This window comes from Eschrichtius robustus, chromosome 4, assembly GCF_028021215.1.
Source record: "Eschrichtius robustus isolate mEscRob2 chromosome 4, mEscRob2.pri, whole genome shotgun sequence".
In the NCBI taxonomy this organism is placed as follows: domain Eukaryota; kingdom Metazoa; phylum Chordata; class Mammalia; order Artiodactyla; family Eschrichtiidae; genus Eschrichtius; species Eschrichtius robustus.
Genome location: NC_090827.1, coordinates 84,739,664 through 85,893,096, shown reverse-complemented (window position 1 = coordinate 85,893,096; position 1,153,433 = coordinate 84,739,664). Strand labels below are relative to the sequence as shown.

Here is a 1,153,433-nt window from a genome sequence, read left to right as displayed (position 1 = left end):
GAGAGTTAGGGCCTTGCTCTGGATTAGGCTTTGGCTTAAGGGGATGTTGTGGCTCGTTTGTCTTCTATCCAGACCACTACAACTTTCTCCATATCAGCCATAAGACCGTTTTGCTTTCTTATCATTCATGTTTTCATTGGAGTACCACTTTTAATTTCCTTCAAGAGCTTTTCCTTTGCATCTACAACCTGGCTGTTCGGTGCAAGAGGCCTCGCGTTAGTCCAGTTTTGGCTTTTGAGACACCTTCCTCACTAAGCTTAATCATTTCTAGCTTTTGATCTAAAGTGAGAGATGTGCACCTCTTCCTTTCACTTGAATGCTTGAGGCCATTGTAGGCTTATTCAGTGGCCTAATTTCTATACTGTTGTGTCGGGAGACGGAGGCCTGAGGGGCGCAGATGGGGGAATGGCTGGTTAGAGCAGTCAGAACACACACAACATTGATCCACTGTTTGCCATCTTGCATGGGCACACCGTGCCTCATGCCTCAAAACAGTCAAACCAGTAACCTCAAAGATCACTGATCACAGATCACCGTAACAAATACAATAATAATGAAAAAGTCTGAGATACGCAAGAATTACCAAAATGACACAGAGACACAAAGTGAGTGAATGCTGTTGGAACAATGGTGCTGATAGACTTGCTCGGTGCAGGGTTGCCACAAACCCTCAATCTGTAAGGAACGCAATATCTGTGAAGGCAATAAAGCAAAGCACAATAAAACAAGGTATGCCTGTTCTAACCCATTTAATCCTTACAAAGAGCCAGTGAAGAAGGAATCATTACTCATTTCTTTGCAGATGAGGAAACTGAGATACAGTAGTTACATGTGTCTGAGGAAACTCAGCTGATAAGGGGCAGAGTCAGGATTTGAACTCACATAGTCTGGTTCTCTACAAGTCACTCTGCTAAGCAGAAGAGCCCAAGAAAACTAACACTGTATAGAAAGTGGAGACAAACTTTTCATTTTGGTACAAAATGAGAAAATGAATTAATATTCAGTAGATAGAACAACTAGCTGCATCTAACTTGAACTGCCTGGAACAGGGGAGTTGGTGGGGTCGGGTGAGGGGTGGGACACTGACACTGTGTGGATGCTGAGGAATTGTGTGTCACCTCGAGATCTATTTTCAAGCATTACTTCAAGGCCACCTTAGAGACATATCCAGAAAACGGTATTTAGTTCACTTGTCAGTCATTGATTTGAACCATGCAGGAAAGAAATTTAGGGAAAGTTATAGAAATTAGCATTAACCAAAATTTAAAAAAAATTCTTTTAACATATTTGAATAGACAAAACATATGACCCCAAATTAAGAATGTTCAAACAGATATATAGGGTGGCACAAAAACAGAAACATAGATCAATGGAACAAGATAGAAAGCCCAGAGATAAACCCACGCACCTATGGTCAACTAATCTATGACAAAGGAGGCAAGGATATACAATGGAGAAAAGACAGTCTCTTCAATAAGTGGTGCTGGGAAAACTGGACAGCTACATGTAAAAGAATGAAATTAGAACACTCCCTAACACCATACACAAAAATAAACTAAAAATGGATTAGAGACCTAAACGTAAGACCAGACACTATAAAACTCTTAGAGGACAATATAGGAAGAACACACTTTGACATAAATCACAGCAAGATCTTTTTTGATCCATCTCCTAGAGTAATGGAAATAAAAACAAAAATAAACAAATGGGACCTAATGAAACTTAAAAGCTATTGCACAGCAAAGGAAACCATAAACAAGATGAAAAGACAACCCTCAAAGTGGGAGAAAATATTTGCAAATGAATCAACGGACAAAGGATTAATCTCGAAAATACATAAACAGCTCATGCAGCTCAATATTAAAAAAACAAACAACCCAATCCAAAAATGGGCAGAAGACCTAAATAGACATTTCTCTGAAGAAGACATACAGATGGCCAAGAAGCACATGAAAAGCTGCTCAACATCACTAATTATTAGAGAAATGCAAATCAAAACTACAGTGAGCTATCACCTCACACCAGTTAGAATGGGCATCATCAGAAAATCTACAAGCAACAAATGCTGGAGAGGGTGTGGAGAAAAGGGAACCCTCTTGCACTGTTGGTGGGAATGTAAATTGATACAGCCACTATGGAGAACAGTATGGAGGTTCCTTAAAAAACTAACAATAGAATTACCATATGACCCAGCAATCCCACTACTGGGCATATACCCAGAGAAAACCATAATTCAAAATGACACATGCACCCCAATGTTCATTGCAGCACTATTTACAATAGCCAGGTCATGGAAGCAACCTAAATGCCCATCGACAGATGAATGGATAAAGAAGATGTGGTACATATATACAATGGAATATTACTCAACCATAAAAAGGAACGAAATTGGGTCATTTGTTGAGACATGGATGGATCTAGAGACTGTCATACAGAGTGAAGTAAGTCAGAAAGAGAAAAACAAATATTGTATATTAACGCATATATGTGGAACCTAGAAAAATGGTACAGATGAACCCGGTTTGCAGGACAGAAATTGAGACACAGATGTAGAGAACAAACGTATGGACACCAAAGGGGGAAAGAAGCGGGGTTGGTGGTGGTGTGATGACTTGGGAGATTGGGATTGACATGTATACACTGATGTGTATAAAATGGATGACTAATAAGAACCTGCTGTATAAAAAAATAAAATTAAATTTAAAAAACACAAAAAATACCAGATATATAGGGAATATTCTCTTTCCCAACTCTGACCCCTAGCTACCCATTCTTTTCCCAGAGGCAGCTAATGTTACAGTCTTGTGATGTATCCTTATCGATACTTGATGTATATATGCACACACACACATATATACAAGTTTATAGTATATATTTCCTCTTCTACACAGATGGTAAAATACTTACACGTTAATGAATCTTATAATTTAAAAAGTGTGCAGCCAATGGGACTTCCCTGGTGGTCCAGTGGTTAAGACTCTGCACTCCTAATGCAGGGGGCCTGGGTTCCACCCCTGGTCGGGGAACTAGATCCCGAGTGCCAAAACTAAGAGCCTGCATACGGCAATGAAGATCCCAAGTGCCACAACTAAGACCCAGTGCAGCCAAATAAATAAATAAATAAATATTTTTTAAAAAGTTAAAATCATGTGATAAAAAAAAAGTATGCAGCCAATTTTCAAAGTTTTGTGTTCACTGAAAATTATTGTATCAAGAGGATGTAACACAATATAGTGCTGTGCTTTACCATATGGTGGCCATTTGTGACTCTTTACATTTAAATTAATTAAATAAAATAAAAAATTCAGTTCCCCAGCTGCATTAGCCACATTTTCATGTGTTCAATAGCTACGTGTGGTTAGTGGCTACCATGTTGTACAATGCAGATATAGACCATTTCCATTATCACAGAAGGTTCTTTCAGACAGTACTAAAGATATATAATTAGTTATTGGGCTATAACTTAAGGCTACCAACTAGTTAGCATTGCTTTGAACAAGTAAATTTCTCATCTTCAAAATAGTTTGAACTTATCTCTCATTCAAATGCGCAGTCAACATTCTGAACATTAGGGAAGAAAACCCTAAAAAAGTGTCCCTCACCACCCTTTATAAAATAGCAAACCCTCTCCATTTCTCTCCATTTGCTATACAATGGACATTCAACCCCTTAGCAAGAACTACTGGCTCTGCCTCCAAAATATATTTGGAATCCATTTCTCCTCATTTCAGTTATTATCTTAATGTTAGCCGTCATCATATCGTGCTTGAATTTTCAAAATAGCCTCTTAAGTGATTTCCCCCTAATAGCTCACACATTCTATTTCAACACAGCAGCTTGTGATTTTTTGAAAACATGTCAGATCATGTCCCTTCTCTTCTCAAAGCCCTCCCTATGGTTTCTCATCTCATACAGAATAACATCATCTGTTCTGAGGAAGCTTACAAGTTCTCCATGATGAGTTTCTCCACTATCTCTTGGACCCCATTTTCTACTATTCTCTCCCTCACTGTTCCAGCCAGACTGGCCTCCTTTCTGCTTTTCATACATCCTAAGCATGCTCTCAACCCACAGCCTTTGTACTGTCTGAAATACTCTTCCCGCCACATACCTGCACAGCATGCTGCTTTACTTCTTCAAATATCTGTTTAAATGACACCTTATCAGTGAGCTCTTTCCTCACCACCCTTTATAAAATTGCAAACCCTCTCCATTTCTCTCCTTACCCCTCTAATATTTCATTGCTTTGTTTTTGACTATAGCATTTATTACCTGCATACTATAATTTTATTCTTGTTTACTGTCTATCTCCACTAGAATGTAACATCCATTAGAGCTGGATCTCCAGAAACTAGAATGGCATCTAACACATAGTAGGCATTCAATAAATGTATGTTGATAAGTGAATGTTTATGTATGATGCTGTCTCTAGAAGTATAAAGATAAAAAAGACCTAGACTTGGGATTTCCCTGGCGGTTCAGTGGTGAGGACTCCGTGCTTTCACTGCCAAGGGCGTGGGTTCAGTCCCTGGTTGGGGAACTAAGATCCTGCACACCACACGGCAGGGCCAAAAAAAAAAGACATAGACACTCACAGTCTAGTTAAGAAGAAGCCCATACAAATAATTACAATACAGTGTAATAATGTGCTTATCCAAAAACATTTAAGTGGAGTAATATTAATCTTCATCAAAACTAGGTTTGTGAGATAGGCATGCTGATATGTTGTTCATGGGAGTGTGAAATGGGGCCTCCTCTCTGGAGGGTACTTTTCTAATAGGTATCAAGAGTGGAAAATGTTCATACCTTTTGACCCAGTCATTTCACTTGTAGGAATGCAATCTAAGGAAATGGCATTGCTCTAGTATAAAAAAATTTGAAAAAAAATAGGTAAATGGTTAAACAAAGTATGGCGTATTTGTAAGGTAGACAGACCATAATGCAGTCTTTGGAATCATTTTTGGCAGAATACTTAATAAGATGACAAAATGCTTATGATAGAGGAAAAACCTAAGAATACACACCTATCACTTTAAGTTGCTACTGTTAAAGGTTGGGATTGGGGTGGGAGACGTCCTTTACTTTTCATTATTCATACAAAAATATTTTATGATCAAGAATTAGTTTTGCCAACTTTAGAAATGCTTAAGACTAATTTTTTAGTGGAAAAATAAAAATAGGACCCGAGTATATTAAGAATAATTTCAATTTTATGTACATAGAAAAAGGTCTAAAAGGAAATACACACACTAAATAGTAACAATGCTCATATATGATTTTTTTTTTTTTTGTCATTTAGAGATTTCCTATGATGAACTTGTCTTTTTACATTTTTAAAAAATTTTTGGTTGTGTTGGGTCTTTGTTGCTGCGCGCAGGCTTTCTCTAGTTGCGGCGAGCGGGGGCTACTCTTCGTTGTGGTGCGCGGGCTTCTCACTGCGGTGGCTTCTCTTGTTGCCGAGCACGGGCTCTAGGCACGCAGGCTCAGTAGTTGTGGCTCGTGGGCTCTAGGCGCACAGGCTCAGTAGTTGTGGCGCACGGGCTTCATTACTCAGTGGCATGTGGGATCTTCCCAGACCAGGGTTCGAACCCGTGTCTTCTGCATTGGCAGGCGGATTCTTAACCACTGCGCCACCAGGGAAGCCCTGTAAGTTTGGGTTTTGTTTGTTTTGTTTGTTTTGCTTTTTAGATTCCACATATAAATGATATCATATATCATATTTGCCTTTCTCTGTCTGACTTATTTCACTGTGCATGACATCCTCCAGGTCCATCCATGTTGCTGCAAACGGCAAGATTTCCTTTTTTATGGCAGAATAACATTCCATTGTGTGTGTATATACATACATACATACATATATATATATATATACACATTTTCTTTTTTTTCTTATTGAGGTAACATTTATCATTATGTAAGTTTCATGTGTACATTATATTTCTACAACATGCTCACCACCAAAAATTTATTTTCCATCTGTCACCATACAGTTGATCCCCTTTACCGATTTCACCCTCCACACCCTTCTTCTCTGGTAGCCACTACTCTGTTCTCTGCATCTATGTTTGTTTTTGTTTGGTTTGTATACCACATTTTCTTTATCCATTTATCCACGGATGAATGCTTAGGTTGTTTCCATATCTGGGCTATTGTAAATAATGATGCAATGAGCATCATTAGTGTTTTTGTTTTCTTCAAATAAATACCCAGAAGTGGAATTGCAGGATCATATGATAGGTCTACTTTTAATTTTTGAGGAACTTCCATACTGTTTTCCACAGTGGCTGCACCAATTTACATTCCCACCAGCAGTGCACAAGGGTTCCTTTTTCTCCACATCCTCACCAATGCCTATTATTTCTTACCTTTTTGACAATACCCATTCTAACAGGTGTGAGGTGGCATCTCATGGTTTTGAGTTGCATTTCCCTGATGATTAGTGAAGTTGAGCACTTTTTCATGTTCCCTGTTGACCATTTGTATGTCTTCTTTGGAAAAATGTCTATTTAGATCCTCTGCTCATTTTTTATCAAGATTTTTTTCTTTTGCTATTGAATTGTATGTGTTCTTTATATATATTCTGGATATTAACCCCTTATCAGATACGTGATTTGCAAATATTTCTCCCATTTGGTAGGTTGCCTTTCCATTTTGTTCATGGTTTCCTTTGTTATGCAGAAGGCTTTTAGTTCGATGTAGTCTCACTTGTTTATTTTTGCTTTTGTTGTCTTTGCTTTTGGTGTCAAATCCAAAAAAATCATTGCCAAGACTGAAGTCAAGGAGCTTACTGCCTATGTTTTCTTCTAGGAGTTTTATGGTTTACTTACTTAATTTTTTGAAATTCATCTGTGGTCCACTAAATTCAGCTGAATTCCTCTTGAAGATTTACATTCCTAAAACTTAGCTGCAGAATTAACTTTCTCCTTAATAAAGATAGTCATCACTGACTATTCTATCAGAAAAGAGTTTCCTTATCTTCGTTAGTTATTTTCATTGGCATTGTAAATTTTGTTGTCTCTTCATAGGATCAGCTAGAGCTGTGTTTCTCAAATTTTAACCTGCATACAAATCACCTGGGAATCTTGTTAAAATGCAGATTTTTTGATTCAGTAGGTATCAATTAATTCTAAAGTAATTAATGCTAAAGCTGCTGGCCCATGGACCACACTTTGACTATCAAAGGCTAAGATTATTTTCAGATGTCGTATATTAAGCCTGCTGGCACAGTAATATCTCATCTTTTACAATAAATGTATCTCTAAAGACATTTGATAGTTACTGTGGTTGTAAAATTGAAACACTTTTTAAAGAGAGATCACTATGAATTCTCATAAAGAATGCATTCTTACATAATTAATTATTGGGAGTAAATCCTGAATTGTATCCAAAGTATGATCGTAAAATAATGTCAACAGCATTTTTAATAAACATTAAAGCTCAACTAAGTGTTCCTTTAAAAATAATCCCTTGTGTAAGCTATTGCCTTAGTCTAACAATGCTGCCGTCTTTAGGATATGTTTGGAACACCTGCTTGGGAGTTAACTATAGTATTTGTAACTCATTTGTAAAAATAGGTCTGATGAAGTGATGGATATCTTCATCTTTTGAGGATAAATGGAATTTTTTGGGAAGCAGTCAAAACTAGCTGGATCCAAGACTGATGAATATGGTGGATGGGTATGCCGGTTATTATTATTTTGGGTTAAAAATAAGGAACACTGTAATGAAATCTATTTTGTGTTTGCAGCTTATCATTTCATTCTGTAGGAGGAGCCCTACAAACAACATGAATATTGTTTTAATGAGTTCATGTCCTTTCAAGGCAATTACTAATTTGAAGAATAATACTTACCTGAAGATATAAATTCTGGTTTCTTGGTTAAAGAAATCAGTCTCATTATCAGAGTTTCAAAATACGTGAGGCAAAACTGATAGAACTGAAAGAGAAATAGATAAATCCACACAACGCCTCTCTCACAATAATCAATAAAAGTAGACTGAAAAATCAGTAAGCATACAGAAGATGTGAACGACACTATCAACTAACTTGACCTATTTGATATTTATAGTACATTCCATCCCCAAACAGAAATGAACATTCTTTTGAAGGTCACTTGGAATATTTGCCAATAAAGACCATGTGCTTCGCCATAAAACATGTGTCAATAAAGTTAAAAGGATTTAAATCATACAAAGTATGTTCTTTGACCAAAATGGAATTGAGTTTAAAAACCCATAAAATGTAGAATTAAAATATATGACAGCAATAGCGCAAAGGAAGTGCATTGTTGTAAGATTCTTACACAGTTAATGAAGTGGTATGTCTTTATTTCAAGGCAGACCACGATGTTAAAGATGTATATCGTAAGTCATGGAGCAACTGCTAAAACACGCACACGTGCGCGCACACACACACGCACACACACACACAAAGAGGTATAGCTAATAAGCCAACAGTGGAGATAAAATGGAATCATAATAAATAATAAATCCAAAACAAGTCAATAAACAAGGAACAAAGAAAAGATGAGACAAATAGAAAACAAATAGCAAGATGTTAGCTTCAATTCTTATGTTAACTCAAAGAGGTAGATATTTTACAGATAAGGAAACAGACTTGGAGAGATTTAAGTAATTTGCCTAAGGTGACACAGCCAGTATGTATTGGGGCTGGGATTTCAATTCAGGTCCCCTGTCTTCCAAGGTCTCTGCACTCTATCTAATGCCAAGGTACTGTAGTAGTGTGTGTGTGTATGCATTCTAGCTACCTGTGTGTAGAATAATTTGGAGAACTAAACCCCTATGTCTTCTAAGAGTTGTGAATATGATTGACATTTACATTTCCGCATGCCTGTATAACTAAAATATATTCTTGCTTTTTGAATTACAGTGAAGCTACATTGAATTATTTCTTGAGGGTTTTCCCATTTGTCTTCACTCTCCATCACAGGTCAGGATATGCCTAGATTCCCTGCAATTGAGGGAGTGGGATGAGATGGTGTCAGTGCTGCCACAGTGAGGACAACCTAAGTCATTTCCCACAAACCTCTTCAAATCTTTTAAAAGCTTCTTGCTGTGTTCATTATCTATGTATATACCCATATATGAGCACAATACACTAACATATTAAAATATTTTGACACTCCATACAATATGCCAGGTTCTGTGGTAGGCGAAAGATATAAAAAGGTGAAAGAATTAATTATGTCCCCTGATATCATAGAGTTAAAAGTCTCATGAGGCACACAAACTTTATACAAAGAATCATACAAATATATATAATACTGTCCTAAGTGCTATGAGAGCAGCAGGGTACCATGATAGTTAACAGGATGACCTATTTGCAGGTCCTCAATGGAAATAGTCATTTTCTTTTTTTTTTAACATCTTCATTGGAATATGATTGCTTTACAGTCATTTTCTTCTTATACAAACATATTGAAGACTTTGAGACTATTACAAAGCCACCAAGCTAGAAGTTGACTATAAGTAAGGTAAGTTAGTAATAAAACAATTCTTTCAACGTTAGCATGCTTGGAGCCACGTGATATATTTCTAACAGAGTCTCTTGAGTATGAAGGGCTGTCACCGGCAATTATTTTGAAAGTTATTCATCCTTTTCTTTCCCATTTGCGAAAAGAATGATTTTTTAAAAAATATTATTTATTTATTTGGCTGTGCTGGGTCTTAGTTGCGGCATGCGAACTCTTAGTTGCAGCATGTGGGATCTAATTCCCTGACCAGGGATCGAACCTGGGCCCCCCGTATTGGGAGCATGGAGTCTTAGCCACTGGACCACCAGCAAAGTCCCAGAATGATGGTTTTTTAAGAGTAAAGATTTAACTAGGAATTTTTCATTACAATACAGGCTTTAATCATAGGACTTTAGAAGAAAACTCTTCACTTCCAGCAGTCCATTTTAAAAATGGCTGTGGATGATTTAAAAAGAGCAGTAAAATAAGTTGTAACCAATGTAACCTATAGCGTGTAAGGGGCTCACCCAGATCCTTCTGTGTTCATCCTGAGCTGTGTCCTGGGAGAAGCTGAGCCAGGCATGGTTCTGGGAAGAGCCCGCCTCCCTGTCTCAACAAGCCCAGATCTTGCAGCGGCTATTTCTGATTCTCTCCAGCCAGACCCCCCGGCTGGAGTCCAGTGACCAGCTGCAGCCGGTATGAAAGCTGCCGCCCAGTGTCATTCTGAAAAGACCACAATACTCTCTCCTCTGCATCCCATCTTTTCCTGGTGACAGGGAACCGAAGACCCAAGGGCAGGCCCAGGACCGACCACTTGCATTGTGCCTAGCACACACTAAAGACTCAATAAATGCTTAAAAAAAAAAAAAAAGAAAGAAAGAAGAAGAAATATAAAATAAAATTGGGTGTTTGATTACAGATAGCTCAAAAGGGAGACGGAAATAAAATCAGTTTTTGTTAATTGTTAGATAAGAATCGAGCAGGAAGAGACAAGAAACAATGATTTTAAAGGTACTTTACAAAAACACTGGATCATTATCTGATGACTTGCTTGTAGCAGTTGCTGTATTTTAGGAACAAATTTAAGTGACCGGATTTTAAACATTCTGCAAGTATTTTCCTGGTTAGACACTTAGTACCTAGGCGACAGAAACATCTGCTCGCTGAACAGGTATCACTGCAGAGTAAAGGCACTCAAACAATTGCATTTGCTCTTCTGATTAGAGCGAAGGGGAGGGAGGGGAGGCAGGAACATGAAGGGAGTGATGTGGGCGGCTGCGTCTGCAGTGCGTGCCTGCCTGCGGTATAAACGGGCAGGCTTGTCTGCTCAACAAAATGGGAAGGATTGTTTCTAGCACAGAATAATTGTCCTTAAAAAATGTTTCCTTATAAATATTTTTATTAGTATACCTTAAAGCTTTTAGTATTAAAGAACCCAGCAGATTAAGGCTTGGCATAATTTTGAGAAGGTATATGCATTAGTTTTTAGGGTATTTGGGGGAGAAAAGCTGATTTGTTTCGATAATGATTGTAGCACAGTCCTTTTTGAATAGCGGTATTTCATTTCTGGAACAGGTTCATCCATTTGTCTTTCTGATACCCTCTTTCTAGACTAATAATTTGGGCATTTCATTTTAATATTTTTATTTTTTATTTTTTTTAATTTTTTTTTGTGGACTGGTGAAATCAGATTTAATTTTTAATATTTTAGAGCAACATATTTTACTCCAAAGCCTTTCTATATAGCCAACAAGTACTATAAGAAGAAACAAACAAACAAAAAAAACTGTAAGGTAAGCTTTCAGGGAAAAAGTGATTCTGAGCTGAGAGAAGGTTCTAGATTAGGAGTTCTTAACATGGGACCATGGGTAAAATTCAGGGGATTCAAGAATCCCTTGGAATTTCCTGGAAAATCCTGAGTGTATCTAGGGAGAGAGTCCTGTGTTTTTATAAGATTTTCAGAGTGGTATTGACCCAAAAGAGTTAGAATCTTGTAGTGTGAGCGTCAGTCAAGATAGCCTAAGTTGTGCTGCAGTAACAAAATAACCTTGAGACCTTGGTAGCTTAAAACCACCATGGTTTCTCACTACCTAAAATTACTTCCCCTCCAACTCATGTCAGACAAGAGATATTTGTTCAGAGCTAATTCTGCTCAAAGGCTCCTAACTAGGGCCCCAGAGAGAGAGGGATCAGGTCCCCTGGACATTACATGTCTTTGCCTCTGGACAAGTTCCTCACTTTCCCTTATCCACCAGATGTTTTCTTTATTTAATTTTTTATTGGAGTATAGTTGATTTAAAAAGTTGTGTTAGTTTCTGCTGTACAGCAAAGTGAATCAGTTATATGTATACATAGATCCACTCTTTTTTAGATTCTTTTCCCATATAGGTCATTACAGAGTATTGAGAAGAGTTCCCTGGGCTATACGGTAGGTCCTTATTCGTTATCTATTTTATATATAGTCGTGCGTATACGTCAATCCCAATCTCCCAAGTTATCCCTCTCCCTCCACCTTTCCCCCCCCCCCCCCCCGTAACCATAACTTTGTTTTCTACATCTGTGACTCCATTTCTGTTTTGTAAATAAGTTTATCTGTACCATTTTTTTTTTTAGATTTCACATACAAGCGATATCATATGATATTTGTCTTTTACGGTCATCCGCCAGATTCTTATCCTCATTGCAGACAGAGAGGGGATAGAACCCTGGAAGGGAAGTGACCACAGGTGGAAAAAATAAATTCCAGATAGATAAGTTGGAACAAACAGTCTGAAATGTTTTCGTCAGTGTTGGGGAGGGGTGGGTGGAGTAGGTGGCAGGGAGGTGTGAAGGAGATTTCTTATTTCTGGGCTTAGCGTTTCAACATGACAATTTACGTTCTAGGAAGCACTCTAATATACTTATCATCCATACTTCATCCATTTCCAGGTAAAAATAGCACATCATAATACAGCACTGTTACAGTAAACTTTCAAAGATAAATGCAAAATCAAGAACAGAAAAAGATGGTTGGTGGTGGTAGAGAACAAGCAGACAGAAAAGCTGAGCTAAGGGAAGCTGCAGTTGAGATATAACTTAACATCGGGCTTCCTGGCAGCCAAAGAAAAAAGGGAAACACCAACAAGAAATTTGGACAAGTAGCTGTAAAAATCTTACGGTTCTAGGGGACTGTATTGTTTTGATATTCATTTAGGCACTGCTAGTAAATAGCCGCATGAACTTGAACAAGTTACTAGAGTGTTCTAGGCTTTACTTTCCTATAAGTGACAGTAATTGCCTGCTGAATTAGACAATATCTAAATTTCCTTTTCCCATAACTTCTCAGTTGACACTTCAAAGAAATGTCTTCCTTTATACTTTTCATCAGGATTATACACTTCTTCATTAAACACGTGTTTATAGTTCTCTGTAGATTCATGAAGATTTTCCCCTTTAAGTATCCTTAAAGAGAAACGTGACAGAATTCCCTAATCTTTACTAATTTTAAAGCTAACATATATTTCACATGTCACATGCCTAGTTTTGACTTTGACATTCTTCTGCAGTCACAGAAAAAACAGCATATTCAAAAATACACCAGAAATGAAAGGGTAATTATTTTGTACAGAGTGTTAATAGAAAACACAACACAAGCCACAAACACAATTATTATGTTTTTAAAATTGAATTGAAAATGCTTCTATGTTGCCAGAAAGGAGAAAGAATCATAGTCGTTGGTACCAAAAAAGAGACAGACTAGAAGACATTTCCATACCCCTGTTCCTCACATCTTGACAGGGCCTGAATTTCTTCCTAGAATCTGGCAGAGAGTGAAGAATGTTTTAAATCTCACTTATTGCTGGGAAGTGGACCTTCGCTTTTAAAAACTGTCTATATTTATATGTTTTCTGGTTTCTCTGCTTGTATCCAACCACACAGCTTACTGTTCATTATATTTCATTTTCATTAGTGGTATTCTTAAATATTCTTGTGCCTTGATGAATTTTTATTTTTCAAGAGTAAAGAAGGTAAAAAAAAAAAAAAAATCAGGATTAATCTGGTCCATAACATTTTTTTTTTTTTTCGGCTGTGCTGTGCAACTTGTGGGATCTTAGTTCCCCAACTAGGGATTGAACCCGGGCCCCCGAGAGTGAAAGCCTGGAATTCTAACCACTGTAGTCCATAACATTTTTGTTAGATGAGAATAAAGATAAACATTTTAAAGCTGTATTTCAAAACCATGTTTTAACCTCATTTATTAAAATTTGACAATGCATAAGTACAAGGTCCACAAGATATTCTATTTTGATGTAACTCATCCCACCTTATCTATCTATCTATCATCTATCTATCTCTCCATTCATTCATAGAAGCAAGCATATTTCTTAAACATCAGGATCAATGAATACAGAGGACTACTGACAGAGGCATTGAGACTGTGTCTCTATGGATCTTTAGGACTGAATCAGAATCAAGACTCACCTGGGACCCAGAAACTGCACCAATATTCACCTGGGAATTTTTTCAGGATTTTGAGCAGCAGTCTTCTCAGGCCACATTGAGGAATGAATTATAGTTGAATCAGCCAAAGCTGGGTAGACTTAAGAAGTAGTTACTGTTTCATCAGCCTCATTGTTGCAACTTTTTTCCTCAGCCTTGCAAATCTTCAAACATCAGTTTTATTGGAGTCAGTGAAACACGGGCTTCTCGCCTGGAGCAGGCCGCCTGGATTAGCATCTGGCCTTTAGCGCTTCACCACCACTAGCTCTGTGACCTTGGGCACATGTCTCTAAGCATCAGTTTACTCATCTGTAGAGCGGGGATAATATTAGAGTTTACCTCATAGGCTGTAAGAAGATTCACTGCGATAATGATAGTAAAGCATTCAACTACTGACTTAAGAAATGTTAACTATTCAAATTATTAAAAATTAAAAGGTCATTTATGTAAAGAAGTCGACTCTCAGGATTTCAGTGAAGGGGAACCAAAGAGATCTTTGAACTATCTAACTCATCCCCATGATCAATTGTGATTAACTTCTTCCCTTTACTGTCTCCGCCTTGCTCTACGTCCCAGGGGGCTGACCTGTGTGACATCAAGGTGGTTTCCAGCTGCTCTCAGCTAGAGGGGAGCATCGTAAGGAGACAGAAGTGAGGAGAGAAGTAAGGGTACTGATTCCCCTGGCTCCCTCCCTGCAGGCTCTGCCGACTCTAACCGCGTTTCCTCACATGGAGATCACATTTCCTAGCAGGGAGCCCTCATTCCAGTACACCCACTGGCTCACCTCCCCTCTTCAGGCCGACGACAGTGCCCTGCCAGTGCAAGGTGTGGACACTACACTCCCCATCGTAGTTTCAGGCTACCCTGCTCACACCTTTGGACTAAGTGTTTTTATCCAGCTCTTCTCAAATCAACCGTGCCATCTGTTTCCTGACAGACTGGCTGAAACACCAGGTATGTATCACTAGGATGGTGTCTATGTGAGGCCTGAGCAACAGCTTTAAGGGGAGGGAGGAAAAAGGAAAAGAGAAAAAGAGAATGATTCAACCAGGATTTGGGAGCACACCAAATTATATATGAATAATTCTTTCCCTGAATTGGCATGTACTTTGGCTGATATGGTCAAATTGAACTATTTTGGTATGATAGAGACAGACTCAGTGACCTTTATTTTCTCTCATTCTATGCCTGATTCAGCTTTGTAAATACAGCTTTATGGGGGGAACAAGTTGCTCACTGGAACTTGGGATTTTCTCATAATTCATAATAGGTCTTGGCCATTTTTCTCCAACTAGTTATTCAGCCGCTGGCTGTATTTATTTGGTTCTTGGGACACGGTACCTGATACACGGCCAGGCACGTCAGGCTCTCAGTAAATACATTGCGTGAATGTATAATCAACTTTAAAGGGTTCATCCATGTTGTACTATGTATTAGTATTTCATTCCTTTTTTATGACTGAACAACACTCCATTGTGTGGATATACCACATTTTGTTTGTCCATTCATCAATTAATGGACATTTGGATTGATGCCACTTTTTGGTATCATGGGGCTCCTGTGAACATTTGTGTACAAGTTTTTGTGTAGACACGTTTCCAATTGTCTTGGGTATATACCCATGAGTGGAATTGCTGGGTAAAATGATAACCTATATTTAACTTTTTAAGGAATTGCCAAACTGTTTTTCAAAGTGACTGCACCATTTTACATTCCTACCAGCAATGTATGAAGGTTTCAATCTCTCCATATCCTAGCTAGTATTCATTATTGTGTATCTTTTTCATTGGTATTTCACTGTGGTTTAATTTGCATTTCCCTAATAACTGGTGATGTTGAGCATCTTTTCATGTGCCTATTGGCCATTTGTATCTTCCTTGGAGAATATATATTCAGAACCCTTGCCCACTTTTAATTAGGCTATTTGTGTTTATTGTTGAATTGTAAGAGATCTATATATTCTGGCTACAAGTTTCTTATCAGATATATAATTTGCAAATATTTTCTCCCATTCTGTGGGTTATCTTTTTGTTCTTCATGTTGTTCTTGGAAGCACCAAAGTTTTTCATTTTGAAGTACAATTTATCTTTTCTTTTTTTTTGTCACTTAGGCTTCCCGGTGTCATATTGAAAAAACCACGGCTTAACCCAAGACGATTCACTCCTGTGTCTTCTTCTAAGAAGAAGACTTCTTAGAAGGCTTCTTTTATAATTTTAGCTCTTCCATTTAGGTCTATGACCTATTTTCAATTATTTTTTGCACTTGGTATAAAAGTAGGGGTCCAACTTCATTCTTTTGGATGTGGATATCCTGTTGTCTCAGGATCATTTGTTGAAATGACTATTCTTTCCCCATTGAATTATCTTGGCACCCTTGTTAAAAATCAATTGACCGCAAATGTAAGGATTTTTGTTGGCTATCTGGATTCCTTGCATTTCCATCAGAGCTTTAGGATAAGCTTGTCAATTTCTGTAGAGAAGTCACCTGAGATTTGGATAGAAATTGCAATGGACCAGTAGATCAATTTGGGGAGTATTGCCATCTTAACAATATCGATTCTTCCACTCCATTATCATGGGATATCTTCCTGTTATTTAGATCTTTTAAAATTTCTTCCAATAATGTGTTGTAGTTTGCAGTGTACAAGTCTGGCATTTGTTTTTTAAAATTTATTCCTAAGTATTTTATTCTTTCTGATGTTATTGAAAATAAAATTGTTTTTTTAAATTTCATTTTCAGAGTGTTTATTGCTAGTGTATAGAAATACATTTGATTTTCGTATATCGATCTTGTATCCTGCAACCTTGCTGAATTTGTTCCTAATACTTTTTTGATCTGTAGCTTTTACTCTGTGTGACCTGCTACAAAACATTAAAAAACCGAAGTTACTTAATAATCCTCTTTTAATGCTTTAGAATAATAAAATAATTTAAATTTCATTTTAATTGATATCCCAATTCAAACTCAAATTATTTGGACTAAATTATTATTTTTTCATCCAAAACTACTGTTCAGAACATTGCATCTTGCAGTGCAAAAATAAAACATCTCTTTTCCCTAAAGTGAAAAATGTGTTTTGTCTTAGTTTTTACTGAGTCTAACTTATGAATGACACTTATTCAATTTCGCTGTTCAGTAATGGTTGATACATCAGGTTTATATTTTAAGTAATAACTAAAAGTGGGAAGCCACCAATACGCCACCTTATTTAGCCATAGCTACTTTGCTTTTGTAGTCAGGTCACTGTTCAAAAACCATAAACAAGCAGCGTCTGTTTAAAGGTCAAGAGTAGCAGCTGTAGGGTTCCTCCTCTCCCTGATAGAATGGAACTATAGAAGCATGTATGTTTAAAATGTGAATGTACAAAATACTGTACAGGAATCTTGGATTACACTCCTGGATCATCATTGGTTGTCCCTTTCATTCACTAGATCAAGCGAATTTTTGGATGAGTTCTGGTCAGTTCCCTGACATAACTGTCTTTTCTGTTTAAACAAACAAACAAACCAGAAGATCGTCTTGAATTGGAGAAAGATGCAAAAAGCAAGTTAAAACACTTAACAGAGACTTGACATTTATTGTGCAATTATATCTCCAACAGAACATGTGGCATTCTAGAGGTATATGAGGTAATAAAATCAATACTCCAGTTAGAACACCTGAAATAATTGACTCTAGTAACAAATGTTTCTTATAATTAAAAATATTGAATGTTTAAAAAACTCTTATAACATTTTAAGTTCCTGAAAGAAAAGTGCCTAACACTTAAAAAACAACTTACTCTTCTATATAAATTGTTCACAAAAAATCTTGCTATTCTATATTACACTACGCATTTATAGTTTTATTAACATACCTCTGGTGGGTTTTAACTCTACACAGTACAATCAAATAGAAATTATTCATAGAGAATCAACAAGACTTCAACAATAAAAATATTAGGATCAATGGATTTGTCACAGTTTCTCCACAAGTGTTCATCATAGAAAACAGAGTAAAGGCAAGTTGGCCCCAGTGTTAGGCTGCTACATGAAGTTCCAGAGAGGAGAGACACACAAAGGCAATGCTTAAATGGGGCAGGGTCGGACTAGACCAGTGACCTTGAAGGTTTCAGGACCCCTCTCATGGACTGGCATGCCCTATTCCTTAGAAACAAAGCCAGGCCCTGATGGCCATGGCAAGCTCTTGAACTTAAACACAGCCAGAGATGTTAAAGCCACAACTACAGAAAAGAACAGATTACTGTATTTTCCTACAAAAACTTCACGACAGTTCCCACAGTGTCATCATAGATTGAAACCCTCTCTTCCAAACCAGACTCATCAATTCTAAGGCTATGAATACAACAAATGTGAAAAGTGAATGGACACTGGCTAACTGATGTCCAGTGCCATTTCTACCATCTAGCCGTTTCCAAAGACCATCACTTCACTGAGTTCAAAGTTTTGCTTTTATATCCCTGTGTTTTTGTACTGGGAACCTATAACAGAAATGTGAACAAATTTTAATTTATTCACTACTTCAATTAAACAACAAATCCATTCCAAAGTGTTTAAGGGGTTTGAGAACCTTAACTACTAGGGAAAACTGAACTAGTCATTCTGCTTACTAAACCCAAAGATTTTCTCTTATTAGCTGAGTACCTTGGGCAGTGTCCTTATCAATAAAATGGGGTGGTAACAATAACACCCTAGAGGGTGGTTGTGAGGATTAAAATGAGAGGATGCATTAAAGTGCTTACCAAAGTACCTGGCGCACAAGGGCTCAATGTGTATAAGCTATAGCTATTGTTAGTGGTTTTGAATGGGCCTAAACAGTTTTCCAATGTGCACAAGACCCATCAGGCTACTTGTAGTGGGGCAATTATTCTGAGAATGAACAGGCTTTTGAATAAGTCATCTTACCAGATGAATTTTCACTGTAATTTGGGGAATTGTGATTCAGTGAAAACCTAGCCTGTATATTAGCCAGCTATGGATGGTCACGAGGAAATTTAATCTGGTTACTTTTACCACAAAGATTTGGTAATTTAGTGTTTTCAAGAGCCAAGCTTGCCGAGCTGGTCATTAGATGAGTGAAGTCCAGACCTCTCAATGTTTCTTGCAATTGAATATACTGTGGAGGGTAAAAGTGGTCTCTAACGTGTAAACATATCCGTTATAGTTTTGAATTTTAATTAGGAGGCAAGTATTGGTGAGTTATTATTTTTGCACTCCATGTTGTCTGGTATCAATTCTTCACTCTCCTCTAAATAATAACACAAATAGAAGAACTGATGTCACTGGCTGATAAGGTAAGTAACTGTGGAGGGCCATCAACTGGGTGACATTTTTCTACATTATTCAAGTGAAGTGGTTATTTTTATCCAGTACTTACACGACTGAAAGAAGCCATCACTATGTTTACAAAAATATATCATAATGATACATACTGCTGTTTAGACACATTTACACTAGAGTTCTGACTCAAGCATCCTATTTGACGTGTTTTGCCAAGCAGTTTTGGCAAGTGTCACCACATTAAACACGCACCAGCAAGACTTGCACCATATGTGCAAAATCACTTTCTATTACATTTCTAAAAACTGGTACGTAAGAGCTGTCAAAAATTACAAACATCTGTACTGTGAGATGAGAAAAGTTTAAATCTTTTTTAAAACGAAGTTATCCAAGAATGAGACTTTTTATAATGATAGAAATCTAAGAAAAACTAAGGAGGTAGTCAGTGGGTATTAGGTTTAGGTTCTAGAGTACACGCTGAATGACAAAATTCAAATGAGGGCAACGTACGTTTGCTTTCCTGAAAACAGTGCATGCTTCACCCTACTTGATGCTCCACCCATTTTCTGAGAGCAACAGGAGGTCAAACCATTAAAGGTGGCAGGAAAATGTAGACATCACGAACTTGTAGATTCCCAAGTTTGTATTATTGTCTAGAGTTTTGGAAAACATCTGATATTACAAGAATATACTGGACTTAACCATTCTATCGATATCTGACACACGGAGGAGCTGGATCATATAAGATATTGAGTAATTTATATCGCCTTAAAATCCTGGTGAACAAATCTCTCAGGTCAATGTGTTTATGACTGAGGAAGGGCTAAGAAAGATCCAGAATATAAAATGACCCACTTGCTCTACAGCTATGAAGTAGCCACATGTATAACATATCTCCCAATTCCCCTACCAAAGGAGATGATGACTGTTTCCAGCAAATGCTCTAATACTACCCTCTCCATTCCTAGTGAAGCCTTATGAAACATAAATGGTGACAGTAACCTCAGTGCTGTGGTGGAAATTCTCAGCCAAGAGAGTGGTGCCTGGGTTCAGGGCTGAATATTTTCAATTAACAGTTTTTCTCCAAAGCATTTAATACTGAGGTTAAACCATGAGATCGTGAATGGTGGACCTTCAAAACAGACCGTGAGAAATGGGACCTCAGTAACTGCTCGCAGAATATGACGCATCCCCCCCACCCCATCTCCCGGTTCCTGGCCTACATCCTGCAAACGGATCACTGAAGGGTTATGCTGGGCCAAGCGGAACTGCACTTGGGGTTCCATTCACTGGGAAAGCAGGCATGCTCTTTGTGATGTGATTTTAATTTGGGGAAACTCAGGACGCATCAAGACACTGTCACTGAGAGTAGGTATGGTCCCCTTGATAGATGGGATTAGGAACCATGCCCAGTCACTGACAAAAATACCAAATTTGGTCTGTGGTGTCAGGCCAGACCTATGACCTTTTCTCTCACCAATGTGGTGGAGCACAGCTGCATGCTGAGCTGTTTTAATTCGATCTATGTTATTCCAGTGCTAAAATGACTCAAGGAAGCTGCTACAAGCTGACATGAGTATGAGTGTCTCCTCAAGAGAGCAATTTGTCCAACTGCCAGACAAAGATGTAGAAGATCAAATCAAGAAAATATACGGGTCTCCAGGTCTCCAAAGAGATCAACAGAAAGGCTGACAGAGCAGTGACAGCATCCAATCTTCTCACTGGTGAGCTTTTAACCTTGCTACAGAGGCTGCAATGGCCTTACCAAAAAAATAAGTGAGTGATCCTCGCAAACCCTGATTTGAAAATCAGGTGAGCATGCAGGCAACCACCACGAGCCAGGTGACATACCAGCCTTAAAGGGGAAGTGCAAATAGCAGCGTGTGACATGGACTAAGGACAGGACAGAGCAGAACAGCCAAGCAGGCACTGTGTCACAGTCCAGGGGCCATTAGTGCCCGGGTCAGGCGGTGGGCTCAGCTAAAGGAACACAGCAACTACATCAACGGTGAAGAGTGTAACGGAACGTCTGACTGGGGACAGGGGATCGTAGGTCCTAGACCCAGGAGAGGCGTTAGAACTGACTGTGTGATGCTAAGTCAGTCATCTTTCTGGGCCTTGACTGCTCACGTGCATAAGAGATGGCCAGGGTGCAGCTCTTAACATTTTAGAATTTGTGAAGTATTGGAAAACAGCTGATAGAGAGATAATTCACCTGAAAACAGGGGTGGGAGGAAGAGACCAGGTGTGCCTTCGAGCAAAGGCTGGTGCAACCACGGGCCTTGAGGGGCAGAGCCTCCTGACCCCAGAAGCCTTCTCAGGGGATGATAAGAGGAGTGGAGCAAGCACTTGTCGCAAGCATGCCAACCTGTACGGCTATGGAGAGTGAACGCAGAAATGCTCCATCACCACCTTCAGTGAAGATCAGCACAACACACGGCTCCGTGATGACGCGTAGATGTGAAGATGTGTGGAATTCGCAAGCTTTCAGGGAAACGATAAGAATTGGAAGTTCTTCTGTTTTTTTTTTTTTTTAAGGCAGTGGTCAAATATTGCTGCTATAGAAAAAAAAAAGGACAGTGAACTCAGCAGTAAGGATAACTAAAGTCCAATGCAAAGAAGGAAAAGTAAGATGGAAAGACAGGTGAGCTTATGGTGGTATTTTTCTCCTGGCCAAGATTTCATGTCACCAAAGATTCTTATAAGATATTGACTTCCTAGACCTTGAAAACTCCTCAGGGAGTATCTTTCTTCCTCGGATAGCCAAAGATACTAGTCTCATCGTTCCCAGAAGCACTGCATTTGCCCTTATCTTTTCCTTTACTTGCAAATTTTAGCTAAGTTGCTCCAAAACAGGATTGAAATATTAGTTCTCCCCATACCATTGAACAGATCTGACAAATGACCATCTCTATAAACAAACTTTTCAGTGGGCGAAACTAATAATCATAACAAAAGCTAAAGAAGGACCTATTGCTAGGGTCATGCACAGAGTTGATGCTAATTATAGAAGATAAAGGGTAATTTATTATTTTACTTTGTCAAAAAGTGGCAAAAAACCCTCTTTATGCATGGATGCTCATAAACTTCAAATGAATTTCCAACCCATTTTCAAAACCCTTAGTCATGTTTGTAGATGACATTAGCAGCCTTCACTAACAGCTGTCCATTTAGCCCTCAACTCTACAAAGAATGCAGACATCTGGATTAGGGTGATAAAGGAAGCCTCCCCTCCCACCCAAACCTGAAGCACTCAGAAATAGATTCTAGCATCTCTAGAGCATCTGCTGATAAGAAATGGTTCCAAAGACATTACTACTAACTTCACAGATGAAGCTCAACAAATTAAACCAGGGAAAGTGGGTGGGAGTGGTCACTGCTAACGCAGTCAGAGCCAGTAGTTCACGGGAATACTGGCGGGAAGGAGGCACACAGCAGTTGGGATGAAACATTTCCATCGGTGACAACAAGAAACAAGATTTATGCAAATTCTAAAGATCAACTCAGCACAAAAAGACCCTCAAATTTCTGAGAAATTACAGACAAGCCCATTGCATAGTTGTCAGGATGGCCTTGAAGCTGTGTGTATACAATTCCAGAACATCTGGTCAATTCAGTGAATACCATCAGTCACATCACTTGTTTGGTCCTCAGTGCACCAAACTGACTGAAATTCTCATTGTTCAACCCATCACTTTGGCATTGTGTCAACAAAGCCCGATTTAAGGCTATGGAAACTGCGGATCTGTGAACTTACAAAATCGAGCATTTGAAAATGGTTTTGAATCTTTGGATGTTTCTTGACTGATACAGTGAAAACTATTACTGTTTGTTAACTTCAGAGATCATATAGTGCCTTCCCGATCAACAGAGTAGAAATTTTTTTTTGTGGTAAAAATAACAGCTGACTCCCAATTAATCATTGTCTACAGGTGGCTTCTGATCTCTGGTTTCTTTTTAATAACAGGCTCTGTCAACGTAGAGACAGCATGCAATGTCACCTATCCTATGTCTTTGCTGAGAAGTATAAATTCAAGTCTTTGGAAAACATAAAGACAACTTATTTGAATTAAGTTAAGAGAATGCTTATTCCCTGTCCCTTAAGATAACGTCATGTCTCTACCTTCTCCCATGGGCAGGAACACTAACCCAATCTCTGTGGGGACCAGCTCTGCTCAGGAAACAGCTGACTTGAAGATTTCAGACAGGTGACCAGGAGCTCACCTCTCTTTCCTCACCCTCACCGTCTAACTAGTCATCATTTAAAATCAATTGTCATTTCTTCTTTGTATAATGTAATATTCTGAAAATCTCTGTAGGCTCCATAGACTTCCCAAACAACCCTAAAATGGGTTTGTACTAGGAACTGTGGCAGTTAGGTCAAGAGTTAAGGTTTAGGATGTGTAAACCTTAACTCTGTTAGGATGTGACAGAGTGACATGCTTTGGATTCTAAAGTGATGGTAACAGAACATTCACAACTGGAACTCTTGAGAGGACTGGCTGCTAGTGTGGAAAGATTCTGTCCACTAATCACCAGACCCATCCTGGGAATTTTTACTGAAGACTTCATCCTGGGAAGCCTGGTGATCGATCCCTTCATAAAATGAGCCTCCGTTGTGCAGGAAAGTCCCCACTGCCCGCCCCTGCCGGGCGTGACCCACGGCGTCACTGAACACTTTGTTTATCTGTTCCTCCGAGGGCATCCACCAGTCGGGGTTGGAGGTGCAGTGCATCCTAATGAATTCTGTGGGAATACACACAACAGTAAAAAAAAAAAAAGAGAGAGAAAAACAGCTGGTTTTGGCAGCGAATGATAGGAAGGCTGCTTAAACTTTAACAGAAGCTCTGTAAGAAAAGCTTTATGGGACATCCAATGTAATGCCATGATGATGTCACTTATTAGACCCAACTTACGCCATACACATTCTCTACTCAGGTGCAGAAGTAAAAGTTACATAAGTGAGAGTGACCCCTCTAAGGCACGATTGCTATGAAAGGTAAATTTGATTTGCGAGGCGTGGTATGCACCTTGCTTGGTAAAAAAAAGTTAAGAGTACATTTCAAAACCCTGTTGTTAACATGCTCACATTTTTAGAATGTTAACTATCTCCAGAAGCACAGCAAATATCATCAGATGGTATTCTTTAACCAGCTAATGATTTGTAGATTAAGTGCAAAAAAATAAAATCTCAATGAGTAAGAAATTGCCTAAGTTTTGGTTCAGAAGAGGTTTTCACATTCTTAAAATGTTACTATAGGCTATACTTTATTTCTCTAATTGTGATATCTATAAGTGTACTGACAAATATTTTTTAGATGACTTTTCCTCCAAATATTTAATATCACCAGAAAGCAATTAGCGTGCCTGGAAGAAAGAATATACAAAAAGTAGCTCAGACTCCAGTGAAACAAACTCGGCCTCCCTTGGGTTGAGCTCATATTAACCCTTCCTCTATTTTCTCAGGGAGTCAGGGAACATGTATAGTTCCTACACAGCTATTTTAATATGGACATCTATAAACTGAAATGAGCATTCTGGAAAAAGTTCTAAGTCAAACTGTGTTTTTTTTCACAGCTGACTGAAAGTTCAAGGTGACTGCCATTTATACACCGTTTCTTCGCCAGCACTGCTCCCTCTACAAGACAATGGTTCTGGTTGTAGGACTGGATTTGCCTGAAATTTATTTGTGAAATCCCGACCCTATTTGCCCATGGAAGCTGATGCTTTTAAGTACTTGGACCAGAAAAATCCCATGAAATGAGCTGTGCCCATCTTAGCAGAGACGCAGGGGCAACCCCTTCAATTCCATGCCTGAGGTGAGAGACTCATTCACCTCGCCTAAGTCCCAGCCCTAGTGGCCTTCCTTGGGGAGACAACTGTGTTTATTCAGCTCCTCGTCCTGGAAAACTGTCAGGAACCAGATGGCTTATGCTGGGGTACAGGCCTAGGAAACGCCGAAGGATGCTTTTCAGACCTAGGTCATGGTCATTATAATGCTGAGCAGAGAGAAAGGAGGTATTCCGGGACCACTAGTGCTCAAATATCGAGTCCTCTCCCTATTATTTTCCTTGCATTCGCATCTATTCATTATGTCCGCAGATCATCTCCAGCCAGGCTACCAACTCCAGAATTCAGGCATTCTGTTTTCTATTCCTCTCTGCCTTCCTCAAGCTCCCTACCTCATGTGCTCAGTAAGTATTCAGTAACTGTTTAAGCAGTTTATCTCTATCCAGATTCCCCACTCTCATATGAACACAAAGAACTGAAAGACTCAAAGTATCCACGAGAGGAAATCAAGGCTAATTGCTGAGGATGCTGCAGCCCGGCCACTCTAAGAATGTGCTGCTGTGTGACACCTCCCACCTCCTCCCCCTCCTCAGTGCCCACTGCTGCAACAGGACTTCCCCTAACATTGTGCCCGACTACCACAAGCTAAAAGTAGAGCTCATTCTGTTACACGGGTACGAAGCATCCTCACATCATTGAGCCCCCTTCCTTCCGGGGTCAAACCACCCTGGGGACAGGCCAGCCTAGAATTTGATTTCATTCCCCGAAGCACCCTGCTTTCCATCCCTCAGGTGTCCAACTGTCTGAGGCTTCCTTGGCTATTCTGATCTTGCTGACCACAAGGATGTCCACCCTGGGAGTCAGCGAGCATAAACCTGCAGGAAGGGAATCCCATTTAGGTCACAGGAAGGCCCCAGGATTTCAGCCTTTGGGACAGACATAAATGCTCTAACCAGCTGCCCCTGACACAATTAGCAGTTCTTGCCTATGCATTCTCCACCCATGGGCGGGTGGAAGCCTGTGGGTCCTGCCCAGCTCTCCCTGCTGGAGAGTACACATTCTGGTCAGGCAGCCAGCCTGGGCTGCATCCGTGTCACAGGGGGTCCCGCAGCATTGACACTAGTGCTTTGAGATGTATATTAATCCCTCAGTTTCACTGACTTGCTTGTTAAAATATCAATTGTTTAACAAGGATTTCTGGAAAGGGATACCTTGGTGAGGCCCCTTATCCTGATTCCCTTGTAAGCCTCACGGCAACTTCCAGAGCACTCGCGGAGCGGGCTCTCAGGACAGCCCCCAAGCTCACCACGGCCTCTGCTGCCTCCGTCTGCTCTGATGACGCTGGGGAATAAAGGAAACTGCGCCTAGTTTGCTAAGACAGCCCCTGGAAATTTCCATCGCCCAGTCACTCTGAGTAAGCAGAATTTTCAGACTGGCCAACAGGGGGTGCTCCAGCACACCTGTGCTGAGTTAATACCGGTGTTTTCATTCTAGGTGGTTTTCTCAAGTCTAGGCCAGCAGCATCAATCACCTGGGGTGGTCGTGAGGTGCAGTAATGCGTGCCTCCCCTGTCTTCACCCCAGACCCGCTGAATCAGAAGTTCAGGGTGGGTCTGGGGATCTCTGCTACTAACAAATACTACACAGGCACCTTAGGCACGCTGACGGTCACTGTGGGCATGCCCAGAGGGGTGCAGGAATGAGTGTCCCTTCTGATGACTAAGGCCTTATCAGTGATAAGGTTTTTCACTGTGATTTCTTCACCAGGAAATATTTCGATCCCTGTCCAGAGTAAATCATTATTGTCTTTCCAACCAATAAAATCACTCTTGAACTGTACAGGTTAATATTTGAGCTATTTGATATGGATTTTTCAGGTGTGAATGCGCTTTTGTTGGCACTACAATGTTTCCACTTGTCTGTGTTTATTTATTTGCACCCACTGAATCAACCGTATACACCTCCTTACCCTCTGCCTGGCCTATCCATAGTGTGGATCAGCTACAAAGTAATCAGCTGTTAATGCTGAGGAAGTGGTATTATCTGAGTAGTATTTGTTAATACAGAAACTTTAAAAAAACCAAACAGAATAAAATCTGAGTGGGCGAGAAATACTTTAGGCCTAAGGAAAATTAATTCTAAATACATTTAAGGAGTTGGGGCAAGTATTCTCGAGAAGATAGCTAGATTGGGGGAGGGCGTCATAGGCTGCAAATGAAATTGGGATAATTTTTGAGGTTCCTCGGCTTCTTTTCCTCTGTGCTTTCCCCAGTGCTCCAGTTCTGCTGGAGGTTGCCTTCCCGGGCAGCAAAGAAAATCTGAACTTAAAGCGTGAAACATGAGGTGCTATGCAGTGCTTATGTGCCATTAAGTGCTAAAGCAAACGAAGAATTTTTAAAGAACTTCTTGATACCAAGGAGATGGGCCACATGAAGCCTATAACGTCTCAGCGGAAAAAAACCAAAATACAGTAAAGGCTGGACACTTGCACGGGGCAGCCACAGCCAATGCGGTGAAATGAGATCACAGATGGACACTGAGTGGAAGGATGCAGTACCTCGGAGGCATGTTACTTTAACTGGATCCAGAGGGCGTCTTTCAGGACCTGTCTCTCCTGACTGCACTGACCTTTTCCTTTTCCCAAGGCCGCATGAGTACTTAAGCTCATCGGTCGTGAAAACAAATCTGATGAGGTATCGAAGGAGCCGCCTCCCGTCTTTCTTTGAAGAATTTACAGCCTCGTCCCACTGTTTGCTCGTTATGTAGACAGGATAGTTGTTCAACAGCTGCTTGCTTCCCTGGAAAAGCGAAATATTTTCTCATTACCTACTGAGCCGGCCGACCAGCCAGCAGCCCAGGCGATCTCCATTTCAAAGGCGAACGTGCTTTTTAACCAAGTGGCTATACAGACAATGAACCAGGTACGGAACAGCACAAGTAATTGCTCACACCCAGAACGGGCACTTTTCAAATTACATTTGCATTTTCTATAACAAGAGCCAATGAGGTATAATGAACACCTTTGAAAGAGGAGCTATTTATAACTTGCATTTTAACAGGTAGGTTAAAATGTGTCAAGACCCAATGACAGGGAACACTATTTAAATATAACCTGTAACTTTCCTTTTCAGTCTATTAAAATATGCAAAAATGACTTTGAAGAGTGTGATCAAACAGGTCTCTTCATCCTTTGGTTGGCGGTTAAGTACTTTTAGAAATGATGCTGGTGGGCTACTTCCATAAGGTATTTTTTTGTGTTTCATGCACCTAATATCTGACAGACATTGTATTTCAGTGGAAACAACATTAAAAAGTGAATTTTAAAGAGGGGGAATTGTGGAAACAGAAAAAAATAATCACTAATAATAATGCAAAACAAGTTTCCTCAAATTATAGCTTCTGCAAATGCCACTATGTCAACTCAAAATTTTTCTTACTTTTCACCTTCATAATTTATGTCTGCTATAAAATTCCCAGGCTAAATAGTTGCAGTGGGACTAATTACAGGAATTTCTGTAACATTTGTAAGCCATGTTTAGTCAATTGCACCTACACAACCATTATTTTAGTTCTGGTTGTCCATAAAATTCTACAGTCCAGGACAAATTAATTAACCCGTGATCTCAGTTTTAATGTACTTCTTCCCCAGTAATTAAGGTGTACAAAATAAAGAAGGGAAACTCACTCAGTTTTACAACTCTGCAAACTTACTACAGGTTATAAATTTGGCAGTATTTGGAACTGATAGGTTTTAATTTTAAAAAGTGCTCTGTTCAGTTAAGCTCTGAGAAGGGCAAACGGTATAGGAGCCAACAGGAAAGAAAGAGGCAGCAGGTATGGCTATGAAACTGTGACTGAATTATACCCATGGAAACTCATCACCACAGCATTCATACTCCCTTGAAATAGCAGGAGTGTGACTTTGTGTCCTTTTTAAGGGAAGCAGCTGAGGGAAGTGGTTTGTGGTTTGAATTTACAGTCAGCCTGGGTTTGAACTAAATCTTGGTTCTGGGTTTTATTTGTCGTTTCTTGAGCAAATTACTTTAACTTGTTGGACCAAAGTTTCCCCATCTATAACATGGGAAGAACTAAATTATCATGGGTTTAAAATACGAGTACTCGGGAGCATAAACCAACCCTTGGCTCTGTGTACTATGTATGATCAAAAGATGGGCAGGAGCCCAGAGGTTCCGAAGGGTCCTTCAGCCCAGGCTGCTGTTTCATGGCAGGAGGGGAGAGATGGAGGGATGACTGGAGTGACGGGCAGTGCCGATGGAGAAGTGAGGATGAGAGACGTAAAACCGAGGTGGTCAGGCAACCAATCCACTGAGCCGGGGTATGGGGGACTGAGGAGTGAAGATGATTCCCAGGTGAAACGGGGGTGCCCTCCACAAAGATAAGGAACAGAAGGTTACGGCTGGGGGGAGGAGGAGGCAGATAGCAAGGAAGAACAGTGCCTGACATATACTAGGTGCAATGAACAACCATCGGGTGACTGATGCAGTAAATACTACCGCGGCTGGCACGGAGCAGACACTCAGTGCCGGTGGCTACAATGAAGAGCTCTTACTTTTCTTACTTTTCTTTAAACTTCTGTGGTACTGGGACATTGAAGAGCTTCTACTGTGTATAAATTGGCAAAGTTAAAGAACTTTAAGGAGAGCACCGAAGACAAGAGGCCATTAAAAAGGGCTACTGAGGACAGAGGCCTTCCACCATCCTTAATTTGAAATCAGTCTCTTGGTCATTGTCTCTGTAAGTACGCTTGTCAGCCTTACAAAAGGAGACTGTGCAGCTAGTTTTCAAACCTTTTATTTATCTAACGTTGTATGTTTCAAAAACAGCTTTCCCTCGGGTGTGTGAGCTCATCTGGCAAGCCAGGATGCCCGTGGCTGCTTGGCCAAGAAGGTTAAATCCTCTCCCAAAGTCTCACAAGTCAAAAGGCACAGCTGGGAACCCTGTCCCCAAATTCAGAGCTGCCCCTAAAACAAGAGCTGAGGCTATTTCCAGATGGGAGGTACTTGAGATGAGAGAGCTGGAAATCCAGGGAAGGTGCCCTCTCCAAGCTTGAAAGCATCCACTCCTACAGAAGAGCTCAAAAGCTCTTCCAAAATGTAGAAATACCATTTGGAGGTCATTTTCAAGAAAGAAAGAAAGGGAAGAAGGGAGAGAGGAAGGAAGGAAGGAAGGAAGGAAGGAAGGAAGGAAGGAAGGAAGGAAGGAAGGGAGGGAGGGAGGGAGGGAGGGAGGGAGGGAGGGAGGGAGGGAAGGAAGGAAGGAAGGAAGGAAGGAAGGAAGGAAGGAAGGAAGGAAGGAAGGAAGGGAGTAAGAGAGAAAGTCATTTATAGCCCCAAACAACTCAGACTGCTCTCTGTGTTGTGGATGAGGTTACCTATGCTGTTTCAGCACATCTAATAGAAATCAAATGTGATTGAATAATACGACTGAGAAGATGCTCATTTGCCTGAAATGACAATAAAAATAATATAGTAATAACGATGATGATGGGTAATAAAGGTTTAAATAGTCCTATCTGGAGGAAATGTAGATATTTCCCATATTTTTATATTTTTATAGAATTCTCTTCATATTAGCCACCAAAAGGGTATTGGTGACCTATACCAACTCTGACCTATTGTCAAGTCACTATGAACAAACCAATTTGAACAGCACTTATTTAATGTCTTCATAGAGTCATATCCAGATGGAAGACGGAGGTGTATATTAACTTTTAAGTAAGTTCTGATTTAGTCTCGTGAACAATGTGCTCTGTGAGCACAGAGGGGTGTGGCAATCAGGAAGAGCTTCTGGAAGAAGTGGGCTTTTCAGATGTGCTTTTTGTATAATAGAAATGTCAAGCTAAAATATGTGGACTCGGGACTTCCCTGGTGGCACAGTGGGTAGGACGCCGAGCTCCCAATGCAGGGGGCCTGGGTTCGATCCCTGGTCAGGGAACTAGATCCCACATGCATGGTGCAACTAAGAGTTCCCATGCTGCAACTAAGGAGCCCACGAGCTACAACTAAGGAGCCCGCCTGCCGCAGCTAAGACCCGGCGCGACCAAATAAAATAAATAAATTAAAAAAAAAAAAAAAAAAGAAAAGAAACTGATTGGAAAGACTTTGGGTTTAAAAGAGGGGTCAGTTAAAAAAAATTTTAAAAAATGTGTACCCTATTTTAGGGAGCAAAGGATTTTAAGCATGTGATATTTACTTTGGATCTGTATTTTAGAAAAACAACTTTCCAGTGTGGAGCACGGAGAAGAAAGAATCTACTGCAACAGCCCAGGTGAAATGTGACTGAGAGTGAACTAGAGAGAAGAGACTATTCAACGTGACTGTCAGGAATGAGGAAGAGGAAGAGTCTGTGATGCCTCGAACGTTTCTGCCCAGGGTTGGTGCTGCTTTTATTGAAGAGGAAACAGGAGTGAGGGTGGGTATTCAGAGGAGGCATCGTGAGTTCCACGGGTCAGGCAGTAGGACACAATGGTCTGGAGTCGAGTCCTGGGGACTGGGGTCTAGATCTAGATTTGGGACTCGTTAACCCACACATGGTTGATGTTCAGAGAGAACGTAACTGAGCAGAGGAAGGCAGTGGAGAGATGAAAAATCAAAGCCCAGAGGACAGTGGTTGGAAAACTCCTTAAAGCTTAATAAGAAAGGGACGGGGAACCACAAGGGAGTCCTGACACAAAGGCCCAGAGAAAGGGAGCACCTGGAGGAGGGGTGAGGCCCTGCGGATGACGAGGGCTGGAAAATGGGCCCCTGGACGGGACAACTGGGAGAGTAGCAGGGTGGGGGGCTCTTGCAGACCATTCGCTGAGTAGTGGAGGTAGATCCGGATTACAGAGGCAGGGGAGAGCAAATGAGAACTGAGAGTGGAGCAATGAATATACACCAGTCTTTCAAGTGTTTAATCACGGAGAAGAATGAGGTCCCCATTCAGCAAATGCCTTCGATGATGCGCACTGGGGATGCCAATGGGGACAAGACCTGGGCCCAACCTTCAAGGAGCGGGATGTGTCGTGGTGTAGGATGAAGGTGCCGATAGGATGCTTCGGGTGATGGAAGGGGAAAGAAAAGATAATCATTGAGGGACGGAGGGAGAATCAAAGGAGGGCTGATTTTCAGGGTGGGAAGACTTGGAACAAACACTGGCTCTGCCTGAGGGAACGGCAGGTGGGTTCTCTGTGCCAAAAGAATGGGGGGAGACTTGCCCACAGGATTTAAACTATTTCTTTTTCTCCCCCTCAGAGTACAGAGTTGAATCTTCACGATGCATGATCTTTCTCCGCAGGATGTATACTCACCCATAAACCTCAGAGTCAAACATGTATTTTGCTAGCCAATCTGTTCTGGTGTACATATACATGGGTAAACTACCAAGATGCTTCACCTTAAGGAAATTCCAAATGGAATGAGACCTACCTCGGCCGGCTGGTCGGCTGGCTGTGGGATCATGAGCTGGTTGTGGTGTTGAAGCACCGTCTTCAGGTAGTCTAAAACGGTCTGGCAGGGCACTGGGTAGAAGAAATTGCAACAATTGCAACATTAGCTATCTTGTGCCGGGAAAATAAAAAGCTTTAAGGTTTAAAAAGATTTTTGATGCAAACTTCTAAAAAAAAAAGACTCATTTTCTAAAGGAAATAGAATCTTCTCTCATTTGACATCCGTAGTTATTTCAGTTTGTAAATACAGAACAGATGCTACAGTTTGGGGAGAATTTTTAGGCTCAGCACAGCTCACTGAAAACTTTCAAGTCAAACCTACTCTAAGATGAATTTGGGTTAATAATAATGATACCACACTGAACAACTCACAGAAGAGACATGTCTTCTTTGACTCAAGTTGTAACATTAGCACCCGATGGTACTTTTTAAAATTAAAGTGCTGAAAACTAATGTTTCACTGGTTTTAGATCAATGATATAATGCTCATTTGTAGTGCCATTCATTCCTAGTTCTTCAGTAAAGCAGTAAGCCATGCACTTTAGACCTGCTTCCTGACACAGACACACCTGACCATGTAGTTTTTCCGGTAAGTGTCTCACTTCTCCCCTCTCTAGAAACTCACCTGATCTGGTCCAATTCAGATTCAGTTATTATGTATTTCATTAGCTGTTGCACTATATTTTGTGAGGCACAGTCTTACAGAATCACTGAAAAATCACAATAAAACTGAACAGCTGTTAACCCAACATAGTCTGACATTTTTTTATACCATTGCATAAATAATTCTTATATTTTAAGATTTATATTAGAGCCCTTTCCAGAGTATTAACTAATGGCTTTTAAAGGTCTTGGTAACTTAGTAAATAACCTGATACGAATTATTGCCATTATCTGTCTTGGCTGTGTGTTTTCTTAAGATGTTTTTGTCACATTGAAGAAAATAATAAATATTTAACCTAAACCCTAATTTTAAAGTATCACCATTGAGCTTTCTTCACTTCGTTTTTCTCAGCACTTTTTTTTAAGAGAGCAAACTGAAATTATCTTTATCCCCTGCTAATAGCTCTGGGTTTTTCAGGTGACATCACATTGCAACATAAATCAAAAACTACATAAACATCCTTTTGAAGAATTTGAATGATAAGAAGTAGAAGTAGGTTAGGAAATTTTTCTTCTTGCCAAAAAATATTTTCTTAAATAATATCCTTATAGATTTGCGTCTTACAGACCTGTGTCATAGGTCACTCTTGTATAGTCATTTGAATATATTCTGCAAATTAAAGAAGCATTTTCGGGACAACCACAAGATTGTGCCTTCAACAAAAAGAAGGCACATGCGTTATCAGTTTGAAGTAGGACTTTTATTAAACCAAAGTTTAATAAAACCTGTCAAGTACCTCTAATTTCATCATCCTATTAAAAGACTAACCCACTTTAGAGCCCACCCTGATGTAACTAAATCCTGTGTTTTATTTATAATTCTGCCAGACCTTGCCCAAGTTCCTTTTAAGGGGCGCACTTACTGGCCAACAGTTCTATGTTCCGACAGACACTTTCACCCTGGGTATGGCTGAGTAGAGACTCTGAGTCACTGAGAGCTAGAAAATCCACTTTCTAAACTACGCCATTTCTGCTAGGGTATGCAATGTTCACCAAAAAGTTTGAGCAAGTTAACTGAATGACAAACAATATTTCCCACATTACTAGAGTTCCACAAACAAACAGTCTAACCCACTTTACTGATGCCACAGTGAGTGAGAATGAATCTTCTGGCAATGGACACGGATTACAGGAAAAAAGCAGACGACTTGAGAAGCTAACGGAGACAGGAAACAAGTTTGCTGTTGAGTTCTGGCTTTTCATTACCTGTGTGGCCTTTGGGACTCCATTTAACTTCTGTGTGTGAGTCCCTTCTACACATTGCTGAAAAGAAGGATCTCGGTAGCAGCAATGCAACTGTGTATATGTCACTGCTTTTCCAAGTGACATGTGAGAGGTATTACTCTGAATTTAGTTTGGAAGTTTTAGTAAAATTTGTAAATACTCACTGACTGATTAAGATTTGAATGAAACTCCTTCTGATACTTTATCCATATTTTACGTATGTTTAGGGAAAAAATGTTTAAGTGAAGCACAAAAACGCTTACAAAACTGAATATTCAGTGTGACCTCAACCATGTTAAAAATAATTATGTGCACAGAGAAGAGATTGGAAAGAAATAAACCAAAGTGTTAATAATTAAAAATGATTATATTTTGGTAACAGAATTAGGGCAGTTATTATTACCTTTATCCTTTATCATCCTTGTAAAAACCAGTTTAAAAAAATTTCTACGGCGGGCATGGATTACAACTACTTAAAAGTTGTTTGAAGAATGTCTACATGACTGTTCTCTCCCCTTCCCTTGCTATATATGACCTTCAGTGTTGCCTGTATAGCCCTGGAAGGGCTTGGAGGACAACTCTCCCATCTCTACGCCCCCAGTATTTAGGCGGCAGTGCTAAGCCCTGAGCGAGGCCGGCTGATGCACACGCGCTGGAAGAAAGTGGAATTTCATGTGCCTTTAATGGCTGTAAGGCTCTCCTGAAGGCAAGTGGGTCCTGTGGGTGGTATCTGGACACAAGGCTGAAGGCCAGGAAGACTGAAGACAAGGCCCGCATTTAGCTACTGAATTGACTCTGCACAGCTGGCGGCTGTATTGTCTGAGAGACTCTTAAGTAAGGGCCTTCCAAGGAGAACTGCTCTGATTCTGTTTTTTGCCCATATTAAGGGTGCTTGGGTCTCGAGTACCTAATTTTCCTGGCAGATCATTGCAGTAACATCTTGATCAGTTTCTCTTCTTGTTCCTCAAGCATTATTTAATCTACTTTGCTATATAATTGTTTTTTAAAGACTCAAAACGTTTACCTCAAAGTATACCACATACAATTTTATAGGGAGATTGAAATTATTTACTGTCCTCTGACAACCATGCCATCTGTGTGCTTATATCATCAAGTGTCCTATTCATATCACCTCCGTAAAGTGTAAGTTCCTCAACTGTAAATGTCTAGAAATAAACAATGAGCTTTAAGTGTTACTCAGCCTACAGACGCATGGTAATTCTCTTGATTATCACAATGTCCTGTCTCTGTTTAATTTAATTGACATGCGTAGCTGCTACAACAGAACGTGCCTGACACTGGGCTGGGAATCGGGGTTATGAGGATGACTGTGACTTAGTCTCTGTCCTCAAGGACCTTACACAGCCTGCCTCTCCTCGTATCAAGACCCCAGGAGAGACAGACACACAAGGAGTAAAAACTGGCCCTGATACAGACTTCAATAGAAGCAAGCATGATGTACTACAGCAAGTGGTTAATTCTGCCTGGGAACTGGGGGAGGGGTTTGTTATGGAGGGGTGTCACCTGACCTGGGTACTGATGGATGAGTAGGAGTTTCTCGAGTGGGGAAAAGGAGGGTATGTTGGAAGGACAGCAGGAGTTAAGGGAAGACCAGAAGCAAGTGCACGGCGGCTCAGGAATCACAAATTGTCCAGAGGGGTTGGAACACTCGGTGTATGGTGGGAACTGAGGGGCGAGTCTCCAAAAATGAACAGGAAGACTTGGGCAGTGAAGGATGTCACATGCCACACTGAGGGGGCTGGAATTTACTCCATGGGCCAATAGAGGCTTTTCAGCAGTGGGTGACATGGGTCTTTTCAGTTGGCAGAGCCTGGCGTCTGGGGGAGTTGAATGGCTATTGCAAGAATCCATGTGGTGAGACAGGCCTGGATGAAAGCAGTGGGGAGAGAGAGGAGGACCCCACATCAGCGGGTATATACGAGGTGGAATCCAGAGGAGAGGAGGCTGACCTCAAGGAGGGAGAGAGATGGTTATGGATGGAACTGAGGTTCCCAACCTGGGTAACTAACTGAATGCTGACCTCTTTACAAGGTAAGACCACCGCCAACAATCTGAGAAAACCACTTAAGATTTCTGTACGATCAAGCACAGGACCATGTTCCTCTCTGTTTCTTAAGAGTGCTCTTTGTTGAGTGCTTCCTGGAACACCTAGCAGGCACTCAGTTGCTACTTAACGAACTTAATACTTCCAGCATTCCAGTATTATCAACCTCACCTTACAGAAAGGGGAAACCGAGGCTCAGAATGGTTAAGTAAGTTGCCTAAAACCACAGATAGCAAGCGGCAGGAGCAGAAATCCAAACCCAGGTTTGACTCCAGGGCCATTTTCTTCAGCCCACGCTGTTCTGGGTCCCTCAGCCTCACAGCTACCGCCAACAGTTGTGCTGACTTTTACCAAATTCTCAGTAAAAGAACTCAATCCTTTATTGCTCTCTGTTCCTATCACTTGCTCTGGTTTCTTACTCAGAACGTTCATTCTCCTTAGAACGCGCACATTAAGTATGATCGATATGTTTCTCGGGACCAGAAGTCGACCCGAGCCTTCTCCCAGGGGCACTCCTGGGCACGTGGGCTGGAGGGTGGCACGAGCACGGGACAGCACTAGCACTGCGACACTGCGCTTACTCCAAGGGCTTTTTGTTCTTACAAAACTACTTATCCAAAAACGGACACTGATTTATCTTTTTAAAATCTTCGTACATAGAACATCCTTACTTAGGATCAGCACTTCGTACGTAATCCAAGGTGAATTCTCTAGCTTGTAGCCTCCTGAGTTAGTACAGTTGATCCTCATTATTTGCAGGTTCTGGATCTGCAAACTTGCCTACTCGCTAAAATGTATTTGCAATGGTCAAATCTGTATTTGGGGTGCTCTTGCGGTCACTGCGGACTTTGGCTGATCACTGAGAAATCTGCATTTCTGGAATCACACACTCCGGCTGAGGTTGAACAAGGTAACACCTGGCCTGCTCGTTTCAGCCCTCATACGATAACAAGGGTTCTTTTCATGTTCTGTTTAGTGCGATGGTTTTTGCATTTTTGTGCTTTTTCTGCTTGGTGATTACGCTGTTTAAAAGGAGCCCCAAACGTAGAGTTGAAGTGATGTCTAGTGTTCCTGAGTGCAAGGCTGGGATGTGCTTCAAGGGGAAAATGCGTGTTAGATAAGCTTTGTTCAGGCTTGAGTCACAGCATTGCTGGCTGTGAATTCAATGTTAACCAACTAATACTATATATTAAATAAGGGCTCGTTAAACAAAAACATACTTAAAACAAGGTTTTGTGATTGGCTGATGAAAATGTTGCGACCAGAGGCTCTCGGGAACCGAGGTCTGTATTTCCCCTCAGAGTAATGCTTTGCTGATTCAGTGCTCACAGTGACTTTACGGAATAGAACAACTGTGAATGAGAATCGACTACATTTTGAGGGTGGAAGAGGGTAATAAACTAGCTCTGGAGTCAAGAGGCTTCGATTCTAATCTGAGGTCTACCACAGACTTTACCTGTCCAAGGTTGCAACCTCTTTGTCTGTAAAATGGGAATATTAATTTTTGTTTGGAGTTATGAAGATAAATTGAGATGATCATAAACGTACTTTTTAGAAAGTAGAAAGTTCTTTAATAATATCAACAATAAGTATATCTTCTCTATATTTGGCACTTAGAAAACTTCAAGGTATTTTTAATGTGTCATAATTATTTTACTTTGGAAGTTATTATTTTTTAAATTTTATTGAAGTATAGTTGATTTACAATGTTGTCTTAAGTTTCAGGTGCACAGCACAGTGATTCAGTTTATATATATATATATATAAAAAAATATATATATAATATATATTCTTTTTCAGATTCTTTTCCCTTATAGCTTTTTACAAAATATTGAGTACAGTTCCCTGTGCTATACAGTAGGTCCTCGCTGATTATCTATTTTATATATAGTGTGGAAGTGATTTTTTAATTATCATACAGTATTTTATATTTCTAACACCCACATTTTATCATATTTTTAAATCTCTGAACTTGGTGTTCAAAGATAATTATAGTGTGCAATTACGATTTGCAGTGTTTTTTCTTCTTTCTTAGTGGAACATAAAGTGTTGGTGTGTCTTACATTCAATGGGGGCTTAAATTAGCTGAAATATGGTATTTTATATCCACCCTCCCTTATGAGTTCTCTTCACCCAGTGCTGACTGCAAGCTTTCTAAATAAATGTGACTACTCTAACCTGACGTCTTCTCCATAGAGAAGTTTGCCCATCACCATTCTTCTTTTCATAACCTCTCAGCTCTTTGTATTCCTGATCCAAATGTCTTCCTTTTGTGACTTCTTTTTCTTTTAACCTATTTTCACTTTCTTTTAAAAAATTTAAACTTTTAAACAGACTTTCTATTTTCTAGTATGATAATCTAATGCAAAAGAAAATGTGCTAATGCTATTTCCTGGGATAAAATATTTAATTGCCTATATCTGCAGCTAACTCTGGAAAGTAAGTTAGACAGCACTTTCTAGAAGCCCCTTGTTTGCATGTAGTTGATAATCAATAAGACTTTGTTGAATGTTTCACAAATACTACAATAAACAAAGGTCCTCTCGGGTGGTGCCAGAAAGAATAACCCCCCCCAGTCTCTTTCCTTTCGGTGAGGGCTGTCACCTTCCTTTCCCCCTTTTACAGCTGCCCAAGTGAAAGCATTTTTTCCTGTAGACTAATAGGCTCATTTCTTTTGAACTCTCAGTTCAAGAACTGCTCCCAGGTATAAATGCTTTATTTCAGGGGGGGGAAAAAAAAAGAAAGAAACTGGAATCTCAGAGTTGCTCAACAGCCTGACTCTGGAGAGAGAGGGGAGTGCCTGAGGAACACAGCCCCCGAACTGACCCACTGCAGGTGCCCCCATCATCTTGTTCACCTTATTTCCTCTGCTAACTGCTGCATGCTCCTCTCCCCTTTGTACTCATCCATCCGGCTTGGCTGTAAGAAGAGGGATCTTACAACATACGGGCAGATTCTACAGGAAGAAAGCCCCAGGTCCTTCCATGGAAATGTACGGCCTCTAGGATAACAGAGGCCTACTGGGATCATTGGGAAGCACGGATACTGCTTAGGGAAAATCGATCCCAAATCTCACAGGAATGTTACCGCTTGCAAAATATTCTTGTTATGTGCAAAACCAGAGTATTATTGCTGTACTTTTCTTCATATGGATAAAAGTAACAGATTCCCCCCGGCCCCGCCCACACCAAAGGCATAGCTCGTAGAATGCCAAAGTGGATTCTTGGGTGACCACCCACAGTCTGGTTTGTTGTGTAGCCAAAGATGGAGGTTGGGATGTGAGGAGGGCAAGAGGGCAGTGATGTCTCTCTTTGATTCAAGTCTTTCATCTCGAGGGGCACTTTCAACCTGACGCCCAATACTAAGGTATCCCTAGGTAATGAATCCATGAGTTAAGTAATCACAAATAGCTAATCTTTCCTGCATTTCACACTATTTTTTTTTCTATTCATAATTGACAAACTGATTTTCATCTATAGAGTTGAATTTCAGTATGGATTATTTAAAGCAATCATGGCTCTCCACGGAGAATTGGTTCAAGTTCATGGAAGGGACTCTTTACAGTAACAGTGGTGGAATGTTTACAGTAACAGTGGTGATCATTAGCCTAATTTCAACAACTGTCATTCAATGTCTGACCATCAAGAGGACTCAAGAAATTGCAGCATTTTCGTCTTTCTGGGAAGCAGAGAAGGACAATGATTAGGGCAGGCCAGCAATGAGTTATCCCTGACAGACGTTTCATCTGTAGAGATTCAGGAAACAAGAGGTGGACTGAACCCCAAATTTGCTTGGTAAGTTTACCAAGGACAGACGGCTCACCAAATATTTACGATTAGGAATGAGGCTATAATACTCTGGACATTTGTGTCACCTGTCCTTGCACTCTGAAACTCTTCCCCACAGTTCTGAACGGCTGATGTAAGGATCTGCAGTTGGCTGATCTCCAGGACACTATGTTCTCCCCTAATGAAAGAGGAGGAGTGGGGAGTAAGATGCAACATACCCTTTTGGGGGTAAAACCAATCGTTAACATAATTTATGAAACTGTGAAAGCTGTAAAATCCCAGTGTGTTAGCTGCACCCGTATCTCTTTGACTTGGAGAAACCAGTAGCGCTCTGGTTCCACTGCATTCTTCTGGGTCCTGCCAGTCTCTCTGCTGCAGTCAGATCCTGCCTGGCAGGGAAAACGCCAAGACTCTGCATCTAACCCCAGGGCTCAAATGTAACCACAGAGAATGGATTTACCTCTTGGTAAATGGATTTCACCTCTTGCTTCTCTCCCACAACTGCACTCAATCTAATTCCAAAACATTCTGAGCCAAACCTCAGCTCTATTTGGGCAATTCTCTTAAAATGAAAGGACAGAAGGAAAATAAATTTCTGATTTGGCAATTCTAATAAGCAAATGGGTAACTCTCTTCAACACTTCCTTCTTTTTACATCAGCTGCCAACTTGGGTGGTGCAAAGACATCGAGTTAGGAAAAGAACATAATTTCTATTTCTATTTATGGATCAGCCTTAAAAATTTTAAATATATTATGTATGCTTTATTTTGAACACATTAGTATGCAAGTATATGTATGTAAATAACCAATGAATGTGTACATTGGTAGATACACGCTCAAAAATTTTTATCAATGGGCTGCATGATTAAAAAGGTCTTAATGTCTTTTATAAGCCACAGACATACAGGAATGATCTCAAAGATATAGGCAAAATCAGGAGCATTCCAAATAGGGGAAAAAATGGCTTTGCAACCCAGAGAAGATCTTGCCATAAAGATGACTTTACTACTCTGCAGATCTAGTGTCTCTGCGAGGCGGTAAAACGCCTCATGTTTAGCCAGGAGCACAGCTAGTTTGTGACCAGCCTGATAACTGGTCTGTCTTTGAGCTACTCCTTTTAGTTCACAGTTGCATATTAACTTTAAGGGGGAGTTTGCATGCCAAAAAGAGACCATGCCTGTTGAAACTTAACAAGAAAGGGGAGAAATTAGTGGAAGAGAAGAGACCATTTGTTCTCTGAGCCCTGCCTCTGTAGATATCATTTCATTTAAATTTCTATCATGGACTAATAAAACACATATATCAAAGTCTTTAAAAATACAAAAGCCATTTTGAAGGAACAGGGTCACTTTTTGAAGAAAATTCAAGCTCACAGCACCTGGCCTATTTCAATCTCATTGCACTACATCTAGGAATCACTTTTGTATCAGTGGAGACATCTTTTAATAGGACCGGAGTTTTCAGGCCTACACCCCAGAAGACTGTGGCTTAAACACAGGACAAGGCTAGTGGCTCATCTTGAAATTTCTGTTTGGCACTGGTAGGCTAAAACTGAGCATGCCTGTTTTTCCAACTTTTCTACATCGCCGGCCCAAACAACAACAAAAAGCCACACATACATGCACGCATGCATACATACATGCAGACGGGACACGGGAAAGGAATGAGTTGCAGGTGGCTTGCAAGTAACAGGGCAGGGTACCTGGGATGCTCTCTAACTTTCTTCTGAGCTCTTCATTTTCTTGTTGCAGTGAAATCACCTCCTGCTCCAGCTCTTGGCATCGAGGACAGTAGCCCTCCTCTTCCTCCTCTTCTTCTTCCTCAGGCAGCGTAGAAGAGGATGGGTGACCGTGGGATTCGGATGTCGCTGGGGAGGTCCAGCCACCTAGTGTGTGCACGGGGGATGTTGCTAGAGGATCCACATCCGCCAGGTGGCCATACTCACTGACCGAGGAGGTGTTTGCAGTCGGAAAGCTCCCGGAGAGCAGGTAATTTTGCAGGGAGTCAGTGAAAACCCTCAAGAAGGCAGAAGTCTGTTGTTTCCTTTGCATATATTGCATCTCTGTGTCTACATTGTCTGAGGTCTGACTGTGGACCCCTTTGCCAACAGGGCACTGCTCCTGTCTTTCAGCGTAACTTGAGCCTTCCTGCTTTACGCAAGAAATCATGGATTGAGAATGGCTGGAGTCCAGAAGCTTTCCTCCACAATTCAAGAGGCTAAGGACTCGGCTGCATTGTTGAGCAAAGGCGTCCAAGATCATACGACTCTCTGAAATACAAGAGAAGACACATCAGAGACTGACAGCCAAGACAAGGGACAAGTAAGGTCCTCGATCTAGAGTTTAGCATTAAAAAATGTCAAAAACATGGACTTCTACTCTCTGCTACACACACAGGTGACATGGTGAATCCACTTCTAAGAGGACGCATAGCTTCCTGCTGCTCTGTGGCTGGTGGGGTGCCTGATGAGCTATACCCCTAACTTGACTCTGGGAAATGGCTGGAATGCGAGACTGGGGCACCAGATAGAGACTCCCTCTCCGTGGCATTAACTGGCCTGCACAGGTCTGAACTAATAACACCTTTGGCTTCATTAATATCCTCACTCTAATGAATCGAGCCAGCCCTGCAGACTCAACTCCTCATTGACAGGAGGGCTTACAGCAATCATTACGTCTATTTCTGGAGTGCCCTCATGCCCTTGCTAGTAATCAGCTGATACAATCCCTGCTGAGAGTACGTTGCTCCCAGATGCAAAATGGAGAAGAACGATAAGTCTTTTTGAAGAGCTCACTAAACGTCTAAGGTAAAACAAAGAGTGGGCCTACAAGGCAAACGATGAGGAGCCCCGAAGCAAGACTGTGTCATCCAACATCTGTGTTCACCATTCTTTTACTTTATCTGCTAACATAGATTTCTTGTCAAGGCCAATGTTTAGCTTGATCTATGGCAGCGTCATCTGAAAAACAATAGTGCCTCTTCTCAGGGCTTCTCCCACCAAATCTCTTAAATGGTATGTGCCGGGAGTGCCAGTTAGTTTCCACAGATGTATTCTAAAGCGTATTAACTGTCAATCAGTGGAAAGCAAAAAGCAAAGAGAAAACAATCGGTTCACTTCAAAAAGAAAGAAAGAAAAAACCCAATGTCGTGAAAATGTGATTTAATGTTGTCAGTCTAAGGGGCTTGAAAATTCACCCTAAATGTAAACGTCACAAGAACATTGTCTTCTTTCTGGACCACCACCCAGAACGCGCTATTTATATCAATAACTACCCACAGAGAGAGAGAGAACTTTTTTAGGGCTTATATAGAGCTATCAGGGTACCTCTCATTTCCTCTCCCACCCTACGCGGAATAATGGCAACAAACAAAATATTGTAGATTCTAGATGCCGATATCCGTTGTTTATGATAGAAATGTAACTAGTCACTTGCTGTCTCTGGAAATGTTGACTAGCTGTATTTTTTTCTGAGGGGAAAAAAAAAAAACCTTTAAAAGTGAAAAGTGGTGAGATGCTTGAGGGCTTCTATGGGGACAACAAACTAGAATAGTTGTGATTAAGAAACTGATTTCTCTAGAAAACCCAGGATGATGACCAACGAAACCAACTTTCAGAAACCTCCAGGTGGTACTTCATCCTCTACTTTGTTTTTTCTTACTGTTCTTCCTGAAGTAACTACGATATCAGGAGAAGGGGGTACAAGTCTCCTATTTCACTTATTTAATAAGAATATACATAAAGCCCAGAGCATATAGGAAGCACCTCTCATATCTCCCAGATCTATAAAATGCTCCCATTCCTAAATCTCTCAGGAAAAATGACAAGTCAGAACACAGAGGCCAGTTCTTTACAGTTCAGGAGAGATTTATAGACTGTATATTCCATGAGTGGACTGGGGTTTGAGGGCCAGCACAGAATCTCAAGAAATATTTACTGAATACATGTGGGGACTCTTATAAATAAATAGAGTATCTTAGTTTACAGCATTTGTACCCTTACCCTGAATCCCACAAATATTAAGCACGGGCCTATTTTTTACACGATTATTTTGAGTACTAAAGAAAGAACTAGATGCTAGGTATAGTTTTAGGCTAGAGCTGATTGATTGGCTGGGAACTTGGCTGAAGGAGCAGCCAAGATAAAGTCGGCTTGCTGCCTTGGAGAAAAAGGGATGTGGATATGGGAAGGGTATTTCGCACACCGAACACCGGAAGTGATGATGACTCCGCCCCCAGCCAGGTGGAAAGGAAGAACTGAGCTCATGACTTGAACCAAAACTTAATGGAGAAAGACTTCAAATAGTTGGGTATTATATCTTACAATGACCAAAACCGAATAAACAAGAAAGTAAACAGTTGAACCATACAAGTGGGGAGGTTTAAGATGCTGCATTCTCATTTCTTTACTCCTGGCTTTTTGTCCTTTTATTAGTAAAATCAAAGGATGATATTGATTGGGGATTCTCAGTTCTAGCACACTAGCAGTTTTCATTCATTTAATCCTATAATCCCATTCTAGATCTAAAGTTGTATTTACTGTTTGCATTTTAATCAGAATAGTCCCAATTGATTTACAGCCTTTACACCTATAACATAACCTTGATGAAAGGAACAAAATATGAAAGGAAAGGCTAAAACAGAATTGCCTAGAAAGAACTGCTCGAATGTATTTGTCCAATGTCCTAAGGAGCTCAGTTGTTTTAATCATATTGATAAATCACGTTAGGGTATAGATTTTAAGGGGAAAAAAATCTGACGTAGAGACAAGCATGATTTGTTTTCTTAACTGAAGGATAAACTCGTAATATGCTGAGAAAAAAATCATTATGTAATATACTACATTATGAAGATAATGTATTAAAGTGAATATCAGAGTATCAGATATATATCAGAGAATATCAGAATATCAGAGAATAGTTACAATCATAAAACTGTTCATGCCTGCGGTTTTTTCAAATGCTTCATTCTGAATTTGTTCTCAGAACTGATATATGTAAAAATGCCAACTGTAGCCCTAAAGCTGAATTCTCTTCTTTTCACTACCTTATATTTGAATAGTATTTTATGTCAATACATTGAAGAGTATGATGAAAAATATTACTATTATACTTGGTGGAAAATGGCAAATCTTTACACTTAACACATATTGCAGCCAGCAATGCTTCAGCTTTCCATACAGAATATAATTAGAACACAAGTACTGTGCGATGCGCATTATTGCTAAGAAATGGAGAAAAGTTCTGTTTTCATATGAACACGATTGAATGGCCACTGATCCACGATTCTTAACTGAGCAAAGTGTGAACATGTATTTTGAAATTTTTAAACTCCTTTCCCCCCCAGGCACAGAATGTTCCAGTCAAGTGATGGCAAGGAAGTACAAAGTCAACAGTTTATAGAGAGGCTTTAAAACAAGCTAGTTTATCCCTAACTTCTTTAAAATTAAACACCATAAAATGTCAATAAATCACAATCACAAAGCACCCTAAAATGACCACATCTCTCTAATTTATTTTGCTTCATTGTGCAATCTGTCGGGATCTAATATCATGTTGCAAATTGTGCCCAGTCTGATTCCAGAATCCGAACCCATGTTATTTTTGTAATTAAAAATCCATTTCTAGAAATTCTTCAGAATTTAAGTGGTTTAATCCATCCTAAATCTGATAAGTGAAGAAGAGGGATGGGAACTCAGCAATGAAACACAGGCTCCCTACTTTAACATCCTTCTTTGTAAGTAAAGCCTTGAATGGAATTTGCCCATCACAGCAGATCCCCAAGAGTATTCGGTTTCTATGAAGGAGATCACAGTAGTCAAGATTAGTGGTAATCTTTTGATTTTAGCCCACAAAGGGTGAAATACATTAATATTAAAAATGCAGAAGCAGAAAAAAAAATTTTGTGACCTATACTACCATGTATCCATATATTACATCTATCAAAGGATTTGCAACTAGTTCAAAATAGATAATTTCCTTAAAACATTAATATAACTTCTTTTTATGAGAGGACTTCGTGGCATAGAAAATAGAAGTTAGAAAATGAAAGCATCTTTGGAAGCATCACCCCTGTCTTAAATCAATGAACTACTGTATGTCTTTGAAAAAAATGCCATCCAATTTTTTTTCCTAATGGCAAATATCAACACAGCAAAACAGGATGCAATTTTTCTAAATAAATAAATCAATGATGTGTCAAAAATTAACAGATGAGTTAATATACTTGGTGCTATCAAAACCAGATGGTGCTTCCTAATATTCATCCTGCTCAGTCAATCCCTGAATATTTTCTGGACCATCGGTATATAAAATAGGATGCTGCTATTTGTGATGGCAAACAAAAGCAATCATGCCTGCCAAGCACATACTATAACAGGCAGCATTTCAGCTCTGCTAGACAGAAAGTAATTAGAATGCTTTTAATGTCCAAAAGAATGATGCTGATAGGCTGCCACAGATGTGTAGATTTATGAATATTTATATGGTGGTTTATAGCTGACACTTTTATCAGTTGAAGAAGATAAAATATCTGCCTGACTCAAAAGCTTGACAGTCAGGTTAATAAAATCTCATTAAAGAGAATGACCTATGCAATTATATAGGATTTATTGTAATTCATTTTTGATTGTACTCTGCTTAAAGATGCAATTTCCCATTTCCTGATGCCAAATTTAGGCTGCATATCAAGATCTACGTGGGTTTTAACTCTAAGCCTCCCACAGAGGAAAAATATGCTTTTAGAACCATGGCATATTACCGCTTTTAAGGAAAATTATACTCTTCAGGAGATTTTATAAGAATGTTGAAAAATCTATTTTAATCATGTATTTCTCCTCTCAATGGTTTATGGCCCTTAATGGCAAATAAGGTTCACTTCAACCCTTTCATCTTTTCACTGCTTTTTCTCTGGACACTCAGTTATCTCTCTTCCATCCTTGACTCATTTCATCTCATCGACGTTTTGACTATTTTCAGTTTACGAGGTGGCCTGAGACCCTGCAATACCACTGTTGTGAGGGTGCAACAAGCAAATCACCACCCCTACCCCTACCCCACCCAGTGTGCTAGGATGGCTGTCTGTACACACATGCTTATTGGTTCAAAGTGGAACCACTAGTTCCTCAAAGAGCCAATCAGCTCTTCAGGTGACTGTCCCACTGATGGCCACTCACATCACTGTGCCTGTTAAGAGATGGCTTTGTCCCCCAATGATTAATAGTATGACCACAATTCATGATGTCTAGTACTATGGTCTTTTTTTTTTTTTTTTTTGCCCCTGACCATTTTCCTCACTGCATGGCAGAAACCTACCATTCAATTCCCATCTTTCCAACAAGCACATGGCATCCTGTTCTTGGGGCTATCAAGCCTACCTCTCTATGACCTCTCTTAAAAAAAAAAAAAAAGCAGCAGCAGCACTGAAAATAAAAGGAAATAAGAAATGTAGGGAGTTGGAGGGGCATCAAAAAGCCCCTTTCCACTCCTTTAGATTCAGTGATATGATTCCACCTGGGGATAGAGACAAACTAAACAGGACATTAGAAGAAACACTGAAAGAGGACATTCAGAACAAGGTAAGAAGGAAACAACAACAAAAACTCCTTATGGATAAAAGAGTGGGGAAACGGCCAGAGTAGAAGGGACCATGGAAAGGATAGCAAGTGACTGGTGCAGAAAAAAGAAATACAGGAAAAATAGCAGGGAAAAGCAAGGTTAAAACTATGGATGAAAATGGAAATGAGAGGGGGCAGATTTATACCGTATTAAAAAAAGTAAAAGACAGAAAGAACGACAGTCAGCAAAGACTGAAAGGAGAAAGCAGGATGAGATTAAAGACTGAACTGTGCAGATAAAGAGGGAGAAAACCCCAATGAACATGGTGGCACTGAGGCTGTGCAAAGGAGTAAGCAAAATATAGAATGTGGAAAAAGGACCCAAACTTCTGAACAATGTAAAGATAAAGGAAGATAAAGCAGAGCCGGGAAGTAAAAAGGAGTGAACAAGAAGTAGTATATAAGAAAACCAGACCCCAAGCCCAGAAAGCACACAAACCTCACTAAGAAGGGGGGAAACAGAAGAAAAATGAGGAAAGTGAAAGTAGGCTAGCCTCACAATGAACATAAAAGCACAGTGGAATAAAAATACAGGAAGAAAACCGCACCTCACAAACAATAAGGACATCGACATAAAAACCTCGCCAACATCTCCCAGCCAGTGAGGGATGTGACAGAGCAAGTCTTCACTATAACCTGTAATTAGATTTTCTTTCTCAAAACCAATCCTTCTTGTGTCAAAATATTGACAAACAACAGAACATGAGCTTAGGCATCTATAACGCATTTCAAGACAATGCTCCTGTTTTCATTAGGAAAAAAGGAAGCCGTGGATTCACTGATATGCAGAATTTGGGGGGCTCCAAAGTGCCGTAAAAGGCCTGAGCAGGAACTTTTCGTTCGGAGCGGCGGGATACACGGGGCTGCGCGTCCTCGGGTAGCAGAGAGCACACTCGGGCGCAGGCCCCAGGCTGTGACCTCTCCACCAGCCCGTCTCCCTCCCCGCCGCCGGGCTAGAGAGCCGGCTTTTCTCAGGAGTCGCGTACCCTGGGGTGGGCGCTCCCCGAAAGGCAGTCATTTCTGCGGGGCCCGGGACCCCGCGGTGCAGCAGCGCCCAGCCGGCGGGGCCCAGAGCGCCCGGGGTTCCCGGGGCTGGGGGGAGGGGCGGGAGGTCTCCGTCCCTGAAGTCGCGGCCGCCGGGGCGAGCGCCAGTTCCACCCGCGTGGCTGCTGCAGAAGAGCCCCGCGTCCTACACACACCGGCGGGGACTCTGGGGTGGCCGGGGAAAGGGGGTCAGGGAGAGGCAGAGACAGCGCGCGCTCGGCCGGAAAAAAGCAGGAAAGCAGCCCTAGGGCCAGCCGCGTGACCGCGACAGAGTGAGCGAGAAAAAGAGGACCAGAGGGCAAATGAGAAGGGAAAAAGAGAAGGAAGAACAAACGGAGGAGAGAGGCAGATAAAGGGAAGAAGCAGAAGGAGAAAGTGAAGCAGCGGAGGGGAAAGGGAGGGCGTCCCCGAGAACCGCCAGAGTAGCGCCAGCTTCTCCCCGCGCCGCCGCCGCTGTCACCCCACGGTGTCCCGCCCCCACTCCCCGCCCGCCCCGCAGATCGCCCCTGCCGCGCTCCCCGGGCGCCGAGCGGGACGCGAGCGGCGGAGCCACCTGTTAAGAGGCGCGCACGCCATCGGAAGCCCCGGACGCGGCGGCGGTGAACCTCCAGAAGTTGCTGCCGGCGCGTAGAGGCCTCGGGGGTGCGCTCGGACGCCCCGATGCTCCCTCAGCCGGCTCTGCGCGCCTCCCGCTCTCCCCTCCCACCCCCTGCCCCCCCACGCCGGGCTCGGCGCGCGGGAGGCTGTCCTCGGTCCCCGGTTCCTCCCTCCCGGGTCCCACCCCTCCCCCCGCCCGTGGCGGGACGGAAAGTTGCTCCCGAGAGTTGGTACCTGCGCTGAGCTCCAGGCTGGCGCCGTTGCCGCCCGCGCTGCTGCTGCCCGCGGCGGCTGCCGCCGGGCCCGAGCCGTACCTGACGACGGCGGCGAAAGATGAGGACGACGACGCGGCGGGGGCCGCGGGCGGCGGCGCTGGGATCCTCAGGTGGCCCTGGGACGCAGCGGGCGTGCAGGACGGAGATGACGACGAGGCGGCGGCGGCGGCCCGGCCGGGCCCGGGTGGGTAAGAGCTCTGCGCCTGGAACTGCTGCGGTGGCGGCGGCGGCTCGCTGCTGCTGATGGAGACCGCGGCTTGCGGCGCAAAGGCCGGCGGGGGCGGCCGCACGTGCGGCAGCTCCACCAGGGTGGGTCGCTCGTAGCGCTTGGCCAGCGCCGGTCTCTTGCTGGGGAATGTCTTGAGGACGCTGTAGGGGCCGCGCTGCTTGTAGATTTTGGGGACGCTGGGCCCCTCTTCCGCCGGCTGCATCTCCTCCTCCATTCTGCGCCTCTGGGCAGGTCCCGGGTCGCACGCCCCCTCCGAGCCCGGCGCCGGGCTCCGAGGGTGCCTCTGCCGCCCGCCCGCCGGCTCTGCCCGAGTGCGCGCGTGTGGGAGGGTGGCTGTCTGTGCCGTGGCCGCCGTCGCCGCCGCCACTGCCGCCTGTCGCGAAGGCTGGCATCGCCGAGCCCCTGCGCGGGGGGCTGCCGCCCGAGCGCTGATTGACAGGCTGCCTCACCAATGCCTGGAGGGAGAAAGGAGGTAAAGAGCAAGTGTTTAGGGTTATATCTGCTAATGATAATGGGGGCGGGGGCGGGGCCTGGCGCCGCCGCTGCCGCCCGCGTGGTTGCCCAGCCGGGTGTGCGCCTCCGACGGGGGAAGGGAAGGAATGAGCCGGGACCCGGAGGGCCCCCTGGTAACAGCGCGAGGTTCCTGCCGGGACGAGACTTCGGAGCCCCAGACGTGCACTTGAGGTTCCTGCTGCTGTGGGCGGGGTTCAGTTTTAGGAAAGAGCTCTTGGCGCCGCCTGCTTGACCCCGAACTCTCGGGGTTGACCTGAGGGGCTGGTAGTAGTAGGGGCGGGGCGGTAGCTAGAGTGCGTGTGCGCCTTGGGAAGATATTACAACCCGTTCTTCTGTGGATGGGGAATTGCTCCCCCAACCTTCTGAAAGGAACATCTTCAGAAAGTCTTGACCTAGGTCGCTGCGAGTTGTTTGCGGGCCCGGGGGTTTCTGCCTAGACCCAGCTCCTGGCCTTCGAGCTTATGCTGTTCTCAGAGCACACAAAGCATCGGGCTTTCACGTTATTTCAGTTAGTTCCCTACAGGACCCCTAGAGGGCGTAACAGAACCAGTGTCCCCATTCTACAGATGAGAAAACCGAGGCTCTTGGAGGCAATTACCCAAAGTCAGACACTCAAGAGTGTCTGGCTGAGTTGCACAGATGTACTCAGATATTCAAATTCACACTTCTCGTAGCACGTAGACTCTGTGCAATTGAGGGAAAAAAATATGACCTGATACCTCCTTTTGGGACGGTGATTAGATACTCTCAACAATGTCATTTGGTATATATATATTTGTAAGTGCTTGTAGCACCAAGATGAGCCGAAAGCTCTTCCTCCCTGCGTTGCCCAGGCAGCTCCTCACTGCACCTGGGGTCACACGGCCAGGGTTTCTGGAGGACACACAATTTCAGTAGTTGTTTGAATGAGGGAAGAGCCTCTGTGGTTTGGAGGAGGATCCCATGAGCTAGAGATGTCTTCAGATCTAGAGGACTGTCGTGGCTTCTCCCAGGCATTTTTGGGAGCAAATCACCCCTCCCCTAGGTCAGCTCCAATACCAGCCTACTCCCTTCCCTAGTTTGCTTTCCAGCCTTCAATCTTCACTCTCCAGGTTAGGATTCTGGGTACATCTCCTCCTGGATGTGTGACCGTCATCTCTCCACTCTGAAGTTAGGTTCCTTTTCAGAGCTTTCCTTTTAGACTTGGGAAGGTGACCTATTTTCTTCTGAGGGTTCAGGACCTTGGCCTCTCATTTGCCAGATCTTCCTTCCTTTGGAAGCCTTCTCTCTCTTTGCAGGATCAGCTTCTGTGTTTCTCCACCCTAGATAGTCTCCCTCTCTGCAGCCTCCTCAGATCATGCTGTGGTTTCCCCCCTCCATTTATTAGAGATGAAATAAATAATGCCATAAATAAAAGTATTTGGGAGTCCAGGAACTGTCAGGGCTGATTAGGGCATAGAGGACATTTTCTTTCTCATTATGCAAAAGCATTTCATGGGGAAATAAAAGAGGTTTCATTGTAACTCATGCATGTCATATTTCAAGGAATCCAAGATATTAATCATATTTAACATTATTTGCAACGTTTCTCCCTGGCTTCTGGAAACTGCTAAATGAGGACACGTGGATCGCTAAGAAAAAGGGAGACAAGCATGAGAGGGACAGTTAAGAAATAATGAAATGCTGGTGAGAGACAGGGAGAGAGAATGAGATGCCAGGGAGATGTTTCTTAGGCACATGAGTGAGAAATGGGGAAGCTTCTTCTGAGACGTGAGACAGCTGAAATTGAATGATATACTGGAGGAAATAAATGATAACAAACCTCCCCACACTTTTCTTTCTATAAAGCAGTTCTGAATTTCGCATTGAAATGTTTCCCTCCCACTTTACTCCCAGATAATTTGTCAATAAGTCCTGGCTTTTAAAAAGAAATTGGGTGGTGGCAGTGTGTGAGTGTGTGTGTGTGTGTGTGTGTGTGGTGAGGGGGAAGGGGCTAGAGGGGAGAAATTCTTCAGTCCTTCTACTGAAGAAGTAATTTCCTATACCTGGGAGCTTTCTTTTCTGCTTATGTATTTTTAATTTGTATCATCCTCACCACTTAAGCACCTTAAGAGACTGGGAACATTATTCTGTTGTTATATTTTACCAATGAAAAGGACCTGGCCATCCTGTATGTCAAAAATGGATGTTTCTATAAAACAGAATGGTAAAATTAGTGATTTGGCTAAAAAAATAAAAAGAGGTCCTAGAGGAAAAATATTAGAATTTTAAAAATGACCAGCTTTTAGATCCTCACGCTAGCAGTCACCTATGTCTGGGTCCATAGCAAAATGAAGTGCTTAATATTCACTCTTTAGAAAATAAAATGGACTTTTACTCCAAGTGTGGAATTGAACTCAGTTTTCAAATTGTAACTGACCACTATACCCTGGCTGGGGTTGTACTTAGTTGAGTATTGTATATAAATGTAATGTACTGAAGTGTTTATAAAATCATTGGCAGCACTTTGTAAGCATCTTGCTGTAAATTATACTCCAAGTTATCAGATGATATCTTCTCTTTAGGGTCTCATAGGGGCTGACAGGATCGTAATTACACCCATGCTTTAAATCTTTTTAGGTATTTACTCTTATTTCAAAAAAAAAAAAAAAAAAGATAGTGAACTTTTAAAAGCCAAGTGGCTATTTATGGACAGGGTGATTTTTTGATTGGCAGCATGTCAATTCCTTGAAGCCATCCAGAATATAGCTTTTAAATAATAAGTCAGCCATGTGAAATGCTTTTTATTGCACCAATTTCAATGATATTTAATGAGCTTCTGATTGACTGTTTGATCTCCCAATGTTTTGTGCTACTTTTAATTCATTTCGTATAATAGAAAAAAAAAAGTAATTGGAATAAAATTTTGTGACAAGATAATGACCTTCCACTTTGAAATTAAATGTCTGATTAGCTTCAACATTTTAATGCTGAGATGATATTGCAGCAGGAACAGGGGTGTGCATACTATCATTCGGTGGAAAATGACTGAGGAATACTCCTTTGCTTTTCCCATTTGCATAGCAGAAAGGTCACGGTGGCCACGGAATCATAAGCTCATAGTCCTAGAAAGGACCAAAATGGTCTTTTATTCTTGTGACTGAGCATATGCTTTTGTGCTGACCACGGCTTTTCTATGACCCTGTCAAGTGGTTGTACAAACCACGCTTAAATACCTCCAGTGGTGGGAACTTCACTACTTCTGCAAGCATCATTCACCCAGGGATTTCTTCAACAAATACATATTGAGTGCCTACTATGTTTGCTGGGGACCTTTCTAAGCACTGAGGATATAGCAGAGCCGAATTTCAAGATCCTACTATTATAGAATTGGGGTGGGCAGATAAATAAACTAGTAGCTAACTGAACAGTATTAATATATTTATATAATAAATATATTGGGAGATTGGGATTGACATATACACACTACTATATATAAAATAGGTAACTAATAAGGACCTACTGTATAGTACAGGGAGTTCTACTCAATCCTCTGTAATGGCCTATATGGGGTAAGAATCTAAAAAAAGAGTGGATATATGTATATGTATAACTGATTCACTTTGCTGTACACCTGAAACTAACACAACATTGTAAATGAACTATACTCCCATGAACATTAAAAATAAAAAAAAAATTTATAAAATATATAATAAATATATTATGCTTATGTATATTATAGTATTTAAAATATGTTAAATAATGTATAATACATAATAACACTGTTATTAATATATCAGATAGAAATAATTATGATGAAAAAAATAGGATGGGGATGTTACTTTTGAGAGAGTGCTTGAGAAGATCTCTCCGGGGGTGGAACAGAGCTGACAGTTTACTCTTAAAAAGAGCCGTCCATGAGAAGAGCGGTCCAGGCCGAGGGACAACGGGTGTACGAGCCATAAGGTGGGAACAGACTTGATGTCCTCAGGGAGCTGAAAGAAGGGCCAGTAGTCGGAGTGTCCTGGCAAGGGGCAGAGTGAGGAGATGAGGCCTGAGAGGCAGGCTGGGTCCTGGCTGGGCAGGGCCTTGTCCATCTGGGGAAACGTTCGGGATTCATTCGAAATGCAGTGGGAAGCCAGGAAGCGGTTAAGCTGGGGAGTGACATGACCGGATCTATGTTCTTGAGAGAGAGTTTTCAGAAAAGGTAAAATCACGACTCCCATACATAAAAATGAACAGATGTCAAAGATTTTATTTAACTTGCTCAATGCCCTCAGAGTATTCAAAGGACAATCTGATGTGGAATAAAGGAAGGTTCAATTGAATGTGTAAATGGTTTTTTCGTGTGTAAGCTGGTTTTCCCATGAAGGATGTGGATGAGGACTGCCTCTACCAGGCAGGACGGTTTGTACATCTCTCAGTTATCTAAACATTCGAAGTTGTAAAAATAGTTCAAAGACAATGAAAGAGTAGAATCAGGTAACTGGGGACGGTGTGCTGTATGTAGACAATGCAGTTTTCCGATGAAACACAATTTCTTTACTACAGCGCTTTAAAAAATAAACCCTTTTAATTTTGACATAATTACAGATTCTAAACTTATTATTTTGAAATAATTACAGACTCACAGGAAGTTGCAAAGATAGTGCAGAGAGGTGCCAGGTACCCTTCATCCATTTCCCCCAATGGGTACATTTTATGTACCTTTAGTTATGTAAGTGGAATCATGCAATGCACGATCTTTTGAGAGTTTCCACCTACTTTAGTGCCCTTGAGATCCATCCACGTTGTTGTATCAATAGCTTGATCCTTTTCCATTGCTGAGTGGTATTCTACAGTGGTTATCCCACACTTTGTTCAACCATTCACCTGTTGTAGGATATTTTGGTTGCTTTCAGTTTGGGACTATTGCAAATAAAGCTGCTCTGAATAGTCAGGTACAGGTTTTTGTGTGGATGTAAGTTTTATTTCTCTGGGAGTAAATGTCCAGGAGTGGATTGCTGGTCTTTCTACAATATTTTAAAAGGTTCATTCTGCTTTGTGGACAATGGACTGTAGAGGATCAGACTGGCAGCAGGGTAACTATTTATTTTCTAAACAGTGACTGAGTAAACTTTTCAAAATATAATCATGTTTCTCCACCGCCCTCCACTATCTTCCTCCTCTGTAGAGTAAAATCCAAAGACATGCAGTTGCCTACTTAAGGCCCCTCAGGATCTACAACCATCCCTTGCCTCTCGGGCCCCATTCCTTCGGTCGCCTCCCTCACTCACTCCATTCCCGCCTCGATGGTCTTGAACAGGCTCCAAATGTCCTGTGTCAGGATTCTTACTCTTAATGTTCCTTCTGCTTAAAATGTTCTTTCCCCAGATGTCTGCGTAACTTCCTACCTTATCTCCTTCCCGTCTTTGCTCTAGTGTCTTTCTCAGTGAGCCCTTCACTAATCACCGTATTCACAATTGCAACCCAGCTTCCCTTCCCCCATACTCCCCATCTCCCTATCCAGCACCTATCACCGTCTGTCATGCTATACAGACTACATGCTGTACGGTATCATGTACATTGTACAGTCAGCCCTGCATATCCTTGGGTTGTGCATCTGTGGTTTCAACCAACCATGGATTGAATTCCATAATTCGATCCGCTGATACCTAGGGCTGACTATACCACTGCCATTTTATGTAGGGGACTTGAGCAGCCATTTTATGTGAGGACTTGAGTAGCCATTTTATGTAGGGTCTTAAGCAGCCATTTTGTGTAGGGGACTTGAGCAGCCATTTTACACAGGGTCTTTAGCAGCCATTTTATGTGAGGACTTGAGCAGCCATTTTGTGTAGGGGACTTGAGCAGCCCTTTTGTGTAGGGACTTGAGCAGCCACTTTATATACGGACTTGAGCAGCCATTTTACATAAGGGACTTGAGCATCCGAGGAGCTTGGTCTCTGTAGGGCGTCCTGGAACCAATACTGAGAAATTATTTACTTATTTACTGTTTGCTTCTGGGGAGTAGAATGCAAACTACTTGAGGGCAGGGATTTTTTGGTCTGTTCTGTTCCTTGAGTCTGCAGCTTCTAGAATAGCACCTAGCACAGAGTAGAGGCTCAGGAAACATTTGGTGGATGAATGGGTGACTTTAGGAGGCTCTGGCAGTAGTCCAAATCAGAACTAAGACTGCTTGGACCAGTGCAGTGGTAGTTCCAATGGAAGGAAGTAGATAAATGCAGACTATATTCAAGAGGCAGTCTGCTCCATTTTATACAGCTTTGAACAGCGGGAAGTTTATCCTTACGTCAAGCCCAAATTTGCTTCTTTGCTTCTTCCAACTGTTGGCCCTCGGGGCTATTCAGAAGAAGTTAATCCTCTCCTTAACCTGGCTTTAGAGTGAAATCTACAACATTTTTTCTTTCCTTCCTATGACGGTTTCTAGGACCTTTTTGAAATGGCTCCATCCTTTTAAACAGCAGAATAGGACAGTCATCTTTGCTCTAATTACTGTTTTTCTCACTAATAAGACTCTGTATTCATTAGGACTCTTTCAGTAGAGAGTGACAGAAACCCAGCACAAATGGATTAAGCATAAAGAGCTTATAGCTGACATATCCCTGAAGACTAGAGGTAGGGCTGGTGTAGAGCAGGCATGGACTATTAAGAATCTACCTCCCTCCATTTCTTGCCTGCAGTTTTCCTTCTGTTGATCCATTTTCTGGCAGGTTCTTCCTTTGTGGTGTTCATCTGGCCACCCGCAGTTGTCATTTGTGTGAAAAGAGAGCACCTCTTTCCCATCAGCACCAGGAAAATACCAGAATTAACTATCATTGTCTAATTGTGTCTTGATAATGGATCCGTTTTGTTTGTTTGTTGACCCTTCCAATATTGTGATGTTGAGGCTATTTCTCTTAAGGTGAAGAGAACTGGAGAACAAGGAATTGAAGGAATTTCCCCAAAGTCACAAAGCAAGTCATTGAAGAATTTAACTCAAGTCAAGATTCTTCTGTTTAATCAAAGTAGCACATATAACTTATCAAGCTTAGTAAATTTAATCTTTTATTCTCTATCCCTCACTTCCCTCCAATTTCTGAAAGGACATTCCTCCGAAAGAGCTAAAATCACCCTGGGCAGAAGTATGAGCTTGAGAAATATAGGAGAATCAAGCTGGATAATAAAGGTGGGAGGGAAAAAGGAGGAGCAAGTCATTAAGAGAAAGTTGAGGAGATGCAGTAACAACAAGTTGAACTGTGGGTGACTCAGTTTCTAAAAAGAGTTTGCAGTCTCCACCAGCAACATCAATTTCCTTTCTACCCTCTCTTAATTTCTTTATATGAGTATTGTATTGCAACAGGACACGATCAGTTCCTGATGTTAATTAGTATTTAAGCCAGAATTTTATTCCATAGTACCACAGGAGGACCAACTTCCACGGAGAAGGTTCTGAAATGAGCCAGTGAAATACAATCTTAAGAATTGGAAGTTAAATGTTGAGGTTTTGTAACATCACACATTATACGCTTTATTGGAATTTTTACAAATTGATCCATACCATATGTCCCCAACCAAGAGAGCAACTGGATTTGTCTGTTGTCTTGGTTGCTTGGAGTATTTCATGGTTTGCTAACAGAGCTTCTTTATTTTTAAAATTTTATTGAAGTACAGCTGATTTACAAAGTTGTGTTAGTTTCTGGTGTACAGCAAAGTGATTCAGTTGTACATATATAAGAGTTTGCATTTGCTAATCCCAAACTCCTAATCCATCCCTCCCTCACCCTCCTCTCCCTTGGCAACCACAGGTCTGTTCTCTATGTCTGTGAGTCTGTTTCTGTTCTGTAGATAAGTTCATTTGTGTCATATTTTAGATTCCACACATAAGTGATATCATAGGGTATTTGTCTTTCTCTTTCTGACTCATTTCACTTAATATGATAATCTCTAGGTCCATCCATGTTGCTGCAAGTGGCATTATTTCATTCTTTTTTATGGCTGAGTAGTACTCCATTGTATATATGTACCACATCTTCTTTATCCATTCATGTGTTGATGGACAATTTAGGTTACTTCCATGTCTTGGCTATTGTAAATAGTGCTGCTATGAACATAGGGGTGCATGCATCTTTTTTGAATTAGAGTTTTGTCTGGATATATGCCCAGGAGTGGGACTGCTGGATCATATGGTAATTCTATTTTTAGTTTTTTTGAGGAACCTCCATACTGTTTTTCATAGTGGCTGCACCAATTCACATTCCTACCAACAGTGTAGGAGGGTTCCCTTTTCTCCACACCCTCTCCAGCGTTGGTTGTTTGTAGACTTTTTGATGATGGCCATTCTGACCATTGTGAGGTGATACCTCATTGTAGTTTTGATTTGCATTTCTCTAATAATTAGCAACGTTGAGCATCTTTTCATGTGCCTATTTGTCATCTGTATGTCTTCTTTGGAGAAATGCGTACTTAGGTCTTCTGCCCATTTTTTGATTGAGTTGTTTTTTTCTCTTATTGAGTTGTATGAGCTGTTTGTGTATTTTGGAAATTAAGCCCTTAGCAATGCTTATTTAAGCACTCATTTTTGAAAACCAGTAGAAATATGTTTTTGCTGCAGAAATTGTGATAATTTTCTAGCTGACTTCTGTAATGTGCAGGCACCTGGGCTTTTTGTATCTGTTTTCTAGGCTAGGAAACAGGAAAGTTTTATTTTTCCCCCCCTCTTATTTTGTCTTCAAAAAGCAGCTGGTAATAAACATTATGTGTTGTATGAAGATCAACAATAACCCTTTAACTTATTGTTTTAAGGTTAGTCAGACTTCTAGGTCCCCCCTCTCCCCAACAGCTTCAAAGGTGAATGATTACAGAATCATAGACTTTGCTTTTCTGTAAGGGACTATATTAGTTTCCTAGGGCTGTCGTAACAAAGTAGCACAAATTAAGTGGCTTTAACCACAGAAATTCATTGTCTCACAATTTTGGAGGTTGGAAGTCTGAGATCAAGCCAGATTGGTTTTCTTCTGAGGGCAGTGAGGAAGACTCTGGTCCATACTCTCACCTAACTTCTGGTGGTTGGCTTGCTGGCAATCTCTGGTGTTCCTTGGCTTGTAGAAACATCACCTCCATCTCTGCCTTCATCTTCCCGTGGCATTCTCCCTGTGTGCCTGTCTGTGTGTTCAAATTTCTGTTTGTGGTACTTTCTTACCTCAGCCCTAGCAAACTAATACATTTACCATGTAGGTAGATTATATGATAGTCTCTAGTAACAAAAATGAATTATGGCAGAAAGGTCAAATGTTTGATTTTTTTAAAACAAGTCTACCAGAACTTGTATGATTTAGTATACATTGATAGAAGACTTATTTGCACACAATAGATATGCACACTTGGGCACAAACAGTGGCTTCCCATGAGGTTACAGATCACAGGGCCAATGTGTAAGTGACGTTAAGAGCAGGGACCTTTGATCATTCCTATCATGCTCTTTGAATTTAATGAATTCAAGCACATCCCCGGAAATGCTGAAGGAGAGTTACACAGGGCTAATGCCTCCATGCCTTCTCCAACCCAACCCCCAAAAGCATGGTCAGAAAACAAGTTTAATTAAACATAAAAATTATTAAAAGCATGTATAAATATATTTTTAGTCAGCCAGTCTTAATGTGGGCTGACTTAACTTTGCTGGGAGAATTTTCAGAGATACTGTTGCCCAGATCCTTCCCCAGACCAAATAAAACAGAATCTCTGGTGTGGGACCTTGGCCTTGGTGGTTTAAGAGTCTCTTTGGATGCTTTGAATATACAGCTGTCTTGAGACCCACTGACTGAAGCAATGGCAGTGTCCCTAGAATAAACACATCATGGTATCAAGGTAGCCATGTGGAAGACCAGTATACATTGGGATGCTTGAGCATTTTGCTGTTAATGAGAAAACAGGGTATCTCCCTGTCTCCCCCAGCATAGATAAGTGGCTACAGTTAGAAAGCAATCACATTGGCCTGGAGTTCGGGCTAAGCAGGGATTAAAAAAGGGAAGAGGGGCTTCGCTGGTGGCTCGGTGGTTGGGAGTCCGCCTGCCAGTGCAGGGGACACGGGTTTGAACCCTGGTCCGGGAGGATCCCACGTGCCGCGGAGCGGCTGAGCCCGTGCGCCACAACTACTGAGCCTGCGCTCTAGAGCCCGCGAGCCACAACTGCCGAGCCCATGTGCCACAGCTGCTGGGGACCGCGCGCCTGGAACCCGTGCTCCGCAGCCGGGGAGGCCACAGCTGTGAGAGGCCTGCGCACGGCGGCGAAGGGTGGCCCCGCTCGCTGCAACTGGAGAGGGCCCGCGCAGCGGCGGGGACCCAATGCAGCCAAAAGTAAATAAAATAAATTAAAAAAAAAAAAAAAAAAAGGGAAGAAATGGATTGAATGCAGAAGAGAATTGAGACTAGTAAGACAACAAGTTTATCGGGTATGAAAGAAACTCAGTCCTTTGTAAGAGGGGAAAATACACTCAGCTCAGACAGGCACCTTCTGTGAGAGGTCAAGGCAGCGATTTAAACTTTTAGTCTTTTATATTATGACTCTTTTGGTTGCAAGAGACAGAAATCCAACTCAAACCAGATTAAGCACAAAGGGAAGTTTGCTGGCTCATTCAACTCAGAAGCACGCTAAAATATCTTACAGGAAAGGTGAAAGGACTGCAGGAATTAGAGTCTTTGAGATTAGAAAAAGGGGCTCACTGATTCTCGAATTTTCTCTCCATCTAACTCTTATCTCTCCATGTTGCATGATAGGTGGCCTCCAGCAGACACAAAGTGTCATCTTCTCAGCTTAAAATCCACAACAGAAAGTCAGCTGGCACATGCCATCCTTGGACCAGTCTTCACTGTTTGGGAGAGAGGGTTCCAGTATGGGCTAGGCCTGGGTACTGCACGTGGGGAAGTGGTTCCCTGAGGAAGGGATGCAGGTAGACAAAAGCAACTGCTCTCTACTGCATCTTTGAGAGTGAATTAATAGCTCCTCTTTCAACCTTTCATAAAAGCCATTTCTGTGGGATAAGAATGCTCCCTAAATCAAGGAAAAAGCCTTCTTTGGAAATTCAAGGAAAAAATGAAATGACAAGGGAAGATAATCATGCATGTCAAAAGTGAGAGTCAAATGGTTTTATGCCTAGCTGTCTCTCTTTTCTAGTTAGTGAAATTTAGGAGGATTGATCTGGGCTTGTTTGTTCACGGACAGATACACCTGTGCAAACAATGACTTGACTTGCTGTCGGCACACTCTGCTCTGTAAAGCAGGTAATGCATTTTCTGTAACATGCATGACAACAGCTGTTACTTAGGTTACTTTCTCTTTAAAGAAAGAGCCTAGTGGTTTTGTTTTGCTTTTCTCTCCCAGTGGGACTCCAGGCTTCCGAAGAAAGGTCATCCATGAATTTGGAAGATGAGAAACAGACCCATGGGTGTGACCCCCATCTCCATCTTGAACCTGGGGGGCATGTGTTTTCAGCTTGTTGAAACTATCATAGGTGTTTCAGATTTCCAAGAACACCGATATGGTTTCAAGTATATAGATGTGTTTTTCTATGGAGTAAAATTGAAAGAGATCCTATTTTTTTTCTAGAAACTTGTAAGCTTCTCCATGCCCCAGGTGTCTCATTTTTCTAGTAGAAGGGTAGCATGAGTGTTGTTCTGAGTAAAAGTCTGGGTGGTACAATGCAGAATTTCAAAGTTGTGGGCTGTGCTAACCATCTATTATCTGTGTGTCTGAGAAGTAGAAAGCATAGAATAGAAGGGGTATGATGAGCTCTGGAGCCAGTGCCTTGGGTTTTTTTGTTTTTTGTTTTTTTTATAAATTTATTTATTTATTTTTGGCTGTGTTGGGTCTTCGTTTCCGTGCGAGGGCTTTCTCTAGTTGCGGCGAGCGGGGGCCGCTCTTCATCGCGGTGCGCGGGCCTCTCACTATCGCGGCCTCTCTTATTGGGGAGCACAGGCTCCAGACGCGCAGGCTCAGTAGTTGTGGCTCACGGGCCTAGTTGCTCCGCGGCACGTGGGATCTTCCCAGACCAGGGCTCGAACCCGTGTCCCCTGCATTGGCAGGCGGATTCTCAACCGCTGCACCACCAGGGAAGCCCAGTGCCTTGGGTTTTATGTTGGCTCTTCCACTTACCAGCTGTGAGTTCTTGCACCAGTTACTTAACCCTCAGTGCCTTGGTTTGTCCATCTATAAAATGGGGATAATAATAGTGCCTGCTTGGCAGCATTGTTCTGAGGATGAAAGGAATTAATACGTGGCACATAAACAGAGCCTGGTACACAGAAAACACTCGGTAAAGATTAGCTCTTATCATTGTCTGTATCATCACTGGCTATAGTCAAGTGAAGTCTTTTGGGTGTAGCTTAATCCCAAAGGAACAACTGCCCCGGGGAGGGAGCTGTGAAGCTTACGCTCCTCTGCTGGCCTCTCGCCAAGCCCCGTGAAGAGCACAGACCTTGGAACCAGCAGCCCCGAACCCAAATTTAGGCTCCACCACTTACTGGCTCTGAGACATGGGCAAGTTGTGTGACTGCAGGCAGATTTGGCATGCCTGTGAGTCCCACTGTCCTGGGTGGTGAAACCAGGACGGTCGCACTACACTCACTGCTCTGCTGGGTGGGCAGGTCAGGGAGATGGTGTTTGCCAGCTGCCCCAGGCCTGAGGTCAGCAGTGGTGAGTGGCCAGCGGCTCAGATGCACTCCGTTCTCTCCTCTTCTCCCCACTGGCAATGTTTCAGTAAACGGAAGGCACCTACAATGCACTGTGACTTGTTTTTAACAGTCTCCCGTTTTGTCTCTGTCTTGCTCTCAAGATTCTGCTATTCCGGATTTCAGAAAATAGTTGAGTTGCCAAAATTGGTTGAATGAGCTACTTTGAAAATTAGTCAAGTGATACGAAGTATTGCTTTGCAGAGTGGTTCTAGCAATTTCCCTTCACAGAACCATCCCATAAGAGAGTGTTTTGACAAAAGGGGAGGATTGACAAAATTCACTTTATGAGCACACCTCTTACCATCCACACCCGGGAAACTTCGTGTCGTAGAAATCTCTTCCCTTCCCTAACCAGAGCATCGCGAGAAATCAAGACGTGGATTATCATCAAGTAATCTTAGTGGAGGTATCCAAAGATAGACACTTTAGATTTATTATCATTATTCGCTTCAACGGTGAGGTCCTTCTTGGGCTACTCGTTTGGTCCTATCTGGATGGCCTCAGGTTTTAACCTCAGCTATTTAATTTCAAGTCAGTTCAGTAGCTCATGTTTATGGATAAGTGAGAAAAACAGTAAAGATCAAAAGCAAAAAATAAAATTACTGTGGAATTCAATATTTCAGAAGCCGGAGCCGGGTAAATGTTAGTGAAGTGTGGTGTTCAGAACGAAAGGCCCGCGCTTACGATAATATGCCTAACAAGGAAATGAGATTGACACAGCAATTCTCTGTTTTTGTTGTCCCCTGAGGTTAGAGATTATGCAGTGCATGTTCCTGTTTTTAGCTTCTTTGGTAATTCCTATGGTGAGAGACTACTCTCTGCATATTTGTCAAGGTTGCACTCCTGCAAGGTGATGGGTCTTTGAGGTAGTGCAGGAAACAGTGTTCTTATCTGAGCCTTGAATTCTATCCCTCCCCACCCTGGTTACCCCGTGATCCAGGGCCCCCTTCCCATGGCTGATTTCTTTATTTATGCTCAGTTGCCAGGGAATTCCACAGAGGAAACATAAGTCTATCTTAACCACATTGTTGCTGTGAGAAATGTTGAAATGGGTGTCTGGAAGACAAAATGTTTACGTTCTTTATTTGATATCTCATTGTAATCCTGAGGCCTTTTAATACAAATTGAAGGTAGCCTAAGAACAGGAAACTATGGAACATCAGCATGGATTTGAATGAAAAATAAACTAGTTAGGTTTCTTTCATGACAAAGAAACGTGGGTTTGGATCCAGTGCCTCTTTGATAATAGTTATGGTAGCTGAGTCCTTGGGTTGAAGTGTCATCAATAAATTCAACTCAGGCCAGCTGAAGGAGCGGAGGGCTGTATCAACTGACATAGCTGGTAAGGTTACGGGGGTAACAGATTCAATGCAGCAGTCAAGGCTGTAGTCACTGGCACCAAAGTGTCGGTGCTGGCAGAACTCCTCCCTCCTCATCCCTGCTTGTCTTGGCTTCTTTGTGAGTCGCCCTTACTCTCTCCTGTTGAAGATCTATCCTGTCCACATGTCAGAGCACACAGCCACCCTCAGCCTCAGCTTAGTACCCAGGCAAAGGGAGCTCCTTTCATCCAGTGCTTGTATGTAAATCCCAGGCAAGGAAGCAGATTCCCTCTACTTTGGGACATAGGCCCACCCCTAGACCAGCCAATCTCTGTGGATGGATATTATGATTGGTTGACCTGGGTCTGATGCTTATTACTGTAGCCAGGGCAGAGAGTGAGTTCCCAGGAGAAGAGGGATGCAGAAGTTGTCGTTGGAGTCCAGGACAGTCCATCCCTTGGCTGTCTGACATGCATATCTTACAATCACGAGAATGTATTCATTTATCGTTAACTGTACCCGTGTTCAACCGAAGCACACTCACATACTCTCCTGAGAGAAACAACCTATTGTCACATCCAGTTATTATATCTACCTCCAAGGGTAACATTTCTGGGCAATGCCTCTTCCTCTAGGTCAAGTTCAAGCGTGGCTCTTTATGGTCTGGCAGCCTGTGACTAACTGTCTCCAAATAGCCAGCAGATAACAATGGAGGTAAAGGAAGATAAATGCAGTTAGAACTCCTGGTTAGAAAAAAGGGGGAAATGGAGAGCAAAATGCAGCAATCACTGGTCCTTAGCCTTTTCCATGTCCTGCTAGATTGACAAGGACAGCAAGCAGTCCTTTCCCTAGCCGCAAAGCCTCTCCAAAGATCCAGCCACTTGGATTGAAGTGGTTTTACTGGCAAACTTACAGTAAGACAATAGGATGGGTTTGGTACGTTAGCTTAGGGAGATGCCGAAAACATACTCTGATCCCCAACGTCCATGCCATGCTCAAACCGGTCTGTTTATGGGTTGGGTGATGGGCTGGTCGTATATTCCAAAACCCGAACCGAGCTTCCTGGCCTGTGATTCAGGATTTAGAGGGACACAACATTAGCTTTTCAGGGACTTTCTTTTTCATGTGAGCCATTTGCATTGGAACCTTTCTACAATATAAAACGTACTTCTCTGCCTCTTGAAAAAATACGAGCAATCTGTATTCATTGTGGAAAAGGAAAAAATACAGATGAACAGCAAAAATATCACCTGTAATACCACTATCCAGAGAGCGACTGTAAACACTTGACTTACATTCTTCCGGATGGTCTTTGTTAGTATGTGCTTTGCATTTGTGTGTATGCTTAGCAAAAATGGAATCATGTCAGACAACTTGTCTAAAGCCTGCTTTTCTCCTCCTGCTTTGCTAAAAGGTGATAGGATGACTCAGGAGAGAGGGAAGAGAATTGGTTTTTTTAAGTGCCTGGGTATATGCACATTATCTCATTTAATCAGGACTGTGAACCCAGGAACATAGGAATGGATAGTGGACCCAGCCCAGGACTCAACCACTGTGCCCTGCCTGGACCTCTCTCTGTCCCTTTCCTCATCACTCCTGAGAGTTAGTTCCCCTTGGAAGAATCTCTCTTCCTCCAGCCTTCCCTTCTCTTTCTTCTCTCTGTGACGGAGACCCTTGATGCTTTCTGTTTGCAGCTTTGTGGGAAGCTCTTTAGAAACATTTTAATGATTTATGGAGCCAGTGGGATACAATATGTGGAACCATGACTGTCCTGGAATTTCTAGGACCAAAGGTAATGCTCAAACATCAGAGTAAGTGCTTAGGTCCTGGTAGATAGGGCATACTTCAGTCTGGGGCAGTAATCCCTGGTTCTTTCATCAAGACTGAATTTTAGGATTTGGGTCAGGTACAGTCTTTTTGTTTTTTCCTTTCTTCTCCCCTCAGGTTCCCCTTGGCCACTGTACCCACAAATACTTGCCTGGACCAAAACTGAGTTATGAGTATGGGCCAGAGGCTGTAGACTCGGACACATCTAGAACCTGACTTCCTGTGGAGAGGCAACTCTATACTCCTTCCCGTACTACCCTGTGCTTCTCTGTGGTATGTTTAAAATGACAGAATGGCTGTTTTCTGCATCTTTGCGAAATGACCTCTCAACCCAGTTTCGAACATCTCAGTGGGAATATTGAAGTTGAATTGATGGACAGGTCGGAACTCTGGAAGTTTATCTTCATCTTTTTTGGGAACTTCAGGTCAAATATACCCAGTGCCTGTACTGCTGCCGCCAGAGGGATGTTTTTTAAAGGGAAGTCGGGTCATGTCACCGCTCTGCTCAGATCCAGAGCAGTTACCCCTCTCACTCAGGCCAAAGCCCACACCATGCCTGCCAAGGCCCTTATTATCTACCCCTCTTGTTCCCCCTCTCTGTCCTCACCCTCCTGTGCTCACCCCACTCCATCCACACCCGCCTTGCTGTTTCTGGGGCACTTGAGGAGCTGCCCCAATTCAGCGCTGGCTGTTCCCTCTGCCAGAATTCTCTTCCCCGCACATCCACACGGCTTGCTTCTTCAGCTTTTTAAAGTCTTTGATCAGATTCTCCATGTGAGTAAGCGGGCCCTGAGTGAGAGCAAAACCTCACTTCTCACTGAGACCATCCCCACCCTGCCCGCGCACTCACTGACCTTCTGCCTGCTTCCTCTCCAGACTTTATAACTACTTTTTTCTGCTTGCTACCTTCGTTTGAGGTGTACCTCCCCTCACTAGAAAGGAAACTCTATGGAGACAGAGAGTGTTGTTCATTGCGGTGTCTCCAGCACCTAGAACACTGCCTGGCTCGATAAATACTTGTTTGAATGAATGAATTGAAGGCAGTTTCCTCAGAGGCTAAATGATCATCACCTAGAAACCTTTCCTCCACTTTAAAAAATAAATACAGATGTCCACTCATTAATGGAATAGATAATTTTTTGTAAGTTGGCTATAAAATCAAATCTGTTTGCCTCTTGATTTTCGTTATGAAATTAAAGATGCATTTCTATGAAAAAAAAATCTCCCTGGAGATTAAACAAGGATTAGGAAAGCTTCCAAACCTATGACATTCTGGGCATCATTGTCATGCTGCGTTTACTTGCTGCCTTGGCATTCACCAATCCGTTCCTTCCACTTGCAGCCCATAGTGGCAATTCTAATTAATGCTGCCTCTCTCTCTCCAAGGAGGTTTTTTTTTTTTTTTAAATGCTAGGCTCTCCTCACTCCATGTCATACAATGTTCTGAGCTTTCCTTTCGTTTCCTTCTCCTAAAGCCTAATGTATAACGGTATTGTGCAAGGTTACCAAGCGTACCATCTTACAGTTACAAATGACCAATAGCATCAGTTTGGATTCCCTGTTCTTACCCTCACTTGCACTGCAGAGTCTCTTGCACTGAAACCACCTCACCTAACCGATATTTCTTGGAGTCCTCAAAGGTGAGCCCCACAACTTGAATGTCAGCTATAGACACCACTTGGTGTCCACCATATTCTTTTTCTCTGGCTTTGGCTCTTCTTAGTTGATGTGCAACGCCAAAGACATCCCTCGGAGGACTCTCAGCATTATCGTCAGTGCAGGTGGTGCCCACTGGGGGCTGCTGCCTCCTGATGCTCCCAAGGCTGCCAGCGCTCTAGCGTTCTCACCGCTGAGAAGTGGAGGAACGAGCCGGTGCCAAGGGTATTGCTGCATTTGGTCCTCTGGGCATTGAAAAGCACTGCTTGGGTTTTTCTTTTTGGTTGCTGTTTGTTTATTGTCTGCTTGAAACTTTGGAGTGATGGTTGACTTGACTTCTACCATTCCTACCAATGTTTCAAAAATCTTAAGGTCAACTTTTTTTTAATTTTTATTTTTTTAATTTATTTTTGGCTGTGTTGGGTCTTCGTTTCTGTGCGAGGGCTTTCTCTAGTTGCGGCAAGCGGGGGCCACTCTTCATCGCGGTGCGCGGGCCTCTCACTATCGCGGCCTCTCTTGCTGCGGAGCACAGGCTCCAGATGCGCAGGCTCAGTAGTTGTGGCTCACGGGCCCAGTTGCTCCGCGGCATGTGGGATCTTCCCAGACCAGGGCTCGAACCCGTGTCCCCTACATTGGCAGGCAGATTCTCAACCACTGCGCCACCAGGGAAGCCCCTTAAGGTCAACTTTTAATCAGAACTCAAGCCCAAGATTCCACGAGCTCCTTGATGCCATAGGTGCTTGCAAGGATTTGAATGATCCCATTGAGGAGGTTTTGGGAATGAGAGCCTTGAGAAAATGATGCCCATCTTGCTCTAAGGATTGCTGCTCTTTTCTCGTGTAGGTGAACATGTTACCCCAATGAAGTTGACTGTTGCAAATATCCATGGTAGTGTCAGCACATAGTTCACATTGTGTTCCGTTCATTCCTTTATTCACCAGATCCACTGAGCGCTTACTCCATGCTAGACGTTGGGGAGACAACAGTGAGTGATACAAACATGGCTCCTGCCCACCTGGAGCTCACCTGTGGTCCAGTAAGGGAGGCAGATAGATAGTATACAGGTAAATACACATTGATTACAGATGAGTTAAGACCATTAAAGGAAAAGCCAAGGTTAACTGAGATTGTATGGGGAGGGGTTAGTGGGACAGCCTCCTGGGTTGTGGGAAAGGGGTTCTGGGACATCCCCCCGAGGACTGACAGAGAGGGAATCCGAGACCTGAAACATGGGTCAGAGTTACATAGGAGTAAAGAGGAGAACAATTTTCCAGGCTGAGAAAAAACAAACAAACAAACAAAAAATTTCTTAAGATCAAGTTTTCAGGAATCTATAAAATATGTAAAACATTAAATCATCACTAGCAAAGTGGCTGACTGCAGCATATTAACTTCAGTTTAAACATGGGTTGTAGTAATGTCCAAAATAACCCATCTTATTCCCAGTGACTCGGGACACATTTTCTTTGCACCTGCTTCCTGCTCTGGCAAAACCTGTGTTAAGTAAATATTAATGAGAATTCCAGGACTCTTTGGTTGAGCAATTTTTTGGGTCTAGTTTTGTTTATTTAAATCATTTCCAGGGAATTCCGGGCAGTCCAGTGGTTAGGACTCTCACTGCCGAGGGCCCGACTTCAATCCCTGGTCGGGGAACTAAAATCCCACAGGCTGTGCTGCACGCATTCCCCAACCCCCCAGAGAAAATCATTTCCAGAATCTGGTCCTTTGCTTAAGCCATGGAATTTTGTGGTATGTTTCTTAAAGTGGTCATGAGCTTTGTGCTTTGGTTGGCTGGATCAGCCCATGGAAAGTCCCTAAATGTACATATAAGGGAATCTCTGGATCTGACACACAAATGAAGAAAAAAAGATGTTGCATAAGGAAGGTGCAGCAAGAATTTCAGTATGGAGACCTTGGATATCAGACCGCGGTGATGCGGCTTGATGATAAGCACATTTAATGCTCTGTACACGGGTATAAACTGTTTCTGGGAACTGACATGGCCCTTTTGGAAGAGGGTGAGGTAGAAGCAAGAAGCCAGGGATCCCCCTTTGTGTGGAGCCTTTGGACCTGGTGGGTCTTTCATGAATCATGGACCACAACCTTGGTGGATGCCAGGAAGAAACATTCAGCAGTAGCCTTTGCTTTTTTAAATTTATTTTGCTTTATTTTATTTTATTTTATTTTTGGCTGCATTGGGTCTTCGCTGCTGCGTGCAGCTTTCTCTAGTTGCGGTGAGCGAGGGCTACTCTTCGTTGTGGTGCGTGGGCTTCTCATTGCGGTGGCTTCTCTTGTTGCAGAGCACGGGCTCTAGGTACGTGGGCTTCAGTAGTTGTGGCGCACGGGCTCTAGAGCGCAGGCTCAGTAGTAGTGGTGCACGGGCTTACTTGGTCCGCGGCATGTGGGATCTTCCCAGACCAGGACTCGAACACGTGTCCCCTGCATTGGGAAGTCCCAGCCTTTGCTTTTTGATAGCTCCTGAGGCTTGTGAGTAAAAAAAAATAATCTGCATTCATGAGATTCATTTCCACCATTCACAAACCCATCTCTGTTTCTTCTGAATCTAAGCCTAAGACACAAAATTTGGATGTCCAAGCAACTTGTACTCTTGGGTGTTATGTAAGTGATACCTTCAGTGTCGCTTTTTTATGCCAGTTTTGACAAAGTTCCCATATTTGTCTATAGAATAGTATTGACTTACACATCCCAGTTTAAAACTACCTCATGAACCATGCATAGGTGTCTCGTTCATTCATTTAATCAGCACATGTTTATTGAGCACCTCCTATGTGTCAGGTGCTGTTTTATGAGCTGGTGGTGAACAAAACAAATTTTTTATCCTAATGAGCTCACATTTGATTGAGAGGTGCAGTCATTGAATAAATATACACATAAATAGAGAAATATGCCAATAATATAAGTGCTAAGAAGAAAAAATGATAGGGGATAGAGAGTGACGGGGGCGGAGGTGTACTGCTTGGTACAGGGCAGCCAAGAAGATCTCTCTGAGACGATAACATTTTAGCAGAGGCCTGAAAGAAATAAGGGAAGAAACCACGTGGTTTTGTGGGGGAAGGGCATTTTGCACAGAGGGAACAGCAAATGCAAAGGAGCTGAGGAACGAGTATGTGTCACTTGTTCAAGGAATAGTAAGCACAGTAGTGGGAGTGGAATGGGGCACCAAGGCGGTGGTGGGTGGGAGGGAAGATGTGTTAGGACATAAAAGTCTTCGAGGTAGTCAGAGGCCAGAACAAGTAGAGTGAGGTATGGTTTTCAGGTTTTAACCTCTGTGTGATGGGCAGCCGTTGGAGGGTCTTGAGCAAGGTCTGACATGATCCCACTTAGGTTCTATTCAAGGGATCCTGGGGGTGGCAGAGACTTTTGTTGTCGGGCCGGGAGTGGTTGTTCCTAGAAGGGCTCCAGGTCTCCCACCTCTCTCTAACCAGGGCAACCTCGCTTTGATCTATTTCACATATTTGGCTTCTGGGTAGATTTTTTTTTTTTTTAAAGAAAGGTTCTCATTGTTTCAAAAACTTCCAAAAATTATTGTTTTATATTGCCAGTGATATTTATAAAAATGGGTGGCAAGTGGAAAAATTAAAGTAGTAGGAAATGAGTATCTCATAAATTTTACTCTATTGAGAAGACGAAGATGGAACCTACTATGAACACAGGGCTGGTCAATCTGAACCTCAGCTGGACCATCTACAGTTAAAGCAGTTGAATTGTTCCTTTGTGTTAACTACAAAGGAAAAGAGCAAAATTAAAAGTGAGGATTATATAAGGTATTTATAATACTTTTTAGTAGGGTGGGAATAGAAGTCTGTTCAAAACGAGTGGCTTCTTCACATCCATCTTTAAGAACACACTTGTAGTCAAGACAGGGATTCCCTGTGCAGTGCAAAACTGAGGTTTAAAAACATATGCTGTATATTTACAACATTTTAAATAGAACTTGTCATTTTTGCTTCTCTCCCTTTGTGTTACGCTGATGAATGGAAAAAATCTAATGTTTGAATTTTTAAAAATTGATATTTTAAAACATTTTCATGAATTTTAAAATTCATTATCTCAGAGAGGTGTTATTAAGTTGTTGCCTGACATTTATTGAGTGACAAACAATATGATAGGGTCTGTGTTTTTAATGCGATTGATTTAAAAAGACATAAATGCTTTAAAACTCAAAACCTCAGTAAAAGTAGGTCATTATTTAAAGGAGTCCTGCTCTCTGCTAGCCTCTGTGTTGAACATTTTGCGTGCATTAAATGTTTTAATCCCGATAACCACCCAGAACCGGGCATTATTTTACCCACTCCACAGATAAGGAAACTGAATCGCAGAAAGTAAAGCGATTGACCCCAAGTCATGAAGCAAAGGGGTGGTAGAGCTGAGCTTGGGAGGTGGATCTGTCAGCCCCACGGCAGGGCCCTTCTGCTGCTGCAGGGAACCATTCTCCCGAGAAGGGAAAGGTGGTTTGTCTGGAATACTCTAGATGGGGTCTAGATCTAGGTGGCAGAGAAATTTCACATCCTCCGTGCCTTTGCGAAAACGTATCTTTACTTGAGCCCATTGTCCAGTGACCACATAAATGCTGTTTCTAATGCTCTGGGTTATGGAACCTTAACATATCAGCATTTTGGGGTTCTTTTGGGGATGGAAAATGAAATTTGAAATAGATTTTTTAAAAGTACATAATAAAACCTCAGAACTTTGATATCCATAAAATAATACTAATGGTTCTTGCCAGCAAAGTGTGTCGCTGGATGTGAATCCCTGATATTGAGATGTGTTTGTCAAAATCTTTCTCCTCAAGGGATCAAGACATGTAGGAATATCAGTCCTTAGGATGTTCATTGCTCTAATAAAGTTATTCCATGGTCCTGCAAGCATAAATGCCTAGTCTATAGTCTTTGGATTTTAATGTGTAAGAAAAATGGAAATGGATTAAAAGTTAGATATTAACACTAAAGGGGAAGGAACAGACATATTGTGTGAATGCACTTAGTTCACAATGTGTTCATTAAATGTTGATGGAAGCTGAAGTTCTTCAGATGGAGGAATCAGTCTGAGAAGGGACTAACCTAGCCCCAGGGTCAGCTGTCTTCAGTGTCCTCTCTCTGCCTTCTCTGTCTCTGCTGTCTCTCTGTCTCTGTCTCTTTCTCTCTCTCTCTCTCTGTGGCTTTCCCTTCATCTTAAAGGAAAAAAGTACTAGGGTAACCAAGAAAATTACAAGAAGTAGGATAAAAAGTGGGGACTTAGCCCAGTAATTTGAAAACATATTGTAAGGTTACAAATAATAAAACAGTGCTTGGCCAGGAATTAGGCAGCAGATAACACATCAAACTAGAAGGTCAAGAATCAGATTGACTATGCTTGCTTTAACTTATGGACGATGAACAGAAATTATTTGGAAAGAATGAGTATAACAAGTGAGCATCTATAGAAACAAGACCACTAGCACAGAATATGTAGGCAACTGGACAGAAACCCCTCTTTTCCATTTTATTGATATAAACAGGCCTGTTTTCCAACCACTACATCACATAAACATCAACCCATTTTCACATATCTTCTGAAAGAGAAGACAGAAACAGTAAAACAACAAAGACTTCTGTAAGAATGATTTTGAAACAATGAAATGTGTTTCAATGTCCTTTCCATGTGCCAGCTAATGTAAATGTGTATAAGGAAAATTGTATCATGCGTATGCCTCACTTCTAGTAAGAATATTGGGGCCAAAGCAATTGAATTTCATATCTGTCACATACTAAAACTTATAAGGTGTCAAAAAAAAAAAAGAATCAGATTTACTTCCAGGTGGGTAAAGGAAATCAGAATCAATCAGGAAGTGACTGGATGGATTTTTCAAAAAATAATTTTTTCTATCATTTTCTAATTCCTTAGGAAAGAAAATGACAAAGTATTTTCTCATTGCTTACATCAAAATAAATTCCATTTGGAGGAGATTTTAATGTAAAAACAAAACTCCGTAAAATATTAGAAAGAAAATAAATATCTTAGGATGGTAAAGGGCTTTTAAAGCATAACTCTGAAGTAGAAACAGGAACAGGTTGATCGATTTTATTAAATTTTAATTAAGAACTTGTATATGATTAAAAATATAATACCCAATTGAAAGACAGGTAAACTTGGACCAAAATATGCAATTGTATAAAAGTTAGTACCTTTACTTTATAGGGAGGCCTTATAAGTAGAAAAGATCATTACTCCAATATCATAGTTTAACAGAATGATGAACATAATGAACAGAAATTATGCTGAAAAAAACAACTGTTTAGTAAGTGCTTAAGAAAATACTTTTAATGTCACAAGTAATCAAATAGATGCATGTTGAAATGAAGTTTTTTTTTTTTTTTTTTTTTGCTTATCAGACTCTCAGAGATTACAAAGCATAATATTTAGTCTTTTCTGGGGTATAGGAAAATTGACACCATGGATAAGAGCATTATATAATATTTCTGGTGAAAAATTTGGCAGTGTGCATCAAAAACTTTTAAAATGTTTATAGCTTTCAACCCACTAATTTCACTCAAAGTATTTATCCTAAGGAAATAATTAGAAATGTGGACAAAAATTTGTACAAAATATTTATTATGGCATTAAAGATCATAAATATTGAATACTATAAGAAATTGCTCATGACAAAATTATATGTAAAAAAGATGATCTCAATTTGATTAATTTTCTCCACAGGGATACTGGAAGAAAATATATCAAATTGTTAATAGTGATTATCTCTGGCATTTTAGGTGATTTTTGTTTCTATCTTTAAACTTTTGTGAGTTCTCTGAAATGTCTACAAAACTCATGTATTTTCTCCACACTTAAAGGAGAAAAGATTAAATGCTAAAAAAAAAAAGTTCCTTCTCTTTGGCTTCAGACAGATTTTGAGCAAATCCTCCTTGGATGGCTACCAGTTAAATTATCAATCTTTCGTGTTGCAGTGTGAATTAATTTATGTATCTTTTCCTTTGTAGCTAAGAGAAGGGTCCTTGACAAAGTAGTCTGAGAGGGGAGGCAGACTTAGGCAGGCTGCTTTATCCCCTAAGTGCTTTTGCTTTTATGGACTCCTTCTTCCATAAAAAAAAATCAAAAATTGTATTTTAGAATTGGGTTGATATGTAGAGGAATATAATCGAGGGTAGATTATATTCATTTTTTTCTTCTGATTTTAAAAGAAATTAAAGCAATTTTGTGGGCTCCTGAAAGCATCATGGCCCTAAGTACTGTGCTAGCTGGGCTTTAATAGAGGAGTCGGCCCTGGGCCCCGGTGTGAGGCTCAGGGGTGCAGGAGCCAGGGGTGGGGAGGGGCACACGGAGGATTCTAAAAGGCACATTCTACTCCGCTGAGTGGCCTTGAGCATTTGCAATTTATTTTTTGTCTCTGTGAGAAGAATCCAAATTTCAGGCTCCCAGGGAATGCTTTCTAAGCCCTGTAGTGAATTGTGCATGCCATTTTCAAGGCCTTTAATGGGAAGGCGTGCTAGACTTCTATGTGAATTTCTGACTGGGGGTGAGAGTGGTTCACAAAAGGCAGGGCGACTCCCAGACTTCTGACCAGGACACCTGGCTCCGTGGTGGTGCCACTCTTCAATGTAGAGGTCATGAAGGAGGAAGATTTCTATTTGGATATGTTGAATTTTAGGTGACTTGGGACACAAGAAAGAGGTGGAAAGTAAAGTCGTTGGGATGTCCTAGAACTCAGAGGGGAGAGGTGTGCTAGATTCATGGGCTTGAGACACCAAGGGACAGGGGTTGGATGATGACACGAGCATGGGTGAGTGACTGGGAGGGCAGTGAGAAGAGAGGTGACATAAGAACAGAGTTCCCAGAATGCTTCCAGAGGATTTGGTGGAGGGCACCTGGGGGCAGGAATGAGGAAAAGCTCAGGCTAGTGATGTGGACACTGAGAAAGGATACAGTTCCCAAAGGAGGATGTGATTCACAGGTTTAAAAGCCACAAAGAGGTTTAGCAAGATAAGGATTAAAAAGTTAAGACGTTTAAAGGTTAGGCAGTTGTTGGCGACCTCGCTCAAAATATTTGGTGCCAGGCCAGATTAAAGTGGGCTTAGGAATATATGGGTGGAGAAATAGAAAGATGACTCTTTCGAGAAGCTGGCTGTGAAAGGGAAGAAAGAATTCAGGTCATAGTAGGGTTATTATTATTCTTAAGCTTTATTTATAAGAAAAGAGATAGTAGAGCATGCTTATATACTGAGGGAGTAGGAGAACGTTATGGGTTGAGTTGTTTTGCCTGAAATTCATTATGTTGAAGTCCTAACCTCTAGCACCTTAGAATGTGACTTATTTGGGTATAGGGTCTTTGAAGATGTAATTAGTTCATATGAGGTTATACTGGTGTAGGATGGGCCCCTAATCCAATATGACTGGTGTCCTTATATGAAAGGAAACCTCGGACACAGGTCTGCAAACAGGGAGAACTCCATGTGAACACGAAGGCAGAGATTGGGGTGATGTGTCTACAGGGCTAGGACCACCAGTGATTGTCGGCAGACCACCAGAAGTGAGGGGAGAGGCCTGGAACAGGTCTTTCTCTAGCACTTTCAGTGGGACCATGGCCCTGGCAACAATTTGATTTCCAACTTCTAGCCTCCAAATCTGTGAGACCATACATTTCTGTTGTTTCAACTAATCTGTTCATGGTACTTTGTTTTGGGAGCCCTGGGAAACAGAGAGAGAAAAGAGGAGGAGAGGGGAGGGAGGGGGAGAGGAGACCTAAATAAATCCTAACTCGAATGCTCTGGCTAGGTGCTATTGTCAGAGCAGCATTCTGCTGAGGGACCACCATAGGAAATATGTCAAAGAATACATGGAAATGCCTCCGAACCAACTAAGCGACATGAAGAGGGCTACATCCGGTGTTTTGGTTGTATCTCTTCAGTCAAATGACCTAGAAGTCATTTCTACACACTGCTGGTGGAGACAAAAATCCTTGTGAGTTTTTTTTCTAATTGATCATTTCTCTATTATATAAGTTCAATAAAATCTAACATCCCATAGCATAATTCATAGTGCTCTTAGAGATAATAGTTACAGGAACTTGGGAGTATAAATCTTGGTAGTATTGACAAAAAGTGTTTATGTAGATATTTCCAAATACCTCAACTTGAGCAGAAAAGTGGGAGTGAATAAGTAACAAATTGCACTCAAATTTTAGCAAATTGATTTCCACTAAAATCAAAATGAAAAAAAGATTCATATCTTGGCTGAATATTAATTCTTATGCTCTTTATAGAGGGCCAAATTAATCTTTAGGGTAAAATTCATAATTCAACCAAATAAAAACTACATACATCAAGAAAAAGAGCTAGAAATTTATTCAATGAAATGCAGCTGTTTCTCAACTCTAACTTGATCTTCATTTATTTACTTTTGGGGAACAAATGCATTATCAGACATTTGCTACCTTATTTACTTTGTAAATGACTTTTGATAATGTTGTTTGTGCTAAGAGGATATGAATACTATGTTGAGCAGGAGAAAGGCTGTTTCACGTTTATGGATTGCCTAGGAAAAGCTGCGTCTGAGAAGAGGGCATGTTCCATGCTGGAGTATGAGGTGAAGAGGGGGAGAAAGGAGCAGTAAACAGACAGGGTACAACTTGCTAAGCTTTGTGGGCTTGGGCAAGTCACTTCACTTCTCTGGGCCTCAGTTTCCTTATCTCTAACACAGAGTTAATCAGACCTACTTCACTATTGTATGGGAAACATCTAGAGTGTCTGAGGCAGAATAAAAGTGCAGTTGATGTTAGTAACATCTCTTTTATACCAGGATCTGTAACGGGAGATAGTGTGGTAGAGTGGGAAACAGGTGAGTTTTGGAATAGGCTGGTCTAGATACAAATTTTAGCTCACCTTCTTACTAGTGTGTGGTTGACTGTTATCAAGTTACCGAACTCCTCTGAGTCTCTTTTTCTTCATCTTACCACTCTTATTTTGTAAAGTTGTGTATTGATTAAATGAGACAACATAAAAGAAAGCATGTGGCATAGTGAATCTCAGGGTCACTGCTGGCCTGTATGACATCTTTATGTGAACTGCAAAAATCAACCCCTTCCCCAAGTGACTTGACTTCTGCCTGTTAGAAAGTCTTCCTAATATACTGATAATTAGAACAAAACACTTTATTGCTTACAGTAATTTTCTAGAGCCATAGCAGAATACCACAAGCTGGGTGACTTAAACAACAGAGGTTTATTTCTCACAGTCCTGGAGCCTGGAAGGTCATGAACAAGGTGCCGACAGGGTTGGTTTCTCCTGAGACCTCTCTCCTTGGCTTGCAGACTGCCGCCTTCTCACTCTGTCCTCACGTGGCCTCTCTGTGTGCTCACATCATTGCTGTCTCTTCCTCCTCTTATAAGGACACCGGTCCTATTGGATTAGGGTTCCATCCTTATGACTTTATTTAACTTTAATTACCTTGCTAAAGGCCCTATCTCCAAATACAGTTACATCGGGGGGGGGGGTGGTTAGGTCTTCAATATATGCATTTGCAGGGGACACAGTTCATGCCATAACACTACGGTCTAGCAGAAAATTGTCAGAATAAATACGCAAATCTATGGTATCTACACTTAGAATGTGGTGCCTTTGTGCAGAGTGCAACTTGGGGAGCCTCCCACAAGGCTGGCACATAGGTGCTGATTTAACGCATATTTCCTCTTCTTCCCTCTGTCTCCTGTCTCGGTCTTCCTTTCTTCCTCCCAGGCATCTGCAGATCTTGCAACCTTACCTGAGAAGTCGTCATCCTGAATGGGGTTGCACGACCCCCTAACGAGGAGTCTCCGTTGGGAGCAAATGTCACTTGAGTTTTCCTGCCTCCACACATACCCAGAGTCAGGGTTGATATTTCTACCCTATGTTTCTCTTTATCCCGCTGCCTCCTCATCTCCTCAAGCCAATCTGTGAGCATGAAACTTGAGGAAATCAAAAAGGAGCCCCTTAGCAGGAAAAAGCAGGTGAGCTCTAGGGGGCAGTAGCTAAACAGGAAGCAATTGGTGAAGAGGAACTGATGCTGGACAGGTGCTAAATAGTCTGCCCTTTCAGCTTAGTTCCACCATTCCTACTCACTCCTTGAAGACTTTTGTCCAACGGTCTTTCTAGTCACCCCTATGCTTGTCATCACTGATGACTTCCACTTCTAAGAGTTGATCCATCCAACACCTGAGCCAGCGACTTTCATCTCCATTCCATTGCAGCTACCAGCCCAGAAACCTGGGAGTCATTCTTGATTTTTCTGTCTCCCTTACCTTCCATATCTAATCCATCACTAAGATTTTGGGCTTTATCTCCAAAGTATCTTTCCAGTTAGTCAACATCTCTCCATTTCTACTGCCATCAGCTAAGTGCAGCCACTTAGCTGCACCTGGACCACTGCTCTTAACCTATCTTCCCAATTATATTCTTGCAGCTCTCCAAACCACTTCCCACCCAGCAGCCACGGTGGATGTTATACAATGTGAATTTCATCCTTCCATTTCTCTGATGAAGACTATTGAGAGACTTTCTGTTGCTTTTGGAATAAAAGCTGAATGCCATTCCACGTCCACACAAGCCTGCCCTGCATGGTTTAGCTCCTGCCATATTTATCACCCTCACTTCATGCCCCCTTTCCCCTCACTCACTTACTCACATCCCCTTTCACTTTTCTTCAACATGCGTCCTTTCTTTCTGAACCAGGAAGCAGGCTGTCACCTGCAGACACTGAATTGGCCAGTACCTTGATCTTAGACTCCCCAGCCTCCAGAACTGTGAGAGAGAAATTTCTGTTGTTTATAAACCACTGTGTTTATATGTTTCTGTTGCTTATAAACCATGATGGCATTCTGTAATAGCAACCCAAACAGACTAAGACAGAAATTGGTGCTGAGAGAGAGGTTGCTGTTGTAATAGAGACCTAAAAGTGTGGAAGAAGCTTTGGAAGTGGGTAATGGAAAGAGGCTGGAAGAGTTTGGAGATGCACTCTAGAAATACATCTGATTCTGATGAGGATTCAGAAAGAAAAGAGGAGAGCCGTAGAGAAAGCATCCATCCTCCTAGAGAATACCTAAGTAGTCATGAACGGAATGTTGATAGGAATATGGACAATAAAGGCCTTTTTGATGAGGCCTCAGATGGAAATGAGGAACATGTTATTGGAAACTGGAGGAAAGGCAATCCTTGTTGTAAAGTGGCAAAGAACTTGGCAGAATTGTGTTCCTGTTCTAGTGTTTTGTGGAAGGCTGAACTTGAAAGTGACGAAATTGGATATTTAGCTGAAGCAGTTTCTAAGCAACGTGTTGAAGGTGTGGCTCGACCCCTCCTGACTGCTGATAGTAAATGCCAGAAGAGAGAAATGAGTGGAAGATGGAATTGTTAAGCAAAAATGAACTAGACTTGCAGATTTGGAAAATTCTACATCTCTATCCATATCACAAAAAAGTGAGAAAGCGTGTTCAGGAAAGAACACCGTGTGGCCAAGTGACCACTGGATTAGTAAGTGTTGAACCACAGACCTAATCAGCCTTCTCGTTAGAAGCCAGGTGTTATCCTTCAAGACGAGGGGGAAATGACCCCAAAGGCGACTCAGAGATCATTAGGATTGCTTCCTTGGTTTCAAAAGGGGGAACCATCGCCTTGCTTTCAACAGGCCAGGTGACCTCTTCCCAAAGCTATGGGGGCAGGGCCATCCTGAACCTGGGAGGCCCAACCCCTGCCTGACAAAGTTTCAGGGGCAGGATCACTACTCCAGTGGGTCCAGAAGGTGGGACTCCTGACCCAGTGGGTTTGAAAGGCGGGACTTCTGTGCCAGTGGGCCTGGAGCACAGAGAATTGAGCTAAAGAGGATTATTCTTGAGCTTTAAGATCTCATGGAGTTTGCCTTGTAGATTGGACTTATTTGGGACTCATTCACCCTTTCTTCTTTCCTATTTCACCCTTTTGGAATGAAAATGTTTATCCCATGCCTGTCCCACCATTATATGGTGGAAGCACACAACTTGTTTGGTTTCACAGGTTAGCACATGAAGAGTAATTTGCCTCAGGATGAGTCATACCTCAAATCTCACCCATATCTGACTTAGATGATATTTAGATGAGACTTTGAACTTTAGACTTTAGAGGTGATGCTGGAACGAGTTAAGACTTTTGGGGCTGTTGAGATGTAATGAATGTATTTTCATGTGAGAAGAACCTGAATTTTGGGGGGCCAGAGGTGAACTGCTATAGTCTGAATATTTGTGTCCCTCCAAATTCATATGTTGAAACTCTAACCCCCCACTGTGATGGTGCTAGGAGATGGGGCCTTTGGGAGGTGATTAGGTAATGAGATTAAAACGGACCCTCGAGAGCTCCCTCACCCTTTCTACCATGTGAGGACACAGGGAGAAGACAGTCATCTGTGAGCCAGGAAGCAGGCTCTCACTAGACACCAAATCTGTCAGCACCTTGTTCTTGGACTTCGGCCTCCAGAACTGTGAGAAATAAATTTCTGTTGTTTATAAGCTACCCAGATATGGTATTCTGTTATAACAGGCGGAACGGACTAAGACACCTTCCTTGGGGTTTTGATACATGCTGTTCCTCCATCTGGAATGATCGTCCCTTCAATCTTTGTTAGGCTGATTCCTTCCCAACTTCGAAGTCTCTTTGTAAATGTCCACCTTCTGTTGGACAAGAAGGTCTTGCCCACTCTTTGTCAAGCGTGCCTCCACCTCTCTTACTCTCTCTCACAGCGTGCTGTTCTTTGCCTTCACAGCATTGATCACGATGGTAATTTAATATTTATGTCTTTGTTCTTGTTTATGTCTGGCTCTCCCACTAGACTGTCAGCCCTGTGAAGGCAGGAACCATGTTGGGTCGTCCTCCATAGTGAGCCCAACACTTAGCATAATGCTTAGCACCTAGGAGACACATGTGTTGAATTTTTGAATGAATCAGCTGTTAGATTTTGGTTAAGTCAGTTATCAGTTCTGAACTTAAGCTTCTTCACCTGCATTCCCTAAAGTATCACCCTGAGATTTATAAAATGATTATGAGAAACTTTGAGTCATTATGTTTTTAAAACGACATGTTTCCATTTTAATTAGTACCTATTAATTCCCTGCTAGGAAAGGTGAGGAAATTAGCACTCCCACTTCTTTCCACTTTCCTCACCCACCTCCTGTTTTTGTTAGTTATATTATTTTATTATATATTGGCAAAGTTTGTAACATTTACACCTGCTTTGTATCTCGAATTCCCTCAGTTACTTCATCTTAGCTTTCTATTTAAATGGATTAATTGCTCACCATCTGTATCAATTTACATTTTTGGTTTCAAACAACAAAGACCAACTTTTGTTCATTTAAGCTGAAAAGGAATTGATCAGAAGGATGTTGGGTGACTCACAGGTGGGAAGGCTGGGGAATCCTGCTCAGAGTTGGGCAGGAACTAAGGGAGACGGAGCAATGAGCAAACTCAGCTGAGGTCCTGCCATGTGAGCATCAGGTTAGGATGCACCGCAGAACCCCCTCCGTCACTGGACCATCCCTCCCTTCCTTCTTTCTTCCCTCTTCCTTCCTCCTTTTCTCCCTTCATCCCTCACATTTCTCCCTCCTCCTTTGCTATAGCGTGTGTCGAAGCTTTCTTGTCATCTCTTTTCATTTTACTTATGCTTCCCATTCTGTGTTGTTTGAAGGCTGGGTGTTTTGTTTTCTTTCCACCTTTTTTTTTTTTTTTTAAGCCTTGGGAGTGGACAAAAAAAAAAAGAGTGCAGATGGGGCTGAAGATGTGGGAAATCTCCACCAGAAAACCCATGCTTTGTTTTGTATTCTAATTTTGTCAAGTGTACTTTATGAGAATTCACCCCAGTTAGTTGGGGTAGATCACATTCTCATGTGCTGGGGTCCCTGAGCTCCAGATTATTCCACCCGCACAGGTCCTAGATCCACTGAGTGGTCCTAAAGCCTTCATTTCTGGCAGAGAAAATGGGCCCTGGGTGTCTCTTCCTATTTCATTCATCCATCTATTTTTCTATTCTCTCCCATTTCTATTGGGAGACATTTCTATTCCCTCCCGACAAGAAGAGGGAAAATATGAAGGTGTACCCTCAATTCACTTCTCTCCTGATTGAGAATAAAGGAGCTGCAGTTTACGATTTTTTTGGATTCCCTGTTACTGCATCTGGTGGGCCAGGGGTGGATGATGGTATGGCTGGAGGGGTTGGGAGCCAAAGGTCATATTTGGGAGCTACGGTAGGTCAGAAACTTCTGCTTCATTCATTAGCTGCCCTCCCCTTGTTTGGTTGATATTGGTGAAATTTCTGCTAACTGTTTGCCTTTAAGGATTGAAGGGGGAAAGTCTGTCTATCTTCATTGGTTCCAGCACCCTGATAATATACCCGCTATTTGCTTAATCTGGTTCAAGTTGGATTTCTGTCACTTGTGAGCCAAACTCTACTAACACATGCAGTGCCATAGATGCAGGAGGCAGCCTTCTGGTCAACAATGAGAGACCCAACTTGTATCTTATCAACTCTCTACCCTTCTCTGCTCAGAGGTGGGTCATAGGGAGCCTATGACCAGAAGCATCTCTTTTTCCAGGGGCAACATTGGGTTGTTTGCTTAAATACTCAGTCTGCAATCACATAAAACTATAATGTTAAGCATTAACAGACCCAGTTTAGACTGGATCATTTTAAGAGTAACTTGACTGTTAATTTTATGTGTCAACTTGCTTAGGCCATGATACCCAAATATTTGGTGAAGTATCAGTCTTGATGTCTCTTTGAAGGTATTTTAGAAATGTGATTAACATTTAAATAAGTAGGCTTTGAGTAAAGCAAATCCTCCTCCTTGATGTGGGTGGGCCTTATCTAATCAGCTGAAGGCCTTAAGAGAAAAAAGACTGAGGTTCCATGGGAAAGAGGGAACTCTGCCTCCAGACAGTCTTCAGACTCAAGCTGCAACATCAGCCATCCCCTATGTCTCCAGCCTGCTGTCCTGTCCTACAGATTTCACAATTTTGGGTTTGGCAGTCCCCACAATTGCTTAAGCCAATTTCTTAAAATTCCCCATAAATATGTGCACACACAAACACACACACACACACACACACACCCTAATTCAAGTAGCAATTACTGAGAACACCTCAGTCACCACAGATTTTCAATGTATCTCCTAAGGGGCAACTAATTTTGCCTGTTGCTGACTCCTGTAGGATTTGCCAAGATGAGTTTGCTGCAAAGGGAACAGGCAGGCTCTGGAGTCAGACCGCTTCAGGCAGGTTTCAATCCCCATACCCACCACTTACTTGCTGTGTGACTTGACAGCTCCTTCACTCTCCCTGTGCCTCAATTTTCTCATTTGTAAAATAGGACAGATGTTTGGCTGTACCTTGTAAGGTTCTGTGAGGATTAACTGAGATAATAGATGCAAAGCATTTATAACAGGTTCTGATACGTAGCAACTTCTTAATAAGTTTTGGCAATTATTACAGGTCCACTGTAGTCCCATATCTGAAGCATACAGAATGTATACTGTGTGTTCCACAACACCACCAGCAGGGGCTGGGTGGCCCCTCATAATCAAATACACTCAAATTTCTGCAGTGAAATCCACTAAGAGGAGTAAATAAAGACCACAACCTCCTATTAGTTCAGGTCAGTTTTTGCCACCAAATGAGTTCAGGAAAAACTTGGTTTCCAGAGCTCTTTAGATTTTGGAATTGTGGCTAAGGAATTGCAGACCCACATCATACGATAATGTTTTCAAGATCCCCCAAAACAAGTCGGCTTGCTGGGTGAGCTTGTTTAATATTTTCCACTTGAACACTGGAGCATGTCTATCATAAAAATAATTTTTGTTTAGGCATAATTGGTAAAGAGCTATTTTTTAGGACTCAGCACTGATATGAGTTGCTTCTGGAGACTGCTCCTGGTTTGCCAGATGAAAGCTGTGCCCTCAGGGTAGAGAGGATACTTGTCTCCATGCTGTGCTGTTTGTCACAGGGTGGAGGGTGTCCTTCCACTTCACACCAAGTCCTCCCTGTTCCTTACACAAGCTGCTAGACTGAGAGACCAGACCTGCCATGTGCTGGGAGGAAGCCAGGCTCTTGGTGGGATGTGGGAGAATTAGAATCATACTCCTTTACCCATTCAACATATATATTTTTGAGCACTTGCTCTGTGCCAAATATTAGAAGCTCTGTCTATATAGCATTTTATTATTTATCAAGAGCTTTCACATTCATTGCCTCTTTTAGTAATCTGATAAGGAAGATATAGTCAATGGGGTTATCCTTGTTTTATTGGTGAAGAAGCAGAGTCTTAGAATGTTTGTGTCACTTTAAGGCACAGATGTAGCTGACCTGAGACATAAAACCTGGTTCTTTACTTTCTTCTTGCACTTTGTGAAAATAGGGGTGAATATATATTTTTGAACCCATAAAGAGTAAAATGCTTGGCAGCTGTTGGTGCCCACGGTCAAAATAGGATTTGAAGAGCTTTGGCAAAACGTCTCATGGAACCTGTTTCAGCTTAAGGTGGATAATCAGATATTTCATGTTATATGGGGTTACCTTGTGCTTTGGATGGTGTGCTGCATCACCCAGATCCCCTCTTCAGGACGGAAGGGCTTAGTCCCTTAGCTACTGGGAAGGTTGTTGGCTAGTGTCTCTCTCTGGGAATTGCCATCAGGTGGGGAGAGAGCCCCACTCCCCCTTTGGGGGCAGCCTGCATCCCGTGATGCTGATATAAAAGCCCCGTCCTCTTCCCCTGACTGGGGACAGCTCTGAAGGGCCATTCCTGCTCTAGACTTCCTGTGGGGTTGGCTGAAACCTTGCTGTGAAAGGTCCTTATTGTATGAGAAAATACCCACTTCTGAGATTTCCTGTCTTTGTTCATTAAAAGCGAAAGAAAAAAAAAAAAAAAATGACCCCTCTTGAAAATTACCAGGTCTTTTGGTTGAACTAGGCACTGCCGTTTGTTGTCTCTTTTTATTTATGAACATTCACTCTAGTTTTAGTTTAACTCAAAATACAAATAGCCAAGCCTGCTTGAACCCATTTCACCACTGAAATTTTTGCAGAATGGAGAATTACAAGAGGAACTTAAAGGACAAGGCATTAGTTGGAACAGGAAACACAGAACATAATAGCAGACTGGAGTACTTTTGGTAATGATGCACAGGGTTGAAATGATGTGAAAGGGAAATCATTTAACCATGGAAATTGAACAAAGGAGAATTCCATGATAATGATTCCAGGCCTCAGTTTTCAGGAAAAGAAAATGGTAGGCATCAGAGTAAGGTCACCCTGGCACATGTGGCATTTTGGATCCATTAGTCCATGTGCGTTTGGCAACCTGGTTTATTCTCTGCCAGAGCATGAGTTAGTTTTTTATCTCAACAGTTCCTCTGCTCCTTTGAGGGTAAAACATAGGCCCATTTTATAATATACTGCAAGATACCTCAGGATAAGAGCTATCTTACGGAAAGAGCATTTTCACCAACAAACTGGCGACTCAGTCTGAACTGGAGTTTCCAGGTTAAAACAGTTGCATTTGCTGGAGAAAAGGAAAAGGAGGCAGGGCTGTTCTTGTGATTGTTTTTTCTAATATTTCCTACCAAGCCACTGCTTTGGGATAATAACAAAATGATTTCACTATGGAGAAATGCAGAGAAAAGAAACTGGGGCTGTTTGATTGGCTAATAATGAACATAAAGGACTTCATGCTTGTTGAATGGCAGATTGAAATCCAGTGTGTATTCATGCAGATCTTATGGGGGTGGTATTGGATTGGACCACAAATTAGTGCTGGCATTAATGAGATGAAAGCTATAAAATACCGAGAGTTCCACTAACCATGATCTCTGATAGGGCCCAAGTGAAAGCACCCTGACCTTTCAGACAAGTCTTGTGTGAAAGCAGAGCAATCAACAACAAAGAGACGTTCAAAATGGGGGAAAACTGGGGATTATATAACGGACTGAAGTGGTGTTAGAAATCTTGGTTAAAAGAACAGAGCACAGCTGAATGACAAACATAGCCTTGCCTAGAATAATGATTTTTAGAAACAGACACTGTTTAGATGCTACTCAAATGATCAGGGAGAAAGATTATGCCCCTCCCTCATAGAGACGTTAGTCTAAACAGGAACCTCTCTGTGATAATACCACTATTGCTACTACTACTACCTATACACCTTATATGTGATATGTATTGTGATTTAGTGTTTAGTGCACCCTTGATATTTGTCATCCTGTTTAATCCTCACTATATTTTCACATTGATAGTTGAATCCATGTCTGTGCACCCAGTTAGCGTTTGAATTCCATGACTGCAGGAACTGGGTCTTATTCATTTTATGAAAATCCTCCTCTTTCCGTTTAAATTTTCACGTATAGGTAATTTGTTTCAAAGAACGTTGCCAGGTGGAAAATCTCTCTTTCCCAGAATTTTTGGGATTATCTGGCATATAGAACAAATACTGTTATGACAAAATTATGTCGTATGATTAAATTAAGTTGATAAATGAGCAGAAAATACCATGTCACGTTAACACGGGTGGATTGAATTTGCACACGGAATTCTTGGATGACCTCAGTCTGCAAAACTCATCCACAGCAACTGTCACTGTATTCCCTTTCTCAAGTACGCTAACAAGGTCTTGGTGAACATGTGTGCATCTTTATTCAACCTCCTGGTGTCCTAGAACTCCATCAGTAAGTTTTCAGGAATTCTTCTCAGTTTTGTCTCAGGTGAACCAGATGGGACCTCTCCTGTTGGTGCTACCCGTGCCTATTTGTTGCCCATCATCCAGTGTTTTATATCCTGTCCCTCTAGGGAAGCCCTGGGTCATGAAGTAGCTATTGCCTGTCCAGCATGCTTTTTGTTCGAGGAACACATAGTGGTTGCTGTGTTGCTATGGGAGACAGGATTGGGTGGGAGAATTTATTTCATTTCCCTGATGGTCACCATCTTGGCTGTGTCCTTCCACATCATTTTCCCATATAGCTTGAGAGTTATTTCAGTGCCTGTAAGTCCTTCAAGGGTCTTACACCATCCTTTAACCTGCTTTCTGTAGTCTGTCCTTTCTACTAAAGTTTGATGTATTTGTGCCCAGCACAGGGCCTGACATACAATATATGTTTATTTAGTAAATGTTGACATGAATGGAACTACTACCCTGTGAGAGAGAGGCCCTTCCATATTCATTGTACATATGAGGAACAATTAAACCAAGAGAAGTTATAACAACAATCTTAGATAAAAATTTACAGCTGGGAAAACCCTTAGAAATGAACTAAGCCTCCCAATCTCATCTCCACTCTTTGTGTTGATAAGAAAATTAAATTAAAAGGGAGTTGACTTTCCCAGTATCTAGTAGTTAGGGGGTGGTTTAGTAAAGTCTAGAACCCTGAGCCATGATCAGTGTCTGTCTCCCCACATGTCTTTCTCAAGGGTAAAGACAGTAGACGTAGAGATGCTTCTGTGTGCATCATATCAATCTTATTCCAACATCTTTCTGCCAGGTATGGCATGCCGATGGATTTTTATGTTCCTTGATGACTGCTTGTCTTTCCATACAGAGAACTTAAGAAATGTCAAGGAAGTAGAGGCTGGAATGCTTCCTGAACTGACTGGTACAGAATCATAGAATCTAAAGGTCAGAAGAGGCTTTACATGTTCCTCAGGCCAGTCATGCTATGAAGTTTGAATCTCCATCTACGACTTTCTGCCAACTGGTGAGCTAGATTCTGTTGGAGCATTCATGGCCTCTCTCTTTGGGCACGGCTGACTCTTAAGATCTGACTGAAATTCATCTGCCTGGAGCCTTCACTTGAGGTACAAGTCTACCCCCCTAGGGACACTCAGAACAACTGAATTTTGGTCCCCAGCGCTGCTCTTCTGATCTGGTGTATCCGTGATGTGTCTCCTATATGAGCGACTTTTTTCTACCAATGTTTCCTAGGCTTTTGAATTCCAAGGCAGATGTCGAAAATGATATTTGCATGACACCCTGGGGTGAACCCGAAGCGAATTAGGGATGTCTGTCTGGGGATTAATGAAAAATTCATTACATTTTCTTTATAGCAGTACATAATTATGATAAGAAAATAAAATATAAAATATTAGGGAGGATGTTAAATATTGAATTTGTACCTAGCTTCCAAATAAAATCTTTTTGAAGGGTTGACAGCAAAACTTAGCTTAATTCCATGAATGTAACCTTCAATATCATGTTTTACGTTTGAAATGGCTACATGTAATTCCTGATCAAGACTTGTTAATGACGGTTTCTTCAAATTTTTGGTAGTCGTGATGGCCAAGAAGCTGTGATTTAAAATTTAATACCATTTTTACAACCTTCAAAAATGTGTAATAGTTGAAGTTACAGTTAAAGACTCTCATAGCTTTTCCTTTACTTTCATTGACAAATATAATGTTGAAGTTTCTCATGTTGGTGAGAAAGGACTTCTAATCCAATTGAACTTTTTAAGTATTTCAAAATATGCGGAAGCTCTACTTTGCAGAATGCAGGTGCATTGTTAGAGCGCCCACCCAGTGGTACGGATGTCTCCTGCAGGGGTACTTAAGCTACCCAGGGAGGGAAGAAGTTGTTGTACGTAAAGAAAGGCTCTGAACAGCACCAGAAGCACATCCACAGGGCACCTGCCAGCCTCCCTCCCCCACCTCCAGCTGGCAGCACCTAGGGTCACACACTGTGCTCTTTGGGCATCTGGAATATGAACTACTTCAGCAGGAGGTCCTCGGTCCCTCTTTCAGGATGGACAATAATGTGCTCTGCCTCTGTCTGCCAAGGTAGATGTCTCAGGTCGTAGAGTACCTTCTTGTCTATGCTCAGTATATCCAGGCTGAGAGCCAGTGCCAAGAGTCACTTTTTGTGCTTTCCCCTGGGGGACCGTGAAAGGCATCCTCAGGCCCACTGTGCTTGAACAATGCAGAACTCCTACCAGGGCTGTCTTGGCCACAGCTGGCTGGCATGGGGTTTTTAGCTGTCCCAAGTCCTGCTCAAGGGCTGAGTGATTCATGTCCAGGTACAGCTTTAAATGATTCGGAGCACACTGGGATGCCAAGGCACACGGATTGGGAAGATAGGCTTTCAGCCATTGATTCCATGATGTAGATTCAAGTTCTTTCGTCCTCATGGCCTCTCTCTGATGGTTATGTCAGGCTGATTTCCGTCCTTTTCACAGCATGATGCCCAGACCTGAACTCCAGGTGCAGTCTAATCCACAAAGGAGACCCCAGGGACCTTCACCTCTCTAGACAGAGATACTATTAAGACAACACATCTGGGCTTCCCTGGTGGCGCAGTGGTTGAGAGTCTGCCTGCCAATGCAGGGGACACGGGTTCGAGCCCTGGTCTGGGAAGATCCCACATGCCGCGGAGCAACTGGGCCCATGAGCCACAACTACTGAGCCTGCACATCTGGAGCCTGTGCTCCGCAGCAAGAGAGGCCACGATAGTGAGAGGCCCGCGCACCGCGATGAGGAGTGGCCCCCGCTTGCCGCAACTGGGGAGGGCCCTCGCACAGACACGAAGACCCAACACAGCCATAAATAAAAATAAATAAATAAATTAAATAAACCCAAAGTTAAAAAAAAAAAAAAAAAAGACAACACATCTGGTGTCTTCATCATGCCATTGACTCCTGTGAAGCTTCTTGTAGCCTTTAAATGAAACCTAAGCTTATTTTAACCTTTAAGTGGCTTAACTTGTCTCAAACAAAGCCTGCTCCCCTGGCTACAAACGACGGGGCCAGTGATTATTGTGTGAGTCAAAGGCAGAAACCATGGTTGAATACAGGGAGAGCAGCTGTCTCTGAGGTGACAAAATTCTGCCACATGGATGGTGGCATCTGTCTCCTTACCTTGATAGAAGACAGTGAGTACAAATGCTAGTTAGGTGAAGAGAAGGCATGTTACTCCTTGCGAGCTTAAAGGACCTTCTGATATTCCATGCTAAGGAGCTTAAACTTGATTCTATGGGCAATGGGGACCATTCCAAGTGTTTGAGAAGGCAAGCAACGCAATCCAGTTGTGCACTTTTATTTTGCTTTGGGTTAGGATTCTTTCTTGCAAATTCTCTTCTTTCTCAATGAACCATTTATATCTGAAGTATGTATAAATAAAAGTGCACTGGTAATAAATGTACACCTCAGTGAATTATTACAAAATGAACACACAAGTCAATAAATAGACCATTACCAGGACCCTAGAAGACTTCTTACTTCCCTTTCCCAATCACTTCCTCCTTCTCCCTGTCCAGAGGTAAACCACTCTCCTGACTTCTAACGCATAGATTAGTTTTGCCTCTTCTAGATTTTGTAAATGGAATCATACAATATATGATTGGCCCTGACAATATATTACAACTTTTAGAGCAACTCCAGATATTCCAGATTGGTTGCTCAGTGTTGACGAGCCAGCTGAAGGATAGTATCAGCATCCAGAAGCACAAAATGAGTTAAACTAACAAAAACCACATAGCTAATGCTAATTTAATTTTTCTCTTGGCCAGGCAATTCTATGTGTTTACATTTAGTAATTCATCTCATCCTAATAACAATCTTGTAAGGTGTTATCATTTCCATTTTCAGGTGAGGAAATTAAGTCTCCAGCAGGTTAAGTAACTTACCTAAAGTTAACCAACTAGAAGGGCAAAACCAGGATGGGAACCCAGGCAGCCTGGTTGCAGAGCTTGTATTATAACCATTGCTTTACACTGTTTCTGCTGAGAGATTCATAGGAAAGAAATACCTGTTGGTTATTTTCAGCGGGGATTATTCCCGCCTTGTGTCCTGTTAAGGAAAATTTCCTATGTAAATAGTTCTCTGGGTAAGTCCACACATATTCCTAATGGAAGCCTTGCATAGTAGTTGGGTGCAGAATCCTAACCCACGGTGGAGAGGTTGAGAGCATGGGTTCTGGAGACGGAGGCCATGGATTTGAAGCCTTGATCTGCATCTTATTCCTTGCAACTTTAACAAGTTACATAACATCTCTGAGCCCTGGTTTCCTTATCTGTAAATTAGGGATAGTCATTTTTACTTTTACAACATTTTGAAAGTGAAAAAATGTAGAGCACAGGGAGATCAGCTCGGTGCTCTGTGACCACCTAGAGGGGTGGGATAGGGAGGGTGGGAGGGAGACGCAAGAGGGAGGAGATATGGGGATATACGTATATGTATAGCTGATTCACTTTGTTATAAAGCAGAAACTAACACACCATTGTAAAGCAATTATACTCCAATAAAGATGTTAAAAAACGTATATAAAATACTTAGCGTGGAAAAATAATAAATACTCAATAACTGGTAGTATTAGTACTACTAGTGGTAGTATTAGCTGTGGCACTATGAAGTATCTTCTCTCTTTAGATATATTTCTTTTTTGAAAAACCGTTCATCTCTAGCCCTCTACAATGAGAAACTTTTTCTCTTTTGGGCAGTCTTGAGAGAAAACAGACTCCTTTTTCTCCAATACTTACTTGTTTTTATTACAGCAAAATATACAAAACATAAAATTTACCATTTTAATCATTTTAAAGTCTACAGTTCACTGGCATTATATACATTCACATTGTTATGGAACTATCGCCACCATCCATCTCCAGAACATTTTTCATCTTCCCAAACAGAAGCTCTGTACCTATTAGACAATAACTCCCCAGTCCTCTTTGCTCCTGGTTCCTGGCAACCACCATTTTGCTTTCTGTTGTTATGAATTTGACTACTGTAGGTGTCTTACATAATTGAAATCATACAATATTTGTCCTTTTGTGACTGACTTATTAGCATAATGCTTTCAAAATCTGTTCATGTGGTAGCATGTGTCAGAATTTTCTTCCTTTTTAAGGCTGAATAATATTCCATTGTACATATATACTATGTTGTGTGTACCCATTCATCCATCAATGGGTTGCTCCCACCTTTTAGCTATTGTGAATAATGCTCGCTAAGAACATGAGTGTAAAAATATCTGTTCGAGTCTCTGCTTTCAGTTATTTTGGTATATACCCAGAAGTGGAATTCTTGAATCATATGTAATCCTGCGTTTAATTTTTTTGAGGAACCACATACTGTTTTTCACAGTGGCCACACCCCTTTATATTCCCACCAATAACGCACAAGGATTACCAATTTCTCCACACCGTTGTCAACACTTTTTAGTTTCTGGGTTTTTTTTTTTGTGTTGTTGTTGTTGTTGTTTTTGTGATTGTTTTTAAATAACAGTCATCCTAATGGTTGTGAAGTGGTATCTCACTGTGGTTTTGATTTCAGTTTCCCTAATTGTTGGTGACATTAAGCATCATTTCATATGCTTTTTAGCCATTTGTTCTCCAATACCCATTTTTTATTATTTATGAAAAGCACATGCTCCCACTCAACTCTAACATTTCATAAATTCACACTAGGCAAGTCACAATATAATATACCAGTAATTTCCTTTATATTTTCATGATACGTCCATATCTTCCTAATCAGCACATTTCTGGACTTGTTACCTCTGAGTTACTTGTGATAGATGTCCAATCTCAGATACTAGATGTTGATCTTTTCTACCTTCAGTTTCAGAGGGTGCTTTTTCTTCCATCATGTTGCCATAGTCTGATGAGCAAGAAAGCTTTTGGTAGGGATTACAGTGTGAAAGTAGACCCCACGTGTTGAATGAACTCATGATGCCTTCTCAAAAGAAATTTAATGAGTATACCTCGAGCAGCCCTTGACAATGTTGACCACTTTGTTCTTTTTTTTTTTTTAGTATTTATTTATTTGGCTGCATAGGGTCTCAGTTGCAGCACACAAGATCTTAGTTGCGGCACGTGGGATCTTAGTTGCGGCGCGTGGACTTCTCTCTAGTTGTGGCGTGAGGGCTCTAGAGCGCGCAGGCTTAGTTGCCCCGCGGCACATGGGATCTTAGTTCCCTGACCAGAGATCGAATCCCCTGCGTTGGAAGGTGGATTCTTAACCACTGGACCACCAGGGAAGTCCTGACCACTTTGTTCTTTTTGAACCTTTCTTCTCCTTTGGCTGTCCTAACACCATTCTCCCTGGTTCTCATGCTACCTCTCCAACATTCTTTCTGCGTCTCATTCTTTCCTCATCCTTTGTCCATCCATTACAAATGGTGTTTTCCATTTCTGCTTTGGTGCTCTTTTCATCTGCATCATCTTTCTCCCACACCCACCATTTTAACCTCCATTTATATATGGAGAATTCTCAAACCTGTCTCCTGTCTAAAACTCTGAGCTCCAGGTTCACTTATCCCATTGTCCATTTCTACTTGGAGGTTCCCTAAGCACTTCAAACTCAACATGTCTTAAATTGAACCCATGATATTTCCCCCAATAATATTTCTTCTCAAGTCTTCCCTAAATTGATGAAAGACACTGTCATCTAAAGTCACAAAACAGGGGTATCATCCTGCCTTCTCTCTATCCCTCACCTCCCCACATCTGGTAAGTCACTGTTGATCCTGTCTCCTGTATATCCTTCAGTTCTCCCCTCTGGTCTTGCCCTCTGTCTCTGAATTCAGTAAGATAAGACTTGCAGTGTGTTGGCTCCACTCCTGGAACACTGTAGCATGTCATACACGGTAGCTATTCCTGTTGGTAGGAGTTGCTTCAAACCCTTGTTACCATTTACGTGGATTGTGGCAATCATCTCCTGTTCTCTTGCATCCAGTCTGGTTCCCATCAAATCCATTCCTTAAATACTTTCAATCAGTATGGCTTTTTCTCACAGCACGATCTTATCATCTCACTCCTCTGCCCAAAACACCTTAGTGGCTCCCTATTGCCCACTGATTACGTTTCTAAGCTCAGCACACAAGGTCCTCCAGGATCTGGCTCTTGGCTCAGTTGAATCCATCTCTGACTGCTTCCTCACTGAGCCCCATGTTCCAGAGCAAATGCCTTTGGTCCTCTGAACATACCACCCAGGTGCATGAGTCTGTGGCTTTGCACACACCCCTCCCTATATATAAAATGTGTTCTTACCCCTTGTCCTATGACCACAGTTCATCCTTTGAGACTCACCAGGTGACTTCTACCCATTGCCTTCCCTGACCTCAGGTTTTCCAGAATGGTTGATCATCCCCTCATTTGTGATACTGTAACTTGCACATTATCACAGGCAGTTCAGGGTTCAGGTCTCCAATCAATAAGACAGTAACTGCTGACAGCGTTTTAGATGGACGTTTTTCCAGCATTGAAAATAACATAAAATTGTAAGGTCCAGTCCTTACTGGCAATTCTGTCACAGTACCATTTTTTTTCCAGATTGCTTTATAATTATCTTTTTAAATGTCTGCCTCCTGACTAATGTGAAATATGGGGAAAGGCCTGGGTCAGAGTCTTCTTTGCCTTTGCAGTGCCTGGCATGGCACCTGATAGCAGGTATTTATTGAGCACCATCTGTGTGCCAAGCACTGCTCTAGGGGCTGCGGGAATCATAAGGAACAAAATTCCTGCCCTCCCTGAGGGGAGCCTGCACACTGCCCATCATTTTCCAGTCTCTTTCCTACCCAAAAGGTGATGTTATTCCCTGAGTTTTCTGTGATTAGTAATATAAAGGGGGGAAGAAATCACTCAGAGAGAAAATATGAACTGTCAGATGAGAATGAAATTATAAGTGGTAAGAGGAGAATTGAATTAAGAGCAGTAAACATCATGGATTTATAAAACCAAGTCATGTCAGACAAACTTAATTGCTTTTCCTGATGGAATTGCCAAATTAGGGGATGGCGGTGTACAATATCCTGAGAGCAGTTTCCTTCAACGACCAGGTAATGAATATTATTTTTGAAGTTAGCAGAGCCCTTTGAAATAGTATCTGTTGAAATTATACAAAATGAATTCAAACTGACTTTGATGTGAGTCTGGTTCTCTGACTTGATGGCAGATTAAAGAGGAGAAGAGCTAAGGCAACTACAAGCAATATGGCATTAAGCTTAAAGATATTGTCTAGCAGGAGCTTGGGGGCCTTTATGCAGATGTGTTTATCATGATCATTGTCAGGGTCAAAGTATGATTTTATGGCATTTAAAAGACAACAAGAGAAAATCACAATACTTCGGGGAAATCAATGCGTGAAGCACAGAAATGAGGTGGTTCTATGTCATCATTATAATGGTATGGCCCTTGGAGTGATAATACCCAATATTTTGCGTAGTGCTTCAAAACCTTGCTACTCAAAGTGTGGTGTGCAGACAGCAGGAGCCTGGGGTGCATCTGGGAGCTTGTGAGAAATGTAGAATCTCAGTCTCCACCACAGTGAATCTGAACCTGCATTTTAACAAAATCCCCACGTGATTCGTGTGCACGTTAAGGTTTGAGAAGCACTTCTGGGTTTATTTCATATTATACTACATCTATGACTTGACTTTTAGACCCTTCTCAGAGGTACAAGACATTAGGTTGTCCCCTTAACCAGGATTAAGCCCCAGTCTCAGTAATTCCACTATTTGCCCCTTTTAATTTCCTTAAGATCAAGCATATGAAGCTGACGAAGTTGCACCCTCAGGGAAGCTATTTCAGCTCAGTGGGCCACCCTGTCTTCCTTTGTAAAGAGGGGCTGACAACCGCTCCCTCCTCATATGTGCCACACATGCTCCTCATCTGAGAAATATATTATTATTCCCATTTCATAGATGGGGACATTCATGTTTGGAATGTTAATGTAGTTGGCCTAAGTTCATAGTTTTAGTAAGTGGCAGAGCCGGGATTTAAACCTATGTTCTGTGTGACTCCCGAGCGATTTCATATCTAGATGTGACGAGGGTTCTAATACAATATGTGAAAGGAACTTCAGAAGCTGGGACCAAGAAGGGGACTCAGTTAAGAAATTTTTATTGAGCACCTATGACGTTTTAGGAACTACAGAGACTATTCATTAGGGAATAAAATAGACCTGAGACCTGCCTTTGTGAGGTTTATAGCAGGGATGGGAAAGTCTGTGTGTGTGTGTGTGTGTGTGTGTGTGTGTGTGTGTGTGTTTTGAAGTGGGAAGAGTATGGGGACATTGCTGTGTGTGTGTGTTTGTGTTTTTTGAAGTGGGGAGAGTATGGGGACATTGCTTACAAACTTGTACCTTTTGTTGGGATAATGCAGATATCAAAGATGTTGGAAAATTGCTCTAAATCTAAGGTCAACTGGATAATCGGAAGACATGAGAGTATGGAAACATATATTAAGATATGTAACATACTATTGAGATATTAATGATAAACTTTTAGCCAAACATTTTGCCTTTTTAGAGTTTATTCCAACCTTGTAAAGAACCTTATTGGGCCCTTAGAGAATTCTGTTATTCAGTGTATGTCGATGAGAGCTTTGGAAAGGAAAGGTGAAAGAGGAGATTAAAATGCCATCTCTGTTATCACTGACCTTGGCCTAGTGTCTAGGTCCCACTCTCTTTTGGTATTTGACACTGAACTAAGAGAAAGAGACTTGTTTTCGGTGTGAATCTGGTCTCCAGAAAAATGCTGGGTGACAAGTATTACAGAAATCCAGAGCCCAAGGGTCCTTAGTGGGGAGATGGTACACTGAGAAATGTGGGATAAAGCATCCCTCAGATGTTTTTCTCCTATGAACTCTCCTTCATTCCTCAAGTTTCACTAAACGTCTCTTCCTCAGTCAGGAAAGGCTTTTCTGTTCCTGCAGTCTAGGTCAGGGGGATGGTGTCCGCCAAAAGGTCCTGCACAGCTTTCAGTTTTCCTTCAAAGTCCTCATCAAATTGTAATTTTAAAAAATATTCATCTCTCCCCACTAGCTCTCAGCTCCATGGGCACGGAGCATGTGTCTCTCACAGTAAACACTGTATCCCCAGGGCCTAGCAGAGTACAAGGCATAGAGTAGGTGTTAAATCAATGACTCAATAGTTGTTCTATTAGAATTTGGAAATATGATATTTTTAAAAGTTCTTTTTACTTTAAAAAATGTGGCTCAATAAATATCTTTTATTTTTTTTGTGTGGTAAAATACACATAACATAAAATATACCATCTTAACCATTTTAAGCATACAGATCAGTGGCATTAAGTACATTCACGATCTTGTCCTACCACACAACATCCATCCACAGAACTCCTATCTTGCAAAACTGAATCTCTGTACCTATTAAACAGTAACTCCTCATTTTCTCCTCCTCCCGGCTCCTGGCATCCACCATTGTACTTTTTGCCTCGAGGAATACAAGGTACTCTGGGTACCTCATACAAGTGGACTCTTCCAGTATTTGTCCTTTGAAGACCTTTTTACTTTTATCATCCTGAGTTAGCAAAAGGTACACAAACCACGTGGTCGTGTTTGTGGGAGTGAGTCTTTTTCCATCTAATTTAAAGAGAAATATGCTTATTCTTGGCCTGCTTATATTGCTAGAGTCAGAGAATAATAGAGAGGAAGAGTCTTCTTCAGGCTCCTGGCTTTTAAACCTCAGGCATAAGGTTTGTTGCTGGACTAAAATTCGAGTGGTGCAGGAATAGACCAAGTATTTCCTCCCTGAATGTCAACCTACTGAATGTGAAAATCCAAGGCAGTGTAATTAAAACAGTGTTTCCCCTACACTGCTTATTTTCACATCTTACTCAGACGTCCAGCATAGTATTGGAGGGAGAGCACAGAGTCAGCCTAAGAAACACAAATAAGAAATAAAGACAGAATGAATCTGGCAGAGATCCTTGGGCGGTTGTTTAATACCTGAATCTGGGGGACAATGAAGGTACGGGCTCTAGTCTCTTTGCTCGAACAAGGCCGGGCAAGTTACACGATTCCAGTTTATGCTTTGACTGGAATATACTTACTGAAAAACTCTTGACGGTTTGGAGATGGCAGAAAGGGTTTGCCAAAGGTCAGATCTACACATGCAGCATCCCTTGACAGGACAGTGAATTGAGACCCATGTTTAGGTTAGCTGTCCGTATTACTCAAATTGTCCTTTCTGTGGTACTGGGAGGAGGAGGGGGAGAGGGAGTGGTTGGTGGTCTCAGTGCTCCATGGGCTGGGGCTGGAAACAGGAGTCTCCTCTGCGGCTTTGAACATCATGAGATTCTCGGGGACACATGCAACAAAGAGCTAAATAAGACACCAAAGTCCAGTAAGCCAGTTTAGGAGGTCTGAAGGGTTGCAAAATGCGAAGGGGGTCAGAGATCATTGTCGGAACCAAGAACTTGAAAGGTGAGGGTTTATAAGCAACAGTTAAAGCACAAGTGAGCTGAGGTCTGGGGCAACATCGAGGGTGGGGTGATTCCTGGGACCATGGCCCATGATGAGGGTAATCCAGGCCAGCGTAAAGGGCTAGGAAAAGTACAGGCATATAGTGCCCAAATGGCTAAACAGGTTGCGTTTATTTCACTTGTTATTTATTTTATTATTGTCCAAGGTGTCACGTCACCATGTCCTTTCCCTGAAACCTGCCTCCTCCACATCTGAAACCTTAGCCACAGTCTTGTGGCCAGCCCCACACCCCTGTAATGGATCAACCACCCGGACGCCAAACAGTGTACTAGTTTAATGGGGGAAGGTTGTTCTAGCAAGATAGGTTCTCTACCTGCCACGATTCTGCCTGCAATTATAAATGTGCATCCCACTTTGAGAGCCCTGCAGTTGTCTGAGAAGCTTTGGGTCTTACACAAAACCATCTTCATGTCTTTAACACACACATTTCGCTCTTACTTGTGCAGAAGTGATAATGGGCTTCCATTTATTCTTTCAACTTCCTTTGACTATTGAAAGAAGTAGTTATAGAGTTTGCTGAGAATCTTTGCAGCCCAAGTGCAAGTAAAAATACATATATCATGAATAATATATATATATATATATATATATATATATATATATATATATATATATATATATATATATATATATATATATTGCATTTATGTTATCCATGATAAGATGGCTTCAGAAATCAGCAGACAAATGTATCTTAGCTTTTGCAACCTCAGGTCCTACTGCTGGACCAGGTGATGCTTTTCTTCTTGGGTCATATGATATGTGCTTCAGTCTGAATAACATTAAAAATATTTCTCTTAGCAGGATGTGGTGGGTTGTTTTCTTTTTTAATTTCAAATAACACCACTCCTTGAACTGGGAACAAACAATTCACTTGCAGCTCGGCTCTGCATTTATTTGTAATTTTCACATAAATCAACTTATATGAAAATGTATTCATAATTTGAGCTTTCTCTATAGCGATAAAATGTTTCTGCTTCTGTGGTAGAAAATAGCTTATTATGCAAACAACATTGCCACTCTTACATTATGCATGGGATTTACCTGGAGAACATCACAAAAGCTTCAAAAAAAAAAAAGAAAAGAAAGGCCGGGGGAGGGTGAAGGGTGCTTCATTTACTGCACCATTTACCTATAATATTAGCTACAAATGAGCTAATATCTGTATTTAGCAACTTATTTAATATTGCTTTGGTTAATTCAGTGAGACAATGGAAGGAAAAGAAAAAAATACAAGGGAGGTCTCCTGACAAATGGTGCCTTTCAGGATGTCAGCCCAATGAAAAATGAGATCTGGTGGTCTCAAACTTAGGCCAGTGGTGGAGAGTAATTAATGGCCAACTCATTTGAACCTGGGTGCTTGATCTAATTTGGGATATTGAGAGTTCACACTGATTTGCCTTTAAAAAGACTGTCACTGTCAAATAAGGTGATTGTATAAGATTGATATGGAGAGCTCTGACTTGGATGTATAGCACATTTTATATTTAGAAAGGCAGCAGCAAACAGTATTCTTCCTAACTGTGTGTGCAGTGGGACCACCATTTCTGGAGGGAAAGCTGTTGTCCTTTTTATGTAGGATCCAAGCAGGGATCACTCCAGGTATAAATGATGTATGGAATTTATTTTTTCAGTCACATAACAAACATATTTTGAATGTCTTTTCACTGTGTTCAGGCCTGTGGATAAAGCAATAATACAATATGGCCTCTTCTATTATGTTACCTCCATTGTAACTGGGGAAGGCAGTGGGTAGGGAAAGAACTAGTAGCACAAATAAATAAAATAATTGCAATAAGAGTGATAAATGCTATGAAGGAAACATACAAAGAGCACGATTTAAGGAGTATGGGGTGTTCCATCACCTTTAAGATATAGAGTATAATCTTTGACAAATGATTAACCTCTTTAAACTTACTCTTTGTAAATTATTAAAGAAGATGTGTACATGAATTATCATTACTTTACATAGTTATATACAACCCTACACAGGTACCCCTCATGGATCTGCCATCTCGAATCACTGTTCGTGTGGTCCATTTGCTCCATCTGGATGATCCCATTTCAAAGGACCAAACACCAAGGAGATCATTCTGTGGTTGTGGCTCCCCAGCAATTCATAGCTCTTCTTTGTAAGGCTTGTGACTGTTCCATTGGGTGTTCTCCAAAGGGTGACTTTCTTTTGTTGGTCCTGCTGTAGGATTTCTGCTCTCTTTTGTTTAGGTCAGGATTTCAGGCTCATCCCTCAAGAGATGATGTGGTACATGGTAGACCAAGGTCCAGGCTTGGAATCAGAATACTGGTGTTCCATTCCCAGCTTCGTACCATAATAGTTACTTGACTTTAGTCAACCTGTATACTTTTCTGAACATCTACTCCTTGCCATGTTTAAAAGTTGTATAACAATAATACCCTCCCTCCAAAAAGCAAACAAACAAACAAAAAATACCCTCTATCATAATATCTAACAATACCTTTCTTAGTTTATAAAGTAAAATTAAGAAGTAAAATGAAAATTCCTATGGTATTTAAATAATTTCAGGCCATAGGAAAAAAAATGGGCAGTTCCTGAGTTCATTTTATAAACTAATGTAATCTGATAATTATATATTGATTTCACTTATAAATATGGATGCAAAAAGTCTAACTAAAACATTGGTTTACCAAATCTAGCCCTGTATAAAATGAATAACACACCATGACTAAGTAGGGTTTATTTCTGTAATGTAAAGGTGTTTTAGTATCAGAAAATCTACATGAAAGTTCTTTAAATCAACAAACTAAAAGAGGAAAAAAATCACAGGATTAAATCATTAGATACTATAATATAATTTTATAAAACTAAATAATTATTCTTGACAAAACTATAAGCAAAATAGGAATATAAGGATATTTACTTAAACATGAAAAGACTATCAAATCATTTTAGCAAATATAATAAGCAGTCCAATGTTGCAGTTATTTTGTTTCAAATCAGGAACAAAATAGGGCTCCCCTCTATGAACACAATTATTTACATCGATTTGGAGGTACTAGTTAATGTAATAAAATGAGAAAAGTAAATAATGGATACAAATATTAGGAGAGATAAAATTGTTGTATTTGGGGGTGATATGATTGGTTAACAAACCCAGGAGACTAAAAAAATACTAGATTTGATAAGAGCTTTTGATAAGGTGTTTGGATATTTGATAAATATACAAAATCTGTAATTTTTCTTTTTACTAGTGTCAGTCAGCTAGAAACAGACTTTGAAAAAAATGCCATTTATAAGAGCAACAAAATTTAAAATACATAGGAGTAATTTTATAAGATTTGGACCCCCCCCATTAAAAAAACCTAAAACAACTATTTAAATAAATGGAGAGATGTACAATCATCTATATGGAATACTTAACGCTGTACAATTTTCTGTTCTTTCAAATTCAATAAACACATATTTGCAATTTCATTCAGAACTTTAATGGATTTTTTTGAATAAAATAATTTAACTTCAAATGGAAGAGTAGGTGTCTTAAAGTACAAAATGCAAAAGAATAATAAGACATACTTACCTCACTAGATATTCAAACTAACTTTAGAGCCGTTGTAATCAAAATGGCTTGTTATCGGCATCAAATCAGAGGTATAGAATAGTGAAACAGTAGAAATTCCAGAAAAAGATCCAGGTGTTTATGAGAACTTCCCATATGTCAAAAGTGGCATTGCAACCTATGAAAAGGGTGGTTTATTTAATAAATGATGCTGGCAAAATTGGCTAAACATGTGGCAGAAAGCAGAATTTGTAATCCCTACCTCCTCATACAAAAGGTAAAATCCAGATAGATTAAAGAAAGTAATACGTCAATATCTATTAAAATGAGTAATGTACCTAAGCTCTGACCTTGCAGAGTGAGTGGGATTCTAGCCAATAGAATTAAAGCACCAGTATGTAAGGACATGTGTACTAATATTTATTACAGCAGTGCTTTTATTGGCAAACAAACAAAAAACTGGAAACAACCTCACTTTCCATCAACAGAACTATTGAATAAGAAAATCCATACATTGGATTTTTACGCAGTCATTTAAAAGAATGAGTTCCACTTCTAACTGTTGGCTTGGAGGGATGTCTACAATGTAATTAAAGGAGAAAAGCAAACTGCAAAATCATGTGAAGGATATGAGTCAATTTTTGTATCTATATATACATACAAAAAGGTTTAAAAGTGGAAAGCTGGCTGTTAATATTGGTTTTCTCTAGGAAGAGAGTGAGAATGGAGGAGAATGTAAAGAGAGACGCATAATTTTTTCTTTAAACATTGTTAGGTTGTATCATTTGTTGCAATGAGCACACGTTCATTTCAAAATTTAAAAAAATGATTTAAAGTATTTAAATGACCAAATGAGATAGTGGATGCGAAGTGCCCTGTCTGACTGGCATTATTTCTTGCCTCTGCCTAATTTTTTTCCCCCAAGAATAGAAAATCAACCTATGGAGAATGGGCCAATTCTCCTCTCATTAGGTAATATTTTTCCAAACACACTCTATGAAGTAAGACTTCCCAAAGAGTCCTAAAATCTCAGATCCTCAAATCCCGATTACTTCCCTTCAGACTCAAATTACTAATGTTAAAAAAAAGTACACTGGACAATAAGAACAATTTATAAAAGGTTTAAAAGCCCTTTGGTTGGAAAATGATGCAGGGTCAGTCTCCAAAAGGATGAGTCCTAGGGCTTGCGAAGTTCTGAAGGGACGCTGGTGTCCCAGGCCGTAATGCTGGCCCCCCTCACGCCTGACTTAGAATATGGTGTTCTTTCCACAGCTCCACGCTGCCTCTCAGTCTGCACAAAGGGCACCAAACCCATTCCAAATGGAAATGTTTTTATCTCCCACCAATTTTAGAAGACCTTTGAACCATAAGTATCACACAGCTCTGAGAATGGTCGGCTTTTTTGAACTCTTTGGTTTTTGAGACACTGAGTAAACAGAAATTTTCACAGGCTGGCCCTGACCATTTCCTTCCAGACCTGGCATGACAGCTACAGTCAAATCGATGCCAACTTCTGCCTGTCTTGTTCATTTTACTGCCGACCCAGGGAAAGTTAGAGATGGTTTGCAACCTGCTGAGAACTGGGAGCCTCTTGGTCCAACACCACAATTCCCTAGGTTTCTGACGTGGGCCAAGTTAGCTAGGAGAGGCAAGCTGGTGGAATGGACGAAACACATGCCCGGGAATTAGAGAGCACGGCAGCCCAGGCTTTTGTGTGTGTGTGTGTTTGCAAGGCTTAGAATTGCCTCGATAATGATCACAAGCACTTCCTGATGTTTGCAACCTGTGAACAGATGCCAACAATTGACTGACTGGCTGAGCTGGATGAGTGTCCCAGAGGATGGGCCGCTGGCAGCTGTTCTTGGTGTACCTTCAAGCATAGTTACTTGTGAGAAAAGAAATAAAATTGGATCAAGAGAACAGCTTGGCTTCGTTCCTTTAGTGGTGGGAAAGGGTTGTGACTCAAACTCATCTGCCTGTATCCTGATGTTAAGAGTAGCTCAGATGTAAATTTCAAATTAAATAAGAAAGTCTGAGAGAATGCCTTATGAGCTCAGTGCTCAATGAACAAAATAGAAAAACTCCCTTGGCCAAGGGAGTTAATTTTATTCTGGGGATGAGTTTCTATTTTTCCTCTTTAAGCAGGCTTGGAATTCAGTCCTGAGGGTCAAATATTGGCATTTACAAGATGACTTCTTGTATTATACAGCATTGGGAATGAATAACTCTAAGTACAGTCATCCCTCTGTATCCACGGGGGATTGGTTCCAGGAGCCCCCTGCCCTCGCCCCAGCTACATGCAATATTATGAACAAATCGCACAAACATAATGTCAGCCACGAGAAGCCAGACACAAACGAGTACACTCTATGATTCCATTTAAATAAAATTCAAAAACAGGCAAAACTCATCAGTGGTGTTGGAAGTCAGGAATGTGACTGTCCCTGGGGGCAGGAATGACAGGAAGGGGCGTGAGGGGCGTGCTGGTCCCAGTTTCTCGATATGAGTGTGTTCAGTTTCTGAACATTTCATCGACCTGTATACTTCTGATGAGTATATTTTTCTTATATGTATGTCAATAAAGAGTAAAAAGAAAAATCAATTTCATGTGCCTTTCTTACCTGCCCTTCCTTCAGTTGGCCTACTTAGTGTCCTTGGTAGATGGCAACTGTTCTTCTTTCCCCATGACACTCCCATCCTATGGGTAAATCTTTAATAAGGGCTACGATTGACTAGTATTCCAGTCGGCCCTCTGTATCCTCTGCATCCGAGGAGTCAACCAATGTCGGAGTAAGTACGTTTGGGAAAAAAATTCCAGAAAGTTCCAAAAAGCAAAACTTGAATTTGCCCCACACCAGCAACTATTTACATAGTATTTACATAATCAGCTATTTACATAGCATTTACATTGCATTAGGTATTGTAAGTAATCTAGAGATGATTTAAAGTATTCGGGGTTCGGGGGGGACTTCCCTGGTGGCGCAGTGGTTAAGAATCCACCTGCCAATGCAGGGGACACGGGTTCCATCCCTGGTCCGGAAAGATCCCACATGCCGCGGAGCAGCCAAGCCCGTGCGCCACAACTACTGAAGCCCGCTCACCTAGAGCCTGTGCTCCGCAACAAGAGAAGCCACTTCAATGAGAAGACCGCGCACCGCAAGGAAGAGTAGCCTCTGCTCACCGCAAATAGAGAAAGCCTGCGTGCAACAACGAAGACCCAACGCAGCCAAAAAATAAAATTAATTAATTAATTAATTAAAAAAATAAAGTGTTCGGGATGTGCACAGGTTCTATGCAAATTCTACACCATTTTATGTACTGGGACTTGAGCATCCTTGGCTTTTGGTATCCGTAGGAGTCCTGGAACCAATCCCCTGTGGATACCGAGGGATGACTTATAAACTGTTTTGAGTCGTTGACTACTTAGAATGAGTTCATTTATTACAATCTTTTCCACCTTATATTTTACTGAGGGAGCAGCCTAATAATAGAGAGAACAGGTGCAGACAGCTTGAAATAAATGTTAGGCATGAGGAAAATAAGACCCATTAGCCTCACACAGTGAAGGGTGCTGGAATCGTAGATAGAAAGGCAGCTTTCATCCTGTTCACAAATTTGCCTAGGGCCTGGTCACCTAACGAAGCTCTTAATCTTTGTTCTGGGTAGTTTGTTCATTTATTCTCTGTAGAGGCACGGCATTGACTGGGAACCCTCTGAAGATCTTTTCTGCTTTTTCTTTCAGATAATTAGTCTATCAGGGGCAATAATCATGAATGGTAAAGCTGTAGAATCCTTCAAGCAAGGTTAGGAGATGAGGATAACCCTCTCATAAAAGTAAGACCTCCAGCATCCCCGGGCCGTGAGTGGACCGCTTCTGCTGTGGGTGGTCCCAGGCAGGAATCACATAGGAGTGAATGAAGGCGGTGATGAAATCTGGTTGGCTGCTAGGTAAGGACATCTTGCCTTCAGCTCAGAGCGTCGCTTCAGCGCCTACCCGAGCCCTTTCCTCCTGAGTCCACCCAAGCTGCCATGGCCACACTCACCTTTGGCTTGTTTGCAAATCTTATTTAACCCCTACTTCTGTTGAGATCTCCTGGTACTCACTCTGCACGAATCCATCTCTCACCACTGAATTATGTCCCAGGCATCATTTTGAGCGGCTCCTGTCTGTGAGGGATGGCCATCCACTTAGCGCTTGCCTAACTTTATGCTCACTTCTTTTCTCCAAGAGGACTCCACCCCAGCTTACCTTGGAATGTTTCTTCACCGGGGCTCGTACTGTCCCTTCCTCATCTATCAATGACCCTTAGCTGGCACTAAACAGACAAAAAAGAGAAGGAGGAGGGGGTGAGAAGAAGAAGGAGAAACTGATAAAGGATGCTAGTCTGTCTTGAGGGTGCTTTAGTTCAAATGTTACTTTCTTATTGAAACATTCTCTAACCTCCCTTTCTAAAGTGATTCCATCATTTTCTGTCATATTACTCTCTTTTGTTTTCTTTGTTACTACCGAAATTATCTTGTTCATTTGTTTACTTGTTTGCTGTCTAATTCTCTACTTCCCCATGACTGTGATCTCTGTAAAGAGATACTTACCTTTCTTGTTCACTGTGATATTCTAATGTGAACAGGTAGGACTTAACTAATATTTTTGAATGAATAGATGAATCACTAAAAACAGTCTAAAACATGAAGAAAGTTTGAGTTACTCTCACTCTGAGTATAACATATAAAAATTTAAATAGCCTCGATCAGTGAGATAGTCTTAGTGATTTTGTCTTGCAATATCCAACTGGCCAAAGACTGTAGAACACTCACTTGGGTTAGTTACACTATGATGCTGACGTAGAATTTCTTGGGATAAATTGTAGATTATTGGCCTATGGTGGAGAGGTTGCTTCTGACTTTGGAGAAGAGTATGGCTTTTAGTTACCGAGTTGGGAAGGCATGCAAGGTGAATTCTGAGTTAACTTCAGGATTTGACTCCCTAGGGAGACCTAGAAATGGCTAAGATCTTACATTAATATGTAACCAAAATTTAAACTCATATTTCAGCAAGGAGGAATAGTAAATAATGCATTGCTTCATGAAGATTTGCTTAGTTTATTTACTTACATTATTTATAGGTTATGTTGGGAATAGACTTGGCCTGCTCTGCTTTGTTCACAGTAACATTCCATAAATATGACAGCAAGCAATAAAATAGCATTGATTCAGAAGTGAGCTCATAGCTTCGTATAACATCAAACATAAAAGTTGTGTTAACAATGATAAATACTAAATCTTTAAAATATCTTTAAATTATCATTGGCTTTTTACTGCCATTACTTATGCAGTGTGTATTTCAGATTTTCATATTCAGTATTGTATATGAAATGTACCATACTATGAGTTATATCCTGAGCTTTTGGTGCAACCTGTACAAAATAGGCATTTTGAAGTTGTGGATGGGTGGCAGAAGAACTTGATTCAGGTTCAAAAGACCATCCTAAATTGTCCAGGAAAGTCTCAGGAAGAGAACAAATGGCAATAAAATATATTGGCTTTTTTTTCCCCCTATGAGTGTGAAGTTTAGATTCAGGCAAAAAAAAGCGAGAGTTAATAGAAGTCTTTCATTCTTCCTGTGGTAGGAGATGTCCTTGTTTTCCTATTTGGTGTCTCCTTGAGTTTTCTCAATATTCTGGAGTCTCCGCATGGGCTCATGTCGGTCTGAGGTAAGCCAAGATGGTGCTTTGCAGACCATGGGAGATGGGTTTGTAGTAGTGCTAAGATCTGGACCTTGCAGTCAGGTAGATCTGGTGCTGGCTCTGCTATTAACAAGCTGTGTGTTCTTGGGCAAATGACCATTTGAGCCTCAATTTTCTTGCCTGTGAAATAGAGATGATACCATACTCCTAGTAACGAGATTATCCAATAAGGTAATGTTTGTAGAGCATAGTGCCTGACACATAGTGAGGGTCTGTAAATACTGCACTGCCTTGCAGATGTGCTCATGGAGAGGAGATGAAGGTATTGTGGCTGTGTAACCAAACTAGAACTTGCAAATTATCTGGTATTTATGACAGAAATGAATTATATGAAATGGTCATAATTATACACTGAAACCTCACCTTAACACTGTTTGGCATAAAGCATGTCTGTCTTGGACCCTTTTTAAGGAAATTTTTTAAAACTGGTATAACAAAAAGGCGGCCTGTCATGCAGTGGATTTATGCATGTCTATTTCCGTGGCAAAGGCCTGAGGGCAGTGTGAATATATTTTAAAAACACAATCTGTGATATAGCTGAATCTGAGTGTTGCATAATTTTGTGATTTTTTTTCAAAGCCCTTATGAAGGTGCAGCTGTGTTTTTGATATAGTGAAAGACTGAAATGGGGATGGAAAAGATGGAGTGGAGCAAGCCCAGGGAGGGACGAAAGGTGAGGAGGGCTGACAAATGGCCCCCAAATAGAACCAGTCAGGGCAAGCCTCAATATTTATGGGGCACCCCTTTCTACCCTGCAGTCGGATAGGTCTGTTTTTGACATGCAGATCGGAGAACAGTGGCTCCGGTGGTTAGATCCCATTGTGAGGTGATCTGAATTAGAGCTTCCGTACACCGAGACACGGGGGATTTGTTACAAAATTATCTTCTATCTCTTATGGAATCCTCAAGATTTACTTAATCCCCTCTCAAAGTTTGAAGAATACATAGGAGTTATGATATCTTGTTGGGAATATCTTTGTAAAAAAAAATTTCACCTTTTAATTTGCAAAGTTTCATCTACTGCAAAGTTCAAGAGTGATGCAGTGAACTGCCACATGTCTTCACCTGGGTCAACCTGTTGTTATTATTGCCCCACATTTGCTCTGTCTATGCATATCTATATGATATATGATATGTAATTTATTTTATATATTTGTTTCTTGCTGAACCCTTCGAGAGTAATTTGCAGAGGTCATGATGGTGGCAGCGAGTGTTTCCTAAGAACATTAAGTGCATCAGTATCATGAACCCATCATCTAGGGGATTTCACACTGATCCAAGGCTATTATCTACTACACTGTCCATATTCACATTTTTCTACTTGTCCTGAAAGTGTCCTTTCTAGCAACTGTTTTTCCGCTCCAGGGTCACACATTGCATTTAGGCATCATGTTTTTTTAGCCTCTGTTAATGTGCAACTTTCCTTGGACTTTCTTTTTTATTTCCTGACATGGACATTTTTTGAAGTGTACTGGCTCGTCATTTTGTAAAATGTCCCCCAGTGTGGGTTTGTCTGATTGTTTCTTTTTTATTTATTTATTTATTTTATTTAATTTTATTTTTTTTGTTTCTTTTTTAAAAAAATATTTATTTATTTGGTTGCACCGGGTCTTAGTTGCAGCAGGCGGACTCCTTAGTTGCGGCTCGTGGTCTCCTTCATTGCGGCTCACTGGCTCCTTAGTTGTGGCATGCGAACTCTTAGTTGTGGCATGCATGTGGGATCTAGTTCCCTGACCAGGGATCGAAGCCGGGCCCCCTGCATAGGGAGCACAGAGCCTTAACCACTGGACCACCAGGGAAGTCCCCGTCTGATTGTTTCTGTATGATCTGTTTCATTTTTGTCAGGAATACCCCTGAAGGGAGGCTGTGTCCTTGTCAGTGCCTCATCACAGGGGATATGCAGTGTCAGTTTGAAAATTTTCATTGGCATTAAAAAATATTTTTAATCGTTTTACTTCTTATTCATTCAAATGAAGACTCCGGAGTATTTCTTAGTTGGAAAAATCTTGAAAATTTTAATACATGAAACATTAGAGCCATAAGACTTGCCACCGTTTCTTGGAAAAATGGTTGTAGGTTCATCCTTCTGGTCTTTATCACTAGAAATAATGCTGATGCGTTTGAATGCTTAAATATCTTAGGGACTTCGCCAAGATGCCTTGTTATCAGGAGAATTTCATTGTGTTGGAAGTCTGAGGGTGCTAATTAATCCCCCTCCCCCTCCTACAGGTCCTTAACACAAGGAGTAAAGTGCTGATCAGCTTTTTTACTAGTAAAGCTGGAGGATGTGGCATAGCCTCTATACCTCCCTCTCCAAAGCAGAATCTTTGATACTATCCCAGCCCCGACCTATTCATGCTCAGCTCATATTGGAAAGGTTGAGACCTGGCTAGGCTCAATTTGTCCGCCGACTAGTTGGGAGAGGAAGGAGCTATCCATCTTGCTGAGCACGTGCAGGTCTGAGAGGCCGAGTGCAAGTGAGAAGGGTAGGCCAAAGCTAGCCCCACTCCCGGGAATGGCCCCGGCTCCTGGATAGTGTGGCCCATGAGCGTTCTCAGGAGTCAGTAACAGAGGAGAGAATGATGAGATATGCCTCAGTTCACACTGATGGGGCAGGAGGTCGTGACTGGACTCACTTTGGCAGGTCTGTGCCCTCTGGATGCTGGGCAGCGCTGGGCAACTGGGAGCCTGCCTCTTCCAACCTTCCTGCTGAAGCCCCAGTCAAGGTGCTGCCGTGCACTTACCTCCTCGACTTGGAGAGATACCCCTCGATCGGGTGTGGGAGGGGATTGATTTGGGACTGAGGCCAGTCTCTGAGAGGAGAGGCTCGGGTCTCCAGGAAGATGGGTACTTTAATAGGAATGTGCAAACCTGAGGGTGCGGTTCCCGGGAAGGACTTAACCCGTCATATTATCCTCTGGAGGTGGCACCTGAAACCCCTTAGCTGCCTTTTGTGCAACCCTTCTTGCTTCAAGTCAGAAGAGAGAGTATCAACATTAAAACTCTTTTTCTTAAGAAGAGATGCCAAGGATCACAGCATATACGCTTGTATTAAGGAAGAATAAATGACATAAGTGGATTTGTTATTAGGAATTCTCCTCTCTTGATGCCTCTTAATATCGTTAGTGAGAGACTTATTCCTTTGTTTAAGATCTAATGGGATTTTACCTGGCCAAGCTTTGTCATGGGCTGAAGCCTAATGGGATTAGGCCTTGGGGAAAGAAAGGTTCCCTGTGGGCCTCTCAGTTTTTGTATCAGGAGAGGTTGGGGGGTGGGAGGAAGAGAGAGAGAGACAGAGGGAGAGGGAGAAAGAGAGAGAGAGGGAGAGAGAGAGAGGGATAAAGGGAGAGAGAGAGAGGGAGAGGGAGAAAGAGAGAGAGGGAGAGGGAGAAAGGGAGAGAGGAGGGAGAGGGAGAGAGATAGGGGGAGAGAGAGAGGGAGAGGGAGGGAGAAAGGGAGAGAGGAGAGGGAGAGGGAGAAAGGGAGAGAGGGAGAAGGGGGGGGAGAAAGAGAGGGGGAGAAAGAGAGAGAGAGGGAGAGGGAGAAAGGGAGAGAGAGAGAGGGAGGGAGAGGGAGAGAGATGGGGGAGATGGAGGGAGAAAGGGAGAGAGGAGAGGGAGAGGGGGAGAGAGAGAGGGAGAAAGGGAGAGAGAGGGGGGAGAGAGAGAGAGAGAGGGGGAGATTGGGAAAAGGAGAGTCAGTGGTAGATGTAACAGCCTATTTTTTTATTGGAGTTTAGTTGATGTACAATATTATGTAAGTTACAGGTGTACAATGTAGTGACTCATAATTTTTAAGGGTTAGAGTTGTTATATAATATCGGCTCTATTCCCTCTGTTGTGGAACAGCCTTTTTAAGAAGGGGAGATACATTTTAATGTCTTCTTTGTGACATTTCACATATATGATCTTATTTATTCCTAATGACAATCTTACGATGTCAGCAGTATGATTGCTTCTTTTCTATAGAGAGATAAACAAATTAACCAAGAGAATAAGTAAATCTCCAAAGTCACATAGCTGGGCAGTTGTGGAAACAGTCCCCTGCTTTTAGTCTTGTACCTCCCAAGTCCGTTCTTTCCACCGCTAGAGAGAATTAGAATGGAAGGTTGCTGGGAACTCACTTGTGACATGGAGGAGTTCTCCTTTTCTTCCTATTTGTCTTGGCGTTTCTCTGACACAGTAGACTCTGTTCTGAAGGAGCTACCAGGTGAGAACGAAGGATTGATGGGGCCACTGAGCCCAAAAGGGGTGGGAGGAAAGGAGTTGGTTCATTTGTGTTTCACACTCTAATATGGTGAACACAAGATCTGTTTTGGTTTAAGAAAAAAAATCTTCCTTAGGAAATAAGAGAGAGTGAGTTTGTGTGAAAAATATCTTCCTAACCTAATAATGTCAACAATGATTAGGAAGCAATATGGATAATGCACTGGTGGGTAATCAAGAGTGAATATTGCACAAGTCAGTGTAATGATCATCATTTCTTTTTTTAAAAATAAATTTATTTATTTTTATTTATTTATTTTTGGCTGCATTGGGTCTTCGTTGCTGCACGCAGGCTTTCTCTAGTTGCAGCGAGCGGGGGCTACTCTTTGTTGTGGTGCGCAGGCTTTTCATTGCGGTGGCTCTTGTTGTGGAACATGGGCTCTAGGCTTGCGGGCTTCAGTAGCTGTGGCACGTGGGCTCAGTAGTTGTGGCTTGTGGGCTCTAGAGCGCAGGCTCAGTAGTTGTGGCTCACGGGCTTTGTTGCTCTGTGGCATGTGGGATCTTCCCGGACCAGGGCTCAGACCCGTGTCCCCTGCATTGGCAGGCGGATTCTTAACCGCTGTGCCACAAGGGAAGCCCTGATCATCATTTCTTGAATTTCAAGGAGAGAGTACTTTCTTAGAAAACATGGGAATATTGGCTCAAAGGGTTCTCCCTACTGCATGCTGGTTTTGCAGTCAGAGAATGCCCTCTGTGTAAAGGAAATTTGGGGTTGGGGAAGGAGAGGACTATGCTAACCCAAGATCTTTCTTTATTACTGGGTAAAAATAAGAGAGCATGAGAGGAATAATTGTTGACAGAAAAGTTTGTTCAGGAAGAAACACGAAGCCACCCCTAGCTCTATCTGGACCATATCATGCTTAAGATGTTTAACCTTCAGACTGACAGGACATGGGGCAAGACAAGCTAGCCCGTGTATAATAACACTCTTGTCCCATGCTCAATCACATTTTGAGGTCTTTGAGGTTTAGAGAAGATTCCACCGCCCTGATAACAAACTAAAACAGCACTATACTTACTAGTAGACTTCACTAATGCCTACTGATATTTCCAGTTTCCTCCCCTCCTTGGACATAGGGAAGACTATGTTTTCCTGCCCCTCCATAAGTTGGGTGGAACAGTGTGACTAGTTCTAGCCAATAGGCTAGGAATAAAAATGACGTTTGTCCCTTCTGGGAAAAGCATTAAACCCTGGTGTGTTATTTTCCATCTTCCTTCTCCTAGCATGGTGAACCAGGAAGCATCATGTGGAGATGGAGGTGCCCAAGATTGAAGCCTGAAATGGTGAGCCACTATGTGGAGGACAAATGTGCTGAAGAGACACCTGGGTCTGCAGTGGATTTAGTGTGAACCAAAAGTAAACTTTTGTTGTGTTAATGCCTGGAGATTTGGGGTGATGCTTATTACTACAGCCTAACCTAGCCTATCCTAACTAACATACACACACACAGAAGTCAAGAATAAAATACACCATTGGTTCTGTGTCTAATTATATCTTCTAATTCAGACAAATTGCCCAGATGATGGGGTTTCAGGTGTGAATCCTCTCCTCTGCCTTTTGCCATCCACTACTCAGCTGGGGTACCTGTAACCTCAGCTCTTAGGGCCACCTCCTGTGCTTACTTCTCAGGTTATCATTGCTTGCACCCAAACTCTTTGTTCTAACTCCCCTCACCCAAGGTCTGGCAGCTTCTCCTTCTCGCCTCTGGTGTGCATTTCAGTCATTGCATTTTGTCCTGAGGATAAGACAGAAGGTACTTAGGATTCTCGTGTGAGGATCATCTTTTTTAAAAAAAAATAAATTTATTTATTTATTTATTATTTATTTTTGGCTGCATGGGGTCTTTGTTAGAGAAAGCATGGGCTTTTTCTAGTTGTGGAGAGCGGGGGATACTCTTCATTGTGGTGCATGGGCTTCTCATTGCGGTGGCTTCTCTTGTTGAGGAGCACGGGCTCTAGGTGCACAGGCTTCAGGAGTTGTGGCATGCGGGCTCAGTAGTTGTGGCTCGTGGGCTCAGTAGTTGTGGCTCACGGGTCTAGAGCGCAGGCTCAGTAGTTGTGGTGCAGGGGCTTAGTTGCTCCACGGCATATGGGATCTTCACGGACCAGGGCTCGAACCCGTGTCCCCTGCATTGGCAGGAAGATTCTTAACCACTGCACCACCAGGCAAGCCCAGGATCATCTTTAGGACAGTCAGAATTTTCCCGTCAGGATGTCGCCTCTTAGCAGGGATTCTAAGAGTTCTGAGGCTGAAAGAATCCAGTATCTGGATAGTCTGCACCTTGTCTGTACTGTGTCTCAGGAAGAGGTGTTTGTGAGTGTGAGGAGAGATGGCAAGAGCAGGGAAACAGACCACCTTTCCTGCCACACTGAGAGACAAGGAAATGAGGCTCATCTCTGGTACGATTCTATGGATGCCCAGAAAATGCTGATAATGATGACACCCGGCTTTTCATATATAAATGATTTTCATTCATTTTCTCTTTTTGTTTCTGCTCTAACCTGAATGTGGTGTCAAGGGAACTATTAATGACTGCTCTTCAGGGACATGTGACTTGGTATTTATATATTACCTGCCCACTTTATGAAGTGCTAATGAATGTTTGCAAAGCTCTTTGAAATCCTCTGGTGAAAGGTGCAACGTTAAGTGAAAAATATTATTATTATTATTAGAAGGTAATAGACGGCTTTGAATGATTGGTCATAAGAATAATTGACATAGCATTAGAAGAAGCGCCAGAAATCATCCAGACCGTTTCAGCTCCTCCAGCCCCATCAGCCTCCACATTACATATATTACACTGTTTCCCTGACACCCATCCTAATAACCATATAATTCACACATTAAATCACCACTTCCAGGGAAAGGTTGAGCTCACTCATAGCTCTATTGATAGTGACACTGAGAGGGTATTAAGTGTTGAAAGGTCTAAAATGGAGAAGTGCTTCTTAGATGGAGAGGCCAGATCTAGCCACTGAATGGCTACCACATTTAAGAAGAGATGAGAACGGAATGAGTCAGAAATACCTTGGAAACGGAGAGGAAACTTTAAAATAGGTGGGAGACTGGAAAGCCATGAAAGCAATAAAAATCTAAAGCAAGATTGCCTATTCATAGCAATATTCTTTATTGTATGCCCTCTCTGGTTTGAAAAATAGTGGCAGCACAAACTGATTTTGGTTTCCTAATTTCTTTAACTTGGAGTTATTTAGAATTCCTGTCTTCTGAATAAAATGCGGTCTTGGTCAGAGTTGGCGAGTTGGGTCCAACTTACTTGCTAGCTCTGGTTGGATGGTAGTAGCTGCCTGAAGTACAGTGTTGAGAAGAATGATGGGGGTGCATGGCTGGAAAGCGTGCTATGATCCATTAGCAATGTCTGCCCCTGGAGAGGGAGGAGGAGGGGTGGCACATATGTGGGCCAGGCATGACCAGGTGTGAGGATGGCTAAAAAGGACGGCTTGGATGTAGTTCAAGGTTGCTTTTATTCTGACTTTTAACCAAAGGTGTTAAAAAGCAGTCTAAAGGCTTTACTCTTGGTCAGGGTGTAAGTGGGAGGAAATGGCTTCTCTCTGCCACCCGTGTCTTTCTCATAGAGCACTACTTCAGTTTGGTGGCCTTGGCAGCCATGTGGAGGAAGACAACCCCAGGTCACTCAGAATAACCCGTTGTCTTTTATGCCCAGAAACAGCTTATGCTACCTCCTAAGGCTGTAATTCTGCCAGTCAGCAAGCTCGTCTCCCAGGCCTGGTGTCTGGGTTCTGGGGCCTCGGCTGCAGCGTCTGGGCATTTTCCACTTACGTCCGCTACCTGTGGGGGGCAGGCCTGACTGTGGCCCCCCCCACTGTGCACCACAGAGTGTCTGTGTCACAGAGTGGCTTCCAGAGTAGCCTCCGGGAGATCTGCGAGCCTCCTTTGGATGACAGGCTGCTTCTTGAGGACTTATTATTCATCATGAAGGGGTTTATAGTGCAAACAACTTTGTTTTTAGAAGATTAGAATTCTCTGATTTCCATCTGATTTAGAAAAATGGAGGGCTGCAACAATGTTTCATCAGTAGAGAAAGGAGCAGGGGAGCAGGTGGCCTTTGGGGACCATTTGCTCAATAACCTTTATAATAATAGTAACAGTTAACATTTATTGAGCACCTAACTGTGCATGAAGCATCATTTTTCTAAATATTTGTTTTTATTACCTCACTTAATCCTCTCAACGGCTGGACTGCCCATTTTACAGACAGGAGCACTGAGGCTTGGACTTTCTCAAGCTGCATAAGCAGGGAGTTATGGCTGGTTTTGAACTCAGGTCAAGTGAACTGTCACTCACTGCAGTGCACCCCTCCCGTGTGCTGACCTGAATCCTGTTGCAGCAGATAAGGCTACCTCCTTCGACCCACCACCGGTGGTTATTAAACATTCTCCATAGAGAATTAAAATAAAATGTTTTAGTTGTCTGTTCTCTTCCTTTGAAAACTTCAGTCTTACATGTAACCTTTGGATAATGTGACTACTGAAAATGTCACATTTACAGCTCGTCCCAAAGGGCTTTGGTTTAAAATAGTGGATAACATTTCCCTCTGTTTTCCATTATTTGGTTTAGAAAAAATCATAACAAGACAAAAAAAAATTGGTAACATCTATCATCAATAAACTTTTACTTGATGCCAGGCATCTCTTTTATTTAAGTTAATACATAGAAGCAATATAGATGTTAATTCTCTTCCTTCTTTAGGTGACATATTGCCATTTAAACCAGCATGTAGTTCCATATCCTTTCTTATTAGCATCTTAGATTCTTGTCAACCAACTTTGTTGCTTCAGTGAGCAGACTCTGGGTTTTGGGGTTTTATAGCTAGAAAAAGCACTGAGTCCTTTTATAGTTTTACTATGCATTCTCCTCAAAGCAAAACTGTTATGCGTATACTGACATGCACTGACTATGGGACATATCATTAAAAATCACTAGTCACAGAGGAGCCAAATCTCAGAATAGAGTTGCTAATTTATCCAGATTCTAGTGAGGATCATGGAGTTGCCTTAAGTGATTTCATAGGTAGGTTATGGATGCCTTTTGACTGTGCAAGGTTAAAATGGTTGAAATTTTTTTTCTTTAATTTTATTTATTTTTGGCTGCATTGGGTCTTCGTTGCTGCGCGCAGGCTTTCTCTAGTTGCGGCGAGCAGGGGCTACTCTTCGTTGTGGTGCGCGGGCTTCTCATTGCGGTGGCTTCTCTTGTTGCAGAGCACAGGCTCTAGGCGTGCGGGCTTCAGTAGTTGTGGCACACGGGCTTAGTTGCCCCGCGGCATGTGGGATCTTCCCAGGCCAGGGATCAAACCCGTGTCCCCTGCATTGGCAGGCAGATTCTTAACCACTGTGCCACCAGGGAAGTCCCAAAATGGTTGAAATTTGATAGCATGAAAGGTCATTGGCTTACTGAAAATTGGCCTTTTCTTGGATTCTCTCAGGTTCCCTTGAGCCAATTCCACTAGAAAATCATTAGCATGTTTACATGAATAATTTCAAACCACCAGCAGGTAATGTGGAGATCTCAATCCAGTTTCTTTTTTAAGTGGAACTTAAAATGTATGTCTAGATACATTCTTCTCTTATTTTCTCCCATCCTGATGCCTGCCCTGTTTGTCTCTACCGGACAGATAGCAGGAAGAGAAACAAAGACAGAGGAAAAGAAAGGGAGCCAGTTCGTTCTTAAAAACCTTGCAGGGCTGCAAAGAAGCTGTAACTCACAATGCACAGAATGTAGTTGGAAAGCCTCTTTGACTTAACTCTCGTTACTGAACTCTGTGTGGCATCAAATAATTTAGAGCAGGAAGTGATCTTAGAATTCTAGAAAGATTCAAGTGATTATACAGTTGGAGAGTGAGGGTTCACGCTGGACCATTCATTTCAGGTGAGGTCCGGGGAGTCACTTAAGTCCCTGCCAAGAGCTTTAACAGTCTCGTTTGGGCTCCTTGAAGACAGGAACCAGGTCCTAATCTTTTCTGCATCTACAGCAAATCGAGTACTACAGTAGTAGGTGCTTCATAAATATCTGTTGGATGATTGAACTGTTGGCTCCTAATGTCACCAAAGGATGGGTGTCACTGTTCCCACACAGCTGTGGTGCCCATGGAATCAGTGATAACATGTCACTCTAAACCTGGCTCGTTGGATGCTCTCAACTGTGTATTTGGAACCTCCTTTTCCTGTTCAGTAGTGTCTCCCATAGGACTTCTCGGCCTGATTCCATAACTTATGAGCCACGTTTGGTTACTAGAATAGTTCCTATTGTATTATTCAAGACTCAGGGCTCTTTGTTTAAAAAAGTCAGGCTTGCATGTGATTCAGATCTTATGCCCTCCCCTCTCTCCAGCATAGCCTAGAGCTCTGGCTAGTGACTTGGAGTATAGGTAAGGGTGTACGTGTGCACAACTGTGTAAACTTGTGTAAGTTTGTATGAGTGTGTGAGTGTGTAAAGGTGTGAGTGTGTATGGATGTGATAAGCGTGTTGTGTGTGTGTATTTATGGAGGGGAGTTGGTCTTGCTCTTGGACATCTCTTCATCCAAGAACTCACTTCTCCAAGGTGCTGGGGGCAAGGGAAGGAAAAGGCCAAACACCTTCCTGCCATCCTGGGCAAGTTTCATCCTCTGCTGACCACGGGCTCACTCCCAAGCCGTTCCCTAAGAATTAGCAAATCCTTTCAAGACACAAGTACATCTTGCAGCAGACCCCTGGCTCGTGGCATTCCATTGCATTTCCCTGATGCATGCACCTCATTGTCCTTCATGCCGTGACCGTCCCCAGTCCCTGCTACCAGAGCTAGCTCTTTAGCAGTGCAAGTTCTACCCTCCGTGCCTTCCTCCTCCAGGGTCCCAAGGGGGTGGTCCTGGCTTCCTCTCTCCTGGCAGTCTCATGCCTGCCTCTCCCGCCCTGCCATGTCGCATTTCCATAATTCTCCTTCTCATGGTCACAAGCACTGGGGTCAAATCACAAGTCCCCTAGCTAAGCAGTCATCTAACTTGGAAATGAAAGCTTGGTTTCCGCTTCCTTCAGGAGCCCTTTTCTCGGCCAGTGAGTCTCTTGAGGCCCCTGTTAGGATGAATGGGGGGAACAGTGTCAAATACTTCCCTCTCCCTAATGCCACCTCCTCACTCTTAAAATCTCCCCTTTATATGGACTAGGGTGATGTGAAGGGAGGCAGTCAGGGGTGGAGCCAGTCCAAAGCTACTTCTTGGCGATTCTTGTAAGCCCTGAAGAGAGGAGACCATCCCTAAATAACGGCATATGGACAATGTGGTGTATTGGGCCTTAGCTCCAGTTCTAGGACAGTTAAAAAAAGTTCTAGTGTATTTTTAAAAATTAATTAATTTTTGGCTGCGTTGGGTTTCTGTTGCTACGCGCGGGCTTTTCTCTAGTTGTGGCGAGTGGGGGCTACTCTTCGTTGCAGTGCGCAGACTTCTCATTGCAGTGGCTTCTCTTGTTGTGGAGCATGGGCTCTAGGTGCACGGGCTTCCATAGTTGTGGCACGTAGGCTCAGTAGTTGTGGCTTGCGGGCCCTAGAGCGCAGGCTCAGTAGTTGTGGCGCACGGGCTTAGTTGCTCTGCAGCATGTGGGATCTTCCCGGACCAGGGCTTGAGCCCATGTCCCCTGCATTGGCAGGCAGATCCTTAACCACCAGGAAAGCCCAAGGGAAGCCCAGGGAAAGTTCTAGGGTATTTTTGCATAGACTTCAGATGAGCATTCTAACTCTTTATTTACAGCCAAACTACACTTACCTTTAAACTTAACAAAGAGCACAAGCTAAGAACTAAAATAAGAGGCAAAAGGTAAATAAAGAATAAAATGAAACAAATTCAAAGTATAAAGCAAAATGTTTACTACAAATATAACTTCTTTTAATAATAATAATAATAATAATAATAATAATGGCTTACTATGTGTCAAGCACTGTTCTAAATTGACATTATCATCTCATTTAACCCTTGCAACAATGCTATAAGTTCTTTTATTATTAGCATTTTATAGATAAGAAAATGGAGGCATGGAGAGATGATCTGTACTTGGACACAAGTGAGTGCACCAGCAGCAAGTGTATTAAAAAGATATTGAGCTGGGGACTTCCCTGGTGGTGCAGTGGTTAAGACATCGCACTCCCAATGCAGGGGGCCCAGATTTGATCCCTGGTCACGGAACTAGATCCCACATGCATGCCGCAACTAAGAGTTCGCATGCCACAGCTAAGGAGTTGGCGAGCCACAGCTATCGAGCCCGTGGGCCACAACTAAGACCTGGTGCAACCAAATAAATAAATTAATTAACTTAAAAAAAGATACTGAGCTGATTTTTGTAATTAGCATTCTATGTGTGCCAATTACAAAAACAGTTTTTAGGCCACTGTCGCAAAATCTAGAAATTTAAGGTGTTTAACATCATATCCTCCCAAGAGGCAGCACAAGTGTAGTGGGTAAGCACACAGATTCTAGAACCAGATTATATAAGTTCAAATCTTGGCTGTCCTTTTTACTAGCTGGGTGGCCATTTACAGCTGAGGTCCCTGTGTCTCAGTTTCCAGTAAGTGCTATTTAACCTAAAAGGTTACTGGCAGAGTTAAGAGAGCTGGTATGTCTAGAGCAGCACTGTCAGATAGAATAGCATGTGAACCATCTATTTAATTTTAAATTTTTTAGTAGCCTCATTAAAAAGGGGGGAGAAGGAACAGGTGAAGTTAATTGGAATAATATATTTTACTTAACCCGATATGTCCCAAACGTTATCATTTCAATGTGTAATTAAAATAAAATTATTAATGAGATGTTTTACATTTGTTATTTTTTGTTCAGAGTCTTTGGAATCTGGTGTATATTTTACACCTATAGCACGTTCAGTTTGGACCAGCCTCATTCCACGTGCTTAATGCCCATGTGTGACCAGTGGCTCCCGGAAGGGGCAGTGCAGCTGCAGAGCACTTAGAACAGTGCCAGGCACATAGTAAGTGTTATTCAAAGGTTACTGATTATTTTACCTTCCAAATATTTTTCAAGTCAATCACTTCTCTCCTTCTCCACTGACATGCCTTAGACCAACTTATCATCATCTTTGCCAAAAAAGATGGATTAGCTTCCTAACTTGGCCTCCCCGTATTCACTAGCCACAGCCCTCGGCCGTCTATTCTTCATACTGAAGACCAAGAAATCCTTTCAAAATATGTATCTGATCATTTCCTCGCTCCATGACCCCTGAGCCTTCCCTGTACCATATTCCTGCCTCTCTGTGCTTCAGCCACTAACCTTTGTTCCGTTCCTTGGACCGTCCGGTTACTTGCTGAGCCCTTGGACATGAAGCCCTTCCCTCCGGAACCCCCATTCGTACTTCCTCTGGCATCCCTGTTTGTACTTCCTCCCTCCTTTATATCTTCCTCAGGAAGCCTTTTCTGGTGGCTTCCAGTCTCTGTCAGATGAGTTTGTTAAAATGCTGTCATAGAATCATGTTGTTGTTGTTGTTTTTTCCAAAGCTCTTATCTCTGTAATTTTGCTTTCATAGTGCAATAAATTAATTAACCTGGCTGCTGTCCCAACTAGACTGTAAATTCTTTCAGGGCAGACACTACATTTGTTTTTGTTCACCATTTTGTCCCCTATACCTAGCCCAATGCCTGGCACCTTGCTGACCGTCATGAAATATTTTTTAATAAATTACTGAAGTAAGTAAATATGCAGTTATTGCTCTACGAGACCCTAAAAAATCAGAAGGAAGGGAGTTTAAAACCAGGAAGAAAGTGCCGCAAGGCCAGCTTTTAGTTTAATTTAAATTCTTTTTTTTTAACGTCTTTATTGGAGTATAATTGCTTTACAATGGTGTGTTAGTTTCTGCTGTATAACAAAGTGAATCAGCTATACATATACATATATCCCCATATCTCCTCCCTCTTGCATCTCCCTCCCACCCTCCCTACCCTACCCCTGTAGGTGGTCACAAAGCACTGAGCTGATCTCCCTGTGCTATGCAGCTGCTTCCCACTAGCTATCTATTTTACATGTGGTAGTGTATACATGTCCATGCCACTCTCTCACTTTGTCCCAGCTTACCCTTCCCCCTCCCCATGTCCTCAAGTCCATTCTCTAGTAGGTCTGTGTCTTTATTCTCGTCCTGCCCCTAGGTTCTTCATGACCTTTTTTTTTTCTTAGATTCCATATATATGAGTTAGCATACGGTATTTGTTTTTCTCTTTCTGACTTACTTCACTCTGTAGGACAGTCTCTATGTCCATCCACCTCACTACAAATAACTCAGTTTCCTTTCTTTTTATGGCTGAGTAATATTCCATTGTATATATGTGCCACATCTTCTTTATCCATTCATCTGTCAATGGACACTTAGGTTGCTTCCATGTCCTGGCTATTGTAAATAGTGTTGCAATAAACATTGTGGTACATGAATCTTTTTGAATTATGGTTTTCTCAGGGTATATGCCCAGGAGTGGTACTGCTGGGTCGTATGGTAATTCTATTTTTAGTTTTTTAAGGAACCTCCATACTGTTCTCCATAGTGGCTGTAACAATTTACATTCCCACCAACAGTGCAAGAGGGTTCCCTTTTCTCCACTAAATTCTTAAAGGATAAGAGCAGAGGAATTCTAGACTAGGATAACTCCCCATGTAATAAGATTCAGAAAACTTCACAAATATGGAAATAACGTTTAGACTGACATAAGACAAAGACAAGCATAGATTGTGTCCTTAACCACCCCAAGCATGGAAAACCAGCCTAAAAAAGTGAAAAAAGTAGATGGGGAACAGGAAGGAATATTGTGAGCCACGTTCTACTTCTCACGTGCCAAAAAAATTAAGTATGAGTTGAGCATGGAGAAGCATTGGTCGTAAAGGAGGCCTGGGAGCCAGCTTTTATGTGATGGTCCTGTACTATTTTCTTGCAAATAGTTGAAGTATCATGGAAATTCTACTATCTCAGCAAATAGCAATTAAATGAAGTTGGTCGATGAATCAACAACTATTTGTCTTCCATATTCTATGTGCTGAGAATACAGAGGAAAACAAGGCAGCTGTGGTCTCTGTATTATAGATTTAGGGATGCCATCAGTTCTTTCTTCCTTCCCTCTCAGTCCTATGTCAACTGAGCCCAGATCTGAGAACGAGATTAGGATTAAAGTACAGTGTCAGGACATGTAAAACAAGTGACAGTAATGGTGGTTCAGTGAATCTCACGAATAAGGTAGGTAACTCATTCATCCCACTCACCTTCTAGGAGATGGTGGAGAAACTGAGTCGAAGAGTTCTCCAGCACTGCTCCCTCCTGGAGTGTACAGTGCATGACTCCTCCTCTCTAAGAAAACATGAAAAGTAGATGAGCATATCTACTCATTGCTAACACTGAGTTTCTAGCCTTATCAGTTGAGTGGAGAGAGAACACTAGAAAAAGCAGCAGGTTGGAAACGGGAGGAGGAAGAGAGATCAGATGACTTCCATTCTGGATGAGCTAAGTTATTTTCCGGTAATAAATTAGTCACAAAATTCTCAGCGGCTCACCTCAGCAAAGTTTTAGTTCGTGCTCACACCATGTCTGCTGTGCATTTGGCAGCTTGCTAGAGCAACTCCCCTCCAAGCACTGAAAGAAAGCCGCTCTGTGGTCTCCCCATGACTTCCAGATTTCCAGGTGATTTCTAGATTGCAGTGGAAGAGAGAGCAGGCATTCACTGCCTCAGCCCGGAAGTAACATTCATGTGTGTTCACAGCCCATTGGGCAGAGATAGTCACGTGACTTTCCCTAATTGCAAAGAGGGCTGTAAGGTGCTGTCTTCTATGTGCCCAGGAAGGAGGACAACTGAACGTTCACATACATTAAGAATGTCCATCACACAGTTGATGCATTTAAGGTACCCCTGAAATGTTCAAGTAGAAATATCCTATAGGCAGTTGAATACATGGGTCTGGAACTGCGAGTCTCAGACTTGACTGTGCATAAGGGTCATCTGAAAAAGACTGTCAGAAATTCAGATTCCTGGGTCCTGCTCTCAGAGGTTCTGCTTTGGTCGGTCTGGAGTTAGACTATGGAATATGAACTTTAAAGGCTCTGCAGAGACCATAATTTGATAAACACTAGTCTAGACCTTTAAAAATTCAGCAGCATAGAGATGGTACTAGCTGCCACTCGGGGAGATGAGATCACCTTGAGAAAGAATCTTCAGAAGAAGGTAGGGTGAGAAGAAGAGAAAAAGATCCAGCCTAAAACCCCAGGAAATTCCAAGGGTAGAGACTGTTTTGAGAAAGTGAGGAGCGAGCGGGGCGGGGGGGGGGGGGTGGCATCCGTTTATGGAAAACACTGCTGAGAGCTTGTGAGGGATGCGGACTGAAAAGATTCGTTGCGTTTAGTGACAAGGAGGTGATTGATACTCTTAGCAAGACCTGGAGGCTGACACCAAGTCTGTGTTCACTGAAGAGTCAGTGGCAATAGAGGAACAGTGTGGACCAGTTTTTGAGGAAGTTTGGCTGCAAAGAGGAAGAGAGGTTGGTAGCTGAAGGGGGTGGGAGGGCTCAGGAGAATTAAAAAAGTAAAGGTGGGACTGAACATGATTAAATGCTAAGCTGGAAGGAGCCAATAGTGAGGGTTAAGTTGAATAAAGAAGAGACAAGAGGTCATCAGTAGATTTCCTGAGAAAGTGGGAAGGGATGGAATATTGAAGAACAGTTAGGAAGGCTTTGCTTTCGCTCGGCGGAGGGAATAGTACTTCAGGAAAGATGGGTACAGACTGGTTGTCCACTTTGGGTGTTCACTGGGGTCACCTAAGAAGCTCAAAAATATATACCGTTGCCCTGTCCCAACCCTGAGGTTCTGTTTTAATTGGCCTGCTGTGCAGGCCAGGCATCGGGATTTTAAACACATTCTCCCAGATGATTCTAATGCACGACCAAGGCGGCCGAGGTTGTCACTGGATTCGGAACAGGCTTGCTTATAGTTCTTGTAGATTCTTAGGTCACAGCTTAGACAGCACTTTTTAGAGAAGACTTCCAGGACACCCACTAAGTTAGGATCCTGGATGTATGTTCCTATAGCACTGTACTTATATTCAGGTCTTTCACTTTAAAAAATGTTTTATGGGAATATAGTTGATTTACAACGTTATGTTAGTTTCAGATGTACAGCATAGTGATTCAGTTGTACATATACATATATTCATTCTTTTTCAGATTCTTTTCCCATATAGGTTATTACAGAATACTGAGTAGAGTTCCCTGCGCTATATGTAGGTTCTTGTTGGTTACCTATTTTATATATGGTAGTGTGTGTATGTTAATCCCAAGCAAGACGAATGGAGAAAGAAGATGTGGTACATATATACAATGGAATATTACTCAGCCATAAAAGAGAATGAACTAATGTCATTTGCAGCAACATGGATGGACCTAGAGATTATCATACTAAGTGAAGTAAGTCAGACAGAGAAAGACAAATGTCATATATCACTCATATGTGGAATCTAGTTTTTTTTTGCAGGGTGGTTGGGATGTGTGATGCTGGGTCATAATTATATAACCCAGGGATTTGCAAATTTTATTTATAAATGCTTAATGTTTTGTGGGCTATACAGTCTCTGTTGTAACTACTCAACTCCACTGCTGTAGCCCCAAAGCAACCATGGACAATACTTAAAAAATGAGCATGGCTGGTGTAGTGCTTTTATTGCTGTGTAATAAATTACCACAAACTTAGTGGCTTAAAGCGACAGGCATTTATTATCTTACAGTTTCCATAGGTCAGGATTCAGCTTAGCTGGGTCCTGTGCTCAGGGTCTCACAAGGTTACAGTCAAGGTGTTGGTAAGGACTGCAGTCTCATCTGAGGCTTGGGATCCTCTTCCAAGTTCAAGCGTTTGTTGGCAGAATTCATTTACTTGCAGCTGTCTAATTCATGGCAGCTTACTAATGATAGACAAGCTATCTATCTCATCTAACTCATCTCAGCAGGAGGCTTAGGAAAGGCCTATGCCATCTTTTAAGTGCTCACCTGATTAGGACAGGCCCACCCAGGGTGGTCTTTCCTTGGTTACCTTGAAATCAACTGATTAAAGGCCTCAGTTACATCTGCAAAATCCCTTTATCTTTGCTATCTAAAGTAACATAATCATAGGAATGATACCTCTTCGTATCCACAGGTCCCACCCACAATTGAGGGGAGGAGAGATTTCACAAGGCATGTATATGATAGGGGGTTGGGAATATTGGGGGCCATCCTAGAATTCTGTCTACCACATCTGTGGTCAAATAAAACAGCCAATGGACACTGAAATGTGAATATCAGAAAATAATATTTCTGATATTCCGTCACAAAAATAATATTTTTTGATTATTTTTTTCAACCCTTAAAAACAGTAAAAACCATTTTTGTGGGCTGGAAAAATTAAAAACCAAGAAACAGGCAGCTGGCTGGATTTGGCCTGTGGGCTATAGTTTGCCATCCTCTGATATTAATCCGTAAAATGAAGTAAGATAGCCCTGGTAGCTTGGTTAAGAAATGGTTTCCAGAACCAGTTGCTGGGTCTAGAGGGTATGGCTTTGCAATGTGTGGGAGCAATGCTGGAGTTTAAGGGTGACCTGCTGGGTTATAAAATGCTAGATCCCTTCTCTCAGAGGTTGTTCTTCCTGTGACTTGGAAAGATTTACGCCTGAACAGACCAAAGACCAGAGCCACTGCCCTAAGTGCACATCCCATATGAGGACATGGGGAAACCTGAGAAGCTGGGCTACCAAACACCCCGAAGCCCCATATCTCCCAGTTGCTTTATGAAGGTGTCTCCTTTGTGCTTATCCATGCAAAGTTCTTTGCATTTATCTGTTCAAGTGCCCGATCGAATCCTCTATGGGGCTACTACAGCTTCACACAGTCAATCAAAGAGCAGCATGCTTTTTAGTGTTACTGAAAATGTAATTCTGCTGAAATGGAATTTATGGCATAGGAAACAATCATTTGCTTTTCACATCACAAGGCACAATTATAGTTTCAGATAGTTGGGTTGTACATCTAGGCTAATTTTCATATTGTTCAAATCCAAATTTTCATCTGCACAAACCAAAAGATTAAGGATGTGAGAAACATTCTTGCTGCAGAAGCTCAAGAAAACTATAATAGTACTGTGTGAAACATTACATCCTAGAATCATGATATCCTGGTGTAACCACAAATGTACTTCTCAAATGTTTATATGGTGCTTACTGTGTGCCAGGCACTGTTCTAAGCATGGTACAAATATTACTTTATTTAGCCCTCATACTAACCCTTTGAAGACAGTATTATTATTGTCATTACCCTTGATAAGGAAACAGAGGCACAGAGCACAGTTAAGTAGTAACTTGACCAATATCTCCTGCTTAGTAAGTGGCTGCCCTGGGATTTGAACCCCAGCAATTTCATTCCAGAGTCTGTTCTCTCAACTACTATCCTATGCTACTTCTCCAGCATATAATAATAATTTTAAAATGTTTCTGGAATATGCTGATGTAATTCATGGTGTACAAATAATTAATAAGATATTTTAATGAAAATACTGAAATTAGTGTGAAAGTTCTTGAAGGTGACATCCTGCCAGGTGACTGAAGTGGCCAATTAAATGACCATCTTCCCTCTAGTCTAAGCCTCAGCAGGCTTGTTGATTAGCTTGTCAGCATGTCATCCAATATTTCTAACGCCAGCTTTGAGATTCTTTTCCAATAATGCCAATATCAGAATCTCAGTAAGGATCAGTTGCATGGCACACATTTGCAACAATTGTATTAATAATTCATCAGATTTTTTCAATTGATGTGGAAGTTTTTATTGTAAAATTATTCAAAATTTGCTACATTTCTATAATACGAGTGAAGATACTGAAATAACCATGTGATTTTATCAAAGACAAATTTGGTTCTATTCAAACAAGATTTCTGATAGAGATGCCTGTTCTCAGAAGAATACTAATAATGTTTCAACTATCAGAGGCTTAGTTTTTATCAGTTGAAAGAGTTCCATTGTCAAGACATTTTCCAAAGACCCTAAATCAAAACAATGCCATTGCAATTTTCCGTGACACTTTTTTCAAAATGAAGGCGCAGAATATTTCTCCATGTGAATTTTTGCATTTTAATCAGAACTGAAGAGAAAGATAAAAAGTGAATGGTTTAATTCTAAAAATAAAAGAATTTTATAAGAAAATTACCAGTAATGTTAAATATTCATCGTGATGTGGATTTAGTGAGACTGATAAGGGAATAGGAATTAAATTACCTACCTTTAGAGGAGATATATTGAAAAGCCTTTAACAATTTTGTATTATTTGGAGAAAACAACAAAAACTTGTTAAAAAGAATGATCTGAAGAAAGCATGGAATAGTTTCTAGAATATTTTATTTTCTATTATTATGAAGACTTTTCAAAATGAGATCCTTACCTTAAATTATTGCTTGAATACTTGTTTGCTGAGTAGAAGCAGAAGAAAACAAAATTCCTCAGAAATATTTTCATGGAAAAACATATTAATACTTCAAGATTTCACACTACCTGGTATGACTCCAGTTCATCAGATAATTTTTGCTAACAACTTTTGGGAATTACTAAAGTAATTGATATAAAATCTCTCTTGATAATCCAAGTGAATTACTCAGGCTTTCCAAGAGATGTTTGAAAAGATAAAGAATAAGTTCTAACTTCACAAGTTGAATTCTACAAATGAGCGTAAAAATGGAAAACTCTGTCAATCAGCTTCAACAGGGATGATGAAAATGACAAAAGTTGTATTAACCAAACTATAATTTTTGGCAGAATTTTGTATTCATTCTCATGTACATTTACTCTTGTCAGTAAAAGGGGATAGGTTAAATGTATAACTTACAAAATTTAATTTTTCTAATTTTTGAGACTTTCTAAAAATAAATTCACAAATAAAAAGCATAATTTGTCAGAACATGAATTCAAACTTGGGGCTTGTTGTAAATATGGTCACCATATGAGTGTTCTGGACCAGAAAGAATGAAGCCAAGAAGGAGTCACAGTGAATAGAAATGAAAGAAAAATGAAGTGTGGGTGATTTGAAGATTAATGGGTCCTTTTTTTCTGTCCAGAAGAAAAACATTGCAGACATAAGACGATTCTTGATAAGGTAATAATCACTTACTACAATCAAACTCTAAGTACTTCAGCTAGAAACTACTGAGCACTAGGAAAGAGCTATTAGGCATTGTTAGAGCAATTGATCACTTCCATCATTGTTTGTACGGCTGGAACTTCACAATCAGAACGTATTGTACTGCATTCTGAGGCCTGCTGAAATTCACAAATTCGGAGGGACAAATTGTCTGGATGCTTACAAAACTGTAAGGCTGTCATTTCTGAATTGAATATCGACAGAGAGTAAAAAATCATCATAATGTACATACATTATCTAGGCACCCCGTGTTGGGATAACGCTTATAAATCTGACATTAGGCATGAAGAAAAGAAGCAAATAGTCTAAAAGATCTGGTAGTTAGTGTTTTGGAACAATCAAAGGTTTCTGGCTGGGGCGGTGGAAAACACTCCTATTTCCTGAATAGAAAGTTATGAAATGGTTCATTCATTTGTTCAACAAATATTTATTGAGTGTGCGTATGTGCCAGGCACCATTCCAGGCGTGAGAAATACACTAGTGAAAAAGATGAATCATAGGGCTAAGGGTCCAGCAAAGCCACAGAGAGTGAGATAAAAATATTGTTGTGTGAAAGCTGGATTGACTTTGTAAAAAAGCAACACAGACTTTATTTACCCTATGTATTGCCACTATTAAGTACTACTGGATGTCATGTAAATACAGTCAAACTTCTAATTAAAATTTCTTTTGCATGGAAGTTATATTTGACTAATACAGGTTATGCCACAGAATTGCATGTGCTTCTTTTTAAAAATGTAATATTTAACTATTGCACAATCCCAGAATTCTGTTCATCTAGTTTTCCAAGAGAATTGTAGGCTGTTATACATGATCAACCAACTTAAAACTGATCTGCAAAAAAGCAGATTTAGCATATATGACCTAGGAAAATTCCAACTTTGAAGAAAACACAAACTCCATACAGCTCCACTTTATACTTTCCTATAGTTGAAAGTGTTTCCAAGGAATCCACACATTTGAAAAATATTTCTAATGTACTAAATTTAAGATGTTTGCATTATTTTTCACGTGTACCAGGAAAATATTCTGATAGTTTTCTACAGACTAGTCCTGAAAAGCAAATAAAAATTTCCAAGTATTTCACACAGTGCTTGGCACATAATAAGAACTCGTTTAATACTTATAGACAAGAGCAAGCAAATTGGGTATGACAAGTTAGCATCACAATAATTAAGTAGTAGGGTCAGATCCAGTTTTATGGAATCTGAACCTTATCCAATTAGGGGGTCCCTCTTTAAAAGAAAGAATACAAAATCATACATATAAAATTAGCCATGAGAGTGAATATCTATTTAGAATAAGAAAATAAATTACTACAAATTATAATATTTAAAATGATAGACAATTCCAATGAATTTCTAAAATATGTTTTTGGCTCCCACCAGAATGTTTCATTTCATCACATTTATCAATAATCTACGAAATATAAAAAATGAATCTGAAATGAAGGCACACAAAACCGGAACACAAATGCATTTTTTAGAAGGCTGCTATGTTGTTTTGAGCTACATAATTGTGTAACCAAATTATTCCTATTACATGTAGTAATTTAAGAATTTTGTCACTGGAACACTTGTTCTGCCATTTTGCTGTGCTAGAGGCAGATTTGTGCGCCACTTCATATGGAGCTGCCAGACCTCATGGGGACAAGATGTATCAGATGTGGTAAGGTCTGATCTGGTAGACACTGGGGTACGTACAACATGTGACTTCACGCACAGGTGTACTCACTGCTTATCGTACCACTATAAGCTTGTACCCTACGAACACGGGAATTCTATTAAGTTCTGTTTAATGAGATCCCATCAAAAGGTAGAACTATGTATGTTGTGTTTATAATTGCATATACTGCATTATTGAGCACATGTCTAACAGAATGGAACTCCCATTTTGACTAGGCACTGTTGAGAACTGAATCCTCCGCTTAAATTAGACATGTCTGACAATTAGAAAGCTTTTCCACAGACTAGCTATATTTTAAATCTTGTTTTTCCTGCACTAGCCACAATCTACCAGGTCTGGATGCTCTAGGACAGGTTTCTCTCTCTCGCTCTTTTTTTAATATTTATTTATTTATTTGGCTGTGCTGGATCTTAGTTGCCACAGGCAGGCTCCTCAGTTGTGGCTCACAGGCTCCTTAGCTGTGGCATGCGAACTCTTCATTGCGGCATGCACGTGGGACCTAGTTCCCTGACCAGGGATGAACCTGGGCCCCCTGCACTGGGAGCGCGGAGTCTTAACCACTGCGCCACCAGGGAAGTCCCGGACAGGTTTCTCTTAAAATTCTACCCTTGAACCTGGACTTTGCGTCTGACACTAAGTGAGCCAGCACAGTGCAGGTGGAGTTGGAAAAGGGTCAAGTGGCCTTCTAATTTTAGGTGGACCTGTTTATTCATTTGTTTCCAGACTTGGGGCCAGGTACCAATGTTTGGGTTTCATAGCATTCGGCTGGCTGCTTGTAAATGGTACCAACTGCTGTTAAGACTAGCTCCCTTCCCCAGACCTGCTCACTGGCCAAGAGAACTTTACCAATGGGTTGGCACCTAACGTTGACAACGATTTGCACAATGGTGCAATAAAAGGCATCCTTCAAGTCCTTTTTCTTTGTAGCTTATCAATAAAGGGGAATCAGAGCTGGTGGCAACTTGGAGATGGAGACAGCCTGTCAACAGGGATTGTACCTGGGACCTTGATGCAGACTCATGCAAGAGAGGGAAGCCGTCAGGAGGGCTCTCATGCCGAATCACCTCCCACCCCTGGTACTACTGTTATGCCCTGAACCCTTAGGCCCAGACCTGCCAATTCTCTCCCTGTCAGGGCTGGATCCTACTACACATTTTCCAGTGCCTGACTGGGGCCCTGTTCCATCCTGAATGCACAGCCTGGACTTTAGAAAACGATCACCCTCTTGTGCAGCAACTCTTTTAGCTCGCCCTAACCTCCAGATCCTTCCAGAACGGATGGAGCCCCAGGTCTCTGCACCCTTGGGCACTAAGATCAAGTGGCGCCTTTTGCCTCCCTGTAGAAAGCAGACCTACGACTGAGCTTGCCTCCAAGCTCGGGCACTGCCCTTCTCTTCCTCACCGGGCACTGTTGAGGTTGTGGGATCCCTGGTGTCAAGATTGAGTGGGTTGTCATGGGCTTCCTGGCGGATTCCCTAACTGCTCTCCTCACACACAGCCCGGGGGGCTGCGCACTGAGAAAGATGACACAAGACCCCCCCAGACCCAGGCTTTGCCTTCCTGAGGTCTACGTGGACAGGAACAGGCACGTGCGCGGGCACAGGAGGACCGAGGCTGGGGAGGAGGCACCTGCCCAGGGTGCCGAGGGCTGAGGATGGGCCCAGAGCCATGGGCGATGCCCCCTGGGAGCTGGTGAGCCGTGATGGTGGTGATGGCACTTTCCTGGTCCCCAAGTGGTTCAGGTAGGAGGGACAGGACCAAAAAACTCCGGGGATATCCAGCACTCCTGTTTCCGTGGTTCCTGTGATTACACGTGGTGTGTGCACCTGTCTTATAGTTCAAAACCGGACTTTTTAATATACCTATTATAGTTACACACTGTTTAAAAAAAAGTGCCGAGAAGCAGTGTGATTCTTTCGGATCCTTGCTTCTTCTCCTGACAGTAAGCAACAGGTGCCCCTCACTTGAGACTTTCCCTGTCACTCTGCCTGGATTCCAGGGGGAAAAGCGTGTCCTCATGCTGCATACTAGCTTTCTCTCCTGTGTCTTCCTCCTCTGCCTGGGGTACACTTTGTCCCCTTCTTCATCTAGCTAATTCTTCATCCTTCAAAACACTCCTCATCTATCACCTCTTCAGGAAAGCCTCTTCTGACACCCCTGAAGTCTGGATTTGGTCCCAGCCTGCATGCTCCTGTGACAGCCCTGCCTGCCTCTGCCGTGACACTCAACCCACTGCCTTTCTAGGCTGACTGCCCACCCATCTGAGTTCCCAATAACTATGACATCTTGAAAAGAGGAATTACATCTTTTATCTTTATATTTCGATGCCTAGTGTCCAGTAAATATGCAGTAGGTGTTTGTTGAATGAATGAATGAGATTTATTGACTTTTGGGGGCATCAAACCATTCCAGACCCTAGTGATCTCAAATCCATCATATTCTGCAGAAACTGATTGAATATCGATCCCTTGCCATTGCTTCATATTTTAAGGAAAGGTCTTTTGAAAATATGATATGTAGCTGTAAAACAACAAAACTGATTCTACAAGCCACACATAAATATCAGTCTCATTATTTTATAATCATCCTTTGTAAGTGACTAAGAAAATTTGAAATGATTGAGTTGCACTCAGATTTGAACACATGCTTCAAGAATCATAACTTTGCTTAGTATAAAACTTAATAGTTTCAATTAAAATTGTTGGGAAGAATCAGACTGGCAAAGATTTGCAAATAGGGTTTAATTTGATTTCTATCATAACTTTACCTGGTTTATTCCTATGTCCTAACTTTCAAATTCTCTTTCTCAGTGAAATCTACACCCGTGTCCTTGGAGACTCTTGTCATTGATATAAACCTGCTGCACACAGAAGACTCTATGCAACTTATTCAGTTCCACAAAGTGTATTGAATACTTGCTACTCACACTGTGCCATTACTGAGATAAGGTCACGGAGTCTGCATATTTGTATACAATATTTTTTGGTTTTGAATCCTTCATTTCTTAATTCCACAAACATTGTCACACTTTCACATGAGTTCATCAGGCACTGCTGTAAATGCCATGGTGGTAGGGACAGGGGAGATCAATATGTTCCTGATTTCAGAAAAATTACAGTTTAGCTTGGGAGATAAAATACACAGATGTAACATGTTTAACATCAACACTGAAGTTTAATAGCAACGGGAACTGATAACATAACAAACATCCTACGATTAAGTCCCATCCCTCCTGGCTCTCCCTGGCTTTCGGGGTTCACCCTCACAGCAAGCCAGGCTGTGCTAGAGAGACAGGGGTTTCAGACATAAGCTGGTGTTTGAAAACAGGGGCAAGTTACTGGCTTCAGTTGCTTCACTTGTATCTAGTGTGCATAGAATTATTGGGAAGAGTAAACGTGGAAAAGCAGGTAAAAGTGGTGGTAGAAAACTCTCAATTCCTGTTCTCTTTCTTCTTCTAGTTTCTAGACGAACTAAGTACAGCCTGTGCTAAAGCAAGTTCCCAACAATCCAGGTGCCTGCCACGCCTTCCCCAGGGTTACAGGTGACACCAGCACCAGCCCCGACACAGTCAGCCGAAGACAGCACGGGTTGGGGGTGAGAGAAAGAGTGGCCAGATTCTTCAGTCTATAGAGAGCGGTGTTGGCGACAAGATTTCCTCTCTTCTCTGTGGAAGAAGGAAGGGGGGCCTTCGCCCACCCCTAAGCCTAATTGGAGGGCAGGGGGCTTTGAGAAACTCTTGTTCAGATTGGGGGTGTCTGCACTACAGGAAGGAAGGCATCTCGCTGCCCAGCTGAGCTGTCATTGCTTGCCCTGGAGCTACTACTGGGGCAGGATGGGGTGTTTGAAGGAGTCCTCAGGGGACCCTGAAGGTGAGGGTTGTATTCAAACATGGAAATCAGTGCCACTCTCTTCACGAAGTAGGAAGAGTCGTGAGTAAACCTGGGAGGGAAAGGATGAAGGCAAGCCCACTCGCGTTCCCAGAGGCCTCTAGAGGGTATGGAGGAGATGGAACAGGACCACACTGCTGCCCACGGCCCCCAGGAAGGGGCGGGAAGTAGAGCAGGGGCCCCGGTGCTTCTGGGGCCAGCCAGGCAGTGTCTTTACTCAGAGAACTGGCTGGAGGCGTGGATTCCTGGTTGGGCCAGGTCATGACTGCCTCTTTGAGATAGTCCTGGGGATAGAGGAGCTGGGGCGAAACTGAGCAGCACCCCAAGAAATCTACTTTCGTCGTCTATAAGGAAACTACCATATAAAATCAAACCAACTCAGAATGAGGTCTGAGAGCCACCCTACAATGGTACCACCCTCCCACCAGAGAAGACAGCTTTGATGGGGAGGAGGCTGGAAGTGTCTCAGAATGACACCAGGCCAGCACCCTGATGCTCTCCCCCTGCCAGCGCTGGAAGAAAGGGCAAGAAGTGGGATTTAAAGCACCTTTCAGATAAGCCCGAAACTGAACTGGGCTTTTATAATCAAAAAGGATTGCAAGTTATAAAAATCTGCCCTGGACACCACTGAGGAACAAGGAAGGTGATTTGACATAGCAGAGCTGGAGTAATGATGGGAAGAAATGAAATGGATTCATGTTTATCCCACTACTAAGAGTCCTTAACAAACTCCAGGCCCACGCAGGGACACATGTGAGCAGAGATGCTCGTCCCCAGGGAGTTAGACAGGAAGCTCGTCTTCAGGGACAGTGCTGGTGCCCTCCCTACACTCACCCCCTTCCCACGTCTGCTCAGAATATGACTCCCTACAACTCAAGCAGGAGGAACAGGAACCTCCAGCTTAGGAGGATGAGGGCTTAGATCAAATTAGATTGAGTTGAAAAGGGCTGCCTGCATAGTGTCTGGAGCCAGAATCCTGTGTCCTCTTGGTTAATTTTTTCAACCTCAGCTTCTCCACCTATAAAACAAGGATGAATAAAAAACCTGCCTTTGAAGGTTGTTTGGGGTTCTTTTGAAAAGAAAATGAGTTTATGATTATAAGGCACTTAAAACAGTGTCCTGCATGTAGTAAGCATTAAATATATGGATATATATTTTTGGGATGTTTCTTGACTGTCCAAATTTATGAAGTAAAAATTATGCCTCCAACTTCCAGTTTCCTGTTTGGCATGGAGGAGCTTAGAAGTTACCACTCCATCCTAATAAGTAAAAAACGAAACAAACTGGAAATTAACAACTCTTCTTAGGTCTGTCAGAGAAGTGAGGTCAATGGGCAAGCCACAGTCCCCAAAATTGGAGAGATAGGCAGATGCGGAGAATCACAACTTACCAGAGCAGGAACCCACAAACAGAAACTTCTGCAGGAAATTAAATAACATGAATTTAGTAAGCAGCACAGGTTCATTTTGAACCCAGACTGTCTCTCCGCATAGCATGCTTTTTTTCACGCAATGAACACATATTATGTGCATAAGTGCCAAGCTCTGATACAAAATAGGTTAAGATGGCTATGCTCTTACCTTACCTGTGTGGTTGGTGACCTTGATGTCTATCTGGGGAGATCCTAGAGAGGCTGTGTTTGGGAAGACAAATTCCCTGGAGAAACAAGAAAAGCAAGTGGAGATACTGGCCATGTGCTCCCACTACTCTTACAGGTGAAATCGGCCTGATTCCCAGGGCTGCAAGTACACAAGCTGATGTCCTTGTACGAGAGGCTTCCTCCTTCCACTTGTGTCACCTAACCTAAAAGGCATGGCTATAATGGAGAAAATGAGCATCTGCCCTGAAGGAGCCGAGATAACCTTGAAGAGAATAAATGATCGTGCATATTGATGGACCAATTTGAGTACTTATTGATTCCTGGTAGCTGGTGCCTGGATTCTTAGCTCATATAATAGGTGGGAAGGGTTACTTATAATTAAGGCTACAGAATACTTTTTTCTAAACCCAATAAACCCTTGGGGGATCTTTTTATTTTTGTTTATAAATACTCAATTGATGGAGAATGCAGCGTGGCCTATGACTTTGTGGTTATTGATTTACAGGCCTAATTAACAGAGCCTCAAAACCGATAGGTGGCTACAGAGGCAATCCTGAGCAGAGAGCAAACATGATTCCCTTTTGGGAAATTGATAATGCAAAAAGGAATTCTCCTAATGGGAGTGCCTATTGGAAAGGAACCCTGTTGATTTTTTTCTTCCTGAAGGAGGGGGATTCTTCCTGGAAGAATTTACCTCACTCTAAACTGGATCAAGTGCAAAAACCAGGATCAAGAGTGAATGTGATATGTCTGGGATTCTGCTTCTCTTTCTACTCAATCACACACAATTGTTAAGTCACTTGCATTTATTTAATGTCTGGCACTCTCAAAATAGGCTTCCAAGATCTTCCTTCTTTTTTTCCATCACCATCATGCCATGAGGCAGACAGAAAAATCATATTCTTGGCTATGTAAGAGAGCAGAATGAGGCTGAGAGTCCATCGGTGGATTCCAAGGAAATGGACACTTAGTACTATTGCAGTTGGAACATCCATTTATCTGTCCGTCCATCCATCCATTCATCCATCTATGCATCCATTATACATTTACCAGACATTGTGTTTATATCTGGAGATACATAGATAAACAAAACACAAATCCCTGGCTTGGGAGCTCACACTCTCGTAGGGAAGAAGAGAAGACAACTGTGCAAGCAAATGTAGACATCCTCCTTATCCAAATTTAATTTTTTAAAAAAGTGTTGGATTGCATATTTTCAAATAAGGTATATTTCAATATACTCTATTGTTTTAAATTGGAAAAATGATGTGTCCCCATCCCATTCAAAAACCCCAATTAATTTCACCAAAAATCTCTTAAAACACTTGCAAACACCTATACAACTATCCACTAAAGATTTCTGATTTAATGTAAAACATCTAAACACCAATCATCTAATTTTTTAGTACTTAATGAACCCCTTATGGTTTTGTGTAGTATACAGTGATATGGAAGAGCACTGGATATGAATCATGTTTTACTTCTATTGCTAAGGACAAATCCTCAGTGCATCCCATTCAGATTGTGGCCATCAGTCCATTGTATGTGGTCTTTCTCTAGATTTAAAAGAATCTTGCCATGTCCAGTGAAGCATTCCAGAAACAACAACACTTGCAAAGTTTTTCTGCATTGGTCGGGATTATGATGGTGGAGTAGAAAGATTCTGAGTTCCCTTCTTCCCATGGACACACCAAAACTACAACTACGTATAGAACAACTATCTGTGAGAACAACCTGAAGACTAGCAGAACAGATCTTCTACAACTAAGGATATAAAGAGAAGGCCACACTGAGATGGGTAGGAGGGGCTGAGACTCAGTCTCATCAGAACCCACATTCCTAGTGCAGTGGCCCGTAAGCAGGAGGGATATCACAATCTTGGAGGTGCCCCCTGAGGCGTGAGTTGTCTGAGCCCCACATTGGGGTCCCCATCCTGGGGGACCTGCACGGGGAAGATGAACCCCCATTATGTCTGGCTTTATAAAACCAGTAGGGCTTATATCTGGGAGAGCTGAGGACTGTGGGAAACTGAGATTCTGCTCTTGAAGGACTCATGCACAGACTCACTCACTCCAAGTCCCATCACAGAGGCAGCAGCTTGAAAAGTACCTGGGTCGTACAAAAAGGAAATTCATTGGTTAATTTTAGTGCATGTGCTGGAGGGGCAGGGATCTGGTGGAACTTTCTCCAGGGATAGAAGTGCTGGCAGTCACCATTTTCTTTTTACTCTCCTTCCACCTAGTTGGCCTGGTGCTGGTGAATGCCATTTCTAACACTCTCCATCAACCTAGATAACACTGTGTGCCCCATCCCAGTGTTCCCCTGAGGACTCACCCTGTCCAACCTGCCCACCCTAGCTGGCCCCTACAAACACTCCTGCCCTACTCCACATGGTGGGCTGCCCTGGCTGACAATGGTGCCCCTCCAAAGTGGGCACTCTGGGGGCCTAGCCCCACATATGAGCACACCCACAACAGTTGCAGCTGGGCCTTGTAATTAGTCATGTTGAGGGCCAGTCCTGCACACCCACACACCTGCAGCAATTGCAGCCCAACCACAACAGGACACATAGCCCACACAGAGGATACCCCCAGAGCACCTGGCTCTGGTGACCAGGGGGATTGTACCCTTGAGCCCCACATGATGCCTCTACATAAGACCATTTTTTCAAACCAAAGACATCACTGATATACCTAATACATAGAAACAAACACAGAGAGGCAAAATGAGGAGACAAAGGAATACTTTCCAAACAAAAGAACCATACAAAACCTCAGGAAAAAAACTAAATGAAATAGAGATAAGTAATTTACCAGATAAAGAGTTCAAAGTAATAGTCATAAAGATGCTAACTGAACTTGGGAGAAGAATGGATGAACTCAGTGAGAACTTCAACAAAAAGACAGAAAATATACAAAAGAACCAACCAGAAGTGAAGAAACAATAACTGAAATGAAAAATACACTAGAGGGAATCAACAGCAGATTAGAGGATGCAGAAGAATGGATCAGTGATCTGGAAGTCAGGGTAGTAGAAATCACCTAACTGGAACAGCAAAAAGAAAGAAGAATTTTTTAAAATGAGGATAGTTTAAGGGACCTCTGAGACAAACATCAAGTGCTCTAATATTCATGTTATAGGGGTCCCAGAAGGAGAAGAGAAAGAGAAAGGGACGGAAAACCTATTTAAAGAAATAATGGCTGAAAACTTCCCTAACTTTGACCAAGGAAACAGATATTCAAGTCCAGGAAGCACAGAGAGTCCCAAACAAGATGAGCCCAAAGAGACCCACACCAACACACATTGTAATTAAAGTGTCAAAAGTTAAAGAGAAAACCTTAAAAACAGTAAGAGAAAAACAACTATTTATGACAAGGGAATCCCCATAAGACTATCAGCTGATTTTTCAGCAGAAACTTTACAGACTGGAAGGGACTGGCATGATATATTCAAACTGCTGAAAGAGAAGAACTTACAGCCAAGAATATTCTACCAGGCAAGGTTAACATTCAGAATTGAAGGAGAGAGAAAGAGTTTAATAGATGAGCAAAAGTTAAAGGAGTTCATCATCACTAAACTGGCCTTACAAGAAATGTTAAAGGGACTTCTTTAAATGGAAAAGAAGAAGCCATCACTAGAAACAAGAAAATTATGAAAGAAAACATTCTCACTTTGTAAAGGCAAATACATAGTAAAGGTAGAGGACCAGCTGAGGTCAGGAAAATTCTGGGCTGAAAATGAGGGGACCCCACTTCAAGACCAGTCTGGCTTTGGGACTATAAGGGAATAGAGGCTGTAGGATCATGATACCCCTAAAGACTCCACCAAAAAACTATTAGAACGAATAAATGAATTCAGTAAAGTTACAGGATACAAAATCAATATACAGAAATCTTTGGCATTTCTGTATGCTAATAACAAACTACCAGAAAGAGAAGTTAAGAAAACAATCTCATTTACAGTTGCCTCAACAAGAATAAAATAACTAGGAATAAATTTAACCAAGTAAGTAAAAGACCTCTATAAGATATTGATGAAAGAAATTGAAGACTACACAAATAAATCGAAAGATAGGCTGTGACCATGGATTGGAAGAATTAATGTTGTTTAAAATGTCCATACTACCCAAAGTAATCTACAGATTCAGTGCAATCCTTATCAAAATAACAATGGCACTTTTCACAGAACTGGAACAAATAATCTTAAAATTTGTATGGAACCATAAAAGACCCCATATAGCCAAAGCTTAAGCAAATCTTAAGAAAGAGGAACAAAGCTGGAGGTATCATGTGCACTTATTTTAAATTATACTACAAAGCTATTGTAATCAAAACTGTATGGTGCTGGCACAACTACAGACACATAGATCAGAGGAACAGAATAGAGAGCACAGAAATAAACCCATGCTTATATGGTCAATTAATTTATGACAAAGGAGCCAAAAGTATACAGTGGAAAAAAGACAGTCTCTTCAATAAATTGTGTTGGGAAAACTGGACAACTACATGCAAAAGAATGAAACTGGACCACTTTCTTACACCATATACAAAAAAAAAACTCAAAATAGATTAAAGACTTAAATGTAAGACCTGAAACTATAAAACTTCTAGAAGAAAACATAGGCAGTATGCTCTTTGACCTTGGTCTTAGGAATATTTTGGCAGGATCTGTCTCCTCGGGCCAGGGAAACAAAACCAAAAATAAACAAATGGGACAACATAAAGATAAAAGCTTTGGCACAGTGAAGGAAACCATCAACAAAATGAAAAGGCCACCTACCAAATGGGAGAAGATATTTGCAAATAATATATGCAATAAGGGGTTAATATCCAAAATATATAAAGAACTAACAACAACAACAAAAAAAGAACTCACACAAGTCAATATAAAAAGAATCTGATTAAGAAATGGGCAGAGGACATGAATAGACATTTTTCCAAAGAAGACATACAGATGGCCAACAGACACATGAAAAGATGCTCAACATTACTCATCATCAGGGAAATGCAAATCAAAACCACAATGAGATATCACCTCACACCTGTCCGAATGGTTATTGTCAAAAAGACAACAAATAACAAGTGTTGGTGAAGATGTGGAAAAAAGGGAACACTTGTGCACTGTTGATGAAAATGTAAATTAGTGCAGTTACTATAGAAAATAGTATAGAGGTTCCTAAAAAAAATTAAAAATAGAATTACCATAAGATCCAGCAATTCCACCTCTGGGTATTTGTCTGAAGAAAATGAAAACACTAATTGGAAAAGATATATGCACCGCTATGTTCACCGCAACATTACTTACAATAGCCAACACATGGAAGCAATCTACGTTTTCATCTATAGATAAATGGATAAAGAAGATGTTGTATATGCAGACAATGGAATATTACTCAGCCATAAAAAAATAAATCTTGCCATTTGCAACAATATAGATGGACCAAGAGGGTATTATGCTAAGTGAAATAAGTCAGAGAAAAACACAAATACCATATGGTTTCTGTCATATGTGGAATCTAAAAACAAAAAAAAACCCAAGCAAACAAACAAAAAAACTAAAAACAAACAAACAAAATCCAAGCAAACAAAACAGAAACAGACTCATAAATACATACAAGCAGGTGGTTGCCAGAGGGGAGAAGGGTGGGGGGATTGGATGAAATAGGTGACAGGATGAAGATGTACAAAATTCCAGCTATAGAATAAATAAGTCACCACGGGGTTATAATGTACAGCATAGGGAATATAGTCAGTAATATTGTAATATCTTTGTATGGTATCATTGCATATCAAGTATACTTCAATAAAAAAATAAAAGGGAAAAATTTTTTTCTGTATTTTTCATGCATAGAAAAAATAGTATGCATAGTAGATGGGGATGTATGCACGACCAAACCTGGGTCCTTTGTGTGTTTACCTCTCTCAATGTTCTTTGTCACTTCTAATGTATGGACTTTTCCAGGCATCTTACATTTATCTACTCTCTCTGATGCATCTTTGGTGACATTTTCACTTAAGATTGGGGGATACCTGAGAGCAACAATGCATAGTACAGAACAATGGAAGGTTGAGATAAGGTTGTTTTGGGAGAACAGTTGACATATGACCACAGGGCACTCTGTTCCCTGTTGCCTGCATTTCCATGCAAGCTAAATATGCAGATTTATTGTGATGGGTTTCTGATTTGGATGGAGACCGATGGGTGAACATTTTTGCAAGTCATTACAGTAAACGTTCATATGATGAGTCCTCAGATAACAAGGGATACCTGTAATTTCAAGAGGGGTGAGTATAAGGTAACATGGTCACACAGAGGAGAGTGATGGGCTCTGCCTGGGAGGGTCAAGGAGGGCTGCTCCAAAGGGAAGCAGGGCCAAGGAAGAGCTGCAGGATGGCAGTTCAGCACATAGGCCAGGTGGAGAGGTCCAGTGGAGGGCATTTTAGGCAGAGAGAAAGACATGAACAAAGTCAGAGAGCTTAAAAAAAAAAAAACCAGACCCCAAACCCATCATATTGTGTTCAGGGAACTGAAAATATTTCCATATTGCTGAAGGGTAAGGAAAAAGGAAAATGAGACTGGAAAAAGTGGCATCAATCTGAATGGAAAGGGCTTTGTTTGGACTTTATTCTGGAAGACACGGACCATAACTGAAGGCCTTTAAGCAAGAGAGTGTTGGCATCATTTTTGAAGTTTAGAAAAATACTCTAGAAACAAAACAGAAACAGAATCTGAGGACCGAGACCTGTAGCTAGAGATGACAAGGATCTGAGCAAGGGTCATTGCAGAGACGATGATAAAGAGGATGGGGTGGACCGCTGAGGGGGCCGGAGAGGCGGGGTTGATAGGAATTAGTGATCTCTGTGATGGAGAGGACAGCTCTTTTTATCTCAGTGTCATAGATTAAGAAATTAAGATCAGGGGGCTGTGTCTTTTACATTAACTATCCCAAACCTAACACAGTTCCTGGCAGGTACCCAATACATGGTAAATGGATAAATTCCATTGTTTAACCAACACGTCCTCAGCGAGGTACTGAGAGGATGAGTCAAATAATGAATCAGTGAGTGAGTTAATAAACGAAAGTCTGCTTTCTTGGTAAGGTCTGATGGTCTCCCATAGCATTCTGGCTTCTCTTTTTAATTTCTACCACCATCCCCGTCACATGGGAGGGCAGAAGTCTCAGTGGAATATTGCAACATCCTCCAAATTGAGCCTACAGACTCTATTCCCTTACACTCCCAAAGCCAGACTGGTCTTGAAGTGGGGTCCCCTGATTTTTCAGCCCAGGATTTTCCTGACCTCAGGTAATCCTCCCCCACTCAACTCTTTTCCTCATTTCTCTCTTCCTGATGGAAATAATGATCCTTATTCATCCACCTCAAACAAATGTTGGACAGACTGATTAGTTAATGTGCAGAAATTGCTTTGAGGATGAAAAGTGCTGATTATTATTATTATGTTGTCTAAGAGAAATTCTCTGCCTTTTAAAGGGAGCCGCAGAATGGTCACTGACGTTTCATTTGAATGCTCTGCATCTCACATGTGGAATATTTATTTATCAATAGAGAAAAATATCTCCACCTAGAATAGCTCTCTGAAGCTTGTTCATCTGGTTTTTTTGTTTTTTTTTTTTTGTTCATCTGTTTTTAAAAGACGTGACCAAATTGCCATTGTGGAATGCAATTGGGGCGACTTGGTTAAGATCAGCGTCTAAGCTGTTGTCAGCAAGGGGTTTGCCATCTTATCCAGAGGCACTGATGCTTTGCCTTTTGTCAACTACCTGTCACCTCAAATGCTACTGACATCAACCTAAATCATATACAGGGTCTCAGAGATGTATATATAATTTTTCTCCCTTCCAGAACACTTTGAACTTACAACCTTTCACCTTGGCCAGGAGTGAATAGTGGTTTCTCAGGGACATCTTTTTTCTTTTCTTTTTAAAAATTTTATTACATTTTATTTTTATTTACTTTATGTTTAAGAGCTATCATGTAATAATTTAGTTAGATGTAGAGGTGACTATTTACAAATATTGAGATGATGAAAACAGAAATTGCAAACTTGAGTTTTAAAATTTTTTACCTCTCAAAGATGATAACATTATTTCTATGAACCACTAAATTAATTAGCACTTTAAGGTTATATACTTCTACTATATTTAACTTCTAATGCAGTTCTCATCTTGGTTGCTTCTTCTTTAAATTCTCACCAAACCCACAACCAATTAGATAAGAATCTCTGGGGTGGGACTCAGGCATCAATATTTTTTGAACCTCCCTAGGTTACTACAGTACACTGGTTGAGGACCAGTGTTCTAATTCAGGAGCATCTTTTTTCATTTGTTTCTATTCTGAGGTGATTTTTATACATATACCTCAGAAAGTCCAGTATTGAATAACAGAAAAAAGAACAACAGAACAACAACAAAAAACAAGTGAATATTTTGAGTTTCCTTTTTTTTTTTTTAAAGTTTGGGGCTTGATATAAAGTCAGGGAAAGTTTTAAGAAAACTTTAAATTATATTTAAACAACGGAAAAAAACCTTTAATTTGAGGTGTGTGAATATAGAATTGATAACTGATGCTGGTGGTTTGATATTCTAAGCTTGATTTGCTGCTACTTTTCTTCAGCAACTTGGGCTTTTAGCATGATTTATGCCTAAACTTTAAGAGTAAAATTTATGAACTGCATTAAGTGCTAAGGAAAAAACATAAAAATCAGTAATTTGAGAGTCCGGAGAAGTAGAATACTGTGTACAAATACGCTAAATGGAAATAATAGGCTAATAGAGGCATCAGAGAAAAACAAATGGCTTTCTGACATCAAGGAACCAGAGTTTTGGGAAATTCTTTAATTACCATCTAATTGGCTGGATGAGATAGTGTTGCTAAAGGTACATGAAATCAAAGAGCTCTCATTTAAAACTGAAACAAGCTTGGGTAGGGAAACGGTGAAATGTATGGCAGAGTTTCGTGAAGGTGGTCAATTGGACCAGAGTAGAATATCAGAGAATCCCCATCTTAGGACTTTGCCAGGCAGGTGGCAGAAGTGAGACTTCAGGACCAGGTATGTGTGCTGCTGGGCCAGGATCTGTCTTCTGAACCTTGTCCCTGTGGCTGCAGATGCATTATCCAGACGGTGGGGTCTGGCTGAGCAAGCCTCTGGAGCCATCTTCCTAAGATAATGAATGTCATGTGTCAGGCTGGAACAGCTCTTATTGGGCCTGGTCATCCTGCACCTTTGTTCTTGCCTTTTCCCAAATGTGAGCCACGCTCCTCGTTTTCCCTCTGTTGCGTTTCCCAAGATTCCTCTGCCAGCCATGTGGTCCCCTGGGCATATCTATGCAGTTTCCCTCCAGCCTTTTCTCTTTATTGGAGAGCAGTTGCTCTGGACACTCTCACCTCTATTCTCTTTGCTGTCCAAAAGTGCTAATAGAATGAGCAGAGGATGGGGGAGTTAGTGTGTCTGGTGCTGAGCTAGGAGTTTCATGCCCACCCTTCTCACAACCCTATGTGATAGATCCCACTTTCCCTTTTGACTGATGAAACTGAGGCTCGGAGAGAATAAGGAGCTTGCCTATGGTCCACAGTAAGTTTTGAAGCTGTAACGTGTTTTTTCCTCTCAATGTTTCTTGATCCTTACACCAATTCCTGCGGCACCTAGATTCCCTGGCATCATGAACATTCACGATCTCAGGAAAGGGTTTTACAGGAATCGGACAGGGTCTCAGTGCATAGAAAAACTTGATGACTCAGGGCAAGGTGAAACCCTTGCGCCAGTCCTCTCAGGCTAGGTAGAGATTCTCTGGGTATATTAGTCAAGGTTGTCCAGAGAAACAGGATAGATAGACAGAGGATAGATAGATAGATAGATAGATAGATAGATAGATAGATAGATAGATAGATAGATAGATAGGGATTGGGTGGTGCCCACCCATCCTGGTGAGGCTGATCTTCTTTACTCAGTCTACTGATTCAAATGCTAGTCTCTTTAGGAGACACTCGCAGACAATCCCAGAAATAATGCTTCACTAGCTTTCTGGGCATCCCCTAGCCCAATCAAGTTGACATATAAGATCAACCGTCACAGCTGGGGTGGGGAGAACTGGAGAAGACCGGAAAGTGAGGAGTCGCGGTGGGTGCCTGAGAAAGGAAGGACCTTAAGCCTCATCCTCCAGGTGGGCTGGGGGTGAGGATCAGGGGGAGACAAGAGCCCCTCTAGTTTTGCGGGAGCAAGGTCCAAGTGCAGAGCGATCAGTGATCCTCCTTCCAGATAGGGGTGAGACCCCCCCCCAGGAGCATGGCTGTGGTGTGCCTTGGCATCTGGGCCTGGGGCAGCCTCGCTGGATTCCTCGGCAGCAGAGTGACCTCCCGGGCTCAGGAGAGGCACGGGTCCTGCAGGGGAGGACCGGACCGCAAGGAGTCTCCGAGAACACAGAGGATGTTCAGCAGTGACTGTGTAGTGACGCAACTGAACACCGGACGGGAAGGGGAAGGCTCAGTGGAGGTGCCAGAGGGCAGGTAGCGATCAAGACGAGCCCCCAGCTTGCCGTGCTGTGACACCACACAATCCCCTTTCCGTCCCCATCAGGTGCCAACGTGGAGGAGCTGTAATTTACTCAGATCACGTTTCTGCCCGCTGGTGGAACAGGAGCTCATTACAGAAATTAAGCTAAATTAGAGCAACTAAAAAGTTCGTTTCCTGTTTGTGGTCTGGGATGTGTACCCTCAAGCAGCATCGAACCCAGGGTTTTCTGGCTCCGAGAATGGGTCATTTCAAGCAGGAAGCGGCATTGACAGATCCAGGATTTGACATAATCAGAATCAACTGCTATCTCTGAATTATCTAGATGCCTAATATTATTTTTAAAATATTCCACGGTTCAAACGATGTCAATCCAAGGCTCATTTTCCCCACATCATTTCCATTCAACTTAATTTTTATTTATTTATTTATTAAGTTTTGGCCGCAGCGTGGGGCATGTGGGATTTTATTTCCCTGACCAGGGATTGAACCCACGTGTCTGGCAATGGAAGCTCAGAGTCTTAACCACTGGACCTCCAGGGAAGTCCACATTTCCATTCAACTTAATGAGATTTTACTCAGTATTTTATAGAGGCAAATCACCAGGAATCTCTCTTAAAATAGTTTTGGTGTGTTATACAAAAAGAGGTACTCTCTATGAGTAAAAAATAATTTTTTTTCCCATGAAGACGTGAATAACTTCAAGATAACACATAGTTTCCAATCACACCATACATCAAGCCTTCTCACATAAGAATGATTCATCTATTTGAAGTGAATTTTCACACTTTAGTGTCATTCAATTGTTCTCAAAATTCAGCATAATATTCAAGCACAAGGAAGAGTTCAAAAGGCATTCATAACAGGATTTTATTGGCTTATGCCCCCCTAACCCCCAAGCTGCTGGTGCAACATTTCCAGGATATCCTCAGCCTTCATTTTAAAGTTACCTGACTTGCCCAGGGTCCTGCGGATTGCTGGTGGCATTGATCTTAAATGGCATTGATTGGTCCTCTGCCATGGTTTGTGCAACCTCGGGGTAAGGGGAGTGAGGTGGTCTTGTAGGGGTTACAGAGATTCACCTTTTGGGCAATAATGGTTCTTACCAACACGGAAGTGAGGACCAGCCACACCGTGGGTTTGCAAAGCTTTTTCCTGGTTGAATTCCTCCGCAGGGGCTGAGCTGTCCTCTGCTCTGGGGTCGTCCCAGGAGAGAGAAGCATCTTCACAACGGTTATTAATGCTCATTAAACTGCATACAGCCCAGGTCTTACTATGATCAGCAGTACTGGCTTCAGCTTTGAATTACGAAAAAAAAAGAAGCCGAAAATGGACCTAAACTTTGCACACATATCCTGAGAAATTGATGCTCTCCAGAATTTAGCCCGGACAAGAGCGGCTCTAATGTACCCAATTCTCCTGCGTGTAGCGGCAATGGAGACAAAATTCCTCTAGAGGGCACTCACAGCTTCTCCATGAATCGAGAGCTCTCGAAATCGCAGTTTTACAGAACGGGCACAGACTGCAAAACGAGATTCATATAAACAGATGACTGTGGTTGTGCAGATTTTTTTTTTTTTTTTTGATTAGCAAATAATACCTCTTTGTCTTTTTCAGATCGGCATCAGTGAAAATCATGCACGTGTGGGAATGTAAAATACGGACAATTTCTTTTGGTTTCCTTTGTGAAAGAATACCGAATCCTCACCTCCAAGGGAGTTTGCTGTAGTTCACTGCTGTGTCATATTTATAATTATCAGGAGAGGGAGGGGAATTGAAAGATTCAACTGCTTAACTCTCCAGCAGCTGAGCTGTCAGCCCTGGGGACACGCGGGGAACTTCAAGTTCTGGCGGAGCTCTGTGGAAATCCTCAGGAATGGCCCTTTGACCTCTCACTTGGCCACCTGAGGAAATCAGCTTTGGTTAGATTAGATGGACCGTAATTGGCTTTTGAGTTGTTGAAGCACATTCTGGGTGCGCATTTCTCCGTGTTTTGAAAGGTGTGTGTTTTCCTTGGATCAGATCAGTGTCGAGGGGAGTCAGTCACTGCTTGGGCGGGTGGATGGACAAGAATGTTGTTTCCCGAGACCTGCTCTGCCTCTCAGCTTCCCCAGGGACAGGGTGCCTGCTCAGCCCCTCCATCCCCTCTGCCCCCTGCCCTTCAGGGTCAGGGTGAGGGGTGAGTCACTGTGGGTCTGCAGTATAATTTGCAAGGGAAGTTTTGGTCTGGATGGTTTTTAAGGGTTCTTTTCAACCCTTAAGGTCTATGACTCCATGAATTTGCAGACTCTGAAGTGAACATAAAAATGCGTCAGTGTGACTTCAACATTATAAATGGTATGACTATTTTCCTTGCCTCTAGTCATGCCCCTCCCAAAACCATTCTCCATGTTTTTCATGCTTTAGGTCTCAGCTTGGGTGCTTCTTCCTCTAAGAAGCCTTACTGTTGCAGGAAGGGGGACCCCTTCCAGGGTCCAAGAGTGGGCTCTTATCTAACACTCAGAAACGAATTGTCCAAGGAGACACACGTACTGACAAAGCAAGAGACTTTATTGGGAAGGGGTACCCGGGCAGAGAGCAGTAGGGTAAGGGAACCCAGGAGAACTGCTCTGCCATGAGGCTCGCAGTCTCAGGTTTTATGGTAATGGGGTTAGTTTCCGGATTGTCTCTGGCCAGTCATCTTGCTTGGCCCGTATTTGATCTGACTCAGGGTCCTTCCTGGTGGCACACACATCTCTCAGCCAAGATGGATTCCAGCATGAAGCATTCTGGGAGGTTGGCAGGACATATTATGGGCTGGCATGTCCCTTCTCCTTTTGGACCCTCCCGAATTCTCCCGGTTAGTTTTCAGTAGCAGCACCGTGTTCCTTATCGGGACCTCCTGTCGTGAGACAACTCATGCAAGTGGTTATCATTGTGTCTGGCCAAGGCGGGCAGTTTCGGTCAACGGTTCCCTAACGTTACTGACTCTCAAAGACTGGGTTGGATACCCCTTCCTTTGTTACCTTTGCGTTCTGTTCTATCCTTAACCCCGTGGACATAGGGTTTGCCCTCAGAAGCTGAGGATGCCTCGTAGTGCTCTCTGAATATTCAAACCTATCTAGAGCAAAGTTCAGACAGTCTTCTTAGCTACCTCAGAACCAAAGCTCTCTACCCCTGCACTCAGCCTTGACTCTGAGAACTGGAAGCACTCTTTCCTGTCTCCATGAACATGACTTTGTACTACTCCTCTGCCTTTCTTAGCATGACTTTATTTTTCCAGGAGTCTCCTGTCTGGGCAAATATATTGATTGTTCACCACAGGAACTTCCCCAAAAGGTCTTCCAACTCTTCAGTGGAAAACATCAACACACAGGTAGCGCCCTGAGAGTCTTTGAATCTCTTGCCTCAAAATTCTTGCCTTGCTATTTCCACCAATCCTGGACTGTTGTGTCATGATCCTTACCCAATCCTAACAAGCTCCCTGCTTTGGGAGACCCGCCTCAAAGTTCTAATTCTCAATAAATGATACCATGCCTTCCTCCCTCAGAAATACTGCCAAACGGTTGCAAGATGACATTCTCCCTTCATGTGGAGGTGACAGACTCAGCTTTGTCTTATTGACAGGTTGTGTTAGTAATGTCTGGTGAGCCAGCTTTTGGCAAACCTCTGTAATCGGGAGGGTTGGGCGCTTACCCCTTGAGAAAGGATAACGAGCCCTATTGAGCTTCTGAAAAGCAGTTTGGCTGGATTTGGGTATTTGAGTTCTGAACCTAAAACTCCCAAAGGATGGCTCAGGAAATAATAATCTGGTAAAGCCAAGGGTGCATGGTCTCTGTCACCTTCAGAAGCTTGTTCTCTACTTACTCACTAGCTTACTATACCTGTAATTTTTTAAATGTTCCAGTTAGAGATCTTAGTAAGGGGCAAGAATTCATCCACATAGCTTTATTGAAAGTATGCGGTACGGGAACCTCTTGCAAACCAAGGACAGCCAGCCTTAATGGACCTGGAAACTTACAAAAGAGCCATGCCGGCCATGTGTCACCCACCAGGACCACGTGGTCTTTGGGCTTTGCTTTTCTTGCGGCATGTGTTCCATTCCTTCTCCACTTCCTTGTGGTTCTGAGGCAAGTGCCTGAAGTTGTATCTTGCTAGGATGCTGACATTGGGCCTGACTCTACCTGACGTCTGGGGACCAGTATCTACTGTGGTCTGGCTCTCATCTCCATGTCTTTGGTTCATATTCATGAGAACCTCTGATTAGTCAGTGACCAGCCAGTAGAAGCTGGCTGGAAAGGGATTTGGTCCAATCATATCTTTCAGGGGTTTAGGGTCACCTGACCTTTTACCCTCCCGGCAATGGTTGCAGAAGACAGCAGAGTGTGAAGGTTTTATGACTTGAATAGTCAAATTTGCTGATGTAACAGGGATTCTACTTGTTAGAATATATGAATGTCTTGTTTCCTCTTCACCCCCTTGAACGGGCCTTCCCCGTATTCAGCCAGAAGCACCCTAGCAGGAATCTAAATATAAAGCAGGAATCGGTGTTCAGCTTTGACTTTAAAACAAGGTCTTGAATTCCATAATCAAACAATAGTCTTGAAAGGCAGGCTTTGTTGAGAGAAAAAGGATTTGTCAATTACAAAAGCTCCTTTTACATATCAAGAGTAGAAAAGGGGATGCATTCGAACTGCTGATCTGAACAGAGAGTTTTATTTTAAACCAAAGACGGAGACAACTCAGGATGTGCCATAAGCAAAGTCCTACCAGCCTTGGGGGCCAGAGGGCAAAAGAGGGATATGTGAGAGGGAAAGGGAAAAGCTTGAAATTCCACGTGAGGGTCCTGGCTCCCCTCTGTGGGGGAGGAGCAAGGGGTAATAAAATACAGTCCAGAGAGGAGTGAGCTCCTAGTGTAGCAGCTCTTGTTCCTTGTTTCTCAGGGATAACATGGGAAATTGTCAGCCCCTTAGAGGAGCTCTGTGTTTAGCATGGAACTGGAGCCTCATGGAGCCACTCAGGGTGCAGTTAGAAAATGGTTGAGGGAGGTATCAAGGTGAGAAGCCAGGGAATACGTGCAAGCTGTCTCTAGTCCTGGGATGCTGGGAAAGCGTGATGAAGAAGAAAGAGTCTAGGATCAGAATGGGCCTGCAGCAGTTGGGGTCACACCACGTGATACTCAAGAGAACCAGATGGAACCCGTTGGCCTCAGTGAGGACCCACAAGGTCCGAGTAGACCAGCCGCACCACAGCAGGGGCCAAGAAGGACTGTGGGACCATCATGGGGATATGTGAGCTTCCCCTGGCACTCAGGGTGGACCTTTGGAGAAAGGATATAGCCCTGAGGGAAAATTCAATCTTTGAACCGAGTGAACATTCAGGGGAGGACTGAGTTAGAGGAACAGAGGAGAACGAGTTAGGTTGAGAGGGTCTGTTTTAAATGAGAAGGGATTGAGTTACTTTTAATTTGCAAGTTTCTTTTCTACAATCAATAGGAAAGGGGCTCAAGATCACGATATGAACAGTAAAAGAGACAAAACAGATTATTTCTTTCACTGAGTCATCCTGTAAACTTTGCTTTTATTAGAGTGTTGGGTCTACTAAACCCAAATCCTTCTACCCATCATTATTTAAATATATATAATGGGATAGGCAAGGAGTGTGTACTCTGGCTTATTTTTTCAATCAATCTTTGTTGAACAAGTACCATGTGCTGCCTGTAGGAGCATAGCATGGAATGAGACAGGTGTCAACTGAAAAAAAAAGTACAATGTGAAAGCTGTGAGTTCAGTTTTATTTGGGGCTCACTGACTATAGCCCAGGAGACAGCCTCGCAGATAGCTCTGAGGAATTGCTCCAAAGAGATGGCGGGGCTGGGTGGGTAGGTCAGTATATATGTGATTTTGGTGAAGGGGGTACATGCAACCATCTCAGTCGAAGTGATAGGGACGGAGTAAAGGGACAAAGTAGGTGATTAAATAGTTAACCCCACTAGGGGATTGTAAGTAGAGAAAAAGTATGGGAGACTCCTGTAAATTAATGATTACTCAAGAAAGCAGGCTTGCTTAACAACAAAACCAAGCAACAGAAGCATGAGACATGCCCCCAAAACAATAAAACAATGGTGGAATGAGACCCACATCCTGCCCAGTGAGGTCAGTAAGTTAATAATTCCTAGGACATGCTCTTCTGTGCACGCTAAAAACAAAAACATAGAGAAAAGATGACATTATACTGAAACCTGAGATGATTTACCATATTTTAGTGTATATTACCACCCTTCTGCTGATTTGAATAGCCATGACAGTCCTAGTTTGACCCTATAGGGACAAGAAAACTCCCCTGCCTGACGACGCGGAGGAGGAACTGATAATGGAAGCTTGATGTCTACTCAAGAACAAGGAAGAAGGTGGTCTTCTCTCCCTCCCCACTTTTCCTTTGATTATAAAACTATAGCCCACTAAGTTCTTGGGGTGGCACTCCCTTGCCCACCTGTTTGTATCTCTCGCAAGCATCCTATACTAGTAAACTCTTTCCTTACCTGTCACTCTGCCTCTCTCTGAATTCTTGCTGCACCGAGACAGAAGAACCTATGCTTTACTAAGTCCTGAGACGCGTTCTGCAATTTCAGAAGGCTACTGCTAGTCACAAGGAACAGATGCCTCTGTTAATGATTTTAACGCTTTCTAGGTATGAGAATATGCAAGAATTTGGGCTCATAAAATTTTCTCCTGAAAATATCTAACTATCTGAAGGCCTGTTCTGCCAGTTTTTCCCCAGAGCACAGAGGGCCTCATTCCTGATCTTCCCCTTGAACTCCTTTCAGGGTGCATTTAAGATCGGTGACTGCAGTGGCTAACGACTTCATGCTTGTAGAACCAGATGGAGAGTGACATTCTTTAGTTGGCACAGGGATAGTCCTTTCCCTAAGTAACTGGTTTGGAATAGAGGGCGGGGCAGGTCATTCTTCTATCTGGGTGAAGATTTGTCATTGTTCTTTGCACACTGTGGCCACTTGGAGGTATTTTCTGACCACACTATATTAGAAGGTAGTACAATTTATATATTGGGCAATGTGGGAAGGCAGAGTTAAAACTCCAGTTTAAAATTCATTCCCACACGAATTTGTTGGAATTCATGCTTTCTGAATCATTCCAACATGTATTTGTTGATTGATCATTATTTGCCCAGCAAATATTTGTTCTGCTCCACTTTATAGGTGCTCAGTTGCCAAAGATACAGAGGTAGATGAGGCCCGTTCCACCTTCAGTTTTTGACTATTTGGGGACATGAGTAGATCAATAAACATGGAAATGGGAATGCAGCTACCTCTGCCTGAGTTGTGTGGTGGGGAGAAGGCAGGTCTGCCATTTATGCTGTGCAGGATGTGCACTGCACAAGTGTGCCAAGCCAGGGGGACAGAAATTCAGTCCGAGGACCCTGGTACGGGGCTGCATACACCCAGCTAAAGGTTGTATTTTTATGCAAACAAGGTGCTGTGTACACCCAGAGGAAGTAACTCCTTTCTAATTTGCACAATCATGATTTCCACGCAATTCTGAGAGAAGAAAGGACGTTTGAACTGAGTTTAAAAGATTGAATAGAGTCACAGATGTAGAAAACAAACTTATGGTTACCAAGGGGGAATGGGGGGGAGGGATAAAGTGGGAGGTTGGGATTGACATATACACACTACTATATATAAAATAGATAACTAATAAGGACCTACTGTATAGCACAGGGAGCTCTACTCAATATTCTGTAATGACCTATACGGGAAAAGAATCTGAAAAAGAGTAGATATATGTATAACTGTTTCACTTTGCTGTACACCTGAAACTAACACAACATTGTAAATCTACTATATTCCAATAAAGAAAATTTACCTTGAAAAAGAAAGATTGGCTAGAAATTGGTCAAACGACAGAAGTGCAGGAGACTTTTCCAGGCAGAGGGAGCAGTGAGTGCAGATGTAGGGGGGATGGAGAGAAGACGGTGTATTGGAGGAACAACAAACAGTTGGGAGAATTCTGGGATGCTAGACCACAGGATGGACAGAGGCCGCTCACGAGGGGGTGGGTGTGCTGAGGAGTTTGGCATTTGTCCTGCAGCTTTGGGGGCCTTTGAAGGATTTTAAATATCACCCCCAAATCAATATATTCAGTGTGGCTTAATGCTTCCTCTCCAGGCAGCCCCTCTCTCCCACCGGCTTCTCTGTTTCTCTGACCTCTCTATTTCTTCCCTGCCTTGGCCACATGCTTTGGGATTTAATTACAGTCTGCCTTGTTCACCATCTATCCGCTTCCTGTGAAATCTTCCTCTCCTTTTATCTCTCACCAGATGGAAAGCTTTGTGACTGTGAGGGCTGTGCCCTGTACTCCTAAAGAAACCTCTCTTTTAGCAGCATGTCTCCAAGTACGCTATATGTCCCATCGGTGGTAAGTGCAGCGAGTTTAAGGAGAATGCTAACAAATATTTTTCTTTTAATATATTTATTTTATGGTATAATGTTTTACCAATATTTTTATTTTAATGTCTAATAAGAAAAAAATACCACAGGCACTCCAAATCCGTGATTTCACTGATGTGTCTATTTAGAATGAGGCTGAAACAAAGTTGAAGCTAAAGAATTAGTTGAGGGCTTCCCTGGTGGCGCAGTGGTTGAGAATCTGCCTGCCAATGCAGGGGACACGGGTTCGAGCCCTGGTCTGGGAAGATCCCACATGACGCGGAGCAACTGGGCCCGTGAGCCACAGCTACTGAGCCTGCGCGTCTGGAGCCTGTGCTCCGCAACGGGAGAGGCCGCGATAGTGAAAGGCCCGCGCACCGCGATGAAGAGGGACCCCCGCTTGCCGCAACTAGAGAAAGCCCTCGCACAGAAACGAAGACCCAACACAGCCATAAATAAATAAAGTAGCTATTAAAAAAAAAAAAAGAATTAGTTGATTTAAAGAAAAAAAAAATACTGATGACTCAGACATAGGAAAAATTGTAAAAGTGGTGTGCAAATGACTGATATTTGAGATCCAGCTCAGCGTTGCACCTGCCAAACAGCTGTTGGAAAATTGACGTGATTTTAGTTAGTTTAGTACTGCATATTCCGGATATGTGCGCCTAAAAGGTAACAGTCAGTATAAGAACTTGGAAAGAAGGAAGGAGAGGGGGAAAGAGAGAAGGAGGAACAGGATGGGAGAGAATGAGGGCTAGCGGTGGGCCTCATGGCCTGGAGGAGCTTTGGGTCCCCACTGCTAGGCTCAGCGCTAGTGAGAGGGGCTCAGAGTCCTGGGGGTTCAGGGGGCCCCAGGTGGCCAGGAAGAGGTGGCGTTTCATTCCTCACGGGTGAGAAGTTTACCCAGGGCAGGGGCCAGAACTGTGCTTATCTTCCCCTCGTGCAGCTCTGCTTTGCTGTCTCTTCCACCCTCAGAGGCGATGCTGTTCCCCCTCCTCCCCAAACCGCCCCCCGACACACACCCCCTCCTTCCCAACGTCTCAGGGTGTAAGGGAGCTGACCCTCCGAGTCTGACCCCACCTGAAACCAAATTGTGATCATTTCAACAGGTTTCCTCTATTTTTAAGTTTTTAATGTCTGATCACCTAATCGAACACGGTCTCTTTGGTGAAAGTAACTTCGGGTAATAGCTCAGAGGTGGGAGAGAGTGTGGGTTTCAGGAGCGGGCCTCGCCCTTGGCTTTGAAATGATAGTCCATGTAAGATGACGACGGGGTAAATGCGCTTTGGTAGGTCTAGGATGCCCAGCTACGGTGTCACCCCAGCCCTCTGATCCTCTCCCTTGGTTTCCGTGTCCACAAATGGAGGGGCTCCTAAACCCATTTTCACAAACCTCTTGTATCAGTCAGGATCAACAGGGGACACATGGCACACTCAGAAGGTCTAGTTAAGGAGGGTTTAGTGAAGGGGCTACTTACTGAGGTTCCTTAAGGGAACCCACATGGATGGTGACACTCCCCAGAACTGGCAACGGTGGGACCCATTACCGTCCCCAGGCTTGAAGAAGCTGGGGTGGGATGGTGTTACTGAGCCCATGATACAGGAACTGTGGCCATAATGGAATGCAGCCACTGCCAAAATTCTGGCTGGGCAGGGAGGAAGCAGAGGGCTAGATCATTCTATTGCTTTTTCTTCCCATCCTTTGGGCAAACCCAACCGGAAGCCAGAGACCGGGGAGGCTGGGTGCCACATCCATACAGGTCAACCTCCCGGGGCCCAGAGATGGTGAGGGGAAGAGCTGGGTGGGGAATGGATCTGATGGCAGAGAGAATAGCTGGCATCCCCCTGTCTGACTGGTTCTTAGAAACTCCCAGCCCCACCCACAGCTTGGAAATCATGATGCTCTGCAGAAAGTCAGATTTGCAGGATTGGGGGGGGGAAAAGGAAGAAAGGAAATAGAGGACACCTTTATATTTTCTGCCTTACAGAGCTCAGTGACTTTTTTGCACCTTTTGTTTATCTCACAACAACTTTGTAAAGTACCTATTACAGAAGTTGATAAGTATTTCTTGCTCAAATCTTATGTACTGGAATCAGGCCTTGATTTGACCTTCTGTCTCTAAACTCTTCTCTTTGCTTTGGGCGAGTGTCTTTCAAGCTGTGGGTCTCAAGGCATTGGTGAGCCTTAAACCCATTCAGTGGGTTATGACCAGCACTGGAAAAATAATGAAATAGGATGGAAGAGAATAGATTAGAAGATTTCAGAGTTTATTACCTGCAATAGGGGTAGATATTGTTTCTTGAAACTCATTTCAGCTGTGTACACACACACACACACACACACACACACACACACCCTTATATGCTTATGTGTACTAGCTTGTGATATTACATATGTTTCTTCCTGGGGTGTCTGTTTGAAGAAGTCTGAAAACACTGCACTGGACCATCCTACCACTCTTCCCACACTGTGATAAGTTTGTTTTTTATTTTATTCACTTGTTAATTCATTCCCATTTATTAAACACCTTTTATGTGCCAGATTCTGAACTCACTATCACCCTCAGGTGCTCATCTCTTTCGGTGCAAATTCCGTCTCCATTCTCTCCTTACTCTTCTTTCTTCACTACTTTCACTTCCCTGAACAATCCACAGTCTTTCTTCTTAGGGGTCTTTGCCAAACTTCACTCATCCCTCTCTCCTCTCTCTTTGAGGGAAAGAGTCCTGCCTCTGTCCTCAAAGACGGGCTTTGGTTCTTGAAGCAATTTTAAAAGAAGGCTACAAATTCTTTGATACTTGCTCCATAGAAGGGATGAGACAATGTCACCTCCCCTTGAGTCTGGGTGCGCTGGTGACTGATTCAGCCAATAGAATAGGGTGCAAGTGACTTCTAAAGCTAGGTCATAAAAGGTGATGTAACTTCCACCTTATTTGCTGGAAACACTCACTTTTGGAGCCCTGAGCTGCCATGTGAGAAATCCAAGTATCCAAGGCCACCATGCTGGAGAGGTAACATGTGAGTGCTTCAGTGGACAGTTTCAGCTGGACCCAGCCTTCTGGCCATCTTTGCCAAGGTGCCAGGCATGTGACTGGACTGTCTTGTACCCTCCAGAACAGCCCACCCACCAAATGTATACCAGTGAGTGGCTTCCATTGATGCCATGATTAACAGAATCACGCAACTGAGGGCATTTGTGACCACAAAACCATGAGCTATAATAAAACAGTGGTTGTTTTAATGCAGTATGTTTTGGGGTGGTTTGTTATGTAACAGTAGATAACTGCAACAATTCTCTCTCTCTATGCTTCCACAGCCTTCTATCTTGTCCCCGCTGTAGAGCTTACCGTACTGTAGCTTAATTTCCTAGTAGCTACCTGTCTGTCTTTCCTAGTAGAAAATATGAGGCCAGAAATGTTTTGCTATTATATTTCTTTTTTTTTAAACTATAAATTTTATTTACTTATTTTAACATCTTCATTGGAGTATAATTCCTTTACAATGTGTGTTAGTTTCTGCTTTATAACAAAGTGAATCAGCTGTACATACACATATATCCCCATATGTCCTCCCTCTTGCGTCTCCCTCCCACCCTCCCTATCCCACCCCTCTAGGTGGTCACAAAGCACCAAGCTGATCTCCCTGTGCTATGCGGCTGCTTCCCACTAGCTATCTATTTTACATTTGGTAGTGTATATATGTCCATGCCACTCTGCTATTATATTTCTAATATCTAGCATCATTCTGCAAATAAATGGACTTAATTATTTTTAAAATTTAGGACGAGTTGAATTAAATAGAATGGACCAGTGCTGATTATAGGGAGGGTGTCCATATGTTCATGTTTGCCTGGAACCTATTGATATCTTGTAAATATTAATAAAGTCGTCTTTCACTCTCAAACTTAAAGTACAAATTATAGGGCGCCCTAATTAGAGGGATCTTTATGGGATCAGGGCAGGATCCCAAGCAGTACCCATTGGATTTATTAGAGTTTGGATCTGGCTCTAGTTGGATAAGAATGTTGGATTTTTAGGTGAAAAACTTTGAAGAGTGACTTATTACTCCTGTTGCCATTATATTTTGATGATGTGCTCTATGATTAGATGTTGAAAATACTAATGCATATTAATATGTGATTGATTTGATGACCCACCCTAATTATACTTTGATCATTTTTGATAAATATATTGATTCATATTTTATTTACTTCACAGAATTCTTTGTATAACCATGCTTTGATACTATCTGATTACATCTTAATATTTGATTGCTTTGAGTAGCTCTTGTTTTAACCATTGGGAAGTTGGATCATATTAGCTATGATATATCTGACTAGTGGTTATGAGCATAGATTTTGCAGTAAAACATGCCTGGGTGTGATATTCCCTGCTACTTACCACTGTGTGACATTTGGTAAGTCACTTAACCTCTCTGGCCTCATCTGTGAAGTAGAGATAATAATAAAATTTACTCATAAGTGGATTAAATAAGATAATATATATTAATAGGGTAAACTGGCTGGGCCCTGACGTTCTAGATAATTCCAGTGTGTAAGTGATATTCCCTACTCCCATCCAAGTAACTATTGGCGTGAGCTGATATGCACTGAAGCTTTTGTTGTTCATGTTGCTCAGTGAGGTGGCTCAGAGAGAGAGGAGGGGTAGTTTAGGGTAGGTTGCTGGTGAGGGGAAGAAGGGAGAGGAGAAGAATGAAGAGGTTGGTGGCATGGACAGCATCTTCCCATTCGGGCCACAAGGTACAAGTGTTCTCTGTAAAGCGGGCCTGGCTAAAGGGGCAGGTGGGGTGGAAATCCATGCCCTGACACAGGGCTGTGGCAGTTTTGGGGAGGGGTGTCTTGTCTAATTCACACAGAGGGGCCCTGACAGCTGCTCAGGGGAGCCATATGAGAGAGGGCCTCGTGCCCACCGGCTTGAAATCCAGTAGAAAGGGAAAGCAAATAGCTGAAGGACACGAGTAAGTGAAAGATCGTGCAACTCTAGGCACAAGGGGGGCTGTTTTAAGGCCCCCATCCTACCCCCCTTCCGCTGTGGCATTCTGCCCTGGCTCCCGGGGTCCCTGATGGAAGAGGGCTGTGCCTGGAGATCAGCATTCTCAGGAAGTTCTGAGACCTGGGGGGGGGATGTGTGTTGGGGGCGGGGCATGGAGTGAGTGAGTGTGTGGGGTGGAGGCCGTGCGTTCAGCTACTGTAACAGCTGGACATCACAGGCTCCCTCACTCTGCCAACACTTTACACACATGCTCACGTTTAGTGGTCACAGCAAGCCTGTGACAACAACCACTGGCACTTTTTTTTTTTTTTGAATCTCAAAAACTTTATTTATGTAGAGGGAAAAAAAGCCAAGCACAAAAGCATACATGCTGGAGGATTTCGTTTCTATGAAACTCTTTTAAACTGCAAAACAAAGATATGGTGAAATAAACCAGAATAATGGTTGCCTCTGCAGTGGAAGGAGGATGTTGACTGGACAGGGTCATGACAGAACTTTCTGGAGTGGTGTTAATATTCCGTACCTTAACCTGGTGATGGTTACATGGGTGTACACATTTGTCAGAACTCATCAAGCTATACTGTTAAGATCTGTGTGTTTTACCCTATGGGACCACTGGCACTTTTATCATCCGTGTTTTGCAGGTGGGAAAGAGAGGCAAAGAGGGATGAAACAACTTTCTCCAGTGCCATAGAAAGTAACTGGCAGGGCCAGTACAGAGCTCCCCTGCTTTTTGAAAGTGTGCTTTAAGCCAGGGGTCCCCAAGCCCCAGGCCACAGACCGTTGGTGGGCTGCAGCCTGTTAGGAATGGGGCGGCACAGCAGGAGGCGAGCGATGGGGCGAGTGAGCAAAGGTGCACCTGCCACTCCCCATCGCTCTCCATCCCTCCCCATCGCTCGCATCACCGCCTGTCCCATCCTCCCCGCCCACCACCCCCCTCCCCGGTCTGTGGAAAAATTGTCTTCCACAAAACCGGTCCCTGGTGCCAGACACGTTGGGGACCGCTGCTTTACACCACTTTGCTTTCACCAAAAACCTACATTAGTACATTAGTTAGTTTTCACTAACCGAAAGAAATCTGAAGAGGATTTTCATTTATAAGAAAAAAGGCAAACAGTGAAAATAGCATTCAGCGCTTACTTTGCACTGAGCAGTTACAGAGACAGCATGCACCCCCAGCACCCCCAGCACCGCCAGCCCCCTTCTCCGGGGAACTACGCTCAGCATCTCAGCATCTAACCACCACAGCTTTGGACTGTGTCTGTGAGCATCTGTGCTTCATCTTGATTGATTTTGTGCATCCATTAGCAAGACGTGTCCTAAGGTAATTGCTTCTTCGCTTTACACCACTTCAGCTTAAGAAAGAATTCATAGGAATGCTCTGCTTTCGGAGAGCAGGGGAAACCTGTATCTGAATCCAGGCCATCAGATGCCAGAGCCACTGCTCTTAGCCCTTACCCCAAATTACCTCCTCATCAGGGAAACTGGCCCAGTTCCTGAGCACGGGTGAGGGTCCCACCCCTACCCTTGGGGAGCCCTGGAGTGGGGAGGAGCTAAATTCCTGCATGAGCCGGTGCTCAGGAAAATCGCTGAAATCTGGGCATCTGTGTTAATGTGACCCCATCTCTTCCCTCAGCCTAGGGACCCTCTGTGTGCTGGGATTTACTGTACATTTGCCTGGGACCTGGCGCACACTTACAACTCAGGAGAGGGGTCTCTTTTCAGTGTTATGGATGATTGGTGAGAACATGGAAACCCTCTTAACTAAACCAGTGCCCTCTGTGGCCTCTCATTGAGCCTGTCCTCTCCTGTGACCTGGTTTGAGCTCCACAGGGCACCGGAAGGAGACCAGGGCGTGGGTAATTGTCCCCTGGCATCAGGCCATCAGAGAAGGCTGTTGACTGCCTATCAGCTGGGGTCTCTGGCTGCCTTCCAGAAGATCCCAAGGCCCTGGGAACATGTAAAGCAATGACCAGATACTGCCCATGTGCGTGGAGCCCCAGAACCACCATCCTGAGCCTTAAAGGACAGTTTTACAGAACTCCATATGAATAACCACAAATTAGCAAGTACCTTCTATTCCTTCCTTCACAGAAAGCCATTTAACCCATGTCCCTGACACTGAGATGCTCTCTCTCTTTTCCGTTACTCTATTTTATAACTTTTTGAGTATATACAGTATTATTTTTAATATGTTTGGGATTATCAAAAGTAAAATGACATTTCTCCTTTATATATGATGTTAAAATTTTTTTTTGTCATGCATGGATTAAAAAAAAAACTTGGAGGAAATAATAGTAAAGTGCTAACAAGTCTGTGGGTGATGCGATTATGGGTTATTTTTATTTTCTTTTCTATTCTCAGTAAGCATGTTCTGCTCTTGTAATATGAAAGGAAGAGGAATTGGTTTGTATGTGTGGGTGTTTTTTAAAATTTTTAATTTTAAAATTTTGAGATCAGTTGTCTCCTTCAGTGTGGTACTGACAACTTTTATTTCAAGTAGGTATGATGTTTTTGTTTGTACTTCATTTTACTCCTGGGAGAATTCCTCCATGGCAGATTTGTCCAGCTGGGACGGAGGTAGATTAATGACCAAAAGTACAGACCCAGCCAGCTTCTCATCTGAGAGCTGAATGGAAAGAGCTTTGGACTGGGAATCTCAAGGGTGAGTTCAAGTTCTGATGCCACCAAACATGGAGGGCCTCAGCCTCCTTGTGTACAAGTAGTCTACTACCCCTTCCAGGACTAAGCTTCAGTGAATCTTTAGTGCCTTCTGGGAGTCAGTGGGGAAATAGGGCAACCATTAGCCTACAGCTGACTTTGTTAGATTATAGCGATTTAATTACCTGGGAATTTGGTGGTTCAAATTAAGTATGAGAGTAGCTCTTCTTACTGCTGAGTAAAGGAAGTAAACTCCGGTGGTGGCCCTCTGGCAGGGTTTCCTGGAGTTGGTATTTGAAGTGATATTTTTAAGGTCGTGAGGGACATGGATGGATATGGACGAGGGAGGACAGCCTAGGACTTGTGGGTAAAAGTGTAGCGGTGGCAGCAAGCCCATCACGTGTGGATGATGGATGGGAGACAGAAAGGCAAAACCCCAGGGAGGAAGCCTGAAATGTCCCTGGCTGGAGGGAAGCCCAAGGGCTTGGGGGTCCATCTTCTCATTCATGGTGCCCTGGTAGCCACCCAACGGCAGTCTCCATATATCCTGTGACAGTTACCTAATAAATTCTGTTTTCCTTTAATTTAGCTGTAAGTTTAAAGTAAATATTGATATTTTCTAAGATATAAAACCAGTCACTCATCACAATGCATTTCAACGAAACTAAACAGTTTGGTGCCCTAGACTTACAGAAGTTTCTCTAATTGGATAAAAAAATGAGGTCTGCACTTTTTCATTTGCCTGATTAATTACTGCTCTGAAACCCTTGAAAACAGACATGGTCTGTAAGTGGTATCTGTTATTTAATCGAGGACAGATGTTTTCAGAAACCTTTTAAATAGGCCTGGAGAGTTACCGACTCTTAAGCGAAGTGAATCATTGAACTGTATGTTTTAAGTCTGTAACATGCCAGCAAAAAGCAATTTTTACTAATTGTTCAAGTTATGGTCACTCTGACTGTGGTTTGTACTAAATCCAACAGCATCAAGAAGCAGCGCAAAGATAATGATAGAAAATGGCATCACCATCCACCCAGGGGTCTAGGCTAAAAATCTAGCCGTTGCCCACAACTTTCTCCTACCTGCACTTCCCTCCCTGTCCCTGCTGTGTCCAAGCTCTCTTGTCAAGTTCATCCCCTAAGCATCTCTCCAGGGATTTCCTTTAGTCTATTCCTACTACTACTACTTAAGTTAAGGCAACAGTATCAATGGGGTTTGATAGGAGAATAAGCTCACCTCATATGGTCTGAATAAAGACTTTAATGGGGAGACCATCTCTGGGTGTGTGGTCAGGGCTAAGGACACAAACGAGGGAGAGAGGTACCCAGGGAGCAGGAATGTTGGATGCCATTACCACTCTTAGGCCAAGGGGCCATGGGAGGACACTGTGTCCCCAAAGCCCGGTGAGAGCCCCGAGGGTCGAGGAGTGGGTTAGCTGAGGTGATGCATCACCAGAGCCGGGGAGGCGGTAAGTACTCCCACCCTCTTCTCTTCCTCTTCTCCTGTCTCCTCTTGGCACCTCCTACTGGCCAAACCCAACTGAAACCCTGTGCTGAGGGAGCCCCTGAGATGCAGTTTTCAGGGTCAGCCTCCCTGAGCACAAAGTCAAGGCTAGAAATGCTTTTGCCAGTGATTCTCTCAGAATTTTTTTCTGAGTTTTACAGATAAACACAAACAAGCAGAAAACAAAGAAGTGGCAGGGAAGCACATTTTTGTCATAGAGAGAGGAGATAAAGGAATGAATTTTCTTGATTGACTAAATAAAAGAAGACTGTTGAAGATATGGTCAAGAAGACCAACTAAGATTTTATTCCATACATATTTCCCCATGCATAGTTTTAGGGATTTAAGCAATTCAAGGTTTGGACCAAAATATATATTTAATAGAACAATTTATAGCAAATATCTTGGTGGCAGTGTATTGAAATGGATATGTTAATTTCCCCAAATCTTTCTAAGTATGTCAGATTAAACAAGGTGTCCTTCATTGAAAGCATTTGTATGTTTAGTATAATTTGTATAATTAGTGGTTAACATGCAAGTCCTAAGAAAGTCTTTTTAGAGTATGTCATAACCACTGAGAAAGTGAATGACTAATGTTTGGGTACCATCTTTACGCAAATCTGATGGTTTCTAATTCTTTGCATTTAAGAAAATTATAATAGAGTTTAATTGGGTTTTCAATTGATAGAACTTTTAAATTTAGCTTTGATAATGGCTTACTCTGTGATCTTAGCATTTACTTCAGAAGAAGTTCAAAGAATTGAATGACATGGCTCTAACCAAATTCCTTCCATTCACATTAAGGTACGTTTAAGGGCACCATTTCTCAGCACATATGTCTGTTATAAACAAAGAAGAAATAAAATGAATAAAATTGAGAAAAAACTTTATGAATTTTTTAAAATGTATTTTATTCTAGTCCACCCATGTGTCAAAATTCATTTGGGACATCTTCTCTGTATCTGTCTGTCTGTCTCCATAGTTGCCGTTAATTTGGGCATATCAGGCTGCGTGTGGGACCGTGCCCTTAAGTTTTTTAGGAACCTGATTGTCCAGCCAAAAGGATCTCATCCTAGACCAGGGCTACTCAAAGATGCAACATCAACGTCATCTGGAGCCTGTCCAAAATACAAGTTCTTAAGCTCCTCCCCAGATCTGCTGACTCAGAATCTCCAGGGGTGGTGCCCAGGTGTCCATGTTAACAGGCCTTCTAGGTGACTCTGGAGCATGCTGAAGTTTGTGAGCACTATACCATATAAGGATGCCACCTTCTTTCTTTTAGAGTTTGGTCATTACCCTGAGGACGTGGCTTAACTGGCAGTGCCCAGGATTGGTCTTTGTTTCCAAGATGTATCTTGATGACCATATCCTTTTTATTTTTTTTGAATTTAATTTTATTTATTTTTTTATACAACAGGTTCTTATTAGTCATCCATTTTATACACATCACTGTATACATGTCAATCCCAATCTCCCAATTCATCACACCACCACCACCACCCCCCGCCACTTTCCCCCGTTAGTGTCCATACGTTTGTTCTCTACATCTGTGTTGATGACCATATCCTTGACTTGATCTTTGTTTCCAGGCTGTATGATACTTGAGAATCTTTAACTGGCTGGAAAGTCTGGCAATGAAAAACAGTTTTATTTTCCACCCAGGTAATTCTGAGCTCTCTACAAGCCCTCTAAATTCTGCTTGCAATCTCACCAGTTCTTCTCTGAGCAGTACCGTGTCATATACAGCTGAAAGCAACCAACTACTGGTTGTAATCTTCTGCCTGGCAGTCTCCTTGCCCAAGTCTCAAGTTCATTAGATACATTTTCTAAGTTAACTTAGGTGACAGTTTTACCAGATGTTTTGTCATTGCATAATATAGGTGACACTTTCCTAGCCTTTATAACTGTTTCCTTGCTTTTTTTTTCAGCCTCTATCTGTCTTCTAAGCCCAAAGCTAATACCATGTATTTTAGGATTTTATTGAGGCACCAATGTCTGCAAGGGTTTGATACTACTGCATAACAAACCACTCCAAACTTAGTGCTAAAACAATAATATTTATTATTGCTCACATGTCTGTGGGTTTACTGGGCTTCAGCTGATGGGCTCAGCTCCACGTGTCTCACATCTTCCTTGGACCAGTGAGCCCCTGGTCCCCATTCTTTTCATCAAAATGGTAGATGTGCAAGAAGGCAAGTGGGAATATGTGACACTTCTTAAGTCCTAGGCTCAGAACTAGCACACCATCACTTCTGCCCACCTGCTGCTGACCAAAGCAAGTCACATGGTCAAGCCTGAAGCCAAGGGACACCCATGATGAAACCATGACAACAGTCTGGATACAGGGAGGGGTAAAGAATTAAGGACAATACTTCCATCTGGCATCGCTTCCAGCATAAAAATAGGAATCTCTCCTATGTGCTGGCAAAACTCTTAAAATTTTCCTCCCAGAGCATTTGTCATTGTTTTTTGTTTCTTTCTCTCACCAATTAGACTGAATTTCAGAAGAGCAGGGTCACGTCACCATTGTGCCTCCAGAGCCCAGACAGTGCCGGCACACAGTAGATGCTCAATAAATATTTATGGGCCAAGCAAATGGCTAGATACAGGAATGAGTGCTTTCTTAAAGGGCAGCTTGCCAAGTTAGAGCTATAGAGACTAGGAATTAAGTCCTGATTTGGAACATTGTCTAGACAGTTAATTTGAACCTTAGAGATTTTCATTGGTATGTCTTCTTAGGAAAATAAAAGCTTACCTTTGCATTTGAACTTCATAGGAGCAAAGTGATGCTTAGCATTTGGAAGACACCATAAACTGAAAAAGAGTAATAAAAGAAAAAAAAAATGGACCAAAGAGAAATTGTTGAAAGGGACGAGCTGATGAAATACCTGTGTGGGTTTTCATGCTACTTTCTCCCTTTTTCTCAAACTTTTTCTTTCAAAAAGGATGAGTGAGGGAGCTCTAAGTAGCTGTCCCAGGGGTGCCCAGCCTGTCACTGCCTGTGTTTTGTAATCTGAGCCAAGAATACATCGGGGAGGGGGATGGTGGTGTAGTAAAACCTCCCTGTGAAATCTTGTTGGCAAGCTGTGTAACAGCGTCGGTGGGCCACGTGGGACAGTGTGATGTCTGCCAAACCTGTCCACACCACCCTTCCCTCTGCGCTCACAGCTTGGCTGTCACCGCCAATAACAGCGGCAATATTTCTCCCCTTCGTAACCCGCTCTTGTCTGTTCTGCTCTTTCAGAATTTTATTGTTACAAACATATTGCAGTGCTTGGGGCTGAAAGGAGAGAGAAATATTTAAATTCCACTTGACTCTAAGATCCATGCAAATCAGATGACTCCCTCTAGCTAGACAGTCTAAGCCTTCTCTGCTTTTCAATACAAGCCCTTTCCTTTGGTTAAGTGTCACGATTTTGTTCCTGCTGTGCCTGGCCTTTCCTCCGAGGTTCAACAGAACTCACCCCATCCAGCCTTCACGTGGGGAAACATCATACAGAGCACAGGTGAAGGGATGATCCTGGCATGGATTCAGATGCCAGCTCTGCTGTTTACCAGCTGTGTTACTTGAGGGGAGTTATTTAACCTCTCTGAGCTCCATTTTTTTCAGTTGTGAATGAGAAAAGCAGAGGATTGTTGTGGGCGTTAGATATCGCATAATATTTAGCATAGAACGTTCTCAGTGAGCAACTTTTTAAAAAAGGGACTTGTTCAAGGGTTCTGCCTTCTCCTTCCTCAAACTTCTCAGGCAGAATTTGCCATCTTCGGGGACTTCCCTGGTGGCGCAGTGGTTAAGAATCCACCTGCCAATGCAGGGAACGCGGGTTTGAGCCCTGGTCCGGGAAGATCCCACACGCCGCGGAGCAACTAAGCCCGTGTGCCACAACTACTGAGCCCATGAGCCACAACTACTGAAGCCCACGGGCTGCAACTACTGAAGCCTGAGTGCCTAGAGCCCATGCTCTGCAACAAGAGAAGCCACTGCAATGAGAAGCCTGCGCACTGCAACGAAGAGTAGCCCCTCTCACCACAACTAGAGAAAGCCTGTGCGCAGCAGCGAAGAACCAACGCAGCCAAAAATAAATAAATTAGTAAATTAATAAAAAATAAAAAGAAGACCTTGAGTGTGCTGTCGGTGGGGATGTGAAATTGTGCAAGCACTGTGGAGACCAGTACAGTGGTTCCTCCAAAATTAAACGTAGAATTGCCATATGGGGACTTCCCCGGCGGTCCAGTGGTTAAGACTCCGCGATTCCAACGCAGGGGGCACAGGTTCAATCCCTGTTCTGGGAACTAAGATCCCACATGCCCTGCGGTGTGGCCAAAAAAAATAAGTAAGTAAATAAATAAATAAAAATAGCTGCAATATAAAAATCTACATTAAAAAAAAAAGAATTGCCATATGATCCAGCAATTCCACTTCCGGATATACACCCAAAAGAATGGAAAGCAGGGGCTCTAACAGATATTTGTACACTCATGTTCATAGCAACATTATTCACAACAGCCAAAAGGCGGAAACAACCCACATATCTATCAGCGACTGAGTGGGTAAACATAATATGTTATGTACATACAATGGAATATCATTCAGCCTAAAAAAAAAAAAAGAAATTCTGACACATGCTACAACATGGATGAACCCTGAGGATATTACGCTAAGTGAAATAAGCCAGTGACAAAGAGACAAACATCGTACGATTCCACTTATAGGAGATATTAGAGCAGTCAAACTCGTGGAGACCTAAAGCAGGCTAGAGGTTGCCAGGGGCTGGGAGGAGGGGAAATGGAGGGTTATTATCTAATGCCCAGAATTTCAGCTGCAGAAGATGAAGAGAGTTCTGGAGCTGGGAGTGGTGGCTGTACGACAATGTGAAGGTACTTGATGCCACAGAGCTGTCCGCATAAAAATGGTACAATGCTAAATTATGTGCTGTGTGTATTTTGCCACATTTAACAACAGCCAGAAAGAAAAGGAGAGTGCTGGAAGATGTCCCTTTACACCTAGGGGTTACGGGTTACTCTGCCCTCCTCTTTCCCTGTGCTCAGAGGGCTGCTCAGAGGGCAGGGATGAGCCTGGAGTCACACCTGAGAAGATTCAGTTAGCGCCCTGGTGGTCGGTGGGCTTGGTGTCACACTCGGCCTCAGGGCCTAGGCTCATCCACGAGCAGGAATGGTTCTCTCTTCTGTCCGGATCTCAGTGCACTTGGAACCAGTACAGGACCTGCAGGCGCCAGGTTCCACAGTGGAGTCAAGAGGGCTGGGGTGGGAGGGGGATGAGAAGCTGTTAAGCCAAGGCAGTGACCTTTCCCTGCGCGAGTGTGGAAACGCTCATTTTCCACCCAAACGTGGAAGCAGAGCTCTCCCCCAGGTCGTCAGGACCCTGCCCTGGAGAAGGCCCGTCGGCGAGAAAACAGCAGATGTGCTGAGGAAGGAGGCCAGGCTCCTGGAGAAGGTTGTACCCTCACTCAGCCTTCCTCAGGGCTGCACGCGGGGGCCCAGAACCTACCGCATCTCTCAGGTGGGCCCTGAAACCAGGGCTTCAAAGGCTGCCGGGCTTTGAGTCTCCTCAATTTTTCCTCAAGATAAGATGGGCTTTGTGGGGCTTAGCATGAGCGGGTGCTTGGGGTGAACTGACCCCTTGGAAGAGACCAGCAGGGCTGAGATTTGCATCACCTGCTTGGTCCATGGCGAAGGTGGGCTTCACCTGGGCTGCATTTCAGGAGGCCTGAGAAGGTTGGCCTACAGCCTCTGCTTCTGTGGGTGCCAAGTTCTAGACTTGCCCTTTAGGACTCTCTAGGACCGAAGAGAGTTCTTGACAATAGATTGACAGACTCTGGGAAGAAAAGATACACTGCTGCAGCGGCTTGCCCCGGATTCATGCATATTTTATTTAACCAGCACTTCCCTAGCACTCCCCAAGTGCTTTATGAATGTTAACTTTTATAATCCTCCTATCAACCTTATGAGGGATCTGTCCCATTGTACAGATGAGGAAGCTGAGGCACAGAGAGGTTAAGTAACTTGTTGAAGGTGACCCAGCTTGTAAGAAGTGTTGCCAGGTAAACCTGATGTCAAATTTATTCTCCTAGCCACCATGCTCTACTGCCCTTCCCTTTGGACAACCAGCTATAACACGGGGGAAGGAAGACTTGGAAAGTCCGGCAGAAGTCCTTCTGTGGCTCTGTCTTTAAGAGCTGCAACATTTGGTTCCCTCTGACACGTCCACTGGGCTTTACAAAAGCAGCCACAGCTTCAGCGCTGAAGGCTTACTTTTCTGAGGCTCAACACACTCTAAGTCCTCCTTCTGAGAAAAACGGAGCCAGCACATTCTGCTTTGGTCGGCCTTTGGTGGAGCAAACAGCTCAGCATCTCGGGGCTGGAGGACTGTACTGTGGGGTTGAATGGTGCGGAGGCTAGCACAAGCCTGGCACTCAACCCCCAGGTGGCAAATACCTGATTAATGCTCATTAGAGAGACTGACTGCTAAAGGGAGACCTCAGTTTCTTGCAGGAGCCGAATGATGTGATAAGAAGAACAAAGTTTGGAGATAGAGGCCCAGCTGTGTGACCTTGGGTAAGTCACCCTATCTCGGTAAGCCTAGTTTTCTTGTCACAGAGTGGAGTCAACAGGTGTGTCTGAACAGATTGAACGAGGTAATATATGGCTGATCTGATGGTCCGACAGCCAAATGGGAGAGGTGATGTTCCCAGAGGACGTACCATAAGAAGACTGGGAATCTGGAGGTGCGCTCTGGGACGGGAACATTCCCATAAGAGCAGAAGCTGAGTTCGCTGGCTGGGTGGTGCAGTTGAATGAGAGAGGAGGGACTTGGGAGCCAGCCACTTCTGGGTTCAACTCCTAGCTCTCTGCCAGTTGCTAACTGTGTGACCTTGGAAAAATATCTAAACTTTCTAAATTCAGTTTTCTCACTAATAAAATTGGCATGTTAATACACACCTCTCAGGGCTGTCAATTTTTATGAAATAATGAACGTAGAGGGTGTTGAAAGTGCTAATTTTCTTAGACCCTATAGTCTATAGCTTCATGTAAAATAACAGTAATAATATCATCTCTGAATGTTTAGAGCAGAAAAGCACCTATCGCAGTGTTCATTGTACCTATCGTGGCTATTATTTTTAGCCATAAACCTTGTTGAACCACTTATAATTGCAGAAGGAGGGAGGGGGATCACACGCAATGACTGGATCTCATCAGGGGCCACTCTAGCAACCAAACACTGGGGGAATTTTTCCAGTTTCCCTCTTGTCAAAGTCATTCCTATGTGTTGATGGCATACGCTTAACCTTTGTATAAGGACTTGGAGACCCAGGTTTTGGGGAGGACAGAGCCAAGCATGTCTCTCTTTCCTTCTCTCCTATCTTTTCCTCTATAAAATCACTACTTGACAACATCTTCTAGTTTTGACCCCAAAGTGGGGCACTTCTGTTCCAATAATACAAGAATCTCTAGTGGGTCCATGAATGGGTTTGAAACGAGGTGCATGGACCCCTGAAACTGGTTTACATTTCTCTAGTTAGAGGATCTACAGCGTTCGTGAGGCTCCGTGACACCCCTTCCCTGACAAAGTATAAAAACACTGTTCTGAAGGAAGATGGATGCAGAAATGCTACCCTATTTGGGACCTAAACACAATTTATTTCTGCAAAAGGATGGGAGGCAGATTTCATAGGAACATTTCCCACTCTCTTTAACACAGAAGTTGTAGCAGTAAGAAAGATCAAAATCTTTTGTGCAGTGTCTTTCCCCCCTAGTATTTAGTTTTGCCCTCAGGGGAGGAAGTCCTGTGTCTCTGGCCCAGAGTACCCCCATCTCAGGACCTGCCCACAGGCCAGGTAAACTTGCCTTTTCTAGGAGATCTTTGTCCTTGTAACCCTTAACTCGGTGATGAATGTTGTCATTAAAAGTCCACAGCCGAGCAGAAGCCCTCCTGGTCTCTGAGTTATTGAGTCCTTCTGCCTCTGTGAGACGGTTACTGGTTAGGTGGCTCTGGGTGACCCTGTGAACTTCCCGTACTACCGCAAACAGCCTTGCCCAACACATGTGAGCTCCAGATGCCAGAAATCTAGTTGCGTCATTTAAAGAGATTTCTTCTTATTCAGCTTCCAAAGGGTCCTAATTTGTGGCTTTTTAAAGCAGTTGGGCCCCAAACAAGCACTGCAGACTGATTGGCTCGCTTTGGCATTTGTTTCCCATAAATCCAGCCCAGCTTGAGGTGAACCTCAACTTGGACTGGAAAGAGAAGTTGTTTAGTTATGCTGCGTTGTAGGCACTACATTGGGCCATATTGTCACTTTTCTTTGGTAATGTAAACAAGCCCACAGACTGCTCAGCTTTTGTCAGTGACTGTAATCGGTCAAGTCTGCTTGCTGAGCTATAACTCAGAAGGAAAAAGTCCGATAACTTAGTCGGAGCTTCACCTTTCATGAGCCATCAGTTCATACATCACCCATGACATAAAAAGGGCCTCATTCCCACAGAGTTAGCCCCAGAAGGTTTTTCCTGGTGTTACAGTCTTAAAAATAGCGTCTGTGCTTAGGACATTATTCTCCAAAATTTTACACGAGCGCCAATGACGCTACTAAATCAGCCTTGCAGGATAATTCCTCAGGCCTCCTTCTGTTTATTTAGGCCAGAGGGAATATTCAGGGAAGTAATATTTTGCAGGTCAATGTTTTATTGTTCGAGCCAGCCTACAATATGTACTACACCTTGAACACCAGTCAACAGGGGCTCTGAGGGTATAGGTTTGTCTGCCTGTCTTTTAGAACATTAGTCATTCACCACGTATTTATTGAACATCTACTCTGTGCCAGGCACAGCATCAGGCACTGTGCTAAGGCAGAGACAAGGGTGGGCAGGCTCTTGGGCTTGTATTTGTATGGAGAGGATGGACCAAGTAAACCGAACAATTATGGATAGATAGTAGAACTATGGAGGAACCAACTAGGGTGATGTAATAAGGAATAATGAAGATGGGGAATGTCAAGGAAAGTGTCTCTGTCACAAGACATCTCAGCTGACCCTGAAGGATGAGAAGGGGCCAGTTGAGCCAGAGGGGAGAAGTCAGCCAGCAAGGGACCCTTTATTGGAAACCTGAATTTTTTTTTTTTTAAGATTTATTTATTGATTCATTCATTGATTGATTGCTATGTTAGGTCTTCGTTTCTGTGCGAGGGCTTTCTCTAGTTGCGGCAGGTGGGGGCCACTCTTCATCGCGGTGCGCGGGCCTCTCATTATCGCGGCCTCTCTTGTTGCAGAGCACAGGCTCCAGACGCGCAGGCTCAGCAATTGTGGCTCACGGGCCTAGTTGCTCCGCGGCATGTGGGATCTTCCCAGACCAGGGCTCGAACCCGTGTCCCCCGCATTAGCAGGCAGATTCTCAACCACTGCGCCACCAGGGAAGCCCCGGAAACCTGAATTTTTGTCTCGCTTAAAATATTGCTTGAAACTAGCTAGTTGTGATATTTGGAGATTCAAAGCATTATCCTGAGTAACTGAGCAGTTTTAGAGAAGAATCCCCTTCTGCAGACCCCCTGCTGGAGCCTGGGGGGTGCTTTGCCCGCAGGAAGGGTGCACCTAGGTCACCCCCTGCCTAGTTCACGGCAGCCCAGGGAGAACACCAAGAACGAACTTTGTTGACCCACAGGCTCCCAGTGGAGAGATTACTTCCTGGTTGTAAACTAGTCACCAGGGGGAGTTGGTTTTCCTTCCAGAGGTCAGGCTTGCTGTTTAGTACCGAGATTCCCAATTGCGGAGAACTGGGACGTCCTAATGTCACTTGTTAGAGTTCCTGGTTACCTCATGCTCTGAAAGTGCTGTGAGGCTTGTGCTTGTTTTAAATATTTAACCGGATATAAAATTCACTTCACTTTGAGGATTTTTGAGAAACTGATGAAACCCCAATGGTTGCAAAACCATTTCTAAGAACTGAATAATGCAATGATTCATTTGGGACCTTAACAGCCAGAAAGAATAACTAGTTTCCTAAGATACTTATGTATCTCAGGAAGGGAGGCAATCTAATCATCCGAAATAAGGGAAACTGAAGAAAAAAGAAATCTGAGGCTTACATTTGGATAAACTATTTGGGTAAAACGGTGGGTGATTTGCCTTACCTTTGAGAAGTACAGACAGTTCCTGGGTTTATCAACACTACACGTGGGTAATTCCCAGAGCTGCTTCTCACAGCTGAAGACAGTGGTGACACTGGGGCCCCCATTTCCCCTTCCATGGACCTAGAGATGCGGAGACTTCTTCTCCCACTCCTTCGTGAAGCCAATCACAAGATTTCCTGGGAGAGGCTCAGTGAATTTTTTCACTTACTCACTGTTGTGGGTTGAATTGTGCCCCTTAAAAATGATATTGAATTTCTAAGCCCCATTACCTGTGAACATGACCTTATTTGGAAATTGGATCTTTGCAAATGATCAAGTTAAGATGACGTCATTAGGTTAGGCCCTAATCCAATGTCTTTATAAAAAGGGGAAATTTGGGCAGAGGGACAGCCATGCATAGAGGGACGACAATGTGAAGTTACAGGGAGTCTACAAGCCAAGCCATCTACAAGCCAAGGAACACCTGAGGCTACCAGAAGCTAGGAAAGAGGCATGAAACAGATTCTCCCTCACAACCCTCAGAAGAATCAACCCTGCTGACACCTTAACTTTGGACTTGCAGCCTCCAGAACTCTGAAACAATAAATTGCTGTTGTTTAAGCCACCCAGTACTGTGTTACGGCAGTCCTAGGAAAGTAACACACTTACCAAGCATTTTCTCAATAAATATAATGTAAACACATACTTGGGACAAGAAACTTCTTAGACCTGCCTTTACCTTAGGTTCAGAGGGTCCTAGAACTCAAAAGTCTTCGTCCTCACTGTCACCATAGTCATTATCACTATTTACTCTGTGCCAAGCTCTGTATTGAGTGCTTTACTTCTAGTATTTCATTTATTTCTGAAAAGGTAGATAACAATATATCCATTTTGCAAGATAGTAAACTGAGATCACCCATCTGATTAGTGATGGGACTTGAGTTTTAACTAATATACTAAGGGGGCCAAGACCTTGGCTTCTGGACCTCTGAAGGACTGAGAGCTATTTGTCATATTCCGTATGGTAAAGGAGTCTTAGGGGGTTGGCCCAAGAATCTAACCACCAACAATAAGATCAGATGTTTGGGAAAGTATATTCTGAGTTTCATATAACTAATGAATCTTTAAAACATGTTCATTAGTTCATTGTGGTTTTTTTATAGGTTGCCTGAGTCACTAAGTTGAAATGTTGCATTACCTATAACAATTATTCAGAATTTTGAAAAATATGCAAACGTATGCTCTATTTTTTTGCTAAATAATGGCAAAAGATTTAAAATATATTTTTTCTCCCTACTGGATGAAGCAAAGTGATAATGGGATTATTTGATTACAAATTAGCAGGATGGGAACTAAATTGAAGGGTGCAAGGTTTTAATTCATACAGCACTGACATTTACAAATTAAAAATAGGAGTGGCAAGAGAGACTGTTCCCACGAAATCAAATAACCACACTTTTTGGATTGGTGAAGATGGCCCTCTTCACTCCCTTTTCTCTCCATAAACATTTTATACAGAATAAGGAGTATAATCATCATTAATTAATGTACAGAATAAGTTTTTTCTAAAAACTTAAGAAACCCCATAATTAGAATTACCTAAGAAAAATTTAATCATAAAGTTGGTATATACAATGATTAGTTATAAAAGATACCTGATAGATAGTTAAGAAATGATTTTCTAATTTTCTTGGTCAACACATTTTGGGAGATACTGTATTAATCAGATCTTAATGGTATGCAAGCCTAAGAAGTTTAAGTCAAACTAACTTAAAAAAATGTGCATGGGGAGGAAGGAAGTGGGATTAATCAAGTCACCTAATTGAAAATTCTAGTGTAATCTCTGTTACTTAGTAAAGACAGATGTATGAACCTCCTAAATAACCAGTCTCACCTGCTGCTAATAAAAATGTGGTGTGAATGTAAATCTAAATTTCATAGTTCTCTGTACATTATCTTTGGATTTTAAGAGTTTGAAACCACCCAATGTCAGTGGAAGAATGGCAGCTTAAAGATAGACTGTCAATTTCATGTAATTTTTTTATTACCATAAATATGTTGGTTGCTTTTGAATGCCTAGGGAGGCATTTTTAATTTTGAAAAAATTTAAATTTGATGGTAAGTGTTATTTTATCTTTAAATTTTAGGAAGAATGGAAAATGGGTATCAAGTTAACTGAATAACTCTAGCACTTCCAAATAAAATATCCAGTATATCCCCAGATAGTGCTTGACCTTCATCATGTGCCTGAAAATGGCCAGCTTTTAGGAGAATGCCTCTTCTCTGTCTTACCTTTAATGTCCCATTAATGTGATATGAGTTTTATATGCATGTTCCTACATGCTGGGGCAAGACCTAACTTCCATGCTATAGATTGAAAGATGGGGAGGCATGAGTTAATAGGTAGATCTTGCTGTGTGAGGGGGGAAGAAATGCCTTTCTCACGTAAAGATATTTTCTTTTTTTAGAATCATGGAACTTAAAAAAGCCACATTCTAAAGACTCCATTTTGCAACTATTTTGCTCAGGGTTGATAAAAACTTTACTAGTTAGTGGGACACAGTGGGATGACATGGAAGAAGTGCAGGAATGGGAGCCAGGAAACACAACAGTCTTGGTTCTAATCTCCATTCTTCCATCACCTTGGAGGCTTTTCTAGAAGGGTGGTGATGCCATTCACCAGGGCAGAAAGCACAGGAGGAGGAGCAAGAGGGAATCATGCAATTCCACATCCACAACAGAGCTGCCCAAAGTTCCATCTCATCTCTACTTGTGCTTCCTTGATCATCACAGCACTGAGGTGTTTCAGCAGTCCTGTTAAGAGTAGTAGTAACAAGACTCTCTCACTCCTATATTATGCTCAGCCAATGGGTAACCAGAGGAAAGCTGCCATTGTTGAAAGTCTGACCAGTCCTTCAAAAATTACACACCCACGGATAATCACTCCAGGGCAAATGCCCATGCCTGGGTGGCTGTTGTGGATTTCAGTATAGGCTATTCAGAGGCCTCCACTCACCTAGGCTTTGGTGGGAACTCTGACATTCTGAGTGAGGCTTTCTGAACAGAAACCACATGGTATTTTCCAATAGTCTGGTCTCGGTAGGGCTGAGACCAGTCTATTGCTTTGCATCTTCCTGGTAATGAGGACAGGGATTCAGAGTTAAAATTCCTTTTCTCCAGGAAGTTCAACCATGCTTAGGAGATCTGTGTAGGCACGTACATATACATTAAAAAAGAATGTCACTCATCCTCCTTCACCATCAAGCATCCAAGTTCCCAGCGAAAAGGGTAAAGTTGTGGCCCCACCATTGGGGCCACCATTGGCCTAAAGTCCAGCAAAACTATCCTCTTACATTTGTTTTCTGCCCCAGAAATTCTTCACATTTGGCAAGTGTGACGCTGATGAGGAGGGAAATTAGGCTCTTTCAGGAGAAATGGCACATTTCACTGCAATGTGGTTACTCCAGTTTTCTCATCTAGCTGTGTACCCACATGCTCTGGCCTAAGCAAATCCTACAGCATTTTTTAGAGTTAATAATGACCGTAACATTGTAAAAGCTCAAGCTGGATTGACAGAGCAAAGGAAGAAATGTCAAAGTCTTCAACAGGACACAGGGTAGATGATTACTCTCATGATAATCATGTAACAAGGGGCATATGCAAAGACCAAGAATGTAACTGCTCATTGAAAAAATTACACAACTCTCTTATTTCTTCTCTCCAGACCATTGAATAAGATGGTGACCACAGCTGTATCTCGTGTGTGTGTGGTTTTTTTTTGTTGTTCATTTTCCTTTTCTTGTTCCATGGTCCTGTTCCATTTCTATAGAATTCTCAGGAAACAAAGTAGCAGGAGGAGATTATAGTTGGAATCACGTCCACAGGCAGAAGCTAGGAGTTTGAGCACAGACTACCACTTGTTAGCTGTGTGACTTTGAGCAAGTTATTTATCCCTGCAAAATGAGGATGATGGTATCAAACACCCCATGTGGTGGTTGTGAGTATCAAATGAGATTGTGTATGAGAAAGTGCCGTGTAAAACAGAAAGCAGTGAGCAAATACTACCTGCTACTCCTGGTCAACTTGCAATGGAATATGATTCTATGCACTTAACTCCCACGGGCTTTCTTGGTCCCTCCTTTAGGATCACTATCTTCTAGTAGCCACTGACAGGTGTGCCCAAGCATAGACATAATCTCATCATCACCTACCATAGAAATGGCAGGGAAGCACCCAGGCTCTCAAGAACACATTTGTAGTAACTTTTCTGGGCTTCCTATCAAGGTGAGAACTCACGTCAAAGACCTATGCTTGACAAAATTGTTTTTTCTCACTCTTTTCCAGTACCTAAAAAGGACCGTATAGTCCTAATTAGGCCTAGAGAGGCCCACAAAAGAAACGTGTTTCCAAGAGCTTTGGATTTATGAACTGAAAACTGTAAGCTACTGTGTATTTTAATATATTCAGAGAGACAATTAAGATAACTTTAGTTATGATTTTGGAAAACAGTCCGGGCAGCATTCAATGGAACATACAGCCTTTCTCTGTCAAAAACCAAACTGAAATGACATATCTGGAATCAACTCACTCTGTTAAAAGCAACCAACCGTCTGAAAACACTCAATGAATTGGAATAAAGTTGTACAAAGTTTTGTGATCCTCCAGAGAGGAACAAAAATTTGGAAGTAAGTTTAGCTGCCAAACTTCAGGAACAGACAATTCACAAATAAGGGAGTTAAATGGCCTACGGCGTGTGAAAAAAATGTTCAACCTCACTGAAGAAAGAAATGTCAGTTAAAGCAACAAAAATGCCATTGACAGAGATAAACACAATTTCCAGTACCCAGTGTCAGCCAGGTTCTATAAAAAACGGGCACTCTTGTACCCTATGGTTGGGAATGTAAATTAGTACAATCTCTTTGGATTATAATTTGGCAAGATCTAAAGTGAAACTTTAACTTCACAATTCTGCTTCAAGAATTTTGTTCTAAGGAATTTATCATAGATTTCTTAAAAATTATGAATAAAGGTGTTCACTGCTATCTTATTCATAATGAGGAAAACTGGAAAAACCTGAATGTTCAATAATAGGAGAACAGTAACATATACTGGGGTATAGACATCTGCTATGACGTGCATGTTCGTGTCTCTCCATTCCTGTGTTGAAAACCTAACCCCCAGTAGGATGGTATTGGGAGGTGGGGTCTTTGGGAGGTAATTAGGTCATGAGGGTGGAGCCTCCATGATATTAGTGCCCTTACAAGGAGAGGAAGAGGGTTAGCTCTTGTCTTTCCACCATGTGAGGATACAGGAGAAGACAGCAATCTGTGAACCAGGAAGGACTTCACCAGAACCCAACCATACCGGTATAGGTATCCTCTGCTTTTCAAAAGTTCACTTTACGCCACTTCACTTTTACAAAAGACCTACATTAGTACCTGTTTTTTGCTAACCAAAAGAAATCCTAACAGGCTTTTCACTTTTATGAAAAATATGAAGAAAGGTGATTGCTTCTTCGCTTTACGCCATTTTGGCTTATGAAAAGTTTTCATAGGAATGGTCTACTTTCTGACAGAGGGGGAATCTATATCCTGATCTTGGACTTCCAGCCTCTAGAACTGTGAGAAATAAGTTTGTTGTTTCAGTCATTCAGTCTATGGTATTCTATTATAGCAGCCCAAATGAACTAAAACACCATCCATATATAACGTGTTAGGCAGTCTTTAAATTTTATTATTTTGAAATTTGCTTAATGATGTGGGGAATATTGTTCTATAATGTTAATTATAATAAAGGAGGATGCAAAACTGCACACAGTGTGTAATGCCTATCTGGGAAATCTATGTATAGAAAAAAAGTGAAAGACACTATAAGAAAATTTTAACAATAGTTACCCCTGTTAGGTAAGGATATACAAGGCTTCTATTTTCTTTTAAAAATGTTTTTGTACTTTCCAAAATATAAGTAAGTAATATATATTAATATCTTAGCAATAAATAAAAATGTAGTATTAAAAAGAGTAAATATTTGGCATCCTCTCAAAACTTTCAGCTGAGACAGCTTGAGCGGCCAGTGGAGCCTCCACCTGCCCAGCAAGGAGGGTCAGCCTGACCTCTGCTCTTCCTGAGAAGGATTCCAGGAGCAGGAGATGTGTCATCAAAGGGAACACACAGGTCTTTTAGTTCTGTCAACCATCAAAATCCTACTGAGTAAGTAGACAAGAATTAAAGAGGAAGAGGGTGAAAAAAATCCCCTTGTAATATTTCTGTTATTTTCCAGGTTTTTTCCTTTCCCTTCAGTATAAATTCTGTGAAGTTTTATTGTTACATTCTGCTCAACAGATCATCTGAAAATGGAAATAAAGGAACTGAGACGTTTAGAATTTTCCTGACAAGGTTAATTAAAGTGGCCTGGGAAAGGTATGACTGAGATTTCATTTAGGTTTGAGATGAGGTTGTGTGTTTCTAGGGAATAGTGGCACACTTGTGAGTCTAGTTGTTTCTAGTTTTGTGGATGAAAAAAGAGGCTTTCTCCTTTAGACCAAGAAGAAAATGACTCAAACTTGTTTAGTACCTCTGAAAAATAGGCTCCAAATCACAATGCACAATCAAGAAGAAAAAAGCTAGCTGGCTTCTGTGCTGGATGTTTTCCATTTGTCCCTCCAGAGATTCTTCGCATCTCTCAGCACACTGCCTGTCTGAGAGGACTACCATTAAGGACTGCATCTATGGTCCGCACCCTCTGAATTCCACCTAGGTTTGACCAATGGGAGTCAGAGGCAAGAGAAGGGCAAAGGTCTTAAAGAACTTGCTCCCCTGGGACAGCAGCTGCACTCCCCCCCCCCCACCTTCCCCTTCCCTACCCCTGGGACAGCTTATTCCAACAGCTACAGCTCTCTCTGGGTTCCAGTGGCTGATTCCTTGCTCACTCCTTCAAGAAGTAGGTAGTATCAACTTCCTGCTGGTGCTAGCCCCTGGGTGTGTTACCATCTTTGTTGGTTTCCCTTAAACCTGCCCAAACCTTTTAAACGGTGCCTTCATCAAACTCTTTTAAATCTCCCTTTTTGAATTTGCCATCTCTTTCCTGCCAGGACCCTGAGCTTTAAAGCATCTTAGGGGACAGTGCAACTTCATTCTGTGTCATGACTATACATGAGAATATTCTGATGGCACACTGGACAGAGCCCACTTTTCATAATTACTATGATTTGTGGAAGAGTTTGCAAACATCTCACACTGTGACAGTGGTCAGCCTTAAGCCCTCAGGGCCTATAATAATGGACCTTAGCAACTGGGTTTCACAAAATTCTGGTGTGTCAAAAGAGATGTATCCTGGAGTAACGTGTTAGTAATAATGAATAACTGAGTTCTGTGCATTAAAAATTAATGAGTGGATGCGTTATTTTCATCATTGTGCCATTTTATTCATAGACATTCCAGTATGCTTCTTCAAGGCATAGGGAAAGGAGATAGAGAGTTCCAGCAAATGTATCTGAAATGGCCTGTAATCTGCATGTATCCTTAACTGCATGCCAGTCCATAGGAATGACCCTGGGAATATGTCCCACATGTGATATCACTCAGCTTATGTGTAGTGGTAGAAAAAAAGGGGAGGCAGACTATTCTTGGGTCACACAGCCATTTATTATGGGAATTCCTTTGACTTAGCAACTCTATTCTTTGTCCTCTGATTTTTCTCATCAGTCTGCAGTCTAAAAATTACTAATATTTTAATGAATATTTCACTAATAAGTATCTTAGATCTATTATCTTACCTAATCCTCATAACAATTCACATTTTACCAACTAAAAATTCACCAGTAGGCTGAAAGGGAGCCAGGCTTTGGAGCACATTGCATATATTCATCAAAGAGCTCTCTCCTGGGTCTCATGGTACAAATGAGAGCTGGGTAATACTCATAGCACTGTTTCCTGTTGAGACTGTAACTAATAGATCTCAAACAGTGAACAGAAAAAAATCAGTTAAAATCTCTTCCTCTGGTCGATTTAATTCAATTCAATTGTTAGATCTTGGGGATACTGAGATGAATGAAACACAGTTATGTCCTCCAGGAATCTAAAGCCTAGTTGGTAGACAGAAGTATAAATAAATAATGAAAGAATTGTAGTAAAATATGATTAAAATGATAATAGAAGCATGTTTACAATTTATTGGGGAAACAGATGAGGGAGCAATTACATCTTTGAGAGGTGGAGGGGTGTCATGAAAAATTATGTATCAAACGTGATGGTTAAGCTTGACCTTGAAAGGTGTTTAGGAGTTCAACATTTAAACTGATGGAGAAAGAGGTGTTACAGCAAAGGGCCCAGCAGGGTCTTTCTTCTCATTCCTGCCAAGGCTTAGATTCTCCAGTGGCTTTTTCAACATTGCACTTCCTGTGACCTGTCTAGATTTCTCACTTAGCCCTCTTTGGGTCTAAGGGATTAAAGTACCTTTGGAAGAGAGGCACTGGGAGAGAGGAGAGCTGGCTGGCCAAGAGTAAAATTGTAAAATCCAACCACTGATCTCAGTCTCAGCAGGAGCATGTACCAACTACCTGAGAAAACAGCTAGAGACCCCTGAGTCTGAAATCTGACAAAAACGTCCAGTCTGAGATGCGTACCACGATTCATGGGGCCTGGCTCTGACCTGCTTTTACAGATAGCCTTGGAGACAACGATCTATCAGAGATTCCTCTGGCCACATGGAGTTTGGATTATGAAAGTATTAGGGAAATATTAAGAAAGGAGAATTTATAGTAGGGATTTATCAACTCAATACTATTACTCATAAGTATACTGTATTATATCAGACCAAGAATAGGGAAGAGGATTTAGAAGACTAAGACGTCACAAAGATTGATAGAGTTTACTTGACTGAGTAAAGCAGACCAGTTAAATCCAATTTAAGATTTTTAAATATGTGAGAGTCCTGAAACTTCTTATCTTTGCCCCCAGACAGATGTGAATTCTTTCTTGCTAAGACCTGAAGACCTTATTCACCACTGTCTTATGTCGTCTTGTCTTAAAGCTTAGACCTACTATTGTTTCTTATTCTCCCAACATGGTCGATAGAGAGACCCTCAAGTCATGAGACTAGGGAAAGGGAAAACAAAATGGGGGTGGAAAAGAATATATTATCCTTATTTAGAACCCAAGATCAAGTGACTGGATCAGCTTGGCTTCAAAAAGTAATGGGATGTAGCAACAAAAAAGATACAACACTTTTAGGAATAAACTAAAAATAAATGTGCAGATTTTATATGGAAAAAACCTTTAAAGCACTCTTGAAAGACATAAAAGTAGACTTGGATGAATGGGAAGAAATCCCTGTTCTTGGATAGGATGGTTCAGTATCACAAGTACCACAGAGATATAAGCTCTTCTTAAGTTAATGTGATTCCCAACAAAAATACCAATAAGCTTTTTTTCTGGAACTAGGCAAGTTGATACTAAAGTCCATAAAGAAAAACAAAACAAGATATGCAGGAATAATTGCAAAAAACACTGGGGGGGAAGAGCTATCTACCAGATATAATCATATACTACAAAGCCTCTATGATTAAAACAGTGTGATATTGGCACTTGGATAGACAGTCATACCAATGGAGTAGGATGGAAAGTCAAGAAATAGACCCAAATATATGTGGAAATTTAGTACATTATAAAGATGGTACCTTGAACGTTTTAATAAATGTTGGGAGGGCCACTGGATAGCCATATACAACAATAAACTCCAGATGGATCAAGAATTAATACCACCAGTGTTAGGGGAAAATGTGGGTAACTTTCTCTATAACATAGGTGTGAGGAGATGCTTTGTAAATACAACTCAAAATCCAGATGTAACAACAAAAAAGACTGATAATTTGAACTCCTTAAAAATAAAATATATTTGCATGGGAAATAAAAAAATCATGACAAAGTCCTAAGACAACTGGGAGAAAACATTTGAAACATATATCACAGTGAAGGAGCCAATCCTCCTAATACATAAAAAGTGACTGGATGTGGGAGGTGAGGCTGCTTCTCAGGCTTTTCCCTGGCTTATCCTTCCGTCTTCACCCTGGGTTTTCTACAGAGGCCACAGTGCTTAGCTTGCTACTGGGTTGGTCTGATTTAACATTTCATGTCCACTTTGTTGTTATTTTTTTGCTAACTTGTACTTTCACTCCCTGGGACCTCTTTGATTTATAAGTGTTTTCCCAGATCACATTCTGTGCTGGGCTCTGCACCTGGTGTTTTCCCTGGGCCAGCAGCGATGACTGGTTTGCTGGGCTCTCATTTCGCTGAGGGGTTCCTAGTGAGATCTGCCCCTGTGTGGGTGGGAAGAGGCTCAGGGAAGGGAGTGGATTGAGGGTATTCTTTATCAGAGATGAATACATCCCAAAATACACTTAGTTTACCATCTTGGGGATTTCCAGGTGTTATAGACACAGAGAGTCCTTTATGGTATCCCAACAGGAATGGATTCATTTTCAAAGGAGGAGGGTAAAATAAATAAGTTTTAGGTTATGGATATCTAAACCCGGTCTTCATTTTCATCTTTGTTACTTGAGGAATCATAGTTGAATGCGCACAGACTAACTCTCATTGTCATCTAATACATTGAAGTGTCATGAGTGGACAAGGAAAAGATAATGATGCTTTGGAATGTGAGAATGTTCTGAAAAATTAAAGGAATGATGCCCAAACTGCTCCACCTCCACCCCCTCGTGATACTGGGGAGCAGCCTTAGCCAGAAATTCATGTTCACATCAGGACAGACGAATGCCTTTCCTAGAAGCATATTCTTGGAGATCATGGGTCTGGATTTTGAGCTAGATTGACCCACAATTGACATGCTAATACCACTACAGCAGCACTTTGCTTTCTGCTTTTTGAAAGCATGTATTTCACATCATTGACCTCATTTGCTCTCCACACAGCCCTGCGAAACAGGCAGGGGGCAGATATTACTGTCCTCATCTGCAGGTGAGATAACTGGGGCTGAGGAAAGCTAAGAGATGTGGGGACAGCCAGTGGAGGAGGACTCTGGATAAGGAATTAGAGCACCTGGGATAGATTCCCATCTGGCCATTTACCACATGTGGTGTCTTGAGCAAGTCAGTTATGCAAAGGTCTCTGAGCCTCCACTCCAGCTTCAATTAAGAGAGGTTTGCACAAGATGGTCCTTGAGGGCCCTCCCAGGGTGAATGTTCCAGGATTTTATCACTTGCTGGACTTCACCAGGAATTAGTCAGTGGATGAGAAACAGTATACAAGCCCCCTGAGATGCAAAATTCTCCTTCTTCTACCCCACACAGTGTAGAACCTAGGACTCACTTGGGATGGGGGGAGACGTTTTCCTTCTGCAGACTACAGACGGATTTCCTGCCTAATTACAGGAAGTTTTTAAAGTTTATTTTATTTTCTTGTAATTTTTTCTATTTCTCCTATGTCTTTTTCTGTTAATATTTTCCAGCTTTACTGAAGTTTACTTTGCATACCATAAAATTTACCCATTGCAAGTGTATAATTCATTGCTTTTTAGTAAATTTATAGAGTTCTGCAACCATCACAATCCAGGTTTAGAACTTCTCCTTCACCTTAAAAAATTCCTTTGTGCCCACTTGCTTCAGTCTCCACTCTCCTCTCCAGCCCCAAGCAACCACTTCTTTCTGTCTCTATAAATTTGCTTTTTCTGGACATTTCCTATAAATAGAATCATATAGTATGTAGTATTTTCCATATGGCTTGTTTAACTTATCATAATGTTTTCCAGGTTCATCTACGTTGCATTGTGTATCAGTACTTCATTCCTTTTTATGGCCAAATAATATTCCATTGTATGGGTTTACCACATTTTGTTTATCTGTTCATCTGTTGATGGATATTTGGGTTGTTTCCACATTTTAGCTATTATGAGCAATGTTGCTATGAGCATTCATGTACAAGTCTCTATGTAGACATATATTTTTTATTTCTTTTGGGTAAATTCCTGGGAGTAGAAATGCAGGGTTGTTTTCTTAAGTTTTTATATTTTATATTTGAATCTCTACTTTTAACCTTTATATTTGAATAAAAGATTCATAGAAAATGTGTGGGAGAGTAAATGTGTAACTTGTTTTAATAAGCTTTCTTAATACCTGGTAATTTGTCCTGAAGTAATGTAATTATACAGAATAGTGGTTTTTATGGACTGAATTGTGTCTTCCCAAAATACATGTGTTGAAGTCCTAACCCCCAATACTTCAGAATGTGACTGTATATGGATATAGGGCCTTTAAAGAGGTGATTAATGTTTAATGAGGTCATAAGAGTGTGGCCCTAATCCAATATGATTGACATCCTTATAAGAAGATGAAGAGACACCAGGGGTGCCCGCACACAGAGAAAAGACTTCATGAGGACACAGCAAGAAGGTGGCCATCTGCAAGGCAAAGAGAGAAGCCTCAGGAGAAACCAAATCTGCCCACACCTTGATCTTGGACTTCCAGCCTCCAGAATTGTGAGAAAAGGAATTTCTGTTGTTTAAGCCACCCAGTCTGTAGTATTTTGTTATGGCAGCAACAAATGAATACATGGGTCTATATTTTAAGAAATTTGCTTTTCAATGACACTGGAAGAGTGTTTCTCTCATATTAATTGCCTTCACACATTGTATTCTCTGTTGCCCTTCATGTACCCTGTCACAGCAGGTCTCTCTTCTGTTCCTCCACGTGGTGGGCTCTTCCCTGCATCACTCCAGTTCACGGTCACATCTCCAGTCACTCCCCATGGCAGCCCAAAAGCCACCTCCTCCATGAACACTTCCTCCCACTAGGAAGCAATTCTCTAAATCCCCCATCTATTTCTCTCTGCATCTCCTATGGCACAGGCTCTATCTACACTGTATGCTGGCTAGTGGGTATGTTTTTATCTCTCATGCCAGACTAAGAGCTCCCTGTGGACAGGGAAAGTGGTGTTTGTATTTATTATCCCTCTAACCTAACCTCTGGCTCAATGTCTGACACAAAGTCAGAACTATTTTAATTAATTAAAACTGACAACTCCAGCTACCAAAATATTTATGAAGTTTCAGAACTTTGTGAAGACTCATAAAACACTGGTTAGTGAAGTATGAGTAGAAAAAGGATGGCTACAAATTTGGGAATAGCTAGGTGCATACGTCGGAAAGTCACTGCTGGTGACCTTCAGCCAACTCACTTCCCTGCTTCAAACCTCAGCTTCTTTATCCCCGAAAGTGTTGATCTAGCAAAGGTCTGCTCAGTGGTGAGCATTTTACCTTCCTAAAGCTCTTGGTGAGTTCTGCAGGATTCCTCTTTTTGAAGTGCCTCCTTAGTTATGTGGCTGGCTGAGGAAGTTCAAGGTCTAAATTACACTGCAACTCAATTGAAATGAACTTAACATGAATTTTGAGTTTCTGTTTTCCATGGAGAGCTTTTCCAAATTCGTAGAATTTAGAAGTGCTAGTCATTGCCTTCTGGGGGCCTAAATCCCTAAAAGGAGATGAAGGCATAGGAACCTACATCACCATCCTTTTGACAATGACCAATTTTAAAGAAATGCACACACACACAACCAGCTTGGAACCATAGAGCATCATGTTCAAATCAGACCCCACCAGGAGAATGGTTTGTGTGGGAATTACACCATAAAATAAAGCAAAACACAAAATTCCCCAAATGATAAGAAAAAAGAGGCTGTGTGGTAAACAGCCCCAGAATGGGCTGTTGTACTTCTGTACAAGTGGCCTCTGACTTTCTTGGCCCAACTTTTCACTTCTCCCTTGGGTTTCTTTAACTTTTTCCTCCACTCTTCCTACCAGTCTCCAAGGATTTGTAGATCTTTATTTCTTTCGGCAGAGGCACAGACATAAATTCTTTTATCCTTCCTTCGCTCAGCAAATTATAAAAACAATCAGCTAAGAGAAATCAAGAGAGAGAAGGGAGGGCAGAGGAAGGCAGTACCACTGGGCTGAGGATGCAGTGTATGGGTCTCTGATCCCAGGGGGATTAAATCCCTACCCCAAGCTGGCAGGCACTGTTGGCAAGGCCATAGACCCATGATCCTTTTCTCCCTACTCCCGTCAGCCGCTGTTCTACAATGCCATCTCCCTGCTTAAAATGAATCCACTTAATAAACCTGAACCATCAATGGCGAAGTAAGACCAGTGATATGACCTTTAGGAAGTTCCCTAGGCCTCAGGGACCTCGCACCAAATTGTTTTTTAGCTTCTATTTATAGCTCTTGTTTCATTGGCTGAGCATTCATAATTGATGCCATTAAAATCCCATCCCTTTCAGTTTCTTCTCAGCTCCACACAACAGTTTAGATGTTCTGGTTTGCAAATGGTGGGAAAGAGCAGATTTCCAGCCATGATCCTTATGGCAAGACTTGACTTCCTTTTCCCCTTACCTATCTCTGATGGGGAGGCTCTCTTTGGTAAAGAGTCTGGGACATTGTTAGTAAAATAATGTCTTGAGGTTAAAATAAATAGATGCTCAATATTTGGAGGAAAAAAACGTTTGTCTTGCTTAGAAGAAAATGTTAGTAGTTCTTCAAGTTCTCCAAGTGTGTTCCCCAAACCAGCGGCTTTAGCATCACCTGGGAGCTTGTTAGAAATGCAAATTCTCAGGATCCTCCTCAGGCCTTCTAAATCAGAAACTCCGGGGATACAATGGTCTGTATTTTAATAAGCCATCCAGATGCTTCCGGCACTTGCTCTGAGCCACTGGGTTAGACAATATCCATTCTCTTCTTTTTCCCCCCATAATAATAGAACAATCAGGGCAGCAATGTGTTCAGCTAAAAGGTAACATTCCTTATCATCCTTGCCGATAGGGTCGCACCGTGTAATGTAAGCAAAAGTCCTTAGATGAGGCTTCTTGGAAACCTCATGAAAGGGGGCTGCCTCCATGGGCAGAAATAGCCTTGCTGTTTTTGCTCCCTTCCTTCTACTTTCTGCCCGGAACTAGAAGTCCAGCAGCTGTCTTGGACCATGAGGTGACTTTGAAGATGGAAGTGACAAACTAAGGAAAGTGGAGAAGAGAGATTGAAGGAGCGCTGGCCCCTGATAACGAGATGCTACCATATCAGCCTGAACTGCCTTCCTTCAACTTCTTTAGAAGAGAGAGAGAGAAATCTCTGTCTTGTTTAAGCCATGTGGTTTTCTGCTGTATGCAGTTGAATCCAATCCTGATACATTTTGTATTACAGTTGACCTTTGAACAATGCAGAGGTTTGGGGTACTGACACTCAGTAATAAAAAATCCGCATTTAATTTTACAGTTGGCCCTCCTTCTCTGGGTTCCTCATCCACACATTCAGACAACCTCAGGCCATGTAGTACTGTAATACCTATTTATTGAAAGAAATCCGCATGTAAGCGGACTCATGCAATTCAAACCTGTGTTCAAGGATCAGCTGTATTTTGAATTGCTTTGGTAGTACTACTCTGAAAAATATTAAGAGCTAAAAGCCTTCTCCAACAACACATGGTGAAGATGAGATGTTATTCTCTAGGGTGAGGCATGGACCTGAAGGAAGGGATGAGGAGGAGAAAAGATGGAAAGAACAGTGGGGGAGTAAAGGAAGGTAAGACCAGAGAAACGGTCATTCTCAGATGCCCACCCAACAGGGGCTCTTCATGGACTGGAATTTGACTTCATAAGTAAAAGGATTATTTCTCACCATCCTCTGGACTTTGTATATGTCAGCTGTTGCCTTAAAACAAATAAACTGCCAGAAACTTCTCCAGCAGAGATGGGTTTATTTGGGATAAGAAGAGAAATGCAATTTGGAGTCGTTTAATGATTTTTAATTTAAAAAGAGGAAGATAAAGGATGAACAGAAAATTGGAGATGAGGAGAGAAGGCGGGAAAGAATAGTTGGAAACAGGAATATAGCTTCTTAGAAGAAATCACAAAGCACAGCCCTTTGAAGGAGACTCAAAGTTACAAATCTTTATTTTATTATTTTATTTTCTTAAAGCTAAGAAAATTAAGCAATTAAAATATTCCTATTAAAAATCCAAAGTAAATCACAGTCATGAGCTCTTAATCTATTTTTTTGTTTTGTCTTGTTTTTCCTCCCTCCAAATGTAGAATTACGTTTCATGTCAACTTCCATTGAAATCCCAGCAACAAAACTGTTTTCCATGGAAGGGAGGCTGGGAGGGGGTCTTTTCATATAATGTCCCCTCAGACAGAGTCCTGAGAAGATCATGTATGGGGCAATCCGATTAGTCACATGGGCATAAGGGTAGAGAGGAGTTTTCAAATTAAATACAACAGTAGAAGAAAAGAAAAGCTATCAGGAAAAGGGTATCTCTTTACTCTGACCCGGGCAAGATGTCAATCATGTGGTATGTTGACTCTGTAAACAAACAGGAGGGTCTTCATCGGAGATTGTAATGAGGTAAGCTCAGATTGCCAGAGCAGATGGAAGGCCTGAGCAGGGCAGGGGAGGATTTCACCAATGGTCAGGAGGAAAGGAGAATAGGGCTTTCTTCTCCAGTCTAATCCTCTACCAGCTATTCATCAACCAGATGCATATATAGGAAAGAAATTGCCAGTTGTCCCTTCCCACAATCAGTTTCCACTGTGGTTGCAGACATTAGATGGTGGGGCTCAGGAAGGAGCAGTGCGATCAGGGTGAGAACCAGGGCTTCCCCAAGTCCTGTTTTATGTACCTTTTCCACCAGCAACAAACTGGAGTCTGGCTTGCCATCAGAGTCCAGTCACCCAGTACATTTGAAGACCACCTTGACAATTTCCAAAGGCCCTTGAATCAAGCCAAATTCTCAAGAAGCTGCCAACTTAGACTTTATTGTCCTCCACTGTTTTAATTAAAGTGTTCTAATTAAATTTCTCACCACCTTAGAGCATGTGGTGTGGGAGTCAGATTTAATTTGATTTATTAAAGTAATGTGCTGCTGAGTGAAATTTATTTCTGTCTGTAGATTTGTCTGTAGATGGTTCACTCTGAAGCCTGACCAGGAGAGGGTTTTTCCCTCCAGTATTTCCTCAGGAGCACAGGCTATGTAGCTCCCTGCTCCAGCTCCCTCAGGGAAACCAGAATGGAAGCCAAAGTAAGAACTGAAGCAGCAGCAATAACAGCAAGGCCAGGGACTCAGGAGGAGAGCCAAAAGAACCCAAGGGACTATGGAGAAGGGAGGAGAGAGGGAAACCAGAGAGGAGACACAAGGTTAGACTCAAGGGGAAGAGTTGAGAACTCTTCCACCACCTTCTGGATTTTGTGTTTAGCCTGAGTATCTCCCAGTAAGATTTTCTGTCTGCTAATGGACTAGATCTTCCCAGCCTTACAGCCATTAGCGTGACACCAGGTCACATGCCAACCCCTAGAGCCGGGCGAGTGGTCTATTGTCAGGCCAATTCATCGCTTCCTTCTATGGGTTGGCCTTCTCCTCTCCTCCTTCATTTGGTCCTTTTAGCTCAGCAGCTCCAGTGGGAGGAAACGTTACTCTTTTAATATCCATTTTACAGTCCCAGGAAAGCATTCTGTTTGGCATTCTTTGGGTAATCCAGCAACAATAGCTACCAAAGTTCACTGACCAGTGAGGACAGCAGCATGGTACAGCATGGTAATTATAGTTAACAAGACTGTATTACATACTTCAAAGTTGCTAAGAGAGTAGATCTTAAATGTTCTCACCCCAAAAAAGAAATGGGAATTATGTGAGGGGATGGAGGTGCTAGCTAACACTGTGGTGGTAATCATTTCACAATATATAATTGTACCAAATCAACATGTTGTACACCTAAAACTTACACAGTTTATATGTCAGTTATAGCTCAATATAGGTGGGGGGGAAAGAGGTTTGGCAAGTTTCCACCCACCGTCCTGAAATGTCCATCCCCTGCCACAAGTAGAGCATGCCCCAGGCAGCCGTTACTACTTTAGTCCTGTCAAAGAGTGAAGAGCAGACCTCAACCCAAAGTCCAGCCCACTCCAGCTAAGCCCAGAGGAGATCAGCTGAGCTGCAACTCATTGGCAGACCTCTAATTATGAAATAAATGCTTGTAAGCTGCTGAAATTTGAGGATGTTTCTTACATAGATTATTACAGAAGAGATCTGACTAATGTTCAAAGGGTAGAGCAGAGAATTACAGCTCGAATGACTGGGAGAATGAGGGGCTGATTGTAAATAGAGACTTGCAAAAGAGAAACAGAGCAGATCTGGGTGACAAGAAGAGCAGCATGATTTTTGTTGTGTTTCGTTGTGTTTTGATTTGATTTATAAGTAATTGATAGTGTCCTTACCTGAAGTTCTACTGAACGGTCAGGTCTCGGAGAACAGAAGTGGTATTTTGATCGTCACTGTGCTTCAGGGCCTAGCATCGTACTTGGCACATCACAGACACATGACAAATATTGGTTAAACAGATGAATAAGTGAAAAGTGGGATGATAACAGGATATCCAAGAGGAAATTCTCTAAACAGAAACGTGAATCAGAACTCAGCTGAGAGGACTGAATTTAATATAACGAATCAATTAGTGTAGAGGTGATAATTAAGCTGTAGGAGGCTGTGCAATCCCAAGGAAGAAGTGTAGGGACAGAGAAGCAAACAGATGATGACAGGCTCCTGGGGGTCTAGTATTAGAGGATGGAGGGACTCAGTGGGGGTCTGTGATAAAGACAGAGAAAGAATGATTAAAGAGGGAGGAGGAGGGTGAGGGCCTTGTGGGGTCACTCACACCAAAGGAGGGAAGGGTTTCAAGGGTCAATAATATCAATCCCAAGAGAGAGGTCAAAAAGAATGAGACTGGGGAAGAAACAGAATTTCTCTGACCAATGACTGACCAAGGCCGTCACCTCCCTCAAATACACTGTATTTTTTCTTTTTTCATTCTTTTTCCCTTGGAAACAAAGAAAGCAGCTACAGAGAATTCCTGCAGAGAAAACATATATTTTCATCTAAGCCAAGTATTTGGAAAGCAGAGGACAGCTAGGCTCCGTTAACAATGTATTAATTCACGACAGCAACAGGCTTCATAAATAATAACTGGATGTCAACAGGCCCCTGCCATGAACTAGAGCTGAGATGAAAAGCTGAGAGTGCAGTGTGAAGCTCGTTAGTGAAAGTGGACTTGGGGTTCCACTTTAAATGGGGATTACTTGGTTAAATGTAGTAATTAACCAAAGAGTGATTATGGGGTCTAAGGGATCCGTTTATTGGGTAGAGAGTAAGAAGCCAGTTTCACTGAGCTTTGTGATAGATGCTAAAGAAGCATAAGGATGTCCAGTGCTTGCAGGCAAACTGATACCAAACTTTCTTGTGAGCAGTTAACTTCAGATAGACTGCCAGGAGGCTCTGAAAAAATACTCTGTTGAAACAACAGTAAGAAATTCTACAGCCTAATAAATACCGTAGGGAGAAAGGAGTTAGAAATAATGATAGTTTAAAGATCAATTATAATGAAATTATTAGTAAGTTAATAGTAATAGAGAAGGAAAGAAAACAGTAACTCCTTAAAAAGGATTGACCAAAATATCCCAGAAGAGCAATATAACATGCCCATTTGTTTTTTGGTTTCTTATCGTTATAAATGATGGACTATCTCAGCAACAGCAAACCCATTAATCAAGACTGTAAACAATTAAAATCTCTTTCCAGATCCGGGAAAGCATCAGAATGATCAAGACAGTGCCAAAAAGAGGAACATAAATTTCAGCCAGCTCTTTGGATCTGGGAAGTGTTTAGGCTACCCAGCCAAAAAGTCAGAGAGCAAAAAGTCTAAACTAAGCTGATAACAACTGATCATTAATTAGAACTGAAGCCAACTATCTCAGTCTACAGAAATGTCTTGGCTACTCAGCTAAGAGCCAGAAAGCCAAAGGTCCCACTTGGTTCATGATGATTAATCACAGGCAAATCCACTGTCCAGAAAAGCCCCTATTAATGAAGGGCCGCCTTTGAGAAGAAGCAGCCCCAAGAGAAGCTGGCAGGGACCCCCCCCCCCCAGGGAAAGGGAAGAAAAGATAGGGGATCTCGTCCACTCTGCTTAGGGGCTCAAACTAAGGCTGAAGCCCTGGAATTAATAATCATGTATAACGAATTCCAGCATTAAAAGGCAAACTGAGCATCTGATAACTCATCTTTACTGCAAGGATGTTTTTAAAAAATGAGATTCTGGTCTTTGAATACCATTGAAATAGGAAGAAGGTACAGGTAGGAGAGCAAGGGAGCAATAATGGTTATTTAAATAAAAAGTGTCCAAAAGGAAATTAAACGCTGATGGCACCAAAAGTCAGATACCAAATGGAAATATGTAAAAATGACAGAATGTGACGGTGGGAAGTGACTTTGTAGGGGTAATTTAGAGGGGATTTAAGAATTGGATGTCATTTATAAGCTCATGTATACTGACATTTAAATTCATTTTGGCATCTATAAAAAAGCATTTCTCTATCTAATCAGAGAAGGCACAAGGACCTTCTCATGCACACATCCATTTTCCTTATAATAATTTCGTATTTCATGGATTCTAGGCTGCACATTACTTTTACATTTAATATCTCTGAAGTCAGTGTGTATCTTACAATCATGACATGTCACGATTTAATTGGAGGTGTTTTTACTATCTTATTGGTACCAAAACGGTGGCATTTCTTACAATTGATGCCATTTAGATATGACGTAGTTCAGATGGGTGATGTGGCTACACATACACCATTTGGTGCTGCAAAAGAGAACCCCAACCCTTGTCCTGTGAGGTCTGAAATACAGAAAGCTGCGGGCATATCTGAGGGCCAGGGATGCACGCAGAGCTAAGCAGTCCAGAGAAAAGTTTGCCTGAGTCTAATATAGAGAGAACAGGGGTGCTCCAACTGTGCCCTGAGATCTTTGCAGGCAGTGAGATTTGTGAGCTTGCCAGGTGGTCCTGTACGGAGCACAGGTTCTTCTTGGAAACACGGGGGAGGTGACGGGCTACACTTGGATCCTTCCCTCACACTATGTGCTCAGGGCTCATTCATGCCTCATAACAACGCAGTAAATTTGGCACTAGAGTATCCTCCGCATTTCATAGATGAGGCAACTGAGGCTCAAACACGGTGAATAATCTGCCAAAGCTCACACTGCTAATAAGTGTGGAGGTCAGTAACTAAGCATAGGTCCATGTGACCTCAGAGCCCACGCGCTTAACCATTACATCACCCTGACTCTACCAAGACAGCCTTTGGACCATTCATAGTGTTGGTGATTCACAGGACTCGGTAGGAGAGGAGGAGATGGAAGAGAATGGAGAAAATTAATTTTAGGTAAGAGGAGAAAGTAAAGGTAAGGAAAATACTCACCTTCAAGTGTTGATACCATCTATAACTGAGGGGTTTTATTCCGTGAAGGTGGCTTTGTGAATGGCGGCGCTGCTGACTCAGCACGCTGCTTCCATCTCCTTGTAGAAGGGTCCCAGGAACCCGAATGAGGAAGCTAGTTAGTCCCTGGGATTCAAATGATGTGCCATAAAACCTGTACCGCTTTTCTACCACCGAAAGATGCAAGTTTTATGCTTGGAAAAGTGGATTAAAATCCTCAGTGTCTTAATTATCCAAAGAAGGAACCAGAAAGACATTATATTCAAATCTGAACTCTGACCTGGGTGTGTGTGTGTGTGTGTGTTCGTTCAGAGATATATGCCATTTTAAAAGCTGTAAAACATAATTACTTGGGTAAGCACTGAACATGTGTGATATTTCACAAATATCACTCTGATACATCTAGGTTATGTTTACACATTTTAAGACATATTAGGGTAATTTCCATGGGAAACGTGTATTTTGCCCCAAATTCTATGTAAATGGTCATTTTGAATACATAAGTACATTTTTGGTTAAAGAGAACATCAATGTCACTTAATATATTACTGGAGATATACATAGATGTTTATGTTTGCATTTTATGTAAATTGCCTTTCAGTGGAGAAGAAATGTATACATAAGATTTCAACTTGTTATGTTTTACATATTTAGTGTGTGCAGTCTATGTTTCACAGAAAGCAAATATAAGAAAGCAATAGAAACCAGCATATTGCATCAAGCTTTCTGGTAGTTTTAGTGGCCTGCATTTGTTAACCTTTACAATGCCGAGGAATTATGAGACACTATAGGAAGACTGTGTCTTCACTGTACTCCATGGACAGCAGTTTCAGCTGTTAACTGGTCTTTTCACTGTTCCCTGACAGCAGTCATTCCAACCATTATTTCTTTGCTCATTATATCTCTTCAGATCCTATTTCCATCTCACCATGTGCTTCCTGGGGTCTTGTCAAATCTAACCCATATTAGTGTCCTGAAGCTGCTGTGACAAATTACTACAAACATGGTGGCTCAAAACGACAAAAATTTATTCTCTCCAAGTTCTGGAGGCCAGAAATCTGAAATCAGTTTCTTTAGGCTGAATCAAGATGTCAGCACGCCTATGCTCCCTTGGGAGACTCTAGGGGAGAATTCATTCCTTGCTTTTTCAGCTTCTGGGAGCTGCTGGTCGCTTTTTTAAAAAACCCTTTATTGGAGTATAGTTGATTTACAATGTTGTGTTAATTCCTGCTGTACAGCAAAACGAATCAGTTATACATACACACATAGCCACTCTTTTTTAGATTCTTTTCCCATATAGGTCATTACAGAGTACTGAGAAGAGTTCCCTGTGCTACACAGTAGGTCCTTATTAGTTATCTATATTTGTGTGTATATTTCAATCCCAATCTCCCAATTTATCTCTCCCCTGCTGGTCATTCTCGACTTGTGGCCATGTCAGTCCCATCTCTGCCCCATGGTCATATTGCCTCTCTTCTGTGTGTTTCATCTCCTTCTGCCTCTCTCTTATAAGGACGCTTGTGAATGGATTCGGGCCCAGCCAGATAAAACGGGATAACTTCCCCATGGTAAGATCTGTAATTTAATCACATCTGCAAAGACCCTTTTTCCTCAGGCTGACCTTAAGAATAAAATAGCCAGTTTTATTACCAGCTATTTGACCAGCAAAATGGGTTTATTTGGGACTAGCAGAGAACTGCAGTTCCGGACAAGCACGCTATAGCAAAGACTATAGGCAAGTCTGGAGGAATAAAGGAGAGCAACCATTGGGAGGGGCTGTTATAAACAGAGTCCATTGGAAAAAACTGAGAGTTCAAAGCATAGTGGCTTTCCATTGGCTGAGTTGTGACAGTCTCTCATTGGCTGGGCTGTTGCTGGGTGAGCAAAGCATCTTCCTTCCTCCTGCTCAGGTAGTAAAGTAGGAACCTTCCTGCTGGGAATGACAGGTACCTCTCTTCCTGTTGGGGTCTGTAACTGACATTGAGAGGTAGTCTGTGAGAGCTCCCCCTTCTGGCCTCCCAACTCCATTTTAAATGAGGTTTCCTTTACTCAGTTTCACGCTTATAACGTTTACAGGTTCCAGGGATTAGGACCTGATATCTTTGGGTGGCCATTATCCTGCCTACTGCACTACCCATTCTTCTAAACCATCTCAAATCCCACCTTTTCCATGAAGTAGGAAAGTAGAAAAAGCTCTGAACTGGGAACCAGAAGAGCTAGACTCTAATTTTGACTTAGAACTAACTTGCTGTGTTACCGTGGGCACCTCACTTCTTTGGGCCTCAACATGCTTGATTGTAAAAATAGATGAGTTAGATGCAATTCTGTCAATAGGAATGCCTTTGCATTTTGGGTGGGATAATTCTTTGTTCTGAAGGACTTTAATATCCTGGCCCTAATGCCAACATGGATCCCAGTCAATGTGACAATCCCCACCCACATTTCCCGGAGTCCTAGGGTGGGGCGAGGGAACAATATTGTCCCAGTTGAGACCCATTGTAATAGGATGTCCCTTTTAAAAAGAATAATATATTTATTGATCATATTTCTCCCTGATTTAGAAGTCATGTATGCCATGCCAATTTTTAAAAATACTTAAAAAAGAGTTTAACTATCAACAACAAATAATTGCTATAAGCATTTTGATGTTGTCCATCCAGTCTATTGTGCCCCTCCTCCCCAGGGACTGCCTCTTAGTCCCCCTCACCGAGTTGGTAGCTTCCAGAGTTCTCTGCATAGAGCTGCCAGCAATTCATCAATCGCAGTCCCAGTTTTCCTACCTTGGCCCTGGTTTCCATGGTGGTTTCCACTCCTGACTCTCCGCTCCACTAAGCTGTGACTCCCTGCATTCACCTGTTGGTCTTTCCAGTCTTGGGGACAGTGTTTTACCCTGGGTGCTCCCCTCTCTTATGGGTCCAAGAGGAGTTGTTGATTTTTAGTCTGTTCAGCTTTTTACTTGTTGTTATGACAGAATGGCAACTTCTAAGCTCCTTACATGTGGAACCAGAAATCTCCAGAACAACGAAGGAAACATTTCAGGTTCTGCCCTCAAGGAGCTTGAGGGAAGCCTAGATAAGAAGCCAGATAATAATGAAACCTAGGCTAGGCTCTCAGGTAGTGATGGCTATTGGGAAGAAAAATAAAGTGGCAGGAAGAGGACCAAGTGGGTTGGGGGTGAGGGATGGAGGAGGGTGGCTATTTGGGTAAGATGGCCAGGGGACAGGTGAGCAGAGCCTGGAATGACGGAGTAAGCCACACAAACAGCAGAGGCAGAGCGTTCCAGGCTTTTGGAACCTCATGAGCTTGACGTGATCAAGAAAGCCAGTGGGACTGGAAAGTGATGGGCTAGGGGCAGAGTGGCCAGAGGTGAGATTGGAGAGGGATTCAGGAGCTAGATCACGCAGGACCTGAACATATTGTTAAAAGAGTGACAGGGAGACAGTAATGGATTTTGAATCAGGAAGAGATATGATTTTGTTTTCATTTTATACCTTCATCATAGTGCCACGTGGAGGATGGCTTGTAGGAGGACAAGGGTGGTAGAAGCTGGGAGACATTAGGAACCACTGCACTGGTCTAGGAGAGAGATGACATGGCTTGACTGGGGCCCACTGGAAGGAGTGAAAAATGGTCAGATTCTGAATATAATTTAAAAGTAGAATTGATGAACTGGCTGCGGCTGTGTGAGAGAAAAAGAGAAATTAAAGATTTACCCTGTCAGGGGTAGGTACAAGTGGGGAGGGATGCCAAAACAAAATCAAATATTAAATTTGGTTTGCCTATTAGATATCTAAGTAAAATGTTGAATAAGCATTTGGACCGGGGAGAGTTCCATGCTGGAGATCTAATTTGGGGCACGTAGATGTGATTTAAATCCATAAAACAAGCATCATATCTAGAGCTGCGCTTTCCAATATGCTAGCTACTAGTAGCCCCACGTGGCAATTGAGCACTTAGAATGTAGCTAGGGAACCAAGGAACTGAATTTTATTTAGTATTAATTAATTTAAATTTAAATGTAAAAATAAACACTTGATTCAGTTATTGGAAAACTTTTAAGCATGTTCAGAAAAACTTAGCAATAATTTTTAACTGTAAATTTTATAAAACCGGGCATTTCCTATGAAATGGAGACCAGACATTTTTTATGAAAGTGTAGCATCTGAATTAAGATGTACTATAAATGTAAAATACACACCATATTTCAAAGACTTGGTACAAAAATGTAAAATAACTGAACAGTTGTAATATCGATTACATGCTGAAATGATAATACTTTGATATACTGACATAATAAATGTCATGAAAATTAATTTCACCTGTTTCTTTTTGCTTTTTTAACAATGTGGCTACTAGAAAATTAAAAATTACATATGTACCTTGCATTTGCTTTCTATTGAATAGGAGAGAGTGTAATAAAAAAGAAATGTCTGGGGATTGAACCCTTGGAAATAGTTTATGACTTAGAGGTTTTGGAGAGAGGGATAATCCTTTGAAAAAGCCTCAAAAAGAAGTAGCCTCAAAGGGAGACCAACCAGGAGAGAGAAGTGTTCTAAAAACCAAGTGAAAAAAAATGTGTTAGGAAAGAGAGAGCAAGCGACTGTTTGAGAGGCTGCTGAGTTTGTTAGGTACAATGTAGACTGAGAATTGGCAGTTGGATTTAACAACATGGAGACTGTTAGTGAAATTGATGGTTTCTGTGTGTGTGTTTGTGTGTGTGTGTGTGTGTGTGTGTGTGTGTGTTTGTGTGTGTGTGTAGGGGGCACAAAGGGCTGACTGGAGTAGATTATTAAAAAATCAACTATAGACTACTCCTTCAAGAAATTTTGATTTGCAGAGAAGCAAAATAATTGAGCTGTTGGGGAATGGGGGCTCAAGGAAGGATTTTTTTAATTTAATGGGAAATATATTTTTATAACAGCTACTTGTTTTTAATTGAGCTTTTGACCTAAATAAATCATCTTGTAAATATCTATTAACTAGCAGGATAATTCTAATTTTATTTAATCAGAGTTGAGGAATGCTAAAAATTTTAAATGGGTACCCGTGTTTTGCTCGGCCCACAGAATCATTGTGAACAAAAGGTCTAGGGATTACCAAATCTGTGTTTAGGGTTACTAAAATGACTAACATAATGGACTGTACACAGTTCCCTAAAATATAATACTGTGACATCATCTGTGTTGCAGTAGAAGTGTGTGGAATTCTCTAACTTTGGAATAGAACACAAATGCCGAACTCGTATTAAATTTTGGTCATCATGTCTTATCTTAATTTCCATAGTACTTAGTGTAGGTTCTGGCGCATAGTAAGTGTTAGTATAACTGAATGAATGAGTAAAGATAATCTCAATATCCTGAAATATTAAAGGGACTAGCAATACCCAAGAATTCACCAACAGATGGCACCATGCTGTTTCCTATATGAGTTTATGTAGAGACAGTGTTAATACGACATTCAATTCTTAATTTCAAGTGCTGGTTAAGGGGGGAAAATGAAGTCCCTGGGGAATGTATTTTGCTCTTTCAGATTTTATAATTGAATTATTAAAACATGTTCATATGTATTTATTTATTACAAATGTCTATGTTCCTACTCTAACTTAGACACTTTCCTTAGGTCAGACCTTGAAAGAAAAGGAAATAAGATTGATTTGTAGATAAGAGAAAGAAAATATCCACAGGTTATCACTATTAAAATGTTTGTGAATGCTAAGAAGTCAAGCTGCTAATTTATTCCCCCTCAGAGATGAATATCCTTCAATGGCAGTGAAACCCAGGATGTTTTGTAGACTTTTGGAGCACTGACATGATGCTTTAGAGAGCAGATGTTGCATTTTGCAGTCCCAGGGTGTTCAGACTGAAAGTGACAAGGACTAAACACACAGTGTGCTTTAAAAACAAAACAAAATGAAACAACTCCTAACCCCATACGGTCTGCACATCCAAAGTGTAAAATATTCATTTGAGTGCCATATGTAAACAGCGCTCCCACCATGACCCACAATTATTTTGATTTTCTGTAGAATTGCTTGTAATTTTCATAATTCCCTATGCCTATGACTTCGCCTGCACGTCTGAGAAGTGAATGGATGTGTCCTAAGACAATAGTGTTGTGAAAAGCCAAGCCTGGAAGCTTGGAATCCTGCTCACACACAAGACAGATGGGACAGCAGCACAGCATGGATGATCTCACAGTGTTAAGTCACTCGCCTAAAATTTGAGAAGAGTGACTACTTCCACAATTACTTTCTCGTCAAGAAATCTCTGTCTCAGATGTGGATACATCCTTGCAGATAAATGCAACGGGTCAAAGGTAAGAAAGTGGGTACTTTCAAAGTGACTGGGTTCTGCTGTAAGTGGAGCAGGACAGCAGATGCCCGCAATGCCCAGCACCGCCAGCCCCCTCTCCCCCGGGAGCCTGCTGGCTGAGGTTTCAGGAAGGGCCAAGCAGGGCTAGTCTGGGCCTCCCTGGAAGATCAGTAAGATCCACCCAGGTTCTGGTACGTCTAAATGGCCAATACTTTGCCAGGAGGTTTATCACTGTGTTTCTCGATAATAGCACCACTATGAACTTAAAAATATATGCACATAAATTACTAAATATTTAAATGACACATCAGTTATTCTCCCTGTGTTTTCTTCCATCTGAGCCTGCGCCTCAGTTGCCTTTGTGGGTTTCTTCCGTCCTTAAATGCAGGCTCATCCCAGGGCTTTGTAACTCACTCACTGACTCAATTACCACCCAGAGGATGAGGATTCCAGATCTCTCCCAAGCTCCTGATTCCTCTCTCCACCTGCTGAACCTCTCTTCTTGAACGTCCAATCAGTATCTCAAAGACAACATGTAGGGAAACAAAAATACCTCATTATTCTCTTCCTAAACCTACTGCCCTTCTGCATTCACCTTTGTGTGTGTGTATGTCTCAGTTTTTCAGTATAATACTTGATACTTTAAAAAGGAACATGAGGGCTTCCCTGGTGGCGCAGTGGTTAGGAATCCGCCTGCCAATGCAGGGGACACGGGTTTGAGCCCTGGTCCGGGAAGATCCCACATGCCGCCGAGCGACTAGGCCCGTGCGCCATGGCTGCTGAGCCTGCGCTCTAGAGCCCGCGAGCCACAACTACTGAGCCTGTGTGCCACAGCTACTGAAGCCCGCCTGCCTAGAGCCCGTGCTTCGTAACAAGTGAAGCCACCGCAATGAGAAGCCTGCACACCGCAACGAAGAGTAGCCCCCGCTCGCCACAACTAGAGAAAAGCCCGCGCACAGCAACAAAGACCCAACGCAGCCAAAAATAAATAAATAAATAAAAATGTTTAAAAAAGAACATGAGTTGTGTAAGTTATGAAGCATAATTATAAAATACATATTCATGAAGCTTAACTCAGGAATTAACACATTAACCAATATTGTTGCATCTGTGTAGGACTTCACGGTCCCAACTCCTTGACTCCTTCTTATAGTGTATTCACTTCCTATTGCTGCTGTAACAAATTACCACAAATTTAGTAGCTCAAAACAACTTCAAAAAAAGTCTTGCGGTTGTGAAGATCAGAAGTGTAAAATGGATCAGTAGGGCTGCATTCCTTGCCTTTTCCAGCTTCCAGAGGCTGCCTGCATTCCTCGGCTCAGTGCCCCTTCTTGCATCTTCAAAGCCAGCAGGGTAACATCTTCAAATCTCTCTCTCTCTCTCTCCCTTCTGTATGGTGTCTGAGATAACACAAAGGATCAGACTCTCAAATCAGACTCATATGAATCCGAAATCTCATCCACTGTTAAGCTTTACTGATAATTTAAAAGATACAGGTAAATTTGAAGCATAGGTGAAGCAGCGGGAGGTCTGAGACCATTAATATCGTTCTTCACATCCTTTCTTACCACATTGGATGCACCCTGGGCCCTGATTAATATAAGAAGTCTCTAAGCAGTGTGTGAGATTCACGTCACTTATACAGGAGGAGGTCATTTTGAAAATAAAATGTCTCCATCTATGCCCCACCAATCTGCAGATCTCAAGTTTGTTTACCATGATCAATTCTAGACAACAGATATATCCTGCTAAAAAAGCAGGATAAGGACCTTTCCATTCACAAATTCCATTAACTCATTTGCCAAGGTGTCTGTCATGAGTATGTTTACAAGGAGATTTAGACCCTGTTCTTTTTTTCCTGGAGTCATTTCTCCTCATTCCCCAACTGGAGAGAATGAATTACAGACCTGCTGCATAACCATTTATTTCCTGGTGTCTTTGATTAATACGTATGGTGTGAGGTAAAAAATCCAATGTAATTTTTTTCCTATATGGATAATCAGTTGTCCCAGTAACACTCATTGAATTTCATGAAAACATTTTTATAGACTATAGTCTATATAATATTCAGTCTTTGAAATATGTAATGTTCGGAGATGAGTTTTGAATTAGTATGTCGTCGAGTTTTGAAATATTTTATATGTATTGAGGAAGATGGTGTAATTTTTTTTTAATATTGTGTTTTCTTTAACTGTTAAAGATAGGGTTTTTTTTTTTTAACTGCCTAGTAAATCAAACTGTGTATTTTTCAAGTTTTCACTTTCTAAATTTTCACATAGATTTATTATATTCTTGACTTCTGAATAATTGAGATAGATGTGTTGAAATCTCCCAATATGTTATATGTCAATATTCTTCTGTGGGCCTATTGATTTTTTTCTAGGTACATGAAGGTTTCATTATTGAGTGCATACAAGTTTAGAATTATTCCGTATCCTTGGTGAATTTATCAAAATATAGTGACCATCCCATTCCCTATTAATGCCTGCATCTCTAAGTTTACTTTGTCTGCTATTACTATAACCTTACCAGCTTTATAAAGTTAATATGTGCCTCACCTTTAAAAAAAATCTTTTTACTTTCAACATTTGTAAGTCCTTATGTTTTAAGTGTGTCTCTTGTAAAGAGACTATAATTAGTTGTCTTTTCTTCCAGTCAAAAAAGTCTTCAGTTGTTTTAGTTAATTTACAGTTATTGTGATTACTGACATATATGAACTCGTTTTTATCATTAATTTTTTTCTCCTTTTCTTTTAAAAGTTGATTGTGTTTGTGTTTATCATTGTTTCTTATTTCCTTTCTTCCGCCTACTGGATTGAATGTATGGATGCTATTCCTATTCTTCCATCAGTACATTTGAAACATCATTATTCATATTTTAAAAGTATTAATAAGTAAGTTCATGTCTTGGCCCCGCCTCCTGAACAAAAAAATTACTTTAGAACATTTTAATTTCAGTCACTCAATTTTTCTTTTTCTGGACATGTTTTTTTCCTCAGTTCTTGAAATATAGTTTGTTGGCTATACAACTTTAGACTGATAGTCATTTCTCTCAGTGTCTTTGAGATTTTATTTTACTGTCTTTTGGCTTCCATTATTGCTATGAGATGTTGGCTATAAGTCTAATTGTCATTTCTTTGTAGGTAATTTGTCTTTTTTTACTGCCTGCTTTTAAGCTCTTCTCTTTTTCTTTGGTGTTCTGCAGCACTATTACTATGTGAGTAGGTGTGAATTTCTTTTTATTATTCTGCTTGGTACAGGTTGTGCTTTCCATATATGTGGACTTCTGTCTTTCATCACCTTTCTGGAAAATTCTCAGCCTTTATATCTTTAAATATTGCCTCTCCTTCATTATTTCTAGGTTTGTTTTTTTTTTTTTTTAATTCCAGAACTCAAAATAGGTGCATGTGAGACCTCTTGTTCTATTTTTAATATCTCTTAATCCTTTGTTCATATTGTCATTTCATATCCCTCTTCTGCTGCATTCTGGAAAATGTTTTAAAATATATCTTCCAGTTTACCAGTTCTCTCTCTCTTTACCTGTGTCTAATCTATTGTTCCACCCATCTATTATGTTTTATATTATAATAATTTTTACTTTGAAAAAGTTATATTTGGTTATTTAAGTTTACCTGTTAATTTTAATATGCTTGTCTCTTCTTGACTGCTTATTTTTAATTCCACCTTTCTTTTTTAAAATCCAACATATACATTTAAAAAATATTCTGTATCAGATAATTCCAAGTTCTGAAATATTAGGGGGTCTAAATCTATACTTTGTTGTATCTGCTGACTCTCACTTACGGCATTTTCCCTCCTAAGTGTGTTTGTCTTTATGGTGAGGTCATATTTGCTTGAAGATACTTTTTTTTCTGAGAGGATATTCATTTACCAGGGTATCAAAAATACCTGTGGCAATTTTAGCCTCCTTCTAGTTTTTCCCAACCTAATGTGAGGGCTTGCAGTTCAGCTCTCTATCCTTGCAACTAGTCCAAGGCTTGGACTCACCAAGACAGGACTTGATGGCAAGTTTTGCATTTGTTACTGCTACAGTTTTCTTTCTTTTTTTCTCTCAAAAATTTTCCCTCATCTTGAGATCCCAGTAATGCATTGAAAATTATGTTTTATGTATGATCTTCTTGGTTTATAGTGGAGGACCTGGCAGAGCATCTACACATGGACTTGTATTTGCTTTTTAGTGGAAATGCCACTAAACTAGACTTGGCTGTTACCCTAAATATACTTTCAAACATATCTTCCTCAGTTTTTCCAGGTCTGGCCTGAGTAATTTCTCTTGGATTACTCAGAACCTCCCACCCAGTCTCTGTTTCTCCAACTCCATACCTTCTACTGTATCCCCTACAGAATCACTAGATTTAGTGCCTAGAGTGACCTGTTAAAAATGTGAATCTCATAGACGCCTTTTCCCTGATAAACATCATTTAATGGCTTCCCAGCATGTTCTGAATAAAATGAAAATTCCTTAGCCTTGTACACCTGTCTCCATCTCTCTCTCCAGCTTCTCAGGTGCCCCTTTACCCCTTGCTCCTCCATGACCAAGCTCATGGCCTTTCCACAGAATGTTCTCTGCCCTCTTTCAGGGAAAAATGACCTCTAGCTAGACATAAGCTATCAGATCCTTTTATTTGGAAGTCTATTTCTTCTTCTTCCTACATAACAACTCTCCTCTAGGAGGCCAATCATTTTTCAACCCACAACATTTAGTGAGAGTTGAATATTACACAAGTGTGAATGAAAGAAGAAATCCCCAAAGTCAACTTTAATATACTATATAACCAATCTATTACTGAAAAAAAATTGTTTTTAATTGCAGAAAGAAATATCCAAGGATGAAAACTTAATTCAGTTCTGATCCTTGAAATCTGAGCTTTTTAATTAAAAAATGAAACTATGGAAAGACACCTCCTCCAACACCAATACGTTTCAGACTGTCAGCCAGGCTAAGGTATGCATAATGTTCAGTGTGAAGGGGCTGTTTGACAAGTTTAATTTCTTAGCTTTCTGCAAATTTGCCCTGTGACTTAAGAACTGTGTGGAGGCCTGGGCTCCCCAAGTAGAAGCTAATCAATATATTAACTCTCAAACTATGTTGGGTGAATTGAGTAAAAACAAAAGAGATATTCTATTTATTGGAAGAAAGGAATCAACTTGAATTTTTGCATCCCATAAGTAGAACAGCCAATTGAATAACTAAATTATTCCCTATTCTCATTGTGCAGCAGACTCATAGTGAGTAGACCACCCAGAGGATGAATTTAGACTCTGGAGTAGGTGAGAACATGGCACATTGGGCAACTTACTTAAATTCTGAATCTTCTCATAGGGTTGATGTGACCATTAAACAAGGTAACACATGGCAAACAGGTACCACAGTACCTAATACAAAATAGGAACTTAAGCATTATTCAGAAAGCCCCTCCACACCAAAGAGTGTATTATAAAATTAACTGTCACGTTGTGACCTTTATATTCAAGGGAATTTTTAAAAATCTACAGCAAAAGCTTAATGCAAATAAGTTAATGTTTCATTGACAAAAAGGTGATCACAAAGTTACCTTGAGTGAATCAAAAACCCCAAATTCACTAGTTATCATTAACTTTATATAATATTCTCCTAAACAGAGTGTTTCTTGTGTGAATATTTTTCCTTATTTCTTTTCTTATTCCTTTTCTTATTTTTCCGTCTTATAATGAAGCCTCTGAGGTCTAGCTATGCCATCAAGATGTTAGAATATTTTCATTCAATTAAATTATGTAAGGTGAAAATGAATGATGGTCAGGAGGCTGATGGCCAGTGTAATTCTGGTGAGGAATTATGTTTCACGCATTGGTTTATTTAGTTAGAATTTTCTTTGGGTAATAAAAATAGTGTTATATAAAAATTAGTTGTATCTAACCTCACACACACTGCCATAAATGACTCTGGCAAATCCTACACTCTGAGAGACAGTGACAAGTCTCCCAGAAGGCAATTTTACAGTAAAGTAGGGCTATCCCAGACCTGCTCAGAATGACTTCTTTTGGACAGCTGAATATTCCAGACAGCTGATTTTAAATAACAAAACAGTGAACATTTCAACTATTTGGATGTGAACATTTCAACTATTTGGATTGGAACATTTTCTAATTGTGTCATACACTTATTTTTTTTCTTAAACAGGTTGCATAAGGATTATGGTGCAAACTTTTCTTCATGACACATTGTGACGTGGATGTTAAGGAATCAGATCCAGATCTTGGTATTTGAATGATTCCTTCCATGTTACTCCTGGATTCACTTTTCTTCTTATGAATTGGCCAAAAGCACAAGATATAATAATTCCAGGGACTTCCCTAGTGGCGCAGTGGTTAAGAACTGCCTGCTAAGGCAGGGGACGCGGGTTCAAGCCCGGGTCTGGGAAGATCCCACATGCTGTGGAGCAACTAAGCCCATGCGCCACAACTACTGAGCCTGTGCTCTAGAGCCCGCATGCCACAACTACTGAGCCTGTGTGCCGCAACTACTGAAGCCCGTGTGCCTAGAGCCCGTGCTCCGCAGCAAGAGAAGCCACTGCAATGAGAAGCCTGCACACCGCAACAGAGAGTAGCCCCCGCTCGCCGCAACTAGAGAAAAGCCCATGCAGTAACGAAGACCCAACGCAGCCAAAAATAAATAAATAAATACATAAATAAATAAAAATTCCAATGACCAGCCACAGGACATTGTTTTGGCAGGGATACTCTCCAGATCAGCAAAGACGAAGGTCTCAGCAGACTAATCTTGCACCACCTTTGCCTCTTGCATTTTTGCAGAGTCCTCCGTGATCTGGCCTCTGTCATTCAGTGTGCAACCAGGAAAGGAACTCAGGGGACCGGTGAGGAGGCGTTGAGAACCATGGCCCTTGTCTTTAGCAATTTCTGTGGGTCAGTTGACTGTAGTTTGCAAATCCAGAAGGATGTCCCTCAAAATGTCCCTCAGAATGTCCAGGTCAGAAGGATGTCCCTCAAAATGTCCAGGTCACAAAGTCATTGTTAGTGCAGGTGTGTGACAGCATTTCTCCTCTACATGCCAAAAGGTAAGGAGGGGGTGGTAAAGTTAGTAAAACTGGCCTTGGTTGCTGCCATTGCTGCATTAACTTGCATCCTAAATGGGAGGAGAGAGGAAATGAAAAAAATCTAAATTTAAAAAGGGGATCTAAGGCAGGGGCTGGCAAACTATGGCTTGGAGGCCAAATCCAGCTTGCTACCTGTTGCATATAACCCACAATTAAAGAATGATTTTTATGTTTTTCATGGTTGAAAAAAAATCAAAAGAAGACTATTTTATAACAATTGAAAATTGCATGAAATTCAAATTCCAGTGTCCACAACTAAAGTTTTATTGGAACACAGCCATGTCCACTCATTTATGTTCATCTATGGCTGTTTTTGTGCTACAACATCAGAGTTGAATCATTACGACAGAGACCTTATGGCCCACAAAGCCTAAAATATTTACTATCATGCATTTTTTACAGACAAAGTTTGCTAACCACTGGTCTAGAAGAATAAATTTTCTTTGTCTTCTGCTTAGAAATTTCTTTTATTGGACAGAGAAGTAGGGCTATTTCCATACTCATAAAAGCCCACCCACTCTTATAAATAATGATGAAGAATTATCCCAAAATCTCAGGGTGGAAATACCAAGAATGTATATGTGTGTTTATGTGTACAGAAACTAGGCTCTAGTTGCTCCACAGCATGTGGAGCACTTAAGTATTTAAAATACCTAAGTGTATTTCAAGCTGACCACCACATGTGATGATAATTATGAACATAAATTGTTCTTGTAAAAGGATAATATTTATTAAGTTATGTCAGTAATTTAAACAACATATCTCAATTTTTGTAGCCTTTCCCCTAGCCAGCCAAGGGCATCCATTTTCCTCAGGGTGTTCATAACTTGTTAAAACAGGAAAAAAAGAGAAAGAAAAGGTCAATGTCCTGGTTTAGACTACCAATATGGCATTTTTCTTTTTAAGTCCATAGAGAGACAATGGTCTTGAGAATCCTGAGGATTTTAAAAATTCCTTAAGCTCTCGTTTACTCATTAAGAGCTATGTCTGTGTGACTTCAGGCTTATGGTAAGTCATTGGTAGAAATAACTCAGTAAATCATGTAAGGAAAGACCTTGACCCATGGGAAAAAGGGAAAGCATCCCTCATCGGGCCCCAGTGGAGTATGGGTAACAGCAGGGTACACATTTAAGAAGCAGCTGGTGAGACAGGTGTGTTCTGGTTGCTCCTTTCCAAACCCAAGTCCCAGAGAAAACAGAGAGATGGGAAGGTGTCAGAAAATTCAGAGTAAAGTCAAGAGCAGAGTAGGGTTCGCCTCTTTTTCTATTTGGGACTCTTGGGAGAGACAGCCATGATGTGTGGTCTTGCTCCGATGTGAGGAAGGCAGTTAACATGTCAGTGAGGGTGAACAGGCAAAGAGAGAGATTGAGCTAGCATCCTGGAAACTCTCTTGGGTGCCTGTGTATTGTGGAGGGATCTAAAAGGTCCCTCATACTGAATGGAGAAACATGGAAAACGGCTGATGATGCTGGCTGGCGGGCTTTCCGTGTTGAGGGTGATTTACCCCGTAGCCAAGGGCCAGGGATCCACCACGGCCCAAGACGAGCCAGACCTGAGGCAGGGGGTGGCAGGGGCAGGGGCAGGGTGGGGATATTCATAGCCCCAGTGAGAGCCAAGGCAGGGCCAGGAAAGGGAGAATACCTCATGTGCTTGCCAACTACAGACGTCTTCAGTGGACCAGCGCCCTGGCGAAAGGTAACAGCGAAGATCTGGAGAACTGCATGTGCCTTCCAGACTCTCTCTCCTGCCCTGGAGAGCTGAGGCAAGCTACTTCTCTCCTCCACCCCTTACAGTAAGGGAGAGGACCAGGGGCCAAAACAACCCTGAGAAAGAGATGAACTGCAACTGAATAAATAACTCAGAGGAAGCAGTCTTAAACTAGAAGAGCCTGATACCTTTACTTAACTGCTTTAAGCCCATGCATGACTCCTACCCATCCTCCCCCCGCATGCATACCTAGCAAGGTCAGGACTGAAGGAGCAGTTATGGAAAATGGGCAGCCACCTTTACTTAGAACACAGGAATAGTAATGTGCTAAATATTTTGATTCTTCTGTTTTATTCAGCGTTGTGATGCAGTTTTGTTCTAAGTGGTGACTTTCAAATGTTTTGATCGTACCCCTCAGTAAAAAAAAAATTTATATCCCTGTCTAGAATATATATACTTACACAGATACCTGAAATAAAATGGTGGGAAATCAAACTTACCTTTACTATGGTGACATACTTTCTATTTTGTATTCTATTCTATCTTTTAACAGATGCCATTTATGTCCCTGTAAATTGATTTCATGATCCACCCAACGTTGTGACCGACAGCTTGGAATGTACAGTCCTAAAGGCCTAATGAGGTAAATAAAATATTTGTCCCTTCACGATATAGTCACAGATGCTGTGCTTTCATATCGTTCTATTTTGATAATTTTACTGCCCCCCTAATTGCAGGCAGTAGTCATTTATTAAAGTTGTCCCCATAATATTTATTGTAGTAGTCAAGATGCTTTCAATTATATGTGATCAAAACCCAACCCAAACTGGCTTAAGCCAAAAGTGAATGTATTGTCTCATGTAACAGAGAAGATCAGGATATGGCAAGCTTCAAGCACAGCTGGATCCGGGACTCAAACATTTTAGGTCTCTCCCTTTGATTCTTTTCTTGCCTGTGTGAGTTGGCCTTATTCTCAGTTAGGCCTTCTCTACAAGATAAGGATCATGTCTTCGACTGCCCCAAGCAAACATCTCCACTGTTCACAGTCTACAAAGAAGGGAAGCCTTCTGCAAATCTCATGGAAAGACTCTGATTGGCCATGCTTGAGTCAAGTGCACACCCCTGAACCAATCACAAAGTCCAGGAAGACAGGAATTCTTATTGCTCCACTAAGGTCTCATGCCCAACCCTTGGCCAGGAGTGGAGTGCCATGATTGACAGTTCTTCCAGGCGCACATGGAATGGGGGAAAATGGGGTACGTTATTAGACTAGGGGGAGGAATTCTGCTCAGGAAAATGAAAAATCAAGAGGATAGATAGAGTACATATAGGAAGATAGGCCCTGTGTAAGGGTGTAAGCCACTCTCTTATCAATAAAATAAGCTAAATTTAGTACCAGACTTTGTAAATTTTTATGTCTTCTTAGGAAGACGAGAGTGCTGTGTGACAGGGTGGGGGCAGTGAAGATTATTTCCTGGATTTCCCCTGTCTTCAAGAGGGCTGAGGTTGCCAAATAGCTAAGTTCTAGATGGAAGATGCAAAATGGCACATAAACTAAAGAATTACTGAATCTTAGTTTTTTAAATACTAAACTGGAATAACCATGCAGACTGCTACAAATGTCATCTCTACTTCAAGCCCAGTTCATGTGGAGAAGCCAAAAAAAGATGCCAAGGATGAGTTTTCTTCTTGTCCTTGATTACAAAAAATATGTTAAAGAAATATAAAGTGGAGTGATTGTACAGAATGAATGGTTGCATAAAATCAGATGGTGGAACAGACAAAGCAGAAAGAATTCTGAAGCACAGTTCTGAGGATAAGATGAAGGACACATTACGAAGATGACACTGTTGACCCATTTGCTGTAGGAGTGTGTACCACTGAGTTCATCTTCCATGCTGCATATTGATTGTGTCTGTTACATCCAATTTCTCTGGCTGGTGCCCTCAAACAACTCCCAGCAGGTGTTTGCAAGCCAAGGTCAAGTGTGCATTCTGTATTCCTGAGACAGTGGAAACTTAGTTGACCCACAGGGGTGGAAATTAGGACCTTTGCCTCATTGACCCTTATGTTACCCACAGAGCTAACAAAATACAGGCTATTTAAATAAAGGAGAAAACTTAAAAGATGCCTTTGACAGCCATTGTATAGCAGCTTTCAAAAGAATTCCATATGATTTACAAACTTTAAGGGCGACAAAATTTTTCAAAACATTCTGTGTGGCTGGTAAGGATGAGAAGGGGAGTAAGAAAATAAGACAAGCACTCTCTGTGTTTTCTTTCTCCTCTGTAAATCTTCCCCCCACCAAAAGAACACATGGCCGCCAAGCAGCAACTTAACCATTTTTTTCCAGGATCAGTTCACTTTCCGTGCTGCTCTAAACCCTGCTGAAAGCCAGCTCCTTGGGGAGCCCCAGGAATTGGGGCTAGCCTCTGTTCAGTCTGCAAGCACTCAGAAGGAAATGCCCCTTGCTGAGAAAGGGGTCACGTTGGTGGGGGGAGGAATCCATCTACTGTCAAGGAAGTTTCAATTAAATACGGATGCCAATTAATTTAATTTATATTTCTGCATGAAAAATATCATTCTATTATACATGCACTGAAAGGATGCCAGGAGCCCAGGTTAATAAATTACATCTCTACTGACATAATATGGAATCACAGACTAATGGGAGACTTATTAAATGCCCACCTGGGCTTGGGGCTACACCTTGTAGAAATCCAGCTGCAATAAGGTCTGTCCAGCAGGGCCTGTCCCTACCCTGTGATCATCTGACACTACCCTTATTCCCTCTGCTCCTAGCTTTAGTGCACGTCTCAGGAGAACGACTCCAAAAATGAATGATCAATATTCAATTGCCAGTGGTTATGAATGGGCACATTGAATGAATAAGGGAATGGATGATGGAGAACTGTAAATAACCCACTCAAATTAATCAGGGCATAGGCCTATACTCGTTAGCAGGAAACGTGCCATGATTATTTCACTATAGATTCAAACCAGCTGGTAGTAGGTAATACCTACTGGTTCTGAAGCCCTTACTCTGAGCCAGACTTGCTATGTGTTTTATTTTGAATCCTTACAACAATCCTGCAAGGTAGGGGTTACTCCCTCCCACTCCCCTCATTTTAGAGGCAGGGAAGCTGAGGTTTCAGTAGTGGAAATGACCTTGCTGAAAGTCACGTGATCAGAAAGAGACACACGCAAGCCCAGACTTGTCTGACTCAAAACTGGAATGTTCTTTCTACTGTGCTGGCTGATTTTCTCTACATCACTGTTCTAGTCTCTTGGACAAGAGTCACCACTGTCTCCATGAGGGACTGGCTGTTGACTGCCCTATTCTAGGCAGTGCTGATACTCTGGACCGTTCTTGATGAGCTACTTTTACAGTTAAATCACCAGGAGTTCACTCTACAAATATCCCCTGCCCTGGAAATTCACCCTGATCGCCACTGACCCAGCTCCGAGATATTCAACTTGCTGCAGCTTTATATGGTGGTGAGGCGGGTGTCTCAATTGTCACAAGTCCTCAGCCAGTTGTCTATTGTTTACAGTCAGTTACACTCAACATTTACTGAGCACTCACCATGTACCAGGTGTTCTGCTAGGTCCCAGGATACAATAATGAAAAAGGAGAAGGAGGAACCAATGGAGAAGAAGATAGCTGCCCTATCACAGAATTACCATGAGGTATGGTAAGTGCTTAGAATTATTGAAGGAAATTGTTCATTTCATCATTTATGCAATCATTCACTATTCCCTTTATGACTATTTATCTTCTGAGTCCCTGGAATGTGCCAGGCAACAGGTCCACTCTATCATGGGTGAGCCAGGGCTCCGGTGGAGGCCACCAGCCTGAATCTGCCCACCCCCTCCTTCATCCCATCCCAGACTCCATCTTGCACTGCAGGGGCCTCTCATGTCCATGTTTGGACATCCTAGCCTCCCTTTACAAGTTTTTAACCATCTCCCACTAGACCCACTTATGACCTGGAACAAGCTTTTGTGAACCCTAGAAGCCAGCTTGGGTCTGTTTGGGTAGGGAGTGTTGGGGTCTTAAGGCCCAGAGAGTGGTAAAGAAAGGGAGGAAACGGGCTTTGGGTGGGCCAGTCCCGTTGGCTGTATTCATTCATTCCCCTGTGGGTAAGGGCAAGGGCAGAGAAGGCCCAGAGGGGTACAGAGGATGGGCCTCAGACCAGCAGCCTCTGCATCACCTGGGAACGTGTTGGAAATGCAGAATCTCAGGCCCCTCCCCAGACCCTGGGAATCAAAATCTGCATCTTAACACCCCAGGTGATTCTTGTGCACTTGTGGTTTGAGAAACACTGCTCTAAGGGCCCTATGTCTAATCCCCTCTTCACAAACAGTCTGAGGCTAAGGAACAGGGCAGAGGGAGGGGCACAGCTTGGGGCTGGGCTGCCGAGGTCTGAGAGTACACATCTGGGCACCTTGTATTCTCTAGTGGTGAATAAATGCCAAAGCAAATTTGAGAAAAAATACCTTTTCAGTAACTCCGATTGATGGGTTCCTGGATTAAGAGATTTATAGTGAGTGATCCAAGCAAGAGAATTCCATCAAGTCACAGGTAAAGTAATTAAAGGAAGGTTAGTGATAATACATCACTCCAGGAAGAAACTGGAGGGAGGGCTGAGAAACTTTTTGTTTTCTATTTTATTTCTGGATCCAGTGCACATAAGCTGGAGGGGATTTCCATAGACAAAGTTAACTGTCCTTTTTTACTTATTTTTTCCCTTCTGCATCCCATTGGCCTTTTCTCCCCCTTTCCTTAGGACATTTTAGTTCCCCACCCTTTCTGATGCATCCATTTTGTCCTGTTTTTCTTCACTTCTCTGCATTTGCTTTTCTTAAATCTTTCACTCTGCTCCAAAGAACATAAAACAAAGAGAAGTGAATGGGACAAGGTTGAGAAATATGGTCTGGTGCCAGTTTCATCCTGCTACCCATGCCTATCTACTAAAAACTTTTTTAAAAATGTAATTTTTATTCATGTATAAAAATAGAAAGAATTGCATTTCGATTTTGCCAATACCCTTCACCCAGTTACAATTATCAACATATTGCCAATTGTGCTTCAGCTTCTCTATCCTATCTTCACATCTCCATTTCTCCCCTCCCTTTTATTTCTCCCCTCCTTCCCTCGCTCTTTCTTCCTCCCTCCACTCTCCTTCTCTCTACTCTTTTCTTCTCCATATCCTCCTCCTTCCCCCTCCTTCTTTCTCTCCCCTCTCCCCTCCCCCCACTCTCTCTCTTTTTCTGGTGTTTATTAAAGCAAATCCCAGACATCATATCATTTAACTCATTTCCTATAGCATTTCCCGGAGGCCGGGAGGGCCACAAGAGAATGTAAGCTGAGGAAATGATCTCTTATGATTGCGTTCTTCTCCAAAATATGGAATTTGTGTTACTGAGATAAGGGAAGATATAGAATTTCTTAAAACCTCGACAAAATACCCCAGATGGTGCAGATTTTATTTTCCATCTCCATGTCCTCTCCCTAGAGTCTTTGCGGGGGGTCTATAAGAACTTTTTAATCTTCCTTTACCATGAAAGTAGTAATACAATAACAGCAACCTTGGATGTTTATAAACCTAAAAAGAAGGGTATGTTCTCTTCCTGTTTGCAAACAGCATTCTGAGAGCGTCACTTTTGCAGTATAAATTTGTCAGTGTAGAACTTGAGGAGATCTTCTATGACAAGGAACCAAACACATTCCCCCCCCGCAACCCCGTGCAAGCCCCCAGAGCTGATTGTTGTGATGGTATAAAGTTGCTTCAGATCAGGACCTAGATAAGAAAGCATGGTGTACAGTTGCTTTAATGTTCACACACATCAGATCTAAGGAGTATCAAGTAATTTGGAGGTTTGGTTATTTTCCATTAGTAAATATCCAACTAAATTTGAGTAAAATGTCTTCTAAATAAGTCAGATAGACAGGAGTTTGAATGAGGGAATTAATTATAGCTGGGTCCTAAGGAAAAGAATCCCACTGTGGCATAGAGAATGTAATTAATGGGAGGTAAGTGCCAACAAATCATTCCCTAAAATATTAATGCTATCAAAGAACAGCTGGATAATGAGAGAAACTTGACCCTTGGGGGACTAGCAGAGGTTGCTGTAGAACTTTAGGTAGTTGTGATGTCCTGGAATTCCTCTAAATTTAACAAAAATAATATTAAGAGGTGTGGTTCTGGGAAAGTTATTAGCAGTAAACATGTCTTTGTAGTTTTATCATCTTATTACGATCACTATATCTCACTGTTTCTGTGGTTCTACATGACTTTCCTCCTTAATTGCTCAGGGCTTGTACAATCCAAACAACACTCCTTTAAAAAAAAAAAAAAACACTTAAAAAACCCCCCTTTACGGTGCTTTGTGACCACCTAGAGGGGTGGGATAGGGAGCGTGGGGGGGAGACACAAGAGGGAGGAGATATGGGGATATAGATATATGTATAGCTGATTCACTTTGTTATAAAGCAGAAACTAACACACCATTGTAAAGCAATTATACTCCAATAAAGATGTTAAAAAAAAAACCAACTCTTTAGGGCTGGCAAGGATTTTTTTTTTTTGTACGTAAAAACAGAGTACCTAAGAAATTTCTGCAAAAACAATTTCCCATATGCTTAAGTTCTTTAAGTCAAGAAAAACTGTCTCATTGTCTGTGGATAAAAGTCTGAACTTAATTTGGTTTTACTTAATAACATATTATTGTCCCAAGAAATATCTAAGAAAGCAATAAAATATTTACACAGTCCTATTTAACATCTGAAATGCTGGGCATTATTTTTACATTCTCATAAATAAATGCTAATCCCAATATTTAAAATCAGAAATCAGAAGTGATTATTTACTTGGATTACCTTGAGCATACATTTTAAAACAGAAACTGTTTCATTCAGAGTTAAAAACAAACAAACAAAAAAGCTTCTGTGAACGAACTCGGACCCTCGGGAAGCCGCGGGCTTGGTGAACGCTTTTGACCGCACACTTTTATGGCCGGTGCGCAGCAAACTTCGTCGTGTTTCACTCAACTTGCCAACAGCTAAATCAGTGACACGGGCATTCAGCGTGTTTGACAAATAGGTGGAGATACGCGGGACATATTCACACGTACCAATAAACGATGACAGGAAGTTCAGCATGCCGTAAAAGTAAATTCTTGAGTTGAGCCCAGGTTTCACATAACGCCAGTTTCATAAGGCACTTACGCCGCCAAAGGAGCAGTGCCCCTGAAAATAGCACACGGGGGACACATCATTTAAATAAATGTGTTTCTTTGCCCGAACAGAAGTTCAGATGTGCTCAATTATCATTAATTTTGTTCTTTTATTTCCTTTGCGGGAGCGAATGGAGAAGTCGTGCTCTTTGAGGTTTTGCGAGCTGCCCTCGGCAGGCGGAGGTGACCGGCGATTCTTCGCCCGGTGGCGTTCGGGTTAGGGGGGCGGGGGAGAGTGCGAGTGTGTGTACATTTGTGAAGATGTGCCGTCCCTTCTGGAAAAAGTGGAAACTTAGGTGGAAAACAGCGCAAATGTGGGCGGGCCCTAGAAAGCATGCTATCCGCCCAGAACCCTCAGAACAGGTGTCCCAGGAACGAGGCCAGATCTGTGCAACAGACGACAGAAGATTCTACAAACCCCAGTTACCGAGTTCGTTTTTGATTACATCCCTAAAAAGCAAAGCCCTGGTCTCCACCCGCGCGCTTACGCGCGTGGATAGATGCAGAGACCCGGCGGCCCTGGCCCTCTGCGGAGTTTGCTGGGCTGTGCGAGAGCTGGAAGGTGTGCGTGGAGAGGGCCTGATGCCCCAGGTTTAGTGTAGAGTCCTGGGGGAGCGCGCTGGGCGGGGGTGGCCCGGAAAGGCGGAGAGGGGCGCGCGAACCAGAGGGCGCACAGGACCGGCGGTCGCGCCGCGCCCGCTGTGATTAGCTCCGGCGGCGCGCCCCGGAGGCGGACTCTCTCTTAACCCTCGCTGTCTCCCCCTCCCTCTTCCTTTTTAAAGGACGCCGTGGAGGCAGAGCTGTCAGCAACCGGGAGGCCGTTTGTACTTGGCCGCGGCCAGGCGGACTCCAGCTCCCGTGACAGACAGGGGCGGGGGCAGGGGGGCCGCCTGTCCCGGGGCTCCGCACGAGGGCATCTCCCATTCTCCTGCCTTCGGGCTCCGCTCTGGACCCGGCAGCGGACGCAAGTCGGGGTGCTGCGCGGCCCGGGAGTTGCCAGACCCGGGCGCGATGGCTCCCGTGAGGAGTGGGGCGGGAGGTGGCCGAGGGCTGGGCGCGCCCCTCGCGCCGGGAGCGTTATGAGCCGGGCAAAGGGCCGCTGCAGCAGCTCCAGCCTCAGCCTCGGCCGGCGCCTTCCGCCGGCCCTTGCCCACCCGCCCCCGCGCACCATGCCGACCCCCGGCCTGTGGAGCCCGCCGCGCAGCCCCTTCCTACTCTCTGGCCCCCGCTAACCCTCGCGGGAGTGGTCTTGGCCGCCGGGGCAGCCGCCCAGGCCGCGCCCCGGGGGGAGGCGGAACCGCGGGGCGCCCGGAGTCCCGGCTCAGCCCTTCGCTCTCCAGCCGCGTGCCCCTCCCGGCCGCCCAGCGCGTCCGCGGCGATGGGGGCGCTGCTGGCGCTCTGCCTCCTCTTGGGCTGGCTGCGCGGGGGTCCGGCGGACGCCCAGCAGTCCGGAGAGTACTGCCACGGCTGGGTGGACGTGCAGGGCAACTACCACGAGGGCTTCCAGTGCCCGGAGGACTTCGACACGCTGGACGCCACCATCTGCTGCGGCTCCTGCGCGCTGCGCTATTGCTGCGCCGCGGCCGACGCCAGGCTGGAGCAGGGCGGCTGCACCAATGACCGCGGCGAGCTGGAGCACCCCGGCATCACGGCGCGTGAGTGCGGGCCCACGGGGGGCAGACCCCGCCCGGCCGCCCGGGCTGCCGCGTGTGCCGGCCGGTGTGCGCGCGGACAGGCGCGCCAGACTTTCCCGGGTCTGCGCAAAGGGGAGGCTGGAGGTGGGAGGATCAAGGGAGGAGTGGGTGGTCGCGTTTCAGGTCGGGCCCTCTTCCTTTGCAGTCCCGATTCCCGCCACAAGCGGTTTCCGCGGGTCTACCCAAGAGAAAATTTTCGAGGGACAGTGAGGACCGCGGGGCTTGCATCCGGTGACCCCGGGGAAGAGAGCGGGAGCCTCGGGCGCTCGCGACATTGCAGAGAAGGGCTGTAGGGGCAGCGCAAGGCAGGACTTGGGTTTTAAAGGACGGTGAGGGTGCCCCAGCGCGCGCCTTGGGCGCTCCGGGAGCTTTGAGAAGTGCCCATGGCGCAGGGAACGCAACTCTTGGGGCGCGCTTATCTGTAGCCCCACGGGCGTAAGGAACTTCAGACACCTTTTTTTTTTTTTTTCTGGTGGCCTTTTGGTAGTGTTTCTAAGACGCTGCCCTATTCTCCCGACTTCCTTTCATTTCTCTGCATCGAATTACCCTCTCCGGCCCACCCCCTATTGTCACGCTTTTCAGAAATGCCCAGGTCCTCTAGCTGGAGATTTAGAAACCGGGGTCGCAGGGGCTTCCCCGCCCCCTATTCTCACATCGGAAAACGCGAGTCAAATTTCCACTCACTTCAGAGCGGAATAAATCACGACCCCAGCAGAGAGATTTTACACCTTAAAAAAAAAAAAAGAAAGAGAAAAGCTTTCCACCTGAATCGGAACTTCAGGGCAACCCTTTAGTGCTCCAGGCGATGGTTTTATGGCCGAGAAACCGGAGGAGCGGGCGGAGCTAAGGGCCGCGACACCCCAGAACTCCGGAGCGGAGGTCTGAGGCCGGCAAAAGACGGTCCCCGGGAAAGGCGGGGAGAGGCTGGAGAGATCATTGATGGCGCTGGAGCCCCCGTCCCCCTGAGACTGACAACCCAGAGGAAAGGGGGCCCTGCCCTTCCTTAGAACTCCATTAGACTTCCAAGGAATTTAACTTTGGAGGGCAAAATACCAATCTGCAGGACTGGGGAAGAGGTTTCTGGGGAAAAGATGTTCAGTGGAAAGGAGAGAACTCTAGGCTGGCCTGGCCTGTTAGGAAAATACAAAGTCTTTCCGAGCTCTGCAGCAGATGAGGCAGTCTCCACTCTCACCAAGGCTGGGTGGGATCTGAGGGAGTCTCAGGACCCGTGGCTCTCTCGCTCGCCAGCTTGTATGTAACCTTGGGCAAGTTACTTAACTTCTCTGGGCCTCTTCTCAACTCTACAATGGGCATATGGCTCTCAGAGAAGTTAGGTTGTGAATTAAAGGAGTGTAAGAATGCTTAGCAAGGTGCTGAGTAAGTAGTTCATCACTTAAGACTTGCCTTCCACAAGGCGCTGGTAAATGGGGCAGAATGGGTGAGCTTACACCCAGGAGCCCCACAGATCTTGGGGTGGATGGTTACCTGTCGCTCATGGCCTGGGTGACTTTGGGAAAGTCAACAACTCTCCAATGTGCTTCCACACCTGGAAAATAGAGCGTATCACGCCCACCTCACCGGGTCTCCATGAATCCGACAATAAATACGAAAGAGCCAGGCACACAGTAGGGCCTGTCAATGCAGGCTTGCTTTCATCTACCTCTAAGCCAGGGGTGTGCATCCAAGTGTGGCTCTATCAGGCAGGGGACACACCTGGAGGATTGCCCCGGGGGTGCCTCTGGGGTAGGAAATTTTATGTCTGCCTTGTAGAGAGAGAAGGAAACTGGGGTTAACTCTGAGGGGTGCTCTCCCAGAAAGTCTGGGCCACTAACACCAAGAACTGCATCACGATCTATCTAAGGTTCAGCCTGACCTTCCCAGAATTTGGGTGGGAATCGGGAGGCAGAAACATGGCAGCTGGAGGAGGCATCCCAAATTGTTTCTGGAAAGAAGTATCCAGAGGTGACAATTTGTGATGCAGTAGGAGACACAGTTAATTGGGGCCCACTATGGATTTCTTTATCCTGTTCTTTCTGTAGTCTTGTAAATTCCTGGGGGTTTCATTTAAAAGGCCCGGCTCTCTTTGCTTAGATTGGAGATTCTTGGATAGGAGATGGATTTTCAGCCTTAGAGCCCTTAAGCGCCCCGCCGTGATAAAACTACTAAAACCCAGATTGAAAACCAGTGTTATAGTAACCCCCCAAACTCATCCTTTCCCTCTCTCCAGTGCGTGAACGTGAGGATAGATTCTGTTCCGATTTCCAGATGTGCAGTATGATGGCTAATTGCTAACAGAGTCTACAGTATCAGTTTGCTTCCTCCCTGCTAGGAGCAAGAATATTCCATCATCACAGTTTGCACTTCAGAGGTTACCAGTAACAAGCTCTGAGAAGCTGGGCTGACAAGGGTAGTAATGTGGACCTCCCACCTCCCACCCCTAAGCAGCCCAGAGTTTGGGAGACTCTAGTCCCAGCATCTGTGCCTGTCTGTTTTTGCCTTTTAGAGCCTGTCTACGTTCCCTTCCTGATCGTTGGCTCCATCTTCATTGCCTTCATCATTCTGGGCTCTTTAGTGGCTATTTATTGCTGCACCTGCTTGAGACCCAAGGAGCCCTCGCAGCAGCCAATCCGCTTCTCGCTCCGCAGCTATCAGACGGAGACCCTGCCCATGATCCTGACCTCCACGAACCTCAGGGCACCTTCCAGGCAGTCCAGCACGGCCACCAGCTCCAGCTCCACAGGGGGCTCCATCCGAAGGTTCTCCTTTGCCAGGGCAGAGCCAGGCTGCCTGGTGCCCTCACCACCCCCGCCTTACACCACAGGCCACCCAATCCACCTGACCCAGCCGTCCGGTTTCCTGGTGTCACCCCAGTACTTTGCTTACCCACTCCAGCAGGAGCCACCACTGCCTGGGAAGAGCTGTCCAGACTTCAGTTCCAGTTGACAGGCCATGGCTACATGGCTACAGATCCACCGTGTAGTGCAATGGCAGACCCACGGACGCTGCTGCCACGGCCACCAGGATTTCTGAGGAAATTTCCCTTGAACCCAGCAATGTCATGGAGGAAAGTGCAAGGAAAATACAGCACCTTCTAATCTTGAGGTTCCTGGCTCCAGTCGCAGAACGGCTGTTAGAGAATTGCTTTCTGGCTTTGAAAACATGGTGACTATTACATTTCAATTTATGTTACTTTTATTCAAAATAGGCAGCAGTCCGACTTTAAAGTTACAAATTGGCTGAAGATGTTTTTATTGGACAACTCAGCTATCCTGCTTAGAAAAGGCCTACGTGTTCTTTTTTCATTATAAGTTGTTTAGTGAGTGATAATACAAATATATATATAAATAAACAAAGAAATATACCTGATTGTAATTATTGAAGGTTCACTTAAAAATTAATTGCTAAGTAAACTGAGGGGACAGTGGACAACCTATTTATAATTTGGGGAGCAACTTAACCGTGAATAATATTAGCATCATGAGAACAGTTACTTTTTAAATTAACAGCTAAATTTTGTTTAAAATATAAGAGCGTCTTGAGAATACAAGATTTCAATAACCACATGAGAAGTTTAACATTTTAAATATTTACTTAGATATTCATTGTAACAGAGATCTTATGTAAAAGCATTTCCCCCACCCACCCGAGGGAGTATTTATTGCAGACTTTTTGTTCAGCAACATTTAGTGTTTAAATGAAAGTTGGACAGTTGGTTCTTAAAACATTTATTTGTAAAATGACTTATGTACAAATGTAAAGGTTTGTAATTTAATGTATTTACCACATTGACGGTACTGATTAGTAGTCGCACTGTAATTTTTTATGTTAATAATAAGTGTGGAGTTCAAAGTCCAGCTTTGGCTATAATCATCTAATATTATGTATCTTAAGTGCCACTGAATTCCGTGTCTGATGACTAAATATTTGGGCATATATCCTGCTGGATTAGAATAAATAAAATGCTTTATGTTTTCATGAAATCTCTTTGAAAGATTAGATCCAAGTGCTTCATTTTATCGTCTTAATGATACTCTTTGCTATTCAATAAAAGGAAATGTCTTTGCTTAACACTTCATAAATTGAAATGAAAAAAATCCTACACTGATTCTGAATTACGTTAGAAAGCTATTTTCTGCAGTGGGACTCCTGCAAGCAGCCAAGGAAGTGAGTTTTTATGGAGATATCAGCCTGTGGGCTTCAGCCCTCGGATGTGTTATTTGCATAGATTAAAAAATTGGGACATTTCTCATAAGAATCTGATTTTTGGCTTCTCGTGGAAGGAAAAGGATGTGGCACTGAGGGTCCTGTTGTGCCAGGGGGTCAGGAGGTCCTCTTCAGAGAGGAGAGTTGCCTTTCGCCAGCCTCCTGCCCGGTCTCCCCGACCTGGCTCATCTCCTTCAGTTTTGTTGCCTCCTGTCCCCTACGGATGTCCTTTGAAAACCCAGGTTTATATGAATTCATACTATCATCATATGACATCCTCAACAGCTCTTGTCAAATACAGCTATTTAGAGGTGGAATTCTGACCTAAGGAAGGTCATCTGGCCTTGCCCTTTGCTTTCTAGTTGAGGAAACAAGTTGGAAGATACTGTGCCTTTGCCCACTCTGATGGCAGAGGAGCTCTGACTTCTAGTCTCCTGCTTTCAACTAACAGTGGCCTGACTCCCAGGTATCCCAGGTTAGCCCCAATAATTCAGGAATAAAGGGAAGGCAGGAAGGGAGAGAGGGAAGGAGGGAGGGAGGAAGGAGGGAAGGAGGGAAGGGGAGAGGAAGGGAGAGAGGGAGGGAGGGAAGGAAGGCAGGAAAGGAGGGTGGGAGGGAAGGAGGGAGGGAGGGAGGGAGAAAAGGCTGAATGTAAAAGGATAAACATTTGTGAGAAGTTCTGGAACTCCTATGTTACTAGGCTGGCTTTATTTATGTTTGTTACATTCTGCTCCTTTGATATTTTAAAGTTAATCTTTACTGGGCTTTTATGACCCAAACACTATTCTAAATATTTACATGTACTAACTCATTTTATCTGTAAACAATGCGACAGGGAGGTATTATAATTCCTATTTTATAGATTTGGAAACCGAGGCATGCAGGAGTGTAGTAACTAGCCCAGGGTCCCATAGCTAGTCAGTCCTGGAGCTGTATGCATAACCATATTCAAACAGCAAGGGAACAGGTTTGCTACACTGGCAACTCACACCCCAGAGGCGCCCTGCTGTTAATGTGATGTTTTTTCCAAATGAAGCAAAGTTTGATCTTCTTTTGATTTGCACAGTAGTTTCATATCTGGAAAATTCAGTGTATATTAAGGCAGTGGGGAAAACACTTTTTCAGTACGATGGGATTAGGTTTTTCCACCGAAGGGAATGGAGGGACATTTCAAAGTCATGCCCCTGGACGTCAAGTCTTTGTTGGGTGGACTGTCCCATGCATTGTAGGATCTCTGAAAAACAGAAGTTCCGTATTTTGAAAGGTAGTTATGCAAATAATGGGTAACATTTATTAAGCACCATGTGTGTGCTGTATGACATGTATCACTTAATCTTCACAAACCATAAGTCGGGACTATTATCACACCTGTTTTGCAGCTAAAGAAAGCAAAGCAGAAAGGTTGAACACTGTGCCCAAGGTCAACAATAATAGAGCCAGGATTTGAACCCAGGCAGTCTGCTTTGAAACTCTACATTAGCTTTATGGCATGTACCTAGAAGGCCTAATTTTCTCAGGAAAAAAATATCCAACCTACTTTTCAGAAAATCTATTTGGGGAGGAGTGATGGACTGTAATACTGTACATACCCTGCAGATAGAGGGGTTTGTAACCATCAATAGGATTGGTGCTACATTATGAGAACATAGACTAATACAGAGCACAAGTAGAAACACTAGAGGACAAACATTTCTCCCTTTATACCTGAGACACCTGAGAGAGCAGAGGGTGATTTAGATGGATTTTGGAGTCAGAGTGTCTGGGTTAGTTTCCTGGGTCTGTTACCCATAAGCTGAGTGACTTTGGGCAACTTACTTTACGTCACTGTGTCTCAGTTTTCTCATTTGTAAAAGAAAGATGTTGATGGTACCCTATTGCTGAGGGTTGTCTTGACGCATCAGAAGTCAGAAGCACTCTTAAATCACTTGTATTCTAGAGGGGAGGGAGCTGTGTAGTAAGTCCGCAATACGCAATAGAAAGCAGATGAAATATCCCAGCATATAAATGCAGGACTGAGTTCTGTGGGAGGGCAGATCCAACGCTGATTGGAGTGCAGGGGACAGAGAAAATGGCCCGACGCTTTGATAGAGTTAGTCCCTGGTAATCCACGGCCTCCTTTGATACCTGGCCAACTTCTCCTTATTAACTGCGACAGAACACCCTCCCACCCTGCACTCATGGCCTGTGGATTTATTTTATCATCTGCTTTAGAAAAATGTATTCAATAAATTTGCTTTAAAATGCTTATTCACTCCAAAGCCAACACATTGTATTTTTAATTGTCCAAATGCATAGGTGTTCCCTCTTATTTTCCCACCTGTTTATTTTTCATTGATGTTATTCTTAGCTATTCCTCATGGTGGAGAACTTGCCAGATTGACTTAAATCTGTAGGAAATTTTCTCTCTAAAACCAGATAACCAAAAAGTTTCCTGAAAATATATACAATCACAATTAGGAGTATGATACGTTTCACTGGGTCCAGATCAGTTTACCTGTGCATAACCTAAAAAGCTTATTTAGTATATGTTCAGGAAAAATAAGGATTTACTTACTTAACTAAGGGAACAAACTGTCACATATTTTTATATGTATAACACTTTCAAAATTGCAATTAAACAGTTATTAATGAAATTATTCTGACAGAGAATTTTTTATTTGAATTGCTGGTTATATAGTTTGTACTTGAAATAAAGACTGAATGGTAAAAAATATTTCATTTTCCAACAATTTTTTTAAAAAATTTATTTATTTTATTTATTTATTTTTGGCAGCGTTGGATCTTTGTTGCTGTGCGTGGGCTTCCTCTAGTTGCAGCGAGTGGCGGCTACTCTTCATTGAGGTGCACGGGCTTCTCATTACGGTGGCTTCTCGTTGCGGAGCACAGGCTCTAGGTGCGCGTGCTTCAGTAATTGTGGCACTCAGGCTTCAGTAGTTGTGGCTCGCGGGCTCTAGAGTGCAGGCTCAGTAGTTGTGGTGCATGGGCTTAGTTGCTCTGCAGCATGTGGGATCTTCCCAGACCAGGGCTCGAACCCACGTCCCCTGCATTGGCAGGCGGATTCTTAACCAGTGCGCCACCAGGGAAGCCCTCCAACAATTTTTATTAGCTTTTTAGTGAAATGATCCAGGTTAGGAAGATCTTTCTTCACTAAAATGAGTGGCTCTGTATTACTGAAATGGAAGGTTTAGGTCTGAGATGCCATAAGCCCATAAAAACAAACTATAAATGGGGATGACGCATTGAATTTATGGGAATGTATTTCAAGTTTGCTGTTTCCTTATGGTGGTATTAGATGACAGTGCTTATTTTAAGGGGGATGGAGTTGAATGTGAAAATATTTGACATAATTCACAGGTAACTTTTCTGAACATTGTTTTGCTGTGGTTTTGCATGGGGGGGACCCACACTCAATCGTTGCCCTTGGAAAGGCGGTGGGAAGGAAAGGAAGTCGGGCCCCAGACAGCAAAGCACACACTGCCCCTCGCTCTTATGAAACCAGAGGCTGCTCACATTGCTTCCCCAGCGCCTGCTTGTGAACTAATCCTGTTCTAGCAGTTTTCCAAATTGCATTTTCAGTTCCTTTTACCAAACAATGGTTATTTTTGATTAGGCTCTTGTCCACGTTTCCAGTGTTTCCTGTATTTTTGTCTCACGTGGCAATTTTAGTATCTTCTGGTTACTTCCTTCAAATTTTATTGGCTAAATGTGGCCACTTTCTCATATACTTAAAAAATTTCGGTGGGTTTAGAAAACTTAAGACATTCATGCCATGTGAAAGGAAGGAGCCGTGAATTAGCTGTTGACTTAGAGGCCGATTTAAATCTGTAATGAGGACAATCCTGGGAGGCTTTTCTGACTGAAGAATCAAAATATGGTAATTTTATTTTAAAAATTGTTTTTTTGATACTTAATTATCAAAACTACCAGCTCATACAAAACTAGAGTTAATATACCCCACTTTATGTTGGGCTGAATGGGATTACAATGCAGGGATATTTTGTATATCACTGGGGTTGTAAACAAAATGTTAATATTGTTATTAAACAGATACACCTTCTCAGACTAAGAGCAGATTTGAGGGTTTTATAAAGCAATATAGTTTCTAAAACTAGCAATTAAATCTTGAACAATTTTCTTTGTGTAATGGTAAAGTTTATTTCATTTTTAACAACAGAGGACAAAATGTTTAAAATTTGCCGTTTAAAACATGCACATTCACAAAAGGCCAATGACACATAACACTGCATAGAATTGAATATTACTCGACTTTAATAACTATTTATAAAACACAGTGCATTGAACATCGAGATAAACACACCTGAGAAAACTACTATAATCACAGATTCAATACTCTCCACTCATGCAGCTTCACAATTTCTACAGCAGTTTCAGCAGGAATGGTTTTTCATGGAGCTGAAAATACTCTTTTATCTTTAATGCAAACTGCAATTTTCCATAGTAGCTGCCTTCCAAGGCTGCTCTTTTTAGCCTAATAAACTTGAAAATGTGAAAAATGAAGCTTGAAGTAGTAAAACAAGCAACAAACAGTATTTACTGCATTTATGGCTTCCAGTCTAGAACCATGAAACATAAAAACATATATTTTTAAATATTCTGCTCACATCTTTGCAAGAGCAGATTTACCTATGGAAAGCTGCTGTTAATGCAAAGTAAGCAAGTATGAAATCTAGCTTTTTTTTTTCCTACTTAAGGGAGATTTATTTGCTGAGAAGTTTTGTGAGCTTTATTAAGAAAAGTTCTTAGAGGCAAGCTAAACAAAAGTTTCAATTAAATTAGTTCATATTTGTTTGTAAAATAATTTACTTACTAAAAAAAAGTTGTGTGGAGGACCAATTAATTTGTACACTGAATATGAAATTCCAGGTAGGCCATGAGAGACTTTTATAAGGCAGAAATAAACATCAAGATTTACAGCAATAGCCATGCACGAGCCTAGGCCACTTTACATATTAATTCATGCAAACCATAAACCTATCAAAAACACAGCTGCTCTCATATAGAAAATAAATCAAGACGAAAAATGGAAAACATTTATTTCCTTTCCTTCAAAATTTAACTTACATTCCATTTTAATAGCTGTTGAAGGCTAATTAAAATGCAGCAAAGTATAACAGTTTCACAAGTGACTTCAGTTATTTTAACGTGAGAAAAATCAGACTATGGTCTCTTTAAGAGGCATTATAGAAATGTTGATCATTAAAAAGCATTTATTAGGCACCGAACTGCATGGTGTTACATTAAATAATTTACAAAAAAGAATTCCATAGGCCTGGTTCATATGATGTGAATAGGGTGGGAATTTTCTCAATGAATTTTGTACATAATTACAGATTTATTTGGTAATGTAAGTTTTAGAACCAGGAAACATCAAAGGGCAAACTGCACAAAAATAAACACCAATGATTATTTAGCTTTGTAATAACGATGACATTGTTATAAATAAAAAATTGTGAATATGCAATCTAGTACTTTCAGAATGGCATTCGTTTCCTGAAAGAATATTTAAATGACAGATTACAAGTGATGTACCATGCACACAATGCAGAACAAACTATCACGTGACTTTCATACTGGATATTTAGAATGCAGAATTGCAAAATTAAAATATAAAATGTTATGACCAGAATAAATGTTGATTTCTTGAATTCATTTTTTCCCCTGGAAATTAAGAGGAATCGCTGAGTCCATTCAATGACCATACAATTCATGTAAATGGCTAATACTGAATAGAATACACGTTCACCTGACTTCATTAGAAAAAGCTTTCCATTAACTTTGCCACGTTGCTGAAGCAGGCTCACATCAGACAGAGTGGCGTGTGGGAGGGTAGGCAGCACATATGTCATTTAAAATTTACTACATTCCTGAGAAACACCATTTTCCTGCTAATAATTTCTACTATATAGCATCTTTCTGGGTGGGAGACACCAATATATTTTTATTTGAGTATGTAAAACATTTAGAAAGTTCATGCTCAATATCACTGTGTACTCGTTAACATTAAAGAAGCAACCTCCAGCTTTTCAGGGTGAAATGAATGAGGATTTTCTGCAGTAAGTACTATTTTCCGAATTGTAAACATTGTAAAGCAACGGTGTTAGCATTTGCCGGAGTTCCTACAAGGGACTTTTTAATCGAAGAGTGTCCCTTATTTCAGAAAATACACGTTAAAAAGTCACCTCGTTTATTTTAATCTTGGTAAAACTCTGTTACTTCCCCCCACCACCCAAGGTTAAAGAATCAGAGGGTTTTTCTCTAATTAACACTACAAAGTCACTGCAATTGCAATGTTATCTTTTAAGTTTTACCAAGGTGGTCACTCCTTGCTGCCTACTCCCAACTCCCACCCAAGAAGCTAAGAGACTGACTTAATGTTGATAATTCAAAAATAGATCCATGGGACCAAAAGGCATAAATTAGTCATGTTTCAGATCATGATCTTCCACATGATTAACCATGAGTCTTCCACTCATGTGGAAGGGCTCCACAGAAATGATTCATGTTTCAGGATAAAAATAAAGCATTTCGTTTAAGCCAGGAAATTCAATTCCATTACACTCATCACATTTTGATATTAAAATTTTGGAGAAGGATGTCACCTATGAGGTGAGGGGAAATGGAAGCAGCCCTTTTCTGGAACTGCTATGAAGTGTTCCTCTAGGGGGATGTAGTTTATTCTTCTTCTTTTTTAAAAATCCTTATTCGTTGTACTTGATTTTTGTTTTTCATTTTTTGTGGTTTGACCTCAACTCTCATCATGGAGGCCCAGAAAAGCTGCTCCGAATAGCCATTCAGTAGACGAAGACTGTTGAAATCTGAATTTCGAACATGATCTTAGACCCTTACGCCTGTGGTCTTGTTAGATGTTTGAATTTATGATTTTCTTAATCTGATCTCCAAATGGGAAGGGTCTAGGGAGTGAAGTACGTCAACTCCTTGCCCCCTTTAAGTTCAAATTATGTATGTTATAACCTCTCTTATGTGTAGAAAATGTGGGAGGCATACAGGTAACTAAATAGCTAAAAATACAGAGAAGGAAATAATATATAGCTGAATTTTAAATCTAGATTGAGAAAAAGGACAAAAAAGATGTGAATTATTAAACTCAAGGAGTGATTTGAAAATCTCCTCTCTTCTCAATTGTAGTTGACTTATTTTTTTTAAGAGGAAGTTGTACCTATTTTGCTGGTAAGTCCACTTAAAGGCAAACAGGCTTTTGAATACAAGGCAAAAAGTTTGCTTCAATCTCTGAGGTGTATCTGAAAGCTAGAATTCTTTTTATTTCCACATGAAAGCATTATGTTAAAAATAGTGTAGAAAACTGGTTGTGGTTTTTAAACAGCCCCTTCACCATTTATTGTTGGTGGCAAAATAAGCATTTTCAGATGTCTTGGAAATGCTGAAAATAATTAAACTCAACACACATTTTAAAGCATATTAACAAAAATCTACTCATGATGAACTTTTCTTTGTAAAGTTATAGGCTTGAGTAAAATAGGTGTTTTTAAAATGGGTAAAAGGTACTACGTATTTGTCCCAATTAGCAGTGTGTGACTAATTTTGGGAGCTGCTTGACTAGTGAACTGTGAAGTCATTCTCAGTCTTAAGTACAGGGCAGTCACCATAACACTGGGCATGCCATTGAAGACAGCAGGCATCTCGAGTGGGCACTAACAGGGAAAACCAAAACACAGGACAAAAGCTGAGTCTACGGATATTACAAAGGCCCATGCATTTATCCAACATGGTATTCCAAACACCTTGACAGAAGCATTGGAAACCTCACATAAATATGTAAGCATATTTTTCTTAAAAGAGAAAACTCGAAGACAAAATGACATCACTCAATCTACAGCAGAAGCCAGGTTGTTAGAAAAATCTAAATGATGATGAAACCTCATTAGAAAGGATGGAGACATAAATACAGTTTTAAAAATCAGTATCATAAAGACAGTCACATACCACGTGTGCACTGCAACTTGAACAAATAGACAAGACGAACGAGAAAGAAGCATTTGTAAGGCTAAAGGTGCAACATCACAGATTTTAGTAGCAAATGCCTTGAAATACTTGTTTTTGCAAATCACTCTTAGATTTGTAAAGTCAGGCATGCAGATCTTACAGCAGAACTAGAGGTAAACCTTCTCTTAAATTTCTGGGCAAATGACTACTGAATGACAAATACATTTATTAAACTTCTTTGGCAAACATTTATCAAGACAATTTTTGACACAAACACTTATTATTATTAATGTCTTGTTTAGAAATTTTGCTCAGTGAGTCGCTTCCTTAAGAAGGCTGGTTTTTTTCAGCATATACTGAAATCTAAAATGGATATCAAGGAGTCCCTTTAACTTACTACCATTTTAGAGATTTGTAAAGGTCGGTTGCCTTGTGGTATATCCAACACACTGATAGTTAGTTGCAGCCCCAGAGTAACAGCGTAAGAATACTGACCTATTCTCAGTTTAAGAAAACACTCTGGCAAGATACAAGGTCATTTTCCATTTCTGTTTACAAAGACTTAGTAAATACTTTAGAAAATCTGAAAGAGATGGTGTTACAGTATAGTTGCACAGTGCTTATGTCTATAATATACATGAATCTGAATGTCAGTCAATGAGATGAGTTCAGATCCATTTCCCCTCCTTGGACCAGACTGGAATTGGTCAGCAGATTCTGGTGAAGACCTGGGAGCTCCCCTTAGAGACGTGGCAGAACTGGCCTCTCACCCTTCCCCCCCCCCCCCCCCCCCGCCCCCGTCACCACTCTTCGGGTCTCTGCTTTGTGGTATCATACGCTCTAATCACTTCAGACTGTGAGACGATTCCATTTTCATCTTGAGAGAAAGCATACCCGTCTGTAAGTTAAAGATAAAATAGAAATGGTCATCTTGAAGTCGCTGGAAATCTCTGTTATTCTGAGTGTTGAGTGCTCATTTCCTAACTTGGGGAACTAATGCATCCCTCCCACCTTTAAAAGCATGAAGACACTAGTTTTTAATGTCTGTAAAAGGTACAGACTCAACTACAAAATGAAGAGTGAGATGATGGTAGCTTAGATTCTAGGAGCTGTGCTCCCTAGATGAACAGACGCTCTCGGCCCCCCTCAATTCTCCCTTCAGCATCTCAAGTCCAGCCCCTCTAATGTCTGCTTCCTGACTAGCAGAGGGGTGGGGAGTGCAGTCAAGTGGGTGCGTGTATTCCATATAGATCAGGCGGATGAGAGGGAAGGAAGAATAAAAGCAAAGAAGAGGAGGAGATAAACACACACAACTTGGAATAGTGGAAACGTGCTCTCCTTCCCTCAGAAGACATTATTCTGGGCTCTCAGCATCTACAAATAAACTCACTCATGCCCCAGCCTGGTCCAAGGGGGCTTGGGGATAAGAAATGACCTCCAAGGGAATCACACCTTTAGAAAAGGCCTCTTGAAGTATAAAGAGCAAAAGCATTAAACATGAGTATATATAAATGAAAATAAATTACATGTGGAAATAACATGAAACAAATGATATATTACTAACACACATACATTTACCACAGGGCTTTATATATTATATTCTTTTTTAGATCCTTGAAATGTTAAGAGGGCGTGATACCTAATAATTTCTTACAACTCTAAATATTCATAAATATTTTTGAAGGGGAAAATACATGTTTCATTGTGCGATGTTTCACATACCTGTCATTGTGTATGAAAGCTGAAAAGGCTCTTGCAAAGTTATTCAAGTAGGAAAGATAACAATACAGAGTGAGCTTTTAAGAGTTAAGATTTATTTCACTGGTTCTTTTTAAGACTTAAGGAAACAAGGGGCATGCGGGAATATTTTTCTTGAAGTGAAAGCAGCAAGATTTTCAAATGCTCTATCTCTTTTGCTGAAAGTGAGATGGCTGTGGTCAAAGGATTCTTTAAACATTTGTTATTTACATAACATGTTGCAAACGTGCAAAACTTGTTTTAGGTGTTAACTGTAAATAGTTAAATATCTCTAAAGTCAAAATACTGCTCTCAGATCCTATGAGGTAATGGCAGAGGATGTATTTAAAAAACAGAACTCAAATACTTACGGAGCAGGTTTTGTTGCAATGATTCTGATGGGTACAAGTTCACGTGGTTCTTCTTAAAGACATTCTTGAGCAGTTGCGCCCTCTCCGTGAGGCTGCAGAACAGGTGCAAATGTGTGAAATGAATTATCAACTTGGCGGAGAACCCAGAGTGCCCACAGGACCACCAGAGAGAGTCAGACTGACACAAAAGATTGCTTGAGAAATCCAGAGTCTAGTGATTATTTCAACCCCATTTTCTCAGACAGCAAAGGAGGTTTCAAGTATTGCATATTTCCGAGGCCATTTTTTTCCCCCCTGACAGCTAAGGAGAGTTTTGTCCCCAGTAGTCCAGTCAAAAGATTTCCCCACCCCCAGTTATATTTAAGTCAAATACAGACACAGAACCTGCACAATATAATTAATAAAAAATACAAATTCTACCAGTAGTGTTAGTGGTTTCTAAAGTCTTGGAATTTAGACTTACTAAATATAGCAAGCATGGCATTTTAGAATTCAAAAAATTAACCATTAGTATACCTTTTTCCTACTTTGCACATATTCTGGTGTAAAATAATTTTTTTAAGTTATACAGAAAAATCTGAAAAATTATGCAAAGAAGAAATTTCACAGACTTTTTAATTAGAAAAATTCCATTACCACTCTAATATGGTATGAAATATGTTCCTTAATTTCATTTTAAAATAAAAAAACTGTTCTCAGAAAATAATTTACTAGGTAAAGTGACAAGAAAAAACATGTTTTTTCAATAAACGTTTAGAAGAATCTTCTCTGCAGATACAAACCCATGTAATTATGTAACTTTTAAAAGCAGAATCCAAGAAATAATGCATCTGTTTTTCTCCCCTGCACACAGAAGTGTTTCACACAGTAGGGAGTCAAATACTTGTCAGATAAATGAATTTGAGTAATAATTCCAAAGTGCACTTTTAAACATCACCAATCCTCCCAATCATGCCATTTCTCCATTCGTTGATTTATAAAACTTTGCTTTGATATCAAACACATAACAAGCATGAAGAGCTAATAAATAATCCACATGTGTTGCAGCAAATGTTTATGCAATTTTGTTTTAATCACTGGAATTGACTCAGTGGACAAATTTCCATCTTTTAGTTTCCCCACTTTTAAGCTTTAGTTAAACTGCTGTAAGTTATGTTAGTTCTGTATTTTGCCAATTTTTTTAGACCCTGAAAGGGAACAATATTTATCATATGCAAAAAAAAGGATCATCTGCAAAATGAACTCACTGTAATTACAAAAACATTTAGGCTTTTGCTGAAATAAAATATTTAGAAATGTTGACATTTGTAGTAGTCTTACACACATTTTTAAAAGTCTAGGGGTGTTAACTGCTATTTATTAGACATATTTTATTGTCATTGGGAATTAAGGCAAGAAAGCTAATTAATCTTAAAACTCTAGTGGTTTTGCAAAAACTTGTAAAACTTGTTTTTGCTAGTGAAATAAACAGATATGGGGAATGAGAAAGAGCCATTTTTACAGAGTGACTTTTCTTACTCTGCTCTTAAAATGATCTACCGTTACAGACCCGGGGACTCACAGGGACACTAAAATATGTAACCGCTTTGAGGAAGTCGGCAGCTTTAGCAGCAGGTGGTCTGATGTTGTTAGCAGAGCATCGTGGATGGGGTGCTTGGCAAGTCTCTGGTGTTTAAAACTGAAATGACTACAGAAGACTAGAGGACGGCAATGTATCATGATAGAGCTTCTTCCTCCCAAAATACATTTTCCAGGTTTCAGGCTGGCCTTCCTGAATGCATGATACTTTAATACTACAACATGATACTTTAATATTACAATTATGGAAGCGATAAGAAGGCAGATGTGAGAATTGCCCCTTTCATATTATGGCAACCTAAATATATGAGATAATGTAATTTTGTTTTGTAATGGTTCATATAAGGCTATTTTATCACTCAGCTGTTACATCAAGTTAATGTCTAGTGTTAAAAAAAAAAAAAAGCAGTAAGAAAGTCTCTTTCTGGGGAAAGAAGCACACTACTATGGAAAAGAGCCTGGGCTTTGCAGTCTTACTTTGGTTTAATTCTGAGTCTGTTACTTATTAGCTGTGTCACCTTAGGCAACCTTTCTTGGACATCTCATGGAGAACAGGAGGACAATTCCTAACCTCAGGCTGACGGAGGATTCAGGGAGTTGTATAGCTTCAACCACAGTTACTGGTACTCAGGAACCACTCAACACGTAGAAGCACTAGTTCTTCCCACCCTGACCATCGCCCAGATCCCAAGGAATTTATTATTTAAAAAAACCCAACTAGAACAGAGATCATCACGAAACAAAAGATACTCTGTGAGGATCATTTCTGATGCCTTGGTTTATATTCAACATTACCTCAACAGGAGAAGTCTATTGCTGAACATGAGTTTTAACTTATAATGCCCCTCACTCCACTTCCTTAGGAAAACTACTAGGTTTTTGTTTCTTGTTTTGCTTTTTGCCTTAGCTACGTCGGACCTCTTGATGGAGCAAAAACTCCCTCCTCAGAATATAAATGCCGTTCATGGGAGGATGCTTAATAAATAATAACTGATGATGATTTGTATTTCTCTAGTCCTATCCCACTTTTGGAGAACTACTCCTCATTTCAAAGTTATGCAGTTTCTGTGCCATCAATGTTTATGGGTACTGATATCACTATCAAGCCACATTATAAAATATACTGGTAACATGTTAACATTAATAGACATGTTAAAAGTTTAGTTTTTGTTGAACAGTTTAACACAGTGTGAGAAGAAAAGAAGACTCTAGGATGCCTTCTAACTAAAACCACATCGTATTCACAACTCTTGTTCAGTAGTTTTACTCAATTTGTAGGGTCTTTCATGTACATACCAAGCTATGTAAATTTTCGATTTATTTAATGCAATCACACAACTACCACTTACGTTATTTCCAAGCCTGTTAAAACGCTGCAACTTAGATATTTGGTGAGGTGAGGTGGAAATATACCACGTTTTAAAATAAAATTTCATTTAGAAATACTTAAAAAAAAAAAAAAAAAGGTAAAAACTCATTTACTGTCCTGGAACATGTTGTCTTAAGGTATTTTCAGTTATCTTTGAAGAGTGGTCAATTTGCATTTGTTTTTTTATTGGGTTGCCAAGCTATTTTCATTCATTCATGAAATGTTTTAGTGCATAGCATACGACAGCTGTCCACTAGGCAGTGGTGGTGGGGAGATGAACAATGAATATAAGAAGCCTAACTAATCTCTGCTCTGGAGGAGGTATTTCATCGTTCTGTCACTTTTCTTTACAAATGTTGGATGGAACCCTTATCACAGGGATGAGAGTAGGCTGGGGGAAAACATTTGCTATGTCCTCCTATCCTAATCACCTCCCCACCCCGCCCCCGCCTCAAAGAAATTTACATAATCCTGATATAAAACCCAGGTGAAAATTGAAAAATGTAGTTTCTTTTCTATTAGTTCTGGGGCAATGTTAAAATTGCTTTTCAGGGGCTTCCCTGGTGGCGCAGTGGTTGAGAGTCTGCTTGCCAGTGCGGGGGACACGGGTTCGAGCCCTGGTCTGGGAGGATCCCACGTGCCGCGGAGCAACTAGGCCCGTGAGCCACAACTGCTGAGCCTGCGCGTCTGGAGCCTGTGCTCCGCAACAAGAGAGGCTGCGATAGTGAGAGGCCCGCGCACCGTGATGAAGAGTGGCCCCCGCTTGCCACAACTAGAGAAAGCCCTCGCACAGAAACGAAGACCCAACACAGCCAAAAATAAATAAATAAAAATTAAAAAAAAAATTGCTTTTCATTAAGATAAACAATACAGAGAAAAGCTGGGAGAGAACACCATCACCACCCCCATGACCAAATGATCTGACATCCATACTTCCCTACTGTCTTTTTTAAAGCTAAGGCTGTGGGCCAAACAGTGGTGATGGACAAATTAATAAGGCCTGACCTGAAGATCCTGGGCTAAAATTCTATTTAGTAACGGCTGATGATGATATGCTGGCTAATGTCTACAGTTAGATACAAAAAATTATGAGACTCATTATTCATACTGCCTTACTATCAGATGCATTGCTTCACACACACGTGAAAGATATCCAGTAATAACTGCCCTGTCTCTAATGAGCCCAGTGTCCACAACCCCTTATTTTAAATCTTTGGGATTTGGAATTCACATTTTGTTTTGTTTTGTTTTAGAAAAAGTAATATGTTACACACAATGTGTAGATGTAATACTCCCAAGTGGGATCTTAGAGGCCCATATTCCCAAAATTAATATTTCTGCTATAAAATACAGGAATATTACATTGTAGAAAAATAAACACGCTCAACGTCCTTATATTTATAGTGCAAATTGTTTTGATTTTTCCAGCAAATTTTGCTATAAGCCTACGGAAAAAATTGAATTTCAAAGCTTTTTGGACTTTGGGAATGTAGATGCTTCGGCTCCCTAGTGTTGGAGCATGTCCACATAAAGTAACAGCAAAGAACAGGATTTCACAGCTTAAAGTCATTTTCTTAACACAAAAAAATAAGCCATGGCTACACAGTATTAGGAATAAGGTTTGGCTTTATTCTCCCAATTTTTTAGACTTAAACTGATTTCTACCATAACCCATGGCTTAAAAGCAATATACTTAAACAATAAAACATACCTTTTTCCTCAAAATTTCGACGTAAAAATATATCTAATTTGCTGGATAATATGATAAGTGGCATACTATTTCTATAAAAAGGACTAATTCTTTTAACCAAGGTGTTTCAATTTTTGAAAATGAGTAGAGATGAGAAATAAATTCTTATAAATACTAATCTGTATACAGTGCTTACAAGTAAGTTATAGTTTCTCTGACACTGTTTCATTTTACACCTAGTTTGATTTCATAGTAGTGCCTAGCGAAGATTAAAAAAATTGGGATGATCAATCCGCAAGATCCTTCTTAAGAATTGCATCATTCTATGACAAAAAAAGTAAACAGTCATTACGCTGTGTGTTACTAGTTTGGGAAGTGTAACCTATATACTTCTATGTTCTTGTTATCACATTTTAATTTAATTACCCACAGGTCAACCCCACTACTCAACTATCCTTTCACCCACCCTTTCATTCGTTCATTCATTCATTCCTTAGTTAACTCTCTTGGCCATACATTCATCCACTCAACAAATATTGGCTGAGTGCTACTATGCTCCTGGCTCTGTGGCCGGTTCTGGGTTGCAGTTAAGACTAGGACAGAGGCCTCTCCTACAAGGAGCTCCGTCTAGTAGGGGAGACGAACAAGCACAGGGCGAACAAATACACTGTATCATAATGCAGTAAACGTAAAAACAGAAGAACAAACAAGATACAGAGATAGCAAAATAAGAATTGATTTTATCTGTGAAAAGCTGAGGGAATTGCATTTGGACTGGGTTTTGAAAGCTAGGAATTGGATTACCCAGTCTGTAAGAGGGTACCAGCTCTAGACAAGGAACAGCATGTGCGGAGACCAGGAGGCGTAAAATAATGTGGTGTTTTGGCACTCAGGGAAGCCTGGTATCACTAGAATACACAGAAATCACTATTTCTTCCTCTTTGAAAAATGCAGATGAAATTAGCTAGTTTTTTGAAATTTGACATGAGTCTAATTCTCCAAGGTTTCTGAAAGAGTTCTATGAATAAAATCAATCTGACAATTTCTAAACTGCCTTAGAATGTAGTTTGGTGTGAAGACTTTTCCAACCAGTTGCTACTTTTCCCCTTTCACAGATCTTTTTCTTCCCCTTCCTCTAGCTACCATTTAGCAGGGAGACACCATGCCGCACTGACCATTGCCATCCTTCTCTTCACCGATTGGCAGCAATGGCAACACAGGGTCCCTACTGTACTAGGGGTTTTTGTCTGGGGTATTCAGCTAACATCTAACTTAGTCCTGAGTCCTTAAGAAAAGCTGAACAGCTATTTTAGGCAAATGAGCTGAGCAGCAGCAGGAAATTTATCAGATGCATTTTCTTGGAGAAGCTGGTTGTCATTTATGGCGGAATTCACTTCTTTCCTTCTAGGTTCTCTGACTTATTTAATGTAAGGGACTACACACATCACAGACTCAGGTCTTTAGGGCCGAGAGGTCAGAGGTCATCACATGGAACCCTCAGCCTGACTTATGAATTGTTGAAGTCACCAATATACTATAAACGATGGAAAACCAGTATCTCATGGAGGGGCTTAATGTAGGTTTTATTAACACACAAGTAGGAGAAATTTACTAAGGGTAGTAACAGTGCTATCAGTAGACTTTCCCTAATAATTGTGAATAAATATTTTTGTTCACAATTTTGTGAGCTAGAACTCTTACCATATCCTTTTTACAGCTAGAGTGAAAGAGGGAAAGAACATTTACTGAGGAACTATTTATGAAAGGCAATAGAATAGATGTTGACTTGGAGGTGAAGGGAAGAGATGAGGAGCAGGTGGAGGGAGGAGGAGTTACACCTGTAACCCCAAAGGTAGCAGCCCATCAGGTACACAGGGACACCGACTTGGAGAGGCTACGAACTGTCATGTCAGTGGCAGGCTATTCTTGCTGCCATCCTACGTTCTTGAAAAGCAGCAGCAGGAGGCAGAATGGTGCGTGGTTAGCAACAGGGTTTCTAGAATCAAGTGACATGGGCTCAAGGCCCAGCGTGGGCACTTCTGACCTTGAGAACCTGGTGTTTCTAAGCCCCGGTTTCCTCATCTGGAAAAACTGGGGATGATGGATTTGTACAGGGTCGTTGCAGGAGTGCAATGCAATAGCACCTGTGAAGTGAGGAGTGCAGCACCCAGCACGTGGTGCACGCCCCGCAGAGGCCGGTGCTGTTATTTTTAAGAGAGGCACAGACTGGTGTGTGACGTGCCCCTTCGGCCTAATGAGAGCACGAGAGGGCTGGAAGCCAAGGTCTCAGCCTGAGTTCCCAGTCTGACACTCCACTGTGTCAAACTGAGTAACGACAGTGAACCATGATGAAGGTGACACAGACCAGAGCAAAACGTGTCCTATGGTTGAGACAAAACTTTAGCTCACTTTAGTGTGAGGAAAGACAGAAAGAATAAATGCCTGGTATTTTCTTCATAATTGTGGTGTATCACAGAGTGCTTTCATATAAGTTTAAATTCTTTTCTATAATGTTTTGTGAAATTTAGTAAATTCAATTAGCTTTCTAACCTTGCTTTTTTTGGGGGGGCGGATGGCGGTGAGGAGGAGGACTTGGAAGACATAACTGACTTCATATATGACAGACATATGCCCAGGTCAGTTCCTAACAATGTACTGAACCACAAAGGTAATTGTGGGAGAGCTGACTTTATGTCAAGCTCTGATTTTGACTATATTCTACAGTGTTATTTTTTTTCTTTTTCAGTTTAATAATAAACACTATTTGTACCTACCATTTACTGAGTGCTCATTAAGCACCAGATGGGGAGCCACCTGCTTTATCCACAGTATTTTATCCAATTCTCACAACCGGCCATGAGGGAGGTATTATCACTCCTATTGTATAGATGAGGAAATTGAGGCTCAGCAGCTCTAAGCAACTTAGCTAAGGTCACATGCAGCTTAGCGAAGAAAGATTTGATCTGACTCTGCATCTCTCTGACTGCAAAATTTGTCAGTGACACTGCTAGCTCCATGTTAACAGATACATACAAGTTTAACTGCTTATTTCCAACCACTAGCAAAAGACATATTTAAAGTTCACTTGGAAAAGAACATATTCAGGGCATATTTTACCTTTTTCCAAGCACAACGGCTCCTGGGTCTTGAGATTTTGCCTCCAGCTCCTGAACTTCATCCACTAATGTTTTAAAAGCAGTCCTCTTGATACTGCAAAAAAAAAAAAGGGTAGAAGTATTCGTGTGAAGATTTAAGACTTTATGAAACTAGTTTTTATCATGCTGCTGCTAAGTACAACAGTAACCAGTGTACAAGCAATTTTTCCATAGAATCTAAAAAACTACAGTAGGGACTTCCCTGGTGGTGCAGTGGTTAAGAATCTTCCTGCCAATGCAGGGGACACGGGTTCGAGCCCTGGTCTGGGAAGATCCCACATGCCGCGGAGCAACTAAGCCCGTGTGCCACAACTACTGAGCATGCACACTAGAGCTCGTGATCCACAACTACTGAGCCCATGTGCCACAACTACTGAAGCCCGTGAACCTAAAGCCTGTGCTCCACAATAAGAGAAGCCACCGCAATGAGAAGCCCGCGCACCACAACAAAGGGTAGCCCCCGCTTGCTGCAACTAGAGAAAGCCCGCACACAGCAACAAAGACCCAACACAGCCAAAAATAAATAAATAAATTTATTTAAAAAAAAAAAAAAGACTACAGTAATTCTGGGCATTAATATAATTATAGAAACAACAGTCATAAAATAAATGGTTTACGTTTATAATATTAAGACTCTCAGTTATTAAATAAGCATCATATTAACTAATTTTAATGATATCATTTTTGTGGGAAGAGAGGACACTTTAAAACTTATAATCCTTGAGAAAGATTAGTAAAGTTGTAGTTTCTTCTATTCTCTGTTTTATACATGTTTAGAATCAGGCAAGCAAAAATTCCCTTTCACAACTATTGTCCACTAAAAATTTACATATATATGTATTTGGAGATAAAAGAATTTTTTCTTCTACCTTGAATGGGTTTTTCAGGCTGATTAATAAAAATGTTAATTGAAGCTACCTGCTTTACTTCTGTTCGCTCTTTTAAACTAATTTAGTTTTCTAGCTCCTCAATCACTCCTTTCTTCTTTATTTATGTAGAATTAATATTACTAATTCCTATTCTGTAAGCTGTACACTAGAGTTGACGCTACAACTAGAGAAATCTGAGGATTAATATGCATCTGTGTTGTTATGACATAACTGAGCATTATACTTACACTTTGTACACCACGTCAAGAAGCAAAGATGCCACAGGGATAAATAACAGGCCTGTCCAAAAGACTCCGGAACTGAACAACATGGCTGCCTGAGTAAAAGCATCAGAAACAGTATTACTTTAAAAACCAAGACATACATCATTCATGTTTAGTTTTTATATGATTTCAAGTAAAATAATTTTAAGAATCTCATTCTGCAAGAGGGTATACAATAACTCTGAATTCAAACTTGTGAAATATTTGGAATTAAAAGCCAACTTTATTAGAACATGCATTTACTACATTTCTTTTTTTCCCTCAAGTAGCTAATACAACAAAGTTTTATCATGTGCCAAATCTTTTCATATTTTTATGTGAAATTTTTATTACTGTGATCAAAATAATGGAGTAATAAACTTTGACCTTCTTTTATAACTTAGAATATAAAAATTTATCTATTTGAGCAAACTTCAAACATACACTGGATTTAATTCTCTTATAATACAACATGTAAAATCAATCCTAATTAAAAGCCACATTTACCATTTCTGGCACATAAAAATTTACTTTTCTAAAATATTATACTATACTAAAAGATCATCCAGATAAATCACGAATACAGTATAAACAAATTAATTAAGGAACCTATGAAAAATAACAATTTGATATTAGATAGGAATAATATTAATTTTTGTTCAAAGATTTACATAACTTGTTTCGGTGCATCCTGTTATTGCTAAAGTCAAGCCAAATGTTTAGTATGTAAAACCCAAATAAAAGTGTATTAAAATAACTTTAAGCATTCCTTTGTATTAAATCCCAAATTGCTATATCAGAGCCTTTGGGGTTGCAAAGAAAATGACTCTATAATAAAAACCAACAAATTCTATTAGTTATTTGCGATTATAATAAAAAAATCCCTTTATAATGTAATTAGATTACTAGAGCTTAAAAGGGATAGTGTCATATAATAAAACCAAAAGGAATATTTTGCTTCACTTCGAGTCTATTTGTTTATCAAGAATAAATTCGCAGTACCTATTTAAATCCATAAACGTATTGTTATAACGCCATTCCGAAGTAGCCAACTAACGCACACACATTTACATCCCACTAAAAATCACGCAAGAAATTTTTTTTTTTAACCAGGTCAGGAATTAAAAATGATTTAGAGTTTAATTCGTATAGGCAGGTTCACAATTACACATAAACAGTCCTAATCAATCAATCAATCCATATCAAATATAAAGACTACTAATTTTAAGTTGTGTTTCAGATTACCTATTCATTTTGACTCTCATCTGGAGACCAGGAGCTGCTGTTTAAAATTTTTTCTACATTAACACAAGCTTATTGATACGGACTCTTGGTACAAGGATACTCAGGTTTCCCTCTATCTAGGCTGACACAGCTCTAAACACGTTAAAATAAGAACACGCTATTACCCAAAATTTCAGAAAGTAAATGTTGCCACGTGGATTCAATGCAACAGCACCCACATTCTAGATACCACCAAGACGAAAGATATTCACATAAAAGTCATTTTATTTTATAAGCAAAACATGATCTTCGACATGCTTGCTGACATCCTCAATAGTGAAAACCAACAATAACTGTGTAATAGGAAATGTCCATCAAGTCAGTGGGTTTTGTTTAGTTGGAAGGAAGCTTTTGAGTTAGGTAATGCCTGCAAAATGGCACATTTCTTTTTCCTTCTACGGGAAAAAGGTAAGATGAGATTCTAAGTCATGTAGCTGGAAATACCTCTTTTACTTGGCTTAATTTTATAATCTCTTTTAATTTGGGGGCAAGGGAAGAAAGATTTATTCTTGCCTTTGCCACCCTGTATTAAATGTCCACTGGTGGGGATGGAGGCCGCTAATTCTGACCATTGTGATGTTAACTATGACGGGGAGACTGGCGCCCACTATTCAGTCCACCAGCCTTTGGCTTTGCAAATGAACGCCATGAATTGAAGGGAAAGAAGTTTTTCTGCGTCATATCTGAAAGCCTGTCAGATTTTTTTTCTTTTGCAGAGTTAATCCAAACCTAAAAGATTTAAAGCCGACATTCGCATTAAAGACAGAGAGCCTCTTTGTATTTTTTGGATGAAGAGGGGGGGAAAATAAAATCCCACAGAGGTATTTCCTTCCTTTCTGTACAAGAAAGCTCCCCCTCACTCTGTAGAGACCATTTTTGTCTCTAACTTTTCACATCTCTCCACTCGCAGGCAGGTCAGCTGGGAAAAGACGCCCGATCCCGCAGACAATGGGGGGAAACAGGAGCAGCCTGTTCGGGGCCGGGCTCGCGCTCCCTCCGAGAGCGGCTGGCAGGCAAGTCGCTCCTAACATGGGAGACTGGGGGGCCACGCCAAGCAGCCCCGCCGCCCCTCCTCGAGGCCCTTTGAAACCAAATGGAATCTGCCACAAAAGTGCCTCCCGGGGGACTTGAGAAAGGATCAGCCCAGGGAGCTGCAAAGCCAGTACACTCGAGGGCACAGGTCCTGCTCCGGGAACAAACAATTGCTTGTCTGCAGAGTGATGCTGTCTCAGCATCGGGCCACGCGGACTTAAAAAATGAACCATCGCTGCCTGAAAACGCAAGCTGTGGCAGAGGAATGAGGAACTGTTTTGAAATTTCCCTGTGAACTTGCAGAGAAAGAACGTTTGAGAAAATCCTAGCTCACGTGCAGTTAGCTAAAGCCGAGGGGCTTGAGCAGATAAGAGGGCTTACCTTCTGACCCACAGTGAGGTGACCCCTTGGTACCCACGTTCCCACACAGAGAGGAACACTTACTTTTTCACCTGCGGTGTCCCCCATGTTCAGTCTTGGAGGAGAGAATTTCGATGTGCTACCTGCCTACAAACTTTCAGCAATGCACTTCTTAAGTCTGTCCCTCCTTTTACCCTATAAATGTCCAAGTGGGGGACTAGGACGCTGATTCTTCGCTTAAGTACAGACACTATCTAAATAAGAAGGCTCCTTGGGGAGTCCTAAAACTATATCCACGGACCCCAACTAGAGCAGGGCTGGTGATAAACAGCCCTGGAAGTGGTGGCGGCTCTGCCTGTCCCAGCTCTCAGAGATGGAGGGAGTAACTTCGGGGTCTCTAATTCCTCAGCTCTAAAGTGGATTGTAAGAATTAAACCAATAATGTTTATAAAGTGGCTGTTTTTATTACTACCACTGATTAGTAACAAACGTTCCTTTCTTCATTTTAATTTTCAAATTCCTTTAAACACTCTAGTCTCCTGTTCTTTTCAGTAATCTCTCCCATGAGCTTCAAGGAAGGAAATTTTTATCACAACATCAAATTAAGTGTACGTTTATAAATGTCATGGTTTTCATCACATTAACATCACAGTATTTACTCATCTCAAGACTGAAACTGGCCGAGTAACTGAACCCTAATAAATTGCCATTCATCTCAACTTGCTAATGTAGGAAATGGAGATAAAATTTTTTTCATAAAAATTATTAAAGATTGTATGGGCACAATGTATTAATTTGGAAGGGAAAATTCAGAAAACAGTGCTGTAAAACTTGGTTAGTTTTTTCTGTTGGGGGGGGAGGGCAGCAAGATAAATTAATATAAATAATATAAATACCAGAGGAGTTACGAGTTAATGTTAATAACAACAACAAAAAAACAAGAAGTGATTATTAAGTGTCTAGATAAAACTTTATAAAAGGACTTTCTAAGCTTAAAAATAGTGGGAAAAAAACTATAAAAAGAGATGCTTTAAAGAAGTGATCCATGAAAATGGAGAAGTTCCACGTGTTCAAAAAGAACTAAAAAATAAATGATACATAAGAACTTGGGAAAATGGCTGCCATAAGTATAAGAAATTCTGCACTAAAACCTGATTATAAAAATAGACCACTTATCTTCACAAGAATAGCTAAGATTCCAATAGATAGGCAAAAGACCTGAGAAAGTATTCACAAAAGCAGCAGCAAGTAATCAATAACATGGAAAAATGCTGAGCCTCTCTGTAGTCACAGAAACATTACCAAATTAGATCAGATTTAAACAATTCATGATCACACTTGGGGGAGTGGGGAGGTATGGTGAAACAGGTATGTGTAGTAATTTACATTCCCATCAGCAATGTACTCGCCTTTGGGAAAGGTAATTGACACGTGCATCAAGAACACAAACATTTATTCCTGTTAATTTGATAATTCAACTTCTGGGACTATGTGTTGAAATTTGGTACAGCTTTTACATATAGGTTAATATCCTATGAAACTGTTCTGTGGTCACTAGCCCTGAAAGTACTCCCTCCAAAAGCCTGTCATGGCCCAAGGCTTAGTAAAGGTATAAACAAGCCACAGCACACCCCTCCTGGAGAGTCACGGGGCAGAGTAGCGTATTTAAGGCTTTGCGAAATCACAGTGAAGAACCTACTGAATAGTTTTTTAAACCAAGGTTTCCAAAATACATTTATCGACCATGGAACACTTTTTCCTATATACTGCTTTCTAACATCCCAAGGAACTATTTTGCAGAATGCAAATATTCATTGTGCGTTTTTTAAAAATAGTAGAACATCAGTGAAAACTAACGGGAAAAACTACGTGGCTGGTTAAGTAAATGTACGTCTATATGAGATAATATTGTCCAAGCTATTAAAGATGCTGTTCAAAGAGTGTAATTATTAGGAAGTTGATTGTTTGGACAAGTCCTGAATAAAGGGAAAGGTAGACTATCCTGGCATTCTCTCAGGAGCCTTCTGTTATCATATACACACACTCCCTGGGAAGGTTGGAAGGTTTCTATTATCTACATGGGGATCAGTCACGGTCTCTCCCTGTGGCTTAGATCTCTTGCCTGTGCTTCAAACACAGACCAGCCAGCTCTGAACTTGAATGTCAAAGAGGCACTTCAAACTTAATACATTCCCCAACTGAACACACACTGTCTTCCTCCCAGACCTGCTCTTTCTTTGTGCAATCTCTTCAGGGAATGGCTTCATCGCCACCTGCCTGAGACAGAAGCTGGGCTCTATTCTTGAACTGCCTCTTGATACTATATCTGCTTTATCACCATGTTCTGTTGTGCTTTAGTATCTTCAGACCTATCTACTTCTCGCTCACCCTGCTGCCATTATTCCAGTCCAAAACTTGCCTGTCCTCCTAATAGCCTCATGCGTGGACTTGCTGACTCCCGTTCTGCTCTGCTTCTAGCCAGTTCCCCCACTGCAGCCAGAGCCACAGTGCAAATTAGCTTTGAGCAGGTCTTGGATTAAACCCTTTCAATGGCTTTATACCACCCTCAGGATGGAGTACAAAAATCCTTAATATGATTTCATGACCTTTCCTACCTGACTTCTGATTACGTCCCCTATATCATCTCTCAAGCCAGCCCCCATCTCTAGCTTCACAAAGTGTTTCAGATTTTGGAATCTGCCCAAGCTTACTCTCGTCCTTGGACCCTGTATCTGTGACTCCTGTTTGCTCTTCAGTTTTCACATCAGATGTCACTTCTTTCCTTAGACTTGGGTTAGCTGACCCTACTTTGTGTTTCCACTTTGGTGGTAACTATTACCCATTTTCTAGTTACAGACTATAATCCCTGTAAGAGGAAGAAATATGTCTTGATGAATTCCTACAACCCAAGTGCTTAACCACCAACCAGGTGTTCAATAAATAATTGTTGAATAAATAAGTTCTTACAACCTAGTGTTTAGAGAGATTAAAAGCCAAAAAACACCAGAGCCTTGGGACTATATTCCTGAGATGTTGTTTGGTTTTCTTGTGTTCTGGCATGGAGTTATTCTGGGAGCAGTTATAACTAGATATTTATGTGATTTGGGGAGAGGGGAGAAGGGCTTGATCCAGCTCCCTAACCATGCTTTTCCAATAGAGGTCATTTTATCTGTTACAAAAGCTGAGTGACATGCATTAAAAGCTAAGTGTGTTAAATTATCTTCCCCATCCCCCTTTTGAATCAACAGAAATATTTTGGGGAATCCAGGGAAAGTATGATAACTAAAAGTAACAATTTTTTTGTGGAGGCGAGGAAGGAAGGGATGTAGAATGGGCAGGAAGAGAAGGAAGGTCTCATACCGGCATTAATGAAGACTTTTCTTAACTACACAACGTGACTATTTTGCTACGTTAAATAAAAAGAATATAAAACCCCAGTCTTCCCTGTCTCGGCAAATGTAAACTTTATTCTTCCAGCTGCTCTGGCCAAAAAACTTGCTTTCCTCCTTTTCTCTCAGACCACACTTCCAATCCATTGGTAAATCTGATCTGCTCTATTTAAAAAAAAATCCACATATCAATGTTTATAGCAGTATTATTCACAAAAACCAAAAGGTGGAAACATCAACAGATGAATGGATAAACAAAATGTGGCTTATACATATCATGTGCTATCATTCAGCCTTAAAAAGGAATGCGATTCTGGTGCATGCTACAAATAGATGAACCCTGAAGACATTACGCTAAGTGAAATAAGCCAGATACTAAAGGACAAATATTATATGATTCCACTTACAAGGGGTACCTAGAGTAATCAAGTTCAGAGACAGAAAGTAGAATAGTGGCTGCCAGGGGTTGGGGGGAAGCAGTAATGGGGAGTTATTGTTTGATGGGTCTAGAGTATCAGGTGGAGAAGATGAAAAAGTTCTGGACGTGGATGGTGGAGACAGCTGCCCAACACAGTGAATGTGCTTAACACCACTGAACAGTACACTTAAAAATGGTTAAAATGATAAATAGTAAGTTATATATATTTTATCAAGTAAATTTAAAAATTAAAGAGATTCTAAGGGCAAAACCCCCTTCTCCTTAAATCCAGAGTCTACCCACTTCACAGCCCCGCCCCCATGGCTCATGCTCTGCTCTCTCTCTCTCTCTCTCTCTGTGTCTCTCTCTCTCTCTCTCTCTCTCTCTCTCGTCTGGATTCCCCCCCACGGCCTTATCATGTGTGCCTTTCCTCCTGTTCCCATAGCAATCTATCCTCAACACAGCACCCAGAGCAATCATTTAAAAAGCCAGACTGTGACTGCGCTCAACCCTCCAGGGACTCGAGAGTCTAAGCGCGTCTTTACAATTGTCTCTTGGCCCGGGAGGCTCTGCCCCATCCCTCTAGCTTTTTTACTACTCACTCCCGCCCTCGTTCTGCTTCCACACTCTGGCCTCCTCAGTGTCTCAGCACTTGGCCATCTCTCCTGCCTGCAATTCTCTTCCTGCAGGCAGCCTCAGGGCCTGCTCACCCCACTTCCGGTCTCTGCTCGAAGGTCATCTTTGCAGTGATCTCCCACGGCCACTGCACCTAAAGCAGCACCACACCGCCACTGCAGTACTTTCTAGCCTTTCTCCTGCACTACAGTTCTCCACAGCACTTACCATCTGCACGCTCTAGAATACACTTTTGTTTTTCTCTTTCTTCTCAAGAATATACGCTCCCGAGGGCAGGCCTTTTCTCTTTTGTTCACTGCTGTATCTCCAGAACCTAGACTAGTCCTTTGATATATATTTGTCAAAAGAATAAATTATCTAATCAAAGATAAGTACACAAATTAAGGGTAGAAAAAGACTGGACTCATATGTTTACAGGGATTACTTTTGGGTAGTGAAGCTGTTGTTTTTTTTCCTCTTTTTGCAGAAGTTTATTTAATGACTGTAAGTTAATCATATAATTGAAAGCTTTTTATTATGAATTTCATTTAAAAAGCAAAAACATCAATTTTTACTGATGTGGGAGGTATTCAGAGGAAGAGGCCAAGGCTACAGCTAGCCAGACGAGGGAGGGTGCATTGTCTATGACCCATTTCCTACTCCCGGTTCACCAGCTGAATCAGAAAGTGAAGAATAAGAATTTAGGGAAATACTGTGTGTGGACACATGTTTGTCACCATGGACATTGCAGAGTTGGGAGGCATTTGAGGGGACATATACTCAATGGTATCTGTCTAAACGGTACAACTAAACAGTTATAATAAAGCTGCCCTTCTCAGTCACACTCTTAACCTTTTTCTGCACTTAGAATTATTTTCCTAGGTTAGATCACAATCACAAGGAGAAGATGTATTTTTTTTTCTTTTCCCCCAAACAGTTCTCTAATGGAAAGAAGTGATGATTTAATAGTGATCCTCTTATTCAGAGACATGGTATGTTTATTTATTCAACTCGTTTAAAAAATATTCTCTCATTTTTGTCAAATTTTCCAGTTTTTTTTCCCATTAACCATACACACATCTGGCTAAAGTCTCTCCTTGTTGTTGTGAATGAGACCTTTCAAATTTTTTGGGTAGGAGGGCTATTTATCTTTGAGATTTAGGGCTTTTCCAAGGGAGTTAGCAAGTTTTGGAGAAAACTCCAAAAGCTTATATTACATATAGCTTGTATATCCTATTATGTGCTTCTTAGGATTTGGTTGGGTGTGGTGTCCAAGAGTTTAATTAAATTCGAGTTTAACTGTTCTTTCTGGCTCTGGCTTCTTTGAAACATCCTGGTAGAGCAACTCTTCAGAGATGATCTGTACTGTGATGTGGTTTTGTGACCCTCAGAACCCACAACTCCCACTTTTCTTTTGTTTCAGAGCCATCTACCAAGTTATGAGATCATTTAACTTCTCTTGCTTCCTCCTGTTTCAGTTAACCCTTCTGGTCTCCTCTGGAAGCATCTTCTTCATGAAATCATTTTCATCAAAAGAAAAAAAAAATCAGTGCTCAACTTCAGGTATGCAGGTATTGTTTCTTTTCATACAAACTTTCTGGATCTTTCCCACCAAGTTGTGGCTCTTCCCTCCCTAGTGCTCCTCAATGCTTCGTCTCTGCTGTATCAGCTGAATGTTTCTTTGGAAAAGGTAGACTCTCTTGCTGTATTTCACTTTCAGTCCCATCTCATCCAACCACAGTTACCCATATGGTATCTTCTCCTCCAGCTCCCTTTCTCAGGGGACTGGGGGAGCTGACTCACTGAGCCTGAGATACAATGATACTCTTTAGTACCCTGAAAGCTGAAATCCACAAGGTTAACATCTATATTTTAATGGCAAAATATCAATGTTATATACACAGAATGCTTTTAACTGCATCGAAATTGTGGCTTCTCCTGGCAACACTGCCACTGATGTATGGAAACGACATCAGCTGATCAAAATCAACTCTGCTTTCAGATAATATATTACTGTGTTATTTGAATGTAAACTTGCAAAGGTTTCTTAAAGTGTCTTTGTGACCAAAGCCTGGGAAACACCATGGTGTGACAGAGATTTCCAAGTTGTGGGAGCCTTTCTCAGAAACTTAACCCTTTCTGTCTGAATTCGTTATGGTACCTGGGCATGGAGTTGAACTCAGAGGTACATAAGCATCACTGGGTCAACACTAAGTGGTGAACTTTGCACTCTGCACTTTAACCAGAGACAAATTTCAAGCTCATGCGAACTTTGGCTTGAAGAGGTGAACTTCCACTGAAAGTCTTCAGTGGCTGCACATCTTGGGTAGTGAGGCTCAAAACGTCCCTCGGATAAAACCCAAAGACAGAGGAATACCCATGCCAAGTTCTATGGTCTGGAGCTTATCACTGAGAAAGGTCTTTGATGTCTTATTTTAGCTCAACAGAATTCTTGCAAATTTTCAATTATATTATGTGATACATATTCATGCCAAAATATAAAAAATGTTCTTCATCACTCACTAGCTTATTACTAGCATTTATATATCATGTCCTCTGACCTGAATCTGTATTCTAGTATTCTATGGCCTCAGGTACCTTCTGGAATACTATGTATTTCATAAGGAATTGCAATCTGCCACGGCTCAATGTAATGATGTAAATACATTCGGGTAACTTTCTGTGACCTGGTCTTTGCTACCCTTTTCAGTTCCAGCTCCCTCAGGAACCCCAACTTCCCTCTTTGCTTGGGCTGCTCTCTAGCTGGAAGGCCCTTCTTTCTCTTGACTTCCTGCACAGTGTGGGGAACAGCAGTACCAAGAAACCTTTCTAAACTCTCCGAACTGTAGCCTGGGGGTCGAGTGCCCTCTCCTCTGCTAGCCCCTGCGAGTCCTGACCATAATAACTAGCTCTTACATTCTAATGATCTGTTGATCTGTTGGTTTACTCACGACTCAAGCTCCTCAGAAGGACTCTCTTTTTTCAACTTTTGATCCACTGACACCCAGTATAGGTCCTGACACAAGGCACTCCATAAATCTCAGTTGAATTGAGCTAAATTAGACTCTTATATGGGATGAATTATTACTTTCTCCATAAAAATAGATAGAGCAGAACATGCAGAAAATAACTAAGGAGAAGGGTGTTTCGGATAAACCCCAATATGTTTGCAATTATACCAGAAGCTCTTGATTACTCAGAGACAAAGAAAACCCTTGGCTTGGATTATCCCAAACAAACAAACAAACAAAAGTCTTAGAAAATATGCAAATTGTTCCAAACAAAGAAAATCTTAGAAAATATGCAAATCAGATGCTAGTTCACAGCGTTTATGTACTTTTTTCCCCCTTGGATATTCCTGGGTGGTGGTGAGGAAATGAAGGAGACGTGATCACCCTGTGGGACTAAGAACCAATATTCAATCTAGTTGAATGATGCAAAGAACAACCTTTGCATCTCCACCCTCTGGAAATAAATGATTAAAAAAGATGTTCAGAGGAAAAGGAGGAAGAGCTAGTTGGGACCTAGATCAACCAGAAGCTAACTTTTTTTCTTAAAGTAAAATTTGACTGTGTATCAATATATACTGAGAATTGAACATGCAAAATAGTCCTTCTAAAAAGGAATCAAGAGCACTAGAAAATGTATGGCTCCGAAACTTTATTTTCTAGGGATATAGTTCCCAGAATAGTAAAAGTAATTAAGAACAGAATTTGTTTCGCTTTGCTTTATTTTAATCTTTATTGTGCTATTTAAAAAACTTAAAAGTACCAGAAAAATGAGGACAAAATTAGTAACAAAATATTCTTTTTATTATGAGAATTATAATTTTAAAATGTTCTGATGTTACTAGAGAAGTTGTATAAGATAGGGCACCTTATCTCAATGCTCAATATGTTTACTTGTTATATCATTCTTACAAGTTTTTATAATTCTGTGATGGCTCTGTATTTTATCTTCTTAAAAACCATCTCATAAAGCATCAATTCTTTGATTACTAGTAATTCAATCTGTGAAACATAATGACCTATATTTCAGATTGTAGGAAGTTTTTTCCTTTAAAAAATTTACTTTCCTGCTTTATTGAGATATAATTGACGTATAACATTACATAAGTTTAAGGTGTGCAATGTGTTGATTTGATATATTTATATATTGCAAAATGATTACCACCGTAATATTAACTAACACCTCCATTCCATCATCTAATTACCATCTGTTTTAGGAAATTATATTTTAAAAACTCAAAACTTCAAAAACCATTTACCTATGGAAAGACATATAAAAGCTACTATATGGCTGAGTAATATTCCATTGTATATATGTGCCACATATAGCTGATTCACTTCATTGTACGGCAGAAACTAACACAACATTGTAAAGGAATTATACTCCAATAAAGATGTTAAAAAAAAAAACTAACATATGGCTTATGTAGAAAATTTATTGACTTTCATGGCAGAGACTTCTAGTTGCCTCCCAATATATCTCCTCTCCCCTTCTTAGATGCAACCACTTGAATCTTGGCTGAACACCTTCTCCTCTAGCTCAGACTATGTTCCTCTGGCTCTCTTATTGCAGCTAGGTATGGCCATGTGACTAGCTTTTGGCTAATGAGAGCTAAGAGGAAATGTGGTGGGCAATGTCTAGGAAAGAACTTCAAAGAGAAAGGGTTAATCCTTCTTTCTGTTCTTGTTGGCTGGAATGTTGATAAAATGGCTAGAGCTTAAGCAGCCATTCTGGACTATGAAGAAGGACATGAAAGTTGACAGTGCAGCAAGACAGAAGAAACCTGGTCCTGGATGACTGTGCAGCTGCCATACCAGTCCGGAACTACCTGACACCATTGGACTTTTTTTTCATATGAGAGAGAAATGTTTCTATCTTGTTTAATCCACAGTTACTTCTTTTTTTAACATAAAAAAATATGCCATAAAATAACTTGCTTTGCATGATACATGCTAGGGAGCCTTAGTGATAACTTGGAACCAAGCGGCTTTTGACCTCACTGACGATCTCTTTTCCTTACCATATCATGGAATGCAAGAACTGTGTCCAATTATGAGCTTTATTGAAGTAGATGGCACAGTGACATTCATGGTTTCTTTTATGAGCATTTTTGATTGCTCCCTGGCATGCAACTCAAAAACAAGCTGTACGGGTCTTATGAGCCAGAGTGCTGCGCTTAGGGGGGTGATATGCTTTCTGCATATCTCACTGGCTCCATCTCATAGGGCTCTTTCCCACTCTCTCTGCTCCAGCTACACTGACATTTTAGTCTTTGAGTCTACCAGGCTCATTCCTGCCTCAGAGCTTGGGCACGGGCTGTTCCTTCAGCCCTAAAATGTTCTTCTTCACATGAAGGTATCTCCACATCATTTGAGTTTCCGCTTAATCATCTGTTCTCCAAAAACACCTTCCTGGAGCAGCCATTACAGTCCTGTCCCTTACTATATCATCCTGTTTTCTTCCTATCACTTTGTGACATTATCTTTAGTCGTTCAACATTTAGTCATTTGTTAACCAACTTAGTGACTGTTTCTCCCTCTCCCTCCTTGCTCCTCTCAACCTGAACGCTAATGGGTATCTTGTCTAATTAACCCATTACCTTGACACAGTGCCTAGAACCGATTAAGCACTCAATAAATAATTACGGAATGAATGAACGCGAGAATGCACTGACTCCAGAGAACAGCCAAGGTTCTGCCGTACTAAGAGCAGCTTTGCTCTGCTTTCCATGCCCTGCTCACGGTCATGGCACTTGGGGTGCACCACGTCATCCCTCACATTTATGACGTCAACAGCCCATCAATAAAAAAATGAGATCCTTAAGGGAAATGACCAGTTCTGTTCACCTCTGCATCCTCCACTGCCTAACAAAGAGCCTGTAACACACATACACTAGAGACTCATATTATTTGCTCTGTATTGTAGGAAAGGGTGCTGTGTCTACAAAAAGCGATGCCAGCTCTCATAGTGACTCTAAAGAGAGCTCTAACTTTAAAATGTGTGCCAGTGTCCTGATTTGCCATTACATTTGTCACATCCACGTCTCTCTTTGCTTCTCAGTGTTTCTACAAGGCTTCTCTTTACAAAATGGGCTTGGAAGTGGCTATGCAGCCAGCTTCTTTAAGACCCGTGATGGTCTGCCTGTCTCATTCACTGTCAGGGCCTGGACCAATGGCATGTTTTACTGGATGGGATCCCAACTGTTGGCTCATTGAAGAGCATCTGACAGAGTTTAGGGTTCTTGTTCCCTCCAGGCTACTTGGCTAAAGCCAGTAATCTTGCATGAAACTCCTTCATATCATAACACTGCTCCACCCTACCCACAAGGCCTGGTCTTGTGACCAATAAATTATTACATGCTATCTAGGTAATTAAAAGCTGAGAGATGAATAAGGACTATTTTAAACCAGGAAATTCCTCATATGCAAAGTAATTCATTATGCTGGTAAAATGGGCAACAGCACAACTTAGGAAAATCATATCACTAATGTGGTTTATTAATACCTTTCCTACAGGGGTGACACTAAAGGGTTCAACAAAGATTTTTATTGTTTTTCAGAGAGACTTTACTAACCTCAATCAAGAGATCTGAAATTCTGTAAAACACATGCTTGTTCCTTAACTTCAATTTCCTTCAGTAGTTTTATAGATCCCTCAGGCCAGGGAGAGCAGAACCAGATGCGCTTGGGAAGACTTTACAGTGTGTGTCTGCAACGCCGCGATACATTGAAAAGTTCTGCCGATACTAAGCTTCTGGTATTAATCGTGATATGAAATGATCCTTGATGTAGCTTGTTTTTCACTTTGTAATCTGGTATACTAATCATAGTGCCTAAAATATTTTCTTCTGGAAATTCAAAAAATACCCAGTAACATCATCTAGACAAGTCGAAAAAGCAGGCCAGCACATGTTTATATAACATAGCACTTCTCCCCAGGGCCTACCTTGCCCCATAAATTGTGGTACTGGTGTGAAAAAATACAAGTCAGGTCTGAAAAAAAAAAAAGGCCTTCTCTTAAATCACAACCATATTTGTGAGAGGAAAGGAAGACAGAGACAAATTTAAAGTTGCAGTCAAGCTTGTCACGCTCTTTTCTTTTTATTTGCCTTTCCTAAATAATTTCTTATTGTCGCATTTCCCACCTTTGTAGAATCCACTCTCCCCCTACCCTGATGTCATAATTCTTTTTTAATTGTTAAATAGTTCAGTCATTTGTGGTACTGGGATACTTGTTAATCATTATCATTTGAATCATTATTAGGGGCAGAGATGTAGAATTACTGTAGTGGAAACAAAACTATAGGAAGGAATGTTTCCCAAATGGCAACACCCTGCCCACCAACTGAGAACAGCCCTCCCTGGCTGCGTCTGGAGAGACTGCAGTCTGCCCTAAATGCTCAGATATCTGGGGGATGAATTTCTGGTAACTTCAGGCATGCAGAATGTGCTGAAGGAAGGGGGAAAGAAACGATGCCTGATTAGTGATACAGGCAGCTGAGCACAGCTGAAGATGGAAATATTACATGCAGATAACGGATGGCTTAGTTTACCAACCAGATGGAAGTAAGTACTTAGATTAGGGCACTGACACTAAAAGGAATTTATACCTTCAAAGTTGATAAGGCTGAGAGAAAAATGCAGAGGAATGAAAAGGTGAGAGAAGAAATGTAAAAACGACAGAGAACAGTGTGTATGGTGGTTAAGGGAAAAGACTGGCTGGGTTCCAACAGCAGCTCAGATACTTACAAGCTGTGTGACCTTGGGAAAATTATTTAACCACTCTGTGTCAGTGAAATGCGTAATAGGAACTACTTCACAGTGTTGTGTTAAATGCTCAGTGTTAAATGACTGAAGACATGAAAAGTACTTATGACAGTGACTGACCCTCAGTAAATGAGGCCCTGCTATCATCTGAGTGGCGACTGTACATTCTCTGATGATGTGGGATGATGTGGTTTTCAATTTCATAGTCATCATTGCCAGACTTAACATGAGATGTGAATTGTTTGATCCAATTTTCCTTCCCGGATAAGTTTTTCTTTCCTATCTCTGTCGGTTTTGAAAACATAATGCCAGAAGAGGAGGGGCCCAATTCCAAACAGAGCTCCTAAAAGTGAGGAGCTCTCGGGAGTGGGTCTGAAATTGGGATAGATATTTGCTGATCTTGCATAGGTCCAACGACTCAAGGCAGGATCTTCAATGACCCCATGACAGCTGGGGTCATTGTACTGAAGCAGGTACTCCCGTTTAAGCCGGGATCTTACGACCAGCCACTCGGCTTGTGCCTTCCGGGTTTCCAGATATATATATATATATATATATATATATACATTTTTTAAAAAAATGAGCTGGGCATTACATATACTGATATTGCTATTAAGAGGACATGAGAGGCCAGGATACAACAAAGTGAGGCAGAATTTCTATAAGTGTGTTGAGGGAGTTAGGTGGGTGTTGAGAAGACAGAATTAAAAATCTTGGCACTATTAAAAAGAGACGGGAATGCTTTTATATCTGGCTAACTGAGGGAAATTGATCACGGCCCTGGGTATCCTGGGAAATAGCAGATAAATCAGGGAAATAAATGGAATGCAAGGAAAATGGCTGCAAGGAGAAAAGAAAGCATTCCCATCTGAGAGAAAGGAACAGGAATGGGCCCTGAAGAGAAGGTATTTAGTTACTCAAGATGTGAGAGCAACCAATGGGATTTGAGAAGAAAACCTGGGATGAATTCTCTGGGTCACCTGCTATTGCTCTGCTTATCACAAAGGTTTGTGATATGGGTTTAAATGAAACAAAGAATGCCTGGTGCACAATAAATATTCCCTTCCCTCCCCCTCGTGGTGAGCAAGGATTTTCTTTCAACATATTGAGAGAAATGGCTCTGTCTTCAGATGGGGGCTACAAAGACAAATCAAGGACATAAATTGGAAATGACTGTAAAATCCTGATCTATGTATGAATATGTGTCCGAGCTGAATATAGAAGCATGAGATCCGTACCTGTAAGTTGCCTAACTTGTGTATAATTTGCACCCTGAGTTCCAGTTAACATTAACTAGAGCAGAGTAGTCTGTGCCCTTCAACATTTAAGATACTCCTCTGGAGAGAACACAGTGAAGAGAAGTCCACAGAAAATCTGAATCCTAGGAGTTGGAAGCAACTTTGCAGGTGCAGATGAGCAAGGCTCTGCCGAGTAGCACCACTGCCCGATACTGGGGCTGGTTACATGAGACCAGCATTCTGTCCTGCTGCTGGAAAGCGCCACGTTGTGGAAATCTCTGGATGTTAGCAAGATGTTCTTATCTGAGCTGAACTCTGCCTCTATGTCACCTCTACTCTATCATTTCTCATGTGTTTGTGCAAAACAAGCCGCAGACGTAGAGAATGGACTTGAGGACACGGGGAGGGGGAAGGGTAAGCTGGGATGAAGTGAAAGAGTGGCATGGACACATATACGCTACCACATGTAAAATCGATAGCTAGTGGGAAGCAGCCCCATAGCACAGGGAGATCAGCTCGGTGCTTTGTGACCACCTAGAGGGGTGGGATGGGGAGGGTGGGAGGGAGGGAGATGCAAGAGGGAAGAGAAATGGGAACATATTGTATATGTATAACTGATTCACTTTGTTATAAAGCAGAAGCTAACACACCATTGTAAGGCAATTATACCCCAATAAAGATGTTAAAAAAAAAAACAACAACAACAAGCAAGGAAAACAAACTTACTTCACGATCCTTTACTTAACATTTATGGGGCACTAGGAGCCTGACGCCATTATGTCAGAGCAACCAGTAAAGGCACGAAGGGGCAGTGGACACGTGAGGAGGAGGGGGAGCATTCTGGCACAGCGGCTAGGGTGCAGAGGAGGAAGGAAGGAGGGAGACCAGGACCACCGACACGTCCACAGGGGGAAGGGACGTGGGGGAACCAGTGCTGTCAGGAAAAAGAAAACAGAGATTCCCTCGTCCACACAAATCCTTGAAATACCTGCAACGAGGGGCAGTCCCTTCAGACTTCTCATTTCCAGATGATACACCGCAGAGTCCTTTGAATAACTATGATCAGAGGAGCACCGGGCAGTGTATAAGGTAGCTGACCCTGGGACCACACAGCTAAGTCAAAGCGTACCTCCATCACTTAGTACCAGTGGGGTACCAGATGAGGTACTTAACTTCTCTATGCCTCTGTTTTCTCACCTGTAAAACAGGTATGGTAACAAGTTTGCTGGGAGGATCCAGTGAGCTGAGGACAAGCATGTCCTGACGGTCACGGCCAACACGATGGCATCCACCTTGACTTCTTTTCCTCTCACTCCTCACGTCCAATCCGTCAGCAAATCCTATTAATGCTACCTTCAGTCTAGATTCAGACTCTGACCACTTTCACCACTGCCGCCCTCCTGGCCCAAGCCACCCTTACCTCTGGCCTGGGTTACTGCAATAATCTCCTAAGTGGTTCATAACACAGCAGTCATAGTGCTGCTGTGAAAACATAAGTCAGATCATGACACCCCTCTCTCAAGCCCCTCCAACAGCTCTTTATTTGACCGTGAGTAAAGGCCACAAGGCGCTATGGGAAACAATGGAAATCATGGTTCTCGGTTTCTCTTGCCTGCTGTGTTCTCTACAGCACTTACATCGGTCTATATATTTTCACTTAATTATTTTACTTGCCTGTCTCCTTCCAGTAGAAAGTTGAGAAGGTCATGGATTTTTGTGTATTTATTCACTAATGAATCCACAGTGCCTGACCCACAGAAGAATCTCAACAAATAATTGTTAAATCGATTGAATGAATGCACATCAAGTACTTAAAATGTTCAATATACCTTAGGTATTTTTGGTGTTATTTTTCCCAGATCTTGGTTGTCTTTTTGAAGAACTTCTCTATTGTGTCAATGCCTTTTAAAACCACACAGTACCTCATCCTCCAAAATATCACCTGAACCAGGATGGGGGGAATGGGGCTGCTATTTTCGGTCTTGCCTACCCATCTCTATAAATGCTGTACTGAGCTGGGCGCCCTTATTACGCCTTTAGAGAACCCAAACATACAGACATATTTAATTATTTAGTTTTGGAAGGAACTGCTGCCAAACCAATACAGGAAAAAACTGGAGTCCTAGGGGTATGGTCCTTGGATTAGACACTCATGACCCTGGTGGTGGTGACAGAAAGTTGCCTTCACCACACCAGGAATGCTTTGGAACAGCGTTATGTTCTGGGGGATGCCTTGTGCTGTGTTTCATCACACGGATTACGTAAAACATGTCAGGTCTGGGAATGCTAATATTTGTACTTATCCTGGTGTTATTTACAACACTATATTACTACATGTAATATATAATAATATATATGTAAAATATAATAGTATATTGCTATGAAAGTTAACAGATGAACAGGTAAGTTTTATTCAGGATGGTTGGCCAATTATATATATACATATATATATATATATATATATATATACACACACATACAGATATAACTATTGGCACATAAATGAATGCTTCACATATATGTATTTGGCTATATTCTTGACTGAAACATAGAATTTTAAGATTAAAAAATGTAAATCTAAGGGTAGTTACTTCTTTCTGAAATTAACTAGATTGTAATAGAACTAGTGACTACACACAATAAAAATGTCGAAAAATTGAGTACTGCCACAATATTTTTGGGTCCTAAAACCCTAGTGCCTAGGAAACAGTAAACGTAGACTATCTCTCCTTGGGAATGTGAGTGGCGTTCTTGTTATCTTCCTTTTTTGCAGTTGTTGTGAGGCTCATTTACACACACATGCATACCAAGATGCTTTGCAAACAGTTAACTACTACATAAATTTAAAGTATTATTCTTTTCTTTAAATACATTAAACAGATTTACATTTTGGACAAGCTAGCCAAGCCTACAGCTGAATTAATCCATTCTTCCTATTTTTGATGGAGCACCAGCTATTTAAACATTATATTCAAAGTATCAGTAGCAATAAAACAACAAGAAAAAGAAGCCCTGTTAGCACTTTGCACCGTACATGAAGTGAACAGAAATGTGATGGGGTACTGACATCCATTTCACTTTGAATTAAACACAGCATCACCGCAAATCTCAAGAGATGATATTAAGTTTTGTGTTTGGGTAATACCAGGAATTCTACAGGCAAGGGTAGAATTATATTTGGTTGGCTAAAAGCCAGTCAGACTTCACACTTGTCCTAGAAGTAGGTGGTCAAAAACTCTGTTCTTGTCTTCAAAGCGATTGGCTACAGCTGCTCAAACTATCTCGATTTCAAAATCTTTTGTGTCACTCATTTTGAACATAAAATATTCGGACATGAGGTAAAATGAGGTCTAATGAAAAAGATATTAAGTTAGAATTGACCTTGGGGGAAAAGCAGGTCGAATCGGACAGCGCACATCAAATAAAAACAAAGAATAGAATTGGAGTTTCCAAGTGGCATCAGCAGACATACACAGTCTTTGATTTTATTTCTTCACTAAAAAAAGAACTCAAACCAAAGGAAGGAGAAGATGCATTCACAGCTTTCTCTCTGTTCTCCTCAAGATACATGCTGTAAATTTTCTCAAGTTCACAGTACATGTTTCAGAAGAAGCCTTCCCTTTGGGTGGAAGGAAGTACATGCTCCTTGATATGTCTGGTTTTGCTGTAATAGTATGTAATGCCTCTCTCTAATAAATTTAACCACAAAAATTTTTTTTTAATGTGCCTGCATTCTGCTAATTTATAAAAAGCAGGATGCTGTCAGATAAAATTTCATGAACATGATCTATAAACCAGACTGTCAAAAGTGAAAGGTACTCAGGCAGTACTTAGGGAAACAAATAATGGAAACCCCTGGAAAGGTTTCCTGTGACTGCAGGAAAACAATGTACTGTAACGGAGCTCCCATTACCTTGATTTGCAAGTTACTGTGAGGTCACAGGAAATCCTGAAATGTTTTCCACATTTTCTTTTATACATTTTATGTCAAATTTCCTGCAATTGAAATCATACACCCTCCTACTGCTGGAATCTCTTCTGAACGAAAGGGGATCTTGTGACACTCCCCCACGAACACCTAATAACTCAGTTCCTACCAGTGCAACAAGAAAGTGACAGACAGAATTGAAAGCGGACCATGATAAGGCTGAAATGTCAGACATCCTAACTCTTTCAAAATGAAAACCAAACTGATGTCATTAAGACAACTCTAAAAGTGCATTTAATCTAGTGACAGTAGCCTTTTCTTTAGAATAAGAGATAACAAAAAAAAATAAGACAGACTGCCCCAAGACATAAGCTCACCATTTCCCCAAAATCTCTTGTTCAAAAAGTATGTGTGGATTGATGGTCTAATTTTAACATGGCATCCTCTCTATGGATATTCTTAACATGATTCAAGCTCCTGACAACCACATTTTATTAACCCAGCTATGCTTACGGAAGGGTAAGTCAGATTTAAGTAAAACGTCCAAGTTTAACATATTCTCTCCGTTTTTATACTCACAGCTGTGGAGTTTAAAAATAGCTTTTAAAATTGACGAATACGATTTTAATATAAACCCAAGCCAAGTAATTATGGCTCGTTAATGAATACCAATTTTTAGGGTTTGTTAGATCATGAGTTATTAGGATACATTACCTCTCCTGACATATCAGGGGCCATGGGGACAGCAGGCCACAGAGCTGAGTAGATTCCAAAAAACACCACCCAGAGTGCAATGCTGCCCCAGATCGCTATGTGGCTGAACTGTGAAGGAAGGGAATCTGAGTCAAAGGACTTTCAGGCAGATGGACGACTCCCACACTTTCACACATGTCCTCATTAATTTTTTTTTTTTACTACAGCCATAAAATATTATCTATGGCAATTATTAACTAAATAATTGCATGTTTTAATTGGATCTTCCATTAAACACTCATCTCTTCCACACCGGTTAAGATGCTGGTGGTACTGGCATTTAGAACCGTTCCTTCTCTACCCGCTTTGGCGGGTCTCACCTTTCACTCTTATCTTTTTTATCCGCTACCATCTTTAAGCCTCCTTAGTTTTTGCTCCCCATGCTCTCACTGAAAGATGCTAAGACGCTTGTGTGACTATTCATCTCTGTGTTGATGACTGTCAAATCCAGATTTCTTGTGCCCATCTTTCCCTTGAGCATTTAACTTTCTTTTTATTTATTGGGTGGTGGGTCTCTCTACCTGGATGTGAATATACTTCAATACTAACATATCTAAAATGGAACTTGTTTTATTCAGACTGGATATCTACAAACGTCTGAGGACAAATCTTTCTCTGATATTTTTGGCCTTCAGAATCATTTTCCAATGAGTTTTCTGCCAGTCTTGTGACACACTCTACTAAGAAAAGGTTCCTAGTCAATAAGTTTGAAGGCTTCCTCCCTTCCAGGGATATTTACAATGTACAACAATATATTAAGGGCTCTTGAGAAGTCTTGTGGTAAATAAACTTATTTAAGTTTTACTCAGTGTTTCCACACTACAGTCTCTAGTTCCCCCCAGTCTATTTCTGTTTGCTTCCCCCCCAACCCCCACTATAATTAACAACCTGTGGAACTAGGGTAAAGGGACACATGTAGTTAGAACGAAAAACAACAACAAAAATTAGTGACAACACATAAGTAAATGTGATATTCCTCGGTTGTGACTAAAGATTCTCTTACCCAGGTCCAATATGATGTCTCCAATCCAGCTTTCAAACACACAGTTATGACCACAAACTAAAACAGAAGGGAAATGTTATTTTATTTCATAAATATGATGGTTCATCAAATTGGACTGGTAGATGATTCACAGCTTGACTTGTACGTCCAACAAGCAAAGAAACAAGTGAGTTAGCTGGGTGGCCATGCTCACGACCGGTTGGAAGTGCCATTTACAGCATCACATTCCCGACTCCCTTCCCTGCCTTCTCCTCTCCCTCACTGGCTGACAGTCCAGCCATGAGCTTCTGAGCACGGGCCTGCCTACTTCTTGCGCAATTCATGAATAATGATGGAGAATCATCTATAGTAATCTTGGGTGTCCAAGCCTGCTTTAATTTTATTTTTTATCAACTGTAGTACTTAAAGCCTCCACTTTCTAAATTTTAAAGATAAACTGTAAAAGTAATGTAACTGGATATTTACAAATCTGAACACTTACTCTGTAACTTTACTTACCTGAAACCCTGCAGAGTAGAATGTAAGAGCCTGTTCCATCTCCATGCTGTACACACCCATTGTCACTGGTGCCCATGCTACTAATTCTAAAGTAGGGGGACCCGGGTTTAAAGAACTGCCCTGTGTTTTCCATAGGATAGCATAATGGCTAAATGGAGTCAGACTATATTGCCCTGGAGTCAGACCATTTGTCCTCAAGACTCCAACATTTATTAACTGTTCTGATAAGGCACAAGGCAAATTACTTGACCTCTCTGTGTCTCAGCTCCTTCATCTGTAAACTGGGACTGATAAAGCTTACCTACTCTATAGGTAAAACACCAAGAACAGTGCTTAGCACTGCAGCATTATCTATTATTACCTATTTATAATCAAAAATATTAAATACTGTTAGTAGTCAAAGGAATTTGGGGCACTTTCAGTAGTTTGCTGGGATGGAAGTGTGACGCTTGCCTAGCACTGGTGATCAGTGGTGAGAGCTGCAAGGGCGCAGTCCTACTTTTGGGCACTGCAAGGGTCTGTACACAGTATTAGATGCTTTCCAGTGGCATCAGAAAGTCAGGACAAAGTGAAGCATTTGAGCTTTCTCAGCGGGATATCTAACAGCAATTTAGGATAAATATCTGTAGAAATAAAACTCGTTAAAATTTAAGTATTTAAGCTATATAAAAAATTCTAAAACAAGAGAGAGATTTTCGCACAAAGTTAAAGAAACACTCTCTCTTAAGCCTTGGATACTTTAAAGTCCTTCGTAGACATCTATGCCATCTACTTTATTTCTAAACTTAGTCCATCAAGTATTATTTCTGTTTTGCACTCATGTTGTACGAGAACAAACCACTAGCCCCCGAAATGTGTTTTTCTTTTTTTTTTTTTTTTTTTTTACTACTTCATTGAGGTCAATGGAAAGGAGAGCCTCGATTTGCCAAAACCTTAATCCCTCTGTTACTTAATGGTCTTAACTTCCTATTATTCAGTTATTTAAACATCGTATTATAGTTTTTCCACCAACTGAGTCAGCCGTACCAATGGCCACTTAGTATTTAGGACAGCACACTGCCCCCACTTGGGGGCCATGGAGAGGAAAGGACACTGGCTGGAGAATTCAGAGCTCAAGGTTGGAGTAAACTTTTATTAGAGACTAACTGTGTGACCTTGAGCATTTGCATCCAAGTGGAGCTTTTGACCTTAGAGGGAAAAATGGTTTTAAAACCTTTTTTTGGCTCTTTAATGGCAGGGTGCGGCTCACACTCAACTGTGCATCTTCCGTAAGTGTTCGACATAGTGACTTAACACAGCGAGGTCCATGCCTTGCGTGGGTTAAACGTCCCAAAAGAGTGGAGATTTCTCTCCCAACTTTACTTTCATTAAGTTCTAGAATAATTATTGGTTAAACACCCAAGTAGAATGGTACTATTTGCCATAAATTTAGGAAAGCAAAAAAATATGAACAAGGGCAGTAAAATAAAACTGAGGAAGAAGGGACAAGGAAGAGAAAAAGGGAAAGTGAGGCAATAAGCATAAAGAAGGAATATTGAAAATAAGAGCGACCAAAGGCCTATAAAGTCAGTGAACCTAAATGACATTTTTATACCCTAATATAAAATAATCTCTTACCAGTCAAAACATCTCATTTCATTTTTAAGAGGAAGTGTAAACAACCCTTAAATCCAGAAATACACACATTTAAATCTGAAAACGAGCTCATATGAAGATTCAATTTTATATGCAAACGAGGCAAATGTTCCACACTCACAGTGTAAACGAAGTTTCCCAACAGCAGGTAATCAGAGGTTTTCCCACTTCCAAATACAGTACCTGCATGAAAAGAAGAGAGACTTGCTAGAACTGAAAATAACTGAGGTCCTTTCAGAATCCTTTCAAAGACAAGTCAATTTAGGAGTGCTGAACAAAAGAAGGGGAACCAAGAGCCATACAGTGGAGCCAGGAACGAGGCTAATTTAACAAAACACTGTATCAAGTCTCATAAAGTTGCTTAACATGGGTCACAAATGAAAATCAACTTTCCAACAGTCAACATGAAGAGGGAAACTGGACTTGTTAACCAATTCTCAGGGTTCGTGAGATTTAAAAAAAAAAAAAAAAAATCGTTCAAGCGGAGCTTAATGTTATGGGCAGTAAGACAGAAGGCATTCTGAACCCTTAATACAGAACTTTTTAACAGTATAGATGAGGGCTTTAGGGAGCCTTCTTACTATCTCTCAAAGTTGTTGGCACTGGACCGAAAAAGCAACTTACAGAGGGCTGGGAAGCACCCATATAATTCCAGGCACATGGCTCTTTGAGGATCTGGCTGAATTCAGGGGTACATCTAAAGGTATTTTGTTTTTCTAGCAATGACTAACAAACATGGCTTTAGATGAAGGGAGTGGTACTGACAAACCAAAATCACTATTACTGATTAAAAAAAATCAAATAAAAAATTAAAAAATAACAATCATTTAATCATTGGTACCACTGAAAAATTTAAAACCCATGGTATGCGTCATACAGTATTTCACTTATGCACATATTTGACAATATTTATTCAAAGTCTAATATGGAAGTACAAAATATGTTAGAGTAAACTGAGAGGAGACACGGAGCATGGTGCTGGTATGAAGAAACACGGAGAGCCAGGTGAGCTTTGGACATACAGACCAGGCGAGGTTCTGTTACAAGTTGTGTCATCTTGGTTTATTTATAATCAATCTCCATTGAATTCAGTTTCTTCACTTAAAAGATTGAGTGAAACTCCCTACTTTGGAGGAGCTCTGAGGTTACGATAAGTTAAATATATAAAGCACCCAGCCATGCTCCACAGTGTGACCCTGCCTCCCCTCTAAGGTTTTCAGATAAAAGTAGCCAGGAAGGGCTGCTTAAGGGGCAGCCCAGAAACCTAGGAGACTACCTTTCTCTATGGAGTATCCCATGATGAAGGACACAGGATCTGACGTGCTAACATGTCTCGTGGGTATGTTGTGGACAGACATAAATGTCTGCAATTAATCTGTGAACTTTCATAGAACCAAATTAACCAACTCAAATCTACAAAATAACTGAAAGCATCTTGTGGTTACTTCTGGACTTCCATGCTTCTGCTATGTGGCACATTGGTTAGGTCCCTTAATCAATATAAGCAAGTTATCAAAAATAATCGTAGTTGGGTCCAACTAAACCTTCTAGTCATCGCTGGTTTGTCATAAGCTGGAGATTCATTTCAAAATCGAATCAAGGAAAAAAGTTAAAAGCCTGTTGTTGCGTTTATCAGGCATTTGGCATTTGGATGATTTAGGTAAATTACTTGTGCTAAAACTTTCTGGTCTCTGGACCCCTTTACACTCTTAAAAATTATTAAGAATCCCTCAAAGCTTTTGTTTATGTGGTTTATATCTACCAATATTTACCAAATTAGAAATTAAGACAGAAATTTGAAAAATTTGTATTGATTTACCTAACAGTAATATACCCTATATATGTAACAGATTTTAAAAACAGATTTTATGAAACATAACTATTCTCCCAAACAAAAAAATTAGTGTGAAAATTGGCACTGTTTTACATTTTTACAATCTCTTTAATGTCTGGGTTAACAGAGCTGGATTCTCATATTGTTTTGGTTGACATATATGAGGGAAATCCAAATTCACAGAGAGCTGGAGTTATAAAGGAGAGAAGTATTTTAGTAATCTTTTCTAATAATTGTGGTTATTCCTTGATACTACTTTAAAACTCAAGAAGTTTCTTACAGTGGCGGAGATAGTTTCCTAAAGGTTAGTAGCAGTGTAGAATCTGAAACTGTTTTGGTGGGAAGCATGCTGTCGTGCATATAGAAGTAGAGATATACTGTTGTACACACAAAACTTACATAATGCTATAAACCCATGTTACAATAAAAAAAAAATACACCTAACCTTAAAAAAAATCCATTGGTCCATTTTGCATTTTGAATGGATCTTTTACTTATGCACGATTCTGTAACCTCATGGAAGTAGCTGGCTCAGCTCACAACTCAAACAAGCCCCAAGACACTCTACCTTGATAAAGCTGCTGCATGTTGGTATGCAGCCGAAGTGCTTTACGCATACTTCCCATTTTGTCACACAGAATATTCATAAGATGTGTATCGAGTTTCAGGATTTAATAAAAGTATTAGGTTTACAGCTTCTTCAAGGGCATTCTTAAGTGAAATAGCTTTTTGGGGTTGTTTTTTTAACGTGGGTGCATGGCAGTAAAGAATGACTACTAACACAATTGTACCCCTGTTTGTGTCAAGGTACCAGCGATTTTACCCACTATTCCTCTTGCATCAGCAATGAAAAAGACAAATAATGTCTTGATAATATAAAAAGTTTGAAACTATTAAATTTTGACCTCATTCATGGACCTGAAAAGGTCTTGAGTATTCTCAGGTGACCATATTTTGAGAAACGCTGAAGCAAGTGAATGAATGAATATTTAGCCGTACATTACATAGTTATTTCTATTTCTTCTGTACCCCATCCTTTCAAACGCTAAAGAAAACAAAAACTCCTTATGTAAAAATAAAAACAAGACAAAAAAAGCAGAATGTTAAAACACAATTTATGCTATATGTTATTATCTCTTAAGAAGAGAAAGCACATGTTCTCTGGACTTGGCTGGATTTGGGTTCCTCAGACAGCACCCCTTGCAAACTGGTTCTGCTGAGGCTGGCTGGCTTTGGCAGTTCCCCAGACAAATGCAAAGGGAGACTCGGGATCTGCTCTTCTGGGGCTGGAATTACTTAGGAATTCCTTTCAAACCCTGTCATTGCTGAAGTGTTTTGGATTGGTACGGTGATTTGGAGGCCGCTTGGTTTGAGCTACTTTTGATATTAAGTTTCTTTTTTTCCTGATTTAGAACACTAAAATAGCAGTTTCATAGATGGACATTCCTAGTTTTTCATACCTACATTGATTTTGCGTTATGAAAATAAACTACCTGGAGAACTTGTCTAAAGTTCTGTATCGTACCCTAGATTTCTACACCCTATAGCTCCCCTAAGTGAAAGCAATCCAAATGTCCATCAACTGATGAATGGATAAACAAAATGTGGTCTATACATACAATGAAATATTATTCACCCATAAAAAGGAATGAAGTACTGATTCATGCCGCAACAAGTATGAACTAAGGTCACATATTATGATTCCATTTATATGCAATGTCCAGAATAGGCAAACCCACAGAGACAAAAATCAGTGGTTGCCAGGGGCTGGGGGAGGAGGAGGGGAAATGAGGAGTGACTGCTCATGGGAAGGGGGTGATGAAAATGTTCTGGCATCAGAAAGTGGGGACATTGGCACAATTCTGTGAATATACTAGAAACCACTGAATTGTACAATTTAAAAGGGTGAATTTTATGGTATGTAAATTTTATCTAAAAAAAAAAATGCCACTGTGACTCTCCTGGCCCACTGGGTCAATATTTTATATTTAATTAGATTTTCTTACCACACTTATTTCTATGGCCCAGAAAATGAGAAGTATTCACTGTTGGACTGTCAGAGTAGTTAATAAAGGAATGAGATGAAAATCTGCGACTAGGACATGAAAGTACTGCCTTCTCTGTGACACTCACACCCTCCCACTCATGCTCTCATGAACTTCTCCACAATGGACTGGGTACTGACGGTGAGCCAGGCACTGCTCTAGGCACTACGAAAGCAACAGTGAACTAAATGGACAGTTCCCTGCCCTTCTGGAGCCTTGATTCTAACAGAGGAGAATGATAGTTATTAAAAAAAAAAAAAAAAGCAAATATATCACACCCGATAGGCAAGCACCATGAAGAGGATACAGGAGGATGGGGAGAGGGGGGCAGCCGGGGTGGGGTTGGTGGGTCTCTGAGGCAGGGCGATCCGGGAGGGCCTCTCCGAGCACAGACCCGAGGGCGGGAGGGAGAGAGCAGCTGGAACATCTGGTGAAGATGAGGAAGAGCACAACGGCCTGCGGGCTGGAGCGCGGTGAGGGGGAAAGCTGGCTGGGGAAGAAGGAGAGCCGGGTGTGGTTAGCCAAGGCTGGGGCTGTGGATTTCTTTCTAAATGTGATAGAGCCTGTGGGGTTTTGCGGAGGGAGGCACCTGGTCTGATTTGTTTTACAAGGATCCCTCTGTAGGTGGGATAGAACATCTGGCACTGCATTTCATGGGCCAGCGTTAACTCACAGGCTGAGAGGACGGCCAGTACCTCTAAAGGACGCACAGTACCTCTAAAGGATGCAAAGATCCTTGGGTGGAGGTGTCATGTTTGAAGTACTGTAGTTTGAGAGCTGAATGGTCAGCCATCTTCCTCAGGATCTCAGGGCAAGTTCTGCTCCGGACACGGTAGCACCAGCTTAAGCGTCCCAGGGACCTCTTTTCTAAAGTGGCTACTGAATCATTTTTATGTGTAGAGGAAATTCACCATAAGCCTATCTCTCAAAACTGACAGAATAACATCACCCCCTCAAAGCAAGCAGAGAAAAGTGTACACTCCAAGATGAACTTAAAAACATATTAAAAATCTCATTTAAAGCTCTGGCTCAAGTACTTGAAAGTACTAGCATGTCTTATTAGGTTCAGTATAAAGAGTTGATACAAGCCTCACAGGTATAATAAATAGATCACATAAAATATTAGCACTATTGTCTTCAAACTGTACATCAACAGAGGAAAAAAAAGAGCCCTAAAATTTAACTCTCTGCAAGTTTGGAAAACATGAGAAGTAGAGAAGAAAGGCTTTGCATATATTAAATCACTTTGCTCCCAAAGGAACAGTAAAAATCTTTAAAGTGTGTACAACGTTTAGATGCATGTATTTTAGGTTAAGGAAAAATACCATAACACGAAACACTGCTATAATTTTTAACGTATATTGACAATGAATTATTTTTCTAAACAAGTAAAAAGTCATCTCTTAGCATGCATATCCTTTCTACTTACCATACTGAAGGGCTTTTAGTGGAAACCAAAACAGAATAACTGAGTGGAAGAGGCCATTTAAACAATGAACCCAGAAAACCTGAGGGAAAACAAAAATCCATGAGAACCATTTGCGATAAACTAGCTCTGTGAACCCTGACCTTTCTTTTTATCTGTGAGCTAGATTCACAAAACGTGTTTCTCTCGGGCCACCACTGTGAATTAATAGAACTGACAGACACTTTCTGCCTCTTAGACCTTCATGGGTCATTTATTTATTTTTATGTTTCTCAAAATGTTTTTTCAGCTTCACTGAAATTTTTTCTACTTCTTAAAAACCAAGTATTAAAAGTTTAAATTTCTGCCTGAAAAAGAAAATAAAATTTCAAATAACTGTAGACCGTGAAATTCTTTAAGTGGGACTATTTTCATAATTCCAGAAGAACAGACTTTTGAAAAGATTGTAATTTAGTGAAATCCCTACTTTCTCTTTTCCATGTGCAATAAAAGTGTAAACTTTTTAATGGTAAGGATATAGTGCATTCTCTCTCTCTCTCTCTCCCTCCACACACATACACACACACACAAAAAATAGCAAGTATAACACTTAAGTTGTATAATTCCTTAAAGCAAAGCATTTTCACTAGGACCGAAGTAATAAAAGACTTTCATAATTTTTAAACACCTGTCAACATCAAACTTCATACAATTATAACGTCATTTAATTGTTATTGCTTTCTCATCTATTGTATTTTAAGAACAAGAAAGCAAGTATCACTGATCTTTTCTTTGTAACATGGATGTGAAAGATTAAGTTATAGAAAAACTGTTTAGAACTCTTATGGCCCTTTGAATGGTTGCAGTTTTGTCATTCAAAATTGCTTCTTGCAAACAAAACCTATGCTAAATAAAATAGGCATGTATTAACAGTTTTAAGCTGTTCAAACAACAGAAATTAAGTTGCCTGCCTCCCAAAATTTTCCACTGTGATCTCAACCTCCTTTGTTAGTTCACCCAGCCACACCGGGTTGTATGATCCAATTTACGCTCCAATACATTACACATTTGAACTTGTGTTACTCATTAACCTTTGTCTCTTCTCCTCACTATGTCATTACTGCAAGTTTTTATTTGACAGAAAGCACAGGTGGGTGCAAGAAAAATTAGTTCTACTTTTCCATTTTCCTGACTGATACTTATTGTCACATGTTAATCCTTTAACCCCTGTCATGACCTCAGAACCTCTGACCCTTTTTACCATAACAAATGTAATCATCATCATTCAGGGCAACAATGCTTCTACATTGGGGACCCGCAGCAATTGCTGTGTATACAAATATGCATTTTGTAACCATGTGTCCCTGAATTTTAGAATGTTCATATGGGATTTATTCAAATAATTTTCACTGAAATCATTAGAAAAAACCATAAACCCTATAAAAATTGTTGGCATCTTGTGTATCTATAAATATTTAAATGAATACTGGAGTTGTAGAATCTATTTGGGTTGATCTGGTGACTTTTCTAAATGCATGGGCTTTGCAGACAGTGAAATACTTTGTATACAACAAAAGAATAGCAAAAAGTACAAGGAAGGATGCTCACCCATTAAAACTATATATGACCTGCTACACCTTTTCACTAGCCACAAAGCTGTTTCCAAGTCGCCGTATGCAAAGGGCATGAAAGGATGTGACTTTCTAGAAGAGTTTTTTTTTTAAAATAAATAAATTTATTTATTTATTTATTTATTTTTGGCTGCATTGGGTCTTCATTGCTGCATGCGGGCTTTCTCTAGTTGTGGTGAGCAGGGGCTACTCTTCATTGCGGTGCGCGGGCTTCTCATTGTGGCGGCTTCTCTTGTTGCAGAGCACGGGCTCTAGCCACACGGGCTTCAGCAGTTGCAGCACGTGGACTCAGCAGTTGTGGCTCACAGGCTCTAGGGCGCAGGCTCCGTAGTTGTGGTGCACAGGGCTTAGTTGCTCCGTGGCATGTGGGATCTTCCCAGACCAGGGCTCGAACCCGTGTCCCCTGCATTGGCAGGTGGATTCTTAACCACTGTGCCACCAGGGAAGTCCCTCTAGGGGTGGTTTTGGGTAATCCTGTGAGGATCAGTTTATGTTTATAAGCAACAGTACCATGGCCAAGGTAGTGGCTGGGAAGTTAACTCTCGAGGGAGCACCGTGGAGCCTGAGCTACGGGAGATGGGGAAGTGTGACTGAGGTTGATGTAACTGCCTGGGTCGGTGAGGATTACTGTTAGCATGCCAGTAGGCCTGGAACCTTCCCAGCTCTCAGATTACATTTTCAAGGAAACAAGAGCTCATGGTCCATTGTATCTGCCCTGATATGGCTTTCCGTCACTTGAGAATACTCACCATAGGTAATGAAAAACATTACAGCAAGGCAGTGGAATTTAATACAAACTGGACATCAAAATTAAATTTTGAAGAATCAAACAATAAAACATTTAAAAATAAGAGCACAGACATTGCATATTATAAATAGCAATGGTTTTAAGAGACCACTAAAAATACTTTTTAGAACCAATGGTGTAAGTCAAAGAACGCTTTAGTTTTTTTTTTTTTTTTTAATTTAACCAAATTCAGTTGTTTAAAACCATGCCCTCAAGTTGTATGCATCTGCACACCTGGACACACCGTGCACAGTGCATTCTTGAAGACCCCATCTCAGAAGATGAATAACATCCTGGTGATAAACTTAACATCATCATTTACTGTATGAGGTTAGAGGCGCTGACACACCTGTTTCACTCTATTCCCTTGATATACTGAGAACAAATGTCATTTGAGAATTTTATGAAATAATAAATATTTAAAATATCCTACATTAATTTCCTAAATTCAAAACACTGAATTTAGGTTACATGTAATTATTAGTAACATAACATGCATAACATAATAAACATGCACTATATTGACTGGGAAAAAATTCTGTGAAGGTGTATTTGATACTTTTATTATCGTTTCAAAACGGCATCCACCTTGACTGTTATAAAATTAAAAAAATTTTTTTCCTCCCTCACACTGGATAGAAACACGAATTACTAACATACTAGTGGAAACATTTTAGAATAAATAATTGCAGGAAAGTAAACTCTTCAAGAAATTAGATATTTTTGTTGCTGAGATGAAGAAATTCCATGGATCACAAAGATGACAGGAGCCCATGGCTTGTTATGTAGGACATAAACCTGGAATATGATTTTAGATAAAGTGTTGGATATTTAATCTTGCATTAAATTTTATGTCTTGGAAATACTGAGTATTAGGTCTGAGTTATCTACCAGAGACTATATTTTCAATGCCCAATACAAACAGCCTAATATTCCAATAAGGACAAGGTTATTCCACAAAACAGAAAATTAGAAAAGAATGATATACTACCTCTCACCACTTTATATGTGTAAGGACAGTCCTTGTCCTGCAGTACTGACCCCTGTGAGGAGTGACCATTGCCCCAGAACACTGTAAAGACAGAAAGTCAGAGGGCCAAAGGGGCACCTCTTCTGCCTGCTAGACCCAGTTTACTGCTGCCTGGCAAACCCCAGTGAATTGTGGCTATAGTTCAAATTTATAGCAAAACAACACAAAGCAACTTCTCAGTCCATATCAGAACCCTAAGCAAATCTGACCTGCCATGGTCAGGACCCTGGAGTTATTTCCTTGGCTTTAGAAGATCCAATGCCCCAAGCAATTGGAGCAGTAAAGCAAGTCCCACCAGGGCACTGGTTCCTACCTTGGTGTTGAAGTCCAGGGCATTCTGAGATGTTTTGTATAATTCAGGATACTTCAACATATTCTCTTTTCTGCATGATCTCTCAAATATTCCCAGAGTTAAGGGTGGCATTGCTGTAAACATCTAAAGCGCACAAACTCGTCATTATACCAGGCAGCCAAATGGAGGGTGAACGTCTATCTCAAAGTATTCAATAGAACAGGAATAATAAAAAGTCCTAAACTTACCACGTTATAAAGACCTATGCACCATCTCTCAAAGAGGATCTGTCCAGAAAAGCCATTAACGAAGGCAAACCAGATCTAGGAAGAAAACAATCCCAAACCCCCCAAATTAGAACACAAAAACCATAAATTCGTTGCTTAGAATCTGCTGTATACTCAACCACTGCATAAAAGCCTCACTGACATAGTATTTTCACGACTCTCTTGAAAATGGCATTTTTTTGGTTTGCTTTTTAATTTGAAGGGATTCTTTCGTAAGGTCTTTGCTATTTAAGTCAGAATTGGTTCCACTTGTTGAATCAAAAAAGAACTATATCAATGGGCAATCACAGACTTTAAAAAAAATTAGATATAACCTTGTTTCCTAAAAGGCACTTTAGAGAATATATTTTATGCAATTAAAATTGTAGAGCTTTAATTCCCTTTTAAAATATCTACCTTCTGATAGCTATTTAAAGATTATTGTTGTTTTCATTATAATTAAAAATTTGTTTATTTAGAAAATAAAATAGTTTCCTATAATAATACCATCACCATTTATTTTCTTCCACTTTGGTTGTATTCATGTAGTAGTTCATTTATATATACTCATAGATTTATCTTACCGGAAAGCTATATGTAGTGTCACGTCCTGCTCCTCTCCTTAACATTATATAATACACATTTTTCTTAAGTTGTTACATGTCCTTTAAAATGATGTTAATGGACATATATTCCCTACAGTGTGGCTATAACTATTTTAGCTTGCTTCTGGATATTTAGCTTGCTTCTGGTTTTTGCTATTATACATAATTCTGAACTGAATATTCTTGTACAGAAATCCTAAACATCTCTTTCTTAGGATGAATTATTTTTTAATAAAAATAGCTTTATTGAGGTATAACTGACATACAAAAATGACACACATTTAATGTATACAATTTGGTGAGTTTGGACACATGCATGCATGCATGCATGAAACCATCGCCTAATCAAGGTAACAGACATATCTATCACCTCCAAAATTTCCTCATGTCCTTTTTTCTTTTTCCTTTTAGGATGAATTTTTAGAAGTAGAATTAATGGGTCAAAGAACATAACTTTTTTTTTTTTTTATGGTTCTTGATAATTACAGCCATCAGAATGCAAAATTTGAATTTATATATTAAAAATATATTTTTTAATATAATAAATGTGCTTCTTTATATAAAAATATTTTGTAGCTTAAATTTATGCTTTGATTAAAAACAAATCTTTAATAGAGCAACACGTTCTTATACATTTTGCAGTTCTCTTAAAAACAGAAAGCTTAACTTTGGCTACAAAGTTAAGGGGCAGTATAGGGAAACTTTCTCCAGCATGTTTAAGACAAATGGAAAATTAAAGTGAATATCAGTAAATCAATAATCTCCGAATTATTTTTTTAAAAAGCAGACATAAAATGTAATTAAAAATCACATTCATCTGGAAGAGTAAAATGTCTGGTCCAACAATGAGATTACATAAACACAAACACAAAGCCAAAGCATAACAACAACAACTGAAAACCAGTTAGGGGACAGCAGTCTGGACATGCCGGTCAAGTGAATTTTTGAATTGGAGTTGCAGGGACTTTGCTACACTTCACGTTTCATTTAACCTCATTATGGAAGCATGAACTGCTACAAATTCACCATTTATCAGTATGTACCCAGGCTGGCCTCCCTATGAACAGTTTCTGTAGCCACATTGATCTTTTTCCTTTTTATAGTGGAAAGGAATGACTGAGCGTATATAAAAACCAGTGTCGGCTTCATGAGATGGAAAAGAGAACAAAGTAGCAATAGCACATGAAAAATAAGTCCAAATTGTGTTAGGCTTGTAACACACATTAACAACAAAAAGAACAGAAGCATAGAAATCAGAGGCAAATCTGAAATTCTTAACTTGCTTTGCTACATATATTTACAGAAAAAATTTGAACATGTGCCCTCTGCTAGAAGCCAGATCATTCACTGCTATGTGCAAACTTTAAAAGAACTTAGCATCTTCACATGAAGTTAAATTTACTCCTTGGGGTGCTGCTGACTTTAAACTTTTTTTTTTTTTTTTAAAGCATTAAGTAGACACAAATTGACAAGACAGACTTCAACGCTATCTATTGTGTTTTCACACTTGGCCTTTTTGAGATGTGGATTATGTAAATACATATTTGTGATGCTCTGGGTGATGGTAATGTTCTCCCCGAAGGCGACTGTGATCTATTGTGGTATTCAGATTTCTTAGGGTATGATGGTAATATAAAGAATTTTTAAACACAAACTTTCAGTTATGGCCTTAGTAGTCTAAGAAGATACAGTCTAATCTTCATTGGTCTGAAGAAAGCCAAAGCTGCATGCATACCAAATTCCTCTAATGGACATGATTTGGCTCAAAGCTTATAGTTATAAATGCATTTGTAATCATCAATACTGCATAATAGGAGAAATTTATGTTAATAAATGTGTGTGTTAATAAACATTTGTAAATGTGAATGGCCTCCTGGCCTCTTTGTATGTAACTTTCCGTGCTGATTAAAACACCACTATGAGCTTGAAATTTAGGAATCTCCCTCAAATCAATGGATATTTACATAACGTTTCCAGTTCAAAATAACTTGCAAATAAACCAGCATGCTCGCGGTCCAAGTTTATTTTAAAATGCACCACTTGAAGGCTTTATGAGAGAAATGCAGACATTTTTAAGTGGAAAGCTATCAACACATTTTTACCGTTTCATTTTTCCTACTGAAAGGTATGTGAGCATGTTTCTAGAAAGACTCTTTCTGCACTTTAGAAAGTTAATATTCTAATTTCTTTTTTTAAAAAAGGAGAAATGACTAGATAGGAGTTGATCCTTCCAATATAGTACACATCTTCATACAAACATTTTGGCATTGAAGTTTACATATTTTAAAGGAAAAGAGGTTTTTTTTAACAGTGAAGAAGTCTACCAGAAGGCTGATTTCAAGTTAGTCTGAGATTTGTAGTTAAAAGATATATTAGAAATGCATCCCATACTTAATAAAACAACACCTAAATTACTATAAACACATAAAAGTCCCTCCTTTGACTCAACAAAACCATGGATGCAGAAAGAAAACATCAGCCCCTCTGGGGAGGTATCTAAATTATTTAAAGTCACAGGAAATCCATATCCCAGCACAACTTGCTGGGAAAGTATCACCTCATTGACTTTAATCAAAGCTTCTGGAAATTAGAAACGCTACATTGCTTTGGGATCTTACTGGAAAACCTGGATGTGACTGATTATTTGAAAGAAAAGGTCTTATTTTGCTAGGAAGGAGTCAGATGTTTCAGAGAAATTGAAAAAAAAAATCTCTTTAGAAAATGTCAGTAATTTCAGTGAACACCTAGGGTTGCTGCTGGGCGGCCACCATAAGCAAGTGCTTTATACTGCCACCTGCCAAATCTGTATTTATTTGTTTGATTGTAATTTATGGCAATGGAGTAGCTAGATAGTGACATTCCTGGCAGTATGGCGATGGCAAAAGCAGTTCTTGCAGATAATCTATAAAACCCATAGCATTCCATACCATTCCTTTATTAGCAAGGAAACTTCAGACCTGCCTGTCCTGGTATTATTTTCTAACTTCCATGTCCTAGTAGAGGCGTGGCAGTTAAAACTTCACAGACATTTCCCCGATGGAGCATTTCTGCATATTAAACAGCAGCTTACAAATAGTCAGTGAGTGTTCTGCTCCCACGCCTGAACAGCACAAAAAACTGAAAGGGGAGATTCGAGACTGGCAGTTGTCCTCACTAGAGACATTCAATGATGTGTTTTCTGTCTATTCATTCACAGTATTGACATGAGCCATTAACATCTGCAGAACTTGTTTTAGCTGGCAAAAGCTGGGTATCTGGGAATTGATTTAAGAGGTCAATTCATTTCCAAAATAGTTGAATTATATTCAAAATACATTTCCATAAACTGTTAAAAGAAAAATAACTTAAGAATGAGATTTCCAGTAAAGTTTAGAACTTACTTCCCCTTTCAACATGTAAAGAATCTGATCAGTGTTAAATATCTCTCGAAGAGGCTTTAAATTCAAAGCCTAGTAAAATTTAGGGCTAATCAACCACAAATCACATAACCCTGGATTTGAAACAGAGCATGCAGATTTAGTTTTTCATTTGAGTTTAATATATTTTATTTCTCCCATTAGACATAATTTTGACCACTTCATTGTTGATTGTCAAATAGATTTAAGAAGTGGCAAGTTGAGTACTCATTTCTTTTTACAAAATTAATATTTTGTAAGCAGATTTATTGCTGCCAGTGGCTTTAAACTCCTTGTACCTTCAAGAGTATATGTAAATAAACTGTATAAATTGATATTCTTTTGAATGTCAATGTTTTGGGATGAGAAGAAAATATAACTAGAAAAGTTAGGACTATAGGAGAGACTGGGAATTACAAATAATTATATTAGAAAATAATCACAAATTTATATAAACAAAAAGAATATTTTGTATGATCTCATGAGCTATTTTGGAAGTGCATTTTGCTTCAAAACACAGACTATTCCAGACCAAATTCAGCAGTAGTGAACAATAAGTAAATTCATAGATTATCTTATTTATGTTTCCAAGTATTTAAAGTGTTTATTTTATCTAATGGGTTGCAACCTAATTATAGATTTTTAGTGACCAATAAATAAAACTGCCTGCACACTTCAAAACTAAGTTTTATTTTTATTAGTCTGACTCATAATAAGAACTATGCTCAATCAACATTTTGCTAAGGAGATAAACATTCAGACAGAGGCATAAAGAACAGCTGAAGCAAATATACAGCAGTTCCCAACTAATGTATCAATAGGGGAAATGTGGAGTCTACTGATTGTTTTGTTTATGGTGTTACTTCTGGGGTGTGAAGTATGGGATATTATTTCCACATGGCATATGGTTAGGTGGTGTCTCTTCTGATAGATGTGTAGAAACAGTCAACAGAGTAGAGGGCAAGGTGGCATAAACAAACATCTGTAAGGGACCCCAGGGCAGATTTATGAGGGTGTAGGCAGGTCCTCTGACACTGGAAGATGGAGGGTTTTCTTAACAAGCTATGGAGAGCTCATTGTCATGCTCTGTGAAGCTGCAAGAGGAGCAAGAAACTGGTAACACCTAGAGTTTAAGTATTACAAATATAGCTTCTGATGATAAAATGGTCATATGTTAAAAAAAAAAAAAAGATAAATAACTTATTTATCACATCCTGAGTGTTCAGTTTACTTATTCATCTACTGGTGCTGTGCTCTCCAGGGGGGTAGCCACTGGCCATGTGGCTCGTGAACACTGGAAATGTGATTAGTCCAAACTGAGATATACTGCATGTGTAAAATACACACCAGATTGTGAACACTTAGTATGAAGAAAAGAATGTGAAATATTGCATTAATAATTTTTTATAGTGATTCCATGTTGAAATAATACTATTGAGTATACCGAGTTAAATGAAATATAATTTAAAATTAATTTGGGCTTTAATTTTGACTTGTTAATGTGGTTCCCAGAAAATGTAAAATTACACATGTGGCTTGTTTTACATTTCTATTGGCAAGCTTCTGGAGGCTAGGAACCTTGCTTGATTTACTTCGTACTTGGTGAACTAAGCCTGGTGCCTGGCATCCAACAGGTACTGCAAAAATATTTGCAGAACAAAATGCATCCTTTTAAAAGTGATATGATATTCCTGACGCAGGTTAACTTTTCATGTTAAAAAATGATGTTATATTTGCTACATGAAAAGGAATATAGAAATTCCTTTGACACAGGAACTGAATTATTCTGATAATTTTTAGACAAATTCCCCATTATCTAGACTCTTTTTACCTACCAAACTCAGAAACCAAAACAGACCCGAACAGCAAGAATACTTGTATATAATTATGTAAGTCTGAAACATAATAAGAACTACAAGATGACCAATATTAGCAAAACTACCTGCGTATTTTTCCTGATTAGACCCCTTAGTAGAAGTGATAGCCTCAGTTTTATGTCCACTATTCCCTTCCTTTTCTTTTTAAACACAGTTTTGCTTGTGTACATCCCTAAACAGTGTACTGACTTCTCTCGAATGTTTTTGAACTTTATAAAAAAAAATGCTACATAGTTTGTAGTCTTTTAAAAGCCGAACACATTACTTCATTAGCAATTGTAATTCATCATTTCTTACCAAAGCAATATAATGTTTTTAGCCACAATTCCAACATTATTCTCCATGGCTGACGAACTTTTTGTTTTAACATATTTAGAAGTTATAAAAAGTGGGCAAATGAAGGATTAATTAAAGGGATAAGGAAATGTCTTCACAAAAAAAAGTTTCAAATATATATGCAAATGACAAGGATTTTTAAACTGAACTTGGGATTACCTCAATAATATAGAGGACTATATTCTTGTAGAAGCAGTACAAAATGCACTTGGAGACTCTGTTATAGTTCCAGGCACCATGAACCATCAACAAATTCTTCAAATATTTGAACTAAAATAAGAATGGAAAAAAAATTAGTATTTTCCTCTTCATAGTGTCAGTTGACAAACAGTGTGTTTTACAGAAATGATGCTTTACCTGAGCTATGGAGTAGTCAGAAGAATTAGCTGCCTGAAGGCCTTCATTGCCACTTATTCCCACTCCAACATGTGCCGTCTGTATCATGCTGACGTCATTTGCTCCATCGCCAATGGCAAGTGTTATGACTTTAACTTGTTTCTTAACCATCTCAACAACTTCAGATTTTTGAAGAGGAGAAACCCTTAAATTAGAACAAATTATTAATTAATTTTGTTTTTTGAAAAAAGGAATTTTAAGATGTCATTGTCTTGAAGCATAAAAGCAGCAGAAGAGACAAATGAATAGGTCTCTGAAGAATCATCACGGAGAAGTCTTAGGTTTACAAATGTTTAGTTCTCTGTTAGCCTGGTTTGCCACTTTAAGGGAAAAATAAAGGCTTGGAAACACACCTCTAGGTGACAGATAGAAGCTACAATGCCTTGTTAAGTACTAGTTTACCAGAATGTGTGCATAAATTTGTTTTAAAAAATGACATTTGAGTTCAGATATTCCATTACTTCCTAACAAATAATATCAGAACTTCTAATTCTTCACTTTTGAAGAAAAAGAAAGCCAGAAAGGCTGTTGAATGGTAGTCCAAACACTAACTGTTCTCCTATACCTTGAAAATAAAAGTTTTGAGCCTCCATAAGCTGATCTTAGATGATGTACTATACATTTAAAACAACTTAAATTAACAGTAGGGAATTAGCTAACTTCTCAACCTGTTCTCAGCCAACCTGGTGAATCAACCAACGTAAATACCAAGCGCTTGATTACATAGCTCATGTGCCTCAATTTTCTTCCGAAGCTACTGACAATGGCCAAGTAGAATCAAGTAACCTTTTATACAAAGGTGGACCAGGAACAGAGAACACCAGCATCCATACCAAAATCATATTTGGCATTAACTTTGGAGCAACTTATCACAAACTTTGAAACGCAATTTGAGAAATAATCACCATGACACTCACAGAAGAGTTCAGTGACAGAATATGCATCGGCGTGATTAACTTTATCTAGTATCCGTGCTATCTTGGCGATTAGAGAGAAAGAAAGAAAAACTGAACAGTGATCTGGCTCAGTAAACTATTAAGATAGTAATGAACTACTGAGAAACAACTAATATGCACAATGTTAGTGGACAAGAGAAATAACCTAGAGCTAAATTCTTTATCAAGTTTAAGTACAGTAAGTATCCGCTGGAACATCTGGTAAGTCATTTATTATTCAACTTAGAAATGAAGATCATGACTCTGAAAGACTCAATACATCTTTGCACATTTCCCTGATTATTTCCTTAGGGAAAATTCCTAGCAGTGGATGTTCTGCACAAATATGTGCCTTCAGGAGGCCCAGCTGCCCTTCTCAAAGCCTTCAGCCAAGAACAGATTTGGTCTGAGTCTGAGAGTCATTGTGTTAGACTGTGAGTTGCTTGCAGACTGAACCAGTCTCCTCATCTTTGTATTCCTAGTGCTGACCCAGAGTAGGTACTCAATAAATGGCTGCTACATGAAAGAATCATTTTTAATTCCTCCCTTGGAAGAACAGCAGCAGCACAAAATGACACAACTGTGAATACAGCAAAGGAATGGATGAGTATCAGGCCATTAATGGGCTTTTTCACTGTTAGCCTTCATTTTTCTTCAAAGCAATTTTCATTTCATTTTCACATTTTATTTAATTTTTCTTAACTAATAAGAAAGGCTAATATAAATTGGTTAGCCCACTGGCTCTAGGCCAATGTTTTAAACATGGACTACAGCTGACATTTAGTAAATGTCAAAAAAGAATTCTCACTAAGAAATGATCTAAAAAGCAAAGGGGAAATGGGCATGAAAAGAGAGAAGCATTTGAAAACATGTATCAAATTCCCTTTACAACTTAACAGGCTCACAATGTAAGTACACTGTGAAGTCAAACCATGGGATCATGGGAAACACTGGTATTTATTTTGTTTTTTTTTTCATAAGATGAATGTGTAATAAAGGATAAAATCTCTGCATGGTGAGCTAATATTAATGATTTAAAGAAGCATCAGGAAAAAGCAGGATTAAACTTTGTTTTCTTTTTTCATGGCTATTACAACCAACTACTGCTTTCTCTGCTTGACACTGCAATTTTCAATGCCCCCAAATTAAAATTGGCTGAGGACTCTTACCAACTCTATGGATGTGGCTAACTCAGGTGTTAAAAGCAGAGTATGAATTCCCTAGGCAAGAACAATGCTTGTTTTTTTTTTTTTTTAGAGACGATGATGTAGTGAGAAACTTCCCAAAATTACATTGCAACTGCCACGAGCAAGGGTATCTGCTTCCATTATCAAGATACAAGTAGACAGGGCTTCCCTGGTGGCGCAGTGGTTGAGAATCTGCCTGCCAATGCAGGGGACACGGGTTCGAGCCCTGGTCTGGGAAGATCCCACATGCCGCGGAGCAACTAGGCCCGTGTGCCACAAGTACTGAGCCTGCGCGTCTGGAGCCTGTGCTCCACAACGAGAGAGGCCGCGACAGTGAGAGGCCCGCGCACCGCGATGAGGAGTGGCCCCCACTTGCCGCAACTAGAGAAAGCCCTCGCACAGAAACGAAGACCCAACACAGTCAAAAATAAAAATAAATATTAAAAAAAAAAATTAAAAAAAAAAAAGATACAAGTAGACAACTGGGTTGGAAGAAGATTCAAGAAACAGTAGAAGCCCTGGTATCTGACGGGTTTGAAATAGTAGTCGGTTGCTAAACAAAGATGTCAGATTTAAGTGAGAATTCATAAAATATACGTACTTAAAACATTTAACTCAAAATATAAATGTATAAGCTGGTGATGTAGGGCAAAGAACCATACATTGCAAAGGGGTTTGTGTTTGAAATTCTGCATACTTTTCTTACAGAAACCTCACTCATGAGGCACAATCCATGGTTTGTTTCATTTAGTGGAAACTACAATATAATGATGCCCTCCACCCAGTTTACTGTTATCTTATCCCTAGATTCAACAGCAATTTTTTTCAGCAACTCAAGAAGTCTTTCTAGAACATTATATCTGGTTTTCCTAGCAACAATTTTGGTTAGATTATTTTTTGGTGGCTTATGAAACATTTAATTCAGTGATGACTACTTTAAGAAGTACAACAGGAATAAACAGATTAAGGAACAAACACCCCCAGATTCCCAGTAAGCACCAAGTCGACTAATGGAAGCAAAAGTGCAGGCATGCACTAAAGAATGTCCTTCCAGCCCTGGGAGTGATGTGTTGTGGGCGTCCATCACCGTATCTTAGGGAGGGAATGTGGTTTAACAGGACCAGGTTAGTCAAGCTGAAATCAGTTAAACAGATCTTCTACTATTTTTACAGCATCCATTTAAAAAATTGTTTCTTGCTACAAGAGGGTTACAAGATAGCAAAACCAAATTATAAGACATTAAAAATGAGTGTTGCACAAAGCTTTTTGATATACTTGCCTGTACTTAATAATTACAGAGGATGCAGAAATGAGCATGGGCTGCAAGAGCCTTCCTTGATGAGTTAGAATGTCACCAGGAGAGGAGAGCTCATGTCAGATAAAAGAAACAGCATAGGGGCTTACCTGGTGGAGCAGTGGTTGAGAATCTGCCTGCTAATGCAGGGGACGCGGGTTCGCGCCCTGGTGTGGGAAGATCCCACATGCCGCGGAGCAACTAGGCCCGTGAGCCACAACTACTGAGCCTGCGCGTCTGGAGCCTGTGCTCCGCAACAAGAGAGGCCATGATAGTGAGAGGCCCGCGCACCGCGATGAAGAGTGGCCCCCACTTGCCACAACTACAGAAAGCCCTAGCACAGAAACGAAGACCCAACATAGCAATCAATCAATCAATCAATAAATATTAAAAAAAAAAAAGAAATAGCATATATTAAATTTCTTTAACTTCATGTTAAATTCTCCAGAATATACTTTTTACTGTTGTGTTTCCACCTCATAAAATGTCATCTCCTTCGCTCATTAGAGTTTACTTTCTTGACTTTTGTAAACTTGCTTCTATATTTGTATAATTTCCAGAATAGTTTAGAATAACCTTACCACACAAGTTAATTCTTTCAAATGTCTATCAAGAACCACACATCCATGGTTGAGAGTATCTAAAGCCTAAATTTTTACAAATATCAATAGTGATCCAATGCATAAATCAGGGACATCATAAAAGCGCTCTGTTTTCTACCCTAGATTTTTTTTTTTTTAACCACCCATGGGTCTGCATCAGGACTTAAATTATTCACGGTTCTCTTCTCTTCCACTGTTGCTCTTTCTTCTTTGGAAGAACTCAGAGCCTCTGCGGAAAAGGACTACACATCCAGCATGTGCTATAAAGTCGTTTTCTTCCCTGTGGCTCCACAAACAGAGGGTGGTCCTTTGCGATACAACCTAGCAGTACACTGAGTGCAATATGCTTTTCAGATATTATCTTGGCTGCAGTTTCTGCACGTGTTATTCATTATTTTTCTTATTTGCTATGTAGTAACCCTCACTGCCCTGTGAACATTAGGTTGGAGTACTGGAAATTTTTACCATTTAAGCTGGAAAGTATATAGGGTGGCCCATCTTATATGAGCCTCATTTTGCACCCTTTTAATGGGATTAGCTAAATGAATCACCTTTTTGAATGGAATATGGATAAGGATTATATGTGCATGTATATACACAGTCACATAATAAAGAATATTTTAAGGGACTTTTTATAGGTAGCTAAAAGAAGTACAATAATTTATCTTACTGTATTGTGTTTTCAGGTTAATAACCTAGAAAAATCTCACACATACATTAAAAATTAGGCTGATAATATGTTAACTTAAAAACTTATATTGCAAACTTAAAAGTTTCTATAAAGTTGCTTTTGGAAAGTAAATCTAGAAAAAAAATTAAGAACATGGAAGAACACAGTATTTCTTAATTATCCTGAAGTGCTTTGTATAATGACCCTGTATTTATAGAGCCCCTGTATTTACGAAGCTTGAGGGCTGCTCCTGCTAACTATTTAGAGGTCAGGATCATTAGTGGGGCATCTGCTTTACTTTCCTTTGCAACAAACTTCCCAAGTTTTCTCTTTGTTAATATCAGTCTATTCCCCATTGAGTCACATTCTGCTGACTAATAAAGAAATTACAAAAAGAGAGAAAAACCTAAGAGAAAAATTTATGAGATCTTACTTAACTCTTCTTTGAACTAAAATTTGAAGGCTCATTTATAAAGTTTTGAATTGAGGAGGAGTTAAATATGGCAAAAAATCTGTGTTACATGCACCAAAATTTACGTAAATATTGTAACACTTCCAGAAACTCACCATCAATTTACTACTGGAATGAAAACAGCCACTTAAATAGCAAATCCTAAAAATGATTCTTAGCATAGGGTACATAATGAAACATTCACCCACTTTTAGGTAAGAGAGTTGTGTTATTCAAATGACTGATGAGTGAGTGCTTTCCTAGTCTCCAAAAGCAACATAGGTTAACATACTGTGAAGTCAGAGGCATCAAGGGGAATTTATAATACGGGGAAATTGAGTCTACAGAAACAAAATACAGATAGCCTGGCCACAGGGCAAAAAAAGGAAAGTATCTTTAAACAAGATTTCCTTTTGCAATGCATTTTAGATGCAAAACTTCTCTTTTGTGGAATTTTGTTGTTACAGGTAAACTTCCGTTTCAATGGTTTAGATAATATTTTAAATAATGACTGATCACATTGACAGTGTATGTTTGAATATGCATGTATGTGTGTGTGTATAGGCATCCTGAACTATTAATTGGCAAACAGACCTTTAGTGCCTTTAAGGCACTAAAAAGAAAACGCCTCCTAGAAGAAATCTTTATTATAGTATTCACACCATAGAACAGTTTACCACAGTGGTACTGTTCATTAAAAAAAAAAAAAATCAATCTACCCTTCTATCCATCCATCTAATTATCTGGGACCTAGCACTGTACTCAACACATAGCAGACTACTCTAAGCAATAGGAACTAAAAAAGAATATAGTAGCAGTGCCTTAAAAATATTAATTTGGACTGCTCAAAAGATATATACATATATACATACCTTAATTAAAAATACTTTATTGCTAAAAAATGCTAACCATCATTTGACAACACAGGGTTGTCACAAACCTTCAATTTGAGAAAGCCTGAAGAATCCAATAATCCTTTACATAGTTCCTCTATACTGTAGATACACAGCAGACTGCCTCCTAACAGTGAACTGTCAAACATGAATAAGAGTTGTAATCTTAGCATCATGGATAATGAGATGAATTTCTCTTTCTTGCAAAATTTCCATTTATTCAATTCCTTTACTATGTGATGAAATTTCTATGGAAGAATATACGGAGAAGAAAGGAAAAGAGAGTAGAAGATTTCAGAACCCTCCTTCTGCCCCTAAGAGCTATTATTTAAGGACTTTTATTGAGCTACTGTCCCAGAAGTTAAATATTAAGAGCCTATATAACAGGGGTTTCTCTATGGACTCTCGCTTTAAGGAGACAGGAGTGGTAGAGAGAGACAGAAGTTTCTCCAACATGGGACAAGGCCCAGCCACCTCTTTTTGTCTAGGGAGCCTCACTTGATTGGACTGGTGGGCTTCCAACTAGGAAGCACATCCACTCAAGAAGGCTGAGTGCTTCTCCCTTTAAGCTCTGCCCTATGGTGACCTGGCTCTCAGAGTGGTAAGACCTATGGCCACCATCTCTTCCCATTCACCATATCTGTTCGGGGACCACATGGGAACTGATTTTCTTCCCCTTTCCCATGACTCTGGGTAGGTAATGAAAGGCTGGAGCTTCTTTAGGCTTAAATAAAATCAACTTGCCCTTCTTTCCTTCCTTCCTCCATCCCCCACTTGCATTATTTTTGAATTCTCTCCTATGTGGATAGGTTTCTCCAAGGAACCTTCTCTCAGAAATACCTAGTAGAAGATGCAAAAAGTGGCAGCACAGACTATTGACAGAAATTGGAATAAAACCCTGAAGATGCCATGAGTTAAAAAAGGAGTTCACTAGATTTCAGGGTCACAATTATCAGTTAACACAAAATCTGAGATAAACCTTTGGGGAAACAGGAAATGATGGATGACTATTAGAAGGTAAATGGCATAGAGAGAAAGAGTGGTGTGCCAGAGCCCATAGATGAACAATCAGGTGGGAGAAGCTTTCCAGCTGTACTTTTCGCTCTCCATGGTACCCTGTGCAAGCCCAGGCTGACCAGTGTGAGGGGGTTGAGACCAGGCTGGATGGAGCTAAGGGGCTCCTCTCTCATTGCAACTGTGAACTTTGGCTTAGGCTTGGAACCTGTCGAAACTCAAAGTCCACAAAATAATGTGCTTGAAAAACAAAACACACCAATTCCAGGATTATCCTCAATGTTCTAAAGCTTAAAACCTCAGGAAAATTCTCACCTCATGCCTTGGAAGAGGAAAGTCAGAGCTTTCCGGTACACCTCAGGGCATGAAGCCAGGCAGGGACAGGTGCCAATAATATGGGTGTGCTGAGAACCCTTGAATATTACCTCACTGAGGCAACTCTATCACTATGTGGCTGCCTCTAGCAAGAGCAGTTCTTGGGTAAAGGAACTGGGGGAAAACAGGGATTCACTAAGCTCAGACCGAACCCTGTCTCCAAATTTGCCTCAAGTTAGGACCCAGCTTTCACCTTTCCCCCAAAAGGAACATTACTGCCCACTAGAGCAAATGGGGAAAAATAGTCTCACAGGGAATATTTATAAGACAGAAGATCATGAGCACAAAAGAAATACAGTAACTTATAAGAAAGAAGAACTTGTAAAACCAGATATAACAAGAATTTAAAAGAAGTATGGGGAAAAAAACCCTGGAAAGATATGAAAAGATACTGGAAACATGAAACCGGAACAAGCAGTTATAATGAAGAACCAATCAAAAATAAGTTATATAAAAATATAACTGCTAAAATAAAGAAGCCAATAGTAAACTGAGTAGTAAAAATGATAGCACTTGATAGTGCAAACAAAAAATTTTCCCAAAAGAAATCAGGAAATTAAAGGACAGATTATGAGAAAAATGAAATGAAGGAATAAAGGTGACTACACATATATAATGGGAGTCCAAGAAGAGAATAAAAAAGAATAAAATAAAAAAGAATAGTTAATAATTTTCCAGAATTAAAGAAATATATCCTTAGATTGAAAGGGCTGTATTAATACAGCACCAAAAAGAAATGTAAGAAAGAGGTATCTACCACTAGAAACATTATGGTTAAACTAAGATTAAGAAACATTTCTGAAAGCATCTAGAGAGAAAAATTAGATCACTTACAAAGAAAGTAACCTGACTGCTCCTGGATGCATGCACAAAATTACTTTAATACTTTCAGTACCTGTCTCTTTATGGGGGAGGGGGAGGAAAGGGAAGACATACTAATACATATAGACAATAAGCACAAATACGGTTATCAAAAATTAGAAATAATCAGACATAGCATAGTTATAGATTGTAAAGCTTTCAAACCAGCTGAGGAAAATCTGATTCAGACAATGGAAGGAGGGGGAGAAAAAAGAAACAAAAAAGCATAATAAATGGAAAACACAAAATAAGATTGAAGACATGAGGCCAAACGTGGAAATAATTATAATAAATATAAATGGGTTAAATTCATTGATTAAAAGACACAGACTCTCACATTACTAAAACAAAAAGATCCAGCAATATGGTGTCTAAAAGAGACACACTTCACAATAACAGCTAATATAACACTTATTTGTTCACTATGTTCTGAGCACTTTACTTGTTTTAATTCGTTCAATTCTCAGAAAAGCCCTATATGAGATAGATTACTAGTATTGCCATTTTACAAATGAGGACACTGAGGCACAGAAAGATTACATAACTTAAGGTAAAACAGCAAGTAAGTGGTGAAGACAGAATTCAACACTAAGCAGTGTGGATTTAGAGACAGGACAGCATTCTTAGAGGCTACATTATGCAGAAGGATTGAACATAAGGGTTTAGTGGGGGAAGAAAAAGACAAGGCCCATACGAAACAAAGGAAAGCCAGGTTAGCAATTTTAATACCAGACAAAACAGAATTTAGGACACAGAAAAGGCCACAGTGGTCAAAGAGAAATATTTATAGTATTCCTCTCATCAGAAATGTTCAATTAGCTATATAAAAGAAAATTTGATAGCATTTCTAAGAGAAGCATAATTTTAATAATACACTGAGTACATATATTAATCCATTTATTCCTCATAATTCCAGGAAAACAATTATTTTTATCTCTATTTCAAAGATGAAGAAACTGAAGCTGGAGAAGTTAAGCAATGTGTTACTCAGCTAATCAGAGGTGGAGCCTGGACTTAGACTCTGGAAAGTCTGGCTCTGGAGCTTGAGTTCTGGATCATATGGCATTACAAACAGAAGAAAAGGGTGGACAGTTTAATAAGCAGTATTGGGAGAATTTGCTCACTATGTAAAAATGAATAACACTGGATCCCTTCTCATTCACAACACAGATATAAAAAAATAAGCTTAAAGACCTATCCAAAAAACAAAAAGCCGTAAAGTTAACAGAAGGAAATGTAGGAGAATATCTTTGTGAGTGAGAAGTTCTTACTATCTCCAAAGCACAAACCATAAAGGGAAAAATTAATGGAATTTGACTATCTCAAGGTCAATGACTTCTGTTCAAGGAAGAAGAATACCACAGGCAGAATTAAGAAGGGAACCAGATGAGAAGATATCTGCCATGTCTATACTCAACAAAGAATTGATATCCAAAACACACAAAGAATTCTAGTACACAGGCAGAAAGAAATACAGGAAACACAACGGAGAGCTCTGTATCCCTATCCTTTTTCAATGTGCTACTTTTCTTCATAGCAAGTGTTACCACTGACTTTATATGTCTGTCTGATATATAATAAATTGTTACTATCCACAGACATACAGCACTTATTGCCTTTTGAATATGCATATGTGTATTTATTTTATTGAATAATAGCTACAATGTGAAGGCAGGGAGTATTTTTTTCTATTGTTCACTGCTCTATTTATAGCACATATAAAGGTGCCTGGCACATAATGGGTTCTTGAAAAACATTGGAAGGAAGGAAGGAAGGGAGGGAGGGAGGGAGGAAGGAAGGAAGGAAGGAAGGAAGGAAGGAAGGAAGGAAGGAAGAAAGAAAGAAAAGAAGGAAAGAAAGAAAGAAAGAAAGAGGAAGAAAGAACTTCAAAAGCAGAAATCCAGAGAGGTAAATCGGTAAATAAAGAACTATTCAATCTCCCTAGTACTCAGAGGAACAAAAATCAAAACAAGGTGCTACTTTTCAAACATCAAACTGGCAAAGTTATAAAATAGGGAATGCCAAGTGCTGGTGTTTAGGGAAACAGCAACCTTCCTACATGGATATGGGAGTACACACTAGTGCAACTGTTTTGGAGTAATGAGACAATTCTCATTGAACTGAAATATATATATATATATATCTCCCACAGCCAAGCATTACCATTCCTAAGTATGTATCCTAGAAGAACACTTGTGTGGGTACATACATTGGATATTCATTTCAGCACTTTCTGTGGTAGTAAAGATTTAGGGGCAACCCATGTGGCTATCACTATAGAAGAGATAAATAAAATGGTGTATATTCATCAGGAAAATAGTAAGGAGTGGTGAGAAGAAATGAACTTGTCCTACAAATGGTAACATGAAAAGGTCTCAGAAACGTAGAAAAATAAAAAAGGCAAAACTTTATGCTGGAATGTCATTATAAATATGTGTTTATTCCTCAAATCGAATCACATATAACAATATTATATATTTTTCATAGCTACACAGATATACAAATATAGTATTGCAGATGGATGGGAACATATTAAATACTTGAGACTGTTTGTCTAAGAGGAGTGAAAAGTGACTGGTGATGAAGGGCAAACACTAAAATAATATATAAAAATCCAAGAAGAATTTCCTTTAGTTCAAGACTCCACGATGCTTCCAGCTTAGGGAAAAGGCGAGCTGGCATATCTTCCACCTTGATTCCTTGGCTGCCCTTGTCTTCTAGCACCTTGCTGGCACCTCCCCCTAGAGGGAAGGCACTGGGGTGACAGAGCAGGATCCATGTTTGTGGTCCTGGGTTCCTCATATATCTCTTGCTATTGACACTTCATTTTAAAACAAATTGACTTCAGGAAATATCCACATTTTAAGGGATTTTCTTGAATCCAAGGGCACAGAAAGATTGAATGGAGATGCCAGACTGTGCAGCTGTCACCACAGAAAGAACGTCAGTCATTTTTGAGGAATCATGGAGGAAGGGAAACATGCCAGGTGACGAGAGGGGCAAATATCTCAGTTTTCAAGAAAATAAAAGAAAGAGCCTATAAATTACAGACTAGGGAGTCTGGGGTGATCTCCATCAATATTACGGAAAAGATGTGTCAAAATCAACTCCCTTTACTGTTCATTCATGAGCAATCGACACTCCATAATGGGTTGGCTAACTATGGCCCCAGGGTCAAATCCAGGCAGCATCCTATTTTTACATAAAGTCTTATGAGATCATAGCCACACCCATTCACTTACATATTGTCTAGAGCTGCTTTCAAACTACACTGTCAGAGTTAACTAGTTGTGACAGAGACTGTATGGCCTGCAAAGCCTGAAATACTATCTGGCTCTTTACAGAAAAAGTTTGCCCACCCTTGCTCCATTTTAATGTTCCCTCTTGGAAAATGCTACCTGGAATCATCTCTTCTTTCGTGCCTCAATATAAAGCCCACCAGGAGGAGCTTCAAGATGGCGGAAGAGTAAGAGGCGGAGATCACTTTCCTCCCCACAAATACATCAGAAATGCATCTACATGTGGAACAACTCCTACAGAACACCTACGGAATGCTGGCAGAAGACCTCAGACCTCCCAAAGGCAAGAAACTCCCCACGTACCTGGGTAGGGCAAAAGAAAAAAGAAAAAACATAGACAAAGAATAGGGACGGGACCTGCAGCAGTGGGAGGGAGCGGTGAAGGAGGAAAGGTTTCCACACACTAGGAAGCCCCTTCACTGGTGGAGATGGGGGGTGGTGGAGGGGGGAAGATTCGAAGCCATGGAGGAGAGTGGAGCCACAGGGGTGCGGAGGGCAAAGCGGAGAGATTCCTGCACAGAGGAGCGGTGCCGACCAGCACTCACCAGCCCGAGAGGCTTGTCTGTTCACCCGCCGGGGCGGGCGGGGGCTGGGAGCTGAGGCTCGGGCTTTGGTCGGATCGCAGGGAGAGGACTGGGGTTGGCGGCGTGAACACAGCCTGAAGGGGGCTAGTGCGCCACGGCTAGCCGGGAGGGAGTCCGGGAAAAGGTCTGGAGCTGCCGAACAGGCAAGAGACTTTTTCTTGCCTCTTTGTTTCCTGGTGCACAAGGAGAGGGGATTCAGAGCGCCGCCTAAACGAGCTCCAGAGACAGGCGCGAGCCACGGCTATCAGCGCGGACCCCAGAGACGGGCATGAAACGCTAAGGCTGCTGCCGCTGCCACCAAGAAGCCTGTGTGCGAGCACAGGTGACTATCCACACCGCCCCTCCCGGGAGCCTGTGCAGCCCGCCACGGCCAGGGTCCCGTGATCCAGGGACAACTTCCCCGGGAGAATGCACGGCACACCTCAGGCTGGTGCAACGTCACGCTGGCCTCTGCCGCCGCAGGCTCGCCCCGCATCCGTACCCCTCCCTCCCCCCAGCCTGAGTGAGCCAGAGCCCCCTAATCAGTTGCTCCTTTAACTCCCACCTGTCTGGGCGGGGAACAGACGCCCTCAGGCGACCTACACGCAGAGGCGGGTCCAAATCCAAAGCTGAACCCCGGGAGCTGTGCGAACAAAGAGGAGAAAGGGAAATTTCTCCCAGCAGCCTCAGGAGCAGCGGATTACATCTCCACAATCAACTTGATGTACCCTGCATCTGTGGAATACTTGAATAGACAATGAATCATCCCAAATTGAGGTGGTGGACTTAGGGAGCAACAATACATATATATTTTTCCCTTTTTTGCTTTTTGTGAGTATGTATGTGTATGATTCTTCTGTGTGCGATTTTGTCTGTATAGCTTTGCTTTTTACCATTTGTCCTAGGGTTCTGTCTGTCTGTTTTTTTTTTCTTTTATTACTTAAAAAAATTTTTTTTTCTTAATACTTATTTTTTTATTTTAATAACTTTATTTTATTTTACTTTATTTTATTTTATCTTCTTCTTTCTTTCTTTTTTTCTCCCTTTTATTCTAAGCCATGTGGAGGACAGGCTCTTGGTGCTCCAGACAGGCATCACAGCTGTGCCACTGAGGTGGGAGAGCGAAGTTCAGGACACTGGTCTACAAGAGACCTCCCAGCTCCACGTAATATCAAATGGTGAAAATCTCCCAGAGATCTCCATCTCAACGCCAAGACCCAGCTCCACTCAACGACCAGCAAGCTACAGAGCAGGACACCCTATGCCAAACAGCTAGCAAGACAAGAACACAACCCCATCCATTAGCACAGAGGCTGCCTAAAATCATAATAAGGCCACAGACACCCCAAAACACACCACCAGACATGGACCTGTCCACCAGAGAGACAAGATCCAGCCTCATCCACCAGAACACAGGCACTAGTCCCCTCCACCAGGAAGCCTACACAAACCACTGAACCAACCTTAGCCACTGGGGACAGACACCAAAAACAATGGAAACTACGAACCTGCAGCCTGTGAAAAGGGGACCCCAAACACAGTAAGTTAAGCAAAATGAGAAGACAGAGAAACACACAGCAGATGAAGGAGCAAGGCAAAAACCCACCAGACCTAACAAATGAAGAGGAAATAGGCAGTCTACCTGAAAAAGAATTCAGAATAACGATAGTACAGATGATCCAAAATCTTGGAAATAGAATGGAGAAAATAAAAGAAACGTTTAACAAGGACCCAGAAGAACTAAAGAGCAAACAATAAATAATGAACAACACAATAAATGAAATTAAAAATTCTCTAGAAGGGATCAATAGCAGAATAACTGAGGCAGAAGAACGGATAAGTGACCTGGAAGATAAAATAGTGGAAATAACTACTGCAGAGCAGAATAAAGAAAAAAGAATGAAAAGAATTGAGGACAGTCTCAGAGACCTCTGGGAGAACATTAAACGCACCAACATTCGAATTATAGGCGTCCCAGAAGAAGAGAAAGAGAAAGGGACTGAGAAAATATTTGCAGAGATTATAGTTCAAAACTTCCCTAATATGGGAAAGGAAATAGTTAGTCAAGTCCAGGAAGCACAGAGAGTCCCATACAGGATAAACACAAGGAGAAACATGCCAAGACACATATTAATCAAACTATCAAAAATTAAATACAAAGAACAAATATTAAAAGCAGCAAGGGAAAAACAACAAGTAACACATAAGGGAATCCCCATAAGGTTAACAGCTGATCATTCAGCAGAAACTCTGCAAGCCAGAAGGGAGTGGCAGGACATATTTAAAGTGATGAAAGAGAAAAACTTACACCCAAGATTACTCTACCCAGCAAGGATCTCATTCAGATTTGATGGAGAAATTAAAAGCTTTACAGACAAGCAAAAGCTAAGAGAATTCAGCACCACCAAGCCAGCTCTACAACAAATGCTAAAGGAACTTCTCTAGGCAGGAAACACAAGAGAAGGAAAAGACCTACAATAATAAACCCAAAACAGTTAAGGAAATGGTAATAGGAACAACATATCGACAATTACCTTAAAAGTAAATGGATTAAATGCTCCAACCAAAAGACACAGACTGGCTGAATGGATACAAAAACAAGACCCGTATATATGCTGTCTACAAGAGACCCACTTCAGACTTAGGGACACATACAGACTGAAAGTGAGGGGATGGAAAAAGATATTCCATGCAAATGGAAATCAAAAGAAAGCTGGAGTAACAATTCTCATAACAGACAAAATAGACTTTAAAACAAAGACTATTACAAGAGACAAAGAAGGACACTACATAATGATCAAGGGATCAATCCAAGAAGAAGATATAACAACTGTAAATATTTATGCACCCAACATAGGAGCACCTCAATACATAAGGCAAATGCTAACAGCCATAAAAGGGGAAGTAGACAGTAACACAATCATAGTAGGGGATTTAACACCCCACTTTCACCAATGGACAGATCATCCAAAATGAAAATAAATAAGGAAAGACAAGCTTTAAATGATACATTAAACAAGATGGACTTAATTGATATTTATAGGACATTCCATCCAAAAACAACAGAATACACTTTCTTCTCAAGTGCTCATGGAACATTCTCCAGGATAGATCATATCTTGGGTCACAAATCAAGCCTTGGTAAATTTAAGAGAATTGAAATCGTATCCAGTATCTTTTCCGACCACAACGCTATGAGACTAGATATCAATTATAGGAAAAAATCTGTAAGAAATACAAACACATGGAGGTTAAACAACACACTACTTAATAACCAAGAGATCTCTGAAGAAATCAAAGAGGAAATCAAAAAACACCTAGAAACAAATGACAATGAAAACACAACAACCCAAAACCTATGGTATGCAGCAAAAGCAGTTCTAAGAGGGAAGTTCATAGCTATACAAGTCTACCTCAAGAAACAAGAAACATCTCAAACAACCTAACCTGACACCTAAAGCAATTAGAGAAAGAAGAACAAAAACACCCCAAAGTTAGCAGAAGGAAAGAAATCATAGAGATCAGATCAGAAATAAATGAAAAAGAAATGAAGGAAACGATAGCAAAGATCAATAAAACTAAAAGCTGGTTCTTTGAGAGGATAAACAAAATTGATTATCCATTAGCCAGACTCATCAAGAGAAAAAGGGAGAAGACTCAAATCAATAGAATTAGAAATGAAAAAGGAGAAGTAACAACTGACACTGCAGAAATACAAAGGATCATGAGAGATTACTACAAGCAACTATATGCCAATTAAATGGACAACCTGGAAGAAATGGACAAATTCTTAGAAATGCACAACCTTCTGAGACTGAACCAGGAAGAAATAGAAAATATGAACAGACTAATCACAAGCAATGAAATTGAAACTGTGATTAAAAATCTTCCAAGAAACAAAAGCCCACGACCAGATGGCTTCACAGGCGAATTCTATCAAACATTTAGAGAAGAGCTAACACTTATCCTTTTCAAACTCTTCCAAAATATAGTAGAGGGAGGAACACTCCCAAACTCATTCTACGAGGCCACCATCACTCTGATACCAAAACCAGACAAAGATGTCACAAACAAAGAAAACTACAGGCCAATATCACTGATGAACATACATGCAAAAATCCTCAACAAAATACTGGCAAACAGAATCCAACAGCACATTAAAAGGATCATACACCATGATCAAGTGGGGTTTATCCCAGGAATGCAAGGATTCTTCAATATATGCAAATCAATCAATGTGATAAACCATATTTACAAACTGAAGGAGAAAAACCATATGATCATCTCAATAGATGCAGAGAAAGCTTTCGACAAAATTCAACACCCATTTATGATAAAAGCCCTGCAGAAAGTAGGCATAGAGGGAACTTTCCTCAACATAATAAAGGCCATATATGACAAACCCACAGCCAACATCGCCTGAATGGTGAAAAACTGAAACCTTTTCCACTAAGATCAGGAACAAGACAAGGTTGCTCTCACCACTATTATTCAACATAGTTTTGGAAGTTTTAGCCACAGCAATCAGAGAAGAAAAAGAAATAAAAGGAATCCAAATCGGAAAAGAAGAAGTAAAGCTGTCACTGTTTGCAGATGACATGATACTAAACATAGAGAATCCTAAAGATGCTACCAGAAAACTACTAGAGCTAATCAATGAATTTGGTAAAGTAGCAGGATACAAAATTAATGCACAGAAATCTCTTGCATTCCTATACACTAATGATGAAAAATTTGAAAGTGAAATTAAGAAAACACTCCCATTTACCATTGCAACAAAAAGAATAAAATATCTAGGAATAAACCTACCTAAGGAGACAAAAGTCCTGTATGCAGAAAATTATAAGACACTGATGAAAGAAATTAGAGATGATACAAATAGATGGAGAGATATACCATGTTCTTGGATTGCAAGAGTCAACATTGTGAAAATGACTCTACTACCCAAAGCAATCTACAGATTCAATGCAATCCCTATCAAACTCCCACTGGCATTTTTCACAGAACTAGAACAAAAAATTTCACAATTTGTATGGAAACACAAAAGACCCCGAATAGCCAAAGCAATCTTGAGAAAGAAAAACGGAGCTGGAGGAATCAGGCTCCCTGACTTCAGACTATACTACAGCGCTGCAGTAATCAAGACAGTATGGTACTGGCACAAAAACAGAAATATAGATCAATGGAACAGGCTAGAAAGCCCAGAGATAAACGCACGCACATATGGTCACCTTATCTTTGATAAAGGAGGCAAGAATATACAGTGGAGAAAACACAGCCTCTTCAATAAGTGGTGCTGGGAAAACTGGACAGCTACATGTAAAAGAATGAAATTAGAACACTCCCTAACACTTTACACAAAAATAAACTCAAAATGGATTAAAGACCTAAATGTAAGGCTGGACACCATCAAACTCTTAGAGGAAAACATAGGCAGAACACTCTATGACATAAATCACAGCAATATCCTTTTTGACCCACCTCCTAGGCAAATGGAAATAAAACAAAAATAAACAAATGGGACCTAATGAAACTTAAAAGCTTTTGCACAGCAAAGGAAACCATAAACAAGATGAAAAGACAACCATCAGAATGGGAGAAAATATTTGCAAACAAAGCAACTGACAAAGGATTAATCTCCAAAACATACAAGCAACTCATGCAGCTCAATATCAAAAAAACAAACAACCCAATCCAAAAATGGGCAGAAGACCTAAACGGACATTTCTCCAAAGAAGATATACAGATTGCCAACAAACACATGAAAGAATGCTCAACATCATTAATCATTAGAGAAATGCAAATCAAAACTACAATGAGATACCATCTCACACCGGTCAGAATGGCCATCATCAAAAAATCTACAAACAATAAATGCTGGAGAGGGTGTGGAGAAAAGGGAACTCTCTTGCACTGTTGGTGGGAATGTAAATTGATACAGCCACTATGGAGAACAGTATGGAGGTTCCTTAAAAAACTGAAAATAGAACTACCATATGAGCCAGCAATCCCACTACTGGGCATATACCCTGAGAAAACCATAATTCAAAAAGAGTCATGTACCAAAATGTTCATTGCAGCTCTATTTACAATAGCCAGGACATGGAAGCAACCTAAGTGTCCATCGACAGATGAATGGATAAAGATGATGTGGCACATATATAGAATGGAATATTACTCAGTCATAAAAAGGAACGAAACTCAGTTATTTGTAGTGAGGTGGATGGACCTAGAGACTGTCATACAGTGAAGTAAGTCAGAAAGAGAAAAAGAAATCCATATGCTAACACATATATATGGAATCTAAAAAAAAAAAGAAAACGGTCAGAAGAACCTAGGGGCAAGACGGGAATAAAGATGCAGACCTACTAGAGAATGGACTTGAGGATACGGGGAGGGGGAATGGTAAGCTGGGACAAAGTGAGAGAGTGGCATGGACATATATACACTACCAAACGTAAAATAGATAGCTAGTGGGAAGCAGCCGCATAGCACAGGGAGATCAGCTTGGTGCTTTGTGACCACCTAGAGGGGTGGGATAGGGAGGGTGGGAGGGAGGGAGATGCAAGAGGGAAGAGATATGGGGACATACGTATAACTGATTCACTCTGTTATAAAGCAGAAACTGACACACCACTGTAAAGCAATTATACTCTAATAAAGATGTTAAAAAAAGTTACGTTAAAAAAAAAATAAAGCCCATCATATTACATGCATTTGTTGTTTCTCTCACTGCTCTCTTGGCAATATGCCTTTTGTTTTCCGAGGATCATCTTTCTGCTAGGATGCTGTCTCTCTTTTCTCTTCACTCCATGTCGCACAGCTTCTAGACAGCCATGACTTACTATTCTACATGATCTCAACTCCTGGAACTCTAGTCTGGATCAAGACACTAAACCTTTAATTTGCCGTAAGTGGGGATCGCTCAGATAGGTTTATTAACAAGAAGGTAATCACTAGAAACCATAAAGGGTTCAAGGAGAACCAGTTACACCAAACTAACTCTGCTTCCCTTTCCCACATGGTGTGATCACTAGTTTGACAGATCAGATAATGCTGTAGATTCTATATACCATGTCCTTAGCATATTGGAAAATGAAGTCCTTTCATTCTATCACTGTAGAACTTAAGGAGAAGTGTAAATTATCTCTTAGGTGGATCTGTATTTGACTGAAGAACATACTAGAGTAGTACCGATTTACTGATTGATGTGAAGCTTTAGGGAGGCCTTTAGTGTGAGGCTGCAGAGCTCTGTACTTAAAACTGCTGAACAGAAAAGAATCATAAAGAATTGGAATGTAGCTATGGAAGACACGTATGTGTACTCCAAATGAGCAAGATACAAAACAGAAAAAGACCGAAATGAACAAGATATAACTTAAGAAAGATGGTGATGGAAATCAAGTTAGCAGTTATCCTTGGGAAGATAATATAACACAGGAAGCATGAGGGGGCATCTGGGGTGCTGGTCATGTTTGGGTGATTGACAGGGGAGTGTGTTCACTTTGTAAAAATTCACTGAGCTTTACACTTATGCTTGATGTACTTTCCAGTACAGTCTAACTCTGTTTTATCAGAATTATACAATCTGTGGTTCTAATTAGTGTGTGTTTGTGTATGTGTGTTAGTGATGGTGGTTTATGTAAACTGAGTCACATCTAAAACTATATAATGAATTACAGTGGGATTCTATAGCATTTAGATTTCTCATAAGTTTTTAGATATTTTACTGTCCAATATGGACTTCCCTGATGATGTACATCATCATAATTGGCTACCAGGCTATAATATGGCCATGTATTTCCTTTAACATTACTCAGTAGAGGTAGAAAAGCAAATGAGACGAACAGGGCTGAGCAACTTATTATAATATTAACACAAAATATGGGCATTTTATGAAGTTATAAAATTTATTCAGTGTGTCCTCTTTTAGCCATACATGTATGAAAGAAATATTCTCTCAACATTGCCAACATTTATTCATATTTTCTTGGAAGCAAATATATGGTTGACATTCATTAAGCGTTTGTAAGTCTTCTCAAAGCCAAACATCTGCTTGGCATCCAACATGTTCACAAACTTCTTTCTTTAAAAGAATGTCTGTTGAGCATTTATTAGCTTCATTTGTGCTTTATGACTACCCTTTAAGTAGAACATTTATTTAGACAAATCCTTAAAGTTTAAGACAATCCCAAAAGATTCAAGAAGCGGATCTGTCTTGACCCTTTACTTAACATTCTCAGGCTATGACGGAAAGTATTCAAGGTGTCCCTTTAGACACCTTCTTGGAAGGCCCCTTGATCGGACTCAGGTGAAAGGTTTTGCCTGGAATGCCACTCCCGAGTGAGGACACTCACTGAAGTCAAGTGTTTTCTTATGCACTATGGGGAAGAGGGCCTAAAAGGGGGTTAAACTTTGATTAGAGATGTTGCAAGTAGGGAAAAATGCTTACTTCAATTTCACTTCTGCTTTTCAGAAGACATGAGTACATAAGTTATGTAGGAGAACGGTGATTACTAGACAGTCTAAAAGCTTGGAGGCTCTAGGCCAATTTTCAACCAACTGTCACAGAACGTAAGTTTCAAAATATGTTTAAGCTAAACTGACAACTACAGAAAAAATGTAAGATTCTTTGAAAGGCTGGCTTACGCGAACTGACGAGGATCTCTGAAACCACATGCTGTTTAACACACAGAGATGCTCCACTGCAACGTTCCCACTCTCTTCTGGAGGGAATATTAAAAGAGGTAGAACAGATGCTTCCCTGAATTAAGCAGATCCCAGCACAGAGTGGCCAAAAGAAAGAAGTAGGGTTCATCCAAAAACTGAAAGGGCTAGGAGAGGTCCCCTGGCCTAGTAGCTCTCAAGCTGGAAGAAGCTAACCCAGGAAGGGTGCCTGTGTGCACAGGTTTCCCACCTTTCTATGCCAGAGAAGCTCCAATCTTAACTGCTGTAGACATCCATTCTCCCTGGGGTATTTGAATCACTGCTATATGCTAAGCTCTTCATTTTACAGGTCACAAAACCAAGGCCAGAGTGATTCCATTAGGTATCCAAAGTGCCAGAGCAGTGAAGCTAGAACAAGCATTTCATAAATCCCCAGCTTAGGTGCCCTTCTATCAATTACACAATCTGTAAGACCTTAGGGCATAAAATATTGGCAGCTGAGATGAGAAAGTATTTATCTGGTACAGGTTAGTTTGTAGAATAGCTCTTGATCTTAGCTGTGTACACAAATCTCCATGAGTCCTGGAGCAACCCTTTTCCCCCTCTGCCTGTCCAAGGAGTTCCAGGGAGTCTGTGAAATCCCTTAAGCGGTACATTCAATTTTACATGTCTGTATGAAATCCATAGCTTTCATTTGTTCTTCAAAAGTATCTGTGGGGCTTCCCTGGTGGTGCAGTGGTTGGGAGTCTGCCTGCCGGTGCAGGGGACAGGGGTTCGAGCCCTGGTCTGGGAAGATCCCACATGCCGAGGAGCGGCTGGGCCCGTGGGCCACAGCTGCTGAGCCTGCGCGTCTGGAGCCTGTGCCCTGCAACAGGAGAGGCCGCGACAGTGAGAGGCCCACGCACCGCGATGGGGAGTGGCTCCCGCTCGCCGCGGCTAGAGAAGGCCCTCGCACAGAAACGGAGACCCAACACAGCCATAAATAAATAAATAAATTAAAAAAAAAAAAAAAAAAGTATCTGTGATCACGCCAAATGGTAAAAATCAGTGTACCTGAAGAAGGGACTAGGAAAACTTACCAGAAACTCCTATAACATAACATGCATGTTTACTATTAAACTACTCAGGTTATACAGGTAAATTCGCACAGCGGTAAAAACAAAAACTGCACAGTACCTATGAAAATACAGTACTCGGTAGACTGATAAAAACAGATTTTATTTTACTTCTTGGATTTTACATAACTGAAAAAATTATTTGATGTATAACATTCAACCTTCACTCTGTAAACCAAAACCAGCACTCCAAAGCCCTGAATAATTTGGGGGCCAGGGGATTATTTCTGTCTCTGAGTATTCCCTTTAGAAAATGATGGTGAGTAAGATATGTCATGACAACTGACAGAGAACAACTGTTTCTTTCAATTCAACTGTAGACTCTTCAGGGAAAACGCTCATCATTATAACTCTGTCAATTAGGCAAACACTAAAAACTGCCTCCTGCCCTTCATGCTGATAATGTCAGGGAAGAAAAGTGGCGGATGTAATCCTGAAGATGGAGCTAATGTCCAGAGCCTCATTATCCATTAAGGGAGGCTTTCCCCCTACTTCCACTCTAGCAAAGAGAAGACTGCCGAGGAAGAGCAGATGCTGAATTATCTTCACGTGTGGACTGACAAGAAAGAAACTGTAAAGTCGTTTGAGGGAAAAACCTAGAAAGCCAGCATGAACATAAACTAATTTGAGAAACAGTGCCCTACTGTATTTTGAAATAATATTCAGTATTCATCTGGAGGGTTTCTTATAATGGAGTAAAATAGAGAATTTCCTGAGGCTAGGAGATTACAATCATCTGAGAAACCAGGAGTAAGAATGCGTGCATTTAACTGTAAAGAAGGATATGCAGAACTGCCCACCTATTCCTCACAGTGAGGAATCATCATGGAAATTATGCTTCAAGGTCAGTAAGCTAAATGACAAGAAGATGGTCTGTGCCAATAGTTTAAATGTCAAGCGGCACCCGGCCAAGAAGGTGCACAGATATAAATCGGGCAGTGGCACTGATGTAATTATGGGCTTAGACGAATGAACCACCGTCCTTAGGGGAAAAGAGAGAATATGAAGGTAATTAGAGGAAAAAAGCAGAGGAAAGTTTTTTACTTTTTAAAAAAACCCCTAAAACTCTAAATAAAACTCAGTGTCTGCAGAGGGACCTGCATGGTCCTCAAACATGCATAAAACAGGATGGAGGGAGGAAAGGGCCACCACCCACATCTTTATAAGCTCAGTGTCAGAGCAGAGCTGCACGTGCGCGGCAGTGTGTGTCCCTCCCAGGGGCCTGGGACCTGGAGGGGCGCTGAGGTCCATGTGACTCGTGAGCATCCAGAACGAGGATCTCAGGAGGGAATTTCGAAAGCACAGAACATATTTTTTTCTCCCTGGACTCTGCTTTCTAGTTTTTCTCTCCCTCTGCTATTGTTTAATTTTGTGGTTTCACTTTTTGAAGAATGGTGGGAGGTACCGTGTTAAGCAATGCTCTAGGAATGAGGCTCAGCTGCGATGAAATCGGCCTCCCACGTCTTTCAAACCAGCTGTGAGTCTGCTTAAAACACAAGGCAGACACAAATACGAAGGCGAGCAGGCAGGACGTCCTGTTCATCCTGGTATGGGCAGCATCTCTCCCCAGCACACAGTCGGCACAGAACGGATGCCGGCTCAAGGGAACCGGTCATTTTATCTAAACAGCTCTGTGGTCCGTTCTGTTTCTGAACAGGAGCCAACAGCCATATCACTTAATGTGCTTTTGAGCAATCTTTTGTTGATCCTTGTGCCTCCGTTAATGAAAGTGACTAAACAACCAAGTCTGGCACAAAATTATCCTGATGGGAGAGCATCAGAGTTGAACATTACTAAAACCTGGTCAAGAGATTTACAGAGGAACCAAGAAACGTCACTGGAGAAGCAGATATTAAAAAATCATGAGTATCCTCATGCTTTTAATTTTTATTTATTTATTTTTAACATCTTTGTTGGAGTATAATTGCTTTACAATGTTGTGTTAGTTTCTGCTGTATAACAAAGTGAATCAGCTATATGCATATGTATATCCCCATATCCCCTCCCTCTTCTCATGCTTTTTAAATAAGACAGTCAAGAAAATGATTTCCAATTTTTTCTTCATGGTTAAGCAGAGTCTGATTATTACTACTACTAAATATCTGTAAACTGTATTGCCTAAAAGCTTTATAGTAATAGTATTTATTAATACATGCCACAGAGAAGAAAAATTAAATGAAATAATTAGATTCCTAGGAATAATAAGCAACTCTCTTAATGCTCTGAATATAATATAATTTTATAGGCTGAAATGACACTTATCAAGGATATTTATTAAGTATGGTTTAAACTATATTTCACAAAAAAACCCCACTGAAATTTAGGAAATACCTATAAGGCATGGCTTATAAGTTTGGAGACAATATCATATACAGGATATTTAAGTAAATAAAGCCTGGACCAAAAAAAGTTTTAAAAAGCAGAAGATTCTTTTATTCATAAATATATTTTAAAAGAAAAAATAAAGGTCAATAGTACAGTTTTAAAGATAATGTTAAAAGCACAGATTCTGAGAAATTCTCCGGAAGCCCTGCTAGTATTTCATCTCGCATGAAGAGAAAGCAATTTGAGAAACTGCTACCCAACGCCTAGTCTGACCAGCTGGTAAGATTCAGTAAGTGGGTGGCAAAGAGGAAAATCCTTGCATTTCATGGTGACCAGAGGGGAAGAGACTGGGCATAGTCATAAATATACTTTAAGTTTTAGGAAGACACTGTTAAAACAATTTAGTCAAAGACATGAGGAAGATTCTTTGACAAGAAGTTCAGGAAGGATTGGAGCTAAATAGTTCACAAAAATACAATTCTATGGAGTAGGTCTTGATACCTCAAAACAGATTTTAATTTAGGATATAGGCAATATTATAAATTAGAGGGCAGAAGATTACATGGTCAATAAACAGCCTTCAGAGAAATGCTCAGCTATTTGGAAAATGATTCAGTTAGTGTCTCCCATCATGCATTCCCCCAAATAAGTCCAAGCAACAGAATCAAAGATTTAAGTGTAGAAAACAGAACCTTTAGAGAAACAACCCTGGATGGAAATGCAGGTAAATAAACACAGAATGGCAAGAAACCTGCCAATTCAAATTATGAACAATAATCATTAATGATTGTCAGGACTCACTTTCAAAACTCTGCTAATAAATGCTATCCCAGTTTGTGAACCCTGAGTGAATGAATTAATAAATAAATAACCTGACATTTATGGATTCTGGATAAAATAACTTCAAGGAACTTTAAAAATCAAGAACTTAGGATCCAGTTGCTCATTACTGAAATCTGACAATACCGGGCTTCCCTGGTGGCGCAGTGGTTGAGAATCTGCCTGCCAATGCAGGGGACACGGGTTCGAGCCCTGGTCTGGGAAGATCCCACATGCTGCGGAGCAACTAGGCCCGTGAGCCACAACTACTGAGCCTGTGCGTCTGGAGCCTGTGCTCCGCAACAAGAGAGGCCGCGATAGTGAGAGGCCCACGCACCGCGATGAAGAGTGGCCCCCACTCGCCACAACTAGAGAAAGCCCTCGCACAGAAACGAAGACCCAACACAGCCAAAAATAAATAAATAAATAAATTTAAAAAATAATCTGTTTAAAAAAAAAAAAAAAATCTGACAATACCATGGAGAACTTACCTGCAGCAAATAACAGCTTTGCACGACAAAGCTAAGTCCAGAAAATACTGCCGTACTCCAAAAGTTAAGGCATACTTGAGGGTTTTCCCATCAATTATAAGAGCAAAGTCATTCTCTTTCCGAAGAGCATCACCAAGGGTAGTGCAGTGACGACTGAGAGTTTCCCTTGTTCCCTGTAAAATTAAACGAAAGATGCCCTCAACATTTACTCCCATTTGTTCTACCAAGGTTGTTCAGCAACTTCTTTTAGTTATTTTTAGTGCTTTTCATGTTTCAAATTGCTTTCACATACCTCCACTCATCTGATTCTCACGAAAGCCCCTCAGAGAAGACTGGACAAACATTATCAGAAAAAGTGAGTGACTCCCTTAAAGCCATACCCTGTTCCTAGCAGGGTTGGGACTCGACTACACGTCACCCATTCCCCTGCCATCTTTGCTCATTATTCCAACCACACGGTCACAATCTTCTTAAAATATTTTCAGTACATTATCTTGTTAAAGCATAACAACATTGAACTAGTCAAAATTGCTTAGCTATGAATCAAGGGGAAAAGTTGGGGAATATAATTTAAATAATTTATGGGTATTCTTTCAGAAGTTGTCAATGCGACTGAAACTTAATTCTCAAGAGGAGGAAATGTAGTATCTGTAATCTCTTGCCACTTCATGAATTGGTGTCTATAACTTTAATCGTGATTTCATGATGCTGTATTTCAGCTGGGGATGGTGACATGTGGCCTAGTAATCTTGATGGATTGAATAAAAGAACCCCTTCCATCAATGAAGAGTTCACTTTCAGGCACAATAAAAACCTTTAGTGTCAAGGAAGGCTTTGTTCACCTCAGCTATATAGAGAGGCTGTATTTGTCTCCCTCTGTTAAGAACTATTGCTTTCCCAGCTCTTCAAAGGGAAAAAATTTCTAGATACTTAATTTTTCTCCCTAGATCCTGTAGACTCTTCCTAGAACCTGATAGGGACAGCTTCTTATTTCAACGGAGCCCTAACATTATGATGAAACAGAACACGGGCTCTGCACAAGGAAATGTAAGGAACAATTACCTTCCTATTAGAGTTTTGTTCTGAGTGCTAGTATCTGAGCCCGCAGTTATTTATATAATAAATTTAACAAAGCTATGTTTATATAATAAAATACACCTATAGTAAAAAATAATACATAATAATTTTTGTTATATTCAAAGGAGATATAATTATTGTTCCAATTTAAGACTGTGGTACAGTTATTTGAGTTATCTTCACAAAGAGGGAAGCAAAGACAGAGGTAATTAAAATTTTATATTGGGGATTTTTGAAGGTGTTTCTACATTCATATTTCAAATGTGGTTCACACTATGTTCTGGAATTTCAGGATCTGTTTATCGAAATAACAGAACTGTGTTGTACCGTAAAGTAAGACTGCCCAACCCTCCGAACACTGGAACTTCATTTAAAACTTCCCCTGTTCCTTGTTACACACAGTGACATGAAGGACCACCATATAGCAGCATTCTTTGCAAAACTTTCTGTTCACACTTTACATTGGGGGGAAAGAGCTGTTTTAATTTACAGGCCACTCTCCTATTTCCTACTGGAAATTTTTGGCCCAAGAGAATTTTAAGAAAAGGAGGTAAAAAGTGTCAGCAAGATTCTGCAAGCAAAATTTATCAATGACTATCCGTAGCAGATTACCCTGGATTGTCTTAAAAGCAAATTCCCATAGACGAAATGAACAAACAAGCAGATTAATGCACGGATAAAAAATGAAAATAAAATAAAACAATATTTAGCACGTACCACACACCAGTCATGGTTCTAAGGGCTACACACACAGATACAATACTTCAGTTAACACTTACTACAACCCTGTGCAGGAGGCACAAACTATTGTCCCCATTCTGCAGATGATAAGCATGAGACTTAGAGTTTAATTTCCTTGCCCAAAAACACATGGCTACTAAGTAGTGAAACCAAACTCAGAATTAAATTTCTGTACTAGCTAGTCTTTCTCTACATTATCCAGCAAAAACGAAACCAACAGTACCAGGCATAGCAAATCGTAAGTGGAATCCCCATACCATTTCCCCTGTTGTTTCCCTAGAGCCCTCATCATGTTTCTCATCTTGTCTTTACCACCAACAGAGCCCTCTCTTTACAAAACAAACTTGAAACACAAATCAGGTCTCTTCTTGCTCTAAAATTTTTCAACAGCTTCCTACTGCTTACATGATAAAGTCTAAAATCCAAGTCCAGCTAACTTTCGTTTTTCTCTTCACAATCTTGACTCCTTTATTCCCTCTCTCTGGACCACCCTTTCCTCCTGAGATATTCCACTGTCTTTGAAACCAAGCTGTCCTCCCAAGCCCTCCCAGACTCACTCCATGCTATCATGTGTAATTCACTCTATGCTAGCAAGACCCTCAGTTCCTTGAGGGGAGAGACAATGTTTAATCTGGTTCCCAGCCACAAACAGTGCCTGTGATTACAGATGCTCAGGAAAGACATATTTATGGAATGAGAGCACTGATAAATTTTGATTTCACCCCACTGGAAGCACTCCATTTCCCCTCTATTATCAATTCTGATTTGAGAGAGAGAGAGAGAGAGAGAGAGAGAGAGAGAGAGAGAGAGAGAGAGAGACAGTCTTCTCCTTCGTGCTCTTTAATTTTCTAGAGAATAATGGGGATTATTACTTCAACAGTCTTTCAAACCAAGGCATTGTCCACTAAAATGCATGTGTGTGTACCTGTGTATTTATTTGCTTGCCTGCCTATCTACCTATCTACTTACCTATCCATCCATCCATCCATCCATCCACCATCCATCCCTCCATCCGCTACTCTGTTTTTTAGTTTTGCCCAAGTCACTCCTGATCTGAAAACCCAAATGAAACCTGAGATGTATCTCAGGAGGACTTCAAATTTCTTTATAGATCAGCTGCAAAGCAAGACTCAAAGTCAAGTAAACCCCTAGCTGTGAAAGCCCCCTCATGAACCAGCCTGTTCGACATAGTCCTGTGCGTCCCATTCTCCCTTCTTCTGAGGGTGTTCTCTAACACCTTAAAATGTATTGAGAACTTATTTGTGGCGTCAGCACCCCTGGGTTTCCTGGGTGATTATCACGGATCTTCAGCAAATCAAAAGGTGTCAGGAGATGTAACAGAGATCACATTTCAGAAGGTGAATCAAAATCTTCGCACAGTGAATTCTCCAGTCAGCCTACCTAGGGCTCAAGGTAACAACAGAAAAGCTGCAAACACTTTCTTACTTTAGTTTACAGTTTTATTTTGTAAGCAGCTCTGTTGTTGGCTGTGTGCTGCCAGTTACATGTTATATTTCACCCTTATTTATACTGCCAGGAGTATTTTAAAATTCTTTTATTTATGAAAGTTTATTGCTTCTCCCTAAGCCTGGGAGCCATACTTTATGGCCATATTGCATTGAAGCTTATCTCCTGTAGCTAGAAATAAATTTATTACTACATTAGCTGTTGCTTTGTTTTCTTTTTGGCTACTGAAGGGGGAAATGTTTAAACATTTAAACTTAGTGACATGTGAAAGTGTAAATATATAAATGAGAAGCTAACTCAGAAAAAGGATAAAAGACCACAGAGTACAACAACATAAAAGCTCTGTACCTCCTTATGCTACAAAGTCTTATTTGTGGGCTGAAAGAAAAGGAGCATTTGTTGCTATAATCAGGGAGAGTCAGAAGTAAAGGCAGTCTGGGGAGACAGACAGGCATTCAGGCATCTCACCAGGCGGGGACCCAGGTATGGGAAGGAGCCGCAGGGAAAGCGGGATTTGCCTGCACCTCTCGCAACCTGCATCCCATGTGGACACGACAGTTGAGCATTCAGCTCTCCTCTCCCTGCCCACGGGCTGCACCTAGCCAAGTGCTCATGAGGGGCCCTTATGAGCTCCTCCAAGCTTTCCTGCTTTGCCAAGTCACAATTCAGTCCACAGCCAACACTTCTCTGTTCTTAGTCCTGACACCACAGGGACTAAGAAGGGAATAAAATCACCCCCCCCTGAGGACAGGCTCTACTCCAGCTCTCCTCTCTTACATGGGTGATCATTACTGCTGATCTATACTTTCACCCAGGCCTAGCCGATTCCACTGTTCCCAGAGGTTACTCCAGACCTTTTCTTCCCTTCTTCAGACTCCAAATTTGGCTTCTGTTAGTGCAGCAAACATCTACCTGCTTACTGAGAACATTCGTACCAAAAATAATTCTCTCAACTTTCCTCTCTTAATCTCAAAACTTCCCTTTCCTTAATCCTCCCTAATTCCTGAGCTGGGGGGAAGACCTGCCTTCTTTTCTCACCTCTGTTCCTCCCTCTTCTCCCTTGCATCTTTATTCTCCCCCACTGTCACTCTTTTTTTCCTTTAAGACTACATATGGAAAGCAATGAACAAATAAATAAGCCAAGAAACATCCCCCTGACTCTAGTTTTCCTGAGTCCTCCAGGTGACATGAATACCTCCACCTTTTGGATTCTCCAAATATGTGTTTATACTTACACAATGTAGAGTGATGTATAATTGCTTATCTGTTTATATCTCTACTTCCCTGCAGGACTGAGGCCCTTGATAAAGAGATGAAATAAAATCAATACAAGCTTGGTAATAAGAGAATAACCAAATTATTAATGATTGGAGAATACCTTGTGGGAAGTTACAATGATTTTGTTGTGTGACCATTTTGAGGATCGTTTTTTGCTGCCTGTAAAACTCCTGTGTAATCTTGGATACTTTTAATTAGAGCAATAAATAAAATGTTAGTGTGCTTATTTTATTGCAGAGGAAATGGAGAACAAAGTGGTGGTTATGATCTAACATCTCCTTCTATCTCATATAACGGAAATTGTCTAATGAATATAATGGAATCAACACCTAGACTAGTTACTTAGTGATCAAGTAGATTATATAATAGTGGATTAATGAGAAGAAAACATGTATATTTGGTTTATAAGAAACATGATTGGAAAAGAAAAAAGAAAGAAAGATGCTTGGCAGATAATTAGGTCAAGCACAATTCCTCACAAAGATAACTCGGACCAAAGGACCTTAATAAAGTTCTATTTGAATCTTTAGGGTATTACCTGGCAAAACAGATAACATGTTCATACGGTACCTGTCGGGGAGGGGGAAATTTCCCACCCTCTGCTTCTTGAGTTTTTTTGCTGGCCTAATAATTAAATTGGCACAAGACAGATTAACAGGAGGGAAAAAAACCCCAATTTAATCAGTACACATGGAGGTCTCATAGAAATGGGACCTAAGAAGTGACCAAAGCAGGCAGTTTTTATACTTTTTAGACAGAGAAACAACAAATTTGTAAAGAATTGACAAGACAGAGACATTTAAGCTTGGGGTAGTAAATCAGTGAGGAAGTAAGAAGTTTTGTTTAAACAGCCTTCTTGGCCCGGAATTTCCTATCTCTAGTGATAAGGATGTCTATCTACCTCCTGGTGCAGGGCAGGTACTTTTCAAATGGGAGATTTATTTCTTGCTTTCTAAAGATAAAGGAGGGTTGGAATGTTCTTCTTGGATTGGCTGTTTCTTAAGTAACTTTAATTCAAAATATTCAATATGCCAGTCTGGCATATTTTAGGGTGGCCTGCCCTGACCCCCAACATACCCTCCAATAAAATAAAATAACAACAATTTTTAAGAAATCAAAGACTGGCAGCTTTATGATAATCTTTTAAAATTACTTTTACATGACCTTTGCCAAGGAAATCTTTGATAAAAATCACAGAGGGCACCCTAGACAATGAACACAATTTTATAGTGAAATAAACTGAAAGCCCTGACTTGTTTGGAAAGTATCATAGCGTGCAAGATGTCGTTTGCATTTTGGCAAAAACTCTGCTTGGAACTCTAAAGAACCCAGAGGCCAGATGTGCAAAGAACATGTTAGGCCACCTAAGAACTATGATTTTGATGGCCCCAAATGTAATGTTGCAGAAAGCACTTGCATAAAAATGGCCCTTTTCAGCCTCTGGCCTTTGGTTTTTCTTCCTGATTCCTTTCAGGGGTTTACAGGACAGATAGTCTTACTTAGGAACATATCCAGGAAACACCCCAGTAGAGAATGGGGAAATATCCCTAAGGAGAGGTAAATAAAAGCCTCTTGCCTTTGACTAGAAGACTAGTCTATTCCAGTCTAACCAGCAGAAATGATGTGAAGATTACAGATAGTGTAAAATGTAACACCTAAATGTCGTGGTGTGGGTGTCGTATGGGTGTCGTAACACCCATACCCTGCTCCAGGGCCACAGTTACTTATAGTGACAGAAGAAAATGTGTGACCACTCATCTTATCCCAGAAGGAGTCATCAGCAAGGCTAAGCCAAAGAGCAAAAGTTAAAGGAAAAAAGTATACATATACATACTTATTTAGTTCAAACTATATGTTGGTATTTGGGTCAGAACACAAATAAGCCTTCAGCACCTGTATTTATTCCTGGGAATCTGTTAAGTGTGTGCAGGTCAAATGATAAATTTATGTTTATCATAAGTTTATCATGAGTTCACCACCAGTTAAGTGAAATAAGCATAGAATTTTGGCTAATGCTGAATCACTTTTGGAAGACACACAACTTTCACCCTTGTCAGAATGGACTCAAGTTTATGAAGCCTGTGCTTCTCATTTTAGTAGCAGCACCGTGGGTTTCTGTTTTCTCTTACTTTCCACCAAAAGGACAAAATGCAACATAACGTTACAGGAGAACATCTTGTGGAACAAAGACGGCGACTCTGATGAAAGAAGACAACTTGCTGGAGGTTGGGTCACTGTAAAATAACTCTTCAGAACTCGTCAGCTGATGTGCACAAGTTACCAATCAGTGTAGAGAAGGCAGCCATCAACATATAACAAATATGTAACCATAAAGAAGTGGGGCTTTTTTAGTTAGAAAGCCAAGGATGGCCATGAGGGTTCACATGATGCTTCTGGGCACCAATAACATTTGAAGCAAAACGATGAAGCCACATTGTAAAGGACTTAAGTTCCAGAAGCTGAAACACACCCCATGGCTCAGAACTCAAGGCTTTCCTCACCTTTAGGCGGTTGTAGAATATAAGGTGAAAACAAGCTAATCAAGCATTTTTCACCTCTCTTGGAAAGGAAATATTAGGTGTTTTATTTTGAAAAAAAATTCCTTATGAAGAAACTAAATGAGAAATAAAGAATAGCTTCAACCACTAACTTAAGTAAAGACACCAAGAACTCCAAAATACTTCTGGATCAGGTGGTTCCCTAGGTTCAACGTTCTACAAAGGATTATATCCCACATTATATGAAAAGGTGTCACTGGTAAGTTCATTTCATGGCCTATCGATAAACTTCTTCACCAGGAGTACATATGTATTCCAACCTACCTCGTCCTTGTTTATTTTTCCACTTGACTAACTCTAGAAGGCAGTAATATGGAATCAGAATGACTTGGTTTGAATCGTTGTTCTCCCACTTAATGGCTGTCTTTCTTCAGGCAGGTTACTTAATTTCTCTCAATCAAATTTTTCTCATTCATAAGATTGGGTTAATATCGCTTTTGTAGGGTTATTGTGGTGACAAGATGTGCTAACTCAGGTGCCCTGACCAGTGCTTGGCTCAGAGGTGATTTCCAGGAAAGGCTAATTCTTTTCCTTCCTCTGACATCAGGTCTAAGAGAGATGTCAACACTCGATGAAGAATGAATGCTCTGCAACCTGTCAATCACTTCACAACATCAGTGCAATCCAAGTGGTATATTACTGAGATGATTTTCAGTTTCCTTTTGAAATCTCCTAATGGCAATTTTATTTCAATCTACTTTTTCACTGCTAACACTCAACTGTACTAGCTACTACTTCTTCTACATAAAAACTATCTGGAAACCTGTCTTCCCTCAGTTACAGAAAAGATGGCATTATCTCTTCTCATATGGCATGTAGCTCTTGCCAGATGGTAGGAGGACAAATATTTATAAAGTTAACCTAGACTGTTTTTCTTTATCTCTTAGTTTCTGTCTCTAACCTGATACAACTCTTTTTTTAAAAAATAAATTTATTTATTTATTTATTTTTGGCTGCACTGGGTCTTCGTTGCTGCTCTAGTTGCGGTGAGTGGGGGCTACTCTTCGTTGCGGTGCGCGGGCTTCTCATTGCGGTGGCTCCTCTTGTTGCGGAGCAAGGGCTCTAGGTGTGCAGGCTTCAGTAGTTGTGGCATGTGGGCTCAGTAGTTGTGGCTCGCGGGCTCTAGAGCGCAGGCTCAGCAGTTGTGGTGCACGGGCTTAGTTGCTCCGCGGCATGTGGGATCTTCCTGGACCAGGGCTCGAACCCGTGTCCCCTGCATTGGCAGGCGGATTCTTAACCACTGCGCCACCAGGGAGGCCCTGATACAACTCTTGAGCAGAAAATAACTTGAAAGTTACAAAGTGATTTGGCATTTCTCTCATACTATCTATGTTTTTTGCAGATGACCACATGAATATATGTTAGACTTTAAGCTCCTATAAAGATATATCGATACGTATATATATGCAGAGTTACATAAAATAGCATTATATGCAAATGAGAGCTTCACAAGTAGTAGGTTGAAAATAACTAATGATAAACAAAACACAGAGGACTTATTTCGCTGGCATGTTCTTCAGCTCTAACACCATCAACTTAACTTCTTAGGTATTGATGATTTTTAAAAGCAGATAAATAAATACTTACGGGGGGTGTGTGTGTGTGAAAAAGCCTTAGTTTACCTACTTGGTTTTAAAACCTACTATCACTTAACTTAAAATGTCAAATAACAGAATATATATAAAAATCTTAAACTAACACCTATTTTATTAGCTGTTTTGGTGGTTTGTGGCCCCACCTCATCATCATTTAAGACATGAGGTATTTACAAATTTATGGCCAAATAATGTTTCATTCTTTCTCTATTTTTGCACTCTCCAAATGTTCATACCCTAAAATTACAAATCAATGGAACATTCCAACGACATTCTTAATAATACATTCTGACCACATCAAGTATGGACAATGTTAGCACGTTCTTAAAGAGTGAGTTATGATTTCCATGACAGCAACGTCGGTAAACCACTGGGTATTATCTTTTGACACTGTATTATTGATTCAGTGGAACACTGGCCATTCCATATAACCCTATGCAACACATATATCAACTACTTCTTTAGCTACTGCAGGCGGTAGTAAGTGGTAAAGAACATATACCTGAGAGTAAAGAGAAATTACATTTATATACAATTGGTCCATTTAGTTTTCATCCCCGTCAGGATCACTATCTCTCTTGGACAGTTTCTGACCAGAAAAACCGGTGTTTCTAAACTCCTAGGCTATACTAGAACATAACCTTTAAAAACATACTTGTATAGAACCAAATCAACATAAAGTCATTTTTCCAAAATGGGTAAAGGCAGACAGAAGGTGAAATCATTAAAAACATATGGCCAAAGAGGTCTTCTAAAACAGCTTAGTGGAAGGCAGCCAAGCAAATGCATTTAATCAATACATATTGCTAAATATAATGAAGAGGGAAACAGAGAAAAAAATTTTTTTCATGCTTTGCTGATACACAGATATGAGCTTTCCAGGGCAGGCGTAGATATAAAACACTGTAATTGAGGAAATGGTCCAATCTCCTAGTAGGGTCATGCCATCTGAAACAGGTCAAAGAATGGAAGAAGCTAAGAAAAGGAAGTTGCAGCGCTGGGTAAATTGCTCTTGGCCCCTGGGCAGAGGTTTGGGATTTGGGGTTATGATAGATTCCATCAGGCAAATAATTCGTTGTGAGGCATCTATTCTCGCTTAGGGTACCCTAGAGAGAAAGGCAGAAAGTGTCCAATCTGGGCCCAAGTCTATCTTTCAGTGTTGGGATGGGGGCACAGAGCAAAGACAGACAAACCCCGGGAAAGGAAGGAAGAGTGAGGTAGGGGATATAATTATATAATTTAAATAGTTTTGTGGATAAAGGCTTTTACCAAAGCCCTCATAGTAATTATTTGAAACCACCACTGAAAGTCTCCTAAACACTTATTTTGAGCTTGTCATTAAATATTCTCCAGCGGCGGCAGTGACTCAAGGGCAGGAGGAAGTGTCCTGGAGGAACTGGATGGGCAGACATCCAGTCTCTCGTATGGCCTTCAATTCAGCCAGAAGAGGCTGCACAGAATATACAACCGGTTTTTTGAAAATAAGAAAATTACCAAATCAACGGTTTGGAGAAAGTAACAACTGGGGTCTGTGAGACATTCTTACCCAGAACCACAAAGAAAGCTAACGTTGGGCCCATTTTCCTAATGATTTGAATTAATTAATGTAGGAATACAGAGGAATCATTATCTGCTGTGTTTTCTCACTGCAAATTCCAAATGCACACCATTTCCATTATTTCCTACATCCATTCAAATAAATCTATGTACAACTGTCACAGTAAAACGAAATATAGGGTTGTTCCTGAATTTCATAAATATGAGATGCCCAAACACCACCATCTCCCAGAAGAGCATTCCTCTTTCAGCTGCTCTGCAGTCCTGGTGGTGAGTGGGAGAGGAGGTAGTGACAAGCTGGCAAATGTGGGGCATGCCTTCCAGAATGCTTTTTTTCTGAGACTGAGTCCCCTTTACCTCTGGAGAAGGAAGGGTTATTTAAGAACAAAAAGAAAAAAAGTTTTGGACTTAGAGCAATCTAGGTCAAAATTCAGGATCCCACAGTCGGTAGCTTTGTGAACTCAAAGTCTCTGTCTGTATTTGAGACAGACACCATCACCCGTATAGGAGCAGAGGCTAATGCATGCAGATTTACCTGGCACATAGGTTTCCTGTAAACTGTCAATTTTATGGCTATGCTGATTCATCAAAAGATACAAAAAAAGAGATGCAAAAAAAGTCACAAGGCATGGTCTGCTCACCTCAAAAATGCCATCAAGCTGTGGGGAGATGGCAAGAGGGCAGACTGGTTAGAAGGCATTTATCCATAATTCTAGGTCTCAGAGAGTCTTAGAAGAGCTCAGATGTTTAGCCAAAAAAAAAAGATAAAGAATATTCAGGCTTAGGGGGAGGAAGAATTTCTCAGAACAGCAACACTATGAATATGTGAACAACTTCACTTAGGGTTCTGAACACAACCCAAGATTACAGAATTTTGTTTGAGCAAAGGGGACACATTTTGTTTTTATGAGACCAAACAATGGGTTTGATGGAACTTTTTCAACTACAGTCTTTGGCTTGTGGCAGACACCGTCTTAAATCAGAGGAACAGAGAACAGATTATTTGTTCTTATGTTATTTTCTTTTTTGGTAATGTTTATATATATTTTTTACTAACCCGTTTCTCTCAAACGTAACAAAGTTGGCTTTCTTCACTGAGAGCTACTTGAAGTAAGCCGTGTGCCAGACAGTATTTGAACAATCATCCTGCAATGGGACATTATAAAAACGTATCTTTGCTTTTGATAGGGATACATTAACACCTTAAAAGTTAAACTGAGATCTTAAACATTTTCAGGCCAAAAAAGCTGAAACAGCTTTGCTAATGGCAAAAGAGAATTCACAATACTAAAGTTCCAGAGCTGGCAGTGGAGGAAAACTCAGTGTGGTTTAAAACCTGCCTGAACTATTTTTCAAAGCAATACAAAATGTATTGTATTAGACTCATGGGACATATCAAGACAAAACCTGAAGTAGCCTCAACTCTCTTTTTTCCCCTCCTTTTCCGGAGTCAAGTCAATAACTTGCTTATTCTGGATTTCTTTCAGAAGCCGTTCAACAGTGACTGGTTCCCCAAGCAGTAAGGTTTGTCTACATAATACATATAAGTCGAGCTTAAAAGGGTGCAGATGACAACTTCACCATTTATGTCATGAATGCCTGTAAGTTACATTTGAAGCTTACATGGTGTTAGAAAATCAAATTCAGCTAGGAAAAAAAATGTGTAATCCCATAAAGGGCTTTCTTTTACCATGGTGTTGAAAAATATATATTCTTATCCTTGTTAATATGAAATGTGGTTGACAATTCATTTTCTGTAAAATATATGAGTGAGGGAAAACACTGGTATCCATAATCAAACCTAGGCTGGCTTAAGTTCATATTTGCAAATTAAGTAGAGAAATTTAAGTAGTGAGGAGGGCAGCTGTTTAAAATCACCTCTTACAGCAGCTGGCAAAACGAAACTCCCCCTACCCCCAGGAATAATGATGCTAAAAGAAATTATAATGATCATGATAATGGTCCATACTTCTTAAGTGCTTACTAAATGCCAGACATTGTACTTAAAAGGTACTATTTTGTTTAATCCTCACAACAACATCCTAGAGATGGATATTATTATTATTCTTATTTTAGAAGAGTCCCTGGTAGCTGAGGCCCAGAAAACTCTATTTTCTTAGACCCTGGAATCCAGTGATTTAGATACATCTTCCAGGGCTGCTTAGCACTAGAGGTCAAGTTAACCTTTCAAGACTGGGCATAATAGTATCTGCCTACTAATGTTTTCAGGTGTAAATGTGATTGTCCCTGTAAAATCCTTGGTCCAGTACTTAGTACAAAAAATAAGCACTTATAAGCTAGTGTTTTTCTTATGACTATAATAGCCACGCATAGAACCCTGCAGGGGTAAGCAGAGTTCCCTTTTCACACAGTCAAAAAGCTGCATTTTCCTTTGGGATCCATACTCTGCTTCCTTATATTGGGTGCTGACGCCTCATCAGGCTAAATGTAAATGCCAACAGAAGCAGAAACTGAAAAAACTGTGCCCAGATGATCAGAAGGAGAGGTGGGCAGGGCTTCTCAGGAGTTAAACTTGGGAACACTGGAAGCCTTTTGACTCTTGAGTGGAAGAAATTTATTTCTCCAAGTTCCTCACATACATATTTAACCATCATTTCTGTTGATTCAATAAATATATAGTAAGTAATTTTCCTCTCTGTCCCTTTTTGTTTCCTAGGGAAGCCAGACAGTAGAAAAGAGAAGAAAAAACAACAAGAACAAATTTAAGATCCAGCCCTACCTCTCACGACAGATCCCACAACTCTCCATATAAAAAAGGTGCTAAAAGGAGGAGAGGCCAAGGTTACAGGTATATCATGTGAGACTCAAGAAAGATGATTTGGGTACCTACAGAGTTAATGGCTTAAGAAATTATGGTTCCTCCCACCTACCCAGACTTGACAAATGAGGGCAGTGAAATCCTGAGCTATCTCAATGAAACAGTCTTCAATTTCTTTCTACCTTTTAGAAAAAGTTAGGTCATATCCACCAAAAAAAATATTCTGGGTCACCTGAAAGTATTTCCAGAGATTCACAGAGTTGGCATGCCATGCGGGATATGAATACTATAATAATCACACTCCTTAATATAACATCAACTCAGTCCTTCCAGAATTGTTTTACTACATTTTGAAAGATGCTGTAATCAGACACTGGGAGTTAAAGATAGGTCACATAGGAGGTTCCCTAGTTCTTAGCTCACATTTTCAGATGTTTCCAGTTTTAACAGACAGGATCTAGGTCATTAAGTGGAAGGGGTTTCTGTGAATTTAATGGGATACTTCCTGGGCATTTCTGTAGAGTTAGGGAAGATGTACAAAATATCCTTCAAGCCAGTAATTTAAAATTCGTGCTTTTGCAGACCCTTAAGAAAATGTCTCATACCAAGATCATAATCAGAACCCCTAACAAAGTGGTTCAAAGTCACATGATAGAAAATTCTGTTACCTAACAAATATCTAATAGATTTTGATCTACTTTAGATTATTAAAGATGGTCCTCCATGAAATTCTTACTTTCTAAATTAAAACAAGTATGATCAAGCTTTTTAAGAAACTCTTTTGCTGATACTGTCAGGTAACTGGATGAGAACACCTAGCTTTGCTCTCAGGCATCACACTAGCAGGGCGTGCTGCTTTTGCTGTGAAAGGAACCGGGAATGTGCAGAGGCAGAAAAGCCCATCAGATTTCCGTATTAGGTCTGTAGAGCAAGCCTTCAACGTAGACTATTTTTCTACACAATTTTGTAACATATCCTTTTTATACGTGCCATGCCTTGTGCTAACCATACCAATCCAAGGGTAACATCATCCTCACCTGAAAGGCAGCACAAGTGGCTCAGAGAAGTTATCTAATTTCACTTTGCCCAGGGTGCCCCACTCAGGTGGGGCAGAACTGTACCTTAACCACTGCCACTGCACAGAATGATTTGAGTACATTAAAATCGTCACTTGACAAAACTCTGAACACCCACAATTTATTTCCTATTATATTAATATTATTTCCTAAGATGGCATGTTCCTAAGTTTATCACCTAAATGTTAATTATTCTTTGTGCTGATGGAGTGGTAACCCTATCTCTTATTATTATCAGTACAATTTGAACACATAGGATGCTTTTCTTTTCCATGGCAATGAAAAATAAATAATGATTTACACCTAGACTCATTCTAATGATCTGCCTGAAATCTCAGCCATGGGTTGTATGACACAAGATCTGAAGGAGCTATGATGCAAAGTGCTGTTTCCTTTCCTGCTGAGAAGCAAATGAGTTTGCCACAGCAGGTCTGACCCCAGACAGCCAGATTTGTAAAGTCACCACTTAACTCCCTGGGAGAAAAACCTTCTCCAGACAGCAGTGCGAGAACCCAAGGTAGTCTGGAGCTGGATGAGTCAGTGTCAATTTATTCAGCCATAGTGTTTGCCTGTGATCTTCCACACCTAACTGGCACTTGAATTGCTAAGGACATTTCTAAACACTTTGCTCTTTAAGTAGCAGATATGATCGATTACTACCAAACTTAAAACTGATACACAACCTTTTTTTGTTTTTAAAGGAAGCCCTTAATTAAACCTTATTCAGTGACTCACTTCTCAAATATTTATGGAGTATGAACTATGTGCTAGGCAACTTGCTGGGGAGTGAGAGAGAATGGCAAACCAAAACAGACAGACGGGTGTCCCTGCTCTCAACTGAAACTGAGTATTCCCCTGAGGCTCTACGTTTGCTCCTGCAGCAATAGGTAGTGCAAGTACCTCTGAGGTGTTTATTACTTTAAAAAAAAAAAATTTATTTATTTATTTGGCCACGTCAGGTCTTCCTTTGTTGAGGCACGCGGGCTCAGTAGCTGCGGCACTCAGGCTCTCTAGTTGTGGCGCATGGGCTCCAGAGTGTGCAGGGTCAGTAGTTGTGGCGCATGGGCTTAGTTGCCCCATGGCACGTGGGATCTTAGTTCCCTGACCAGGGATTGAACCCGCATCTCCTGCATTGGAAGGCGGATTCTTAGCCACTGGACCACCAGGGAAGTCCCACTGAGGTGTTTATTACTTTTGAGTTGCCATCTTGGAAACTTCAAAATGGAAATAAATGCCACTGTCTTAACAATACATGATTCAGTACATTGAATATTTCTGGTATTTCAGTTTTCTCTTTTTTTCTTGAGATTGCTATTTACATCACTTGATACTTAAAACACTTCAAGACTGTGTTTGTCTAAGAGTTGGAGAAAAATGATGAAACAGAGGAAAACAAAAGAAGCAATGCTAGCACACTCTACATAAAGTGAAAACCTAAATCCAGACAAAAAGGATGTCAAATCAAGCATGGTCATGCTTTTGCTTTGACCTCACAGGTCCCACTTCTGACTTCCTTCAAGTGTCAGAAAACCTGGGTACTACATGTAACCCATGATGCTGACAAAGGCCTAATGGTCTACAGGGATTATGGGGATGTTTACACTGAAGGTCTTGTAATGTTGTGAACAACTGCAACCCAGTTCTGGAACCACCTTCGATGGCTCCTTCTCAGGGACCCCATGGGATAAGTTTCCCTGAATTTCACACCACGTTGCTGGCATTGGTGCCCCCATTTCCTCCTCCCTAACTCTTATCCTGGTCCCTTACCTGCACCCCATGCCTCCCACCCTTCCAACTTGCCTATGTAGAACTGCTTCTACACATAACACCTCTTTTTCTTTTTAAAGAAATTCTTCATTTTTAAAAAATTATTTATTTATTTATGGCTGTGTTGGGTCTTCGTTTCTGTGCGAGGGCTTTCTCTAGTTGTGGCAAGCGGGGGCCATTCTTCATCGCGATGCGCGGGCCTCTCACTATCATGGCCTCTCTTGTTGTGGAGCACAGGCTCCAGACGCGCAGGCTCGGTAATTGTGGCTCACGGGCCCAGCTGCTCCGCGGCATGTGGGATCTTCCCAGACCAGGGCTCGAACCCGTGTCCCCTGCATTGACAGGCAGATTCTCAACCACTGCGCCACCAGGGAAGCCCATAACACCTCTTTTAAGAGGCTGATGTAATTGCTTCCCTCGCCTATGAAGGCAAATTCTCAAACCTGGCCCAGCTTTCCACAGCTGACCCGAGACTAGCTCTCCAGTTTTAACCCTCCTCTGTCATTTCTTTATGGTTGCCTTATAAATACTGTGCCACCATTAAAATGAATTAGGTAGCTTCACACAGACCATTATAAAACAATTGTTCAGATATATTAAGTGAGAAAAGCAAAGTGCAGTATCAAGCAGTGTGGACAGCATGCTGCAATTTGTGTTTAACAACAAAGGATGCGTCCACAGACATGTACATATATCCCTTAGGTAAGTCAGAACATCTCTGGACAAACACACAAGACTGGAACTGGTGACCGTCCCTAGGGAGGTAAACGAGTAGGCAGGGTGTAAAGGTGGGAGATTCATTTTTTGCCACCTATACTTTCCCTTTCTGTAACTTTTAAATTTTACATTCTGTGCCTACATTTATTCAAACAAAACATACTTAAAAAATTATAACCTTGTGCTCAAGTTTAATGTTCCTCTTTCATGCCCCAAATATGCCTTGAACTTACTTGCAGTAACTTTCTGCTTTTTCTGCTTTTGTCCCCCTTACTCAGGTACTCACTTCTATGTAACTAAGTGCCACTTACTTTGTAAATAGTTCCTTAAACATCATGGTATTTTCACAGCAAGCTATCTACCTTATTTACATATCTGTTACTTGTATGCACTTTACTTCCTTTATTATTTATAAGCTTCTGGAGGGCTGGCTTTTTGTGTGTGTGTGTGTGTGTGTGTGTGTGTATGTGTGTGTGTTTAGGATTAAAGCTTCGTTCACAAAAAGCACTTATCCAATAATTAAAGGCATAAACAACTCTCACAATTGCAAAATCATATATTATTCTTCAGGCTACAAGGTGCTTAAAGATTTCACAAGAGAGGGAAGAGTATCACAAGGACTGTTTTAAGGACAAATAATAAAGAGATCATCATTCCAGTTTAAAAATCAGAAGCTAAATACTTCTTACATGTAATTTGTTTTATATCCAACTTCAAAACATCTGCCTCTTCATCATCCCTTCTACAGAGCTGGTCTAGGCTTCTCCAACATCCCTAATTAACAGGTTTGCTCTGCTTTGCTCTTTGCGTCTCAATGACTATTTCAAGCAGTTGTATAATCATCTCTCCTGTTCTGTCTTCCACCTTAAATTGCAAATACTCACCTTTCCTTTAAAATATTTACGGGTCATTTGACCTACTTTCTTTTTTTTTTTGTTAACTTTTATTTTACACTATATTCTAAAAAATCTTTCCCTCTTTTCCAAATATAACTTCATGTGATCACAGCCATGAAAAAATACATCCTAGGAATTCATATTTCAGCCCAGAAGTTAGGACATTAAAAAAAAAAAAACTTGAGGGCTTCCCTGGTGGCGCAGTGGTTAAGAATCCGTCTGCCAATGCAGGGGACATGGGTTCCAGCCGTGGTCAGGGAAGATCCTACATGCCGCGGAGCAACTGGGCCCGTGAGCCACAATTACTGAGCCTGCGCTCTAGAGCCCGCGAGTCACAACTACTGAGCCTGAGCGCCACAACTACTGACACCCGCGTGCCTAGAGCCCGTGCTCTGCAACAAGAGAAGCCACCACAATGAGAAGCCCGTGCACCGCAATGAAGAGTAGCCCCCGCTCGCCGCAACTAGAGAAAGCCCTTGTGCAGCAATGAAGATCCAACGCAGCCAAAAAAATAAATGATAAAAAACAAAAAACAACTTGACTATTGGTTATTTGGTGTTGTTCAATAGCTTTCACATTTTTTTAAAAGAAGCAAAATATCAACACTGGAAGCTAAAGCAGACATTAAATGCTTAATATACAAAATACCCAGGCAGATACAAATAAGTTGCAGTCACTCACCAACCTCCTGACATAATGCTTTTGTAAAGCAGCTTTCTTGTCTCACAACATTAAGCAAATCATTTAGCAATTTCTTTTAGCTGTCATAGACACAAAGCTAGCATCTATTTACATCAATGGTTCAAAACAGTGTATGTTTGTTCTAGCAGATCAATAGTAGTAAGGTATCTTTTAACCTCAGGAAAATAAAATATTTCCACAGCTAGCTGAATATAAAATAAAATGCTACAAGACAATTAAGTTATTAAAGGTTTTTTTTTTTTAAAAAGATAATCTTACTTACATCAAGAGAGCCTTCATTTATAACAATCATTCCCATGTTCTTCCTCAAAAGTTTGCAGGAGTGTCCTATGTCCAAACAGAGTAAATTGATTGATACAATTAATTTCTCTAGAGAGAAGAGGTGAAGACGTTAAAATGATAATACTACAAAAGTCTAAATTTTATTTTTTATCTATTTTATTTGATAAAATTAAAATTTTATCTATTTTAATAGAAGTGATGGCAGTCAGCTGTTTTCTAGGTTTGCAGGAAGTTTAAAAAAGAAATGCTCTTGCTTGCTGTTAAGAGGGATAAGATACAAGGACATTACCTGGAGTGTTAAGGCTGTCTTGGTAAACAAATATAGAAAGACATTATACTAAGGATTCTCAACGTCCTGAAAACTGATAAATGTTATGGAATATCCTTCACGATGACCAACACAAAGAGCAGAAGATGGGCCAGTGGTTGTTTTGGGAGAAGGGTTCAGGAGGGTTGTCTGGCTCTCTCTTGGACCACTGATCCCATCACAATCTTCTTGACCTTGGACTGCATCACATCCTCTACCCTCCTGCCCTCTCTTGCTTTGCTATACTTGCCGCAGGGCAAAATTACCTGCTGATTAAACCAACTCGGCCCACTCTGCACCTGTCTGCCTACAGCTGAATGTGGCTGGAGAAAAACAGGCAACCTTGTTGGCGGGTCTCACATTTAACACAATACCATCTACACTCACTCCCTTTGTGATCTCATTCCTTCCTAAGGTTTTAAATACCATCTAAATGTTGACCATTCTAGAACTCATATATCCCATTCAGACCTCTTTCCTGAACTCTAGACTCTCACACGCCAGTGCCTACTTAATAGCAGACATTTAGGTGTAAAATAGGCATCTCAAACTGAACATATCCAAAAACCAGGCTCTTAACCTTCCCCCAGAAAACCCGTTTCTCCTTTAGTCTTCCTCATTTGATTAATGGCAACTCCATCCTTCAGTTGCTAAGGCTAAAAGATCTTGAAGTTACCCCTGATTCCTTTCTTTCTTCCATACCCTACATCTAATCTATCAATCAATCCTGTTGGCTCTGCCTTCAAAATCCATCCAGAACCCAACAATTTCTCACCACCTCTACTGTTATCACCTGGGTCCAAGCCACCACCATATCTCATCTGGATTAATTCAATAGCCTCTGGCCTTCCTGCTTCAACACTTGCTTTCCTTTGAGTCTACTCTGTCTAGCAGCCAGATGGATATATATATATATATATATATATATATATATATATATATATATATATATATAGTTTTTTGTTTTTTTTTTTTAACAGGAAAGTCAGATCAAGTGTTTCCTCTGCTCAGTTCAGTACCATCCAATGGTTTCCCATCTCACTCAGCGTAAAAGCCAAGTCTGGACAACGGTCTGGGAGGCCCATCCAACCTGGGCTCTGCTACACTGCTGACCTCTTCTCCTCCTTTCACACTTTGCATTTCTGTTCTTCCCCTAGAACAGAAGACAGCTCTCCCAAATCATCCAAGTGACATCTTTTCCTCTCTTAGGTCGTTCCTGAGATGTCGCCTTCTCAATAGTTCTTCTTGACTTCCTGATTTAAAACTGAATCCCTCTGTGCAATGCCCTATTCTCCCTTTCTTGTTTTATTTTTCTTTAGAGCAATTATTGCCATCGAATATATTATGTGTCTTTCTCATTTACTTTATTGTCTCTTTCCCTGACTAGGATTTGAGCTCTGAGGGCAGAGACTCTGATACGTTTTGTTCCCTGTTCTTAACTGATGCCTGGCACCACAGGCACCATCTTCATTTGCTGAATGAATCAATCTTACCTTCCCTTTTCTAGGAACAATTATGGCCTAAGATTCTAAAAGTTAAATGTTGCCAGAAACCACCACCATCCTCTCCTTTCCAGAGGAACTTTCATAATGGCTACATATCTGGAACCATCTTGAGGATTGCTTATTTTGCCCACATATTACTCTTTACCACCATGCATTTTTCCTCTATCTGTAGTCATGTTGCTTTATCATATCTGTGTGTTCCAGGTCTCCTGATTCTAAAGAATTCTGTATTCTCATACATCTTCTTTCCATTTTGTCTCTAACACCAGTGATAATTTTTATAATCAAAATTAACAACTTGTTTGGCCTGTAGGTTTAAACTTCTACTGGCTAGGTTTCTTTTAAAAATTAATTTTCCTCTATTAACAACATCAATTTACTATAAATTTATAGTATTTATACTATTTAACATAAATACTATATTTATAAATACAGTATTTATCACAGAATACTGTCATTACTCACACTTCTAAAAGGAGTATTAGTTATATGTTTTTAGATACATGATACTTGATGACTTTCTAAAAATGTGGTTTCATCTTGTGAATACCGCTGAAATGCCTTCTTTAGTTTTGGGAGAGTTTTGCACGTAATTCATATCATCAATATCATCCAGAGGTTACTGTCAGGGTTCACAGTGTTCAGGCAACAAACTATTACTGAATTTGAGGAAAAAAGCAATATTTTTCTTGCATATTATTGGTACTACAGGCCTCTAACAGCAAATATTAGCTTTCTCCTCTGTTACAGACTGAATTGTGTCCCCACCTCCCCATTCATATGTTGAAGCCCTAACTGCCACTGTGAATGCATTTGGAGATAGGGTCTTTAAGGAGCTACTTACAGTTAACTAAGGTCATAAGGGTGATCCCTAATCCAACAGGACTAGTGTCCTTATAAGAAGAGGAAGAAACACCAGATGCTCTGTGAGAATCCACAGAGGAAAGGCCAGGTGAGGACACAGAGAGAAGGCGGCCATCTGCAAGCCAGGAGGAGAGGTCTCAGGAGAAACTGACTTGCTGACATCTTGATTTGGACTTCCAGCCTCCAGGACTGTGAGAAGATAACCTTCTGTTGCTTAAGTCATCTAACCTGTGGTATTCTGTTACGGCAGCCTGAGCTGCCTAATACAACCTCTTTCTGCAAAATTGGAATTAACTGTAGGATGAATGAAAACTGGCAAGAACCTTACTTCCTATCTCAGAAATAACCTTTGGTCACAGAAACAAGTGTCGGTATACAAGCCTGCCATAATCCCCACCTCCAGATTTTGGCAGACAACTGCAGAATGGTTACCTACATGTGTCAGTTATGGATGGGAGGTGGGGCTAGGCAGGGATACAAAGGTGAGAGAGGGCGTTACATAGTTGCAAGAGCTGAAGTTTGGCTGTATATACAATCGTTGCACATTTAAAGGGGCACTGTGGCCATAAGTAAATAGACAAGCCCAATGATATTAACAAATATGGAAATCTCAAAATACCAAGTCTTTCAAATCTTGAAATATCTCAAATCTATCTTCTAAAATATATCAAAACATGTTAAAAAGCACCATGACTTAAAGTTTAAACTAGGGGAATTACCAATGTTAATGGCAGTTTCCTGCTTGTCTCCTGTAAGGATCCAGATTTTGATGTCTGCTTTCATTAGAGTTTCTATGGTTTCAGGCACTTGATCTTGTAATTTATCCTCGATGGCTGTGGCTCCAAGTAGCTGAAGATTCTGGAGAAAGAGAGTGGCAACATTTTTAAGATTAAAAAAAAAAAACAGTTTAGATTCTTTAAGAATGAAAAGTTGAAGTGTATATATGTTTTAAAATCAGAGACTAAATGATAATTCATGAATTTGTTGTAAATTCCAAATACCCTGTTGAGTTTTCTCTGTCAAGGATCCCTAACTTTCATCCAGTACTTTTGGCAGGAGACTTAGGCTTCCTGAAGCTACCTGTCTTACCTTACTCCTCCCTAAGGTAAGGAACTGATTCTAAAAACACACACACAAATGTAGAAGGGGGGAATCAAAAACAGTTAAAAAGGAGCAGGCAGTTATTAAGAAAAAATAAAAACAAAAACTATGGAAGATCACCACAGTGAAGAAGTAATCTAACTGACCTGTTTGAAAAAGAGTAAGGTTACAGGCTGACACTATTAAATTGTAATTTGATGCAGCGTCAGGAAATGTAGACACAAAATATAACGAGAAAGGATGAAGAAAGGAGCAATAAACAAAGTGATAGCATTAGTCTCTGAAAGAAAGAACAGGCTGAGTGTTTTTCACATGGTTCCATGTTTGCATAGTGGAAGGTCAGAGTCCAGTAAAGATCTCTTGCTCCTTAGATGGTATCTTTCATACAAGACTGAACACAACCAAAACACTCTGTGGAAAGCTGTTCTCATCTCTGACAAAGAAGAAGAATGGTTTCTTCTCTCATCTTCCTAAATGAAGGGAAAGGTGAGAACAATCTCCTGGCTGTTAGGGAAACCTGGCCTGCCAAATGGAAACAGATAATGGTGTTCTCGGTCCTAAATACACAGGAGTGGGCAATGATGGACTAAGATTTAAATCTTTCTTTCCATCATGTGACCAGGCATTGTCACTAGTCGGGTACCCTTCCCAACGGTGTTCTGCAAGCCACAACCAACTGATTCTCAGTCTTACCCATTTTCCGCATAACCTAACCTCCAGAATGAACTACTTCAGCATTTATCTTTCTTCTCAACTATGTTCTCCCTCCTTGCCTTCATTTTTTTATTTACAGTATCAGACAAGGACAGACTAGATATAAGGGAAATTACTGCAAAGGATAGTGTCTGGGTTGATAATAACAAAGAAAGCATTCCACTTTCTATTTTCTCCTTTAACATTAAGTCCTATTTACTTTTCATCACAATTCAAGTCTAAAAATAGCCCCAAGTCTTGGTAGGCATGGAAAATAAAGTTAAATATATATACAAACACATAAGAGTGAGTGTGTGTAGTTGATGAGTATATTGCTTAGGAATGTTTTTGGCTACAAATAATAGAAAAAAATCTGACTGAAAGTGGCTTAAATAAAGACTCCTATTTCTAACATCTTTAGTACTGAAGTGGGTAGCTGTGGGTATAAGATCGTTGGCTTGACCATATTTCCACGCATTCTCCAGATCTCTCTCAACGTCTCAAGGTGGCTGTCACAGCTATAATTATAACAGCCACACTGAAGACAAGGAAAAGGTGGTAAAACCAACTGTATCCACCTCTTATTTGAAAAGCAAAAGGGTTTCTAAAAGTCCTCAGCGAATTTCCAAATACAGCAAACTGGCCCGATGGTGTTACGTGGCCATCCTGAACTGTTAGTATTTAGCTTTTCCAGCCTCAGTGGAGGGGCAAGGCAGAAGGGCAGTAGGAATAGGTGTTAAATTAGCCGGCCTGCAGTCTCTGCCACAGGGCTTAAATATAGATGGGCGAGCCTATGCATCAGTGTTAGTATATACATGCATGCATGTGTTTACGGGCGTAGGTATGTGTACAGACACACACACGTCCACCACGGCCCTGCCTGGTGAAACGTCGCTCATCCTGGAAGTCCAAAAGAAGTTTTCCTTTACTTCTTAAAACCAGTTTTCCCCTCTGCTGTGCTCTGATAGAACTTTGCTCATCTGTACATACTTAATTTATCATATTAAGATTACCTGTTTAAACGTATGACTCTGGTAGTTTTGTTCAAAATTAGGGATCATGCCTCCCAGCTCCTTGTTTCTGCACAAATGAGGAGACAGGAGCCCAGAGGGGGGCAATGATTTGTCACAGTGACATAACTTGATAGATTACGGAAGGGCAGGGCTCGAACCAAGATCCTCGGTATTGCCCATCGCGTTCTTGTCCCTTTGTGTCTACGATGGTGCCCAAGACAGTGGTCAACTCCCAGTCTCTGCCCCATAAATGCTGGCTGAAGTAAATTAAGTAGGCATCAGTCTGTGAGGGGCTAGTGTTGACTTCTTTAAGTTCTTTTCTACTCAAGTAATATCAGGTAGAGGAACAAATGCAGCTCCTGCTCTGGTTGTAGGCTGATGTCCTTATTTGGCATGGGGGAGTGAAGGGCCCTTAACTTGGGCATATTCCTCATAAGAATGCTGGCCTGAGCACTAAGTGCTGACTCAAAGAAGACCCTGTGAGCCCAGACATACCACATCAGATTCCGAGGAGATGCTGAAGAAGAGCTCTGGGGAGTCTTTGGTCCCTGGCTACCTATAAAAAGTGCAATTTTAAGTTGAAAAAGGAAAAGTAGGGACCAGGTTCTGTTCACCTTTATACTGTATCTCCAGAACACCGATAGTCAGCATTTGGTATATTTGCAGAGCGAGTTAATGACAAAACAAACAAAGAAAAAACAAAAACAAAAAAAAAACCCAATCCAAATGTTCTAAAGTATTGTTGCAATCTAGACTATTTTCTCTTCAATATATTCCAAATAACTTATGCAGCTATTAGATTCACTTGATGCATGACTTCCTAGTATATAATATATAAGACAGGAAGGCAAATTTCCTTCTTTAAAAAGATAGCATTATTTTATTATATTTAATGGGAAGCAGATTTGAAATCTATCAAAACCTGATGAATAATCATCATCAAGAAGTTCAAGAATGAAAAGGAAGACCAGTTCAGCATCAACTATGCCAGCATCAACTATGCCAGCATCATAACTGCTGTATTTCAACATTGAGACAATGATTCCATCAGTTCTTTCAGCTACTTTTAGGAAATCAGTAGCTAAATCATTCTGGCCCACATGCCAGGGAAGATCAGGATATAGTTGTGTTCAAATGTTAGATATTCCACAGAAAGCATGATAAGATTTTAAAAGATCATGAAGATAGTTCAGTAATATAAGCTCTCAAAAATTTTAAACCAAAAAAGTATTTTTTTTGTAGTATGTTTCACAAAACCCTGGGGTAACTAGATAATGTGAGAGCCAAGATGTGAATACACTAATTAGAAATATATAAACAAGTTTATTTACCAATTTTCTAGTTCTACTTTAAGGGGATATATGAGCTCAGGAAGTACGTGGGTATACACTACTCTGCACAAACCTAATAAAAATAAAATGACTGCACGGGGGAGATGGCACTGAAAGCATATTTGAAAGAAGGAAAGCAGCTGGTTTTGCACAGGTAAAAAGGAAACATTTTCCAAACCAGGCAAAGATAATATAAAGTACCAAAAAGGTAGGGCCAGCAATGAATATGCTGAGAAATGTTACAAGTAGGTTAAACTTGGAGAGTGTTGGTGGCTATGATAACAGGAATTTCTAATGAAACATTTCTGAATATTTAGCAAAATTGCAGTGGGTCTGCTTTGATGCCTACGAAAGAAAAACTACATTTGAAAGCCTGTTAATTTTCCCTTTATCCTAAGAGATCCTCAGGTACAGCACTAGCTAATTTTAGTGGAAGGCTCTGCAGGCTCCTTTCCTTTGGCCCTGGTGTCATTTATTGTGAGATTAGATCTTGAGTGATAGGCTGTTCAGCCTCTGGAAATGAGTATCTTTAGCTACACAATGATCACTAGGAAAAAAGATTTGAACTTTGCGTGCTTTTCCTGATCATAACACAAGAGTGTTTAGGCCATAATCAATTTCATCCCAAACATGTATTACCTTACACAGATGGCCACTAATGGTCACTATGGGAATTACATATTCAGCAAGTGTTGAAACGTGATAAAATTCCCATGGCATTTATGGAATTAAAAAAAAAAAAACCTCCAAAGACGAATTTTACTTTCAAAATGTCCCCGTGCCAAAAGTTATAAAGGTTTCAGTTGACGCCTCTTTGATATAATATAGATTTAGTTATCACTGAAAAATCATGAAATAATATTTATTTACCTAGAAAAGTCATCAATAATCTTATTTTCTCTTTTAGATGTTCATAATGTAATGCTTTTAAAAAGGGATATAAGTATAAAATTTCTACCCTAGTGAAGATACAAACGTCATGTAGAGTATTTAAAAACTATGGTAAAATGTATTATGACAGATTTGGAAATTGTGTTTTTTCCCCAATACATTTATATTACATGTATTGGGAAATAACGGAACCTTAAAATGACCTATTTCCATATAAGCAAATATTGTGCCAGGGCTTAGATTATTTCGTATTTTTTAAAAGTTTATGATATGTTCCTAAATGAGAAAAAGCATAGTTATCAAACTCATATCAACTTGGGCTTCAGACGATAACATGGACTATCAGGCAGAAGTTTCTTTGAAGACAAATAAAAGGAATAATACTGGTAAATAAAGTTTTATCACTGGAGTAAATATGAATAAATAGTAGTAACATTTGGGAACCTTTCTTACAACATAAAATAAGATTGTGACTAGGCAGATGAAGAAACATTTCCTTAGCACAGAAATACCAGATACTGCTACGTGCTTTACACTGATTCATTCAGTTAATAGCTTCGGGGAGGTTGAATAAATTATGTAAGGTCAAACTGGGGTACAGCTGAGCTAGGATGGTAGAAACAAGACACCAAGAATCAATACACACCCCAAGGCAGCGAATGGGAAGTAAAACTGAGATTAAATGAAAGTTAGAATTTTATGTAAATCATCAGGTTTTTAAACATTTGTCTCTGTTGTTCAGTTTTTGGTAATACTCTGTTTCCGTGAATGGGTTTCAGCCTCAGTCCTGAGGCGTTCCTGCCAGAGGTACCTGTTTCCTGTTTCCACCTGCAGGCCCCAGACTCACATTTTGGGACTGGTTCCCTTCCACACACACACGTGTGCCTGCATTCATTCCCTCACGCACACACCGAGCAGGTAGTTCTGGGCAAGATGGTGGGACACAACCATAGTCCCTTCCTTCCTCGAATTTGTACTTCAGAATCCATTCTTTGGATCCTCCCTTCCTTGTTTTCTGACTGTACCCCCTTGACTTGCGTTGGTATCTGTTTCTCCTAGACCCTGCTGCCTGTCTGTCATCAAGCCCCAAGTAATTAGCCACAGGAGCAGAAATGGAGAGCAGCGGTCTTCAGATTTACCTGAGGGGCTTATTACACACAGATCAGTGGGCCCTACCCCCAGAATTTCTCACTGAGTAGGTCTGAGATGAGGCCTGGAAATGTGCATTGGTGACAATGCTGCTGGTTTGAGGACCTAATTGCTTGTCTCCAGCAAGGTTGACAAACTTTTTCTGTAAAGAGACAGATGGTAAATATTTTAGGGTTTGAGGGTCGTACATTCTGTGCTGCAATGACTCAGTGCTGTCACTGTAGTGTGAAAATGGCCAAAGACAACTTGTAAACAAATGGCTGGAGCTGTTTTCCAATAAAACTTTATTTACAAAAATAGGCAGTGGGTGAATGTGGTTCTTGTGCTGGAGTTTGCAGACCCTTGATGCATAATACTGGTGAGCAGTGCATCTCTGCACTGGCCTCCATCCTGACTGATTGCTCTTGATACTTTCTGGGTCAGCTCTGACCCTTCTTTCTTAGCCTGGCCTTAGGTCCTCTGGTCCCAGTTCTCTCTCCTCTCCTTGCAATCCCAAACTATAGACAGAGCCTCTCAACTGTAATATACGATTACCATCAGAGAAAAACAGTACTCTCCCTAAATAATCACATTACGATATGCTATATACTATCTTAGAAGTAAACACAAAATTTTCCGTGAGTACAAAAGATAAAAACAGGAAATAAGTATTTTCTTAGTTTGGGTGGCTCAAAAAAACCACCCAACACGAGTTAACACTTGACCTAAAATCCTAAACGAAGAATTAAGTATTAGCCAAGCACTTGGGAGAGGTGGGGAGGGATGCGGGAAGAAATCCCAAACAGAAGAAATCACATGTTGCAAAGACAGAGGTATGCAAATGCACATTGTGTTTGAGAAGCTGCCGTATAGTCAATATGGAATCGGTGAAGCGAGGTGTGTGGTGATTTAAGTAATGCTAATTTAATAGGGTTGTTCTGAGGATGAAATTGGATCAGTCATCTCAAACTCTTGAGTAGTAAGTTAGGAAAACGATAAGCCTGGAAAAACCGGCAGGGAATGGAAATCAAAGGGGCTATTTTTTATGTTTGGGATTCCAAAGGCAAAGGACATCTGGGGAAGAATTGTAGAAGGGGAGGGACAGGATCAGATTTACCCTCAGAGAGTTCACCGGTGGCCAACTGGGGATGGATGGGGAAGAATGGAGGCTGCCAGACCAGTTGGGAGACTGTGGCAGTCATCATGCTCTTCAGCTTTAAGGTATGGTAGCTCTGGAATACAGAGGCCCTGGTGGCCATGGGATTCTCAGAACCATTCTACAACGCTGGCTCTCAAAGATCACCGGCTTCTCTCTGGTCTGCATTCCACTGGGCATCATTCACTCTTGTGCTTCTCTTCTTGACATCTCTTTGCACACAACAAAGGGGTTTTATTTATTAACAGAAGAGACTCTCATACCTCTGTCCTTTCAGTTGAAGCTGAGCTAGAGTACACTAAGACTAACAGCGTTAAATCATTGGCATGGCTCATTAGCCTGCTTCTGGAGAAATCAGGCAACCAAGGCCAAGAAGGAGGTTTTAACTTGGTGTTTTTTGAACCACAGAAATCATATTTGAATTCTCACAGAGCCAAGGGCTTGCCAAATAAGGTCAGAATTCACACACCCAGCTGAAAAGAATCAGGATTTGAGAGGCGATTGGGTGTAGCCTGCAAAAACAACACATCCATCTTATCTGAGTGAGAAGACAGCAAAACCCAGTGTGGCAAGTCTACCTCAAAGCATTCATAATAAGGGATCGATCAGCCAGAAAGGAGAAGCGTGAGATTAGAGATCTAAGGGAACATTAAGTACTTTCACTAAGAAGACTCTAAAGATGAGTTGAGGGAAAACCATGAAAAACATATTCCCACCTTCATTTTTAAGGAGGATACAGTACATTACATTACACAGAGTGCACACAGCCTGCCTCATTTCCTACGCAGACGGGTCCTGAATAACATGCCTCCCAACCCCAGGGGCTGATCTCATGATGACTCAACTACACACGTGGTTACATTTTACTTTTCAAGTCACCAACATTTTACATACATTCTTGCTTTCTTTTAAACCATGCTGGCAGACTAACATACGGATTAGGAACATGAGATTTGGAATTAAGACAGAACTGGGATTTGAATCCCTGCTCTGCCAACTACTGGATATGCGTCCTTCAGCAAATAACTTAAGAATTTCTACATCAGCAAGATAAGGCTAATAATATGGCTGTACTAGAGTTGTTTTGAGGATGAAAATAGATTGTTTATCTTAACCTTTTTTTTTTTTTTTGAGTACAGGTAGGAAAAGATGTTGAGTACTTACCTAAGACCTAGGTATGTCTATATCTTTTGTATAACCGATTTGCTTTGTTAATGTTAATAAATTATATACATTGCAAAATGCAACAAATTGTAAAAAAAAAGATGAGTAAAACATAAATAGAAACAGAAGTTACAACATTTTCTTGCTTACACCAGTGGTTCATTTTGTGTACCCCACATTAGAGGCCCCTGGAACTAAATAATCAAGTTAAGGAGCAGAGGACTTGAAGCTTAGTAAAGGCTCAAAAACTGGCAGGTCTTCTTAGTAGATAAGCTGACAGACTGCAAATGTTCTTAAGCAAACAGTAAAACAGGAAACTACTGGAATTTGAAACCACAAAATCACCAGTACATCATGTAAATTTTCATCTAGTATGTTTCAGTTTTTAGTACAAATGAAAGTGATATGGGCAGCTACTAAGAATAGAAACGGGTAGTTTTATCTGAAAAAGTATTCAGTTCGAATACAGAAATTACTGTGAATTTGGCAGTCATAAATGTTCAGGAAAAGTTCTGTTTTTCATTAAGTTTTCTATTTCTCTAGGAATCCTCTACACCACTCCCCACCACATGTTGGGAAGGGTGCTGGACTGCTGTTAGTTACCCCAAGTGTAATGGTCGATCTGTATTATGCCACATCAAGGCAGTCTTTTAAAAAATCCCAGAAATGTCAACCACATTTTGGGGAGGAACCAAGGAAATAATGTAAAAAAAAGATCACTAACTACCTCACTGTCCTATCTCAGGTGCCTATCGCGGAGCCCAGGGTGCTAAGCCCTGTCTGCAATGACATTTTCCAGTGTTCAAGTTTACTGCCTATCTCCCTGCACTGACATGAAGACAGGGATTTTTCCATCCTTCCCCCCTCCTGTGCCCCCAGAGCCCACAACAGAGCCTGACAAGTGCTGAGGCATTTGTTGTTGAATCTCTGCGACCAAGTGCGTCCCACATTCATATGTTAAATAACTAGGAAGACAGGTTTTAAAAAAAATGACTGGGTCTAAATTTCTAACGAATGCATTCTTTAAAATCCTTAGCTACCTTTTCTAACACATCCCTAAAGTAATCCTTAGTGACAACGCATGTGAAACCAACACCCTCAACGTGCAGAAAGCATGAACTATGTGGGTAACAAAGGCAGGCTTTCGTTAAGCAAGCACTTACTAAGTAAATTTTGCCTTTGAATTAATTATTTAATTGACTCATTCATTTATTCATAAAATACTTATTCAGTGATTAGTACAGGCCAGACAGGCAGTCTTGGAGACACAGAGATGAATTCGATAAAAATGATCCCTGCTCTCATGAAGCTTCAAGATAGTGGAAGATACATATTAACTGTGAATTATAAAATTTGTGCATATAAGACACAACACAGCTATCTGATTCAAAGGGGCGCTAAATGCTGCCAAAATTGTAGCTTTTTGATTACTCTTAAGCTCAAAAACGATCCTCTCTGACCCAAAATTAATCTAAAAAATGTTAACAGATAAAAGTATAGGGTGAGTTTTGATTTTTCAAAAAGCGTATTTTGTAATTTATGCCTCATAATAAGAGAAGAACAATTTTATCACCAGGGAAATACAAGACAAGTATTATATCTCACTGTTTTCTGTAATGCTCAAGATAAATAATTTGCTTTCCTAAACATCAGAAGCGATTAGAAGGTAATTTATGCAATTGCATTTCCCTATTGAAGCAAATAAATATAAAAAATGTTCAAAAACTCTATTTACCACGAACGAATACCTTCATATTTCAACCCATGGTTTAATTATAAAATATTCCCCAATAAGTAAGATCAAAGCCCTCTGTACCACTAATTTTCAAAGGAATCCAGCAGCATACTATGAGTATGAGGCAAATAAATTTGTGTCTTAGAAATAAATATAAAGTAGCAGATCAAAGAGGAAGGTGAGAAATTACAGAGAAACCACTGCTAGTGAAGTATAAGACTTGATAATTATTCTGTTATTTATTTGCAATTTTTTCCCGACCAAATAACAAATAAATTCTTAATTTAAAAAATAATCTAATATCTAAAAACATAGACCAACACTATAAGTGGTTTCATAATCTAAATTACAAGTCCAAATACATTGTCTTTCAAAAGAAATAGGCTAAAAGAAGGTAAAACAGGTCAAGTGTGTTGTCTGAAAGAATGAGACAACTGTAAATTCTTTCAAGTGGTGATGAACAGAGACGAAAAGGTGTTTTCTGTCCACAAAACCCAAGTGATGCTACAATTCTCCTCAAACTGGGTCAAGACACCTCAAGTATCTGATGTGATTCTCATAATCCCTTTGGCATTTTAACTATGTGAGCCTTCTTGTTCCTGAATGTTTTGGGTTTCCTAGTAATAACTGTCACTTTCCTGACCTTTATTTAGTAAAAGAAAAAAAAGATGTTTCAGGAACATCCTGAAACAACTCATAGCATTAGAGAAATGATTTCTTTTTAATCCTGAAAAGTCTACCATCTGAATGCAAGTGTTGGAGCCCAAACTGTACAATTGTGTAGCAGAGATGTTGATGATATTTTATAGATGGATGTAAAAGTCCTAAATCCTCTAAAAATGACTGTCACTAGGGAAAACCCTATCCAGAGAACTTTTTCAAACCTTTCACATCCTCTCTCCTTTACTGTGCCCTGGAGGTGAAGGGGGGCATTCTAGTGCTCAGATGAGCTGGGTAGAAAAGTAACAAAGCATTGCACCAAGGGACACATGGCATTATCTTCTTGGATGTTCTTGGCTTATTTGGATACATTTTTTTGGAATTATGCTAGGAGTTATAGCCCCCAAGGGAATAAGGCTTTTAACTAAGTTTTGAAAACTGAATTACTTGTTTGAACAAACACTGGAGGGATAAGACAGACAGCAGGGCTTAAAAGCACAACCTTAATCATATTATAACATTTCCACTTATTTTGTAACATATTAAAAATACATTCTTGATTTCAGGAAAAGCTCTACAAATCTTCCACATTTTAAGTGCCTTTAATGTAATGCTACCGTTAATGTGTCAGTGGCATTTTGCATCATTAATTCAAATATGGCCAGAAACATCTTGTGTATGACCACAAGGAGGTTCTGATCTTTTGTTGAAAAGTGAGGGAAAATATCTATAGAAATTTTGAGAAGCACATTTCCTAAAAATTTCACACACAGACGGAATATTATCTGGTTTCCAAACTGTGCTCCGTGGAGCCCCGGAGTCCTGAAAAGCCACTCGTGGACCATGATGAGGGCAAGGTAGGGTCTGAAGGGAGAGACAGTTAGGGGCTTCTCCCCACCTCTCCACTTGTTAACCAGAGCAGCTCTGCTTTTGTATATTACATATACACGGAAAATATATAAATATATTCAGGCAATATTTAGTTCGGAAAATGGGTTCTGCTCTTAGAAAAAAAGAGGGATTCGAAAACCACTCTCACAGTTTAAAAGTCATTATCTTACAAGTCCAATATTATGGTCTATATAAAAAATAGATCCCAACCATATGAAAAACAGATTACAATAAATGAGTCTCATTTAAAGTAGCCAAGGAAGAAGCCAAAATGGATGCACCTAGGACTATGGCAGCTAAATTTAAGTTAGAGTGACACACCGGCAGAACCTGTGCTGACACACTGAAACCCGCCTCACGACGATGTGTGATAACAGTCCCCCACAACTCCCCCTGAATACCAATCCCAGCTGATTTTAACAAAGAATGGAAGCTCAGACCAAGGGAGACCTGCTATCACCCCACAGTCCCCAAATGATCAGGGGGGAAAATCATTTTTCAGAAAAGCAGCCTTTAGTTGCAGGGACCCCTCTGTGTCATTGTGCCTATTCTTTTTCTTCTGAAAAGACCTCTGCTCTCCTTTAACTGGTAAAATAATCTTTTGAGGCTCATTTCAAAAGTTACCACCTCTCTGAAAGCTTGCTATGGTCCAAGTTTGTGGGTCACTCCTCTGGCTTTCCTGGTGGAACTGGTTCAGACCATGACACTCAGAGGGCCACACTGAGTGTTCCTTATTTGGTTGTGCATCCCTGATACCTAGCATCTATTAACCGCTTAATGAAAGTTACTTAAGTTAATTACTGAAAGAAACGATGGTTTCAGGGGATATAGAAAATCAGTCCTTATATGGAACAAGCTGGCTGACCTTGGGAACCAATCTCTTCACCTTTCTGAATTTTCAATAAAAGAGAGCATGGCTTATCATGAAGTAAAGAGGAATTAGCTATACATTCTCTTTTTCATTTATTTTAGGTAAAAGACAGTCATAAGGGAGGCTTCTGTATCTGTAAACTAAAAATATATAAATACATGTAATAGAGTTCCCCGGGCAACTTAAATTTCAATGTGACTCGCGATCGCCATCTGCTGGAAGAAAGGTTGAACATCTGTTTTAGTTAAAAGAGCGAAGTCAAAATTTAATGACAGATATTAAACACACACACACACACACACACACACACACACACAACTGTTAAACCTATAAAATTGAACCTATAAACTCTAGGACATTCACAGTAAAAATGTTAGGCACATTAAACATTGAACTCCAGAATCTGCTACAGTGCACTTCAAGTAGAAACAAAATTTAATGGTTAGAATCCACTTAAAATATTTTTATTGTCAGTTATTATATATTAATTCTACCATTGCCACAGGGGAAAAGGCTACATTATATTCAGCCTGTGTAGGAAAGGAGACAGGAGAAAAAGAATCATTTCCAAACAGTTTTTTTTTTTTAACTTCTCAAAAGAGTAAGAAAAGCCAAAGATTAAGAATCAATACCATTAGTACTTTAAGACAATATGGGACTTCGGTTGGAGATATTGAAAGAGATTATGGTCATGGTCTCATAAATAAAAAAATATTTTATTTCACTAATATTTCAAAGACATAATCATATATAAGGATATTAGAAAAGAAAGGGAGAGAGAAATTCAATAAGTTGATTAATAACAAGTCTCCTGCTGTGTGTGCACATCTAAAATTGGTGGCGGTGGTGGGATTTATTGAGTTGGAGGGTTCCATACATGCTATCAGAAGTCTTCTGAGAAATAAGGAGGATACAAAATAGGTTCAAATATAAGGGAGGGATGAGACACAAACTAGCTTCTAAAGTGATCTCAATCCACTGAGAAGACAGGGGAACAGTATCTAGAGTCACAAGTGGCAACTGCATACCAGAGAAAACCACCTCCAGCTGTAACATGCCACTGCCGGTATTACACAGAGTGGGGGGCATGCGGGGAGAGGAAGGAGGGAAGGGTCCAGGGAGACATCCATGGTGTTGGCTACCATCCAAGACAGGAAGTACATTGAGAGAGACGAAGAAGAAAAAACATGTCAGTCGTCACTCATCTGAAGGCAAGATCAACTTGAAGCAAGCTTGAGTCTATGCCTTATAAACATGAGTATAGTTGAAGGAATTACGTAATTAGCAAGTTATTTAATGGAAAGTTAAAGGTTTGAATGAAGACACTCGAGTGGCTAAGAGTATGAACTCTGGAGCCAGAGTGAGAATTCTGGTTCACCCTCTACGAGCCGAGTAATCTCTGTCAAATTACTTAACCTCTCTGGTACCCTGATTTCTTCATCTGTACAGTTGGGATAATTAACACTACCTACCTCAAAGGGATGTTATGAAGATTAAATAATTTAATACAGGGGTACTCAACCCCCCGGCCATGGACCGCTATGGGTCCGTGGCCTGTTAGGAACCTGGCCCACAGCAAGAGGTGAGCGGCAGGAGAGCCAGCGAAGCTTCATCTGTATTTACAGCCGCTCCCCATCAATCGCATTACTGCCTGAGCTCCGCCTCCTGTCAGCATTATGGTGAGTTGTATAATTATTTCATTATATATTACAATGTAATAATAATAGAAATAAAGTGTACAATAAATGTAATGTGCTTGAATCATGCCGAAACCATCCCCCCTCCCTGGTCTGTGGAAAAATTGTCTTTCATGAAACTGGTTCCTGGTGCCAAAAAGGTTGGGGACCTCTGGGTTAATAGATTTAAGATTCACGTACTAAAAACAGCACGTGGCACACAGTAAGTACAACATAAAAATGTTTGCTATTTTTAATTTAGGAAGCAAGATTTCTTGCTATTTATGCAGCATCAATCATAGTGTATCCATCATTTTTTTTGGCTGAATAGCCTTGGTTTCTTTGTCGGTAAAATGAGGATATTTATAATTGTGGCAGAAATGATGGATGTGTCTAAGTGAACAATGACAGGCCAGGTATAAGCACTGGGTTGTTCACTTATACATTCTATATGATTGGCTATGGAGTCACACAAGCTGTATATTTATTATATTACTTTGTATTACACATTATACACCTTCATTAACTATATACACGCATGTGTGTGCAGCTTGTGTGCATGTCTGTGTGTGGGCAGGAGGCATGCACACCTTTGGCAAGGGTATTGCTAGATGAGACTAAATTTGATCCAAAATTGTGAAAAGAGCCCAGATCTATATAAAGCAATTCCGGAGACTTTTCAGCAAAAACTTTAAGAGCTGTCAGTACTTAGACCGGAGGAGACCCAACAATTTAGCGGTGTGTCAAGATATTTTGATTTTAATTTTATTGGCCCCTTGAATTACGACAAGTTTTCTGGAAACCAAACTTTCCTTACGGGCAAAACAGTCTTCCACGTACCTTTTCAATTAACTCGTAGCTCTCTTCCAGTTTCAGCAGCCTGTTCTGCACGGATGTGGATGCCCGCTGATAGACCGCTCGCCACTCCTGAAAGTCGTTCTCTGAAATCTCAGCCACGGCAAAACACAAAGTTCTTAACCCTGAAAAAAGGGAGCATACACCCCCCCACCACAACATCAAATAAGATTCTGTTCAGAAGTCTGACACTTCCATTTTTTTTTTTTTTTTTTCCCAGAGCACAGTGATATTTATCTGGTGCTCAGGATATTTACAGTTAGGTAGAATGATGCTGCAGCCACTCTGAAAGCAGTTTGGTAATTTCTAGAAATGTTAAACATAAATATATGACCCAGCAATTTCACTCCCAGCCATCTACCTAAGAGAAATGAAATCATATATCCACACAAAGACTTGTAGGTAAATGTTCATTAGCAGCACCATTCACACCAGACCCCAAAAGGAAACAGTCCAAATGTCCATCAACTGGTGAACAGATAAACAAAAACTGGTGTATCCATAAAACAGAATACTCTTGAACAATGAAAAAGAATGGAGTAGTGATGCATACTGCAGCATAGATGACCTCCAAAACCATTACGTTAAGTGGAAGAAGCCAGACACAGAAGATGACATATTGTAGAATTTCATTAAAAGAAAAGTCCAGAAAAGGTAAATTTATAGTGACAAATAGTAGGTTAATTTTCCTGGGGGGTTGGAGTGTGGGTAAGGGGTGCCTGCAAACAGCATGAAGTTTCATTTTGGGGTGAAAGAAGTGGTTTAAATTTGGATTGACACTTCCATTTTTATTTAACGAAGTCTCATTTCGAAAACACTGATTCAGTTCAAACAACATGTTGAAATCTGATTCAAGTTCGATGGAACCTTAGTGTCCAATTCCCCAGCTCTTTTAATCCACCTCCATGCCTCGAGTAACTTTTCTAAAATCTGAACGAATCTTATCAGGTTATTCCTTTGCTTGAAGTCTTTTAATCGTTCCCCAGGATGAAGTCCAAACCTCAGAGTCTGGCTCAGTCACCACATATCAATTGCCTTCCACCTCATTCTCTGCCATTCACTTCCCATGGTAGGGTCTTTGCACAAACTGGTCATTCTTTTCTCCATTCCACCCTCTCCCAATCTCCCTCCGCTGCCTGCCTTGCATCTACTTTAAGACTCAGTTCTTAAAACCGTCTCTTTGAAGCATCTTCCTCTCACCCAGACCCCAAAGGCAGAAATCCCCAACACTCCTGTGGTACGAATGACAATGTTTCATATTGTTTTTCTTGTGATCTCCTACATTAGCTTGAAGCTCCTGAAGGGCAGGGTCCCGGAGTTCTTCATACCTGTAACTCCAGTGCTGAACACAGTGGCTTCACAGACGCTTATGAAGTAAGGAAGAGAGGGACCCCAGTGGGGTCTACTGGGAGAGCCACCTTCCTCTAACTGGGATATATGGTTGTATTTATTACTGCTCTTTTACCACTGTGAATCTGTAGTATAAAGAGTCTAAAAAACTGAGGGACAGTGACCAAAAAAAGAATACCCAACAGAAACACCCTGGGAAAACAATCACAGCTGATGTTTGAAGTGACCTACTTCTAGGGCTCAATGCCTGTCAATTTTATAATTCACTTGGAGGCTACCCTCAGCCAGAAAAAAGTTGATGAGCTGGAACAAGGAAGAGGCAGAAGCATTTGCCAGCCATGATAAATGCAGTTAACTAGGTTCCCAAGAAGACAATGTCCTCGCTCAAGGTCATTTAGCTCAGAACAATTAGGTGCTAGCGATCTCAAGTCAAATAAAATATGGCCGGGACCATGTCAGAAAAAGAAGCAAAGAAGAGGGGCTTCCCTGGTGGCACAGTGGTTAAGAATCCACCTGCCATCAAAAAGAGTCATGTATCACAATGTTCACTGCAGCTCTATTTACAATAGCCAGGACATGGAAGCAACCTAAGTGTCCATCGACAGATGAATGGATAAAGAAGATGTGGCACGTATATACAATGGAATATTACTCAGCCATTAAAAGAAACGAAATTGAGTTATTTGTAGTGAGGTGGATGGACCTAGAGTCTGTCATACAGAGTGAAGTAAGTCAGAAAGAGAAAAACAAATACCGTATGCTAACGCATATATATGGAATCTAAAAAAAAAAATGGTTCTGAAGAACCTAGGGGCAGGACAGGAATAAAGACGCAGACAAAGAGAATGGACTTGAGAACACGGGGAGGGGGAAGGGTAAGCTGGGATGAAGTGAGAGAGTGGCATGGACATATATACCAAATGTAAAATAGGTAGCTAGTGGGAAGCAGCTGCATAGCACAGGGAGATCGGCTCGGTGTTTTGTGACCACCTAGAGGGGTGGGATAGGGAGGGTGGGAGGGAGATGCAAGAGGGAGGAGCTATGGGGATATATGTATATGTATAGCTGATTCACTTTGTTATAAAACAGAAACTAACACACCATTGTAAAGCAATTATACTCCAATAAAGATGTTAGGGAAAAAAAAATCCGTCTGCCAATGCAGGGGACACGGGTTCGAGCCCTGGTCTGGGAGGATCCCACATGCCACAGAGCAACTGGACCCGTGAGTCAAAACTACTGAGCCTGTGCTCTAGAGCCTGTGTGCCACAACTACTGAAGCCCGCGTGCCTAGAGCCTGTGCTCCGCAACAAGAGAAGCCACCGCAATGAGAAGCCTGCACACCGCAGTGAAGAGTGGCCCCCGCTCACCGCAACTAGAGAGGGCCGTGCATAGCAGCGAAGACCCAACACAGCCAAAAAAAAAAAGAAGAAGCAAAGAAGATAGGACATAAAGTGGCCAGAGGACTCCATCTTCCAAGAAAGGAGTAGGGTTGTTCCCTGCCAGATCACTTAGAGTAGAACTGAAATCTTTGGGCCATATTAGGACATGTTTTTCTCTTCTGGAAACCTGGCTGGGAACTTACCCTGGGGTAGCCATGGTGCACAAATGCTTCTCACCTAGGGCCAGAGAGAAAGGGGTGGAGGTGGAGGTCAAGCCAATTGGAATGTGTCTAGGAGCTGGAATATCTTTAACATCACAACCAGAGAGGAGAAAGATGCTCCTCTAACCCTCCTCAAAAAAGGAACCTGTGCTGTGTGCTGGGTAGGTTGTACCTGCCAAGCCCCTCTGAAGTTGCGCCTCATGGAATCTGAACTCTACAGACGTGTGGGTCTTCATGCTCTTCCATTTTTGGAGGAGAAATGGGAGAAGGTTCTTCATGTTCCTGCTTTTCAAAGCCTAGTGCTTTTAAAAACTTTCCTATCTTTCTGCAGCTTGGATTAAGAGGAAAAGGATTGGATCAGAGGTCAGGCTTGGTGCCACTGGCAACAGTTCCAGCAGAAGCAGACAAGAGTGAAAACTTGGATGGGAGATTCAGATACGGCGCTGGCCCCTTTTGTTAAGTTTAGAGATAAGATTCTATAAATTCCTGTAGGAACTGACCCTAATGTGTAACAACTCTCACTTCCTTTCATCTCATCTAGATCATCTCCCTAGACTACATTTCAGTAGAACAGAGACAGAACTAAGCATGTTTGCCACGGATTCTCAGGTCTCACACAGAGCCTGGCAGGTGGTAGGGGCTTAATAAAAAGTTCTGAGTTGACACTAAGTTGAATAACTATTTTAATAGTTACAGAGCTTTATTTATTTCTTCTCCTCTTTCTTAGATTAGAATAACCAGTTCTTCGACTCTTGTTTCTTTCCTTCTGCATTGCTTGAGCTATAAAGCATTTAAACTGTAAACAGAGAGAGGTCTGGCCATCGGCTGGGGGGTATCACATGACCAGTGACCCACACTCTCCAGCTGCCCAGGGCTGCCATGTGGGGAGTGTCTCCTTGCTTCCTTCTCTGCCCAGGTCCAAGGCTGTGGGTGGCACAGGCCAGACCAGGGAGCAGCCTGGCACCTCCTGAGTGGCGACCCAGTAGCCCACTTCCATCTTTCCCTCAGAACCTGCCCCTCTTTCTTGGCAGCGAGGCAGGGCCCAACTTCCTCTACAGTAACTTAGTTTCTGCGCACTTTTCACTGATCTCAGAGGTGCCCGTGAGGTGCAGAGTAGGAAGGGACAGAGCTGCTGAGGGAGCAGGGCTGAGAAGTCCCTCACACCCTCCAGCATGGCCTTTGAGCCAGGCCTTAGGGACCATGCCTGTCACTTGTGGGTGCCCTTTGTTACCATTTGTGTGTTTGAAGAAAGTCTGGGGGCTTCCCTGGTGGCGCAGTGGTTGAGAGTCTGCCTGCTAATGCAGGGGACATGGGTTCGAGCCCTGGTCTGGGAAGATCCCACTTGCCGCGGAGCAACTGGGCCCGTGAGCCACAACTACTGAGCCTGCGCGTCTGGAGCCTGTGCTCTGCAACAAGAGAGGCCGTGACAGTGAGAGGCCCGCGCACCGTGATGAAGAGTGGCCCCCGCTTGCCGCAACTGGAGAAAGCCCTCGCACAGAAACGAAGACGCAACACAGCCATAAATAAATAAATAAATAAATAAAAAATTAAAAAAAAAAAAAAAAAAAAGAAGAAAGTCTGAAATGCTGGAAAAAAAAACCCCAACTGTAAGCAGTTATCTATCCTAAAAAGCAAACAGATTTATAGGCCCTACATCCCTTAAAACGTGGGGACAAAGTCTCTCAAAATTTTAATAAATACAGGAGAGCGAAATAAAAATAATGGGTGGGAACAGCATAGAGTATAATGTAAATTATCAACGTTCATTTTTATCTTACTTTAGGAATCTCTAAGTAAAATAATAAGAATGATCCTGTAAGATATTAGTAGCATATGATTTCATTTTATTTTAATCATGCTTTATTGCCATACTACACTCACCTTCTGTAGCAAACTGCTCTAAATGTTTTAGGGTAATTTCTTTGTATTTTGAAGTCTCTGCCAGTCGGTCATAAATTACAGTGTCCTGGAAAACAAACAGAAGGTATAACACACTTAAACTAAGAATTCTGAGTTTAATAAAGTTGATGTTGGCAACATTATTAGCAGCAAATGAGTATTAAAAAAATCACTTTTAGCATTAGTGTTTAAGCACAAAATATTTTCCCCTAATAACACTGTTTCCCTTATGACACTAAGAAATAAGGTTCTAATCCCATATTTTCATCTTTCTCCTTTCTGAATAAATCCATAGTTACTGCAATGTTCAAAACCTCATATTCTATCAATACTTCGCCTACCTGTGATGTGCTGCAATATCTCCCCCAACCCCTGAAGATTTTGCAGAACAATGCAGTATTCATAGGTGCTATAAGGAAGAATGGTCCAGGACTCAAAGAGTTTGGGAAATGCTGGGCGAAACAAAGCTAAAGAGCTTGCCCTCCTGCAATACTTCTCAGAGCCTTTAAAACGCTAATGAGCATGGTGGTTCCAAGGGGGCAGTATGGTACATGCCCCAAACTTACTACTGAACCTTTTAGAGGTTAGGGCATCTTCATGGGATTGGTGCTCACAAAAGAACAAACTCTGAGAAACACAGGTCTAAATTCATGGAGTGGGCTGGTGGGTAGAGCAGGGAGGATCTTGGACAAACCTAGCATTGCCTTACAGATGAATATTTCTGATTGTGTCGCCTTAGCTTTACGACTCAATTTATTTAGTCTGTAAAATTAAATTACCGGATTCTCTTTAAAGTCCCTTTCAGCTTTAACTTCAAGCATCAGTACGCTTCTCTAATTTTTGCCCCTTTGTAAATTGCCTATTGTTCCTTTAGTCGTTCTTCAGCTTGGGTTTAATGTTTTAGGAATTTTAGTATTTGGCCTTCATGGTTTTATTAGACCAGGAAAAAATAAATCATTTACCTGCAATTACTTTCTCAGTGGCATTACTCATTTTGGGGTCTCCAGTCTCAGGGCTGAGATTTGGAAGCAGACTAATAGAGTATGATTTAGAACCCTTGAGAGAAACAGAACTTAGTGACCTCAGAACAGATGGAATATTCCAGGCTCCAATTATGAATTTCTCTTCATTCTTCAGTGGTGAAATGGGAAGAGGGGCAAAGCAAAAGGAAATGATAATTTCCCCTCATGGCTCCTTTCTGCGAACGAAAGGTGTAACTTACAAACTATTTTTTTGAGAGGCTAATGAAATTTTCCATGAAATTAAATTGGCCATTTTAAAATTAAGAAAATCTTAAAAAAAATTAAAGTCATGAAAACAAAAGTGATAAGTAATAAAGCTAGGGAGATTAAATTCTGCAATGTAGTTAAGCATCCTAGTGGAAGAAACTGATGATCAGACTAGGAGAATTTTCTACCCTCTTTATAGTATCAAGGAAAGCAGGGGACAGAATGTGGCCTTCTGCATGAATTGCATAGTATGTTTTGAATGACATTCACAACTGGCCATGCTTATGTGTGAAAAATAAATACATACAGATACCTTTTCACCCAAAGTAACTTTCATTTATTCAGAGGGCCACATCAAGTATTTGATACATTGTTAGGAACCAAAAAAGGTTTCTTCACAAGAACTAAAGCACGTGCATCTCCTGGGATCAGACCTTGAACCTACTGAGTCTACCTTTACATAAAATCCTAAATGGATTTACGTATCTGGTGTCTTAGCCCTTGGCAAGGTAAAAGTGGAAAATCATGGTGGGGTGATGCTGCTGGAGTGGCATGCACTGTCAGATTACAGTCACGTATGTGAAGAGCCTAGGCTTCATGGCTAAGAATTTATCTTCCGTAAATTTTCATACAAAGCATTGTTTTCCTGTTTATCTTTTAGTCTGAAGTTCCAATGCTGCTCTGCCCCTCACCTACAGTGCCTTGCACATGGCAAGTATTCAAAAAATATGTGTGAAAAGAATAAAGCACTGATGTAATTCTCAGTTATCCCCAAATTTCACTTATATGGAATACCACATTATACAGTAAAGCCAAATAAGGAAGAGCTACACAATGAAATTCAAGAATCAATAATAATAAAGTATCAAGTAGGAAAAAAAAAAAGGTCTTATATAATTACTTAGCTAAGCACTGTAATTTATACTGATGTCATGCAGATAATCTTGCTATAAATTAGCCAGTTACTAATCATCACGGAATCTGCCCTTGTTGTCCAGTTAAACACCAAGTTGAGGTTGATCTGCTGCATGAAGCTGGGGTTGGAATATTTGCTAAAGACACTATACACATCTATATTTAAATATAGACAAACATTTACTGTGTTTATGTGTGCCATTCAGAATTATCTGCACTTTGCCTCTGCCGTGGTGGTGAACGGCTAGAAATAACTAATTTCAGATGTGGTCTTTTTTGCATATGGCACAGAATTTCATTTAGGGGGCACTTAATTTGAAAATTATCAGTCACTTTAAGGTCCCTAAAGCATTAAGTGTATTACTCAAGTTTCTAATTTCTCTCTTGAATATAAATATTGGAGTAGGATTATTTTCTTGAATAAATTAAATTTTTATTTGTGTAAATGTAACTTTCCCTAAGTTGGCTACTACTGCAGACGTAACTTGTGTATTGTGTACCTTTCCTTCTTTTTCACTTAAAAATTAACAAAGCAAGACAACCCAATTACTGAAAATCTGGAAAAAAGCAAGAAAAATAAGTCATCCACACTCACACACACACACACACACCATTTCTTTGTGTGATATTTTAAATGAACTCTTCAATACTATCTTCCAATTCACTAACTCCACCCTCACCCCTCCAACTCTATCTAGAGCTTATTTCATTTGTTGATGTTTTTTCTTAAATTTATTTATGATTTCTAATTTATCTTACATGTAACCTATTCTCCCCTCCCCCCAAAATTTCTTTTTGATTAAAAATAACTGTAGTTTCTTTATCATGTTGAGCTCTAAATATCCTCTGACAGAACAGTTTACACAAATGATTTCATCTGGGGTGAGTTCATGCTCCAGTTGTTTACATGTTAGTTCTCTCTTCGACATGAGATTTCCTCATGTGTCTCCAAGTTTTGCTCTTGCTCTTTCCTTCTTCACGTGCATTTCAACCTAGTGGTTTTCTGTACTCTCCAGTAGGGGCTTGCATGGGCTTTCCTCAGCTCTTCTCCGGTTAGGAAGTTTACCACTATCCTAGGTTTTAGAGAGGGGAGGCTGGCTCCTATCTGCATTTTACAGAAAGTACTATTTGTGCCCATTGTCCCACAGAAACCAAACTCCAGACCTTGCTCCCTGACGCCAAACCCAGGGCCTGGGACTCCTACCCGTCTCAGCTCAAGACTTCAGTTCAGTGTACCACCTTGATTTTCTATTCCTATTTTGGTCTACCTCTGTTTTCTCTTTATAGTATATCCATCACTGCCATGATTTTGGAATAAAGGAGATACATCAAACTATGATCAGACAATACCATGTTGACTGGAAAATTTTCTTGAAGACTTCTTAATTGCCTTTCATTACTAAGGTATTCTGTTGTACTTGTCACTGTTGATTATTCACTCTGCCAAGGAATCAATGGATTCCTCAGGCTTTCCTCCAAATTTCAATGTCCTTCCTGGATCCTCTACTTTTCACATTTAGCCCTCCTCTCTTTTCATGCATTATTTTCTCCATATGAGATCTCATCAATCCCCTGCTTTTAGTTTCCAGCTACACTTTTAACTCCTATATCAGCACCCCATATATCTTCCCCTGTGAAATGCAGGTATCTTTGCCCTTATGGCCCAGATGTAGCTCCCAACCCTTTATCTTAGTAAGTGGTATCACTTAGTCTATTTAGTTAGCTAAACAGAAATCTGATAATAAGCCTAGATCATCTTTTCCCTCATCACCCACATGTAATCAATTACTAAGTCCTAAATCTCTGTCCTCTTAATCCTCTCTGCAATTGTCTGTTATAAGGTTTTGATCCTTATCAACTTTTTCTTGGACTGTAGTCAACAGCTTCAACTGCTAACTCTCTATACATCTTTTTTCTGCTTTAAATCACCTTCTAAATGGCATCAGAATGATCCAGAAAGAAAGAGCAAGTTCTCGAGCATGAAAAACCCATGACTTAACCCATGCTCACTTTTCTAACCTCACATTCTGCTATTCCCTGCCAAACTGCATGTAGTTCTCAAATGCACCTTGCTGTTTTACATGTTTATGCCTTTTTAGTATTCAACCACATATCATAGCTAATTTGGGAGTGGCAATAAGCTAGTTAATGTATGCAAACTATCTCCATGATTATTCAAACAAGAAGTCCAATGTTTTTATTTTTTATTCAGTGCTTTAATGCCCCAAACAAAGTTTCTAGCTGGATTACTCAAAACTAAGAAAAGAGGATGTGGACTGGGTGTAGTTAAACTGGACACATACAAACCGTTTCAAGTGGGAGGTCTTAAGGGCTCTCTTTATTACTTTATCACTTAATGTTACCACTGGGAGGTGGAAGATCTTTACAATATATTTTAATATCGTATCCTAATCTTCTCTTTATATATATTTCCCTGAGTAGTCTTAAGCTCCTGACAAGTTTTGAGTCTTATCTTCCTAACCCCCAAATCCAGTTGAAAGTCTAATGGATAAAATGCACACAGCAAACAAATGTTAGATGTTTGAATCAACGACCAAAGGAATTCTAAAACTACATTCACGAGACATCATGAAATAATTCTACCAAAATTCTTTAAAACCAAGGCATTCAAAAATTAAATTTCAATGCTTTAAAACCAAGGCACTGAAAAACATTCTCAACAGGAATTCAAATAATAAACTTGGGTTTCTTGGTAAGTTCAGTTTCCAAGTTCCATGTAATAAAGCAAGATTGGTGATTATAGCTGAAATTGGAAAGTTCCAAGTTGGTAAGCTACCTGACTACCCCAACTATACTAGGTACCTGGAAAGGATAATTCAGAAGGGAAATATTAACTATTTTAAGAATTAGAAAAAAAAAAGGCCCTGGGCAGTAGATTTCTTATATTTCCATGAGTGTAAACATATCTTAACTAGAAAAGTTCAGTTAGAATGACTATTTTGTCAATATAACCTGCCAATATACCACAGCCAACCAATAGTTAGAAATTCTGTTATAATTAAAACAATGCAAATACAATACAAATAGCAATCACCACATGAAGAAATTATAGCAGTAACTGTGATCCATTTTTTCCCCCATTTCTACGGCCTTTAAAAAATTAGATTCAAACTGGTATAGGTGACTACATTTCTAATTCAATTTTAAGATATTTTCTGTATTTAACTGGCTTCTAACATATTTCTAAACAACAAACCTCAAATGTTATGTACCAAACATTGAATTATATAAATAACCTAGGCCAAACTTTTTCAAAGCACCAAATTTACCCAGAAGGAATTCCATATTTCACCAGAAGAGGCTGAACACTATTACTATAAAACACTACCCAAAGTGGACGTCAGCAGCTTCAGGCTAAACATCTGTGTTACATTTCCGTAGCAGAATGCTTAACGTATCCATTATAAACCATCGTAAATCAAAACTGTAAAAGACAAAAATAAAAACTTACGGCTCCTTTGCAGTAAAGTCGTAACTTCCCGGATGGAGTGCGAACAATCACTGACATTCTTTTTCTAGCGCTGAAAGAAAGAGGTTTTCCACAATGTGTCATCGTAGTGAGAAGATACACCTATTTGTTTGTCACGTCTCACATATTTTAATACTCACAGTGAAAAAATAAATTTGACCAAATTATGAGGCCGATCCTTCCACATACACAAACCATCCCCTGGGTGTATAGTTGAGTCCTTTGAAAGTTACATTATGTTTTTTAAGGCACCAGGGTACCATCTGCTTCCCTAGAGGAATAATTTACAAAATAGCTCCCTAGAAACCTGCAAGAGTTAGTATCCACCAGGATAAAGGAGAGTTCTAGTTCAATGTTTTCAGATTTAAAAAATATTTAAGCCAGTATCTTTTTCGATGAATTATTAAAAAGAGAAATGATAATCAATTTTTTTTTGGATATTCAAACATGGCTGATTTATTGTACTTCAAAGAAATTATCTTTTTTTTTGTCTATATGAACTTTTATAACTTTTGTTTTCACACACACACACTGTATTTCATTTTTACAAGAGATAAATAAACTGATACCAAGCATTGTAAATGGATGACCACAACAAAAGCAACAATGATTGCAATTACCAAACACGAAACACACTCATACTATGTCATAATATTGACATTCAGTCCAGTAATCCTCCACTGTAACAGCTCCTTTACTTTGCAGTGATAGATGATTTGTATATTTTTTGCCTCTGAGTCCTTGTGGAATTTTTTTTGTTTTTATTCAAACAGAAAGTCAATTTTAAGTACACATCCAATCACACATAAAGGCAAACACTAGAACTTTAAAAACCCACTTAAGCCTTCACGACTATCATTTTTCAATGATTACTAGCAAACCACTGGCATCATGTAAAAAACCTAATTTATATTGCAAACTCTAGTTAATGAGCACAAACAATTAAACATTATGTTGGCAGTATAGACAGATAAAAATTGTTAGTCAAACATACAACATCTTTTAATGCATTAGCAAAGAGACTGCAAGCAACAATGAACAGAGTAAACAGGTATGGCATTGCACAGGATAAGCCTCACTTGGAACCAAGTGTGTATAAGCATTCTCTCCAGAAACCAGGGGTAAAAAAAACTTCTCAAGTGTCTGCGTCTATTTGTGTTACCTTATAACGTTCTGTGGCTAAAAAACTGAGATGAGTCCAATATAGCATTTAGATCTGGTGTCATAGCATACAGCTGGAGTTTCCTTCAGAAGTGTCTAGGAATATTTAGTTCTCTCTTTCTCCATCTCTAATCCCCACTGTATTAATATCTCTGATCTTCATTCCTGTGCTTTAGGACTACATTTAATTGGGCCCCTTTTGTAATCACATCCAGGTATTCTATCTCAGCCCTTCATGATTCATGATTCTCTTAATGCAGCTTTGATGGCATGGTCCCAAACTCATCAACTTTCTTGCTCTTTTCTTCTGCTGGCAAAACTCCCAAATCTTGGGTGAATAGGAACCCTTTCTGTGGTCCATCAGGGTAAGTGGACACTGCTGGAGAAAAGTCACCCAGCCAGAGATTAGTAAACACATGGTCCCTACGTCACTGGGTGCACCATGCTGCCTCGTCATCTACGTTTCTCTAATAAGCTTGCTCTCTGTCTCCCCACAGGACTATGGGCACCTCTCCATTCCTCAAGTCTCCAATGTGCCCTTGTCATTCCAGACCCTCAGAATTTTTGCAGTCACCTTGACGGAAGCCTCCAACAAGAAATCCCTATTCTTTCTGCCATTAAAACCTGCACATTTATCCACTGTGGACCATCCTCTGTCTCGTTTCTTGATACCATGGAAGGAACACTTCCTTTCGTATCAGAGACCTTCCTTTCACATGTGCTGTGAATCTTCTCTCACCCTGCGTTCCTGGTCATCTCACTCCTAAAGTTGTGCTGCTCTCCCCTGAACTTGTGTCTTCTCCTCCTGGGATGGTTCCTTCTCATCAGTACTGAAACAGTTCTAGTCTCTCTCCTGAGAAACTCACCCCAAACCACCCTCCCCGCTGAGCCACACGCATCCCTTTTCAACGCTCTACTCCCCTTCACAGCTCAACTTCTCAAAACAATTGCCATCCACAGTTCCCACTCACCTCCCCTGCATTCCCCAGTCACTCCCATCTTGCTTCTCTCTTCACCAGTTGTTGAATCTCTAAATCCAACGACTACTTTCAGCTTTGTCTTACCTAACCTTGCAGAAGTCTCTGACATAGATGACCACTCCCTCCTGGAAATTATCCTCTTCCCCTGGCTTTATGCTCTTACACTCTCTTTCTCTAATCACAGAGCAGTCTCTTTTGCTAATTCCTCTTTGCTAATCAACCCTTAGAGTTACTCGTAATCTTCAGCCTTTTTTGTTTCCCTTACTCTATTATTTTATATCCAGGAGATCCAACTCACGTTCATGGCTTTAAATACCATTTACAGGCCAATGACTACCAAATTTATATTTTAGCCAGAGGCTTCTATGTGTCGGGCCTCTATAACCAGTTGCCTACCTGACATATCTATGTATATATATCTCACTGGCATCTAAAACTTAACGATTCAAACATCTCATCCTCAGCATCTATCCTGTATCCACCATTTGTGTAAACAGTACCTCCATCTACCCAGTCACTCATGCCAGGAACCCTAGCCCCTCCCCCTCTTTTCTCCTGCCGCATCCAATTCATACCAATGGCCCCCTGACATCCCTGCAAAGGGTATCTGCATTCTATCAACTTCACTTTATTTTCTCTACCATCATCCTAGTCTAAACCACTCATGTCTTTCAGAGATTATTTTAATACCCACACATTCACTTCTCTCACTTTTGTCCTTAAGCCTCCCCCATCACAGCATCCTGAAAGAGCTGCTAACTTTGCTTTACTTTTCTTCACACACTTACCACTTACATAGTGTTTCTAAGTGTGTGTTCATAAACAAACATATCCAAATGCTAACTGATACACTATTTATAATATATTACAGACATAATACAAGTAGGCTTAGGAAGAACAGTCACTTTGATGTGGGAAAAAGAAAAGATGGGGGATACACTTTGAGAATATTCTATGACAGTTAATCATCCAACTTCTTCTTATGCATTTTCCTTTGAGCCTTTCAGTGCATACAAGTGAAAAAAACCACAGTGTTTAAATAATAAATTAGATCCCATTACTTTTGATATTAACCACTGGCATGTGGTCACTCCTAACCAAGACAGCCACAAATGTTGGCACAGAAAAGAAAATGCCTCTTTTAGTTAGTGTACAGACTTGCCTTATGTAGGAAAAAGTTCAAGAAAAAAAGTGGACACTTATTTCCTTGAACAGCAGCATTACGTCCTGGTTATGGCCTTGAAGATATTTTTAAGTGTCCTCTGAATGATGACACAATCTTTAAAGACCCTCTTGTCTGTAGCTGAGGCCATTTTGCCCCAAGAATGTAGGTTAGTTGGGAAACTACATAGTCATGTGGGAATAAAGAGCCAAAAACTCATAGAGATATCACTGATCATAATGGAAGGCCTCTCTTATTTGACCTTAAGAAATAAAGTACGTAAAATAATCTTTTTGCTTTCTGCCCTTGCCTACTACATGGGAACTGGTTTTATACCTAACAGAGAGATGGGTATGGTTTCTGAAATCCCCAAGACAATTAGATGTTATAATGAACACATAATTAGAATGGTGGGTTCCTGACTCTGATTCATTTTCATGCTACATAAATCTTGGCACCTCTAAGTATAATGATGTTTCCAGATCACTGTCTTGGTCCTATACCCCCCACGGTTGTGATGCAGACAGTTATGTTCAAAAATATTTTTATATTGCCTCTAGGAGTCATGCCTTACAAGACTCTGAAGAGTGCTGTTTGTGATTTACTTACAGATATGACAATTAAAAATTGCACTGAAGATTTTAATTTAATATTTGGTATAAATAAATTTAGTTAAATAAAAATGGAAGGTAATTTATGTCATACATACAAACCACAGAGCAGATGTTTTACCTGGTGAACTCCAAGACATTGAGCAATTCGTATCTTTCTTCCTGCCCCAGCTATGAAGAAAAGGAAAACTTGATTACATAGAGTTGGCATCTTTGGCTTCTTAGAAATAAACCCTAGTCATGAAATTTTAATGTAAGAAATGTCAACACAACCAAATTGTCCCTTCTGAAATACATCATCTTTAATTGAACTTACTAACTTTTCAAGTTAAGATGGAAGATTGAACATACACATTTAATTTTCATCCTTCCCAAAGCCCCATCAAAACTACAAAAAAAAAAAAAAAAAAACACTTAAGAAAGAAACTTGCAATGGCAGGAAAATAAGAGAAGAGAAAATAGCACGAAAAATGTGGAAACCAGAAAACAGATCAGTGAGAAACGCATCCTTAGCAGATACAAGAAGTTTCAAAGCCTGCAGTAGCCATGGGAAAAGCTGAGAACCAACACGATTTGTACCACATAATCCCTAAGAGGCTCAAGGAAGTGGAATAGCAGGTAGCTCTAGAACTGGGAGGAAAGAGAGGGGCCTAAAATGGGAGGACTGGGAAAGAGCTACTAGAAAAGCAGCTCTGGGCACTGGCTCTTCCTGCATACTGGCAGAAGACTGAGGCTTTGCTCTACAGAGGGTAAAACAGAGGCTCTTTCAACTAGAAGTCGACTGGCACACTTGAAGATACAGCACTGTTACCACATTTGTACTAGAGGCTAAGCCCCAATGCCCCCAACCCACTCGGCCCCTTACCTTCTGGCAGCTAGACCTTTCCCAGGTGGAAATCAGAAAATGAATCTCTGGGGAATTCACAAGCCCAAGAGAAGCCCTAAAGGTACAGACAACTGAGACTTCCCAAAGGAATCCCACCAGACCACCCCACAGTGGAGCCCAATGTTGACAAATACCCTCATGCTCAGAACTGCCAAACCAGCTTTCAAGTTCTTCACTCTTAACCATGAGAAAACCAAAGATTAACAGATATTCAAGGACAGCTATCAACATGGATCATAGATACCCAAAACAAACAGATAAGAGCAATTTGGAGGAAAGAGAATTCAAAAAGAAAACATCCGTGTCGGCCTGTGGAGTGTCAGGCTCTGGGTTTCTTGATGGATATGAGGGGCTGGTGGACAGGTTCTGGATGCCTCTTCCTTCCATTTCAACACCAGAATGAACTGGTCTGTCATATGCTTTCTATGGGCATTTTCTGTTGTCTCATTGGAACTGGATTACTGTGGCTTCCTGGTGGCATCAAACTTTTTGCTGTGTTTTATACCTTCGGAAATATTGCTGTACTCTCCAGTATATGCTTTTTAATGGCATTCATGAAGCAAATGAAGAAAATGTTTGAAACAAAAAGATGGCTTGTACAATTGTTAAGTTTTTGTGATTATTATTTATGTCCTGTGTACTGCTCTTTGGTGGCATAGGAGGAGACTGGCCTTACTATTCTGCATTTTGAAGCTCTTATCAAAGATCTGGCATAGTCTATTATACATCCCATATGCAAGTGTTGCAGTAATTAAATGCTGTTCTTTTCTCCTAAGTGGAGAATGGGAAACTCTGGAAGGGAACATTGAAAGTTGATATTTAATTTTTGGTGAAGTATCATTTTCCCATTGCAATAATCAAAACAACGATAATGACAGCTTAAGACCATTTTATATTCCAGTAAAAACCATATGCTTATTTAAATTGTTAAATGCTTGTAATTGTTTAAAAAAGAAAACGTCAAAAAACTATCATTATTCCTCCCAGAGAAGAAACGTAAGTACAACACCTGTGAAACAAGAACAGGGTACTATTAAAATAAAGAAATATTGAAAAAACAATAAAAGCTTCTAGAAACTAAAAACATGATAGCAGAAATGAAAAGAAAATCAACAGAAGTCTGAGAAGATAAAATGGAGGAAAACTTCCAAAAAGTAGAACAAAAAGGCAAAGACATGAAGAGCAGGACAGAAAAGTTTAAAAAATGTGTTTAAGAATTCTAAAAAGAGAGAGCAGAGGAAAAAGAGGGAAGGAAAATGAATAGACTCATTCAAGAAAATTTTCCAGAATGGAAGGATATTGATTTCCAAATGGAAAAGTGTCCACTCAGTGCTCAGTACGATGGGTTAAAATATTCCCACTAAGGACACTGTCATGAAATTTCAGAACTCTTGGGACAAAGAACATCCCACAACCTTCCAGAGAGAGAGGGGTGGGCAAGTCACAAAGACTGGAGTCACAGTGGCTTCTGACTTCTCAATTAGGTGTACTGGAAGCCAGGAGACAAAGGAACAGTCAAAATTCTTCAGGAAACTGATTTCCACCCTGGAGTTCTACATTCAGCCAGACTACCAATTAAGTAGAAAGATAGGATAAAAAATGTTTAGACTTGAAAGGACTAAAGAAAACAAAACAAAAAAACAAATAACTTTCCATGCACCTTTTCTCAAGGAGCCAATAAAGAAATGTGTTCCACGATAACAAGAGTAAGCCAAGAACAAAGAAAATATGGGATTCAGGAAACAGAAAATCTAACACAGAGGAGAGGTAAAGAAAGTCCCCAGGGAGACAGGAAAGCGATTCCTCCTGACAACCACGAGTAAGACTGAACTGTCCACCAGGGTAGCTTGGAGCCCTGAGTCAGGAGCTAGGTTTACTGAAGGCTGTCACTACTGTGACTTCTGCTTCTCTAATAACACCTTTTCAATAGGATGAAATTGACAGAAAATGTGTTCTATCAACACCAGCGAGTTTACTAAGAAAGAAGTTTTGACTTACAGGAAATAGAAAGTCCAAAACAGGAGACAATCAAAAGGAATTCCAAGTGCCAGAGAAGCAGGCAAAACTAGCCCAGACCAAGGAGAATGGAGGACTTCTGGAGGGATGTCTCAGGGAAACAACTACCCACTGGCAGATTATCTGGTGTAATTGTACCAATAAAAGTGCACTAAGAAGGTATGGAACAATTAGTAGTAGGTAGAAAATCAAGCAATTGGAAAAAAGACAAGAGATTCATCTTTAGAAAATAAAGAAAAAAATTTATTTTCAGGAGATAATTTTGTATCTGGAAAGACAATATTAAAAAAAAGAAAATAGGGACTTCCCTGGTGGTGCAGTGGTTAAGAATCCACCTGCCAATGCAGGGGACACGGGTTTGAGCCCTGGTTCAGGAAGATACCACATGTCGCGGAGCAACTAAGCCCGTGCACCACAACTACTGAGCCTGCGCTCTAGAGCCTGCGAGCCACAACTACTGAGCCCATGTGCCACAACTACTGAAGCCCACCGGCCACAACTACTGAAGCCCAGGCACCTAGAGCCCGTGCTCCACAAGAGAAGCCACCGCAATGAGAAGCCCATGCACCACAACGAAGAGTAGCCCCCACCTGCCACAACTAGAGAAAGCCTGTGCGCAGCAATGAAGACCCAACGCAGCCAAAAATTAAAAAAAAAAAAAAAGAGTATGCATTCCTCTGTGTCTGACTTTTTTTTTTTCCAGTATAATGTTTCTGAGATTTATTAAGGCTGTTGATGAATCGATATTTTACTCTTTTCTATTGTTTACCTATTCCATTGTATATTACAATTTGTTCATCCATTCGCCTAGTAATGGATATTTGATTTGTTTCTAGTTTTTGGCTACTCTGAATACAGCTGCTATGAACATTCCATGACACATCTCTCTGTGGACATATGCTTTCACTTCTCCTGGTTAAGTATGAGTGCAACTGCTGGGCTGGGAACATGTTTACCTGTGTCGAAAAACTCTAAAAGGATTTCCAAAGGGACTGTACTGTCTTACCTGTCTACTAGCAAAAACAGGTGATCTACTTGCTCTGCATTTTCGTTCACATTCGGTGCTGCCAATGTTTTTAATTTTACCTTTTTTGGTGGGTATGCAGTAGTATCTCATTGAGACTTTAATTTGCATTTCCCTGATGACTGATGATGTGTTTTCACGTGCTCACTGGCCATCTGTATATCTTCTTTCGTGAAATGTTTGTTCAAGTCTTTTGCCCATTTAAAAATCTGGGTCCAAATACTTGTTTAACCAAATATTGTAATATAATTATAATACTATTAGGAAGGGATGGTGAGTCAAGAGAAATAACTCCTCATTTAATATAACTGAATAGAAAGTCAGTAGATATGTCTAAAATTGAAGAATCAAAACATATATCATTCACCAAACATTAAAAAATATATATAAGATGTGTAAATGTCTGAAGAAATAGCTAAAAGAATAGAAAGTTTTTGCTTCTGGAGCGGAGAACTAGAGTTGGGAACCTCTATTCTATTTTGAGCTTTTATGGTATTATTTTATCTTTGAAGCTATGCATATGTATTACTTTGATAAAAAACAGACTTAAAAATAAATAACTTACTGAATCTATAATCACCGAGTCAGGTGTTCTTCCAGTGAAAACAAAATTCAGTTGCTTGGCTGCTCTGACCAAGGCTCCTTCATCTGTTTTAGGAAAACAGGACAAAGCAAATATACAGTGAAAAAAAATTACCCCATATATGAAAGACATTACTGTAATCCAATTTTCTGCTTAATTTAAAAAAGAATTAAAATTCTTTTTATTCTGGCTTCTTTTACTGAAATCCACTTCTTTTAAAATTATATGACAATGCCAAAGCAATGAGTAGAATGATCTTAAGAGTCTGAGACACGTATAGACCCCAGAGTCACATTTCTGAAGACTAAGTCTCACTGTTAGCCAAACATACCTAAGAAGGATAATTAAATATACCCCTTGGTCCAGCATATTCTCTAGAAAACTTTTCTCAAAATGAATGACGCATTAAAAAAAGAGGAAATCCTACATTTGCCAACAACATGGGATAGACATGAAGGCATTATGCTAAGTGAAGCAAGCCAGACAGAGAGAGAAAAATACTGTATGATCTCACTTATATGTGAGATCTAAAGGGAAAAAAAAAGAAAACAAACCCCAAACTCATAGAAAAAGAGATCAGATGTGGTTATCAGAGATGGAGGGTGGGAGAAGGCGGAACTGGAGAAAGGTGATCGAAAGGTACAAATTTCCAGTTATAAGATAAATAAGTACTAGGGATACAGTGATATATGTCAATTATTTCTTAATAAAACTGGAAAAAATGAATGGCACGAAATTGTCTTCTTAAGTTTTATCCTTTTCCTCCTAAAATGTTTAATGTAGAAAAACTAATACTATTAATGTTGAGGGGTCAATTTAAACGGATATAAATGAACTGATGCTTTGTTGTATTATATATTATTTACTTACATCACGCTGCTACATCAGACCTTCTTGTTTCTGAGGGAAGGGTGTGGGATAAAACATTCACATAGTCTCTATCTTAATGATATGAGACGTATCTTATGGTTTTTAGGAATTTGGTACATTCTACAAGGTCACAGGTGCTGGTTTATAATACAGTTTAAAACACTTATTAAAAAAGTTCCCCAAAGTGTGTTCATTCTTTCCTGAAACCTTACAATCATCAAATTGACTATTTACCCAATTTTTCATTGAAAATAAGCCTAAGTATTAAATAATGATAACTGTGCTAATACATATTTTATGGAATCCCTTCAAATGTGTAAAACTTTTCTCATCCAAATAAATACACAACGAACTCCCTGATTATCATTTCCAAGAGAAGAAAGCAAAATTGGTATTCTAAAATGCGCACTATTTAAGCAAACAGATCTTCCTTTTCCTGTCTGCTTATGTGCAAAAACAGTTTATGACTAACAGTTTATTCTTAGTTATTTATAAAGAAGGGAGAATTTACTGTGTATATATAAAGTACCATTTTTTTTTTACTTGTGTGAATTTTGTTATTCAAATTTCCATGTAATTTATGTCCTATAACAAATGTTACACAGTTATATATTTTTAAATATATATATATTTAATTTTGAAAGCCAAGGTTTATCAAATTAGTAAATAAAATTTGTAATCTGAAAAACATAACTTGTTCATTTTACTTCTTCAAATTAAATTTTTCTGAACAATCTCAAATTTCAGAACAATTTTCCACCAAGAAATACATCACAATTGCTTCATTTGTACCTGGAGATGCTGCCTGGTAAATAATCTTATCACCTTCCCACTCTGGTACTGCTGTGTGACAAACTGCCATCATTGTAAGAAATTCACATATTATAGGTGCAGTTGGCTGTAAGAAATAAACACATAATTTAGCCATTTTCGTTTAAACATTTGACACTAATGATAGTAATACTACTTCATGCATATTTACTAAGAGTGCAGCTGTTAAATATTGAAGGTGTGGAAGTCAAGAAGCCAACAACTATTATGAAGAAAAAATATTTTTAACTAAAATCATTCATTCTTGCACCCTCTCATTCCTTTTCTAAACATTTATATAAGACCACTTTGTCTTGTTAAATAGAAACAGTACAGCGAAAAAGGCAGATATGGTTGAATCTTGTTATTAAGGACAGGAGAGAAATTCTAAAATTGTTCATTTACCTGGTTCTAATTCCTGATCAGATCTCAATTTTAGGCATCTACTCTTACTGTGGTTCCACTACTTTGGGTTGGGGTGATGATGGCAGGGGATTCCTCTGTAAGGTTTGTCCTCTCCTTTTGCAAAAATGGCAACCTTAACCTGATACACGTTTTACTAAATAAAAAAGGATTGATTGAGAAGTCCTTTGTACAATGGACTCTCATGGCCTGAGGAAGACAAGATCCTTTCTGCAAGAAAGCAGTCAGATTTTTAAAATTAAACATCTTCTTGTCTGGTTCCTGATGAAGAAAAATGTCATTCGAATTAATAAAGGAAAAATATTCCTCTATGCTCTTGGACCAAAAAAGTGAAATGACTGGAAAGGTAAATCAGAACATTATTTGAAAAAAAAAAAACTGTGTTAAGCCTCGAAGAGCAGACAAAACAGACAAGGTCCCTGATACGTGAAGCTTTGACTAGTGGGGAAAACAGAACATAGATAAATAGTACACTAGTATTATTTATTTATAGTGTGAAAAGGGCTACAAAGAATAGAATGTGCAAATATCATATAATATGATATAGGCCAGTCTGTGGTTGTTCTCATGACAATGTGATCTTTAAGCTGCTGAAGTTTTAGCCTCATGAAGAACTGAGCACAGTTTCCCATCAAGCAGGAATCACACATGACTGAAAAGGTCCTAAAGGAAGAAAGAATGAAGTGTGTTTGAGAAAATAAAAGAAAGCCAGTGTAGCCTGAGGAGAAAGAAAGGAAGGGTAGCTCCAAGCGAGGCTGATGACTTAGGCAGGGGCTGGACCATGTAACTTTGTAAGTTGAGAGGGAAGCCCTCTGGCATGGTTTTAAACAGGAGAGTGATGGGACTTGATTTACATTTGCATCATTCCAGCTGCCATGTGCAACAAGAACTGGAGGGGGGTAAAAACGGAAACAAGGAGAATGGTTAGGAGGCTGCTGTTAATTCACCTGGAGGATACCAGTAGTCTGGACTGGGGTAGAGAAAGTGAGAATGAAGTGAAGAAGACATTTAGGATATATTACAGAAAGTCATATTGACAAGGGCTTAGTGACTCATTACAGATCTGAAGATGGAGGGGAAGGAGGTATCAAAAGCAACCCTAAGTTCCTAGAATGAGTAATAAGACAGTTAGTTGATGGTGCAATTTACCGAACCTGAGAACACAAGAGGGAAGAGGTGGGCCTAGGTCTAGATTTTGTTCATCTGGAAGTTCATGCTTTGTTGAAGGCAAAAATAACCACATGAACACATTGCTAGGGCCCTGCCCAGGGGCAGAGGTGGTAAGTGCATCAGTGCTAGGAATGGACTAGGTTTTGGGGTGATGAGCATGAGTTCAAGTTCTGACACATTGAGCTTGAAGTGATTGTGAGAAAAAATTGGAGGTTTAAACTTAGGAGACCACATCATTTGATCGGATGGAATTTTCGTTAAGTATCGGTAACTTCGTAAGTGGAATGTTCACATTGGGTGGCAGATGTCCGAAGTTCTTATTGTATAGATTTAGCACCGGCCTATAACTCTGAGCAGGAAATTCATTTCTATAGATGTTTTGAAATTGTTAACAATGAGTCGTTTCATACAAATAGAGTTCTAGAATTAATATATAATATTTTTAAAAACCAGAATGTTGATTAATGACAATTGGTAAAACTAAATTTCTAACAACCATGAATTCATGTTGGCCAAGTAAAAAGAATTTAGAGATAACAGATTTTGCTAATTATTAGAAATGATCATGAAACTAAAAAAAGGAATATTTAAACATGGAAGATAATTCAGAGAAACACTCATTAGTTTTCATTTATTAATGAAAAGATAATAGTATTATGTTGCTTACATGATTATTTTGGAGGTTTTCCAGCAATGATGAATCACTAAATGTTTTTTCATCTCCAAACTGTGAGCTCTGCCTAAGGCGGAAAAAAAATGGAGCAAACTTGGTTCATTTATACAAGCCCACTGATCTGTTTGTAAGTTACGTTTTTTTTTTTAATTTTTGAATTTTATTTTATTTATTTTTTTATACAGCAGGTTCTTATTAGTCATCCGTTTCATACACATCAGTGTATACATGTCAATCCCAATCGCCTAATTCAGCACACCACCACCCCCCCACCCCCACCGCTGCTTTCCCCGTTTGGTGTCCATGTAAGTTACTTCTAAAATAAATCATTATGCCTGCAAACTCTTAATAGATTAAATATAATTTAGTCTGCATTTCTAAATAAGACATCACAGATTTCATGACTGAATCATAAAATATTTTCAACCATTCTAAAATGTGAAAGTCTTTTGCAGTGTAATGAAAGTCTTTTACAGTTCATTTTCCTGGGGTAAAATTATGTTGCAGTCACATGAAATTTTAAAAAAGTAACAAAACTGCTGAAATACCTGGAATTGAATTTGTCTACTTCCAAAATTTTTCCAAGTTTAAAAAATTTTGAGGATTAATGGAGGTATTATAAAAAATAATATTCTTTTACTTTAGCCATGAGAAATAATTTGAAGTGACTAATACTACATGATTATCATATGAAACTAAAATATGAATAAACTGTTTATATATTTCATCAACATCTATCTATCACTAACAAATACCTGATATATTTATGTACATATCACATTTACTCCGTATATAAGGAGAACAGACCATAAAAGTGTATGGGGTTTTGTGTTGTGGTTGTCTTCAGATCAGCAAACATGAACTCCGTATGAAACAAATCAAATCAGAACTGCCTCTACAACCTGGCTATTACTAGTCTCATGGCCGTGCGATTTAATATCAAAATGCTGAGATTCAAAGGAATGACAAGAAACATTTACGTGGAACTGTCAAACCCCAAGGGTGTACTTTTCAATGTTCAGTGAAAATATATAGATCTAAAGCTTTTGTGCACAGATGGAAATTTCAGAAATCGCTGAGGAAAAAATAACGTGTTCAATACTAAATAATCGTAATCCAGAAAGCTTTTAATCACAGTTTTTACAGGTTACAAAGAGTATTATCAGTGTCAGTGTCCCAAATATCAAGAGTTTCATATTTTAAAGCCAGCTGCTTGAAAGGAAGGAGAAATCATTAAAAAAAAAAAAAAAAGAATGTGAAATAATTGAACATAAACCATATTGTCAATATATGTATTTTACCCATAAACCAAAGAAGGAAGTTAGAGTGTTTATAGCAAAATATGTCTTTATTTACATGTAATAGTCTGGTCTATTAATTCTCAAAATTGTAATATAATTCATCTTTATTAGCATGTAGTAGATCAGAATTTTCAAAAACATCAGTGGGAGGCAGAATAAACACATTATATTTTATTATTACTACTACTACTATTATTTCTCCTCCTCCTCCTCTAGTTTTAAAGATGAAAGGAAAAAAATCCAAGAACTTTTAAACAACTTATCAATGGGTGGACAGAAAAAAATTAACATACATTTCTCCTCCAAATAATTATCATTTCTTAAAAATAGTTAATTATTCAAGTCTCTGTAAAATTTCCCTATTATTTATAAAATGTATTATTAATAGTTCTTAGTTATGCTTCCCCACTTATTATTAGATAAATTGAAATGTCAAGGAATATTCACAGTAACATCTTTCATGTGGAGGTCTCTCGTCCCTCTAAAGAATTCCAGGCTAAAGCCTTTATAAATCTGAAGATATGTCTTATTAATCTCACCAGTAATTCGTTCATTTCATAAATCACAGTGAACACAATTGATAAAGCTTTCAAGTGTATTTATAACAAATAACACTAGATATGCAATTGAAATATTTATTAATACATGGACACATCCTGCCCTCTATTCACCAGTGAAGCCTTCTGACAAGGATGGTGCTAAATAACTCTTCTCCCAGGAAGCAGCTTCCTTTCCAGGATCATAAAAACCACCAGCAATTCATCTGCTGATCACATAGCCTGGGTTGGATAACTCAGGCAAGGAGCTCTCACCACCCCTCTCCAAAATCTCACAAAATGTTCACTTTTAGTAAAAGTAAACAGATAAAATCTGGAAGCTCGAGTCATTGCAAAATAAGGACCAACTGCATTAAATGTAAAATAGTTTTAACTGTTAGTTGACAAAGCTGTATGAATCTGGAAACTGCTCACACGTAAAAGTGCAAGCCAACATCTACATTTTGTTAAAATTTTCCACAGAAGTTTTCAAGTGACACTTTGCCTCATAAGGAGACAAAGAAATAATGGTGTTTTGCAAAAAGTAATAAGGCAGGGGGTGTAACATTAAGGTAAAGAGAAAACTGAGCAGTTAACCCACAATGTCATATAATTTGCAGCTTCTTGTAGGCTGATTTAAAAGCTGTGATACATTGTAAATAATTATTTCCTGATCATCCTAATATGAAGAATCTATTTTTTATAGCAATAAAAATTGAGAAGATTCAGAATTTTATGAATAAATATAAATTAGAATAAATATGGCCTAATCAGTATTAGTTAATTTCTTTCTTTTTTTTTTTTTTTTTTTTTTCCCTTGGCCATGCTGAGGGGCATGTGGGATCTTAGTTGCCTGACCAGGGATGGAACCCATGCCCACTGCATTGGAAGTGCGGCGTCTTAACCACTGGACCGCCAGGGAAGTCCAGTATTAGTTAATTTCATACCTGACAGTGTGGACTATGAAAAATCATGTCAATAAGAGAGTCTTCAGAAAAAAAGGAAAAATGTTCAAGCCACACTCTTTACCTTAAACCAATGGGTGAATGACTTAATAAAAGTACCAAAGTGATAAATATTTTTAACCAAGTTAAAAAATAACTTAGGAGTAGAAAAGGCCTAAGTATTATACATAATTCAGAAAACAAAACAAATAAAAAAAATCTGACTGTATAAAGCTAAAACATTTCTGCATAGCAAAAACTATTGCAAGCAAAGTCAAAAGTCAAATGACAAACTGGGAAAAAAAATATTTCCAACACATATAATGAAGGTTATTTGACTTAAAATAAAAAGGACTCACAGAAACCAATAATAAAACAATCAACAATGCAGTAGAACAATGAGCAGAGGATATAAACACAGAGTTCACAAAGAAGGAAATACAAGTGGCTTTAAATGTACATTCAATTTTACCTCATAATGAGAGAAATGAAATTTAAATTTCTCAATTTGGCAGAAATAAAGTTTGACAGCCCTGCTGCTATGATCATGGGAAAACAGTTAAACCATCTATCATTGGTGAGAATGAAAACTGGTGCAATTTCTAAAAAGGGATATTGGCAATTTCTATCAAAGTTTAAAATGCATGTAATCCTTTGATCCAGAAATTCCAGTTCTAAGAATTTACACTACCTGGTGCAAAATGTTGTACGACCAAATTCATTCTTTGCAGCACGTTTTTGATAGCAAAAGATTAGGACTAACCCAAAGTTTATCAGGGTTGTTGCTTAAAAAGACTGTGGTACATCCACATAACAGAACGCTATACAGAACATGGGAGGCTCTGCATGGACTACGGACAAATCTCAAAGATGCACTATCGAATGAAAAGCTGGTACAAAACAGTATGCATAATATGCTTCACTTTCTACAAAAGTATGAGAGAAAAAAAAATACATGCGTGTATATGAGTAGAGTAGATGTGGAAGGATACACCTGAAACCGGTTACATTGGTTGCCTTCAGGAGGGGAAGTGGAGGGTAGAAGACAGGGAAGGGAGGGAAACCCTTCCCCCTCTTTACATCCTTTGAACTTGTAACATGTTGATGCATTATGAACTTAAAAAGTAAATCAAATTTAAATTAAAAATAAAAAACCACAACAGAATCCATGTCAGAACAAAATCCAATCCTGTCAGCTGAAATATATACACATCCTACATACAAACTAAATGTATACCTTCTATACATAGACATGCTACACACGTGCACACGTGGGAAGACAAAGGCAGTCTGACTGCAAAGCACTGTGTTCTGAAAGGATCTACACCTTCTGCGTTTGAATGGTGCTACTGCTCCAAATCAAAATTCCTTAAAGGGAGATTTTCGGAAATGAGTTTGCTATTCAGTGTCGGGTCCAGTCAAGTCCAAGAATATGAACAAGCGATTGAATTCAACTCTAATATGTTTGTTAGGCACTGGTTTTGACCGAAGTAATGAGATCTGCTTTTCTGTGTGGTTCAAAGTGTTTCTGAGGGCAATTATAAAAGAGGAGTTCCAAAAACGTTCTGTGAGACGGTTGCTTCATTGGAATAAATAAATTACCTGTCAAAGTGACTACTTTGAAGACCAACACTAATTTGGATGTGTTAGATCTCATTTTTATACAGTCACACCTGGAAGAATGTTTTAGTGAGCCTAACGATTGCAGCGGAATAAATAAATGCCACTCATTCCACACATGATGACAGACCAAAATGAAACGAGAAAATAAGACCAGAAGATCGTACTATCCATCGATACTGTGATAATGCTAAAAGCCACAGTGAAATGACTAAGCACAGAACACTTTAAGGTAATCCTCCTGGAGAATCACCCTCGCTAGCACTTACTTAAGGGAAAACAACAACTATCAGAAAGAATAATGAGAAGCCGTACCAAATAGTTAAGAGAAAGTGAAATAATATGTTATCTGGGATTTGCCTCAAAGTAATAGTGGGCGGAAATATAGACGAATTGAAATTGAATTTGAGTACGTATTACTGAAGCGAGTGAATGAGTACATCTGTCTCCTTCTGTTTATGCTTGATATTTTCCACCAAAAAATTAGAAAAAGAAAAAAATGTAATGAAACACATAGTTTTGGAAAATAAGCACATCTTAGGGCTACATGGATGTTGATAATAAGCAGATGTTTTTGTGCATTCCTCTAAATATTGATACTATCTGTCTAGAGAATGGTAGTTTTTTAATAGAAATGAACTAATCTGTAAGGTCACGTGTTAGCTGATGGTACTTGGCAATAATAAGAAACCCCTACCAATTCTGGAGTAAGTGGCTACTGGCTGGGAAATGATTTCATCTCTGCAAACTATTTATACTAATAGATTTAAGCGAGGAGAGCTACAGCCATCATCCAATTATTTTTAATGTCAAGAAAGTGTTTTCGAAACAGTAAAGGTTTGCCTTCAAATTTGACTAAATGTAAATATGTTAAATAATCTACATACACTTAAGTGTTAACTGTTATGTGTTTTCTAACTTGGTATTTTTGTGGCAAATACGGTTCAAGTAGGGTAGTAAAATATATAGTATAGGCCGCAGGTTTTATATGTGGACTCAATGAACTTCACATTGAAAGGGGAAGCTGCTGACAGTCAGACAAGAATAAACTTTCAGATTTTGGATTAATATGGTCAGCTACACTCTCCAGTTTACCCCTGAAGACGAGCAGCATGAAGATATGGCCAGGTACCTGGAGCGTAGGATTCAACCAGGATCACACTTTCAATCTTGGTTTCACTGGCAACATGAAACCAAGTGTTATCAGATTAGGCAGATGCCAGATTTAGGATTGTGCGAAGTTGTGTCCCCCCATGCTAACTTTTCTCAAGTCAGTCAGTTAAACTTTACTTGCTCTTGCTACCTTAACAAAACAAGAAGGAAAGAAAACATAAAATAACAAATAGTAAGGATATCTTTTGCTCTAAAAGCAGATATTTTTGAAGCCTGTCGGATGTAATATAACCAGCACCTACTTCATAACCAGGCTGAGAGAGGTTTTAACTCTTTCTCCCACGTTTACTGGTTGTATACTTTGGGGCAAGTTACTTATTAGCTTCTTTCACCAACCTTAGAATGGTCATGTCAGTTATAACTCCCCAAATATGTCCTGAGGATTGAGCGAGAGACACCAGAGCTAACACTTTCTGTGAGCTTACTATGCCAGACGCTATTCTAAGCACTTTAAAAACATAATCCACTTAATCTTCACAACCTCCCTATGATGTCTACATTCTACCAGATGAGGAATCACAGGCATAGAGGTTTGGTAATTGGTTCAAGGGCACCAGTAGGATCAGGATGTGAACTTCGGTGGTCAGAATCCGAACTCTGTATCCTTGACAACTGTATAGGACCAAGGACACAACTGAAGTTCAAGTAGTATCTGTTCCTTCATCTTTGCTGCCTACAGGTAACTACTATAGATCAGGAATCCAAGTATATATTTAAAATAAAGCTTACTTTATTAAAAAGTTGCCAAAAGCCTTCCCTTTTATTTTAAAAAATATCATTAATATCTAAGTTTATATGTAACTGCAAGTGGAATGGTACAAAAATTTATGAAAAAGCTGGCAGTTTTAAATTTGGAGTTACCTAGTTTAGAATATCAAATTTCCCAAAAGGGTGTTTCACAAAAAGAACTTATTAAACAGATAAAATAACATCTTCTCTTTCCAATAGTGATAAAATCATGAAACAACCTCTGTTGAAAGTAGGATATTTTAAATGACCTGAATAAACAACAATTTTTAACATTTCCATCCAATCTTAAGAAAAATATGATGAAGGTAATTTCCTTCTCTTAATAAGTGAGTTACCTTAGAAAAATATATATTAATCCTACACTCAAGAACAGTGTTTACAATTAATAGAATTATGTTAATTCTACAGAAAAGCAACAAGTAACAAGATATAGTCAAAATTTTAACTACGTTCTCAAAAGATTAAATAAAAGGGAATATCTACATCATTAAACTTGAATTACCCACCAACAGTAAGATGCTTTGGCACATTTAAAAAATACTAAAAATTATTTGGTGGTGGGTAGGTGTCAAAATGTATGATATTCCAAGCAATGAGCTTAAATATAAACCCATCAGTTATCACATGAACCAAACCGCTGCCTCTGTCACTAACCCTAGGTAGTGTGAGGTTTACCGCAAATTGTTACTAAATTTCCACTTTACTGAAATAAAATCCAAGTTGAAAAATATCGCTTAATCATAAAATACGTGCGTAATCTGAAAATAGAAATGTAACCGCACATAAAGCCATGTTTTCTAGACCAGCATTAAAGGAACCTGTTTTCTGAAATTTCACTTGCCACCAAATCATGACGAATTACCAAAATAAACTTATACCATTCTAAATAAAAATGTAAATCCATGGGGGGATTTTAAGGTAAGACAAAAAAACCCAATACATACTGAAATTGACCCTATAAAATGCCATATTTAACAATGCTAAAATGAATTCTAATCCGATTAACTCTAGTCCTTGGTAGCATGGTTTTCCAACATTTGTTCCAGACATTTAATTTAAAAAAATGTTTATTTTCTAGCCTCTAAACAGATTTAGTAAATTAACAAAAATAAATGTAAAGGAAATTTCCACTCTGTGGGTGTGTTTCAGTAGCATCTTTTTGTAGCTCTGTAGAGCATGTAAAGAGTGGCAGAAGGTGGCAGTGCTGAGCTAAAAAGAAAAAGAAAATTTCTGGAGCTGTAGCTGAATCTTAGGTAGTCCACAGCCCAGGGACTCTGAGTTGATCATTACATATTTTATTACAGATACATAGCTCTATAAAACTCTAGCAAGCCTAAACTTTGAAAGAAATGTTTATAAAATGACTAAAGGTTTTTTGATAGGAAATCAGGGACAGTCAACAGATTTTAAGAAATACTTTACAGCGTTGTCACCCTACCTGGTCAGTAATTTTTTCAAAAGTAGTGAAATGTGTCTAACAAAACAATAAAATGCAAACCTTTTAAGGGGATCTATGAGACAGAAAGGTCCATGCAGCTTACCATTCATCAGGAGAGCAGCCATAATCCTCAGGTTCAGGGACATGGCTTCAGAAAGCAAGAGGAGGGACAGAAAGAAAGGACAAAGTAATCACAGAAAGGCTGGAAACATAAAAGCGTGAATAAGGTAAGTACTGAGACATAGATCTTGAAAAAGTTAAGAAAATAAACTTTTAGTTGATTTTGAAAGAATGGCAGTTAGTACAGTAAGTATGATTTATGGTAACTAAGCAGATTTACGAAGTTATTTTTTAACTGGATAGTCAACTTGCTTCTTCACCATGAAATTTCTTGATTTTATGCAGAGAATTCAGTATTCAGTAGGAAATATTGAACTTAATAGTTTAAATATATGCTAAAGCCAATGGAATATTAATCACATATTGCGTAATCAGAATAAATGGTTTAATGAAACAAACATGTTAATACCTAAGAACAAACTATCACACTGATAAAATCTGCCAAGTATTGAAAACATTTCAGAAGTAAATCTGACTACCATGAGGGGATGGTTCTTTAAAGAGTTATATTAAAGTAAAAATCAATTGCATTGCTATAACTAAAGGGGAGCAAGCAAAAACACTGTGTCAAGGTTCTGCCAAGTTGCACTGCTGTTGTACAGCAGCCCTGGATCTCATACCTGGAGAGGGGCTTGTACTTCTCAACTCAGGCAGCTTTTGAAAAGCCTCAGAGCTCAAGGCTTAGGGTCGCTCTCCTTGGGTGTGGTCCAGCCCTGGCAGATGCCGAGCGCTATTCGGAATGTGATGAGGTGAGCAGCGGCTCTGGTGTGTATGTTCTGTCTGGTTATCTGCCTTTGTGGGTCAGTGCTGTTATATCTGCTTGGTAAGTTCTTTACTTAATCCAACTCATTCTTGATCTCAGCCTTAAGCATCGCAGTCCCTGATCTCCCTGATTAGATCATCCTCCTCCCTCACTCCCAATCACAGGCTTACATAGACCTTTGTACTGTGTTATGATTTTATATTTGTCTGTATGATGACTTAACTATATCCCTTAACCTCCAATTAGACTACAAACTTTAGGAGGGCAGAAGCCATGTGAACTTTTGCTGATCATTAAATCTCCATCAGCTAACAAAGTGCTACATACATCTAAAGCACTTTGTTGAGGCACGTGAATGAACAAATGGTGTTTACCCAACTTTACCCACCAGTCATGGTGAGCAGTGAGATACATTTATTGGTTATAATATAGACCTTGGGACTAACTATTTTGATAATTGTGAGGTTTCTCATGGTGAATCTCTTCTCAGTGTTAAAGAAGTTGCTGATTCTTTCAGTAAACATTGCTAAACAAAATATTGTGAAATGAAACTACTCACATACTGTTTTCATATATAAATAAAGATTGCTTTTAGGAACATATGGCTTTTACTTAAAGGGAAAATGTCAATGAAATGTTTTTAATACTGATTAAAATGACTTGCCCATACAAAAAATATTGTTTAGTTTGCTTCACAGAATCTTTTTTTTAACTTTAGAGATTGTACTCAGTTCATCAGCTCATTCTAATAGTAAGATCTAAATCATCAACAAAGATAGTACTTAGGATTGTAGCCTAGAACAGTCACTGTATTGAGAATTCTAGCCACTAAACATAAAAGCCTCCTTACCTTTTCTGGCATTCAAGTAACTGTGATAAAACTGAATTATTCCCTATAGGAAGCAATTTGCTGAAATGATGCCTTAATAAATGTTTAACAGCAGAATTTCTAGTTTGTAATAAGCTAAATTTACAAATATGACATCACAATTTATTTACATTTAACTAAAAAAATCTAATGAAACATTCTAATAAGTTTAAGCATGGTGGCATTTCTGACAAAGTTGACCTCTACAAAATAATCATCATTGCTAGATATGTACAAATCTTATGTTATTGCCCATCATGAATCCAATTTAGGGCCAAGGTTATATGAAATGAGAGAAAACTTACTAAGACTAAATTTTGGAGCGTTGTTTTACGTGTTAAATATTTTCTTCCTACAAGCCTATGGAATACACTGAACTAGGCAAAGATTGTACTGTCAAGAGACTTCAAGTCTTGTCCTTCAAACTGATAAAAGCCAACAGAACTCATCTTTGACTCTATCTAGGGTAAAAGGAGGCTTTATTTTCTTAAAAAATGCTTATGAAGCATCAGCTCTGAAATCATTACCCCAAAGGCATTTGTTAATACATGAAAGTTTCTGTTATTTTCCTTTGTTTTGCTGTACTCTGAGGAGATAACCACCATACTTTCTTCTGCTGGAGCTGGAAGTGTACGCATGTAATATCTCCCCAGGTTAAACAAGTGTTAAACACTCCTACAGGGCAGGCTGAACACTATAACCATGTAATGGTTCCTATAACCAAAGAGTGCCCAGAAGAAATGCCAACAGAAAGGTAAGTTTTCAGTAATTACTTTTTCCTGTGGAGTTTGGCGGAATTAAGTAACAGCCACATGTCTCTCCTACTGTAACCACCTGAGTAGTCTGACGTCTCACTGCTTCTCCAAAGCCTTCATATATCAACAACTCTCTACAATGCTGACATTCCAGTTGTCCATCGGGAACGTTTAGGGGAGGGGATGTTGATAAAAACTCAGTCGGGGTTAAGGATCCTAAGAGCACATACACAACTTACTGGAAGTAGTTTAACAACTAGCTTCACTCAACAAGGCTCTTGGTATTCTTGAAAACATGACACATTATCCAAAGAAGAAACGTATTTCTGTTTTCACAGTTAAAAATTGCAAATAAAGGAATTCCTATTTTTAAATATCTAAACATGTTAGAATTTTATACTTGAAAAAGAATCTTGGAGATCATCTGGTCTCACCACCCTCATTTTAAAGTGTTTGGAATATTTGAAAGGAATTGTCTAGGGTCACATGGTGAATTAATGACAAAGCTAGGACTACACTCATGTCTTAACAACTGCACATCAGTGTTAAGAGATGTGATTTTCCCAGGAGGAAATTTGTTTCGTTGCAAACTTAATCTAAATGATGACAATATTCAACTCTGAATACTACTTTAACATTTGCCAGTCTCAAACCCACTCTATCATAATACATAATACATAATTGTTAATGACCATATCACCAATAGATACAGGAAGAACAATATTCTTTTACAGTAGTTATTCTTTACAACTACTGCTTGAAAGTGTTTAAGGGCTTGTTCCAAGAGTAAGAAAAAATCTTATAAAATGCAAAAGAAAAGAGCACCTAGATATCATTCTAGTTTTCTGTTCTGGTAAGTATACAATCAATAATTACTAATTTGGAGAATTTGCTTATTCAGTTGGACATTGGACAAATTAAAAAAGGATGTCAATTACCAAACAGAACCCTCTAAAAGTAATATTTATGAATGAATGCAGAATTTGTGTAAAAAAAAATCACCATAAATCTGTCAGCAAGTATAATACAACAAACTAGAATCACAGCAGGCCTTTCCTTCTCTCATCTGGGATAACTGTGGGTCGAACATATAAGTGCAAAATGTCAAAGATTATGGCTGTACCTCTCCTGCCCCAGCAGCAAAACGAAGAGGCCTGTAGCAACTGGGGGGAGGAGAGAAGAAGGCCTCTTTTGTCTAAGGGAACTGGGAGATCTTCAGATAAAAAAGGGAAGATGCAAAATGGCATTCAGCCCTGGAAATAGTAAATAGGCTTCTTAAGTTAGCAGCCTGCCCTTACAGTGTAAAAAAGCCATTACGTCAAATGCTTTTTTAGTTTCATTTACCCACATAGTTTGAAGTCAATTTTAGTCATACTCTCTACTAACCCAAAGAACACCTGCCTCCATCTATTTCTCTTTGTAGACCCTGCATATGGGGGTAATCACATGCTTTTAGAATTTTTTACCAAGTGGTTATTTATTTAGTTTTAAATAAAGGCATTTTCATAATTCAATACCCTATTTTTATACTGGCTTACTGCTTAGAGACAGAGCGTGAGTGGGGAAGGGGTGGGTACAAGCCAGAAAACCCAAAAGCAAGTGCCCTTGCTTGCATGGTTAAGATACCAACATTTACCAGTCTGACTTGTAGATAAAGATAGTTGGAAAATTTGACAGTAGGCCAAGGTCAGTCAGCCAGGAGGATATTTCATCTTTTGAGCATGCCTTTTTAGGAAATGTAGAAATTAATTTTCTCACATTATCCTATAAAGTGTTTCAAAAAGAAGGCTTTTGAGCAGTTTAGGCAAGAATACCTGGAAGTAAGAAAAATATGGGTGCTCAACAAGCACATTCTAAAGGATATTAAGAGCCTGATAAGAGTATTTGATATTTATTATCTCCCGGATTTAAGAGTTTTGTGTCCCTACCTCCTTCCCGTCATCAGAAATTTAGATTGCTCTGTGACTGCAAAGAGGAGAGATGATAAAAAGAAATCAAAGGGCTAACTATTAAAGAAACAACAATATTTTAACTTGAAAACTACCCAAGGACAGACTGCATGTTTTAACACATGCAGGCTGTACTCTGACTTCACGACAGTGGAGAGGGAAGTGTATTTGTACCTTATTACCAGAGCCAGATAGAGACCTTCGGCAGTTCTAAACACTGAAATATTATTGGGCAGAGCCCCTGCCTCACAGGTAATTCCAAATGAAAAACAATCCCAAAGTATAAAACACAAAACGTACATGTATGCTAAAATTAAAATAGCTGCCTTCTAGATTAAAAAAACTCCCCTAATAAGAACTCCCCAAATTATACCAAACTGTTAGCATTAATTAAATCTGTATATCATACTCTAATTAAAGGGAAAAAACTCACCCATAAGCAACTCCAGCTATGGTGCACTTCTTAAACTGCATTACATTGCATGTCAAAGTACCAGTTTTGTCAGAAAATATGTATTTTACCTAAAAAAAAAGTTTAAAAATTCTCATTAAAATGTCAGAGGTCTTTTTAAGCCAGTTTTTAATGAAAGGAAAAAAACTTACATTATTCTTTCTGTCAATTTTGTTACATTGTAGGGGCACAATGAATGCTATTAACTGACTACTTTCTGCACATCATTAAGGAATATTTGTAACTATTTCTTTTTGTATTTTAGCAATGAATCATATATGAAAGCTAGTCTCTCAAGCTAGCAGAAAAACTACAGTCATATAGAAATCTGTCTTAATATGCTTAATATGGTCTGAATTTCCACTAGTAAGTGCCTCTATAGCTACTTAACATGTATAGAGCACTAAAACATCAGCATTTCTCAACATAACAAACAATTATGGGATTGGCGATGGGTTGCAATTAAAATGAACTTCATACATCATCTGAACTGGTAAGAAAAAGGATAATTCTGGCTTAAATGGTATTTGAAGAGTAAGAGTTAGCAGATGGCAATGGTACAAAAAAAGAAGAATCCTTTCTTAACTAATACGTATAAATGAATTACAAATATACACATATATGTGAATACAGTATGAATTATAAATCTCAAATTCCTGCTTGACTTATACAACTTCATTGATAAACTAACTTTTCCTTCCTTTCTGGTCAAAAGCTATAAACAATTTTAATATTGGGAGTTTATAACTCAAAAGCAGCCAATACTTTACATACTAATCAGATTATATACTGGAGGACATCTTTCTGTGCAATATCTTATCCTGAGAACAGAATATGCATTAAATAATGTTCATTCACTAAAAATGAAAATTGATAGTTAGGTACTAACATGTATTTATGCCAATCATTCAAAAAATGGAAAATTAGGAGCTGTCAATTCATCTGAAGTTGCCACATATGGCAGAAATTACACCAAATCTGACTTCCAATTCAACATATCAATAAGAAATTTAGTTTACCTGGCCAAGTTCCTCATTCAGATTAGATGTTCGAGCCATAGCAGCAGTGTCTGTGGGTTCATAGTGCATGTCAAGATCCTTTAAAAAAAAAAAAAAAAAAAGAAATCCTTGAATACAACTCATAATAAGAGATTTAGTACAATTTTATTTAACTGGTGAGCTATGTATGTAACACTCTCAGCTCTTGTCATCACTAACCATTTCAGTTGATTTCCTAAAAAATACTCAATACAGAATACCATATTTCACAGTAAGGGCAGAACAGTATGGTAGGTAGAGCATGTCTCTGGAATCAGGCAATCCTGGTTTACTATCATTCCACCGTTTCCTAGATATGTGACCTACTACAATATAAGGATTAAATAAGATAATGCATGTGAAGTGCTTCCTACTGTGTCTGGCACAATGCTTTACGTGAGCTAAAATAACAGCAACGAAACATTGCTCGAATAATTTAGACTTTAAACCCCTGGAAAAATTACTTAAGGGATTCCATCTTGTACTTTTTGGTCAAGTTTCTTACACTGTATATACTTGAAAGTAAAGAACATTTTATTGACAAGCCAGGGTTTACTGATTTTCACATGTCAAATGAAAAGGCCAGATCTGATCTCTCCTACATCTGTATTTCAGACTGACTGATCAACATCGGTTCTGGAACAGGTACCTTGTTTTAAGAGGGATAGTAAACAAATGGGCAATGTTTAGACAGTAGTAACTGCAATAGGGATTAAGTTGGAAATCATGTCAAATGAAGACTGGAAGGAGATGGAGGATACTTAGTCAGGGGGCGGGGATGATAGAAGAACAGGCATGATAGCCAAGTTCAAATATTTTGCAAGGCTGTCATTTGGAAACAAGATTAGACATGTTCATAAAAGATCTATTGGGAAGAACTAGAAGAAAAGGAAGGCAGTTACTAATTTGATTTCCACACAAGGAAGAAACTGCCTGGTAAGGGAAGACCTGTCGGAATGTTAGAAAATCTCTGCATATTAGAAAGGCAGTTGAAAAGCATAAGCCTGCTGGGTTCATACAATACTAAAATTATATAATTATTTGAAGCAAATATTACTTTTGAAAATCCAAATAAAAAATAAAGTGATTGACTAGTTATTTGATTTTCATAATGAGCTACCTTATCATTTCTGTAAGTGGAAAACCTTCAATAAGTTTTAATTGTACTTATACAAGTTTTATTGCACCATTTTTTTTAGCAACAAATCTCCTGCATGAAATTAGCTATACCTGCAACTCATTTCAGATTTCTAAATTATACTGATCTTTCACCAATGAATTTAGAGATTAAGGGTTGAAGTGGATCACTTAGTATGGAAAGATAATGAACAGTTGCGAAAGTAGCATATTTTTAAAAAATCCTAATATTGTTCATATTGAAAGACTTTCAAGTGATTTTAAAAAATCAAAAGATAACAAAAAAATCAAAATAAAAGAGAAAATTAAACTTTCTGGCAGATCAGGTTTAAAGACAATTTACATAAATTCATTAATTTTAACTTTGGCAAAAATTACTGAAATTTAATTGAAGAAGAGTAAAATTTTATAAACAAAACATTTAGGAAACAGATGTCCAGTACACTTTTCTAAGATTAAAAAAAATTTAGAATAAAAATTAAAAATAAAAATTCAAGCCCAGCTGAAATTGTTTACAGTGTGGAAAAATAAACTACAAAGATGTATAAAACATGATAGAAAGCCTGGTCGCTACAAGTAGTGAATACGGTATTATTTCTATAGTGCTCAACTGTTTATGAAGTTGTTTGATATGTCGCAAGCGTCCTTTGATCTATATAACCACTGTGAGATGCAGGTAAAGCATGTTTTATTTATTCCCGTGTGATTGGCCAAGAAAATAGGTCTCAAAAAAGTCAAGTGGCTTGGCAAAGTTCACACAGCTAGTAAATTATAGAATTAGAACTAAAATCCATTATTTTAACTCTAAACCCTATGATTCTCGTTTTCCCCAAGACCACTATGTAACCAAAAATAGGCTTCCTCAACTACAGACCTATTTTCCCCAGCATGTCTGGTCTGTAAACTTGTGTGATTCTGAGATGAGAGACTTTGTTACGATTTTCACATGTCAAATGAATTTATTATTATTATATTATATTAGGCTCAAACATATTTTGAAATGTTGTCTTGTAGTCAATAAAAAGTAAGGTATAATTAAGACTTTTTTCCTGAAAGATCAAAAGACCCTATCAGGAAAAAGGCCAAAATGTATGTTTCATGTAATAAAAAACAATAATGATTCATATTTACCCAATTTATGAAGTATGCCTGGGTAAATTTCACCACTTCTAATGTAACCAACAAGCTGATAGGAATGAGATTATTGAAAAGGATGATGAAGGTCAAGAAATTCAGTCCAAAATTATTAGCACCACCATCTGTTGGGGGAGGTAGGAAGAAAGTCATTTACAGTTTTATATTTTATTTGCATTAACCAGAACTTCAGCGTAACAAGAATTTTCTGTATTATATAGTATATCTAAAAGTGTGGGAGGAACGCTGTGCTGATAACATGTTCTTATTCTCAAACGCAGTCTTCAAGATAGAATGGAATTATTTGTGTTCAAGATGTTGTGAACCCTTTTAAGAACTGCATAATGGTACTAAAAAGAGAAAGTACGACCACATATTTCAAACCCATTCCAAACATGAAGTTTAGAGATATTAGGGATAGGACTGAGGTAGAATCTCAACCAGGTAGAATCACTTTCACATAAATTTTTAAAAAGCATTTCCAGTTTGAAGGATGTCTTAAAAGCAAACAAACAACAGCAGCAAAACCAACCGAGGTAGCTAAAACAATGTAGGGCTGAACCCTAGGTAAATTCAGCTCTAGGTAAATTATATTCTTCCTCTTCAATAATGTAAGTAGAACAGTTATCCCAGATAAACTGTAAAGTATATGAAGAAACAAAATGATGGTAGTCTTAACAATTCTAATGTTGAAATAGCAAACCAACGACTGTTAAAAAACAAGAACCTTGGAATAGCTACAAAGCTAAATCAATATAGTAAGAAACAACTGAGAAAATCAGTTGTGATATAAAATTTTACTAGAACTTGTTTTCACACACTTGGAAATTAAGTATTTATTGGTTAAATGCTCATCAAAAGGAAATGTAAACTTACTTCCCAGAAATACTCAGTAAAAAGATAAATGATCCAAAAAGGAAACTACTTAATAGTACTTTCCCTAAGAAAAGATGACTATTAGAACAGAATTCACTGCAGTCATGAGTTCAGATGAAAGTACATTCAATTTAAACACTTAAAAAAAAAACATGCAAAATACTTTTTGGTGCTTTAAATATACTCAGTCTGGGGCTTCCCTGGTGGCGCAGTGGTTAAGAATCCACCTGCCAATGCAGGGGACACGGGTTCGAGCCCTGGTCTGGGAAGATCCCACATGCCGCGGAGCAACTAAGCCCGTGAGCCACAACTACTGAGCCTGCGCGTCTGGAGCCTGTGCTCCGCAACAAGAGAGGCCGCGACAGTGAGAGGCCCGCGCACCGCGATGAAGAGTGGCCCCCGCTTGCCACAACTAGAGAAAGCCCTCGCACAGAAACGAAGACCCAACACAGCCATAAATAAGTTAATTAATTAATTTAAAAAAAAAAATGTGAACCATGGGAAGTTATCAGGGTTAAAGAAAAAGATATATATACTCAGTCTGCTTTCTTTAGCAGATAGCTATGTAACCACTTGTGTTAAAATATTTAAAAGAATAAATTAATAAAATTAAAATAATATTAATAAAATAAAATTTTATACTATTTTAGAGTACTCACTATATTTTTAAGGATTCTGAAATTTTAGAAATTGTAACATTTTACTTACTTTTACTGGAAATTGCATTGAAAAATAAAGATTAAATGCCCAGTTATCTTGGCAACAACGTTTTCTTTTTAGAAATAGGAAATTCCAAGATCAGTTGTGAAACAAATACATGTTTTAATGAAAGAAAAAATAAGTACAATAAACACTTTAATGCTCACAGTTTAGATTGAGATACCAGTCCTTTCCAGAATGCCTTCGATTCCAAATGGCTGAGCCCACAGAACAGACAAGAGACATGGCAATCAAGATACAAAATAAAATCAAAATTTGTACATTTGTAATCCGTTCTACATTTGAGAGTTTAAGTGGTGGACTTGTTGAATTCTGTAAAAAGAAACAAAAGATGAGTAATAAGAAATGTGTACAAATGATCTAGTAATGTGTATCTAGTATTTTGGTGAGGATGACAAAGTCAGTCACAATTCAAAATCTACACATGGTTCAACACATGAGAATTTTATGGAAAACAATCAGATGTAATAAGCTGTCAAAGGTTAACCACCTCTTTTCCTTCACTGTATCACCCAATCCTTTTTCTACGATGTAAAGCAGTAAGAAAGAAGGAAATAACATTCCTTTTGTAGACATGGCTTTTCCATTGTGGCAGGTAAGATGAACAATGCATTACCTGACTACCTAAGCAAACAGGGTAGACTAAGGCATCTAGCACCTCAGCTCCTGAAGAGAGGCAGAGAAGGTGACCTATGTACCCACAGCCAGAGACCTGGAAATTCCAGACTATGAAGACAACATTTAAAGGATCTCTGGTTTCCAGATTTTTTGGTGGCATTTAGTAATTGTTTTACTAAACACAGCAGCAATCTAAGTAGTGCTGGCTATCAAGAATAACAGAGGCAAGTTTCCTGAGCTGTATTTAATGATAAAAAATGATCTGCGCTAACCACGGCATCCACATGACAGAAACTTAAATGTCAAAAATCAACATAAAATGATGATTTATAGAATTTATAGAATAGTTAGGGGTGGAATCATTAACAGCAGTCCTGCTTGCCTATTGATAACATCTTTGTGCCTTTACAATGTACAAAGTTATCAGCCCTCAAAGCAGATTTTCATTTAGTACCTTAAAACTGAGTTTTCCACACCTACCTAACCACTGAACACTCATGGTATTATAATGTAGAGAAGGAGCATCCACAGGCATGTGTAAATGTTACAAGTGCTAGGATTAAAGCTGATTGAAAATGGCTTAACATAAAAATGCTGTGAAAAACAGTCAACATAATAGTTGACTATTAACAAACAGTTACAAGTTTTTCTTTCAATTTTATAAAAAATAAAAATAAGTTCTAAAATGTGATCATTGAAATAAAATGAAATTATAAGATAAACAATGCACAGCACTCATCATTACACAGACAACTTTTGTCAATCACTGCAATAGTCAGTAAATGCTGCCAATGGACTGGTATGCAAAATCATTGGGTGTTCACGCATTGGTGATCTCTTGTGGAACGTTCTAGTGTTCTTGCATGGAGTGAGCCATTTCATAGCCCCACTCACTGAAGAATGAGATCTGGATATAGAGTGTGGGGCTCAGGTATCTATGACAGATGATCTGCTAGGTTTAGGACTACAGCACCGAGACCTACAAATAGCATATTTTCAAAAGACTTGGGTCCAAAAGGTTTTCATAGATAAAAATCCCACCTGCATCAGCTTGGTGTCATGTCCAGTGTAGACAACTATTCCATGAACCCACTGTGTATTTCTCAATTGAGCGCCTCGAAGAAGAATCTGATCTGCTCCCAGGGGAACAGTGCTATGACAGATTATGTTGACATTAGAAACGACATTTTCCAAAATGCTTAAGAATTCTACAGCCACTATATAGTTCCAAGAAAGGTCCTGTTATGAAAATAACCCTTCTTACATTTTACTTTTTTTCTAGAAAAGAAGTAATTTTCCTACCAATAAGAATAATCTTCTTACACAAGGACAGCTGGAGAGAAGCATTTCAGTTGCTTCTTCTTACCACCAAAGCAGCCATTTCCTACAACTTCATTATCCAAGACAGTAAGCAACAGTATGGAATTCAGAGGCTCATTCTCAAACCTGTTGAAGACTTTTCCTGATTTAGCAAGTCCACTTAGGTTTCTGAGATATTTGAAAGTAGTGAGATTAGGGGATCTGTTCCCCCTCCTCCACCTTCCTTTAAATTAAAAATAGCTTTGTGCACAATAAAGGTTCAAAAAAATACACAAGGTAAGATAAATACACAGATCTCATCATATACTTGCACTGCCATCCCTGCCCTCCAGAGATTAAGTCTCTGTATTAAAATCTCTAGGACATTCATTTATTGTATTTGAAGATCAGTCTTGCAAGAACTGTGAATAAAATCGTAAGCACCTAAAAGTCTTAAACACTCCTCTGAAATGACAGCAAATTGAGGCTCTCCATTCTATATGATTTAAACTACATCTTTCATGAATAAGGGTCAAGCGGGGTCTTTTGTGGGTTTTTTTGCAAGGCTACCCACCTATGGTAGGCTGTGGGTTGATACAACCTCTCATAGAGCTATCAGAAGGCTACAAGCTATCGCAAATATAGTGGGATTCTTAATGGAAACGTACTACATAAAATTTAATGGCTCAAAGATTCCTATCACTACTGCTTCATTTTACTGATTAAAAAAAGCAAAAAAAAAAAAAAAAAGTCAAATATAAATAAAAATTCCAGAAAAAGGAAGAGGCAATTCCCCCAAGAAAAGTCTCCAGAAACACAGAATTTATTTGTCAGAGGACACAAATAGAGACTGAAGCTTTCATTTCTGGCGGATTTTTATAATCCAGTAGGTGTCTAAGGCTAGTAGTAGCTTGGGCCTGGGAACTTCTTTTAGGAACTACACAAATGTCACTGGCTCAGATGAAATCAATCTAGATAGATGGGTAATGACAGCACCTGAAGCCTTCTACTTAAGTAAGTAAATTCTTGGGAATTAGTGTATTCCAATTTAGTCAAAGAACACAGCAATGATACCTCTCATTCTTCATGTACAACAACATGCCTTTCAGACCCATCTTAAGATCTGGGGTGCACTTCAGGGGTGGGAGGAGTCCTCAGGCCTAAAGCAGGCTTCCAAGAAGTTCTTGGGAAGCTGCTGGATTATGCTCTGGGGCACATATGTGCCAACTGTTTCTCACATATCCAATGGGGTATAACATGGCAACTGGCACCTCAGCATTTGTGGTGTGCATTGATCGGAATTAGTTACAAACTCTTCAAAAGAAAAAAATGCTTTTCAATTACAAGGACTCAACAAGAATTAGTTATTAGTTTTTCATCAGAGCTGGAATTCCAAAGTCTCTGGCATTAGACAATGACCCTCATCCTTAATGGCATCAAACTACATTCATTCTAAACTAAGGGGCTCTAAGAGCGCTGGGTAATCACTGTAAAAGTCAAATGTGCTACAGGCACAAAGATATTGAAAATCTGTTTCCACCTTTCATGTAAATTGAAGCATATTATATAAATGCTATCTGTACCCCAAATCTTGGCACATACAAAGTTTCTCCTTCACTGTGTGGATGTGCTTGGCATCGATTTGCTGGGGAACTGATAAGAAATGGAAGCTGGCCAGTTAGGAACGTCAGGCTACAGAAACACATTACTTGTATAAATGTCCAAATCTATCATTAGTCTATGTTCATGGAAAGATCACTCTGTGAAAAATTTAGAACAATATATAATTACTTCAAAAATTACAGGAACACTTTTGGTGGATCTGAATGAGGATGACAGTTCAGGGTACTCAAGTGTCCTTTAGAATTCAAATACCGTAATAATGGATTTACAAAACACTGAAAGCACTGATAGTCTCTTAAGCTGGTGGCGTGAGCTAGTGCGCTTAGCTGCATTTAGTTGGCCACTACAAATGCCTAGTAGGAAAGGAGAAGGGAAGCAGAGGAGACCCCACCCTTCCTGCCAAGTTCTGCCCCATTTCTTTGCTCCCCTCTGTAACAGAACTCCTTGAAAAAGTTGTCTATTTTTCAACTCTTCTTGTTATCTCAAACCCACTCTCATGAGGCTCTGCCTGTCCTAATAGAGTTCAAGGATATCCACTTGCTAGATCCAACTGTTAATTCTCAGACTCACTGTATTTGACTTCATGGTACTTGACCATAAGCAACATGTGATCCACTTTAGTCACTCCCTCTGCCTTGGTACGGTTTCTTCACTCTCTCGGTTTCCATGCTACCAACTTGATCTCAGTCTGTTTTGCTGGTAACGCCTCTCTTCCCAACCTTAACGCTGGCGAGTCTTAGGACAGCCCTCTCCACTTTTCTAACTATACCCTTTCACCCTTGGTGATGGCTTTAAATATCTATACCAACTCCTTCCAAATTTATCTCATGAACCCGGACCTCTATCACAAATTCCAGGCTTATATGTTTAACTGCCTCCTGACGTCTCTGTTTGGACATCACAAACTTATTAAGTCGCAAACTGAACTGCTGACATTACCCCTTGAAACACTCCAGTGGATCCCCATTTCACTCAGAATAACACCCTTACAATGGCCTACAAAGCCTTGCATGGTCTGGCCCACTATTCTCTCTTAGCCCTTCTTCTACTACCCTCTTCCCTGGTCATTCCACTCCAAACACACTGGCATCTCTGCTGTTCCATAATTACTCCAGGCACTTTCCCACTTTCAGATGATGTAACCATACAGCTAATAATTTGCACTGTCTATTCCTTCTGTCTAGAATCTTCTCCCTCCAGATATTCAAATGGCTGACTTCCTCATCTCCTACTCACCTTTGCTCAAATATTACCTTCTCAATGAAGCAACATTTACCTTCTGCAACCTCACTAACTAAAAGTGATTCCCTCCCAAGAACTCCCAATCTCTTTTATCCTGGGCCATTTTTCCCAAAGCATTTACCACTTTCTAACATGGTATAAAATTTTTTATTTGTCATTTTATTGTTTGTCTGTTTGCCCTTCCCTTACTGCAAGAAAGTTAGTTCTCAAGGTCAGGCAGATTTGTCTGCTTTGTCCATTGCTGTCTCCTTAACATCTGCAACTGGCCTGGCCCGCTGGGTACTGGTTGAATGGATGACGGAAGAGGCAGGAAACAGGACAGGAGGGGAGGGAAGGGAGAAGGGTAGGAAGCAGGTATAAAAGATGACTATAGATAACATGGCCTAGAAAAGAGCATATGCAATTACACAGAGAAGACAAGAAATTATCCAGCAAATTAACCCCTGTGGTAGAGTCTGAACTCCTTGAGGCATCTAGAGATTACAAGAAAGCACCCAGGCCATGGAGACCGACAGTTAAGCCTGTAGGATAAGTATTCTGGCCAAAGAAGACACCACTAAACAATGCGCCAGAAGCTTGGCATATCCGTGAAAATATCCAACTCCTAGGCTGGCAGAAAGCCTGGGGAAGTCTTCAGCTATACCATGTGTACAGGGTTAAGAGCATTTTCACAAAAGAACTCTGGGTAGAATACAGGAATGCTTAAGAAAAAGGGTTTGCGTTATCAAACTTAGAGTACAAGAAAATATGTACCTAGGTCAGCAATACCCTGCAACACAGTGACTTCTGTGTATTTATGAAAACCGATTTTACATACCTGTGTCCATCAAGCCTTATGTTTCCAACAAAATCATAGAGATGTCGGTTTGGACTTTCACACTCAATTCTGCCAGAAATTCTCATCAAACTGTCAATGTCTTTTATATCTGATGTTGCTGGTAAGCCCTGTTTAGAAATTTTTAAATAAGCAAAGAAAATATTAAATAAGTTGTATGTGGGAGGGAGCAGGGAATTCTGAATTCATCCACGCCTTAAGATCTAAGAGATCCCACGGTTTTATAAGCAATTATCCCCCCCCCCACCCGTTGTCAAATCGAAATTAGGGGATACCTTCCTCTCTACTTGAACATATATGTTTTTAGCAGAACAGGGCAGCTTTTGTGAAAACTCTAAAATATCTTAAAGAGATTATAAACTAGCCTGCAAAGATATTTTGAAATAAGTCCTCAAAGAACTGTTTGCTTCCAAAAATAAAACTAATATTTAGCATTATACAGTCCAAATCTGTCTGCTGAATCTCAAAAAGGGAATGCAAAATAACTAGAATCTATACCCAAAGACAGTAGTTATGTTTTTGTTCTTTTAGTTCACTGAGAAGGAAAACTCCAAAACAGTTCCTCCCGCTGGCCACCTACAACTGGCTGGAACTGAGCAGGCCTCACTTCCTGTGGCAGGTTGAGTTCAGGTGCTGTGAGGACAACCTGCTTCTACCACAATCCAACCTTCCCACGTGTCATTTTCACCATTTGTCTAGAACCCAAGAGAATACATTTTTTTAATGTCCCTTTTAAAACTTTAAAAACCTTACAGTGACTTTCTATTAGGAGTGGTATGAGACATAAATATAGAAATCTAACCAATTCCCTGAGATTAGTGAGAATTTTAGAACAGCAATGGAAACTGTGTCTTTTCCATATGGCAAAGCCAAATAATATGGACCAGGAGAACAGAAAAATAAATAAGCTAACACACGTGAAAGCACTTAGAGCTACTAATGCTATCATCAGAGTGTTGGCTATAACAGAAAATGTTAAAAATATTACAAAATAGTATCTATATGATGGACCACATTTAATTAGGCAAGTAAAACTGAATTTTCCATAATATTTAACTATTTCAGTTTATAAAACCACTTCATTGTGGCCCAATGAGAAAATATTTGCAAGGAGACAGAACTGCCTCAACTCAAGACAATAATACTAAGAAATAAAGCTATAGGGGTTCAGAATGAGCCTCCTCAAAATATGTCACTTTTGCATGAGGATTATTTTGAGCTAAAGGCAATGGAGATCCTGAGGGTTCAAGAGAAACTACTGTCCTTCCCTTAACTACCTAGAAGAATTTAAATTGGGGATTTTTCCCAGAGAAAAGTTATTACCAGAGATAAATTTTATTTAAGTGGACCCATCCATCTGGCAGGGCAAACATCTAATTACCAAACATCTGCTCTTCTTATCATCCTATGAATGACCCTCCTGTCCTTGGAAGCCCCAGGACCCTTATCCCATTCCTTCCTCAGAATGGCATGTATACCTCATTCTACCTTTCTGTTTCTGAGCCTCTCATGTATGTGGGGTTCCTGTACGTATGAAATTAAATTTGAATTTCTCCTGTTAATATGTCTCATGTCAATTTAATTCTTAGACCAGCCAGAAGAATGTAGAAGGGTAGAGGGAAGTTTTCTTCCTCCCCAGCAAAGCTCTCAATTCCATGTAAGAGAACAGCAATAATTATATAAACCTATATTAGATCTTACCTGTCTAATTTTCAAGTTTGTTTCACCATCTAAGTTGGATGTTTCAATGTAGCACATGGCCTGGGGCTCACTGTTTTTCAAAATTGAAAAGCACAAAGATTTAGTGGGGGAAAGAAAGCATACTAATAACTTATTTAAATGTTCAGACTCACTGAAGCCTTTCATTCTAAACAAAGGTTTAGTCACCTAGTTTCTTGATGTCTTTCATTCTAACCACAAAATGCTGTGAGGCAGACCCCATGCATGAAAACTCATGGATCAGATGTGCAGCCAGAAGGACCCCAAAGCAACTTCCTGACAATTAGTACTGATCTTTAAGATAATGTAAATAGATTTGTCACATTTTACTTAAATTGTTCATCATATAGACACAACACAGACTGTATCTGAAATGTAAAGCAGTTTTGTGTCCATATATATCTTTAGCTCAAAAATATCAAGTGAGATTTCATGCTCATAGCCCACATGTAAATTGATTAAGTGGTGGATTAGAAAATTCCAGATTACTGCTTCTATAAACTTGCATTTACATGTTCAGATTGTATTGCATTGCATCTTTAGGAAAGATGAATAGGATCGTATGAACCATAATATTTAAATTTTAAGGCTACTTTAAAAAACCTGTATGAACAGATTTTACAATGAAAGTGGATATACACTTTCTTCCTCCTATTTTTTCTGTTTTATTTCTTAAAGTTGCTTCAGAGATTTGCATGGCAGCAAAAGCTAAAACTAAAATTAGCCAACTTGGCTATGTTGCCCCTTGACCTGAACCTAGGAGATACATTCTATGGGTCCCCACCAGAGTGTTTTAGTCAAGTTTGGTACACAATGACTGGTATAAGGGGCCCATGCTCTTCAGTTTTATCACAGGTACACACCCGTGACTGTCGTATAACCTGACCCTTCACATGCTGACTTTGCTTGCTCAGCAGTTATAGACAGGTGAGTTTGCAGCCCAACTGTATAATTGATTCTCAGCTATAAGGAAAAGCATTTTGAAGTTAAATTAACCTTATTAGCACTTGCTTATATAAAAAGCCCAATTAACATCCTATAAATAATTATGAATGTAATTTCTCATAAGCATGGGTACTCACAGTTAGAAATTTCTAAGTCACAAACACCTGGAATTTTCTAATCAACTTCCAATTTGTACATGTGTAAAGCAAACGATTCTGAGTTTCAGAAATGAGCACACAGCTTAGTTTTATGGCTTGAAGACTTGTGAAAAGTACTGAAACACATGATCATTAATGAAATATTTTACAGATTCATTTTAAAGTAACTTTGCAAGTTCTTTAATTTTTCTCTATGGGCTTTTTTTTTCTTCCATAAAGCCTGATACTTTTCCCCAACCAAGTTTTGGGAAAACAAGTTTTTCAATATTTATATTTTCACTCTATCAATTAAATAAGTTTTAATTTTTTATTACTGTCCTGATAGTAATTTGGTTTTGGCAATTGCTCCCAATTTGTAATTTACTTACGTATACATTTGAAATAAAAATGGTTTATAAAACACATCTGATAATACAGAAGCATGATGACAAACAAATGTTAAATGAACAATGCCAATTCCATATTTTGACAGTGAAATGCATTAAATTTCTACTGCTCAATATAACCAAGGCCATTCTCATATCAAAATAAGACTAACGTTCTAATTCTATCTTCCCCCCCCCCCCAAAATAAGGTCCTAGAAAAGGACCTTAAGTGGCTAGGAAGTTAGAAAGTTAAATAGCTGGCTTCTATTTGAAGTGGTGCAAATAAAATATACATCCAAATTCAGAACTTTCTTAATCTCTTAAGACAACTGTTACTGAAGCAGTTCTTGATAATGCTATGAAAAGGCAGCAAGAAGTCTCAGACAAGGAATCATGCTAGATAATAATTATTTCAGCAAATTATGATGACATTCAAAACACAAACTAGAGAAGGGCAAAGCAGGCTTTTTGATTAGTAAGTGGAAAAATGAAACAAGATGCATATCACAATACAGACACTAGTAGACAGCTGAAATATATCCGAGTAACGTGCATTTTGTCACTAGTTACAAGTGGGATAAAAACTGATCCCAAAGCATGCGGTACCAAATGTACAACATCCAGCTTTGTGCAGGGGGTCCTCTGTAAACCCTATACAAGCCCAAATTATAGCATAACTGCTGAAGGGATTCTATTGAACTCATAGAAAATTTCAAATTTAAGACATGTTTAAAATTGTAAAAATTTCTCGATAACTGTCTTTCACGTAAATCTTAACATTGTGCAAAACAATATCCTGGAGAGGTAATAAATTAAGCCTTAGCACTTAGGCAAGCTGTTAAATATGAATATATCGTAATGATGCACAGGCAATTACAATCTACCTTTACTGGCATGCCTCAAGGACTCCGACTCCTATTGATAACAACAGGAGCTGAATTTGCCCACTTGAGGGAGGAACGTCAATCAACAATGTATTCAAAAAAGGCCTTTGAAACATCTGTGAAACATCCATCACCAAGAAGTGTAAAATGTTTGTGTTTTATCGGAAGAGATACAGAGCTCAACCACCTCTGGGTGCAAACTGTTTTCTGGTGTAGGGTGAGGATCCACATACACACATCCTGTACAACTCAGTGGTTCTAACCTTGAGGACAAGCTGATGAGATCTGCTGGGAGATGTTCCCCATTGGTCACTTTCACTATTTCCCCTACTGCCACCTACAGGTCCCAGTTCAAAATAATTAAAACGGAAAAAAATGAATAACAGAGAAAAACAAACAAACAAATGGACAAAAGAGACAGAAAGTTTGAAATTATTATAGAAAATAATACATGTTAATAATAATGTCTAATGCCAATTTTTTCAAAACTCATTTTGATCAGGTCTAAAGGCACAAGAAAACAGAATATTTAAGGATCATTTATTTGCTTTTAAGCCCAATTTTCAATTTTTAATGCAGAAGCTTTTGAGTTCTAAAATTTTACTCACAAGCATATCTTAGCAAATTAAATAAAAACATATTTTTCTATAGAGAGCTACTTTATCTTACAGATTTTCCTTTCTCCAATTCCTCACTCTCTTGCCATCTCTTACATGTCCACTCCTACCCAAGAAGAAAAGAAATAATGATGGAAACTATTCTTAGGCTTTTGAGAAACGAAGTATACTATATTATTTCTCCCCCTACACCCACTCTAAAAAAAAATCTTTGTTAAAGTTTCCTGATTCCAAAACATTTTCAAAGTTAATTGCATAAATATCTTAATAAATTTAATGTAAAGCTGCAAAGGCATGGATCTTGGGAAGTTAGAAGTCATAACTGCAGCCTTTTGAATTATTTAATAATAAATAAAGCCTTGGTAATGAATTGTTTTGGGAGGCTAAGCCTTTGAATCCAGGAGAAAATTTTCAGAGAAGGTATGAAACAGACATGCCAGGAACCTGTTTGGAATTGAATTAGTAGCTTGAGTTCTTTTACTGTATTTTATACTTTCTAAACCCATATATGTATTTTTTGTTATATGGTAAAATTTCAGTTTCTTCATTTCAAAATGAAAATCAATGAAACACAGTAACTTTCAACCATGTTCATGCTTTAATTTCAAACTACTTCAAAGAACACGCAATATTAGCAATTAATAATTTTTAAAAAATCAGAAATTAAAATATCATAAACTGTTGTTTATGCTTTTTGCATTTAGCATGGTGCTCACTTGCAGGTGAAAATCACCATGCCCTTATTTTGATAGTGGACAGTGTAGTATATTGAAGATACTAGATTAGAAGTTAGGTATTCCGACCCTGACCTAGTCACTGGCTAAAGTGAAATGATTGAAAATAAGACTTAAAGTCAAAATTCCTCTTTCTGTTAAATGATGGCAGACGCTTCTACCTACTTCTTAAGGCTAATGTAAGTTCAAAAGAGCCAAGTAATGCAAAAACCTTTTGAGAAAAAAAAAATTTTAAAAACCAACAAAAAACCCCCTGAAAGGTGGTAGTTTTGCCACTTGGATAGAAATATTTAACAGCACAAGCTTTATACTTTACTTTGATTCTATTATAACAAAAAGCAATGAATCAGATAATATTTTTAATTTTTAAATGATTATTTTAATCATCTTTGAAGAAGTTAATCATGGTGGATGCTATATTAATATACAGAAACTATTCTCATCTACCATTATTGATAGTCACCAGTAAATGTTTTTAATGCTGAGAAAATAAATCCTGTAAAAATGTTCTAGAGTTTAAGAAATACAAGCACAGAGCTTATTGGGAGTCTGGATTGGACACAGGCAGATAAAAAATATTTTGAAAACTTTCAACTTAGAATTAAATATAAAGTCAAGGCAGTATAGCCAATTATCTTCATATTTTTGAGCATAAAAAATGAAAATTATAATTAATGTTTCAGCATATGATGGTCTTTATGGTAAGTTATGTCTCTATGAAAAGTTTAATCAGAAAAATATCAATAGTTTCTAAAACTGCTGGAACGCTTTACTATCCTTTTGAACTTTGTTATATGACATTCAGATGGTCCCTCATCCATTAAATTTATCAAACTTTTACTTAGTATCACCAAGTGTACATCATTCTGTTGCTTAGCCATTCTTAAAACTTAAATGAAAGATTATCAATTTAAACAGAAAGGAGAATCAGGGAATATCAGAGTTTGATCACTTAATCCATCTTCCTCACTTTAAAAGATGTGAACTCAAAGGCCTGAGAGATTAAGTATTTCGTTCAAAATCACTACGCCAGGATAAGAACCCTGGCGTTTGCCTCTTAAGCAAAGCTTGCTAGGACCTGAAACAATGACAGTAAGTTCACTGTTGACTCATCCTCACAGGGACCGTTACCTTCACCCTTCAGTTTTAGAAACTTGCCCTGATAAAGCTAGAAGCAAAGGGAACTAATAGCAGAAAGGCTGGTTTAAAAACCAACCTATTAACTTTAATCTTTCTGGGGAAAAAACCCTATAGGTAAGTGGCACCAAAAGATCCCAACTATAAAATATGAAAATATAACTACCTGTAGTTACTTCAACTACCTGTAGACTTACTTCTATAAATATCTGGCGAACTCTTAATTGCTCAATTAAGTTTCACTAACTTGTCATAAATTCAATCAGTTTAAATAATGACCTGATCAAACAGATTTTGAAAAAAGGACACGTTCATATTTATATGTGGATTTTACAAATAAAACTGTCCAAGGAAATGGTGATAAACAACCTCTAAAATAGTAAAAACATTTTTCTTAATTTATATTAGGACTAGTTTTACAGTTTTTAAACCTAAAACCATTTGAAAGTCACATTCTTTAAAGTGTAACAGTGCCATATGTTCTGAATACTAATTCATGACTATCTTAAATATGAGCAAAACAAAAATTATCTAAATTCAGTAATGGAAAGAACTTAAAAGAAAGAGCAAAGTGCTTTAATTTTTTTGTTGGAAGAGTACAATATTTCAAAAGATATGATGATAAAAAAGAAATCATTTATCCATTTTCTTTTACCAATGCACCATAAAGATTGAGAAACGTGGAGGGATACACGAATGCATCATAAAGGAATTTATCATGAACAACGATTGCAAGATAAAATCAACAGAACCCAATCCATGTATTATATAAAATAAATGATAGGAAATCTTACAAGAGTTAGTAGTCTACACAAACAGATATGGATACATCCACAGGGAGAGTAGACTCTTAACTGTAATTATAATTTCTGAATTATAAAGTATAGTACCTATCACTTATTCTATATGGCAAACATGAAAGAGTCCTTTAAATCCAATCAGTTTTTAACATTTAATTCAAAATCATTAGAGAGGTTTAAAATTCTTCGTTTATTCCTTATTTCCTTGGATAAATCACAAGGTCAATGCAGGGTAGAGAAACCATCCTCTACACTGTTTGAGCATCAGTAGGTATCTCTACCTTGATGAGAGAAGTACAGTGTCAGCAGGTATATACTCTTTGCCTTTTATTATAACTATATCTCCAACATTTACCTGAAAGAAAACTGGGAATCGGTTAATTATCTGCATTGAAAATAGTTACAAATATACAACCCATTGTATTTAAGCATAGAATACAGTAAAAATGGTTATTGGTAAACAAGAACCACTTATCTTCACAAAATGGCATAAAATTATTTAGGAGTGAGGTCAAGGATGGGGCAATCCTTCAAAAAACAAACACTGTATCTTTATTGTACCGGCTATATAACTTAGCTTAATAAAAATAAATTTTATCCATTCTGTCCACTTAATTGGCATCTCATCTTCTCATTATTCTCTCCCTATGACATAAAAATAAAAAGGAGGAATTTACCAAATGAAATTTTCACCCTGTTTAAGGAAATCTCAAAACTACTGGAAAGACTATCACACATATATATATATATATGATACTACTCCTCAGATGACCTGAGTTATAATTCATAATTTAGAGAGGAAGAAAATGAGTCTTAGATTCTAAGTTATTTCCCAAGATCACAGAGGAAGAGCTTAGACTCAAATCCACATCTGACTGTCTGAAAAGCCGGATTTTGCATAAGCAAATATAATGAAACGATCATTGTATTTTAAATTAAAAAAAAAAAAAACCAGCTTAGTCTCTTTCTCATTTTACTACCTGTTAGCATTTTTGTGAGCATGGTCTGAAGACAAATTAAAGATAAACTATGTCCAGAAACTTAGAAGTAATTTAAGGGATAGGTTTGTCACAGAGCTTTTGGCAAACTAGTTAACAAGTTGGCTTGCTGACCAAGTTCAGCAAGTTACACTGATGGCCACACTCCCATTATATTATGAAAGTTGCCCTCACTTTTAGTAGCCAAATGAACCTAAAAGCACGTTTTAATAATTAATCAGGAAAAGAAAAGCCCTTTTTTGGGGGGGGAGCTTAAAGCCTTTTGGTTCTCTCCCCTCCCTAGTTTTCCTTGAACCCCAAAATAACACTTTACTTGGGGGGGGAGGGGTGGGAGAGAATGATGTCTTCAGTGGGAATCACAATATGAGACAGCGCACTGTGGTTTACTTATATACTGGGGGAGGAACAGGTTAGGCAAGGTTGGAGGGGACCTTCTCATCTATGGTATGTATGCTGCTTATCCAGGTAGGGAAACTCTGAATGCCTTGATTTGAAAGAGATTTATTTCAGATGAAATCTGGATTATCTGAAATTGACAAATTGTCAGGGATCTTGGAATTGAACACCCCCTTCCTCAAAAAAGGGCAAACTGGGAAAATAAAAAAACAGCGAGTGTAGGTATAAACTAGCCCTTACAATAATGTGTTGTGGTAGTATTCTGATAGCACCCACTGAAAGCAAGATTAAAAAGAACAAAGTTCTCTGCAGCCAGAGCACTTAGAGAGAATGCTACCCAGGTTACCATTTAATTGCTCCTTGATCACCTCCTGTGTATTAAGGTTTGCTCTCCAATCAGACTGTATGCTTTATAAAATCAGGATCATATTTGTCTATATTACAGTGTTAGGGATTTTCATAAGTCTGTTAGAGTCTAATTGTACAGTTTTCCAACATTTTATTCATTGTAAGACAAAAGAAAGCCTTACGGTTATTAAACTGAAGACTAAAAGAAAATATTAGCCTCTTATATGGTCTAACGGGTTCCCCCAGTGGCTTCGGAAAATCAAGGGCTCACTGAATGCTAAAGTTGTTCTCACAGCACTGCGAGGAGAGCAGGGAACTTACCCCCTCCTTCTGATGCCTATGTTTTAGCTCACTTTCTCAAACACCTCTTTCTTTTTGGGTTCTGAGCTCCTAACGTGGCATTCATTCCCGTTTCCAGCCTGGTGTGTGCGTGGGAACAGACAAGAGAAAGTCAAGACGGCAAAAATTCTTTGACCACATGTTCTAGTTGGAGAAGCAGTTTTAGTCCCCAAAATACTGAAGTTAAAAAAATATTTAGGGCTTCAGGTCACTACCTCGAGCCTTCTGAAGTCATTGACATTAGTAATTACAATTGAGGATTATGCAAAAGGGTAAACTTATTAAGCTGTAACAGAATGACTGAAAATCTGATTTGTCCAATTGCAGGCCCTAGCATATTTATTTATATTTTTACTGAGGAATTTTTGTAGATGTGAATTCTTAATCCAGAGAAATATATTTCATGGTGGAAACTTCATGCATTAAAGCAGCTATATAGAGTGACTTTTACACATGCAGGCAGCCCACCACTCCATGTTTTTCTACAAAACCAGAAAAATGTGTCGATTCTAAGATTCTTCACCTAAATTCTATCCTAAGCAACTATCTCAAAAACATATGAACAGTCTCAGCTGCATCTCAATCTTAAGAACTGATCTTTGTGGTAATGAAGACAGCTGTTTACTTTCAAGAGTGGGGACGCAATGCCTTGTATAGGGCCTTTTTTTTTCATTTTTATTGGAGTATAGTTGATTTACAATGTTGTGTTAGTTTCAGGTGTACAGCAAAGTGAGTCAGTTACCCATATACATATATCCACTCTTTCCTAGATTCTTTTCCCATATAGGCCATTACAGAGTACTGAGTAGTGTTTCCTGTGCTATACAGTAGGTCCTTCTTAGTTATCTATTTTATATATAGGGCTTTGTAATTGTAACACTTTCTCAGAAAACCAGATACTGGCAACTTAATCTCATGCAACAGATCAGTAACTGGAGGGATGAATGGTTAGTGTCTGGGAGCTGAATGAAGTCTGCCCATCTGTGAATGGCTGGATGGACACTGCAAATTTGTAGGTCCTTTGAGAAACATTAAAAAGCAGCCTCAGTAGCCACACACTCAGAAAGACCAAGAAAGAGAGAACCATGAACTAAAGCCCATTTGCACTAAGGTGTATCATATTACATTGGCATGTGAATCAGACTGTTGGTTTTGGTTTATTGATTTCATTTTTAAATGCACAAAATATTACATAAGCTAAAGAAAAGACTTGCCTTACAATCTGGCTAACACAACAAGCCAGCCTGCTTTCACACCTGTCCACTTAGTGTTCAATAAACCATTTCTACATAGCCAGCATCTCAGTGTACACCATCCCGTTCTTTTCACCTCTGATTATTCTATGACACAGGAATCCTCATAGGTCCTGCTTGCTATTGTGAGCTCACTGCTTGGCACATACACCCAATAAGTATTTGTTGAATGATGGTATAAAATTTTTCTGTGTTGCCACAGTATTTGAAATGACAGCCTTTACTTGTCACAAAATATACTAGAGCGTAGAATGTCATAATTTATTTATAAATGCTCTTTCTATTGTTGGATATCCTCATATTCTAACTTTTCACTGTTACAAATAATGTTAATTGATAATTATTATACATGTATAGGTATCTCCCTACTTTATGATTATTTTCTTGGGATAAATTCCTAGAATCCTTTTTTTTTGGGGGGGGGTTGTCAATATGAAGACCTAAATTGCTAATCCACAATAGTATGTGAATAAAATACTTCATAAAAATTCTGAAATACAAGTTTTTTTCCTTGACTAGATAGCAAACGAGGCCTCAATACCGTTTAAATTTGCAACTTTCATTATTAGGTTGAATACTATACTGAGTCTGGTTGCTTATTATATTTCTTCTTACTTTTTGCCAACTTATATTTCCTATCTAGATAATGATTTCAATTTTTTGTCATATTTGGTGCAAATATTTCTATATTCTCTCTGCCTATTTGCGTGATGTGTACTAGTTTTAAATTTTATATAATCAAACTCCATAGATCCTTGAGATTTTGATCTTGTTCTTCTCCAAATATTTATTAAGGTCTTTATTCTATTTGTATGTTTTTCAAAAACAATGTTTCAACATTTTCTTCTAGCCAGTTGAAATTTATTTTAGCACAGGCTGTGTCTTAGATATAAACTGTATTATTCCTGAAACTGCTAATCTGTGGTCCCAACATGATTTACTAAATAATCCTTTTATCCATGATTTTTGCCTCCTTTATCAAATATTAAATAGGCTTTATTTCAGGGCATCCTATTCTATTTTATGCTTTTCATCAATGTATATTTTGCAACAGATTCACGCTATTTTAATAACTTTTGCTTTCCATTTTACTTATATTTAATCCTTGCACACTGTTAATTTTCCAGAATATTCTTCTATTTTCTCAACTGTTTATTTTTGAAATTACAATGAATAATTTAGTCAACTCTTGAGGAAAAAAAAAGATAATTTCCCTGATTATACTACATCATTACTTCTGAACAAGTGGTGCTGTTTTTCTAGGAATATTACGTATTTGTCTATTTTTGTGAAACCTTAACACCTAAAGTTTTTATGTTTTCTTTACAATGGTCATATATATATTTCAGGTTTACCTGTAAGCATCCCACATGCCACCAGGAATGAGATCTCTTTTTCACTGTATTTTTCTACATTGCTATTGCTGAAAAGAGTGATGTCAATTTCAGAATATTTATCTTGAATTCATCACTGAACCAACTTTTACTAATTCTAATTAATTAAGTATCTACTTCTAGTTATTAAGTAACATCAGCTCATTTTGGCTGGATGATTTTTGGCAACACCTTAAATTCTACCCCTCTGTATCTCGAAGTGGGATGTTCAGGGAAAATGTGGCACTCATCTCCAAGACAACTGAGAATGCTCTCTCTATGGAAAATCATGGGCTGGTAATTTAATTCTTTTCTCTGTGAAAAATTGAAAAAGTAAGTTAAAATAATCCAATCAATCTTGGAATAATGACGGTCTACTATTAGGAAAATAAAACATTTTAACAGGTTAAGTTTAGGGTGAACTAGTAGATGGTTATCTCCTGACTTTACAACTGTTTATTTTCTAAGCAAGCACTCTAGGTAAGAAGAAACTGATATCAATTTATTAGGATATGCATTTATGTTAATTACCCTGACAAACCTAGTAAATGAAACACATTTATAATAAAATTCAATTTCTCATACTTGATTATACCCTACTTGTCTTGGCTCTGAAGTGTTTAAATCCACAAGTACTATACAAGAGCATAAAAGAAACTTCTTTTGAAACAGTAAATTGAGCTTTTTTGTTTTTTTTATCTTGCTCTGAAAAAGAGGTGACTATCACAGAAATAAGGAAAGCACAAAGTATTTTCCTCTATGTTACTTTCATGTCAAAGACCAGAGAGAGAGGGTAGTGAGTTTTCAAATATCCAGAAAAGGAGATGTCAATCTCTCTTCTGGGTACTGATTTAAAATAAACAAAGATGTAATTAATTCAGGATGAATCCTGTTCCCTGTGGGAATACAAGCTGACTATGAACATCACCAGGTAGAATCAGGGCATGGCCTTTAACTGGGAAATACTGGAGTGCAAATAAACTGAGTGTGGGTTACACCTCCGTTGTACTAGCAATCTCAGAAAACAAAGTCCCCTGAGTAGAATGGCCTCGCCTCCGAAACTCTCTCACCAAGTTACGAAGGTTATTCACTTGTGGATGACTGGCGATTAAATGGTCTTCCAGAACTAAGGAGGAACTAACAATCATTGCTTACCTTTTGAAATTGAGGTCTGAAAAGCATACGAACCCTTGGATAACACTTGCTAAATTATGACTCAACTCACTAACTGCCATGTTAGAGCTCCTATGAGCAAATTAACTTCTTGATGGAACTGATTTCCAGCTCATTAGAAGATGATATTTAGTTAGTAAGACATTAAAAAAAAAATGAATTAGCAGTGTGTAAATGCGATTAGTCATGATATATGAATGTGAAGTAGAGTATACAAATGTGAACTATCAGAATCTAATTTTTGTTTTACTTGGACAGTAGATGATTAAAGCAAAAAATTACAACACAAAACAGTCCATGGTTAAGTGAAATCTATGAAAACAGTACTCAAAATATACTATGAAAGGAACAAAAAGTTCTAAATGTTACTTTAAGGTAATAGTCTTTCTAATATATTGCAAATTATTAAATGGAAGTGACTGAAGATTCCATGTATGTTTACAACATTAATTACTAAATAGCTTTCATATCAGTGGAATCCTTGACATTTGCTTATATTATATATAAAAATTACATCTACTAGAGTTACCTCTATGCATTTCTTCTCCTGTAACAAAATAAAAATCAATGCATACCTTTTCCCAGTGCACAATTTCCCAAGCACCACTTCTCAAAACTGGAAAGAGAAAAGGTGACAGTTTTAAGAATATTTTTACTACTTATCAAAAGCCTACCTCTGATGAAATGATCATTTTAAATGAATAGCTTCAAATAAATTAACTGGTGGTAATTTTTATAGGTTTAAAAACCAATTATGACAGCAAAGATATATAAAATTACACATAGAAACAACCAATGAACATTTCAGATCTCAAAATCAAATACTATTTTATCTTACTGGCGTTGCCAAGGGCTTTCATCAGCACACAGAGGAATTACAGGGGTTGGCTGGAGAAGAAAGCCACAAAAATGCTTGACAAACGGAGTAACAAGCTTAAAAAAATTTCAGAAGCCATAACAGTAGCAATGTTAAAAAATAAAAAAAAAAGATTTACAAGCACAGCAGGAATGGATTTCAAACTCGGTAGTAAAAATTTAACACATAAACCAGTAGATTAAAAAAATCTGTACCTTTAGCTTTAAAATAATGCAAAATAGCAAATGTTTCTATATTTGGTTTACTGAGAAGAAATAAAAGAAGAGGCTATAATTAAATTATGATTGAGGGGTTGATATTTCTCAGTGTTTTATTACTGCTTTGCAACAGTAAAGTTACTCAGTATACCTTTCTTTTATTCCTGCAGTGTGTCTGTGGCATAATACTGAATATGCCAGTAGACACTAGCAGATAAAACAAAAAAGAATAATGTGAAGTAGATAGCACAGCATGCAGTACTTAAAAGGATTAAGTCAAGGTCAGTCGACAAATTATCCTCACAGTAAATTCCATGAGGGCAAGCTAATATTTACTTTGTTTAACACAATATTCTCTGGAAACAGTACAGTACCTGGCACAAAGTAGCTACTGGGTAAATATTTGCAAGATGAGTAATTTACAGGCACAAAAACATTAGATTCAGTTTCTTTTGATGTTAGAAGAGATGAAGGCTGAACCCTCTTAAGTAAATCACGATGATGATAATCCCCAAAATGTGCAATAGCAAATCTAACACTAATTACATACCAACAGGTCTGGAAACCAGTGTTACAATATAAATTATTTTAATCTAAATACAATCTCTTTGTGTTCCAAAATTCCCTGAAGCCAGGGGCTGTGTCTTATTCATTTCTTTGTCTTTAGCACTTCACAGCACTCCTGGCCCACAAGACACTCCAGCGCTAGTTAAACAGATGAATAAACGCAACAAGGAATATCTTGCAGTGAATTTTGGTGAATCAACCTCATTAATTTAAATAATAATTCCAAGATGAGGAGCTAACACTAAAGTATTTCCAGTAACTATATGACTAAATTAAAATTCCAATTTTGACAGTATTCATACAGCTAGGGGTGAAGGATCTGAGCACGAGGCATCTAAAACTGATCCCTATATTCTAATATACAAAACTCTAATGCCTGTAGAGTTCACCCAAACTGATGCCGGGAGTAAAACTGCTCCTGGATGTTGCTCCCGGAGTACAAGGGGTTCAGAGCGTGACACTTAAGGGTAAAAAAACCCTTGGGGAAGTGACTTCCCTGGTGGTGCAATGGTTAAGAATCCACCTGCCGATGGTGGGAACACGGGTTTGAGCCCTGGTCCGGGAAGATCCCACATGGCCCAGGGCAACTAAGCCCATGCACCACAACTACTGAGCCCGCGTGCCACAACTACTGAAGCCCATGTGCCTAGAGCCCATGCTCCGCAACAAGAGAAGCCACCACAATGAGAAGCCCGCGCAGCGCAACGAAGAGTAGCCCCCACTCGCCGCAACTAGAGAAAGCCCACATGCAGCAACGAAGACCCAACTCGGCCAAATATAAAAAAATTAAAAAAAAAAAAAGAACAAATGAGAGCATTTTGCCCTTTAATCACTTAACCCAGTGACTACAATATTAAGTACTCAGCAAGGAGTGCTGGCAAAGTGCTGTTCAAATCTGCATAACTGACTGATGGGGCTAAAATTTGCATAAATTTAAATTAGAAAAAAAAATCCTGTTCAATAGTATCTGGAGCTCTTCATTGCCGTTTATTTCCTTCTAATCCCACCTCATATGAGGAAACATTCCCACATTGCAATACTTGGGTTTTTAAAAATCAGTTTCCAATATTTCTAAAATCAAGAGGTTTGACATGAAAATGAAGACTTCAGGCTTATCAGGGGAGCTCAGTCAATTACCGCACTGTGACGTGCGGCTTGGACAGCAGTGGCCACCTCTTTCGATGGGGCTCACCACTCCATCACCACGCTTGTTTGTGGTTTCCTGCTGCTTTATAGGCAGCCTACTTCCCTGTCCTGTATTTAGAACACCTGCCTGGCTCACACTCATGAGGTTTTCCTTCGTTAATTGAAGTATAACTTACAACAAAGTGTATAGACCTTACGTATTCCGTTCAATGAGTTTTTTAAAAACTGTAAACACCTGTGAATTCACCACTCAGGACAAGATGCAGAACTCCAAAAAGACTCCTCATACCACTTTACGGTCCATTATCCTATCCCCAGAGACAAATATAAATTATTCACCGTAAGTTAGTTTTGCATGTCATATGCCCTGAATCATATAGTATTTTTGTATTAAGGTTTCAATCAACATATCTGAGATTCTGTTTAAAAAAAATCTTTCTTTCCCCCGTTAAACTGACATGGTACTATGGTGGATCGATTTCTGGATTCTGTATTTATTCCACTGATCAATTTACACATTTTCACACCAATACATACCACCTTGATCATTTTAACTTTATGGTAAGTCTTGAAATTAGGTAGTCTTCCCACATTGTTCTCTTTCAATACTGTTTGGGCTATTTTGAATTCTTTGCATTTCCATATAAATTTTAGAATTGAATTGTCAATTCTAAAAAAACCTCCAAACTCTCCTGGGACTTTGATTTGGGGCTCAAGTGTTTCAATTTATGGGCAAGCTACACCTTTCCATTTATTCATGTCTTCATAAATTTTCTCCAATAGGTTTTAGAGTTTACAGTGTATGGGTCTTTCATTAGATTTATTTCTTGACATTTGATGACTTTTTTCTTGTAAGTTGTATTTTTTACTCCATTTTCCAGTTAGTCACCGGTAGTATATAGAAACGCGTTAAACTTTCGTACACTGACCTTGTCATCATGTAATTTTGTAAAATTCACTTATTAGTTCCAGTAGGTTTTTTTTTGGGGGGGGTAGCAATACTTTCTAAGAAACAATTTTGGCTTCTTAACAATGCTGTATTATGGTTTTTGGCAGTTTTATTATGCTCATATGCCTCACTGTTCATCTCTCTATTTTTAAGCTCTTCTGCAAAAAAAAAAAAAATCTTTGGAAATCATGAATAATTTTTACTACTAAAAATATCCTGTTGATTTTGTGCTCTAAGCATATGAAATTACACCTTGTTTTATCTCCTCCACCATGACCAACACCGGCATCCCTACTTCAAGCAACCGTCATCTCCCAACTGGAGGTCTCAATTAGCCTCACCACGAGCTTCCTACATTCACTCTTGATCTCTTTCAAATTTAGTTTCTACAGTATAGCTATAATGACAAAGTACAATGATTTTACATACATTACAATTATGGATTATTATGTATCAATTCATATATCCTTATACACATACATACATATACAACATTAAGTGACTTCTTGCTTAAAACTCTTCGACTGGCTCCCCTTGGCTCATAAGATAAGTCCAAACACCTTGAAGCCCTTGGATGAAGCAGCACCTGCCTAATCTCCATCACCACTTCTGACCACTCCCTCTGCCCCTTCTCCAGGCCCGCCGTGCTGAAAGCAACACGCTCTTTCCTGCCTCAAACCCTTTGCACATGTTTCCACGGCTGCAACACACTTTCCCTCCATCCTCACCTAGATCTCAGCTTTAACACCACTTTCTCAGGGGATATTTTTTTTTGACACCTACACCTTTACCACTACCCTCAAGTCTAAATGAGCTTCCTGCACTTCTCCTTCAGAGCACTTATGACAGTTTTACTATATATTTAGTTGAGAGAGGATTTATGTAAGGCTTTCTCCTTCCCCAGACTCCAAAATCTTTGACCACAGGAATATTCTCTATTCTGTTCTCCGCTGTATTCCCAGTGTTTCCATGCAGCAACACAAAGGTGCTCAGTCGATACTTGCTGGATGGAAAGTGGATCCACTGATGTTCCTATGTGTTTGGGCCCATATGAAGCCATAGTAGTAGTTACATAGATTTACTAAAGATACAACCCTGTTCGCTAATAGATCTCATGTTAAAAACAATATATACACAATGTTTAAAAAATAGCTATACAGGAAAACACTCTGGCATTTCCTCAAAAAGTTAAGCACAGAGCTATCATGATACAGAAATTCCACACCTAAGTATATATCCAAGAGAACTGAAAACATAATGTTCACACAAAAACTTGTGCACAAATGTTCACTGTATCATTGTTCATAATAGGCAGAAAGTGAAAACAACCCAAATGTCCATCCACCAATGAATGGTTAAACAATAGGGGTAAAGCCATACAATGAAATATTACTCAGTCATAAAAAAGGAACGAAATGCTGATACATGTGACAACATGGATGACTCTTGAAGATAAGCCAGTCACAAAAGGCTACATGTTGTATGATCTCCTTTATATAAAATGCCCAGAACAGACAAATCCATAGAGATAGAATGTAGATTAGTGGTTGTCAGGGGCTCATGAAAGAGGGCAATGGGGATTGACTGCTTATACGTCTGGGGTTTCTTGTGGGGGTGATGAAAGGATTCTAGAATCAGATAGTGGTGTTGGGTGCATAACGCTGTGAATATCCTAAAAAACACTGAACTGTATACTTGAAAATAATGAATTTTATGGTATGTGAATTATAACTCCAAAAAAAAAAACAGCTACATAAAATGATGCCAATGAACTATTTAAACATTTGCTTAAAATAGCCTTCTCAGTTTCATAAGTTCCTAAAATGTTTCCAATGTGAGCAGCTGGAAATGGTTACACAACCATTAGATGCACTAATGTTCTTGTGTGTTTGGGACATGAATGTCCTCTGATGTCAGCTCTGGGCCACCCCTTCCAGCTCTGTAATCTAAACTAGCCCTCCTTGAAATGCTGCCACTTGGAAGAGACTGGTCAGTTCACATCTGAAAATAGCCCTGAACCACTCTCCTGGGTTCCCCTTACAGGATGGAAGCGTCAGAGCAGGCTTCCCAAACTCAGCTGACCAGACCACACCAGGGGGTCTGCTCCACCAGGGAGGCTGGAAGCCTGGCCACTTTCACTGAAACCTGGAAAACCATCTGAATCTGCTTCACTTGTCCATCCTCCCCAACTGCTCATTCCCCTCAACCTCGCTCGGATGGTTTCTCCATGCACATTCGAACCTACCTACGTCCCTCCCCTACCTGACCCTTCTGCACCACCCTCCCTCTGTAAACTAGCCTGTCCTCCTACCATCTCTTAGGGGATGCCTGCCTCCACCCAAACAGTACATCCTCCTACTCTCTCCTCCCCTACGCTCCATCCAAAGGTTTCCTCCATTCATCACTGAAGACATACACTGGAAACTATGGCTTACTGCAAAAACTGATATGTCTAAGAAACTTTTAAATACATTTTCAGTTAACAATGTTTTCTATCAAACTGCAGAATCAATGTATTATTGTCCAACTCAAGTGGAGTTAGATAAAGGAAAAGCTGAGATTCTTTCCTCCTCTCATGCCACTTTCTCAAGGTAAGGAATGCTGATGCGTCCTCACATACTTTTCTCTAGACAGGCATGCACATATGCATGTTTGTTTTCTTTCTTTTTAAAAATTTATTTCTCTGCAACTTGGTTTTCCACTTAACATGTACTTCCAGGACAAAGCACCGAGGCAACCCGTTTTTTGAGAAATAATCCCTTGTATGGATGTGTCCATTACAAATGGGTCAGATAACTGAACAGACTCACAAGACTCCACAGGGCGTATTCAAGAAAAGTGTTAATCAAACTAGAGGATATGGTACAATGGGAAAATAAAAGCTCAGGCAAGCATCAGGGGTCTGAGAAACTCCTAGGCACAGCCCTCCACGGTCCCTTCTCGTTTACCTCGGACATGGATTTTGAAGCTCCATGATATGTATGATAAATCTTAATTTCAGGAAAGCCTGGGAAAATGTTTCCAGGGGATCTTTTATACCCCCCAGTCAATTAAACAAGCCAGATTATGTTACAAATTAAACCAGGTAAGCCATCAATCTACATACATCCTTAAACTAAGCAGAGGAGCTAATTTTGGGTGCTTCAGGGGAGTTTCAAACCCTGCAGAGAGCATTAATTCAACAGCAGTCCATCTCGTCCTTCTCTTGGCCAAGGTTCAGCATCACAGTTCCAGGTGTCTCTGAGATCAGCACAGAGGCAGTCCAGTCCAGCTGTGAAACAACTCTGATTTACACAACAGTTATATCATAATGTATTCACCACCCTCCTCTCAATGGAAATTGTGACTTCTAATTTTTTCTACCACCTCAAATAACACTGAAACGTATTTACGTAATTGTACTCTATAGGAGAGGAGTCCCAAAGGAGCACTGCTGGCTCTAGGGTATTTGTGCTTGTACCTTTATCAGATACTACCAGATTACTTCCATACGGCAATCTACACTGTCACTAGCAATATATAAAGTTCCACTGACTATAAACTTAGACAAGCACAAACTGTTATCAGTCGCTTGAATTTTGTCAATCTGATGGGTACTTGGTACTTATTCTGAAAGCTACAGCGGCCTAGATTAATCCAAGTGTAAATCACCTTTATGTCCTATACCGAATTAGAATTCTAACTAAGAGTAACATACTTTTGGATGTAGTACAGAACCTTGCCACTCAACAGGTGGTCCAGAGACCTGCATCAGCATCAGCATCACCTGGAGGCTTCTCAGAACTGAGGATGTTTCTATCCCTTCTACCTTCCACCCCCAATTTCATTTGTGTTGGATCTACAAAACCGTAACACAGAAATAAAAGCTAGAAGTGCATAGCTTCTTCAAACTTGAGGCTAGACCTATCTTAGGATATAGAGAACAATACAGAATTCTGGTGAAGTTAAAAATCAGCTCATGACATATAAAAGGTTTCTGGGGACTTCCCTCGTGGCGCGGTGGTTAAGAATCCATCTGCCATTGCAGGGGACACGGGTTTGATCCCTAGTCCGGGAAGATCCCACATGCTGCGGAGCAACTAAGCCTGTGAGCCACAATGACTGAGCCTGCGCTCTAGAGCCCAGGAGCCACAACGACTGAAGCCCACGTGCCACAACTATTGAGGCCCACGTGCCTAGAGCCCGTGCGGCGCAACAAGAGAAGCCACTGCAATGACAAGCCCGTGCACCGCAACGAAGAGTAGCCCCCGCTCGTTGCAACAAGAGAAAGCCTGCGCGCAGCAATGAAGACCCAATGCAGCCAAAAATAAAATTAAAAAAAAAAAAAAAAGGTTTCTGTACAAATCAAGGCTTGGATAAAAGTCTGTCACAATTCATTGTTGTCTTTACTTCTGAACTGGTTCCTAAACATCCAACCATAGAACAATTAAAATAAACCATATCACATGTATTATGCTGGTGACTGAAATAGAAACCTAGTTATTTTTAATCACTGACCTCCTCTAACCCAGCTCTAACCCGGTTTAGAGGAAACAAGAAATGATGCTGGGTCCTTTGCTGAACTTTTAGCTTTCTTGGGCCCAAGTACAGTTACTTCACAACTCTAGAGAAGGTGAGCCATGGAGGAGATGATCAGTGATGCCTGGTGAAGGGGACTGAGAACAAGCTAGGAAAGAATTATGTCAATGGCCTGTCTTATGATGCTTTAACAGCTCTTTCTTTTAAATGCAAATGTCCTCCACCTCTCAGCAGTTCCCCAAACACACCTGCTATAATTTCCACACTGGCTAATTAGTCTGACAGTATGCATGGGAGAGCTCAGATTATAAACAAATACCTCAAATGTCACCTGTTCTTACTGAGCAGGATGCTACTTAACAGCTTTGTTGTAATGGATTTTCTGTTGAAATAAAAACAGTCTGTTAGAGTCCCTTGGGAATTCCCTAATCAAAGGCTCTGGAGAAACTGTTAGTCTCTCAGGACTCAATCAAATGTCGCACACGTAGAGGTGCTGGCTGAGGGTCTCACACTGGCTTCTCTGAGAGAAGCCATCACCACGGCGATCTAACCGGTCTACCATTAAGGACGTTACAGAAAGAGTCACTGGAGAGTGTGGGGTGTCGTTCCTGGGCAATCAAGCCACTTCTTGAAATAGGTTAACAAAAGGCAAATTATCCGAAAGGATAATGGGCCACTACCCTTGTCACAGGAGATAGAGAAACCACAGCAAAGGCAGCATGCTACAATCCCTAAGTGGCAGGAAGCACTGAAGAGGAGCTTTAGTGCACTGAGAAGGCTAAGAGAACCGCTGAGACTACGGTTTTGAACTGGGCAGAGAAGGAAAACCAGCATACCCATATTAAAGCATCAATTCATTCACCACGTAGACCCTTACAAAGACAACTTGAAGGCAAAAAACCTCTTGTGGCACAAACTGACACTGCACAAAAGTCTCCTTCGTGAACCTGCCTATAAAGGTCAAATTAAGCAACAATCTGCTTGGGATCCTCTGACACAAAAGACAAAGGGAACCTCCTGAGTTCCACTCCCGACCGTATTCTCTACAGAGATTTCTCAGTGAATCGACACCACTTCTTCCAGCTCACTTTAAAACTTTTAACAAGGGTCCTCACCAGCAGCGTCAGCATCACTGAGAATTTCTTTAGAATGAAACTCTGGGGTCCCCTGCGAGGCCTACAGAAGCTCTAGGGGTGAGTTTCAGCAAGCTGTTTGAGAACCAGTGACTTATTTTAAAAAAAAAATATGGGTGAGATGATGTGATCAGAGCACAAGGGGCAGCAACCTCCTTCGCGCAGAATGGTTTTATTTTTCCCCCCAATGCTGCTCAGAGTCATGAGTCATTTGCTTTTTCCTTTATGTAACTGAGAAATTCCTTGAAAGAAAAATCTCCTTGCATCGCCTCACCAGTCATTCCACCCTTCCCTGCAGCTAGGCTTCAGTTCTCCCAGCCCCACGTCCGCTCTCCAGTTTAGAACTGGAACTCCAGTTAAGAACTGTGACTTTTTTTTTTTTTTTTAAATTGAAGGAGATGTGATTTACAATATTGCATTAGTTTCAGGTGTACAGCATAGTGATTCAGATTTTTTGCAGATTTTATTCCATTACAGATTATTACAAGATACTGACTATAATTCCCTGTGCTATACGCTAAATTCTTGTTGCTTATCTATTTTATGACTTCTTACATGCTGGATTTAGTGGGTATCACAGCCGCGGTCCTCTATTACTTCAGCATTTGGTGTTTGATGGGGCTTCCCCGCCTTTGCCGAGCCCAGCTGGATCTGTCCACTGTGTATTTTCCTTTGCCTTCTCATTGCCACCACCCTATTCCCCTTCCCTAATTAATCAAAAGCCAGTCTCCCTTTGTGCCTCACCCCACCCCTCCCCATACAGCCGTCACATTCTTCGTTAAAAAGTATGACTGGGAACCTAGCCACACCCTTCAGTAATTCTCTCCAAGTTCTCCACCTTGGTTTTCAAAGCCTCCAAATTATGACCCTAACTTGCCTTCCCGTCCCTGTCCCCACTGCTCTCTGCCACGTATCCTATGCCGTAGCCAAAACGGACTGCATTCAGCCCTCCGTATCCACGGGTTCTGCATCCACCACTCATATGCCATTTTGTATAAAGGAATCAGATTTTGGTATCGGCGGGGGTCCTGGAACCAATCCCCCATGGATACCAAGGGACGTCTGTATTTGCTCTTCCCAGAATATACCTCACGCCTTCCCATTTCCTCCTGGATCATCCCTGCACCCACGCGGACAGCTCCGCTTACTCAAGGTCCACTCGTCTTTGTGATCCTTGCCTGTGACATTTCTGAATCCCCACCTCTCTCATTTGGCCTTTATTAGTTTTTCTATCTTGTATCATAGTATCAGTGAGCATCTTATCTTCCCTACCAGATTCTAATTTCCTATAGGGCAAGCATGAAGCCTGGTTTCTTTCTGCATTTTCTGCATTGGGTCTTACACAAGGTAGATGTTCAGCAAGACTTACTGAAGTGAAACAATAAACGTTCTAACTTGGAGTCACACCTGTTTTTCTCCTTTCACTTTATCTATGGCCCTCAATTTCCTCAGTGGATTTTGTTTCTTGGTGTGCTTTTATTTATGGGACAAATGAAAGATAATCTGCGGTTGTATTTCCCCACAAATAAATACCTCCTCTTCATCCAGAGCTGTTGCTAAAAATATCTAACCAGTTCAGTTCATAAAATTGTACGATTTAAAAATTTTAATTTGAAGATATTAACAATCTTAGAGGTGTCTGAAAACATTCTTTAGCACATATGTGCTCAATTTTTAAGTCCAATTTTTATGCTCATGGAAACAATACTTTCTAAGAACTATTTATAGGTAACTGATGTACACGTGGCAGAGTACAGGTCCAGGCTTATGGATGGATCAGATGTGCAGATATCTCCAGGGAAACAAAAAAGCTGCACACTGGCTTTTTCAGTAAGCCAGGAAAGTGGTGCTATTTTAAGTCCCTTAGCATGAAATGAACTCAACCAGATGGATTCAGCCTTGTTAGTAGGTCATTTCAGGCTTAACAACCTAAAACAAATTCAACCCACACCAACTCAACATCTTTTTCATAAAGGACTGTAAAGGTGAAATAGCTTGCAGTTAGAGATAAGCAACTATGTGCCCTGCAGGGAAGTAGCCTTGTTAGGGGTTATCAGCGGCCACCAACTCAACTCCACTTCTGAAGAGGCTGATGTAGCTCTGGGAAAAGACGAATCAGGTGGAGATGAGATCTATTATTTTTAGCTATGTGCCTAGTTAAAAAGAATTTCATGTTATCTTTTTCTAAATTAAATTAAAACAGAGTAAAACTGCTTTATTAAGGACTTATTTTACTGCTTTATTAAAGACTCATTCTAATCTAATACCTACTAACAAAACAAGGTATGAAACAATCTAACGGTACTAATGTGGCCCTCATTCAACGGCAGCAGCCAGTCAGGTGACTGATGGGCTGCCAGATGTCACAGGTGTCTCCCAGACATTCTCAGCTACAGAATGTATGTACACCATCCTTCAGGGAATATATCCAAACCTGGGATTTTAAAACAGCAAATCTACTTCATTAAGAGGCATCTTTAATTTTAATTTTTTAGATCCCAAATATCTTTCTTTAGTCTGCACCTGAACCCCATCCTTTCCCAGGCCTCCATATTGTGACTTTATGTGAAACTGTCATTCCACTTGAAATACTAGCCATAGCAGTTTTCCACAAAAAATAAAAGCATAAGTTTACAATTTAAAAAGAGAACTGGCTCAATCACTACAACAAATTCATATGGGGATTGGCTTCAATATACACATTATAATGATAATTACAAATGCATAATTAACAAGTTTCTGCAGAGCTAAGTTTGGCCAAGAAAACCCAATTTAGGACACAGAGTGAGAGACTGCCTCCCGTGTGTATGTAGACACATGTGTATGTCAAATATTGTGAGCTCAAATATTGAGGAAGAAATCAGAGAAAATAAGGTAAATTTAGATGCCAGGAAAACCTGGGGGTCCTGAATACGGCAGTGCTCTGGGCTTTTGGGCAGTGGAAGTGATAAGTGGACACAGTGCTGTGTTCATAGGATGCAGAGCAGAGTAAAATGATGATATGATGACTTCAACAGAGACAGTAAAGAGGAGGCAAGAACTTCTACCATGTTAGATTTTTTTTTTTTTTTATCTTTATCAGCGCCTGCGAAACAGTCTGGGACACAGTGTTTTGGAAATACTGCTTTTCTCTTGCTCACACCCTAGATAATGAACTTTCAAGGAGGCTCCTTTCATTTCTAGTCTCTTCCTGCTTCCTATCTGTGCTGAAGTATCTATACAGAGAGTGGTTCGGTCACTCACATAGAGCACCTGCTAAGGACGGGCCCCTGGGCTAGAGCTGTGAGGACACAAAGATTAGGAAGACCTGCCCTCTGCAGAATCCAGAATTTAACCCCTGATCAAGTTCATTAATTGGTGAAAATGAGGCATCAGACAGGTACCAGTCCACTGAAAATGTTGTAAGTGAAATCATGAATTTGTATTTCTGAAGTCACTAGGGAGTGACAGAGAAAAAAGTCACTCTTTAGTGCCTCAATGCAAAATAAGGAGAGAAAATATTCATTTTTCTAAGAATATAGAAGGATTAATATTTGAATCTGAGGGAAAGACGTCCTCATATATTACATGGTCTTGATAAACATTTAGAAAATGAAATTTAAGTAAAATACTAAAAATATCTGTCATAGATTAATTGCCTGTCAAAAATAACCCCCCTCCCACTCCTACACCACTTCCTGCCTCAACTCAGGAAAGCAAATTGAATTTCCGTCTGGCCTACCGACAGATGGCTTTCATATAAAGTATCAGTAATTTGAGTTATCTGACAGCAAATAGTATCCTACTCAAACATTTGTTATCACCTATCAACTGCAAAATCAAAAAGACGACCAAATACTCAAACTAGGCAAAGAAAAAAAAAAAGAACGATTTGATTCTCTAAGAAAACAATCAAGTAGCAAACTAAAGACCATAATTTCTTGAACATGGGCTTTCCAACTATTCTGACTTAAAATGATTTTTGTATGTAAGCCTTAATATTTTATTTTTGACATGAGTTTTCTATACTATAGAAGACTTTCCTCTCACTTTTTAACCACAGAGCTAATCCTGTTAATCCAGAATGAATTGGTGAACCAAGAATGATAACCAAGAAAGAATCTTTTCTCTGAATAGTGGGCAAAAAGGGAGTATCTCTGGAAGTAGGCAAGTACCTGGAAAATCAGAGAACCCATCCATACAGGGTGTGGTAGCTTACATCAGCACGGCTCTGACGGCTACTCTTCAACTGTACAATGCTGACTTCTTGTGCCAAGGCTTGAAAATAAGTAATTGCTAGTCCCTGAGGATAGGAGCCCTCTGCCACAAGACACATTACGTATTGGAAAAAACAGTTACATATTTTTGGTTCAAAAGCTGTTACTGAACATTCTGAGCAACGTGGCAACAAATGCGAAAACTGCACCAGTTGCCAAAAATACCAGTACCTGAAACATTTTTGCTTTTTTTTTCCCCCCTTTCAATACCTATGGCTGTCCCTTCCCACCTAAACCCCTAGAGTAGCTTAGTCCTCAGGCTTCTAAGAGCCCCCTATTCCGTGTCACTCTGCTCTCCGACTTTAATCTGCATATTTATCTTATCTCTTTTCGGCTTGTAAACCTTCAACAGCTACTCAGCATACGTAAGAAAAGTTGGAACCTCCTGGCTTGGCATTCAAGGCCCTGTAAAATTTGACCCCGGCCTACCTTTCTGATCATGTCTTTGCTTCCCTTTGCCAGGAATCTCCTTTCCCCATCTGGCACTCTAGTGGTTCCACAAAGCCATCCAACAGCCGTCTTCACCTCTGCTCAGGAAAAGCTCTCTTCATCCTTCCTCACTCGGCACACAGGCAATGTCTTGCCCAGGTGCCTCTGCTCATCCAAACTTTTCCCGAAATTCAAGATCTAGCTCAAGTTACCCCACAATTCTCTCTCCTGCTTTTGAATTCGTAGAGCATTTGACACAGGAACCAGCATTTGCCACAAAAATCTAGAGACACTGAGATCACGTAATCCAAATCCTTCATTTTCCACACAAGATCATTTTTTACCTTTATAGAGTTCCCATCTTATACTTTTTCATATGTCCCATAATAAGTATAATCTCAGTAAATATTTAATTTACTAGGTGATACTTTAATAAATGTACCTTCTTCAAATGCATCAAAGATCAGCAGATAATCCCTTTGGTAGAAGGTGGTAAGAAGAGAAGCAGGGCATTTTGACAGAGTCCCATAAAAGTCAGAGCCGTATAAAAATACTGTTTTTAATTACCAGCTAATTTTGGCAGACATGGCTGATCCTCATCACATCAGGGAACTTCAGGGAGAGATGAGATTCTCAGAGTGGGAAAGCTCAGGGATGGGGTAAGATGTCTGTTTCACATGTTCTTGGGTTTTTTTTTTTTTTAAATTGAGAGCACAACAGTCTATTTGTTTGTGTTGAAGGTCATTTGGGTTTCAACTCCATCAAAATGAGACCCACAACAAAAGAGCCACATCAACATGCCATGGGCTTCCCAGAAGCCGGCCTGGTTTTAACTGTTTTATTTATTTCTGGAGTATATATCTTCTGCAAGTACAGGATAATTCAAAGTACTTCCAATATGCCTTTTACTCAAGTAACATCACATCTGATTCTTTTCTATAAATCATACCTAGAGTACATCTATAGATCACACACACACACACACACACACACACACACACACAAAGACATTTTGTAGCACTTAACACTGTCAAAACAACTGCAGATTTTATGGACAGTACTTGTGAGTACGTTGCTATGAGGCATTTAAAATGTATTAAAAATGTTACTTTTCAAAACTATCAATATTACCCCTGTAAATCACTCTAATGTGAATTTAAGTGTCATGCTAATAAATGCTACAAAGGAAGAATCTATCTTGGAACAAAAACTTAAGAGATACACAGTGTTCTCAGTTGAATTATATTTAATTGAAGTGATTTGTATATATTACTATGAGTGTATTTGACAGATACGAGAAACAAAATGTAAAATTCTTACCTTGGGTCTGTTTCTTGTTCACTGCATTATCAGCTTTATGTCGTTTCTAAAATTTAAAAGCAAAAACAGAAACTGTGAAAAAGTGGATGAGATTAACAAAACAAGATAGCACCTACAGTTTTTAAAACTTATGTTTCTCAAAACTTTTATCCTTTCACACCCATATCAATTTTATAAGTACGCCCAGGGTGTGGTGATGGGAATAATCAGGGTATGCAGGAATTTAAAAATTGAAAGTGCAATCCACAGCATCTTTATATGCTACTCCTGTTCTGGGGGTACAGGGGTGTGGTCCTCAGAAGGATCTTACATTATCATACAGGTACGATTAAAATTTTAATGTACTAGAAAAGATGGAGCTGAAAGGCTGATTTAGACTTTTGTTTAAATAACTTACTTAAAAAAGAAGATTGCCCATGAGAACTACCTATAATAACTACCATTTAATAATGGTACTGAAATATTTTCAGTTTCTTATGAAATTCATTATCTAATTAGCTGAGTACATCCTCTATAAATTAATGACGTGCCGATGTCTGTCAATGACGGGAACCAAATATGTCTACCGTTTGCACAAAGCTGCTTCTCCCCACTGTTCCCCTACAGCCCCCTCTCGCACTACCCGCAAGTCACTGAGTCTCATTTTCCCTCCTCCCAAAGCAAGAAAAAATTAAACGGTAAACAAATGAGTTAGTCTAAGTCTAGGTGGGTGAGTTTGAAAAGCTACAGAAGCCAAGATTTTATAGCAGTAAGAAAGAGAATGGGAAGGTCAGAGGAAAGGTGAGAATTTGAGTGGCCAGGGGAGGCTATCTTCTCTACGGTTCAACTAGAGGTTTTCCATGGCTTCTGTCTAAACTTACAGCATCGAGCATAACACATCAGCCTCTGCTGACGCTGAAGAAATGTGTTGGGTGTAACTGACTCTGAGCTCAAAGATTCTATCATATAAAGCCCAGGGTCAGGTTTAGCTGCACATACCTGACCACAAGGTGGGTTGACATGAGTGTAATAAAATGAGTTCCTAAGTTCCCCGTTTGAGAAGAAACATGGTTTTTAGAATCACAGGCATAAATGAAAACACTTTTCCAGAGAAAAGCCTGGGCTTGTAGATAAGCACTCCAAGACACAGCAGCGCTGACGAGGAGTGGCATGATAGCTGGCACTGTGAGCTCAGTTCATCCGAACAATCAGCCACTGAACTGCACAAAATGCAAATAAGGCATTCAGAACGCCTCTGTGGAAGGCTTGTTGAAAATGATTCCTCCCACATCCATATGCAGGAACACACCACAATTCCTTCTCAATAAAACACTCACTAATAAAAGTGTAACAATGCAGACTTTTAATAGTCAAATTATTGCTTCCAAAAGTAAGCACATGATTTGCCAGCAAAGGTTCTTAAATAAATTTTTAAAGTTCTGTTAAATTTGTAGCATCAGTGGAGAATATTTTATGATTGATAAAACTCTAAAATACTTACTCTTTTTTTGCTGTTAATAAAGATCTTAAGAAAATTAGGAAGTAACCCAAAATAAATTTTGGTCCAAAATAAATTTGGTCCAAGGCAAATTTAGATATCTGAAGGCAGTGCAAATATTTCCAGAACAACGCACACCTATGACAGACAATGGTTACACTTCCAACTGAAGGAGACAAATAAAAGCTAATTAATGAAACCCTCCACTTAAACTGGAAATTTAATCTTAGTGAAACTTAAGGAGATCCTGAACATTTCTTTCCGTCTGCAGAGAATTCTTATATAGGAGCCTCTCCTTCCTCAACCTTCCCACCACAGAATAAATTAGGTTACTTGTCAAGAAACAATTGTTTTGAATATACATAAGGATCCAACCCAGATAGGTACATTCTAATCTTATCATTACATTGTATCCGAAAGAGATCCTATTTCTTCTAAAACTAATAGTTCAGAAGAAACTAATATAGCTATTCTCTGAGTTCAAATACTTCTACTGTCCTGTAATCAGAGCTCATTTAATATCACTGAGAGCTAGTGAATTATTTAATATTATCAATATTTGATTGACAGTGGTCCAATAAACTCTACTGTATAAATAGTGCCATGAACTTTATGGTTCTTAAGCATGTGGTACTGACCACCCCTTCCTACTGGAAACCCTTCCCTCCCTAGACATATCTTAAGACATCATTACCCAGGTGTTCTACCTGCACCATGGCCCCTTCTTTTATCTCTCTGAGATGGATTTCCTCAAGGCTTACTCCCTGCCCTCTCCACTTCTCACTCTCCACTCTCTTAGTTCATTCATAACTGCAATTTCAATGATAACTGTTATCTAAATATATACCAGCCAAGACTCTCATCTGAGCTCCAGACTATTATATCCAGTTGCCTCCCTGACAGCTCCCTCTGGCAGTCTCAAAGGCATCTCACACTACGTCCAAAAGGCAGTCTCTGACTTTAACCCCCAAGACTAGGTACTTGTCTCAGAATGGAACCACATACCATCCACTTGCACAAACCAGCAACTTGAGAGTCGTAAGTACCTTCTTTCCCTTTCGCTCTCATCCAGTGTATTTCTTCATTCAATAAATGTTAACAAAATACTGTGTCAGGCCCTGTTACTATTGCTGACACAGCAATGAACAAGAGACAAAAACTCTTGCTCTCGTGGAACTTACATTCTAGTTGTTGGAGATAAAACATTAATAAAATGAGTAGGATATACAGCATTTCAGATGGTGATAAGTCTTGTCAATTTTACTCCTAAATATATATTGAATTCATTTTTCCATATTTCTTTATCTTTACAATACCACTTAGTTTAAGGCATCTTTATGTTTTCATACCAACTATTACCAAAATCCTCTCTTCTTTCCTTGCAATCCATTTTCTATATTTTAGTCAAAAAGATCTTTGAATGATGACCACACAGTTAACATTTATTCGGCACTAATTATATACTAAGCACTGCTCTAAGGACTTTAGTGCATCATTTAATTCTCATAATAGCTGGTGTGGTTACCCGAGTAACGTCTGTCCCCTGTACTAGACTGCAAGCTCGATCGTAACTACTTTTACTCACTGGCATATTCCCAGGATTTGGTCTCTGAACACTGTAGACTTTAAATAAGTATTTGTTTTATAATGATTAAAGTTTATCAGTGTTTAAGTGAACAAGTGTATAGCAAAGAAGGCATGTTTTTAAAGGTGAATATTATCAATTTAACAACGTTGACTCTTACCATAAGAATTAACATTTGACATTATGCAGCTTTCTTTTAAACAAAGAGTTCTCCAATGATTCTATATTTTCAAGTAAGCGTATATGTAATTTGTTACTTATACACAAAAACAGGAAATCATATTATGTTAAGGTGTCCAAAGCACTGAGAGTTAAAATTCACTGGGGTGGTTGAGTCTTAGGTACTTCTTACTGTTTTATTGTAAAATTTTTTTAAAAAAGGTTGTTTAACAGAACATAAAGGAAGGCTTACTAGAATGTAAGCTTTGTTTCATTCACTGATGTAAGAGTGGTAGACGTTACTGTATTCACCAATATCTAATTCTCCTCTATTGCTATGGACACTGAGATTATAGCTCCCTTTTGTCATGTCACTAGTTCTAATATTGTGCTGTAAGCAGATGTGATATGCACCATTTCTATGTACCTCCATTCTCTCCCTTCCTCTGGTCTGGTGACCACTGATATCCCACACAGCAGAGCCCTGATTCAGCTGCATCCCTGAGTGACTACATGACCAATGGTGCCTCCTGCCCTCCCTTCCTCCTGGACGAAAACCTGCAGTGTCTTTGAGTACATGAAAAATCAACTTATGTTTAAGCCCCTGATATTTGGGACTTGATGATTACTGCAGCAAAAGTTTAACACATCCTAAAACATACCCTAATGAATCCTGGGCACCTAAGTACTGCTTCACATATCTTTGTTGAATGAATGAAAAATTATACGTATTAATTATAATTACTGATAAAGATACTCTTTGTCCAACTATCTAAACGCTTACCTGATTGTTTTTCCTTTTCTAGGGAGTAACATTTCAAACTTTCTATCACCTTACACGTTGACATAAACTTCTTATTAAACCATTCTTACAGAACATTTTTAGTCAATTTCTTAACACTGTTTTTTTAATTGGAAAACTACTTCACGTGATATCTTATTACCCACAATACTATTATTACATCCTTCAGGAACTGCCTGATTAGCTGCTTTCCAATAGTATCCAGTTATTACATATGCCAATAAGAGTTCTGTTATAAACAAGCAAACAAACTTCTTGGATACTATTTTATTTACCATGTATTTTCATAAAGAGAGATATTAGAAACCATAGCTAGAGAGTTTATAGTTTTGCTAGGGAAAAGGGAAAAAAAAGGAAAGGCAGTTTAGAGCAGTGATTATAAGGCAGGGGCTCTGGAACCAAACAGCCTTATTAGCTCTGTGACCTTGGGCAAGTTAACTTACCCCTCTGTGCCTCCTCTCCCTCATCTTTAAAATGGGGATAATATCAATAATCTTTAAAGTTGTTATAAGATTTAATAAATGAAAAGGACATAGAGCAAGTACATGGAACCCAGAAGCTCAATAAATGTTATTAATATTATTGTTGGTGACTCTCTACAATAATACAGAGGAAGAACACTGGATGGGATGGAATTCTGATTCCATTGATTTCTTGCACAAGTTACACAACCTCTCTAAGCCTCAGCTTTCTTACCTTTAAAATGAGGCTAAAAATCTAACTTGCAAAGTTACTGAATGAATTAAGTTTTTAAAAATTTGCAAAAATGACAGCACAATGCCTAGCAAATAAGAGATGTTCAATGAAAATTAGGTTAAACAAAGAAAGAAAGGGGAATATACATAAGGCAAAGAAAGAGACAAATCTGTAGTAAAGACCAATCCTTAAGGACTGCCAAGTGCAAGTACAATTTAAAGGATGGTAAGTCTGTGTGGAGTGATACAGGTGAGAAGAGAGTCCCTTAAATTTTCAGCTAGTGGTCCCTGGCAAGTATGTCATTTCCAGCTAGAGGACTATGATGTTTTAAACACACACACACACACACACACACACACACACACCCCTCTGTTTGTACCCCTAGACACTTGGATGTTTTTGAGGTTGATGATCTAAATGGTCAGTTGACCCATTTCTAATATGCCTAGTGATGTTACAGCTCATGTGTTCTTCATGAGATCCCAATTTGATTCTTTACAAAAATAATATCAATGTTTGTACAACTTTAAATTGGAGCTTTCTAAAGAATGTCTCAGCCTTTTCTTGTCTTACCATCTGACTTGCCTAAGGCTTGACAGACGATCATTTCAGACAGGCAATGTATTTAAAGGGCACAGAAAAAAAAATATTAGCTTCCTCAACTAAAGTAGTTAAAATAACGGTGAAAAAGGAAAAAGAAAAGTCTGATTTTATTTTGGGCAACTTATTTTATAAAGGGGAAACTGATTTCCCCTTTTCTCTACTACTACAGAATAATAAAAATAGCAAATTTGCTGTTATTTTCTTTTAATAAAAGGAAACAGAACTACTAAAATAAGATGAAAAGGAATCAAAGGTATTTAATAAGGTGAAAACTGTGGCATATAAATGAAAAAATAAAAAAATACAAAAAACTCTACATTTAGAGAATTTGGAGGTTACCATGTTTAACCTGAAATAATGTTCACACTGAAAATTAAGCATACTTGAAAACAGTGTGCAAATATAGTTTTCTCTCCAAGCCAATTACTACATTCAAATTAATTTATTTCATTACAAAGGTACAAACCTAAGAGGTCATGTAATAAGCATTCTGTAATATTAATCCTATAGCAGTCAAGAGGAATTAACTCTAGGGATGGGAGCATATTTTAAATACTTTTAAGTTGAATGGGTATTTTAAACAGTCTGTGTCAAGAATTAAACAACTTAGGAAGAAACTAATTTTTTAAAGTATGTATATAGAAATAACAGTTACATTTATTTATGAAAAAAACAAATACTTACAATATCTTCTATTATCTCTTTGACAGCTGCCACAGCTAAAATAAATAAGAGAGGAACCAGTGTTGTGTAGCGACCTGTTGGTGATACATCAGGTATTTGCTATCGGAAGAGAAAAAAAGGATGAGAAATTCAGTAAGAACTAGAAGGTTTATAATACATTTAAAAACAACAAAGTCTTGGAGCTTCTTAAAACATGTTTCATTGATTTTACCATCTTGGTAGACTAACACTGCGTGAGGTAATTTGCTTGTATCTAGTATGTAGCTGGGAGAGAGGGTTAATTAGCTTCATGGCAAGCAGTTATGTGTAGGACTAACACCTACAAAGGGGGACTGGTTAACTAAATTACAGCATGTCCATATACTCAAATTTCACACAACCATTAAGGATGTTATTTTAGAAACACTGTGAATCACACGGGAAAATATCCACACATTATTATATGGATAAAGCAGATGATAAGACATATATACTCTAAGATCCTCTTTTTGCAAAGTAAGTCAATTAACAATGCTTGGGATGAAAAAAAAAAAAAAAATAGACCAGAAGGATAAAAACCCAAATTTTAAGACAGTAATTGCCTCTTGGTGGTGGTGGAATAATAAGTTATAAAATTTTTTCTTTGTTGTGTTTTCTTATGCTTTTTGCATGAACATAGACTACTTTTTAATAAAATGAAACTTTTTTTCCTAATTAAAACTAACCCAAATACAAAATGAAAAAATTTTAAAATGGTAACTTACATTCTAAGGTTCAGAATTGACAATGTTACTGTTACTAAAATAACTCACTAGTTTAAGAAAAAGTCCCGTCCCCCTTTACAACCCAAAATGAACAGTCCCCGCCACATTAAATTTACAGAATGTTTAAAATAAGTTGATAAAAATGAATCAAAAAAAAAATGAATCAAAAGGCTTGACAAGGTAGCAGCAGTATTCTAACTCAGCTTGCAGCAGGAGCTGGAAATGCCCACCAAACCAGCTTATCTCTCTGTGCTTAGATAAGCTTCAGAAGATTGGTCATGGGCTTAAGAAAAACATTTATTAATATCTGAACACATGATTTTGAGCTAAGGTTTTACAACATGACTTTACCTGAAGCAGTGCAATAAAGAGAAAAAATGAATTAGCGGCTCTTCTGAACTGAGAGTAGAGAAATCTCGGAAGGAATGTGATTACGTTATATTTTGCAGTGCTAGAAAACAAAAATGAAAAGTAGCATAAAAGTTAATTACTCCACAATTAGCACTCATGTTTACAAAATTCCATTATCGCCATATAAAAAATTAAATGATGAACAAATGCCCTCTGTTTTAAGTCGGGAGAATACTGCAAATGGTCATTAACCTCAAAGAAAAGGAGTGAAAGGAACTGTCTAAATAGTAAGAGTTTAATTTTCTGCACAATATCTTTTGTTCTCTTTGGCCAATCATCCTGTTATCATTACTAGCAACAGCTTACAAAGAAGAGCACCTTTCGTTAAGATAGTGTATAATATGTTAATAGAAAATAAAATCTTGCAAAAAAAAACATCAGCAATTTGAGCAAGACCAGAAACATCAAACAGAGGGACTTCCCTGGATAACGTCAGAGAAATGGGGAGTTTTGTGGGGTTCTGTCTGAATTTTCTTCATGGCTCCTCTAGAAACTTTGCTAGGACTCCACACCAAACACATCAGATATGTCCACAATCAGGAAGATATCACCATTTAGGTCTCAGAAATATCCAATCTTCCTCTTGTTAATTAAATAGAAAGGAGATTAAAGGGACACATGCCACACTCCTTCAGCTCAGAAAAGTTACTGTAGAATTTGAAGGTGTAAATATTAATTTTAAACGGTCATTTCACAAATCTAGGAGTTTTGTCACCAGAACACTACTGGGCTGACGTGTGGTGGGAAGGGGGCTGGTGTTCACTTGGTTCCGGAGGCCACTTAGTGAATAGTGCTTATAACAGCAATAGTTTTACATTATTGTTGGAATGAAAATAGAACAGTGAAGTAATTCTCACACCTTCCATTCCTCGACACTATCCGGAATTTTGCAAGTATCGAAAGCCAATATTTAAAGACTATTTAACAAAAAGGAGTTCTAAGTGAAGAATTGCAAAGACTTCTTTTAAAAGGTGAAAACTTGTTAATCAAAAACAACAGTTCATGGGTCTATTAACAGGTTTAAGACAAAGGCACATACCCATGAACAGTTTTCATTATTCAGATACTGTGACTAGAATCGGTAGCATACATATGGCTGCTTAGCCTTTCTTCTCCTTCCTGCTTCTAGATTCTTATTAACATCTCCTTCTTGGCTAGAAGATGGAGAAACAGCTGATTCACACTGCCTCCAGTAAGCTCTTAAATATTAAACTGATTTAACTGAAAGCTCCTTGCAAGCATTTTCATTCTGGTCTGGCAGGGGAGATGTCCTCCCAAGTTCTGCTGTAATAGCTAGTCCCAAGCATTCTTTGGTAGTTCTTACCTGACATGGTTATTGCAGAATTTTGTCAGCTGGGGCTGGTTGATGAATATAGTCCTTACTTCCTCCTGGTCAGCCAGTGAAGTCTTCTCTGAAACATCATCAGTCTTCTCATAACCTTAAAGAGAGAGAGAGTCTTATTTGATAAGAAATGTTTCATTTTATTATCCAGACCAAAAACACATTTCATAACTATCCTAGAGCCTAAAATCTGTTAAAAGCTATCTGCTTCCCTGTTATTGGTGTTGCTTCTGTTCTAATAAAAGGAAAAATCCCCACATTTAACATTTCTACTAAATTTAAAAGGCAGCACTCAACAGTCATGTAAAAGCTGACCCATTTCAAAAACAGTAACATCAATTTTTAATTTGTACCCATCTTTTCCCCAGAAATGTTCAACTTATTTCCTTCCATTACATGAAAATATGTCCAAAAGTAACACAAAATTCTAAAATGCTTTACACTTTTAGATAAGACTAACAAGACAGAGGTAATGACAATACATTCTGAAAATTTAAGCATACACATTTAATGCTTTTCTGGTTTTGCTTTTTCTTTGTGAATAAAAACAGAGAAAAAGATAAACATTAAGGTTTAAATAGGCAACCACCACAATGATCTAACTCACTATGATCATCTTAATCTTTCCAGTAATTAGAGTTTATGTTTATGAAGCATCTTAAGTTTCTTAAGATCAAGTCACCTCACCATCACGGAAACAACGTAAATAGATATGGGCAATTTCAACTGGGTAACACCTTGCTGCGATGTTGACAACACTTTTAAAAATACACACAGCTTCTAGAAGAACAGAAAAAATTTTAAACTGCTTATTTTACTTTCTAGTGAGAATTAAATGAGACTGAATTAAATCAGTCCCTTACCCCTTTCCTCGAGTCACCAACAGTACTTTATCTCAAATACCCACTTTTCTTCTCTTTTCTGCCTACTCAGTGTCAACTCCTCCCAAAAGACCTGCCAACAGGGGTCTCTTCTGAAGTATTCTCTGGTGCTAAAGTCAGTGCACCTTCACTATGTTCCCACAGGCCTCTGTACCTCGCCTGTCCCGTGAATCTGTCCCCTACCAGAATGGAACTCCCTGGGGCCATAGCTGACGTGCTACTTATCTTCCAGTACCAGTACTAACAAAGAGCAGGTACTCAATAAATGTTTGCCAAATAAATAAAAACTAAATGACAAAGGACTGGTTATGTGCCCATTTCTTTGAGAGCAAGCAAATGATTCTCCACCCACTGATAAAGAAACTGATGACAGCCACGTGCTGGTAACAACTTGTACAATAAAAGCTCGCCTGTGGGGTTCCGTTACCCTATGAAACCAGAAAATCATAGGAGCTTCCTACGAAGGTGGGGAACATGAGCATAGGGACCGGGAAGGTGAGAAACAGTGTAGTTGTGTGCAGGGCAGTGCAAACAGGACAACACTGCTGAAGAATACACAAAAGGCAGGGTAAAGACAGGTGAGATACAGTGCTGAAAAAGCACCCAGGCCAGGTTTAAAAGGACCTCTCACGCTTGTGAGGAAGTCTGGATCACATCCTCTCGTTGGTAGTGAGCCACTGAAAGCTTGCCAAGGAGAGAGGCACAGGGTGAGAGCCACATTTTATACTCATCACTTCGGAGGTCACATGGATCCAAATTAGGTACTGTCACACTCATTTTGCGGTTTTAGACACATTAGCAGCTTTGCCCATGGTCACATGGTTAATAGTTATCTGTCACTACACCATGTTTTAGACGCAACAGAAACTTTCCTCCCTAGTGTATACAATCAAAATTCCACATAGGGATTGCTAAAGACTGAATGTTTATGTCTCCTCCAAAATCCATCTGTTGAAATCCTAACCCTGGATGTGATGGTATTAGGAGGAGAAATTTTTTCGAGGTGATGAGGTTATGATGGTGGAATCCTCATAAGAGGGATTAGTGCCCCTTTTAAAAGAGGCCCCAGATAGATCTCTCATTCCCCACACACACATGTGAGGACACAGCAAGAAGATGGTCCTCTATGAACCAGAAGGCGGGCCCTCACCAGACACCTAATCTGCCAGTGTCTTGATCTTGGACTTCCCAGGCTCCAGAATTATGAGAAGTAAATTTGTTATTCATAAACCAGGCAGTCTATAGTATTTTATTAAAGCAGCCTGAACAGACTAAGCCATGGGTTATCAAACAGAGGCACAGCAATATTAAAATTCTTAGAAATCTTTTATTAGATTTTCCTTGATGACAGCACAAAGACCGTAGTGTACTGTTTACAGTACCTCAACTGGACAAGGTGCCTCAAGAAAACCAGCTCTCCACTCTGCTTTGAACTGATATCCTCAAGTTGTACCTATTTTACGTAACTGGATGTTCTCAGCTGAGGTGTTAGGTGTCACTCCTTACCTGACACATCCATTTATACTGGGGTTTCAAATGCTGCCAGGTAAACTTGGACATCACCTCTCCCCATCACATATGAATCTGTATTCGAGAATTTCTATGGGGCAAAGGACCCTCCTAGGAAAAAGGGATTGGAATCGCCTCTTTCCTTAAATTTTGGTCTCATACTTCTGGGTTAGAGGTGAACACATCCCCTATAACCGATCAATATGCACCAGACAACTCTGTTTTTATGCTTCCTTTTTTTTTCTTTTAAAAATGTTCTCTGCAGGAGATTGGTTCAAGGTGGCGGAGTAGAAGGACGTGCTCTCACTCCCCCTTGCAAGAGCACCAGAATCACAACTAACTGCTGAACAATCATTGACAGGAAGATGCTGGAACTCACCAAAAAAGATACCCCACATCCAAAGACAAAGGAGAAGCCACAGTGAGATGGTAGGAGGGGCGCAATCACAATAAAATCAAATCGCGTGACTGCTGGGTGGGTGACTCACAAACTGGAGAACACTTATACCACACAAGTCCACCCACTGGAGCGAAGGTTCTGAGCCCCACGTCAGGCTTCCTAACCTGGGGGTCCGGCAATGGGAAGGGGAATTCCTAGAGAATCAGACTTTGAAGGCTAGCGGGATTTGATTACAGGACTTCGACAGGACTGGGGGAAACAGAGACTCCACTCCTGAAGGGCACACACAAAGTAGTGTGCGCGTGGGGACCGAGGCTAAGGAGCAGTGACCCCATAGGAGACTGAACCAGACCTACTTGCTAGTGTTGGAGGGTCTCCTGCAGAGGCGGGGGGTGGTTGTGGCTCACCTTGGGGACAAGAACACGGGCAGCAGAAGTTCTGGGAAGTACTCCTTGGCGTGAGACCTCCCAGAGTCTGCCATGAGCCCCACCAAAGAGCCTGGGTAGGCTCCAGTGTTGGGTTGCCTCAGGCCAAATAACCAACAGGGAGGGAACCCAGCCCCACCCATCAGCAGACAAGCGGATTAAAGTTCTACTGAACTCTGCCCACCAGAGCAACAGCCAGCTCTACCCACCACCAGTACCTCCCATCAGGAAACCTGCACAAGCCTCTTAGATAGCCTCAACCACCAGAGGGCAGACAGCAGAAGCAAGAAGAACTACAATCCTGCAGCCTGTGGAACAAAAACCAAATTCACAGAAATATAGACAAGATGAAAAGGCAGAGAGCTATATACCAGATGAAGAAACAAGAAAAAACCCCAGAAAAACAACTAAATGAAGTGGAGATAGGCAACCTTCCAGAAAAGGAAATCAGAATAACGATAGTGAGGATGATCCAGGACCTCGGAAAAAGAATGGAGGCAAAGATCGAGAAGATGCAAGAAATGTTTAACAAAGACCTAGAAAAATTAAAGAACAAACAAACAGAGATGAACAATGCAATAGCTGAAATGAAAAATACACTACAAGGAATCAATGGCAGAATAACTGAGGCAGAAGAACGGATAAGTGACCTGGAAGACAGAATGGTGGAATTCACTGCTGTGGAACAGACTAAAGAAAAAAGAATGAAAAGAAATGAAGACAGCCTAAGAGACCTCTGGGACAACATTAAATGCAACAACATTCACGTTATAGGGGGTCCCAGAAGGAGAAGAGAGAAAGAAAGGACCAGAGAAAATATTTGAAGAGATTATAGTCAAAAACTTTCCTAACATGGGAAAGGAAACAGCCACCCAAGTCCAGGAAGCGCAGAGAGTCCCACACAGGATTAACCCAAGGAGAAACATGCCGAGACACATAGTAATCAAATTGGCAAAAAATAAAGACAAAGAAAAATTATTGAAAGCAACAAGGGAAAAAAGACAAATAACATACAAGGGAACTCCCATAAGGTTAACAGCTGATTTCTCAGCAGAAACTCTACAAGCCAGAAAGGAGTGGCATGACATATTTAAAGTGATGAAAGGGAAGAACCTACAACCAAGATTACTCTACCTGGCAAGGATCTCATTCAGATTCCATGGAGAAATGAAAAGGTTTACAGACAAGCAAAAGCTAAGAGAATTCAGCACCACCAAACCAGCTCTACAACAAATGCTAAAGGAACTTCTCTAAGTGGGAAACACAAGAGAAGTAAAGGACCTACAAAAACAAACCTAAAACAATCAAGAAAATGGTAATAGGAACATACATGTCGATAATTACCTTAGACGTGAATGCATTAAATGCTCCAACCAAAAGACACAGGCTCGCTGAATGGCTAAAAACAAGACCCATATATATGCTGTCTACAACAGACCCACTTCAGACCTAGGGACGCATACAGACTGAAAGTGAGGGGATGGAAAAAGATATCCATGCAAATAGAAATCAAAAGAAAGCTGGAGTAGCAATACTCATATCAGATAAAATAGACTTTAAAATAAAGAATGTTACAAGAGACAAGGAAGGACACTACATAATGATCAAGGGATCAATCCAAGAAGAAGATATAACAATTATAAATATATATGCACCCAACATAGGAGCACCTCAATACATAAGGCAACTGCTAACAGCTGTAAAAGAGGAAATTGACAGGAACACAATAATAGTGGGGGACTTTAACACCTCACTTACACCAATGGACAGATCACCCAAAACGAAAATAAATAAGGAAACAGAAGCTTTAAATGAAACAATAGGCCAGATAGATTTAATTGATATTTATAGGACATTCCATCCAAAAACAGCAGATTACACTTTCTTCTCTAGTGTGCTCGGAACATTCTCCAGGATAGATCACATCTGGGGTCACAAATGAAGCCTCAGTAAATTTAAGAAAATTGAAATCATATCAAGCATCTTTTCTGACCACAACGCTATGAGATTAGAAATCAGTTACAGGGAAAAAAACGTAAAAACACAAACACATGGAGGCTAAAGAATACGTTACCAAATAACCAAGAGATCACTGAAGAAATCAAAGAGGAAATCAAAAAATACCCAGAGACAAATAACAATGAAAACACGATGATCCAAAACCTATGGGAGGCAGCAAAAGCCGTTTTAAGAGGGAAGTTTATAGGAATACAATCCTACCTTAAGAAACAACAGCTCAAATAAACAACCTAATCTTACACCTAAAAGAACTAGAGAAAGAAGAACAAACAAAACCCAAATTTAGGAGAAGGAGAGAAATCATAAAGATCAGAGCAGAACTAAATGAAATAGAAACAAAGAAAACAATAGCAAAGATCAATGAAACCAAAAGCTGGTTCTTTGAGAAGATAAACAAAATTGATAAACCATTAGCCTGACTCATCAGGAAAAAGAGGGAGAGGACTCAAATCATTAAAATTAGAAATGAAAACGGGGAAGTTACAACAGACACCGCAGCAATACAAAGCATCCTAAGAGACTACGACAAGCAACTCTATGGCAATAAAATGGACAACCTGGAAGAAATGGACAAATTCTTAGAAAGGTATAACCTTCAAAGACTGAACCAGGAATAAACAGAAAATATGAACAGACCAATCACACATAATGAAATTGAAACTGTGATTAAAAATCTTCCAACAAACAAAAGTCCAGGACCAGATGGCTTCACAGGTGAATTCTATCAAACATTTAGAGAAGAGCTAAAACCCATCCTTCTCAAACTGTTCCAAAATGCAGAGGAAGGAACACTCCCAAACTCATTCTATGAGGCCACCATCACCCTGATACCAAAACCAGACAAAGATACTACAAAAAAAGAAAATTACAGACCAATATCACTCATGAACATAGATGCAAAAATCCTCAACAAAGTACTAGCAAACAGAATCCAACAACACATTAAAAGGATCATACACCACGATCAAGTGGGATTTATCCCAGGGATGCAACGATTCTTAAATATGCGCAAATCAATGTGATACACCATATTAACAAATTGAAGAATAAAAACCATATGATCATCTCAGTAGATGCAGAAAAAGCTTTTGACAAAATTCAACACCCATTTATGACAAAAACCCTCCAGAAAGTGGGCATAGAGGGAACCGACCTCAAAGTAATAAAGGCCATATATGACAAACCCACAGCAAACATCATTCTCAATGGTGAAAAACTGAAAGCATTTTCTCTAAGATCAGGAACAAGACAAGGATGTCCACTGTCACCACTATTATTCAACATAGTTTTGGAAGTCCTAGCCATGGCAATCAGAGAACAAAAAGAAATAAAAGGAATACAAATTGGAAAAGAAGTAAAACTGTCACTGTTTGCAGATGATGTGATACTACACCTAGAGAATCCTAAAGATGCCACCAGAAAACTACTAGAGCTAATCAATGAATTTGGTAAAGTTGCAGGATACAAAATTAATGCACAGAAATCACTTGCATTCCTATATATTAATGATGAAAAATCTGAAAGTGAAATTAAGGAAACACTCCCATTTACCATTGCAACAAAAAGAATAAAATACCTAGGAATAAACCTACCTAGGGAGACAAAAGACCTGTACTCAGAAAACTATAAGACACTGATGAAAGAAATTAAAGATGATACAAATAGATGGAGAGATGTACCATGTTCTTGGATTGGAAGAATCAATATTGTGAAAATGACTATACTACCCAAGGCAATCTACAGATTCAATGCAATCCCTAACAAATTACCAATGGTATTTTTTACGGATCTAGAACAAGAAAATCTTAAAATTTGTACGGAGACACAAAACACCCTGAATAGCCAAAGCAGTCTTGAGGGAAAAAAACGGAGCTGGAGGAATCAGGCTCCCTGACTTCAGACTATACTACAGAGCTACAGTAATCAAGACAATATGGTACTGGCACAAAAACAGAGATATAGATCAATGGAACAGGATAGAAAGCCCAGAAATAAACCCACGCACCTATGGTCAACTAATGTATGACAAAGGAGGCAAGGATATACAATGGAGAAAAGACAGTCTATTCAGTAAGTGGTGCTGGGAGAACTGGACAGCTACATGTAAAAGAATGAAATTTGAACACTCCCTAACACCATACACAAAAATAAACTAAAAATGGATTAGAGACCTAAATATAAGACTGGACACTATAAAACTCTTAGAGGAAAACATAGGAAGAACACTCTTTGACATAAATCACAGCAAGATCTTTTTTGACCCACCTCCTAGAGTAATGGAAATGAAAACAAAAATAAGCGAATGGGACCTAATGAAACTTAAAAGCTTTTACAAAGCAAAGAAAACTACAAACAAAACGAAAAGACAACCCTCAGAATGGGAGAAAATATTTGCAAACGAATCAACGGACAAAGGATTAATCTCCAAAATATATAAACAGCTCATGCAGCTCAATATTAAAAAAACAAACAACCCAATCCAAAAATGGGCAGATGACCTAATAGCCATTTCTCCAAAGAAGACATACAGATGGCCAAGAAGCACATGAAATCTGCTAAACATCACTAATTATTAGAGAAATGCAAATCAAAACTACAATGAGATATCACCTCACATCAGTTAGAATGGGCATCATCAGAAAATCTACAAATAACAAATGCTGGAGAGGGTGTGGAGAAAAGGGAACCCTCTTGCACTGTTGGTGGGAATATAAATTGATACAGCCACTATGAAGAACAGTATGGAGGGTCCTTAAAAAACTAAGAATAGAATTACCATATGACTCAGCAATCCCACTACTGGGCATATACCCAGAGAAAACCAGAATTCAAAAAGACACATGCACCCCAGTGTTCATTGCAGCACTATTTACAATAGCCAGGTCATGGAAGCAACCCAAATGCCCATCGACAGACGAATGAATAAAGAAGATGTGGTACATATATACAATGGAATATTACTCAGCCATAAACAGGAACGAAATTGGGTCATTTGTAGAGACGTGGATGGATCTAGAGACTGTCATACAGAGTGAAGTAAGTCAGAAAGAGAAAAACAAATATCGTATATTAACACATATACGTGGAACCTAGAAAAATGGTACAGATGAACTGGTTTGCAGGGCAGAAATTGAGACACAGATGTAGAGAACCAATGTATGGACACCAAGGGGGGAAAGTGGCAGGGGGAGGGGTGGTGGTGTGATGAATTGGGAGATTGGGATTGACATATATACACCAATATGTATAAAATGGATAAATAATAAGAACCTGCTGTATAAAAAAATAAAATAAAATTCAAAAATAAATAAATAAATACAATTCAAAAAAAAAATTGTTCTCTGCAAACTGCCCCCTTCGACAGTTATGATGACCAGATGAAGACCTCTGTGTTCACACCTGGGCAATGCCTTCAGTGAGGGACTGATGTACAGTGGTGGCGAAGGTAACCGAAGGGAGAATCCCCCCCACTGACTCTGCCCCAATGGAGGTAAAACTTAGATGGTACCCTTGCTATTCCTTCCCATACGTGGTCTGCCTTTGTTTTAAGGAGGGAGGCTGTGTCCCTTGGGATTTGTTTAGTAATTTAGAGGGCTTGGTCACGTAAGTCATTAAAATTCACTAGTAGCTTTTAATCCACTTGTCCTGCCTTCTAAGGACTACTGAGAACCGAGACAGCTCGTGTGTCATCCCCTCACAGAACACAGTGGAGGAGAGTGAGGCCATGTATCCATTAACAGTTCTCACGGAGTATTCCCCGAAGGTCAGGTGAGCCTTCTTTGTCCTGAAGTCATGCAAAAGGTAAAGAGTGCCAACAGAAAGAAACAGATCTTAATCAGGCTCTTGACCATCTCTCGCAGCTTTTCTTAGCACAAGAGTTGCACAAAGAAGGCACAGGATACTCCCACATTTAATGGAAATGGACTTCAAGGGGTCTGGGTGACTGCTTCTGGGATCCCCTCAGTGACCCATCCTCCCTGGGTTAGTACTGAGATGGTCCAGAGTGAACTCTGATGCCCATCTTGGAACTCGTTCAAACCCCTTATCAAGTATAGTCAAACGGACAGCAGCTGGCAAACAGCAAAGCCAAGAATAAAACGTGACTTTAAGTAGTTACTTACTCTCATTAGGCTTCAGTTTCCCAGTCTATAAAACTTTATAGAAATTTTATACGGAATAGTTGCTATTAAATGGAAGAATTTACGCTAAGTACTTAACAAAATGACTAATATTTGTTAGGTACACAACAATCTATTATACCTAAATAGTTAATAGAAGTAAATAATGATAAATTCGTATGTGGAAGCTTATAGAAATGGGAGGCTGGCACACTGCCTCCAAAATAATGTCCAGAGTGGTCATTCCTTACCTTGTAATTGTTAATTCATCTGCTTCCCCTGTTACCCTGAGAGTTATCTGAATAGTACACCTCTGGCTCACAGTAAGCACTCAGTGTCTAATGAATTAACAAATGAGCAAAAACATACTTAACAACATATCAAGAACAGATCCTTCTCTTAGAAGTAGACACAGGTTATCCAAGCCTGTAAGACTGATGCATAAATCCAAAATGACAATTAGTAAGTTTATTACTAGAGAAACAATTGCCACAGGAACTAGAGTAACTGAGTTCCCATAATTAATTGAATTCTCCCCTGGTGGCCTATGTAGAAAGTCCAGAGACCAAGTGATGGTGTCTGGTGAGCACTGAGGCAACCCACTGGTAGTTAGATGATATGAGCCTAACGGCATCGGGCCAGCACAGCCTGATGCACCCAATTCCACAACAGGGGTCGGGGCACTGTCAGACCAAAAACTCCAAAGTCTGTTGGAATACCCTGGCAATGGGGCCATGATATCAAATCTGTCCACCAACACTTCTCTTCCCCTCCACAGAGCTGAGAAGAGTGCTGCCAACGTTTACCTCCCGGACTCACCCTTTTCCAGAACATTTCCATCTCGAAATTCAAACTGACATTTTATCTGCCAATGGGATTACAATGAAAACCTGCAGGCCCAGGAACAAATTTGCCCCTCATGCAGGTGGCTCTGCTCCTATCATGTGCTGATCTTACACAGAAGTAAGAAGGCAAACTCATTTTCCCCCTTTCCAAGTTCTTGGGGGCATCTCAACATTGCCCCCAAGTACAGACACACAAGCTCATGATGATCATGCTACCAGATACACAGTCCTTCCCCACGTTTTGGATTCTCCAGGAGAATCACTCAGGCATTCACCCCAGTGTCCTCAGCGCTCAGGCAGGCATTTGACATCCACTGAAGAATCATTACTCTTCTGACACTAACAGTTCTACAGAGCAAACCTCTGCAGCCACCTTCACACACCCATTCCTTTAAGGATTAGAAATGAGCAAGGGCTCAACAGTGCCTTCTGAAATACCTTAGCTTCTTTTGATGTTATACTCTCCAAGTTATATAATGTCTTTTTAAAAAATAAATTTATTTATTTTATTTACTTATTTTTGGCTGAGTTGGGTCTTTGTTGCTGCGCACGGGCTTTCTCTAGTTGCAGTGAGCGGGGGCTACTCTTTGTTGCGGTGCACGGGCTTCTCATTGCGGTGGCTTCTTGTTGCGGAGCACGGGCTTCAGTAGTTGTGGCACGTGGGCTTCAGTAGTTGTGGCTTGCAGGCTCTAGAGCGCAGGCTCGGTAGTTGTGGCGCACGGGCTTAGTTGCTCCGCGGCATGTGGGATCTTCCCGGACCAGGAATCGAACCTATGTCCCCTGAATTGGCAGGCGGACTCTCAACCACTGCGCCACCAGGGAAGTCCCTATAAGGTCTTTTTTTTTTTTTTTTTTTTTTTTTTTAGTTTTACCTGTTTCCTTTTACCATTTAAAAAAATTTTTATTTTATGTTGGAGCATAGTTGATTAAGAATGTTGTGTTAGTTTCAGGTGTACAGCAAAATGATTCAGTTATACATATACATGTATCTATTCTTTTTCAAATTCTTTTCCCATTTAAGACCAGCCAGAATCAAACCAGTCTCCCAAAATAAACTACTCTGGACTAGCTTTTATTGAAATAAATAAGGAAAAGGCCAAATAGTATAGACAATGATTCTGTAATTCAGAATTCCAGGTATACTGAAAATTCCATATTTTGTGTTTGTAATATCCCACTTGATTATTATTTCCCCCAGCAGAAAAGCAGTTGTTTTCTGAATTGTGGTTTATTTCAGTTAATGATGAAATTACTTAGTATTTCCTAAGCACACACCAACCTGGGGATTTTACCAGACCAAATTCTGCATTCTTAGTTATAAAATGACCAAATGCTACTTCTAGACTTCTGAAGGATCAGTAATTTCAGTATAGGGAAATAAAGAGTCACACATCGCTTTTAGCTACTGAATGTACTACGAGATATTACTTTGTATTACTAAATAAGGATATAGAAGCAACATCCTCCTGCTGTCCATTTCAACTTCCAACAATAATTTTCACTATCAAGAAAGCATAAGATGCTGATGGGACAGCACCTCAATCATGGCCCTGAAGTGAACACTTGGTTCATCCTCCCCTAACAGCATCTGATTATTAAACCCACTTAGTGGTTGTGAGGTGAGCTCTGGTTCTTCCACTAATTACTTATGTGATCCTGCGCACATAATCCCTGGGAGTTATTCCCTTCCCTTGTAAAATGGGAAAGGTAGGTGAATACGTAATCTGAAATTCTCTTTCAGCTTTAATATCCTGTGAAATTAGTATCCGCTGGGCACCTGGAAGAAAACAGTCAATACCTTATTTGTTCAGAAGAACAGGGAAATTAAAAAAAAAAATTTTCCTTACTTGAGCCAGATGTTTCAGAGTAACAGCTGCTTTACATAATCAGCAGCCAGAACACAGGCACAAAGTCAAATGGTGCTTTGTGCTCATGGCTGAATCTCCATATTTGAAAAGATAAGTAGTGACTATAATCTGTTGCCAGCAACCACCTGGCACCCACCCACTGACCAGTGTCTACTGGGTTACCGAGTATGTTGACACTTAGTTTTCCTTTCTTCCTCTGTCCAGATTCACAGTCACGTGCTTAAATGCACACAGTATAATGCAGCAGAGAAGAAAAATGCTCAATAGATAAGGTGAAAGGCTTTGCGCCCTCTCCTACAATTATAGCAGAAGCATCACCTCTGAAATTTTCCATTTCTTGTCATAATTTATCACGACCCAATCAGTAAGGCCTGTTGTTCATGAGCTCATTCATTTGCTCATTCATTCATTCAACATATTTAAGTGCCTACTATGTGCCAGGCATTTTTTTTTTTTAAAGCTGCAGAAACGGCTTAAAATAAGATAAGGCTCCCTTCTCTCAGGAACTTATTTTCCAGAAGAAAGCAAGATAATTACAGATCATGGTAAGTATGATGAAGTAAAACAGGTGATTGATGAAATGACTGGCAGAATTCTCTGTGCCTCAGTTTCAGCATCTATATAATGGAGTTGATAATAATACCTACCTCAGAGGGGGGTTGTGAAGGACCTGGTAGTTAATACATGTAGAGAGCAATGCCTGGCATTCAGTAAGAGCTCAGTAAACGTCAGCTGTTCTCATTGTTGTTGCTGTTATCATTACTGCTATTGCAGCTTTCTATTGAGTGGTAAGAGAGGTACTGGGAAGCTGAGCTGAGCCCTCAATGAGAAAAGATAAAGGACAGTGTAAACCCAACCGCGGAAGAGCAGGAGCAAAGCCAAGGTGGCAGGAATGAGCTTGGCATTTCCAGGAACATGAAGACCAGTGACAGGGAACAGGGGGAGCCATCAAACAAGAAGTGGCACGGCCAGATTGGGAGAAACAATAAGAAACCTGAATTCATATCCTTCATGTGGTGGGAATCCACGGAAAAGTTTTAGGCAGGAAGATCATTCTGAGGCTACTGTGACAATTCAGGTAAAAGACAACGGGGCCTGGGTGAGAGAGTGGTGACAGAGATGAAGTAGATGATACAGGATATGTTTTTGGAGGTGGAGCTGGTCTGCCCCTCGTAGCCTCTCCGCGTCTCTCATCATTTCATCCTGTATGATGCCACATATACCCACTGTCTGATGCTATTCCAACCAAAGCCCAAGACTTGAAAGAAATCTAGGACTTTCAGTATAACAAATGATTAATGACTTCACAGAATTCTCTTTACAACCAAACAACCCTAGCCTTAGATATCACACAGCTTTTTCTCATTATAACATGGTAATCAATAATACTGAAAACACAGGGTCTAATCAAGGAAGGCATTACAGAATCGTGACTGGTCGTACAGACCATGGAGTGAGAGACAGACAGTTTAGGTCCCTTAGTTGTGAGGTACGGTTACCTTAGACAGATTACTTAACTCTGGCTGCCTACCTTCTTTCACAGGATTGTGTGCAGACTAAATGAGATAGTGCATGTGTAGAAAGCACTCAGGACCCTGCCTGGCTCTTCATGCACACACAAACATTCTAGCTACTATTTTTATTGCTGAAATCAAAAAAAGTAGACTGTGGGGAGAAGGAACAGGTTTTGTAGTCAGATCTGTGTTCAGATTCAGATTATGACACTTCTACATAACACTGGGCAAATTATTTTATGTCTGAGCCTCATCTGCCTCACATAAAATAGGGTTCATAGGAGGATTAAATGATTATGTTAGCAATGTAGCACAATATTATCACTCAAACGGTTCCTGTCACCGTATCCTCTATCCAGAGATTATAAAGTTAATCTCTCCTTCAAAACACTTGAGGTGGGTAAAACAAAAGTCTTAGGGACATACTGAGGTAGTTACTAACATTTAAAATTTTTTTTGCATAATATTTAAAGTTGTGACCAGTGAATAAATCTAGACAGTAAAATAAATTTTACCCTACAATTTTATAAATTAATATTTAGCAAGTACATGTTTTCCTAAAATTGTCATCTGTATGGGGTTATGTAACAGAAGCAGGGGTGGGTAGGTAGGAGGGAGAAGAGAACAAGACACAAAATCATTCTGTTGCATGGTAATATGGTTTTGAACCATTATGCTTTTTCAGACTCGACTTTTATCACGATTATAAGTAAGGCCGTAATTGGAATCATAATATCTACATTATATCCTAAACATAGTCAGGAGAATCCAACTATATATCCTTTTACTCAATGGCTTCTAATATTAGACACTAAAGAGACCATGTTAATTGCTCTCATTTCTTGAGCTAGAATGAATTCTTTAGACAACAGTCTAATAAAAGAATATTAACTGGAAAACTAGCCAGAGACTTCAGGGGCACAACTGCAGAACTTAGGTGTGATTAAAGTTAGGTGTTAGTTAGTAGGAAATTATGAGCATTACCCATGATCCTTTCCAAGGTTTAATATGTTTTAATTTTGTTTCCTGCGAAAAATAATAATAAATTAAAAGTCCTCAACTTATAATTTTTTTTTTTGGTTCAAGTTTCTGGAGCAAAACAATCTTTGGCTGAATAATTTAGACATTTGTATTTTATTTATTTTGCTTTTAGTGGTTACCATATAGATTGTTTATTTAATTAGAAATACAGAAGCAGTTACTAGAGCTACAAAAGAGATTTGAAATCCCATGTTCTGCATTGTTGGAGCAGAACGGTCAGTTCAAACGTTCAGTTGTGAGCCTGACAGCAGCTGTTCAGACAGAGAGGGAACAAAAGGAAGGAACCACCACTCTGGAAACAATGAACTCGGTCCTTTAAAGGTTAAGACTTACATACTACAGTTTCAAATACAGCACTGAAGAAATAAACACCCTTAAAAGCATGGAAATTAAATAGAAACTATTCAGCAATGCATCTCAAATTTCTAGACCATGACTGCAATAGCCAGAGGGGAAATGAAATTTTCAATTGCATCAATACACCTTCCCTGTAGTGAATATTGATTCAGGCTCTACGCAGTGAACATCTGTTGTTCATCCCAGCTCAGCGTTTGCTTCTCCTGAAAAGAGTCTTTGGTTTTCCTTGGAGAACTCCCCTCCCCCAACTGTAGGCAGTCTTGACGGACTGGTCCATCAAAATACCATTCCCCTTTTTGACTTAAAGGTGGGCACAGGAGCCACACTAAGCTAATCACAGGCAACTTACAGTCTAGACATATGAAAAGGCTAATAAGCATAGATAAGACAGATTCTGTGGCATCCGAAAGTAACTGTCCATTAGTCCAGCTGCCTTGCAAGCTCCTTGACCTTCCTGTAAAAGCTTTTCATTTGATTCTGGGAACTACTCTACCTACTTAAAAAGATTATGCTCAGCTTCCATAGTGTGGAATTTAAGCAGAGGCATTTCAGTCCTCTGCCGGAAGCCAAGTCCTGTCCCACCGCGCATCTAATTAATGCAGGTAGGCATTGACACTGGACCCGGACCTGGCCTTTCTTCTTCTTCAAGGAGCCGAATCCTGTTCTCTGTCCCACAATCACTAGCTGGCTTTTCTGCTCTGCATGGAACAATGACCTGGAACCACCTGGAATGCAATTACCCTGCCCCCCAAAATATCATGAGGCTGCCTGGAACCCTCCCCAACAGGCCCTACTTGCTAAGATCTCCTCTGATGTTAACAGCTGCCTTATCCAAGCCCTGAGTCCAGCATGTTCTGGGATATCTAGGGGTTTCCATCCTAAGGAACTTGTACAACAGCCAAAAAGCTTCCCACATTCCCAGCTTCCTCTCCTTTACCTTCTTGTTCATGCAACTGTGACGCTAGCTCATTACCCTCAAGCCCATTTAAGTTATAAGAAAAAATATCCACTTATCCTGATGATGTAAAACATGGTTAACTGCTTCAAAAAAATTGTTCTTCATTTTACAAGAGAGTTCACTCCACCCACCCCTAGGAATTCTTCTCAAAATGATGATGAGGAAACTTCCTTCTCATGTGGAGAACTGCTGATGGTCAAAGGGCCAGTGAGTACCAGAGCCAGGATAATATTTGGAAATCGATAAAGTCCAACTCAGTTCTAACACTTTAACACTACTGGATGCATTTATTCATTCAACAGCTAAGCTTGACCTGGCCTCTCCCTCTGACCCCATTTGTCCTCTACTGGCCCTATTTTACCTCAACACAGTTTTTCCAGCCACGACGTTCCCCTACTTCATGGCACTGTAGATGCTATTACATGTCTAAGCAGTCTCCCTGACCATTCTTTCTTGAGGTGTCACCTACAAAAGTTTTGAATATACAGTGGTCTTTTGAACACTCCAATATTAATCTTTTGACCTATATACTTAGGTATAGAGCAACTGACATGCACTGAGAACAGGACAGGCATAAGGGCACATGTGTGTATCTATCAGGTACTACTCTAATATGGAGAAGTAACATAAATAACACTTCAGGGAAGTCCCTTGAATGCAATAAATGTTTACTAAACTTTCTATTTTAATATAAGGTATCCAAAAATTCCCAGAACTTTATAAACTTGTCCCTATCCTGATACCCACTAATATATCTTCCTATCAGGACCTGTCATTACCATACATGGTAAGTGATATTTTTCTGTGTCTTTGTGGGAACTGATCTAAAAATAAACAAGTGTAAAAACAGATCAACATTATTCCTTGTCTAAAAGAGGAAAAAAAATAATGGCTTAACACTTCCTGCACTCATGCTGAACTGCAACAAGCTCCAAAAGTAGCACTACAAATTCTAAGTGGTAGACACTGAAAAAAGTATTCCTGACATTCAGAGGAAAGGCTAGCCTTAAGCGGTATTACATGGAAACCTATGCATGCCTAGTGTTGGGCCTCACACACAGTAAGCACTCAATTTCCTCTGCTGCCAGCTTTGGATACTAACCTAGAAAAATAATCATCTCGGGCATGCTGAGTTACTGCAAATAATAATGAAAACACTTATGAATGCCAAACCATGCTTAACAGGAAAAGGAAGAAGAACAATGAAAGAGAAAAGGAATATAATGATATCCCCTTGGGGATATCCCATAGATTCTTTGGTCAGTCAGCAGAAGTAAGTGGTATGTTCCCAATATAGATAAAACATTGGCATAGAAACAGACTGCACTAGCAATGAGGGGTTTCGACCACCAGACATCCATCAGGCATCTCCTAGAAGGCTCAATTAGCTAAAAGCATCATTGACTTGTCTTGGCAGCAAATTCATCTCTTGAGAAGGTACAGGAAACAAGCTGAGGAATTGCTAACTATGGACTGGATTCTAATCAATGCAGAAGTGATAAAGCTAGTAGAAAACATAACTGTACCAAAGAGCTTTTGGCAGTCAAAGAGGGAAATACCAGGCTAAGCAAGACATGTGTTCTAGATTTCAAGAGGATGTATTTCAAGTTAGCATCAAGACCCAAAAGGGGCAGAAAGAAGTCCGGAAGGCTGTCTGAAGTAACATGCTGACTAATTATGAAAGGTCCTGTCTAGGGGGAAAAGGGAAGTGTGGTCAAAGAGACTATTGTTGCAGCACAAGAAGTCCTTGAACAAGGAAAAGCAGATAAAAAGATCATGGGAAAGGTTGGAAATAGGCTTACATGTTTAATAGCGAATAATAACAGATGTACAGACATCTGAAAATGGAGGAAAGGTGTTTTAAAAAATGTTAGAGATTACAAAAGTGTTTTCTTCCTTCCATTTGGAATACAAGGAATTGATGGGATAGGTCTGCTGCCTGCAATAGATGGTGTAATGTTAACGGACAATAAAAAGCAGAACTCCTCAACTCCTACTTCTCCGGCTTCACTTCATTCTCCATCAAGGATAATCATCCTAAAACTAGGAAGGTTGGAACAAATAGCTGGAGGAACTAAAGCAAAAGAGAAGGTAGGGAATTATTTTAAAAAGAAAAAAGACAAGGTAGCACCTAGCTGTTCTAAATAGATTCATATCTTGTAGCGTGTGTGTGTATGTGTATATACACACATACACAGCATTTTAAAATCTATAGAACCATGAGAACTTGCAGAAGAATTAAGTGAACTGTCACTACCCGCAGAAGAACCATGGTGAGTGACAAAGGTCCCAATGTTCTAAAAAGGAAACTAGATGGATCCTGTACATTATAAACTACTGTTCATGAAAAGGGCAGTCTAGAGACATGCTTTCAGAGTTCACATATTTATATAATGAGATCTACAGCTTCTAAAGGATTTAAGGTTAATTTCTGAAAATAATTCAAAAGTTAAAAGGAACATTTCCTTTTTATATTGAGAATTCAGTTAACATTGAGTAGGCGTTTGTTGTTTTTAAAGTGGTGTTTCTCATACCCAAGAGAGTAAAAGGAATTTTTCCCCTATAAAAAAGGTCCTTTATATTAATTTAATCTTGAACAATAATGTTATTGGCCAAATCCTTAGCATTTTGAACTTCAACAGGTTAGACTCACCCTGTTCTTAAAAAACTGAGACACTGGATCCTATGATTAGGTAACAATGTGGATTCACAACTGGTTGACACACATCCACAAGGGGACTCATACTGGAGCTTTCCTTTGGTTCCCCCCTTCCTACAAGCCCTTCTGAAGCAGTCTAGTCTGGGTCACCCTTGGCTCCTGCCCCTCCTCCCCTCTCCTGGCCTAGTTCCCTGGCCCTGGGAGTCATGATCAACAGGCGCACCTGACCAGCAGGGCCAACTGGACTTCTTTCTGAGAAAGTGGACTTGCGGTCCAGAGACGCAAGCAGGCAGACTCGGCACTGAGCAGGGACCAGGCTGAGCCTGGAGAGTTAGGCTGGAGGCAGGTCGCGGCACCCCGCAATGAAGCCACGTGTATGGTGAAGGTATGAAGAGAATGGAGTAGATATACAGAGAACAAACCAGGGTAATACCAGGCAGAGTGAGAGAGCCCAAAGACTGAGTCTCATGAGGCTCTGTTATGATGCAAGGGATCCCTGGATAGTTAAAGTAGATGCATAACTTCCGGAGTGATCTGGAGCCAGACTGCCTGGGTCCCGATGATAGAATAAGATAAGGACATACATGGCACGATTAATAAATGTGCAGATGACATGAATGAATCAATTCAGGAAGGTTTTGAGAGGTTGAATAAATTGAAGATCCTATACTAAGGCCTATAAAAATCAACTGTGCAAATATAATATGGGGACATTTGGCCCAGCAAGACGTGTAGAAAACAAATGGTTTTATCACCTTTATTGCTTTCTTAGCAAGAAAGAACTTGCTAAGAATTAGAACCATGTGAGAATGGAAAGGGCTGTTTTACAAGGGGGCGTGATTCCCGTCACAGAGCTCGATCAGGAGTTGGATAACCAATTGGAGAGGGCTGTACCAGGGACTGAGTACACAGTTCCCTCCAAGTCTAAAGTTCCATGATGCAATCTTCCTAAAAAGATTTTTTTTTAAAGACAGTTATGAGGTCATCAGAGAACCACTAATATAGTGCCAAGGCACAAGCAAGCTTTAGTCACTTTGTATATGGAAAAAAAGAATTATTGAATTAGTGGATAAAAATGCTTGCAGGGCAGGTAACTCCACTAACTTCACTAGCAACGCATTCATAGGAAGATATAACTGAATTATAGTTCTGAATAAGCCAGCTCTTGAAACATACTGGAAAAAATAATAATAAACAACTGTGAAGTTACCTGAGTTATTACAACTTTTATTTTTAGCGCTATTGATGCATTTTATAACATAAAAACGACTGGTTCCAAGACTAGTCCTCCTTTTATCAAAAGAAGCAGAAGCATCCAAATAAAATCATTTTGCTGCTGTACTGTTCTCAGAATGAGTCAGTGGAGTTTGATGGGCACCTGCTTATCTCCATTGTGATTTTGCAAGAGAGAAAAAAAAATTCACCTTTTTAAAAATATTGTCTCAAGTGTCAAAAACACTTAGTGAAGAAACTAAAGCCTACTTGCTAATTTGTGGTTTTGGAGAAGTCAGCACGGCACACACAGCAACATGAATCACTCACAAGCGAGCAAGAACAGCTTTTTACTCTATAGAACCAGACACTACCCAGGATCAGGAAAGAGGTGACACTTTCCTCTGCCTATTGATGACAAGCAGTGTCACAATCTGGCATGTGAAGTATCCAACAAGTCCAGGAACCCGGCTAGAAAAATAAGACATCCCTAAAGGAGCACTGGAGAAGTCCACCACGCCCCAACATGACCCTGAGAGCAGGCGTGGCTCTGGGATGGCTCGTGTGTCATAAGCACCGTGGGGCAGTATTAAAGAACCCACCAAGACTGGTTAGGCAAGTCAGGCTCAGAGAAACAGGAGTCACCGGCACAAAAGCAAGGAAGGCACAGCTACCTTCAGTTTGTCAGGATGTGGCTCAAAAAGGAGACCGAAGCCTCCACTCAGCAGATTATACCAGGATGTGTGAATGACAGCGGGTGGGCTGCAAAGACTTCAAAGACCCAGCACAGCGCTGGTTGACATTAAAGCAATGACACCTACACATGCGTGCAACTGCCATCAGCCCTACCCAATTCACAGGTAGAACAAGAACGATGAGAGGACGGATTGCACAGCTGCTTCAAGAACCTTCTGACACCATAAATAAAAACCACCCAGCACAGAAAGAGCCTCGTAATGCAATGCTTGTGCCACCACATGCTACCACCACTAACCACAAACATGGTATCAGCCCCTTAGATTTGCTGGGGTATCTGTGGCCACTGCTGAGCAACGTGCAATGGGCCTGGACATGATAATAAGAAAACTCCGGAGGTTTCAAGACCACGCCAGCATGTTAAAAGCTCAGCTTCCAAAATCTGAACAGCTTGATCTTATTCCCAGTCACACACCAGATGCAAATTCAAGTAACATTTGCTTAGCATCTACTTTATAGCAAGTGCTTTAATTTTCCCCTCTGAAAGATGTCCCTGCAGTGTGGAGCACCTCAAGAGTCAAAAGAACACAATGATGACATAAAGACTGTTATCATCAACTCTGATTATGGAGTGAAAAGTCCCAGCAATAGAATGATCAATCCCAAACATTATTCCATACAGTTCTTAGATGTCTAAAATCCATAGAAATGAGGAACAGGTTAAGACACTAATAGTTATGTTTACTGAATTTCTAAAGAATACTAATAGGAAAGGAAGATGGAAGAAGTAGATGGAATTTAGGATAAATGCAATACTCTTTCCAAAAGAATAAAAAAATGTACATAAGCATACATATTTTGGCACATACGGATCTTCTCACTCTTTTCTAAGATGAGAGGAGGCTTTCAGTCCTTTGCCCCAGTGTTTCCTATCTTAGTAAATGGTGCCATCGTTCTGGGCTCAGGGCCCAAAACTTTAGTCATTCTCCACATCTTTAACACTCCACATCCTATCCACCAGTAAAGCTATTAGATCTACCTTCAAACTATTGATATATCCTGAATCTGACCACATCTAATCACCTCCATTGATACCCAGAAGTCCAAGTCACTATCATCTTTCTTTGTTTCAACTTCTACCCCCAAAATGAAATCAGAATCTCTAGGGGCGGAACCCAAGGATCAGCTAGTTTAAAGCTCCTCAGAAGATTCCAATATGCAGCCAGGCTTGGTCTACTCTCTAGTCAACAGGCAGATGATTAATGGGTAGATATTATTACTATTTTGGGAAAGGAAAACAGGAGTCTTAGAGAGGTGATGTGACTTGCCGAAGGCCACACAGCTCAGAAGACCCAAAAGTCAGATATCACTCCAGGCCTATTGGGAGTCTCAAGTGCCTTATTTCATTTTCTCTCCGGTCAGTTATTTACAGGGCAGTAGCTTAAGATACTGAGGAAAGTGGGACAGCATTAAGTGAGTTATAGTCTCAAGTTTTGTTACTGTGTCACACAACAAATGTACTCTACTCTTTAAGTGGCTACTATATCAAATAGTCTGGTACCAAATAGACTAAAGACACATGAAGTATAAACAGTAAAGATGGTGATTCTATTAGCCTGTGTCAATAGAATTAAAAAATAAAGACAATTCCAGCTGAATATATAGAAGAATGTCTGAAGTCTTATAAAGAAAACTATTAATTCAGACTGAGGACTTTGGTACATATTCAGACTTAGTTAAAATTAAACCATAGAAAAGTAGTTCACTCACCAACCATAAGGATAAATTCCACAGAGAAAGTCACTTAATAAGATCAAGGGGGATTCAGCTGGGTACCTGGGGAAATTAAGAGGGCCTTCTTCCTTCTTTGCTAATTATATTCACTTGGAAGTCAACAAAAGGCCAACTCATGTAATGATTCTTTCATTGAACTTTAAACAAAAACACACAAATAAGCCGCCATCTGGGGCTAAACTAAGCCAGTGATTCAGAACTCCACCCCCCTCCCCCAATCAAATCCTGGCTTTCTAAAAAAGATTTCCATCTGTAGAGTACAAGTAACATTATCACCTAAAAAAGTAAAGTCTAAATGCAGAAACGATAAAGATAGAAAAGAATATAAAATAAAAAAACAATCCCACAAAGGTTGGACACAATACACTTGATCTAAAGCACCGTGGAGCTTGTTTTCTACTCCTCAAAGTTTGAAATAATCATCACATCCTGAAGCAGACCCCAGCACCTAACCATGAGGCCACAGAGAAATCACAATGGCTAATTTGGGGCTCGTGGTAAGTTTTGTGTTTTCTGTACATTAACCTGTAAAAGACCTATCAACATCATGATGAGATAAATTAATAATTGTAAACTAAAGAAAATAAACCCCTTGAAAATAAATGCAGCCACAGAAGTTTCAGAGACTTTTACCAAGTTAAGGTATTTCTTCCAGGTGCAAATAACTATACATATGTAGGCTACAAATACAGGATGTGTAAAGAGATTAATTACAAAAGTAAGTAGGTTAGCAAAAACTAGAAATGACACTGCAGAGAGGCTCATATTCATCAAACTCCCAAAGTAGATATAGCACCAGCTAAAAATAAACTGAATGTGTTTACTCTTCATTTGGTTGTACTGAATTAAATGTTTAATTCAGAATTTTAAAGTCTTCAAAACCGAATAACTGAGTATCATCGTATGAACTTTATCATTTCTGAGGGGAAATTTAGAGAAGTGTAATTAGACACATTAAGTAACTGGGCAACAGACAAAAAATCTACCAAAAAAATATCCATACGCTCTTGGTTTCTTGGCTGGCAATCTACATGACTTTATACAATCTATTCCTCCTCCTCTCTGCAAACAAGGAAATTCAAGGATCTACACCAGTGTTTTTCCACACTACTGCACATCAGAATTACCTGGAAGATACAATATCAATGCTTGGTCCATATGCCCAATGGACCAGACTGACTGATTCCATTGGTCTGGGATGGGTCCAGGCATCAGTACTGTTTAGACAATTCCCATTTGATTCACTGTGTAGCCAGGGTTGAACACCACTGATGTACACATGACTATAAAACTAACCACATTACACAATCCTTCCACTGCCCTGACCACAGTGGACACACTCTGCATTAAAGATGGCAGAGTCATTCTTCCTCACGTCGTTTCTCTAACCTTGACTCACAAATGTGGGGGAAAAAAAGTTATGAAAGTCGAGTGAGTCCACCTGAGAACATTCATCACAACCATTCTGGCATTAATGGTGGACTGAATCCAACTTAAGCTTAAGGTATAAAACGATACATCAAATTTGGGTAAAATCTATAGAGAGAGATCTGTTTCATTTCTTTGGTCAGGGATAGGACATGGTCTGATTTTAAAAGTAGAGTGAGACAGACGAGAAGAGGCTGGAAAGGGTCAACTAGTCACAGCCATCAGGATGACAATATGGCAGCAGAGCAAGGGATCCAGGAAAAATGGTCATGGACTCAGAACCAAAATGGTGCACTCAGAACCAAAGAACTCCGACATGGGGCAACGAGCGTGTCCAGAGGAGCTGGCCAAGGGCAACAATGGGGAAAGTGAAAGCAAATGATATTCAGAGCCCTTGGCAGCCTGGTTTGGCACTGAAACTCCTCACAAGTGCAGAACCCTGGAGTCAGGGACCAGAGTCTCTTCTCTCAGAGCAAGGCAGGGCCCCCAGTTCCGGAGCTCTAAGTTGCTGTAACAAGCACTCAGAGTCAAGGAAATGGTGACAGGGTGGTTCAAGCCACAATCCTTAAACTGCTAAGTCATAGCTCCTTAAAAGTCTCCTACTGCTAAGAATTTCAGGGCTGGGGCAGGGCTAACTATATAGGGGGGAGGGAGGGAAAAGGGGAAAAGATGGGCTGCAGATGCTAGAAGGAGATTTCTTCTAAACCAAGTTGGCTTTACTTTAAGACCAGAGTTAGCCAGTGACCTAAACCAATTACAGAAGCTCAACTATTCTAAACTGGTGTCAGAACAAACCATCTTTCTGATTCACCCCTGCAAACCAGTTTGCTTGCTTCACTCATGAAGGCCAATCTTGTATTCTAATTAGGTCTGGCCCACTGAACTGGTTTCCTGGTCCAGAGCCTAGATTGCCTTTGGCCTTCTTAGCAACAGTCTCCGCCTAAACTGTCACCTGACTAACCCAGTCCCATGAAGTACAACCCCAAATGGATCAAGATAAGTCATCTTCAAAGATGGCTTAGGCGAAACAACAAAGAGGCTCAATTCAAAACAACCACTTCCCTTTGCCCAGTTAATTCAATGTGTAAATGACCCATGAAGCCAAGTTATTTAGTCCTCTTAGATTAACAAAATTGATGGCAATGATGTATATAAAAGCATAGTACCCGAAGTTACTATCCTATGTACACACATTTCATGTTAACATTTAAATGAAAACTAATAGGAAGGTAGGGCAGAATGGTTTTATCAAATCTATTTAAAAAGAATTGTTTTTAATGGGACCAAAACAACAGGCTTCAAAAGATGCCACAATGAACTTACATAAAACCTCTAAACTGCCACGAGGGCTGTGTCAAAAGCAGTATTATCTAAGCACTAACACATTGTTTGAGGTTTTATGAGGACACTGGAGAAGGTCTTCTGTTGGAAAGAAGTAAGTTAAAGGCTTAAATCTCTACTTAAGAGAGAAGTATACCTACACATGTACTTTTAATAAGCTTACTTTGAGCCTCATTTCCATTATAAAATGTTATATTCTAAAAAACTCTAGTAAATCCTTACATGTAAGCCCAAGCTAGAGGTATAATCTACAGCTGTGCTGTCCAGTAAGCAGCCGCTAGCCACGTGTGTCAACTGAGCATGTGAAATGGGGCTAGTGTAAATTGAGATGTATTGTAAATATAAAATATACAGCAGATTTAGAAAACAGTACAAAAAGAGAAGAATGCAAACTATTTCATTATTAATTTTTATATCAGTAACATGATGAAATCATATTCTGGATATATTAAGTTAAAGAAAATATATTATTAAAATTAATTTCACCTATTTATTTTTACAATGTAGCTAGAGAATATTTAAAAGTACATATGTGTCTAGTGTTTATGGCTCACATTTTATTTCTCTCAGTGCTGATCTAAGGCATGAATGCCAATTTGATAATAAGTAGATTTTACAGAACAATTCATTAAATCCCAGCTGGTCTAAATTCTGACCCCTAACCCTAGCAAAAAGGATAAAAAAGAGCAATATCTTGGCTATTACGTAAGGGCTACGTGAAACCTTAGTAAGTTGGAATCCGAGTCCACAAAACTTCAGCACATAAAAATGAACAAACCTTGCTGAAAAAAGTAGTGTAACCAAAATATACCTGGTCAAGTCTAATTAATTGAAAACCTTGTTTAAAAATACTTTGCTTTATGATATATAATTTTAAAACCTACAGAGATGAAAATTAACTGAAAAACTATTTAAAATAAAAGAATTCAGACTGATGGTCAGTTTCAAAATCAATAGCTTCCACCTTACATGTGCTAACAGTCGCAAGTAAGAACATATAATTTTAGAAAGGACCCCATACACAATATCTTCATAAAATATAAAGTATAAATAAAAATATAAAATATAAATCATCTAGGAATAAATCATTAAAATGCACAGGATTTATAACTGTAACTATGTACATGAGAAAATACCAAAAAAAAGTTAAAAGATAAACTATGAACAGAGAAAACAGTTAATGTCTTTAACATATGATAAGCTCTTAAAATTCAATACAAGACAATCTTCATAAAGGAACTTACAATGAATAAACAATTCAGAAAAAAATAGAAATAATTATTAAACTAATCAAAATGCATTCAACCTTATAAGTACAGCAATGTAAACGTAAAGAGTTTTTTTTTTCTCTTTTTTTTTGCATCGTATATTCACAAGGATAAAGAAGACTATCCGGTGCTGGAGAAGGGGTAAAGGAATAGGTACTCTTGTTCACTTTCAGTGAGGCTGTAAACTTCAATAATCTTTCTTGCATTTTTTTGCCCTCATTATAAAAAAAAAGGTACATACTTTTGCCCCAGAAATCCCTTTTCTCAAAGATTTTCACAAAGAAATAATCAGAAAAGCGTACAACGATGTATAAAGGTGCTTATTCAAGAGTGTTTTTTTTTAAACAACTTTAAATGACCTAAATACCCACCCACAGAGGATTCCTTAGTAAATTATTATACAATAACATGTATAATGCTAAGCTGCCATAAAATTCATGATCTATGCATTCAATAAATAACTACTGAGGCCCTACTAAGTGCCAGGCAGTGCTCTAGGCACTGAGGATATGAGTAGTGACGGTAGACAAAAAAAATTCCTTCCCATGGGAGAAGGTGGTCAAAAGTACAGTACAAACTTCCAGTTATAAATAAGTTCTGAAGATGTAATGCACAGCATGGTGACTACAGTTAACAAGACTGTATTGTATATTTGAAGTTGCTAAGAGAGTAGATTTTAAAAGTTCTCATCACTAGGAAAGACAGCTGTAACTATGTGAGGTGACGAATATTAACTAATCTTATTGTGGTAATCATTTTGAAATACTGTATATACAAATATCAAATTATGTTGTACACCTTAAACTAATATGATTATGTATCAAATATATCTCAATAAAACTAGAAAAAAAAATTAAAAATCCCATCCTTTGTGGAGTTTACATAAACTATATTTGATGGGCAAGGATGTCCATGAAATACTAAGTGGGGAAAAAAGATTAAAAGTAACGTGGAGTCTGATTTTTCTTAACAAATAAATATATTTCTCCTCTCCTGGAAAATAGCTGGAATGGATTAAATGTTAACATATATATTAAATGATTATATTTGGATGGCATTGTTTGGGGTGATTTTTACTGTCCTCTTGACACCTTTTTGCCACGTGAGTTTTCTTCAATGAGCAGGTGTTACTTCTACAATCAAGAGAACAAATTTAAGCTCTTCTATTAAAAACAAACAGTTACCTGTTCATCTGACAAACACGGAGGGCGACTATATGGCAGGCAAAGCTTTAAGTGCAGAGAACACAGCAGTGAACAGATCACAAAAAAATCGCTCCCTTTGTGGTGCTCAGGTTCCGGTAGGAAGATATCAAGTAGGTCTGATTATAACGCATCTGTAGGTCATCTCATCTCTAGGTCATAAAATTCATTTAAGTCAACCAATATCTGAGCTCCTACTCTGCCCCAGGCAATGTCCTCAGTATATCAGTAAACAAAACAGACAAAAATCTCTGCCGTTAGGGAGCTTACTACCCAGAGGATGAGAGCACTGAAAGATGTGGGTTCCAGTGAGGAGTAAAGAATGAAACTGTTGCCTTTACTCACATTCTAATGAAACTATGTGAGTAGAGACCCAGGCAGCAAATATTTCACGAACTTCAAAAGTACACTCTGATCTCTGCAAACTTTCCTATGGCTGTAAGGTAGGCAAATGATTCAGTTCTCATTGTTTTTGAAATGATATAATGAAAAAATAAAAAAAGAATGATGCACTATAGACTAGAAAACCTAAAATAATTTAGTTCTGCCACACTTAATATCTCCAGATTATACTAAGCAAAATGACATGTATTGGGAATTCTCAAATATTGATCACATGAAGCATCACTATGCTCACACACCCTCTCTGTGAAAGAGTGTCATGACAGTTGTAAATCTTTTAACTCATTTCTATGGTTACTTTGGGGCATCCTTCATTCACTACACCTTTTTGTCCCACCATTCAATTAGCTGGCATGCAGCAGATGCATAATACATGCTTGCTAAAGGAACAAAGGATCTTAGTCATCTTTTACTTGGACAAATGAAAGAGCCTTCTAAAAGTTTCCTTTTAACAATTCTTGCAGAAATTATCTCCATGCTCCTTTTGTTATCTTTTAAGTAAAGGAAATGTAGTATTCTTTATCATTACAAACATTTTAAAGGTGCCATTTACACAGACCAGTCTAGGAAAACAGTCCCTAGGACGATTCCTAGATTTATCACTTAGCACATGTTTTACATAATCAAATGAATGTCTTACATTTTAGCATAATATTCAACAGAAGAAAATGCAAACCACTGGATAGGTATGTGGTTTTTTCATGTGCATTTCCTTAGTTTCGAATAATGGTCCTTATTTTGTAAATTATGAGCTCTAGAACACCTCTTTTATTCAAGCAAGAGACTTTGACAATCTGATGGTGACTGTGCCTGTCAGTTGCCAACCCAATAACCATTTTCCCTTTTTCTTTTAGGAATAAAACACTGAGTAATGTGTCAGATAGAAAACTCCATTTCCCAGCTTCCCTTGCAGAAGGGAGCCAATGCAAAATAAGCATTAGTCTTTGTGCGGTACTTCAAAGAAAACCCTTTGGTCTCACACCCTTCCTTTTTCTTCCTACCTGGGACTCCTACACAATAGCTGGAACCCGGCAACCAGGTTATGACTTTACGGAAGTTATATACTAAGGATGATGAGGCAGAAAGACGTAAGGAGCCCACGTCCCTTACGATTTTATGTAGTAGACATAGCTGACCTGGACTGCCTTCATGTTAGTTTTACAAGACTGAGAAAAATTCTATTTTGTGTAAACTGTTATTTCAGTCCCTGTTTCTAGGATTCCTAATGCTGAATTCAGAGACTTATTTATTTAGCTGGAGTAGAAAGTGAAGAGACCTGTAATTCTTATCCTTCTGCTTTATCTAGTCTTGTGTTCTGGCAAATTTATCTACTATCAGGGTTTCAACTATTATCTCTGAACTTGAGATTCCCATTTGATTTTACCCATATCTAACCTCCAAATTTCAAAGTATCCTCAAAACATGTCCATTTGGATGTCCCCCAATCACTTCAAAATTTGAATGTATATCTTCTCTTACTGTACTGACCCTCCTTCTCAATTTCCTTATCTTTTAATAGATCTTCCCAATCAATCAGGTTCAAGACTATAAAGCAGAGTTCCTTAAAATGTTTCACCTGCACCAGAATATTCTGGGCAGCTCATTAAGAATGCAGTCCCATGGCAGATCTACTCAACAGAATCATCGTGAGGCAGCCCAAGAAACCACAGTTTTAATGGGATACCTGGGATCCTGTAAACATTAAAATTTGAAATTACTGCTTCAGAATCTCCTGCGGTATATTCACTATATCACTATGTCCTATGACGTGACCTTTGTCACCTCATTTCCTACTCTTCTCCCCCTCCCTTTTCCTTTAACACTCCTCTCTCCTGCCTTGGGGCCTGTCTGGAACATTCTTTCCCCAGATTCCCACCAGGCTTCTTTCACCTCCTCCACCTCAACTTTTCAATGAAGGATAGCCTAACCAACCTATTTAAACTTGCAATTCATCCACCAACCTTATGTATCTTACCTTTTCTTTATTTTTCCCACAGCACTTACCACATAACAAAGTCTATAATTTGCTAATTTGTTGTGTTTGCTTTGTCTCGTGCCTCACTAGAATGATAGCACTTCCAGGGCAGGGCTTTTTCTATTCTGTTTGTTCACTGATGTATCTCAAGTACCTGGAACAGTACTTGTAGGAGTTCAACAGATCTCTGTTGAACACGTTAACGATTTACTGAGAAATATCTCTAATTCCTCCCTTCCCAGTCTCATTGCTCCACTCCAATGCTAATCCTGGCCTTTGTCATTTTTAGACTTTTTTAAAAAACAACAGAGTGTATTTACAGTGTCATTTCCTCCAAACCATCCAACATACTTCCAGGCTTATCTTTCTAAGACACTGTTTGGGGATGTCACTCCCCTATAATGATTTGGCTCCTAACTGGCCCTGTTGGAAGTATTATACATTGGCCTCATGCTTGCATGAGAATTGAATTAGATGAACTCAAAGATCCTTTTCAAATATTTGATTCAAAATCCAAATGACTCATCTTGGCATTTAAAATGCTCTGTAATCTAGAAGTATTTACTTATCCAAATTTACATCCTATTCCTTCCAAGTTTCCCTTTGTTCCTGGCCAGTTTCTTTAAGAACTCTCAAATAAGCCACAGTCATGTTCACTGCTTTTTCAATTGGTTAGTCTCTACCCTCAATGCCCTCCTGACTACTGAAATAGATGGCATTATCTTGGAAGCTTGGCACTCAGACTGTGACCTGCAGGCCAGCATCATTCAGCGTTACCCGTGAGCTTGTCAGAAATGCAACTCCAGCCCTATGCATTTAGAAGCTGCATCTAACAAGATCCCCAGGTGATTTGTGGGCATCTTAAAGTTTGAAAAGCACTGCGTGAGCACTCATTTCAAATCCTTTCTCAATGGAATGTTTGCTTGGCAGACCTCGTGTTCTTATGTCTGATCTGCCACAGCTCTTTGTTACCCATAGCAGGTGCGCTGTTTAATTAATAACATCCCCTCTTAGGCTATTTCTTTTTTTTAAAAAAATAAATTTATTTATTTATTTATTTTTGGCTGCATTGGGTCTTCGTTGCTGTGCACGGGCTTTCTCTAGTTGTGGTGAGCGGGGGTACTCTTCATTGTGGTGTGCGGGCTTCTCACTGTTGTGGTTTCTCTTGCTGCGGAGCACGGGCTCTACAGCGCAGGCTCAGTAGTTGTGGCTCACGGGCTCAGTAGTTGTGGCGCACGGGCTTAGTTGCTCCACGGCATGTGGGATCTTCCCGGACCAGGGCTCAAACCTGTGTCCCCTGCATTGGCAGGCGGATTCTTAACCACTGCGCTACCAGGGCAGCCCCACACTGTTTATTTCTTACTTCATGGAAGTTCTTTCCCCTCAATTTGGTTGTAAATAGCTTGCACACAGAACAGCCATGCATCTGGCCAATCTGAATGCAGGGAACAGAAACCCATTCAAGTCACTTCAAGGAAAAAAAGAGACTGTTCTAAGGCTACTTGGGAACTGGGACTAAAGGAGTCAGGAGGGAGGTGCTCCAGGGACTGGCCACCCTCTCTCAGCATCTGTGTCTCTCTGCCTCATTCTCTCCATCCGGTTCATTTTCTCTCCTATCTTCCTCTCTTCATGCAGTTTCTGTTTCCTCATACTAGCAGCATTTGCACAACCTATTACAGCCAGCCATTCTCTCCTCTACCAGCCTATTCTCCTCTGTCCCTTTCTGCTTCAACCTTCACTCTAAGCCTCTAAGCTTAACTCTTCGCATGGGAGAGATGATCACCACAAAGCATCTTTCTGAGCCAAAACACAAGGTTTCAAGTGTTTGAGCCACCTATGGATTCTCTGCTCTTGGGTCAGGAGCCTGCCGTGGTCCAACCAACTGAAGCCAAGGACGCTGCCGTTCAGAACAAGGCCTTTAGGCAGCAGGAGCTGTCAAAAGAGACTATTCCTTAGGAAAGAAAAGTGTGGGCAGGGCAGGCAATGAGCCTCATCGGCAGCCCACAGGGTCATTATTGATGTTGTCCTCACCACAGTCCAGAGCAACATGCTGAGCACATAATAAACTGAACCAACCAACACGGCGGGTAAGGGTCATTCACCAAGTGCCACTATGCCCCTGACACTGTGCTGGATGCACAGGGAATACAAAGATTAAATACGAACCAGTCATTGTTTTCCCACAGCTGTTAATTCAAATGTGTCACTGAACTAGCTACTTGACCTTTGACATGTACCTCAACCACTTGGGCCACAGTTTCCTCAACTATCAGGTGGGACCATCTTCACCAACCTCCAGGAGCACTGTAAGGTCCTATAAGGTAATCTTTGTAAAAATGCTTTGAAAACTATACATGCCAATCAAAAACAATACTGTAGCCTCTCAGTACTTAATGAAATCCTCTCATATGGCATAGGTTTTACATTATTTTCTGGTCCTTTCTCTTTTCCCATTTCCCATGATATAGAATCCATCAACTGCTATTATTTGAAAGAACAATCCCAGTATTACCACTATATTTTCATTACCTGAATGGCTCACTCAAATGATGATTAAGAAAATTCATTCACTATTGTCAAAAAGACAACAAACAACAAGTGCTAGTGAGGATGCAGAGAAAAGGGAACCCTCATGAATTGTTGGTGGAAATGTAAATTGGTGCAGCCACTATGGTAAACAGTGTGGAGGTTCCTCAAAAAATTAAAAATAGAGCTATCATATGATCCAGCAATTTCACTCCTGGGTATTTATCCAAAGAAAACAAAAACACTAATTAGAAAAATATATGTATCACTATGTTCATTGCAGCATTATTTATAATAGCCAAGATATGGAAGCAACCTAAGTGCCATCAGTAGATGAATGAATAAAGAAGACGCAGTGTGTGTGTGTAGGTATACATATAATGGAATATTACTCAGCCATAAAAAAGAATGAAATCTTGCCATTTGCGACAACATGGATGGACCTAGAGGGTATTATGCTAAGTGAAATAAGTCAGAAAAAGACAAATGCTGAATGATTTCATTTATATGTGGAATCTATAAAACAAGTGAACAAACAACAGAAACAGTGTCATAAATACACAGAACAAACAGGTGGTTGCCAGTGGGAATTGGAGTTGGGGGTAGAGACATAGGTGAGGAAGATTAAAAGGTACACAAACTTTCAGGTGCAAAATATATGAGTCATGGGTATGAAATGTACAGTGTGGGGAATATAGTCAATAATTATGCAATATCTTTGTATGGTGACAGATGGTAACTAGACATTGTGGTGATCATGTTGAAATGCATAGAAATTATCGAATCACTATGTTGTGTAACAGCAATTAACATACTATTGTAGGTCAATTATACTTCAAAAACAAACAAACAAACCAACTCATAGAAAAAGAGATCAGATTGGGGGTTATCAGAGGTGGGGTATGGGGGGAGGGGAAATCAGACAAAGGCGGTCAAAAGGTACAAACTTCCAGTTATAAGATAAAAAAGTACTAGGGATGTAATGTACAACATTACATGAAATTATATATGAAATTTGTTAAGAGAGTAAACCCCAAGAGTTCTCATTGCAAGGAAATTTTTTTTTTATTTCTTTAATTTTGTATCTATATGAGTTGATGAATGTTCACTAAATTCATTGTGGTACTCATTTCATGATGTATGTAAGTCAAATCATTATGCTGTACACCTTAAACTTATACAGTGCTATATGTCAAATATAGCTCCATAAAACTGGAAGAAATAAATAAGAAAAAAAAAGAAAATTTACTTCACTCAGAAGTGTAAAAAAAGAATGTACACATTTTTAGTGCGTACACTTAAAGACAGCACTATCATTTATCCAATGTGCATCTATAAGGTGCCCTGTATATTTTTTCATTATATTACAAATGACAATAAGAATGTACTAAATCCCTGTACACAGGTTAGTTTTGACTCTTGTGTGGCCTTCTCCCCAGAGCAGTTTCACTGAGTATTTCCTAAGTGCTGTAACCAGAAAATCATAGCTACTAGAGCTCAGAGCCCCCATTTTTAACATGGGGACTCTGAGGAGGAAAAATAATAAAATGGCCTGTCTCAAACCCCTATAATCCAATTCTCCTAAAATCTGTATCTTTTTTCCTAAAATCACTTTACCACCTGCCAAACATTAAAGGGGGGAGGGGGTGGGGGTGAAGGATGGACATCAGCGATGTTGTGAGAACATGAGCCACCCTTTATAGGATTCAAGTATGGGTTTATGTGACAGAAAAATAAAACAAAGCTCCAGATATGCACTGTTTTGGCTTCGCCATGTACAAAATGAAAAAATATTTACCAACTGACTGCCACATGCTAGGAAGGATGCTGAGGGCTCATCAGAGGATGAAGACAGCCTAGGCCCTCCAAAAGCTTACTGGCCTTTACCCTCGGGCAGCTGTTGCTCATTGCTGACAGGTGTAGCCATTCAACATCTGGCCCTGGGTGGAGCAAAGAAAACAGCTTCCACCTTGCTAAAAAGTCCGCTCAGCTGGCCAAAATGCAGGTATCAGGTAAAGGGAAAAACAAAACCTCAGACGGGAGCTGGGTGAGACTCCGCTGCAGGAGGCAGAACTGCAGAGACTGTAATGCACAGCACCGGCGGAGCGCCCAAGCCCAATTAAGGCTCCTCCCGCTCGGAGAGGCGAGGGGCTGTGGCTCAAAGGATCCTGCAACCTGGGAAAGGCAGATTCAATTCCCTGGGAGCAGTGATATGGGGGCTGCAAAAAAGGTGGGCGGCTGGCTGGGGCTGTGCTCCCTAGAATGGAGAAGCAGAGTGGAGACAGAGTGGCCTGTGAGCTAGTGGGCAGGGAGGTGGGCAGGGCAAGAGCGCAGAGACCCAACAGTCACGCTGCCGTGTAAAGCGAGCCTTGGGGATCCCTCCGAGGACACCAATTTCGGGGCTCTGCAGCTGGGAAGGGGTCTGCGAGGCCACTGAAGGCGGCGCAGGGAGAAGGGTTCGCCAAAGACCAGGCGCGACAGGCGGTCATTGCTGGGGGAAGAGGTGGGACAGGGCATCTCTTACCCGACACACACACACACACACACACACACACACACTCACACACTCACACCGCCTGACCCTCGGCTGGCCCCGAGCCGCCCCCGCGCGCGCTCCGCACCCAGCTTCGCGCTGCGGCAGCTACTCACCCTCCGCGCGGGAGCGGATCTCCGACACGGTCCTCCGCATGGTGGGCATCGCGGCGGCCACCGCAGGTGGGTCTTCAGACCAGACTCTGCACCTGTCACGGCGCCGCGCGGGCGGAGGATCTGGCTTCCCCGCGCCGAGCGCTCAGCAGCCGCGCGGGCCCGGCCGCCCACCCAGGACAGTGCCGCTGCCGGGCGAGGCCCTCGCACACCGGCGAGAGAAGGAGGAGGTAATGAAGGCGGCGGCGTCCGCAGAGCTGAGCGAGCTCTGCCTGCCGCCGCGGAGGGAACGGCGCGGCGAGGGGCGGAGCTCGGGCGTCGGCACCCGGGGAGGGATCCTCAGCGTACCCTCTCACTCGCACAACTGCAGCGCTGCGGAAAAGGCGGGAGAAGGGCGGGGAGAGACTCCGGAGGGCCTCCTGCGCCCCGCCCTGCTTTGGACCGTACCATCCCTGAGGGGGGAGGGGAAGATGCCGGCCTCCTCCACCACAGGCGCCCTCGTCCCGCCCCGTGGCTTCGGCTCATCCTGTCTTTGCTCAACGCTTTTCTGATTCTTCCAAGTCTTGGCCGGAGCGGAAGGGGTACTGTGGCTCCTGCATCCTTGCAAATCCTCTCCCGCCACCCTCTAGTTTTAATAACAATGGAGTCGCCCGTGGTGCGGAAGTGGTGTTGGGTCTGAGCGGGCTGGAGAGCGGTGAAAGGCTTGGGGCGTCAAGGGCTACGAGCTGCGGAAAGGCGTTGCGTGTTGGCCCCCCCGGGTGCAATTCTAGCCTCCTTGCACCGCCAACAGCCCTCGCGACCTGAGTCGCACCTGCTTACTCGCCTGGTCCACGAGCAACAGGTTCTGAGGCCGGGGTCCTCTGGCGCTGGTGGCTCCTCCTGCCCACGGTGCTCGTGTGCGTCTGGGGCCGGCCTGCGAGTGGCCCGGTGCATCCAGCTAGTGCGTGTTCTGCAGCCTGACAGAGCTCTGGACTTGCAGTAAAGTCAACTATTGGGCCAGGTGCTTCAAACAGGACTTTTTTTGTTTGGGTTTTTGCTTTTAGTCAAAGGTGCAGGAAGTTGGCAGCAGTAGTTTTACCTGAAAAGGGGAGAGGGAACCTAGTATAAAGTCCATAAATACATTAAATTTTAGTTTGCCCCATATCCTACAAATAAGTGTAACTTCGTTACCTTTTATTTTGTATACGGAGATCTATGCTAACAAGTTATCAGAACAAGTACGGTATTTTTTATTTATTGTTGATTTCATCTTTAAGTTAGGCTGTAAGGTTTTATATATTGAATAGATCGTGGTGAGCCGCTGAAATGGCGAGAAAGGAGTAAATTGAGTTGGAAACAATTTGCTGCTTCTCTCATCTTGTGCTCTTCCTCCAGCACCCGGTGGAAGAGGGCTTTACGTGGAGGCGTTTATTGTGAACTTCTTTCAGGTCCTGAAGGGAGAGATCTGGAAAGGTTTGAACAGAGAGATAAGTGATTATTCCCAAGCCTCAAGAAAAAATAAAACCTGCTGATAGCATCTTATTTCCATTTGTGGTGTTTCCTCTGTCTCCTGCAGGTAGCGTTTGCTAATCAGAGCCCTGCCCTACATTAATTCTGAGTCAGGCGCTCAGTGCATATTTATGAAGAACCCACTCTACTTGGCTCTGATTCAGAGGCTGGGATTAGAACAAAGAAAATGCATTTCCAGCGTTCATGAAACATTGCAGGGTAGAGCAGGACTCAAAGGTGTTTATTTCAGTGATGGTCTTGATTTACAGGTATGGTCTTCTAAAAGTAAGAACTGAGCACACAGCCTTTTTAGGACAGTCATCACTGACCCTTCTTTTTCCTTCCAGGTCCAGGATCTCCTTGTATAAAGCAGACTCCCTCTGGCTTGATGAACGTGCGTCTGAAAAAAATTAAAAGGGTAAGTACAACAAGGAAATAGTTTTTAAAAATCAGCTCTAAAAGTTAGTGAACAGAAACCAGAGAAAAATGCAGTGCTTTTGCGATTAACGTTTTAGATAGAATTTTATATAAAGCCAGAACCAGTTTTTATTCAAAATCAGTGCACAGCAGCATACCAGTATTTGATTTATGAGCAATCGCCTTTGTAATTCCTATGGACCCTGAAATGAAGTTCAATTCTGCTTATTTACAGATAGTAATTAACTGGAGTTCCAGAGATCACCTCTGTTTTCTATAGACCAATCTATTTTATATATGTCTGTGTGTCTGTGTGTTTGCCATTAACAACCCATCAGCAAAGTTGACAACATACATCATTCATACAGAAAATGACAAGAGTCTTTCATACAGAGAAGAACATTGCCTGATATAGTCCATAGCTCACTGTGTGTCCTTTCCCAAGTTATGCTATCACTTTATCCATAATGGCACGAGTATCCTACCTAACTCATTTCTTTTTTGTTTGTTTGTTTCGTTTTGTTTTCCCCAGATTTTTTTTTTTAACATCTTTATTGGAGTATAATTGCTTTACAATGTTGTGTTAGTTTCTGCTGTATAACAAAGTGAATCAGCTATACATATACATATATCCCCATAATCCCTCCCTCTTGCATCTCCCTCCCACCCCTCCATCCCACCCCCCCAACTCATTTCTGAAAAACCATTCATTTCTGATTGTTAGAAAGCACACGTTTTTATTGGTGCAGAACCCTGATTGAAGTTGAATGTTGTACTGATCTGCATGTGCTTGATTTCAAAGTCCTCTCAGATCTCCTCATCTTCCATTGCACAGTGCGCTAGCCCCTGGCAGGGAACTCTGGTGCCAGCAACATGACCTTGTCACAAAACCTGTAATACAACTCAGATGTCAGCAAGATCGTTTAAAAACATTCAGGTCCTGCGACTGCACTGTTGATGGACTTAGAAGGAAGCCGGTTATTCAAGAATAACTTTTCCAAGGGCCAGGTTTTATCCTCCACAAAGTATCCATTGAATGCATAACGTGTGAAGTCCCCAGCCAGAATGCTAAGTTACAAAGACGCTTAATGCATTTGTTAAAGTAAACAGCAGTGTAACAGGATGACTGACACTTAATGCCAAATAGACCAGCAGCAACACTAGAAGCATTGAGAGAAGGGGAGATTCCAAGAGCTGGGTGATCAACATACTTGAGCTAGGTTTTGAAGTAGGGGTTAAGTCTGTGGAAGTGAAAAGGAAACATCATTCCAGGTAGGAATGCTTGGCATATAGTTAATAGGTAAGTGCTCAATTATGATTTTTTAATGAATGGTTAAGGAAATGGAATGATAGAAGACCGTATATGGTTGGGGAGAACCAAGAGACCAGTTGGACTACAGGGATCTCACTGAGAATCTGTATACTTTATTTTTATTTTTTCTAATTTTATTGAAGTATATTTGATTTACAATGTTGTGTTAATTTCTGCTGTACAGCAAAGTGACTCAGTTATGCATGTATATATTCCTTTTCATATTCTTTTCCATTATGGTTTATCACAGGATATTGAATATAGTTCCCTGTGCTATACAGTAGGACCTTGTTGTTTATCCATTCTATATATAATAGCTTACATCTGCTAACCCCAAACTCCCAATCCATCCTTCCCCCAGACCCCCTCCCCCTTGGCAACCACACCTCTGTCTGTTCTCTATATCTGTGAGTCCGTTTTGTAGATATGTTCAACTGTACACTTAAAATGTGGGAATTGTATGTTACGTGAATTATATCTTAATAAAGCTGTTTAAAAAATTGTCTCTAGAGGTATGAGCCACAAAAATTATCAAGTCCAGAAAGTCAAAGAGATGTTGAGCATATTCCTATCTTGGTGGGTTTTCACTTACTAATTACGTGATATTGCCTTGAGTTGTTTTTGTTGGGGACACCGAGAATTAAGAATTGGTCCTTCTTGGGAGGAACTCATAGTTAAGTAGGTGACAGAGGCATGCTCACTAATTTACTAATTTATGATATACCCAGAAGTGCTTTGGGAACTTACATCCTGAAGGTAGTTGGAGATGTACTTGAGAACCCTGCTTCTGATTGAGAAGGAGGAATGCAAAGTTGAATACTATATGACTATAGAATACAGATGCTGGATAATGCTGGCAACTACATTCTAAATTCTTTTGCAAAAGCACAAAATAATGGGGTAAATTAACCTTAAAGTTTAGATAATTATATCTTTTAGTTTAAAATTGAGGTTAAAATATAACATAAAATTCTATCTAGTCGCAAAGCTACCTGGTTATTGTAAGAAAAGATGCTTATTACCTTTGGTGTGTAGCTGGTATATTGATTCAATGGATGGTGAAGATACTGTTATGGTTAAGAGATTACTATGACATCATTATGGTATGATTAAGATATTATTATGCTATTAGGCTTGTAAGGCACTTTCCCCAAGTCTTCCCATCTTGATTGCTCTTTTTCTGTCACCATCATTTACATGCACACTGCTCTGGTGCACCAGCAAGTTCTTTAGGCTCAGTTTTTTTTGTTTTTTTTTTTTAAATTAATTAATTAATTTATTTATGGCTGTGTTGGGTCTTCGTTTCTGTGCGAGGGCTTTCTCTAGTTGTGGCAAGCGGGGTCCACTCTTCATCGCGGTGCGCGGGCCTCTCACCATCGCGGCCTCTCTTGTTGCGCAGCACAGGCTCCAGATGCGCAGGCTCAGTAATTGTGGCTCCGCGGCACGTGGGATCTTCCCAGACCAGGGCTCGAACCCGTGTCCCCTGCATTGGCAGGCAGATTCTCAACCACTGCGCCACCAGGGAAGCCCTAAGCTCAGTTTTAAAAATATGTCTTACTTCCATCCACATTTCATCTCCACCTCTACCTTGTACAGGCCCCCATCATTGTTCACCTGTGGTAGCCTCCTAACTGATCTCCCTGCTTTTACTTTTGTTGCCCATTCATAGTTATTATTATTTAAAAACACAAATGAATTTATTATTTTAGGATGAGTCAATGTCATTATTATTATTTTTAAAAACAAATGAATTTTAATTTCTTTAAAACACAAATGAGTTTATGTCATTTCTTAGGACTTCAGTGGCTTCCGGCGGCACCTGGATTGAAGCCCAAACCCTTTCTGATCTTGCCCTTGCCTGCCTCTCGGGCTCATCTTCTTTTACCCCTTATTTGGTCATTGGGCTCAGATTATCCCAGCTCACCCCAGCTGATATTGCCCCACTTCCCCAATGCCAGCCACCACCACATTGCCTTAGTCTGTTTTTCTCATAGCACTTATCTCTGAAGTTTTCTTGTTTGTTGGTTTACCTGTTTATGATAAATAGGTCTTGCTCTATTGTCTTACTTATTACAATTTGTCTAACTTTAAGAACAGTGTGTGTCAAATGGCACTGGATCAATAAATATTTGTTGAATGAATGAATGAACTGAAAAATGAGTGTACTGTGAATGATCTAGTTCCTTAAGATTGGAGACTGGAAATAAGTCAAAGAATAGTATTTTATTTGAATAGATAATAAGTTATACCCTTCATAAGCATGTATACTGGAATATATTACTTTGTCATGAAATAATTTAGAACATATTTGCTATGAAGTACTTGATACCAGAAGAAGCTTCTGAATACCATATTGGCTTTTGTTAAAATCAAGTGATCGAATTTTTAAAACAATAGACTGATTGGAGTAGCTTGTTCTTGCTGGACTCACTGTAACAAAACCCATATAACACAAAGATGTGTGTGCAAAGATATTCACTGAAGCATTGTGTAGGAGCAAAAAGAATGTAGTCATCACTGTGTGCTGATATTGAAAGAATATCAAAATATATTAAGTAAAAAATGCCTGTAATAAAACAGGGTGCATAATATGATTCATTTTGGTAAATAAATGAATTATATATATATATTATTTTATAGAAAAGCGTAAAACAGTCATTTACCTTTGGGTGGAAGGACTGGGGTAGTGAGGAGGGAGGCTCCTATTTTTCCTATTTGATACTTTTCTGCATTGTTTGCATTTTCTAACTATAAGATCTTTTTTTAAAGTGTCAATAGGGGTTATTTGGATTTTGCTTTTTTTTTTGTATTAACAAGTGTCATGCCTTTAAAGCACTCATGTTTTTAAAAGTGCACTCAGAAACCATCAGAATATTCAAGAGAATTTAATCAGAATAAGAAATGCCAGATGAAAAAACAAAACAAAAGACAAACTGATTTCAAACATACTTTTCTCTCATGCCTGTGATTCATTTCTCATGAGTTTACCATTCTCTTTCCAAACACGTTAGCAAAGTTTTAAGTCAAAGTTATCATGTCTTTAAACTTTATTATCTTCTTCATATAGTGGGAATTTCCAACAAAAAATAGTACAATGATTTTTTTCTTCACTATAATTAAAAATATTTTGCTCCTGTTTAAGTGAAATGAGATTTAAAATGTTGATTTGCTTTATATGAAAAGACTCTTAATAGAAAAAAAATTTTAAATATACTCCAGTACATTTAAAATAGTGTTTGATTCACACACAAATTTTCAGAAAAAACATTTACTGAATTTTTTACTCAAAAAGTAAATGAACGTTCAAGGCAAAATAATCCTGGTATTGAGATCTTGAATTCAGACTTGTCATTTCAAACTGATAAGAGAGTAATTAAATGGCATGATTTTTACTTTAAAAATTTCCATCCTACCAGAGCCAGGAAATGAAAATTAATTCTTAATTTAGAAGTGCTGTTTCTTTTCCAAAACTTAACAAAACAACATTCCAGCAATGCTGAGTCTCTGTAAAATATTATTGTAAAATATTCTTCATGGATAATACATTTACTGTAGTATTTTCATGAATTCTGATATTTTAAAAAGCAGCTTTATCGAGGTATAATTGACACACAATAAACTTAATATGTTTAAAGTGTAGAATTTGGTAAGTTTGGACATACATATAAACACCTACGAAGCCATCACCACATTCAAGATAATAAACATATCCATCATTTCCAGAAATTTCCTCTTTCCCCTTGGTGTGGTTGTTATGTATAATTAGAGATGCTTTTTCTTCATGCATTCAGTGCAATTTATTGAGTGCCCACCACTTTCTAGATGCTGAGCTGAATATTTGAGTTTGAATGGTCAGCTAAACCAGTAGGTTCTGGACCAATAAAAAATTATGATCAAATAATTATCTAAGTAAATAAATATAAAATCATAACTGTATATCATATTCTGATGGAAAGGTAGTCTACACCTGTATATATTGATTGTACTTCAAAGTATTTCTGGGCTTTCACACTTATATCTGTAACTCTTCAAAAATGTGTGTATGTACCTTTATAATATGTCTGAAAATAGACATTAACATTTTATTTCTACTGGATGTTATGGCATTTATCTTGAAAATGGTGTCATGTTTCTTATATGAAAAGGATAGCCAGTGAAGACAAGAAATTTTATTATAATTTATTTCTTTGATGTTTACCAGAAAGCCAATATTGGAAATGAAAAAACTCCTAAGAAAATTTCACTTCTTTTTCTTGCCATGTCATGTTAGGTGTTATTTCAAAGGAGGAAAGGTGATAATAATGAGGTAAAAGTATTGAAAGAGAGGAATGTTTATTAAAAATTGAATATAGCAGTAAATGACATATATATGATTATGAAATACAATTTTGTAGTTCCGTCACTTTTAATTTGGAAAGAAAGCCAGACTTAAACAAGATGGTTTCCTGATGAATTGAAATAAGGCATAGCTATCAAATGTGAAATATTTGCCGATCGCATTTGGGCCTCTTGGATGATATATCCTCTGCTCAGTTTCATAACTCACTGCAGTGTTTAGCAGATATATTGGAAAATCACAACGTTGTTGTTGTTTTTTTCCCTCTGACCCCAGAAATTCTCAGAAACAACGTTTGCTGGAAAGAGGAATCATTTATCACTGTAGATTCTTTCCAACTTTGAACTCTGAGGAAATCTACCAAATGGAGAAAGAGAATCAATACTTACCTCAGGATTACATTTTAGTATTCAATCTAAAGAAAGAAGCCAGGGGGAAAACACTATAAAGAAAAGGCGTAAAGAAGGTAAACCAGCTATAGATTCAGGGCTTGTGGAAGCTGGACATTCCGGAGGCAAGAGTGAAGTGAGCTAGTGCCAAGGACGGGAGCAGAGGCTTGGACCTCTTGGATAGATCTGCTTGCTGGATCTAGGCCTGAAATGTCAGCTCCTCTTCCCTGCCTGTGTTCTCTTGTCTGTTTTTCATTTAGTCTAACCTCTTAAAAGCTGACCTTTGTCTGTTAAATTGCAACCTCTTTCCTTCTGTTCCTGAATCCATGCTATTCTGATTCCAGCTTGCCTCCCAGGCTTTCAGCAGCCATATAGCCTCTAATTGAAGTGGCTGCAATCTGTTGCCTGCATAGCCCCTCGAGGTTTCCAATGCCCCTTCGTTTGATCCTGTGCCTAGTTTTGGCCCCCATTGGCTTCTTCTGACTTCCTCTTTTGTGTGTGTGTGTGTGTGTGTGTGTGTGTGTGTGTGTGTGTGTGTGTGTGTGTATATGTGTTAATTTCTGTTGTACAGCAAAGTGATTCACATACCATATATATATATGCTTTTTTAATATTCTTTTCCATTATGGTTTATCACAAGATATTGAATATAGTTCCCTGTGCTATCCAGTAGGACCTTGTTGTCCATCCATTCTTTACATAATAGCTTACATCTACTAACTCCAACCTCCCACTCCATCCCTCCCCCAACCCCCTCCCCCTTGGCAACCACTAGTCTGTTCTCTGTGTCCATGAGTCTCCTGACTTGCTCTTGATCTAAAATGACAGTGAAGGAGGAAAAGGGAGACCTGTAGGTTGAGAAATACTGAGAAGATTTGAATAAGTACATGGGAACCAAATTATGGAGGACCATGCAAATCAGCAGAGGTGTTAGAATGAATGCACAAGGTGAAAGGGAGTTACAGTAGGCCCTAGGTAACACAGGATAAAATTGTGTTTTAAAAAGATTTCTGTGGTGGTAACAATACAGAGCATGAATTACAGTAGAAGTAAAGAGATCAAGATGGAGACGTCAAAGATCTGTTCAGTTAACAGAGGAAATGATGATTTTTAAAAAATTAAGCTTGAATATAATATGAGGCATTTTTCATAATACTTATGGGACTACAGAGAGTAAAGGACAATAGTCTGTTTATCTGAAAGGAAAAGATAATCTTCTCTGTGTAGTTACAGATATAAGTATAGATATAGATATGATTATGTTTGAACTTTTTAGATGTTGTGTCGATTTTTTATTGAACCAGAAATTCTGACATTCAAGGAGGGGAGATTACCTTCGTTACTTTCTTTGAAAGGTGCTAAGTGTATATTATATTTGAGCATATGCTTAATTAACAGAAGTGTTTTATTTATCTTTTAATGTTACTATAGCTTTCAGTCGTCTGAAAAAAATGTATGATTAATCTAAAAACCTCATTGGTATCAATCCTGACTTAATGAAAAGAACTGGAATCAGAAGACTTGGTTTGCACCTCAGTTCTGGTTCTTTCTAGTGGTTGGATTTTGAGAATATCATTAAAAAACCTTTCAGAATCTCAGATTGGCTAGTGGGTTAACATGCAGGCTTTACAATCAAACAGCTAGATTCATATACAGGTTCTGCCACTTACCAGTAATATGACTTTGGCCAAGTTACCTAACTTCTCTGTGCCTCAGTTTCTTCATCCATAAACGGGAACTAATTATAATACCTATTTTATCAGAATGTTGTGAGAAGTACATGAGATAATTTATTATAATGTACTATACAAATTTTAGCTGTTATCATCTGGTGCATCCAACCTGTTTTTATACTCTGAGTGACGTAAAATTAAATGGTTTTAGGTACCAGAGGCATTTCCCTCAATATTGCCTTTCTTTGTATAGTCAAATAACATAAGTTTACTTAACTATCATTTGTATGACAGATGGCAGGAATGTTGAATATGTAATTTTAATGCAGGATTCTATTTATTGGTTTCAAGAGACTTGCTGCAAGAATGCTGATTAGTAATATTTATTAAAATGTTAAATATGTCTTCTTATGTCATTTAAAATAAGATTCAACTGTATATAATAGAAAACCCAAAATAACGGTGATCTATATGAAGCAGGAGTTTATTTCTCTGTCATATAAAAGAAGTCTGAAGATAGACTCCACACTGGCATCAAAGAATCAGGGTCTTCCCTTTCTGCTCTGCATGCTAACCTATGGTTTCCATCCTCAAGGTCACCTCATGGTCCTAGCTGTCTTCTGGTGTGCCAGCTATAACATCCTCATTGGAAGATGGGAAAAGGAATAAAGATAAAAAGAGATCCCAGCATGCTTAGATAGATCTCTTTAAGCATCCATTCCCGATGTCTCCAAAGAAATTATGCTTAAATGTTATTAGCCAGAACTTAGTCACATGGCCACACCTAGCTGAAAGGGAGGCTGGTAAATTTAGTTTCTTATTCAGCTGGCAGTGTACCTAGATAAAATTTGAGGTTCTGATACCAATGAGGAAGGAGAGGATGCCTTTGAGGGTAGGCAGCCATCATTCTCTGGCTTCCTCATAAATCTCAGAAATCATTCTCAAGGTTGCATTATTAAAATCCTGGAGTTCTTCATGGACATAATGGAATAATGAAACTATGTTTTGTTCAAATTGTGTTTTAAAATATTTATAAGAATAAAGGAAAAGAGTTTGCTTTATTTTAGAAACAGTCTTGATGAAGTAGGTTTTAAATTGATGGAGTTTAGCAAAGAATTTATTAAATGCTAATTGAATATAATATTGAATTGAGTACAGTAGAAAATAGAGGGATAAATTGTTGATAAGTTATTAGTTATTAAGGTGACTTCCTGTTTTAAAGACAAATAAAATTTAAACATTTATACACCAACAAATTGGACAACCTAGAAGAAATGGATAAATTCCTAGAAACATACAACTTACTAAGACTGAATCATGATGAAATAGAAAATCTGAACAGACAGATTACTAGCAAGGAGATTGAATTAGTAATCAAAAACCTCTCAACCAACAAAAGTCCAGGACCAAACAGCTTCATGGTAAGTTCTACCAAACATTCAATGAAGAATTGTTACTAATTCTTCTCAAACTCTTCCAAAAAATAGAAGAGGGGGAACTCTTCCACACACATTTTATGAGGCCAAATTTACCCTGATACCAAAACCAGACAAGGATGCCACAAAAAAGAAAATAATAGACCAATATCCTTGATGAACATAGATGCAGAAATCCTCAACAAAATATTAGCACACAGAATTCAACAAAACATTAAAAGGATCATACATCATGATCAAATGGGATTTATTCCATTCATTTAAATGGTTCAGCATCTGCAAATCAATCAGTCAATGTGATACACCATATTAACAAAATGAAGGATAAAAATCATATGATCATCTCACAGGTGCAGAAAAAACATTTGACAGAATTTAACATCCATTTATGATAAAAAATTTCAACAAACTGGGTACAGAGGGAACATACCTCAACATAATAAAGACCATATATGACAATCCCACAGCTAACATCATACTCAACAGTGAAAAGCTGAAACCTTTTCCCCTAAGATCTGGAACAAGACAATGCTGTCCACTCTTTTATTCAAGATAATATTGGAAGTCTTAGCCAGAACAATTAGACAAGAAAAAGAAATAAAAGGCATCCAAATTGAAAGGAAGAAGTAAAACTGTCAACATTTGCAGGTGACATGATATTATATATAGAAAACCATGAAGACTCCATCAAAAAGTGTTAGAACTAATGAATTCAATAAAGTTGTGGGATACAAAATAAGTACACAAAAATCGATTGCATTTCTTTACACTAATAACAATGTATTAGGAAGAGAAATTAAGAAAATAATTCCATTTACAATTGCACCAAAGAGAATAAAATACCTAGGAATAAATTTCACCAAGGAGGTGAATGACCTGTGTATTGAAAACTACAGGATATTAATGAAAGAAGTTGAAGAAGACACAAATAAATGGAAAGACATTCCATGCTCATGGATTGGAAGAATTAATATTGTTAAATTGTCCATACTACCCAAAGTAAAATACGGATTCAATGCAGTCTCTATCAAAATTCCAATTGCATTTTCCACAGAAATAGAACAAATGATCCTAACAATTGTATGGGACCACAAAAGAGCCTGCATAGCCAAAGCAATCTTGAGAAAGAAGAGCAAAGCTGGAGGCATCACATTGCCTGATTTCAAACTAAACTATAGTAATTAAAACAGTATGGTACTGGCATAAAAACAGGCACGTAGATCAGCAGAACAGGGTAGAGAATCCAGAAATAAACCCACACATATATGGTCAATTAATTTATGACAAATGAGCCAAGAATATACAATGGGGAAAGGACAGTGTCTTCAATAAATGATGTTGGGAAAATTGGATAGCCACTTGTGAAAGAATGAAACCAAATCACTATCTTACATCATACACAAAAATTAACTCAAGATGAATTAAAGATTTGAGCTTAAGACCTGAAACCATAAAACTTGTAGAAGAAAACATAGGCAGTAAGCTCCTTGACATAGGTCTTGGCACTGATTTTTTGAATCTGACACCAAAAGCAAAAGAAATAAAAGCAAAAATAAACAAGTAAGACTATATCAAACTAAAAAGCTTCTGCACAGCAAAGGAAACCATCAACAAAATGAAAAGGCAACCTATTGAATGGGAGAAAATAATTGCAAATCATATATCTGATAAGGGGCTGATATCCAAAATATAAAAAGAATTCATACAACTCAATAGCAAGAAAACAAACAACCCAGGTAAAAATGGGCAGAGGATCTGAATAGACATTTTTCCAAAAAAATATAACAGGTACATGAAAAGATGCTCAACATCATTAATCAGGGAAATGCAAGTCAAAACCACAATGAGATAACGACCTCACAGCTGTTAGAAAAAAGATAAGAAATAAGTTTTGTGAGGATGTGGAGAAAGGGGAACCCTCATACACTGTTGGTGAGAATGTCAATTGGTGCAACCACTATGGGAAACAATATGGAAGTTCCTCAAAAAATTAAAAATAGAACTGCCATATGATCCAGCAATTCTGCTTCTGGGTATTTATCTGAAGAAAACAAAAACACTAATTAGAAGATATATATGCACTCCTATGGTCATTGTAACATTATTAGCAATAGCTAAGATATGGAAGCAATCTAAGTGTCCATCAATGGATGAATACATAAAGAAATTGCATATATATATAAAATACGTAATGGAATATTATTTAGTCATAAAAATAATGAAGTCTTGCCATGTGTGACAACACAAATGGACTTCCAGAGCATTATGCTAAGTGAAATAAGTCAGATAGAGAAAAACAAATATCATATGATCTCTCTTATATGTGGAATCTAAAAATAAACAAAAGAACAAAAAATAAAAACACAGTAAGCTCATAGATACAGAGAGCAGATTGGTGGCTGCAAGAGACAAGGGTTGTTGGGGGTGGGAAAAATGGGTGAACTTTTTTTTTTTAATTTAAACAAATATAATAAAAATTAAAAAAGAAAAACAGAATCTTAGGGGTGAAAACAAGACTCACAAAAGCAATGGATGAAACAAACACATAGAAAGGTCTTCTATTTCAATTTTGTCTGTTTAAAATCAGAAAAGGGAAAAATTAAAGAATTAGACGTCTCTGAAGAGAGATGGTACTTAATAGCATTATGGAAGCATCAGTCTTTGAGTTGTGTACAGACTGCACTGTGAGGGAAGAGTGGCATACCATATTACAAAGCTGCTGTGGCCATCTTGTCGATGTTAGTTTTCCGTGTTCTTGAGGACGGCTTTTGGATCCCGAAAAGGTTATCCAAAGCAAACTTTATTTTTTAAATTTAATATTAAATGTATTAAATTTATGTATTAAAAACATAGTTCTTTCTTAAGCTTTGAAATTCAACTTAATCATTTTATTCTACTTAAAAATGTAGCAAATTTTAAGAATTACTTTAAGGAGGTGTTAATGTTTGATTCTTTTCATAAACAAAAACTCCCTTAAATATTTTAAACTATGCTTATTAAGTCGGTACATTTTGTTTTCTTTTTAAGTCCTTTACTCACCTGAAAGAGCCTTCCAAGTACTTACGTAACCATTAAAATAGGATAAATTTAACTTATAAAAATAAGTCTTAGGCTTTCTTAAATTTTCTAATACTGGTGGATCTCAACATAATTTCTTTGACTAAATCAATTATTCAGTCCTGTCAACTTAGTTTGGAATCACAAGGATGAAATATTTTTGTAATAGGTAAAATTCTCTTAAATACATTGATTATTTCTAAACTTTACTAAAAAATATTAGTACTATAAGTTTGATTTACTTCACCATATGAATACGTCATTCTCCAGGTTTAAAGCTAATAATTCTCTTGAAAACAATTATGTCATCCACACAATTTTAGGGTTAGCATTCCAAGCACTTTTGGAGATTACACTCTCAATTGGCTGAGGTTGAATATTAACCAGCGATGTCATTTAGGACATCTGAGCTCTAGAACTACAGATACCCTTGAAATTTTTCTAGCATCTATGTCTGTCAACAGGACTCATCCTCTAGATTCAAGTAATCCATTACCTAATACTTCTCTCCGTGTACAGAAGTCCATATTTGGTCCATTTGATTCATTTCAATGAATCCATTACTGTGTTATTCTATTTTACATTCTCTTCATATTTTTTCCTATCTGTTAACATTAATGTGTACAGTTCTTTTAATGACATTGGATTGGATTTTGTTTATTTTCCAAGGCTTTTTCTAATTGGTTACTTTTAGTTTTAAGGTCTAGGTACCCTGAATGATGATGGTGAATTGAATAGAAACAAACAAATGGAGAAATGGAGAGTTGTCCTGAAGGGAGCATAGAGAGTAGATGTTAGGGTTGGTGATGGATTCTTAGAAAAGGAAACACTGAATAAAGACCCCAGAGATAAGGTGGAGCCCTCAATCCCATTACTCCCCCATCTCTTCAATCCCCAGAACACAGCTGTCAAAACTACGTGAGAAGTACTTTGTTGAGAGTTTTGGGGTTACTGAAAGGGATTATATAAAATGGAAAATAAGAGGATGTTTCTTTTGAAATTTATGGCACTTAGGAAAGACTTTTATGCTAAGTAATTGACCTAATGCCTTTCTTACGAAAGACATTGAGGCAATTTGTTCCATAGACCTTACAGAGTCCTTCCCTACTGTTATGTGGGAAGCTTAGTTCCTGAAGGAGATCAAAGTCACTAAACTTAGAAAAATACCATTATCACACCTATAAGTTAATATTAATTTCTTAATATTATTACACATCTAGCAAAAGCTGAAAGTTCTTTAACTTTTAGCCATTCTTTGCAGATAAGCTGAATGGAAGATTAGGGGAAATATTCTCATTATAGAAAAACTCGCTGTTAGAACAAATGAACAGTCATAGTGAAAGGAAACATTTTACTAAACATATAAGAAATCTTGTTGCTTCTAGTATTTCTTTGTAGATTAGATAGTGGAAAAATTTATAGAGTAAACCATAGGCATTTCTTTTTCAATGTCTGTTTCCATAATAGACGTTCAGGGAATGTGTGTGTTGGCAATGAGATACCACTTTCAGCAAGAGAGAACAGGAGGAGTAGCACACTTATTGAAATTTCCATTCTGCCAAAAACCCGGTCCAATGCATGTTTCACCCTGAATATTAAGGGGAAAAGCTCATCTCACATTCTCTCAATTTCATTGCAGTTTGTTTTCTGGCATTGGGAACGAAATAGGGAGTTTTGCTTTTGTTTCTATTTTTTTCTTATCACAATGCAGTAAAACTCGGAGCAACTGACAACTGAGAATGTTGAAACAGTGAGTGAATTATTTGGATTGGTCACCTTGAAGAAGCCTAAAGAATTTGGCAGGCATTCAAAAGCTAGAGATTGAACGAGTTAAGGGTAAAATTGACCTGTCTTGCAGCTTTCTGTCCAAAGGACTGCCTCCTTTTATTGCAGCTTTGGAGTCTGAATTCTCTTGTTTAGAACACTGAGAAGTTTTGAAAGCCCTGACATATATCCATAAAACTCTGGTCGAGGAAACTGCTTCCTTCCACGCAGACACAGGTATCCAGGCAGCTTGCTCAGGCATACAGAGAGCAACTCAGAGCAAAGTAGCCTGTTCCCCTTGAGCTCTGTTCTGTTATTTCCTCGGGGTACATTCAACCATCTGAGCATCTGACTCAGACATAGCGGAGATACTGTTGCTGCCAGAGGGTAATAGTTTGTTCTGTTTTCCTGGAATGCCCTTGCACTGAGAACATTAGAGGCTGGGGAACTCAATGAATTTTCCCACTAAGTGCATTTCTCACTAGCTTTTCCTGCCTCTTATTTCTTCCTACCATTTTAGAGGGAACAGCCATCCCACTTTTTAGGCCACCAGCTTGTCCGTGGAATCGGTTGAATGCATTTAATGTGTCCGGAAGAGATGCTTACAGAGCAGGTAGCAGAAATAAGAATAGGAAGTTTCATTTTTCCGACCCCTTGGAGAGCGAGATATTTCATGTAAGTGTATTTTTCTAGACATCCGAAACTTCTGCCCTAAACATCAAAATTTATTTTTAACTTAGGGAAGTGGTATAGCGTAGTGGTTAAGCACACAGACTCTAAGACTCTGAGACAGATTGTCTGTATTTAAATGCTGACTCTGCCACTTTCTAGCTTTGTAACTTTGGGCACTGCACTTAACCCCTCTTACCTCAGTTTCCTTATCTGTAAAGTGGGGGTAATAATAGGGTCTATCTTACAGAGTTTTTGTCAGGATTAAACAGGATTAAGCGGGTTAATGTATTTAAAGCCCTTAGAACAATGCCAAATAAGTTAAATCATAGAAGAGTTGTTACTATTATTATTAATTCAACTATTTGTATACAAATATTGCTACAAAATGGTACTCACTTACTGTTTGTTTTACAGAATATATTGAACATCGAGTATCTCAGTGCGTTTGCACACAGAGAAGTAGTATAGTCATGCCTTCAGACAGTGCTGTGAAGATGTTGATGATGAAATAATAGTTAATATTGTTTACTGAGCAGGTTTCATGAATGTTACTGGTAATTCCTACAATGAACCTCTAAGATAGGTATATTTGTAAATAGGTTTGGAGGATTTAAGTACTTGCCGAACTTCATGCATCTAGAAGCAGACGATTTGAGATGCAGACTCAGGGCTGTGTGACTCCAGAGCTGGTGCCCTTGGTCACCTCACCACACCGACTGGCGGCTAGGACTTCTTGTCCTCACACCAGTGTTTATTAAACTTGGGTGTGTGTTAGAATCACCCTGACACTGGCTAGACTGCTGGCTTCCACCTCAGAGGCTGAGAATTGGTGTATTAAGTTGCTAGGTGACGTTGATGCTGCTGGTCCAGAGATCAATCGCACTTTGAGAACTGCTAGCCTACACTGAATGACGCCAGGCTATTTTCAATACCATTCTTTAAAAAACTGTCTTTTTACCATCAGTTGCCCCTTGAAGCTATCAGTGTGTTCTTTTGCTTTCAAATTCTGTTACACACACATTCAGCTGTTTTTAAAATCCTCTGTGACTCACATCTTATGGTATTGAATTTGTGGATTTTATGGGCAGCAGCTGCCCTTTGGAAGTTTCTTTCACTTGCTGCTCAGTTCCCTGGTGCATTTGGTTCTTTAACTCTGCTAGGAGCTTGACTTACTTCCTTGCATGTTGCTTCTTTATGTTTTAATGTAGGAAAAGTTTTGAGTGACCAAGCTTAATGGATTTAAAATCTCCATCACATGCCACTTGCTCTCCTTTTCGATGTTGAGGTCTTCACAGCATCAGAGATTATTCTATAATAGAGCATAGCAAAATCTAACACACCCTGGCTTGGCTTTTTAGACTCCTTAACACAGGAATCTCATTCCAAGGATCTGGTGTTTTGCATCTATTTCTCCATATCTAGTCCTGTCTTTTATCAATATAGTTCTAAAATCCTGTGTCAGCCATGGAATCATCACAGAATTAGGTCTAGCAAGATTTTTTTCTTGGTAAAACTGTTTGTTTGTTTTTTTTTTTCCTCTTACAATAACAGAATATCTAGATTCTTGATTCCTGAGCTGTTCCTCTATAGCTTAACAGTATAAGAGACAGAAAGCTCACAATTGTGGCTTCCTCCAATGTGATTCCTCACTCTATTAAAGCATAGATAACTTTGGGCGTACTTCTATGAGAAACCAGGTCATGAGGAGCTATGTTGGCTCACTTGTTCCCTTGATCTCATATTTATCTTTTGCATTGCTGTTTTGGCTGTTCGTGGTAAATTGAAGTAAACATAACCTTAAACATAGCTCAAGTCATCATTCTAGACCAAACTTTGTGGTCTAGGTAATTCATATTCCCTCCCGGTTTCCTATTATAAACCCATACTTTTATTTCTGTATTGCTCAATACTTTAAACATACACCTTTTGTGTATTACTGTATGTCACTCATCTTCTATCCCTACTCTGTACCTACCTCTGGACTTAATGTTGAAAGAGAAAAATAAAAATTTATTAGTTTAAACCCCTGTATTGGGGTTTCTATTACTTTTAACTGAATACATTCCTTAGCTGATCCTCTTATATTATCAGAATTCTGTAAAGTAGGACTATTCTAGGATTAGTTATTTTAGTGGCTCAACAAAGTCATCAGAAACTGCGATTCTTGCCCTCTTTCTATTTTTCCATTCCCTGCACTACAGCAGATTACCTCATGGTTGCTTGATGACTGCAACAGTGCCAGACATCACATACGCTCATATTAATGTCTGTCTTGGGTCTCTCTCTCTCTCTTTTTTTTTTTTTTGGCTGTGTTGGGTCTTCGTTGCTGTGTGTGGGCTTTCTCTAGTTGTGGCGAGCGGGGGCTACTCTTCATTGTAGTGCACGGGCTTCTCATTGCGGTGGCTTCTCTTGTTGCAGAGCACGGGCTCTAGGTGCGCAGGCTTCAGTAGTTGCAGCACACGGGCTCAGTCATTGTGGCTGACGGGCTCTAGAGCGCAAGCTCAGTAGTTGTGGCATGCGGGCTCAGTTGCTCCACGGCATGTGGGATCTTCCTGGACCAGGGCTCGAACCCGTGTCCCCTGCATTGGCAGGCGGATTCTTAACCACTTCGCCACCAGGGAAGTCCCTTGGGTCTCTCTCTTTGTTTTTTTTTTGAATTTTATTTATTTTTTTTATACAGCAGGTTCTTATTAGTCATCAATTTTATACACATCAGTGTATACATGTCAATCCCTATCTCCCAATTCATCACACCACCACCACCACCCCCTGCCGCTTTCCCCCCTTAGTGTCCATACGTTTGTTCTCTGCATCTGTGTCTCAATTTCTGCCCTGCAAACCTGTTCATGTGTACCATTTTTCAGGTGCCACATATATGCGTTAATATACGATATTTGTTTTTCTCTTTCTGACTTCACTCTGTATGGCAGTCTCTAAATTCATCCCCGTCTCTACAAATGACCCAATTTCGTTCCTTTTTATGGCTGAGTAATATTCCATTGTATATATGTACCACATCTTCTTTATCCATACGTCTGTCGATGGGCATTTAGGTTGCTTCCATGACCTGGCTATTGTAAATAGTGCTGCAATGAACATTCAGGTGCATGTGTCTTTTTGAATTACGGTTTTCTCTGGGTATATGCCCAGTAGTGGGATTGCTGGATCATATGGTAATTCTATTTTTAGTTTTTTAAGGACCCTCCATATTGTTCTCCATCGTGGCTGTATCAATTTACATTCCCACCAACAGTGCAAGAGGGTTCCCTTTTCTCCACACCCTCTCCAGCATTTGTTGTTTGTAGATTTTCTTTTTTTTTTTTTTTTAAAATGCAGATGTGGATTTAACAGATATGGGATGGGTCTGAGAGTCTTCATTTCTAACACGATTCCAGATGATTCCAATGCTGCTGGTCCTTAGATCACATTTTTTTTTTTCCATCCTGTGTCTTTTTTTTTTTTTTCTTTCACACACACACACTGTATTTTATTTTTACAAGAGATAAATAGACTGACACCAAGCATTGTACATGGATGACCACAACAAAAGCAACAATGATTGCAATTACCAAACATGAAACACACTCATACTATGTCATAATATTGACATTCATTCTAGTAGTCCTCCACTGTAACAGCTCCTTTACTTTGCAGTGAAAATTGATTTCTATATTCTTCGCCTCTGAGTCATTGTGGGTTTTTTTTTTTTTAATTCAAACAGAAAGTCACAAAAATTATACTCATCCTCATCAGTTCACTCAGTCCCATGTAATTAATTTTTTTGTTCATCTTGATCTTTTGTTAGCAGTTTTATGAGTTCATCAGTTTTTCATTAGAGTTCTGAAAATGCTTATTCATTCAGTTCAGCAGTACAGTCAGTTACCAGAAACCTGTACTTGTCAGAGTCTTTTCCATGAATTTCTTGAAGATGAAACCCTTTTATAGGAACATATTTGCAAAAGCATCAGAGTACACCCAGAACTGTCTGTAAATGACAAAAGACTTAAAAATGACCACAGTTAAAGATTTGATGAAAGTTCATAATAATGCAGTTGACAAGAAAATCAGTTATTTCTGAGATATACATTTTAAAGTAATAACTAGGATTATGACTTATAACATTATACCAGAACATATAAGATTTTTAGAAATTTCATGTAATGTCTGAAACATTTATATTAACATATTTCTATACAAATAACCCAATGAAAGTTTAGTATTAGTTGTTTTGTTTGTTTTTTTATACTGCAGGTTCTTATTAGTCATCAATTTTATACACATCAGTGTATACATGTCAATCCCAATCACCCAATTCAGCACACCACCATCCCCACCCCACCGCAGTTTTCCCCCCTTGGTGTCCATATGTCTGTTCTCTACATCTGTGTCTCAACTTCTGCCCTGCAAACCGGCTCATCTGTACCATTTTTCTAGGTTCCACATACATGCATTAATATACGATATTTGTTTTTCTCTTTCTGACTTACTTCACTCTGTATGACAGTCTTTAGATCCATCCATGTCTCAACAAATGACTCAATTTCGTTCCTTTTTATGGCTGAGTAATATTCCATTGTATATATGTACCACAACTTCTTTATCCATTCGTCTGTTTTTATCATAACTGGGTGTTGAATTTTGTCAAAAGCTTTTTCTGCATCTACTGAGATGATCACATGGTTTTTCTTCTTCAATTTGTTAATATGGTGTATCACATTGATTGATTTGCGTATATTGAAGAATCCTTGCATCCCTGGGGTAAATCCCACTTGGTCATGGTGTATGATCCTTTTAATGTGTTGTTGGTTTCTATTTGCTAGTATTTTGTTGAGGATTTTTGCATCTATATTCATGAGTGATATTGGTCTTTAATTTTCTTTTTTTGTAGTATCTTTGTCTGGTTTTGGTATCAGGGTGATGGTGGCCTCATAGAAGGAGTTTGGGAGTTTTCCTTCTTCTGCAATTTTCTGGAAGAGTTTGAGAACGATGGGTGTTAGCTCTTCTCTAAATGTTTGATAGTATTCACCTGTGAAGCCATCTGGTCCTGGACTTTTGTTTGTCGGAAGATTTTTAATCATAGTTTCAATTTCATTACTTGTGATTGATCTGTTCATATTTTCTATTTCTTCCTGGTTAAGCCTTGGAAGGTTATACCTTTCTAAGAGTTTTCCATTTCTTCCTGGTTGTCCATTTTATTGGCATAGAGTTGCTTGTAGTAGCCTCTTAGGATGCTTTGAATTTCTGCGGTGTCTGTTGTAACTTCTCCTTTTTCATTTCTGATTATAATGATTTGAGTCCTCTCCCTCTTTTTCTTGATGAGTCTGGCTAATGGTTTATCAATTTGTTTATCTTCTCAAAGAACCATCTTTTAGTTTTATTGATATTTGCTGTTGTTTTCTTTGTTTCTATTTCATTTATTTCTGTTCTGATCTTTATGATTTCTTTCCTTCTACTATGGGTTTTGTTTGTTCTTCTTTCTCTAGTTCTTTTAGGTGTAACATTAGGTTGTTTATTTGAGATGTTGTTTCTTGAGGTAGGATTTTATTGCTGTAAACGTCCCTCTTAGAAATGCTTTTGCTGCATCTCATAGGTTTTGGATCGTCGTGTTTTCATTGTCATTTGTCTCTAGGTATCCTTTGATTTCCTCTTTGATTTCTTCAACGATCTCTTGGTTATTTAGTAATGTATTGTTTAGCCTCCAAGTGTTTGTGTTTTTTACGTTTTTTCCCCTGTAATTCATTTCTAATCTCATAGCGTTGTGGTCAGAAAAGATGCTTGATATGATTTCAATTTTCTTAAATTTACTGAGGCTTGATTTGTGACCCCAGATGTGATCTATCCTGGAGAATGTTCCTTGCGCACTTGAGAAGAAAGTGTAATCTGCTGTTTTTGGATGGAATGTCCTATAAATATCAATTAAATCTATCTGGTCTGTTGTTTCATTTAAAGCTTCTGTTTTCTTATTTATTTTCGTTTTGGATGATCTGTCCATTGGTGTAAGTGAGGTGTTAAAGTCCCCCACTATTATTGTGTTACTGTCGATTTCCTCTTTTATAGCTGTTAGCAGTTGCCTTATGTATTGAGGTGCTCCTATGTTGGGTGCATATATATTTATAATTGTTATATCTTCTTCTTGGATTGATCCCTTGATCATTATGTAGTGTCCTTCCTTGTCTCTTGTAACATTCTTTATTTTAAAGTCTATTTTATCTGATATGAGTATTGCTACTCCAGCTTTCTTTTGATTTCCATTTGCATGGAATATCTTTTTCCATCCCCTCACTTTCAGTCTGTATGTGTCCCTAGGTCTGAAGTGGGTCTCTTGTAGACAGCATATATATGGGTCTTGTTTTTGTATCCATTCAGCGAGTCTGTGTCTTTTGGTTGGAGCATTTAATCCATTCACGTCTAAGGTAATTATTGATGTGTGTGTTCCTGTTACCATTTTCTTAATTGTTTTGGGTTTGTTTTTGTAGGTCTTTTTCTTCTCTTGTGTTTCCCACTTAGAGAAGTTCCTTTAGCATTTGTTGTAGAGCTGGTTTGGTGGTGCTGAATTCTGTTAGCTTTTGCTTGTCTGTAAAGCTTTTGATTTCTCCATGGAATCTGAATGAGATCCCTGCTGGGTAGAGTAATCTTAGTTTTAGGTTCTTCCTTTTCATTACTTTAAATATGTCATGCCACTCCCTTCTGGCTTGTAGAGTTTCTGCTGAGAAATCAGCTGTTAAACTTATGGGAGTTCCCTTGTATGTTATTTGTTGTTTTTCCCTTGCTGCTTTCAATAATTTTTCTTTGTCTTTAATTTTTGCCAATTTGATTACTATGTGTCTCGGGATATTTCTCCTTGGGTTAGTCCTGTATGGCACTCTCTCTCGCTTCCTGGACTTGAGTGGCTATTTCCTTTCCCATGTTAGGGAAGTTTTCTACTATAATCTCTTCACATATTTTCTCGGGTCCTTTCTCTCTCTCTCTCCTCCTTCTGGGACCCCTATAATGCGAATGTTGTTACGTTTAATGTTGTCCCAGAGGTTTCTTAGGCTGTCTTCATTTCTTTTCATTCTGTTTTCTTTATTCTGTTCCACAGCAGTGAGTTCCACTATTCCGTCTTCCAAGTCACTGATCTGTTCTTCTGCCTCAGTTATTCTGCTGTTGATTCCTTCTAGTGTATTTTTCATTTCGGTTATTGTATTGTTCATCTCTGTTTGTTTGTTCTTTAATTCTTGTAGGTCTTTGTTAAACATGTCTTGCATCTTCTCAGTCTTTGCCTCCATTCTTTTTACTGGGTCCTGGATCATCTTCACTATCATTATTCTGAATTCTTTTTCTGGGAGGTTGCCTATCTCCACTTCATTTAGTTGTTTTTCTGGGGTTTTATCTTGTTCCTTCATCTGGTACATAGCCCTTTGTATTTTCATCTTGTCTGTCTTTCTGTGAATGTGGTTTTTGTTCCACAGGCTGCAGGAATGTAGTTCTTCTTGCTTCTGCTGTCTGCCCTCTGGTGGATGAGGCTATCGTGTCTCTTTTTAAGAGAAGGAAAATATTTCTCCAAAGTCTCAGCAGACTTCTCCTCATGTCTCATTGGATAGAATTGGGTCATATGCCCACACCAAACCAAACCTTTGCCTAGAGGGGTAAAACACCCATGCTGGGGAGGGCGATGGATTCCGTATTCCCTTTTAAAAAGTGGCTACGTGGAGGACATCTAATAAAATCAAGTTCTATTAGGAGGAAGAAGTGCAGTTGCTGGGGTAGCAACTGACCGTCACCAAAATATGGCTGGCCTCTTTGGCCTGAGTCATTTTCATGGATTCGTGAACCACTGAGGAGTGTTCCTTAGAGAGATATGGAATATTCTGGTAACCTGACATGAGGGAACAAAAACTCGCTTTTGTATGAACAAGTTAATTTAATTGTGAAATAAATGTTGTCATATAATCTATAGAATAGTGCAGGATGATGAACTCCCATCTAACAGAGATAAAGCTACAGTTAGAGGAGGTATTTTGTTTTAGAAGTCATTATTAAAGATATGCTACAAAATTGCCTGTACAGAAGATTTACTTTCACTTTACTTTTTGAATAACTTAAGCTTCTTGGAGAATAATTCTTTTCTAAGGCAGGTACATTAATACAAATATATGAAAAATAAGAGGCTGCAAGGAATGAGAAGAGAGTGAGATGGTGTGACTTCCTAGCAGTGGTTTATTTTTTAGGTGAAGACTTGAGGTGATTCTTTTTTTTTTTAAATTAATTAATTAATTAATTAATTAGGCTGTGTTGGGTCTTCGTTTCTGTGCAAGGGCTTTCTCTAGTGGCGGCGAGCAGGGGCCACTCTTAATCGTGGTGTGCGGGCCTCTCACTGTCGCGGCCTCTCTTGTTGCGGAGCACAAGCTCCAGACACGCAGGCTTAGTAGTTGTGGCTCACGGGCCTAGTTGCTCCGCAGCATGTGGGATCTTCCCAGACCAGGGCTCGAACCGATGTCCCTTGCATTGGCAGGCAGATTCTCAACCACTTCGCCACCAGGGAAGCCCAAGACTTGAGGTGATTCTTCATTAAGTTTTGCAGAGCCTTGCTGAGAAATTTGATCTCAGCACCTGAGATTTGTTCCCAGCAGGAGCTCATGAGCTTTAGTGGTTTGTAGGGATGACTGAAGAGTCTGGCAACCTCAGAACCATGACATCTGGGTTCAGAAGAACACAAAGAAGGATGCCTGAGTTTTATGATTAGAAGATAATTAAAAAAAAAATATTTACAAGTGAGTAGAACTAGGTAAATATATCATGAATAAATCAGGTAGGCCTGTCTAAGCAAAATTACAAAACAGATGATAATAAATTGTATGTGTTTTTTTGGAGACATCCACTTGAAAAGATGGATGTTTTTGAGTCCAGCTATCACTCAAGGTAGAATTAACAATAATTAATTTTTGACTCATGAAAAGAATATCTTTTTTTCCCCCATTTTTAGTGGTTCTTGGTAGCAGCCTGTATAATTTCCTTAAAGATCTGCATTGGCATGGTTAGTGTAAGTTGTGCCCTTTCCCGTTAGTATATAGCTATGGAACTTAAGAATGGTTCTCCTTTTCAAAAATCATTTTCTTATTCTTCAGTTCTTGTTATTTGGCCAGGTAGCTACAAAATGATTTTATATTCTAGACCAACACAACTCTTAAAGGGGGTATTTACCTGTTTATTGCTGCACATTTTATAATTTTATTTATAAAAATTTAAATATGAGCTTGAAATTTTAACCAATAACACTGAAAACACAGATCAAATTTGATTTTGTCAGAGTATTTGGACAGGAAATGGATCTCTTACTTGCCCCTACTAGAGCCATAGTTACTCTAAATATTCAGTTCTCCTTAAGACCTTCTACCAGGCATTATGCTTCCTGGCAACCCTAATGCCAGGCATTATGATGCCTATAATCTATATATGAATCCTGGGCTCAAATTCCAGGTCTGCCACTTACTAGATGACTAAATTTGTAACTTGGGGCAAGATACTTAGTCTCTCTGTGCCTCAGTTTCCCCACCTATAAAACGGGAGCTAATAATATTATTTATCTCAAAGTTGTTATGAGGATTGAATTAGTTAAAATAGGTAAAGTCATTTAGAACAGTGTCTGGTCTAATAAGTGTGCAATAAGCATTAGCTAATATTATTCCAATTGTTATTTAGAAAAATAAAAACAATTTTCAATCCTTGCAAGAGATGGGTGGGGTCTGTTAAAAATCTTTATGGAGAAAATTATAAAACATTAAAAAATATTTTATATTAATTATTTTATATATGTTAAATATAAGGCCTGAAAGTGGAGAGGTGCCATGTTCATAGATTCAAGGAATCCCATAACATAATGATGTACATAAAATTATATTAAATCAAATTATAAATAAATTCATTTCCAGGCAAAATACAAATTAGTTTTCTTTTTGCCATGAAATTTGATGTCGATCCAAAATTTATATGGAAGAATCAAGATCCAAGAATAACCAAGACAAAGAACAAGATTGGAGAATTGCCTTACCAGGTATCAATTCTCATTATAAAACTGTAGTAATTAAAACAGTGTGCTATTAACTAGAGGTAAACTAGAAGGAAGGTGGAATAGAAAAGAGAATTCAAGAGGCACTGACATAAATGGAAATTTTTATTTTAAAAAAAGTAAGGTTACAAATTAATGAGTGAAGGATAAACACTGTAGGGACAATTGGCTATCCACATTTAAAAATTAAACTATTTCTCTACTCAAACTGTATAAGAAAGAGTAAAGATGCATGGAAGGTCTAAATGTAAACATATATTTAGAAAGAACTGAAAGTACCCAGCCCAAAGTCATGATGATGAGGACACAGAGTAGGGTAGAGAGTTAGACTTCAGTTATATCTAGATTGATTTCTTTTTTACAAGACTGGAATCAGTTATGAATAGCTGGAATAGGGATATTTGCTATCTCAGTCACTCTATTTTTGTGTTTTCAAAATTTCTCAAAATGAAAAATACAGAAAATAAATACAGAACATAACAACTCTGTAATTGATAAAGAAATTTTTCCTATTTTTTGGACTGAATTCTTGGGGTCTTTCATACAAAAAGATTTGAAGTACCCTGCACATATCAGCATTTATATCAGAAAAGGCTAGCCCATCATGGATTTGAGTGTCCAGCACAGAAGTGGACAGTTAGATAAAAAGAGCAGAAGACGTGGACTAGGACCAAGATAAAAGCATTGCCATAGTCATTCTTGGCTGAGAATTTCATCATTGGTCTTATAAAAAGAATTCATGCAAATACTGTCATCACATTGTATGCGTTCATGTATTCAATCTATCGAACACATATTTATTGAATATCTAATCTGTATTAGGCACGAAGCTAACTACTGAGGATTCAGCAGTGCAGGACAAGATCCCTGCGCTCAAGGTTAATCTGTAGTGAGAAGGATGTACTTCAAAATAATAATTACTCAGGTAAATATATCACTACAAAATTTGATCTTGCTATAAAAGAAAACTAATGATAATTGTGTGTTATCTGGAATTTATTCTCAAATTTACTGAAGAAAACACTCTATATTCAATAGTTAGAATCAGTTCTTTGCCAGTTACCAATTTATTGCCTCTCATCTCTAGTTCCACACATCATAATCCTGTGTAGAATTGTGAGTAAAAGGCGTTATATGTTTTCTTAGTTTGTGATTCATTAAAAAAAAGGGGATGATTCTTTGCTCAAAACTTTGTTCCAGAGTTAAAGTCTGTGTAGTAGGTTGAATAATGGTTCCCGAAGGTATCCAGGTCCTAATCCCTGGAACCTGTGAATATAACCTTATTTGGAAATAGGGTCTTTGTGGATGTAATTAAATTAAGACAAGATTATACTATCTTAGAATGGGCCCTAAATTCAATATGATTGGTATCCTTAAAAGAAGAAGAAATTTGCACAAGAAAATATCAAAACACTTGGAAACTAAACAGCACACTATAAATAAACACCATATTCTAAATATTCATAGAGGAAGTCTCAAAGGAAATGAAAAAAATGCATTGAACTGAATGAAAATGTACCATATTAAAGTTTGTGGGACATTCCTAAAGCACTTAAAAGGAAGTTTATAGCACTCAACACATATATTTGAAAAGAGGAAAATTGTCAAATCAATAGTCTAAAGCTCTCACCTCAAGAACCTAGAAAAAGGAAGAGCAAAATAAACCCAAACCAAACAGAAGGAAGAAAATAATAAAGATAAAAGCAGAAATCAAAGAAAGTGAGAATAGAGAATAAAGAAAATCAATGAAACAAAGAGCTGGAACTATGAAAAACATCCATAAAGTTGACAACTCTCTAGAAAGACTGTGTGAGGCAAAAAGAGAAAGGGCATGAATCACCAATATCAAGAAGAAAAGGGGATATCTCTAAAAACAATGCAGACCTCAAAATGATGATAAGGGAATACTGCAAACAGTTCTACGCACAGAAATTTGACAATTTAAATGACCTGAACAAATTCCTCAAAAAAAACAAACTATTGCATCTCACCCAATATGAAATAAATAATTTGAATAGCCTCATGAATACTAAATAAATTGAATTTGTAATAAAAACAATAAACTCCCTCAAAAGAAGTCTCCAAGTCCAGATTGTTTCACTAGAGAATCCTACTAACCACTTAAAGAATTAATACTAATTCTACAACATCTCTTCTAGAAAAAAGAAGAGAGGGAACCCTTCTCAATTTATTTCATGAAGCTTGTTTTACCCTGATACCAAAACCAGACAAAGACAGTACAAAAAAAAAAGAAAACCATAGACAATGTTTCTCATGAATATAGATGCAGAAATCAAAATCCTTAACAAAATATTGATAAATAGAATTCTTCAATATATGAAAAGAATTACATTCCACGACCAAATGGAGTTTATCCCAGGGATGCAAGAAGGAATTTAGAAGTCCATTGAATGGTTTTGTTTTTAAAAAAGATTTGAGCATAGAATAAAATATAAAACTATGGAAAATTTTTGTATTTACTTATTTTCTTTCTTTAAACACAGAATATGCTCAATAGTGCTATGAAGTGCTCCGTGCTGTTTAGTTATTATGTGAGCTGCACACACCCAGGAATATAATCTATGCTGTTGATTCTATTATCTTTTACTAGTTATACAATTTCCTTTACAACAAACTTATAGCAATTTTGTTTTTGTGTATTTTCGTAAATAGCATTTCAAGAAAACTATAACTATAAAATTGTTTTTATTTATTTATTTTTTATTGGAATATAGTTGCTTTACCATGTTGTGTCAGTTCCTTCTGTACAGCAGAGTGAATCAGCTATATGTATACATATATCCCCTCCGTCCCGGGTTTCCTTCCCATTTAGGTCACCACAGAGCACCGAGTAGAGTTCCCTGTGCTATACAGTAGGTTCTCACTAGTTATCTATTTTATACATAGTAGTGTATATATGTCAATCCCAATCCCCCATTTCATGCCACCCCCCCTTTCCCTCCTTGGTGTCCATACGTTTGTTCTGTACGTCTGTGTCTCTATTTCTGCTTTGCAAGTAGGTTCATCTGTACCATTTTTCTAGATTCCACATATATGTGTTAATATACGATATTTGTTTTTCTCTTTCTGACTTAGTTCACTCTCTATGACAGTCTCTAGGTCCATCCATGTCTCTGCCGGAGAAAACCATAATTCCAAAAGATACATGCACCCCAATGTTCATTGCAGCACTATTTACAATAGCCAAAATTATTTTTAAAATGAATATCTAAAATATCTAAAATCGCTGCATTGTTTTATTAATAATATGCATATTTTGGCTTGTTAAAATCATTTCTTAGTAAATGATTACACTTACAAATATAAATTTAGTTGAATCATTGCCTCTATTGAATATCCAGTGATCAAGCATTGTCAATTTCAAAAGGTCTTTAAATCAAAGCGTCTTTCTCCTACTCCTTCTTAGAAATAAGTCATGAAAATGAAAGAGCATGCAATATATTTTTATCTAACATGAAATTAACATTAACGCTAGGAAATTATTTTAAATATTTTACAGAGAGTCTTGTTGAGATCCAGATCAAAGCACCTTTATGGCTGCCTTAGAATGTAATGTGCCAGTACCAAGCATCAGCTTTATTTTCATTTGGATCTGTATAGATATTATTTCTAGGTGTTTGAATGTTTTTTTATGTAAGATTACCTAGAATACATCCCAATGATTAGACCATAATGAAAAACAGTTTACATAGCTGAGTATTATCATTTTTCAATGGTAGGCAGTATAAACGAGAATAGAATAACAAAAGCAAACAAAAATGACAGAAACAACAACTAAATTTTTTAAAAAATCTTAAAAATTACATTTATCAAGGCGAGGATTTTTCTTCATAATTTTGTCTGGAAATGGGTACAATATTGGTAGGTAGGAATGTGTAGTAGATTATTATTGTGTTTAATATTACTTTGTATAAAAATATTGGCATTCATGTTCCTAGGACCACTGTGGTTTTTATTTTTATGAAGACCCAGTAGCAAGCACATTTGTAACATGAAAGAGTTGGATTCAATTCCGTTTATGTAAACGCAACCTCATACACAGAGCTCATTAGTTTATCCTCAACTGATATATAAATTATTGAACCAATCTTCATCTGCCAGCTAAGTAGAATATGAGATCTCACAGCAATATTTATTAATTTCTGTGAGGACTTTATTTCTACCCTGCTTCTGAAAGATACAAAGAGGAAATTGCAGCTTTTGTGGTTTCTTAAGGAATGAATACAATCTAAATGACCCTAAACTTCAAGCAGGAGTTGAACTTTAGGATTTCTTTTGTTGGCTTACCTCCAGCTGCCTTATAAGAAGAACATGATTTTTGGTTCATATTTATATTTTCAGATGTTGACTCATCCCCTTCACTGATTTTGTCTTTTTATTTAAGAAAATATCCTTCATGAATGATTGAATTGTTAGACTCATGCATCCATTTGCTCTGTCTCCTGATATTACAAAGACTTTTTTCAGAAAATGACATTACAAGATTCCTGGCAAATGATTGGATTGGCAAATAATTCAGGCAGATGTGAAAATAATATCAATGACAAATCAGAAAAATTCAATACATATAACAGTACCAAGCATTCATGAGGATGTGGGGGAAGATGAAACCACATACATGTTGGTTTGTAAATTGGTTTGCTGACTTTGGAGAGCAATTTGTGAGTACTTTGTAGAGGTGAATTTGCACCTGGTGTCCATCCTACTATTTTATTACTTCTTTACCCTAGAAAACCTCAGGCATTTGTGCACAGGGAGAGTCTTTGAGCAGGTTTGTAACAAGGGAAAGAATCCGTTTAACAGTGAATAAATGTATAAACCATTGTTTATTCAAACAATTACTATGCAAAGATTTGTAATGAATGTTCTAGATCTACAAGAGTAAGTATGGTTTATTTCAAAAACGCAATGCTGAATAAAAAAGAGTAAGTTGCAAATTATACTTTAAGTATAATTCATTTATGTAGAATTTAAAAATAGTACTATTTATGGATGCTACATATGTAATGAAGTAGAAGAACATCATGAATATAATACACATCAGCATTAGGATAGTGGTTACTGCTGGGGAGGAAGATGGCAGATTGAGGAAGATGGCAGATTGAGGGTAGAGATGTAGGTGTAACATTTCATTTTTTAGAAAAGAAAGTGAAAGAATTGAAGTAAAGAAAGCAAAATATTAGTGTATGCTTAATCTTGGTATTTTAGCATTGTTACACTTACAGGTATCTGTCACATTGTATTTTGTACTCATATTTTTAAATGGTTTTATAGTTAAGGAAAAAAAATCCTAATTACTGGTTGTGAAGGGCTGAGTTCAACCAGGTGAATGTCAATTTCATGGGGGAGGGGTAAAATCACCCCATGAAGTATGGAATTGAAGAGGTTTTCTCCTAAGCTGCCCAAGGGAGTAGCAAGAGGAATTAATTTATCAAGGAATGAACTTTGAAAATAGACCAGGACATATTGCTATTCTCATGGGAACTTAATCTCTTTCAAATAGTCTTCTTTAAAGAAACCTTGAGAAGTTAACTTCTCCAATGCTCATATTTTCTCAGTAATAAAAAATAATGATAATAATATTGCATAACATTTAATAAGCACTTATATTCACATTCTGCTAATGATTTATACATTTGTCTCATCTAATCCTCACAATGTCTCTATGAAGTAGGTATTATTATAAACCACACTTAAAGATGGGCCAAGTACTTTCCCTACTCACATGGCAGAGCTAGTACATTGCAATAGCAAGATTAACCATTAGAGGCCTTTACAAGAACAATAGATTAATAAGTAAATCAGTGAAACATTAAAGGTAATGGGGATGGTCCTTTCAACATCCCTCTGCTCTCATTTTATAGTAGACTGCCCCACTGAGTTGCTACCAAAATAGTTTGATAATTAATTTAAGAAAGATTAAGTTTATGTACTGACAGACACTGTACCATCCCTTTTGAATATAACATTTAACAGAGTTTCTTTTTGTTTTAGTGCTAGGAACCTAAAAGCTAGTGAGTATGAATATGTGAATATTCAAAATATTTTTTAAACTTATATAAACATAAGTTTATATTAACGGACATCTGTCTAAATAGAAAAGACATTGCTACTTCTGAATTTCCTTCCACCTCAAAAAATTCTGTTTGTGTAGTTAGATTGATTAGATATTAATTCTACTTCTGAGAAATAATAATCTTTTTATTAAGAAATAGAAATTGCTCATTTGAGCATTAAAAGATTTTAAAATTGAGAAATTGTGTAGGTAGAGTTTTGATATAATAAAATCGAAGCAGAAAAATTACCTAAAATATACTTTATATTTTTTCCTCTCAGAAATAGGAGAAAACTGATGAGGATGGGGTGGTATTTTGTACTGGACCAAAAAAGCTAAGTTTCTGAAGTTATTTGGGAGGAGGCTTAAGTTTTATTTTAGAATTTATTGTAGTTAAATTTATTGAGCCATTAGATGCTCCAATAGGTAATTACTATTTTCCATGCACTGGACTGTACCTGTTTATGAGTAGGATCTCAGGCGGTCCTGACAACGTTGTGTACTCATTTTGCCAATGAGAAAACTGAGGCTGTGAGAGGGGAAGTAAAGGGCTCAAGGTCACACAACTTGAGAATAGCAGAGTCATGACTCAACCTAGAGTAGGATTCAGATCCAGGTAGGCAACTCTGCTTTTGTGCCTCCTTCAGTTTGTTATGGTGTCCCAGTGTGAAAACCTCTATAACTGGTTTTGGGAAGAGCAGGTGAATCTGAGCTCTGAAACATGCAACCCTTTTGTGTGTGTGTGTGTGTGTGTGTGTGTGTGCGCGCGCGCGCGTCAGGCTGAGCACTTTTTGCTTCTTTATGAGAAACAGTCATAATTAAGGGCAATAGCTTAAGGACACCTCAATAAGAGAGTTCTTAAAGATGGGATAGAGTTTAATGGAAAAAAATGTTCTGCTTGGAAAACATGCTAGGTAACTATGAATGGTTTTTTCTCCTTTTCATCCATAAAAAGATTAGAAGTGTAGTACTCTGAATTACTTTTCAGGCAGAGAAACTATAAAACACTGTGAAATAGAGAAGCAGGATTCAGAATACTACATTTTGTTTTTTATTACAAAAGAAATAAATGCACATGGTAGAAGATTAGAAAATACTGATAATCAAAGAAAAGAAAAAAATTTACAAAATCTGTAACTATCGTTGAGTGATAAACACCACCATTACCTTGGTGTGCATAACTCTATGTATGTTCTTTAAAAATCAAATCATGTTGTGGAACCTGTTTTGTTACTTGATTATAGCTTTTTTAAAGGTTAAAAGCATTTATTTTTGTACTTTAGGGCATAAATGGAGCTACAGAAATGTCGATACAATAAGTGTATATCCATGAGATTTTGGACTACCTTTCCATAAATCTCGCTTGAATGCAGCGTTATTTTCTTCTGTTTTTTATTCAAGGTGGTGCATCACAATTATGATGTAGTTCTTTTTTTTTTTCCTAAAGATTTTCTTTTTTTTTTTTTGATGTGGACCATTTTTTAAAGTCTTTACTGAATTTGTTACAATACTGCTTCTGTTTTTTATGTTTTGGTTTTTTGGCCGCGAGGCATGTGGGATCTTAGAACCCGCACCCCATGCATTGGAAGGCGAAGTCGTAACCACTGGACCACCAGGGAAGTTCCTATGATGTAGTTCTTGATGCTAGCTACTGGGTGACTGTCAGGACTTTCATGAAATGAACTGTGAAATTGACAAACCTGTATGTCAATTATGATTCTTCCAGGTTGGAAGACTAATCCAGGGCCAAAATTAAAACAGAGATAACCATAATTTTTGGAAGGTAGAAGAGATCCTACAGAGTGAGTATATATGTGACACACAAGGAAAGAGAGAAAATATTCCGAAACAGTGTCCAGGGCCATACAACTAGTTACTGGTGAGAGATTGCAACTGAAATCCAGCTGTTCTAACTTCTAGTCCATTGCTTTTTCATCTTTTGCATGTGTCTCTCACTAAGGAGCCCATTTCATGAGATTGCAGAATAGAGCACTGTGTGGTCTGGCTTTCTTAGGGGCAACGTTTCCAACCTCCAGACTCATAGCCCTACATAAAGAGAGGGCTCCTGGGGGCTTCCCTGGTGGCGCAGTGGTTGAGAATCTGCCTGCTAATGCAGGGGACATGGGTTCGAGCCCTGGTCTGGGAAGATCCCACCTGCCGCGGAGCAACTGGGCCCGTGAGCCACAATTACTGAGCCTGCGCATCTGGAGGCTGTGCTCCGCAACAAGAGAGGCCACGATAGTGAGAGGCCCGCGCACCGCGATGAAGAGTGGCCCCCACTTGCCGCAACTAGAGAAAGCCCTCGCACAGAAACGAAGACCCAACACAGCCATAAATAAATAAATAAATAATTAAAAAAAAAAAAAAAAGAGAGGGCTCCTGGGAACCTCTCCACCGTTAAGAAATTCCACGAAGCAGAGTAATTGTCCCTATTAACTCTTCAAGTCCTGTTTATCATGGGAAGAACAGAATGACCATTCATGGATCTTAGGATTTAGGACAGCCATTGGAAAGATTTTTAAATTTATTTTTAAAGTCCTATGAGATATAAGGCATGGTGGGAGTTCAAGGTGGAGGGATAAATGTGGGGCAGAAGCTGGCCAGAAAATAGCCAAAGATTTAACTTCACCAATAGGAATGTTTTTCTTTCTTGTCCTCCCTCTGTCAGTTGTCATCATCCTCTTCATCATCACTATGATTTTTAAAAAAAATCTAACGTATCTCATACTCACTATAGTCAGACATTGAATTCAGTGTTTTCATATGCATTATCTCATTTAATCTTATGAATCAAATTGTTATTCCCATCGTACAAATTAGCAAACTGAGGCTCAAGTGACCTTAAGTAATTTGGTCAAGGGCTTCCTAGCTGGTAATCCAGCTAGGATTCTAACTTAAGTCTTTGGGTCTCCAGAACCCATGCTCTTTACAATCTATTACACTATTCCTCTTATAAGCATCCGTGAGGGGTTGAGGTTCAAAAACCCATGTCAGATTGCAGAGTAATCTTGAACTTGATATGGACAGTGGCATGAAAAGGAGGTCTGAGCTGGGGCACATGAGGTCTACGGCAGTGAGCTTTCTAGTTCACACAGTCCAGTACTAGAAATTTGATTTCTCTGTCTATCCTTGAGGTCATGCTGGGAGTGGGGGTGTGAGAAGGATCCAACATGATCAGGCTGAAGGTCAGAGCTGTACTATTTTTCTAGCAGGAAACATGAAAATTAGGAATCAGGGCAGACATCCAGCTGGGTAGAATGGCTCTGAGATTCATGCCAGATGCTCATGAAGGTACCATGGGGACACAGTTCACTCTGAACACCCTACACACAGGCATTGATGTAGCAGACTAATTCCAGAAGAAATATGTGTATTTTTTACATGTGACACCTGTTTCCAAAAAAGAAACTGTAGTGGAACTACGTGCAGCTTACGTGTTATGCTCAGTTCTTGGCTAATGAGACACTTATGTGTGTTCAGGCTCAAGACACAGATGGGAATGGTGAGGACCTCCAGCTAAAGAAAAAAATGCAAGTGACCATGGGATGGTGAAGGAGCCTACTCAAGATAATAGATGTCACCCTGGGACGTAGAGGGACAGATTTCTCTCTCTGTTGCTGCTGGTAAGGGGTGCACATTTTTCAATTTGAATATCTATAGCGGTAATTCTCAAAGTGTGGTCCCCAGACCAACAGCACCAGAATCACATGGGAACTTATTGGAAATGCACACTCTCAGGCTCCACCCCAAACCTAATTAATTAGACACTCTGGGGGTGGCGACAAACCTTCCAGGTGACTGGGATGCAACTGAAGTCTGAGACCCACTCACCTGCAGCATTACAGCATTTATTTATCAAAGCAACCATATGACTTATGTACTGTCATCTTTGTTTTGCAGAAGGGAAATCCAAGAAATGTCAAGTTAATGTTAAGTATCATGCCCAAGAGTACCCAACTAGTAGACAGTAAAATTGAGATTAAACTTCACTGTTATATGGCTGTAGTTATGTATGCTTCCAGATATTTTTAACTTAACTGAATTTAATCTTTTAGTTAATGTGTTTGGATATTTTCTTCAGAGGTGATTACCATATCATGTATATCATATGTCATATCATGACATGTCATATATCATGCCATATATCATATATAATATTACATCATATTATATCATACTATATATTTATTTTGCCTCTAACATAGCATTTAAATGATATAATAGGAGCCACCGTCTACATGGAATTATCTTGAAGAGCTTCCATATTAACCACCTTTCCCTCCTTTTCCCTTTAGCTCGTTTTCTTCCACAATTTATTTTGAATTTCAATGCTATGAAAGTTGAGTATAGTCCAATAAGCAACACTATCTTCTTTATTTAGAATTACCAGTTAACATCTTGCCACGTATGCTTTCTCTTTCTCTTTCTGTATATATATAATCATGTGTATCAAACACACATAAGTTTTCCTGAATTATTAGAAATAAGTTGCAGATGTTATAACAGTTCACCTTTAAATAATTTAACGTGTATCTCCAAGGACAGGAACTTTCTCTTATATAACTACAATACTACCTGACACCAAATAAGTTTAACAATTGTTCAGTAATATAATCAACTATTTGGTCCATATTCAAATTTCTCCAATTATTAAAGAAAAATCGCATATTTTTTTTAAATTCAAAATGCAACATAAATCATGCAGTGCATTTTGCTGTCATGTCTTTTATTTATTTATTTATTTTTACTTTATTTATTTATTTTCTGAAGTGAAAAAATAAATTGTATTTTATTGCAAAAGAATTTACATTAAAATTAAGGGCTTCCTACAACTATCAATCTAGATGTTTGCATAACATCTGAGATATTTTTATTCAAGTATTCATTTATTTTTTGAATTTTATTTTATTTATTTTTTTATACAGCAGGTTCTTTTTTTTTTTTTTTTTTAGGCAAGCTTTTTTTTTTTTTTTTTTAATTTATTTTATTTATTTATTTATGGCTGTGTTGGATCCTCGTTTCTGTGTGAGGGCTTTCTCTAGTTGTGGCAAGCGGGGGCCACTCTTCATCGCAGCGCGCGGGCCTCTCACCACCGCGGCCTCACTTGTTGCGGAGCATAGGCTCCAGACGCGCAGGCTCAGTAACTGTGGCTCACAGGCCCAGCTGCTCTGCGGCATGTGGGATCTTCCCAGACCAGGGCTCGAACCCGTGTCCCCTGCATTAGCAGGCAGATTCTCAACCACTGCGCCACCAGGGAAGCCCATACAGCAGGTTCTTATTAGTTATCCATTTTATACATATTAGTGTATATATGTCAATTCCAATCCCATGTCTTTTTCATCTTGTTTATCTAGAGCCATCCCTCTGTCTTTTTGTTTGCTTTCATGCCATTGACATTTCTGGAGTGTGGGCTAGTTGTTTAGAAAAACGTCCCACTTCCCACTTGTGTACTTCCTGTTGCATCCCATTAGGTAGCACATGATGGCTGTTTGTGCCATTCTTGATGAACAGCTTGGTTATTTAGTTAGGTGATGTCTGCTATAGCTCTGCAACATAGAGGTACCCCTTTCTCTTGTAAATCAAAAGTGGTATGTGGGATGATACTTTGAGATCATAGGATGGATTATCCTGCTTTTTAACAACTTTTCTCTGAATGGTATTAGCATCCCTTTGGATCCTTGTCTGAATCAAATATCACACAGGGGGTTGCAAAATGGTGATTTTTTGAATTCTATTACTTCTACATTTATTTTATGGCATTTTTCTAGAAGGAAGAACCCCGTCCTCCATCATTTTCCCCTTTTCCTCTCTTATTTTTTTATGTACTAGGTATTACGTATGTATGTATGTATGTGTTATCACTATTTACTTTGATTACATTTTCTTAATAATGTCATTTAATTTCATGTTTCAGGTTAATCTATTATCTTTTTAAGAGAAATACATCATAATTTTTTTTTAAAGTATTTATTTATTTATTTATGGCTGTGTTGGGTCTTCGTTTCTGTGCGAGGGCTTTCTCTAGTTGTGGCAAGCGGGGGCCACTCTTCATCGGGGTGCGCGGGCCTCTCACTATCGCGGCCTCTCTTGTTGCGGAGCACAGGCTTCAGACGCGCAGGCTCAGTAATTGTGGCTCACGGGCCCAGCTGCTCCGCGGCACGTGGGATCCTCCCAGACCAGGGCTCGAACCCGTGTCCCCTGCATTGGCAGGCAGATTCTCAACCACTGCGCCACCAGGGAAGCCCCATCATAATTTTTGATGAATGATGCTAACTATATGGTCACTGGACTTATACCTAGATAGAAAAAAATAGAAAAAAGATTAGATAACTTGTGTATCAAATGGGAGGGTTCAGCCCTTTACTATTCTAGTTTTTATTACTCATTAGGACTTATTTGATGTATTTTGGGCAGAATGGAGGAGGGATGGCCAGAAAGAATCTTTTAGATTTGATTTTTTTTTCAAATTCCTGTGATTATACTCTACTTTTAAGAGAAATCTGCTTTGTATTTGGGTCGTAGACTTGATCTATGGTGGATTTTTACATCTCTGTGAGTTCAGTAGTCTTCTAGAAGTATTTTATATACATGTGAATATGACATGTTATATTAATATGCTTTACATGTATACACATATATTTCATTTTTATTTATATTTTATTTTTTATATGTTTTACGTATACACACATATATTTTCATTTTACATATACACACATATATTTTCATTTTTCTTTATATTTTCTTTGATAATGAGCCATCAGGTTTTATTTTATTTAATTTTTTTATCTTTTTAGAACTTTCTGGATTTTTAAACTGAATTTTTTTTATTGAAGTGTAGTTGATTTACAGTGTGTTAATTTCTGCTGTATAGCAGTGATTCAGTTGTACATATATACATTCTTTTTTAAAAATTCTTTTTTTTTTAATTTTTTTTTAATTTTTTTTATTTTTGGCTGTGTTGGGTCTTCGTTTCTATGCGAGGGCTTTCTCTAGTTGCAGCGAGCGGGGGCCACTCTTCATCGCGGTGCGCGGGCCTCTCACTATCGCGGCCTCTCTTGTTGCGGAGCACAGGCTCCAGACGCGCAGGCTCAGTAATTGTGGCTCACGGGCCCAGTTGCTCCGCGGCATGTGGGATCTTCCCAGACCAGGGCTCGAACCCGTGTCCCCTGCATTGGCAGGCAGACTCTCAACCACTGCGCCACCAGGGAAGCCCCTTTTCTGTTTTGGTTTATCTCCGGATATTGAATATAGTTCCCTGTGATATACAGTAGGACCTTGTTGTTCATCCATTCTGTATATAATAGTTTGCATATGCTAACCCCAATCTCCCACTTCATTCCTCCCCCACCCGCCTCCCCCTTGGCAACCACAAGTCTGTTCTCTATGTTTGTGAGTCTGTTTCTCTTTCATAGACCTTAAAAGAGGCATTTATTGCTATTTTTTTCTCATTCTATTGTTAACTCTTCTTAATGTGGCTGATTCTCACTGTTACTTCATAATTTTTTCCTGAGAGTTTTTGAAAACTGTTCCCTTTGGAAGGAAGCAAGGCAAGACACCAAGTAAACTAGTCTCTTTTGTTATCAGGCTTTAATGTCTTAATAATTAAGCAATTTTAATATAACTTTATATTGCGATTATTGTTCTGCTTGAGTGATTGTTGATATGTTTAGCAATTTAACTGATATTGCACTGAAGTTAATTGTCTTTGTATCACTTATGGAGGAATCTGAGAAATGATGGTGATGATTCATTGAACATAGTCATTCCCTTCTGATACTTTTGGGAACATAGAACAATGTTATGGTTTTGATCTTTGTAACATTTAAGCTTGACAGGAGGCCCAAAGTAAGAGTGGCTTAAAGAAGGTAGGGATCTATTTCTCTTTCTCATAGACAGGAAAAAGATGTAGGCAATCTATTACTAATAAGGAGACTCCACAGTCATGAGGGACTCAGGCTCCTTCTATCAGGTCCCTCTGCTATCTTTTTCTTTTTTGTGTGTGCGGGTATTCCTATTTTAAAAAATTTTTTTATTGAAATATGGTTGATGTACAATGTTGCATTAGTTTCCACCAACAGTGTAGAAGTGTTCCTTTTTCTCCACACCCTCACCAGCATTTATTATTTGTAAACTTTTTGATGTTGGCCTGACTGGTGTTAGGTGATACCTCATTGTACTTTTGATTTGCATTTCTCTTATAGTTAGAAATGTTGTCCCTCTGCTATCTTAACACATAGCTTCCAGTGGAAGGTCCAATATGGCTGCTCCAGATAAAAACCTCATATCTGCTCTCAACCAGCGTGAAAGAGGAAGGGTGCACCCCTCCCTTTAAAGAAGAATGCTCCCTGGAGTTTGCACACTCCTCTTCTGCTTATATCTTATTGGCCAGAATCTAGTCACATGGCCATGTCTAGCTATAAGAGAGACTGTGAAATGTAAATTTTATTCTGGGCAACCCTATTCCGAGCTAAAAATTGTTGGTTATGTTACTAAAGAAGTAGGGGAAGATGCATACTGGGGCAAATTAGCAATCTCTGCCCTAACCTTGTAATAATTTGGGCTTTATTTGTCAATCTTTTCCAGGGGCAATTGTCAACTTGTCCACTTTTTTAACAGTTGACAAATTCTCCTTGAGAACTTTATCTGTTTTCTGGAATAGTTCAATGCATTTTTCAGTAGTTCAATGACATTATTTTAAAGCATAAGAAAAGGAGACTCTGATCTCTCTTAAATGGTAAAGGAGAATGGCAGGGGGCACATGGATCTATGTGCTATTTCTCATCCATCTGCTCCGACACACAGATGTACCCAAACCTTCACAGGTGTGTTGCCCAATTTTGATCAGTGAGCAAAACATTATTTTCTGTAGCTGATTGTGCATATAGTTATACAGTGTTGTCACTTAGAACAATTGAATGTATACAGCATGTATATGGCAGGTATACCTGCATTAGATGAGTCAAGGGCGTTATGAGGGGTTCTTTGCTGGGGATCCAGGCTCTATCTGTGGATTGGCTATCATCAACATAGGGCTTGCATTTTCCACCATTACTCCCAAATTCCAGCAAGTAGGAATGGGAAGAGAGGAAGAGAGGGACACACTCCTTCCCTTTCCGGGCAGTGTCTAGAATCTGCACACATGGTGCATGTGGATCTTTTTTCTTTTTATTGAACCATCTCTTACACTCACACTTTTATACTGATTACATCTAAGATGATTATATCTAAATCAGTGCCTTAGACTTTTACATTAGTTGGTATTTTTTCATGATTATAAACATCAGTATATACATTTTGAAATATGTAAATCTTTAAATGTATTTAAAGATAAGTATTTAAATGTTTAACAATATAAATTATTGTCTGCATTTTGAATGGTATCAGAATTGGGACAAGCACAAATTTGATAAATATTGCCAGTTTTCCTTTTAAAAAATTAAAACAACACTCTCATCAGCTATATATGTATTTTTTTTTAATTAAAAAAAAAATTTTTTTGGCCGTGCCACACAGCATGTGGGATCCTAGCTCCCCGACCAGGGATTGAACCCGCGCCCCCTGCAGTGGGAGCGCGGCGTCCTAACCACTGGACCGCCGGGGAAGGCCCTCATCAGCTATATTTGAGAGGGTCTGTTTATTGCAAACTTACTAGTGTTTGGTTTTCTCATACAGTTTTTAAAAATATATAAAGTTTCTTCATTCTAAGTGAGGTGAATATTTATCGTCTATCTGTAACTTTTTCCCTCTTCTTTTCTTATTAAGGAATCTTATTAGATATTTATATATAAATAATACTAATTTTTCTTCTGTTATATTTGTTACTTATAAGTTTCCATATATTATATCCTTTTAATTTAGCTAATGTTTCTCATTGAAGGAGAGAAATATAAAGTGCTCACATAATCAAATTTATTAAGTATAAATGATGTGACTTTTTCCATTGTTTTTAAGTATACAAGATATTTCTCATCCTGAGATCCAGAGATTGCAGAAATGTGCACCTTCACTGTCTTCTATTTTATTTTTTCTGTAATTTAACTTGGTTTATGATATGAGGTAAGTCTCTAATCCATATATTTTTTCCAAATAGCCAACTGTGAATCCCTGCTATTTATTAGGTAATCTTTTTCATTTGCATCAAGTTGTAGTGTATCATTCTATAAATACACCAACAAAAAATAATATGTATTTCCAACCTGTCTTCTCTGTCTTATTGGTGCCAGAAACGTTTTTGTAGCAGAATATTGGTATGTGATGAGAAATTTTGTTGTAGGGAGTGTTTTTTATGTCCTTACAGCACAGTTATTACCATTTTGAGCCTAGAGACAAATAAAAGCATTTCCTTTTTTTTTTTATTATCATGTGAATTTAGAAAGTGCTTTTCCACATGAATGTCCTGTGGGCACATCAAACTCACTATGTCCAAAAGAATGCCATTATTTGTGGCCCCATTACAACTCTCCTCTTCTAATGTTTCCTAGTGCGGTTAATGGCATAGCTTTCGTCCAGTCTCCCTAACCACAAACCTCAGCATCATTTCTGACTTTTCCCTCTGCATTTCACCCTACATATAGCTATTCCCTAGTATTTTCTAACTCTATCCTGAAATACTACTGGAATCAGTTCTTTCCCTTTGGTTATCACTGCCTCTGCTCTCAGAGCTGTGCCATCTCTGCTGGACATGGAGAACAGCTTCAGTTTCTCGCCTCCAGACTGTCCACCTTCAGCATAGGTACCAGTTATCTCTCTAAATTACAGATCCAAGCACATTACTTCTTCTGCTCTTAATCCTTGAGTGGCTTCACACTGTCTTGAGAATAGACTTCAAACTCATTAACATGATGTTCAAAGCCTAACAAAAGGTGGATCTTCATCTTACTTTCCTTTTTCAACTCCCTTCATTCCTGGCCACCCATGAACCCTGTGTTTCTGTCACCTTTACTTTCAAATATTTCAACATTCTTTTCCCTTGGGCTGTTTTGCCCATAACTGCCTTTCTCACTTTGTTTTCACAATCCACACTCTAAGTCTCAGATCAAATATCATTGGCTCTGGAAAGCTCTCTTTATTTAGTCAAACTTAATTGCCCTATACTCTGTGTTCCCATTGAATTTGTGTACACATTTATCATAGCCCAGATTATTTTCTAAATCGTTTAAGGTGCAGTATATCTGGTGAGACTCTATACATTTTAAGGAGACCAAAGTGGCCATCTGTCTTTGTAGACACAGAATATGTAGCAGATTTTCTTAGTTTGGCGTGATGGGCTTGTGAATGCAAACTAAAGGAGATAAAATTTTGAAAGCCAAAGCACAAAGTATCACTGCAGCCTCTACAGAGATCTGACCCAGCAAGGATGACTTAGCAGCCAAAGGCAAGGACCCATCTTCGATAGTGACACCAGATGGTAGCAACAGAAGTGATGAAAATTGTAAACTGAGGCTCACAGTGACCTGATCAAACTCTCTAATTTTGTCTTGTGGATTTCAAATGGTCCTCTTTGAACTGAATAAGCACCTCTGCCCCCAGATTTCTGCTGGAGAAAGAGCTTAGATAGTTCAGGCATGGGGCAACTGGATTATTAAAAGTGTGACCATATTTGTACTGCAAGCTGGTTAGGCAGGTTATCCAGGTTACACTTGGTTGTGTCTCCTCAACCACACTGTACAAATCTGCAAAGTGGGGCCCTTGTGGAATAATCTTTATATCTCCCTGCTCATGAGAACCGTGATTTGAACATTGTAAATATTTGAATTGAATTGCTTCTGCCCTATGTTTATTTTAACGTTTATAACAACGGTCATAAAACGAATAACGTTTTAAAGTTTTTTATCCAAAATATTTTGCATTTGTAAATATTCCTGTAGAAGATATGGGCTGCCTGGGAGTGCTGCCTGTGCTTATCGGGATCTCAAGCTGCAGTTACTACGGTAGTAAATTCAGTTAACTACTGCAGCATAATGTCATTAGCATGAATATAAAACCCCGAGAGATAGAGTATCATTACATTAAAAAAAACTGTTTTGTCTACCTAGATTGGCACTGGAGAAGATTGCCCCACAAAAGCGGTTCGCAGTTCTCTAGTTGACAAGTTTTGCAAATTTGCTTGGTCTTGCTCTCTTGTATAGAAATTGGTTACCCTCCATCGCAATTCAAAATATCATTTTTCTTGTTTAGAGAAGAGGTTTCTAAGTGCACCCTACTACTGGAGAATGTTTATGCTGACCTCCTACAATTTAGAATATATAACTGTGCTCCCAGGGACTTGTGCTGGCTCAGCCTTTCCCCTCAACTCTTCAAAGAGACTTTTGTACCAGATCCACATGGTTTCTATTGTTAGTTCCCTTTCCCAATTACTGTTGTCTGTTTATGTGAAAGGAGGTTCAGTGAATTGCTTGAGTTTTAATTTTCATGCCCTGTATGAAACCATGTGCTCTATATTCTAATGGGAAACACACATAGGGTGTGGTCCTGTAGCTGAAATTTACAAGAAGTTTTGTTAAAGAAAATACAGAGGTATTTTGTAAGGAAAGTAGTGTTGATCTATCTACATTATCTATGTATATATGTAAGCAAGTATACATGTACATATACATCTATCTATCTGTCAATCATCTGTTAACTGTCTACTCGTGTGTGAGTAAATAGGCTGGTAAATAGACTCTTCAGGAAAAAAGAAAGCTCTAGTTTGTAACATTTGCACATTTCCATGGCATAAATACTCCCACCATGGCTCATTTTAAGCTATCAATATGACATCATTGAATACAGAGCTGGGAGGTGATACACAGAAACCTTTGTATAGTATTTTTACCATACAGTTACAATTAATGTAAATAACTTCAAGAGCATAGATAAATGCAAAATATAGTAAAAGAAGTAGGAAGTGGTCAGTTTTGAGTATTTATTATATTTGTTTTTTTCAGATTTACAAATTTTGATAATATATTTTATTCATTTTTTTGTGTTTTATTTTTTTTAATTTTTATTGGAGTATAGTTGATTTACAGTGTTGTGTTAGATTATCTTCATTTTAAATGCCTTTTGTTTACTGTAAGTTCATGTAATTTAGTTTTTCACAAGGCTCTGTTTAAGAACTGCTTGCGGAATTCCTGAAAATATAGCAACTGGCTCTTGCAAGCTGGTATAAAGTGGCTCCAACACAATACTGTATTAATCTATTTCTATCCACTTCTTCCTTTTTCTAAGAAGGGTAGACCCCTGTGGCTGGGAGATCTTTGTTGAACTTCGTGGTGGGGGTTAGGTAAACAGGTCTGGAGGAAGAAGCAGAAGTAAATTGCAGAGTGTCATGAAGGATGGAAGCTTTTGTGTATGGCGTGGGTAGGTGCTAGAATTATGGGGGATCAGAGGAAAGGTTTTACATTTATTTCTGTGGGATAATTATCTTTCAAGTTGCCAGAGTAGAATGATTGAAGTCTTCAGGAATGTGTCCATTGCAGAACACACTGTAGTTTGCCATGGGGTATTTGATGCAAATCCCTTTTTCCATTTCTTATATGAAATATTTGGTAAAATCTACATTGCTTAGTAATGTCTTTCTTGGGAATGGATTCTTCTTGGAGAGGGAAATAATACAGAGTTCTATATCAAAGTTGAAGTGGGGCAAAAACTGAGACTGCTTTCTGGGTTACAAGAGATATTTGAAAATAATGTATCTAAGACTGAAAATTAAATCACATTAGCTGAAGTACAAAATCATTTGTTAAAATCTAAAATGTAAGCAGCATAGCATGGTGCTTCAGAGTACAGATTTTATAGCCTAACTTTTGGAGTTTGATTATAGATTCTACCACTTATTATCTGTGTGACTTTGGGCAAGTTATACAATACCTCTGTGTTTTGGTTTTCTTGGCTCTAAAACAGGAATTTTAATAATAGACATTGTATTGGTTTGAGGATTAAATGAGTTATACATAAAGCACTTAGAATAATTCCTGGCACACTGTAAATTATAGGATTAGCTATTATTTATAATTGGTCTAGGGACTTAGGAATATGATTAATTAGAATGTAATATATATGAATATTATGTATGCTGGGTTTCTGAGGGGTCCCAATTAGGACCCTCTTCCCTGTTTGAGTCCTGAACTAAATGAGGTATAGGAAACAAAAGTGATAAACATGGAGGAATCCATGGAATTACCCTTATTACTGATAATGCTGATAAAGCACACTGTACTTGCATCTGTGAAAGAGTGGGCTTCCTAATTCAGAAACTTAAAATTAGGCAGACTTGCCCAGCCATTGGCAGCCCTAGAACTCTGCAAGCATCCTCTTTGGGGCCAGACCCTTTCACCATGTGGCTGAGGGCAGAGCAGAGCACACACTGCCTGAGGGTATGCTGACTTCCAGAGGAAAGGGGAAGGGAAAAGACTGGGCTCTACGTGCCTGACTTCTACTTCCACACTCATCAGTCAAATGATTTTACTCCTTTGTCAGTGGCTCCGTGGTCACATGGCAGAGAGAAGCCAGGATTATTCCATAACTGGAGCTCCTTCCCCTCTGTATCAGTGTTCAACCAGTAACACAGAAACTACTTCTGGTGTTTTTTTATTTTTTATTTTTTATACTTCTGGTGTTTTTAATAGAGCACATTTAATTTGGTTATTCAGGCCACGAAGGGGTTGAGAGACTCAGTTGGGGATGATGAGATAACTCAGGAATTTGTAGCAGCAGGAAGACATTGCCTACCTTCACCAAAGGGAGGAGGTGCTGTTGGCAGAGACCAGGGGCTGGAGTTACCCCCAAAGAAGCGGGAACCCTGGTAGGTCTGTCCAGGAGGAGCTGGAGCCACAGAGGTACTGCCTGAGGTGGAGAGACAGTGGGAGACATACCCTGGTCTCTCCTTCCCCAGCCTCCCATCCGTCTCCAGAGCCTGGGAAACACAGCCCGCAGCGGTGAGCCCCACTGCTATATAGAGCAGAGAGGGGAAGGGACGGAATAGATCCGGGGGCACACGGGGACTGGCATGTGCGCGCATGCGCACGCACGCGCGCACACACACACACACACACACACACACACACGCACACCCCTTCTATTTCGTGCTACTTTGCTTTTAGACTCTTTGGACTGTGTAGATCAAAATACTCATTCAGAAGACATGATTTTTTGACATTACTTGAAAACACCGTCTATGGAAGTCAGTTGAAGAAAGCTGAAAATCAATATGCAGTTTGGCCCTAAATTCTCAAAATTCTGGTGAACATCCTCTGCAGTATTCCTAGATGATGAACTTCCAGACTACTCCCTGATAATGTCAGATCATTGCCTAAATTCTTTATTGTTTGTGGTCCTTTTAAAGATAGGCTCATAAAATTCTATATAGTACTCGGAGTCCGACTTGATACAAGTGGAACAACGCCAGCGCTCCACCTCTTCACCTCCTCTGCGTCAGCTAGTGGGCACCGTCCAGCCTTGCCGCCTCCATGAAGTCTTCATGCACTGTGGCCCTCATGGAGAGGCGTCCCTGAACCTATTACACTTGTTTTCCGTATTTGCCTTGTGCAGTTATGTGTTTATTTGTCTTAACCTCTGTGTCATTCTCCTTAAGAATTGGCTTGTCATAAAAGTCTGTCATGGACACCCCATGGAGCTAGCTGCTTAAAGCCAAATTGTGTGCATCTAGTGTAAAAGTCCGTCATTATGCTGTTGCTGAACAAAGTTTTCTTGAAAGCAGTTCATTTTCAGACTATTTAGTACTCATAGGCCATTTCTGAAGATTTTGAACCGAAACAATGAAAGACATGGAAGCCTTGGATTGCATTTAGTCTCCAGAGAATTGTGAGGACTCTGGAGCAGAGGTGTCCACTGTCAAGGTCTGGTATGAGAATCAGTCTATAGTAGAGAGATTAAGAGCCAGAAGGCCCGGGATGAGATCCTGATGTAAAAAAGATGAGCAAATGACAGGACCACTATATGCCTTGATTTCTTATGTGGAAAGTGGGGCTAAAACCAGTACCTTCCTCATTATTGTATTCTATGAGATTACCCATGCTTATTACTTGCCTCACTGCCTAGGGCTCAGTGTTAGTTATTATAATTCAGTATGCCTGTTGTTTTTTGAAGTTCCTTTTTAGGTAAAATTCTCAGAAATGTAAAAGGTTGAGTTCCTACTTTCTGGAGAACAATATAGCTCATATGCTTAACTGCAGAACTGCATCGGAGAGCAGAGAAACTGAGCAGCTGCCTAGGGCATCAGACTCTAAGGGATGGTAGAACGTCACTGTAATTGTAGCAAGAGGGAGAGAGAGAGAAACGTGAAGACTGGAATTCCTTTAGTGGGGCTATGGCATTTTAATGGAAGGGGTGCCTGAATAAGGCACTTGAGTTAGAAGAGTGGGAAAACCCCAAGGGGCATGTTTACATAATGATTGGTAGCTGCTAAGTCACCTTCTCAGGAAGAGGCCCAGGTAACTGCAGGGATTTCACTTTGCTGACGCAACTTTGGGCCAGTTTAGAGCAACAGTGAAAAGACTGAGAGCGCCCCTAGATGGTCTTTCTCCTCTCCTCTCCTCCCCCCAGCGCCACTAAGCTCCAGAATTCCTCAAAAAATAATATCAAACAATAGTTTCCCAGAATGGGGCACCGATGTATTAGCTCATTTGGTATATGTGTGTAACGCCATGGATTATTTCAGTGGGGGAACGTGTAAATCAGTCAAGGACCAAGGGCTTTGAATGGGGTCCATATAAAGAATTGCTAACAAGGTATAAAAATTGTTAACTAGGTGACAGAAAGGGCCACAAGAGAGTTCTGAGGTGTTCGGGAGGTAGCAATTGCAGGAAGCAGCTAAGGCTGTGGGGACAAAGGACAGAGGCTGGAGTTACTTAAGTTCAGAGTCTTTGAAGACACAACCTGGAGAGCTGAAACTCAGACCTCTGAGGAAGCCTTGCTGCTAAGCTGGTTCTGATATTTCTGAGCTTGGAGGGGGGGCCTGAGGAAGGGGTGCTGCCTGGCTGAAGAGTTTCAGGGATGGGGTGAGAGTCTCGGGACGGGGTGGGATTGATCAAGCTGGCCCTTCAAGTGTTGGAAAAAAATGCCAACTGGGTTCAGCTGCTACGTCAAGAAAGAGCTGCCCTCGGGGTGGAGAAACACTGGGGTGATGCTCACAGGAATGGGAAGCAGGTAGGAAAGAGCGAGGCTCTGCTTCCTCCGTCAGCCTTGCTGCCTTCCCTCTGGCTTCCCTCTTGGCGGGGCCCGGTCCAGGTGGCAAAGCAGGGTGTAAGGAAGGCAAGGTTTGGAGCCCAGAGAGAGTTACTTCATAACTGGGACAGATATATTGTGAAATCTATATCTACAGTATCTTAGTAGATATTGGTGACTGGGTCTTGGGCAAATACTTCACAGAGTATCTACTGCATGCTCCTGGGAGTACAGAACTGAATAGGACCTGTCTCTGCCCTCAGAAAGGAGGGAAGGAGGCTAATTTTTAGGATAAATTATGGTGTAATGTGAAACAGTTATGATCATGGGAGCATAGAGATGGGAAACAACTGAATAGGTAGTGAACCTAGTCATCTTTTCTTCGTTAACTAGATGCTATTTAGGTAGCTTAATTATATGAAAATACATTACTGGTGCCATTTTAAAGGTAATCGGTAAAGATTGTGTGGCACAGTTTTGCGTATTTCTTTATAAATGTTTCCTCCAACTTAATCTCCTCCAATTTGTCAAACCAGTACAATTTACTGGTGTTTATTCATTTTAATTTCAAAGTATTCTGATGTTGTCAAATTCAAGGTATTTCTTCATTCAAAGAAATAACTATACATTAATTTTGTTGAGTGTTACCTTTTAGTCTACTAAAACAGGATATTTCATAATTCTTGAATCATCTTGGTACAGGTAATGTTCTTGTGATATTTTATAAAGGTATTCCAATTTACTTGCATTTATTAACTTAGCTACAAATATTTGCTTTGTATTTCACTAGGTTGTGGGGAAACATAGATTGAATAAGATGTGCTGTGGCAGACTCTTGGTTGCTAACACGTGAACCATTCTGCCACCACTTCCTTGCCTACAGAGCCCAGATTTTGTCTAGGTGTTGGGGATTATAAATCCAGTCCTGGGCAAATCATGATTGGTTTAAGACAATTTTAGTAATCCTGTTCCCCTTTGCTAATGGTTGAGGTTGGGGTTTGTGACCAATTCTGACCAATCTATTGTAAGGTAAATTCTGCTGCAGGCTTCTGGGAAATATTTCCTTCCCTGGTCAAATGTCTTATTGGACATTTTTGTTTGAAGACATGATATTTGGGGTCATGGCAGTTTTCAGAAAACCCTAAGAAAACAGCTCCAAAAATCACAGAAATTCCAACTGGAGTCCAGTCATTGTTGACCCACTGAATTAATCACCCTGGACCAACCTAATTTTCTACTTCTCTTTATTTGAGATAAGAATACCCTTATTGTTTAAGCCATTTTTAGTGGGGTTCTGTTTTAGATGAAACCAAAGTAACCTAAAATAATATACATGGTCTCTATCTGACACAAATTTTTACATTTTTAAAGGGTTCTAAAAAAAGTAGTGTTTCGCTGCACATATATCATTCTAAGTTGCCAAGTGGAGGTCTCAGGGAGTAGAGACCATGTAAAACTACCAATAGGGTATCTTGCTCAATAAGGGACCCTCTCTTTTTTCATGATATACATTTTTTTTCTTTTAATTCTCAAGTGGATGAGATTTTAACCTGAAAATCCACCCAGAACTCTCCACACCCCTCCCCCATGCCTGCCTCCCTGAAGCTGTAATTCCATGTTGAGTTTTATTTTTATGAAACTATCTATTTTATTTTATTTATTTAGCTATTCCCAAGCAAAAAAAACAAAACAAAACCAAAACCACAACAACCAAACAAAAAAACCCCCAAAATAAACAAACCAAAACTCCCTCAAACCCAGGTGCTTGTTACATTGTTCTTAAACCAAATGAAGCTGTTAACAGGGTGAAGAGTCAATATACAAAGTATTCATGAAAATTATATGAAGCCACTCTAAAAATATCATTAGGGCAAATCCATTTGTGATTCATATTCTTGAGAACAAATAAATAACTGATGAAACTCATTGATTGACTCTTCATCCCACGGTGGTAGCTCTTAGGGACCCCCCCCCTCTTTTTTAAAGGGAGTCATCCCCATGGCCATGCAATAGACTGGGGAGCCTTCTCATTCCTATAGGGTGTTCTTGGCCCTGCTCTGCCTACCTCCATTTCCTTCTATTAGAGATCTCCTAGATAAGGTATGTCTGGACTTCCTTGGAACCACCAACTTGCTCCTGAAAGTAAGAATTTTTAGGAAAGTGCAGACAGGTAATTTATGGCTTGCCATTCACTAGGCATTTTTTGTGAGTACAAACATCCAGTGTTGGGGTGATGTTTGGAAGAGCATCCCTGGAGGCAGAGAGCAGGGTCGTGACAGCATTTATGTGGTTGCCATTTCTTGCTGTCAGAGAGGATGCTCCCTGGGTGTATCTGATCTGAAACTAACCCCATAATAAACTATTTGATTTTGTCATTTGCTCAGTATCTCTGGCCCACTGCTGTAAACTCTTCTAAATAAATTAACCCTAAAAAACAAATTGACGAATGACGTGACTAGAAAATTTACAGAAGAAGACATACAAATAAAAAGTGAGGAAAGTGTTTAACCTAACTAAAAAATAGATTAAAATAAATATAGGGAAATATTATTTTCTGTTTATCAAATTTACAAAGATTTAAAAGTAATAATACTCAGCTGGTGAGAGTTGGTGATACAGACTGTCTCAAGTACTGCTTGAAGATCAACATATACATCTTCAGGAAGAATTTTAGCAATGCGTATTAAATTTTCAAAAATATTCTTACATTTCAACTTAGCTATTCCAATCCTAAGCTATTTTATTCCACTTCTGTTGATCCTAAAGAAACAATTCTTAATGTAGAAAAATCTACATATAAAGCTGTTGGTTACAGCATTATTTGTCAATATGTACAGTTATAATCAACCTAATTATTCAACTTTAGGGGAGGTGTAAATATATTTTGGTACATCTGCAAATATGAAAATTATGCAATATAAAAATCATGGTGGTACTACAATTTTGTGTTCAGTATTAAAGGCTGTTGTTATAATGTTAACAAAAAATCAAAATCAAAATTGTGTATGCTATTGTGTATATATTATTATAGCTTTACTATGAAAAATCCTATAAAATTGGAGAAAATACGACAAAGATTTTAGCAATGATTTCCTTTGAATATGAATGATTAGTATTTTCTCCTATGTATTTTTCTGTATTCTATAAATTTTCTACCATAAGTATATATTACTTTCATAATCAGGAAGGAAATAAACAGTTTAAGAAAAAGTTTAACACTTCTCATATAATAACTGCTTCACTCTGTTCTTTAAAGAAGATTTTCCAACTGCTTTTACTTTTCACCTTTAAAAAAATCGTACTGTATAGCACAGAGAACTACATTCAATATCCTGTGATAAACCATAATGGAAAAGAATATGAAGAGGAATGTATGATACGTGTAACTGAATCACTTTGCTGTTCAGCAGAAATTAACATAACGTTATAAATCAACTATGCTTCAATAAAATAAATTTTAAAAAAAGAAAAAAGAAAACATCAAGCTACTTCAGTGTAAAGCTTTCTTAGGTCTCTAGGTTTGAAAGGTACAATGAAAAACAAAGGAATTTGGTGCAATTTTGTTCTTTTTCCAATTGTCATCATGACAGTGCATTTATAACGGGCAATTTTCTGTTCTCTGGGAAACTAAGTATATCACATTAAAAACAGATTTCTATCTGGTGTCTTAGAACATTTCCTATTGTTCAAACAATGATGTTGTATCAGCAGTCTTTTCAATATGTCTTTCCTTTTTACAGTTTGATTTTCCTATTTTTTGTAAAATCTGCACTTCTGTTGAAGACTAGGTAGATACAGCATGCCTGCTGGCTGTGGATTAGTCGATGAAGGAGTAGGGAATGGGTAGAATGAAAGCTATCAATACCGGGCACGTGAGAGCACACTCTTGGCCTCTTTGTGCCTTTTGAGGATTGCCTGGGTGCCTTAGGGCCATGTCTCTGAGCAATTACAAGCTAATGGTGTGTGTCATCCCATGTATACGTTAAGGAAATGTTATTTAGTACTCTGGTCCCCTTTCCAGTTTGTATGTATATATAAAATCTTTAAGTTTTATTTATTTCTGATTTTTAAAATGATACATTCTCATTTAAACACTGGGGACATATATACTAGTTTCCTATTGCTGCTGTAACAAATTACTGTAAACTTAGTGACTTAGTACAAACTTACTACCTTAAATTCTGGAGATTTGAGGTCCAAAATGGGGCTCACTGGGCTAAAATCCAGGAAATGGAAGGGCTACATTCCTTTCTGGAGGTTCTTGGGCCGAATCCCTTTTCTTGCCTTTCCTGGTTTCTGTAGGCTGCCTGTACTCCTTTGTTCATTGTCCCCTGCCACTTTCCCCACCAGCAATGGCCAGTTGAGTCTTTCTCACATGGCATTGGAACCACAGAAACGTGTCTCAGGGGGCTCCAAGGAGCCCTGGTTCTTTATGTCTAAGTGCAGAAAGAATTCAGTGAGAGGCAAAGTGATAGATAAGAAGTGATTTATTAGAATAGGATGCTTGTGAGATTTACAGGTGGGTGGGCAAGAGGGTGCTGCCCTGTGAACTTGGTGAGCTACAGTTTTATAATCAAAGGAAAAGTGGAGAGGGGGAGAAGATCACCTTCTTCCTTATTCTTGAGCAGATGTCAAGCTTCCATCATCAGTTCCTCCTCCATGTTGGGAAGGGGAGTTTTCTTGTCCCTACATGGTCAAACTGGGACTGTCATAGCGCAATGGAAACGAGCAAAAAGACAGTAACATATGCTAAAAATGGTAAATCATCTCAGGTTTCAGTGTAATGTCACCTTTTCCTTATATTTTTATTTTTAGTGTGCACAGAAGAGCATGTCCTAGGGATCATTAACTTACTGACCTCACTGGGCAGGATGCGGGTCTCATTTCACCACTGTTTTATTATTTTGGAGCATGTTTCATGCTTCTGTTGCATGGTTTTGTTGGTAGGCAAGCCTGCTTTCTTGAGTGATCATTAACTTACAGGGGTCTCCCATACTTTTTTCTTTACTTATGATCCCTTAGTGGGATTAGCTATTTAATCACCTACTTGGTCCCTTTACTCTGTCCCTATCAGCATCACACTGACTCTGAGTCTTCAGCTTCCCCCTTCCACATTTAAGGAGTCTTGTGTTATTGAGTCCACTGATAATTCAGGAGAATCTCCCTATGTAATGTCAAATACTAGCCACCTTAATTCTGTCTGCAACCTTAATTCTTTTTTTGTCATGTAACCTAACATATTCATGGATTCCAGTATTTCAGACACAGACATCTTTCAGCTGGGGGGGAGGGGGCATTATGCTGCCTTCCACAGAAGAGTTCCAGAAAGGTAAAAATTGTAAATAAAATCCTTAACTCACTCACCAAAGGTAACTACTGTTAACATCTGGGAAAATGTTTCGTCTTATGATTTCATGAAAGCATGACCTAATTGATTTAAATACATAACGGGGACTTGAAATATTTTTTGAGTAGATAATATATATTCTCATAATTGGAATTTACAGAAGTATTCACTAAAAAGTCTCTGTCTCCCTACCAAAGGTAATCACTTTTAGCAGTTTCTTTTGTGTTCTTGTAGGTTTTTAATGTAAATATATGTACACTAACATCATTGTTCCTTGTTTCATATCTGGTCCTTACCTTATCCTACAGTTGGAGTGGACATAGGGATAATAGTAATGACTGATATTTGTTGAATATTTACTATGTGCCAGACATTGTAACAAGTGTAATACATTTAATCTTTGCAACCCTAAGAGTAGGTTCTATTATTATTTTTATTTTTGAGATGCAGAACCTAAGACATAGAGAAGTTAAGTCATTTACCCATGGTCACTTACCTGGTAAATTAAAAGCTGAGGTTTGAGCCCAGATAGTCTGACTTCAGAGCCCTCATGCTTAATTCCTATTCTCTATTCCCTATCCTATATGATGAGTACATTACTTGCTAATTTAAAGAGTTGGCGAAAATTTTTGTGATCTCTAAAAATCCCTTACATAGAAGTGGCCACATTCATATGCCTGCTTCAAAATGTCATGTGTTTCTGAGGAGGTGTGTCTGACACTTTTGGTTGGCTGCCCAAGAACTATACCCAACAGCCATTCCCAATGGCTTTCTCCCTTACTGGTGCCCCCAGTAGAGCTGACAAAGCAGGAACTTGCTCTCAAAGCCTCCATGGAGCAAGGACTAGCTATATGGCTCAGTTCTAGCCAGAGAGACTGGGAAAATTTTCTGAGAGACTTCTGAGAAATATTTCATTCCTGACGACATGACAAAGGCAAGTCAGGAAACCTCTCTCATTCCTCCGTCCACTCCTTTGCCCCACGTGGGACATGGCCACGTGGAAATATGATATTCAGAGCTAAGGCAGACCTCTTGCAGCCATTCAGGGGAGATTAAGAGAATTTCAGAGATTTTGACATAACCCCTGACGTTCTGGATTTACCAAACTTGGCACCAGCTGTCTCCAGACTTCTTGTTACGCCAAACAGTAAGGCGTATTATATTTCAAGCCCCTGTTAGTCAGATTTTTCTGTTACTTGCAGCCAGACAGAGCCTAACTAATATGGAACTCAGTAGTGCTGCTCAAGAGAAAACATCTGGAGTGTACAGTAAAATCACTGCCCTACCTTTTAAGAGGGGTATGGACAGATTTGTAATACAACAAGAAAGCAGCCTACATGGAAGGAGTTTTGAGACCTTGTTGTAGGAACTGGGTGGAAGTATCCTGGAAAGGATGACAAAGAAGGGGATACAAGTGTCGTATGCTCGACGGGCTTTCTGGTAAATGGAAAATGTGGCTGCAGATTCTTCCCATCCCTGTGCGCGTCACCTTGCAAAGTGGCATTTCTCTTCTTCTTTCTAGTAGAAGCAGTGGTGATGTTGTTTTCTCTTCCCTTGAATCTCTGCTTGGCCGTGTGTATTGGTTTCCTAGGGCTGCCATAACGAACTACCACAAACTGGGTGGCTCAAAATAACAGAAACTTTTTCTCTCATAGTTTTGGAAGCTAGAAGTCTGAAATCAAGGTGTTGGCAGGGCCATGCTCCCTCTGAAGGCTCCAGGGGAGAATCTCCTCCATGCCTTTCTCTTAGCTTCTGATGTTGATGGTAATCCTTGGTCCCCTTCGGTCATCACACAGCATTCTCCCTGTGTGTTTCTATGTTTCTTCTTTTCTTCTTATAAAGATACAAGTCCTGTTGGCCAAAGCCCCACCCTACTCCAGTATGACCTCACTTTTTTTTTTTTTTTTTTAATCTAATATTTTAGCTTTTTTTTTTTTTTTGAAGTATTTGTTTATTTATTTATTTTTGTCTGTGTTGGCTCTTCGTTTCTGTGCGAGGGCTTTCTCCAGTTGCGGCAAGCGGGGGCCACTCTTCATCGCGGTGCGCGGGCCTCTCACCGTCGCGGCCTCTCTTGTTGCGGAGCACAGGCTCCAGACGCGCAGGCTCAGTAACTGTGGCTCACGGGCCCAGTTGCTCCGCGGCATGTGGGATCTTCCCAGACCAGGGCTCGAACCCGTGTCCCCTGCATTGGCAGGCAGACTCTCAACCACTGCACCACCGGGGAAGCCCATGACCTCACTTTAACTTACTTACAACTGCAGTAACCCTGTCTCCAAGTAAGTTCACATTATGAGGTTCTGGGAAGGACATGAACTTAGCTCTCTAGCCCAGTACACTCACGTGATTTGCTTTGGCCAAAAGGATGTTAGCAAACATCGTGCATCAGAGGCTGAAAAAGTATTGCTCTTTGGAACCCTGAGATAGTGATGTGAAGAAGCCCAGAGTGGCTACTAGAGGATGAAATACCATGTGGAGCAAAGACAAACTGTCCCAGCTGAGGTCACCTCTAGAGCCAACAGCCTGACAACTGCCAGACATGTGAGTCAGGCCACCCTAGACCATCCAGCCACATCTGAGCCAGCCAGTGGAAGAATTGCTCAGATGAGAGACAATAAATATTTGTTGTTTAGGATGTTGGAGATGATTGGTTATCCAGCAAAAGCTAACTAATATGGGTTGTAATGTGATAAGGAGATTTAATTTGATTATGGACATTCTAGAGAGCAGAACAGTCTTGAGATTCTTGCCAACGTGTTTTTTTTTTCTTTTTTTTTTTTTGAAATTTTGGCCCCACTGCGCGGCTTGCAGAATCTTAGTTCCCTGACCAGGTATTGAAACTGGGCCCACGGCAGTGAAAGCGCTGAGCCCTAACCTCTGGACTGCCAGGGAATTCCCTCTTGCCGACTTTGAAATGCTGTGGTCTTAGGATTGGTTTTCTGACCAGCACCTGAAAGTTACAGAAAGGCAGATTTTATTGAATGAAACTAAGGACTTTCTAATAACTGGGTCTGTCAAACAATGTAGCTGGCTGCCACCTGAGGGGAGTGTTATAAAAAGTTGATGTTGTTTGGGAGACTGTATTAAAACCTCTAATATCCATTTCAAATCTAAGACTTTAAGGAAAAATAGTTTGGATTTTAGAGTTTTAGAAATGGGAAAAAAGTCATTGATGATTTAGTATTCTTTTAATGCATTGTTCATGCCAGAAATTATGGAAAGGCCAGAAATTACTCAGCATACTCTGTAAGAGTCCCAGTGTCTACTGGCATGATTACACATATTCCTTCTAAATTGAACCTTGGGCTAAGAGCTGGAAGGGAGCCTTTGACTTCGGGTTTCTATACTGCCATCTCCATTTCATTTTGTCTCTTGTAGTCCCCAGGGCTAGAAACACTTTGGTTTCCTGCCAGCTGGTGAATCAGTATAGAAGTAAACTGGCATTGGGCCAGGACTGAAAGTGGTGGACTAAAGTCAGAGATAGAGCCACAAGGCAACCCTCTAGAATGATGTCATGTATCTCCTGACATAACACCAAAAGGAGGATAATGAAAATAGCCAGAGAGAAATGAACAAGCTGCTCTAATAAGATGCTTGGGATGGCTTCTAAGAAACACAGGTATGGGGGATAGAACATTCTTGGGATGTCGTACATTGAGTATAGTTACGCTAAATAAAACATAAAGAGGATTTAATTCATAAATGTGCTAGTCCTGTTTTATCAGCCAATATTAGACCCTTGTCAGGCTTTAGCTATAGTAAGATTTTCTATGCTATCTCAGGAAAGTAAAAAACTTCTTTAAGCTTCTTTCTTGGAGGAATTGGTCTTAAATTATTTCTAAACTTTTGTATAAGAGTAAAATTCTATTACTGCCTAGAGGCAATACTCTCAGATATTAAAGTGAAGGCTCAAAAATTCATTTATATTTCATTTAGAATGTTGAAATTATAATTCATTGAATGCTTCCTGAATGCCTGGCACTGAGAAAAGAAGTTTGCATCTATTATCATTTGTATTTATCACAATGACCATATTATACAAATGAAAAATCTAAGGCTTAGAATTGTCACAAAATTAGTAAATAGATTTCTGTGCTTCAGTTTTCTCATCTTTAAAATAGATATTTATCCTAGTTAGAACTTATCAACTTTGTGTATATTAACAATTATTGGCAAAGAATACACAGAAAACAACACCCTAATATTTTATAGTCTGTAATTTAAAATTATTTCAGTATAAACAGTGTTTTCTGAGTGCATGTATAAGTAACCTCTGTACCTTAGGGATGGCATCTGAAAGACCCTAGGAAGAACCAACAACCATCCAGAGGGAGTTACCTAGTATCTTATTCAGTTTGGGCTATTATAGTAAAATGCATAGCCTGGGTGATTTAAACAACAAACAGTTATTTCTCAAAGCTCTGGAGGCTGTAAAGTTTAAGATCAAGGTGCCAGCAGATTTGCTGTCTGGTGAGAGCCCTTGTTTGCAGAGGCTTGCTTTCTTGATGTGTCGTCACGTAGCAAAGGGAAGGAGGGCTCTGGTCTCTTCCTCTTTTTATAAGGGCATTAATCCCATCGTGGAGACTCTATAACCTCATCTAAACCTAATTACCTCCCAAAGGCCCCCACCTCCAAATACCATCACATTGGGGATTAAGACTTCCACACATAATTTGGGGTGGGAGGGACACACAATCATTTAGTCTATAGCACTTAGCTTAAATATCATTCTCAAAATCTTAGAATGATACAGTCATTATGGAAAACAGTGTAGTGGTTCCTCAAAAAATTAAAAATAGAACTACCATATGATCCAGCAATCCCATTTCTGGGTATATATCCAAAAGAAATGAAAACAGGATATCTTCATTTCCATGTTCATGGCAGCATTATTCACAATAGCCAAGATACGGAAACAACCTATGTCTTTTGACAGATGAATGGATAAAGAAAATCTAGTGTGTGTGTGTATATATATGTATATACACACACACACACAAAATGGAATATTATTAAGCCCCTAAAAAGAAGGAAATACTGACATTTGTGACAACATAGATGAACCTGGAGGTCATTATGCTAAGGGAAATGAGCCAGTTAGAGAAAGACAAATACTGTATGGTATCATGTATATGTGGAATCTAAAAAAAAAAAATAAAGAAAAAAGCATCAATCTCACAGAAACAGAGAGTAGAATGGTGATTGCCAGGGTCTAGGGGGTAGGAGAAATGAGGCAATATAGGTCAAAGGGTACAAACTTTCAGTTATAAGTTCTGAGGAGCTAATGTACAGCATGGTGACTAGTATATACTTGAAATTTGCTGAGATTAGATCCTAAGCCTTTCCATCACACACACACACACACACACGCACACACACACGAGTTAACCATGTGAAGTGGTTATATTAAATAACTTGATTGTGATAATCGTTTCACAAAGTCTATCAAATCACCATGTTGTATACTTTTAATATATACAATTTTATTTGTCAATTATTCCTCAATAAATCTGGGAAAATATTTATAGCAGAGAGTTTGTCAATGGCATAAGGATGGTTGAAATAATTTTCCCTTAATGGATGAGCGGCATTCAACATACATGGCTGGTTACAAGTTTGCACAGGCCCCGTTACTCTTGCAGTAACTCTGCTGTCTGATACAACACCTTCAGTAGCGGAGGCTAGATTCTGGCCCCTCACCCACTCTGCATCCCTCATTCCTGGAGGAGTAAGTCCACCTAACTTCAAGGCTGATCAATTCTGCTTTCAGAATGCATTTGGGGTACACTGAAGTTTTCACGCAAGGTGTGAGTCAGTGTGGCTGGGGGCAGAGAGTGGCACTCTCCTTGGAGTTACAAAAAGTGTTTTGGTGTTTGCTAACTAACTGTTTAAACATTCAAGAGAGTTGGGTTAAGTCTTGCTTTCATAGTCGCATGCCACTTTATAATTAAGTTGTAGTAATTAAGGTATCTCCCACCTGCCACTTACTATCAAAATCTTCTGATATATACTAAAGAACTTGGCCATCGCTGTACAGATGAATTGACTGAGGACAGTCAGACGGGGGACTCACGAACCATAAAGATGTACAGGATGACATCAGAGGAAGGAACTGAGAGATTCATACCAGTTTCATTCCTGCCACTTTCCTTCTACTGAGCTACCAGTGCTCCTCATTTATCTTTGAGTAATGGCATCCTCAGCATAATGACATACCCAGTAATCTTTGCCTTGCTATCTAATTTGGCTGTGTGGCGATTTACATATCACAGACTGTACCACAGAAATGGGAAACATTTTGTATTCAAGATGAAGAGAGGGAATCTACTTTAAAAGAATAAGAGAAACCAAATAGAACAAAGTTATGAATGTGGTCTGTTGCCCTCAGGTGTGACAAATCGCATATTTCTTAAATTTTTTAAATCAGCTTTAATAGGTTTAGCCCCCACCCAACAGAATTTGTGGGGAAAACCATCTTCAGTCATTTTAAGGAATCCTCTCTATTTGAAGAAGCACAGGAACTCTGAAGACTACTTCTGGTCTTAGTTTTTCATGGTCATCGCTGACCTGCTCTGTGGCCCCTTGAAGGTCAGGGGATCCATTACCCACAGTCCCGAAGTCTTTTCTTGCTCTATTCCATCGGGCCTTTTGCTCAGTGTTCAACGTACCTATGCACGCCCACCTCTGAGAGGCCCTGCCATAACCTGGGACACTGGTGAGACATGGGAAGAGGGCCCAGGCCTCTGCTGTTCATGAAGTGAAAGCTCTTCTCAAGAAGCATTTCACTCTTCCGGGAACCAACCCTGCCTAGGCTGGACCCTCTCTTTCTACGTAAGATTCAGAACAATAGCTGACCTCATCACAGGAGGAGGGGCATGGGTTGGAACTTAAAGAATGGGTATTATTTAGGTGAAAAAGAAAAAAAATATGCCGGTGGAGAGGAGAGAATACAATTGAGGAAAGGTCAGGAGAGTTGTCTCTACAAATTAGGAGATAAGGATAAGGGTCTGATCAGATTATTGGATGGGTTTAAAAGGCAAGCTCAGGAATTTGGGACTCTTCCTGTAGTCAGGAAAGAGTTGTTGATAACTTCTAAGAATATGGAGAATTTTATTTGCTTTCATTTGGTTTCATTTTAGGGAGAATTCCCTGGTCTCATGAAAGGGAACACAGACAATACCAAATATCAAATAAACTGAAAGCTGTGTGCATTTGCCTTGGGATGGCATTACATGTGTGGCTGGATCCTGTCTTGAGAGAGTAGTTCCTATGACATATGCTGTAAGGAACTTGAAAATGAAAAGAGAAAAAAAAGTTTCCTTCCTGCTCCGTCCCCCTACCTTTTCTGCAAGACCCACCTAGTTCAGGAATTCTACAGGACTAGACATTTCCTGCCCCTGAGAAAAATGAACAAGACTTTGTTTTGAAAGCTTAGGCTATCCTACATTTGAATATTTTCACAATATAAATTTTCATCTTTTATTCCTAACCACGCAGCTTGTAATTCTGTGCTCATGTCCAATCAGATAATCGTGTATCTGTGCCTTTTCGATAGTCTGTTTTCCTTGCATTAGTGATTCTGTATATCATGAGTGTGTAGGGATTAGTGAGTGAGTGAGTGGATGAATTTGTTTTCAAGCCATTAATTCCACTCTCTTCCTAGTAAACCTGGTTCTATTGTAGTCACTGTCACAGTGAGCTATTTTTAATGTTGGAAATGGGTCTATTCCTCACCTCTCTTAGGGCAGATAAGAAGCTGCAAATCATTGTCGCACATTCTTCAAGACCCAGGTCAAATGCTTCCTCTGTAGAATCTTTCTAAACCTTAGTCCATTTCCTCTCCCTTGTTTACTCCCTCTAGTAATTACATGGTAATTTCCCTCTTCTACCCTTGCATGAACTTTGGTTCATTTTATGGAATTTATAACTTGTGACTCTTTATTATGGTTTTCCAAAGTTATTTTCCTGTTTTACAGCTCCTGATATAAGCATTTGTTGAGTGATCAGACCAGGTCTACCTTAGGGTGGCTGAGGGCTCTGAGGTTTCAGACATGGTTACAAATGTGTCTCAGGTTCTTGTAACTTTTGGTTGTGTCTAATGTCAAGAAACCCATACACACATGCTTTCAGGTTAAACAGCAACAACACAATGATGAAACTGATCCTTATCTTCCCTCCATCAGTAGGGGATAGAGGGAAGATCCCTAATAGATGTCTGGTAGAATAACTGAGAAAAAGTAAGAGCCTGGCTCAGTAAGCTGAGTGTGCTTTAGGATTCTGGGTGGTTCTCTTCTGTTTAGCAAAGTGCTTTTTGAAACCTGTTGGACAGGATCAGCATGGTCAGAGAGCATCTTCCTGGTGGGTGGAGCTACCCTGGAGAGAGAGAGCAGTGTTTCCCTTTTAGGAAGCTTATTGAGTAGAATGTATGCCCAGCTGCTTCACTGCCCACTCCATGCCCGCTAAGAAATACACTTGTTTGAAGTTCAAATCAACATGTAACATCATAACAAAATAGTTCACTGTTCAATTACAAACTTCTAATAATAGCTAGCATTTGTGCTTGGTATGTGCCAGGCATTGTTCTAAACAGTCTACAGGTGTTAATATATTTGATCTGTACAAGACTCCACAAAGCAGGCACTGATGTTATTACCATTTTGTACAAGAGGCAAAAGAGATACAGAAAGGTCAAATGATTTGACCAAGGTCACATAATTAATGCCAGAATTGGGATTTGTGCTCAGACATCGATTCCAGAGTCTGTGCACCACTCGACAGTTGATTTTCCTACTGCATAAACCTGGGGAAAGACAGACCCCAGGGATGTTCTGGATTTTTCCTCTACCTGCAAGGTGTGTCCAGTCTTGAGATTCCCTGATTTATGTGGTCATATCCTCTACTAGTTTGCAAAACTAATTAAGGTGCACATCAAAAACTTCTTGGGGCTCCAATTCAAAAGGAAATACTAAAATCTCACCAGAATGAATGGGAAATATGGTGTTCATCTTGTAACAGTTCCATAAATAATTTCTTACACAACCAGAAAAATGCATATTGTTCCTGCTCTCTACCTGTAACTACACGGGACTAACAACTGGAAATTTTAAAGAAGTTCCTCCCCGGTGCTCTTTATCTCCATGTAATGTCTTTGGGATACACAGGAACATTGGCTTGTGCCGCCCACTCTGAAACCAGCCAGTGAGAGTTCCCTGAAGTCGGCACACATAGACATCTAAAATTCTGGAATTGGGCAGTGCTATTTGATGAGAATAAGTGCTTTATTGTGTTATCTAAAGTTTGAATCTTTAAGTATGCCTCCCAAGACTTCATCTAGTTTGAAACTTGCAAAAGAAAACTGAAAAGAGATCAAGAACTATAAGAAAGGAGGAACTATTTTGCCAACATGATAGCCAGAGGAAAAAGACCTTTCAAATAAATATTTGTTGAACAATTAGCTGTAACTAGAGTCTTGTAATCTACCTTGATCCTTAATGAGTATGACTTACTAACAGTATTTAATTATGAATGACGGAAAACTGAACAGGAAGAATTTTCCAAATAAAAGCAAATTTTTTTTTTTTTTGGCTGCGTTGGGTCTTAGTTGCAGCACATGGGATCTTCGTTGTGGTATGTGGGATCTTTTGTTGTGGCGTGTAGACTTCTCTCTAGTTGTGGCGTGTGGGCTCCAGAGTGCATGGGCTCTGTAGTTTGCGGCACGTGGGCTCTCTAGTTGAGGCGCATGAGCTCAATAGCTGTAGCGCGCAGGCTTAGTTGCCCCGCGACATGTGGGATCTTAGTTCCCCGATCAGGGATCGAACCCATGTCCCCTGCATTGGAAGGAGGATTCTTTACCACTGGACCACCAGGGAAGTCCCAAAAGCAAATGTTAATTATAGTTTTAATGAATGATTTTGGAATAAAGAAAATATATAATTTTATTAATAGGATATGTTTCTTTCCACTGCCACCAAATAAGTATTGAATAAACATTTAAAATATTATTTGTCTGTGCAGGGCACCTGTGTCAGGTTGTCCCTAATAGCATGTGAGCTCCTTTATCCCTGATTGTGTCTTTACATCACTGGTATTATTCAACAAGTTTTCTTGAATGTGTGCATAAATGAATTATTGAAATAGATCTGGCCACGAGAAGCCCGCGCACCGCAACAAAGAGTAGCCCCCCGCTCACCACAACTAGAGAAAGCCCATGCGCAGCAACGAAGACCCAGTGCAGCCATAAATAAATAAATAAATAGTCTATGGTGGGCTGTGGATGTAGATGATGGAAGAGTTTGTACATCTGGATCGTTGGTGGGAATATTTATCCATTTTTACTGCCCACTCTCTCACGCTTATTTTGCTACCTCTCCTTGATACCTAATATATCTAGCCTTTCTGGTGACCTTTTGAGGCCCTTGGAAGTAGTGACCCTTTCTTACATAAAACCTGAAAAGATACAGGGAAGCCTGAGCTTCAATAATGAACACTGGGCATACCAAGGTGAATCTTCTTTGCCAAGCTGCAGTGGCCCTTGTGCTATTGGTATACACATTTATAGAAAGAGGTAAGAGGTGCTGGAATGACTTTGGAAAATAAATCGTTACCAGTCAAAAAAAAAAGGAATAGATCTGTACAACTTTGATATGTAGAGGTCCTCTCTAATTTGAATGTTTTTTTTTTTTCTGCTTTTTGTATGTCCTGAATAATTGAGTTTGTATACCATCTGAGCAAATAAATTATCTTAATTCCTGTTATACGTTGAGTTGTTTATCCCTAAAATTCATATGTTGAAGTCCTAACCTCTCACACCACAGAATGTGACCTTATTTAGAATAGGGCTGTTGCAGATGTAATTAGTTAAAAGGAGGTCATATTGAAGTAGGGAGGGCCCTGAACCAGTATGACTGGTGTCTTTATAAAAAGGGGAAATTTGGACACAGCCATGTACACAAGGAGAATGCCATGTGAAGACGAAAGCAGAGATCAAGGTGATGCTTCTACAAGCCAATGAATGCTATAGATTGCTAGCAAACCACCAGAAGCTGGGGGAGAGGCATGGGACAGTTTCTTCTTCCCAGCCAACAGAAAGAAACAACCCTGTCGACACCGTGATGTTGGGCATTGAGCCTCCAGAACTGTGTGACAACACATTTCTTTTGTTTAGGTCACTGAGTTTATGGTACTTTGTTTCTGCAGCTCTAGCAAACTAACATGATTCCCATCCTTTAATGAAAGGAGGCTAGAGTCATGTGGCTGAGATGGAATGACTCTGGGATTTTCTTATCATTTTGTCTGGGACATCATCTAATTACAGAATTACTTTTAAACTGCTGTGGGCTTTAAGAATTGAAGCCAAAGGTGTTTGTTTACTTAGGAGGACTATGTGTTATTGAGGACTTCAGAAGCTGAGTGTTTATTTTCCATGTAAAAGGTTGTTCCAAAAATTTCTAGTATTATGTATATATATTTTTAGGAAATGTGTATAAAGGCTGGATGCTTTGAAGTCTTAGTAATTATATTATGATTATTTAATCTGCTAAAAATAGAAATACTGGCTGGTAATTTGCCTTCATTTTTTCTTCCTGGAAATCTAGCATTTCAAATTTCTTAGCAGCATGAATATTTTTATGGACTCTAAAGTTTAACGGTGCAAATAATTTGCAACTGAAATATGTCCATATCATGCATGGTCAAGGGTCTGGGAACCTGAGGAACAAATAGAACACCACAAACCAGTTTTTTTAAAATATCCTAAAAAAAAAAAAAAAAAAAAAAAAAAATCCTGAGAACACTTTGTTTTTTGAGGGTTATGGCTAGTGAGCATAAATCTCACAAGAACTCCCAAGATTTCCTTCACGATTGAAAAGATAAAGCCCACCTTTCCAATTATATTTTGAAAAAAATGGAAGAAAGTACAAATTGGTATCCCTAAAACTGTTTAGTCTGCAGTGGAGATAAACAGACACTCCTCTCATTGATGCATATTTAAAACCTCAAAATTTAGTGTTAAAAATAATAATGTTTCCATGTTTTATGGTTTTCAACTCCTAAGCACTTGTTAGAACTTGTGATAGTGTAAATTATGACTGGGATAGGTGAGTATTAATTTACTCCCCGGGGAACATGGCATGTTCAAGATTTCCTAAAAACAGATTTTTACTGTATACCTTATATACTATACTTATAATTTCTTTATTTTAATTCATTGTCTGGGTATGTTCACTAGGAGGTTCATGTCTGTCCCCACCCACTTCTATTTGCAGCCCCCATACCCCGCACCTTCTGGTTATCTGAGGAGACTCCCAGATATTACATCATTTCATCCATGAATATTTGTTTGTCTCTTTAAAAGATAACGAATTGCTTAAAAACATAGCCGCAATACCATTATCACACCTAAAGAACTGACAACAATTCCTTAATATCAACAAATATCCAGTGTTCAGATTTCCCTGATTGTCTCCAAAATAGTTTTTTAATCTTGGTTTGTTTGAATCAATTTCCAAACAATGTTCACACATTCACTTGGTTCTCAATGTCTCTTAAGTTTCTTTTAATCTATAAACTCCCCCAATCTTTTTTCCCTTAGCAAATTGTTGAAAAAACAAAGCAGTTTCTCGTAGAGTTTTTTGAATTTTGGATTTTGATGATTGCTTCTTTGTGAGGTCATTTAACATGTATTTTTGCCGCCTGTATATCCTGAATACAGGCAATTTGATCTAGAGGTTTGGCTTAATGGTTTGATCTGATTTAGGTCTTTTTTTCAGGAATGCATGAATAATGTCTGTTTGTTTCTCTTTTTGTGTGTGTGATCTTAGTAATCATTGATGAGCATTGCCTAGACTCATTATTTAGGGGTTTGAAAAAAATTATGACTAGCATTTCTTCATCATTTAACAGCTGGAATATTACACTTTCCATTTTATACCAAGTGTTATATTTCTAGAACTACACAAGATTCCTTGATAGACCTTAGGCTTTTTGAGTGTTTATGTGAACTCAGTTGATCCTTAAAATAATCCTGAGAAGTGTTTGTGGTGAAGTATCCCTATCCTCATTTTACAGAGAAGTTAAATCACTTGTCTGAAGTTCAGTGGCAGAGCTGGAGTATTTGGAACCTGGTCTCCTGGTTCCTAGTCCATGCTCATTCAAAGCTGGCTCACTCGTGAGGCACAGAGACCATAAAGTTCCATTTGGAAAGGAAGAAATAATTCCATGGTTAAAAAATGCTCAGAGTGTGCAGAGTGTACTCAACTTTGTTCATCATTCAGCACACAAAAAGATAGAATGTGTATCTTGAGAAAGCCTAAAGAATACAAGACAGGCTGATCCCAGAGTCCCTAGCTGCCTTCCTTTCTGCTGCCCTCCTGTTAGGGAATAACATCCTTTTCTTTTATGAGCTTGGCTATCAGGAGAGAATTGGATCTGGTTATCTATCATATGCACAGGTAATAAAACTATGGCTCTGCTCTAAAATGCGTTATTAAGAATATTAAGTTGATCTCTCATTGTAGTTTTGATTTATATTTCCCCAATTAGTGATGTTGAGTACCTTTTCATATACATGTTGGCCATTTGTATGTCTTCTTTGGAGAAATTTCTGTTAAGGTATTTTGCCCATTTTTAAATGAGGTTGTTGTTTTTTGTTTGTTTGTTTTTGCTAGTATTGAATTATAGGAAGGAGTTTTAAAATGTATTTTGGATATTAACCTTTCATCAGATATATGGTTTGCAGATATTTTCTCTCATTCCACAGGTTGCCTTTTTGACTTTGTTGTTTCCTTTCCCGTGCAGAAGCTTTGTAGTTTGATGTAATCCCACTTGCCTATTTTTGTTTTTGTTTCCTGTCCTTTTGTTGTCAGGTCCAAGAAATCATTGCCGAAGTCAATGTCAATAGGTTTATTCCCAATGTTTTCTCCGAGGAATTTTGTGCATTCAGGTCTTACATTTAAGTCTTTAATCCATTTTGGGTTGTTTTTTGTGTACAGTGTAAGAAAAGGGTCCAATTTTATTCTGTTGCATGTGGATATCCAGTTTTCTCAGCACTATTTACTGAAGAGACTATCCTTTCCCCATTGAGTATTCTTAGCACTTTTGTTAAAGATCGGTTTGCTTTATATGTATGGGTTTACTTCTGGGCTCTCTATTCTGTTCCTTTGGTCTATGTCTGTTTTGATGCCAGTACCATACTATTTTGATTATTGTAAAAAAAATGATGTATGGTATACTTAAAATTTTTCTAAGAGGGTAGATCTTATGTTAGGGTCTTGATAGATAGATAGATAGATAGATAGATAAATGAATAAGGTGGGAGGAAACTTATGGAGGTGATGGATATGCTTATGGCATTGATTATGGTGATGGTTTCATGGATGTACGTATATTTCTAAATACCTAGAATTATATACATTAAATATATATAGCTTTTTGTAATATGCCATAATATTTCAATAAAGTGGTTTAGAAAAAGTATATTGAGCCAGCATGTGTACTACAAATACTTATAGCACGAATTATGTTTGGTGGTGAGAAGTAAAGGAAGGAGGACATGAAGGAAATCTTAGATAATTTATATATGTATATAAAATATATTTTTCTCCTTTTTTTCACTTTCTTTTTATTGATGTATAGGGGATGTAGAATATCATATAATAAGTTACAGGTGTACAATATAGTGATTTACAGTTTTTGTTTTTGTTTTTGTCAATCCCAAACTTCCTGCTTTATCTCTTTGAGGATATAATTTTTCTTTTATATTCTGGACCCAGTGGTTCCAGTAGTTCTAATTCATGCGTACGTGTCGTTTGGCTCATTGTCTTTCTTTAGTAATTCTTGGGGGTCTCGTTAGTTAGGCTTCTGAATGAGTGTGTGTGTAATTATGCTTTTAAATTTTGTGGAGCTGGAGTAATAAATACTCTACCAAACTGTAAGTAATTTGTTTAAAGAAAAAAAGATTCCTTACAATTCCTCTTTAATTGTATAAGAAGCATTCACTAGGTTAAACTGTCTGAAGAAAAGCTTGGTAGACATCAATTCAAATTGCTTTTCCTCTCAGAACTCTTCTTTTATGAGGAATTTTTCATTTTTACTCCTCCTTATGGGTAGGTTGAATCCCTAAAGTGATTTGGATACAGTAGTACTCACAGAATACAAACAAGAGAGTCAAAAGAAAAGGTGTTTTTAAGTAACAAGTGCTACATGTAGCTTAATTTCCTTAATTACATTTTCAATCTCCTTTTCTCTCTCTTCTCCTCTTGGGACCCCTATAATGTGAACGTCGGTTAGCTTGATGTTAGCCTAAATATCCCTTAAGCTATTCTCATTTTTTAAATTTGTTTTTCTTTTTGCTGTTCTGATGGGGTGGTTTCCATTACTCTATCTTCCAGATCTCTTATGTGCTCTTCTGTATCACCTAGTCTACTGTTTATTTTTCTGTAGTGTGTTTTTCATTTCAGTTTTTGTATTCTTCAGTTCTGACTGGTTCTTTTTTATTTTCTAGCTCCTAGTTAAAATTTTCACTGTGTGCATCTGTTCTTTTCCCTAATTCAGTTAGCATTCTTATTACTAATGATTTGAATTCTTTACCTGGTAAATTGTTTACTTCTGTTTCATTAGTTGTTTTTTTCCACGGGTTTTCTCTTGCTCTTTCAATTGAGGCAAATTCCTCCATCTTCTCATTTTGCTTAACTTTCTCTCTCTCAATGAAATTAGGTGCAACAGTTACCTATGGTGGTCTTAAAGGGGTGTCCTTAGGTGGGAACATCCTTATACAGTGTGTGTGTGCCCAGGGTCTTTGCTGGGAGAGCTGGATTTGGTGTGAACACAAGTCACATCTTTCCTCAGGATGTGCTGGCAGCTATCACCTTGGTAGGAGGTGGGGCTGGAGAAGGAGTGGCTAGGACCAGATCCAGGTGTGAGGTGGGTCTTCCCCTTGGTTAGTGGCTGTCACCACTCTACAGAGGCAGGGGCAGGTCCCATGTTGCTGGAGCAGAAGCCCTGAGGGTTGGCCTCAGCTGGCTCAGTTCCCTTTAAGTGTGTGCTCTTTCCCCTCCCAGCATCAGCACCCTTGTCACAGAGGGGAGCAGTGCTGGAGCAAGAGGGGCTGGCTGGGTGTTTGGTGAAGGTCAGCATGTGAACTGTGTTGGTCTGGCTGCCGTTAGAGATCCAGACTGCCTCTGATGTGCTGCCTGTGCCATCGCCAGTAATGGCTGCCCCCTCCCTGATCAGATGCCACTTAGGGTCAATTTATGAGGGGAGCATGTTAAAGAAAATAATACAGCAAGGAGGTATAGTCAGCATTTATATAGATGCTTTAACAATATAGCCTCAAAATATACAAAGTAACAATGGCATAATGGTGGGGATAAATAGATATATCAACATATGTTGCAAGAGATTTTAACATGCTCCCCTCATAAATTGACAAATAAATCAGACAAACACAAACTAGAGACATAGAAGAACTGAGTAATGTAATAAAAAAGCTTGAACTATTTTATATACATAGATGTATGTATGTATGTATTTATGTGTGTGTTTGTGTGTCTGTGTGATTATACTGGGCACCTGGATAATCCAGGACAATATCCCCATGTCAAGATTTTTAAGTTAATCACATCTGCAAAACCCCTTTTGCCATGTGTACTGGGTTGAATTGTGTCTCCCAAAAGATACACACATACACAGACACACATAAGCGCAAAACACAACTCAACACTGAAGCAACTGAGAATACAAATGATCACACAGATTATTTACAAAATGTTCTCTCATGGAAAATTTACTAGACCATAAAGGAAGCGTCAGTAAATTCCAAGGAATCAATATCATGTGGGCTACATTCACTGACCATAATTGATTGACGTTAGAAATTTTAACAAAGGAAATAAGTGTAGTTTACATAATCTTAAATGTCAGGTTTTATATTAATAAACAATCATGGGGCTAAAAAGGAGATCATGAAGGGAATTATGAAGTTTTACAACTCAAACAACAGTAAAGCCTCATATGTCATATTTGCTAAGGTATGGCTAACACAGTCCTTTGACAGAAATGTATAGTTTCAAGTAAATTTAGCAGGACACAGTTTGAAAATGATTAAGCTAAACATTCAATTCAGGAAGTTGAAAATGTAACAGAGAAAATCCAAAAAAATAAACAGAAAGAAACAAGGAAGGAGGAATTAATAACAATAAAAGAGAAATTAATAAAATAAAGAATTAAAAACAATAAAAATATCAACAAAACTAAAAGTCTAAGCAAGGAAAAGAAAAAACAAAGTGAAAACAGAAACATGCAATGAAAAAGAATAGTAACTACAGATATAACATATTTTAAATCAAAAGCAATGTTATGAACAACTATATAAGAATTTACTTGATAACTTATAAGAAGTCATTAACTATTAGGAAGAATATGAAGTGTCCAAATTAAAAGAATTGAATAGGTTGATAAGCAGTAGAGATGTTAAAATGGTGGCAAAAGACGTCCCTCCCACCGAAACTTTGTAGCCCCTGTCTGTTGCAAGGGAATTTCTACTAAATTTTCAAGGAAAAACTCTTACAAATTTTATTCCAGAAAAGAAGCACTATCAGCTTATTTGATGAGATTGGTGCAATCTTGATTCCAATATCAGATAATGGCAATAAAAGAAATTTTAAGTCAATTTCACTTGTTAATGCATGTTTCAATATTATAAATTAAATATTAGCCAATCGAACATTTGGTTATTAAACAATAATTCATTATTCAGATCAGGTTTATCCCAGTAATCCCAGATCTCAACATAAGAAAATATAACCAGAGAATTTACCATATTGACAGACAATAAAGAAAAAGAAAATAATATGACTTTTTAAATTGATGCAGAAAAAGTATTTGATAAATGTAAACACCTATTTGTTAGATAAATAATATGCATAGAAATATGTTAAAAGCTAGAGGGGCTATACTAGAACTATATGTTCTAGGATCTAGGACAAGCTTAGAGTTTTGTTAATGGCTTGGTCCCATCACTTAATTCACTGTACTTTTATTGAAGTTGCTCTTCCATCCCCAGAAGGCCATTAAGGAGGACAGCAAGAATTTTGCTGAAGCATAAAATGACTGGGCAGAAAATAGTCAAAGCAGAGGATGAGTTTTAGCTGCAGCTTTTCAAATAGCCTAGGGCAGAGTGGGATGAGAACTAGGAAAATCAATACGAAAGTGTTTATAAGCCAAGACATAGACCATTAGTTGCCTGGACAAGTTTACTCATTCATTCCCTAAACAGTAAATCCCTATAACTTAACTTTTGCTCTTACAAAAATAGTGGAACTTCTGGAGAAAAGATAATACTGTTTCAGTAGGAAAAAGATCCTACTTCTCAGCCACAATCACAGTTAACACTTTGGTCTACGGCCAAGTATATATACCGTGGAAGAGAAAAAAAGAATCCATAACTCTAATGGACTACCAGTCTGTTTTGTTAACCAAAGACTTAACATGACTTAATATGGCTTTGAACTTTCTGAGTTCAGCAGGTGTTTGAAGAAGAATTTTTCTCTCATGAGGTTTTCAGAGCCCCCCATCACATGTTTAGGAGCTTCTTCCTTGTAGTTCTCTTGTGCTAAGTGATGCACTCTCCTCTTACTCTCTCCTCAGTTGCTAGCAATCTAGCAGACCATATATGCAAGTGGGTTCTGTTGGATAGGACATAATATAAACCTCCACAAGGTCTCTCTTTTGTCATGACCCATATCTGGTGCACTGGAATCCTTGATGTACCTTTGGACTTGATAAGCTGTACAGTGGAGGTAGACCCCACAGTCCTTGGGTTCATTCATCAACAGCTAATCACCTTACCTTTAGCTCTTTATATTTGTCAAGTGGGAGTCAGATTCCAGTCTACTGGGTTTCCCATACTGCGTACATACTAAGCTCTTTCAGTAGTACCCGTGAAGGTCCTCTAACTAGCTTCCAGGTGATAATGAGCACAGCACACCTCTCCATTAGGGGCAGTTTATTAACAGAGTTCTTACCTGAGAAATCATCTTCAAGAATTTTCTTCCCATTGAAAGAATCAAGCATTTAATCACCTTCTCCTGTATGAACTATACCTCAGGGCAGTCAAACAGTTCATGAGGGTGTTTCTCTCTATAAAATTATCATAGCCAATAAACAAAGAAGGAATAATAGGATGCATATATCACCATTTTGTGAACCCTCAGTGATATAGTTGATCTAGGAAATGATCATTTATAGCTGTTACCCCCACAAAAAAAGAAACTACTAATAAACATTATATGCTTCTTGATAGAAGTATATACCACCATCTCTAAAGTATTCTAGCCAAAATTTTTCCTTGAAACAGATCAAGCCTCTAGATTTAACTAGCAGCTTACAGGAATTACAGGGGACAGACAAACATGTTAAAAGACACCATGGGGAAGCAGTCATTAAAATCCAGAGTGTGGAAAGCTTTATTGGATAAGTGATCTTATTTTTTTTAAATAAATAAATTTCAAAGGAAGAAATGTGGGCATGGAAAACTCTTAAGGAATTTAAGAAACATGGTCAAATGCAATGTGTGATTCTTATTTGAGTCCTGATTTAAACTAAACACTTTAAAATGTACAAGACAGTCATGGACATTTGAATACCGACTGCTTATTTGACGATTATTAAGGAATTATGGTTCATATTTTAGATGTGATAGTGAGTGACACCATGGCTGTGTTTGAAAAAAAAACTGCCCTTATATTTAAAGGTATACAATGAAGTAATTATGTATAAATTGATACTGATGTTTGAGGTTTGCTTCAAAATAATGCTGAGAAACTTGAACCCAAGCAGTTTCTTCCAGAGCCTAATGATAAAGTTATTCTGTAAAGAAATAAATGTGAAAAAATAAGGGATTTGGGGCTTCCCTGGTGGCGCAGTGGTTGAGAATCTGCCTGCCAATGCAGGGGACACGGGTTCGAGCCCTGGCCTGGGAAGATCCCACATGCCACGGAGCGACTAGGCCCTTGAGCCACAATTACTGAGCCTGCGCGTCTGGAGCCTGTGCTCCGTAACAAGAGAGGCCGCGATAGTGAGAGGCCCGCGCACCGCGATGAAGAGTGGCCCCCACTTGCCGCAACTAGAGAAAGCCCTCGCACAGAAACGAAGACCCAACACAGCCATAAATAAAATAAATAAATAAAAATTAAAAAATAAACAGGAGCTGTTGTTTAAAAAAAAATAAAATAAAATAAGGGATTTGTCAGGGAAGAGTAACTGCCCAGTTTTGTTGGTCTCTAGGGCCATGTAGGGATAGTCAGAGATAAACTTAGAAAGGCAGGTTAGGGTCAAAGCTTGGAGGGCCTTGGAAAATAGGCTAAGGAACTTTAAAGGAAATCATTATTTCAATATGTAGGGCACCATAATGTTCTGTACCAAAATTTGTGATAAGATTGAGTGCTAATTTGGACTCCCCTGGTGGCGCAGTGGTTAAGAATCCGCCTGCCAACGCTGGGGACACCAGTTCCATCCCTGGTCTGGGAAGATCCCTCATGTTGCGGAGCAACTAAGCCCATGCGCCACAATTACTGAGCCTGTGCTCTAGAGCCCACGAGCCACAACTACTGAGCCTGTGTGCCACAACTACTGAAGCCCACGTGCCTAGAGCCCATGTTCCGCAACAAGAGAAGCCACCACAATGAGAAGCACGTGCACTGCATTGAAGAGTAGCCCCTGCTCATCAAAACTAGAGAAAGCTGCGTGCAGCAACGAAGACCCAGTGCAGCCAAAAATAAATAAATAAATTTATATATTAAAAAAAAGATTTAGTGTTAAGTGCTAGTCACCATGGTTTGTCAAAATATTGGAAGCTCCCTTTGATGGAAGATGAGTTTTGAAGTTGAACAGTGGATTTTGATGACGTACTCTTTTCTTAATGGTGATAGGAGCTCTTTTTAAAATAATTTAATTTTATAACCTAGATTATAAATTTCTAGTCTTGAAGGCCTAGGAGAACCAGAGTTATAAGAATACGCTTGTTCTGTGTCCTCTAGAGCAGGATTGAACCCACCAAGTTTCATAGTATTATGATTACAATTAAGATTTAAATTCTCTGTGGTGTTTTTTATTTTGTTTTTTCCTCAATTTAATGTTTTTTGAATCCATAATATTGTATATTATTTCTAGAAATATTTCCCTCTACAGTACAATGCTGATTTGTGACTTTGTTTTGCAATATGTTTTTTTTAAATTGGACTTTGTGGAAAATCGCCTGAATGATAATTAATTATAAGCAGAATAAATTTTATGGCAGAGTGAAAATTATTTCAAAAGTCATTTCTTCTTGTTGTAGGTGGCCTCTGTTTCAGTTTTCTTGGCCCATACAAAACAACTAATGTGAAAGACAGGCTCTCTGTGATTGCATGCTTCCTGCCTTTAGAGTAATGAAGATTTTGGAAAGACATCATCAAAGCAGAAATAGAAAGCTTGTTGCCTCTTTTGAATTAACAATAGTTTATTATATTTATCATAAACTCTAGTTTCCTAACTAAGTAATATGAAATGCATACAGAGTTTGTGTTATCTACAGATTTAAATTTAATCATTTGGTTTCAAGTTTCAGATTTGATGGAATCTATCAAGTTTTACAAGGCATGTCTAGCAGAGCAGTTTTATAAGATTCACAAGTGTCTTAGCTGGAGTTTCTACAAGGAGAGTATGGGATAGGAATTCTTGTTCCAGTGGTTTTTGTTTGTTTGTTTGTTTTTTTAGGAAAGCACTTTCAGGTGAAGGAAATTGAGGAAAATAGGATAGGACAGGAAAAACAAAAAACAAAAAACTGAGCCAGAATATGGGTCTGATTCCACAGGAAAACGTGGAGGACAAAGTGTACAACCAAGTCATTTCCTCCTGATGGGAGTCAGTCAGGGCAGTGGTCTTCCCTTGGGAGGGGTGGGCGGTCATAGCCTCCCAGGTGAGGCTCCTCCTGTTTGTGTGAGGGCAAGTCACTAGAAATGGGAGTAGCTGTGAGCTTTATCAACCAATGCTCACAGTAGCTGGGGAAAAGGGGGACGCCCCTGTTTACATGACGTGGGTGGGTACCAACAACATCCTTTACAGTTTACCCTTCGAACTCAGATACACTTACATTCAGGCACAGCCTCTTGAGAATTCTGATTGGAAAACCTTACAAGAGGGTCACTGGGATAAAATCCAGCTGCTGCTGCTGCTGCAGTTTGTCCTGAGGCCATGTGTAATATTCATTACCTCCTGCCTCCACTACCAATTCTAAATTCCTCTGCCCATTGATGAGCATTTCTGCCAACATGTGGTTTGCCTGGTGGGGGTGACCCAGGCCCCATCCTTAATTTGTGAGTTGTGAGCCTCTTGGTCACTCTGTCTTTTTCACGTCATGCTTGCTATACTTTCCCATTTACAGTAATGACTGGGAACGAAAGTCACGTGGCTATCCAGAGTGAGTCCTTGGTGATGCTGGATGGGAAGTGTGGCCAGGAAAGGACAGGCAAAGCCCTGTCTGGAATCCAGGGTCAAGCATGGGTAGCATGGAACATTTGCCCTTTCCAGAGTGTAAGAGTCTGGTCTGTCTCACTGAAAGATGGTTCCATATTGGGGGCACACTGTAGTTCTCTGCTGCTGGCAAGTTAGACGTTCAGCAGTGGCAATAGCAAGACTAGCATTGGTGAGAAGGATTCCAGGCCCATGTGAAGGTCCATTTCTTCCACCATGGCCATTCTAGTTCATAGCTATACTATTCAATTGCCAGAGAAGCTAAATATATAAGCTTCTTTATATAAATAAATAAGTGGACAGTCATGCTGTCCACTTGAGTGCTGGATGCCTCTTCTGAAGTCTGTTCTCCTAGCAGACATTCACACGTGATACAAAGGTCCTCCTTTGTCTTCCTTGAACAGTTTTTTAGGTGTACTGCTTTCTTAGTGGTTGCTTTAGGTATTACAATGAACATGTGTAACTGCAATAACAATCTCCTGAAAAAATACTTTACTACTTCAAGTGGAGTATAAGAACCTTATTTCCATTTAAGTCCCTTAACTCTCCCCATTTAAAAATTTATTTCCTTTACACACATCAAGCACCCCCTGGGGTGGTGTGTTATAGTTGCTGCTTCAACCACCAGACATGATTAAAAACCCATGAGAAGAAGGATAGTCTATTATATTTACCCCCTCCCTGCTTTTTTTTTTTTTTTTTTAACCTACTGTGTTGTTATTTCTACCTTTCTGAAGTCATTTTCTTTCTGTTTGAAGGATTTCTTTAAGGCATTCTTTAAGGGTAAGTCTACTGGGAACAGATTCTCTTAGTTTTCCTTCATCTGAGAATGTCTTTTTTTCCCTTCATACCTGAAGGATATTTTTGTGAAGTATAGAATTTAGGGCTGACAGTTTTTTTTTTTTTCAACACTTGAAAAATATGCTAAATTTAATATAGTATAAACCAATATTTCTAGGGCTAAAGTTGCTAAAGTTTAATTATATGATTGCCACCTAAATAGCCTCTTTCGATTGGAAAAAGAAGAGGGAGGGTATAATTTCACTCCTGTTATATTATTAGAAATATTTCTTTTTGACTGAGGGAAAATGCACATGAAAGCTTTTCTGTTTTTTTTTTTTCTGCCTGCTTTCTAGGTAGTTGCTTCTTTCTTCTTCTTAGGAAGCATGCAGAGAGAAGAAACATCTGTTCTGAGAGCAAGGAGGATGAAAACATAAATTAACAGTTCAATCCCAGTGAGCCGCCTTCTGTATCTGAGTCAGAGAGAAGAGAGCCAGTTACACAAAAAATCATCTGTGGGGAAGAGTAAGGAGTTTGGAATCAGCCACATCTGCCTTTGAATCCTCTCTGCCATTTACTAGGTGCATGATATTTGGTGAGTTATTTAACCTCTCTTGGTCTTAGTTCCTTGACTAAAATTGAAATAATAACACTTACTCTTTGGGTCATTGTGGGATTCAGACAGACGAGATGTATAGACCTCTAGGCTGTGATAGGTTCTCAATAAGATTCTTTCAGTTGTCTTCCTCTTTCCTCCTTTAATATTGAGGAAATTTAAGGTTAAGGAAAGCCCGCCAGAAAAGATGTTTGACTTCCTCTTGGGAAACATGGTGAACTGGCAAAGTTAATATTTCATGGGAAAGGTACTATTTGAATTATTTATTTCTTTAAAAGTTGTGATGTTAAATTATCATCTTTGAAATTTATAGAGTTACTATTATTTTAATTTCTTTGGTTATTTTAATAAAGGTAAGTGTAACTGGATTTTATCAGTATGCATCTTATCAGGAGAGAAAAATCATGAAGTAACTTGAACAGGGAAAATTTAATATAAAGAATCACTAACTCTAATAAGAGATTGGAGCAATGCTTCTTCCACTGGTGAGAAGTAAAGAGAACTCTAAAGAATACAGTATAACGGGTATAAGGAGCAGTCCTTATCCATAGGGCTGAGAAGATCACCCAAGGAAGAGCTCCCACTCATCCCCACCCCCTCCACACTCCAGGATTGAGATCTGGAACCTACTGCAGAAGGCACAGTCCTCACTGGATGTCAGAAAAGTCACTGTGATGCTACCCTGGGGGAGTTTGCTGGAAATCTGCTCTCAGGAAGCTGCCTTTCTCTAGCGCTCCAGGGAAAGTTGTTCGTGAGGAAGTATCTCACCTGAAGCAATGCTACAAAACTGCCCAAAGGTGGTGTCACTCTTCTCCTGACCACTCTGCAGGAACCTGGCTCTGGAGAAGCTGGACACACCGTAGGAACCTGGTGCTGGAAGCTGCCTGAGCTGTAGGACCTGGGCACTAGGCATGTGCTGCAGAAGTCTGTGCAGAAGTGAGCACATGAGAAGCAGGAGGCAAAACTCTTTCCCCCTGTAATGTCCCTCCAGCAATCTCTACTGACGAAGTGTGACATGGTACAGTTGACAGTGGAAAATATTTAAAGGGCCCATTTTCGCAGAGCAGGGAAATAGAAAGAATTTGGACGTGAGAGGCAATAATTTATGACAGGCATATAAGGGGTAAAAGAATTCATGATTGGAAATCTCTGTTAGGACTTAATAAAAGTGATTGTCTTAAACTTATACAATGTATTGGCTTAATTATTCAAACCCTGGTATCAATGTATCAGTGCCTCCTGGTGGTAGCATATTGTAATTGCATTTCAAATCTTTGTGCCTGTTAGAAGCAGCTTTTATAATCGAAATTTTAGAACAGGCTATAAGATTGTAGCAAACATTACTCTACATCCATAGTTCCTAAATTACAAATTACACTTTAAAAAACTTTCTAGTTAGAGGAACTTATCCTGAATAAGAGACATTATATAAATTTGAATGTGGTTTGATTTGATCCTGAAAGATTTATTTAAGTACCAGGGTCAGGAGTTCAAATGCTAGCTAATCCAACTGCTCAGGTAATCCAGATTAAGACCCTTACAATGGGCCACTACCAAAAAGATGTCCAGGTTGGTTTCCGACTTGCAAAAGGGGTTAGATACATGGTTGTAGAGTAAGTTCCTAATTCTAGTAACTGAGTGACTGCTGAGCGCGTGAAAGGGTCAGCAGGACTGATGAGTATTACTAACAGACTTTATTAAAAGAAAATACAGTGTATAATCTTTTCACTTCAATTTGTATAAAAATTTTTATGCATATTTAATTTATATTTACCTTCGCCATGATATTTGGAATTTTTGACAACACATTTCTTTTGTAAATTCTCCTCTCCTTTGTTTCACATGACCCTATTTATTTTCCTTTTCTAGGCTCTTTTCTTTTGGAACATCATCCTAAGTGTCAGTATTCCTTAGAGTTCCATCCTTGATGCCCTGTCTCATTCTATATATTCTTTCCAAGGTAGCAGTTTAACATCACACTTAAAAATAGAGAACTTCAAGTTAGAGAAATCTTGGTTATTAGCTCTGCCACTTTCTGCTTTGTGATCTTGGGCAACTTAATATCTTCAGTCTCAATTTCTTCATCTGTAAATGAACTACCCTCTCTTACCTTTCAGAATTGTTGAGATTTTGAAATGAGAAATTATGTAAAGCCCTTACGTTAGTGCTTGACTCATAGAAGATGGTGAATAAATAGTACTTACGATTATCTGTTTTGTCAATTTCAAATAATATGCTTATGATTCTACATCTTCAACTAACGCTTCTCTATTGGACCCCAAATCTCTATATGTACAAACTATTTCAGTGGTTTTAGTGCTAATTTGTGGTCTCTTGTAAGTCAGTGATGAGGATTATGTTGGTAAAAGAGGAACTGAAAAAAAATAAGGACATTTTGGGACTTCCCTGGTGGTCCAGTGGTTAAGAATCCACCTTCCACCAGTGCAGGGGATGCGGTTCTATCCCTGGTCAGGAAACTAAGCTCCCACATGCCACAGGGCAGCTAAGCCCGCGCGCCACAACTACTGAGCCTGCACACTCTGGAGCCTGTGCGCCACAACTAGAGAGAAGCCTGCACGCTGCAAGCAGAGAAGCCTGTGCACCGCAACTAGAGAAGCCCACGTGCCACAACGAAGATCCCGCGTGCCGCAGCTAAGACCTGTCTCAGCCAAATGAATAAATTAATTTAAAAGAAGGACTTTTCAGCGCAGTTTTAGAATGAAGTCAAGTTTACGTAATTTAATAAATTGCCTTTTATATTAAGATTCACTCAGTTTTTGGTGTTGAAATATCCTTTTATAAAAATGAAGTATTGATGTCAGTGGATAGATTTTTTAAAAAACGTATCCTGACTTAGCAAAATGAAAAATTGGCAGTCTTAAATTGGTCCCTCGTGTTTATTTGGAAATTTTGCTGGTATGTGAAATCTGGAAGCTAAGGAACCTCTGATCTTTTGGACAGTTTTGAATAAACCATAAGCTCCTCGGACTCGACACTGTGAAAAGTATATTTGTTGCTTCCTTCTTCCCCTAAACACAAAACTCATTTTTATTTTATATCATAAAGTATGTCATAACTGTCCATCCCAGTTGGTTGTCAGAATATGTGAGTTATCCTCAAACCCTCCATGGAGCTGTTACCCTTACATTTAATTGATCACCAAATCCTTTAGACTGTCTCTTGAAATTTCTTGATTTATACCCAATGCCACTGTTGTAATTTTTTGTTGGAATTATTTTCTTTCTACCTCCAGACTCTCTTCATTTTAATCCATTCTATCCTAAGCCGCCAGAATGATCTTTTACTTCCTTGCCTAAAATCCCCCAAGGTCTTCCTGTCTCCTTTGGTGTTAAACTTTCATATAGACAAAAATTCCCTCCCTTCCCATCTGCTCCTTCTCCCTCACATGGATCCCTCACTGAGCCTGCCATAATTAGCTGCTTGCTTCTCTGTTGCCTTGCTATCTTTGCACATCCAGTTCCAGCTGCTGGTAAATATCCTTCTCTCCTCATCTAGAAAGTTCCACTTAGTCCTTCAAGATTCAGTGCGAGTTTCTACCATCCTAAGCCTTCCCAACCACCCCCATCTGAGTCTTGCATCTCTTTTCTCTGTCCCCAAATCTTTGTTATAGCACTCTACCACAATGGGATGCAATTTTGGGGGTACATAACTAGGTTTTATTCCCATCTGTGAGAAACTGATGGTGGTAATCACGCCTTCCACCTCAGTACTTAATAGAAACCCTGATACGTTATAGGTGCTCAGCAACTACTAGCTGCATGACTATAAGCTTAACATCATCCAGTTAATGATTCTGATAGACCATCTTTCTGTTCCTAAGAACTCTGCAGATCAAAGTGTTAAGAGAAAAATGATAGAAGGCCATAGTCATTGTATTTCTATTATACACTCCCTACTCAGGAAATCAAGACAGATGTATAAAAACTGTGTTTAATGTGTTGGCACTTTTTTTATACTATTTATTTTCATTATTGAATTAAAGTGTGTGGATGAGGTATGAGTGGGAGATGGGCAAAGGGAATAGGATGCATATTATTTAGCATGGCTACACATTCCTAGGCTCCAGCTCTGCTCTGCAACCAGGATTTGTTTGTAAATATGAAATGTGCCCTCTCCTTTTAGGTACTTAGGTATGTCTTCTATGCTGTGTGTAGTGATAACCAGAAGTATAAATTTAAAAAAAGATTATAAAGTAAGATCATCTCATCAAACAGCAGGGCATAGCTGAGAAAATAAACTGCCTCACCCACTCGGAGAGGGCAGTTGAGCTTGATGAAACGCTTCTATTATTTAAGCCTGATCAAAAGCTTAACTTTTCTTATAATCTTGAGCATAATATATGTTCTTGATGGTATGAAAATGCTCTGATACTGTTTCAGTTAGGATGCGTAGGTCTGCAATTAATAAACACCCAACGATCATTTGAGACATTTTTCTTCTCTTATATTACAGAGTCTGGAGGAGGCAGGACATCTAGTTCATCAGTACAGTGATGTCATCAAAGACCCAATTTCTTTGACCCTTTCTGTTATTAAGCACATTTAGTTTTTGTCCTCCTTTATTGCATCATGGTGGCAAGATGGCTGCTGAGGTTCTAAGCATCATTATGACATACCATTATCCCAAATAAGAAGGAATCAAAAGGAGACATTAAAATCATTATTGGCAAGACTAACCCATGATTCAGTCCTTGGGGCTGGGCACACTGTCAACCCAAACACAGTGGGCTTCTGTTAGCAAGAAAGAAGGGAGAAGATGGGTAGGCAACTAACATTGTCTGCTTCCTACTCCTTCCCTTTTAACTTTGTGAAATATGACAGTGTCACAAAGGCTTCACTTCGGGGTGTTACTTCTGCTATGTCTGTAACCAGAGCAATCTTCTGTCTTCTCCTTTCTTTCCTCTTCCCTCCACAACTTATAACAAGTTGTACTATATATTTACTGCTATGTGTTAGGTTAAAAGACACGAACTTACCAATATTAACATATTTTTCCCATGAAAGTTGAGCGATTCCCCCAAATAATTCGGGATTAATGGAAAATGAATAACCATGGACAGTAAGTGAATAAAAGCTGCTTAAAGCCACCAGAGAATGTTTTTAAAAATGGGGGAAAAAATGTAATTTACAATTTAAACCAGTGAAAGATTCACACTGGACATTTTCATTTGAAAAAAAAGAAAAAATCACCTGTTAATCACATTTAATGACATTTCTAGAGATTGACAATAATGGACAAGGAAATGTCCATTTTTATTTCTTAAATTTGAGGACTCTATCCAGTCATGTACTGCAGAGGGAGACAATATATTACCTTGTGGCTTTCTTTAATAGTGTGTACTACCATTTACCTTATGCCTTCTCTCTGACCCAGTTGGAATTATCACAATGGCTGCACATATATTCAAAAAGACCTGGAACTCAATGGAGAAGAATTAATCTTCCTACAGTAGAACACTTAAAATTTAAAAAAGATGAGTGGAAAAAGTCAGCACAGAGGGGAAAGACAAGTGTCTCAAACACCCAAACATGGAGCAGATCCAGCACTTTGCAGGGGCCATAGCCAGACTTTGTAACAGGAGAGGAAGTCATCTGGAAAATGGCATTTCTCACACACCAGCTGTAAGTCAATCTCCCGGGTAATAGTATCAAGTTAAACAGCCTTTGCAAGTCTCTCATTTCTATGAATGTAATAAGATTCCAGCAACAGAATCATTCTTTTGTTCAGTGGTTTCCCACCTGCTGCTCACATCCTGCTAAAGTCATCTTCTTCTCGAAAGTCTTGCCCATCAAGTTTCATATGCTTAGTCCCAAATGTCTCTTTTGTGGAAGAATTAGATTAATATTATCAGAAGTCACCCTGATGTGCAGCCATAAGAAATAAAACTGAGTCGTGATCATTAAAATGTAGGTCATTTAACAGCTGGGAAGGACAGTGTGAGAGCTCTTGAGGAAGTTAAGAAATGGGAGGAAAGAAAGAGAACTAAATAAAAATACAAAAGTGGCAAAAAAGCAATGAAGATTTTCAGAAAATAAGGGAGTAAAAAGTAACTGTGTTACGCACAAGACAACAGCAAGGTGAGAAAAAAGAATTGTATTGGTTGGGAAAGTGTGGATTACAGTTCTGACTTCACTAATTATTCCTGCAATTTTGAACAAGACACTTAATTTTTACTTTTTAAAAATAGCTTTATTAAAACATCATTTACATTTCATACCATTCACTCATTTAAAGTATACAATTCAGTGCTTTATAGTATATTCACAGAATTATACAATTGTCACAATCTAACTTGAGAACATTTCATTATCCCCAAAGAAACCTAATACCCATTAGCAGTCACTGTTTATTCACTCTGCCCCCAAACCTGGCAACCACTAAGCTACTTTCTGTCTCTATAGATTTGCCTATTCTGGACATTTCATATAAATTTTACTTAATGTAATGTTTTCAAGGTTCATCCCTGGTAGAGCATGTATCAGTACTTCATTCCTTTTTATTGCCAAATAATATTCCATTATGTGGATATACCACATTTTATTCATTCATTTAGCAGTTGGTAGATATTTGAGCTTTTCCCTCTTTTTAGCTATTGTGGATAATGCTGCTATTAGCATTTGTATGAAAGCTTTTGTAAACCACTTAATCTTTCTATGACCTTATCTGTAAAGCAAAACTAAGAGTTTATGCTTTATGTTTCCACATTTGAGGAACTCTTCATTTTAGGTTTCTAATTGATTTATGACATAGGTATTGAAGAATACAACATAGATGCAACATAGATGCAGCTGATATTCCTAGTAAAACAATTAGCAATAGCATATACTACTTCCCCCTTTCAGTTGATAAATAGATGAGAATTCTTCAAATATTTGTTAATTAACAGACCATGTTAGTGTCATGGAATGTTGCTAGTTACCATATTTCCTTTTCTCAGAACTAATGACAACATTTGATACACTGAGAAAGTTTTGCTAATTTGGTTAATTTATGAAAAAATTATATAGATATGAATACAAAGTTTATTGATTTCACATTGACCTGAAATAATCTTGGACATCATAGCTTACAAATGGATTCATTCCAACCATAACCATTTGCCATCTGTTTCCTTTCCTGAGAAGCAATAAAAGAATGTATTAATTTGTAATCAGAATGTGATGAGACACTACATCCATGAATATTAGAATCTATCAAGAGGATCCTTTTGGTATAGTACCAATTAATCAGTCATTGCTTTATGTCCCAGGAGAGTGAGCTATAGGACCTACATAAAGGCTCCTTTGCCCTCTGGTATCAGGTTGGATTTCGCCAATGGAAGTCACCAGAGATCGGAGAGCAGGAAAATGATGAGGGATATTCTTTCCTTTATTATCTTCCTCAGGCTGAGGGATTGCCACTGGATGTGTTCCTCCATCAAAGTCCACAGTTGGTGTCTACAGCTTTAGGTCTCAAAGGGTCATGGTAACCATTTGCTCCGTTATCAGACCTAGTGGAGCTACTGTTGCTGATCCCAGGGTCCCTTCACCATTTTTGCTTTCTCTTTCTTGATTCTGTCCATAATTTCATAAATGGATTGTTCATTAACTCACTTTTTTTTTTTTTTTTGAGTGTTTCTGGTACTTGCCAAGACCTTGAAGATAAACTTCCTTTCCTACTTCCTTAGCAACTACTCTCTCTTGAGAAAAATTGTTCAGAACTTGTAAATAACACCAAAAGGTGAACAGAATGTCCTTTTATTATCATATGGGGTCATTGTTTTACAGGTCCATGCAAGGATTATCTAAGGGAATGTACTTTGTTCAGCTCACAATTTATTATGACTTAGTGAAGTTACATGCATAGTTAACTTATGCATTTTGCCCTATAGTGATGTAAATAAGGTCTGTCCACATTTTCTCTTCTGTAAAAAGATAACTCCAAAGGCTTCAGTTTTTTGCTTTGCAGGATATTAATCATTTTTCACTTACTGAGCAATCTTATCCTTACATTTCCATATTAAATTACTTATAAATAAATCAGCTATTCAAATCACTTTAAGCTGATCTTAATATCTTATGAGTTACCTCTTTGTTTAGTGAGTTGAAGGCCATCTTTGATACATGTTCATTTTATATTTGCATGAGAGTCCTGATTTTATCTTTCTGAAAATTCTACTTTAGCATCTCTTTGGACTATCTCTCCTGTATTATCCCCACATCTTCAATCTGCCCTTACCTATTGGTTTTTTCCTATGTTCATTTAAAGCATATTCAAATCTCTCCTTTCTTTAAAAAACAAAACAAACCCTGGAAGTTTCCTCTGTTTGCATTTATACTTTACACTTCTTGAAACAGTTGCCTATGTACACACACATTTGTCATTTTTTCAACTCACTTCGACTTCTCTTTCTATTGACAGGATTTCTTCCTCCGATTCTAATGAAACTGCTCATATCAATGTAAATCAAGACCTCCTTATTTAGTCGAATAAACACTTTAAGTTCTGAAGTTATTCGAGTTCACCATAGCACTTGACAATGATGTCTCTTTTCTTGAAATATTCTTTTAGCTCCCATGGTATCCTGCATTCTTGATTTTCTTCTTTCTGGTTGTAATTCTAAACCTTTTGACTGTCTTTGAGTGGTTGTGCTTCAAGGGTTCTCAGCTGAACCTTTTTTTTTTTTTTTTCTTCTTGTTCTTCATATACTCCGACATGATCTTGTTCTCTTTCATGACTTCAATTACCATTTAGTTCCATGGCACAAGCCTAGCTTTATCTCCCAAGCACCAGATCTGCATATCCAGCTTCTGTCGAACATCTCAGATGTCCCAGTACGTCTCAGACTCCCTATAGTATCAAAAGAACAAAATGCTTTCACTCCCTCATTTGCTGCATGCTCTGTGCTTTCTACATTAGGGAGGAGTGCCACCATGACATGGTTGCTCAAGGCAGAAACAGACAATTTTCTTAAATTCTTCTTCCTCACCTCTTGTATACAATTAAACTCTAAATTGAGACAATTCTACCTTTTAAACATTTCTCAAGTCTATTCTTATCTGTATCCTAACTCCTACTTTTTGGGTCAGGCCACAATCATTCAACTGCCTCCAAATTAGCCTTCCTGCCTCTATATTTGCCTGTTCCATGCCATTTATATAAAATGCAAATCGAATCTCTCACTTTGAACCCTCAAATAGCTCCTGTTTTCTTTGGATAAGTCCAGTGTGTTTATCATGGTATATAAAACCCTTCATCCTCTGACCCTGATTTCTGCCGCAGCCTCATTTCTTGTATTTCATTCACCAACTCTTTGCTCTAGTCATAGTAGGTGGGGATAAAAGCCAAGCGGAACCCAAGCATTGAAGTACATCGAAATAGGCTTGCTCTGTGTTCTCTGCAGAATAAATAAAAATTTGCAAATTTTGGTCAATGATTTATTTGTGCTTATATAATAATAGTTTTGTGGGAGAGATAGTCTTTTGTAGGCCACTTGCTGTCCTTTATGTCTTGCTGAGTGTGCTAAGATTGTAAGGCCCTAACTGCTGTTTACTGGGGCCATTTTTCAGGGCTGTTTATGCAGTTGGTAATCTTGAGAGATGAGGTGATATCTCCTTCTACACCCACACAAAGAGTAAGCTAGTTCACTCCTTTCTATAAAAGTGGTGGATTCCCCAATCTCAGCGTTTCTCAGCTGAGATGCACATACTCTGCATGTATAACATCCATCTGGCCCCCTCCCCATCTCCTTGTGAGATCTGGGGGCAAGAAGAACCATTGTAAATATACTGACGCGCCAGCTGTTTGCTGTGCCATGAGGAACAAAACCCTTTTTCTCTAACTCAGGAGTTTTGTCTCTTCTACCAGCATCCAGGAAAGAACAACAGACTAATTTATTAGCTTGTAAATCAAATCAAATCTTAGACCTGACCATTTTATGTTTTAAAGTAGTTCTTTTACTTCCAAGTAATTTTAAGAAATGTTGATAAAAATGCTGCTTTTTTTCTGAATAAGAAAATAAAATAATGAATGGCCCAGGTCAATATTTGCATCTGGCAGCAGTACTTGAAGGCAGTTTTAGATGGGATTCTCAATAGTGATAGGTCAGCATTTGGTATCAACTTCTATATGATCATGGGACCTAAGGCAATGTTAGGAATGTGAAGTCATGTTATTCTCAGGGGCATCTGAAGGATATTAGGTGATTCATTATTTGTTTTCTTTTAAAAATGTTAGCACTTAAAAAAAAAAAAGCACAACATGAGAGTTGTGAGTTAAGTTTTCTTTGGGGTCAAATGAGGACTATAGCCCAGAGACAGCCATTCAGATAGCTCCGAGGAACTGCTCCAAAGAGGTGGGGGGAAGGTCAGTATATACGTGATTTTAGTGAAGGTGGATATATGCAGTCAAGCACACATTTTGGCAGAAGGTTGCTGCTAGTCATGAGGAGCCAGATGTCTCCATTAATGATTTTAGTGCTTTTCTAGGTATGAGAAGATGCAAGAAATTGGGCTCATACAATCTTCTCCTGAAAATATCTGTCTGATGGCCTGTTCTGCCAGTTTTTCCCAGAGCATGGAGAGCCTCATTCCTGATCTTCACCTTGAACTCCTTTCAGGGTATGTTGAAGGTCAGCGACTACAGTGGCTAGTGACTTCATGCTTGTAGAACCAGATGGCGAGTGACAGTTTTTAGTTGGAAGCACCTCTAACATATTAGCACAAGCACAGGAACGTGGATCATCCAGTCCTGGTTAGAGTACTTGAACGAATGGACGGACACTGACCTGAATGAGAAAGTCCCAAATCAAACTCATTCTTCCATTAATTTATTCTGAGAACAGCAAGCACCTTCTAATTTCCAGGTACTATTCTGGAAAGTATGGATATAGAAATAAGTGACAAGATCCTTGAATCCTTATAGAGATTACAGCTAATGGGAGAGACTGACATGCAAACATTTCTAATATAACGTAATAAGAATTTTGTTAATAATAATCATATAGCCATAGTAAAGTGCCAGTGTGCATGCGTGCACGTGCCCCAAACACAAAATACCTTTATTCCACCACCCAGAAAACAGCACTACTGTTAATAGCTTGGTAAATTTGGTAGATATCCTTATAGTCTAATATTTTACACCCCCTGAGAATACATGAATACTATATATATATATATATATATATATATATACTCTCTATATGTAATTATTAAAATACATGATAAATGCTATTTATACTGTGCTATGAATTTATGAAACTTTATCTCCCAGAAACCTTTATCTATGATAGTTTATATATATAACTATATATACTAATATGTATACTAGTTTATATATACTAGTTTATATCTATATATACTTATTTATATAGCTTATAAACTAGTACACTCATTTATTTATATATATAAATCATCAAATATATCAATTTATATAGTTTACTGTATATAAACTAATATTATATATTATATATTTTTATATATAGTAATATATTAGTTTATATATATAAAGACTAGTTTACATATACTAATCATCATATATGTATTAGTATATATATACTTATTTATATAGTTTATATATACAAATATATATACTAATCATCATATGTATACTAGTTTATATATATGCTAATATATATAGTTTATATATATAAAAAAAATATATATATATATGTCTGTGTGTATATATATGCTAATCATCAGGGATACTAAATTTGAATTATATTTATTGTCCAGAGAGCCTGGAAAGAGTGCATAATTTGCCTAACAAACCTGTGTTTTCCTGAGTCTTCATAAGAGAAAATGAGGATACTCATCTTCAGTTGTATTCACTGAGTATACACAGGGGCAAATATTTCTGTTGTGAGGCTTAAATGACAAATTAAATTTATGAAGAGTCAAGTTTGCTTGCAGCAAACAGCTTAGTGTTTCACATTTTAAACTGTAAGGACCTGGCAGAATTGGAAAATTTTCATGTGTTGTGCTTGCATTTTGGAATTTCAAGGGCCTGTTCTGCATTCGATTATGGTATCCACCTCATGTAAATTGGAATGTATCTTTGAATGAATGAGTATAATAGCAAGACTAAATATATTTACCCCTGAACAAAATTTCATGTATAGGAAAATCTTTCTTCTCCTTGCTGCCAGATCACTGGAATATGACTGCCAAGGGAAAAATAGCTGTTGTCCTCTTCATTAAAGTGTGACCCCAGGCAAAATAAATAGAACTCTTAAAAATGTGACTGTGGTGAACATGGTGGTTTACCACGCCATCCCCATACACAAGCCCTTCTCCCTAGGGAACGTGGTACTGGCCTATGAGATGTAAGCACAAGCGGGCTGAGCGAGGTGTCCCAGCTGCCATGGCTTCTCTGATAAGGAGGGACAGGCACACGGGAAGGCCCCTTTGGTCTTGTTCTTTATTATTTTTCTCCAGTCGCACTCTTCTTTCCTTGACATCAGGCCTGCTGGTTCAGGAGCTATCTAGAGACCTGGAGGCCACAATGGTGAGAGGAAGGTCTTTTACTGTGGCCAGGGCCCTGGAACAAAGAGAAAAAAGTTCCTGAATCCTCAATAACGTCATTGAGCAGTCAGTGAACACCAGCTACTGCCTTGCCCTGAACTTCTTGTTCTGTGAGGAAAAAAAGAAACTGTTTAAGCTACTCTTAATTGTGGTTTCTTTACTTGCAGCTAAACTTGTTTATAACTGATAGAGTAGGAAATACGTATTTCTCTCCCCAAATGAATATTAAATTTTTATTGCAGTCTTTAAATTATGGGAAACTTCCAGCTCATAGCTTATTGTCCTTTGACTCTTTAGGAAAATTCAAAATTTGACATCACTGTTTAATCCTATTGGGGGAACACCATAGCGCAACTTTAACAGCCTATAGCAGTAATTGTTTAAAAAGCTTTTAAGAGGGAACACTTCTGTCTTTCAATTCTTGCTGCTTTCTATCTATGTTTCTATCTTTCTTTTTCCTCCATTTTCCCTCTGCCTCCACCTTCTTGATCTCTGTTGCTTTCATCTCTATTTCCACCTATAACCCTTTCATTGTATTCCTAACCTAGACAAAGATTATACTTATATTAACTGAATATATTTTTTCTGTTCCTATTATAATTAAAAATGGATGAGTAAAATATTTTAATTTATAGATTTATAATGTTGCCTTATTCCAAAAAGGATTTGTATTGCCATGGCTTTGTAAATTTCTTAAAAAAAAAAAAAAACGACTACTTTCCTAATATCTTAGGTTGCCTCTGTGAACTTTAATTTTTTTTGAGTTAATTATTCTTGAAAGAAAAATAAATTGTCATCCCTTTTCTGAGAATGATGACTAAGATCATTATAATTTACTTTCATGAAGCAGAAGCAAAAACAGAAACGGATAAAAGTCTTATTTCTTAAAATGTAGAGGAAACTTACCTGGACCTTGTGATTCCAAGGATCCAATGCCATCTTTAACTTGTTTGTCATTAGTTCATTCATTCAACAGATGTTTATTGAGAGACTGCTGTGTGCAAAGAACTGTGGTCTCCTCTATTGCCCCCGGCCCCGCAAAGGGATAAGTGGGTAATTAAGATATAATTAACTTTTATCATCCATATCAGGATCACCAGTCCTAGAAACAAAATATATTTATCTCATGCCTGCTGAGATAAAATATATTTATCTCATGTTCTCTCCAGAACCAAAGAGAGAATGAAGAGAGAGAGCCAAAGGGTTGGAGGCATAGTTTTCTTCCCAGGTCTTAGAGGTGTTGGTGTCATTTTGCTCAGTGACTTATTGAAAATATAAAATCCTTATGATTAGTTAAGGTTATCTTAGTCAGTTTCCTTGTTTTTGCAATGCAAACCCCTAGGAAATCTGCAAAAACTGTGAGAAAGCTCTGAGTTGTTTAGGATCATGGAAAACTCTATTTGGAAGAAGTACGTGGTAGCACACAAGAAAACAGAGGGCACAGTCTCTGAGGTCTTAATAAGAAAAGAGGTGATGAGGAAGTGTGTCTGTGGTCAAGATTTCCTCTGTGCAGGAGGCCTTTGCCTCCGCTCTCCCACTTTGCATAATCTCCTTATTCAAGGCTTCTAAAGCGGTATTAATGAAGACAACATATTGAGTGTTTGGGTTCCTAAGATCATTTTTTTATTTTATACACCATTGGTCAGGTAGTTCTAGAGTTTAATATTAAGTTCTCTGTTTCAAAATTTAAAAGATACAGAGAGACCCTAGAAAGAGTTCAAAGGAATGAATCAAAGAGAAATATAGGACTTGTGAATAAAGATTTAAGAAGAAAGGCTCTAGAAAGGAAACATCATCTATTATTGGCAATGAAAAAGAGATGAAAATTTATTTCATCAAAATGAAAGAATGGCTGCTTTTCGTGGGTGCTGAACATAGAATAATTACAAATATACTTTAATAACTGAGAAGCTTAATATTAAAAGAATGGATTACCAAGAAAAGGCTTACCATTTCTTGGCAATTTTATGCCTTTTGGTATGAAGCCAAAATAATTGGCCAAATTGATTTTAATTGTTAAAAAAAAAAAGGTAATTCAGTGTTAATTGATATACCCTGGTGAAACTTATAAAGGGACAGGGAGAGAAAAACATCTAACATACAAAATAAAATTGCACATACATGAACAATGTACAATCTTATGTAAAAAATTTACATGTAATGGACAATTTCACACAGAAAATTACTTAGCAATACTGAATCAAGTAGAAATAAAAGAAAATCATAGTAGACCTGTAACCTCTAAAGAAACTAGATCAGTGTTTAAAAATCTATCCCCCTTCTATATAAAAAGCCAAAATGAAAACCCAAACTGAACAAACAACAGATCTAGATCAATTAAAAGGCAAGTTATGACACATCATCAAGAAACAATTAATTCCAAAACCATAAATCCTTCCAGAAAATAGAACAAAATAAAACAAGTGACATCTTACAAATAATTTAATGAGGCTAAATTATCATGATGCCAAAATCAAATAAGGATTTTATTGATAATGGATGATTAAAAGTCATTCTTCCTTGTGAAAATAGATGCAAAATTCCTGAACAAAATATTAGCAAACCAAATCTCACAATGTGTTGAAAAAGTACAACATGAACGAATTGGCTTTTCCAAAGAATTCAAGGAAGGTTAATGTTTAAAAATACATTGCAAAGCATGATACAACCATTCATTTAGATTGTTATTTTTTTATTTTTATTTTTTATTGAAGTATAGTTGAATTACAATATTGTGTTAGTTTCAGGTATACAGCACAGTGATTCGTGGGGGTTTTTTGAAGATTATAGTCTATTTTAGATAATTACAAAATATTGGGTATAATTCCCTGTGCTATAGGGAATTGTTGCTTCTCTATTTTAAGTATAGTAGTTTTTATCTGTTAATCCTGTACTCTAATTTGTCTCTCCCCCTTCCCTTTCACCTTTGGTAATCATAAGTTTGTTTTCTGTTTGTGAGTCTTTTTTCTGTTTTGTATACAGAATGAATGGATGTTGAATTTTGTCAAATGCTTTTTCTGCATCTACTGAGATGTTTATGTGGTTTTTATCTTTCCTTGTGTTGATGTGTTGTATCACACTGATTGATTTGTGTATGTTAAATCATCCTTATGACCCGGGAATGAATCCAACTTGATCATGGTGTATGATCCTCTTTATATATTGTTGGATTTGGTTTGCTAATATTTTGTTGAGGATTTTTGCCTATTTAGACAATTATTATCAAAATTATTACCTTCCTGCTAATTTGAGAGCCCAGAGAGGGCAAAAATGTGTCTATTTTGTCCACCGTTTTATTCCCAGTTCCAGACATAAGGGCTTTTGGTAGGCACTCAGTGAAATTTTTTTTCCTATTAAATTAAATTACATGTAGTTGGATATAATAAAAATTTAGTTTCAAAGGTATTTATAGAAGTCAAAATGTGTTAGATATCTTAATTCAAAGTAGAAAAGAATATTCGTTAATATTTTGAAAGGTAGAGGTAATGTCCTAAGGAATTCTTTTCAGTTCTTTTGGAGTCAGGATGGCCAAAAATATGTATCCAGTCCTCCACTCCCGGCTAATATTGGACTCTGAGCCACAGATTCTTTCTCAGAATCCTCAGCACGGTCCTGGAGTTACTCAGTATCAGATAATTGGAATTGGTGCATGCAACACAACCTATTTGGTATTTCTGTTTTGTCTCAGGAAAAAAAAATCACATTTTGTACTCTATCAAAACATTTAATTATGTATTGACTGATGATACTAGCATAGAAACAACCTTAGGAAAGCCTACCTTTTAATATAGATTCAATCTCTTCGCTTTGCTTTCCCATTGTAATTACTATAGGACCTTAAGGCAATGGTTTGGGACAAATTATTTATCATTTCGGATTCCGCAAAAATTACTTTTGATTTTTAAACTATAAAAATCTGAATGATTTGGTGAAAACTTGGATTCTAATTGCAGCTTTGTTTTGGCAAAGCTAAACCTAGATTATAAATATTAACGTGTCTAGATGATATATCTCAAGTTATTGTCCAACACTTTTAAATAAATTCCAGCTGGAAAAAGAAACACATTGCTCAATTACCTTTTTTTTTTTTTATTGGAGTAAAATTGCTTTACAATGTTGTGTTAGTTTCTGCTGTACAATGAAGTGAATCAGCTATATGTATACCTATATCCCCTCCCTCTGGGACCTCCCTCCCACCTTCCCCCGTCCCACCCATCTAGATACAATAGAATATTCTCAATTACTTTTGAAAAGCCATATGTTAAGTGGCCAGGAGGTTCAAGGTAGTTCTAATAAATCACATAATAGAGGCAGTCTTAAATTGTAGAGAATTATCTTGCATAATTAATTTGAGGTTCAGAGGCAAGATAATCAGTATCATTTTCTCTAACAATCAGACATCTTTAATTGAGTATTGCTCCTCTATCCTTAGGGGACCTTTTTCCAATTTGAGCATGAAGTTGGAAGTGTCAGTTTCAATCAGTCTTGCACCAGAGGGTACCATTTGCCCACATAAGTATCATCAAAGGGATCTGAAGATGCTTTTTCTGTGAGGGCTTAGATATTGAACTTCCCTGATGAATTATGTCTTTCAGCATGCATCAGAATCTGTTTCTCTCCAAGTGAAAACTGAAATTTTTTCCAATTTTAATTTGCCTTATTGTTTACAGATATAATGCTTTTCTTATTTTAATTAAAATAATGAACAACCAAAGATTTTCATTTTTTTGTCTCATGTATGGGTGGATAAAGTATATATCTTGGCATTTGTTAAGTAGTTGATTTAAAATTTTTGTCTCATAATTAAAAGAAAAGTAATTACAACTTACTAAAGACAATGACAGCTTTAGAAATACACTGCTCTATAAAAATTAGAAAAATTATGAAACTTCCTGGAAATAATTAGAAATATTGGGCTGAAATGGCGTTTGAGTACATAAACTCATAGCAGAATAAAAATATTGCAAATCACTCAAAATGTTAGCACTGTGTTTTAGACAGTTTTTATTGACAGAGTTTAAAAAAATCAAGTGATTATATAAATTTTAATAAAAATGGTAAAGATTATTTAGTTCATCACATTATAAAAGTAAGGAGGTTTAATTACAGTTTTGTGAGGAGTTAAAATTTCAAGTAGGGATATCATAGAGAAATGGTAAAACTCAACTAAAAATATCAATGCTTCTAGGAGGAGCTAATTCTATGCCTTGGGGAAGAGAGTTTTCAAGATTAGGCTAGAAATTTTTGTTGCCAGCAGGCAAGTGTGCTTTGAAATGTTCTGATATGGTGTTGACAGGACTCAGAAGCTAGCTTAAAAAGAGTTCTCCCTGGCTAATTTGTGACAATTTGAGCATTAAAAAAAGGTAATAAAAATCGCAATTGATTAAAACAGCAGAGCCTAGAAGAAGCCATTATTCATAATTATGCTTAAAAGAAAATGGGACTTTATTTTCTCTTCATATAAATGGTTCTACATTCAGGTTAATTTTTGAGAGGAAAATTTCCTCATAATAATATATACATAATATATATATAATACATAACATAATAATAATAAAATATTGATGTATGTTTGTAGATATTATTTTTAAGGTGGGTTAGGTAATATCTGTACACAAATAATAATATGGCCACCACCATTGTTATTGGTATTTTGTGGAATCTGCTTTGTTCACCCTTCTTGTATGCTTTTCTGACCTCCCTTTATGGCTAATTTGTCCTCTTCTAGAAGTATATTTTAAGTGCTTTTATTTAGAATCTATTAATAGAAGAAACAGTTTGTTTTCCTAATGATTTACATGTTTTGCCCTCATTATCGGATGATAATTTTGTTGGACATACAATTCTAGATTGATTTTCGAATGTATTTTTTGAATACATTTTCTCAGAATTTTCTGTCTTCCATTGTAACTGCCGATTTGTTTTCAATCAAATTGTCGTACTTTAAAGATACTCTTTCATCTGTGGATGCTTTTTCTCTCTATTTTTGTTATTTTTATGAGAGCAGTGGCTTTGTGTTTTTTTGTTTACTCTCATATCATCAAAGCCCAGAATAATGTCTCACAGTAGTTGCTCAATAAATACTTCTTAAATGAATATTGTAAAGGTTTTCACCGTTTTAATATGACTTTGTCATAGAGTTCTTGTATGAGTCTAAAGAGCTTAGTATGGCACTGAGCACACAATAACTACTCAATAAATAATAGCTTCTGTGTTTATTGAGAGAAAGGGATTGTTAATCTCTGTAATAGGAGGAGAAGGAGCTATCTGTAAGTATATGTATCATAAGCTTACATTTTAGAAAGTAGGCCAAACAAAAGAACAACACACACGCACACATACACACACCATATCGTCTCATCATATTTCCAAGTCTGAATACAAACATTGATTTTGTTTCTTATTTTTTTCCCTTTGGCAGCCACAAAACAAGTTTGAAGTAGCAAAATTTACAACAAAAACGTACAAAAAAAGTTACCTCTCCAGTTCTATTTAATGGTGCTACAAATATAAAACCAGAATTGCTTGCTTAAGAATAGAATATCATCTTTGCAAACTGAAGAGAAATGTATTCTGTAGAAAGGCCATTTTGATGAAAGTTTGTTCATGCAGTAAAAAATATTAGACCAACTTTTGAAATAAATTGTAAATGAAAATATTAAAAGTAGCAACTCTTAGGGTAAAGGTGATATTCTTGGGCCATGTCGTTATTGATATTTCTTCTTTCAATGTTTTCATAGAAGGCTCCTGTCCCATTATACCAAGACATCTAAACTTCTCTCTAAAGATCTTCAAAGAAGTGAATAGAAATTTCTGTAATGGTGTTCCCGATCCATCAGATAATTCCATTTGAGATTTCTGAGGAGATTCTATGCCAGTAATTTTCATTCTTCTGATTTTTTAGGATATGGGTTTTTAAAACTTCTAATTGGACAGAATTCATTACATTAGACCATGTCATTTATAATATTTATATGATTCCAAACAGTCACATATTCAACAAAAATAGTCATCACATTAATTATGTGATCAATTTGTCTTTATTTACTTTGCTAAAACTTAAATTTATAAAACCTGCATGCTGATAGCATCTTACATTTGATGAAATTCAGTGTTCTGTGGTTTCCACTTGTGCACATTCAACAAGATTGGGTTATCAGCATTACTAGAAGGACCCTATTGTGTTTTATATGATGATCCTCCAGCTTGGAACTTCACAGTAAGTGAGGTATTGATTTGAGCTCAATACCTGCTGAACATAGTTCCTCAAAGTGCTAAAAAAAAGTACCTGCCAAATGAAAGAATCTTTCAACCCTGGAGTGGGGAGAATGATTTTTAATAAATGTGAGTGCTTTTTGCATGTTGCATGGAATTTTGAAAATATCATTTATCCTAAATACGCAATCCAATGTGATTTATTTGTTTTGCATGTGGAAATGTCACCTGCCATATCAGTAAACAAAGGATATTGCAGTCATCAAGCCATCAGCCACTGTAGCCACCCATGACTGTGCACCTTGAGGGGATTCAGGATGGAGAAAAACAGGATACTTGCCTTTGATATCAAGGCCAGATATATCATATCAAAGGGTTGATTTCAGTGAGGCCAGACTCTTGCATCTTCCTATATATAGAAAAGCACTAAATTCATTAACCTGAGATGTCTGGTTTTCTTTAACGGTAATCTTCTGATGTTCCAACTACCTGGTTTTTGTTGCAGAAACTCCTGTATATATCCTGGCTCCTCTCATACTTCTTAGGAGCAGTCCCTCAGAGCAAGCTGAGAGGCTGTCTTCCAGGCTTCTGTCCTCAGGAAGTCCACCAAATAAAACATGATTCTCAGCTTGCGGGTTGTGCATTTTTTTCAGTCGACGTGCATTTTTTCTCTTTCATGGAAAACTGGCCATACGTTGGGGTGAGTGGTAACAGGTCCAGACACATGCAGGAACCCATTGCTCTGGTTCCCTACACTCTTCTCACATGCAACACATACCCATTCCTGCAAGCCCTTCTTCAGAAAATTGTGAATCTAAGGGCCCATGTCAATTTGTTGTGTCTCTTTTTCATCTAGTACAAACAAAACAGTGTTGACAGAGTGGAAGAAAGTTCCTTTCCCAAGGAGCTCAGTGAATATATTCCTTTGGAATTAGAGAGGAAATTAAACTGTGGCTGAACCTTTTTCCTCTTTTCTTTCCAAAAGCTTCCTGCTGTTTGATGTCCAGGATGATTGCTTAGGCTACGCAAGGGGCCACTGGAATAATAAGCTTGCTTACTTAGCAGAGCCTGGATATTTCTTAAATTTGAAACAAAGCTGAGAAAGATGAATTTTGTCTTTGTAGTCTGTGTTTACAGTTTGTACGTGGTGAGACTTGTCTGTAATACATTGCATCTAAGCAGTGGGGTAGTTGGCTTCTATACCAATTGAAAGAAGAATGTTTAAGTCTGCCAGTTGCTGTTTTCATTAAATTATTATGATACTTCTATTTATACAAAGTTAGGTGAAAATGATCTCATAGGTTCTTATCAGCTCTACAGTTCAATTTCTCAAATGACTCAATGATTCCCCTTAAATCCATGGCACTTAAGATAATTTCTGAATTATCACATAAGAAATAATTTTCACATTTGTTTTTAGAAGGCAGAAGTTACCATATGAACTAATGGGTGGACCATAGATTAATACAGCTGCAGGTTGGATAAGAGAAGCACTGTACATTTTAATACTTAATGTGACTTTTTAAGAGACAGTATAATTTATTGGTTTAGTGCGTGGGCTTTGGATTTTGGGCTGCCCTGGGTTGAGATCCTGGCTTGGTATATCAGTTAGCTAAGGTTTTTTTTTGATTGCAAAGAAACAAACGTTGGTCAGCTTAAGCAAAAAAGGAAATTTATTGGCAAACTGAAAGATTGGAGAACGACATCTTGAAGTAGGAAGAAGTCAGTGGTTTTGGGTGGAGCAAGGAAACAAGAACTAAAGGAAGTTTCTCAAGACAGGAACAATCAGATCAGAATACTGCTTCTAAATTAATGGGACCTCACCATTTTTTAAAGCCTTGCACTAATTCTTCAAGGGTAGAAGTCCCAGGAAAGAGTGTTTGGCTAAATTTTATCCCCCTTCCAGTTCCAGTCTAGTGGAAAGAAGGATCTGGGCCTTCAGCTTTTATAATGGAAATCAACTATTTTACTACTTATTAAGACAATTGCTTATGAGCTATGATGCTATTACATTATTATTTTGTATTTTCTACAGTTCTCTCACATACATTTGCTTCCTTAAATTCTCACAATATGCTGTTAGGTAACTAGTAGATTTTATTATCCTTGTTTTATGGATAAGAACCCTGAACTTAGGGACATTGACTAAAGCCTAAAGCCTGATGTTCTTCCAAACCGCATGTGTTTCGTTCTACAGAGCGCATCCCATTACCACACTATCATCGGTTTGGGACAAAAGACGAGAGTGAACAACACTGAGACAGAATGTTCTTTCTGAGAAATAGTCGGATCTCGATGAAATCGGAGCAGACTCCTTAGCAAGAGGATTGTTTGTTTGCTGCTTGGCTGCAGGTTGGTCGGGCTACCGTGTGTTTCCTAGAAGTCGATGTTCTGAGAGTGAAACCCTGATAACACACTCACAGGATGGGATCCACATTGCAGTTCAACCCTGTGATCTTGTGATTTCATTGCAAAGATACCCAAGCCTGTAAAACTGAGTTTTGAAAGTTTAGCTTTGATACTGTTAACCTGTTAAAATGTGACAGTACAGAAAAGCAACGTGTCACACACCACAGAATTTTCCAAAGCAGTTCTTGGCTGCATGTGGGGGGCAAAGCTGCATTTGTCTTCCTTTCAGCTTGAAACCTGGGCACCTACACTTAAGAGTGGGCTAGTGTGTTTGATAACAGGCTCAGTTTTTGTCTCTGCAAGGTGACAGCTCTGCTGGGATAAATGCTTACTTAGTCTAGGAGGCTGTGTTTTGGAAACCATGAGGAAGCTAGCATTGTCTGGGGTCCATCTTCCTTTACTGCTCTCTCTGCAACAAGAAAGCAGAAGTATGTTGGTAGTAAACAAAGTCAGCATTCTTCCACTTCACTAAGAAAACTAGCAAGAAAGGGATCAGAAAAGGGAGAACATTCTTAATTTCTTATGAGACCTACTGACTGGGTCCTCATTTCTTTCTTTTTTTTTTTTTATAGTAATCTTTTATTTATTTATTTATTTATTTTTATATTTTATTTTTGGCTGTGTTGGGTTTTCGTTTCTGTGTGAGGGCTTCCCCTAGCTGCGGCAAGCGGGGGCCACTCTTCTCCGCGGTGCGCGGGCCTCTTCGCCATCGCAGCCTCTCCCGTTGCGGAGCACAGGCTCCAGACGCGCAGGCTCAGTAGTTGTGGCTCACGGGCCCAGTTGCTCCGTGGCATGTGGGATCTTCCCAGACCAGGGCTCGAACCCGTGTCCCCTGCATTAGCAGGCAGACTCCCAACCACTGCGCCACCAGGGAAGCCCCTGGGTCCTCATTTCTTTTACGTTACTTTCTTAAAGCGCTTGACATGAGATCCTGAGAACAGCCCATGTTGCATGTGTTCTGCTAAAACAGCCCATGTTGCATGTGTTCTGCCTGGTGTTCAGCATCCTTTTCAGGACTCACCCTTTGCTGCTGCTTATTTGAGTTCTTACAGTTACGGGCTGTACCTCCTACGAGACTGTGAACTCCGTGAGAATTAGAGACTATTTCTCATCCATATTTTGCATCCTTTAGTGCCTCTCAAAGTGCAATCTGTGGACCAGCAGAATTGGCATCGCCTGGGAGCTTGTTAGAATCTCCTATTTTGCTCCTGACGTACTGAGTCGGAACCTTTGTTTTAACAAGATCCCAGGTGCTTTCTATGCACATTAAAAATTGAGCAATTCTGCTCTGTAGCACTTTTCATACAATATATGTTAAATAATAATAAAGATAATGAAGCATAATAAAGCATGTGAGGCAGGTAATTATATATCACTGATAGAACGCCCTCCACTGCCATTTTTTTTGCTTTCCACCTCTTTAACATTCTCGAGTCACCCCAGAATCCTAGAAGCGATGGAAACTTGATCCTTCTGAATACAGATGAAGTTGGTAGTTTCAGAATCTACTTGCCCAACTCAAAAAAAAAAAAAAAAAAAAAAAGAATTAAAATAAGTGATCATGCAGTGAGGAGGGATGAAGGAAGAGAGGCAGTCAGTGCACAGCAAGCTTAGTTCTTTTGTGCTTCACTCAAAGACTGCTTGCTGCCTACACATGGTTGTCACCGTGAGCTCCAAGGAGCAGTAGGGATCCTAAGGCTCTGTCTCAGTTTCCCTCATCACTCCATCCATCCTCAGCTAGCTCACTCACTTTTATCTGTTTCATTTATCGATTTTTATGCTCACGCTTTATTTGGAGGAAAAACAAAATCACAACTTAAAATATGCACCAAAAAATAAGCACAAAATGATCCCCACCCCAACTCAAAAAGCCAAGTTAAAAACCGCTTTGCTAAGCCATGCATTATAATATTGTATTATCAAGGAGTGGGTTAATAGTTACGAATGTGCTCCATGCTCAGTATACTAATTGGCATTTAAAATTTTTTAATTAAAAGATAAGGAGGGGGGCTTCCCTGGTGGCGCAGTGGTTGGGAGTCCGCCTGCCAATGCGGGGGACACGGGTTCGGGCCCTGGTCCGGGAGGATCCCACGTGCCGCGGAGCGGCTGGGCTCGTGCGCCACAACTGCTGAGCCTGCGCCCTGGAGCCCGTGCTCTGCAACGGGGTAGGCCCCCGCGGTGGGAGGGCCGCTTACCGCAGCGGAGGGTGGCCCCGCTCGCCGCAGCTGGAGAGGGAGGGCCCAGGCGCAGCAGCGAAGACCCAACGCAGCCAAAAATAAATAAATAAAATAAATCTATAAAAAAAAAAAAAAAAAAAAAGATAAGGAGGGAATTTAACCAAGTTCACCAGTGATTATTTGCCTTCCCTGCTCTTCAAGTTTCTTATGTTGGAAGCTGGCTATTTTGTTTACCCACAGGATTCATCCTGGGGGTAATTAGGATTGCATAAGCTCAAAAAGCTGTTCCAAAAAGTTATTGATATTTTAGTTGAGTTGGGCTCTGTTCAGTATTTGTTGACTGCATGCTGTATGGCAAGGACTGGGGTAGTAGCTGGGTCTATAAAGGGGAGAATGACACAGTCGTGTGCTCTCGAGAAACTTGTAGGCTGGTAGGCTGGACAGGCATGTAAATAGATCATTTCGAAAGACTAATTTAAGTGTTATGATACTGGGATACTCAGGGTATGCGGGTCTCAGGAGAGAGGAGCATTATGTGATTGGAGAAGAGACACTTCTTCTGGGACTGTGTTTTGCGTGAGGGGTGGAGGCAGGTGAAGAAATAATTGCTGGAAACACATTCCACATAGAAGTCACAGTGAAACTAAAAATACTGATGTATGAAACAGCATGTTCTATTTTGGGAACTTTGCCAAGTGCAAATTACAGTGCAGGAGAGGCAGACAATGAGGCTAGAGAGATAAGCTAGTCTCTGGAAAGAATCTGCCAAACTTGACATGCTTGAATTTATCTGTAAATAAGTGATGTCATGAATTCTACATTAGGAAAACAACCACTCCCACCGCCACCACCACTGGTTCAAAAGAAAAATGCACTCATTTTCAACCTTATTGTGAAAGTATGCTCTTTTTCCTTAGGGTATGCTGATCTTCCTCAGTAGGAGAATGGCTTATGAAATTATGTCTCTTCCCAGTGTCGTGAGGGAAGCAGGCATGAACAGCGGGAAAGAACTGTAGCCCAATAAGATAGTATCTAAGTCAGCACTGCATTTATTGGGGGCATTAAAAAGAACACTCAACATTTTGCATGACTTTGATATACACGGCTGTAGTGGTATAGAGCGGTGAGCTGACGTATGGAAAAGGGAACAAAGTCTTTGTTTTTGCAGAAACCACCGCTAATGCATTGCAGTGTCTAGAAATTTACATTCGTGGATATCAGAAAGAGGCATATTATTATTAATAACTTTATTGAATACATTGTAAGAGGAAGGAAGAAAGTCCTTAGGTATCCCCCATATACTCTCTATTTTCTTCTTGGTAAAGGAAATGATTTATGGTAAGAATTAAACTCCATGAGGGTTAACGTATGCTTTTTGTTGCTGTTGAAGTCATAACATTTAAACATATTGTAGGCACTTAAGAACTATTTACTGAATAAATGGATGCATGAGTTAATTCATTAATCTGAAAGGGGATAGACTGAGTTTTTCTGAGCAGTGTCTTATTAGCTAGATACTACCACTGATAAAAAATAATGAAAACTATAGGGAATAATATCCCTAGGAACATGGAGATGAGTGACATATTCTAAATGTGGGAACTCCTGTTTGTCAGAGGATTCCGTTAGGCAGTGAGGGGGTAGGTGGTGGGTGATGGGGATAGATAAAATTTGAATAAAAAATAAAATATGGAAATGTTATCTGAGATTCTAAGAAATTTTCAGTGATATTTTAAAAATCATAAAATTAATACATGCTTATTGATAAAATTCAAGCAAACAAAGACATAGTTATAAACCTAGTGTTGCCCTAGTGTGGTGCAAGAACAGACCAATAAATCAGTAGAACCAAAAAGAGGGCTCAGATTGGACCCATGTATACATGGGACCCCAGGTGGATTTACTGTGAAGCAAACAAAGCTTAGGCTTCATGGCTCCTTACTTGCTTTGGGAGGGGCCCTCCCAAGCTATTCACATTGCTATATGTTTTAGTGAAATTTGCAAGAGTAAGTTATTTTTATTGCAATTAGTGAGGACCACTAGCTCTTGCCACTCTGACTACCCCTTCATTACACTTCCCTTTTGTGTCGTATTCGAGTGTCCATGGACAGTTTGAATCCAGTTGAGAGGAAACGAGTTGGGAATGTGCCATTTTATCTACAATTTGGAAGGTGCGTAAAGGGTATGAATACACAATTTAGAGAAGAGGAAATTCCGAAAGGTAACAAGTATGGTCAAGGTAACAGTGTATGTCAAAATACTCATCATAACTGGTAATTAGAGGATCCCAAACAAAATGCGTCATCTCTGTTGTAATTATTACCCTCAGTCAGTTGGATAATGGCATATGTTGGCAGGAATGTGGGGATATAGGGATCTTCATGCCCTGGTGGGAGTATAGTCTGAGTGTATTTATTTTGGAGGTGGTGGTATTTAATAAACTAAGTATATTTGTTCCATGTGGCCCAAGAGTAATGCTCTGAATTAAATATCCTAATGAAGTTCTCATATCTAAAAATATTGACTGCAGCATTATTTCTGCCACTAAGGAAGTGAGACAAGCTGGCTGTCCATCATTAGGAGAGGGGATAAACAAAATGGGACAGTATGCAGCAGTTAGAAGCAATGGATTAGGTGTTCACATAGCAATGTGGATGGATCCTAAGACACAGGACTAAAAGAAACCAGTAAGAAACAGAATTTTGATGTAAATATGCAACACAAATAAATATTGAATACAAAAGTGTATACATACACGCTCACAAAACAATACACATGCTGCAAAAATGCATCAGAATAAGAGGTAAACTGTAAACACCAGTAAAGGATTAATAAACAGGTCTAAAACTTGGTTCCTCTCTCCCTGCCTGAGGCAGTTCCGACCTTAGCCAGACCCCTTTGTTAGCAAATTGATGGAATTTACTAATTGGAAGGTAACTGAAAATCTTCCAGGAGGTGCCATGTTCTGATTTCTTATCTAAGGAATTTTTATAGCAGGATGTACCTGGTCTGTCTGGATTATTTATTATAAATTAGTCTTCAGTTTATGGCTTTATGAGCCATAGCTGGGCTGGATAATGGAAGTTAATCACATAGACCTTCTTACTACATAACCAGAAAGTATAAAGGTTGAGAGAAGCACAGAAGTAAAGGGCTTCCTTGTGCCATTTTGTATTGCCCGTTGTGCTTCTTGCTCTGAACCCAAAATGCATCCTAACGTGAAAAAGGGATTTAGGAAGATATGTCCTGATATGATGTGGCTCCTTTTGTGTAAACTTGACTAACCATTAGTAAAGCTTGGTGCTTGGTAAGACATGGGTTTTGTGAGCCTGATTGATGATTCAGCTTATTGTGTTAGTATAAGCACATTGTAATAGTTGCCTGGGAGCACAGGTAGAGTACTAAGAGGGGGATAAAAATAAATAAGTAAATAAATTAGTAAATAATATAAATAAGAGAAAGCCTCACTAGGACAAATGATGATGATATGCTATGAACTGAGGATGTGATTTAACTTTCATCAGCTGTCATCAAAGAAGGTCCAGTGTTTTAGGGTGAGTTGTTATGAAATGGTAGATAACAAGAACACATTTGGGTATTTGGAAATGGGACACTGCCATAAAAAACAGTGAAACATGTGGACTTGATGGTGGGTAAACTTGGGGAGATGTTAATAAAATCTTAAGAGCCATGAGGACCACGTTAACAGTAGCTAAAAGGGCCTCAAATAGCCTGTTGGTGAGAGATTCGAGGAGAGAGAAAATGTTATTGGAAGTTGTGAGAAAAGAGACACTTGTCATATAATAGAAGAAAGTTTATCAGCACTGTACCCTGCAGTAATATGGAAAATAGCAAATGTAACTGATGAACCCCATGATTTAGCTAATATTTTCAGGCAGAACTTTGACAATGCCAACTTCCTTCATCTCACTGCCCTTCATAAAATACAAGTAGAGGGAGATGATTTAAAAAAAGAAACAGTTCATTTTTCAAGCATAATTTAGAGGAAACATAAAAGATTAAGGACTTGCTGGATTCGAAATAAAATTTTTCATTCCTGGCCTCTCCACATGATGAGAGATTCTCAAAGTAAGAAAGATCATCAGGCAAGCGATTAATTCCAGAGAACAGTGGGAGAAAAATGGTACAAAAATAAAGCAAATAGTGTGTGTTTTAAGATCCTTTCCTAAGATAAATTAGATGTTTCCTACCTTCAAAAAGTTTGGATTCTGTTGTAGATTCTGGTGGAGGAGACAGACAAGTAAGCAAATAGGTACAATTTAGTGTAATAAGAGCCCCGATAAAAGAAACATGGGATGCTATGAAAGCATGTATTAGGGACACTTTACCCTGACTTGGGAAGGAGGAAACCATAAGATCAGACTTTCCAAGAGGGCCATGCCTAAACTAAGCCTTGAGGAATAAAAAGGAGTTAGGGAAGGTGGGTGGGGCAGGCGGGGAGAGGTGATGATTTCAAGTAGAGAGAGTGGAGTCATGTTAGAGGAAACCCTCAGAAAAATCTCCCAAAGGAACCCTGAACCACTCTTGGCACTCTTGTAATCGTTTTCTCCTTTTATAGGAACAAGTAGGATCAACTGGCTATAAAAATTCTTTTTTTAAAAAGATTTTTGTTACAATTTTTAAAAACTTATGCAGAAGAAGAGAGACTAGTATAATTAACTGTCATGTATTAATCACTTAGCTTAAAAATAATCAAGCTCATGGCCAATCTTATCTTGTTTATGTTTACCCCCTCCCCCATTGCATTATTTTAAAGCAAACCCCAGGCATATATAATTTCATCTGTAAATACTGTAGTTACCTTTAATGCATAAAAACTCTTTCTGATGAATAATATAATACTTTTATCACACACACACAAATTAACATGAGTTCTTAATATTGATGCTTCCTTTTGCACAAGCTAGGCCAGTGGGTTCCTTCTGGGAAATTGATCACTTAAGTCACTCTAGTGCAGAAAGTGAGTTATTCAGTATTTGAGGTCATTTGTTAAAAATTCCTTTTCTTGGGGGAAATTATGCTAGCTTCCTCTTTTGTGGGTATTTATGAGTAATAGGCTAGGGAAAAATCTGTCCCTAATTGCCCCAAGGAGTTATAAAAATGTAAGAAATGAAAGGCACTATGGGATCTTAATTTTGTTCCTGAGTGAAGTAATAGGAAGTATTGGGCATTTCCTTTAGGACAATGGTCCAGTTATTTTTAGGGAGGCCTAGCTGCTGATTTCAGAAAATCCCTATCTGGTCTGCTCTTAGTGCTAAGTCATCTTATACTAGCTTGGGTTCTGGGCTGATCTGGGTGGATGAATCTCCCTTACCTTTATTCAGAGCAACAATTCATTGTTGTGAATAGCTAGCACTGTAGATAACAGGAAATTAGGAGATGGGGTAAACAAGACCAGCCCTGGTACCATGGTATCTCGGGACTTCTGTTTAAGTATGAATTACAATCAAATGCTATCTAGCCTTGAAGTAGTAGCTACAGGGGAGAAATCTTCAATTTGGCTGAACCCAGGATATATGCGTATAGATTCAGAGATGAGAACATGACATGTTCTCAGCTCTGCAAGAATTGAGTCAACTACAGGGTTGGTAAGGCAGGTGCTGGAAAAGTTAGTAGTCACCAAATGTAAGCAAAGAAATTAGGAATACTTGAAATACTTTAAGTAATAGATTGCTGTGATCAGACTTGTGTTGGAGCGGGGCACATAGGAGGGCACAAAAGCCAACAGGAGACTATTTTATTACAACAACTAAGAGATGATTAGTGCATGAATAAAAGTAGTGCCGATGACAGCCATGACTGTGGAGAGCATGGAAAGATGTTTGTAGATTGAATACATAGTACAGGCAGGCCAGTTGGGCAGGAAGTTGAGAGGAAGGAGTCAAAGATGGCTCCCAGGTTTGTGGCCTGACGGTCTTGAAGATTGGTGGGATGCAGATGTCCAACTGCAGTGTTTCTTGGCTGATGTGCAAACTACTGGATTACTTGTCAGTGGTCATTGCCACTCTAAACCCCATTCAGTATTACAGCAGTGGCATTTCTGAGGTCAGGGCTATGGCCAGAGGGTTAATTAGGGGACGGGTCAGGCAGTTTGTATTGGAGCAAAATGCTTATTCATCTGACCTGTCCTCTGCTCAGCACAGAAAACAGTCCCCAAGTTCCCATGTTCCAATGAACTTCATCATATTCCCTAAGGCTTTTAGTTACTCTTACACTAAAATAAGGCTTTATTTGGTCTTTCCAAATTCTAGAGTCTACTTGACGATCTATAATCTTATAGATTATAAGAAAAAAAATTGAAACACACTTTGATTTAAAGGGTATTTCATCCTAAAATTAAAATTAATACTTTCATAAGTTAGATAGGCCTTCATGTGTTATGTATCCCTGCATCTTAATATTGATCATTTATTAAAATCTTTAAATTGATCTTTATCTTTCGTCCAAAAAATGATTATAACTCTTGGGCTGTTTTCCTTCTGGGTAAACCAGAAGAAGAAGCAGAATATTTAATAATAGATTGTTCTGAATCCCATGTTCTTAACAGGCTTTATAAACTGGATGTGGAGACAGAATCTTTTGTTCTTTTTCAGAATAACTTATTCCAGCATTTATGGACTGGAATAGTTGGTTTCAGCCACCTGTTTTCTCTGTGGACTGTTTCTTCCCTGTATAATATATATTTCTACACTTAATTCCAAAGGTTAGTCACCTGGCATAGCCAGAAGGAAAGCAACACAATGGTAACATTTATTATCTGGAAGAGAGGCACGTTTTCCTCTCATATCTTTAATATCTAATACTTCTTTCTAGTTTTCAAATTATGCAGCAGCAAAGTGTTTTACATACCTGGGGAATACCTACTAACTGACAAACATGCAAAGTCCAAGAAAAATTTTTGGTGATTTTTTTAGGAATGGAACAAATTTTTAATTTATTATCTGGTACCCAGAAGTTAGTTTTTTACTGGTGACTTACTAGGCTCTGGCACTGATGGTTGATTTGCTGTTCTATCAGTTACTTAATTAAAATGAATTATTCATAGTTTTTCCTGATGAACGACCTAATTATTATGCTAATCATAATAATCTAAGTGTTCAATGTTTTCTGATGCATCCTGCCTAATGGGGTTATTAAATATGTGTATAATTATAGTCTTATAAAAATTCAGAAACATGGTTTGACAGACATTTTTATTTCTATTTAGACCTTCAAAAACATCAGATGTAAGATATCTTTTGCCCTGAACTCAATTAATCTCTTAAATGTCATTTTCTCTTTCTAATATAAAACTGAGTGAGTATAATAAATAAAATGACAACCAACTTCATTAGTAATACTAAGAAGTGGAAGAGATTTTATACCCAGTCCTGCTTTTGAGAACTTTAGCATTAACAAGAAAATTTTCCTTCATGTGGGGATTCTAATGAAAGCAAAAGCAGTGAACTGATGTGATATTTATTGTTATGCTGTGAAATCTTACTTGTTCATAGGAGAAGCAACTATGCCATCCATGGGTTCATTAACAATTAACTGTATCAGGGACATCTTTCCTTTACTTCTCTATTACTTTGTTTAATTTCTCAGCCCCAAATCATCATATTTGCATATGCTTATCTTATTTCAGGGCAAAACTTAATATTTAAAGATATTAGGGTATTCTTTTGCATTCAGTAATAACAACCCCATTAATAACCACCTCCCAAGGGCATCTAAAGCTGGAACATCTGACGCACAATCAAGGTAATAGGAAGTGATATTTTGATATCAGGTCGCAAATCAAGCGGTTTGACAACCCATAGCTGGGTATTTATAACCAAGAACTAATTAGGGTTCAAAAACACATGCTCAATTTTGTTGCAGTCTAGCTGTCAAAGGGATTTTTTGAGACTTGAAAACAGTAACTCATGGCTTTTGTGAAACGTGAAGCCTATTCTGAAGAAATAAGACTGACTCTTTTTGGTTGCAACTCATTTTGTCTTTGAGCACACAGGTATAGATGATGAAAATGAACATTTTCCATTATTTAATGGCTTATACTTTTTATAAGATTTTTTTCCTTATTTTCACTCCCTTATTTTCTCTAGCATTTAAAAACCATCCATTTCCATTTGAAGCTGTGAGATCAATAATTGTGTCCTCTAGGACCTGCAAGTGAAAGACATTTGAGGAACTTACGGTCTTGCTTGTCATTCTCCTCTTCATCCTAGTCCTTTTAGAGAGCCGAGGTCCAGCCGTGATAGGAGGCAAACTTGTGTGCTGTGGTCTGATAAAATGCTTTCATTCCCATCTTTTGGGAGCCACTATGATTGAACACGTTATTGGACGGGCCAACTCAGGTTGTTGGCCTGAGTGTACCCTCTATACAGTGATGCTGATTTTCTGGTTGCAGGATGGGGAGTGTCATTTGAAATGTTGGGCAGCAGAACAACATTAAATAGTTTCGGTTCTGCTTAAATGATTTTTGTAATTATGTAGGATATAAATAAAGAAAAATTAAACTAATTCCTATTTCTAGCATCTTGTTGAGGCAGCTTCAGCTATATTTTGGCTCTGACTTCGCTTTTCCTTTGGGGTCTGTCTTAGTCTGTTTGGGCTGCTATAACAAAACACTACAGATTAGTTGGTAGCTTATAAACAACAGAAATTTTTTCCTGATAATTCTGGAGGCTGGAAGTCTGGGATCAGGGTGCCCACATGGTTGGGTGAAGGCCAGACTTCTTGTAACCTCACGTGATGGAAGGGACAAGCAAGCTCTCTGAGGACTCTTTTCTAAAGGCACTAAACCTATTTATGAGGGCTCTGCCCTCGTGACCTATTTATGAGGGCTCTGCCCTCATGACCTAATCACCTCCCAAAGATCCCACCTCTTAATACCATTGCCTGTGGTGTTCGGATTTCAACATATTAACTTTTGGTGGGCGGTGAGAAACAACGTTCAGACCATAGGGTCTGTAGAGAAAGGACACTGTAAAGCTGAAAAGCATTATAAAGACTTTCTTTCAACTGCCTCATTTTCTCCCCTCTCTAAGGGGGACTTGATCTTCGCTCTGGTTGCTTCAAGGATGGTGGGTATGATGTAGCTCTGAGATACCTCCTCTCCAAACTCTCCTTAAAGTTCAGGTTCCCCATTTCATTAGAGGAGGAGGAGGAAGATGGAGAGGAGGTAGTTACCTTAATTGGTCAGCAGTGATGTCTTTCTTTTGCTGCTTTTCTGACTAACAGTAATTTACAATCAATGTCCTTTCCATGGTGGGTGACCAAACACTGACTCCTCATGGGACACACATATAGGTTTGGGGGGAGGCTTTGGAGGATGACACTGCACATTTCCCTGCACTGTAAGCTCCAGTCTGGCCCTTCTCCTTCCTTTCCCCCTTGACTCTGGCCAAAAGAAGCCATCTTTTAGCCTCTTATTGGTGGGATTCTGTCACAGGTGAACTGAGCTCTTGAGTGGGGTCCTGCCAAGATAGCTCAAGCCCAGCTGCCTTCTCTGTTGGTCACACGGCCTGTGGGAAACTCTGGCATCATTTCTAGGGTTGTCATGAACAACTCTGTCCATGTCTTCAGGGACTTGGTGAGACTGTCTTTTGGACATACACCCAGGTACAGTATTTCTGGGTCATATGGGACATGCATTTATTTTGACTAGTGCCCAGTTGCTCTCCAGGAAGTTTGCACTGGTCTGTATTTTCACCAGCAGTGGACAAAGGTTCATATTTAACAACATCTCTGCCAATAGTTAGCATTATTCAGCTTTCCAGTTTTTGCCAGCCTACAATAACTTAACTTGTATTTCTGTAATTGCCAGGGTTTTTTTTTTTGTTTTTTTTGTTTTTTTTTATTGATTGATTGATTGATTGATTGATTGCTATGTTGGGTCTTCGCTTCTGTGCTAGGGCTTTCTCTAGTTGCAGCAAGCGGGGGCCACTCTTCATCGCGGTGCGCGGGCCTCTCACCATCGTGGCCTCTCCTATGGCGGAGCACAGACTCCAGACGCGCAGGCTCAGTAGCTGTGGCTCACGGGCCCAGCTGCTCTGCGGCATGTGGGATCTTCCCAGACCAGGGCTCGAACCCGTGTCCCCTGCATTAGCAGGCAGATTCTCAACCACTGCGCCATCAGGGAAGCCCTTGCCAGTTGTTTTGATTTGTCATCTGTTTGTCAGCATCTTGAGTTTCTTCTATATTGGATATTCATATTTCCGACTCATTTTTCTATTTGGGTTGTTGTCTTTCACTATACATTTGTAGGTGTTTCTTGTATATTGTAAACATTAATCCCTGGTTGGTTTTACACTTTGCAAATATCTTCTTCCATTCTGTCAGCTATATATTAACTTTATCCATAGTATCTTTTATTGACCAGAAATTCTTCACTCTGATGTAGACAACTTAATTACTCCTTTTTCTTTGTTTGTGCTTTCAAAGTTTTGTTTAAACAATCCTTCCTTCGCCTCAGATCTATAGCTATTCCACATTTTATTCTATCAGCTTTCTAGTTTTATTCTTCACCTTTAGATATTTACTCCTTCGTAGTTTCCTTTGGTGTGTAGGGTTAAGCTGGGATTCACTTTTTGCAAACCATTTTACTAAATAATTCATTGTTCCCCCATGAATTTGTGATGCTATCCTTATCTTATATGAAAGTGTCCCCTCTACATGGCTTATCCCTGAGCTTTCTATTGTGTTTTTTGGTCCATATGATTGTCCTTTTGACAATATCTTTTTTTTATTATTATGAGTTAAAAGTATGTATTTATATCTGGCAGCTTGCCCTTCTTTTTTTCATCTTTTTAAAGTTTGGCTTCCTATTAAATAATAAAATTAATTTATTTAATTCTTTAAAAATCCAACTGGAAATGTGATTGGTATTACATTGAATTTATAGAATAATTAGGAATAGTGAATATCTTTGTCATGTTAAGTCATCTTATCTAAGAGAATAAAATGTCTATTTAATTTTGTAAATCAAGTAGTATGCCCTTTATTAGGGTTTTTATGTTTTCTCCATACCATGTGTTCTTATGTGTTCATGTTGTGTGTTCTTGGTTAAATTCATTACTAGATATTTTATAGCTTTTCTCCTTTTCTTTTTTTTGCTATTGTTATGTTTTCTAGTTGGTTATTGCTGGGGTAAGTTAGTGCTATTGATTTTTTAAGTTGTTATATTCAGGTAAATTTCTGAACTTTCTTATTTCTAATTGCTTCATTTGGTGATAATTCTGTGGTTTTATTAGGAGATGGTAACATCTAGTGCAAATAGTGATCATTTTTCTCTTTTTCTTAATTATTTTTCTTTCCTTTTAGTATTGGTAGGACTTGTAGTACTGTATCAATCAGTTGTCATTTATTGGGTATGGTTCTATAATTTGGAGGGTATGCTATCTGTGTTTTTCCACTAACTGTAGTGTTTGCTATAAGATTTTGGTATATAAGGTTTACCAGTGAGAGGGAGTTCTCTTCTAGTCTTAGTTTGCTAAGATTTTTGAAAAAGATAAATAGGTCCTGAACTTTATTAAAGTCTCTTTGCATCATTTAAATAATGATATAATTTTTTTCCACTCTACTGATAAGATAAATGGCATTGATGAGCTTCATGGAGTGTAACTAAGTTTGTGCTTCTGGGATTAACCTCATTTGAGCATGATGTCAATTTTTGGGTCTTTTTTTTCAAATGAACTGTTGGATTCAATTAGCTGGCGGTATGACCTTGGGGAAGCCATATGACCCTTCTATGCCTAAATTCCTTATCAGTAACGTGGAGATAATAGTCAAAGAGTTGTCTTTGAATTACATATGTTCAGGGCTTAGGCAAGTTCCTGACATAATAAAACCTATGTAAATGCTTATAATATAGATTTTTTTTGCGATCAGTTAAATGAGCTTCTAATTTTCTTTTCTTCTATACTATCTGATTTTGAAAGCAAAACGATACTAACTCCCAAATGAGTTGGGCACCTTTGGACTTTTTCTTTTTTTTTTAATTAAGTTTTATAGGAGTATAGTTGCTTTACAATGTTGTGTTAGTTTCTGCTGTATAGCAAAGTGAATCAGCTATATGTATACATATATCCCCTTTTTTTGGATTTTCTTCCCATTTAGGTCACTACAGAGCATTGAGTAGAGTTCCCTGTGCTATACAGTAGGTTCTCATTAATTATCTGCTTTATACATAGTAGTGTATATATGTTAATCCTGATCTCCCAATTCATCCCACCCCCCTTTTCCCCCCTTGGTATCCAAAGCAAGCACATTTAAATAGAGTGCTTACTTACCATCCTGGTTTGAGAGGGTTTTTTCGCCCCTCTTTTTCAAAAAGACAATAATAACTATTGAATATGATGTTAGCTGTGGGTTTGTCATATATGGCCTTTATTATGTTGAGGTGTGTTTACTCTGTGCCTACTTTCTGAAGAGTTTTTACCATAAATGGATGTTGAATTTTATCAAAAGCTTTTTCTGCATCTATTGAGATGATAATTATGGTTTTTATTCTTCAGTTTGTTAATGTGGTATATTACACTGATTGATTTGCGTATATTGAAAAATCCTTGCATCCCTGGGATAAATCCTACTTGATCATGGTGTATGATCCTTTTAATGTATTGTTGGAGTCAGTTTGTTAGCATTTTGTTGAGGATTTTTGCATCTATGTTCATCAGTGATATTGGCCTGTAATTTTCTTTTTTTGTGTGATATGTTTGTCTGGTTTTAGTATCAGGGTGATGGTGCCCTCATAGAATGAGTTTGGAAGTGTCCCTTCCTCTGCAATTTTTTGGAATAGTTTTCAGAGGGCTAGGTGTTAACCCTTCTCTAAATGTTTGGTAGAATTCACCTGTGAAGTCATCTGATCCTGGCCTTTTGCTGGTTGAGAGTTTTTAAATTACTGAATCAATTTCAGTCCTGGTAATTGGTATGTTCATATTTTCTATTTCTTCCTGGTTCAGTCTTGGGAGATTGTACCTTTCTAAGAACTTGTCCATTTCTTCTAGGTTATCCGTTTTATTGGCATATAGTTGCTGGTAGTAGTCTCTTGTGTTCCTTGTATTTCTGTGGTGTCAGTTGTAACTTCTCCTTTTTCATTTCTGATTTTATTCATTCGGGCCCTCTCCCTTTTTTCTTGATGAGTCTAGCTAAAGATTTATCCATTTTATCTTTTCAGAGAACCAGCCTTTAATTTCATTGATCTTTCCTATTGTTTTCTTAGTCTTTATTTCATTTATTTCTGCTCTGATCTTTATGATTTCTTTCCTTCTACTAACTTTGGGTTTTGTAATGTGTATGGGGAAGGGTCAAAGACTAGGCCCTGATCCGTGATCATCTTGGTGAGTTTAAGGAGAGGGGAGGATGTGATCTCCAGGTATGAAAAACTACTGCTGGTATCACTCCCATTTGCTATCACTTCACCAAGCAACTCAGAGTTTCACCTTTAAATTAAGAGTCATTATGCTAAATGAGATAAGTAAAATGGTGGTTACCAGGAGATGGGGATGGGGGGATAGGACAGATGTTTAAACAACATAAACAACCCTTAAACAGGGTACAGACCTATGAGTAGTAAATCTAGAGATCTAATGCACAGTACAGTGAATATAACCAACAGTGTTGGATTATAATCATCAAACTTACTAAGAGACTAGATCTTAATTATTCCAGCCACTAAAAGGAAATGATAATTATGTCATGTTATAGAAGTGTCATGTTATAGTATAGCTAATTATTGCTACAATGGCAATCACGTTACAATATATAAATGTGTCAAATTATTGTGCTGTACACCTTAAATTTACACAATGTTGTATGTCAAATATATTTCAATAAAAATATTACATCTAAAAAAATAAATACAATAAAAATTATTAAAAAACAACAAAGAGAAGAACTAGCTTTGGAAAAACATGGTATCTTTTTAGGTTGGAAGCTAGCAGTTTAGGAGTTTGAGGGAAGAGGGGTTGGAGGAGTAGGTTTTCCAGTTCGTCCAGGTAGCTCACATATTTTCATCTACTCTTCACCCAGCAGAGATTTTGCAATGCTTTCACCAGGGCGACTGGAACTCGTGTTGCTGATTTCTATAGTGGAAGGCCAGGCTTTGATCATTCCAGACTAATGTGGAGAGATGCGAGAACTGGCCTGGAAGGGTTTCTTCTCTTACGACTGGTTTGGGCTCTCATTGGCCCCAGGCTGCAGTTTTCTACCTCTCACACCCACCCAGTAAGAAAAAGCATTTTGTCCCCAGGGTTTCATGAGCCTATGCATTTTGTGTGTGCATTAGTTCCTGTAACCTATACTTCTATATTGCTGTCAGACTGTGTAGAGGAACCCAATAGCCCATGCTCTTTGCCATCTGTTCTGGACTAGGACACCATGATTGTACTTTCACTTTGGTAATGTGCTGATTTGACTTAGTAGTCCTGACATGCCCTGGGAGCATTTAGACTCAGAGAAGAACTTTCCATCTTTGGCACATTCTCAATGCTGTGACAAAGGACACAGTCTCAGGAGATTGCTCTGCTGGACTTTGACTGGGAGCCTTGTTATTAACTAATTTCAAATGAAATTTTAAAAAAGATATTTTTCACATTGGCATTTGAGAAATTGTGCTACAGGAAGCAGTACATACTTGTCCTTTCACTTGACGGAGAACACAAAGTACTTTGGATTGCTCATGGCTCCCTCAACGCATTTCAGCCAAAGAAAAGCTGACATTTTAAATTTATTGCCAATCCTAGAGAAGAGCTTACTAAATTCTTCACTCAGCTGAAATGTAGCCACGAAGCTACCCTTAATTATATTACTTATATAAGTAGACTCTAATCAGTCACTAAATTAAATTAAAACATCCTTCTGAGTTTCTTTCATTCTGTTCTATTTGGTTTAGACGTGGTGGGTATACGTAAAATATTGGTCATCATAGCCACTGGCAGTTATCAGATGAAACCAACACATTATTTCACAGAGGGTCTTAGACCTTGGTTGGGGTATGTATGGAAGTGTAAAGCAAGTAGTATAATGCAGTTGCATTTCACATTGGCCTAATCTCTTTCAGGTATAGATATTAGAGTTTTATCTCTCATATAATCACCATTACTTTTGACATCAAGGACTCCATTTCCTATTTTGGGTGCTTTATGGTTCTGTTCATCACTGCGCAGGGGAATCTGTCCATCTGAGGCAGTTGAGATTAAGTTTAGCAAAGTCTCAGCTACAAATGGACATCACTTCTGCCTGCAATTAATGTGAAATTCAGTCATTAAATGACTTATTCTCACCAGTGAATACCCTCAGCAGCTGACAAGAAGAACAGCTAACCTGGATCCTCAACAAAGGTGACGTTAAAATGTTCTCTCAAGCTTACTAACTTAATAGCACAACACATGTTTATTGAGCATCTTCTAGGTGTCAGGCACTTTTCTACACTCAAGGAAGATACTGCAGGGAACAAGTTAAGTCAAGTTCTTCCCCCATTATTAACAAGGAGACAAAAATTAACAAAGTATGCAGCAAAAATAAGTTCTATAAACATACTAACAGTGTGAGATGTCACTGACTGGGGACCTACTTCTGCTTGGGTGGTAAAGGAAAGGCTTATGCAAAATGACATCTGAGCCAACGCCAGAGTGATATGCAAAGATTTGGAGACAGAGCTTCCCAGGCGGAAAGAGGAGCAAGTACAGAGGCTCAGAGGCTTGCATTTTCATGAAGAGAACTAGGGTCAGTGTGGATTGAACTGGGAGATGGAGGGAGAGAGCAGTATGGAATAAGATTGAAGAGGTGGATAGAAGCCAGTTCATTCAGGGATTTCGAACCCTGACCAAGAGCTTGGATATTATTCTAAGGGTAACGGGAAGCACTTCCCATACAATAGCAGTCCTGCCATCTATGCCTTTAAAATGTATTCAGACTATGACCACTGCTCACCATTACACCAACACTTTCACTTATTTTAATCAGGAAAATGGCAGGATCAAATTCAAGTAAAAAAACAAACAGAACTCTGCTGTGTACAAAATGGTACAGAATGGGTTGTGGAGAGGAAATTATTTTATGGTCCAGATGGGAGATAATATTGGCTTGGACTAAGGTGGCAGCAATGAAGATGGTAAAAAATGGACACATTTGGGGTATATTTTGAAGGGGTAGTTTGACAGGGCTGCTGTTGGATTGGATATGGGACATGAGTGAAAGAAAGGAATAAAAGATAGCTTCTAGGTTTTGGAATGAGCGGTTAGGTGAATGGTGGAACCATTTACTGAGGTGGGAAGATTGGAGGAAGAACACATTTGGGGTAGAGAGAGCCAGGGTTTTGGTTTTTTTAAAAAATTTTTATTGGGGTATAGTTGATTTACAATGTTGTGTTAGTTTCGGGTGTACAGCAAAGTGAGTCAGTTATACATATACATATATCCACTCTTTTTCAGATTCTTTTCCCATATAAGTCATTACAGAGTATTGAGTAGAGTTCCTTGTGCTATACAGTAGGTCCTTATTAGTTATCTATTTTATATGTAGTAGTGTGTATATGTCAGTCCCAAACTTCCAGTTTATCTGCCCCCCCCCCGTAACTGTATGTTTATTTTCTACATCTGTAAAAGAGTTTTGTTCTGAGATACAAAGTAAACATTCTGATGGTGTTGTCAAGAAAGCAGTTGGATATATAAGTCTGGACTCCACTGAGTTGAGAGCATATATGTGGTATTTAAAGCCATCTGAATAAATGATATAACCTATGGAGAGACTGCAGATAGGCTGGAGAGGACAGCCTGGGTACCAAACCCTGCCTTGGGAACTCCAATATTTAAAAGTTGAGTAGAAAAAGAGGATCTTGCAGAATAAACTGAGAAGGAGCATCCAGTGAGGTAAAAGAGAACAAGAAGAATGTTATGATCCAGGCCCTAAGAGAGGAAAGTGCTTTAAGAATAAGAGAATAGGCAACTATGCCAAATACTCCTGAGAATTCATACAAGTGATGACCCAGAAGTCCATTGGGTTTGGTAAGATGGAGAATGTTATTGACTTTGATAATAGTAAGTGGAGGAGAGAATGAAAGGTGAGAAAGAGGTGTTAGCAACTGTAGAGAAATCTCATGAGTTTGCTGCAAATGGAACATACATTTAGGTGAGGGTTTCTTGTGTGTGCTTGTGCGCGCACGCCCGTGTGTTTTCCTTTTAAAGGAAGGGAATAGCAGAGCATGTTTGAGAATGATCAAGCAGAAAGAGGTCATGGTTACCAGGGTCTTTGAGAAGGCAATCAGGAATGGGATTCAGAAGAGCTGGCCTTGGTATTGGCAGGAAGAGTTTGTTCACTGTAACAATAGAGAAGGCAGGGTAGGTAGAGATGCAGGTAGCAGGTAGATTTGTTGGAAAACGAATGGAATTTCATTCTCAATGAAATATGGGACAAGCTGAGAATGAGGAGGGGGAGAAATAGTTTTTGAGTGTTTGTACAAGCCATCACACTACTGCTTTAAAGATGCCCATCACTGTGGTAGGAGAGAGGAGTTGAGGATACTTCAATTAGAGGTGGAAAGATGTGGGTGAGGTTAGATATATTCCATATGAACTTCCACTGTCAGAAGTCACTGGGAGATGTGCTGTTCTCCCATGATAAAGCTTACGAACTCACTGAAAATAGCATGAGACCTAAACAGAAGTGTGAAGGAAAAAAATGAAGATTGCTTTAATCCCTCTATCCTTGTGTCTAAACTGCTCAGACCACATGTCCCAGGATCCCAGAGTTTTTACAGTTCCTCTCATTCTTTTGTTCCTTGACCTTAAAGCACTTATAGTCTATACAGGAAGACAGACACTAAATAATGAACACACAAAAATACAATTATAGCAGCCTGGATAGGAGGGGAATTTGGGGGAGAATGGATACATGTATATGTATGGCTGAGTCACATTGCTGTGCACCTGAAACTATCATAATATTGTTAATCGGCTATACTCCAATATAAGATAAAAAGTTTAAAAAAGTGCAAAAAAATATAAGTTGTTCCAAGCATCATGAATGGAAAGAAGGAGTGCCATCAGAGAATCATGGAGCTTTAGAGGAGAGGCTTAATGTGAAGTGATGTTTATATGAGCATGAGAACATTGAGTAGGGCTTGGACAGGCAAAGAGTGAGAGGAAGAAAAGTGTAGGCAAACGTCCTGAGGAAGCAGAGGGCCTGGTGTGTTAAGGAAGAGAAAGAAGCATGGTTTGCTTCAGGCAGATTGAGTGATGGGAGAGTGATGTGCTTGGTGAAGTTGGAAAGGTGGGCAAGGACCCAGGACTTGATTAGAAGTTGGGCTGTTATTCTAGGTGCAGCGGAGAAACCATTGAAGGGTGTTGTGGTGGTGGTAGGGTTCTGACAGGTTCAGATTTATATTTTATAAAGATTAGTCTGAAAAGTAATCTTTTCCGAGAAAAGATTGAGGGGGTAGGGGGCCAGAGTGAATGAGGTGGGAAACTATTTAGGAGATCACGGAAGGAAGAAAGCCAGAGAGGGTCATGCATTGGACCAAGGTACTGGCAATAGAGACTGAGAGAGTTGGACACATTCATGACATAATTAAGGGCAGAGTTTTAAACCTTAACCCTATTGACATTTTGAGCTACGTGATTCTTTGTTGGAGCTTCTTGTTCATTGTAGGATATTTAGCAGTATCCCTGGCCTATTCATCTGCCAGTAGCACTGTCCGATCCCCACCCTCCCTCCACCCCCATTGTGAAAACCAAAAATGTCTACAGACAAAGCAGGTATCCCTTTGCCAAATATCCCTTGGAGGACAAAATCTCCCTGATTGAGAACCAGTATTTTAGAGGGACAATTCATAGGAAAGGACAATGGATTAGGTAAGGGATGAGAAGTTCATGAATGGCATTCTTTTGAACAAGCAAGTAGATGGATGTGTAGCTTATGGAACTGCAATGACTTGAGGAGGAGAATATTTGGGGTGTGTATATAAACATCAGCAGTTCATTTTAGGCATGGTAAATCTAGGTGCTTGGAAGACTTCAAGGGACGTCAAGAGGAGAGATTTTGGCTGGAGATATGAAGAGCAGTGGGGCTGGATGTGATCACTGATGGGGAGATGCAAATGAGAACCAAAGAGGCTGGGTTCTGAACAGAGAGGAAATGTAATACTTACAAAGAATAGGGGACCACGTTACAGAAAGGGGAAAAAAACCCAGCATGTTTCGAGACGTGGGTAGTAAACTATATTGAATAGTTCTAGTTATACGAGGTTAATAGTTCTAGTTATATGAGGTTTGAAAAGTGTCCATTGGTGTTGTCATAAATGAAGGTACTTGTAGGGGCTGAAGCCATAATCGAGTGGGTTGCAATGAGAATGGAAGTTGGAAGTTGGACCACACATGCAGATAACTTTCACGATTTTTTTCAAGCACAGAGGGAAAAGCCATTAACTAGAAGATGTGAAATCAGGTGGGCCTTTGTAAAAGAAGGCACAATAGTAAACATGATTAAATGCTGCTGGAAAATCCATTAAAGAAGGAGAGAGGTGGAAGGTAAAGGAGAGAAAGGTATCAATACTGACAGATTCACCAAAGCCCTCTGGTATGCAGGCCACTATTGGCCTTTACCAGGGAGAAAGTTAGTTTCCTCATTGTAACAGAGAGAATGAGAATATTATTGATGATGACGATGATGATGAAGGATGATGGCTGACATTTATCGAGGGCTTGTTGTGTGCCAGACTTCTCACATGGATTATTTTATGAATTCTCCCAGCAAATATGTGGAGTAAATCCTGTTAGTATTCCCACTTGAGAGATGAGAAAACAGGATTAGACAGGTTAAGTAATATGTTCAAGTGGTAGAGCTTAGAATGTAAGAGAACTCACTCTAGAACTCATGTTAAACCACTTACTCCTGAGCCTAAGCCCCTAACAGAAGCAGAAAAAGGAATCAAACCAATTAACCTACCAAAGAATTATCTAAATCAGTGAGCTCTTGGCTATTACCATAAAGTTTCAGGCCCAGCTTGACTTGAATGAAGATTACCTCTCATAATGAAATGCTCCATTGTTCCCTACACTTGACCCTATCCTGAAGCGGTGTTTTTGTCTTCTCTTTTATTTTTATTTATTTATTAAATTTATTTATATATTTTTAAGGAAATCTCATAGACTAATAGGGGCGCTGGTCTTGGCTCAGACAGGAAAGACTGACCTTGGAGTGGAAAGAGCTACCAAGTTCTTGAACTGGCTTCTTTCTTCAAGCATCCTTTTTTGGACCAAGAGCAAATGTGTTTCCTGCTCTGGGCTCTAGGCTGTGCGTGCCAGACCAGCTGTGAACGCTCCTTACAGCCATACAGAGACTGTTCACAGCATCCCTATGATTGGTTGGTATAGAAGAAAATGCCATTGGCTTGCTTGACCCCACTCTTTTTGTTTTGATGAGTCTGTCCTAACAAGCCCACGACACTGATATTTGAACATGGTACCAATCAGGGCCTGATTTATCTTGACTTTTGGTTTTCTTCTTTTTTATTATTGAAGTATAATTGATTTACAATACCGTGTTAGTTTCAGGTGTACAGCAAAGTGATTCACTTATACATATACATATATATACATATATATTCAGATTATTTTCCATTATAGGTTGTTATGAGATACTGAATATTGTTCCCTGTGTTATACAATAAATCCTCATTGCTTATCTGGTTTTCTTCTTAAGATTTGAATGAATGACCTGTGTGTGTGTAAATATATATGGTTGTGATCATAGTTTAAGGGTGCCTGCCTGACATCCAAGACCTGTTATCACAAACTGTAACCCATGGCCATTTTTTGAAGATGGGTGAAAAGAGGTAAAGAGTGAAAAAAAGTAGTGCAAAGTTTTATCTGGACAAGTAAATTTATAGTGGTTCCTTTTTATGTTATAACGTTCTGGATAATTTGGTTCCTTTTTTAGTTTTCAGAGTGATGACGCACAGATAAATTAGCATTTCTACCTCAGCTGCCTCTTTCAGCAAGAATAAAGGTTCTGGGCTTCCCTGGTGGTGCAGTGGTTGAGAGTCTGCCTGCCAATGCAGGGGACACGGGTTCGAGCCCTGGTCTGGGAAGATCCCACATGCCGCGGAACAACTGGGCCCGTGAGCCATAATTACTGAGCCTGCGCGTCTGGAGCCCGTGCTCCGCAACAAGAGAGGCCGCGATAGTGAGAGGCCCGCGCACCGCGATGAAGAGTGGCCCCCGCTTGCCACAACTAGAGAAAGCCCTCGCACAGAAACGAAGACCCAACACAGCCATAAATAAATAAATTAAAAAAAAAAAATGCAAACCTTTAAAAAAAAAAAAACATAAAAAAAAAAAAAGAATAAAGGTTCTCAGGTCAAGGTGAGTAAAGAGGTAGGCAGGGACCCAGAGAGAGTGGAGAGATGGGAGCGAACCGTGCAATTTATCTGGACGTGCTTGGCACTTCCCTTTTCACGTTAACAGCAACAAAAAAGAAAGACTAAGAAAAAGAAAAAAACATTGCTTCAACATGAACGTGAAAAAACAACAATTGTGTGGCTCAAATGTTAAGTACACAGAAGTACATTTCACTAATACCTTTTCTGACCTAATCTCCTGAAGGATCTGAACTTTTGAGATATCCCAGACTCTGTTCATGTGTAAATGCAGCTGTGGGCTTGTAGAGGTGAGACCTTTCCTTTGTTTTGAGCTCCCTGCGAGAAACTCCAATTACTAGATCAGAAGAGAGAACAAGCAAAGTGAGAGAAGTATTTGGAGGTTATGGGGTAGGTGGAATTGGGGGTTTCTCAAGTCTTGTTAGCTAAAAGACTTCTATGTATAAATACATATTTATATTTATACATATATATGTGTATATGTCTAGATACACACACCCCTGAGACTCTGCGGTTCCATTTACAGATCTGTTTTTTAATACTGAAGGGGATTGATCTGATCAGAGGGCTTTGCTTTCAGAAGCTGTCACAGAGCCCAGGTGACAGAGCTGCTTGTCCCCCACGTGGCAGTTTCTGAGTACTGCAGCCACAACCCTGCATACTGCATCCCAGCCATTCAGAGCATGATGGCTCCGAGTCCCAGGAGAAAGCATTTCTCGTTTGGTATTAAAACCTGATGACACACAAAAGGAGATGCACGATGTTTATAAAGCTGAATGTTTGGAAAACTCAGCGCTGCCACATCAAATGTTTGGAGACACCCAAGGAGGCGAAGAGTGAAGCATTGTGGCGAATCCGATGCCGACCTTCCTTTCATTGGGAACCAGAGCCTCGCACCATGCTGAGCATTTTGCTATCCATGAAATCCACGTTTGAATCAGTCACTGGGAGCAGAGCCAGTTCGATCATGTGGCTCTCTAATGCCCAGCTGAGTGACGGACAGCAATATGTTTTGGAACAACTTAAGGAAACCCAGAGGACTGTTGACTAGCAGGGCATCCCGACATTATTAGCTTCCTTCTGATATGTCAGCGTTGCCAGTGAATTTTAGTTTTCCCCAAGGTTCTTTCTGATCTTGAAGGCAACAGTGGATGTGCTTCTGGACTCTCAGATTTGCGCTGAATTCAACTGATATTTCTTTTTAAGACTTGAAAGGATCATAAGTTACAACAGGCTTTTTGGTCTCAGAGCAGTCATGGCCCCCAGCTGTGGCAAATGTGGTCAGTAAATACGCGCTTTGATGGACTAGACTTTTGTACCCAGCCACCCTCCCCTCCCCCCTGTCTTGGAAGGAATAAAAGGAAGCTTTATAGACATAAGGAGATAAAGAATATGCTTTATAAAATCAAAATATGATTTATAAACAAGAAAAACATTCCAATAATTTGGGCTCAAGTTGGGACTTCCAGTTTAAAAAGTCTTAAATTTCATAGTGCCTTGATAGTGTTTTTGTAAAATTTCACATGATCCTCAGCATATAATACCATTCCATTTGACGTCTATTTGCTCGGTGATAACATTTGATTGAAGTCCTGGAATTCTTGTCTCAACAAGTTTATTAAACTCAGTGTTCCAGGTCCTAACTCTTAACAGTTCCTATAATCAGTTGTTGCTACTACCAATTTAGCAACATTCAAACTTTTATCACGTTAAGAAAATGATAGCGTAGTCAGAAAAGTATGTTAATGTTGGTTCTAAACAAGTTATTTAAATTCTCAGTGAAGTAGTGGAAGGAACACTGGCTAAGTTTGATGACATTGAGTGTTAAAATGTGGATTTTCCTGCAACAAGCTAGAGGACCTTTGACAAATTTTTGTAAACCTCTTTGATTCTCAATTTCAACATCTGTGCATTGGGGATAAAAATATTAACCTTCTAGTGCATCATTTATTCACTCTAGAAATTTGCTGAGCAGCTACTCTGTGCTAGGCGCTATTCTAAATGTTGGGATACAATGTTGAATAAGATACCCAAGGTCCCTGTCCTCATGAAGCTTGCCTTCTAGCTGGGGAAGACAAACAGTATGTAATTAAACAGTTCTGATAGTCTTAAGTGTTATGTAGGATATACATCAGGATAATGTGGTAAGAATGCCTTGGCTGAAGGGGCAGCCCAGCATCACACCAGGTGATGGGGGAAGGTGCCTATGAGGACGTGAGATTGAGGATGACCTGAATGACAAAATGGCACTAGCCTTGTGAGGGGTCAGGGCAAGTGCATTCTATGGACAGGGAGTAGAAGTACAAAGGACTTAAAGTAGGTCAGAATGTGGAGTGTTTTAAGTACAGACAGAAGATGGGTCTAGAGGAAGGCAGGGGCCGGATCACGACGTAATGCATTTCAACCATAGTAAGGATTTGGATAGTCTCTAAGGGCATTGTAAGTCATTGGAAACTTTTAAGAAATGTAATGACATGGTTTGATTTGTATTTCAAAAAGTTGACTGCTGTGTAGAAAATGGACTATGGGGGAATTCCCTGTTGGTCCAGTGGTTAGTACTTGGCGCTTTCACTGCTGAGGGCCCGGGTTCAATCCCTGGTTGGGGAACTAAGATCCCACAAGCGGCACAGCCAAAAAACGAAAAAAGGACTATGGGATAGATGTTAAGAATGGTAACAGGAAGAACAGTTAGGAAGCTATTCTAGGTACGAGATGATGGTGGCCAGGACTAGTGAAGTAACAGTGGAAATGGAAATGATGGATTGGGGATGTATTGTAGAGGAAGAAATGTCAAAACTTGCTGATGGATTGAATTAGAGGGGTTTAAGAGAGAAGTCTGGGATAAATCTTAGGTTTTTGGTTTGATGGGAAGAACCAATCAAATGGTGTAAGACTTGGGAAGAAACTGGTTTGGGCAAAGAAACTGAGAGTTCCGTTTTGCATATGTTAAGTTTAAGCTGTATTTTAGGCTCCAAGTAGGGGTATCAAAGAGATATCTAAGAATAAGAAGTACAATATGCAAACTAGAGCTCAGGACAAAGCTCTGGGCTGGAGATATAAATTTGGGAATCATTAGCTTTGTTGATATTTAAAGCCATAGGCCCAGAAGAGATGACTCAGGGAGAGAGAATGAACAGAGATTAGGAGACCTGGGGCACTCCAACATTTAGATGTCATATTCAAAAGAAAGAATCAGCTGAAGAGTTTGAAAAGGAGTAGCTTGCAGACGGAAAAACACAAGACAATGTTATATGTCTAGGAAGGGGTTATTTGTATCTATTGCTGCTGAGAGGTAAATGAGGATAGAGACGTGCCCTTTAGGTTTGTTCACAGCGACTCAAAACAAGTGCACTTGCATTGGAGTGATAGGGACAAAAGCCAGACTGGCGTGGATTGTTAGGAGAATTATAATCAACACAAAGCAAGTGTCTGGTACACAGTGTGTGCTTAACATATGGTAGGTATTACTGAGAAATTATAATTTGGTGGCAGATTTTGTGGGTTGCCTATAGCAGCCTTTCTCCTTGCCTCCTTCTCCCATCCCCTACTTCATTTTTCTGGCAGACACCCCCCACCTCAGTTTGTTCAAGTTTTCCACTCTCCCGTATGCCTAGGGATGAGCCATTATTAGTCTGGGTCACTCTTGGTGGTCTCTTTCCTCTTGTCAGTGACCAGTTTCGGCACAGGAATGCAACTCAATCCCGGCCAGTGGGATCTGAGGGAAGTCTGGTGAGGGCTTCTGGAAAAGGTGTTTCTTTTGTTTTGTTTCGTTTTGTTTAATATTTATTTATTTATTTATTTTTGGCTGTGTTGGGTCTTCGTTTCTGTGCGAGGGCTTTCTCTAGTTGCAGCAAGTGGGGGCCACTCTTCATCGCGGTGCGCGGGCCTCTCACTATCGCGGCCTCTCTTGTTGCGGAGCACAGGCTCCAGACGCGCAGGCTCAGTAGTTGTGGCTCACGGGCCCAGTTGCTCCACGGCATGTGGGATCTTCCCAGACCAGGGCTCGAACCCATGTCCCCTGCATTAGCAGGCAGACTCTCAACCACTGCGCCACCAGGGAAGCCCGGAAAAGGTGTTCTTTGCTAATAAAAAGGATATTCATGGGAAGAAATGCCCCTCTTCTTCACTGAATTACGTCTGTTGGGGATATCTGGAATTGTTGCAGCCATCTGCATAGCAACTGAGAGAGACAGGCTGTGGATGGCAGCGTGGAGATAGGGAAGGCCATCTTTGTGAACCTAGTGCTCAGTCTCGTGGGGGTACTGAGACACTCTTTAAATCAGTGCTTCTCAGGATATGAATCCCACAAAGCTCTGTATGATGCTGATTTTACTTATAAATTACCTAGTGCCAGACGGTCTAAGCTTTACTTAATATTTTACAGATGAGTAAATTGAGATCAAATGAAGTTAAGTGATTGGCCTGGGAGATTCAAAGCTAAGTTCCCTACCTACCGTGTGAATGCCGTATCTCTGTAGGTCACAGTAAGTAAGTAGGGCATCTGTAAATAAAGATGTATTTATTTGGTATCTGTTTTTAAAATGATGGGTTGTTCTTAAATTTATTTTCTAATAGTGGCAATTGGTTTGAGACTGAGTTTCTCCTTTTGTCAACTAATGGGCCTGGAAATGCTGAGGAAATGTGTATCGGCAATCTTTGGTCCATGTATACATTGGGTGACAATGTTCCTGACTAGAGGTACCAGAATCCAAGTTTCCAAAGAGTAACTTGGTGAAAATTAACAGCCGAGTTGTTTACATTGCTAATTTTAAAACACATATAAAATTTCAAAAAACTATTATTAATTTAGGGCTTAATATATGATCTATCTTATATTCAGTGCTCTAAGTACATTGTTTCACCAAATCTTCACTGAATCTTGAGCTCCAAGAAAATATGATTTTCTGCATTTTTATGATTGAGGAAGGTAAACCGTGGAGAGTTTTAACGTATGTTGTTCCAAACTACTGGATTTTAATCCAGGTTTGTCTCATTCCAAAAGCCATGCTCTTAACAATCCAATGAATACATTAAATTTTAACTAAAATTGTGGCATAAATGTGCAGGCTACCTAGTACACCAAGGTAGCATGTTGTCTCTAAAAGGGTTTGTGCATAGAAAAAGCCTGGGAGGAAGTGGATCAGATCAGCAATAGTTTTTCTTGCTGTTGGGAATTACAGTTAATTTTTATTCTCTTTGATAGATCACTGTTGTTAAAAGAAAAACTTGTATGTGCTGTTTTTAAAAAGTCAGGATTTTTAGTTTACAGATCTGGTCACCAGATGCTGGACAGAGATGGATTTACCAGGGTAATGTAGGACCACTTTGCTACCAACCACGGGGCCAATTGGGCAGTTGTCCCTTTCTTTTTGTCTTTCATTCTAACTTTCACTGTAGCACTAAGGGAGGAGACATCAGTCCTCTTTTTGTTCACCAAACTCTTTCAGGCTTCTTTCTGTAAACCACAGATGTCTTCTTTCCATCTCTCTGGGCAAGACTGAATAATCGGAGTTTTCATGTTCTAAAGACAAACAGAAACCAATTGCCCAAGTATTTATTTTGTGTTGGATTGATTGGTACTTTAGATAAGTGAAAGCAGTATTTTCTTTTCGCATCATCTGTAGATAAAAGAGGCTTACTTATTGAGTCGCTGGGGTTCCTTTTCTATTAACTCTAGCTAAAGCCACGTACTCAACCACAGGACAGTGGGTGATTACTTAGTAAATAATCACCCGATCACCTCTTAGATTCCTCCTTCATCAATATATGTAGACCAAACAGAACCTTGATAAGACCCAGGTTGATTGCAAAATGAGTTTCCTGTATATGTTGCCAACATTTTTTTTTCCTGACGGCTTAGTTATATTTTGCAGGTTTATATGCTTTTTAGAATTTGCATTCTGCCACCTTCATATAAAACTTTGAGCGATATTTACAGAATGCCGTTAGTAATATTGTAAAATACAGGTGGCCAGGTTAGAATTGAAATAACTCTGCCAAAGACTGAGGAGAAAATTTTATAACTTAATAAGTATTTCAGCCAGGAAATGACAACCGTTCTTGTGATAAGAACCGAAATACTGTCAAATTCAAGTGATGGTGTTATAAGAAGACATTAAAATTTCATGATATGTCCTGAAATTTGAGTTGTAAAGTGGATATTTAATGAATGACACTGTCCTTCACTGTCATCTGTCCTTCAGATTTACTCTGTTGTGTTAAACCCTTAAGCGCATAAATTATTTTACACTTAAATTCAAACTCCAGTAACACATCGCCTATTTTCCTTCATCAATACATTGCCAATTTTGGTCATTGCACTGCTTTCTTCCCCCATCTTTCAGTTTGTAGTACAGACCACAGTGGCTTTCTGAATCACATGAGGAAGAGCGCTATCCTTTCTCTTCCTCTCCCAGATTTTAGGCCTAAATCATTTTCAAGGTGAAATGGTTAACAGAGAGCTTGAAAAGTTAGCTCTGTCGAAAGTGCCTGATTGGCCTGCCTCACTCAAAGGTGATGACCTCGTTCTTCGTCCCCTCAGGGAAGAAGGGAAATGCCTGCACATTATCCTACAAAGACAGTAGTATGATGCTGTGTGTAGGGGAATGTCTCAGAGTTCAGCTCAAACACTTAATGTAAGTTCACTTTACAACTTGAAGGTAGAGAAATGAACTCTTGATTATCTGCACTAGTTTTACAGTGTCAGAAGTATTGCTGAACCTGTAGAAGACGAAAGAAATAGGCATATATCTATGTTACACCAACAACAAAATCTTCAGTACTTAAAATTTTTGGTACATTTTCTTTCAAAAAAATTTTATTCATATAAGCACACAAATATATCTATGTATGTAATTGAGGAATTTACTCTCTATAAAATTTTGTTTTCTTTTCCCTGCATGTAATGCTACTTTATAAACATTTTCTTATTTTGTCAATAGATATTCGGAAATATTTTGAAATAGCCAATGTATTTAACTATTTATAAATTTTAAGGCATTTAGGTGTTCACAATTTTTTTTCTGTTATAAATAGTACTGCAGTGTATACCTTGGTTCATAATCTGGCATTTGTATAGCACCAACTGAGTGCCAGGTACCTTTCTAACCACTTTATATGTACTAAGGATATGAATCCTCCCAACAGGCCTTAGAGATGGGTACTATTAGGACATTCATTTTATAGTTGAGGAAACTGAGACATAGGGAAGCTAGTTTCCAAGACCACCCACTGGCAACTGGTAGGGATCACATCCAGTCCAAGCAGTCTGACACCAAGATCTCCATAATCACCATGAGATTTTCATCTCATTTCTTAATATTTTCTTAAGGGTAGACTTCTAGAAGTATAATGAATGGACTAAAGGGTATGAACTTATTCAGGCTCTTAATTAGTTTATACAAAGGATGCACCAATCTGTATTTTCACATCGCTTTATGGGGAAGCTTGTTTTACTACGTTTTTATCAACATTGAGAAACATGAGCAAAAATCTTTGGTCAATCTGATAGGTGAAATTTAATATTTCATGTTGCTTTATTTGCATGTCTTTGTGCATAGTAGCATGGGCTCCAGTTTATCTGTGCTTGAATCCCAGGGGTATCTCTTTATAGGACGGTTGTGAGAATTAAAAGAATCAATACATACAAGGCTCCTAGAACAGACCTTGTATACAGGAAGCAATAGATAGATGCTGGTTATATTAGTATTTATTTGGTAGTGATGGGGTTCAGAACATACTGCCCCAAAATATGGCATACTTAATATTTTAACCTCAAAGAATATAAGAAAACTGCAGGTCCTGGAAGGACTCTCTGACCTTCCCCTTCTCCCCTGAGCAGGTCATAAAACCCTCTTGTGAGTGGTGCCCTCCCTATACTGGAGGAAATGAATAGCCATGTCTCCAAAGATGAGGGACACCAATAGGAATGTGAACACACAGCCTTGCTAAGTTTCTCCCAGTTTATTACCTTAGCTCATAACCCTTGGTCCTATCATATCTTTCCATGACTTCCTTCATCAGACCTCGTATTAAAACGCTCAGGTTTAACCATTTCTTTGGGTTTTCATTTCCTTATGAAGGCTCCCGTGTCAGGTAAAATTTATATTAAATAAACTTTTATGCTTTTCTCCTATTAATGTGTCTTTGTCCGGCCAGTTATAGAGCCCCAGCTGGAGAACTTAGGAGGCTGGTAGGAAAAGGAATCCTTCCTCCCCTACCGCAGTAAAGGTGAACATTGTTTCTTGTGTTTCTTGGCCACTTGTGTTTTTCTTTTGCAAATATCCTATTCATGTACTTATTTTCAGAAAGTTCATAGAAAAAAGACTCCCTACAATATTCCTTTAAGATAGTATTGCAGTATTTTGTCTTTATTAAGGAAGGAAAAGAGACAGAGTATTGATTGAATCAGACCTTAACATTTGAATGAAACTCTTAAAATCTATAGAGTGCATTTAAGAAAAACAATACTGGGAGAGAACACCTTCTTTGGCTTCAGCAATCGATGTGTAGACCAGAGCATGTATTGCTTTTGTAATTTATCAGTAAAAAGAAAGATAATGGAAAAAGCCAAGTTTCGGTGTAATAAGAAACACAACAAACACATTTCATTACAGAGCTCAGAGGACTATGCAATAATTCATATTTTTGAATTACAGAATACATTTTGAGCTTGACATTTTGTGATGAGAACACTGAAATGTTGCAGCTAGTTTGGGGAGAAACGGGCTTACTGTGTAATTAATGGAGACAAGCCATTACAGAGAACAAAAAAATAAAACTAAATCAAATAAGCATACGTGTCAACTGCTGGGGGGAGGTGGAATAAAGTGTGAGTCATTGTATTTTGGATTAAAATAGCATGCTTTGGTAATTGTAGTGTGGGGCTTTATATGCATTCTCCTGCGGTGCTGAGCATCCCCACTAAGTTAAGTAACATTAGCTGTGACATTAAAGCAATCAACAGAATTAGCATGAACCTAGAGCCAGAACATTTAAAGCAGAAAAAAAAAAAAAAAAAAAAGCACAGATCTGTAGGTCTGCGGAATGCTCATGAAAGCTAGCAGGCTCTTGTTCTAGTTGGGTGTATGCACAAGTCCACTGGACTCACAGTGAGCAGGAAAGCCAAGGAATGGGAAAGGGTGCACTAACCCAGATTATTAACGACATTAACAGCAACCGTCAGTGTCGAAGTGTACACTGTGTGCGTGCCCAGTGCAGGGCCCTTGGCATACAGCTCTTCATTTCATCACCACAACCCATTAGGGAGGGATTACGATCCTCACAAAAGCTGTAGCTGTTAAGACGCATCGCTGATATTCAAAGCCAGGTCTCCTTCCAAAGCCCACGTCCTTATTCACCTGGAGATGCTGCCACAGTATCTCTTCCCTAACCCCATTAGTTTTTGCTGTTGTCTACTTCTGTCCCAATTTTTCGTTCATTCGTGCGTTATGTATCAAATAGCAATGAGATTCTTAACATGCGCCCTGCCCTGCGCTAGATGCTCTCGATACAGCAGGGAAATCAATGCCTGTTTCTTCCATGCATGGAACTTACAGTTGATCCGAGGAAACTGAGAATTACCAATCATCCTCATCAAACAGCATTTATTAAGTCCCTAGAAAGTGCAATCTCTGTCATTTTTGCAGCAGTACTTTACTTTGGTGTGACCACCTCCACTTTACATATAAGGAAAGGGGCTCAGATACCTTTGGCAGTTGGTTCAGGTTTCAGTCCGCTGTGAAGGGTCTGGTCTGGGATTCCAGCCTTGGCCTGCAGGGTGTTCTGTCACCTCCTCACGACATCACCCGGCCTCATTACTGTGCCTCTTGACTCTTCAACGAATTTCTCATCAGGAACGTTAAGTCCCTGTGCCACCATCTTTTGCCGCTACCATCTTGTCACTTTCCCTCTAAGTCACTTCCCTTGTCAGAATCTCCCACAGATAGGATCATTTCTGTACAAAGTAATGTGTTCAAAGTAATGTGCTGATACTGTCTCTAATAGTCTCACCTCCCATGAGAAACACGCATGCACATGCACACACACGCACACACTTTAGCCATAGGGGCATATATTAAATGAACTAATATTCAACATGATAATTAAACATTTTCTGGAAAAGTCAGATTATAGTAGCTTTTTGCTTTTCAAGGCACACGTAGTGCAAATTCAAAGCAAGTTTCAGCAGCAGCCGCATTAGCCGTATTGCCTCTAAATCAGTCTTCTTTTAGGATGCTTCATAATCTTTGGTAATGTGACATGGCTTAGACACATCACCCCAAATCATTTCAGTCACTCCTATAAATGTGTCATAACCATATCCTAGCTCTGGCAAAGTGGTAAATCTCCCCTCTACTGTAAACTATCTGCACTGACTTGTGGGAGTATCTGTCTAAGGAATACATGGGCTATAGGAAGCAGCTCTCTCTTTATATACTGGAAGTTCTTGGAAGAACATTAAAAGATTTCAACATAGAGTATCTATTAAATAAGTAATACAGGTGCCTTCAGGGCCCCTACCTTGGACTGTGATTGACGGATACCCTGTCCAGGTGTCACTACAGTTGCCCTGCTGCTTGCTGTATGGCAAGTTTTCAATCCCTCTGTTAGTCTAAGTTTACTTCTTTGTAGAGTTGGGATAATATCTGTAGTGGCTTTAAAACTGGCCCAAAATTCTATGACATACCTCCCATCAACAGGTTGGGTCTGTGTCCCCTCTCCTTGAAATGGGTGGGCTTGTGACTGCTTGACCAACAGAGTACACTGAGGTGATGCCATATGACTTCCAAGCCTAGGTCATAAAGGTCCTGCAGCTGCCATCTTGCTCAGGGAACACTTGCTCTTGGAACCTTATGCCTCCATGCCGTAGTCTTACTACCCAGAGTGCACCAAGCACTGCAGTTGACAGTCTCAGATGAGCCCAGCCTTCTAGCCATCTCCACTGAGGCACTAGACATGAAAGCAAGGTCATCTTGGGTCCTCTAGATCAGTCCATCTGACAGCCTAATAACACCAAGTGACTGTCATCGACATGATGTAGAAATTTCACCTCTCCAAGTCATGACTAAATTTCTTACGCCCAAAATCATGAAACATAATAAAATTGTCGTTGCTTTAACCCACTATGTTTGGGGTAGTTTGCTATGCAGCAATAGGTAAGTAAAACACTATCTCATTCATTGTGAAGGATGTAGCAAGACTCTTAGCTTAGGGCCTGACCTCTGGTAAGCACTCAGTGAAGGCTATTTTTATTTCTTGAGCATCTACTATGGTCACAAACACACATAAAGTGTTTTGAGGCATAGGAAAGAAGTGTAAGATATACTTTTTTCTCTTACAATTTTGGGAGTGGCAGTAAGGATGAATACACATGAAAAGATAATGTACATATTGTTAGAGTAATAAATGCTATAATTGCTGTAAGTGTTTAAAGAAAGGACAGGTAAGTCACTGTGAAGAAAGTGGTTCTTGAAATCTGAGGCCCCCATCTTCAGGAAGAGTAAGGGAATATTTGTTCCAGAGGCTGTGCAAGATAATTGATCTGATTTTAATTCACGTTGCATAGATTAAAAGACAAGAGAGGTGATGCATATGTTTTGGTCGCCTCCTATTCACCCTGTTGGTGAGGGAGGGATTCCTGCACTAGGGTTATGGAGATGGGGATGGCTGAATACAAGTCACTGGACAGTGGACAGATGAGATTGATAGCAGTCCAATAGTTGCATGTATTCACAGTGAGGGGAGGAGGACATTGTATGCGGCTATGCAGGGCCACGCAGGTTTGTGCTCAGGAACAGAATGAACCACCAGGGGCTGTGGGGGGCAGGCTTTATAGAATCAGGAGGGTGGAGTGACCCCTGGTTTCCAGGAGAGGATGTGACTTGGCTTGAATACTTCTTAGGACTTGGAACTGAAACTCGATACTCAGGGGTAAGTACCCTCTGCCTGGTCCCTTTGATGAAGAGCGTTGTCTGGGTAGGCAACCTTACTCACAGAAATAGCCTGGAAAGGGAGACTTGCTGTCGGGCCATTGGAGGCCCTCCTGGTTTTATCAGATGCATACATAAAAAAGCAGCACATGATACTGAGCCTTCATTTTTGGCCTTAAACTACATTATAATCTGCTCAAGATGGCAAAGCCAATGAAAAGTGGAGCTTGGTTTTGAATGTGAGTGTGTCTGGCCCAAAGTCCTTCATGAGCTCAAAGTCTGTGCACTGGATGCAAATGAAGGAGTGGACAAGTTTATGAATACCACTGAGTGTGTGCTGCCTGTTTCTATGTCATCCTCCTCTGTTTCACTGAATTTAGTCTAATCGCGAGGCACCCAATACCCTAAGAATGTTCATGAGTATTTTATTACAGTTATAAAAGATGTCACCATTGGCAGAAGTGAGGTAAAGTGTACGCAAGGGTGTTTTTGCAACTTCCTGGGAGTCAATAGTTATTCCAAAACAAAATAAAATTTAAAAATGCTCAGGGGCCTAAGGTTCCTGGCTTTGGAGATGGTCACTGTAGTCGCTATAGGGCAGCAGAGTCATGGTCAAGCTTGCCATCTACATGAGCACTTTTCACTCTTTCTCACCCCACCTCATGTCCGTAGTCTCTCTATATCAAGCCTAATTCTAGGTAATTATTAAAATCACTCTCTTGCACCCACTCCCAGTTCCTTGTCTCTCTTGTTTCAGCTTCCTTGTGTTCATTGGCTAAACTGCAGCCCTGGTTAAATCCAACTCTGCCTCCACTGTGTCTTTACCAGGATACCTGGATCCTGCTGGAGAAAAGCACACAGCCAGGCTGACTGGTGTTTTTTTCTTACATCTTGTATCTTCAGTGCCAAGAATAGTGCCTGACACATAGTAAGCATTTAATGTATATTTGTTCAATGACTGAGTGAATAAAGGGTCATCTCTTGAGGGCTTCAGGCATCTAGGCAGCCATAAAGATGGCTGTATTAAGGACAATAGACACATTCTCCCCTTCTTCTTTGTCTTTTATTCTGTATACAGTGTCTCCCAAATTCAGTCTGAGTAGACCCAGCATTCAACAGGAAACTCTAGTCGAGGGCTCTGATGTTTATTAGTTACTGAATGAAGTCTTCTTATATGTCACTCCAAGAAGTGACATATAAAAAGGAGGAGACATTCATTATAGACATTATCTGATTTGAGGATACCTTCAACTTAGGTAGAGAATCCAACTGTGTAAGTGAAATGACAGAAAGCAATGAAGATGCCTCTGTCCAAATGTCTTGATTACTTTCTTAAAACTGAAATCCGAGAGACCTTCAAAGTGGCGGAGGAGTAAGACGTGGAGATCACCTACCTCCCGACAAATACAGCAGAAATACATCTACTTGTGGAACAACTCCTACAGAACACCTACTGAATGCTGGCAGAAGATCTCAGACTTCCCAAAAGGCAAGAAACTCCCCACGTACATGGGTAGGGCAAAAGAAAACAGAAGAACAGAGACAAAAGAATAGGGACGGGACCTGCACCAGTGGGAAGGAGCTGTGAAGGAGGAAAAGTTCCCACACACTAGGAAGCCCCTTCACGGACGGAGACTGTGGGTGGCGGAGGGGAAGCTTCGGAGCCGCAGAGGAGAGCGCAGCCACAGGGGTGTGGAGGGCAAAGCGGAGAGATTCCCGCACAGAGGATCGGTGCCGAGCAGCACTCACCAGCCCGAGAGGCTTGTCTGCTTACCCGCTGGGGTGGGCGGGGACTGGGAGCTGAGGCTTGGGCTTCTGGCGGATCGCAGGGAGAGGACTGGGGTTGGCTGCGTGAACACAGCCTGAAGGGGCTAGTGCACCACAGCTAGCCGGGAGGGAGTCCGGGGAAAAGTCTGGAGCTGCCTAAGAGGCAAGAGACCATTGTTTCGGGGTGCGTGAGGAGAGGGGATTCAGAGCACCGCCTAAACGAGCTCCAGAAACGGGTGCGAGCCGCGGCTATCAGCGCAGACACCAGAGACAGGCATGAGACACTAACACTGCTGCTGCAGCTACCAAGAAGCCTGTGTGCGAGCACAGGTGACTATCCACACCGCCCCTCCCGGGAGCCTGTGCAGCCCGCCACTGCCAGGGCACCGTGATCCAGGGACAACTTCCCCGGGAGAACGCACGGCGCGCCTCAGGCCGGTGCAATGTAACACTGACCTCTGCTGCTGCAGGCTTGCCCTGCATTCCGTACCCCTCCCTCCCCCTGGCCTGAGGGAGCCAGAGCCCCCGAAGCAGCTGCTCCTTTAACCCCATCCTGTCTGAGCAAAGAACAGATGCCCTCAGGCGACCTACACGCAGAGGCGGGGCCAATCCAAAGCTGAATCCCAGGAGCTGTGCGGACAAAGAAGAGAAAGGGAAATCTCTCCCAGCAGCCTCAGCAGCAGCGGATTAAATCTCCACAGTCTACTTGATGTACCCTGCATCTCTGGAATACCTGAATAGACAACAAATCATCCCAAGATTGAGGCAGTGGACTTTGGGAGCAATTGTAGACTTGGGGTTTGCTTTCTGAATCAAATTTGTTTCTAGTTTTATGTTTATCTTAGTTTAGTATTTAGAGTTTATTATCATTGGTAGTTTTGTTATTGATTTGGTTGCTCTCTTCCTTTTTTTTTTAAATATAGGTATATATTTTTTTCCTTTTTCTCTTTTTGTGAGTGTGAATGTGTATGCTTCTTTGTGTGATTTTGTCTGTATAGCTTTGCTTTTACCATTTGTCCTAGGGTTCTGACTGTCCATTTTTTTTTGTTTTTTGTTTTTGGTATAGTTTTTAGCACTTGTTATCATTGGTGGATTTGTTTTTTGGTTTGGTTGCTCTCTTCCTTCTTCCTTCCTTTTTTTTAAAATTACTTTTAAATTATTTTTATTTTTAATAATTAAAAAAATTTTTTATTTTAGTAACTTTTATTTTATTTTATTTTTCTTTCTTTCTTTTTTTCTCCCTTTTCTTCTGAGCCGTGTGCCTGACAGGGTCTTCGTGCTCAGCCGGGTGTCAGGCCTGAGCCTCTGAGGTGGGAGAGCCGAGTTCAGGACATTGGTCCATCAGAGACCTCCCGGCTCCACTTAATATCAAATGGCAAATGGGGATATATGTATATGTATAGCTGATTCACTTTGTTTTAAATCAGAAACTGACAAACCATTGTAAAGCAATTATACTCCAATAAAGATGTTTAAAAAAAAAAAAAAAAGCGAAAGCTCTCCCAGAGATCTCCATCTCAATGCTAAGACCCAGCTCCACTCAATGACCAGCTAGCTACAGTGCTTGACACCCTATGCCAAACAACTAGCAAGACAGGAACACAACCCCACCCATTAGCAGAGACACCGCCTAAAATCATAATAAGGTCACAGACGCCCCAAAACACACCACCGGATGCGGTCCTGCCCATCAAAAAGACGAGATCCAGTCTCATCCAGCAGAACACAGGCACCAGTCCCCTCCACGAGGAAGCCTACACAGCCCACTGAACCAACCTTAGCCACTGGGGGCAGACACCAAAAACAACGGGAACTACGAACCTGCAGCCTGTGAAAAGGAGACCCCAAACACAGTAAGTTAAGCAAAATGAGAACACAGAGAAACACACAGCAGATGAAGGAGCAAGGTGAAAACCCACCAGACCAAACAAATGCAGAGGAAATAGGCAGTCTACCTGAAAAAGAATTCAGAGTAATGATAGTAAAGATGATCCAAAATCTTGGAAATAGAATGGAGAAAATACAAGAAACATTTAACAAGGACCTAGAAGAACTAAAGAGCAAACAAACAATGATGAACAACACAATAAATGAAATAAAAGATTCTCTAGAAGGAATCAATAGCAGAATAACTGAGGCAGAAGAAAGGATAAGTGACCTAGAAGATAAAATAGTGGAAATAACTACCGCAGAGCAGAATAACGAAAAAAGAATGAAAAGAACTGAGGACAGTCTCAGAGACCTCTGGGACAACATTAAACACGCCAACGTTTGAATTATAGGGGTCCCAGAAGAAGAAGAGAAAAAGAAAGGGACTGAGAAAATATTTGAAGAGATTATAGTTGAAAACTTCCCTAATATGGGAAAGGAAATAGTCAATCAAGTCCAGGAAGCACAGAGAGTCCCATACAGGATAAATCCAAGGAGAAACACACCAAGACACATATTAATCAAACTAACAAAAATGAAATACAAAGAAAAAATATTAAAAGCAGCAAGGGAAAAACAAAAAATAACATACAAGAGAATGCCCATAAGGTTAAGAGCTGATCTTTCAGCAGAAACTGCAGGCCAGAAGGGAGTGGCAGGACACATTGAAAGTGATGAAAGGGGAAAACCTACAACCAAGATTACTCTACCCAGCAAGGGCCTCATTCAGATTCGATGGAGAAATTAAAACCTTTACAAACAAGTAAAAGCTAAGAAAATTCAGCATCACGAAACCAGCTTTACAACAAATGCAAAAAGAACTTCTCTAGGCAGGAAACACAAGAGAAAGAAAAGACCTACAGTAACAAACCCAAAACAATTAAGAAAATGGTAATAGGAACATACGTCTCTATAACTACCTTAAATGTAAATGGATTAAATGCTCCAACCAAAAGACATAGACTGGCTGAATGGATACAAAAACAAGGCCTGTATATACGCTGTCTACAAGAGACCCACTTCAGACCTAGGGACACATACAGACTGAAAGTGAGGGGATGGAAAAAGATATTCCATGCAAATGGAAATCAAAAGAAAGCTGGAGTAGCAATACTCATATCAGATAAAATAGACTTTAAAATAAAGACTATAACGAGAGACAAACAGGGACACTACATAATGATCAAGGGATCGTTCCAAGAAGAAGATATAACAGTTGTAAATATTTATGCACCCAAGATAGGAGCACCTCAATACATAAGGCAAATGCTAACAGCCATAAAAGGGGAAATCAACAGTAACACAATCATAGTAGGGACTTTAACACCCCACTTTCACCAATGGACAGATCATCCAAAATGAAAATAAATAAGGAAACACAAGCTTTAAATGATACATTAAACAAGATGGACTTAATTGATATTTATAGGACATTCCATCCAAAAACAGCAGAATACACTTTCTTCTCAAGTGCTCATGGAACATTCTCCAGGATAGATCATATCTTGGGTCACAAATCAAGCCTTGGTATATTTAAGAAAATTGGAATCGTACCAAGTATCTTTTCCGACCACAACACTATAAGACTAGATATCAATTACAGGAAAAAGATCTGTAAAAAATACAAACACATGGAGGCTACACAATACACTACTTAATAACCAAGAGATCACTGAGGAAATCAAAGAGGAAATCAAAAAATACCTAGAAACGAATGACAATGAAAACACGACAACCTGAAACCTATGGGATGCAGCGAAAGCAGTTCTAAGAGGGAAGTTCATAGCAGTACAAGCGTACCTCAAGAAACAAGAAGCATCTGAAATAAACAAACTAACCTTACACCGAAAGCAATTAGAGAAAGAAGAACAAAAAACCCCAAAGTTAGCAGAAGGAAAGAAATCATAGAGATCAGATCAGAAATAAATGAAAAAGAAAGGTAGGAAACGATAGCAAAGATCAATAAAACTAAAAGCTGGTTCTTTGAGAGGATGAACAAAATTGATTATCCATTAGCCAGACTCATCAATAAAAAAAGGGAGAAGACTCAAATCAATAGAATTAGAAATGAAAAAGGAGAAGTAACAACTGACACTGCAGAAATACAAAGAATCATGAGAGATTACTACAAGCAACTATATGCCAATTAAATGGACAACCTGGAAGAAATGGACACATTCTTAGAAAAGCACATCCTTCTGTGACTGAACCAGGAAGAAATAGAAAATATAAACAGACCAATCACAAGCACTGAAATTGAAACTGTGATTAAAAATCTTCCAACAAACAAAAGCCCAGGACCAGATGGCTTCACAGGCAAATTCTATCAAACATTTAGAGAAGATCTAATACCTGTCCTTCTCAAACTCTTCTAAAATACAGCAGAGGGAGTAACACTCCCCAGCTCATTCTACGAGGCCACCATCACCCTGATAGCAAAACCAGACAAAGATGTCACAAAGAAAGAAAACTACAGGACAGTATCACTGATGAACATAGATGCAAAAATCCTCAACAAAATACTACCAAACAGAATTCAGCAGCACATTAAAAGGATCATACACCATGACCAACTGAGGTTTATCCCAGGAGTGCAAGGATTCTTCAATTATATGCAAATGTGATAAACCACAATCAATGTGATAAACCATATTAACAAATTGAAGGAGAAAAACCATATGATCATCTCAATAGATGCAGTTAAAGCTTTTGACAAAATTCAACACCTATTTATGACAAAAACCCTCCAGAAAGAAGGCATAGAGGGAACTTACCTCAACATAATAAAGACCATATATGACAAACCCACAGCCAACATCGTTCTCAATGGTGAAAAACTGAAACCGTTTCCTCCAAGATCAGGAACAAGAGAAGGTTGTCCACTCCAACCACTATTATTCAACATAGTTTTGGAAGTTTTAGCCACAGCAATCAGAGAAGAAAAAGAAAAGGAATCCAAATTGGAAAAGAAGAAATAAAGCTGTCACTGTTTGCAGATGACATGATACTATACCTAGAGAATCCTAAAAATGCTACTAGAAAACTACTAGAGCTAATCAATGAATTTGGTAAAGTAGCAGGATACAAAATGCACAGAAATCTCTTGCATTCCTGTACACTAATGATGAAAAATCTGAAAGAGACATTAAGGAAACACTCCCATTTACCATTGCAACAAAAAGAATAAAATACCTAGGAATTAACCTACCTAAGGATACAAAAGACCTGTTTGCAGAAAACTGATAAGACACTGATGAAAGAAATTAAATATTATACAAACAGATGGAGAGATATACCATGTCCTTGGACTGGAAGAATCAACATTGTTAAAATGACTATACTACCCAAAGCAATCTACAGATTCAATGCAATCCCTATCAAACTACCAGTGTCATTTTTCACAGAACTAGTACAAAAATTTTCACAATTTGTATGGAAACACAAAAGACCCCAAATAGCCAAAGCAATCTTGAGAAAGAAAAATGGAGCTGGAGGAATCAGGCTCCCTGACTTCAGACTATATTACAAAGCTACAGTAATCAAGACAGTATGGTACTGGCACAGAAACAGAAATATAGATCAATGGAACAGGATAGAAACCCCAGAGATAAACCCACGCACATATGGTCACCTTATCTTTGATAAAGGAGGCAAGCATATACAGTGGAGAAAAGACAGCCTCTTCAATAAGTGGTGCAGGGAAAACTGGACAGCTACATATAAAAGAATGAAATTAGAACACTCCCTGACACCATACACAAAAATAAACTCCAAATGGATTAAAGACCTAAATGTAAGGCCAGACACTATCAAACTCTTAGAGGAGAACATAGGCAGAACACTCTATGACATAAATCACAGCAAGATCCTTTTTGACCCATCTCCTAGAGAAATGGACATAAAAACAAAGATAAACAAATGGGACCTAATGAAACTTCAAAGCTTTTGCACATCAAAAGAAACCATAAATAAGACGAAAAGACAACCCTCAGAATGGGAGAAAATATTTGCAAATGAAGCAACTGACAAAGGATTAATCTCCAAAATTTACAAGCAGCTCAATACCAAAAAAAGAAAAAACCCAATCCAAAAATGGGCAGAAGACCTAAATTGACATTTTTCCAAAGAAGATTTGCAGATTGCCAACAAACACATGAAATGATGCTCAACATCACTAATCATTAGAGAAATGCAAATCAAAACTACAGTGAGGCATCACTTCACACCAGTCAGAATGGCCATCATCAAAAAATCTACAAACAATAAATGCTGGAGAGGGTGTGGAGAAAAGGGAACCCTCTTGCACTGTTGGTGGAAATGTAAATTGATACAGCTATTATGAGAACAGTATGGAGGTTCCTTAAAAAGTAAAAACAGAACTACCATACGACCCAGCATTCCCACTACTGGGCGTATACCCTGAGAAAACCATAATTCAGAAAGAGTCATGTACCACAATGTTCATTGCAGCTCTATTTACAATAGCCAGGTCATGGAAGCAACCTAAGTGTCCATCGACAGATGAATGCATAAAGAAGATGTGTCACATATATACAGTAGAATATTACTCAGCCGTGAAACGAAACGAAATTATTTGTAGTGATGTGGATGGACCTAGAGTCTGTCATACAGGGTGAAGTTAAGTCAGAAAGAGAAAAACAAATAGTGTATGCTAATGCATATATATGGAATCTAAAAACAAAAAAAAATTTGTTCTGAAGAACCTAGGGGAAGGACAGGAATAAAGACGCAGACGTAGAGAATGGACTTGAGGACATGGGGAGGGGGAAGGGTAAGCTGGGACAAAGTGAGAGAGTGGCATGGACATATATACACTACCAAATGTAAAATAGATAGCTATTGGGAAGCAGCCGCATAGCACAGGGTGATCACCTTGGTGCTTTGTGACCACCTAGAGGGGTGGGATAGGGAGGGTGAGAGGGAGATGCAAGAGGGAGGAGATATGGGGATATATGTATATGTGTAGCTGATTCACTTTTTTATCAAGCAGAAACTAACACAACATTGTAAAGCAATCATACTCCAATAAAGATGTTAAAAAAATAAAAAGAAAATTAAAAAATAAAAAATAAATATTCAGGAAAAAAACCCTGAAATCCACTAGCAAAGATACATAAGCATTGCAATTTCTGCTGTAATTTAGTATCTGAAAATAAGACAAGCAATTAACAGTTATTTCCATACTTTTTTTTATGAGTTAATTTGAGTAATATTTCTACCCTTGTTTTTGCTACATTTATTTTATTTTAACAACTTTAACACAGCGGTCTCTCTTAACAGATTGCCTTTTCTTCAAGGGGAGTGAACAGAGACTATTTCTTTATACTTTCCTAGTGCTTAACACAAGTGCCTTTGGGACTTCCCTGGCGGTCCAGGGGTTAAGACTTCACCTTCCAAGGCACAGGCTGCAGGTTCAATCCCTGGTCAGGGAGTTAAGATCCCACAGGCCTCTTTTTTTTTTTTTTTTTTTTCCTAATTATTTATTTATTTATTTATTTTTGGCTGTGTTGGGTCTTCGTTTCTGTGCGAGGGTTTTCTCCAGTTGCGGCAAGTGGGGGCCACTCTTCATCGCGGTGCGCAGGCCTCTCACTATCGCGGCCTCTCTTGTTGCAGAGCACAGGCTCCAGACGCACAGGCTCTGTAATTGTGGCTCACGGGCCCAGTTGCTCCGCGGCATGTGGGATCTTCCCAGACCAGGGCTCGAACCCGTGTCCCCTGCATTGGCAGGCAGATTCTCAACCACTGCGCCATCAGGGAAGCCCCCCACAGGCCTCTTGGCCAAAAAAACCAACACATAAAGCAGAAGCAATATTGTAACAAATTCAATAACGACTTTAAAAATGGTCTGCATCAAAAGAAAAAAACTTAAAAAAAAAAGAAAAACCCACCACTGTGCCTGCAACATAAGAAGCACTTCCTAAATGTTTCCTGGAAAAAATAAAGATGTGAATGAATTTGTACACAATCACATTTATCCCACAATACTCTCAGCAATCCTCCTACATAGGCACACAGTAAAATTTGAGATGGGAGGAAGTTATGCCTTTTTTTGTATGGTGGGGGAAAGATGATTGTGAAATAGGAAGTGGGAAAAGATCCATCATGATAACTGGACCACAGTCATGTTCTCAGCACAATTTTGGTAGAATGTATATGGAAATGGAGAATCTAGAAATTGATGTTTTGTATTGTTGTTTAAACGTTTTATAGTGGTAAGAAAACAACATGAAATCTGTCCTCCCAACAAATTTTGTATACATTATTGTTGATTGTAAGTGCAATGTTGTACAACAGATCTCTAGAGTTTATTCATCTTACTTAACTGAAACTTTATATCTGATGATTAATGACTCCACATTTCCACCTTCTCTGCAGTCACTCGTAACTACCAGTCTAGTCTTAGATTTTATGAATTTGACTATTTTAGGTACTTCTTATAAGTGGAATTATATAATGTGTGTATTTCTGTGCCTGGCTTTATTTCACTTAGCATGATGTCCTCAAGTTTCATCCATGTTGAATGTTAAAATAAATTTCTAGGCCCAAGATGGAGGCACTCCTGTTCAGGGTGCCATGTTAGCAAACCAAAACTTAGATAATGTCTGTGTACCTGTAAATGTTCCACTTGACCGGAAGCATAGTATATCCTGTCAGCCAGTCCCCAAACACCAAGCCAACTCTGGGCTCTATACTTACTTCCTTGTTCCTTGATCATTCTAAATAAGGTCAGATGTGCAACTACAGCCAATCAACTTAAGCCCAGTGCTTCTTGTTCCCTGCTTGCCTTTTTCTATGAAAGCTTGCAGCCCTTTTCCCTTACTTTGCTGTTCTCGGAACTCTTGATTGTGGAGCCTGCCTGCTTCAAGAAGTGTTAAATAAAATTTGTTTGTATTACCTATATTATCTTATTTAATCATTTGACATGTTGCATATTGCAGATTCTTTTTTAAAGGCTGAATAGTATTTCATTGTATGTATAGACCACATTTATTAATTTTTAACTTTTTAATATAATTTTTTATTGAGTTATATTTATGCACAATTATATGATTACAGGTGTACAATATAGCAATTCACAATTTTTAAAGGTTATACTCCATTTATAGTTATAATAAAATATTGGCTGTATCCTCTGTGTTGTACAACATATCTTTTACCTTATTTTATACATAATAGTTTGTACCTTCTAATCGCCTACTCCATCTTGCCCCTGCTCCATCTTGCCCCTCCCCCATTCCCTCACCCACCTAGTAACGACTAGTTTGTTCTCTATATCTGTGAGTCTGTTTCTTTTTTGTTATATTCACTAGTTTGTTGTATTTTTTAGATTCCACACGTAAATGATGTCATAAGTATTTGTCTTTCTTTATCTGACTTATTTCACTTAATATAATACCCTCCAGGTCTATCCATATTGTTGCAAATGGCAAAATTTCCTTCTTTTTTATGGCTAAGTAGTATTCCATTGTATATATATATACCACTTTTTTAATCCATTTATCTGTCGATGGACACTTAGGTTGCTTCCATATCTTGGCAATTGTAAATAATGCTGCTATGAACACTGGGGTGCATGTATCTTTTTGAGTTAGTGTTTTTGCTTTTCTGGATATATACCCAGGAATGGAATTGCTGGTCCTAGGGTAGTTCTATTTTTAGTTTTTTGAGAAATCTCCATATTGTTTTTCACAGTGGCTGCACCAAGGTACATTCCTACCAACAGTGTGCAAAGGTCCCCTTTTCTCCACATACTTGCCAACATCTGTTATTTGCAGTCCTTTTGATGATAGCCATTCTGACAGGTGTGAGGTAATATCTCATTGTGGTTTTGATTTGCATTTCCCTGATGATTAGCGATGTTGAGTATGTTTTCATTTGCCTGTTGGCCATCTGCATTTCCTCTCTAGAAAAATATCTATTCAGATCTTCTGCCCATTTTTTAATTGGGCTATTAGGTTTTTTGATGTTGAGTTGTATGAGCTGTCTATATATTTTGAATATTAACCCCTTTGGTCAGATCATTTGCAAATATTTTATCCCATTCAGTAGGCTGTCTTTTTGTTTTATCAGTGGTTTCCTTTGCTGTGCAAAAGCTTTTAAGTTTAATTAGTTCCCATTAGTTTATTTTTGCTTTTATTTCCTTTGCTTTAGGAGACAGATCCAAAAAAAATATTGCTATAATTTATGTCAGAGTGTTCTGCCTATGTTTTCCTCTAGGGTTTTATAGGTTCTGGTCTTACATTTAGGTCTTTAATCCATTTTGAGTTTCCTTTTTTTGTATATGGTGTTAGAGAATGTTGTATGATGCCAGCATCACCCTGATACTAAAACCAGACAAACATATCCCCAAAAAAGAAAATTACAGGTCAATATCACTGATGAACCTAGATGCAAAAATCCCCTACAAAATATTAGCAAACAGAATCCAACAATACATTAAAAAGATTATACACCATAATCAAGTGGGATTTATCCCAGGGATGCAAGGATTTTTCAATATCCACAAATCAAACAGTGTGATATATCACATTAACAAATTGAGGAATAAAAATCATATGATCATCTTAAAAGATGCAGAAAAAGCTTTTGACAAAATTCAACATCCATTTATGGTAAACACTCTCCAGAAATTGAGCATAGAGGGACCCTACCTCAACATAATAAAGGCTGTATATGACAAACCCACAGCTAACTTCATACGCAGTGGTGAAAAGCTGAAAGCATGTCCTCTAAGATCAGGAACAAGACAAGGATGCTCACTCTTACCACTTTTATTCAACATAGTTTTGGAAGTCCTAACCAAGGCAATCGTACAAGAAAAAGAAATAAAAGGAATCCAAATTGGAAAGGAAGAGGTAAAACTGTCACTATTTGCAGATGACATGATACTATACATGTAAAATCCTAAAGATGCCACCAGAAAACTACTAGAGCTCATCAATGCATTTGGTAAAGTTGCAGGATACAAAATTAATATATAGGATTCTGTTGCATCTCTATACACGAACAACGAAACATCAGAATGGAAACAATCCCATTTACCATCACATCAAAAAGAATAAAGTACCTAGGAAAAAACCTACCTAAGAAGTAAAAGACCTGTACTCCAAAAACTACAAGACGCTGATGAAAGAAATCGAAGATGACACATACAGATGGAAAGATATACTATGTTCTTGGATTGGAAGAATTAACATTGTTAAAATGACCATACTTTCCAAGGCAATCTACAGATTCAGTGCAATCCCTATCAAAATACCAATGACATTTTTCACTGAATTAGAACAAATAATTTTAAAATTTGTATAGAAACTTAAAAGACCTCGAATAGCCAAAACAACCCTGAGGAAGAAGAACAGAGCTGGAAGAGTTATGCTTCCTGACTTCAGACTATACTACACAGCTATAGTCATCAAAAAGTATGGTACTGGCACAAAAACAAGCACATAGATCAACAGAACAGAATAGAGAGCCCAGTAATAAACCCCTGCACTTATGGTTAATTAATCTATGACAGAGGAGACAAGAATATACAACGGAAAAAAGACAGTCTCTTCAATAAGTGGTGATAGGAAAACTAGACAGCTACATGTAAAAGAATGAAATTAGAACATTCTCAAATACCATATGTATATACCACATTTAGAAATTAATATTCTTAAAACCACCCGTGCCCAGGTACCCATTGAAAAATGATCCTCCATTCTCAAGGCTATGATACACTAGGCCAAAGACTGCTCTCTAGAGAGTAAGCTCTGTAAGAGCTATCTTGGACACCACTAAATCCTCTGAACTTATAGTGCTGGACCCATAATAAGTACTCAAAAAACATTCATTGAATAAATAAATGAATGAGATAGGCCCATAGCTGTTCTTGCTGTTTCTTCAAATCTTACTTTTTAACTAAATCTGATACCTGATTAAAAGCCACCTTCACTAACTCAATTTAATCCTTTTTATTTAAAAAAATTTTTTTTGCCAAATCCCATTGTACGGGGCACAATAGGGACTCTTTATTGGTCTTAATGATCTGAATGTACTTAGGGTAAGTCCATGTGAGTAGACTACCCACTAAAACATCCAGGACTTGGTTTTGCTGTTCTATATTTACTTGGATGACATGTTAGGAATTATTTTTCAATTCAAATGATCTTTTCTGTCTGCTTATAAATTCTTGTTGTTTCAGTGCCATCCATGGCTAATTCAAATAACCATTGGAAAAGAAAGTTCATACCATTCTTCCCCTTGAAAGGTACTCTTTTTAGTTTAATTGCTATTGTTGTATTTTAGCAAGGTATTGCTGCAAACAAAGCTAAGATTTTTTTATAGTGTAACTTTTTTTAAAGCTACAGCAAGCTTATAATCTCAGTTGGATTGTCACAAAATCATTTGTATTTATAATTAAATTTGAACATTAGAGCCAGTACTTTGAGTCCGACTGATTTGAGATATATTTATTTAAGCTGACAAAGTGAAATTATATTTAAGGCAGGACAAGAAATATTTAACATAAAATTTTCTCTGCTGTTTGAGCCACTATCTGCTCCTCTTTAGTGTGCATTGTGCATCTGCATTGTACCTTAACTAGATCCCCTTAGAAAACACAGGAATGCCTGCTCACCAAAAAAAGCAATTAACTCCTGGTGCCAGCAAGATAACTCCTTAGGAGATAACATTCCTCCTAAATCCTGTAAGGGGTCATGATGACCTACTACTCACCTTGTTGGACTATGCAAACTGTCATTATGTTACTTTGATGTATAACCCTTTGATGTGTAACCCTTTGTCTCAAAAACTTATATAACTGTGCTTTGACTTCTAATGGGGAAATAGTCCTCGGTAGTTCCTGAAAGGCTGTGTCCTGTGTTATAATACTCAGGTTAGCCCGAATAAACTTCTCTATTTCTTTCTTAGATTGACTGTTGACTAAGTATTTTTCATTGACAAAGCCTTCATACTATCTGGGGCATATTGTTCAATTTTTCATTTAAAATAACTCTCTCAACATCATTTACCATTGACTGGGAGCTTCTGAATTTGACTTGTTTCACTAATCCTAGCCTACTTTGCAATGCATTCCAAGTAACTTTATTTTATGCAGGTTACATGTAGTGAATGAAAAGCAAGTATGATTTAATGCTTTTGGGGTAGAGAATATTTCAGAACATAAATATGTTTTCTTAATGTGTGATTATAATGATGTCTTAAGATATAAAGACAGTTGGTCTAACAAATGCTAAGTTTTCTTAATGGAGGTAGCATGTAAAAGCAACATCATAAAAATACCTTAGATATGTGTATATCCCGTAATTCTACAGGTTATGTTAACCTTAGAATTTCCACATAAAAATACTATAGTGTTCCTTTAGACTCAGGTCTCACTCACTATTTAGCAGGAAACTCATACCCAGATCTTTCCATTCATACTGGGGTTTATGTGAGTTTTTCACATGTGCTCTGAACACTCTTTCTAGACAGAGAATAGTATAAGAATACCCCCATTGAGAGGAAGGCAGAAAGGGAGGAACACATTCCTAGAAATGCGAGCATTCCCTGATCACTGCTGACACACCTATTCACTAATAAACATGCAGTGTCTTAGTAATACAATTGCCATTACTATTACCACCACGTAATATCTTACTTCTCTTCTGCTTCCCAATGACCCGCAGTTCACTCTTCAACTTTGTTTTAAAGGGACATCATCCTACCCTATATTTGGGGTCAGGCAGTGGTGGCGGCAGCTAGTGAAAGGTAGAGTTAGAAACTAGGAGCAGGCAGCAGGGGGAGCCAGGTTGCAAGAAGCCAGGTGAAAACTGGTGGAGAATGGTCAAGTAACATGAAGACCATAGAGCCAAAAAGGTTCAAACCAGCAACAGGTTGTCCTGAAAACATAAAGCCTGAACGTGCCAAGGCAACACTTGGGAAGTAGGCAGAGATAGTGATATCCATGTTCTTCTGACCCTGTCTCCTGCCCTTTCTGGGACCATCCTCTTGAAGCTCTTCTTTTGGGCATCCGTGTCCTTTCCCGGCCTGCAGTGTTCACGCCACCTCATAGCGGCTTGTACTGTTCTGGTCCCTTTTTCTTGTATAGACTTTTCCTGCTCAGGGCTCTAAACCTTGAGGAATTTGTTCTAGGTGATCTGGTGACCAATATATGCCAAGGGGGTAGTAGGTGCTACAGTGTAACATCACCTTTTCGAAATTAAGTTAGTGAAACTTACATTGATGCGTCTAGAAGAAATAGCAATTTCAGGCAGATCAGAAAGGAAACAGTTTGGCGGGATAATTTGCTCTTTGATGCCTCCAAGATTTCGTCTCCTGAGAGGTCTTTCTAAAGTGTTCAGCATTCATAGAAGAGATTTGCCTCAGAATCATAGGATTTTATAGCTAAGGAGGGATTATCTCTGCCATTATTTCCTAATTTCCTAATGGCTCCTAGGACAGGTCTCCACAATGGGTGCTCACACAGTGCTTGTTAATAAACAACATTAACAGAGAAATGAAAAACTTCTGTCCTATAATGACATCTGCTGTCACTATTTGTGACATGCACAGAATACAGTGGATGAAATCCATAATCGAAATATGAAAGCAGCTTTTTACAGATGTCCTGGTACTGAATTGTTACAAGATAATGGCACTTCGATTGGTCTGTTTAATTCTAATGTGGTTGCTATAGGTGAAAGCAGTTTTAGAGCAGGCTCTGTCTATGAATGGGAGAAGTAAATCGACTACTTCAGGGATTTTAAGGCTGCTGAAAAAGCCCTCTGCCATCTCTCCCTAATATATCTCCCTTGCTTTCTGTTGCCTGAAATTCTGCAAATGGTGCTCCAGATTTTCCCTTCTGTTTCCTTTCTCCATGAAAATAAAACGACAAAATAGATTCACCTGGGGAGATACTAGACAATTCCCCACGCTTGGATCTGACCCCCAGAGTGCCTGCTTTTATTAGTCTGGATTAGGGCCCAGGTATTGGCATTGTTTTTAAAAGTCCCTGGTAATTTTAATATGCAGCCAGTGTCCATAAACACCATTAGTGAAACACTAGAATGTACTCGTTTGCACCTGAGTGTGGGCATTTTGTTCTTGTTTTCTTTTCAATCATATCTTCCTCAAAAACAGGTTACTAGAAGGGAGAAGGACAGTAAAGGAAACTGTGGATTCTAAAGGAAATTGATGGTCAAACTGGAGAGACTGGAGTGGAAGACCTTGGGATTCCAAAAACCTGCGTTGTCCATTTCACAATGCTTGAAGGTTAGGCTTGCTAGGACAAACAATGGGGAAAAGACAAGCTGTAGCCTCCCCTGCCTTCCCCCCGGGTATTTAAGGAGCCCTCCACAAGTAGGTCAGGGGAAATGGCACGCACACTGATCTGTAGGCAGCAGGAGGAGTTTTAAGATGTTGCTGTCACAGTTGCTTCTGCCCTGCCAACCCATCAGGGAGCTGCATCGTCTCTCCTTTGAGTTGAAATTCCAGATTAATGGGCCTGAAAATTGGATTAGCTCAGTGACTGCTCAGAGATCCATGGTGAAATGAAAACAAGTCAGAATAGAAACAATCTGTGGCTAGGTGCTACAGAATCTTTTCAACTTGGCGTTTTCAGGGTTAAAGTGAATCTGAATTGGTAATACAACATGGGCAAATCAAAGTTAGGTTTAGAGCTGAAATGTTCTAAAATGTTCTCAGGTGTCAAAATGTCATAGGGTGAACAACCAATACATAGACATGTTTTCTTTCCGGCTATAAATCCTTTGCTTTTCTTTGCCTAGATGTTCCTCAGGTTTTTCAAAGCAACAGGACTGGTCCAAGAGAATAAATAAATTAAAAGGGGCATAAAGGTAGTCTTTGTAAGGAGTTAACTTATCTTTTTAAATTGCTTGAGAATCCTAGAAGTATTTTGCCTCTTGTAAACAAAAATGGAGGCATCTGATTAAGTTGGCTCCCTGGCATTGCTTGGGGGATGGATCTCTGCAGAGTTGGATTTCCTTTGAAGCTGAAGCCCCAGGGTCCCTCACTTGCACTAGCCCCATCTCAGGCCCTGCAAGGAGGGGCCCTAGCAGTGGGTTCTAATGGTCATATGTTTCATAAATTTGAAAACATATATAATATTTTAATAGCAATCAGTTAAGACTATTTTCTCCACTCCAAATTTTCCTCTGACATGCTTTCTCTCATGGTATGTGGCCTTGGAGGGAGTGTATGCATTTTGGGGATCTGGCTAAGGGATTTATGAGATAAGTTGTGTAGTTTGCAGTCACTTTAGTATATACCTGTTATTGCTAGGTGTTCTAGTGTTCACATAGTTTATAGGGACACTCCTCTGCTCCCTATCTATATGCTCATCTGGCATCCTCACCTAAAGCTACAGTATCATGATATAAACTAGCTCCAGAAGTGCGTTGGTAGGAAAAGGGGTGAAACAAAGCTTGGGATGTATGGAGCCAGAAACTAGTCCGTGGAAAATTCTCTCAACTATCAGACACGTAAAATTGTAAATGGAGGATTCAGTTCGTATTGATACCTAATGAAAGCAGAAGTTCTTTCTAGTCAGTAACACTCCATCTTTTGTGTGTGTGTGTGGGATATACATGAAATAGAATTGATCAGAATTCCTGTGTTTATAGGACACAAATCGATAGCAGTAGGACCAACTGGTGAAGTTGCATATTTTATGTACTCCAGCACATCAGGTGGCACCTTAGAATATCTGATATATCTTGCCTTAATGAAGTTGGCAGTTTCAGACCAAACTGCAGGTAAAATTGTCTGCAATAAAGTGAAGCGATCAACTGTGCTAGAAGAAAACAATGACTTATTCTGCTAGTCTCTGTATTGGAAAATGTGTCAAAATGATTATATGAAGAAGTGGTCAAAGAGTATGCAAAAAATGGAGAAAAAGGTATTATAGAGGTGTTTTTGATAGTTGATAAATATGTTATCTTTTTGGTTTTGTAATGTTTTCATTTTTAGTAGGCTTTTTTTTTAAATAGATCTTTATTGGAGTATAATTGCTTCACAATACTGTTAGTTTCTGTTGTTAGAATCAGCCATAAGCATACATATATTCCCATATACCCTACCTCTTGAGCCTCCCTCCCACCCTCCCTATCCCACCCCTCTAGGTGGTCACAAAGCACCGAGCTGATCTCCCTGTGCTATGCTGCTTCTTCCCACTAGCTAACTATTCTACATTCAGTAGTGTATATATGTCGATGCTACTCTCACTTCGCCCCAGCTTCCCCTTCCCCAGCTGTGTCCTCAAGTCCATTCTCTATGTCTATATCTTTATTCCTGCCCTACCACTAGGTTTATCAGTACCATTTTTTTCTTTTTTTTAGATTCCATATATATGTGTTAGCATGCGGTATTTGTTTTTCTCTTTCTGACTTACTTCACTCTGTATGACAGACTCTAGGTCCATCCACTTCACTACAAATAACTCAGTTTCGTTTCTTTTTATGGCTGAGTAATATTCCATTGTATATATGTGCCACATCTTCTTTATCCATTCACCTGTCGATGGACATTTAGGTTGGTTCCATGTCCTGGCTATTGGAAATAGTGCTGCAATGAACATTGTGGTACATGTCTCTTTTTGAATTATGGTTTTCTCAGGGTATATGCCCAGTAGTGGGATTGCTGGGTCATATGGTAGTTCTATTTTTAGTTTTTTAAGTAAACTCTATACTGTTCTTCATGTTGGTTGTATCAATTTACATTCCCACCAACAGCACAGGAGGGTTCCTTTTTCAGCACACCCTTTCCAGCATTTATTGTTTCTAGATTTTTTGATAATGGCCATTCTGACCAGTGTGAGGTGATACCTCACTGTAGTTTTGATTTGCATTCCTCTAACAATAGCAATGTTGAGCATCTTTTCATGTGCCTCTTGGCCATCTGTATGTCTTCTTTGGTGAAATGTCTATTTAGGTCTTCTGCCCATTTTTTAATTGAGTTGTTTGTTTTTTTGATATTGAGCTCCATGAGCTGTTTGTATATTTTGGAGATTAATCCTTTGTCCATTGTTTCATTTGCAAATATTTTCTCCCATTCTGAAGGTTGTCTTTTCGTCTTGTTTATGGTTTCCTTTGATGTGCAAAAGCTTTGAAGTTTAATTAGGTCCCATTCGTTTATTTTTGTTTTTATTTCTATTACTCTAGGAGGTGGGTCAAAAAAGATCTTGCTGTGGTTTATGTCAAAGAGTGTTTTTCCTGTTTTCCTCTAAGAGTTTGATAGTGTCTGGTCTTACATTTAGGTCTTTAATCCGTTTGGAGTTTATTTTTGTGTATGGTGTTAGGGAGTGTTCTAATTTCATTCTTTTACATGTAGCTGTCCAGTTTTCCCAGCACCACTTATTGAAGAGGCTGTCTTTTCTCCATTGTATGTTCTTGCCTCCTTTGTCGTAAATTAGGTGACCATATGTGTGTGGGTTTATCTCTGGGCTTTCTATCCTGTACTGTTGATCTATATTTCTGTTATTGTGCCAGTACCATACTGTCTTGATTACTGTAGCTTTGCAGTATAGTTTGAAGTTGGGGAGCCTGATTCCTCCAGCTCTGTTTTTTTTTTCTCAAGATTGCTTTGGCTATTTAGGGTCTTTTGTGTTTCCATATGAATTGTAAAATTTTGGTTCTAATTCTGTGAAAAATGCCATTGGTAGTTTGATAGGGATTACATTGAATCTGTAGATTGCTTTGGGTAGTAAGTATAGTCATTTTCACAATATTGATTCTTCCAATCCAAGAACATGTTATATTTCTCCATCTGTTTATGTAATCTTTGATTTCTTTTATCAGTGTTTTATAGTTTTCTGAATACAAGTCTTTTGCCTCCTTAGGTAGGTTTATTCCTAGATATTTTCTTCTTTTTGTTGCAATGGTAAATGGGATTGGGGGATTTATCCCAGGAATGCGAGGGTTCTTCAATATATGCAAATCAATCAATGTGATATACCATATTAACAAATTAAGGAATAAAAACCATATGATCATCTCAACAGATGCAGAAAATGGGCATAGAGGGAACCTACCTCAACATAATAAAGGCCATATATGACAAACCCACAGCAAGCATCATACTTAGTGGTGAAAACTGAAAGCATTTCCACTAAGATCAGTAACAAGACAAGGATGTCCTTTCTCACCACTTGTATGCGACATAGTTTTGGAAGTCCTAGCCACAGCAATCAGAGAAGAAAAAGAAATAAAAAATTGGAAAAGAAGAAGTAAAACTGTCACTGTTTGCAGATGACATGATACTATACATAGAAAATCCTAAAGACCAGAAAACTACTAGAACTAATCAATGAATTTGGTAAGGTTGCAGGATACAAAATTAATGCACAGAAATCTCTGGCATTCCTATACACTAACAACAAAAATCAGAAAGAGAAATTAAGGCTTTTTAAAACTTACAATTTGTTGTGACTTCTTTTCTCCTTCTAAATAAATAGCACTTTTATACCCTAATCTGATATTCTCAGTTTTGTATTCTTAAAGATCTTCCAAATCAAGTGTCAGGCTGCACAAAACTTGGATCTGGGGAGAAATTTTCACATTATCGACAAGTCATAAAGCATAATTGTCCAAGGGACTTGTGGGCCTTGAGCTGCTATTTTTCTACTTGCTCAGGAGTCACAAAGTTGGATTCTCTTCTGAATTTTGCCATTTATTGGCTGAATGGTCAGACCCAGATATCTGAGGGAGGGAAAAAGGGAGATTCATGCTATTTATTGGACATCCAGTAGTAAAATGCGATTAGCATACCAGTGCTTTTCATCCCTGATCCATTTAATCCTCACAACTGGTTTAAGAGATTGGAGGAAACTAAGATGAATGGATGAAGAACTCACACCAAGTGAATGCACTGGAATTAGAATCTGACTTTAGGGGCTATGATTTTTGCCATCACTTATAGGTTTAAGACTCTCATATTCCTCAGCTATAAAATGGTGATAATTATGTCTTATTTACCTGTTTCCCAGGGTTGTGTCAGCCATCAAATGAGGGAGGCTGTGAGAAAGGACTTTAAATATTATTCTATAAACACGAAACAGTGCTTGTGGTGTGCAGCTCTGTATGCAACCCATGTGGTTTGGGGTATTAAATTATTTAACAATAACAGCTTTGAGATATTGCAGCAAATGGAGCTCTCAAATGTGTTTCAAAAGTAGTGACACTGCAGGTTTTCTGTGCCCACTGGGTTAGTTGTTTTCTGCTTGGACCCCAATAGAGATATGTCTCTTTTTACCATAGGAGCTCTTGGCTCCACCCAGGGCAGAGAACAGGAGCATAGAAGGATAATCCTGGTGGTAAAAAGAAACAAAGACCTTAGAGCTAAGTTTGCAGAAAGAAATGACCTTTAATACAAAGCATATTAGAGAAAGTCATCATCCACCAAAAGCAGTTATTAAAGTTTTGTTCATTTCAGTGAACCTTGTGCTTTTGCAGAGTCTCAGATTAATATGTTAAATGTATTACAGGCTTAAATTACAAGGTTACTAGTAGAATTTGGAAGATGATAAATCCAGACGAGACCAACACAGAGTCTATTCTCTTGGCCAGGCTGGGTAAGGGAGATTAATTTCTTATTGAGAAGGAACTTTTGGTTAATATCAGGATAAAAGTGTAGAATTATTTAGAGAAAGTTGTATATGTCAATTCAGGGTAAAATTGTAGAATTATTTAGAAAGTTCAAGTTAACTGTATATTGATAAGTATAATGTCTTCATTTCCATGTATATGATTAGTAGTTCTCAATTAAGCCATTTTTTCCTTCAAATGATATGAATTTAAAAATAGTTCTAGGCATTTTTATAGATAGGTACTTGAATGAGGTAGATCATACATTATTATTGTAGTCAAGATTCTCTTTTCTGGAAAAAGGTAAAACTGGGTTAGAAGAACTGCTTTAAAAAGGTTTATTAGTGAATGGGCTACATGTAAGGCCATACTGAGATGTAGAATTTGATAGGCAGGTTAAAAACTTGATCTTTTTCAGACAGAAATTTTAAAAATATATTTTAAACTTTTATACAGTAGAGGTGAGGAGAAACTTTTTTCTAAGAAGTTATGACAGACAGACTCACATACAGACATCTCATGGAAATATTGCAGGTTCAGTTCCAGACCACTGCAATGAAGTGAATATTGCAATAAAGCCAGTCAGATGAGTTTTGTTGTTTCCAGGTATATAAAAGTTATGTTTACACTATACGGTAGCCTCCTAAGTGTACAGTAGCATTATGACTAAAAAAACAATTACATACCTTAATTAAGAAATACTTTATCGCTAAAAGATGCTAAGCATCATCTGTGACGGTGCAGAGTTGCCACAAACCTTCAATTTGTAAAAAATGCAGTATCTTCAAAGCACAATATAGGAGGTAGGCATTAATACTATCCAAAATATTTGTCAAACTATTTTCTATTTATCTAGTTCTTATCTTTGCATTTTTCTGTTATAATATTTTTAACTTGTAGATGCTATAGAGTTCCGAGACAACTTCTTAGAAGTACAGTTTTTAAATTTAATAAACTGAACTACTCACCCTCATAAGCAGACCTATGTCTGGCTTTAGTTGTTTTTAGAACCTCAGCTCACTTTGCTGACATCTAACTCACTAAAATTATATATGGGTAGGGGGAAAATATTCAAAAGATAAAGTAGTAAAGAGATCATATTTGTGCTTACCAGAGGTGAGGGGTTGGAGGAAGGGGAATTGGATGTAAGCAGTCAAAAGGTACGAACTTCCAGCTTTAAGATAGATAAGTACTAGGGATGTAACGTATAGCATGATAAATATAACTAACATTGCTGTGTGTTATACATGAAAGTTGTTAAGAGAGTAAATCCCAAGAGTTCTCATCACAAGAAAAAAATTTTTTTCTTTTTCTTTTCTTTTGTATCTATATGAGATGATGGATGTTTGCTAAACTTATTGTGGAATTATTTCATGATGAATGTAAGTCAAATCATTACGCTGTATACCTTACAGTTCTGTATGTCAATTATAGCTCAGTAAAACTGGAAGGAAAAAAGAGATAAAGTAGTACAGTAAGGGGTGTTTTGAATTTTAATTTCATTCTGTCTACTTTAATGGGAGTGGGACCAATTTACATTGTGTGAATTTATCCCAGTGATGTTTTATTATTCATTAGACATCAGTGTCCCAAGCAACCTCCTAGCTAATCTGTCCATTAATCCAGCTCAAGGTAAAAGTTACTTATTTTGTTTTTCCTTGTCTAGATCTCCTCTTCTAAGTTATGTTTTGCTTGGTTCTTATTTTTAATCTCTATTTACATTTTACTGTTTTATTGTATATACTCTGCCATGAAGTCATATTAAATCTTTTGTGGAAAGTGATAAGGCATAAATCAAATAATATTGGCTGTTTCCATCTGTCTTACCTGTCTTCTTTGTTTTCATCTCTTCCATCTGCCTCAAAGTGATCAGAATTCTGATGAGATGGTGGCCTGACACATCCACTCTCAACTCTAATCCAACTATCAACTCTGTCTCCATAGAGAAACAGGTGCTTAGACTGCAGGGTGTGTGCGAACACTCTGACCTTTCCAGGGGCTGGATGTTTAGGGTGGTTCTTGATTCTGGGCCTGGCAGTTGACCTGGGAGGAAAATCTGAATTCTTTTGTTCCTGAAGAAAAATTGTACTTCTGAGTTCTGTGGATCCCTCGGAGGAAAAGCCCTGTCATTCCATTCATTGTCGTTCTAGGAAGACCTGCTGATTGTCAAATCTTTGGAGGGGCCTTGTGATCCTCCTTATGTCAGAGATCAGCAATCAAGCTTCTTCCTGTGTTTGCAGAAAGAACTGAAGAGTTTCCAGTTTCATGTCCCTGTCTGTGAAGAGCAGTACTTCCTACCACTTGTGGGTTTCCATCACTCCCAGGTACCCTAGTAGCTTGTTATGTAAATAAACTCATGGGTATGCTAAGGAAATCATCACAATCTAAGGGGACCCAGCAGCAGTGTTTTTGAGATAGAACAAGGAGAGAGAGAGACAGCGAGAGAGAGAGAGAGAGAGAGAGAGAGAGAGAGAGAGAATGAATAAAAAGAATAGGAAAGCTTCTAGTATAGTAATAAAACTATTAGAGGAGACAGATGACTATTAGAATAACCACAACAAAATGTTTTAAAAGAAGGCTCGAAGAGATTCTATTATAGCTTTATAAGACTTAAAACTGAAACTTAAGACTGAAACTTAAAAATCTGATAATTTTTAAATTTAAAAACTGAGTGTATGAATTGAGGAGAGATTAGTCACTATAGAGATCATCCTGGAGGGTCAAGTAGAAGACACATTGTAAAACAGCAAAAATACAAAGAGAATGAAATCATGGGGAAGAAGCTGCCAGATTTGGAGGCAGCATCAGGAGTTCTGAAATATGGAGAATAGAGATTCTAAAATGGCGAAAAAGGAACAGATAGAAAGAAACATAACAGTTGAAATAACCACTGGGAAAAACAACATTGGATTGAAAAACAGACTTGTATATTCATATTGGAAGTGCCCAGGCAGGATCGATTTCCATAGCTGAGGGTTGGAGAGGAGAGGGAGAGAGAGCAAACAGGCTGTTGGATACTGACTTGGCTTTTCATTCTGCTCCCAGTGGTACCGCTTTGGGAAGAACATAATGCTGTTGTCATGTCATGTGATGGAGGAACCTTGATATTCTCTGATAACACCATATGGTCACACCTTAAACTTCTCATGTGACATATCAGCTCTTGTTCCATTGGCTTCCATATCAACTACTGTTATCTAATGAATGAAAAAGTTGTGTATAAGCACCACTGCCATATAAGAGAGTGGTTCCTGTTACGGAAATTATTTTGAGTTGCTGTGCATGCTGGTCGGTTTGGATATACAAAATGAGCCTGAGAACTAGGTTTGGGTTGGGAAATGAGGAGAGTGAATTTCTCTGCAATTAGGGAGAATTTGGAAAGTCAGAAGCAACCTAGAAAGGAGGGGTGAGATTGCATGTGGCTGGGATTTTATGTGGTGTAAAGTATCCAATGAAAAATCCCACAAGGAATTAATCCAAAGAAAATAATAAAGATGTCCAAAGTCTAATGCCTAATGCTCAGTTTGAAATTGCCATAAACTTTTCATGACTCTGCCCATCCCTCATATTCATTTAAATCTACTGTAATTATGAATAGTTTATGTGTCTGAGGCAGAAAGAAGTTTACTTCCCCAAAATTGGTGCTTTAAATATAATTAGGCTTAAGGAATCGAGCTAGGTTGGGTTTCCAGAAACATCTTTAGGAAGACTGCATCACTGTCCCACTAGGCAAGCCACTGAGTCTGAGGCCTCTAATGCAGCCTTGCTGCAAGAAGCCCCTGCTCTCACCAAACCTGCCTCTCAATTCATGGAACCAGAGAATGGACACTGGAATGCTGGTGTAGGAAGAACGGTCTTGTATTTCCACGACTTTCTTGACAGCGGCCACAGCTGAGAGTCTCAGGAATATGGAGCTCACTGTATTTCTGCCTTTGGAATCTTATGAAAAGGGCTTTGACTCACAGAACCTAATTTGCTTCCAGACTATAGCACCTGGAAGATAGTTGGGGCAAAAGTCGAGAGAGGCAAACCAAAGAATGAAGCACAAGGCTGATTTTCAAGAGCCAACGAAGTGGGGACAGAGATTGTTAGTATTAGTAGGACATTAGATAGTATGGGGGCAGGAAGATAATTCATAAACAAGAAATCAAGGGGAAGCAGGATCTGAGGGACAGAATAATCGTAACACCTCAATCTAGGTTACAGTTGTCTTTGGGGGACTTGGATTATCTTGGGTGCTTTATGGTGACTTAGAGCCAGGGTGATGGGTCATGTGATGACTAAACTACCTCTTATATCCCAGCTAATAGCAAACATTAAGAATCTACCATAACCTGCTATTTCCTGGGCATTAGAATCTTCAATTAAGCTGGTTAGTAATTCAATTTACCAATTGACTAGAGTTGGCACTAAGAGAGAAGTGAAACCTGTTTGCTACCCTGCTTGTCAATACTTGTGAAACAAGCTTGAGTAGTCCCACTTGCTGCATATCACAGAGCTGTTATTGTTTAAAACTTGATGACCAAAACCAGTGAGCTGCACACAGAGCTAGAGGCCATACATGTTATTTCATATTTATAAAATTTATCAGGAGGCAGTGTCTATCTATGTATGTCTACTGTTAGAAAACAGCAACCAAAAACCAAAAGATGCTGGGTAAGGGTGACTGAGCAAAAACTAGAGGGTCTGTAATTGAACCATTGGTTGAAGTGATTTAACCTTAGTATTTCTATCTAACTATTATATTGTTCCATATTGTTGATGGTCTTAAGAAACTTGTTTTCATCTTATGAAAACAGACATGAAGAAAGCAAATGTAAGTATACTAATGAAATGCTAAAAACTTTCGTATGTAGCAAGGTATATATATATATGTCTGCTAGGGGTTGAATTGTGTCTCCCCAAACTTCATATGTCCTGACCCCAGTAGCTGAGAATGTGACCTTATTTGGAAATAGGTCATTGCAGATGTAATTAGATAAGATGAAGTCGTTAGGGTGGGCCCTAATCTAATGTGACTGGTATCCTTATAAAAAGGGGAAGTATGGGCACAGGTACCCACACAGGGAGAACATCAAGGCAAAGATTGGGGTGGTGCTTATACAAGTCAAGGAATGCCAAAAATTACTGCAAACCACCAGAAGCTAGAGGAGAGGCATGGAACAGATGCTCCTTGACAGCCCCTAGAAAGAGTAAACTCTGCTGACACCTTGATCTCAGACTTCTAGCCTCTAGAACTATGAGACAGAAACTATCTGTTACGGGAATTCCCTGGTGGTCCAGTGGTTAGGACTCCGTGCTTCCACTGCAGGGGGCACGGGTTCGATCCCTAGTCAGGGAGCTAAGATCCCACAAGCCACGTGGCATGGCCAAAAACAAACAAACAAAAAGCCTACAAAAACTATCTGTTGTTTGTGCCACCCAGGTTGTAGTACTTTACTTTGGTTGTTATGGCAGGTTTAGCAAACAAATACAAATTATAAGAATTTAAAAAAACATATAAAGAATATTGAATTGATAAAGTAAAAAATTAAGAAAAATGAACATAATGACGTTATGTAAACTGTTGCATACACTCAGGGGCCAATCAACACCTTTCCAGATGGTGGAAACTTTGGCCACAAGTCTCAGCATGACTGAACCAGCTATAAGAAAATTCTATGCTGTTATAAATCAATGAATTAAAAAAAGATATTTAGCCTCTTAGTAGTGATATGAAAAATTTTGATTAGAAATGGAAACTTTTGAAGCATTCTTTACCAAAACAACATGAGGCAGTAAAGGAAGATGAATCAGAAATAGAAGGTTAGTGTCATTTCATAAACTGTATGTGGGTATATTGCTTCATTTCTGACCTAAAGTGTCCTCTGTGGTATCATAATAAAAAAGATAATCAACTTTAGAGGAGTGTCGAGAATGAAAATTACCTAGACTTTTGACATTTAGATTTTCATGTGAAATGGGGCCTGCTTCCAAGTTGATATAAAAAATAGGCTTGTAAATAGATCTACTGATGCATATAATTCAGTGGTGTCTGCCCTAGAGAAGGTATAAAGAGGCCACATCACTAGTTTCTCCTCCAGAGGAACACACGTTCAGTCTTCTCTCTTTCTATCCATAACCAAGTCTTATACCCAAAGTCTATAGTGTTTTGTAGCAAGTCTAAATACAGGGGAATAGGCATTTTTATTAATGTGTAAACCTCTAACAGTTATAACTAAAAAGGTTTTTTGTTTTTTTTTTAAATTTTGTCCTTCTGGAGTCCACACATTTCTGAATATTTTCTGTGTGTATTTTTTCTACTCGTGTTCATACTTAGTAAGAATCTGGCAATTTCAGAAATGAGAAGGCATTTTAACTTTCCCTATCACACAGGAAAGTCAAGATTATATCTCAACCCCTTGGGAGAGTTTACATACTGCTGAAAATGACCACTTCAGTGCAGTCAATAAAGGCTTATGTCTAAGTAGGAAATTATTATCTACAGGACAATATGAGGATGATTTTGCTATAAGGCCAAGAAAGAGACCAAGAACTCTTGGCATTAATTTGAACTAGGACTCAAAAATCTTTTGAAAAGTTAAATATTTGTATGAAAATAGCTACTAGTAGCTATTATTTGTGGAATGTTTACCATGTGCCAAGCACTGTATTAATGCCTCATTCACCTATCATACATACAGGATTTTTGTGAGGACCAAAATTTTGTATGTGAAAAACTTTGGAAACTTGAAAGTTGCTGAGCTGGGTGAAGCTCAAACCCAGGGCTAGAGTCTGCTGTTCATCAAAACACATATCACAGGCTGTGCTCACATATTTGAATGTCCTAACTCACCAGTAAATACTATTATTAAGAAACCCTAAAAGGGTTTTATCTATTAAAATTAATTCATAATGGCAAACAATGAGAATTGCAGTGTTCTGCTTTGGAATGTAAAAACGTTTAGTTTAGTTATTACTGAAATTGGGGCAGGTGGGGTCCTCAGTTCAGTTTAATTTAGGACTTAAATTTAGATGCATTGTTTTAAAACCTCAGGAGCTTCCCTGGTGAAAGGTGAAACTGCCTCCACCCCCAGCCCCGAAGGGCAAGGAGAGACTGAAGAAAGGGGCAGGCTACTCCACAGACTGGCAGGTGGCAAGTTTTTGCTTTTGTTTTTAATTAACATATATATTTATTTTTTAAATTGAAGTTCAGTTAATTTACAGTGTTGTGTTGGTTTCAAGTGTATAACAAAGTGATTCAGTTACACACACACACACACATTTTTTTTCAGATTCTTTTCCATTATGGGTTATTATAAGATATTGAGTATAGTTCCCTGTGCTATACAGTAGGTCCTTGTTATTTACCTATTTTATATATAGTAGTGTGTAAATGTTAGTCCCAAACTCCTAATTTATCTCTCTCCCTGCCCTTGCTATCCCCTTTGGTAACAAAAATTTTGTTTTCTATGTCTATGGGTCTATTTCTATTTTGTAAATAAGTTCATTGGTATCATTTTTTTTTTTAGATTCCACATATAAGTGATATCATATGGTATTTGTCTTTCTCTGTGTGACTTACTTCACTTAGTATGATCCATCCATCTAGGTCCATCCATGTCGCTGCTAATGGCATTATTTACGGTTTTTTTATGGCTGAGTAATATTCCATTGTGTATATATACCATGTCTTCTTTATTCATTCATCTGTCGATGCTTCCATGCCTAGAAAAAAAATTTTTTTAATTTGTATGGGAACACAAAAGACCCTGAATAGCCAAAACAGTCTTGAGAAATAAAAGCGGAGCTGGAGGAATCAGGCTCCCTGACTTCAGACTATACTACAAAGCTACAGTAATCAAAACAATATGGACTTCTTAATTTTTGCCAATCTTATGAGAATAAAATGATATATCATTTTGCTTTAAAAAAAAACCAATATGGCACTGGCACAAAAACAGACACATAGATCAATGGAACAAAATAGGAAGCCCAGAAGTAAACCTACATACCTACGGGCAATTAATCTACAACAAAGGAGGCAAGAATATACAGTGGAGAAAGGCAGTCTCTTTAATGAGTGGTGCTGGGAAAACTGAACAGCTACATGCAAAAGAATGAAATTAGAACATTCTCTAACACCATATACAAAAATAAACTCAAAATGGATTAAAGACCTAAATGTAAGACCGGCTATAATAAACCTCCTAGAGGAAAACATAGACAGAACATTCTCTGACATAAATCACAGCAATATATTTTTGGATCCATTTCCTAGAGCAACGGAAATAAAAGCAAAAATAAACAAATGGGACCTAATTAAACTTAAAAGCTTCTGCACAGCAAAGAAAATCATAAACAAAGTGAAAAGACAACCTACGGACTGGGAGAAAATATTTGCAAACAATGCTACAGACAAGGGATTAATTTCCAAAATATACAAGCAGCTCATATAGCTTAATATCAAAAAACCCAAAAACCTAATCAAAAAATGGGCAGAAGACCTACATAGACATTTCTCCAAGGCAGGTGGCAGTTTTAATAAGCAAGGGAACTTACATATGAAACTTATCTTGGGCAGCCCCAAGTTGAGTAGATCTCCATACCCACCCACCAGAATCTTAAAAATTTATATAGAGGTTTTAACTGGGTTCAGTCACGTATACCATCCAGATGGTCTCAACAACGTATTACTGTCTCAAGGCTGCATTTGAAATGACTCCAGCAGGGGAGGGGGTGAGGAGCCTCTAGTTGCCTAGGTCTAGCTCATGGGTCAGCTGACAGTCATGTTCTCTTGATGACCTCCTCCAACAAGATGACAAGTAGATAATCACAATGCATAAATGTGTGCAGATTATAAGAATATTAAATCGTTATTTATTCCATTAGGTTTGTATACATGTTTACTAAAAAAAAGAGGTGGCAGCATAATCATTTTGAAATTCATTCCAAGTTGTTGATGCCTCGGTAGTTCATTCTTTTGCTACTGCTGAGTGGTTTTCCATTGTCTAGATAGAGGAACCACAGTTTTTATATCCACGGACCCAGCGATGGACATTTGGATTATTTCCAGTTTTTGGCTATTACAAATAAAGCTGCTGTAAACATTCATCTATAAGTATTTTTAGGTATATATACTTCTATTTCTTTTGGGTAAATACCCAGAATTGGAATGGCTGGGTTATCTAGTAAGTGTATGTTTAACTTAAGAAACTATCAAATGGTTTTTCAGAGTAGTGTCAGTTTACGTTCCCATCAGCAGCATGTATTCTTATAGCCCCCCAGTACTTGGTATGACTTGGTATGACCAGTCTTTTTATTTTAGACATTCTAATGGGTGTGTAGTAGGATCACATTATGGTTTTTGTTTGCATTTCCTTAATGATGGATAATGCTGAGCATCGTTCATGTGCTTATCTGCCATTAGTAAACCTTTTTTGGCAAAATGTTCAAATCATTTACTCTTTTTAATTGTTTTTTACCTGTTATGTTCTAATAGTTCTCTTTGTATTTGGATAAAAGTCCTTTATCAGATATGAAATTTTCAAATATCTTCTCCCAGTCTGTGGTTTGGTCTTTATTTTCTTTTTATGGTGTCTTTTGGAGAACAGAAGTTCTTCATTTTGATGAAGCCCAAATTATTAATATTTTATTTTATGGATTGTGCTTTTGATATCTTATCTAAGAAATCTTGACCTAAAATAAAGCGCAGAAATTTTTTCTTATGCTTTGCTTTATAAATTTTATAGCTTTATATTTTACATTTATATCTGTAATCCATTTCTGAGTTAATATTTGTATATGGTGCAAAATTCAATTGAAGTATATATATATGTATATGTATTATATATATGAATATCTGTTAAAAAGACTGTCCACTGAATTGTGTTTGAAGCTTTGTGGAAAATCAATTAACTGTATATGTATTGGTATATTTCTGTACTATCTATTCTATTCCATAGATCAATCTACCTCTTTTGGAGCCAATACTTGTATCTAGGTTACCATAGTTTTATGCTAAATTTTTAAGTAAGGCAGAAGAAATTTGTTCTTTTTCAAAGTTATTTTGGCTATTTTAGTTCCTTTGCATTTCCAAGTGAATTTTATAATTGTCAACTTCTACAAAAAAACTTCTGGGATTTTGATTGCAATTATTTGAATCTATACATCCATTTTAGAATAATGCCATCTTAATTATGTCTTCTGATCCACAGACATGACGTATTTCCCCATCTAGTTAGATCTTCTTAATTTCTCTTTTCAATATTTTGTAGTTTTCAGTGTCCATATTTTGACAGATTTATCCTTAAGTAGTTCATATTTTTACCCTATTATAAAAATATATTTTAATTGCAATTTCCAATGGTTGCTAATAGAAATACAGCTGATTTTCAAACATTGATTTTTATCCTGAAACCTTGAAAACTCACTTATTAGTCTTAGTAGCTACATAGATTTTCTGCATAGATAGATTATCAGGGCATCTGTGAATGACTAGTCATGTGTATGGGTGGTAGGATTATGGAGGAAATTTGGGATGACCATCATGTTTGATATCGCTATCATTAATAAGGATTAGAAATGTAGAATTAATAATATGTTTTGCAAGAAGAAAAATGATTAAATTTAATGCTAGATATGTTGAATTCTAGGGTCCCATGGGAATTCCAATGGAAACATTTATCTATTCTTAGGGGAGCAATCAGGAATGAAGATATGTATCTGGGAGTCATCACTATAGATGATGGTCTGCTTTGTAGAAATATATAAAATAAAAATAAAAAGAAGAATATCAAGGATAGAACCATGGGGAGCGTCATGTTTAGTTTAAGATGGAGAGACTTGGATATTTTCATGTGCTGAGACAAGAGAAAGGAAATTAATTTAGAAGGAGACTCTTTAATTTCCTTTTCCTTAGTGCTTTGTTCAGAATCACTAATATCTTTTTAAATCCAAGAGAAAGTATGTTGATTCCCATAAGGGGTTATATCTCTATCTCTGGCTTCTGTCTGGATTCAGGGTCCATGAAAATAAATTTGTTTCTCAGTCTGACATTGCATTTCTGAAATTGTAAATCTGAGAGACAGTTTCTATGTGATTGTGAGCCCAACAGTATGTCATAATTTTTTTAAAGGTTTTTAGTAGAATAACTTTTTTATAGTTACAGAAATAATGCACATGTATTTTAGAAAATTAGAACACAAACCGAGCAAAATAAAATAAAAACAAACATTACATTCCCACTCCCTTAGGGATCATCACCATTAATACCTTAGTACATATTAATATTGTACATCCTGTTTCATAAGCTGCTTTTCTTAGTCAATGATCCTCATCTTTCCTGTTCAGTAAATTTTTATCTCATCTAATACCCAGATCATATTCAAATTTCCACAATTGGCTAAAAAAATGTCCTTTACAGTTGATTTATCTAAGTCAAGACCACACATTGCATTTGGTTATTATGTCTCTTAGTTTATTTTAATTTGGCACAATTGCTTTTTCTAATGATCCTGACTTATCAAAGAGGCTGCCATATATCAAACTCCTAAAGATTTATTTTCTACAAAGCAGATAGCCTGTTTTCATAGAGCTGTTCATGGAAAAATACTGTCATAACAAAAATCAGTAATCTACTCATCAATTTACTAGTGTACCAGTCAGTACTTTGTCAACTCAGCCATAGTTATATAAGATGCAGGCAACAAGAACCAATATGTATGATGGAATAATTAGGACTGTTTCTGTGGGATCACTGGGCCTGGAATGGCAAGACTTAGATTCCCCTTCCATCTCTTTTTGTGATTCCAACACATACCTCCAGCACTGGTCTTTATGGCTCTGACTCCACAGTCCTTGATCCTTGTAATATTAACTCTTTCTGTTCTCCCCGACAGAGGGATGGTAACTCCTTCCTCTGTCTGGTGGTTTTTAAACATGTTCACAAATTCTCTGACATTCCTCCCACTAAGAGATGGGGCCTATGTCTTCTTCGCTTATATCTAGACCAAACTTACTGACTAATCAACCAACAGGATATGGCAGAAGTGACACTAAGTGATGTTTGAGTGTCAGTCGTAAGGGGATGGATTTTCTAACCTTTCTCTTGGATTACTTGCCATTGAAGTCTGAGCCATCAATAAGAAGTCTGAGACTGTTATGTTGTTAAGGAAGGCCAGGCCACATGGAGAAGCTCTATGTGGGTGTTCTAGCCAACAGCCCTTGCTGACGTCCCAGCCAACAGCCAGCATCAACTATCACACTTGTGAGCAAGTAAGATTTCAAGATGACTCTAAGCTCCGTCACCATCTGACTATAACTGCATGAAGGTATCCAAGTGAGAGCCACCTAACCGAGGACCCCCCGCCCCCAGATCCTAGAACTGTGAAAGATAATGATTAAAAAAAAAATGATTGCTTTGAGCTACTGAAGTTTGAGGTACTTTGATATGCAAAAACAGAGAAATGGAATACTCAGTTACTCATTTCTGAGTCACCTCATCACCCCTGGTTTTCACTCTTACCTCATCTACCGTCTGTGTATCCAATCCCCTCAATTAAATTTCCTCTCTTTGAAAAACCTAGAATTGTTTCTGTTCTCCTCACTAGAACCTTACTGATATCCCTCCCAGGCAGGGCCTGCACAAAACAGCCAGGAAAGATGATTGAAAAAAAAAAAAAAATCCAGATCACATGTGGATCTTTTTTAGTTACATGGCTTACGATGTTTATTATCAACTGGTTTGTAAAACCAGCATCCTAAAATGTTTCTGTTCTCTCAGAAACTATAAATGTAACCTTTTGAGCATGTGTAGAAACCTGCCCTATATTTGAATAAGTACAAGATAAGAATTTCAGAATTTGTTAAAGTTCTAAAAAAAAAAATGTGATTCTTAGTGGTATCTTTTTCCTTCACTACAGCAAACTGCCTTTTATTTTTGTGCCTACCAACAAAAAGGGAGAGAGCTTTAAAAACACACCTTTAATTTTATTTTTATTTTAATGTCTTTTCCTTAGGAAAGTTATAATCTTTCTTTGTAATATGAGGAAGTATAGTGAAGATGATCCTGGCATAAAATGGCTTTCACTACTTAAAAGCTGGCTTTGCTTGTGAACTGCAGCACATGTAGTAAGAAGCCTGCTGCTCCCCAAGCCGTCATGCATTGTAGGGTGCTTAAGACTAGGGACTATTTACAATAGCCAGGACATGGAAGCAACCTAAGTGTCCATCATCAGATGAATGGATAAAGAAGATGTGGCACGTATATACAATGGAATATTACTCAGCCATAAAAAGAAACGAAATGGAGTTATTTGTAGTGAGGTGGATGGAGTTAGAGTCTGTCATACAGAGTGAAGTAAGTCAGAAAGAGAAAAACAAATACAGTATGCTAACGCATATATATGGAATCCAAGGAAAAAAAAAAAAAGGTCATGAAGAACCTAGTGGCAAGACAGGAATAAAGACACAGACCTACTAGAGAATGGACTTGAGGATATGGGGAGGGGGAAGGGTAAGATGTGACAAAGTGAGAGAGTGGCATGGACATATATACACTACCAAATGTAAAATAGCTAGCTAGTAGGAAGCAGCCGCATAGCACAGGGAGATCAGCTCGGTGCTTTGTGACCACCTAGAGGGGTGGGATAGGGAGGGTGGGAGGGAGGGAGATGCAAGAGGGAAGAGATATGGGAACATATGTATATGTATAACTGATTCACTTTGTTATAAAGCAGAAACTAACACACCATTGTAAAGCAATTATACTCCAATAAAGATGTTAAAAAAAAAAAAAAAAAAAGACTAGGGACTTAGCTTTATGTAGATGGAGGTGGTAACTCCAAAACTTCATGGGAATATTCCTCTCAGGGTGTCAGGCTCTGCTGGATACTCCAGGGAGTAATTCCAAAGTGAATCACAAGGAGTTACATTTTACAGCCTTGGAGTGTGTGGGTCCTGAGCTGGTCAGGGTCCAGGAAGCTAGCCTTCAGTGCCTGTTTCATGGAGAAGGAAACTTCCCAGAGCAGGCTTTCCTCAGTTTCAAAGATGTTTTTTAATGGACGGCAAGTCTGCTTCCGTAGTTATTACTGCAATATTAGTTCTGCTCTCATGTTTCCCTTTACCATCAATTTCTTTGTCTCCTCTGACGTCATTCTGCATGCTACACATGGCCTGGGTCAGCTTCAGTTTTCTCTAGCTCAGCTTTGGGAACTGAGGTCTCACTCATTTTCTGACACAGTAGAGACTAAAATAGGAGACTCCAATCTGTCAAGCAGTAGAAGAGAAGACAAGTTGCGCTGCCAAAAGCCACGAAACCAATGCTAGCCCCACGAGGCACTGAGCTACAGCCTTTCCTTAGTATCTGCATTGTTGGTCCCCTCCACATGGCTGGGTTTCTACCTGTCTGTCTCATTGCCTCAGGTCCTGCTGGCACTGGCCCTTAGTCCTGAACCCTTACATACTCTGATGGGTCTCTGACAATCTGCCCAGTTCTGACCTAGCTCTTTTGCTAGCTCTCTCTTTACCATCCATGGCTGAAAACTGTCTCACGTTTACTTGGGGAGGTGATGGCGTCTGTTCCCAGAGAATGATAACTCACAACCCTGACCCAGTCCCCTCACCCACCTCGCCTTAGCCTTGCACTGAAAGTGACCCCTATCTGGACTCTGCTGCTGCCATGCCCCAACTTCCCTACCACCCAATGAATTCAGGCACTCATCTGAATGGAAGGTGAGTTTGCCACACTCTTCTGGTTATGGATTACTCCTCTTGGTCTGTTTCCTTGTCCCTTGTTTGAGCCTGCCTGAATTCTGACACTGTTCTTTGGTCTTAACCTTTCCCCTGGCCTCTATCAGGCTTCACTTTCATTCTTGTCATTCCAAATAAAAGCACATAAAAGGCTTCGCGTTGAAATTTGAGAGGGGAAGAAGATAAATGCCGAAGTAAATTTGTAAAGCCAGGGGCTTGGAGCCCAACAGGTGTGGAATAGCAGGGAAAATAATGGAGAAGCAGGTGATCAGCACTTATCAGGAGAAACTCATAGGAAAGAGGATCCAAAACAATACTTATAGCCTCAGGTGGCAGTATGTTTAACAATGTACAGAGCATAACAGTAAAGAAAGTGAACTTAAAACTCAACCCAAGAGTGTGAATCTGATCTCTTAGGCATTATTGAGACTTGGTAGCATGGAACAGTGGTAATGGAACATTGTCTCCACTGGAAGCCAGTCTTCGTTTGGGTGAAGTCCCTAACTATCGATGTGTCCACCCTGATTCTCTCCTTTGAGAACTGGTGAAATTGATGAAACTAAACGTTATCTCCAAGTTTCTTTCTTAGTTCTGACATTCTGTGAGCATAGCCCACGGCCCATTCTCACAATTGAGTCTATACATTATGGGTTCAGCCAAATGCTGTTTTCAGGTTCTTTAAATAGTTACACATGTCCCAGAAACAGAAGAAAAATTATAGTTGTTGGGAGATGATGGCATATGAAACCAGCTACATCAATTGTAAAACATGAGTCACTGTTGTGCAGTATTTAATTTTTGGTTTTATAACATTTTGACATCCAGCTCGTGAAAGATCTATCACTGGTTATGTGAGTTTATCCTACCCTCTGGGGACCTTTTTTTTTTTTTTTCCTCCCACTTGTTGCTTCTAAAAGGTTCTTAAGAGATATTTGAGTGAAACCTTTCTACTGTGCAGAGCCTGTGGGGAGTACAGTCATAGAATGATGAAACTTTTTTTTTTTTTTTTTTTATTTATTTATTTATGGCTGTGTTGGGTCTTCGTTTCTGTGCGAGGGCTTCCTCTAGTTGCGGCAAGTGGGGGCCACTCTTCATCGTGGTGCGCGGGCCTCTCACTATCGCGGCCTCTCTTGTTGCGGAGCACAGGCTCCAGTTGCTCAGTCTCAGCAATTGTGGCTCACGGGCCTAGTCACTCCGTGGCATGTGGGATCTTCCCAGACCAGGGCTCGAACCCGTGTCCCCTGCATTCACAGGCAGATTCTCAACCACTGCGCCACCAGGGAAGCCCAGAATGATGAAACTTTAAGGATAAGAAGGCTTTTGCATTTTCTGGACATGGAAGCAGGAACCCAATTTCAGCCAGAAGAGTGAATGAAAGGAACACCAATGAGTTGGTCTTTCCGTTCTGATACCGTGATGTCTATAATATGGAATGCAAGGTTCAACCAGATTTGCATTTGAATCCCAGCTCTGCCTTAATGAGTAAGGTATTTAGTGTCTCCAAACCTCAGTTTTCTCAGTAAAATGGGGACAATATTGCATATTTCATACGATTATTTTAAAGACTAGAAGAGGTAACGTATGGAGCATTTTTTGGCACATAGGAAATACTTAGTAAATGTTACTTTTATCATTGTTATCTATTATTTATGAAGCATCCAAAATGGAGACTATTCAGTAGGAAGTACACCAATATAAGCTAAAATGAGTTTCTCACTTCAAATTACACTTTCTAAGTATCTGAATTCTTATTTTCAGTTAGACTTCACAATGTAAAATGACAAAATTTGGTTTCTGAGAAATTAAGAAAAATGTAGTTCACAGATGAAAAAGCAAGATATTTTGGCATTCAAGGCAGTAAACAATCTAAACCAACTAGATAGACCGTGACAATGGAATATGCTTTTGTACTTTCCAAGTACGAAAAGCAACTTCTCAGTTTCATGTTACAGTTATGATATTATTTGCAAAATAGCAAAAGAATTTGCAGAAACATTTCTATTTAAAGAATTAATTCTATTTTTTGAACAGCAAGTTACCACCACTGAGCTTTTTGTTTGCCCTCTCACTTTGTTTTAAAACTGAGTAGACAGTCAAAAGAAGTGGTGAAATCATGCCTTCAGATAAATAGTGTTTCTGAAAAATTTTTTTTTTTATAAATTTATATTATTTTATTTATTTATTTTTGGCTGCGTTGGGTCTTCGTTGCTGCCCGCAGGCTTTTCTCTAGTTGCAACAAGCGGGGACTACTCTTCGTTGCGGTGCACGGGCTTCTCATTGCAGTGGCTTCTCTTGTTGCAGAGCATGGGCTCTAGGCACGTGGGCTTCAGTAGTTGTGGCACTCGGGCTCAGTAGTTGTGGCTTGCGGGCTCTAGAGCGCAGGCTTAGTAGTTGTGGCGCACGGGCTTAGTTGCTCCGCGGCCTGTGGGATCTTCCCAGACCAGGGCTTGAACCCGTGTCCCCTGCATTGGCAGGCGGATTCTTAACCACTGTGCCACCAGGGAAGCACCCAGGTAGTGCTTTTGGATACCCATGCTCTGAATTGTAGTTATTATACATATATGTATGTATATATGTGTGTATATATATATATATATATATATATATATATATATATATATATATACACACATATATACATATATATATATCCTTTTTATAAAGAAAGTGAGGAAAACCCAGGAAGCATCTGTGGATTGTTAAGAACTCTTGAAAAGGAAATATTTGGGTAGATTTTCTAATCTAAAGCCTAGTTTGGGAAAAAAATAATAAAAATAATGACTTTAGAATTATATGATATTTTATAGTTATTCAATAAACCTGTATTTACAGGTGTTCTAAAAACCATGTTTTTAAATGAGTGGACTGCTATCCAGTTTTATTTCCACTGAGGATGAAACTAGGAGTAAATTTTTTTTCTTTAAATGTGCAAGCAATTATTTCTATTTGACTTTATTGCATAAAGGCTTTTCTTCAACGTTCTTGGGAATTGTAACAGCAGTAACTATTACTAATTTTTTTGCAGAACCTCTCTCTGACCTTCTACACTGGAGACTAAGCATCCTTTCTGTCCGTATTCCTCTGTACTTCATTTATCTCTGTTGTACTGCTTGTCAGACTATACTGGAAATTCTTTGAGGGCAGGAGTTAAGAAACTTTGAATCCCTGCTGTTTGACATGACATTTGCTCAATCACATGGGTTGAATGAACAGTTGAAAAATTAACGGTACAAGTGTCTTGGGGAAGGAGTGGGGTAATATGCAGGCCCACAGACAAAATTAACATCCATGAGATCAGGATTCCTATTTAGATGGGACTAGCTGGGAAGGGAGGTATCTGAGAATTCTAGAGTATTAGAAGGGCCTGGGGTTAGGATTCAGTCCCTATTCCATCTATTTTCCAAATCCCCATAATACTAGTGTGGTTTGGGAGAAACTGAAGATAAATTAGTTCAGTGGTTCTTAGGAAAGGAAGTACTCCCCGCTGGGAGGCATTCTGGAAATTGTGAAGGAGTGTTTTGGGGTTGTTAAACATTTGAGGATGGCTCTCTACTGTCATTTAATAAAGATGCATCCAGGGATTCTAGTTGCCTTACCATGTGTGGGAGAGTCCTGCCAAACAAATGTATACATATCCTGTGCATATTTCAAACTATCTTAGCCTGGAAATGAACTCCAGCTGACATGTGAACACAGGGGTTTTTTATGCAGTTTTAATATGCAGTTTATTTTCCAGGAAATGCAACTGATGTGTAAATTGAGAAGAGTAGGGTATTTTGCTTTGTTTGGAAATTTCTCAAAAATTATTCATCGTTTCAGAAAATTATGAAACGGTGTTGGTTGTGCATTTGAGTGGTTGACAGGACGCCCTGCCAGTTTGCATGTGTGTGTGTCATACCAGTGATGGATGCTTCCATGTCCTGGTGCAGGCACCAGACCACTTCAACACATCTTCTACTGTGTCAGGTCTAAGGGCTTACATAATGAAGTATGTGTGATTTCTTATCAGTTAACATCCTTTTATTTCTTCTTCATGCTAGAGTTAGAGTGTTATATTGAGTTTTTGTGTGAAGGTAGGTTACATATAGTTCCAGAAGTCATTTTGTGAATCTCTTAGCCAGGAGTGTTTTCAGTCTTTTTCAGATTTTAGGAAGCCAATGAAGTACATACACCTGATAGCATATAACACTCTTGGTGGATATGGGAGCGCCCCTGTAACCAAACACATTGATTTTGCTCTAGGAAGTATTCATAATAGGTGGGATAAATAGAAATTTACTCTCATTAGTTCAGGTCAGGGGATGCAGGCATATGAGGTTAGGTGCCAAAATTTGGTAAAAGTTTTCAGATTTCAGAGCTTGTTGGTCTTTAGAATTATGGAGAAGAAACTGTAGAATGAATGCATTATTTCTGTATAGATGGATTATAGTGACTATGTATTTTATTCCAGGACAGTAAAAGGGGTATTAAAATATTTGCTGCAAAAGGAGATTTGGGGTGTGATGCAGTTAGGGATCATTGATGGAGCTGAAGAAACTCAGACTTCTAAATAACCATATGCAGTGAATCACTGACTGAGTTATGGCCTAGATTTGGTTCTGAAATAGTTCCCTGAGGCTAGAGTCCATTCATAAAATATTGAAATGTGCAAGCCAGGTTATTTATCTTTACCTGCTTTTGCAACAAGGGATTGCACTCAGGACCACTGGTGCTTTGTTGATATGAGAATGTTATGTACTCCTGTGAAAAATGAAACATAAAGCAACAGTCAAAAAAGCCAGATGCGCTCTCCAGGTTGTTAAGAAGGGGTTTTGTCCTTTTTCATTTCCCATAAAAGCACAGCTGTGCCTTCTAAAATTGGAACTTATTCATGTGCTCACCAGGTGCCAGCGCATAAAAATCAAAAGTGGAGAAAGCTGAAACAAGATATTTTAAAAATAAAAGTAGGAAATGAGAATAGGGAAAGAGGTACATGAAAAGAAAGTAAACAAAAAGGTAGAAAGGAAAGAAAAAATAGCTGTATGGAAACACGTTGATGGGGTAAAGTGCACATAGAATTTTATTAAACAGAGTGAATTTATTGGATAAGAAATGATCATTCATCCACCTAATTGTTTTAGTTGGGGTGGGCGCTTGGGCTCATCCATTCAAATTCTTTGGCTTGTATTTTTTACCTTTAAAAACACAGGATCCAAAGGCAGTTAGTAGAGAAGTTTGGAAGAAACCCAGACCTGCCGATTCTGAGTGCAGTTTTCTTTTCACACTAGAACTTGGGCTTAAGTGAAGACTCTTGAGAATGAGGAGAAAGGACAGACCTGAGGTATGTTTCAAAGGGAGCACAAGCAGTACTTATGGATTTGGAGACTATGTAGAGAGAGACAAAGGAAGGGGAAAGGGTTGAGAAGAGTAGAAATCTTTTAAAAAGAGGAACGCTATCAGCAGAAGTGGAGATGATTAGCGAGAGGAGGATAGGAGTAATGAAGTTCTATTTTAGGTATTTTACACTTAAGTAACAGAATCACATTTTATTGAAAATGCCTAGTGGGCATTTGGAAATAAAGAAAAGTCATCAAGTGGCTTTGAACCATCAATATATTTTCATTCAAATGCTCCATTTTCCTAAAGCCCAACTATATACAAATCAGCTCCAGAGAGTTAAAGATTTTTGGAATTTTGGGTTCCAGGGAAGTGAGCACCTGGGAGTTTTGGCCTGGATGGTATTTTGTAGTAATGAGAAGAGACAATTTTGGTGAATTCCCCCAGAGACTCGGGGTTGTTGGTTATAAGCAACATAAAGTAAACAGGTGGCTTAACTAAAGGTATACATGGCAGGACATTATGCCAGGCCTCTTGAGGAGGCAAGAGCTGGAAATCCCCAGGAATCCAGGGGGCTGCTTTCTCCACCTTCTCTGCTGGAAGCTCCTAGAACTGTTGTGTTCTAATTCCAGGTAATGTGACTGGGCCAGCCAACGAACAGGGTCGTATGACCTTCTGCCCACTTGGTAGAGCTGCTGGAACAGACACTCTGTATGGGGGCATGGCCACGGCAAACAATTTGAAAATATGCCTGCTAAATACCATTGGCCAAGCCCTTCACTGAGTATGTGGAGGGTGGTTCAGGAAGAGGGCGTGCTTGACCATTCTGAAGACTTGGGTCATGGGCATGTATAATTTTAGAATTTTTAAAACTAGGAGAGGAATGCACCATGGCATTGCCTACTCTAGGAATGACACCTCAAAGACCAGCAGTGTCAGGACCGGCTGACCTGTCCCGTCGGAGCCTGACCCCTGATACAGGTGACTGTCAGTGTTGGAGCAGAAGCATTGCTTGTGAGTTGGGAGCCCTTTCCACACTATGGTCTCAGGAAGATGGCGTTATGGTGAGGTTGCTTTGTAGAAGGCTGGACTCAATTTGTGGCTCTATTTTGAGAAGTCCCTTCTGTCTGGAGACTTGGTGCAACCAAAGCCAGATGGCTGCTGTAGGATAAACCGCTGCCTCTCTTTTCTGGGTGCGCCCTTTGCCTCACACAGGGGCCTCTGCCTCCAGGTGTCCTCATAGAGCTTGGGCGCTCACCCTGCTTCTGTGGGCTGTCACAGTTCAGTTCCTTGAGCACCCTGCAGCTGTCTTCTTATTGCCACCTGTTCTCCATGCGCCCTGCTCAGCTCAGTAAGGTCATATTCTGTCAAAAAACTACACTCTGGGGTTAGTAAGCCGGGGAGCCTAGCAGCTTGAGGAGGTTGGACCACTTATGCTGTATTAGCTCCTCCTCCTTCTCCTCATCATAAAGTACCTATGGAAACAAACATACTGTGCTGGATAACAGCAGCGACAGCACATTGAGATTAATAGCTGTTACTCATTGAGGCCAGATACTTAAAAACACTGTTTTAAAAATTCAAATCTTGGGACTTCCCTGGTGGCGCAGTGGTTAAGAATCCGCCTGCTAATGCAGGGGACACGGGTTCGAGCCCTGGTCCGGGAAGATCCCACATGCCACGGAGCAACTAAGCCCGTGCGCCACAACTGCTGAGCCTGCGCTCTAGAGCCTGTGAGCCACAACTACTGAGCCCAAGCACCACAACTGCTGAAGGCCGTGCGCCTAGAGCCCGTGCTCTGCAATAAGAGAAGCCACCGCAGTAAGTCCGCGCATTGCAACGAAGAGTAGCCCCTGCTCGCCACAACTAGAGAAAGCCCGCATGCAGCAACGAAGACCCAACACAGCCAAAAAAAAAACCCCCCCAAAACTCAGATCTTTACTCAACTGTGAGACAGGTATAATACTGTTAAGTTTATCCATATGGAGTTATTTATACTCTATCATTTTGACCTACAGAAATGACAGTTTCATCTGGTTAGACCTAAGGTTTTACAGGCAAAGAAAGGGAAGTTATAAAATGTTACCAAAGTCACACACCCTGATTGAGAGCTAGCATTTTAACACTAGGCAGTTGGCATCTGGGTCATTGGTACTTCCCCTGTGCCTGCCTGACTGCTGGATCTTGTAAAAGGTACACTAACTGGTTCGTTCTTTGGAGAGCTTTCAGGCTAGAACATACAGCTGCAGAGGGATTTGTAGAACCTCCAGAATCCCCTAATCCTGCAGAGCACTGACCCAGTGCTGGGGCATTTGAACCTGAGAGTGAGACCCCAGTACCCAAACTCGTGAATACTAAGATGGCACTGTGAGGTTAGAAGTTGAAAAGGGAAGTGGGCAAAATTGTCAACTCAGAGGGCGTCTGGATGGGAGGACCTGCTAGGACATTGCTGTGGTCTGAATGTGAAACAGGAGGCTTCCGCAAGCCGAAAGGCAGAAGCCAGCACTGTTTCCCAGTGAGGTTCTACCAAGCCCACCAAGAGATATCTGGAGGCAAATAAGCTGGGAAACTGCATTCTCCTGCAACTGAATCAGAAGCAGTAGTGGGAGTGAGACCAGGAAGCAAAGCCTATCCCTCTGTCTCTGTCATGCCGCCACCCCTGACCCCAAAACTCTGCTTTTGTTTTCCTCTGGGTATCTATATTTACTCTTTCCCTGTCTTTATTAACAGCTTTCTCAGTTTCTTCATGCATATGGTGAAAAATGACCACCCCAAGAATGCCCCTAAATTCCAGTGGCCACAAACACTAGTGAAAAGCGCTGCCTGCTAGTTAGAAGTTCCCTAGAGAGATATGCCTATCTATCAGGCTTGGGTCAGAGGTCCTCTGAGGCCAGGGGTAGGTTCAATGCACACTCTCTAAGGAGGGGACCTGGTGCCATAGGCAAATTGACAGGCTTGTTATAGCTGGTATTAAGCCAAATTGAGAAGCTAGCTAGAAGTTTGTTTTTATGCTTTTTTTTTTCTCTTCTGGTGTGTCTGTGCTCACTCCCGAATCTTCACAGCTTACCCCAATATTGTAGTCTGCCTTCCCTCGTCCCAAGCTTCCATGCCATAGGAGGCTGTGTTGGCCTGTTTCCATGCTCCCCTGGAGTTCCTTTGAAAATTTCCAGAAGAAAAATAAGTCCAACACATGGGGGTATTGGTTCTAGTATAAGATCTGTTCTGATCTTAGGTAATGTGAGAAGGAGTGGTTATAATCTGTAAATTTTTTTTAAGGTATGGGCATATAAATTTAAAGAATAATCCCTTAAGATTTGTAGGAAAACAAACATTTGGAGAGATATCGTCAAGTCAGCCATCCCTTTTAGTCTAGGACTGTCCCTGTTTTAGCACTGAGAGTCCCTGGCCCCAGGGAACCCCTCTTTCTTCCAGGCACACTGGGACTATTTGCCACCCTAGAAGTCCAATGAATGCCTTCGTTACCTTTCTAGAGTAGTTATCAAGGGTGAAGAAGCCTGTTTTCCTTCTCTTCCTCATAAAGTGATTGGGTTAATCCACACTGTTTATCTATACTAGCTGAAAAATTGTGTATTTCTTTGAGCTAAGGTTCATGAAGCATCCAAATTTGACAGATGTGGATTTATTCCATATGGTATGGGTGTAAGAAATATTCTATATAAATATAAAAAATATTCTCTTTTACTTGTTCCAAAGCAGCACTTCTCAAACTTGGATGTGCTTTGGAATCCCCTGGGGATCTTGTTAAAAGGCAGATTCTGAGTCAGTAGCTCTGGGTGGGGTCTGAGGGACTGCATTTCTAACAAGTTCTCAAGCCATGTGATACTAATGCTTTGAGGATGATACGCTGACTAGAAAGTTTCTAAATCATAAAATCTATTGCTCAGAACCCCCAGTTTTGGGTAGACAAAACTTCAGTTGGACTGTTGTTTTGGGGTATGCCCCTCTTGAATTATATAAGAATTGTGAGGACTCATTTGGTGATTGGAAAATGGAGAGGTGGGCTTTGCTTACAGTTTCCCAAAGCAGTGACAACAAAAGAGAAACTGATGTCTTTATACATTTTCCTGCAACACAAATATACCTTTTAGGCGTTCGATTTTAAACCTGTGTATTTTTAAAGCTCGAGTTTGCTGTACTATGCGTATAGAATTTGCTGTGCTTCCGGTAATAGATGTCTGAGTTTGCAAATAATTACTGATGGAGTAGCTGACCTCTTTGGCTGCCAACATTAAAATTTTCTCTCACTAAGAAGCTATTTGGGTGATCATTTTGCAAAATCAGCTTCTTCAGATGCTATTTCTTTGATCTGATGTGTAAGACACAGCATGTGAGAGCCATTGGAAACTAAAGCACTAAACGAATGCAAAATCTTATTCTCATAGATTTCTGATGGGTTGAGTGCCACCTGGACAGCTTAGTAGAAATGCTTCTCAAGGTGTCCTTGGTCATCTTTTAGATTATAGATCATCACTTGATGATCTTTGCATATTTCTGATAGGAATAAGAAACCTGAGGAAGGAATAAACATAGAAATGCTAGTCCATTTTCTGTGCCCCCTAGTTGATACTCCTTTGGAGTGTGTGTGCAGTGCTGGCTGAGCCTGGGCAGACTTTGATCTATCTTAAGCAGATGCCTGTAACAAAAAGTTAGCTGGGCTTTAGGGACGGCTAATGTCTCCCAGGCTGCAGAGTGTTATTAAGGCTTGATTGCAATCTCTTGACATGATAAAACTGAATTGAAGAACAGGAACTGCCTGCTTGGCAGCTCTGATGGCAGTTGGAAAGCTCAGAGAAGACACAAGCATTAAGGAAGAAAGAACGCTGACAGAAGCTGGGCAGGCAGACAGGGCTATTTAATTCAGAGGGGTGGGTATTAATTAATTTATTTGGGTTGAGGGAGATCTGATTTCTAAGCCAGACTACAAGCTGTTGCCCGTCTAGCTGGGGACAATGTCCTCACAGCTATAGGAATATCATCCGTCATCTGGGTGGCTGATCTCATACCATATCCATCTTCCTGGGTCCAGACTCACCATGCTGTGTCAGCTGGACGCCAGCAGCTCGTTTTTCTTACGCTTCAATGTTGCTCTTATTGTGCGTGCCTGTCTAGCTGCTTGTCTCTGCTTCTCACTTCTCCCAGAGCTCCCTTAGAGCCCCAAAATGATCTGTGGCAGGTGGACAGAAGGAAACCAGGAGTGAGTTGGAAGTTATCACTCCTAAAGTGGCATTATTTTAAATATATGAAGTTTTGGCTTCCTATACTTTTAAGATGGGTCAAATTGTTATCCAGAAAAAAAAGGTTAGTCATTAACATTCACTAAAGCAGATTTCAGGTTCACGGTGTCTTGATTTCCTGTCTGGTCTCTGCTTTCTCACTACCCAAAATTATTTTCTCTCAATTCCATTGTTTCACATAACAAAGGGCCTGTCTGATGATGTCCTCCCACATGCAGTTCTATGGAGGCGTTTATTATAGTAATCAATTTTTCAAGGCAAAAAAATGGTATGATGTATTATAAAGTGCAAACAGAAATGAGTTAAAGTTTGGGGGTAATTTTTTAAAGTATTTTAATGTAGTGGAAAGAGCACTGGATTTGGGTCAGAAGATCTGATTCAAGCAAGTTACTTAAAAATACAAGGAGCCCTGTACATGTTTGTCAAAATTCCTCAATCTGTGGCATTAAAAGGGTGAAATTTATTGTATGTAAATTAAACCTGTATAAATATAACTTGAAAAAAATCTGAGGAATAACTATGCTTTATTTATTAAGTATGAAGATAACACATGCTCATCTGAAAATATAGAAAAGCAAACACACACACACACACACAAACACTAGCCATAATATTTCAACCATGAGATGATCACATAATCTATCTTCTGGTGACAGTGGGGTGAATTAATTATATCCTGCCATTCAGGGTGCCTCCATCACCACTGGCCCATGCAAAGCCTCTCCTTCCCCCTTCATCCCCTCCTCCCATTTCGTTCCTCTATCTTGTGTGCACCTACAGAATATACTTCGATTTATATCACCCTTATAAAATATGCAGTGTTGTTTGTGCATGCATTTGTTTTTATTCTACTTACATGATATGTTATTGTCTGTAGAACCCATTCTATTTCTGAATTATTTTACTCAATACTTATGTATTAAAAATATATCAAGATTATGTGTAAATTTAGCTCATTGATCCCAATTTCTACAGAGCATTTACAGGGCTATTGTTTCCAGTGTCCCACAACCCCACACAATATTGAAATAAACCTCCTTAGACACGTCCCCTCATGGATCTGTGAGGTCACGTCTCTAGGTTATATACCTGTGAGAGGGTTTGCTGGATCATGGGATCCAGAATGTTTGTATCAGTGTATTCATCCACTAGTTATTTTAGTTATTTTTTCCACACATCCTCCAGCATTTATGTATTTAATTAGCTTTCTGAATATATTTTTTTTAAAATGAAATTTTCTTGTCATATAATTTACTTTTAAAAGTGTTCTACGGTGGACATTTTTTTTTCAGATTTAAAATAATATTCTAATGTTATATTCAAAGGTAGGCCTTAATTATTGGGCTGTCATCATTTGTTTAACTGTTACCCTATTTCGTGATATTCAGGAAAAGTATGCTTCCAAGATAGGACATAAACAAGTCTACAGTTGAGGCAACATGATTATCAAATTAATAAATTGAATCACTGATCTTTGGACATGGGTAAGGACCTACTTCTTACCCATCTTGGAGTGTTGATAAATGTAACATTTTGGTTAGAGGAAACTAATATAATTTCGAAGGTATTAAGAGAAGTAATTCAATAAGTAAAAGGATAAACTGAAAAGAAATGAAAACCTGACCTCCAGAGCAATACTATCCATCATACACCCTTGACAATCAGGTTGCTGTGCATGCAGTTAGTTAATGGAAATAAAAAAGCAACTATGAGGTATACCATATCCCTTATGTAGAGGGATACCAAATCTAAGTGCCTAAACTCATTGGTGGGAATTACCTTAGGATAGAATGTAATTAAAAATAATAAAATTCCCCAGTTTTAACAATATACTTACTTTTCATATGCTAAACTTCCTTGCAAGTTTCCTTATGAAGTTGAGTAATATTAAGCCAACATTTATGTTGCATTCTTCAGTGATGCAATATTTTGGGTGTTTGATGTACGTATTGATTATTCCTTCACCACCCCAACACCTGCCATCTCTGATACAAATCTTCAAGTGTGTATTGAATGTTAGGATGATACTATGATACTTTCAGATCATCAATGATTTGCCATAAACTGGTTTTGGAGAATTCAATATTGATATGTCGAGCAAGATATCTGAGAATAGAAGGGATTTATTTCAGCACAAAAAATTAAGTAGATCCACAGCCTTTGATTAAGAAGTCTTCTTTGAAAGAGAGTCGTGAACCTTTTCGACTAAGGATTTTTAGGCACAGAGTGTACAACAAGATATATGTAAAAGGAATTTCAGAATCCCTAGTGTTAGAAAAAGAAAGATGAGGGCTGATTGTGATTCTTTTCTAAAATGTAACATTCTGCATCTGTCTGACATTTAGTTAGACTTTTATGTAGGGGGTGAGGAAAACTGCTGAAAAAAATGAAATAACCTTGCATGAAAATGTTCTTTTTTGGTGATAGGATATTATTTACTATGCACTGTGCTTTATATCAGGACAGCATAATTTAAGTTACTTATTTATGAAGGGTAAATATATCCTTAATAAGAGAGCTCAAAGCAGACTTTATACTAGGAAATGTCTCACTTTTTTTCTTGTCTACTTACTTGGAGCAAAGAGAATTATTTTCTATGAAGAACACTATTTTTAGAATACTACCATTTTAAACACAAATAATTGCAGGTACCTTGGGAACTTTTGGAGGTTAAAATATTCATATTCAAATTGCTCTGTGTTGGTATTTGAACTGGATGACAACTTGAAGGAAGTTGAGGAAGAAGTAAAGCAAGTCACTTTCTGTATGAGTGAGGATTAGCCTTGTTCATATGTGCATGCGCAGCGCCAAAGCCAAGGCTGGGTACATGAAACATGCTAAAAAGTATTTGCTGAGTAAATTAGTGAGTTGGGAAATAAAGCAATTGGGTTTGTAAGGGAAAAAAGTGAAAATATAAAGATGGGGATTGACTTTCTGAAAGGTTACTGGCATTCAACTTCAATTCACATGTTTCATTTACATAGGACACACAATTGTGGGATAAACAATGAACTAGGAATAATTTCATCTTGTATCTCACTTTCTTCAGTCTGGAAAGTGGATATATTAATATTTTCCTCCTATCTTTATTTTTCCTATGCTTCCCTTTTCGGAGTTGTTTTAAATTTATTTTATGTTGCTATATTGTATGCATTTCTGTAGGCTTCTTTTAGTCTCTATAAGAATTGGCTAGACATAAGTTGAAGTGATGATAGGTCTTTTGTTTAAAATCAGGTTAGAGCCCCTATAAGTAAGGATTCAAAATTTCTTCATAAACAAGCATTTGTAAACATATATGAAGGATCATTTTAACACACACACTCTGCTTATCACTATTCTAAGTAAAATATAAGATTATTTTCCCCCAATGTCGGCCACCACTAATGGGCTGCTCTAGCTCCAGAATCTATTGGCCCATGTTAGAGTTAGTGCCTGACTTACTATTTAGTCCCATCCATAAAATGGATATTTCATAATCCCCTATTCTCAGGAATGTTATGAGATTAAATAAGGTAACAGGCAGTGTTCTCTGTCTATTTAACCCAGTTCATTTCTCCCCATCCTCACCCTGCTGGCAGGAACTTCCCCGCCAGCAATAACAAGTTGCATTTATGCCATAAGATGCCATCAATATGGGCAAGAGAAATCTTGGTGGTTTCATAGATGCTCTATTCTGAAATATCTTAAAGACCCGAGCCTGTCCCCATAGAGGAGTAAGAGGGGCCAGAGTCAGTGGCTTTGACCACATAGAGCAAGAATCAAGTGGATCTGGGATCCTGGGAGGAGAGGAGAGAGGCAGAGGAGGAAGAGGGTAGGGAGGAGATGGGAATGGGGAGAAAGAAGTCTCGGATGCTCCTCTGAGGCTGACTTTATTGGTTAGAAAGGTGACCCTCTAGAGATAGCAAATAAATGAATGGCCCACTTTCTGGATCCCAGTGTGTTCCTGACGGACCTCTAGTAAAAATACATATTTTCTGATAATGAAGTTCTTTGTTGCCTGTTCCTCTGGATGTTAAATAAAAGTTATATGTGTATGAATATTGTGGCATATGCTCATATTTCATTGACTCTAAGATGATATCAGCTGGAAGATGCATCTTTACTTTATGAGCCACTGGGAAAGAAAAAAAAAGACCTGCTAATTTAACAATGGCACAATATTTTGTCACTTGAAATTTTTAGTTTAAACATATGGAAAAAGCTTTTTAAGATGTATTTACACATAGATTGCTCATATATATCACTCTTGAGCATACATATAAAGGCAAATAAATACAAAATAAATTGATTAGGGTGTTCCTAAATGCGTTCATATGCAGAGTTTAATTCTCATGAATCACCTTTCCACTCAGAGTCGTTGATATGTGTGCTTTTTCACACAGGGCAGTTCGTCCTTCCTGCAATCAAGAGCATTGATGATGCAGTGTTTCTTAAAAGTGTGCTTTGCTATTGTCTTGGATTTTCTTCCAGGCTGGTGACACCAGTCGGCAAGTTTAATATGCAGGCAATGACGGCTATGTCATGACTGTCAGGGAGTGATCCGATGGTCAGATGCCCAACAATTTCGGAGATGTTAACACATGTGAAAAGTGCATGTCTTAGAATGAATGAAATACTCAAATGTCCTAGGACCCTCAGATCCCTCTATAACTACCTGGAGGTTGAGCCTTTCACATTTAGTGCGCTGGTGAATATGTGTTGCAGCTTCCACAGCCTGAGGGAGCAAATGTTTCCTAAGTTACAGTGGCTCTAGAGTTCAACGAATGGATGGCTGGACCTTGAGGTGCCCAACTCCACAGCCCCAGCCCCCAGAATTATTTCAGAAAAGGGGGTTCGGTGAGTCTCACATGAAAAACTACACAACTGTCTGTGAGCCCAGCCCTATGTGGCATGTTTTCTCCTTTTGGCTCGTACTGATCAATACCCACCACACCTGAAGCTGCCTAAATATGCCTGACAGATGTCAGCTGCTGCCCTGCCCTTTGTGAAGCCACAATGTCTGTGCCCAAGGGTATTGTCTTCTAATGCTCCCAGTGATTTTTATCTCCAGGATGTCAGAGATGTAGGAGTTTTCGTGCATAGTGGGGACAACTGTCTTCTCCTTAACTCTTTGTCTCATTTTATCCCCTGGGTGCCGGAGGAGCAAGGTTTATCCCTAGAGTCCATTGAGTCTTCCAAGAGACTCCCAGCTTCTGGTTGTCATCCTTGCAATATTAGGGCTTCAAACCATTCCAAGGTTCCAAGAGGGAGACAGATACCAAGATATCATTTCCATTATTCCCTCGTATCCCTCACCTGTACTCTCTGTTAGCCTCCCTGCCAAGACAAAATACAGCAAATAATTATCACCCACCCATACTTCTTTTAGCCACAAATCAGGAGTGATTTGCAATTGTGCATTGCACACTTGTGCAAAATGAAGAGACAGAGGAGGTATGATAATCCATATTCTATCACACTAGTTTTAGCCCAGTAGGAATGATGTTTTACTCTGTTTGCACACATATTCCCTTCTTTGTAATGAATTTAATTTTAATCGTAGTTTGTTCCTCTCAAGAAGATGATAAACTCCTTGAGAGCAAGGATTATCTCAAATTTCCTTTGTGAATATCTTCTACTGGTGGGCAGTAAATAGAAATGATTTATTTTTTTTTTTAGTTTCTAATATGACATATATTCATACTGGAAAAAGATTCTATTTGCAAACCAAGCAGAACAAAGCCCAAGTTAGCTAGATTATCTTAGAGTTTCAAGTTTATATATGCAAAACTCAAAAGCTTTGGAAACTGCATTAACTCATTTTACAAAAGATGCTGCAAATATATGTCTGCAAATGCCGTCTCTTCACTGCGTAATTGGTACTTTGGGGGAGTTGACTGAACTCTGTGCTTTCTGGGGTGATGTGATTTTTCAACCACAGAGCTCACAATCCATATCCCATCATGCCTTCTTTACAGGGAAACTTTCTTGGTCTTTCCTGGGCACCACTGAGTGCTCTTAAAAACTTTCTATTAGTTTACTTTTGGACTCAAAATTACAGTCTCACCAGAAACACAAAAACATCTCTAGATCTCTATATGAACACAGATTTTTTTTCTGTCTTGCTGGCTCCCTGTTTTTCCTCTCCTTGCCAGTTTTAACCTTCATCTCAGACAGTAGAATCAACAGGCACCTGTTACCTTGGCAACGATGATAGAATAATAGAATTAGAATGTCCCAGTGCTTCATTCTAGCGTCATGCTCTTGGAAGAAAAAGACAACACAATTGTGAAATATAATTTGTGGTACTTCAAAGTGGCAGTGTCCATGCATTTTAACTACATGCCATGTATTGATGAAAGATAACGTATGTTGAACTTTCAGTGATTTAAAAACAATTCAACCACAAGAATAAGACAGGAAGTCTGTCTGGATAAAGATATCTTTTATATACTTTTTTCAGTCAGCTTTGCATGTTTCTTTTGGCATTCTACTTTTTCATCAATTTAAAAATAATGACCAAGAAAAATTTATCAGCAGGGTAGACTTTGAGAGAGTTGCCATTTTATCTGAATAGATTTGAAAATTCTTCAGGCTCTTTATACTTCCTACAAGCACATTCTCACTATAGAAAAATAAATTGACACTCCGGGGATTTACACTACCAAGCTACCACATTCAGCACTGATATTCTGTTGAAATATGCTGCTGATTTGGAAAAGTAGCTTTTGCTGATGTTTCTAATACTGTGACTCTACTTCCCTGTTCTCCTGTTTCTATCCTGATTCTGGAAAATCTCAAGCATAAACCTTGGTCTTTATGATATCAAGAATACCTTGAGTATTTCTGGGTCTGATTCAGTATTTTTTTTTAATTGACATATAGTTGATTTACAATGTTGTGTTAGTTTCAGATGTAGAGCAAAGTGATTCAGAGCAAAACATATATTTTTCAGATTCTTTTCCATTAGAGGTTATTACACAACATTGAATATAGTTCCCTGTGCTATAGAGTAGGTCCTTGTTGCTAATCTATTTTATATGTAGTAGCACGTATCTGTTAATCCCAAACTTCTCAAAACTCCTAATTTATCCCTTCCTCCCCTCCTTTCCCCTTTGGTAGCCGTAAGTTTGTTTTCTACGTCTGTGAGTCTATTTCTGTTTTGTAAATAAGTTCATTTGTATTATTTTTTAAGATTCTACATACAAGTGATATCATATATTTGTCTTTCTCTGATTTACTTCACTTAGCATGATAATCTCTAGGTCCATCCATGTTGCTGCAAATAACATTATTTCATTCTTTTTTACAGCTGAATAATAATATTCCATTGTATGTATATACCACAATTTCTCTACCTATTCATCTGTCCATGGGCATTTAGGTTGCTTCCATGTCTTGGTTATTGTAAATAGTGCTGCTGTGAGCATTGGGGTGCATGTATCTTTTTGAATTAGAGTTTTCGTCTTTTTCAGATATATGCCCAGGAGTGGGATTGCTGGATCATATGATAACTCTATCTTCAATTTTTTAAGGAAACTCCATGCTGTCCTCCATTGTGGCTGCACCAATTTACATTCCCACCAACAGTGTAGGAGGGTTCCCTTTTCTCCACACCCTCTCTAGCATTTATTATTTGCAGACTTTTTGACGATGACCATTCTGACTGGTGTAAGGTGGTACCTCACTGCGGTTTTGATTCGCATTTCTCTAAGAGTTAGTGATGTTGAGCATCTTTTCACTTGCCTGTTGGCCATCTGTGTGTCCTCTTTGGAGAAATGTCTATTTAGGTCTTCTGTGCATTTTTTGTTTGGATTGTTTGCTTTTTTGATATTGAGCTGTGTGAGCTGTTTGTATATTTTGGAAATTAATCCCTTGTCAGTCGCATCATTTGCAAATATTTTCTCCCATTCTATAGGTCATCTTTTCGTTTTGTTTATGGTTTCCTTTGCTGCACAAAAGTTTTTAAGTTTAATTAGGTCCCATTTGTTTATTTTTGCTTTTATTTTCATTACTCTAGGAGACAGAACCAGAAAAATATTGCTGCTATTTAGGTCAAAGAGTGTTCTGCCTATGTTTTCCTCTAGGAATTTTAATAGTATCTGGTCTTACATTTAGGTCTTTAATCCATTTTGAGTTTATTTTTGTATATGGTGTTAGAGAAGGTTCTACTTTCATTCTTTTACAAGTGGCTGTCCAGTTTTCTCAGCACCACTTATGGAAGAGACTGTCTTTTCTCCATTGTGTATTCTTGCCTCCTTTGTCATAGATTAATTGACCATAAGTATGTGGGTTTATTTCTGGGCTTTCTATCCTATTCCTTTGATTTATATGTCTGTTTTTGTGCCAGTACCATAATGTTTTGATGACTGGAGCTTTGTAGTATAGTCTGAAGTCAGGGGGCCTGATTCCTCCAGCTCTCTTCTTCTTTCTCAAGATCTTTTGACTATTTAGGGTTTTTTAAGTTTTCATACAAATTTTTAAATTCTTTATTCTAGTTCTGTGAAAAATGCCATTTGTAACTTGATAGGGATTGCATTAAATCTGCAGATTGCCTTGGGCAGTATAGTCATTTTAACAATACTGAGTCTTCCAGTCCAAGAACATGATATATCTTTCCATTTGTTTGTGTCATCTTCAATTTCTTTCATCAGTGTCTTATAGTTTTCAGAGTGCAGGGCTTTTGCCTCCTTAGGTAGGTTTATTCCTAGGTATTTTATTCTTTTAGATGCAATGGTAAATGGGATTGTTCTCTTAATTTCTCTTTCTGATATTTCATTGTTAGTGTATAGAAATGCAACAGATTTCTGTATATTAATTTTGTATTCTGCAAATGTACAAAATTCATTGATGAGCTCTTTAATAGTTTTCTGGTAGCATCTTTAGAATTTTCTGTGTATAGTATCATGTCATCTGCAAACAATGACGGTTTTGCTTTTCCTTTCCAATTTGGATTTCTTTTACTTGTCTGATTACTGTGGCTAGGACTTCCAAAACAATGTGGAATAAAAGTGGTGAGAGTAGGCAACCTTGTCTTGTTCCTGATCTTAGAGGGAATGCTTTCAGCTTTTCAACATTGAATATGAAGTTAGCTGTAGGTTTGTTATATATGGCCTTTATTATGTTGAGGTAGGTTCCCTCTATGCCAACTTTCTGGAGAGTGATTACCATAAATGGATGTTGATTTTGTCAAAACCTTTTTCTGCATCCCATATGGTTTTTATTTTTCAATTTGTTAATGTGGTATATCACATTGATTGATTTGTGGACATTGAAAAATCCTTGCATCCTTGGGATGAATCCCACTTGATTATGGTTATGATCCTTTTAATGTATTGTTAGTGTCAGTTTGCTAGTATTTTGTTGAGGATTTTTGCATCTATGTTCATCAGTGATATTGACCTGTAATTTTCTTTTTCTGTGGTATCTTTGTCTGCTTTTGGTATCAGGGTGATGGTGGCCTAATAGAATGAGTTTGGAAGTGTCCCTTCCTCTGCAATTTTTGGAATAGTTTCAGAAGGATAAATGTTAAGTCTTCTCTAAATGTTTGGTAGAATTCACCTATGAAGCCATCTGATCCTGGACTTTTGCTTGTTGGGAGTTTTTAAATTACTAATTCAACTTCAGTCCTGGTAATTGGTCGTTCATACTTTCTATTTCGTCCTGGTTCAGTCTTGGGATTGTACCTTTCTAAGGATTTGTCCATTTCTTCTAGGTTGTCCATTTTATTGGCATATAGTTGCTCATAGTAGACTCTTATGATCTTTTGTATCTCTGTGGTGTCAGTTGTAACTTCTTTTTCATTTCTGATTTTATCTGTGTCTGTTACCTTTTTTTTCTTGATGAGTCTGACTAAAGGTTTATCAATTTTGTTTCCCTTTTCAAAGAACCAACTTTTAGTTTCATTGATCTTTTAAATTTTTTTTTTAGTCTCTATTTCATTTATTTCTGTTCTGATTTTTATTTCTTTCCTTCTACTAACTTTGGGTTTTGTTTGTTCTTCTTTCTCTAGTTCGTTTAGGTGTAAGGTTAAGTTGTTTATTTGAGATTTTTCTTGTTTCTTAAGGAAAGCTTGTATTGGTATAAACTTCCCTCTTAGAACTGCTTTTGCTGCGTCCCATAGGTTTTGGATTGTCATGTTTTCATTTTCGTTTGTCTCTATGTATTTTTTGATTCCTTCTTTGATTTCTTCAGTGATCCAGTGGTTGTTTAGTAGCATATTGTTTAGTCTTCACATGTTTGTGTTTTTTGCAGTTTTTTCTTTAGTTGATTTCTAATCTCATAGCGTTGTGATCAGAAAAGATGATCGATATGATTTCAGTTTTCTTAAATTTACTGAGGCTTAGTTTGTGACCTAGCATGTGATCTATCCTGGAGAATGTCCCATGTGCACTTGAAAAGGATATGTATTCTGCTGCCTTCAGATTGAATGCTCTATGTATGTCAATTAAGTCCATTTGGTCCAATGTGTTATTTAAGGCCTGTGTTTCCTTACTGACTTTCTGTCTGGATGATCTGTCCATTGATGTAAGTGGGGAGTTAAAGTTCCCTACTATTATTGTGTTACTGTTGATTTCTCCTTTTATGTCTGTTAATATTTGCCTTATATTTTGAGGTGCTTCTATGTTGGGTACATATATATTTAAAATTGTTATATTTTCTTCTTGGATTGATCCCTTGATCATTATGTAGTGTCCTTCATTGTCTCTTGTAAGAGTCTTTATTTCAGAGTCTATTTTGTCTGTTATGAGTATTCCTACTCCAGCTTTCTTTAGATTTCTATTTGCATAGAAAACCTTTTTCCATCCCTTCACATAAGCCTGAATGTGTCTCTAGATAAGAAATGAATCTCTTGTAGGCAGCATATATACAGGTCCTTGTTTTGTATCCATTTAGCTACTCTATATCTTTTGCTTGGAGCATTTAATCCATTTACATTTAAGGTAATTATCCATATGTTTTTTCTCATTGCAATTTTGTTAAATATTTTGGATTTATTTTTGTAGATCTTCTTCTTCCCTTTCTTCTTTTGTTCTCTTCTCTGGGTGATTTGATGACTATCTTTAGTGTTATGTTTGGATTCCTTTTTCTTTTTGTGCGCATATCTATTACAGATTTTTGGTTTGTGGTCACACTGAGATTTTTGTATAGCAGTCTATATAAACTCATGATTGTTTTAAGTTGCTGGTCTCTTAAATTCAAATGCATTTTAAAAACCCTGCATTTGTACTCTCCTCACCTCATGATTACTATTTTTGATATCATATTTTACATCTAATTGTTTTCTGTATCCCTTAACTCTATACAAATGATTTTACTACTTTTGTCTTTTAACCTCCCTATAACTTTGTGTGAAAAATCAGCTGATAGCTTTATGGGAGTTCCTTTGTATGTTATTTGTTGCTTTTCCCTTGTTGCTTTTAATATTCTCTCTTTATCTTTAATTTTTGTCATTTTTATTACAATGTGTCTTGGTGTGTTCCTTTTTTGGGTTAATCCTATATGGGGCTCTCTGCGATTCCTGGACTTGGGTGACTGTTTCCTTTCCAGATTAAGGAAGTTTTCAGCTATTATCTCTTCAAATATTTTCTCAGGCCCTTTTCCTCCCTCTTCTCCTTCTGGGATTCTGGGACCCCTATAATGCAAATATTAGTGCCCTTGATGTTGTCCCAGAGGTCTCTTAAACTGTCCTCATTTCTTTTCTTTTTTCTGTTCTGTGGCAGTGATTTCCACTACTCTGTCTTCCAGCCATTGATCCGTTCTTCTGTATCATTTAGTCTACTATTGATTTCTTCTAGTGTATTTTTCATTTTAGTTATTGTATTCTTTCTCTCTTTGGTTGTTCTTTATATTTTCTAACTCTTTGTTAAAATCTTCTAACTTCTCACTCTGTGCATCTATTCTCCCAAATTCTTTTTTTTTTTTTTAAACCCCACATTTGTTTATTTATTTATTTTTGGCTGTGTTGGGTCTTCGTTTCTGTGCGAGGGCTTTCTCTAGTTGTGGCAAGTGGGGGCCACTCTTCATCGCGGTGCGCGGGCCTCTCACTATGGCGGCCTCTCTTGTTGCGGAGCACAGGCTCCAGTCGCGCAGGCTCAGCAGTTGTGGCTCACGGGCCTAGTTGCTCCGCGGCGTGTGGCATCTTCCCAGACCAGGGCTCGAACCCGTGTCCCCTGCATTGGCAGGCAGATTCTCAACCACTGTGCCACCAGGGAAGCCCCTCCCAAATTCTTTGATCATCTTTATGATCATTACTCTGAACTCTTTAATTGGGTAGGTTGCCTATCTCCACTTCACTTAGTTCTTCTTCTGGCGTTTTATCTTGTTCCTTCATCTGAAACATATTTCTCTGTTGCCTCGTTTTGTCTAAGTTGCTGTTTGTATTTTTATGTATGTGGTAGGTTAGTTATGTTTTTCGACCTTGAAGAAGTGGCCCTCTGTAGCAGATGTCCTATGCATCCTAGCCGTGCACTCCCCTCTTGTCACCCAAGTTATATGCTCTAGTGGTTCCCCCTAAATGGGTTTCTTGGGTCCCTCTGTTGTGGCAGACTATATGGGCAGTCTGGTAGACTTGCTTGGCCCCTGGTCCGGTTGGCTGGCAGGCTCTGCCTTATGAGGATGTTGCTTGCTGCTATTTAGTGTGGCCTGGTCATGAGGCAGCTGGTTGCAGAACCACTGGGCCCCGGGGCCCTGGGGCTAATGCTGGCTCACTGGTGGGTGGAGTCATGGTCCCAAATACTCCAGGGATGTTGCCCACACACTGGCAGGTGAAGCCAGATCCTGGAGTTAGTGCCAGTTACTGTCAGGCACATCTGGTTCCTGGAGTCTGACTGCAGGGCCCAGGGATCCCAGAGCTCATTTCAGATCATTAATGGAAGGGGGAATTTCCTGACACAGTTGGATGTGGGGCCCAGTGTGTCCTGAAGGTCACTGTGGTCTGCTAGTGGGCAGCACTGAGGCCCACCTGGTCCCAGGGTAGGGTCTGGCTTGCTGTTGGTGGGCTTAGTCCAAAGGCTTCAGGATCATAGTTTTCTTGCTTCTAGTGTCTTCCCCCTGGTGGGTGAAACTGGTCTAGAGCCTAGTGCAGGCTTCCTGTTGGGAAGGGCCAGTGTCTGCCCAGTGGTGGGTGCAGCTGGGTCTTGGCCTTCTGGTAGGTAGGGCCATGTCTGGGGGCATGTCTAGAGGTGGCTGTGGGCTCAGGAAGTCTTTCAGCAGCCTGTCTGCTGTTGGGTGGGGCTGGGTCCCTGAACAGTTAGTTTCTTGGCCTGAGGCATTCCAGCACTGGTGCCTGTAGATTGTTGGGTGTTGGCACTAATGAGCCAAGATGGCAGTTGCCAGCAGCAGCGTTCATGTGTTTGAATGGTCTACGATGTTTCTGCCACCAGTGTCTATGCCCCTAGGGTGAGCCTCAGCCTTCCCCCACCTCTCCATGAGACTCTCCAAGACCAGGAGAGAGGTCTGGCCAGGATCATATCAAATTACTGCTGGTCCTGGTGCACATGGAATTTTGTGTGTGCCCTTTAAGAGTGAAGTCTTTCTTCCCGCAAGTCCTGTAGGGCTCCTGCCATTAAGCTCAGCTGGCCTTTAAAGCCAAATGTTCTGGGGGCTCATCTTCCTGGTGCCAGACCCCTGGGCTGGAGCCTGATTTGGGGCTTAGAACTCTCACTCCTGTAGGAGAACCTCTGCAATATAATTATTCCTCAGTTTATGGGTTGCCCACCCATGGGGTATGAGATTTGATTATATTGTGAGTCTGCCCCTCCTACCCATATTGTTGTGGTTCCTTCTTTATGTCTTTAGTTGTTGAAGAGCTTTTCCGATAGGTTCCAGTCTTTTTTGTTGATGGTTGTTCTGCAAGTCATTGTGATTTTGGTGTCCTCATGAGAGGAGGTGAGCTCAGGGTCTTTCTACTCTGCCATCTTGGCCACTCTCCCCCAGTTCAGTATCTTTGATGCTTTATTCATTAATATTTATTCTTGAGTGCCATATTCATTCATCCTATCTGACCTTTTCTCCATCCTGGGGCAGTTGGATTTGTTTTTGTTATGGTTCCGTGCAGAATTTTGAAAAGTATATGTCCCATGTGCAGGATAAATGTATGCTTAATTTTATTCATTCATTTTTCTCTTTATTGGTAATTAAGAGATGTCAGGTCCATACACCAATATCCTGAAGTAATAATGAAGGTAGTTCAAAATCTTTTTATTGATACTATTGGCCTGAGGCATTCCAGCACTGGTGCCTATAGATTGTTGGGTGTTGGCACTAATGAGCCAAGATGGCAGTTGCCAGCAGCAGCGTTCATGTGTTTGAATGGTCTACAATATTTCTGCCACCAGTGTCTATGTCCCTAGGGTGAGCCTCAGCCTCAGCTGTTGGTGGGCTTAGTCCAAAGGCTGCAGGATCATAGTTTTCTTGCTTCTAGTGTCTGCCCCCCGGTGGGTGAAGCTGGTCTAGAGCCTAGTGCAGGCTTCCTGTTTGGAAGGGCTACTGTCTGCCCAGTGGTGGGTGCAGCTGGGTCTTGAAGGATACGTTCCCACCAACAGTGCAGGAAGGTTCCTTTTTCAGCACACCCTTTTCAGCATTTATTGTTTCTAGATTTTTTGATAATGGCCATTCTGACTGGTGTGAGGTGATACCTTGTAGTTTTGATTTGCATTTCTCTAATAATTAGTGATGTTGAGCATCTTTTCCTGTGCCTCTTAGCCATCTGTATGTCTTCTTTGGTGAAATGTCTATTTAGGTCTTCTGCCCATTTTTTAATTGAATTGTTTGTTTTTTTGATATTGAGCTCCATGAGCTGTTTGTGTATTTTGGAGATTAATCCTTTGTCCATTGTTTCATTTGCAAATATTTTCTCCCATTCTGAGGGTTATCTTTTCATCCTGTTTATGGTTTCCTTTGCTGTGCAAAAGCTTTGAAATTTAATTAGGTCCTATTTGTTTATTTTTGTTTTTATTTCCATTACTCTTGGAGGTGGGTCAAAAAAGATCTTGCTGTGGTTTATGTCAGAGTGTTTTTCCTATGTTTTCCTTTAAGAGTTTTATAGTGTCTGGTCTTACATTTAGTTCTCTAATCCATTTTGAGTTTATTTTTGTGTATGGTGTTAGAGAGTGTTCTAATTTCATTCTTTTACATGTAGCTGTCCAGTTTTCCAAGCACTGCTTATTGAAGAGGCTGTCTTTTCTCCATTGTATGTTCTTGCCTCCTTTGTTGTAAATTAGGTGACCATATGTGCGTGGGTTTATCTCTGGGCTTTCTATCCTGTACCATTGATCTATATTTCTGTTTTTGTGCCAGTACCATACTATCTTGATTACTGTAGTTTTGTAGTATAGTTTGAAGTCAGGGAGCCTGATTCCTCTAGCTCCGTTTTTCTTCCTCAAGATTGCTTTGGCTATTTGGGGTTTTTTGTGTTTCCATACGAATTGTAAAATTTTTGGTTCTAATTCTGTGAAGAATGCCATTGGTAGTTTGATAGGGATTACATTGAATCTGTAGATTGCTTTGGGTAGTATAGTCATTTTCACAATATTGATTCTTCCAATCCAAGGACATGGTATATCTCTCCATCTGTTGGTATAATCTTTAATTTCTTTCATCAGTGTTTTATAGTTTTCTGAGTACAAGTCTTTCACCTCCTTAGGTAGGTTTATTCCTAGGTATTTTATTCTTTTTGCTGCGATGGTAAATGGGATTGTTTCCTTAATTTCTCTTTCTGATTTTTTGTCGTTAGTGTATAGGAATGCCAGAGATTTCTGTGCATTAATTTTGTATCCTACAACCTTACCAAATTCATTGATTAGTTCTAGTAGTTTTCTGGTGGCATCTTTAGGATTTTCTATGTATAGTATCATGTCATCTGCAAACAGTGACAGTTTTACTTCTTCTCCAATTTGTATTCCTTTTATTTCTTTTCCTTCTCTGATTGCTGTGGCTAGAACTTCCAAAACTATGTTGAATAATAGTGGCGAGAGTGGACATCCTTGTCTTGTTCCTGATCTTAGTGGAAATGCTTTCAGTTTTTCACCATTGAGTATGATGTTTTCTGTGGGTTTCTCATATATGGCCTTTATTATGTTGAAATAGGTTCCCTCTATGCCCATTTTCTGGAGAGTTTTTATGATAAATGGTGTTGAATTTTGTCAAAAGCTTTTTCTGCATCTATTGAGATGATCATAAGGCTTTTATCCCTTAATTTGTTGATATGGTGTATACAATTGATTGATTTGCATATATTGTAGAATCCTTGCACCCCTGGGATAAATCCCACTTGATCAGGGTGTCTGATCCTTTTAATATGTTGTTGGATTCTGTTTCCTAGCATTTTGTTCAGGATTTTTGCATCTATATTCATCAGTGATATTGGTCTATAATTTTCTTTTCTTGTGATATCTTTTTCTGGTTTTGGTATCAGGGTGATGGTGGCTTCGTAGAATGAATTTGGAAGTGTTTCTCCCTCTGCAATTTTTTGGAAGAGTTTGAGAAGAATCGGTGTTAGCTATTATTTAAATGTTTGATAGAATTCACCTGTGAAGCCTTGGACTTTTGTTTATTGGAAGATTTTAAATTACAGTTTCAATTTCACTTGTGTTAGGTCTGTTTATATTTTCTAATTCTTCCTGGTTCAGTCTTGGAAAATATACCTTTCCAAGAATTTGTCCATTTCTTCTGGTTGTCCATTTTATTGGCATATAGTTGTTTGTAGTAGTCTCTTATAATCCTTTGTATTTCTGTGGTGTCAGTTGTGATTTCTCCATTTTCATTTCTAATTTTATTGATCTGCATCCTCTCCCTTTTTTTCATTATGAGTCTGGCTAAGGGTTTATCAATTTTGTTTATCTTCTCAAAGAACCAGCTTTTAGTTTTATTGATCTTCATTTTTTCTTCATTTCTATTTCATTTATTTCTGCTCTGATCTTTATGATTTCTTTCCTTCTACTGACTTTGGGTTTTCTTTGTTCTTCTTTCTCTAGTTGCTTTAGCTGTAGGGTTATATTGTTTATTTGAGATTTTTCTTGTTTCTTGAGGTGAGATTGAATTGATATAAACTTCCCTCTTAGAACTGCTTTTGCTGTGTCCAATAGCTTTTGGGTCATTTTGTTTTCATTGTCATTTGTTTCTATGTATTTTTTTATTTCTTCTTTGATTTCTTCAGTGATCTCTTGGTTATTTAGTAGCACACTGTTTAGCCTCCATGTATTTGTGGTTTTTACAGTTTTTTCCTGTAATTGATTTCCAATCTCATAGTGTTGTGGTCAGGAAAGGTCCTTGATACAATTTAAATTTTCTTAACTTTACTGAGGCTTGATTTGTGACGCAAGATGTGATCTATCCTGGAGAATGTTCCATGTGCACTTGAGAAGAAAGTGTATTCTGCCACTTTCAGGTGTAATATTCTATAAATATCAATTAAATCTATTTGGTCTGTTGTGTCATTTAAAGCTTGTGTTTCCTTTTTTATTTTCTGTTTGGATGTTCTGTCCATTGGTGTAAGTGGGGTGGTAAAGTCCCCTACTATTATTGTCTTACTGTCAATTTCCCCTTTCATGGTTGTTAGCATATGCCTTATGTATTGAGGTACTCCTATGTTGGGTGCATAAACATTTATAATTGTTATATCTTCTTCTTGGATTGATCCCTTGATCATTATGTAGTGTCCTTCCTTATGTGTTATAACAGTCTTTATTTCAAAGTCTGTTTTATCTGATACAAGTATTGCTACTCCAGCTTTCTTTTGATTTCCATTTGCATGGAATACCTTTTTCCATCCCTTCACTTTCAGTCTGTATGTGTCCCTGTGTCTGAAGTGGGTCTCTTGTAGACAGCATATATATGGGTCTTGTGTTTGTATCCATTCAGCCAGTCTGTGTCTTTTGGTTGGGGCATTTAATCCATTTACATTCAAGGTTATTATCAATATGTATGTTCCTATTACCATTTTCTTAATCGTTTTGGGTTTGTTTTTGTGGGTCTTTTTTTTCTACTGTGTTTCCCGCCTAGAGAAGTTTCCTTAGCGTTTGTTGTAAATCTGGTTTGGTGCTGAATTCTCTTAGCTCTTGCTGGTCTGAAGTGCTTTTGATTTCTCCGTCAAATCTGAAAGAGATCCTTGCCAGGTAGAGTAATCTTGGTTGTAGGTTTTTCTCTTTCTTTATTTTATGTATATCCTGCCACTCCCTTCTGTCCTGCAGAGTTTCTGCTGAAAAATCAGCTGATAACCTTATGGGGATTCCTTTATATGTTATTTTTTGTTTTTCCCTTGCTGCTTTTAATATTTTTTCTTTGAATTTAATTTTTGTTAGTTAGATTAATATGTGTCTTGGTGTGTTTCTCCTAGGGTTTATCCTGTATGGGACTCTCTGCACTTCCTGGACATGGGTGACTATTTCCTTTCCCATGTTAGGGAAGTTTTCCACTATAATCTCTTCAGATATTTTCTCAGACCCTTTCTTTTTCTCTTCTTCTTCTGGGACCCCTATAATTTGAATATTGGTGCGTTTAGTGTTGTCCCAGAGGTCTCTGAGATTGTCTTCAATTCTTTTTTCTTTATTCTGCTCCTTGGCAGATATTTCCACCATTTTGCCTTCCACCTCACTTATTCGTTCTTCTGCCTCAGTTATTCACTTACTGATTCCTTCTAGTGTATTTTTCATTTCAGTTATTGTGTTGTTCATCTCTGTTTGTTCTTTAGCTCTTCTAGATCTTTGTTAAACATTTCTGGTATTTTCTCAATCCGTGCCTCCATTCTATTTCTAAGATTCTGGATCATCTTTACTATCTTTACTCTGAATTCTTTTTCAGGTAGATTGCCTATTTCCTCTTCATTTATTTGGTCTTTTAGGTTTTTACCTTGCTCCTTCATCTGTGACATATTTTTTTGCCATGTCTTTTCTTTTTTCTTTTTTCTTTTTTTATAAATTAATTAATTAATTTATTTATTTACTTTTGGCTGTGTTGGGTCTTCGTTTCTGTGCGAGGGCTTTCTCCAGTTGTAGCGAGCGGGGGCCACTCTTCATCGCGGTGCGTGGGCCTCTCACTGTCGCAGCCTCTCCTTTTGCAGAGCACAGGCTCCAGATGCACAGGCTCAGTAGTTGTGGCTCACGGGCTTAGTTGCTCCGTGGCATGTGGGATCTTCCCAGACCAGGGCTCGAACCTGTGTCCCCTGCATTGGCAGGCAGATTCTTAATGACTGCACCACCAAGGAAGCCCTTTTCTTTTTTTTTGAGTGGCATTGTGTTCCTGTCTTAGGTTGTTTGGCCTAAGGCTTCCAACACTGCAGTTTGTAGGCTGCTGGGTAGAGCTGTGTCTTGGTGCTGAAGTGAGGACCTCCAGGAGACCTCACTCTGATGAATATTCTCTGGGGTCTGAGGTTATCTGTTAGTCCAGTGGTTCGTACTTGGAGCTCCCACTGCAGGAGCTTCAGCCTTACTCCTGACTTGTGAACCAAGATCCTGCAAAACACACGGGGTGGCAAAAAAAAAAAAAAAGAAAGGTGGAAAAGGCCTTGGCTGTGGAGGGCGTGGCCTATGCATGGGTGAGGTTTGGGCAGTGGGCAGGGCCTATGCTTAGTACTCACAGGGCTGGAAAAGGTGGGGGGTGGGGGGGTGGGGCTTAGTCTCAGCAGACCAGAAGTGGCCTCTGGTCTCAGAGGGTGGGCAACCCCACCTGGGAGCCCAGCAGGCTTCCTGGGCTCGAGTGGGCGGGGCAAACACCCTCCACTCCTCTCCTGCTTCTCCTGTCCTGGAGAGTCCCTCCTGCAAGCCTCCTGGCCTCCCTCCTATGTCCCCAGGACCCACTCAGCCTGTAGTGGGCTTCGGAGGGTGGGGATCTGCTTGGGAACTTAGCAGGCTTCCTGGGCCTGAGTGGGTGGGGCAAATGCCTCCCGCTCCTCTCCTGCTCCTTCCATCCTGGAGTGTCCCAACTACCTGCCTCTCCTGTTCTCCCAGGCCTCCCTCCTATGCCCCCAGGACCCACTCAGCCTGGAGTGGGCTTTGGAGAGTGGGAGATCGACCTGGGAGCTTAGGGCCCCAGTGGGTGGAGCAAACGCCCTCCACTCCTCTCCCACTCCTCTGGTCCTGGAGGCCCCCTCCTGCCTGCCTCTCCTGTTCTCTCCCAGATTCCTTTCTATGCCCCCAGGACTAACCCAGCCCGGAGGGGACCTCTGAGGGCATAGGACCCGGCCTGAGAGCCAGCCGACTTCCCCGGTGGATTGGGCAGGGGAAATGCTGGGCCTGCTCCCCCCTGATCCAAGCCCCTGAGGGTCCCTCCAGGTGTGGGAACCCCTCCTCCCCCTCAGCCTCCCTTCAGGCGTCGGTCCTGTCCAGCCTCCACTTCTCCTCCCCCCTCAGTCCTCCGACATCCTACAGGTTCGCTTGGGGGTTCTTCTCGTCTCCTTGGGCATTGGGGTCCCCCACCAGTGTCCAGCAGGCACCCTAGTTGTGGGGAGGTGCAAACTCTGCATCTTCCCACACCACCGTCTTGACTCCTCCCCCCATTCCATTTTAATAAGGGACTTGAGCGTCCATGGATTTTAGTAACCATGGGGGTCCTGGAACCAATCCCCCAGGATACCTAGGGATGACTATATGTATGTTTAGCTATTTTAAGTAACTGTTGGGAATTTATAGCTACCATCCGTTGATCAGCATTCGAAGCACTTCATATATATCATTCTAGTCAATCTTGCCAAACATTCTATGCAATAAAAACTACTATTTGACAGATGAGGAAACTGAGGCTCAAGGTCACTTAGGGGTGGCATATCCAAGGTTTAAACCCAGCATTGTGTACACCCACAGCCCCCGTTCTTAACCACTAATCTATAAGCTAAGAAATCATCCATCTTTCTTGTTATATAATAAAATAATAGTCCTGTTTTCAAAGAATATTTTCTTTAATGCACTCAGTTTCTTTTCTGATTAGAAGTTCTCTGCCCTTCAAATGAATAACTGAGCTGTGAATTTTGATTTGCAAATTCATATTTGTTAAGAAAAGTTCAATATTCCATAAGCAGAAAAGTTTCAGGGATAGCTTGTTTTCCCTATTTTACTGATGGTTAGTAAATCTTTTTTTTCCTCTCTAGTCACCAATGTAGTTAGAAAATAAAAATTGATAGGTTCTTTCCATCCAAACAGAAGTTCTGAGAACAGCACTTGGGGAGTGAGTCATGATTTATTGCTTCTCTAGGGACAAGTGTTGCTGGAGAAAAGACCATTACCTTGCCAACGACTGGCAATATTTCTGCAAGACCAAAAAATAAAGTAGTGAATATGATAGCTATAAAGTAGCAGCAAATGGAGACATTTTGCACATATTTACTGTGATCCAAGGGATTAAAAACTTATGCTCCAAATGCTAGAAATATGGTTAACATTACTTCTCACCATGCAGTGATAATCACACACAGAATAGTATGTGGGGCAATATTTGGAGACAAGATGAGTAAAAGAATAATTATATTTTTATGTCATACTTTCTCTGCAAATAAGGAAATAATTAGATATTCTGATTAAAAAACTAATGCCAACAAGAAATATCCAGGCCTAGGTCTAGCTGCTAGGTTATTGTTTCTACTGGGAATTGAACAAGGGGTATTTTTTTCTTTGAATACATCATTAATGGTAATTTCCAAAGTAGTTCTAGTTTGCTTAATGAGACATTTGACCCTCTATAGCTTCTGGAATTTTTAACTTTCTATTTTAAATAAATAGATGCCCATTGGTAACAAACTTGAAATATTTCTGTATTGGTAATATGGTTTATCATGTTAATGGGGTTTTTGTTCATGTTTTGAGGGGTTGCATAAATCAAGGGTTAGGTTAGGAAGGAAAGGTCTTGCTAGTCTTGCCCTCTTTTGAGAAGAGCTTTGTAGAATGGGAGTTATACTTGTCTTTGGCCACTCTGTCTTTTTTTAGTTCTTTCAACGAACCTATGGTTTTCTGCCTCAAGTCCTTTTCACTTGCCACTGAAGTTTAGGAACTATCTCCAACTACTCCTGCCCACCTCAATCAGTCTCTTCTAATTTTGCTAGACCCTAGTTTAATGTCTTCTCTTCAGAGAGGCTTACTGTGACTATTCTAAAGTAGGCTCCCTTCTTATATCATTTCTGATTATATCCACTTTTTTTCACTTGGTCATGCTTGTTACAGTTTTTATTATTATCTTTATTTGTTTATTGAATGTTAACTCTCAAGGCAGTGATCATGCCTATTACATTCACCTGCATAGATCCAGCAACTTTTTGACATTTAGTAGTTGCCCAATAAATATTGTTAAATGAATAAATGATGGTAAGAGTACCTCTGAAGGAAAAGAAGGAAATTCTTGCTCAAGGGGGGATGCTAGACTGGCAAAGCAATTATAATGTAGGGAATAATAAACTGATACTGGGAAAAGGTGGCAAGTGGAGTAGTTAGAAAGTGCTGTGTTCACATTGAGCAGCTGGGAACAAATTGTAAACAGAATGAGAGTGGAGAGTGTTGAGAATGGCGTTGGTGTGTTTTATTGGCAACGACTAGAAATTTGGTTATTTCAAAAAAGAGGGATTCTGTATGTGCTTAAAATACACTGTGTTGAACTATAGCTATTTTGTCTAAACATTATGTTACCAATGGAAGGTATGGGACATAATTTTATATATCTTTATATTTGCTATACTCTCCAGCTATGTCTTACTCTTGGGTGGCACTCAATAGATGATTGTGGGATACTCATTGCCTGAATGAAAAATGAATTACAAAGATTTATCCACTGAAAAGAACAGCTTAATTTTTTATTTTAGCTTAAGTCAGGTGTGTGAATTATAAATATCTAGGGCATATTATACATCACGGCACATATCTTCTTACACTAGCATATACTTCCTTTTACTTGTAGTCCAATGCAGTGGTCGTGGCTGTGAGTTTCTCTGTGCCTCTGACAAGCTCAGCATATGACAAGATTGCTGGGGCCGCCTAGCTAGCAGATGGGAAGAGAAATAGCATGGACAGGACACTGTCTGTCAACTGCCTTGGCCCACAAATGACACATCACTTTTGCTCACATCCCCTTGGCAAAAGCTAAGCATTTGCTTCTTCTCCCTTAATGCCAGAGGCTGAACAATGTAGTTATGTGTGCATCAAAGCATCTCTCCTTCGTACACACTGGAAGACATTTCACAAAGTTACTAACATCTCTAGTGACGTTAGTTGTGACTTTTGTTTTCAACTTTAAGCTGTTAAGTATTTTCTGAAGTAAGTATAAATTGAGGTTATAATCAGGTGAAGACTTATAAAGATTAAAAAAGCTTGAAGCTCAGTATGAGAGCCAGCTGAGTATCCTCCCTCTGGAGGGTCAGACAGGTTGGGGCACTTACTATGGTATAAGTTCCAATATGTCCTTGTATCTTAGGAGCTTCTTCAGGTGCTTGCCAAAGTGACAGAAAATCCACTGAGCACAGCGTAAGGAGGACCCTTCTCTATGCATGGGTGATTTGGATATGATATTTATCAATGCTGATCACCTGGATTGCTTTGGCTGATCTGGCTGGCTTGGAGGATTTTCCATTCTTCCCTCGCTGTTCCATGTTTCCTTTCCAAAACCTTTCCCTTTGTCAAAGAGAGGAGTGTTTTCTGCTAGCAAAAGTGGGAAAGCAACAAAAGAAAAGATATTTCTTGTTATAACCTGTTAAAAAGCTATTCTTTAGCAAAACTACTTGTGCATGAAGATGAAGGTGTAGATTGAAAATTCATCATATACAATATGGATGAAGTCTAACTGATGATTTAATAAGAGCTAATATTGATAGCTCTATGCAGGCATGTAATATGTTCACTGCCCTTTTTAAAGAGCGTGAAAGACAGAAGGAATAAGCACTGTGAGAAGACTATGCCACCTCCCATCCTACACATTTGATTCCATATTTTATCCCTGGTCTCCATTCTGAGCTGTTAGAGGTATTTCTGCTGCTAAGATCCTTTTCAACACTCACCACTGGCTTCCAAAGTTCAAGTCTTCATTTCCTTGCCCCGTACTTATTTTCTGATTCATTGCATACTACTTTCTTGCCTTGTCTTGTTAAAGCGTCCACCATGGCTATTTAATATTTAAAGGCTGGGATCACTTTGCAGGTTTTAGTTTAAAGGTAACCATAGCAGACACACACACATTCATTATTAATAGCAGAGATGCACTCTAAGTTCTTGGGAATCTTCTTTCGTTTTGATGTTAGTTTCATATGAGTGCTGCTGTCACTAGAATTAAGCTCTGGTATTGTTATATGGAAAGTGGACTAATGCAGTAACCAGGGAACCAGAATTATGTGAACAGCTTATTATGTGGATGGGACCATGCTAAAAAGGGAGATGAAGCCAGAAAATGACAGGTCACGGAAAGTCCGGTTTCGGATCGCGTCATCTCACAGTGGGCGAGTTCTGAAGGAGGTATATGAAGATGGGCAACCGGCAGGCTCTCTGGATTCTGAATGTGCCAGTATCTGTGCCATAGATGGGCTCAGTGAGTCTGATGGACAGCAGAACGGCCACATAGGATCGGAAGGGGACGAGCAGGAGAATGACCAGGATAACTTGCTGGTGTTAGCAAGGGCTGCCAGCGAGAAGGGGTTTGGTACAAGAAGAGTCAACATTTTAAGCAAAAATGGCACAGTCAGAGGTGTTAAATATAAAGTCAGTGCTGGACAAGCTCTATTTAACAATTTGACCAAAGTATTACAGGTAAGTCACTGTACTTTGTCCTTCCTGATCTTTGTTTCTAATTCACCATCTCAACACCTCTCTGTTCTCCAGTTTAAAGCAAACCTCTCTTATTCATGATTCCTACATACTTCATGAGTCACTTCTACATCTAGGATATTGTCTCAACAGCCATTGGTTAAAAATAAGGTCATATGCTTAGCAAACTAGATTGACTTCTCAAAGCCAAATTCCTAACATGTAAGTAGTCTTCTTTTAGGGCGTAATGACTAAAACAATATATCTGTTTCTTAGCCAAGGAAGGGAAGAAGACAGACTGTAGTCTTCAAAGCATTTGAGCAAAGCTTAGGAGTTAATTTCTGGTTAATCATCCTTAAGACACCAGTTTAGCATTTATCATCACTTGTATAGATATTTAAACCAGAAAAGGCTGAGTACTGCATTCAGTGGAGTTGGATTCAGCTGGAATGTTATGTAGATATAAAGGCTTCCTCCCATTCCTGGGGAGGTTGCAGATTTCATCTGAGGTGCATTTCTCCATTAATTTGCTTAAGAACTCTAGGGCAGCACTTGAAAAAGTTATTCTATAAATGTACAGATTGAGATCAGATTTTATAGTAAAAAATTAGCCCTTAAGATATGATAGATTCTGCCCAGTAATGTAGGAATGTATTATTCAGGTCCTGGGCCTTTGGCAATGATCTTATGTTAAGTTTTTGAAATTGCCTGGAAGCATTGGTGAAATGATTTTCTGTTAAAAACAGGCATCATTATTTTCAGGAATGGAGTTCATAATCACTACCATTAAGGTAGCAAGCCAGTATTTTTCATTGTAATACCATTTTATATTCTCAATATTTAAATAAAATGATCTCTTGTGATGAATTATTCAATGCCTTGACATTATATAACAACACGGGAGTGGTGGGGATTTTAACCAAAGACACTTATTTTTCATTTAAAGGAAGTATTTGGAAAAGTCACATCATGAGGATTTAGAAAATAAATCAAAGGATAAAAGCAGTTAAAAGCAAAGGTTTTTTTCATTTATAGAATTTACCCGTGAAGGATTTCACAGCTTAGGGGAGGGGGTTGAGAACCAAAAATCAGAAACTGATGACTATGTTTTACTAGGTTGGACGCAGTCCTGTGTGGATTTCTAGTCATTAGGTTGAGTTCATCTTAGTGGCCTCTGTGTTTCACCCAATGCAGAAATTGTTATTGCTAAAGTGTAGACCAAGACTCTGTAAAAATTGTTTAAAAATGTTTGCATTCTTGTGATTAATTTAGCTTGTCATGATTTCAATTGCTGTATGATTTGGAAGATTATTTACAAAACTGCTGTACCGATTTTAGTACTTAGATTTGAATTTGTTGTTCAGATCTCTCAAGAAACCTATCGTTTATGAGTAAATACCTTAAATCTTCAAAACCTATGAGAGAAGAGCTTTTCCTCCCTATGGCTTTATCCTGATACTGCTATAAATTCACAAAGAGGAAATAGAAGAACTTCCAAAGTCCAAATTTAGTACTAGATTAGGTTGCAATATTTACTTATATTTTTACGCATAATTCCATCCCACCCTTTTTTGGAGAAAAAGTCTGTCATTTTCTAATAATTTAACCTCATTCCGTTTACCCCATGCTTTAAGAAAACAATAATGATTCCTAGCAGAGGTGTCTCAAAGTCTGATATTTAATCAGTTTCTTTTGGTCATTCTTTTTTTAAAAATAATTTTACAGTAATCAGCACATTGTAGGTATTCACAAATTTTGACCATCATCATTAGTTTCATCATCATTATCATTGCCATCATCATCGTGGGAATATTCTCCGATCTCTCCAGGATAAAATGTTAAAGGAGCTCCTACCTTGAATCAGGCTGCCAGCTGCACTATTCTAAGGGGCTCCATTCACATCACTGTGTGAGCAGCACAGCTTGGAGTTGTGCAGTGCAATCTACACAGCGTTATGTCGAGAGCTGACTTGGATACTTGCTGCTTGCTAAGAGATGTGTATGTCATAACGGATGACAAATATCTTAGGCATATGTCTTAGGATGACTGAGTAGGTCACGCCCACAGGCATCCCACAGTACAGTAGCAGAGAAGCCCCAGGGGGTAAAAGCAGAAGTTACCATTCAATTACTCCCGTTAAGTGTGATATAGGGGCCAGATGTGACTCTTCCCTGGATCTCTGTATCTTTTCTGAATTCCTTGGAAAGTAAGCAGCAAACTTAACTAGATGTAACTGTAATGTAGCAATTTCTCTCAGTGAGGAAAAGTGAGGAGTCAGGAGTCATATCTTGGATATTTGATTAAGGTTCCAATGCACAGCCAATCTGATTGAAGAAAGGAACTGTGATTGAAGAAACAGTCAAGTTTTTCTTCCCTTTTTAGGTTATAAAATCTTAAAGCACTCAATCTGAAACTTGAGAGGGAGCCCTAAATACGAATAATATCTTTCAAAGACCCTGTAAATCACTTTGCTTCCTCTCTATTAGTTTTCCATTATGTTATTGCTGTCTCATAAAAATTGGCATGTGCTTTGCAAAAATTTCAGCTGTGCAGAGAATAGTCATTGAAATTATTTGCTCCAAACATTTACACTTCTTAGCAGCACTTATTTAGAAAGTTGTCTGTAAAAGGGACATTAGAACAAATTTTCATTCTGTTTGTCAATTAATTTACCCTATAGAATTCTGGGTAATTGAGAATGTGCAGTATTAATCAAGGTTTTTAAGGGTAGTGATGGGCCAGGAGAGAAAAGGTCGCCTGGATGATCAGGTGGCCCTTATAGACTGTGGTTCGTTGGTGAATCACTCAAGAGCCTGGAGCTGGTCTAAGTTATGGCTTTTCAGATGCCTGACTTTTTCATTTCTCTCAGAGAGGACAAGAATGTAATGCTTAAGAGAGGCCAATTTGGAAATCTGAAAACCTAGAATCTAGTCATGGCCTGGAAATGGGCATGTATTAGAAACTGTTTAGGTTGTTCTTACATACAGTAAAGAGAATTATTGACCTAGATGTAAAAGGAAATTTTAATAAAAAATATTCCTTAGTGTTCTTTATGGCTTCATTGTTTAATGAGGAAAATGAAGCAGATATGTATTGATCTATGATTTTTTTATTCTGATCAGGTTAGATCACCAGGAGGGTATTTCCTGAGCCAAAGATAAATACAGGTATACTGATAGGCATGTTTCCTATTGGTATCCATCACTAGTTTGTTTAGAAACAGGCCCAGAAATCTTACCATTATTCTCTGATATAGGTGTTCTTTTTTAGTTCTCTTTAAGAAATTGTGCTGTAATGATGTTTCTATCTGATAATAATTTTACCCATTATTTGAAAATTTTAGAGAGATTATTTTTTATTTAAAAAAATTATTCCTTTTTATCTCATGCAAGACACATTGCAAAACAACTGCATAGCTCATAGCTCTTCACCCAGTTCACATGATTGAATTTGAGATACACCTTGCTCTTAGCAGCAACATTATTTACAAAGTCTCTTAGGGTGGGTCAATGATACAGACAATTAAGGTCATTAATTTTTTCTAATTTATTCTTATGAGATTACATTTCAGATGGTAATCTTTTCTTGACCTTATCCTCAAACTTTGTAAGCATACTCTGTTAGAATCACGTATATAATTTCCATAATTTTAGTTCCCTCTCTTTCTACAAATTTAACATTACTGTATTAGAGAAAAATAGATGCAAAGAAGGAAGGTAATTTCAGCACATATTATAATAATTTGGTGACTCCTTTCTAAGAACTCGAATTAGACATTAACCTCCATCTATGTATGTACATGCATACCTCTGGCCAACGTGCTCATATTTATGAGCATTCTAACATTTCAAGACAAATAAAATAAAATAAAAATAATAATGCACTTGCAGAACAATTTACATTATGCAAAGGGTTTTACAGACATTATTTTACTTAATTGTACCCAAAATTTTGTGAAATAAACAGGATATTATTATTATGATGATGTCTGTTTTAAAATAACTGAATGTCAGAGAAATTAATTGTTTGGCCCAAAGCTAGAATTCTGCCTGTTGCTGTTTTGGCTTTGTTAGTTTTTAAAAGTATAATGCTCTGTGCTCTATAAAATTCCCAACTTTACCTTTTGAAATATTATAATAATAACAAATGTGAAGATTTACAAGACTAAATGTATCATGTTATGATATCATCTGGTCTTTTGAAACTTCAACGTTTGGTTAGCAGCTTTTAAAATCTATCATTTATTGAATGTTCAATCTTCACCTAGGGGAGGTTTTTCTGCAGTTAAATAGCTTCTATCCAGTTTTAAAGTATACTTTTAAAATTTATCAAAACATCATTTCTATAGCATCATTTGATTGAATTGTCATGAGATTGGAGGAGTTGAGACTGCGGGGGGGGTGGCTAGGTTCACTCAAGGAAGACAGCTGCTCAGCTTTGCTCACTGACCTTAGCATGCAGCCATTAATCTGTATTAACAGAAGTTTCAGGTCATGCTTCTTATCCATCTCTGGTTCACTGAATCTAGCTTCGGTAATAAGGTAATATTCCAGAAAAAAGGAAGTGATACTCTTGACTCTTTAGTCCCAGTGGTTTATGTGGACCACTCTGGAAAAACAACAGCAAGAATAATAGTAAACACTGATTAAGTACCTCATGAATGCCAGGCACTGTTCTCATTATTTATGTGCATTGTTTATTCCTCATAGCAACTCTATAAGGTAGTATCGTTATTAATCAATTAATTACAACTTGAGCTCTTTTCTGTATATGTAACATTAAGTTGTAGGATTTAAAATCACATTTATCCAGGGAAATTCTTATGCAATAGTCTATCAAAGCAAGCATCTACTAATGGAATATTGCCTTCTTAGCTTAGTAGGCAAGAAATTCTAGGATTTTTGATACAATTTCAAACGATGCAGAAAGCTACATTAAGAAATTAGGTGACGTCATCCAAGAAGCAGAAAAAAAGCACCAAAAAATAAGCTGATACTACTGCTAGATTATTTGTGTACAATTAAAGAATTGTTGTAAACTATAGAGTACTGTGACCACCTTCCAGATACCATCACTTTGATACTCTTTATCACAGCATTTGACATTGATACTAATTAGGACCTCAATAAATATTCTTACTTTGAGTTAATGAATTCAGTGACATTCTCTTAGTGGTTATTTCCTTCTTTTCCATCTCTTTGTCTTTGGAGATTTCCTATATTGAATAGGAATAGAGTTTGCATGGTGAAATATTGGTAGCTTGCTCCAATCAATTATTTCTGATGTGAGTTATCTTTAATATTCATTCAGTCATTTATTTAATAACCATTTACTGCATATCTATTATGGAGCAGGCACTATGCTAGATAAGATGAGGAATAAAACCCAATTCCAGCCTTCATGGAATATTCAGTAGTGTATTATGAATGGTTGTGTAAAGTGATTCCTGGAAGAATTCAGATACCACACTTGACTTTGTTTCCCATCTCTAGAGGATTCCCCCCCTCTGTTTTCTTGTTGGCCTATCATAGCGTCTGCCACCCATTTTTCACTTCTCCAATGATTATGTTTTTCTCGGTTTTAGTCTTTCTCTTGTTAGACCATCATTATATTAGATTCCTTTCTTCAGCCTCTCTTGCTTTCTTTCTAATGTTCTTCTGATCTAGGCCCAAGAACTGAAGGGTAATCTGTTCCCAAGATTACCTACAAGTCCCCTAAAGTCCGGAATGGTGACTCTGACCATTAGCACTCACTTATCCAAGTCTTGTGAATCTTATTAAAATTTTCCTCTCCTTAGTGCAAGAAATATCTAAATTGGAATATCTCTCATTTTCGTCAACTTATCAGAATTCTTGTATCATCATGACATTTAAATTTGTGGAAGCTTTGTTTTAATTGCTTGAAGATAAATCCCATGAATCTATCTTAATTCTGACTTTAGAACAACATGCTGAGCAAACCTACAGATTCCACAAGATGACTTGAAACAACTTAATGAACTCTACTGGCAGACCATGGTTACCACATAATTAGGGAATTAGCGCCCAGTGTTTCCAAACTTCGTAAAAACAGTATAAGAGTAGGACTAGACAAATATCCTCTGGCTGGCCTATACATGCTTGCAGATTTCTGATCATTCTCCTAAATCCAGTATTCTGAATATTGTATAAAGCAATATAAACATTTAATAGTCTATAAATTGACACACTATATAAATATATCAATCCCTCAATCATTATTGCCTGGAAGGAATTTTCAAAATGATACACAGAATAAAATACCATACAAAAATTTTTGGTTAAGGAAATTTTATTTATGTGTACAAATCCATTCAACTAAGAATTTGGATCTCTTTGCTTAATTTTATTTTTCTAATAATTCATTATCTCACCTAACTGCTGACAAATTTTTTTTTAACATCTTTATGGGAGTATAATTGCTTTAAAATGTTGTGTTAGTTGCTGCTGTATAACAAAGTGAATCAGCTATATGTATACATATATATCCCCATATCTCCTCCCTCTTGCATCTCCCTCCCACCCTCCCTATCCCACCCCTCTAGGTGGTCACAAAGCACCAAGGTGATCTCCCTGTGCTATGCAGTTGCTTCCCACTAGCTATCTATTTTACATTTGGTAGTGTATATATGTCCATGCCACGCTCTCACTTCGTCCCAGCTTACCCTTCCCCCTCCCCATGTCCTCAAGTCCATTCTCTATGTCTGCATCATTATTCGTGTCCTGACCCTAGATTCTTCAGAACCTTTTTTTTTTTTTAGATTCCACATATATGGGTTAGTATACGGTCTTTGTTTTTCTCTTTCTGACTTACTCCACTCTGTATGACAGTCTCTAGGTCCACCCACCTCATTACAAATAACTCAATTTTGCTTCTTTTTTTTTTTTTTTTAATTAATTAATTAATTTATTTTATTTTTTTTTGGCTGTGTTGGGTCTTCGTTTCTGTGTGAGGGCTTTTTCTAGTTGTGGCAAGCGGGGGCCACTCTTCATCGCGGTGCACGGGCCTCTCACTATCGTGGCCTCTCTTGTTGCGGAGCACAGGCTCCAGACGCACAGGCTCAGTAGTTGTGGCTCACGGGCCTAGTTGCTCCGCGGCATGTGGGATCTTCCCAGACCAGGGCTCGAACCCGTGTCCCCTGCATTAGCAGGCAGATTCTCAACCACTGCGCCACCAGGGAAGCCCAATTTCGCTTCTTTTTATGGCTGAGTGATATTCTGTTGTATATATGTGCCATGTCTTCTTTATCCATTCATCTGTCGATGGACACTTAGGTTGCTTCCATGTCCTGGCTATTGTAAATAGTTTTGCAGTGAACATTGTGGTAGATGGCTCTTTTTGAATTATGGTTTTCTCAGGGTTTATGCCCAGTAGTGGGATTGCTGGGTCGTATGGTAGTTCTATGTTTAGTTTTTTAAGGAACCTCCATACTGTTCTCCATAGTGGCTGTATCAATTTACATTCCCACCAACAGTGCAGGAAGGTTCCTTTTAAAACGTTTCTTGTATTTTCTCCATTCTATTTCCAAGATTTTGGATCATCGTTACTATCAGTACTCTGAATTCTTTTTTAGGTAGACTGCGTATTACCTCTTCATTTGTTTGGTCTAGTGGGTTTTTACCTTCTTCCTTCATCTGCTGTGTATTTCTCTGTCTTCTCATTTTGCTTAACTTACTGTGTTTGGGGTCTCCATTTCGCAGGCTGCAGGTTCGTAGTTCCCAGTGTTTTTGGTGTCTGCTTCCAGTGGCTTAGGTTGGTTCAGTGGGTTGTGTAGGCTTCCTGGTGGAGGGGACTGGTGCCTGTCTTCTGGTGGATGAGGCTGGATCTTGTCTTTCTGGTGGGCAGGTCCATGTCTGGTGGTGTGTTTTGGGGTGTCTGTGAACTTATTATGATTTTAAGCAGCCTCTCTACTAATGGGTGGGGTTGTGTTCCTGTGTTACTAGTTGTTTGGCATAGGGTGTCCAGCACTGTAGCTTGCTGGTCGTTGAGTGGAGCTGGGTCTTAGCATTGAGATGGAGATCTCTGGGAGAGGATTCGCCATTTGATATTACGTGGGGCTGGGAGGTCTCTGGTAGACCAATGTCCTGAACTCAGCTCTCCCACCTCAGAGACTCAGGCCTGACACCTGGCCAGAGCACCAAGACCTTGTCAGCCACACGGCTCAGAAGAAAAGGGAGAAAAAGAAAGAAAGAAAGTAAGAAAAAAATGAAATAAAGTTATTAAAATTAAAAATTAAAAAAATTTATTAAAAATAAAAAATTAAAAAGTAATAAAAAAAAAGCAAGAAGAGAGCAACCAAACCAAAAAACAAATCCACCAATGATAAAAAGTACTAAAAACTATACAAAAAACCCCCCCCAAAAACCCCCAAAACAAACAAAGAAAAAAAACGGACAGACAGAACCCTAGGACAAATGATAATATCAAAGCTATACAGACAAAATCACACAAAGAAGCATACACATACACACTCACAAAAAGAGAAAATGGAAAGAAAATAATATATATATATAAAAAATTTAAAAAGGAAGAGAGCAACCAAATCAATAAACAAATCTACCAGTGATAATAAGGTCTAAATACTAAACTAAGATAAACATAAAACCAGAAACAAATTAGATGCAGAAAGCAAACCCTAAATCTACACTTGCTGCCAAAGTCCACTGCCTCAATTTGGGATGATTCATTGTCTATTCAGATATTCCACAGATGCAGGTACATCAAGTTGATTGTGGAGATTTAATCCTCTGCTGCTGAGGCTGCTGGGAGAAATTTCCCTTTCTCTTCTTTGTTCGCACAGCTCCTGGGATTCAGCTTTGGATTTGGCGCCCCCTCTAAGTGTAGGTCTGCTGAGGGTGTCTGTTCTTCGCTCAGACAGGACGGGGTTAAAGGAGCAGCTGCTTCGGGGGCTCTGGCTCACTCAGGCCGGGGGGAGGGTGGGGTACGGAGGCGGGGCGAGCCTGCGGCGGCAGAGGCCGGCGTGACGCTGCACCAGCCTGAGGCGCGCCGTGCGTTCTCCCGGGGAAGTTGTCCCCGGATCACGGGACCCTGGCAGTGGCGGGCTGCACAGGCTCCCGGGAGGGGCGGTGTGGAGAGTGACCTGTGCTCGCACACAGGCTTCTTGGTGGCGGCAGCAGCAGACTTAGCGTCTCATGCCCGTCTCTGGGTTCGCGCTGATAGCCGCGGCTCGTGCCCGTCTGTGGAGCTCAGCTAGGCAGTGCTCTGAATCCCCTCTCCTTGCGCACCCCAAAACAATGGTATCTTGCCTCTTAGGCAGTTCCAGACTTTTTCCCGGACTCCCTCCCGGCTAGCCGTGGCGCACTAGCCCCTTCAGGCTGTGTTCACGCAGCAAACCCCAGTCCTCTCCCTGGGATACGACCGAAGCCCAAGCCTCAGCTCCCAGCCCCCGCCTGCCCCGGCGGGTGAGCAGACAAGCCTCTTGGGCTGGTGAGTGCTGGTCGGCACCGAGCCTCTGTGCGGGAATCTCTCCGCTTTGCCCTCCACACCCCTGTTGCTGCGCTCTCCTCCACGGCTCTGAAGCTCCCCACCTCTGCCACCCGCAGTCTCTGCCCACGAAGGGACTTCATAGTGTGTGGAAATCTTTCCTCCTTCACAGCTCCCTCCCACTGGTGCAGGTCCCGTCCCTATTCTTTGTCTCTGTTTTTTCTTTTGTCTTTTGCCCTACCCAGGTACGTGGGGAGTTTCTTGCCTTTTGGGAAGTCTGAGCTCTTCTGCCAGCGTTCAGTAGGTGTTCTGTAGGAGTTGTTCCACATGTAGATGTATTTTTGATGTATTTGTGGGGAGGAAGGTGATCTCCACGTCTTACTCCTCTGCCATCTTGAAGGTCCCCTCTGACAAATTATTTATGTCTTAGAACCTTTCATTAGGAGGGAAGAAATAGATGTAATTTTTGTCCATGTAACTCTCCCCTATAGTTAATAGACCAAATTAGAGAAGTATTCCTTATTTTATTGATTCTTAAACAATAAAATTAGGCCATGAAAAAATTACGTTGCTCCTTTACGTATCTTTTATGTAACTAATGATATGGAAATTAAATATCTTTATTATATGAAAACTCTGAAAGCTTGACTTGTCCACAGGTGGATAGAGAGGAATGAAAGCCAAGGTATTGATTTTCAAGAGACAGGCTGTGTTAGAAGAGTAGGCGCTGGGGAACTATGCTCTAACAGGTCAGTGGAAAGAGAATAGGGAGAAGTCACAGTCCCAAACCAGTGGAGACTAAATGAGGGTCATCTTAGGAAGGGGAGAAGAGGTGGATGGGCTGTGACCTTAGAGGAAGTCAGTGGGTCTAGAGGTTGGGGGACGGGGCTTCGTGGATTAGAACTGGGTCAGCATGGAGAAGCTGCAGGCAACCCTGCTTACAGGGGCCCTAGAAGCAGCCCATGCTGGCAGAGCAGCTCTCCTCACCTGCATGGTGCCTTTGGTGTAGAGCCAGGTTCACATGTCCCCTCATGGCTTCTCCTGAGCACCTTCCTTTGACAGCTATCAGCACATTGCATATGGCGCATCTGGCAGAAGTGATGCCCTCTCATGTCCCAAGATTCTGCTGTACTTCTTCCAAACTGTCCCAAGTAAATACTCCCCTTTTCAATGACACAGGACTCATAATCTTCCTCTGAAATGAAAAGCAGGGCTTTTGGCATCCAGATTAGTCATGCTGGTTATGTGAAAAATAAAGCCTGCAGTATCCATATTTAGGAAGGACTGAACAATGATAATTACCTAGTGTATTAGTTTCCTGTTGCTGTTGAAACAAATTGCCACAAACTTAGTGGCTTAAAACAACACAAGTTTATTGCTTTGCAGTTCTAGAGGTCAGAAGTCTGAAGTGAGTCTTAGGGAACTAAAATCAAGGTTTCAACTGGGCTATGTTCCTTCTGGAGGCTTTAGGGGAGAATCCATTCCTTATCTTTTCCAGCTTCTGCAGGCTCACATTCCTTGGCTCATGTGATGTCTGCTTCCACTGTTACATCTTCTTTTCTAACTCTTCCACTTCCCTTTTTCTCTTATAAAGATATTTATGATTACATTGTGCTCTCTTGAGTAATGCAGGCTAATCTTTTTATCTTAAGATCCTTAACATTGTCACTCTGCAAAATCTCTTTTGCCATTTAACGTAATGTATTCACAGATTGTGGGGATTAGGGCATGGCCATTTTGGGGTGGCTATTAGTCTGCCTACCACACCTCGTAGGTGTGGTAAGCTTATTTTGTCTATGAGAAAACTAGGGCTTTGTGGTAGATTAAATTATTGGCTGTTTTTTCCCTTTCCCTGTAGTACACTGACACACTTCTGCCATGGCTACCTGAACACAGGAGTGACTTTAGTCTGGCCACATGACTCCCATTGGACAATGGGATGGTAACAGATGTAGCACGTGCAGAGGCTTGAAATGTGCTTGCATTTTGGGGTTTGCCTCTTGCACTCCTTCCATCACCAAAAGAAGGACATGCTACAGGAGCTTGGCTGGTCCTAGAAGAGTGAGAGACACAAAGAACAGACCTGGACCCAACAACAGCTTGAAGCCAAGCCCTGCAGAGCTTAGCCTAGATCCTAGATTGTTAGTGCCCACTCAGACTCATGAGCAAGCAGTAAGTGCTTATGGTTGTATTGCGCTCAGTTTGGGGTGGTCTGTCAAGCTGCAGAAGCAAACTGGTCCAAGCTCACGGATATTGAGTACCTTCGTCAAAGTCACAGGATGGTAAGTGATGTAACTACCAGAACGTTTGACTCCGGAGATTGAGCTCTTATCCACTGAGCAACTAGTGTCCAGCCTTTAATCAGATGCCTGAATTTTCTCTATAATATTTCTGCCAAGAAGACCTTATCTTCTTGACTCAATCATCTTTTCTCAATGAAAAGATTCATGAAGTTTAAACTTTCGGTCCCATAAAACATGTATTTTTCATTTAATGTAATACTGTTTTGTTAGTTTCCTTTCTGTATATATGTACAAGACTCTACATTCAACAGAATATAATTTTATTGTGTTAGTCCAGGCTGTTAAAATCCTTTTGGACTCTGGTGTTATACCACCCCCCCATACGTCAGTACCTTACTGAGTCAGCAGAACACAGTTTTTTTTTTTTTCAGAACACTGTTTTGAGCATGGCAGATTATCAGCATGGGGTAATATCAAGTGAGTGAAGAAACAAATGTAAAGAATATTAAGAATCCTTAATGAAGTGGCAAGTGTATTTTAGTAAGTATTAGGAACCAATAAAATTAAACTAGTAGTCTTAATCTAATATGAAAAGAAGAGAGAGACAAATGATATATAAGTGGTTGTGACGTAGACTATGTCAGCGTTAGAGGACTCCATGGGTTTCCTCTTACTACGTTCTTTAAAAATGATCCTTGTACATAACTCTTATAGTGCCAGAAACTTTTTGTCAGTAGGGGAGTCATTTGTCCTGAAGAGGTCATGCATCCTAATTCCTATAATCTGAGGGCAGTAACTATGATCTCCGGGAAGGAGATAGCTTGTAGCCATGGCACAACACTGCATGTTGAATCAATTGAATTAATACTCAGCAGTACTGGGCTTCTAGAGTCATGAAGCTTCAAGCACAATTCAGATACAGCAGTAGGAGCCTGAAGGCTGGAGTTTGCCTCTCTGAGTGCCTGGTGCTTTTACCTGTAGGTTTAGTGCATACAGTTATGCATATTTTTCAGTTAAAAAAGTATTAGGAAATCTGAGACTTCCCTGGTGGTCCAGTGGTTAAGACTTTGCCTTCTAATGCAGGGGGTGGGGTTTGATCCCTCCATTGATGGGTAAGAGCATTAATGGAGGGAGATGGCCTGGTTTCTGATGCAAAGGCTGAATATCCCAGGCGGGTATTCTAGGGAAATTTACTTAACTTCTGTAAACCCTAGTTCCCTCATCAGTTAAGTGGGGGTAATGATAGTGACTAGTTCTTGTGAAATAAATGAACTATTGTGTATAAAGCATTTTATACAATGCCTGGCACATTGTAAGAGTTCAATAAAACTGTTATTATTTTTATTATCCATCCCACAAACTGTGAGTCAATTGTTGTTAAGTCAATTGTTGTTAAGTACTCTGCTTGGCAATGAGGGCACAGATATGAATAAAACATGATTTCTATCCTCAGAGGAACTAAATTCCTTCTCATGAGGAAGACAAACTCAGTTACTGTAAAATATGGTGAGTACTCAGGAGCTTACAAAGGGATACAGGCAGGGCATCTGACCCAATTCTCTAAGTCTCATAGCAATCCTGTTCCCCTCATATAATATCTTTTAAAAGATGCATAGGACTTCCTGGGCCACTCCTGAAAAGACATCATGGTACTGCAGGCTTTATTGGCTGCACTGACTTCCCTTCAGAAAATCTCAGCTGCTGCCTTTAAACTTGGCTTAGCCTCTGCTACTCAAACCTGTTTTCCTGAGGCCAGTTCCTCTGTTCCAGATCCTGTCCTGGCTCTGGCGCCTACCTGGGCCTTTTGTCTTTGCTTCTCTAGTTTTAACCTCCCTTGGCCGCTAGGCCACATGGTTGCCAGCCTGGCTCCGTACCTGTGAGCTCAGCCAGCCACCCATATGCCTTGTGTCTGAGCATTCCTCTACAACACCTGTCATCCTGAAAGCTTGGCCTGCTGCTTCCGGGGAGAGGCGGGCTCCATCTCTTCCTTAGTAGTAGCCTGGATTGACTTGTTATGCCTTTCAACACGAATCCAGGGAATTATTTGTATTTTTATGGGATGCACTCTGCTATAAGCCACAGAGTAAGACTACTAGACATGGCTTAAAATACAGACATGTAATATTTTCAGTTCAGAGGAAGTTTAGAAAAGGCTGTTGCTGAGGTTGTTTGTTGGTTGATAAGGTGATAAACAACCCAATTCCTGTTGTTCTGCTCTATCATCCTTGGCTTATTTGTGAAGTTCCCTCATGGATCCAAGATGGCTGCCAGGCCAGAGCCAAAAACAGAAAGGGAGGGGTGGCAAAAGAGAACGTTCTTTGTAGGTTTGCCTCTCCTATCAGAAAAGAAAAGAGAATTCCAGAAACTTCTCAGAAGCATTCTCTGACATTTAATGGCCAGAATAGGGTCTTATGGCCACTCTGCTATAATAGAAGGCTGGGAATGTGAGGTCATGGCATTGCCTCTATGGCAGAGGAGAGCTTGGAGCCTGGGGTTGGAAACAGCTGCTGGGTAAGCAAGCCACTGTGCCTGCCACACCATTATCCAAGAGCTTTGATGTGACTTAGTTTTTATTTTATGCAATTTGACTCACATTGGACCATACAAAAGCATTTCAATAGTGATCTTATAGTATAATCTGTGTACATTTGTTTTTTTTTTTTGGCCTGTCCTTGTTTTTTCCTGTCTTTCCAGGTTTATTTCTTCCTAATTTTTTTTTTCAGTATTCATTCCTTTGGATTTCTGGATGCCATCCTTGTTTTCTCAGGCCTAGAGCTTTTTACCAGATGGCTTTCATTACTCTAACACTAGAACTTCAGAAACCTCAAATGACATGAGGGATGGTAAACAATTTATTATTAACTAATAGCAGTAAACGTGTAAGTATATTAGTTATCTATTATATCTAGAGTAGGGTCTCATTGTGTAATTTTAAAAGGGTGCGTGCCACACTTGACCTAGTCTGAGCCATCTAAAACAGAAAAGAACTTCCCCCAAACAGTGCATATTGCTTTATTTTTTTCCCTCCTGCTTGCCTACATTAAATCAAAAACAAAATAAAATACAAAACACAGTGACTACGGAGTCACAGAGCTCCTTCCCACAGCTTCTTCCTCCACGCCTGCCTCGGAAGCTGTCCCCTCAGGGCTCCGCAGGCGGTGAGGTGGAACTCATTTTCCATTTGAGGAGAACGATGATAAAGCAGCTCTCTGCGTGCAGAGCAGGGCAGACCCTCTCTCAGCAAGCCTCTTAGCAACGCTGTTCCAGCTTTCCTGATTCTGCTAGTCATAAACAAGGTATAAAAAATTATTTAAAGGAATACTGTTAGTATTAGGAATAAGAGCAACCCTTTTTGAATGCCTACACTGACAGAAATTAACTTAGGTACTTTTTTTTTTAATATTAATTAATTAATTTTATTTTTGGCTGTGTTGGGTCTTAGTTTCTGTGCGAGGACTTTCTCTAGTTGTGGCAAGCGGGGGCCACTCTTCATCGCGGTGCGCGGGCCTCTCACTGTCGCGGCCTCTCTTGTTGCGGAGCACAGGCTCCAGACGCGCAGGCTCAGTAGTTGTGGCTCACGGGCCCAGTTGCTCCGCGGCATGTGGGACCTTCCCAGACCAGGGCTCGAACCCGTGTGCCCTGCATTGGCAGGCAGCTTCTCAACCACTGCGCCCCCAGGGAAGCCCGGTACCTTTCTAATAATACTGTTTCTTCGATCCTCACAGGAAATTTGCAAGGCGGATATTAATTTATTTTGTGTGATATAAACTGACAACATCCCAATTCAATGAAAGAACAATGAAAAAACATTTGTCCCCAAATATTTTGACCTTCATTTTGATCTGCCATCTGAAATTTTTTTCCATTATTTTTCTTACTCCAGAGAGCTCCTTTGTCCTTTTTTTTTTTTAAACATTCTGTCTCTCCATTTATTTAGATCTCTTAAAATTTCTCTCATCAGCAAACTGTAGTTTTCAAAATACAAGTCCTATATATGTTTTGTTAGATTTATAAGTATTTCATGTCCTTTGGAGTGATTATAAGGGGTATTTTTTTATTTTTATTGAAGTATAGTTAATTTACAATGTTGTGTTAATTTCTGCTGTACAGCAAAGTGATTCAGTTATACATATGTATACATTCTTCTTTTTCATATTCTTTTCCCTTATGGTTTATCATAGAATACTGAATATAGTTCCCTGTGCTATACAGTAGGACCTTGTTGTTTATCCATTCCATATAGAATAGCTTACATCTGCTAACCCCAGCCTCCCACTCCCTCACTCCCCCAACCCCCTTCCCCTTGGCAACCACAAGTCTGTTCTCTATGTCCATGAGACTGTTTCTGTTTCATAGATAGGTTCATTTGTGTCATATTTTAGATTCCACATATAAGTGATATCATATGGTATTGATATTTGTCTTTCTCTTTCTGACTTACTTCATTTAATATGATAATCTCTAGGTCCATCCATGTTGCTGCAAATGACATTATTTCATTCTTTTTTATGGTTGAGTAGTATTCCATTGTATATATGTACCACATCCTCTAACAGAGACACAGACGTAGAGAACAAACGTATGGATACCAAGGGGGAAAGGGAGGGGTAGGATGAATTGGGAGATTGGGATTCATATGTATACACTATTGATACTGTGTATAAAAAAGATAACTAATGAGAACCTACTATATAGCACAGGGAACTCTACTCAGTGCTCTGTGGTGACCTAAATGGGAAGGAAATCCGAAAAAGAGGAGATATATGTATACATATAGCTGATTCACTTTGCTGTACAGCAGAAACTAACACAACATTGTAAAGCAACTATGCTCCAATAAAAATTCTCAAAAAAAGAAACATGTACCCCTATGTTCATAGTACCACAATTCACATCAGCCAAGACATGGAAGCAAATGTCCATTGACAAATGAATGGATAAAGAGCTCTTTTGTCTTAAGTCACGTTCCCTAGAAGGAGAACCTGAGATTGGATTCTTGTGACAAGTGATTTATTGAGGGAGTACTCTCAGAAGAAAAGGAATGGAGGAAACAGGATAGGATGGCAAGAAAGCTAAGCAAAGAAGTGACCTTGGCTAGAGACCAGCTTCAGCCTGGATACTCGGAATACAAATTGTACCATGGATTTGTTCCCATCATGCAGGAAGAGACTGGCATTTGTCATGCCTGTGTACGTCTGTCTTTGGCCATTGGCAGTCTATGTGTGTGTGTTTATGTCTGTGTGTAACAAGGCATCATCCATTCTGCTGAGACATTTATCCAGAGAAGGGGGAAGCTGTGAGTTTTTAGCAGCCAATATCCACAATGGCTGGGGAGTGGGTGAACCAACATTGTGGAGGGAGTGTGCAGCAGCCACAACAGTCCAGCTCTTGCACTGTTCAGATTTACCTTCTTCTCCCATAGAGTTTATTCCATCCAGGCACAGCCATGCCCCAGTTAGTGGGAGAGTTAGTGGGATAAATTATAGCCCGCACACTGCAGTTGGTCTTAAAGTGATTTTTGTCTTCTCTCTCTCTTACTTTCCATTGTAGACCTCCTCCTCCTCCTAGCTAACCCTTCTGCTTGTCGAGATGTCTTGCATGGTTGGGTGACCCATATTCTCAGTCCCTGTGGATTCTGAGCCTCTGGTCACTATGCGCTTATCAGGCAGTTATTGCTATACTTGTCTATTTACAGTTAAAACTAAGTGAGTACCAAGAACGGCACCTGAGTACCAGACATATTTTTATCTGCCCCTAATATATAGTGGAAGTTTACTTCCTGAGACAATCAGTGTTAGTTACCCCTGCCAGTGTGGTAGCTCCTTTTTATGCCACTTGGATCACTGTCATGATGAACCCAAGGGGACCACATGTCAACTATAGCTTTAATTTTAGTGGGCCTCTTCCTGTGTTGCTTAGAGGAAGTATTCCATTCGGGGAACACAGGAATTAGATTAATGATATCTAAAATTGCAGGAATGGAAAACCCAATTCCCCAGGTGGGTCACTGGGAATGATGGTGAATGGGATCATTCTTGCATCTCCCCATTAGTTCCTGGACCCATGAATTCTAGATATTGGCAATATAGCACCGTATGATGACTATTGGGTAAAGGTATAATTGGCATCCTGAAGAATGACACCCTTTCCCACAAGGTGCCATCACCAAACTGATTCATCATCTCTGCCTTCAAGCTGCTGCTCTACAGCTGTGTCGGGTGGCAGGTTCTGGATGATGTGGGACATGGCAGGGCCAGTGCTCCTTCTTATTCAAGTAGCTTCCTTGAGCCCTCTGAAGCCACTTGAGCCTGATCTTAGGTAAACCACTTTCATTTTATGATGAATTATTGCTAGATATACTTGACCTTATGACTTTGTGGATGTGACAGTATATATCTACAAAGTATACATCCAGAGTAGTTCTGATGGCCTGGAAGGGTAAATACTCAGTCTCTACCGGGGCCCTGGCCATGCCAGAAGCTGCTTTTCAAATATTGTAGTTTCTCCTGCATACAGCATGGTCTTGAGCCCGAACCCTAGGGGTTGCTGCTATGTCTTTCCTACTGAGGCTGGCCAGAGATTTGACATAGTGCTCTTCTCCACTACAGGTAATTCTAGTAACATGGGATCTGCTGGGTTGCATGAATCACACTTCAGGGCTGCTTGTACCTCGGCCTGCAGCTGTTGCAAAGCCCTTCTTTTTGTGAGCCCTACTCTAAGACTGGCAACCTTCTGTGCCACTTGATAAATGGACGTGTGTCCTCTAACACCTGAAGAGGTCCATCCAGCACTGTGCTTTTTACTTAGAGATAGAAGGTGCAAAATAGAATGACTTGTCCTTTCCCTTTGAGGGGAAGTTCCAGCATGCCCCAGACCACCAGACTCGTAAATAATTCACCAGGAGTTGCAAATTCTTGGGTCTTTGTGGGGTTTTTCTCCCACACTCTGGAGCAGATATGTCTTACCTCCAAGCATTTAGTATTCCTTGCTCATCAGGTCTTACTAAGATGGGTTATTAGTACTGGTGGACCACTGTGTGGTTCTGGGTAATGTCCATAATTGCCCTTCCTCCCTCCAGTCTCCTGGATGAAGGGAGTAACTCACTGGATGAAGAGGCAGCTGAGAATGTTAGCTGCCACCACCCATGACAACGGAGATAATGTACCAACCTGGTGAAGGGAAGGGAGGGGTGGGGACACACACCACAGCATCCACTACACCCTGGAAACATACAGTGATGTTATCTGGAGAGAGATAGGGGAGGAATGGTGCTGAGTGGGGAAGGGATCAAAATTCAGGATACTGGGATCTCTCACTAAAGCATTGCCTTGAAAAGCAGTCCCGTTTTGATAGAAAGGAGATTTGTTGCGAGAGCTCTGAGCGGCCAGGGACCTTTTGCTGTGGGAAGTGGCAGTGGTGTGATGGGGAGAGGATCGTTAAGTATTCATAAAATCGGCAAGTCAGTTGTCAAATCTTGGCAGTTCGAAATTGGCCGTGGTGGGAGTATTCCTAGCACGGAGGTCAACAAATACGACAAATTAGAGCTTTTTTCTCTCCCCTGAAAGTAGTTTACCAGCAGATCATGGCTACTAAAAGTTTTTGAAAAGAATAACAAAACAGGAGAAGGTGAAGAGCAAGAGACCCCAAAAAATCAAACTCTAACTAATTAATATTTTTTCGTGGAGCCAGAGCTAGTCCCTGCACATTTTCCTTTTCCTAAAATGCAATCAGAAAGTGCCAACTAGTTAGCCATTTTTTTAAGGTCATTACTGTTATTTTCTCACTAAAAAACTCATTTGCTTCAGGGGATTGCTTAGTGAGCTTATGTTGCAGTAGACATGAAGAAACTCTTCCTATTTCGTTTTCCAGCCTCCAGGCTTGCCTTTGGCTGATCCCTTCCTCATACAGCTGAAAATCTTATCATGTTACTCCCCTGCTAAAAGCAAGCCAGTTGTTCTCTGTAGCATTTACATATAAAATCACACTTCTTAGTCTGTTATATAAGCCTGAGTTTCTCTCAAAATCAGAGTGTAAAATAAGGATCTGTGTGCAGGTGGCTTACTGGGGAGGTAATCTCAGGGCACGAGGAAAAGAGGGAGGAATGTGGAAGAGGGAAGGAGCATTTCTCTTCTTGAAATGCTGCCACTTTTTTCTCTCAGTTAACTCAATCTTTTGCACTAATCTCAGATGTGACTCTTTCCTGGAAGCTTCCATGGTTCCCCCTAGTTAGTGTTAAATGCCCCTATAGCTCTTGAAACATCCTTATTATAGCCCTTATTACAACACATACTAGTTCTAACACACAAATCTGTTTACTTCTAACACACAAATCTTCCACATAGGTTTATAAGGGGCTATATTTTAGATTTCCATATCCTGAGTACCTAGCATAGTACTTGGCTGTATAAAAAATGTTCTGTAAATACTTGGGAATGAAAAGAATGAGTGCATTTTGATTTTGCAATGGCCTGCTTTTACCAAAAAAGAAAATCTAATCTAAGCCCATTCCAAAGAAATTGAAACATGAATATATTTTGAAGGAAGTGTGCTAGGTATCCAAATAGGTCTCTGATTATATATATATTTGTGTGTGTGTATATACATACACATATATGTACATATTTAATCAACAAAGCAGTAACAATGAAATGTAAGGAAATCAAGCAATATATCAATAATAATGACCATATGGCTCCTGCTCTCAAGAATTAGATAGATAAGACATGAGTACATAATGAATAATAATAAACACATAATGAACATAATGAATAATAATAAAAAAGGGGAAACCAACACACTGAGATATGAAATATTATAAGATATTATGGGTGAATGGGGTAAATGACTAGTAGAAAATATATTTGCTATGATATCAGAGGATTCTGACATCTTCTGGGGATAGAAAGACAAGGGGGTTTCTAGGCAGCAGATAAGATTTGAATTAGGCAGTATGTGTAGTGGTTTATAGCAGTGACTCTGGAAAAGAACTCTTAGACTCAAACTCCTAAGTCACATATACCTATTCCTGTGTAACTGTGGGCAAATTTTGTTGGTTCATCTATAAATCAGTAATTAATGTGGTTATTGGTAGGATTAAAGAATACTTAATACACATATAGAGATTAGAACAGTGCTTGGCATATAACTCTTCTGTTACATATGATATATTTACCTTAAAAAAATGAGGAGGTTAGTTCTTAGCAGAAACATAAGATACATTTGGGAACCAGAGAAAGTACTAGTTTACTTGTAGCAGAGTATTTATGTGGGAAATGGTGGGAGATGAAACTGGAAAACTGTTTTGAATTCCTACTGAGGACCCAAAAAGTCAGCTATAGCCAGTAATGAGAACAAACAAAGATAAGATGATTGTATGTTTTGGTTTCTCCTGGATAACTGTGGTTTAAGTATTGTCTTGAAATAATTATAAGAGCACCTTTCACTCTCAAAAGTGTCTTGTTTGGATTAAAGATACCCCAAAATGATATTTAGGCAAGGATCATGGGGATTTCTGGAGATTATCTGGCATAAATGTGTAAAATGCACTGGAGAAAAGCAGTTTATAGGTTGGTAGCCACCCATGGTGTGTTTATATAAAATCATATTAGTTTCCATAAATTATAAAAGCTCAGTACTGAAAGGGACCTGGAGATAATCTGGTAGACTTCATTCTTCACTTTTTATATTGGCACACTGCGATTAGCTTTCAGTGTATTTGGAAATGTTCAAAGAAGCATGTAAAACTGAAATCTTTTTAACAAAAACAAAAATAAAATACAAAAAAAAAATAGGGGAAAGTCAAAACTCATTGCAAATAAACTACATACATACATGTGTTTAGGATGTCCTTTACTTCATTTTGAAATAACAGCCCTGAACTATTTTCATATGCTAGATTTGGAGTTGCATACATTAGTCAATAGTTTAGTTTGAACAGCAATGACACCATTATACAGCAGTGTTCATGCAGTGAGTTCTTCTGCATTTTGCCCTTATTATCTAATAAATGTAACTGGGAAATTGGGAAACAAAAGTACTGATACTAGTGATAATGAAACATAGATCTCATCACTTTAATAAAGCAAAATTTGAAACCATTAGTTGTGCTCATAAAAGCATCTCAATCTAGTGTTAAGTGGACCTAAGTCCACTCCCTCGGCAGGGGTAAGAGGTGTGGGGCAGGCCTTTGGTGAATGCTGTTAGATTGCACCCTCTTGAAGTTGGTTGGAATTCATGCAAAGCTGGTATCCCAGCAGGGAATGGGGTATGAGAGATGTGAGGCCACGAGGATCTGAAGTGGTATGTGGGAGGTGTCTGAGGCAAAGTCTTTTTCAGATTGCATTAGCAATTTCATTTCACCTGTACTATTCTTCTTAGAGTTAATTTTTTTCACACATTTGGAATTAGGGTGTGCAGGATCATCTTGAATGGAAGCGTATTTTTTTCTTTTATTTTCTCCTCTTCCCTGTTTAATAGTTTTTTGTGCTGTCACTCAGTCTAAAACCACCTCTTAAATGGTGACTTACAACCTATTCTCTGGAGATACTGGGTATATCTTAGATCCAATTTCAAAGCCAAGGGGATAGTTTGGCTCAGGTATTGTTTGCAAGGCTTGTTTGTTTCTTGCCATGTTTCCTATAAGCTGTATTTCCAGGCAAAGAGGTTATTATTATTATTTTCCATGTACCTGTCATGAGATGGGAGCCCTAGCCTAGCCTCATTTCAAGCAGTGAGTCTGGCTTCAGTCTATTGCTGTGGGAGGTCTATGACTTCATCCCTGCCTACTACTTTGTTTCTGTTCTATTTCTGTTCCTTGACATGAATATCTTGTTTTGATTTTTTAAAAATCTGCTCTTTTTTGTTTTAATCCCCATACTCCTAGGAACATTGAGTTGGGGCACATCTAAACCTAAAGTTACAATGCCATCTTGACTGGACAGCTCTTGGAAAAAAATGATTTTGAACAGATAATTCTACTCCCAGCCAAATCAAGTGTTAAGTGTAGAACTAATCAAGTATAAGTGTAGAACAAAAATGTTTCCTTATGTGTAAAGTTTCAAGAGAGTTTACCTTGCTTGCATCATTTCAGAAGAATAAAATTGCTTAAGCATGCACTTTTGTAAAAAAAGAAAGGTACAAACCAAGAGATTTGGAATTAGGAAACACTGGATCCAACTTAGGAGAGCAGTAAAGGAAGATTCCAGGATAAAAGTCTTTTTAGCAGACCTGGAAAGCAATTGGTCCAGATTGGATTAACAGAGTAAATGATAGTAAGAGGAAAGTCCTCCTGCTTAAAGAGGGCTACCTGAGATACACAGGTATATTAATCCAGAGAAAAGAAAGTAAACTATGAACACCAGGGAAAACCACAGAACCTGAAAAATAGTCGTGATACAAATATGTAGCAAAAAATTTGTCACTTTTGATATGATAGTTCCTTTTTTGGTCTTTCATGCCACTGACATTTTGAAAAATATTGGCCAGTTACTTAATAGAATACCCCTTAATCTGGGTTTCTTTGATGTTTCCTCAGGATTAGAGCCAAGTTATGCATCTTTGGCTGTGACAATGTATCATTCTGGGGGTATCATATCTGAAGGTACTTGGTATTCATTTGCTCCCTATTAGTGATATTAATTTTGATCACTTTATTATGGTGTTTTCTAATTTCTCCACTATTTAGTCATGTTCCCCACTTTAATTAATAAATAATTTGTTGGGAGATACTTGAGGCTGTGATTATCTTGTTCCTCATCAAACTTCTACACCCAAGATTAAGCACCCATTGATGATATTTTCCTGCATTAATTTTTAGAATTATGTTTGCAAAATGATAATTTTTTTCCCTATAGTAATTAGTCAACATTTTCCTGTAAGGAAGATTCTTTGTTTCTCCTTTGTTTACGAATTTATTTATCCATCTATTTATATCAGTATGTAGACTCATGGATTCTTATCACTGAGTTATAACCCATCACTGTTTTTATTTATTTTAATATTTTAAATATTCCAGTTTTGGCCAGTGGGAGCCCCTTACAGCTGGTGCCGGTGTCTTTTGACATATCTCCATCAATTTTTTGAGCATTTCCTTACTTTGTGGCATAAGGTGTTCCAGGATCATCATATAGTTTTCCTGCACATCCCAGGAATCAACCATTTCTCCAAAGAGCTTTGGTACCTTTTGGCGCAGAATGGTACTAGGAAACCAAAATCTGGGTGGCGGGTTTGCTCACTGCTGCTGGCATGTTGGTCCTTTCAGTGGACAAAGCTGATGATAGTGGGTAGAGGGAGGGAGAAATGTTGTAATTTGCATTTATTTTAAGCTCATGCTATTTTCTCCCTCCTAGTAATGCTCAAGACATGGGACATGTGTGGTTTTATTTTTGCTTTTTGTTGATCTTATTTTGGTGGGGAGGATGTGTAGAGTGATTTGGATTCAGGAAACCACCATTATCTGAGCGCTGACAAGAACCTTTGAGATCCAAGATATCTGGTGTTTCGCATATCCAGGGCACTCTCAGTCTCCATGGTAATTAAAATTAAAGATTTTCAATGAACTGATGTATGTACTGATGAAAACTGGGAGAATAGAAATTTCTGCTCTATCTCCCTACAATTTTTCACTTTAATAGTGTGTGGTTGCTTTAGGGTCAAAGAAGGCAGCTTGAGAGGAAACCAAGCCAAGAATACTCCCTTAAAATGAACACTGATAGGAGGATGGCTTTTGTAATTTGCTTTTATGCCTTGCCTTCAGAAGCTGTTGATACATTTGCCAATTTTTCTTACATATTATATATATCACATATAATATATATAGCCATGTTATATATATATCATAGATACATATACGTATAGCCAAAAGTGTAACCCTTGGCATTTATAAAAGTCTAATCTGATTTTATTGCTGAAAGCAGAAATATATGGAGAAGAAAAAAAGTATCCTATTTCCTTCAGTATTGATAGCACAAATGAGAGCTTAGCGTTTCATTCCAATGAGCTTGTGGCTTTCATTAATCTCATGCCCACAGCTGATGAATGAAAATTGTTTTGTCGTCCTAGGCAGACTGCTCCTGCAGAGTAATTAATCCCAGATGAAGGGTTGGAACAACTGCCAATGAAAATGCTGTGTGTCTGCAGCTCAGCTGGGACTCACCAGCAAGGACTTCACTGGCAGCGACTTATGACTTTCTGATTCCTCTCACTTACATAGGGAGTGACAAATGGAGCCACTGACACTTGCTTTAATAGAATAGTCTCTGAGACAGGTGGCCAGTCAGGATGAAGGAGGTACAGAGGGCTTCTTAGATAAGAGCTTCTTAGGGTGAATGAATTTCACAGTGAAAGACGCTGTCCTGGGCAGAAAAGCTACCTTAGTATTTCTGGGTAGAACAGGATCAACTGGGATTATGAAGCATAAGCCGTAGTCCTCTAATAGGGAAACAAAACGAGAATTAGACATAATGATAGGAAGAAAGGAAACCCGTGAAATATTCACCTTAATCTTTAGTTTGTCAGTATTCTGAGATCTAATATGGAACCTAACAGGTGAGTAGGCATTTTAAGACTCCAGCACAGCCAGCACTTACTTATATCTGAGTGTGCAGTGGTTTGAAATCAGTTTTATATGCATAAAATATTTCTCAAAACTCCTCTGGTGGGTGTCTCCCTTGCCACACCAGCCTCACTTTCATGAAGGGGTGAACCTAGAATCACAATCATATATTTCTTGAGCAGCTCTATTTCTAACAGAGTTTTCTTTTTTTCCCCTGGGGCACGAAAATTCCCAGAAAGAGTCAAAAGCTTCCTTGCTTCTCAACGTGCCATCTAAGAAACAGCAGCATTGGCATCACCTGGAAGTTTGTTAGAAACAGAGGATTTGGGGCCCAACCCAGACCTACTGAATCGGAATTGCATCTTAACAAGGTGCCCAGGTGATTCCTTTGCAAATTACAGTTTGAGAAGCCATGCTGGTGAGGACTAGACCTCGCCCTTGACCTTATGGTGTCCCTCCATTCTCCTCTACATTCCAGCTCCATTTTCTGCCTCCCACTGTTGTTGAGGCTCCTGAACACCCCCTGCCTCTGCCCCTGCAGGTGCCCACGGGGTCTGTGCTGATACGCTCTGTGCTTTGAGGGAGTGGGTGACAACCCAAAGGATGCTTGCTTGTTCCCATCTCTGCTGCCTCGCATTGATTTTGTAACAAGTTCCTGTGCTTTGACCATCCCTCTTCTGATACATGAGTTCTTTTCCAATAGGTGCCTCAGTTTACTCACATGAATAAAGTGCTAGAGGACTCTCCCCTTTGGTCTACATACTAAATCCTAGGGTGAATCTATCTTAGGTTCAAGCTGGGAGCTCCACCGGCCATCATTTTAGTAATAGCCAGCATAAGGATTTAACAATACTCTGAGTTAAAGAGAACCTATATTAGCTTCTGATATTTTAAAATCAGGAGATTTTGCATAAATCTGTATCAGGGGCATCTCTTGACAAACCTGGGTCTGCATTTCCTCTTGTGATATCAGCTAGAGCTGTGTAGCACTGGACTGTCAGACAGAGTTACATCTTCCAATATGCTGCTGTCTTTAACCCTTTTTCTTATCTCCCTAACTCCAAGTCCAGGGCTCCTTGGTATTTATCCTCTTATCTACTCTGTTGTTTTCTCATGCCTGGCCCAAGTCCCTCATGTTTACATTGCCTGCTTATCTCCTGTGGGCATTTGGATTTGGGACCATGAGCCAGCTTCTTAGTCTACTTTCTTAAACATGGTATTTTTAAAGTGTGCCATTTGCTTTTGTTTTCCATTTTATAAAGGTGCACTGTAAAATTTTCATACCTTTTCAGGGTAAATCTGGATTCCAAACATAGAACATAAATCTGTGATTCCAAACACAGAAAGATTTGGACCTCTCAGATCAGTGCCTTCAGAATTGAGAGCTCAGCAGAATGTGAAAAGGATATATTTGGATGATAAAGAAACTCAGCCATGTTTTCTGGTTGTTTTCACCGGACCCTTTAGAATACACTGCAGCAGTGGGCATAAGGCCATTTCCAAGAACATGTCACATACTGGGTAAAAAAAAAAAAAAAAATTCCAGAACTCATTCTTTGTTTTCTATCTGGAGCTTAAAATTTTAATTTCAGCCGATGTAAATTTCTATAAGAGTTCCTCTCCATTTACATTACTGATTTGGAAATCTATCAGCTGACATCTATATCTGTCAAGGAGTCTGATGCATCCTACCATGTGGTTGGCTATAAAAGATATGGGAATGTGTAGAATTATGTATATCTCCAGCCTGCCTGCAGAGGGCCTGCTCCTGCACTGTGGTCTTTGTGGCACAAGGGAATTTGCCAGACCTGGCAGTCTGTGTCTGTGGCACAGACCTCAGAGAGGTAAGTAACAAGTCTGGCCCGTGTCTGAGGAGCAGGCCGGGAGTTTGCATTGCTGACCATCCAGTAGCAGAGCTTTTCCACAGTGTGCTCCTTCTGCATCACTGGCAGAGAGAATTTATCGTAGGACAATGGACACACTGGCAAACTACTTCTAGAACTAGCTGCGTTTTGTGGAGTCAGCAATATTGGAAAGGTGAAGGGGGAGGATGGGGCAAAAGCACTGAACATCTCAACTAAAGAGAACTCTTTAACACGTCTAATCATACGCTTGCGCATTCAGCCAAGAAGGCTTTTACTTCATAGCTTATGACGAATTAGTTTCTGAACTAATTTGCTACCCCTGCCGTCTGCAATAAATGCACACGTCAGGAACGATGGCTTTCAAAGCCAATTATGAAATTATGAAATATATGTTGGGACAGGGTGTCACGTGGAAATAGCAAATAGCAGTGTAATGTGTGGGAAATGCACCGAGAGGAGCTGGAAACCTAGAGCATGTGTCGACATGGTATGTGCAGAGCACCCATTAATTGGGCACAGAGGTTCTGCTTCAGATCCCAGCTCCGTGCAGTGTGTGGGAGGGCGTTCCCCTCTGTCAAACTGGATAAATCCTGCAGGGTTTAAGACTCCCTTTCTTCCCTCTTCCCTCCTTCCTTCTCTCCCTTCCTTTTTTTTTTTTTTTTTTTCCTTTTTTATTTCTTAAAAAATTTCTTTAAAACATTTTCAGAAAATCAAATACTTTTTACTCTTCTCTCATTTCCCACACTGAGCTGTTACCCTAATCCTGATGAAATGCTTATTTTGGTGCCCTTAATAGTTTTTCTCTCTGGTTTTTCTCCTTGAGTCTTCCTTAGTAAGCAGAGGCCAATAAATTATTCCTAGTTCACTTCACTATGGGCTTATCATTCACTATGGGGTTGTAATAATTTCCCTTTAAATCTCTATCCCAGAAAATGAATGCTTTCAACACAAAGCTCATTTGTATGCACATTCCTACTTTTATCCATTTCTAGATTTTTTTCTAAAGATGTTTTTAATTGGGAAATTCAGAACCGCATCATGCTTCTGGTTACTGAAGACCCACACAGGAAACACTGTGATGGAGGGTGGTGGGTAAATTTCTTCTGAGCATTTGGGGCAAGGCGTGTGGTGCCCAGAGAATCCTGTAGCTGCACACACATATACACACTCAGTCATCTCCAAACAGTCCATTGAATAGTCTGAATTTGATGAGATTCAAACAATAAATTGTTCTGCTTTTTTCAAATCACTCTCTTAAACATGTTTCATCCAATCTCTTTTTTATTTCATCAACATCTCAGACAAATCCCATAATGATTCCAATTTTTTCTATTCTTAAAACATTCTTTCTCTTACTCCATTCTAGGATTTTCTTTCCCCCATTGCTGTTGTGACTTAGGGCTGGAAAGACTTGGAGAGATGAGAGGTATGGTCTGCTTGTAGAACATACCACCTGCCTTCCTTTCTTTCGCCCCACTTCCTTTCCTAGGTCCCCATGCCTATTTTGCAGGAAGGAGAAAAGTGATTGAAGGTGACAAGTGTTTCTTGTTTATCTCGTGGTTGACGCTGGTTGGCTGCCCCAGGTAGTGCTCTGTTGCCAGGTACCCCTAATATTTTTGGGGCCTGGGGCATGAGTATGGATGGAAGCCCAGACATCCTATGTCTAAATATTAAGAAGTTATATATCAAGCTAACAGAGTATTGAATAAATATACTACTCCATGTACTTATCTTGATAGATATATTTCATAATGATATATTTCATATGATTATGAAATCATATATTTCATAATATAATGATATATTTCATAATGGGCTGGGGAGGTAGTTGGAGGATAGCAGAGTTCGTTTATTTGTTTCTTAATAAGCCCGTGAAGAACTGTCGATCCCCCATTATTAGGTAATTTATGCTCTATGTTCTCAGCTTACAATCTGAGTAGCCCATTCCAGAGGCAATAAGAGTTGGCTCAATCCTCTCAATATCCTAATATACATGCAAACAAAATATCTCTCCTATTAGAGTAGGTAACTTTGTCAATTAAAAAGAAAGAGGACTATTTAGCCAAATATTTACCTTGATCTTTGCTTTTTGTGTATAGAAATTTTCTTTTACTCGCAGCTATACAAATAGCATACTTGTGATTTGGCTTAAAAATGAGTTTGGGCAACATGCAAATTACCAATTTAATGCCTTCTCTTTCTAGCTTCTCCCCACGCTTCTACGCCTCCACCTGTCACCAGGCTAGGCAATGCACATACACAGTATTCTCACCAATACCAATTCCGTCAAAATCTCCAAAGGTGCTCCAACATTTTTTTTTCTTCTGAGACATAAATAATAGATATTGCTCTCTTACCAAACGTTGTTCCATGTGCAACAGGGAAGGTGATGTACAGCCTCTGATATGGTATCTTTACTCACTCACACATCCTCTCTCACTAAGGAGAACATTTCAGAATGCTAGTATGTGAGCATGAAGTTATTATGAGGATAACCTTGAACTCACTCTATTCTATATTAAAAGGTAAATCACTTATAAATAACATAGCTATTATCAGTAATAAATTACCTGCCACAAATTGCACAACTGACTGTGATACTAAAGTTGACAAGCAATTCCCTAGATGATTGAAAATACAAAAAGCAATAGAGAGCAGGATGTTATAACAAAGAAAGAGGATCTGATTCCTGAGAGGGACCCTAATTTATGGAAGGCCGTAGATACATGGACCAGGTCCTATAACTCACTTTCAGATTCATCAAGCACTGACTAGATACTGACGTGCTTCTACATAGTTGTCATGCTTTTAGAAATATTTATGTGAAGGTAAGAGTTGTATATTAAACATGTGTGCGTGTATGTGTGTGTGTGCAGACACACATGTAATGAACCAGGAATAATAATTGATGGATTGATGATTTTACCTATATTATCACATTTAATCCTTAAAACAACTCTGTGGGAGAGATAAAGTCAATTCCATTTTATATATAAGGAAACAGATGCTCAGAGAAATTACATAATCTGCCCAAGTTCATACATGTAAGAATCAATGAACTGGTACAGGCACTATGGAGAACAGCATATTTTCCCCAAGAATTTAAAAATAGAACTACCATATGATACAGCAATTCCACTTCTGAGAACATATCCAAAGGAAACAAAATCAGTATCTCAAAGAGATATCTGTACTCCCATGTTCAATGCAGCATTATTCTTAATAGCCATGGTATGGAAACAATCTAAGTGTCCATCCATGGATGAACGGATACATAATCTTAAATGTTCTCACTAAAAAAAAGGTAAATATGTGAGGTGATGGAATGTGTTAATTAACTCAATGAGGGGCATTCTTTCACAGTGTATACACAGATCAAATCATCATGCTGTACACCTTCGATATCTTAACAGTTTTTTTTTGTCAATTATACCTTAATAAAGCTGGAATAAAAAGACAACAAATACAACAAAAACAGCAACAAAAGAAGCAATGAAGGTGTGTTGCAATTCAGGACCTTCTGACTCCAAGACCAATGTTCCTAACCACTATTTCCTTCCGTCCTTTTGATTTTTACTTCTCTCTTTTACTTAACAGAAATAAATGGAGCACCTGATATGTGCCAGGTATGTTTCTAGGAGCTGGGTATACAGCAGGGACAATACAAATTCCTGCCTTCCTGGAACTTACAATCTACTTAGAAAGGCAGGTTATAATCAAGCAAATAAATAACTATATAAATACACAATGCACCTTCAGGTAGTGATAAATGCTATAAGAAGAAATCTCCAGAAGGTGAGGAGATTGAGAATGAGGGATGGGGTAACAGGTGGGAACAGGGGCAGCGTGCTTTTTCAGGTATGGAGGTCAGGAAAGTCTAACAATTGACATGCTTCACAAGATACTGCCTGTTTTATTGAAGGATCTAAGTTCCACTGTGGCCCTGTAAAAAATATGCATTTGTTAGCAGAAACCCTTTGGTGCTTTCTACAACTTGTTTGTAGTTTATGGTTTGTTATGTAGTATTGGATGCATTTGCTCTGAATATCCCCAATGAAAGAGAAAACTTTGTGAGCTCTTTCTAAAAGCAAGGTAAGATGTCTGAGTATATTTAAAAACACTAAGTTTTTATATGGCAAGCAGATACAGATCCTGTATTTAGGTTGGGTACCCCTTTAACTAGGACCAATATTACAAGTTTTGGAAGGAGGAAGAAAATTAGACGGATGTGAAAGGGTGAGTGAGGAATTTGGGAGGGCGTTAGTAAGGGCAAATTGCTAATGGAAGCAGAATGTGAAAACTATAGATCCATAAATGAAGCCTCACTTTTGTTTTACTCAAAGAATGTAAAAACCTTGGAATAATTCAATCCTAGAAGCAAATAAAAAGTAAGTCATTTTATAAAGTGCATCAGCACCCTACTTAGAGGCTCATTTTAAGAATAAATCTCTTAGAGGAAAACATAGGCAGAACACTCCATGACATAAATCACAGCAAGATCCTTTTTGACCCACCTCCTAGAGAAATGGAAATAAAAACAAAAATAAACAAATGGGACCTAATGAAACTTAAAAGATTTTGCACAGCAAAGGAAACCATAAACAAGATGAAAAGACAACCCTCAGAATGGGAGAAAATATTTGCAAATGAAGCAACTGACAAAGGATTAATCTCCAAAATTTACAAGCAGCTTACGCGGCTCAATATGAAAAAAACAAACAACCCAATCCAAAAATGGGCAAAAGACCTAAACAGACATTTCACCAAAGAAGATATACAGATTGCCAACAAACACATGAAAGGATGCTCAACATCACTAATCATTAGAGAAAAGCAAATCAAAACTACAATGAGGTATCACCTCACACCAGTCAGAATGACCATCATCAAAAAATCTACAAACAATAAATGCTGGAGAGGGTGTGGAGAAAAGGGAACCCTCTTGCACTGTTGGTGGGAATGTAAATTGATACAGCTACTGTGAGAACAGTATGGAGGTTCCTTAAAAAGTAAAAATAGAACTACCATATGACCCAGCAATCCCACTACTGGGCATATACCCTGAGAAAACCATAATTCAAAAAGAGTCATGTACCACAATGTTCATTGCAGCTCTATTTACAATAGCCAGGACATGGAAGCAACCTAAGTGTCCAATGACAGATGAATGGATAAAAAATATGTGGCACATATATACAATGGAATATTACTCAGCCATAAAAAGAAACGAAATTGAGTTATTTGTGGTGAGGTGGATGGACCTAGAGTCTGTCATACAGAGTGAGGTGAGTCAGAAAGAGAAAAACAGATACCGTATGCTAACACGTATATATGGAATCTTAAAAAAAAAAAAAAAAAAAAAGGTTCTGAAGAACCTAGGGGCAGAACCGGAATAGAGACGCAGATGTAGAGAATGGACTTGAGGACACGGGGAGGGAGAAGGGTAAGCTGGGACGAAGTGAGAGAGTGACATGGACATTTATACACTACCAAGTGTAAAGTAGATAGCTGGTGGGAAGTAGCTGCACAGGGAGATCAGCTCAGTGCTTTGTGACCACCTAGAGGGGTGGGATAGGGAGGGTGGGAGGGAGACGCAAGAGGGAGAAGATATGGGGATATATGTATATGTATAGTTGATTCACTTTGTTATAAAGCAGAAACTAACACACCATTGTAAAGCAATTATACTCCAATAAAGATGTTAAAAAAAAATCGATCTCATCAGACCAATTAACCAAATTTTGCCAATTTCAATCCCCTATTATTTTTTTCCAGCAATTTGCTTATCATTGTAATTTATTTCAGCAATTTCCTTAATAACCTTCTCAGGATGGCACTCTCAGATATAACTGTCTGCAAAAAAATATGCTGAATCCATCCACGTAAAAAATTTACAGTCAATTTCCTTCTTCACAGTTATAAATGAGATGGAATCATCTGGAATTGTGCCCTTCCACCATCTTTGCAGGGGGTTTAATGAGGTGGAGAAGAAGGGCAAGATGGAGAGAAGAGAAAGCACTTGCTTTGATAGAGGCAAAAAGTGGAGGAGGAGGGGTTGTACTGAGAGACAGCTGATTCACTTGATCCCCTCATTTTCATCACCTCCAAAGGTCAGACGCTGAAGCTGAGTTAGTTAGACACTTCTGAAAGTAAACAAGCAAGAACTTCTATATAGAATACCTCTGGGTGGGAGTTCAGCTCACTCTGACTCATTAATTTTTTCATTCAATACTGCCATAGGATAAACTGCTTTCATCTAACATTTCAAATCTCCTTGAGAGAAAAGATTTCTTTTAAATGGGTTTCAACTTTCTCTCTTTCCACCTGAAGATACATTTTTTTAACATTTAATTTATTTATTTTATTGAAGTATAGTTGATTTACAATGTTGTGTTAATTTCTGCTGTACAGCAAAGTGATTCAGTTATACATATATATATGTATATATACAATTTTTCATATTCTTTTCCATTACGGTTTATCACAGGGTATTGAATGTAGTTCCCCATGCTATACAATAGGACCTTGTTGTTTATCCATTCTCTGTATAATAGTTTGCATCTGCTAATCCCAAACTCCCAATCCATCCCTCCCCCAACCCCCTCCCCCTTGGCAACCACAAGTCTGTTCTCTATGTCTGTGAGTCTGTTTCTGCTTCATAGATAGGTTCATTTGTGTCATATTTTAGATTCCACATATAAGTAATATCATGTGGAATTTGTCTTTCTCTTTCTGATTTACTTCACTTAGTATGATAATCTCCAGTTGCATCCATGTTGCTGCAAATGGCATTATTTTGTTCCTTTTTATGGCTGAGTAGTATTCCATTGTATATATGTACCACATCTTCTTGAAGATACATTCTTGATATTTTTTAATTCTTCTAGCTGCCATACTGCTGTTCCTGAGGAAAGAGCAATTCAGCATGGCAGCACTCTATTCTAGGCTTTCATAAGTTCAAAAAAAGTGCTAATATTAGTTCTAGTAGAGAGTTAAACTTATCTTGATGTTCCCCTCATTCTGAATTTTTTTGAGCTCAACTTTGGGTAAATATGGGTTAAAATGCTCAAAGTGTCCACTAGAATGTTACCTCCATGGGGACAGAAATTATTTTTTGGTCTGTTTTATTCACCACTGCATCACCAGTTCCCAGAACAGTGCTTGGCATATAGCAGATGCACTTTAAATACTTCTAAATAAATGGACAATTGAGCTGGTATCACCCAATTTATGCTTTTGAAAGTCACCATTCCCAGATTTTGTGATTCTGCTTTGTTTGTTTTTGTTTTTGTTTAACTTTTGGGGAACAGTCGCTTGACTAAGACAATATAAATTTTTCTGTTACATCCTAATGCTTCAGTATATTGTGCTGGGCAATCTTAGTATTCAAAATCAATGTTAGACATAGTTCATTTGTATTGTTTTGTAAAATTGCATATTATTTCTGATGCTTTGTTAGTTGAAGATCATTTTTGATGCTGAAACTTCCAGCCAATTGTTCTTTAATTGGGATTATAGCTAAAATTGTGGTTAAAGATTTTTTCCAGCTTTACTGAACTATGAGAATTGAAGTTGTATGTATTTGAAGTGTAAAATGTGATGATTTGATATTTGTATACATTGTGAAATCATTACCACAATCAAGTTAATTAGCACACCCATCACCTCATGTAGTTACTTTGTTGTTGTTGCTGTTGTTAAGAATGCTTAAGACCTACTCTCTTAGCAAATTTCAAGCATACAATGCAATATTATTAACTATAGCCACCAGGCTCTGCATTAGAGCCTCAGAACTTATTCATCTTATAAATGGAAGTTTGCACCTTTTGATAAATATCTCCCCATTTTCTCCACCCCCCCACAGCCCCTGTCAACCACCATGCGATTTTCTGTTTCTATGAGTTTGACTTTTTTTTTAGATTCCACGTATAAGTGATACCATACAGTATTTGTCTTTCTCTGTCTGACTTTCACTTAGCATAATGCCCTTCATTTTCATCCATATTGTCACAATTGGCATAGTTTCCTTCTTTTTCACTGGGTGAATTTTATATATATATATATAATCGCATTATCTTTATCCATCTGTTTGTCAATGACACTTGACTGTTTCCATAACTTAGCTATTTTGAATAATGCTGCAATGAACATGGAACTTCATATATCTCTTTGAGATAGTGATTTCAATTCTTTTGGATTTATAGCCAGAAGTGGGATTGCTGGATCATATGGTAGTATTATATTTTTTTTTTTTGGAGGAACCTCCATACTGTTTTCCATAGTGGCTGTACCAATTACATTCCCACCAACAGTGTGCAAGGTTGTACAAGGGTTCCTTTTTCTCTACATGCATGCCAATACTTGTTATCCCTTATCTCTTTGGTCATTGATATCCTAACAGATGTGAGGCGATATCTTATTGTGGTTTTGATTTGTATTTCTTGATAATTAGTGACGTTGAGCATCTTTTCATATACTTGTTGGCTAATGTTAGGAAAAATATCTATTCAGGTTCTCTGCCCATTTTAAAGTTGGATTATTTGTTTTTTGTTATTGAGTTATAAGATTTCCTTAAGTATTTTGGATATTAACCCCTTATCAGACATATGGTTTGCAAATATTTTCCCCCATTCTATAGGTTGCCTTTTGATTTGTTGATTGTTTCCTTTGCTCTGCAGATTCTTTTTGGTTTGATGTAGTCCAACTTACTTACTTTTGCTTTTGTTGCCTGTACTTTTGGTGTCAGATCCAAAAAATGACTGCCAAGACCAATGTTAAGGAGCTTTTTTCCCTTATGGTTTCTTCTAGAAGTTTTATGATTTCCAGTCTTAAATTAAATATTTAATCCATTTTGAGTTGATTTTTGTGCATTGTGTAAGATAAGGGTAGTATGGATATTTTAACAATATTAATTCTTCCAATCCATGAACATGGGATATTTATTTGTGTCTTTTAAAAATTTCTTTCATCTATGTTTTATAATTTTTAGTGTACAGATCGTTCCCCTCCTTGGTTAAAGTTATTTATTTTATTCTTTTTGATGCTATTATAAATGGGATTTTTTTTTCTTCATTTCTTTTGTGGATAGTTGTTAGTGTATAGAAACACAGCTGATTTTTGTATGTTTATTTTGTATCCTGCAGCTTTACTGAATTTATTTATCAGTTCTAACAATTCTGATGGAGTCTTTGGGCTTTCTATATGTAAGATCATGTCATCTGCAAACAGAGACAATTTTGCTATTTCCTTTTGGATTCAAATGCCTTGTCTTTTTTTGGGGGGTGGGAGGGGAGGCCAAATTGCTCTGGCTAGGACTTCCAGTACTATCTTGAATAGAAGTCGTGAGAGTGGGCATCCTTGTCTTTTTCCTGATCTAAGCTGAAAGCTTTTCATCACTGAATGTGGTGTTAGCTGTGGATTTGTCATATATGATCTTCATTATTTTGAGGTACATTTTAAATTTTCCATCAGAAAAACCAAGCTCCAAATAACATATTTGTTTTCAATGATGTTCTTCTCTCCATTTCTCCTGGAGTTACTTATTCTCCATTCATTAAGTAATTCAACTCATGCTTATTGAGCATCTACTATGTTTTGCAGTACAGCTCTCATTTTTGCATGCAAAACTGATCCCTATATATATATATAGGCATTTGGGGGGAAACAGAAGATGTTTAATATTCAATTCCTTCCCTCAAATTCTTTACCTGTTACTTGGGAGTGACAGATAAATATAGGTGAAACAATAGTAATAGCAAAAGATGGTTTAAATGCCTGGATTCAAGGTAGAAAGGGCTGCAAGTAAACAGAAAAAGAACGATTTTACTAAGATCTTTGGAAAGCTTGGAGACCTAAGATAACATTGCTTTGAAATCTAGGAGATGAAAATAGAATAAAAATGCGTTTGGGGAGAGGGGAATTTTCCCATCAAGGATAAGTATTTGTTTTAGATTGGGTTCCCCAGGCAAGGATTTGAATGTATGTAATGTATTTGGGAAATGATCTCAGGAAGCCCCAGTAGGAGAGACAGAGATGGCAGGAAGAAAATACAGGATGATATTGAGGAGTTACTGCTATAGACAACTAGAGCTCAATCCTACAATACTGAACACACCTCAGAGGGGCAGGGAATCTGGGATATTCATCCTCCAACTCCCATTAATCACTGGCTGAGAGCTGCACCCAGGTGATGGTAAATGCCTTAGAACTTCCAGCCAAAAGAAAACTAGCATTTAGAGAGTCACAGGTGTGTGTTGTAGGGTCCGTGGACCTGAACACTGTGGGGATATAGGCGGGTCTCCTATTCTTGGAGCTTGTAAACAGAAATAGTCCTGAAGAGGCTTTCAGGCTGGGCATTAAAAGCATTCTGATACTTCAGTCTATCAGAAGTTGAATTTGCTGCAATAAATGGAAAAGGTACACACTTGGTAAATGGCCCTGGAAGATATTGGGTCTGGGGATATTCAGGAGCCTTGGTTTCTTATGTCTCTCCATTTTCTTTCAAGAGATATGTTTATATTAGTGGCAATGTTCTTCTGCCTCCCTAGAGTGAGATCCTGTTGGGTAGAGGCTTTCTACAACTTCTGTACCAGTAACTGCACTATTGTGTTTCAGATTCTTTTATGAGATCGTCAGTCAGGTGTGGCCACAAGAGAAGACAGAGGCTCAGGAAAAAAAAAAAGTTTATTATACTCACAGGTCCTTGAGACAGGAGGCACGGTGAACCATGCAGGGCCACCAGGAGGGACATGGACAGAAGACAGGAATGAGGGGAGAGGTTGGGCCACAAACTTTAGTAGGGTTTTTGCAGGAAAGATAAGGCAGGACAGGTTAAACAGTTTAGGCCTGGCTAGTTTGAATAATTTTGGCAGGCTGTAAACTATGGGAGTGGTTCCTTGTTGCCTAGTACCGGGCATTGGGATGGTTAAGGCAGAAGAATATTGCTTCTTGAGGTGCAGGGACCAGATAGAGGAAGTAGGGCTCTGGATTGGTTAGCTTGCATATTAAAAACCTGCTCCTTGCTGAATCCTTTGCCATCTCTAAACATTGGCTAACACCAGAAGGAGTAGTCTCTCACTAGCCAGAAGGTTTTGTTTTTAGTGTTTTTTTTTAAGATGCCCAAACATAATTTATAGGAAAAAAAAACAACAAACAAACAAACAAAATTACACTCTGGAACTCCAGATACTACCTTATCTGGTTGCAGAAATTGCTCACCTAGATTTAATATCTGGGTTCTGGATATAATTTCTTCCTGTGCCGCCAGCACCCTCTGACCATATTGTCCATAGGTTATATAATAACAGGCACCTATCATGTATATGCAGGTGCTTTGCAACTATGAAAATGATGCCCACGCTGTGAGGAAGAGCCACCCTTTGTGTCTTGGATGGCAAGGACTTAGAAGGATCCACCCCAGTAGGCAAGCACTTTCAGTGGGCACACTTCCAATTAAGTTCTGCTTCCTTGTTGCTTAAAAGTTCTATTTTTGGTTCGTTTCTCCCTTCTTGCATCTTACTATAAACAGTCAAGAGGAACCAAGCCACTTCTTCAACACTTAGCTTAGACTGTCCTCTTTTAAGTATCCAGTTTCATTTGTTCACAAGTTCTACCTTCCACAAAAGCACCACAACTCAAGTACAATTTAGCCAAGTTCCTTTCCACTTTATAACAAGGATTGCCTTTTCTCCATTGTCCAATAACATCTCCCTCCTTCCCATCTGAGACATCTCAGAATGGCTTTTACCATTCATATTTCTACCAACATTCTGTTCATGACCACTTCGGTATTCTCTGAGAAGATGGCTCTACAGCTCTTCTCTTTTTTTTCTGAGCTCTCATCAGAATCACCTTTATAATTCCACTCCTGGTAATCTAGACTTTTTCTAGAGTGTACTTCAAACTCTTCCAGTCTCTATCATTACCCAGTTCCAAAGCCACTTCTACACTTTCAGGTGCTACATTTTAAGCACCTCACTTCTCAGCACGAATTTTTGTCTTAGTCAACTACACTAGTGGTAGACAGCATGACTGAGATATGAACTCAAGCAGTATCTAGAGCTTTAACCTCTATGCCCTGATTTTTGGTTCTCAGGGGATTCTCTATGTTCACTGTATATCCATTCTACATCTCACTTCTGTTTATCTGCCCTGCTTTGTCACCTGTCATCACCCTCGTTCATTTCTTCATTTCCTCAAAATGCTATTAACATCATAAGGCATTTGTGTGTAGGAGATTATTACTAAAGGCTTGGAGACTGAGGGAAATGGATTCCAGGCTAGCCCTGCACAAGTGAAGAGCAATATAAGGCTTATTATTAGACACCGCTGTGCTAAAAATCCATCAGCCATTCTCTGTCACGGGGAATTTTTCTACACCATTTCCCTGTCTGAGTCGGGCTTTTCTCCTCTTTCTTTAGATTCTTCCTTCTAGCAGATTAGCTTCTGATGTCTTTTCTAAACCAAGCAGTGGGCCTGTCTTTGCATATCTAGAAGTTTGTTTTGGATATGTGCGTTTCTCATTTGGTTCTGTGTGTTCTGCCTTTCCTCTCCTTTCATCCCTCTGTGTAGCTCATTAGCATCTGGCATCCAGATCATAGTGCTAATATTGTCTCTCACTAATTAAATATTGAGACTGGTGGCCAAAATACAGATTCATTTTTTTTTACAGTATTGGTTTCCTCAGATTGGAGTATGGTGGAGTCATTGAGGTCTGGGTTAAAATCTTAGTTCCTCTGTTTATTTGCTGTCCACAGGCATGTGATTTATTACCTCTCTGAGCCTCAGGTTCCTCAGGCTACAATGGACATAGTAATCAGATAATGTACACAGAAGAGCCTAGCACATAGAAAAGCACTCAGGAATGTTAATTCCTTCCCTCCATTCTACCCTTTCTTTTTTTTTTTTGCTAGAACATTAATTAGAGGGTAATCAAGCTAGTAAATTTTCGTATGAGTCTAAGCTGTGATTTATGTCAGATGTAAACCCTAAAGCAAACAGCCAGCAGGAGCAGTGATGAGTGTTATATCTGAGTGATGACATGGAATATATATGAGGATAATGTTGCATGTTTAACTCAACTTTCCTGAAAGATAGACAAAACCTTGTTTTGTTTTTTGTGTTTTTTGTTTTTTTGTTTTACAAATGGGACTTGAATCCCAATGCTCTTACTTGACCCTTTTCGAAACAGGAAATAGTACTCAAAAGAGACTGTGTGAGGTTGGTTTTCTAGGTTGGGAAACTTCATGACCTGGTTTTCCCCCAGCATTGCCAACTCTTGAGGGTGTTTCAGAATCAATTAAATAGACTTTGGAATACAAGTGACAAAAGGGTATAAATATAGGTTTTAAGGAAGAGATTTCAGTGTGCTTTTGAAGACTGTAATTAACACTATCGTCGATGAGCAGACATGTTTCAGGTAGCTTGGAAATTGCACCCCGTGTTCAGGTTACGTGTCCACAGTGACCTGGGCTACCCTCAAGGCAGAATGGACAACAGGAGGGCCTCGGTCTGTTAATTGGTCCTGCTTTGCAACTTCTAGGCAAAGCTGAGGCTTGCAGATAGTAGCTCATCAAAGGTTAAAATAAGATGATGTCTGATCTCTTCTTTCTAGATCTTTTCTCATTTGTGTGACAAGTACATTGAAAGAGCGGCATTTGATATAATATGAGCCCCAAACATCTATACTCCTTTTCGCTGATGTCTTTCAAACTTATGGACTATTTCTTCCTGAAACTTTGGAAAATTTTCAGGCAGATTTCATAGTTGTATCCCTTCTTAGAAAGTAAAAGGTCATCTGGCCAATCACAGGGCATTCCAATAAGTAGAATGTCTGATCTAGTCCAATAATCAAAACTTTGACCGTCATTCAAAGTTAATTTCTCCCCTTCTCCAGTTGGGGTCTCTCCCGTCTGGTAGGTCTGCAGTGGGGAGTAAGGTGGGAGGGCTTCTCTATTTCCCTACCTTGCTGTCCCCATCCCCTCATTGGACTTCCTGTGACTTCTTTAGGGTTTTTTTTTTTGGATGGGGGATCTTACATGTCTAAAGCAGGGTCCTGGAGCGACACCCCGTCAAGTGCAGCAGACAACGGGCAGGACGTGGCGATAGGCTTCAGTACCAAGGGGAGGGTGAGGTTACCAGTTATAGGAGGAATTGACGTCAGGTTGGCTCATCAGAACCAGCAGAGGGGCACGCTCCTCACCACCCCTTTGATAAACTGTCATAGTGGGGATCTGATCTAAAGATTAAAACAATCACTAGCTGGGGCTGACAGCAAGGAGGTAGGCATTTACTGGTTAGACTCTATGATTAAGAAGGAAGGTCAGTCGTGTGAGTAGGGTGTAGGTGAGGCAGATACTGGTTGAGCAGGGGATGCACAGAGAGCAAGAGAGCAGCCATCTTGGGTGGCCTGACCATACAGGCCAGGAAACCGTTTAAGTCTGTTACCATATTGAACGCATAGTTTCTTCAAGCTACTCTATCAGCCTACCAGCTAAAATTTACAGAGTACCTGCTCTGAGATAACAGTCTTCGAGAAGTAGAGATACAGTTATGTTGTGATATTCAGACAGCAGTCTAGTTCATTCCTTTAATTCTCCACTCCGTTTTGGAAGGTCAGCACCAAAGAGCTGGTGACCAATTCCTTCCTGATTCAGTATCACCTACAGAAGTTTCAGATGTGGTTAAGGACATCTCTAAATTGATAAAGACAAATTTAAATATAGCTTAAAGTCTCTTTCTGGATTGTAAAGCATCACACCAGGTGACCAACCTCAGGATGCAAGGACTGTGTCACATTGTTAAGGATCAACACAAGTGGCTCTAGAATAAATACACGATTGTTTTTTTTTTTTTTGAGTGGCAGCACAGGGCACTGCACTATGTGCAGGGCCTTAAAGAAATGTGGAGCATCTCTTCCTCATAGTTGTTTGCAGTCTATTTGTTGCAGTTCCTTTTGCCCTGGAATTACAACTAAGAGCAAAGCTAAACATAAATGGAGTTATGTGCTCCTGAGTTTTGGGGAGCCGGAGCAGTTGGGCATACCTACCTCCCAGAAGGTTTACTGGGAGACCTTACTTCTCTACTGACCCCTATCCTACCCCTTAAGGTGCACAGAGAATAAAGGGGGCTAGTGTTTCCTCTTTACTAAGCTAAGGAAGGTCAGTAGAGTCAGTGATGCGAGAATCATCTATGATTCTAGGGAGCCTCAAAGGAGGAGAGACAGCCAACTTACTCAACCACTGGACATGTGCTTCACGAGAGAGCCTTATAACCTGCCAAAGTGCATAGGAAAACATAGGAAAGAGAATTAGGGAGAGATGACACAGTGAGAAATTCCAAAGCAGAGAGGAAGCCGGGACACATCCCATGTCTAGCTCTCAGTTTGAATAGGTATGGAAGAGTGACCCTCCTCATATGCCTGGCTACTGATAGTGGTGATACTGAAGGCTGCAGTTTTTCTGGAACCAGTGCTTTATGGGGGAACAAGAGGCACGTGAATCAGAGGGCTGCTGCCTGAATCCTTGAGCTGGGGTCCGCTGGAAGGATGGCCACATCTTCCAAGGGACCCGCCAAAGTCCAGGGGCGCCGCGCAGCTTGTCAGAGTCAGCGCCGGGCCCATCGGCCCGCGGTCACGGAGCTAGGGGAACCGCCAGGGCCCGTCCCGGGGGGGACGGCGTGCTCACACAGCGAGGCGAGATGTTTGCCCCTGCCTCACCTCCAAGAACGAGGAACCGGTGCTCTGACGGGAGGGAAAAAGGGAAGTAAACAGCAGACCACACGGCGGCTCTACCTCCTTCTCCCAAGTGAGCTAGAAGCAAGGAGAGATGTAGCCGAACAGGGAGGAGGAGAGGAGAGCTCTGCTTCAGGTTTGAGACTGAAGTTTAAAAGTTAATAGTGTTATTTTAAATATCCAAGTGAGGCAGTTCTAAATCAAAAAGGAGCAGATCAGTTCTGGAATCCTTAAGGAGGCCTCTTTTCTTAGTGGGATTTGAGAAAGCACAGTTAGGGGCAGTTAACTGAAAAACTAAATGCTGTTTTATACCTGTTATACATGTATGTTATATGTCTGTGATATGACATCATACATATGACATCATAGATATACAAAATTACCCACAGAGTTTAGCATATCCTCAGTGATATTTTAGTGATAAACAAGCAATGAAAAGGGGCAGAAGAGATACATTGGACAATTTGATAATGAAACAAATGGTAATTCAATTTAACACCTTGCCCCTGCACACCACACACACACACACACACACACACACATGCACCCACAGAGTGTGTTTTTTATGTCTGAACACGTGGATTAGCACTTCTTTTCATAAAATTCGTGTAATTTCTTGAGAATGCTAATCTCCTGTAGCGAGGATTTTGAGGTTGCCCAAAAAGGAACAAATTCTTTCTCCATCTTAGCTAGTAGATACCACACATTTTCCTAGTCACTTGCTCTATCGCTCAGTAGACTGTTTTTTACTTGACTTCTATTTGTTTTTTACCAAATATTTTCACTTATCTGTTTGTATTAGACCTGCTATGTGAATAAGCTTTGCAAGAGTAAGAGTCACATATGTAACAGCTAAAACTAGTGCTAATACAGATCCACGTACAGAGACTTGCATAAGAGCTAATTGTTGATAAGGTCCCATGAATGAGCTCAGTGAAAGCTCAGGAGCCTGGACAAAGATTACTCTTATGGTTAACGGCACTTTTCTTTGGGATATAATACATTTTGTTATGAATGTTTCCTCCCCAGGATCTGAGTGTGGGCTTGTGATTCTGGTTGGAGATTGCAGTGGGGACTCCATACTCTTGTCTTTTAGTGAGGGGAGAAAGCGTCTTAAACAAGTTCCTTGAAGAAGGAGATTATTTTGGAATGTCTGAAACCCTCACTGCTCAGCAACATGTCAAGGCAACAAGTATTTATTATGCTCCATATGTTCAACATGGCCATCAAATGATAGGTGGCCATAAAATGATAGGTCACCATCAAAGGAAAGACATGTTTTCTACTGTCAAAGAATTACATAGAGAAAAAGATACACACATGCATTCAGAGACACGCAAACAATGGCAAAGTTTGTATTTTCTCCACGGAGGTAGATAGAGTTCTAGTACTAAGAGATGGTCAGGAAAAAAACTGAATAAACACTGGGTGGTCCATGGGACACATTTGGAGAAGTGCTGAGTGAAATACTTGGACATTGTGCAGTAAGCAGCAAAGTCAGCATCACAGAGAGTAGCAACTAGAGGAAGAAAGAAGAAAAGAATGGTCAAGGTCAGGGAAGACCAGGGAAGGCTTTGTGCAATAGTGTGATTTAAGCCAGCCTTTGGAAGATGGGTAGAATTTGGAGAGGAGGGAAGGGAGGAAGGAAGGAAGGAGGCATTTCAGATAGTTGAATAGGCACAGATTTAAGCAAGTCTCAGAAATGAAACTAATCTCCATGAAGAGAGAAGAGCTTTGTGAGAGCAGAGGTTGATGGTGAAGGAGTCTGAGATGTGAGCTGGACATGCAGTGAAGGATAAATAGACTGTCTGGTAGAGGGGCATGAATGCCAGGCAGAAGCATCTGGCATGATTAAGAAAGCCGTTTTATGTGGCTTTTCCAAATGTGACCTATTACAGAATTTTCTTCCATGCTATTTTCCCTGTCATTTATGTCATTCTATTCAAGAATCTCAGAGGGCAGTTTGTTTGCTCCATTGCAAGCCAGGTATTAACCACTCTTAAGAGCCTTATTTGAAGAAAGTAAGGGTCTACTTTATCATTCTGTGGATGGCAAAGAGTTTATATTTTGTTATCCTGATCTCCTAAACAGTGATTTTAAATTCACGTGGTGAATAGATGCATTATGGTTGTCAGAGAACACACTAATAGAATTTACTTTTGCTTACTTTTATGAAATGGTCATATTCATCAAAATATATTTTCTAATAAAATAATATATTGTCACAGTAAAAAAGGAGGACATTTAAAATTATCTAAATGAAATTTCTTCTTCCTGAATAATCTGAATGCACTGTATTATTTGGAAGTCTAGTGTTCCTTCAGATGTTAATATGTACTTTGTGAAAATTATACAATGGTCATATAAAGTGGGATAATATGTTTAAGACTTCCCGGTCTCTTACGTTAAAGTATACTGTGGTTCTTCAAGAGGAGAATGTAATATTTTATGTGAGAACTCCTATCCTACTTTTGTTTTCCCTGTGAGGAAAAATTTGTCATTTTATGGAATTCAGTCTGGAAAATGTTCCACCAGGTATTTACCTGCTCTTCTCTCAGGATTTGTAGTCCTGGCCTGTGTTAATTTGGATGAGGGGAAGGAACAGGGTGACAAGTGTCCTTCTTTGGCATGACTGTGCTTCTTTGTCAAATGATACAAATATTAGAAAATAGGATTGTCATTTTATTTTCTAATATCATTTCAATAAAAATTACAGTAGGTCAGAATTTGCTGATATTTAAGACCACATACTAAGCTGAAAATTGGTCTTTAATGAGGGAACAGCATCCAGTTCTCTAATTTTCATTAATAATTATCTGAGTTATAGCAACTAGTAATATTTTTACATTAATTTGTAAGCTTTTCATTACTAGTGTTAGATTTTTTCACATTTATCAGCCTTTGTTTTTTAAAAATTAAATGTTTTATTTTAGAATAGTTTTTGATTTACAGAAAAGTTGTGAGGATAATACAAAGAGTTCCCAAATATCGCACACCCAATTTCCCCTATTATTAACAGCTTTAAATTAGTATGGTGTATTTGTCACAATTAATAAACCAATGTTAATACATTATTATGTTTTTATTGAGGTATAGTTGATTTACAATATTATATTAATTTCAGGTGTACAGCATAACGATCCAGGATTTTTACAGATTATACTCCATTAAAAGTTATTACAAGATAATGGCAATAAGTCCCTGTGCTATACGATATATCCTTGTTGCTTATCTATTTTATACATAGAAGTTTGTATTTCTTAATCCCATACCCCTAATTTGTCCCTCCCTCCTTTCCTCTCCCCTTTGGTAACCACAAGTTTGTTTTCCATGTCTGTGAGTCTGCTTCTGTTTTGCATTACATTCATTTGTATTATTTTTCAGATTCTACATGTAAGTGACATCATACAATATTTGTCTTTCTCTGTCTGACTTATTTCACTAAGCATAATATTCTCTAGGTCCACCCATGTTGCCACAAATGGCAGGATTTCATTCTTTCTTGTGGCTGAGTAATATCCCATTGTATGATATATACCACATCTTCTTTATGCATTCATCTGTTGATGGGCACTTGCGTTGTTTCCATATCTTAGCTCTTGTAAATAGTGCTGCTGTGAACATTGGGGTACATGTGTTTTTGTGAATTAGTGTTTTTGTTTTTTCTAGATATATACCCAGGAGTGGAATTACTAGATCATGTGGTAGTTCTATTTTTAGTTTTTTAAGGAACATCCATACAGGTTTCCCCAGTGGCTGCACCAATTTACATTCCCACCAACAGTGTACAAGAGTTTCCTTTTCTCCTCATCCTCGCCAACATTCATTATTTGTAGACTTGATGATTAAAGCCCGTAGTTTATTCAGATTTCCTCCATGTTTACATAATGTCCTTTTTCTGTTCTACAAACCCATGTAAGATAGCATATTACACTTAGTTTCTCAGACTTTCCTTGGTTTTGATGACCTTGATAGTTTGGGGGTGTATCGCCCAGGTATTTTGAAGAATACCCCCCACTGGAATTTGTTTGATGTTTTTCTCATGACTAGACTGGAGTGATGTGTTTTGGGGAGGAAGATCGCAGAGGTAAAGTGCTATTTTCACCACATCGTATTCAGGGTATAGGCGATCAACCTGACTTATCATGGGTGAAGCTAAACTTGATCACCCGGCTGAGATGGTGCTTGTCAGGTTTCTCCACTGTACAGTTACTCTTTTCCCCTACTCTCCATCCTGTACTCTGTAGGAGGAGGTCCCTATGTGCAACCCGCACTTAAGGAGTAAGGAATTAGCTCTGAGTGCATTTCACAGGGGTTACTCTTCCTTTCCTCCTGCCAGAGCCTGGGGCCTCTTTCTTGGTTCTTCAGCGTGAGAATCTGTTGGAGTTCCTGCAAATAAAACCCATAAAAGTGTTGGGGCGCCTCTAAAACAGCAGTCCCTCATCTGTGTCATGCTAGTCCACACTCCACCTCCAGCAGTTTATCAAAATAACCATGCAAGTGTCCAAGGACCTGGGCTCCAGGTGAGCCGAGTTCAGCTATGTCTCTCTGAATACATCTGTCTCCAGGTTTCAGGGTGGTAGTTTGCTCTGTGACCTTAGTTCTATGACGGACCCAAGAAAAGTCATTGATTTTAGTTTTGTCCAACTTTTTCGGGTTATAAGAAACAACGTCCAAACTCTTTACATGTTGGAGCTGAAACCAGAAATTAAAACTAGTAAATTTTAAGGATTATCAATCTCATTTGGTATTTTGGATGAAAATAAATTGTTAATTCCTATGATCATATTGCAACTATAATACAGTCTAATAACTGGGTCAAGGAATAGTAATCATTGGTTCCTATAAACCTTTTCTAGTTTTATTATTCTGAGTTGATGACTATATTAACTTTCAAATGACATTGACAAACCACTTTTTCTTTAATTTTAAAAATTATCAACATTTTAGAGAAATGACTTTTTATAAAAAATTATGCCTATTCTTACTCTCTAGCTTTCAATAACAATTAGTCCTCTAAGCATACAATGCTATTTCATGAATATAAAGACATTAAAAATAACTTTATTTGTTATTATTTTTAATGGAGTAGAACATTAAATAATGTTGCATATGAAATATTTCCTAAGTTTTAAATATTACTTTTATCCTTCATTGAGTCTCTTGATTAAGGTTTATAACTTAAATATTTAATTAATTATGAAATTGATTAAACCTGGTTTGCTGTATTGTTTGGTGCTATTATAATTCTCATATATACAGAACTGTCAGTGGATTAGCTTGGACGAGTTATTTAAACTCCCTATGCCTCGATTTTTCCCTCTGGAAAAGAGGGATTATGATATACCTACCTCATTGTGGAGTTATGAGGATTAAAATGAGTTACTCTAAAGTCTTTGGCTAAGAGATTCACATATAGTAAGCACCAGATAAATGTTAACAATTATTATTATCTTGGTTATAGGGTGGTTTCAATTACCATTACTTGCTGTTTTAGAGTCACATATAGTTAGAGCTGGAAGGTACTTGGAAAACTATCTAGTTCAGGGATCTTAAGTAGCCTGTGGGCTGGATTTAACTTTCAGAGGTTTGGTTAACACAGTGTTTTAAAATTATTTTTAATTTAAATACTTTCTGAGAGAGCATAAAAATCCAGTTTTTCATAATCCCTACTACTCCCTGTTGTCGTACATTATCATTTTGCATTCCACATTTGCTTCACCTGCTTGGCTCCTAAACACATTTGAATATGTAGCCCTTGGCCTAGTCCATTCCTCTCACTTAATAGAGAAGCAAGTGAGTTCCAGAAGGATATAGAAAGGCCTCCAAGTTGTGACCAAACTGGAAATAAGATGCAAGACTTCTGATTCCTAAACCAATGTTATCCCCATTACACCACGCTGTGTGCTTTAGTTGGAATCACTTAGATCAGGTCTCTCTTGAATGACAATACACTGAAGGGCCTAAAATTGAGTTATCATCTTGTAATACATGTCCGTGGGGAGAATGTGTAAATTCTTGAGGATAAAGTTACCCTCACAATTGAAAAACAAAAACCAAAACAAAACAAAACAGACGTAAGATATGTGGCAATATCCCTCTTCCCTTCTTAAAATGATACAGATGGGTCAAGTTTGGAAACCACCAGGAGACTTTTTTCCCCCCTATTAACTAGGCATGACTCCTAAACTAAAACAGCAGCTTGAGCACATCATTTCAAAATCTGCTCATGAGGTTTTCAATTCACACTTTGTTCTTATGCTGTCTGTAAAAGAGGGAGTAAAGCTAAAATTATTTGTGTGGGACTAGAGCATCATAATAAGAAGCTCTTCTGGTCGTGAGCACGGTAACAACAACGAAATCACTTCTACAAAACATAAGAGGAGGAAAATGACATCATTAATTTTGAACACTCTAAATCTGGTAAGCTGGATGCAATGTGCAGCATATACAAATAGAAAAGTTAGGGAAGTTGAGGTTTATTTAAAACGAGGGTGAGTGCTTTGACAGTAAATTGGATTTTTGTGTAAGACTTCACTCTATCTTTTGTCACATTGCCATCACAGAATCAAGAAAGGAAATAAGACAGTGTAGGTACCTGAGCCTGACTCCCTGTCAGTTCAGTGGGAGGTTTTAGTTCGGAACTCTTCTTTCAGTAAGAATGAGAAAATGCGAAAAAGGTGACAAGTCTTATCAGTTGACAGTCATAAGGATTAGGCAGATTTCCTATAGAATGTTTGTTTGCTCTCCATGGGGACAAATAGAATATGCTGTTTAGAAATTCTGTCTTATGGCAAGTACATCAAGAGACTTTAGGTTTCAGTTATTTGCAATCTGTAGTCTGCATAAGAATCGTCTGGGGTTCTTACTGCAGGAGACTTCAGGTTTCAGTCATTTGCAATCTGTAGTCTGCATAAGAATCGTCTGGGGTTCTTACTTCAGGGACAGGGCTACTGCACTAGAATCTGTGGGGGTGGGGCTGAGGGGCTGGGACTGCATCCCAGGAGATTTGATGCAAGTTATTTATGGACCATACTTTGAGAAATGATGATAATGCATCTTGTCTCCTATAAGAATTTTATGAGAGTTCATCTTGTTCTCTCCTTACTTCCTTTCCTCCCTACCTTCCTTTCTCCCCTTTTCTCTCCCTCCATCCTTCTCTCTCTCTCTCTCTCTCTCTCTCCTTTTTTACTCTCTCTGTATGCTCAACACTATTTTAGTAGCAGACAATAATGGAAGACTTGAAGATCTGAACTTTGCCTCCAAGGTATTCATGACCTACTTGATAGATATAATGCCACTAATAAATGACATAAGAAAGCATAGATTGAAGCATAAGGAGTGAATAGGAAGATGCTTGAGTGCAAGAGGAAGCCACACAGCCCACGATGGAAGGGCTGAGATGTGACCAATTAGTGGAAAGCATTGCATTATCATTTTGGGAGGTAGAGTTACTAGGGGTCAATTCAGTCACAATACAGTTGTGATTTTTCCACATCACAACTGTATAATCTAGGGCAAGACATTTTGTATCTCTGAGTCTCAGCTTCTACATCTTTCTAAAAAGGAAAAACATTCCATATATATATATTATATATATATACATAGATAGATATATATTTATATTGCTATATATTAAATATATATATTTAATCAGTAATTTACTAGGCGGGAGGAAGTTTAGAAGAAGATTATTCTGACATTGGTAGAGAAGAGATATTGTTGGGGGTAGAAAATAGAATTAGGTTGGTTAGCCTATAGCAACCTAGGCAAAAGGTGGTGAGAGTTTGGTGCTGCGTAGTGCAGTGAGAAGAGAGCAATACAGATATGAGGGGAGATTTATGAGGACACTGCCCATACAGAAACTGGTTTATGTTTGGGTCTGATCAATAGAAAGGAAGGATGGAGACTTCAGGACCCATTAGAAGATGGACAGACAAAAACCAGACAGGGAAGATCAGAGAGAGCATGGATTTGGGGAAAAGTCTGATTCTAGACTTGCTGAGCTTGAGGTTATGTCAGGATTTAAAAAAGGAAATGTTCATTAGTCTAGCTCAGATGAGTAGAAAGGAAAAAAAGTATTGACTTGGGAGCCAGGAGCAGGAAGGTGGTAGTGAAGGCAGTCAAACAGGTTAGTCCTTCAAGGGAAGGAGTTTATAGAAAAGATATCAAAGATTCAAGACTTAGCCTTGGGAAATATCAGTAATTAAGAGCAGTTACTTATGTATAGTTGTAAAAAGTATAGTAATTCTGTGCATTTTATTTGATCCTCACAAGAGCTGGGTGATGTAGATGCAAGAGGGTTTTACCTGTTTTACAAATGTGGGACTCAATCTGTTATAGGTCATTTTACTACAGACTAGCACAGATGGGAGTCACCACTTAGGTGTTATATCTCCAAATTCGGAATTCTTGAAACCATGAAGTCAAGAGGAAGGAGATCGGCCAAGCATTCCTGAGGTCTTCTGTCCCTCATTCTGTTCAAGCCTAGGTGATATATGAGTGTAGAAATGGGCTATGTCCCACACATGTGGAAACTGCTAAAAAGACTGATTTTCTCTACAAAAGATTGTTTCTGGAAAGGCTTTTATTGCTGGAGAGCAAGAATGTAACCACTAAAGTTTATGGAATCTGCTGAAATCTGGGGTACTATAACAGTATCTTTGATCACAACAGAAACATGACCAACTCAAACAAAAAACTCAGAAAGAGGAATTTATTTATTGACTCACGTAATAAACCATGGCCTTTTCGGGGATGGAGATGGAAAGAAAAGTGGAAATACTGTCAAGAATCTTTCTTTCATCTCTGCTTCTTTCTTCCTTTCTTCTCTACATTTGGGGGCGATGGGAACCATGTTTGTCACCTTCTATACTTAGATTCTTAGAGCTTGGGAACCAGAGAGAAAGATGCTTTCTCTCTCCCAGGGCTGGCTGAGGATGTGACAGTGGAATGCAGGTTGGGGATTGTAAATTGGTCTCTTCAAAGGGTGGTTGTTTCTTAGATTACCATTTCAGTAGGTGCTACCAGGTAGACGGTGGATGTTGATGAAAGACCAACAGGCTAGGCTTTCCTCAGGCATGGCTAACATCTGCACAGGCATTTAACCACATCTTACTGGAGAATAATGATGCTCTCTATTTTATTTTAAAGATGATTATCGGTTTTTATCCTACCTCTTGCTTCACTAATATATATTTTGGAGTACCACTTCACAGAATCATCATTAACTTGAATAAAACTACATTATTTCATTTTAATTGTAAGTGCTAGTCTTTTGGTCTTTTTCTCTTCCATATGTCATTAAAAACAATAAACTGAGGACAAGTGAAAGAGGCCTTTGGTGATTTGTTTGAATGCATCCTGTTGGCTGCTGTGCAACTCTCAGCTTGCAGCTCTTGGCCTGGCAACATAGTTTCAATTTAATCAGAGACAACCATTATTAAATCATTCTAGCCAGACTTATCTACACCTACTGAACGGCCAAGCAACAGCAACAACCTGCATTTTTGCTTTGGGCATTTTGCTAAGAACAAATTAGTCATTATTATGTCAAAAATTTGTTAATGAGATAGAAAAAATATACACTGTAAGTGTTCCCCTAAGTTACAATCAGTTTGATGATATTCTAGTGAGGTTTTATTGATTTGCCTATTTTAGATGAAAAGCATCCAATTTTTTTTCCTTAATTTTCCCCGGTATTATGCTGTATTGTGTTATTATAGTAGGAAGTGCATAAGCTTTAGGATCTGACAGCCTTAAGTTCAAATTTTGGTTTGTTCTTCATCCAACAAACATGTGCTTAGTACCTCTTAATAGACACTCTTTTACGTGTAAAGCATGCAAAATAACACAAACACTGATCCCAGCAAGTTCATAGTCTCATGGTAAAGGAGGAAGGGGTGGTGCAGAGCATGATGGGATGCAGAAGTTGGGCAGCACCCAGCCCGTTGGAGGGAGGCGGGGGAGAGGCTCCCTACAGAGATGCGGCTTGACCTGACTTGTGTTGGTTGAGAAGGAAGGGGGAACAATGGAGGAAAGTGTTCTAGGCACAAGGACTACATAAGAGAACGAACGTCAGGGGTACTAAAGAACATGGCGTGTTTTGGTGTGTTGGAGAATTTGGCACATAGTTGAAACTTATAAATATTAGTCAAATAGTCAGTACAGGGCAAGGTGTGCCATGGGAAAGAAGGCTAGGGGGAAGATAAGAGCCACATCACAGAGGGCTTTATAGGTGAGTATTTTGACCTTATCCTGAAAGCTATGGGAAGCAGTCGTTTATTATTATTTTATGTCAAGAAATGACATGATCAGATTCTTCTCTGCATTCTGGAAAATGGATAGAAAGGGCCTACTTTAGAGGCATGGAGACAAGTTAAGAGGCTGTTGTAATCCAGGCGAGAATAGTGGGGTCCTGAGTTAAAACTGTAGGAGTGGGGACAGAGAGAAGGAGACAGGCTTGAAACATAAAAAGAAAGAATTGATACTTGATTTATAGAACACGGGGGGGGGGGGGGGGGGGTGAAGTTAGCTTCAGGCATCCTCAATGCAAGGTATAGAGGGTGTGTTTCTCTGGGTGGAGATGTTACATTGATAACCGGACCTTCAATCTGGAAGGCTGGAGTGCAATCTGAGCTGAGGATATACCCTTGGGAATTCACAGCCTTTAATTAACTATTGAAATTTTGGATGAGCTCATCCAGAGAGAAGGAGGTAGACCAAGCTGAGAGCCCATGAGAACCAGAATTCTTTGGGAAAGAGAGACCCTAGCTGAACATGGAGAAGGGATAACCAGACATATAAGAGGAAGTCTAGGAGAGAAGGATGTTATATATGCCAATGGGAAAAGATTTTTGTGATTTTGTGCTTTGAACAAGTTTGCAATCTCCCTGTGACTCATTTACTTTGTCAATGAAAATGGAATAATAATATCCATTGCATTGCATATTGTGAGGATTATCGTGATAATAAATCCGTTCATCTGCTATAAAGCCTGTAGCATGAAAATCATCAATGAATATTTTTTCTGTTTCCAGTGTTGAATGAATTATGAATAAAATTGTTGATAATAAAATCTTCCACCTAATGAAACTTATTATTTCCTTCAGTAATTTAAGCCGATCTCTTTCCTAATGACTGAATCTCCAAAATCTAGTAATCAGCTCGAGTAAGGAGTTCTGGTGTCAAAGCCAGCAGTGTCTGGTGAAGAACATTTCCAGAAATATTTTTGTTTCCTTCCTTCTGATAATACTGTGATCAATCTTATTTAAAAACACCTGCATTTATTTCGTATTTGAATATGAAATCAATATCAAGTGTTAAACTTCCTTTACAAAATTACATTGATCATCCCAAACAGTACAGTATGTACTTGAAAAAATATGTTTTTTAAGGTTTTGACTATTATTCTTCACATCTGCTTCTGTAGGTTTCATGTGCCTCACAATTTAGTTCCTTTTATTAAAGCAACCTAATCTGGGGAAATCTGAGAAGAGATGGGAAGGCAACGTTTTCTTGCTTTTGAAATCTTATGGTTATTCGTTTGTGCACTTTGAAGTTGAACTGAAAAACTTAGCTAGATTCCTTTGTGGAGCACACAGACAAATTAAACCTCTGGCTTTATGCAGAAATTTCAAACATTTTCATTTCTGTTTTCCTTTTCATGTAACACAAAATACCTCCCTCATTTGATCATGCTTAGTGTCTGGTTTTCAGAGCAATTTCTTAGGCTTGTTTGACATTTGGAGGCAAGGCATATTGCAAGGTAAGAGGTAGGAAAGAGCAGAAAAGAGAGATGAGACACACTAGATTGATTAAAGATCAGGCAAATCTTTCTTTAATGCACTTACTTCTTTTTATACTCTTTCCATTTCTTCAGCAGCAACTTGGAGAAGAGTCCTGCTCACAAGTGACTGTATCAAGGTCTTGAAAGAACAATGTGTTTCATGCCTGCCTTACCCTCATTTTGTGTTTATAGGAAGTCAATAAGCACAATAGTCCAATTACCAGAGGTTTCAGTGTACTCTTGACACTGTCATACATTTGTTCAAGTTGGGCTAGATGATCTCCAAGTTTCTTGTCTGTTTTAAGATTGTGTAACCTGAAGTCCTTTAGCTCCTAAACCTATGATCCATGACCTTAAAATTAATCTATCTCTATTTGTCTGTCTATCTATCTATGTATCTCTCTGTCTCTCTATAGGCTTGTCACCTACTTCTCTGTTTCCTCATCTGAAAAGCTAAGATAATGATAGTACCTATTTCCGTGCAGAATTAAAGGACTTGATGCTCATGAAATACATATATCAGCTTCATGTGCCAACTTCCAAGCTTCCCATCAGTGCTGTCTGGCAGTTTCTTCCCCTAAATACAGTGTTTAGAATCTGGAGTAGAGCATATTTAGCGGAGGTTGAGACTGACATTCAGAAGAGTCAGAGGGACATCAAGGCTTAAACCTGGAAACCTGAGGAGGAGGCAGGAATGAGGGATTTGCCTGAGGCTGGGTCCACTTTTCTCAACCTCTGAGCGTCCTCTGCCTTTGAAACAGACTCTCAGTCTACTCTGGGAGTTCCACAGAGACTGAGATCACTTCTCTTCATAACACTGGAATTTATGAAAGCATCAAGCTGAGATGAGAGGCAGGTATTTCAAAATCCAAAGTAGACTCTTATCACTTCCTAACCCACTAAAAGAGATTGACTACATTTAGCTAATTATTCAGGCATTTTCTTTGATGTAGAAAATCCGGAAAGATTTTAATCTTTTATTGTTTGATTTTTATTCATCATATGTATATATTTGGGAGAGTGGAAGAAAAAGGGCACCTTTCCTTTTAAGAAAGCACAAGGGTTTGTATCAAGTAAAAAATGAAAGGTGTTAGGAAAATGATCAAGGCAGAACTAAGCACTTATTATTCTGATGCTATTGTTCAACATTTTAGTCCAGTTTCTTCTGGTTTTGCAACTTGAATCTTTCATAGGATGAGAGGGAAAATATGTTTTTTTCAATGCCTCCATTTGTAGGATGTTTCTGATTCATTTGCTGCCTGGTTTTTCGCTGTGGTAAGCGCATCACTTTGGGACTGGATGCTCCTGAAATGATGATTTTCTTGTTCACCTCAATATTAGTGTTATCTGCAGAGATGAGTAGAATTGCAAATGCCAATAAATCATGTTTGTGACAATTTCTATAGAAACCAAAGTATTCATATTGGAAGACAGATGCTTTTGTTTGGTAGGAAGGTGGTTTCCATGAGATCCTAGTTCCTCTTCTCCCAGCTGTGTGACTTTGGGGGATAATGATGGCTGGTGTGTTTGTAAAGTTTTATAATTTACAATGTCTTCAGGTGCATTTTACCTGTGATCCTACAACTCCCTTATGGGCTAGATTATAGCTACACTCATAAGAGAGAAGAGAAAAAGTAGTCCCAGAAAAGTAAACGGATTTTTCCAAATTTATGCAGCTCCTAAGTGCCAAAGCAATGGCTCCAGATGGATTTTCTTTCCACTGCAACATGTTGCTTCCTAAAAAAGTTTGATTCAAATAATTAAACTGTGAGTCTCAATTTCTTCCCATATAAAGTGTGCATATGGACTAGATATGACATCACTAACTCAGATCCAAAGGGGCAGTGCAGACAATGGTAATGAGGGATGTTGTCTAGATATAAAGGAATGATGTTAAATGTGGCAACAGGAGACATGTGTCATCTAAAGGGAGTTGTTGCTGTCAAGCTCCAGGTATTATTTTTGCAGAGGAATGCAATAAAACCAATGTTGTCAAGTTTTCTGCTTTTTAAAGAGAAGACAAAATTTTAGATGTTCAAGTGAAACCTCCCTGTGCTTGAATAACGCTGAACTGACGGAACTGTGACCCCTTTCTAAGGTCTTCATGAGGTGGGGAACACCTTCATTTCCATTAAGTCTGATGTGCTGTAAAGTCAGTATTGTTTCAGTTTAACTTTCTGGAAAAATATATTTCTTTGGTCTGGAGGATTCATTAGGTTCATTGACATTTCAATTAATGTCTAGGCCAACTCAGTAATTGATTTGGACAAATAGATAATTCCTGAAGCATGAAAGGAAATGAAATATAATGAATGATATAAAATGAAATCCATAATCTTGGAGCATTATGAAAACAGAATACTCTCTACAGAAATCTTTGCATGCAGAGGTTATTACTCATGTGTTTTTTCATGCCACCCAGAGGGCAGCTGAACTTAGACAAAGAGGGATTTTTATTACATCTTATATGTATGGTCTACTCTATTGTTTTCACTCTCAGAATTGATGGCACATCCAAACAAATGTAAGTGGTAAGTTAAGTCATTAAAGAGATTTATTTTTTCATCATCGTGTAATTCTGAAGTTAAACTTTGCCATTCAGACTTCTGAGGTTGATGACGTGTGAATTTGGACTTGTTGGTTATAATCATAGTGGTGATAATGCTGCTGCTGGTGTGTGTCCAAAACATTTTGTACTAATGATACTAATAATAAAGAAATGGCATTTGTTGAGTGTTTATTATGCATCAGGCTTCATGTTAAGGGTTTTTCTATTCATTAAATCATTTAATCCTCACAAATTCCCATGAAGTAGGCATTGATGTCTATTTTACAAATTAGAAAACTGCAACTTAAAGAGATTAAGTAACTGGTCCAAGATTACTCTGTTACTAAGAGGCAGATTCAAACCAAGTTTTAATTAAATGTATGGGGAAGAGGTCAGGAGGTATTTCCTGAGCATCTACTGTGTACCAGGTAATATTCTGGGTTCTTGTGTACAAAACGAATTCCTGCTTTACTTAGGTTATATTTTATTTTTGGAGATAGACAGTAAACCAATAAACATACACAATAATGTCCAGTAGTACTAGGTATCCTAAAGAAAAGAACTGGGTCGGAGGATAGAGGATCTGTTTTACATGGGGTGATGAGGGAAGGTCTGTCTGAGGGGTGACATGTAACCAGAGATATTAGAATAAAGTGGAGGGATGAGCAATGGGAATTTCTAGGACAGTCCTTTTGACAGTCCCTCTATGGTATACAATTCACTACTCAGGTCTGGAATGGTATGACCCATCGGTTGGTTGTATTTAAGAGGGTTATGTAGTATCTTCCTAAGCCACGAGCAAGGACTTAGGAGGCAGACCCAGGTTAAAATTCTGGTTCTGCTCCTTTTTCCTCTGAGGTATTTAGACACCTGAAGTTTATCTTCAAGCTTTAGTTTCCTCATCTATAAAATCTGGATAATAATCCTTATCTCTTATGATAAGTGAACATTGCACACATAAAGTTCCCCTTTGCAGCCCCGGAACTACATATGTATATGCAGGAGTCATGCAACAAATGGTAGTTATTGTAATTATTTTTATAACCTGTGTCTTACAAAGGGGCATGGAGAAGCTCCCCGTGGTGTTTTGTGGTCAATGTGTGGGAGGGAATACGGCATAGAACAGGGGTCCCCAATCCCCGGACCACCGACCGGTACCGGCCCGCGGCCTGTTAGGAACCGGGCCGCACAGGCGGAGGTGAGCGGCAGCCCAGAGAGCGAAGCTTCACCTGCCGCTCCCCATCGCTCCCCATCGCTCACATCACCGCCTGAACCATCCCCCACGCCCCCCACCCTCCGCCACTGTCCGTGGAAAAATTGTCTTCCACGAAACCAGTCCTTGGTGCCAAAAAGGCTGGGGACTGCTGGCCTAGAAAATCACCACGTACCCTCAGAACTGAATAGGGAGTGTGGCCAGAATGGAATCAGATCCAGGAAATAAGCTAAGAGAGGAGCCTGGTGTGGATAAAGTGGGTTTTCACATCACAGTAGTTAAGCGCAAGAATGAGAATTCAAAAGGCGATTTGAGAGCAAGGGTGGGTGGGCGGGGGGTTATTTATTTATTTAAATTTAATATTAAGAAGCATCCCAGAATATGCATACGGCTACAGAAGTTTACAGAGTAGCATGGAGAGGGAGAGAGAGAGAAAAAATTCCCGTCCTTTACAAAGCCCCACGGCCCTGCTTCCAAAGGCATGTGTCTTCTATTTAAAATGATGGTCCCTGGAGCCAGTGGGTTGGCCCAGTGCCTGATAATCAAGAAATGGGTCTAGTCACGGTTTGCCTTCTGATACGCTGCATGGCTCTGAGCTAATCACTTCACCTCTTTGCCTTCAGACAGCAGAGGAAAGCTCTCCATACTTTGTCCATTTCAAAGGTATCCCTTTAGACAGAAAAACATTTACAGTGTCCCTCCTGTGATGTTACTTCCTGTTAAATGTGGGCGCATAATTTAGTAAAGAGGCAAACCTCTTTAAATCGCCAACATTATCTCATGGGCACTGAATTAGGTCTACAGCAGTCTGTTTTGGCAACAACCTGATCCTGGGGCAGCGGTAGCAAAACAACAGTGTGGTTCAAGGGTTCTGCTTGACTCAGTAGAAACCCACAGACTTTGAAGGGTGTGTATCTGGGCTCCAGTTTTCTAACTTTGCTGTAATTTTAACTCTGTCACCTTGTCTAGGACACTTATCCCGTCTGAGCCTAGGTTTCTAGATCTATAAATAAAGACAGTTACAGCATGTAAGTTATTGGGAGGATTAAGTGAATGTAAAGTTATTAGCATTATGTCTGCCATCGCCATTTTAAAATGTCACTTTTTATTATATTTTTAAGTTTTGTTTAAGACCTGAATGCCTGGAATTGTCTGGAGGCCCAGATTTCAGGAGGCCTTGTCAAACCGGCACCAGGCTGTACAGTCAAAGGGGTCAAGTGGAAATAAATAGCCCACTGGATCTGGATCTGCTCCAGCCTGGGGAGCTGGGTCTGCGCAGAGCTGATCCTCTGTCGGGGAGCCGTAGGGACTAATCCTTGGCCTGAATCAGTGGCAGTTCCGGTGGATGTGAGGCCTCCAGAAGTGTTCCTGGATGCCTAGGTGACTACAGTACTTACTGTTTGACAGCGGCTATTGCCGGACAAGGTGCAAGCTGAGGACATACGTTGGCTACAAAGTAACCCCTTAGTCTTTTTTTTTTTTTTTTTAACATCTTTATTGGAGTATAATTGCTTTACAATGGTGTGTCAGTTTCTGCTTTGTAACAAAGTGAATCAGCTATACATATCCATATATCCCCATATCTCTTCCCTCCTTAGTCTTGTTCACAGCAATTTCCGTCCCTTGCCAACGCATCTACGTTTGCTGCAGGTTGTTGTGAGGCTTCGGGGCACCCCGAAGAGTCATCTTTTTTAATCAATGGAGAGGAAGAAACGGCTTGCCTTTATTAACATCTAGGTCGGCTCTCTCAGAACAAGTGGGCTGCAAATCCCAGTGGCTTCTTAACGCTGTCTCAGATGCCTCCATCCTTCATTACGCTATTCCCATGGTAACTCTCAGGAAGGGAGAAGAGGGACAGCTAACCACTGAGGGGCTATTTTTAGATTTCTGGCCAAATGCTCTGACAAATCTGTTGAGGGAAAGAAAATGAGGCAAGTGTAGAAGAGGATTTCTTTTTCCAAAGACAATATCATTTAAAACTGATATTATGAAACTGGGAACAACCTTGAGGAATCATTTAACCCACTTCTACCTCTAGAAAGATCCACTTTCAAATCATATCAAAAAATTGTTCAGTAGATTATTTTTAGGAAATTTTACTTAATAGCCTATCCTACTAGATAAACTGTATTTCCTACCTTGAATTTACCCTGGATTGAATCTCAGTTTTCAGACCAAGGGAGTTGGGAATGAGACTGAGTACGATTGCTCAAGTTGTGGAATCACACAACCCTGGGGGCATCATTCCTTTATTCTGTGCTAATAAGGACAGTCTCTAGGTTTGTGCAGTGCACGTCCTGTGCAACTATCTGCACTGGCCCTGCTTCACTTATTTTTAAAATATGTAAACCCCTCCCATCCTCCTTAAAAGCCTTCAGGAATTTCTCATTGCTCTTAAGTTAAAGGCCATAGAGTGGCTATAAAATACAACATGATATTGATCCTACATGCATGTCCAGAATCATTCAGTATTATTATAATTCTCCTTTGTGTTTCAGCAAATACCTTCTTTCAGAGTCTCAGACATGCCATCTTCCTCCATCTCAACATCTTTATACTTACCTGTGACTTTTTTCCCCATGCGCTCTGCCTAGTTAATGTCTGTAACTCTTTCTTATCCTTTAAATCAGAGCTCAAATATCAGAAAACGCTTTTTCGACCTCTAAAACAGAAAAGGCCCTTCTGCCATAGCCTCTTCTAACAACTTGTGCATTTCCTTTGCATCACTTAACAGTTTGTAATTCTATATTGATTTATGTAACATTTTAGTTTTTTTATTACTTTAAACTATGAGCTCCAAGTCGTTAGGAATTATATTTTTTGCTCACCATTATATATATAGTGCCTAGCGTATGTTTGGCAAATTAGTCTAATGACTATAAATGACTAGCAGTTATTTTAAAGGGACATAAACCCAGTTTTTCTGACAAGTCAAGCTGCCTATGTGACTTCACCGGGGCTCCTCAAAAATATAGTGTGCACCCAGATTTCCCAGAGAACTTGTTGAAGTGCAGATTCTGATTCAGTAGATCTGGGGTGAAGCTCATGATTCTGCATTTCCAACTGGTATCTGACTAGCTCTAAAACTTGGTTGCACATTGGAATTGCCAGAGGAGCTTTCAAAAAAAAATCACCCTGGTGATTCTGATTTAACTGGTATGTGCTTGGCCTGGGCTTTGGGGATTTTTAAAGCTCCCTAGTTTATTCTAATATTCAATACTCTTGGAGAATCACTGATTCCAGGCAAAGCTCATCCTCAACTGTAGGCAAAGGGATATTTTTTGTTACCCTTTGCACTGGACAGCATCTCACATGGCCACTTGATAAAGGTTCATGTTATTACTATTTTTTAAATGTCTGTCTCTTAGAGATAAACAGAAAAGTGGTACCAAGCATATGTTGTATGAGCAGAGAGAATCCTGTGTGAGAACAGAATGGTCCAATCTTAAATTTTCCCACTTCTTCACATGGGGAAATGTATTTCTTATAAAATATTTCAAAAGTAAGTGTACTATTGAAAAAAGTGGAACATTTTGGTAGAAACAAATGCAGTTATAGCAGTCTTTGCAGCCAGAGGAACAATGCATAATTACTCAGATAATATCAGGAAAAAGAGAAGTTTGGTGCTCTTCCAAAAGCTGCAACATTTACAGTGAGTTCCTTGATTCCCAGCTTGTTCATAATTGTGAATATGAAGAGGAACCAGAGGCTCTTGGGCATTGGGTTACTCTCTTTGAAGATCAATGCTTCTTAATCTAAAGCCTAGTAATAATCCTCTTTTCTTGTCATTAATTACATTAATGTTTTCCATTGATTTATTTTTGCTTGTGGTTTTAATCTTAAAAATTCCACAATGTGGAGTATAATATCTTTGCAGTGTATAACTCAGCACAGTACTATGTTTTAAGCCCTACACTAGTTGTTTTCTTAATCTTCTCAGCAAACCTATTAGGTAGCTACCAGCACTATTATCACATTTTACAGATGAGAAAACTGAGGCTAAACAACTCATTAGCTTCCCAAAGACAGAGATGGCCAGAGGCAGAGTCCAGGTATATCTGATATACCTCCCTGGGGCTCTCTCCTTTCCAATGTTATAAAATAGCAGTATATAGGCCAAATTCAGCCTTCAGATATATTGTCCAGGGGTGTCAATACATTTTTTAATGGGGTGCCACTACTTAGAATGCAGAAAATTTCCTATAAAAATCCAGATTTCAAGTTTATATTTATAGTAATCATATCTGACAACACTGAGTGACATGCCTGAAATCCTGAAACTTGCTTGAAGCTGAGTTATGTTTTTCCCTTTCAAATGACACTCTCCCTGCTTCTCACTAATATCTCATTTACTCCTGGTCTGCTCCAGCATTTATGACACCTGCTTGGCCCCTCCAGGCCTCTGGTTTTCAACTTAGCTTCTAAACTCTACTGAGGAAAGAAAAGATTCTTACGTCTTTAATACATTTTGCCATTAGGAAAAAAAAAATGTCTGGTCTCTCGGTGAAGTGGAGACCATTGCATAGCCATTTCCATCACTTCATACCTTTCTAGGACTATCTGTGTTTGCATCTGGCAGAGTGGTCGGATTTCTTTGTGTACAAAGTGGTGAAGCTTAGTATCCTACCTTCTGGTTCTAGTATTTAGCCATCTGGAGTGGTTTCAAATCAAAGTTTTGATTTCACAGGAGTTTATAATTTGTGTGGTTGTCTTTCAACAACTGTAGCACTGTGGAGACTCGCGTATCCCTTGATCTCGTGGTATATAGTTGGGTTCTGTTCAGTCTCCTTCAAATAAGGCTATAATAAAGAGGAAGAGGGTGATGTCACCCTGGTGATGTCAGGACCTAGCTGATAAGGCCCTCGCAGTGCTGGCAGGGTTTGAATGCAGTCACTGATTTCTGATGCAGCAGGAAACATAGACAAAAAAAGATTCTCTCTTTAGGAGTCTTCACCTTGGTTTTGAGAGTTGCTTGCCTCCGTTTTGAGAGTGTAAGCCTCCAATTGCTTACACTCCATTGAAGTGTACTGTTTCCTTGTTTCCTTTTTATGCCTGGCTTTGACCTGCTGCCCACCTTGATATTGGTTTCTGTGCACTCTCTCTGAGCCACTATATCTTCTGCTCCTCACGGCAGAACCTTCTCACTGCACACGGGAGCCTGTCATTCAGCAGAGCTCATGCACACATTTTTTGCCTCTTAAACCTCAGAACAATCCTATGATATAGATCTTGTTATTCCCAGTAAATTTTGGCTCAAAAAAGCTGTAAAATTTGGTAAGTTGATGAGTAGAAGAATTTTCAAGTGGTTAAATGCTAACCTTGTCTATTCTGTTCCATGTTTTGCTTTGGGTATAAGAGGCAGCTATTGTAGTTGAATGATGTCTACAAAACATGAGAAAAATAATTCAACCATTCCTTATTTCACCACATGGCGTGCCATGTGAGGCATCATCAATTTTTAGATATGCCCATTACAATGGAATATTACTCAGCCATAAAAAGAAATGAAATTGAGTTATTTGTAGTGAGGTGGATGGACCTGGAGTCTGTCATACAGAGTGAAGTGAGTCAGAAAGAGAAAAACAAATACCATATGCTAACACATATATATGGACTCTAAAAAAAGAAAATGGTTCTGAAGAACCTAGGGGCAGTACAGGAATAAAGATGCAGATGTAGAGAACAGACTTAAGGACACGGGGAGGGGGAAGGGTAAGCTGTGATAAAGTGAGAGAGTGGCATGGACATATATACACTACCAAATGTAAAATAGATAGCTAGTGAGAAGCAGCCGCATAGCACAGGGAGATCAGCATGGTGCTTTGTGACCACCTAGAGGGGTGGGATAGGGAGGGTGGGAGGGAGACGCAAGAGGGAGGGGATATGGGGATACGTGTATACGTATAGCCGATTCACTTTGTTATACAGCAGCAACTAACACAACAATGTAAAGCAGTTATACCCCAATAAAGATGTTAAAAAAGAAAATAAGATATGCCATTATCTGATATGCCACTGAGAACAGAAAAAATACTGTCAATTAAATTATGTCATTTAAATTATGTTGATTGTCATCCTTATTGCAATTACAGATGTTCTAAAGTATAAAGACATGTCTTAGAATTGACAGATATGGTGCTTATTCAACTTTTATTGCAGGCCTTTAATGTGTAAGACGTTGGCTGAAATGTTAATTGTCTTAAAATAAAGAGATGTAAGAAAGCAAATGCCAAAATATTTACACTATAATGTTTTCCTTCAGCAACCATCAACTGACGTGGAATTTGACCGCGTAGTGATTTATACTACTTGCCTTCGTGTGGTACGGACAACCTTTGAAAGGTGTGAACTGGTTAGAAAGATCTTCCAAAACCATCGGGTAAAATTTGAGGAGAAAAACATAGCTCTGAATGGTGACTATGGAAAAGAATTAGATGAACGATGCCGACGGGTTTCTGAAGCTCCTTCGCTTCCTGTCGTGTTCATCGATGGCCATTATCTTGGGGTGAGTATCTGCTAAGGAAAATCTTCTTTTTTATTGAACCCAACCAGTGTTGATAGAAAGCTATAAGGCTATATGACAAGGCAACTTGCATCATAGCTACCAGCATAGTAGCTCTTTTTTTGAGTTCAATCCAAAGGGTTTGAAGCACTTATTTCTATCCTAAATGATGTGTTGCTGCAGTGTTCACCCCTGCAGAGTCATGGTGAGATGAAATCAGCATGAAATTGTCTTTTTGAATAGAAATACATTTTTTAAATGTTTAGTTGACTTGAGTTTTGCATTGTGAAGCTTGACGTGTGGGATAAAAACTTTTTTTTTTTTTAGTGCAGGCAAGAAAAATGGAATATATGAGATATGCATTTGTGAATTCTCCTATACCCCACTATCAAACACTCAGTTTCCTACTTAATGAAACTAAGATGACAGTCGTGAAATGAAATCAATAAGAAATGGGGCCCAGAGCCAGAATTTTATCTGCTTGTTTAAAATGATTCTTGATTTTGGTAATGCGAGAACGTGAGACACAAATGCAGGCTTACAGGGCGAGCAGAGAACTCCCAGAGCAGCAACAAAACATGACTGCTTCATTGCTCTTTGAATAGCACTGTTAGCATATTTAACCCCCACTGATCTATGAACAAGCGTCATCAGTAAGAAGCCCAAGAAAGGGGGCTTTTGAGAGTGCAGTTTGGAAAGAGAGAGAGAAAAGAGCCAAGGGACGCCAGCAGTTGAGGGGGGTGGGACTGACTACAAGGTCCCCGATCAGAGAACAAAAAGCGGCTGTCGACCACAGATGGATCCTTGCATCTTGGTTTCATTTCAAATCTGGTCTTAACCTTCAGCTTCCAGGGAAGGTTAGAAAAAGCCAGAGCAGGAAATGCTCCTGTTTGCTACAGGGAGCTTGTGTCCTGATATCCTGTCTAGAGCCATGGCTGTCAGAGGCCGCCTGTCATCTTATGGGAAGATTAATGCAGAGAAGCCATGATTCAGTAGCTGTGATGTTATGCAATCTCACTTTTAACCAGAGCTGGACACAGATAGATTCTGAACTAGAAGTATTTTGATTCAAGTATTGAGCCTCTTATCTTATACTCCCACATATACCCTGAGGTCCCAGAAACCCATAACAATGGCAGTGATAATAATGACAGAATGAACGAATGAACGAATGAATGAATGAATGAATAAATTTTAAAAAGTACTATACTATACTCTCAGCTTATATGTGTCATCTCATCTAGTCCTCAGGCCTTAGAAATCAACTGTCTGGCCCACTGATTAAGAGGCAAGACAGCTTAGAAGTCAGGCAGCATTGTTTCAAATTCCTGCTCTGCTACTTCTGATTCCGGGAAATTTATAAATCACTCTGTGCCTGATTTCCTCATTTGTAAAATGAGAATGAGAATGATAATAGAACTTTTCTTAGGCTAATTTTGAGGATTTTACTGATATATACACTATATATAGTGTGTGTGTGTGTATATATATGTGTGTGTGTGTATATATATATATATATATATATATATAGACATAGCTGGGTAATTGGCAGGACCAGGACTCAAAGTTAGGTCTGTCCGATTCCCCCAAACCCTTGCACTCTGGCACATCACCTCAAGGAAAGTGATCTTTGCTAGTTTGTTTCCTGGTGGGTTCTTAGCACCTAGAACAGGGTTTGGCATAAAGTGCTCAAAAACATATGTTGAATGGATGTAGGAATGATGCTATATTGTCGCCTCATATTCTCTCCTAAGACATTCTTCCACAAGGAAAGAAAATCTGATAAACTCATCCACACTGTGGAGAAAATCACGGATAAGGGTTGTGGGTATTTGCATTGTAACCCGGGGAAAATTCTTCTGACAATATAAGATATTTTTCATTGTGGAATTTTAAGTTCTGCGAAGCTACACAATTAATCTTAGTGGGCGACCACTTACTTACACAGGTACAAGGTGGGCCCCACCTGCTACTCTGCTCTTGACCAGGCTCATCTTCTTCCTACTTTTCAATGTAACAGGCAAAATGCCTCTCTTGCTATTTGTCTTTCAGTTTCAGGGATAGAGGGAGAGTGCAACAGAGGAGGTAGGGTACAGAGTTCTTTCTCGATTGCTTTGTCTCTGTGATCACTTTATTTATACACACAGTTGCCTAGAGGCAGAGGGATCACAGAGGTGCTACCTGCTGCTTCTGAAATTTGAAGCTAATTCCCCAAATCTGGAGAGAGGCCAGAGACGAGAGATTTTTTTCCTTTTTTTTTCTTATGAAAGGGAAATTACTTCTAAATTTATAATTCAAAATGGAGATAAACACTCCAGAACAACTTACGTAACAAATTTCCCTCCTACTACAGTAGCCCCTTTATTTAGATTTCAGTGCACAGTTGCAAATGGAGTACACTGCCAGAATTGTAGAGCCTTTTCCTTACAGTGTTTGCACATCTGAAATGGAAGGATGCCCTCTGCTGGGTTTTGGCATGTGGTGAAGCATAATTTTGAAGGAGGAGAAGAAACTGATGTTGGTAGTTTCCTTAACATCTCTGATGTTTTAAACAGTTACATGAAACCATTGGATTTAGTTTAAATTTAAATAAATGAGAAAAATCAAGATGTGTGAATCATCTGCACGAATACAACTGTCTTTAAGGATGGAGAGAAAGAAATAGACAAACAGAGCCAGAGAACGAACTAGACAGAGACACAAACAGAGGCATATGGAAGCAGAGTGCAGGAGACAGTGAGATGGGATGGAGAGAGGATGAGGACATTTCACAGCTCCCTAATTTTACTGCCATCACTGCCATCAGGCCCAGGGTGGGTGGTGCCAAAGGAATTCAGTTATTTTCATTGAACGGAAGCTAATAGGGCTCCTTCCATGGGCAAGAATGGAAGAATTGACAAGGATGCTCTTTTTGCCTGACGACTGTCTTCCCCAGCCAAACTAAAAACTCAAGATGGAAACAATGGAATAGTCAAGGGAAAGAAATTACTTTAGAAAACAAATCTCCACTGCCCTGGGATGCTCAGTGGTGGAGGGGGAGAGATGGGGGTAGGAGCAAGTTCAGCTTGGAACTTACTTGGGGCAAGCGCCCTATTGTTTTGGCATCAGAAAAGCTTTACACAAAAAGATTGTGTTCCAACAGTTTGGACATAAATAATCTTAGAAATACCCCTAGGAAATGAGTTAGAAATAGTGTCTTGATTATGGACCAACCATAAAACTCTACAGTAAGAGTTCACAAAGTCCACGTTGGAACTGAGCTGTAAAACGTGTAGAATGAATCCAAGCGGGGACTCCGGTAACAGAGAGAGGAATGGAAAGGCTGGTGATCTAGAGGGGTCTCTTAAATTAGCTGATATTGAGTTGTGACTGCTTGATAATTCTATATCTATTTAAAGTACTGTTTTATTCAATTTAAGAATGAGGGAATTATTATTGAGCATAGCTAAGTAGACACACTAGAAATACAGACTCTAGGCGTGTTTCTAGGGACTACTTCCAAAATTTCTCCAATCTTCCAATTACTTCCAATTTTCCCAGAAATGGGCCACCAAGGAAGCCTCACAATCTGGAGGTGGCCAGCTCCAGTAACTTGCTGTCTTTGCCATGGTCCACACCAGCAAAATGGAAGACTTGTTCTCTGCCCTTCTTTCTACAAAATTCTCTTCCTAATAAAGTCTTGAGTGAGTGTATCTGATTGTGGTTACTAAATAAGTCACATGTGAAAGCAGTGAGGGAAAATGGGAAATATGCTTTTTAGGTTTCTAGCCTCTATACACTGCTATACACTCTATAGCACAGGAAGACATTCTAGAAAGCGACTGGATAGGTTACTGAGGGATACAAACAACAGTATCGGCCAGATACGCTGTTTTCATTTATTTTGTTTTGTTTTAACCAGCTTTACTGAGGTATAATTTGCATATAATAAACTGTACACATTTAAATTATACAATTTGATGAATTTTGACAGATGTGTACACCCATGAATCTACCAATACATTCAAAATATAGAGCATTTCCATAAGCCCCCAAATATTCATCATGTCATTTAGCAGTTAACCCCTTCCTCCAACCCCAGTCCCCTGGCAAACATTGATCTTTCTGTCAGTATCGTTTTCTATTCTTCTAATGTCTTTGTCTGGTTTTGGTATTAGGGTAGTGATGACCACATCAAGTGAGTTTGGAAGTACTCTACCCTCTGCAGTTTTAAGGTCTGGTTCTGTGTAATCCTTGGTGTAGAGCATCATGTCCATTTGACATCAGTTTTCTTTTATGTGAGGGAATTTTTACATACTACTATTGTAGTGTGGGTCTGCTGTGGATGAATTCTTCCAGTATTTTAACGTCTGAAAAGCTTTTCTTTCATTTTTATTTTTAAAAGATATTTTTGCTGGGTATAGAATTCTGGGTTGAAAGCTTTTTATTTTTCTTCCAGTACTTCAGAGATGTTGCTCCTCTATCTTCTCATTCACATTACTTCTGATAAAAAATATGACCCCCTCCCTTATCTTTGTTTCTCTGTTTGCGACATGTCTTCTCTGTCACCCCCAACCCCACTGCTTTTAAGATTTCCTCTTTAGCACCAGATTTGAGAACCTCAATTATGATATGCCTTGGCATACTTTTCTTCATGTTTCTTTTGCTAAGGGTTCATTGAGATTCTTGGTTCATAGGTATATAGTTTTTTATCAAATTCAAAACACTTTCAGCCATTACTTTTAAAATATTATTTATATCTTCCTTTCTTTCTCTTCTTTTCAGAGGCTTTAATTACATGCGTATCAGGCTGTTTGAAGTGGTTCCATAGCTCACTTTATTTCATTTTGGATAGTTTCTATTGCTGTGTCTCCTGGACCCCTAATCTTTTCTTATATAATATCTAATCTTCTGTTAATCCTATCTCTGTATTTTTTATCTCAGATATTGTAATGTTTATCTTTAGACATTTGATTTCTTTAAAAAGTGTATTTTCCATGTCTCTACTTAATATGTTCAATATTTCTTCTAGCTTTTTGATCATATAATAACTTTTAATCTCCTTGCCTGACACTTTCATTGTCTGTGTCAGTTCTGGGTTGGTTTCAACTAATTGAAATTCTGAGTACTATTTTCCACTTCTTTGCCTTCCTGGTAATTTTTGATTGAATTCCACATACCTGGTTGGATAAAAGTATTTTTTATTGGGATATTTTTGTATTCGTATAAATATTCTTGGGCTTTTTGCTGAGATGCAGTCAAGTTACTTGGAAATCATTTGCTATTTTTTTTTTTTTTTTTTTTTTTAATGTGGGATCTTCCCAGACCAGGGCTCGAACCCATGTCCCCTGCATTAGCAGGTGGATTCTTAACCACTGCGCCAACAGGGAAGCCCTCATTTGCTATTTTGGGTTTGTTATTAAGGTTTTTTAGGCAGGGCAGAATCGTGTTTAGTCCAAAGCTAAATATTCCCCAGAATGGGGACATGATCTTTTGATAACTTTACTCAATGCCCCATGAATTATAAGGTTTTCCAGTCTGGCTGATGGGAACAGGCAGTATTCCCAACCGTTCCCCAGACACTGTCCCTTTTCATCCTTTCAGGTGGTTCTTTTGCTGGCCTTGAGTAGTTTCCTCACATGCATGTAATGATCATTACTCTGTTGAACACAAGCTGGGCCCTCTGTCTATCTCCAGAATTCTCTGTAAAGCTCTTTACTTTCTGTCCTGTGAACTCTAGCTATCTTAGTTTCCTAGGCTCTCAGATCTATTTCCTTAACTCAGAGAATCTACCAGGTTCTGCTTTAAATTCCCCTTTCCTGTATATAGCTTGGAAAAGCTATCATGATAGTAAGCCTGGGAAACTGTAGAACTCACCTCATTTGCTTCCTGCCTCTCAGAGGTCACAGTTCTTTGTTGTCTAATGTTCACTATCATGCAGACTATCCATTAAAAATCATTACTGTTTATCAAAGTGAATCATCAAGTGGTCCACTTTTAGGCGGTATAACAAAGTAAAGTGAAATTTTTCAGGCTGGGTGTGTACGGCATTTGTGAATTACATTTTTTTCTGAACAACAATGATTTATTTCTAAAAAAAAAATCCCTAAACAAACCACAACAAACCCTGAAGCCTTAAAAATTAAGGGTTTTATCTTTTCTCACATAAAAAATGTACAGGAAGATGCTCCTGGGCGGGTATAAGGTTCCATGATGTCACCTAGGACCACTTTCTATTTTATAGTTCTTAGCACGTGTCTTCTACCTTGAAGGTCTCCTGATGGACCTTACGGTCCTAATAGTTGCTGAAAGCATTGACATCATGCCTGCATTCCAGGCAGGATGGGAATGAGAAAGAAAAGAAAAAAGAGAAGGGCATCCTAGCTAAAGGAGTGCCCTTGTAAAGAGTTCTTCCAGAAATCTTACCCAACTTTGCATTTTATTGTTCACATTTTGTTGCAGAGTAGACTGGGAATTGTGCTCTTCCAGAGGGACACATTGATATGTTGAAAAAAACCCAGGTTTTTCTTAGAATAAAAGAGGGATCATGGATATTGGGTAGGAAATTAGTGTCTGCCATGCTGAACAAAACTCTTTTTGAGTAGTTGACTAGAATAAGCTCCTTCATGCTGTGTGTTTTACACTAATTGTTTCCTTGCACCAGACAACTCCGTAGTATTCACTCTGTTAATGAGGGCTGCAGAGATGGTGGGAGGACTAGTGGGAGGGAATCTTTGGTAAATCTGGTGTTTCTTTATGGGAATGTGTTATATGAAATTATAACTATTGTCATAAACCATCAACATAAAGTTAAGTGCTTTGTTAGGTCTTGAAACTATTCTGTCTTAAACCTCTTGAAAATATTTACCATATACTTGTGAGAAGCGGTTTTTAAGTGTTGGAGTCATATGCTTCTTTGAAAATCTGTTGAAAGTTATAGACCTTCTCAGTGTACATAGACACAATCTTCTTTAAATATCAGGGCTTTCTGAGAATGTATCCCTAGATAATTAACTTTTCATTAAAAGGAGTACTTTGGAGATGGTGCCTACTGAAGTGTACCCCACTTCTTGGTTGCCTTTGAGTATTTTATCTAGTAAGCGACCCACTTCACTACAAGTAATTACCATCATATCTAATTTTGATTTTTTAGCATTTAATTGTGGAATAGGTGAACTTTAGATCTTTGTCTTCTCTTCCTTTTTCTTTGCAAGTCATCTTTTTGGTCATTTCCTTGACCATTAACAATTTCAACAGAGATCTGGATGAGAGAAGAATCCCCTGAGCTTTCAAATTTACCCCTTTTTCTTGGATCTTATTTGGTAATAGACACAGCACATATTCAGTCTTCAAGCCTCCTTATTCAAGATCATGAAATATTTGTTTCTGGCCTGTTCACTCTACTTCAGAAAGTATGGGATGGGGAAGTTTGAAATCTAAGCTTTAAGTTAGGTTCTTGGAATTTAAATGAAGCAGTACTACTCTGTCATGTGATTGCTTTCTTGTCCTTTTTTCCTGAATATCTGAGGATAGTTTTTAATAGCAACAACAACGACAATGATAGTAAAAGCTAACTTGAATGATACACTCTGCTAAGCTTTCTACATGCATTATTTATTTCTTTGAATAATATATTAAAATAAAAATGTCATTAACACCCCTCTCATCTCTCTCACCCCAAATTTTGTTAGAGAAATTAAGAAACTGAGAGAGATTAAGAAAATCTTTAAATACCTTCAGATCATAAGCCGGGATTCAAATTTAGGAGTGTCCAACTCTAGAGCTCAAACTCTAAATTTGAGTCATAAAGTTCCTTAACCCTTATCTCCAATAGCTTTCAACTGCACTCTTTAGCAGCATATTTACATCCTGAATTACTTCATCATTTAAAAACACTCCACATTCAAGATCTTGAACTCAGAAATGTCTTGCTCTGACCATAATTTTCTGTCCTTCAATCTCTTCCCTTTGTCTCTCTATTGAACTTGCTCTGTCATCATTGGTATTGTTTATACTTTCTCCCTTTCCATTTCGCTGAGCTTATAAGCACACTTTTGGTTTCACTTGTTTCCCTACCATTCTGTATTCAGGAATATAATAATATCCAGTCTGTTACCACTTGGCAGACCATCTTTCTTAACTTTGCACATTTGTCAGTTCCTAGTCCTATGCAACTCCCTCTGTTTTTCTTCTCTTATTCCAGCACGTCAAGGGCATTATTGGAGAAAATCTCAAAATTATAGTGAAGAAGTCTACAACAAAGTTGTATCATCAGCATTATCTAGGCCCATTATCTAATACGCCTGGTAATATCTTGTTGGCTTTCTGTTGTGGTCCACATAACCAACTGCTTTAAATGTTTTCTAATTTCCCCCAAACAGAAGTCTCATTGCCATCTCCTGTTCTCTCTTTTTCACATCCGTTATTATCTTTCCCTTTTTCCAGTCTTCAAGTCTATTTATAGCTACAATCTTGTAGGGTATGTTAATTTTTTTAAACAGATATTTTACTTCAACATTAAAAAAACACGGAAAACTTCTTCATTATTAATTTCTTATTCCAATTCTCTGGTTTTGATAAATGACCCTACAATTCTCCCAGCCATTCAGACTCCACATCTCAGTTTTCTTTGACTCCACATCTTTCTCTTCCTCATATCTAGTCACTTGCCAAGATTTACATTGTATCCTATGGGATCTCAATTGTCACATTTTGGGAGCTCCTCCTAGAAAGTTGTGGCAAAGCAAAGTAGAAGCAGACATCTGGATGTAAGAGTAAGGCTCTTTGTCTTACTGGTATGGATGTTAGTCAAGTTATTTAATCTCTCTAGGATGAAAATAATAAAATACTGATGACTGGGTATTTTGAGAATTAAATGAGATGAAGCATGAAAACAGTGCCTGGAACATGACACACACTAAGTAATTCTTTGGTAATATTATTATGGCAAGAGCTTTAAAGAAAGCTTACATTTAAGGTCTAGAGGTGGAAAGAGATGGAGAGAATAAAGAGAATTAAGATAGGATTGGATCAATAAGTCATGAAAGGAGAAAAGGTACAGAGTCTTATTGAGTCCACCCTCACATTTTAATTGTCCAAGTAGTCTGATTCGTGGTGGCAGGATGCCGCACAGCATTTGAACTTCTGGATAGTGGTAATGTTTTTAATATGAAACAAGCATTAAGGTCATGTTTCAGATACTAGTTTCATGTGAGCTGTTACGTGGGCTATTAGAGATATTCCATCACCATTCATGATAGTTTTCTATGAATATTAAACATAATTATTGCAATAGTGTTATATTTTTCAGTTTTAATACCAGGTAATTAACAATGCTATTTAAAATATACTAATAATAGTTTATAACATATGAGATTTAAAAATTATTAACAACATACTTATTTCCTCTTAAAATGAAACAGAAGGCTTACATATAAGACACTATACCGTCATCATAAGATACTATACTGTCATCAATTTTTCCTTACAATATGAAACTTTGATTTTTCCCCCCTCTCTTTTAATAGTAAATCTAATTTTACCTTTATTCAACTCACAGTGAATTTCATTATATTAAAACATGAATAGATGACATCTGATTTGCTCTTTACTTCTAGAACAAAACTAATAAATTTAGCATGTGTGCCCAACTAAGAAGTAGAGGAGGTGAAAGTGTTAATGCTTTACATTCTTCTGTTAGCACCTCCCCTCATATTCTCTCAGATTAATACCAAGTTGGGAGACTGGTGGGACGACTATTAAGATGAAGTTGCAGAAGATCTACTTAATTATTAGGCTTTGTAAAGACAAATGTGGTAGATAGATGCACACAGAAGTTTCATACAGAAGCATAGAATCTTGGATTTGGAAGGAACCTTAAATGTCATCTTGTCTAATGTTCCTCTCAGTGCAGAATTCTTTCTACCATATCCCTGGGCAAAGATGAACAATCTTTGAACACACCCAGAGACAACAACCTCCTGAGAGTTCAAGCCAACCTACCATATTGTAGTACTCCTGTAAATATTAGAAAGTTCTTTCTCACGTTGAGAACAAACCTGCATCTAACTTCCTTCACCCATTAGTCTTAGTTCTTCTACCTAGAGTAATTCGAATGAAAACTATTCCCTCATCCTCTTAACTAAAACTTCAGGTACAAAAATGTTGGCAAGTTTTCTCCATGGTTTCTTTAAAACTTACTCTTGTTGCATGATTATCTGAGCTTCGACATCATAATTATTCTCCTTAAGATATATTCTAGTCTTCAAGTGCAGCACCCAAAGCTAGAAGCAATCTTCTAGATGATTATCTCCCCGAATAGGATCTCTATCCCTCTATTAATGGAGCCTAGATTTACTTTAAGCATCTATATCATACAATTAATTATACTGAGTCTGAGGCCAGTTAAAAGACTCGTGTAACTTTCATGTGAACTATTTCTCAAGTAAACTCCTAATACCCTTGGTTTTTTGACGCATTTTACTAGGTCCCAAGACCTCTTTTCCATGGATGTGTGGTTACTAGGCAATAATTAATATCACAAGAAATAACATTTTTTTTCTGTGAAACATAGCCTATGATTATTTTATTTTTTTATACAGCAGTTTCCTATTATTTATTTTATACATATTAGTGTATATATGTCAATCCCACTCTCCCAACCCATCCCACCACCACCGCCGCCCCCTCCCCCTGCTTTCCCCCCCTTGGTGTCCATACGTTTGTCCTCTACAGCTGTGTCTCTATATCTGCCTTGCAAACCGAATCATCTGTACCATTTTTCTAGATTCCACATATATGCGTTAATATACGATATATGTTTTTCTCTTTCTGACTTACTTCACTCTGTATGACAGTCTCTAGGTCCATCCACATCTCTACAAATGACCCAATTTCATTCCTTTTTATGGCTGAGTAATATTCCATTGTATATATGTACCACATCTTCTTTATCCATTCATCTGTTGATGGGCATTTAGGTTGCTTCCATGACCTGGCTATTGTAAATAGTGCTGCAATGAACATTGGGGTGCATGTGTCTTTTTGAATTAGGGTTTTCTCCGGGTATATGCCTAGTAGTGGGATTGCTGAGTCATATGGTAATTCCATTTTCAGTTTTTTAAGGAATAGCGTATGACTTTTAATGACTGTCACTCTCTTTCTGTAAGCAATTCATTCTGGTGCTAGTACCATTCCTTAGATCAGGAAGCAAAGAAGTTACCAGATATCTCAAACTTCCATCTCCAGAGAAATATGGCCATGGGACTGGAACAAACCATAGCCAAAGTTTGGGCACTATGATGGAAGTAATTGTATCAGTTAGCTTTTGCTATGTAACGAACCAACCCAAAACTTAGTAGCTTTAAAGAACTGTTTTGTAGACTGCAGTGTCGGCTGGGCTTGGCTGTCTTTTGTGGTCTGCTGGTGGCTTGGCTAGAACTGGGTGGTCTAGGATGACTTCCGTTACATATCTGGAAACTGGCTTCTCAGATTTCCTCTTTTCTAGAAGACTAGCTGGGGAATGTTAAATGGTGGCAGTGGGGTTTCTAGCAATGAAAGAAGGCAAGCCCTAATGCTCAAGCACATTTCAAGCCTTGGCTTGAATCATGTTTGCTTTTGTCCTGTTGACTAGTGCAGGTGACATGGTCAGGTTCAGATTTAAGACTGTGAGAACAGACTCCACCTATTGATGGGAGGACCACCCACATCACATTGTAAAGGGTGTGCATAGAATGAGGCGTAAACAAACTGGTGGCAGTTACCCCAGCAATCTACCAAAGTGCAGAACTTCAACATCATCTAACCCTGGCTTTTTGCCTAAGTCATGTGTGCTCACTGATATATTCATGTTGGAGTATTGCATACTTTTGATATCCTAAAGCTAGCTACTTATGCTTTAGCACTCCATGTGCCCACGAAGTATTTGTAGAGCAGTTTGGCATTCACTCACAGCTGTGTGGAACTAAATCAACATACCAAAGCCCCTTCAAATTTCCAGAGTCACACACCATCATCTTGTTCCTTTAATAATCCTGTAGCTGCACCAGTAACATCTTGTGATATCCTTGGTCCATTGACCAAATCTTTGCCTTTTGCCTCACTGATTTGTTTGTCTGTCACTTATTCTCACAGAAGAAATGCAGAAGTGCTATGATTATAATTTCTTCATCTCATATTTTGGGTGCTGAAATTAATTCAATGACATGAAAAGTCATATAGTAGTAAGTACCTTGAAATATGTTTATGCACCATTCAACTTTCACTCCAACACTTAGAATCAATTAAAGAGAGGGAACTTTTGAGGCATACTGGCACTAAGTATTCCTAAATTATAGGCCCAAGGAACAGCTTCATCTATACAGTCTTTTCTTAATATGTATCATGGCTTTGATACCCAACCAAACTTGGGTCCACTCAACTGTGTGCCGTAAAGCCAATCTATTGACACTGGGTTGTGGTGAAGGAAAGTGCAGCATTTATTACAAGGCCAAGCAAGGAGTATGGGCAGCTAATTCTCAGAAGACCTGGCCTCCCTGATGGCTTTCAGGGGAAGGTTTTTAAAGACAAAGTGAGGGAGAAGGTCATAGGATGCCTGATCAGCTTGTGGACCTCCTTCTTTTGGTTGGTGGTGAGGTAACCAGGTGGTATTTCGAGAGTCAACATCACCAATCTTCTGGTTCCAGCCAATCTGGGGTGTACATGCTTGTGGCCAACAGGCAGTTGACTTCTTCCTGCCTGGTGCAGGTTTCAGTATCTGCAAAACAATTCAAAGATATGGCTCGAATATAAATCTATAGTCCTGGAGGAGGAACTAAAGATCCTTGACTTTGTATTATGGCTAAACAACTATTATTTGTCTTGCTTGACTGTTTGCCTTTGTTTCTTCGTTTTCTTATTTCTCTGATTAAATTTGCCCTTTGGAACGCAGGGAAGGCCTAATTGAGGAAGTTTTTCTACAAATGAGAGGCAGGCAGAGGACATGGTAGGATCTGTCCTGTGAAAGCTCCATAGGATCCTGCTCGGTTACAGCTTTATCATTTTACAAATTTAAATCCATTGTCACATTTGCCTAAGACTTTGCCACTTCTAGTTTTTCCTGCTGTAATTCTCTGTGTGGCAGGATACTTATAAAGTGTCTGGTAGGTTCATCGTTTAATTATTTGCATATGTCAGATCCTGAGTCTTAAATTTGGTCCTTTGGACCATGGCACTATAAAAGTACAAAATAGTTGTGTCTATCTTCAACTTGGCCACAAGTTAAAAGAGGACACAGAACATGCCACGAAAGGGCTCCAGGAGTCAATTTACCTACATCTCAATTTAGACATAAATTGCTAACTATTCTCAATCTGACTGAAAAGAAAATGTATTTGTGCATAATCAGTGTTTTCTTATTTGTATTTAAAGATATAATATAAACATTTAAGATTTGTTTTTAATTCTAGAAAATGCATAAAAATAAATTAATGTGCCATTCTATGAGTAGCTGAAAGTTAATAGAAATTATAATAAGTAACCATTTCTAATAGAACGTGAAATCAGTATCTCAGTAAGGAAAACTTTGGTTGATAATGAACTCTATTTCTACTCTTATGCACTTAGAGTCTTAGTATCTTCTCAACCACCAGAGGGCTCCAACAATATAAGAAAATATATTAAATATATAGGAAAATAAATGAAAATAGAAGTCATTTTTGATATACCTTTTTTTCTTTTAGTGTTCAGTTAAAGTTAAATATCTTAAATATATGGATTAGATACAATATTTCTAATCCAGATTTCCTGTCAGGAAAAGAACAAAATTAGGAGGAACAGTTGAAACTTGACAATTTTAAAACTTAAAACAAACGTAATAACTATTTTACTATCTGGGGGCCTAAATCCTGAATCAAACGTTTATACCATTCATTTATGTTTTCACTGGAAAAAATTAAAGGAAAGTGCATATATTTTCTCTGAGAGTTTCTGGCCCTTAGGGCCTATTTTTCTGTAAACATCTAGTTTGTTACCTTGATATCATATATGATTACAGCTGAGCAAACATCTCACAAGGGATTCGACAAGGTAAATAGCTCCTGTGCCAAGTGGCAGGCTTCCTTAGGCTCAGGTAGGATTATGATACGCTGTGTTGTGGTTTTATTTTGTTTTTAATCACTCCTTGGACTCCCAGTTTGGTCGAGCTCAGCCCAAGATGCCTCTATCTCCCAAAACAAAAATTAAGCTAAAGATCTGACCATATGTTTGGTTCTGATGGTATTTATTCTCTGGATTAGATTCAAAGAATGAATAGAGTGAATCAAATGAAGCAAACCACTTGTCCAGCAATGAGCCCTGAAATACTGAAGCGAGGGGCTCATCACAGGCTTCCTCTCTGGATTGTAATCAAGGTCAGCCTTGCAGGAAACCAGCAAGGTTCAGTGGCCCCCGGGGCCGGTGCTCATCCATTTGTTGTGAATTTTGGCACCTCTCTTAGACTCATGTGGCCTGTCTGAGGGACTGAGGAGGCTGAACCAGAATTAGTGGTTATCAAATTGTTCTCTGTGGCTCCCTCGAGGTTCCTTTGACCTTTTCTTAGGGGACACCTGATGGGTGGTGTGAGTGGGAGGGATTTCAAGCTCTCTTCCAAACGCTAAACTAAACCCTCAGATGCACACATGTTACTGTATTCCACATACGGTTTCCCTGGAAAGATTTGAATAAACAAAAAGTTCAGCTGAAGGACTTGGGAAAACAAAGAAACAAATGTCTCAAGTTTTTTTCAGTAGTTTTGTAATATTTCAGTTTCTCTGGAACTTGGGGCCATATTGCTAAAATACAGGGTGGAAGTGGTGATCTACAGTCAGGTGGGGCAGGTTTGGATATGTCTCTTTGCACAGCCTCCAGGCTATAGTGAAAGTCATCACCCTGAAAAGCCTAGAAGGAACAAGTGGAACAGTCATGAAGCAAACATTGAGCGTCCTCTGGGTTCAAAGCATGGTGCAACATTTAGGATTCAGAGATTTTACATACACAGTCTCTGCCTTCTAGGCTCAAAATTTAAGGGGCATGTGTTGGGGGGAGGGGGAGTATGGACACGTATCACTCTAAGCTAGTTGTGCTAAGTGCTAAGTTAATGGTAAAACAATATTTATTTAGAAGGAGGAGAAGAGAGACACGTTTCCATCAGGGCAATAAGGGAAGGTTCTAAGAAGGAGGCAGCATTTGCGCTGTGCTTTGCAAAGTGAGTAGGATTTCAATAAGAAGTGGCGGCAATGTGCTCCTAATTCAATGCCACATGTGTGCCTGGCATAAGAGATTTCTAGAGAGAAATCTAGTGCTATGCCTAACTTGTGAACATCTTTGATTCCTTCTAATGAGTTGTGATTCAGCTGAGCTCTGGGAAAGATGTAGGTGATGAAATGCAAGGCAAAAGAACTCTAGGGGCTCACTGAGGTTTCCTTGAAGAAATAACAGATCAACTTAGATCTCTGTAAAATGTTAGTACCTGAGGAAAAAGTTATGAGCCTTCTCTGACATATAGCTTAACTCCATACTGATTGCATCCAGTTTCCTTGTGATCTGTCTTTCTTTGAGGTTGCCAGATAGAAAACCCCAAAGGCATTGGAGTCCACTGAGGGCAGGAGAGTTCTTCCTTGTTCTTATTGGGGTCTTCAGATGTCACACATTTTTCGGAGTGTGCTGTGCTCTGGAGCTTGAAAGACCTTCGTCTGAGCTTCAGTCTTTTAGTTTTCCCTCGAGTGAGTCAAAAGAGTTTAAACATGTAGCCAAGGGTGTGGGAAGGTGGTTTGAAGGACCTGGGTGTAGGAGAGTGCCATCTCTGCAATGGGGATGTTTGCTGAGAATCCTGGCTCCACTCTGTCTATTGTGTTTTGTCCCTGGGGTAAAAAGGGTAAGATCTACATTCTCAGATTTTTTTCCAAGTAAAAAGGAGAAATAAATCAATTCCACTCTGTCACTGACTGAGAGCACTGATGCAGAATGACACCAATCCTAGTCCTTTCTTAGACAAATGATACAATAAAAGTAACAGTATGTTTTTTTCTTGAAGACTGTTAATCCAGTCTACTCTTTCACTTCGGGTAGTGCAGAACTCAGGTTATTCACAATAAATATTCTTTCAACATCACTTTTTTCCTAGGTTCAAAAACATATATTTAAAATGCATTACAATTCATAGTATAATAAATTATTATAATATTAGGATTGAAAATATAAGTGAATGTTCAGTTATATTTTTATTTTGTAGAAAAAGACTTGATACATTTTCCTGAACTTCCCATCATTGACTAGTTGGATACATTTGAAGTGACCAATTAATAAATGAGTGAGAACCTGTTATGTGCTGTGCTGGACCTTTTGGGGGATTTAGTAGCAATATAAGCTGTAATGTTTGCACACCAGAAACTTGTAGTAAGACTGTGAAGACAAGAGTATATATATATATATATAGAGAGAGAGAGCATAAGCATAGTTATTTTTTTTTTTTCTTTCAGATTATAAATGCTATAGGACATCAGAGGAGGAAAAGATTAATGAAAGGTGGAGTTATCTGGAATGACTTCTTGTGCTCATAGAATTCCATTCTTTCGTAATCCATCTTTCTATAGATCTAACTCAGCTTTCCAATAGAGTGAACTTGAGCCTATTGATTTAGCACTCTTTCCAGAGGAACAATTGTATCTTCTTCACAGGATTGTTTTTTAGGTATTCTTTTAAACAATGGAAATATAAAAATGATACCGTCACAATTTCTGCCCACAAGGAACTCACAGTTAGGGTGAAGGTAGACACGGAAATGAATATGTGTCTCACGGGGTGAAAGCACAGTAAAGAAGTATGTACTAAGTCAGTATATTATGATATAAGAGGACCTCAAGAGTGACTGTGCCTGAGATACTCAGGGTAGGTTTCACAGAAGAGGAAATGCTTAGGTTTCACAGAAGGGGAAATGAGGTACTCAGGGTAGGTTGCAAGAAGAGGAAATCTTCCTTGATTAGAAGTTTATAAAGTGGGCAGAGGCAGTAGCAAGACAAAAAGTAGAATGTGCAAACTTGCAGGGATAGCCATCTCTGAGTAGCTTAGAGTAACTAGGGTATCGACCGTGTTTCAGTTATCAAATTCTTCGTAACAAGTCATCCCAGTATTTACTGATTTAAAACAATAATTTATTATTTCTCACAATCTCCTTTCATCATCAAATACTTATGGTGAACTATTATATTTTAGTTTTTATTAATTTGGATTCATATATTTAAATATATAGAGATATATTCATGACTTTTCTAATAATCATCTTTGACAAATTAATGCTTTTTGGCTTGAATTCTTCTTTGTTTTATATTACTATTTACACAACCCATTCCATATCTCCCATGTTTCATTTATGTATTTTCTTTTAGTTTGCCTATATTTCTTTGCTTGTAATTTTGCTTTAGGTATCTCGTTTGTAAACAAAAACATAATTGGATTTATTTGACATAATCTGTGAATCTTTATGTCTCAGTAAGAGAATTTAGCCTACTTAAATTTATTGTGCTTACTAGATTTGTTTTTCCTTAGTGTTATCATTTGATGTTTTGTATATTTTGTTTTTGTTTTTTTAAAAAAACCTCCATCTTTTAAAAATGTACTGTGCTTTCTTTTCAGTCTAAGGAAAACAAAGACAGAGCTTGCATGTGAGCTATGTGCAGCAATACATTGCCTCTTCTAATGAGGCAGCTACAAGCCTTAATTGTGAGGCAACTCACACTTATAACATGTGAGCCAAGTGTGCATGCCACCATCCCTGCTCAGTGTTTGTGTCAGAAGCCCTTCGCTGTGTAGCTGATACTGTACAACAGTGTTTCTCAATCTTTTTATTTTTCGTTATTGACCCCTATCTGCTTGAGTACTATATGTACATCTGTGATTTATATACAAAAAGAGTAAGTTTTTGTTACACTTTCTCACCCTTAAGAATCAATTTTCACCCACTTGGAGACAATACTGTGTTTACTGAGAATACATGTGGTACAGGGAGTTCCCCTGACTGCCACTCACCTGTGAATGGGCAAGCGTTGGTCATGTGTTTGAAGTTATTTCCCACTTTCCCCCCAGGCAGACGATTCCTCTTTATGGCAGAGTCCATGGAGCATTCAGTCCTGTCTGCCCTCCCTTTTGCAGCATTTCCTTTAAGCACCTGACACGTGGATGTTACCTTGTTCTAGTTTTTAAGCACTAAACCAAATGCCTCCCCCCAGCTCTTACATTCCTTTTTCTTTTCAGGGGGAATTTGGTAGTGGAGGATAGAGGAGTTAGACTCATGGATGGGCTTATGTCACCAGCTTACCCAGAAATCCATTTCGCTGTTTCCTAACAAAATTCTGGAATACAACCATAAGCTTGGTATTAAAATGAAACTGAACAAATGTCCTTCTTCAAAGAGCTAAATAATTTATTATGATTGATAATTAATAGTCAGGAGAAAGGGGAGTGCTATAAGTCAAGGCTGGGATAATCATTTTATTGGAATGTCAATTTCTCTGCACACCACAAGTCACTCTTCAAATTGATTACAGCACAGATGACTAACTTAAGGTGATTTTGTGCTTTACATGTTATAATGTAAGCTGTATTATGCTGACTGCTATTTTTTCTACCTTGAAATTTGTCAACACTTTATTATCCAGATTCATAATTTTCATTTATTTTTCTCTTGTCACAATTTCCCTGCTTAGATTCCACTATTAGTGTGGAAAAGAGTTGAAAATCAGATTTGTTTAAATTATATTCAGTCCATTTGTAGTGGATCGTGCTATTGCTTCAGTAACCTCAAAGCCCTTGTTTTTGTTTTTCTATTGGGACTCAGAAGCTCATAATGTTTGGTAGCTTGATTCAGGCGAATAACGTGCTGAGAAAATGACTTTGCATCATTTATAGCTATCAGTACAATCAGAATATTGAAGTGAGGTGATTGTGGGTGGGGGTAAAATTCACATGTTTTAGTGTAAGTACTTAAATTAATAAAATATAATTAAAGTGGGTTTCTTTTTTTTTTTTTAATTGATTAATTAATTAATTTATTTTTGGCTGTGTTGGGTCTTCGTTTCTGTGCGAGGGCTTTCTCTAGTTGTGGCAAGCGGGGGCCACTCTTCATCGCGGTGCGCGGGCCTCTCACTATCGCGGCCTCTCTTGTTGCGGAGCACAGGCTCCAGACGCGCAGGCTCAGTAGCTGCGGTGCACGGGCTTCGTTGCTCCGCGGCATGTGGGATCTTCCCAGACCAGGGCTCGAACCCGTGTCCCCTGCATTGGCAGGCAGATTCTCAGCCACTGCGCCACCAGGGAAGCCCCTAAAGTGGGTTTCTTAAAAAGATTTTTAAACAATTTTATAAAGATGTTAAGATTTTTGTAGTTCTTTTTGTTTATCTGTTTAAAAAATGTCTTGGGCTTCCCTGGTGGCGCAGCGGTTGAGAGTCTGCCTGCCAATGCAGGGGACACGGGTTCGAGCCCTGGTCTGGGAAGATCCCACATGCCACGGAGCAACTAGGCCCGTGAGCCACACCTACTGAGCCTGCGCGTCTGGAGCGTGTGCCCCGCAACAAGAGAGGCCGCGATAGTGAGAGGCCCGCGCACCGCGATGAAGAGTGGCCCCCGCTTGCCGCAACTAGAGAAAGCCCTCGCACAGAAACGAAGACCCAACACAGCCATAAATTAATTAATTAATTAATTTAAAAAAAAAACATATACGTCACATTAAAAAAAAAAATGTCTTACATTTCTTCATTATACTCCCAATTTGGAGAGAAAAATAAGAAAAATGTATTTGTTCTTAAAAGTTTTTTTTAATCCTTTCCTTTCATAGCAAACATTACACATACTACACTTTATTTCAGCTTCAAAAATGGCAAATGCTGCTTTAATCAATGGTGGGATTTCCCCTCCTTCCCTCCCTCCCTTCCTTCCTTCCAACTAAAGAGTGTTTTTCCTTTCACAGGCAAAACATACATGAAATTCAAGGAACAGCTGAAAATGTGCTCCTGGCCAGATAGGAGCACTTCACTTCCGTAACATCTCAGAAACACTCCCTTTATCTTCTTCACTGTCTCCTTCTTGCTTTTCCTGGACTCTGGGTTATTAATTCCTTGATGCATCTCTACTCGAGGTGAAAAAGTGGGAAAATATAGTGAGGGTATAGACTTTTACCTTAGCCTATTGTGTCAACTTCTGAACCATAAGTTCTAGTTTTCAGTGACTTATTTTCAACTGAGAAACATTATTAGGATCCAAGTAGGTATCAGTGATTGTGATGAATGCTGTGTATATTCTGAAGAGTAGAACAGACATGTTGTCTCTTGTCTACCTCTTTCATAAAGAAGCAAGTGCAGGAAGAAATCAACCAGAGCTCTGTGAGCGTAAGCCTTTATTTGGTAATATTGACCATGAGAAGGCTTGGAAGGAGTTCTCTTACTTGGGAAAGGAGGACAAAATGTTTTACAGGGCTGTAGCTGTACTCTACTGAGTAGGTCAGTAGAAGTTCACCAGGTCCAAGGAATAACTAGCCAAGGATTGTTCTTTAAAGAGGCGCATTGTTCTTGTAGATTAGCAACAAGTGTTGGTCAATTTGGATTGTATCAAGGAGGATGGAGAGGACTAGTTAGGGGCTGGAGTCCTGTGCAAGAGAATATGGGCAGAATCAGCTGCAGGAGACAAGGACAAAGGAGGCCCAAGGGCAAAATCCTCATTCCTTCAATGTCTCTTATTCAAGATAATCTGAGGGGTTGATAAACAAGAGGAAATGAAAAGACAGAGATTCCTGTGAACCACAGAGTACTAGGTAATTCTAAGATTATCAAAATTCTTATGTGGATTGGTGAAAATTGCCAAAATGAATGAAGAACCACAGCTATGCCTTGCTCTTGTCCACCTCCTACTGCAGTGGGAACAGGAAGTTGTGCAAGTTAAATATCTTATTATGTGCTGCTATTCAATATGTTCCATAAATTTTCTTGCATGCGTCCTATATATACAGGCTTTCTCTCATAATCTAGTGGAAGACACAAACTAGCCATCACCCTAATGAGTGTATAATCACAAAGTGAGAGCTTTGTTCTGAGGAAAAGGAATAGGGTCTTTGAGAACACCTAATAAGATACCTTTACCCAGTCTAGGGGGTTAGGGAGGAGGAGATGAGTAGAAGTTGGAAAGACCTGATTAGATTTGAGTTTTGAAAAGTTCATTATAGCTCATCCTTACATGTTACTCTGAAATAAATTTGTAATATAGACATTATCTTTAACATTTTTTATTGGGAAGATGAATGATTTTTAAACATTAAAGTACCTAATAACAGTGAAGATTTTTAGGGACAATACTCTGTATGATACTATGATAGATACATATCATACATTTATCTAAACTCATAGAATATACAACACCAAAAGTAAACCCTCATGTAAACTATGGACTTCGGGTGATAATGATGCATCAGTGTAAGTTCATCAATTGTAACAAACGTACCACTCTGGTGGAGGATGTTGATAACAGGGTAAGCTATGCATGTGAAGGTGTAGGGAGTATATGGGAAATCTCTGTACTTTCAATTTTGTTGTGAAACTAAAACTGCTCTAGAAAAATTGCCTTTAGTTAAAGAAACGTATAAAATTACTGCCTTAATACAATCATGTTCATTTTTTTATATTGCCTTCCAGTTTGTATATACATGCATATATGTACTTCTATGGTGGCATTCACAATAAATGGACCATTTTTACAGTATTTGTTAAGCATAATATTTTATCAAGAACATTTCTCATTTTTTCCCCTAGTACTTATAATTAAACTTGAGAATGATTTTTATTATAAGTCATAGTGGTGACACATTTGAATTTGTTAAAACATTTACCTCTTGTTGGAAATTAAGGTTTCCAGTTTGGGGGTTTGCTTTATAGATTATGTTGGATATAGACCTTTGTTCCTGTTGAAATATATTTTTAAGACAAAATTCCAGAGATGGGAGTATTGTTACAGTTTAGCAATATCCATCAATAAATTTTAGTTTTCCTTCTTTGCATACTTTGCCATGTGCTTTTTATTATAAGGAATTTTTTAAATGTTTATCTATACATGTATTTTGTTAGCATGTGCAGAAATGATCCACTTAAAAATATTTCTGATGGCAATAATCTTTTTCTTTTGGAAGGGAAAGATTTTTGATTGTTGATTTTTTCCATTCTTTTTGACTTTGCTGGAAATATATATTTGCACAGTTTTGTACCACCACTAGGAGTCACTAGTTTACCACATCCTCATTGTAAAGAGTATACGTACAATCCTATGTACACAGCTGAATTGAGTGGCATTGAGGAAAGCCACATATGGTGCTAATCTTACAAAAATGCCAGCACATTTACTGCCTTAAAAAGAACATGAAGTTTGGGACTTCCCTGGCGGTCGAGTGGTTGAGACTTTGCCTTCCAATGCGCAGGGGGTGCGGGTTCGATCCCTGGTCGGGGAGCTAAGATCCCACATGCCTCGTGGCCAAAAACCCAAAAAACATAAAACAGAAGCAGTATTGTAACAAATTCAATAAAGACTTTAAAAAAAAAAAAAAAAGAACATGAAGTATATGCATGCCACACTTTAGATCAATAAAATGAATTGGTAAATTAGGGAATGCTATTTTAAATTTTTAGTGGCTCTCTTCTAAGGTGATGTGCAGAGTAAACAGTTTTATCTTTGAAAAATTGGAGGGTCCACTCAGCTCAGGATAAGGTCTTCTTTAGTCTGAGAGCTTAGAAGTTGTTTAAAGCAAAACTATGGTACACTTGCTCAGGACAGATGTCAGACAATACCAGGCTTTACCTGCTACTGTTTAATCTTACCAGAGAACTCCTCAAATATAAACATCCTGAAGCTTTCACATTTCTTCACCATTCTGCTTTATCATAGGCAGCATTTAATCGATAAAGAATATATGTTATTTTTTTAGACTATTGATATTACTTTAGAAACCTGCAGAAAAATGTATGTATTTTTTAAATGTTTTTAAATTTGAAATTTAGGGTCAAAATAATTTCACTAGAAGCAAAATTATTATGGAAGTGAAGTAGAAATTTAATTTGATTTATAAATCCTGCTTTATATGCAATGTCACAGAACTCTATCTCTAACATAAATAAGAGTTATAGTCATCTGTCCTTGTGACTTGTGGTTTGCTCTGCTGTGGCTAATACTGTCTGATTAAAAATACACATTATGGCAGAGTAGAAATAGCTTTGGTTACAAAATGACAGGGAACAAAGCAAAGACATAAATTTACTACGTCCAGTGCTATTTTATAACCCTAATAAGGCATCTTTAACTTTGACGTAAAGTTACTTGGAGAATAAATTGTCTTAGTTTTTCCAACTTGTGCTTTTTGATATGTGGGCCCTTTGGTTTGCACAATGAAGAAATATTGACTAATAATCTATGTATTTAGAAAATGTATTTTTATAACCCTAGTAAAATGACAGATTTGCCTGTGACCAAGCTTTTTTTCTTTAAAAATTGTCAAGTATTCTCTTTGTTGTGAATTTAGACAGCAAAACCATAAATCCTACATATTTAGATTTACTATGGAGAGCTGTCGTCTTTAATTATTAGTGTTTTGAGGATGACTCTGTAATGTACCCTCAAAATTGAAATTATAAAAGATGGTAAAATAGCATACTGACTGTATAAAAAATAAACTCCAATAAATACTATAAATTTTATAAATTAATATTTTATATTAATAAAACAGACATATTAATAAATATAAATATCTTACAATATGCATGTATATTCCCCTCTTTGTCTCTTTCCTCGCAATGGGATGGTCACCCCTGGTTACAGTCTCTTGGCCACCAAGTAGTCTTGGTTTTGCTTCCTGAATATTATTTACTTCTGTTTCTTTTTCTTAATTCCCACTACGTTAGTTCAGTCTCTTATCATGCTTAGTCTGTGGCCATTTTGACAATTTGTTGAGCAAATGAATGACATACAAACTTCTCTGTATGTCTCTGGATATTTTAATTGATATATGTAGACATATTCTATATTAGTAGGAGATTATTACCCATAGGTATGATACCTCAGATATTTGGTGGTTATTTATTTATTTATTTATTTATTTTTAACATCTTTATTGGAGTATAATTGCTTTACAATGTTGTGTTAGTTTCTGCTGTATAACAAGGTGAATCAGCTATCTGGGTTATTTATTTTTTAATTAAAAACATTGAAATATATTTGATGTATAACATTGTGTAAATTTAAGAGGTACAACATACTGTCTTGATACTTTTATGATAATGGTTATTACTGATCACAGAGTAGATCTGGAAATTGCAATTTTAATGAGCAGAAACATTGTGTGTCTATTTACACAGGCCATATCCTGTCAAATGTTCAAACTCCTACTAAAATTTGTGGCAGGAGAGAATCATAAACGTGTGTAGCTGACACTGGAGGGGGTGCCCTTCCCAGGGATAACTAATTCCTAGAGATGGCAAACACTTTGCCCAGGAGTGATTCTTTGTTATGCAAACCAGCCGATCCAGAGGCCACACCCTCATCTATCTTCTCTATCACACTCAGGGCCACTATCCCTCTTTCCTAGTCATCCTAGGGCTGGGTACCCAGCCACTAGAGACAGCCCCTTTACCCCAAAGCCCCCTAAAATTATTCAAATTAGCCAATTCTAAACTTGCTCATCCTGCCTTCCATTTCCTGTGGAAACCACAAGACAGTCTCTTGCCCACATTCTTTGGCCAAAGCCTGTGTTCCCTGTTTGGCCCATGCATGGTGTGCTGTGCCCCTTCTTTGCGGGAACTGTGAGTGTTAACAGCTATTAACAGCTATTTTTCAAGGGCAGTCATCTCCTGATCTGTTGGTCTCACCATATCTGAATATAAAACTTATATTTTAAAATAGGAAAGAGTTTAATACTTTTTAAAAATCTTACATTTATTGAGTCCTTTGTGACAGGCACAGCGGTAAATGTTTTACGTGCAGGATCTCACTACATCCTGCCAGCTTTATGAGGTAGATGCTATTATTACCCTCCTTTTAAAAATAAAAGGACTGAGGTTGTGAGAGATTAAGAAATCTACCCAAAGTTCCACATGGACGTGGTAGCGCAAAGTCTAGAGCAGGGCTTTCTGAGTACAGAATCTGTATTCTCAACCACCAACCTCGGATTATGCTTCCTATCACTTGACTGTACTTTGTCTAAAAAATTACCAAATTCCTCCCCTCCCTTTCTATTCATACTTTTATTGATTCGTGGATTCCTTTCTTTTCTTTTCCTTTTTTTTAAAAATAAATTTATTGATTGATTGATTTTTGGCTGCGTTGGGTCTTCGTTGCTGCATGCGGGCTTTCTCTAGTTGCGGCGAGCGGGGGCTACTCTTCGTTGTGGTGCGTGGGCTTCTCATTGCGGTGGCTTCTCTTGTTGCGGAGCACGGGCTCTAGGCACGCAGGCTTCAGTAGCTGTGGTGCACGGGCTTAGTTGCTCCGTGGCGTGTGGGATCCTCCCGGACTAGGGCTCGAACCTGTGTCCCTTGCACTGGCAGGCGGATTCTTAACCACTGCGCCACCAGGGAAGCCCCCTTTCTTTTCTTAACAGAGAAATAAACTTGAAAGGAATGTATACTGAAACTTCAACCTCATCAATAGAGAGCTCCATACTTTTATTTACGTAATCAATGTGCTCCACGTACATGTGACTAAGTAGAGCACAAAGACTATTTCAACATATCTCAAAAAATGGAAAATATGAAAATCACAATTTCTGAAGACAGTATTACAGAACTACAAGTTAATGATAAATTGTAAACATATAAATGACTGAATAAAAAGTCATCAGAGTAGCCAGGCTTTATAAGGACAAGAAGAATCTGTTCATGCTCTTAAAAAGAAGCAAATACAACAGGTTCTGCATGACAGCAGGCAAACCTTAATCCCACATTTATGGCATTTCCCCACAGGAAATCATTTGTTCTAAACATTACGTATTTCTTCTCTGTGTAGGTTCTTTCCTGCACCAGCCTTGATGTGAAATTCAGGCCTTTTCTGGTTTCTCTGTACATGATACCTACAGAGCACGTGGGAGCAGAATTTACTGGAGACTCAGAGGAGTGCTGAGCAGAGAGGAGGAACTTGCTTTGTACTAAACAAACTTGTTTTGACAAAGCAGCTTCCGATTAAGCAGGAACTTCTTCAAAGTCCTTTTGGCTGCACGACCCCTTCAGGTTTCTTCACCACAGGGCCTTAGATCACCCCGACTTATCACTGCACACCCTCCCCTCCTTGCCCTCTCTTCTGCCCTCTCCCCTTTCTTTGAAAGTGAAGAGATTCTTTCCTTTCTTTGAAAGTGAAGAGAGCAGTGAGGCCATTCTCCTTTGCCCTTTCTGAGCTGCTGCCCCTGTCCCACCCTTAGGCCCACTTTTTCCCTCAAGATACCCCCAAATCAGGACTTGTCCCCAAAACAGCTTTAACCCTTAAAAGGTATCTTGCTTGGAGCAACTGTTAGAAATTTTTAAAAACTTGTATAAAACTCATCATACACAGAATTAAGAAAACAGCTTTAATTCACTAACTCCTAAGAAGTAGACAAACTCTTAAACTCATCCAAAGTATATGGTTGGCTCCTTAGTTTGTAGGCATCGGTTAGTAAACAACAAGCCCACTAAATTCCTAAGATGGTTTGATAGCAGATGGTTGCTGGAGATTAACTTCTACTTAATGTACATTTTGTTACCTGTTGTGATATGTCAGCCTATGCTGATTGCGTTATTACCAAAACATATCAGGAGGAGTGGATTATAAACCAGTTCATATTTTTTTCAGCCATATACTAGGGACAATGTGTACAGCGGTAGGCAGTTTTTTTCCTCCTTCAATTCAACTCTTACATCTTTCTCAGAGATTATTGGATGCCTTTGTACCAACGTCAAATTTTCCTTCGTTGGTCATCAGTCAACTGTGTTTGCAGTGAGCCTCTGCTTTGTTTCTTTTGTTTTTCCCAAATACAGTTGTCTTGTTTATTTATTTAGTTTTTGAATTCACCTTGAGCAAGGGCTGAGGCCCATCATGACTTAGTGGGCGATAGTTTGGCATGGGGCTTGATGCTAGACTTTGTGAAGGGTCCAGCTTATTCTCTTAATTGAGTTTTTGACTCTTGGAAGGTATCCAGTTTAAAACACTGAAGTCAGGAATCAGTGACAGTTATTTATTCTGCACTGTAAGGAAAGGTATCTGGATTTATGTGGAGCTTTTCTGGAGGAGAAATCTATTTATTTGTACTCTTCAAAATGTAGGTTCTTAGCAGTATATGTACCTCACTGAAAGCTTCCGAATGGTTTGCTTGTGATTGTTTGGGCTTGTGTTGGATATCTTCCTTATATTTTAGCTGATTTCGTCCCTAAATGCTGGGCTACAGGAACCAACGCTGTGCCTTTTCCCTGCCTCCTGTCCTCTTTTATCCTGCTTGCAAATACTGGGAGCAAAGAGATGATAGTTTATTTTGGTCTCACAGGAAAAGGAGGTACTGATACTTATGGTCTGATAAAGACGAGACCTGTATTGAGTGAGAGTTTAGTTTCTGAGGTTTTTTTTCTTTAATTCACTTAAATTTTAAAATTTAATCTTAATTTAATTAAAATATTTAATTTAAAAATACACCTGTGTGTTGCAGCAGCCTTTGAGAGGCTGGTTGGCTACATTTTATTATTAGTAGCACATTCTTTAGCTTTAATTCTATGCTCCGTGTTTTTGTGGACCGATGTGTATTTATTATGTTGAACCATAATAAGCGGCACTGATGGCAAGGCCATGTTGTTCAACGTTATGTTGTTCAAGAACAAAAAGCCACTGCAGGAAGGGAGACTGTGACCAGATTGCAAATTATAGGCATCAAGGAGCCAGGCTACAGCATCTCCTCTTTCTGTACTGAGTTATCCTAACACTAACATCTGCGGGAGGCAGTACACATAGGGCGTGAGATGCTGGACGTGGGCGAAGGGCATGGAGACCAATCATTTTGCTTTCTGTTCCTTGGTTCTGATCTTGAGGATTTTTGTCTATTAGGGGGGCCAAAGCTTTGAAAAAGAAGCCCACAGCATGGTCTTTCATTCAGCAAATATTTGTGAGACACTGATGAGTCTGGCTCCATGCTAGGTGCCAATTATATACAATGTTGAATTAAATAGCTGTTGTCTCTGCTCTCATGGAGCTTACATTCTATTGGAGGAGAGGAACAGGTAAATAAACAGATACTAAATTACAGACTGAAAATTGCTATGAAGTTAACAGGATCTGAGATCTAGAGTAATTAGGAAAAGAGATGAATTAATATGGGTGATCAGAGAAGGTCTGTTTTAGGATCTGAGACTTGAAGCTAAGACTTGGGACATTACAATGAGGCCACCATAAAGGGACCCTGGGAGCTGTGAATTCTGACTGTAGAGCTTCTGTACATTCAAGCAGGTGCTGATGCTCTAAGGCAGGAAAGAGCTGGCATATTCTAGGAGCTGTAAGAAAATGGAAAGAAAGCCCAATGGGGAGATCATGAGCTTGAGACAGAGGTGAGGCTGTGAAGTAGGTGAGAGAGTTAGATGGGTCCATGCTGCACAGGATCCTATAGATCATGGTAAGAGGTCTGGCTTCTGGTATAAATGGAAGGCAAAAGTGTTCAGTGTTCTTAATGAGGGGAATGGCAAATGAGGTGACCATTTTGACTTTGTAAAAGATTATTCTGATCTCTGCATGGAGTAGAGATTGGCGGCGAGCAGGAATAAAGCCAGGGAAATGATCTATCTAAGTAACTGGCCTTAAAAGCCTGGAGAGTTTCCATATGAGGGTTTACACTTTAGATCTTAGCGGTAGCCACATTTATACATACTAATAAAATTCCTTGGCTTTTATTTTCACACTTTATAATGCCTTAACTGGTTAATTTTATATTTTCAAATAGTTTCTGTTTTATTTCTAGAATGTTCCTGGGCTCTCTTTATCTTAATTTTCTTAGTCTGCTGTGACTTTGGTTATAATATTCTATTGCACTAGTATTTTTTCCCTAGTTTTTATTTGCTTAGTTTTATCTAGCTTTCATTGATTATATTAAACTTATTCTTGGAATCTACTTTTATATTTTACCTTTTACTGCTTTAGGTATGCTTTCATTTCTTAGTTTTTAAAATATTTTTAGTATTTAGTATATTACCTTTTATCTGTGACTGTACTTTGCCTTATTAAGTGGATGGAAGATAGATGGTCATTTCATGGATTAGCCCACCCTTCAAACAAGAGACTATATATTTATTCTCTGGAGTCCCTGAAACAGACCTGCCTATGTCCTTTAACAAACGACCTCTATTTCCATCTATTTGCTTTTGTTCTTCACAGGAAGGAAAATAGAGATACACAAGTCAGAACTTTACAGCATAAGTTTGCCTACCCTGAGGGCATAAATGAAATGCCGAAACAGTCTGTGAGGCATAAGAAATGACAAGGTCTAAAATCTATGTTCTTTATTATCTACCATCACTTAACATTAGACAAAATGTACATTACTATCATAGTGTTTTAGTATAATAATATAGTAATAGTAAGTATATCATTAATATTAACTGGTACTATTATTAAGCACTTTCTATGTTCTGTATTAAACAGTGACTTAACGTGTGTTAATATCATGCTATATTCTCATAGTGTCCCTTAAAAGTAGATATTACTTTAAAAACATATATATATTTGTAAGTGACAAAAAGTGAAGTTCGGTGAAGAAAAGCATAGACTTTAAAGCCAGGTAGACTTAGATTGCAATCTTGACCTTGCCAGCTGTTAGCTGTGGGGTGATCTTGAACAAGTACTCTTATAATACTTTTACAATTTCTTTGAGTCTTAGTTTCCCTATTTTTAAAACTAAGGATTTTACAAGACAACTTGCAGGGAAGCAGTGAAGAGTAAAAGAGTGATGCTTGGGCTTCCCTGGTGGCACAGCGGTTGGGAATCTGCCTGCCAATGCAGGGGACGCGGGTTCGAGCCCTGGTCCGGGAAGATCCCACATGCTGCGGAGCAACTGGGCCCATGAACCACAACTACTGAGCCTGTGCTCTAGAGCCCGTGAGCCACAACTACTGAGCCCGTGAGCCTAGAGCCTGTGCTCCGCAACAAGAGAGGCCGCACTAGTGAGAGGCCTGCGCACCGCGATGAAGAGTGGCCCCCGCTTGCTGCAACTGGAGAAAGCCCTCGCACAGAAACGAAGACCCAACACAGCCAAAAATAAATAAATAAATAAATTAATTAATTAAAAAAAAAAAAAAGAGTGCTGCTTGCAGAGCACGTGGTTAATGGTAGGTGCTCATTAAGCTTCTCCTTAGAGAAGAGGCTGCTCCTAGGGTCTGCTACTGTGTCATTGCTCTCACTCCTTCCTCCACAACCCTTAAGAACTGTCCTCCTGGCATTGTCCTACCCACTGAAACAGCCAAGAGATGAATCACAGAAGCCTTGTACTCTGAGAAAATGCCAAGCTCGCTTTCTTTGGAGGCCACAGATGCCAGGACAAAAGGAGATGATAAAGGAGTACCAAGCTTTATTCTCAATCCGGATTTAGAGACCTGAGTTTATTCATCCTTCTTGAACCTGCTTACAAAATTAGTGCCTTGATTTGCTTTTCTGGAACAGGAGATAGTTCTGTCAAGGAGAGTCCCTGGAGGAATGGAGGAAAGAGTCCAAAAATAGCTAAAGGAAATCTCTCTGGACCAGGTTATTATTGTCACTCTGTTTTACTTTTTTCCTAAATCTTGTAGCTAAAAACAAATCTTAAATTTTGGGCAGTACCCAGGAGTTTGGATTGGCCTCCAACTCACTCTCTCTGATGTCATCCTCATCCTATCTCTTCATCTCTACCTCTGTCTCATCTCCACATAAATCTGTCTCTCTCTCTCTCTATATATATATATCTATGCACATATATACCTATACATAATATATATTTATACATACATACCTATACATCTGTATAAGTCTGTGTATCTGTCTACTTTTCTATCCTCTATGTGAATCATGCATAGGTTATTGGTTTAAACAAGGTAGATATTTATTTGTGTCTCAAAGAAGTCTGAGTTGGAGATGGTGCAGGGGTACAGATTGTCTCTTCTCCAAGAGTGATTCTTCTAACTTATTGCACCTCCCTTCAGGGTGAGTCCTCACTTCATGGTTCAGAAAAGCTCAATTCCATCACATTTTTTTCCAGCTTATTAAAAGGTAAAAAAAGACAGTAAGTATAGGATGATCTACCTGCTTTTAGGAGTATGGCTTGGAAGCTGAATGCATTACTTCTGCTCACATCTCACTGGCAAGGACTCAGTCATTTGGCCGCACCTAACCACACAGAGGCTGAGAAAAATAGGATTTCACTATATGTTCTGCCCAAAGAAATCTCAGAGGATTTTCTAACTAAAAAGGAGAATGGAGCATGGATGGTGATAGTGGAGCAGAGGTAATTAGTATTCTATCTACACTATTAATATAGAAGAAGGATAGTCCCCCTATGAGAAGGTCACTGCAGTTGATTTCAAAAAAGAAAGCAATTGACAATGAGTCTTTCCAAATACATCTTTGGAATTAAACTAAATGGAAAATCCATTTCTTCTACTAGTGTGCTGAAAACAACAACAAGAAGAAACAAATATTCTCATTTCCAAGGCCTGGCACAATGCTAAGCACATAACAGGCATTATCTCATTTATTTCTTACAACCTACATGATAGAGATATTTTTCTCTTCATTTTATAGCTGAGAAAGCTGAGGTTTGGAGGGGTTAACTGCCCAAGCTCACACACCAAATAAGTAGCAGAGACAGATTTTAATCAGTGGCTGAGCCCACTATTTTAACCCCAAAGCTACAGCCTTCCCAACATATTCTGTTACCCATATGATTTCCTTCCCCTTAGAATTAAAGGAAGATTATCATCATCCTTATTCTCTTGTTCTGAAGACACAAAATAAATGGACTCTAATAGGGATCACCCCAGTAGAATGAAAGGAATCATCTGATTCATTTCTGGATGGGTTCATTACTTTCTGTTTTCTTTTCCAGATTCATTCTCTCCCCTTCTCTAGCCTGCTCTGGGCAAACGTTACAGACTGCACCACTCAAATGCCTTTGTCCTCTGACATCAGTCAGCGGGAGGCTGGAGCAGGATATCTGAGTGAGGCAGGATACAGAGGTATTTATTTTCTTTGGTCCCTTCATTCTGAGGTGCAGTTTGAGCAGACCCTGAGTTACTCTTGGCTCCTTTCCCATGGCTACATCTTTTGTTGGGTTCTGTAATGCAACACCTTCCTCATGAACATTAGACTCCAGTGTAGTAACAGCTTCCTGTTTTTGCCAGCACCTGGGTGCTTCATCAAACCTGTTGGTTTACTTAATGCTGTCCATGCTTCTGTAGTTGAGCCCTTCATTAAATGCCCTTCAGTTAAACTCTTTGGACACCCCAGTTTCCTTCTGGGATCCTGAAAGATGCATTGGGTTATTCTTGTGAATTAAACAAACAAAATTATTAGACAACCCCATGACTCTTTTGCATTGTAGAACTTTATAAAAATGGGATATCTACTTTACTTCATGAACATGAACTTCACTACAGAGAAGTCTTTATAGGTAGCAACTAGGTAGGGGTGGTGCCTCAATCTTTTGATAATTTTACTAAGATAGTAATATGTAAAATAAAGTAATTTGTATTGAATGTATAAGCTTCAGGGATGAGTCTTTAGTAACCTATCTGTGTCTAAACATCCTTGGATCCCATCTGGGATTAAGTCCCATTCAAGTAGGAGCTCCCTCCTATTTATGAAATTTTAATTGACATTTTGATCAACTAATTATGTTTCTCAATAACTCTCACCATATGAATCTTCCTCAAACATTTTTCCTGCTGAGTGATTAAATATCCATGTTGTCCCAGAAAAATAATCAACTCAATTTTCTTCGGCAGTGTTTTTCACTAACTCTCCTTCCTTTTTGACTCTTCAGAGTCCTAGTCGAAAGCTAGTTAAATCCCCCATAATAAAGAATACTTTAGCCATTCTACAACTTAACTGAGAACTTTTATGGTCTGGAAAGTCCTCAAATGTTGTATCACCTTTTCTTTTTAATAGGTTACACAATTCAGTCTTTCATCCCAATGTTTTACATGAGCCCCACCCCCTTTTATTACATTCTCTTTCACCTTATGGTGACATTACCCCAAAACAATGTAAAACTCTTGTTGATTTGCATTTACCTTTTATTATTTATTGACTCTAGATGGAAAATATTTGTGGACTAAATTTTGAGTGCTTGAAGTTGATTCTAAGTTATAAATGTTCTCAGGGAGTTCAATAATAATAATAATAAATAAATAAACAACTACTATTTATTGAACTCCTATCATGTATCATACAATGTTCTAGACTCATATCATCTCATGTCATCTTTCTAACAACGCTGTACACATTTTTATACCCAATTTACAAATAAGGAAACTGAGTCTTAAAGAGTTTTTGTCCAAGTTAAATTAATTTGTAAGGGAGACACTAGGATTTAATTTGGAGTCTCATTCAAAAAACCTTTGGTTGCAAAAATAGGCACGTGGGACTACATCAGACTAAAAAGCTTCTGCACAGCAAAGGAAACCATCAACAAAATGAAAAGTCAACCTAGAGAATGGGAGGAAATATTTGCAAATCATACATCTAATAAGGGGTTAATATCCAAAATATAAAGAACTTACAGATTCAATAGTGAAAAGACAAATAGTCCAATTAAAAATGGGCAGAGGATCTGAATGGACATTTTTCCAAAGAAGACTTAGAAATGGCCAATAGGTACATGAAAAGGTACTCAACATTAGTAATCATCAGGGACATGCAAATCAAAATCACGAGATATCACCTCACACCTGTTAGAATGGCTGTCATAAAAAAGACAAGAAATAACAAGTGTTGGCAAGGATGTGAAGATAAGGGAATACTTGTGCATTGTTGGTGGGAATGTAAATTGGTGCAGCCACTATGGAAAATAGTACGGAGTTTCCTCAAACACTGAAAAATAGGACTACCATATGATCCAGCAGTTCCACTCCTGGGTGTTTATCTGAAGAAAACAAAAACACTAACCCAAAAAGATATATGCACCCCCAATGTTCATTTCAGCAATATTTACAATAGCCAAGATATAGAACAACCTAAGTGTCCATCAGTGGGTGAATGGTTAAAGAAAATGTGATATATTTATACCTATATGTGTATATATATATTTTTTTTTTCAACAATATAAAAGAAAAAAAGGACCGTGGATGGTCCTTTACGGCATTATGTTAAGTGAAATAAGTCAGACAGAGAAAGACAAATACAATATGACCTCACTTATATGTACAATCTAAAAAAAACAACAACCCATGAAACAAAACCAAAAAAAATCCCCCAAACTCATAGATACAGAGAATATCGATGATTGCCAAAGGTGCAGGGGCGGTGCAGGGGGGAGTAAAATGGGTGAAGGGGGTCAAAAGGTACAAATTTCCAGTTATAAAATAAATAAGTCACAGGATATAATGTATGGCATGGTAACTGTTGTTAGTAGTACTGTATTGCATATTTGAAAGTTGCTGAGAGAGTAGATCTTAAAAGTTCTCATCACAAGAAAAGAATTGTAACTATGTGTGGTGATGAATGTTAACTAGACTTCTTGTGGTGATCATTTCACAATATATACAAATATCAAATCATAATGCTGTACACCTGAAACTAGTAAAATGTTATATGTCAATTATATCTCAGTTAAAAAAAAACCTTGATGAGCTTAATCACTGCATTCTAAAACTAAATTTATGCAGAGAAAATTTTGTGACACAGTAGACAACAATCTTAAATCTATTAAATAATACAGTCTTCTGGCTTATTCTGCTCTACCCTCAATACTATCTTTTTTTTTTTTAGCCTGGTGACTTGATATCATTTTTATATGATATGATATTAATTTTAAAGGAAAAAGAGAGATGGCCTTCTGCCACAGGAAAGAAAATAATACATATTGTCATGATCATCTATTTTGATGATATGGCTTTATTATTAAAAAAAAAATCAAGATTAGCCTCCATGGGAAGTTGTTCTTTATAACTACACTGAAAACTTTAATTGCATAGAACTAAAATCACTGTCTTTGCCAGGCATTTTCTAACACCAAAAGTCTGTATTATATAATAGCACAAAACACATCAGCTAGTTTAGTTAATTTTACACTTAATTCTTCCTGCCAGGGACAGAGGAAAACTGTGCTTTTTAGAATAAGATTATCCACGGGAGCCTTTATTGTGTTTTTTAAGACCCTGGTGGGCTATTGCTACAGTTGCTTTGAACAGTTTCCAGGCCTAAGGGTTTGGTGTAGAATTCCAGGGTCTCAGTGGAGTTTGTTCATGTGCTGGAGAAGATCCAGAGCTAATTCCTGAAGTCAATCCTGCCTTTGTCAGCTGGGCTCAGGTGGCCCATCTCCAGCGTTGATGTAACCTTCCATTCTGGGGCGCATGGCAGCCACAGCAGTACATGTTTATTGAACATATCCTTTGGCAGGCATCCTGCTACGTAATGGTTGGGCTCCTTAAACACCAGCCCTGCCATCTGCTCTCCTGATTACATAGCAGAAGGATCCTTTAGCAGCCGGCACTAGACAGTCATAGCCTCCTGGTCTGCATCAGAGTTCAGCCTCCAGTGGTTTGTTCTTTACTTTCCATCAGCTGAGAGAAGTGATGATTAGGGGAAATCATTTACACAGTCTTCATCGCTCTCACTCCTCCAGGTATCTGGCATTCTATCTTGGTCCCTTGCACGATTACCTCCACCAAAGTGCATTTTGATTCATGACCTTGCTTATTTTCCTTTTTAAATGGCAATTACAAGAAATGACCATGTGGAATTTAATACTGCATTTACTACAAAAAGGTGGAAGACATAAATACAGCAAATATTTATTGAGTGTGTATAGTGCACCCCACAAAGTGCTGGTCCTAGAAAAAGTTGTACCTGTAATCACCACTGGGCTCGCTGTGCAGTGGGGCAAAGTGTGGTCTAAGAGCACAGAGGAGGGAAGGACTGATTTTTGTCTTAGAAAATCAAAGAAATTTCATTGAGAAGGTAACATTTCAGTTTGGTTTGGAAGGATGTATAGAAGTTTTCCAGGAGAGGGTGGGAGGATAGGAGAAGCTTTGGGCAAAAGGATGGAGTATGTGCAAAGGCATATTGTCTCATGCAAGGACCTGGTGTGTCCAGGAGAAAGGGAGAAATTCAGAGTATCAGCATATGATATTGCAGGACAGGGCTGGAAAGGTTGGTCCAGAAAGATAGGGAAGGCCTTTGTAGACTGTGCTAAGCAGTTTAGGTTTCATCCCAGTCACTCAAAGATATAATAAAATATAGAGAGATAAATAAATGCAGGGAGGCATTTAAGTGAGAGGGAAAAGGAACCTGGTTTAAGCCAGCAGGAGAGATGAAAACCTGTACTGTTTGGTTCAAGAGCCATTTCTGTGATGGCATTTACCTGAAGACTATATATATATATATATATATATATATATATATATATATATATATATATATAAAAAATTTTTTTTAACATCTTTATTGGAGTATAATTGCTTTACAATGGTGTGTTAGTTTCTGCTTTATAACAAAATGAATCAGCTATACATATACATAATCCCCATATTTTTATAGTTAATAAAAAAGCAAGGATTATTTATTATATTAGCCAATTCATCTAAAATCGTATGTAAGGCATTGCATTATTTAGACTACTGTGCTAAGAAAGACTTTGTTTCAGTGGAGAAGCTGGCTCAGAATCAAACCTAAGTCTCAATCATAGCTATCATTTTGAGATTTACATAGGACATTTCCTATGTCGTGAATTCCTATTCAGTATTTATTATACAGTAAATTGGATCTTTTATTGCAAACTGATTTTTCAGTATGGTGAAGTGGTATATGATTAAATGTAAATAAAAATAAAAGTTAATAATATAGATACTATACATGTATATACACACACACACCCCATATATATAACGTATATATACATTTGTGCTTGGCTTTGGTCAATGAGAACATTTTTGTTGTTGTTGTTCTTCCGGGCCTCTCAGAAATAAGGCCCTGATTTCAAATACTGGTTTCCACGTAAAATTCTAAAGCCTGGATATCAGCATGGAGATACCTAATATCTGTATGTGCAATTTTACATAATTTTGTATTTGAGAGAAAAATACTTAGATGTTTGTATTTGTTTATTTTGGTTTTTTGATAATGGTGTTTGGAAACTCTTGACCTAGCAATTCTTTCCAGAGATCTAGAAGAGTGTGCTAAATCCAAGCTGGTTTATACCAATCGATTGTTTTCTTCAGCTTATTAATAAAATATATGGCTTATGCTGTGGCCTGATATCTTACCTATATTTCCTCCAGGGCACCAAATCAAAATACAGTACAGAATCTCATAGAAAGTTTCATTGAATATAGCTTTTCTTATCTTGAACTGGAGAAAATGGTGACCCCAAAGGGACATGTATGTATAATGTTTGGTAACCTTATTGTCCTGGAAATTAATATCCTTCCTCCATTCTATCTCTGTGCTCAGTTAACTACCATTAAAGACAACAACTTAATCATTACTTTATGGAAAGAACTTTCCCTAACCTTCTTGAGTAGGTTAAAATCACCTTATTATATGCTTTCACAGCATCTTGTGTCAATGTCTCTTTTGTAGTATTTATGACAGATACATTTACATTTATTTGTGTGATCTTTTGTGTAATACTGGTCTCCTCCAAAGGTGTGAGTCTCTTCTTTGGTAATACATATATGAGGAAAGATTATGTAAACAGTCTTATCTTCTAGAAGCTTGTCACATGTAAAATAAAGTGGCTTGTTCACATGTCATAGCTCACTGCTCAGAATTTTAAGGTGGGAAGCAGAGACTGAGAATAGAGCTAATTTCATGTATTGAAGGTTAATGAAATAGGTCCTTTCTTGGCATACTGAAATAACTGAATAATGCGTGGTGCTGAGATAAAAAAAAAGAAAGAACTGGGATGTGCTGTAGCTTCTCTTTCTGTTTGGAGTCACTGCTGTGAAATCTCTCATTCACTTGACCTTCTTGGGCACCTAGTCAGCAGAGAGCTCTACCCACAGATTGTCATGTTCCCCAGACAAGGAGTTATCATTTTCCCACTAATACAATTATGTTGTATCAGTGAGCAGGAAGCATGCTGGCACAATGGAAAGAGTGTGGGTTTTGGAGTCAGCGTGACCTGAATTCAAGATCTGTCCAGGCCTTGTATTGATTAACTGAAAGGCCTGGGGTACCTTCCTTATTCTCTTCAAATTTTAGTTTTTTCTTTTCTTTTCTTTTCTTTTTTTTTTTTTAATTTTTATTGGATATAGTTGCTTTACAATATTGTGTTAGTTTATACTGCCAGCAAAGGGAATCAGCTATACATATACATATATCCCCTCTTTTTTGGATTTCCTTCTCATTTAGGTCACCACAGAGCACTGAGTAGAGTTCCCTGTGCTATACAGTAGGTTCTCATTAGTTATCTATTTTATAAATAGTATCAATAGTATATATGTCAATCCCAATCTCCCAATTCATCCCACCCCCCACCTTCCCCCTTGGTATCCATATGTTTGTTCTCTACATCTGTGTCTCTATTTCTGCTTTGTAAACAAGATCTTCTGTACCAACTTTTTTCAGATTCCACATATATGCATTAATATACGATATTTGTTTTTCTCTTTCTGACTTACTTCACTCTGTTTGACAGTCTCTAGGTCCATCCATGTCTCTACAAGTGACCCAGTTTCGTTCCTTTTTATAGCCGAGTAATATTCCATTGTATATATAGAATATATGTATTCCACATCATATATATATATATATATATATATATATATATACCACATCTTCTTATCTATTCCTCTCTTGATGGACATTTAGGGTTGCTTCCATGACCTGGCTATTGTAAATAGTGCTGCAATGAACACTGGGGTGCATGTGTCTTTTTGATTTATGGTTTTCTCTGGGTATATGCCCAGTAGTGGGATTTCTGGGTCATATGGCAGTTTTATTTTTAGTTTTTTAAGGAATCTCCATAGTGGCTGTATCAATTTACATTCCCACCAGCAGTGCATGAGGGTTCCCTTTTCTCCACACCCTCTCCAGCATTTATTGTTTGTAGATTTTTTGATGATGGCCATTCTGCCGGTTTGAGGTGATACCTCGTTGTAGTTTTGATTTGCATTTCTTTAATAATTAGTGATGTTGAGCATCTTTTCATGTGTTTGTTGACCATCTGTATGTCTTCTTCGGAGAAATGTAGTTTTTTCATTTCAAAAATTGTAATTATAATACTTAATTCTCACTGATGATTAAAAGAGCCAATGTCTGTAAACCACTTAACACATCACTATTATCATTATTTTCAGGAAGGTATTAATTTTCAGAAAAAAATGATTCTAAGTTAATTGAAAAATATACTAGAAATATTTCCATAGATATCTTGTCAGTCTTGGTAAACTGTGCCAAGTAATAGAATGATTAATTCATTTCCACTTGCATGGAATTGGATGTGGAGTTATATTTTAAAAGTAACAAACTCATATGTGGCATTCTTAGCCAAATACCAGCCAGGAAAATATTATTTCCTAAGAATGTCGATACTTAAGGAAATATACTCCCTTTTGTGGACACCAGAGTTTCATTATAGGCCAAGTAATAATTGGAAAGCTTTTGATAGAAAACTGCAGGGAATAAGCTCTTTGGAATATGTAAATGCAGTGCAGACAGGTCAGGTTGGGAGTTACCCTGGTAAGCGTCTCAAGTCTCAGGACAGGAGGAATCTAAGTTTTCCCTAAAACTTGCTGACGAGGCTGAGATCCCCATCCTGTTGCTGCTTCCCAAGAGCAGAGAGGACACCATCTGATTTCCTTGTCCTCCCTGTAGGATCTCACACTTGGGTTCAGCAAGGACAAGACCAGGTGGAGGGTGGGGATGTGGAACCCCATGGAGGAGCAAGGGATTTTGGCTATTGTATCTGCTCAGTACGTAGCACAGGGACCAGAGGGCTCCTCCCAAGGAAACCAGCTGAGGACCAGCCACGTGGACCTGCGGGTGGAGGCCACATTGAGTAGCCACAGTGAGAGGGATGGAGATACTCAGCTCCCAGTTCTTTGTTACAGAGCAGAGTTTTTTCCCATCTTAAGCACTTGGTCCACCACCTGTGCACTCAGCACCCAGGTGTCTCCAAGAGCATCGACTCTCAGGACTTTAGTTACATTGCTTGATGTGAGCAGAGCCTGAGCTTCTCCTGAAACGTGGAATCTGCTCCCATAGTACTGATGGTGCTGGAATGATTTGGCTGAGGAGAGCAAAGTTCATATATCTAGGGGTAGTGCGATAGTCCTTTCCTGGCCTGTGCATGGTATTCTAAACAGTGGACTAAGGCACCCTGCTAAGGTAAGAAAAGATCTGGCTGATGTATGATAGCTGCGCTGGTACATTCATATTCTTTGGAGTCACTGGGGTACATTTTCTTTGAAGAAAAATGAGTCACATATTCTCCTTACTGCTTAGTTCACGTATCAAATTCCCTGAGGCTTCTCCTATTTTAGCTTAGCTAACTCATAAAAGAAATAGAATGTAGCAAAAGTAAAATATTACCAGTTATTGTGCTTTAGGCTTTAATATTTTGTTCTGGTGCTTTCCTTACTTTGTTCTCACGTCTGTATTCCTGGCAAAACCACCGACAAATGAAAGAATATAACTTACCTCATAGGGCTACATGTGTTCTCTGTAACCCTGTGTATTCATTCATTGTACTTTGTTAATATATCAAGTTGACATTCCTGATGGTGATTAAGATGATCTGAGTTATGTAAAATAAACTGAAGTAAATGAAACCCAGAACTAAAGGCTCCTGTACATCTCTGCCAGACTTGCCTACCCTGTCTTAGAAACCTACCCTGTCTGCCAGACTTGCCTACCCTGTCTTAGAAACCTCACTTAATCTTCAAGGTTCAGATCAAATGCTACCAACCTCAGAAAGTCTTCTCCATAAGCAGATCTTTTTTCCTCCCTGCTGTGATCTCCTGGTTCATCTCTTCTGCATCATTAACATTTGGCAGTTATTTCCCATTCTACATTGTAGGTTACTTGGCTGTGTGTTTACATAAAAACATATTGTAATCTAACACTAGGGCCTTTTTATTTTTTAAATGAGTCTTTGTGTTTTCCACCCTACCCAGCACAAATAGAAATCCAAGAAGTATATTTTACGTGATGATATTTCTATTTGTCTTGTTGATTAATCAAAAATTGATTCCACACCTATTCTTTGCCAGGGATATGATGTGAAAAATGCAGAGGTGGTCTCTGCCTTTGATTAGAAATAATAACTTTGGGGAAATGAGCTGCTGACTGGAGTGGTGAGCAGCCTTGCTGAGCGTCAGAAGAGTGACCAAATACAGCCAATCTGCAAGGACTGGAAAGTGAATTACAACAGGAGAAAATCAGACTTCTATGCAGTGGATGCTTGATGCATTTTTATAAGCCTAAGCCGTGTGGCTGACAGGGTCTTGGTGCTTCGGCCGGCTGTCAGGCCTGAGACTCTGAGGTGGGAGAGCCGGGTTTAGTACATTGGTCCACCAGAGACCTCCCAGCCCCATGCAATATCAAATGGCGAAAGCTCTTCCAGAGATCTCCATCTCAATGCTAAGACCCAGCTCCACTCAACGACCAGCAAGCTACAGTGCTGGACACCCTATGCCAAACAACTAGTAAGACAGGAACACAACCCCACCCATTAGCAGAGAGGCTGCCTAAAATCATATTAAGTTCACAGACACCCCAAAACACACCACTGGACGTGGTCCTGCCCACCAGAAAGACAAGATCCAGCCTCATCCACCAGAAGACAGGCACTCATCCTCTCACCAGGAAGCCTACACAACCCACTGAATCAACCTTACCCACTGGGGGCAGACACCAAAAACAATGGGAACTACAAACCTGCAGCCTGTGAAAGGGAGACCCCAAACACAGTAAGGTAAGCAAAATGTGAAGACAGAGAAATATACAGCAGATGAAGGAGCAAGGTAAAAACGCACCAGACCAAACAAATGAAGAGGAAATAGGCAGTCTACCAGAAAAAGAATTCAGAATAATGATAGTAAAGAGGATCCAAAATCTTGGAAATAGAATGGAGAAAATACAAGAAACGTTTAACAAGGACCTAGAAAAACTAAAGAGCAAACAAACAATGATGAACAACACAATGAATGAAATTAAAATTTCTCTAGAAGGAATCAATAGCAGAATAACTGAGGCAGAAGAAAGGATAAGTGACCTGGAAGATAAAATAGTGGAAATAACTACCTCAGAGCAGAATAAAAAAAAAAGAGTGAAAAGAATTGAGGACAGTCTCAGAGACCTCTGGGACAACATTAAACGCACCAACATTCAAATTACAGGGGTCCCAGAAGAAAAATAGAAAAAGAAAGGGACTGAGAAAATATTTGAAGAGATTATAGTTGAAAACTTCCCTAATATGGGAAAGGAAATAGTCAGTCAAGTCCAGGAAGTACAGAGAGTCCCACACAGGATAAATCCAAGGAGAAACATGCCAAGACACATATTAATCAAACTATCAAAAATTAAATACAAAGAGAAAATATTAAAAGCAGCAAGGGAAAAGCAACAAATAACATACAAGGGAACCCCCATAAGGTTAACAGCTGATCTTTCAGCAGAAACTCTGCAAGCCTAAAGGGAGTGGCAAGACATATTTAGAGTGATGAAAGGCAAAAACCTACAGCCAAGATTACTCTACCCAGCAAAGATCTCATTGAGATTCGATGGAGAATTTAAAACCTTTACAGACAAGCAAAAGCTAAGAGAATTCAGCACCACCAAACCAGGTTTACAACAAATGCTAAAGGAACTTCTCTAGGCAGGAAACGTAAGAGAAGGAAAAGACCTACAGTAACAAACCCAAAACAATTAAGAAAATGGTAATAGGAACATACATATCGATAATTACCTTAAATGTAAATGGATTAAATGCTCCAACCAAAAGACATAGACTGGCTGAATGGATACAAAAACAAGGCCCGTATATATGTTGTCTACAAGAGACCCGCATCAGACCTAGGGACACATACAGACTGAAAGTAAGGGAATGAAAAAAGATATTCCATGCAAATGGAATTCAAAAGTAAGCTGGAGTAGCAATTCTCATATCAGACAAAATAGACTTTAAAATAAAGACTATTACAAGAGACAAAGAAGGACACTACATAATGATCAAGGGATCAATCCAAGAAGAAGATATAACAATTGTAAATATTTATGCACCCAACATAGGAGCACCTCAATACATAAGGGAAATGCTAACAGCCATAAAAGGGGAAATCGACAGTAACACAGTAATAATAGGGGACTTTAACATCCCACTTTCACCAATGGACAAATCATCCAAAATGAAAATAAATAAGGAAACACAAGCTTTAAATGGCACATTAAACAAGATGAACTTAATTGATATTTATAGGACATTCCATCCAAAAACAACAGAATACACTTTCTTCTCAAGTGCTCATGGAACATTCTCCAGGATAGATCATATCTTGGGTCACAAATCAAGACTTGGTATATTTAAGAAAATTGAAATCGTATCAAGTATCTTTTCTGTCCACAATAGTATAAGACTACATATCAATTACAGGAAAAATATCTGTAAAGAATACAAACAGATGGAGGCTAAACAATACACTACTAAAGAACAAAGAGATCACTGAAGAAATCAAAGAGGAAATCAAAAAATACCTGGAAACAAATGACAATGAAAACACGATGACCCAAAACCTATGGGATGCAGCAAAAACAGTTCTAAGAGGGAAGTTCATAGCAATACAATCCTACATCAAGAAACAAGAAAAATCTCAAATAAGTCACCTAACCTTAAACCTAAAGCAATTAGAGAAAGAAGAATTAAAAAAACCCTAAGTTAGCAGAAGGAAAGAAATCATAAAGATCAGATCAGAAATAAATGAAAAAGAAATGAAGGAAACTATAGCAAAGATCCATAAAACTAAAACCTGGTTCTTTGAGAAGATAAAAAAAAATTGATAAACCATTAGCCAGACTCATCAAGAAAATAAAAGAGAAGACTCAAATCAATAGAATTAGAAATGAAAAAGGAGAAGTACCAAGTGACACTGCAGAAATACAAAGGATCATGAGAGATTAGTACAAGCAACTATATGCTAATAAAATGGACAATCTGGAAGAAATGGACAAATTCTTAGACAAGCACAACCTTCCAAGGCTGAACCAGGAAGAAATAGAAGATATAAACAGACCAATCACAAGCACTGACATTGAAACTGTGATTAAAAATCTTCCAACAAACAAAAGCCCAGGACCAGATGGCTTCACAGGCAAATTCTATCAAACATTTAAAGAAGATCTAACACCTATCCTTCTCAAACTCTTCCAAAATATAGTAGAGGGAGGAACACTCCCAAATTCATTCTATGAGGCCACCATCACCCTGATACCAAAACCAGACAAAGATGTCAGAAAGAAAGAATACTATAGCCCAATGTCACTGATGAACATAGATGCAAATATCCTCAACAGAATACTAGCAAACAGATTCCAACAGCACATTAAAAGGATCATACACCATGATTAAGTGAGGTTTATCCCAGGAATACAAGGATTCTTCAGTATACACAAATCAATCAATGTGATACGCCATATTAACAAATTGAAGGAGAAAAACCATATGATCATCTCAATAGATGCAGAAAAAGCTTTCGACAAAATTCAACACCCATTTATGATAAAAACCCTCCAGAAAGTAGGCATAGAGGGAACTTACCTCAACGTAATAAAGGCCATATATGACAAACCCATAGCCAACATTGTTCTCAATGGTGAAAAACTGAAACCATTTCCACTAAGATCAGGAAAAAGACAAGGTTGTCCACTCTCACCACTATTATTCAACGTAGTTTTGGCACTTTTAGCCACAGCAATCAGAGAAGAAAAAGAAATAGAGGGAATCCATATCAGAAAAGAAGTAAAACTGTCACTGTTTGCAGATGACATGATACTATACATAGAGTATCCTAAAGATGCTACCAGAAAACTACTAGAGCTAATCACTGAATTTGGTAAAGTAGCAGGATACAAAATTAATGCAGAGAAATCTCTTGCATTCCTATACACTAATGATGAAAAATATGAAAGAGAAGTTAAGGAAACACTCCCATGTACCATTGCAACAAAAAGAATAAAATACCTAGGAATAAACCTACCTAAGGAGACAAAAGTCCTGTATGCAGAAAATTATAAGGCACTGATGAAAGAAATTAAAGATGATACAAACAGTTGGAGAGATGTACCATGTTCTTGGATTGGAAGAATCAACATTGTGCAAATGACTATACTACCCAAAGCAATCTACAGATTCAATGCAATCCCTATCAAACTACCAGTGGCATTTTTCAGCGAACTAGAACAAAAAATTTCACAATTTGTATGGAAACATAAAAGACCCTGAATAGCCAAAGCAATTCTTGAGAAAGAAAAACAGAGCTGGAGGAATCAGGCTCCTGGACTTCAGACTATACTACAAAGCTACAGTAATCAAGACAGTATGGTACTGGCAGAAAAACAGAAATATAGATCAATGGAACAGGATAGAAAGCCCAGAGATAAACCCATGCACCTATAATCCACCTAATTTACAACAAAGGAGGCAAGGACGTACAATGGAGAAAAGACAGCCTCTTCAATAAGTGGTGCTGGGAAAACTGGACAGCTACATGTAAAAGAATGAAATTAGAACACTCCCTAACACCATACACAAAAGTAAACTCAAAATGGATTGAAGACCTAAATGTAAGGCCAGACACTATAAAACTCTTAGAGGAAAACTTAGGAAGAACACTCTATGACATAAATCACAGCAAGATCCTTTTTGACCCACCTCCTAGAGAAATGGAAATAAAAAGAAAAATAAACAAATGGGACCTAATGAAACTTAAAAGCTTTTGCACAGCAAAGGAAACCACAAACAAGACAAAAAGACAACCCTCAGAATGGGAGAAAATATTTGCGAGCAAAGCAACTGACAAAGGATTAATCTCCAAAATATACAAGCAGCTTATGCCGCTCAATACCAAAAAAACAAACAATCCAATCCAAAAATGGGCAGAAGACCTAAATAGACATTTCTCCAAAGAAGATATACAGATTGCCAACAATCACATGAAAGGATGCTCAACATCACTAATAATTAGAGAAATGCAAATCAAAACTACAATGAGGTATCACCTCACACCAGTCAGAATGGCCATCATCAAAAAATCTACAAAACAATAAATGCTGGAGAGGGTGTGGAGAAAAGGGAACCATCTTGCACTGTTGGTGGGAATGTAAATTGATACAGCCACTATGGAGAACAGTATGGAGGTTCCTTAAAAAACTGAAAATAGAACTACCATACAACCCAGCATTCCCACTACTGAGCATATACCCTGAGAAAACCATAATTCAAAAAGAGTCATGTACCACAATGTTCATTGCAGCTCTATTTACAATAGCCAGAGCATGGAAGCAGCCTAAGTGTCCATCGAGAGAAGAATGGATAAAGAAGATGTGGCACATATATACAATGGAATATTACTCAGCCATAAAAAGAAATGGAATTGATTTATTTGTAGTGAGGTGGATGGACCTAGAGTCTGTCATACACAGTGAATTAAGTCAGAAAGAGAAAAACAAATACAGTATGCTAACACATACATATGGCATCTAAAAAAAAAATGAAAGTTACTGAAGAACCTAGGGGCAGGACAGGAATAAAGATGCAGACATAGAGAATTGACTTGAGCACATGGGGAGGGGGAAGGGCAACGTGAGATGAAGTGAGAGAGTGGCACGGACATATATACACTACCAAATGAAAAATATATAGCTAGTGGGAAGCAGCCGCATAACACAGAGAGATCAGCTCGGTGCTTTGTGACCACCTAGAGGGGTGAGATAGGGAGGGTGGGAGGGAGATGCAAGAGGGAGGAGATATGGGGACGTATGTATATGTATAGCTGATTCACTTTGTTATACGGTAGAAACTTACATACCACTGTAAAGCAATTATACCTCAATAAAGATGTTAAAGAAAAAAAAAAGAACCAGACCATGCTGGCACCCTAATCTTGGACTTCTGGCCTCTAGAACTGTGAAAAATAAATGTCTGTTTTCTTTAAAAAAAAAAAAAGAAAGAAAGAATAACTTCTTCCTTCTATGGCCTCTATGGCTGCATGTTGAGAAGTAGAGTGGGAGAAGGTAAGAAGAGGCTGGAAAGGAAAGGAAAATGGGGTAGTTCAAAGAAACATGATTAGTTTGTTGTAAAGTGCGTACATCATCCCAGGTCTCATTTTCACAGTAAAGTTTTTTTTTTTTTTAAACATCTTTATTGGAGTATAATTGCATTAGAATGGTGTGTTAGTTTCTGCTTTATAACAAAGTGAATCAGCTATACATATACATATATCCCCATATCTCCTCCCTCTTGCATTTTTAGGTAAAGTTCTCATTTTTAAGTAGAGTTTTACTCCATTGACTCTGGAGTAATTCCCCTGTCTGTGTTCAAATTCCCACTCTGCTTTCTCTCTGGGTGACCTTGCAATTGTTACTTAATCTCACTGAGGCTCAATTTCTACCATTAAGTGAGCCTAGCACATCAAATTAGATGATGTTGGATGCCTAGCTCCTAATATGTGCTTAATTACTGTGGGTGGTTATTAATTTTATTATTATTATCATTATTATTAGCTGCTGTTATCTTAATAGCATTAAGGAGGGCATGTCCTTAAGGACTTGAATTCTAAGGATTCTGAGGAGGGCATGTCCAGGACTGCCTGGAATAGGGCAGAGGCAGCCCAGGCTGGGGATTTGCTCAGCGACTTCCTTTCCCAGGTGGCTGGCTTAGGCTCCCTGAACAGCTCTGGAGGGTGTGCTGGAACCTTCCAGCTCTGGACTTCATCTGACAGGCATGGACTTCCCAGTGCTCACCTGCTGGCAGTCCTCCTTTTGCCCACAATTAGCCTTACTAGATGGGAGAGTATGTGAAAGGAAAGAGAAATTGCCCCTCCTCTTTGGCTTCCTGGTTCTGAGTTTACTTAGATCTGAAGGCAAAAATCCTGTTCAGTATTTTGTGGGTTAAACTTTCCTGGCTAGAACTTTGTTTTCTCAAATACTAACAAAATGGATTTTCTTTCTCCCCTACCCTCTCTTGTTAATAGGGTGCTGAGAAAATTTTGTCAATGAATGAATCAGGAGAACTGCAAGACCTCTTAACCAAAATTGAGGTAATTGTGCTTTTAGCAACTTATTTTTAGTAATCAAAACATTCAACACACTCTGATTGTAACTGAGTTTTCCTAATTGAATTTTTCCCTGTGTTCTTACAAAGATGTAACGGGATACCTGTGGCGGTTTTAATTTGCTACCACCTACCGTGAGGTTTGCTCCAGCTAGAGTGACTTTAGTGTTAGTGTCTAACAACCTTGTAGTATTAGGTGAAAATTCCAGTCGGCTTTATTAGAGCCTCATTCTCTGTTATAGAGATGTTTCATGTCAGGCCGTTATCCTGAAGCACATATAAAATTTTTTATTTAAGTTATTTTATTTTTCCTACAGACCAGCTCATCATTTCTAAAGATTACAGAAAAAGTTATTTCTCCAAAAGTGCACCTTTTAATTTTGTTCCTATATTTATAATGACAACATCTGAGAAATACTTGTTCAAATATATAATGTATCAAATCAATATGCAACCAGGAAGCCCTTAATACCTCTCTGCTCCACTATTTTATCAGCCCACTTCTCTCTATATGTAGGATAAAATATATATATATATATATATATATATATATATAAAATAGTCTAAACTGGGACACCTTGAGAGTGAAAAGGGTGCATTAATAATTATTCTGGGGCAGTGAACCTGAACCCAGACTTTTCCAGGTGAACTATGCAATATGGTTACATGGTATCTATTGTGCCATGCCAGCTCTTTTTGGTCCAGTCTCCTTTGCTGACCTCATTTCTGATTCTCTACCATTCCTTCCACTTCGTGGATTTTTACTACCATTCCTTCGTGCAAGCCTGCTGTTGTTCCATTTCCTCATTCCCCTCCACCATCTTCAAGGCCCATCTGCAGTATCACCTCTTCCCCACATCATCCCTGATCTCTCACACCTTTGCATTCCTGTATCCCTCTTTTTCTTAGGTGCTTATCAAAGTCTTTTAATTTTTTGTATTACTTGTCCTTGGGCACTTAATTCATGTCCCAAATGAACTATATACTCCTTGGTGTTAGGAATCATGTTTTATTCATATAGTAATTTTACCGAGAAAGACAAACACAATGAGGGTGTGTACTTGATAATCTAAAATTCCTCTCAGCTCTAAAATCTGTATGGGTGGGTTCATTTCTTTCCTTTTGTCCCTGTACTCTACGCCAACTCCATGAAACCATCAATTTGGGTTAATATGTATCTTTTATTTAAGTGATTTAACTTGATTAATATGTATTATTACTTTCTCTGCACATTTTTACTCTTACACATGATGTCATGTAATGTACCTAATTGTGTTTCAAATGATTTTCTTAGGCACTGTGCTTTTAAGAACCATCTATATTGCTATGCGAACCTTTAATCCATTTCTTCTAACTGCTGTGTACTTTCCCACAACAGCACTGTTGAATAGAACTTTCTTTGATGATGGAACTGTTTTATATCTGTACTATCCAAAATAGTAGCCACTGGCTGCATATGGCTATTGAGCGCTTAAAATGTAGCTAGTGTGACTGAAGAACTGAATTTTTAATTTTATTTAACTTTACTTGATTTAAGTTTAAATTCAAATCAAGTGAAATTAAATACAAATTTTAAAATAAATAAAATAATTAACCATATCTGACTGATGGCTCCTATTTTGGACAATGCAGCTGCATGGAGCCCACCCAGTATTTTTTATCTACTCATTTTTTCCACCGATGTCCTCTAACTTCTCCCTCAAACAAACAGCGCTGCAAGGAGCAACCTTGACCGTGTTTGCTCGTGGATTTCTCTGAGAGTAGGAATCGCTGGGTAATAGCTTATGCATATCCCCAGTTTTGCAGGTAGTGCCAGGTGGCTCTCCATGATGCTTGCAGCATCCAACACTCCCTCCTGTGGAGAAAGAGGTTTTGTATGTTCCCACATTCCTGGCAATGTTTTACATTGTTCTCCAATTTTCTGTTCTCTAATTTTTGCCAGGGTAGTAGGTATAGGGAGATATTGCCTTATCATTTTAATTAATGTTTTTCTGATAACCATTGAGTTTGGGCATTTCCTTGTATGCTTGTTAAATTTTTAAATTTCTTCTTCTGTAAGTTGTGTATTCTTATCCTTGCCCATGAAAAGTCTTGGAATTGTCTTTTTTGTTGTTGTTGTTGATTCTCAGAAGATCCCTCTATATTCTAGATATTAGCTTTTTGTTGGTTTTAGCCATTGTCAATATTTCCTTCCCTCTTTTTAGCTTCTTTCTTGGTGTCCTTCATCCAACAGAAATCTTTTGATATAATCAAACCCGCTATTTTTCCTTATTTTTGTGCTTTTGAACTTTTACTTATGAAGTATCCTTCCGTCTTAAGGTCACAAAGATATTATCCTACATTTTCTTCTATTAACTACATTTTCATCTATTAACATTTTCTTCTATTAACTATAATTTTTCGCATCTAGTTCTTTCATTCATGTAGAATCATTTCCATTTTGGTGAGTTAGCTAGCTTTCCAACATCATCTATTAAATAATCTATTATTTTTTTATTGCTTTATTGTGCCAATTTTTTATTATAGTAAATCCCCGTATGTACCTGGGTCTTTGTCTGAGCTTTCTAATCCGTTCCATTGCTCTATTTGTTCCTGTTGTATCGGTATCTTACTGTTGTTATTTCTGTGATTTAAAAGCATCTTTTGGAGTCTTATAAAGTGAATGTCCCTCATTACTCTTCTTTTTAAAGGTTGACGATTGACTTAGCTATTCATGGACTTTATTCTTTTGAGTCTATAATTTCTTAATTCTGCAACTTGATTAACACTGCCATGCTATATATTAACATAACCTCTCTCTTTCTCTCCGCTCAAAGAATTTTGAAAGAGGATTTTATGCTCTGCTCTTCATTAAGTCTGTCTCAATTCTACAGATGACATAAATAAGCCAGAAACATTTAAAACTATTCTTAATGTTGAAATATATACAATAGTACGGTACTGGCTTCGACCATTCATAGGATTTGTAAGGTGTTATAACTCTGTCAGGCTGCTTTGTCCATATAACAAACTGGTAGAGAATTTGCAGCCATCCAGAAAGCCCTGAACTCTGCCTGTGAGGGGCCTGGGGTTTAAGGCAAACTCACCCAGGCAAAGAGACTGGCCTTGGAGAAGCAGTTGGAAGAACCAGGAAAAGTGGATAAAGGACGAGATTCAGATCCAAACCTTCATTCATTGCTTTTGGCAATGAAACAGGAGTTTAATATTCCTGAGGTAGGAAACATTGGAGTCCTTACCAAGTAGCAAGTAATATTCTTGGCATTATATGTATTAAGTTATTGAAACCTTACAATAACTCTGCGAGGTGGGTTCTATTATTATCCCTGTTTTACAGATATTATTATCCCATTTTACAAGAGAATGGAGGCACAGAGGATTAAATCACTTGCTCCAGACCTTACAGATAGTGTTTGATTCATGATTTTAATGAGCCTGACTCCGTAATCTTAACCATGAATCTATGCGGCCATCACTCTCAAATTAAGTGGCATGTAGGTATCTGGGAAACCTGATCAAATGTGGCAGGATCCAAGGCCCAGATGAGAAGTTTACTGGGAGGTAGGCAGAGAACAAGGTCCAGGAAACAGACTGAATTTTAACACTTGGATCTTATGCTAGTGTGGCATTGTGGAAGATGGGAAAATTGGCAATAACTTCGGAGAGAAACCAGACAGCTCCTACTAAGTTCTAATTTGCTGTTACTTGGGTGCTGCATAATTCATCACCCTGGTCTTTGTAATTCAGGCCCCAGTTTTCAGCAGTTACCCCAGTTATGAAGAGGAAAGAGGCTTAGCATCTGCAGCTGGGTCATCAGAAACGGTGTCAGCAAATCAAATTTCAAGTTTTCTGGCCCAAGAATTCTAGCATATGTTCCATCTAAGTGAAAATTGCTCGGGGAAACTGAGGGGGCCTGATTCGCTGATGAAGACTTGTAGGTGGCCTCAAACATGAGGAGCTGGCCAAAGGCAGCAGAAGCAAGTGAAATATGGCAATAGCTGGTATGAGACTTGGATTTAATAAGGCTACCTGCACCAATGTGGGTTCTGCTCCTGGCACAGTTTGCGGGGGATCTTCCCAGTAAGATATGAACTCCACGTGGACACAGATTCTTGTCTATTTTGTTCTGTTCTTTACCTCTAGCGCCTAGAACAGGAATTGGAAAATAATGGGCACTCAATAATTATTTGTTGAGTGAATAGATGAATGAATCCTCTTTCATCCAAGGGTTTTTTGTCTGTTTTGTTTTTGGTTTTTTGGTTGGTTTGTTTGTTTTTGAGAAGGCAAAGCAGTTAATTGATGAAAAAGAAGAGAAAAAGAATTATTTTATGTAAGAGAACGCTTGGGTGAAAAAGATGAATAAAAACACCATTTGGGGGGCTTCCCCGGTGGCGCAGTGGTTGAGAGTCTGCCTGCCAATGCAGGGAACACGGGTTCGAGCCCTGGGCTGGGAGGATCCCGCATGCCGCGGAGCAACTGGGCCCGTGAGCCACAATTACTGAGCCTGCGCGTCTGGAGCCTGTGCTCCGCAACAGGAGAGGCCGCGATAATGAGAGGCCCGCGCACCGCGATGAAGAGTGGCCCCCATTTGCCGCAACTGGAGAAAGCCCTCGCACAGAAACGAAGACCCAACACAGCCATAAATAAATAAATTAAATAAATAAATAAACCCAAAAAAAAAGTTAAAAAAAAAAAAAAAGATCCCGCGTGCTTCAACTAAGACCCAGCGCAGCCAAATAAATAGATAAATAAATATTTAAAAAAAAAAAAAAAACACCATTTGGGGGGTAAAATTTATTTATATATTTATGTATTTACTTATATTAATAAACAGGCTAAAGATCAAAAGCAAAGAGATGTCTAAGGATTTCCCCGAAACGATAACCAAGATGGATAGCTGATCCTGATGGTGCCCACACAGAGGAAGTCAGGGCATCCCTGAGATGATTAGCAATCACCTTGTTATGGCAGGTACTGGATTAAAGATCTCAGATGGTAGAGAAGCTCTAAGTAAGCTTCTGCCTTGCTGTTTTTTAAAGATATGAGCAAACATTTTGTTGTCATTGCTGGTGAGATTGCCAACATAGTGTCCACTTTTGTACATTTTTCCTCGTAAAGCCTGATTTGTTATTTATGAAGAACAGAGGTAAGATTCCCAGCTATACACTGAGGATGCTGGAAATGGCACAGGCTGTCTGTACAAGGCGTTGGAGCTATCAAAGACTGGCCTGACCCTCCCTGGAGAAGCACCATTCTGGGTGATGTTGCTTCTCCGTGGGGTGGGTGGCCACAGCATGTTCAGAGACTACAGCAGCAGAGTACCACCTACTCACCTGGGAAATCAGGCCAAGTGCTCTGGCTGCCTCTGAAATTGGAACATCTTTTTAAGTAGGGTTGTGGCAGTACATCCCATTGGGTCAAGAATCAGACTCATACATCTGGCTTACGCATTCAGGAATATAAGCAACAAATTTCCCCTGTGTCAGCATTTTGTTCAGGGGCTTCTTTCCCAGCTCTGCAAATTGAGAATGCTAGAAACTCTAATTATCAGGAACGATTCTGTTTATTAAGAGCTAGGTCAGACAGAGAGTCGTTTATTAGGCACTTAACAAGAATTTGCTGAATTAAATTATTGAATATAGTTTAAAACAAAATACATAGAAAAAGGTGAGTCATCCAGAGATAATTATATGCCAAGTGTTCACTCTTTGATAATCTGTTACATGGAGTGAGTCTGCTTCATAGACAACCTGGATGATGGGGTTTATGGTCACGGAGACTCAGATAAGTTGCTTCCTCTTTGGTAAAATACTTAAGAGACTTTCTAGCTCTCCTAAAATAAGATTAGATGATCTGAGTTCAAAAATAAGAAGTTCATTCATTTCCTGATCTTGAAGAAAACACTGAAGACCCTTGAGCTTAGCATCCTGTTTCTATGTTATATAACAGCAAAAACTCTTTATATTTATGAAATTTGAGTTTGTGCTACAAAGGAAACCCATTTGACAATCATTCATGAACTCCCCCCTTGTCCCCTTGGTCCTTTGTTAGAGACTAAGGAATGCTTGGGGGCTTCGATTCAGATGACTGCGGTATGGAGTGGACGTAATCGAAGATCACAAATAAATTTCCTAAAATAAAATTAATATATAAATACAAAAAGCCACATCATCATTTTTAAATGGAATCACAAATAGACCAAGGCCATCCTCAAATAATGTCATCAGAATCTCTGCAGCACTATGATGAGATCTGCCTTTTACTCAAAGGGCTGTTGAGAAGATTTAATGAGTGAATCATGTAAAGTGAATAGAACATTGCCTGGTACGTAGTAGCCACTCAATAAGATTAGTCATTATTAATCATTATTTCACAAATAAATCCTTATTTGTAGCTGAGAGCTACTACTAAGAGAACAGGGAGGTCTCTGGTTCACCGCTAGATCCCCTACGCCTTGCACAGTTCCTGGCAATGTGGACTTATTTGTGGAATGAGACCACTGAGTTTTATTTTTTAAAATTCCCTTGCCAAGAATATATGAACAGAAAGAGGTAAAAGGGAGGATGATTTTGCACTCCTTTTTTCTTGAATTCCACCCATAAGGGACATGCCTCTACCCAAACCACTATTCAGAAGAGGGGCACTCTGTAGATTTAGTACTCTTACTAGGTGCTATTCTCAACCAAGTCTGCCTGGTTTCCAGCTTTGCTGGGCTCCAGGACACTGAAGAGCTACCCTAGATTTCTTACTTGCTTGAAGGTCAAAGTGTCTCTTGTCAACCTCTTCATTGAAAGTGGAAGTCTGTTTTGTTACTACTAATAATGACTATCGTTAACTTCAGTTATTCCTCCTTCCTCCAACCTGGAACACTGTTCAAATTTGGGGAATTTTTTAGCTCTTTTTCCATCTTGCACTGAGGACAAAGCTGTCTACTGAGGTATTGGACTTAGGACACAGGAACATGTAGTATAAGCCAGCTCTTTCTCATTGTTGGAACTCTTTTAAGTTGGAACCAGAGTTCCAAGATAACAAAAGCGCTCTTTGAAGGAGATGGCTAGGAATGACTGAATTATTTACTATTATTAGAAGAACAAGTGGAATAGCTCATACTGGGTGATGTAACAGGAATAGGATTTCTGGAGGCTAGTAGAGCACTGGGGGAGCCTTAGTGGGTGCCCTCAAGACCCACTCCCACCCCCACCCCACTTCTGCTTCAGTTGCAGCATTTATCCTTTTAACTGTTTTATGTTTGGGGAATCCCATATAATATATTATTTGGGAAAAAATGGATGTAAGTAAAGGTTGAAAACTACTCTTAAAGAGGAAAGGGCATGCATATTGTTCTTAAAGAGAGTTCTCTAATTTCTAATTTTCAAATTCCCCTGGGACCCGAACATTTTTTTTTAACTCATTAAGAGACTTTGTTTCATCATTTGTGAAATGAGATAGTCTCTATTACATCAGGTTGGTGTGAGAATTGGGTATAGACACTACATCCTATGTAAGCTATCCCTTTCCTCTCTCAAGTTTATGGCTGAAACAGCTAATTTTTCCTGAGTGGAAGTGGCCTCAGAATCTTTCCAATACTGTGCTCCAAGACATCAGAATTTGCACGTGAATTGAAACACATTTACTCTCCCTTTCTTACAGTGGTAACACCTTAGACCAGAAGACTAAGTATAGAAGTGTTTAAATAAAATGACTCTATGAATGGTAGAAAACGGTTGTGTCATGTGACCACAAGCAATTTAACTTGAGGCAGCAGTTGATAAAAATCTCTTCAAATAAGGATTTATTAATGAAATAATAGCTAATCATGACTTGTTAAGTAGCTACTATGTGCCAGGCAATATTCTATTCACTTTACATGAATTAACTCATTAAATTGTCTCAACAATTTAATGAGTTAATTAAAGTAAAAGACATATCTTTAAAGTAAAAGACATATCTTTAAAGTAAAAGACATATCTCATCATGGCATTGCACAGATTCTGACAACATTGTTTTATTTTATTTATTTATTTATTTATTCTTCTTATTTTATTACTTCCTGTTCTTGATCAGTTGAATCAACTGATTTTACCACCTTACAAATATAAAATTAACAGGTGTTTTAGAATACAAAGAAATAACCATCGTAACTGAAGTGACCATCTGTAATGGTTAATGACTCTTCCATGGACTTTTCCCCTTTGGAAAGCTTGAAGACAAAGAAAGATATACTAGATCCAGTTTGTTTAAAGTATGGACTACAGCACTGAGTAATCTAATGAAAAGTTCTGTCTCTAAATTTCAAATTGACAGCCAAATTTAAACTGAGTTTGAGACAACAGAGCTTGACAATTTCTGGTATGTTCATTGTGCTGGTAAACACATGGCTGGAGATTCCTGGGGAGAAACTCTGTGGCCACCAGTTTGCATAAGGATTGTAATCCTTTTTATACAAGTGATGATGTTATTTTAGAATGACCTTGGTCTATTTGTGATTCTCTCTAAAAAGAACAATGTGGCTTTTAGTATTTATATATTAACTTCATTTTAGAAAATTTATTTTTTCTGAATTGTGGAGAAACTTTAAGAAAGAGCAGACTCATCATATATTTAACATTTGATATTTTGACCCTTTTGAAAGTAATTTTTGTAAATCATGTTCCAGGCCCATGATATAAGATAATGTTACCAAACCAAACTTGGGTCCACTCACCCATGCAGTAAAGCCAATCTACTGATACTGGGGTGTGGTAAAGGAAAGTACAACGTTTATCGTAAGGTGCCCAACATGGGGCCGAGCAAGGAGTATGGGCAGCTCATGCTCAAAAGATCCAAACTCCCCAGTGGCCTTCAGGGAAGGGTTTTTAAAGACAAAGTGAGGGAGAGGGTCACAGAGTACCTGATCAGCTCATGGACATCCTCCTGATTGGTTGGTGGTGAGGTAACGGTGGTATTTTGGGCGTTAACATCATCAACCTTCTGGTTCCAACCTGTCTGGGGTCTACATACTGGAGGTCAGCATGCAGTTAACTTCTTCCACCTCGTTGGCAGGGGGGGTCTTAGTATCTGCAAAACAACTCCAGGATATGGCTCAGGATATTATCTTTAGCCCTTTAGGAGGAACTAAAGGCCCTTGACTTTGCTTTATGGCTAAACTATTATTATTTTGTCTTGCTTAACTGTTTTCATTTGTTTCCACATTTTCTCACTTCTCTGATTAAATTTGCTCTTTGGAACTCAGGGAAGGCCTAGGAGACTAAAGCTTTTCTATAAACAAAAGGCAGGGGATGGGGTGGGGAGGTGTCTGTCCCCAGGAAGGTTCTGCAGGGTCCTGCTCAGTTTCAATAATTTTTAATTGTGTTGCGTTGCGTTATCATTTTGGGTTCTCTGTGCTTGGAGCCTGGTGTTTGGAGTGAGTGACATAGCTGGTGAATGAACCTAGGAAGCTTCCTAGTGCTCACATGTATTCTAGCTTTGTTGTTCTTTGCTTGCCATTGCAAATATATTTTATGGGAAAACCATAGGCTATTCAAGAATTTGAAAATATTGAAACATGTTTATACTGGTTGTTAAGACATTGAAGTAATTTATACTGGTTGGTAAATAGCTGCTACCCCAAGACTCCCAAGCAGCTCTCCTCTTCCCTGTCAGCAATTCCCCTGTGAGGATTGCCAGGTACAATATAGGATGTCCACTTACATTTAAACCTAAAGTAAATTATGAATAATTTTTTTAGTTTAAGCATGTCCCATAAAATATTTGGCACATACTTATATAAAAATTTATCTGTGGTCTGTCAGAAATTCAAATTAACTGGGCATCCCAATTTTTTTAATTGCAAAATCTGATGATCCCACTCTACTTGGAATCCAGTCCTATTTACAATCCAGCACTAATGGGTGAAGTCCTGGATTCAGGGCCCTATTAGTCCTTTCTGACTAATTGATGTTCTTTCGTACAAGTCATTAAATATTTTTAACATAATCTCTGGCATGGCTTTAATGCATGTCAAGGGCCTAGCTACTGTATCATATTTTTTCTAAAATTTGATAAGAATAGCATTACTTACTAATTCTCTTATGTTTTGCTTTTAGACTACTCTTTCTTCACTGTTTTTGTTTTTACTGAAAGTTTTTTTTTCTAAAGACATTTTTATATCATGCAAAATTGTAAGTCTGGTACACCATTTTTTGGTCAACTCTTGCACAAAGAAATGACAAAAACCCAGCTACAAAGAAACTAAGTTACTACCTACAATCTAACTTTTTTTTTTTCTTTTTTTTTAGAAAGAAGGGAAGGGACAGGAGTCAGCATAGGTGGAAAAAATTTTTTTAATTTATTTTATTTATGGCTGTGTTGGGTCTTCGTTTCTGTGCGAGGGCTTTCTCTAGTTGTGGCAAGCGGGGGCCACTCTTCATCGCGGTGCGCGGTCCTCTCACTATCGCGGCCTCTCTTGTTGCGGAGCACAGGCTCCAGACGCGCAGGCTCAGTAATTGTGGCTCATGGGCCCAGTTGCTCCAGGGCATGTGGGATCTTCCCAGACCAGGGCTCGAACCCGTGTCCCCTGCATTGGCAGGCAGATTCTCAACCACTGCGCCACCAGGGAAGCCCCACAATCTAACTTTTTAGAAGAGCTTTGGATCTCTACAAACTTGACAGCGTTCCTTGTTTGTGTCATTCAGACTGGCAATCACTACTTTCCATCAAAGTAATTGTGTTACTAAAAATAAGATATTACATGGATTTTGCCATCTTGATATAATAGCAAAGCCAAATGGTAACTGTAAACAAATCTTACTATATACAGAATATGCATCTCTGAAAAGTGGTCTGGGAATATATAAATTTTAAAGCAATCATATCCTTAATGTTTGTTTCCCAAAGTACATTCCACAGGGTACCGATTATGAGAAAATTATACTTGTTTTCTGGGAAAAGGTTTCTTGCCAGGGACATGGTAGATTAAACCTAGTTAATCGGTTACCTTTTCAGGTGGATTTTTTGGAGACTTTATTAAGTACAATTGTGAACTTCCAGGGAAAATCTGTATGTATGTCTAAGTATGTAAGGTATGTTTGAGTGTGCTTGTGTGTGTGTGTATGCGTGTGTGTGTGCGCATGTGTGTGTGTGTGTCTACATTTCCCAAGCTTATTTTAGCAATTACTCTTGTCACAAAGGTGGGCTTTCAAACATTGCTGCAAATTCCTATTTTGCCAGTCAGAAGCTTGGTATTAACTCACGTTCTCTTTGTATTCATTCTGTAATCGATCCTAATCTCCCCGCCAGCGAATGGATGCCGCTAGTAGACTCCAGTAAAGGTCACATGCTCAAAAAAGCAAATAGAAATACGTATGGATAATTTTGAAAATATCCTTAACATCCTTGCTAGTTAATTTCATTATACTTTCATGGGTACTTTATTTTTACTTGAGGTAGAAAGGCTGATAGCTACTGTGGGTAATTTTACAGACTTGGATAAATGTCTTAAGATTTCTATGCCTGTTTCTTTAAAAATAAAATGAGGATAATGTTTCTTGAATTAGCTGCTTTACAGAATATGGTGTCAGTATGTGTGAAGGGTGGGATGAGGGAAGATTCTATATAGTAATGCAATTGAAAGTGCTTTTAAAAAAACAAAGCATTCTGCCTGCTAATGCAGGGAACACAGGTTCAAGCCCTGGTCTGGGAAGATCCCACATGCCGCAGAGCAGCTGGGCCCGTGAGCCACAATTACTGAGCCTGCGCGTCTGGAGCCTGTGCTCCGCAACAAGAGAGGCCGCGATAGTGAGAGGCCCGCACACCGCGATGAAGAGTGGCCCCCGCTTGCCACAACTAGAGAAAGCCCTCGCACAGAAACGAAGACCCAACCCAGCCAAAAATAAATAAATAAATAAATAAAAATTTTTTAAAAACCAAAAAAAACCAAAGCATTATTCACATGTGCAGTATGATGATGGATATTCAGTTGACAGTGGCTCATCCACTCCAGCTTTTAGTTTTCTGATTTTCCAGACTCACTATCAGTCCTACTATTCTATAAACAAAGATACAAAACTGTGACGTGATACTAAAGGGAAAGTTACAGTATTTTCCTTTAATGCAAATGACCATTTCCTGAACTGTTTGATTTGTAAATATGTGCTTTCATTTGATGGATTTCTGGAAGTGTGTGCCCTTTAACCTAAAAGGTACCAGCCCTTACACACCAAGATTATGCTATTGATGGCCATCAATGAGATAATGAAGGAAACTTCAGTTAGTGTTTCCCCTGCGTCTATTGTATATTAATGGTAGGTGATTTCAGGTCCCCAGCCATATTATGCCAGTATTGCTTTATGAGCATCCACAGTACAGAAAGACAGGAGGGCTGATGGAGTTGTCATGCTAACACACGTTCTGTCCTCTCTTGTCCCCCTGCCACTTATCCAGAGAGTGCAGCATCCACACGAGTGTCCCTCCTGTGGAGGCTTTGGCTTTCTTCCGTGCTCCGTCTGCCACGGGAGCAAAATGTCAGTGTTTCGAAACTGCTTTACGGACTCTTTCAAGGCCCTGAAGTGCACGGCTTGCAACGAGAATGGTCTTCAGCGCTGTAAGAGCTGTGTTGGTTAAACAGAGCTCCCACCCATGGGGCGCCTGGTTTCATTGACTGAAAGCAATAATTTGGTTTATACTTTTTTTAAAAAAATGGCTATGTTTCTGGATTAATCAATAAACTTTGTTTATTATAATTTCCTTTGTTTGGAGCTTTTGCTGTGACCACTTTCATTGATGTATTAAATAAATGTTTATTCAACAGCTACTATGTGCCAAGCCCTGTGCTAGACCCTGGTTTCTAATTGGAATTAATGGAGGACCTGATAAAATTCCAAGATATCCAAAGTCTGGTTCCTTATATGTGTTCGATTTTCTAAAGAAAATATACAATATATCCAATGGTGTCTATTGCAATGCCACCCTACTGTTTAGGATGAGTTAATTCAGCTCTCCAGATGCATACGTTTTATGTGAGCCTCAGCTGTAGGGAAGAAGAGAGCTCTGGGCAGTGGGAAAGAATATGATCTTACTTATACTTAAGGAGTAAATTATTTTTTAAGCTGTAAAATGGTCTTGGAGCTGATGAGATTAATGATAAATTATTAATGTTATCCGATGGATTTCTTAGTGATGATACAAAAGCTGCCAGAAGACTTATCTGGATTTATTGTTTTAAACATCTGCTTTGTGCTATTGTCCCTGAAAACCTCCAGAAAGATGCTGTTATGGTTATCTTGAGCTGGACACAAAATATTACGTAGTTTGAAAACATAGTAGACAATATCAGCAAAGTGGACAAAAGGAATTTCTGCTATAATTATTAGCTGATGCCTACCTGTACATGTGTCTGTACTCTGATGGATTCCCTTATGAATGGTTTTAATAAATCACCTTCACTATATCTGTGGTAAGGTAATTAAAACATTTTACATCTTGGTTTTGCAAAAAGCTATAAATATTTACTGAGCACTTTCTAATCATCCAGGCATAGTAGAAGGCATGGTTTCTGCTTTCATGGAGTTCACACTCTAAGAAAGAAGGAAGTATTAAACAAATAATCATAAGCAAGATGAGTCTTATAAATGCCACACAAATGGTACAGTGTGCTCTGGGAATGTGTAGCAGGAGGACCAACCTAGATGAGTTAGAAAACGGTAAGAATAGACTTTGTTGAGCAACTGATATTTAAATGGAGACATCATGGGTAATTGGTCAACTAATTAGTCACAGAACAAGGGGGATAATACTTCAGGTAGAGGAATAGCATATTTGGGGACTCTAAGGTCAGATAAAAGTTGTTTGTTTGAGGAACTGTAAGAACTCCAATATGGGTAGTTCCAGTCTGGTAAAAGTGGGGCAGTTTTTGGCAGACTAAGCCTCCTGCTATTAACACATTTACTTTGAACAAAATAAGGAAAAATAAACAGCTGTTGAAGACATTGGAAAGCAGCTAAAACCAGAAAGGAACTGGAAGGAATTCAATCACTGGAAGAACGCAAACAAACAAAATAAACCCTACATTTATCCAGCTTACCTTCTGAGAATACTTCCCAGTTTGCACAGAATATAGCTCATAAAGAAACTACAAACTTACTGGTTTGAAAAAATAAAATTGGAATTTGGAGCTGCAGAGTACCTGGAATTGAATGGAAAACTCTAAGAAATGAGAGGACCAAAGAGAGGGGAGCCCCCAAGTCTGCTTATATATTCCACCCAAATCCTTGGCTGATTCCTAACCTACATACACAGAGGAAGGAAGTATCTGGGAGGTGAAAGAGTTGAGCAGAGATTTCAGCAGCTGCCTGTATTGCAAAGTCAGAATCTGGAGTTCAAGTGGTAAACAATAAATATTTCCTTGAAATCTCAGAAGGGCGCCATCTTAAGACCAAGGAGTAAAGGCTATGTTGTAGAGCTAAGGGAAGAAACAAAACAGACTTGCCCTTGGAAGGCCTAAAGCCAAACTTCTGTGGTATCGTGGTATCTTTCAGTACGTGACTGACTGCTGGAATAAAACTCAACACTCAAACAAGGAATAGAAAGGAGCTTATTGAATGTGAAAATCTAAGGCTAACTGCATACTTAATGGTAAAATATTAAATGCTTTCCCCCTAAGATCAGGAAGAGTGCATAAATGTTCACTTTTATCACTTCTATTCAACATTGTGATGGAGGTTCTGGCTAGTGAAATAAGGCAAGAAAAAAGAAGTCATAAAAACTTGGGAAAAAAATCTCATTATCTGTAAACAACATGATTGTGATGTAGAAAATCCAAAGGAACCTACAAACTAGTAAATATCAAAGTAAAGTTAGCAAAATTGTTGGATTCGAAGTCCTTAGACACAAATTAGAAATACAATACACAGCAACAAACAATTAGATTATAAATTAGATTATAAATTAATTATAAAATTAAAATAACACAATTTATAATAGTATCAGAAAACATCAAGTATGTGGAATACATTTTACAAAAGATGTGTAAAAATTCTACATTTAAAACTACAACATAGATTTGCTGAGAAATTATAGACCCAAACACATGGAGAAATATACCATGTTTACAGACTGGAAAACAGCATTTTAAAGATTTCTATAGTTTCAATGCAATCTCAATGAAAATCCCACCAGACTTTTTGTAGAATTGACCAATAATTCTAAATTTATATAAAAATGCAAACAATCTAGAGTATCCAAGAAATTTTGAACAAATAGAGTAAAAATAAGTATAGACAAATAGATAAATAGGATAGAATAGAGAATACAGGAATAGACACACACATTAACATCAAATTGATTTCAATTGATTTTTGCCAATTCAAGGCAATGGGGAATGGAAAGTCTTTTTAACAAATAGCGCTAGAACTACTAGATTCCTATATGGAAAAAATGACCTTGAAAACTACTACTACTACCACTGCTACCTACCACTAATGCTACTGCAACTAGGGGCTAGAGGCCAGGGTACTGCTAAACATCCCACAAAACATAGAACCACACCTCCCCTCAAAAAAGGATTATCTAGTCCAGTCAATAGTGTCAAAATTGAGAAACTGTAACCTAAATGTTAAAGCTAAACCAGGAGAACATCTTCACAATCTTGGGTAGGCAAAGATGCTTTTAACCAGTTACAAGATGTCTAAGTATAAAAAATAATAAATTGGACTTAAAATTAAAATCTCCTCATTAAAAGACAATGTTGTTTAAAAAAAAATGAAGAGGGAAGCCACAACTATGAGAAAATATTCAAGGCACAAATACCTGCCAAAGGACTTGTATCTAGGAGATATATATATATATATATATATATATATATATATATATATATATACACACACACACACCACACACACACACACACACACACACATATATGTGTGTATATATATATATATATATACACACACACATATATATGTATATATATTTAAAGACAGCCTAATAAAGAGGTGGTTAGTAAACACATCACAAAAAAGACACATGGATGGCTAAAAACAAAAGGAAAATATGTGTCATTAGTCAGCAGGGGAATGCAAATTAAAACCGCAATGGGACATTGCTACATGATATTTAGAATGGCTAAAATTTAAAAAGACTGAAAATATAAAGTGTTGGTGTGGATATGGCATAACTGAAACTCTCATATATTGCTAATGAGAATGTTAAATGGTACAACCACTTAGGAAAACCATTTGATTGTTTCTAATAAAGGTAAACATACACTAATTGTATGCTCAGCAATCTTACTCCTAGTTAACTTATTCAAGAGAAATAAAAACGTATGTCCATACTGTATACGAGTGTCATGGAAGCTCTATTCATGATAGCCAAAAAGCAGAAAGATTTCAAATACCCACTGACAGGAGAAATGATAAGCAAACTGTAGTATATTAATACAGGTACACACTTCCTAGTAGCAAAAAGGAACAAGCTATTGATTCTAGCAATAATATGGATGAATCTCAAAGACATTTTATGAATAAACTTAGCCAGATACAAAGGGTATGTACTATGTGATTCCATTTATATGAAGCTATAGAATAGGCAAAATTAATCTATAGAATGGCTGCCTCACAGTGGGGAGGGGACAGGAGGAGGAAATTAAATATGAACAGAACTAAGACAGTGGTAGAGTTATGGCTAGTTGAGAGTAGATTTCCTTTCTGTCAGGAAAAATGAAGAGTTTCTTGCATCAGTGAACAGTTTCTCATCACAATTCCAATACGGTTCTGAGATTCTAGAATTAAGTAGTAAGGCCTATCCAAAAGTTCCTGACTACTCAGGCCTTGGCTATGTTTCTGCAAATCCAACCATAGTCCCAGTGTCCTCTTGTCTGGGGGTACATTCAGGATGGAGAAATACAACAGTGCAAGAAGTTCTAATTTTCAGGCCCCATCTTGGACTATGGGTTCAGAGGACAAAAACTTGCTTTCAATTGTGTTCATGAGGAATTTGTTTTGCTTTCTATCTTTATTCTGTTTTTCATGTACTGGCATGGAATTAAAGTGTTGTGTTCTCTGCTAGTTATCTGTGAGCCTCTAAAGAAGAGCATTATGAAAGAGTAATGAAATTTCAAAGAAAATCTTAGACATCTTGTAGAATTGCAGAAGTTAATGAGAGAAAGGGGCTCAGAAAATAAGCTCATAATAGGCTTATTTAAACATAAATTTGTGTTAACTTTCAGAGAGAACTTGGTTTAGATGCTTCACATCTATCTGCTTCAGTCTTATAGAATGTAAATGCGAGGTAATTAAACCTGATATATTTATTCTGCACCGTTGTTGTGTGGGATTAATTAGAATATATAGGAAAGTACTTTAAAAACACAAAGCATTATACAGAGGCATAGAATAATTTCCTAATCACCATGAAAATTATGCATCTTCAATATATCCTTTTACTGACCAGATAAGGAAATGAACTCACATTCATTGGACACTTCTGTATGCTTGGCTTTTTAGAAAGAATCTCACTTATTCTTCACAATACTGTGAAGAAACTGCGATTCGGAATGTTAATTCCCTTTTCTAAAGTCTTGAAATTTATCCTAATTTGTTGTATCTTAAGTGTCCATGTGAGCTGCCTTTATCTCTGGTATAAAATGGGAAATCAGTCGAGAGCAAACAACAAAGTTGCTCAAAGATAAACACCTACATAAACAGTAGAGTCGAAATGAAGAGAAAGGTCTGTCCTGTGCTTCTGTGCTCTTATAACTTCCTCTCTGTAAGTATTCATTGATTTCAAAAGCCAGGAAATGCTGGCTGTTGGCAAAGGACACAGAGTAATGCAATCAGGCTGTGAATAATTTTTTTAAAAAGATTAAGAGGAAATCAGGAGATGGTGCATGCCTAATAATATAAATATATAGTAATTTTTTAATCTTCTTGTTGTCCCAGGGTCTTTTTTAAAGATAAATTTTTGGTATATTGATTACAGTTTTGTCTGGTCTTTCATGCACAAACCTCACACATAGCAGAGAAGCTAGTCTGTAGTTCCTCAAAGCAGAGTGAAAAATTTAAACTTTTTTGGCAAGCAATATGCATATAATATCCTTTTAGATTTCGGGTATTGTTTCTCCTGATCTTTTGTAGTTTCCTCACCTATAATAATTTGACAGTAATTTTTTTGTTTTTTTACTTGACTTCATGAAGTTATTTCTAAGGCATTAAACTTAGTTTCCATAGAATAAAACACATTTCTCTTTGTTCTCGAATTTAACCAGTCTGTGTAATATTTTGTTGTAATAAACTATTATACTCAATAAAAATTAATATGTTATTATATAATTATACACATAATTATAAACCCAATTATAAGGCAACGATTTGGGAAGAAACAAAACTGACGCTTGATAGATTCTGTTTGCTGGTAGCAGAAATATGCAGGCGGAGAGGAGTGTTTCTCCTGGTTGCAAGCGTTCAGCAGGCAGGAGACATCGGAAGGAACGGGGAGCGTCTGCCAACCTTGAAAGTCTGCAAAGTGGAAATTGACTATGAAAGCTTTAGCTAACTGATGTGACGGTAACAGTAACCAGGGTCATTTAATAATAGGCTCAAGGTCATTCATCCTCACCTTCTGCCTTTCAGGTTCATCAGCAGCTGGTACTGCTTAGCTACCAGCATTTCAAAATGCAGCCTGTGTTTGACTTGCAGTGTTTGACTGGAGACTCAGTTACTTTGGAAGATATGTTGTTCTCTGCAAGGGTGAAACACTTCCACACCTGCTTCACTTAGGAAGAGACAGTTTCTCTCTGTGTCTGGCTTATTTCACTTCACACAATGTCCACGGCTATATGGAATTTAAAAAGTTGAATACATAGTAGCAAAGAGTAGAATAGTGGTTACAAGGGGTGCGGAGCAGGCAAACAGGGAAATATTAGTCAATGGGTACAATGTTGTAGTTCTATTGGATCAATAAGTTTTAGAAATCTAATGTACAGCATGATGACTAGAGTTAATAATGCTGTATTGAATACTGGAGATTTGCTAACTCAGTAGATTTCTGGTGCTCTCACCACACACGCTTGCATAGACAAGTGCACACACATGCACAGGAAAGGAAATGGTGAGGAGATGTGTAAATTAACTTGACTGTAGTAATCATTTCACTATGTATATGCATATAAATCATCATGTTTTACCTCTCAAATATATACAATTTATATTAAAAATAAAATAAAATTTAAAAATTAAAAAAACAGACAGTCTCACTGAACATACTGACACTTTTTTGCTTTACTGGAAGCCATTGCAGGGATTCTTACCAGGAAGCACTACTCTTTAGAGAACCACTGGAAATTCTTTAATGGGAGAAAAATTTTTTTCAACTATGGGGGAGTATCCATGTTTCAAAGCATAATTCCTCTAAGAAAAGAAAGAAGACCCATTCTGATGGAAACTTCTGTTCTGTCCCTATTCGGAACTTTTTGAACTTTTTCACTGAACCTAGCATAGAACACATGGAAAACTCAAAATGCATGATTCAGTAGCAAGGTGACTTTGAAGGGAATATAACTTTCATAGAAGAATATAAGATAGCCTAAAAGCTTTGCTTATATGCAGCAAAACTGAAGCCGACTCTTAATATTAATCCATATCTAGAAAATCCATATTGATTCTCTGCATTGTACATGGCTCATTTAGCAATCTCTGCTCTTAAGTAGTTACTTTTTTTCTCTCTGTTTTCTGTGATCTTAACCCTTTTCTTTCCCTCCCCTTGTTAGAAGAATATCAATATAAATGTTATCTGAGTACCCCAAAGAGAGGTAGATAGATCAGCTACAAAGCAAAATATTTGCATCATCTAGAAAATGGTGCTAGATGTGGTGCCTAGTTTATACAGTAAAAGAAAAATGTTAATACAAATGGAAAATAGTGATCTATTAAATGTTTTTCTTATAAATTGCTAGTTGCTTTGGTCCATGTTCTGCATATTGTATATTTTTGTATACTGCTTTGCATTTGACAGATGAAGGCATTGCGAAGCCCGAAAAGCCCCCAGGAGAAGCATGGGTACCAAATCTAAGGTGCTGTTTCCTGGAAGACCAGATGCCACTCATTGCTGTGAAGTTTACATATTTGCTTTGACCTTTGGAGGTCTGTTTTGAGTGGTTTCCTGTTTGCTGTAGATTTTGCCTGGAAACAGAATTGTCGATATATTTTCTGTCACATTTTTTTTTTTTCTGACTAGGAAATATTATAGCATGCTTTAATCCTAGGAAAGAGAAATTTATCTGTTTTTCAGAACATTCTTCCCTAAGGTAAAATTGTACTCTGTATTTTTTCAGTAGTTGCTATGAATCCTTTGCTGTTATAAATATGTGAACAGCTGTAGTAGTGTGTTACCCCCACTAGATGTGTCCTCTTCCCATTTTCTTCTCCTTCCATGTTTGTAGAAGTGGGAATTGGGGAAGATCTTTGAGCCTATTTATAAAGTAGAAGTCTCTGAATAAAATATATGTTTGTTAACAATGTTATTGTGATAAGTAATTGTGTGTAGTAATTCCCTGAGTTTCTGGAATCAAAACTAAGCATGGGATTCTCAGTTAAGAAATGTACCAGGTATTGTGAGGGCTACAAAGATGAATATAATGTGACTTTGTCCCTAGCATGATTGGGGAGATAAGACAGGTTATAGTTAAATATAACACAAGCTCTGTCATGTAGATTATTGGTTCTCAGATGTCTGGTAAAGGCGCTGAATAATATAAGATGCTCAAAAGGGCAGAATATATGAACATGGGAGCCTTCTTTGGGGACTTAGCTTGAAGCAGTGCCTTTAATAATATCTTGAATTTCTATAGGCAAAGATACGGATGGAAAGTCATGCCCAGCTCTGAATTCAGGCAGGTGGAAAACAAGAGGTGCTCAGCACAATGTCTGGCAGATGGCAAACATCCATTACAGGTTCCAAATGATCCCAGAGATGATGATGATTCCAGTGTGTCATTGTGATTAGGAGCACAAGCTCTGGATTTGAATTATTTGGTTTTGAATCCCAGTTCTGCCGTTTGCCAGCTCTGTGACTTTAGGCAAGTTTCTTATACTTTCTGTGCCTCAATTTTCTTATTTGTAAAATGGGAGTAACACTAATACCTAACTTATAGAGTTATTGAGAGTATTAAATTAATAACTAAAGTACCTGTATACTTCAGTACCTGCCACACCGGATTAGAGATAGTTTGGGACTAGATTGTAAAAGCTTTGAAAGCACAGGGCTTTGTATTCATCCTGTAAGCAATGAATGCCTTTTCAGTCAAGTTATGTATTCCATGAAAGATTGTTTTGGTAAAAGAAAGTAATGATATATATCTATATAATTTTTGGCTGCACTGAGCAGCATGCGGGATCTTAGTTTACCGACCAGGGATGGAACCCGTGCCCCCTGCAGTGGAAGTGCTGAGTCCTAACCACTGGAGCCCCAGGGAAGTCCTGAAGTAATTATATATTAAAAGAAGTGAGGTACATTTATATATATGTATAACTGATTGACTTTGCTGTACACCTGAAACTAACACAACATTGTAAATCAACTATACACCAATAAATATTAAAAAAAAAAAAAAAAAGAGATTCCATACTTTCATCCCTAGAGTCTGATTCAGAGAGGAGAAAAGAAGACAGGGACTCGGGAAGTAAAAACTTAAGCGTTTAGAATGCAGTATGCACTCTTCACAAATGACATATATAAGGCTGGTTTTTGCATAATCAGAATATATGAATCTGGAAACCAAGAGGAATGAATCCTCTAAATATTACTCATATTTTGGCTCAAAGTATTTTTGTTTCTTATTCCCATGATGTTAGGCTATTGATATCTTAGTATTCAAAGCAGGAATGCTTCCATCGGGAACCAAAACAATGGTTTATTGAAATGAAAGTCGAGACATTTATAAGGTCATTTTTAGCTTCTGATGACACCAGACCTACAGAAAAAAAAGGTTACAGTTTGGCTGATTTATCCTGTTTGTCAATGGAAAGTAGCAGGCAGGAGGCTATCTAGAACCAGGCAGTTTCTCAGACATCTCCTAGTACTGCCACAGCCAGTGACGGAGGTTAATGGAAGATAATAGTCTCACAATAAAGGCAGGGCAATCATAAGGTGAGGTAACCTGGAGAAGAAGATTTGGATCACCCTACTAGGAAAAGAACCCAATCCACTGAGGTGTTCACTGAAGGAGACTTAACAAGAAATAAGAAGAGGAAGAACTTTGTAAATACAAACCATGTTTTATGACTAGCTGTAGAAACACAGATGAGAGTTGTGATCCACATATTATAACTTTCCCCATTATCTCTCCCCATTGTATTTCTTTACGTGTATCACTTAACCTCTGTACTTTCTCCCCCCATACCTTCCCCTACTATTTTTCAGAGTATGGAGTTGGTAATTAACTTTATAAGTGAGTCTATATTTAACTTTAAATTCGTATCAAAACTTCATCAACCATGTCAGTCATTGTCTCTATCTTTGGGTCAGCTTCATTCTTTCTCCAGTTCAGTCAGATATATAGGGGTAGCCTGGGTTAGAACCAAAGACTTATAGGTTCTTGTTGGTGGGGGAGATATTTTTCCAGCATATCATGTAGCTGATGAGAATAGTGTTTGTTTTTGTTTGTTTGTTTTTGTTTTTGTGTTTTTAACATTAAGCTAGTTTATCGTTGTGCCTTGGAGAACAGTGCCTGGGAATGAGAGTGTGAACTGAAAACAAGTATAGATCTGATTCCTTTACTGTGGCCTGGATGGGAATCTGGACTAGTAAGTGTATCCCAGTAAGAAGTGACAAGCACCAGTCGTCAAACTGTGTAGGATGTGTCTTTGACAATGACCTGTGACTGTGAAAATTATGCCACTATTGGAATAATCAGATAAGCAAAATGAATTAGAGACTTAAATGATCAGCTAATGCTCAGGAAAGCAGGGTCCCCCCAGAATTTTGGAAAATCCAAGGGCTTAGAAAACTCTCACCTGAGAGATATTTACTTCCTACTAACTCCCTGCTAGTAAGGAAGAGGTTGATCTGGGCAATTGTTGGACAAGTCAAAGTAATGTACAGTAGGTTTATGCCAGCACATTTTCTTCAAATATCTGAGTAGTAGGAGTGATCTTTGATGTCTACAGTAACTTACTTCTGAATATTACATTTATACATGATTGCTCTAGCTTTTTGGAAAATAAAGGGGAAAAAAAGGAAAAAACCTAGCACAATACACACTTTGATGTTGTTTCCTTCAGAACTTTTCACCTATATTTGTATGACCTTTGTAAATTTCAATCAGCTCTTTTTTTACAGCTTTATTGAAGTATAACTGACAATAAAAATTGGACATAATTACATTTTACAATGTGATGTTTTGATACTTGTATGCATTGTGAAATGATTACCACAGTCAAGCTAATTAACTGGTTTTAATCACCTCACATAGTTATCTTTGTGTGTGTGTACGGCAAAAACATTTAAGATCCAGCCTCCCAGCAAATTTCAAATATACAATATAATATTATTAACTATAGTCAGCATCCTGTACGTTAGATCTCTAGATTTTGATCATTCCACGTAACTGAAACTTTGTACCCTCTGGCCGACATCTTCCCTACCCCTCCTCTCCTAGCAAACCACCATTTTACTCTCTGCTTTTATGTGTATTCTAAATATAAATATAAATGTAAACTTTTTAGATTCTAAATATAAATGAGATCATGCAGTATTTGTCTTTCTGTGCCTGACATTTCACTGAGCATAATGTCCTCTAGGTCCACTCAGCTTGTCACAAGTGACAGGATTCCCTTCTTTTTTAAGGCTAAATAATATTTCATTATATATATATGTACCACATTTCCTTATCCATTCATCCATCAGTGGACACCTGTTTATGCTCCACTGAGGGGCTGTAATCTCACCTGAAATCCTTCACTTCTGTGAAGGTATTTTTGTGCATGGATAGTTGTTCAAATTGATGTTTCTGTGAGTGGAGGACCACTTGAAACTCCTATTCTGCCATCTTGCTGACATCACTTTCTCTCTCTCTCTCTCTCTCTCTCTCTCTCTCTATACAAATATATATGTAGAAGTGGTGATTCACTCCTAAATTTTCCTTCATGGTTGCAAACATTATTACTTTTCCAGATAGAGGTAGGACAATCACATTTCAGATTATAAATTAAAGTTTTTCTGACACTAGTTAGAATTTCCTGTGCATGGGCATCAGTCTACTGTAAACCTGTTTTTGTTCCTCAGAGAGAGTTAATTCTCCCTCTTGTTTGTCAACAAACAAGATATCTTGTGTGGAAAAAATGAAGTGTGCATCCTAAATGCCACAAAGATGCTAAAAGGGAGCAAATGGATGAAACTCATTGGAATACTCATCTTGGAAGATTATTGAAAAATTAGGACAGAATTAGAGACTGTTAGATTACAAAACAAGAGAAACAAACTACCTCCAAACCCTTGGTGTATATGTTTTAAGTAGCACCAGAAGCACAGTTGTGACCTATGTATTTAGCAGTTTCTGATGCTCTGGGTTACTATCTTTATACTAAAGCATATTCACTAATGTCCCAGCTCCTCCATGTTTCTCTCCAGGTGCTGGAAATTTTGGCGCCGCTCAATAGAGGTCTTACCTCTAAAATACATAGAAGACACAAATCTTAAAGAACTGGAATGCCATTACTTTGTGCTTCTTGTAATATCTAGTTGTATTTATTTTAAAAAAGTAACACAGGATTTAGGTATTACTTGGCAGAATGTATTAGTGTTGACGTTCCATCTGACGACTTTAAAAGAGGTTTTAAATTGAATTATTCAGTGATGTTTATGGGCTTAAATAATGATCCAATGAACAAATATGAACAAAAATTCATGACCTGTATAAATATGACTTTCCCCCATACAATTTCCCTGACTGCATTTTCACAGTATTGTTCCAAAAAGTTCTATCAATTCTTCCTTGCCCAGGCAGTCTTAACACAAAGGCTACTAGTATTTCTAGATTTTTTTGTGTGTACTTGTATAGGTGGCAGTATAGATTCTGAGCTCAAACATAGAATGGGAGGTCTGACATTCTGAGACCTGAAAAAAACTCACATGGTTCAATGTTTTGGACAAGGAAACTGATGGTAAATTTTTAGTAAAATGTCCTCTGAGATCTAATGTAGGCATGTGCTCTCTTTTGAAATTTTTGCTGCCTCTTATATTTAGAGCTTGTATACAACTTGAGGGGGAGACACTCTAACTCTTCTTTAAAGGAAATTTTATTTCACTTTCTCTGAGCAGATGACAGCCTCCTGCCATCTTCCCCCGTTGCTCCTTTTCCTGCTCTTTCCTCTCCTTTGAAGATTAGTTCAGCATGTGGGAATAGAAACCTCTTATTTTCTTTCATGTTTTCTTCCTCCTCAAACTGCTGTCTTAAGAAAAGCCAAGTGATGAACTAGAATTTTTGCTAAAAATGTGCTGCTTAATGATATATAGAAAATATACTAAATATTTCCCTAGTAGTTTGAAAAGTCAAGTCTCTAAAAAGTCAAAATCTAGATTTTCACTAGGTGAACATGCTATAGAATTTGAGGTACATCTGCCCAAGATATAGGAAAAATTGATTAAAAATCAAAATATGTAATTAGGTTCGTACCTTTGTTTTCCTACATAGTGAAGTTAATCAACACATGAAAATTAAATGTAATTGAAATAAAATGGTCAGTTTTTGTTTTTCAGTCTTACAGACATTTTTCAAACTCTTGCCAAAATTGCAGATCTAGGTGAAATGTAGTGACAATTTTCATGGTCTGAAAGAGGGTTGTAGATGCTGGTGAAATATGTGCTACCACTTTTCACTGCTTGACATACCACATCCTGGAAGTCTGTTTTGTTTTAATGTAGACATTGTTCTGAAATAAGGAAACAATTTAAGGAAATTACTGCCATATGAAAAACAAATTTTCACTTGAAACTCGAACTAGGGCTGTAACTGTATAATACAACCAACTGCTGGGTGTCAGATTCTGCTGAAAGACTTTCAGAAAAACTTTGATAATTATGAATCTATCTTCACCAACGCCTTCCAATTAACTATAAACTTCATCTCCTCACCTTCACAAATTCTAGCCCAGGAGAATAATCAACTATCCATAGACATGTTTATTTTAATGTGTGAAATTCATAGTAGAATCCAGTGCCTTTTGTTTCAAAGTGAAAAGGTGGGTTTCACCAGCTGGGTTTCAAAGACCATACAAATTGGAGCTGGATGGGCCACTGGAGTGTGAATGAAAGACTTATTGCCTTTGGCCTGCTCATTTGGAGCCCTTTTCTAGCTGTGCACATGTTTTCCCAAACCATTCATCTTGTATTGAATTTCCTGCAAACACACAGATACTTCTGTCCCATTGCACAGCCCACCTAATGCTTTATTCATTGGATTTGATTTATTTATACTGTGCTTATTTCTCCCAGTGCTCTGATGTGAACTTAATACAAATTTTCTCCAAGGCAAATCCAGCAGCCAAAACTAGTTTTAATAAAAGCAAATACCAGAAAAGTATGGAAAGATGAATCATGTGTTATAGCTAGGGATCCTATCAGTAGGGAGCAACGAGGGTTCCAAAGGAGTTCCAAATGTGTTTCAGAAATAAAGATACTTGGCCTCTGAAAGCTTTTAGGGAGCACAATTGGGTTGGCAGTCACATCCAAAGTAGTACATGAAAGAGAAAGGTAGAAGTTTTGAAGGCAACTTTTTGATGATGACTGAACCATCGGTCTTTAAGACTAATTTAGGACTCTTGCCAAGTTTTGTTCCCCCAGGCCTTCAGATATGTTCAGGGGAAATGATATTTTTGAAAGTAATGACATTATACTCTTCTAAAGAGAAATACAAGCAATGTTTTGTGGAACTTCTGCGTTTGAGAACTTTTGAAAAGTTTGGTCACCCTGTGTGAAAGTGATTAGACTCTGGATCATATAAGCAGAAGTATTATTTAAGATGAACACAATGCCACTGAGGACCTCGAATTTAATTTTAGAGTGACTGAGAACATAGACTCTGGAGGATTGTACATTTTATAGCCTATGAAAAACACAGCTGATAGCAGATTTCAATAACATTTTTATCAGACCTGTGCAATCAAGAACACAGAGGCCACTCATGTATTCTAGGTATAAAAGATTTAATATATAAATGAAAGAGGTACCCAATTGTTGGAAGAGTTGGGGGTCCAGGGAGCCACTGTTGAAGATCTCAGCCTGAAACCTCAAGTAGATGGTTGTCAAGTCCTTATCTGGAATCTGCTGCAATTCTTAAGCATCTCCAGGAAGCTCCCAACAACATGCTAAGGTTTCAGTAGTGAGGCTGGTGGTTCTTGGGCTCCCTAGGAAGACTCTAGGTCTCATGTTTGTCCACACATCTGACGGCAGTTGCTTCTGGAAAGTAATGGCTTCATACAAATCTCATGCATATGCTTCTCATTGGCAAGTCCTAACCCAGAACCATGCAAAGGAGAAGGATGGTAGGAATTATAGAATATAGTCTCTACCTTTATGGTCCTTACCTGAAGTCTTGGAATTGACCGCAGAAGAGAATAGAAGTCATGATAAACTGACAGTGAACTCTCCAGCCTAGTTTTTGAAGGTAATTTCAGGGAAGTACAGGAAATTGTGCTTCAGATATAAAAACCTGAAAAATACCAGTGAAGTAGACACTGGAGGGGGAAAATTAAACAACTCAACTTATAAAGTATCTTCTACTTGTGTAGGCAAAATATAGAATTCCGGAAGTCTAACTTCTTACTGTTTGGTAAATTACTTTAAGAATGCCAGTTCTTAAAGAACATGACCTAAAAGGACAATGGTGAATATATAGTAAGTATCTGCGCAGCTTATGAACCAGTAAACTCTCCTTCGCTAAGGAAACATACGACAACCCTAGTCCCCAAAGCCACATAATGAAATCCTTGTTCACAAGTTGCTTTGACCATGGGAAGGCATTTGGCTCAACAAGGCTGATAAGATTCTTCCTCCAGGGAATCTTAGGTGAGTCTGGGCTTTTCCTGAGCATACCAGATCTAACCTTGGGACATTGGGTTAGCCAAGGTCTGCAGGCCATGTGGACTGGAAGCTGAACTATGGAGAGAGAAACAAAGAGAAAGTTCAGAGAGCAGCAAGATGACGGGTGAAGCGAGAGCTCTACAACTTTCTAGTTCCTTCTTGCAGTCTCGTTTGGAGATCTGGAGTTGCCGCCCTTGGATTCTACAAAATATCCCTGTGTCTATCTAGTACATTCTACCCCCTCAGCCTGTCTCAGCTATATATATATATATTTTAATTTTATTGATTTATTTATGGCTGTGTTGGGTCTTCGTTTCTGTGCGAGGGCCTTCTCCAGTTGCGGCAAGCGGGGGCCACTCTTCATCGCGGTGCGCGGGCCTCTCACTATCGCGGCCTCTCTTGTTGCGGAGCACAGGCTCCAGACGCGCAGGCTCAGTAGTTGTGGCTCACGGGCCTAGTTGCTCCGCGGCATGTGGGACCTTCCCAGACCAGGGCTCGAACCCGTATCCCCTGCATTGGCAGGCAAATTCTCAACCACTGCACCACTAGGGAAGCCCTCAGCTATATTTTTGTTTTTCCTTAATGTGTCTTGAGTTGGCTTCTGTTACTTGTGATCCTAAACCACTAAAAAGGATGTTCATTGTATTTAAAGTACTATTCAATTCAGGAATATCTCAATCTAAGAGCGTCTCTAATAAACAAAATAATGCCACTATTGCCTTCATATTCCCTTTTTGATTCATTTATTCATTTCCACATTCTTATTTTTCCTACCATCCTGTGATTCTGGAACTTTTAACTGACCCTCCCCCTCCTTTCTCCCATCTCCCTAACTGATAAGAAGATGAGAAGAGAAATAAAATCTGAAACTCAAACCACGTGGTTTTAGACTTGCTAAAATTACCAGTAAATGAGAGACAATTAAACTTAATGACATAAATGAGGCTCTAACAAGCCTTCAAGGTAACCTCTTCCTAATCCTGTGGGGCAAGTAAAGCACAACTTTATTTCTTAGCAATATAATCAAAGCTACACTCCCGAGAGAATGCACTGGATTTCACATCAAATGACAGATCACCAACTTCTCTTCAGCAAGGTAATTGGCCATGCTGGTAAGTATATTATTGCTAATATAAAATATTGTAATAGGTAATAGGAAACCTGAATCAGCAATGGCAGATTTAGAAGTGAGTTAAAAATTTGGCAGAGGAACATTTATTGCAATTGACTTTCATATAAGGTAAAAGAGAGAGGGGGGAAGGGAGGGGGGAGCATTTCTTTTTGGCACAAGGCTTTACTGAAAAAAAAAAAGTAAGAAATATATATTATTGCCTGTATCTACTTCATCATTTTCATAAGAAAAAAACAATGACAATTACTTCATGTATTATTTCTAACCATTGCTTTTGTATTATTGCATTAAAGCTAATTTTATTCACTTAGGCCAAGGCACAAAATGTGACCACAAAAGCATTCAACAGGAAACATTTATGCCCTAAATAATTCAGGCAGCAGAAGAATTTAGATTACTTAGTTTCCTTTAAATAATTTAGGGGTGGCACTTAAAGACACTGAATAATCTGCCCATGAATCGAGGGGCAAAATTATGGTGCATACTTTTTGATATTTATAATTTTTTTTTTTTTTAATTTTATTTATTTATTTATTTATTTATGGCTGTGTTGGATCTTCGTTTCTGTGCGAGGGCTTTCTCTAGTTGCGGCAAGTGGGGGCCACTCTTCATCGCGGTGCGCGGGCCTCTTATTATCGCGGCCTCTCTTGCTGCGGAGCACAGACTCCAGATGCGCAGGCTCAGTAATTGTGGCTCACGGGCCTAGTCGCTCCGTGGCATGTGAGATCTTCCCAGACCAGGGCTCGAACCCGTGTCCCCTGCATTGGCAGGCAGATTCTCAACCGCTGCGCCACCAGGGAAGCCCGATGATATTTAAATCTTAGATGTCTTTTCTCTTTTATTCCAGCATAATCAATCTGAAAAGAATTGTTTTAAAAGGAATGGGTTGTGATAGACTTTCAAAATATCAGCTCTCAGCAACTCATCAGCACTTTTTTGAATGTTTTGCAAGGAGCTAGAAGATTATAGCCTAACCTAAGGCCCAGCTAGTATAAAGCCTTGCTATGCTTCTCTTGAATGACTCACTTTACACAAGCATTTTCCCTTTTCTATATATTTCACACTATATGTTCCTTTTATAAAGAAGGACCACAGTCCCCTTGAATGTTTGGTATATTGCTCTTAAAAGACATTAGTCCTGTAGCAATTAAAAATACTTTCAGTTTTAGAATAGAATAAGGTGTGTTCAGGTACACCAGAGTCATGACAAAGGTTTTGGTACAAAACGTTTCAAATACTTTATAGGAGATGTGGATAATGAAGTCACAGAGTTCCTTTCCCTGACCAAGCCAATCAAGCTATCTGCTTGCATCGTTATGCGAATTGAATTGTTTGGTGTTAAAGCACGACAACATTGTTTTAACAAAGCATAATTAAAGTTAAGCTATTAGGATAAGAAAAACTTTCAATAAATTTACATATTGAAGTGGTATGGTTTAGAAATTTTGTTTCTATAATGGGATTTTATTAAATATGTAACATTAAAATTAAGAGAGACAAGCAAATTAAATACTTATAAGCTTATTACATTTGCTAGCTGATTAAATGTAAGTAAATAGGTAATTTACCTTTTCATGACTGCTTATTAAAAATGTTTCCAAAGAGAACAGTTGCAACTGGCTTTTTAAAATTTATTGCTTTTATTGATATTTTACTTTTTTTTCTTTTGTTACTATTATTTCTTTATATTGGCAATATTTTATTTTATTTTAAAATCAACTAAAATGGGGCATAATTGCATACAATAAAATTCAGATTTAGATTTTTGACAGCAGTGTACACCTGCCTAACTACCATCCCAATGAACACAGCACATTTCCATCCTTCCAGAAAGTTATTCTGTGCCCATTTGCTATCAGTCTCTCCTGATAACCCATCCTCCAAAATCAGGCAGACCTGAATTCTATTATTATGGACAGTTTTGTGTGTTCTAGAATCTTATACACAAAATCATACTGTAATTATTTTTGTGTGTCTGCCTTACTTCACTTAGCATAACGCCCGTGAGATTCATCCCTGTTACTGCACGCATCAGTGATTCTTTGCATTTACTTACCTAGCAGTATCATGTTGTATGAATGCATTACAACTCGTTTATCCATTTACCTTTGGACGGACATTTCGGTTGTCTCTAGCTTTTGGCTTTTGTGATATTACATTAAATTAAATTATTTCTTAAAATAATTTAAATTCTGAAATAATTTCAAACTTAGAATAACACAAAGAATTTAGTTTTCCTCTAGTCATTTAAGAAGTAGTTGACGATATGATGTTCCATCACCCCAAATACTTTGGTGTATAATTCCTATGAACAAGGGCATTCTCCTACATAATCACAACGCAACCATCAAAATTAACATTGATATATTATCATCACTGAATCTATAGACCCTGTTTAAATTTCACCAGTTTTCCCAAGAGTTTAAACCAAGACTGCATGTTACAATCTCTTTAATGCCCTTCAATCAGAAACAGTTCCTCAGTCTGTCCTTGCCTTTCCTGATCTGAATAATTTTTTAAGATTATTTTTTACAGTTACCTTGTAAAATATACCTCAGTTGGGATTTTACCTGATGATTTTCCATGATTAGATTCAGGTTATGCATTTTTTTGGCAAGACTATCAGAGAAAGAGTGCTGTGTTCTTTTCATTGTATCTGATTAGGTGTTTCACAATCTTAATTTATCTGGTTATTAGTGATGTTAACATTGATCATTTGATTAAGGTGGCATCTGCTATGTTTCTCCACGTAAAATTACTCATGTGCCCTTTTGTGATTAATAAGTATTTTGTAGACAGTTACTTTGAGACTATGTAAATTCCCATTGCTCATCAAACTTTCATCTATTCATGTTAGCAGCACCCAGTGATATTTCTTGGGTAAATTAATATTACTATGCCAAATTGTGATTTTCTAATTCTATCATTTATTTTACATTTATTAGTTGAAATTATGCCAAAAGAAAATGCTTTCTCTTATCAGCACTTATTTATTCATTTATATCAGTATGGATTCATGGATTCCTATTTTTTAAATGGCTTTTAATCTGCTACAGTCATTATTTATTTTGTTATTCAAATTGTTCTAAATGTGGCCATACAGTCTTTTTCAGCTAAGTTTTTTGTTCTTTTAAATGTCTCCATCATTCTTTGAGCACTTTCTTCTTTCTAATAAAAGATTTTCCAGGCTAATTTTTAAATTTTCCCTGCCTCATCTTTAAAATTGGCCATTTCATCAAAGAACCTTAGTTCCTTTTAATGGAAATATGTATTTAGAAACCAATATCTGGACACTAGGTGTGTTTATCGATATTAGGGTGTCACTGCTCCAGACTTTCTCAGAGGACAGAGTTAGGAGTTTATCTATCTATCTATCTATCTATCTATCTATCTATCTATCTATCTATCTATCTATGTATCTATCTAATCATATTGATACCTTCAATTCCAGTTTAGCAACAAAGTGTTCATTTTCATTTTCCCTTGTCCATATGCATAACTCTCTTCTCTGAAGGAATATAGAGTACATAATCTTCAATATACTATTTAGTGAATTCATTCTTCCAGTATGTTTCCAATCTCCCATTGCCTCTGCCACCACCCCCTTACTCCTTATGCAGACGCTGTCCCCACCCTGCTCAGGCTCTGTTGACAACCTGCCAGTGAGCAACCACACTCTTCATCTTACTCCAAATTGCCACCACTGTTCCCAACCTGGACTGACACCTACCTTGCTTGCCTCCTCGTAGTGGCTGAATTATTCAGGGAGAAAGAAAGGAAGGAAAGAAGGAAACCAGGTAGCAGTTATATTTAAAGCGTTTAAAATCTCAGACAAAAATTTTTTGAGTTATCTACCCAAACTGCTACTTCAGGGTAACTAACCCGATAGAGAGAATGAACTGTGGCTTTTTAATTTTTATGTAAGGAGCACATTGGTTAACCTATTATTCATTTGTAATGATTGAATTTAATAACTATTGTATCAGAACTAAAAGAAAAAGAACTAAAAGAACTAAAACTAAAAGAAAAATTGGAACTCATCATCCAAACCAGGTGGGATGGGATGACAAATGTGGAATGACGTTCCCAAAGTCATCTAATTAGGAGGCATTAGAACATTTGCGTTTAGTTAAAAAAACCAGAAAAAAATGTTTTCATATCTCTGATTTTTTTCCCCCAAAATTTGTGTTTAATTTTTCATGAATGCCAGTAAGGACTTTTCAGAGTGTTTTATTATTTTTATTGTATAGGCAAAACCAGTAATAACCGCCATTTGTTGAGTGCCTACTATGTGGCATATATTGTATTAAAAGCTGTCCATAGATTTTTTTATTGATCATTTGTATTTTATTGTTTGTATATTATTCAAACAACTGAATTGCAGAGAGATTAATTCACTTACCCAGAGCCAAACCATTCATAGTGGTAGAATTAGGATTTAAATACAGATGTGTATGATTCTAAATCTCTTCTGCTATGCTGGAGAACCTCTCTTTATTTTGGGCAGAGGTCCACGTATCAGTTACCGTTAATGAAATGGACTTAATAAAAACAGTAATTTCTTATTAATATTCAGGCATAATTCAGAGGTATTATGGGTTCTGTTCCAGACCGCTACAATAAAGCGAAAATTTTAATAAAGCGAGTCACACGAATTTTTGTTTCCCCAGTGCATGTAAAAGTTATGTTTACACTATACTGTAGTCTGTTAAGCATACAGTAGCATTATGTAAAAAAACAGTATGCATACTTTAATGAAAAAATACTGCTAAAAATAATGCTAACAATCTTCTGAGACTTTAGCAGGTTGTAATCTTTCTGTTGGTTGCCTCATTATATTAAAATTAATTTTATTGAAGTATAGTTGATTTACAATGTTGTGTTAATTTCTGTTGTACAGCAAAGTGATTCAGTTATACACACATGTATATTCTTTTTCATGTTCTTTTCCACTTTGGTTTATTACAGGATATTGAATATAGTTCCCTGTGCTATGCAGTAGGACCTTATTGTTTATCCATTCTATATATAATAACTTGCATCTGCTAATCCCTATCTCCCACTCCACCCCTCCCTTCCCCTCCCCCTTGGCAACCACAAATATGTTCTCTATGTCCTTGAGTCTGTTTCTGTTTCATAGATAAATTCTTTTGGGTCATATTTTATTATTATTTTTTAATATCTTTATTGGAGTAAAATTGCTTTACAATGTTGTGTTAGTTTCTGCTGTACAACAAAGTGAAACCGATATATGTATACATATATCCCCTCCCTCTTGCGTCTCCCTCCCACCCTCCCTATCCCACCCCTCTAGGTCATCACAAAGCATCGAAGTGATCTCCCTGTGCTATGCAGCTGCTTCCCATTAGCTATCTATTTTATGTTTGGTAATGTATATATGTCAGTGTTACTCTCTCACTTTGTCCCAGCTTCCCCTTCCCCCTCTGTGTCCTCAAGTCTGTTCTCTACGTCTGTGTCTTTATTCCTGCCCTGCCACAAGGTTCATCAGTACCATTTTTTTAGATTCCATATATGTGTGTTAGCATGTGGTATTTGTTTTTCTCTTTCTAACTTACTTCACTCTGTATGACAGACTCCAGGTCCATCCACCTCATTAAAAATAACTCAATTTTGTTCCTTTTTATGGCTGAGTATTGTATATATGTGCCAGATCTTTTTTTTTTAAACATCTTTATTGAAGTATAATTGCTTTACAATGGTGTGTTAGTTTCTGCTGTATAACAAAGTGAATCAGCTATACATACACATATATCCCCATATCTCCTCCTTCTTGCATCTCCCTCCCACCCTCCCTATCCCACCCCTGTAGGTGGTCACAAAACACTGAGCTAACCTCACTGTGCTATATGGCTGCTTCCCACTAGCTATTTTACATTTTTTTTTCCTGTAATTTATTTTTATAATGGGGTTTAGCTGATTTTCACTGCTGTGTTTATGCCGCTTTACACCCACTTGATTCACTTACAGAGAGATATCAATACATAGGTTTTAAGATTCTTACTAGTCAGATATATTCCTGTGCGGTGAATAGGGGGTGTTGAGTCCAGTTCACTGAGCAAGGAGTAGGTCTTGTCTATTACATATTTGGTTTATGGAACGGTATCTGAGCTAATTTCAAACCCTTGTTTTATGCATCACCCCACCTCACCTTTCCCGTTATAGCTATTTTACATTTTGTAGTGTATATATGTCAATGCTACTCTCTCACTTCATCCCAGCTCACCTGCTTCCCCTTCCCCATGGCCTCAAGTCCATTCTCTACATCTGTGTCTTTATTCCTGTCCTGCCCCTAGGTTCATCAGAACTATTTTTTTTTTTTAGATTTCATATACATGTGCTAACATATGGTATTTGTTTTTCTCTTTCTGACTTAATTCACTCTGTATGACAGACTCTAGGTCTATCCACCTCACAACAAATAACTCAATTTCATTTCTTTTTATGGCTGAGTAATATTCCATTTTATCTATGTGCCACATCATCTTTATCCATTCATCTGATGATGGACACTTAGGTTGCTTCCATGTCCTGGCTACTGTAAATAGAGCTGCAATGAACATTGTGGTACATGACTCTTTTTGAATTATGGTTTTCTCAGGGTATATGCCCAGTAGTGGGAATGCTGGATCATACGGTAGTTCTACTTTCAGTTTTTTAAGGAACCTCCATACTGTTCTCCATAGTGGCTGTATCAATTTACATTCCTACCAACAGTGCAGGAGGGTTCCCTTTTCTCCACACCCTCTCCAGCATTTATTGTTTGTAGACTTTTTGATGATGACCATTCTGACTGGTGTGAGGTGATACCTTATTGTGGTTTTGATTTGCACTTCTCTAATGATTTGTGATGTTGAGCATATTTTCATGTGTTTGTTGGCAATCCGTATGTCTTCTTTGGAGAAATGTCTATTTAGGTGTTCTGCCCATTTTTGGATTGAGTTGTTTGTTATTTTGATATTGAGCTGCATGAGCTGCTTGTATATTTTGGGGATTAATCTTTTGTCAGTCGCTTTGTTTGCAAATATTTTCTCCCATTCTGAGGGTTGTCTTTTCATCTTGTTTATGGTTTCCTTTGCTGTGCAAAAGCTCTTAAGTGTCATTAGGTCCCATTTGTTTATTTTTGTTTTTATTTACATCACTCTAAGAGGTGGGTCAAAAAGGATCTTGCTGTGATTTATGTCATAAAGTGTTCTGCCTATGTTTTCCTCTAAGAGTTTGATAGTGTCTGGCCTTACATTTAGGTTTTTAATCCATTTTCAGTTTATTTTTGTGTATGGTGTTAGGAAGTGTTCTAATTTCATTCTTTTACAGGTAGCTGTCCAGTTTTCCCAGCACCACTTTTTGAAGAGGCTGTCTTTTCTCCACTGAATATTCTTGCCTCCTTTATCAAAGATAAGGTGACCATATGTGTGTGGGTTTATCTCTGGCCTTTCTATCCTGTTCCACTGATCTATATTTCTGTTTTTCTTACAGTACCGTACTGTCTTGATTACTGTAGCTTTGTAGTATAGATGCATCTATCTTTTTGAATTATAGTTCTGTCCAGATATATGCCCAGGAGTGGAATGCTGGATCATATGTGGTTGCCTCATTGTTGATGATGGCTGCTGACTGATAAGAGTGGTGGTTGCTGAAGGTTAGGGTGCCTGTGGCAATTTCTGAAAATAAGACAACAATGAAGTTTGCTGTATTGATCGATGCTTCCTTTCATAAACAATTTCTCTGTAACCTGTAATGTTGTTTGATAGCATTTTGCCTACAGTAGAACTTCTTTCAAAATTGGAGTCAATGCTCTCAAACTCTGCTGCTGCTTTAGCAACTAAGTTTATGTAATATTCTCAATCCCTTGTTGTCATTTCAACAATCTTTACAGCATCTTTATGAGGAGTAGTTTCCATCTCATGAAACCACTTTCTGTGCTCATTCATAAGAAGCAATTCTTCATCCACTAAAGTTTTATCAAGGATTGCAGTAATTCAGTCACATCTTCAGGCTCCACATCGAATTCTAGTTTTCTTGCAGTTTCTACCACACCTGCAGTTACTGCCTCCACTGAAGTCTTGAATCCCTCAAAGTCATCTATGAGGGTTGGAATCAAATTTTCCAAACACCTGTTAATGTTGATGTTTTGACCTCTTCTCATGAATCATGAATTTTCTTAATTGCATCTAGAATGGTGAATCCTTTCCAGAAAAAGTTTAATTTACTTGCCCAGGTTCATCAGAGGAATCACTATCTATGGCAGCTGTAGCCTTACAAAATGTATTTCTTAAACAATAGAGCTTGAAGGTTGAAATTACACTTTGATCCATGAGCTGCAGAATGGATGTTGTGTTAGCAGTAATCTTGCCCATCTCCATCAGCGCTCTTGGGTGACCAGGTGCATTGTCAGTGAGCAGTAATATTTTGAAAGAAACCTCTTTTTTTTTTGAGCAGTAGCTCTCAACAGTGGGCTTCAAATATCAGAAAATCATGTTGTAAACAGATGTGCTGTCATCCTAGCTTTGTTGTTTTATTGATAGAGTACAGGTAGCATAGATTTAGCATAATTCTTAAAGGCTCTGATATTTTCAGAATGGTAAATGAGCATTGACTTCAACTTAAAGTCGCCAGCTGCATTAGCCCCTAACAAGAGAGTCAGGCTGTCTTTTGAAACTTTGAAGCCAGGCTTTGATTTCTCCTCTCTAGCTATGAAAGTCTTAGATGACATCTTCTTCCAGCGTAAAGCTGTTTCATCTACATTGAAAATCTGGTGTTTAATGTAGTCACTTTCATTCATTATCTTAGCTAGATCTTCTGGATAACTTGCTGAAGCTTCTACACATCAGCACTTGCTGCTTCACCTTGCACTTTATGTTATGAAGATGGCTTTTTCCCCCTAAACCTCGTGAACCAACTCTGTTAGCTTTAAACTTCTTTCCTGCAGCTATCTTACCTCTCTCAGCCTTCATAGAATTGAAGAGAGTTAAGGCTTTGTTCTGGATGAGACTTTGACTTAAGGGAATGTTATGACTGGTTTGATCTTCTATCCAGACCACTACAACTTTCTCCATATCAGCAATAAGCCTGTTTTGCTTTCTTATCATTTTTGTGTTCACTGGAGTAGTACTTTTAATTTCCTTCAAGAACTTTTCCTTTGCATCCACAATGTGGATGTTTGGTACAAGAGGCCTAGCGTTTGTCTGGTCTTGGCTTTTGACATGCCTTCCTCATTAAGCTTAATTATTCTAGCTTGTGATTTAAAGTGAGAGATGTGTGACTATTCCTTTCACTTGGACATTAGAGGTCACTTTAGGGTTACTAATTGGCCTAATTTCAATATTTTTGTGTCTCAGAGACTGGGGAGACCCATGGAGAGGGAGAGATGGGGAATAGCTGGTCCATGGAGCAAGCAGAAGACACACAACATTTATCGATTAAGTTCGCTTTCTTATGAAAGCGGTTATGGTGCCCCAAAACAACTGCAATGGTAACATCAAAGATCACTGATCACAGATCAGTATAACATATATAATAATAATGAAAGAGTTTGAAATATTGCAAGAACTACCAAATGTGACACAGAGACACGAAGTGAGAAAATGCTGTTGGAAAAATAGCACCAATAGACTTGCTCTGTGCAGGGGAAACAGATGGAGTCTTTCCCTTCAGGAGTCCTAACAAAAGCTCCATCGTGTTTCACTGTTTTTCAGTATGTCATATGTCCATCCCTTGACTAATTACTGTGGCTAATTAGAGCTGTCTGCTGAAGCCAAATCTCCCAAATCCCCTGGCATGCCAGTAAAGTAGGTGGAAAGTAGCTTTCCACAGGAACTTTGGAGTATTTTTTATAAGAAGAAAACTAAAGGGATGTTAGTGGCAAAAGCAAAGGATTTTACTAAATGTCATCATAAAGAATTATTATCCAGTAAAGCTCTGATTCTATTGTAGCTAACTGCCATTTACACTGCCACAAAGGGCCAATGTACCTCACACAGGAGAGTTTTGAATGTGCCTGAGGTTTTATGGTCACATCAGGACCAAGAACATGGGCATCCTGGGATTGAGAAAGGGGTCAGAGCACGACTACATGTTCACCAGCCTCTCTAAGGCCTCTGCCAGTGTCTGGGCTGCAGATTTTTCTCATCCCCCCCACTCTGATCTTTCTTCATTCCCAGAGTGTACTTTTAACTTACTTCTTCACTTCTTCCATTTGGTATCTGTCATCACTTAGTTCCAGATTCTTACCATATTTCTAATTGTCCCTTTCCTAAGCAGAGAATGAAATTTCAAAAATGAAAAAAAAGTCAAGTCCTAAATTTCTCATGTTCTTCCAATATGACCATTGAGAAGGACAAATTCATACATTAAACTTCATACGTCACATTTCTCCTCTTTGGGACTTTAGTAGGTATATGGTTTATTTTCTAGGAATAATCAGGTATATTTGTCTTCTTCTCATTAAGTGAAAATTTGACACATTGTCCCAAAGCAGGTTTTGTCCTGTGAACTCCTGAATAGTTATCAAGCTGGGTGATTTTGTTCTAACGAAAATTATGAAAGATAGCAATTTTAAAGTGTAAATTTGTGTGATTTCTTTTTAAATTCCATATTTAACATCAGAAAAACATTAGATTAAGAATAAGTTAAGGAAAAGTAAATAGAATTATTTGTTAATTCACCTTACGCCAGGTTTTGGAGCCAGTGTTTCCAGCATATTGCCGTTAATTGAATAACTTCTTTCCTGGGTGTAATTCAGTCTTGCGAATTCTCCCTCTCAGTTAAAACATTTTTTTTTTTTCTTAAATGGTTACATCTTTAATGGTTAAAATTTGCTGAATTTGACCATACATGAAGATCAGACATTGACTTATTTTTGGATCTTGGAAGTGTAGTGGATCTTTGAGAAGTTGCGAGTCACCCATGGTTCATTGTAGCTCACCTGTCCCAGAATGTGGCTGCCAGAATCTTAGCTAGTCTAGGAGTTCCTGAGCACCAATTCATGGGTACTTTTTGGTCATAGTAACAGCGGATCAGTAAGTTACTCTAAGTGAAGAAGAATATATAATTACATATTTATGCCATTTACTTGATTTTTTCAAATCTTAAAACATGATCTTAGAGCATTAGGAGAGATTATAATTTGTTTCCATTCAATGCGGATGGTAATTTGTTTACCATTTGACTGGTAATTTGTTTCCATTCAATGCGAAAATACCCAGGGTGAATCCCTTCAAATCACCATTAATAATAATAAACTTTTATGTACCAAGACACATCAGGATTCAGAATCGTGTGTTGTGCTAGTTAGTTAAAATAATAGAAATCTTTTTTTAGGGGAAATTGCTTAACCTCCACATCCTGAAATAGATGCCACAGGTAACTAAGAGGGTGTGACGAACTAAAGAAACGACCTGAAGAATTACTTGGAGAATGCATTGAAAAAGTATTTTATTTCTCCTTCATAGAGCTTGCTAGCTGGGGTCAGACTATCTGCCGCTTCACATTCTGAAGTAAAAGAATATGGGAGCTCTTTTGAAAAAACAAACAAACAAATAAGAGAAAGCAAACTTTATGCAGCCTTCAGTCACTAAAAAGTCATAAGCTATAAGTGGCAACAGTTCTTTCGAATGATGACCATGTTAGTAAAGTACATTGAATTTGTGTTTAGTCATGATATGAGAAAGTTTTTACAAGCCTTAGAAAAGCATTGATAATAATTATTGTTGAGAAATACTTCGCGATATGCACTTCACAAACACCACCTTTCATTAGGTGCCCTTATTTTTGAAGAGCAGTTGGCAGTTACCTGTGACTACAGATCTAAGAGCTAACTCTGTAGGTGTCTGTCTATACCCCAGGACGTACTTTGCATTATGAATAAACAAGGCCACATATTGGCACTAGATTATCGCCTGGTTTATTTTGTTTCCTTATCAGTATCTAACATATTACTTGGCACAAAGAAGGTGCTAAATAAAAGTTTGCTGATCACCCCACACTGACGTTCTTACTGCACTGCAACGGGATGGCTTGTTTACTTTTTTTTTTAACAAATGAAATAATGATTTTATTTATTTATTATTTATTTATTTATTTTTAACATCTTTGTTGGAGTATAATTGCCTTACAATGGTGTGTTAGTTTCTGCTTTATAACAAAATGAATCAGTTATACAGGTACATATGTCCCCATATCTCTTCCTTCTTGTGTCTCCCTCCCTCCCACCCTCCCTATCCCACCCCTCTAAGTGGTCACAAAGCACCGAGCTGATCTCCCTGTGCTATGCGGCTGCTTCCCACTAGCTATCTGTTTTACATTTGATAGTGTATATATGTCCATGCCACTCTCTCACTTTGTCCCAGCTTACCCTTCCCCCTCCCCGAATGATTTTATTTATATATTTTACAATGTAAAAAATGTTTTGCTTTGTTTTTACAATATCTCATTTGATGATTCTTTTTTGCTTGTACCTTATTTTATTTTATTAAAAAAACTTTTTTACTGAAGTATAGTTGATTTACAATATTGTGTTAGTTCCTGCTGTACAGCAAAGTGATCCAGTTATACATATGTATACATTCTTTTTTATATTCTTTTCCATTATGGTTTATCACAGGATGTTGAATATTGTTCCTTGTGCTATACGGTAGGACACTTTTTGATTATTTGACTCACTGAAGGTAGATCCCTGTCTTTTCAACACTGAATCCTCATAGTTAAGCGTCAGGCTTAGCTCCTACCAAGAGTTCAGTAAATATTTGTTCCACAGACAAATGAAAGTTGAATTAATTATGATACCCTTGAATAGGACTAGGTGAGAAATGACCCAAATGTGAGAGCTGAAGTCATTGAAACCAGAAGTTTATGGTGGATTTTCCCAAAGACAGACAACAGATTATGGAGACTTGAATTTAAGTACTTGGTTTCCTGTTAGCATGGCTTATGAGCCCTACACATAAACCTGTTATGCCTGTCACTGTCAAATCAGAAGTGCTTAATCCCTCACCAGCAACAATTGTTGAACAATAAGTCATTAGCTTCCACTGCTGATTGCACCAGAATATTTTCTACTTGGAGAATATTTTCTACAAACCAACTCCCCCTCCCTCCCTTTACTGTCTCCCAATAAAATAGAAAATGTTTGAGAGATTTCAGTACCAAGATAATTTCTGTCTTACTATTTACATCCTTATTTTCTCTTACTTGATCTAGCTGTCCTTTTGAGATTTTGGTAGTTTCTTGTCACAAAATATCTCTCAATGTAAAATGTCCTTCATAGTTTCCTGAGTGTGAATAAAATTAGCAGCTTTTAATCCTTCACCTATAAATCGTCTGTTTAGGTCTTTGACAGCGTGGAGCTGATGCAGCACAGTTGTGCTTGTCAGTATACTTTTCCTTAACTGAAACCACAGACATTTTCCTGCTCCCTAAAGATTCCCAGTGTCTCAAAGGGTGGCTTGTGATGTACCATGGCATGTGATGACACAAGCTTGTGGCACAGATATGGAAAAGACAGGGCTTAGTATATATATGACATGCTGTCGAGTTTTTCCATGTACAGAATTACATGTAGGGATACAGAGGCGATAATCCAAATAAAAATATTTAAATTTATGAAATGCTTGAAAATATGTAATGATGGGAAAATACAGTTACAGGTTTTCTAAAATAAATGCTCTAAGAAAAAGAAGGGGAGGGGAATTTTTTCCCTTATTTTCAACAGGGAATTTTTAGTGTTTATTTGTCCTTTCAATATCACTTTCTAATTTATACTAGTCTCATTTTTAACATATCTATCATTGCAGATACTGCCAGCGCCTCTTCCATAGCCCCTCAAGCCCAATCTGGCTTGCACACGTAGAACGTTCTTAACTGAACACCTTTGACTCTTGATCTGAGCGCTTTTGGCTCCAGGGCAAGGTGAGCTGTGTGCTAGAGACTTAATGCCCCCAGAGCAGCCTACAACCAATGATGGACGGGAAGTTCAGGAATGGATACTCTAGCCTCTCTGCCCGTTGATACAAATACCTCTGAAGTTCTTGTCTCTCTGCTTGCCAGTGGAATAAGGCTTTCTCAAAACGTAAATTGCTTGATAATGCAACTTTCTGGCTCCCTTCACATCCCTGTTTTGTTCCCCACTCCCTGTGGGTGTTTCCTGGGATTGCTTCCCGGATGAACTGCTTATGTTTAAATCCTTGCCTCAGGGCATCCTTCTGGAGGAAGCCATAGCCCATTCATACTGCAATGAACTGAGAGCAGAGATTCTAACTGCTTTATCCATTCATCTCACATCATAGTAACAACAGACTTGCACAGAGCTGGCATTCAATGCTGATTATGACTTTCTGAGTTTGCATAGGAATAAGTTTTGCTATGAACACAGATTTGTACTATTAGACAGTTCCCAAGAATCTTCAAGACATGCTATTAAGAACTAGGTAATCGTTATCATGTATTGAGTATCTATAGGGGTTGCTAGATTCTGAGGTAGACATTTAGAAGGGACATCTTATTTTATCTTCATGGAAGGATCAAGAACTGGTTAAGAAGGACATTGTTTCTGGGGTCAGGCTGCCTGGTTTCATGGTCCATTGCAACTTTGGAAATCCCAGGAAAAGAATTTTCTTATCTATGCCCATTTCCTCTCCTGTAAAATAGGATGAAATTACCTACCGTTTAGGTAGGTACGGTGATACATGTAAAGAGTTTAACCAATGCCTCACATACTTAATAAATATTAGCTATAAAAATGGTTAATGAGATATACCATTATGAGAAGAAATGACTCATCTTATTAAAGTTGTAGTAAGTGTGATGCAGGGAGTTCAAGGGAACTGCCCAAGGTTGTACAGTTAGAGTGTCCATCTGGATTTGACACCTTGTCCTTCTGACCTTGAACTCCTCAGTCCATCCTCCTCTTCCCATACATACTACTACTACCTTTGTCCCAGCCACTATCACCCTTTACTTAGGTTTCTGCCAAATTCCCTTTTGTTCACTCTGTAGCCAGAGTGATCTTTCTGAAACATTTACAAATCTGAATGTATCACTTTCCTTGAAGGACTACTATTTTTTCTCAGGTTATAATCCAAACTTTTAAATATCCCCTACAGAATCTTTTTTGAATGAATCACTATTTCTGTAGTCAGTACCACTGCCCTATCCCGTCTTTCCCCACTCCATCTCTATCCACTGCCCTATCCCTTCTCTCCCCACTCCATCTCTATCCACTGCCCTATCCCTTCTCTCCCCACTCCATCTCTGTCCCCTGCCCTATCCCTTCTCTCCCCACTCCATCTCTATCCACTGCCCTATCCCTTGTCTCCCCACTCCATCTCTATCCACTGCCCTATCCCTTGTCTCCCCACTCCCTCTCTATCCACCTACTGCTCAAACTGTGAGCAGTCTCGCCCTGAGACTTTGCATATACTGATCTCTGAAATTTGAAATTTCTCCCCTACTCCAACCCTCCATTTCTTCACCCAAATTCACACTTCTTTTAAGTTTTAGCAGAGACTTCATGCCCTCCACAATGTCTCTGTTGACCTCGCACCCCCGAGTATGATGCTACTGTTGGATTGTAGATGGCCACAAAATGTTTGACACCACTTCCTTTCAGGATATGTGATAGGCATTTAACATATGCATCTCATTCAGTGCTACTTTGACCAAGACGTAGGTCTTAAGAGACTGGTAGTGTCCACTCCTTGTGTCTTGGAACACTCCCTCTTAAAGCACTGGACCTCCATATAAGAAGTCTTATTGCTGTGAGGAAGCCAAAGCTAGCAATAGGCAGAGGGTGGAGATAGAGATAGAGACAGACAGACAGAGACAGAGAGAAGTGTTTGGGTAGCCTCTGGCTGTTCCAGTCCCCAGCAATTTTAATTATTCTAGCTAAGATCCCAGGCATCATGGTGTAGGGATGAGCCATCCTCTCTGTGCTCTGCTCAAATTGCTGATCCATGGAATTATGAGATATAAAAATAACAAAATGTTTTGAATTATGAGATATAAAACAACTAATTGTTTTAGCCACTATGTTTTGGGATAATTTGTAACATAGAAATAGATATCTGAGATGACTACCTCTCCTACATGCTTCCATAGCACCCTGTCCTTACCCTACTATAACGCTTATCATAACATCTCATAATTGTTTCTTACTGTACGTTTCTCCCATGGGCTTGCAAGTACCTTACTTGCAGAGATAGTGTCTGGTTCACCATCATTTAATGCATTCCCTAACATAGAGCAGGTGCTCCATAAATAGTTGTTGAATTGAAACAGAGCCCCCCTAAAACTGAGTTTCTCTGCTGACTTTATGATTAATCTCTCTATCCAAAATTTTGTTCCCTTTCCTGTCCTGCATCTGTTCCCCTCAAGACTGAGGAGTATCAAAGAAAATAGGGCACTGTAACTGAGCAGCACTTTATGGGGCCTTCCCAGGACAGAACCACGCCCCCCCCCCACCACCACCGATATCCTCTGCCTGTCTTTTATTTGTAGAAAAACTTGATCCTTCTAGGCTTCCCCTAATTTCCAAAGAACAAACTTAATCAGAGAAGTGAGAAAATGCAGAAGCAAAGGAAAACAATCAAGCAAGACAAAAATAATAATAGTTTAGCCACTAAACAAAGTCAAGAACATTTAAGTCCTCCTCAAGGGCTGTAGATGATATTCTGAGCCATATCCTTGAGCTGTTTTTCAGATACTGAACCCCAGTTATTGAAAGTTAACTGCATGCTGACAGCAGGCACATAGACCCCAGACCAGAATGTTGACTCCTAATTACCTCACCACCAAGCAATCAGAAGAATGTCCACTAGATGATCAGGCACCCTGCGACCCTTTCCCTCATCCTGTCTTTAAAAACCCTTCCCTGAAATCCATGGGGGAGTTAAGGTCTTTTGAACATTAGTTGCCTATACTCCTTGCTTCACGCCTTGCAATAAATGCCGCAATTTCTTTCACCACAACTCGGCATCAGTAGATTAGCTTTACTTGGTGAGGGTGAGCAGACCAAGTTTGGTTATGTAACAGAAAGAATGAATTAGATATTAGTTATTGATACAAAATTATGGGAAATAAAATAGTTTTCATTATTGCATTATTGATGATAATCTTTTTTATTTTTTTCTCACAAGGTTCCTGTTATCGCTATCATTTTTTCATCAAGTACTTATGGTATATATAATATATTCCAGACATCATGGTGAGTGTTGGGAATACAACAGGGAACAAGGGAAACACAGCTCTTGCCTTCATGGAATAGATTTTACAAGTTTGTAAGGGTGACAAACAAAAATTTGCATGACTAAAGATATAATCATAAACTGTGGAAGTGTATGATTATATCAGCATTTACCAGGGAGTCATAAGATTGCTTGAGAGGTCTGGAAAGCTTTCCTGAGGAAATGACTTGAAGAATAAGTAGAAATTAGGCAAAGAATTGGGGGTGACCTGGGGTAGGGTAAGCATTCTAGGGAGAGGAAGCAGCTTATGGGAATTCTCCAAATAGCAAAAACCTTTGTGTGTTTAAGGAACTGGAATAAGGCCAGTGGAGCTGGATCTTAGTTTTTTAAAATTCTCAACATTCTAGAAAGCCTTACTTTCATTTTTTCAGCAACAGAGTTTCTCTGTCCTATCTTGTAGGTTTGTTTCAATATCAGAGCCCTCTTATTCACCTTCAGGAATCCAAGATTTTTAAAAAATTTAAATCTTAATAAAATAAAGTTAGTTCTTACTGACTCAGAGGTAATTTTTCAAAAGTTCTTGGGTTTAAATATTCTTTTGTCAGCTTAAATTTAATTTCAGAGATTTTAGAAAAAGAATAATTATATGCTAATTCTGATCTCAAAATGTCACTGAGAATAATTAACCAGAAAAGAGTATTGTATTTAAATATTTTCCACCAGGATAATTTTTTTAAAAAAAAGGTCTTATTCTTCTGGATTTTGAGCACTATCTGTGTATGTCTCTGTTCATATTATTTAATGTTTCTAAATATTTAAATAAAAATTTGAGGAGATTCTGGTGTTAACAGCTTTATGTGCAATAAAATTCATACCAATTTCATTGATGTGGAGTATTATTAAAATATTTACTGGTTTACAATGTAAATATTTACAAAATAATAAGGTTGGCATAATAACAATAGTTTGATGTCTGAATGAAAAACATTGCCTGCCATATCAGTAAACAAAGGATGTGGCAGCCATCAAGCCATCACATTACAGCCGCCCCCAGAGGGCGAGCCCTAAGGAGACTCAGGATGAGAAAGCACAGGATTCTGGCCCCAGATAGCTGAGGAGCATATCAAAGGAATGATTTCAGTGAGCCCAGACTCTTGCATCTTCCCATACATAGTAAAGGGCTAAATTCCTTAACTTGAGATATTTGATTTTCTTTAATTAACAGTAATCTTTTGATATTCTGACTCTCTGGTCTTTGTTGCAAAAACTCCTATATATCCTGCCTTCCCTCCTCCCTCTTCGGAGCAGTCCTTCAGAGTTATCTGAGATGCTGTGTCCCAGGCTCAAGTCCTCTGTTTTGTCAACAAATAAAACATAATTCTTAACTTTTAAGTTGTGCTTTTTTTTTTTCAGTGGACAGATGTTACCTAGAAATAGAAAGGATGAGTTTAAAATCTTCTTGTTTTTAACTTATAATTTCACGCTAATATTTTATCTGTTAAATTAAATGAGATAATCTGTATAAAATACTTAGAAGACTACTTAGCACATAGTAGCATTAATTTTATTTTATTGTTACTTTGCTACATACCCTCTCTATGTTTCTTTCCAAAATCTTCCCTCCTATTCACCTACAAGAACCTTAACAGCCTCTGAAAAGCAAATAAGTTTTTGTCTACTCTCAATCACAAAGTAAGATTGACCCTAAAGTATAATGGACCTGAAATCTCTCTTCTCCATAAGCAGAGCTCAGCATCAATGATTACAAAATAAAAATCACTGGACCCCTTGTATCTGAGTAATTCAAGTCCAAGAATACTCTAGCTATTTCTTTCTCTTCCTTGCCATTATTTCTAAAAATCAGCCAATCCTACCATTATGAACACTTTAATGATAGAATAATAAATGATAGAACAATAAATAGACAACTCATCCACCTTGGAGCAGGAAGTGCTTCTCACCTCCAGACCTATAGGAGAGAAGTGCATTTCCTCATTCATTTTACCCCTCCTTGCTGCAATCTGGGGTCTCAGTGCCTAAGACGCTGTGATTCTTTCACTGGCGGGGTGGGGGTGAGGCGGGGGTGGGGAGAGGTAGTCTCTGAACTACTTCTGTCAGAGCTCTCAGTTATCATCTTGTAGAGGTTGTGGTTGAACCCACGATCCAGGAAGATCATTAGTGATCTTATAAAAAAAGCAGGTTCAGGAAAGCTAGATACAAAAAAACAAAGTTACAATTTACTCCTTTATGGAGGGTGGGTAGAGAGTTAAGAGCTGTACATATAACACTGCTTAAGAGAGAGTGTTTGCAGACAACATTTTGCTAACAGTGAAGTCATGGAGAAACGGGTTGACGAGGGCTAGAGCCAGGTAAGACTCTGTGCTCATAAACTAACATGAAAGAGCGCATCTCCTGGCCTGTCTGAATCAGTTTACTTTTTATTTATTTATTTATTTTTTAACATCTTTATTGGAGTATAATTGCTTTACAATGGTGTGTTAGTTTCTGCTTTATAACAAAGTGAATCAGCTATACGTATACGTATATCCCCATATCTCCTCCCTCTTGCGTCTCCCTCCCACCCTCCCTATCCGACCCCTCTAGGTGGTCACAAAGCACCCAGCTGATCTCCCTGTGCTATGGGGCTGCTTCCCACTAGCTCTCTATTTCACATTTGGTAGTGTATATATGTCCATGCCAAGCTCTCACTTCGTCCCAGCTTCCCCTTCCCCTTCCCCATGTCCTCAAGTCCATTCTCTACATCTGTGTCTTTATTCCTGTCCTGCCCCGAGGTTCTTCAGAGCCTTTTTTTTTTTTTAGATTCCATACGTATGTGTTAGCATACGGTATTTGTTTTTCTCTTTCTGACTTACTTCACTCTGTGTGACAGACTCTAGGTCTACCCACCTCACTACAAATACCTCCATTTCGTTTCCTTTTATGGCTGAGTAATATGCCATTGAGTACATGTGCCACATCTTCTTTATCCATTCATCTGTCGGTGGACATTTAGGTTGCTTCCATGTCCTGGCTATTGTAAATAGAGCTGCAATGAACATTGTGGTACATGACTCTTTTTGAGTTATGGTTTTCTCAGGGTATACGCCCAGTAGTGGGGTTGCATCAGCTTACTTTCAAGCTCTCTTTGCCTTTTCTTGGGGGGCAGGAGATCCAACTCCATCATTGCTGTGTCCTGCTTTCTCCACAGAAGTGCAATGCCCTGTGAATTTCACGACTAGTGTCCAGGTCCTGAGGACGCCTCCTTGTTATCTGTGAACTGCGGCACAATCACTACTGAGGCATTCAGGGATCCCACTGGTTCTGCCGCTTCTAAAGCATACCTAAAGCATGAGAGGCTTTGCAGAGGCTGGGGACCCCGTGGTGGCTGAAATCCCTAAGCACGCTGTGCACCAATTGCTTTTTGCGATCTGCCTCCTTCTTGCGGTCCGGCGCCTTTGAGGGCTATCTTCCCTCTCTTTATGTGTTCCGCAGATGGACTCCTCTAGGTCAGACTTATTCTCTCTCTCTAGGAGACATACCTCAATCTCTTTAGTGGGTTTGGTTTTGGGAAACAGCAGCAAGGAAGGAGATTCTTTCAAGTAACTTTTGCTTTCAGTGCTGCTACAGTACCTCCATTAAGCAAAGATGTATAGCACAAATTAATATGGTTTAAATGAAGGAAGAGATAGCAGAATGTACAAGAACAAAAGAATACTTCCAAAGTCTACCTGAAACATGGAAACAAAAGAAGCAGTAGTTAAGTGAATGCTTTGATAGTTGCTTTGATCATATTAGTGATAGAAGAAAATTAAGTTGCATACAGGAATTAAAACAGTATTGTATTTTATATATCTATATCTATCTATTTATCTATCTATCTAGGCTTTAAAGTTTTCTGACTGAGGAGTTTTTGAAGTGGAATTAGCTGTTTGGGACCAAATTTTAGCTGTAGCTCTTATCACCTGAACAATGGATTTAACATCCCCCAGAATACTGACCTCAATTATTTCTCCAAAGAAGTACATCCCTTATGCTGACAAAGTAGTGAGCATAAGTAAGTGCTTCAGTCATCTTTTTTCCCCCTATTTTGCCTCACTTGGCCCTTGAAGTTTCCTGAAAGAGCCTTACTGATGCCCTGTGAGATTGCCAGAACCCAAAGAGAGTTGTCTTTCAAATCCGCAAAGTTGTTCCAGAGCAACACTCCTTGTGCCTGGAGATCTACAAAGGCTTTCATAAAAACAGCTATTTCAGCTGCTCTCTTCTAGCCCTTCTCTTTCACAAATACTAATACATTTTACTGCCATCTCCATCCACTTCCATCCCACTTTTACAAGAACACAAAGTAATTTGGGTGAGTGCCTTATAAGTCTTAATTCATATACAGCCAAAATCAATCTCTCCATTTCAGTACCTCTCCTAAAACAATAATTGTAGGCAGAATAATGGTCCCCGAAAAGTCCATGTCCTAATCCTTGGAACTTGTAAATGTGTTGCCTTACACAGAAAAGGGGAATTAAGTTGCTGATCAGATGACCTGAAAATAGAGATATTATCCTGGCTTATCCATTGAACCCAACATAATCATGAGGATCCTTATAGTTGGAAGAAGGATGTAGAAGAAGAGGGTCAGAGGGAGATGTGATTACATAAGAATGGTTGGAGCACAGAAGATAAACCTTGAGATATAGACATGTGTTGTAAGGAATAATTACATTATTTTAGCAAAGGGTTTTTTGATGATCAGTCTGGTGCAGACTTGGAATAACACCATGGCAAGGCATGTGAAAGTGGAATAGGTTTATTACACACACAGGTCCTAGAAGAGGGAGCACTCCATGTAGGGGACATAACAGGAGAAGCTCCAAGGGGGTGGGCCCACTAAGCAGGTGGGGAGCTGAGAGAGAGGGAGGGCCTGTGGGCGAGCACCCTGGGGGTCATGTAGAGTAGGTGAGCCAAAGGCGTGCAGGAACTTTATTGGTGTGTTTGAATGGCACGGAGTCACAGTCAAGAGAACGCATGAAAGGAAACTGGGGGCGAAGACCAGCCTTATCACACTGGTGCACCTGGCCACCCAGACAGGACGCTCACAGCCTGTTTGTGGGGATGTTGAGACATCAAGAAAACAGGAAGTTCTAAAAATTTACAATATAATGTACCTGCTCCAATTGGATTGCCAGCTTTTTCAAAGCTCCTATGTCTCATTTCTCAGTGGTGAGTTAGAATATGCAGTGAAAAAGCAAAGCAGACAATGACATACTTTTCATTCGAACTGGGATTTTGACCTAATTGAAGTTGACCCAGAGATTGATAGTGGACTGAGGCCGCTTTTTGTTCTTCCATGTGTTTAATTCACTCCTTACTAGGAACTAGCATTTACCCAATCATTGGTCTCATACGGCCCAGAGAATAATTCAGGTTGAAAAAAAAATTATAACCTCACAATAAAAGCACTGACTCTGTGGACAGACTGAGTGGGTTCAAATCCTAGCCCCTTCATGAACTAGGTATGTATAATAGGTGAAGTTATTTAATCACTCTGCATCTTGAATTATTCATCAGTAAAATGTGGAGTATTTCACATTTCAATTCACAGGGCTGTTGTAAGGATTAAAAGAGTTAATATACATCAGGCACTTGGAAGAGTGGTGGCATATACAAGGTACTTAATGAATATGAGCTATCATAATTTTATAGTTATTTATTATTACCAAGGGAGGAATTCTAGTGTAGTGAAGAACACTGGAATATGGGTCCAAAGACCTGAATTCTTGTCTATATTAGCCATGTGAAAGTGACAGATACAAAAGTCAGGCTAGATTAAACAAAATAAAGAAGGAATTTACTGGCTTATGAAACTTTTAAATTTCAAGAGTAAGTCTGGTTTGGGCACAGTTAGATGCTACATTCAGGAATTCAAATGCTGATCTCAAATATCTCCTCTTCTCTCTCTTATTTTCTCTCTCTCTCTCTCTCTCTTTCTTGGCATTGCTCTCCTTTAATTGGGATTAATAGGCAGACATTTTCCATATGACATGTGGTGACCTTTGGTAGATCTATGTTTCCAGCTAAGCATCTTATACAGACCCAGAAGAAAAGGAGATCACCTTTTCCTTGATAAATCTCGTAGGAGTTAAAAAGCACACTCTGCACATATGAGTGGTGTTAGTCACTTTAAAACTACATGATCTGAGAGAGGGAGAGTGGTGGTTTCCCCCAAACAAAATCAAGGTATTATTTTTAGAATAGTTAACAGACGCTGAGCAGACAAAAATACAGCAGGTGCTCACTATAGACCCAGCTCAGAAATTTACTAGCTATGTGACCTTGGACAAATGACCCAAGCTTTCTGAATTTTGGTTCTTCAACTATATAATGGGAGTTAATGCCAGATTTGCCTAATTCATTATGTCAATAAGAGGGTTAAATGAAACAATGTGAGAGCCCTTTGTAAACAGTTAGCCCTGTAAGAGCATAAGGAAGCGATATTATCCTCTCCTTGACTTCCCTCGGGTTTAAAGCATCTGTCACCTCCACTATTTCCTATTTATTTAAACTGATGTGCTTTAAAAAAATCTCCTTCTTGAATCCATTCAGTAAAATATTAAGCCAAACAAAAGGCAGCCTGGACTTCTATAGATTATATTAATCACATCAGCCCAACTCAGCACACCGTCATTTATCATTACTCTTTGTTGATTACATGTCAGCCAGTCTTGAATCCATTTCATGGGGGCCCTACCAATACTAATTCATTCTAATTAGTGAGACTCTGCATCTCTGTGACAGAGCAGTAGACATTTTGCTCAAGAACGCTTTTTCCCCGCAGTGTAGTGACTGCATTCGTTCTTTTGTTTTTTTTCCCCATTTTGCTGGTTGTACTTAAAATGGCTCCGAAGTTTACATGTTGCAATGTGTTTACTACTCAGAGTACACTCTCAGGTAAAAGTGACCTAATCTTTTTTTTCTTTAAACAGTATTTCATTTCATTATTTTGTCAGAAATGGAAATGATATGAGCACCGCTAGTTCTCAGGACTGTCCTCTTTGACATGTAAAGGATGTATTACGATACAAGCACCGGTAGCCTCTTCAGACCGTCGCATCTTACTGCAACCGTAATCAAAGACGAATAGTGCTTTTTGCGATAAATTGATTCTGCAAACCTCACTCACTGAATCCTCATCTAACAATCCTTGTGGGGCATTATAATCCCCATTCTACAGATTAGGTGGATGAGGTTCTGAGAACAAACATGTTTAGCACAGCGTTACACAGTTTGGAAGTGGTCATAGCAGGACTCAGACACGCGTCTAACAGCAGAGATCCACTGCCTCACCCTGCATTCCAGATGAGAAGGGGTTGGGAAGTAAGTCATGCTGTCTACAGAACAGCCACCTCTGGCTGGCATTTCTACTCATGGCAGGTTGCTGTGATCAACAACTGGAGTATATGGAGGTTTCAGCGGCAAGTGCAGAAAAGGGCGTTTGTCGTGCTCTGGGAGCTTTGAATCAAGTCATGGCGAGTCAAGAAGGCCACCCTGACACCTGATGCACACTGCAGGTTGCTAAGTCTAGAATGGGTGGTTTTTAATTCTTTCTGTAATTTTGTCCTAAAAATATTTTTGGCAATTTTATGGACGTACAATTGACATAATCAGCTGCAATATTTAAATTATACAATTTGGTAACTCTTGCCATATTTAGACACATAGGAAACCATCACCAAAATCAAGATAAGGAAAATGTTCTTCACTCCCTTTGTCCTTCTGTCCCTTGATAATTTCTTCCATTCTCCCCTCCTACACCACTCCCCCTACCTCCAGGCAACCAATGATCCACTTTCTGTCACTACAGATTAGTTTTCAATTTTCAGAACTTTTTGTAAATTAAATCCTATAATATATACTTCTTATTTTTCCCTCTGCCTTTTTTCACTCAGCATAATAATTCTGAGACACATCTAGGTTGTGGCATGTATCTATAATTCTTTGTATGGATATATCACAGTATCCATTCACTTCTTTTTTAAAAATTTTATTAAAGTATAGTTGATTTACTGTACTTGTGTATATTAACACAACTATATGTTGTGTTAATTTCTGCTGTACAGCAAAGTGATTCAGTTATACATATATATATTCTTTTTCATATTCTTTTCCATAATGATTTATCACAGGATATTGAATATAGTTCCATGTGCTGTACAGTAGGACCTTGTTGTTTATCCATCCTGTATATAATAGTTTGCATCTGCTAATCCCAAATTCCCAGTCCTTTCCTCTCCCACCGCCCGCCCCCATCCCCCTTGGCAACCACAAGTCTGTTCTCTATGTCTGTGAGTCTGTTTCTGTTTCATAGATATGTTCATTTGTGTCGTATTTTAGATTCCACATATAAGTGATATCATATGGTATTTGTCTTTCTCTTTCTAACTTACTTTGCTTAGTATAACGTCTAGGTTCATCCATGTTGCTGCAAATAGCATTGTTTCATTATATTTTACGGCTGAGTAATATTCCATTGTATATATATATATACACAGACCACATCTTTATCCATTCATCTGTTGATGGACATTTAGGTTGTTTCCATGTCTTGGCTATTGTAAATAGTGCTTCTATGAACATAGGGGTGCATGTATCTTTTTGAATTACAGTTTTGTCTGGATATATGCCCAGGAGTGGGCTTGCTAGATCATATGGCAACTCTATTTTTGTTTTTTTGAGGAACTTCCATACTGTTTTCCATAGTGGCTGCACCAATTTACATTCCCACCAACAGTGTTCCATTCACTTCTTGATGGGCATTTGGCTTGTTTCCAGTTTCTGTCTGTTGCAAATAAAACTGCTATGGACACTCATATACAGGTCTTTGTGTGGTCTTAAACTTCCAGTTCTCTTGAGTAAACACCTGGGAGTAGAATGGCTGGGTCATAGAGTAAGTGCATATTTAATTTTTTAAGAATCTTCCAGTTTTCAAAAGAGATTACACCACTTACGTTTCACCCATAGTGTATGAAAGTTCCAGTTGCTCTACATCTTTGTCATTATTTGGTAAAGTCAATAAAAGTTATTTAAAATAATTTTTAATGAAAAGATGTCTGTTTTAGCCAATCTAATAGGTGTAAAGTGTTGTCTAGTGTTTCTAATTTGCATTTTCCTAAAGACTAATGATGTTCAGCATCTTTTCTTGTTCTTATTTGGCATCTGTATATCTTCATTTGTGAAGTGTCTGACCAAATATTTGTTTAATTTTTAATATAGTTGTTTTCTTATAATTGACTTTTTAGAGTTCTATATACTGATACATTCTGGATTTAAGTCTTTTTTTAGATATGTGATTTGCAAATATTTTCTCCCATTCTTCAACTTGTCTTTTTATTATCCTAACAGTGTCTTTCAAAGAGCAGAAGTTTTGAATTATTGAAATCCAATTTATTATTGTTTTCTTTTATACATTATGCTTTTGGCTTTGTAGCTAAGAAAGTTTTGCCTGATGCATGGACCCAAAGATTTTCTTTCACTTTCTTCTAGAAGTTTTATAATTTTAGGTTTTAAGTTTGCATTTATGATTCATTTTGAGTTAATTTTTATATGATTCAAGCTATGAAATAAAGTTAAATTTTTTTTTTTGCATATGGATAACCATTGTTCAAGCATCTCTTGTTGAAAAGACCACCTTTTCTTCACTAAATTGCCTTTGCATGTCTTTAAATATCAGTTGGCCATATATGTATAGATATACTTCTGTACTCTATTCTGTTCCAATGATTCATCTGTATTTATGCCAATACTACATATCTTGAATACTGTAGTATTAGTTCCCCAACTTTGTTCTTTTTCAAATATATTTTTAGCTATTTTAGGTCCTTATGAATTTTCTTTCTGAATTTGAGTCAACTAGTTAATTCTACAAAGATAAAAGATATTATGGGTAATACTTTCATTGCTCATGAGCGAATACCAAGAATGGAATTGTGGTACCATATGGGAAGTATATGTTTAACATTTTAAGAAACTGCTAAACAATTTTCCAAAGTTGTTATAACCATGTTAAATGTTTCCAGCAGTGTGTGAAATTCTCCATTGTTCTACAATCTCTGCAATACTTGGTATGGTCAGTCTTTTTAATTTTAGTCATTTGAATATGTGTGTAGTGGCATCTCTTTGTGGTTTGAGCATCCTCCTTAATAACAAACGGTGTTGAGCAACTCTTCATGTGCTTATTTGCTATCCATATATCATCTTTGGTGAAGTATCTGTCTAAATATTTTCCCAATTTTTAATTTACTTGTTTTCTTATTATTGAGTTTTGATATTTAAAATATTATATTCTTTATATCAGTCCTTCATCATATATATGATTTGCAAATACTTTCTCTTCATCTTTGGCTGTTTTTTTACATTCTCTTAACAGTAATTTTCAAGAGCAAAAGTTTAAAATTCATTCTTTTACAGATTGTGTGTTTAATTGTGTATATGAGAAATCTTTGCCTAACCCAAAACTACAAAAAATGTGTACATTAAAAAGTCTTGTACATGTATGTTCATAGTAGCTTTATGTGTAACAGTGAAAACTAAAAACAACATGTTCATCAACATGTGACTGGATTTGCAAATGTATTTTATCCATGCAATGGAATACTACGCAGCCATAAAAAAGAATGAACTACTGAAACATGTTACAACATGGATGAATCTCAAAATAATTATGCTGAGTGAAAGACACAAGACTTAAAAGATTACATGCTGTATGAGTCCATTTATATAATATCCTAAAAAATTCAAACTAATTTAAAGTCAGAAGCAAATCAGTAGTTGCTCGTAGATTAAAATTAAGGGCAGAAAAGGAGAGTGGGAAGGAATAAAATGGGACGTGATGAAACTTTGGGGAGTGATTTACTAACTTAATTGTGAGAACGGGTTTGAAAGAACATACTTACACTTCCCATAGAGCAACTAATCAAATTGTTCATTTAAAATATATTCAGTTTACTGTATGTCAACTATTCCTCAATAAAGCTGTTAAAACAATTGAGTGGAATCTGACTGAGATTTCCTCCAGACTCAGAAGAAGAACGTGCCAAGTCTAAATGGACGATTAGCGATAAAGAGTAGCATTGTTTTCTGAATGGATTCCAAGTATCTTGCTTATTCACTACATTGGTTACATAATTTAAAAACTGAAAATCTACATAAGACTCAGCAGAAAAGTAAAAACAAAAAATTATGGTTTATACATACTCTTTCAGCTTTTACCTCTTATGGTTCCGCCAAGAAGAACTACTGGGCCACCTGGATGACACAGTCACACACTGATCAGATGGGAAGGAATCGAGTCAAATTAAAGCATAACTGCAAATTGTACAGCCACAATGAAAACAAATATGACGTGGCAATTTGGTCGCACACCTGAAACAGTTATGCAGAATTTTGTAAATGGAGTGGGAAAAGAACTGAGATACCTTATACAGAGAAGAAAGTGGGGTAATTTGGCAAGAGTCTCTTGGGTGGTAATTCAAATTCACCATCCCTCTCAAATAACTATGCAATTTGACAGTACAAGTGATATTATAGATGAAAAGAGGTTTTAATGTACTGTTCTGGTGAAAGCTGGACAAAGCTTACTAATGGCCATTGAGGTTGATTAATATCAACAGGGACACAGTATTCCACAGTAGCCAGGGTACTAGTTATGGCCCTGTTTATTTTCACATTAAACTAGAATCAAGTCTATGTCTTTACTTGTTTGCTTGGCAAAAACCTAGTATCACACCCTTGGGGTCCCCATTCTGGAATGATTTGGAACTCAAGGGACCTATATAATCCAAAGGAAGTTGCATATGGTTTCCCTTTGCATCAGGAAAAAGCCCTCATGTTCCCAAGTTCGTCACTGCCATGAGTGTCCTTGATTCTAGCTGCCCCAAGACCAGCTAATCAGATATTCCCAGTCTGTCCCTCACTGGGGCTTCAGGATGCAACAAAGTCTCTTTCCTGGATTCCATGTCCAAAGAGGGAGATGTCATAAGTTATAGTTTTCCCTCTGGATTGTCCAGCCTTGGCCCTAATGGCTACTTCAATCTCTTGCATGCCTATACACTAATGATGAAAAATCTGAAAGAGAAATTAAGGAAACACTCCCATATACAATTGCAACAAAAAGAATAAAATACCTAGGAATAAACTTATCTAAGGAGACAAAAGACCTGTATGCAGAAAACTATAAGACACCAATGAAAGAAATTAAAGATGATAAAAACAGATGGAAAGATATACCATGTTCTTGGATTGGAAGAATCAACATTGTGAAAATGACTATACTTCCCAAAGCAATCTGTAGATTCAATGCAATCCCTATCAAACTACCAGTGGCATTTTTCACAGAACTAGAACAAAAAATTTCACAATTTGTATGGAAACACAAAAGACCCTGAATAGCAAAAGCAATCTTGAGAAAGAAAAACAGAGCTGGAGGAATCAGGCTCCTGGACTTCAGACTATACTACAAAGCTACAGTAATCAAGACAATATGGTACTGGCACAAAAACAGAAATATATATCAATGGAACAGAATAGAAAGCCCAGAGATATACCCATGCACATATAGCCCACCTAATTTATGACAAAGGAGGCAAGAACATACAATGGAGAAAAGACAGCCTCTTCAGTAAATGGTGCTGGGAAAACTGGGCAGCTACATGTAAAAGAATGAAATTAGAACACTTCCTAACACCATACACAAAAGTAAACTCAAAATGGATTAAAGACCTAAATGTAAGGCCAGACACTATAAAACTCTCAGAGGAAACCATAGGAAGAACACTCTTTGACATAAATCACAGCAAGATCCTTTTTGACCCACCTCCTAGAAAAATGGAAATAAAAACAAAAATAAACAAATGGGACCTAATGAAACTTAAAAGCTTTTGCACAGCAAAGGAAACCATACACAAGATGAAAAGACAACCCTCAGAATGGGAGAAAATATTTGCAAATGAAGTAACTGACAAAGGATTAATCCCCAAAATATACAAGCAGCTCATGCAGCTCAATATCAAAAAAAAAAACCAATTCAAAAATGGGCAGAAGACCTGAACAGACATTTCTCCAAAGAAGATATACAGATTGCCAACAAACACATGAAAGGATGCTCAACATCGCTAATCATTAGAGAAATGCAAATCAAAACTACAACGAAGTAACACCTCACACCGGTCAGAATGGCCATCATCAAAAAGTCTACACTGCAATGTTGGTGGGAATGTAAATTGATACAGCCACTATGGAGAACAGTATGGAGATTCTTTAAAAAACTAAAAATAGAACTACCATACGACACAGCAATCTCACTACTGGGCATATACCCTGAGAAAACCATAATTCAAAAAGAGTCATGTACCACAATGTTCACTGAAGCACTATTTACAATAGCCAGGATTTGGAAGCAACGTAAATGTCCATTGACAGATGAATGGATAAGGAAGATGTGGCACATATATACAATGGAATATTACTCAGCCATAAAAAGAAATGAAATTGAATTATTTGTAGTGAGGTGGTTGGACCTAGAGTCTGTCATACAGAGTGAAGTAAGTCAGAAAGAGAAAAACAAATACCGTATGCTAACACATGTATATGGAACCTAAAAAAAAAAAAAAAGTTCTGATGTACCTCGGGGCAGGACAGGAATAAAGACACAGACGTAGAGGATGGACTTGAGGACATGGCGAAGGGGAAGTGGGTGAGTTGGGATGAAGTGAGAGAAGCATTGACATATATGCACTACAAAATGTAAAATAGATAGCTAGTGGGAAGCAGTCACATCACACAGGGCGATCAGCTCGGTGTTCTGTGACCACCTACAGGGGTGGGATAGGGAAGGTGGGAGGGAGATGCAAGAGAGAGGGGATCTGGGGATATATGTATATGTATAGCTGATTCACTTTGTTATACAGCAGAAACTAACACGACACTGCAAAGCAATTATACTCCAATAAAGATGCTAAATAAAAAAAATACCTACTTCAACAACCCCAGTTTAGAGGTAAAACTGAGATCCAGCGAATGCCCTATGACACAAAGCCAGGTAGTGAGAGAGCCAGAATTGGGACTCTAATCCTCTAACAACCAGATTCCTTAGTTCACATTTCAGTTTACTCTTCATGCCAATATTGAATCTCTCTATACTCTCTCAAATGTTCAATTTTCCAGATACGTTGATTTTATTTTTTCTCATATCTCAAGTAGGGATTTCATCCATGTCAATTTAGCCAGACTGGTTGGTATCTTTTACCCAAGAGTCCATGTTTACTCCTTGATAGCTTATAGCTATCGAAAGACAATGATGCTCTATATAGCTGGTCTGTATATTGTACATGACACTGGGGGCCTAAAGCATCACAACGGCCATGGGGCTCATAGCAGAATCATCAACCAGCTGACCTTTAATGAGGTGTTTATACCCCAGAATAACACATCAGCACATTCTTTTTTTTTTTTTTTTTTTCCGAAGACTCTACTGAGTCAGTTTTTTTTGTTTTTTTTGTTTTTTTTGTTTTTTTTTTTTTGTTTTATTTATGGCTGTGTTGGGTCTTCGTTTCTGCGCGAGGGCTTTCTCCAGTTGCGGCAAGCGGGGGCCACTCTTCATTGCGGTGCGCGGGCCTCTCACTATCGCGGCCTCCCCCGTTGCGGAGCACAGGCTCCAGACGCGCAGGCTCAGCAATTGTGGCTCACGGGCCTAGTTGCTCCGTGGCATGCGGGATCCTCCCAGACCAGGGCTCGAACCCGCGTACCCTGCACTGGCAGGCAGACTCCCAACCACTGCGCCACCAGGGAAGCCCCCACATCAGCACATTCTTAAGTGAAACTATGCATAATTAAACCCAGCGCACATAAAAGTTTTATGTATGCTCAATCAATGGTCCTACCCAAACAGCATTTTCTCTTCTTTGTTTGATTGAATAAATTCAGCCAGGACGACAGAGATTTTCTGAACTACATTGCTGGAGGGAAAGGTGTTGAAATAAATTCAATTATGCATTTCTGAATAAAACTAGAAGAATATAACAAGTACCCACCATATTCATTCAAGGACACAAAATAACAGCTTTTATGGACTTCTAATTTTTAAGAAGATAGTTTGTTTCTAGTGCCAAGAAGAAAGAACACCTGCTGCCACTTAGACCTATTGAAAGGATTCATTGTGAAATAAACCCTTTAATATAGCATATGGCCAAAACAAGGTATACAGTAGATGTTATTATTTTGTTGCCTTTTATAATTTAGTCTTTTGAAATTCTCATCCTTTTGAAGCCAGTGATATTATCTAGTTTCTACAAGTAAGTCTCTTGGATATAAAGCAAAAAATAACTTGTCCCAATTATGACAACAAATTGAGTCAAGTCAGTATTAGGTTTAGGAATCCCTAAACCTCTGTTGATAGACTTAACACAGTCTACTGAAAAACTGTTGAGAAAAAAAAAAAAAACCTCAGAAAACTTAGAACCGGGAGGAACCCACTGAACTATCTAATCTATCACTCATTTAAGGAAGAATTTCTCCCTAAAATATTGCTTACGACAAGCGTGACTGTTGGGTTTTAAATGATATTTCATTCTCATTTCTAGGCAAGACTCCATGGTCTTTATTCCCCATCTCTCTCTGGAGCTTACTTTGACTAGGAGCCATATTTCAACACATTAAGTAAGGAATCTTCTAACGCAAACTGTGCTACTGTAATTCCCATTGAAACTCCATTAAGCAAAGAAAAGCTGTCAAGTATAAAATCTGCTGATCCTTAGGGATGAATTGGAGGACATTTTTGCTTTAACGGCTTCATGCTTCGCCAGGCCATAATTCACTTATATGTCTATCAACAGCTTCATCAGTGTGTGTGTTTGACTTTCCTGAGAATGACATTATAGCAACTTTCCTTACTATGCAAAGTTATTGCCTTGAAACCTCTAAGTGGGAAAACGAAAGATTTTAGTCGACTCTGCAGGGATGGAAGACATTATAGAACTTGGCTCTATTGTTTATATCACAATAAACATTTTTGCTTCTTAAGAAACCTTAGGGATGAACTAGGCAGCACAAACTGAGTGATTATAACCACCAGAAACTGTAGTAATTCTCCTAAAGTGTTTTTCTTGGATTACTTTGTAGCATTAAGGAATTGAATTTAATAATAAAATTCTAGCAGATTTTCAGAGTTAACAAAGTAATGAAATTATTGATATAGGAAGAGAATAAAAGGGACTAGCTTTGTTCTTATTTATTTTTAACCATTTAAAATAATGCAGGAAATATTGAAGTTATATTTTACATGTTGTCTACCTATAAAATTAAAAGAAATATATCCTACTTCACCTGGGAGTGGATTTAAGTAAATTAACAGTGTAATGGAACTTTGGTATTTATACGAAAAACCTTATAGAATGAACATATATATTTGAATGTATATATATATATGTGTGTGTGTGTGTGTATATATATATATATGTATATATACCTATACGTGTGTGTATATATGCATACAAACCACACATGCATACACACACACATACACAAACACACATGTTTGTGTGCTTCTCTGAGAGGAAAAACCAGCTACCTGCACTGCTGCTGCTGGGCCATATTAAGAAGAATCTAGGGCTTATGCCAACATTTAGTTGCCTGTGTCAGGACCAGGTGAGAAGAAATGCTGCTCAAGTTGCAATTTGGAAATCTGTGCCATGACTCTCTTACTCAGAGATGAATATCTAGGAGTGAGTTAAAAAACACTGTTTTTCCTGCCTCTTATGCTTCTTGCTGCCCAGTTTCAGAATCTTCATACTTCTTCTCCTCTGAAGAGTTATTCCCAGAAGGAGCTCAATGTCTGCATTAGAAGACTCTAAGGGTAGTTGAAGCACTATTTGGACTAAAAGCAGAGAGTAGTTGAGGAGCGGAGGTTGGGAGAGACAATGCTCGCTTGTCCACAGTTTACAGGAATAGCAATGACCCTGTGAGACCCAAGGGAGAAAGGACACACCTAGGACCTCAGAAGCTGCTACTACCGACTTGCACTACAATCAAGAAACTATGAGGAAACCATGACGGGACATTTTTCTATAGAAGGTGGCCTCTGTGGTCCTCACTAGCCTACAAGGTTATAACACTTCCACAGGTGAAAAGGGTTGCCCCACTTTTGTGGCACTTGGGGTTCTCAAGCCACAGAGACTGAGTCAATATTCAAATGTATGTATCTTACTGAGGAAGGAATGAAGGACCGAGGAAGGGACAGCACATGCAGCCTGGGAAAGATGTGGTGTCAGCAGGAAGCTAGCTCCTACCTGATCCCACGGAGAGCTCTGGAGTATAATCACAGAGTTGATCCAGCTCTGAAGCAAGAGGCAGTCCTTTCCATCCCGGTGTCATCGGCTGCTGGCTGCTTCACTGGTGCAGGAAGGAGCAGAGAGGAAGGAGGCACAATCTCTCCAGCCAGGTTGCTTCCACCTGCGGAGGAGAATTCTCTAGGGGAGGGTGCATTTATGGACTCAGCAGCCAACACTCAAAACGGGAGTAGGGCGGGGGACTAAAATATATACTACAGTTCTCTATTAATGATGCACCCAGATATTTCTGGTGGAGTGAAATTTCATTGTCAGTTCTTTTCCATTTTAATTTTTTCTGCAAAATTATGAAACAGTGTCCTGTGCATCAGGAAATAGACTAACCATCTTATCTCACACTTTCAAAAGGCCATGGTAATTTTTATTTTAATACCAGAAATGTATCAACTTATCCTTTTGAGGTTTTTTCCCCAATTTCAATTTTTTATCCCAATCATTTTTCCATTGTGAAATACCCTTCAGGTCATAGAGGAAAAATTAAATCTTTCTCCACCGTGTTCTTCTCATGCTGAGGCCTGCTAGTCTTATATCAGAATAATTGTTGTTTTTTTTTTTCTCAGTACCACTGAGTTTTAGTGCTGTCCTATGTCATCATTAGTTTTAGAAAGTGAAGAGCAGAGGTTTTTCTAAACAAACATAAAGCATGTGGATACTTATTGATTTGCCTGTGGATGAATTAGGGAAATCTGACATCATCCCACTTGCGGTCTAGTATTATTCAGGTATTTGGTGCAGAGGGCTCTGAATAAAGACTGAAATTATATTCAAGATCATAGTTTCCTCAGAATTTATGGAGGAACAAGCAGTATATTTCTTGCTCTTATAGATTGTAGGTCCCGGCTAATGAAAAATCAATGACTGGAACTCACTGTTAGTTGCCCACCAAATGTTTATCTCCTACTACTTTGCTAAAAGTACTCTGATTTTGTTTGAGGTAGCAATATAGCAGGCCCTAGGTCACAGGTCTCAATTTGTGTAAACCAACAATGACAATCATTTTCCCAATGTTCTCAGTTTCCTTTGTAGCTTGGGGTGGCCATGTCACTCCCTTATGAGACTAAGACCCAAGCATAATTTTCTTGGGGGACAGGCGCGGGCAGTTTTGAAAAATATATGTTGTGACTCCTTCCCCTTTGTTCTTAAGTTACAAGTGCTTCACCTGAAGCTATAGAAGGCATTTGTGACCATGGAGGAAAGGCCTAATGAATCATAAGGACACTGTTCTGTATAGCTTGGCTAAATAAATAAATAAATATTTTAAAATTTGTGATTTGTGAAAAACATAAAGTCCAAATTGTTTAAGTTCACTGTGTGTCAGATTTTTCTATGACGTGCAACTGAACACATTCTTAACAGGTATTTAACAGTTTAAGGGCCAGGCACCTTGTCACCCTTGGATGAACCATGGTGTAAAATGCACAAAGGAAGGATTAGTTAGCTTATATAGATACTCCATCATTTCACCGAATCTTTATTCATTGCATATCATCATCACATTTGACATTTTTTCTTGCTTCTTTATTTGGCATTTTTATTATCTGTCTACAACACTAGAATATATGTCCCTCACAGCGTGGGCTTCGTGGGTCTCATTCACTATTGCCTCTCCACTCTCCGGCAGAGTGTCTAGCATGGAGTATGCATTAGCCTATGATATCTTGTTGGTTCAACAAATGAATACCCGGCCTGCGCTTAAGCAGAAACTAAGACTCAGAGTGTAAGACAGAAATATTTGGCTGTGGGCCTGCAAAATCAGAAGTTCCCTGTCCAGAGTAGATGAAATGGGGTCCATGGGGGAAAGTGGGGTGAGGGTAAGAAGAGGAATGTGCTAGAAGGACAACTGGGAATGGAGAAAAAGTTGTGTAAGTAGTGGAATCTGCTAACTGAGAAGGAGAAGTGTTTTCCATTCCCAAACCAAATGGGGTGGACTCCCAGGTGAGCTGTCCTCAATTTTAGTCACTATCTTTAGACATTTGCTCTTTAGCAGACAGGGATAATTGTAAAAATTTAGAACATAAAGAGGCTGTGTGTAAAGAGTTAACAAAATCATTTATTCCTTCTGTATGAAAATTCGAACTTCAGTTAACTTCCTAGTTTTTTTCTCTGAAAACCTGATAAAAATGAAAAGTCAGCTATGTTACTAGACAACATTGCTTATGGTATAAACACACTTTATTGGTAAATTTCATTTGGAATTGGAGAAATTATAAATAAATTAAAATACCTGATGGCAATGCCATTATTTTGGGCTTTTCTGAACGTGATCCTTCTTAATGGTGAATATCCTTTGCAGGAATCCTGGAAAATATGTCTATGGAATTGGTATAAGAGATAAAAGGCTCTCCCACTTGCCCATCATTCCCTTGCACTTGGATGAAGCAACAAGGTTTAAAACTGGAAGTACTCTGAGTTTCATTTAAAATTTATGGCCTTAGCTTGCATTGAGGATCTCTGAAAGAAATTCACATTCTGGAGTGTTGTTTTCCATATTATCTACTGCTAATTTATTTGGTAAATGTCTATTGAACCACTCCATATGCATAGCACAGTTCTAGGTGCAAAATATCTGCAATAGATAAGTCCTGCTTCCAACACCTTACAATTTAATAGAGTTAAATGGATATGAAACAAATAAGTAAGTATACAAGTAAACCAATAAAACAGATAAGTAAGTATACAGATAATTAAGTATACAATTAAACCACATTAATAAAAATTAATGTGCAGGCAGTAAATTGTACAGGTGATCAGAAGAAGGGTAGATAAATGAAATGTCTAAGATTATATGGAAAATATGACACTGGATTTGGATCTCCTTTCCTGCCAATAGCAATAAATGGTAAATATGTATGCTTGCTTAACTTTTTAATCCTGTTGATACAGTTTTCAGCTTTACTGTGTGTGGTTTTCATTTTCAAATACTGCAAGTAATTTTTGATTTGGTTGAATAATAAAAATAATATTAGATTTTTAAAGTTTATTGTAGAGTTGTTTCATAGTTCTTAGTCATTCAAAAGCAATGCCATGTTTCTAGTGTATGCATGTACCCCTATTAATATTTATTAAATAATAATTTTTAAAATCAACTTATTTTTTACTCAAAAATATTTGTTTAAAAAAGAAACTTTATTACACTACTGTTGAGGGAAACTATAGTTATAAAAAGTAGAATATAGTTAAAATATAAAATAAAAAGCAATGTTTTAAAAATTAAAGTAACTATGATATACAAGTAATACTGAGTCTGATAAATTTTACCAAATTTTTCCCTTGAAAATTGTTCAGTGAGGTCTCTTTATGTTAGGTTTATAATGAAGGGATATTCAGGTTGATTAGTCTGAGATGAAGATAAAATTTTAAAGAAAAAATGATTCGTGTTAGTTTTGATGAAATTGCAACCCAATGGTACAGACAAGTGGAAAGAATTGAAAATATTTAACTGTCTTCTCTTTTTAAGATCTAATATTGGAAATAATTTTCCAAAGAAAATGGTGGGAATGACTTTCCAAAATAAAGTTTTTTGATGAAGTCATCTGTAGTAACTCTTATCTGTTTAATTTCTGAATAGGTCAAGTTTTGCGAAATAAATGAGTGCAATGGCAAATTTTTCCTCATTCATGAATTACTGTCATCTGGTTTGGAAAATATTAATATCGACCATTTATAACATTTCTCAAACGCCTCTGCATAATGGTCATAATGTATTTAGTGAATTATTCAGATGAGTTCATTAACAAGCCATTTAGACACCAAAGATCCAAGCTGGCTCAATAAAGCAGTGTACTCCATAGCTCAGTTTCTCAATTATTCCACTTACTAGTTCTTGCACATGAAATGCTGGTGGAAGCCTCTCTTGTGAGAATAACTGTAAGTTGTTCAAATGGGCATATATATCTGCACTGCAGGTACATGAGCAAAGCACCTTGTAGCTGATGGTTTTCTCCAGAAAGACTTAATGTTCTTCCTACAATTCAAACAGGTGAATGAATATGCCTCTTCATAAAAGCCAATGAGCCTCAGTATGATATGGCTTATACTGACTGTCCTTCTTTTCATAAAGCTGAGAAACTGTTGGGAATTCAGTGCCCCATCCTTAATATTACTGGTGATTTAAGTAGATTCATTCAGTCTGTTCTCTGGACGCTGTACAAGTTTGAATCCTGGCTCTATTACCTGATTTATCTGTAAAATAGTGATAATAATAGTATCTAGCCCAAAGAGTTGTTGTGAGGAATAAATATATTGGTAAACATTAAGCTTTTGCAATAGTATTTGGCATATAATGTGTTGTTTAAGTGTTTGTGGTTGTTTTTTTTGTTCTTAAAATGTCACGTGCTATGGACTAAATTGTGCCACCCCAAATTCATATTTTGAAATAGTAATTCCCACTGTGACTGTATTTGGTGATAGGGCCTTTAGGAAGGTTAAGGTTAAATGAGGTTATAAGGGTGGGGCCCTAATCCAATAAGATTGGTATCTTTATAAGAAGAGGAAGAGACATCAGATCTTTTTCTCTCTCTCAATCCTTGCAAGCACAGAGAAAAGACCATGTGAGGACACAGTGAGAAGGAGACTGTCTACAAGCCAGGAAGAGAGCCTTCAACAGAAATCAAATTTGCCAACATCTGTTCATGGACTTTTAGGCTCCAGAACTTTGAGAAAATGAAATTCTGTTGTTTAAGCCACCCAGTCTGTGTTATCTTGTTATGGTAGCCCTAGAAGACTAATACACCATGCCTGTTTTGAAAGCCAGTGCTTCCTTGTGCATTCAACAGTAAGTATATTTATTTTTGGAAATGACATTTCAATGTATCAAAAAAATAAAATAAAACATATGTTCCCTGCTCTCCAGCAGGTTGGCACCAACTCTGAGCACTTTCAGGGGCACATAGATAGCCATGCAGGGCCCAGTCTCATCCTCCAGTGGGCTGGCACCAGCCTTGAGCCTCCCTGGGCTGTACAGACAGCCATGTATGGAACCAGCCCTGCCCTCCAGCAGACCAGCAGCCACTGCACAAGGCATGGCCTTGCAGCTAACCGGGCTGGAGGTCAGCCTAGCCTACAAATGCAACCACAGTAGTCAACTTCACTATACCAGAAGGGTGCAGTCTACCCCCATAGGGGCACCCCTAGAGCATAGAGCTCTGGTGAACAGAGGGAAGTGTGCTGCTGGACCCCTTAGAACCTCTCCTATATAAGGCCACTTCTCCAAGATCAGGAAACATACCTGACTTACCTAACAAATAGAAATAAACACAAAGAACTGGGCAAAATGAGGAGACAGAGGAATATGTTCCAGATGAAAGGACAAGACATAACCTCAGAAAAAGAACTAAACAAAAGAGTTCAAGGTAATGATCATAAAGATGTTTACTGAACTTGGGAGAAGAATGAATAAAAACAGTGAGAAATTTAACAAAGAGTTATAAAATATAAAGAAGAACCAAATAAGCTTAAGAATACAATAACTGAAATGAAAATATACTAGAAGGAATCAACAGATTAGATGACATAGAGGAACAGCCCAGACATCTGGAAGATGGAGTGGTGAAAATCACCCAATCTGAACAGTAAAAAGAAAAAAAGAATTAAAAAAAATGAGGATAGCTTAAAAGACCTCTGGGACAACATCAAGTGTACTAACATTCATACGACAGGGGTCTCAGAAGAAGAAGAGAGAGAAAGGGGCAGAGAACTTATTTGAAGAAGTTCTAACCTGGGGAAGGACACAGACATCTAGGTCCAGGAAGCACAGAGAGTCCCAAACAAGATAAAACCAAAGAGGTCTACACTAAGACACATAATAATCAAAATGGCCAAAATTAAAGATTAAGGGAGAATCTTAAAAGCAGCAAGAGAAAAGCAGCTAGTTACATACAAGGAAACTCCCATTGGACTATAAGCTGACTTCTTGGCAGAAACTTTGCAGGCCAGAAGGGAGTCACATGATATATTCAAAAAGATGAAAGGGAAAAATTGTACTAAAAACTCATCAGTTTCTATGTGTAAGATTATATCTATTGTATCTGTGTGGTGGAAATACTATATAATAGTGTGCTACTGTGATTATAACACGAAAGCATATGGTGGGACATTTTATACCACAGAAATTGGCAAACTCTACAATTCAGGATTTGGTTTATTGTTTTGATTATTGCCTTGTCTTTAGAAGTGATGGAGAAAATATTAATAAAGTAAATTAAATTTAAAATGGTGTCATTTCTGTTACCTGTTATATTATGAATGGCATACACACACAAAAAATTGAGGAGATATCTTTCCATTATTCAAAACTTTTGTCTGATTTAGGAAAGGTGTCACTCACATTATCGATGGATGAGTAAAATTCCAGTATTCATCTCCATTGTTTACTTTTATCTTACTTGCTACAAAAACAAAAATATCAACCAACATTCATGTTAAAACTGCACTTGTTCATCAGTTGCAACCATAAATTTGCTGTAGATATAAGAGTTTGACAAAAATTAATAAAAAAATCTATGACTGCCTATTGGTTATAAAGAATTTATAATAAAGAATAATGTATATTTTATTATCTTTTGTAAATTGAGTGCTACATATCTTTTATATCAGTAAAGTTTATAAAAAACAAATATATATATATTTATACACAGACAGATGCACACACACTTACACAAACACACACATACACACACATCTCCTTTGTTGGAAAGATGCTTGTTGAACATTTACCAACACACCATCAGTAGGCATACCTAACCAGTCCAGATAACTGGTATATATATCAGTTATATATACTATTTATATATGCTATATTATTTATGCTACTATATGCACTATTAATATAAAATACATTAATATTTAAGGCTTTTTAGAAAAATAAAATAGTTGCCAATTTTAGACCCTTTAGATTCTTACATCAAAGTTTGCACTGACAAGGCCACTCCTTTTCCAGGAGGAGAAAGCAGCAAGGTTTATTCCTGGTGTCCCTGATTCATATTTCTGTCAGCTATTTGTGGGAGTCCCTCAAATCTTGTTTTTCCACGGTCTACTCTTGATTCTGGTTTCATCTCAATGAATCTCAGTGCTTCTTTTACTTCATTTGGCCCAAGAACCATGACCACAAATCTATTTGCCTTCACTTCCCTCCAAACCTCAGACAACATAGAAGAATTAGTGTTTCTTGAAGCAGCTGTCAATGACTTAGAATTTCTTAGGATGCCTCACTGAGTTTTCCTGGAAATGGTGTAATTGCAGGTGAACAGATTTATTCATAAATCATTGGTCCATGACTCATGGAAGAAAGTCTCCATAACTTTTTTCAAGTGAGGATGAAAGCCCTCTAGAAAGACATTAATAATTATGTTTCATCGGTTGCATATTTTAGCAAGTTTTTAGTTTTGCCCGGATGCATAAGGAAGTTGGATGGATGCAGAAATCTGTGGCTATTATGAAATAAGGTTAGTAGTGAATTATTTTAAACAGGATTTGTGGAGAATTACTGCAACAATAAGATGGATTACAAAATTAGTGGCAGTTGCACAGCCATAGATTGTTGAATTTTTAATTATATATAAAAAATACACTGTTGGCATTTTGTTATAAAAAGGATTACTCAATTTAAGCTCAGATTTAATAAAATGCTTCACTTGTTACAAATCAATTGTATACATTATATTTAATGAATTATAATAGTATTTCATGTAATACTAAACATGTCTTACTGAATAAACTGACAACTTCCTTTTTTAAAACATTAATTAATTAATTAATTTATGGTTACATTGGGTCTTCATTGTTGTGCGCGGGCTTTCTCTAGTTGCGGTGAGTGGGGGCTTCTCTTATTGTGGAGCGTGGGCTCTAGGCACACAGGCTTCAGTAGTTGTGGCACGCGGGCTCAGTAGTTGTGGCTTGTGGGCTCTAGAGCGCAGGCTCAGTCGTTGTGGCTCATGGGCTTAGTTGCTCCGCGGCATGCGGCACCTTCCCAGACCAGAGCTCGAACCCGTGTCCCCTGAATTGGTAGGCGGATTCTTAACCACTGCACCACCAGGGAAGCCCCTAAACTGACAACTTTCAATTTAGAAATATGAGTGTGTGAAGTATGGTCTTCAGTGTTATAGAGACAGTGAAGAAATGTCTTTGTTCTCACAAAGGTAGCAGAGCTCAGGAGTTAGTAGAGCCAGGAGCATATGAAGATATCTATTGATAGATGCCAAATTAGTACTGTAGATAATAACACTACTGGTAGATAACTGTTAATGCATACATGGTGTTTAAAAGACACCAGGTGATGTTTTTTGTGTTTTACATATAACTTTGAATTTAAATTTCAAAACAAGCCTAGAGTTAGGGGATATTATTATACCTTTTTAAATATGAGGAAACATAGTCACATGTAATATAAATGACTGTATCAGGTAGGTGGTAGAGCTGGACTTGAACCCAGGTGGTCTGGCACCAAAACCTGTGCTCTTAATTCTCATTCTATACCGTCCAGCCAGGAGTTCTGATCACTGCTATAAAAAAGGGGGGAGAGCACTGGTCTTCATGGAACAGCTGGAGCATGCATTGGAACTCGAGGAGAGAGAAGATTAAAATAAGGTGGAAAAGATTTATTCATTCAAAATATATTTATTGAGCCTCATTTATGTCCCAGAATCTAGGGTACGTGATCTAGATGTAGCTCTGAATGAGACTGGCAGTGTATCTGATCACATGAAACTTACATTCTAGCATTAAAAGGATTTCAGGTACAGAGATAGTATAAACTGATTTTAAGAATAGGATATGCATGTACCACATCCAGAAGAAAATGAAAATGAAAAATAAGGTTATATAGCTCATGATTCTTCAGATCAATGATTTGAGCTGGGCTCAGCTGGGCCATCATTCTGGTCTGAACTGGGATTATCTGATATCAACCGGCCTGGACTCACTTATGAATCTCCAAGAAATTGTCAGGTTAGCTGGCTGTTGCCTGATATCAGATGGCCTCACTAACACGTCTAGTGGTTGGCTAACTATGAGCTACAGTGATGGAGGTACGTGTCTTTTATCTTCTAGTAGAGGCTAGCCTGGGCTTATTCACTTAACAATGGCGTTATAAGAGCAGTGGGGAAGAAAACTCCAATGCACAAGCAACTTTTGCTTTTTGCACAAGTGTTTGCTGGAGTTACATTTGCTAACTACCCACCCCCCCCCCCTTGTCCAAAACAAGTCACATGGCCAAGCCCAGAGTCAGAGGATTGGAGAGTCTCAGATTTACACAGCTGGAGCATAGGCACAAGGAAGAGATGAAATTGTTGTAGTTTTGAAATGTATGACAGGATTGAAAGGAGTTTGTTATAGCAGTACTACATATTACTTTACCTTCTTTTTGAGTAATAGAGCAAAAACCATACAGTGATCTATCCTTAAAAACTATTTAAAATAATTGATTCAATTAAGTGTCGCTTCAATATAGTTAAGAGGATAAATTTAGAAACTTACTAACTTACAAAAATATTAGTTACTTGGTCGTTAGTCATTCATATTGTCAATTTCTGATTAATATATAAAAAACATTTACCAAATTATAAAATGATAACTAGCTCTGTTCTCCTTTCACTTAGAGGCAACTCTGACCAAATATAGTCAGAGAAGGCTGAGAAAATTAATACATAGTTAACTGTATTACACATCTTCCAATACAATATTTTTTGGCAAAATGCTTTTATCTTATAATGTGTGTCACCAAATTCTTGGAACTGCAGCACTAACTGATCCAACATATGGAAAAATATTTATCATAAAACTGAATTGGCAAAGCTATCCTCAGGGTCAAACCAGTTGTATCAAAACAGTTTTGTCAGATGAAGTCTGATTTCATTTTCAATTAAAATAAATTTATCAATATGTGCTTGAGAGAAAGTTATTTAAAAACCCTGAGAAATAGATTTTTAGATATAACTCATAGTAAACTATTAAAATCTGTCCAATTAAGATTGAAATGCCTAAATATAATTAGTTCATCTATTTTATAATGTAATTCAAAATCAATCAATATGCTTTATCTTATTATGTGTAATGCTGCCATGCACTGTATTCTGGAAATTATGTTATTTATGAAATGTCATTTGATAAAAAGCATTGTATTAGTTTCCTGGGATGGTGATAATAAGGTACCACAAGCTGGGTGGCTTTGACAGGGGAAATTTAAGTCTCCAGTTCTGGAGGCTGGAGGTCTGAAATCAAGGTTTCAGTGGGGTTGATTCTTCTGAGCACTTTGAGGAAGAATCCACTCCATGTCTCTCTCCTAGCTTCTGGTAGCCTCAGGCATCCCGTGGCTTGTAGATGCATTCTCACCGTGTCTTCGTATCATCTTCCCTCTGTAGGTTTCTTTGTATCTGAATTTCTCCTTTTTGTAAGGACGATAATCAGATTAGGCCCATCCTAATGTCCTCATCTTAGCTTGATCGCTAAATCAATAGGCTAAACCCTATTTCCAACTAAGGTCATATTCATAGTTACTGGAGGTTAGAATTTCAACATCTTTTGGGGGAGACAAAATTCAACATATAACAGGTATGAGGCTCCTTTAAAAGATATGCACATATATCTAATTCAGTTGCTTGGGTTTGGAAATAAGGAAATGAGAATTAAAGAATAAAATGAAAGTAATTCTATTAATTTTGTTAGACATTAGAATCTGTTTTAAACTAGTCAATGATGAATTCTAGAGATGAGTATTGAGAATACATAAAACAAATTGTTGAAAAAAGCCATCTTTAGTGTTCAATATTTATTTTCAATGCTCTCTTTGCTCTATGGGACTTTGCTTCAAAATCTATGCCTTCTTTGACAATAGTCTGGAATGGAAGAGGCAAGTTTGTCAAATAAAACAATATCATTACTCACCTCATCTACCCATACACAGTATTTGCACTCAGAAATTTTCAATTCAAGCCAAAATACTCCATTACCAACACTGTGATCCCACTTTAGCAGAAATATGTATAAATAAGAAAAAAATTAGTAGTTCTCTGTGTTTATGGCATTTTGATTTAGAAAGAAAAAAAGCGATCTCTAAAATGAATAATTTGAACTATATATTTGTTTGACATTTTACCCTGCAGGGCAGTATACCTTACGAAGATTTGTGATGTGTAAGGGTTGTTCTTTTCTTGTAGAATTGGAAAAGAGATATTGTGAATGCAAACATATTCCCAGTAAGATCAGTTTTTTTTTTAAAATTATTTAATTTATTTATATTTATTTATTTATTTTTGGCTGTGTTGGGTCTTCGTTTCTGTGCGAGGGCTTTCTCCAGCTGCGGCAAGTGGGGCCACTCTTCATCGCGGTGCGCGGGCCTCTCACTATCGCGGCCTCTCTTGTTGCGGAGCACGGGCTCCAGACGCGCAGGCTCAGTAGTTGTGGCTCACGGGCCTAGTTGCTCCGCGGCATGTGGGATCCTCCCAGACCAGGGCTCGAACCCGTGTCCCCTGCACTGGCAGGCAGATTCTCAACCACTGTGCCACAAGGGAAGCCCAAGATCAGTTTTTAGAAAAGAAATTATGAAAGTTGAGGATCTGGAAAATAATTTACTTAAAACCATCTATGCCTACATAACCCTTGGAAAGTTACACAAGTTTTAGTTTGAAGAGCATTGATGTACTGGGCCCACCGCTTGGAATCTGTGATTCTGGCATTTGACCCCAAGCTTGAAGTCTCAGTTGAGGCAGTCCCTGCTCTAAACCAGACTCTCCTGGTCCAAGCATTCTCTTGCCAGTCACTCCAAGAGCATGCTGTGAAGAGCCTGGCCCCCAGCTCTGACTCACTTCTCTATCTGCCTCCTGTTGCTACTTCCCCAATTCACTCTCATGCCGGATCGGATGCGGTACTGAGCCAAGGCTGGGGTTCTTTTAATGGCCTGCACATTTCTCCTTTCACTGCACCCCAGAAAACAGGGCTCTATCTCTGATCTTCTTGGTTGGTAGCCTCATACACATCTGGATGTTAAAACGGTGTCCTCAAGAGACAGCGTGAAATGTGGACTGAAAGGTGGGAAGAGAAGAGCACTGGGGGTCTAAGCATTTCTATCTCCCCTTTTCCACAATTTCTGGGATAGAGAAAGTGGACTTAGTGTTCCTCTTTCCACTGCGTGACCTCCTTTCTACTTTGAGCTTTGGGCAGCAAAACTCATAGTCTAGCTTTTACCAAACTAAACAGAGCCGGCCCATAGGAGGTACTGAATACATATTTGTTGAGTGATTGAATCAGTGAAAAGATGATTTCACCTATATGCTGAAGTGCTTGGCAGAATCTGATTCTCATGCTTAATTATAGATAACACTATTACAGTAGTTCTCCAGACTAGTGCTTCAGTTAAAAATCCTACATCATTAGTCAAAAGGTGAAGGGCATTTCAGTAATAATGGATCCTAACAGTGACCCCCCATCTTACCCCTCATCTGCACCACTATCTTACCTCATCATTAAGAAGGAGTGCTTTTGCTGAATAGCAAGAAGATTATGCGTATAGAAATGCAAAAGAGGCAAGCGCATTAATATATATTTTCTAAAGTTTCCACTACAATTTATGTATTTAATTTATTTAACGTATATTACATTTTCATAGTTCATTAATTAATTCATTCATTTAATTTCTGCACTATGAAGCAGTTATTTCATGTTTACTATCAGCAGCTCGAATGAAACACGGTAAAATTAGAAATCATGACTCTGCCATTGTCAACTGCTATTTCCCCAGGATTCCCCATCTCAGCCAATGGCACCAGTGTTCACCCAGTTGTTCTGTCCAAACACACAGAAACCATCCTTGATTCTTCTTTCCTTCATCTCTCACACCCAACCCCTAATTCAGACCTGTCAGTTCTACCTCAAAACTTCAAAATGCACCTTGGATCTCAACACATTTTTCATCACCTCTTCACTGTTCCCAGCCTAAATCTGTCACCATCATCTCTTAGCAACATGATTTGCCTAATTGGACTCCAAAATAGACACTTCACACCTGGTTACTCTTGGTCCGTTACCCACTATCCTTCATTACATTCTTCATAGTGCCTGTCATTCTCTTAAAATATATCACTTTGTGTGTACCTTTTTTGTCTACATGTTTTATTATTTTTGCCCCACTAGAATGTCAGTTCCGTGAGAGCAGAGGTCTTGCCTGTGTTGTTCACTGCTGTATCTCTACTGCCTGGAGAGGGCCTGATGCCAAATAGAGCCTCAGCTCTACTTGTGGGATAAACAAATGATCAAATAAGAGAATCCTGACTATAGGACTGTGCCTTTGTGTTTTCTTGAGCAGAGGAATCATTCCAATCAAATAATTCAGTTTTGATAGGTCATTCTGGCATTGAAAGGATTGTAGATGTGAGGCAAGTTTGGAGAATATTATAAAATTGCAGGTATAATACATCAATGTGGAAATGGAAAGAAGCAGGTAGACAACGGCATTTTTTAAAAATAAATTTATTTTATTTTTATTTATTTTTGGCTGTGTTGGATCTTTGTTGCTGCACGTGGGCTTTCTCTAGTTGTGGTGAGTGGGGGCTATTCTTCGTTGCTGTGTGCGGGCTTCTCATTGAGGTGGCTTCTCTTGTTGCGGAGCATGGGCTCTAGGCGCACAGGCTTCAGTAGCTGTGGCATGCGGGCTCAGTAGTTGTGGCTCACGGGCTCTAGAGCACAGCCTCAGTAGTTGTGGCGCACGGGCTTAGTTGCTCCGTGACATGTGAGATCTCCCTGGACCAGGGCTCGAACCCGTGTCCCCTGCGTTGGTAGGTGGATTCCCAACCACTGCGCCACCAGGGAAGCCCAGACTTATGGCATTTTTATGGGGCAGAATTGATGTGACTTGAATGGTTAGACATGGCCAAATTAGGAAGAGGGATGAAGTTAGGAAGTCACCTAGGATTTTAGCTAAGGGGACCTGCTAGTGCTGATTACTGAGATGAGGAATACAGAAGACAAAAGGTGTTGGAGTGGGGAAAACTCAGTTATAAACATCATCTTTGAAATATTTCTAGGGTATTCAGTTACAGATATTTAGAAAACAGTTGGAAATAGAGACTCTGAATATAAGGAGAATGGTGATGACTGGAAGTTCAGCTTTGTGAGTCATTTGCTTAAATTTAGGTGCTGAAATTGGGTCAATCAAGGAGAGTATAGAGGAGGAAAGAAAGACAGCTCCTAAGGGCTATTTATATTTGAAGAGTGGGACAGGGGTGATGATCTAGTGAAGGATACTGAATCAACATTTTCTCTCAACAACATTTCAAATGATTCCTTTTCATGTACTCATTATTCTTTTCAACTGGATCCTTTCTGAATATGCTCTGTATTTCCCCACTGGCATTCTGTTTACAATGTTTCCTCTTCCGGGAATGCTTTTTCTCCATTTCCACTCAATTAAATGGTGTTTGTTCTTTAATGCTAGTTGTATTTCTTTTAGCCTTTGATCTTATCAGATATCTTTGAGAGAAAAAAAGAAGTCTTCTTCAACATTATTCTGTGCAAACAGCAAGTTTTCAATGAATATTTAATGATGACATCTGTCATGCATATGTATTGTGTTGGCCAAAAAGTTCGTTCGGGTTTTTCTGTAAGATGTTATGAGCAAACCCAAACGAACTTTTTGTCCAAACCAATAGATTGCATTAATATCCCTAATTCTTCACTGGTCCCTGTGTCTGTGCCCTTTGCCTTGTAACTTGGCAGTGCTTTTCCTCTCTGATGCTGGCCTCACCCATGTGACTTTCTTTGGCCAGTGTTAAGCAGAAGTAATGATATGCCTAGTCGTTAAGAGACCTTGCATGTTTCTGCTTGCTTGGTGCTTCTACCATCCTCCCGAGAAGGATATGCCTGGGCTCGCATGCTCATCCTGGGAAAAGGATGTGGACAAACTTTAAATCACTCCAGCCAGCCCTACATAGAACAGCTGAACCTGCAGAAGCATGAGAAATCAATATTTATTGTATGTCACTGAAGTGTCATTGTTTGCAATGATTTCATGGCTGTGATTTTAGGGTAATAGCTAACTAACACAATTTTAAGGAGGATTTTTTAAATAAAGGAAGAAAACGAAGTCTCTGCAATTTAAGATAAAAAAATGAGAATTACCCAATGACAAAGGATAGAATTACCTATAACACTAGGTGAACAGACTTTTTAAACAAACTTGCAAAAGCTAACATGTTTAAATGAATATGGCCCTCAGAGCCTTCTTATTGTTAGACTATTCAATTTTAATAATTCTGCTATAGGTTAAGAATTTCTCTATGCAAATTACTTTCAGAGCCACTTTATGGATCAGTAAAGAAAATCTAGGTTATTTACCTCATACTCACATCTTCTGAATGCAGAAAACAGTTATTTTTTTAAAGCTCATTAGCACACTTCTGATATAATTGGTTGCTGAACTAGATGACTTTAACCCCTTTAGCTTGATTAAACTTTAGACAGATTTCTTCCTTACTATAAGCTCCTGACCACCCTTTTCTTAGAACATTTACTTTAGAAAACTTGCAATTGTATATTCTTTCTTTGCCTTTTAGCATGTAAATTTCTCAGCCTCTTGCCAGTTTTACAACCCAGGAATGTCTTTCTCAAAGACCTGAGAGCCATCCTTTTGAATTGAGTTATTTGTGGTGAGGTGGATGGAGTTAGAGTCTGTCATACAGAGTGAAGTAAGTCAGAAAGAGAAAAACAAATACAGTATGCTAACACATATATATGGAATCTAAGGAAAAAAAAAATGTCATGAAGAACCTAGTGGCAAGATGGGAATAAAGACACAGACCTACTAGAGGATGGACTTGAGGATATGGAGAGGGGGAAGGGTAAGCTGTGACAAAGTGAGAGAATGGCATGGACATATATACACTACCAAACGTAAAATAGATAGCTAGTGGGAAGCAACCGCATAGCACAAGGAGATCAGCTCAGTGCTTTGTGACCACCTAGAGGGGTGGGATAGGGAGGGTGGGAGGGAGGGAGATGCAAGAGGGAAGAGATATGGGAACATATGTATATGTATAACTGATTCACTTTGTTATAAAGCAGAAACTAACACACCATTGTAAAGCAATTATACTCCAATAAAGATGTTAAAAAAAAAAAAAAAAAGAAAGATAGCACCCCTATCGTTCAGTCCCTGTGGGAGGGTAGGAACCTAACTTAGATAAGCACCGATTAGCAAATACAGATGACCTGATCCCACTGACCAACCTCCACCAGGAAGTCCTCCACTACTTTGCCACAGCTCACTGCTCACTTAAAAACCCTACAACCTTGTGTTCTGGTAGAGTTGAGTTCAATCTCTCTCCCCTATTGCAATAGTCTTGGGTAAAATCTTCCTTGCTTGTTTAACTCTGTCTGATGCAAACTTTCTTTGACAATGCCAAACTATCTGAACTGGTTTTCTCAAAACAAACCAAACCCAGCCTGTATACCTTTTAAAAATTATTATTATTGTAACCAAACCAAATATAAAGAAGAAAATGGAAGTAATTTCATATAAATTCTTATCTGAGAAGCTCCTAAATGTCAATTTCCTTTTGCTCTCATTCTTTTCGAGAGTTTTATGTTTAGTCATTTCTTAACACACTGAATTGGTACTTTAAGATTTGAAGGTACACACATCTTCAGGAATTAACTTTCTTCTCCTTTGAATTCATCCCCTGAAATTTTATTAATAATGAAGTAACATTCTCTCTCCATAGAAGCTTAAGTGTTTAAAAGTGAAATGCAGGGATTTTCTTCAATGTAACTCTGACATAAAGGATATTTTGTATTCCCTTTTAATGGAGTACCATACACTATTCAGTGGTGAAATATTTGGGGTAGGCAATTATGTTCCCTTAATGGGATCTCTTTTAAAGATGCTATAATCAATCATCATAATCAAAAACAACAAAACAACTGTGATAAAAATTATCTTCTCTAACCAGTGGAATTTCTGAGGTTCCTTGGAGAAAATTTTGAGATTCTCAATGTTCTTTCCACTGATTATATTAATTTTGATTAATCATTTAAAGCTAGTTTTTTTTGTTTTTTTTAATTTTTTATTTATACACATCACTGTATACATGTCAATCCCAATCTCCCAATTCATCCCACCCGCAACCCACCCCACACACCCCGCCGCTTTCCCACCTTGGTGTCCATATGTTTGTTCTCTACATCTGTGTCTCAATTTCTGCCCTGCAAACCGGTTCATCTGTACCATTTTTCTAGGTTCCACATATATGCGTTCATATATGATATTTGTTTTTATCTTTCTGACTTACTTCACTCTGTATGACAGTCTCTAGATCCATCCACGTCTCAACAAATGACCTAATTTCGTTCTTTTTTATGGCTGAGTAATATTCCATTGTATATACGTACCACATCTTCTTTATCCATTCGTCTGTCAATGGGCATTTAGGTTGCTTCCATGACCTGGCTATTGTAAATAGTGCTGCAATGAACATTGGGGTGCATGTGTCTTTTTGAATTATGGCTTTCTCTGGGTATATGCCCAGTAGTGGGATTGCTGGATCATATGGTGATTCTATTTTTAGATTTTGAAGGAACCTCCATATTGTTCTCCATAGTGGCTGTATCATTTTACATTCCCGCCAACAGTGCAAGAGGGTTCCCTTTTCTCAACACCCTCTCCAGCATTTGTGGTTTGTAGATTTTCTGATGATGCCCATTCTAACTGGTGTGAGGTGATACCTCCTTGTAGTTTTGATTTGCATTTCTCTAATAATTAGTGATGTTGAGCAGCTTTTCATGTGCCTCTTGGCCATCTGTATGTCTTCTTTGGAGAAATGTCTATTTAGGTCTTCTGCCCATTTTTGGATTGGGTTTTTTTGTTTTTAAATATTGAGCTGCATGAGCTGTTTATATATTTTGGAGATTAATCCTTTGTCCGTTGATTCATTTATAAATATTTTCTCCCATTCTGAGGGTTGTCTTTTCATCTTGTTTATGGTTTCCTTTGCTGTGCAAAAGCTTTTAAGTTTCATTAGGTCCCATTTGTTTATTTTTGTTTTTGTTTCCATTACTCTAGGAGGTGGATCAAAAAAGATCTTGCTGTGATTTATGTCAAAGAGTGTTCTTCCTATGTTTTCCTCTAAGAGTTTTATAGTGTCCGGTCTTACATTTAGGTCTCTAATCCATTTTGAGTTTATTTTTGTGTATGGTATTATGGAGTGTTCTAATTTCATTCTTTTACATGTAGCTGTCCAGTTTTCCCAGCACCACTTATTGAAGAGACTGTCTTTTCTCCATTGTATATCCTTGCCTCCTTTGTCATAGATTAGTTGACCATAGGTGCGTGGGTTTATCTCTGGGCTTTCTATCTTTTTCCATTGATCTATGTTTCTGTTTTTGTGCCAGTACCATATTATCTTGATTACTGTAGCTTTGTAGTATAGTCTGAAGTCATGGAGTCTGATTCCTCCTGCTCCATTTTTTTCCCTCAAGACTGCTTTGGATATTCAGGGTCTTTTGTGTCTCCATACAAATTTTAAGATTTTTTGTTCTAGTTCCGTAAAAAATGCCATTGGTAATTTGATAGGGATTGCATTGAATCTGTAGATTGCTTTGGGTAGTATAGTCATTTTCACAATATTGATTCTTCCAATCCAAGAACATGGTATATCTCTCCATCTGTTGGTATCATCTTTAATTTCTTTCATCAGTGTCATAGTTTTCTGCATACAGGTCTTTTGTCTCCCTAGGTAGGTTTATTCCTAGGTATTTTATTCTTTTTGTTGCAATGGTTAATGGGAGTGTTTCCTTAATTTCTCTTTCAGATTTTTCATCATTAGTGTGTAGGAATGCAAGAGATTTCTGTGCATTAATTTTGTATCCTGCAACTTTACCAAACTCATTGATTAGCTCTAGTAGTTTTCTGGTGGCATCTTTAGGATTCTCTATGTATAGTATCATGTCACCTGCAAACAGTGACAGTTTTACTTCTAATCATTTGAAGCTAGTTTTAAAATGTTTCTAGAACTGTCTAAATAGTTACCTTCTTTTAAGGTCAAGTTGTTTATAATGTGGGGAGGAGAACAGAGATTTTTCTGGGTATAAATTAATCAAAGCTGAGGAAAGAAATAAAATAGAGGTTAAAGAAAATTTACCTTTACAAGATAGAAAGATATTCAAGTCTGGTGATATTAACTTATTTTAGACTACATATAGGAGAAAGAAAACACCCATTTGTATAGAAACATATACAGACAAGGAACAAGGGAGGATGAAGAGAGGAATTTCTCACAACTAATGGTTCTTAAATACCTGTTCATTTAAGGTATGAGGCTTTCTGCTTGGTCACTAGTCTGTACCTGGTACATTGATTTTACTTTTTGAATCATAAATTGGGGCACTTGTCTTGGTAATCATGAGTCTATGCAAAGAGGACAGTAAGCTAAACTGCTCTCTGTATATGCTGAAGTTGGACTTAAAATCTTTTTGTGTGATTGTAGTGAGCTGAAGTTATCTACTTTATTAGGGCCTCATAGAGAAAATATGCTGGCTGGAGTGATCATAGAGTTGGAGAGAAATCAGAGATTAAGAAAAAATATGAATGCTAAACAGTAAAATTATAATGAAATTATCTTGATAGAAGAAAACAGTGTTAAACACTTTGCTAGCTTTTCTATGGCAGTGTCAGCAGGTGGCGATAGTGTGCTACTAATAGGCGAAGCTCTGATGTGTAAAAGCTGGGTTAATGGGCTAGGCAGATGTATTGCTCTCCTGTGTAGAATGTCTAGGGATTAAGAAATGTGAATTCCAGTAAAAATATGAGATACATAACTCCTTTAGTATATATATATGAAACACATACATATACAGATAACAATTTGTATTTGTAATTACAAACATGATCATGAGTTATTTCTTTTAAAATGTGCCTGATAATAAAAACATGCATTTGAAATTACTCAACATAAGTTTTAAAAAATTTCCAGATGTCAATTTTTCTAAATTTCTTTTAAGTTCTAGGCTAATTCATCTGCCAAGGGCCACAATATTTTGTAGGTAGGAAAATTGGCAGTGTGCTGGAGAGCAGAGCTCCTCAAACTATAATGTGATGCACACCACCTAAGAATTTTGTAAAATATGGATCTTGATTCAGTATATCTGGTGGGCCCTGAGATTCTGCATTCCTAGCAAGCTCCCTGGTGCTGCTGATGCTGGGGGGGGGTCCTCACAGTACACGTTGAATAGCAAGGCTATTGAGACATCCACATCAGACCTATGCCTAGCCCTGGTAATCCTTAACTAGATGTGTGACCTTGGTGAGATCATTTCATCACTTTGATTCCCTAATGATGAAACAAACAGAAAAGTAAAGTAATATCGCTTCTGGTTTGTTTGTTTGTTTGTTTATAGCAGCTATCTCAGAATCCTGTAAAATCCTGCATCATCTACCAAAGAAAATATTCAGTTATATTTTGTATATATTCAGACAATAAGTTGAGCATACTGACCTGAAAATATTAGACAATGCTTGACATGTGAAGGTAAACTTAATGGCTAAATGTGAAATGTTCATTTAATTCAGATTTTCATTTTCTGGGCGGACTTTTAACCCAAAGAGATCATTAAAATACAGAATGAGTGTAATGAAAGCTATCTAAAATGAAAACATTGACAGCAAATCTAAATATTGGGTGAAATACTTCACTGAAAAAAAGAATGAAGAAACAACAGCTCCAAATAATTTCATTACATAGTTATGATTTTAAGTGGGGCCCAAAGAAGAAATGAGAAAGCATGTTAGTCATTTAATTATGAGATTATCATAGTACATGAATATCCCAATGGGGATATTGAGATCAGTAAAGACAGCTTAGTTGGTGCCTATGGTGTCAGGGAGGTGGAGCTAGTCTGGACCGACACAGGCTCTGCTCCTTAAGTCTTCCTGCTAGTTTGATACCTGGTTCCTTGCTTGCCTGAGTAAAATTTCCCTGACACATACCGCTTGTCTACATATGTGTCTTAGCAGTACGACCGTGACTAACAGCAGTTTTATTTGATTGGGCATTTGTTACCTTTGTAATTAATGCTTGATATTTAGCAAGTGAGTAGTTGCAGTAAATGGCTTCTCAGGCTGGCAGGTGAAATGAAGCAGGATGCAGCCATAGGATTGTATCCAGAAGTGTTGTCTTCAATTGTTCAGTCATTCAAATAATGTTTTCTCTTTTCTTAGTGATGATTTTTGGAATCTCATTGCCTTAGGTCTTATTCCAGCTCCCAAGGTTAGTAACTTGGGTTTGCACAAGTTACTCAACTTCTCCAAGCCTCAGTTTCCTCATCTATAAAATGTGAGTATTAGCAGAACCGAGCTTTATAGAATTGTAGAGGAAATTCATTGAGACATGATACATGGAAGCATAGTTCTGACTTAGTAAGCCATCAGTGCCTGTTGACTGCTATTATTGCAAATGCTATTATTGTTATTAGCAGTTATTATTGCTGGATTGCAGAAATGGATACTAGTTTACTTTTGAATTCTTAGTTGTTGTTACTCTGGGCCACATTAATAGCCAGAATTCAACTTTCAACAATGAACTATTACATAGTTTTATTGTTTCAGCCTTGTTTTAAAAATCATATTTTTCTTGTAGGTATTGTTTTAATCTTTGGCAAGAATTTTATCCTCTCTTAACATGGAGTCATGCTAACTGATTGAATACTCTAACACTCAGGTAATTCTGTAAATATTTTTAGTATTTTGGATAATGGTCATTACTAACAACTTCTGTAGTTTTTCTTACAAAAACAGTAACCATCTTTTGCATTTTTCACATTGACCTTAAAGAACATGACAAGCTGAATTTTCCTAATGATGAATTCTCCTAAAGGTGAATCGAAATGTTCAAGTTCAAGTGCAGTTAGTGAATTTTATATGTGCTATATGCTTTAGTGGAGCTATCTTCTTTGAGACTCACAGCAGTTCTATAAAGCACGTACGTAGATGTTGTCATCTGATTGCCATAGATGAGGAATTAGGTTTAAAATTTTAGTTCAGTTCTTCTTCCACAGCCCCACAGTTTATAAGCAGCAGACAAGGATTTCAAGGCCAGGCCTCATTACGGAACATCTAGTACTCTTTTTCAAAACCACGAAGAGTCTTTGAACTTAACTATGAGGTCTGGGTGTGTGCTGTGCAGGGATGTTTGAGAAGGATTATTCGTCTGCTCCATTAAGTGATCACAAGTTGGGAAAATTATAAATATGAGCAGTGCTATCAAGGGGAGGAGCAGACTCTTGGTACAGACGGCGAATTGGAGGTGGAGACAAAGTGGTCAGAGAAGGACTCTGTTTGCTCGCTTTACAAATGAGAAAACCGGGGTCCTGACAGATGGAAGGACTGGCTGAGGTCACTGAGGCAGGTGACAGGCTCACACCTGGACCTATATCTCCCCCCATCAAGACCCAGGCTTTTTCACTTGGTGTCTTTTTGTAAATTTGTATTTTCAGATAGCCTAGTAGGTTTTAAAATTCAGTAACTATTTTCTCAGATATATGTAGCACATGTTTTTAACATGTGTGTTAAAAAAAAGAAAAGGAAGTCCTTCTCCCCAAGAAAAGGCATTAAGAGTAAGTACAATATTTAAGAACGCTATACCAAAGTGAATTTTTGCATAAAATCATTAATTAGATTTTTGATTACCCTACGATAACTAGTAGGACCACACTGAGTTGTCATCACTTTAGCCAAGGCAAAACTAAACTAAACTAAAACAAAACTTGCTGTTTTGATTAATCTGTGGAGTTGAATCTAAGACTAGCTTCAGTGTTTTTTAAAAATGGTAACTTGAGTACCTCATTGTTAATTGGAACCTCTCTGGTTGGAAATCACTGGGGTAAGTTTTATGGATCTGCCTTTCTCCCCTAACCCCTTCTTTCTTTCTTCCTTCCTTCCTTCCTTTCTTTTTCTTTCTTTCTTTCTTTCTTTCTTTCTTTCTTTCTTTCTTTCTTTCTTTCTTTCTTTCTTTCTTTCTTTCTTTCTTGCTTCCTTTCTTTCTTTCTTTCTCTCCTTCCTTCCTTCCTTCTTTCTTTCTTTCTTTCTTTCTTCCCTTCTAGACTTTCGAGTTAGACATGGAAACATTTAATAAGTACATATTTGCCTAATATATATTGCATATGACCTCACTGTAGCAGTCAGAGTCCCAGCAGAAATAGAATTCCACTCAGATTTGTCTGGCAAAGAAATTTTAACAAAGGGGCACCTTACAGAGATATGGGCATGGTTAATGGAATCAACAAGGAATGTCGAGGCACACAGAGGAGAGCGATGGTAGGAAGCCATTATCGCTTTTATGCATGAAGGTAGAAGAGGAAGAAATAGTAACATGGAGCTCTGTAAAACTTGGAACCTTAGAGGAAGGGCTCGGTGGCAGGAACTTTAATCCTGGAGGGGTACTGATACTTCAGGAAATGTGGTGCCAAAGCAGGGAAGTTGTGAAGAAAAGATTCTTATCTCTCTTTCCTCCAGCTGTCCAATTCCACTTATTTTGGTGGGTTTTCCATACCCTAACTTAAAGATTGTAGAATTATGCAAAAATATTGTTTAGTTTTTGCATAATTTAATTTAGCATATAAGGATGTCATGGTAAAACGTTACTAAACATATACAAAAATTTAGTTCCTGACTTGGTTGTGGGTAATAAAATCAACTCAATTCTAAGGGCTGTGCAATGAAGAACGCCCTTTTAGAGTTGCTGTTATCATCAGTGGAGAAACATTTTCCTGCATTAGCAGTTTCACTGGAATTGGATCAAACATTCTGTTTCCTAGAATAGCAAGGTTTACTTATACCACTTTTGTTTTAGAGGAAAAACAGCAGAATGATTCCCAAAAATATTTCCACAGAGGACATCAACTCTAGACTTGTATTCTTCTTCCCTGGAAATATGAAAGATTCAATCATATGTAAGTAATCATGGGTCATTTACATTCTAGAATCTACCCAGTGGGCACTATAAGAAATGAGAGATGATTTTCATTATCCTCAGCAAAAAGATAAGTTTCATTTCTGTCTAATCAATGGTCCTTAGGGTCTGGTACATGTCTCACACACTAGGTAATAATCCAAGAGCTAAAAGGATATTTATTAATTATTATAGGGTATAATGATATTATTATGATCCACTCTTGTCAGTGCACATAAAAAATGTGTATTATTTGCAGTTTCTCATTACATTAGCTTGATTCTACTCAATTTTAGAGGCACGTAGATAATGTAAAATAACACAGCTCTCTAATTATTCTACCAAGGAGCCAACTCTGAACTTGATAGTCATCGAGTTTAAGGGCAAACATTTCTTCTTTAAAGTTAGCATAGAATGAATCAAGTCTTCGTTTTCACCTCACTGTCGAAGTGAGAAGCTTGGTGGAGTAGGGGTCGCTGAGGGGCTGATAAGGAGAAGGATTTAGCAAAAAAAGACTCAAGGATACAAATGACTGCTTGGTTAAAATATACTTCTAAAAAAACCTTTATGTATTCTCCAAGTATTTTCATAAAAATATGTAAAAACAAGAACTTCATGGGCTCACTCTTTGGATATAGCTCTGTTAGATTCTTTACTGGGCTCTCCACTGAAACAGGGAAATATTTTTCCTATCTTTATGCTTAGTGATTAGTTCAATTTCACCAATCACCCAGCTCTACTCTAACCTGAAGGATGTATATTATAATTATGCATAATAACTTAACACTTCCTTGGGTACATGGTTAGACTTCAAGGTTAAAAAAAGGAAAATGTCTGTAAGAGGCAAAATGATCACCTTTATTAATATTTATCTTATTAATTACTACTTCTGTGACAAGCTATTTAATCTCTAGGGGCATCAGTGGCCTCATATGTAAATGAGGGATAAAATAATTACCTCTTTTGTGAGAATTAAATGTCTAAATTGCCCAGCACAGTGACTGGTGCATAATGGGTTCCTAATTTTTGTTAGTTCTTATTATTTCTTATTTTCTTCTTCATCTAAGGTAATAGCCAATAGCTCTGTAAACTTAAAAGCAGTACATTAATGCAGGTGTATATTAGAAGCCACTGAGAACAATAATCTGTAAAAGCTTGAAACTAGAATATATTCAGCAGTAGCTCGTCCTAGACTGGCAATAGAAGCAGGGAACAGGAAGACGATAGTGCCCAGATCACCAAGAAAGAGAAAAGTACTGGCTAATGTGTCTAATCAAAAACACTAGAACTAGAAATGGGAGATGGTGTAAACTGGAAACTTCCTTATTTTTGAATATTGGATCGCAGACTTATAAATATTCTTGTCTACCTTAATTCCCACTCCCTGACCTTCAGAAAGTTACTTTGTGGCATCCAAGAATAAACAATATTGACTTACAAATGTGCTGTTATTGTAACTGGAAATCATCCAAAGGCCTTTAATAAAGGATTCTCAATTGTGAAGGAGCTGCTGAGTTCGCATTATTTCCCACTCACCAGTATCCCTATAACAATAGCAAATATTCACCATTTTATACATTTGTTCAACAAATATTTATTGAAGAGCTACTAAATGTTAGGCACAGCATTAAGTGTTGGAGATACAGAGATTTGTCATAGTGTAAAAGCTTTCCTAAAAGATCTCATAATCCAGTAATGAAGACAGCCTAGTACAACAAAAATGATAATCTACTGCTTAATAAGACCTACATAATTCTACACATGTACATATAACTAAAGGTTATTGAGCATTTATCATTTTTCATGTAGTCATAACTGCTAAGCCATATAACTACCGTTCCTATTTTACAGGTGGGGAAAATGAGGCAAAGAGAAGCTAAGTGACTTACTTGAGATCATATAGTTACAAAGAGGCCAAGCCCAGATTTGAATTTTACCCTTTCATGTTGTTTGACTCCCACAGTGTCTGACTCTAGCAGTTAATATTTCTGGGATGATGGAAATTAGACTACATAGGAGGGAGAACTAATAGTTTGGAATTTAAAAGATAGATAGATGGTTTTCAGGTGGATAAGAAGTGTAAGTGTGATCCAGCAGAAAGAGAAGGCTATTCACAAGAACATGAGATGACATAGCATGTTTCTGAAATAGGAGGTTGGATTTGCTGCATCTGAGTTCAAGAGATTGATCGGCAGAAGGTGAGTCTGTGAAGGTAGTCAGGGGACAAGAAATGAAAAAGCCCTATATGCTGTGCTAAGCATCTTACTGAGGGTGATTGGATGCTGATAAAGGATTTATTTCCTGTAGTGGCAAAGACATGCTGTATTTTGCCTAAATGTTACTTTCTTGTTTTTTCGGCAGTGTAGACTCTGGACTCGTGCGGTGAAGACTAAAAGGCCAATAGAAGGCTATTGTTGCAGTTCAGGATTAGATGACGGGAACCTGAACTAGATAGGGTGAGTTAGAGAGGAGAGTGGGTCGTGCATGCTGAGTAGGTAGACTCTGTCAAGTGTGGTGGGCAGTTGGGTGTGGAAAAAGTGGGGCCAGTGCAGAGTGGGTGTGATCTGGGAGAGAAAGGAATTCAAATGACGTATGTTTCAGATTTGGGAGACAAGTGGCCTTCAACTAAAAATAGGAATATGCAAGCAAGAGCAACAGACCATTTTGGCGGGGGGTGGGGGGGGGGAAAGAGGAGGTAAGAAAGTGAGAAAGGGAATGAAAATTTAATTTTGAATATGTCTTGGATGTCTTCATTAGATACAGAGATGCAGTGCATAGTCATATATTTAAGGTAACATTCATCAAGGAGTTCTGTGATGGAGTCTTATTTGGCAACTACCAAATAACCCAATACAGAGAGTTGAAAATTCTCTGAGATGAAATAATGACCACAATTTGTGAAGTCTTTCCTATATGCCAAGCATGGTATTAAACATTTTATGTGCCTATTTCTATTTAGTCCTCATAATAAATGAAAGTAGTAGGTAGATTTCCACACTTAAGAAAATGTCTCTGGTATAGTTACAGATAAAATTTAAATGTTTAAGAGTGGATATGCCTGACTAGAGAGACTGAGCATGGTGAAAGGAAAAGAGATACATAATTAACTCTGGAAAACAATAAAGACCTAGTGTCAAGTGAAAGAGGCTGAGATGGAGTGATGAGAGAGAGGAGAAAGCATGAAAGCAGGTGTAACAGAAGTCAAGAAGTAGAGAGCATCAGAGTTAAGAGTGTCCAACACTACAGAAAAGCTAAGTAACACAAGCACTATGGGGGGTGTTTGCATTTGGCGACCGGCAGGTGGGTGGAGACACTGCCAACATGGTGGGGGGCAGACATCAGGCAGTAGTAGATAAGGAGCAAACAAAAGTAGAGCCACTATACTCAACTTGTTTAAGAAAAGTTTGGTTGAGAAAATGAGAATGAGAAGAGCCAATGGGGTAACAAGGTCAAGGGAGAATTTTCCAAGCATGGGGAGGATTGAGCCTGTATATAGCGTATGAGACTGGAGCCAGTGGGAGAGGAAACATTGATAATTGGTGAAGAAATGTTGGAGGGGAGAGGAGAAGGTAGAAGATGGAAGGGATTTGCTGTGAGGAGGCCAGTGATCTAAACTTAAAAGATGGAATTTTGCCTGAGGATGAAAATGTTGTGGCTTTTTAAAAAAAAACGTTATTGGAGTATAGTTAATTTACAATGTCGTGTTAGTTTCAGATGTACAGCAGAGTGATTCATTTATACATATACATATATTCATTCTTTTTCAGTTCTTTTCCCATATAGGTTACATACAGAATACTGAGTAGACTTCCCTGTGCTATACAGTAGGTCTTTGTTGGTTATCTATTTTATATATAGTCGTGTGTGAATGTCAATCCCAAGCTCCCAGTTTATCTGCCCCACCCCCACATTTCCCTTTGGTAACCACAATTTATTGTGAAATCTGTTTTGAGTCTGTTTCTGTTTTGTAAATAAGTTCTTTTGTATCATATAAAAAAAAATTAGATTCCACATATGAGTGATATCATATGATGTTTGTCTTTCTCTGTCTGACTTACTTCACAGTATGACAATCTCTAGGTCCACCCATGTTGCTGCAAATGGCATTATTTCCTTCTTTTTTATGGCCGAGTAGTGTTCTATTGTGTATATGTACCACATCTTCTTTATCCATTCCTCTGTCGGAAATGTTGTGGCTCTGAAGTGGAATTGGGAATCAAACATTCTGACAGTGCCTCCCAAACCTCTGCCTTGCAAGGAGTGAGAGAAAGTGCCATGTTTAGGAGAGAGTTTCAAGGAAGTGGGGTCTTAGGGAAAGAAAAAGTTTCTTTGGGGATAAGAATGTGGTTGGAGTATCTGCAAAGACCTAAAGCTGTGGGGGGCATGAGTTTCTAAAGGAGCTGAGATCCCAGAGTTGGGGAGGGAATGGGGGGAATTTATGAGGTGATGATAATGGCTGTGCAGCTCCGCACCATCTAGAACTAAGTCAGTGTGCAGGAGTAGCAGCTGGAATCTCACCTTGAAACAAATCTGTGCTGTTTTGAGTTGATATGAAGCAAGGGACCATCTGGCCCCAGGCTTCCTCAGTACAGAGGAGGTAAGTGCAGCCTTGGGAAGGGAGCTCCAGTGAAGCTTGATTTTCTAACTCCCATCCTCCCTTGTTCTCTGTTTTCCTCCTTTTCCTCCTCCCTCCCTCCCCTCCCTCCCTTCTTCCTTTATTTATTTCTAACTGTATATTAATGAACATTTTTGAGGTGCTTCACAACATTAAAGGCCTTCTTCTATCTCTATTTAAACAATATGTTGAACAATGTTTTCTACTGTTAAAAAACAAAATTCAACCAAGTAAATCTGAAGATCTAATTGCCTTTATCAAATGATTCATGGTTCAGCAGCATCCCATCTAGCAACTAGAAAGGTGCTAAGGAGTTGTACAAAATGGAAGGTTTTTATAGGAAGGAGGGTGGAGCAAGGGAGTTACTAACAAGAAAAAAGAAAGGATTAATTCAGGCCAGGCTATCTTCTTTCGGGAAAAGAGAACAGCGGGGTCTTTGTCATGCAGATTGCCTCACTGGAGTTAGTTAGAAAACTTCGGATTGGCTGTTTTGGGGGAAAATTGGGGGAAAATGTTGCCATTTTGGGCTTGTTATTTCTTCCTAACACTACTGAAAATATGATCATATTTTCTCCAGGGCAAACGAGAACATGGCTTCAAATCCTATGTGGCTTTGATTCCTTTTTTTAATGGTGAATTTGACTCAGGCTACATCTCTGAGCAGATACTGAAGAAAGAGATGGTGCATATTTGAGCTTATGAATATTGTGGATATTCACGCCACCTTGATTTTGTTTGTTTGTTTATTTGTTTTTTTTTTGCTTATTGAAAAACAATACTAAGAGGAAAACATACATGACGATGATGTCCAGGACATCTTGGTGACTTGGTGTCCGCTATAGCAAGTGCCATGATTTTATTTAACCTTCCCTTCTATCACACAGACTTTCTGATGAATATATATATCATCAACTTATTACCTTTTCCTTCTGATTCCTCCTCCCTACTCCACCCTCACCCCCACTCAATAAAGAGCTTTGTGATCTTTGGGTGACAACACCATCCAGTGAAATAATAGAATACATGGAATCAAGGTATCTTATTTTCTTGCTGCAAAATCAGCAGTAGCCTTGTTGATATAATCCAGCTATCTTATTCCCCATGGACTTTTAAGAAGAAACATTAATTTACTTTCTGACGGAATAGACTGAAAATTTCTTCTTTTATTTTGTGTCTTGAGTTGATTACCTTTATTGAACAGACTCACCTATCAACTGAGACTCTGTAAAACAAGAATTGGCTATATACATGTTAAACTAATTTATTTAGGGAACAAAGTAACTTTTTTGAGAAAAAAAGATTTTCTTGTTAAATAGCAGTTTCAAAAGCCTCTTCCAAAACAGAGACACCCCCTTAGGGGGAAAAAAATTGTTAAAATAGAATTTTCATCTCTCTGTATTGGGTTATAAAAATGAAAAAAAGATCATATAGCTTGTGTTGCATAATAAATGAGGCTTATGTAACCCAAATGTTCTCTGGCTTGACCACTTATGACTATCCCACATCATCATAAGTAACTCTAAATATACGAGTTTCCAAGGCATCATCCCTATGTACTTGAATGACAGAAATTAGCATCTCTCAACATGTCCTCTAGCTATTTTGAAGAGTTCCACAGATAGCTGTCACATGGGTGCCCAGAAATAAGTCTCCACATTATTCTGCTTCAGCCCCCAGACATGCTGCCACGATGCTGGCTCTTCCCATGATGGCTGTTGTGGTATCACCACTCTCTGGGCACAGCGGTCCTTCACTGATGACTGCTCTTGTCACTACCATTATAACCTTAAGAAAGGGACCCAGCTCTCCCTTTTTGGTGACTAATCAGAAACCTGGGAGAGATGGATTATAATTCTACCCAGAAACGCAAAGTCTAAGCACTAACTTTTAACTTGACCTCACTAAGTGTTCAGTATCATAGAAATGATGTAAAATTTACAACGTATACCACTGTATGTTGATACCCTGAGAAAGCATCAGGACACTCTTCTCCCTAGGGAAACCTCACTCAATCTGCTGATATCTGGTTTTGTTCTTTGGCACTCCCATAAACTTTAGACTAAACATAATATTATTCTTAACATCTGGGTAATGCATTCTCTCTCAATATAGCATGGGAGGGCCATTGGAAGTCCAGATACAGTCATGCTGTGCCAGGCTCAGGTCCATGGTCAGCACAGTCTCTCCCGCAGTGAAAGTGAAGGAAAGATATACACTTCCCCATGGCACCTTCCCCATCTCTTTCCTCCATGTACCTCAAGCAACTTTAAACAGACAATATGGAATTCTGCAAGAGCATGCACTAATAGGCAGGCATAGAGAACTCAAACCATATGTAACAAAGAAGCTATAAAGGAAATGATCAACAGACAATCAGATCTGGCTACCCATTACAGAGCATGACAGTGTTGGAATGAAATTGTCTCAAGTTGTTCCATTTCTGGAAAGAGACTTTGCTTGGTGTTTAACTAAACAGACCGATGGAAAGGTTTTTCCAGGAAAAAGTAATGTTCTGAGGCTTGTGAAAGGAAACTCAAAATGGAGTTGATATTGCTCAGAGAGCTCTCTAAAATGGTGCCAGGAGGCCTTTAAGGAAGTAATGATTTTTGCGTATCTCAGCTGGGATGGAATCTGACCTTTGCACCCAATGAAGTGATCCAGAACACCTGCCAGTAACTCAGGATACTTATAGGACACTTACCCTAAAATAACTCATGACAGTCTATTTTTCAGACCACTAGGCTAAAACAACTTGTGAGTCCTTAAGGACAAATATTTTCTGACTTGCATCAGAGTCGATCACAGTTCTCACCAGGCAACTTTTAACAGCCTTGTGGCTTTTTGTCTTTATAAGCCCCGGGCTCTTTCTCTTTCTCAGAACACTCTTTCGGGGTTACCCGAATCTGTGTCTCCAGAACTGCAATTCTTAAGACCACAAATAAACTCTTTTCTTATCTGTAGCCTGTGAGATCCGACGCTATCTCCAGGTAGATAGTGACAGAATTGAATTGAACTGTAGGACACCCTGCTGTTGTCTGGAGCATTGTTTGGTTGGTGATGTTGGGGAAACCCCCTCTCTCCACACATTGGAATTGGAACCAGATCCCCCAAATACACACATAATACATTTTCAACATAAATTGAATCGAAAAACAGTTAAGCAAAAATTAATTTTAAAATATCAGCAATACAACTATTCAGTGTTTATAAATTAGATTATATCCTTCTAAATATTTAATATAACAAAAAATAATACCCTATTATTATCTAGATAAGTATATCATTAGAGGCAATATACATTTTTTTTCTGCTCTTGATTCAATGAAGAGAGCTTTTCTCTAAGTGCCTCTCTTTTCTCCTTTACTTACTACATCTCCATAATACCAGAATCAAGGTCTAAAATTTTAGTTACGTTAAATGTGAGATCATGTTGTTGTGAGGTTAATGAATGATCAGGGTGGGCTGGCTGGATTTCTGAAGATCTGATTTCACATTTCAAGTTAATCCAAATTTTGACTACGTTTGACACAACCTTGTAGCTTTTTATTGATCAAAGTTAAATATTGATGAAGATCATTCTGGATGCTAAGATTGGCAGGGACTATTAAAACAGAGGCAGCAATTCCAAAAATCTTCTGGTTTGTTGGTGCTGATTTCAGCACTCTGACACAGGCAGATTTGGTCAGGAGAATGAATGATGTTAGCAGAGGGTGTACCACCCACCTCCCAGCTTCCTAAAATGGGATTAGCTACCATTTCACTGCCTTGTCTCAAGCCTCTTCCTCTGTGACCTCCTTTCTCCTTCTGAGGTTCAGGAGTATTATGTATTCCCACTTGATAATTGGGAGTCTGGAATCCGGAGAAAAGACAATCACAGTACATGTTACACATGAATTCACATTACTATAGAGTGTGTATGGCGGCAACACTTACTACATCTGATTCGTAAATTGGAGAAGAATAACTCATTCTTGCTCAGTGCTGTCTTTTTACCTCTTGAGGTCAATTTGCCTGAAGGAGCGTGTGCACCACACAGGACTGTCCCAGTTGAGATTGCCACGAATAGATGAGTAAATCTTTCAGTTTTAAGACTCAGTATTTGCAAACCATCTAGGAACAGAGACTTAAAGTCACATTCCTCAATCTAGCCTCTCTCAGCAAGAAAAGGGATAGTGAAACCGAGCAGGGCCCTGTGGGGCTCCTGGGCATGGAAGCCCTTCTGTCCCCCGTTTTCTTGTTTGTAGGGAGCTGACCCCAGCCTCCGTGACCTTCCCTGAGTTCCAAAGGGCAGATTCTAACAGTTGCTAATCAAGGGAGAAGCAGCCAAGAAACCACCTGAGGCTACATTAAAGGAACAAGAGAAACTCATCAAGAAGATTACACGGGGCTTCCCTGGTGGCGCAGTGGTTGAGAATCTGCCTGCTAATGCATGGGACACGGGTTCGAGCCCTGGTCTGGGAAGATCCCACACGTCGCGGAGCAACTAAGCCTGTGAGTCACAATTACTGAGCCTGCGCCGTCTGGAGCCTGTGCTCTGCAACAAGAGAGGCCGCGATGGTGAGAGGCCCGCACACCGCGATGAAGAGTGGCTCCCGCTTGCCACAACTAGAGAAAGCCCTCGCACAGAAACGAAGACCCAACACAGCCAAAAATAAATAAATGAACTAAAATTTAAAAAAAAGAATCTACTATTAAAAAAAAAAAAATTACAGGAGACCAGATTAGAGGATTGCAGGCCCTGCACACACCCTAATTTTATCAGCAACCCCACCCTTGAACTGCTGTCATAAAACTCCTCACCAAACTCCCCTGGGTTGGGACACATAGTTTTTGAGGGCAGGAGCCTGCTGTGCCCCCTTTTGCCTGGCAAAGCAATAAGGCTATTCTTTTCTACTTCACCCAAAACTCTGTCTCTGAGATTTCGATTTGGCACTAGTGCACAGAGCCAAGCTTTCGACATCAATAGTTTGATTTCCCAATTTTCTTACTAAAATGTAAATTCTATTTCTCAGTTTACTCATAACCTGGGCAGAGAGGAAGGATCGTTTAGTTACTTATTGGGCTGTCCTTCAAGATAATATTATGCGTAACATATAATGTTAACACATATGTAATGTTGGATGTCTCCCTTTGCTCCTTAGACCCACTCCCCATCCTTCTCCATGTGGATCATCATTGGAGCACTAATATCTGTGGTTGCGCCAAGAGGCTCCAAGTCCTCTAGGCTTCCAGGTGATGTCTACCCATAAAGACTACTGACAGAGACTCGAGGGAAGACATAGGATAGATCCAGGCTTTTATTCCATAATTAACTTCCTTGATGTGGTCTCCAACAGTCTATATCCCTTGATTGAAAGTCACTGTTCCTCTCAAGGCATTTAACTCCACGTGTCTCCCTGTTCTTCTTGTTTCCAGTAACTATTCCCACGCCTTGTCTGTTGAGTCTAGCGTTGGTTAGAACTTGGTTGCTGTCTAGGATTATTTCAGTATGCCCTGTGGTTGTTCCACAATGGCATCTTGGCAAATGTTCCCTTTGTTAATAAACTCCTGTGGGGTTATTGTGTTTTGCATGAACTGCATTTCCTCCTGGAAAACACACACACACACACACACACACACACACACAATACGAATAATCCAGTCATTCGTCCATTCATTCATTCAGTCATGTATTTAATCAAAAAATGCTTTCTGAGTATCTTCCATGTGTTTGCTGCTAGAAGTGCAGAAGGAAGTATTATCTCTGCCTTTGAGGAGCACATAGTCTAAAGATAAGAAAAAAACAACAAGTAATTCAAGCATAAGAAGATAGTGCTCTAATAGTTGACGAAAGAATTGTGGGAACATAAGAAAGTGCTACTGATCTGCCTGGAAATGTCACCAAATGCTTCACAAAGGAGCCACTATTTGAGATGTGTCTTGAGGGAAGAAGAGGAGAAGGAGATGAAGGCTAAATAAATAACCTTTATAAGAATATACTATAATTGAAAAAGGCTAAGAAAATTTAATATGTAGGAGCCTTAGCTATTAGGGAGTAAAATGGAATAGGTATTAGGTTTGAAAGGTAAACTGGAGGTGTATCTGAAGACCCTTAGATCCATGGTAAGGGATTTCAATTTTGTTCTCTTGGTAATAGAAAGTCATCAAGGATTTTTAAACAAGAAGCATGTGATAAAGTTTGATTTTTAGATCCTACTATAGTGATATCCAATTCTGAGCTGGCTTTGGAAGACTAGTGTTTAGAAATTAGAGAAGTGTATATTAATGGTCCAGGGATGAGATGAGCTAAGCCCTAACAAAAGTGGTCTGGCTGTATGTGGCTTAAGATTGCACTTAACACACCATCAGGTAAGGCTTCCAAACAAACTGTTTATAATTGTTCTCTTTAGGTCAGCCTCATTTCTCTTTCATTTTTCATACAGGTTAAAAATCTGTTCAGAGAGTTAGATTGCATTTAAAAATAATAAACATTGAAAGTCGAGTGTTAGCTTACAAAGAAGTAAACTATCAATATAATCATTAGGTAACTATTAAAGAAAAGGACTGGTACATTTTGGCCATTCAAGTAAAGGTCACACTCATTTTATTTACATGTGAAATGTTTATTTCCATGTAAAGATAAATGGCAATTTTATGTGATATGTTAGCTATATTATTTTCTTCTTCTCATTGAATTCTCCATTTTTGTACTTTTACTCTAGTTCATTATACATTTTTACATTCTATACCTATTTTGAGCATCAACAAAGGCAATTGTTACCCAAAGTATTAAAAATAATTCATGTATAGCTGTATATCTTTGATAAATGAGAGTTATTTGTCAGCATTTACCATATAGTGCAATGTGAAATTGATTAGTATAATTTTTCAAAAGCAATTAGTTGTCTAAGTTGAAGATGAAGGATTAAGTATAAAATGTTTCTAAAGCAAACTAAGGTAAATTAAATCTTACATATTTAAAAGTTTAAACATGACAATTTCAAGCTAACAATAACTTGCAACATGATGATAAATGTCATCGTGCTTCTTCTGGGTAAACAGAGGAAGTTCAATATTACAGTGACAGCTACAGGTCTTAAATAATTACCTTGAAACATTAGATGATAAGGTATGCCGGTTATTCAGTGTTTCTTTGCTGCATGGAAAAGAAAGTAGGGTAAACCACGCCATTCAAGGTATTTAAACTACACCAACATAACTAGAAAATATCAAACAATCAAGAGAATGTGAATTTTCTCCCCTGAAATCACACCTTTTTTCAACTAAAATGAAATCGCGTTTTTATCATGACAAACCAATTGAATAGTTAAAGATACTCGGTATGAACTGATTGCTTTCATTCTTCATGCCCTTTAATTAACTTGAATTATAATTTTCATTGATTTGATGGACAATCAGACTTTATAGCACCATAAATATACATCTTCTGCTTCATATTTGCAAGAACTGATGAGATTTCACTGTTGAACTACAGTTCAAAAACATTTTTTGAACATCGTTATGTGCTCTACATTGAGATATGTACTACTGTTTTATGAAGTAAGTAAAAGGAACAGAAATATAAACTAAAAACCACAATCACTAGACCACAAAGAGTGTTAATATCATAATACCTGATACAGAAGTACTAAATAGAAGTGCACAGCTGTCAGAGAAGGTGTGATATCTATTTTGTATTAGTAGGTGTTTCCCATACGGATACAAGTTTGAAAGGCAGCCTGAGCAGAATGGGCAGAAAGTGTAAAGGCACATGTAATCACAAGAGAATTGGTATTTTGGGGCATGGAATATAGAAGTCATGAAACTAGAGAGATGGTCAAATACTACCTCATAAATACTTCTATTTGCTAAATTGGGAGTACATCTTATAGGTAACAGGAAACCAGTGACTGTTTTCAACAGAGAAGTAGCTTGACCAGTTTTGTTTTAGAATGATTTGCTTTGAAGTCAGTTTATAGAATGGCTTTTAATGGTGATAAGCAAAACATATGTCAAAATATGCATAGGTGAGCGAAGATTTTAAGTAGCTCCATGTTGACACATGATAGGCACAACACAAATGCTGATTATTTTTTCTTTTTCTTTTTTTTCCTTTCCTTTACCCACAGGTAGATATTAGACAGTGGCCATGTACTGTAATCAGTGTTAAAATACCTTGTGTTTTACCTTTAATACAGTAAAAATAGTCCATGCTTTTTTTAGATCAAAGTCTTATAGTTTTCATTGTACTAACCTTTCACTTCCTTGCTTAAATTTATTCCTAAGTATTTATTGTTTTGATGCTATTGTGAATCTTATAGTTTTACTTTTCTTTCTTTTTTCTCTTAAAGTATAGTTGATTTACAATATCCTATGTTTCATGTGTACAACATAGTGATTCAATATTTTTGTAGATTATACTTTATTTAATGTTATTATAAAATATTGTCTATATTCCCTCTACTGAAAATATATCCTTGGATCTTATTTATTTTACACATAGTAGTTTGTACCTCTCAATCCTCTACTCCTATCTTGCCCCTCCCCCCATGCAAATCAAAACCACAATGAAGTATCACCTCACACCTGTCAGAACAGCTATTGTCAAAAAGACTACAGATTACAAATGCTGGCGAGGATGTGCACCAAAATATGATTGTATTGTTATTTATAATAATGAAACATTGGCAACACTCATAATGTTCAATAGTAAGAAACAAATTCAGGAAATTATGCTATGTTAATATTGCCTGTTCACTAAAATATGCCCACAAATCATTTTTCATACAATAGAAAAATGCATATTATAATCATGACAGGGTACCCCACCTTAGCCTTCCACTACTCCTTCTTGGGATGAGAGTTTGCAAGCCCAGTTCTCAGATTTTATTTTTCCTCTTTCTTTCTTTCTTCCTTCCCTCCCTCCCTCCCTCCCTTTCTTTCTTTCTTTCTTTCTTTCTTTCTTTCTTTCTTTCTTTCTTTCTTTCTTTCTTTCTTTCTTTCTTTCTTTCTTTCTTTCTTTCTTTCTTTCTTTCTTTTCACAATATGATGATATATGAATCAGGGAAAAAAGGGATAATTTAGGTGGGGTGACTAATTTGAAACAGACAAGTAACAAGTTGTAGGATAAGAGAAAGCAATGGGGACTGGAGTTTTACAGAATTGTAGGTTTAACGTGAGAGTGGCCCAAGAGAGCAGACTTAGTGAGTGGTACGTCTTCCAAGAAACTTGGTTGGAATGTTCTTCCAGACATGAAAGAAAGATTTGATTTCCTTTATGATTACCATTTGGCTGAAATTACCTTCTCCAAGTGTGATTGTAACAAACTTGACTCTGCATTGGCTCTATTCCTTTAGCTCTAAACTTTGTGCTCTGTTGCCTGTGCTTAGTCGTGCTGGCTTTGCATCTTTGTAAAACAATGTTGCCTATAGCCTGAAATATACATGACAGTCTATTCCCAAGGCTCTGCATCCCAGGCCTGACCTTTAAAGGTATAATAGTTTTCATTCACATAGAGATAAAAAGTTGCAGAACAGAGAATAACATTTGTCTTGCTAGAGGTTTGCAGTAACATCCTGACCAGACCCATGGGGACAGCGGCAAGAACAAAGGTTAATCACATCCCTCCTGGGTCCCTCCCGGGTCTGGCTGGCACCAAGAAGTTTGCACCAACCAGCCACTCCGCACCCCACTCCTTCATCCTTCATAGTATAAAAGAAGCCTGAATTCTAACTTGGGTAAGATGGTTCTCTGGGACATCACTCCACTATTTTCTCGATCTTCTGGCTTTCCTAATAAAGTCACTATTCTTTTCCCCAGTGCCTCGTCATGATTTATTGTCCTGTATGCAGAGAATGGTACGAGCTTGGACTTGATAACATGATTTCATGCAAGTCTGAGACAGATGTGGTCTCTGATTTTAAGATATAGGTACAAAAATATATTTTAATTAGAAAAATTCTCTATCGCCAATTAGTGGAAGAAAAGGAAATTAAAAGAGGAGAAGGAAGAATAAGTGGAGGAGAAGAAAAAGAAGTAAGGAAGACAAAAGGGAAAGAACAAAAGAAGGAAAAAAGAAAATATACATATAGAATAATTATATTTTAATAATTATATGATAAGAGACTGGTTAGAAAAGTCTACCAGATTCATAAGAGCTGCAATCTTTTCAGTGATTGTGTTTGCCTGACTGGACATTTGTTTTTTTCCTCTTAATTTTTTAGTACTCTTTTGGGTATTTTCCATAATTAGACCATATATATTCTTAACTTGGAAATCTTTCATTAAAAATGTCATATATGGTATATTTTCTCTGCCTCCTAGGTTGGATGCGTGCTTTAAACAGAGTTTATTGTTATAGTAGTTTTGAACAAAGCAATTTATGGTCACTCAAAGAAGGCATCTCATGAAAGTCAATTTCATAGTACCATTTGTAAGACACATATTGGCTTTATACAGGGGGTATAAATTTTTGAATGTCTTTACTTATTATATGACACAGTAGAAATTACCTAGGGTTTTGTCTAGTCTGATTTTAGATCATTTCATACTATTGATACTTTTTCAACTTCTTACTGTGTAAGATCTTACACTTTTGTGCTCAATTTTATCATGAATCACTTCCTGCTTCAACAATTCTGCCATATAATACAATGATATCCCTGGCTAAATGTTCAGGAAGTCAAAATCCATGATTCCTCATTTCAGAGGCTAAGATGTGAGTAATTTCTTATATCAGAAACAATAATGCAGAATGGACTTGTCCCTTGGAAAATGTGATAAAAAACTGAAATCAGTATTTATTTAGCATCTTCTATTTGTTAGGTATTGTCTGAGGTAATTAATATGTTACATGTAATCCTCTCAAAGTAGATTATGGATAAGGAGACAGAGCTTCAAGGAGTTTAAAGAACCTGAACATGTTTCTACAATCAATGATGGGGTTGGTACAGCTAATAAAGAATTTCTGCTTTTTTATTCCTATCACATTGCTGTGCTTTCCTCATTAATTAAACCATATAAATGAAAAGAAATGTCATTTATAAAAATCAAACAGAAAAGTATAAAAAAGCAAACACATCTCTTTTATTAAGTCAAATGGGCACCAAATCCCATGGAAGTTCAACTTAAATTCATGATTCAATCCGTTCTACTACACCCACTTCATCCAGTCTTCATTTTTTTCCCCCTAAAGACTCATACACAAAAACAGAATTGGGCTATACCCTTCTCATTGTTTTTCCAGATATGTTCAATTCTGTCTGAATAACATGTGGAAAACAGTATAAACTCTCAAGTTGGAATCTCTGATATACTTCACATGTCTTTTAAACTAGAAGCTAATCATTGTGTTCTATGGGAGTCTTCTGAAATAAATTATAAAATAAACCCATATTGTCATTGTTTTCTATTCATTCAGGTTAAAATAACTGGTTTATGTTCAATCACATCTGCCTAAGATTTCAGTGGAAAGAAACCAGTTTGTTAATAAATTATTTTTGCTTCCCTTTTGAGAAATTGATGAAGAAGACAGCAAAGCAGTCTTTTTTCAATGGTTTATTTTAAAAGTAAACATTTTCCAAAGATGTTCTGGTGTCAGTAGTGTTTCAGCATAAATTTATTTTCTATTTTATCCTATTCTACAACAATAATGAATGTACAAAGGGGATCCTGATTACTAAACCAGAGAATAATTATTTTACACTTATTTAGAGAACTCAGACAAATGTCATTTTCCAACATTTTCAACAAGGATTAAACAAAGTTTTCTACTAAAAACATAATTAACCAGAAAATAGTCTTTATAAAATACCCCATTTCCAAATGCCTCTTATTGAATAAGTCTTTGTGGAATTTTCTCATCTATCTTTCTTCCTTATTTCTATGTAGTGACAGCTCTGTACCCTTTGAATTTTCACTAAACTGTCATAAAGATACAACTTAAGATCCTTTTTAAGGATGGTAATTATTTTTAATATGTACAAAATATGTTTAATTATGATTAAGTAGGCAACTAATTTTAAAACATTCCTCAGATTTATTTTAAGAGCTGCTTGTTGATATAGCTGCATAAAGTTTTCCTTCACACTCAGAGAATATGCTGAAATGTGAAGGACAATATATAAACACATGATTCAATAAGACTCATAAGAACAGAGAAAATATTCAAGGAAGAACTTTAGCTTGAAAATTCTAACTCCAAGAGAAAAAGGAATAGAAACAGACTTTAACTTTGTTTGACTGTTCATATAGTTTATTATTCTAATTAACATTTTCAAGAGTTTAAAAATTGCCCCCAAAGAAATTGATCTCTAAATGATATATGATATAGCTGTTTAATAATATTTTAGAGACAGAGAAAAACAATTTCACTACAAGGATAAAATTAAGTTGAACACTGTTTATATTCAAAGAATGTGGGAGTTCATATTGCTAAAAGATAGATTTATGTTGCACTAAAGCAAGCTTTATAAAGGGACCAGTTTTTCAGGTGGCAGAATGACACAGGTGTTACCATGCTCTGTGAAGATGGATTAATGAACTCGGAACTCTAGAGGTTTGTTTTATAACTCCTTATGTTAATCATGAAAAATGGACATAAATGGTATTATTACGACTCTGTGAATACTGACTTGATATCTCCAGGTGATGTTATTTTTATTTTGAAACTCTACAATGAGTGATAGGGACTATAAGGAAAACACAGACATAAAAATTATTGTAGTGATGGCATTATTAGTTTCATTTTTCATGCCACCTTGAACCTACCCCCTTTATTATGGACTGGCCCAGTGCCTTCACACTGTGGGCTGTGTTTATTTCTCTGCTTCCTGATTTTTTCTTTGGGTATGTGATTTCTTTTTACCGATAGAATGAGGTGGACATGATAGTGAGCCAGTTCTAATCCTAGGCACCAAAAGATCTTTATGATTCTATTTGTTTTCTTTCACTTTTGCCATCACCATTGGAAGAACATGCCTTTGCAAACTCACTGGTTCCAAGAGGAAGATGAAATACAAGTGGAACAGAGCCAGCCCCAGTTGAGCCAAGCCCAGATCAGCAATCTCCTAGCTGGCCATAAATTCATGCATGAGTCCATCTGAGACCAGTAAAACCCATCTCAACCCAATTTAGGTCAGCCAAATCTTCAGAAGGTTTTCAGACTTGTGTGCTAGATAAATGCCTACATTTTAAATCTGTGAATATATTATGATATTTTTATGCAGCATTATTGTGACCATAGCTAAATTTTAGGGGTAAGATTTCTTTCTTTAAGAAGTTTATAATGAGTTGGGAATGGACATGAGTGATGGAGATCGTCTTGGAGGCTGTGGCAGTGTTCATGCGTCCAGTGATCTGAATCAGTTATTAGAAGTTAGAATGGTAAGTAAAGGAAAGATATAGATGGTATTTCAAGCAAAGTATGGACAAAGCTAGAAGACTGATACACAAAGAAAAGAAAAATTAATTTAAAAATGAATATATAATTTCTAGATCTTCACTGTCTGCTAGGGGAGCCACCAATCACATATGACAATTTAAATATAAATCAATTAAAATTAAATAATATAAAAATTAGCTCCTCAATCTCTCTAGCCACATTTCAAATGTTCAACAGCCATATGTCCTTAGAGGCTACCGTATTGGATAGTTCAGATCATGAAACATTTTGATCATGGCAGAAAGTTTCTCTAGAGAGTGAGTAACACTGTCTAGATGGTACCAAAGACTTTCTGAGCCCATCTTTCTTTATCTGCATTATGAACATAATAATTAATGCTGTAAGTATCTCCTAACACTGTACTGAGGATCCAACTTAATGCATGAAATCACTTTGCAAACTGAAAAATGCTTTGTACGTGTAAGGTATTAGAGTTTAGTAGAATGACCATTATGTCTGACTATCAAGAAGAATCCTTATGTCACAATATCTACAGGAATTGGCTTCATTCATAACCAGTGACCTTGGTTATACTCTGTTAGGAAGCAAACTATCATAGCATAAAAATATTGAAAGGTAAATTTTCCATAAATGAGAATATTGAAAGGTAAATTTTCCATAAATGAGAATTCAGATTATTGCTGTTTTAGTGCATTCTAGTGGGTCTGAGGAATGAGAGATTTTATATATTCTTGCAACAGAGTGATGTCTTTGAAGTTATACATGATAGTTAATAATTTTCCAGGACAAAAATTACTTCTAATAAAATGACAAATTGTGGTTCCAATTACATGCATGCTTTCATGGAGTTCATTCATTATTTTAGGGAATATATATATATAACTTTCATTTATCTTAACTAGATATAAGCAAGTAAACTCCTTAGCTCAAATTGTTAGATATTTATTCCTTGACTTTTTCATAAGTTCAGCTACTTATACCATTTTGGTAAATGTAATAAAAACTAGAAGCAACATTTCCATCAAATTTCAAATAATTTAACTCAGAAGATCATGCCTCCTGATGTTATATAAAAAAGTTCTTAACTTGGGAGAAGGAAAGAGAGCTAGAAGAAAATTTTTTCAATACCTACTATGTGCCAAGAAATGTGTTAAGCATTTAATTTTCCATAGCTCATTGGAGTCTCACAAATTTTTTAGTTTGATGTTATTATTATATCCATATTAGAGTTTGGAAAAGTAAATGTTTTGCTGTAAATAAGTAGAACAACTGTTGATAGAAGTAAAGAACCAGTAAAACAATGCTCCACTTATAGAATAAAGATAGGAGTAGAATAGTATAATGATCACAGACTATGCCATAGAATAGAAATCAGGACTGACTACATAACATGTGGAGCCCAGTATAAAGTGAATGTGTGGAGCCTATTGGTAAATCATAACAAATTTCAAATCAATAGCAACAGAACATAAAACCAAGCATGGTGGCCTTGTCAGAGTGGGGCCCTGCGTGACTACACAGGTTGCATGATCATAAAGCTTGCCCCGTACGCATATTTCAAAAATTATTTTGGGTGAGAAGTTGAATAATGTGATCTTTAACTTTTCTTCCTGATCTTGCTTAAATATTGAAGCTTTTGAAAGGAAGCTTAGAACACATGTCATTGAATCTACCAAGTGTTTAGATAGAGGCCCTACGGTTCATGGTCCTATGTCCAGGATCTAGCAGGTAATTTACTAACCAGGAGCAGTGCCAACACACGAACTGGGGTCTCTAGAGTTCCTTCTACTATGTCAAAAATATCATATATATAAGATATATACTAAACACATATACTAAATATATCTATCAGGAAGCATATATTTCCTGCCTTTATAAAGGAGGGAAGAATTTTTCAATTTTAGTCGTTCAAGCGGAGATCACAAAGAGGGGGGAGTGGATGATATCCTGGTGGAATAAGATGTGCAGAAGTGCTTTGTTTAAACATAGTTTTACAATCATTAAACATGTAAAAGACAGAATATTTTACATTAAAAATGAGGATAGCCACTTTCCTTTGAAAAGTCAGGCTATACTGGACAGGCATTCCTTCCCACATGTGTGATGATGATAGCTTAACACTGAGAAACTGTCGAATCCCCGCACCCATCACCAACTAGAGGACTGATGTCCTCCTGTGTATCTGTCTCCATCTTCCTCAATTTTTTATATCAAGCCTGTTTTCTCCTATATATTATCTTCCTGGACCTTGTACCCAGTTACAGATTTTGATTTCCATCTTCAAGATTACATCTTCAGTGGTCCCTAACCTGAGATCATGTCCCTTCTTCAGAAATAGTGAAGAGTCCCATGGACATGGGACTGGAAAATGAAATGTTGCTCCTGATGGAATGGTTATATGTAGTGAGATGCAGTGATGTTAAGATAATTTCATAATGTCTGGCTTATTATACTTTTAGTAAGTCAGGATGCTACCTTTACTTATCATTTAAATTGGAATATGAGTGATGGCCATGCTATTTTTATGTACGTAATAACTTAGCTAGTTTTTCTTTTAGAGGGGATTACCTGAATAGTTGTTCTCTGGATTAACTTTTACTGGAAACTTAGGCCTTAATTTTAAAATTCTTGAGGGACTTCCCTGGCAATCCAGTGGTTAAGACTCCACGCTTCCAATGCAGGGGGCTCGTGTTCGACCCCTGGTCGGGGAACTAAGATCCCACATGCCGTGAGGCACCACCAAAAAAAAAAAAATTCTTGAAAGTCCCCTTGGCCTCCCTCTTTATACCCATTCCTTGTTGAGAATGAAAATGTGGAGATACCTAATTGAATGTCTGAGTGTATTCTTGTTTATACTGATGCACAAGTCCCCAAGGTCTGTCTCTGACATTGTCCTGAAAGCAACACATATTTAGTAGAGGCATAACCTGACTCCCTGCTGTAATCAACCCTCCAGAGAAATTTAATTTTTAATTAAGTTCAGCAGAGTGTTTACTTTTGCTCTAGAGCTGATTAATCAGAACTTTGTTATTTGTGTTGCAAAAAGGGGGATAAGTTAACTATACCTTTAATTAGACAAGGGGGAATTTACTTTCACTCTCCTACATCTAGCCAAAGAAAAAGCAGACTCTCTGAAACCAAGAAACAGGGTGCTTTGAATATTCCATAACAAGTGGTGCAGGGGTTAGGCCTTTTGATAATAAACTTGTTAACTGGTGAGTTCTAGACTGTGTGTTCACTAAATTACTTATTAGGATAGATTACTCTATTATTTGTTTTAACCCTCATGAATTTTTTTCTCCAATTGCTCCCACTGAACTTTTGGGATAAAAATCAAGTCAAATACTTCCCCCATCGTATTAGTTAGGGCTGGTATAACAAAATATCACAGACGGATGACTTAAACAACAGAAACTTATTTTCTCAAAGTTCTGGAGGTGAGAAGTCCTAGACAAAGGTCTGGCAGGGTCAGTTTCTGGTGAGGATGGTCTTCTTGGCTTGCAGATCACCGTCTTCTGGCTGTGTCCTTGCATGGCAGTGAGAGAGTGAGAGTGTCTCTTATTAAGAACACAACACCAGTTCCATAGGATCAGGGTCCCACCCTTATAACCTCACTTAACCTTAATTATCTCTTAAAGGCCCTATCTCCAAATATAGTCCCATTGAGGGTTAAGGCTGCAACACGTGAATTTGGTGGCGGGTCGGGGGGGGGTTATTTAGTCCGCAGCACTCATGTAAGGCTTCTATGCCCTCTAACTCATTATCTTTATCTTCTTTTTAAGTAGAGACTTTGAGGCCAATGGGAATTCCCAGGTTGAATATTCTTTGCTCTTGTCAGCAGAAAAGGTTAAACTTTAGGAATGGAGACCCAGAGCTTCTTTTATCCTGGCCCAGATATCATAGCTTTCTGTCATCTACTCCTTTTAATATATGTCATATTTCAGTTTTCCTATCCCAGGAAGCAGAATTGTCAGAATCCCAATAAATATATCTTATCTGATAATATAGGGAAGCCCTGAGCACTGGGTAATAAATTGAATGTGTGGCCATCACCTGGTCCTTCTCCCTCTGGCCAGAGAAGTTTAAATCCTGAATACGAAGCTTGAAGCAGAAGGTAATCTTAAATATAAACTCCACTTTTCACAGTAACTTTCAAAAATCACTTTTCTCTGCCATAAAATATATCTCTTCAATTAGATTTTTTGGAAATATAAAGCTTTTAAGGGAAGGAAACAGGCGCAGTGGGGTGTATACACGACATACATGCACCTCCATGTACTAAGTGTGCACATGTGATTACTTTGAATCCTTACGAAACCCTCTATAGTAAGTTCTTTTAGCCACTCTATTTTAGCTGAGAAAACTAAGGTTCATACAGAAGTGATTTTTTTTTCAAATGTATAAACTTTGTAAGTTAACAGAGATAGGATTTAAATCCGGCTTTGCTTCGTTTGCAAATATTATCTCCCATTCTGTGGGTTGTCTTTTCGTTTTGTTTATGGTTTCCTTTGCTGTGCAAAAGCTTTTATGTTTAATTACGTCCCATTTGTTTATTTTTGTTTTTATTTTCATTACTCTAGAAGGTGGATAATCTCCAAAATATACAAACAGCTCATGCAGCTCAATATCAAAAAAAACAAGCAACCCAATCAAAAAATGGTCAGAAGATCTAAATGGATGTTTCTCCAAAGAAGACATACAGATAGCCAAAAGGCACATGAAAAGATGCTAAACATCACTAATTATTAGAGAAATGCAAATCAAAACTACAGTATCACCTCATACCAGTCAGAATGGCCATCATCAAAAAATCTATAAACAATAAATGCTGGAGAGGGTATGGAGAGAAGGGAACCCTCCCACACTCTTCGTGGGAATGTAAACTGCTGCAGCCACTGTGGAGAACGGTATGGAGGTTTCTTAAAAAACTAAAAATAGAGCTACCATATGATCCTGCAATCCCACTCCTGGGCATATATCTTGAGAAAACCATAATTCAAAAAGACACATGTACCCGAATGTTCATTGCAACAGTATTTACAATAGCCAGGACATGGAAGCAACCTAAATGTCCATTGACAGAGAAATGAATAAAGAAGATGCAGTACATATATACAATGGAATATTACTTAGCCATAAAAAAGAACAAAACAGTGCCATCTGCAGCAACATGGATGGAACTCATTGTCATACTGAGTGAAGTAAGTCAGACAGAGAAAGTCAAATACCATATGATAATGCTTATATTTGGAATCTAAAAAATATGGTACAAATGAACTTATTTACAAAACAGAAATAGAGTCACAGATGTAGAAAACAAACTTATGGTTACCAGGGGGCAAGGTGGGTGGAGGGATAAATTGAGAGATTGGGATTGACATATACACGCTACTATATATATAATAGATAACTAATAAGGACCTACTGTATAGCACAGGGAACTCTACTCAATTCTCTGTAATGGCCTATATGGGAAAAGAATCTTAAAAAAGAGTGGATATATGTATATGTATGATTGATTCACTTTGCTGTACACCTGAAACTAACACATTTTAAATCAACTATACTCCAATAGAAATTAAAAAAATAAAAAATGAGAAACATGAAAAAAAAATCCAGCTTTGCTGGGCACCAAGCTGAGGAAGACTTGTAAGAGAACCTGGACCCATTGTTGCTTCACCAATTTTTCGTATAAAAGCTAACTCTATAGTGCCAAGAATAAGGAAATACAGACCTGTCTAAATAAACGGTATGATTCCTTCTTTGTGTGAATGGATTTTCCCCTTTGCCTCTGCTGTCTTGAAGCTCTAAACTAAAAGGGAATCACAATCACAGCAAGTATGTTGATCTTTCTATTGATACATTTATACTTTTATTTCTGACATTCTATTTCTACTTATATTTTTCTACTTATGAATATCTATGTTTGAAATATTCTACAAAAATTCCTTTGGAAGAGAGTGTAGCTGTTAAGTATAAACTGCCAATAGTCTGCCTTAATTATTTCAGGAAAAACTATTTTAGGCAACTCCAAAAATCTATGTCAGATACAGAAAATGTGTTTATAGCAAGAAGGGCTAAAGAAGTTAATATCTTTAAACTACATGATTATTTGGTGAAATATTTAAAAGTGATATTTTAAAATTTTATATATCAATTTTAGAAAAGCATATTTCAGTTTTTTGGAAGAGTCATCTATAGATACTTTCATATATGGCTTATTTATTTCATTGATCCAACAGATATTTATTGAATACTATGCTTTGGGCTACATGCTGGAGATCCAATGTTGACTAAATTCTCATGGAGTATACAGTGCAGTGGGAATGGCAAACATTAATCAAATAACCACACAAGCATGTAAAATTATAACTGACAGATGTTAAAAAGACTAGAACCATATGTTATGATGTCTGTAATAGAGGTGTTTGATCAAGTCAAGAATATGAGGGAAGGTTTAAGCTGGTGTTTAAAAAATTAGAATTAATGAGGCAAAGAAGAGAAGGAGACACACCATGGTAGAAGGGACCTTCTTTGTGAAGAAGCTCTTACTCAAGGGCATATTGGCATCTTGACCCTTAGAGAAACTTGAAGTCAAGTGATATGATCATATTTAAGTTTTTAAAAGATCATTCTGGCTGTAATATAAAGAGTGGACTGGAGATTGCCATTGTTAGGAGACCATTATAGTAGTCTAAGCAAGAGTTAAAGGTAGCAAATGGTAGCTAGAGATTCTAGCATAAGTTGAAGTCACCTAAGCTACAGCTTTCATGGTTGGACTCCTGAAAAATAGAAAGATACAAACATTTTAGGGGTCAGAAATTTGTTTTATAATTTTTTTAACATTTTCCCAGTTTTAAAAATTTTCAAATAGTTTCAGATTTGCAAGAAACCAGAGAATTCCCATATACACTTCCCCTAGATTTCCACATGTTCTCATCTTACATAAAGGCAGTATAATGATCAAACCCAGGAAATTAATACTGATGCAATACCATTAACTAGTCTGCATATCCTATCCAAATCTGGTCAATTGACTTAAGAATGTCCTCTATCTGACCTAGAGTCACAAGTTTTGTGCAGTGGGTCAAAGAATTTCTAATACATTGATCCTCAGAAGAGTCTTTCATTATAAGGTAATTTAAACTCCCACACTAGTCATATACTGACCTAAACATAGGAGTTATTCTTTTTTTTTAAACTTCTTTATTGAGGTATAACTGCTTTACATTGTTGTGTTAGTTGCTGCTGTATAACAAAGTGAATCAGCTATCCATAGACATATATCCCCATATCCCCTCCCTCTTGCATCTCCCTCCCACCCTCCCTATCTCACCCCTCTAGGTGGTCACAAAGCACAGAGCTGATCTCCCTGTGCTATGCGGCTGCTTCCCACTAGCTATCTGTTTTACATTTGGTAGTATATATATGTCAATGCCACTCTCTCACCTCGTCTCAGCTTATCCTTCCCCCTCCTTGCATCCTCAAGTCCATTCTCTACATCTGCGTCTTTATTCCTGTCCTGCCCCTAGGTTCTTCAGAACCTTTTTTTTTTTTTTTTTTTTTTAGATTCCATATATGTGTGTTAGCCTACGGTAATTGTCTTTCTCTTTCTGACTTACTTCACTCTGTATGACAGACTCTAGACTCTAGCTCCATCCACCTCACTACAAATAACTCAGTTTCATTTCTTTTTATCACTGAGTAATATTTTATTGTATATATGTGCCACATCTTCTTTATCCATTCATCTGTCAATGGACACTTAGGTTGCTAAATGTTGGAGAGGAAAAGGAGTCATTCTTTTTTTTTTTTTTTTTAACTTGTACATGAATGCGCATAGCAGCATTATTTTTATTTTTTTATTTTAAAGGGGTTTTCAATTTTACTCATTTTTTTTTAAATTAATTAGTTTATTTTTGGCTGTGTTGGGTCTTCGTTTCTGTGCGAGGGCTTTCTGTAGTTGTGGCAAGCGGGGGCCACTCTTCATCGCGGTGCGCAGGCCTCTCACTATCGCGGCCTCTCTTGTTGCGGAGCACAGGCTCCAGACGCTCAGGCTCAGCAGTTGTGACTCACGGGCCCAGTTGCTCCGCGGCATGTGGGATCTTCCCAGACCAGGGCTCGAACCCGTGTCCCCTGCATTAGCAGGCAGATTCTCAACCACTGCGCCACCAGGGAAGCCCCAGGAGTCATTCTTAATGAGCAGACCATCCAAGATTAGTTACAGAAAAGCTAAACTCTTAAGAAGGCCAAACAAATTTTACAACCAATGTATAAAATAAGTGCCTATGATAAAGGATTAATTAAAATTCAATTCAATTCAGACAGTAGAGGTGAGATGGGGAGCCAGACAGAACACAAGTGAGGGTAGCTTATTCCTAAAGCTCAAGCCCCCAAACTCAAACACCTAAGTGTCTGGAGAGATTCCTTAACACTATTTTCCCATAAATTAACCCTGTCCAGGAAAACTCTGCTCAGACTGTAGCATCTATCTTCTCCTGTGAGTTTCAGGTCTGGGAATTAGTTGCAAAACATTACATAGTTGGAGAACGAAAGGAGTCAGTTCAAAAAAAATAAAATAAAAGACCCAACTCTCTGAAGCTAGGGTGGAAGGTTGTGGAGTTCAGGGAGTGATTGCTGGCCATGGCATTGTACTGGATTTTGCAGCATTTGAACAATTTCAATATCTGACTTGGCATGCAGTAGAAGACCCCTGTGACACTGCAACTTCTCTCTGGGACTTGGCATGCAGTTAAGCACTCAGGCAGGTGTGGACTTGGAGAAAATTGCTGAAATGTGTGGTTGTAAGAGCAGGAGGAAAACAGGGCCACGGAGCTTGAGGATATAACAGATACAGATAGATATAGACACACATTCCTAAACGTTCATATGAAATATTTTTCAACAAACTTGTGAGTCAGGAGAGAGTTAACAAGGAAAGTGATGGTTAAACCCAACTAGCTATCTTCTAAAATAAAAAGATGGCATGTGTGATTATTTTGGTGATTTTTTTTTCTGTAGAAAGTGGTTTTCTTACCTGCTTGAAGATGTGATTCATTTGTAGGGAATATAAAAGAATGAGAAAAGCTGTGAGGTAGCACAGAGCTATCATCAGTTTTCTTTAGATGCTGTAAGCTCACCTTCTATTCTTGACACACTAGTGTGGAGACTTAAGAAGACTAAGCAAAATTGGTAATGTGAAGTCTCCAGTCTCCTACACAAAAGAGCTGATCCTTTAGTTTTCAGGGGCAATTTATGACAGAATTTGTTCAGTTAGTGACACATCAGTCTTACTTTAAGACACAGCTATAATTCTATGTGTGCTCAATATGCTGCTTCAGATCTTACAGACACTTGACTAAATCAACAATAGCAGGTATATTTCTTTTCTTTAATTTAAAAAATTTTTTAAATTTAATTTTATTTATTTTTTTATACAGCAGCTTCTTATTAGTTATCTATTTTACACATATTAGTGTATACATGTCAATCCCAATCTCCCAATTCATCCCACCACCACTGCTAACCCCCCTCCCCCCGCTTTCCTCCCTTGGTGTCCATACGTTTGTTCTCTACATCCGTGTCTCAATTTTTGCCTAGCAAACTGGTTCATCTGTACCATTTTTCTAGATTCCACATATATGCGTTAATATATGATATTTGTTTTCCTCTTTCTGACTTACCTCATTATGTATAACAGTCTCTAAGTCCACCCACATCTCTACAAATGACCCAGTTTCGTTCCTTTTTATGGCTGAGTAATCTTCCATTGTATATATGTACCACATCTTCTTATCCATTTGTCTGTCGATGGGCATTTAAGTTGCTTCCATGACCTGGCTATTGTAAATAGTGCTGCAATGAACATTGTGGTACATGACTCTTTTTGAATTATGGTTTTCTCTGGGTATATGCCTGGTAGTGGGATTGCTGGGTCATATGGTAGTTCTGTTTTTAGTTTTTTACGGAACCTCCATACTGTTCTCCATAGTGGCTGTATCAATTTACATTTCCTCTGACAGGGCAAGAGGGTTCCCTTTTCTCCACACCCTTTCCAGCATTTGTAGTTTGTAGATTTTCTGATGATGCCCATTCTAACTGGTGTGAGGTGATGCCTCCTTGTAGTTTTGATTTGCATTTCTCTAATAATTAGTGATGCTGAGCAGCTTTTCATGTGCCTCTTGGCCATCTGTATGTCTTCTTTGGAGAAATGTCTATTTAGGTCTTCTGGTCATTTTTGGATTGGGTTGTTTGATTTTTAATATTGAGCTGCATGAGCTGTTTATATATTTTGGAGATTAATCCTTTGTCCATTGATTCATTTATAAATATTTTCTCCCATGCTGAGGGTTGTCTTTTCTTTTTGTTTATAGTTGCCTTTGCAGTGCAAAAGCTTTTAAGTTTCATTAGGTCTCATTTGTTTATTTTTGTTTCTATTTCCATTACCTAGGAGGTGGGTCAAAAAAAGTTCTTGCTGTGATTTATGTCAAAGAGTGTTCTTCCTATGCTTTCCTCTAAGAATATTATAGTGTCTGGCCTTACATTTAGGTCTTTAATCCATTTTGAGTTTATTTTTGTGTAACGTGTTAGGGAGTGTTCTAATTTCTTTCTTTTACCTGTAGCTGTCGTGTTTTCCCAGCACCACTTATTAAGGAGACTGTCTTTTCTCCATTGTATATCCTTGCCTCTTTTGTCATAGATTAGTTGACCATAGGTGCATGGGTTTATCTCTTGGCTTTCTATCCTGTTCTGTTGATCTATATTTCTGTTTTTGTGCCAGTACCATATTGTCTTGATCACTGTAGCTTTGTATTATAGTATAAAGTCAGGGAGTCTGATTCCTCCAGCCCCATTTTTTTCCCCTCAACATTGCTTTGGCTATCTGGGGTATTTTGTGTCTCCATACAAATTTTAAGGTTTTGTGTTCTAGTTCTGTAAAAAATGCCATTGGTAATTTGATAGGGATTGCATTGAATCTGTAGATTGCTTTGGGCAGTGTAGTAATTTTCACAATGTGAATTCTTCCAATCTAAGAACATGGTATATCTCTACATCTGTTTGTGTCATCTTGGATTTCTTTCATCAGTGTCTTATAGTTTTCTTAGTACAGGTCTTTTACCTCCTTAGGCAGGTTTATACCTAGGTATTTTATTCTTTTTGTTGCAATGGTGAATGGTATTGTTTCCTTAATTTCTCTTTCTGATCATTTGTTGTTAGTGTTTAGGAATGCAAGAGATTTCTGTGCATTAATATTGTATCCTGCAACTTCACCAAATTCATTGATTGGCTTTAGTAGTTTTCTGGTGGCATCTTTAGGATTCTCTACATATAGTATCATCTCATCTGTAAACAGTGACAGTTTTACATCTTCTTTTCCAATTTGTATTCCTTTTATTTCTTTTTCTTCTCTGACTACCGTGGCTAGGACTTCCTAAATTATGTTGAATAATAGTGGTGAGAGTGGACATCCTTGTCTTGATCCTGATCTTAGAAGAAATGATTTCTACTTTTCACCATTGAGAATGATGTTTGCTGTGGGCTAGTCATATATGGCCTTTATTATGTTGAGATAGGTTCCCTCTATGCCGACTTTCTGGAGAGATTTTATCATAAATGGGTATTGAATTTTGTCCAAAGCTTTTTCTGCATCTACTGAGATTATCACATGGTTTTTACTCTTCAGTTTGTTAATATGGTGTATCACAGGGATTGATTTGCATATGCTGAAGAATCCTTGCATTCCTGGGATAAATTCCACTTGATCATGGTGTATGATCCTTTTAATATGTTGTTGGATTCTGTTTGATAGTATTTTGTTGAGGATTCTTGCATCTATATTCATCAGTGATATTGTTCTGTAATTTTCTTTTTGTGTAGTATCTCTGTCTGGTTTTGGTATCAGGGTGATGGTGGACTCATAGAATGAGTTTGGGGGTGTTCTTTCCTCTGCAATTTTTTGGAAGAGTTTGAGAAGGATGGGTGTTAGCTCTCCTCTAATGTTTGATAGAATTCACGTGTGAAGCTATCTGGTCCTGGACTTCTGTTCGTTGGAAGATTTTTTTTTTTTAAACATCTTTATTGGAGTATAATTGCTTTACAATGGTGTGTTAGTTTCTGCTTTATAACAAAGTGAATCAGTTATACATACACATATATCCCCATATCTCTTCCCTCTTGCGTATCCCTCCCTCCCACCCTCTTTATCCCACCCCTCTAGGTGGTCACAAAGCACCAATTTAATCTCCCTGTGCTATGCAGCTGCTTCCCACTAGCTATCTATTTTACATTTGGTAGTGTATATATGTCCATGCCACTCTCTCACTTTGTGCCAACTTACCCTTCCCCCTTCCCATATCCTCAAGTCCAGTCTCTAGTAAGTCTGTGTCTTTATTCCCATCTTCCCCCTAGGTTCTTCATGACCATTTTTTGTTTGTTTTTTAGATTCCATATATATGTGTTAGCATATGGTATTTGTTTTTCTCTTTCTGACTTACTTCACTCTGTATGACAGACTCCAGGTCCATCCCCCTCACTCCAAATAACTCAATTTCGTTTCGTTTTATGGCTGAGTAATATTCCATTGTACATATGTGCCACATGTTCTTTATCCATTCATCTGTTGATGGACACTTAGGTTGCTTCCATGTCCTGGCTATTGTAAATAGAGCTACAGTGAACATTGTGGTACATGACTCTTTGAATTATGGTTTTCTCAGGGTATATGCCCAGTAGTGGGATTGCTGGGACGTATGGTAGTTCTATTTTTAGTTTTTTAGGGAACCTCTATACTGTTCTCCACAGTGACTGTATCAATTTACATTCTCACCAACAGTGCAGGAGGGTTCCCTTTGCTCCACACCCTGTCCAGCATTTATTGTTTGTAGATTTTTTGATGATAGCCATTCTGACCGGTGTGAGATGATATCTCATTGTAGTTTTGATTTGCATTTCTCTAATGATTAATGATGTTGAGCATTCTTTCATGAGTTTGTTGGCAATCTGTATATCTTCTTTGGAGAAATGTCTATTTAGGTCTTCTGCCCATTTTTGGATTGGGTTGCTAGCTGTTTGAATATTGAGCTGTGTGAGCTGCTTGTAAATTTTGGACATTCATCCTTTGTCAGTTGCTTCATTTGCAAGTATTTTCTCCCATTCTGAGGGTTGTCTTTTCGTCTTGTTTATGGTTTCCTTTGCTGTGCAAAAGCTTTTAAGTTTCATTAGGTCCCATTTGTTTATTTTTGTTTTTATTTCCATTTCTCTAGAAGGTGGGTTAAAAAGGATCTTGCTGTGATTTATGTCATACAGTGTTCTGCCTATGCTTTCCTCTAAGAGTTTGATAGTGTCTGGCCTTACATTTAGGTCTTTAATCCATTTTCAGTTTATTTTTGCATATGGTGTTAGGGAGTGTTCTAATTTCATTCTTTTACATGTAGCTGTCCAGTTTTCCCAGCACCACTTACCGAAGAGGCTGTCTTTTCTCCACTAAATATTCTTGCTTCCTTTATCAAAGATAAGGTGACCATATGTGTGTGGGTTTATTTCTGGGCTTTCTATCCTGTTCCACTGATCTATATTTCTGTTTTTCTGCCAGTAACGTATAGTCTGAAGTCAGGGAGGCTGATTCTTCCAGCTCCGTTTTTCTTTCTCAAGATTGCTTTGGCTACTCTGGGTCTTTTGTGTTTCCATATATATTGTGAAATTTTTGGTTCTAGATCTGTGAAAAATGCCAGTGATAATTTGATAGGGATTGCATTGAATCTGTAGATTGCTTTGGGTAGTATAGTCATTTTCACAATATTGATTCTTCCAATCCAAGAACATGGTATATCTCTCCATCTGTTTGTATCATCTTTAATTTCTTTCATCAGTGTCTTGTAATTTTCTGCATACAGGTCTTTTGTCTCCTTAGGTAGGTTCATTTCTAGATATTTTATTCTTTTTTGTTGCAGTGGTAAATGGGAGTGTTTTCTTAATTTCAGTTTCAGATTTTTCATCATTAGTGTATAGGAATGCAAGAGATTTCTGTACCTTAATTTTGTATCCTGCTACTTTACCAATTTCATTGATTAGCTCTAGTAGTTTTCTCGTAGCATCTTTAGGATTCTCTATGTATAGTATTATGTCATCTGCAAACAGTGACAGCTTTACTTCTTCTTTTCCAATTTGGATTCCTTTTATTTCTTTTTCTTCTCTGATTGCTGTGGCTAAAACTTCCAAAACTATGTTGAATAATAGTGGTGAGAGTGGGCAACCTTGTCTTTTTCCTGATCTTAGTAGAAATGGTTTCAGTTTTTCACCATTGAGGACAAGGTTGGCTGTGGGTTTGTCATATATGGCCTTTATTATGTTTAGGGAAGTTCCCTCTATGCCTACTTTCTGGAGGGTTTTTATCATAAATGGGTGTTGAATTTTTTCGAAAGCTTTCTCTACATCTATTGAGATGATCATATGGTTTTTCTCCTTCAATTTGTTAATATGGTTTATCACATTGATTGATTTGCATATATTGAAGAATCCTTGCATTCCTGGGATAAACCCCAGTTGATCATGGTGTTTGATCCTTTTAATGTGCTCTTGGATTCTGTTTGCTAGTATTTTGTTGAGGATTTTTGCATCTATGTTCATCAGTGATATTGGCCTGTAGTTTTCTTTCTTTGTGACATCTTTGTCTGGTTTTGGTATCAAGGTGATGGTGGCCTCGTAGAATGAGTTTGGGAGTGTTCCTACCTCTGCTACATTTTGGAAGAGTTTAAGAAGGATAGGTGTTAGCTCTTCTCTAAATGTTTGATAGAATTCGCCTGTGAAGCCATCTGGTCCTGGGCTTTTGTTTGTTGGAAGATTTTTAATCACAGTTTCAATGTCAGTGCTTGTGATTGGTCTGTTCATATTTTCTATTTCTTCCTGGTTCAGTCTCGGCAGGTTGTGCATTTCTAAGAATCTGTCCATTTCTTCCAGGTTGTCCATTTAATTGGCATATAGTTGCTTGTAGTAATCTCTCATGATCCTTTGTATTTCTGCAGTGTCAGTTGTTACTTCTCTTTTTTCATGTCTAATTCTATTGATTGGAGTCTTCTCCCTTTTTTTCTTGATGAGTCTGGCTAATGGTTTATCAATTTTGTTTATCTTCTCAAAGAACCAGCTTTTAGTTTTATTGATCTTTGCTATCGTTTCCTTCATTTCTTTTTCATTTATTTCTGATCTGATCTCTATGACTTCTTTCCTTCTGCTAACTTTGGGGTTTTTTGTTCTTCTTTCTCTAATTGCTTTAGGTGTAAGGTTAGGTTGTTTATTTGAGATGTTTCTTGTTTCTTAAGGTAGTATTGTATTGCTATAAACTTCCCTCTTAGAACTGCTTTGCTGCATCCCATAGGTTTTGGGTCGTCGTGTTTTCATTGTCATTTGTTTCTAGGTATTCTTTGATTTCCTCTTTGATTTCTTCAGTGATGTCTTGATTATTAAGTAGTGTATTGTTTAGCTTCCATGTGTTTGTATTTTTTACAGATTTTTTCCTGTAATTGATATCTAGTCTCATAGCGTTGTGGTCAGAAAAATATACTTGATATGATTTCAATTTTCTTAAATTTACCAAGGCTTGATTTGTGACCCAAGATATGATCTATCCTGGAGAATGTTCCATGAGCACTTGAGAAGAAAGTGTGTTCTGTTGTTTTTGGATGGAATGTCCTCTAAATATCAATTAAGTCCATCTTGTTCAATGTATCATTTGAATCTTGTGTTTCCTTATTTATTTTCATTTTGGGTGATCTGTCCATTGGGTGAAAGTGGGGTGTTAAAGTCCCATACTATGGTTGTGGGGACGATTTCCTCTTTTATGGCTGTTAGTATTTACCTTATGTATTGAGGTGCTCCTATGTTGGGTGCAGAAATATTTACAATTGTTATATCTTTTTCTTGGACTGATCCCTTGATCATTATGTAGTGTTCTTCTTTGTCTCTTGTAACAGTCTTTGTATTAAAGTCTATTTTGTGTGATATGAGAATTGCTACTCCAGCTTTCTTTTGATATCCATTTGCATGGAATATCTTTTTCCATCCCCTCACTTTCAGTCTGTATGTGTCCCTAAGTCTGAAGTGGGTCTCTTGCAGACAGCATATATACGGGTCTTGTTTTTGTATTCATTTAGCCAATCTACGTCTTTTGGTTGGAGCATTTAATCTTTTTACACTTAAGGTAATTATCAATATGTATGTTCCTATTACCATTTTCTTAATTGTTTTGGGTTTGTTTTTGTAGGTCTTTTTCTTCTCTTGTGTTTCCCACTTAGAGAAGTTCCTTTAGCATTTGTTGTAGAGCTGGTTTGGTGGTGCTGAATTCTCTTAGCTTTTGTTGTCTGTATAGCTTTTGATTTCTCTGTTGAATCTGAATGAGATCCTTGCAGGGTAGAGTAATCTTGGTGGTAGATTCTTCCTTTTCATCACTTTAAATATATCGTGCCACTCCCTTCTGGCTTGTAGAGTTTCTGCTGAGAAATCGGCTGTTAACCTTATGGAAGTTCCCTTGTATATTATTTGTCATTTTCCCCTTGTTGCTTTTAGTCATTTTTCTTTGTCTTTAATTCTTGTCAATTTGATTACTATGTGTCTTGCCGTGTTTGTATTTTTTACAGATTTTTTCCTGTAATTGTTGAATGGATATAGTAAGTCCAGCTAACTATAGCTAACGATAATCTGGTTCCAGTGGCTCTATACGTTTCTTTGGAATCTAAACTTCATCTATGTTGGGACTTAGTTCTGGCAGCACCCAGAAGTTATCTCATGTGCATTCACAAATATATTTTTCTATATTTTTCATTACTCTGGAAAGGAAACACTGTGAAATATACTGGAACCCATAGCATAATAAAGCATATCATGCCCTTTTCACCTAGGAAAGGACATGAGTGAGAATCATTTCCTTTCCTCTGTGTAGCTAGGTAGAAGTTATATCAACTTCTCATTTGAGGACTTGTGAATGACAGATGCAGTTCAGTTGCCTGAGCATCTGAATTGATTCTGTAATATAATTGCTAGAAGATCACAACTGAGAAAAATTATTTATGTCCCTACCCAATTTTTTCTAGCCCATGTCCATCATTTCAATGAGATGGAAACATCTGAAAAGTTGGCATCTGTAGACCAAGCTTCAAATAGTTATTGGCACTTTTCTACTGTATATATGACTTAAATGTCTTTGGTAGGCATATTTTGTGTTATAACTCTTCTTTCTAATAAAGTAGGGAGAGCCAACTTTTCTGACACTCATATTACTGGGAAAATAGAGATATTGATAAATTCATAATCATAAATCAAAATGACTTAAAATTTCCAATCATAATCCACTTACAAACATGAATATTTATGTTCCTAGTTAATAAATATTCTTCCTATAAATTAATAAGTTGGCATCTGATTTAGAAATCAGTATTCTAAAATTTTGTTGGCGTGAATCTGTCCTCTGAGTGAACTAACTAAATCAGATTTGCAGATCTGCAAAATAGAGAATCAGCTTGGAATAGCTTCCCTCGGTGACATCTGGAAGAAATGTGTGGGTAGTACTTTTTTACATCACTCAAGGAAAGGTAATACAAATTTAAAGTACCAGGAAGCTAGGATGTTCCAATAATGAACTAGAAATAAAAGACAATGAGAAAATGTAGCTCCTCCTAATTCATATGTGAATCCAGATGCTTACTTCTCAATTGTTACAATGTATCCTTGAGAAATTCTCAAGAGGTTACTACATGATAAAAACAGATTGTTTCAAGTGCTGTTTATTAGCACAAAACACCTTTGTGGTTTCAGCACATTAAGAGCTACAAAAAAACTCATTGCTATTTTAACAGCTGCAGAAAAATATATTTGTGAATGCACATGAGTTACCTTCTGGGTGCTTCCAGAACTAAGTCCCAACATAGATGAAGTTTAGATTCCAAAGAAATATAGAGAGCCACTGGAACCAGATTATTGTTAGCTGTAGTTAGCTGGACTTACTATATCCATTCAACAAATGATGATGTTCTCTTTATGCACAACTTCTCTGAACATTTCTCCTCCTGTGTCTTCCCCCACAAGAGGAGCCTTTGCCACAACATCCAAGGTGAGGAATAAATGTGATGTCTCATGTGACCATGCTGGCATATGATATTACTCAGTAAATACTAGTATTTTAACATTTTCCTTGCTTCTATTTGAAGAATCTGTGTGTAGTGAGGAGTATGCTTTTGGGGTTGTGCTTTTCTCATTACGCTGGAAAGGAAACACTGGGAAATATACTGGAACCCATAGCATAATAAAGCATATCGTGTCCTTTTCACCTAGGAAAGGACATGGTGAGAATCATTTCCTTTCCTCTGTGTAGCTATTTGCCCATGGGATGTGAAGAAAAATGTGAAAGAGGTCTCCATTTAGATTTGATGAAACTACTATTCAGAGTAGCCTTATTGCTATGACTAGTTATAATGTAAAGTAGCCATATATATGTAACAAACTATCAGACTCATTGATTAAGGAGCTGGGGTGGAATCCCCAAGCTCATGTATTCCATGCAGCTGTCTGACATTCTTTGTTATATTAGTTTGGCAATATTCGGAAGGTCAGTAAACCATCATTCCTCTATTTGTAAAATGGGAATAATAACCACTTTACTCAGGTGAGGAGTAAATATGATACTTCATATGACCATACTGGTATATGATATTTCTCAGCAAATAGTAGCCATTAGTTATTATAGTAAGTAATCTCTGACTGCAAACTCAGAAAATGTGTAGTAGGTAGCCATATATCTCAAACTAAGTTTATTCTTTGTTACAAAAATAAATAAATAAAAGCACAGATCTCTCCAATGTAAAATCTTTACATACTTCTATACCATGTGTCATTTCAGAGAGAATAAAAGATTGGAGGTATTAATACATGTTGTGTGAAATAGCTCTATGTGTGACATCGTAAAGCTTTTTCACACAATATGTATTAATACCTTCAAAGCGTTAAGGTGACATACTATTTGTCCTTAAATATTGCCCAAGGTTGTGTTTCTAAAGGGAATGTTTAAAATATAATTCCTAGTGATATAAAAATGAATGCATACAGAAACTTGGCAACAGATTTATCAGTTCCATAAATAATTATTTGTGGATTTATATTGTGATTTAGGAAAATATGCATATGATTACAGTTTACCTAGAAAGAGAATGCACTAAAATTTTTTGTCGTTCTGTTTTTCAAAATATCATAAATACCTGGAGAAACTTGATTATTAGTCATATACTCACAATTTTCAGAATATTAGCATCCAAATGAACATGTTCGGGTCTTATTAAAATATTCAACTTTAAGACCAAAACCTTTATATAAAAATTCATCCTTGGTACCATCCATTCATTCCACATGAGTATTTATTGGGTGCCTGAACTCTTTTTTTCTTTTTGTTATCAGTTTATTTATTTACTTAAAATTTATTTTATTTATTTATTTTTGGCTGTGTTTGGTCTTCGTTGCTGAGCCTGGGCTTTCTCTAGTTGCGGCTAGTGGGGGCTAATTGCGGCGTGTGTGCTTCTCATTGTGGTGGCTTCTTGTTGTGGAGCATGGGCTCTAGGCACATGGTCTTCAGTAGTTGCGGCTCGCAAGCTCTAGAGCGCAGGCTCGGTAGTTGTGGCGCACGGGCTTAGTTGCTCCACGGTATGTGGGATCTTCCAGGACCTGGGCTCAAACCTGTGGCCCCTGCATTGGCAGGCGGATTCTTAACCACTGCACCACCAGGGAAGCCCTGAACTCTTTACAATGCAGAGAAAATGACTTTTCAAGTTCAAAGTTGTGGTTTACATAGACTCCAAATTATCTCCATACTGACAGTCAGAATAGAGGGTAGCTAGACAGTGATGACGTTTAAAGGACAACACGTGGTGATGTCCTGCGTGATGTGGTCCTGTCTAGCTGGCAACATCATCCTGTGTCACTTTTAACCTCTCTGATCCAGATACAGCATCTCTTTAGCATAGACCTATTATATCTCTAACTAGATCCTAGTATAACATTTTTCTAGTTCTTTACGCAGTAACTTGCTGAAATAACTTCCCCAAAGCCTTCATATACTCTTCTAATGGCATCTGTCCTATTATGGCTGCCTCTCTGCATTTATGGGAATCTCTACATCATGAGTTTCACCTGTCCAACGTAAACATTATAGTTCAAATTCCCAGTCTCCTTTGCGTTAGGAAGCAGATAGATGACCAAGACCCACAAATCTGACACACTCTCAATAAGCTCACCAAGGCTTGGAGTGATGATTCTCTTTTTGTTGTCACTGAAGGCAATAGAGGTGTCTTTCACGGTGGAAACTGTGGTAGTTTTCCAGTGGTTAGAAAGTCAAGTTCTTCATACCAAAGTGACATTGGTAAGCAGTGGAAATGATTTGGAGAGAGAATCAATTCGAGGGTGTGCTACTGAGTTGACTCCCACTGTGTGCGCCTGTTTGTGTTGTTGGATTATTTAATAAGAAGCCATATACTGGTGTCTCAGAACAGTCCACTGGGAGGGTAAAAGGGGCAAGAATTTATTCACTAACTCTTAACTTCCCTTCCATAAATGTATACTTTATGGAATGTTAAATTCCCCTCCTTTCTGTTCATTGATAGGTGTCCAGAAGCATTCTACACCCTCAACAGGGGAGCACCTAAATTTAGATCCTGGTTTTGCAATGAACACACTTAACTTACTAACATTGTGACCTTGAGCTCTGTTTTATCATCTTTAAAATGGGTAGATACCTATCCCTGCATGGTAGTTGTACAGGTAAATAAGATAATGGAGGGCTTAGCACGTGCTGAGTACTCAACAGAAAGCTGCCCAGGAGGCAAGATAGCTTAGCTATTAGATCTACCACCTACTGGTCATGTGATCTTGCATGAGTCAATTGGCTCTCTGAGACTTGCTTTCTCAATTGTGAAATGGTAGCTATCATATATTTCACACTGTTTTTTCTTGAGTAAAAATTATATGATGTATATAAGCACTTAGCACAGTACCTGACACATGACAAGTACTTAATAAATACTTGCTATAAGAGACTCAAGTTCGTCAGAAAAGACGTCACTAGCTATATTGAGGCTTCTTGAAAAATTTATTAGGGTACTATTCAGATCTTATAATTCAATTTTACCATCTAAATGCAATTAAGAGGCATTTTCAATATGCATCACCAGATGTAAACGATAAAAGAGACTTTTAAAAATAGTACCCATATTTAAAATGTTAACAACTGATCTATTAGTTAATAGTATCTACAGGACTTTGCATTTTTTTCCATTGACTATTTGCATGTAGACATCTTAATATAATTTGCTTTTTGAGGAGTAGTTTTTAAAAGAAAAAAAGCCAAACTAATCCTAGCATTTCTTTTATAAATTTTTTATTTCAAACTGCATGCATAGTCATAATTGAGTATCCTTCCTTTTTGATCTTTATCCCTATTTTCACATATCTGCCTGGTGTTTATTATTTCTGCTGAAGGCAAACCAATACTCATGGTACTTTGAATAATAAAAGAAAAATCTTTAAAAAACCAACATAAATACAGAAGTGATAATATATTTTGGAAAGAGCAATATCCACTATTGCTCTTTTAGAATTTAATGTATCTCAATATTTTATCTGGATGATTTATTTTGGCAACTTGTTTTTTCCTATGTTGTGGAAGCAACTTTCTGGAAGAAAAAACACTGATTGAGTGATTATAGCCTCTATTTGAGACAAGTCTACTTTTTCACTGTTCCTGGGACCTAGAGTAGTATATATTCATTCTTAATCGCAAAAGACCCAGTTTTACACTAGGGCAGAAAATGTGGCATTTATAAAAAATATGTCTACTTCTTGAATGACCCTAGGCTGGCTGTGATATTACTTTTCTTTAGAATCTGCCATTTCAAATGCTTAAGCAGCAGTGTAAACCTACATAGAAAAACTAAGCCTGTGAATACCTATTCTTTGGTAAAATAACTATCTAATATCAAAGATATGGGCTTTTATCTTTGTATTCCAGTATCTAACACAGATTACGAGTTTAGGAAATGAACAGATGAGAGAATATCTGTGTTTGTAAATTGACGGAAATTTGTGACTATTCATATTTGTTCCATAGGATGAGCTCATTCTTTTATTGTTTTTATATTTTCACTAAAAGTGATCAAATTCTTTATCAGGCAGTTTGTTTTATGTTAGAACAGTGCATGTGTGTGTGTGTGTGTGTGTGTGTGTTTTGTTTGTGTGCATGTTTGTGTTTTGTGTGCATATTATTGAGTTCTTATTATGCCCCTGATAAATTCCCTATGCACATTTTCTCCTCTAACCTTTACAGTAACCCTATGAGAAAATACTGCTCTTCTCTCCATTCTATAGATAAAGTAACTACGGCAGAGAGTGATTAAGTAGCTCAACCAGTCACAAAACTTGTAAGTGGAAGACTTGATGTTTTAATTCAGTTAGCTCAACTTGAGAACACCTGTTTGTAACAATGATGCTAGAATCCACAGATATATGTTCTCTGTAATAGTGCTAGTTCGGGTCCTCGAGTGGTGTGCTTAGTTGACTGTCAGATAAGTGATCCCTGCTCATTAGTTTTCCCTTAGATATTTAAGCTGTGCTTAAAACATCTTCATAAGAGTAAAATAAAATAATTTTAGGCAATTAAACAAGAAAGCCTCAAATTACTTCAGCCAAGGTTGATATTTGATAGAGTTGCAAAGAAAATATCATGGAATCACAATCACAGCCATTCCATTAGGGACACTATCCCTGGTATATTCTGAATCTTGGAAGTTGTTTTCAAACTGGAAGGCACTTTTTTTCCTAGAAAAAGTTAGGGGATATAAAGTCCATTTTTTCCCACCATGGAGAAGCTCGGCCAGATGTTGCACCGAACACAGAGAGAAAGAGAGAGAGATGAGTGGATAGATAGGCTAGAGCTGGCAATTATGGTAGAACAAATTTGGGATATTGCAACTTTGCAAAGAGCTGTGCAAATAAGAACACGCTTTAGAGATTTAGAAATATAGTCGAAGAAGATGCTGCACTTGATGTTTGAACTTTAGCACAGTTTAGGGACTGACATTTTTGTTACTAGAATTACATTCTTTGACACAGAAAAATGCCCACCATTGCACTGATGGTGTAGGACAAGGTAAGCATGGGTTACAGAGAACATCAGCTGCAAACACACAGAGTCCGGATGACAACACAAGATAAACCAGGGTGAACTAGAGCAGATAAAGTGTCACTAATCCAATAATGAGTAGGGATTAAGGATAAGGTCAGATCACTTTTTTTTCTTATAATGAGAAAGAGAAAAGCATCACTTGACATTATGAGCTGGTTCTTGGTATTTTCTTGTTGAACATAAGTTATAGAATATCACTATCAGATGAGGCCACTCTATGATCACCACGGATGAAAATGAAAACAAGGCCACTCAATAACCATGTTTGAACCTGTAAAAAACATGAACATTGTCCACACCACAATGGCGTGACCCAAACTGGCTAAAAGGAGTGACTGCTGCTTCTCTACCAATTAATTACATCTTTAGGCTCAATCAGTCTTCTCTCCTTCTAGGTAAGGTGTAATAAGATACCCAATCAAGGAATTACTCACACTTCCTGACAGCAGCCAAATCCAGAGCACCACTCAACTTCCTTAAAGCCTTCCCTCAATTTGTAAGTCCAAATCCCTGAGTCTGTTCTAACACCCTCTACTGCCCCATAGTTCCCTAGTGAGTGTTCTCCTTTGCTGCCATGTGCAATTAAACAGAACTTATTCAACCACAGGTGTACTCCTTCCTAGAAGTCTTTGACTGGAGGGCATTGGCAATAGCTTGCTGTAGAGATGATTATGCTGAAGCTATTTTAGGAAGGCATCATTTAAAACTTTGCTATGGCAAGTAACATAAACTCACTTGAACTGTCTTAAACAAAATGAACAAAATTTTTTAAAAATTGGAATACATGAGTGGCTCAAAATATACAAAAATTGAAATGTAGATGGGCTTGAGAAACACCTGGAAAGAGAGTTTTTTTAAAAAAAATTATTTTATATTGGAGCATATTTGATTAACAATGTTGTGTTAGCTTCAGGCGTACAGCAAAGTGATTCAGTTTTATGTATACATGTATCTATTTTTTTCAAATTCTTTTCCCATTTAGGTTATTACAGAATATTGAGCAGCATTCCCTGTGCTATACAGTAGGTTCTTGTATAGCAGTGTGTACATGTCAATCCCAAACTCCCAATCTATCCTTTCCTCCCAACATTTCCCCTCGGTAACCATAAATTCTTTCTCTAAGTCTGTGAGTCTGTTTCTGTTTTGTAAATAAGTTCATTTTTTTTTTTTAAGATTCCGCACATAAGTGATATCATAATGATATTTGTCTTTCTCTGTCTGACTTACTTCACATAGTACTAAAGTCATCAGAAACATAGGAAGTTTTATCCGCTCTCTATTTTGTTCTCTATTTCTTGTTTAGTATATATTTTACCTCACCTCACTGTTTCCTTTTCCCTGCAGAATAGCTTTCTCTGGAATAGTATGGCTTCCTTCAACTGCTAAGAGTACGTGTTACACTTCAGTTATACACACAGGCTGATTCCAGGGTTTACAAGCTACACAGTCACTAATGGGTACTTAATGGCTATATTTCAGTGTTCTGTCCCTGTCCCATACAAAAAGAGTAGGACTAGCTCAGCTTGGATCACATATCTTACGGTTGAATCAGCTTAAAAACTTAACTCAACTCTGAATACTACTAGTGATGGCTCACGGGCTAGGAAGATACAGTAAAAATGTTTATTACATGTCATTTTTATTCCATAAGCTGGCTTTAGTCTCAATTAATTATTTTGTTGTCTTTATGATGCCTAAGCAATAAACCAAATAAGTGCATACTTTTAGAGATTAATTTGAGTATTGAGAGAATAGTAAATTATACGCATAGCCAATGTTCCAGTGTCTCCAATTAGCAGAACTTTTTAAAGTATTCCAGACTAATATAACTTTTCCCCAGTGTGCACTACGCATTACATATTCATAAGATCACATCCGTTTGTAGTAAAACAATAGTAAGACAATGTTTAAATCATTATTATGATCAAATCAAACAATTTTAGGTTTTTCCCATAAATATTTAGATTAGTGATGATTAACCATCTCTTAATCCCTAATCCTTGGTCAAGAATCTCATGTTTACCACGTGACTGACTTTAGGAAGTAGCTGAGTCATAAAAAATAAAAGTATGAAAACTTCACCAACACAAGTATATAAAAATAGACTTGATGTCTATGTAAAGCAAAGGATTTTTACTGGATAAAGTTAAATGCTTAAAAATTAAATGACTTCACATTGTTCAACAACTTTCTCAGTCCCTAAGTGCTAGGTTCCATGAAGTCAAAATGGCATGCACAAAACCCATAAGTTTGTGAAAATTGTTTAGTTGTTGTTTTGTACTGAATAAATGTATGTGTGTTATTTTAGTCAAACATTTAATGATTTTGACCCATATAGATACAACTTCATTAATATTATAATGAATTGTTAGCATGGCTTATATTGGTAAATATCAATACTATTTTGATTGGATCCTTAAGTTTCAAAGAGATATTTCGATATGCTTACATATTTAGGTTTGTTAGAAATTAAGTTTTCTATCTTTTCTTGCAAAAATGATGCAGTCTCTACAGTAGATTTATGCTCATGTTAATAGATTTACACTCATGAATAGTGTTTCCAAAAATACTCCAGTAAACACCACCATCAAATATGCAATATGCGTTGGGATAAAAGGTTTTTGTGCAACAACAGGCTTAGGGAATTCTATTTACTGTGTCTCTCTGTTTGATATTCACAGTGCATCAAAAATATGTTGAAATCCTGTGGCAAAGAGATTGGTTCAGCTTTGTTTAACTTGGTATTTCAAAAACTCCTATATTCATGGAATTCTTTGTTTGTGAAATATCTCTTCTTAGAATATATTTGAAAAATGTTGCTATAAGGAAAAATTAGTTTATTACTTGTTGATTCTTCTAATAATCACAAAATTCCTTGTTTGAAGACAGGCAATGTCTACACTCAAATTTGAAGGAAGAAATTAAAGTGACTAATGAGGTAATGCATAGAACAACATTTATTGACTTTTAGTTCCATTTTAGGTGGACATAACTAATTAGAATTTTTTTTTTTCTGACACTAAAATCCTAAAGACTTTTCTTCTCTCTGTTCAAGAAACACTCAATTCAGTAGCATTTATTGATTACTCACTTTGGGCAAGGCATAGTTCTAAGCACTATTAAGGATGGAAAAGAATCCGACATTAATTTTTGTCAAACGGAATTTCACCATCTAGCAGAAAATCACACACACACGCACACATTTATTACTCTAAGATAAATTATGATAATGCAAGAATGAGGAATGGAAAAATGTTTAGAAGTCTGGAAAGCATAGGGAACAGGAGATACAGACTTCCTGGAAGGGGCTATAAGAAAACTTAACAGATTTGAGATTTGAACTGGATTTAGAATGATGGAGATACAACTGGCATCCACGGACAGACATTTTGAATAAAAAGAGCTTGAATGTGGCCAGAGAGACAGGGAATACTGTTTGTTTTTCAGAGAGCTGTAAATCCAGCTGGCACAATATTTAAGGGATGTGATATGATACATGATTAAGATTGGAAAAATAGTTATTGAAACATTGTAGGGGATCTGCAATTCCAGGCAAAAGAATTTGGGCCTGGGCTTCATGCTGTCAGCAATTGGATATTGAATAAGCAATTGAATATTTAGATCAAGAGATTATATTTCTGAGTAAAAAAATAACTACTTTATGAAGATAATTCAGGTAGCAAGAGATAGGATAAATTAAAGGAGATATAACCCGGAGTCAGAGAGTCCCATTTGGAGGCTATTTCAATAATTCAGAAGGGAACTGATGAAAGCCTGACTTAGTAGTGCAAGAGAATATGCCAGTGGGACACATACAGGAAACATTTCAAAGACAGAACAGTGTAAATGGTTGAGAGACTGTGTGGGAGGGTGAAAGGGTTTGAGGAAACACAGAGGAGGGTGTGAAACCCCGGGTCATCAGGGAGGATGTGGTGGATTTGGAGTTCTAGGCAGGTGTACTTTCCTTCCCCACTTCTAAATCTGCACTCTCTGACAGTCAAACCTTCAGACAGATAGAGATGATACCCACTCTAGAGTCCCCAAGAATTTGTATTTATCTTTGGAAATCCTGCAGTTTTGAGTCTAAATGGCTGGAGGGGTGAGAACGCTATCAATTAACAGACAGGAGAAGCAAGAGTGGAAAGGAAAATACTGCTGTTTATCTTTGACTAAGTTCCTACTGTGAGCAAGAAATGATACCAGGGCTGAAAAACAATAAAGTATAAGACTTACCCCGTAACATTTAACATTCTACAGTCTAGGGAGCTAGGGAATAATCTAAAGAATTAATTAATTAGCAAGGTATTGTAGGTTCAGTTCAAAATGCGTGCCATAGAGAATAAATTCTCTAAAAGTTCAGAGAAAATATCAAAGAGAACTAGATGGTTAACAAATCACTTAATGAAATGAAAGTTGGTCTTCTATAGAAGGGCAGAACTTAGCTAAGCGAAGAAGGGTGGGGAGGACATTTTACATAAGGAAAACCGTGTGAGTAAAAACAAGGATGCCTTGTGTATATGTAAGTTCATTTATTTACCTACCCATTCATTTATTTAATAACTTTTAAGTGCCTACTAATGCCAGGCAAATCTATAGAGAATATTCAGAAATAATAAAGTGAATATATATGCTGTTAAGACCTAAGAAGTTCAATATTGTGTGTTGCCTTGACATCTGTGGAACCCGGAGGACCTTGAATGGCTTACCATAAGTTCTCCTCTCCACTCTGCTCCCACAGTTAAGGTCTGCTAGCCAAACAATCCTTTTTATCAAAGGGACCAGGCACAATTCCTGCTCATCCCCGAACAGTGGATTTCAGTTCCCAACCAGTCTGTGGAATTATTCAAGCCAGCCAATCACATCCTCCTGTGGGAACCAGGGGACACTTCATCATTTTATTTCTATGGAATTGGCTTCCCACAGCTGCTGGGGGTTCACTCTGTTCTGAGTGCCACCTCTGAGGGGCCCTGCAAGGGCAGCATCTCCTCACCTAGGCTTGCAGTGTACGTGACTGATACACTGTCCTTCCATCTGGCCATAGCCATAATCCCAGGTCAGGAATCCCTCCCTTACCGATGTGATGACCAGGAAGACGATCCTGACAACATGCTAATATTATATATTAAACCATTTCTCTGACCTAGCTCATTTTCTAAATTCTGATTTTAAAAAGAATAAAACATTTTCATGGCCCTCCAAAAGGAATGTGAGGCCTGGCCACTGTCTTTTTTGCCTAATGGAGAAGTTAGCCCTAGTCCAATATCAAACTCGATTATAGTAGCATTTTCTATTGTCCTTTTATTCAATATAAACCCTTTGCCTCTCACATGTTGTCTAAGAATGATGGAATTAGAAATGCTTCCCACAATTTTTGTAAAGAAAAAACCTATTCTAAATTACTTTTTCTTTCCTTGTTATATTTGATATAACTAGACTTATGCTCACCCTTAAAAAGTCACTCCTAGATGCTTTTGAAGGATTTTCTTAAATATAAGTGAATGCTGAAGCAGGAAAGGCACAGATGATATGCTTTAAATCATTTTGTGAGCTATAAAGCACTCCAAAAGTGCAATATGTCACTCTTATCTGGATCTGTAATTTTTAAACTATACTTGAAAAGCCATAGGGGTTCCTTCAGGGTGTCCGGAGGGTTGTTGGAAAGGCAGTCGGGGTGGGGGTGGGGGTGGGATCAATAGGAATCTGCCTCACCCTCTGCGTCTTCCTCTTCTCTCACTCCCAGGTCACCAGAGCTTATCTATCTTGGCCAATCACAAAATGTTGTATTGGAAGCAAAGGTCCTGCTGCCCAAAATGTTTTAAAAACCACTAACCTTATATATCTCCCACTTTCTATATCCAACAAGCATTTTCCTCCTATATCTAACAGGCACATTGAGAAACTATAAGATTATGGCAAAGTTGAATTCAATAAAACAAATTCATGTGAAAAAGAACCAGTTAATAACAACTTGGTAATAGTGACATACTATTTAGCCAAAGGCATGATGAAGTAGAAATACCAATTTTCGTTTTCCCTGTTGGAAGATAAACACAAGGACCTTGAGAAACCTCTAGACAACTTTTCGAATTTAAAATTTTGCTGCCCATTATTTACATCAAATACATACAGGCATATGTTGGACAATGTCTGCCAGCAATGTGTTCCAGGGTTACCATCTCTTGTTAACAGTAGATCTTTTCTAACAGCTAGCCTAACTTCCCTATGCTCTCCCTTGGGCCTTTTCCTTATATCTTGCTCTAAGTGGAGATGGAAAACAACTGGTTATCATTCTGCTCCTAACAGCCCTTCTTATTTTGAAAAAATAATTCCCCTTATATTTGTCTCTTGTCCAAATGAAATTCCAGTTTTCTAAGCCTTTCTGCATTGTTGTTAATTTCCAATTCTTTAAGGATCTTGTGATCGTCTGAACCCTCTCCATGGTCTCTACTGTGCTTAAGAAGTGAATTGATATAGTCTCTACCAAAAACATTGGTATTTTCTAAGGAAAACTTCACTACACAAAGCAATATTTTCCTTGTCATAGCCATCAAGAATAGTTTGTTTTGTATTTTCTAATGACTAATATTATGAATATTCTACTTATTAAAAACTTTCTGAATGCTGGAATTATATCCTAAATAGAGATCTTCACCAAAACTCCTTCCTTGATTATATTTATAATCAAAATGATACAAAAGTAATAAAAAGTATAACAACAAAATGCTCAGAGTCAATGTGGAACAAAAGAAGAGAGCAGAGCCAACAAAACTAAGCTCACCTGTTTCTAGATGTATGGCTCATGAAATAATTTATATTCCAAGGGCTCCAAAGATTCTAGTGTGGTTTGTGGCTTAGAATTACCCATGGCATTATGTGTAACTCCCATTACCTGAGGTAGGCTCTTAAAAAAAGTTATGGGCTGGTTGGGTTTTTTTTTATTATTAATTTGAATTATGTTTCCAATGCACCTGTGAGATTACCCTTGGTTAGTGATTCCTGACTCTAATCTTGCCATACTTTAAAATGTCTGCAAGTACCAGAAAGGCTCCTGTAAATTCTAACTGCAAACTGGATTTCTCCATGCCACACCAACTGAGGGTCACAGAACAGTTGAAGGAAAAGTTATTTTGCTTTCCCTCTCCTCAAATTGCGTGAACCGCACTAAAAGGGTTCTCATATATACCTCCACACTGTTGTATAATTTCCTAAGGCTTGGCCTGAGTACGATTCTATTTTACCTAGTGAGATTTGATGTCTTCCTCTGCTTTTCCCATTTCTGGGAGCAATTTTTATGTGAGGTAGGTCATGCTTCTAATGACTCTAGCAAAGCAGCTATGGACACTCAAGTTTACGTGTGCTGATCCAGGTGTGAATCCACTGCAAATTCACCCACGCTGACTCCTGTCACTGCCAAAGTTGCCGTTGTCTGAAGTAACTAGTGCCATTGGGACCAAACTGGACATTTCTACCTTTTTCTGCAGTCAGTGTCCATTTGGGAGTTTAGGGTATTAGTTCTTTTCAGTTTTACCCTCTCCTTTTCTGTACACTGCTTTGACTAGGGTTCAGAAGAGCACCTATGAAAGCTGGACCAGCAGATAATCTGATTGACAGACATTTGACTGTATTAAGGACAAAACATTATTATGTATCCTGACTCCTTTCTCCTGGATGAATGCTGCCCCAGAAGCAGAGTGAGTTATTTATCCAAATAGAGCCCTGGTGACCCAATCCCTCCAGTCTTTTCTAGATAGTTCTCAATCCGAGGGTAAAACACAGTTGAAGCTCAAGTTGGAATTCCCACTAAAGTCTTCTAATTAGATAGATAGATATTAATGTTATTAGCCCCTGCAAATATCTACTCTAATTCCAAAGAATCCTCTCTTAAGTGACATTTTAATACTTTTAGGAAAATAGTTGCCTGAAATTTCTGGTATCAAAGGAGCCACATGAGTCAAGGTTGGTGTTCAGTCATATTATTCTGTCTTTTCTGTGGAAACTAAATAGTATTAACCTTGCCATTTTCTACAACTACAGGGATCTTCCAACACTGTATATGTTCCTGCCAGCACTCTGCAGCAGATGCTGTTGGACTCATGTTTTTTTTCCTTGGACCGCCTGCAGGAACACAAACTAGTATGTGGTCCTTTTCAAGCATTATATGCTCAGATGCTCGGTAACTGTGTTTCATTTCATTTCATTTCATTTTATAATAATAATCTGATACTAAGAACACAATTACTTTTATTTCTCTTTAATTTGAAGAATCTATCTATCCATCTATTTGTTTGTCTCCTGTCTACCTACTCCAGTCACCATGCTAATCTATTTTTAGTATTTTCTTAATATCCATCTTACGCCAAGTGGGTACTGAAATGACAGTAATGACTTAATGACTCCTGCCCTGATAAGTGAGATGAACATTACATGAATACTTAACACAAATAGTTACTCATGGTCATAAAAATACTACAAAGGAACAGTACAGATCACATTAAAAGCACATTTTTTTCAACTTGATTCACCATTTATTTATATATTTAATAGTCCTAATGTATTTACTTTTTGCTTTGACAAAAAAGTGAAAATTATAGGAATGCTGACTGAGTCTTCTTTTGTACAGTTGCATAGAGTTAAGGTTTCTCCTTTACATACAAAGAAAAATATTAATAACAAAGCGCTTCATTGATCAAAAAAAGGCTAAGAGCTGCAACCATTTATTCACATGTACATCCAACCCAAGAAACTTTTGTCAAGGCCCCTAAACACGTGGGATGCGGTGGGGGTTAGGAAAGCTTCCTCTGGAAGTGATGCTTATGCTATGTTCTGAAACAGGAAGAGTCTGCAGCAGAGGGCAGTGTGCCTTACAGACTCTCTCTTACCCAGTTAGGATCTTAGATGGTACCTGAATTAGAGGAAATATAGTGATTATCTCTACTGTTTTTCTTAAAAATAATTTTAGATTTTTCTAGGGCAGCGTTTAAATGACCTAATTGAACCGTGGTGCAGAGACAGTTTCAATTGCATTAATTTTAATTACAGTGCATTTAAATTGCATGGTATGAAATTGGGTTGCTCCTCATGCTAATATTTTTTGTGCAGCCATTCCAGGATGGATTTCTATTTCTGTGTGTAAGTGTTATAGTTCTTGCTTGTTTCAAGTGTAATTCCATTTCCATTTGCTTTTAAGGCAAACAAATTGAGTTAAATTATTTTCCCTTGCTTGAAATTTCATTGGCTCATTAAAATTTCAACCACGGCATAAAATTTTTCAAAATGACACTATGTCATGTCTGAATAAGATAGGTCCAAAGGAGGGCCAATTTCCAAGAAGAAACAAATAATAAAAATACAGCTGAAAAGTTGTAATAATGACCTATTTAAATGTTTGAAGAACATTTTTCCCTACAAGATATATTAATAATTAGGGCCAGTTTCCTAGTGAAAAAATTTAAGTGAGGATTGTATTAAGTCCTAAGTATTTCTTTTCTTCCTCCATTTGCCTTTAAGAAATTTACAGAGTCAGCAGAACAGAAAAACAATTTCAAATATTATCTTTTGAGTGAGGACATAGACATATAGTTAATGAAATAATTCTTGACCGTTGGTTGTATTTTCAGGTCTTTCACTGAACTCTTCACTAGTAACTTTCTCCCTGACCAAAGAACAGGCTACAAATTCCTATAACATAACTTTCTCTGGTCTATCACTCCCGAAAGAGTTTTTCTTGTTTATGTATCCCAAGCTGTTTATTTTCATTTGCTTCATACCTACTGCCCTTTGCCCATCTTCTTTGAACTTGCTAATTCATGCTCTGCCTTTGTCTTCCTTTCTTTCCTTGGGACTTTCAGATCCACCTCCCTTTTCCTCAGGCCTGCGGTGGGTCACTTTTTCTTTTCTTTTCTTTTTTTTTTTTATAATTCTTATTGGAGTGTAGTTGATTTACAATGTTGTGTTAGTTTCAGGTGTATAGCAAAGTGAATCAGTTATACATATACATACATCCACTCTTTTTTAGATTCTTTTCCCATATAGGTCATTACAGAGTATTGAGTAGAGTTTTAGCTTAGGTCAGAGTCACAGCTATCTGCTTAGTTAAAAGGAAATTTGGGATGGTTCTTGCCCTAGAATAAAAACCTACCAGAGGAGTGAGCAAATCTTTGTTTATGTTGTGAGAAAGGCAAAACCATAATAAATGGTACAAGATAAAATAATAAGGATAAAAACAAACAAACAAACTCTCATCAAGTGTATTCCTGAAATCAAGGTCAGTGGAGGGGTCATCACACACATAATTATACTTTCACAAAAGATAATGAAGGTTGAAATTTCCCAGTGATCCTCTGGAGTGGAATAAACACTATACAGAATTTCCAAACAACAATTGAAACTTTCGGTTTAACAGCGTGAAAATCAGTTCTCATTCTTTTTAGACTTAAATGTTATTCATACATAGTTTTTATTTTTGAGTCAAGTGAAAAAAATAATGGCGCTGGAACATCCCTACTTTCCTCTTTTTCCCTTTGATTTTATTTGATTTTTAAATACATTTTCCTCAGGTAGCTATTGGCTTTGCATGCATTGTAGATTATAAGTTAAAACTCAGGCCAGGAATAACTGCTTATCTTATGGTTCGAAGACTTTTAAGAGTAATTTTAATATTTGCTTAAAACATCTCTAAGACTGATAACCAAGATTAATATCATTATTCGAAAAAAATTATAATGGTTCTACAGTAATCAATTAAGTAATAAGAATTGTGGTAAATATTTTGACAATATAAGGAAATACCACAATCTTTACTTAATATCTGATAAATAGATCAGAATGTCAAATTTTGAGGTGATGATTAGATATCTGACCATATTGATCAACAGATAGAAACATAGATCTTCGAAAAGAAGTGAAGATCAAGAGAATCAGAAGATAAACCACAGACTGGGAGAAAAATATTTGCAAAATACATATCTGCTAAAGGACTGTTATCCAAAATAAATAACTCTTAAAACTCAACAATAGGGGCTTCCCTGGCGGCGCAGTGGTTGAGGGTCTGCCTGCCAGTGCAGGGGACACGGGTTCGAGCCCTGGTCTGGGAAGATCCCACATGCCGCGGAGCAACTGGGCCCGTGAGCCACAACTACTGAGCCTGTGCGTCTGGAGCCTGTGCTCCACAACAAGAGAGGCCGTAACAGTGAGAGGCCCGCGCACCGTGATGAAGAGTGGCCCCCACTTGCCACAACTAGAGAAAGCCCTCGCACAGAAATGAAGACCCAACACAGCCACAAAAAAAAAAAAAAAAAGTTTAAAAACTCAACAATAAGAAAGCAAACAACCCAATTAAAAAATGGACAAAAGATCTGAACAGATATCTTATCAGAGAAGACATACAGATGGGAAATAAGCATATGAAAAGATTCTCAACATCATATGTCATTATGGAATTGCAAATTAAAACACCAACGAGATACCACCACATTCTTATTAGAATGGCGAAAATCCGAAACACGGACAACACCACATTCAAGATGTGCTGCAAAAGGAACTCTTACTCATTGCTGATGGGAATGCAAAATGGTAGAGCCACCTGGGAATAGAGTTTGACAGTTTGTTACAAAACTAAACATACTCTTACCAACTCAAACCAGCAACCCTGCTCTTTGGTATTTACCCAGAGTTGAAAAGTCTTATTTACGCTAAATCTTGTATGTGGAAGTTTATAGCAGCTTTATTCATAATGGCCAAAATTTGAAAGCAACCAAGGTGTCCTTTAGCAGGTGAATGGATAAATAAACTGTGGTATATCCAGAAAATGGAATATTTTTCAGAGCTAAAAAGAAATGGGCTAAAAGACATGGAGAAAACTAAGACGCATATTACTAAGTAAAAGAAGCCAATCTAAAAAGCCTAGATACTATAGGATTTCAACTAGATGACTTTATGGAAAAGGCAAAACTATGGAGGCAGTAAAAATATCAGTAGTTGCTTGGGGTTAGGGGGAAAAGAGAGATGAGCAGGCAGAACACAGGACTTTTAGGGTAGCGAAACTATTTTGTATGATACTATAATGGTGGGTACGTGTCTTTAGGTGTTTGCCCAAACTCACAGAATGTGTACCACCAAGAGTAAACCCTAATGTGAACCATGGACTTTGGGTGATAATGTTGTGTCAATGTAGGCTCATCAATGTTAACAAATGTACCATTCCTGTGGAGGATGTTGATAGTGGGGAAGTGTGTGTGTGTGTGTGTTGAGGGGGGAGGAGGGTTTATGGGAACTCTGTAATTTCTGCTTAATTTTACTGGGAACCTAAAACTGATCTAAAAAATATAGTTAATAAAAGGAAATTTGGAGCTCCATAAATAGTAAAAATCAACGTACATAGATATACTTTTTATTAAGTTCTCTAAAAGCTAAGTAATTGGTTAAAGCAAACACAGTAGCTTTATATGTCCAATATATGTAAGGTTTTTAATCTGTATAAAAATAAAATGCATAGCTGATGACAGCCCAACAGTTGAGAGGAAGGAAGCGGATGTACAGACTGTCCCAACTCCCTCCCATTAACTTGCACGGACAATCAATCCACTGGTCTCGATCCACAAGGCACAATCCATGGCTGGCGAATAAGCAGAATTGGTTCAGCTTCTGTTTGATTGATCTGCCTGGTGCTGGTTCACACAGCATTTAAAAAATTGAGTCAGTTGCCAATAGTTAAAAATCTGGTTATTTTGCCTAAATTCCTGGCTCGATTTTGCTTGAAGAAGATCTGGCTTCAATTGGCCTGCGTTTCTGCACGGCAGCAATCAGCTTGAGCTGAGTAACCACTGCTTCCTTGAGCTGAGTCAGGAGCTCTCCAGTTTTCCTTTACCTTCACCATTTCTGATTTTATCCTGATACTAAAAGTCAGTTGCCATTTATCACCATATTCCACTACTGCTTTACTTGTTTCCTTGAGTTTCCTTGAGTTGTCGGATGCCAGCAGTCTTTTGATTTGTGATCATTGCCCTGAATGCTTAAGGAGAAAGAGAAAGAACTTAATAACTATTCAAGAAATGTGTACCACCTCGAGTCAAACATCATACAATAATTGTTGCTATACTTGGACAAAGATTCAGCAGATTACCTCTAGCAATTTTTTTTTTCCAATTTAGGATTTCATTTTCCTTCCTTTAGTCATGGCACCTTGATTTTCCTTTGGGGAACCCTACCCACTGCTCCTGCTTTGCCCAGTTCCTTGTTTTCTTAGTGCATCTGTTCATCAGATGGTCTGCCTCCCCACCCCACCCCAACCTTGAACAATCAGACTGGTCATTTGAAGCCTGAGAGAAGATGGAGAATCATTCATTCTGGTTGTATGGCCCTAAAGAAACTGGCTGTTTGTTCTCAACCTGGTTCCTATCTTTCCTGATAGCAGATATTTTAGCTCTTATATTTTTTATCTGTAAGTTACACCATATTGTTCCAATAAAATGTGATTTTCTTTAAATTACTGAGAGGTAGCAAATATTGTTTGCAATCAAACAACTCTAACACAGGACTGGATGAAATGTTAGGTAAGGTGCCACCTTCTACTCCAAATTCTGTCTGGGATATGTGTATGGGGGTAGGGGTGGATTGTTGTTAAAATTTATATCCTCAAACAACTTATATATCCAGAATTAAGGATTATTTTTCCCATCATGCTGAGTTTTTCTAATTTCTCTTTTTGTTTGCATATTTTTTCCCCTCTATTTCCTTATGCCTTTTCTATTACTCAAGTTTTCCTTATTCTGATTTTTCCCTTCTGCTGATTTGGCTGTCATAATTCTCCCTATACTGTTTAACTGATTTACTCTAACGTTTTAATAGGGCATGTTTGATTGAAACAGTTTAAACAATCTAGAGATGATCAGTATCTTTACTCTGCTGTAGAATGATACAAAGACCTTAGAATGCTTAACACAGGTTACTATCTTCCATCTTATTTGCTTGGTTGTTTGGTAACTTAGCACCACAATGTACTCCCTTCTTCTAGGTTAATATTTCTTCTTCCCCCAAATTTACAGCCTTTGTAAACAAGAAGCTGTTAGCGGTAAACTCAGTGTTTGAGCCTGTGAATTTATTTTGTCCTCACTCCTGATGATATTTTAGAGTAATAGTTTGCTGCTCTTTTCTTTCAGGTACTGTTCCATTTTTAAAATCTGCTGTTTTATTATTGCCCTTTTATAATAATCTGAATTCTTGCTTTTAAAATCTTTTCCATAATTTTAAATTCTGTAGTTATTTTACAATATGTATAGGTGTGGATTTATTTTTATTTACTCCCTTTTCGAGAATCTAGAATAAGACAAATGTCTTTCATCAATTCTAGAAATTTTTCAGGCATTATTTCTAAGAATATTGTCTTTTCTCCATTCTCTCTGTTCTTGTCCTTTGAAGTACCTATTAGGTTTATGTGAGACTCCTTAATTCCTTTCTTATTTTCTCTCATTTTATATTGTGGTGGTACATTCTGAATACTCTCTTCCAGGTCATTAATTCTCTCGTTGGCTGTGACTAATCTAATGTTTAAACTCATCCAATGAAGCTCCTCTTATATTTCAAAAACTGTATTTTTAATTTTTAGATACTCTATTTGGTTCTTTTTCTTACCTACTTATTCTTTTTCATTGTGACATATTTTCCTTTTTTATTTGTCTCTCATCATTTTAAACATACTTGTTTTATCATCTGTATCTGGTATTTCTGCTTTTGTGTTTGCTGACGCTAGTGTCATCAGAGGGCTTTATTTGTGGGAGTTTTGTATGGCCTGTGTTGAGGGATAGTTTATCGAGAGAGGATATTAGTTTGCTTTGGCCAGAAACTCTAGGGGTATCATTATCCTAAGAACATTGTATTTAATTTCTAATCTTTCAGAAAACATAGGTGGTTGAAAGTGAACTCTGATAACACGTGACGTAACTTCTTACAGGAGACTAATTTTTCTACTCAGAGCTCAGGTGCCCAAGTATGAACTTCATCGTTTCCTCCTTATGCTGGTGTGCGTATTTTTTAAGTTGATCCTTTCACTGAGGATGTAGTCTTTTGCATGTCCTGACTTTGGCTGAGATATCAGTTCAAAACTTCATTTTGCACAGGTGTCACTATCCTAGGTACATTAAAACCCAACACTCGAGGTTATCAATACAAACAATTTCCCCAAGGCTGCTGAGTGTCAGCTCTTGTACTCACCACTCTGGTTTTCAATGACCTCTTTGCTTTAGCATCTTGGGGATTTCATTTAAAATTTGCTAGTACAGCTTTGAATTCAAAAGAACATATGTTATATTTTACTCAGCATTTCTATTTGCTTTGTGGAGAAGGGTTTTCAGAATACCTTATCTGTAATATTACAGGAAATGGAAGTTTCCGTACTCAAAAGACATTTGCATTTATTTCAAAAGCTTTTACTGTCTACAATTTGACAGGCAATGTTATTTTATATTTTTAAAATGTGGTGGTGCATAAATCAATAGAAAAAAATAAATAAGTGAAATGACAGTGTCCATCACTATTGCTAAGGCAACCTTGTTTTTTATTTTATTCCAATGTATTTTATACTTTGAATACACTCAGAAAATAGCACTCTTGGTATGTGATTTTTTTTTCCATTTCATAGCCCAATAATCCTTATTTCACTCTGACCACATTTCATTTCACCCTGCCTTTTACTTCCTGACCTTTCATTTAAATGTGAATAAATAAATGTTTATACAAACGACATACTTCATGTGTGGCATATCTTTTAATAGCCACTTTCAATTCAAGGGTCAAAACCCATAGAGGATCATGCTATTTTCTATCTGACTATGAATAGAGATATATACTCAGATTTGTGATCTCCCTTGATCTTACCTGTTCTGAGGTGATTTCAAATAAAGGAAATGATTGAAGCCATGACCCCTAGAAAGGTAATACAGAGATGAATCAAATGTTTAAGCCCTTCTAATCCTTATTAAGTCTTCTTTGCCTTCACCTTTCTAGGCTCTCCATAACATATGATCAGAATAAAAATAAAATACTTGTTACAGAATCATAGGCTAAAGATGAGTCCTCTGGAGCAGTGATCTTTAATCTTTAATGTGAATGTGAATCCCTTGGGAATTTTGTTAAAATGCAGATTCTGATTCAGTTGATCTGGAGTGGGGCATGAGATTTTGCATTTCTATCAAACTCTCAGTTGCTGCTGCTTCTCCTTATGGGCAAAACCTTTAGCTGCAAGACCTAGATGCAACCAGATTGTCTACTCTTAAATCCTTCTAAGTAGTACATTGAAGTTGCAACTTCAAGGACTTATAAATGTTGCATATTGGACACATAAATGACAATAACAGAGAAGAGAATTATAATTTAGTCAATAATTATAACAAAATATATATTTACTGTTTTTATATGGAAATCACCAAAGTATAAAAATAGATTATTTTGTATTAAATAAATTTTCTTTTTATTAAAAATTTGTATTGCTTTGTTTAATAACAAAGGTAATTAATTATTTCTGCAAAAACTTCAAACAATATAGATATCTATGCAATAAAATATTTATATGATAATATATATAATAAATATAATATCTATCTTAAAAAAGTGAGTTTTTTAACATCCCCATTCTACTTCCAGAAGTAACCACTGTTGAGTTTATTTGTTGTGTACACTCCAAAGTATTTTTGTCCCCTCTTTAAATATGTATGCATATATTCAACTGCTGTTGGGTTATGAAAATAAGATTTTATTTTGTGTCCTGTTCTGCAACTTGTTTTTTAAACTTAATATTTTGTGATCATTTCCATTTCAATATATACAGACCTTTCACGTTTTTACTGGTTGCATGCATATACAGTTCTATAATATTTAACTATTAAAAAAATGACAGACATTTAGGCTCATTCCAATTTTTGCCTTTAATTAAATATTCTGTACACTTAAGAAAAATGATCTACCCGAACAATTATAACAGTAAAAGTAATCTGCATGGAATGTGTATACCTCTCCCATTCACTACAACTTCATTTTCTACAGAGATCGAATCCAAGGAAGTTCTGAGTCCTTTAACCATGGCACCTCCTTCCAAGCCCCAGATAACCTCCAGACTCTTTACTTTTGGATCTATAAGGGGAAAATGATATATCTATAGATTTTCAGTCTGATTGCTCATAATAATACTCCTCAAAAATATATAAAAAAGGGAAGTGAACTGGAGGTGTTAAAATGGAGTATGGTGGCCAAGGCAGGTTCTATGTGCATAGCCCAGTCCTGTATTTTAAAACCCCACTGAAATGAACATGTTCAGTTATCTTTGTTTGGTCTGAATAAATAGCCTATGGTTTGCGGAAAAGAGATTATATGTTTATTCTAATTTATAAAAAAAAGCAGTTTAGAGATATGAATTGGATGTGGGCCTTGAGAGTTATAAGACTTTCTCAGTCATAAAATAAACATAGCTAGTTTTCATATATTTAAAGAAATCAGTCTACAGTGCTTTAAGTCTAGACTCTAAAGGGAGAAATATCATTTCCTCTAATGTATACTTAATAATTAAAACTGTCTACACAGAATTGCTAGGTCTACCAAATATTCTCTGACCTAAAAGAAGGCCATTGGAGAATGTTCCTGTGATAGTTTGAAAGAAAAATCAGCTGTCTGTATCTTTTATTTATTGACAGACTACTGTTAGTGACAGGTATAATGAAAAATCTGTTACCTATTGTGTTCTCCCCAATGGCAACTGCACACTTTTTCTATGGACCCTGAAACAATAAGACCACTTCCAAAGCCACAGATAACTTTATTTACAGCATTTGTAAAAGTCTTCTGAAATGCACTATCTCCACTCTCTTCTCTGACCCTTAAAATGTGTCTGGAGCTTTACCAATCATCTTTCCCTTGAGTTTACAGAAAGATGTCTCCTTGCCCCTTTCCAGAAACAAGCTCTTACCTCTGCCCTCAGTTTTATGGTATAATTTTACTGTTTCTTTGTATATTTTTTCCTCACTGGATTAAGCTCCTGGAAGACAGAACACTATTTTTCTTACACTTATATTTCCTCAACACCTGTCTCTTCCTCTTATATGCCAATCCTAAATTTTAAGATATTCAGAGTAAATTTTCAAGCATGACAGTAGTGATTTCATTTTAGGATTGCATAACTCTCTTAAATCTTTTTTGGTTTTATAATCATTTAAAAATTTTTTCTCACCATTTTGACCAATAGCTCTTTAAATCTTTTTGGAGGTAGTTTTGAAATAAACACTAATAAAATGAGTGATTAATAAATATTGAAGACATCAGAAATCTTACTGGTTTATATTTTGTGAATTAAAAAAAAAAAAGCCAGAATAATTACTACTCTCTTTAGCACAGCACACTTTTATTAGATTGAAGTTTAGACTCAAATTAAATTCTACTCTTCCCTTTCTTTACCTTTTATTGTCTTTAGTGTTTAAAAGTTACAAAATATGTTTATTTGCTTCGTTTATGGTCTTTACAATTGTGTGGTTATCTAGGCTTCTAATATAGTACTTCGTTTAAAAGATGGGCACTTTGTATTGTCTTAGATTATTCTTCAGGAACTGAAAAATTAATCTTCTAAAATGCCAAGAAGACTATATTATACCCAGCCTTTCTCCCCAGCTCCTGCAACACAAATAGCACCACACAAAAATGTGTGACTATAATTGATATGGTCATCTCACCTATAAAGATATAGTTTGGAAAGAAGCCTGAACTCAATGGCTGGGTCGTGGCATGCTTTGGTATTACTGTTCCAAAACCTCCAAAACCTCTAGATAAGCCTCTGGTTCCCAACTCTGACATAGGGTTGGGGTAAGAGGTAAATTTATTGGTCTCATTATGGTGACATTTCACCAATGTAGAGAAAACATACTTAAATAGGTCAGAAGTAAATAGAGTACTATACCTACTTATGCACCTTGTTTAAATAAATGCAAAAATTTATTTGTTCAGTATCTGCTTTAGATGAAGAAAATAGCCAGAGAGAGTCTTTATGGAGATGAGAAATTTACACGAACATTCACCAGGTTGAAGCTCCAGAGAGTGATGTTTTCAGTGATGTACAAAGTCATTGATGCTTTCAAAGAAAAAAAGCCTACCATCTTTTCAGGGAAATCCTGAGTGAAAGTGTAGTGTCAAAGATCTTGTCAGTTTCTGCAGCAGTTGGAACGTAGGACTGGAAACAATAGGTTTGTTTGGTCCTTAATGGTTCATCAGTGAAAGCCTCAAGCTAAACTTTTCCAAGGCGAGGCAACACAGCAGGAAAAGGAGAGTAAAGATTCATTTAGTGATACACTTAAAAGACTTTGGGATGTGAAAGCACGGAACATCGCACCTGAGGGGAAGGCAGTTTGAAAGGCAGGGGAATGTGGAGAACCAGCAGTGGCATTGATGCTGTTCTTGAGGAAGAGCAAAGCCTAACAGCTGAACCCAGGAGAGAAGGGAGCTGTGAAATGGAGAACAGGGGAGGCACACCTCAGGAAACTGCAGGAAACCAAGAGAACGGTCGAGGAGCAAGACTTGCTTTCATGGAAAAGGAAAAGAATGGGCAGGAGGAAGTCACCAGTTGACTGGGAAAGGAAGTAGTGATAATACTGGTCATTGAGGTAGGAGAATACTTAGCATTTGAGGATTGATTTACACTATGAACGTGCTGGTTTGTTAAAGCCTTCTCTCAATCTTATTCACAATATTACTTGGCACTCTCATAAATCTTGACTCCCATCCACTGATGTTGTTGTTACACTATGTTAAATTGCCTATGAAGAAGGAGGAAGGCGTTAGATTTGGGTAGATGAACGGTTGCTGCTGACAAGATATTTCTGAGATAAATGAAGGAGGACTGGAAAAAGGATCCTTTGTCTATGCTTTTAGTAATTTTGGAGAGGTCAACTCAAACAGCTGAGAAATGGAAATCTTGGGACCATTTATTCTAGATTTTTTTTTCTTTTCCCTTAAAGTAGATAAACCCAGACTTTTGAAAAAAATGGTGGCAGTTATTAAGAGGAGAGATTCAGCAATGGGAATACATGTTGAAGTGCCATCTTCTCCAGAATTCAAAAGCTGACCAGAACTATATGTAAATTTACATAAAACATAGCTCATTGAACATGAATCCATGCCTCCTGTTCTCCCTAATTGGTTTTTGTGTATCAGTATCAATTAAATCAATCAGTATCTGTATCAATTAAATGCATATTTTGTGGTGAAATGTTGAGATCAGTGGTTCACAATGAGTGTTGCCATTCAGTGGAAGTTTGAAGTACTAGTGCAAAGATGGCCTGGGTAGCTGCCACTAACTTTGATTTGCCTGTAAAACATTATAAACAACACAAAAACAAACAAAAAGGAACCACTACCTAATGAACTCACGATTTCCAAAAAAAAAAAAGGATATTTTAAAGCCAAAAATTTAAGAGGAGAAAGGAACTGATTCAAAAATAAAACAAATCGAGTACATTTAACTCTGAAAAATTCACTACTTTACCCCATCTTTCTCATTTTTCCACAGCTTGCTGAAAGCTATAATGGATGGCCTGAGCCGACAGAAAGGTATTTGGGAACTACTGAGTTAGCTTATAATTCACTACTTTACCCTACCTTTCTCATTTTCCACAGGTTGCTGAAAGCTATAATGGATGTCCTGAGCCCACAGAAAGGCACTTGTGAACTACTGGGTTAGTTTATAGTGCGGCGGCTCTGGAAGCGGCAGTGATATTATCAGCCTGCCTGCTAACTTGACAATTGAAAAGGCCAGTGCCCCAGGATTTGTGAGAGGCCGGCCACAAACTAAGTTAGTACAGTAAGGACCTCTCTTGTGCCCAGGTTTCTCAATTTCCATTTCCAATCCAGTGTTCTCTTTGCCATGTTTTTACAATACCATCTCTGATATACCAGATTTGACTAAGTCCTGCTTTTTTTCCCCTTATGCATTAAAGGAGATGTCACAGCTCTAGCTCTCTAGAAGCAGATGCTGAGATGGTGTTTGCGATACAAGGTATTTTGTAAAGATCAATGCCTCTGAAAATGGGTGAAGAAGCAGTATTGAAGAGGAAGAAATCAAACTGTGACCCAGGTCTGGAGGCCTGAAGCCTCAGCTAACTCATTGTGAACATCTGGAATGTGAAGTATTCATCAGAGTTGTCCTTTTCTCTTTCCAAATGGCTCAAGCTTTGGATCCCCCTTTTGTGAAGTGACTGAATGTGGGGCTGCCCCAGGATGGCATGGTTTACGGCGAGGTGGGTCTCTGCAGCTGAGGTAGACCTTGAAGGAGCTGAGAGTTGGAAACTGTCCACTGACTCCTTCTCTAAAGGGGAAACTGAGCAGCATTTCTCTGTGTCTCCCTCTGGTCACTTGTGATTAGTATTTAAATGGGTGGAGCAAAACTCTCAGATGAGTTATTGGATTGTTTTAATCAATTTTTCTAGTCTAATCCTTTCACTTCAAATTGTTATTTCACAATCATTTCATCCCTTCTTCTACCTTTGAATAATGATTTTGATTCTATAATTTACCTTTAAAATACAAACATAAAGGACACATAAATCTAATAGTTAATCAGCCATGTAGAAATTCATCAATAAATACTTGAATGAATGAATAAAGATGTGCTTGCATATATTGTATATTTCATTATGTCAAAAACTGAAAAATGGAGTGTTGTTGGAAACTTTCCTGAATTGTAAACTGATGTAAGGCTCATCGTATCTTAAAATTTTTGAGAAAACATCTTGTGGTTGGCTTTAAAAAAAAAAAAGAGTCATTTTGTCAGAAAGTATATGCCCTCAACGTGCATACCATATTGGAAATGAATCAGAGTGAGATAATTCTTATATTCAATTTAATTAGTATATAAACTATAAAAAAATTTGAAATGTAAGTCTATATGCCTATTTGGTTTTTTACATGATGATCACTTTTAGAATGATCTGATTAAGTAAGTCAAGTAGACAGGATGATTCCATTAAAAAGAGAAAATATCAATAGATCATTAAAATCTATAACAATACCATAATTGTAAACCCTCTGTTCTGTAGCTCTTTCATGCCAAACACAATGAAAAATGAGTTTATATTTAATCATTTATTTTTTCATTCACTGACATACAGTAAATTTACATGATAAATTATAGTATGCAAAAATATGTGACCCATTAAATACTTGACCATTTTGAAAAACGTTTTGAATAAAATTTATGACTTATTATGATTCAAGACACTTCCATTTTCTGATGCGTAAAATAAAAACTGAACATCTGAACTTAGCTTTCAAAACATTATGAAGTTATAGATGAGGGTGTGCCAATCTCCTAAAATTAATCATAAGTATTTAGACTTTTAGTTTCATACATAGGATAGACTTATATCTATTTTATCTCAGAGCACAATTTTATTGAAGCATTAATTTTGCCAAACAAAATCAACAGAAGGATGGTTTTTCAGGATACTTTAAAATCTCTTAGTAAAACTAAGAGAAATACAAACCCAAACACTAACTACAGTAAACCACTGCATTAGAAGAACTAACTGTACCTAAGAGATATTTCAGGTTGAAACATTCAAAAAGTATATTTCAAACAACAAAAAACATTCTTATATCAATAATGCCACTCGTCTTGGATGGTTTTGCTGATTCTACTCCTGTGGCTGGGGCAGAATTGATTCTCCTCTTTTTAGGTGACAAAGTGAACATTGTGTAATGGAAGGTTGTTAAAAATTGCTGACATTAGGATCTATTGTGTTGTTTTATGATAGTATTCCAGGCTTTGAAACCAGAATCTCAGAATGGATAAGATTAACATTCTAAATATAGGTTACACTGTCTTTTTTTTTTTTTTTTTTGGATGAGATACTCATGTTCAGGTACTGAGTGGTCTGGAAAAATATAAGGAACTGATAGTAGTTGTTTAGGGTAAGAGATCCTCACCTAAAATGTTTAAACGTTGTTGTATAAAAGTGTCTGGATCAAAAAGGATCTTGCTGTGATTTATGTCATAGAGTGTTCTGCCTTTGTTTTCCTCTAAGAGTTTTATACTGTCTGGCCTTACATTTAGGTCTTTAATCCATTTTGAGTTTATTTTTGTGTATGGTGTTAGGGAGTGTTCTAATTTCATTCTTTTACATGTAGCTGTCCAGTTTTCCCAGCACCACTTACTGAAGAGGCTGTCTTTTCTTCACTGTATATTCTTGCCTCCTTTATCAAAGATAAGGTGACCATATGTGTGTGGGTTTATCTCTGGGCTTTCTATCCTGTTCCATTGATCTATATTTCTGTTTTTGTGCCAGTACCATACTCTCTTGATTACTGTAGCTTTGTAGTATAGTCTGAAGTCAGGGAGCCTGATTCCTCCAGCTCCGTTTTTCTTTCTCAACATTGCTTTCGCTATTCAGGGTCTTTTATGTTTCCACACAAATTGTGAAATTTTTTGTTCTAGTTCTGTGAAAAATGTCACTGGTAGTTTGATAGGGATTGCATTGAATCTGTAGATTGCTTTGGATAGTGCAGTCATTTTCACAACGTTGATTCTTCCAATCTAAGAACATGGTATATTTCTCCATCTGTTTATATCATCTTTAATTTCTTTCATCAGTGTCTTATAGTTTTCTGCATACAGGTCTTTTGTCTCCTTAGGTAGGTTTATTCCTAGGTATTTTATTCTTTTTCTTGCATTGGTAAACGGGAATGTTTCCTTAATTTCTCTTTCAGATTTTTAATCATTAGTGTATAGGAATGCAAGGGATTTCTGTGCATTAATTTTGTATCCTGCTACTTTACCAAATTCATTGATTAGCTTTAGTAGTTTTCTGGTAGCATCTTTAGTATTTTCTATGTATAGTATCATGTCATCTGCAAACAATGACAGCTTTACGTCCTCTTTTCCGATTTGGAGTCCTTTTATTTCTTTTTCCTCTCTGATTGCCATGGCTAAAACTTCCAAAACTATGTTGAATAATAGTCGTAAGAGTGGGCAACCTTGTCTTTTTCCTGATCTTAGAAGAAATGGTTTCAGTTTTTCACCATTGAGAATGATGTTGGCTGTGGTTTTGTCTTACATGGCCTTTATTATGTTGAGGTAAGTTCCCTCTATGCCTACTTTCTAGAGGGTTTTTATCATAAATGGATGTTGAATATTGTCCAAAGCTTTTTCTTCATCTATTGAGATTATCACATGGATTTTTATCCTTCAATTTGTTAATATGGTGTATCACATTGATTGATTTGCATATATTGAAGAATCCTTGCATTCCTGGGATAAACCCCAATTGATCGTGGTGTATGATCCTTTTAATGTGCTGTTGGATTCTGTTTCCTAGTATTTTGTTGAGGATTTTTGCATCTATGTTTATCAATGATATTGGCCTGTAGTTTTCTTTTTTTGTGACACCTTTGTCTGGTTTTGGTATCAGAGTGATGGTGGCCTTGTAGAATGAGTTTGGGAGTGTTCCTCTCTCTGCTATATTTTGGAAGAGTTTGAGAAGGATAGGTGTTAGCTCTTCTCTAAATGTTTGATAGAATTCGCCTGTGAAGCCATCTGATCCTGGGCTTTTGTTTGTTGGAAGATTTTTAATCACAGTTTCAGTGTCAGTGCTTGTAATTTGTCTGTTTATATTTTCTATTTCTTCCTGGTTCAGTCTCGGAAGGTTGTGCTTTTCTAAGAATTTGTCCATTTTTTCCAGATTGTCCATTGTATTGGCATATAGTTGCTTGTAGTAATCTCTCATGATCCTTTGTATTTCTGCAGTGTCAGTTGTTAGTTCTCCTTTTTCATTTCTAATTCTGTTGATTTGAGTCTTCTCCTTTTTTTTCTTGGTGAGTCTGGCTAATGGTTTATCAATTTTGTTTATCTTCTCAAAGAACCAGCTTTTAGTTTTATTGATCTTTTGGCCCACCTCCTAGAGAAATGGAAATAAAAGCAAAAATAAACAAATGTGATTTAATGAAACTTAAAAGCTTTTGCACAGCAAAGGAAATCATAAACAAGATGAAAATACAACCCTCAGAATGGAAGAAAATATTTGCAAATGAAGCAACTGACAAAGGATTAATCTTCAAAATATACAAGCAGCTCATGCAGCTCAATATCAAAAAAACAAACAACCCAATCCAAAAATGGGTGGAAGACCTAAGTAGACATTTCACCAAAGAAGATATCCGGATTGCCAACAAACACAGGAAAGGATGCTCAACATCCTTAATCATTAGAGAAATGCAAATCAAAATTACAATGAGGTATCACCTCACACTGGTCAGAATGGCCATCATCAAAAAATCTACAAACAATAAATGCTGGAGAGGGTGTGGAGAAAAGGAACCCTCTTGCACTGTTGGTGGGAATATAAATTGATACAGCCACTATGGAGAACAGTATGGAGGTTCCTTAAAAAACTAAAATTGGAACTACCATATGACCCAGCAATCCCACTACTGGACATATAACCCAAGAAAACCATAATTCAAAAAGAGTCATGTACCACAATGTTCACTGCAGTAGTATTTACATTAGACAGGACATGGAAGCAACCTAAGTGTCCATTGACAGATGAATGGATAAAGAAGATGTGTCACTTGTATATGACGGAATATTACTCAGCCATAAAAAGAAACGAAATTGAGTTATTTGGAGTGAAGTGGATGGGCCTAGAGTCTGTCATACAGAGTGAAGTAAGTCAGAAAGAGAAAAACAAATACCGTATGCTAACACATATATATGGAATCTAAAAAAAGAAAATGGTTCTGAAGAACCTAGGAGCAGGACAGGAATAAAGACGCAGACGTAGAGAATAGACTTAAGGACACAGGGAGGGGGAAGTGTAAGCTGGGATGAAGTGAGAGAGTGGCATTGACATATATACATTATCAAATGTAAAATAGATAGCTAGTGGGAAGCAGCTGCATAGCACAGGGAGATCAGCTCGGTGCTTTGTGACCACCTAGAGGGTTGGGATAGGGAGTGTGGGAGGGAGACGCAAGAGGGAGGGGATATGGGGATATATGTATATGTATTGCTGATTCACTTTGTTGTACAGCAGATACTAACACAACATTGTAAAGCAATTGTACTCCAATACAGATGTTAAAAAAAAAAAGTGTCTGGATCCATTTCTGGTCACACACCATTTTCCAAGTTTGGGTTACTTGGTAAAACTCAAACTTTTGATTGCTCTAAGTTGTTCTTGAATTTTTAGGAGGACGGTGGAATATTAAAAGCTTTTAATCTGGGGAAGGACAGACATTTTAGAGCATTCGTTCAGACAGTGGTCTAGAGAACTGGCAAAGTCAGAATGGATCCACAAAAACCAGTTAAAAACTTCTGCAGTATTCAAGTAAGTAAGGTGAAAAAGAACAAGTTGTTGGTTATGGATTTGGAGAAGAGGAGTATAGTTTAAGAAACAGTAAGGAGGGCTATCTACAAAATTTAACAGGCTTGTTTAAAGGGTCAAAGTCATAAAATTCAAGGAAATACTGAGGGTGGTCCCAGACTAAAGGAAACTAAAGAGACATGACAAATAAATGTAACATGTGATCCTAAACAAGTGTGTTTTTCTATAAAGGACATGATTGGGGTAATTGGTCATATTTGAAATGCTCTGAGGACTAGATGGTAGGAATGTGTCAATATTAATGTCCTGATTTAGATGATTGTGTTATGGTCATGTAGAAGAATATCCTTTTTTAGAAATACAAACTAAAGTACTCGGAAGTGTTGAGCATTAAGTTAGCAACTTAATCTCAAATAATTCAGGGAAAAAAATGTACTGTTTTACAATTCTATGTAAGCTTAAAATTGTTTAAAAATTATTAAAATTTTTTGTCTTTTCAATGGCAGTGTAAATATATATGTAATAAATATATATAATAAATATAAAGGTGTGGTACAACATCATTATAAAAACAGTGTTCTTACTTAAGAAGTCCATGGCACAGAAATGTACTTGGTACTAGCTGTAGTACATACATAATTCATAATTATGCTTTTAGAAAGGCTGCTTTAGTCAACCAGTTGAAATTTAAGCTGAGACTGTTAAAATTTACATGCATTTTTATGTTTATGGAACATAAAATGCTGAACAACCCTGTGGGATCAGTTTTGGGGCTTAAACTCCTGAAATCGCACCATTTTCTCTCCTGCTTCTCCTACTTCATGACTGGTTTCTCTGGAGAAAACCTCTTTGTAAAGCACTTTCTTCCAAATACTTAGCTTGGTCACTGTTCTGGGAGAACTCAAGCTAAAAGGGAAGGTAATTAGAACTGGAAGTCAACTTGAAACCGCCAGTACAGCAGGAACTTGGAATTGAATTCTCACAGTGATCTAACTCAGTTATGACTTTTTTGAGGGATTTTATCCCATCTATCTTACATGAAGACTCTAAAGATCAGACGTGATATTGGGGAGCTGCCTTAGAAAGTGAGGGAGAAGACTGCTGTCTAATAGACAACTGTTTTCCTTCCTCAAGAGGGTAGATGTTCTGCTTGATCTAAGACTCAGTGACACGCTTCCCTGGTGGCGCAGTGGTTGAGAACCTGCCTGCCAATGCAGGGGACACGGGCTCGAGCCCTGGTCTGGGAAGATCCCACATGCCGCGGAGCAACTGCGCCCGTGAGCCACAACTACTGAGCCTGCGCGTCTGGAGCCTGTGCTCCGCAACAAGAGAGGCCGCGACAGTGAGAGGCCCGCGCACCGCGATGAAGAGTGGCCCCTGCTCGCTGCAACTAGAGAAAGCCCTCGCACAGAAACGAAGACCCAACACAGCCATGAATAATAAAAACAAACAAACAAAAAAAGACTCAGTGGCATTGCTGGAGCAAAGAAATTAGGGAATATTAGTGGGAAAACACCTATTCCATGCCTGGTGCTTCCTTCTACACGGGAAAGGTCTCTATTGTTGTTTTTTTTAAATTTTTATTTTATTTATTTATTTATTGGTTACGTTGGGTCCTTGTTGCTGCACATGGGCTTTCTCTAGTTGCGGCGAGCGGGGGCTACTCTTCATTGCGGTGAGTGGGCTTCTCATTGCAGTGGCTTCTCTGGTTGCGGAGCACAGGCTCTATGCACGGGTTCTAAGCACGTGGGCTTCAGTAGTTGTGGCACGTGGGCTCTAGAGCGCAGGCTCAGTAGTTGTGGCGCACGGGCTTAGTTGCTCTGCAGCATGTGGGATCTTCCCGGACCAGGGCTCGAACCCATGTCCCCTGCACTGGCAGGCAGATTCTTAACCACTGCACCACTAGGGAAATCCCGAAAGGTCTCCTTTAGAATAACTTTTGGTTATGTGGAAACCATCATTCAGTCCTCTCCAGGTGAGGAAAGACTTAACCTCAACAGTGAGTTTTTAAAGATGTTAGGGATATGTTTCTCTTCTAGGGAGCAAGCTGTTTGCAAGGAACGTTCCTTCTTCTCTGACTCTATCATCCGTAAATTATAAACAGGCTTCAGGAAGGCTGCTGCTACCTTCTTCTCAAGCCCTCATGTTTTTGTTTTCTGTTTTGGTCTAGTGCTGTTAAGACTACCATCACTCACAACCACTCATTCCAATGACCGTACTGTTGATCTCTTCTTCTTCCTTCTTTTAAGTCATCTCCTTGTCCATTCTGCCTGGCCTCAGTATGGCTGACTCATCACTCACATCTTCTCTAATTCCCACCTCTCAGTGAATGCCTTCTCTCTTCTGGTCTTTGCATACAATTACCTCTCTTGTTTTCATTTATTCACTCAACAAACATTGAGTACCTTCTCAACAGGCCTTCCTCTAATAGTCAGTACTTTACAGAAGCTATGTACAAGTTGTCCCTCTGTATCCACAGTTCCACATTTGCAGATTCAACCAACTAAGGATCAAAAATATTAAGAAAAATCCAGAAAGTTCCCAGAAACAAAACTTTAATTAGCTGGACACTGGAAACTATTTACATAGTATTTACAATACATTACATTGTATTAATACAGTGTAATTACATTACATTGTGTTAGGTATTGTAAGTAATCTAGAGATGATTGATTTAAAGTATATAAGAGGATGTGCCTGCATAGGTTATATGCAAATACTATGCCATTTAATGTAAAGGACTTGCGTATCCATGGATTTTGGTATCCTCGGGGTTTAGGGGGTGGTGGTGTGGGTCCCTGGAACTAGTCCCCCTCTGATACCAAAAGATGACTGTATTCTGTCCCATAAACTTAGGAAGGAATGAATTGATTACCAGGATAACAGATTTCTGTATTTTATCTCACCCTTAACTATACATTTTTTTTAAAAAGCCTCAAACTTCTAGGTATGAACACATGATACAACTGGAAAATAGCAGATAATATTCAATATTCAATTCAATAATATTCAATAGTTCAAGCAACAAGTGTTTTTTATATACTTTGAAATCAATTAACTCTTTTCTTCTCATTTTGTAAGTGGAGTATAGTATATTTGTACATTTTTATTGATATGGATTAGGGTGAAATATAAAAGTAAAATATACAAGTGAAAGAATAGCCATACCAAATGAGAGCGATATAGCCTTAGAGTGGCAAAATTTTATCTAATGATCCAGTACTAACATGAAATACAAAGGTCCAGGGTGTACCTGTGATTCATGATTCTGATTTTAAAATCTTTTCAGATAATAAGCTGTTGAAGGTCAGCAGTGATATGTCTATGATTCCTTCTAGAGAGATTCTAACATCACAAAAGAGGACATAGCAATGTTCAATAGTGCAGTTAGTGAATAGAGAATGACTACAATCTACACTCTGTTAGAGTGGAGGGAATTCTTCTCTGCTTACAAAAAAGGAAACATTGATTTGGCTAAAGATCTTATACAGTTGAGGGCTGGAGCCCAAGATGTTCAAGAGGAGGTACTCTTAGCTTCTTTCCTTTTCACAGTCTTAATCACTTACATTCTATGTTTATGCTGATGACTTCCAAATTTTTTCATTCATTCATTTCTCCATTCTCCATTTATGAACAAGGAGCTGGTCTAGATGTGCCGGGGATACAGAGAAAGGCTCTTAGTTTTTTTTGTTTCTGACAAACTCCTACTTCCCTCAGTATTTTGTTCAGTTATCATCTCTTCTGGAAGTCTTCCTGATCTCACTATGTGACTTGGGCTAGGGTGTCCATTAGTACTTCAGTTGTGCTGTGTTAACAACTCTTTTGTGGCACTCCTGTTCTTCTAGTTTAATTGTGAGTTTATTAGTCTGTCTCTTATCCTGGAGTTGAAGTGCCTTGAGGATCAGTATCCTGGCATTATCATTTCTGTCAGGTGTACCAACCAATATTTATTAAACATATAATATTTACTGGTGTTTTTGTTATCTAGTTGCTGTGTAAAAACTACCCAAAAGTTACTGGCTTAAAACAATAACCATTTAATTTGCTTACCCATCTGTAATCTGGGCTTACCTGTGTTGCATTTAGTTGGTGGACCAGCTAGAGACGGGGCCCCCCCTGAAAAGCCTCTCTCTTCTCTCTGTCTCTGTCTCTCTGTCTCTGTCTCTCTCCCTCCCACTCACTGTAATCTTAGGACCTCTTCCTCCTTCCTCTGAGCTAACTTCTCTGTTATGACAGCTGGATTTCTTACATGGTAACTCAGGGATCCCAAGAATACAAAACAATCTTCCTGGCTTTCTTAAAACAAAGGGATGGAACTGGCATAGTGTCGCTTCCAGCCAATTTGAATGAATGAAGAGAGAGCCCTGCCAAGATGTGAGCAGAGAGGAATAGGAAAGAGAAGGAACACCAGAGCCACTAACAGAGTGGGCCACCATGTGCCATTTTTTTGCTACTAGAAAGCCACATTTCTCTCTCATTGAAGATACACTCCTCCCTTGCAGACGGCCCAGGGGCCTCATCCCTTTATGGCACCTGACTCAGTTTCAAGTCCCATATCCAGGTCTCTAAATCAGGTCACAGCACAGATGAGGCCCCTGGAGTACGTTTGCTGAGGCACAGCTCCTCGAGGCCAGGTCTTCTGAAGATGAACACTAGGGAACTGATGGGACAGTTATCTTCCTCACACTCACCCGACATACAATGACTGGAGAGGGACAGATAAGCATAAGCACAATAAACTCCACCTTGTAGGAGTGAGGGTGGAAGCAAGAGGTGTGAAGCAGCAGGGCTGTGGCACAGACAGGTAGGGTGATGCGGCTGTCTACCCAGTGTGGGTAATAAGGGATTGGATTGTCTGTAAGAATTTAAAAACAAAAATATAACTGCCTAAATCCCAGAGTGTCACCATGCACAGGTGTGTGGATACAGTGTCAGTGATAAATACTCCTCTCAGTAGAGGCAGCTCTTTCCACTCTTCTGCTTGGAACACACCGCCAGCAGACACGCATCCACAGCAATTCTGAGATCCAGCGGGCACGGACCACCAGTCCCTCAATCAGGTCCAGTCTGTCCCTGGGGTGTAGTTCTTCATGCCTTCTCTCCATTGTAAGTAGTTCATCTCAATAGTTAGGATGAAAACCTCCATGATGTGCCAACTGTGTGACCTTGATCAGGTGACTTTAACTTTTTGAACCTCCATGTCTTCATCTGTAAAATGGGGATTTTTTTGAATAGTACTTACTGTGAGACTTAAGTGTTGCGAGGCTGTTATAAGACTTAAATGCGATATTACAGATAAATCAGTAATATTTTATACATATACATGAGATATATATAAAAATGAGATGCTTAAATATATTACATATAACAATCTTAAACAGTGACTGGTGCGTAATAAATCCTCAATAGGTGTGCACTATCATTATTATTTTACATGTGTCTCGGCTCTATAAAATGTAACATGAAGACTAGAACGATATTGGGCCCAGCAAAGCACTGTATGCTGTTCAAATAATATATGAATGTATATATATTTTTTCCCTATGTGTTCATTTATATAAGAAGACAATTTGAAATTGTCAGTATATTTTTGCAGCTGGGAAGAAATACTTGGAGATGGGAGGTGAAATAATTCTGAAGATCAGAGCCAAGTATAAACCTTAAAATAAAATTGAAACATGGATTGATTTAGATTATGTAGGGCACAAAATCAGTGTAAAAAGCTGCAATTAAGTTTTCCAACAGATTTAAAACATGCCCAGGGCAGCATGAAGGATTTTGTAATGGTCTCTTTTGTTATGAAAAGGGCACAGAATGTAAAATCAGATGTCATGGTGCTCTGGCTGCTCGGAGGATGGTATCCAATTATCCTTATCCATTACTCGGAGACTGCAGTGAAACTTTACATGGTAGCTGCTTGCAAAGTCCAAAGTGACAGTCCTGTCAGTCATAGCTTACTTACCCTTCCAGCGGTCACTGAAATATTGAAAGAAATCAAGAAGAGTTGAATCTTTTGGGAAGACTTGATGTGATAATATATTGGAAAGAGACAACGGGTGCATTAGATGTCAGGACTATTCTTTGTGTTACAACGTTCTTTAAACCATGTTATCTGCCGCTGCCTCCTTTGCTTGGAATCTGTCTTTTCATAGTGTCTCTTGAATCCTTTCTCCAATTTGGACAGATTCAGATCTTTCCAGGTTTTTAAGCCAGTTTTCAAAGGAGCAAGGTGTAAATCACTGTAAAAATAATCTTTTCTAAATAATGGATGAGGACTTTAAATCATATGCTCAGCTCTAGAAGCCTATGGCCCAATACTTGCTCTTGGGTTACTGGGTTACTGGGTTACCCTGAATGTCCTCCTCTGTGTGTTTGACCCAGGATTTCATAAATTCAATGTCTGACCTCCACTGCCCACTTCCTCAATTAGTAGAATCTGACTTTTTCCTAGGTGCTTGCTATTTTAGGCTAGTTGCTTCTCCTAACACAAATGTACCACCTTTACTAAATGATAAAATATACCCAGTATTTTTTACGGAGACCTATGTACACCTGGCTGATATGTTGCTGGTCACCCTTTGAGACGTGAGGTCTTGACTTTATGGTTTAATATTTTGGTGCCTGCTGCATTACTGATATTATCTACAATGACTGTCACAATTCTATGATCTGAATTCCTTGCTTGCCTATCCCAGCAGCTTACTAGTTCTGTCAATTTCTAAAACAAATCAATAGACTGTTGGTGTCCCTTGGGTACTTACTCTATCTAGATGACCCTTTTTGGAATCAAGACAGTTGCCCTTGGTAGTTCTTTGTCTTCACTCCACATCCCAATTTGGTCCACTCAAATACTAAACAGACCATAGCTACTCAATTTAGGACATGTGCAATTTCTATTTTCACATTTAATGTGTTTCTTAATGCTGTTGAGCGAAAAGACATAGGGGTAAACCAGCAGCTTTGTTTTTGTTTGTTTTCTAATTGTACTATCCCTGTAGATTTCAGCCAAAGGAAATGTTGCATTTATTAACTAGCTTAGCTGAGCAGGACACAGTCCATATGAAATAATTGAGTCTTTACACAAAATTCTTTTTAAAATTGAAACCCAGAGATAATCCACACACTCTGCCTTTGGTAAAAAGCATCTTTTTTTTTTTTTTTTTTTTAACTGAGCACCGACCATGCCAGAGTGACTAATACATAATCAAGTGAGCTGATAGGATTTTTTCATTTTGTCTTCCCCATTATTTGATAAAAAGAATGATAAATACAAAATTCACCAGCAGAAGGTGGGGGGAAGGAAAGAAATGTTCCTAGATAAGTAGGAATTGAACATTTCTTGTTTCTACCAGTATTACCCTGAGGTGGTTGATGAAGGAGACGGTAACTTCATTAACCAGACTCACTCACTGGAAGTGGTGTAGGAACCTGCCCTAGAGCTTCACGCAGGGATAATTCTTTAGCTGTTGCAACAAGAAAGCCAGACGCGATCCTCTGATCCAATGGGTCCCACAGGTGGGTCCAGCCTGTAGACTGAGACCGATGTCTTCTTTGGACTGAAGATCTGCAGGACAGATTCCTGAACAAGTATGACAGACTGTGTTTTTCAGAAAGGTCAAAGCAGTATTTCAGTCACACATGCTCTTCCAGAACCTTGTTGCACCCTATCAAGAGGTTGAGTCTATTTTCTCTCCCTTTGAACCTGGGCAGGCATGTGACTGCTCTGACCAACAGAGTACAACAGAAGTGACGCTTCATGTCTTATGATACAGCTTTAGTCTGGCTCTCCTTTTCTGTGACACTTACTCTTGGGACCCAGACCTCACATTGTGAAGAAGCCCAAGCAACATGAGTGTACAGTATAAAGAGATTTTCAGGCAACAACCCCAGCTAATGTGTTTGACTGAGCTTTTGTAATATGATTTCAACATCCAGCTTTGAGACTGCAGCAGGCCTCAGATATCCTAGAGCAGAGATAATCACTTCCTGCTATGTCCTGTCTGAATTCCTGACTCACGGAAGCCAAGAGCATAATAAATGGTTGTTTTGTGCATTGAGTTTTGGGATAATTTGTTTTGCAGCCTTAGTAACTGGAACAACAAGTCTTAGCTGGTTGCTTCTTAAAGTAGCCTAATTACTCTCAGCATATATCCCTGTGTTATATGTCATGTGACTATAGAAATGAAACAAACAAAAAACAAGTCTTAATTTCTCTTCTCTCCTCTAACTGGAAAGCCAGGTATACTTTCAGAAGTTTAATTAAGGCTTCTGTGTTTTGTGTCACATTCTGAAAGTTCTCACCCATTCTGAAATTGATAAATTTAGTTTTAAAAGCCCCCCCAATTTCTACAAGACAAAGTCAAAAGAGAAGTTATTTACTGAGGGTAAAAACATATACAACTCACTTCACGTAAGGTTAATGTCCTTGACTTATAGCGCTCCTTCCTTCAAATCAATAAGAAACAACAACCTGATAGAAAAAGTTGGAACAAATATATACAGGAAATTCAGGGAAAAAAATTGAAATGTTTGTTAAACATGAAAAAGACTTCATCTCACTCATAATCAGAGAAATGCAAATTAAACTGAGATACCAGGATATTTTTTCACATATAAGATTGGAAAAGATCAAAAGTTCAGTAACAAGTTGGTAAGGGTGTGAGGAAATAGACATTCTCATACTTTCCAAGACAGTTCAGATAAGAACAATTACACACACACGATGTATGTATAAGGTTATTATTTGCTGTAACATTGTTTATAATGGCAAATGATTGAGAACCACCAAAATACGCTTCAACTGAGCTTTATATATATAAATTATGATATATCTGTATGATAGAATAGTACATATCCAAATTTAAAAGCAAATGAGAAAGTTCGTTATGATGAAGTGATATACAAAGTGTCAGAATTAAGTGAAAAAACAAGCTGCAATATCTTGTTTTATTTTTACAATAGTGTTGTAAATTTTTAAAAATTATATATATATATATATATATATATATGTATATGCGTATACACTTGTTTAAATACTCATGGAATATCCCTGGGAGGGTATATAACAACTGTTAGCATTGTTTACCTCTGGAGAGGGGAGCTGAATAACTAGGAAGAAAGGTAGAAGGCAGAATTTTCACTGTCTTACATTTTTGTAACTTTTGCAACATATAAATATATGATCTATTTTTAAATACATAAAATATTTAAAAAATTCTGATTCAACTCTATTATAATAAATTTCTTTATGTATTTGTATCTCTTGCCCGACCAGGAGCATCTAGGGTTACCCCTCTATATGCCTCGTGCCTGCTGAGATCTTAGCAGAGAGCTGGCGCTCCTGCATTTATGGAAGGACTGCAAGGTGGCCTCTGGTAAGCAGGATGACATAGCCATAGTCTGCCGTGTTAAAGGGACGCGGGGGACTTGAATGTGAAATATCTCATGGCAGGCTTTGGGAAGGCTTCTGGGAAGACCTGATGTTTAAGCTGGTCCTCCACTCAAAGAAAGGAAAGATACATATAGGATATGGGATAGGGCAGGAGGCCTTTACAGGCACAAAAGGAAAAAAATGGCTTCTGGAAGATGTGAGTAAACTGAGGTGACTGGGCAGTCTTGCAAGAAGGGGAGAGAGTATGCAGTTGAGAGAAAAGATCAAGGGTGATTTTTATTTTGTGAGCCTAAACAGGGAACATCTGCTGTTTATCTAGTTAGTGCAGAGGCCCTAGCAGTCAAAACAAAACCTGGTGCATTTTAAATGATTGATGACTAATTGATTCAGGTGGTTGCTTCCTGCTATAATTCTTTAGCACTTCACTAACCAAGCCACCTTATGTGGCTCCCAAGACAGATGCTAGCTGCTTGCAGTAGGGAAGCATAACTCAAAGAAACAATTTTTAATGCTATAGTGCAGATTTGAAAGTCATTCTGTCGGCCTCTGAAGATAAAAAATGGACAGAGTCATCTGATATTTCTAAATAGATGAATTCAGTTTATATTTACATTTTACATCTCTCTCTCTCCACACATAAATTAGCAGTTATAGTATTAACATCTGGTGTCTATATAGTACAGACAAACCCCAACCTTGCAGCTGTTACCCAGAAGTTCATTTGTGGGTTTGTTCTTTTCCCATAGAAATAATGTTGTAAATGATACCCAGATCATCAGGCCAGTCTGCAGAAATTAAATTAAGTATTATGTTCCTGAAGTTTTATAAGGAGAGTATTCTTTTAACTCTATATCAATATTACTCACTCCTCTGCACGTGTGTCTGAGAAAATACATTGCAACAACAGGAACTTATTTCTTCCTGTATCGCAATAGAGATAACAGTAACAGCTTCTCAGCATGAGCAAGTTAGTTATTCTCTGTTGTTTCCACCTCTCTACTGTGCACAGTGAAGATGCTAGTCTGGGGACATTATACTCTAGGTGTTCACAGATAAGTGACAAAGGACAACTGCCCATGGCTTTGACACCAGAAAGTCTTGGGTGCAAATCCAACCTCTGCCCCTGATTTGCAATGTCTCTTGATAAGTTAGTCAGCTTTCTACCTCAGGTGCTTCATTTGTAAATTAGGGATGAATCTGCCTACTTTACTGGTCTTTGTAAGTATAAAATGCCATAATATACACACAAGTAGAAGCAGAATAGTAGAACGTTAAAATGTGGGCACCCTAGTCACGCTGCCTGGGTTCATGTATTTGACCTATTTGGTGCTACATGATTGGCCTTGGGCTAGTCATTGAACCTAGTGGCTCTCAAACTGTGTTGTATATTAGAATCACCTGGGAAGGTTAAAAAATTCCTGCTGCCTAAGCCCCACCCCATATCAGTTAAATAAAAAAATAGTCCTGTGGGTAAGACTCAGAGATCAGTATTTTTAACCCCTTTTTCCCCAGGTGATTCCAATGTGCAGCCAAGTTTAACTTCTGTTCATCATGTATACAATGGAGGAATTTATAATTTCTATCTCTCAGTGGAGTTAGAGAATTGAAAGAAATAATCCAGGTGAAGCATTTAGCACAGTGCCTGGCACCTATTAAAGACTTGATACAGCTTTGGTCTTATTCTATAAAGTGACTGTGACAGTGAAATTGATGAACACATCTGTGCTTTTCAGAAAATTGATTGTTTCCTGTTCCAATTCTCTCCTGCACTCTGCATTCTCTATGCCCTGGATCATCTGTCATAGTTTTCCTGTTTAATAAAATTGCAGTGTGTGGGAAAAGAATGAACACCTGGGGTCCAAAACTAGATTTACCCTTAAATGGCCTTGTATTTAGGGGTAAAGTTTTAAATCTGGGCAAAGTTTTAAATCTGTCTGTGCCAGGTTTCTCTGTATTTCCCATAGAATCTATCTTACAAAATACTTGCATACTTGAAAGGAAAGAAAGGCATTCAGAGGCTCAGGGAGACAGGACAATAAATATCCAGGACGCTGTGCCCCTCTTGGTTTTTCCCGGCAATAATTGCTGCTGTTCTCGGGGTGGGGGAGGAAGATGGGTAGAAGATAGGAAAATGTACTTTTGTTATAGCAACCCAAACTAAGTTAGAAATTGGTGCTGAGAAATGAGGTGCTGCTATTACAAATACCTAAAAATGTGAAGCAGCTTTGGAACTGGGTAATGGGTAAAGGCTAGAAGAGTTTTGAGGTGTACGCTAGAAACCAAGATTGATGTGAAGGAACTTTTAAAAGCAATTCTGGTGAGAATTGAGAAAGGAAAGAGGGGAGCTGTAGAGAAAGCCTCTGTGTTCTTAGGGAGTATGCCTAATCATGAACACAATGTCGACAGAAATACATAGGGACGGTAAAGGCCATTATGTTGAAGTCTCAGATGGAAATAAGAAACACGTATTTGGAAACTGGAGGGAAGGTGATCCTTGTTATCAGGTGGCAAATAATGTGGCTGAATTGTGTTCATGCTCTAGTGTTCTGCGGAAGGTAGAACTTGTAAGCTATGAAATGGACACTTAGCTGAGGAGATTTCTAAGCAAAGTGTTGAAGAAGTGGCTCGGTTCCTCCCGACTGCTGATAGCAAAATGTGAGAAGAGAGAAATGAATTGAAGAAGGAATTGTTAAACAACAAGGAATCAGAACTTAAAGATTTGGAAAAATTTCAGCCTATCCATATTGCAAAAAAAAAAAAAAAAAAAAAGGAAAGAGAGAGAGAGAGAAATTGTGTAGTTTGGAAGAGAACACAAAGGGTATGTCCAAGCTACCATTTGATAAGGAGATTAGTATGGATATGAGCCACAGATTTAATCAGCCATCTCAACAGAAGCCAGGAGCTATTCTTCAAGACATGGAAGAATGACTCTAAAGGTGATTCAGGGATTATTGGGGTTTCAGAAGGTGGGGAGGCCCTCACACTGCTTTCAACAGTTCAGATTGTCTCTATCCATAGATGAGTTATCAAGGCTTCCCAGAGCCCTGGGGGCATGAGCCCTGCCAGGTAGAGCTGTGGGGCAGGACTGCTGCCCCAGTGGGGAAGAAGGTAGGACTACTGGACTCAGTGAGCCTGGAGGGAAGATCATGAGGTCAAAAATTATTCTTGATCTTTAAGGTCTCACAGTTTGCTTTATTAGATTTTGGACTTGCTTGGGGCTACCATCATTCCTTCTTATTTCTTCCTTTTGGAATGGGAATATGTATCTTACGCTTGTCACACCATTGTATTTTGAAAAAATACAATTGTTTGGTTTCACTGGTTCACAGCTGGAGATGAATTTTACCTCAGGGTGAACTGTCTCTCAAGTCTCAGGGTGTCTGATTTAGGTGATATTTTGATGGGACTTTGGATTTTAGACTTTAAAGTTGATGATGGAATGAGTAAAGGCTTTTGGAGTTGTTGGGATAGAATGGATATGTTTTATCAGTGATAAAGGCATGGATTTGGGGGGGCCAGGGGTGGAACGTTATAGACTGAATATTTGTGTCTTCCTCAACTCATATGTTGACATCTTAACCCTCAAGATGGTAGTATTAGAGGGTGAGGCCTTCAGGAGGTAATTAGGTCATGAGTGTGTAGCCCTCATGAATGGAATTAGTAAGAGATATGAGAACTTTCTCTCTCTCTCTCTCTCCTCTCTCTTCTCTCTCATCTGTGTGAGGACATAGGAAGAAGATGACATTTCTGAACCCAGAAGCAGGCCTTTACTAAATATTAAATGTGCTGGTGACTTGATCTTCAACTTCTCAACCTCCAGACAGTGAGAAATAAATTTCTGTTGCTTATAAGTTACCCGGTCTTATGGTACTATGAAATAAAATTCGTATTTTATGGCAAGACAAAAATTTAAACATAAAAATTCTTCTCTGCCCTTTGGCCTCCTCTCTCGCCCACACTGTGCATGGTGTATCTGCATTATGCATCCACCAAACCTCCCCCATCGGCAGGAATACCTGCTCAACCATAAAGAGCAACATTCTCCTAGCAGCAAAAAGACAACTCCTTCAAAGGTAGTATTCCTTCTTGATCTTCTAAGGGGTCACATGACCCACCAGAATGACGCTTAGATCTGGATTGTGTAAAATGTCATTTGATGTAAAGCCCTCTGTCTCAAAAAAACTTTCGTAATTGTGCCTTGATTTCTAACTGGTGGAACAGTTCTCAGAGCTTTCTGATATGCTCTTCCTGGGTTATAATCCTCAAATTTGGCTCGAATAAAATTTTCCATTTCTCTTTTAGACCAACTAATTAATTTTTCATCAACAGTACTTTGTTAGAGCAGTCCAAACTGACTAAGACAAACTTTCATCTCTTTCCTAATTATTTTTAATCAGATACCTCCCCCAGCCTTTTCTATATCCACTCTACAATAAATATTTCTACTAAAGAGAAATCACTGAGACAGTCTTTCTAAGAGCCTTTTCCCTTAAGGCATGTTTGGAATAAAACTCTGATGTGTGTTCATAACCCATTTGTCTGAGAAGTTGCTTTAACATATTTTTTATCACTGTAACCAGTTTATTCCACCAGTGGCCAATTTTTCCCATTCCACAAGACTGACAGCAAAATCGGAGAGTTAACATGGATATTGGTCCAGCCTCTCATCAGCATTTAATCTAGGAGAGGTTTAATGGGGTTTTCCAAGTCATGTGCTTTCCAGTTAATTAACTTTGTTGAAGCCCGGTTTATTAGACAGACGTTACTGAGAATTAAGTGTTTTCTTTTCAGGCTTCAGCTGCAGGAGGGGCACTGAGACTTATGTCACAAAAACCCTCAGTTATTAATAATTACAAAGGTCACAGTCATCCCTTTGTGAATATTTCCCCTGACACTTTCATTTAGAATCTCAGCACAGGCAAAAGGTGAGGAAATTAAATGTGCAGAGTGGTAGGAAATAGAAAGCGAAAAGCTCAAAGATGTTGGCTGGTTCATAGACACTCTGGAAACCAGTAATTATTTGGCTTCCCCTCCCCATTATTGCTTCCTTCTCTCCTTAATTCAACAAATATTTGTTTAATACATATCATATGCTTGGCCATGGGCAAGGCATGTGATGCAGCAATGACTAAGATGGATCTGGTCCACATTAGGAGGAGGAGGGGGAGGAGGAGGAGGGGGAGGAGGAGGAGGAGGAGTGGAGGCTGATGCAGAATTTCATCCTTGATGTCCTATTAGGAATCTCTGATTAAGATGAGAGTGAGTGGAGAGGGAAAAGGTAGGGGCAAGAGAAGCTGCCAGGCAGGGTGCTACATTCATGGTCAATTCATGGCCAAGGCTGAGTCTCTCTGAAGCCTTATCTGAAATTAAAGTTTAGAAAAATCTGAGCTAACATCAGACAATGGCATCTTGGTGGGTGAATCGTTCAGGTCTCTGACCAGTGCTACTTCAGCCTGCTGAGAACTGAGACCTCCAGGAATGAATCAACAGAACAATTAAACTTTGAAAGCCAAGAAAGAGGTTCAGAGTCCAGAATATCACCAAAGAAGGGAAATCTGAACAGTTTCTCACTGAGAGCATTCAGGATAACCTGCGGCATTGGCCTACTGGGCACCTGGGAAGGTGTACTTCCCAGGAAGGAGATGGAGGGAGAGAGGGAGAGGATAGAGGGACAGGAGAGGTGAGAGAATAAGCTAACACAAAGGGGAAAGGGATCCCAAGGCAAAGCTCATCTCTTTAAGGTAACCTAAAATAAGGGACTTCTCAAAGAAAGATCACTATACGTTTTGTCAAAATGAGTGGTTCAGTATTTGGGCCCTGTTACTACCTTGGTGTGTTTTCTTGGGTTAGTTATTAAACTTTCTGAGCCTCAGTCTTCTTATGCCTAACATGGCATAATAAACCTCTCAATGGACTTATGAAAATTCATTAAGATCATGTGTATGAAATAGCTCTATAAACCTTAAAGTGCTATAAAAGAATGCAGTGTCATCACACTCTACATAAGCATCATCTCAACATATATAGTCTTGAGGACTGGGCACATAAGCTGCCCAGGCAGAGAGAAGACTCTGATCTTTGTTAGCAGATCCTGATGTACCATTTTCTGGGTACATAAACAACAAACACTTCCAGGGTTGTCTTTCCAAGGACATCTTTCATAACCATAGCAAAAAATATGTGTACGATCAACATAAGGCTATAGATTCAGACCCTCTGCGGTTTAGAATTTAAAAACTGAATGTTGGGATTAATGAAGACTCTGCTAGGGGCCTGTGTTGGTCATAAATTTTTCTTCAACGTTTGCAATTACATTAATTCCCAGAAGAACTCAAATTTTTGGTATAAAAAATTACCCATGCTGTTAGAGTAGCATTCAGACTGGAGTATGGCAGTTGCAATCTTTTTCCCCTAGAATTAAATTGTCTGCCTGCTCTGTCGTCTGGGCGCTTCTGCATTATGCGTCACTCTCATCGCAATCATTTGTGCCAACCTAAAATATCTTTTTCTCCACCTGTCGGGGAGCCTAAACTTTTACATTTGCAGATTTATTCCTCAGGAATCTTCAGTTAGAATGTAAATTTTTTTTTTTCAAATGGAGGAGAGTAATATATCAAGGACCTATAAATTGTAAAAACCTGGGTGTGAATTTGTTCACTATGTACATTAAATTATTTGGCAATCGACTATGTATCATAGGGTCAATAGCTGGACCATTTTGCCCTCTTCTAGAACCTACACCCTAAGTATCTTTAAAATCTCTCTAAATCTTTCCATCCCTTTTGCTCATATGTTCTTTCTCCTCTGCAATATTTCTCTAACTAGGCTCCTAATCTGGAGTCTAGTGCTTTCAAACTTTAGCATAGTTAAGACTAATTTTGAGGTACTTGCTGAAATATGCAGTATCCTAGATTCCATTTCCAGAAATTCTGATTCATTGAGCATGGGCCTGGAGTCCAGCAATTTGCATTGTAAGGAGGTTCCCAGGTGATTCTGACGCCAGTGGTTCAGGGATCATATCCTGAGAAACACCTTCCTTGATTACCTAATCTAAAGGAACACTTCCTTCTACCCACCCCTGCTGGAGTTATCTTTATTACATCACCCTGTTTATCTCCCACAGAGCATTCATGAGGTCTCCTTTCTCCCTTTATCTCTAACTCCTAGCCTGGGGCCTGGCTCGTAATGGTACTCAATAACTATTTTATGAATACATTTTACGAATAAGCATTTTATGATTGAATAAATTGTTCTAGGCATCGTTACTCCTGATCTTCGGCACACTCTTCCCATTGTTTTCAGAGTTAATTTTCAGAATGACATTTTTGATCTTATTGTTTTCTGCCTTTAAACTTCTATTGTCTCTGGACCACTTACAGACGACATGCAAATGCCTTAAAACAACATAAAAGAACTTTCACAATCTTACCCCAAACTACCTTATAACCTAATTTAGCACGGCTATCCCCAATATACTTTCTTCTTCAGTTGTATCATTTTTCAAAAGTTCCCAGCTTTTATTTCACATGTCCATGGTTGTGCTCATGTCATTTTCTTGCCTGTAATGCTCTTCTTCCTTTTTTTTTTACTTTTTGCTTTCTCCAAACCCCTGTTCGAATTCCCGTTCTTCTAAATTTTACATAAAATATCACTTCCTCTATGAAGTCTGCCGTATTTTGCCCTATTTCTTTTAGGGAGAGAGAGAGAGTTATTTATTTGTTTGTTTGTTTCTGGTGGTCCTACGTCACTCTTTCCGTGCCATTATTAAGGCATTTCCTATGTTTTTTTGTGTCTCTCATCTTTGTATCCTGAGAGTTTAGGTCAATGTCTCTGACGTGATAAATATTTAATAAATGATCCTTCAAGATGATCTATAAAATATACTTTTTCCAGAGCTGAGAATGACACTTGGAAAACTCAGGTAACTTGAGTGCTCAGATATCAACTCTCCTCATTAATCTTGGCTCTAGTGGAACCAGAAAGAAAGAAGAAAGGGGAGGACCTTGGAGTGTCCCAAAGCCTCTGGCCAAATATCTTTCTTTTCCCATATTTGATCCAGTGCCTGAAATTTTCAGCATTCAATATTTTGTTTTTAATGGCCTTAAAAATATTGTATCAGTAAGCATATTACTGGGGATTTTGTTCTGTTATTTGACCAGTTGAGGGCTGAGAAATATAAAGTTTGAGTGGAGAAGGGAAGATTGTCCCTAGGATTTATTAGGGTACTGAAAGGGTAGATCCAGCTCAATTCATGTGATATGAGGGGACTAGGTGAAGGGACTAGATTTTTAAGGTGTCAACAGATTTCCAGTAGTGGCTTTTATCATATATTATCCATTCTAATCCATTCAACCATCCTTTCATCCATCCACTTATTAATTTTTTCCATTCTTTGTCTAACTGTCCACCAGACTAAGAGAGGACTCAACAGAAGAAGGTGATAAGTAGAAGTAGAGGCGTCAAGCACCTCTGCTGATGGGGTGTGAAGAGTTTGTGTATCAAAGTTTTTACATCTAAGTTTCTAATAAGACACAATGATATGGTAAATGTGAAATTTCATAGTTAGGTCCAAGATCACAAAGGACATTATTTATAACAGCAATGGGGAGGACTTTGTCCCTTGATCTCCTCACTTATTTGTAGCACGCACAATTGTTTGGAGAGTGGGGAATAAAAGTTTTTTCAACTAGTTTCTTTGGAGAGAGTTTTTGCATGCCGTTATTATTCTTCCTTCCTTCAAGCTTAGTGAAGAGGGCTTCTGGACCACTTAAAGATACTCAAGTGTGTTCCCTGTATCTGGGGAACAAAAATGGCTGATGTCTGATTCTTGCTTGAGGAAGATAAAATGACTCAAGGCAGCAGAATATAGATTACTGGGCACTTTGTGGATTTGTAAGGGCAAAGTGAGAGAGCTAGCTGGGTGCTGTTTAATTCTACCCCAAGGGGTCTTCTTCTTAAGGGCAAGTGGATCTCAAGAGTAATGCCCCTGTGGGGTAGAAACTCTGGGAAACCAGAGTTTGAGGGCTGGTGCCTAGGCCATTTAAAGGAAAACACGCATTTCCCACATTAAGGAGCTGCGCTGGAAGTTCCCAACACGTGAGAATTTCCAAGAATCCCACAGAGGTGTCCCGGAGAGGGTGAGTCTTAAACATCTGTAATCTAGAGCACCCCATTTCAGACAGTAAAGACATCCTTTATGAAAATGTGCCTTTTCCTCAATCTTTAACATGAGAGGATAGAAACTTACCTAAGCAAGCTGGAGAGAGAATGAAAAGGTAGGCATGGATAAAAGGAAAACTGACTGCATACCTATTCCTGGACTAGACGTTTCTGTTTGCTGAAGATCCCAGGTTGGGGGAGAGGAGAAGATTTTCTGCTACATTAAGTATGGGGCTTGAAGACTGCTTAGGATCAAGCATACTAATTACAATCTGAGTCTGTGTTTATGAGTAAAAGGGGACTGTAAGCTAGAAAGTAACCCCAGTGTGTATTCAGGTCAACTGGAAATTATCATGTCAGGGCAGGGGAAGTAACACTGAATAAAATTTAAAGTGGCAGCGAGAGATCAAATAACTAAGTAAATAAGTAAAAAGGGAAGTAACTAAACAGAGAAACCAGTAAATGCAAAACGTTTTGATTCTGTCATGGGTTTTGCTTGTGTAACATCAATTGTACAAGAGCCGTGGGACGTCCACATGTCTGTCCCAGAGAGTTCTCCTCCTCATCCTGAAGGAGAGGGGAATGTTAGTCTCTAAAGAGTAAATCCTGGTCATCTCTGGGTTCCAGGTACTGAGAAGAGTTGAAAGCAGGGGTGAGTTGCCATAGTGAAGACAGCAGGATTATGTGAAAGTCTGAATACTGAATGGGAAGAGCTCTGCCCCTTTACCTATTTGGTTCAGAGAATTCTGGCATCAGTCCTGGGATGAGATTGTGAGATTTCCCTCTGGAAAAATGGGCAGGCCAAGAGAAAAGACTGGCATACAGATAATAGCACTGAGGTATGATTTTTAACAAAGCCCAGCATTTAGCTCTCTGATTTCCCCTCTCTATGTGCACAAAACGTCCAGTGAGCAATTTTCTGGTTTACTCTTAAATAGGAACAGAAATTCACGGATCATGGAAGAAAATTTCTGTCATGAAGACAAAGACCAGAGTGTATAAGAGGAAGTAGAGACAATGCAGGGGAAAGACAGAGAAAACTAAAGGAAGAAGAAAAAAAAACATAATTAATACCCTTAGAAAAATAAAATAAGATTATACAGAAGTGAAACCAGAAAAGGAGATTGTAATAAAGACTCAGAAAGCAAGAAAAAGATTTTGGAAGTTTAAAAGTCCTTATGATTTCAGAAATGAGAATTTAATAGAGGGCTGCAAAAATTAAGTTGAGAAAATCACCCAGAAGAAAAATAAAAGAGAAAAGGAAAAGAAGAGAGAAAGGAGTTCCCAGAGCAAAGTAAGAGAAGTTCCAGAAAGAAGGAAGAGTTAAACTGAAAGGGAGAAAACTATCAAAGAAATAATTCAAGAAAATTCCTCAGGGTTGAAAGGAGCTATGAAAATTCAGGTTGAAAAGGCCCACTGATTGCTGAGCGTGATGGGGACCAAACACACACAAAAAGGAAGATTATTGTGAAATTTCAGAGAGTATTGGATAAGGAGGAAATTTTAAAAGCTCTCCCAAAGAAAAAAATACATTGAAATGTTTTCTTTTCTCAGGAAGCAACAAGAGTGTAGTCTCCAGTAAAACAGAGGATAAAACTAAGATGGGGATAGGATTAGGGGAGAGATGAAAGGAATTCCCAGGCTGGTGGTGAACAGAATTCCCGGTGGTCACTCTCAGTGCATGGCCCATCTTTTCCCCACCCTGGCAACAGAATCTTGACTGCAATGGTCAAAAGTGTCTACTTAGTCCTGTGATCTATCGACAAATATCTAGAGGATAATTTTTCATTGGAATTTTACAAAAATTCTCCAAAAAATCACAAATTTTACGCTTCTACATGAGAACTCTTCTATTTACAATATAGTTAAACATAACTGTATACAATTGTGAAAACATAATTTATTCTTAGTCAAGAATAACTTTTCTCTCTTGCCCTACTTACTTATTTATTTACTTATTTATTTTTTCTGCTCTGAGAACTGCATAGCCTACATCTTAGGTAATCAATTCTGCCATGGTTTTCTCTGCTTCATTAGGGCAGTGAGTTATTTACATTCTACTCTCTTAGCTGTTGAATTCAATTTCCTTATAGGGGACCTCAGTTTACATGCCTCCTATTAAATAAAAGAGAGAGAGAGAGAGAGAGATGGCCTGGAAGTTTCTATATTTTTCATCTCCTACCTCCCACATCCTGTGGCAGCACTGACAACATCTTACATCCACCTTTCTCTGGGATATACTCACTTTACCTTGTGACATGGATAAGCTGTTATTACTTTCTACTTAGGCTTCCCACAGACTTAATACCCTGAAGAAGGTTAAGGTTGTGCAATCCATAAATATTCATATTCTATAATGGGTTTTCCCATTATATTATAGAAACCAAATGTAAAACATATTTAGCAGTTAGTATCTATATAAAGTTCTCAATTCAACAGTTAGTAAGCACTTACCAATGTATCTAATACTGCTGTAAAACTATGAAACATTCAAAAATATGTAAAAGATAGTTCCTGACAGTGAATTCCTTTGCAAGACCAAATATACAAACATGCAACAGAATATAAGATACTGTTTTTTGATTAAGTATCTAAATGTGTGGTACAGACCATGGATGACTTCGGAAGCAGGAGACAAATGTCTGCTTCTACAAAAAGAATAATGGCTGTGCCCCTATTACAAAATGATATTGATTCTAGCTGGCAGTAAGCTCACAGATTGGGAGTCAGCCAGCAGCTGAACTCATGCAAAGAACCATATGTCAAACTAGACCTTTTGTGAGTAATGCAGTCTGTCCGCAGAAAAGCCTTTGTAATAGACAGATATTTTAAGGTTAATCCCAGGGTTCAAAAGTTACCTTAACTCTTAGTGGACATGAACAAAAAGTAGACAAAAATAAATTTCGAGGGTCCAACAATATTGCTTCACCCATCTGCCATGAGAAATATAATTGGAAACTCCAAGTTTCCACAAAATGACAAACCTTCTTATATGAAGGGAATGCTTTACTGTCCTCCCACCCCCAGCAGTACGTGTTTTGATGTGAAGAATGATCCTTAAGATAATAAGGAGATCATATTTTTCTTCAGGGGCACTTGCTAAATGTCAGCTTATGCCTAGGGCAGAAAAATTATAAAGAAGTGGAAGAATTTATTCCATGAGATGGAAGTGTTCATTGTAAGAGACTTGAGGTTTTAAAAATGTACCTGAAAGAAGTTCAAAAAACGTTAACAACCATTAAGACTTTTGTCTGTCTTCAGGGGAAATATTGTAGATTTTCATTCATGTTTAGAAATAAATGGAGACATTTAACTGACACTGCCTAAAGTTAACTTTGGTTTCAGGACTTCGCTTGAATGAGGTAAGTTGTGCACCTGTTGAGCTTCCTAAATTCTCCAAAGTGTGCTCCAGAATATACTTATTACAAGCTTGGGCATCTCACCAATGGCAGATAGTTTTATATTAGATTCTGCTGGCTCTGGTTGGGCTGCCTAGTGATTCCTCTTACATACTGTCTTTAGTCTGCTTCTCCCTAAACTAGGAATATGCATAAGAGAAAAATGTCTAATATCAGGAAATGCTCAACAAATACCAAGTTGCATAAATGTAGCATGTTCTAATTTTCCTTTGGTTTCTTTCTGCAGAGATTTCCTGACACATTTCTTAAAGTAGAAGTAAAATCTCAACTTTTCTCTTATACTATTTTTGCGAGACCCAAATATGAACCATAAGAATTTTGCATTTTTGAAGTCAAATTTCAGCCCAGCCTACAAAGTGACTTAAATATGGCTTAAATGTCATCCATCCTAGACATGAGGACAATTTGGTATTAAGTCAGAGGACCTCAGAGGTCTTCTTGGAGGAGGTATAATAATCCATTTGGAGGTGTCTTCAAAAAGTGTTTAAGGGACTTCCCTGGTGGTGCAATGGTTAAGAATCTACCTGCCAATGCAGGGCACACGGGTTCGAGCCCTGGTCCAAGAAGACCCCACATGCTGCGGAGCAACGAAGCCCGTGTGCCACAACTACTGAGCCTGCGCTCTACAGCCCGCGAGCCACAACTATGGAGCCCGCATGCCGCAACTACTGAAGCCCGTGCGCCTAGGGCCTGCGCTCCCCAACGAAGAGTAGCCCCTGCTCGTCACAACTAGAGAAAGCCCGCGCACAGCAACAAAGACCCAAATGCAGCCAAATATAAATAAATAAGTAAATCTATTTTAAAAAAAGTGTTTAAGACAATGACACCTTATCTTCACTTTTCAATTCACATCTTTGATTTCCAGATGTTTAAAATCAGTCTCATTTAAGAAATCCCCAATGACGTATTTAATTATTTAAAGGAACATGACGATGTAGGTTATAACATAGAAGTAGACACTGGAAAGCAATTACTAAGATGAATTTGAACTTCTTTGGATTGTAATGAAGACCACATTCCAATATCTTTATGGGAATAGATTCCTGTACAATTGCTAAAGGGGGTAACTTGAATAAAAATGCATTGCTTGGGGCCCCTGTATGATTTTCTTGATCTGTGCAACCAGTGCAACAGCACTAGCCAACTCAAGAGTGTTTCCTCCTGTGCAGAGCTTGTGGGAGGTACTCTCAAAGCATATGGTCAAGAGGTATGGTGTCCAGAGTAAAGCCGTGACCCAGATAGCGACAGGCTTCTGAGAGCTCAAAACAAATTTACCACCAGATAACCAGGCGCATGGAAATGGTTTAAAAAACACTTTGAAAAAAATCACAAGCTGTTTCCTGAAAGAGCCCTAAGCAGTTTGGTTTCTGCCAGCATTTATGGAAAGTGACAAATGTGAGTTTGAAATGAAGAAGTGTCTGAATACATGCTGTTCAGTTAGAAAAAAAATTTTCTTCTTTATATAAAATACTTAAATAGAACTTTTTCACTCATCCCATTGTACAACTTCATAAATTTTGCTTTCCATAGAAAGAAGCTGTCTTTCATAATGATAATTAATGGGGAGAAGTGATGTTTTCCACCTCACATTCTATGCTGATGAGCCTATTTAAGAAAGAAGAGGAAGAACTTGATTTTCAATATGCAACTGACAATTACTAATATGTCAATTAACTGTTTAGGTTAGGATTGATTAATGTTGGGATGTTTGCATCTAAGACTTACCGTGCTCCCTACTGAGTCTATAAAACATCAGTCCTTACAATTTCCCATATGGTCACATATGTCACATAATTTATGCTTATTTCTGAAAAAATACCTTTCTGGGAACCCTCCAACTTCCTATTCATTCTGAAGTGTTTTACTCTATAGAATACTTTGCTAGGGGATTCCCTCTAACACTTTGCTTTGAAGAGTCTTTCCTATTTTAGTTTACTTACCTCATTTTGGCTGGAAAATATCCTTTGGCAACTGCTTAAGAAAACATATATGGGAAGTACATTTTTAAGAGACTGAAAATTTGAAGATGCCATAATTCTACCCACAACTTTGATTAATGATGTATGTTTGTATAAAACTTTAGAAGGAAGATTATTTCCTGAAAGAATTTCTTTTTTGTTTACTTGCTTCAAGAGTTGCCTTTAAGAAGTCTATTCCAGTGCTGATATGCCATTCTTGTATGTGACCTGTTTATTTACTCTGAAATTTTATATAATGTTTTCTTTGTCCTTGATGTTTTAAGATTTCATAATGATGTGCCTCAGTATGAAACTTTTTGATTCGGTGGGTTGCATTCTGGAGAGTCATATCTATCTAGATTGGAGAAATGGTCTTTATTTCTTCTCCACAAATATTTTCTGTTTTTTCTTTCTGAAACTGGGCTGGTGAACCCCATGGATTGCTCCTTTAATTATCTCTTCTCTTCTATCTTACATAAATAAGGTTAATGCTCCTAGTTTAACCTATATTGTCTCTGTTCTGAGTTAAATGTTTTAGTCTGTATTTGTCATTCTTTATCTTTCATACTCAGAAGTTTAGTCATCATATTTATGAGTGAGACACTAAAAACTCAATTGCATGGAGGTAGCTTGTAGATCAGTGATTTCACTGTGATGTCATGAACTGGATTTTTTCCCCTGTCAGTATCTATGGCGCTCTTTTCTGGAGTGGTTCAGTTTTCCAGAAAGGGGCCCTTCAGTCTTCTGCCTAATGAACACATGTCCAGTTTTCGGCGTCCCGAGCCAATTCAGGCAAGGGAGAGTCTGCCTTAGACCCCTGTACTCAAGAAGACACGCTTTTCTCCTCCTTCTCCCACAGCCATTTCTTCTGTTCTCAAGACAAGGGTCTCTCTGTCTCAGTTTCTCATAGGTTATAGTTTCTACTCTTTCAAGCACAGGGAAGACTAGTCACCGGACTCCGTGAGTGGGAGTGAAGATCTGATCGCTGTGAAACTGATTTTTGAACAATTCTCCTGTTTCAGCCTCTCACCAATTTTTGCCTTTAAATGTAACTTGTGCCTTTAATTTCTGCCTTTCTGGAGTTTGGCCAGGAAAGTGGAATTCTCCCTTTTGCTTAGCTTTGACCTTATCTCTCCTAAGTCATTTGCTCTTCCTCTGTTATATGGTGTTTTAGGGTTACACATGTCTTCTTGCTTCATTGAAGACGGATTTTACATTTCTTTTATTCTTCTTTGGTGGGGTGGCTTTGGAGAGGGGAAGGGAGCAGAATGGTTTTACTCTGTCCTCTCTCTGGTTAAGTATCAGAAAAAAATAAGAGTATTATTATTATTATTATTATTTTTAATTCTCCATGCACAGTGACCGCTATAGGATTGCTTCTGTATCTTTGCTGAGTGTAAGGAAGCTCAGAGACCAGTTTGCAATTCTCCTGGAGCTGAATATGTGTCCTGCATTGGTCTGTTAATCTAAATCTAACTTTCAGTATGTTCCACTATCAATTTTCCTTCATTAAGTTTCCCTTCATTAAGGCATACACACAGATATGTATTATGTATATATATATACACACATTTATTTTATTTTGAATTATACCTATTTCTGTAACTAAACTAACCAACTACTCTCTGGCTCCCTGAGAGAAAGCAGATAAATATATAAAAAGAGGAAGAAAAGAAGGGGGGAAGGAAAGAGCAAAGGTAAGGAAGAGAGTATAGAAAGAAAAAAAAAAGAGTTTAAGAGGAAAGAGAAAATTTCAGCATTTTCATCTATAAACTGAGGAAAATAATTTCCCAGAATTATTTTACTTTGATACACACCAAGTCATGAAAAATCTGACACATTGTGAGCACTTAATAAATATGTCCCACCCCAGACACACACCTTTCCACTTCACTTAATACCATTGTTTCTCAAAGAAAAGTTAATAACAATGAGCATGACTAATAAAGATAATAGTAATGGCTGCTGCTGCCTCATAGCGACCTACCATGTGTCAGAAATTGTACCGAACGCACCACATAAATTATTTCTAGGACAAAATTATATAACAAGTGAAAGCACTTAGCACAATAACTGACACATCAAAACTGCTCAAAAATGTTTTTCTTTCAAGAATTTATTGATTTTCTTCTGGGATTTCATATATCTTTCTCTGGACCTTTTCTGCCATTTATTCGTGGTTTGATAGTATTCCAAGCAGCACCTGATTCTAGATATTTCTGATCCGTGTTGCTGTTTTCTCGATGTATTTACATTCCTTAGGGGCTTTCGCTTGACTCTTCTGTTTTTCACTAGATGTCATGGGCCTTGTGTGACCTGACCAGACTCCTGGCCTCATGCCGACCACGGCTTCCAGGGAAGACAAATCATGTTTTCAGTTTGCACTGCAAGTTAGCCCTGTTCATTTTAATCAGGGATTTTAGCTTAGTATTGACAGCACTTCATGTTTCTTTCCTTATTTGTCTTTCAAAGGTTGTATATGTTTGTTTTCCCCTCAACCAGTGTACAGATGACCATTTAATTTAAAAAGACTGTGCATTACATGACTTCATTATCTGTGTTTCAGTATACTCATCGTAGTAATTTATTTCAGTCCTTTATTTGGGGCCTTTGTTAAGGATTTTCAATGCCAATGACTACCTAGTGTTGACTCTTCAGTGTCTTCCGATGGGACTTTGCCAACCATGTTAAGATGCATATTAATCTTATTTTGTCTTTTCAAATACAACCAATCAAGAGCCCAAAGAAGATAGCAAATGCCCATTTTTTCCACTTCTAAAATTAGAATTTATCACCATTTCTTAATACTCACTGATATCTATCAAATTTTCCAAACGATAATATGCTCTGAAAAGTTGATATTTTTCTTGGTAATGATCATACCTAAGTTTTTCCAAATTCTGAATACCAAAAGTCTGTGCACAAATGAACTAAAAATTACACTGAATGGAATTGAAAACAGTGAGAGGGCCCCACAAGTTCATTTTTCTTTGATAGATCTGTGTTATTTCATACTGACTTGCTCATGGGAAGGTGAATGAAACTGACAATCTAAATGACGAGAAAGCTAATAACTGGATTCTAAATGTTCATCTCGACACATTGATGTCAACTGAGGCAACTATTAACAACTGAGAAAGCTATATAAATAGCTTCTTAACTTGTGGCTATAAAAGAAAAAGGAGTATAATGGGCTCAGAACTGACAGGAATCATTAAGAGAATATTTATGGCAGAATATTCATATGAAGTAAAAAAAAAACAAACAAAACTTTTATTGATGGTTTTTTAAAAGTAAAAAGCAGACATTGAAATTTGTGAGATTGTTGAGCTGTTTTCACTGTACTATGGGGTTAATTTTCTATGATTTACCTCCAGACTTGAATCTTAGGTAGCCCTGGCTCTTATGATTTTGAAATATAAAAAAATATATATATTGAATACATTTATAGATACATATATATTATATGTACATATAAAGTTTATGTATATTTTATATTAAATATGTATCTGTGTATGTTTTTTTGTATATAAAGTTTATTTAGTTAATTCAAAAGCTTAATTGAACTTGAACATCTATAACATTTTTAATATTACTGAAGTCTGACTATATTTTTAATTTTACTAGTCTATATTTATGTTTTTCTTCTTTATTCTTGGTATATGCTCCCCCTACAGATTATATTTCTTCTGTGATTTCAAATAGAATCACAGTGTTTTCTTTTCCATATTTATAGTGTTGTTATTATGATTATTGCAATTTAGTAAGATTTATTGAGTTTGGGTCTATCCTAAAGACTTTAGGCAAATTAAAAAAATTTAAAAATTAAAATTAAAATTAAATTTACCACTTTTCCTTACAAAATAAAACTCAGGATAACTTGTTAAATGCATCCATTATCATTCATCTTTTATTTATGCATTGGCTGTTTTCTGGTGAATTAGTAAATTTGTTAAAAATAGAAATAAAGAAATCCATAGCCAAGAATTCTCTGATCCTGTGCTTAAATTATTGAACAGAGCTTGGGCATCTGTCACCCTGTTGTGGATTGGGAAAGACCAACCTGTCTGTCACTTGGCTTCTGGAGAGCAGAAACATGGCTTTAGGGCGCTCTAAGCTTGGTCTTACTACGTGGAGAATCTCTTGGTTGAAAGGGAGACTTTGAATTTCTTCTATTTAAACCAAACTCCTATCTAGTATCTAGACTGATGCCTTTGGACCAGACTTTGTTCTTAACTCACAAGACCTTTAAGTGCCATCTCTTCTGAGCTTTGATTCCTCTGAGCCGATTAAGCAAGGAGTTGGTATGTGACAACAGCACCAGTGGGGGTGGCTATAGGGTAGAAGTTAAGGGTGTGTGTGTGTGTGTGTGTGTGTGTGTGTGTGTACAGAATCAACATCCATTAATGCATAGTTCTAAGACTAAAATTAATCAGTTTCAGTCTATAATAAATTATTCTGTAGATAAAACCATAGTTGATTCAAAATGGAAAATTGTCCTTTTGAACTAGTGTAGAAAACATGACTATATTTATATAGAAAGCGGAATGTACACATGCCCACATTTACCGTTTTCTTTTAGACAGAAACCTTAGTACTGTGAAAATTTCCCATTTGTAAACATGTTTCTAACAGGGTATTAAATCACATCTTTAATATTTTGACAGGACTGCTAACATTTGATAAAATGAATCTTACAGATTAGCATCCTGATTTACTACTCCCTATACTCTTGGAGCTTTTAGGAGAGTATCTTGAGCTAAATGAGATGAAATAAGTAAGTAGAACACTGGTTAAAAGAAAATCTCTTCTTGTTCAGAAGGAAGGGTGGAATACATAGCAATGAAAAGATACTCTAATTCAGAAAATTTTAAAAATTAAGTCAGAAGAACACCAAAGTGAATAATTCCAAAGACAATACAATCTTATGAATAAAATCTTATAGTGGTAATCAAGAATTCTGGATTCAGTTCCTTGCTCTGATGCTGAAGCTGTATCTATCATACCTGTAGACATTTAATCATTCAGTACACTCTAACTGAACAGCACCTACTGAAAGCAATAACACAGTAGAAAAGACGTTGAACTCTGGAGCCCAGCTGTGTTTGAATTCTGGCTCTGCCCCTATTGCTATGTGGCCTTGCGAAAGTCACTTAACCCCTGGATGGCTTAGGTTCCTTAGCTGTAAAATGGGGATAATAAAGGTACCTTATACATTTAGTTTATTTATTAAATGAGTTAATATGTGCAAAGAACAGTGCCTGACACACATTATGTACTATATGCATCTTTGCTCTTTTTACTATAGAACAAATTGAAGAAATGTTTATTTAACAGTCAAAGTAGGAGAGTTAACACATGTACAAATGTGAAATAGAAATAATTCTGTATAAAGTAGGATGTATATAACTACTGTTCTGCATCTGTGCTTCACCAATCACCCTTTATCTAAACACCACCTCAATTTTAACACAGTCCACGTGGCCCAAGTAGGGTTTAGTCTTTTGCCCAATCTATGCCCTCAGTTCCGAAGGTGAGCACTTCTCCAGTTATGACTGGTAAGTATATTCTATTCCACTAGCCATTGCATTTCATTCCGGAGGAACATGTGAAATAATGTATTTCTAATGAGATAAAACACTAAAAATGTTGCTGATCTATTTTACTGGAGAAGCTCTAAGTCTGTAGGTATCCCTACTTTTAATTATGATGTAAATCTAGAGGTACCAGGAACGACGATAGAGACAGAGTTTAAAAGAGAAGGAAGTAAACCAGAAGAAAATAGTGCCAAGGTATGGAAAAGAGAATGAGAGAGAGAGAGAGAGAGAGTCCTCATGAAATCAGTTGTGTTCCTGGATGCAGCTGTGTTTGCAGTAAGCATGTGTCTGGGATTTTTAACCTGCATGAGTCAATATGTTCTCATATTTCTTAAAAAAGTGTGAGTTGTGTGTCTTCTGTTTGCTAACAAGAATCTTTCTTAATACACAGGAGTTAATAATTGCCATAAGAGATGTGCAAATAGCATGTTATTGACATTCTAATCATTAAAGAATTCCTTCATTAAGGGGTAGCCAGCTTGAGTAATATTAGAGCTTTAAAATCCCTAGGCTTTAACATATTATATTATATATTTATATTATATATAAAATCTTTACATATGACACCTGAAAAATGATGTTTTAATCCCTGCTTTTCAATCTACCTTTTGAGGACACTTTAACCAGAGAGTTTCTCTATCAGGCTGTGTCATATGGTTTTTCCCAGCTACAAAGGCTGGGCAGTCATCCCTCTTTGGTTCTCCCACACACTCTGTTCATAAAGCCCTGACCAGTTTCCACGTAAATTTATGTTTTGCATCTATGTCTCTCCAGTGAGAATGTAGACAGCATGAGAGCACAGGCAATGTCACCTTCATCCTTGCAAACTTTGCACCTGTCACAATGCCTGAAACTTTGAATTGCTTTATATTTGTTAAATTCCAGGCTCAGGAATTAAAAGCTGAACAATGGGGTGGTAACAAGTGTCAATAAATGATATTAACTTAGACAAAAACACACAGAGACCAAATATATTTGTTTCCTAGGTTGGCCGTAACAAAGTACCAGCATCTGGATGGCTTAAACAAATTTGTTTTCTCAGAGTTCTGGAGGCAAGAAGTCCAAGATCAAGGTGTCGGCAGAGTAGTTTTCTTCTGAAGGCTCTCCCCTTGGCTTGTAGGTGGCTCTCCATCTTCTCCTTCTGTCTTCATATGGCCTTTCCTCTGTGTGCACATGTGTCTGTGTCCAAATCTCCAGTCATTGAATTAGGGCCCACCCTAAAGACCTCATTTAACTTAATTACCCCTTTAAAGACTTATCTTCAAATACAGTTACATTTGGAGGTACTGGAGGCTAGGGCTTCAACACTTAAATTTTGGAGGGACACAAAAAATGTACAAAATGATCTTTTATTTTGGATTGAGTCCTAATTATACATTGGATAGAGTGAAAGTGATAATATTTTAGTGGATTGTCCTCTCTCTATTCAGCTCATCCTTGGTTGAGAGGTGTTCATTCCAGCCCAGACTACCCCATATTGATACTTTCTTCAGGTCTGTCCCACATTCTAGCTTTTCATCTTTCCACTCCACTTCAGCAATTCCCTAGCCCTTTGCAGTCTCCTCTCCTTTCCCTCATCACCTTTCCCTCTGCACGTCCCTGCAAGGAACTGCCTCACCTTTCCTTCTGTGCCTCAGGTAGAATGGTCTACCATTCATGTTCACCTAGACTTACTTTTAGAGAGCACTGTTTTGAGATGGGTTAGGGGAGGAGATGATAAGCTTTCAATCTGCAAATGAGAGAAGGGAAGGGGGAATCTGTTCATCAAGGTGTGGCCCTAGAAAGTGCTGTCTACAAGAGTGTTAGTGGATTGACTCTCTTTAATACACTCCCTGCAAATAAGTAAAGTAAAAGTTTACAGCAGTTCCCATCACAAGCATATAAAATAAATTTGGGGCTTTCACTCAGTGACCTGCACTGAGGAAAAACAAATATTATGTCCCAGACAAAAACTATCATTGGCCTATTTATGGACAATTGGTGCTGTCAGTTCTCTGGTGGCAAATGCCCTCATCTGGTATCTTAAGCTGCTGGCCTAAGCAGCACAGGAAGGGGCACCATTAAATGACAGGATTCCCTAGCATTGAAGAAAATTACACAACATGTATGGTCTAGTTTTGCAGTAAGACTGTACTCATGAATAATTGAAAAGACAAAAATTCAGACCACAAAAAGTTAAATACTCTTGCTTTGAAAGTGCCTTGCTAATGATAGTTAATATTTTATGATGATATTAGCATGCAAAATGTACTGGCTCCATTCTAATAAAAACATGCAAAAACATATATTATAAGGAAGCTACAGTATCATGGTTTTGTTGAGCATTTTACTATTATGTTTGCCATTCAACTATTACGACCTATCATGTACACGGCCACTATTTGGAAAAATGCACACCATTAGTTACCATGATAAAGGTTGTACACATCTCAGTGAATGACCATAAGCATGACAGAAAGCTTATTCAGACTGGAGGACAGTTGAACCAGCAGTGTAAAATTTATAGACAAGGGACAGCACATTTTCTTTAGAATTCTTGAGATGAATGAGGATGTTGGTGTATTTCAGTACTGAGAAATTCATAAATGGAGTTTTGTACATGTGTCATTATTTTTTAAAATTTCTGTTTGGTTTCAGATTCCTTTTAAGTTATTCCCTTTTATTTTCATCCTACTGGGAGAGTAACAGAAATAATGATAATATTAACATAATAATAATTGCTGACACTCTCTGAATGTTTACTATATGGTAGGCACCATGCTTTACCCTTTCCATGGACTCCCGTAGCTCAGGCTCACAACAACCCTAAAGATTAAGAACTCTGATTATCCTCATTTCATGGATAAAGAAACCGAACTGAGGTATGTTGAGGTGAAATAATTGGCCCAGGATCATACATGCAGCGAGCAGTAAGGAGGTGTTAGAAGAGCCCTTTAACTTTCCCATGTTCTTTTAAATCCAGATTTGCTTGGAGTGGAAATCGTCATGCGCTCCTTAGGATGTAGGGCATGACCCCATTTAAAAACTGGTTTCCTCATTATGCTGGAAGGTTTGAAGTACCTGTACTCCATTCAAACCAATAATAGCCTCCAACTATAATAGACCCTGGTGAGTTCTGATTAACCTTTTCATTACAGGTTCACATATAGGATAAAACAGCAACTGCAGGAAAGCCATTAAGTGCAGTAATAAGTTATGCCAGCAGGAAAGATTCAGCAACTTTCAGAAGAAATTATTTCTCAAGTAAGAGTGTTTCTGGAATAGGCTATGGCTTCTCTTTCTTTCCAGTGGCACATCCATTTTCAGTAAGGATTCTTTCTGGAATTAATGTGCCTGCCAGTGCTTTAGTAAACGGATAGATGTATGTATTGATATCTGTCTGTTTGGGGGCAGGAAACTACAAGACCAGTTCTTCTTCAGGAAAATAAGCAATATATGTGTGTGTGCTTCGTATTTATCCATTTACTTATCTCTCTGGAAAAACACATGTTTATACAAAATCATTTTGAAGAATTATTTTCAAATCTTTAAAAGACCTTCAAGTTCAATATAAAGAGAGAGAGGAAGAGTAAGTGAGCATATGAATGACTGAACAGTAGTTTGTTCCTGATACAATATTTAGACCCGAAATAAAACAGTGAAAAAAATCATGGACTAAAAGTCAAGAACTTACGGTTTCCTGACAACTCTACTTGGATTCTTTCTCTTGATTTCTCCTTAGATAAGGTTTTTAAGGTTTTTCTTCCTTTGGTCTCTAGTTGCTCTCTGTTTTTCAATGGTGCACTGGATTAAATGTGAATACTGCGCCCCTCCCCCCAATTCATATGTTGAAATTCTAACTCTTAATGTAATATTATTTGGAGGTGAGGGCTCTCAGAGGTTATTAGGTCATAAAGGTGGAGTCCTCATGAATGGAATTAGTGCCCTTTATGAAAGAGGCCCCACAGAGCTCCCCTGTGTCTTCTGCCTTATGAGGACACAGAAAGAACCATGAAGAAAGGTCCTCAGAAGATATTGAATTTGCTGGCTCTTTGATCTTGGACTTCCCCGGACTAAAAGTGTGAGAAATAAATGTTATTTATAAGCCACCCAGTCTATGGTATTCCATTATAGCAGCCTGAACAAAGACAAAAGGAAATGAAGGAAAATATAAGAAAAAGTGATTCCTTTTACTGCTGCACCCAATCCCACACCCAAGGCTTTGCCTCGTGAAGTGTGTGGCATTGCCCTGTGATCCATGATGCCTTTTTGATTCACTTTCAGTCAACCATAAATAGCTTATTTCTTATTTTCCTGAATTGCCTTTTGGTTTCAGGATTTCAACACTGGGGCCAATGCTAAGGAAGTTACCCAAAGAGATCAAACTATCTTGTTTTACTGTTCATAAATGAACTAACACTTTTGGAAAAAGCCAAACAGTAGAAATCAGATTTTGTGTTTATTTGAGATGTATGTTATTTACAGCAAGTTATTCAGAAGCCTAAATACTGAATAACTTTTTGTTTATTTATGTGTTTAAGCAGCCCGTTGGTAAAGAGTTCTTTATAAAAATCTAGAATCTCTTCCCTTTAATTAACCAATTCTGTGGATATTTACTGCTGATCCTGGGATTGTCAGACCTGTGGATTTTGCTGGCCCTTTATTTTGAACTGCTCAAGGCAAATGCCACTTCTTGGAGTTTGTATGGTCTTCATCTGAGCAACTGGGGAGTGACAACAGAGAGTGAGAGTTCAACCTGCCTTATCAGTAGAAAGAAGTTTGTGGAGGTCTGAGCTAAGTGTCTATGATTTACGGGGAACTGCCCAGGAGCTCAAGCCACTGTGTTTCTTTTTATAGCATAAGATAGTTCTGCCGGCACATTTTCCCCCCAGCTCATGCATTGGCAGATAATACATTTTTTATATGGGTAGACACATGAATTTGAAGCCTCAGCAACAGTAAGGGCATATGTAAAAGCGCCACACAAACTACAGGAAAGTTTCTACTGAGAAACTGGGTGAAGAAAACTTTCCCATATTCAAGGAATGTCCTCAATAAAATACCTTCCTGTGAATCTTAGTGTTCACCCGGAAAGCTGGCTCTTTTGATTTCTCCTTTTTTTTTTTGCAAGAGATCTGATTTGATTCCGTGATGCAGAAAAAGTCTGATCTTAAGCTTATGTCTCAAGGCCATTTCCACGATGCTTGAATGCACTCGTACTGTTATCCAGGCACTCAAGGGCTCATAAAAAAATTCTGTGCAACAAAGCACCAAAGTGAAGAGGTGAAAAGAAATCATACAACATTTTAAGAAGCAATTCATCATTCACAGTGGCATCTAACCAGATATTAATTGTCCTGTGAGAAAGAACAAAGCTCAGTCAAAATATTGAGTCTTATGCTGGGTTATAATGTTATGCATTATTTATCTAAGTGGTGTCTAGAAATGAAATAATTGTTTGCAGGATTCTATTGTCACATACAGCCTCACAGGTCTGACTCATTCCTCTGACTCATCGGCCCCACACTGTTCCCTTTGGGTAAGTTAGGCAGAATAGCAGGATATTGACCACTGAAACAATTTTATGGGGTTAACTTTCCAATTAGTGCTAGATGAAATTTCTGATTTTTGAAATGAGTCTCTTGTGATCTCACCAATGAACTACTCTGCTTTAACGAATTCACCACAAACATATTTGAGAAGAATTCTACAAAATAATTTGCAACACTGAATAGTAAGGCATTATGGAAACTTTTGGTGTGATACTTCTGATTTTAAGTTTAAAGGTATAATTAAATGCTATTGTTTCTGCAGTAGCACATACGAGCTAAGTTTTAGCACCACATTTGATACATTAATAAAAGATTCATAATGGAATTGTTGTCAATATTTTTCTGGAGTTAGAGAGAAGAAAGTGTGCCCCTTAAGGGAAGATGAATATCTTCTTATTTTTTCAATCTTTTTTAGTTAATTGCTATGCTTGCTTAATTATACTAATGTGGTTTCCACTTTAAGATAGAAACTACTGTTGTACACGCTTACAAGGATGTAATTGTCCTCATTTTAAAAATGTAAGATTTTATTATATGATGCTGTAAGTATATATTATATGCAGAAAAACTCATATGGAATGGCAGCCTTGATTTTTAAAACAAAATTTAAAGCATAATGAGAAAAATGAAGAAGGATGTCAATTACTCATCCATCCTCAAGCTGCTGTTATTAAAATGATTCTAATGATACTGAAAATGACTCCATTTCACCATTAAGAAAGATGCACTCTGCTATCAACCTACCTCATAATCTTTCCAGATGAAATAAAATAAGTGGGTTAAACCTTTATCTAGAAGGAGGAAAAAGCTCACAAATTTAAATGCTTTTTCATTTCAAAGCAAGATGTGTTGCTAACACCTAACATATTTTCTTCCTATTCTCAGTTTGCATATATGGAGAAACAGTCAAAGTTTAGGCCATTTATTTATTACATTTATTCTGCATATGTTTACTGTGTCCCAGGCATTACTCCAACACTTCTGATTAGATAAAATAGACAAAAATCTTTTTCCAATGGAGCTTGCATTCTTTTGCTTTGTCTTAAATCGGAACAAGACGGAGAATAAGACAAGGCAAATTTTTACCCATCATCAAATGCCCTTTAGATGAGCAAAAGGGCACTTGACAGTCACACCAGTCAGTATTTGGGGAAATCATGGGAATTTAACAGCGCACACACCCACACACACACATACGCACATAACACACACAAATGTGTATATGTAAAGATGTGTGTACATTAATTATCATATATGTATGTCTATATACTTATTATTTATTTTAAGGCTACAGTAGCCTTTTAATCATTATATAAACCCTTGAAAACATATTTTATAATAAAAAGCACCCTGTAGAATAAAAAGTATTATCAGAATATTTACACCCTATTAAACATGTTTCTGTTGCTAGTTTATATTTATTTAAGAGCTGTGATGTATTTAGTGAAAGACTGAGAAAATCAATACCATCCCTGCTTCTGGCATCTGATAAAATGTAATGCAATCTTTCTCAAAGATTTACACATTCAAATCCTGTTTTCTCATAAATTGTTGTAAGCTCTTTGCCTACCAGAGCAAATGTTGCGAAACACTGTTCATTATTCCCAGAGAATTATAAATCTAGAAATAGAAAATATAGGATATTAAAAAAGAATCCTTTTTTTAGAATTATGAATACAATCATTATATGCTGAGGGTAATTAAGCCCTGGGCATGTGTTAGCAGTTATCCTTGGCTGCAGAAGCCATTTGTTATTTTTTTTTGCAAAGCCCATACAATTTCTTTTTATATCTGGAAAGTTAAAGCTTCATGGAATTAGGTGAGCACTGAGATACTCAGCAGAAACCTATTTTTAGGTAGAGAAATTTGCCACTCTCTGGCCTTCCACATGTTTATTGTATCAAGTACCTGTGGTGGATACACAGGCTACTTGCAAAAAATCTATTTCATGGGTAAAATTCATTGGTAGCCTAGATTACAGGATTGATGTTAATACTGGGTCCAGTTATAAATCACTGAATGGTGTGTGGGTGGATCACAGATGGGGGCTTGAGATGCAGAGGACTATGTTTTAAGGAGAAGGCTTGTTTCCCAATAGTGAGAACATAGATTTTGTTGAGAGACCATACTAGCTTCTCATCCCAACTCTACGATTTACTGTCTTGTGACCCTAAGCAAATCATTTAATCCCTCCGAGTCCTGTTTTCTAATTAGTAAAATGTGGATGATAAACCCAGCCTTGCAGAGTTGTTCTGAGGACTTGCTAAGAATTTAGTAAGCTTCTTATTTCTTGCGTAGTCAAGTTTTGTTGACAGCGATAATCTTCCTTCTCTAAAGGAAACCGGGAAGGTACAGGGGCAAGGAGGAATTTCCGGCGCAGTCAGTCGTCAGAGCAGCTAAAGAATGGTGGTATTTGCTTTATTCTACACTATCTTTAGGATTTGTGGCATGAGGTCCTCATCCTCAAGAAACAGAAGAACTTGGACTGAGGTTAGACCTATCCCAATCCTGTAGAATAAGAGTGTCCTTTTAACCCTATTAACCTAGAAAATGGCAGAGTCAATCTCAGATTCAAAACCCAAGTTCTTGATTTCTAAATTCACTAAGAAATCTGAGCTAACACTCTGTTAGTTTTCTATTGTCACAGAACAAATCACTACAAGCTTAGTGGCTTAAAACTATATATTTAATATCTCACAATTTCCAGGGGGTAAGAGTCTGGGTACCACTTAGCTGATTCCTCTACTTCAGGTCTCACAAGGCTAAAATCAAGATGTCATTCAGGCCTACAGTCTCAAGTGAAGCTTAAGTTCTCTTTCAAGTTCATGTGGTTGTTGGTAGAAATCCGTTCCTTGACAAAGTATGACTGAACTCCTCAGGTACTAGAGGCTGGCCCTACCATATGAAGTTGACAGCACGGGTGTTTGCTTCTCCCTGGAGAATCTCCTACTGCACCTGCTTTATAGGTCCTGCCTGATTAAGTGAGGCTCACTCAGGGTAATCTCCCTTTGATTAACTCAAAGTCAGCTGATTAGAAACCTTAATTACATCTGCAAATTCCTTTTAGCTTTGCTATATAACTAGAGTTGCCAAATAAAATACAGAACACCCAGTGAAATCTGCATTTCAGATAAACAACAAAATATGTGTATATATATAAAATATATGTATATATGTATTTATTTGTTTATTTACTTTTCTGAATATACCTTGTCCTTCCAAGCTTTCAGTCTACATCTTTTTAATAAACATACTGCTTACTTTCTGGATAACTTCCAATCCCTCAATGTCTGCCTGTTTTTCCAGTCCATAGATCAAAAACTTTAAGTCAGACCAAATCTAGGTGTTTTGTTTAGTAGACAAGCTCTATTTTAATTCCTTCCCCCCTCCCCCCTTCTTTCCTCCCCCCTTCCTCCTTTCCTTCCTCCCTTCCTTCCTTCCTTCCTCCCTCCATCCTTCCCTCCCTCTCTCCCTTCTTTATTTCTTTCCTCCTTTCTTTCTTTCCTTCCTCATTTAGCCAGAGCCTACTCCCTCTAGTTGCCATTGGCCCTGTCTGCTTCTATTTCATATTCATTCCTAATTGCTCATTTATTTCATCTCTCTGACCCAGAAGGCATTCAAGTCTTTATCCCTGTTCCAGTTCATCGGTGTGTCTTGCTTTCACTTGCCTCCCTACACAGATAGGAGAACCTTATTAGCCATGTTGATATCAACAGTCCTTCAGACCTTGAGCCCCTTCTTTCTTTGATGTTCTCTGGTGCTCTTCTCACTTCCCAGTACCCCATCTCTATCATCTTCTATGGATAAAGTTACTCAATTCTAAACATTGTTTCAATGACTCGTGTATCTCTAGCCAGTGCATTGCTGTCAGTGATGAGATGTGTCTTTCTTGGCTAGCATATACACCACAGGGGTCTAACCTAACCATTTTTGTCTCACCTATTTCTCTCTCCTGAGAATGGTCCAACCACAATAACCTTGACTTCCCAATTTGCAGCCTTAAAAAGTAGTTCTCTTTCTTTACCTATCTTTTCTCTTTCCTTTTTGTGAGTGAGGAAGATTGTCCATCCTAATCTCCATGGCTAACCCTCGGCCTGGACTGTCTTATTGCTCTAATGTGGTTTGAGAATTAGAAGAAATGTTTTTTAAATCCTGCTTTTCAAATATCTGTCTCAAATCTAAAATTCTATTTTTTTTTTTTGGCCGCACAGCTTGTGGGATCTTAGTTCTCTGACCAAGGATTGAACCTGGGCCCTCGGCAGTGAAAGCGTAGAGTCCTAACCACTAAACCTCCAGGGAATTCCCTAAAATCCTAGTAATGGAGTTTGATTGGTCCTAATTTCAGGTTTTGATCTGAAAATTCATATATTTGTCTAGGAGAAGAAATTCTTTGTGGCTTACGTGCCCACAATGCTCCTTTTTAAACCTCCAGTTGGGCAGTTGTCAGTGTTGCATCTAGTTATCCTGTGTCTTTATATATCAACTCCACTCCTGGTCTGTAATCAATTCCAAGACCAAAAACATGAACTTATTAATGTTATCCCCAGTACATGATGCTTGACGCATACTTGGATTTAATGAGTGACTGTAGAAGAAATAAGTGTCAAGTTGTTTTAAATGCTTATACTAAAATGCATCATTCCTTACACGTTTTGTATGTTTGGTTCAGACTTTTGGTGATAGTGTCCAAATGAATATGTGTGCTGCTCCCCATGACTTGGCAGATCAGGAGAATATCCAAGTGTAATAATAATCTTTTATTAACCAGGTTAAAATAATAAATTATTAAATAACAATAATTAGTAACATTTGCTGGTAATTTTTCATGAGTCAGGATATGTTCTAAGTGAAAAGTTGGCCAACTATAGCACAGGTGCCAAATCCAGGCCACCAGCTGTGTTTGTACATCCCATGAGATAAGAATGGTTTTCAAATTGCTGAAAAAAAATCTAAAGAAGAATAATATTTTGTGACTAATATTTAGATTTCGGTATCCATAATTAGTTTGAGTTTTATGAATAAAATACTTGTGATTTTTCTTTCTCTCTCTTTTTTACAATAATTGTTTACATAATATCCTCAGGTTTTCCTCTTGGCCCACAAACCCTAAAACATTTACTACTAGCTCTTGAGAGAAAAAGTTTACTGACTCCTATGCTACATGATTGACGTTCTGAAAGAGGCAAAGTCAGTGGCCCACACTGATGCAGTTAGTATGTGGCTGGACCAGAATTTTAATTCAAGTTAAGTGATTCGAAATTCTTTTAACTTCAGTACTCACTTGGAAGGATAGTTTTTTATTGTCCTCATACATAATAATGCATAATCTATTGAGAAAACACGGTCACTGGTCTCCCCATGTATGTGCAAAGACTTTCTCCAAAGGAGTTGATGCCATTTTTCGGTGGCCTTTGTCTTTTGAATGAAAGCCAGATCCGCTGCCCCACCCTTGCCAGCTCCTGCCCTGGGCTCACGCTCACGGCTTGGAAGTGGCTGGGAGGGAAAGTGCTGAGCTGGGGGATTGGGACAGCTGCTTTTGCAGCTTCAGATCCTAAATGCTGTAGTTTCACACCAGTGTGCCTCAGCACTCCTTAATTGTGAGCTATAAAGTTCTACAGCTGTCTCTGTCAAATGTGTCTAGATTCTCACAAATTCCTGGGGAGGATGATTGGTGTGACACTAAGACACGTTTTTTACTCACCCCCTAAACTCTGTTTCCTTTTAGCTAAAGGCAGGCACAGTGTTCTTATTCTTCGTGAGTTCCAAGAGCTCCTGATCCTCTTCAAAGACATCATCTCAGAGTTTGAGATCGATGGTGACCCCTCTCTCTTTGTGTTTACATGTGGAAATGGAAGATTATTGAAGACTAGATTTAAAGATTCCAAATCTCTCCCACAGAGCCTGGGATATTTCCAAATTAGTCACAGTTGCTAATGACATCATAAGAATTACTCAAAATATATGTATGGACTGAACATCAGTGATGGCCCTGGCTTTTAACAATGGCTTGATAACTAATCCACTCAACAGATGATCTCTAATGAATGAGCGAACACATGTATTAAAGAAAATATCAAACTATGATAAAGTCAATGTTATTACCAAAGATTCCTGATTTTCAGTTACTTAAAATATGGATTAACCTTTTGGGATTCCCAAAGAAAGTAGATTTGAAGATTTATGTTTAAATAATATATACTTTCAGTTACTGATTGATATAACACATAAGTTCATATGTAACAAGAAAATACCATGATTCATATCATGTTCTCACGAATGTTACTGAAGTGTAATGTGATTTGTCAAGACTAAATATTAGACTTTCAATTTTAAGTATTTTCTACTAGAAATCAACAGTTTTTATTTTTGTTTTTTGTTTTTGTTTTCTTCTAAGAAGAGGTATAGGTCATATTATTCCTTCTCAGGGAGAGGCAATTGAGGTAGAATGTTGTTTAAGGTGTGATGTTCCTCAGGCTGCCTTCTCAGAGTCAAAAGCGCCCCCCTTCTTTCATAGTTATTGCCTCTAATGGTTCAGGATGATAGCCGACTGTCTTCCCCACAAGGAAGCGCCTCACAAAACTGTTGGGTCACATAGAATGTCTTCACCAATGGCATATTTCTCCAGTACACTCCCTTCCTTATAGATTTCAATTTTGTTACAGATTTATAGATTAAAATCTCAAATTGATTTAGGAAAAGTTGTTAGGATACTTGATATTTTTTAAAGGAATGCATCTGAAAGGCCTCTTCTCTCTTCCATTTATTTGGCAATTTGATCTCACTTTTGGCATATGGTGCAGTTTTCTGAGTGCAGCCATCTTTGCTTCTCTTGTGCACAAGCTCCTTTATCTTGCTTTTTCCCTGTCACTAGAGCTACCTCTACTGACCACTGCCCCCCTCCAAGGGGCCTGCCTTTAAGCGTTCCTCAAAAACTATTATGGTTTAATTTTTGGCTATTGTAAGTTTGAGAAATAAGACCTATACTTATTTTAATTCTAATTTTTAAATTACCAGATAGGTTAAACATTTTTATTTTTATGAGTTTGGCCCATATATTTTGGAATGATTAACATTTGTGTACTTCACATGTGTCTCTCTCTCCATGATGCATATTTCATACATTAACTTGTTTAATCCTTTGAACTTTTGTTGTAGGCTCACACGATATGGTAAATTTTGAAGAATATACATTTTTATGTTTATGTTCATGTGAGTATTATTTGTATTTGTTTTGTTCGCTGCATTATAAATTCACTGAGAAGTTTATGGTAACATTTGAGTTGGAAATAGGGCAACAATTAGATCTAATTTGCCAAAAGTTAATTTTGAACTACAAACTGCTGCCCATCTTTCGTCTTGAGTCCAAGGTCCAAAAAAGGAAACACCATGCCGTGTTTTCACTGTATTCTAGCATTTTGTATAACCAGAGCCTTTGGGAATCTTGCTGCCTTTATTCACTTTTGCAGATGGAGACATTAATCTCGTCTGAGCACATGACCAGCTCACTTTCCACATTCTGACTATTTTACAATTTGTGCCACAGTTTATGAGGGAGCAGGGAATGGGCATGAGATGGAAGGGAAGCGTTCAGGGCGCTACTCATCATAGTCTTTATATTCCCCTAACTATCAAACATGACGCAACCATTTAAACCCCAGTTTCAAACATAGTACTAAGGAGAACTAACATGAATCAAAAGAGCTCATTTTCCTTAGAAAGAGTTGTGCTTTCACATAAATTGTTAATGTTCTGTGGCGTTTTCATGTATAATTTCGACTTTTCCATTTCTCCTCCCCGGTTTGGCTGTCACTCACTGCCAAGCAGAATCGTTAGTTTAAAGTTTGCTTGTTCAGCATTTGTTCCTTCCTGCTGTTTAGTTCTTATGAACTGAAAAGTTTTAAAATAAAATTCATATTTGATTTTATTAAGCCCTTATTTCTCGTAAGACCTGTTTTGCCTCTTTCATATTTTCACAGATTAGAGTATTAATGGATAAGCATAAAACTTCAGAGTGTAATTTCTCATTGTATTTTTAAAGGTGACTTTTTGTTCAGATAATGAATTATTTCAAATGACTAGACAGAGTCTTTGTTCCTCTTATTTTAGGAGATCCATTTATAATGCCTATTCTTAAATGTTTATTGGATCTGACCTAATCAATCCATTAAGATAGGAGGATATTCACTATTTTTCTTTTTCTTATTATTGCCTTTTGATATTAATTTCACTAAGGACTGGTATCTAATTCTGCCACTTCATCTTCGAGTAGTCATTCTTCAAATCCACAGGTTCTCAAAGTGATAACTATCTAATGAGAGATATAACATCAGTTTTTTTCAGCTGTTCATTCCCAAGCAATGAAATATGAAGGCACTTAAAAGAAATCATGTTGGTTATTAATGAGGAATGAGAGAGAAAAAAAAAGGAAGGAAGGGAGGGAGGGAGGAAGGGAGGAATAACAGTGGAAGGTGAAACATTCTAAGGATAGAGTCTCTGGCTCCTGGAATAGTGAATTTGTTTTCTTCTTGTCCTGTCTGGTAGCAATATGAACATTGGCTGTGTAGAACTCCATGGCATGCTAGAGCAGAACACTTATAGTGTGATTATTTGGAGTTTTCATCTCGAACAGATAAGTTCAAAGGGAAATGGATAAGTTGATGACATTATTACGGTTATTTGCTCATTTCTGGCCTAGAGATATTCTATTTTAGCTGATAATATGATGTTTTTTCTTTTTTGCATTTCTGTGCATTTCTACTTATATCTTTGATATGACTCTTCATGAATCAATATGCAAATGTTAATACCAGAAATACAGGTGATGATCTGCAATCCCACATATAACCAAACACACACACACACATACATATCCTACCCACCTTGGTTTTGTGATTGAATTATAGACTTTATTAAGGGACCTTAGATATTATCTAGTGTAGACCTTTCACCACACAGACTTAAAAAGAGATGTTAAAGAAATTAGATGATTTGAGCAAAGTTATGGATTAATCATGATCATTTGTGTATATAAATGTATACCAGTCAGTATACCAGATTGTGATGTATGAGTTTTCTTTTTTATTCATAAAAAATCATCAAACAAATATTTCCAATTATAATGGTTCTTATGGGGAAAAAGAAGTTAAAGGATTAAAATAGAGGAAGAATACAATAAGGCACTTAGCATTTATTTCAGCAACTTCTGGACCAATAATTTTATATGTGCATTTTATTCAGGACTCATGATAACTCTATATGGTAGATATTTTTCTCAATTAATAAATGACAGAATTATTGTTCCGAGGGATTAAAAATCTTGCCAAACTAATAAAACATTGTTTAAATTCAAGTCTGTCTCAGTTGAGAGTTCATTTTATTTATTTAATAAAATCTTTAGAATTTAAAACATAGGAAATAATATTTACATTGATATATACTTTTTATATTTTCCCACAATTCTGTATTACCCACCAGTCATTTATTTAAAACTTTTTTTTTTTTGGAATTTACTACTGGTAGCCTCTATACTATGTGCAGAGGATAGAAAAAGACCTTCTGTTCCTTGGAGCTTACCATATGGTATTGATACTCTTGGAAGTATGGCAATATGTCATAGGAGAGGTATAAGTGATACAATAATTCAAAGGTGATTCAAATAATCACTCTTTGTTCTTAAATCATCAGTGGTTTTCATGGAAGAGATGGCTTTTTTTTTCTGACTGCAAGCTATTGGGCAAATGACACTCCATGAGAGGGGATGGCATGAGTCAATTATCAGGGGTTTGAAAGCAGAGAACATATTTAAGAAGCTCTGAGTACAATCTGACCAAAGTATTCCTACTGTGAAAAAGTATATTACAAAAGTATTCTGGATAGATAAGTTGAGATCATATTCCAGGGGTCTTTGATGCCATCATAAGAATTTTAAGTCTTTTTCAGTAGGCAATGCAAAACCACGGAAAGTTGACGAGAAGTTGTAGTTTAACCTGATCAGAATTGGTTTGAAGCCTTTCTCTAACACTTAACAGTTGTACAATACCGATCTAATTACTCAGTGTTTTTGGGTCAGTCTTGGTTTCCTCATCTGTAAAATGTAGAATAAAATGCCTTGTATTAGTCACCCCTTGCCACAATAATGCTAAGTAACAAACCACCCCAAACCTGGTAGCTTACAATCATAAGTATTTGTTCTCATGCTCACCATATGTAGATGGTCTGTGTATCATCTGATCCAGCTTGGGCTTCATGGAGCAACTCTGCTTTGGTTGCTGGCTGGATTCAGCTCCACTCCATTTGTATTTGTTCTGGAGCCCAAATTGAAGGGTGACAGTCGTTAGCAATGCGTAAGGATCTCTTGGAAAAAGATTCTAGACAGATATATGCAGGCAGGAAGTATATTGGGGAGGCTCTTGGGACCAATATCTGTGAGACTAGTGGGAAATAAGATTGGGCAGGAGAAAGAGAAGAACTCAATGATGTCACAACCAAGGTCTCAGCTAATTTCACTGGATGTCTGGAGCTAAGATTGTGCATCAGAGTAGTACAACTTGCATGGAAATCGATGTCAATTCAGACCCCATGTCCAATAAGTCCTTGAATTATCTGGGTATTATTCTGCTTTTCCAAATGTGTAATTACCGTTACAAATCTTTTAAGAAAAGACTGCGGAAATTATTACAATATTCTTTTGTTGTGTGGTTGCAGTGTCCTTCCTCCCTGGGGCCTGGTGAGTTCAGTATTTGTGTTTTAGGACCAAAATCTGGCTCAGGTCTGGAACCAGAGAAAATATTATGACATTCTTTGGGGGCAACTGCTCCCTGACTCCTAATATTCCCTCCTTGATTGCTTATAATTTGCATAGATTCAGCAGTTCCAATAATGGCTCCCTATTTATTTCACTCTGATGAAAACTTTGCTCTATGAACTATCTCCATAATTCTCAGTGGGTCAAGCCCCCTTGATGATTTTTACCATCTTGCTACTCATTTTGATAATTGAGCTCATCTTACTTCTGACAAGTAAGCACTGCTACCTGCCCTGTACTGTTTGGGGGTCCTTTTATATCCATTGTTCCTAGTAGTCTGGTTGAGTAATGGCATCGTTTACCATGAGACCTGGCCTACAGGGGTGATATCACTGAACATAGAGACGGTGACCCTCTCACCAGCACATCACTTACTGCTTTTGCAAATTATATATCCTCTGGGCCCTACCATTATGTATTGTCCTCTGGTCTTAGATGCTTACCCACTTTAACATCCCACATTTCTGAGTCTTTTATTTCTTTATTCCACTATTAGCCGTGACAATTTAGATGATTACTTCACTTAGTGTGGCCCAGGGCTTTTTCTACACTTCCAAGAGCCATCTTTCAGCACGCCTATACCATCTCCAAAAGACTTTACAGGGTATTTAATTTATATCATGAGACAGTGCTCCCAAATCAGTGTACTTTTATTCCCAATATTCCTTGATCCAGCACCCTGAGAATCCAGTCCATGTGTATTTTTGTATCTTTTATGAAACATGTTGGATAAATCCTATAGTTCCCTCTGGATGTAGTCTCTTTCCTTTATTTGCAGGCCCAGTTTCTCCAGCTGGGTTATCTTTTGACTTAACATAAATGACTGGCTTAGTGGCCAAGAGCAGAGGTGGAGGGGAGCAGATCCTGAGTAGGGGGTGGTACATTTTGTCTTGTAGGGAAGAGGTCTCTGAATTGTCTTCAGTCAATGGAGGGAGAGAGAGAGAGAGAGAGGGAAGGAATGTGGTAGCCCTTAATAAGGAGGAGTGGGCTGCTTTTGCAAGCTCATGGGGGGTTCATAGGAATCTAAAGTTTCAACATTTTTAGCTGAAAAAACCCAGATGTCCCTATCCCATGTGTCAGGGTTCCATTCTTTCCCAGTTATCACCTTGACTTTGATATAACAGACCAGCCTTGGTTGGAATTTCAGTTTTCTCTACTGCATGCCTACCTACTCTTACCAGTAATTTCTGCATTTCATCAACATTCTCTGACAACCCTCTGCAGGAGATAAGGATCTTGTTGACTCTCACACTTTAGATTAATAGCCCAGTAATAACTATCAGCTTTTTAATTATCTTCTCCCCAGAGCATGAATCTAGCTTAGTGATAGCCCCTGGATTCCATTTTCTTTAGAGTTACTATTTCCCCCAATAGTCCTCAAATACCTACCTGATACACTGTATCAGTTAATGTATTATCTTCCACTGTTGTATCATCTCAGTTCATCACCAAAGAAAGTTTTAACAATTGTCCTGCTACCATGCTCCAAGGGCATTTTATGTTCTATCTACCACCATTTATAGGGCACTCAGCTCCCAAATCCCATTTTATTTCTTGGACCACCCCTGCTACCAGCTGTCACAGGTTAGGTTCTTGGGGGCATTCTCTGAGCTGGGGGCTAAAAGGTGGAATGCAAGACTAGACAGAAAGAGAAGTTGAGTTGTGATGTATCCCCAACAGAGGCTTCCGGTGACCTTATGGGAAACTCCTGAGCTCTCAAGCTGTGAAGGCCCATGTTGGGGTGATGGAACTAGGCCTTTTTACCCCTGCATTGATCAATCATTAAATAAGCACAGCCCCAGGAAGGAAACAAAACCTTGGGAAAAATAATTTTCTTCAGCTGAGGCAATTCTGAAAGAGGGCTGACAGCTAAGCCACATCTCCTGGCAGGAATCCTAGCACCCGGGGGGAACAATACCTCTGATGTTATTTCTGATGGGATTCGTATCATGGCATGCACCACCATCGCTGTCTCCACTACTTTCATTCTAGCTCAGAAATCACCCCACGGCTCTCTGACTTTCCTAATCCTCACCCCACCAAACAGCTCTAGCAAAGGTCACCAATGCCCTCCTTATGACTGTTCTGGCCAAAAACACTGTTGCTGAATTATTTCCTTGGTCTGACCCACCCCAGTGCTCTTCTGTCTACCTGGTAGCAGAAAGTATGAGTTGGGGAGAAAACAGCCTGGCTCCATGTAGAGAAAGGAGTCTGTCTTTATTGTAGGTGATTCCCTCATAGCACATTATGCACATTTGGTCTTAGACCCACCACATTTTATTGCATTCTTTTGCATATGTGTGTTTCCTACTAAAGACTAAAATTCTTAAAGACAGACATTCATATTTCTATTCTCATCAACTATTACAATTGCTAATACACATTATGCTAGTTTCCTTTTCCCTTCCCTCCATGGTAATAGTACCCAGAATGAGAACCTCCAGATGAACACCAATGAAGATGTTACCACAGTAGATCAAGTGACAAAAATTAAGGCTGAACTAGGATGTGACAATGGAGACAGGAAAAGCAATAGGTAAGAAAGATAAAAAAGAATTGATTTGACAGGATTTTTTTTTCCATCTTTTTATTTTATTTTATTTTATTTTATTTTTGGCTGCGCCTTGCGGTATGCGGGATCTTAGTTCCCCGACCAGGGATCGAACTCATCCCTCGTGCATTGGGATCAGGAAGTCTTAACCACTGGACTGCTAGGGAAGTCCCCTTGACAGGATTTTATAGTGGATTCTCTATGATGGTTTAGGGAAAAGGTAGTGGGAACAATAATGATGTTAAGGATGCAGAGAAAGCAGGAAGACTGGTTTGGTAGCAAAGGAAAATGATGAGCTCACTTCTGGCCATTCAACTTGAAGGAACTTGAAGGCCTCAATTTGAAAATATCTAGAAATCTATTGGAAATGTGAGACTGGGCATTGGAAGGTAGAGAAATCAGCACCAGAAACATACATCCAGAAGTTATATGAATAATGCATATAATGGAAACCATTGGTGTCAGTTGCCTAAAAGAGCCTTTGGAGAATACAGAGGAGAAAATCATGAGCTGAACTTGGGTAACACCTATATGTGAGGACATAGAAAAAAGAGGACACCAAGAAGGAAAGGATGAAGAGGTGAGAATAAAACAAATGTGGTGTAGTATCACAGATGCTATTAACGAGGAACACTTCAAGAAGGATGAATCAGCAGAAGCAGCAAGGTTACAAGGACATCAAAGAGAATGGGGAAGATGAATAAGGGCACACTGAACTCAGCAATTATTTACCCCAATGCCATTAACAAATATTTTTGAACATCTGTTTTGTTTCAGACCTTGTGACGGACATCTGTAGATACAGCAAAAAACAAGGTTGATACGGTTTTAGTTCCTCTGGAAATATTATACAAGCATCCTTGAGAAAGCAGTTTCATTAAAGGGCTGGGAGCTAAAAGGACATAATTAGTCTCACAGACAAAGCTTTAAACTAGAGAGGTTGGATGTCTTTCCCAGATTCTGTCATCTGAATTCTGCTACTTCTTTCCCCATTATGGATGTTGTCAGGCAGTATTTACTTATTTTACGAATGAAGAAATCAGCACTGAGACATTGACCATCTTGCCAAAATCGTAAAGCTAGGTAGTGACAAAGCTAGGAAAAGAATTCTCATTCTGTCTTTTCTTTTATGTTGTGTTTTCACTGTGCAAGTCTGAATATTATCGGAATTCGAAGCAATTGCTTAGAACTTAGAGGTTTAGTATTTCTTATCAGGATATCATCATTATTTCCTTATTTTGGTTACAAATGAAACATAAGAAAATAACATCCACTTACCCTGCTAGGCACTGAGATTTATTGATGAGGAAAGCAAAGCAGTCCCTGAATTCACAGATAATAGTGAAATGGGGGAGAAAAGAAAAAAAATAATTTCACAAGAAAAAAAGAAAGTCTGTTGAGATCTTTGAAGAAAGAATACAGATTAATCTTTGTACTTTATTATTATTATTATTTAATCATTTTATACAAATGTCTTCTAATCCATGCTTACTTCTATTCAGTCAAACAATTTATAGAAAAGTTTACTTTTTGGACCCATTAGCACATTAATTTTAAAGCAGCAGATTCATTTAATGACCATTTACCCTGATGGTAGTATAGAATTCTTTGTCCTTATACAGACTTTATACCATGTGAGTTCAAACTAAAAACAGAACTCATTTCCCCCACCCCTCCATTGGTCCAGAATAACATAACTTTGCATTCCAAGAATTAATAATATAATATAATATAATATAATTGTAATAATGTATTTATATATTATGGATGATATAAATTTGTATACAATGCATTTACTTTTATATAATATATACTTATATATAATTTATATAATGTTATCTAATAATAGTTGATTAATTATAACAATTAATTATAAGCCCAGGTTTTTAATCCATGCATGCAAACACTACCCATCTTTTGCTTACCAGTAACTTGCTGGGTGCTATGAGATACAAAGAAGCCTAAGTCCCAGGCTCTACTCTGGAAGAACTCTCAGCCTCAAGAATATCAGGTTATGAGGAATTCCATAACAGGGCATTTTGCAGAGAAGTGAAATCTACTCTATAGGGGATCAAATTAACACAAACAAAAGAAAATCATTTTAAGGAGATCTGTTTCTTAAAGGCATTACTTCTCACTGAGTACATCCTGAATATAACTTAGTCATATCTGACCTATTCAGGGTCATCTTTACCCACATCACCCAGTGCACATGGTGTTAAGCACTGTCTGAGGGCTTAAGAGGCAAACAAAGTATAGAAGTTGCTTATACCTTCCACAAATAACTCCAAGCTGTTGGATCTTTAGTTTGTTTTTGTTTTTGTTTTTTCAAAACTGTCTATTTATTCAGTCTTTTTTTATTCCCTAAAGTAGGAAATAAACACAAAGAAGTGACTTTACCCAAAATCAAGTACCTTAGTGACTATATCAGAGTTAAATTCCAGTTCTATTTTTTCCTGCCCTGTTTTCATTATATAAGTCTAGTTATTTATTTTATGAACTACTATTGGACTTCTGTAGGGAATCTTTTCACTTAGGTAAAGATGCTTATCTACACACCAAGTGAGTGAATGTCTGAGGGTTTTATTGGTAAGGGTCACAAAGAGTTAACAAGATTTTTTGATGATGGCAGACGTAGAGAATGGACTTGAGGACACGGGGAGGGGGAAGGGTAAGGTGGGACGAAGTGAGAGAGTGGCATGGACATATATACACTACCAAATGTAAAATAGATAGCTAGTGGGAAGCAACTGCATAGTAGAGGGAGATCAGCTCGGTGCTTTGTGACCACCTAGAGGGGTGGGATAGGGAGGGTGAGAGGGACGTGCAAGAGGGAGGGGATATGGGGATATATGTATATGTATAGCTGATTCACTTCGTTATATGGCAGAAACTAACACAACATTGTAAAGCAATTATACTCCAATAAAGATGTTTACGAAAAAAAAAGAGTTAATAAGTATTTAAAGACACTCTAGTAGAGGGTCTCCCAGCATACCATAACTAACAAGTTAGTTTCAGTAAAGGCAAAACCCCAGGAAAGGTACTTCTTAGTTATTGGCTGAAGCTATTAGCAGCCAGAAGGTGGCAGTAGGGGCGATGAATGTTGTTATTTAAACTAGTAAGACAGGCTATTCCCTCAAATCCATTCTACATGGTCAGATCCTTACAGACTTCAGACCATGGTCTGTTCCAGTGGGAGCAGCAATACTTTCTCTGGACAGATGAAGACAACAAATTAGAATATAAAATACTCAACTTTTGGGACCCAAGCTTCCAGCCTCCCCCCTTGGTTCAATAATTGACTTGTAATAAGGACACTTCCCGGGCTACGGTTGTTGAAGGAATAAGTGTGCTATTTCTAGAGTAACATTTTCTACCTGACCACTTATTCTTGGCAATAGATGCTAACATATATTATCTTGTGAATGATAAATAATTCATATGATGTATCATATTATTCAGGGTTTTTCTATGAGAAACTGACACTATTCCATTCACTGAAATCTTAATAATTGTTGCTCTTAATACACTTGGATCAACACAACCAGGCTGAATATTTCTGTAAGGATTATTTTTCCTCCAATTTAGATAGATAGCCACAGTTAAGTCATTTAAGAAGTATTCTATTATGAATTTCTTGCTTAATACATTATATCATGAAAAAATTTTAATAGTGGCAGAAATATCTGGAAACCCACAGTGAGAACTGACATGGTAGTTCAGGATTTTCTTATGATAACAGCCGTTTTAGGAAATCAGAGAGGGAGGTGATTCTATCACTAGAATGAGGGCATAGGCTTACAGGGTGACCTGACACATTTTGGAGGGAGTAGACTAAATGAGTACTTGTAGAAAAAGAACAGAGGCCAAAGGAATTTAGTGACCTAGATTGCACTGCACTGTTTTGAATATCTGATCATTGTATTAGATATAATAGACTGCATTAAGATGACATTTAAGAGAACCTACTTTGAGCTACTAAATTAAACAGATACAGGGATGTTCTCCAAAGCTCCCCAACTCACACACACAATCATTAGACACCATCAAAACACTGCCTTTTTCTTTCATAATTAATCTCTACTGCAACCCATTTTCAACATTATAGAGGGAAACTTTCATTTTGACTTTATAGATGTAGAAGTACAATTACTCATTGATTATTCTGGCAAAATAAATCTCTTACAGATTTCAAATTAAGAGAGTCTTCAAACTTCACATGTTTTAGGGTTAATTTAGTTTGGAGATCTGCAATTGGGAAGAAGAAATTATTGGGTTTTAATTTTTTTTTTAACTTTACCTCTGTCATAGGTATATTGACACCAGTAATATATGATTAAGGTATTCCATAAATATTTATTCAGTGCCAAGTCTGGTCTGATACTGTAGATTTAGAAATGAGCAAAACAGATAACAATCTTCGCCTTTTTGGAGCATACTTTTCAGTAGAATCTCTTGTTTGCACTGTCCTTTTGAGATTTGAAAAGCTTTCCCACTCTGTTTCTTTCCACCTATTTAAATTTCCATAAAGGATAATTGGGCAGGAATTATTGGTAACAGTTTTTACAAATTATGAGAACAAAGCCTAAGTGAATTCCCCCAAAGCACACACATGGCAGACAACACAGTATTTTTCCCTAACCTTAAATAATACTAAATAATAAACTAATTCTGAGCGATACAAACTTTTTCTTTTTGCCTTAAAGTCTTAGTATGCAGTGCTTTTATTTGCATGTTGAAAATAGAATGCGATACTTGGAAGCAGAAATCTAGTGAACGATTCTTCTACTCATATAATGTAAGTGTGGGCTATAGCTCAGAAATGGCTATACCTCAAATAAATAAATGATGAGCTACTGTCCTTAGATATAAAATAGTGATTCTTGTCTAATAATAACCGTGATTTATTCTACTAATAAACATAATTAAGTGGCTCTTCCTAGGCACTTCAGACTCCACATGTGTCCATCTGAATGTAGCAGACTGTGGTGGATTGAGTATCAATTGGAAAACATGATGGAACTGAGCAGAACCCTGCACCCCTCCCCCTCCCCCATCTCAAGAACAAAGGCTCATCCATGTCTCCTGCCTCCTGTGTGTAGAAAAGCTGCAGTCTCCCAGGCCTCCCTGAGTCACAAAAGAGCAGGCTCAAGCAGCTAAAGATTAGGACAATAGAGTCACAGACTGTCTGATGAGCATTCCTAAGTTGTTTTACAGATGCTGTAACTGCCACCAGAGGGAAAAGTCTGACTGCGTGAAGACCAGACTGCAGCCATGACATAAACTGCTCTATCTTGAGCAGTACTGAATCTGTGGCTAGCAGATCCAAGATCTGGCCTTAAGAGAATGGGAGTAACACTGTTGTCCATAATAATCTATAGCTTTGTGGGCATCAAAATAATTGTAGCTTGTTCTGCTTGTATATGTAAATGGGCAACTACAACTGTCAGCAGAGATGCTACAGACCCGTGTCGACATCTTCCACTCTACGAATACAGTGTCCAATGTCAGCATGAAGAAGATGGAGTTTTGCCCGTGATCCCATAGAAACAAAATGATGTTCTGACAAGCGGGGATTTGTAAGCGGCTTTTGGCAGAAAAGAGCTCTCTGCAGGAGGCCCTTTGTCATGTCACTAACCTTAAACCAGTCACCCCCATGCTCTACTCATCTTTGGCCCTAGCCCACCTTTCAAATCTTTTGATCACACAACTAATGGAAAAGATTCTGTAACTATCCATTGCAACAACACAATTTGTGATTGTTTACTAACAGAAACTTAATGAGAGCAGAGACTCCATATGTTTGTGATTGTATTCTTAGTGCCTAAAGGAATGCCAGAAACAAAATAGTTGCTTAGCAATTATTTACTAAATAAACAATGGATGCAACACAGGCTGTAACAGAGGTACGCACAAGATTTATTCTCAGGATTGTTTGGAAACTCAGCCAATAGGGGAGAAACTTTGACTGAGGCTGTAACATTTGTTAGGAGTTTACCAGGTATGCGGTATACGAGAACAGGGAGAAAAGATGGAATTTGCAAAAACGGTACATATGAAATAGCATTTCGTAGTGTGTCAATATGGCAAGTGTAAAGTTCTTGGGAGGATCAATGGATAGAAAAAGGTTTTTAAATTTAAATTTTAAATTAAAAAAATTTTTTTGAGGCATATATGCATTAGAACACCTGATCTCCTGCTTTCATTCTGAAGTTCATCCTTTAGAAATCTTACTGGTGAGGTCTGTTGGTAGTAAATTCTCTTAGTTTTTATTGCTTTTGTTAACATACACATCTGCTTCAACCTAGTTTTTGAATGATAATCCAGTCATATATAAAATTCCAAAATAGCAGTTGTTTTCGCTAATTATTTAGATAATATTATTCTATTGAATTCTGGCTTTCATTATTATTATTGAGAAATCATTGTCAGGCTAAATTTTATTCCTTTTAAAGTAATATGTCTTTTCTCTCTGATAATTCCAAATGTGTTTTCCAGCTTTGTAATATTCTCTTTAGCTGGATTTCAAATGTATGGATGACGACATTTCTATTTCAGACCTTCACTTTCTTTTATCTTTATTCTGTGTTTTTCCTCTCTATATTCATTTCTGATTCCTTCTGGAGAGATCTTCAGCTCACTAATTTGTTCTCTGAATCTATTTGGCTGTTTATCACACACATTGAATTCTTAATTCAACAACAATATTTTAGCACATTTAATATTTCTACCTAGTTCTTCTTTCAAACTGTTTATTCTCTTATGGTTACCGAAGGGGAAAGGGGGTAGGGGGAAGGAATAATTAGGAGGTTGGGATTAACATATACACACTACTATGTATAAAATAGATAACCAACAAGGACCTACTGTATAGCACAGGGAACGATATTCAATATTTTGTAATAACTTATAAGGGAAAAGAATCTGAAAAAAGAGTGTACACAAATCACTGTGCTGTACACCTGAAACTAATAAACTATACTTCAATAAAAAAAAATCATACTTGAAAGTTATAAAAAAAACCTGTTTATTTCTTTGTATCAAAAATAGTTTCTCTTACTCCTTTGAAGCTATTCATTATACTTGCTCTAATTTCTTGATTTATCTGTTCACTTAATTTTGCTTCTTCTAGTATAGGTTATTCAATTCTTTTTTAGGAACTGAACTCCTCAGAGCACTTTTTGTTATTTTTGCTGCAGGGTCATTTTCCTATGAGGATATTAACTAAATTTCAGTTTGCTGTTCCTTTGCATCTTTAAAATATTCTCTTTACTTTATTCTAGTCTTCAAATGAAGTACTCTAGGCTCGCTTGGATTCTGTCAGTAAATGATGTATGAGGATTGCCATTGATCCCACATTCTTCACTGGAAACTGGTTGACTCCCCTTCTCAGACAATAGATGATTACCACAGAACAGTGAGAGTAGATATCCATAAAGAGATATAATACATAAATAATACATACCAGTATATATTTCTTAGCTATACACTTATCAAATAGAATTGAAATGTGCTCTGATGTAGGACACAAAATAAATTGTGGGCCTCAAGGAGACTACATTTTGAATCACTATACTTGTGTTAACTGATCATATGGATTATTCTCTAAAATGAAAATCTACTCTCTGAAAATATCACATACTGTTGGACTCTAGGTTAGCTAGTATTTGAAATGTTCCTTTATAAACTAGCCTATTGGAACAATCATACTTTTTGTAGGCCCTTACGTTGCTCTCTAGATTACACAATAAAAATGATGGAAATATACATCAAGAATATTGTAACACAGACTTAAATATGTGGAAGTAAAAAAACTTTTAGATGACATATTAATAACATAATAAAATGTTATTAATAGTGCAAGCTGTATTGTATGGGTTCAAACCCGGCATCGCCTTTCATCAACTGTAAGACAATAGACAAGTTAATTAACTTCTTTGAGCCTCAATTTTCCCATATGTAAAATAGAGGTAGAGTTTTATGATTATAAAGCAAAGTAAAACATAAAAAGTGTTCAGAACAGTGCCTGACTCCTAGTAAATTCTCAATTAATGTAAGTTGTTAGTAGTATAGCCACATATAAGGCTTTCAGCAGTATGTTTTTCTTCTCTTTCCTAGATGTAATTTTAATTAATGAACATGCAAATGAACTTTTAGAAGATTTGGAAATTATATAATCATAGAGCTTTAGAGCTTGAAAAGGATATATGTTTTATCAGATCTAATCAAATATTTTGTATAGTTGGAAACTGAAACTTAGCAAAGTGACAAATTTTACCCAAGATTACGTAGTTAACACCGGATCTTGTACTAGAACCTCTGTCTTTAGACCAATTTTTCATTCAAAGAAATCTCTGTTATCTAAGATGCTGGTAACCATAAGCATTGATAGAGGAATGTAAGAAAGATTTGGAAGAATTAAATGTGACACTTTCTAAACATAAATGTGGCAAGATATTAATGTGAATATGAACTAGTATATTCTTTTCTTCTCCATCTTGACCCTCCATTTAGGCTTTGATCTAAAAATGACTTTGTTAAGTTTTTACCCCCATTAGAATGGAGCCTAAATGTACATAAAGTAGAACTACTTAAAAAATTAAATTGCAACTTTTTGCATACCTGATTCTATATGCCTGTGAAAATACAAGGGACAAAGCTTATAGAGAACAGAATCTGATGAAGGAGACAGATTTATTTGGCAAGGAAAAAAATTATCATAAATAAGACGAGATTTCAAAATGCCTGAGGCTTAGAAGTGCTACATTTAAATGTTTGGGGTGACTAGATTATAAAAGAAAAAAAGAGTGGATTAATGCTTAATATTTAGGACTTCATGTAAGATGTTTTAACTAATGTGGAGGATAATGTAGTTTAAGCTTTGAGGGGTGACCTCTCTCCATCCTTTGAGAATTTGATGGCTCCTACTCATGTTTTACTCAGAAACTTTCTACCAGTTTTCCCTAGCTTTAGAGTTCTGCATTATTCATGATGGTGCTCTTTCTGTTATGCAGGAAAATAGGACATTTTAGGTGTCAGTTCTCACATTCTAACACTTCTCCCATCTGTAACATGATGGGACTTGCTAAAGCGGAAAAATATTAGAAACGTATATCCTTTTATACTGGATGGTATTTAGGTAGTTGGCCCAGGAAAGAGGCTGCATGTGTTTTCCAAATGCTACTGTTTTCTCAAGGATGGAAATGAAACGGATGTTTTCCCACCACCACCTACTGCTGCTTTGATAATATTCTCTGATGCACCAGATGGTGGAAAACAAAGTTGCTCTTCCACAGCTCTTCTGGTGGAACGGTTATTTATGGGCCAGTGGGATCCATTTATCCACCTTTATTACAGTGTTTCATCCTTACGGACAATAAATCCAGATAACATGATCCTGGTAAGTCGATAAAATTTACACAAGTGATGAGCTGAAGTGTATGGGGGTATTTATTGGACTTGCTGTTCACCCAGCAGTTTATTACTTTCTCCAAAGAGCAGAGGAATATAGAAACTTTATTACAAGGAAAATCATGTCTGGTTTCTTAATAACTGTACTTGTGTAAACAGCAAGGTGTACCTGCTGAACGAAATCAAATTCAATATGTTCAACCACCCTGTGAGGCACTGTTTCCCGGTACTTTCTCTTAACTTTTTTTTGATATGTTATTATGACGACATTTACCTATAACGTGTTGTTTAAACTTGTTTTTTTTAATGACAGTCCATAGTAATAATAATAATAATAATGTGTATTTATTGACAAGTATTTTCCTGCAGACTTTTGTTATTCCCAGTTGCTCATCAGCTTATCCTTACATTACCCTGCTCTTTGCCAACCTTTGAACAACAGCCACAAAAGAGAATTATTGTTCAAACTTCAGTTGCTCCTAAATTCTTAGCCCTGAGGGGACCTGTATTCATTTATATCTTGCTGGACAAACAGACTCATAAAGTCTTCATTTTCAGTTTCAAAGTCCAAGCTCACAGTGAAAATGTGAAGCTGAAATGCTTATTCTCAATTTCTCCCCCCCCTTTTCACCCCACACTCATTTAAAGTTAAGCATAATTTGAGTCGTGGGAAATTCTACATAAAAAATGTACACAAATGCGTTTTCTTTTTCACGCATTAGGATGATGCTTGATGTTAGCCTCATGGTTTAGAACAGTGTTTCTCAAACATGAATGTGTATATGAATGACAGCTCACTTTATTAAAATGCAGATGCCTTTATAGTTCTAAACAAGACACGATGCTGCCTGTCTTGGACGACTCGTGTGTGGCAAGACTTTAGAATTTACAGTGCATTACCATAATAATTCAACTCATTGGATACTTGTAAAATTTTGTGATAGAGTAATCTGCAACTTTTATGATTTGCCTTTATACCATGAATAAAAATTCAGATCAGGACTCTCATCCAGATTTGCAGACATTCTACTCAAAATTCTTCACACCACAAATTATGCTGCTGTTAATGAGTGGTTCTCAATTCTCACTGGTTATCAGATCCACCTGGGAGATGTTGCCTCACTATGTCTGGCACAGGTCTGAGCATCAGTATTCTTTAAAAGGAATGGCAGATTATTCTAATATTCAGCCAGATTAAGAGCCACTGTTAAAGATAAAGGCTGGGGATAAAATATATATTTATTTAACACTAACCGTGGATTAGGCCAGTGTTTGTCAAATTTGAGTAGTGTCAGCATTTGCTGGAGGTCTTGTTAAAACACAGAATGTAGGGCCCTATTCCCAAGAGTTTCTGCTGGTGTGGGTGGGTGCCCAAGGTTTTTTGCATTTCTAGCAAATTCCCAGTTGCTGCTGATGTTAGTGCAGAACCAGTGAGTTCAGCTGAAGTTCAGATGATGACTCACACAGACTGAAACGTTAATAAATTTACCTCTACATTTGATTATTATAGGTCCTTAATATCCAGCCAACATGATTTATTCAGGTTGGATATTAGGACCTATAATAATCAAATGTAGAGACTTTCTAATAAACCATTTTTTAACAAAAATAACATGACAAGAAGAATGCTATGTAAGGAAAATATTTGCCACAGGCTAAGTGTCTTTGTCATTGCAACGGCACTAGATTTCACATGGGATATTTCAAGGTATTACACTTGTTTCTCTCCATATATTTAAAGAATTAAATCCATGCACCATAGGAGAGAAAAAGAAAATTATATGCCTCACAATGACTTCCTCTTTCATATACTTCATTCAATCATTTAAATGATTTCAACAGTGCCTTCATTATTATCTGCAAGTAGTCAATCTCATTCTAGAGACACTGGTGATGAAATTTCAAATCACTCAAATTAACAGGGAGCAGTGGAATTTTTGTTACCTGTTTTTCATTCAGGTTATACAAGAAAATTATTATTGTACCTTGTACAAATATAAAAAGTCTTGTTAATTTCCTTTTTTTTTTTTCCTAAGAAAAGTCTTTAAAATACAAACCACACAAAATAAATCTTATTTGTGTAGGAAATTTTGGGTCTTGGTCTTTTGTTTTAGATGCAATATAGGATACCTAACCATAAGAACAAGGAATGGTCTTGTACAGTAACATGAGTGTGGTCAAAGAAACAGGGAATCCTATTGATGTTAATGACTAAAATAGACATTCAACCCAAACTTCCTCTTTCTGAAATGAGAGCACATGTTTTGATGTCATCCATATTGGAGTTGAATCCAGGCTTAGCCCCTTACTGGTTATTTGAGATTGGACAATTTATATAACCTTTCATAGCAGTGGAATTAATTATATCTACTCATGAAAATTGCAGTGAACATCAATAAAATGGCACCAATAAAACACCCAGTATATTACCTAGCACATAATTGGTGTTCAATAAATGATAGTATTTCTCCTCATAAAAGGCCATCAAACTTCAGCTTGAACAGATTTAGCACTGAGCTACTCATTCTCTTGTAATATACTTCCATTTATAGGGCAGTTTACAAATTGAGAAAGTTCTTTCTTGTGTCTTCACAAACTTCATTTTCATCTACGATAAACTGCAGCAACAACAATATGTTAAGGAGTTGAAAAGATGAAATCTTTCAGCAATAACTGAAAGGATTTTACAATCTAATCTGAGCCTACACAACCTTAAAGAAGTAATATAATGCAATGAAGGCTATAAATTCCAAAGAAAGGTAAGAACCATATGGACCTTGATATAGAAGTTTGTCCTGATTTTGATAACTAATGGGAAGCCATTAAAAAATGTTGGCATAGATTTCAAATTCTAGGGTTCTTTTTTCTTGCTCCTATCCTCCTTGATCCCTTGTTTGCATTTTTCGTTTTTTTACACCTAGGATAGGTTAGCTTATGTTGCATAATAAACAACACAAATTCTCACTTGCTTACAAAAACAAAGAGATGATTGTCACACTACATGTCCAGTGAGGGTCAGCTAGAAGATCTGATCTGTGTTATCTTCACTCCTGGAGCCCTGAGTGGTAGAGCAGAACTTTCTGGAATGTTGCTGGTGACTATAGGTGCTCTGTCATTTAAAGGTTCCACCTGGAAGTGACACAGGTTACTTCTGTTCATATTTTATTGGCCAAGTAAGTCACTTGGCCATCCCTGAATTAAGTGGGGACGGGTGAGGCATGGGCAAGAAGAACAATCTTATGTGACCAGGAGAGAACCAAACATTTGTGAAAAGCCCAAATAACTTCCACAGTTAACTCCACCCCTAAAAAAACACCTTCTTGTGCTCTCCTTTTGTAATACTGAATTATGTTGGTTCCCTTCCCATCTCTATAAATTCAATTATGTTGGTTCCCTTCCCATCTCTATAAATTCTCCTCTGTGAGTTCCTTTTATTCTATTCCTTCTTCCCTTATATGTGGTCATTACCTAAGAGTATGCCCTTGGCTGTATTGTGTGCATGTGTGTGTGCGTGTGCACACGTGTGTAATTCTCTCCCTTAACTTTATCTACCGATATATTTTTCTTTTGGAAAATCTCATTGGACCCTTCTGTTTTCCTAATATTCCAGGAGTCAAAATATTCAGTAATTCTATTTGTTTTCTTCCAATCTATCCATTCCCTTTTGTTTTCCTTTTTCTAATATTGTTTTGCTATCTAGCCTTCCTTCTGCTATCTATTCAAACAAGAAGTGAGTTCTAAGCAGAGACTCTCTATGTATCATATTTCCTACATATAATTTGTTGATATATATCAAGTTGGCTTATCTACACTTTCCTTTGAATGAATATGGCATTTTGTTTTTTCTCACTTCTATATCTACTTCATATTTTTACTATTAGTGTACTTGACACTTCACTCAACTTCCCTATACCCCACCACAATGATTATTATTTCTTCGAGGGAATATAAGTTTTTCCTTGCTTAGCATTCTCTGTAGTATATAGCAAAGATTTTGCCATAGAGGTGATACTCAGTTTTTAAATGTAATACGTAGATCTCAACACTCAACTCCAGCATTAATACCCCAATGGTAATTAATTAGGTTAGTTAAAGACATTATATTTAGCAGACTTTTTGTCTTACATTGAACTTATTTCTTAAATTCTTAGTTCTTTTCAAATGAACTACTACTGAGTTGTGTGACTCAGCTCACACCTTTCTGTAGTTAATTTTTGCTTTATGCATGTGTAATTTTCACTTAATTCTGTTAAATTCACTTTGTTGATTTTAACTCATTTTCCAAGATTTAAAGTGCTAATTTCAGAATAATGCTCACAGAGGTGAGGTAAACACCCTATATACTAACACTGAAGACATAGCTATTAATTTGCTAAAAGAATCAAGCATTTCCATTTGGCACATTCAAGTGTACAGAGTATTTATCATTCTTTTATTATCTTTTGCTTTCAGTTAAAAATAAATATGCTCTTTGTAGGCAATTTGTGTTGTGTTGAATTTTGTCCCTCCAAAAAAGATACATTGAAGTCCTAACTCCCAGTATCTCAGAATGCTATCTTGCTTGAAAATAGGGTCTTTACAGAGATAATTCAATTAAAATGAGGTCATTAGAGAAGACCGTTGTCCAAACTGACTGGTGTCTTTATAAAAAGGGAAAATTTGGACACAGAGACAGACATGCACAGGGGAAAATGAAAACACAGGGAGAAGATGACCATGTGACTGGAGTGCTGTTCCTACAAGCCAACAAATTCCAAAGATTGCCAGCAAACACCAGACACTGCAAGAGTCAATAAGGGATTCTCCTCTAGAGCCATCAGAGACCATGGCCCTGATGATAACCTGATTTCTCACTACTAGCTTCCAGACTGTGGGACAATAAATTTCTATTTTTTAAGCCACCCAGTTTTGGGTTTTTTATTATTTGGGTATTTATTATTATGGTACTAATAAACTAATACAGTTTGTATGTAAACATTTAAATGGTGTTCTTTTCCTTCCTCTGCATTTCATGCTAGTATAATTCATTTTCCTCAGTTTATAACCACAAAAATCTCAAGAGGAAAGTTTCCACAAATCAGCACCAATAGCTATAAACTTATAGTGACAAAATAGTAGAATAATGAGAGTTCTAGACCAATGGAGTTTTCTAAAGACATCCATTAAGTGTCGACACTCAGGTATTTAGATACTCATCTGTGTGCCTGTAACAGGCATTTTAGCTTGTAAAAATTGCTCTAGAGATAAAGGCAAGACTTTTCTTTTAAGGCAGTATAAATTCTAAATAATTCACTTTTAAAGATCATTACTAATTTCTGAAAATTAATTGTATAAAATAAATTACCTTTGCTTATATATACTTGTTTTGCAGAGGAGAAACAATTAGGAGGTCTTTTGTGTCCCTTTGTGAAGTATTTGAACCTGTACAAATAATATCATCAGTAATTGCCTCTGTTTAATTCTATTCACAGTCCTTGTTCTTTTTTTCACAGTGAGATTGCAGTTTTGAACATTTCCCCTAATATTTGGACTTTATAGGTTCTGCAAAATTAGTTTAACTGAAGTTTTTCATTCACAAAGTGTAGCACTCTGCTGTAAGTCAAGGCTGATACGTTCATTCTTGTTGATAATCGTGAGAATTTACTCAGGCAAGGGATGACCCTTAACATTGAACTTTTCTGGGTGCATGCAGTGCATTCTTAACCCACAGCTGATGGATTGGCCTCAAAGTTGTAGATTTTGTAATGGATTTGTGTCATGGCAGTTTAGTACCTAATATGGTTGATGTTTCAAATTATGTCTCCTTGGGACTTCCCTGGTGGTCCAGGGGTTAAGACTCTGCCCTTCCACTGCAAGGGGCTCGGGTTCGATCCCTGGTTGGGAAACCAAGATCCCGCATGCCATGTGGTGTGGCCAAAAAAACAAATTATGTCTCCTTGGAGAGTGATATTCCAAACAGCCTCTAATGAAAGCAGTTCTCCTTGACCCAGTTCTGAGTAAAGAGTTTTCCTAGGAGTACTTGTTCAAAGAGATGTTCCATATCCATAGGAAGTCAGCAGGGACAGACTTTATTCTCTAGGACTGTGACTTGGTTTCAACTTCTCTGTCAATGCTTTTAATTAAAAAATATGGAAGCACCAAGGCTAGATTACTGGCATTTTGCTTGGAATGAGTAGAATGAGTGCTGGCAAGACCAACCAAGCCAAACCATCCCTATTTCCTTCTAAATGGTCTCTCTTGGGGAAACAAACTCAGGAAAATAGTTATGGAAAATTTTAAGGTCACAAGAGGAGATTAAAAAATTTTTATTTTTACTCTATTTCCATGGACAAGATGCTTTTGATCAATTAAAGTCAATATCCTTGAGTCTGTTTTAAGACTATCCTTTCCAATGATATGTCTATTTACCAGTATTACCCTGTTTGAATTATTATTATTGTGTATTACATGTCAGTTACTATATAGTTTAAAATAGGATAAGAACCAAAACAGTATGAAAGTTCCTCAAAAAGCTAAAAATAGAACTACCATATGATCCAGCACTTCCACTCCTGGGTATTTATCCAAAGAAAACGAAAACATTAATTCGAAAAGATATATGTACTCCTATGTTCATTGCAGCATTATTTACAATAGCCAAGATATGGAAGCAACTTAAGTGCCCATCAATAAATAAGATGTGGTGTATACACACACACACACACACGCACGTATGCACACACACTGGAATATTATTCAGCCATAAAAAGAATGAAATCTTGCCATTTGTGACAACATAGTTGGATCTACCAGATATGATGCTAAGTGAATAAATCAGACAAAGAAAGACAAATACTGTGAATTCGCTTATGTGTGGAATCTAAAAAACAAAACAAATGAACAAACATAACAAAGCAGAAACAAAGTCATAGATACAGAGAACAGGTGGTTGCCAGAGGGGAGGGGGGTGGGGAGATGAGAGAAATAGGTGAGGGAGATTAAGAGCTAAAAACTTTCAGTTACAAAATAAATGAGTCAGGGGTATGAAATGTACAGTGTAGCCAATAATAATGTCATATATTTACATGGTAACAAATGATAACTAGAATTATCATGGTGAGCATTTTGAAATGTATAGAAATAAAGAATCACTATGTTGTGTGCCGGGAACTAACATAGTGATGTAGGTCAATTATACTTCACAAACAAACAAACATGAACTTACTGAGATTTTATGACTTTAACCTAAATTCACCTCAGATTTTGAGCCTATGTTCTACCCCTGAAGGCCGTGGGTCTGATGATAAAAGCAAGATACTGTTAAATTAAAATGCTGTCTCTTACTGGCCAATATTTTTCTTTCCCAAGACCTGAGAAACAAGGCATGCTGAAGACAATATCAACTTAGTATCCATTATGTGTTCTCCTAATGCAATACTCTTGACTCAACCCACTTGGGTGGGAGTTTTAGAACATTTTCTGATGAAGACAATGAGTTAGGGCTGATCTAGTCTCACTTTCCTGTTATTATTATTTTTTCAAATATTTTAATTTATTTATTATTAATTGATTTTGGTTGCTTTCAAATGTTGTGTTAGTTTCTGCTGTATAGCAAAGTGAATCAGTTATACATGTACATATATCCACTCTTTTTTAGATTTCTGAGTTCTCAGTGTGGATACCAACAAGAGTTTGACTCTTCTAGACTTTAATTTTTTTTAACTTGAAAAAATAAAATGTTTGTGAAAACAAAAACAAACAAGCAAACTCATAGAAAAAGAGATCAGATTTGTCGTTACCAGAGGCAGGGGGTGAGGGGGACAGGGAACTGGATGAAGGTAATGAAAACGTACAAACTTCCGGTTATAAGATAAATAAGTACTAGGGATGTAACATACAACATGATAAAGATAATGAACACTGCTGTATGTCATATACGAAAGTTGGTAAGAGACTAAATCCTAAGAGTTCTCATCACAGAGAAAAAATATCTTTTTTATTTTGTATCCATATGAGATGATGGATGTTCACTAAACTTATTGTGGTAATTATTTCATGATAAATGAAAGTCAAATCATATGCTGTGCACCTTAAACTTACACAGTTCTGTATGTCAATCACATCTCAATAAAACTGGAAGGAAAATTTCCTTCTTAATTTTTTTTAGCTATTTCATTTTACTAACGTTTTAGATTAAGTTTAGAAATAATTTCTCAAGTTAAAGATATTTTCTATTTTGACTGAGATTTTGCTTCATTTATAAATTATTTGGGGGAATAATGGAAAGTTTTACAGTCATCGGTTCACTTTCATTAAGAAAAAGAGCATATTTTCTTATTTAATTATTTTCTGCCTTTCTGAATAGTTTCAGACATATTTTTCATATCAAACATAATAGTTTCAAATCATATTTTTGTGATGAATATCTTCAGATAAAAGTGGCTATTATCAGTTAGTAATTATATTTGTTTGACATGTAAAAAGAGCCTGAATATCATTAGTTTAAATAAGATAGAGGTTTGTTTTATTGCTTGTAAATAAGTCTGGGTTTTGGTTGTCCAGCACTACCATTGGGCTTTATGGCATAATCAATGTTCCAGGCTTCTACTTTCCATTTGCATTGCTATTCTTAGGAAGCACCTTCCCTCTTAAGATTGCCTCATGGTTGAAAAATTGTGGCTGCAAACGTAGCCATCGTTATCTACAAAGCCAGCGTCACACGACAATTCAGGAAGGAATGAGAAGGAGAGGGGAAGACCAAGTGAGTAAGCCCCATAAAAGCTTTATTGGAAGTCCCATTCAATGATTTCTGTTTATATATCAGCAGGCACCCTTGTCTTCAAGTGTATTTGGGAATGTAGATTTATTTTTGATAGGCATCGTTCTACCCTAAAATATAGTGGATCTTTTCATGAATAGATATTGGATAGTATCAATCTGTCTATCTATCTATCTATCCATTTATCTTTCTATCTAGATTTCTAACTCCCATTCCAGTTTCTCTGCATTTTAGAGATCAGTAAAATTCAATGTTGAAATTTGTTTTTAAAAATACCAGTATGAGAAACTGAAGGACAATAACCTTCATTATTAACCTAGTAATGGGTCATCAGTTCTCTTTGCTGCCCAGAGTTTTCCATCACTGATCTTTTTATCACTATCCTTACTTTTAATAAACAATGGACATCTTGCATGACAATAGTGAGCTCTAAATAATATACCTGTTCAAATATGAATATGAAACTGACTACTAAATCACAGATTCTTTTACTGTACTTATTCCTTGACTATCATTCATGCCAAGGAATGACTCAATTTCCCCACCATTTTATCTATACAAGCCTGTTAAAGTTTTCTTCATATAATATGCTATGACTTCATTTGTATGTGACATAAATGTTTGATTCATTTATTAAATTCTGTTTCTATTCTTTTCTCATTAGCTTGAGATAAAGTAATACAATACTGTTATTTGCCATATTCTTTTTTGTGATGTCAAATCACACTTTCAATTTATTAAATAACTTTGGAAGTAAAAGTCTAAGTCTGTGAAAATGTCTTTCAATTACAAATTAACCCAGGATTTTATCTGAGTTCTGCCAGAAACAGAAATGACTCTTTGTATTGCACATAGAGGAAATTTAAAACTGGTAATTGGATATATGGGTGATGGAAGACCTGAGAATTTATACAGAGAAACATGAAACAGTAGAAGCAGCACAAAGAGGCAACCATCCCCAGGCTGAAAGGACATAGGAGGTAGTATTACCTCAGTCCAAAAGCCTGGACTTGTCTTACCCTGTAAGAGTTGGGACCATGGTGACAATGGCTCTCCAATGGTAGCTGGACCATAAAGGATACACAAACACTTTGGAGATAATGTCTAAGGTAGAGAGAGATGGGGAAAGATAGTGTGACTTTTGATTTCTTTCATTCCTCCAATCCCTTCCCACCACCTTCCAATGACCAGATATGGTTAGAAACAAGATGGTAAGAAGGTCTGGGAAATGCAGTTCCCTGTGCCAATGTCAGGTCAAGGAAAGGACAAGTAATGGGTCTGAGGGCAAACAGACAAATAAATAATAAGCACACCGCTCTGTTTTCCCCTACACATTCATTCTCTGCTCTTTTCTGCCCAAATCTGGGGCCCTGAAAAATGACCCCCACGGACTGTACCGCCTGTCTTTTTGCCTTTTGGCTTCCATTTGTGTTTAGAACTCATTGAAGATTGAGGAGCTGGGAAAATTCAGTTGTAGGTATTTATTCTCCTGATTCCTCTGTGCCAGCCACAGTCTGAGTTTGATGGTTGGCTCTGGATTTTCCTTGCTTTTGGTAACACTGTTCCCTCATTTACCCTCCTGGGTTTAGGTGTGGTAGCAGTTCCTTGTTCCTTCCAGGCCTAGTGTACTTCATCATTCCTTACAGGTTCCCTTTTTTTTTAATTTATATTTTTTATTTTTTTAAATTGGAGTATAATTTCTTTACAATATTGTGTTAGTTTCTGCTGTACAATTAAGTGGACCAGCTATATGTACACATATATCCCCTCTCTTTTGGACCTCCCCCCCATCCCACCCATCTAGGTCATCACAGAGCACCGAGCTGAGCTCCCTGTGTTATACAGCAGGTTCCCACTAGCTATTTTACACATGATAGTGTTATTTAGGTCAAACCTAATCTCCCAGTTCATCCCACCCTCCGCTTCCCCCTCTGTGTCCACATGTCCATTCTCTACATTTGCATCTCTGTTCCTGCCCTGCAAATAGGTTCATCTGTACCATTTTTCTAGATTCCACATACATGCGTTAATATACTATATTTGTTTTTCTCTTTCTGACTTACTTCACTCTGTATGACAGACTCTAGGTTCATCCACATCTTTACAAATGACCCAATTTCGTCCCTTTTTATGGCTGAGTAATATTCCATTATATATATGTACCACATCTTCTTTATCCATTCATTGTTGATGGACATTTAGGTTGTTTCCATGTCCTGGCTATTGTAAATAGTGCTGCAATGAACATGGGGTACATGTGACTTTTTGAATTATGGTTTTCTCAGGTATATGCCCAGTAGTGGGACTGCTGGGTCATATGGTAGTTCTATTTTTAGTTTTTAAGGAACCTCCATACTGTTCTCCTTAGCGGCTGTATCAATTTATATTCCCCCCAACAGTGCAAGAGGGTTCCCTTTTCTCCACGCCCTCTTCAGCATTTATTGTTCATAGATAATTTGATGATGTAAGTGACTTTTTCTTTCTGTAATCTTTTCTTTTATCACCATGTGTTTTGAGGCAGAAACTTTGTTTTCTAAAAATGGTTCCTAAAATCTTCATCAAAATCACCATCAACTTGGGTTGTTTTGCAGATTATGAAAAAACATAGAAACAGAGAGTAGATAAATGTTTTCCAGGGGTTAAGGAGTGGGAGAAATAGGGAGAGATTGGTGAAAGTGTACAAACTTCAGCTATAACATGAATAAGTTCAGAGGATCAAATGTAAAACATGGTGACTACAGTTAAGAACACTGTATTGTGTAATTGAAATTTGCTAAGAGGGTAGAACTTGAATGTTCTCACCAAAACACCAAAAAAAGAAAGAAAAGAAAAGATAAATGTTTGAGGTGATTGATGTGTTGATTACCTAAATGAGGGGAATCTTTCACAATGCATATGTATATCAAATCACTATGACATATGCTTTAAATATCTTACTATTTTATATGTCAATTGTACCTGAATAAAGCTGAAATTAAAACAAAAAAAAAGAAAACAAAGTAGCCTTCTTTCTTGAAAGACATGTTTCTTAGAATTGATTTCTTAGTAAAATTACAAGTAGAGAAATGTTGGCTTTAAATCTTACCTCTGACCAATCCTTGCCCTCTCCCCGTCCCGAAAACATTCAGAGTTTCGATAGCCCTTTGGCGCTGTTAGTGGATGTTATTAGAGGCCCCTCTGGCTATGTCTGGAGTTCTTTCTTAATCCACATATAAAACATGAGCTTTGTGACACATCCAGATACATCTACACTCCTTGAAATTTTTATTGAGAATTCTAGTAACCTCAGGAATCATTTTAGACCTTGCAGTCTCTTGAACTTAATTATTTTCCAAAAGATTTTTTACATGTAGTGGATGAAATTGAGTTTGACAAGCTGAAGCAAACGAGGTTTAGTATCTTTGTCTTTTTGACATTTTTCAGCTTCATTTTCACTTTGCATCCTGCAGTTCACTCTTTTCTGGTATCTTAAAATGTCATTTCACCACAAACACAGTTCATACCGCTCACTCACCACTACCAGTTAGGAGATAGAACAAAATCGAATAAAGATTTTTAGCTGCTGGTTCTTTGTGTTTCATCTGAATTTTTATTAAAAAATATAAAGAATTTTAAGATTAACTATTGCATCTATAATGCAAGCTACTATTTACTACTTCAATAAAATGGATTTTTGCCAAAATGTTATAATATACAAATTATATATATATATATAGTAAACATCTGATCTTAAAACTTTAAATATCTGATTTTAAAATTTCACAGCAGCTCTTCAATATTGACTTCTACTTTACGTGCTTTAAACTTTTCATGTGTGGGTTCAAAAAATAATTGCCATCATTCTATGACCTTCTAAAATATATGGGTTCCCTCTGAAACCATGTTTATGGTAACTAATATAAAATTTTCCAATTGAAACAACACTGGTTTTTACAGTATTTTTTCATTTTTGGTTTTCTTACTTCGAAAACTCTATTTTCTTACAGACTATGCTCTTTTAGAAACACGTTTTTGTTAGTTGTTTTCTATCCTTTCTATCCTTTTGATATTTCTATCAAAATATCCTTCACATTTTGATTGACATGTTGTTTTCATTTATGAACTAACTTAATCTTCTTTTTTTTCCTTCCATGCTTTTTTTCTTCTCTGCTTCCTTTTACCCCCAGCTTTATTTAGATATAATTGACGTATAACATTGTGCAATTTAAGGTGTACAACAGGTTGATTTCATACACTTATTGTGAAATGATTACCACCATAGTAGTAGTTAAAACCTCCACCCTATCACATATATACCATTTCTTTTTTCATGATAAGAACATTTAAGATCTGCTTTCTTAACAACTTTCAAGTATAAAATACAGTATTATTTATTATAATCACCATGTTGTACATTAGAGTCCCAGAACTTATTCATCATACAACTCAGCTGGAATTTTATACACTTTGACCAATATCTCTCCATTTCCCTTACCTCCCAGCCTGCGGTAAACACCACTCTGCTCTCTAACTCTATGAGATTTACTTTTTTTTTTTTTTTTTTTTTAAAGATTCCACATATAAGTGAGATCACACAGTATTTGTCCTTCTTTGTCTGGCTTATTTCACTTAATGTAATGCCCTCAAGATTCATCCATGTTGTTGCAAATGGCAGAATTTCCTTCTCTCTACTGGCTGAATAATATTCCCTTGTATATTTATGCCACATTTTCTTTCTTTATTCATCCATTGATGGACACTTAGGTTTTTTCCATATTTTGGCTATTATGAATTATGTTAAAATGAGCATGAGGGTGCAAATATCTTTTCAAGATTCTGTTTTCATTTCATTTGGATATATACCCATCAGTGGGATAGCTGGATCATATGGTGCTTCTATTTTTAATTTTTTGAGGGATCTCCATATTATTTTCTATGGTGGCTACACCAATTTGAATTCCATACCAACAATGTTCAAGGGCTCCTTTTTCTTCATATATTCACCATCATTTGTTATCTCTTGTATTTTTTAATGATAGTCATTCTAACAGGTGTGAGATTCCCTGTCTCTGATGATATGAATGCAACCTTCCTTCTGGTATAGAGAGAGCATCTTCCATATGGGGATTTTATCTCCTGTATTCAGCAAGAAAGTGGAATGGTCAGAGAGATCATTTTGGCACCTGCAGTTTTTCAAGTAACTTTAGTTCAAAATAATCCTTGTGCCAAAGTGGCATATTTAGGGGTGGCATATTCTGCTACCTTTCAAGTGTTAAGCTAACTCCCTTTGCCCTTAAGGGCTTTCTTCTATGCAGTAATAATATCATAAAGGACAATTGAAGAGATATGGACCTAGGATATATCTAGTTTATTTACGTGACCTATGAAAAGGGCCATCAGCAGGCAAAATAGGTCTCTGGAATGGAAGATGTCCCCCAGTACACAGATCCAATTTAATTTCTTTGTATATAACTCAGATTCTTTCCTTCCTTATATCATTCTTTGATGGATTCACAAAATTCTTTAAAAATTCTTCCCAGACTCTCTCCCACATTAAAACTATCTGAACAGCATCTTTTTGTGAAATACACACTCTCTTGCTAGTTACTCTTGATTTAATTAACATATGACTTTTCCCACTATAACATCATTTGTGTAAGGAGAGAGCTTTGTTGCCAAGGACTACTGACTGAGTACGATTCATTCTTAGTTCAATCTTTGCTGAGCCCTCAGCTCTACTTGGTAAAACTCCATCGATGCCCTTAACTTACTACACTCCTGCAGACTTTCTGCCTCTTTTTTCTTGCTTTCTCTGTCTCTCCCCAGTGTCTCACCGACCTCTGTGTCCTTGCTTCTGAATTCAATGAATTTAACTCATTATCTCTAGTAACTACTTTTGAGAATTTTCTTTTCTTCAATACAAGAGATTCCTTTTATGAGCAATGCCACCCAACACACTAACCAGCATGAGGTGATTATCTCAATGCCTGGCATATAGTAAGCATGCAATAAATAGTAACCTCCAAGGCAGGATAATGTTTATGAGAAGATAATCTTTCTCTTCCTTATGGTTTATTGATCCCTCCCCATCTAACACAATGCTATTTACTTAAGGGCTGACAGAAGAAGTCATCAATTCTCTTGGCTTCTTGTTTGTTTTCTTCCCAGAGCGAAGGGAGGATTTGGAGTAGAGGCAATATATCTTGACCTATAACTTGAAGTGAGAGGGATTTCCTCTGAATCTAGAAGTAAATTACTGTGAGCTCTAGGAAGGAAAGATAAGAGCAAAGAGATGTATGTCTAAGAGCAGAAGTTCCTGAGAGCTGCCAGATGGAGAACTGCCTTAAGTGCAAGGTGGTGGATATCTCAAAGCCAACTTGGGAACTGATTACTGAGGTCTAGATCTTTCTCTTTCTCTCTTTTTACTCCAATTAGATCCTTGATCCTGGGGAGTTGGATTGGAAAGGAGATCTAAAGAGGACTAAGATTATTTTCTTCCAGCTGAGTGTTATGGGGCTCAAAACAGGAATTACCTTATGTCAGAGAAAAAAATGTTTTTAACACAAATGAGTTTGAGGACTATAACGTGTTATGTTATTATTGTGATTAGCATTTTATTTTCATTATCTTTGTTCTTGTTACTGTCACTCTGTGAGTGAAAGGACTTATAGAAAAAAATATCCCAAGATCCACAATTCCAATGGTCTGAGGATAGAAGCACATTGCACAAATCAACTTGGATAAAAATTTAGCTACTCCTAACTTATAACCAGTGGTAAAAAGTTCATCTTTCACTTACATATTCCCATCACACACACACGTAATAATGCATTCAGCTTATCTCACTGCCCACCTGAAGCCCACTGTCCCCTTATCAGCAAATATAATTATATTTTCATGGGCTTGCTTCACATTTACATTTTTTTGCCTCTCTCCTGCCCCAGTGCATTCCCTCATGATCTGTGTACATTCTCTTTTGCCTCTCACACCACTCAGCCTTGAGAGACTGTGTGAATTTCCTTGCCCTTGCTTTTCACTCTTGGGAGCTTTCACAGAGAAGTTTTATCTTATTTACTTATTTATTTATTTATTTTCAGGCTCACACTTTTCTTTTTCTCTAGGCTTCTTTATTTTACTTCTTTTTTGGCTGTGCTGTTGTTGGTCCTTTTTTCTTTCTTTTTTTCTCTTTAGGTCATTCTTATAATACTCTTTAAAATGAAGGTAACTTATAATTTTAACTATATTTAAATCACCCTTCATATGAGGTAAATTAAGAATTTCAACCATATTATTACTAGAGATGTTTCTTTCACAGTATTTAAATGGAAGGGCTGCAACAGTTATTATCATAAATGTCACTTTAAAACTATTTCTTCATTCACTCAGCGAAGGTGTATTGAGTACCCACTGTGCAGCAGGTTCATGCCAGCCCATGTAGTTGAAAAGATGCTGTCCCTGTCCACAAAAATTGGGGGAAGTTAAATATGCCAAAATTACAAAACAAAATGATCCTTGCTGTAATGTATAATGTTCAGAGAAAACCTAGGGGACTAGGGACTTAAAACTTCTTAATTTGAAGAAACAAGTATACCAAGGCCAACAAGAGCAGTTGTATCTAGGGAGGGGTGGGAGCAGGGCACTTCAGACAGAGACACCATGCAAAGCCACAGAGGAGTGAAACATAGGGGTCATGTGTCACAAAAGCATGGAGTGATCGTTGTGTATGGTTTGGAGAGGCAGACCGAGATGACAGGACCTGAGGGTGGATTTGATTCAAGATACTGAAGGGTCTCTTACATTAAATAGAAGCCTTTATATTCTGCTGTGTAAGGTTATGCTTCTCAAACTCAAGTATACATGCCCTAAGGGTATGCTTGGTTTAGCTCTAAAAGGTGTAGGATCAATATGGTGACTCCTCCAGGAAGTTGTAAGGGTACTATAAAATTCTAGTCTATTTTAAAGTGGTATGTGGGAGATTATTTTTATGTATTAAAACTCACCTGACTATTTGTAGTAGAAGACAAAATCTATATGATATTTAAAATAAAACTGTAGCCTTCAAAAATATTTGTCTTCTAGTGAACCACTTTGAATATTCTTCTGTCCCCAGGATTCCATCCCCTAATTCTTAATGAAAACATTTAAGAATTACTGCTTCGGGATGCAGAACCATCAAGGAATTTTGAACAGCATCATGGCATCACCAGATTTGCAAGTGTACAAGGTTGGCATGATGGTGAAAGATGGATTGGCAGATGGTGTAGATTAGAGGAAGGGGGTCTATTTGGAAGGCTATGTCAACAGTGTAAATGAGAGATGATGATTGTATTTCATAATGGAATAAGGAGTTTGACTCCAGTTTTTGTGTTTGATTGATGATAGCTTTTAAACCTTGCTTCTCCCTAATGCCTCCTGTTTGGGAAGGCTGATAAGAAAGTCTGGTACTGTCTTTTTTAGCTCCGGTGGCTAATGCATTATACGAGCCCCTGACCACACACTGGAATCCTCATCCTGGCCTTAGATCCTAACCACAATAGAAAACCCCAACCAGTCTTCTTTCCTTTCTGTCTCAAGCCATTTTCTTGAAAAGCCTGTCCTTAAATCCCCAGAAAACTTTATTACGTAAGTAATAATACTCTTCATGCCCTCTTGGTATATGTGTGGAGTCACTAGTTTTGACATCTGAACCAAGCAGTAGGGGTCCAGCCCGCTTCTGTAGGGTGATCACAACACATAAGGTAAATGTGTAGAATATAAGAAGGGAAAGATGTTGATTAAGTGGATGAGGGAATATGGAAGAGGATGGACTCTCTCAATATGGTAGAGAACAAGGCCAAGTCACACACGTGAAATCCAATTTTCTACACATTTTCCAATAAATGAGTTTTCAAAAACTTTAAAAAATAAATTGAATGAGAAGAGAAGCAAAATGAAAAAGCAAAGTAGTCAAAGAAGGGCCTTTTCATCTGAATTTCTTTGGCCTTTCTCTAGTAAATACTTTTTAAGAGTTAATTTTAAAGGCTGACCATAACTATGTCAACTAAAACAAGCTTACATGATAGAGGAAAATAATTTTTGATGTAAAGTTTTAAAACTGAAAATAATTTAACTGCAGTATACACACACACACACACGTATGTACCTTTACTCTGATTATCATGGTGGGTCTAGATGTCTAAGACTGGGAAAAACAAGAGTGAGAAGAAAGACTAAGAGAACCATTGTTCTTTCCTCTCTCTCTATCCCAAGTTTGATATTCTTCTGATTCATTTGGTAGTTTGCTGCCAGTTTATTTTTTCTTCTAAAATACTATTTTTATGTTACAACTTTCCTTAAAAACTTTCAATAGCTCTCCCTGTCTGTATAATGATATAAAGCAAATTAACTCCTCCCCCCCAACCCCAAACCATTAATTTCTTCAATAGTCCAGTTCTAGACTTTCATTTGGTCTATTACATTTTCATCCCAATGAGACCTTTTCCCTCCAGCCTGTAAGGTCTACCCATTTTCTGAAAATACACTGATTATTATTAATACACCCTGTGGCTTTACTCATACCATTTTCCCTACATTAAAAACCTTAACCCTTCTTTCTTCACTCTTCACATACCACTCTTTTTTCAAACTCTGACTAAGCCCTCCATCCTCTGGGACACTGGCCCTGAACATCCAAGCAGTGATCTCTAACTTCTCCATACCACTTGTTGTCCTTGCCTTCTCATTTTATTTTACTCATTATTTTCTAAAATATGCTTAGAATTTGAGGATGTATATGTCAATCTCTGCCATGAAAGAATTTTCAGTGTGGGGAGGAAACAAGCATTTTAGTCAATTAATGGAGTATGATTCGATCTTCTTCACTTGAATCACTACCTAGATCTCATAGAGTGGTTAAATCTTATAGGTTTTTGATCATGCATAAGGGCCCAGGACAATATGTTTGAAAGGGACCATTTTTGCCTTTCTTCATGTTTCCATGTGACTCAATCTTCCATTTGAGCAACACATAGTTTTTCTCTTCCCCCTTACTCACTCCTCTAATTATGGAGAAAGCACTAATTTGTTTCATTAGCACTTACTCTGACTCATATTTTCCAGTATTGGTATTATCAGTAATAAAAGTTATATTTCCCCTTTCATATGCATAGCCCACACCTCTCTCTTAGTTCTGAACTTGACTTGGAGAAAAAGGGTAATAATTATTAGGTACACTTACACCCCAACACACTTCTTTGTACATGAAGTTATCTAAGAGATATTTGACCTACTCACTCTCTAAAATAATGATTTCCCAAATAATTTATGGTGACAAAAACAAGTTTAATTTAGATTGTTGAGTATATAGCTGTTGTCCTTATCCAGAGTGGCTAAAATGAGGAAAGTTATTTCATTAAACTTCAAGCAGGTACAGTTTAACTTCTCAAGATAGTCCGATTGTGATACATAGTAGATTCTTTAGAAAAATACCTCTTTTTCGTAAAATCCATGTATAATTTTGAAGGGGAGACAATGACAGGAGGAGTATTACTCAGGCTTATAGCTCAGTATATTCTCTAAATTCATCCTAGCTCTTGTATTTTTTCATCTCCTCAGTGAACATAACGAGTTATTTTTATGAGGGAGGCCCTCTATCCAGAGACTGCAAAACCACCCATTTTATCTTCCTTTTTTGTATATAAAGTATACTTAGAGCACATTATACAAAGTGAAAAGAGAAGACTCAAAAGTTAGCAATGGAACTGATAAATATGACATATTTTATTATGACAGTATCTCCCTGTTTTACTTGAAAAGATTGTTTTCAACTATTATAGAAAACTCTGTTACATAAAATCTATAATACTATTTAAATAAAAATCTCTTCAGTCAGCTCTAAAATGTGGATAGTTAAGTTGTTAAACACAGTGATTCAGTTATTAGATTAAGGAGTGAAAATGACACACTTGCTTGAAATTGTATGGACAATTTAGGCCGAGAACACAATTTCCTGGCATGAAATTTAACCAAGTCTCTTTAAGTGAAAACAGAGGATCTTGAATGACAATTGTTGTGTATTGTTGTTTCACTTGAAAACTCAGTGAAAATGTATTGAACATCTACTGAGTTCATTTCTTTCTTATTTACAAACTTATTTTCACTATAACATCAGCATAACCATAGTTCAGAAACTTTGTAAAATAGAGGTAGAAAAAAATCAAACTACTTTTCTGGTTTGGAGTATGGCTTATCCTCTTCTGTTACTTTGAACAAGTTATTTAGCCTCCCAGAGATACTGATTATACTCTGAAACAAGGAAAAATAAAATTAATTCCTATCTTGCTGAGTTAGAGTAAAAATTGGAAATTATATATAAAAGATTTTATAGTGGGTTGAGTTTACCAAATTCTCTTAAGAACAATACAAGGCATAAATTCACAAAATAATTAGAAATAAAATGTAGAGAATTGTTTTGATATATTTCTTACCAAGATTTTCCTAATAGATGTGGTTCCATTCATTTTTATAGTATATGTAACACACACATACCCCGCCCCCGCACACACAACAGATTTTTCCCATAATGTTTTAGTAAGAAGTCTCTTCTGGAGGATTCTGGAATGATATCTCTTTAGGATGGTTGCATAATGGTCATTTTGGATTTTTCTTAACTATCAGTTCTAGAGATTCACTTCTTTTATCTCTTTTGTTGGAGCCTGTGATCACTCAACCCTATCAATTTCTCTTTCTTGGTTTAATTTTTGGTTTTGTGGAACACATCTAACAACTTCATGAGTGTCCTAGTTCAGGTTCCCTGGAGGCTGGCTGATGCTCCAAAAGAAAGAAAAGCATATACATATCTAGAATATGTGTTGATTCCAGTCGAGATGAATAGCTGCCCCTTTCAGAGTGGAAGGTCCTAAGAATCAACTTGCCACCGAGTATATGGTTGAAGAGATGTTTCCATACTGTGACTCAGAATTGGTCTTTGTTTCAGCAGTAAGTAAATCAGTGTTGGTGGGTGAGACCTTGTGCTATTAGGCTCATGAATAGTCTTCAGTGCTGCCATCATGAGTACTTTGGTCAAGAATCCATTGTTACAAGATAGGAATGTCCAAAGACAGAGGCTGGCTTACGTCAACTGGCTAAGGTATTCTGTCTACTTGGTTGTTTAGTGCCTCTCCCATAGTGGGTTATCTCTGATAGCCATTGGCATGTGATGCAAAGACCCTTACACTTCACAACCACTCAGATAGGTCCACTCACATGCTTCTCCTAGAACTTCTTGTCTCTTATCTACCAATCTTTATCTTTTCAGGCCTCTGAACAAGAAATCAAGTAATTGGTACCATGAATTCATGTATATTTTGCCTTGGACAACGTCTCTTTCTAAATGACGTGGAACAGCAGATGCAGTGCCAAAAGCTTTTCCCACTAGAATGATTTCCCTCACTGCAGTTTTCAGGGCCATCCTGAGTGGGACTGTTCTGTATCAGCAATATATAGTTCAGCTTGTATACGTGTAATGAACTGACCCATTTATAAACCAAGCTTGGCCTTTCTCCTCCTAACACAGTTTTTCATAAGGGGGAGAGTGTCCCTATATCAGTAAGTTCTCTGTATCCATGTATCATGTTATACTTAATCCACCTTGATCCGGCTCTTCAGATTCTACAACCATACATATTATTGTGGGTCTTACTAATATACGTTGGTTCTTATCTACAGCTAATTTTTTCAAGTACTTTTCCTTTTTTAATGGGTCAGCATATCTCTGGATTATATTGTGATTCGGCCCTAATTTTTTGTCTGTTTATTAGGAGGATCAGTGTTGTAGATTCTGAGTCATGTGTGTTGTCCTAAAGGGCAAAGGCCTCTGCATCATCTTAAAAAATGGGAGTGTTCTGGCCTTTAATGGGGAGGAGTGGGCCACTTTTGAAGGCCTAGAGATTTGGGTAAGCTCAGCTCTCAAGGTTCTTGACTGCTTCATCCAGGTGTCTCCAGCAGTTTTGTGGTCCCACCCCTTCCTCATCTGAGCCCTGATTTTTGCATAGCACAATTGCTAGAGTTGACAAATCGACCTTCTTTGGAACTCTATTTTGCTTATAATTAAGTCCTAGATCTGATATTTAGCTTTTTTGGCTTCTGGCATCAGCAGATGTAAACCTCATTTTCTTTCATCAATGCATCAATAGCATGAGCAACTTCTATCCTATCCCATTGTCCTTATAATAACAACCTCTTCAGAACCTATCAAGTGCCTGAGATAGTGCACCTGCTGTTACATTTTCTTTAATTGTCTCCCATCCCACTTCACAATCAACGTACATTTTAAAAATTTCACTGCTATAATATGCCAGTTGCTATCATCACTCCAATTACCACCCATGATGCCCTTCTTATTGCCAGCCAGCTGGTGATGATCTAACTCCAAACTCTCATTTTTAGACTCTGCTTCCTCAACCACTTCTGATAAGAATTGTTTTAGTTGGGTTCCTCAGGAAATAGTCTCAAGAAGGAAATTTGTATTCAAGACATTCATTCAGGGATGATCTCAAGAACACTTGTGAAGGAGTGAGAGAGTTGGGTAGAATTAAAGTTGAACTACAAGACACAACATAGTTTTCAGAAGATCCAAAAGGGAGCTCTGGAGCTGAGATGGCTCTTCAGAGTTATTGCAGACTGAGGATAAATGGCTTAGCATTTACACCCTCCCCCACTGGCCTGTCATTGGATGCAGGCTGTTGTGGGAAAACAGATATAACTTTAGGTAAGAATGCATCCTTCAGTCAAGGGCATCATATTAGTTCTCTGATAGCTGCACGCTGTAATATCCATAGCATCTGCTAATACCACATTTCGCCAAAACAGCTCCGTCAAAGGTAGTCAGGCATCCAGATACTTTAACTACATGATCATACATCCTGATGATCACTGCCTCATTTCTTCTTCTCTTTGGAAGATTGAAATTGAGGAGACTTGACTCCTTTGATTAATTAGTTAAGATGCACAGGGCAACAGTGTTCTATTTATTTGAAGAGTTTGCTTCTTGTTAATTGGGGCACGCATCCTGCCTCACATTCTTGACAGCTCTTCCCCATCATATCCGGTTCTGCAGTGTTCTTGCAGGTATATGCTGGAGCTGTTGTTTACCCATGTTCCCCATGTCCCCCTGCCCTTTCCCCAACTTCAGATCTTCCTCACAGCCAACCCCCCATTATGCAAGACTTTTTTTTAGACTTCTCATCTCTGTGAAAACATGGGTCCATTTTTTTCCTATTCTCCTATTTTTCTGTAGGTCTTATAATGGGGCAAATATACTTATAATGGGGCAAATACACTTTGGGAACTATTCCCTTAGAGGAAAAACTTTAAACCTGCTTTATTTTGTGACGCTTTATTGTGCTTCCAGTTACTTTTTGGGAAGATGCAATATAATTTTAAATATTTCCTCCATAAAAGAATATTTTATTATAAGGTACTTGGCAGTGGGAGGTACTGATGTGAAATCAAATAAATAATAGACTGTGAAAACTCTAAAAGAGCAATTTTACAGATCTCTTTGCTTGAAATGGTTAATACCCCTTCCAATATACCTACCTGAATTTCAAGGAGAGATTTAAGTTCCTCATAGAATTTGGCCTATAGGCTATTATTTATAATCTCTGAAGGAAAAAATCTAAAATCTAACATATACCTTTTTATGTCTTTTATGAATATGCTATGTGTAATTTTAAAATATAATTATTGCATCAGTAAGAGATATAAAAGTGTAAGGAAAGTTTCTCAAACTCCACTTTTTAGAAAAGTTGTAGCAAGGGGCTAAAATGGCCTTTAGGTAGCTATTCATAAGTGGTGGCAGAATGTTTAAAAATATGATCTTCCTCTTTGCCGAGACTGTAAAAGATAATTTTAAAGAGGCACTCACAAAACGTAAGCTCCTCCTCTGGGAAAAAGAATCATCACCCTTGTATGCTGTGAAAATTCATCTTCTTCTTTTCAGCTGAGGTGGAAACTCACTCTGTCCTTCCCTGTAGGTATCATCTGTGTCCAAACGAGGCTGTTACTCTAACTCAAAGCAGACTTGCAAGAATAAAATAATCAATCTTCATCATATTGCTGCACTTTCGACAGTTAATTTTCTAGAGTAATTTGTCAGCACACGGTTTGTCTGAATTTGTGTCAAAGGTTATTGACTGAATAGCCACCTTGTCTTTTCAGTCAATCTATAAATATGGGCAAGTTTGGGCAGAGGCTAATGGCCTCTTGCTGAGTGGATGAGATTGTCCAAGTTAGGCAGCTGATAAGAGATAGAAATATCTATTGTTCCACTCATTCTTTGTGGTAGCCTTGACTTAGTGTTAATCTTAGAAACTTCTAGTGTTTTATTCATTTATTTTTTTTTTTCTGTAAAACGGGGCTAAAAGTAGTTGTGACCATACCCCAAGTTCCATAAAAGCTAATCTGTGTATTAAAATTTATAACTTTATGAGTGACCCTATATTTTCCACAAAACTAAGGGTAAAATATTTTTATTTAACTTCCACTGCATTTTTATGGATAGCGTTTGGTTTCTGGGAAAGCCATGTCATCTTTACACTAAGAGTGATTATCAACCTTAAGTCAGATTCTTGTTCCTTGTTTGTATTCAGAGTCTGATACTGAGAATGTCTAGGGGCTATATGAGGGATTTTATCATGCTTGCTGATCTGTTACTTTTTTTGCTCACATTAACAATCTAATAAGAATAGTAAGATTATAAATTTTTATCAGGAAATACCCATTCTCAATTCCTGCTGGTGGTATGTTTCCTCCTTAAGACTGGCAGGGAGGGAGCAAGGGGGAGCAGAGAGAAAAACCAGTTCACATATTATGGTTAAACACTAATAAAACATTTGGCTGGATATCTTAAGTGGGTAATTGTAGAATAGATTAGTTTAAAATACATCTAGCCCTGAAATACATAGTTGGATTATTTTTCATAGATGTTGATTCCTTTTGCTATGTCATTATATTTTTTTTCATGCCCGTATTTGAACTCCTTGAGGAAGTTACCATAGTAATGGTAGCAACAACTGCAGTAGAGAACTAAGAGTTGTTGCACTCTCCATGTCTGCCACACAGCGCTCTTGGTGCTTGATATGAATAATCACACATCACACTCATGATAAACATAGGAGGATGAAGAAGGCTAAATAATAGATTCCCAAAGGTGTCTACAACCCTTAATCACTGCAACCAGTGAAGTATCACACTAAATGGCAGAAGGGACTTTGCAGATGTTGGTAGGGATAAGGATCTTATAATAGGCAGATTAGCCTGGATTATCTGGATGGGTTTTAGAAGTGGAAGAGTGGGTCACAGAGATGTGACTATAGGAGAAGAAGCAGGAGAGACTCAACCTGCATTGCTGACTTTGAAGATGGAGGAAGAAGGCCATGAGCCAAGGAATGCAGCTACTTTTAGAAGCTGGGAATAACCCTTAGCTGGCAGCCAGCTAGGAAATTGAGACCTCAGTCCTATATTGAAAGGAACTGAATTCTTCCAGGAAACCTGAGAGAACAAGGAAGCAGATTCTCCCCAGAGCCTCCAGAAAGGAATACATTCTAGCTGACAACTTGGTTGTAGTCTGTGGAGAGACCCATGTTAAACTTCTGACCTGTGGAACTATAAGATAAATTTGTGTTTTTTAAGCTGTTAAATTTGTGGTAATTTGTAAAGGCCACAATAGAAAACTAATAGAGAGGTAAAAACCATCTGCATTTTATAAATGAGGAGACCGAGTTGGGATTTACCGTTAAACACTAGTTTTTATCTCAGTTCTTAGTAGTGCCTGGCATATGATAAGCCTTTAATGTGTTTGTGGAATGAATGAATAAATAAATGAATAAATGGATTTTTTAATGTTTTCTTCCCAAACCAATACATATTTAATTCTTTCTTGAACTAGGTTTTTTCCTAATGGAAATATTTTAACTAGTCAGTGATTCTACACACCTATTTTGTTCATATCACTGCTTTCTGAGGGTATACCAGATTTAACTCCTCAATAAAGTACAATATATTTGAAAAGCAAAATAGAGAGCCATCAGAAATTCAATGAGTATACATTAATTATTCAATAAAATAGAAGCAATATTTTACTATAGTACCTGTGTAATTGGAAAATATATAAATTGCTATTGACCTCCTCAGTTTCAACCAAAATCAAGTAAATAATTCCCTCTGTTTTTCACACTGGAGAGTGCTAGATAGTGCTTTCTATGTGAGAAACAGCTCAATTACTACTCTCTTCCTGTAATTCAGAACATCTATATTTGTGACTTATGATCTGAAAATTTTCAACCATTTTTGCAACCATTATAGATTTTCTCTGTTCATGGTATCTTAACAGCAATGACATCCCTATAGATAAGAACTTTTTATACTTCCATTCCAACTGTCCAGGGGAGTGATTGCATATCTGTATAGATCTTTAAAGTACCCCTGTTACCAAAAGTGGGGTCTGGCTGTTCACTGCTCTAAAGCCAATAAAGAGGCAAGGTTGGTGGAAAGAAAAGTTTGCTTTATTTCAGAGGCCGGCAACTGGCGGTGGGCAGGGTGGGGAGTGGTGGTGGGGCTCACGTCCAAAGGCTGACTCTCCCCCCGAGAACCCGTGGGCAAGAGCTTTTATAGGCAGAGGGAGAGGCTACAGGCAGAGACAGCACAGTCAGCTCTGACAGTCACCTTGAAATTGGTCATGCGGTGGTCTGATCAGCATCTTCTTGATTGTTGTAAGTGCAGTTAATCTTCACTTCCAGGGTCGGTTTGTTCCCATTTCTTTGAGGTCAGTTCTCGGAATTGTGGCAGCTTATGTCATGGCTACAGTCTGGTCATCATGCAGTTAACTTCTTCCACCTGGTGGGAGTTTCAGTATCTACAGGCCAACTCACAGGATACGGCTCAGAATATCATCTATAGCCTTTGAGGAGGAACTAAAGGTCCTTGACTTTGCTTAATTACCAAATTCTTATTATTTTGTCCTGTTTGAGCGCTTTTCTTTGTTTCTGCATTTTCTTGCTTCTCTTATTAAACTTATACTTTGGCTAAAGTTTTTCTACAGACAAGAGGCAGGCAGAGGAAATGGGGGGGAAGGACCATAGAATGCTGCTCTGTTTCACCCCTACCTTTTTCTTTTCCCCATAGTTAACTTGCATATATCGCATAGCCTGGAAATTAGACCAAATTTCACATACTCTCCAGTACTGGTGCAAATCAATACTCCAGCTTCAGCTGCTCTGGAGGATGACAGCCTATTTCTTTGGGAAGGTTTCCATGAAGTCCTAAACTTTATGTAGGATATGTAGCCTTATTATAAGCAGCCCATCAAAGACAAAACACCTAAATTTGGTGACAATCTTTCCATTTTATTTTGAATAACATAGTAACAAACAAATACAATGTTTTATTTATTTATATAATATTTAGATGGTTTCAGAAAAAGTTGAGATAACCTCACTTTGGATAATAAAAAAAGGACAACCCAAAAATGTGGAAATAGACTTAGGTCTTGAAATATGTGTAAAACAGAAAGGAGGAAAGTAAATTACTCAGATGGAAGGAGAGCCTGGATAAAAGCAGGTGACGGGTAACTGCAAGGTGTTTCAGGGGAACATACGCAGTTTAAATAGAATTAATTGTTAATTAATGAAAATTATAGGAAATAAGCCTGAAACGTTACATTGGAGACAGAGTGTAAAAAGTGTTGAAAGTTAAATAAGGAATTTGAACCCAATCTCAAGTCATTCAGTTTAGTTGAAAGTCTTTTAAGATGAACAGTGTTACCATGAAAGTATGTTTCATATGCTCAAAAAGTGTGCCTACTATGTATTTTAAAATATGAGTGACAGTTTAATTCATAATGAATGATTTCTAAAGATATTATAAATCCATCCAAATGATCTGATAGCTAAAACATATATGAGTTTACAAGTAGGAATGTTATAGATAAGCACACTTCTTTATCTATATTAAGACATGGCTTTTGAGATTGCACATGAATGAGACTATGTGTTGAATAAGAAATGGTGGGAGACTGTGCATTCAGCAATAAATTGTATTTTAGATGGACATTTATGGATGTGGTGAGTTTCAATATCTGCCTATTGAAACCTTTTGCTTTTACTGTTTTGGTTGAATATAGTGTTGAGATGAGAGCCTCATGTTCAGCCTGGCACTTCAGGTCTCAAAGGATTAACCTGGTGACAAAAAAAAATCCCACTCTAGGAGAACTGATGACATGTTGTGTCCAACTGACTGAGATGAAATAAATTGACTTTTTCTAAAATGCATGTGTTGAAAATTCAAGTGTATGGTGTATTGTAAAAAAAAGGGGGGGGGGAACAGAATGAAACTTTTTCATCAAAACGAGCCAAGTAACTTAAAAAATTCTTGGAGATAAATGTAAATCTCATGCTTCAAGGAAAAATCTAATAAATATTTAACATGTTATTTCATGAGACAGACTTGTGTATGCTGTTGACAGAAGGCTTAAGATGGAATAGACATTGCAAGTTAACATAATATTTTAACTTTTTAGAAGATAAAAAAATACGATTTCAAAATATTTCTTTTTCTATTAGTTTTGAAAAGAATTCTCACAGAGGCAAGTGAAACAAAATGTCACTTTCAAGCTGGTTTAAGAAAGACATCCAAATTAATTCAAATGAATTTTTATCATGAGTTACAATTCCTGTTACTTCAGTGAATATTGGACAGAGTGTTAAATTTTTATTTTGGTGATCAAAGGTTACATGTCAATAATTTCAATGTAGTTTTTCTTGGTTAAGGTGCTGTTTAACTAGTTGGAGTGACTATCATAACAACACAGTGTGAGTTACAGGTGCAGATGACATCAGTCACTGGAACAAGTCTAGTCCAGCCCCAGGAACTTGAGACGTTCCTATCTGAAGGACTGTCCAGAAGTCAAGTTGTTCTAAGACAAAGGTAAAACAGATCAAGCTTCTGTAACAAACAGAAAGCTAAGAAATCTCTGGACCTCGGGTCCCAGCATGGACACACACGTTATGTGTCTGCTGTACCCTTATTTCTTTATAACAATATTGTTCTCACAATGAATTCTTACCATGCATTCTCTCTTCCTTCCTTTCTTTCTTTCTTTCTTTTTCTTTCTTTCTGCTTAAATTTTCCTGTACTTTTACAAACCAAAACCAACAATTTAGCCATTTCACTTGATATTGAATCTTTCCTACTTTTTTGTTCATTTCAGTTTATCTTCCAATCCCTCACCAACTTTTATTCCTGATGTCTTTAATGCTCCAAAATGCATGCCGTTTTTAAAATTAACTGATATTTGGCTTCCAGACTCATTGTTAGTGGGGAAGAAAGTATTTATTGACATCTATCAATAAAAGTATTTATTTATTGACATTAATCATTTCCCTTAGCAAGGGGCCTGTCTTTGATCATCTGCCAAGAGGAAGGTAGCCACTATGGGAAGGAAGATAAGGTCATGGGATCACGGAGTCATCAGGGACCTGGGAAAATGAGAGAAGTGGCAAAGCTCATCCTTCAGGAATGAATGGAAATCTGGGGTGCCAGTAGGGGTGAGGGAAACAGAAATGAGAGGATGGTAGAGAGGAGAAGGATGATCTATTGTCAGACAAGACAGGAGGCAGGGGTGAAATAAAATTCATATGATAAGACAAGAAAAATTTAAACATAAAAATTCTTCTCTGCCCTTTGGCCGCCTCTCTCCCCCTACTGTGCATTGTGTATCTGCATTATGCACCCACTAAACCTCCCCCATTGGCAGAAATACCTGCTCCACCATAAAGAGCAACATTCTCCTAGCAGCAGCAAGACAGCTCCTTAAAAGATAACATTCTTTCTTGATCTCATAAGGGGTCACATGACAAATGGCACGTGGTCATTCTGGATTGTGTAAACTGTCAATAATACATCATTTGATGTACAGCCCTCTGTCTCAAAAAACTTATAAAACCGTGCTTTGTCTTCTTGATGGGCAGGACAGTTTTCAGTGTTTTCTGAGATGCTGTTCCTTGATTAAAATCATCAAATTCTGCTCAAATAAAATTTTCCATTTCTTTCTTAGATCAACTGATTGATTTTTCGTTGACACAGGGAATGGAATTGAGGATGTCATAGGGCCTTTTAGTAACTGGAATCACTGCCACAGGATTTGTAATTGCCTGAGTTGTCGCAATGTAAATTCCTACAACTTTTCATCACTTTTAATACCAAAGTCTTCCACATACACATATGGAATTTATAAGTAAGTGGCTGATCTAATGAAAATTAATTTTTAAAAATGGGAACTAATTCCATATCTGGTAGAATCAAAGACATTACAAAGACAAATCAAAGATCATAAATTCTGGCTCCCTGTGAAGTTAGGGAAATTTTGATAGATGATTTTTTTTCTTCTGTGTGGCAAATAACAGGGGTTGGATCAATTTAAAGTTGCTCTGAAGGGGCAGTGAAATCCCTAGATTACACATGTTTTTATCAAAGTTTTTTTTCTTGAGAATTTCTGGAGATCTCTATGCATTTGGGGTCTTTGGATGTGTGATGGTTAATCCCATGTGTCAAATTGACAGATCACAGTGTGCCCAGATTAAACATTATTTCTGAGTATGTCTGTGAGGGTGTTTCTGGATGAGATTAGCATTTGAAATGATGGACTCAGTAAAGTAGATTGCCCTTCCCAATGTGGGTGGACATCCAATCCTTTGAGGGCTTGAAGACAGCAAAAAGCAGAAGGAGGAATTTGTCCCCTTTTTCCTGCCTCATAGTTGAACTGGGACATTTCATCTTATCTTTTGTGGACCTTGGGTTGGGATTTACACCATCAATTCTCCTGGTTCTCAGGCCTTCAGTCTTGAAGTGAATTACACCACTGGCTTTTCTAGATCTCCATTTTGCAGATGGCAGATCATGGGACTTCTCAGCCTCCATAATCACATAAGCCAAGTTCTCATAATAAATCTCTTTACATATATAAAATTCTGTCCCTCTATAACCACTCTCACTACCAAAATCTGTACTAATAAGGGTTCTCCAGAGAAACAGAACCAATAGTTTCTGTTTATAGAGGATTAAATATTCCAGAGGTGTATTTGTTTTATTTTTTTCCAAAGGGATAAAGCTAGCTTGATAAGTTATGCCATTCTCTTCTAATTCATTCATTTCTTTTTTTTTTCTTTTAAAGATTTATTTATTGATTGATTGTTATGTTGGGTCTTCATTTCTGTGCTAGGGCTTTCTCTAGTTGCAGCAAGCAGGGGCCAATCTTCATCGTGGTGCACGGGCCTCTCACTAGCGTGGCCTCTCTTCTTGCGGAGCACAGGCTCCAGACGCGCAGGCTCAGCAGTTGTGGCCCACGGGCCCAGTTGCTCCGTGGCATGTGGGATCCTCCCAGACCAGGGCTCGAACCCGTGTCCCCTGCATTAGCAGGCAGACTCTCAACCACTGCACCACCAGGGAAGCCCTAATTCATCCATTTCTGCTTTTTGTTTTATTCACTTCTTTCTCCTGATTGTCTTAGTTTTAATTATTGTTCTTTTATTTTTAATTTTTTTGAGAGACTTCTTTAAAAGTAAAAACAATTAAGGATATGATTTTATTTTCATTACAAAAACATTTTATTTTAAAAGAATTTTAGATTTACAAAAGTGTTGCAAAGAAAGTACAGAGAGCTCTGATCTATCCTTTCCAACTTGCCTTAATGCTAATATTTTACATAATCATGCTACATTAATCAAACTAAGAAATTAACATTAGTACAATTCAATTAACTAAAATACAAACTTCATTTCACCAATTCTCCCAATGTGTCCTTTTTCTACTTCAGGATCTAATACATAGCATTTAGTCATCATGTTTGCTTAATCTTCTCAGTCTGTAACAACTTTTGAATCTTTCCTTATGTTTCATGACTTTGAAAGTTTTGAAGGGTACTGGTCAGATATTTTGTAGAATGTCCCTAAATTTGGGTTTGCCTGGTATTTTCTCATGATTAGCCTAGGGGTATGAACTTTTGTGAAGAAGACCACAGATGTGAAGTACCCTTTCCATCATATAGTATTGGTGTGGGGGGGGGGGTGTGATAACACTATAACATTATTAAAGATGTTAACTTTGATCACTCATTTAAAGTGGCATCTATAAAGTTAATATTCTTCCCTTTCCATACTCCATTAATTAGAAGCAATAGTAGTCTCCTATAAAATGTAAACAACCCCATATAACCATCAACTGCTGAATGGCTAAACACATTGTAGAACATCAAATGACGGAATAATTTTCAGCAATAAAAAGAATCAGACTACTGGTACTTGCAAAAACACAAGTGAATCTTGAAAGCATTATGTTATGTGCAAGGAGAAAGACTCAAAAGACTGCATACTGTATGATCCCTTTTATATTAAATTCTGGAAAAAACAGAAATCAGATCAATGATTTCTAGGGCCTAGATGTGAGAGTAGGAAATAGAGTATAAAGAATCATGCATTTTGGAATGATGGAAATATTCTAATCCTAATTTCATAGTGGTTACATGATTGTTTAGGGTTGCCAAAATTTGTAGTAATTGCATGTATTCAAATAAAAGTGAATTTTTCTGTGTATAAAATACATCTTGATAAACTTATCTTAATACAAATGTAGAGCCAAAATAAGCTATTAAAGACAAGGCTGACAGTTGCCATTAAATGCCCACGAGGAAATACTGAGTTCCCACTATAAACAAGTGGATCTCAGGGCGAAGTATATAACAGGAAAGCAAAGTTTCACAAGTATAGACTCTGTCAGTGCCCCATCATATAACCCTGGGCACTCAATATTTTCCTAAAACTGATGGCTTCCTACTCAGAGCAGAAGTGAGTCTTAGTCTCAAGGTTTTCTTTGACTACTGCAGCCCATTATATCCACGGACATGGAAGAACTAACCATTCCACTAGAACAGTCCTCAACCAATGACTTATCAGAGTTAGTGGGTAAACCTCCTTGTTCCCCCGTTAGGACTGAGCTCCAGTACCCACATGGCATCCTGTTTGATAAAGCACTCTTCACTCTCTTTCTTCCCTTCCCTCACTTCCCCCCTGCCCTACTGGTGTTTCCAGGATCACAGGCTCAATAAACCACTTTTACTCACATCTTATCTTGAGGCCCGCCTCTGGGGGAACCAATCTATGGAGACATTTGGAACAAATTTTTGTTAATAAGTAACATGATCCCTGAGGTGTCATGATAGGATAGCACTCCCTCAAAGGGGAACTAAAAATACCAAAGCAAAGTTGTCTTATCACTAATATAAGGACCGTACTTTATACTAGTAACAGACCCTGTGGGCTTTATGGAGTGGCGACAAAGACTCTCCTTGACCAAACTTCAGTCAGGTTCCTTTGAACCCTGACTGAACTCCAACTTTGGGCTTCTGTGCTTGTCTTTACATGGCCTAGTTTAAGTGAGAATCCAGCTAAATCACTTTAGCAAGAATCCTCTACCCTCAAAATCTGATCACCCCGGCCTGCCTTCAGTAAGAATCCTGTTAAGTTCATTTAGTCAGAATCCCCCCAACCCCTGACGTTTCCATCTCCCAACCCCTCAGTCTGAGCCTTGGCTATAAATCCCCACTTGTCTCTGGACATTTTGGAATTCAGCTCAGTTCTATACTGAGGCTTCTTTTCCTTTACTGCAATCATTCCTCAATAAAACCTGTTTTTACCAGTTTAATTACTGTCCAGCTCTGGTTTTCTTTGACAGTAGTTACAATTGGCAGATCCCAGATCAACAGACTCATGGGGCTAGAGCTACTTCAGATTTTCTGCCTTTGGTTCAGAGTAATCCCAGGCATAAAAGCAGTGCCAAGCAAGTCGTGTGGTTTCCATGATCCCAGCTGTGAAAGAGGAGAACTAGAGATACTGGAATCCTGGCCAAGTCTCAAGTAGATAGATTTTTAAATATTTGGTGTTCGATTAGCAAACTCTACTGGTATAGACTACAGAAAGTATTTTTAGCCCAATTTGAAATGCCACATACATTGTATAAGCAGAGTTTGGTATTTATTCTCTTTCATTTTTTTAACTCAAAAGTATTCATACTTTCATGAGTGATGAGAAAGTAAATTGAGTGACAATGGTCTGGGATGAGAAATATTAGAAAGTTCAAGATCTCTTAATAAATAATACCTGCAGTATCAAGGGGATATTTTTGAAGGGCATTATAGCTGCATATAAATGTGAAGAATTATTACTGTATCTGGAGACCTTCTACTTGAATTAGTTCACTATATATTATTTTGGTTTGGGTACATGTATAAAAAGAAGCAATGAAAAATCATAAACGGGGATTACACAAAAATTAAGGAAATAGATGCAACAAATGTTAATGGAATTGTTACACTGGCTGGTAAATATTTCTGAAAGGACTTCAAAATGAAGAGTTATTTAAGTGAAAAAAATTCAGTCATTAACATCTTGATCAACATTCACAGCATGTTTCCAGTTTGTGTTATTCTTTTTCATGCCACCAAACATAACTATTATAATAGTAATAAGAGAAAATTATAGTTTTTTTTTGCATTACCCAAGCAATTATTTTTATATTGTATATATTAAGTATATATACACATGTATATTTGTGTGATAGCTCTATGGGTATTAAGGTAATATTTGGTATCATTTCTATGAGTTACTGACCACTGGTCAGCTGATTAAAATGAGTTTGGGTGAATTACCATATAAAATATGGCAGAAATATGAATAACTACCTGTATAATGAAGATTATTAGTAGTCAAGATAATAAGAACAAGAGAGATATTGTTAATAAGCTAAACAAATAGTACTTTCTCAGAGTCATTTTTGTCAGAAGAAAAATGCATGAATGTAATATTATAGGATTATTTCTCTAAATTACTTTATTCCTAACAACCATTATTATTACTTAAAATAATTTTCAGTTATCAATAGAAATTTTTTTCTTTTTCTGCTGTTAAGAATTTCTTCATATGCCTTTTGTTTATAGCTTACAGATTTTTAAGATTTAATTCTGCTTGTTTCTTATCTAAAACTTGTATAAATAGCACAGAAGCATGCTTGATACAGTTAGCTTCTGACAGGACGGTCTGGACACAAACCCAGCAGTGTGAGCAAGTACAAAGAAATAGATGATCATTCTTGCACGAATGTTTCAGGTCTTCTGTGATTCAGGAAAGCCTGTGACAAGATTTTCAACTGGTGACTGCTGAGGCCAGTCACAGTATGCCTGCCAGGGGAGTTAAGTAAGGAACTCTGGAACATGCAAAACAAAACGCAGTGGTGATTGTTTGGCTCCGTGTGATCTAAGGGGAGAAAATCAGTCATCACTGGGAACACTGCACTCTTCAGATAAGATATGTTCAGGTTCTCAAGGGAATGTAAGGCACCCACTCTCACTAAATAAGTAGTAGAGTAGCATTCACGGATAATGTACAAACAGAAGAGCCCTCATCACGCTTCATGTGGCAGAAAGAGCACTGGCTTGGGAGATGAGACACGTGGTTCACAGTTTTGTCTCTAGTATATGTTATTTGACTTTTGAACTTAGATAAACTAGTATTTATAAGCATTAATTTTCTCATCAGTAAAACAAGAATAATAATACCTCTGACTACAAAAGGATCATTATAAAGATCACATGAAATAATATATGTAAAAGGTTCTGAGTTCCCAATATACATTCATAGGTATCAGTGTATATAAACAAAGGGATCTGTTTTGTGATCAAACATCTGGACTCAATCCTAATTCTACTACATACTCCCTTATTTTGTGTGTCTTCTGATTATCAACTTCTTTATCTTTAGAATATTTGTAATTATATGTCATCATACTTTGCTGGAAATTATATCAAGTAACACTTGTAAAACACTTAGTACAGTGTCTGACACATATCAGAACTTCATATAGAAACTGTTACTTTGTTTAGTAATTTCTAACACTTATAGAACATTTACTTTGTGCTAGACACCATGTATATATCAACTCATTGTATTCCCATAACAACCTTCAGAGGACTCTATGATTATCATATCCCTTTTATAGATGAGGAAATCTAGGTGCATGGCAATTAAGTAATTTATCCAAAGTCATACAGTGAGTTAATAGTGGTGCCAGATTTCAAAATTAAGCAATAGAATTTCAGAGCTCTGCTGTTAACCATCATCCAACACTGTCTCAAAGTGGAATTGTTGAAAAAATATTGTTCATAATCATCTACTGTGTGTAGGACTCTGTTCTGAGTACTGTGCATATAAAGTAGAATAAGATTGAGTTTAATATATATTTAGGGAAAGAAGAGGTCTGTAAAAACCACGAATAATTTAAGGGAGAATAAGTGTCCCTAAGTGTTTGGAAATAGAACCATCTCTCAGAAAGGTTATAGTTTCACTGCAAGGATGGAACTATTCTTATACTTTGAAGTCCAGGTGGATGTTGGTGAGAAGAAGACATTCTGGAGGAGGGAAGGCAGAAAATCAAGGGTGTATCCAATGTGATTTTTTGGGAGAGCGACAATGAGAGAAAATTCTATTTCAATTCCTTTAGGGGTTGACTGGGATAAAATTTCTATGCTCAACAAGCTCATTATGAGTTTCTTCTCAGTGATTCTATCAGGCTGAATTATTTCTGGATACAAAAAGACAAAAAGTCCTAACAGTTTGGAGAGTCTGATTAGAGGATCAGAACTATTTTTGTTTGGTGATAATTCCTGCTCCCATGGTGAAGATAGCTTGGTTTACCTTATTTATTATATGTGGATCTTTGGGAAGCAGTTTCTACAATGAGAATGTGATGAAATTCATTTCTAAGCTAGACTCAAGTCTGAATATACTCTGAGATTTCTTATCAAAAGGAAAAATTGCTACTTTACACCTGATAAAATATATTATTTTTGGATAATTTTAGATGGTAAGGCAGAACGATTAATAACCTGTAAAGATGGATCTCCCCTGCTTATCAGAAGACCTTGAAACTGGGCCTAAAAGAAGTAGGTGGCTTGTAGTCTGTTACTCAAGGAAGAAGTCCAGATTACTCTTTTATTTGCTAGGTTCAGTATAAAATTCTGAAATGAATAGAGTTTGAGGAAAGACTGATCAAAATCTGTCATGCAAAATTATTTTCACCACAAGCAGTTAAAAAGATAAATAATTTAGTTCTCTTAGTCCCATATGTGTATATTTCATTGAAATTAGAGGGACGCTGTCCTGACACCTGAGAGTTGAAACAATTATTCTTCCCCTTATCTAGGTTGTCTAGTCAAAATGATGTGCCATATGTCTCCAAGCCATATGTCCACTGATTTTTTCTTTAATTCTAGTTTCTGCCAGAAAATTGGCTCTGGCTGTTAATTTCTTCATGTTATGAATCCTGTCTGGCTTGTTCTACTATTTCCTTTGAACTTTTTCGGTTCCCTGGAATGAGGGAATTATGACCTGGATTTTCTCTGTTCAGTTCCAGTGACATATTAGAAAGAAAAACACCATATCTGCAACATACCTGGTTATTTAAAAATGCATGGAGATGTGCTCCCTGGAATAAAAAGTCCTGTAATTCCATCAGAATCCTCAAGGGAACTTGATTAAATGATTTTATCTTAAAATAAGAATTAGCAAATATTTACTCTTGTTTATCGTAAACTTGCAAGCTGTTACTTATTTAGTTAACACTCTACCGTTTAGTAATTTGTTCCTCTGATGTTATCAGAAATAAATCTAAGTGATGAACTTGGGATAGTTGAGTAAATGTAGTGCATAGGAAAAAATGCAATCTCTTTTTAGGTTGTTGTTACACTACACTACTAAATGTGCAAAGAAACAACTATTGAAAAAAATGATCAAGAGCCAAACTGGCTTGTCTGGAATTGTCCAATCAGTGGCTCTCTAAAGCTATATGTGTGGAGCAACAAAGTGCAACTGGAATAGAAAGTGTCACTGAGACAGCTGCTCCTGTCTTAAATGAGCTTAGTAGGAAGTGAAGTGTGTGTTGAATAAATGCATACATGAATGAATGGATGAAACTATTTTAACTCCAACCAAACTTTCTGACTGCAGTGAAGGAAGGGTGTGATTCATGCCTTTTGAGTTAAAGGGAAGTTTATATTGAGGTTGACTTGGCCTTGTGCACAGTACTGGCTGGCACAGGGCAGACACCCAGAAACCAACAGGTAGGATTTTAGCATTAACCAAGTCAGCACAGTGAAGTTGAGGAAGCTTTCCAGATTTCAATTACAAACACATGGCGTTTCCTTCTCATTCCATTTATTTCTTGGTTCTACAGGCATTAATGAAGGCCTACTATGTGCCAAGCAGTATGCTGGACACTAGGCATATAAACACAAGTGGTCTTTACTCTCAAAATCCTTTGGTCCAATGAAAGAGACAAACTAGCAGTTTATTACAATTCAATGTGATTCCTGCTAGAACAGAGATTTGTTCCAGGCTTTATGGGAGCAGCATAGCAAACAAGCACAGAGGCTTTCAGAGTTGGAATAAGTTTTACACAGGAGGTGGGATGTAGAAATACCCAGATTCAGCATTGTGATTAGAGGACCAGACTCTGTAAAAAGACAGACAAGAGGAGAGTCTGGTGTGTTTGGAAAATAGGAGGTGTTCTCCATGGATGTAAAGAACATATTTGGGTGGTAGCCAGAGATGAAGATGAAGCTGGTAGAATCACTTGGACATAATCTGTGAAGCCCTTTGTATGACATGTAAGAGGGGTTGAACTAATGCAGGCAACATGTATGATCTAGATCAATTGACAGGTAAGCCACACAGGTAAAGTTCAAGTGGACACAGACATTCTCTGAGAAGGTACATATGGAAGGATACTCCCATGGAAGATACAGGATTATCTGTTGTCACCTTAACAAAGGATTGTTGTCATTTGTTTAGCTTTTGGTAATAACTAAGCATTACCAATGAGTAACGAGTAATGGTTGCTATGAATAATGGTTGCTATGGCTTTGTTAGAGACACCTGGAGAGACCTCAGGAAAAGAAAGGTGACATAACTTAGCTCTTTATGTGGTGAAGAGATTCTAGGATGTGCTAAAATATTTATGATGTGTGTGTGCAAGTGCACACATGTGTGCATATATATTTATTTCTTGAGTTCAGAAGAAGGGGATTGTGCAGAAGATAACATAACAAAATCACAGCTTTGGTAAGCCTCCAGGACCAATTGGAGCAACTAGTTTTAACATGGTAATTTTATGTACAGATAGACTAATAACATTCTTCACTCAATGCTGGTTTCCTCTGCATTTTAAAAATGTAGCTAATTAGGTTCTGTCTGAGGATTTTATTAGAAAGTTAGTTAGAATTGGAATTTGTGTTTCCATGTTGAATTAGTCAATGCTGACAGAAAAAGCATCATCCTGACATTTTCTTTTGTGTGCTTTTCAAGGTGAAGAAGAGAGAAGAGTTTTTTTTTTTCATGTTTCTCTCCTGTTTATGAAAGCAGACACTGACTGGACATAAAGCATTAAGTGATGTTTGTACAAGCACACTTAGGGTGATTTATAAACTTCTTTAGCTAGTTAACTTATTTTGGGTAAACATTTTATATATACATATGTCCAACACATTTACTCACTCAGATTCCAGGAGAAAACAAATGCCGGTAGATCTTAGTTGTTACCGCTGTGATGTTAAAAAAAAAAAAAAAAAAAAAGAAAGAAAGAAAAGAAAAAAAGATCATTACCTGAGTATTTAAATCCAAATCAAATGAATTAAAACAACTCTGTATTGGATTTTTAAATCTGAAGAACCAGAACTCCATGTATTTCTGAAGCTTCTGAAGTTGATTTAAACCCTCAAACTTGGAGCTCTTTTCTATTATAGTAAAAAAAATTTTTATTGAAGTATAGTTGATTTACAATGTTGTGTTAGTTTCAAGTGTACAGCAAAGTCATTCAGTTATACATATACATATATTCATTCTTTTTCAGATTATTTTCCCTTATAGGTTATTACAAAATATTGAGTATAGTTTGCTGTGCTATACAGAAAGTCCTTGTTGGTTATCTATTTTATATACAGTAGTGTGTATATGTTAATCCCAAATTCCTAATTTATCCCTCCCACTCCTCCTTTTCACTTTGGTCACCATAAATTTGTTTTCTATGTCTGTGGGTCTATTTCTGTTTTGTATATAAGTACATCTGTAACTTTTTTTTAGATTTGGAGCTCTTTTTAGAACCAGTGGAGGCTTCAGTTTAAGAAAAGCTTCATGGTAATAGAGGCAAGATGAGAAGTTCATTTTATATTGTAAATCATGATTTCCATACACCAGTAATTACATATGCAAGAGAAGAAGCAAATGAAAATTCTCACTTTATAATAAAGCTCTAATTGAAATTTACTTTAAACTCATGTAATGACTTCCTTGTGTGCAGTTAAAAAGATTTCTTTATTTATAAAAAGGTTTTTGCTGTTCCTTGCAATTTATATAATTAGGTGCATAGCAGAATACATCAGTACATGTGGATTTGTCTGTACTTTTGCAGAACAATATGGTAACTCAGTTTCCAAATTGACAGGAGTGATCTTGAGTGACTTGCTAATTTCATAGACATTTTTCTTATCCACAGAATGTGGCTTAACAGTGCTCTATTACTTTTGTTATAGAGTTGTTATGAGGTTGACATGAGGCAAAATATGTTAAAGCATTTTGTAAACTACAAAAACACATAGGATTTTTAGAATATGATATCAAAAGTCTTGTTCAAAAAGTGATAATTCGCCTTTTTATACTATAAATTTGCTTAAATTCTGATTTCAAAATCTTTCCCCACTGTATATAAGATGTCTACTAACTCCTTCCCATTAAATAGAAAGACCTAATGGAGAGACTGAACTTTTTCTCTAGTCACAGCTTTAAAATACAGTTCTATACACATCAAAGTTCAGAGCTATTAAGTCCATTGGCTTACAGATGAAAGTAGATGAAAGCTAGGTACACCTATTCCACCTTATTATATAATGTACTATTTTTGTAAATACCTTTAATGAAATGAAAACTAAGAAATATAATATTTATTTAGGCCTCTAAAAAAAACCTTCAATTTAATTTTCAATAATATTTATAAATGTAATTTAAACGTCTTTCTGTCTCCTCTACTCAAATTACAGCTGTCAGTCCTAAGAAAACTCAGAGAGACTACTGAATACAATTTCCTGTCCTGACTTTTTGGTCAGAATCAATCTGCTTATCATGTCACAGTATAAACAAATCGGGGTGAAAAAGAGGAGCCAAGCTTTATTGGAAGTAATAGAAAGAAAAATCGATCAAGCTGGACGTTGTTAAAAATGGTATATTTTAATAAGTGAGCTTTGCCGGGATGTGCTTGAAATTGCTTTCATGCTAAATAGAATTTGATCGAAAATGACAGTGTGTGGACAGCCAGTTACGTATTTGAGGGATTTTTGGCTTGGCTTTCTTGGACTCACTGAACAAAGTTTGCTTCTGAGTACATTTCTTGATGTATCAGTATGGTTTTGGCGGCACCGCTAAAGATGATCAAATGAAGTATCTAAGCAAAAGATACTTTTGCTTAGATACTTCATTTGATCTGAAGCAAAACAGGCATCAACTTCATAAATTAAAGCCATTAGTTCATTGTTTTATGTGCACCTCTGCATGCTGGGTTCTATCACAGTTACTCAAATTATCACTTCCAAAAGAGCACTTGAGAAAAAAGCCTATCAACTGTTAGATACGACGTCTGTTCGTTAATGTTAAGTAAAACAAAGTAAAGAGACTTATTAGCAATTTAGATCTTCAGAATAAAGTGAGACAGATTACCCACCTGTTAACACCTGTGTTCCTAAAAGTGCAGGTATGTTACAGGATTACTTTAAACGTTCACGTACTTACTAACAGGTGGCATTTATGAGTAATTTATGATAGAATAAGTGGTCATAAAATTCAGTAAGTACCTTTTGGCTTCCAAATAAACATTAAATATGTAGTTGTGATGCCTAATAATAACTTGTAAACATTGGGATTTAAGCAAGAACTGAAACTGTATATTAATTGTACCGGAGGAAGTTTAGGTGGTGGAACAGAGTTTTGAGTTGGACCATGAATATTGTAGAGTAGTCTAAAGGATATTTGTACTCATGTTTGAAAGGGTATGATGAAACTGTAAAAGAAAATAAAAATAATTAATTTTATAAACTCATGAATAAAAGTATAATAATCTCTGTTCATGAAAGTGCAGTCACTTAATGCATACTGGGTACATCCACAGGCAAAGAATGGTGTCTTAAAACTAAGTCTTGTGCTTTAAAATCATGATCAATTCGGGAGAAAATTGATTGCTTCATTGATAGGCTTTTTTACATATCAAGTTAGCATTTACTTGAAGTAAATGGTTGTTTTCCTTTGGAAAACATCTACATCATTTAAGGAGTGTTACTAGTGTGTCTAAATTGAAGTTGCTCATATGCTTACATAAAAAGGGAATTATTTATACATGTAAAAATGGATACTAACAAAAGAAGTTATTATCACGCATGTATCATTTCGACTGTTGAAAACAGTGAATTTAATTTATTGCTGAGAATATATGAAATACACATTAATTTACATACACTGATTAAGCCATATAGACTTACAAAATAAATACATTGAAATATATGCTATCAATTGGTATATTGGATGAGTACCATGCTGCAGTCTTAGTGACTTTTTCTTTTTGTCTCAAGATTTATTTTGTTCATTCCACAGTTAATTTATTTGGATTGTATATAGTCTCTGGTCAGGAAAATAGGGTGTCTCCAAGTCGTCAATGAATATGATGCTTAATATAGGAATTTCAGTGCTATATTTTTACCAAAGGGAAGAGCTACAGGAGTTAATATCTGAAAATCTGCCTCTACAATTGGAGAAAGAGTCCCCCTGACACTCGCCCATAAGCCGCTCTGAAGCAGAATGCGAAAGCTGAGGACTGTAAGAAATGCCTGTACCATCATGATGCTGTAAAACTCTGTGAACCACTTTGGCTGCAGAGTGGGAGCTAGTGAGGCATCTGGAAGCTTGCTGAGTCTGTTCACCTTGGCCCCTGCTTTGCTGAGCTTGATGGTAATGGCTTCTGCTTTGCTGAGCTTCCTATTCTCATGAAAGTTCTCTGCAGTGACAAACTCTACCTCAAACATAAACAAGGAAGGAGATGCCGGGAAACAAAGTTCCTGATCTTAGAAGAGACAGGTGGTGATAATGCCAAGTTGACAAGCACTCCTGCACAGGTGGATACTCATAAAATATTTTTTTTCATTTTTTGTTTTTGTGTTTGAATCAAATTTATATATGCTGTTCTTATTTTAGGAATAAACCACCCGCTATGTATCACTATTCCAACTATACCAAAATGAACTAAAGGACCATGAAAAATGTCTCTACAAAATAACAGAACAAAACAGAAACCAACACCTATTATCTGAGCCTTATTCGAGTCAAAAAGAAGTTAACACTAAGGTTGGGATTCCTAGTTAGGAAGCTGAGGGGTAGAAATCTAATGGAGGTTTGGAGCATAGGCAATTCTACCAGCTAACTATTATTCTTTACAAATTCATAGCTGCAAAAACCCAATGTACTTTTTCTAGTCCTTCAACCTTTATGTGGCTGCAAGTTTCTGGATGAAAAATCCATAATTGAGGCATCTTACAGCATTCACATTATCCAGCAAATTTTATTGCTAATAGATGGCCTTTAAAAATTGTGTCTAGGAGGGCAATATAGCATAGCACTTAACAATGTTTTGACTTGGATCAGAAAACAAAAAACAAGCAAACAAACAAAAACCTTGATTTGAGTCTTATCTCTCCATTTCATGACCCAAACATACTGCTAAATATCTTTAAGACAGGATTTCTTCATTTTTAGATGGGGATAATAATATATTGTTTACTTCTGGGCGGAATGCTTACTCCTTACCTTTAAGATTCCCTTTCTGTGGTTTGAACTCATTACTGCAAAACACATGGGCTTTCTTTCCTATAGTCATTGTCTCCAGTGAGAACAAAAGTGAATTATTAGATTGATAAGAGTTGGGGAAAATAAAATGTCATGGTGAACATCACTCTTCCCTTCTTCCTCTTGGAAACACTGGTCCTAATGTGGAGAAGGTCCTGCCCAAGTTCAGCCCTGCTTGGAACTATGAGGATATTTCCAGTTGATGCCAATGTTCCATAAGCACACTTGCTTATCAGGCCTCAATCCACATAGTCCAAGCTGATTTCTTTTCAAGGTGATATTTTAGTTTTTCAACTTTCATTCCTTCTTTTTATGTCTCAGTATGTTCAGAATGTGGGAAACTGGATGTAAGTTATTGGGCCTTTTCAGAGATCCCAACATCCACCTTGTAGGACTGTATTGGTATTAAATCAAGTAATTCAGTTACAGTGCATTCAATAAACTTCAGTAAACATGTTGGTTGCTGTTACCATAGGTCAGTCTGAAATTAAATATCTGTAAACCAGTCATTGCATGTGCCTTAGTGCATATATCGTTTGTAATTAACATTCTCTTTCCAAATGCTGCTCTCCTAGCATAATTTCAATCAAATTTTGAAGCATTTCATTGCTAATGGTAGTGGGAATATGTACTAAAAGCCAAGTATTTTGCTTCACTGATTAGTTAAAAAGTAATATAAAGAAAACATATTGGCTTGACTTATAAACACCTTAGAGTCTCCTACCTTCCCCCCAAAAACTGTAATATTTGATATACTAAACATACTAAGAGCCTTGAGTTTTTCCCTGAAAAATTGAAATATCTGTATTCTCTGTCTTATGAAGATGCTTACATGATTGGCAATATCCACCAGTCCCAGTTCAATGACATACGATAGAATAGAATCTACCTTAGACTTTAATTAATCTTTATTTACCTTTTGAGTTATTATATTTTACTAAGAGAGCTCAAGGACATTCTCTGGGTGATAAATCATTTTATTTTTTACAATAACCTATTTTGCCCAAATTATACTCTCAAACTTTCCATGTAATTACATTTTTCACATAGCTTTATTCTCAATAAACATTTCAAATTACATTTGCATCTTTTCTTCTGACTCATAAAGCATTTTTTCTACTTTGGTTGTGAAAAAAATTGCTTGAATTATGATACTGATGATAATAAAGGATGGCAACATTGTTGAGTACTTACTATGTGCCAGGTAGCCTTATTAACATTCCCATTTTACAGATAACAAAATGGTGATACAGAATGGTTAAGTGATTTAGCTAAGATTACAAAGCTATCAACTATGGAGCTGGGATTATTATAGTTCAGAGACTCTGGCTCCAATGCACATATGTTTTTATTTTTATTTTTTTAATTTATTTTAAAGAATTTTAACATCTTTATTGGAGTATAATTGCTTTACAATGGCGTGTTAGTTTCTGCTTTATAACAAAGTGAATCGGCTATACATATACACTTATCCCCATATCTCCTCCCTCTAAGTGGTCACAAAGCACCGAGCTCATCTCCCTGTGCTATGCGACTGCTTCCCACTAGCTATCTATTTTACATTTGGTAGTATATATAAGTCCACGTTACTCTCTCCCATATGTTTTTAAAAATTACACCATTTTTTCTCTTGTGATCTATGTCTCCATACAACAGTGATGAAAAAGCTTAACTGTGTGTTATCTCATACACTTTATTCTAAAAGAACTCACATGATGCTTCTTTATCTCTTTTGAATGAGATGGGCTAGAATATGGTGATAGATTGATTGTATACTACCAATACACAAAAAAATTATCTTTAACCTCAAGCTCTGTTCTGAGGCAAAATTAAGTAGGACATGTGAAGTGCATTTTAGAATAAGGATAGTAAACCATGTATTCTTATGCAAACCTCTTTAATAAATCATTTTGTTAGCAAGGTGAGATTTCAGTGTGAAAAGAAGTTGGCTGATCACAGACTGACTCTAAGAAAAGAATTATTCATTGAATCTGTCTGCAAGCTAAATAAAACAAAAATGGAGAACTTCTCTACAAATTCATTAAAGAACTTTGACTTAATTCAAATTTGAGTAAATATCAAACCTGTTATCTATTTGCTTCCAAAATTGTGTTCTGTTGTGTTCTTGGAATGTGTATTTAACATTGGTTAGATAAGCAAAATTATAAAAGTTAATGCAGATCTGAACCATTTTAATTTTTGTTAGGTTTTATATAAATTGTAAACTTGGCTCTAGAATACTCTTCCCTGAATTGACCTAGAATAATTTTGTCCAAGAAGAACAGGTATATTTCTAAAAACATCACTTTACACTAATACAGCAGAAGATAAGTATGTAGTTTCCCTCTATACTGGTGAAAGGAAGTTATTATTTCCTTCTTTGTCATAGTAGAAATGTAATTTATTGCTTTTATGGTACTTCAAGGATAAATCTAGGTTTAAACTTTACCATACATACATTATCTTGTTCATTTTCAAGCAGAATCATATAATGAAAATTGTTTTAATATTCTAAAATGGAAACTGGAAACACTTTAAAGGATAGAACTTCCCTAAGGGAAATAAAAGTGTTGGTTCACGTTGAACATTTGCTCAGGTATTAAAACACAGAAACTAAATGTCCTCCAAACGACAAGGTGCCCTAATAACTGCAGGCTCAGAAATATGTGTGTCTGGTAAATGAGGCAGAGGAAAAATCTGGACCAGTGTCAGAAAAAAACCTACAAGATTAGTTCACCACCCATTGTTCCTGTTGTTGTATGTCATTTCTAAGACTTCAGGGAAACTAGACCAGTATGTTCAGGCCACATTGCAATGTCACAATGGCCACAGATCTCAGAGGAACAAACTTGTCAAGTTCAGAACATGCTCATGTTACTGAGACAACATTGCAGCAACATTGCATTATGTTTGAGTTTGAGTGTCAGAGGAGGAATTCATGTAAGAAAAGAGAAAAGCATTTTCTGATAGATACAGCACCCTGGGGAAGCTGTGCATGGGAGTGGCATAGAGGAAGTACTTCACTGGATGGCAAAAGCACCTCAGCAGACACCTGGCCCACTGTGCTGTAATTGACATCCTAAGAGCACCCCAGGGAATGATGTCAGGTTGGTGTCATCTTTCCTGTTAGAAGAGGATTTCTTAGATGTGATTTGTATATTCATTTTTTAAATTAATTAATTAATTAATTAATTAATTTTTTTGCCATGTTGGGTCTTCGTTGCTGCACTTGGGCTTTCTCTAGTTGCAGCGAGCAGGGGCCACCCCTCATTGCCGTGCGCAGGCTTCTCATTGCAGTGGCTTCTCTTGTTGTGGAGCATGGGCTCTAGGCACATGGGCTTCAGTAGTTGCGGCACACGGGCTTCAGTAGTTGTGGCTCACGGGCTCTAGAGCGTAGGCTCAGTAGTTGTGGCGCACAGGCTCAGTTGCTCCGCGGCACGTGGGATCTTCCCGGATCAGGGCTCGAACCTGTGTCGCCTGCATTGGTAGGCAGATTCTTAACCACTGCGCCACCAAGGAAGTCTTTATATTCATTTTAGAACTGCCCTTCATAATAGCTTCCTAAATCAATTGAAATTCATTCAGAATGTGTTGATGTTTTCACATAGAAGTCAGAGTTTGGAGTTATAGATACATGGAATTTTAAAAAATCTGTGACCTTCTGATAAAACCCACTAAATTTTGAGCTGAATTTTGTCCCAAAGTTAGTTCTTTGTAAAGGCTCTGTCCAATTTATATCTTCCTGTTGGTCACAAAAATTTTGAAAGATAAATATTTTATGCAAAAGCAGAAGTAATGTGCTCTAGATCAGGGGTTCATGGATTTATAATTGGAGATAAGTAGCTTCAAGTTAGGAAAGTGAGGTAAAAATTAAAGTCAGTTGGAAAGTGATCCCCTTTTGATTTGTGTCATGAAAGGAAAATGGAGAAAGGAGACGTTCAAAACTCTCTTTGATGAGTGTAGCACTATAGCATAATTTGCTTATTATTTTTTTGTTTTGTTTTGTTCATGCAGAAGAAATCTTAGAGAAGCAACTTATTCTGATGAACTGGGAGATTAGGAATTGGATAAGAATATTGCTCATGGAAGAATACTGTCAAAGGAAGATACCCCATGGAGCCAAAGCAGACTTAGGCAATTTAGAATACATTGAACTATGGTAAAAGGTTTAATTAATATCAAGATATCAAACAGGTAACTGGTATAATAGATAGATAGATGATAGACAGATAGATAGGTAAGGACATATATGCATTTCAAAACAGCAAAATGAGTCCCCAAATTGGAGAATGCACAATGGATAGAAAAGAATATCAAGAATAATTGAAGTGTAAAGTTTTAGATCTAAGGTGGTAAAAGTTGAGCAAAAATTCCTGCAGCAAAGGGCTGGCTCATACTGGATTAATTCAGAATAAAACAAGCAGACCAAAAAATGACAACACATAATGGAAAATCCAGGGTTAAAAATATAATAATTAATAAAAGAAAATTTAAAAATTATTTATCTTTCTCTTCCCTCAATTGCCCCAGTATTTTTGTTGATAGCTAAGAGAGAGAAAAAGAGTGAAATAGTCGTTATGCCACTTAGGTAAGGGAAGGTAAGTCATTACCGTTAGGACTTTACCTGGAACTCTGGAGAGACATATACAGCTGCTAGGATTTCGAAACTATTAGAAAACAAGTAGATAAGAGTCCATGTACTTTTTTCTTTGAAGTTCTAAAGAAGAGAAAGACTCAGAGTAATAGGAGCTAATATTAATTAGACTACAGAATCACAATTCAGGCTTTCTTAACTTTAAAATTTGGTCTAAAGCCCTACATTAAAAATGTAGAAACTATTTACATGTAGAAATAGGGGTTGAAGTTCAAAATTTGCTGAACTACAGGTTATGGAGGAGGCAAATCAATCATTTTAACAGTGTTTATCAAATTCTTTATTTATAATAAAGTATCTAGAAATACAGAGATAGATAAGTATTTAATAAGTACCATATTAATAGCCAGGACATAACACTGGAAAAACATAGGGAAAGAAGGAAAATTCTCATGGGATGTTCAGGGGTAGCACAGGAGTGGATGATTCAATTAGAAGGCAAAATTTGTACCATGTTTTGTAGTTTGAATAGGATTTTGCCTGATGGAGAACAGCAGGTGTGTGTGTGTGTGTGTCTGTGTGCGTGTGTGTGTCTGTGTGTGTGTGTCTGTGTCTTGAGGTGAGAGGCCAGAGATTTCTTCTTTTCTTCCTTCAAAAGAAATGACTGGAACAAAGGAAAGCGAGAGAACACAACTTGCTTAGGGCTCATAAGACACACATCTGATGGGATTCTTGGGTAAAGAAGGGCAGAACTTTATGCTGGGAGAAGGTGTAATATGAGAAAAAGAAGTTATGCATAAAATTCTAAGATAGCTGGGGAAGGCAAACTGGAAAGGTGACTAGGTGACTTTCCAAGGAATACGGAGGTTTTCCTGTGACTAGTGCACGGCTTAGGAGAAAACAGAGCTTATAGCACTGAGCCAGAGAAACTAGCGGTCATGTGAGATGGAGCCCAAAAAATAGGTGGAGGGCTGTGTGGGAATGCAATCCCTGTGTGTGTGTGTGTGTGTATGTCTGTGTGTGTGTGTACACTGTAGCTAATCTTGCAAAACTTCTGAGTGTGATTTGGTCTCTTGTGGGACAAAGAGAATGGGTGGTATATTGAGATCCAGGACTCATTGGGGGCAGAATCAAGGCAGCCTGCATGGTATTAAAAGATTAATCCCACAAAAACAGACTTACGTTGTTATCACACCCAACATTCAGTTTACCTGCAGAGATAAAATGTGCTAACATCCAAAAAAGGAAGTCAGAGGCACCATGGGTCATGGAAATTAGAGCTGGTTAGGACCAGAGAATTAAGTGTATTTTTGAGTCTTGTTAAGGAAGTTTAGCTTTATTCTGATGGCCTAAGTCAGTACAGGCAAGCATATCAAGCTGTTTCTTCATTCTTGATTTCTTCTCGTTCCCACAAGAAAGAATTTAGCCAGCAACATCATTTACATAACTCTGTTGCTTTTTATCCTTTTTTCTTTTGGTAGTTAAAAAAAATTTTCTTGTCCACCACACCACGCACACACCCACGCACACATGCACAGACACTTACATGCACACACGCTCACACACTCATGTCTTGCGCTCTGCTTTAGTTAATCCCTCTCTTTGCATACTCCCTCTTTGATAGCAAGGCGATATGTTATACATGCATGCAGGGCTACCACTTTGAGTCCCATCAATAGTACAGTGCATTGCCCTTGGTGACACAATAGTGAGTGATTCTCTTTGTATGTGGCAAGTCCAAAGTAGTGGTGAATGTCACATTTCATCTCAGGTAGGAAGTTAAAATTAAAATCAAGATAGAGCTGATAAATGTATCATCTTGCCCCATAAAATCTCTGTACAAGAAAACAATGGGCCACTTTTATTATAGATTTGATTAAGCATTAACTATAGCTTACAGAGAAAAGGTGAAAGCAAGGCTTCTTCCTAAACTATATAATTCATAAAATTAAGTAAAAATATATACTGCAAAACTCAGATTTCCTAACTTTTCTGTACCAACTGCTTTATTACAATCATTGCCAAAGCAGTGAGATGGTGAAGCACAGAACATCTTCAGTTTAGACCGTCTGTTAGGGGAGCTTTTGAATGTTTCTGTCATGTTAAAAAAAACATTGTTGCAACTTATGCTGTACAAAAGGTTGTGATTTTATAAACTCTATATAAAGACAACATTCTGTTATTGAATTTGCCTCAATGCACTGATTCCTGCAAATAACTACAGGCAATCTCCTAAGGATTTAAAATTTTAAGTATTTAAAAATCTATTTTCATTAACCAACACCAATATAAGATTAAACGGATTTTACCCTGAAATTTCTTTGAGTTAAATCACTGTCATGTATGCAATGTTCCATTTCTAAATAGTCATTCTTTGGAAATGAACAAGTGTTCAGTAGTATGGATGAGCTAAAAGAAGAAATTAAATGAACATCAGGAAAATTAGGTAGTGCCTGTAATTTTAAAGTATTAAGTTATAAATGGATATTTTATACTTATAAAACCCTTGGAGGCAAATGAATGCTTAAGTTGAATTAATACTTAAGAGAAATGGCTTCAAGAAGATATGCCAAACAGATGTACTAGATGGTACTAAAGTCTATTTATTTCCACTTATTTAAACAAAGATAAAGGGGAATTTACCAAAAAATTCCAATTCCTTGTAGTGCTGCCAAGTAAAATTTTCCACAGTTTGTCTCAATGATTAAGCAAAATAGGATAAGCTAGGCGCTGTACTGTCCAGTACGTCTATGTTCTGCTGGGGACTGACACATCACATTCACAGAGGAAACAGATCGGTTCTACAATTCCTCTCATTAGCCTGTACTTGTGGATTGATAACAAGTGGCCATTAGCGCACATCCAGACCTTAGTAAAAATTCAGATTCATTCACTGCCCTCTAAGAAATCTAGAGTAGAGCTATAAAGAGTGGACCCCCAAACTATAGGGTCTTAAGTGGTTATGTTTGTATTGGGTACACATTTGGGGGATAGGAAATGAAAACAATAGATAATTAGGTGCTTTCCTTTGTCAGTTTGGGTATGAGCTTGGGGAGAGGTGGTGGCAACATGTATTTACTGCCCACACAGCCTAGTAAAACAAACAAGCAAACACTGAACTGGCAGTTAGAGTGCTGAAGTTTTGGTTCTAATGCTGCTGTTTATCTTCTGAATGATTTTAAACAATACCCTGCCATTTTCTGGTATAAATTTCTTCATCTGTAAAATGACATATTTAAATTAGGTAGGTCTCCTCCAGTTTGAAAATATAAAGGCAATATACAAAGTAGGCAGAAATGGTACCAGAATTCTAGTGAACAAATATTGGCAATATTGTTTCCAATGGAAAATGTTGTTAAATTCAATTGGAAAACATTAAGTTCAGATGGAAACTATTGTTAAATAAAAACAAAATGTAAACTTTGGAAAAGGCGGGGAGATTGCCAGTTTTTGAGCGCTCCTTATGTACTGGCTCTCTACCAAATTCTTTACTTACATAATCTTGTTTAATTCTACCAGCATCTCTATGGGATGTAAAGAGGTTGTAGTTGCAATTTGCCCATTTTATATAAATGGGTAAACTGATACACATTCTCAAAATAATAACAAATATAATTAAGGAACAAACACTTTACAGGCACAGAAAAGGTTATTGGAGAACACTGAAATGAGAAAACGAAAAACAAAAAACACTTTGACCACCACAGGACCAGTTTGTTCAGTAGGTAATTACTCAGCCTGAAGATTAAACTTGGAAGCTTTAACCTCATGTTCCATTCTTAGTTGTTTTAAGAATTCACCAATCCATTTATTTTCCTTTTAAATTTGTTTCTCAGATGCATTCAAGAAAACAGGTTTAATCCCTACTTTTTGAGAGGGTTAGAGAAGGTTGGAACTGAATGCTTACGATGATCTTGATTTCAAAAGTTTAGAGTAGACATAGGACACATAAGCCATATCAAAAATAATTAAAGTTTGAAACTAATTGTTCTACTATTGATTGGCTAATACTCTTCTTCTGTGTGTTAGAATTAGTCATCCACACTCTTTGCCATGTAACTTCACAGTGTCTTTCACTATGGGTGGGGCATATATTCCTGCTCCTTTGATTTTGGGATGGGTGAAATGACTTGCTTTGGTCAATGGGATGTGGATGGAGATAACGTGCAAGTTGCCCTCAGAAGTCTTAAGAAGGAAGTATCCCAAGCTTCCATATAAACTCCTGTGCTCCTGCGATCCATGAATAGAAGAGCATTCAGCAATAGCTGTTTTCAGCCTGGGTTCCAGAATGAAGATAGACGGGTGAGACCTGGCCCCGAGAAGAAGCCTGAAGTCTTGCCTGACCCAGCCATGCCCAGCTTAGATCAATGGCCCTGCAGCCACACTGCATGCCTGGGAGCATGAGAATATGTTTGTTGTAAGCCACTGAGATTTTGATATTGTTTGTTACCCAGCAGAACATAACTGATACAGTTCTCAAACTATTTTTATCAGGAGTCATTTTTCATTTTTTAAAATTGCAGAATCTTGTAGGGCTGAGTCAGGAGAATTAACACACTGCTCTAACAAACTTCTTAGACTAGGCTTGCACAAATTAAATATTGTATGATGCACTAGACTAGATCCTCATTCACCAAATGTTTCACGGTTTAACTCACTAACTCTGTTTCTCAGCTTTAAAGAATCTATTTTCTAATACTTAATTACAGGAATATGAAATTTCTAAAGGGGGAGTTAAACTTATCCAGTGATGTTAATTTCAAATTTTATTTCAAAGGGGAAAGTCCACAAAGGGATGGTTTTTTAGGAATTTGTACTCAATATAGTGTTAAAATGGAGTAATGCAATTTCTTATATTAAAGCTTATACAATCATAACTGAACTATTACATTATAATCAAACAGTCAATCATTAACATTACAATTTTAGATGGCATAAAATCTTACTAAATCAATGTGGAGAGGCCTATAGAAAGCTCTGCTGGCTTTTCTTCTATTTTTGCAGTACAGTCAGGGTACTGTATTGCCCTAAATAATGATGTTTTATTTTGGATCAGTGCTTTTCAGCTTTAAGGGGTGTATGGCATACAAGCCACCTAGAGATCTTATTACAATGCAGATTCTGAATCAACAGCTCTGGAGTGGAGACTGAGGTTCTGCATTTTCCATTTCTAATACCCAGACTACTTTCCTCTGAAGGTAAGCTTTATCACAAACTCATTTTAAAAATATTTTCAGTTACTATTGCTTATTGTCTGAGATATGTATTCTCTATAACTTCTACTTCTGCAGTATCCTAATTACTTACTGAAACTCACCTAGTAAGCCAATACTGGAACTAGAACCTAGCTGTTTTGATATGCAGTGCTAAAGGCAGTAATCTGCTTTTCTCTTATTTTTAAATGAAGAAAAATAAATGTAATCAAATCTTTTTTAGATGATTGAGAATATGAGATAGTCATTTTGTTCTAATTTCCATTCATATAATTTTCATCAAACAGTATTAGCGTTACATGAAATATAGTGGGTTGGATTTTGTTTCCCCAAAAGATATGATTGAGTTCTAACCTCCAGTACCTGTGAATGTGACTTTATTTGGAATTAGGGTCTTTTCAGATGTAATCAAGTAAAGATGAGATAATATGGAAATTAGAATGAGCCCTAAGTCCAATGACTGATGTCCTTATGAAAGGAGAGAACACACAGAGACACACACAGTGGGGAAGCACATGTGAAGATGGAAACAGAGATTGAAGTGATGCGGATACAATTGCAAGAATACCAAGAATTTCTGGCAACCACCAAAGGCTGGGGGACAGGCATGGAAGAGATACTCCCTCAGACCCTCCAGAAAGAACCCACCCTGATGATTAGCTATGCTGACGTAAGCACTCCAGGCATAATATTTTACTACATGTCCATTCAGAGTTAACTGGGGGTTCTGTACTACTTCATTTTCAATCCAAGATCTGGGATAAGGGAGCAGACAATTATTTAAAATTACTCATTATCATGGTAGATAGAAAGAAAGAGGTGAAGCAAGCAGTGGCACTTATAACTTCTGCCCAAGAATGATACATGTTGCTTCTACTCACCTTTCTTCAGCCAGATCATGTCACATGGGCTCTCCCCACTTCAAGTGGGAGGTGGAATCCGAACCTGCCAGGAAGAAGAGAGCACCAGCATTAATAATACTACATAAAGGGTCTATTATTTTGTAGATATTATACAGAAAAAGAAAACACAGAGATCTTATATGAATTGTCTGAGGTCATGCAGCTATTAAGTTTTGAGGTTAGGATACAAATAAAAATAGCTTATGTCCAAAGCCTTTGAAGATGATGGGCATACCATTTCATGCACAATTTTTACATATAATACCAAGAACTTCGTGAATGTCCACCCATCAACTTTATATGAGGCAAGCCAGGCCAGATTATACTGTAGTAATAAACCACCATCTAGTTGCATTGACCTAAAACAACCAACTCGTATTCCTATACACTCAATTTGTCCACAATGCATTGGAAAGAGGTTTTGCTTATTATCTTCATTTAGGATTTCAAGCTGAAGGAGCAGCCTTGATATCAAATATTTCTGGATTGATATGTGAGTCATGAAATATGAGCTTTGGGATGTTTCACACTGACAATTTAGGTTCAGTCTAGAAGAGCTATCTGCCGCTTTCATTTACAGTTTATTGGCTAGAACTAGTTTACGTGTCCTGAGTCAATTAGACGGCAGCCTAATGTAATTCTACTAGATGCTCGGAAGAGATAAGAACCAAAAATAATGGACAAAGAGTATTAGTGATAACTACAGACTCCATCCAAGTTACTAACTACATATATTACATTGAATTACAAAAGTATCATATGATGTGGCTCCCCCCTCCCAGGGGCAACATGCCTTTCTATAGAAATACCGCAAACTAATGTATTTACTAAATATAGAAAAATTTTTTTCAGTTAACATAACAAAAAATCCCTTCTACGTACATAGGGTTTCATCAGTTCCCTGAGACACAAATTTTGAAAGAAGACTTTTATGCTTTTATTCATAAAGTTGTTTAAAATAAATCATCACCTTAAAACCAACATTTATGATATCAATCACTCCCTTTAACACCCAATACCAGTTACCCATCCCACTATAACTTTTCTGTTTCAGTCAATAATTTGATTATTTCCTATAAGTTACATGACATTTTTTGCTGTGTTTTGATTACTTACTCTTCAGCATGATACCCACTGCAAATGCTGAATGCTAATCATAAAGGAAAGGAATTGGTTGTGGTCATGCTTAAGCAGTAAATTGCCCTGGTCCACGGGATGCCTTTAGGACACATTTATTCATACACCATGCTGTGGTATCTCAGGTGTAGCAGATGGTCTGCAATGGCTGTCCATCACTAAAATGGCATGGTTTGACTATTAGAGTGGCAGGAGTGTGGGGAGTCAGTATCCATTAGCTTTTATTAAGTATCACCCAACATGACATTAGCTAATCCCCTCCATCTCCTATGTTCACTCCATTACTTTAATTAAAGGCCCAATATTTAAAGGTGAGAAACCCAATAATAAATGAAAAAAATACCTAAAAATGTAGTTGTTACTCTAAAATTGGCAGCCATCAAAATAAGGCAATGGTGATTTGCTACTTCCAAAAAATAAAAATAAAAAAGAGAGACAAAATGAAACAAAAATATATAAAACTTCTCTTTCTCTCTTCTTCATTCTTCACATCCAATCAACCATCAATTTCTGTTAATTCTCCCTTTATGTTTTCTTGTACTTTTGTCTTCTCTTTCATGTTCCTACTGTCATTTTCATAGTTCAAGTCTATGCTCTATTTCAACATGACTATTGCAATAAACTGATAGCTTCTTTTCCTACTACCAGGAACACGTGCTTTTAATTCAGCACCACCAGGTTTAGTAGCTTCTTTCCTTTTCTAACATTTTCACAATTCTTTATTTTCGATGCCAATGTTTTTCACTGGGGGTGATACTGAATCCTAGGGAGAGTTTTGGAATTTCATAGGCAAGGATTGGTTTTTTCACCGTAACTGAGGGGATCCTACAGCATAATCGAGGGTGCTGGACCCAGGCTTGCTAGATTGCAAATGTGGGGTAACCTCATACAAAAAAAGTTCCCTGGCATCTTGCATGATTTCTATCATGTGGTCAAAAATCTATTTAAAATTAAATGAATCTAGAAACTAACCCTATTTTTATAAAAATATAAAATATTTTGTACATTTTAATATAAAATGAATTTTCCAAGATGCCACTATCATTTGTATTGAAAGAAGACATTTTTATAACTTGATTAAAAGTTACTTATTATTTCTGAAAATTATGTCGCTAACACCCATTGTATTTGTGGTTTTTCAGACACAAATAATCAACACTAACTTTGTTACTCTCTTAAAACATTCATTCATGGTGACTCTGAATATAGATGCCATTGAAATTTGTTATGTGTTCTACTGCAGTCATGTCAAAGCATCTGCAGACCAAAAATACATATTATTTCATTATAAATTACTTTCCATATATATTTTCCTTTATATTACAGTTAAGACATTGTGTTTATATTTTTTAAATGTTTCTAATTTATTTCAGGATATTAATAAATTTGTCATCACAAAATATTTACCATAAAAATAGAGTTCTGTATCTAACACTGGTGAGAATCTGCTCAAATAAATGGAGACAAATTATTTTACTTGTCTTCTCAGGCCCTCCAAAATTTCCTTTTCTGTCTTACACTCTACAACTTCTCAACATGCATCCTCTGCTTCTGCCAAACTGGTTGAGTTCCTCTTCACTGCGTGATCTTTAGTCCTGCCAGCAACACCTCCTCTTCCTCTTTCCTCTTTATCAAAAGACTCACTATTCCTCAAAGCCAATCTTTCCTGATTGCCCTGACTTATAGCGGGGAATCTATATTTTTAATCTTCAGCACCATGCATTCGTCACTTAAGTCACGCTGTGTATATGCTTTTTGTCTGTGTCTTCTAAGTCAATTTTCAGCTTCTTGAGGATGAAGATGTAGGAACTCTCTCTCAGACTCCTTCATCTTCCCTATTGTGCCCAGCAGACTCTTTATAAATAATAAGTACTGAAGAATATTTATTGATTGATTCATTTGTCTTTAATGTACATCTCAGGGCTTCTCAAAACAGGGTATATAAGGATCAAATGAGAGGTTATGAACAGTGAAAATAGTGAGGCTCTACCCAGATCTCTTAGGTCTACTTTATTTATCTAGAAACTCAGAGTCTATGTAGAGCTTCCGATGCATTTGACTGGTAACTCCTGTATCTTCCTGGAATGTGAATCTAGCTGCCCTTTACCTGATGTCACACGGCATTTGTGATGAGGGGTAGTTAAATGTTACTACATTTTGTCAAGAATGCTGGTGCTATCAAGTACCATATTGACCCACTGGCCTCTGTTGTAGATGTTACTCAGCTGAGTTTCTGTAAAGTAACAGCTTTTTGTACCTGCATAGAAACAGTCAAAATGACAAATAATTCCGTCTCTTATCATCACTTCTATTCCACTATCCAATTTTAGTTGCCAAAAGATTGGAGACTCCTGAAAAATGATGGAAAAAATAAATCATGGGCTGCATTTCTTTTGCAGTATTCATAAAATTTCCATATCCATCAAAACTTTGTACTTTCCTTGTTTATTTCCATGAATACATTATTGCTTGAGAATTTAATCATTGGACTACACAATAAAGCACAAAAGAAGCAAGCAAGAAAACAAACTAAAAGCCACCTTATTTTTTTTACTTTGGTATTATCATTCCAATTTTAGGCAAAAGATAGAGTAATTTTTCTCTTCATTTTAATAAGCATCATTAATGTTGTCATACAAATATAATACCCAAATATACATCTTCCAATATTCTGCTTTCTTTAGGAAAACACATAAAGTGAAAAACTCTATTCAAGATAAAATTTGGTTGAGTAGCCTGTCAAAGTCAGTTGTATTATTGATGTTTTCTTCTCCAGTGAAAGAAACTGTCAAATGCTCTCTTGTACAGGCTCCAAGATCACCTTGAAGCAATTTTTAGGAGGGCATCTCAAATTATATAAATGTGTTAGATGCTGGCTCCCTAACCAGCAGAAAAAAGTATAGATCATTCAATCATTCATTTAATAAGTAATTTTTGAGCCATTCCATGTGCCAGACACTGTTTCAGGCATTGGGAATACAACAGGGGTCACAATAGACAAAGACCTTACAATGGTATAATTTACAAGGGAGAAAGAGAAAAAAATCATCTAGATGTTTGATGAAAATATCAGGTTGTGTGAAGTGCCGTGAAGAATAATGCACTGGATTAAGGTTGTAAAGAGTGATGGTGGCTACTCTTTTAGATGGGGTTGTCAGGAAAAGCCTCTCTGAGGAGGTGGCACTTGGGCAAGGCAAAGAGAGTCTCAGGAGGAGAGAAGGAGAGAAAGCAAGTATCATGTGTAGCAGGGAGCCCATGCCATGCTGGGAGAGCAGCAGGGAGCCCATGCCATGCTGGGAGAGCAGCAGGGAGCACATGACATGTTGGGAGAGCAGCAGGGAGTGCATGGCATGCTGGGAGAACAGCAGAACATCTTGCTGTGAAGGGGTCTTTGTGAGGGTCCCTGAAGTAATATTACATGGCAGTACAGTGAAACAGGGCATTGAGCTTGTTGGGACACCGTGTTCAGAAGTGGGTGAGTGTGGGGTTGCTTTCAGAGCACATAAACTTCTGATTCAGACCCGACCCTCCTGAAAGATCTCAGCCCTGAGAAGTGCTGCGCTTGGGAACTAGAACCTGCAGATGTGGGTCTCCAACCTGCTTGGATTCTTTCAGCTCCACGGAAGCCGGAGTGTTTTCCCTCTTCCAATATAAATGCATTTGGAAGAGGTTCTCTGGGGTCAGTTGGGGAACTGCAGAAAAAGGCATCTTTGCCTTCAAAGACAGTTTAGTCTCCCTGATATCACCTCTGAGCAGCTTGGTCTCACAGGCTGTCGGCTCCTCCTTGTAGGCTCAGCTTACCACCAGGGGTAGCTCAGCAGCATCTGGGTCCCTGAGCTGTGCTGCACACATGCAGTAGTTTAGTCCCAGAGGACGTTTTCTCCAAGGCCAGAAGTTTCCCTGCCTATGAAGGCAGTGCACATAAGACCCTACACTGACCTGACTACCTGGGGTGCCTCAGGACCCATGGCAGAGACATGGGCTTTGAGCATCTTGATGAATTTGCAGAGGCATATCTAGGTTAAGAGGGTCTTCCATAAGAAAAGGAATAGACAATTACAGATTTGAAATTAAGTTTGAAAGTGAATGTTTATTTTAAGTGAGAAAATAAAACACAATGAATTATGAATGCTTACAGATACATGAACATTATGACACTTGAAACAAATAGCATTTTTTAAAATGAAGTGATTTCTTTACACATTTGTAATACTTTCCCCCTACATTTTCTGGCTGTATATACTTTTTCTTTTTCTTTTTTTCTTTCTTTAGTCTCCATCCCCTAACCTCCTCCTCTGATAACCACAAATCTGATCTCTTTTTCAATTAGTTTAGTGTTTTTTGGGTTTGGGCTTTTGGTTTTTTAGATTCCACATATAAATGAGATCATGGTGTTTGTCTTTCTCTGACTTATTTCACTTAACATAATGCCTGTAAGGTCCATCCATGTTATCACAAGTGGTAGGATTTCTTTGCACTTTTTTTATGGCTGAATAATATTCCATTGTGTATATATATATATATATATATATATATATATATATATATATACTACAACTTCTTTATCCATTCATCCATCAGTGGACACTTGGGTTGTTTCCATGTCTTGGCTATTGTAAATAATGCTGCTAGTATCATGGGGGTGGCTGTATATTCTTTAATCATCTCCACACAGGACAAAATTCTTGTATAATCATTTTCTATAGAGAGAATAAAGAATTCCATTCTTCCTCTAAGATGACTACTCAAAATTTGTTTTTATTATTGATAGTTTAGAACAGTGGTAGGCAAACTTTCTCTTGAAAGGCCAAGTAGTAGAGATTTTAGCCTTTGTGTGCCAATAGGAAAAATTGACAATATTGTGTAGTTGCTTGTATAACCATTTAAAATGTACCTGTGTAAAATGTAAAACACAGTCTTAGCTCATGGGCAATAATACAGACAAAGGTGGTGGGCCAGATTTGATCCATGGATATAGTTGGCTGACTCCTGGTTTAGAAATTTTTCTTTTAGCTTCAGAACTCCTTATTTGTAATATTCATGTAAATTTGAAAACTGTTAAATTTGGAAAACCTGACAATATAGTTTATTAACCAAACCTTTGAGAATAAAAAGAGTGTTACTGCTAATTAAATCGAAACTACAGGTGTAGACAGGAATAGCTTGAACAGCTTTGACATATGGCCACATTAAATTACTTTGGTATCTGACTTCTAGAATTTATGGACCTAAATTTTCTAGCTAATCAAATATTCTTCTAATTCACCGTACTCATTAATATGATTGTAGTGGCACTGCATTAGTTTCTATTGCCGCTATAGCAAATTACCACAAACTTGGTGGCAAAAAAACACAAATTTATTATCTTGCAGTTCTGTATGTCACGAGCCTGACACAGATCTCACTGAGCTAAAATAAGGAGTGTCAGCAAGGCTGCATTCCTTTTTGGAAGCTCTAGAGAAGAATCTAATTCCTCATCTTTATTAGCTTCTAGAAGCCACCCACATACCATGGCTCATGACTCCTTCCTTCCATCTTCAAAGGCAGCAGTGTTGCATCTCTCTGACCCTTCTTCCTGAGTCACGTCTCCCTCTGACCAGGACTGGGAAAATTTATCTGCTTTTATGGAAACATGGAATTAAATTGGGAAAATACAGGATAATCTAGAATAGCCTCACCATCTCTAGGTTTTTAACTTAATAGCATCTGCAAAGTTCCTTTTGTCAAGTAAGGTAACATATCAACAGGTTCTGGGGATTAGGGTGTAGACATCTTTGGGGGCCGTTATTGTGCCTGCCACAGGAACATATTAATTTTATTTTCTTTGTTGATTTTAGTGTTTCTTGTCAAGTCAGCAACCAATTTGATATTTTCCACAAGTGTTCGTATGATACAGTCATCTTCATTAACTGGATTATCAAATAATCTAGGAGACTATTTATTACTTTGGTTTAATAGTCCTCTCATCCCCTTACTGCTTTTATTGTGAGCTGCATAGAGTTTCCTCTGCATTTGTCCCACTTCCTTAGGACCAGCTACATTAGATGTGCTAAAATGACCCTATATGCTGGAATGAACTAAACATGTGACTTAGGAGTGATTAGTATGTGTATCCCTGGCTCCAAATTTGTTCCCTATAAATTCTATTTAGCATGATTTCATCAAAAAGGGAAAAAATTATGGTACATTTATGATTACACATGCTGTTTTATTAGGTATATTTATGATTGGAAAAAATTTCCATTTTGACTAGGCATTGATAAGAACCAAATCATCTGCTTAAAATTTTATATATGATGATTGGATAAATTTTCTGCAGACCAGCTTTGGTCTCCAGAACCTGTTTCTTTTCTTCATCTACTTTCCTTGCTAGACCCTCTAGGGCATATTCTTATGTTCAAGAACTTCTGGCTTTGCATCTTCATGTCATGGTAACATGTAGTTAGGAGGGATAATCCTGGAAGCTAACACCAACTTAACTATACTCAAAACTAACAGCAAACCACATAAATATAATCCAGCCAATTGTATTCCTAATTCAACTTCTCCTCACCAGAATCCCCACCTGAAATGATAATTCATTCCAATGCCACATGACATGAGGGGAAATGCAGCTCGCGGGACAGCAGAGGAAAGAGACAGCAGTCTAAACTGCTTGTAGTTAAAATGTCTTACTTTGCATATTAATAAAGCACCTGCCCATGTGAATGCATGTCTGGGAGCTCTCCCTGGTCTTTGAATAGACTTATTCCAAGCAAAGCACAAAAGCATAAGTTTCACTAGCTTCAAGATATCTCCACCTCAGCCAATTTGAAAAAGAGGCCTCTTCACTGAATGTGACACTGGAGAGTGGGTTTGCTCATCTTGAAAGTTTCTCTACATGAGAGAACGATACAGTCTTGGCACCTGAATGGTACCTTCCACTGATTGGAAGACTTTATCCAGCTGCATGCTTTACACAGTAGCTGCTTTTACCCAGAAGTCAGGGAACAATCCTTCATGGTACTTGATTCACCAACACAGGTAAAAACATGTTGAATTCTCCCCTTTTACAAAACACAAGTGAGTCAGCAGATCCTTGGGGGGCAGGAGGGGATTTGCCTGTATTTTGGAAGAATTTTCATTTACTACTGTCAGTGAGGACTCAATTTCTGAACATTGATGTTGGACTTTTGTTTACCCCAAAATATAAAAAAAAGAAAAAATATCATTACAAAGAGTTTAGAATTGTGGAGTCTTCTTTAAAAATGCTATATGAGAATGATATATATTCTGAGCCTTGGAATTCAAGCAGAAAATCAAAGCAATCATTAAAAAAAAGTTAGAGTCTGTTTCTGCCTTAGAAAGCTCTTTCTAAAATCTGGGTGCTTTAGAGAGGTATTATATTCTAAGCCAGTGTCCAATAAGAGCAACTGATACATATGAAGCAAACTGTGGAAGTGGTTATACTTTTTTGAGCACCCACGGTGATTCTCACAGCAGCCCTGAAAGGCAGGTATCTACTTTGCAAGTGAGAAAACTAAGTTCAGTTAGCTTAAATGAGCTACATACCCAACCCAACCCAACCTACCCGAGACCATATAGTAGCAAAACTGGGATTACAAACTAGGACTGTTTTTATCACTGTGTTTCTATTCTTTCCTACATAGCATACTGCAAAAACCTATTCTGGACCTCTGTGGAAAATTTTCAAGTATAAAACAATTTTTTGTGCTCAGAAAACTTACAGTATACATTGAAGATAAGTTGCAAAACATAAAATTACAAGAGATCTTATAAATCAGATATTATAAATGCTACATGGTTAATCACAGGCTAATTTGTCCAAGCAACCTGAACTTATTTACCTCAAACCCAACAGGAAATTTCTAACAGCTATCTTCATAATGATTTTTACATTTAAACATAATTTCTAGAACATTAGAGATAATGTGGTTTGTATATAAACAACTAGGTCAACTTGGTATCTTCCTATACAACTTTTAGATATATCCTTTGCTTCTTTATTTTTTTCATAAGGAAGAATAACCTCAGAAAAATGGCTGACAACATTATGGTTCCTGGAGATGAGCAGAGATGTGCTTGGCTTTCTCCATATTAATGACCAATGTCATATATATATATCATAAGTATATAATTTATGTCACATATAAAAGTCATACCATGGAGTTGCAATTAAGAGTAAATCTGGAGTCAAGCTGCTTTTGTGAAAATATCAGCTTTGCCACTTTGTGACCTTGGGAATGTTTCTCAGGCTCCCAATGCCTCAGTTTTCGTCACAGAACTGCTCCTTCTGATGAACAGCGTCCAACTCAGAGCCAATCTCTGCTTCCTTTCATCTTCCCCAAATCGCTTAACACATGCCCAGATTTTTTAATAGGTCCTTTCTCACATGCCCTTACTGAGAGGGAGTATAGCTCTCCATGGTACGTATTCTCCCCCTCATTGCAATAAGTCAACGAACCCAACTGTATTCAACTACAAGTGTGCTCTTGCTGATCTATGGCTGCAAGGTGTAGATGAAAACAAAAAATGCCCTCAGCATGATCAACCCCAGACCTGAGCTACTGCCTTTTATTTAGTTTGAGCATGTTAGAAGTCTATATAATTTACCTTCAACCCAATTCTTTCATTTCTAATCTATGACTGAATCATTTTATTTTCACTGCAACTATCTTTGCCTAAGTTAATAGTATCTCTTACTTAAACAACTCTATAACCCTTTAACAGTCCTCTCATCCTCCATTTTTATGTCAACTTGGGAGAGATTTTTCTAAAGAACCAATATGATGACGTCTCTTCTGTGCTTATTACTTTCCAGTTAGTTCCCATTGCTCTTATGATAAAGACCAAAATCTTTAACATGGCACATGCAGAAATATTACATTTTATTTGCCTTGGAAAGTCCTGATTTGTGCCTGGTGTCCTGGAAAAATAATAGCGCCACACTTTAATCTCAGAACTGTAATAGTTTTATGATCACTATATTCATAGGGAACTGAATTGTGTGGTGTGTAACCACATCTCCATTCTCATCTTATGCTACCCTCTCCCTCTCTCTCTGTGTTTCATCTACACTTACTTTTTTTTTTTAACATCTTTATTGGAGTATAATTGCTTTACAATGGTGTGTCAGTTTCTGCTTTATAACAAAGTGAATCAGTTATGCATATACATATGTTCCCATATCTCTTCCCTCTTGCATATCCCTCCCTCACACCCTCCCTATCCCACCCCTCTAGGTGGTCACAAAGCAAGAGCTGATCTCCCTGTGCTATGTGGCTGCTTCCCACTAGCTATCTATTTTACGTGTGGTAGTGTATATATGTTCATGCCACTCTCTCACTTTGTCACAGCTTACCCTTCCCCTCCCCATATCCTCAAGTCCATTCTCTATACACTTACTTTTTATTTCCCTTTCATTTTATGACTATGACATAATCCCTCTATTACTAGCTATTTTTCTTCATATCCCTTTCTCATCATCTTTCCTCTTAACTAAAAAGCTAAGCCCTTTACTAAGCTCAAAAGTGAGTTTCTAAATTAAAAAAAAACAAATGAACAAACAAAACTGCTCCTGACCCTCCAGACAAGGTCAGAATCTGCCATATGCTTCCACAGAGTTCTGTATTTATCACAGGACTTATCACAATTATACTATTGCATGTTTATTTTGTTGTGCCTTTTTCTTCAGTTGGACTTAAGCTACCTGGTAGGCCATATCTTTTAGTTTGTTTGTTTACTCTCCATTTTATCATGAGGCCTGATACTTAATTATAAGCATTGAATAAATACAAATGTATTTTTCTTATGCAGAAACGGATCTGAAGCATAACTAACCCTGTTAAGTGTGACACTGAGGTAACCAATAAAGAGGCATCTTTAATCTCAAGCAAAACATTTGTTTATCTCTTTCACCTCCAGGAAGCTATGACTCAAAGATCACCCTTGAATGATAGTAAAAAGCATCAGCTCTGTCTAGACAGGGATTGTTCTGCATGTCTGCTCACAGAACAAGAGGAATGAAGGACAGGATGGAATGATTTACTCCAATCTTCCCTAACTTAACCAAGTAAACTGATAAAATTGAGGTTTTCTTTTTAATATCAGGTGCTTAAAAATATGTTATCAACAAAGAAAGAAAGAGTGACAATGACCCAATCACCAAATTGCCTCCTGTAGTTCCAAGGAGTGATAGTTTCCCAGTTGCAGTGATCTCGTTAAGGACAGATACAGCTACTAACAGATGCCATGTGGGTGATCCTCCTGGGAACAAACACCTGAATGTCTAGATTCCCAGCAATGCTACTATCTCAGGAAACTTCATTTTCTCAAGGGTGTGGTATAAATAAATAAGGAGAATTTGTGATATGCCTACTGACAGGAATATTCCCTCAGTTCTCCAATATTGTCACAGACACACCCACACACCCACACACCTTTCATCATTAGAAGAATTCGTCTGATTCTCATTGTTCCAAATATTCGAGGGTGCAAGAATATATTTCTCAAGGACATATTACTTGTGCAATTCATTCACTGTATGTTTAGTAACATTAAAAATTACAATATATCTGGATATCAGATAAGGAAACCACTAAGTACAACTTAAATAAACTTTCTGTATCAATGTAAAACAGGACACAATATGGTCCATATATTTGTGACATATGCAAAAAAGAGGGGGGAAGCAAATCCTTTCAGGAAATCTGGGTTCAGGTATTTTTATTTTATTTGAAACACTAATTTCTTATTTCCCAAATTTACGTTTTATATAAAATTACTTTCATGACACACACCTCCTCAAATAAATTTACTTTCATAACTAACTGACTCATTTGACAGGCATAAAGAAGGAATTTACTCTTTAAAAAAGGGTGAGAGGTCACAGAAAAAGAGGAGGAAATATGAGGCATTTTATAACGTAGTGGGATGTAAGTATCAAAACTTACTCTTTAAACTCATATTCAAATAGAATTCTTGTTTTAGATTCTCCATTGCTCAAGGTCAGCCAAATCATAACTTTTCTAGAACAATGCGAATACTAAGAGTTGGATGTCCCATGCTTTCTTTTCTCTCCAGAGAACCATCTGAATGTGAGTTTCTGTTATGAATAAAGTCAAGGGCAGCAGGTCCATACAAGTGAGAGAGTGACAAATATACCTTTTCCACAGTCAGGACTCTGGTTTACTAAAGTAGGAATTATAGATGGTTTACCAGATACCTGTTCATTTATTGCAGAGGTTTTCTGGAGGGGGGAGGATAGAAGTCACTGAATACTAATCCCTAAGAGAAGATTGTGTTTGCTGTTATTGTATATGGCAATATGGCATTAATTAATTGTCTTCATATGAACTTGGTGAAGGCCAGAGATAAACCCACGCATATATGGTCACCTTATTTTTGATAAAGGAGGCAAGAACATACAATGGAGAAAAGACAGCCTCTTCAATAAGTGGTGCTGGGAAAACTGGACAGGTACATGTTAAAGAATGAAATTAGAACACTCCTTAACACCATACACAAAAATAAACTCAAAATGGATTAAAGACCTAAATGTAAGGCCAGACACTATAAAACTCTTAGAGGAAAACATAGGCAGAACGCTCTATGACATAAATCACAGCAAGATCCTTTTTGACCCACCTCCTAGAGAAATGGAAATAAAAACAAAAATAAACAAATGGGACCCAATGAAACTTCAAAGCTTTTTTTTTGCACAACAAAGGAAACCACAATCAAGACGAAAAGACAACCCTCAGAATGGGAGAAAATATTTGCAAATGAAGCCACTGACAAAGGATTAACCTCCAAAATTTACAAGCAGCTCATGCACCTCAATATCACTGAAACAAACAACCCAATCCAAAAATGGGCAGAAGACCTAAATAGACATTTCTCCAAAGAAGATATACAGATTGCCGACAAACATATGAAAGGATGCTCAACATCACTAATCATTAGAGAAATGCAAATCAAAACTACAATGAGGTATCACCTCACACAGGTCAGAATGGCCATCATCAAAATATCTACAAACAATAAATGCTGGAGAAGGGTGTGGAGAAAAGGGAACCTTCTTGCACTGTTGGTGGGAATGTAAACTGATGCAGCGACTATGGAGAACAGTATGGAAGTTCCTTAAAAAACTAAAACTAGAACTACCATATGACCCAGCAATCCCAGTACTGGGCATATACCCTGAGAAAACCATAATTCAAAAATAGTCATGTACCACAATGTTCACTGCAGCTCTATTTACAATAGCCAGGACATGGAAGCAACCTAAGTGTCCATTGACAGATGAATGAATAAAGAAGATGTGGCATGTATATACAATGGAATATTACTCAGCCATAAAAAGAAACGAAATTGAGTTAGTTGTAGTGAGGTTTGGACCTAGAGTCTGTCATACAGAGTGAAGTAAGTCAGAAAGAGAAAAACAAATGCCATATGTTAACACATATATGTGGAATCTAAAAAAAAAATGGTTCTGAGGAACCTATGGGTAGGGCTAGGGGTAGGACAGGAATAAAGATGCAGACATAGAGAATGGACTTGAAGACATGGGTAGGGGGAAGGGTAAGCTGGGACGAAGTGAGACAGTGGCATGGACATATATAAACTACCAAATGTAAAGTAGAAAGCTAGTGGGAAGCAGCCACATAGCACAAGGAGATCACCTTAGTGCTTTGTGACCACCTAGAGGGGTGGGATAGGGAGAGTGGGAGGGAAATGCAAGAAGGAGGGGATATGGGGATATATGTGTATGTATAGCTGATTCACTTTGTTATACAGCAGAAACTAACACAACAATGTAAAGCAATTATACTCCAATAAAGATTCTAAAACAAAAAAAAAAAGGTTTGTCATACATTTCTCTATTTATATCTATGTCCCAGGTAAGGAGACAATGAAGATGCTCAACAGGTCAGGAGAGATTTTATTTTAATTTATATATTACTTTACTTAACTTTTTAATTTAATTTAATTTAATTGTATTATATTTTATTATTTTATTGTATATTATATTATTTTATTTTTAGTGTAGGGGATACATAACAGCAAACCTCTTTAGTAAAATAGCACTTCATGCATCATGTCAGATAGATGAATCACTTTTCTTCCCTCCCACTGTCCCTGGAATGGATATCCTCCTGCTATTGAGTGCATTGCTGAGCTGTGCTTCCTTTTGTTTATTTGTATGTATTTGTTTGTCTTTGTACCCACAGCAGCCAGGTCAGACAACAACTCAGATCTAAATTTAATTGAACTAAAAATTAGACATTTAAAATTTTGCAAGGCATACTCTACTTCCTTTTGATTTTTTGGGTATAGATGAAGAATGGGATGAAAATTAACAATGTCACTGAAAAATCATGGGAAATGTGAATTTAAAGTAAAACATTTCTTATTCAAGTTTGATTCACTTCACTGTATGCAGGGATTACTATGTGGAAGTCATTGGCTTACATGTGAGAGTGAGAAGACAAGGTAAAACATAGTGGCCACTTGCAAAGGAAGAAACACATATATATGTTGGAATGAGACTTTTCCTGATGCCGCACAATTCACTCCTGAGGCCCAAACTTCCAAGGAGAGTGGCCCTAAGTACCCTACATTTAAAAGAGACTTGCTTTCTTTAAAGCTGACAGCATTTGGAACCATGACATCTTTTCCAGAATGTACTAAAAGGGAGTGTAACCAGGCAGGTTATGACAAGTGCCATTACAAATGTAGGAAATTCTATGGGATCGTAGAGAATGGAACCATCTGTTCTTACTGGGGTGATCATTCACTCATTCATTCATTTACTCATATACTCATTCATTCCGTAAATATTTATTGAACACATTTAATGCCTCAGGCACTGTGAAAAGTGCAAGGCTAAAGAGGTGAATAAGAGATCTTTGGTTTTGCCCTCAGAAAACTTACATTGTGTGTGACCATGAAGAACAACTAGTATTGTAAAATGCAGAGATACTAGTAGCAGATTCCAGGTGAAGGAAAGGGAATAGTATGAGAAAGGGCATTGTAGATCACAATGTCTGATAAGGTGGATAAAGAAGGCTGGCAAAGGTAGGTTTGACATAAGGTTGATTTTTGTAGATGAAGAGTATAAGAAAATCATGTTCTTATTTTAATACAGAATAAAAAATTTACCTCTCTCTCAACTATTAAATTAAACTTATCTCTACACATACATTTTTGGGTATACATATTGAAATTTATTATGCAGTGACTATTCTTAGTATCAGCTTTCTCATCTGTGAAGAGAATGGCTAGCTGCATAGCTCGGAATTCACACACTAGCTGTCTGTGGTATATTACTAGTCAAAGACATACTCCAAAAATTTCTATATGAGTTGACATTATTAAAAATATGAGAGACTATACATAAATATATAAACATGCTATTTATCTTGAAAAAATATGAATTTATGACAACACTGGGTCTAATTTATCACATGGCAATAATTGGATGAAGCTGATAAAAGCTGCTTCTTTTAGAATGGTTGTGATTTTTCTCATTTGCCTTAGCTTTCATCTTCCCTGTTACCCAATGTACTCAATTGCATAACCTGGTCATACTAAAATATGCCCACTGTTAGTATTTGAATTAGAAACATTGACAAAGGATTCTGGATGTGCCTTTCAATGTTAAGTGTCGGTGGTTCTGTGCCTCATTTTATTTCATACCTTACAACGTACTCTTCCAGAAATAACCAGGAAACTCTTGTTAGGCCTGGCAATATTTTAAAAAATCCTTGGGGAACAAAAATATTTCCATTGAAATATTGACGTGGAGAAAAAGGAACTCTTGTACACTGTTCCTGGGAATATAAATTGGTTCAGCCACTATGGAAAACAGCATAGAAGTTCCTCAAAAAATTAAAAATAGAGCTACCATATGATCCAGAAATTCCACTTCTGGATGTATACACAAAGGATATGAAAACAGGATCTTGAAAAGATAGCTCCACTCCCATGTTTACTGCAACATTATTCACAATAACCAAGATATGGAAATAACCTAAGTGTCTGTCAATGAATGACTGGATAAAGAAGATGTGGTATATATATTATTTCTCATATATTATATATATGAGAAAGAAGGAAATTCGAGACAACATGGATGAACTTTGAGGGCATTATGCTAAGTAAGATAAATCAGACAGAGAAAGACAAGCACTGTATGCTATCATTTATATGTGGATCTTAAAAAGCCAAACTCATAAAAACAGAGTAGAATGATGGTTACCAGAGGCTGGGATGTGGGGGGAACTGTGAAGATGTTGTTTAAGGGTACAAACTTGCAACTAGTAGATAAATAAGTTCTGGAGATCTAATGCACAGCGTAGTAATTACAGACAACACAGTATTATAACTTCAAAACTGCTTAAGAAATGAAATTTCTTCACAAAAAAGAAATGATAATTATGTGATGTGATAGAGTTGTTACCTAATGCTATGGTGGCAATCCTATTGCACTACATAAATATATTAAATCAATACATTGTACATCTGAAAGTTACACCATGTCATATGTCAGTTCTATCTCAATAAAATAAAATTTTTATGAAAAATATTTTATGGATGCTGTTTTTACCACTGGAAGTCCTTTGTTAAACTAAGATTTTTTGTTAAGTAGGTCGAATGTCTTCCTTTCCAGTATTCATTAATTGTAAACTGTGTTGGGAGAATAACAATTGCTCTAATTGAGGTAACAAGACAGAAAACACAACTGACTCCTGAAAGGAGCTGAAGAAGGAAATAATCCCTTCATACTTCTTACCATATCCATTCTTCACATTATTTGTAAAAGAATATATATAAATCAAAAGCCAGGAATTACTAACATTATTGAATAATACTCCTGCCAAGCACTTTACATAGATGATTTCATTGTTAATTCCCACTTGTCATATGAGATTAAAAATATTATTATCTCTATTTTATGGATAAGAAAATTCAAACTTAGAGCTGTTAATAACTTTATACAAGACCATGTGGTTGGGTGTAGTCAGATTCCACAGTATACTGACATAGCTCATCCATTGAGCTATTTAATGGCTCTATTAAAACCATCCATTGACTGGTAAGCCCAATCATTGGTATTCACAAGATTTTCTATTTAGTATATTCACTAAGTATTTTCCTCCCCCAAGCTGGCATTATTTAAGCCCTGAAATAAGTTTATATCTGTTCTTCATCAAGTCCTTTCTGTATCTTATAGAATATACATGTAAAAGAATGAAAATTATACTGTAGAATCAATCAACTGCTTTGAGAGGTGTCTACTTGAGTTGTCTTCAATCATATTTTAATCAGCATCTGAGAAACCCTAATTGCAGAGTGGGTAGAGAGAGCTGGACACTGAATCGAATTATTTTGGCAACAAAAATGGCACAGAAATAAGATAGATAAGAGAGTAAAACTCCATGTCACATATTCTTTAGTAGTTAACCTGTTAGTTGGGTGGTGATATAATGTGCAATTCAGGCTGAATTTAAGGTTATCAGTGTCTAGTTGTATTAATACACTATCTAGATATGAAATGATTGGTTTTTGATTGGTTTTTGAATAGTTTGGCTTGTATCAGCTGCACACACCAGTCAACATTAAATTGCAGGACATGTTTTTACTCATGAATTTATTTTTATAAATATGTTCTTTGCAAGAAAGTTATTGAGGCATACTCCTAGAAAGAATTTATATCAGTTACTTAGTAGACAATTTCTTTATAATATGTGCTGTACATGCTTGGGAAATCTTAACTTTTGCATTTTAAAAATTATATCTCCAGATGTTTTTGCAAACAATATTAATTAAAAGGGCATATTTTGCAGCACAAGGTATTCCTAAGAGCCTCTGAAGATAGGAACGCTTGTTAAACTGGCATATTTTTGTTTCTACCAGGGTGTGTCAATTAGGTGGATTCTATCATATTATCATCTTATTGATATTCTATATCATATATTCATCATCAACTCATCAGCATTCTTGATTCCCTAACTTTCAGATGAATCTTATTTGGATAAGGATAATAACTCATTGAAACAAGTTTGCTCCTAGTGGAATTTTTCTCTCCATGATAGTTTTTCTAATGGAGTTTCTTTGTTTGTTAAATAAATTTAGGTGATAGAATGGAGCCTCCAATATAATTTGGGCTCTATTATCTTCTTAAGTTTCCACACAAATTGTAATATAAAAATTGAAGAAAACCTTTGCAATAAATAAGAGAAAATATTTTATTAGGATCTAAATGTTTTCTACTTGTAGCCTCTGGTCTATAATTGACTTACTCTGGTATCTAACTTCTTCTTACTTGTCTTATTGGGCAGTTCCTCAATCGTCCATTACCTCTCTGGAGAGAATTTTTGATTTTCTCTACCCTGTGTCTGATACTCTTACAACCTTGACAGGAATGCCTATTTCTTTTAATAAAGTCCTAATTTTATAATGTTGACATTAGCAATTTAAGTGGGACCTTCACTAAGAAGAAAAGTAACTAAGATTTACTGAATACCTACTACATGTGAAAAACTGGACCACTCAAATTTGAGTTTATTAATTCATTAGTAACTGGATAAAAGACTTTGATTTATTTTGTTATCTAATCTGTAAGCTATTTTTTATCAGTTCAGAATGGTCTTTTCTGTGATTATTTACATTGTTGACACAATCTATTTAATTCTAGTCAACTTTGATGGGACAAAGACCAAAAGTGGGGTTAAAGTGATAATGTCAAAATGACAATTGGTTCAAAATGGCTGGGGAACATTGAAGTTTTAAAAATATCTGCTGTCACTGAATTTAGGAGCCATTCTCTTAGAGAAGTGGTGGTGTGTATATGGGTTGGATGGGAGTGTTCCATTAACATAGGAATGGGGAGGAGGGACATGACACCCTTGTGTGAGTAAATTTTGGGGCATGTGGGACTTTTTAAGTCTTCTAAATACCTTTCAAGTTCAGACTCATTGCTTAGGCTTGTGACTTCAGGTTGAGAGAAGAGATGTCTTCATTCTTGGTTAAGTGATAACTACCATAGATTCAGTGAGGTAGCATGCTCTAAAGAAAAGAGAGAAAACAAAGTGTTAATCTTGGCTCATGGAAAAAAATAAATAAATGAGAGTTCTTAAATCATCATTTTAAGTTCTTGGCTGAGACCCTCACTCCACCTCGTATTAAAGGACAGATTAATTAGGAGAAAAAGAAACAGAATTTTAAATACATGTATTCTTTCTGTATACAAGGAAGAGACCCAGAAAAAGTGAATAACTCCCCAAAATGGCTCAAGGCACCACCTTAAATACCATCTCCACCTAAAGAAAAAAAAAAAGTTGGGTAGGAAAGGTCAGTATAAAGGTTACCAGGAAAATGCACAGTATACAAAGTTATGGTAATTATATAGATTTAAATTGTTGCCTTCACCATTGATAAGTTTCTAGAGATTTTTTCTCATCCTCCACTTCCTGGTGTAGAGAGGAAGGCACCCTTACAAATTTCTCCCTTAAAAATATAAATGTTTCTTACAGAAGGGTAACTTTTTCTAGGTTTTCAGAGCTTCTCCTGTGTCTACAATGTCTTAAAAATAACCAGCTTAAAATAATCCTTATGCCAAAGAGGCATATTTGGGGGGGAAAATTCTGCTCCCCTTCAATATGAATAAAAGACACAGTTTTGCGGGAGATAGTGACTGTTCTTCCATAAAATATGGAAGAAACAGATTTGCTTCACATATTCAATTCTCCCATATGTCCTGCTGAGCCTTTGGTAAGATTAGGTCAGCAATAATGCAAATACGACAAGCTGTTAGACAAGTGCAGTATCATTTTATTTCAGTTACTCTTTATGCAGAAAGATTTGTATAGTTGATTTTTCCAAGATCAATGAATCATAAGCAAATGTCACAAACCTTTACATTTTGAACTAAATGATGTTGTAACTCTGAAAGCAAATACACACGGAAATGATTTTTAAAGAGAATTTTCCACGGTATAAATAGGGAAAGAGATCTTTTTTCCCCCCTCCCTTTTCTTAGAGCATTTTTCGTTAGAAAACTTGTCATTTATTTCTCTTTGAGATGTATGTAAATATTTTTAAAAGTTAAATAAGACTTTTTGCCAGTTTTAAAACCTTTCTCAAAGATCTGGGAGTCATCTCTGAAATATAATCATCAAGGAAGATAGCCTCGTAGCCCCCTATTTCCCAGTTTCTGTGGGGAGGTAGGAGCTTAAATTTAGCTAGTGCTTGGCTACATGATACAAACCCCTTGTCAGAAAGGTATGAGAAATTTATTTTTCCTTTGGATAAAGTCAATTAGCTAACGTAGATGGCCGCCCCAATTACCAGGTGTTAGGATGAACTGTTTGGACAAACGGTGCCGTCAAGTCCTTTTATTGAGGACTAGTTATTGTTTATCTCGAGAATATGAATCTAGCGGGCTGTATCTGCTTGGCTATATGAAAGGGTGAGGTTATTGTTTTTTCGGTCGTTGGAATCCCTTTGGCAGATTGCCTGCGAAACCTATCACATTTTGGTTTAATGCTTATTCAATAATAAAAATATTTTCTTTCTTTTTTGGAGAGGTTTTGGGTTGGCTGGGGATTTTGTTTTTAATTGTATTTCCCCAACATCACACACATTTGATTATGTCACTATTTTATTTCAACTTTTTGGATGGCTTTCTCTTATTCATGAGACCAAGTCCAAATCCCTGGTATGGGTTCTACCATGTAGCACTAACATATCTTTTAGCTTCATCTCCTAGTGCCACCTACATACAAGCCACAGCATAATGCTCAACATTATCCTGTCTCCTGAGCATGCTATGCAAATTCAAATATTCATTCAAAAGCAGAATGGCAGAGTAAGAAGCTTCATGGAACATTTTCCTAGCAAAATAACAATTTAACTGGTGAAAATTACAAAAATAAATTATTTAAAGCCTCTGGAAATTGTCCTAATGGCCGGAATGGATACATGATATGGAAATACAAGATATAGGAAACACAGGAAATAGAGAAACGTTAATTCAAGAACATCTGCTAAATCTTGGTAAGAACATGAGTCTTTGACATTCAAACTGTGAATTGTTCCCTTACATCCTCTCCTACAGCTCCCTGTTATGGAAACTTTAACCCAGTGCTCTTCTCTGGGCAAGTGCAGTCAAGAATACTGGGCTGCTTTTCCCACTAGATCCCAGTCTAGGGCTGGGAAATCAAGCTTAAAGAATCCAAGGAAGATATGATGAAACTGTGTCATCAAATAAATAATATCAATAAAGGGACAGAGATCATTAAAAATAGAAATTCTGGAGTTGAAGAGAACAACTGATAATTAAAGATTCACTAGAGGCACTCAACAGTAAATTTTAGCTGCTCTCAAAAGGAAAATCAACAAAGGTGGTAAAGAGATGAATAGATTATTTAATCTAAAGAACAGAAAGAAAAAAGAATGAAGGACAATAAACAGTGTTTCTGAAAAGTGTGGGACACATGTATAACTTTGAAACAACCAGAAGACAAGTCAATCTACCCAATGGACTCATAAATGGAGAAGAAAATGAGCAGAAAGTATAATTAATGAAAAACACACATGAGTTCTAACATAACAGTACTTTCAAAGAAGTGTCTATTGGATTAATTTATCAATTAAAAAGACACTTTTAGATTGAATTTTAAAAAAGGCCCAGCCATGTTTTTCAAGATCTTTTTCTTAAAAGTATACTAAAGGTTAAAAATAAAAGTGTTAAAAAAGGATACCAGACAAATAGGAATCATCATAAAAATGCAGGTAATAACCTTAATAATTGTCAAAATAGAATTTAAGGTGAAAAAGAAAATGGGTCAAAGAAAAGAGATCTTATAAAAGGTACAATAGATGAAGAAGTTATATTCATCAAAAATATGAAGTATAAACTACTTCAAGTATATATTAATAACTTTTGACTGAACCACAGGGTAAATGTAAATCAGGAATTGTAACTGGAAATTTTAACATACTTCTCTCACAAACATTGAGATAAAGCAGTCAAAAATAGACTTGATTGGATATTAAAAACGTTCAACAAATAAAGGAAGCCTTGAATTAGCTTCCTGTCTAATTATTTTCTTGTTCATTCAAAAAATAGTTAAACATCTTCCTGAAGTTCATTCAAATATTTAGGAATTATTTATTGGAAGGTGAAAAATTCTCTGCCACAAGAATGCAACCTCAGAGGAGCTTCAAGATGGCGGAAGAGTAAGACGCGGAGATCACCTTCCTCCCCACAAATACATCAGAAATACATCTACATGTGGAACAGCTCCTACAGAACACCTACTGAACGCTGGCAGAAGACCTCAGACCTCGCAAAAGGCAAGAAACTCCCCACGTACCTGGGTAGGGCAAAAGAAAAAAGAAAAAACAGATTCAAAAGAATAGGGATGGGGGCTGCACCAGTGGGAGGGAGCGGTGAAGGAGGAAAGGTTTCCACACACTAGGAAGCCCCTTCGCGGGCGGAGACTGAGGGTGGCTGAGGGGGGAAGCTTCGGAGCCACGGAGGAGAGCGCAGCCACAGGGGTACGGAGGGCAAAGCGGAGAGATTCCCGCACAGAGGCTCAGCGCGGACCAGCACTCAGCACTCACCAGCCCGAGAGGCTTGTCTGCTCACCTGCCGGGGCGGGTGGGGCTGGGAGCTGAGGCTTGGGCTTCAGAGGTCGGATCACAGGGAGAGGACTGGGGTTGGCGGCGTGAACACAGCCTGAAGGGGTTAGTGCGCCACGGCTAGCCGGGGGGCAGTCTGGGAAAAAGACTGGAGCTGCCGAAGAGGCAAGAGACTTTTTCTTGCCTCTTTTTTCCTGGTGCGCGAGGAGAGGGGATTAAGAGCGCTGCCTAAATGAGCTCCAGAGACGGGCGCGAGCCGCAGCTATCAGCGCAGACCCCAGCGACGGGCATGAGATGCTAAGGCTGCTGCTGCTGCCACCAAGAAGCCTGTGTGCGAGCACAGGTCACTCTCCACACCGCCCCTCCCGGGAGCCGGTGCAGCCCGCCACTGCCAGGGTCCCGTGATCCAGGGACAACTTCCCCGGGGGAACATACCGCGCGCCTCAGGCTGGTGCAACGTCACGCCGGCCTCTGCCGCCGCAGGCTCGCCCCGCCTCCGTACCCCTCCCTCCCCCCGGCCTGAGTGAGCCAGAGCCCCCAAAGCAGCTGCTCCTTTAACCCCGTCTTGTGTGAGCGAAGAACAGACGCCCTCAGGCGACCTACATGCAGAGGCGGGTCCAAATCCAAAGCTGAACCCCGGGAGCTGTGCGAACAAAGAAGAGAAAGGGAAATCTCTCCCAGCAGCCTCAGGAGCAGCGGATTAAATCTCCACAATCAACTTGATGTACCCCACATCTGTGGAATACCTGAATAGATGACGAATCATCCCAAATTGAGGAGGTGGACTTTGGGAGCAAAGATATATTATTTTTTCCCCTTTTTCTCTTTTTGTGAGTGTGTATGTGTATGCTTCTGTGTGTGATTTTGTCTGTATAGCTTTGCTTTCAACATTTGTCCTAGGGTTCTGTCCGTCTGTTTTTTGTTTTTGTTTTTTTTTACATTTTAAAATTTTTTTCATAATAATTATTTTTTATTTTAATAACTTTAAATATTTTATTTTACTTTATTTTATTTTATTTTATCCTCTTTCTTTCTTTCTTTCTATTTGTTCTCCCTTTTATTCTGAGCCATGTGAATGAAAGGCTCTTGGTGCTCCAGCCAGGAGTCAGTGCTGTGTCTCTGAGGTGGGAGAGCCAACTTCAGGACACTGGTCCACAAGAGACCTCCCAGCTCCAAGTAATATTGAACAGCAAAAATCTCCCAGAGATCTCCATCTCAGTGCCAAGACCCAGCTTCACACAACAACCAGCAAGCTACAGTGCTGGACACCCTATGCCAAACAACTAGCAAGACAGGAACACAGCCCCATCCATTAGCAGAGAGGCTGCCTAAAATCATAATAAGGCCACAGACACCCCAAAACACACCACCAGACGTGGACCTGCCCACCAGAAAGACAAGATCCAGCCTCATCCACCAGAATACAGGCACTAGTCCCCTCCACCAGGAAGCCTACACAACCCACTGAACCAACCTTAGCCCCTGGGGGCAGACACCAAAAACAATGGGAACTACGAACCTGCAGCCTGCAAAAAGGAGACCCCAAACACAGTCAGTTAAGCAAAATGAGAAGACAGAAAAACACACAGCAGATGAAGGAGCAAGGTAAAAACACACCAGACCTAACAAATGAAGAGGAAATAGGCAGGCTACCTGAAAAAGAATTCAGAATAATGATAGTAAAGATGATCCAAAATCTTGGAAATAGAATGGAGAAAATACAAGAAACGTTTAACAAGGACCTAGACGAATTAAAGAGCAAACAAACAATGAGGAACAACATAATACGTGAAATTAAAAATTCTCTAAAAAGGATCAATAGCAGAATAACTGAGGCAGAAGAACGGATAAGTGACCTGGAAAATAAAATAGTGGAAATAACTACTGCAGAGCAGAATAAAGAAAAAAGAATGAAAAGAACTGAGGACAGTCTCAGAGACCTCTGGGACAACATTAAACGCACCAACATTCAAATTATAGGGGTCCCAGAAGAAGAAGAGAAAAAGAAAGGGACTGAGAAAGTATTTGAAAAGATTATAGTTGAAAACTTCCCTAATATGGGAAAGGAAATAGTTAATCAAGTCCAGGAAGAACAGAGAGTCCCATACAGGATAAATCCAAGGAGAAACACGCCAAGACACATATTAATCAAACTATCAAAAATTAAATACAAAGAAACATATTAAAAGCAGCAAGGGAAAAACAACAAATAACATACAAGGGAATCCCCATAGGGTTAACAGCTGATCTCTCAGCAGAAACTCTGCAAGCCAGAAGGGAGTGGCAGGACATATTTAAAGTGATGAAGGAGAAAAACCTACAAGCAAGATTACTCTAACCAGCAAGGATCTCATTCAGATTTAATGGAGAAATGAAAACCTTTACAGACAAGCAAAACCTGAGCGAGTTCAGCACCACCAAACCAGCTTTACAACAAATGCTAAAGGAACTTCTCTAGGCAGGAAACACAAGAGAAGGAAAAGACCTACAATAACAAACCCAAAACAATTAAGAAAATGGGAATAGGAACATACATATTGATAATTACCTTAAATGTCAATGGAATAAATGCTCCCACCAAAACACACAGACTGGCTGAATGGATACACAAACAAGACCTGTATATATGCTGTCTACAAGAGACCCACTTCAGACCTAGGGACACATACAGACTGAAAGTGAGGGGATGGAAAAAGATATTCCATGCAAATGGAAATCAAAAGAAAGCTGGAGTAGCAATTCTCATATCAGACAAAATAGACTTTAAAATAAGGACTATTACAAGAGACAAAGAAGGACACTACATAATGATCAAGGGATCAATCCAAGAAGAAGATATAACAATTGTAAATATCTATGCACCCAACATAGGAGCACCTCAATACATAAGGCAAATACTAACAGCCATAAAAGGGGAAATCGTCCCCACAATCCTAGTACGGGACTTTAACACCCCGCTTTCACCAATGGACAGATCACCCAAAGTGAAAATAAATAAGGAAACACAAGATTCAAATGATACATTGAACAAGATGGACTTAATTGATATTTATAGGACATTCCATCCAAAAACAACAGAACACACTTTCTTCTCAAGTGCTCATGGAACATTCTCCAGGATAGATCATATCTTGGGTCACGAATCAAGCCTTGGTAAATTTAAGAAAATTGAAATCGTATCAAGTAGCTTTTCTGACCACAACGCTATGAGACTAGATATCAATTACAGGAAAAAATCTGTAAAAAATACAAACACACGGAGGCTACACAATACACTACTTAATAACGAAGTGATCACTGAAGAAATCAAAGGGGAAATCAAAAAATACCTAGAAACAAATGACAATGAAAACACGACGACCCAAAACCTGTGGGATGCAGCAAAGCAGTTCTAAGAGGGAAGTTTATAGCAATACAATCCTCCCTTAAGAAACAAGAAACACCTCAAATAAACAACCTAACCTTACACCTAAAGCAATTAGAGAAAGAAGAACAAAAACCCCAAAGTTAGCAGAAGGAAGGAAATCATAGAGATCAGATCAGAAATAAATGAAAAAGAAATGAAGGAAACGATAGCAAAGATCAATAAAACTAAAAGCTTGTTCTTTGAGAAGATAAACAAAATTGATAAACCATTAGCCAGACTCATCAAGAAAAAAAGGGAGAAGACTCCAATCAATAGAATTAGACATGAAAAAAGAGAAGTAACAACTGACACTGCAGAAATACAAAGGATCATGAGAGATTACTACAAGCAATTATGCCAATTAAATGGACAACCTGGAAGAAATGGACAGATTCTTAGAAATGCACAACCTGCCGAGACTGAACCAGGAAGAAATAGAAAATATGAACAGACCAATCACAAGCACTGACATTGAAACTGTGATTAAAAATCTTCCAACAAACAAAAGCCCAGGACCAGATGGCTTCACAGGCGAATTCTATCAAACATTTAGAGAAGAGCTAACACCTATCCTTCTCAAACTCTTCCAAAATATAGCAGAGGGAGGAACACTCCCAAACTCATTCTACGAGGCCACCATCACCCTAATACCAAAACCAGAAAAAGATGTCACAAAAAAAGAAAACTACAGGCCAATATCACTGATGAACATAGATGCAAAAATTCTGAACAAAATACTGACAAACAGAATCCAACAGCACATTAAAAGGATCATACACCATGATCAAGTGGGGTTTATTCCAGGAACGCAAGGATTCTTCAATATACGCAAATCAATCAATGTGATACACCATATTAACAAATTGAAAGAGAAAAACCATATGATCATCTCAGTCGATGCAGAGAAAGCTTTTGACAGAATTCAACACCCGTTTATGATAAAAACCCTGCAGAAAGTAGGCATAGAGGGAACTTTCCTCAACATAATAAAGGCCATATATTACTAACCCACAGCCAACATCGTCCTCAATGGTGAAAAACTGAAACCATTTCCACTAAGATCCAGAACAAGACAAGGATGCCCACTCTCACCACTATTATTCAACATAGTTTTGGAAGTTTTAGCCACAGCAATCAGAGAAGAAAAAGAAATAAAAGGAATCCAAATCGGAAAAGAAGACGTAAAGCTGTCACTGTTTGCAGATGACATGATACTATACATAGAGAATCCTAAAGATGCTACCAGAAAACTACTAGAGCTAATCAATGAATTTGGTAAAGTAGCAGGATACAAAATTAATGCACAGAAATCTCTGGCATTCCTATACACTAATGATGAAAAATCTGAAAGTGAAATTAAGAAAACACTCCCATTTACCATTGCAACAAAAAGAATAAAATATCTAGGAATAAACCCACCTAGGGAGACAAAAGACCTGTATGCAGAAAATTATAAGACACTGATGAAAGAAATTAAAGCTGATACACATAGATGGAGAGATGTACCATGCTCTTGGATTGGATGAGTCAACATTGTGAAAATGACTATACTACCCAAAGCAATCTACAGATTCAATGCAATCCCTATCAAACTACCAGTGGCATTTTTCACAGAACTAGAACAAAAAATCTCACAATTTGTATGGAAACACAAAAGACCCTGAATAGCCAAAGCAATCTTGAGAAAGAAAAACAGCTGGAGGAATCAGGCTCCTGGACTTCAGAGTATACTACAAAGCTACAGTAATCAAGACAGTATGGTACTGGCACAAAAGCAGAAATATAGATCAATGGAACAGGATAGAAAGCCCAGAGATAAACCCACACACATATGGTCACCTTATCTTTGATAAAGGAGACAAGAATATACAGTGGAGAAAAGACAGCCTCTTCAGTAAGTGGTGCTGGGGAAACTAGACAGGTACATGTAAAAGTATGAAATTAGAACACTCCATAACACCATACAAAAATAAACTCAAAATGGATTAAAGACCTAAATGTAAGGCCAGACACTATCAAACTCTTAGAGGAAAACATAGGCAGAACACTGTATGACACAAATCACAGCAAGATCCTTTTTGACCCACTTCCTAGAGAAATGGAAATAAAAACACAAATAAACAAATGGGACCTAATGAAACTTAACAGCTTTTGTACAGCAAAAGAAACCATAAACAAGACCAAAAGACAGCCCTCAGAATGGGAGAAAATATTTGCAAATGAAGCAACTGATAAAGGATTAATCTCCAACATTTACAAGCAGCTCATGCAGCTCAATATCAAAAAAACAAACAACCCAATCCAAAAATGGGCAGAAGACCTAAATAGACATTTCTCCAAAGAAGATATACAGATTGCCAATGAACACATGAAAGGATGCTCAACATCACTAATCATTAGAGAAATGAAAACCAAAACTACAATGAGGCATCATCTCACACCGGTCAGAATGGCCATCATCAAAAAATCTAGAAATAATAAATGCTGGAGAGGGTGTGGAGAAAAGGGAACCCTCTTGCACTGTTGGTGGGAATGTAAATTGATACAGCCACTATGGAGAACAGTATGGAGGTTCCTTAAAAACTAAAAACAGAACTGCCACATGACCCAGCAATCCCAGTACTGGGCATATACCCTGAGAATACCAAAATTCAAAAAGGGTCATGTACCAAAATGTTCATTGTAGCTCTATTTACAATAGCCAGGACATGGAAGCAACCTAAGTTTCCATCAACAGATGAATGGATAAAGAAGATGTGGTACATATATACAATGGAATATTACTCAGCCATAAAAAGAAACGAAATTGAGTTATTTGCAGTGAGGTGGATGGACCTAGAGTCTGTCATACAGAGTGAAGTAAGTCAGAAAGAGAAAAACAATTACCGTATGCTAACACACATATATGGAATCTAAGCAAAAAAAAATGGTCATGAAGAACCTAGGGGCAAGACGGGAATAAAGACACAGACCTACTAGAGAATGGACTTGAGGATATGGGGAGGGGGAAGGGTAAGCTGGGACAAAGTGAGAGAGTGGCATGGACATATATACACTACCAAATGTAAAATAGATAGCTAGTGGGAAGCAGCCGCATAGCACAGGGAGATCAGCTCGGTGCTTTGTGACCACCTAGAGGGGTGGGATAGGGAGGGTGGGAGGGAGGGAGATGCAAGAGGGAAGAGATATGGGAACATATGTATATGTATAACTGATTCACTTTGTTATAAAGCAGAAACTAACACACCATTGTAAAGCAATTATACTCCAATAAAGATGTTAAAAAAAAAAATTCAATCTCGATCTTCTGCTTTCAATTCTTGTCCAAAGCATTTAAAAGAGTGGAGATCAGTGGCTCCATTGAAGTTAATGTCTCACAGTAAAAATCCAAGCTTTCTTCCAGAATCTTTGGCTGCAATTTGATGACTTTTATGAATCATGATTTGTTTACATATTTTTCTTTGCCCAAACAGCAAAAACAGTATTACCAACCATTGCAGATATTCCATTTCTGAACAGAGGATCAAGCGTTTATTTTCAGTTAAAGATTTTAATAGCAGAGAAAATTCGGGGGATTTTGAAGATTCTAAATGGAGCTCTCCAAATAGGAATTCTTTTTTGATGTCATCCAAGTACATATTAGCTGAAATCTAGGAGTTGACTGCACAAAGAGATTTTAGTAGTTTCATATAGCTGCATGCTGACGAGAAAAGACAGCATCCCTAATGCTTCATGACCTTCTCTAACATTAGAAAACAAATGTTTCTAGAGTGGGTGATATCATTTATCACAGATACTGCTTCACTTTTTTTCCTGAATAAGGTACAAACCAGCTTACTCATTGCCAGGAAATATGGTTGTATCAAGGTCTCTCCAACTGTGAGCAGCTCTGTTTGACAACTGGAAATAGAGTATGCAATATTGTAAAATGCTTTGCAGGAAGGTTTTGATTTAGGATAGCTTGAATTCCCAGGTTCTTTAAACGAAGCCATCTTCTCATGAGAAATACAAATACTGTGACATTTCCTCAGGTTCTACACAGCTGAGCAGCTTTTGCAGCCTTAAGCACTTTAGGTGACCATTGGTAAAAAAGTTTGTCCCTCTATAAATACTATGGTTTTATGGCCAATCACGTCCTTTAGTGAGATGAAAATCAAAAGTAATTTCAATTTTATTTAACCTTCTTTACTTTGATGGTTTCCAACTTAAGTTATACCCAATATAAGCAATGGCAAAAAGATGTGTTTTAATTAATTTATATCAACCAGAAACTAGTCTAAATGAAATATGGTGTGAGTAATGACTATACTCACATATGTATACACAGTGGCATTTTAGGCCATTTAAAGCAAGGACATAAAAACATTGATGTAACATTTTCTTCATTTCTCAACATGACAGAAAGATAAATCAAAGAAATTGGTGTGTGTGTGTGTGTGTGTGTGTGTGCGTGCGTGCGTGCGTGTGTGATTGTATGTGATGTATTTTCTGGGCTATGCCCTGTTCAGGGAATTCCTAATGACCATTCATAGATAAAAGATTAAAGCTCCTGATCCAGAGGAATTTTAAAGGGTCTACTTTTACCAAAATTGGGTACAAGATCAGAGATATGATTTGTAACTCAGATATGAGGCTAGTCCTGCGCCTCCTTGGCCTGGACTGGAGAGGGAGGGGTACTTAAAGAAATGTCACTGCTTTAATTGAGTAATGCCCCCTTGCTCCAAAATCTGTAATTAATCTCTATTTTAGTCAGAAAAAATCAAACTCCTTAATTTTGGCATTCAAGACACTCATGATTTCTAAGCTTATTTTCGACTATTTTCTAGCAGAAAATCTACATTATAGCTAAATGGAACTACTGAGTTATTGTATATATGTGTAGCACTTCCTCACCTTCATTAAAAACATATTTTGTTCCATCCACACTCCTGTTTTTTTAAGGACTAAATATTGCTCATCTTTCACAATACAGTTTAAATAGTATGCCTTCTGTATTGTCGGCCTTAATCAAGTCAGTTTACAAAAAAATCTCTTCAACCTAGAGACTCTATTGAGATTTTTCTATGCAATTCTATTGATGGTATGAAATTTTTCACATTTTATCCTGTATTCATCATATTTATGTATTTTTATTAACACTGTCTTTCTTGATTTATCGTTGTAAATTCTGTATCATTTCAGTGCTTTGCAAGCATTAGTCATTCATTAGCTACTTATTGAGTGAATGAATCAACAAGTGAAGTAATAATGAAGAGTAGATTTTTTTTCTTAATAATTCTTTAGTTTGGCTTATGTTGCTTGCCAACTCAAGTTAGCAACTACTCTTGCTGTCAATAATTTCACAGTTGATTATCTGTTTAGCAGCACCTAATGAAAAAGCAATTCTTAGCTGAGAATACTGATCCAAAGAATATTTGTTTTGCTGTAGTTGATGTTATCATGCAAATAACAAATTTTTAATTGTCAAGGTTTAGCAATATTAGATTTTTTTTTAAAGAGCCTTGGAGCTCTAGTTAGACAGAATCACACAACTATGACGTCTTAGAGCTACAAATTTTATGTTAAAGGCTATTTATGATTAATATATAAAGATCTGTTGTAAACGAGGCACTGTGTACAGACTTTACATCAAACCACAGAAGAGCCCTTATATTAGATGTAACTCCATTCCTCAGATGAAGGTATAAGGTCCACAGAGGTTAGGGAGGTTCACATCATACAAGGATTGACTGTTAGTTTCAAGATTCATATCCAAGTCTGTTCTCTTTCCACTATAGTAAACTTGCTGTTAAATTTAATGCAATTTTAACATTGGGGATGACAGATATAGACTATTGGTATAGTGAACAAAATCCTGAATCAGAAGTCCAACAACGAGGGCTCCAGAAAAGAAAAGAAGTGAAGCTGAAGTGGGTAGGGTTATAAAGAATTCATACTGGGAAGACAGAATATTATGTTGTGTAAGAGCAAAATTCAAACGGTGCAACTAGTGTTAACAAACAACATAATTTGGGGCAAAGTCATAATATCTTTAAAATGAGATATTAGAAAAGAGCCTCTTCCTTTAATAATGAGCCTCTTCCTTTAATATAAATTCATTTTCCCCATCATTCATTGTTTCAGAGCAGCAAAATCTCTCTTCCAGGCTACGAACTGTTACCTTCTCATCCTCCTTCTCCCCTTCCTCCTCTCTCTCCTCTTTTATCTGGTTTTGTTTTTATGTGTATATATAAAACACTTTCAGGGTTTTTTCTAAGTAAAATAATACATATGTTTGACGCTTAGGAAATGTTCTATAAATATTCAATAAAGAATAGATTTTGGGGGGAAATTTTTAATCAACTTTAACTAAAATTGGGTATATTACTTGCTAGGGCTTCCATAAAAAAATGTCATAGACCAGGTGGCTTAACCAACAGAATTTTTTTTTTTTTTTCACAATTCTGGAGGCTAGAGTTCCAAGATCAAGGTGTCTGCAGGGATGGTTTCTTCTGAGGCTTCTCTCCTTTGCTTGCAGATGGCAGACTTCCCACTGTGTCCTCACATGGTCTTCCTTTTGTCTACGTTGTTTGTGTCCTAACTTCCTCCTCTTTTAAGGACACTAATCATATTGGATTAGGATGCACCTTAATGACTCCATTTTAACTTAATCACCTCTTTAAAGACTTCAGCATATCAATTTGGGGGACACAATTGAGCCCATAACACTCGGGGACTGAGAATATAATCCCAGGAAATAATATTTTAAGAACAAGATTAAGGATATGTGATAGAAATACTGGAATGCCATGTTATGGAGAATGACTTCATACTGTATATACAACCGAGGCATTAGCATTTTTGATCAGGTGAATTATGAAAAGAGTGTTTTCCTCCCAGATATTTTTGATTGTGATCAACCATTTAATAAGTGCTTGAAAATTAGACAATTAACAAAATGTAATGTGGATTACTTTTACTTCATGAGAAAATTACAGGCATAAATGTGCCATTATATGCATGATCTAAAGTCAATTCAGCACCAGAAACTGTGTGATATTTTGTTCATACTGACTGGAATTCATCTCTTTTAACTTACTTCTACTTTTTTTTTATCATCCCCTCAGGAAAACCACTAATCCTTAGAAAACCCTGAGACAACCAAGAGGTTGCTTGTCTTTTCAAAGTGCGTCTGTGGATTCTTCCTAGTCACTTCCCTTTCACAGAGTTAACTAAGCTATTCCCATTTGAAATACCTGTCAAGAACCCAGACTTAGTGAAACATGAATCCTTTTAGCTTCTGTGATGGCATGTAGATGCTTTATTTCTATCTCATCTTTCTCAAGGGTGGATGGCTTCTTGCTTTGTTTTCTTCCCATGACTCAGCAGAAGGACCATCTTCACTCTAAGGAAAAAAACTAATGTGTCACTATTAAAAGGAGGTTACAGAGCCCTGTTTCACTTCTTTCCCTGCTTGCTTTCATCATCAGTTTAAATCTTCCTTACTCAAGGTATGTCTGAAAGGAATTTGAACTTTCTCTTGAAGTATTTAAAATATGTTTTGAACATAATACTTTTTCTTTTATCCCTGATTCAACTATATTATTTGCCACTGCACAGCAAATATTGATTACGTGATTATTTATAGTCTAACAGAGAACACTTTTATTAAGAAGAATTTTTTTCCCCTTATTATTAAAAGCTCATATGTTAGGGTCTTGAATTAACTTCCTTTAAGAAAATCATTTGGAAGCCCACATTTCTTATTTCCTTTTTCATTTTGAAGATGAACTGTTCACTCTTTTCTAATTCACATAGTGCAGACATGTCCCTTATGCTTTGCTGACACAGCAAACTTCTTTTCCGTGGTGAAAATTTGTTCACTTTGTTTTCTCTCCAACTGATCATTTTAGTTATGTTGCTAACAGCTAATATATACACACATAAAAACAAGACCAGATGAAAGAGGAGAGAGAAGAGGAAGAGAAGAAGGAGAATGAGAAGGTAACAATTTGGTAGGCTGGAAGAGAGTTTTTGCTGCTCTGAAACAATGAATGATTGGAAAAATGAGTTTATGTTACAGGAAGAGGCTTGTTTATTCCTCCCCAAATCATTTATTGACTAACAAAACCTGAAACCAGTATAAGTCAACAATACACACACAAAATCTGCCTGTTCTCTTTATATCCCTGATAACATAGTAAACTTGGAATGACACATTTCTTCTGCATATACTTGCATTTCCCTGTTAAGCTTTGCAGATTGTTATACTGTGGATGAAATATGAAATGCTATAGGAGGCCAGGTACCTGAGAAAATCATGTTATAAAGCTATGCTGTGATTCATCTGCTTTGCCTGTTCCTGAAGATATAGGCCCTTACTACACCAAAGCCAGATATAAATATTTTTAAAAATGTATTTTAAATTGAGATTCTGGGACCTTTTTCTTAGATAGGCCAATATCAACTGCAATAACTTTTAGGATGGGTCTCTTTTCCTTACACAGTCAGCCCTCTGAGTCTGTGGGTTCCACGTCTGCAGAGTCAACCAAATGTGGATATTTGGTTATTTTTTTTTAAATTCCATAAAGTTCTAGAAAGCAAAACTTGAATTTGCCATGCTGACAACTATTTACATAGCAGTTACACTGTATTAGGTATTGTAAGTAACCCAGAGATGGTTTAAAGTATACGTAAAGGTGTGTATATGTTATGTGCAAACACTACGCCATTTTATTTAAGGGACTTGAGCGTCAGCAGATTCTGGTATCTGTGGGGGGTCCTGGAATCAATCCCCATGGATACTGATGGAAACTGTATATCGAGTGACTCTTTTTTTTTTTTTTTTAAATTATTTATTTATTTATGGCTGTGCTTTGGTCTTCGTTTCTGTGCGAGGGCTCTCTCCAGTTGCGGCAAGCGGGGGCCACTCCTCATCGCGGTGCGCGGGCCTCTCACTATCGCGGCCTCTCTTGTTGCGAGGCACAGGCTCCAGACGCGCAGGCTCAGCAGCCGTGGCTCACGGGCCCAGCCGCCCCGCGGCATGTGGGATCTTCCCAGACCAGGGCTCGAACCCGTGTCCCCTGCATTGGCAGGCAGACTCTCAACCACTGCACCACCAGGGAAGCCCTATCGAGTGACTCTTAAGAAGGAAACATATACGGTATTTAAAGAGAAACATTAACCCTGGGTTTATGGATATAATATTGTCTTTCTGATTGTTTGTTTCTGTTTTTTGGTATCCATTAACATGGGTGACTTAGCAAAGCAATTGTGTAATGCACGCCCTGGTAAATGTGCAGACACCTCTTCTGCAGTCTAGCTCTAATAAAGTATTCAATAGTAAAGACAAAAATAAGTTGTTCCAGAAGATGAATACCAAGTGTTTCCTTCTTTTCTACATTAATTTCTGGTGTATTTAAAATGAGGAAATTGTCCTCTAAAGGGATTTAACAGAAATAAATCTGTTGTATACATAATGATATACCTTAGGAGCATGAGGCAGTCCCACCCTTGTTGCTGATGTCAAAAATTTTTCAGAACCGTGACCTTTGGGATTCTTTTCTTTTTCTTTTTCAAAATGAAGATAAAGCCTATTGTTATCGACTGAATAGTGTACCTCCCAGGTTCACACGTTGAGGTCCTAACCCCTAATGCAACTGTATTTGGAGATAAGGCCTTTAAGGAGGTAATTAATAGATTACCTAATAGATAATCTAATATTAATAATCTAATATTACCAATCTAATAGAACTTGGATGCATGAACATAGAGAAGAGGCCATGTGAGGACACAGCAAGAAGGTGGCCATTTTCAAGGCAAAGAGAAAGGCCTCAGGAGTAACCAAACCTGCCCACACCCTGATTTTGGACTTCCAGCCTCCAGAACTGTGAGAATATAAATTTCCATTGTTTACACCACCCAATCTGTGATATTTTGCTATGGCAGCTCTAGTTGACTAATACAGTCAGACTTTTGGTAATGTGGAACTTGCATCTTCTGAAGTCAAAGTACCATGGGAAAAATATGCAAAGTGACATGTAAAGCTGCTCTTAAAGAAACGTTGCAAAATCCTGTCCTCCAGTCTTTCTCGGTCAACTTCACAATTTTTATTGTCTTTCCCCATGTAATACAATAATTACCTAGGAATGTGTATGGGGGGGTGCCTTGTATCAGGAGAGGTAGGCTAGGTCTGTGTGCCACCATGAACAAAAGTAAGAAATATATCATTTTGTTTATGAGCATGAGACAGCAGAAGGCTTCAATATGTAAAAGTGAAAATTAATACTCAGGAGAAAATAATCCAAAATACACTTAGAGGATGATGGAATCTACATGATTAATATTCAAAGAAATACATGGAAGAGAATTTTTGACCACTCCCTTAGGCTGTTAATGCTTTGTGCTTCTGTGTAGAAAGAATAATTTGGGTTATCAAAAGAAAAGTGCAGTTCAGGGGAAAAAAGTAATCATCATGTGATTTTTGCACAAGATCATTGTATGTTTACAAATGGAAAATTTTACATAATTCAAAGGATGATTTGAGGAGCTTGAGAAACCATGGATAAGGGTAACTAAAGTAATCAAAGTAATCTGGAAACAGGAAGGCTGCATTATGAGCATAATATAAAGGACTGGTACCTATCAATCTTCGAAGGTAAAGAGAAAGAAAATGATTAGAATCTACATTGTTATTAAGGATAGAAGGTGGAGAGTAGACTTGTTCATAAGATCAAATCCAATAGATATAATGGATATTCCTTGAAGCTTGAAAAATTTTAATCACATAATAACACTTACTTAAAGAACTTCAAAGAGAAATTTCTTTTCTATATGGTAAATATGAACATTTTTTCCCTGCTAAAGGTAGACTAATTACATCTAATTTAATGTTATAGTGTATCAGTAGCTATATTATTTCCCAATAATTGATGGACCTTGGTAGAAAATATAGCAATTGTGAAGAAAAAACCCAAATGTTTCTCTTCTTTCCATATATCTAATAATTGAACAATGACTCATATCCCTGATAGACCCTGTGTATTTATACAGTAGTGCTTAAGTTAAAAAAAATCTTTGTTAGGGTTTAAGTGTTTTTTTAAAAACTGTGCAATATACCATCATTGTTGGGGTAAATTCTCAGGATATTTGTTCTAATGTAGTTGGACAAGATGATCCATTGAAAAAAAAAGTGCACAAGTTAGGACCTGATGTCAGCGATGGAATCTCATGGAAAATAGTTCTTTATGATTCTTGGTTAATAAACACACCAAAATGAGGCGTTTTAATTAAGACCCATGGTAGAGATATGAAGCTACATTTTCAAGCCTGAAGAGAGACTGGGAATATATCCAAGAGGCATAATGAAGAGATACTACTACTTCTGTGATGTTTTAATCACAAATGTTTCTGTTGTTTTATCTATCCCATACTGACATACAATAAAAACTCATTTTTCCATACCCTGGTAGTCAATTATATGACTAAAGGAACTGTTGGTTAGACCATTCTAAAATGAGTGTATTATTTAAAATATCAAAATTAATTTATCTTTAAAGATCCTTTTCTTCATTCGAGGGACAAATATTTTTAAACAGTACTAATAAAATCTTTCAAGCCACTGTATGTTTAAAATATATATAAGATTCTTTCCATTATGGCTTGTACTCTAGCTTTCAATTTAAAACTAATTTCAACACACTGTGATTTAATTTAAAACTCCAGTTAGTGACAAAGGATAATCTTTAGAGGAAATCAATAAGTTTTCCATATTTTAAAATAAATAAGTAGTAGAAGCATTGTGAACAAGTGCTTTATTTGTCAGCACAATAGGTTTACAACTATATTTTACTGTGTTTTTTTTTCTTCTCTTAATGTAGAATGAATGCCTTTAGTGACCTTTAATATCCCAGATTAACAAAGATTCATAGTTTTAATATAATGTCATATATAATTCACATAATTCGTAACATAAGAATTGCTTTTGTTGCTTAAGATCCCTCAACTTTCTTAGTTTCATTATTTCAAAATAATAAAATATTTTTAAAGTACTTTATAAATGCTACAAAGGAGAGAAAGTTAAAATGTGTCTTGGCCATGTATTCAAATAACAATTGAGGAGGACCAATTTTAGTGGCTGAAGCAGTTAGGGATATATGAGTCTCTAGGACACAAAATTCTTCTTCAAAGCAGGAATATGTGACATTGTCACAAGTATGGATCAACCTTTTATCTACCTTACTTTGCTTCCAGAGGCACTTAATCCTAGGATACAGTCGTAAAGAAAGAGGATAAAGCAAACTTCAGAATTCTAGACTAGGCACCCATGACTTTATGACTTGTTTCGTGATAGTATAGTTCTTTGAAATTCAAAGATTGTAAAAGCATAAAAATATGGAAAGCTCTCATCACATGAACAAGTTAGGGGAATAAGAAACACACTCTAGAATACTGAGTATTTGTTTAGGCCACATTTTACACCTACCCATGGGTCAAAACCAACTTGAAATGAAGAGCACACCATTTTTACATTCATAAACATTTTCAAGTGAATACCATCTCATTTTAGTATTTTATAGAAAAGCAATTGGAAAGAAGATAAAAATATTGTCTTACATATTTGCCTTGCATAACCCTCAGTTTTTTTTAAGAGTTTCCAATCTTCTGGAGATATTTCAGAGTTAACAGATATTTTTTAGAAAAAAAAAATATAGCATGCAGTTACATAATCTTCTGCAGAGGCAATGACAGATCTTTTGCAAATAAATCTTTTCTTATTAGTGTGTCAGCAGCTTCTATTTTTGCCAGGTTAATCATTTAGCCAGCTGAAATCTAGCATATTTGTTTTGCTGATTTTGGCCTTGTCAGCAGTAATGCAAGTAAAAGTGGTTTTCTTAATACATCTGTTTTTTCTCCCTTTTACCTTAGTTAATAGAAATAAACTCCTGTTCAGAGGTTTTTTTTTTCCCCCTTGGGGAAATTACTTTCTTAAAAAACGTGTGTGTGATCTAGAGGATGTTTAATTTATTAAGACTTCTTATCCTATAAACTGGATGAGTTCTCAGCAAATCTTCAAAATAGGTATGGTTCCTATTTCCTCAAATTCTTTTATAAACTTTTTGTCAGGTCCTCCACAATCCTCTCCAGCTGTCAATCAAAGGGCATCCTTGAAGAGCGTAAAGTAGTTCAGGACAACCTCCTAACTTCTCTCTGCCATATTCACCAATGTAATTAATTAATTAATATGTGTAGTAGTGCTCAGCCAAAAGAAAATAATTTGGATAAATTAATCACACTGAAATTAAATACACGAACTGTTATACACCGCTGGTGATGGTACAAATTGGTAGCTACTTTCTGGAATAGATATATCTGGCAATATATTTTCAAACCTTTAAATATTATGTAAATTTTGATCTAGTAATTACATTTTGTAGAGCTCTATCCCAAAGAAATAATCATAGATCAATTTTAAGTTATGCAAAAAAGAAAAATGTGTATCACAGTGTTAACATACAAGCGAAAAAGAAAAGAAACAACTTGTGTTGAGCTATGGGGTGTTGTTCTATAAATTAAATAAGCAAAATTACATGATGGAATAATATGAAATAGGTACACACGAAAACATCTGCTTTCAACAATTTGGTGGGCTGTATACTGTGAAGTCCTTCCACTATAAAACAACTAGATTTTCAATGAACCATTCCTTTTCATTGATTTATGGACTTCCAAGAAGTAAGGAAAATCTATAAAAGTCACCCCTCCTCATTCACACCTAAATGTAAACTATATGGCAGCATCTCGAAAGGCAGCAGGACCATCTGCCACTTGGCAGAAGTAAATCTTACATTAGGTCTACAGTTTTCAAGGGAGGCTAAATTGATCCCAGATAGGCACTAACATTGATTTCCATCACAAGCAAAAATCTTTCCTGGAGTAAAAGATCCTCAACTCAGGCTTTTAAAATTCCTGAGACTATGGTAAGGAAAATATGAGATGGCAGACAAAGATCCCTAACACACAAGGAAATAAATAGACATGTTTGAGAGACAACAGTAATAACCACTAGATACAATGCCCACTTATTTCATATATTTTAAAATCAAATACAAGACATTAATTAAATATGTATGTATATATGTATATGACATGAAAAAAATCTGAAATTTAGATGATACAATTATTTTTAAAAGACAAAAATAATTAGAAAATATATCAAATATTAATATTTAAAAATACATCCTTTTTGAAATTAAAAAAAGACTTAATGGGTGGGTAGACAAAGTTGAAGAGTAAACAGGAAAACAAATCTGAAGAAATTAACCAAACAGATGAGGAGATGAAAAATACAAAAAATGAAAAGTGACATGTAGGGTACATGGAAAAAAATATAACACACATCTAAAATCATTATTCCAATAGAAGATTGCATTAGATATTTATTACTGTGTTAGGCTGAACCCTGCAGGCCTGCAAGGCCTGTACTTGCCCAGCATCAAGACCCAAGAAAGAGCCCAAAGTCAGCAACAGAGACATCAATGGTTTAATGGACAGGGGAAGCTTACACACCTGAAGCAAGGTCTTGGAATGACACCGCATCGTGTGTGCCAGATGGTGGGCAGGACATGGCAGCAGTCTTTGCTCCTGGTGATAGGGGGAGGTTAGCAGTTATAGGGGGAATTGACGTCAGGTTGGCTCATTGGCTACGAGGGAATCCAGCAGAGGGGCACACCCCTCACCACCCCTTCGATAAGAACAATCACTAGCTGGGGTGGAGGCAACTATGTAGGAAGGTCAGTCAGGTGGGTAGGGTGCAGGTGAAGCAGGCACTGGTCCAGCAGGGGGTGTGCAGAGTGCAAGAGAATAGCCATCTTGGGTGGCCTGATCATACATACTACATCACAAATTATCTCCAAATATAGCAACTTAAAGCAACAATTATTAGCTTCTTTGTCTCCCTCAGGGCCCCTTACAAGTCTGCAAATTGTTGGCCTGTTGGCCGGGACTGCAGTCTCTGAAGAACTGACTGTGCAGTAAGCTCATTCACCATTCTTTCGGCAGGAGGCTTCAGTTTTTCACCATTTGGGTCTTTGGAGAGAGAGAGAGAGAGGAGGGAGAGGGGCTGCAACAAATCATCACAAATGAAGTGCCATAAAACAGCACACATATATTGTTGTACAGTTCTGGAGGTCAGAAGTCCTAAAATCACTGTGTTGACAGGGCTGTGTCCCTTCTGGAGGCTAAGGAGTAATCCATTTCCTTTCTTGTTTCCAGCTTTCAGAAGCCTCCTGCATTTCTTGCATACGACCCCTTCTTATCGCTCCAGGCTCTGCTTTGTTCATCACATCTCTTTTTCTGAGTCTTTTACCCTCCTGCCTTCTTCTTCTTTCAAGGACCCTTGTGGTCAGTCACACCTGCATCATCCAGGATAATCTCCCCATCTCAAGATCCTTAACTTAATCAGAACTGTAAAGTCCCTTTTGCCATATGAGGCAATATAGTTACAGATTTCAGGCGTTAAAATGTAAACATCTTCTAGGGCATTATGTCTACTACAGCCCCTTGTCTGTAAAATGAGGGTGTAATGATACCTACTTCCTAGGGTTGATATAAGGATTAAATGAGTTATTTTTTTGTTTTTTGTATTATTTTTAGCACTTCAGGGTATGGGTTAGCACATATGAAGTGCTATAAAAATGTTTGATGAATAAAATAAAGCACTGCATGATCTGGCTTTCTTATTGTTTAATTATTTTGGGTTTGTGATCACTTCTGTTTTTACCAACTAGCATGCCTGGTTATTTTTGATTGAGTACCAAACAGTGCACATGAGATCTATAGAGATAAACTGAAGTGCTAGCTTTCTATTCTATTTTATTCCTTCAGAGAAGATGTGCATTTGCTACTGGCTGGTGGCTAGCGAAAATCACTAGCCAACCTGGATTAATTTAATCAAATAAAGGATTGAGATCACGGTAATCTGGGCCTCAGACCTCTCGAAGATTCTCAGGGTATTTGCCAGGCGTCCTCTACTTGTGAGTTTAAACTCCAGTCTTTGTCTTTCCCATCTGTCTGTGAAAAGCACTGCCCAGTTACCCAGCCTCTGAGTCTTCTCCAGAATTCTGATGAATTCAAAAGATGAAAAGCAACTATAGACACTAGCCTCACCTCTCTTAATTTTCTTCTAAATCTTTCTCATAATTCTTTACTACTTTGGCAATTTTCTGATGCTTTCTAATAAATATACATTATATTCTCTCCTGTTATTCTCCTCGTTTTCAGTCAGCCATTATCAATAGACAGAACTGAGTGACTGGATTTTGTTTCTAGATCACATGCTCTTTAGAAAATAAAAATACTTCTCTTAAGAAATAGTTCTCACACTGCCAGCACCCTGATAGAATCTGAATGCTGGATTATGGAAAACTAGGTGATGATGTGACCTGAGCCACTGAGTCATAGGTCAAGGAGGCTAGCAGCACACTTTCATCAAGTGAAATTGTACATACTTGGTCATGCTGAGTAGATCCTGAAGCCACAAAGAGAGTGTCACAATTATGTCAATTGTAGCATAGTTTCCAATTGCTAAAAATCAACAACTTCTTATATAAGGAGATTTTCATATCGGACAATGGAATACGATAAAGCTTAAATGCATGAACTAGAATTTTTTGTATCTACCTGAAAGCTTTAAATTAAAAACTTATGAGAAAAGTGAGTCTGTAAAAATATTTACTGTTTAACACAACTTATTTGAAGACTAAGGCATATTAAACAACACTGTACACATTTATTATATATGTATACATTTTATATAATTATATATATTTATATATTATTTATATACATGAAGTAAAATTCAAAATACACTTGCAGAATTATCAATTATAAAATTCCCTAGAAATAAACAGAGGAGAATAGGTTTAGAATTATATAGAGGGCTTCAACTATATACATATTATATATATATAACATATATTTGTGTATATATATATATATATATACACATTTTAATAAATGAAGCAAATACGGCCAATTTTTAAGATTAGAAAAAACCAGGTTGTTACACAGTGGTACTTAGTAGAACATTCTCTAGACTTGAATTATTATGTGTACTTGAATTATTTTATAATACAAAATAAAATTTTTATAATAAAAAGCCTTCTTAGAAAAACTTATTTTCACACAGTGCCATTTATATACTTTTATATTACTAATTGTGTAAGTTTTGTGTTTGCCTCACTCCAATCCACTTTCTGCCCTTCTCTGCCATATTCTGCCCTAGGAGACCAAGCCTTGCGGACTACATCTTTAAATTTCCTTTGATGACTGTCTTCTGGTTGGGTCAAGCCAACAGGAGTCACTGTCAGATTTACTGGAATGAAGTAAAAGACCACAGTGTTTCTTCCATGCTCCTTTCTTTCTTCTTTATGGGGTTTCTGGCAGTACCTGTACGCCATCCGACCACTCCTCCAAAGCCCTACTTCTCAGTGAGCTCTGATAATGCACTTCTTGTCTTTTCAGCCCTAGGAATGATAATGGCTTTGCACTGATGCTATTGGTGTCTCACCATTCCTTATTTACTTCCTTACCCTGCTCATTCCTCTGTAAGTGGAGTTCTTTCTACGTCTGCTCATTGAAATATTTGTGTTTCCTGATGGTACCTTGGCTTATGCATTTATGAAATGAGAAAGCAAAATAATACAATAGTACAAGTGGTAAAATCTATTAAATATATCAATTTATGCAATGTAAAAAAATTAAAAAGTGTATACAACTATTTTAATTAGTTGCTGAATTGACAAGTCTGATTTGTTCACACCAAACTGTGAAATATTTTATGGTCTATTTGGAGTGTCCTAAGCCATAACACAAACTGGTTTAGTGATAGCTGTCAGTTGTATTTAGGACAATTAAAATAGTACTATATGCAAATGTAACTTTCAATATACTTAATGATTATTTTGAAAGAGACTATAGTAATATCTGTTGTGATCATCAATCCAGTGGTCAGGTTTTAACGTGGTTACAGTGATGTGAAAATTTAAAATGTAGCAGTAATATTATTATTCATTTTCCAAAGATTATTCACTAAAAATAATATATCTCATTAAAAGCCCAAGGGTTTTTGCAATGGAAAGTAACCAGGCTCCTTTAGCAAAACTGATTAGTCTGTCTTCCTACTTCAGTGTGTTTATCTATTAAAGCCAGACTAATTAGCAAAGTCGCTAATGAGGTTCCCACCTCTGCTGTAAAGAAAAAACCTTTTCTTAGCAACCTTGTTATTAAAATAGTAGGTCAGACTAGAGCTCAGCTTGGCAAAATTCTGCAATCCATACTTGAGAGATGTAAGCATATTTTCCTTTACTGCCTGCCATGTTGCCTGGTGATAACAGCATCTTAGTTCAAACAAATCATTAGAGTTGATGACAACCCTAATTAATGACTTTGCTAATGGCTTTGCTTGTTTAGGGCATTAAGCCAAGTTCATTGTTTAGCATCTTCATACCTACTAACCTATATGAAATAATTAGCAATTCATTGACTCAGTCTTAAGGCATTACGTGATGAAGAGTGACTGTATCCTTGAGGTGCTAACTAATGATTTTGCTTGTGTATTCTGCATTCTGGCCAGATCTTCTGCTGTGATTTTTCATCTTGGGCTGGGCATTCCACTCCCATGAACTCATTTTGAAGGAAGTGACTGACTGCAGGTACTTCTGTAAACCCAGATCACCTGGGGTCACAGTGAAAAGAAGGGCACCTGGATGAAAGACCACCTGCTTTCTTATTGTCTATGAGCAGAGCTTCTGCACAGTACTGGCTGCTGACAGCTAGACAATCAGATCCTCAAAGAATTCTCTTTGAATTCAAAACATGCAACATGTTTTAAGGGCTTAGAGACAAGAGATCATGGCCCCTTTAAAGAGCTGAAATAAGTTTAGATGCACAGCAGGAATGGCTAGAAATGAGGTTATAAAGTCATAGCTTATATATTGGAAGGTTTCTAAACTACATTAAGGATTCTGGTCTTTATTGGAATCCTTGACAGATATAAAACCAGGAATCAGACTTACATTTTTCTTCTTCTCTAGATTATTACATTAAACGTTGATTGACTGAGGTAACCTAAGCATGTTTCTCTTATAACCTGGAAGATGAAAGCTAACTCTCTTCTCATTTGACTGATCATAAGCTTAGATGATAATTTTCTTTTGTGCTCTGGGTGGACTCATTCTGTACTAGACTTGAGCTTTTTACTTTTTCCCAAGAGTAGATGTTTTAGCCTCAATTTCTGCCCCTATTAGGGAGCTTACTTTAAAACAAAAACAAACAAACAAAAAACTACCCTTACACAACTTCTCATTTCTGGTAGACCATGTTTTACCACCGCTTACAGCCTTACATCTACAGGCTCTTAATTCTTGAATGAGATTCAGGGTCAGAAGCTTGTGTCTTGGCTCTGCCCCTTGCTAACTAGAAGACTTGGCACCATCTCATCTAAATCCCATAGTCTGAATTTTTTTCTGTAAAGGAATATCTTGTTTATTATACTTTAGAGATTTATTGTGAGGGAAAATTAGAAAGTCTAGATGAGGGTATTAAGAATATAAGATGATGCATGAATCAATTATTATGGTAAAGTGAATTTGACTCATATATATTATTGAAGCCATGAGAGGCAGATCACAACCCTGGGCTTTAGAGTCAGACGAGTTTCAATCAAACTTTGCTACTTAGCATCTGTGTAAGCTTGGGCAAATTAATGAACTTCCCTAAACTTTATCTATAAAACAGAGATGACAATCTACTTCACAAAGTTACCATAAAGCTTTAACGAGGTAACATACATGAAGATTTTAGGGAAAAAAAGTAACTGGGACAGAGTAAGCTTTCAATAAAAGGTTGCGATTACTCCATTAAGTACTAAAACCACTTGGCATTTTAACATTTATTTTTAATTATAGGAACCTCTTATAATTGACTTTATTTCAGGGCCTAGATACATTTATTTGTTTGTTTTCAAAATTTTACTGAGCCCAACCTGGTCCCAGGCCTGGGTTCCAGCAGGGCATCAGCTGGGTCAGGGCACCTCACATAATGCCAGCAGCCCGGTAAGCAGGCAAATGGGAGCCGGGACAGGGAGAGAAGAGGCCGCCGCGCTCAGGTGTGAGTCACGGGGGCGCTAAAGCAGCGCCGCGGATAAAAGGCGGTAGGCAGAGCGGCCTGGGAGCGGAACCGGAAGTAGTGCCGCCAGCCGGGCGGCCCTTTCAGCCAATGGCCGCGTGGTGGGGTGTCTGACGTCACCTGAGGAGAAAGGCGGGAGGCCCAAAAGGCGCGGGTTACCAGAGCGTCCTTCTGCGTTACTAGGTGTTACTGGGCGAGTTGCCAGAGCAGTGCTGTCGGGGAGAAGCGTCTCTTCCAGCTTCTCTTCCACGGGTTAACCAAGCTCAGGTACACCACACCTTCAGCCTGAGGACCGCCTCGCGCCCGCAGCTGCCCTCAGTTCTTATAATTGATTTAGAGGTCACAGCACGCGGAAAACTGATTTGGATAGAGTGACCATCCTGTAGCAAAATAGCCTTTGGTAAGTAAAGCGTCACACTAAAAAAGGAGTTAATGGGAAGTTAGCAGCTACTAAGGAAAGTGGGAACAGAGTTTTTCTTTCTGTCTTCCACATTCAGCTTTAACCTTAGTGTTGAACTCACAGTCTGCTGTTTACTAGGTGCTGTTGAATAGCTGAGTGAAGGAAAGAATGAATAAATTAAGATCGTGTTTTGCAAAAGAGTCCTAGGATATTCAGGTCACTTTATGCATTGGGGAGTAACGTTAGAACCTGCAGGGGTATAAGGTGAGATTGCTGCTCTAACGGTAGCTCTAAGGAGTGGACTCAGAAGTCTTTGGGGCAATAATAAATCAGTAAACAAGATGATAATGACACAGACTACCTTATCCTGCCCTATAAATTACTATTGTACCAAATAATAGATGTTTCATTATTAGTTGAAATTAAAATATAAACATCTGGCAATAAGGAAATTAAACTTATTCTCATAGAAACTTAAAATAATCACCTTAGGACAGTTTGGGACTGATTAAATCCCAGAACAAGTTATATTGTTAAGTATTGAGACTCATCATCATATAAAATTCCATATAAGGACAGTTTGTCCTGGAACTTCTTTTAAGGTTTTTACCATTGACAGTTATATGTAGATCAGATAAAATTATCATTCTGACTACACACTTTAGAACGTGGTTCTATAAGGCCAAAAAGTGGCAAAGATCCTAAAATTATAGTGCAATTTCAATAATAGTACTTTCTATTCTAAATACTAGATAACAAGAATGAAGTATATTTGCATTTGGAAGCTTATAAACAGAATTTGGAGTCTTGGTCTATTATCTTCAAATCTCAAGTGTTTCTTGTATATTTAATTTTTTAATATTATTAGCACTATTCCTATAATATTGTCATCTTGAGTGCTCTATTTAACTTGGACAGAAATAACTTTCATTATGCCCTGCTTTTTCTTGCTGCTGATTTTATCCTGTTTTCCCATTTTGTATGTGGGACCCTCAATTATCTAATCTGGCTCTTCTTTCTTACAAGGTATCTTTATATTCACTTCCAAAGGTGTCCATTTCTTCTTAAAGGTTAAACTATTTTTTCCATTGGCACTATTTCTCCTAGAATTTGATGGTTTTGGTCACTAACTTGTGTCTAATCTTAGGACAATGTCTTAGTTCTCAGAAGTAGGGACTTTTATTCCAACTCTGGGAGAAAAAGAAATCCATTTTCCTGAAAGCCTCTGAAGCTAACTGTAAATACCCAGAGCATGCAGAAGTTATTAACCTAGTAGTTTCACTCAATTTAGAGTCTAAATTGCTCACCAATGATTGTGCCTCATTCTCTTCCTCAATGTTTCTATCTAGTCCTTCTCTTCAAACAAGTTTCTTATTTACTGCTCTCTCTCAGTCACACTCTTTTCATTCTTCAAAGTTTCCATGCCCCCCTCCCTTACCACTTACCTTAACAGAGAGGAATCGTCCTTACCAGTTGGCATTCTCTGCTGCCTTTAGACTCTTCCTGAGACTCCTGTATAACCATCCTTGGGAGTAAATGGCATTGGGGCATAGCTAAGTGGTAAAGTGATTATAAAGCTAAGTAGTCAGTCATGACTTTCTGTAAAGGAAAATCAAAGCTTTTACTATAGTATATCAAGTTAGTGTAAAGGTCAGTATAATTTTCATTAATCCTGAAAACCTCAGATGGAAAGAGTTACACCCTGGAGAAACAATCCATTACAATAACTGCTTTAACTTTTGATCAGAAGCTCAGGCTTTCTCCATCTGTTTGGATCATATTTCCTGTTTTCACACATGCTAACTTCCCATTACCAAGCACTACTTTTTACTCTCAAACATTGTTTTTCTGCTCTTTGTTCCCATTTCTCAACAACCTCATGTCATACATATAAGAACACACACACACCATGCTACTTTTCCAGTTTGCCCCAAACCTACCCATTTTCCAACTTAGTCCATATTGCACCTCCTTAGTGAAGCATGGCTGACCATCCCAAAACCCCAGCACACCACCTCTGGTGTGAAAAGCCAATCCTCCCACACGCTTCACACAGTATGATTAAGTACATGTTAAGGACCTAGTAGGTTTAAGCAAATAGTTTAATCTTATTTAAGCAGGCTTCTTTTTTTTTTTTTCCCCAGACATCAACCGGAAGGAAAAATTGGGGTAGTCAGTATGGATATTTGCCATGATGGCCAATTTTGGAATAAACATGCAATGCCCATGGAATTTCCTATAGTGTGAACTTTGCCTTCTCAACTTAGAAGCCAGAAACTCACTATCCCAGTCCTTCCTCGTCGTGTGATTTAGCCTTCAACTACCAAACTGAAAATGCAAGAACTACATGGCGTCTATTTTCTCACAGAAGTGTCTGTCTTTCTGGAGGAGGAGAAGTGAGGCTCTGGCATGTGTCCTGCCTCAGTGTTGGAAGCTGCAGCGTCTGTGCCCAGGCAGAGGAGTTAGGTCTCACTAGAGCAACCTGAAGGTAAGGATTGGGCTTTGTTTTGGCTATTTTATCACAAGCTTAACTATGTGATCCACTGGGAAGTTATTTTATGCTCAAATTGGCTAGAGTGGATAATGTTGTTTGTGAGTTAAAACTGATATCTAGCCACAGAGCCATATAACTTAAAATAGCAACATAATCAAAATAATTAGTCCATTCCGACATGGAATTGTCACTAGTTCTTTCTTTTCCTTAACAAACTTCTTACCCTGTCGTTTTTTTTCAACATCATATAATTCCTCATCTTTTAGCATTTGTCCTTAGCTGACTAGATTTTTTAAAAGTCACTCAACTCCTCTTGAAAGTTGCGTTTTGTGTGTGTGTGTGTGTGTGTGTGTGTGTGTGTTTTGTAGTTATGGAATGGTGATGTGAAGGATGCAGATTCTTGCATCTTTGTATCTTGTAGCAGGGACTGAAGACACAGGTGTATTAAGATCAACTGGAAGTTTTATAAAGTGATTTCAAATTAACCAAAAGTGAAATCATGTTTATAAATAAAGTCATTGTTTTTCTCTTTTTAAATGAAAGTCTCATACATAAATACACTGCTTCTCATTTTTATTAATCTAAAATGTTTAAGTATTCACTACAAGCTACTCGGTTCCTAGAAATGGATTAATTTTCTTGAGAAATTACATTTAGCTTTGAGTTGTGTCACAGTCAGTTCTCAAGTTTTTTATTCTTTTTTTCTGAGATTATTCAGACATCATTCTATGAGAACTAGTCAAAAGACCTAATTTGACGTCTGGCTCAAACGTGAACTTGTGTTGCAATGTTGACAAATTTATTTAATCTCTCTAAATCCTACTCTCTTTTACTGGATGTTGTCGGTGAGATTCTTCCACAAGCAGGTTATGAGCTCAACATCTGTGGAAAGCAGAGGAAGGAAGCAGGATAGGGCAGAGGTAGATCTTGAACTGTGATGCAGGCCTGACAAGTCTTAGCCAACCCTACAGGGAACTTTGGAGCTAAAATGGCCGGTCAGAGTTGTCTGGCATTGGGCCAAAACTAGCTGTGGGCTAAATGAGAAAAGATCTTGCTTGCCCTTGGTGAGAGTGGCTCTCTGCAGTTGAGGCAACTCCCGAAGGGGCTGAGCTCTAGTAGGCATCTGCCAACAGCACGCCTAGTAGCTGGGGCAACAAGTCCTTCCTTAAAGGGATAACTTGGGCAGCTCAGTGTCCACAGCGCTATGTAAATAGTGACAGTAGTTATCACACCTCCATCAGTTACCAGAAGGATAACACTTTTGAAAACAGTTTGAAGAATATGAATTACTATGTAAATATTATATAACTATATCAATATCTGTTCATTTTGATTAATTCTTAACATAATAAAATTCTAAACTACAGCAATTTTCACTTAAAAAAAATACATACAAAATAAAATTGAAGAATCAGATTATTTTCTAATTTTAACAAAAAAGTCTGTAACATTAAAAAAAAAAGGATTCTGATTTCTTCTCAATTTATTGAAAGTCATCTTCTAACCATTCAGGACATGAAAGGAAGTGAAGCTCAGGTATTGAGGTACATGTGAGGGTGAAGCGGGAATTGGAGGTTGGACCAGCTATTGCACGTGCACCCACTGGGGTCAATTTCATCTTCCGGTACCTGAGCTGTTACAGGAGAGCTGGGGGGAAGGCTGAGGATAGATCCTGGTTTGCTCTATGGAGTGCTGCAGAAACTCACAATGAAAATATCCAATGATGTATTTCAATTAAAGACTCTATATTTCATTAATCTTTTGCTATAGTGTAGAGAGTTGTACTTTACAACATCTTATAATATTTACTCAGTCTCATATTTCTGGTTACATTAAATTTTTTTATTTTTATATTTGCTTTGGCTTTCTTGCCTTTTTTCTCGGTTAGATTTTCCTGAGCTTTATTTATTTTCTCGAGGTTTTCAAAGAAAAAAAATCTTTGACATGTTATATCTTTTTTACATTTTTCTTGTTTTTTATTCCTGTCTTTATACATTCCTTTTTCCTGATTTCTTTCTCCTAGGCTCATTATTACTATTTAAAAGTCATTATGACTGCTTTAAAATAATGTTAATGACCATTATTTATTGGAAAGTTGGTCTCTGCAGTGCTAAATATCTTGTAGACATAGCACATTTACTTTATTCTTTTTTTGTTTAATGTAAGCAGTCCCTTTAATTTTCCTATAAATTGGTCACATCCCTTTAAAAATGTAAAGTTCTTATTACTTACACTTATTCTTTAAATAGTCTGTGAAGGAAATTCTTATTTCCTTTTCAATTAAAATTTATGTAGAAGAGAGTATGTTTTAGTTTCAAAATTGTCTTACAAAATTTAACTTGAGGCATCTGGATCAATCGGGGCCCTGACATTCAGGGAGTCGTACCAGGATTAAGTAGGCCACACAAGGTGAAGGTCCTTTATGCTAAAGTTGAGATGTCATGCTCTGGGCCCTCTTTTGAGTTTCTTGCAGTTGTGTGGTAAGAAGATACAGGACGTGTCTGTTAACCTTTTCTCCTTCTCTTTGAATTCATGCAGCTGGATGGTAAGAATACCAGTGTTTTTTTGCCCCAAGGTGCTATTTCCTCTCTGTTTTCTATTATCCCCAGTAGATTTTGGACCAAGGCAACTACCCTAGCTGTGATCTAGGCAGCCTGACCAGCTCCATATGGGCGCATTGGCAGTGGGGACAAAGATGGTTAATTTCTCCAATTCCTTTGATACTCAAAGATATATTTTAGATTGTTCTTTCCTTTTACTCCAAGGGTAAAATCTTGCTTCACACTTTGGAGTCTTCAACAATTCCTGTCATGGTCGTGCCAGGCCTTCTGAGGCAAAAAGCAATATGGGAAAAATCAGGGCTGGGGTGAGTAACATTACTAAGCATGTCCAAGGCCTCAAACTGAAATGTTAGGGAGTGAATCTTGATTTGGGACGTGCTGAGGCAGGTCTGGGGTGCGGGGGTGAGGGCTTTCCTTAGTGACCTGGGATTCGAAAGACTGCTTTTCTTCCCATTGGCAGAGCCCCACTTGAGAGGACCATTCATTTGTTGCTGGGTTCAGAAAAGCAACAGGCAGGTTGTACAGGCACTATTAGGTAGAATAGCTTTTTATAGCAGTGTATGTGTGTTTAATTATCTTCCCTTCCCCTCCCTTTTTTTATCATTTGAGATATTTCTCCAGGGAAAACAGATTCTACCATGATAGGAAAAATTTGAGGAAATAAAGATTTTTTTTTCTTTTATTGGAATAGTGAAACTAGTAATAACTAATGAAACAAGTAATCTTGCCTGGTATTTTGAAATAATTCTCTGAGCATCCTATTTTTGAGAATTGTATATACTTTCTGAGTTATTGAACATCAGAGAATTTGTTTTTTAATTTTTTCTAATTCATAACAAATCTTACTTTGCCATAAAATTTGAGGTCCATAGTATTTGTGTTTGGAATTCAGGACACATATTTCATTATTCTCTTACATTTTGTGGTTCAGAAATGTTTAATGAAAATTTGATTTTATTTTTCTACATAAACCTCTGTATATAGTCTTCATACACACACACACACACACACACACACACACACACACTCCAGAGCTTTAACTTATCCATAAAAATCGAGAAAAATTTCCAACTTCTAGATTTTTTCTTTTTTCTACCTCTTTTCTTTTTTGTTAAGCAATATTTTTTTGTCCTAGATCAGGGAAAGTAGCAAGGTGTTTTAAAAGATGATTGATCAATTTTTGCTGTATCTAAACTTTTTTGTTTTATTAATTGAAGTACACTTTTTGGCAACTAAGTTTTCCATTTGAAAGCAATATTTGAGACCTTAGATTCTTCCTGTGTTAGAATATAATGACTTTTTGAATTTCGTTGATTATACAAATTGTAGCTGTTTGACATTTTTGACTTTCCTGTAGTCGTTCTGTTCCTAGGGAAACAAACAGTTTTATTTCATTCTGAAAAAAGAGTCTCTTTTTAAATTACTGTATAGTTTCATATGCTAGCAATATTTGTATATTGTTTTTCCAGTATATAAGAATATCTATATTCAGTTTTGGTAGTTGAGAAGGCCTCTTTAATAATTAGGATAGATTTTCATTAAAATATTAAAAACTCATTTAAAGAAAGATATTTAAGATTGTTCTACATCCCCAGATGGGAAATTTTACCATGAAAAATAAGAGGTGTATTTTCAAAAAGATTTTGCCTATGAGATAAACAAACTAACAATCATTTTAACCTATTGATATTTTTTAACCAGAAATTCTTATAAGATTGCCTTTGAAATGAATTCATATGAAGAGATAAAGAAAATGCAAATTTGCTCTTAAAGAATATATATAATATCTATATCATTAATATATATATTAAAGAATATATACATATATGTATACATGCACATGTATGCATATATGTATAGTAACTAAAAGCAAAATAATATTACAGACTTTGAAATTAGGGATATAATTATTTCTGAGCCACTGTGCTTTAAAAATCCCTAATAGAAGCTCCACAGTCACTTCTCTTTGCTTTTGGGCATATGTGGGTTTAACATTAATCAGATTGAATTTTACAACTGACTGGCTTAAGGAGCCTAAATAAATGAAGCTAAAATAAACCTTGTTTAATCTAACAGGCTCAAATTGATGGTATACTCCCAAATCATGTGGCGCCTCTCAAAAAGTCATTATATTACTATTTGTTTTTCTTTTTAAAAATTTTTTATTGGAGTATAGTTGCTTTACATATATTACTATTTTTCTTAAGATCATATTTTCCTCCTTAATGCAAGTGCTTGGACACCTATCTTTGGAGACAAGCGATCTGGCAGTCTTTTAAAACTATTTGTCTAGTAATGAGATAGATCTAAGTACTAGGAAATAAACTCAACAATAATTCATATTCTGATGTTGGTAATAAATGTATCATTTATGATTAATATTTCTTCTACTAATTAGAAGAAATCAGAAATAGAGTTAACAGATTTTTAGTGAGTTTCACCTATCAGGAACCCAGTAAAGATTTATTGAGTAAACAAAAGTGACATTCTAGTCAGTTGATTCTCCACCTCCTTTTTCCTTAAGGAAAAGTCACCCGTGGTGGATAACATTTATATGCATGACAGTACTCTGGAAGCATTTATATTTTGATAAAACCAAAATTATTTTCTAAGGAAGTAAAGCTCCTCCATAATTTATATTCAGCACAACCATCAAGTCCTGAAAAGAGTTCCTCTGTGTGGGCTGAGGCTGAACAGATACAGAGTGTGTTCAGTTCCAAGGACACTGTCCATTGTTCCACGTCCTTTTCACTCACACAGGAATAAAGAAATAGCAATGCAAATGACAGATAGTCATTATGGGGATAATATCAAATTCCTCTAACTCATTCAAAATAAATTAATTATGGTGAAATGTTTATGTTTTGATGTATAACAAACTAGTTTTAACTAATCTTAATATACCAGTGGGTTTTGATGCCACTATGGGGAAAGCTTCATGGCTTTAATCCTGCCATGGAAGAGAGGGACACGTGAGCTGTTTTGAATAGTTTGCCAATTTTAAAGGCAGAAACTATCCCTATATATTATTAGGAGCATTATCTTTAAGAATAAGCAAAAATTAAGATCATGAATGAAAACAAATCATTTGTAAAACCCCATTTACTTAAAAGGTTAATGCATAGTAAACCATTCTTTTAAAAGCACAGAAAAGTACTTTCTTTCTCCACTCTTTCTTATGAGGGACCTCTTTTGTTGTTGTTCTGTTGGGTCTTTCTTTTTCAGTTAATAAAAATTAGGATGGTAATTTTTGACCTCTTCCTCTAGCAAAGAGATATAAAGTGTTTATTGATTTATGCGACTTAACAAAAATGATCCAAATTGTTGTCTGACAAGTTTTAGGTAAGAACAAGAAGAAATGAACAACCTGAGAGATTCTTGTTCTATCTGTTAATGACCAAAGACTAACACTGGCACATATACAAAAATTTACCTTGCAGGGATTTTATTTTTTATGAGAATATAAGAAAAAGTTGGGGGTTTTTGAGCTACACAAAATTCTATAAATACGTTTCTATATATCTCTTGCACCTAAAGGAATTTGTCATTGAAGGAGAGAGATGGGTGAATGGTTATAAATCATCACTAAAAGAGACCTGATTTAGAATCAGTAGGGATTTGAAATCGTTATTCTGTCCACTTGGAGGAAAGAGCTGTGATGAGGGGGTCAGGGAATTGGGGAGCAATCTTAGGAATGGGCTGGAGAGTCATAATAGGAGGTGCTGTTGGACTTCATTCTTGTGTTATTCAGAGAAGCTTAAGTTCTCTATCCTGGTATAATCAAATGGGGCATTTATTGCTCGTATTTACAGATCTTGGTCAGGACAGATATATAGCTACTGGTTTTAGGGAAGACTAAGAAAAAAAGAAACTAAATGTTATTAGGATTGCATGTGTTTCTGTTTCTCTCTGTGTTGGCTTCATTCTCTACTAATACAAACGGGCTGTCTCAATGCCTCCTGCTCAAATACTTCCAACCCATTAATCAGAGGTGAAAGGGAAGCTGACTGGCCTAGTTTGGAACATTTACCACTTGTGTGACCAGGGGAGTAGGACTTTTTATAATAAGAAGAATGGTCAGCACAGGACTGTGGGCCCTGTAAGCCAGATACTAGCATATCAGCTAAGAGGAGGTTTTCTTTCCACAGGATCCAAGTTAGAGACTGCACGATGTTTCCCGGTCAAAAGCACTGAGTGTACTATGAATGACAAGGGTCATTTGAAGTACATCATTTGTATTTGTTTATCATTATTTTAAAATAATGTGCTTAATATATATATTTAAAATTTTATGGAAACTAGTTTAATTTTAATGTTGGCAAGCACTGAGATAATATTTCTGAATAATAATGGAATTGACATTAGAAGGTCAGTGAAATAATAACCATTTATCAAGTATATATGTATGTATAATCATTTAAGAAGTTGCTCATGAGGTTTTTAAAATCTAGTCAGAAAAGCTTTATATACACTTAGGCTAAAATTTAGAAAACTACTTCAAAATATGGATTTTGTTCAAGTTCAGTTATTTTACTATTTACTGTACCATTAAGAAAATTACTGAATTTAATTTATTTAGTTCATTTATTTATTTGGAATTTTCTGAAAGCAGTTAGCCCTCATTATGATTTCTCAGGCATAATTAGTTGCATGCTAACACTTCTAGCTGAGATACAGAAGTATATGAAAGGCCTTTGCTAGTGTGCTAACAACCAGAAAAACATGGACAGGAAAAGTCTCCTTTTCTTTAGGCTTAGTGAAGAATAATGGATGCAAATACAAAATAATAAATAAATAGGTTACTACACAAACAAATTTTAGAAATGCAAATACAATATCTGAAAAATTTTAAAAATCTTATGTAGATAAAGATTTTTTAAAATTAGAAGACATGCATATAAATGTGCTCCAACAAACAAGCTGAGCAAAATAATGTAGCATCATGTATTTGTCAAACGACTCATTTAATTAAGTATTGCAGAGCAGACGTAATATTTTTGGAAAACATTTATTTGGCATATATGATGATGTTCTGTATGGATAAAATTTTAAAAGGCCTTAATGGAATATAAATAAGTAGAACGTCAAAGACTGAAAAAAATATTTATGGAGCAATTTGGAAAAACAAATATCAAAATGCAATCCCTGGTGGACCTGGATGACTGGCTGCTGGGTGGAGGCTGTGGAAATCAAAACAGAAATTGGTGGACCACTAGGAGGGAAGGGCAATAATTCAGGAGAATAAGACTAATGTCTTGCACTAAGAGATTAGTGACAAAAGATCCATTATCTTTTAAACCTCCACTAATGTGTAGCCTGTTGAATCACCACCAGTGGTTTTAACTTCTGTCTTGTAGCCTGGTTAAAAGCTGTGCTGTCTTAATTAACATATTCATGGTCTCCTTCAACTACACGTAATCCTAACTAGACTACACTTAGGTTGTAGGAGTTTTTGTCTTAAAATAAGTGATTTTAGACCTTGTGATGATAATAACGTCCATAGCCTAAATTCAGCTTTTAAGCAAGCTTGTAAAGTTTTTGTCTAATTTAAGCTTTTCTATGTCAGGATTTATAGAGGGAACTGGGAATTCATAATATTTTATGGCCAATAAATTCAGTTGCTTTCTGAGTAGGAAGGAAGTTAAGGTTAAATGAGATAATGCACTAGAGAGCAGTTTGATCTCTTTAGAGGAAAGTTATACACATTATTACATTTTTGTTGTTCTACATTTTGTGTTGTTTATGCATATAACCACTCCATTTAACATGCTTTTGTAAGATTTTTTTTTTAATACAAGCAGAATTATTTCCTCACTGTCAAACAATCTGAGACTGGCTTTCACCCAATATTTTAATTTTGGTATATATTTTCTCTTTGTAGATATGTGTAATATGTGCCATGGAAGACATTTGAATGTACATGATTTTCTTCTCTTAAGAAAACTCAATACACATGTAGTAAATTGAGTTGATTATTCACTTTCCAAGGAATTCACAAAAGGAAGTTAATCATCTTGCAAGTTCCTTAATAACTTTATTAAATTATCCAATTATGAAAATATTCCATTGAAAAACATATTTACAGATATTTCAGAGATATAGTTATTGGATAAAGAATGTATTTTTGAATTACTCTGGGACCTTTACTAAAGTCTTCTTTACAGGACTGCTTTAGTCTCTGCTTCCTGTTTTTACTGCCGAAAAAACACCCTATAACACACCTCAGGGATAATTATGGCAAGGCAAAGCAGCCTTTTATACACTCTCATGTGAGAGGGCTACTGACATGATACACTCTGTCAGCTGCCATTCTGCATAACTGTCAGAGATTCCCCTGGGTTCATCTGCAAAGCTCAATTTCTCACTGATTACCTCTGAAAATTTCGCTTCCTTTAATTTAACTTAAATATCTCCAAATACAATTTCATGATACTATTTTAAGACTGTATTTTAAAACCCAACTGCATTACTATGTTATATAATTTCTGGCCATGAGTCCGTCCATTCAATTTTTCATTCACCTACAAGTATAATATAAGAGACACTATACTAGATCTATGAAATCATGTAAAATGAAGTCCCTTGTATTGAGAATCTCACAATCTCACAGTCCAATGAGGGATAAAAGATACATATATATATAGTATTTTCACTGTGTATGTACACAATATATACACATACATATGTATGTGTGAATGTTTATGTGTATATAGGTGTATGTATATAGACCCATAACAAAAAATGCTGGGATGAAGCTGTGAACAAAGAACAATATTATGTATATATAATGAGGAAACTGAGACAGAATTAGGCCTACTTAACTTAGAATTTTATACAGGGACTATTTATTAGATTTTACCTAAATTAAGGAACAGAATTTTGGATCTGAAAGGATACTATAGAATGACATGAACAATGCTAATTTGTATTCTCTGGCTAAGGACTTTTGAGGAAGGAGAAAAGGAGGACATTTGCTCTGAATACTTGTGCTAGATGCAAACTCTCTAATTAGAAAAAAAATATGTATATGTAAATTATTTTATAATTTTACATAGAACAAATAATAAATAACATGCTATGAAATCAGTAGTTGCCCACTTGTTGAACAGTTATGAATCCTTAACAAGTGTGGATAAAAAATGTCCTCACCCAAAATATATTTCGTTTGTAATACCAAGGTTTTGCATGCTTTTGTTTATGGATATCAAGATGCATGCATTGATACTACCTTCTGTTTCTGGAACCAATTTGACAAATCACAGAAAAATTTTGTTCTTGTTTATGCAAACAATAATCTTCACATAATAACTTTTAAGAATGGATGTATTTTCCTTCAGTAAGTGCTGCTTGATGTTGCCAGCTGCTTTATTTGGCTCATGTAAATTGCATTTAGCTGCTGCTGCAGCTTCTGCCTCTCCAGCTTGAGCATTGTGTGTCTGGTTCTGAGGGACCAATGGTCTTTCACTCACTCCAGTGTTGGTTTTAAGCCCCCTTTGATGAAAGAATCACTTTCTTCTGAGAGCCTGAGATGACACTGGATCTACCCTTTGTGTAACCCAATGCATCAGCATTAAGAACTGCACTCTAGCAAGAGGTCATGGATGTAACTGTTTAGTCATTTCATGCTACAATGTTATCCTTCCAAATACAGTGGAGGAAATGATTAAACTCGAGGGGGGACTTCAGGAAAGTCTTCATAGAGGAGGTGACGGGAGTCACAGCTTCAAGGCTGAGGAGGCATTTTCCCACAAAGGAGATGCAGAAGACTACGTGATCATTCTACAGAGCAATGCACAATAAGGGCCACTTCAGCAAAGGGATGGACTGTTTACTATCTAACTGTGCATAACTCTTCTTTCCTTTTATCCCACAAGACTTTTAGAGAAATCTCCAATACAGGAAAGAGAGGGGAGAGGAACAAATTCTTTCTGACCAATAGGCTTTCACATATGCTCTTCCTCTGCTTGGAGTGGTTTACTTCTTTCCCTACACAATACACCTATGCCTCTCCTGCATTCATATCCTTCAGTTCTCAATTTGATGGTTATTTCCTATAACAAACCATCCATGGCTCAGATTCCCCCAAGCTGCATTAGGGCACATGTCGTATATGTTCCCCCAGCATCCTGTGCTTTCTGTTCAACAGCACTGACCTCACTATAGGTACTTATCCTTTTACTTGCTTGAAATCTCCACCATACCGTGAAGGAAGGAACTGTGTTTAAACTGTGTTTATTTTATTACTGTACGGCCGTTTACCTAACTCCAACTTGATTTACACTGAGTTGTATTTTTAAAACCTTCTAGAAGGGTTCGGGGTCAACAATAACTACTCCATATAATAAGCATCCAGAAATACTTTATATATAGATAACTGCATGCCTATATTCAGGAAAAGTAAAAGAAGACATGCTTTCAGGTTTTTATCAATTTCATTTTCAACGCCACCCAGGTCTTTGTCAGGACCATGTCACCATTATGGAACCATTACTGAACCAGACCTAGTCTGGAGTATTTAGTTTTACTTTAACTCAAATGGTAGCCAGAGGTTCCCTCCATCTCAAGGGATATGCGATGAAATGCATGTCCTCCTGACCACCACATTCTGTTCCTGAAACCTTTCTGTTTTTGTGACTGTTACCAAGATTTATATTCCAACTACTCTGAATGCAAATATCAAGCTTTTCCTGTGCAAATACCAAGCTTCCCTTGCAAAGAAAGAAAGGAGGTGGCTACCTGTAGAATGAGGATGTGCTCCAAACTGGGAGAACCAAAAGCCATAAAATAAAAGGAATTGGCTCTCTCTCCTCCAGTGTACACCCTACTGAGGGAACTGAAGAAACAGAAAACACAAAGAATGTTGAGAAGAGTGATGAACAGCTGAGGAACAAGCCATGACTTTCACTGCACAGGAATGTTAATATGAAAATTTGACAGGTCACTCTGATTGTTCAAGTTGGATCAGATGTATGTTCTGGAGACCCCTGTATTACTGTGTTCAGCATGTAAGTAATGCAAGATCAGTAGTGGGAAATGATTGGTAATCAATAATACATGAAGATGTAAATTAAGCATGCAAATGACCAAAGCTGGTGTAGTTCCACTGGTGTTGAGGGGACAAAATTGAAGTGGTACTCAAGTAGTTTTTAGCTTAGGTGCTATGGTAAGCATATTGTTTTAGGAAAATATTACTTCACTTATCAAATATGATAGTGTAGCTGGCAAAACATTTGGGTTCAATTCCTAAGCTGATTGCATTCTCTGGGAGGTAGAAGCTAAGAATTAGTTAGCATGGGGCTTCCCTGGTGGCACAGTGGTTGAGAATCTGCCTGCCAATGCAGGGGACACGGGTTCGAGCCCTGGTCTGGGAAGATCCCACATGCCGCGGAGCAACTAGGCCCGTGAGCCACAACTACTGAGCCTGCGCGTCTGGAGCCTGTGCTCCGCAACAAGAGAGGCCGCGATAGTGAGAGGCCCGCGCACCGCGATGAAGAGTGGCCCCCCGCTTGCCACAACTAGAGAAAGCCCTCGCACAGAAAAGAAGACCCAACACAGCCATAAATAAAATAAATAAATAAAATTTAAAAAAAAAAGAATTAGTTAGCAATGCAGAAGATCTACAGGGCAGCGCTGTCATGGAAAAGGAGAAAAGATACGGTTGGGCAGAGGGAGCCATCAGACCAAGATGTAACCTGACAAGTGGATTTCAGCACAACAAAGTTATAGAGCAAAGACTGCTCAGTAGAAAAGCCCCCACCTTGTGTGGATACCACGAGACTCTTCAACCACTACCGTGTTCAGTCTTTGCGGATTGCCTCAAGAACAGCGTGACCTTGAAAGCTGAGGTGGACTCTGAAGAACTGACAGCTGCAGGTTTCCAGCTGACCCACATTCTTTGCAGCTAGACAGTGTCTTCGTTTTTGAAGGGAATCAAGTGGCTCATATCTGTGTCTTTCACATTTCTACTTTTTTTTTTCTGATTTATGTTTCCATGGCTACTTTATTCCAACACAAATAGAATGCAGTGCATATATTGGAAAGTTTGATAAATATTAATCTTGAAGCTTTAAAAAAAAGACATCAAGGGATTTTTTAATACAGTCCACTTATAAAATATTGACTAGAATATTTTGTGGGTTTGACAAACATATAAGACAATAAATTATTTAATTACATTGATTTGAGATGTTAATGTTATAGAATCTAATATATTTAATTTACCTAGACAATTAATTTTTACAAGATTCACCAATTACAAATTCTATTTATTTAATTTTTATACCCCATGTAACATTCTGTCAGCATCTGATCAATCTTATTTTTATGTTTCAAATGCAACAGCAATTTATATCTGAATAACTTACTAAAAATGTATCTCAGTTTTCTAGTTAGATGACACGAAATATGTGTAGAGAGAATGCACAAATGAATGAATAGCTGTGACAGAGGGTTTTTTGAGACAAATATTTAAAACTCAATGAAATTTGGACTATATATGTATTCAATAACACTGAGCCATTAAGCATTGAAAGAAAAAGGATGGCTTGTATATTTCATTTGCTAGAGTTTTGTGGTTTGGGATATTTCTAAGCAATAGTAAATGCATTAGACATCTAGGTAGTAAAAAATTAAACTTCAATATATTGTTGATGAGAAATCCCCACAAGTCCCATAATTTGCCATTGCTTTATTCCACAACTCTGATTTTGGAATACTCTTGATTTTTAATTCTCTTTCTTCTTCTTGTATAATTTTGGCTATTGCTTTAAGTTGGAACTGGTAAAATAATAGTCATAGCAAAATATTGTTTTCCTCAAAATGTTTTCAGCTTTTAAATAGAGACATATTTCCAAAAAAAAAAAAAAAGATCTAACACACCAGTAAATATTTCTATTCAGTTTTTGACTAGATGTATTGAAAACATATTATCTTAGTTACATGTACTCTTCCAGATATTGTAACCTGGCACTTATCACAGCTTCTCTTATGTAATCATTCCAACACTGCTATGATATAAATATTATTATTTCCTTTTTTACCATTGAAGAGACTCTGGCACAGCAAAGTTAGGCAATTTACATTAATGTATTTAGTAAGCATTAGCGTCAGTATGTGAAACAAGATTTGGCTAACCTGCAACCTAAGCTCACTCAGCAACGTTATATAAATATACTTGCAAACAAATAAATCTGTGTTTCTATACATGAAATCACATTTGCTGCCTGAAAACAAAGAAAGAAGTAAACAGGTAGCAGCTCTAATGTTTAAAAGGGAAGAATCAAATTACCAAGGAATGTAAAGATAATTGACTAATACCTAATGCCAACCTCATCAGCTTTTTGTGAGGGTTAAATGAGAGTAACTGAGGTAAAATAAAGTGCATGTCAATATTCCTGATACAGAGTACTCATTAAAAATATCAGTTTCTTCCTAGCAAAGGTTTCTCAGTGTAGGCAAAGCTGAAAAAGACAGATCTTTAAGAGTAGCCTAAAAGATACCAAATTGGACTTTGGCCCAAAAAAAAAGAAAAATGGGGAGTTTAAAGGGCAGGTAAATCTTTCTTTGTTACCTTAATTATTCCTAAGAGGATAGTTATTCCTTTGTGGATTAGGTCAAAGTTTGTGGAGTCAGCCAAAAAAAAATAAGATTCTAATGGGGATTGTGGATTTGTTCTTTGAGATAAAGTTTCAAAATCAAATTGCAAACTTTGAAATCTGATGCTATTAATAAACTTTATTTTTTTCTCATAACACTTGAAATTTTGAGATGATTTCTAAGTACTTCCCTATTTGTAACAAACTCAGAGAGTGTTCACAAACAAATACACCCTTTCTGAACTATTGGAATATTGGAAAAAGTTGATTGAAACTTCTAGTAGAAAATAAACCCACAAATACCAGCCTACGCAGAAAGAAAAGAGAAAAAATAGAAGTGTTAGAAATATAAATCAAAATCACGAATATTTGCAAAAGAAATAATTGTCTACTTACAAATTATGAACCTCGAATGAAAAATTACTAGAATTTGGACAACAGCCTAGTGTTAAGAGTTAAGACTATGGAAACTTGAGTTTGATTTGTATCTTCCGTCACTATTCATTGTCAGACGATAATCACTTCAGCTTCAGTTTGCCATTCTCTAAAATAGGAATAATAATATTACAGGTTTCTTTTTAAGAATGAAATAAGAGAATGCAAGCAAAGCACATGACATGGTATATGATAGATAATAGGAGCTCAGTAAATGTAAATTCATATATTCACAAAGTACATATGTGATCAATGGTCCAAAGTTTATTATTTTCTTATATACCATTATTATTCTATGAGAAACGTAGTACAAAATTGTAACATGTTTACTTAATAAGAAAAGTTTGAAACATATATGAATAAAACTTTGCAAGTTTTCCACAGGCTACAAAAGAAAACTTGAATAAGCCTGAATAAAAGATGTATATCATGTTAGTCACATGATACTTCTCATCAAGATAGTCTAAAAATGACAAGCAAAACCCCACTTTACAATTTCACAAATTGATTGTAAAATGTACTTGATGAATGTATGCATGAATATGTCTAAGTCATTTTTTAAAAAAGAATGCCAATAATACTACATCTTGGATACATCTTGCCTAATGACAACATAACGTAAGACCTTTTATATCAGCATGGTCCTGACAGAGATATAGACAAATAGATACATGAACAAAATATAATTAAGAATATGGCATTTCAAATGAGGAGGGAAGGGATAGACTTAGGATAAGCAAAGCCCATTTGAATAAAAATAAAGATATATCTTTTATATATCTATGCAGAAATTATATCTTATACAGAAATTAATTTTTAGATAAATTAAGAACTAGTTACAAGAATTAAAACAAAAAATGAAATAGAAGACATATGGAACACCCCTTTTTATAATCTTGAAGCGTGGAAGGCTTTCCTAAGCTTAACAGAACCCAGAACACATGAGAAGAAAATACTGACAGATACGAACACATAAAAATTAAATTTTATAAAATAAAGTAAGTGAAGGAATGTGTGGATAACAAAAAATATTAACAACATATTGAAAATGGCAACTATTTATTTATTCACTTATACAAACACTGAAAATAAGTATGCTGCAATCCAATGGAAAAATGTCGAAATGTATGAAGTCAATTTTCAAAATAGATTTTAAATAACCAATGCATATGTATTTAACCTCACAAGTAATGTAATGAATGCAAATTTAAATTTAAAAAAATATATAATTTTTTTCCAACTGGATTAGTTAAAATTAAGATAAAAAATATCCAGAGTAGAGGCATCTCTCCATTCCATGGAGCTGGAATAAGTGTTGGTGGAAAGAGATTGATATGGTAATTTTCAGACGGTAATGTGACCAAATCTACAGGTTTAAGTTGTGCTTGTACCTTGACTCAGAAAATCCACTTGTAAAATCCAATCAAACACAAATGCACGTGCATTTCACAAATATATTTACAAGTATACTCATTACAGCATTGTCATTATAGAAAAATAGAAACAACCTAATTATCCATCAGTGGGGAATTATTTCATAAACTTTCTTATATGCATAATACAGAATTATATGCAGAGCATGGAAACATTTAAGAATATATTGTTGGATACAAATTCATACACTGCCATAACAGAAAAATAGAAACTACTTAATGCCCATTAATAATAAAATTATTACATTTACTTTTATATACCTATATTATAGAATTATATATGTCATGACATGGTAAAGTTTAATATATGCTGTTTTGTGAGATAAGAAAGTTCCATAATAATATACATGGGTTTACTCCATTTTTTATAATTGCACACTCACACACAACACATGCACACACACACACACACGCACACACACACAGGTATGTGTTTCCTTATTTGATTGACTAAACAAAGATCTCCCAAGGAGTCACATAACTATTTCCATGTTAGATGGGTAGGAGAAGTCAATTTATTGTATAAAATGGATGCTTTAGGACATTAGGGCTTAGTTGTCTGGAGAATCCCCTTTCCCGTTGTGAAAGGCTGAAAGGTGTGAAGACACAGATGGAAATGATGTGGGCCCTTGAATCACCACATAGATGAAAGATGCTCATAACCAACCCAGGACATCTGTGTTAGATGCTTGCATTAAAAAAAAAATACATTTCTAGTCTGGTAAACCACTGGAAAGTTGGTGTGTATTTTTTATATCAACTAGCATTATCTAAATTAATACAAATAACATAAGTTTTTACCACAGTGCTGTATAATTGCTTACAAAATCAACAAACAGCTATTGAGCACATGTAATATGCCAGCTATTGAAATATAAATGAGACAATTTATATCCTAAATTAAACTAGAGATGGTTTATCAGAGGATGAGCAGAAGCATATGCATTAAAATGATTGTTAAATAGATTACTATTTATCGAGAAATGATATAATAAATATTAACTGTTTAGTAATTATTAACTGAAAATATGCTAAGAATCATATATAGCAGTTATACAGCATAATAAAACTATAATAGGAATAAATGCATACATGTCTTACAAACTTAAAGAGATTAAAGAAATTCTCAGTGAGGGGAAGCTACTGTCCCATTAAACTTCAAGGTGATTTAATAGAATGTAGATTATTTCTTGCAAACTTCCATGGCCATTACTGAACAGCATAATCACTATTGTGTGCTCAGGGACAATTCTGCCTTTGTATTAGGGGGAATACTGCATTTACTCATTCATTGAAAACACTTAAAAACCTTATCCCCTTCATTCTTTTAACAGAGTAATTGTTTTTTTACTGGATTATTCCGTTCGTTTTTATTGAAGGACATTACAAGATTGTTGTATAAAATCAATGTGATAATGATTAAGAACAATTCTATTACCTGTCACAGGCATGTGTTACATGAGAATGTGTGAAGAATATTATTTCCTGTATCTGTGATAGAATGGTCACGCACTTTCCTCAGCTAGAAACAAGCAAGGCAAAAACCCTTTAAATTGAACATGCTGACTTTATTTTGATTTCCTAGATTTTGCAGGTAAATGTTCTTTAAAGCAAGGATCGCCAATTGCTACCCTCATCCCCTCCAAAATTCATTCTTCCTCTCTCCTTATAGTAATAAGAACCTCATATTTCAGAATGTATATTTTAATTAGTGTATTGATTATAACATAAACAATTTACTAAACTTGTCATCAAATAGGTTCTATTTATGGACAAAACTGAACCATGAGATATGGTGGGAAAATGTGTACGGTAGCACGATATCTAGGATAGGTGGACATCTCCAAACTACTCTGTAAAATTCACTTTTCTCCTTCCCCACAAACCCTTCTACTGTGCCCTCTGACATTTTTAAGCTGGAATCAAAAATGAAACCACTAAATACCTATTAGACTGGCCAAAATCTGGAACACTGATAATAACAAAATGCTGGTAGGATGTTGAGCAACAGGAACTCTCATTCATTGCTCGTGGAAATGTAAAATGGCTCCGCCACTTTGGAAGACAGTTTATCACTTTCTTGTAAAACTAAATATGCTCATCATTTGATCCAGGCATTCCTTGGTATTTACCCAAAGGAGTTGAAAACATAGCCACACAAAAACCTGCACATAGATGTGTATAGCAGCTTTACTCATCTTACTAAAATTCTCTATAGAAGGTGATATTGTTGAATAATCACTCTTTGTGACATTTTCTCTTTTGTTGGTTTTCATGATGCCATTCTCTTCTGATTGTTATCCTACCTTAATAATTACTCTTTTCTAATCCTCTTTACTCCACACTCTTCCATGTTCAATCTCTTACTGAGGGTGTATATCCATCAGGATTCCACTTTGGATCCACTTCATTTCTCTTACTAGGCAAATTTACCTATTGCATGTCTTTAAGTAATATACAGCAGTGACCTCCTAATGTGGACTCTTTGCCCACATTAGGGAGAAGCAAAGACTCTCACCTTTGCACCAGATTTAAATTTTCAGCTACTCAACAGAGAGTTTCAACCAGATGTCTCACAGATGTCACAATTTAAATAAAAAGGTAAGTCTTCATTATTACTCAATTTTATTTTAGAGCTATCCTCTCTCCCTCTTACAGTCATTAACATTGTTACCCATCTTTGAATCATCTTTGTTTTCTCATTTTCACACATCCTTCAGATGCAATTCATCAACAAATCTTGTCAGTTCAATCTCAAATGTCTACTTAGTTTCATTTCCACTGTCACTGTTCATGCTTGGACTTTTTTTTTTTGAAATTGAGATATCTTTGATATATAAAAATTTTATATATAAAAATTTTGTATATTTAAGGTGTACAACTTGATGTTTAAGCTATTCTTGTCTGAATTGTTGCCCCAACCCTTTGTAACTGGTACAGTATTCATAATCCAGTTTCATCCTTTTTCAAAACAACATATCATCCAAATTATCTGCTGAAATGTAAATAGAGTCATGTAACTTCCCTGTCTAAAACTCCTTATTGGGTTCTTATTCCACTTAAAAGCCAAACTCTTACCCCACCCAAAAGGGCCTGTAGGATCGAATTCATCTCTACTCAAGGTCACCTCTCTACTCAAGGTCATCTCTTTCACTTTATCTTCACTTACATATCAGACACACTGGTCTTCCTACAGAATCATTCCAATCCTCTCACATCTAAAACATAATATTTCTTAATATATGACTCTATAAAAAGAATCTTATTTTTTAAAAAAATTCTTTCCTCTACCTCCACATAACTGAATGCTTAAGTTATTATAGATTTTAGCTCAATTTTTTCTTTACAAAAATTCTTTCCAACGTTAGCCTTTAAATTTAGACCCTTCTTCCTCCAACCTTATAATGATCTATCTCAGACTCATATTTTTCCTTAATTACTATAATTTATATATACACACACACATATATATGCCTTACAGTGTTTTTGAGTGTTTCTCCCACTAGAGTGCAAAATACATAAGGGCAGAGCTATATCTCTCTGTTCACGACTACCTCCTGATCTAGCTGATCTAGGAGGGAGGAGGCAATTACTTTGTATTTTCTGAATGAAAATAAAATTCTTGCTAAAATAGAATTCCTGAGAGTTTCTTCTTGCTAATTATTAAACCATTAATAGCAAAATAGAGCCCACCCAATTCATATAAAAACATCTGGTGAGGTTATACACCTTGGATCGTTAAGGAGCCCACGAAATAATGTGCTAAAAAGTGACTCGCATTTTCTGATAATAAAACATTATGTAGATATTGATTTTATATACAATATATAACAAATTAAAGAACATACCAAGGTTTCTGTTATAAAACTGTTAAAGATACACTTCTTCTTAGGCACTAATGAGAACCCCTAAACAACTAGACTGGATCTCTTCAGGTAGAGCCAGGATCCTCTTCTAAATCATCTGCCATTGTTGCCATTGTTCCATTCTAAGATATCTATGTGGGGATATACACTTCTTGCTTCAAGGAACTCGTTACTAAGTAAGCAAATCCTATATCATTGTCTGAGTCCTGTAAGTACTGTGTTTATATATCTTCTGCTTAAAACTAGCTACTTGTTTTACATTTGAAAGAAAGTGGCTGTGTGATACTGAATTTCTTGTTTTCTCTAACCTGAGGGGAGTGTGTGTGTGTGTGTGTTTGTGTGTGTGTGTGTGTGTGTGTGTGTGTATATGCATGCATTTCCTACTGTAATCAGCAGCCTCTGCTACTGGGTGATAGGAAAGGTGTTTTAAATCTCTTTGATGAAATGAGCCATTTTCTGCTTGGTCTCAAGCTTAAAATGGATCCCACATTGTGCAGCCGCAAAAGCACAATATACATCTTCCATAACACTGCTAAATTTCCCTCTAAGAAATGTAAGAGGGACTTCCCTGGTGTCGCAGTGGTTAAGAATCTGCCTGCCAATGCAGGGGACACGGGTTCGAGCCCTGGTCCGGGAAGATCCCACATGCCGCGGAGCAACTAAGCCCGCACGCCACAACTACTGAGCCTGCACTCTAGAGCCCACGTGCCACAACTACTGAGCCTGTCCACCTAGAGCCCGTGCTCCACAACAAGAGAAGCTACCACAATGAGAAGCCCTTGCACCGCAAGGAAGAGTAGCCCCTGTTCACAACTAGAGAAAGTCCATGCCCAGCAATGAAGACCCAACACAGCCAAAAATAAATATATAAATAAATTTATTTATTTATTTATATAGAAAAAAGAAATGTGAGAGAAAGGTTAGAGCAATGTGTTTAATCACTACATGGCAAATATTTTGCTGGTATCCCGATATTTACTTACTTTAAGAAATACATTTTAAGTGAAAAAACTCAAATTACAAGAGCAATTTGAGAACACACTAGTGCTAGACAAAACATTTTTATTTGTACTTTCACCTCTTATACCTGTGATTTTAGACATAAACAATGTTAAATATCTTTATAAACAAATGATTATCATATTATGCTCACCAACATATAATTGAAGAAACGTGCAAATCAAGAGCATGCAAAATCTCTACATAACCATCCAAGAAAAGTTTCTAAGAGGAGAAGAAATTAGTTATTTAGTCAAGTAATAAAGAACAAGATATTAAAGCCCACAGGGAAAAATGTGAAAAACAACTAGACAGCTTTTGTCATCATGACAATATAATTAAGGATGTAAGCAAGGGCTAATCTCAGAATTTATTCTAGCTATTTTGGGTATTAAATAGGCTGCAGCAAATTCCAAATTTATTTCTTGAAAAAACTAATGTTAATTAAGCAAATAGATTAATACTTATACAGTGACTGCTTTCTGGACAAACAGCAGGAACATAGGCTAATAGGAACACAGGAGGTTAGGAACTAGGTAGATGGGCTGGTTATGAACACAGAAGGAGAGGAGATGTCATACTCTCATTCAGTGGTTCTAAAACCTAATGGTATCAGTCACCTGGAGGGGTTGTTACAGTTCAGGTTACTGGGCTCCATCCCCAGAGTTTCTCATTTAGTAGGTCTGGGATGGGATACCTGCAGTTGCCTTTCTAACAAATTCCCAGGTGATGCTGTTGCTGCCTATCTGGGGACCACACTTGTAGATCTGCAAGTCTAGTTAAAGAGAGACGGTCAACTCGGCATGAGCTAATATTAGCACAGGGTCATCAGCACTATATTCAGTGTGTGATGAGAGAGAGACAATAAGTTCAGAAGCCAGGAGATAAGGAACAGCTAAAGGAACAGGACTAAATATGAGGTAAGGCAAAATTTTCCAGGATTTGGGATGTTGAACAAAACAGGGCTTCAGAACTCTCAGAGAGTGTCAGCCCAGTTTAGAAATTGAGTTAGACACTTAATTTGGCTAGAACAGTAGGCTTTTCATGAAACATCTTAATTAGAAATCAGACCATTGGAGTAGCAGAATTTAAAGTTGCCTCTCCTGTTATATTTATTTAATAGGAAAGAGTTTGTGGTTCATGAGATTCACAGGTTTATATAGGCATCTAATATGCAATTGTAATTTGAAAGGTATGTCAGGGATTGGCTAGATGCTCACTGAACCTATTTTTATTTCTTCTTGAGCATATAGGTAGTTCAGACTCCCTACTCTCCCTTTTAGTTAGCCATGAGTTTTAGCCAATGAGATGTTATTTATGTCAACTTTTAGACTGGAATATTTTAAAACTTCTCTCACTATCCTGCATGCTTAGTCTCTCTCTTTCCCCATGTACTGGATGATGGCAGAAGAGGATAAAGCCCAAGAATATGTCATAATTACATGGTAGAAGGAACCTGTGTTTATGTTTGATATTCTGGAGAAAAGCCCTTCCCCTGACTCTCACTAATGGCATTGTACTGTGACATGTGCAAGAAATAAACTTTAGTGCGCTAATACACTGAGATTTGTTTCTGTTTTTTTGGTGGTGTGTGTGTGTGTGTGTGTGTGTATTTGTTTATTTATTTATGTATTTTTACAAGTAAAAGATCTTCCCACACGTCTGGGTAATTTTGTGGTGATTAAAAATAACTGCAAATACTTTGATATTTCTTCCATAGAGAGGTGAAGTTTCTGTTCCTTCCCTTTGACTTTGGTCAGATCTGTGTCTGCGTGACCAATAAGATATAGTGAAAGTGATGTGCCAGTTTCCAGGCCAGGTCCTTAAGGAACTAACAGCTTTCACTTTGTGTCTCTTGGAATACTCAGTCTTGAAATTCAGCCACTCTGCGATGAAGAAGCTTAAGCAGTCCCATGGAGAGTTCTAGCAATTTGCCAGCCACTGGGTAAACCATTTTGGAAATGGATCCTCTTGCCTGGTTTGAGTTAAAACTGGTGTTCTGTACAGCAGAGGAGAGCGCTTGCTGATGTTTAGATTTATTACAGAGTAACAGATGACTGGAATAGAGCTTTTTCCTACCTAAATAGAAATTTCTAGTGTTGGAATCATTCTTTTCTCTGATGAATACATTTGAAGCACATTCTGATTGCATATGTTAAGGATTCTTTTGCAAAAATACCCCAAAATTCTGTACCAAAGTAGGTAGTTTATTCCACCCTACTCACCTTAGCCTCCTCAGAGTAGATATTGGAAAATATAGTAGAGAATACAGATGATGGGAAACCACCTAGGGAATTATTAGAACAGTGATAAAAAGAAATAAGTTAAGCACAGAAAATTAATGGAAGAAGGGAAAAATGCAACATCTATTTTGGGGCAGAGAGGTGGCGAATACTATTTATCATTTCTGTTTTACTTTGTATGTCATGTTGTAGTGTTTGTGTACATTTTTGCCATTGAAATGCAGGTTTTTTGACAAAAAGACACTGTCTTCTATCTCATTATCCCCAGATAATGACTGCCATGCATAAGTTATGTAGGTATTTTTTTTCCATGAAAGAAACTAATGCTCTTCTGTCTTCTATTCCATCTAATTCCCCCAAGATTTATAAAACGGAGATAAAAGAAATGTATTAAATAATTTTAACACTGAATACTAAGAAAAGATAATGCATTACATTCATGTTGCTTTTGATTTTTAGGTATTACTTTTTATATTTTCATTTAATTATCTTTTATAATTTCATAAAATATTTACATAACTTTAAGATGAAATTGACAAAACAAGGTACTTTCAGAGGAGACTAACTTCCACCTCTGTCTTCTGTCTCTTTTTTCCTCTCACAACAGGAACCTTCTTTCATAATTTTTAAATTTATATGACAGTTTTTTATTTTCTGAAATATAATTGTATGCATACACACACGTATGTACTTCTTTTTTTTAAAAAACAAAAGCACGATTCTATAGATAGTTTTTTGTAACCTGATTAATTTACTTAATGCTGTATTATAAACAAGATCACTCATTGTGGTATATAGTGATTTTCTTCCCTTTTCTTTTTCTCCCCAATTTTGTGATAATCCATTGGGATGATTTACCATCATTTAAAAATTTTGTCTTTAACCAGTTTTCTCTCTTCTGCCTCCTCTGTTACCTCATCTCTTATTAATTTTCCTTTCTTCTTACTTTCTCTATTCCAACCACAATAATCTCCCTGTTTCTTAACATTGTCATCCTTTTGTTTTCCCTCATAACCTTCACACATGCTTATCCCTCATCCTAGAAAGATCTTTACCAATATATGTGGATGGTTAATCTCTTTGTCACCTTACATCATTGAACAAGACCCAGTCAAGTGAGATATTTTCTGGCATTTATTTAAAACAAAACCGTACCATACTCTATGCCCCTTCCTTGCTTTTTTTAACTTCTTAAGTTTGTTACCTTCTCAGATACAGCACATTTTACTTGCTTGTTTACTTTCTGTCTGTCTTCATTCATGAGAAATAGGCTCTGTTAATACAAGGACTTTAGTCTATTTTGTTCACTCTTCTATCTCCAATGATGAGAAATCTGCACAAGGCAGGCACTCAGAAATCATTGTAGAATTAAAGGGTATGAATAGCAAAGAGCCAATTACCTTGCTGAAGAGAAGTTGGCGATATGTCATTTGATGTGAAATCCAGTGCATTCTGTCTGTAGTGTAGCTTTGATTATGTTGCTAAGAAATAAGTTGCGCTTTACTTGCCCCACAGACTTAGGAAAAGGTTACCTTGAAGCCTTGTTAGGCCTCATTTTTCTCATTAAATGTAGTTGTCTCTCATTTACTGGCACTTTTAGCAAGTCTAAAACCACATGGTTTGAGTTTCAGATTTTATTTCTCTCATCTTCTTATCAGTTAGAGAGATGGGAGAAGGAGGGGGAAGGTCAGTTAAAAGTTCCAGAATCACAGGACAGTAGGAAAAATAAGTATGTGGAAATGAATAAATCAGTCAAAGAGGGAATATGAAGGCAATAATGGCATTGTTTTGTTCATTAGATACTCTCTTGAATTAAATTGAGATATTCTTGAATTCAATAGCATTTTAAATGCAATGAACATCCTTTGTTAGTGGTTTATGGTTGCAAGTAACCGAAGCCAATTCAAGACACTTTAAGGAAAAAGAAAAATGTAGCTGAGACAGACTGAGGAGGTAGAATTTACTAAATGGACACAGGGATATTTCATAGAATCCAGTTAGTGTAGATCAGGAAACTCTATTAGGCTCAATACCCCCTTGTAACGACAATTTTATACTACTACTTTTATTAAATAGTAATGAACTTAATATATTATACAATTTTAAAAATAATAAAACGACTAATTTTAATATAAAGGAGAATCAAAATATAATTTATTTATAATAAAACAATGTGTATTTTGATATTAAATTGCTTGGACATAATTATGCATGAAGATGTAATGATGAAGTTAAATGCTTGGATCTATAAATAGAATTGATATGGATCACCATGGAGTGCTATAATAGCATATTACACAACTGTGCTGCATATATGATTTAAATATTGCAAGCCCTGTTGCCAATGATGATGTGATTTTCAGAATAAGGTAAGTATTTTTTGCAAAACTTGCATATAATCTTCTGTTGACTAACATGGTGGTTTCATTCCTGTAACACGGGAATATTTAAAGTCACACAAAAGTCTTTGCGATGGCATCTGAATTGGATTCTAGCTTTGGATAATCATAAACGGATTTTTAAACCCAGAGTAATGTTGAATAGGAATTCAAGTTTTACAGATAATGGGGAATACTTTATGGCACAAGACAGTCCAATGAATTTCAAGATATCAAGTACCACTGGATCCTTCCCAATAATTGCCCATCGAATCATTGTGAAATACAAAATATTCTTAAATATTTTTTAATGCTGTCTAGGGTATGGAATCTTTCTCATTGGAAGTCACTAATGTAACGTATTGCAGGAAATAAGGATATTATCTTTTATTCTGAAACAGGGAGCTATTAGATTTTAAGCAAAGTAGTCTTATAAGCTGACAAGTGTTTGAAAATGTTTACTCTTAATACAGGGTTAAAAATAGACACTAGGTGTCACGGCAGAAGTAAAAAGACTAGTTAGGAAGTTGTTGGTAATAATTTAGGTGAAAGATGATGTTAGTTTAAATCAGGGAGTTCAGTGGATATGGTCTAATTCTATAGATATTTTGAGGGGATAACCAATAAAATGTGGTGATGAATTAACTTAGGACTGTGAGAGGAGGGAATGAAGGATCACACCAATACATTAGATGGACTGAAGTTACCACTTAGAGAGTGAAGATTTGGGGAGGGCATGTATTATGTGATACAGTCAATCATTGAGCATTTATTGAACATTGTCCATTTTGAGCTTGTGATGTATAGCAGGTGTCAAGCAAAAGTCTCTAGCACGCAGTTGGGTATAAAAAAGAATATGGAGTTCATGGAGAGAAGTCTTGGCGGAATGTCATCAACAAGTCAATGTGAGAAGTCCAACCCACCTAGCTGCTGAAGCAAGACCACAAGTGGGGACTTCATGGAGAATTACATAGAAATCTTTGCCTCTGTGTAACACTGTCTCTGTGGCTTCACAGCCAAGTATGTGGTGGGGAGCCTAGGGTCATGATCAGCAGGGCCAGCATTTAGGAAGAAGGGTAGGCATGAAGGTGAGAGCATAGTGATTCAGTGACATATCTCTGAATCTGTTAGTCATCACATCTGGATTTGACAAATATCGTCAAAGGCTTATGGCTGCTGCTGCTATTATGCATTCCAAACCTTCCATGAGTTTCACTTTTGGCCATTTTGAATTTGGAATCATACAGGAAAGGGAGTTCTTAAAAATTTAGTTTTCAGCATAACCATGTCACAGAAAAGAGTCCACCACAATCTACACTTTGTCAATTTGCTATCCAAACACATCGTTTTAGCTATATTAAACTTCCAAATAAACACAATAAGTTTCAGTCTAATAAGATGCAGTCAATGGTCCCTCATAAAACCCCCAAACATGCTAACCCACTCCCCTAAGATACTCAAAGTCTTACTCTATTCATCTTGAGGTGATGTTCGTTCTTCTGAGTCACACTTTCCTTTTGATATCCTCGAAGTTAACTATTGAAATATACAGTTAACCACTATTAATACATCAATACAACTTCTCCTTAATGACACAGGAATAGGAGTAGAAAAATGGAAATAACAATTGGCATATACACACATATATAAATGCTTTCATTCATATACATACATACACAGATATAAACAAGAAAGAAATAGCTATAACTACTAGTCCTCCCTGCTGCAAATGGTCGTGTTGTTGTAGCTTGTATTGATACATTCCATTTTCCACTACCAATTTCATATTTCCTTTGGCCTCAGAAAGCACCTCAGACTATGACTATGGTTTCTTGACTGGTATGGTGATCCCAAACTTTATTCCTTCAGGATCTGTACCATTAAAAGTCCTGCCTATTTGAGTTGTAGTTTTCCATTAATCGTCATCACAATACAAAGATGTGCCTCAGCAAGACTCCTGCATTTCATATACTCCTCCCTACTTGCACTGTGTAGTAGTAGCCATTTTCCCTTTAATAGTTGGGGATGATGTAGAGAAAGGAGATGGTGGATGAAGAAAAAAAATAATAAACTAACAAGGAGTCTTACAGTGACCAGTGATTATTAAGTACCGTGAACTAAGTCATATGATTAAATCAATTTTTTAAAATATTTGAAGTTTAGAAAGGTTATAGGACAGAGTTTAACATGAAATAAGTGCTCAGTAAAGATAAATTTTCTAAAGTGGTGTCTCCATCAAGGGAGGGACTGTGTGACATATTAAACAAGACAATGACATAAGACCGTGAAGTGAGAAACTGACTTGATTTTATAGGCTTCCTGATGGTTGCACTGCTGTATTTCTTGGCTTAATCAGAATTGGCTCAGGAACTGGGTCAGTACAAGGTATTGAGGGGGTTGTATCAATAAAGCAAGTGTAAAAAGCTAAAAACAGAAGGACCAGAAATGGTAGAACACATTTAGACTGACAGTTATCTTGTTTCTTCTTGGTTTACGTATTTAACTCTCACAGATCCTAGTGAAAAATTAAAATGAAAAAATCCTTTAGCGTAAATTATAGCTATATTCTTCTGATAGTCTAGCAAAGGCTAAATAACTAATTTGAAATCCATTTTATAGTGCCATAGTGTTCTTAGCTTGAGGCCCTTGCTATTTAATTTTGCATGTTTTAATAATGAATAGAATCCTACAATGTTTACTGCATTCTTCTCTGGCTTTTGCAGAACTTAGATCTTTGTCTTTTTCATGAATTATAGCTGCTCTGGTGTCATTATCCTTTTTCAGTTTTGAATACCTGGAACATTCAAGTTGTCCTTTGTAGTGTGGTATCTTCGGCTCATATGATTATACATTAGCCCCAACTTTTATATCTTGCAAATTCTTTACAACCTATGTTTTATTAGTTGCTGCTAAAAAACAAATCTGTAAGTCACAGGTTATCTTTTTTTCCCTTGTTTGTAGAGGGAATAAAGCAACATGGAAACCAAGCAGTTTGCAATCATGGCAGGAATATCAGGGACAGAAATTTGTATTTCTTTGAAACAGGGATGCGCTTAATGTTCCATCCGCATTCTACCCCAAATTTGAGCTATTTTTAGAGGAGTGGAAAGTTGAACAAGAATCCACTGAAAGTAACCAACTCAGTATTATAGAGAAATTATCACTCTAGATAATACAGTCATTTTCTCTACTCATTTTTCCCAGAAACTCATGGTTTCACTCTATGATATATATTAATCATTTTCCAGCTCTTTAGTTTTAGCTTTGTACATATAGTTCCTAGCTGGAGAAAAATGTATACAATCTGATGTATTACTTTTTTTTCCAGCAAATAAATATGACAAAACCTATGACTGTTTTTAGGTTAGTGTTTCTTTCAAATGCATGCTAATTTATTTTACTCTCAGCCTGATCTCAACTTCCCTGCATTTCTATTGTACAGTTCTATCAAATACAAGTCTAATATTTCCCGTTAATATATTCTATTCTGTAGCTCTCGGGTGTACAGCAAAGCATCATATGTTTAAGCAGGATCTTTACTGAACTGTGAACTACAAACCAGGTGGAAAGGCACAGATTTACAGAACTCCAAAACCAAGTATAACTCAGGTAGTAATTTTTTGCTGAACAATGAACTGGACTGCTGTTATTATAAAATTTAGAATGTCAGTTTCAAGTAGAACTAAGCCGATATATTTTGTCATTCTATTGAAGTAGAGAATCAATTATTTTCTTCTGGTCTTTGAAATATTTCTCAAGCCAGTTTTTTAATTCCTGTTTCTGTGCTCAACACCCTAACACAGACCCTAATCTCCATACTTAATTACTATTAGGGCTTCTAGCTTCTTATCCTGAAGCTTCTTATCCTGAAGTTATTTAAGCAAAATAGTGTTCAAATAAATATACTAGCTGTACAGTTGTCAACCTCTAGCAAAGTCATTCTTTTGAACCAACAGTTTTAAGTCCATTGGAACAGACTTAATCAAATCTGAGTTTCTCAAGTGCACATTCATTCTTACCAACATCTAATCCCACCCTGTTAATTCTGCCTGTGCTAAATGATCTATAACTTGGTTATTTCTATTTTGCAATGAGTCAACTGAAACTCAGGGAGTAGTTAAATATCTTGAAACTGTCACTCATCTAGAGAATGGGGGAACCATAATTTGACACACAATGTGTTTGTTTTTCATTTATGCTTTTCCTGCCACCTGCTTCACATGTTATTATCTGTATTCATCATTATGCTTTCAGTTATAATGAAAAACTCTAATCAAACTGGATTTAAAAAATAAAGAAATGTATTCTTTGTAACAAAAGTATAGTCTCTAAGCTGTACTGGTATCGACACTCAGGATGTCCAGGCTCTCATTTCTTATTCTCCATTACAGAGCTTCCCTTCTTCATTGTTGACTCCATTCTTGGGAGAATACTCTACTTATGGACCCATAATGGCTTCTGGACTTATTTATTTACATGTATCTATGAATGACTGTGTTTGAAAGAATTATGATAGGACCAAAAGAGGTCAGATGTCCAGCATCTAATAAAACAATGTGGACAATACTGATTTAAGCTTGAATCACAGTTCTTACACCTAACTCCCATAGTGGAATCAAATTATGAAATACATGAACTGGGAAAGTAAGTGTGGACACTTGAATGAAAATTGAGGTGCTCCTATCTGTAGAAGAGGAAATGGATGCTGGTCAAGTAAACCCAGCAAATGCCTACTCTCGGACAGTATATGAACTTTGCCTTTCCAGGCCAGTCCACACCAGTTGCAAAAGCCCTTTATGATTATTGCCACTTCCACCACTTTGCTCATATACCTCTGTACTAGAAAATCCTCATCTTTTCTTATAACCTGCTAAATTTACTTATGCTTCCAGGCCTAAATTTAAAACATTTATAAAATCTCTCTTAATCATTGCAGTTCTACTGACTTTGTGCCCACTGAACTGCTATAGGATTTATAGTTTTCATGGTTCTTCAAAATATAGTCTTTTAAGAAATATTTCACGTTTGTAATTTGTGTGACCCTACCTAGACCATAGGAGCCTATTGAATATAGCTCCATTTTCACTTGTTAGTTTAGACAAGTTATTTAACTTTCTGAGTCTTAATTTTCTCATCTCTAAGATATACATAATAATAATATTTACCCTTTAGTGGTGTTGTCAGGAGGAATAATTTATATGATACATATAAAATTCTGAGAGCTATTCCAGGCATAAATGAAATGCACAGAAAACATTGGCTATTTTATTTTTTAGCCTCATTATAACCACCACGATGCCAAGTGAAGTGCTAGTTACATGCATAGTAGATGCTCACTGAATGTATCTTGGATTTCCTGAAGCCAAACTACTGCTCAATATGGTAAAGTTGTCAGATAGTTCAGTTCTCCAATAGTGTTCTTCTTTTTCAATACTGTGTTGGTTATTCTGGGTCTTCTTCTTCATATACATTTTAGAATCAGTTTGTCTAGCCCACAAAATAACTTTCTGGGATTTCAGTTGTGATTTCTTTGAATCTATCAATATAGTTGGACAGAACTGACATCTTGACAATATAATCTTCCTATCCATTAACCTGGACCATCCCTCCATTTATTTACTTCTTTGATTTCATTCATCAGAGTTTTATTGTTTTCTTCATTTAGATCTTATACAGATTTTGTTAGATTTATACCTATGTATATCACTTTTGGGTGCTATGTAAATGGTACTGTGTTTTTAATTTAAAATTCCACCTATTTATAATTGGTATATAAGAAAGTGATTGACTTTTATATATTGACTTTGTATCCTGCAACTTTGCTATATGGCTTCTTAGTTCTGGGAGTTTATTTGTCAATTCTTTTGGATATTCTACATTAGATAATCATGTCATCTACAAACAAAGACAGTTTTATTTTTTCCTTTCCAGTCTATATACCTTTTCTTTTGTCTTCTCTTCCCTTCCCTTCTCTTCTCTTCTCTTCTTTTCTTTTCTTGTCTTGTACTGTCTTATGTAATTGCATTAGTTATTACTTCCAGTAAAATGAAAGGGAGTGGTGAGAGGTAAGTATTCTATTTTAAAATTTAGTTACAGCTAATGTAAAAGTTACATTCCACCAAGAAGGTCAAACATTCTTTTTTTTTTTTTTAACATCTTTATTGGAGTATAATTGCTTTACAATTGTATGTTAGTTTCTGCTTTATAACAAAGTGAATCAGCTATACATATACATATATCACCATATCTCTTTCCTCTTGCGTCTCCCTCCCTCCCACCCTCCCTATCCCACCCCTCTAGGTGGTCACAAAGCAAGAGCTGATCTCCCTGTGCTATGTGGATGCTTTCCACTAGCCATCGGTTTTACATTTGGTAGTGGCAACCTAAGAAAATAGCTTGAATATTTAGTAAGCAAAAACAATTAGAATTGCAATGAATGATTATAGAAATTTCTATTTAAACATGACAGTGAAGATATTACTTATTTTCTATCCTTTAAAATTTAGTAATAAGTATAACACCAAAATTAGCTTCTGAAATATTTTTAAAGCAAACATATTAATAGAAGCCAAAGACAAAACACATGCCATGAGAATCTCAGAAAAAATCAGAGAAGTTCAATAAGTGTATAGAAGAAAGTTCATCCTAAATAATGAAGACATACAATTTGAAACAATAACAAATACATATAACTCATAGGTACTAATAGATAAATTATTAATGTATTCTGCAAGAGAATGGAGAAATATGCGCTCCCGTCGACTTTTAGTGGAAGTATAAATTTGTGTAGATTCTTGGAGCACAAAGGCAGTGTTTACCATGATTCTTTTGAAATATACATAGCCTTTGTCCCCCTAAAATTCCTCTTCTAGATTTCTGCCTTACTGAAATTTCAATGTGAAAAATATGTAAGTTGAAAATATAATTAGTAGCATTGTGTGTGATAGCAAAAATAGTCTGTCAAAAGGGAAATAGTTAACAAAATTATAAATGAGATGGAATCTTAGGTAACTATGAAAAGATCACTGGTATAAAAAGATCAGCAAAACCTGTAATGTCTACTTTACTGCATGATACCAGAGGATAATCATTCCTATTTTTTAAATAGAGAAAAACATGTTAACCCACCTTTTTATATGAAAAAAATCCAACTCAAGTAAATATTTTAGTGTACATTTAAGTATAAAATGGTAACTCTCATTATTTAGACTAGCAAAATCTTATACAGCACTTCAGCTATTACTGTAACTTTTGGGATCAGAAGTTCATTTTATTGCTAATTTGATCTTTTTATACTTTCGGAGCAGGCATGGTAATTGCCAACCAGAGGCAATTTCAGCCAACAGTAGATGTAGGCATGTCAACACTAGATACTAAAAACTGGACGGAGATCAAGGCCTTTCTATTTTCCCTGTAAGTAGGTTTCACTCTATGTGTTAACACATTTTGTCCATAAAGAGCTCTAATGTCTCTTGGCTTACAAGTACAGTGCGTTAAAAATGTGGCCAACTTTTTTTTTTCAATAAGTAAACAGTGTTTCCCACTGTCACATAAAATGATCCCTTAGAAACTTGCAAACCAACAAGAGCAGAGAGATTTTTGTTTAGAAAAAAAACAGTTTAGACAAATACACATTTCTCAAGCTATCTGAAATATTTTAAGCTAGAAAATAGAGGGGGATAGCTGTTAACAGTGTCTATAAAAAAAAGATAAACATAACAGTGTAGAAAGCACTGTAGGTGAAAAGGTTTTAAATGTATTTTATTATACGCATCTCTGTTGCCAGCTTTGAAAAAATCAGAATATGTTTTTCGTTTTGGCTACAAGCTTCCATTAAGGTAAAGCAGAATGTCCTCCCATATGTGGTTTACAGGTGCTATGACCTAACTCAAAAGCTTGTATATGAACAAAGACTAAATCTTGATTATTGGAGAGGGTATTATTCTTTACTTTGTTCAGTTTTATTGCGATATCATTGACATACAACATTATATATGTTTAAGGTAGACAGCATAGTGATTTGATATACAGTTGACCCTTGAACAACACGGATCTGAACTGCATGGGTCCACTTATATGCAAATTTTATTCAATAAATATAGTACCTGTATTTTCATTTTACAGATCTTTAAATGAACTAACTGTGGGGAAAAGTTTATGTTTGGTTAGAGATCACGATATGTGGAATGAAAATTACTAGGGTTTGAATCCCAATTCTAACCAAACTGCTTCAGCGTCCTGTCCTTGGGTGAGTTGTTTATCAATTCTTTTGTTTTTGAGACAGAGCAGTCTGCAGATTTTTGACTGCATGGGAGGTCGGTGCCCTTAACCCCCTTGTTTTGTATGTATGTATTGTGAAATGATTACCGCAAATACGTTTCGTTAACATCCATCGTTTCACATAGTCACACTTTTTGTTTCTTGCGCTGAAAACTTTTAAGATCTTCTCTCAGCAACTTTCAAATACAAAATACAATATTGTTAACTATAGTCACCATGCTGCACATTATATCCCCAGAACTTATTTATTTTATAACTGGAAGTTGTACTGTTTGACCACCTTCATTCATTTCCCCCACCCACCGTCTCCAGCCTCTGATAACCACCAATCTGTTTCCTGTTTTTTCTTTTTTAATTCCACATATAAGTGAGATCATAATTTACCTTTCTCTGTTTGACTTATTTCACTTAGCATAATGCCCTCAAACTTCATCCGTGTTGTCACAAATATTAGGATTTTCTTCTTTATTATCATTGAATAATAGTCCATTGTATATAATACAACATTTTCTTTATCCATTTATCTGTCATGGACACTTAGATGATTTCCATGTCTTGGTCTTGGATATTGTAAATAATGCTGCAATGAACGTGGGAAAGGAGGGTGAGCAGATATCTCTTTGAGATTGTAATTTCATTTCCTTCAGATATATACCCAGGAGTGGAATTGCTGGTTTTATGCCACAATAGATTTAAATATTTCATATGTACACTTCTAATTTATCATTTTTAAAATAATACCTAATCATGACCACTAGCGGATATTGTGTATAAATTATTTTATTGTGCATTATTTTAATATTATTTTTAAAATATTTATTTAAATTAATTTGCTTTGAAGGATAATTTTAACTTCTCCATCAGAATTTTTTTTTATGTTTACATGAAAAATCTTCATACTGATTCATAAAAATCAATTCTAATTATTTGTTGATTGTTATCATTTGTGCAAGATTTGCTGAATGAAGTAAACTTTAGCTAAATCATCTGTTACATGTCAAGACAGCTAACTAATAGTCATGAAGCTGGGGTTGCCATTAACCAAACTTTTCTTATTGATCCTTCTATTTCTCCCTGGCCTGAATACTGTCCTGATGTACACCTGTGCATCTAGCGACTGTCCATTTCTTTCCAGTTTTATTGCTCATGTATTAACCACTGACTTTTATGTTCTTAGATGCCATCCGTTATCTTTTTCTAATTGTGTATCTAAACACAGTATAATTTTTAAATTTTATACATCTCTCTACACTTATCCCCTTGATTCAGACACCTTTAAAAGTTAGTTCAGTTTATTATCCATCACACATATTATCACAATATTTTATGTAAAATTACTTCATTTGGGCTTCTAAGAATAATTCTGATTTTTGTAACCATTTCTTCAGAATTCATGACATTCTTCTTTGGGTAATTTCTTAAGTTATATTTGTTGTTTGATATTTTTGAAGCATTCACAGATTTAGGTATATTTCTTTTTTAAAATAAAAAGCAACATACATAGTACTATATATGCTAAGTCTAAGTCTATAAAATGCTCACTGTGACACTGTATAGAGTAACTTTGATAAGAGTTGTTATGCAAAGTAGATATAGATAAGGATGTAGGTTTAAAATTAGCTGTAAAGATTAGTAATGTCATTTTCTTTCTTCCAGTTTTCCTTTAGCTTATTAAGTTTTGTATGTTTGCAAATGTATTTACACACATGACTGACATGTCATGAAGTGTCCTGGAAATAGTCCAGCCACTCTCACTTTCATAGTAGAAAAGTTGATAGAATCAGTAACTCTCAAGGAAATATTACCTATGCTGGGAACAGCAACATGATATAGATAATCTGGCTTCTTTTAATATTCTCCATTGCTTAAATAATAATGTCTAGAGAACCATACAAGGTCTTCCATGAACTAATCCTTGACTTTCTACTTTGTCTACTCACTGAAGAAAGGAGTGTGGATTTGGAATTTTTTTTAAAAATTTTATTATTTTTTTAATACAGCAGGTTCTTATTAGTTATCTATTTTATACATATTAGTGTATATATGTCAATCCCAATCTCCCAATTCATCCCACCACCACCACCACCACCCCCCGCCCCGCTTTTGGATTTGGAATCTTGTGGAAAGAAATGAAATAGGAAGATATTGCAGTAGTCAATATGAAAGTTTATAAAGCTCCAACTAAGGTCATAGGGATGGGAAAAGTATAGTTGGATTCAAGAGTCTCTATTGAAATAGAATTGAGATACTTTGATTATCAGTTGGAAGTAAAGAGAATGATTGTAAAAAGATTCATAGAGCAAAGAAAAAGTTTGTATTTCTCCTTTGAGATGAAGATCTGCTTAGTATTGAGATGGTAAAGCAAATTAGAAGGATGGCAGATCTCTCTGGAGGTGCTGCATTTGGGACCAGGGTAGTGGTCGAGCCCAGCTTACACACTGTCAGGGGTTTCTGCTCAGGAATGAGAAAGTTAAATGCCACAGAAGAAAACAAAACAAAACAAAACAAAAAAAACCCTAGGATGTCAAACAATATTTCTAACATTTAGCTAATATATTGTTCATTAAATGGATTGTAATTTGAAAAGTGGAGTCTAGAGTCCACAGACATGTTTCAGAAGTTGGAAAATATTTCAATGTAGGAGGACTTTGTGACAAATCAAGGTGTTATAGAATCATACCATTGGATCTTAAGTATCTGTGGAGTATTGAGTAGCATACTTACGCAAAAGTCAAACAACGTCAAGTTTTCCCAATTCACAGTACATAAAAAATGAAAACAACTAATAATAAAACTTTTCAATTTTTAGCTTTGAGGCTCAATATTTTTCAACTTTTCACACCTAGCAAGAAGTAAAATAAATAACAAAAACCAAAAGCCAAATAATATTGATGGAAATGTCAGAAATATGATTACGAGAAAATCTTATATGTATTAGTTTTGGTTGTAGGAACTTGCTTATATATACCCATGTACTTTGTTAGTAAATTTGTTGCTATTTCACAAAAATGATTAAATATATCAATTCTCTTGAAATTCTTTAAACAGCACCATGACTTCTGCACTCACTCCCTGACCCATAACAAGTCTGAATTACATCTGAAAAGAACAGGTGGGGTTTGAAATGAACAAGAGGCAAAAACATGCGAGAAAGGCAGGGGAGGGGTGGTACAAAAGGGAAATAACTTTATTTTCTACCTTCCTACTCTGTTCCAGTTTCTGTGTTAGGATTGATTCTTTCATCATTGTATCCACTATCTTCAATTCCACTATGAGGTGGCATAAATAATTTCAATTAACAGGTAAGAGCTTGAAGTCCAGAGAAGTTCAGTTTCTTTCTTTAAGTCAGAAGCATTTGACACAGCATATAGTATTCATAGAAAAAATGTTCAATAATCAGGTGATTAGTTAAAAAGAAATATCGACATCAGTCAGGGTTCTTAGAACTAAGCAAATGAAATTGTCTCTGGATGATTCAAACAGCAAAGGAATAGATTGAAAGATTTGCTGAAGATGTTAAGACATGAGACTTATAAAGTGGGTAAGAGCACAGGAAGCTAAGTGGAAGTGAGGACCACAGAATTTCTCCAGAGAATGAGTTTGGTGAAAACAACACAATCACTATTCTGAATCACAGATACCATAGCTTGCCCCATCATCATGACCCATGTTGGACACCTTACTATGCCTCTAGCTTTGCTGTCAGCATTGTCCCTAGAAGCTGTATGTGACGGCCATCATTTGGCCACCTCCAGTATTAGGTGCTTGTCTGACCATTTCTCAACTGTTCTGTTTAATTTGAATACTGTATTCTATATTAAAAAAAAATAGCACAAAGGTAGAGGCCCGGGTGGTTAAAGGAGATCTGGTTGGAATATTTAGCTTGAAAAGATGGATGAAAGCTGTTTTCATATTTAAAAGACGTACATATGGACTACTTTCAAGTTTTTCAGAGGATGAGGCAAAGACTGATGAGTACAAATTGTGAGAAGACAAGATTTCTTTTTAATATAAAAGTCCAGGATTGGAATGGGCAAGATCCCTGCTCCTAGGAGTAATTATGAAAGAACAAGATGGTCACTCCTTAGGGATATCATGGAACAAATTACTGTTTGAATATGAGAATGGGCTACACAACTGGTAAGATTAGAATAACTCTACTTTTAAGTCTCCACAGTTCTTTGATCTCTACCTTTGAATTTCATGCAAAATATTCTATAAGTTTACATTGCTAATTGGTCTTCAAGTAGAAAGAAATTTTCCATTTCTACAAAAGAACAAAATTTGCCTCCAGCCTCTTGAGCGTTATTATGTGTAATACTACACTCTAATTATCTCTCAGTGCTTTTCTTAGCAATTTATGGTGTTGACAGACACACCTCAACTTGGTGTGGCTGTTGGATTGTTTTAGATATGGGTATTAAACGCATGTACCCTGTATGCTTTTGGAATTGAGTATGTAGATTTTCATTTAAATTGTTAGATATTATGGAACATGTCATGTACATTTTTGCATGATTATTTAACTTTTTATTTTGAAGTAATTCCAAAAGTATAGAGAAGTTACAAAATAGTACAAAGAACTCTTGTTTGCCCTTTGCTCAGTTTCCCCCAAAATTAATGTCATTATATTTGCTCAATCATCCTTTTCACTTTGTGTGAGTAGGAATGTGTGTGTCCGTGTCTGTGTCTGTGTTGTCAATGAAAAATCGTACTGATGGAGTTAAACAGGCAAAGAGGACTTTATTTAAGACTATTGGAATAGAGGAGATATTTAAGACTATTGGAATAGAGGAGAGAGATTGAACTCAACTCCTCTGAAACAAAAAGTGGGAATATTTTTAAACCCTGGGGTGGTCTAATAGATAAGTACTAGAGGACCCTTACAGAGGAGGCTGGTCAATGAGATTAGGTCATTTATCTTTGCTAATTGGTGCTTATCTGAGTTAGGCTCCTGCCTTCCACAGAGATGGGGGGGTTAGGGAGATTATCTTTCTTGATGATTATATTTTAAAAGGATGACTCCTAGGTCCTTGAGAAAGACAGTACTGGGTTGTAAAGTTGGCAAAAGGCCATGAGAAGATTTACATTTCTAGAGGACAAGGAAGAATTTTATTGCAAGTTTTCAAAAGTAAAACCCCTAAGAAAATTGAAGCCAGGAGCCTATAGCTGGGAAGCAATCTGCCTAAAGGTGAGGGGAATGGTAAAGCTATGTTAGTCAATGTGTGTATATGGGTCATGACAATTGGTAGAAACTATGGCATCTAAGGTTCAAAATAGTGGATGAATACACACACACACAAATACATATACACATGTACCTGTGTATGTGAATGTATGCATAATTATATTTTTTCTGAAATGCTTGAAAGTAAGCTGCAGACATAATGCCTCCTTACCTCTAAACATTTCATTATATACTCATAAAAACAATATTCTTTTTTACATACATTCTCATATATAAATTTTCTTCCATTATTTAACCATAGTCTAATTATTAAAATTGGGAAGTTAATCTCACTTTTTTTTAATTGGGGTATAGTTGCTTTACAATGTTGTGTTAGTTTCTGCTGTACAATGAAGTGAATCAGCTATATGTATACATATATCCCTTCCCTCTTGATTCTCCCTCCCCCCCATCCCACCCATCTAGGTCACCACAGAGCACTGAGCTGAGCTCCCTGTTCTATACAGCAGGTTACCCTTAGAAAACCATAATTCAAAAAGACACATGCACCCCAATGTTCATTGCAGCACTATTTACAATAGCCAGGACATGGAAGCAACCTAAATGTCCATCGATAGATGAATGGATAAAGAAGATGGGGTACATATATGCAATGGAATATTACCCAGCCATAAGAAGGAACAAAACTGGGTCATTTATAGAGATGTGGATGGACCTAGAGTCTGTCATACAGAGTGAAGTAAATCTCACATGTTTTTCACAATAACCCCAGATTGGACAGTTACTGTTAGGCTACTTTTTAAAAATAAAAGAAACACGTACATTTACATTTGGCCCCAATATTGGGAGCCAGAGATATTCTACAGATTCTATTAACTTTAGTTAGGAATGATTTTTTAAGATTTACTACCGTTTTTTTTCAACTCTCAGAATGCTGAACAGTAATTGATTTTGATTAGGCCTGTTTGTAATAAATGTAAAGATGACTGGTTTAGTAATCTTAAGAGGATATGTTTTCCATCAAGGTCTCTACAGTGTTGGAGTTCCCTACTACTTCTGGCTGTGTCAGAAAACTGAGTATGTTGAATTTAAATGTCTGTGGTGACACCCATATGTTGCATTATGCTTTTGCCAGGTTGACATAGGACACTCAACAAAAGCAAGGGAGTTCCTTCTATTATTAATGATTCTCTAGGCCCTTAACCACATTCTGTGAGCCATAGAAATAAATAGATGAAATATTCCTTAAAACATTTAAACTATCAATATTGTATGAACAAAAATGAAAGGAATGACATAGTATAAATAGACTCTCATTGGACTGAGTTATCATGTTAAAATTTTCCAAGAAAAACTGACAGTTTTGAAATCCTTCAATAACTTAGAAGATGTATTATTTTCTTTTTTCTTTTTTCAATTAATTAATTTTTGGCTGTGTTGGGTCTTCGTTGCTGCGTGGGCTTTCTCTAGTTGGAGCGAGCGGGGGCTACTCTTCGTTGCGGTGCGTGGGCTTCTCATCGCGGTGGCCTCTGTTGTTGCAGAGCATGAGCTCTAGGGCGCACGGGCTTCAGTAGTTGTGGCACGCAGGCTCAGCAGTTGTGGCTCGTGGACTGTAGAGCGCAGGCTCAGTAGTTGTGGTGCACGGGCCTAGTTGCTCCGCGGCATGTGGGATCTTCCCGGACCAGGGCTGGAACCCGTGTCCTCTGCATTGGCAGGCAGACTCCCAACCACTGTGCCACCAGGGAAGCCCATATGTATTATTTTCTTAAAGTGCCTATACATATTCAGTTTGGCTAGATACAAAAAATGCCCAGGTGTCAGAGTGAGCATTTTTATATACTAAAAATATCAGTAAGGAAGACAAGGGAATTATTGTCCATTTTACTATTTCTAATAAATTTGCATTTGTAAACTTCTATATGCAAACTAAGATTTCTAATTTAGATTTTGACAACATCCTATTAGCATTTGGATACACAAGATACCTAAATTGTTGAGTAAGAATCTTGATTCAAAGTCCCTATTAGGAGTTGGCACGCTTTTTCTTTAACGAGTCAGATAGTAAATATTTTAGGTCTTGCAGACCAGGTATGGTCACAGTCACATCCGTTTTTGAATTCTTTTATAACCTTATAAAAATATAGAAATGATTTTTAGCTCAAGGGCCATACTAAAGCACACCAAGGGTAATATTTGGCCTACAGGTTTGACCTGTCTACTGATTCTTGGTCTAGGGATCTATCTATCTATCTATCTATCTATCTATCTATCTATCTATCTATCTATCTATCTATTTATCTATCTATCTATCTATCTATCTATCTATCTATCTATCTATCATCTATCTATCACAGAAGATTTATAATAGACATAATTTCTTTACATGGGCTAGTAGAGGTTCTTAAATTTTTGCTTAAGGAATTTATTGTCTTAATGTAACCAGATACATTCAGTGGCAAAAATCTGATATGCATACTATTGCTAATCCCATTGCCAAAATGACCACCAAACTAATGATTCTATTACTATATTAGGTCTGAATAAAATGAAAGCCTGAATTCAATTTTAGGAAACATATAATTAATATTTTTCAACCTATTGGCATGCCTGTAGAGGTGAACCTCACCTGATCAAGGTTACTGTAATGCAATATCTAACTGAATATGGAAATGGTGGTGCAGGGGTTTCCTAATTATTGTATATGTGCTTGTCGTACATCTGTGTATGTGTGTGTGTGTGTGTGTGTGTGTGTGTGTATGTGTGTGGTCATATCATGGAACTGCTATTACAATTGCTAGTTAACCTACAATAATAATTATTGGTATAACCAATCTTGGTTGCAAAAGGAATATGCCTGACCTGAGATGGGTGAATATATTATGGTTTACTTTACTCACCAATGTATAATTAGTGTTTAGTGGAGTGTCTGGCACTGAAGATACCAAATAAATATTAAATAAATGGACAGAGAGAAATTATGATAATCAAACTGTTGATATCAGTGAAGCCTTAGTGGTGGAGAGAAAATCAGGCCTGAAGCAATAAAGGTACCACAAAGAAAATCAGGACAAGATTCAGACTCAGGGGAGAAGACAGGGACTACTTTTGCAACAGAGATACATGGCAGGGATTGGATCAGGGTAAAAAAAGTCCTAGTACTGCAATTCAAACATGAGAACAAAGGAGAGTCATACTGAATCCCTGATCTGCTGGCTTACAAACCCTTGTTTCTGTTGACTGAGCAGCATTGGCTTCAGAATATACCTTAAGTTGAACCTACAAGTGAGGATCTCATGGTTTCCCTGAAAAAGGACATCTTTGATTCCCAGAGGCAGCCCAGAGTCTAACATCTAGCAGTTGTTTATTACCTAACTAATTAAAGATATAACTATGGTTGAGAGAGAGCCAAGAAGATCATTAAAGTTGTATTTTATTTACATTTATAAAGTATCACATAGTTTTTATGAAACGATTCCTGAATAATTGGTACTTATGATGACTAACGGTTTAGTACTAAATATCATTTCCTTTCCTTTCCATGATGATTTCTAGTTATTAATTTAATTACTTGTTAATTATTCATCATGATTTTGATATTAATTCTTTGGGTTTTAGGGAAAAATCAGTACAAACCATGAAACATTCCCCCCTTTTTCATAAATGTATAGGAAGTATGTGATAAGAAAATACCATTTAAAGACAATATCACATATTATGGACACTAGTAAAATGTGTGATTTCTGCAATAATAAATCAGTACAAAGACAAAAGTTTTAATAATTTTATTTCACAGACAAGACTAACTTTAGATGACTTCTTATTTTTTCAAAACTAGGAATCAGGAAATTGATCATCAAGAAAATGAAATAGTAAGTTTAGTAGAAAATTTCTAAACAACCCTGTACTGCTGTTATCAATGAACAGTGGATAACAGAAAACAGCTGAGCTGTTCTTTTACATCTCCTGATTTTCCTAAATTCCCATTCAGCCTAATAGCTGCAATATTTCACAGTTTTTAGCATATCATAGTGATACTGGAAAAGCTTTATCAAAAGTCCAGGCTCTTGTTCAACTTGTCCAAAAAGAATTTGGGCAAGGAACACAAAGCTAAAAAAAAAAAAAAAGAGAAAAAGACACATAGGCTGAAGAGTAAAGAGAACAAAGAAGCAGTTTATTGAGGTAAAAGGGAAAGGACACACAGAGAAAAGTACGGGCATCCTTGTGAATGAGGAGCGCTCTGAAGGGTTTTTTGATCCCCCTTTAAATCTTATTTTTAGCCCTTTGAACGAATGGGGGTCTTTTTGATTAGGGGTGGGATATTCGTTGAGGGAAATGTTGATATGTGGCCTGGATTGCAACAGATTGCATCAGCTCTCGGTCCTGCGCATGTCTCCAGAGGCCACTGTACGTGCGCTCTAAGAGCTGTTTTCCCTTAAATTTTTCCCTACTAGTGGAGCAGCACACACGGAAGGTCACACAGTGGTCGTCAGTAACATGTGCATTTTTATTGCGCATGCTCCATGGCTGGTTTTCATGGTCAGAGTTTCTTGTTCAGATGCTACAAAAGTTTCTGTTTTAGATACCATTCCTCCATGTGTCATGGCCTCATTAACTGCAAAACAAGGAGATGGCTTTGCTTTCTGCCTAATGCCTGCATATGAGGAGGCTGTCCCTGGGCCTGGCGGTGTCTTTCTTTCCTCAATAGTCATCCAATAAATAGGTTTGAATTGATTTGCTGCATAACAAAGATCTCATGTGACGTTTCAAATAACTGTAATACAATGGTCCACTGAAACTAGCCCCAACCAGTTCAAACAGTGAATTGTTAAGTTTTCAGTAAAGGTGTGAGAACTTATTGAATAGTTAAATTGTATGAACTTAAAATTAGTTAAATTATACTAAAAACAAAAGGAATAAATACTCAGAACTCATCAATTCCTAACCATTTTATTAAAACACTGTATTACCTCTTTTCCTGAGGTTATGTCTATTGTTACGCCTATCCTTACTACCTGTTATCCTGAGGTTATGTCTATTGTTTACAATTGGTGGAAATACTATCTAAGCATATTACTCAAGTAAGTATATTACTCAAGGAAATACTATGTGAAGTATATTACTTCACATCTCTTCCTATTTCTGCATTCAGTGATGTCATTTTATAGCATGAAATATGCCATTGGGGAAGTATTTCCACCAAAGCAACTAGCAGATGCTACAAACCAGAGCTATTTTCTCCTATAGGACCAATTGTTAAAACATTTACTAGCATATCAATCTTTATCAAAAAAATTTTTTTTTCCTGTTTGTAGGATGACCATAAAAACGAGACAAGGGTTGGAAAGAGAGAACTTGGCCCAAAATATTATAAGGTGAAAACATGTGACATGTTCTTGCAGATTTACTCATTAAAATAGGTCTTCTAAATTAGGTAAAAACACAGCAGCAAACATCTCACTTGAAAGGGCAGTCTGAATTTTCCTTTAAGAAGCCTTGCTATGGTAGATCAATCAAGATGTAATTGTTTCTAAATAGAGGGCAGACAAGGTATAGTATCTATATATGGATTAATGATATTCATAAATGTTCAGCTTTTTCTCAGCCTTAAAAATATCAAATATGTGTTTTTAATTTTGACCCCTACATTAACCACCATATTAGGAAATACGTAACATGTTATCCATGACCTGAGCAAGCTTCTAGAATGCCAAGTTGGAGTCAAGCATTCATTACATTCAATAGAAGCCAAGGCTGGGGATTTCTGCCCTCTCTGATGACCCTCTTTGCTAATTTTACTTCATATAAAAAGAAGCAAGTTTGGAAGAGTGACTGGCACTCATCAAGAGGAAAACAAAAACTTGAGGGAAAATCGATTCAAGATTAGTTTCCAGATTAGTTTCTAAATTTTTTCCTTTTTAGCTAGTGGACTTGTATGTATATAACAAAGAAAGAGAAGTTAAATAAATAAAATTTTATTTCACAAAATCCAGAAATACAGATGTTTATATGACTGCGTCTATATGAATATATTTGCATGCATGCACAATAAAGATACTGGGGGCGTTTCCCACAAAATAGTGACAGTAGTTGTCTCTGGGTGAGGGCATGCTTGACGATCTTACTTTCTTCTTTTTTATTTAAAAATTTATCATTTAAAGTTCTTATAATTAGTGTGCATTTTATTTTAAATGAAAATAAATCAAGAATTAATAGAAATTTTAAAGACTCAAATATTTAAGCTTATAGTTTCTTCAAATTCAATATGAAGAAGTTAGGTTGCTCCTAATTTCCTGAAAATGTATAATTTAAAGCAAGATGTCAATTTTTCTCTCTTTTAACTGCAGTAACATTTCTTTCTTTTTTTTTTTTTTTTAAAAAAAACAACTAAGTAGGAAACAATTCTGCACAGTATATATATTGATATGATACTGTTCCTTTTACAAGGCAGAAGAGAGGAGTGGCCAAGATGGCAGAGTAGGAAGACCCTGAGCTCACGTCCCCCCATAGGTACAAATCAAGGCAGAGTAAAATAATGGTTAAAAGCCTGAGCTTTGAATGCTGGCAGATGCAGCTTCCCATCTCCACTACACCATTTGCTATGTGGTTTTGAGGCAACTTATCTAACTTTTCTCCTTCTTTTCTCAACCATAAAATAGAGATAATAAAATCTATGTTGTAGAAATTTCATGAAGATTACATGTGAAAATATGTCCAGCATATAATTAGCAATCAATAACTAATAGCTTGAAATATTACTCAAAGAGGGAAAGACATCTCAGAAATATGTCTGAGCAGACTGAAATGGAACTCAGATATTCTGTCTTGAAATTCTGTTCTAACATTAGAACAAATTACTTTCACGTTAGAAAATTAAATGTTCAGGCCGCTGATATTTAGAATGATAGCCATGTTACAAGTGTTCATTTTAAAATAAAGTGAATTATGCTCCCAGGATATTTGTATAATCTTTGTTGCTCTCATTTCTGTTTCTATATTGTTTCTCTCCTGAAATGGCAGGGAGTAAAGTCACATATGTTGTTCCAGCTGCTGTTGCTTCAGGCTCTACACGTTGGCATTAACTTGTGAGACTCTGATCTATGGAGCCAAGAATGTGTTTGAGTTTTTTCATAATGGGATTACATGACCAACTTTTATTTTGTGATATATGAGTCTGGATATTAACTAGATTTGTTTTAACTTGATGCTTTCTCCAAGTGTGGTAGAAGTCCAGTTCAATGTGATACCTATAGTCATCAAATATTTATTGAGCGACTACTATGTGCTGAGTATTATTTCTGGAACTAGGAGTCACTGAACAAGGCAAAGATGTATATTTTATGAAGCATTAAGTTGTGGGGGAGATAGTCATAATAAATAATTCGTGTGTGTGTGTAAGAAAGTGTGAAGTACTGTGGAAAAGCAATGTAAGGTAAGAGGAATTCTGCAAGTTAAAATTTACATGTACTTCAAGTTCTTGCACAAATATCACCTCAATGACACTTCTCCTGACCACAATATATAAAATAGTAATTTCTTCCAAAACCCAACTGTAATTCCCCTAAACTTGCTCTATGTTCTCCATAGCAATTATTATTATTGTTGTTGTTGCTGTTTTTGTTATTATTATTAATATTTCTTTTCCTCCCATTTGAATGTAAACTCTGTGGGTGCAGAGATTTTTCTTCATTTCGTTCCTTATTTTATTCTCACTTTAGGCAAAACCACTAGTAATCGGTTCCATGATGTGGCAGAAAATCTTGAAAATTGATCAAGGAGCAGGTGATGAAAGACCATGTTAAGGAATTTCACATTTATCCTACTGAGCATTGTGAGCTCTGAGCACATAGCATAATCTGTTTTGCACTTTAGAATAATCATTTCACTCTGTGAAAGTATGAGGGATAAATGAAAGGGAGGAGAAATGGGAGGCTCTGGGAAAGGATGATTGTCTTCTCTAGGCAGTGGCAAGGAGGCTATAAAAGATGTGATGGAAATAAGAGATGGATAGTACTTAACTGGAAATTGAGAGAGAAAAAAGGAGATTTAGAAGGACTTTCTAGCTTTGAGTTTGGACTAAATGGATAGTGGTGTCTTTTAATGGACAGTGAGATAAGAAACCAGGAGGAGGGACACACACGTGAGAATATATATTCAGTTGAGACATTCTGAATAAAGACAAGGGATACTCAGGTAGAATAAAGAAACATTCTTAAACTCAGGACTGGAATTACAGCTTTGCGAGTCCTGAGCGTATTGGTAAGAGTTGAAGTTAAAAGTGTGGCTAAAAAAATTTACAATGTTTTATATGCTAGGGGAAAAGCAAATAAGAAGGTGGGATTATTTTTTGCAAAAATGTATGTGTGTGTGTGTGTGTGTGTGTGTGTGTGTGTGTGAGTGTGTGTGTGTGTGAGTGTGTGTGTGTGTTTTAAGGCAGGATGAAATCCCACTGACAGAACAATGCACAGCACGGGTGAAAGAACAACTACCTCGAAATAGGCCAGGAGGATACAATGATGCTTCCTCCTATTCCTGCTGGAGTAGCTATAGTATAGGGAACTTTCTTTTCCTCATCTCCGCTTGACCGAGGTACATGTCTTAATAATTATTCTAGATAAGCTAACCTTCCTTCTTTCATTTGCCTTTCATGTCTATTGTGCTAAGGATTTTGATGCTGCTGCATTCTGCTGCAAATCAACTAAGGACCTGAGCTAAAGGCACACTTGGTCAACACCAGGGGATTCTACCTTTCACCATGTATCAAATACTTGAAACTCTGTCTCTTAAGGGCCCAGATCACTGCTGCTCTTTTCCAAAGACTCCTAATCCTATGCCTTCTAGGTAGAAATTACTTCATACCAGGTTGAAGTCAATGATTTGAATTCTTGCTCCTAAATTGGAAATCCCTTGGGAGTAAAAACATGTATGACAAGAGAGAGTATTCCATTGCTTCTTTGTTCTTCTTTTGTGTTTATCTGGAAAGTTCGCCGGTATAACCCTTAGTTTCTATAACTGAGCTACTGAGCTCATCTTGAGGAAATCACACAAATATGCTCCTAAGTATCATTGAACCATATATGTATTGTTAGAAATTTTTACTGGAAACTTACTACTGATGGGAATTTTGTCCATTCCATTCTGTGACTTTAATATCTCTTTTTCTTCTCCCGAGCAAAAATTCTAAAGCTTTATCCTATATCATCATTAATAATTCTCCCAGTTATGGTACTAGCCTTCTAACTGGATCCCTGTTTTCAGTTTCACCCTTTAAAACTCTACATGTTGCTTCCAGAGCAAGTTTTTAAAAATGATATCCATACCATGTCAGCTTGCTATGAAGTATATATAAATATTTCTTTGTTTTCCTCAGTATTAAAACCTATTTTAATATATTATTTAAGTCTTGCTGAAGATTATTCATAATCTGTCTTCTGATCTTCAGTTTGACCTGATATTATCCCCTGCCTTGTTTTCTCTCCTCAGCCACACCATAATCTTTGCTTTCATTAAACTTTTTCATGATTTTGTTTGTTTGAACATATTTCTTCACATCTTTGGAAAGGTCTTTCTTTCTTCGTGCCTTTGAAAAATTGTATCTCTTCTTATTAACATAGCTCACATCTTACTCCTTCATGAAGCATCTCCAAATCTCAATGATAACAATAAACACACTCATGATATTGTACTTTGTGAATGATTATTTTTTACATTTATAACATTTTATTATGACAGATTTATCCTTTTATCTGCATCCATTCTTGAACTGTGAGCTTTCTGAGTGAGGGAACTGCATCTTCTTTCTCTTTGTCTCAATTCCTTCAATAGTGAATGAAACATTAAAAGTTCAATGGTTGCTTATTCAACTGAATTACATAAAAAGCTAATGTTAGGTACTAAAGAACTATCATATCATTATATTTAAATAGAAACTTTTCATCTTTATAATTTCACTCTTCAGGGAATTGAGAATAAATCATCTTCATCTCATTATAGTTATATACCAAAAACTTGGAAAAATGAGAAGTCTGCCTTCTTAGTACCTGCAATCATTTTGAAATTGATACATTTCCAGTTTGCATATTCTTGCCAATTAAATTTTGATGAATTTTTCTCAATTCTCTCCTTATTTTGCATCTTCTGAAAATTTTTAGCTGGTTTAGTGGAGGATGGAATATAGTAACCTACTAGCTGGATATGTATTCCATTTTTAGCTTATAGATTTAAAATAATCAATTTTGCTATCTCTTTAGCATACAAAAAACCATTAGCATTGTGATAAATTTCTTTTGCTCTTTGTTTTAAAAATTATATTTATTCAGTAACTGGTTTATTTTACTTTGCTACTAGCATGCTAGCTTATTGTATAAATGTGTTAGCATGTTACTCCTTTGTTCACCATTCTATTTCCTTTAAGAAATTATGAAATGGCTTTTGCTTCTGTTTTTAGCTTAGTCATGAATTATCCTTTATTATCATATTTTCTGTTTGACCTTCATAATTTTAATTTGTTATAGACATAGTGAAAGAAAGGAGAAGAAAAATAATCAAAGAAATAATGGCTGAAACCTTCCCAAATTTGAGAAAACAATTATTGTTTTATACATTCTAGTTGCTTAATAAGCTGCAAGTAGGACAAAAGCAAAGAAATCTACACACAGATGTATCATAGTGAAAATGTTAAAACCAGAAAAAGAAAATCTTAAAAGCAGCAAGAGAAAAATGACTTGTCATGTACAAAGGAACCCCAATAAATTAGCAGTTAAAATTCTCTACTGTTTGAAATCTAGTGATCTTACACAGTAACTAAAAAACAATAGCAACAACAACAAAAGACAAAGTATACTGGTCAAGATAATTATGTAATTATAGAAACCATTACAAATATGTATTACATCTTCTTTCTATTCTTAATCGATTTAAAAAGCAATTGCATATATATCTATGTCTATATTTATATACCTATAAATTGTGTTGTTGGAGCTATAAAAGAAAGAAATGCAATATATTTGACAAAAATATCATCAAGGAGGTAAGTGGGAATGAAATAAACTCAATGCATACCTACCCTCCTTTCTTCTCTCCACTTCTTTAAGAGACAAAAAATTAAAGTAATAATTATAACAATGTACTGTTGGGTAAGTAACATATATGTAAAACTGTAATAGCACACAAAGGACAAGGAAAGAAAGCTATATAGGAGCAAAATTTCTATATCTTATTGAAGTTAACTAAGTATAAATCTGAAGTAGATTCTGATGAATTGAGATATATATATGGTAAGCTCTAGAACAATTACTAAGAAAATAACTAAAACAATATATAGTGAAAAAAATTAAGGGAGCTAAAATATTACACTAAAAAATATTCCGTTAAAGC

General features: G+C 38.4%; 4 protein-coding genes and 1 non-coding gene across 12 annotated transcripts; 3 read left to right on the top strand and 2 right to left on the bottom strand.

The window, feature by feature from the left end:
* The first annotated feature begins 2,953 nt into the window (after positions 1 to 2,953).
* TRNAR-CCU (transfer RNA arginine (anticodon CCU)) lies at positions 2,954 to 3,026 on the top strand. Its single transcript has one exon. It is a non-coding gene; the product is annotated as a tRNA-Arg (tRNA).
* Positions 3,027 to 23,759: 20,733 nt separating this feature from the next.
* On the bottom strand, positions 23,760 to 50,179 carry BEND4 (BEN domain containing 4). The gene is made up of 5 exons (XM_068542249.1): positions 49,696 to 50,179; positions 41,911 to 42,477; positions 32,448 to 32,539; positions 27,578 to 27,818; positions 23,760 to 23,977 (listed from the first exon to the last, which is right to left on the bottom strand). The coding sequence occupies exons 1-5, from the start codon at positions 50,177 to 50,179 to the stop codon at positions 23,760 to 23,762; spliced, it is 1,602 nt and encodes a 533-aa protein (XP_068398350.1).
* Positions 50,180 to 220,419: 170,240 nt separating this feature from the next.
* Positions 220,420 to 224,094, top strand: SHISA3 (shisa family member 3). The gene is made up of 2 exons (XM_068542247.1): positions 220,420 to 220,696; positions 223,239 to 224,094. Exons 1-2 carry the CDS (start codon positions 220,420 to 220,422, stop codon positions 223,676 to 223,678), a joined length of 717 nt encoding a protein of 238 aa, XP_068398348.1. The 3' UTR covers positions 223,679 to 224,094.
* Positions 224,095 to 233,721: 9,627 nt separating this feature from the next.
* ATP8A1 (ATPase phospholipid transporting 8A1) lies at positions 233,722 to 464,278 on the bottom strand. Of its 2 annotated transcripts, none has more exons than XM_068542245.1 (36): positions 463,939 to 464,278; positions 428,834 to 428,948; positions 427,450 to 427,549; positions 426,356 to 426,454; positions 420,350 to 420,395; positions 405,533 to 405,573; positions 399,359 to 399,432; positions 393,420 to 393,489; positions 391,701 to 391,828; positions 387,761 to 387,872; positions 386,248 to 386,413; positions 384,503 to 384,630; positions 382,217 to 382,294; positions 381,180 to 381,268; positions 368,524 to 368,596; positions 366,246 to 366,351; positions 364,566 to 364,648; positions 360,196 to 360,245; positions 356,143 to 356,212; positions 350,509 to 350,593; positions 345,660 to 345,799; positions 331,229 to 331,367; positions 327,814 to 327,878; positions 309,342 to 309,514; positions 283,742 to 283,925; positions 283,544 to 283,654; positions 277,154 to 277,228; positions 276,927 to 277,049; positions 273,190 to 273,268; positions 268,003 to 268,064; positions 265,749 to 265,805; positions 264,707 to 264,814; positions 243,939 to 244,027; positions 242,784 to 242,876; positions 235,030 to 235,121; positions 233,722 to 233,819 (listed from the first exon to the last, which is right to left on the bottom strand). In XM_068542245.1, exons 1-36 carry the CDS (start codon positions 463,985 to 463,987, stop codon positions 233,722 to 233,724), a joined length of 3,450 nt encoding a protein of 1,149 aa, XP_068398346.1. In that variant the 5' UTR covers positions 463,988 to 464,278. The 2 variants fall into 2 exon arrangements, with proteins under 2 accessions (XP_068398346.1, XP_068398347.1); XM_068542246.1 differs by lacking the exon at positions 399,359 to 399,432 and adding an exon at positions 396,053 to 396,126.
* A 341-nt stretch (positions 464,279 to 464,619) lies between these two features.
* Positions 464,620 to 798,987, top strand: GRXCR1 (glutaredoxin and cysteine rich domain containing 1). Of its 7 annotated transcripts, none has more exons than XR_011073845.1 (7): positions 464,620 to 464,935; positions 465,771 to 465,841; positions 542,781 to 542,994; positions 564,949 to 565,103; positions 625,101 to 625,274; positions 737,601 to 737,843; positions 798,724 to 798,872. XR_011073845.1 is itself a non-coding variant. In XM_068542244.1 (4 exons), exons 1-4 carry the CDS (start codon positions 672,557 to 672,559, stop codon positions 798,901 to 798,903), a joined length of 873 nt encoding a protein of 290 aa, XP_068398345.1. In that variant the 5' UTR covers positions 672,548 to 672,556; the 3' UTR covers positions 798,904 to 798,987. The 7 variants fall into 7 exon arrangements, 1 of the variants encoding a protein (XP_068398345.1); XR_011073844.1 differs by having other exon boundaries at positions 542,756 to 542,994; XR_011073846.1 differs by lacking the exons at positions 625,101 to 625,274; positions 798,724 to 798,872 and adding exons at positions 769,924 to 770,053; positions 786,227 to 786,284 and having other exon boundaries at positions 542,756 to 542,994.
* The last annotated feature ends 354,446 nt before the right edge of the window (positions 798,988 to 1,153,433 follow it).

Excerpts from the sequence above, each read along its gene's own strand:
- BEND4 (XM_068542249.1), bottom strand. The coding sequence starts at position 50,179 with ATGGAGGAGGAGATGCAGCCGGCGGAAGAGGGGCCCAGCGTCCCCAAA. Across the intron at positions 42,478-49,695 it reads CAGCCTGGAGCTCAGCGCAG|AGAGTCGTATGATCTTGGAC; the intron begins GTACCAACTCTC and ends CTTGTATTTCAG. Across the intron at positions 27,819-32,447 it reads CAGCCGACCAGCCGGCCGAG|GGAAGCAAGCAGCTGTTGAA; the intron begins GTAGGTCTCATT and ends TCGCTTTTCCAG.
- ATP8A1 (XM_068542245.1), bottom strand. The coding sequence starts at position 463,987 with ATGCCCACCATGCGGAGGACCGTGTCGGAGATCCGCTCCCGCGCGGAG. Across the intron at positions 350,594-356,142 it reads GACTTTACTGCAAAGGAGCC|GACACTGTAATTTATGACCG; the intron begins GTAAGTTTTTAT and ends TTTGTTTTCCAG. Across the intron at positions 345,800-350,508 it reads AGAGCAGTTTGCTACAGAAG|GGTTAAGAACTTTGTGTTTT; the intron begins GTGAGTGTAGTA and ends CCCTTTTTTCAG.
- SHISA3 (XM_068542247.1), top strand. The coding sequence starts at position 220,420 with ATGGGGGCGCTGCTGGCGCTCTGCCTCCTCTTGGGCTGGCTGCGCGGG. Across the intron at positions 220,697-223,238 it reads GCACCCCGGCATCACGGCGC|AGCCTGTCTACGTTCCCTTC; the intron begins GTGAGTGCGGGC and ends TTTGCCTTTTAG.
- GRXCR1 (XM_068542244.1), top strand. The coding sequence starts at position 672,557 with ATGCTAAAAAGGGAGATGAAGCCAGAAAATGACAGGTCACGGAAAGTC. Across the intron at positions 672,941-737,600 it reads ATTTGACCAAAGTATTACAG|CAACCATCAACTGACGTGGA; the intron begins GTAAGTCACTGT and ends GTTTTCCTTCAG. Across the intron at positions 786,293-798,723 it reads ACCTCTTAACCAAAATTGAG|AGAGTGCAGCATCCACACGA; the intron begins GTAATTGTGCTT and ends CCACTTATCCAG.